We start from the raw sequence: 1,115,268 nt of genomic DNA on the forward strand, positions 1-1,115,268 counted from the left end.
TCCTGATTAGGGGGTAAACCTGTTAGCCAGGGATGGCCGCTGCTCTCCGTGTGCTCCTGCTGCCTGCCCTGGCTGGGCCGTGGGGCTGGGGAGGGCAGTGGGGCAGCCCCAGTGCCCCTGTGCCTCCCAAGGAGTGAGGCTCCCAGTAAATGACTTATTTTGGGAGAAAATGGGCAGGAACTGGGCTGGTCCCTGTCTCCTGCTCGGCCATTCCCATCGGTGTTCCCTGGCCTTAGGGGCCCTCCAAAGGCATCGGCACCAGGAGCATCCACACTACAGTGGAGGCACAAGCCGCATACCCACTTCTGCCTTCAAAAAGACACCCAATCCAGGAATTTTGGGAAGAAAAGCCGGAAAAGCAGGGTTGGCCGCTGTGTCATGGATGGAGTCATGGCACGAATGAACCGCTGGGGCCAGGATTTTGGCATGAGGTGGGGATGCTGTGTTGCACAAGGCTGAGATGGCCATGCCAGGCAACACACGGCCAGAGGGCACCCCAAAACCCCCCACCCATCACCACAAGTCCCTCCTCCGCTCTCCCCTTCCCAATTTCCCGGGCCCCCCTGTGCAGCAGACGGATGCTGGGTAAGAGGTGTGTCTGTGGGAGCCGTCCTCGCCACGCAGCATCGCTGGGCTGCGGTGGTGCTTGCCATGCCTGGGATGGGCTTTCCTGGCTGGGCTGGGGGCACGAGTTGGGGCAGACGGGGCTGAGCCTCTCCATGCGACACCGGCACCGTGGACAGGCTCCGGAGCCTCCGCCGAGGGACGAGGACATCACCCAGCTGGCCCTGGCAGAGGGAAGGGGTCCCTGGTGGGTCCCCGCCACCGGGCACTGCAAAGCCAACTCCTTTCTCTGCGTTCTCCCCTTTTCCTCCCCCCATTTGGCATTTGGGAGCGGAGCCGTGGCGGCGGCTGGGGCGCGCCGTGCCGGGGAAGGGCTGCCAAGCCTCGGCAGCCCCCCACGGCCCCCCGGCCCCCCGTGCCAAGGCTGGTGGCTGGCAGAAGGTCTGCCTGCGCCTGGCAGGGCTCCGTCAGCTGCTGGAGGATCCCTGTGCCGCGCTCGCTGCCAATTTCCCTGCGAGCTGGCACCGCAGGCGGCTCCGGAGGCACCGGCAGAGAAGGCTGGGGAGGACGGATTGTGAAAGGGAGAGAGGAAAAAAAAAATAATGGACACATGCCATCGCTGGAGCGGTGAGGCTGCCAAAACGCCAGCAGGCAGCGGGGGCCAAAACCCACCGGCGGCGGAGAGGAGGGTCTGGCAGCGCGTGCCGGCATGGGCACATGGAGGACGGGCAGCGTGGCGGAGGCACGGCGTGGCCAAGGCAGGACGAGCGGCAGCCGGAGGAGCCGGAGAGGACAGAGGTACTTGCCTTCGTTTTCCAGGGTGTGCGTGTGCGTGCATGTGTCTGTGCCGGGCTCTGCATCCCGGCCGGCTCCGCTCCGCGCGGGCTGCCCGCGGCCTCCCCGGCCGTCCCTCCATTTCCCCCCTGGCCATCCCTCCATCTCCTCCCCAGCCATCCCTCCATCTCCTGCCTGGCCTGTCCCGCCATGTCCTGCCTGGCCTGTCCCACAGCCCTGCCCTGCCCGCACCGCCGCCTGGCACGGGCAGTCGCAGGCTCCGGGTGCCGGCCGGGGCTGCACAGAGGCTTTGCCGCACGCGGGGCCGGCGAGGGAGGTTGTGGCTTTGTCTGGTTGGGCTTTGTCTGCCGGCGGCGGAGGGGCCGGGGTCGGTGGGGCTGCAGGAAGGGAGGTGTGAGCCGAAGTCCTGCCGCCAGCAGCGCTGGCACGTGGGAAATGTGTCCTGCTCCCAGCCCGGGGCTGCCCCGGAGCAGAGCCTGGTGCTGGGTGAGGAGGAGAATGGGAGGGTGGGAAGAGAGCCCCTGCATCCATCACCGTGCTGGGGAGGAGGAGGAGGAAAGGGCAGGATTGCAGGAAGCTCGTGGTCCCGTGGCCATGACTCGCACGATGCCGGGGTCGCGGCCACGGGGCTCTGGGTGAAGGAGACGGGGTGTGAGTGGGTGTTCGTGTGGGGTTGGAGTGTGGGGGGAGTGGGGAGCCTTGGGAAGGGGCTTGAGGGTGCAGGACAGACCTGGTGCTGCCGTGTGCCTGTCTGGGTGGCAGAGCCTCCTGCCTGCCTGGGGTGCAGGAGCAATGCTGGAGCCATTCCCAAGCCAGGAGCAGCGTGGCATCACTGCTCCACTGGCACCATTTGAAGGGGATGGCAAAAGGGCCCCCAGGCACCAAACGTGGCCCGTGCTGGGGGAAGGGGCTGGCACTGAAGGGGTACAGGGATGCTGGCCGTCCCAAATCTCACAGGCCCCTATTCCTGCTGCTCTGCACCCCTGAAGGACCCTGGCTGTGCCCACCAGCACCCCTGTGCCCGGGGATGTCCACTCTGCACCAACCCCAGCAGGACAAACCTCCCTCAGCACCCATCACCTACAGGAGCCAGGGCAGAGACCCCAGCATCAGCTTCGAGGGCATCAGCATCTCCCTGAGAGCGATGTGGACTGGGGCAAGAGGAGATATCCCATCCCATCCCATCCCATCCCAGTGCTCCAGCATCACTGGCTGATCACCTGGCCACCCAGCTCTGAGCTGGAGGAGCAGCTCTGCCCATTCCTGCACTGGATGTCGGGATTAAACACAGTGGCCGCTGCAGCCTGGTCCCCAAAATGTCCGGAGAAGGATCCTCCACATGGATGGCACCACCACAGCCTTTCCAGCTCCCGTCATTCCCCAGAGGATGAAGCCCCGCGCCTGCCCCGCGCTGCTCGGGGAGGGCCAGGAGGGCAGGAACGCTCCCCGTGTCACGGGATGATCCCCCCAGCTCCCCCTCTCCCTCGTTTTCCTCCGTATTTCACAGTTCCTGCTTCCTGCACAAGGCAGGGGTCTCCAGGGACTCCAGCCAGATGTTCTCTGCAGCACACCACATTGCTTTCCTAATGAAATATTCATGGAGCCTCTCCGCCTCTTGCCATGAAAGCCTTCTGCAGCTCCCAGCCATGGAAACGCTGCGCAGGCAGCATTCCTGCAAAGCTCCCGGCCCCCTGCTTCCCGCTCGGCACCTCCACCTTCCTCTTCCTCCTCCCACCAGCGGTGCCGGAGCGGGGGCTTTGTCCCCTCTCGCCTTGCAGGTGAGGCAACACCAAGGGCACAGCCAGAGCCGCGTGTGGGGACACCGGTGGTCGCCCACCCCGAGGAGGGTCCCTCCGTGGCTGTGAGAAGGGGGCAGCTGGGTGCAGACCCCGGCGTGGAGCACGGAGGGGTCTCACCAGTCCCCTGTCCATGCCGGTTCCCGGCGCTCCCGGTGCTCCCGGGGCTCCCGGTGCTCCCCGCTCCCGCCGGCTCCCAGCCAGCCCGCGGCATTAGCGATGCTGTGCACTATAATCCAATTAGGTTGTTTATGCAAACAATCAGGTTTTATGTTTTGGTAAAAAGCTTAAATAACCTTAATCAAAGCGAAAGACCTGAAACTATCGCCGGCGGGGGCTGTGGGGTGGTGGCTGGTGGCAGGACCCCCTGCCCGGCTGGTGACACCCTGCCCGGCTGGTGACACCCTGCCCAGCTCACTCCCCTCGCCGGCAGCCCGGGGGCTCAGCACCAAGGGCCACGTGGGAGATGCTCTGCTCCATCCCAGAGCTGCTGCCGGCGGGTCTGAGCTGTTCCGCTGCTCCTGGGGGCTCCTGGCTCCTTTCAGTGTCACACCCAGCAACCCCCAGCCTGGCTCAGAGATCCCGGGACCTCTTGTCACCTCTGTCCCCAAATGTAGGAGCACTGAGAGGTGGCATCACGCCGAGGGGATGCAGGAGATGCCAGCCAGTGACCGATCCAGCACAATGCCACCATTCCCCCCTCACATCACCAGCTCTGGGTGTTTCAACAGCACCACAGCCTCCCGGTACTGGGAGAAAATCCCTGCAGCTCCAGCTCGGGTCAGTGTGAGGTGGCACGAGGGACAGTGCTGTGTCCCTGTGCCTGCCCAGGGGTGGGCACGGCGAGCTGGGGAGCAGGGCCGGCTCTGGAGGGCCATGCCCATGGCGCTGCCTCCTGCACACCCCGAGTTTCTGGAGGAGTAATAAGCTATGCATGTAGTGTAGAAATAAAACATGTTCTGCAGAACAAATGATGTTAATTTGCTGAGAGGCTCTGAAGCCGAGTATTAGCGAAATGCCTTGAGGGAGAGAGCGGCAGCTGTGCTGGAATTAATGGCAACGTGCCGAATTAGCACCGCTATGCATCATAGTCAGAGGGAAAAATTACCGGAGAGATGAGGAAAACAACCCCCTCCGTGTGCCAGCCCCGACCCCGGGGCACGCTGACGAGCGCGGCCGGTGCGGCCGGTCCCGGTGCCCGTGGGATGCCCAAGGGATGCCTATGGGATGCCCTGGCCCCGGCCCTGCCCACACACACCACAGCTCACTCCAAGCCCAACAGCCTCCCCTGCCAAGGTGTGTGTCCTCAGGACTGCTCAGCATCCCTCTGGGATGCTCGACATTGCTCCTGGGAGTGCCGCACCCCCCTGGACCAAACCGTGCCATTCCAACCTGCCCTGCTCCCAGGGATCATCTCCTTCAGGATCTGCATCCCCCTGGACCAAACTGTGCCATTCCAACCCACCCCAGTTCCAGGGATTGTCTCCTCCCGGATCTGTATCCCTGCTGCTCCCCCGTTCCTTCCCCTGCTTTCCGGGGTGTTATTCATCTCCTTGTCTGTTTATTCCTTCTCTTCATTCCCAGTGGTTGAGCGCCTAAAGTCTGTAGCTCCTCATTGATTCCTAGCAGTGCATCTGGTTTGTGGCTCTGCAGCCTCCTCCGGAGCATCCGTCTTCCTCCCCCGCCGCCTTCCACCCACCTCGGCATGGCCTGGCTGCGGGAGCGCGCTGCGGATTGGGCATTACCTCCTAATGGATGCTTCCAGTAAATTCCACACCTCTGATGAATATTTAACACCTGCATCCGTCTCTGCTGGTCCCACGGTGCTGCTGGGTCTCACGGGAAGTTGGGTTTAGCCCTTGGGTGGCTGCATCCAAGGCTGTGCAGATGGCAGGGAGCAGTTATCCCAGTGGAGAACTGGGACTGGTGACATCCTGAGCCAGTGTTCCCATGAATCCCTCATCAGCCCGTGTGCCCGTCGCAGCCTGTGGCTGCTCATTCCCAGCCTAACACATCCCCAAAAATAAAACATCTCTGTCTCGTCACCCTCAACCTTCTCTCCCACTTTTCCTCTGCAGGTCTCAGTCCCATGGAAGCAGCCCCAGTCTGGCCCCGGATGCCACCGTGCCACCCCTCCCCGCTGTGGGAAAATCCTGGGGCTGTGGCTCACATGATGCGATGGATGTGGATGTGCCACCAGCCTGGTCCTTGCTGGGATGTGCCAACAACTGCCGAGCACCAAATCTGCTGGGATGTGGCAGTGGGAATGGGATTTCCCCAGTGACCCTCCTGCAGCCACCAGGATTCAGCGTCCCCAGCAGTGAAGAAGGTTTATCCATCCAGAGGTTTATCCATGCAAGCACAAGTGGAGCTTTACCAAACACATCCAGGTCCTGCTGGCTGCCCTGGGGCCAAGATTCTGCTTGGGAAGGAGGAACCATGCTCCCAGCCCTGCTCCAGACCATGGGAGCACAGGGGCTGATGTCAGCATCACCCAGGAGACCTGCATGGACACTCCGAGGGCTGTGCCCGAAGCTGCTTTGCTCACCTGGAGCACCATCACTTCTCATCCCAACCCTTCTCCGTGTCTCGGAGATGCTCCGCATTGTCTGCCCCATCCCTACCCCACACCAGGAGCTCGGGGTGCACGGGGCCATCCCACCCTTCTATCCCCAAGGAACTGGGCTGGGAAATCTTGTAATGGGGTAGGTTTTGGGGTGGGATGGGGGAGCTGGAGGCGGTGCTGGGGGTGCTGGGGTGCTGCGGGTGCCCGGGCACAGGCGGGAGCTGCCGGTCACTGCCAGGTTACATCTGCCGGGGCATGCAAGAGTGACTCCAGATGCATTAGAAGTGCCGTGCTCCAATTTCAATTTCATCGTCTCACAATCATTTTCAGGCTCCTCTTAGTGCCACATTAACGAAGCCTGCTCGTTTGAATGCATAATTAGCCCAAGCATTCTACCTCGCTAATTTCGAAGCAAGGGGGGGAGAGAAGGGGGGGAATTTGCATATTAATTTAGCAGAGGGAGAGAAAAACTGTTTACCACTTGCTTCTTGCTGTTGATCACAGCGGACTTAACTCTTTCCCGGGTGCCATCTGGAGCCGCGGAGCCGGCGCCCAGCCGGCACGTGGGACGGGCTGCAAAGGTTACACACAGCAATTAAATCCTCCCGACCACCCGGGCTGCCCTCGGGAGCTCACTGGGAGCACTGGGGTTGCAGCTCCTGGGAGCACAGGGCAGATGAAGGGCAGATGAGGTGGAGGTGGCACCTCCAAGGTGCCCCCCAGACCTCCTCCCCGTGGTGGCTCCGGGCTGAAAAGTTCCATTCTCACCCCCTCAGGGTGGCGGGGTCCCATCCCAGATCTGTCCCTGCCATCCTTGGCAAAGCCAGGAGAAGGGATCATCCCTCCTGCAAAGGGTGGCTGGGTCCACTCTGTCATCCTCGGTGTGTTCCCTTCGAAGGGACGCATTTGCCCTCACATCTCCCTGATTTTTAACATCATGATATGATGTTGGATGAGCACATGCCTTCCCCAAAATCCCTTTGCAGCGGGAGTGTCCCACGGAATCAGCGCATGTGGGATCCCCACGGATGCTGCACACAAAGAGCACCCAAGGACCAGGGTGGGCAGCCTGGCTGAGCATCCACAACTCATTGCAGCCCCCCCAAACACCATCTCCCTTTGTTTGGGAGTCTGTGGGCGTCTTGAGCCGAGGTTAGAGGTAATTTGTCTGTCTCCTGCAGCGGGCTGTCATCTCGCATCTGTGAGCCAGTTCCATTTGCTCTGCCATTAAAAAAATCTCAGGTCTGACAGGTAGTAAAAAAAACATTAAAAAAAATAGCAACAGGATGTTGGGAATCTCATGGGCTTGTCACAGCTGGACCACCCTCAAACCCAGCTATCACTGTCCAGGTACCGCCGGATTTGAGGGTGGTCTCGGCTGCAAGGAGCCATAGTTTGGCCTTTGGACATGTATCCCCTGCGATATCCCCTTTGCACCTCCATCCCAGCCCCCCAAAATGCTTTCCTCACCCCTGGAGACCCCCTGCCCCATCATCCACCCTGTCTCTCTGGCTCGGAGCCATCCCAGCGCGTCACAGCGATTTGGGGACACCTCCATCGTCGGCATCCCTGTCTGAGTGCCGCATCCCAGCCGGCACCGAGCGATGCCCAGGGGGTTTATCCTGCCCCCTGCTCCAGGAGCGCGGAGCTGCGGGCAAGGGGCACATCCCAAATGGGGGTGTGGGGTCTCCGGAGTGGCCGGAGCGGTGGCGGCGTTGCGGAGGAGCGCGCGGCTGGCTCGGAAAGGGTTAACAGTTGATTACAGCCTTTGTCTCCGCATCAGTGTACATAATGCGCCCGCATTTGCATACTGCAGTGTGCGCTCAATTAAAATGAACTTTTAATTTCTTCTAAGTAAATTACTTCTTCCCGCTACGTGACGCGCACAAAATGTCAGAATAATGGGAGAGCCTTAATGAGCTGGGAATGAGGGGCAGGGAGGGGAATGCTGGGGGCTCCGGCTCCCCTCTGGGCCACTCCTGCCGCGGGAAAGGATGGATCCTGCTCTCTTCTGCCTTTCCTGCTGGGCCACGGGACATCCCTGCTGCCAGGATGTCCCCTGGGCAGGGCAGGGGTCGTCCCCTCCTCCCCATCGCCTCCTCCTGCCCGTGTTCCTGCAAGGAGCTGAGCTCTGCGGGAGCATCCAGGGATGTGCGGGGACACAGGAATATCCCTGCACGGGTTTGAGCTCTCCGGGTCCTGCCCACATCGTGGCATCCAGGGATGTGTGGGGCACAGGGACACGGGGACATCCCTGCAAGGGGCTGAGTTCTCCGCGTCCTGCCCGCATCCTGGCACTCCGCACCCGCCCGGAAATGCTTCCTGGGGCACGTCCTTCCCCGGCTGCCTCCTGCCACCCCAGGGACCCACAGGCCGCTCTGTCCTTCCCACGGAGGAGGCTCGGGAGGGACACGGAGCCCCCCGCCCCGACCCTGCCGCTGCCCCCCGCCCGCCGGGGCGGCCGCGTGTCGGCGGGGGCCAGATGGCAGGCGAGATTACTGGAATTTGATTTTCAGATAAATCACAAACCTGGATGAGCGAGTGCTGCTCCAGATGCATTATCCGTAATCCCCTGGAAGGGAACCTTTCGGAGGAGACGGTCCCCGTGCCAGCTCGGCAGCAGCTGGGTAATCCCGGCCGGCGGCACAGCCCGCACAGCCCGGGGGGATCAGCTGCTGCTCGGCCGCTCCGCGGTGTCTCACCCGCGCTCGCCACGACCCACATTCGGTCCCGCCGAGCCCGGGCGGGAGCAGATGGAGCCAGATGGAGCCACACCAGGAGCGCACGGGCACCAGGACGAGCCCGTGCCCGCAGTGCCCGTGCCTGGCTGTGGCACCCGCTCTGCTCAGCGCTGCGGGAGGAGGGTGAGGGGTGCCGGGGGTCTCTGCTGGGCTCTCCCCATCTCACTTCTCCCAGTAAGTGATGCCCAGAGCATCCCAATGCTGCCCAGCGCTGCCGGTGTGGGGAACAGGGAGACCCCCTCTCCTCTCACCCCACCACGCCTGTCTGCACCAACAGCATCGCTAAATCCTAGGGATGCACCTCCACTTACCCCACAGATTAACTGGGATGTGGGAATGACTCCCAGGCTGCAGGGCCAGCCCTGGTGAAGCTGCTGTGGAGGACAAGGAAAGGGACAGGGTGGCCACAGCCAGGGCTGGGAACCCACGGGGGCTGCTCGTGTCCCTCCCTGTGGTCCTGGTGCTTTGGGCTGCCCAGGGGAACTGGCACCACGGAGCTGGGAAGAGCAGAGGGTTGCAAGCCCCACAATTTCTAGGGTTGCTCAGGGCCATGCTGGTGGCTCTTGCATGGTTTGGGGGCATGTTTTGGGGGCACATCGAGTTTTGGTGGTTCCGAGTTGGGCACATCTTCCTTGACCTCAGGTCTGACCCATCCCCACTGCCTCCTGCAGCTCCTCCTCTCCTTCAGCAGCACAAATTCAGGGTCCCCCCAAATAAACGTAACCTGCAAGAGGTGGGGGTGCAAGGTCCAGCACAAAGCCCCCTCTCCCCACTCTGCCCGGCTAAGCACAGTCATGGACCCTGGGGCTGACCCCGATTTCCCAGGTGGTGGTGTCAGGTTGTGCCCACCTGGCACGGGACATCCGTCGCCCCCCAGGGGTGGCAAAGCCAGCCCTGGCCCAGCACGGTGCAGAGCCCTGGCTGGAGGAGGTGCCGATCAATGGGAGCTTTAACCTGAGCCTGCACCTCCTCCCCGGGGCCGGGGGGGCGGTTGGGGGGGCCGGGGGGAGGTGAAAGATATTAATTCCTCTTCATCTCCCGAGGGAAAAGGGGATGGGAAAAGCCGAGCGGGGAAAGCAAAGCTTTGTCTGGCTCCAGCGTGGTGTGGGAGTGTCACCAGTGTGTACGAGGATGGTCCTCACACACCTCAGCTGTGTCCCCCCTAAAGGACAATCCCAACCGTGTCCCCCTAAAGGGAAGGGCCCCCAGGCTGTTTGTGACACTGAGCGTATCAACAAACGTGTATTTGTGGGGATCAACAGAAACTCCAAACCATGGCCATTGCTGGACCCTGCTTTTTATTTTTCCTCCCTAACCCTCCTCTGTTTGCATCCTCATTTGGAGGGAAGGGCACTTCATGTCCCCAGGCTGGTGGCCCAGCTTCCTGGGCTGGTGGTCCCTCTCCCTGGGCTGGTGATCCTTCTCCTTGGGCTGGTCACCCCCTTGCCAGGCTGTTCCCAACCTCTCCATGGTGACAGAGCTGGGATGCAGCACTGCCAAACCCCATCCTCGCTGAGGGCAGGCATTTCCCATCCCTTGCCCCCTTGCTGGGCTCGGTGCTCCCCCAGACCCCTGGCAGGTCCCTGTGGCAGGCAGGGAGCACGCGCCAGCTTTCCCCCCAACGCCAAAATTTACATTGAACCACAAATTAATTTCATAATTTTTTCCTCTCTAATTATGCCAACATCTGCTGCGAGGCCCAAGCTGTGCGCATGCATTTTAATACATCCCTCCCCCCGCCTCTCTCAGCACTGAACTTTTCCGTAATTATCACCAGGAGAAGGGCTCCTTTCCGCGGGAGGGAGAGGCGAAGGCTGGCAGCGGGCAGAGCACATGGAGTGAGGTGCAGGCAGGGGCTGTGCCTGGCTTGCGGGCTGGCATCAGCCTCTGCTGAGCTGTGGGGCCTTATTTCCAGGAGAAAAGGGAAAGAGAAGGGATGAGGCTGCTCTAGAGGCAGCTTGGGAGAGCAAAGGGGCAGCAGGGACCCTCCATGTCCAGAGAGCTGCACCCTGTGCCAGGATGGGGATCCCAGGACTGGCTCTGCCCCAGGGATGCTCCCTCCCAGGCCAAGGCCAGCCCATGGATAGCAGTTCCCAGCTCTCCCCAAGGACATTGCAGGGTCCTGTCCCTGGACACCTTGGTCCTGTTTTCACCCTGCCTTGTCCCTGTCACCCCGTCGGGGTGAAGCCAGTGGCGTGTCAGCCCTGTCACATTCCCACTGCATGGCTGCTCCCACTCAGGGAGGCGTTTCACGGCCTTGCTGGAAGATGCAAAAGGTCATTTGACTGCCAAGTAATTAAACCCGGCAATTATCAATGTAGAGCAGTGAGCTCCTGGCCTGGTGGGTGCTCCAGGGATCCCACGTGAGCCACAGGATGCAGTGGAGGGGCAGAAATGGGACAGTGGGACAGTGGGACAATGCACACCCTCATGCTGGGACCTCACCTTCTGCACAGGCAGCGCCTCTGGGGAGCCCACGGGGCTGCCACGCTCTCACTGTGAAGTTCATCAAGTGTTTTAATTAAAAGGTGAGGGGATGAAGGTGTTGCTTGGATACAGGATGAGCTTGGCTGCTGTGCTCCGAGAAGCATGCCCTGCTCCGGGCGCTGACGCACGGCCCAGCCCCAGATTTGGGCAGAACCTCGGAACAGCCTCAAAACTGGGAAGGGCCCGATCCTGCCCGGGGCTGAGCGCCGGGTGTGCCACAAGCCCGGGCACCCATGGCATGACCCAGTGCGTGCAATCTCTCTTCCCTTTCCCTGCCTCGAGGCACCCACCCCGTGGAGCATCACCCCGGGGGACAGCGGGGACAGCCCGCACCGCACCCGGCTGCCCGGGGTGCCACCCCCGCGCGGGGCCGGCTCCCGTGGCGGCCCAGGTGTGACAGCAGGAGCGGGGCCGCGCAGCCCCGTTAGGCTGCTGCCGCCCGCCCGCCGCGCAGCCGGAGCAGATGGCAGGCGACAGAAGCTGCCGATGAATAATACACGGCTAATGAGCGCCGCTCCCGCCGCCGCCGCTGCCCCGCGCGCCCCATCTGCGCCCGCCACCTCCGCGGGTGGTGGCCCTGCCGTGTTCCCGGCACCCGTGGATCCCACCCCACACCCTGCCGTGTGCCCGGCACCCATGGGTACCACCCCACACCCTGCCGTGTTCCCGGCACCCGTGGGTACCACCCCACACCCTGCCGTGTGCCCGGCACCCATGGGTACCACCCCACACCCTGCCGTGTTCCCGGCACCCGTGGATCCCACCCCACATCCTGCCGTGTGCCTGGCACCCATGGATCCCACCCCACACCCTGCCGTGTGCCCGGCACCCATGGATCCCACCCCACACCCTGCCGTGTGCCTGGCACCCGTGGGTACCACCCCACACCCTGCCGTGTTCCCGGCACCCGTGGATCCCACCCCACACCCTGCCGTGTGCCCGGCACCCATGGGTACCACCCCACACCCTGCCGTGTGCCCGGCACCCATGGATCCCACCCCACACCCTGCCGTGTGCCTGGCACCCATGGATCCCACCCCACACCCTGCCGTGTGCCCGGCACCCATGGATCCCATCCCACACCCTGCCGTGTGCCCGGCACCCATGGATCCCACCCCACACCCTGCCGTGTGCCTGGCACCCATGGATCCCACCCCACACCCTGCCGTGTGCCCGGCACCCATGGGTACCACCCCACACCCTGCCGTGTGCCCGGCACCCATGGATCCCATCCCACACCCTGCCGTGTGCCTGGCACCCATGGATCCCACCCCACACCCTGCCGTGTGCCCGGCACCCATGGGTACCACCCCACACCCTGCCGTGTGCCCGGCACCCATGGATCCCACCCCACACCCTGCCGTGTGCCCGGCACCCATGGGTACCACCCCACACCCTGCCGTGTGCCCGGCACCCATGGGTACCACCCCACACCCTGCCGTGTGCCCGGCACCCATGGGTACCACCCCACACCCTGCCGTGTGCCCGGCACCCATGGGTACCACCCCACACCCTGCCGTGTGCCCGGCACCCATGGATCCCACCCCACACCCTGCCGTGTGCCCGGCACCCGTGGATCCCACCCCACACCCTGCCGTGTTCCCGGCACCCGTGGATCCCACCCCACACCCTGCCGTGTTCCCGGCACCCGTGGATCCCACCCCACACCCTGCCGTGTGCCCGGCACCCATGGATCCCATCCCACACCCTGCCGTGTGCCCGGCACCCATGGATCCCACCCCACACCCTGCCGTGTGCCTGGCACCCATGGATCCCATCCCACACCCTGCCGTGTGCCCGGCACCCATGGATCCCATCCCACACCCTGCCGTGTGCCTGGCACCCATGGATCCCATCCCACACCCTGCTGGGTGCCCGGCACCCAGGGGTCCTGCCCCACACCAGGGTCCCTCCTGCCATGCACCCTGGCACTCATGAATCCAGAACTGCTCCTACCACCCTGTGGATGCCGAGGCAACAGAATGGCCCGGGGAAGGGTGCCGGGCACCAGCCAGTGTGTCTGGCACAGGGCTGGCAGGGAAGGAGCATGTGGGTGCCACAACATATGGCAGCTCAGCATCCATGCTGCCAGGAGCAGAGGAAACAGGACGGGGATCAGCTTCCCAAGCAGCTGCTGGATTCCTGTCCATCCCACAGGCAAACTGGGGCTCCAGGGGGGGCTGCTTCCCTGGCTGGGGGCTCTGGCTGCTGCACCTGGGAGCCCCGGGGTCCTCCTGGTGCCCGGGAGGTGCATTTTCCATCACCTGAGCGCGAGGGTCTTGGACCTCCAGTCCTGGGATGCTCTGCTCTCCGTCTCCAAGGGGTTTGTGCCCCCATGCCCTGGGCTGAGCTCCCACCCATCCTCATCATCCTTCAGACAAGCTCCCACCTCAGCTCCCCCCTCGGCTCCTCTCTCCCAGCCCGGAGCAGCACAGGTCAGTGGGCACCCGGAGCCAACACCTCGGGAAGGGGAGGAGGAGGGTGGAAAACAAAACGCTGATGGATTGTAAAGCTATTGAAGTGCCAGCGAGTAAACTCCATATTTTTAACGGCATTTAAATGCCTCCAAGCAGATTAATAAGGTCTAGGTAATAGCAGCACCAGTCTATATTTATTCTATCTTAAACGCCAGTTTGTCAGGCTGTATTAATATTGATGGTAAGGCTTGGATTGAGGACAGGAAACGCTGGGACTTCACTTTATCTCTCCCAAACAGGCTGCTCAGCCCCTTTATCAGGGCTGCGGCTGCGGCAGCAGCTGCCTCTTCAAGGGCTCAGCGCATCCCCTCTCCCCCCCCCACTCCCTCTTTTTAATCAGAGGAGGAGAAGTTGCTGGCTTGATCGTTCCATTTTTATCTCTTTTATTTACTCCATTTTCATGTCTTTCAGCGCATATTTTATTCCCATCAAGGCAGGACCATTGATAGCTTAAGCTGTGTCCCCCCCGGCTCCCTCCATGAGCCTGGCTGGGAAGGACGAGGGGTAATTACCAGGAAAGAGCCCCCCCTGCCCTCCCCTCCTGCCCCACGGCAGCCACACACAGAGTGGCCCCCAGGAGGGGCTGAGCTGCCATTTGGGGGGCTTGGGAGAAGCATCCACTCCTGACCCAGCCTTGGGGGACCCCACTGCCCCCCAGCCCCTCGAATGTCTCTTACTGCTGTCACAGTGCTGCTGCAGAGGGTCCCGTGCCCACTGCCGCCAACCCCTCATCCCACCCCATCCTGCCCCACTGGGCACCCCAAAAACTCCTTAAATAGCTGCTGGGTTGCCTTGGGCCATGCCATGTGGGGAGAACCCACTGGGGTGCCACGAGTTCCCACCCTGGAACCTCCCGTGGGCTGAGGCGAGGCTGAGGACAAACCCGTTTTCTTCCTGAATATTCCCCAAAGCCCAGATTCCTGCCTGGCTCTTCCCTGCCAGCATTTGAAATGCAAAGTACTCTGGGCCTTGATTAATGCTACAAATCATCCAGCTGGGGAGCAGCCGTGGCCACGTGGCTGGGGCAAGGGACCGGCACCGACGGCGGCGCTCCCCGAGCCCGGAGTGTTCACGGCAAACTGTGCAGCCCTTCCCCTGCAAGGCTGGGAAAAGGGATGCAAAGGGAATTTGCACACGATTTCAGATGGGGTAGAGCTCTGGCTCCGTGGGTAATGAATGCAAAATAATCATAATAAATGCTAATTGCGGGAGGAGGGAGGAAGCCTGGCATGGCGTTTGGAGATAGTCTGGAAAAATCCATGTGGAGAGCATGACACTGGATAGCCTGGGGTGCTGGGTGCCTCAGGGATGCTGCGTGTCCCAGGAATGCAGGGATGCTGCGTGCCCCAGGGATGTCCAAGGATGCTGAGTGTCCCAGGGATGCAGGGATGCAGAGTTCCTTGGGGATTCAGGGGATGCCTGAACACCCCAGGGACACACAGGAACGCTGGGTGCTGTGCTCATGGGCAGGATAGCCCATCTCCCACCCCGGATGGCCACAAATCCTTGTTCCCATATGACCCTGGTGAGGATGTAGTGGGAGAATCCCTGTCCTCTCTCCACAGTGGCTGGTGGCTCCCAGGGCTTTGGGCACCGTGTCTGGAGCAGCCCCTGCTCCCCATCACCCTCCAGCACTGGCAAAGCGAGTAAGTTGAATTTAACAGCCATTAGTCCTGGAAACATCAAAGGGCTCCTCCATCGGAAAATGAAAATCCTCATTAACTAATAAAAAGCCCATCGCTCACTCTGCCTTTAATATAATTAACACCAGCCAAGACTTCAATTAAGGTTTTTATCCAAACTTCAAAATGCCACTCTCTCTCTCTCTCTCTCTCTCTCTCCATAATCACGGCAGGCACAGCAGCTCCAGCCTTCCCTGGGATCCTCCGGCCACGCACACGGCCGAGGCCACGGCGTGAACATCCCAAATAGGAAATGTTTGTGCTTGGCAGGAGCCGGGGTTCTGCCGGGTGCCTCTGACTTCAGCAGGGAAAAATGCTGCCGGGAGGGAGCGGGATGGGGGCGATGGGAACGGGCCAGTTCTCACCACTCTCCTCCCTGCGGAGCCCGGGCCAGCAGCGCTCGTCTCGCTCCAGGGATGGGAAAGTCAAGGGATGGCAGAGGCTCAAGCTGTGCTCACAGGGATGTGTCACCCTGTTCCCTCGGCAGCATCCCGGGTGTGTGGAGGTGGCCCCAAGCCAGGACACATCGGGGGGGATGCCTGAATTCCCCAGGGATGCAGGGATGCTGGGTACCCCAGGGATGCAGGGATGCTGGGTGCCTTGAGGATTCAGGGATGCCTGAGCACCCCAGGGATGCACAGCAATGCTGGATAGCCCAGGGGTGCTGGGTACCTTGGGATGAGGGATGCTGGGTGCCCCAGGGAGGAGGGATGCTGGGTGCCCCAGGGAGGAGGGATGCTGGGTGCCCCAGGGAGGAGGGATGCTGGGTGCTGTGCTCATTGCAGGACTGCACTTCTGCCACCCCAGATGGCCACAGGCCCTTGTTCCCATGTGACCCTGGTGGGGACAGAGCGGGAGGCCCAGCCCCGATGGGTGCAGCGGGTCAGTGCTGCCATCCCGGGAGCCAGCACGGACAAGGGAGAGCCCGGCTGGACGCGCTGGGGCAGCAGAGCCGCCGGGAGACGGACACGCAGATGGCCGCTCTCTTGGAGAGACGGGGCCGTAATCCTCCCCACGGGTCCCATTATCATCCCTATCTGGTGAAAAAACTCTCATCCTGGATGTGTCTAATCCTAATCACTCCCTATCGCCCAGGACCACTTCAGACGGGCCAGACGGACAGACGAGGCCTCTCCTGCCCGGAATATCTGCACAGGCAGCCCCCCGGGGGGGGGCCGGGGAGGACAGGCCACCCCTTCGCTCCTAATCCCTCGGCGAGCCCTTCATTTAAAAGGGGATTTGCTGTTTATTCCCTCCGCAGGCTCCACGATCATCACAGGGGTCAACATCTGAGCTGGGAGAGCCTTGTTAAAACATAAGAGTGGTATGTTAATTTGGGGGGGATGGTGGGGGGCTGGGAATGCACTGGATGGTTTCCAAACCCCAGAGCAGCGCTCGGGCTCGGCGCCTGCAATGAAAGGCTCAGGTCTCTGTGGCTGGGGATGCTCCCAGAAATCCCCTTTGACCTTCCCAAAACACCCAGAGGTGCTGAAATCCATCCTGGGGGAGGGTGGCTGTGACACCAACCCCTCCCCCGGGCATTTCCTCTGTGGGGGGCTGGGATTTGGGCACCACACGACCCTTCTTGGGCATTTAATTCCCCCCTCTCCTGCTTCCACATCCATATTTATGGCAGGGATGGGCACGGGTCAGGAAGGTCATCACCTGGGGGGGGTCTCCTTCTGCCCACCCAGCCCTGGAGGATGCCTGGGGCTGCTGGGGGAATGGGGATTAAATCCAGAAGGGAAAATATCCTGCAGCAGGTGCAGCTTGCGACAGGTCTGAACGGCTGCCAGCCGGCTCGGAAATCCCAAACACATCTGTGCTCATCAGTTGGACACCAGATGGGCCCCGGGTTAGTATTTTGGGCTGGGGTTATTTGGGGGGGTTGGGCAGGGCTGGAGGGGGGCTGGCTGTTCCAGCCCGGGATGCTCACACCCCGCCTGCATTCCCTCATATTTATCCCGGTATTTTTAGCGTGTTTTATCAGCTGGAAGTCAGGCCCCTCGTGGGATGTGGAGCAGCTTGGGGCCACACCACAGCTCACAGCCAGGCACCACAGCTTTCTGAGTGCTGGCTCTGTCCCCAGCTTCTCCCCACAAATCCCTGGGGACACCCATTTCCTGGCCCCTTCGGAGCCCTGGAGCACCCCCAGATGGGAGCTGCAGAGCCCTGCCTGCACTAAAGGTGCTAAATACCTTCAGCCCTCGGTGTCCTCATCCACAGCTGCACATCTCATTCCCCAGTGGATTAGGACCATCCCAGCACCAAGAGCATCTCATCTCCATGCCGGTGTCCTCCGGTCCCTGGCATCAGGCTGGCACAGGGATGGCTGCATCCAAACTCTCCTTGAGCCGAATTGTGCTGGGGCCAGTCCTGTGCACCACAGCTGTGTCCACCACGGCTCCATCCATCCCAGCCCCATCCATCCCAGCCCCACAGGATGAGGGCTGGAGCTCCAAGTCTGCTCCCTGTGGCAGCAGATGCAGCTCTGCAGCCTCTCAGCTCCCAGCTATTTTTAGGAGCATGTCTGTGGCTAAATCTGGTGCCGTGTGGGCTCGAGGCTTCCCAGCAGCGTGGCTGCTGCCCTGGGAGGCTCTTTTGGGTTCTGTGTCTCCTCGTGGGAGCCGGGAGCATCCTGAGCACACTCGGGGCAGTGCTCCCTGGCCAGGGTGTGCTGAGAGTGGGACATGCAGGATGGGAAAACCATCCTGGAGCAGGGATGGCTGCAGCAGGAGAGAAGTTTTGCAGCCCCGAGTGAACGCGGGGGACAGGGTGGGTGACACCAGGGAAACACCAGCACCCCTGGCCGCATTTAACAACTCCGATTGTCAGGAGAGAGGGACAAGCCCTGACCCCATGCACAGTGATTAACAGCCTGTGAGGATCCCTGATGGCTTCACGTGGTCTCAGCTACGAGCAGGGTGATGCCACCACCCAGCCCTTCGTTCCCTGGGCCCCGTGGCCCAGCCGAGCTGGGAGCTCATGGTCGCTTTGATAAGAGGAGAAAGCTGTTGAATACAGAAATGTGGCTGCGGGAAGTGGAGCCAGCACGGCCTTGCATGCCCAGGAGGAGGAGGAGGAGGAGGAGGAGGAGGAGGAGGAGGAGGATGTGCCTTCCTCCAGTCCTGCCTCTGCCCAGCCAGGGCTGAAACAGGGTATTGGGAGGGGTTCTTTTTCTTTCCCCTGTGTCCCCCCCAGGTCCCACTGCTCCTGTGCTTGTACAGAACCATCCCTGTCCCCTTCCCCACCTCTGTCCTCATCTCCATATCTGTCCCCATCCCCATCCCTGTCCTCATCTCCATCTCTATCCCTGTCACTGCCCCCATCCCGATATCTGTCCTCATTCTCATCCCTGCCCCATCCCCATTTCCATCCCTGTCCCCATCCCCGCCCCCGCCCCTCCCCACAGCCCGGCCGGTGCCGGCAGAGCCCCGGGGATGCTCAGGGACGCTGTGCCCGGGGCGCTGAGCCCAGCACCCCGTCAGGGCCCGGCTGCGCGTCCCCGCGGCCGCCGACGGCCGCCGCTCTCCCCTCTCCCCCTCCCCTCTCTCTCCCTTTCTGAAAATTGATAATTAACCTTTTGTCCGTGGGGCTGTTGTGTTTATTTGGCGCAGGCGGCTGCAGGGCGCTGATATGGAAATCGCAGCCGGCAGCCAGCTCCCGTCCCCCCGCAATCTGCAGCCGCGCACAGCCGCTGGGCAGAGATAAGCAGGTGCTTATTCACAGCCCCGCAGCTGCCGCCGAGGGCAGCCCTACCTGATCACTCCAATCTCAGTGAAAAGCTACTTGAGGTTGGGCTCCCGCGATGGAGAGAGGCGATAGGGACGCGCCAGACAGCTCCCCCGGCTCCCGCTTCGCCTCCCCGCGCCGCCTGCCTCCCTCTGCCCGCGTCCTCTCCGCTCTCTCCGTCTCCCTGCTCTGTCTTCCCTCTTATCTCCCTCTCCACATCCCTTTGATTTCTTTTTTTTTTCTTAAAGAATTTGTCTTGTGTTCCCTGTGAACTCTCGGCAGCTCCCACGTCCCTGGCTCGGCCATCGCTCTCCTTTCCATTCCAGCGCCTGCCTTTGCTCCTGCATCCCATTTCCCTGGGCTGGAAGAGGCAGATTTAAGCATCGATGGATAAAGCCCCGTGCCAGCCCCAGGCTGGGGCCGTGCCCCCATCCCAGCACCCCTTTTGGGAGGTGATGGTCCTCGGGTCGGTTCCGACAGGCTGCCGGGGATGTTTTGCTCACCGGTTGTTGCTGCAGCTTCCTTTTCCCCCTTGTTGCCCCCCACCCCCCCCCATTTGCTCTCAATGGAAAGGGGAAGGCAGTGGGGCTCTGCAGGCAGTGGGGCACATGGGCAGGGGGCATTTCCCAGCACTGGGGAAGCGTGCCATGCCGTGCCGTGCCATGCCATGCCATGCCGTGCCGTGCCATGCCGTGCTGTGCCATGCCATGCCATGGCATGTTCCCCCGAGCACAGGGCTGGCACAGCCCCGGTACCTGCGGAGGTAGCGAGACCCCCAGGGCTTTCTGCCCTCCTTCCCCCACCTCGCCCGTGAGTGTGGTGCGGTGGGGGCCCGTCCTGCTTCTCCTTTAGCAGGGGGAAGTTTCTGCTCGGCAGCAAGAGCGGCTCTGAACTCAGAGAGAAACCGGCCGGGAGCGCCGGCGGCTCCCGGAGTGTGGGCGAGAGGGGTCACCTGTGACGGGGCAGACCCCGCGGCCCAGGGGTTCCCCCATGCCATGGTGGGTCCTACACCCCCAGGGGTTCCTCTCCGTGCTTGGAGAGCTCAGATGTTTCCCCTCACCGAGCCAAACCCCGGGATCCCAGGGGTTCCCCTCCCTCCGTGAGTCAGAGCTCTGGATCCCAGAGGTTCCCCCTGCGCCAAGCCAGCCCCCGGGACCCCGGGGGTTCCCTGCACTCTGGGGCAGAGCTCAGGGCTCTCCCCCGTGCTGGGGCATTCCCCGGCAGCCCGGCGCCTGCAGCTGCCCGGACAGGTGCTCTCCGTTTCCTGGCGGAGAAAACGCGCCCGCGCGGGTGACACGGGGACACGGGGCCGCCGCTGGGTGGGATTTTCCTGGCCGGCCCTGAAACCCTCTTGTTTTGACTCGCTGCCCTGGGACACTCCCCAGAAGTGGCCACTCTCCGTGTCCCGTGCTGAGCCAAGGGGCAAGGGGCAGCTTGGCAAAACCCCGAGCGATGACACCCTGCCCACCTGAGTCAACCAGAAAGAAAAGGGGAAGAAGCCAGAGCCTGAAACACAGCTGGAAATCCTGCCAAAACCTCTGCCAGCCTTCAGTCCGTACTCAGGCTGCTGTGCCTGTGCTGGTGGGGCACGGGCATCTCCAGGGTGGGTAGAACAGATCTGGGGTGTCCCAGCATTGCTGGGACGCAGGATGTGGGTCTGGGGCAAAACTGTGCAGGGGACAGCTGTGGCATCTCCCCCCAAACACACAGTCCTGGAAGGGTCAGGCTGTGGTTTGCAGCTTGTGGCCTTTTCCCCAGCACGTCAGCCCCGTGCTGGGGCTTCCCCTCCTCTCCCTGCAGCACCCAGACCGTGCTCGACGTCCCCTGGGGCTCAGGGCTGCACCCAGAGGGCAGAGACCCTGCTGGTGACACCCCGCTCTGCCCTCTGCCCCCGCAGCACAGCACCCCCACACCCCGGTACCCTCCTCCCCACTTCCACCCAGCCCTCCCCGGCCCCCCCCGAGCCCTGGGCGGGGGGCACAAAGCGGGGAGCCCCGGTACCATCTGCGGGAGGCCCAGGTGGCCGCCGAGACACGCCATCTGCTCAGCCACCTTCGGGGACCGTGCAGGCGCTGCTGTATTTTTAGGACACGTTTCCTCCCTCCCACCTGCAGCCCAGAGCCGCCTTTCTGGTTTCTAACAAGTTGTTTCTCTCTCGCTGACAGCTCTTGGGGAGCCCAAACTCCGGCGCTGAGGGGCCTGGCCGGGGGGTGCAGGGATGGGCTGCACAGGGGGGGTCACCCCGAGTGCTGAGAAGGTCGGGGTGATGCTGCAGCTGCAGATCAGCAGCAGCAGCCGTGGGAAAACCTCATCCCATGGGTGACCCCAGGCAAAGGGGCTGTAGCAAGGGGGGGGCGAGGCTTGTGCCAGGCTGCAAATGGACAACCGTGCCATGCCGTGCTGCGCTGGTTGTGCCATGCCACCGTGCACGGTGACAGCCGTGCCGTGCCGGTCCTGCCGTGCCGCGCCTGGTTGTGCCATGCCACCCGTGCACGGTGACAGCCGTGCCGTGCCGGTCCTGGCCGTGCCGCGCTGGTTGTGCCATGCCACAGTGCACGGTGAACAGCCGTGCCATGCCGGTCCTGCCGTGCCGCGCTGGTTGTGCCATGCCACAGTGCACGGTGACAGCCGTGCCGTGCCGGTCCTGCCGTGCCGCGCTGGTTGTGCCATGCCACAGTGCACGGTGACAGCCGTGCCATGCCGGTCCTGCCGTGCCACGCTGCCCCGCGCTGTCCGTGCCGAGCTGCACCGCGCCGGCCCCTCGCAGTGAGGAAGTGAAGCCGGCGCGAAGGGGAAGTTGTTGGAAAGTCAGACCGGAATGGCTGATAGGGAAGGCAGAGCTGGGCTTGGTCACAGATGGTTCCTGTTGGGGAAGGACACGGGCGCAGCTGCCCGGCCACCCCCACCCGCCGCATTATCACTGCCCGGCAGCTGTTCACCTTCCCCTCGCCATGGGACACGGCTCCGCTGCCACCGCGGCCCCGGCCGTCACATGAGCGGCCCTGGCGGCCGGGCAGGCGCCGAGTGGGCAGGACACCCCGCGCCCCTCCGGAGCTCGGCATCCCCAGCCCCAGCACAGCTCCTGCCCACACGTGGGACTAGGCTGGCGGCACCAGCCCCGGCGGGGCTCACAGCACTGCGGTGCTGCCACCATCCCCTCGGGACCCCCCAGAGAGGACAGGGACCCCTCTTGGGCCAGGCCACCACGCAGGACCAGCCAAGGTGAGAGGCAGCGGCGGGAGAAGGTGGCGGTGGCCGTGGCGTTGCCGTGTGCCGTGGCACGGGTCACTCAGCCGGGCGTCCAATGCAGTCTTGGGCAGGCAGGTGCTCCCCGAGGGTGGCAAGCGGCTGGCCACCAGTCAGTGCATCCCCTTGGGGAACCAGCCAGTGGGAATGGAGGCTGGGACATGGCCAAGCCAGTGGCAAAGGCACCATGGGGCCACCATGGGCTTGCTGTCACGGCGACCCATTCAGAGCCTGCTCTGCAATTAAACCTTTCCATAACGAGTAATCAGCCCCGAGGATGTTTTATTTGCAGCATTTCAGTCCTCTGTTTGCTGGGTGGCTTTGCTCATTCTGGGATCAGCAGCTCACATCCAACCCCACGGGCTCTCCAGGTGCTGCTGATCGTTTGCAGCACGGAGCATTCCCCATCCCTGCGCTGGAGCATCCCCAGGCACTGAGGCCAAGGGGCCATGGCAGCTCTGGGGGGGCTCCGGGGGCTCTGCTGGGCCTTGTCTGGCGCAGGCAGGAAAGCGGAGCCGGCTGAGTCACCGGTGTGAACAATGCTGGCCCCGTGCCCCGCTTCCCCTCACACCCCCACCCCGCTCCTCCGGCACGGGGCTCCGGCCACAGCCCCCTGCCCACCCCTGGCACCTGCCCGCGGGTCAGGGACACGGCTGGGACAGCACAAGGGCAGGGTTTGGGTGCACCGTGGGTGCTGCACCCGTTGTGCCGGCTCACCGTGGGTGGGAACTACACTGGGGTCCCTGTCCCCAAAATGGGCACATGCCAGGCACGGGCACACAGCGATAAGGCGCCGGGATAAGGCGGCACGGCCGCGGGGCTCGGCGGGCACCGCGCTCCGGAAGGCTGCAGCCAGCGAGCCGTGCAGATTGCTGCGGGCTGGCCGGGCAGCCCGTTAGGCTTTTGGCAGGAGAAATGTTTATTTTGTTGGCCAAATATCTCTGCAAACTTCCTGATTTCCTTGCGGCCAGCGAGGCAGCGATAGGGCTGGCGAGGCCGTTGCCGGCCGCGCTCTCTGGCCTCGGCACCGAGAGCTGTTATCTCCGAGGCACAGCGGGCAGGGAAGAGGTGGAGAAAGGGAAATGAAAATACAACAGAGGTGGCACATTTTTGCTCTTGATAACAAGCCCTGCTTTTAGCCTGGGAACTTGGAAACGATGCAGGTGGCCAGAGACAGCCACAGCGTCCTCCCGCTGCCGTGGCGCATCTGGACCTCGTAACGAATCCCAGACCTCACCCAGCACAGGGCCGTGGCTCCCCGTGGCATGGCCTGGCACAGCACAGACTGGCACCGGCCTCCACACGGCCAGAGCCCCAGGCTGGGGGATTTTGATGCTGGGAAGGTTCTGAAAGCAGCCCCAGGACTTGGGTGTCCATCCAAGCCGCTACCGGAGTGAAGGCAGGCTCACACCGCCTCCCGCTAGCTCCCATTGATTTTTGTAGGGATGTGAGGTGTTGGAAGCACAATGCCTGCTAATTAAATTCCCATCGTTACTAAAGAGCCCTGTGCAGCCTGTGGGGTGGGGAGGGCCAGGAAAGAGCTGCTCCCCGAGGTTAGGGTGGGAGAAGGGGAATGTGAAACTGCTGTGAACCCAAGGGCAGCTCAGGGGATTCTGTTCAGCATCTCCCGGTGAATTCCTGCTCGCCAAGGATGAGGCTGGCAGGACTTGCCACTGGCTGCTGCTCCCGTGGAGGTGCCAGCAGCATCTCCATGCACAACAAAACACCAGCTCCTGGAGTCAGGGCAGCACGTGGTCATCTCTGCTTTGTAATTAAAACACTTCCTAGGCTCTCCATGGCAAAGAAAAGCTGGAAGCTTGGCCCTCAGCAGGCCCCAAACCTTGAAGCACCCAGAGGAACGGTGCTGTATCCAAAAGTCTCCCATTTTTTAAGGCAAGCCGGTGATTTTCCGGAGCCGGCGGCGCAGGGTGAGCTGGATGATAAGCAGTAGGGGGTGGTTTCCCTTTGAATTGCCACGAAGCAGGAACGAATCTGTCAGCAAGGAAAACAGGATTTTAATTTTTTTTTTTCTTTTAATGGAAGATGCACTTTTTTATTTTCAATGTGGAAGTGGTGGGAAAGCCGCAAAGCCACTGGATCTGCTTCAACAGCCAGCAGGGCTGCTCCTTCCAGCCCAGTGGCTACAGCGTGGGTGAGCCCCAGTCTGGGGACCCCCAGGAGTGGTCACGGAGGGAAGCCAGGCACAAACGAACCCCCTTCCTTGGGAAAGGCTGGCGCACGGCGCTTCCTGCCCAGCAGATGTCCCCGGGCGGATGCAGCTGCGGCGGGCGATAGCCGGCGGGCAGGCGAGCGTCTTCCCCGGCCGCTGGCTCCCCACCAGCCCCTTATCTCCCTACTGCATTCCCCGATGGATTAACGTGCAGGAAAATCCAGCGCCAGGGCTCCTGCTGCAAGCAAAGTGCCAAGGGAAGAGCGCCGGGGGCTGCAGCCTGGCTCCCGGTGCTCGCTCCGGGATGGATTTAGGGACTGAGATTTGGGCCACCACATCCGTGCTGGCAGCCGGGGCAGGGCGATGGGACCATCCATGGCCACAGCGACCCCTCCCAGCCCTGCAGGGATGCTCCAAGCAGAGGGGGACTGGGGACCCCACTGCCGTGTGGGGCTTTGCATCCCTGCAGCTCGTGAGCAGCCGCCACACGTTGTCCCCAGGCTCTGCTTGTAGGGCACTGCCGGCACTGCCGCAGCTGGTGAGGACTCAGAGACGTACCCAGGGACGCTCTGCTCCCGAGAGGGAACGATAGAGACCGAGAGACCCAGACGGACAGACAGAGTGGCTGGGGATGCCACAGGAAACCTGTGGCACGCCAGGGCTGAGCGCCGGCACGGCTCGGTGCCTTCGCCTGCAGACATCGTCCTGTGAGAGCTGGCGGGGGCAGAGGAGGCACGGCCCAGAGTGCCCGCGGAGGGACAGGGGCTTGAGTCACCGGCGCTGGCGGGGGCCAAGGTGTGATAAACCAGCACCGTGGGCTTCTTAAAAATGCCTGAGGCTTGCGAAGAGGGAATGCAGCCGGAATAGCAATCAGCTCGTCCCGGCACCCTGGGAAGCACCAGGGCTGTGCCGGGAGAAGGGGACAGTGCATTGCCCTGGGGGGCACGGGGAGGGCAGTGGGTCGCCACTGATGGCTGGGCACTCCCAAGGTGTCAAAAGGGTCCCCAACACCGCGGTGGCTGCAAAGGCAAGAGGGGGCATCCAAGGGTGCCTTGGTGGCACTGTGAGCCCAGCTCCCACCGCGTTGCCCCTGCCCACCTGCCTGGCCCCGATAGCAGGCGGGGGTCATGTGCAGGGGCAGATATGGGGCCTGCATGGCACATGGTGGTGACCATTTCCTGTGAGGTTCTGGTGCCAGTTGCCTTCATCTGCCCTCAGCGAGCACTTTATCTCCTGGCACGCACCAAGCCGAGGCCTCAGTGCTCCCCTTCTCCCCCAGGCTGTGCCTTGGGGTGTCCCTTCCCCTGGGGCAGGTCCTTGGCACTCTCCAAACCACTCCATGCAGCCTCTTGATGTGCACACCCAGCAGGGATGGAGGGCATCACCCAGCACCGAGAGCACAAGTGATGGCTGACGGTGACACCCTCCCGTGGGGTGGGCAGGCAGGGATGGGCACCGGGCAGGATGCACGGCGCTGGGAGGTGCCACCTCCCCAAAACAAAGGGATCACGGATCACCACAACGTGTGTGGCTCATCCCCGCACCGGGCTCACCACGCCATCAATCACTCGGCGTGACCGACACTGAGCCATGACAGGAGTTTCCACCCTCTCCCACGGGTGGGAACGCACTGGGGCCCCATCCTGCCCCGGCTCCAGATTTGCCGGGGGAAGGATTGCCAGGCCCGGGTTGGGATGGATCCAGCCGGCTATCGGGCTCTGGCAGGAGCTTATCTCCGGGCCAGCCGTTAATTTCCCACCGCAGCGCAGCCGGGCCACCACCGGCTCTGCCGGAGCGGGGCTGGTCCCATGGCCTGCGCCCAGGCACCCAGGGAGCTGAGGGGTGGGGGGATGTTTCCCCGTAGGGAAGCCAGACCCACCCTTTATCCCATCCATGGGACCCAGGCCTGTGGTGGATGGGTGGCCACGGAGCACACGGCAGTCCCGGGCTGGGCAGGGAGAGGGTTTGGGGCAGGAAAGGGTTAAGGCGGGGAAGTTTGCTCACTCTCAGCAATGATTTAAACCAGACAGAAAGGTTCTGTCATCCATCACGCTAACAGCCAGATCATTGTGTTTTAAAGTGTCTGTAATTGCAGCAATACAGAGACCGGGAGAAAGATAAAGGCTGGGAAGATGCAAATGCCATGGGGAAGCACCAGCCCCTTGCACCCGGCGGGGAGAGACCCGGGGACAGCCCTGGGGACAGCCGGGGGCGGCCCAGGCATCCTCCTGCCTAGTGATGGCACGGGGTGGGTGATGGGGCGTCTTTGGTGTGGTGGGAGCACCCACAAAACAGCACAGGAGTACAAAGCCAGTGACAGGGAGGGGCAGAGAAGGGTCTGAGTGGGTGCTGGACTCCAAATATTGTCTAAAAATTACATTTATCTTCCTCATTATCTCTGGATTAGCACAAAGTGGCTCTTCTTTCCCCATCTCCTTTGGTGATCCAGGGATCCCAGGGACAAGGTACAAAGGAGGGTGAGAAGTCGCCCGAAGCCTGCGAGGAGGTGGCCACGGCCACGACCACGGCCACGGGTGGCCGGGCTTTGTCCCAGCATCCCAGGACACGTGCAAAGCCACCAGCAGGGAATTATTAACATTCAGCCGAACCCCGCCGAATAAAGCGAGCTAACACAAATGTTTATTTTCACAGTAGTGAATTATGACTTCAATAGACCAAAATTACAGGCTGCGTGCATGGAATGGGAACGCAGCAGCCCCTGCCACCCAAACGCCACCGGGGGGACGCGGTGGCTCTGCCCCCCCTGCTGTCCCGTGGGGTGACAGTGCCGCCTGCCCATCCTGACGGTGCGTGAGCAGTTCCTGGGGCAAGAGGTGCCAGGGCAGGGGGTGTTGATGGTGTCCTTCACCTGCATCCCAAATTAACCAGGAGCCGAAGAGGTGGCGACTCTTCCCGGCAGGTCCCTGTGATGTGTTTGTGGCAGGGGGCTGGCAGGTCAGTGGGGATGGCTTTGGTCACCGCTGGGCTCATGGCACGGCACCAGCTGGGCACTCACGGGAGGGTTTTGTGAGGTATTCGAGGTTTGCACTTGGGTGTGTGACATAGGTGGCTCGGCTGAGAGCACGGTCAGCCCTGTGGGCAGGTCCCTGCTCTCCCAGTGAGTGGCCAGATCCTGAAGGAGCCCTGTCCTGGCAGCCCAGAACTTTGGGAACAGTTTTGGGCCGCCTTGCTGATGCTGGGGGTCTGCGGCACCTCGACCTGCGGGGTCTGTGCTGGGAACCACGTGTCCAAATGCACGTCCAAGTGCACGTGTCCCGAAGCACACGTGGCGCTGGCATCTGCATGTGCCAGCCGGTGCCACCCCTACAGAGCTGGGGTGTGGTGAGGTGGCTGTGCAGCTGTGCAGGGGTGGATTTCCCTCCCATGCTCCTGTGCCAGTGGGGCCGTGGCACCTGCACGAGGCTCCTGGGGAAAGGACCCTGTGGGAATGAGGGCAGCAGGATCTTGGAGAACCACAGGCCCTCTGGGAGCCCTCTGGGAGCCCTCTGGGAGCCCTCTGGGAGCCCTCTGGGAGCCCTCTGGGAGCAAGGGATGGAAAACTGGAGCTGGAGGCCAGGATGGCTGTGAGAGGCTGGAGGGGCTGGGTCGGGATTCTGCAGCACCTCCTGCTGTGACCCCATCAGTGGGGGGAGCTTGGCTGTGCAGTGACCACCGTGTGGTGGCCCCATAGTGGCCATGTGATGGCCATTTACTGGCCATAGAATGGTCAGTTAGTGGCCTTGTGATGATCATTTACTACCTATAGAAAGGTCATTCAGTGGCCATGTGATTGGCATTTACTGGCCATGCAGTGGTCATGCAGAGGCCATACGATGGTCATTTACTGGCCTCACAATAGTCATACAGTGGCCATCCAATGGTCACACCGAAGCCACGTCACGTTCATTTACTGAGTGCCATGCAACTGGCACTCAGTAGCCATGCAAAAGTCATGTACTGGCCACAGAATGGCCATTTACTGGCCATGCAATGGTCACACAGAGGCCATGCAGCAGCTGTGCAGTGGCCATGCCAGGGCCGTGCAGTGCCCTCACAGTGCCCACACAGCGTCCATGCCTCAGCCATGCCAGGGCCACGCTCTGGCTGTCCAGTGGCCACGCAGCTGTTCCATGCCCCCCAACCCTCATTGTGCAACAGCCGAGCCGGGTGACCCCGCCTGGCAGAGCTGCCGCGCTCCCAATCCCTGGGAAGCGGGCAAGGATGAGTAATACAGCCGGCACAGGGCAGTGGCAGAGGGAAGCAGCTGCCAGGCACAGTAATTACACACAGAGGCAGGGCCGGGCTTGCAGGGAAATTCACAGGGAAATTGGCGGGGATTGTGTTCCCGCTGCACGGGCAAGCAGCAGCGCTGTAGCAGGGCTTGGGGAGGGAAAATTTGAATGCTGTCCCCCAGCTGGCACGGGGCACACGGGAAGGGTGTGCCAGGCAGCCGGGTGTGCCAGGCAGCCAGGTGTGCACCGCTGCCCGGCACCACTGTCGGGGAGGGTCCCACCGGCATTCCCAGCACGCAGCTGCCCTTGGAGTCCCACCGAGGCCCAGCAGGGTGGGGGGCACTCCAAGGCCAGGCTGGGATGGGCATGTGGGACGTTGAGGGCTGTGCCTGTGGTCTTGTGGCTGCTCCAGTGCAACCCCAGCCCTTGGGCCCCTGGAGAGGGAAGCTGAGCACAGCTCCATCCCCCTGCAGCCCCCTAGCCCCCTGCAGACACCCCCACCCTGCTCCAACCCCTCAACTCTTCCCATGGCCCCAGACAAGTCCTGGCCCGTTCCCTTGCAGTCCCCCTACCTCCCCCAAAAAAACTCCCAGCTCCTTGCAGCTCCCCAAAACACGTTACCACCCCCCCATGCAGCCCCCCACTCTCAGCTTTGCAACCCTCAATCTTTCACACCCCCAACTCTGAAGGTTTTGCAAACCCCAGTCCCTGCAGCCCCCAAGCCCCGCACACTGCCCTGCATGGCCTTCCAGTCCCCATAGCGTCAGCAGGTCCCATGCACCCCCTAAAGCCCTGGGGAGCCCCATGTCCCCGTGCAGACCGCCGGTGTCACGCAGCCCCGCGTCCCACTCAGTCCCCCGGTGCCGTGCAGCCCCTCGGTGCCGTGCAGACTCCCTTGTGCCGCACAGCCCCGTATCCCCGTCCATGCCACCCCGTTCCCCTCGCGACGCCGCCCATTCCCATTCCCATTCCCATTCCCATTCCCATTCCATTCCCATTCCCATTCCCACTCCCCGTCCCCGTCCCCGTCCCCGTCCATCCCATCCCGGGGGTCCCGCTCCGGTGGCGGTGGCGGCGGGGCGCCCCCTGGCGGGCGCGGCGCGGCCCGGTCTAAGGCAGCGGCGCGGGCGGGCCCCGCTCACTCCGGGCCGGGCGGGCGGCGCGGCGGCAGCGGCGGGCGCGGCGGGGGCCCGGCCGGGCACGGAGCGCGGCCGCGGGCGCCCCACGGCCGCGGCGCGGCGCGGGAGGATGCGCCGCCGGGCAGCGCGCAGGGGGTGAAGCGTGCCCCGCGGATTTACCGCGGCTTCTCCGCCTTCCCCCGCTTCTCCGGTGCCCCCCCTGCGGGGGGGAGGGGAAGCGCCCCGACCCCCGGAGCTGGCGGCGAGCGGCGGCCCCGGGCGCGGCGAGCGGCGGGCGGGCAGGTGCCGGGGGCAGCCGCCGCCGCGGGGGCCGCGCTCCGCCAGAGCCGGCCTTAAGCGGGCCGGGGCCGCCGCCACCGGGGGCCGCTGCCGGCTCTGCCCCCTCCTGCCGGCCCCGCTGGCCCCTGCCTTGGGACTTACCTCACGTCTCCGCCACACCTCAGGACGGTAAGTGCCGTCCGCCAGCGGGGACGGGGACGGGGAGGCTGCCGGTGCTCGCGGAGGCTCCCGTGAAAGCGGAGCTTGGAATGCTCCCGGTGTTCGGGGGATGCTCCCGGTGCATAGGGGAATCGGAGGCTCCCGGTGCCCGGGGAGGCTGCCGGTGCTCGCGGAGGCTCCCGTGAAAGCGGAGCTTGGAATGCTCCCGGTGTTCGGGGGATGCTCCCGGTGCATAGGGGAATCGGAGGCTCCCGGTGCCCAGGGAGGCTCGCAGGGAAGAGGGGCTGTGGGGTACTGCTGGTGTTCGGAGGATGCTCCCGGTGCGTCGGGGAATCGGAGGCTCCCGGTGCCCGGGAAGGCTCCTGTGGAAAAGGGGCCGGGAACGCTCGGGGGATGCTCCCGGCGCGAAGGAGTCGGGGAGGCTCCCGGTGCCCGGGGGACGCTCCTGTTGTGCAGGAGTCCGAGATGCTCTCGGTACCCGGGGGAAGCTCCCGGTGTCGGAGAAGCTGCCGGTGCGCAGGGCAGTGAGAGCCTCCCGGTGCCCGGGGGACGCTCCCGGTGCCCGGAGGATGCTCCCGCTGTCGGGGCGGCTGCCGGTGCGCAGGGGACGGGGATGCTCCGAGTGCCCGAGCCAGTGCGGTGCCTGCAGCAGCGGAGCGGAGCGGGGCGAGCGGGGGCACAGCCAGGGCGAGCGGGCGCAGGGCTCGGAGCGGCTCCGCGGCGGAGGCAGCGCGGAGCGGGATCGCCGCGCCCGTGGGCCCCGCTCCCACGCACCGCGCTGCCGCGGCGGCGGCGGAGGGGTGCAGACCCCTCTTCCCTGCACTCTCGGGGCTCTTCCTGCTCTCCGTCCTCGTCCCCGGTCGCCGCTTCCCCAGCGCCAGGGCGGCGTGGGGCGGCACAGCGTCCCCGGGAACCCATGCGAGTTTGTGCCCACCCCCCAGCAGACCCCCCCCGGTTGCGGCTCCCGATTCCTGCCCAGCCGCCCGACTCTTTGTCATCCCTGCATCCCTCCTGTCTGCCCGCCAAGCAGCCAGCTCCGCATCCCGCTCCGGCTGCTGTGGAATGGAGCTGGAGCCGCGTTTGGTGGCGAGGAGGAGCTGACCCACTTGGGAGAGTTTGCGGGAGGAATCCCAGGGCTGCCGTGGGAAGTTCCAGCCACCTTCGTTCTGTGTTTATGTGCGAGGACACGGGTCCGTGGCGGGGACACGGGGCTGTGGTGGGAACACTCGCAGAGTCCTCGCGTGTGCCAGGGGATGTTTGTTTGGACGTGGATTTGGGAAGGAAGGCTGGCTCGGGAGCTTCCAGCGCTGCCGTTCATCACCGCCTGCTCTTGCTTTCCCTTTGGATTACGTTAAGCTGGGCAGCCCGGCTTTGCCAAGGGAATGCTGCCGGCGCAGCGATGGAGCGAGGCTGGCCCCACGCTCCTCCGTGGCTCCTCCGCGACACTGAGCCGGAGCAAATCAGCTCTTCCCGTCATTCCCTCGCCGCTGGATGGTGCCTTCGGATACCGCAGAGCGTTTCTCTAGTTAAACACACCTTTTCTTGGAATTCTTTTTTTTTCCCTCTATTAGCCAAGAAAAACTTTGCAACTTTTCTTCGCTGTCGGAGAGGAGCCACTGCCGCTGCTGGGTTTCATTTTGTTTTTTTAATTCGAGGTCACGTGTGCGTTGACAGTGTCTTTGATTCCAAGCGATGGTCTCGTCTCCAGCTTAGGAAGAGCTTTTGAGCTCTTCCCTCTGTTGTTTTCTCTCTGTTTAGGAACAAAGAGATTTTTTCTGCCTTTAATTAAAAGGAATATTAATTCCCTGCTCCTTTGTCGAGCGACTTGAAGACACTCTGCGAACATCCGCCTGCTCGGCGCCACGGTGGGGTGAGCTCTGCTGTGGTACAGGGCATGGAGAAATGGGGGAACCATCCCGAAATCCCACAGCAAACACGGAGCAGCAGCCGGGGAGGATGCTGACAGCCACGGTCCTCGGGTGAGGAGCCCCATGGAGCTGAGCTGCCACCTGGGGTGGGCTCTTGGATCCCCGGAGGTTTGTGAGGCAGGTCCCTGTGCTGAGTTTCCACACAGGGAGAAATTCCGTGGCTGGGGAGGCGAGTGGAGGTGAACTTGGCTGTGCCAAGGGGGTTTTCCCTGCCGGCTGCCTCCCACGCTGGCAGGTAAGGTTTTACCCAGGAACAGATAGGTGTTGGATGTGTTTTGTTTGGAAAACCTGAGTGCAGGTGTTGGTTTGTAGGGGGAAAAGCCAGGACACGGCGGGGGAGAGGCTGTTCCCCCGTGGCTCTGGGTGCTGGCGTGGGGTGGGTGCCAGGTTTGGGCAGTGGGGAGGCCTCGTGTGGGTGCAGGATTTGCCTCTTACATCGGGAACTTCCAGGCTGCAGGATGGAAAAATATTCTGGTGCTCAGCCCCACTTCAGGGGTGGGCTGCTGCGGGCAGGAGTGGGCTCTGGCAGGTCCCACAGGGAACCTGGGGCTGGCACATCTCTGCCAAAGTCCCTTCCTGGAATTCTGCTTCTGAGCCATGGATATTTGCATGCAGGATCCCCAGGCAGGATCCAGGTGTTGTGGCTGGGCCATGGAAATGGGGTCTCGTGGACAGGGGGTCTCGGCTCCGCTCGCTGCCAGCAGTCGCCGTAAATCCCTGGTGAGGTCTGGGGGCACTTTGGCTCTGCCCGTGGTTGTGCACGGTCCCCTGTCCCGCAGCCACCTCGGGAAGGTGTCTGGGTGCTGTGGGACCCCCGGGGAGGAGAGGCACCCCATAAATATCTGTTATTATATCTCTTAGTGGGAATCAGTGGACTGGCAGCGAGTCAACCAGGAAGTGCAGGGCTGCCTGGGAGTGCTGGCATTGGGGCAGGAGCTGGCTCCCTGCTAGGGGGACACACAAATCCCCCCCACCAGCACTGATCCTCTCCAGCCCCCGGCCAGACCGGCACGGGCACAGTGAGGACAAGGTTTGGGGCAGATCAGGGCCGGGTGCCACGAACGGGGCTGGGAGGGACCAGGGACAGCCCCTGGGTTAAACTGGGCTTAATCGCTGCTGCTGGGGCCGGGGGGATGTGGTCGGTGCTGCAGCCTGACCTGTGCTTTCCAAGCTGGATCTCACGTGGGAGATGGATTTAGCTGCCCATCAGGATGGGGACGATGGGAGTCCCCAAGCTGGGATCAATCCTCACCAGCCAGAGGCAAGAATGGGCTGGTGGCACAGAGGACACCCCCCTGCCCGGCTGGCCCGGCCTTAGTGCTGTTGCCCTCTTTGGGGCTGTTTTTAGATTTCCTGAAGCTGTTTTCTGCCGTCCCTCCCGCTGTGCTCAGGCTCCCCAGGGGGAACCCCACCTTGACAAACCCACAGCTTTCCTTCGGAAGATGCTGACCAATGGTTCCAGAAAACATCCAAGGGATTTCCTGTTTATTTTGCAAAATTCTCATTAATATTTTTTCCTGTGTTCTTTGATTCAATTTCACATGGGCAAAATCGCCTTGAAATGGAGCCCGTGGTTCAAAAATAGACAAAGAGTCGGTGAGGCGGCAGCCTGGAGGCTGTGGGAGAGCGCGGCCGGATCCGGCACCCCCTCGGAGCCGGTACCAGGCTGGCGCCTGCGGGGCAGGATCTGGCACGGGGTCCCTGGGGAGCCGGCGGCGCCTCGGCGTTCCCACGCTGCAGGGAGCTCTCCGGGAGCTCCCCGCCGGAGCTGGGGTTTGCAGGGGGAGGTTTCCCTTCTCCAGCCCCTCTCTGCCTCCAGGATGCCGCGAATCCCCCGCGTGTGCCGCTTGTCCCTGCTCCAGCCGCCAAGGCCACCTTTGGGCAGGAGCATCCCCGTGCACATGGCTGCGGACATCCCCGACCGGGGCGCTGGGCTGGTTTTGGGGTGCCCCTTTGGCACCCTTTGCTTTGGGGGATGGTGCAGAGAGTGGTGCAGCCCAGGCGCGGGTGTTTCCTGGGTGGGGGCAGCTCCGGCAGGGTCAGCCGCAGCCCTGCTCCTCTCCAGGTGTTCCGGGCTGCCCGCGGCACTGTTTACTCCTGGTGTTTAGCCAGGATATTTAATTTCCAGGAGTGTAAGGCAGCTGGGGAGCAGCAGGGTGTGCGCGCCCACCTCCCCGTGCCACCCCGGTGGGACGAACCCGACGGTGGCAGCGGGCACGACCCTGCGGCGGCGTTTGCAGCAGGTACTGTGCCCTGGCTGGGTGCTGCTGGCCCATAGGTCGGGGGGCCCCCCCAAAGTGACCCTGTGCATGGGGGACCCCTCCTCCCAGCCCGTCCCCCCGCCAGCAGCCACGTCGCCGCCAGCCGCTGTTGACTCACAGGCTCCGCCGCCGAGTCCCGGGGCTGAGCCCGAGATGCTTTTACAGGCAGGGCTGAAATGCACAAAATGTTCGACTTGTAAAATATGTAGCGTGAGAAAATAGCCTTTTCTGCTCTCCTCCTCCTCCTGCCGCCGCTCCCCTGCCCCATCTGCTCGCTTGGAAAGCTTCCCGCAGCCGGGGGGGCCGGCGGCGCCCGGGGTCCCTCGCCAGGGATGTCACCCACCCCGCGCAGCCGTGCCCGTGCCGAGGGGCCACCCCTCCGTGCCAGAAGGGCAGCGCGGGCACCTCGAGGATGCGCTCGGTCCATGCGAATGTTGCCTCCTCGCTCCCCTCGCCATCCCAAAGTTTCTCTCCCGTGGACGCGTTTAGAGAGCGAGCGCGGGGCTAGCACCGGGAATGCCAGCGGGGCTGCGCGGCCCGGCGCGGGGGATGACGCAGGCGGAGCTGGGGCATCCCATGGCGCTTGGGGTTTCCAAAACCTCTCCAGAGGGTCCCGGGAAATCCCCCTGCGAAGCGCCCCGGCAGCCCCGGGAGGGAACCGCCACGCCGGAGCTGGCCACGAGCCACGGTTTTCACCTTAATCCATCATTATCTGGGCACATTTCGGATCCTTGCCAAGAGCAAGGTGGGAAGGGGGGGTGTAAGCATGCTTTCCCTATTCCCCTGCCATCCTTTTTGCTGCCTGTGTGTAATTAACAGAGTAATTAAAAACAGGATGAGTTAATTGGTATTCATTTATGTGGCAGATGTTTTTAATTGAGATACGAAACAATTTACCTGTTTACATAAACAATAGCAAATGAAGGCTTGTAAAACAGAGAGGGCGCCTTTTTTTTTTTGGCTTTTTTGTTGTTGTTTCGAGGAAAAATCAAACCCATCCCCCACCCCCGGCCACGCCAGCTCGGGGCGAGCGGGAGCTGCTGGCACTGCCTTGGTGGCACCGAGCCAGCTGGTTTGGGTCCCTGGGTGGATGGTTTTGGCTTGAAAAGTGGGATTCTGGGGGCTTGGGTGCGTGGAGAGCCTGGCTGTGGGTGCAGATGTCTCGTGTGGAGCAGTGCTGTCACTGCCATGCTGCGGGAGGTGGGAGGGGACTGGGGGGGCTTGGGGCCTGCTGGGAGTTGGTGCCCGTGGAGCATCTGCCCAGCAGCGCTGGCATTCCGGGGATGTGGGTGCAGGAAGTGTGCTCAGAAAGCAAAGCACATCGGGATGTACCTGAGCATGGTGCCATCTGCTTTACTGGAACTGTGCTGGTGGGAGGTGTCCCAGCTGGGCCAGGGGCACGGGACCTGTCTCAGGATGCCCGTGGGGAAGGTGGGGATGACCTGCAGGGGCTCCCCAGGACTGGAGCCGGCTGAACCTGGGTTCCTTTACAAATTGTGCAGAGAGTTTAATTAATTGGATTCACTTTTAAAGAGCTTTGTTAGTGCAGATGAGTGCCGGGTGTGGATTGCTCCCTGCTAGGCTGGCTCCCCAAAATGAGCATCCAGGACACCCTGGTGGTGGGTGGGCAGCATCCCTCCAGCATCATCATGGAATCATGGAATGGTTTGGGTTGAGAGGGACCTTAAAACTCATCCAGTTCCACTGCTATGGGCAGGGACACCTTCCACTGTCCCAGGCTGCTCCAAGCCCCAATGTCCAGCCTGGCCTTGGGCACTGCCAGGGATCCAGGGGCAGCCACAGCTTCTCTGGGCACCCTGTGCCAGGGCCTGCCCACACTCCCAGGGAAGAAATCCTTCCCAATATCCCACCTAAACCCACCTTCAGCATCCCACAGCTGCTCTCCTTACTCCTGCTCCAAGTGCAACTGGGAATGAGCCACCTCCAAGCTGCCCGCTGTCAGCTTTTCCCGATGTCACCACGGCCCCAGGGAGGAGATGAGGATGGGTGCGGGGGAGGAGGGAGCTGCCGGTGCCGTGAGGTCCCACCAGCTCTGCCGGGCTGCTGCACTGTCTGGCGCTGCTGCCCGGCCTCAGGCACTGCACGCTTCCAAACCTGCTCCAGCTGGGACAGCTCCGGCCCTGCCATCTTATCGGGGAGTTGTTGTTGGCCCCGCTGGCTGCGGCAGCTGAGGAGCAGGAATGCTTCCCTGCCTTTGTTTCGGAGGCAGCCTGGCTCGGGGAGACGTCGCCTCCAGCATCTGGATTTCATTTGTGGCCCTTTGGAGAGCATGAAGGATGCTGGGCGCTGAATTCCCCTTAACCCCTTCCTCGCCCGGGGAGCTCTGCCTGCAGGGAGCCGCAGCTTTCCAGTGGCCACATCCAGGGGCAGCTCCCTGCCTGCTCCATTCCCATCCCTGGGGAACGCAGAGCAGAGCAGCCAGCCCGTGTGCTCCGCACTCATCGGGCTCCTCCCGGAGCTGGCACATCCCACTTGCTGCCCGGGGAGGAGGCACAACCCCGGGCTTGTGGTGGCTGGATGGGCTCCCTGGGGCTGTGGGAAACGGCAAATGCCAGGCTGGGATGGCTGCCAGCCCCATCCCTCCAGCACTGGTCCTGTCCCTCCGGCTCCAGGCTGCAGGATGCCGTGTGCCCACTGGAATGCGTGGCTGTGTGACGGTGTCACCCCAGCAGGGACCCTGCCCGGGGGTTAAACCCTGCGGTGTGACAAATGGGGGGCTCGGGGTCACACAGGGGTGTGCGGGGGTCCGGCATCCGCCGGCCCCGGGAGGCAGGGTGGGGAACAGCCGCTCCCGCCAGCCCAGGAGAAAATACTAATCCTTTTATTTTTATATTATTACTTATTCATCTGGGCTGCACAGACCTAATGGAAACCAGATGGAGGAAAACAGACACGGCCCCGAGCGGCTGGGACAAATTACCCCAAAGAGAGAAAAAAATGGAGGGAAAAATAATTCCAGCAGAGTTGGAGTTGTGCTGGGGAATCGCTGTTTGGAGGTGCTGAGAGGAGGCTGCACTTTGCCCCCCCAAAACCCCTCATGGAGTTCATCCCATCCTGCAAAGGACCTGGGTTGGTGGCACAGCCATGGTTGGGTCCTCTGGGCCTTCCAAGCTCTTTATCCCATTGGGTTTGGGATCATTCCTCTGCCTGCCCAGCTACGTTTGGGTTGCAAACACCTTGGGGAAAATTTAAAACTTGGAGGAAAAAAAGGAAAACTCAAGAAAAACCAGAACCAGGCCCCATTTCCCCGAGTGCTTGCTCAGCTTCATGGAAACTTTCCTGCTGATGGGAAGCTGTGGAAAAGCCATGTCAGTGCCAGGATGAACGTACCCATGTTTTCCCCCTGGTGTGGGCATGGGTAGGGAGTCAGGGCAGTGAGGGGGACCAGAGCTGGGATGGGGATGCAGGCAGGGACCATTCCAGGGATGCAGGCAAGGATGGTGCCAGGGATGAAGGCAAGGATCGTGTGGGATCAAGGTGCTGCAGCTGTGACCCCTCACAGGGGCACACTCTGTGCACACTCACGGCTCAGCCTCTGCCCTTGGAGGTGGATCCTGCTCCGCTGAGTGACGGGGGAAGCCTGGAAGGCTGGACAAGCTTTGCCCAGAGATGGACATTTCCATGGAAAGGAAAATAAAAGGTGTTTTTCAAAACAAACCGTTTATTCTGGCAGGCCCTGTAAGGAAACTGAGGTTTTGGGGGGAGAGAAGCTGCGCACTCTTGGGATTTCTCCTGCAAGGAATGGGAAACTGGAGCAAGCACATCCAGGCATCTGCAGGATCCCAGTGTGTCACGGATAGGGGTGGATATCCATGGTGCTGGAGCCACCCAGAAGGATGCTGTGGGTGACCAGCCGAGATTTTGGCTCTTACACCATCTCCTGGTGCTCTGCATGCCACTGGCTGCAGCATCTCTGTGGGGATGAGGCCCTGGTCTTATTTAGCCCGGCCAATGTGCTCCGGCCGGGTTCAATTAATCTCCCCACAGTTGCCCTGGATTAAGGGTGAATATTGGATTAGTGTTTATCAGCTGGGCTGGGGGGGGACCGTGCTGGGGCGCAGGGGGGACCCCACGGCTGGGGGTGGCCGTGGCGGCCGCTTCCATCTTTGGCCGGAGCCGGCGGCGGTGCGGGCACGGTGACAGATCCCCGCAGCTGCCAGCACTTGTGGCCACCCGTCACCACCGGCGTGGCAGCCGCGGGGCCCAGAGCCTGCACCAGGGCCGTGCTCCGGCCGGAGGGGATGGTGCTGGCACGCTCCCCCCTGGGAATGCACTGGCGGGCGTTATTTGGGGTTGGGAGCGCAGGGAGGTGGGAGGGAGGCGGCGATGCCCAGTGGGGTGAAGGCGATGGCCGGGAGCTCCGCGCTCCCTGCGTTGTAGGATCTGGCCTTGCAGGGCCTCTCAGGGCTGGGGGGGACAGTCACTGGTGGACACGTGGGTCCTGCCATTGCCACCAAGCACTGGCTGCAGTGATCCCACGATCCCTGCCTGGGGCTGTGCCAGCCCTGGGTGATGCTGCTGGGGATGGTGAGGGCAGCGGGAATTCCCAGGATGCATGAGGGGTGATGTGACACAGCAGGGGTGGCACTGCAGGGGCAGAGCGGTGCCCACACCCGGTCCCTGCACTCTGTGTCCCTGCACAGGGCACTGTCCCCACTGCTGTGCAGGTGAACAGCAGGTCCATCACCCTCTCCACCACCCTGTGGCACACAGGACACCAGGCACCGTCCCCGTTGCCTGAGCTCTGCCATCCTACAGTGGCAGCGGAGATGCCCAGGCCAGCCTGAAGTCCCCAAGTGTCCCCTCTGTTTGCCAGGGAATCACGGCCCTGCCTGGCACACCCTGGTCACCACCCCGTGCCCTCTTCCCGCAGATAACGCGGAGACTCCGGCTGCCACCATGCCTGATTCTCCGGCCGACGTGAAGACGCAGGCCCGGTCCACGCCGCCCAGCATGCCCCCGCCGCCGCCGGCCGTCACGCAGGGAGCCACGCGCCACCCCTCCTTCACGCCAAGCACCAGTGAGTACCGCGCTGCCAGCCTGGGGCTGCCAGCCTGGGGCTGCCCAGCTCCCCTCGCCTCCACCTCACACGCGGCACCCGGGGCCAGCAGCGTCCGCAGAGCCCAGCGCGGTGCTGGCTGGGACGTGGGGTGACGTTGCCTGTCCTCGGGCTGGATGAGCTCCCTGGGTGCACATTCCCAAGGCATGGCTCGTGCATGTTCCCGCGGGGAGCGCCGTGGCACTGGCCATGGCCAGCAGTGCCCTGCGAGGTCCCTGGGGACAGGGACACCCTGCTCTCCTGCCACCCGGTCACCAGTGCTGGCACAGAGGAGTGGCTGACTGGAGGATGGTGAGGGTTGGGGGAGTTCCTGTGGATCGGAGATGGCCCCGTGGTGGGTCCCAGGCGTGTGGGGACACATCTGTCCCTCTGCCTGTGGCACCCAGTGGTGGCAGGGTGCTGTCATGGCCAGCCACAGTGGCTGGGACCTCCTTGCCCTGCCCAGGCTGTGGCGTGGTGGCATCAGGGGACTCCAGGTGGGAGTCTCGGTCTCTGTAGTTGAACTAGGGACAGCCCAAGGTGGTGGCTGTACTGGAGGCACGTGGGCTCACTGCACACCCGCAGGGTTTGCGCCAGGGGTTGGTCACTGTGCCGCTGTCACCGTCCTGGCACATGGATGGACAGGGCACATGCAGGGTGGGATCCAGAAGAGCAGGGGACAAGGCTGGCCCCCTGACAGGAGTGGCAGTGGCCATTGTCAGTGGCTGTTCCAGCTCCACCGGGACGTGTCCCGGGCTCATGTGTGTGCAAGGGTTTTGCTTGTGGCTGTTTCCTGCTTAGAAAAACCCCAGTGAGGAAGAAGAAACCCTAAACCAACCCCTGAGATGCAGCCCCTGACACCTGCAGCCCCCCAGCAGCGCTCCTGGACAGGCTCTCTAGAAATCAGCTCGTGCTTGGCTGTGCTTGGAGGGGGTTTGGGTTTCAATCCCAGCGCTGTGGCTGACGTGACAGCCCAGGTTTGGCTGGGTCTGGGATGCAGGACCAGGGGTGCAGGCAGCCTCTGCACCACGGCTCAGCACAGAGAGGGATTCGGGACACAGGGCCAGGAGTGCAGGCGGCCTCTGTGCCATGGCTTGGCACAGAGCAGGATGCAGGACACAGGGCTGGGGGTGCAGGCAGCCTTTCTGCCACAGCTCAGCATGGAGCAGGGTTTGAGACACAAGGCTGGCGCCTTGGAGCAGCTTGGCATGGAACACCACAGCATTTTGGTTGTTCCTGGCCTCGGGGGACCTTGTTCAGTCCCTAAAATGTGGGGACTTTATCAGACAGCCGAGCATCCACGCCCTGAACCCTCCCTGTGGCTGCGGTGGGACACAGGGGCCCGGGTCCCCGGTGTGTCCGGCGGCTTTGCCCGTGGCACGCGTGCCCACGGTGAGGAGCGCCCCGTGCAGGGCCCCCCGGGCCGAGAGCTGCCCCCTCTGCTCTCTCATCATAGCGTGTTTTATTTTGCTTGCAGATCGAGACGCTGGCCCTCCGACGTTTCTGCCTCGCGGCCGTTTTCATGGTTGCTTGAAATGGTCGATGGTCTGTCTTTGTAAGTAAAATGAAACACCCGCTCTCATGAGAGACCCGAGCGCAGCCGCAGCCCCCCGGGGGTGCTCCCCGTCGCCAGCCCCTCGCCCTGCCCCGGCGGGTCACAGGGATGCGACCCCCAACCCCATCCCGGCGCAGGGACATGTGTGGTGTCCAACTTAGGAACGCACCTGTCGCGGGAATAAAAGCAGTTGTGGCCGCCGGGTTATTTTCGGCACCTCTTCAGCGGGTGGCGGGCGCTGCCCGGCCGGAGAGCGAGTGGGAGCCCCCCAGAGCAGGCAGGGCTGGCAGGGCAGCACAGCACCCCCAGGTCAGTGTGATGCCAGCGGGGACAGGCGCGTGCGTGCCGGGGGCCGCAGGGCGACGCGCGGTCAGGACGTGGGTGACGCGTGTTGTCACCCGCGCCGGCGGGACGTGGGTGATGCGTGTTGTCACCCGCGCTGGCCGGGGAAAGGTCTCTGTGCTCACAGGGAGCTGGTGCAGGAGAGAGGGGTCTGCCACGCTGATGGTTGGCACCCCAAAATATCCCTCCTGGGTTTGCCGGTGTGGGGTGTTCAGGCAGCTCCTGTCCTTCCTGACTGGGCACTGGGGACAGAGGTGGCAATGTGCCGCAAGCCAGGCTGGGCTCCGTGGGAAATGGCTCTTGGATTCTCTCTGGGAACGCTGAGCAGCTCCCAGAGGGCCAGGATGGAGCCCTTGGCTTGGCTGCCTTGGCTGTTGAGGAGCTGGATCAAGCCCTTGCTGTGCTGGGAGATGCTCTGCATCCCCTCCTTCCCCACAGCACCGGGAGCAGTCCAGGATGCGGCCCCAGGGATGCAGCAGCATCGTGAAGCCTTCCAGGGGGTGCCAGCCCCGCATTACCCAGCAGAACACTCTGCCATCCCAGCCTTGTCCCCACCGTGCCAGGGCACAGCCACCTGCTCTGACCCCCCCTTCCCTGTCTCCCCAGTGATGAACGGGAGCAGCCACTCACCGACCGCCATCAATGGGGCTCCGTCCACCCCCAACGGGTTCAGCAATGGGCCGGCCACCTCCTCCAGCGCCTCCCTGTCCACCCACCAGCTCCCTCCGGCCTGCGGCGCCCGCCAGCTGTCCAAGCTCAAGCGCTTCCTCACCACCCTGCAGCAGTTCGGGAACGACATCTCCCCTGAGATCGGGGAGCGGGTGCGCACCCTCGTCCTGGGGCTCGTGGTACGTCCGCCGGCCGCGGGGTCAGCCACGGGATTGCCCACATCTGAGGATCCTGGGTTTTCTGTTGGGGATGGAGATGCTGCTAAAAGGGAAAGAGGGGCCTAGATTGACCTAAATCCTGGAGAAAAGGGGGTTGTTTTCCCAGCATCTCCTGGGATCTGCACAGCCGCTGCAGGGTTGGGTCCTGGCTGCTGGCATTGCCAGTGAAGCTTTGAGCATGGTTTTCCCTTGAGTGTGGTTTTCCTGTGAGCGCGGCAGAGCTGGCAGAGGAGCAGGAATGGGAGAGGACCAGCCAAGTGTCCCCCAGGGGTGCGGGGGTTGTGCCAGGGGTGCTGAGCCCAGGCTGTCCCCACAGAACTCCACCCTCACCATCGAGGAGTTTCACGCCAAGCTCCAAGAGGCCACCAACTTCCCGCTGCGACCTTTCGTCATCCCCTTCCTCAAGGTGGGTGCCCCAGCCTGGGCATGGCGGGATTCGTGGCAGCATTTCAGCACAGGGGATTTGGGGGTGGCTTTGGGGCTGGCAGCCGCCTGTGGGTCTGCCCGTGTCCCCCCAGGCACACGTGTGCCCCCACATGTGTGGTGCCGCACAGGGCCGGGCTGGTTGCAATACAGCAAGGGGTCGGCCCAGCTGGTTGCCATTTGCAATTCATTAAAAATTCCCTCTTTTTTTTTTTTATTTGCCTTTTAATTTCGTGCTGACTCTGCAGTGTCACCCCGCTCCAGAGAGATTCGCCCGGCGCTGGCACGCCTGGCAGCACCAGCACTGCCGGCAGATGTTCGAGCCCAGTGTCCCCTGTCCCTCATTAGCAAAGAAATAATTTAAAAGTGCAAAAATAGCCCCTTTTCCACCTCTGCATCCCAGGCCTCCCAGTGCAGGCGTCCATGAGTGGAGGTCTGTGCTCACCTCAGGAATCTGCTGGAGTGGTTTGCTCCAGGCTGAGCTGGAGGGGGATGGCAGAGCCCCCTCCCCTCCTGCCCAGTTTGCAGGGTTTTTGGGATCCATGGGAGCAGGGAAAGGTGAAGCCCCAGGCCCTGGCAGGCACTGGTGGCCCTGTGGCTCCAGGCAGGCTGGGATCCATCCCCGCTGTCCCAGTGCCAAGAGCGCGGCGGCCGCCCTGGCACCGCGCTCCCAGCTGTTCCCACCACCCGTTCCAGATGTTTCTCATTATCCTAACTGCAACCAGCCGGGCTCGGCGTGCTTCCCAGACTGGGGACTTGCTGTTTTTGTGGGATTGCTCTCCCCCGGCCGGGGAAGGGAAGGGGAGGGAGGGTCCGGCCTTGCTCACCGCAACTGCAGCTCCAGCTCGGGCGCTAACGTGTCCCACAGATGGGATTTGGCTGCGGCTCAGCTGCCTCAGGCGAAATCCAGGGCTGGCAGCCAGAGCGCTGGGCAAAAGGGGGTTCTGCTGCTTAATTCCTGCTGCTCCTGGGGCTGCAGCGCCGTGGGGGGGGACACGGTGGGTGGGTGGGAGGGGAGTTCCCAGCTGATCCTCACAGTCGTGGGTGCCACATGGGCTGGAGGTCCCAGAGGTGCAGTCCCCAGGGAGCAGTCGTGGGGACAAGGGTGACCGAGATGGCCGACCTGGCTCAGGGGATGGTGCTCTGCAGCCCCTGCCAGCATGCAGGAGAGCTCTGTTGAAGCTGTGTCTGAACCCTGTGGGGTGCCACATGTGTGGTCCCCAAAAGCCCAGCTGCCCCTGGGTATGCTGCTGGCATCCCAAGGCTGTCCCCTGGGGAAGGGAAGCGGGACCCCAAAGGGAAGGCAGCTGCCTGCCTCGCACCCCCTGCCTGTGGCGAGCGGGGGGCACAGCCGGGCTGCTCCGGGGGGGCTGCGGGGCCGCGGACTGGACTGTGACCCCCCACAGGCCAACCTGCCGCTGCTGCAGCGGGAGCTGCTGCACTGCGCCCGCATGGCCAAGCAGACCCCGGCCCAGTACCTGGCCCAGCACGAGCAGCTGCTGCTGGACGCCAACGCCTCCTCTCCCATCGACTCCTCCGAGCTGCTCCTGGAGGTGGGCGAGAGCGGCAAGAGGAGGACGCCAGACAGGTGCCAGCCGGGAAGGGGCGTGTGGGCTTTTTCAGGGACACATCCCTGAAAAGGGGAGGTTGTTCCCGGGGGCCCAGTGGGGACCATCTCCTCTCCTCCGGCCAGGACCAAAGAGAACGGTTTGGACCGAGACCCCCTGCACCCCGAGCACCTCAGCAAGCGGCCGTGCACCATGAGCCCGGCGCAGCGCTACAGCCCCAGCAACGGGCTGAGCCACCCCCCGAACGGGCTGGGGCACCCCCCCGCCGGCCCGCCCCTGCCCCAGCACTACCGCCTGGAGGACATGGCCATGGCACACCACTACCGGGACACCTACCGGCACCCCGACCCCCGGGAGCTCCGCGAGCGCCAGCGGCCCGCCGGTGAGCCCTGCTGTCCCCACGCACAGGGGGGAACGGGGCTGGGGCCCCCCTGAAGGGAGAGGGGTCCTGCAGGGGGGCTGACCCCGCTCCGCTCTTGCCTTGTAGCCGTGCACGGGACGCGGCAGGAAGAGGTGATCGACCACCGGCTCACGGACCGGGAGTGGGCGGAGGAGTGGAAACACCTCAACAACGTACGTGTAGCGTCCCTGCCCCGTCCCGTGTGCATCCCGCCCTCCATCTGCCCCGTGTCCCTCACGGGGCTTTTCTCCCGAGCATCCTCTGCTCCGCAGCCAGCGCAGCACCCTGGAGCTGGCACAGCCTGGCACAACCTGAATCCCCCTGCCCAGGGCTGGGCACCGCAGCCCCCCGGCTGCTTGCAGCAGAGCCCCCTCCCCATCCCTGCTGTTGCCCCGCAGCTGCTGAACTGCATCATGGACATGGTGGAGAAGACGCGGCGGTCGCTGACGGTGCTGCGGCGGTGCCAGGAGGCCGATCGCGAGGAGCTCAACCACTGGATCCGGCGCTACAGCGACGCCGAGGACATGAAGAAAGGCAGCCCCCCCTCCGCGCGCCCCCACAACTCCTCCTCCGCCGCCGCCGAGGCTCCCCAGTTAGGTACTGAGCCCCGGGGCGGGGGCTGCGCCCCTCTCCGGGGTGCCCACGCCGTTCTCCCGGGGGTCCGGCGCTGCCGGTGGGTGCGTTCCAAGGGGACGGCGTCTCCTAAGGGCGTCCCCTCTCTCCTTCGCAGACGCTCACCGGGATTTTGTGCCGCGGCCGCTCTCTGGGTACATGCCAGAGGAGATCTGGAGGAAGGCTGGTGAGTGTGGGGTGGGCAGCCCCCGCAGAGCGCTGAGCCGGCAGGGGCTCTGCCCCAGCTGCCCTCATTGGGATGTCTGTGGTGCTGGAGGAATTTGGGGTGGTTTTGAGGGAAGGGGGGATGCTGGGGCGCTGGCACACCCTGGCCATGCTCGGCTGCTGCCTTCCAGAAGAAGCCGTGAACGAGGTGAAGCGCCAGGCCATGTCCGAGCTGCAGAAGGCTGTGTCGGATGCCGAGCGGAAAGCCCACGAGCTGATCACGACGGAGCGCGCCAAGATGGAGCGGGCCCTGGCCGAGGCCAAGCGCCAGGCGTCTGAGGATGCTCTCACTGTCATCAACCAGCAGGAGGACTCGAGCGAGGTGGGGACCCTGGGGGGACGGGCTGGTGGCAGTGCTGATGTGTGGGACCTGCTCCTCTCGCAATTGAGGTTGCAGCATCTGCGTGTGAGGGTGGGAACGGGAGCCTGTGGCAGCGCCATGGGATGGGAGGAGAGGGGAATACTTGCACTGAGGTGGAGATGTGGGGTGTGGCCAATGATGGGGTGCATGGTCCTGGATGGGGTGCATGGATAGGGATGCACGGTCCTTCATGGAGGTGCATGAAGGGGGATGCATGGTCCTGGATGTGGGAGGATATCCAAGATGGGGGAGCACAGTCTGGGATGGAGTGAAGGATCCAGGATGAAGTGTGTGGTCCATGATGAGGTGGATAGTCCTGGATGTGGACGCAGTCTAGGATATCTGCATGGTCTGGGATATTGTGCGTGGTCCAGGGTAGGGTTATATGGTCCGGGATTAGGGGGACCCAGTTCAGGATAGGGGAGCACAGTCCAGAATGGGTGTGCCTGGTCCGGTATGGGGATACAGAGAATGGGATGGATGTGCACGCTCTGGGATGAGGTACGTGGTCCAGGACAGGGGTGCATGGTCTGGGACGATGCAGTGCCCGGTCCTGGGTGAGGGTGCCCAGCCCGGCCTGGGGGTGCACGCTCCGGAGCTGAGGCTGTGCTCCCGTTCCCGCAGAGCTGCTGGAACTGCGGGCGGAAGGCGAGCGAGACGTGCAGCGGCTGCAACACCGCGCGCTACTGCGGCTCCTTCTGCCAGCACAAGGATTGGGAGAAGCACCACCACGTCTGCGGGCAGACTCTGCAGGGGCTGCCGGGCCCCGCCGCCCCCGGGCCGGGCCAGCCTGACGGCGTGCCCGCCATGGCCAGCAGCCCCAGCGAGGCGGGCTCGGTGGCCGCGTCCCGCGCCGGCACCCCGGCCACGCCGGCGCCGCTGGACAGCGCGTCCCGCTGAGCTGCCCTCGGACTGCGAGAGCCACGGACTGCACCCGGTGCAATTTCCTCAGCTACCTGACTCGTGTGACCTCCGAAACGACCTCTCTAGCTCTCACAACTAATCCTCACAGATCCTCAAACTGGGCTTTAAGTGGAGTTAAGGCAAATACCGGTCTCTGTTCTCTCTTCAGTCTTTGTTTTGGCTTTTTTCGGTTGGTTTTCTATCGGTTGGGGGATTGTGGTTTGGGATTTTTTGGGTTTTTTGGTTGGTTTTTTTTCCTTTTTTGCTCTCTGGATGAGGGATTTGGCTCCAGCCTCACCACGTAGTGCTGTGGGGAGAGACCAGCCTGATCCCATCCCACATCAGCGCTGCCAAGAGGCTCACCTGGAGGAGGAAAGAACCTTCTTTTCTTCGTCTCTCTCTTCCTGGTTTTTTTTTTTTTTCTTCTTTTTACCTTTTTTTTTTTTTTGTAAAAAAAATAAAGAAAATAAAAAAGAAAACGTCGGACTCTTTGGCTTTAAGTAAGAAATTGTAAAAAAGGAAAAAAAAAGAAAAAAAAAAAAAAGAAAATCCAAAAACCAGACGACGCGTGACGGATGCTCACCTGTAACTACCTTGCTAGCTAGCCAAGAACAGACCAGACTCACCTCTGCTCCAAAGGAAATCCAAAACCAAGGAAGATCCAAACGTCTCTCCACTGCCAAAGTTCGTTTCGTTCTGTTGTCGCTTCCTTCCCCTCCCCACAAGGATGGATGGACGTGCCCCTGGGGCTTTAAAGAGTTTCTATTAAAATAAAGCAAAAAAAAAAAAAAAAAAGGTGTTTTTTTACTAAAACCCCAACCCCCAAGGTGTGGGAGGGGGAGATGGGGCTGAGAACCGCAGCCGGAGCCAGCACGTCTCTACCTCTGCCCACCACCGCCCTGGAAAAGGAGAACAAAAAGGAGAATTAAAAAAAAAAGAGAATAATAAAAAAAGAGAATTAAAAAAAAAAAAAAAAAAGAAAATTAAAAGACAGATTTTGGGTTTCTCCCTCCCCGAAGCCGTCGGGCGACCCCCCATCCCTTCACTGCCAGGCTGCTCCCACACCCCGCGCTGGATTTGTTTCACAAGGATTTTTAAGAGGAAAAGGAGAAGGAAAGGAAAAGGAATGCTGCCTCCTTCCTGGCCGAGGCGGCGGCCAAGGACGATGTGGATTATTTGGGATTCTTGCCTCGCCGGAGCGGCGCAGAGGACGGAAGTGCAATACGGAAAGTCCGGCGGCTCCGAGCGGAGGCAGCAGTGCTGTGCGCTAATGTGAATGTAAATAGTGTCTGCAGAGGTCCAAAAATGAATAATAATAATGATAGTGATGATGATGATAATAATAAGAGACTTTTGCCAAATAAAGGATGAGGAGGAAGCGTGGAGCTGTGGCGCTGGCCCGAGCGAGGCCTGGCATCGAGAGGAGCTGTAGTTTTTCCGCATTTGCAAAACCCATCCTGTGTGTTTTCCGTAGGGGAGGAAGAGGAGGGAAGGGCTTGGGGCCGGGGGGTTGTGCTGCACCCAGGGCTGGGCTGGGCCACAGCAGAGCTTGGGACACCCCAAGGGTGATGTCACCGGCCCTGTGCCACCAGCACCCAGCCCTGCTGGGGGTTCTGTGCACCCCAAGGCCTTGGTGCATCCCCTGGGAGGGTTCTGTGCACCCCAAGATCTTGGTGCATCACCTTGGACGAGTTCTGTGCACCCCAAGACCTTGATGAATCCCCCTGGGGGGTTTCTGTGCACCCCAAGGTCTCTGTGAATCCCCTCAGGGCTCTTCTTGTGCACCCTGAGGTCTTGGGGCATCCCCCGGGAGGTTTCTCTGCACCCCAAGACTTTGGTGCATCCCCCCAGGGAGTTCCTGTGCACCTCAAGGTCTTGGTACCACCCCGGGGACGTTTCTGTGCCCCCCCAAGACCTCGTTGCACCCCCTGGGTGGTTTCTGTGCCCCTCCAGCCCTGGGAGCTTTGCCGGGTGCCCCTCCCTCGACTGTTCACTTTATTTATGGTGTGACATATGTAATATTGTCTATTTTTCTTACGTTTCCCGAGAAGAGGTAATATATAAGAGTATTGCAGACGCCCCTGCTCGCCCGGCTGTCCGGCCCGTCCCCTCCCTCCCGCCGTGTCCCCGCCTGCCCCCGGCCCCGCTCCTGCCGGCGCTCTGCCTCTCTACCTCCACCTTGCCGGGAAACCGCGGGCGAGAGCACTTCCACAGGGGCTGCTCTCCTTTCCACTCCCTGCTGGTTTGCTTTTTTTGGAATTATTATGATTTGTTTTTTCTTTTTTCTTTTCCTCCTTCTTCTTTTTTTTTTTTTTTTTTTTTTTCTTTTAATAAGAATAAAACTGCCCTACAGAACCTTGCATCGAAACCAAAAGCCGACGGAGGGAGGGGACGGCGGTGACGGGCGGCACAGTCTCAGCGGGCGGCCAAACCAGAACGACAGCTTTAAATGTGAGATTTCCCAAAAAAAAATTTGTGCTGCGGGGAGGACGGAGCGGCCGCGGGGCCGGAGTGATGCCGTGCTGGTGCTGTGGGTGCTTCCCTGGGGGTTTGCTCCAAAATGGTGTTGTTGGGGGGTGTGGGGGGCCAGGGGACGTGTGCCACGTGCTGCGCCCCCTCGGTGGCTCTGTGGCACCTGGGAGGTGGCAGTGGGTGAGCAGCGTGCTCCTGGCACAGCCTGGCCGGGGCAGGGGCCGTGGGGCAGCGTGGTGCCACATCAGGTCCCCGTGGTTGCCCACAGCTGCTGGGTTTCCCGCTCCCATCGCGGCTGGGGCAGGGGGACGGCGTTGGGGACATGGGGACAGCGTGTCCCAGGTCCCCGTGCCCGTGGGGAGGCAGAGCCCCGGGCGCCGGGTGCTGGCTGTGGCACCAAGCTGGGGAGGTGGCAGGAGAGACGCGGCTCTCTGGTGCCAGCCACGGCGCCGGGGTCCCCTCTGCAGCCCCTTCCTCGCGTTCCCAACCCAAAATCCCAGCTGAAACCAAAGTACCACATCCCGGCGAGGCTGGAGCGGGGCCCCACACCTGCCTGGCTGTTGCTCCATCACTGCCAGAGCCCCCCGAACTCCCCCTGCAGCATCTCCTCCTCCTCCTCCTCCTCCAGGGGCTGCTGGGGTCCCCCCCTTTGTCCTCGGGGTGCCTCTCTGGATCCCAGTGGCTCTGAGGCTGGGGACAAGATGCCGCTGTGTTCCCAGCTCCCAGGCACTGTGATGGGATGTCCCCCCTGCCGTGGCAGCCCTGGGGGCTCCTCCGATGCCACGGCCCCGGGAGGGAGCTCGTGCCAGTGTCCCCCCTCCCTCCCGGCTGCGGCAGCACTCGCTTCCCGGAGCCCTGCCAGCCCTGGCACGGGCACACCGGGGCACGGGGGGCCCTGAGGGGCTGGAAACCAGAGCCCCCCGCCAGGGCCAGGCGTGGGGTGTGGGGCCAGCCCAGAGAGATGACGTGGTAGGACTTTCCTTCGGCATGCTGTCCCCCCCTTGCTGTTCCCCGCTTTCTCTAAGTGTACTGTATGTTTGACCTGTGAAAGATGTAAACTTTATGATTCAGGTTATGTCTGTTCTTAACTCTGTATCTGTGTAATAAAGACAATTTAATATCAACCAGAGGCTCCGTAGCCTGGGCTTGTGCTGGGTGCCCTCGTCCCCCACTTCTGGCAGTGCTTTGCACTCCGTGCCCCCGGCCCTGGCTCGGCGGGTTCATTACAGCCCTGGGGGCGGTCAGTGCAAAGGAGGGGTGTCCGTGGCAGGGGAATCTCGGGTGTATCGCCAGGGCACTCAAAGGGATGTGTCCCACCTGCCGCTGCTGCACCCTCGGGGTGCCCCCCTGCTCCCCCTACGCAGCCAGCTGCCTGCAGCCCCCGGCATCACCAACGGGGTCCGTGCACCGTGAGGAGCGGAGGGGGCCCTGCCCACGCGTGTCAGCCCCAGCTGAACGTCACCGCCTGGTCTCGAACTCTCAACCCCGGGATCCCCCCGGGGCGGGGCCGCCTCCGCCGCTCCCCCGCCCGTCGCTGGGGGGCGGGGCCTGGCGCGCGCCCCGCCCTGATTGGCCGCTGACGTGTGAAAGCGGCGCGCGGGGGCGAGGGCCGCTCGTGGTGGCGGGAGAGCTGCACGTGGTCCTCGCTTCCGCCGGCCGCGCGCAGCATGTTCGGGGCCCGGGGCAGGTGCGGGCGGGCTCCGGGGCTGCGGGGCGGGCACGGCGGGACGGACACGGCCCCCCCGGACACGGCCCCCCCGGACACGGCCCCCCCGGACGCGGCCCCCCCCGGACGCGGCCCCCCGGACACGGCCGCCGCGGCTCCCCGGGCTGCAGCGGGATGGGCTTCCCGCTCACGGGTGGGCGAGCTCGTTCTCCTGGGGTAGGGCGTGTCCCTCTGTGAGCCCCTCGGGGGCTGGGAGGGTGCGGCTCTGCCCTCGCTGCGGGAGGCAGAGCTCCCAAGTTGCTCTCTCTCTTTACAGCCGTGTCCTGCGGCCTCTCTGCCTTCCCTTCCCTACCAGCCGGCCGCGTGGCCCTGGGGGTTTTTTTCCACTTTGGGGCAGCTGCTTCCAGGTCCCTTGTGCAGCCCCGGTGAGCTGGGAAGTGACTCAGTATGAACTGGGCACCTTTTGGTTGTACTTTGCAGGTCTGGGGTTTTGCAGCACAGAGAACAAGCTGCATTAATGTCACCTGTTCATCCTTGTGGTGGAAACACCCTGAAAACCTTCGCCTGGCTGAGGCTGTGCTTTAGCTTCCACGTTACATGGGTGTTTGTTAAATGCCTTTTTACCCCTTGTCCTACCCAGTCCTTTCTTCCTGGACACTTCAGAGATCTGGTGGCAAGACCCACCGTCCCTGGAAGCGGAGCTGGCATCCTGGGACATGGCAGAGGTGGCGTCTGTGTGTAAGGCAGCAGATGAGAGCTCAGATGCGAGCCCCCAAGAGGGGAACAGCACAAAGGAGCTGGGTGTTCTGGACCCGGTGAGTGCCTGCCTGGATAGGGAACCAGTTTTCCCTGGTGCCCAAATGAAATGGGGAACTTTTTACACCTGGGGTGTCCCTGCTCCGTGTGCTGCTCGTGCTATTCTTGTTTTGGGATTCAGGAGCTGGAGGCCATCAAAGCCAAACTGCGGGAGATAGAGAAAGAGGATGAGAGGTTGAAGGAGCTGCAGCTGGAAGCTGAGAACCACCTGTTCATGAGCTCAGAAGCAGGTATGGGTTGTTGCTGGGTGCTGTTCTCCCTCCCCAGGGACACCTCTGGGGCACAGGGTGACAATTGGAGCCCAGAGTATTTGGCTCTGCCTCTCTGGGCACCTGGGACTGGACACATAAGGTGGGTGAGGGGGGTCCCAGGCCTGGTGTGATGCTAATGCACCTTCTGTCAGCTCTTACCTTCTACCTGTGTGGGCCCAGATGCAGTAAATTAATTTAATTGCATTTAATTCAATTGAGTAATTGAGTTTAGTACCAACAGCCCCAGTAGAGGAGTCACTGTGAAGAGAAGAGGGGCAAGGGCATGGAGGAGGAGGCAGCAGTGTGAGGACTGGGATACACCTGGATGTGACCAGGGACCTGAGGAGCTTTGCAGTGTATCAGCTCAGTGGTGGCTGTGCTGGGAACAGACAGATGTCCCTCTGTCCGTGACCAATCCCTTCTCTCCACAGCTCTCTTCCCACTGACGACCAAGGAGAAGGTGGAGGCTGACCAGCGTTCCATCTACGTGGGCAACGTAAGTGGGAGCCCTGGAGCAGAGCCCTTCCTGCTGCTCAGTGCCCAGCTGAGCGTGTGTCCCAAATGCCTGGCATGGGGCCCATCTGCCCTCCACCACAGCCTGCCTGTTCCCATCCCAAGTGTGTTTCTCCTCTGCCCAGCCCAGCCTGGGAATGTGGCTCAGCATCTGCCACTTGCAGCTCATCTCTTGCAAGTGTCAGCTCCCCAGAAGCCCCTGGAAGCCGTGGGTTGTGTGGTGTGGCCTGTTCCCTCAAAGCAGGGCAGGCTGTCTCTTGGATTTGTATGTCCAGGTGGCAGCACTCATCTGGGAGGGTCCCCTGGCCCTCAGGAGAGGCTGAAGCTGTGGTGAGGAAGTGTGAGCGGGGCCAGCTGGGCCCTTTGCCTCCCGTGGTGGGGTGTGGATCCCTCACCCACAAGCTGGGGATGGGGACTGTCGTTGCAGGTGGATTACGGGGGCACAGCCGAAGAGCTGGAGTCTCACTTCAACAGCTGTGGGCACATCAACCGGGTCACCATCCTCTGTGACAAGTTCTCGGGCCACCCTAAAGGGTCAGTGCTGTGGGCAGGGCGGGGATGGGGTCTCCAGGGTGTCCCTGGGCTGTGCTCACACCGTTCCCTCACAGCTACGCCTACATCGAGTTCGAGGAGCAGAGCTCCGTGAAGGCTGCAGTGGAGCTGGACGAGAGCGTGTTCAGGGGCCGTGTCATCAAGGTGAGAGCTGGGGGAGGCCCCGGGGGGCTGCCCCCACCCCATTCCCAGCCCTGGGTGCCTGTGGTTGTGCCGAATCCCAGCTCCAGCAGCCCCTCCCCACCTTCCAGGTGCTGCCCAAGAGGACCAACATGCCCGGCATCAGCAGCACCGACCGCGGGGGCTACCGGGGCTACTTCCCCACGCGGGCAGGGCTGGGCCGCTGGGGAGGCTACTACGGGGGGCAGCAGCCCAGGGTGCGAGGGAGGACCTACAGGTGAGTCCCTGGGCGTGGGGGTTCCTCAGGTGTGGAGCAGGATGTTCCTGGGATGGGGTTCCCTGCTCTGTGTCTCGGCTTGGCCCCTCCCACCCTGGCATGGCTGGGAGGATGGAGAAGGGCTCTGGCAGGAAGGAACAGCTGGAAACCTGGAGTTGTTACCCTGTCCCTGCAGGAATTCAGGGAGTGGTGGGTGGGCATCACGCTGCCAGCCTGAGCAGTCCCAGAGCTGTGCCTGGCTTTGGGGCTCCCCTGGTTTTGGGGGTGCAGCCCGGGGTAGCTGTGCAGGAGGGGGGGAGCCCTTGGAAGGGTGAAGGAGCAGGGAGCAAATGCCCCTGTGCTTCAGGATGTTGGTTTTGTTCTGTTTAGGGGTCGGGCAAGGCTGGTGCCTTGGTATTTTCCATACTAGAAAAGGCTGGACTGCCTGGTGATGCCGATGGGACTGAAACAAGGAGATGGGATTGGAGAGATTTAAAAATATGCCTATGGAAGCCAAAAAACAGATTAATTTTAAAAATGCCATCTGCCTGGCTGTGAGGATTACTGATGAGCCCTGTGCTGGGCTGCAGGAGGGAAGATGGGATCTGCTCCAGCCTGCGAGCATCCCAGGAGAGCTCATCCCACCTCAGCTCTGCCCCGGGGGGTTGCGTTTGTGTGGAGAGCAGGCTCATTCCAGAGAACACAGTCCTGGGAAGGGATGAGCCCTCCCAGACCATTAAGTCTCCTCCTTTATCCCGTGGAAAAGGGCTGTCCTGGATCCTGGAGGGTTTGGTTTGGCTCCTGGCTCGCTGGATGCCCTCCATGCCACTGCTTGGCCGTGAACTTCCCTCAGCTCTTCCTACAGCAGCTGGATGCTGCCTTCTCCTAAGGTTCTAAAATCTCAGTTCTTTCCCAAATGAGTGGAGAAAGTTTTGGGTTGCAGCTCCAGATCCGATTGCTGGGGAGCTTTTCCTTCACCAACCCTGTGGATGTGACCTTTCCCTTGGGAAGAAGGTGGAGCTTGATGTGGTTTGGGTCTGGTTTTTAGCTCGCTGTGTTTGTACATCCAGGATAGGGAAAAAGTATCCCTGGTTCCTCTGGAAGCCTCTATCTCTGGTAGTTGAACAAGACCTGGGTCTCACAAAACCCTGCCCTTTTTTAATTTGCGTGTTAGCAACCCCCTCTTCCCTCCCTCCTGCTTTTATTCCAGAGCTCCAGGAATCAAAGGGTGCTGCCAACTCCTCATTTGACTTTATTTCTTGTAGTAGCAGCATTGCAAAATCACCTTCACTGGTGCAAATTTAGTCTGGTCTTTCTTTCTATTCCCACCACCATTCCTGCTCTGGAGTCACTTTGGGGATGGTGTGAGCCCAGCTGGATGCTCAGGACCAAAGAGCACCACCAGAGCTGGCTGCCAGGCAGGAAGGTTCCTGGCTCTTCCCTTTCTGCTGATTTTATGCTCATGAGCTCTGAAGCCACGTGTTTTTAAAGGAGGAACTTTGTGTTAGAAGAGGCAGGCTGGGAACCCCAGCAGACAGCATTCCAGGGGGAAGTTCTGCATGGAAATGGGTTTTATTATGTAATTCTCCCACTAATCTTTCAGGATCCTTGGTTAGGATTCTTCTAACCCAGATGCAACAGATGCAACCGACTCCTAAAGCAGCTTTTCACAGCTCAGGGGCATTGCCAGGCTAAAAATCCCACTGATTTTTTTTTTTTTATTTCCTTTTAAGATCTCTGGAATTTTTTTTTTTTTAAGCTTGAGGCCTTAACTCTTCATGTTGTGTTGATGTTGTGCTCAGTGCTGCTGAGGCTGACCTTGTTTTGAGCTACCCTTAGGCTTAGACTACAAACCAGCTTTTTCTAGGGCTTCTGTTTGATAGGATTATGATTTTTTTGAAACTTACTTTTTAATAAAAATCTACTTTGGGGTGTTTTGACTCTCTTGTGGAACAGGCAACACGGAGCTCCTGTTTCTGTGTGTGAAAACAGCCAAGATTTTTAGATGAAAATGTTTGAGGATAGCAGTGCACAGCTGTGCCTTGTGGAGATGTGGTGGGAGAGGCTTGAACCTCCCAAGATTTTCCAGGTGGTTGTTGATGAAATGTACTTAAGTTCTTGTTGAGAAAGTATTTGTAATTGTTACTTTTATTAACTGTTTTTTATTTTTAAAATAAATGATCCTGCTGTGTGAACTTCATGTGTGCTTGTGGCTTTCTCCAGGCTCCTGGGATCCCCTGGAGCTGGGCAGCTTTGTTATTTTTAGCTGGTTTGTGTGGTTTTTAACTGATGAAGTGCTTGGAGTAGAGGTGTGTGAGAAGCACTGAGCAGCTGCTCAGTGCCTGCTCCTGCTTGCATCTCCTCTGCTGAACCTGGAGTGCTGGAGCTGGGATGCTTTTCCAGTGCAATTTATGCTTTATTCCATTTAAATACCTGCTGCTGATTTGGGAGTCTTTAATTAGAACAGCAGGGAGCTGCAGGGGAGGAGATGCTAATAGAGATTAATTTGGGATGAGCCAGGCAGCTGTGCAATCCTGATGGCTTAATCCGTGGCTGGATTGGGTGGATTTATTCCAGCTGCTCTACCGGTGCTGGGGGTCACTGTGGAGTGTGTCTGGATGAGGTGCAAAGTGATAACAGCAAACTCAGTCACCCAGGAAGGGAAGCTCCTGGAAAGGTTTGGGTGGGAAGGGACCTTGGAGCTCCTCTTGTTCCAGTGGGACTTGGAGCAGCCTGGAACAGTGGAAGGTGTCCCTGCCCATGGCAGGGGGTGGGATGAGATGGCTTTAATGTCCCTTCTCAACCAAACCATTCCATGATTCTGTGATTTCTCTGCTATGCTCAGGTTTGCTCGAGTACAAATCCAGGCAAACCCTGCAGGTGTCACGTTTATTTTACACAGAATAGATTTAAGTTATGAGACAGAATGGAATATTTACAGCACTGCAGGCACGCTCCTGCACACAGGGAATGTTTCCCAGGGGCATGGGAAGGGGTTCAGCACACCTGCATCATCATGGAGTTCACCATGGTATCAAAAGCCCTGGAGAGGGAAATAAACACAGATTATTAAAGGAAGCAGCTCAGTGTGCACAGCAGAGCTTTTGTAACAAAACCACTTTCTCACCCTGCCTCTGCCTGGCTTTCCCTAAGCTGGACACAGGGTTTTACTCTTTACAGCACAGGCTGTTGAGGGATTAATGATTTTAATTAAGCTGAGGTAAGGACAGGTCTCACCCTGGCTGCAGCCCTGTCTCTGTGAAGTATGGAAGTTGTTCTTGCCAAGGCCATAGAAACTCCCAATTCCCTGTGAGATTACAATGGGAATGGGGGACACTGGCCCTCCCTCACACACAGGGAATTCCATGTGCTGAATGTTTGTCCCCACCCAAGGATAAACCCTGGACAAGGGCTGTTCACTCTTTACCCTGTTCAACTTAACTGGATTTTAATACAATTATTAAGTTTGCAAAAGACCTCTAAAATCATCAAGTCTATTTTCAGGTAGTTTTTTCTCCCAAAAAAATACATTTTCTTGACTTAATGTTTGTAACACCAGTTCTGGGGTGGGAGTGAGAGTTCAGTAGAATTTTTTATGACACCCTCAGTTTTTTGTGAGGCAGCAATGACCCAAACCCAGCATCACTGTTCTCATTAAGGCACTTGGAGCATGCACACCTGAGCTGGCCAGCCACAGGGTTGGTCCTGTTGCATCAGAGGTACCCTGAAAGTTCCAGAAAGGTGGCAAAGAGATGGAGATCCATGTGGACAACCCACTCACCTGGAATGGATCCTGTCCCCAGGGTTATAGAAAGGGTTACACATGATGTCAGTGTAGGAACTGTGCAGCTTTCGGAACATCTGGAAAGGGAATGGAGGTGAGTTCATTAATTTTTTGTTTCTCAGCACTTCTTGAGTAGCTGGAAGGAGCAAACCCACCGAGGTGGCTCTGCTTTGGTGCACTCACACTGCGGATCTCGTTGTCCCTCAGGGCCGTGTTGGAGGAATCCACCACCATGACAAACTTCACCTTGGAGTTGGTCACGTAGCCGTACCTGGGCAGGGGTTAAGGATGTGCTTCTCACACAGCAGGGCCTGGCAAAGCCACTAAACCACGCTGGAATGTGCCCAAAGAGACAAGCTTTGGAAACATGAGGGAACTTCCTCATGAGGGGCAGACACAGAGCTGTTCTCTGTGTGAGCAGGGACAGCACCCAGGGAGTGGCTGGAGCTGGGTCAGGGCAGGCTCAGGTTGGAGATCAGGGAAAGGTTCTTCCCCCAGAGGGTGCTGGGCACTGCCCAGGCTCCCCAGGGAATGGGCACGGCCCCGAGGCTGCCAGAGCTCCAGGAGCGTTTGGACAGCGCTGCCAGGGATGCCCAGGGTGGGATTTGGGGTGCCTGTGCAGGGCCTGGGGTTGGATTGATGGTCCTGTGGGTCCCTTCCAGCCCAGGATATTCTGTGATTAAACTAAACCCACAATGGCCTGGCCAAAGGCGTGACAAAGATACACCTTGTAGTCTTCAGTGGGGTAGAGGAGCCCCAGGTACAGCTCCCTCTGGTCCACCAGGGCTTTGCCCATGGCTGAGATCTTCTCATCCACCACGTCCAGGGAGGTGTGCACGGTGTAGTGGAACTTCAGCTCGTTCTCCGTGGGGACGCTCCGGATGTACAGCGGGTAATTCTGGGGGCAGAACGAATCACACGCACTGGGATCTGCTGCTGGCAGAGCGATTTAACCATTGGTGTTCACAGCACGGCCCCCTTCCCAAGCTGCAGCACCTCCGGAGCACAGCTGTCCCCACGGCAGGAGAATCATGTGCACAGGCACTGCACAAGGCTCAGGTCTCCCTGCTCCCCTGTCCCCTTGTCCCAGCAGGGCCTGGACCCAGCTCTTCTCAAGGGAAACTCCTCTCCTCTCCCTCACACTGTGCCTGTGCCGGCTGCCCCAGCCCTTCTGCTCCTGCCCAGCCCATTTCACCGCAGTGTCCACCCCACTCCCGCTGTATCTGCTCTCTTCTGCTCCCCTCACCCCTCTCCAGACCCCACAACCTGACAGCCCGCCCATTCCCCTCTCCCCTCACAACCTCACCCGGCCCCACATCCCAGGTCCCGCTCAGACCCTAAAAACAGAGCCCCAGCCCCTCTCCCCTCACCCTTCCCCAGACCCCACTGCCCCGCCGGGCCCGCCGTTCCCCTCAGCCGGCCCCGGCCGCGCCGCCCGCACCTCCTTGGCGATCACGGCGATGCACACCGCCATCTTGGCCCGCCCCTCCCGCCGGTCACGTGCGGCGCGCGCGCCGGTCACGTGCGGCGGTCACGCGGCGCGCGGGCCCGGTTGCCATGGCGAGCGCGGCGCTGGGGCCGCTGTGCCTCTGCTGGGTGCTGGGCCCCGCCGCCGCCGCCGCCCCCAACATCCTCCTCCTCCTCATGGACGACGTGAGTGGGGGACCCTCGGGGGCTCCCCGGGGAGTCCCGGTGGGTGGCGGAGGGGTGGGAGGTGGTGTCGGCCCGGGGGAGTCACCCCGAGGGGGGTGTGAGGGATCTGGGCATCACCCTGGTGAGGAGGCACTGCGGGAGCTGGGCATGGGCGGGCTGGAGAAGGGAAGGCTGGGAGGGGATCCCATCAGGGGGTGTCAGAGGACAGTGCCAGGCTCTGTTCAGTGGTGCCCGGCGACTTCAAGAGGAGCCACGGCCACCAACTAAAACACGAGAAGTTCCACTTGAACACGAGGAAGAACCTCTGTCCATGGAGGGCGGCAGAGGCCTGGAGCAGCTGCCCAGGGAGGGCGTGGGGTCTCCCTGTCTGGAGACATTCCAGTCCCACCTGGACGTGTTCCTGTGCCACCTGCTCCAGGTGCCCCTGCCTTGGGCTGGATGATCTCCAGAGCTCCCTTCTAACACTAATGGTTGCTGATCACAAGGAGGGGGTTGGTGGCCTCCTGAAAAACTAAGCAAGAGGAAAAGTAATTCTACTCATTTGGGCTCTCTGAACTGGGAAAAAAAAAAGGCAATAAATTGTTAAGGAGCAGAAATAATCACAGATTTATTTCTAACTCAAAGTCTTTTCAATTTTGCACCCTTGGACACACGGATAAGGAAATATATTCCTTTCCAATGCGTTCAGGTCGCTGCCATCTTCCTGGTTTGCTTCTCTCCTAACAGTTTTCTGTCACCTTCCAGCTGTGTTTGTGGTGGAAATGTGTTTGTTGCTCTTGGAAGCTCCTCAAGGAGCTCACAAGGGTGGGCAAACCCTTCCCACCTGTTTGCCAGTTTATGCTGCTTGTTGTTTCCGTGGTGTTCCTATACTCCTGAGCAGGATAATCACCTGCTTTTCCAGCCACTTGAGCCTCTGCCCAGGGAGATTTGGAGGTGTCCAAGGAAGGCCTGGACATGGCACTCAGTGCTCTGGGCTGGGGACAAGGTGGGGGTTGGGCACAGCTTGGAGTGTTTTCCAACCTCGGTGATCCTGTGATTCTGTGATCTCAGTTTTCCATTCAGGAATATTTCCCCCTCCCAAGCTGGCATTTGTAATTTTCCAGAGGAAAGCTCTTTGGGACAGTGATTCTCCCGCTCTGGAAGCGTTGGTACAGCACGAGGCACAGCTCCTGTCTGGAGCTTCTGTGAACTACTGATTTATGTAATATGTTCATTAGAAATACATCTCCCTGCTTTTTTTTCCCCTTGATCCTCTGGGACTCCGTGGAATTAGAGCAACGTGAGATTCTTTTTGTCTTTCTTCCTTGATGATAAAGCAGCAGAAGAAAGAAACTGGGGCTAAATCCATTGTATCCGTTTTAATTCCACATCCCAGTGTCAGGCATTTAATTGTTCCTTAACTCGGAATGTAGCTCTGTGACAATTTTCTTTCCCAAACTAATGGCACCAGATGGTTTCCTAGGGATCTGGGTACATCCCACCCTGTGCATGCATGGCTCACGGGACACACACCTGGATCAAAGGAATCGCTTGCCTTTGCTAAAGCACAATAGAACCCCCAGCACCTGGGGTGCCTAATGGCTCATTAAGCTGCTCCCTTCTAGAACCTTCTGCCTGAAGCTGTGCTTTTCCCAGTAATGAAATTTTCAGCAGTGAGCACAGACACCGTGGTGGGAATTTTATGGTTCTCCTGGCGTGTGACCCCTCAGAATTAGGAGGAAGAACAGGGTGAAACCACAGTCCTGCAGATAAGCACAGTGACATGTGATGCCTCTGGCAGATTCCTCTGGCTTTTAAAACACTTCCTTGCTTTTCCTGCAGTGCTGCTTTTGAGTTCAGACCTTTTCCTTGTGTTTCTAGTTCTGCAGAGGGATAGATCCAGAGGCTGAGGTGGAATCCTGGGGTCCAGCACAGACACGTGGGCAGGGACTGAAGGCTCAGACGTGGCAGCTGCACAGCCCCGAGTAAATCATGTGTAACTTCCTCTTCCTCCTTGCTCTGGGCGTGCCTCAGGCCTCTGAGTAAGAGTAAAGGCACTGGGCTTCTTGCAAGTGCTTTTGGTACCTGTTAACAAGTCATTTAATGCCGTGTGTGCCTCAATTTCCCACCTGCCAGGGAAAAGTGCAAGAGTTCCCTGCTCCACAGGGTTGGCAGAGATCATTTTTGTCCCATTTGTGAAGTCTTCAGTAGGGAGATGAGTGCTGTAAAATTTTATAAGTTAAGGGATACAGTAAAAGTGTTATGTGGGCCCAGAAACGTGGCTGTGGAGAAGGACTTTGACATCTTCTGGTGTGTTCCTTTTACAGATGGGCTGGGGGGATTTGGGAGCTTTCGGAGAGCCTTCTAAGGAAACTCCTAACCTAGACCAGATGGCTGCAGAAGGGATGCTTTTCCTGGATTTTTATACTGCCAACCCCCTCTGCTCTCCCTGTAAGTAAACTGGAGTTTGAACCGTGTAAGCATGAGAAACATCTTCCTCTGAGAAGTTTGGGGTGTTTGCCAGCCTCTGACATGAATCAACAACCCAACCAGTGATTGCCTTCAAGCCAGAGATTGGATTTGCTGCTTTGATCTTGCCTTTTGCTCCCCTTTTATTTATGTTTGGATTGGAAAACCGACAGTTTTCAGTTCATACAAAGCACTGGTTCAGTGATCAGTCCAGCTAAAGGATTTTTATCCCATTTCAGTTCAGTATTCCAGCCCTAGTCATTGCATTTTTTTCATCTTTCTCATTGTGGGTTAAACAAAGCAGGGTCTGAACTGTTGCTGAGCATATTTGGTATGATTCTGTTGGCTCTGGTGAGACTTTCATGCAAGGAAAGGCAGCAGTTTGTGTCCTGCTTTTGACCCGGGTGTCTTGCAAGACTCTTGGGACAGGGACAAGAGATAAAAGGAACGTTTGGGTCTTGCAGAGGCAGATATTCTTCTCCTTATTGTTTTTTCTGTGAGGTGGTTTCTTTTTTTCCTTTCTTTTTTCCCCCTCAAACCTGGTTAGCTGCCAAGAACTGAAACAAGAATGAAGAACAGGGGCTTTTTATTTGGGCTCTCATTTAGGATAGCACTTGCCAGTGTGTTGATGATGTCCTTGCTCAGAAAAGGCATTTAAAATATGCTGAGATCCTGCTAATCCAGTGGTGGGACTGCATATACTTGAAGTTAAGCATCTGTTTAAATATTCCCTGCAGTCAAGACTTGACTTTTATTGTCAAAGCTGGACAGCTCTTTCTTTATGTTTTTTGTTCAGTCAAGCTCGAAAGCTTAGCCTTGAGCATCTGATGAGTGTGTGCTAGGATTTCCTCTTAAATACATAATAAATATATCTCTAACTGAGATAGAAGGGTTGCTCCATTGGCTATTCAAAGTAATGACTCTTCAGTGTGGCTGATTTAATGAAGGGGCCAAATTTCACCTGCAATAACTCAAATGATGCATCAGAACCTGGCTCTCTCTGTGGCTCGTGAGAGAGGGGAGTTCTGCCAGTTTTAATGTGGGTGATTTTGTGGCTGTGACAGGAGGACACTGACACACTTCAGTCAGTGTGCTGGCCTCATCTTCCTACAATAATATTAATATTAAGCAGGGAATGGATAGAAATAAATGTTTGTGTTGTTTGCAGCAAGAGCAGCACTGCTGACGGGCCGGCTCCCAGTCAGGAATGGCTTTTACACAACGAATGGACATGCCAGGAACGGTAGGAGCCTCATTCCTGATCCCCCTTCCTCTCCTGATTTCCCTCTGTGCCTTGTAGGAGGTTTCTCTTTGGACAGAGGGGATCTTCCCCCATGGATCTTGCACCAAAAGATGACCCTGTTAAGTGCTGGTAATAAGTGTGAATTGTATTGCTTCCTCCTCTTCAAGCAGAAAACCTCCTCAAATTAAGAGGATGAACCAGGCTGGTTGATCCATTTGTTTGTGCTGGCTGAGAACTGTTTCCTCTGGGCAGGGGAATTGGGGTCTGGTGAAGGAAAATCAGGTGGGGGGTGTTAATACCCAGAGGAAGAACTGGCTGCTCACAGGTTTATTCAGCAGGCAGATTTCTATCCAGTTTTAGAGCAGCTTTCCGTCCCTCGTGCCTGTGGTGCTTCCAGGGGAGATCCCTGGGTTGATTTGGGTCCCAGAGTCACAAATGCCACGTGCTGGGGCATGGTTGGGCAAGAATCAGGAGCCAGGGGTTGATTCCCAGAGCAAAGTCACAGCTGAGATGTCAGGGGCTGAGAGAGACTCTTCATTTCTTTCAGCTCTTGCAGGCTGCGTACCTTTATTGGTTATTTGATTTAGGAAAAAGCTGCCTTCATTTTAGAAAACAGAAGGCAGATTTACAACATAAAAACCACACCTAAAGCACCTGATTTTCTGTGACATCCCCCTTTCAAGGGTCTCACCTCCACTCTGGGGTGGCAGCCCCCTTTATTATTTGCCCTCATGCACAAGTGGGTGGAAACCTCCCTTTGGTCTCTCTGATTCAATTTATCCTCTCCATCCCATGGGAGGACTTCCAAGGAATGACATTGCTGGGACTCCAAACTAATTGCTTTTTCTGACCCAGTAACACTGCTTCTAATGTTAAGTAGCCATGAGCTGTTTGCTGTAATACTTTTAAGAGTCAGAAAGATATTTTTGATTTGTTTTCCACAGCCTACACACCACAGGATATAGTAGGAGGAATCCCAGATTCTGAGTTACTGCTTCCAGAGCTCCTGAAGAAAGCTGGTTACATCAATAAGATCATTGGCAAATGGTAAATTTATTTGGAGATCTCTTGCTTTGAGATTTCATGCTGTATGTGTTGGGAAGGAGCAGCAGAAAAAAACAGAATTACAGAAAAAAAAAACCCTGTTTTGAAGCTCAAATGTCCAACTTTGGAATGTGTGATGGATCTTCCCCCTGCTGGGATCAATTCCTGAGTGTTCCCATTACAAGTACTTCCATGTATCTTCATACAAAGAGTTGATGGGGTTTTATGTGTGTATTTATATTTATAAACTCCCCAACTCTGTGCTTTCATGCACACCTCACACCACTTATTTAATCAGGAAACACCAGGATATTCTGTTGGAATTTGCCTTGGGCACCTACATGATTTTTATCTTCGTCTCTTGCTATATGTTGGGTTTTTACTAATAAATGAATTCCTGTGGAAAGTAACAGGAATTTCTTTATCAGTTTCATTAACAGGTTAGAGAAGGGTGGGTTTGAATTGTGGTTGGATTCACCTGCTGGAATTGGGAGGAAAGCAAAGCACCCTAAGACAGTGAATTATTTATCAGCAGGAGAGTGGCCCTGAAGGATCAGCTCAGTGGGCTGGGTGCAATCAGCTGCAGTTCAGTGCTAATAAATGTAAATTCATACACCCAGGGAAAAGGAATAAACATGGCAAATGCAGATTGGTTCCAGTTCTTTGGAAAAAGACAGGTCTGGAAGGACCTGCAGCTGTTAGCAGGAACAGGACTAAATAGGAATGTGCAGGGCATTACTGTGCATCCAAAAACTTCTCCTGGACAGGGCTGGGAGTGATGCTGAAAAACTGGCAGTGCTACCTGCTCCCTAGAAAGGTGTAAAGAAATGCAAGGTACAGCAGTTAAAGTGGAGTCTCATCCTGGCTGCACAGAGAATTTCAAGGTTTTCCAGCAGAAAATTTTCTTATTGTTTCATCATCCCCTCTAAAAACTTTTCAGGGTATCCAGTGACAGTAAATTCCATGGTTTAATTATAAGTTTGCAATCTTCCGTGACCAGTGTGGAATTTGCTGTGTTTCATTAAATCTCAGATTTTTGTGCTGTGAGAGGCAGAGACTGACCTGCATCTCAGTCATTGTTTAATGTCTCTGAAAGTGCTCTTAGGGCTTTCTTAGAATAAGATGCTTTTCCGTCTCCCCTGTTACAGAAACAGCCAGGAATAACTTTGTATTCCCACAAATGGGGAAAGGGTGGAATCCTGCAGGTCAGGCTGGCAGTGGCAGTTACATCACAAGCTGTAATCATAGCTGGAATGATGATTATTCCTGTAATAACCCAGTTTAGAATAGCTCAGAGTAACTCCAAGGATCATTTTACTCCAGGGAATGCATTTTATGCCCTTTATGTTCAGAAAGTGCAGAGGGGGATGGCACAAAGTGGACAGGGGGCAGATGCAGGCTCGTGAGGGGAAGATGGAATGATTAAATAAACATTTAAGCTACCAAGATGCTCTTTAAAGACACAGAGGATGGGTGTTCTCTGTCTTAAATGCAGGAAATGTCGATTTTGCAGTACAAAAACTGGAGATTAGAGAGGAGCTTCATCTGGAAGTTAAGGATGGAGGATTTTCAAGCTGCACAGTAGAGAGGAGCTGTCATCAGGAGTAGCTAAACGTGTTTTATGTCCACATGTGCACATAAAAACCTCATTTCGTTTCCATTCAGGTCTCTTTGTACCGTTTTGGCAGCGTGAGTACTCCATAAAGGGGATGAGGATGGAATGGTGCATTTCATGAGCTCTGCCTTGTGTTTTTACAGCTCAGTGGGATAAAAGAGACTTGTCGTAGATCAGAATCCTTAAGTAAAACATTATGTGCATCTCTGCAGTGGTTTGGGGCAGTGTAGTCCATGAGTGCTGATCATCAGACAGCATGGAAGAAGACACCAGTGGAAGGAAAAAATGGAAAACAGTGATTGGAGAGTAAATAAAATGGAATATAAGTGAGCACTGGGGTGAGTCTGCATGGCTGTGCTTGCAACAAGTGTGAGAGAGCTCAAGACACTGCTCTGGAGTCGTTTATGTGATTGAAGTACTTTGAGTTTTCATTTCTTAGGCAAAGACTGTGTTCTTGCATGCTGTTCTGGTGAGCTGAGTTTTTGCTTCTTTGCAGTAGAATTTTAACTGCAATCTGTTGCTTTTGTTCCCAGGCACTTGGGGCACCGGCCCCAGTTCCACCCCCTGAAACATGGCTTTGATGAGTGGTTTGGATCCCCAAACTGCCATTTTGGGCCCTACGACAGCAGAGAGCGCCCCAACATCCCCGTGTACAGGGACTGGGAGATGGTTGGCAGGTAACCCAGCTCCTTGCCTGGGAGTGGGATTTTCTGGGCTCTCCCTGCTGGCATTACAGAACTGGGTGGGCTTTAAGGTTCCCTCCATCCCAAACCGTTCTGGGATTCTGTGATTCTGTGGTTAATAAAGGTCCAAGCACCAAGACCAACCTGGAAGTTGCATGTGGACAGTGTAGGGATGTGGAGCTGCCCTCCCAGAGCTGTTTGCTCATCCCTGGCACCCTGAAGGCTTCCTGTGAGGATTTCACTGCACTCTTGGAAGCTGCTCCCATTCTGTACTGAAAGACCTCTTTGTTCCTTCTCTTCCTGTTTGGAATAACATTTTGTGTGTTTGCATAACTCCGTTCCGTGTTCCCAGTCTGTGCCCTTCTTGTCCATTCATTTTTCACTCTGGTATCATCTCATTTCACTGCTGTTACTCCCCTGAGCACTTCCCCAGGTTCTTCTCTGCTTTACTGGTGGCTAAAGGTCCCTCTAAAATAATGTTTCCAAAGCATTCCCAGGTTCTGCTTCCAGGATTTCTCTGTTTTACTGAAAGTTGTTCTGTACTTCTGAATTTTTATTCACATTCTGCCCAGCTCTCTATGAAGCACCATGAGATTTTTAAGCATTTTGCCCCTTTTCTAACAGCTTAACAGCAAAAGGCCAGTCCCTCAGGTTTGTCCAAAACTTGAAGTCATTAATTTGGATCAAGCTGTGTCACCACTTTCTCCTGTAAGAACAATTATGGTGACATGTTTTTCACATCTGGAGAGAGTTTGCTGAGTGTTGACTGTGACTTGTTTGTCACCTCCTTACACAGGGAAGAAATTCCTTAAAAGGGGAAAAAATCCATTTTGTGATGTTTATTCCTTAGGATTGATTTTTTTCCCTCTCTGATTCCTTTTATCTTAAGATACTATGAGGATTTCAAAATTGATCTGAAGACAGGTGAAGCCAACTTGACTCAGCTCTACCTGCAGGTACTATTTTAGTGCTGGCTTCTCAGCCAAGGTGACTTTATGCTTTTGTTTTTTTGGAGAGATTTCGACAGCAGAGGATAAATTCATTTTTATTGTTGTTTACAGGAAGCTCTGGATTTTATTAGCAAGCAGCAGGCCAGCCAGCAGCCATTCTTTTTATACTGGGCAATTGATGCTACCCACGCTCCTGTTTATGCCTCCAAACAGTTCCTGGGCACGAGTCAGAGAGGGCTGTAAGTCCTGCTTTTGGGGACATTGGTTTGTTGGGGTTGTTGTAATTAATTCCTCGTGCTGCTGGAACAGGCAGCCTAAGCAGAGTTCTAGATCCAAGGGGATGGATCACTCCTCAAGTGTGTGTGTGTGTGCTGAAATGCATTATTTGCTTGGATTGTTCTTCCATAATTTGGCTTTAATCTGAACTGCAGATCATGTGACCCCAGGGGGAGGAGGGGGGCTCTAAGCTCCTTTGCCAGTTGTGTGAGGAGTGAAATGCTGTCTGTGGCACAGATGATTTTTTAGAAGGCTTTTGTATGATTAGTGCCTGTTTTAAAAGCCTATAAATCAGACCAGCGAACAGGAAAGCACTCTTAAAAGTGCAGTTTGGAGGAGGCAAAGAGCTCTGTAGACACTGGGAGTGTTGCTTCAAAGAGTTTCTAACCATAAGGAAAACGATGTTGTTACCTCCCAGTCTGTGGCAAGGTGGTTTGCCTCTGTTTGTGAATTTTATGCCTGAATTTCTCTGTCCAAGAGGGGCTCACACCTGAGCAAAGTCTGACCCTCAGTACCCCAGAGGGGCTGCTCTCTGCAGGTCAGAGACACAAGTTTGCAGTGGCAGCAGAAAACCTGATGCATGAGAAGGATTTCTGCAGCACAGGTACAAATTAAGTCCACTGAACACATTGTGCTGACCCTTTTTTTTTTTGCTGCTTTGAGTGTTTTGCATCTCCTTTTGCCCCAGGTATGGGGATGCTGTGAGGGAAATTGATGACAGCGTTGGGAAAATCCTGAACCATCTCCAGCAGCTGGGGATCAGTGAGAACACCTTCGTGTTTTTCACCTCTGATAATGGGGCTGCTCTCATTTCAGCTCCCAAACAAGGTGAGGCTCAGCTGAACAAACCTGGGCTTGGCAAATCAAGGCTTAACTCTCTCTCTATGAGAAGAAAAAAAAAACCTGTGTGGGGGGTCTGTGTTAGGAGTTAGGAGAAGCCTCAAAAGACAGAGTGTTTATGTTTAGAGTAATTTATGTTCAGTGCTTCTGATCACTGCTGGAGGAGGTGTCCTTGGCCAAATGGAATTTTTCCTGCCCCAGTGTTGCTGTTACCTGTGTGTATTTGCACTGTCAGGGAGGGAATATTCTGTAATTTATTTGGAACCAGGCTCAGTAACTTAGCAGGGTGTTTACTCTGCATCTGCCAAATGCATATTTCAGCCTTCTGAGCAATTACAGAGCGTCCAAGAGTCTCTCATTCTTTAGCTCTCATGAAAAATATCAAGAAGAGAAATGATTTTTTGTTACCTCATGAGTTTTCTTTTGTTCAAGTGAGGGTTTTTCTGGAGAAAATCACTGCAAATTGACTTTAGAACCTGCTCTCTCCTCTTTGGAGGCAGACTTGTCTTGTGGTTATTGAACCACAGAGCAGGGAGTAACCTGAGTTCTGATTTCAGCTGGCTTTGACTTTGTGTGACCTGGAGTCAGTCATGAGACTTCCCTGGTTGTTCCTGAGCTCCTAGGTTGGGTTAAAACTCCAGATATTCCTGCAAAGCTCTGGCCATCTCTGAGAGTGATTCAGGAAATGCAGGATTATTTTTCTCACTCTTATACCTTCCTCTAATATTGTTCCGGTACTTTAAAATTGAAAATCATTATGAAAAAAAAGCTATTTCTGCCTGAAAGTGTCAGGTTTGGTTACAGACAGCAGTTAACACCCCTAGAGGGAAGAACACCAGTGAGGTATTTCCTGTTTGTTGGGGGTTTGTTTTTCATTTGGTTGTTGATAGCAAGGTGTGTTTAACTGTCCCTTTCTCCCTGTGCTGAAAAGACACTCCTAAAATTTCATCACAAATGGATATTGAAAAAAAAAACCCAAAAACACAACACAACAAACAAGGAAATAATGACAAAAAACCCAACTCTGGTCATGTTGTTTGAAGAAGCAACCATGCAGAAATGAGAATTCATTTAAAACCAACCTGGGTGACAGTGTCCTTTTGAAATGCTGGTATTTTGTGGGCTTTAAGGCTGCTTTTCTGCCCCTAGGAGGAAGCAATGGGCCTTTCCTGTGTGGCAAACAAACCACCTTCGAGGGTGGCATGAGGGAGCCGGCGATTGCCTGGTGGCCTGGCCATATCCCTGCAGGAGGGGTGAGTCTCTGCTTTGGGCCCTTCTCAGCAGCCTCGGGTGGACTGCAGGGAGTGGAGAGGTCCTTGCCGGGCTTGGTGGGCTTTGCTTCACGCTTTTACCGTGCCCCAAGTCCAGGGGTTTGTGTAAATAAGGAGCTGCTGCTGCTGCCCCAGAAATCGGTGCCATTTTAATGCAGATTTGCATTTAGAGGGTCTGTGCTCAACTTTGCTGGGAGCACCCTGGCTCTGGTCTTGTCTTCCTGCTCTTTTTAACAAACCGTTTACTCTTCTGGACCTCAACATTTCTCATGTGTTTGAACAAATCAGAGTGTAAAGAGCAGGAATTTGTTACCCACACTCTCCATGCCCTGAGGTACCAAGTGGTTTGACTCTCACATCTCTCACGTTGTGCCTGATGAAAGTTCCACTCAGGGAGGCTCAGACACCACATTATTGCTGTGTGCTGCCTGCACACAAATGCAGATATGATCACTTCAAAATAACCCCCCAGTGGCACTGCCAGCCCCCCTTGTCCCAGCTCTCATTACAGAGGGATGCAATCAATCCTGCTGCGGGCCGGGATCACAGGGATAGCACAGCCCCCTCCCCTTGCTGAGCATCTCTGAGCCCTGAAGAAAGTGATCCTTCATTAACTGGGCACCGTGCTTGAGCCTGCAGACTGTTCATAAATAAAACATTTGTCGAAGTTGCATTCCATTGGGGTGGTTTAATTGAGGCAGGCTAATGATAATTTATCATTTACATTTAGGAGGGACCATGAGGCAGCTCAGATCTGCAGCTGAGGGCAGGAGGGTGGTTTGGTTTCATTATTTTTCGAGAGTTCACCAAACCTACCAAGGATGGTTTATTATTTTTCTAATTTGAAATGAAAACAGTCTTTTTGTTTAAATTTAAACATTTCCATAAAGCCTTTGCAAGCCAAGTACAACAGCCCTGGGCTAGCAAAGGAGAACATGAAACTGCAGCTGAGTGTTTTGTTTGCTGGGTCCAAACTAAATAATGTGCTAAAAGTAAACATGCATTATAAATGGGGACGAGAAAATGCCCAAATTTAAAAATTCTTTCCATTGTAGTAACTCTGAGGATAATTAAGAACAGGAGGAGAGAGAAATCCTTGTGCCTGCTTCTTTCCTGCCTGGCTGGGACTCCTCTCCCAGGTAGTTTTTGGGAGCTGCTGCTTGAGCTCCTGGGACCAGGCATTGCTCTGCAGAGCTATGTGTGCAGGGTGGGCTGGGCAGCTGAGCTGCAGAGCGTGCCTGGAGCTCCCACATTTTGGGAGGCACCCAAAATCCCTCCTCCACCATGCCAGTATCACCCTGAAGCACGTGCTGAGCTTTAAATCCTCGTTATCCCGGGCTCCAGCTCGGGGTGCTCCCGGTGCCAGGTGTGTGCCAGGTGTGTGTCAGGGCTCCCAGGGCTCCGTGGGGGCCTTGGGGAGCCAGTGCTGCTCTCCATGCTCAGGATGTGCTGCTTTGCTCCCAGTGTGATGCTGCTGCTCAGTAACTGTGTAATAGAAACTCACCTGTGTTTTCTGCTTGTGTTCTTGCCTTCGAGGCTCCAGCACTGCTCCCTCAGCAGCCCTGACCACAGGTGAGAGACTTGTGTCCACCACGACATTTTTGGCTTTTTTTTCTGTACCTTGCTGTAGCTTCCCCATCCTCTGGAGGAGTTTTAACTGCCCAGCCCCAGTCCTGTGCGCTCCAAGGAGCTGTAAAATGTGGGAAAGCCCCTTCAAAGTCTCTCGTTGCTCCTTCTTTTCAGGAGTTGAAGGAAACAGAGGCTTGGGAGATCTGAACTTCAGCACAGAGCTGAAGGGTCAACTCCTTCCTGCGCTGGATTTGCTCCCAGTGCAGTGGTTGTTCCTTTTGAGGAGCAAGGGAAGGGCCAGGAGCTGTTTCAGGTGCAACAACTGGAGCCAGGAAAGGAGAGCTCGTGTCTCTGGTCAGTGAAATGCAGTTATTGGGTGGAAAACTCCTTCTGCTGATGGGAATGCTCCAGGGAGACCTCATTGCAGCCTTCCAGTGCCGTGGGACAAGGAGGGAAAGGGACTTTTTATATGGGCAGATAGTGCCAGGACAGGACACAGGGAATGGCTTCCCACTGCCAGAGGGCAGGGATAGATGGGATATTGGGAAGGAATTGTGCCCTGGGAGGGTGGGCAGGCCCTGGCACAGGGTGCCCAGAGCAGCTGTGGCTGCCCCTGGATCCCTGGCAGTGCCCAAGAGCAGGTTGGACATTGGGGCTTGGAGCAGCCTGGGACAGTGGGAGGTGTCCCTGCCATGGCAGGGGTGGGACAGGACGGGCCTTAAGGTCCCTTCCAACCCAAACCATTCCATGATTCTACCTGGCAGTCGGTTAATAATTTTATTGATGTAGCAGGTTGGGGTTTTTGTTTTTATTAGAGAGCACAGTGATGTGCTGAAATAAAGGAGCACCCCGGCCTAAACAGAAGAAGTGAGGGGACAGGGTGGGAGCACCTGCCAGGCTCCCTGTGGAGCTTGGGATAATTGGTGCATTTGGCTGGTTTGCAGGTTTTTGGAGGAGGAATATGCCTCAGGAGTCTGTGTTGCTCTTGGCATCAACACTCAGTGAGTTCTGGTCCCCCATCAGGAATATTTATTCACACACAAACAGCCTTGCTGCACTTCCCTCCTTGGCTCCGTTTTCCAGGTGAATTCACAACAAATCAGCGTTTCAACATTCCCCACATCACATCTGCCTTCTGGAAGGATCCAGCTGGAAAAAAAACCCCCACATATTCTGTTGGTATTTGAATCCTCCTCCTCTCTCCCCTCACCCTCCTCCCCTTCCTCTCTCGTGCCTGCTTCCTGAAGGAGAAAAGAACATATCAACCCAAAGACAGCATTGCAACCTTTTCTTCCCTATCTCCCATGGGGCACAAATTGAAATTGAATTAGACAGGGATATCAGGTCTGCTCGCTGTGATAACTGTAAAAGGATTTTATTTAAAAACACCCTGACATTTGTTCACCCAGTTTCAAATATTTAGCTTTCCTCCTTTCCATTCCTGGCGGGGGCGACTTTATTAATTGTCGCCTTTGATTCAGAGTTAAAGCTTGAAAGCACTGATAACAGCACTGGGGACTATTTCTTCCAGCGCCGTGGCCCACAGCAAAAGGATTTCATTTTCTTAAAGACGTTGTGTGGATACTGAGAGTTTATTAAAAAGAAGGGGGGGAAGGAGGGGGGAAAAAATCCGTCCTTACGTGCGTAATACCGGCTGTTCCTCACTGATACAGCAATATCTGATCTCCCTCCGTTTATATATTATTTATTTTCTCTGGGCTGTTGCCCTCTCTGGATTTTTCTTTTTCTTTTCTTTAAAAAAAAATGAAATAAATAAAAGGGAAAGGCAGCTAGAATGAAAGAGCCCTGTTGACAGGAGAAAAATGGTAATTTTTTTATTTTTCCTCTGAAAATACTTCAAAGTTTTATATAAATATTAACCTTTTTTTTTTTTTTTTCCCTTTTTCCTTCTTCAATGTGGTGCTGCAGAGCACAGATAAATCCAAGTGGCTGTGGCATGGGCATTTAATTTCCTTAAGAAGTTTTCTCTGCTTCACGGCAAAAATGTTGTCTGAGACCAGAAACGTAATTGGATGATTAAAGAGAGTCATCTACATCTGGTGCTGGTTAATAAGGGCCAGGACAAGGGGAGCGTGGTGGCCCCCCAGGATTGTCCCCACGCTCTGGATAAATGAGGTGACATTAAAGGCACGAGCCCGGGGTCAGCGATTGCCTCTTATCAAAAGATTGAGGCGCTGGGACGGAGCCACAACAGGAAAAGTGACTTTTGGATTAGATGTAGAAATTGTGAGAGCTCTGATTACAAAAGGGCTCAGCCAGGGGCTGGCTCTGGGTGTGGGGTGGGGGCAGCAGGAGGGGTCCGAGCTGCTCTTCCCTGGAGTTCTGCAGCTGGGAATGAGCCTGGCCTGAGGTGCTGGGAGCTGCTCATGCCCTGCACTCCAGCCCTGGGGAGCTGGGGCTGCCCAGCCTGGGGGACCAGAGCTCAGAGGGGCCCTCAGCCATGTCCATGTGCAGGGACCAGAGGGGCCCTCAGCCATGTCCATGTGCAGGGACCAGAGGGGCCCTCAGCCATGTCCATGTGCAGGGACCAGAGGGGCCCTCAGCCATGTCCATGTGCGGGGACCAGAGGGGCCCTCAGCCATGTCCATGTGCAGGGAGGGGACAGAGCAGGGCTCAGAGGGGACCTCAGCCATGTCCATGTGCAGGGAGGGGACAGAGGGGCCCTCAGCCATGTCCATGTGCAGGGACCAGAGGGGCCCTCAGCCATGTCCATATGCAGGGAGGGGACAGAGCAGGGCTCAGAGGGGACCTCAGCCATGTCCATGTGCAGGGACAGGGCAGAGCAGGGCTCAGAGGGGCCCTCAGCCATGTCCATGTGCAGGGACCAGAGGGGCCCTCAGCCATGTCCATGTGCGGGGACCAGAGGGGCCCTCAGCCATGTCCATATGCGGGGACCAGAGGGGCCCTCAGCCATGTCCATGTGCAGGGAGGGGACAGAGCAGGGCCCAGGCTCTGCTCCCAGGGCCCAGCCATGGCACAGGAAGGAACTGATCCCAGGAAGTTCTACCTGGGCATGAGGCAGAGCTTCTTTCCCCTGTGCCCAGCGGGCGTGTGGAGTCTCCCTCAGGAGATACCCCAGAGCTGCCAGGATGCCATCCTGTGCCCTGTGCTCTGGGATAGCCCTGCTGGAGCAGGGAGGTGGGATGGGATGATTAAAATCATTTAAAGGAGAGGGAAAGGCTGCACTAAAATAAGGAATAAATGTTCTCCAAATCCCATCCAAGCTGGGCTTGAGCACTTCCAGGGCTGGGGCAGCCACGGCTTCTCTGGGAAACATCTCCCTTTGTCACTGCCCCCAAGGCCAGGCTGAGCAGGACCTTTCCCAGGCAGTGCCCACGGATAAATCCTGAACTCGAGTGCCCAGGACCTGTTGGTGTTGGTCAGCTGATCCAGCTGCTTTCCCAGGGATTTCCACGGCCAGGCTTCCTCTTGTGCTTAAAGCTTTGCACTTTGTTTCCTCCCAAGGAATTGTGGCAGGATTCCTGCATGCAGCTTTAATAAGATGTGTTCCTGCCAACACCTCCTGATGAATGAAAGCCATTAAAAATTGAAATGACTGTAATCAAGTAATGTGATATTGTAATGTTAAACTTGTAATTAGGCCCCTGCATGTTGCTTTCTCCAGTTGTTTTTTGTTTTTTTTAATTTCTTAATTCTTCCTTTGTGCTCGGTTTGTTCAGCTCAGTCTCTTAATACAAGGCTTAGTGTCCCAGGAAAAACAGCAGTTTTCCTTTATTTTTGAGCTAGTATCTCACAAAAATTCATTTATCATGCCATCATTTGTTGCATTTAAATAATTAGTGTCAGCTTAGAGGCCGAGGGTCTGTTTGCGAGTAGAAGGAATCAGAGGTAAAAAGTCTTTGATAGTCCCAACATTGTTCTGTTGGGATTAGACTTGGATTTTAGTCAGAAAGTGCTGTGGTACTCACAGATGTGGGGTTGTATCCAATGGTTTCTTGTTTCCCAACAAGTGCTATGGCTGAAGATGCCCTTTCCCTGTCACATCTCGTGCTGGTGCCTCCTGGTGCTCCTGATCTGGCAGTATCTGCTTTAATTTAGTGTGTCACTGACTAATTAAACACCCTACAACAGCTCCCACGGTCAGGGAGGGAGAAAAGATTCAGAAAGAATCAGGCAGAACAGACTTTGTAGGGTTTTAAAATATAAATAATTAAGAGCAGAGAGATGAGTATGGCTTCTAAGTAAGAAAGAAGGGGAAAAAAAACCCCCTTGCACATCTCCATTGAAGCCAAACCCAGATGTTTTCCTCCCTTATTAAAATATGGACTAAAAATACCACAACTTTACAGTTCTTGAATTGTTGGAAATGGTTTGCAGATGAAGTCATCAGGCTCTTTTTGTTATTATCCATCTATCCCTGTGCTTTCTGGGAACTCTCTCAGGGTATTCTGGACTCCAGAGATGACCTGGAGAAGGGCACAAACAGAGGACTTTTTTTTCCCTTGGTGTAAGTGCTGATTTTTCAATCCACGGATGAGTTGGAATTTGCTAAATTAGGCTGAGCCCTGCGACGACACGCTCCTGGAAAAGGGATACACAGGAGCGAGGAGAGGGAGAGGAAAATGGAGAAAAAAAGAATCAAAATGCAAATTCTCCCTGGAAGTGGAGAAATAGGGGTTGTTTCCTTGGCTTTATTATTTTCAGAGGAGTTTGCTGGTGACTGCAGCAGTGTAAAGGGAGAGCTTTTCAGGAAGCTTTGGAGGGAACCTGTTTCCTTATGGATTTTCCTGAAAGGCTCTTTGCAAATGTGTTTCTGTTGATTTTTTTGTTCCAGGTCAGCCATCAGCTGGGCAGTGTGATGGATCTGTTCAGCACCAGCCTCTCCCTGGCGGGTCTGCAGCCTCCCAGTGACAGACAGATTGATGGCATCGACCTTTTACCTGTCATCCTGCAGGGCAAGCTAATTGACAGGTCAGTTATTATCCCCGAGCTGCCAGCCCTGCTCCTGGCTGAGGGGATGCCAAATTCAGGGCTGGTTTTTTTAACACCAGCTCACAGATACTGAATAGAAACTGAATGGGTGCAGCTTTGCTCCCACTCTGTGAGGTGGGGCAGCAGCAGAGCTTCCCACTGTGCTCCCACTCCGCTGGAACAAGCTGGGGTGGGAATTCCTGACATGTGGCGTGTTGCCATACAGTGGAGTCTGGGGACAGATGAAAATGTCACAGGGTTAGCAGGGATCCCTGGAACAACATATGGCAGTAGGGGAGATAAAAGCCTGAGAACTGGAGCCTGGCTGGGGGAGAATCCATTATTTATCACTGGAAAAGCAGCCTGGAGTGTGCTGGGTGCTTGTCCTGCTGCAGAGGTGGGAGGTAAAGGCTGTGCTGCTGCAGAGGACCTGGAAACACACCTCTTCCCAAGGTCCTGGATCTGGGAGTGCTTCTGCAGGGATAGATTTGGGTGGAAGACCTGGAATCTTTGTGTACTGTCAGCTCTTGGGCACAGGCACCGAGATCTGACAGCAAATCCTGCCAACAGATATTTTATTGGAACTGTCAGAGGTCAAGAGAGGTCTTGGAGCTGGGATTTTGGTGAGGAATTTGGCAGCCTGGGAAATCTGGCTACAAGCGTATTCTTTGGGAGATAGCAAGGAAACTTATGCATGGAAAACATTTCTGGAGCTCTTTTCTTCGTTGGATAAGAGCCTTTGTGCTGTGAAATTCCTCCTGTGCCTGTTAAGCAAGGAGCACACCTGAGTGTTACCTGACAGGAGCCTTGCAGGTTCCTCAAACGCAGCCTGGCCCATTTTCTGGAAGTTTGGAAAGTTTCTTTGTTGTTTTAAAAGGGAATTTCAGTGCAGGCACCAACCCCTTGTTTGTGTTACAATAACAGTCACTTAAAGCACATTGTGGCTTTTTCCTTCTTTTTTTTTCCTTCTTTTTTTCCTTCTTTTTTTTTTCCCCTAGACCTGACCAAGATGAAGTTTTCACAGCTCCTCAAAAACTTTCCAGAAGATGCAGTTGTTGTGTTCTTTTAAGCTTAAAAAGGAAAAAGTGAATGGGGGGGGAAAAAAGAAATCATGTGTATCAGAATATTGAGTACAAGCTGGAATCCTCCTTCAAAATAAAAAATGTATTTTTTCAAAAAGGAAAAACCTAAAACCTTCAGTCAAAGGGGGACATAATTGGTCAAAGATTGAGTGTTCATGGGAAGGAAAAGGAGGCTGGAGCACTTGGTGGAATATTTTTGGGAGATTTTGTTGATGGGACTGGTTCAGATCAGGTGCTGCAGTTTGGCAGGTCTCTGGCTGCCTTTATTTCACTTCCAGGTGTGTTAAGGATGCAGGAATGGGCCCTTCTGGGAGCAGCTTCCCCTTCTTCCTGGGGACCAAGTTGTTTCCCCCTTGTTCCTGGTGGCAGCTCGTGGTTACAAAGGAGGGAGGCTCGTTGTTTGTGTGAGGCTGAAAGAGCTCTAAGGCCACTGCTGTCATTCAGACAGGGATATTTAAATTTCACCTTGCATTTAGGGACAGGTTTTTCAAGGTGGCATCACCGGAGTGAGTCGTTTTTGGGTGGCATCTGAGAAGGAAAGACAAAGGCCCCCCCCTGACAGTGACAAACAGCTCTGCCCTCGTGTCCTGTCAGCAGCCCAAAACAGCTGGAGAGAAGAGCTGACCTCGTGTGAGGAGCTGCACCAACAAATCAACCCCCTCTCCTGCAGACAGTCCCTTCCAGTAAAATTTTGTGCTGTTCCCTCAAACAAACCAGGAGTGTTTTGTTGGGAAAACTGACAGGAACATTGCTGGGATGCCCAGGGAAGTGCACAGATGCAGCGAGTGAGATGCATTTCCCAGATGAATTATTAATTAGGGAAACCTCTGGGAACAAATGCAGCTTTAACAGTGTGTTTACATGCTGCAAAGTGAGGTTTGGGGGGAAAAAATTGATAGGAGTTAAAAGCACAGCAGGTCTGGCTGCCAGGTTTTTCCATATGGAGTTTCTCGGAGATGTCATCCAGAACACGCCAGCAGCTGGTGTCCTCCCGGCCACCCTGTCCGTGTGACACTGACAGCTCGATGGCAGAGCTGTGGAGCTGCTGGGAAGAGGAGGCTGAGCATCCCAGAGCCCGTGAATCCCACTTTTCCCCTCCCACCCAGGCACTTGAGAGCTGTTTGACGTTGAAACCGCCACGCTCCAGAGGAAATCCCAGGGGCTGAGAGTTCAAGGATTAACAATCACTGGCAGCCAAGCTGGATAATGTTTCATTCTTGCACTGTGTGAGCTCTCAACTTGATGAGCACTTTAAGAAATGTTAATTGAAAACCTTGCAGAGGAGACTATTAGGAGGCAGCCTGTTCCTGCCTGATATCCACATGGGAAGTCAGATGCCATTAAGGGGTTTGTGGCCCTTATCAGGAGGCTGGGCCCGGGCTGTTGGTGTTTCTCATGCAGCTCTGCTCTCCTTGCAGGCCCATTTTCTATTATCGTGGCAACGAGCTGATGGCAGTGAGAGCTGGGCTTTACAAAGCTCACTACTGGACCTGGAGCAACTCCTGGGAGGAGCACAGCAAGGTAATGGCACAGGGACCTGTCCCTGGAGTCACCGGATCCTGGGGACAGGCACCCTTTCCATTGGGGGATGTCACCATGCTTCAGGCTCCTCAGAGCTACCAGGGCTGCTGTGCAGGTTTATGTTGGATATCAGGAATATTTCTGCCCCTAAAGGGCTGTCCAGCCCTGGCACAGCTGCCCAGGGAGGTGGTGGAGTCCCAGTCCTCCTATTTATCAGCCATATGGATGTGGCACTTGGGGACATGGGTCGGTGGTGGCCTTGGCAGTGCTGGGGGAACAATGGGACTCGATGGTCTCTGAGGCTTTTCCAACCTAAATAATTGTATGTTCCTAAAAAAACAAAGGAGACTGGTCTCACACACCCCCTCTCCTGAAATCGGGGACAAAGAGAGGAAAATGAGCAAATTCCAAGTTGTTCTGAAGGAGGCTCCCTTTAATCAGCACTTAATCCCCCTTAGTATTGAACTTTCCCTGCTGAATTCTGAGCTTTTAGGTGTCCCCTTATGGTTGGGCTCCCTGATCCTTGTGGGTCCCTTCTAACTCGGGATATTCTGTGATTCTGGGAAGTTCTGGAGCCTGATGCCACACTGACCACTTACCTCCAAATTCCTGGCACAAAACACCTGGTGCCCTGAACTGTTGAAATGGAACTGGGATGAGTTTGTTGGGTTTGTGATGGTTTGAAAGGAAAGCTGTAGGAAAGGCCCAGTGGAGAGAACAGCAGTGCTTGAAAACAGTGAAATAAATGTGTTTAACCTGTTATCAGTACTTTTGTGAGCTCACATCACGCTGTGTGAAACATTTTATTTCTCTTATTTATTCACTTCCTGGCTGATCTCCTCACAGTTAGATGTTAAGCACTATTATTTCCTTTTGGGTTTGTGTCTTTCTTGGGCTCTAAACTCTGGGGCATTTGCTGAGTGGCAGCTTCACTCGTGTGCCTTGCTGGAGGTACCCTCAGACAGGAACCCAGTGCATTAAGGCCCAGCTCTCAGCAATCCTGGCAGCAGCCTGGGCTTGGGGAGGGATTGTTTGCATGATTTTTTTTTTAATGCCTTTTTTTTTTTCTTTTTTTGAACTTATGGAAGGTCCTCAAGGCGTCACAGGTGCAGAACTAAGTGCTGGTGACATTTGTGGATATAAAAGTGCAGGGATTCTTTCATTGGGATGTCCTGGGGGGTAGAAGGAAGTGTCAGCTCCAAGGGAGTCGTTTACATTCAGGGCTGTAAATGTGTGTGTTTGTCTTTTTTCAGACTGCAGTGCTCCAGGAGTCAGAGCTTGTTTTACAGGGAGCGAGGAGGAAAGGAAAGTTGGCTCTAGAAATGTATTTTATATTCTGTCTCAGTGCTAATTCCACACAGATAAAATGAGATCATTTGTTTGTCTTGTGTGTGAGTAAAACCTGTTTATCACCCGTGGAGGGTTTTCCCTGGGTGGGAGGAACTGGGAGCTCCTCTGTCCTTGTGTTTGGTGTAGGGGTGGCCTCCTGCTCTTGCCATGAGCGTGGCAAATTCCCACAGGAATTCTTGCTCTCCGTGGTGATAAAAGCACATAGCCACACTTCCAGCCCCAGTTGGGAAATAAATAAACCCCTCCATGGAACTAAACTTATCCCTACGTGTCTGAGTGTGTAACAGTGATAATGGGGACCAGCTACTCCTTCCAGAGGCTCTCCCACTGTGAGCAGTGGCAGTGCTGCAATTAAGGAATATTTATTTCTTTCCGAGTCTTTGTTTAACTGCTGTCTGATAAAAGTCAGCAATTATCCTGTACATCAGAGAGACGATTACAAATCCACTCTCTTTCCTGCAGCTTGGATCACATGAGCTTGATGTGGGGAAAATTGGAGCACATTAGTGGCCAGAGCAGCCATTAACAACATGCAGAGGAAGCTGAGGCTGAGATTTGTTCCAATTCTCCTCATGTCCTCGAGCCATTAATTACAAACCTCGCAAGTTTAAAAATAGAAATAAATCAGAATGCAGAGCAGTTCCACAGTTCCCAGCCCTGTTGGAGGAGTTTCTAAGCTCACCTTGCAACACACTTCCCTCTTTCAGTGACTGGGTGTTGCAGTGGGGATCCTGCAACACGCATATATCAAACCAGGAGTCCCGTGGAAAGGAAATATATATGGACAGACAGATTCTTGCTAGATGTTTCAGAGATGTTTATTTCTCCAGCCGCATGGCCGGGGCTCTGCCCAGGAACTGTTCCAGTCACGGGACCAAGGGTCCTTCTGCCCGCGCAGGGAACACAAACCAACCAGTGGGAACGAGGCTGAGCAGGGACAGGGAAGCCCCGTGTCTGTGCCCTCAGGGCCCCTCTCCCAGGGCTACACGGCAGGGGAGGGACCCCAACACCTCACCCGTTTTATTTTAATAAAAGGAGAATGAAAACAACTGGATAAACATAACAAGAACAGTTTCAAAACAAAACAAGCCACCCTCCTGAGTCTTTAAATGTCCAAACAGATTCTGTGGAACATCTTAGGGCTGACAGAAGGGAGACAGAATTCTCTGAGCATGCTTTGTGGGGAAACTGAGGCAGGAGAGGGTTTAACTTCTTCCCTCCCCCTTTTCATCCCCCACTCGGCATTGGAAAGGGATTTTTGGGGAAACAATTGGCAAAAGCATGGTTTTGTGAGGGAAACCATGGATGAAAAAACGGATTGGGAATACACTGGGGGTAATAGGACATAGGGTAAAAGGGAAAGGTGGGATTAGGAAAGGGAAACTGTAGGGGGGGCTTACAATAGAGATACTGTCTAACATGACTACGATTTTTTGCATATATACTGCCTTTCACAGAAACACCATCAGGCCTAGTGACCTGCGATGCTTGTAACCCTTTTCTACCTCGTATAATTTTAAATTCCACCACCTCTCCATCTCCCAAGCTTGGGATGCATTTTTCAGGGTTATTCTTTTTAATAGCAGTTCTATGCAGGAATATGTCTTGCTGGTTGTCACACCTTGTTATAAAACCATAATTTTGCTTAACATTATACCATTTTACTATCCCTAAGATCTTAGTTTCTATGATCTTTTCCTTTTTCCGAGTGGCTGCTGTTTTCTGTCTCACTGCGTCTTTGCTCTCTCCTTCGGTCGCTCCCGTGTTGGAATTGTCGGGGCTGCTGGTGCCTGCGCGCTCTTCCCGGGGTCGCGTTCGGGGCTGCGTGGGCCGGGCCGGGCCGCGCCGCTCAGTTCTCCGTGCGTCGCCTCCTCTGGTCGCAGCTTCGCTGCCGATGCCGGGCGCTGCACCCACGTCTCGGCCAGGCCCCCGAGCGACGACCCCCCCGCGCCCTGCTCCAGCGCGTGTTTCGGTTCGGCGCGGCTCCGTTCCACCGCCATCGCCGCCCGCCGCCGCCTGCGCGCCTCCCCTCTCGGTCGGGCGTTCACGGGGCTCGCTCCACCACGCGCTGCGCTGGGCCAGGCGGGCACCGCCGGGTCCCGCTGCTCCCACCGCGCCTCGCTCTGCCACCGACACTGCGGCTTGCGTGGCTCCGCCCGCGCGCGGGAACTGCCTCGCTGCTGCTCGCAGAGCGCTCGGTGCACGTGGCCTGGGCCGCACGGTCCCTGCGCCAGGCTTCCCTTCGCCAGGACACAGCTGACATTGCTCAACAGTCTCGGTAATTAAATAATATTCACGAAAATATTCTTCCATCGGCATATATTTTGACTCCAATATTAACTGTGTCCAAACGGTTTTCCAAAAGCCCTTGGTAAGAATTAAATCCCAAGAAACATAGAAAAAGTTCTTAAACAACCATGCCAGGAAGTGTTTCAGTTCTTTTTGAGCTTGAATCAAGCTAAACTTTACAAATCGTTGTTCAAGAATCGTTTTAAGTTTAAGATAAATGTCCATATGCGGCTCTGAGAGCCAAGAGTCTTCCCACGGTTCCTCCATAGTTTAGATACGGAATAGCAAAGCAAAACCAAGAAGAGGAATCCAAAGTTTCCAGGGTTTACTCTCACAAATCAGTCACTTAGGGATCGGGGATCGTTCTGCTCACAAATCTCCACCATTTGTTGCAGTGGGGATCCTGCAACACGCATATACCAAACCAGGAGTCCCGTGGAAAGGAAATATATACGGACAGAGATTCTTGCTAGCTGTTTCAGAGATGTTTATTTCTCCAGCCGCATGGCCGGGGCTCTGCCCAGGAACTGTTCCAGTCACGGGCCCAAGGGTCCTTCTGCCCGCGCAGGGAACACAAACCAACCAATGGGAACGAGGCTGAGCAGGGACAGGGAAACCCCGTGTCTGTGCCCTCAGGGCCCCTCTCCCAGGGCTACACGGCAGGGGAGGGACCCCAACAACTGGGCTTCCCAGCTGTGTTGATGTTGGACTCTGGAATCAAAAAGGCCACTTTGTTTGCTAATTCCATTTGAAAAACAAATATAAATCCATGCACATCTGTGGCATTTGGAATTCTGACTGTTAGCCTGTTTGTTCAATAAGTTTGATTTGCCATCCCAGTAGAACTCGAGCTAATGAGGATTTGTTAATTGTATGATCGTCAGAGGTCTTTCCAAATTGTGAAGACTTCCAGATATGAAACTCTGTGTCTGAAGGTCCCCACTCAGACCTGGAATATGTGGTTTTGTTGTCATCCATTGGAAAGAGAGCTGAAGTTGGCCAGATGTGGCAAAACAGCTGCCTGCACATTTTGAAGAGGTTTGTTTTATGGGTAGGTGAATATTTCATGATTTTGACAGACAGGGTTTAGCCAGACCTCCTTTCACTTCCAGCATTCCCTTGGTAATTGGCTGTGTGGGAAATCACTGGTACAGAAAACTTGCCCTGGGTTTAATCCACGTTTTTGTTTGACTTTTAGGTGAGATTATCCCATTAACGCAGCCAGAACCCTATTTTCATGTTGATGCTGGAAAATGGGGAGCTGGTGCCTGTCCTGGGTCTGTTTAGGATGACCAGGATGGGCGAGGGAGGATGTGGCCCCTCACCTGGAAAGCTGTGTTTGACTGGGGTGTGAGTTGGTTCAGTAATAAAGAATGTACACACAAATAAAAACGTACCAGAGAGACACAGCCTGCAGAAAGCAAAGCCTAGGAAAGCAGAGCAGGGATCTGAAGGCTCCTCTCCATATGGCACTCGGAATATTTACTCTGGAAACATCCCATGCAGGCAGCACACAGGTTTACAGTCATCCTCAAGTCCCACGACAGAAACATGCCCTTACTGGTCTGCATCCTCTGCCTTATGGCCTGGGATTAGGACTTGTCATCTGACACACAGATGAATTGTGCTCTTCTGTTCTTCCCAGGTTTTGTTTATTTTTTAACCCCCAAGCCATTTTTTTTCTCTAGTCTGACTCCTGTCAGGAAGTCTTGTAGTCTCTCTCAGTGCTGGAGGATACCTTGATGCTGCCTTTTCTGCTGGATTAACTGGATTTCTTGGTTCTTGAGGGGGTGGTCTCTTGAAAGCATAAAGGGAAGGCTCACTCTACAGAATCAAGTGGGAGTAAGCATTTTGTGGGACTTTTTCCCTGTGGATTGCACAGGATGCTTATTAGGAGCTGTTTACCTGGCTTCCATCTATATAGGTGGCTCATGTTTACATAATTTGACATCTCTGACATTCAAGAGGTGATAAATGGGACAGAGAGAGATGAAAGGAAGCCTGACTTGAAAAATGTGTTTGTATTTTTAAACAGTTCGACAGAGGCAGAGAAATCTCCCTCCTGCATGTGGGCTGAGTCCCTGGTGCTCTAGCACTGGTGGGTAGAAAGCTTTTCCATTGTTGTTCACCTTTTTTTTTCTTGTAGGAAAAATCAGCAGTGATAAAAATAGCCACGTGTGCAGGAGCGAAGGGAGAACTGAGGATAAACCTGGGGAGATCCCTCTTGGACAGTGTAACACACAGGACTTTTACTGGAAGTAACCTGTAAAATCCTGGGGGTTTTTGGAAGTAGGAGTCTGAAAGGGGGAAAAACGGGTGTTTTCTATAAATTTACCTGAGTAGGCAGCAAATCCTCAGGAATTTCCTAATTTAATGCTGCGTAGAGGAGGCAGGAATAGGAGGTAGCAGGGGAAAGGAAATTTCCTTTTCTCTGCCTGCCACCAAGAGTATCCAGCACAGAACAGCCCTTGTACCTTCCAAGAGCACTGATGCAAGAAAGGAAAAAAATAATTAAGGGGAAAACGTGGAAAACGCCCTTGGGTTGTCGGAGAGGGGCTGATAACATCAATCTTTGTGCTGTCAGCTTGTTCGGAGCCTTCAGTGGGGTTCCTTGAGCGCTCCTGTGACTTTAAAGGCTGGGTGGAGGCGCCTGCCAGCAGCCGCTATTGTTTTAATGCGAAATGCCAAAGGGGTTATTCCAGTCAGGCTCTGTGATTGCCCTTCTCCTCCACGTGAAGGGATCGATAAAGCCTTTTCTGCGCAGGGGATGTGAAGTCAAGTAGAACCTCACAAATAATGACATTTGATTGTGGTCCTCTGAGCGTATGAACCAGCCATCGATCGGAGCTCGCTGAGCTGCCCGTCTCCGGGGGCTGCCCATCTCCGGGGGCTGCCCATCTCCGGGGGGCTCTTCCAGCCTGTTAACACATTAGAAGCAATTTTGGGTGCACGGGGGTTGAAGCTTGGCACCCACACTTGGAGCTGACTGCTCATCCCAAGGAGGATCTCACCGGGAATGACCGGCAGAGCAAGGACACCTGTGCTGTGGCAAACAGCAAGAAGCGACATTCCCGGCTTCCATTGACAGCTGCGCTCTTCTCCTTGCGGTGTTACCCTGGCTTTGGTGCCCTGGGTGGCGTTGGTGGAGCGAGGAGAGCGGAGCAGGAGGCAGAGCCCGGCTGGTGTGGCTCCAGCCCGAGGTGCCGCCTGCCAGGCGGAGCGGCTGGGCTGGAGCCAGGCTGAGCGATTGCCAGAGGGCTCCCGTTAACACGAGTGGTGATTCCATCTCTTGGCCGCGAGCCCAAACTGGCAACCGGCTGTGTTTGTCTCATGTCTATATTGACACAGCATCTGTGGGCCATTTGCTCTGGAAATTAAAGCTGTGCAACTAAAGGCTGCTGCAGCCCAGGGATGCAAAAACAAGCCGGGCTGTGTGATTGCTGAGAAGGACAGGGAGGGTGATCGCTGAAAGGCTCACCTGGTGGGCAGGGAATGTTATGTTTTAATCAGAATAAATGAAGGAAAGGATTGTTGGAATCTCTCCTGCAGCAAACGGGTTTATGTGGTGGTGCAAAACACTGAGCTGGGCAGGAGCTGAGCTGTTCTTGGTGCCACTTGATGCTCTCTGTGGGCTCCCTTAGAAGGCAGGAGATGCTCCAGACAGGAGCTTCTGGTTTGGCTTTCAGGCTTTTGTGACGGAGAAAAGCTCCAAGAGTTTGCCGAAACACAGGGAGTGACCTTTGTGCTGTGTTTGATCAGTGATCCCTGCAAATCGCACAATCCTGGAGGTTGGAAAAGCCCTCCAGGTCATGGAGTCCAACCTGTGACCGATCCCCAGGTGTGAGCACTGAGTGCCACCTCCAGTCCTTCCCTGAGCACCTCCAGGGGTGGGGACTCCATCCATTACCTTGGACAGGGAGCAGGGACAAATACTAGGAATGTGCTTAAACTATTGATTCCTGCGTGTTGTTATCAGCAATAACAATTAATGCCATTAGTCTGACAATAAACAGCTTCCAGGGAGCAACAGGACAGTTTGGTTTTGGGTGGTGGTGTCCTGGTGGGTAGGACAGGCTTAGGCAGCCCTTGGCTCTTCTCCAGCTCCAGACATCACCATATCTGTACAAAAGAAATAATATTGAATTTTATATATTTATATCTTTTTTTTTTCACTCGTTTGTTGATGAATAGAAAATCCTTGAAGCTCTCTCTGCAGGTTGAATATTGACTCTCACGCAGGACATAAAAATAGCAATATTCCATTTCATTTGCAGGGATAAAGTTGGAATGCCTTAGAAATGTCCTAAAATGGTATTCTTGGGTTTTTATTTATTTACCTATTTGATTTTTCTCCACTAGACTGCTTTTCAAGAGGGCACTGAGTGCTTAAATTAGAATGACAGGTAGCTTTGGGCTGGTGGCATCAGGCAAATTGTCCCAGCACTTTCTTTCCTGGGAAGCTTTGGGATTGAGTTTTGGAGTCTGGGCTACAAGGATTTCCTAGGAAACACGAGATAAAATAGAAACAGAGCAATGTCTAAACAAACACCCGAGAGACGAAAATCTTTCACGCTGAAGCAGTCGCAGCCGAGGAGCATTGTACCAATTAGCAGGCTCTTAATTAAATTGCTTGTTTGATTTGCATCCAAATTATAATTTGGATGTTATGGAGGCTTTGATACCTTTTCATTAGCTGGTTCTTTTGTGGGGGAGAAAAAAACCCACAAAAATCTCTTTTCCCTGTGTGTTTCAGAGGCCTGTGGCGTCACAGGGTGGAAAGGTCAATCAGTTTTGTATCCATTTAAAGTCCATTATTGGTAGGGCCACTCCAACCTATCAAGCAACTCCCTTATTTTTCCAGTCAGTGATTCAGGAATCTATAGCTCTGTGCAGATAAATGGAATTTCATGGGCTTCTAAACTTCTTGCTTTATTGAAAAGCAGAATATTAACTGCTCCACTGACCAGCTGTCCATTAAAAACATGGGATATTTTTAGAAAATTGTTTGCCAATCAAATCCTACCAACATCTGTAGAGAGCCTTTTCAGTTTGTTTTATAAGCAAATGCTACAGCTGCTTTCCCACTTCCATTGAAACATTCCCATTTACCTGCTCTCCATGTCTCTGTCCGTGTCTCGGGGCACTTTGGGAATTGTAAGGAACAGCGTGGGAGCTGGAATTGTAAAACCCAGCTTTAACAAGTCCATTTGGGGCCGGGCCTCGCTGGGCTGGGGGGGCCCTGCTTTATTGGCTTCTCAGGGAAATGAGTGCTTTTGCATTTTTGGCTCTTCCCGGGGTTTAAATGGGCTCTGTTGGCCCTGGAGGCTGCAGGCCAGGGATTAGGGAGCTCCCAACTGGCTAATCAGGGCTGGGAGGGGAGCAGGAGCTGGCAGGGCTTCGGGGCAGATGGAAATGGCAACTCTGGTGCCCAGCGAGCACTTAACCCCTTGCTGCTCCCAGTTGCTCTCCCCGGGAGATTCCCAGTACCTGTGCCCTTCATATCCACTGCTGCTGCAGGGAAAACCCCACCTTGTGCCCCCCCAGATTGTCAGAGACGGGAATGTGGGAATGTCTCCACTCCCTTCATCCCCACTGGCATGGCCAGGGCCAGCTGAGTCCCTCAATACCAGTTTGCCATGAATCAAATCAAAACCACACCAGTTTTTTTAAAAATTAACCAGATTTGCTTCATTCTTCAGAGAAACTGATCCTTGAGGTGCTGGCAGGGGGGTTTTCAGGGAGGCTGGCAGGTGCCTGCTGCCTCTCAGGGTGTCTGGATGTTTCTCCTGGGGTTTTGGTTTTGATCAGAAGTGCCAAGCGATCCCATCTTCCTGGGGCGTTCCAAAGCCTTAAAAACCAGAGAGAAAACACTTCCCACATGCAGAATTTTAATGATTAAATGCTTCCACCTCTTTGTCTTTTGTTCTGCCATTTCATTTTAATGAATATTTCATTGGGATTATATTTTTATAAGACAAGAATGCACGGCCTTGCTTCAGCTCTTATGTCAGTGCCACACCACTTGGTCACCTTATTTTACCCCTCCAGCTCAGAATGTGTTTTGCAGACTGCACTCTTGGTTTAAAATAATTCTGAGGTTTGTTGGTGTTTTGGAGCAAAGTGCTGGAGAAAGTGGCATCAGCTCAGATTTTGCTGCCTGCCCTGCATCACCTTTGATGACCTCTCTCCTTTTTCCTGCAGGGCATTGATTTCTGTCCTGGCCAGAGTGTGTCTGGAGTGACAACGCACACCCAGGAGGAGCACACCTACCTGCCACTGCTCTTCCACCTGGGCAGGGACCCTGGTGAGAAGTTCCCATTGAGGTGAGCCACTTCATGAGGTTTCATGAAAACTCAGCAGTGTCAGCATTCAAAATTCATTTGCTTTGGTAGCTGGTTCTTGAAATCTGCTTAAAAACTGTCCCAGAAAGCCACTCTGGGAAATAATGGCTTTCCTGCTGAGGCTTTTCCTCAGGAAAGAGAAAGGACCGAACCTTGTTTCCAGGTGGGCAGGTGAGGTGGGTGTGCACACGGACTTGTCAGTCTGGTTGTTCCTGTTCTGTGTCCTGCAGCCCCTCAGGGAGGAGGGAAACCCCCATTTTTGGGCAGGACAGGGCTGAGTGCAGCACAGCTGTGCAGTCAAACAGAGCTGCTGGGGAGTTGTGCCCTGGAACTGGGAGTTTTGGGGCCAGGGAAGAAACAAGCAGTGGTGTGTGGTGCTGGAATCTCTGGAGGGCAGACTGGTAACCTTCCAGTCTCCTACCCTGGCCAAGGGAGCTTCTCCAGAGGGTCTTTAGCAAGAGGACTTTGTGCCCAACCCTGCTCTCTGGCCTCGGGCTCTCCTGGCTGTCTGAATCCATTTTCCTCTCTCTAAGCCTGCTATTGTAATGTTTATCTCTGGCACACACCATGCCCTGAGAGATTCCCGCATGGATTTATGCAGGCAGCAGCCAGGAGAGCCCACAAAGAGCCCTGCCACCTCCAAAAACGCTCCCAAGGTGTCCCCACCTCCTTCCCTCCCTCCCTGCAGCAAATCCACGGACAAGCAGCCTCATCCCTCACCAGTGGCTCCGACTGGGAGAGTGTGGAAATAAATCAAGAGGGAACAAGTGCTGCTGGGACTGCCTGCCCAGAACTGGGTTTGTGCAGCAGCCTGGAGAGGCAGAGATGTTTTCTGAGCTGACAGGGCTGCAATTACTCAACTGTTTTGAATAATTGAGTGGACACACTCAGCCTATTCCTTCCAGGGGAACTGAGCCCGTGCTGTCCACTGAATGTTTTCACTGGAGAGAGGAGGGGAGGGAAAATATTTCCATTCTCTCTCTAGCTTAACAGAGCACTTTGGAGGTGCATCAGGCAGTGGGTAAAGCTCTCTGGGAGCTCTGCTTCCACGGCATTCCAGTACTAATGAGTGAAGCACAGCTGCAGCTCCAGGGCTGTAAATACAGCTCAGTGGAACTAAACTGGGCTGGGGTTCCAGGCGAGAGCTGGGCAGTTTAACAACTGTTTTATTTCCCAAGGGCTTGGAGTGCCAGGACACAGGGAATGGCTTCCCACTGCCAGAGGGCAGGGATAGATGGGATATTGGGGAGAAATTCCTCCCTGTGTGAGGGTGGTGAGGCCCTGGCACAGGGTGCCCAGAGCAGCTGTGGCTGCCCCTGGATCCCTGGCAGTGCCCAAGGCCAGGCTGGATGGGGTTTGGAGCAGCCTGGGATAGTGGAAGGTGTCCCTGCCCATGGCAGGGGTGGCACTGGATGGGCTTTAAGGCCCCTCCAACCCAAATCAGGCTGGGATTCTGTGATTCTGTTTTAGGAAATGAGTGTACAGAAATAACCACTTTTTCCAAAAATCAAACAAAGGGGTAGCAGTGACTGGACTGTAGCTCACCTGCTGTGTTTGTCACCTGTGTCACCTGCTCCAGGCAACCCTGCCTTGCCAGGGGATTGCACTGGATGATCTCTAGAACTGCCTCCCAACCCTAAATACTCACATTGTGTTTGGGATTCTGTGACAGTGTTTGTGTTTCCTCTGGATTCGAGGCAGAGGAGCTCTTCCCTCAGAGGTGTTTGCAGCACCTGCTTCCCTGTGATTTCTCTGTTCCTTCCCACCACCATGGAGTGAGCATTGAAACAAATTCCAGGGTTCCATCTGCAATCATTTCTCATATGGCTGCATTGATTTTTTGGATATTCACAAGCTGTTGCTTTGATTGAATTTTATGGCAAGATTATGCCCCGATTATGGAGAGCTGTGCTGGTGTTTATTATGCAGCCCCTAATAGAAGCCCTCTTTTTAGCAAGCCACTCTTCCTTTCTCCAGCACATTCTGCTGCTATTGTCTCCTCTCTGGTCACAATGGAAAACTCATGGGAAGTGGGTCTCCTCTATCGAATGTGGTAATTAAATTATCCTCATTTGTGGAGCTGTTCCTGGTGTGTATTTTTATTTAGCTTAATTATCCCCCTTGGCAGGGAGCCTGCTGGGAGTCCCGACACTAATGTTTCTCCAAAGGGAATCCAGCATCCTCCTCCCAGCCTGCATCTGTCTGTCCCTACATGCTGGCTCTGTTCTCCCTGCCTGCTTTTGCTCACTTTCTATTACATTTATTCCTTATTTAGTGCAGCCTTTTCTTCTCCCTTGAAATAATTTTAACAATCTCTCATCTCTCTTGATTTACGTGAATTTGGAGCGGGGTCACGTGCAAAGGCACCAGCAGTGGGTGTCAGTGCTGCTCAGGGAGGCCTGGCATCACAGGCACCTCCAGAGGGATTTGCTGCTTCTAGATTTGGGATCTCAGAGCCAGGGAATCCCAGGAATCAGCAGCTCAGTCGCCTGCAGCAACACCCTGTCCTGCAGGACACGCAGAGACAATTCTTCAAGGCTGCAATTTCACAGATTCAGGGAATGTTTAAGACTGGAAAAAACCTTTAGGACCATCAAGTGCCATTAACCTGGCCCTGCCAAGCCCACCACTGCTTGGGTTGCAACGAGATGAGCTTTAAGGTCTCTTCCCACCCAAACCATTCCATGATTCTGTTACTCTGCATTAGGAAGATGAGTGGATAGAAATAACTTCTTTTTCCAAAAATCCAACAAAGCTTTTCAGTCTTTGTTGAAGTGGCTGCTAAAGGGATGCCTGAGGATGCAAGTCCTGCCAGATCCAGAGGCAGCAGGTGACATGTTCAGCTCCCTGCCTTCCTTGGTGAGGCAGGACAAGTCCTTCCTCTTCCTCCCACGGTTCGCTGCATTTCCTGGAGCCTGCCTGCAAACAATGCCAGCCAAAGGAGCTCCCACAGGAGCACTTTCCATGCAGTGCAGAAACTGCTCAGGCAATTCCAGGCAGGTCCTGTCAGCGTGCTGGGGACGTGTCTGGCAGGGCTGAGCCATCTGGCACCCTGCACTTGTGTTCCCTCCTTGTGCTGCATCCCTGCCCTCAGCTGCTCTGGGAACAGCAGGGCTGGGACTTCTCTTGCTGCTGCTGCCCCTCTGGGTTTGGCTGGATCCCCCCTGCACCTCAGTTTCTGCCAAGGGACACAGTTGTGTTTGCTCCTTTGCCTTGACATATCATGGAATCCTGGAATGGTTTGGGTTGGAGGGACCTTAAAGCTCATCCAGTCCCACCCCTGCCACAGGCAGGGACACCTTCCACTGTCCCAGGCTGCTCCAAGCATTGTCCAGCCTGGCCTGGGACACTGCCAGGGATCCAGGGGCAGCCCCAGCTGCTCTGGGCACCCTGTGCCAGGGCCTGCCCACCCTCACAGGGAGGAATTCCTTCCCAATATCCCATCTAATCTGGCAGTGGGAAGCCCTTCACCTGTCCTGTCTCTCCATCCCATGTCCAAAGTCCCTCTCCAGCTCTCCTGGGGCCCCTTTAGGCTGTTCTGTAGGAATTACCTCATCCCTGGTGGTGAGAAACGAACCCTTTGTGCCTTTGTCACCTGAGAGATTGCCTGGATCAGTGCAGGCTGGGGGACAGAAAATCTCTCTTTTTTTATAGCTCTCAACTTTAAACCATAACTAAGAATGTGTGTTAGGCAGCACAGAAAGCAGAAGTATTTCCCTGAGTCTGAGCAGGGCTTTGTTTCCTCCGTGGATGCAATAACTGCCCTTGTTACCAAATTTATCCAAATGCAGAACTAAAAGATCTGATAGGTTTTTTTCCTTGGCCAGTATTCTGTTATCTTTGGGCTATGGTGTGTGTGCTAAGTACCACCAAGGGAACTTGTTTCTCCAGTGTGACAAATTCAGTAAAATTATCTGTTGGTACCATCTTCACGAGCAGTTGTCAGATTTATTATCTGAGTCAGGTTATTGTTTATACAGACATTTACTAAAATACTGCTTTACCAGTCAAGAAGAACAAAAATAATGATTTTTTATTTTTATATATATATATATATATATATATATATACACCCCCCCCCCACATATATATATATTAAAAAAAGCAAAGCTGGCACAGCTAAAAATACAGTTACTAAAATACCTAATGCAGCCTGAAGTAGGAAAAGTGTTTTTAAAGCCAAAGAATTTATAACAGAAATCTCTGAAATTCTGCCAGTTTGAGCCAGAGGTGCAAAGCTGAATAACAAGTAAGGACAGGGTAAGCAGAGCCTGCTCACACCTTGCTCTTACTCCAGGTCTGTAGCAGCTTCTGCTCTGAGCAATGAGTTTATTGAATTATGAACATCAAAATTCCTGTGTTTTACTTAGGGCAATGGATTTTCCTATTATGGAAGAAAATGGAAGTGATAAGGCTTGGTTGATGAACATAATGATTTTAGAACACATTAATTAAGAAGAGAGCTCACAAGTGCCTATTTCGAGCAGATGGAAAATTCAGGAAATCATCAGAGAGGTAATTGCAGTGGTTATGGAGCCAGAAAAAAAGGGAAGGAGCTCCTGAAGGGAAGCTAAAGGGGAAAGGATCTGATAGAAAAGTTGCCAGTCTCACCTTAGTGCTCAGGGCACAAACCTGGCTGTGGGGAAGAGAGAGAAGGTGCAAAACAGGGGAGAAAATGTGAATAACAACAAAGAGCCCAGGGGAGACGCTGACTCCTCATCTTGGAAAGAGGGAAATGGTGCCAGCTGCACTGCAGGGGAGAATTAGCAGCTGCCACAGGAGAGGTGACACTAAAAGGGTGGAAACTGTGGATAAGGAGCCTCAGAGGTGGCTCCATGGAGCACCAACCACGCCAGGGCTGCATGCAGGAAGGTGGGAAGAAGCAGGTGAGCCAGGTGTGGCTGGTACAGAGCCAGCTCGGAGGGAAGAGGGGGAAATAAAATCCACCTGTGGAGGTGAATCATCAGCCTGGAGAATGGACACAAACACGTCTGGGGCCATGGCTGCCCTTTCCCAGTCTCTGTGACTCGGGGTTCACCAGCCCACAGCCGTGCAGCTGTTCTGGGTGGAGTGATGCTGCATGGAAAGGAATATTGGGAGAAAAAAGCTGCACGAACCAGCTGCAGGAAATGCAAAATGCAGTTTGGAATGGACGTCATCATCATCATCATCTCCACAGACAGGCCCGGGCAGTGCTGCAGCCACAAGAAAGTGGCCTGAAGAACACAGTGCTTAAGTTCTGATTTAGAAATACCACTGCAAATTAAACTTCAGGAATAGCACTGAGAAGTGAACTTCAGGAATAGCACAGAAGCAGCCAGCAGGAGGATCAGTGGATAGCTGTTGTTTCCTGTCACCTGCTCACACACAGATGAAGCCTTTACTACTCTGCCTTTATCCCCTTTGCCGTTTCAATGCTGTGGTTCCCTGCAGTGAAGTCCAGCAGAAAGGCAGGATTCTGGGCGCTGGGGAGGGAAATTTCCATGAAAATAGGTGAGCAGGTAGAGGATCAGCACCATCGCATCTCCTTGCTGCAGGGAGGGTGCTGATCATCACGGCTTGGACTCCACGGTCCTGGAGGCCTTTTCCAACCTGAATGATTTGGGGATTCCAAGGTTTCCTGTGGCTCAGTGGCCACATGCCCCTCATGTCTCCAGGGGTGCATCTGGGCCCCAAAATGCTGACTTGGGGTCAGGGCCACGTTCACTCCTTGATTCCTCATTTGTTTTCCTTTGGCTCCTCTGAGTCTCTGCAGTAATTCCAGCAGCAGAGCCCCAAACCTGTCTCTGCCTCCTGCATTGTGCAGACCTGAAATTGTGAATAAACTTGATAATAGAAGAGAGGAACAGAGGAAGACTGAATAATAAGACAAGATCAAGACTTGGATACCGCGGTGCTGCGAAGCCTCAAAGCACTGATAACAGATAAAATCAAATTATCAGAATCTGGGTGTATTTCACAATTAAAAATAATGGTTTTAATTAAAATAATTCCAGGGGAGAAGGAAGTAAAGTATCATTAGCCACGTTTCATGCTCTTCCCATAACTTCATATCAAGCAGAGAGCTGCTATTCCTAGAACCATGGAATCCTGGAATGGTTTGGGTTGGAAGGGACCTTTAAAGCTCATCCTGTTCCACCCCCTGCCATGGGCAGGGACACCTTCCACTAAACCAGGCTGCTCCAAGCCCTGTCCAGCCTGGTGTAGAGCCCTTTGTCAGGTTTCTGTGAATCCCATTCTAGGATTTTTTATAATACATCATTCCCATTTTCTCCAGGCCTCTCAGTAACGCCGCGGTCCCATCACTCCCAGGCCAGACACTGCGCTGTGCATCAGCAGCATGAGGTGTAAAACATCTTGAAATCCTGCTGGAAACGCTCCTGGATTTGTTTGGGTGCTGGTCTGTTTGAGGGTGCATTTAACGATGGCAGAGAATTGGCCCCGAAGGTGAAAGCCCAAGGACCACAGGATTAAAGCAGAGTTTTAACCCTGTGTGAGCCAAACCCTCCTCCCTGCAGGGCTGGGTTTGCTGGGAGGGCACGCTGGGGTTAACCAGCAGAGCAGGTTCCAGCGGAGCTGTGGGGGGAGGATGGGAGCAGATTGCCAAGGCACAATTACCGTAAATGAAGGAAGCACAGCCCACACCTGTGCCTGGGACCCCTCGCTCCAATCCAGCCCTGATTGCATCTCCAGGGACTTCCCGGAGGTAAAGTGTCAATTAGTGTAATGACCCTGGACTTTGTCCACTCTGTTCCCTCGTTCTGAGCGTGGAATAATTTCATGGACGCTGGGGGATCTCTTTTAGCAAACTCCTCACAACGCCACCTGCTCACCCTCTCATTCTTGCAGTGCTATTCCCAGCTCTCCTTCCCGGGATTGCTGAACTGGAATACGAAATGCAGCACGCCCAGGGCTGCATCCTCGCAGACAATGGTGCCCAGACACCTGTACAGATAATTCCACCTCTTTTTGGAACAGGGAATGTAGCAAGCCTTGCCTTGCAGCCCAGGCCGGCATATGCATTCCAGGAAAGGATGGGACTCCAGGTAGGAGAGGTTCCCAGCTCCCTTAACAACTCAGACTGATTACCATGAGGTAATTATCCCCATTTTACATGCAAATTCGAGGCACTCGTGCAGATTTTGTCTCAAAATGCACTTGCTTAGGGCTGGAGGCAGTTTTAACTCCTGTGCAGTCAGTAAATACTTCACAAATCCATGGATGAGGAATTTTGGGACGTTGTAGAGCTGAATAGGAATATCTGAGGAAAAACTGAGCTTAGCTGAGCCAGGAATCTCCATAGAGCCAAGGCAGGAAAAGCAGCCCCTATGGAATGGGGTCATGAAAAGAAAACCAGCCTCCATGGAGCAGAGTCAGATGGGACGTTGGGAAGGAATTGTTCCCTGGGAGGGTGGGCAGGCCCTGGCACAGAGTGCCCAGAGCAGCTGGGGCTGCCCCTGGATCCCTGGCAGTGTCCAAGGCCAGGTTGGACATTGGGGCTTGGAGCAGCCTGGGACAGTGGGAGGTGTCCCTGCCCATGGCAGGGGTGGGATGGGATGGACTTTACATCCCTTCTGCCCCAAACCATTCCAGAGTTGTCGGATTCTATGAAATTGGGGAGCTTCTCAGGATACTCTGGATTTCAGGGTGGTCCCTCAGCTCTCTCCACCAGGCTGCAGCCGGCTGGGTGTGAGAGCAGCAGCTCCGTTTGCTCCAGCTCCTCATCCCACATTCCCTTCCGGCTCTCTATCAGCACAGCTCAGGCCCAGCCCCACAATCAGCCTCTCCCTGGCTGCCTGCCGAGGTGGGATATTTATAGGGTTTACTGGAAACTCTTGGCACATTGCTGGCCTTCGAAATGTGATTGTTTTGCAGAGAAGGAAATTAGCTGGAGTGTGGGGCTGGTGGCCAGCTCGGCCTGGGAGCAGAAGGAGCTCAGGACCCAGCTGCATTGTTTCTTTTATCTTCAGAAGGAATTTGCCGCTCTCTGTGGGGTTGTTGGTGTTTTTTTAAGTGGCTCTTAACATGATGGACAAAGTGAGATCATTGTTAGGAATCCTGCATTTCAGAAATACTTGAGGTGTGAGTGAAGTGCACCCTGAGTCACTCCAACAAGTACCTACTGGAGGAATCGGGTGGATCAGGATCTGGTAGTTTATAACCATGTTTGAGGCATGGCAGATGGGTCCCAGCTTGGAATAATCAAGCTGTAATGGAAGAATGTGGATGGGGCAGAACCTCGGGATGTTGTGGAATGGGGGAGGTATTCTTGTCTTGGACAAGGCCCTTCTATTCTTCTCCTCTCTGTTTGCATAATTTTAGTTCATTTCCTTGGTGATTGTGGAGTTTAACCGGCCCAGGGCTGTGTTTGAAACCCTTCCTGAGAACACTCTTGTAAAACAAAATATTGACATTCCCTTCGCTTCCCTACAACAAACGCCTCCGCCTGGGGCAGGTGTTCCAGGAGAGCTCTTGGAAGATTGGGGGGTGAGTGTGGAGAGCTGGTGACCTCAGGTGGGACACGCTGGAAGGGTTGCCTTGGGAAATTTCTGTCCTAAGCTGTCTGGGAAAGTGTTTGTCCTGTGTCTGGGAAGTCTCCCTTGATCATCATTTAAAGGACAGCTCGAGGACGGCCCAGAAATGCCCTTTTATTTGCTAACACCGTTCCCTTGGGAACCCACATGAGCTCGCAGCAGATCTGCACGAGGAGGAAACCTTTGGGGCCCCTGGAGCAGCAGTTTGGAAAGCTGATCTGCTGGCAGCCAGGTGATTTCTGGGGAGGACAAGCCACTGCCATCCTCGTTGCCCTAAGCAGAGCACCTGTACCCTGTCAGCCTGGATTTCCTTCCCTACAGACCCGTGGGCAGCTGGCAGGATGTGTGCACGTCTCCTCCCTCCTTGTGGCCCAGGGAAAGTCTTGTGGCCCAGCCTGGTGATGTGGACACCACAGTGAAGCCCCAGCAGTAACCCCTGTGTCTCTCCCGTTCCAGTTTTGCCAGTGAGGAATACCAGCAGGCCGTGGAGCGCATCTCGGGGCTGGTGCAGCAGCACAGGGCCACCCTGGTGCCAGGCCAGCCCCAGCTGAACGTGTGTGACCAGGCTGTCATGGTGAGTGCCTAAAGCACAAATGCACTGGGGAATCCTTGGATTAAAATACATTTTGTAAAGGTTTCATAAAATGTCAGCACTGGGAAGGGATGGAGGAGAGATGCACGGTCACCTGTTGGTTGCTTCCTTCCTTAGAGGCAGGGCAGATCCTTCTCCTTTCTAACCCCCTTCTGCAAATCTCAAAAGTCACAGAATCCTGGAATCCTGCAATGGTTTGAGTGGGAAGGGACCTTAAAGCCCATCCAGTGCCACCCCCTGCCATGGGCAAGGACACCTTCCACTGTCCCAGGCTGCTCCAAGCCCTGTCCAACCTGGCCTTGGGCACTGCCAGGGATCCAGGGGCAGCCACAGCTGCTCTGGGCACCCTGTGCCAGGGCCTGCCCACCCTCACAGGGAGGAATTCCTTCCCAATATCCCATCCAACCCTGCCCTCTTTGTTCTGAGTCCTCCATGGGACAGTGCCTCTTTTTCAGTGGTGTATCTTTGGTCTTGCTCTGTCTCCTCCAATTCCCCCCCATGCCGGAAGTTTCCAAAGTCTTTATTGAATTGAACATTTTCAGTTCTGTTTTCTCCTTCATGTTTCCATTGGAAAGTTACAGTTTGGCTCCCCTGTCAAACACTGCTTGGTTTGTTGAGAACCTGGGAAAGAAACAGGATAATCTGGGGGAGGTTGTCAGTTGACAGGAGGTTGTGGAGTCTGAGGGAATGTGTCTGTGGGCTGACACAAAATAGTAACAGGCAAAATCATCCTGCTGCAGAAATAATCTCCTGAATCAGTCAGAACCTGCTGCCTCTGGTCTGTCACCAGCAAGGAACAAAATGTGGAGCTGTGTCCCCTCAGTAACAAGGCAAAGATCTTCCTTAGCTTTGTCCCATCTCTTTATTTTTGGATGTTAAATAGGAAAAAGATTTGAGGGCCCATTGTTTCTTTGTTGTTCTCTTTCCTTATTCAACTTTTCCCTTAATAAACTCTGTTCTCTGCTCCTCTGGGACCTTTGGGATTCAGGCACTGTCCCCAGGGCCTGGCTGCTGCCAGAGCCCTGCACTGCAAAGGCGTTTCTTCCCAAACTGCTTCACAAACTGAAGGCCATCAGAGGCAGAAAGGGGGCTGGGGGGATCCTAATCCCGGGGGGAATGTTTCAATCCCAGCAGGAAACACTGGGAGTTTTCCAATCTGTGTACACCCCTCACAGGATAACCCCATGGTCACTACACTAAAATGTCAGGCACCAGATTGCTGCCTTTGAGACCAGAAATGAAGATAAGCAAATCTTTTTAGGGTGATTGTATTGCTGGGGTAGACTGGGGCCTAAATCTGGTTTTGAGGGATGCTGGGAGATAAAGATCGTTTACTGACAATATCTCCTGTCACCTGTTTATTTGATAAGGGTGTTTGATGTATTTGGGAGAGAGAAGAATTGTCTTTACTTTTACATAATCAAAGTGTGTGGAAGTGTTCAAGGAAGTGTCCAAAGCCATGGAGGGACAGGACACAGGGAATGGCTTCCCACTGCCAGAGGGCAGGGATGGATGGGATACTGGGGAGAAATTCCTCCCTGTGAGGGTGGGGAGGCCCTGGCACAGGATGCCCAGAGCAGCTGTGGCTGCCCCTGGATCCCTGGCAGTGCCCAAGGCCAGGCTGGACATTGGGACTTGGAGCAGCCTGGGGCAGTGAAGGTGTCCCTGCCATGGCAGGGGTGGCACTGGAGGGGCTTTAAGGTCCCTTCCCACCCAGAGCATTGCAGGATTCCAGGACACAGAGGGATCATCCTGGGGCTCCTGCAGCCGTGGGTTGATGGAGGCACAGGAGCAGGGGAGGTTCTGCAGCCCATCTGTGCTGGGTCCCTCCAGCAGTGTCCAGGGAGCTCCCCCAGCTCCGGCTCTGCTGGGGAGGTGTGGGAGAAGCTGTTCCCTGCAGCTCGGGGCTGGCCTGGCTCGCAGCACACGTGGTGGTGTCCCCAGGGCTCCCAGCACAGACCAGCAACGGGACTGGGACTGCGAGACTGCAGCACAGACCAGTTATTGTTCTGCTTTTTCAAAAGAACAAGCATTTCATGTGTTCCTTTGGCTCTCGATTCCTTCTGCAGAGTGGTCTGAATTTTCCAGCCGCGGCCGCACATTTTAAACCAGAGAATTTAGAAAAGAGCATTAATTGTTCTGCAGGCCTGCGGAGCCCTCGGTGCAGAGGTGCCTCCAGCGCAGCTCCCTCTGTGGCTGCTCCTCTGCAGGAATAGCTGGTGTCTCACTGCCATCTGTTGTCAGCTCCGTGGAACACAAACCTCCTCCAGCGGTTTTTTTCCTGGGGTTGAGCTTTCCTTTTCCATAGGAATTTAATTCCAAGAAGACATAAATACTTGCAGGGTGAAAATCAGCAAAGTGAAAGGCAAGGGGTCAGAGTTGAACAGGCCTTTAGTAAGGGACAGCAGGAATGTCCCGTGGATGGACAGCCCTGAGAGAGGGAGGGACAGACAATGAACACAAAAGATTCCTGAAGGCAGAATGGCAATTGTTACCTGCCCTTCCCAGGACCACAATCCCAGATGTTAAATGGCAAAACCTCAATGAAATTAAAATGTTCACTTATCTGAATTCCTTCCTCCATGAATCCCTCTGGAAGCTGAGGCTGGCTGTGGCTCTCCTTGCTGGTGTCCTTTCCCTGTTGCACACATTCAGGTAGCTCAAGAAACATGGAAACAAGGAAGACAAATAGTTTTGGTGTGCAGGCACTGGAAGAGGTGTCTCAGGAATGCTTCCTGCTCCATCTGCTCATGGATTCATCCCTCACAATGCTCATTAAAATACCAGCATTCTTATCTCTCTCACACCCTTGGCCTTCTGCTGCCTTTGGCTACCTTGAGAAAGTGCCTGGATATTGCAGTGCTGAGAATGGGAACTCTCCTGGAATCCCAGGAAAAACCTTCTGGTCTGGTTGCTCTGTGCTCCTGCAGGAGAGAAAGGAGGGACACCAGCATCCCAGCAAACCGGGAGAGGCCAGGAAGGACTGGTGTATCTCAGAAGAGGGAATCATCTGCTGCACAGGATTTGTAGCCTTCCCTCCAGCTTTTATTTGAGCAGTGTTTGGAGTGGGGAATTTTATGAGCCCAGAGGCTTCGGCTGCAAGAGGAGTTTCATTTTTCAAGCAGGACATAAAAGTGTCTTTGTGAGGATCATAAGGAGCTGGTCGGGGTGAGAGCTTAGCAGATACTTGGTGTGAATCATCTTTCTGTCTATTTTTGTTTGTTTTTACCAGAATTGGTCCCCTCCAGGCTGTGAGAAGCTTGGGAAGTGCCTGAAAGCGCCAGAGTCTGATCCTAAGAAATGCTCTTGGCCTCACTGATGGCTGCAGCCCTCCAGGACTACCCAGAAAGCCCGAGGCAGCTGGACATCCAGTTTCCAAAGCACTTCTGCTCCTGTTGGCACTCCTGTTTACACAGGAAGGGTGTGATGTGTGCATGATATCATCACTTGCCCTTCCAAAGGGCCAGTGTTTATATTCCTCATGCTCAGGGTTTAGCCTCCACTCCTCTCTTCTCCCAGTTGCTTCCCTAAATGGTAACTCCAGTGAGGATTGTTTCAGCTGGAAAAGCTCTCTGCACAGCCACGACTCTGCCATCAGCTCCGAAATGCCATGGATCACTCCTGCTCCTTCCACCCAACCTTGCTCACTCGGGTGCCCCAACAGGAGCCATGGGACGGGTCAGGAAGCTCGGAGCTGCCAGAGAGCCCTGCCCAAAGTGCCCGTGTTTTGTTTGCCTGTAACTTGTTGTTTTAACATTTGATTTCCATTGTGAACTCTGGACATCAACTTGTTTTTCCTTTCTCCCTAAATTCGTGAGTTCTGGGTGCAAACAAAGGATCCCATCCCTCCTGTTCACAGCTGAGGGGTTGGACACGGGGAACGCCCTGAGTGCCTTCCGTATGTAGCTGCAAACATTCCCTGGGTTATGGTTTAAGGAGAGGTGAGGATTTTGTTCAGGTAAGCGTTGGACTGGGGTTACAGCCCCTGCCAGTGCCTGAAAGGGCTCCAAGAGAGCTGGAGAGGAAAAGGGCTGGAGGGACAGGACACAGGGAATGGCTTCCCGCTGCCAGAGGGCAGGGCTGGATGGGATATTGGGAAGGAATCCTCCCCTGGGAGGGTGGGGAGGCCCTGGCACAGGGTGCCCAGAGCAGCTGTGGCTGCCCCTGGATCCCTGGAACTGTCCAAGGCCAGGCTGGACATTGGGGCTTGGAGCAGCCTGGGATGGTGGAAGTGGGGTTGCACCAGATGAGCTTTGAGGTCTTTTCCAACCCAAACCATTCCAGGATTCTGTTGCCTAATTGTCAGTGCAGGACGTTTGTGGGGAGCTGGGGGTCAGGTGTTCATTTCGGAGCTTTCCTTAATTTCCAGGATTCTGGGTCTGAAGCTGTTCCAAGTCACAGTTCCCATCTCGTGCTCTGGGCCCAGCCAAGGGCAGGCTCAGAAATGCCCCTTTGCATCAGCCCTTAACTCCTGACCCCGTTTCCAGCGCACGCTCTCCGAGGAATTCTCCTTGTGCAAACTTTCCCCAGCCTGGGTGTAGCTCTCCTTTAGCCAGAGTTCCTGGGGAGCACAGAGCCTTTGCTCAATTCCACAGGGCACATTCCTGCTCTGCCTCGGAGCCTGTTTCACACCCTTCCCTGTCTCCAATAAACCTGTCTGGAGCAAAAGCAGGCTCCTCTGGGCTCTCAGGGCAGCAGCTGGAGGGAACCCTGAGCATGTTTGGGTTCAAACTGAAAGAGGGGAAATTTAGGATGGGATATTGAGAAGGAATTGTTCCCTGTGAGGGAGGTGAGGCCCTGGCACAGGGTGCCCAGAGCAGCTGTGGCTGCCCCTGGATCCCTGGCAGTGTCCAAGGCCAGGTTGGACAGGGCTTGGAGCAGCCTGGGACAGTGGAAGGTGTCCCTGCCCATGGCAGGGGTGGAATGAGATGAGCTTTAAGGTCCCTTCCCACCCAAACCATTGCAGGATTCCATGATTCTCCATTTGCCCCACCAACAGCTCCGCTTCCACCCCTCCGGTGTTTCCCACAGTACACGTGCCCTTTCTGGGTGATGTTGTGCTGCCTTAGGAAAATCTGTTTTTCCTAAAATCCAGGAGCTCTGTACCTGGAAACAGCTCAACTTCCTTCCCAAGCAAAGCTTGGAGCTGCTTGAGAGCTCTGCTTCTGTGCCAGCTGCTGTGTTCCCGCCTGCTCCAGGCTCTCAGCTGCTTGTTCCTACCCTCCTGTAATCCCAAACACTCCCATTCTCCCCATTCCCCTGGTTTATGTACCTGTAATCCCCTCCACGGTAATTCCTGGTGTGTGTCTCATGAAGCTGGATAACCCCCTAAGGTTGGGATAAGAACAGCGCTGGAGTCAGCTCTCGCTGTTCCCACCCCTCAGAAATCCCAGCCAGCACTTCATGGATCCCTGCACATCTGCAAGTGGCATTTGTTTACAGCCCACATTTCTTAGGATGTTCCTAATTGTCCTTCAAGTATATCATGGCATTTCCAGCTCATCCATAACATTCCTCCTTGTTTAGACACAGCTCCAGGCTTGGGAGGTCCGGCCAGCCGCTCCCTCGGAGGTGAGGTGAGGAGAGGACTGGGAGGACTGGGAGGAGCTGTGGGTCTGTCAGCACAGGAGACCAGATAAAACCAGTAACTCCCCGTTTGCTGGGGCTGCTCCACCTCTGCTTTAGTGCTTCTCCATATCCAGAGAAGGGAATGGAGCTGGGAAGGCTCTGGAGCCCCAGGAGCGGCTGAGGGAGCTGGGAAAGGGGCTCAGGCTGGAGCAAAGGAGGCTCAGGGGGGACCTTGTGGCTCTGCACAAGTCCCTGACAGGAGGGGCAGCCGGGGGGGTCGGGCTCTGCTCCCAGGGACAGGAGGAGAGTTGTGCCAGAGGAGGGTTAGGTTGAATATTAGGGGATTTTTTTTCATGGAGAGGATGAAAAGCATTGGCACAGGGCACTGGTGGAATGCCCATCCCTGAAAGCATTGAAAAAATGTGGATGTAGCACTTGAGGTGAGCATAGTGGTGGTGCTGGGCTGAGGGTTGGACTCCATGATCTCAAAGGTCTTTTCCAACCTTAACGACTTTGATTCCTGGATTCTGTGACCCAGAACTGCCCGAGCCCTGCATTCACTATAAAACTCCCACCAGAGGAGGGAGTCCATGGCTGCAGCTCCCTGGAAATCCTGTCGGCCCTCAAATCGGTGTGAGCTAACACCACTTCGTGGGGTTTTGTGCTGCTTAGGAAGAGTTCCCCCAGGATCAGAGCTGGGCCCTGGCCTGGCCACGCTCCTCAGTCCCCAGCCCTTGTGAACACCCACTGGGAGTGCTCTGGACACTTCCTCCCTGTCCCCTGCCTGCTGCTTCCTCCTTTTCTTGTTCACAGCTGCACTTTGGAGGATCCTGCTTTGCCCCTGGAGCGTGCTGGGACAAGTCACCCTGCTCTGGGCAGCCACGGGGTTTGTCTGTCCTACCAGCACAGCAAACCCTTGTTCCTCCCTGGAATGATCTCAGGACACAGATCCTGGAGGGAAACTTTGCACTAGAGAGCAAGTAAGTGAAGCCATGGAGTGTCTGTTTGGAATAAAAGGACACGAAGCAGATAATAAATAATCAGGGTTTACATGTGACAAAGCTTCTGCTTTAAATTTGAATAGGGATAGTTGTTTTACAGCTGGGTAATAGGAGGAATTTTAAATTGATGCCTTTCCTAAAAATGTACAGATTTAAGAGTTGTGAGATAAAGAATTAATGAGGAAAAATAAAGTAATTTATCAGAAATGCAGCCTGTGATTTCACCTGTAAGCTGAGGGAGTAACACCTTGCTTTGGGGCACTCTCCCAGGTTCGCCTCTGGGCTCATGGGACTGACTTGGGTTAAAAATAACTTGGTTTGTTTTCCCGGAATTATTTTTACCATGGATTGATCTCGCAGCCCACACGGTGCAGGGCCAGCACAGGGGTGGGGATGGTGCCTGCAGCCCCCCCGTACCCCCTCAGGGCACAGAGTGGCCACATCTGCTGTTAAAAACCATCCAGGGCTGCTGGCCTAAAGCTTCCCAGTTTGGGAGCTGGGGCAGGAGTGGGGCTGGAGGGATTTCCTGCCCACTCAGGGACCTGCAGCAGCCAAACTGGTCTGGTGGTGGCTTCTCTTCTCAAGCTACGAGAGAAATGCCAAAGGAATGCTGGAGTTTAGGGCTGTGATGTTCCTTTCTTTATATTTATTATACTGAACACTAAAAGCTTAATATCTTCCTGGGCTAAGAGTCCAAGGAATTTCTTTCTTGCCTTTAATTTCCAATTAGCTGAGCCTCTCAAGCCTCCCAGCTCTGCCCCTGAGGCTCTGTTATCATCCCAGCCTCTGTGCAGAGAAGCTTCCGAAATGGATGGAACTAATAATCGTGGAAAAACTCCGGCTGCATTTGCAGGCTCTGGCTGCAAAAGTAGAGCCTTGATTTCAAATCCTGCAGCAACAAATGGATTATTTCGGTGGCAAATTGGTCCCCGGGGACCAACAATTTGGGGAGCTGAAGGCTGGAACTGGGAAGCAGCAGATCCATTCCGAACACTTAGAGCCAAGGTTAATGCCCTGCGCACTGCCTGAGGGATAACACGGCTCTGCCTGTCCGAGGGGAGGCTCAGGAATGTGGTGTTGAAGGGAAAATGGGGAAGTTTGGAACAAGGGGAGTGAGCAATCCCATGGATTTGCTGGTGAAACCTGGGGGCTGAGGTTTTGGGCAGTGACAGTGGGATTTGACTAAAAGAAGTGGAACTAATATCTCCAAGGAGGAGTCTGTGGGACTTGGGACAGTAGTGGAAGCTGGCAGTTCCCATTACCTGCCACCTTGAGCCCTTCCCAAACACCATGGACAGTGTCCCAAAATTCCTGGTTTCCCATGAAGGATCTCCTGAAGGTTGGACACTCTTGTTTTCCCCAGCGACGACAGCTTCGAAATAACCACATGAAAGAATTCCAGCAGCTGAAGAAGAACCTGTGGAAGGTGAGAACAGAAGGGTCTGTGGGGGAGGAAGGTTTGGAGGAGCTGGGAGGTGGATTTTTGGCTGCAGAGTCCCCAGCAGCCTCTGGAGCACAGCCAGCACAGAAATCCCTCCCCAGGGATCCTGCCCTTGTCCTCAGCACTGGGAAACTTTACAAACCAAACACACTTTTATTCTCTTAAGAGTTCCTTTGCTTGTTCAGCTTCCAAATAACTGTTCTGCAGTTAGAATGGCCTGTTTTCCTTCTCTCCTAGCAGTTGGAATACTTGGAAATCGACTTTTCCTTTTGTTTTCTGGTAGCATTGGATGTTTTTCTGTGTTATCAGGAGGCGACACTGTGGTGCCCCTTGAATTAAACTGTCAGGTTTTAAGAACAGCTGTAAGGGAAGAACTGAAATCCCATTTTTAGGTTCTTTATTCCTTTGGAAAATGGCTATTTTAAACACCAAGGCTCCATTTGCCTGTTTTCTTTATATCCCCTTCCACCATTTAAAGTTTTGTTGTTGCTTGAAGTCTAGTTCGGATTATATAAATCCTAAATAAAGGTGGATCCGTAGCCAGCAGCTCTCGTGGTCTTTTAGGAGGGAGAAAAAACCTCTGCCTTCCAGCTTCTGGAGGGAGGCAATCTGGCAGCTCTCCGGGCCTTTGTCCCTCTTGGAGTCACTTAACACCCTCTGGGTGACAGGAGGTTGGTAGCACAATTCCCAGCTGAAAGGGAGAGCAGATAAAAGCCAGCAGCGAGGAATGCGAGCCAAATCCATTAGTTCTGGATCAGACACAAAATCCAGGCTGGCCAGAGGAGAGAGAGGAGTTTTGTGTCTTCTCCAAGGGCCTGATCCAACCTGCTGCAGCGGGCAGGAGGTGCTGGCTCGGGCTCTGAGGGAGGCAGAGCCAGATCATGACACTTTCCCTCTTTTTAGGGGGACAAAACCAGCTCGGATGCTTCTATCCTGAGCCCAGGGCTCTGGCTGGGGAGCTGCATTCTTCTGGTGTTGAAATAAGATATTTCAAATTTGGTTTGGTTTTTTTTTTTTAAGGGTTTAAAGTGCATGTGTTTCCTCAGCTGAGATTGAAATGAAATGTTCCAGTGGATTTGCAGGGAAATTTTTGTGCTCATTTTCCCATGTTGAAATTTGGGGCATTTTGTTCCACTTCACACTGAAGTGTTAAAAATCCTGAACGGAACAGAAACTTCCAGACTCAGCACAGGTCTTTAATTGCCTGGTTAAGCTGATTAAAGTTCATTCCCAAGCTTTCATATTCCCAGTTTCTGTGCTCCTTGGCTAATAACACCTCTCCTATCAGGACCTCAAAGCACTTTTAAATCACTGATGGCTTCTGTGCCCAGAAAAGAGGCAAACCCAGAGTTTCCCGAGGGAATCCAGATTCCAGGTGGTGATTCCTTTGCCAGGCACAGATCAGCCCTGAACCTCTCCGAGCCACAAGCGGATGTGGAGTCACCTCCCGGGTGATATTCCAGAGCCCTTTGACATCACATTTGGAAAGGGGTCCTAGGAAAGTTCTTTGCAGATGGAAATTGCAGTAGGAGTCAGCAGTGTTGTTTGAAAGATTGAACAATCTCAGGGAAAACTGATTTCCTTTGGATGTGACAGTCCGGTCTGTGCCGGTGGGTGCAGTTGGAATCCTTTGAGATGAGGGATAAATCAGGAGTGCAGACAGGAATCTTGGGAATGTTGTCTTTTAACCAGGATTTCTGGCAGCTGGATCACTGCAAGTCCGATTTGGTGCAACCTTTGTGCCCTTCCTGGCAGAACTGATGGAGACAGACTGACCCCACATCCGAGGAGGAGGGATCCCTGGCTGTGGGCTGGAGCAGTGGGAGCACTCAGCAGCTCATCCTGGTGAAAGCTGCTGGTTTGCCAGGGCTTGGTTGGGATGAGGGGCCTGGGAACCCCACTCAGCCTCTGGGAAAATGTGGTGGAGTCTCCTGCAGTAAGGGTGGGATCGGGAGGGGGGTCACAAACAGGACAGGGGTGACACAGACCCCCCGTTCCGGCCCCTCCGTTAGTGAGAGGCAGAAGCAGAGCTGCCTGGCAGGCTGAAATGATCCTTTTTCCCAGGAAATAAGCTCCTGCTTATTTATTTCCACGAGTAGGCAGATAAATTCCATCAGCAATTCCATCTGCCAGGAAGAAGAGGAGTTGCTGGAACAGCTCATTGTCCAGTGCTGTGGTTGTAAGGCCACAAGAGAAACCCGTCCAACTCATCCCAGGGAGTGAGAGTGCTGCGGAGCCCCGGTTCCACTGGAAGGCTGTGTCCTTCCTCTGTGTTTGCTTCCCTGGAACAGCTGCCCGAGAGGATTTTTCTGGTGCCAAAGAGATAATCTGAGTTCAGGGAAAATCTTAGTTTGTGAGGGAATGGTTGTGAAGGGAACAGGGGCTGTCTCTGGCAGCAGAGAGTTTAACAGGGGTTGGGATTGTTTAGCCTGGGGAAGAGGAGGCTCCAGGGGGATCTTAGAGCTCTTCCCAGTGCATGAAGGGGCTCCAGGAGAGCTGGAGAGGGACTTGGGACAAGGGCCAGGATAAGGGGGAATGGCTTCCCCAGAGGGCAGGGTTAGATGGGATATTAGGGAGAAATTCCTCCCTGTGAGGGTGGGGAGGCCCTGGCACAGAGTGCCCAGAGAAGCTGTGGCTGCCCCTGGATCCCTGGCAGTGTCCAGGTTGGACACTGGGGCTTGGAGCAGCCTGGGACAGTGGAAGGTGTCCCTGCCCATGGCAGGGGCTCTCCAGAGGGTGTGGGGTGAAGTTTTCCCAGTCACAGCTCTCGGCAGCGAACACTGAGCTCAGCCAGGGGTGTCACAGGCTCAAACTGCTTCTGCTTCTGCAGTGGGCTGTGCCCAGATGGGTTTGGAGCAGATCCAAGGTGGGCTTGCTAATGGAAGAGGAGATCTGAACTCACTGGGTGGATTTTGCATGGCCAAACAACATTCACCTCCGGCAGATGGGAGACAGGAGCTGTGGGAGCTCCCTGACCTGCCCAGGCCTCGGTGACACCAGGAGCTGTTGGTCCAGGAGCCGGGGCTGTGTTATCGTCCCTCGTGGGGGATGGTTGTAACAAACACAGAACGACTCCAGGAGTTCACACGAGGTGACGAGGGATGGAAAAGCAGGAAATAGTGAAGTCCTGAGGAGCTTGTGGAAGGCTGGGCAGGGTGAGGGGCTGGAAGTGGATCCCCGAGGCAGGGGGCTCCTTTCTGAGGCAGGGAAATTCAGCTCCACACGGAGCAGATACCTGAGCCTGGGGCTCCATCCATCGCAGTGCCAGGGCTCCACGCACGGGGGAATTTGGGCTCCGTGCTTGAGGTGTCAGAGCTCCAAGCACCAGGGAGCCAGGAGTGCTCATACCGGGGGTATCGATGTGTGCGGGGCTACCACCCCTCCGTGCCCCGCGGGGCTCGGAGCCCTGGGATCCCTCCGTGCCTGGAGCACCAGAGCTCCACGCCCTGGGAACTCGGGGCTGTGTGCACGGGGATACCAGAGCTCCGTGTGCCCGCGGGGCTGATACTCCATGCCCCCAAACACCGGGGGGACTGGGGCTCCAAGGCCCCGGGATACCGGAGGGACTCCTGCTCCATGCCCTGGGGTACCAGACGTGGGGACAGCCGCTCCACGCTCCCGGTCCCGCCCGCACACTGCGGTGCCCGCCGCTCTGTGGGGCCGCCCCGGGGCGGGCGGAGCCGCCCCTCCCGCCGGGCCGGGCCGGAGCTGAGGCGGCTGCGCACGGCGGGGCCGCCATGAGCGACGAGAGGCTGCGGGCGGTGCGCGACCGCGTCCGGCCCTTCCCGGACTTCCCGGAGCCCGGCGTGCTGTTCCGGTGCGGCCGGGGATGGGCACCGGGATGGGCACCGGGATGGGGATGGGGCCGGACCGGCGGTAGGACGGGGACGGGAACAGGATGAAGATGGGGGCGGGGATGAGGACGGAACCGGGACAGGGATAAGGATGGACCGGGAATAGGAGCAGGACCAGGGCCAGGGGTGGATCGGGAAGGGGAGCAGGACCGAGACTGGAGCCAGAACTGGGGATGGAGCCAGGATAGGGCCGGGGATGGCGCCAGGACCAGGGCTGGCGATGGGGATGGGAGCAGGGCTGGAGCCAGGCCGGGCAGCTCCTGTTCCCAGTGCCCGTCCCTGCCCTGGCAGCACCAGGAGCCTTCCCCGGGCTCAGCAGCTCAGCGTGTCCAGAGCAGCCCCCGCAGGTCCCTCACTCCCCGCCCTCTCTCACTGCAGCGATATCAGCCCCTTGCTGAAGGATCCTGTGGCGTTCAGGACTTTGATTGATCTTCTGGAGGATCATTTGAGGGCGTCTTTCCCCAAAATCGACTTCATTGCAGGTGAGTGTTGGTTGAACATCCCTGGGGCCGGGGCAGAGCGGTGTGTTCCGGGTGGGAAGTGTGGGGTGGCCCTTCTGGAATGTTGTAGCCCTTGGACGCGAAAATCACCTGAACATTGGCCTGTGTCGTGTGGTAACACGGGGGCAGTTTATACCCTTAACCTCCTGCTGTAAGTTCCTGAAGCACTGCTTTGGGTTGTGTGCCCTCTGATACTTCAGTGCCAGTTGCACAATTCATTGTTAAAAAAGAGGGAGCACGCAGAGCCTGCTTGTTTTCCTCAGGGAGCCTCTCCAGGCCAGCACAGGCAACCTCTGAGGTGTTCACCTGGCCCAGGGCTGAGGAAGGCAGTGCTGGGGCCGGGCCACAGCCCAGGGTTCGGGCAGCACGGACCAAACCTGGGCCAGGTGTCTTGTGATAAGTGAAGTCTGCCCAGAGGGACAAAGTCCCTGCTTGTGTGGCCGAGCTGATACCGGGGCTCTGCTGGGTTTATCTCTAAGGAAAAGGGCCAGAGGGGAGGGAAATGGGCTTTTGGGGCCTGTCAGCAGCACATCTGGGTGACACCAGGAGTGTGGGCTGTGTTGTCAACCCTCAGAAGTGACTTCAAGAGCAAACTGCTGTTAGAGCCCCCCTGAATGGGAGGATAAAACGGAGGGGTCGTGCCAAGACCCTCCCCCAGTGAAATGGCTCCAATCTGAGCGATGGGACAAGAGGAGAAGGCTTCAAGTTGCACCAGGGAGGATTTATGTTTGATATGAGGGAAAGTTAAATCACTGAGAGGGTGATCAGGTATTGTAACAGGCTGCCCAGGGCAGTAGTGGAGTCACCATTCCAAAATTGTGTGGATGTGGCACTTGGGGACATGGCTCAGTGGTGGCCTTGGCTGTGCTGGGGAATGGTGGGACTCGATGGTCCTGGAGGCCTTTTCCAGTGTGAATGATTCCCTGATTCCTGTGCTACCCAGGCCTGGACTCCCGTGGGTTCCTCATTGGGCCCCCTCTGGCACAGAGGTTGGGGATCGGCTTCGTGCCCATACGGAAAAAGGGGAAACTCCCTGGTCCCACCGAGTCCGTCTCCTACAGCCTGGAATATGGCAAGGTAACGCCTGGGAGGAGCAGGGGCTCGGGCTGGGGGCCAAGGAGGGCTTGGGGAGGGAGGTCCCAGACTGGGTTTCTGTTGCCGTGGATAATCCAGCAATGCACAGCCCTTGGGAATGGCTGAGCTGGCCCCGAGCCACGGTCGCTCCCTTTGTGCCCGGGGGTGATGTTTGGTGCTGTGCCGTGATTCTTGTGAGGGGCTTGGTGCTCAGACTTGGTGCTAAATGGCTTTCTTTGGCTTGAATTCAGGGGCATGACCACGGAGAGTGTTTCCCACTCTGGCAGTAAGTGCTGTAAGTCAGAGCCGTCCCGCATGGCTTCCCACCCTCCTGCCCCGTAACCCCGCGGCTGCTCGAGGACTGAGCCTAAAGCTGTGCTACTCCCACTAATCACTAATGGCAGCAGAACCCCCAAAGCCAGGCCTAAGCCGTGAGGATTGCTTGGGCCCACCCCAGCACATCCAGACAGGTGCCAGCTTGGATCTGGCTCCAGGTAGAGCTCCCCAGTGCATGACAGGGGGTTTTCCTCGCCAGAGAACTGCTCTGGGATAAGATTCCACCGTAACTCATGTGAAGGAAGTTCAGGATCTTGGCGTGCCAGAGGGTTGGCCCAGCAATCCTCTCCCTGCTCTCTATTTCCATGGCGCTCCGCTGTAGCTGGAATTTCGGGATTTTAGGTGCTGAGTGTTCAGGCTGATGTCGCTGAGGACTTGTCTGTGTTCCAGCATGAACCAGCGGCTCGTGAGGGGTTTCTCTCCGAGGCCAGGTTGAAACAAAGCTGCTCCTTGCTCCCTGCAGGCTGAACTGGAAATCCAGAGCGACGCGGTGGAACCGGGACAGAAGGTGGTCATTGTGGATGACCTGCTGGCAACGGGAGGTGAGGGAAGCACGTGTCACCCACGTACACCTGTGTTCATGGAATCATGGAGTGGCTGGGTTGGATAAATCCCATCCAGTCCCACCCCCTGCCATGGGCAGAGACACCTCCCACTAGCCCAGGTTGCTCCAAGGCCAGTCTAACCTGGCCTGGGACACTTCCAGGGGTATCCACACCTCTCTGGTACCCACAGGCTGTTGGCAGCAGCAGGGCTGGCTGTGGGGCTGGAAGCTGCCCCTGGAGTGAGGATGTTTCTGCTCCCCTCCACAGGTACCATGTGTGCTGCCTGTGAGCTGCTGAAGAGGCTGAAGGCCAAAATCCTGGAGTGCCTGGTGATCATAGAGTTAAAAGCCCTGAAAGGGTCAGAAAAGCTCAATTCCATCCCTTTCTACTCCCTGCTGCAGTATGACTGAGAAGGAGCGAGAACAAGGGAGCGCTGGGAACAAATCTGGGGCTTCATTCAGTGACTCTGGGTGTCACGAGGGGGTGGGCAAGGGGGTTAAACGCATAGTTTTGAGCATGGCCAGATGCTCCTCAATCCTAGATTTCCCAAACACTGAGTTGAGTGTAAGGATCCCTTCTGGAGTTCATCCTTTTGCAAAGAAGGAGCAGGCTGACTGGGGGGATGGAGACCAAGGTGCAGCTTCACTGAATCTGAGGTTTCTAGGAGACCAAAGTGACAACGTTGCTGCTGAGGCAGGAGAGCTCTGACAGGGCACCAGCATTCCCTGAGCTGGGCCTGTCAGCCTCCAAGGAACCTGCTGAAAAATTCCCAAAGAAACACAGGAGATGGGCAAAAAGCAGTTATTTCTTTAAGGGACAAATCCTGCTGTATTTGACCTCAGGGGATGGTCCGGGTGTTCTGTGCTGTCACTCACACCAGAGGAAGCTGCTCCTACATCAGGGCTGTGCTTGTCCAGGAGAACAAAGTGCCTGCTGTGTCCCTAAAGCAGGATGGTGCTGGTGGGGATGAGCTCAGTCGCTGTTTTCCTTCCCTGGACTCCCCAGGCACCTTTTGTTCCACACCAATTCCCCATCTCCTGCACCACATCCCCCTCCCTGTGCTGCTGCTTTTCCTCTGCTCTGCTGTTTTGGGCCATCAGGCTGCTGCCAGCTCAGAGCCTGCTCTTGGGGGGAGTTTGGGGTCGGGAGAGGCCACAGGAAAGGTGTTCAGTGGTCTCAGGTGTGTGATGGATGATGGGGGCTTTGGAGATGCTTCCTCCAGCATGATTCAGTGTGGTCACAGCCAAATCCCTGTGTGCCGAAACTTCCACAAGCCTGAAAACATCAGGGACTCTGTCCCTGGCCCAGCAGGGACTGGACTCACGGGTAAAATAAATATTGACTGATTTTTATGTTTTCTAAACTGTCTCAGAGCTGTTCTTGCAGTGGCTGAAGCCGTGAATGACCCTTGGGAGTGTCTCCGTCCAGCCCCAGGTGGTCAGTGGAGCAAGGTTGTGGTGTGAGCTCTCACTAACCCCCCAAATGCTTGGAATTGTTTTCCAGGGAGCATTCAGGTACCTTTTCTTTATACCTTGCACCCACCTCTGGCTGGAGGGGCTTGGCCAGCTCAGCTGGTGCCACCTCCCACCCTGCCCTTCCACTTGTAAGGACTATTCCAGCTGTTTTTGTCCCCATTTCCTGAAAAGCCACCTCGATGCCTCTCAGTTTACGCTGAGGAGCAGCATTCCCTGGGGACCCAACCTGTCCCAGGGCACTTGTCCCACAGCCAGCCCCGTGGGGAGCCAGGGCAGGCAGCACCTCACAGGCCTGGCACCAGGAGAGGGTCCCTGCTGCGGGGGAGAAGGGAAAATCAGTTCCACCCCAAAGAGCCTTGGAAAGCAGCTGCGTGCCAGGGAAGCAGCGTCAGCCCCGCCGGTGCCAGCAGGTGACATCAGGGAACGTGGGGACGGTGCCCTGGCCCTGGCTGGGCTGCCAGCAGCCCCTGATGTCATTTGCTTGGAGAGATGAGGCCAGGCAGGGGCGGCTTCCAGGTGGGAGAAGGGTTTTATCCCGAGGAGCAGAACAGGAGCTCACTGGGAGCTCTCCTGGGATGTGAGTGTGGCTGCCAGGCTGCTGATTCCAGCTGCTTTCCAATCCTGCTCCTCGGCTCCAGCTGCTGAAATCCAGCTCCTTTCCACCACGGGGAGGGCCCTGAGCATGGCTGAGCCCCCAGCCTCACAGCCAGCCCTGCACATCCCTCCAGACCCCGGGCCGGGTTTAATCCCTTCTCCTCCTCCCTGGAAACTGGGCACGCTCCTGGCCAGCAGTGGCGAGTAAGGGCCTGGAGGAGGAGGAGGAAGAGGAAGGCCTCCTGCTCCTTCGGGAAGTGCTGTGGGATCTCAGATGCTGCCAGACTTCAGGTGGAGAATCTGCCCAGGACCAGCATGGGATGGAAGGATGAGGGAGTCACCTGTCCCTGGTGTCCCCAGCTCCAGCCAGCCTGGCGTGAGGTGTGTGTGACGTGGCCCTGGGCAGCTCCCACCCCTCCCCTGCGCCCACACTGCCCCGACCCGGGCGCGGTGCCAGCCCAGCACCTCTGCAGCCATCCTCACCCTCTCTGTCCCTCTTCCCAAGCCACTTCAGCCAAGTGGCCTGGGATTTCCCCTGGGAAAAAGCCCCCCCCGGACCCCTGTCAGCCCTGCCTGCCCCTGTCCCTGCAGGGGCCGCTCCCCCCTCCACATTTACAAAAGCTGCATTCAGCTCCCTGCAAGCCCACGCTCACTTTTTCCAGTGAGTCTTTCTCCAGGAGCTGGATGAGGACCCAGCCCTTCCCGGCGCCAATTGCCATGGAGAGCCACGAGACAAGGCAGCGAGGAAGAGCACTGGGTTAACACAAGTCAACTATATTTAAAACATTTAATACAAATATGTTTTGACAAGTCCTGTAGTTGTTTCCAGCCAGGACTGGAGGATGCGTTTTCCCTCCCTTAAAAACAGAACGAGGCCCGAAGCTCCAAAAACATCAATTTGTGACATTTTCTCTCACTCCTTCCCACCTGTCACCCTCTCAGCCTGCCCCGTTCTGCCTTCGCCCCACCAGGACCCAGTTAATGGAAGAAACCTCCAAAACTGAACCTTCAGGAGACCCCTCATGCATTGAAACTTCAGGAGAAACGGGAAAGGAGAGGAAGACGTTCCTCAGGGTAGGGTCGCTTTCATCATCACCCCAGGACTGCTCAAGGATTAGGGGACCTACAATCCTCACGGATCCCACCACAGGGATTAGTTAAATTAAATTAAGGCATTTTGCCCTTGCTCAGGCACCCCTGAGGATGAGCCTCCTGCCAGCCCACCCCAGGACCCGAGCACTGTCGGGATTTGCTACATTTCAAGGAGATTGCACAGAGAAAAACTCAACCCCTGAGGGGCTCAGAGGGCTCCGGCCTCCTTGGCCGCCTTGTTGAGCCTCTCGGTGACGAGGCCCAGGTCCTTCTCTTTGTCCAGCTTGACGTAGGTATCCGTCCTGAGGGCGTGCACACCCACCCAGTCGGGCAGCAGCTCGGCGAAGAGCCGCACGTGTTTCTCCATCTCACCTGCGGCGAGGAGCACCAGGGTCAGAGCTCGCCTCCCCGCAGCCCCTTCCTCCCGCAGCAGAGATTCCCCCCGGGAATTCCTACCGGGCGCCACGAGCTCGGGGCAGCTGTCGGCCAGGCGGGCACAGAGCAGCTCCATGCTGAGCGCCGGCTTCTTCTCGGCCACGAAGACGCTGCGCAGGATGCGCGCCATGGCCGGCAGCCGCGCCAGCAGCGCCGCCCGCTCCTCCTGCCGCGCGTCCCGCGTCAGCAGCGCCTGCAGCCGCCGCGCCTCCTTCGCACGGATCTGCGGGACGGCAGGGATGGGTGAGCACAGGCAGCACCCCCGGGCCCTGAGGGGACGGGGTGGGCACAGGCAGCACCCCCAGCCCCGTGGCTCGGCCAGGACAGGGTGACTCACCCGGTCGAGCAGCCCTTGGGACACCCCTCGGAGCGCGCTGGAGGTGCTGGCAGGGGCTGGGGCTTTGGAAAGCGCCGGTTCCCCCGCACCGGCTCCGGCCGTTCTTAGGGCCAGGTTGGCAAGAGCTTTTTCCATCTGCTCATGTGGAAGAGGGAGGAGGAGCTGGGTTACAGTTCGGGCTGGAGGAAGGAGAAGTTTCCCCTCTGCCGCCCCCGCCATCACCCGGCAGCCCAGCGATCCCAGCCCAGTTCTCCTGATCCGTCCTGCCTGCACCAAGGAGTTCGGGGTGCTTCATGGAATCCTGCAGTGCTCTGGGTGGGAAGGGACCTTAAAGCTCTTCTCATTGCCACAGGGCAGGGACACCTTCTGCTATCCCAGGCTGCTCCAAGCCCTGTCCAGCCTGACCTTGGGCACTGCCAGGGATCCAGGGGCAGCCACAGCTGCTCTGGGCACCCTGTGCCAGGGCCTGCCCACCCTCCCAGGAAACAATTCCTTCCCAATCTCCCATCTATCCCTGCCCTCTGGCAGTGGGAAGCCATTCCCTGTGTCCTGTCCTTCCATCCCTTGTCCCCAGTCCCTCTGCAGCTCTCCTGGAGCCCCTTTAGGCCCTGGAAGGGGCTCTGAGCTCTCCCTGGAGCCTTCTCTTCTGCAGGTGAGCACCCCCAGCGCTCCCAGCCAGGTTTGTGTCCCGCCCACCTCCCTCTCACTGCGCTCCCAGCCCTGTGGCTCTGAACGACCCTTCCCACCCCTCTGGTCACACCTTCCCAGAGGTGGCACAGACAGAGCCAGCGCCCAGCCCTGCCTCACCTTGGGGCTCAGCATCCCCCGGGCCGTGCTCAGCACCTCCTGGGCCGTGCTCAGCCTGTCCTCCTGCGGCGCCCGCGGCAGCTCCGCGGGGCTGATGTCCGGCACCTCGTCCACGTTGAAGCGGGGATGCCAGCGGGTCAGCTTCTCCTCTGGCACCACCATGGGAGGGCTGAGGGCAGCCAGGAATGCCTGGAGAGAGGTGAGAGCTGTGTCAAGGCACCAGGAATGGGGAGGCAGCCACTGCTGCCCTGTGCTCCCAGCATGGCTCGGTGACACAGGGATCAAATTCAGAGCCCATCTCCAAGAGGAACCACCGTGTCCTTGAGCCTGGATGCCACCCCACTCCTAGAAAGTGACAAGCCCAGAGCCAGGGGTGCCAGGTGCCCTCACCCTGTGGTGCTCCCTGACGATGTTCACCAGGCTGCGGTGGAATTCCCTCCGGCGCTCCAGCAGCCGCGACGCCGACAGGTGTGGGCGCCCGTCCACCTTCTCCTCTGCAAGGAGGGACACGAGCGTCACCCACAGCACCCTGGAGGGGCCCAAACCACGGGAGCCTCAGGAAGGATGGGATCAGAGCCCTGCCATGAGCTGAGTCGCTGCCACAGTTACTGCTCCACCATCCTCCTCCCTCTTGTCCCAAACCTGTTCCCCACTCCCAACACGCACAGGGGCTCCATTTAATGGACCAAGCGGAGAGCATCCCTATGGATCCAGGGATCAGCCAGGTCTGAGCGTACCCCAGCTCTCAGGCACCCCAAAACCGTCCATACCTTCCCCTAGCACCGGCTCCAGCGTGAGCTGATAGTCAGATTTCTTCCCGCCGCTGCCAAAGGTGGGGATGTTCTTCTCCTGGCGCAGCCGGTACGAGCCGGGATACACGGCCTTGATCTGCCCCAGGTGCTGCTCCTCGAACTGCCTGTGGCAGCACCAGAGAGGTTGGGGACCCCCAGAGTCACCAGCCCCAAGAGCTTCAGCTGGGACCCCAAAACAGGCTGCTGGGACCCCAAAACGCAGTGCCCACCGCTGCCAGCTCACCTGCGCATCATGTCCTGCACGCCCTGCTTGACCTTGGCAAAGGTGACGGTCTCGGCGCGGTTGAAGAGCATCCCGGTGATGGTGTCCACGCTGCGGAACATCTCTGCCAGCACCCTGAACTTGTAGGGCAGCGTGAGCCCCGGGGGCAGGTCCTGGGCCAAGGTGTGGAACCGCTGGTACGCTGGGGGCTTCTTGCTGCAGGGAAGGACAGGACAGGGGTCAGGGTCCCGCCAGGATGGGTCCTGCTGCTGACTCAGTGCCCACCTCCCAGCCCAAACCCCTTCTCTGAGTAGGTATCGGGGTCACATCACCTGGGGACATCGGTGTCCCAATGCTCAGAGCCCCCACACCCCTCAGACGCCCCTCAAATCCCTCCTGCAGCTGCTCCTCACCCGGCCTCTCCCGCAGGAGCCGCTGCCCCGGTGTCCCCGGCCGGCCCCGCTCCCGCTGGGGCTCCGCTGCCCGCTCTCCTCTGCCGGACGCGCAGCTCCAGCTGCCGCACCCGCTCCAGGCGGCTCCGCAGGTCACTGCTGGTCCCGCTGGGGACAGAGGGAACCTGGCCCAGCACCTTCATCCTCTGCAGGCGGTCCTGCAGCTCGGCCACGTCCTCCTGGGCAGGGAGGGAGGGAGGGGACACAGGGTCAGAGCGGGACACGCAGCACCAAACGCACCCAGAGCGGGAGCAGAGCCAGGAGCAGCCCGTACCCGCTGCAGGCGCCTGGCTGTGCCCGGGTCCTGCCCACGGCTGGGGGAACCGGTGGTGGTGGCCAGAGGGGACACGGCCAGGTCCCGTGAGAGGGGTGTCAGGGGTCGAGGAGTGGCCGGAGGCGAGGAGCTGGTGGCCTGCAAGAGAGAGGAGAGTTAGGGAACGTCCAGGGAATCCACCCGCACGGATCCCTTCCCCTGTGCCCCCCAAAGTCTTGCAGCGGGAAGGGGAGCCATAGGGGGGCCTGCAGTAGGGGCAGGGGGCAAGTTCGGGGGCAGAGAGGCTGAAGGGGGCAAATTTTGGGGGTCCTGCACTTGGGGCAGGGGTAAGTCCGGGTGAGGGGGGGACTGTGGATCAGGAGAAGGAGGGGCAAGTTCTGGGGGTCCTGCACTTGGAAAAGGGGTCGAACACTCGCGGGGGCTGTTGTTTTAGGGTTCCACACCCACCCACTCGCCCCCCCACTCACCCCCCCACGCCCTTATCCTCCCCCATCCCTTTCAGGGCCTCATCCCAGAGGAAGCGGCACATCCCCGACCCCACCATCTCCCTACCGCTGCCGGAGACCCCGGCTCCGCATCCCGGGGCAGCTCCAGCCTCTTCCGCGCCGACTTCCCGCTCGGTTCCCCGAGCCGGGCCCCGACCGGCGACTCCGCTTCCATCTCCCGGCGGCTCCGCTTCCTGCCCGCCAGGCCCCGCACGGCCGGGGAGCCCCCGCGGGCCGGGGTACGCGGCGAACCGGGCAGCGGCAGCGAGCGGGTGCTGAGCCCCGCCGGGGAACCATCCTCCTCCTCCCGGAGCACCGAGGGACCGGCGAGGGCGGCCTTGAGCTGGCGGCCGCCGCTGCGCTTGGCCGGGGCTCCGGTGGTCGCTTTCGTCTGGCCGAAGAAGTCGGTGAGGCGGAGCTGGGCCATGGCCACGGTCCCGGTCCCGGTCCTGGTTCCGATCCCGATGCCGGTGCCGGGGACACGTGGGGCCGGACCCGCGCGCTTCTCGCTTGGCGGGAGCCCGCGCGCCGAGGCCCCGCCCACCGGGGGCGGGGAGAGGTCACGTGAGATGAAATTGGCGCCACTCGGCTCTTAAAGGCGCCGCGTCCTCGGGAGCGGTGCCGCACATGGGGGCCCGGGGGGTCCGGGACATCTCCAGGGTAGGGGGGCTCCAGCATTCCTGGGTCAGGGACTGGCTGATGCGCCATGGGCAGGGATGGAGGTTGCCCACTCCAGCAAGTAGGGCAAAAGCAGGGAGTTTACATCTGCAATGGTGCTGGTGGTCACCCCCTCCTGTGTGCTCCCCAGTGCACGTGCGGCCAAACCCTGACTGGGTTCCATCGAGAGCTCCATGGTGGCATGGAGACCCTCCAAGGTCCAGCGATGGGAACGAGGGGCTGTGGAGGCACCTGCAGCATCCCCCTGCTGCAGCATTCCCTGCCCCACACTGTGGCTCTGTGCTGTTGGCAGTGCCCGGCACTGGGAGAGGCCTCCTGCCCATCCCTGCCAGCGCAGGCACTCAGGCCGTGCCCGCAGCACTTTACGGAGCCTCACGGATGTCTCGCATCTCTCGTAAAACCTGAGCGAGGCCGGCAAAGTGCAGTGGGGCCGGATTCAGCTGCGCAGGGCAGGGCTCTGGGGTGCCATTCCCGGTGCCCATTTGCTTCAGCAGCCTCCATTCCTGGCCTGGCTGCGGGTGCTCGGGGCTGGGTTGGGAGCGAGAGGGTGGTGCAGGTGCCTGCATCACCCTTTCCTGGATCCCTGCTGGCTGGGGGGTGCAGTGGGGGAGTGGCAGGGGTAATTCCCATATCCAGCAGGTCTCATGGACACGGTGTTAATGCTGAACTTCGCATCTTTGTGGCGACAAGGGTTTAATTGACACGAGCAGATCCCTCTGGACGCCAGTGATGAGGGTGGATGCAGCCGCGTCCCCGTGATAAGGATGCTCTCGCGAGGGGCTGTGCCTGCCAAATCCATGGATACACACACTCGGGAGCCATCAGGCCCCCTGTGGTTTGGGGGTTATGGTGTGGGCAGGGGTGCCTGGATGGCTGGGGCTTGGGCACATTTGGGGTGGGGAGAAGAGGCCCTGGAATTCTGGAGGGAGCCCAGAAGAGAGTGGGGAGCAGTCCAGCCATGTGCCAGCTGGATGCCAGTTTATTAACCGTGTTGGGAAAACAAGCGCAGGGAAGCCAAGGAATGTGGAGAATTTCATGGGCTGATGGTTCCTGTTGGAGGCTGGTGGTTACCAGCACTGCCAGGTGTCACTGACCACGCTGCCCGTGCCACCAGCTGTGTGTGGCACCTTCCCACTGGGATTCGAGTCGGGATGAGGCGGTGAGCGCAGCTCCCAGCTCCAGACGTGACCCCCACACCCCTCACCTGGGCTCCCAGTTCCATGGGGGTGTGGGTCTGCCTCTGGCTCTGCAGTGGGCACCGAGCTCTGGGAACACGGGACTGTGTGTCCGGCTCAGGGATGTAGGATCATGGATCCTACATGAACACGGGATCATTCCCCAGTGCCAGGGACACACCACCCAGCTCCAGGGCTGCACGCCAGTGCTCCCCATTCCGTGCAGCAGCTCTCAGCTCTGGTATCAAGAACAAAAATTCGGCAAAAATTAGCACCGGCTTCTTTATTTCACTTTTGAACGGAATAAACAGGAAACACTGTCTGGGCCTGCTTATCTTTATTTTCTTTTTTTTTTTTTTTTTTAAAGTGGTTTTTTTTCCCCGACCGCAGAAAGCGGAACCCGGGGAGCTGCGGGGCCCGTGCTGAGCCCGCACAACTCGTGTCAGCAGTGGCGGGCGCGGTGCCGGCGGGCGGTGCTGAGGCCGCGCCGGCCCCGCGGGGGGGGCGGGCGGTGCCGTTTATAAAGCGGCGGGCGCGGGGCGGGGGCAGCGCCTCGGAGCGCCGCGGGACCGGCCAGCGGCACCGGCACCGGCCAGCGGGGCCTGCCCAGCCCCGGCGGGGCGGAACGGCTCGGAGCGGCTCGGGCCGGGCCCCCCCCGTTCCCCGCCGCGATGAACCGGCGGGGGCTCTGCGCGGGGCTCTACTGGCTACTGCTGCCGCTCGCCCTGCTCGCCGGTGAGTGCGGGGCGCGGGGTCCCCACGCGGGGGCGGCCGGCGCGGAGATCCCCCAAAGGTGACCCGGGTGGGTCCCCCGCCTGTGGAGAGGGTGGCTCGGGGACCCTCCCCCCCCCGGGGTTGCCCCGGTGGCTGCTGCCGCTCGCCGGTGGCTGCGGGGCTCCCCCCAGCACGTGGAGCGAGGGGCGCGGGAAGTGCCGTGAAGCCCGGGGCGAGCGGAGCCCTGCAGCCGGGAAGCGGGGCTGGGATCCCCGCGCCGGGAGGAGCCGCCGGTGGCTCCGGGGAAGGTCGGTGCCGGGACGGTCCCCCCGCGGGGATCACGCTGAGTTCTCCCCTCTCCACCCGTGACCGAGCCCACTCGCGGGTAGCGCTGCGACTTTCTCCGGGGCGGGAGGGTGTGCGCGTGTTCCCCCCTGTCCCCCGACACCCGGGGGCTGTTTGGGGTGCAGGTGACCCAGTTCGGTCACAGCCGTGTCACCACGCTCGCTCCGCTGTGGTTGCAAGGTGGGGGGTGAGGAGGGGGCCGAGGTGGGCGATGCCCAGGGGCGGCTGGCACCTCCTTCTGTCCCCGTGCCCGGGTGGATCCCGGCAAGCAGAGTGCCCACCCCAGCTCCTGTGGCTCTGCGGTCCCCATGCTGCCACCAGCCCATTCCCAGCACTGTCGGCCTTTGATGGCAGATGTGCCACCCACCAAGGCAACCGGCTGGCCACCAGCCTGGAAAATCCCCGTGTCCCGGGACGCGCAGGACAAGAATCGGTTCTTTGAAGCCCGGTTGCTCCGCAGCCTCTTCGGGGACGCTGCGTTTGCGTAGACGCAAAGGAAAAACCTCTCTATAAACAGGATTGTTCAAGGGGCTCCTTGTGCCGGGCACGGGCTGGGGCTGTTCGCCACCAACACCGGGCTCGCACCACCCATGCTGGGAGCCCTGGCATGGCTTTCGGAGTAACCCTAGAGTGACTTTCGGGATAGTGTCACCTGGAGAGAGAGGGACATGCGCCCGGCCGAGGGAGGCGCGTCCGGCCGAGCAGCCCCGTTCCCGGCTGTGTTTTGGGGAGCAGGATTGGGTTTCGGGGTGCTGGCTGTGCCGCTGGCGCACCGGGCAAAGCCTCGCTGGCAGAGGAAGTCAGTGACTCTTGAAAAAGCTGCTTTTCCTTTGGTTTGCTGGGGCAGTGACTCAGAGCATCGCGCAGGATGTGAGGAGGTTAATTATAACCCAGCCCACGAGCGGGGCTGGGAGCCGGGGCTGCGCTCTCCGGACAGGGGCGCAGCGGCCGGGCCGGGCCGCGGGAGCTGCCGGGTGCATCCCATGGGTGCCCGGGGCGACACGTGGCCTCCGGGCGCAGCGTCCCGTGGGGCCCTCGTGCTCCAAATAACGCTGATTTGGCCCCAAATCGCCCCAGGCTCGCTTGGCTCTTCACCCTGTTCCGGCACGGGCTATGCTGGGGACCCCCGGTCCCCCCCCCCCAGCTGGGGACACTGGTGGCCTTGCTGTCCCCTCCCCTGTGAGCTAGTAGGTGGCTTGTTGAAATTTGGGGCCCCACTTGGGCGGGGACTCCGTCCTTCTCCAGCTGATTGGCCACGGGGGTGACTCAGCAGTGCCCAGGGGTCTCGCAGGAGCACCCGGGGGAAACTGAGGCACGGGGGGCTGTGGCTCGTCCCACTGCACCTGGGTGGGAGGAATTGCCCCGGAGCACGACCCGCCTGCGGCCCTTCCTTCCCTGGCAATTTGGCTCTTCCCAAACGTCCGGAGGATGTTTGCTCGCGGCTCCCGGCCAGCTCGGGGCGAGTGGAGCTGCAGGCCCTGGGCCCCATGGCGTGGCTCGGGGCGGGCCCCGCTTCCCACGGCTGGCACAGCACAGACCCCACGGGTGGGTCCCAGCCGTGCCATGGGGCTGTATCCCCACCGCGGCTCCGTCCTTCCTGCTGGGGTTCTGGGGTGCTGGAGCCGCTGTGGGGGGCACAGCACATCCCACGCAAGGGCGGACCGACCGGGCACCCCCAGTGCCAGTCGTGGCCACGCTGATCCGTGGTGCTCGGGCAGGAGCGATGGGTGAAGGTGGCACCCCCTCCCTGCGGCTGCGGTGCCCCCCAAACCCCCTGATGTGGGGACACAGCCCCTCCTGCCCGGCCAGGGTGCTGGGGGGTCCCTGGGGGGCCCGGGTGCTGCAGGGCTGGAGCTCAGCCGGGTGTCAGTGTGGGCTGCAGCAGCTGCCTCCTGTGGTCAGGTGCTTTTTATAAAACCAAGGGAAATAAAATAGAGGAGGAAAAAAAAACTGTATTAAAAAAAAAAAAAAAAAAAAAAAAAAAAAAAAAAAGCAAAGCCACTGCTGTCTCCAAGAGCAATAACTGCTGCTTCCTCCCAGGAGCAGGGGGAGGGGACGGGATGGGATGAGAGGATGGGATGGCATGGAGAAGCAGGGCCTGGGCGCCCGTGTCCCCAGGACTGAGCCCCCACAGTGCCACCGAGGTGGGGGACACCGTGGGGGCTCCGCAGGGGTGCAGGGGGTCCCCTTTGGGTGAGGACAGCAGGGTTTGGACATTGCTTGGTGCTGCCATATGGCAGCCACGGCCCATGGCCCTACTGGGAATATTGGTGGATCTGGGAATGTGCGTCCTCATGTGTCCCAGTGCTGAGCCTGCAGCTCTGGGAGCCCTGTGGCACGGGCTGTGCCATCCTGGTGTGTGCCAGGGAAAGGGCTGTCCCCTGACACTTGTCCCCCGGGCTGCTGCGTTCCCTGCCCCATGGCACGAGCTCCTGCTTGATGCTGGGATTTCCCAGGCTGGCAGCTGTGGCACCCGCTGGCACCCAGCCCAGTGCCCTCCTGGGGCATCTCCTGCGGCATTCCCAGGAGCAGGGAACTGGTGGGATCGGGATTAACTTTCCACAAAAACAGGATATGGTGGGTGAACCGGTGGGGCTGTTCTTTCCTGGAAAGAGGAGCTGAGGCTGGGAATGTGCCGGTGGCCAGCTCTGCTTGCCCAAGGACTTTTTGCTTTGGGACTGGTGGGATTTTGGGATAGGGAGCCACACTGATGGGATTTTGGAATGGGGCCTCTGTGTTTATCACCCTGCCTCTGGTTTGCAGCCAGTGGGTGCAGAGTCCTGGGAGCAAAGTGACACCTTGGGGACCCCATCAGGGTCCTGGGGGTTGGCGGCTGGGGCTGGTGAAGTGGGAGGCAGCTTGGCAGAGCTGCCTGGCTCTGGCAGCAGGTAACGGCCCTGTGAGTGAGCAGGGCAGGGAATTAAAGAGCTCTGCTAATTAATCCTGAGCGGCCGCAGTCCCTGCAGAGCAGCGGCTGCACCAGCGCCAGGAGCGGTGTGGATGCGCTGATGGTGCAGGGCTGGTGTGTGGGACTCCTCCAGCTCCGGGGGGTCTGGGGAGCCCCCTTTCCCCATGCAGTTGGGAATGGATCCATCCTGGCAGCTGGCTGGGTGTGGAATGGTGCCTGGTTTGTGGGAGGGGGCTGTGCCAGACCCCAACCCTGTCCTGCAGCTGCTCTTCCCGGCCCAGTGCACCGGGACAGATCCTGATGCCGACTCCTCCTGGTTGCCTCCACTTCACCAGTGGTGCCCAGTGACCCCAATCCCCTCCCATGGCGAAATTCAATTAAGGCTGGCATGGAGGAACCCCACACATCCCGCCCAGCTCCCCAGAGCTGCAATTTTCCTCCTCCCAGCTCGTTAACGTCGTTAATATTTCCCGTGCCGCCGGTGCCGGCTGCGGTGGCGGTGACCTCCCGGCAGCGTGGGAGCTGCTCTGGCTGCTCCCAGGGTCACAGGGCTGGGCAAGCAGGAATTTGGGGTGCCAATCCAGGATACCTGACTTAGGGGACGAGGTGAGCGCTCCGAGAGAGACACCCCGGGATGTCGTGGGTAAGGGTACTGCTTGCGTGGGGAGGGGGCCGTGGGTGCCACGGCGCTGCACCCACCCACCTGCACACCCAGCCGGCCGCTCGGAGGGCGGGTTTGCTCTCCCCACATGCCAAACTGGTTTTTCTCCCTGTGCCTGCACTTTCCCGCTGTCAGCACTGCAGGGAACCGGTTCCCTCCATCTGCAGGACGGAGCACCCACACACCTTGGCACGGCACGCCCCGCTGCAGCCGGGTGGGTTCCCAGCCGGGCTCCGAGGGTGCTCCCGAACCAGGCTGTCACCACCTTCTTTCCCTCCTTTTCTGTCCTGGCTGAAGCCATTGAGCACCTCTGGGAGCTTTCTTGGTGATGCCTGAGGGGTGCAGGGTGAGCCGCCAACCAGAGGGTCCCGGGGGTGCTGGTGGCACCAAGCAATGGGGTCAGCATGTGGGTGCCCCCCCAGTGCCAGCCATGCCTGTGGGTCTCCCCACAATCCCCGTTCTCATCGGAACTCCAGCCGTGCCACCACGTGCCCTCGGTGCCACCGGCACCCAGGCTGTGGCCGTGGCTGGGCTGAGGGCTCGCGATGGGGCTGCTTCACCCCAGGGTGGGTGGGTGGGTGCCAAGGGGGGCCTGCCTGGCTCCCACGGAAGCTGGAGCAGCGTCTCGCCCCCATGCCGGGAAGGCTCCTCTCGGCGCTGGCGGGGACGGACGGGGAATATTTGCTCCATGAGATCATGGTTTGCCCAAACAGCCAGGAACCCTCGGCAGCAGCGGCGTGCGGGAGGTGACGCGGCCCGGGGTCACCGCGGGGAGGTGGCCGCTGGTGACGGTCCTGCTGCCCCCACCGCGGGCTCCCTGTGCCCCCCGCCCCTGCTCGGGGCCGGGCTGTGCTTCGCAGGCTTGGCGACACGTGGGGACCCCGCTGTGGGGCTGGAGCTGGGTTTAGCCCCGGTGTGGGGCTGTGGGACGTGTCCCGGGGCGTTCCTGGGCGCTCCCTCCACCGCCCCCGTGCCCTGCGAGGGTGCCCCGCTGTCCCCGGGGGTTGTGCCGTGTCCTCCCGGCCGCGCTGTCCCTCTCTCCAGGATGTGTTGTCCCACTGAAACCTCGTAAACACAGGAAGGGCCGTGCCGGGCTGCGGTGCTGAGCACGTCCCTGGCGCCCGGCTGGGACCCCCTCGCCCCCCCAGCCCCACGGGGTCAGGGCTGCCCTCTGACCCCCCTGTCCCACCCCCCTTCCAGAGTGGGGTGCCGAGGGGAGCAGCTCCCTGCCCCGGCCGTGCAGAGCCGGGGTCCCCAGCACCGGTTCCCTGTGGCTGCCCCCTTCCTGGGCTGTTCCAGAGGGATCCCCCGATGCTGGTGGGATGTGTCAGCAGAGGGGATGGGGGGATGTCCTGGCACTGCCTGGGGCAGGGCACAGTGACAAAGCTCAGCTCCCCATGTCCAGCCAGGCACTGCTCCGGGGGTGTCTCGGTGCTGCTGCCCATCCCCGTGGCCTTGGGGCTGCCCTGTGGGTGCTCCCAGCTCCTCCTGCCGTGCATGTGCCGGTGTCTGTCACTGTGAACGCGGTGACAGGAACGCGGCGTCCCCAGCTGGGGTGGCAGCTGCCCTGCCACATCCCCGCCGTGCTGTCCTTGTCCCCATCCCTGTCCCCGGTGGTGGCAGCTCTGCAGGCTGCTGCCTCGGCCCCGCTCCTCCGACGGTTTCGTGCCTCCAAACAAGCTGTAATTTAGGTCTAAAAATAAGCGAGGGGGAAGGTGCTGAGCTGGTGGCACGCCCGGAGCATGGCTGGGGACAGGTGCTGTGCCACCCCCGGGGAGGTCACGGGTGGGGGTCCCAGCCTGGCTGTGGGGGTCCCTGCAATCCTCAGTGTGGTTTTGCGGGAATGATGTGGAAACGCGGCAGATTTTTCTCGTGGCTCTTCTTCCCCTGTCACTCCACGTGTCTGGGACCTTGGGTGTGTCCCCTCTTCTCCGTGTCACCCATGTGGGTCACCAGGAGTGGCACAGCCTGAGGTGCTCCTGCCTGTGTCCCTCTTTCCGATGGCATTTCTGGGGCGCTTGACCCCCTCGTCCTACCTGGCGTCACCCCAGGACCGCAGTCCTACCTGGCATTTCGAGCTGCCTCTCTTTTGGGGATGCCCATGGTGGGGGAATGCAGCTGTGAGCCCTCCCGGTGCCACATCCCTGTCACTAACCCCGTCCCTCTGTCCCCAGCCTGCCTTTTCCGCTACAACGTGCTCTCCCTGGTGTATCTGCTCTTCCTGCTGCTCCTGCCCTGCTTCCCGGGGCCCTGCCCACACTTCACCGCAGGTAAGGGGCTCACCTGGGGCTGCAGGGCTGGGACAGGTGGGGTGGGCAGCAAGGGGGCTGCCACCCCCCTCCCACGGGCACCTTGGCTGTGGTTTCACCCCGGCTGGGCAGCGTGGCTCCGTGTGGAGCCTCTCTCTGTTAATTATAGCCCAGCGGGGCTATTAATAGCCCTCCTGCTCCAGGATGGCCACTTCGGAGCCTTATTAACCACCAGCCTCAGGGCTCAGGGCTGGGCTGTGCGGGCACACCACAAGCAGCCCCTCCGCCCTGCCCGGGGCGTCGCGGTGGCCACAGGGGGTCACCCACACCGGGGCAGGTGGGCACGGGGTGCCCGTAGCCCCCCCTGTGTCCGGCTCTGACCCTGCCCCCAGCTCCTGGCACGGCCACAGCTGAAAGCTTTACCCTCTGAATATTTCATGGGCTCGCACGGCCCCGGATCCCCGCGCTGCCGAGAGCTTTTGTGTGGATTTACAGGAAAAAACAAGTGGAGGGAAAGCTGTTGGCCCGGGGCCGCCCCCAGGCCGGCTCGCAGCTGTGGTAGGCTCGCTGCCCACCCCACCCCCTGGCCAGGAAAACGGGCACAGGGCCCGGAGAGCCGGGTGGGATGGGGGCACGGCTGCAGCTGGTGGAAGGGCTGATGGGGTTTGGGGTGGGGAGGACCCCTGGATTGTCCCCTCCCATGGGACAATCCAGCAGGGATGGGGATGCCGACTGCATCCCGGTGTGCTCCCTGACCTGCAGGGCCAGGGAAGTGCCAGCTGGGTGCTGCAGGGACACAGGGAGGGAGGGTGCCCATGGGCCGTGCTGGGCGCACAGTGAGGTGGGCAAAGCCCTGGTGGGATCCTGTCCCTGGGGCAGAGCCTTGGAATCTCTGGGCACAGTGCACCCTTCCCAGCTCTTCCCGAGGGTGCAGGGTCCCTGCTGGGGTTGTGGTGTCCTTGGGTGGTGGGCGACAGGTTGCCCGTGTCTCGCAGGTCCCACCAGCCGCATCCTCAAAGCCCTGCTGGGGACCAGCATCCTCTTCCTCCTCGCGCACTTGGTTTTCCAGATATGCCTGCACACGCTGCCCGTGCTGGACCAGCTGCTGGGGCCCAGCTGTGAGTAGGGGGTGCCCATGCCCACCCTCACCCACCCACAGCTCTGCTCCCTGTGCTGCCCTGGGGCTGCACCCTCAAGCTGGGGACGTGTGGGACCCATCCTGCTGGCACTGGGATGGTGCTGAGGCTCTGCAGGGTCCCACCACATGCCATGCCAGGGTGTCTGCTGGGTGCCCACTGCACTGGGCACAGAGCCCATCCTGCAATCCCATGGGTGGGAATGTTCTCCCTGTGGTGGGGGGGTGCTCAGAGCCTGCCCACGCAGGGTCTGCCCCGCTCAGTGCCCCCCTTCTCTCCACAGGCAGCTCCTGGGAGGTCCTTGCTCGGCACATTGGGGTCACCAGGTAAGGGCACCCTGGTGTGTGGGGCTGGGGGCTGGCAGTGGCTGGGAGGTCACCCCTGAGCCCTCCCCTGCCCCGCTCTCCCCCCAGGCTGGACTTGAGTGACATTCCCAACTCGGTGCGGCTCGTGGCGCCCGACGTTGGCATCCTGCTGGTCTCGTCCGTGTCCTTGTGCCTGTGCCGCCGCCTCGGCCCTGCCACCTACAGACGGAACCCAGAGAGCCTGGAGTCCTCTGAGCAGGTGAGAGCCACCCCCGGTGCCGTGGGGACATCCCACCATCCCCATCCCACTGCGTCCGCGCCAGCCTGTCCGTGGCTGGTCCCTGTCCCTTCCCTGGGCACAGCCTGGGACGTGGGGGCTTGGCATGGGGTCATCCCCAGTAGCTGGGGACCCAGTTTGGGGCAGTTTTGGCTAGGATGGAGGGCTCGGTCATTGTCCCATGGCCTGGGGTGACACAGCCATGGAGGAGTGCCCATGTTTGCTCCAGCATTGCCGCAGGGACCCTGGCAAACAGCCGGGACAGTGGGGTGGGCAGTTATGGGGTGCCGGCCCCCAGCTCGAGCTCGCTGCTGCAGGGCTGGGTGCTGTGCCGTGCTGTGCCATGCCAGCGCCGCCTGGCAGTGCCAGCAGGTCACGAGGACGCCGTGCTCGTGGCAGGGGGGTCACCAGGCAGACACAGCCCCAGTGGCACCCCCAGCCCCGCTTCGGGGCTCCCCACTGCCCAGGCTGCCGCGCCTGGCTGCGGCCGTGCCGGGCTGTAACCGGAGCAGCGGCTGGCGCGGATGCCTTTGCCGTGAGCCCGGGGAGGCAGCCTGGAAAAAAGCTCCGTGCTGGGAACCCGCATCCCGGTGCCAAGAAAAACAGCCGCCCTTTGGAGGCGCTTTCCAGGCAGCTGATGAGATAAACACGGCCAGGTGCCGGGCACTGTGCCCACCTGGCTGGCCACCCCTGCCCTCCCCAGAGTGGGGAAACTGAGGCACGGCCAGGAGCTGTCCGGGATCGGGTCATGGAGCTCACACCAGCCTGGTTTTCCCTGACAGAGGGAAGAGAAGGATGTGGGGCGGCACCGGCGCGCGGCCAGCAGGGACACGCCGCTGAGCAGCCGGCTCTGGAACAAGGCTCACTGGCTGCTCTGGGAGGCTGGGAAGGGCCTGGCCATCCTGCTGCTGGCCTTGGCAGGTGGGCACGGGGTGTGGGGGGCACGGGGTGAGCTGGGGGGGCTTGGAGGGCGTGCTGCTGGGGGGATGCTTGGTCCGGGGGGAGAGCTTGGTCCAAAGTGGGGACTCTCAATCCATGGGGGTTGTGGTGCTCAGTCTGAGGAGAGGGATGCTTGGTCCATGGGGGGAGGATGGAACATCCAAGGGGAAAAGCTCGGTGTATGGAGGGAGGGATGCTTGGTCTAGAGGGGAAAACAGTCTAGGGAGAGGGGATGCTTGGTGTTAGGGGGGAGAATGCAATCCAAGGGAGAAATCTCAATCCAGGGGGAGAGCTGCTCGCTCCGAGGGACAGATGCTTGATCCATGGAGGAAGAGATGCTTGCTCTGGGGAGGGAGGGGATGCTCAGTCCAAGGAGGGAGGATGCTCATTCCAAGCGGGAGCGATGCTTGGTCTGAGGAGGACGGATTTAGAGTCCAAGAGGCAGGAGATGCTTGGTCCAAGGTGGAAAACGTGGTCCAAGGGGAAAGGACGCTTGCTCTGAGGAGGGATGCTGAGTCCAGCGGGGTGCTCTCAGTCCAGTGGGATGCTGCTCAGTCCAGGGGCTGCCGGGCCATGCACTGACCGCCTGCGGGGCGCTGCTCCCCAGGGATCACCCTGCCCTCCGCCTCCTCCAGCGTCTACTTCCTGCTCTTCGTGGGGCTGTGCACGTGGTGGGCCTGTCACCTCCCCGCCAGCTGCCAGGCCTTCAACGTCCTCTGCATCCTCGTCAGCATCTACAGCGCCGCCCACCTCCTGTGCCTCTATGCCTACCAGACCCCCTTCGTCCAGGGGGTCTTCCCACCCCCCACCATCTGGGCACGGTGGGTCCGTGGGGAGGGAGCTGTGCCCAGGGTCCCCGTGATGTTGAGCTGCCCCATCCCACCCCAGGGAGGGCGGCCAGATCATCTCTCCAGTGTCAGCTCGTGGTCCTGGCTGGGGGGTTAATGTCACCTCCTCTGTCCCCACAGCGTGTTCGGCTTCAAGGACATCATCCTGTACCACAACTGCTCCCAGCCCAACACCCTGGAACTCAACACCAGCTACCCCTGGCCTGTCTACGCCAACCCCGGCATCCTGCTCCTGCTCTACTACACCGTGGCCACCCTGGTGAAGCTGCACTGGCTGGGTGCCAAGGTGAGGGGCTGCAGGGCTGAGCTGGACACTGATGGTGACAACGGTGACCATGGTGCCTGGCGCGCGTGGCCGCGACTGCCCCGGCCCTGGCACAGGGGGACGTGGGGGGCAGCGGGGTGCCCGCAGTGTGGGGTGCCTTGGCAGGGGCCTGGGGCACGATCCTGCTCCCTGATGGTGGCAGTGGGTGCCCTGAGCTGGCTCCTGCCCCTCGCAGAGAGCCGTGGCACCGGCACAGCCATGCTCAAGGGTCCTGGTGGAGCTGGAGAGTTGGCCCAAGGACGCTGACCGCGTGGTTGAGGACACCAAGGTAGGTTTGGGGGGGGCTGTGCAGGGAGTGGGATGGGGTTGCCAGGGTGGGCTCTGAGCCCTCTCTGCCCCCAGCCCATGCTGTCCCCCAACACTGAGAAGCCGAGCGGCAGCACTGAGAACTGCACCGTGCACATCCTGAGCGCACGTAAGCCTGACCCCAGCCCCTCCCCAAACGCTGCCCGCAGCCCGGGGTGCCTCACACGCCCCCTCCCCATGCCAGGCAGGAGCCGTCGGGTGGAGTGGCTGCCCCTGCGCACGCTGGGCCACGTCCTCATGAAGCAGAGCTACGTGTCCGCCCTCATCGCCATGATGGTAAAGAGCTGGGAGGGGACACGGGCACGGGGAGGGGGCTCCTCCTGGGCCGAGCCCTCATCCTCGCTGCCCACAGGTGTGGAGCATCACCTACCACAGCTGGCTGACCTTCGTGCTGCTGCTGTGGTCGTGCCTGATCTGGATGGTGCGGAGCCGCCGGCACTTTGCCATGCTCTGCTCGCCCTTCCTGGTGCTCTACGCCATCACCCTGTGCAGCCTGCAGTACGTCTGGGCCATGGACCTGTCCCCCGAGCTGCCCACCCGCATCAGCTTCATGAGGCTGCGGCCGCTGGGGCTGGTGCATCCCAGGTACCCCTGCCTGGCCCTGGGGGCGAAGGTGAGTGTGGTGCTGTCCCAGCCCTGTGTCCCAGCCCTGGCTGGCCCCGCTCACCGCCTGTCCCCACAGCTCCTGCTCACCCTCACCTTCTGGATGCTGCTGCGGCAGTTCGTTAAGGAGAAGGTGCTAACGAGGAGGGCCCCGGCCACGCCGCTCCTGGAGGTGTCTGTCATGGATACAGGTGAGGGCTTCTGGTGTCACCCACGCTGCGCCAGGCTGAGCACCCCACAGCTTGGGGGGGGGGATCCTGGTGCCCCCTGCCCGGCTCCTGCAGCCCCTCTGTGCCCCACAGACACCAGCCAGATGCGGGATGTGCTGAAGAACCTGGGGCAGGTGGTGAGGAATTTCTTTGCCAAGTTCTGGATCTGCGTCTGCGCCGGGATGTTCATCGTGGTGACCTTCACCGGCCGCCTCGTCGTCTACAAGATCGTCTACATGCTCCTCTTCCTCCTCTGCCTCATCCTGTTCCAGGTAGGGGGGCTGGGGACCCCTGGGGACCTGTGCCATCCCCAGGGTGGCCCTGCTGATGTCCCTGTCCCTGCAGGTGTACTACAGCCTGTGGCGCAAGGTGCTCAAGGGCTTCTGGTGGCTGGTGGTGGCCTACACCATGCTGGTGCTCATCGCCAACTACACCTACCAGTTCGAGGACTTCCCCATGTACTGGAGGAACCTGACGGGCCTCACTGATAACCAGTGAGTGTCCCCGACCCACCGTGGGGTGGCACGAGCCCTGTGGTGGCACCAGGGCACGGCCAAGGGATGGGTTGCACATGGGGAAACTGAGGCATGGAGCAGGTTGGGGTTGAGCCCCGGCATGGGGGCTCGGTGCCCGTTTGGGGTGGGATGGATGAGGCCCCGTGCTGACCCTCGTGTCCCCATCCAGGCTGAGCGACCTGGGTCTGGAGCAGTTCAGCGTCTCCAAGCTCTTCTCCAGCATCCTCATCCCGGGTTTCTTCCTCCTGGCCTGCATCCTCCAGCTCCACTACTTCCACCAGCCCTTCATGCTCATCACCGACCTGGAGCACGTCCGTGCCCCCTCTGGGGCCCCCTGCCGCATCCCCAGGTAGCACCCAGTGCTGGGTGAGCCCCCCTGCACCCCGAGCCCCCCATCCCCGCTCTGAGCCCTCCTTCCCACAGGTCCGAGGAGCTGCACGGGAGCCGCCTGCTGCGGGATGCGGCCGCTGCCGAGAGTGCCCAGGCCGGAGACTCCGACACTGAGTCCTTGGGTACAGGGCTGGGATGGGGGTCGGGCTGGGATGGGGTGTCCTCCAAGCCAGGAGGGACCTAGCAGGGGTAGGGGGATGGATTTGGGTTGATATCCAAGTGTGGGAGGGCATGGAGATGGATTGGGGCACCCTCCAAGCCTGGAAGAGACTTGCAGGGTATGATTTGGGATGTCCTTCAAGTCTGGGAGGGTATGAGGATGGATTGGGATGTCCTCTGAGCCAGGAAGGGGCTGGGAGGGCATGGGGGTGGATTGGGGTGTCCTGTTAGCCAGGGTGGTGCAAGGATTTATTGGGGTCTCCTTGAAGTCTGGAAGAATACAGGGATGGACCGCGATGCCCTCTGAGCCAGGAAGAGGCTGGAGGTTACAGGGATGGATTGGGTTGTTCTCCAGGTGCGGGAGGTTGTGGGAATGGGTTGGGGTGTCCTCAGAGCCAGGGAGGCTGCGGGGGTGTCCATGAGGGTCCGTGTCCCACAGACTCCAACAAATGGGGGCTGGTGCTGGAGCGCCTGATCGTGCTGGGCCGGACCTTCTCGGACACGGTGACGCGCGGGGAGGTCTTCGTGAGGCGCCTGCTGGAGCTGCACGTCCTCAAGATGGTGGCTGTCTACACCGTCTGGGTGGCCCTGGAGGAGGTACCCTGGGGAGCTGCGGGGTTGGGGGGCTCAGCCGGGCCCCCCCGAGGTGCTGACAGGGCCTGTGTCCAGGTGTCGCTGATGAACTTCTTGCTGGTGCTGCTGTGGGCCTTGGCCATGCCCTACTGCCGCTTCCGCCGCATGGCCTCGTGCCTCTCCACTGTCTGGACCTGCATCATCATCGTCTGCAAGATGCTCTACCAGCTCGAGATCGTGGACCCCCGCCAGTACTCCAGCAACTGCACCCAGGTGTGCCCGGCAGGGCCGGTTCTGGGGGGGCTCCCTGGCTGGAGAGGGGCTCTGGGGGGCCGAGGGGCACTGACCCATCCGCTGGTGCTCCCCTTTGCAGCCCCTACCCAACGACACCAACCTGACCCCAGAGGAACTGGGCAACTCCACGCTGTACCGCGGCCCCGTGGACCCTGCCAACTGGTTTGGCATCCGGAAGGGCTTCCCCAACCTGGGGTACATCCAGGTGGGGCACGGGGACATTGTGAGGACCACCTGGGGGGATTCTTGGCTTGGCTTGGTCCTGAGCACCCCCTGTTTCCCCAGAACCACCTGCAGGTGCTGCTGCTGCTGGTGTTCGAGGCCGTGGTGTACCGGCGCCAGCAGTACCACCGCAAGCAGCACCAGCTCGTGGCCCCCGTCACCGAGACCATCTTTGAGGACATCTCCCGCGAGCACCTCGACCTCGGCCTTGTCAGCTGCGCCAAATACTTCATCAACTACTTCTACTACAAGTTCGGCTTGGAGGTGGGAGCACGGACGCTGCGGGGGGGTCCCAGCGCTCGCAGCACCCCGGTGCTGAGCCCTGCACCCCCCTGCACCCCCAGATCTGCTTCCTGATGATGGTGAACGTGATCGGGCAGCGCATGAACTTCGTGGTGATCCTGCACGGCTGCTGGCTCGTGGTGATGCTGACGCGGCGGCGGCGCGCGGCCATCGCCCGCCTCTGGCCCAAATTCTGCCTCTTCCTCGTCATCATCCTCCTCTACCAGTACCTGCTGTGCGTGGGGATGCCGCCCGCCCTCTGCCTGGGTAAGGGGCACGGGGGCCTTCCTGGGGGGCACCATTGGCCTGCCCTGGGAAGGGGCTGGAGCAGGGGGGTGGCACTGATTGTGCCCCCCTGCCCTCCAGACTATCCGTGGCGCTGGAGCCACACCATTCCCCTCAACTCGGCGCTTGTCAAGTGGCTCTACCTGCCCGACTTCTTTGAGGCTCCCAAATCCACCAACCTCATCAGTGAGTAGCCCCCTGCCCACGTGGTGCCCTGTGCCCCTACTGCAGCCCCACTCCAGTTCCCTCCTACTTCAGTTCCTGGGATCCCCCTGCTCCAAGAGTGCCCCAGCCCCCAGTTGCCCCCTGTCCGAGGGGTGCCCTGTCACCCTACTCCAGCCCCTGTCCCCATCAGTGGGGTCCCATCCTGCCTCCAGCAGGGGGAAGAACAGGCAGGAGGGGTGGAGGAGCTTTAGGAGCCCCACCCCATTGGAGGTGGAGCCTAAATCACACACACCCAGTTGGAGGAGGAGTCATGGCAAACCCCACCTCTTTTTGGGGGAGCTTGATTGTTTCCCACCTTCTTTTGGAAAAAGAAGGGGCCTGGAGACATCTGCACCCAAGGAGGGGCTTGGTTAAAGAGGAGGAGGTGGGGCTGGGAACGCCACACCTGCCTGGAGGGAATGAATGAGCTCCCCATCCTGGCATCCTTGGGGAAGGGTTTGGGGGGTACCGGCATCGAGGGGAGCCCCGTGGCCGGGGCTGAGCCGTGTTCCCACAGACGACTTCGTGCTGCTGCTCTGCGCCGCCCAGCAGTGGCGCGTGTTCGAGGCCGAGCGCTCCGAGCCGTGGCTGCAGGAGGCCGGGGACAACTCTGACCGGCTCGACCGGGAGCGGGACCACCACAACCCCACCCCCAACTTCATCTACTGCAAGTGGGTGCCCCCGGCACAGCACCCTGACCTGTGGGCTGGGGCCACGGGAATGGCATCCCCTGTGGGCAGTGAATGGGGCGGTCACCTGGGATGGGATCCCTGGGGGTATGGACAGGATGGGACCCAGCTGGGATGAGATTCCTTGGGGTATGGATGAGGTGGAATCCCGCCCTTGGAATTCCAACCTCAGGATCCCAAACTTTGGGGCATGGATAAGATGGTTCCCCCCCAGGGATGGGACCCTGTGGGGTGGGGACAAGATGAGATCCCATCCTTAGATGGCAAATCCTGGGATGGGACCCCTTGGGGTATGGATAAGATGGGACCTTCAGGCAGTGGGACTTGCTGGGCTGGGATCCTCTACGATGGGATTGGGACTCCTTTGGGCCAGGGATCCCATTGGACAGGAACCCCCCGATGGCTGGAGCAGGAACACTCCCAGGCTCTTCTGGAAGGAGATGAGGTGGTCCAGGACACCCCTGGTGATGGTGCTGGACCCTCAGAGGCGTTGGGACCCCACAGACTGGACGCAGCCCTTTGTTCCCCACAATAGGGCTGGTGGGGGGACTGGGACTGTGCTGGGAGGGCACCAGGCCCCTGCTCTGAGCAGCCCATCCGCAGGTCCTACCTGGACATGGCGAAGGTGGTGGTGTTCCGCCACCTCTTCTGGTTCGTCCTCGTGGTGGTTTTCATCACCGGCGCCAACCGCATCAGCCTCTTTGGCCTGGGCTACCTGCTGGCCTGCTTCTACCTGCTGCTCTCGGGCACCGCCACGCTGCGCAAGCCGGCCCGCGCCCGCCTCGTGCTCTGGGACTGCCTCATCCTTTACAACATCACCGTCATCATCTCCAAAAACATGCTGTCGGTGCGTTGTGATCCACGTGCTTCTGCTCAGGTCGCCCTGGGCATCCCCTGGGCTGGTGACAGAGCCGTGTGTGCCCTCTCTGCCCGCAGCTCCTGTCCTGCGTCTTCGTGCAGCAGATGCAGAACAACTTCTGCTGGGTGATCCAGCTCTTCAGCCTCGTCTGCACCGTCAAGGGCTACTACAACTGTGAGTTGCTGGTCTGGGGGTGATCTGGGGGGCTTGGGGGGTGCAGGTTTGGGCTGCTGCCTGACCCGCCTGCACCTCTGCCTGCCAGCCAAGGCGATGGCCAAGGACCACGACTGCACGCTACCCGTGGAGGAGGCCGGCATCATCTGGGACAGCATCTGCTTCTTCTTCCTCCTGCTCCAGCGCCGCATCTTCCTCAGCTCCTACTACTTGCACGTCATGTGGGACCTCCAAGCCTCTGCCCTGCAGCCTTCCAGGTGCGATTGGGGTCCTGGAGGGGTCCCCACGGGTGCCGGGGGGCCCCCCTGACCCTCCACTGTCCCTGTCCCCCAGGGGTGTGGCTCTGTTCAAGGCCAGCATCATGAAGAGCCTGCGCTCGCACCGGCGAGCCGAGAGGAAGTCGCTGGACCAGCTGAAGCGGCAGTGAGTGGGTTTTGGGGGGCACTGGGACCCTTCTCCGTGCACCTTGGGGCACTCCCATGTATGGGGTGCCCCTGGGGCTCTGGGGGAGCGGGCTCCGCAGCATCCTCTGCCCGCAGGATGGAGCGGATCCGCACCAAGCAGCAGAAGTACCACCAGGAGCGGCTGCCCCGCAGCGCCGGCCCGGGGCAGGACGGGGCCAGAGCAGGTGAGAGCCGGGGGGGTCCCTCCCGTGTCCCCACCCTCTCTCCGGCACACGGGTGTGCCTGTGGCCCATCACCGACGCCCATTCTGGTGGAGCCCCGTGGAGCAGTGAGGTGACCCCTCCCCGCCCCGAGTCCCCCCCAGCCGGGCTGGGTGCCCCGGGTGTGGCCGTCCTCAGCCCTGTCTGCTGTCCCACAGCTCCCGGCGGCCCTGCGGACCCGTCCCGGCTGAGGGAGCGGTGGTGGCGGCCATGGTTAGACCACGCCGCAGGTACAGCCCTGGCACGGGGCCGTAACGGGGCACAGCCCCTCGGAGAGGTCCCCCCGCCAGGACCGCTAACACCCATGGGAGCCGTAGGTGACACCCTGCATGTCCCCTGTCCCCAGGCTCGGCCGCAGGGCACTAACCACGGCTCCTCTGCTCCCTAGCACTAACGGGGTGTTGGACTGGGGGTGCCAGGCTGGGGTTGGGGTCACCGACGTCGGTTGCCTCTGAACGCTGGCGCCGGAGGGACCCCGCTTTGGGGACGTGGCACTTGAGTCGTTGGCTTTGATGTCCCCGTGGGTGTCCTCGGTGCCAGGCAGAGCCCTGGGAGCTGGCAGCGGGGCCAGCCTGGGGTGTGACACCCCTGCCATGGCCCTGGCTGTGCCGTGACGCCCTGTGCCCCCACCCCGGCAGTGCTGCATTCCGGGGAATACTTCCTCTTCGAGTCGGACAGCGAGGAGGAGGAGGAGGTGCAGGAGGAGCCACGGCCGGAGAGGCTGAGCGCCTTCCAGGTGAGCAGGGCTGGGGGACTGCAGAGCAGCTGTGGGGGCTGGCAGTGTCCCCAGGGTGCTGATGGCCGCTGTCCCCCTCCAGCTCGCCTACCAGGCTTGGGTGACCAACGCCAGGACGGTGCTGCGGCAGCAGGAGCAGCCCGAGCAGCCAGAGCCACCCAGCCCCGAGAGTGCTGCAGGTGGGTGTGACACCCCAAAATAGGGCTGGGGGGGGGTCAGGAGGGGACACAGCCCTGCCTGGTGCCCACTGTGTGCCCTGGCAGGGCGCTCCCAGTGTGTGTGGGGGCTCTCTGGTGGCTACAATGGGGTTGGGCAAGAGCTGTGCAGCTTCTTTGGTGCCCACGCTGGTTTTTAAGGTGGATGTGGGGGGACAGGAGATGGGGTGGTGCATGGGAGAGCCCCAGAAATGATGTTCGCCCTTCCCTGTGGTCTGACCCTTGCAGGGGATGGTGCAGGGAGAGAGGTGGAAGCTCCTGAGGGGGCTGAAGGCCAGGAGGAAGAGAACACAGAAAGTTCTGGTAGGTGGGCAGCAGGACTGCAGCTGGGGGAGATACTGGGGGGGTCTGAGTGGGCACCGAGTGACCCCCCACCCCTCTTTTTGCCCTGGCAGAGCGGAGCAACGTCTTGCAGCGGGCGCTGAACACGCTGAGGTTCCTGTGGCTGCTGTGCCAGGCCCTGGTGGACGGGCTGACCCAGTGGCTGGACGCCTGCACCCGGGAGCACACGGACATGTCCCGCATCCTGCTCCTCGAGAGATGCGTCCTGGCGCAGCGGCTGGCCAGGGTGAGCCCGAGGGGGCACTGGGGCACGGGGGGTGGCACCCCACAGAGGCACTGACACCCTGCCTGCTGCAGGGAGAGGAGATAAACCACGAGTTCCCAGATGAGCTCTATGTGCTGCCACCAGAGGAGTTCCCGCAGGAGCCGAGCCTGCCCGGCGCCTTGGCTGCGGATTCCCAAAGCGGCGCTTCCAGGCAGGTGCATAGATACCCCGTTGGCAGTGCCACAGGCGGGGCGGGCGGGCACGGGGCTCACCCCTGTCCCTGTGTCATCCCCAGCGGGAGCCCAAGAGCCGCCCCTGCCGACAGCCAGGAGCTGGTGACAAACCTGGGCTCCCAGGAGGACGTGGCTGATGCCCAGGGGTTCCTGGCCGTGCCCCAGCAGCGCAGGCGGACTGCCAGTGAGCTCCTCATGAGCAGGTGGGGACAGCGGGGCGTGGGGACAGCGGGACGGGGATGGGGAGTGGCAGGGGGCTCACCCCGGCCCTGCATCCCGCAGGAGGATGTACGTCTCCGAGCTGGAGGAGTCGGAGCGGTTCTACCAATCCCACAACCGGTTCCTGAAGCTGCTGCTGGCCGGGTACCGCTGTGTGACCGCCCACTCCGAGCTGCTCTGCTACTTCATCATCATCCTCAACCACATGGTCACTGCCTCCATCCTCTCCCTCTTCCTGCCCATCCTCGTCTTCCTCTGGGCCATGCTTTCCATCCCCCGGCCCACCAAGCGCTTCTGGATGACCGCCATCGTCTTCACCGAGGTGGGCAGGGGGTGGCCGGTGAAGGGACGATGCCACCCAGCCCCCACTGCCACCCGCTGACCCAGCGTCCCCACAGGTGATGGTGGTGGTGAAGTACCTCTTCCAGTTCGGGTTCTTCCCCTGGAATGGCTACATCACCCTGCTGCGCAACGAGGGCAAGCCCTTCTTCCCACCACGCATCCTGGGCTTGGAGAAGACTGGCCGCTACAACAAGTACGACCTCCTGCAGCTCCTGGCCCTCTTCTTCCATCGCTCCCTGCTGCTGGTGAGCCCTGGGCTGTGGGTGGGCGTTTGGGGGGAGCTGCAGCTGCTCCAGGGGGGCTCTAGGGAGAGCCCAGTGAGCGCTGGGTGGCTCTGCTGTGGTTTCCCACCAGTGCTGGTTGGGAGGGAGTTGATGCTGCGGGATGGGGAGTGAGGTGTGTGGGGCTGGGGGGCAGCAGGACCCGTGACCGTGTCCCTCTGCAGTCCTATGGGCTGTGGGACCATGAGAAGACGACGGAGGAGAAGCGGGCGGACAGCAGTGAAGGGGAGGAGAAGGAGGAGGCAGCCGTGTCCCCGCCGTTGGTGCTGGTTGAGGAATGGCCAGAGGCTCCAGCCCAGCGGGAAGCACTGGGAGCAGCCACGGAGCCGGAGCTGGAGCCAGAGCCGGAGGGCAAGTCCGTGGAGCAGAGAGAGGGGAGCGAGACCACACGGCTCCGCTTCAGGAGAAGTCAGGGAAGAAAAACACCAGAGGTGGTTCCAGGGGAAGGTGAGCACCACTTCCCAGCCCTCACACCCTGGTGAGGAGCAAGGCTGGCACCCCCAGCGTGCTGGGGTCAGGCAGGGTGTGGCCCTGCAGAGCCCGGGCTGTCACCCACGCTGTGCCTCACTTCAAGGGGTTGAGAAGGAGAAGAAAGAAGAGGTGGAGGAAGCAGCAGAAGAGAGCCACGCTCAGAGGAAGCTGAAGGCGTTTGGCTTGCGGGTCAAGGGCTTCTTCCTCACCATGTGAGTCGTGGCGGTGCTGGTTGGGGTGGGGGCTGTGGGGTGCAGTCCCAGTCACCTGTCCCTGTGTCCCCTGTCCCCGCAGGGCACGGAACATGTACCGGCCAGTGCGCAAGTTCTTCCAGGACATCCTGAACACACAGAACCACGCGGCCACCGACGTCTACGCCTACATGTTCATGGCCGACGTGGTCGACTTCATCATCATCATCTTTGGCTTCTGGGCCTTTGGGGTGAGCAGGGAGTCCCACAGGGCCCTGGCTGTCCTGCCCCCGCCACAGGGGTGAGGCTAGGCCACGTGCTGACCTCTGCTGCACCCCAGAGATACACGGCGGCCGCTGACATCACCTCCTCGCTGTCGGAAAACCAAGTGCCGCAGGCTTTCCTGCTCATGGTGCTCTTCCAGTTCACCACCATGATCATCGACCGCGCGCTCTACCTCCGCAAGACCGTGCTGGGCAAGCTCATCTTCCAGGTCATCCTGGTCTTCGGCATCCATATCTGGATGTTCTTCATCCTGCCGGCCGTCACCCAAAGGTACATCCCAAAGAATTCCCCGCCGTGGCACTGCGTGGTCCTTGCGTGGCACCTTGGTGTCCCCAAGCCCACGTGGTGGCCCAGGCTGGTGGCTGAGGGGGTGACACGTCCTTCCCTCAGGTTGTTCAGCCTCAACTCGGTGGCCCAGCTGTGGTACTTCGTGAAGTGCATCTACTTTGGACTGTCGGCCTACCAGATCCGCTGTGGCTACCCCACCCGCATCCTGGGCAACTTCCTCACCAAGAAATACAACCACCTCAACCTCTTCCTCTTCCAGGGGTACGGCACAGGGTCGCAGGGACCCCTGGGCACCCCGAGGGTGCCGTACCAGTGCCCTGTCCCCGTGTCCCCCCAGGTTCCGCCTCGTGCCCTTCCTGGTGGAGCTGCGGGCCGTCATGGACTGGGTGTGGACGGACACTACACTGTCCCTCTCCAACTGGATGTGTGTGGAGGACATCTACGCCAACATCTTCATCATCAAGTGCAGCCGGGAGACGGAGAAGGTACAGCCCCTGTGCCAGGAAGGGTCCCCCACTAAGCCCCTTGTTTCTTGGGGTCCCCCTGAGCCCACCCTACACCGTGTGCTGTCTCCCCCCACCCCAGAAATACCCCCAGCCCAAGGGGCAGAAGAAGAAGAAAGTGGTGAAGTATGGCATGGGCGGCCTCATCATCCTCTTCCTCGTGGGCATCATCTGGTTCCCGCTGCTCTTCATGTCCCTGGTGCGCTCCGTGGTGGGCATTGTCAACCACCCCATCGATGTCACTGTCACCCTCAAGCTGGGGGGGTACGAGGTGAGGATGTGGGGTGGGTGTTGGGGTGCCCAGCTGGGGCACCAGCGTGGCCTGCCCAGCTGATGTCCCCCTGTCCCTGTCCCCCAGCCCCTGTTCACTACGAGCTCCCAGCAACAATCCATCCAGCCCTTCACCTCCCAGGACTATGAAGACCTCACCAAAGAGTTTGAGAGGGAGCCGGTAAATCCCCCCCCCCACCCCAAAAAATCCCTGCTGGCTGCCCTGGGCGGGGGCTGGCAGAGCCCCCAGGGTGGGGGCTGAGCCCTGTCCCCCCCGGTGGCAGCTGGCCATGCAGTTCATCACCCTCTACGGCGAGGAGGACATCGTGACCGCCCGCGTCGAGGGCAGCTCGGGCTCTCTGTGGAGCATCAGCCCCCCCAGCCGCGAGCAGATGCAGCAGGAGCTGCAGAACAGCTCCTCTGACATCACCCTGCACTTCACCTGGACCTTCCAGAGGTACCTCTGGCACGGCCAGGGAGGGGCCAGCCCTGCCTGCGCCCCCCCTGCCCACACTGAGCCTCTCCTGCCCGCAGGGACCTGAGCAAGGGGGGCACGGTGGAGAACGCCTACGGCAAACTCACCAGAGACCTGGAGCCCGGCGCGCCCCAGCGCCTGGAGCTGGCCCAGCTGCTGGGTGGCACCAGGGACGACCCTGTGTGAGTGTCCCCTTGGGGGGGGACTGGACCCCTGTGCTCAGTGGGATGGTGTAACCCCCCCCTCACCCCCCTTTCTTGCAGGGAATTGCCCAAACTCTTCCCCAAATACATCCGGGCGCCCAGCGGCCTCGAAGCCGAACCTGTCAAGCAGCTGCTGCCAAGTAGGTCCCAACGTGTGCCCCCACCCCAGAAAATCAGCACTGGGTGCCACTTCTCTGAAGACAGGGATGACATGAGTCCCTGTGTGCTTCTCCCTAAAAAATCAGTGCTGGGAGCACACCAGTAGCCTGATGGTGCCACCCCCCTGCAGACAGTGAGGACGTGAGTCCCACTGTGTCACTCCCCCCAAAAAAAATCATCCTTGAGAGCACAGCAGCCACTGTGCTGTGCCCTGATGCTGTCACCCTCTCCAGATGACAAGGACAGCTACCTGGACGTGGAGGTGCAGCTGAAACGGGAGCGCAGGGGCTCTGGCCAGGATGACAACTTCGTGGAGTGGTGGGTGCTGAGGCTGAAGGACGCCCCACCCCGCGACGGCAACATCCTCCCCCTGATCATCTTCAACGACAAAGTCAGCCCCCCCAGCCTGGGCTTCCTGGCTGGCTACGGGTGCGTTGGAGGGTGCCAGGGTGGGGGCGGAGCCGGAGGGAATTAAGAGTGGGATCCAGGAATGCAGGATGTGCCCCTCCCTTGCAGGATCATGGGGCTCTACGTGTCCATCGTGCTGGTGATTGGCAAGTTCGTGCGGGGCTTCTTCAGCGAGATCTCGCACTCCATCATGTTCGAGGAGCTGCCCTGCGTGGATCGCATCCTGAAGCTGTGCCACGACATCTTCCTGGTGCGGGAAACGGGCGAGCTGGAGCTGGAGGAGGAGCTCTACGCCAAGCTCATCTTCCTCTACCGCTCGCCCGAGACCATGATCAAGTGGACACGGGAGAAGGAATAAGGGGAAGGGGTTCCAGCCCCCCCTGACAGGGACATCACCGCCAATGCCTTAAGCAGCCCCCGCCTGGCTGGGGCCGCATCCCGGCCCGGGAGGCAGTGGGGTGTGGGGTTCTGGGCGCTCCCTGGGAGGGAGGATGTTTTTCTGGATGTTTCTCTTCTGTTGCTTTGAAGCCATCCGACCTGCACAGACCACGTTGTGCCTTCCCGGGGAGGGGGACAGGAGGTGGCCCCCCCCACCCACTGGGCACCTCTGGCTGCCAGGTGGGGATGGGGGGGTCAGGAGCCAGCCCGTGCCCCCTCCCTGCTGGCCCCAGCCCTGCTCCAGAACCAGGTTGAACTCAAAAGCAATAGCTCCCACCCCCAGCTCCAGGATGGGGGTCCTGGGTTGTGGCCCCCCACGTTTGGGGGGGCCTGGCAGCCCCAGTTGGACTTTAGACACTTGTGACTTTGGGTTTGGTTTTTTTTTTTATTAATTCAAATGGTTTATTTATACAGATACCGAATAAAACAAACTTGAGCCCTCCTGGGCTGGCAGGCAGCTGAGGCAGGGAGCGGGGGGGATCAGGGACCTGCACCCCAACCCCCAATAAAGGGGGGGTGGGGGCTGTCCCCGCCCTTGCCTGTGACAGAAATGGGGTATAAAAGCAGCTGCCTGGGTGTCCCGAGTCGTCACCAACCTCTGGGGTACCCCTGAGGGGTGGCACCTGCCCCAGCAGTGCCACAGCAGGATCGGGGTGTGTCCCCCGCTGTCCCCAACCCCTTCAGCTTTTGCTGGACTCTTGGTTCTCCTGGTTCTGCTCCATCTCAGCTCTGCAAGGGGTGGACACTATGGATGGACACGGCCTGGGAGGCTGAGCAGGTGGGGAGGGGACCCCCACCCCCGGTACCTGCGGATCCTGCGCTGGCCCTCGGCGCGCACATAGGGTGGCAGTGTGGCAAGGGGACCCTGCAAGAGCGGGGCCGTGAGCCTGGGGACCCCCAATCCCCCCCAGAACCGCCCCCCTGTACCCCAAAACCTCACCAGCTCCTTGAAGGTGAGGCGGCAGCTGTAGCACAGCAGGGGGATGTAGGCAGCTTTGCTCTCAGCCCTGGGGACGGGGACAGGGACAAGGACAGGGATGCTCAGTGGTGCCGCTGTGGTGGCCTGGGAGTGGGTGTGGAATTCTGGAGTCCCCCCTGCCCACATGCTCACCCTTCTCCTGGTTTCTCCAAGATCAGCGTGGGCTCCAGAGCCAGCTCCTCCTCTGCGAGAGCCAGGGGGTCACTGAGGGGTGCACGGCTGCTCCCCAAATCCCCCGAGCCCCTCACTGTCTCCCCCACTCACCCCCATCAGTGTCCAGGCCGCAGAGGCAGAGGAGGCATCGCTGGGACTCACTGCTGGCCTTGGCCGGCTCTGGGCTCAGCTTCTCCCCCGTCCTGCAGCCACAACGGGGAGTGTGGGTGCACCCCCATCCCCCCCCAGCCCCAGTACCCCCACAGGGACCCCCCCGTACCGGTACACGGTGCTGATGGTGGAGGGGAACTCCTCCTGCAGCCCCAGCAGGAAGCGCTCGACCAGCTGATGGATGCTGGGCTTCTCCCGGCGCTGTGGGAACCAACAGGGAGGGCAGAGCTGGGCTGGGCAGTCCTGTCCCCACCATGGGGACGCAGAGCTTGGGCTCCCCACCACGGGACCCCCCTACCTTGGTGAAGAGGGGTGGCACGCTGACGGTGGGGACGCTGAAGAAGCGGTTGTAGAAGGCGATCTCCTTGGCCGTGTAGTCCCGCATGGGTCTCACCACCATCACGTCACCGTGGCGCTGGTCCGTGAAGCCCTGTGGGTGCAGGGCTGCCAGGGGACTGTGCCACCACCAAGCCACACCCCCACGGCATCGTGTCACCCCTAAGCTCACCGTGTCGACGGCGAGGAAGGCGCCGCGCCCCAGGGACAGGTTGGTGAGGAGCTTGATGGCCACACGCGTGAGGCTCTCGCCCATCATCACCTTGGCGTAGCCCCTGTCCCGGGCCGTCTGCACGATCAGGTGGGTCCTGGGGATGAGGTGACAGCAGATCAGAGCCACCACACCCAGCTGGCGCTGGCCCCAGGCAGGGTCAGTCCCTCACCGCAGCATCTGCAGCAGCTCCTCCCGCGCCGTCGCCGTCCCCGCGGCCTCGAAGCCGCGGAGCAGCTCCTGGGTCTGGGCAGCGTCCGGCAGGCGGGGGGTGGCCGGGGATCCTGCTGGCGTGTCCTGGGTGCTGTGGCCAGGCAAAGAAGTGCCACTGTCGCCGTCCTGCCGCTGCTGCTGGATGAAGCTGTCCACAGCCTCCTTGTAGGAAGGGCCGGACGGGCCGGAGCGCTCCAGCCCCGGCTGTAAGATGGACGGGGGCAGCTGCAGTGCCTGCAGGGCAGAGATGAATACAAGGGGAAGTTGGGGTGTCCAGGTGAGTCCCCCTGCCTCAGCACCTGTCCTCATGTCACCCCAATACCTCCTCCAGGTGGATCACGTGGTAGGGGAAGCCGGTGGCCTGCAGCAGGGTCTCCATCTGGGCCAGGGTCTGCTCCCGCTGCTCTGGGCTCTGCCTGCGCACGGCTCCCTCTGGAAGGCAGGGGGGCAGTGCCAGGGCTACTGTCACATTCCCAGCCCCATTCCTGGGGCCAGGGGGACAGCACGGGGTGCCATGGCCTTGCTGGACTGGGTGGCAGCACCCTGGCCCTGGCACAGTGCAGGGGACACTGTGCTGGGAGCGGGTAATGGGGCAGGGACTGGGGCAGGGAACAGGCAATGCAGCTGGGAACTGGCAGCAGGACAGGGAACAGGCAGTGGGGCAGGGAATGGACTGGGAATGGGCAGTTGGACATGGAGCAGGGAATGGACTGGGAATGGGCAGTTGGACACGGAGCAGGGAATGGACTGGGAATGGGCAGCTGGACACGGAGCAGCAGCGGGGTTCCCTCACCCTCAACATAGACGAGGCCGGGGACGAAGCGGAGCCTCTTGGCCGCCTCCCGGCTGAGCCCCTGGCAGAGGAGTGGGGTGAGGTGTGGGGTGAGAGGGGTGGCTGAGCCATGCACCCCCCGAATCCCCCCAAGCCCCGAATCTCACCTCCTGCACCTGCCGGACCATGGCACTGGAGGCAGGGCCCCCTGACACTGCCAGCAGCACCTGTGGGGAGAGCGAGGACGGTCACCGGCCCTGGTGCCACGCCCGGGTCCCCTGTCCGGGTGCCCCCTCCTGGTACCTTCTCTCCCGGGAAGATGACGCGGTTCTTGCCCAGCATGGCTCGGAACTTGTGCACGAAGTACTCACGGAAGCAGCCGCTGGGGGACACGGGGACATGTGGACCCCTGAGCTGCGGTCTGTTCCAGCACCCCCAGACCCCACATCCTCAGGCCCCAAAGTCCTCTTGATGTCCCCGAGACCACTGTCCCAGAGCTCCAATGATCCCCAGACATTACTGTCCCCCCTCCCCTATGTCCTCGACACCCAGTGTCCCCAAGCTTTGACGTACCTCGGCCCTGCTGCCCCAGACACCCAACGTCCCCAAACCTTGAAGTCCCACAGATCCAATGTCCCCAGCCTCAACATCCCAATGTCCCAATCAACGACCCCCAGACCAAACGTCCCCGATCCCTGATGTCCCCAAGACCCAAAGTTTCCAAGCCCCCATGTTCTGGAGCCTCAAAGACCCCAATTTCTGATGCCCCCAAGCCCCAATGTCCCCATCCCACCGTCCCTGCCCGGTCCCTCACCGGCAGAAGGGGTCCCCGACGCGGATGACGAGGGCGGCCGTGCCCTGCCCGCACTTCATGCACGTTCGGGGGTGGCTGCGGGGACACGGCCGGTCACCGGCAACACCGGGACGGTCCCTGTCCCCGGGCAGCACCGGGGATACCCGCGATGTTACCGGGGGAAGCAGCGAGAGATATCGGAGGATACCGGGATCGGAGGTGACACAGGGAATACTGGAGGGACACCGGGAACAGCACCGGGGGGAGACCGGGGCGGTACCGGGGGGTGCTGGCGGGTGCATTGGGGATGTACCGGAGGCAGCACGGGGGGGGATGCCCGGGGGAATACCGGGGGGTACCGGGAGCGGCCCCGGGTGTCCATTCTGAGGCCGACCGGACTCCCACCTGTCTCCCGGTGCGCGGCGGCGCCGCGGCGGTTCCGTGTCCGCCCCGCACCCGCCACCGTCCCCCGCCGCATCGCACATGGCGGCCCCGCTGCGTCCCGCTCGGCTCGGGCCCCGCTCGGCCTCGTTCGGCTCCCCTCGGCTACGCTCGGCCCTGTTCGGCTCCGCTCGGCCTGAACTCGGCTCCTCTCCGGTGTCCCGGCGGGTCCCGCTGTGTCCCGGTGCGCTCCCCTCGGCTCCGCTCGGCCCTGTTCGGCTCCGCTCGGCTCGAATTCGGCTCCTCTCGAGTGTCCCGGCGGGTCCCGCTGTGTCCCGGTGCGCTCCCGTCGCGCAGTGATGACGCGGCGGCGCCGCTCGATGACGTCGCGCCCGCCCCGCCGGCCGCCGCCGCCGCCATGTTCCGGAGCCTGCTGGTGGCGGCGGCGCAGCGGCCGCAGGGCTCGGCCGGGCCCCCCCGCACCGCCCCCGGGCCCGGGGCCGCGGCCGAGGCGCTGGAGGCGCAGTTCAGCTGTCCCATCTGCCTCGAGGTTTTCCACCGCGCCGTCGGCATCGCGGGCTGCGGGCACACGTGAGACGGGGCTCGAGAGGGGGCGGCGGGGACCCCCGGGCTGGGTTCGCCCCGGGGATGGGCGCGATACGAGCGCTGGGCGCTGTCCTGGCCGTGGGATCCTTGCGGGCTCTCTGCCCGGTGACCCCAGCCGGCACCGGCACCGGCACCCCCAGCCCGCCCCCAGTCAAGTACCGGGACCCCCAGCCCACCCCGGGGATGGTCCGGTACCGAGACCCCCCCTTCCGCCCCCAGCCAAATACCGGGGCCCTCATCCCATCCCACACTGGGATCCTCATCCCACCTCTCCATCCCACAGTTGGAGGGGACAGGAATGCCAGGATAATTGGATTTTGGGGACGGGGCTCCTTTGGCGCCTCTGGGCTGCTAGGATTCCTTAGCCCGTGGATTCCTTTGCTCCTGGGGATATAAGGACCTTGGAAGGAGGTGATCCAGGCTCCTGCCTGGCCTGGATCCTCAGCACTGACTTCGTTTGGCTCCTTTCAAATCCCACCTCGGAGCAGTGGAATCTTCTGTGCGTGCAGGGAGCTCCTTGGGGACCCAGCCCCTCCCAACCTCCCCCTTCGCGCAGTAGGGACGCTGATCCCTGGGTTTTGGGGTGTTCCGAGGAGCCCGAGGGGTGCCCCGCTGGGATCCCGCCGTTCCCGGGGTGCTCAGGGCCGCTCTGTGCTCCCAGGTTTTGTGGGGAATGCCTGCAGCCCTGCCTGCAGGTGCCCTCCCCGCTGTGCCCGCTCTGCCGCGTGCCCTTCGACCCCAAAAAGGTGGAGAAGGCTTCCAGCGTGGAGAAACAGCTCTCGTCCTACAAGGCTCCCTGCAGGGGCTGCAGCAAGAAGGTAAAGCTGCCTGTCCTCTCTGTCCCCATCCTCCCCTGGGATGTGTCCGGAGAGGGAGGGGTCTGGGGGGGCTCAGCCTGGAGCAAAGGAGGCTCAGGAGGGACCTTGTGGCTCTGCACAAGTCCCTGACAGGAGGGGGCAGCCGGGGGGGTCGGGCTCTGCTCCCAGGGAACAGGGACAGAACCCCTGGGGATCCCTGCAGCCCCAAATCTCCGTCCTGCAAGGAAGGACGGGCGGGTGCAGCGTTCCCACTGCTCTGCGTCATCCCACGTGGACCAGGGGTCACTCCCACCTCAGCTGAGCAAAGCCAGGGCAGGAGCTTTGTCCTGGCTCCTGACAGGTGTTCCTGCACCTCCAGGAATGTTCCTTGTCCTCCTTCTCCAGGTGACCCTGGCCAAAATGCGCTCTCACGTCTCGTCCTGCGCCAAGGTGCAGGAGCAGATGGCCAACTGCCCCAAGTTTGTTCCAGTTGTCCCCACATCCCAGCCTATTCCCAGGTATTCCTGCGCCTCGGGTGGGGAAACGTGTCCCTCCTTGCATGCCCTAAAATCCAGGCCTGTGTTGTGCCTTTCCCTGGGAGGAAGATCAGCACCTTTTCCCTCGTGGCACGGCTGCTCTGGGTTTCGGAGCGTGGGGTTGGGATGAAGGATCCACCAAAGCAGGGAATTGGGGTGGGAAGGGGCTGGGCTGGCTTCTGCTGGCACAGAACTGCTGGGTTCGTGTGGAAGGAGTCAATCCAGCCCCTTCCCTGGGGGTCTGAGCTCATCCTTGCTCTCTGCAGCAACATTCCCAACCGCTCCACGTTCGTGTGTCCGTACTGCGGGGCCCGGAACCTGGACCAGCAGGAGCTGGTGAAGCACTGCATGGAAAACCACCGGAATGACCCCAACAAAGTGGTGAGTGAGCCATGCTGGGATGGCTGGGACAGCTCTGGCAATCCAAACACAGCCCAGCTGCTGCAGCATCCCAGGCCACAGCACGGATGTGTGTGGGAGCACAGCTGCATTCCAGCTGGTTTAAATCCCTCTGGGAGCTGGGGATCTGTCTCTGCTTTGGTAGAGGCTCCCTGGAATGAGCTGCCTCCATCCCCCTGTTCCTTCAAACTGGGTGGTGCTGGATTTCCTCTCCCTGTTCGCTCTGGGTTGACCAAGGTGGGGAATTTGGGATCTTCAGCACAGGAAGGACATGGAGCTGTTGGAGCGACTCCAGAGGAGATCACCAAGTTGATCAGAGGGATGGAGCAGCTCTGCCATGAGGAAAGGCTGAGAGAATTGGGATTGTTCAGCCTGGAAAAGAGAAGCTTCAGGGACACCTAATTGTGGCCTTCCAGGACCTTCAGGAAAGGTGGAGAGAGGCTATTGACAAGGGCCTGGAGTGATGGGACAAGGGGAATGGATTCAAACTGCCAGAGAGTTGGTTTGGGTTGGATATTGAGGAGGAATCCTTCCCTGGGAGGGTGGGCAGGCCCTGGCACAGGGTGCCCAGAGCAGCTGTGGCTGCCCCTGGATCCCTGGCAGTGTCCAAGGCCAGGCTGGACATTGGGGCTTGGAGCCTGTCAGGGGGGACACCACTCACCTGTCTGGGAGGTCCCTGTGCAGGTGCCACCATTCCGTGTCCCTGTCCCTGCAGGTGTGCCCGGTGTGCTCGGCCATGCCCTGGGGCGATCCCAGCTACAAGAGTGCCAACTTCCTGCAGCACCTGCTCCACAGGCACAAGTTCTCCTACGACACCTTCGTGGTGAGTGTGACCCTCAGCCAAAAAAGGGGAACCCCTCTCCGTGTGTCCTTTGCCAGGAGGTGAAACCAGCCCTTCCCTTCCCATGCTGGGGTCAGCCCATCCTGCTGGGATAGGGACACGGGAATCAGGTGGCACACGTGTCCCACCCCACGTGTCCTCACGCACCAGGAGGAGAGGGAATTGTTCCTGCACTCCACAAAATGGGTTGTTCCACTAAACTCTTCCCCTGAGAAATTCTAACACAAAACCCCTTTTCTTGGAGGTTTTGGGAGTAGGGGAGTGACCAGCCCAGCCCCAGTGTTGGGGGGGGGGGTCTGGTTGCTGCACGTGGGGGGTCCCTGACCCCTCCTGTGTGGGGAGCAGCTGTGATGGCTCAGCCTTGGCCTCAGGGAATGCTTTCATTGGATAGATGTCAGGGAAAAGAACCTGCAGCCATTAACAGAGGAACATCCCAACTTCAGGACTTGTGGTGTTGGATAAACCCGACCTGGAGCTCTGGAAAAACCCCTGGCCTTGCTAGAAAGCTTCACCCTTTGGCCTCAGCTTGTGTGGGCCTGTTCCATCCCTCCTGCCAGGTGTGAGATTCCAGACAGGAGAGGGATGTGGGCACAAAGGACACCCCAAAGAGCACAGGTGGCATTCCTGGGATGTGAGTGCCAGAGGAATGGAGGCTCCGTGGCACAACCGGGAGCGGGCAGGGCTCCATGGGGACAGCATGCCCTGGCTGTGCCAGCTCTCCTGAGCTCTCCTGCTTGATTTTCAGGATTACAACATCGATGAGGAGGCAGCGTTGCAGGCGGCCCTGGCTCTGTCCCTCTCTGAGAACTGAGGCTGATCCCTGTCCCTGCCCTGGCTCCTTTTGCACACTCCGGGACCCACGGAGCCCTCTGGAGCCCTGCTGCTGCCTCTGTTCCTGCTGCTCTCCGGGCAAATCCCACCTTGTTTAAGAAGGTGGAGCCTCTTCAGTGTCACAGTGAGTGAGCAGAGACCTCTGGAGAGAGGAGCTGGCGCCGAAGGGCTGGGATCAATCCTTGGATGGGCATTTCATATCCGTGTTGGGAGCACATCCCTGTGTCCAGATCTATTTATGATTAGATGCTTCTTGGCACACTCGTCCCTGCTCTCTGTTGCAACAGAATAGGTACCTGAAACTGATAGAGTGGATGCAAAACACCCTAATTTGGGATTGGAATCAGCCATATCCTTTTAAAAAGGAGGAAGGCAGCACGGAGCATCTTTTTTTAAGCTCTCCAAGGATTTTTCTAGAGATGTCAGGCTGTCCTGACCGCCGTGCCGGAGGCTGGAGCTGCCTCCTTCACCTGAATCCCGGGATGAGACTGAACAGTGGTTCAGAGGAGCCCTCGAGGATGGCATCCAGCATCCAGGGAAACCTTCCCCTTCCTCGTTTTGTACCGGCTCTTGGGATACCAAATGCTCGCGTTTTTCTACACGAAGCGGCGCGAAGCCTTTTCCACGTTTTCTAGAGCGGGATCGGAAGCCGTTCCTCTTCACACTGCAATATCCGGCGCCCGGGACAAGAGTATTTTTATGGAACATTACTAAGAAAGTTTATTTTTTACACAGATAACCCAAGCAAATGAACACGTGGATTGGGAATGGGTGGGAAGCAGGAGCTGGATCCCGGAGTGGCGGGTTGGACTCTGAGGTGGGGGGAAGTGCAGGGATCATTCTGGGCCATTCCTGGGTATTTCTGGGCCATTCCTGGATGTTTCTGGGCCACTCCCGGATGTTTCTGGGCCTTTCCCTTTCCTCACCAGAATTCCTCTGCCTGTGAGGGAGCAGGCAGGGTCCTTGTGCCACGCTGGCACTCAGCACAGAGCAGCTGGATTGGATCCAGGTGCTGGTTGCCCATGGAATGTCTGTCCATGCAGCCCCAACACCGAGCTGCTTATCCCCCCAGAAATAAGGGATTGCATCCCCCTTTTCTAATCTCTCTCTGGGAGTAGGGCACTGTTGATCCAAGGTGCTCCACAGCATCTTGGTGACCTGTCTTGCCCCCCTGTCCCCTTCCTCTGAGCCCTGCCTGCTGCTGCTGGTGGAGTTGGCTCTGGAGGGCTGGGAGAGGGTGGCAGGGAGATGCCACCGGCTGTGGGATGAGCCCAGGGCTCCCAGTGGTGGAGCTGAGGGAGGGGGTGATTCCTGAGACCCACCGTGCTGCAGGGAAAAGGGGCGGGAGAGGCCCCCCTGTGCGTCTCCCTGCTCGGGGAATTCCCGAGGTTTATCCAAAATCTGGCTCCAGCTCTGCTCTAGCAATACTGGCTTGGTTTTTATTTTCATTTTCATGACGATTTTGGGATCTGCAGCCCCATGAGGAGCGTGCAGGGAACCCTCTGCTCTCCCCTGGCAGGGCAGGGAAAGGGCTGGAGCTGTCCTGCTCCCCTTTCTGGAGCCAGGCTAGCGAGGAGGGATGGGAACTTCTCTTACCTGCCCGGCATTGCTGGCACCTGGAGGATGTTCCTGGTGGGATGGAGAACACTGGCATCTTCCAGGAGGGACCCAGGGGCTTTCCCTGTCCTGTGCTCAGCAGGGACCCTCAGCTCCTGGAGCAACCTCCCTGCTTTTGGGCCAGCACTGTTAACCTCGGCCTCCTTCCCTCTTTCCTCCTTTTCCTTATCCTTTCTGCCCCACAGAACCAGAGCAGGGGCAGCAAGAGCTGCTTTTGTAAAGCACTTTAAGGCCCCGGGTGCGAGGGGCCACACCAGGCCGTGCCAGGGATCCCTGTGTGCCATGGATCCACGGATCCTGCTGTGCCAGGGATCCCGCCGGCCGTGCCCGCCAGTGTGTCACCCACCACTTTTTTTGCATAATTAGAACTTTTAACGAGCCGTCCTGTTTTTTGAAGAATTAACTCGATGACGTATTTGTAGCAAACCATTTTTCTCAATAAAGGCAGTTTCATCCACGCCTGGCCTCCCCAGGGGGAAGCGCTGAAGGGATGCACTCTGAAGGCTTCGGGAGCACTCCGGGAGTACTGGGGATGTTTGGAGCGCTGGACTGTGAAGGTTTTGGGGAGTTCGGGAGCACTGGAGCTACTGGGAGCACTGGAGGTGTGCTGGGGACACTGGGGCGGTGCTGGAATAACTGGGAAAGGTGATGCACTGGGGGGACTGGGGACACCGAGGGCACTGGGTAGCACCGGGGCAGTGGGGTGCTGGAGGCAGAGCGGTGTGGAGAGCACCGGGAGCGGTACCGGGACGGTACCGGGGGCAGAACCGGGAGCGGTAGCGGGACAGTACCAGCAGCACCGGCAGCACCGGCAGCGTCTGCGCATGCGCACTTCCTGCCCCATTCAGAAATGGCGCCCCGCAGGCCCAGCCCAGGGCTCTCAGGGGGCGGGGCCGCCCGTGGTCCGATCGCTGCCATTGGCTGTTTGGAACCCGGCGTTGCTCTCTCCACCAATAGCGAGGCGGGACCCGCCGAAGGCCACGGTCACGTGCGTGGCGCGGGGGCGGGGCCTGAGGCCGGCGGGCTGAGGCGGCGGCGATGGCGGCGGAGCGCGCGCTGGCCATGGCCACTTGCACGGCCCCCGTGAACATCGCCGTCATCAAGTACTGTGAGTGCCCCGGGACACCGGCCGCGGGACCGGCACGGGGCGGGGGCGGGCTTGGCACCTGTACGCGGGGTACGCGGGGCACAGGTTCCGGACGGTGCCGGGTGTGCCGTGTCCGGCTGTGCCGTGACAGGTGACACCGTGCCGGGCCAGGCCGTGCTGCACCGTGTCCTTGCTTGCCGTGCCATTCCTAGCCGTGCCCTGCCATTCCAAGCTGTTCCATGCCTTGCCAAGCGCTGTTATGCCACGCTTCTCTGTGTCCGTCAGTGCCGTTCCAAGCTGTTCCGTGCCATTCCTAGTCGTGCCCTGCCATTTCAAGCTGCGCTATGCCACTCCAGGCCATTCCGAGCCGTGCCATGCCGTGCTCTCTTGCAGGGGGCAAGCGTGACACCGACCTCATCCTGCCCATCAACTCCTCCCTGAGCGTGACGCTGCACCAGGACCAGGTGGGTCAGGGACAGGATCAGGGTCAGGGTCAGGATCAGGTTTAGGATCAGCCCCCCAGCCGTGTCCGGGGGTGCTGAGCCCCTTCCCTCTCTCCCCACAGCTCAAGACCACCACGACGGCGGCTGCCAGCCGGGATTTCACGGAGGACCGGCTGTGGCTCAACGGGAAGGAGGTGGACGTGGGGCACCCGCGGGTCCAGGCCTGTCTGCGCGAGGGTGAGCGTCCCCTGCCCGGGGGTGTCCCCGCTGTCTCCGCTGTCCCCTGACCCTGCTGTCCCCCCAGTGCGGCGCCTGGCCCGGAAGCGCCGCGGGGGCAGTGAGGACACGGCCGCGCTCAGCCTTTCCTACAAAATCCACATCGCCTCCGAGAACAACTTCCCCACCGCCGCCGGGCTCGCCTCGTCCGCCGCCGGCTATGCCTGCCTGGGTGCGTGTGGGACGGGGCACTGGCCTGGGGGGGTGTCCCAGCTCTGATTTGTCCCCTCCTTGGTGCTGCGAGGGGTGATAGGGGTGTCCCCTTGCTGTGACCTGTGTCCTGCCTGTGGCTGTGTGATGGGCACTGGAAGGGGGGTGACAGGAGTGTCCCCGCTCCTCTGATGTGTCACCTGCATGTGGCAGTGTGGCGTGGAGGGTGCTGGGAGAGGGTGACGGGGGTGGCTGGGGTGTCCCCTCTGTTTGTGCTCCGGCTGGCCCGGCTCTGTGGTAGCACCGGGAGGGGTGACAGGGGTGTCCCCTCTGCCTGTCCCCGCAGTGTCGGCGCTGGCCCGGCTCTATGGCGTGGAGGAGGAGCTGTCGGAGGTGGCCCGGCAGGGCTCGGGCAGCGCCTGCCGCAGCATGTTCGGGGGCTTCGTGCAGTGGCAGCGCGGGGAGCGCCCCGATGGCACAGACAGCCTGGCTCTCCAAGTAGCCCCCGAGACACACTGGCCGGAGCTCCGCGTCCTCGTCCTGGTGGTGAGGGGCTGGGAGGGCATTTGGGTGGGATTTGGGACTCAGGGGGCTCAGGAGGGGCCGTGTCCCACTGTCTGTGTCTCACCAGGTCAGTGGGGAGAAGAAGCCGATGGGCAGTACGGTGGGGATGCAGACCAGTGTGGAGACCAGTCCCCTGCTGAAGGTATGGGGACACGGGACTTGTCCTGCCTGGGCAGGGACAGGGTCCCCGTTCCCTTGGAATGGGGCTGGAGGGTGTGGAGTGACACCCAAAGGGTCACCAAATTGGAGTAACTGTGACCCATCTGCCATGGATGTCACCAAACTGGGGTGGCCACAACCTGTGTGCTGTGATTGTCACGGATTTGGGGTGACTGACCACAACCCACCTGCCGTGGGTATCATCGAACTGGACTGATGGTGACCCCCATGCCATGGCAGCACCGGGCAGAGGTGGTGGTCCCGGAGCGCCTGGCCCAGATGATGCGGCACATCCGGGAGCGGGACTTCGAGGGCTTCGGCCAGCTGGCCATGAGGGACAGCAACCAGTTCCACGCCACCTGCCTCGACACCTTCCCGCCCATCTTCTACCTCACCGACCTGTCGCGCCACATCATCGCGCTGGCACACCGCTACAACGCCCACCACGGCCACACCAAGGTACCAGCGGTGCCCCGGGGGTGGCACGGCACCGTGGCCTTCCCCAGGTCCCCATGTCCCCCCTAATGCTGCCACAGGTCGCCTACACCTTCGACGCTGGCCCCAACGCCGTCATCTTCGCGCTGGCCGACACCGTGGCCGAGTTCGTGGAGGTGGTGAGGCGCAGCTTCCCCCCCGCCACCAACGGGGACCAGTAAGGGAATCTCACTTCTTACTGGGGGAGGCCTGGGGGGTTGTGGGGACGCGGGGACTGAGCACTCGCCGTGCCACAGGTTCGTCCGGGGGCTGCCCGTGGGCTCGGCCGCGCTGTCGGAGGAGCTGGTGGCCGCCGTGGTCACCGAGCCGGTGCCGGGGGCTGTCCAGTACATCCTGCACACCAAGGTGAGGGGCAGTGGGGGCTGGGGGAGTGTGATGGGGGGCACACGGCCTCTGTGGGGAGGCTCTGACCCTGGCCCTGGCCCCGAGGGGGTGGTGGGACCCCATTCCTGTCCCCAGGGGTGTCCAGGGCCCCATCCCTGTCCCCATTCCTAGGGGAGTCTGTAGCAACCTGTCTACATCCCCAAGGGTGTGTGTGGGACCCCATCCCTGTCCCCATCCCCAGGTGGGTGTGCAGGACATTCCTGGATATGCTCCCTCTGGCACAACCCATGGGGTGACCTTTTGGGGTCCGTGGGGCCCAGAGCTGCCCCCCACCTGCACCAGGGGGGACCCTGGAGGCAGTGGGGCTCCCTGGTGTCCCTGACTTGTGTCCTGCCCCACAGCCCGGCCCTGGTCCCCAGCTTGTGGATGATCCCAGCCAGCACCTCCTGGGAGCGGATGGGCTGCCCCGGAGCCGCGCCTGACCCCGGTGACACCCTGGGACAGCCGAGATACGCCAGGGGGGCTCTGCCGGTGCCACCAGCGGGCCTCAGGACCCTGAGCCAGGCCTGCTGCAAAGCTGTCCCCAGCCCTGGGGCAGGATGTGACCCCGGGGCTGGTTTTTACTCTTCTGTAAGGAAATAGAGGGTTCCTGGCTCCAGTGCTGTTTTGGTGTGTTGGGTTCTGTGTGTGGTGCTGGGGGGGAACAGCGGCAGCCGAAGTGGGGGGCAGGAGCTGGGGACAGTCCCTGGTGCTGATCTGTCCCTCTGCACAGCTCTGTCACCCCACATGATCCCTGTCCCCTTGTGTCCCTTGTGGGGCATCTCCTGTCCCATATGTCCCCAAGTTGTCACTGCTGGGGCTGATCCTGTCTTTCCACACGGCCCCTGTCCCTTGCACATCCCACATCCCCTGTCCCTGGCAGCACAGATCCTGTCCCGTGTCCCTCAGATGTCCCCTCTGGGGCTGGTCCTGTCCCCCTGGATGGGGCTGATGCTGTCCCTCCTCGCCATCCTTGTCCCCGCCGTGTCCCAGCGGGGGCGTGGCCTGTGGGAAGGGGCGTGGTCAGTGTGAAGAGGGCGTGGCCGGCGGGTGGTAACGCCGCGCCCGCCTTCCGGGTCGGGGCCGGGCCCAGCCGAACTCCATCGGGCACAGCGGGCCGAACCCGCTCGGCTGAGCGGAACCCGACCGGGCCGGGAGCAGCCGAACCCGCTCGGACCGAGCCGAGCGGAGCCGGGAGCAGCCGAAGGCGCTCGGGCCGGCTCCGGTGCGGGCCATGGGGCAGATCGAGTGGGCCATGTGGGCGAACGAGCAAGCGCTCGCCGCCGGGCTCAGTGAGTGCGGGGGGCACGGGGGGCTGGGGGGCTTGGGGGGGCCGGGCAGTTCCGAGGGTCCCGGGGCGCTGGAGGGAGTGAGCGGCCGGCGGGCTGCAAATGCTGAGCCCAGGGAGGGGATGCTGAGCGCCGGGGGCGCCCCCAGACGCAGCCCCGGGGGATGGGGCGGGTCCCGGTCCCGCCGACCGGGGGGTGCGGGCGGGAGGTGCCGGGGACGGCCGGGAAGTCCTGTCCTCCCTTCGCTTCCTCCTTTTCTCTTCCTCCTCTGCCCTCTCTTCCTCGGTTCATTCAGCTCCTCCTCCGCTCTCCTCTTCCTCCGACCACGGGGCCAAAAACCTCCCCCCAAGGCCTTGGAGTTCCCTGAATCCAGGGGGTCCCTCACGCAGCATCTCCCCGGCATCCCACATGTTGGAGTCCTTGTGGCCATGGAACCCCCCAGTTCCCTTCCCTGAATCCAGGGGGTCCCGCCTGTCAGAGTCCCCAGGGCCGTAGTCCCGGGTTTGGGGTTTGCGGGAGGCTGTATCCCATGTTGGGGGGTGGTATCCCGAGGTTGGGGTGCCATATCCTGAGTTACGGGTTGTATCCCTGGTTTTGGGAGCTGTGTCCCAGGTTGAGGGTTTGTACGTTGGTTTGGGGGGTTGTATCGTGGTTTGGGGGTCGGTATCCCGGGTTGAGGGTCGGTATCTTGGCCTCGGGGCCGTGTCCCGGCCGGATTCCCCCATCCCGGCTGTTCCCGCAGTCCTGCTGACGGGCGGGATCGTGGCCGTGGCGGGGCAGTTCAAGGGCTGGTACTTCGCGGCGTATTCCATGTATCCTTCCCGACAGCATTCCCGGTGCTGGGCTGCGGGAAAACCCCGTCCTCATCGGGGTGGGAGGTGTGGACGGGGGGGGGAGGGGGTCGGTCACATCCTCATCTCCCCACCCTGGTCCCAGCTGTGCTTTCCCTGCCCCACACAGCCCCTTTTTGGGATGCGGGTTGTTCCTTGGGGCTATTCCCGGTCCGATCCCGCCTTTCCTTGACCCCACCCCCCGGCAGCGCGGCAGGCGTCCTGGTCTGCCTGCTCGAGTATCCCAGGAGCAGGCGGAAAAAGGGCTCCACCATGGAGAGGTGGTGAGTGGTGTGTCCCCCCTGCAGCCCTGGAGCTCCTGGTACCCCCCAAACGCAGGGATGTGGGAGCAGTGGGCTGGGAGCAGAGCTGGATCCCACGGGTGGGTTCCTCGGGGTGATCCTTGCAGAGATTGGGGTCCTGGGTGGGGACACCTCGTGTGACCCCCCCGATGTCACCCTGCAGTGGCCAGAAGTACCTGACAGCCGTGGTGAAGCTGCTCGGGCCCCTCACCAGGAATTATTACATCCGAGCCATCCTCCACGCCGCGTGAGTGGGGTGTGGGGTCGGGACTGGGGGCTGGGCTCCCAAACCCCCTCTGAACCCCAAATCTCTGTCACAGCCTGGCTGTCCCCGCCGGTTTCCTCCTCTCCACCATCCTGGGCACCGTCTGCCTGGGCATCGCCAGCGGCATCTACCTGCTGGTGAGTGCTGAGGGGCTTTAGGGGGCTGAGAGGAGGAGGGTACCCCTAAACCCATGGACTAGTACTCCCATGTGAATTCCAAGAGCTTTCCCAGACTGAGCTGCAGGAAAACCCCATCCCAATTGGGGTGGGAGGCCTGGACAGGTGCTCACATCCTCCTCCCCCGATTCTGGTCCCAGCTGTGCTTTCCCTGCCCCAAACAGCCCCTTTTTGGGGTGAGGGTTGTTCCTTGGCACTATTCCCAATCCCACAGGCCGCAGTTCGAGGGGAGGAGTGGAGACCCATCGAGCAGAAGCCCCGGGAGCGGCCGCAGGTGGGGGGCACCATCAAGCAGCCCCCCAGCAACCCCCCGCCCCGGCCCCCCACCGACGCCCGCAAGAAGCAGCCAGAGGTGGGGGGGCAGGAGAACCCCATCCCTGTGGAGGTGGAATAACAGGGGATCCTCCTGCCCTGCTGCCCTGCTCCCGCTCCTGCTTCCCAGCTGCTCCCAGATCCACCCCAGGCTCCTGGGGATCCCCCAAACCCTGGGGGTGCTCAGTTCCTTGGTGGGGCTCCAGCTCCTGGTGATGCTCAAACCCCTGGGATCATCAGTTCCCCCTGGGCTTCCCAGCCCCTCAGGGGATTCCCAAATCCCCAGTGATGCTCAGCTCTTTGTAGGATCTCTGTCTTCCTGTAGGGTCTCCAGCTCCAGGGGTCCCCAAATCCCCATAGATGCGCAGCTCCCAAATTCCCAGCAATGTGGTGCTCCCTGTGGGGTTTCCAGCCCTTGGGGCTTCCCAGCTTCTGGAGATTCCCAAATCCATGGGGATGCTCAAGTCCCTATGGAGTCTTCAGCTCCTAGGAACTCCCCTGCTCGTGGACCTCCCAAAATCCCCAGGGATGTTCAGCTTCCTGTGGGGTCTGCAGCCCCCAATGGCTTCCCAGCTCCTGAAGATCCCCAAATCCTTGGGGATGCTCAGCTCCTTGGGAGTCTCCTGTTTCCAGGGGCTCCTCAGCTCCTGGGAAACTCCAAATCCCTGGGCATGCTCTGCTCCCTGAGAGTCCCAACTCTCCAAGCAGCCCCCAGTTCCCCAGGGATCCCCAAATCCCTGTGGAGCACAGCCTTCAGGGGATCCCCAGCGCCCCGGGGGGATCAGGCAGCTCTGCTCCAGCTCTCCCTGGTTTTTGTCACTTCCGCAGCTGCAATAAAAAGTAGGAAAGGCACCGGCTGCCCCTGCCTCCTGCTCCAGGGGGGAGCCTCCTGGGGCAGCTGGGACAGCACTGGGGGCGTGTTTTGAGGACAAACGGTGCGATTATGGGCAAACTCGGGATGGGGATGTGCAGAGTGCAGCCATTGCAGGGTCCCCTCCCAAAATCCTCACGGACCCAGCAGTGGGGTGGAACTTGGAGGGCCCCGCACTGGAGCTGCACAGCGAGTCCCAAAGGAGCCCCCAAAACCTGGGATAACCCCCAGGAGGGAATGTGGGGAGCATTTCCCTCCCCAGTGCCATCCTGGTGTGATGCAGGTGCCAGATTCTTGATCCCACTGGGATCAGCAGCTGTTCCAGGTCCCCCTCTGCCCCCTCCCCACACATTCCTTGGGGGGTGCAGGTGTCCCAGGGCACCCCCAGGTGCTGCCAGCACAGGCGGGGTGGCCCTGGCGGGTGGCACCAGGTCTGTGGGATGTGGTGCCTGGGGGCAGAGCCATGGGCAGGGTGCGGGTGTTGGGATGCCAGGGCTGGGTCCCCCCTGGGGCTGGGGGTGTGGGGCACCCCTGTGCCCTGCCGCCCTCCCCATCACCTCCCAGTTCACCCTGCCCTGCTGCACTGGGTTCACTGGTGCTCTGCCCACCGTGCAGGGGCTGAGGGGTGTCCCACAGCTGGGCATCGCCCATGCGTGTGCCTCTATCCCTGCACCCCAATTCCCAACATCCCGGTGCCCTGGCTGGGAACAGAGCAAGGACTGTGCCAGGGGTTGTTGGCTTTTATTTGCAGCATTAAATAGCACTAGAGAGGAGACAATAAATAGCTTTTTTGGGGGGAATAAATAACCAGCAAGCGCCAGGGCAGCACTCACAGGGTCTGGCCGGGGGGACCTCGAGCACCGTGGGGCGATGCTGGTCCCGGAGTCGCAGCCGTGGCCGGGGGTCAGCAATAAATAGGGGGTACAAAAAGCCCCCCGGCAGCAAGGCTTATAAATAACTCATAAATAACGAGGGGCGGGGACACCCTGGCGGGGTCGGGTGCTCTAAAACAAGCACGGGCGGGGGCCGGGCGGTGACACGGTCACGCTTCGGGGCGGCGCGGGCTCAGCGCGCCGTGCGGGGCAGGACGCAGGTGCAGCCCACGGGCACTCGGATGTAATCCACCTCCAGCGCGACCAGCCCCAGCCCCGCGGGCCGCGGGCAGGGCTTGCGCCGCAGCACCAGCATGGTCTGGTGGATGGTCACCGAGTTGAGCGACGTCGTCTCCCGGCCGGTCTTCACGTCCACGCAGCCGCTGCACAGGCACTCGGCGAAGGCCAGCTTGCGCGGGTAGCGGTTCTCGTCCTCGTCGATGCTGCGGGGACACGGCGACACCTTCCCTTGTGCCACCGGCTCTTCCCGACGGGGATCAGCCGGTGGAAAGGGCGGGGGAAGGGACAACCGAGGTGTTGTCGGGGCGCGGCGGGCACTCACCGGTAGCGCCACGGGGAGATGGAGCGCTCGTGGGGCTCGCTGCGGAGCCCGGCGCGCAGGGACAGCGCGGGGCAGGCGTGCGGGCGGTGCCGCCGCAGCCGCCGGGCCTCCAGCCGCTCCAGCGCCGGTACCAGCTGCACCGGGACGTGGCGGTCCCAGCGCAGGCTGCGGCCCAGCAGCTGCGCCGGGGGCTCGTCCTCCAGCTCGGCCCCGCTGTAGCAGCGCACGGGCGAGTGGGCAGAGGCACCCGCGGGCCGCCGCAGCGCCCGGCACTGCCCCAGCACCGCCAGCACGGCCAGGGCACCCAGCCAGCCCTGTGGGGACAGCAGAGAGCGTCAGCGAGAGCCGCGGGGACAGGCACACAGCCCCAGGGACACCCACGGGGACAGTCGCACCCGGCCAGGGGGGTTTGACGGGAAGGGACCCAGCACAGCCCTCCCCAAAATGTCAGTGTGCACCCCCACGGCACCTGGGGCGTGGGCATGTGTGTGTCTATAGATCTATATATCACCCATCTATCTATCATCTATCTATCTATCATCTATCTATCTATCATCTATCTATCTCTATCATCTATCATCTATCTATATCTATCTATCATCTATCACCTATATATCTCTATATATCTATTTCTGTATGTGTCTGTATGTACAATCTATATCTGTATGTCTAGATATAGTATCTATCTTCTTATCTGTAAGTAGATATCTATATATCATCTCTGAATCTCTATGTATCTCTATATCTAGATAGTTATATATGTGTATTTACCTTTATCTCTCTCTCTGTGTATATCTATATCTACATCTAGCAAAATATATTACCTCTATCTTTCTGTCATCACTATCTCTATCTATATCTTTATATATATATATCTGTAAGTCTATACCAATATCTCTCTCTCTCTCTCTCTCTCTCTCTCCCTATATATCTATATCTATATATTTCTAGGTGTGTCCCACCCCTAGAAAAATAGCACACACATGTACATACATGCACGGACGCACACAATGTCCTCCACACTCACACATGCATATATATACGTATAAACACACACACACACATATATATATTTATATATATATGTATACATATATACAGAGAGAATACACACACACACACACATATATATATACAGAGAATATATATATGTATACATATATACAGAGAGAATATATTATATATATATAATATATATAATATATATGTATTATATATATTTTATATATCTGTATGTGTATATATATGTATTATATATTTTATATATATGTATGTATATATATGTATACATATATACAGAGAGAATATATATAATATATATAATCTATTATATATATATGTATTATATATTTTTATATATATGCGTGTATATATATGTATTTTATATATTTTATATATATGTATATATATTTGTACATATATAGAGAGAATATATATTATATATATTATATATATTATATATGTGTATTATATATATTTTATATATATATGTATGTATATATATGTATGCATATATACAGAGAATACACACACATATTTTTACATATATATTTTCATATATATATATATACACAGAGAGAATATTTATATATGTATACAAATATACAGACAGAATATATGTATAATATATATTATATATATATTTGATATATATGTATACATATATGCAGAGAGAATATATATATATAATATAATATATATTATATATATATGCATGTGTATATATATATGTAAACATATATACAGAGAGAATACACGCACACACATATATATATGTACAGAGAGTATATATATATATATATATATATATGTATGTATGTGCCCACACACAGTACATGCACAGAGGTATCACACCCTCCACCCCAAAAGCCCAAAAGGTGGCACAGGTGTGCAGGACGTGCACACACACACACACACACACCTATATACACACAGGGGAAAAAAGAATAGATATACACACATACAGAATACAGAATATATAAACACACACAGACACAGAAAGAATACACACACACACACACACACACACACACACGGAGGGGGCTGTACACACACACACACACACACACACACAGAGGGGGCTGTACACACACACACACACACACACACGGAGCTGCACACACACACACACACACACACATACAGGGGGCTGTACACAGACACACACACACACAGGGGGCTGTACACACACACACACACACACACACACAGGGGGCTGTACACACACACACACACACGGAGCTGCACACACACACACACACACACACATACAGGGGGCTGTACACAGACACACACACACACACAGGGGGCTGTACACACACACACACACACACACACAGGGGGCTGTACACACACACACACACACACACACACACACACACAGGGGGCTGTACACACACACACACACACACACACACACACACGCAGGGGGCTGTACACACACACACACACACACACACACACACACACACGGAGCTGCACACACACACACACACACACACAGGGGGCTGCACACACACACACAGGGGGCTGCACACACACACACACACACGGAGCTGTACACACACACACACACACACACACGGAGCTGCACACACACACACACACACACACAGGGGGCTGTACACAGACACACACACACACACACACACACAGAGGGGGCTGTACACACACACACACACACACACACACAGAGGGGGCTGTACACACACACACACACACACAGGGGGCTGTACACACACACACACACACGGAGCTGCACACACACACACACACACACACACGGAGCTGCACACACACACACGGAGCTGCACACACACACACACGCTAGAGAAGATGCATTCCTCTACAGACAGAGGGCCAGCACACACCTATAGACCCCCACCCCTACAGCCGGAGCACACCCCCCCACAGAGGCTCGCGGTGCCCGCAGCGCTCTGGGCATCTCTGCACACCCACGGAGAGCATCACACCCCCCCAGAGCTGTGCACACGCACAGACACGTGCACAGAGCACGGAGAGCTGTGTAAAACACAAAAATAGGTGTTATAGATAATGATATCTACTATATAATATACACGATAGTATGTGTCTCATACCATATACAAACACAATATAGAATGTAGGTAATTTAATATACATAATGTGATATGTAGTATATAGTATATAGTATATGGTATATATTATATATATCCAGCAGCACACGTATATGTCCTTATATATATGTTATATATTATATATTGTATATTATGGATAATATTATATAATATACATGATAGTATGTATCTCATACAATATATAAACACAATATAGAATATATATAATTAATATACATAGTGTGATATGTATTATATATTATATATTCTATATTCTATATATACAGCAGCACACGTATATGCCCTTATATATTATATATAATGATATATATTATATAGTATATATTGTATAGTATATATTGTATATATATATATATACACAATAGTATGTATCTCATGCAATATATAAACACAATATATTATATAATTAATATACATAATGTGATATCTATAATCTATAATCTATTATATAATCTAGGATCGATTTATTATCATATATTATATATTATAAATTATATATTATATATTATATATTATATATTATATATTGTGTATTATATATAAAATATTCTATATTCTATATTCTATATTCTATATTCTATATGTGTATATATATCCATGCATATATAGCACAGTACACATACACACATAAATATATATTTTATATATATATGTGTGTGTATGCATAGACGTGTATATAGTTTTATATTTATTCATCTATTTATATATTTATATGTTTGATACCACCCCACAGGAGTAGCAAATGTCTGTGCACACACACACATCTGCAGGTAATCCTGTGCAGACACTGCCTGTGCATGCACACCCACACTGGCACAGAAAACACCTGTGAAATATAAGGTAAAGGATAAACGACCCCCGGAAATAGAAACAAATAATAGAAAGAAATAATAGAAAGAAAGAACCTGAATAAAGAAAATATAAATAACAAATAAATAAATATAGAACTAAAATAGAAATAAAGGTAAATACAATGAGTAAATGGAGTGGACATAAGGATAAATAAATAAAATAAAATAAATTAGAAATAAATATAAATAGATCTATAAAATATAAAAATATAAGCATATTTTTAATATTTAAGGATGTAAAATTAACATAACTATAAATAAGTAAATAAATATAAGAGATAATATAAAGAAAAGGATAATGTAAAGAAATAGAGACTATAAATATCCATATAAAATGAACTAGAAAATGAACATAACAAATAAAAATAACATCGAATTGAATATGAATATTAAATCATGTCCCTGCAGTAATAAATAAAAATCTGTGTGTGTTGATAGTGCACACACAGGTGGGGACAGGGACAGCACCCAACAACTCCTGTGCCCACGGCTGCCAAACACACACCGGGACCCCTCTGTGTGTGCACAGGGCTGCTCATGGAATGCGGGCTGTGATCCCACCCATCACAGACATACAAACACATACAAACACATACAAACATATATAAACACATACAAACACATATAAACACATATAAACACGTAGAAATACATAGAAATACATACACACACACAGAGCACTGGCACAGGTGTGCCCACCCCTGAGCTGGGAAGGCTTTGCACACCCCCACACCTGGGCACAGGTGTGCACACACAGACACACATAAATACACACACACACACACACACTCATTAACATCCCCCCAGATATAAATACAGATAAAACCACAGAGACATAAAAACACACCCACAGAGACACAGAACCCTGCACACGGCGTGCAACACACACACACACACACGTAATAAACACTCACACAGAGCACCCTGCACATGACGGGGAGCACAGATAATGAACACACAGACACACACACAGATGTGATAAACACACACAGAGCCCTGCACATGACAGAAAACACACACAGAGCCCTGCACATGACGTGTAACACACACACATCATAAAAACTCTCTCTCACACACACAGAGCCCTGCGCATGACAGAGAACACACACAGAGCCGTGCACAGGACATAAAACACATATAATGAACACTCTCACACACATAAAACACACGCAGAGCCCCGCACATGGCGTGTAACACACACACAAAACTCACGCACACAGAGAACCCCGCAGACGGTGTGTGACACGCACAGAGATAAAACCACACACGCACCTGATGAACACACACAGAGCCCTGCACATGCTGTGCGACCCTCACATAAAGCCCTGCACAGGACACGGCACACGCGAACACACACACGCCCCCTCCCAGCACCTCTCCCAGCCCCACATTTTCCCCTCTCACCCCCCAACATCCCCCAGGCCCCCCCAGACCCCACGTTACCATCAGCCAGATGTCGAGGGACCACGCCAAAATTTGGGGAGGGGAGGGGGGCGGGGGAACACGCCCAAATTTGGGGAGGGAGCGCGCCAAAATTTGGGGGGGACCCCTTGGGAAGTGCAGCCCCAGGGATGAGGCGGCCGAGTGGCAGCGCCGCAGCCGCCGCCTGCGTTTTATAGGGCCGGGCAGGTGATGTGCACACACCTGGAAACTCCAGCTCCAGGTTCCTTCCTCCTCCCCGCGGGCCGGCACTTCCTTCTCCGCTCCACGTGTGCCAGCCGGGAATACGGGCGCCTCACACCTCCAGAATTTTAGGAGGGAGGTGGGAAGGGGCGTCCAGGGCTGCCCTGGTGACACGGGACGGGCATCCCCCAGGCCGTGCCCTGTTGCGTCACCCGCACCGTGAGATCACCACAACATTCCCGGGCAGAAATCCCAAATTGGGCAACCTGGGAAGAGCTGAGGGACTGTCATCACCCCCTGCTGGGACTCCTCGCTCCAGAATGGCCCCGCGGCCTCCAACAGCACCAGGGGGATGCTGGGCTCATACTGGGAACAAGGAGCAGGGCTGGAGGATGGGAAATCCCAGGGACCCCAAAAATTATTCCTGAAACGAGAGGGGTTTGTCAGGGGCAGCCCCAGATACCCCCCACTAACACTTCACAGCAGTAGGACACTGGGAACAAGGAGCCTGGGAGATCCATTGGGACATTCAGGGCCCCCAAACGTTGTTCCCTAAATTAGGGGGATTTATCAGAGGGACCCCTCGATGACACCAGGCAGGGCAGAGGCTGCAGAGCTCCCCCAGTCACACACCAGTGGGATACTGGTTTGACACACTGGGTGCTCCCCCAGGAAACAGAGCAGCTTTTCCATATCCACAGAGCTGCACGTCCCAAAAACCCCCAAAGAGAGGGGAGCACAGACCCCTCCCTGCCCCCAAGGCAAGGGAGATGCAGAGAAGAGCAGGAAAAGGAAAAACTGGTTATCAAAATATTTTATTTCAGGGAGATCCCTCCAAAAAAAAAAAAAAAAAAAAAAAAGAAAAAAAAAGAAAAAAAAAGGAAAAAAAAAAAAGAAAAAAAAGAAGAAAAAAACCCAACAAAAAAATAAAAGGAAAAATCAAAGGAAGAAGGACCCTCCTGGCAGACGGACATGCCCACAACACCTGCAGGGCTCCTGGGAAATCAACTGAACCGATCCCCTGCTCCAAAGAAACGACAGGTCATTCCCGAGGGGACTGAGGCAGGAATATATATATTTTTTTCCTGGGGGAGGAGGGGCGTTGCCAGCAGTTCACAGCAGTTTTCGGCTCTCTCGGCACACGGGACTAGAACTGCATTGCTGAAGACACTCAACACACAGCAGGGCTAACTAGGAGAATACAACTCGAGGCTAGCAAAGAGGAGAGGGGACACAGGAGAAGTGGGAGCACCCCACAGGGCTGGAGTCCTCTGTGCAGAATTTACACGGCTCCGGAGCCCTCCCGGAGCCATTCGTCGCGGGCCTTCCCGGCTGGACAAAACTTCCTTAATTTTTTTGTTTTGTGTGGGTTTTTTAAAAAGAACCGCGGCCAAAATGAAGACAGGAACTGCAAAATCCCAAAGCAGCCGCTTTTTCCACTATTTATAAAAACATCAGCAGTCACTACGGGGCACGGCCCACTATACTTTTCCTGGGATTTTGGCCCGTTTGCGGGCGATGGCGTCTTCCACCGCCTTGAGCTGCTTCAGGAGCTCCTCCCGCCGGGACAGGGTGCTGGATTTGCTGCCCTTGGCAGCCGCGGGGCCTGGCTCCGAGCCCTTGCCCGGGACACTCGTGACTTTGCTGGAGCTCTTGGACTGAGGGGACAGCTGGCGTTTCCTGCAGGGAGAGAGGGAGATGGGAGTGAGAGGAGCTGGGAACAGCCCAAAGGCATCGGCTGCACGGGAATCCAAGGTGCAACTGAGCCCCACTGTCCACACTAAACCATACTGGAATCATGGAATTTGTGTTGGGAAGGACTTTAAAAATCATCTCTTTCCATGGGCAGGGACACCTTCCACTGTCCCAGGCTGCTCCCAGCCCCAGTGTCCAGCCTGGCCTTGGGCACTGCCAGGGATCCAGGGGCAGCCCCAGCTGCTCTGGGCACCCTGTGCCAGGGCCTGCCCACCCTCACAGGGAGGAATTTCTCCCGAATTCCTGAGTTAAGCAGAGTATCAGGAAGTGCCAGCACAGGAAGTGCCACATGTAGCACATTGTTCCAAGAGCAGGTGGGAGAAAGAGGTTGGAGACAGGAGGCCTTGGGTTGAAAACTGGCTGAAAGAGTAAAAAACCAGCTATTCCACAGGGATTCCCAGATTCCCAGGATTAAACTCGGCGCCAGCTCGTGGCTGCAGGGAGCAGCTCCCTGTGAGACACAGAGGGGAGAGGAGCCCTGGAGCGTCCCCCCAGTCCCAAATCCTTCAGCCCCTTCCCTGTGATGTTTGCCCCCAGAGATCGTCGGAGAGGTGGAAAAAGGCAAAGCAGCAGCATCTGCTGAGGGCAGGGAGGACTGAGGGAGCTCCAGGTGTGTCCCGCATGTTCCACAACCCTCCAGCCCCCGGAGCCACACAGCCAGCCCTGCACTGGGACATTCCCAGTGCTGCAGCGGGCACAGCTGGGCTGAGCTGGTCACTGGTCAGCTGCACGGGAAGGTGCAAAGGCAGGGCTGTCCCTGCCCTGCCCCGTGCAGGGGACACCCTGAACACAGCACAGCAGCAAGGGGAGCAGCTGGGGGTGTGCCAGGCTGGGAAAAGGGGAATCGGGCACTCCTGTCCAGGAGGAGCTGGGCAGGGGAAAGGGGTTGTACTCTGTTGCTCGTTAACACCACGCTAATGAGCTGCAGGGGCACGGGCTGAGCTCACTCCTGACCCACTTGGCTGCTGGTGCTCCTGCTCTTCTCCCAGCAGCAATGGCCCAGCTGGAGGCTCTGCACGAAGCCCTGGCACCGCTGGCACCCGCCCAGGCAGCTCCGTGTCCTTCATGTGTGCTCCATGGCAACTGGAACTGCCGGCCTGGGAGAGCCTGGGAGGCGCTGGGAGCGGGGCTGGAGCCCCTGGAGGAGCAGGGCTGGAGCCCCTGGAGAGCTGTGTGGCCCGGGACAAGCAGCAGCACTCACCTGTCTGCCTGTGCAGGGGAAGGTTTCGGGTTCTGACCCCGCTGCCGCTCCTGTTTGGGGGACGAGAGTCTCCCGGTCGCCTTCCTATCGCGAGAGCCTGGCGGGAGAGGAAAAGGACATTCCTTCATTTTCCTGCTTGCCACCAAGGCACAGGTCACCCCCTGCCTGCAGTGATTGACCAGATGATGCCCCAAAAAAAGCCAAGTTCAGCAGCAGCTGGAAGAACCTCACTGTTGTGCCCCCCACACCTCAGGGGGAGCAGAGAAGCCAGTCAGGGCTGTGCCCCACGGTCACCTGGACACACCACCTTCCACTGCCCCTCCTCACCTTCCAGCTGCTGGAATAAGGCTCTTCCATGGCATTTGGTGCCTGCAGAGCTGCTGGCTCTGCCCTGGTGGCTCACAGGGTGTACTGGCTCCAGGAGGGACAGGCGAGGGCAGCTCTGCTGCTTTCAGAGCCAGCGGCACCCCCGTGTTTGTTCAGCACAGCTCAACTGCCAGGCCCTGCCCCAGCAGAGCTGCCCTGGGCACTCAGGGATGCCAGGGAGCAGCTGGGTTATCCCAGGAACAGACAGGGAATTCTACCTGGAGGGCAGCCTGTGGACCTGCTGCCCTGCACTGACCTCAGCTGGAGCAGCACTGCGGGAAGCAAAGGTGCCCAGCCCCTGGTGGCAGCAGCCCCTGTGTGTGCCAGGGCAGCCCTCTGCTCCTCAGGATGCACACTGGGACAGCCCCAGCCCACAGGCCCAGGTTACAGAACAGCTGACACACTCAGGCCACCACCACTGACCAGTTTGGTGCTGGGATGCCGAGGGGCTCAGTCCCAACTCAGCCAAGGGCATGTTTGCCACTGGATTTGGAGTTCCATGGCTTCGACTCCCCATCCCTGGAGTGTTCAAAGCCAGGCTGGATGGGCCTTGAAGGTGTCCCTGGTCTTTGCTCCCTTCCAGCCCAAACCAATCTGAGCTTCCATGATTTGCTACAGCTTAAAAACTGGTAACACAGAGACAACGAAAAGCAGAGGATGACATCGATGCCTCCCTAGAAGCTGTGCTGGCCTGGCCCCGTTGCTCGTGTGTGAACCAGACCCCAGTGAACTTCAACCTCAGGCAGTCCCTCGCAGGCTGCCCTTGCAGGAGGTGAACGTTGCAGGCTATTAGCACGGTTAATAATAGCGTTGCAGGTTATTAGCACAGAGCTGCTGCTGGCTGGCACCCAGAGTCAACAGGATCCACCTACAGCTGAGCCACCAGGGAAAACAACATCATGTGGCAGCTCCGACGTCACCAGCCGCCACCTCTGGCTGCCAACTGTCCCCCACCCCCTCTGCCCCTTGGCAGCCACAGCAAAGGCTGGAGGGTGGCACTGAGGTCCCTCTCTGTGGCTGCCAGCTTGGTTTTCCCAGCTGTTCCTACTGCTGGGGAGGATTGAGGCCCAGGAGAGCACTTGGAAAGCCCAGGTCTTTCTAAACATCCAGGGCAGAGCGGGTTGCCTGAGGTGGGGCAATCAGCTCATTTCCCGGGATGGTGATGCAGGCAGGGATTGCATCCCTCCATCCCTGCTTGGCAGCCCGCGCTCCCTTTCGAAGCACCGTCACCAGCGCCGGGGTTCGGGGCTGGCAAAACTCCGGGATGCACCAAAGGGAACTCCTGTGACTTGGAATCACGGAATGGGTGAGGTCTGGAAGAGAACTTCACATCATCCAATCCAAGCCTTAGCCCAGCACCACCATGGGCACCCCTAACCCTGTCCCCAAGTGCCACATCCCCACCTTTTTGAACACTGCCAGGGATGGGGACTCCCCCACTGCCCTGACAGTCTGTTCTAATCCTTTCTGGGAAAAAAAATCTTTCCTAATATCCAACCTAAACCTGATTTCCACAGCCACATCCCAGGCCAGCAGCAGCGAGCAGGAAGCCATGGGGTGGATGAGTCAAAGCCAAGGGGTTATTTTTTTTGGAGAGGACTTCCAGGGACACAGGGGAGCCACACTAGGCACAATGTGGGCACACCTCTGCTTGTGTTTTTGCAGCAGGATGGTCAATATACCCCCTTTATCTGGTGGCAATCCCACTGTGAGGTTTTGGAAGGACTGCAATGGATCTTTCCAGCTGCTGGAAAGCAGGAGCCTGGGCTGGCTGATGCCTCACCTCTGTCAGGTGACAGGTTGGCCCGTTTGGCTGGAGGAGAGGTCGGCCTCTCTTTGTCTGCTGGCTCGTATCTCTTCCTGCTTCCTTTGTCAGCTGCCTGCAATGGAATTAAAACAACAGAGCTGAGCAGCCACTTCCCTCTGGAGAGGGAAACAGGCACAGCCATCCCCTGGGATGTGCTGCCTGGCTCCTGCTAACCCCTTTCCCAATGAACTCTGCACACACCAGTCCCAGCCATTCCCGAATCCACGTAGCTCCCAACCACCGGAAGCCAACAGCAACACTCCCCTGCACTGGGGCTAACGCTGCACTAATTTCAGCACAGGAACGGGACAACAGCAGCTTTTTGGGATGTTTTTTTGTCCAGCAGCACCAAGGATAGCAGATGTGAAGCAGGCATGTGGAGCCGTGCCTTTTTGCAGGCTGTCATGTATCACTGCACACTCCTCCCTCCGGAGCAGCTTCCTGCCTCTGATAAAGCCTCCTCACGTCAGAGCACAGGGAAGTAGAAAAATCTGCAGCCTCAGACTGCGCCGGGGAATTTGGGCTGGCAGAGCAAAATATCAAAAACAGGAACCTGCCCACGTGATGGGGCCAACACCCTGCCCCGGCACCAAACCCCACGAGGCCCAACTCCCCCACATGCTGCGGATTGGGATCTGCGCCGAGGGCTCCAAACCGGGGCAGCAGGATCAGTGGCAAGGGGAAGAGCCAGGTGGGCACCCTGGCAAACTGAGGCTCTCGCCACTTGCCCCTCTGGGCTCGGTGCCTGGCTGGTCCCAGCCCGCTCTGGTGTGGCACAGGAAGCATGCCCGGAGCATCTCCCAGTGGGAAAGGCCCCGGCACACGCGGGACCTTCGAGCAAGCGGGGAAGAGCCTGGAAGCTGCAGCAGGAATGTGCCCCAGGGAAGCCGCCAACACAGTCCCAAAGTGAAGCCACCACAGGGTGTGTGCTGCCAGACTGGTTCTCTGTGCCGCCCTCCAAGCCGGCCCCAGACCTTCCCGGCTGAGCTCATCCCAACAGCACCGAGCCCGGAGTTCCCCTCCCGCTGGGATGCATCCCCTGCTGCTCAGGCCCCTGGGAGCAGGGAATGCCAGCCACCAGGGAATGCCAGCCACCAGGGAACCTCACCTTGTTCAGGAGCGTCAGTTTGATCTCCTTGTGCCCGCTGAAGCCGCCCTGCTGCGCCTGGGGGGCCGAGGGCTGCTGGCCCTGGGGCACCTGCTGGGATTTGCTTCCTGGGGTGGGCTTGGCTGATTTCAGGAGCTGAGCGGGCACATCCCGTTTCCTCTTCTCCTCTTTAGCACTGTCTTCTTTTTTTGACTTTCCTGTAGGGAGCACAGAGCACAAGTGGTGACTTGGGAACGATTCCTGTTGCCTGCTTGCCCTTTGGGCAAGAGGACGCTGCTCCAGGGATGGGAAAAGCCCACAGCAGTAACTCAGCACGTGGCTCCGAGGTTAAGGGACTCAGGAAACCAGAATTTCCACAGAGAGGAACACAAAAGACAAGGAACAAAAGGCTTTTGCCACCGACTCTGCTACGGTCTGGAACGAGCAGAGGAAGAGCAACGCGATACTGGAGTTGTCCAGATTTACGTCACCTTCCAAGGGTGAAGGAGAATGGGGTGAGGGAGAGGCAGAACTGCCAGGCAGGAAAAGGGATGAGACAACCAGAGGCACAGGGACGGAAGGATGTGGACGTAAATTTGCTCCACAGCCTCACCGCACCTCTGGGCTCCTGTGTCGCCTCTGCTCAGTGATTTTCCCGGAGCCCGCAGTATTCCCAGGGAAGGATCTCTGCTCTTCCCTTCTTTTCCAAAGACTCCCTAGAGGAATAAAACCCCACCAAAGCAGGTAGCTGTACCTTTCTTCTGCTGGGCCGGGGTGGGGGAACGGGAGCTGGCCGAGGACACGGGGCTGGCCAGGTCCGCGTACATGTCCTCGGAGTCGGCGCTGCGCACGGAGCTGCTGCTGGACGAGGCACTGGACACGGAGGAGACGCTGCTCACGCTCAGGGACCTGCGACCAACCAACAGGCAGGAAGGCAATGAGGCCTTTTTTCATTGCCAGGCATGGCTGGGTGTTGGGAAGATCAACAGGCAATGATCAGGAAGACACACAAAGGCTGTGCGTCCTGGGGTGCTGCTGGTAGGAAAAATCCCAAAGCTGTGGGATGCAGGCCTAGAAAGTAATGTTTATTTATAGCCAGGATTAGGGCAATGTGTAAACAGGTCACTGTTTGCCCAGGAAAACAAGGAGTGAAAGCAGGGAGTGCACTGGCACATCCAGGTCAGTGTTACAGCTCAGGGCAAAGGTTCCCTGGCAAGGTTTCTGCTGTTGGCACACATCGACTGTCACGACTGGCAACGACAGGGAGATGCCTCCAAGATGGGTATTTCCTACCAATGCCTATCCTGGGAAGTGTTCAAGCCAGGCTGGACAGGGCTGGAGCAACCTGGTCTAGTGGAAGGTGGCAGAGAGTTGGACTGGATGAGCTTTAAGCTCCCTTCCAAGCCAAACCATCCCACTCCATGAATATTCAGGAGCCTCTCCAGCCTGTTCCACACCCCGACCTGCTCTGCCAGCAAGGCCCAGGCTCCCTGGCTGGAAGCTGGATTGGGATGACTGAAGGAGCTGTGGCAGCTTCAGCACAGACCAACCCTCTGCAGCCTCTACCACCCCCTGGCACCACGATGGAGCTGAGTTCTGAGAGCTCTCATGGATTGCTCCAGTGGGGCCAGGATGAGCCAGAAACTCCTTCTCCAGGCTACCAGGATGGCCCAGCACACCTGGTGTGGGCACACGGTGCATTTCCCACATTTCCCCCTTCCCACAGGAGCAGCACAGCAGCCCCAGGGTGCTCACACTTCCCATCCATGGCCTGGTGCTCTCTGAAGCTCTTGCATCACCCCTGGCTGAGCTGATGAATGTGACAAGCACGGAATAAACAAGCCGGGATTTCCATAAAGTAACACGGACGCTGAACCTCGGAGCTCCACAGAGTTCACCGATGGGAATTTGCAGCTGCTCTGAGCCAAATCCTGCTCCATCCCCTGCTTTTACACCACAGGACTACTGTGACATCCGTGTGCCAGGGAAGTGCTGTGTTTCAAGGCTCTGCCTGTGAGGATTTGGGGAATCCTCTGGGTGAAGAGACGAAAGAAACCTGAAGGAATGACTTGAGAGTGGTTTGTTTCTCTTTGCTGGAAGGAGTTTGCTCTTTACACATCCCACAGACCAACAGGCTGGGAACTATTCACTTGGGGCTAAACACAAAGGAACTGGCCCTGCAACTCTGGCAGCAAAGGAAAAATATCATTAGCTGAGCCTTTTAGGGATTTTCTGACCTACCTCTCCTGACAGGCCAAGCATGTCCCCTAAGGACACACAGTAACCAGAGGTAGGAGAGGCTCAGGAGAGCCAAGCTCCATAGCCTGAAACTGTTCATTTGTAAATTAATTAGGATGTGGGATCACCCTGGCCAGAAGGAGCTGTTCTGGTCACCACTTGGGTTAAATGGGTGCTTGGACACACATGACAGGATTATTTCCTTGAATAAACCACAAGGGAAATATATCAGAGAAACATGGAATGGTTTAGGTTGGAGGAGACCTTAAAGGTCACCCAGTTCCAACCCTGACACCTTCCACTGTCCCAGGCTGCTCCAAGCCCCAGTGTCCAGCCTGGCCTTGGACACTGCCAGGGATCCAGGGGCAGCCACAGCTGCTCTGGGCACCCTCACAGGGCAGCATTTTTCCCAAACATCCCATCTAAATATCCCCTCCTTCAGTTTAAGGCCATTATATCTTGCTCTATCTCTCCATGCCCTCTTCAACACTGCATTCCCACCACAATTCAGGAGTTGGGATCCAGTCTTGTCCCACCTCCCAGGCACCCGCAGCTTCTGCTGCTGCAGCTACAGAGAGTTTTCCGTGCAAGAAACCAAACCAGTGAGCAACAGCCACAGTCTCTGCTGTTAAACAAAGGTCACGAAGGGTCAGGGCTGTACCTGGATTTCCTGGACCCAGAGGGAGAGTGGGAGACTGAGGCAGAGGATGATCTGGAATGAGATCTGGAGAGAGACCGGGACAAGGACCTGGATCGGGAGCTGGACCCGCTGTAGCTGCTGGCACTGCCACTGATGCTGCCACTGATGGTCCTCCTGCAGGACAGCAAACACCCCTCACAGAAAGGGAATTGGAATGGGAAAGAGAGAGAGGGAGGGGGGAAAAGCCCACGAGAAAGCAGAGATTTGCTCAGCACCCCCTGACTGATGCCCGGCCCTCCCCGAAGGGTGATCGGCCCCTTCCACCACTTCTCCCAGTTTATGTCCTGGGAATGATGTTCTGTGGTGGGCAGTATCGCTGTGGCCAGTGTGGGTCAGCTGCTGACCCTCCACCACATCAGATCTGTGTGGGACCAAACAGATCCCACACATTCCTTTTTCCTCACTGTGCCACCTCCACAACCAGCAGCTCTCAAAAATGTCTTTTTTTTCCCCACTCCCACTCTGATTTTAACACATTTCCCATATTCCACCTATTCCATCCTCCCCCCAGCCTCCAGAGGCACGAGCCACTCATGGCAAGCCAGGAACATTTCCCCCAGCTCTCTTCCCCTTTTCTCCCTGCCTCAGGAGATGGATTTCTCCTTTAACGCGGGCACTTGGGACTCTGGGATTTGCCGGATCTTCCAGGAGAAAGAAACGCAGGATTTGCTGGATCTTGCAGGAGATCAAGCCTCACTCCACCCCCCAGCTCTCTCACCTCCTGGGTGGAGTCCTTGTCTGACGTTCCTTCCTCCTGGCTTCCCGATTATCCCCTGGCTTGGCTGGCTCCGGGGCTGCTGCCGTGACTTTCGTGAGCGGCTGAGGGACTGGGAGGGCAGTGAGTTTCTTCACAGATTTCTCCCTGGAAAAAGGACAATTTTCAGGGGTGTGATCCCAGGGGGTGGGCACAGAGCACGGACATCCTCAGAAATGACGTGCCCAGGTTCGCTGTTGTTTAATATTCTAGAGATTATGGGATCCTGGAATGGTTTGAGCTGGAAGGGACCTTAAAGCTCATCCCACTCCACTCCATACCACGGGCAGGGACACTTGCCACTATCCCAGGTTGCTCCAAGCCTCATCCAGCCTGGCCCTGATGTGATTCCTGTAGCTACAAACACTTGGCCGTTCCCCCAAAACACAAACACCACGGATTTCCCTACAGGGATTTGTTCCCCATATTCTCAATCAATTCATCTTTTCAGAGACAAATTACTACACAACAGCCAATTGTGGAGATATTTGACTTGTAAATTAACTCCTGAAGCAGACTGGGTGGAAATGTTGTTTCTTATCCATTTAATTCCATCATTTTTTATCCCAAACACTTACAGCTGCTTAAAATCTGCCAGTCAGGCCTCAGAATGAAATGCACACAGTTAATGCAAAAATTCTCTTTTTAACTCCAGAACCCAGATCAGGAGGGTGCAAAACAACCTGTGGGTGCAAGTATCCCTTGGATCTGTCCCTTGGCTTGTGTTCCCTGTGGAAAACTCTGTGGGAACCCCACTGTGTGATCCAACACTCACTGCATGAGATGGGAATGGCTCTGGCTCCTCAGTGCTGCCCAGTTCAGGGCTCAGAGCACTCCACCCCTGCTCTGACAGCTGGACATTGCTCAACTCATGATCCTGGAATGGTTTGGGTTGGAAACACCTTGAAGAGCATATTCCACCCCCTGCCATGGGCAGGGACACCTTCCACTGTCCCAGGCTGCTCCCAGCCCCAGTGTCCAGCCTGGCCTTGGGCACTGCCAGGGATCCAGGGGCAGCCACAGCTGCTCTGGGCACCCTGTGCCAGGGCCTGCCCACCCTCACAGGGAAGGATTTCTCCCCAATATCCCATCCATCCCTGCCCTCGGGCAGTGGGAAGCCATTCCCTGTGTCCTGTCCCCTCCAGGCCCTTGTCCACAGCCCCTCTCCAGCTCCCTTCAGGCCCTGGAACATCCCAGCACTGATTTCACACCTATTAACTGGGGAGGAGGTGCTGTCTGCACACACGCACTGTTAATTCCTCCTCCTTCTGTGCTCAGTATCTGCAGTTATCCCCTGCAGAACACAGGATTAAGCCCATGGCATGTCATCCAGTGCCAATAATCCCTGTGCTGGGGCAGGCTGCTGTGGCATCACCAGACCAGCACCGGGAGGGAGCACAGACATCGCTGCAGGGGCCTCAGAGGGCCGAGCCCCGAGTGGAGGGGAAAAAACCCCAAAAGGCAGCATAACAAGGGACAAGAAGTGTGGCAAAGGGGACTGTCCTAAATTCTGGAGAATTCAGGGGGATTCCCATGGTGTCATTTATTTGCAGGTCAGCTTAAAAGAGGTGACATCACTACGGTGTTGTGTCACCCTCCAACGTCCCCGTAATTTGCCACCGTGGGGTTTGTGAAATAGCAATTTCAGGAATTCAGAAGAGCAGCAGGGCTGTCAGAATGAGCCAAACCCAGCTGCAGAGAGCTCCAGTCCTGTTTTCATCCATCTCCAGTGTGAAAAGTTGATGAGGCTGAACCATTTCTTTATTCTAAGGCTGTGGATGAACCAAAGCCACAGCAGAGGAAGGAACTGGAACTTTCTTAGAGCTCCTATTATGTATATTCAGATTATACAAATATAGCTGCACACACTGAATGTTTCAGCAGTAAATCAGATGTGTTTAGACACTTGGATACAGTAATATTTACAGATATTTGCAGAGTTTAACTTGGATTTAGTAAGTAAAAGTGTCATTATTTAATGAAATTTGCCAAGCTAAAAACTCTTCAATAATGGATGTATTCTGCATCTTTCATTTCTTTCTTAAATTCTCAACCAGGATTAGAATCCATGAATGGTTTGGATGGGAAGGGACCATAAAGATCCTGTTCCACTCCCTGCCATGGGACACCTTCCATAGCCCAGGCTGCTCCAAGCCCCATCCAACCAGGGATCCAGGGGCAGCCCCAGCTGCTCTGGGCACCCTGTGCCAGGGCCTCTCCCTGCTCACAGCCAAGAATTCCTTCCCAATATCCCATCTAACCCTGCATTCCTTCAGCTTAAGGCCCCTGAAGGTCAGAAGGGCTCGTCTGGACTCTGTTCAGAGGTATCCAGAGGAAGATGGATCCTTACCCTTTCCCAGGAGGTGGCAACAATTCCCCTTTAGCCTTCGCCAGTGGCTTGTGAGGAGATGGTGTTGGAGAAGGAGAGGGAGAAGATGAGAAGGACCTTGACCTGGAAAGGAAGGAGACATCACTGAGCTCAGGCTCTGGGATTGCAGGAGCTTTTCCTGGCTCTCAGGGAGTTCAGCCACCATTCCCTCCTCCCCAGGAACCTGTCCCGAGCTTATCCTGCTGTTATGTTTGGACTCTGTGCAACAAGACTTAACTTCTGCCATCAGACCAGCGGGAAGAGTAGAAAACAAAAGGAAAAAATAGGATCAGCTGGAAAAGAGGCACTCCAGTTATCCCACAGCAACACCTGAGGCTGTCTCCATCCTCTCTGAATTCAGTCCTTAGGGAGCATACACAGGAAAACAAGTAGGATTTTGACTTGCACGTTCATCACTTTATGTCCCGTTAACTCCCAGAGCAGCTCATCCTTTCACCAGCAGCAAAACCCCAAAAAACTTGGGGGAAGGACACAAAAAATACACCTAAACCTAATACTGATCTGTAATTCCTGGAACACGAGGAGAAGCACTAATGGTGCATGCCAAAGGCAACCATCAAGGGCAGGAGCTGTTTCCTGAGCCCCTGGCAGGCACAACACGTGCTGGGGTTGGGGTGATTCACCCCAGTGCCAAGACTGGAAGTGCCTCTGTTGCAGCCCAGTGCCTCAGCAGCCTGACTCCTGCATGACAGCTCTTCTGGGGAACAGCTGGGCAGAGGGCATTGCTCACCCCAGCGAGAGGCAGCCAAGGGTGTCACCCACGCTGGCACTGCCCTCACGGAGCAGAGCCTGGCATGGGCTGCGTGGGGGAAGCTCATTCTGCTTCCCAGATGGAATCAGCTCCCAGCTGAGCTTTTCCTAGGAGAAAGCAGTCTCCCAAAGTGACAGCGTGTGTTTTTCCATCACCTGTGGGATCTGCTCTGGGTACCTGCATGGCTTCAGCTCTGAAGAGGTGCCTATCTAAGGAGCTAGTTCTCCCACTGTCTCCCAACTTTCCACACTCGGAAAACTGTCTGCAGGGGCAAGGAAGCTGCAGAGGAATAAATAATAATCAGCATGGGACATTGGAGTGCTACTTTGAAGTGTCAGGACTATCACAAGACACAACTGCTTTAATAAAGAAATGGGATTTGCCTCCTGAAATCGAAAATTCCAGCGCCATGGAAAGGAGATGCTGCTGAACTCCTTCCAGCCAGAAAATGCAAATGATGGGAATGTTCATCTACCACAGGCACAGCAAAGAGCCCAGCCACAACAGCCCTGCACTCGTGGGTGGGAGCACCGGGGAGAGGAGGGGGTGGCTGACGGATCTCCTTCATCCAACAACCACAGCCTCCCTCACTCAGGGAAGTGCTTGGAGTGCTTTATTTCAATGGAGCAAAAAGGAGCTGTCAGGAAGCATTTGGAAACCATTCCACCATTGGTTCCCAGTCCCAGGAGCCACTACCTGGACCTGCTGCCTGAGAAAGAGCTGTGCCTGGAGGAGCGACTGGAGTAGGAGCTGTAGGAGGAGGATCTGGAGCGCGAGCGGGAGGAGCCGGACCCAGAGTAGGTGGATGAACGAGAAGAGGACCTGGAAGAGAAATATTAAAATTCAGAGCTTCTTGAAAAGCTCCCAAGGTCTTGTTTCCAAAGATGTTCTTCCCAAGTTCTGCTCCAAACCCCACGTGCCTTCTCCTCAGGGAGCTGTCAGGATTTGCAGCCTCTCCTCAGATCCCCTTTTTCTTCTAGGGAGGATCCTGTTGTTGCTACTCTTTGCACCCTTCAATAAGCCTCTCTCTCTTTAATTACTGATTTTCCATCCATTTTGGCAACTGCTTCCACATATTCCATGCCTTTTCACTGGACAAAACCCTGACAGATCACCTGACTGGGTGCAGTGATCCCAGCAGGAAAATCTGCTTCAGGAGGGCTCTGGCTTTTAGATGCCTATCTCCAATTGAACATGTTCCTCATTCCTCCTGGATACTTCCCCCCCTCCTTCAGGAGCTTCAAGTTCAAGCATTTAAAGGAAATTGATCCAGTCTGTGCCTCGAGGCTCCCAGATTCAGGGAGTTTCTTTCTGAAAGGTGCTTTTTATCTTATTTTCCACCGTTGGTTTCCAAGCCCCATTCCAGCCCTCCAAGGCTCTGTCGAACCTCCACAATCCCAGTTCTCCCAGTAGCATCAACCTGCTCTTACTGGACTGAGCTCAACTCCTCCCTCCATCCATCCCAGGGTGACCAGGATCCAATTCTTACAGCTCCCAGTTCTTTCTGCTCCCATTAAGGTCAGTTTTCATCTAGGTGAGTTGCTATCACCCAGCCTGCATCCAGCTCTAATTCACTGGAAAAGTGGCTTTTCCAAGGATTTCCTTTTCCTAATCTCCAACAGGTCACAGCACAGCTCCCACAGTTCCCTGCCCCCTTTGGCTTCCATCTCACTGCGTGTCCATAGGTGCTCCTGAGCAGCAAAGTCTTTGCTTCCCCAAAAATAAAACCATGGAATGGTTTGGGTTGGAAGGGACCTCAAGGATCATCCAGTCCCACAGAGCAGGGACACCCTTCCAGTGTCCCAGCTTGCTCCAGCCTGGGATGGAGAATCCACAACCTCTCTGCACAACCTGTCCCAACACCTCAACACCATCCCTGGCCACGAAGGAGCCCCATCCCATTCCAGGACACGCTTCCAGGATGTGCCAGGCTCTCCCCTTCCCCTCACCTCGAGGAGCCAGAAGCGGACGCCGACGAGGCCGAGGTTTTCCGGCGCCTCCGTGCCCGGCTGGGGGACACGGACACGCCCAGTTTCTTTTTGGGAGACTTGGATCGGCGCCAGGGGTCCTTCCACTCGTCTGCCCGCTTGGATGGGGCACTGCCCAGCGCCGTGGCATCCTTGTCCTTCTTTGGTGGCTCGGGCTGGCGGCTGGAAAGCAAGGAAGAGGTCAGCAGCTGGGATTTTGGGGGGGGTTATAAAGGATGATACACAAGGCACAAGGAGAAAATACCGGAAATGATAAATATATTGTAATAAAATGTAGGAATAGATCCACAGGGCCATGGAAAAATCCCAGAATTCATCCCTTAGATTAATCCCTCTTAACCTCCCATGTGGGATTCCAGCACCACTTTGGGGGGAGGAAGTGTTAGAAGAACTCTCAGTTTGTGAAGCAGTGCTGAACCAGTGCTGCTCTGTAAACCAACAAAGCCACAATTCTGTGAGCTCCTGGCTGATTCCAGGCCCAGCTCCTGGCCTCCAAGGACTGCACACAAGCAAGAGGGAAGGGAATGGGAAACCTGGTGCTCCCTACACCTGTGCCCAGCTCAGAGCTGGAGCAAGCCCAGCCTGGTGCAGTGGAGAGGGGTCCCCACTGAGCCTGGATTCCACTCCCAGGACATCCTGTGGGGCTGTCACAGGCCAAGACACAGTGCCTTCCTTTCACCCTCCCAAAGGGGACAGCTCCCTCCTCACCTGGGCACAAAGCAGGCTGGTTCATCGCTGGGTCACCCTCTGGGTGTTTATAAACACCCCCAAACGTGCTGCTGTTGCTGGTATCCACGCAGAGGTGCCCAGCCAGGCCCCACTCTCCATCTCCTCCCTTCCCTGGTAACGGTCCTACTTTCATTTCCCCTTTTTTCGTTCCCCACCTTTCCCTTCTCCTCTCCAACCCTCTGAAAATAATTCAGGGCCAACTTTTCAGCAGCTGCACCACACACCTCCTTAACTAGTCCAGGATGAGTTTCTTGAGGCCGAGACTTTATTACCTCTCTTATCTCCGGGTGATTTAACTTGGAATTCTTCCTTGCCCTCACTCCAACCTGCACTCAACTCCTCGATTACCTGCTTCTGACCTTCTCCCTGGGGTTTCAAGCAGAGTTTGGGAGGGATTAAAGCTTTCTGAAGTCTCTTGCACTCACCAAATTAGCAGGACAATGATGCAGTTATTCCTTTCCTCAAACTAATGAGTTTCCTGGGAACCTGGGGAAGGAAAGGCCCCTTCCCCGCTGCGTTCAGCCAGTACCACCCCATTACTCACACCACTGAAGCAACCACTCCCCACACAACTTCCTCTGCCTTTTTGAGATAAAAAAGCCACCTCCAAGTTTTCTAATAATTCCAGGGACACTTCAACAAACCCCAGGATAATGAAAGCTCTTGGTTAGGAGCCTGTCCTGCCCTTTGAAGGCTTCACACCTCACTGAGAAGCCTCATCCCCTCCTTGTTGGCAGAGTTTCCTCTTCCTGAATCCAGGACTGGGATGTGCTGACCTAAAAATCCAGCATCTGACTCTTTCCTTATCTCTACTGATGTGAAAGCAATTTTACTCTTTGTCCCACAACTCCCTTGGAATATTCAGAGGAAAACCCCTCCTTTCACGTTCACCCCTCCGACAAATCTCACCCCAGCTCCAGGAGAGGAGAATTGGGTGCTTCCATCCAACACAGAAGCTCTGAGTGCCCGGGAAGGGGTCCCAGGCAGGGTTATGGCTCAGCTTTATCCCCCAGCAGCTCCATTCCATCCTGCCCCTTTCCCAGCACTGCTCCAACACACACTGTTTAACTCAGCACAGGCTATCTGCAGTGGATTGGTCAAGTTTTCCAAGTTACAGCCACAATTCCAGGAGTATTTCATCATGGAGGAACACCACGACTCGGAACAGGGGGCTGAGACACACTGGACCTATTCTTTATACCCTGACAACATTAAATAGTCCAAGCTGGGCTCAAGGGCTCCTACCAGCTGATGTTTACAAATCCATTTGGAATTGCCAATTTAACCTCTGGAATATCCTCAAATCAACCAAGTGCAGAGAAGGAAGAAAGGGAAGACTGGGAAAAGCCTCCACACCTTGCATGAAGCAGCAGGATAAAGAGCAAGGAAAGGAGGAGAGAAAACCATGTCAGGATGCTCATGGATAATGCCCAAATATCCTGCTCCAACGTCCCTTCCCATGGGATCACAGTCTGCATGCTCTGGGAGAGGCAGGGGGAATATTCTGCTGGCACAGGTGGGCTGAGAGGCAGCTTTATCCAGGATAAAACCTCTGGAGAAGCTTCTCCTGCAGTGTCTGAGACGACAAATGTGGAAGCCAACAACTGTGGCTCAGGTGGGACAGCAGGGAAAGGTCCTTCCCCCAGAGGGTGCTGGCACTGCCCAGGCTCCCCAGGGAATGGGCACGGCCCCGAGGCTGCCAGAGCTCCAGAACAATGCTCAGGGTGGGATTTTGGGGTGTCCTGGGCAGGGCCAAGTATTGGGCTGATGATCCCTCTGTGTCCCTTCCAGCTCAGGATATTCCATGAATCCATGAACTAACGAATGCCCTCGCGCCTCTCCAGGCTCAGCTCCCTCCTGAACCAGTTTTCAGAAAGAAAAGTCTCCTACAGGATTTATTCTCCCTTAAAACCAACTCAAGATTCACGTCCAGCAGCACATCCTGGGAGCTGGAACAACTCCAGCTGGACTGCAGAGCTTGGGCGCCAGCTGGGAGCAGGGATGACTCTGAAAGCAAATCTCATTTACTTGCACCTATTACCTGGTTTGATGCAATTCCCTCTGGATGAAGTCACTTTCTGGAGGAAAGGTTTTTCCCCAGGAAAACCACAACAGAAAGCCTCATTCTGGGGTGTGCTTGGCTTTTTGACTCAGCAGTAAATGCTGCAGATGAGGAAGATGCTGCTCCTGTCAGGACATTTTCAAAGCCTTTCCTCAGAGCTTCCAATGCGTGGCATCACCAAAGAAACTCGTTCAACTTAAACCTGGGATCTGATGCTGCTGGACTCGTCTTCTCCAGTGGAATTCAGGAGGCAGAATGGAAAGTGAGCTGGAGGAGCTGCCAAGATCCTCAGCAGCTCCCTAGAGGAACATCCCAATCCCAGCCTGGACAAATCCCACAGCTGGGAGATGAGGAGGGGAGGACTTCTGGCTTTCACTCTTCCAGCCAGGTCATTTAGTGCTGGATCTGGTGCTTGGTGGAGCTCCCAGCTCCTTACTTCCATAAATTAAAAAATAAGAACTGTTTGCTGCTGGCTCAGTGAGTGCAACCTGCCCTCGGGAGGGGCTGAGCCATGGTGAAAAGGAGGGAAGGAAGGAAGAATTCCAGGGCTGGTGAGCCATGGGATCAGCTCAGGAGCTCATCCTCAGCTGCCCAGGCTGCTGGCAAACCTCGCACACTTCAGCACAGAGACTGCCAGAGAACTCTCGTGTTCATCCCAATCTTTTTCACCACATTCCTGTTTTTAGGAAACATTTGAAGTATTTCAGAATTAACTCCTAAGTCTATTCCACAAGGTTTAAAAAAAAAATAAATTAGAGGGAAGAAGAGACAAGACAAGAGTGACCAGAAGCACCTGAATTTCCAGCCTGATCCTCAAGGATCACTCGGGCAGCAGCTTCCAAAGGCAATTTTACCCTTAAAACAACTAAAAGCTGTCTCCCTCCAGAAGGAACGTGCTGATGCCCATTTGGCTGGAATCTAATGACAGCAATCAAGAGAAAAGTGAGGCTTTGGCAGGGAGAGGAGGAGCAGAGGCAGCTCCAGCTGGCAGCACCCCGGCGTGGGTCAGCCCACGCACGCGCCCAGCTCCCAAATAAACCCGGCTCCCAAAAAAACCCCGGCTGAAGCACGTCACCGAGTCCAACAAAACTTTGGAGAGAGGGGGAAAAAAAGGAGCTGCCCAACTCCAGTTCTCCTCATGTATTATGCAAATGCTGCCAAAGCATTTCTAATCTTGGAGGGCAAAATGAGCTTCCCGGGGAAAGCGCTTCCCCGTGTCCTTCCCCCTCCCGTGGGACACGGCTCCCACAGGGAACCAAACCTTATCACCCCCGGGCAGCAGTGACGCCAGCCTGGCTCCGGGGCTGCTCTTCCAGCTCCGTTTTCTCCAGGAGGAAAGCCCAGGGATGACTGAACAGCCTTTGCGTTTCTCGCAGGAAAGCTGCGATTGCGTCAGCAGCGCCGGCGCCGCTTTTCCTGCAGCGGCAGTGGAATTTTCCAGAGGAAGTGGACTCGAGGAATGACTGGAGCCATGTGCCAAGGCAGTTGTGAAGGGACCTGGAATTGCTGCAAAATAAATTCCAGCAGAGTGCAAGCATGCAGGGATTTTTCCTGTCTTGGAGTAATGGAGAGGGACAACAGCTCTGGAAAGGCATCTGTGTGCGTCCAGGACAGGGAATGCTGGCCCTTGGAGCTGCTGCCCACTGATCTTGGTGAAACATCAGCAGGGAAAATGCTTTTCTCAAGCTGTTTCCATCTGAAGCTGAGTTATCAGTCAGCTTGGAAAAAAAAAAGGGAAAAAAAAAAAAAAAAGGAAGGATTTCTTCAAAGCCTGATGGGGAGAGGCTTGGAAATGAAAGAGTGGAGATACAATCTGAACCTCCAGGATGAAATCATCCCAGCAGGGAGATAAAGCTATCTGAGACAGCATCTCCCCTAAGGGCTGAGCATTTGAGGCCTGGAGAGCCTCCTCTCCATGAGCAGGAGGCAGCGATCCTGCCTGGAATGTGCCAGTGATCCTGCCCTGGAATTGCCTTGTTTCCCTAAAATCCAGGCTGGGGGATCTCCCAGTAATTCCATCTCTGAAATGCCAAAGAAAATCACATTCCTTGAGATCCACACCTGAGTCACTCAGTGCCCTTCATCTCGATCTGGGGTTACGAAACTCGTAAGGACCAGCAGAAACTGCACTCAGCAGGAATGTTTTGTGGAGAACTTGGGAAGTTTGGTTTGATTCACAGATTTCATTATCATGGAATCACGGAATGGTCTGGAGGAAGGGACATTAAAGCTCATCCAGTCCCTGCCATGGGACACCTTCCACTGTCCCAGGCTGCTCCAAGCCCCATCCAACCCAACCTTGGACACTTCCAGGGGCAGCCACAGCTGCTCTGGGCAACCTCCATCCTCAAAGGGAAGCATTCTTTCCCAATATCCCATCTAATCTGGCAGTGGGAAGCCATTCCCTGTGTCCTGTCCCTCCATCCCTTGTCCCCAGTCCCTTTCCAGCTCTCCTGGAGCTCCTTTAGGCACTTGAAGGGGCTCCAAGGTCTCCCTGGAGCCCTCCCTTCCCCAAGCTAAACACTCCCAGCTCTCCCAGTCTGGCTCCAGAGCAGAGCTGTTCTTATCACCAACTTCCCAAAAGAGCTGGGAGCAGAAATGAAAGCAAAGCTGTCTAAGCAGGTTCCATCGCTCTGGCTGGCAGCTGCACCACGAAAAACGGGGATGTAAACAAGTTGTTATCGTGTTTATCGTAGCAGAGCTTCCACGCAGGGCACTGGATTGGGATTCCAAAGAACCTTGGAGCAGCACGGGGTAAGCTCTGTATGTGAAAGGAAGGGAATTGCTCCTCTGAGCAGTCCTGGGACACCTGGAGTGTGCAGGAGCAGAGGTGCAGCTCCAGCTGGAGCAGATAAAACCCATCTCAGCCTGGGAAACCCAACACTGGCTTCCCTTAATTCCCTGCACTCCGAGAAGCCTCCCAGGGAGGTGCAGACAGCTGGAGAGCAAACCCATGCTCCTGGATGGAGGCTCCTTTTCCCACCTTCACTAAATTTCCATGGATACAGGACTAAATCAGGGCATTCTACCAATGCCCAACTCCAAAACCAGGAAGAGCACATGGTTGTCTGCCCTGCCTGCTCTTCCTCCTGTGGCAGGACAAACGGGAACAAACGAAGGATTTCTTCGAGGAAATAACTGAGATTTCCACAGGGAAAACCAAGAGGAACCCAAACCCACCATCCTCCCACCCCATCTTTGTGCAGCAGGGTGAGATGCCATCACTAAGCCCCCCAAAAAGTGACTGACAGCTGCTTTCATTCAGAGCCTCTACACCCAAAAAATAGGGAACAAATCCAGCTGGCAGCACTGGGAGACCACCAGAAGCTCTCAGGAGAGAAACAACGACCCAGGAACACCTAAAATTAGAGATTCTTCCAAAAAACCCCAATTCAGTTGCTTTGTGGCACACACACCACCGTGAATCACTCCATTTGCATTCCCTATTTTTGCCACTCCTTTATCAAATCGAGCTCATTCCAACGCTTTCTGACTCGCAGGCCCTGGATAACCTGCACCCGCTGATTCCAGACCTGGGTTTTCCTGCTCATTAACGTGCTCAGAGATTAACAAAGTCAACTTGAACCGGCCTGAGAAAACAACCCAAGGGTGAGCACGGCTATGGGATCACGTAACCTTTTGTCCTGGGATCTGCAGCACCTCACACTCCAGGTGAGGCCTCGGGAGCAGCTGGGAAGAAGCTCAACGCTCCCCGTTGGAAAGGTTTTACGAGGATTTGTGATTTGCCCTTTCTGACTTTGCTGTCAGCTGTCTGAGTGCCCACTCACGGGGTTATTTTGGTTTTTAATGGCTGCCTAAGTGCTCTCCATTTATAGGTTTTAGTCCTGATGGAGGGAACTTCCTTCCAAAGAAAGTGTGGTGTGTGCGATAATGACAGCATGGTCCTCAGGACGCTGCTCCTTCCTGGCACCTCCTGGGAACATCTCTGAGGACAACAGCCCCCTCCTTCTCCTCATCCTACCTGCCACTGCTGTTCCATGGAACTTGGGGTCTGTATCATGAGAATCCCAGAATCACTGAGGTCGGAAAAGAGCTCCAAGATCATCGAGTCCAACCTGGGACTGATCCCCACCTTGTGCCATGTCCAGTCCTTCCTTGGGACACCTCCAGGGATGGGGACTCCACCACCTCCCCGAGCACCCCATTCCAATGCCTAATCACTTTTTCCATGAAAAAATTCCTCCTGATGTCCAACCTGAGCCTCCCCAGGCATAGCTTGAAGCTCGTCTGGTCTGTGTGGGAAGAGGTTTAGCTCAGACATCAGGACAAATTCCAAGAACTGGAGATGACAACATCTCACTCCAAGGTTCATTTTGCCATGCTGCTCCTCACCAGAAACCTCCAGCATTCCCTGGAGACGAAATCCAGGTGGGAAAGAAACCAATGCCCATCTCATGGACCTTCTTCCTCCTTGCTTGGTCAACAATACCCAGCGCCACCCCAGCTGAGGGGGCAGCAAAATTGAGGTTCCTTCTCTCTCTGGTGGGTCCAACTCAGAATCATGGAATATCCTGAGTTGGAAGGGACCCACAGGGATCATCCAGTCCTTGTGTGGCCCTGCACAGACACCCCAACAATCCCACCCTGGGCATCCCTGGCAGCGCTGTCCAAACGCTCCTGGAGCTCTGGCAGCCTCGGGGCCGTGCCCATTCCCTGGGGAGCCTGGGCAGTGCCCAGCAGCCTCTGGGGGAAGAACCTTTCCCTGATATCCAACCTAACCCTGCCCTGGCCCAGCTCCAGCTGCTCCCTGGGTGCTGTCCCTGGTCACAGGGACATCAGTACCAGCGCTGCCCCTCAGGAATGAACTCCTGAATTTCCCTCAGTGCTTTGGGAATACAGCCACCAACAGGCCCCACGACACTGGGTTGCTTCATGAGCTCCTGGAACAACCAGATTCCCTCAGCTGCCAGTGGGATCAAGGCCTGTGGCAACAGCAGAAAGGATTAAAGCAAATTATTCCAGCGTGCAGAGCCCTTGCTCCCAGCTAAGGGTCAGAACATCTTGCACTGCTCAAAGTTTCTTCAGAGGACATATTTCATGTCACTTCTTTATCCCTCAAAGGCTTTGCACAACAGGGAGCTCCAGCAGCAAGACAGAGAGAAAAAGAAGGAATTTTGCACTCAGCAAAAATCAGGCCCAGCCTGGGGCATCAGAACTTGTTCTGGAGATGGGACCAGGAGGACAGACAGCCAAGTTATCCCTCTAATTGATCATAAAGTGTCCTGGCTTGTTTGAGTGTTTGACGCCTGAGGAGGAGGAGGAGGAGGAGGAGGAGGGGGAGGAACACTTTTACCAGCAGTGCAATCTCAGATTTTAAACTTCTTGGAGTGCTCATCTTAAGCTTGGGAAAAAAACCCAACCCAAAGCATAAAGCAGCAATTCCATGTTCACAGAACCATGGAATGGTTTGGGTTGGAATGGATCTTAAAGCTCATCTCATTCCACCCCCTGCCATGGGCAGGGACACCTTCCACTAGCCCAGGCTGCTCCAACCTGGCCTTGAACAGTTCCAGGGATCCAGGGGCAGCCACAGCTTCTCTGGGCACCCTGTGCCAGGGCCTCACCATCCTCCTGGGGAGGAATTTCTTCCCACAATCCAATCTAAACCTCCTCCCTGTCAGTTTGAACCCATCTCCCCTTGTCCTGTTAGAAGTCCCTCTCTCTTTCTTGTCAGCTCCCTTCAAGTACTGGAAGGGAATTTTTTGAATTCCTGAAAAATAGGCCAAATCCACATGTGACAATCCCACTGGAGCCCAAACGCTGCAGCTTCTTCTCTCCAAAGGCTCACAGAGAAACCCTTGTCCCTGAGAGCATCAGGGTTTAAATCCTTGTTAAATTCTCATCCTCCTCATCTGCATCACCCAGTAATGCTGGGAACTCCTCTGCGTTTTCAGCCTTGAACTCCTCTGCTGTTTAGAGACCAGGTGAAACCTTCCTGCTTTCAGCAGAATAGAAAGGGATTTGTTCCCTATTCCTGGCTATTTGCTGTTTGGGTTCTCTCATCCCTTGATGCTGCAGCTCCTGGTTTGTTCCTTCCTCCAGCTCCTGCGGGAGCCCCTACGCCGACGGAGCGACCGGCATCGACCTGGGATCGCCGTCCTCAGCTGTGCCTTTGGCAAAGCTCGGTGCTGCTTGCACAACCTCTGTGGAGGAGTTTTGCAGGCTCTGTGGAGCAGTTTTCCAAGCTCATTAGTGAGCAGGGCCGCGTGGGCCCTGGAGGCGGCAGGAATGTTAACGGGCAGCTGTGGCGTGAGCCGGCCCCCAGCGCCGCCCGGAGAGGCCGGACCTGCCAAAAGCTGGGATCCAGCAATTAGGGAAAGCCCGGAGTCTATAAATAGACCCACAGGTGAGTGCTGTGGCCCTGCTGTGCATCCTGCTTTCCCAGGAAGCGCGGAGCAATCCCCGCTGTGTGACACGTTAAACCAACTCGGGAGCCGCTCAGTGCCAGGATGCCAAACCTGCTCCTCTGGAGCCTGGCACGGAGCCAGGCGGAGAAAAGGTGACACGGCTCGAGCCACTGCACTGCCATGAGGAAGGTGGGAGCTGGTCACCAAGTGACGTGGGACACAGCCCAGAGCCAGGCCACAGCACGAGCGTGACGGGGACTCCTGGGGAAACGCCAGGTGACGGATGAGGGACGTGCTCTCCGAGGGAGAAGCTGGAATTACGCCTTCACGTGTTAAAAAGCTTTTTCAAAACCTGCTCCTGCAGGCTTGTTTTCCCCACAGACACCCAGACACCCACAGTGCTGTGGGAAAGGGTCATGTTGACAGGGATGTCAACCATGGGAAGTCCTATGGCAGGGGGTGGAATGGGATGGGATGGGATGGGCTTTAGGGTCCCTTCCAACGTGGGCACCCTGTGCCAGGGCCTCCCCACCCTCACAGGGAGGAATTCCTTCCCAATATCCCATCTAACCCTGCATTCCCTTGAGCTTAAGGCCATTCCCTCTTGTCCTGTCACTCCATTCCCTTTGAAAACCCCCCTCCACAGCACACTTAAAACAAAAACAGCAAAGAGGTGCATCAGAAAGTATTTTTGAATGACCAAGACTCGTCTCAAGGAGTTTTGGAGACACAAGAGGCATCCCCAGCTGCCTTGTGCCAGAGGGAAGCAGGGAATGTGCATCCCCTGAATGCTGTCAATCCCATCTCCGGGCTCTCACGTGGTTTCATGGAATGAGACGGATCCAAGACTGGTGAGCACGGCCACCGCTCCTACCCAGCACCCTTTGGGCAGCACTGGCAGCCCAAACTCTCCCTACAGAGCCCTGCCCCAGGACTCCAGGAGTGCCAAGGGAAGGAGCAGGCAGCAGGCTCAGCCTTGGGTCACAGTGACCATCAGTGACTCATGACCTCGAGCTGCCAAGCAGGTGACATCACTTTCATTGACATCATCTCCATCACACGGGTCTGGACAAGTTCTGTCCCATCACCAAGCCAAGGAGAGCACAAACCACCAGGCAATGTGGTAATTAAGGTGCACAAATCGTGGCTGTTAAGTGAAGATTGTAATTAAACGGAACAGGTAATTACGGTATTCCTATAACTGCTCTGGAGCTGCTGCTGCTCCTCCAGACCGTTCTGAAACTGTCACTTCCTCTTGGGAAAGAGGATCAAAAATCAGCTTTCCTTTCGGTAATGCAGATCAAACTAAGCCCTGCTGCCACCTGAAGCTACCTGATTCCACGTGGAGCCTCATTCCTGGCATTCTGAGCCCTGCTCTTCATTAATCCCACTCTTCCTCATGCCCATCGTGTTTCACACCTTCCTCCAGTGCAGAGGAACAAAGACACCAGGAAAAGCTCCAATAAATCTTGGGAAATAGCTTCCCTGCACCTCTCCTTGCCCCACACGTGCCTGTGTGTCCCCATGGTCCTCCACACGCTGTGGGAGTCTCCATCTGCCACTTTTCCCAAGCAACTGTTCAGCAGTTTTCCTGGAGATCACAGAATCATGGAATGGGTTGGGTTGGGTTGGGAAGGACATTAAAGTTCATCTCATTCCACCCCCCTGCCATGGGCAAGGACCTTCCACTAGACCAGCTTGCTCCAAGATGTCCCTCAACAAAAAACGTGACACTTTTCCATGATTCTGAACCAAACGAGGCCGGGACATTACAACTTCCATTCCACTGGGATATTTATCCAGAGCTTCACAAAGACAGAGGAGGCTGGGAGGGCAGGGTACGTAAATCATTGACAGAGGAACAAAACAGGGATCACGTCCCTGGACTTTCAGTCTGGTCTGGGTTCCATTTTCTCTTTCACACAGGTCACGACCGGGATTTTCACAAACAACAGGCGGTCAGAGGCAACAGACCTGACCCCACGCTGCACTTCCACTGAGCAGAGACTCATTCCCAGGACAATTCCTTTGCCTTTTCCTTTTGGAGTATCTTCAGATACTTTTGCTAGCCACAAACTCCCCAAGCAGCCCTGGCTCTTGTGACAGAGATTTCTCAAGGCTTCAAAGGGAGTCACCAGAGCGCTCCCAGGAACCAACCTGCAGGAGCCCCTCATCCTCCCAAAACCTCTCCAGCCTGAAGGGAAGAGGGCTGAGCCGAACACCCCCACGCCAAAAGACACTCCCGCTTTGAGGGTCGCGTTACGCACGCTCATTGTCACCGATGTTTTAGCTCCACTTAGCGGCCACAAGGCTCATCAACTACTACTTTACTCAGCAGTTACACACACCAGCATCTTCACTCCCGCCAGCTGCAACAACGCCGAATCTGAATCCCAGCAAACACTTACCTCGGGAGCAGCGGGGACCGGGGCTTTGGCTTGTCCTTGTCCTTGTCGCGCTCCCTGTCCCTGTCCCGGTCCCGCTCCCTGTCCCGGTCCCTGTGCTGCCTGTCCTTCTCATCCCTCTTCACTCGTTCCCGCTCCCGTTCCCACTCTTCTTTCCGCCGCTGCCGCTCCTTGTCGCGCTCCCGTTCCCGCTCCCGTTCGCGCTCCCGCTGGCGCCGCTCCCGTTCCCGCTCTCGTTCCCGCTCCCGTTCCCGCTCCCGTTGTCTGTTCTCTCTTTCCCTTTCCCGTTCTCGCTCTCTTTCCTTGAAAAAAGAACAGAGAAACCATCGTGATGCTGTGGGAACGGCTCCCAGCGAAGCGGGTGGCAAGCGTGGGACTGGCAGGAATTACATCTGCCCTCCCTCATCAAAGGATTGAGATCAATAACCTGCAAATCAATAACCTGCAAATCAATCTAGAGATCAATAACCTAGAGATCAATAACCTAGAGATCAATAATCTAGAGATCAATACTCTGCATCCTGCTGAGCAGAACCTGGATGCAAACACAGCATCGTAGCCCACACAACTGTTGTTTTCAAAGGCAATGCTCAGATTAATTCGGTTTATTAAGCTTATTAAAGAAATGTATTGATGTTTACAAGTCGCTCCTCTCATTGCTAATCGTTTCTATAACCAGCTAATTAACTTTGCAAACGAGCACCAGGAAAATCATTGGTCATGTGGGGCTCAGGCTCCTGTCTGGGCACTGCTTCTGCAGAAAACAAGGATTTGGAGCAAAGGAAAAGCGATTTTTGAAAGGATTTGATGGAAAGCACTGAAAAGCTCCCTGCTGAGCAGGGCTGGTTGGTTTGGTCACTGCTCCCGAGGCACAAAGTTTGCATGAGGGGAAAAGGAAGAGCAGAGAAAAGGTTCAGAGCCTTGTTTTCATCCAGATCCATCTCACCACCCAGCTCCTGGGATTTTAGCAGCCGGCTGCTGCTTCGCTGTGCCTCAATCCCAACGTGCAGCTCCACCAGCACTGGACAGTCAGGGTGGAGCCTCTGCTGGTACACAGAGCACACCTGCCCAAATCTACTCCTCTCCTTCCCAAGAATTAACAAGGAAACCTTTCCAGGTTGTTCTCTGGAAACTCCCTCCCTCTCCAAGATGTCCAAGAATGGCAGCAGATGTGGCTGCAAGCGCTGCTCAACTGCTACACTGAGGAGCAGCCAAGGGGCATGAGGAGGAACCACCTTCCCATCTCAGACATGGAATTGCTGAGGTTGGAAAAGGCCTTTAGATCATCAACTGCAACCCCTCAGCTCAGCACCACCACCGTGGTCACCACTGACCACGTCACCAAGTGCCACACCTGCAGGTTTTTTGAGCACTTCCAGGGATGGGGACTCCACCACTGCCCTGGGGTTAGGCAGTTCCAGTGCTTTACAGCCTTTCCATGAAATAATTTCCCTAATATCCAATCTAAGCCTCCCCTGGCCCAGCCTGAGGCCGTTCCCTCTCCTCCTGTCCCTGTTCCCTGGCAGCAGAGCCCGACCCCCCCGGCTGCCCCCTCCTGTCAGGGACTTGTGCAGAGCCACAAGGTCCCCCCTGAGCCTCCTTTGCTCCAGGCTGAGCCCCTTTCCCAGCTCCCTCAGCCTCTCCTCGTGCCCCAGACCCTTCCCCAGCTCCGTTCCCTTCCCTGGACACGCTCCAGCCCCTCAGTGTCTGTCTTGGAGGGGCCCAAATCTGACCAGAACTCCAGGTGTGGCCTCAGCAGTGCCCAGCACAGGGAACAATCCCTGTCCTGGGGCTGTGGCCACACTGCAGCTGGTACCAGCCAGGTGCCAGTGGCCTTCTCAGCCACTGTCAAGCAGCCCTCCAGGTCCTTTTCCATCAGGCAGCTTCTCAACCTCATTCCCAAGCCTGGAGTGCTGCTTTTGCCCTCACGATGCTGGAACAGATCCTCCTCCCATCCCTTCACCTCCGGTGTGCTCTGTGCTGTCATTAAGCCAAGATTAACTATTTGAAAAGTCCTGTTTCAAGCACTGCACTGGAACTGTGCCAAGGCCCAGAAGAACCTGGAAGAAAGTTGGGAAGGAAAAGCGGGGAAGGGGGAATTTCCTTACTTACTCTGTAGTTACGGTAGGGATCGGGGTCTGTGTACTGAACCCTGAAATTCTCATACTGCCCACCACGCCAGAACCGCTCTATTTCATAGTCATAATAGGGATCTGCATAGGGATCAAGCCTACAACGAAAAACAGGGAATGTTAGAGAGGGAAATGGCACCTGGGCACCACAAAATCTACGTGTTCTAGGTCAGCTCAGTCACCGTGATACAAAAACCACGGGCAATGCAGCAGGGCTGTACAGAGAGGTTGCTCTTCTACACAGCCCAGCCAAAGAGTCTTTTTTAAGGCTTATCTCTTAGTCTCTCTTATATCTCTTATTCTCTTTTGAGGCTTATCAGAGAAAAGCACAGACCTTTCTCGATAAACACCAGAAAGAGAGGCACCAAAAACTCACCCTGGTGCAAAGTCAGGAACTGCTCCTGAGAGCCCCTTCCAAGGCCTGCAAAGGGAGCAGGATGTGTTTCACCTCATGGGTTGAGAGCTGGGATTTCTGTCCACGCACCCACAGCTCATCCCAAGCACCTTCAGGAGAGGAAGGGATGGAGATCTCCCAATTCCCAGCCCCTGGAGTGCTGATGGGTGCATCCCAGTGCCACCAGGACAGGACAGGAGTCTGAGCTTTCCACTGGGAGAAGTGGAGCTTCAGGGGCAGGTCAGCAACACCCTGCCTCTACACCTGGAGTGTCCATGGAATGGAGGCACCACTTCTCCAGCTGGTATCCTGCAGTGGGAAGCAGGTGCTGGCCCACCCACGGACTGGTGAGCACGTGGCACACACACAGCTGCAAAACTAAGGATTTTTGGGGAGGAAAAGGACTGAAACCCCACCCTCCTTAAATCGGTTTTCCTCCATTTCCTGATTTCTATTTACATTGTTTGATGATTTTAATTCCCCAACTCAACAACATCCAACCAGCTGGAGGGCAAATATCAGATCCACTGTGAAGATGGGGAGGTGGGTACAGGGAATAAGAAACTTCCAGGGCCACAGAGGAGTTGGTGGCAGAGCTAAGACTATAAAGCAAGTGCTCCCAAATTCCAGATTATCCATAGTGAGACTCTGATTTAAAAAAAAAAAAAAAAAAAAAAGAAATAAAGAGCCATTTTTTGCATTTTAAAAGTGCCAAATAACCTAAACCAGGCTAAGGTATAGGTGCTGCCCCATGAGTCAAGTGGTACCTGTACTTCTTTCTGTGCTTTTAAAGAATTTAAGGTTTTTATTTTGGACTGAAGCAATAAGCCAAGGGGAAGAGAACCAGGGACCTTGATTAGGGATGCTTCAAACAGCACCAAAGTCCTGATGCCAACCCAAACCCAGCCTGGATTCAGTGACATCAGGTGTTCAAAGAGACAGAAAAAACCATCTCAAGCCACACCAGAAAGGAAATTCTGCTTTTCCATACAGCCTCAAGCCCAAATTTCCCCTTCCTGTAATATTGGCAGGGGTTTTTTATTTCAAAAAGGAGCACTGCTGTGTGTTTAGATAATTCAGTGCTTAAATCATTAGGAAATCATTGGTATCACCCCAAAAGTAATCCAATATATCCACTGAGCCAACTGCTGGGGGGACACTGGTCGGTCTGTGGCCTCGGAAGTTTGAGGAAGTGCAATGGAAAAAAAGGAAAAGGAATATTTTCTTACAGTTGCAACAGTACTGGAATCAAAGACCTGCTTACCCATAGTTAATGTTTTCTTTGATGTCCACCTCCCTATAGTTATTCAAAAAAAGAAAAAGGGATTCATGAACTACTGAGACAACTCCATAGGTCACAAGACAGTGCTGAAAGCATTTTCCACATCCCAGCTGCACTTCCAGGGCTCACTTGGCTGCAAGGTGTCCAACTGGGCAATAAATTGTGTGTAGGGCAGGAAAATCAGCATTTTCTAGAGTTTACAGCAGCAGATTCATAACTTTTCCCTTCACACACAATGGAGATATTTTAATGGCACAGTCTGCTCACACATCCGTGAATTTTCAGGAATTTCACTTGTTGGATGACTTCTGTTTAACATGGGCAATGTGCAACACATTTTTTTCTGGACTGTATGAAAACCAGGCCTGTTCTTAACAATTCTTACATCAGACAGGCCCAAAACGCTGCTGGTGGATTTTATAGACAGTCATAAAATAAAGGTAATGTATGAACAGTCCCCAGAACATTGGGGATAAACCCCAGGTGCCTCTCAGAGGAACACAAGGCCAAGATCCAGAGCTAATTAAACTCTGGAAAATATTAATATTGTAGAAAATGCTTTTCTTTCAGGCTGCAGAACTGAGGACAGGGGTTTTTTAAATTAGGGAAAGGAACTGCACTCCAGAGCAATCAAAGGATATTGAACAAAAGCTTCATCTGCTCCTTTCCAGAGGTTTTTTGTAATTCATCCACTCTAAAATGAACAGAACTAAGCCTTGCAAACCCTCTGGGAGTGGAAATAATTCCATAATCTGTAGGAAGAACAGAGGATGCACAAGCACGGAGGCACAAATCCACCTGCATCCCTGCAGAACACAAGCCTCTTCCCCAAAAATTCTCTTCCCATTCCTTCTCTTGCCTTGAGAACTACCAAACAATTCCCCAGAGCTGGGTTTGAGGTCTCCAACACTTCAAATTTTACCTTAAAACCCCAATCACCCGAACACTTAAATTCAGGGTGCCTGTTGTGGCCAGGTACCAGCTTTGCTTCTGCCCACTGCCCAGTTTAACTGGGACCAGTTAAGGTGTTTGCTGAAACCAGTTGCTGCAGCAGCGCAAAGGAACCCCCGGCCGGGGCTGAGCACGCTCCAACTTTGCAGCCTCAGCTTGAATGGCTTTAAATTCTCACGGTTGGGGTAGGGAAAAAAAGAGGGAAAAAAAGCTGGAAGAATGCACTGGTGTGAGGGAGGCAATGCAGAGCTGGAGAGGGCCCGTGAGGGGAGCAGAATTCCAAGGTTTGCTGGAGGCAGGAAGGGTTAAAGGAGGTGGGGTTGAACTGGAGCGAGCGGAGGCGGCTCAAGTTTTTAACTTCCCGCTTAATGGAAGCTGTTGCCATGTTTGGAGGTGATGTTCTCTCAGTCTGGAGGGGCAGGTGAACCCCAGCCAGCCTCACTGCACTGCATTCCCACCCAGGAATCCCTGGAGCAAACCCAAGAGTGCCTCTTACGCTGGGTCCCGGACGTCTCTGGTGATGCGGTAATTCCAGTCGCGGAAAAACTCGTTCTCCTTGTCGAACTCCCGCTCGTCCTCGCCAATGGTCACAGTGAATCTTTTCTCCTCAAAGTCAGGCTCCTGCTCTTTCCTCATAGTTGCCTTTTTCAATACCTGTCAGAACACAAAAACAGCGTGAGGAGAGAACGTTCCCGGCGTGGGGAGAAACTGCAATGTTAAAAATCCTGCCCTCGGGAGAATGCCGGCAGCTCAAGCACCTCAGAAGGAGCAGGATGCTGGACTTTCCCTGATTAATTCCCTATTCCAGCAGCTCAGAACAGCAGGGAACAGAAGCTTCCCCCCTGAAGTGATTGCATGAACTGGAGAAACTGGTTCTGAAGTGAGGGAAATTGGATCAGCTTAAAGCTTTGCTTTGTGGAGGGCTGGACTTGAGGGCCACAAATTCCCACTATTTCTAAAATATAAAACCCCCCAGAGCTGGATTTGAGCTCCTCTTGGCTGTCTAACAACTGTGATGTACAACAAAACATAATTAATAGGTTAAAAGGCAAAAGGGGAAGGGAGAGAGCAAGGCCCACATGCTCCAAAAGGAGCTTTTCCAGTGGATTTTGGAGCCAGCCTGCAGCTCCCTGAGGAAGGAATTTACCTCCTTAGCGTGCCGGAGTCCCCTCTCCCAGGCACTTTCTGTTGGAGGGTCTGGAGGAGGTGGAGGTAAGATTTCATCAACCACTGGCCCTCCCTGTTGGAAAGGTGAGAAGGAGAAGACACTTGAGTTAGTTTTAAACAGCAAAGCCATGCTTTGTAAAGCTACCTCAGAGAATCTCCAGAGATGCCTCAGCACGATGGAAGCCGGGAAACCATGGAAAATTACCCCCCTCTGCTGGCAACTCCAAGAGCACCATCTAAAAATCACACAGCCAGTCGTGGATTGAATTTTGCTGAGGCATTAGCTCGAAACAAAAAAAAAAGGAGAAAGATCACAGAATGGTGGAACAGTTTGGGTTGGAAGGAACCTTGAAGCTCATCTTGTTCCACTGGAAGGGACACTTTCCACTAGACCAGGTTCTTCAAGTCCTGTCCAACCCCACTTGGAACACTTCCAGGGATGGGGAGGGTGCTGCAGAAGCCAGAAATGCACAGAAGAGATTCCATACCCAGGGGTTGGCTGGCATCAGCGGGTGAGGGCCGATGGGAGGGGCACCGTTGGGGGAGAAGGGCTCGGGTTTGGAGATCAAGGAGTAATTTCCTTTGTCGTTCACTCCAGGGTGGATAAAGCGACAGTTCATGCCCCAGGTGCAGTGTCCTGTGGGAACACACAGCTGTTAGATCCCTGTTTCCCATCAGCAAGCAGCACTTCAGCCCCACAACCACAAAAAACCCCATCAAGCATTGAAAATCCATCAAGGATTTTGTTGTTTGAGGTGTTTGACTTTTCTCCTCTCCAGCCTGGCTGGGATTTAGCTGTTTCACACACATGGAGAGACACTCGTCACCCTCCACCTGCCAGAGGGGACAAACACATCCAGGCACAGATGGATCAATGGACCAGAACCTTATTCCAGTGGGGAGAAGGGAGGGATGGACACACAGTGTTAATTAAAGGCAGAATAAGCCTGTGAGCTCCTCATTAGTTAATGACAAACATTTCCAATTAGGAGCTTTGCCTTTCACAGGAAACCTGAGAGCACAGCAAGCACCATGGTGCATCCCAAATAACCAGTGGTGAGGCGGGGAGCACGATCATGGAATGGTTTGGGCTGGAAGGGCCTTAAAGCTCATCCAGTTCCAACCCTGACACCTTCCACCATCCCAGGGTGCTCCAAACCCCATCCAACCCGGCCTTGGGCACTTCCAGGGATCCAGGAGCAGCCACAGTTGCTCTGTTTTATTCCAAAAACCCCTGCAAGTTTCCCGCTATCTGCCTCCTCCAGGCTCACCACGCTGAGGGCAAAGCCCTTTTTGTGTAGTGGCTCCATGAAGATTCAGCTTTGGCCACCAAGAAACAGGAAGGTGACACTGAGGACGCCTGGGGCAGAGTTTATCATGTAACAGCAGCTTAATGGGGAAAAAAAAATCCCCAAGCAAGGCCAATTGCAGCACCTTTGGCTCCTCCCACGCCCCAGAGTGTGGTTACCTTTCATGAAGAAGCGGCAGGTGGGCCGTGGCCTCACTTTCCTGTCGTTGGGGTCTTTAACTTCCCCTTCCTCCAAGTCATCATCCTGGAACAGACAGACAGAGCTGACATTTCACATGGGGCATTCCCTGCAGGACCTGACACTTCCCAATCTGCTCCAAGTCAGTCACTGAGAACCACGCTGGGGCAAAACCATGGGAGACCAACAAGGGCAGGTCACAAGGAACACCCCAGGGCACCTCCACAAGGTGCTGCTACCAACAGGGAGATGGGAGACTCCAGGTGGCTGTGAAAGCACCTTCCACTGTCCCAGGCTGCTCCAAGCCCCGTCCAGCCTGGCCTTGGACACTTCCAGGGATCCAGGGGCCTCCCCATCCTCACAGGGAGGAATTTCTTTCCAATATCCCACATAATCCTGCCAGTTCCACCTCGTTCTATCACTCCATACCCTCGTCCAAAGCTCCTCTCCAGGGACAATCTCACAAATGAACTTTTCAGGGTAAGTCCAGCATATCTTCTCCAGCAACTCCTTCCCTTCTACTCCTCAGCTCCACACAGGAGCTGGGAACCAGCTCCAACAAAACTCTGCATCCTCCCCAGGGACTGCAGCCCCAGGAATAAATTCTGGGAGCTGGAGGTTGCTCCAAGATTAAGAAAGAACAGCCAGGAAACACCTCCAGAAGAAAAGTTATTGGAACTTTCAAGCACCAGCGTTTGCTTTTGTTTTCCAGGGAAAAAAAACTCCAACCTTCCCTGGCTTTGTTAGGCTGCACCTGGAAAGCCAAAAGGAGCTGAAAGGAGCTGGGGATGCAGAAGGTACAAACGACCAGGGAGTTGTCACAGGAATGTGGCCAGGAAACCAGGATTGTATCCTAAAAACCATCCTGGTTTTCCCTCTCTCTGCCTCCATTTCCCTATTTCCAGCACACGAAACACGTGAAGAGGGAGCATCTGGATGGGCCTCCCCTCTGCCTGGCAGCAGCGCTTTTCTGGGTGGAAAAGATGAGGAAAATTCTCTCCTTTGATCCATTTAGCAGCTGGAAAGAAGGAAAAAGCCATCACTGGGCTGTAGACAAACAAAGGAGCAACAGAGAGGAGGGTTAAGAGCCTCTCCTGCTGCATTCCTGAGCCAGACAGGGAGAGCTCCCCTCAACAGCAAGGGATTTAAAAGCCTACACTCATATTCCAATTAAAATTTGCATTAATATTCCCCTCCTGAAAGCAGAAGAAAATGCAGAGATTGAAGTTTTCCCCAAAGCTGGGGCTGGCTTTCAGTGCTGCCTGAATGGAAGAACCAGCTCCACGCTGCTGCTTTCAAAAGAACTGTGTGAAGTCTGGAACAAAGGGGGAAGTATTTATTTCTGTGAGGTCTCCTTGGAATCAGGCAGCTGGGAATGCTGTTATGAGTTAATGTATGAAAACCAGAGTACAGATTCATCTCCTGCTTTGTAAGGAGAGCTCCCAAGAATGCCTCAGGCTCCAAAGGAGAGCATTCATATTTTAATCAAGGAGCAGGCACGGAGTCGGGGCTCCAGGAATTTTTTTGTGCCCCATAACGTGCTGGAATTCCTTCTCACTGATTCAGGAATACACAAAACCTTTGGAAAACACGTGTTGAACACAATCACCTGCCAGGATGGGGACAAGGAAGAAAAACGGCGTCATTTTTTAAAGCAATTAAACTTGTCAATGAACTATGAAGAGTAAAAACCACACAAAATACGATTCTTTAATAAAAAGCGAGGAGGGTCTGTCCAGGGAGGCTCCAGCAGCTTCCCAGGGTCCTGTGGCCAGGTCAGATCCACAGAAACGGGGCCTGCAAGGACACAGCACCTCCCCTCCTCAGCTGAGGAGCCCCACCAGCGACCCCACCCACACTCCAGTGCTTCCCTGCACATTCCCAGGATATTCCCAGGATATTCCCAGCACGCAGCCCAGCTGGGCAGGTGGGACTGTGGAATGAATGGGGAGCCAGCCCAGGTGCTCTGCACCAGCAATTTCTCTTGGCAGTGCTTTACACTCCCACTGCTGGGATACAATTCCAGACCAGGAGCCCACGGGAGGGCTTTTCCTGGAATTACTTTGCCCTGTTTTCTCCATGAAAAAGGAGGGAAATTGCCATCAAGCTGCACGAAACAGCTGCTGCTCTGCAGAGCTCCCTGCTGCACACAAACAGGGATAAAGATGATATTTTCCCTAATCCCCACTGCAACTAAAGCCCACTTTTGATTTTTCTGAGTATCTTGGCTGTGAAACTCTGCACATCCCTGACCCCACCTTCAAACCATGCCTTGGGCATTTTCCAGAAATCCCAGCGCCTTCCGTTCCCCTTCCACGCATCCAGATGCTGCTGGAGCCCCACAAACAGCTGAGGATCAGGGTTCCCCACCTGCTGAGCACAACCACCCTCCAGCACCAGCCCCTCAATCTGAGCAGCTCCTGGACACCCAATCCATGGGATTTGCTGTCAGCATCACTCCCAAGTCCTCCGGGAGCAGTGGAGCACTGGAGCCTTCCCATATTGAGAGGGAACAAAGCTCATTTGGGATGGCTCTGGGACAAAGCTTTGGTTCGGCGTGTGGCGCCAGGGGCCCCAAGCCCTGAGATCAGGGCCTGCCCCATGCTGCGGCCTTACCTCCAGGAAAAAGGGTGTTCCTTGCACACTGGGGACACGGATATTCCCATCAGGAGGAGGAGGAGGAGGAGGAAGGAACTGCAATGGGAGAGGCAAGCAGCTCTGAACCCCCACAGGGCTCTGCCCACCTCCTACTTACATCGATTTCTCCATCGTCGATTTCTCCATCATCCTCTTCTTTCTTCTTCTCCTTGAGGGGATCCTGCCCGTCCTTCTCATCATCACTTTTGCTGCTGGACTTCTTCTCATCTTCAGGGGCATCATCTCCTTTCTCCTCTTCCTCGTCATCCTCCCCAGCAGCTTTCTCCCCATCCTCCTCTGCAGCAGCAGCACTGGGTTCCTCGGGAACCTCCTCATCATAGTCCAGCTCGTGCTCATCCAGCTCCCTGGTGACAGAGGACACTTCCAGGTCATTTGTCCTGTCTTCCTCCTCTCCCTTGCGGGGCTGGGGGCTCTTCAGCTCCACGCTCTGCTCGTTGGTGTCGGATTCCTGGGACTTGGCCTCGCTCAGCCGATCCTCCTCATCCGAGTGGTTCTCCTCTTCCCCCCGGCTCAGGGCCCTGACTGCATCCTCCTCCTCGCCCAGGAGGCTCCCCTGGCCACCCTCTCCATCGAGTTCCCGGTCTGAGCCGCTCTCCTTCAGGACCTCCTCATCGGAAAGCTGCTGGTCCTCTTCCTCAGGAGAGCAGGGGTTTCGCTCCGGGCTGTCGGAAACGTCCATCAGTACCTGAGAGTCTGCAGGGAGAGAAGAGCTCTGGTTATGGCAGCAAACTGGGAAATCAGGGAATGCTCACCCTGAAGGACTTGTTCTCCTGTGCAAAGGCCTCCTAAAGAAAGGCTGTTTGAATTCCTGGGAAGCCAAGGCTGGATGGGGCCCTGAGGAACCCAATCCAATGCGTGGCATCGGTGCCCATGGCAGAGGTTCGGAATGAGAGGAGCTTTAAGGTCCCCTCCAACCCAATCCATCTGGGATTCCATGAGCTCAGGAATATGGCTCCTCAGAGATCCTTCAAGAGGGAAACACAGAGTCTGAACTGCACAAAGAACAGGTTTCAGTATTGTCCCAGACTGGCGTGTGCCACCCTTCACAGGCAATGACAGAGCCTGAGGTGGAATTTCACAGAATCCCAGAATGGTTGGGGTTAAAAATCATCCCCTGCCATGGCAGGGACACCTTCCACTGTCCCAGGCTGCTCCAAGCCCTGTCCAACCTGGCCTTGGACACTGCCAGGGATCCAGGGGCACCCACAGCTGCTCTGGGCACCCTGTGCCAGGGCCTCCCCAGCCTCCTAGCCAGGAATTCCTTCCCAATGTCCCATCTAACCCTGCATTCCTTCAGCCTAAGGCCATTCCCCCTTGTCCTGTCACTCCAGGCCCTTGTCCAATCCCTTCTCCATCTTTCCTGTAGCTCCTTCAGGCCCTGCAAGGCCACACTGAGGTCACCCCAAAGCTTCTCCTCTCCAGGCTGAACAATCCCAGCTCTCCCAGCCTGTCCTGCCAGCAGAGCTGCTCCATCCCTCTGCTCATCCTGGTGCCTCCTCTGGACTCTCCACAGCTCCAGGTCCTTCTGGGGCTGGGGCAGCTCTGCAGGTGGGGTCTCACCTGAGCAGGGCAGAACCCTCAGTAAAGACCCCAAATTCCTTCAAAGCAGCAGATCCAGCTGCCTGCACTGAGACTTTTCTAGAAGATGTCTAAATATGTGCTTGGGAGATGTTAAAAATCCCAAGTCTGCCGAGAATAAATCCAATAAATACAACAGAAAAGGGCAGGGTGCAAAGCAGGGAAAGAAACCTAAGCCATACATTTATTTATTTTACTCCAGAAACAAAAACCCCATAAATTACAGACCTGCCTGACTGGAACTGGCTGAGCTGGCCCTTCCTAGGCAGGTGACTGCTTCACATCCACGCAAAAGCTCTAAAAACCCTAAAGAAGAGCTGTGGAATTACAACTCATCTTCATTTTAATGGGTCCCATGTTTTATTCCAGCTGCTCTCTGCAGGTTCATTTAGTGCTGCCACAAAAACATAAACAGTCAGAGTTTCACCTGTTATTTTTAAAATCCTTGGAGCAGAAATGCTACAAATGTCAGACTCTGGTTGCTGCTTTAACCACACCCAGCGATCCATCAGGAAATCAGAGTTTATTAAACTTTTATGAAGCTGCTCCTTCACCTTTTCCTGACACTTTTCCCTGTTTCTCCCACTGGTTTTGCACAGGGAAGGTGATTTCCCATCAAAGAGCCACCACAGACACACCAAAGCCTCCTCCAACCAAAGCAAACTGAGCCTCCCCAGCACCTGAACCCCCAAAATCTTTTGGTAATGAACAAGATTTGCTGCAAACTCTGAAGATCAAAGTCCCCCTTCAGAAAATGCTGCTGCTTATACTGTGGGAGGTCTGCAGAGGAGTTAAAACCAGAAAATAAATTCAAACCACTCCCAGAAGCACCTTAAGCTGTGTTTGAGGACTGACTGTGCTCTCCCCAAGGCCTCAGAGCCCTGCTGATATCAGCTAATTGATAAACACGAGATGATCTCAACATCAGGAGGGCCCAGAGCAGCAGAAAATCCACATTTCGAGCTCCCTCCCAGCTCCTCTGCACGTCTGAAGTTGGTTCCTGCTCACCAGCAAAGTTCTGACTCCCCTGACAAAGTCAAACCCAAAATGAAAAGGCAGAAGTTGCCTCCTGGTGACAACGGCTGCGATCCCAGGATGGATCTGAAGCAAATTATCTCCTTATTGAGCACATCAAGCCTGGTGCTGAGCTCATAAATTCCTGCACCAATTGTTATTGGCTTTGAGAGCCAGCTCAGAGCGGGGATTTTAATTGCCCAAGTGCCTGAGAAGTGACTTTGTGTGAACACAGAGGTCAGCCCAGAGAGGCCACCACAAATAGAAAAGCTGCCAGGGGCACGTGGACTCAGGAAATTTGTTTCTTGATTCCTTGCAAATAAGCAGCACCAAAAAAAAGGAAAAAAGGTATTTAAGTGAAGCAAATGGCTTTTTGTGTTTGACACAGAGACCTTCAGAGGGATGTGAGGAAACAAATATGTTCTGATGGGGAAGAATATAAAACACTGACCTCCACAGCAGCTATTAAAGCTCTTATAAAAATCCAGAGCATCCAGCAGTTGTAATAATTTCCTATTAATTTCCATCAGCAGAAATGATAAGAAATGCAATAAATGATGCCCCAAGTGAGAAGAGTTCACAGAATCCAGGCAAAGAGGGGTTTTTGGGGTGTATTTGCTTGGATTCAGGCATTGGGCTGTTGCTCTGAGATTCCCCAAAACCAACAAAGGCAGATTTTGGCAGCAATCTTACCCTGTGTGGAAATGCCCCAAAACAAAGCCCAGATGGCCAAAGGTAAAATCAGCAGCAGGAAAAGAAACCTGGGAGGTGGAAATTAAAAGGAAAACTGCCTAATGATAAAACAGGACAGCAAGTTTAATTCCAGTTGTAAGTGTTGTCTTAAAAAAACCTGAAAATCAATTTATTCCAAATCTGTCGAATTCTGCAAGGGTTTGGGTTTTTTTTTTTTTTTTTAGATGGTTTTTAATCTGCAAATCACAATTTATCCCAAACCTCTGGAATTGTGAGAGGTTTTTCTGAGGAGGCTTTTTAAATCTGCAAATCACAATTTATCCCAAATCCTGAAAGGTTTTGGATCTTTTTGAGGTGTTTTTTTAGGGGTTGTTTTGGGGTTTTATACATTTGGGGCTTTTAAAAATTGCCTTCTGCTGCCCTTTAGTGAAACATAAAGGCAAATATCACAAAAACCTGAGAAAAGTGACTACATGGAAGTATTTAAAATCAAGCAACAGCGACCTAAGTGGCAGAGCAGAAACCCCCAGGTTTCATCCCTCCCTCACCTTAAACTTGGCCTTTTTTTGTGCCTTAAAACTAAGCCAGTTTCTTCCTGATTCACAACCAGTTATAAAAGCAAAAAATTAACTCCTAAGCCCCAGATAAGCTTGTTTGACTTGCAGCTCAGGCAAGAAGCAGGGATGTATGAATGCTTCTCACTGAGCAGCCTTTTATCTTTGAAAAAAATCTTGAAAATTCAGGCAAAGCTGCCTTTGGTCCCAGCTGCACAACTATTTCTGTTCCAAAACTGCCTCTGTTTGCTCAAAGTGTGTCAAATGTTCCTTTCCTGCATGGCTGAGGCAGCCTGGAGCAGCACAGGGCACTGGGAATTCCATGCAGGCTCACAAACCTCTGCTGGTTCCAGGCTAAACAAGCTGGGACAGCCCTTCCACGGGGAGGTTTAGGAGTAAATGCACTAAATAAGGGGCATTTTCAGGCAAAAAACGAAGTGTCTTTTTCCCTGGTTTTGGAATGACTTGGGCACGCCTCAGTGAGCTGAAAGCCTCTTCAAAGCAGGTCACACGCTGTTGGGGAAGGAGCTGAGGATGTGGCAGCAGAATTGCTCCCTGGGGGGAGCAGATGGCACTGCTGGCCCCACAGGTGGAGCCAGCCTTTCCCTCCAGTTGTTCCCTCTGGATTCTGTCCCTGCCAGTGCTGCATCCAGCAGGATCAGGCATCCCACGAACACAGAAAGTGGGGAAAACTCCTCAGCAACCCAGCTGGGGTTTAATCGTGTTTTTGAGTTAGGAAAGAAGAGCTTTCAGTTCACATCAGTGACTCGGAAGTTTCCCAGCTCTGGAATATTTCAAATTAGGGAATGAAGCATGAACTGCTCCTTAATTTATCAGTGTTCCATGGCAGAGATGCTCCTCCTATCTGGCCATCCTCACCTGCACTGGATGCACCAGGAAGGAGCCAATTTATTCCCAGTGAAGCCTCCGAGCCTTGCTGGAAACACTTAAAATTACACATTTCCCCCCCTAAAAAGAGGGGGAGAAAATTGTGGAGATGCTACAGAAATTTAAATTCAGCTGCTTCACTTCCTTTATAACACATTCTTATCAAAGCTTAACGACACCCAAGATTTTTTTAACTTAAAGCACCGAGATCAAGCAGCCTTGGCACAGCCTGAAGGCAGGGAGAGAAAAGCCCTTTGCTACTTAAGCTGTTTTTAAAACTCCACTTCCACCTCGCCAGGGAATCCCAGGACACATTTTAAATAATATCCTGAACCTCACACTTTTGTCAGTTGATTTGTCCAAGGCCAGAGGAGTCAGAGCAGGAATTCTTCTTACCCAGCAGCTCCTTTTGCAAAATCAGGCCCAACTTCCCCTCTTTTGTTAATTAAACAGCACCAAAAGGTGCAAAATGAAGAAGGAAGGAATTCCAGCCAGGAACTGAGTACCTATAAAAACCGGGAGCTTGGCAGAGCCTTAAAATCCTACAAATTTTCATGGATATCAAGAACCAAGCGCATTCCCAACTTTTGTCCCACTCACAGCCCTGGGGGAGGTCACAGGACAGGTGGGAAGGAAAGAAGAGAGAGGAAGTTCCTTCCTTCAGGCTGAAATCTTTGGGATAAAAGGAAAAAATCCACTTCCTAAAGGGCAAACAGCTCCATGCAACGTGAAAATGTCCCTGTGAATCAGCTCCATGCAATCCAGGGGTTAAAGCAGAGCAGAAAAGTTCTGGAGCAGGGTCTAAGTGCAGCCAGGAACAATGAGGGAGCTGAGGAGAGAGAATGGGAATAGTGCTGACAGGACAGGTGAGGAGAGAAAGGCAGCACAGAAAGATTTAGGGAACAAAGAACTGCAAAAACAGAGGCCAAGCAGAAACAAAGGGCAGGAACCAACACGCGGAAAAACAGGGAAGAGCAGAGACAGCAGGAGAAGGAAATAAAATACCTCAGGATCCAGGAAAGGGGGAACAAGGAACACTGAAAGGATGAACTCGTGTGCAGCCCTGCCCTGATTGGAATTCCAGTGGTTAACAGGGTTAATTAACCAAAATCCTCATTTCTCTGCCATCCAGAGGGAGCTCCGAAGTGGAGGATGCCCTGGAAATTCAGCAGCTCTCAGGGAACCCTTTAATGCCCCAAACTCAGCTGCCTTGTGGGATCAGTTTGTTGGTGAGAGGCATTTCCAGGAGCTTGGGATGAAGAGGAGCTCGGAGAGCTCCCGTGGAGAATGTTCCCCATGGCTTTGTACTGGAAACCTGAAGGGAAAAGCAGCTGGAGTTTGTTTTCCCAGCACAGCTGATTTTCCTACTGCTCCTCCTGCAGCTGTCCCCCAGCAAATGCTGAGTGTGAGCTCTCAGGGCCTCAGGAAGAGACAACCAGCAGGGTTATACCTGAACCTGCAGGATTTGGGGATAATCCCACCCAAAAGAATGATTTTGGATCAGCAGTTTGGCAAAGAGCTGTCCTGATAAACTGGGATGCTTTTCCTGAATCCAGGTAAACCTCAGAAAGAAAGAATTCACACCCTGGAGGTGCTGTTCTTGCTACAGCTCTGAGGAGACTCACCTGAGAACTGACCCTGCAGGTGATGGACCAAAAACCCAACTCAGAACTGACCCTGCAGGTGATGGACCAAAAACCCAACTCAGAACTGACCCTGCAGGTGGTGGATCAAAAACCCAACTCAGAACTGACCCTGCAGGTGGTGGATCAAAAACCCAACTCAGAACTGACCCTGCAGGTGGTGGATCAAAAACCCACCTCAGAACTGACCCCGCACGTGATGGACCCCAAATCTATCTCAGAACTGACCCCACAGGTGATGGACCCCAAATCTATCTCAGAACTGACCCCACAGGTGATGGACCCCAAACTCACCTGAGAACTGACCCTGCAGGTGGTGGACCCCAAGTCTACCTCAGAACTGACCCTGCAGGTGGTGGACCCCAAATCTACCTCAGAACTGACCCCACAGGTGATGGACCCCAAACTCACCTGAGAACTGACCCTGCAGGTGATGGACCCCAAACTCACCTGAGAACTGACCCTGCAGGTGATGGACTCCAAACTCACCTCAGAACTGACCCTGCAGGTGGTGGACCCCAAATCTACCTCAGAACTGACCCTGCAGGTGACAAACCCCAAACCCACGTCAGGACCCCCCCGCACGTGCAGCTCGTGCTGCTCTGGGGTCCCCAGCTCGTGTCCCCCTCACCTCAGAGGGTCTCCTGCCAGGCTGGGCTCCTCCTGCTGTGCCCCCCGGGCCGCGGCTGCTGTTGCTGTCCCTGTTCCCACTGCCTGGGGAGAGGGCACAGTCAGAGCCACCTGCACCCCTGCGCTCTGTCCCACCCTCCCAACGCCCCCCGATGAGACCCGGCTGTCCCCAACACCCACCCACAACTACGGCACCCGCCAAAGCCGCGGCCGCCCCTTCCCATTCATTACCCCACAGAAACGGGGGGAATTCATTGATTTCCCCACTCTCCCATCCCCAAACGCCCTCCAGGCTCCCCGCGCCCCGCCCCCGACCCCCTTTTAAAGGAGCGCTGTGCCCTCCCCTCCCCTCCCCGTCCCCCATCCCGGGCCACTCCCGGGGGGGTTCCCCCTCTCCCCCCCTCCCCGGGGCCGCCCCCGCCCCGCGCTTCCCCCTCCCCCTCCTCCCGCCGGGCCCGGGCCCGCCCCCCCCCCTCTCCGGCGCTAGGCCGCGGCAGCGCGGGCGGCGGCTCACCGGTGTCGGGGGGCGGCGGGGGCCCGGCGCGGTGCGGGGCGCGGCGGGGGCGGGCCGGGGGCGGCGGGGGCCGGCGGGGCGGCGGCGGCAGCGCGGGACGGGGCGGCGGAGCGGCCTCTACTCGCGGCGGCGCAGGGCGGCCATGGCGTGACGTCATCCGCTCGCGACGGGCCCCGGCTCGAGGCGAGAGGAGGGGAGGGGGGAGCGCGCGCGCTCCGCAACCCCCCCCGTAACCCCCCCCCACCCCGCGCGCGCGCGTGTCTTAAAGGGGCCGCGTCTTAAAGGGGCCGCGCACGGCAAGGACGGGGCACGCGTGTGCGCGCACAGGTGCGCGGACAGGTGAACAACACGTGAACACGTGAACGGCGTGTGTGTGCAGGCGTGCGTGGGCGCACACGCGAGCACGTGGAGGGGCTGGGAGGTGCAAGGGTCCGTGCATGCGCGCGGCTGGACAGATGTTCGTGGGGGCACACGCGTGGCTCCAGATGTGCACAGGCCGCGCACACACACACACACACAGAGGGACGGGGCGTGCCACAGAGTCAGGGAATAGTTAGGGTGGAAGGGAGCTCTGGAGATCATCCAGCCCAAGGCAGGGGCACCTGGAGCAGGTGGCACAGGAACACGTCCAGGTGGGACTGGAATGTCTCCAGACAGGGAGACCCCACGCCCTCCCTGGGCAGCTGCTCCAGGCCTCTGCAGCCCTCCATGGACAGAGGTTCTTCCTCGTGTTCAAGTGGAACTTCTCGTGTTTTAGTTGGTGGCCGTGGCTCCTCTTGCTGTCGCCGGGCACCACTGAACAGAGCCTGGCACTGTCCTCTGACACCCCTTGATGGGATCCCCTCCCAGCCTTCCCTTCTCCAGCCCGCCCATGCCCAGCTCCCGCAGTGTCTCCTCACCAGGGTGATGCCCAGATCCCCCAGCTGGGACTGGTTGGGGCAGGAGAGGGTGTGGCCGGGGGGGAGGAGTGTCTGCGACAGGTATAAAAGGTGAGGTGAGGCTGACGGGGGTGATCCAGAGGAGAAGAGCTGGGATCTGCTAAAGGTGGGGATGGGGATGGGGATGGGGATGGGGATGGGGATGGGGATGGGGATGGGGATGGGGATGGGGATGGGGATGGGGATGGGGATGGGGATGGTCCACTGGATCCCCCACCATGAGGCTCCTGGCTGGAGATACCCCTGGAGCCCCTCAGCTAGTGCCTGGCTGGAGATATCCCTGGATCAGCAGGGTTGGGGGTGCTCCCATGGGTGTCTCTGACTCCCAAAGCCCTGGCTGCCCTCTCTGAGGGCCCCGAGCACAGGCACAGCCCCGGGGAAGGTGTCTCACCTTTGCTCCAGCGCTGACTCAGGCTCCCACGTGTCCCTTTACGAAAGAGCCCTGCTGGCAGGGGACTCTGCCCGGGCGGCCACTGCTGGCCTGGCCCCTGCCAAAGGGCAGGACCAGCCCCTGTAAAGGCAGCGGTGACAGAGCTCAGGCTCAGTTCTGTCACTGGAATTGCCAGTGGAGAGATCTCAGAGCTCAGGCTCAATTCTGTCACTGGAATTGCCAGTGGAGAGATCTCCTGGAGCACACAGGAGCTGAAAGGAGTGGAAGATCCCCTGGAGCGGAGTGCAAGGTACTGGTGGGAACCGGTCTTGAGTGGACAGGAGCTGACGGGACCACTGTCCTTCCTCCCCACAGGGTGCTCCGTGCTCCTTGGAAGATGGATTACGCCAAATCCCTGAGCCAGCGCCTGGCTGTCCCCGTCTCCAAGTAAGTGCCGTGGAGCCCCTGTCCCCAGGATGGGGACATCGCATCAGAGCCCTCCCTGCTTCCCGGGGTGCTGGCACTGCCGGGGGGTGGTGCTGGCTCTCAGGACACTCCGATCCCTGTATCCCTTCCCAGATGTGTCTCGGCCAGTGCCTCCATGACCCAGCAGCTGCTGGCAGGCCCGGCCCCACCGCCCCGGCCCTACCGCGTGTGCAACTGGGACCGCAGCCTGCGCAAGGGCGTCATGGCCCCGAGCCTCGCCGAGCTGCTGCGCCAGGTCTGTCTGTCTGTCTGTCCGGGCTCTGGCTGTCCGTCCAGGGACCGTCCCCAGCCCTGCTCACCCCCAGCCCCGTTGCAGGCTCAGAGCGCCCTGGCCCTGCCGGCGCCCATCGTGCTGGTGCTGGACGAGGACGGCACCGCGGTGGAGACGGAGTCGTTCTTCCGGACGCTGGAGGAGGGCACGGCACTGATGGCCCTGAGCAAGGAGCAGACCTGGACTGCCCCCAAGGTGAGGGGATCCCTGAGAGGGGCAGGAGGCTGGTTTTGTCCTGTCTGGCCCACACTGGAGGTGGGACTGGGAGCGTGGGGTGCACCGGGTGACCGTGGTCCCGCTCTTTCTTAGACACGTGGCTACCAGGTGAGCCTGTCCCGCAAGCCCCCGCGCAGGATCGACGTCGCCTGCGTCACCTTCGACCTGTACAAGACCAACCCGAAGGACCTGGGCTGCCTCAACGTCAAAGCCACCCTGTATGGCACCTACAGCATGTCCTATGACCTGCGCTGCTACGGGGCCCGGCGCCTGGTGAAGTGAGCACGGGGGGCTGGGGACACTCCGGGAGCAGGGACACTGCCCAGCCCCTCCGTGGCATGCTGACCCCTTTCTCCCTGCCCAGGGAAGCCCTGCGCTGGACGCTGTTCACCATGCAGGCCACGGGCCACGTCCTGCTGGGCACTTCGTGCTACATGCAGCAGCTGCTGGACGCCACCGAGGAGGAGCAGAAGGAAGAGGAGAAGAGCCCTGTCCCCCTTCAGAACCTCCTGCCCCGCAGCCTCCCTGCCCTACCCTACAAGAAGATGCTGCAGTGAGGGCTGGCTGGCCTGGCCTGTCCCCTCCTCTGTCCCCCCAGCCCTCGGGGGTCCCAGCACCCCACTAGGTCAATGCCTGGGCAGAGGCTGCCGTGGTGGCACAACCTCTCCTTGCACTCCGCTGGCTGAGTGTGGCCAGATCTGCTCTGGAATAGCTGCTGCTCTGTAAATATATTTATTTAAGTCAAGTTCTCCTGCATTCAGCTGCGTCTTGTGTCATCTTTGTGGGGGGGACACCCAGGACACGCAGCCCTTGCACTGCTTGGCACGCTGAGGTGGTGGTGTAAGAGGTGAGAGGAGGGGACCTGTCGCAAGTGCTTCCCCAGGGGAACTGCTGCCTTCATCACCCTCCTCCTCCCTGGCACCAGAGCCTGTTTCCCACCCCCTGGCACTGCAGCCACCCACAACATGGTGATGGGGCAAATCCCAAAGCCCCTGGCCTGTGGCAGCTGGCACCACGCCTGTCCTTGCTCCTTTTAACAGGATGAAAGATTTCCCTGCTCCTTATGTCCCTGACTGTGCAGGGCTGGCACAGAAGGACAGCCCTCATGCCCTGGAGGAGGTGTTCTGGTCCCTGGGGTCCCCAGCCCCCGTGGCAGCCCTGGGCAAGGGCTCACTGTGCCCACTCCAGCCTTGCACATCCCCCAGTGCTGGTGCTGGCCTGGCTCTGTCCACGGGGATCCCAAGGGCCCACCAGCTCCAGGGATAGCAGCTGGGAAACAAACCGAGCTGGGGGCACTGGGCTCCAGCCACCTGGCCCTTGGGGGGCTGTCCCCGAGTGTGCAGGGGGAGCCCAGAAAGATCCTGAAGCACAACCCCTGCCAGAGAGGGTGGGAGGGAGGGCAACAACCCACTACCCACCTGTGCTGGACTGGGACTACTGGGCTGAGCTGTGGGGAGGTGAGAGGCCACGCTCTGGCAATCCTTAGAGCCATTCCCCCCACCCCGTGTCACATTGTGGGGGACACCTGAGCTGAGCCACACTCACCCGGGCACCTACTGCAGGGCCTGGAGCTGCAGCGCAGGAACTGATCATGTGGCAGAGACCTGAGCCCCAGCTGGGGCTGTAGGGACTTAATTAGCCTGATAACTAATGAGGATCAGCACCAGCTGAGCCCCATCTGGGAGCAGCGCCTTTGCCCCATGGCACAGATGTGTGACCTCCCCGTGCTGACGCAGTGCCACCCAGGGGCACCAGGGACAGCGTGGGCACTGCCCTGCCCCGCCCGTGCCGCTGTCACCCCATGGCTGTACACACCCGGTGGCCACCTCCCCCGGCCCCTCGGGCTGCCGGTGGCCGTGCCAGCCCCGCAGTGTCCCCGCCCCCACGCAGGTGTTTAGCAGACATATTTATTTCTGTACACACTTATACACACAGCTCCCAGGGCAGCTCCATCCTCGCTCCCAGCGCCGGCTCTGCTCTGCGGCAGGGCCACCCCCGTATTTCCTGGGGTGCTGGGGCCAAGCCTGTACCCCTCACACCCCCTCCCCAGCCCCGTAGTGTCTACCTGGGGGAAAAGCCCCCTGCAGCCCCCAGGGCAGCGCCGTGCACCATCCCCGTGCCTCAGTTTCTCCCCGGGAAGAGGTGGGGGCTGACTCCCACCAGCACCACGCTCCCACTGCAGGGTCCTCACCCCCCAACCCGGGTGAATTTGGGGTTCCAGATGCTGCAGCTGCCCCGGTGGAGCCTCCTGGGGGTAGTCCTCCATCACCCTGACCCCTGCACGGGGGGTGTCAGGCACCGGTTCCATCCCCCAGCCCCTGCAGCCCCCCGAGCGGTGGCGGGGGGCTCTGGGGGGGCTACTTGACGTGCTCGGCAGCGTGGGAGGAGCAGTAATACTTCTTGTGGGCGATGAAGGTGGACAGGCTGCTGAACTTGATGTTGCAGAGGCGACAGTACCTGTGGTTGCCGTTGGGCACCGGGCCGGGCACCGCCTTGGCCGGAGGGGTCTGCACCCCCCTGTCCGTGTAGGCTGGGGGCGTGGGGGGCTTGCGGGCAGCTTCCCGCAGTCCCTCGGGGGCTCCGGGCGAGGCGGGGGCCCGGGGGGAGCCGGGGGGCCGGGGGCTGTCCCGGCCCTCCTTGGCGGTGACGCTGTCCCGGCGGAGGCGGGGGCCGGGCGGGCGAGGGGGGGACGCCGCGGGCAGCGGGGGCTCGGGCGTCCTGCCGGCACCGGGGGCCAGCGCGTCCGGGAGCCCCTGCCCGGCCCCCGCCGGCGGCTTGGCCACGAAGAGCCCGTGGGCGTTTCGGAAGTGCTCGAGGAGGTCGCCCTTGATGGCCCCGTTGAGGGGACAGTAGGGACAGGCGGCGAGGGGACCCTTGGCCCCCGGCGGTGCCAGGGGACCCTTGGGGTGACGCTGCAGCGAGTCCGCGCCGGGGTAGGGGATGCCGGGGCTCCCCGCCGGGGCCGCCCGCACCCGCACCGATCCTTCGGGGTCCCCCTCGCCGGGGCTGCCGGGGCTGCGCCGGCCCTTGAGGGGGGCGGCCATGGCCCCCTTCATCTTCTGCAGGTGCTCGAGGGTGCGGGGCTGCAGCGGCGTGGCCGGGCACTGGTACTTCTTGTGCGCCAGGTACGCGTCCAGGCTGTTGAAGCTGATGCGGCACGCGGTGCACTCGTGGTAGTCGGCCAGGGGCAGCAGCGGGGCCGGTGTCGGTGTCGGTACCGGTGCCGGCTCGCTCTGCCACCGCGGCTTCTTGCTCAGGTCGATGGGACCCTCGGCGTCGGGGCTGGCGCGGGGCTCGGGGGCGGCCGCGGGCGGCTCTGCGGGCGGGGGCTCCGGTGCCGGCGGGGGCTCGGCGGGGCGGCGAGCGGCGCCGTGGATCTCGTAGAGCTTGCGGCGCTTGCGGGTGCGCAGCGGCTGCGGCACGAAGGGCACTTTGGGGGCGGCGGGGCGGCGCAGGGGAGGGTCGTGCCGGGAGGCGCAGTAGAAGCGCTTGTGCACCACGTAGGTCTCGTGGCGGCTGAAGCGGATGTTGCACGCCTCGCACAGCGTCTTGCTGGGGTCCTCGTCCCCCTCGTCCCCCGCCGAGCTGCTGGGGCTCTGGCTGTCCTCGCTGCACCGCCCCGACCCCCCCTCCGCCTCGGGGGACCCCGCTTTGGTGCCCCCCTCTTCAGCCTTGCCCTCTGGCGCGGTGGCCGGCGGTGTGGCATCGCGGCCGGCGTCCCCGTCCCCCGCCGCAGGGCCCTGCCCGTTGCCCGCCGGAGGGGACAGCAGCGTCCCCGGGGCGGGGGGACCCTTGGGCACCCCGGGGGGAGCTTTGAGCTTGCGTGCCCCGGGTGGGCTGTCCTCGGCCAGGTGCCGGCTGGAGCAGTACAGGCGCTTGTGCACGTAGTAGTTGTTGATGTTGTTGAAGGTGATCTCGCACTCGAAGCAGGTGGCCCCCTTGGGCACCGGCGTGCCCGGGTAGATGGCGGGCGGCACCGTGCCCCCGTGGCCCTGCTTCAGCCGGCTGTGCACCAGCTCCGACATCTTGGCCAGGATCTCCGACGCCTGCGGCACCACCGCGGCCTCGTGGCCGAACACGTACTGCGGGAGGAAGACGGTGCCGCCGGCCGTGCCCGTCCCCGGCTCGCTGGGCACGGGGCTGGAGCCCGGCGTGGGGCTGGCGAGCTCCGACTTGACCTTGGCCGAGGGCAGGCTGCGGGGGGACGAGGTCCGGGAGCCGGCGTCGGGGCTGCCGGCCCCCTCCCCGCTCTTCGGGGCCTCCGCCTCGCTGGCCGGGCTGCCGGCCGGCTCCTCCTTGATGCGCACGGGCTCGCCGGACGTGGAGGAGGAGGAAGAGGAGGAGGAGGATGCCGATGAAGGCCCTTCCCCGTTCTGTGGCTGGGCTGGGGGCGAGAGTTTGCCGGCCCTGGGGTCGGGGGGCGAGGCGGGCGGTGCCGGTGCTGGTGCCGGTACCGGGGCGGTGTCGGGGCCGGGCGGGGGGCCGGGCAGCACCACGTGCTGCGGCAGGGCCGGCAGCGCCTCGGGCAGGAACGCGCTCAGGCTGCACTTCCGCAGGGACGCGTTGTTCGGCTGGCTCAGCCCTGCAGGGGGACAGAGGCGACAGTGTCACCGACAGCCCCTGCACAGGGATGCTCGCCCCGTTCCTTGTTCCACACATCCTGGCAGAGGGATGCTTGCCGTGCCCCCTGTTCCCAACGCCTCTGGCACAGGGATCCTGCTCTGTTCCCCATTCTCAATGTCCTGGCACGGGGACACTGTCCTGTCCCCACCTCCCTTCCCACCACCAGGCCCAGCTGGGGACAAGCCCTTGGTAACAATGCCATCCCGTGTCCCCCATGGCCACAGCCCCAGGACTCACCAGGAGCGAGGGGTTTGGCAGCAGGAAGGGCTGATCCTGGTGAGAACACCTCGCCCTTGGAGCCCGGCTGGCAGATCATGTGGTTGGTGACCAGGTGGCTGTACAGGATGTCCCTCGTGGTGGAGATGAAGCCACAGCTGTGGCAGACACCTGAGGGGACAGGACACCAGGCTGAGCGGGCAGGGTGGGAAGGACAGTGCCCATCCCTGGGCTGTGCCGGAGGGGACGGGGCTGTCCCCATGGGACACTCACCGTTCAGGGTGTCCGTGTGCACCTTCAGGTGCCGCTCGCAGTTGGCTTTGGTGGTGAAGGCGGACAGGCAGATCAGGCAGACGAACGGCCGCTCTCCTGCCGGACAGATGGACACTCAGTGCTGAGGGGAGGGGGACAGGGACTGTGGGGACACCCACAGGGCCACCCCACAGGGCCAGATCCCTCTGTCTCTGCGGGTCTGAGATGAAGACCTACCAGTGAGCTGTGCCAAACCAGTGGCCCAACTGGGGAGAACTTCATCCCACTGGTCACTGTGCTCCAGCCCCATATTCTCCCTACCCCTCCAGTAGCTCAGCTGGGGTGAACCTCCTCTAAATGATCACCATGCTGCCACCCCCCAGCCTCCCTGTCCCTCCAGAGGAGGGGTGCTGTGCTGTGCTGTGCCATACCGCTGTGGCTCCGCATGTGGATCTCCAGGGAGCTGGCACTGGGACAGCTCTTCTTGCACTGTGGGAAGGGGCAGACCCTCTCGTTGGGATATGTCTCCTTGGGCTTCTCATCCAGGGCGGGGGAGCCGGCGCCGGCGCTCTGCCGGCTGGCACAGTAGTACATCAGGTGGGCCTGGAGGTTGCGCTCGCTCCGGTACCAGATCCCGCAGTCCTTGCACGGGAACACGTCCTCTGTGGAGAGCAAGGGACAGGGACATCGGGACAGGGACATCGCTTGTGTGACAGGCTGGGGAGCCCTGGCAGGGTTGCGGTGCCGCCTGTCCCTCCCCGTGTGTCCCTCCCTGCGTGTCCCTCCCCGCGTGTCCCCAGCACTCACTGTTGACCACGGCGGTGGCCAGGATGGCGGCCATGCCGGCCTGCTGTGGCAGCAGCTGGATGTCCGAGTGCAGCGCTGCCGGGTACGGGGACTCGCCGGGCTCCGCTTTCACCCCGTGGTTGGGGACAGCTGGTGGCTCTGCCATCACGAAGGCGCTCAGGGGCTCGTCCTCCCGCAGCGCTCGCGTTGTCCGGCACCACAGGGCTTCGTCTGGGGTGGGGGGACAGCGGTGAGCGGGGATCGCTGCATCCCGTCCTGCCGCCTGCCTGGCCCGTCCCCTCTGTCCCGCCTTGTCCCCGCGGTCCCGGCAGCGGCCGCTGCTTCCTCCCGGCCGTGGCCTGGAGATGGCGGTGTCTGCCCGTGCTGAGCCCCGTGGAGCCTGTCCGGACCCGCCGCTCCGGCTCGTGCCTGTCTCTGCACGTATCCCTGTGTCCATCCCTGCATCAGTCCCTACATCCATCCCTGTATCCACCGCTACGCTCATCTCTGCATCATCCCTGCACCCATCCCTGTGTCCGTTTCCACGTCCATCCTTACACCCATTCCTGTGCCCATCTCTGCATCCATCCATCCATCTTTACACTCATCTCTGCACTCATCCCTGTGCCAATCCTTGTGCCCATCTTTACAACCATCCCTGTGCCCATCCCTGTGCCCATCCCTGTGCCCATCCCTGCTGGGACCCTCCCCTCCCCAGGGACGCTGGGACAGGGACGTGCCCAGGGACAGCCAGCGGTGGGACAGGGGGAGCAGACACTGGGACAGGGGGACACAGAGGGGGACCCCTCCCCTCCCACCCTCACTGCCCCCAGTACCAACCCTTCCTGTAGATGACGGCGTTGGCATCGGGCTCTCCGGGCACGAGGGGCAGGCGGGACAGCCAGCAGCTCTCATCCCCCAGCACCAGCGTCACGGGGGGGCTCTGCGGGGCAGGGACAGGGGGTCAGCACCGGGGTCACACTGAGGGGCTGCCAGGGGGGTCACGACGCTCCCCAAAACCCACTGGGGTCACACTGAGGGGCTGCCAGGGGGGTCACAGCACTCCCCAAAACCCATTGGGGTCACACTGAGGGGCTGCCAGGGGGGTCACAGCGCTCCCCAAAACCCACTGGGGTCACACTGAGGGGCTGCCAGGGGGGTCACAGCGCTCCCCAAAACCCACTGGGGTCACACTGAGGGGCTGCCAGGGGGGTCACAGCGCTCCCCAAAACCCGCTGGGGTCACACTGAGGGGCTGCCAGGGGGGTCACGACGCTCCCCAAAACCCGCTGGGGTCACACTGAGGGGCTGCCAGGGGGGTCACGACGCTCCCCAAAACCCGCTGGGGTCACACTGAGGGGCTGCCAGGGGGGTCACAGCGCTCCCCAAAACCCACTGGGGTCACACCGAGGGGCTGCCAGGGGGGTCACAGTGCTCCCCAAAACCCACTGGGGTCACACCGAGGGGCTGCCAGGGGGGTCACGACGCTCCCCAAAACCCGCTGGGGTCACACTGAGGGGCTGCCAGGGGGGTCACGACGCTCCCCAAAACCCACTGGGGTCACACTGAGGGGCTGCCAGGGCGGTCACAGCACTCCCCAAAACCCGCTGGGGTCACACTGAGGGGCTGCCAGGGGGGTCACGACGCTCCCCAAAACCCACTGGGGTCACACCGAGGGGCTGCCAGGGCGGTCACAGCACTCCCCAAAACCCACTGGGGTCACACTGAGGGGCTGCCAGGGGGGTCACAGCGCTCCCCAAAACCCGCTGGGGTCACACTGAGGGGCTGCCAGGGGGGTCACAGCGCTCCCCAAAACCCGCTGGGGTCACACTGAGGGGCTGCCAGGGGGGTCACAGCGCTCCCCGAAACCTGCTGGGGTCACACTGAGGGGCTGCTGGAGGGGTCACAGCGCTCCCCAAAACCTGCTGGGGTCACACTGAGGGGCTGCCAGGGGGGTCACGACGCTCCCCAAAACCCACTGGGGTCACACTAAGGGGCTGCCAGGGGGGTCACAGCGCTCCCCAAAACCCGCTGGGGTCACACTAAGGGGCTGCCAGGGGGGTCACAGCGCTCCCCAAAACCCACTGGGGTCACACTGAGGGGCTGCCAGGGGGGTCACAGCGCTCCCCAAAACCCGCTGGGGTCACACTGAGGGGCTGCCAGGGGGGTCACAGCGCTCCCCAAAACCCGCTGGGGTCACACTAAGGGGCTGCCAGGGGGGTCACAGCGCTCCCCAAAACCCACTGGGGTCACACCGAGGGGCTGCCAGGGGGGTCACGACGCTCCCCAAAACCCGCTGGGGTCACACTGAGGGGCTGCCAGGGGGGTCACAGCGCTCCCCAAAACCCACTGGGGTCACACTGAGGGGCTGCCAGGGCGGTCACAGCGCTCCCCAAAACCCACTGGGGTCACACTAAGGGGGCTGCCAGGGGGGTCACAGCGCTCCCCAAAACCCGCTGGGGTCACACTGAGGGGCTGCCAGGGGGGTCACAGCGCTCCCCAAAACCCGCTGGGGTCACACTGAGGGGCTGCCAGGGGGGTCACAGCGCTCCCCAAAACCCACTGGGGTCACACTGAGGGGCTGCCAGGGGGGTCACAGCGCTCCCCGAAACCTGCTGGGGTCACACTGAGGGGCTGCTGGAGGGGTCACAGCGCTCCCCAAAACCTGCTGGGGTCACACTGAGGGGCTGCTGGAGGGGTCACAGCCCTCCCTGCTCAGCCCATGCCCAGCTCCCCGCATTCTAATGAATATTAATGAGCACAAGGGGGGGGAAATTAATCTCCCTGATCCTCCGATGGCTGCTGCAGTAACGATATGAAATCTAATTATCCATCCCAATATTTCCAACCCCTCCAACTCAGCCTGACAGTCGCAGCCGGTTGGGGCCTTATCACTGCCAGGAGCCGAGTGCTGGCAGCGTGATAAAGCCCCCAACACACGTGTGAGGCACTGGCACAGGGGTGTGACACTGGCACAGGGCTGTGACACACTGGCATGGGGTGTGACACACTGGCACATGTGTGACACACTGGCACATGTGTGACACTAGCACAGGGCTGTGACACTGGCACAGGGGTGTGACACTGGCACATGTGTGACACTGGCACAGGGCTGTGACACTGGCATGGGGTGTGACACACTAGCACAGGGCTGTGACACACTAGCACAGGGCTGTGACACACTGGCACAGGGGTGTGACACCGGCACAGGGCTGTGACACACTGGCACAGGGTGTGACACACTGGCACAGGGGTGTGACAGTGGCACAGAGCTGTGACACACTGGCACAGAGCTGTGACACACTGGCACAGGGGTGTGACACACTGGCACAGGGGTGTGACACTGGCACAGGGGTGTGACACACTGGCACAGGGTGTGACACACTGGCACAGGGGTGTGACAGTGGCACAGAGCTGTGACACACTGGCACAGGGGTGTGACACACTGGCACAGGGGTGTGCACCTCTCACAGTGTGGGGGAACCCACCCGCCCCTGCAGACACCCGAAATGGGGCTGGGGGCTTTGGGACCCCCAGCATGGGGCACAGGGATGGGCACCGCTGGTGCCACGTGGGCGAGGCACCCTCGAGGAGAGGAGGGTCCCTTTGGAATTTTGCTCCAGGCATGGGGAGACTGGTGGGTACCCCCGATGGAGGGAGGTCCCTGCGCTGCCCAGGACCCCGCGGCACCCCAAGGTGCTGCCAGCACCCCAGGGTGCCCACGCCGGCTCCCCGTGATGGCCCCAGCCCCGGCGTGAAGCCCTTCCTTGTTCTCCCTGGAACAAAGAGGTCGCTGTCTCCGCTCCGCACCGGCTGATAACCATCGGAAACCCTATCTGCTCCGCATCCGCCGGGATGGCGCATCGGCACGGCCCCTGCCCTCGCCGCAGCCCGGCCTGGGGGGGACACGGGGCACCGAGGGACCTGGGGGTCAGTCCCAGAGGGGCTTCACGTTCCCTTGGCACCCCGAGCTGTCTGCCTGAGGGTTTCCACACCTTCCTGAGCAAGGATCTTTTGGGGATCAGCTGGGGGCGGGCAGACATCCTCCTCCTCCTCATCTTTTCCCTCCTCCTCTTCTTTCTCCTTCTCCACCAGCAGGCGATGGGCACACACGGTGCTCCAGCCACAGAATATCAAAGCCACCCAGTGCTCCCAGCTCCCACTAAAACCCCAGGCTGGGATCATCTCCCACATGGAGATGAAGAGCAGAGCCGAGCAGGATTTGGGGGAGACCCCCTGCACACCCCCCCACTGCCGCCAGCAACAAAGACGGAGGGACCTGAGGGCGACAGCCCCTATCAGGGATGGGGCTGCGATTCCTTCCTCCCTTCCCTGAGCAGAGATAGGGAGGGAGGAGAGTGGCAGAGGAGAGCAGGGCTGGGAATCATCAGCCGGGCTCGATAAGGGAGCTGCTGAAATGGGAGCAAAAATATTTAGACAATAAATGAAGTATCAGAAAAAAGCCGCGCATATCTTCGGGAAATCAATCATCCTGTACCGGGTGTCTGGACACACGGCGCCAACCAGGAGATAGGGAGCCAAACTGGGCAGATAAGGGTTAATCAAGGATTTAATTCAGCAAAGATAAACGGGCCTGAGCTTAAAAAAAAGAAAAAAAAGAAAAGGAAGAAAAAAAAAAAAAGAGCAAAGGAGAGAGGAGGAGGAGGAGGAAGAGGTGGGGATGGAGCCAGGCCTTGAGGATCCTGGGCTGGAGGTGCCTGTGTGCAGCTCGGGGGGGGATGTGGAGGGAAGGATGTGGCTGGGATGGAGGATCCAGAGCCCAAAAACGCCCACAGTCACACTCATGGGCACCAACGGCCACCAACAGCCACCAGCCCCTGGTGTCCCCTCAGTGCTCCTCTCCTGCCCCTTCCCCACGGCTGCTGGTCCTTCCCAGGCACGACCAGAGTCCCCAGGGAGCAACTCTGAGGCAGGAAAGCCAGATCCCATCTCCCGTGTGAGGCGACAGGTGCCACCAAGCCGCCTGTGCAGAGGGGACAGACGGGGTGGCAACATCCTGTCCCCTGCCTGTGGGAATGCTCTCGAGTGGCAGGGAAACCTCCTGGGCACCCAAACCAGGAGATTCCCAGGGGGTGAGGAGCTCAAGCAGGGAAAATCCTGCCCAAAGAGGACTTGTTTCCCCCTCCACTGTGCCCTCGGGGTGCCCCTTACCGTGTCGCCGTGCCCCGGCGATGCCGGCTCGCTGTGGATGCTGCCCTGGAAGGGGCCCCAGGAGAAGCCCTCGGGGAGGCTCCTGCGGGTCCGCACCCGTCTCTGCCCCTCCTGCACCTCCAGATCCAGCTCATCTGCGGGGAGACAGGCACAGCATCAGCGGGATGCACCCCAAACCCCCCTGGCCTGCAGCACCCCAAACCCCAGGGGATGCGGGCACCCAGCTGGAGCCGGGAGCTGCTGGTGGGTGTCCTGTGGGGGGATCCATCCCCTTCCCGGGGGGTCCCGGCACGGCCCGGGGGGTCCGGGCCCGGCACGGCGGAGCGGAAGGAGCGTTTCCCATCCCCGCACCCAAAGTCGAAGCAGCTTCAGGGCTTAATGGCTTTGATTATCTGATAAGGCTCTGGTTTAATGGGTTAGATAACATGTTAATACGCTATGAAGGCTGCTCGAAAATGTTTTAACTGTGCCTTTGTCTTTGGGAGCGCAGATAAGATGGCAGGTAACCAATACCCAGATGGATGCGCTGCCTGCCCCTCGCCGGCTGCCGCCCCCCAAAAACGAGCTGCTCCCCGGGGACAGCGAGCCAAAGGCAGCCCGTCTGCGGCCGGGAATGCTCCGAGCCCCGCGGGATCACCCCCCGCCCTGCTCCAGGACAAGGAGTCCCCTGAAGCGCCGAGGGGATGCAGCCGGTCCGGGGGCCGTGGGCAGGGAGGAGGCTGCGCTGGCTGAAGGCAAAATTGCCTTTGGAGCCGGGAGCGCGGGGAGGATAAAGCGATCCCATGGCTGCGGAGATTGAAATCTGATGTGTTTATTAGCAGGGCTGACATCTGGATCCTCCCGGCGCTGGGGTGAGCTGAGGTGAGCGACTGGGAGCGCTGGGTGGTGTCACCTGCGATCGCCCAGGTGCCACTGCCACCCGCGGGTCCCCTCCGGCCACCCCGGGCCACTGGGGACTGCCCGGAGCACATCCCAGGGCAGCAGCCCGTGCCACCTCGGCAAAACCTGCTGCCCACTGGGAGGTCCGGGAAGGTGTCCAGGGTCCCCGAGGTGTTTGGGGTCACCAGGCTGGTCCCTGTGCTCGGGCACGTGCCACCCTCCATCCCTGTGCCACAGCCCCTTGCACTGCTGGTGACGGGCTCTGCCACAGCTCCCCTGCCCTGCCTTCCCATTCCCACAGCCTGGGAATGCTCCCAAAGCCACCTGGCCATGGAGATCCTGGCTCTGTTTCTAGCTGGGATTTCATCCCTGCAAAGGGGTTTTGGGAGGGAGCGTGGCACGGGCCGTGTCTGCCCTGCATCCTTGGCATCCTCCCACCCTACATCCCCCACATTCCTGGCATCCTCCTGCCCTGCATCCCCCTGCCCATTTCCTCATCAGCTCCACCTCAGCCCAGGGAAGAGGAGGAGGAGGGATGAGGCCTTGGAGGAGCTGCTGGGATTTATTCTCTGGCACACACTGACCCTGAAGAAGAGCAGCAGCAGCTCCTTGGCCAGCTGGGCCTTCCTGTGAAGGACCTGGGGGCAGGCGGGGAGCAGAGTGACCACCAGAGCGGCCTCGGGGCTGAGCGGGGCAGTCGGACCCTCCCATTCTCCCACATTTCCAGTGCCCTCCCATCAGATTCCCAAAGTGGTGCCGGGGTGCTGGACCCCCTCCAGCCTCAGCATCCCTGAGCTGCCCACCCTCCCCTCCACCCCTAAACCCCCAGGAGAGCCCCAGCAGCGCTGGCTCCACTCTGGCTTTGCCACCCCGAATATCCCGGCTGCTTTTGGGGACCGGAGCCCAACGGCCTCGTCCCCCTCTCCGGGTGCCCCCCCTCGGTGCCCCCCCTTGCCCGTCTCACTGGTAATCAGCGGCGTTTGGGTCAGGAGACCATGTCTCCGAGATAAGAGCGTTCGCCTGACACTTCCCATGTCAGAGCACTTCATCTTGTGTGTATCAATCCCCAGCAGAGAAAACACGCAGGCGCTGATAAAGAGAAAACCGTTCCAGACAGGGGGACAAAAATAGTGCTGCCGGAGCCGGGCCCGTTCCCGCCAGCGCCCCGCGGCCGTGGCCTCCACCCACCCAAAAACGGGGCACTGGAACCCCACCAAGGGGGCTGAGCCCCGACTCAGCGGTGCTGAGAGCTCCTCCAGTGGGATGGGGGTCCCTGTGCCAGTCAGGGATGCTGCCGCAGCCCCGGCGCTGCGCCCACGTTAACACAGCAAGGGAAAAACGGAGGGAAAAGATGATTTTTCCAGCTAAACACGTGGCACAGCTGAGTGGGAACAGGGAAAATGATGGGGAGGGCTGGGAGATGCTGTGTGTTCCACGCTGGGGACAAAGCCCAAGGCCGGCAAGCTGTGTCCCCACGTGGGGACCGCCAGGCGGCAGGGAGCGATCCCACTGTGAGATCCAGGCACATCCCACTGCCTGCAGGCTTGGGAAGAGCTGCTGCCAGCCCCTGGGGTGTCCTGGAGCAAAGTCCATGGGCTGCAGCTCCCTGTGGAATGCCCTGGCAGGTGAACACCCCCCAGGTATCTCACCTGGCCATCGGTCCCTCGTTATCACGGGAGCAGGGCTTATCTCCCAGCTCATTAACCAAGCTGGGCAGGGACTGGCCTGTTCTCTTTGGGGCGCAGAGAAAAGCAGCAGGAAGGAAGGAAGGGAGGAAGGAAGGAAGGGGGAAAAGCCCCTGGAGCGCCCAGGTGCACCTGCCTGGTGTGACACAGACCCCGGGACCACGGGGCTGCTCCTGGTTTATCTCCCCATCGAGAGATTCCAAAGGAACCGGCTGAGCTGTGCCGGGAACAAAGATTAATCCTGTCACCACTCCATGGCCACCGGGCAATCGATGGCCGGCACCTGCATTCCCACCCATCCCGAGGGTCCAGGGTGGGCACAGCGGAGGGAGGAAGCCTGTGGGGATGCCATGGGGCTGCGTCTTCCTGCGGCACGGGGTGTGACGGAGATGAACGGCCCGAGCCCACGGACACAGTGACCACAGCATTCCCACAGCCAGGGAAATGAACAGCACTGCCGCATCCAGGCACCTCCATTGGCTTTCCTTGTGGGAGGCGAGCAGGAGGGAAGGGCAGGGGGCCCCCAGACCGTGCCAGCCCATCCCATTCCAAGCTGTTCCCGCATCCCTTTGCCTCAGCTGCATCCAGAGGATTTGAACCACATCCAAACCAACGGCTCTGCCCCTCAGTGGGCATCCGGGCACAGAGGTCCCTGCAGTGTTTGCAGCTGCCTGGATACTATCAGGATAAATACTGCAATCGGCGTGTCACGGGATCACATCCCGGGATCAGCCGCCTTGTTCCGATTAAATTCAGTGCCCTGTGCCAGCCTGGGGGGCCACGCGCCAGATCCGGCCCCGGCCCTGGTGATGGAGAGACTGGGAGATGAGGAGGGACGGATGGATGGATGGAGGGATGGATGGATGGACGGATGGATGGATGGACAGATGGACCTCTGAGCCCAGATCCCTGCCAAGGGACTGAACAGTTCATTTGGATGCAGTTGAGGCAAAGAGATGTGGGAGCAGCTTGGAATGGGATGGGCTGGGATGGGTGGGTTTGTCTGGGGCCCCTCTGCCCTTCCCTCCTGCAGGGAAAGCAAATGTGGGTGCCTGGATGTGGCTGCACCTCCGGAACATCCAGGAGCAAACGTGGGCAGCTGCAGGAGCTGGCCTGGCAGTGGGATGGATGGATCCGTCAGTGGGTACCCAACCTCCCATGGCTCTGCCACTCCTGCCTGGGGAAATCCGAGCTGGAGAAGCCCCGGTTCCCCCTGGTTCCCCCCAGTTCCCCCCGGCGGCCCCGTCCCGGCCTCAGCTGCTGTTTTTAGACGCGGCGAGAGCGCAGCGGAAGGAATAAATCCTGACAACTCAACTACTGCAATGATGTGATGGCACCGCTCCGATAAGATGGAGGGAGCCGATTGGGAAGAGTCTTAAGCTGTGAACACGCAGCATCTCCACTCTTCACCTCGCTCACAAAGGGAAATCTCTCCAAAGGGGCTAAGGAGATTATCCCGGCTTTGCCGTCCCGGGTGCTCGAGTAATCAGGGCAGCCTTGGGGACGACAAAGGAGCGAGGAGGGTTTAAATCGAGCCTTGCTGGGCTGCGCCTGCTTGGGCTCAGCCTGGGCTTGCTCTGTGGATGGAGAGGGGATGGCTGTGGCAGAGCCGGGCTCTGCCCCCGGTTTGGGGTGCTGGGGACGCCCTGGCGGGGCAGGACCCGAGGGGGGATTTCCGCCTTTATCTCTCCTGCCCATCGCTTGCCACTTATTGATTGTTTGCTGCCCGAGTCCAAAAGCGACTCCTTATCAGGCTGAACCCTGCCCCCGGATAATGGAGCAGCCGGGCCCTGCCCCACGCCCGGAGCGGGCACCACCCGGCCCCGGGGGGGCTGGACAGGGGGGCTGGACACACAGCGGGGGGGGGCTGCACCCCAAAAGGGCGCGCTCCCCGCTCGCCAGCTGTGGGGCACAGCTGGCAGGCGCTGGCGGCACCGGCTGTGCCACGTGTCGCCTGGGATCGCCCCACGGAAGCTGGGGTGCCCTGCCCCAGCAGGATGGGCTGATAAGCATTCCCGGGACATTTGTGTTTGGGGTGTTGCTGTGCCTCGCTGGGATGGTGCTGGGAGGGGGTCCCTGTCTCCAGAGGGTCCCTATCCCAAGGGGTCCCCATCCCCAGGGGTGTCATCCCTCATGACAAGGGGTTCCCCACCCCAGGAAATAACTGGCACCTGTGCCTGCAGGGATGTGGATTTAACACTGGGAATAAGATCAGAAAAGGCTCAGGGAGGATGGGAAGGAGGAAAACTTCCAGGCTTCCCTGGGGCTGCCAGGGCCTCTCTGCCAGGGATGCCCTGTCCCTGCTCTGTCCCTGCTCTGTCCCCACTCGTGGAGCCCATCCCAAGGGGTTCCCATGCCGAATCCCAAGGCAGCCCCTGTTCCCAAGGGTCCTCCTCACAAGGGAGAACCAGGAAACACACGGGACCTGTGACCACAGGGCTGGGGACAGGAATAAACACTGGGAAAAACACCAGAAAGCACTCAGGAAGGATGGGAAGGAGGAAAACTTCCTGGCTTCCCCAGGGCTGCCAGGGTGGCGGGACCCCTGTGCCAGGGACACCCTGTCCCTGCTCTGTCCCCTCTCCCAGGGCTGCTGGGACCCCCCAGCTCTGCCCAGGCAGCGGGAAGAGGGCACTGGCGGGGGCAGGAAGCCGGAGAGGGGGAGGAAGGGGAACGCAGGGGCCCCGGAGCCGATGCAGAGGGAAGATATCCCGTCCGGAAAAGGGGAGGAGACCACAGGGGGGTCCGTGCCACAGCCCCAAGTGCCTGCAGGGGGATGGGAGAGCCCCCAGAAAGGGGGTACCCAGGTGGAGAAGGAGGGTCCAAGCTCCAAATCCCCATTGGTCCTCAGATCCAGCCAGGGCAGAGCAGCAAGAGGAGTGATTGACAGCTGTCAATCATCACCAGGCTGGCAGCATCACCCTCAGGGCTCTCACCACAAGAGTGTGAGACATTGCTCTGCTTCCCAAGGGAAAATGGAAGGGAGATGGGAACAGAGATGCCTGAGCATCCCTCCACACTGCCAGTGTCCCCAAAAGGATCCTGAGCATCCCTCCACACTGCCAGTGTCCCCAAAAGGATCCTGAGCATCCCTGCACCCTGTTAGTGTTCCCAAAAGGATCCTGAGCATCCCTGCACCCTGTTAGTGTTCCCAAAAGGATCCTGAGCATCCCTCCACACTGCCAGTGTTCCCAAAAGGATCCTGAGCATCCCTCCACACTGCCAATGTTCCCAAAAGGACCCTGAGCATCCCTCCATCCCAGCCATGTCCCCAAACTGCTCTGATCACCCTTCCACTCAGCAACGTCCCCAAACCAGTCGGAGCATCCCTTCTCTGTATCAGTGTCCCCAAACTGTCCTCTCCACCCTGCAGTGACCCCAGCAGGGACAGGTGCTCTTCCATGTCCCAAATCCAGGACAGGTGCCTCCAGCACTGCTGGGATCGTCCCCATCCCGCTGCCTTTGGCAGGAGGATTTGCTGGACACAAGCTGGGCAGGGGGAGGATGTCAGGGTGCTGAGCACCCCCTGATTTGGGACGGTGGGGGTGCCAATTCCCTGAATCCCCACTGCGCCCATCCCCCAGCATTCTCCCATGAGCACCGCTCTCTGCTGCTCCACTCCCAGCGATAAAACGGAATAGCTGGAATAATTTTTCCCACCCACACATACCAGGGTGGAGGGGGAGGGATGGGGCAGACATGGCGGGGGCCATGTCCCCCATCCCCCCGGACGAGCCGTCCCCCCCATTGTGCCCTGCTCGCCCCGATAATAAACCTTGAGGTTTCCAGACAAACTCCGGGCAGCCGGAGATTATTGAAGCTGGAGATAAACACAACCGAAGGGGAGCGGGAGCACAGGGGAAGGGGGAGCTGGGGGGGAAAAAAAAAAGGAGTTGGGAGTTTTAATTAGATGCACCAAAAAAATGAGTTGCACTGTGCCATCCCGATATGGAGGGTGGGGGGTGAGGATGGGTTTGGGGGGATCGGGAGAGGAGCCGGAGCTCTGTAATCAACCCAGAGCCATCGTTACCTCCCAGAGGAAGTATTAATATTAAATTAATATTTCATAATGAGGAATTAATTACTAAATAAAGCCCAAGCAGGCAAGACAGCAGCAGGGCTTGGGGTTCAGCAAGGTGGAGCTGCAAATTGTGATGCCGATGTGGGGAAGGGGGTGAAGAATTCCCTGGGAAGTTGGTGGGACACGACTGGCTGGGACAACGCAGAAGCCACCCAGGGTTTGGTCACAGCTCCTCCATCCCGGCCCTGCCCGTGGTGTTCCCACAGGGACAAAAGTGAAAAAGCTTCGTCCCACCTGGCGGAAAGGGAAGAACCCGGGATTCCCAGGGGCTGCAGCCTCCGGCAGCTCCCGCTGGGAATTCTCTGGTGGCTCATCGTGTGGTTGAGCAGCCTGTCCCCCAGCAGGGCTCTGCTCTGCTTTCATTCCTACCCCAGCTCCACGTGAAATTTGCCAGAGCTTTTCGTCTCATCCTTCTGGGAAAACTGGCTGGAATTGCTGAGGCTGGCTGGGCAGGGATGAGACAGCCCTGGGATGGGAGTTGGAGGCTGTGGGTGTTCCCAAAATTCTCTGCTACTGGCCCTTCTCCAGAGCAAACCAAAATGAGTGGGAAAGATGGAAACCTGAGGCTGTGGGGGAATTTGGGATGGTTTGGGGGAATCTGGGAAGGATGGACATCCTGTCTCCAGCCCCGCCAGAGGATGGAGTGAGCGCAAAGCATGGCCATGCTCCATTGGGAAGCAGAACCGAGCCAGGATATCCCAGCACCCTGGATGAAGGGGTGGCACATCCGTAGAGGCTCCCAGGTTGAGCATTTCAGCCTCCAGCTCCCGGGAATTTGCCCGTCAGCCGGACGAGCTGCGGCCCCCTCCAGGGAGCAAGGTCGTTTCAAAGATAAACCAAAACCCCCCTTCTCGCTCCTGCCACGTGGGGCTGGGGAGCCCCAGGGCGAGGTCCTGGCAGGCCACATCCCCTCTGGAACAGCAGGAACACCTCTGGGAGCACCAACCCACAGCGGGGGTGACCCAGTGACCCCCCAAAACCGCCCAGGGGACGGGGAGGCCCCGCGGGGCGCGAACAAAGGCCCCCCCGGCGCGGCGCATCCTCGCGGCCGCCATGGCTGACACCCGGCGGATCCTGCCAGATAAAGCAGAAAATTCAGGCTGCTCCGAGCTTCCCTTTTCGCCAGCTCCATCCCTGATAAGTGCCGAGCCTGCAGAGCTCCTGATAGCCGGGGCTATCGCGGCGGTTGGTGCGAGAGGAACACCCTATCGGCACGGCATCGCCGGCCCGCCAGCGACTCCCAGCCACACCGAAATTAACACCACTCCAATTACCAGAATAGAGATGGGCTGCGAGAGGCCGATAATAAAATCTCTTTTACGTAAAGAATGCAAATAACCCGCTCCGAGAGGCGAGGGGGAAGGGGAGGCACGGCCTCAGCCAGGCTGCCTGGCTCCTTTCGGGAGCTGGGGATGAGGGGCTGATGGTGACCCCACAGGGAACGGGGGGATCCGTGGGGTTGGAGCGGCAGCCCCCTCCTGCCCTGCACTGGGATCCTGGGAGCGCCGGGGGCAAAGGGCTGGGGAGCAGATAAGGAGGAGCCGGGGGTGGCCTCGCAGCTCCTTCCTGCCCCGCACGCAGGAAGGGCCGGGATATCAGCGGGGCCGGCAGGAGCTTCCCCTCGGCCGGGCGGGAAGGGGGAGCGGGGTTGCCGCCGGGCTGTGGGGATTTGGGCAGCTGCAGGAGCATGTGCGCTGGCAGCCGCCGCTTCCCAGGCACCTCCAGCACCCGCAGCCTGGTGGCCTTGGGGACACAGCGGGACCCGCCCGGGGCATCCATCCCCAAAGGCCGATCGCTGCCCTGGATCGGGGTCACCACTTCCCTACCCCAAAGCTGGGAGCTCCCCTGGGAGGAGCAGGGTGTGGGCAGCACCATCAGGGCCCGAAATGCGGCACATCCACCCCTGGAGGTCTCAGGTTCCCCTGGTCCCATCCCCATCCACCTGCCAGGAGCCGTTCCCAGTGGAACAACCCACGACTCCAACCAAGCAGCGATGGCCATGAACTAAACCACAAGAAGTTCCACCTCAAGATCAGGAAGAGCTTCCCATGGAGGGTGGCAGAGGCCTGGAGCAGCTGCTCAGGGAGGGTGTGGGGTCTCCCTCTCTGGAGACATTCCAGTCCCACCTGGACGTGTTCCTGTGCCACCTGCTCCAGGTGCCCCTGCCTTGGGCTGGATGATCTCCAGAGCTCCCTTCCAACCCCAGACATTCCGTGACTCTGGGAATCCATGTGGCACAGCCCCGTAACCTCGTGGCTTTGGAGATAATGGGTGATAGGGCTGGGGGTGCCCACAGGGCCAGCCCGGCCTCGCCGGTGCCCCGGTGCCCACGGAGATATCAGGGGGAGATAGAGGCTGAATTCGCTCCTTGGGGTTTTGATAACCATCACCAAACCACCCCAGCGTCACTCTTGTGGTTGCCAGGATGTTGGTGAAGTGCCCTGGTGCGATGCAGGGTGGGTCCAAACCCTGCCAGTGCCAGCAAGAGCGATGCCAGCTGTGGGGATGGCATCCCTGCTGCTCCAGAATCCGCTTTTACCATCCCAACAGCATCCCAGGGACGCGGCAAGTGACAGCCATCGCCTCACACCTCCCCTCCAGCAGGAGTTCTGGGCTGTGCAGCCTGCCCGGCTCCCAGCGCTCCCAGTCCTCCTCATACTGGTGCTTGCAAGAGGAGGGGAATGCTTGAGGAGCGCTCCAGCAGATCCAGTGAGGACGCTGGGACGGAGTGGGACGACTGGCCACACACCAGGGACTCACCTGGCCCATTCCATGTGTCCGGCTCCTGGGGGTTTTCTCCAGGATCCGTCTTGTCCGGCTCCTTCGGACTCTCCAGAGCATCTCTGGACTCTGCAGCAGGAGGGGGAAGGCAGCAGGTCACGAGCAGAGAATTACAGGGGCAGCATTCCATGGGGGCTGGGACCACGGGGCCCGGTGACACCCGTGGGAGGGCCACAGGGAGGGGATTCACATCCCCCTGGGAATGCCCCATCAGGCCAGCCAAGCCCCTCCACCCCAAAGACTCCCCAGCCCAGCCCAAGCCCGCGGCACATCCGTGCCATCCCACGCCAGCGGGCTGCGCCCCGCTCCCCTCACGGCTCTATTTGTGGCGTATTCATAGCAACTTGATAACAATTATTTTCTCCATTAACTGCTGCTGGAGATGGGCTGATAAGGCCAATCTGCATATGACAGTGTGGCAGATTAGTGCCCAAAGTACATGTTTGCCTTGGCGTCCCGGGCGGATCAGGCAGCGCGGAGCCCAATCGATCGGCGCCACCGCGGCCGCCCAGCGGTGACGTCACCGCCATCGGAGATTATTAATACAGGTGATAAGCGCAATGATTAACATCAAATAAATCAATCACCGGGTATAAAAGTCCTATTATTTTTGGCTATAAATCAAAGTGCCTGGCATATCGATTTTTATCCATCGCGCTGAAAGCTTTAGTGGCCGTTATTGCTGCTTGGCCTTATCTCTGCTATCACCTCTTTATCGAGGCAGGCCAGTGCCAGGTGCAGCTCCGCGCCCCGGCTCCGGCTCCTCGCCCCCAGCTCTGCTCCCCCATCAGATAAGAGACCTCGCTTCCCTCCACCGCTGAGCAAAGTTTGCCTGGGAGACCGCCCTGACTCAGCTACTGGGGGCCCTTCCCTGCTCCAGTCATCAGGTCCCCTCCCTGTTCCAATTATCGGGCTCCCTCCCTGCTGTGCTGTAGGATCCCTTCCCTGCCCTGGCTGTCGGGGTCCTTTCCCCGAAATCGGGGTCTCTCCTTGCTCCAACTATCAGGGTCCACTCCCTGCCTTGGCCGTTGGGATCCCCTGGCCTGCCTCAAATATGGGGGTCCCCTCCCTGCCCTGGCTATTGGGATCTCTCCCTACCTCATCTGTTGGGGATATCAGGGTCCCTTCCCTGCCCCAAATTTTGGGGTCCCTGACTGTCTCAGCTATTTGGGTCCCTTCCCTATCTTGACTATTGGGGTCTGTCCCTGTCCCAACTCTCAGGGTCCCCTCCCCATCCCGGTTATCGGGGTCCTCCCCTGCCCCAGCTGGTGCAGATCTCTGGTGCATCGTGGCCTGGCTGCCCTGGTTTTGGGGGACACTTCTCCCCCAGAGCCAGCAGTGGGAGGCAGCGGGGTTTGCCGGGAGCCGCGGCTGGGCTCGGTGAGGCGGCGCAGCCTTGCCCCGGCGCGGTTATCTCAAAGGGCACTGCAAACATTAACTGATTGGGATTTGCCCCCACCTCCACAGGAAGGAACTCAAAGGATATCTGGGACTGTTTCAGCCCGGCCCTGAGTCGCAGCCACCTTTGGGGCGCGGCACAGCGCGGTGCAGCTCGGCACGGCGGCAGCCTGGCGGCTGCGTGGGCAGCACGGTGGCACCAATGGCCCTGTGCCCCCAACCCACCCAGGGCCAGCACCTGTGGCCTGTGGGGCTGCTGGGCACCCTGGGGGAGTCACTTGGTACCCCAAGGGATGGGACTTTGTGCCCTGGGAGCAGGAACTTTGCACCCGGAGGGACGTGACCAAGATCTTGAATGGGGAAAGGAACTTTGTATTCCAAAGGATGTGACTTTGTACCCCAAGAGGTCACTTTGCATCCCTGGGATGGGACACTTTGCACCCCAAGGAAGGGGGAAGGGTCATTTTGCACCTAAGGGGTCACTTTGCACCCAAAGGGGTCACTTTTTATCCCAAAGGGTCCCTTTACATCCCTGTGAAGGGTCACTTTGTACCCCAAACTCTGTGACTCTACACCCCAGTGGGGTCACTTTATCCCCCAAGGGACACGACTTTGCAGCCTGGGCTGTCCCCAGGGCGTCCTGCCACCGGCCAGAGGCTGCCCAGAGGGATGGAACCCCCCAGGGACACGGGGGTATCACTGACCCACCAGTCCCAAGGGGTGGCCACGCTGCTTCGTTAGCTAATTAACACCCTGCCCCACCAGCAGAGACTCTCCCCGTGGGGAGGGGACAGCAGGGACAGTCCCAGGGCTCACCGTCACTGCCGGGGGGGCTGCAGGTGTCGCGCTCGGCGGAGCCCTCGCGGTCCGAGGTGGCCCCGTCCCTCTCTGAGGGGCTCTTGTCCCCCACCGGGGCATCCTCACCTTCCTCCATCGCTGCCAGGGAACCTGCAGGAACACGGACAGGCTGGTTAGAAGGGGACAACCCGAGGGAAAAGACCCCAGGAGGTTTTCCCAGCCGGGAAATCAGGATGCTGGGAGGAAACACCCCACAGGAAGGGAAGGGAAAGCCCCTGCCCAGCCGTCCCATGGCCCAGCACCTCCCTGGGGTCCCCTGTCCCCTTGCAGAGGTGGCCGTGTCTTGCTCCAGGTGTTCCTGAGGCGTCCCCTCCCTGAGGCACTGCGGGGAACAAGCCTGGCAGCAAGGGGGGCACACGGCTGTGGCGTCACCCGTCCCCAAAAGGGACCCCAGAAATAGCCACCCCTTATCTGACGGGGGACGCAGACAGAGGGGGATGACGCTGCAGGGGGGACACAGAGGGGACAACGGGGGTGCACAGGGGGACACCCCTCAGCCCCACCACCCCTCTCGGCCGTTTCCATGGCAATGCAGCATCCCTGTCCCCCCCAAAGCACGACAGCAAGGCCCAGCACCGGCGGCACACGAGGCTGGCACCACACGACGCCGCGGTGCCGGGGGCTGCCGGGGCCCCACCCGGGCCCGGGATCGGGGGATCACGGGAGGATCGGAGTGGGGCCAGCCCGTCTGCAGACCTCAGCTGCTCGCCGTGACTCCAGGCATGTATATTTACAGCAGCAGAACAAAGAGCCCATAATCTATACAAAGCACACAACAATGAGCGTGAATAAAGAGGCTGCCGGAGAAGGGAAGGCAATTTATTCTAATTCTGCTAATTTCAGTTCCAGCACAATTAAAAAGGCTCTGATAATATTCAGAAACAATCGCCAGCTAACAAATCGTTTCTCCCGCTGTAAATGAAACATTGTTAGGCTAATTTCTTCCTTCACGCCTTCACGGCTCTTGGGCTTCTGATAAAGTTAACCCAACGCTCGCCTGCGCCGGGGTTTGGCACCTCCAGCCTGCCCAGGGAGGGGTGGACGGGGCTGGGAAGGGAGGGGTGGGACCAGGAGGGCACCTGGCACCCACCCAAGGGTGCCGAGACCACCCACATCCTGCCCGGGAACAGCGGGAAGCAGGATGGGCATGGCTTTGGTACCACAGCATCGTGGCCTACAGGGGTGATGGGCAGCCAACAGCATCCCATCCATGGTCTCTGGATGCATCCCAGATCCCACCCTGAAATGTCCATCCCCAGCCAGGAGGGAGATGGGGATGCCCCATATAAATCCAGCTGGGGTTTGGGTACTGCGGTGTCCCCCAGTGCCTACAGGGATGAGGGGGAATCAGCAATCCTGGAATCTCGTCACTGCGATCCCTGGATGCATCCTGGGACCACCCACATCCCACCCCAAAACACTGAGGGGCCCAGCCATGAGGAAGATGAGGATGCTCCACACAAACCCAACTGTGCCAAACCTGCTACGGGGATGACTGGCGGCCAACAGCACCCTGGAATCATCTCACACCGTCCCTGGATGCATCCCACATCCCACCCCAAAACACTCCCAAGCGCGAGGGAGATGGGGATGCTCCACATAAACCCAACCATGGCGTTTGAGGACCACGGCGTCACCCAGTGCCCGTGGGGAGGAGGGGTGGCCAACAGCATCCCGGAATCACGGCCTGGGATGCATCCCGACCCCGCTGCAGCATCCCACTCCCCACGGATGGGTGCCCATGGAGGCACCGCCAGCGCTCCCAGCTGCGCGGGTTAAACGAACCGCTGGGAAAACAACTCTAAAAAACGGGGAAAAAAGGGGGAAAAAAAAGAAAAACGAGTGAGGGAGAGGGAGCACGGAGCAGGAGCGGAGCGTCACTTGCTGGGATTGCTGGGAGCCCTGCACAGTTATCACCGCACACAGCCTCCCTCGGCTGGCCTGATCTGTCTATTCTTCATTAAGCAAATACGCTGAAATGGAAATGAAAACATAATAGCTATTTGATTCTCGGCGAGATATTTTGCATATTGGTTCAGTGCTGATAGTGGAATTTCATCAACTCCCTTTTTTCATGCTTTAAAACTGAATTACTGAGGCTGGTTTTACAGAGAGGGGAAGAGCCAAAAAACGCTCCCTTCCAAGATACTCCGCTTCGACGATTAACTCTTCTCCCTCCCTCCTTCTCTCTCTTTTTTTTTTTTTTATTGATAACGAGCAAGGATTTCTTTTTTTTTTCCCTTCTTCTTTTTCTTCTTTTTTCCTCAAAAAAAAAAAGAAAAAATAAAAACCGACGGTGACTCTAAAAACTTGCAGGAAGCCGAGGCCGTGAGCCCGTGCCACCAGGGCTGGGGCCGAGGGTCGGCATTCCCAGGGAAACCCGGAGTTATCCAGGTAATGATTTGATCGCTGCACTCCAATTAAGGCTCTCCCAGCGCAGGAACAATAAAGCTTTTCTTGATTCTTTGTGCTTAGCTGGTAAATTAAATGAAAGGCAAAAGAATATAGGGAATATCAAGGAGGTTGGGGGGGGGGGGGGGACTTTTCCAGGCTGCCAAGAGCGAGACCCTGGGCGCTCGGAGAGCCGGCACGGAGACAAGAGCAAAGTGATAAGAGGCCTTGATAACAGATAGAAAATAGCAACAGCCACAGACTTTCCCACCGGCTCTGGAGCAGGGAGAAGGAGGAGGAGGAGGAGGAGGAGGAGAAGGAGGAGGAGGAGGAGGAAGAGGAGGAGGAGTTCCCGTGGTGGAAAGCAGGTCCTGGATCGGGAACACGTGTGGGCTGGTGGCAACCTGCCTTTGCTGGCTGGCGCTCGGCGCTGCCGTCAGGTCCAAGTGTTTATTTTTAAATACGAATTTAAATAAAAATTCCCATCCAACTCCTTCCAATTCCTGTCTCTGGAAGCGTTCAAGGCCGGGTTGGACTGGGCTCGGAGCAACCTGGGCTAATGGAATGTGTCCCCGCCTGTGGAGGGGGAGGAAGGAGATGAGCTTTAAGGTCCTTCCAACCCAAACCGTTCTGGGAATCCATGACTCTTATTTCTAAAATAAAAATTCCTCCAAGTCCCATTGGGCAGGGGATGAGTCCAAGAAAGGCTCCAGGAGGCAGGGAACGAGGGACAGAGCCCAGAGCCGGATGGCCTCACATCCCAAACCTTCTCTCCAGGCACCTCAAAGCTCAGCCTTGGCTCTGGGTGTCACTGGGTGGGGGACAGAGGGGACACCCCAGCTGTGCCAGGGCATCCTGGGGGATGGGATATTCCAGCTGACCAGGCGGGCAGTGTAATGAAGGATCCCTTCTGCATCCTTCCAGCTCCTCCTCATCCCTGTGCTGCCACCATCCTCTTCCAATTAAAACCCCACGGTAATAATAACAACAACAATAATAATGATGATGATGGAAACCAACTCAAAGCAGGTTGGCGAGGCTCCAAACCAGATTTTGGGATGCATGAAGCATCACCAGGATGCTCACCCATCACCTCATGCTGGAAATGTGGGAATTCCACTCAGGCATAGCTTCCTCGCTGCCCCTAAATCACCTCCTTTCCCCCCAAATTATGGAGCCCAGAGCAAAGGGCTGGTACTCCTCAGAGAGAGATGCTGCTGGAGACAGTCCCAGCTGCTCCTTTAGGAAGGGCATCGCTGGTGGTTTGGTGGGATCCGGGACATGCCGGCATTCCCCAGGGTCTGGCGGCAAGACTGTGCCGTGCCCGCCCCGCAGCCAGAAACACCCGGAGAACAACCCGGGCTGCAAATCCCGGCTGCTGCCGGTATCTGATGGGACAGCCGCCCGCTCTTCTCACCCAATTCCTTCCTGGGCCCTACCAATGTTTGTTTTACCAACGACCTCGGCTGCTCCCGAGCCCGTTCCCTGCGGATCGGGAACGCCAAGCCGGGACAAACGAGGTTTCGGTGGACGCCGGCCCTCAAAGGTCCCGTCAGTGATCCAACAGGACATCTTCCCTTCCCTCAGGTGATGCTGCACTCAATTCCAATAGTCTGGAGTCTGTCTGGGAGAAAAAGGGGCTTTCTGGGGCACAACTCAGCCCTGTTTCCTATCAGCCCGGCTGCAGCATCCCGGGCCGGGCTCTTCCCATGGGTATCTCCCCGTGAAAGATCAGCCCCGTGCACGGAGCCGATAGCGGCTGGGGCCGGCCCCCGGGGGCTTTATCTCCAATTTGAGGCCCTTCTCCATCACCCCCTGATAAAACTCACCCTGACCCTTCCCGGGGTGCCCTGGGGGAAAAGGGCAAAGAAAGAACAATACATGGTTGGAGAGTTGGAAGGTGAAGGGGGGGATTTATGAATTTGTTGTTAAATTATTACTGGTTTATCCAGGAGGTGGTGGGGATGCTGTGATTGCTGACAGGGGATATCTATAATCATTTATAAATGACATTTATAAACTTATTACATTTTTGTATTTAGGCGTAATTTATCCAGCAGAGGAATAGGGGATAGAGGTGCTGGGTGATGCTGTAATCCCTGGTGGGGGAGATGCTCCAACTGCTCATGAGGGGTTTTTTAACAATTAATATTATTACATTTATAATCTACTAGGCCTAATTTATTCCAGGAGGGGAGTAAAGGGTGGTGAGGGCATGGAGGTGGTGAGTGATGCTGCCATTGCTCATGGGGTGGTATTAACAATAATCATGAGATTTCTAATAACGACTGAACTTGTAATATACTTAGGCCTAGCTTTTCCAGGAGGGGAATGAAGGACAGAGCGGGAATGGAGGTGCTGGGAAGGCTGGGATGGGATGGGATGCTCCAGTTGCTGCTGGGGAGCTGCTCTGTCCCAACCACCACAGCCCAGTCTGGTGGAAGGTCCCGGCCCTGGAGCCGGATGAGCTTTAAGTTCCTTTCCAACCCAAACCACTCCAGGGTGAAATCCAGACACCATCCCTGGGATGAAGCCCCCCGGAGCATCCCTCAGTGCTGGGCTGCCCCAGGGGAGCCCCCTGGGGAAGAGCAGAACTGGGGAGAGGCCGAGCCTGAGAAAAAGCAGCGCTGCTGATAGGGGAGGGATTGGTTTCAGCCGGAGCTGCTCGCGCTGCCAAGCCCAGGCGGGATCGCGGCGGGTGCAGTTACTGAACATTCATCACTGCCTGAACTCTGTAACTTTATCAGCGGCGAGCGGCGCCAGCGCCGGCCCCGCCAGCCCCGGCTCCGATGGGCCGATAAACCACCGAGAGATCCCGGGAGATTGGGGGGCTCTGGGGGCCGCCATTCCAAATAGGAACGGCCGGCGGATCAGCCGCGCACGAGGGAGGGGACGCGGGGAAACAGCGAGGGAAGAGATCCGGGGACAATGACAATGGAGTGACTTTAGGTTTCAGATGGGGTCGATAAGGCCCTGATAGATTTGGAGAGAGGAGAGAGCGGAATGGAGCCGTCCCCGGCCTCGGCGCAGCAGATGGATGGGGTTGCTCCGGGAGAAGGGATGCGCTGAACGTGGGCCTGCCTTCCTGGCTGGAGAGCACACGGAGCCACGAGAGGCTGCTCAGAGCGCAGCAGGGAAACTGAGGCAGCTGGTGAGACTGGAAGACAAGGACTGGTCCTTACTGGGGGGACTGGAGGCGTCTCCACCCAATCCCCACCCAAGAGCAGTTTGAGGCGTTTATCCCCATGGTGATCCAGGATTCAGGCACTTCGGGAGCAGCTGGATACCCAACAACAAGGGAAGAGACTCCAGCCATGAGGATCAGGCTCCAACTGTGCCACCATTGCTCCCTGCCAGAGGGCGGAACTGGGGAAAACCCCTCGATTTGGATACTTCTTCTCCCACCTGGAATAAAGGCATTCCAGCCAGGAATGGCTGGGGGTGGGGATGCTCAGAGCACATCAATACCAGGTGACAGCGAGGACAGAGGTCAAGCTCTGGGCTAATCCAGCGACAAATTACCCCGGAGATGCCGAGCTGGAGCCATCCCCCTTCCCGTGGGAAGCAGCTCCAGGCCCATCCCGCTCCCAAAAGCGATGGAAAGGGAACAGGGATGGTCTCCAGTGTCCACCCCAAGCCTTTCAGTCTGTGACAGCCCTGGGTGATGACAAGGCCGGAGGGATGGGGACAAGGACAGGGATAAGGGGACATCAGCAAACACGCTCTGCCCAGGATGTCCCTACTGCTCCCAGTCCCACAGGGTGCCTGATCCCAGCTCCCGGTGCCATCCTGGAGCACTCCAGGGAGCACTGTGGCCACGAGCAGGAGCTGTGGGAGCTCCAGGAGCAGGGAAGGACCCTCAGAGGGTACAGCCAGGCTGGGTGGCCCATCTGAGAGCAGCTGGCACACGGAGATCCCTGTGACAGCGCTGCTCCCAAAAAACCTTCCCTGCCTTCCCAGCACCCCAACCCTCCTCTTCCTCCAACTCCAAGCCCTTCTCCTGCCCAGCCCCGTGGACGCCGAGTTCTCTCTGTGTAAACGTGCCTGTGCTGCCTCTTTCTTTTTTCTAATTTTTTTTTTTTTTCCTGTTCTTGGCATTTTGGTGGAGCGAGATAAGAGTAAAAAACAACAGAGCTGCTCGGAGAGTGAAAAAGGGAGATAGATAACGCAGATACCGACTCCTACACAAAACAGTCCTGGCTTTATCTCTGCTTTTTATCACAGTTCCCCTAAAAAAAATAAAGAGAGCAGCCCGACTGGAATGGGGCAGCACATTAAAAAATGAACTTTATACTGTTTGCTCTTAAGTTTTATATTTAGATGAAACAAACCCAGATTCTCGTGGTCGATACCTTTTCCAAACCAAAAAGCCTGGAAGCTCTGTTTGTTCCAGTGGGGATGAGCGAGGGAAGTCAGGGAGTTACGTGTGGACGGGGCAGAGGGATGAGGCTGCTCCAAAGCATCCAGGGCAGGGAGAACCAGGGAGCAGCAGAACCAGCGAGATGGATACCGACATGGAGATGCTTCCCGAGCATCCCTAGGTCCTGCCCCAGCAACTGCCAGGATCAGCTGGCAAAGCCCAAGCTCCCTGTGATCCAGGTCCCTGGATGCAGGAACAGCATCTCCATCCCAGCACAGGGACACGACTGGACGTGCCCTACACCCCATCCGCGTGGCTCCCAAAAATCCTTTCTCCCCACCCCGTTCCTGAGGGCGCCTCACAGGGCTCTGCCTTCCTGCTGGGAAGGGCATTTTGGAGCAGCAAAAACCCCAACTCCCAGGGCATGGCCAGAAAGAGGGAAGGAAGAAGAAGAAAAAAAAATAATAAAAATGGACTGGAGGTTTTTCCCTCCCCTCGCACTCCCTTCCCTACCTTCTTTTTGAAAAACATAATTTATCTGTGTATTATCAAGAAATCCAGACACTTTAATCAGTGAGCTATGAAGTCAGTATTTCCATTCTTATCTAGCGGAGGAGTGGAAATGGAGAGCAGATAGGCAGCTCCGAGCCCGGCCGTGGTGGGGAATGTTAATGGGAGGAGCGGCGGAGCCATTGGCTACCGAGCTGCCGCTATCGCTGCCATTATCGGGCCCTTATCGCGGCAACCATCGCAGCGCAGTAATGGGGCCAGTTCAACTTTCCGCATTATCATAGGAGCTGCGAGTAGCATGAGAGGCCTCGGCTGGGAGACGGAGAAGAGAGCGAGCGGCCAAACTTCCCGGCGGAGCAGGGAGGGGAGGGAAAAGCGGCTTTTCCTCCCCGCCCTGCCCTCCTGGGCTGGGGATGCTCTCCCTGCTGCTCGCGGCCCCACATTCCCAAAGCTCTGTGCACTCCGGGTGCTGTCCTGGAGGAGCATCCCCAAAGCTCTGGGGACTGACCCCAAGGTGCATTCCCAAAGCCCCAAGCACAGAGCCAGAGAAGTATCCCCAAAATCCCAGGCACCGATCTCATCGAGCATCCCAAAGCCCTGGGTACCATCCCAAGGCACATTCCCAAAGCTACAGGGACTGACCTCGATGAGCATCCCCAAACCCCTTCAAGCATCCCTAAATTCCTGGGCACTGACCCCAAGGTGCATCCTTAAAGCCCCAAGCACTGAATCTCTTGGGCATCCCCAAAGTCCAGGGTGCCAAACATTCCCAAAATCCTGGGCACTGACCAAAGCCCATCCCTAAAGCAAGGGGCACTGACCCCATCAAACATTCCCAAACCCTGGGCACCGATCCCCTCAAGCATCCCCAGAAACGCAGGTGCCAACCCTAAATACTCCCAAAGCTCCAAGCACTGACCCCATGGAACATCCCTAAAACCCCACACGCTGACCCCCAAAATCTCTGGGCCGTAACTCCACTGAGCCTTCCCAAAGTTCTGGGCCGCCGGCCCCACTGACCATCCCCAAGCCCTGGGCACCGACTCGGAGGCGCATCCCCAGATCCCGGGGTCACGCTCCGGGCCGGCCAAGGCCGAGGGAAAACAATGGATCCACATTTCATCAGATGAACAAATTAGAGGAGCACATTTCCTCCACGCGCTATCGACTGGGAGATGTCAAGAAAATATGTTGATGTGAGAAAGAGGAGATAAAGAATTATTTTGGAGGAAAAAAGCCGTGGAAGGCTCTTATCTGCAGTGACTCATAGGCACACACTCCTTAACCCCACTGCAGCCCAAGGTCAGCAGTTGCATTCCTTTCGGCATTTCAGCCCTTCCAAAAAAACATGTTGCTGCAGGAACAATGTGGAGCCTTTGCCGGGCAGCCATCGGAAGAGGGAACTGTATTAGCCCCGAAACACTTGAACTTTCCTGATAAAAGGAGCAGCAGGACACAGCCTGGCCAAGCCGGAGCGGCCAAAAGCCCTGAGTCAGGCAGCAAAGGCAGTCATGGGATGTGGCGCAGAACAAAAAGGAGATACTGGCCTCCTGCTCCCATTCCTGCTCTTCTCCAAAGTGGGGGAGCTGTTTTCTTGGCCCCACAGGAAGAGAAATCCATGCCCTCGGCATGGAGCAGAGGTGGAGTGCGATGCAGGGCTGGCACAGAGGCCTTTTCCAATGTATCTTCTCAAACGCTGAATTCCCAAAAGCTCCAGGTTCCTTGCTCCTCGGTTCCTCTGCTCACATCCTCTCTCCGGGCAGCATCGGATCTCAGCCCCGGCTGTGCCTCTGGGCTGGTTTTCCCTCCACAGCAAAGCCCCATCCAGTGTTTTCCAAGGCACATCACGGTTATTTTGCAGTAGGACGGACGGCACGCACGGAAAACATCCTCAAAACATCCTCTTCCTTTGGCCAGCTCGGCTGTGTTTGACCCCAAATCCACCAACACCACACAGGGCCCAGCAGCTCCATCCCCGGCCCCGCTGTGCCCAGTTTGGGCAGCGTTGTCCCTTCCTTTCCCAGGGCCGTGGGTGTCCCCTCAGGGCTGGGAATGCTGCACTGTGCGGGGATTCCCAGGGATGCTGCCCCGGTGGATGTGGACACAGTGGTGCCTTTGGGATGCTGCCCTGGCTGGGTGGCCCCGCTGGCTTCGCAGGGAGGGGACCCAGGGCTGCCCCTCTCCAGGAACCTGGGACCACCTGTGCCGTGGCACAGCCTCCTTGCACAATTCCTGCAGCACCCGTGGGGAAAGGATTGCTTTCTTCCCAAGCCCTGATTGCCGAGCTGGCCACATCACAACTTGGCCAAAGGGGAAGCTGCAGCTTGCTAGGTGGCCTCGTGATTCACCATGGAAAATAAGACCTTGCCCAACCTCGCCACTTCGGATCCCGAGGTGCAAATCCCAGCTGGAGGTGGCTTCCCCGGGATGCCAGGGACAGTCCATCGCCGTGGCTCCGTGCCCGCCCGGTGTGCCCGGGCTGGGGACGGCGTGGGGGCATCCCCCAGGGGCTCAGGAGGCGGAAGAGCGGCAGCAGACACAGAACCACCCCAACCCCGGCGCCCACGGGCCCTGGAAGCAGCCGCCTGGCAAAGCCTCCGGAGCCTCCCTCGCCGGCGCGGCTCCAGCGCCGCCTTCTCGCCCCGCGGCCGCGGCACTGGCAGGGACGTGCGCCGGGCTCTCGGCAGAACTGGTTTGGCCATGCTCCTGGCTGCCGTGGCCAGCCCGGCTCCAGCCCTCGCTCTCCGAGCATCCCCCTCATCCTCCCTGCCCGCTGCGGAGATGGGATGGCCAGGAAGAGCCATCCTGGGATATAGCCCCAGCACGGTCCCAAAAGGGCTTGCGGGGTTCCCTGGCGTTGAGGGATGAAGTGTGCCATGGCTGGCAGGGCACAGGGCTGGTGGCGCTGGCCACCAGGGCTAGTTATTCATTATCCACGGGGAATGGATTTCCTGCTCCGAGCTGTCATCTTGGCCACCAGCTGCCAAGCACGGTGCCAACCCTTCTCCCAGACCTGGGGCCTGCAGGGATGCTCACACCTGGAGCACTGGCTGTGGGAGAGGAGGGAAACTTCCTCCAGCATCACCTGAGGCTGGTCCAGACCCTCCACTGAGCAGGAATGTGGCTTGTCCATGGTGGGAAACAGCTGCAGACGGCTGGGAGAACTCCCACGGTGGGCTCTGCCAGGTGCATCCCACCAGTATCCCACTGGCACCACAGCCCATGGGTCACTCCCCAACCCCGTCCCACCTGTGGGGACCACGACGGGTGCCCGGCCCTGGGAGCCCCCGATGTCACCCACGGCGCATCCCAAGAGGCCGGTGACAGCCAAGCTGGGCAGAGCCGCTGCGGGGGCAGCTGTGCCACGGGGCTTTGCCACCTGCACCCCTGCCAGCTCCGAGGAGCCGCCGCTCGGATGCCACCGCGCCAGGGCTGGCAAATGCCTTGGGGCGTTTGCACAAGAGGGGAGGGGTTGGCAGGCAGCGCCCGTGGGTGTAGCAGACATGTGGGACACGGGGATGCCACCCTCGGGATGCCAGGAGTGGGATACAGGGGGATGCGAGGCTGAGGGAGCCCCGGGATGTGCAGAAAATTCCGCTTTTGGGAGCAAAGCTGGGAGGCCGTGCCGGCACCCGCCTCATCCCGGGAGCAAACCCTCCCCACCGCACGGAGCACCCCGGGGTAACACCGCCCCAAACAGCCCCCGCCCACCCCGCCCCGGCGGCGGGGAAGGGGAAACTGAGGCACGGAGGTGGCGGGGATGGAAAAGTGCAGCAGCATCAGAGCGCTGGGGGAAAAACAGGCAAGAAAAAAAAGAAAAGCAGCAAGCAGAGGAGGTTGAAACAGAGTCACCTGAAAGGGAAGGAGCGACTCAGGGAGGGAAGGCAGCGGGAAGGAGCGGGCAGGAGGCGTGCCGGGAGCATCCCACGCCACCGGCTCACCACGCCGCCGCTAAAAATAGACGCTGGGTTGGCCACTGTCATCTTCACGAGAAACGCAATTTTCCAAGCTCCCGGGAAGGACGGCTCCCACGGCCCGGCCGGCACCGCCACCCTCTGCCCGGCTCCAGGACCCCCTTCCCGGCACCGCCGCCGAGCCCACGCGGCACCGGGGAGCAGCCGAGCGTGCAGGAGGAAAAGGAAAAAAAATAAAACCCGCCCAGCCCAGCACAACCCGTCAAGAGACGGCGGCTTTAACAGCGCAGATCACACTCGTTATCTGACACCATCTAATAGCGATTAAAGAAAATCCACACGCAAAAATACGACGGTGTTTTCACCTCCCCCCGCCCCCCTCCCCACCCCCCCCCCAGCCCATGCGTTCACTCGGCGGAGCAGAATGGGAGATAATCATCAAAAAAAGTCAAAGCTCTCATCAAACTAATGCAACATCTGCAGCCGATAACAGGCGCTGGGGAGAGCTCGGCTTCTCAACCCAGCTCGTTCCACAGAGCGCGTGGAGGGGGGGGCAAAACCACCCCACCACCTTGAGAAATAAAAACACACATGCAGCTGCCCCCCATCAGATAATTAAAGTGCCTGCGTTAATCATATTTGCAATGGAACAAATTGTTGGAGCCCTTTTGCCCTTCTTTGCTGTGTTTGTTGTTGTAGCGAATCCTGCTCCGGTCTGGTGGGGAGAGATAAGTGATCCTTATCAGCCCTGGCAATCTCTATCAGGATGGAGATCGGGGCTCGTCGCTTATCAGGAGCTCAGATCTACTGTAGCTGAGCACAGAATAAAAAGGGAAAAGGAAAAAAAAACACCGTAAAAAAAAAAAAAAACCACAAACAGGCCCCTGCAACTATGACAAAACATTGGCTTCCAGCTCACTTAGGAACAACAACAACAAAAAAAATCTGTATTAAAAGAACAAGGGAGGGGGAGGCACATCAGCGCGATGAGATCAATCTCCCGCTTATCAGGCTCCCCCATCGCAGGACCCGGCGCTGCGAAAGCACCGGCAGCTGCCAGAGCCTCGCTCATCAGCTGGGCGCCCGCGCTCCCATGTTTGAAGTTAATAAATATAACAGGCTATCTGGGTTGGAGATCAGCTCCTGCTCCCTATCAGCCCCTCACATCTATCTACCAGCAGAACAAAAGACAGACACACACACACACAAAAAAAAAAAAAAAAAAAACAACAGAGAAAAAAAATAAACCACCCCATAAAGCAGCAGCAGCTGCAGGGAGGTTGGTGGTACAGGCAGGGATGGAAAGATACTGTCCTCTGCGGGCGGGAACCCCCAAAAATGAAAGGAAGAGATGCTCGGGGTGTTTTCTCCGCTATCAAAAGCCACCATCGCGATGCAATCGGCTTTCAAAGCCTCCCCACCGCGTGCCACCGCTGCTGCCGGGGGGGCTCGGAGGGAGCGGCACCCCCGGCCCCTCCATCCCCGCACGGCTCTAGCCCGGAAAGGCACGAAGAAGAGGAAGGTTAAAGCAGCTGGTTAAATATAGTCCGGTGTCTGATCTTTGTCTTATCTCTGCTGGCGATCGCCCGCTCTCCCGGCGATCTCCCCGCGAGCCTTAATCTGCGCCTCGCATCGGGCTTCAAAAAAAAACAACAAAACCCCAACCCCACAAGAGAAGGCGAAGCCAGAGCGAGAACATCGCGTCACCCAGGAAAATAAAATCAGCAGATACCAATCTGGAGGAGGTTTTTAATGCTCCAGCCGAGATGATAAGGAGGATAGACTTTGTGGAAACAGGTCCGGTCTGTACATGAGAGGAGTCTGGTTACCGGAGCCCTGATTCATGCATACCTTCCCTGATGGAGCAGCGGCAGGGCGCTCTCGCCGCGCTCGCCGCCTCTAATGACTGTTTTCATGTTGACACATACAGGAAGGCTTCCAAGCTCTCAGCTTTTAATCAGTTTTGGCCATCGCCAGCGGCCTGAGATCAGCCTCCCACTTTATCATTTCTTCACATCTCTGCAGAAAAGCAGCAGAGGAAGGAGATACGAGGAGCCGCCGCCGCCCGGCCGAGTTGCCACGGCCTCGTCCTGCCCCAGTTTGCCCCATAAAGTCCACGCTGGTGGGTGCTGGGAGCAGGCATCCCACCAGCGGCAAGGCTCCCACAGAGAGCAGCGTCATTCCAGCGCTACCGCTCGCTCCGGTCTGAACGCTCCCGGTTTAACGAGCTGGAGTTACCCAGGCAGGGCTCGCAGGGCTTTTTGCCGAAATAAAGCCGCGGAAGTTGGATAAAGCCAAAGGAGAAAACTATCACAAAAAAAAAAAAAAAAAAAAAAAAAAAAAAAAAAAAAAAAGAGGCAGCTGGGACTATTTTTAACTCTCCCCGGGTAAAAGTCTAGCTGAGCGTTATCACCAGAGCAATCACTCCAGGCAGGGAAACAGGTAGGTGCAACTCAGCCTTGCAATTATTTCAGGAGAAAGATAAAGGTAGATTATCACATGGTGGCCAGCCTTCCCTATCCTCCCATCTCCCTCTTATCACCAGCTTCCATCGACTCGAGGGGGAAAGAAAAAAACACACACACACACACCGGAGAGGAAGGAGAAAAGCCAAGCTGAGCCCGGCACCGGAAAACTTCCAGCACTTTGCAGGATTTCTCTGCCTTGCTGGTACATCCTCGCAGGAGCAAAACAAGAGCCCGGCTGATGGGCTGGATCGTGGGCAGCGCGACCCTCTGGAATCACCATTCCACAGGGAGAGCCAGGGATGTGGCCAAAGTCCCGCGGGACCCCGAGGTGGTTCCTCGTGGCCATGTCCCACCTGGGCTGGGATGCAAAGCGGGACTTGGGGGGGCACTAGGCAGGGTGGAGGGTCGGGGACAGCGTGGCCGATGGGGAGGATGGCACATGGGGACGATGGCACCATGGGGACGATGGCACCATGGGGACGATGGCACGGCGGGTCCAGCAGCAGGCAGGATGGGGGTCCCCATGTGGGGAGGGGACCCCTGGCAGCGTCAGGGGGCTGTCCCCGCGGTGAGGAGCCCCTGGCAGGGGTCGGGTACCTCAGGATGGATGGGGAGCCCCAGGGTAGGTCGGAGAGCCCCTGGCAGGGTGAGGGGCCCGTAGCTGGGGTGAGGAGCCCTTGGCAGGGCTGGGGTGGCCCGGCGGCGATGGGGAGCCCCGGGGGGGTTTGGGGAGCCCCTGGCCCCGGCTGCCGGCGTTGGATGGGAGGCAGGCGGGGGAGATAAGATCACAATTTCAGGCCGTCCCGACAGAGCGATGTTATCAGGACAGGACTTGCAGAACGGAATATTTTAAAGCCTTATCGGGGCCCCCATCGGGAGCCGGTACCGGAGCCACCGCGCTGGCGGGGGGGAGGCGGCGCGGGAGGGGGAAGCGGCGGCGGGGACCGAGAGCAAGGCGGGCGAGCGGCCGGTAGCGGGAACGGGCACCCACGGCGGCCGTCACGGGTGGGTCCCGGGTGTGTCCCGGGAGTACCCGGGGGAGGCGGTGCGGGAGCGCTGCAGCCGAAGGGGTGGTGCAAAAACAACCCGGGGGGGGCGGGGAGGGGGGGGGGGGGTGATGTGGACAGCACAGAACGCGGGAGGGGGTGCCGGTAGCGGCGACTCACGTTTGATCTGCCGGGGGTTGCTCTGTTTCCTCCTGGACATCGCTCGGCGAGGGGCGAGCCCGGCGCCCCGGCTGGCGGCTGGGCGGGCGGCAGGTGGGTGGCGGCGGGCGGGCCCCCGGCTGCTCGCATGCCCGCCCGCCCGCCCGCGGGGCCGGGCCGGGGCCGGGGCCGGGGCCGGGGCCGGGGCCGGGGCCGGGGCCGGGGCCGGGGCCGGGCCGTGCTCGGCGGAGCGAAGCCGCCGCCGCCGCCGCCGCCGCGGGATTTTCTCAATGGGCGCCGCGCCGGATCAAACCCGCGGAGCGCTCCGGGGGGCGGGGCCGGGGCCGCCGCCGCGGCCGCCCATAGGCCCCCGCCCCCCGCGGGCCACGCCCACCGGATGGCGCGCGCGGCGGGGCGGGGCCTGGCGGGGCGGGGCGGGGGGCGGGGCCAACGGCGCGGGGGGCGGGGCCTCGGCGGGCCCGATCCCTGCGGGGGCTCCGTGCCCCGCTTGCCCCGGGGACCCCAAAGCCTCCCGCGTGTCCCCAGCCCCGCTCTGGGGCACCCCCCCTCCCCCCCGTGAGGCCTCGCCCTCTGTTTTGGGTCTCTGAGCCCACCCCGTTAGGCCGGACCCCTCCTTTTAGGGTTCCACCACCCATCCTGAGCATCCCAATCGCTCCCTTTGAGGTCCTCAATCCTTCTTTGGGTTCCCCAAATTCCCCTTTGGGATCCCTTGTGCCCTCTTCTGGAAGCTCCTACAGTCGCACCAATCCCCCCTCTGGGACCTCAGTGACCTCACTGGGTCCAAATTCACCTTCTGCAGATCCTCAAAGCCTCTTTGGCATCCCCCCCAAACCTTTCTGTGGGGTCCTCAGGGTCTCTCTTTGGGATCCCCACCCCTTAAAACCCTTCTCATTTGCAGCTGAATGGCCCAAAACCTCCCGCTTGTGACTTCTATGGTCACTGTGACCCTGGCTTGGGGTGGGGGACACCCCAGGACACCCCGGGGATGGTGTAGGGGGCCTGGGGTTGCCCCTTGGCATCATCCCAGCCAAGTCACCTGTGAGCATGGAGAAATGTTGGGGCTAAATGTAGGATAAACAGGAGCCACTTATATTTTGGATCCACCATGGGAATATTTTCCTGTGGAAAAATAACAATTTCTCCCAAACTGGACCTTGCCCATGGCTGATCTTGGATCGGGGGGATTTGCCAGTAACGACGGCTGGTGGTCCCCAAAGAATTATGGAGTTTTTGGATCAATGGAGGGGGCTGGTGGGCTGTGGGGACATGGCACAGCTTGGCCATATCCCTTCTCCATCTATCCCCGGACACGGACCGTGCTTTTCCCCCCCCTTTTCTTTTTCTCTTTTTAAAGGGTTTTTAATTAACTTCCTGTTTCAATGGTGGGATAATGAGTTTTAAGCAGCACATGATTCCAGTAAAGAGGTCAAACCGGCAATGAGGATGTCAAAAGAAATTAAGTTAGGAATTAAGAAGAGATCCAGGGGAGAAAAAAAAAAAAACCCTATGGAAGGAGGGAGATGCTGCTGAGGACAAGGCTCTGCTGGGCCCCCCCCCGGCTGACCACCCCCCAAAACGATCCTGGCGGCGCCTTTCACCTCGTATGGCCTCGAATCGCCGCCTTCCTGGAGATCATCCCCCCCGGGGGAGCAGCTCTGCTTCCAGAGCCTTTCCCTCCCTTCCCAGCCCAGCTTTGCCGGGTCCGGCCCAAGGAGCCTGGAGTGGCCTCTGCTCTGCGGGCTCTGACTCCATCAGGGGCTGCTGATGGGCAGCCAAAACCCACCCCGATGCTTTCGGGGGTCTGCAGCCTCCCCCCGGCACGGCTCCAGGGATTTTGGGGCTGGGGGCACTGCGGATCCAGCCGGTTCCTCTGGCACATCCATGGCATCTCCACCGGCACCGCAGCCCCCGTGGTGTTTGCCTGGCGTGTTTGCTTACGCCGAGATAATTAGACAACCATTTAATTAAACACAGCCTCATTAATTGCATGAATTTGAGGGGCTGGGGGTGAGCGAACACCGATGAGGCGCCCAAATTTCCTCTCCCCGGGAGGCGGCAGGGGGATGAGGGCTGTCGCCGGCTCTTTGTGCTGGAAGAAGCAGTGGCAGCATCTCGAGGGGGCGAGGGGACATTGTCACACCCACGAGGGGCCGCATCCCGCCCCAAAAAATGCCCCAAAAGCCTCGCTGGAGCCGGTGCGTGCTGGACACGGCGGTGCCACCCTGCCCTGGGGAGAGAAGGAAAGAGGTTGCAGTCCTTCCGCTGGCACATTCCTTGCCAATGACCCTTTAATTCCCTTTTTGGCACCATCCCAGAGCCACTGAGACCCCCCCTAGGCCTGACAATTCGCAGTCTCACCCACCGCCCGAGGGCTGGATCTCGGCGCGGGGACGTCCCCAAACCCTGCATCCTGCTTCCCCATCCCCCGGGGGGACCCATGGGTGCCCCTGCACGGGGACAAGCGTCACGGTGGCGGTGACAGCGGCAGGGCTGGGTGTCTCGCTGCTCCCTTCCCGCTCCCGTGGTGTTTGCAGAGAGATTGTTATAGGGGAGCCGAATAAATAGCGTGTTTTCCCGAGGAGTGAATTACACGCCTGCAGAGCAGAGATAATGCGGGAGCAGCCGTTCCCCCCATTGTGAGCGAGGTGACATCTTTTTATGGAGCTGTGTACATTTGTATTAGTGCCAATTAATCTGGCCTGATATTATTAGAGACGCGGCGAGAGGAGGTGCCGGCGCAGGAATGTCAATGGGAAGAGCCAAGGCGCTGCCTCAGCCGGATTTCAGGGCTCAGGGATGGCTGGGGGGGATCTTGGGGGGCTGTGCTGAGCCCCTCGAGGGGGCTGAGTGCCCTCGGTGCCAGCACTTTGGTCTGCCAAGGCTCCAAAAACAGCTTTTTCCCAGCTCAAAATGCCTAATTTTAGGGGTTTTTTATGTCCCAAGAGGGACGACTGGCATCCCGGTGCCCCACCTGCAGAAGGGACCTGCCACCTGCTGGCAGGACAACCTGGCCCGGGGTGCCACTCGTCACCTGCCCGTGGCTCAGCCTCGGGTGGCTGCCAACAGCCTGGGGGTCCTCCGTGGCTTGGGCATGGCTTGGGCACGGATATGACACGGATAGGACATGGATATGGTATGGATATGGCATGGATATGGCATGGCTTGGACGTGGCAGGAGCAAAGCCTGGGCATGGCTTGGGCACGGTTTGGGCACGTCTTGGGCATGGCTTGGGCATGTCCCTCCACGACTTGGGCACGGCTCGGGCATGTCCCGTGCCGAGACGCTGCTGTGGAATTCCGGGCTCCCGGGAGCTGTGGCGGCAGCACGGAAGGTTTTGGGATTAGAACAAGTCACAGCCACGGAGCTATTCAGGCTTGAAAAGCCTCCAAGATCATCGAGCCCAGCTGTTCCCCCAGCACTGCCAAGGCCACACTGAACCATGTCCCCAAGTGCCACATCCACGTGGCTTTTAAATCCCTCCAGAGATGGGCACTCCACCACTGCCCTGGGCAGCTGTGCCGGCGCTGGACAAACCTTTCCATGAAGAAATTTTCCCAATATCCAACCTAAACCTCCCCTGGCACAAATGATGCTGGATGCTCCTGAACCAGGTGGGAATGTGCGGCTGAGCAGCCCCCACATCCCAAATCCAAGGCTGGGATGTCTCAGTGCTTATTTCCCCCTCCCTCTTACTGATCTCCTGCTGTAGGGACGATGCTCTAACTCCCAAAAGGAGCAATCCAACCAATTCCTGGGAACTGGGCAGCGAAACTGTGCTTCAGGAGCATCACTGCTGCAGGATGGCATCCCTGGGGGGTGCACGGCTCCTGTGCTCCTGTTCCACCCCTTCAGAGCCCCCAGGGCTCCAGGTTTTCCTGCATGAATTCAGCATCGGGGATGCAGGATCCCGCTGGTGCGTGTGGTCCCTGTCACGCACCCCGGGGGGGAAGGTGGGAGATGGGCTTTAAATTCCTGCTGTGCAAGGAATGGCCAGATTTGACTCAAAAGCAAGAAAAAAAAATTTCTAAATCTGCAGCCCCTGCTTGCAGTGTGACAACCATGGTGGATCCCGTTATCCTCCAGGCTTTATGGAGAGGCTTAGAGCACCTCGGGCTCAGAAACCTGGATGTGGGGCTGAGGAAAGAAAGGCCGGCTGGATTTCGGGCTGGGGGGGGTGGGTTTGAAGAGCAAACAGCTTGAGGAAAATTTAGGGTGGTGGCAGTAAGGCAAGAAATCCCCTGAGGGGCTCTGTCAACGCCATCTCTTCCATCAGAGCCACCCTGCAGCCCCTGGGGCCGGCTGTGGCCCATCCCTGAGGACGTGGATTTGTGGATTCGGGCTGAGGACGGTGCAGACTGGCCCCACATCCCGGGGGGGTGCAGGGCTGGGACCCCCGGATGTGCTGGGTGCCACGGGAGCCCCCCCGGGATGCTGCTGGCCCCCACTGAGCAGGGAGTTAATCCACAGCCGGGAGAAGCTGCCCGGCTTTGCATCCTCACTGGAATTACAGTGACAGGGGCCCGCAATCTTCCAAGTGACAAACGCTGCCGAATAATGCAGGACTCAGCAACCCCGGGGGCTTTAGGGAGCTCAGAGGAGCCGGCAGACGGGGGGGGACTGAGGCGGTGGGATGTGGGTGAGAGCAGGGGGAAGAATGGGGGGGAAAAACCACTCACATTTAGAGAGGAAAGGATTAATTAAATAATTCAGCCCCCAGAGATGTGGGGATGATGCCAACATCTCCCTGGGGAGTGGCATTCCGGAGGGAGCGGAGCCCAAGGTGAGCATCACTCGTGTCCTGGGCTTCCATAAAATGGGTGCTGCTTTGGGGTGGTGCCCCTGCACCCATCCCAGGGCCCCGGGGACAGGTCCCATCCCCGCAGCATTCCCCTGGCTCCCAGGAGACTCATTTCCAGGTGCCCAGGTGATGAATCTGGAGGTGTGGGAGAGCTCTGGTAACAACCAGGCATGAAATCCTCCTCCTCCGCCCCACAGGTTTGCTGCCCTGGTGAAATATAGTACAGGGAAAACATAAAAGTCCCATTTCCAGCTCCATAATATTTCCTGCCAAAACAAAGTAAAATGTGCCGCCTTAAATTTTCTGCAAAATTCTTTTGAGGTTATTTTTTTCCCTAAATTAAGCCATACTAATTATTTTCAGCCACTTTATCTCCACTCTGCAACACACCAGGAGGGTGCAGGCGGCAAGCATTTTAAGCCTCCATAAACAAAAGAGTAGTTTGGAAAATAATTCTATCAATTAATCAAATTAATCCTGCAGTTTTAGTTACAAGCCCCGAGTGGCGAGGATCCCAGCCGGCGGTGCCGAGCTATCTCTCACTGACAGCGTCTCCGTGTTGTGATTGCGGCAGTAATTAAAGGATAGAATACACCGCCTTTGTGGCGGCTCCTACCCCACCTCAGCGGGGCCTGCAGAGGTCAGCTCGAGGACAAAGCGGGGACGAGAGAACTGGGCCCTCACTAGCACCATCATCATCAACATCGCCATCATAAATCTAGGATGAGCAAACTGGGCTGTCACCATCATCATCATCATCATCATCACCAGCACCATCAGCAGCAGCAGCAGCAGCAGCAGAAGCAGCATCATCATCATCACCGACACCATAATCATCACCATCATCATAAAATGGGGATGAACAAACTAGGCCATCATCATCATCATCATCATCATCATCGCCAAAACGGTCATCATCATCACCATCACCATCACAACTGGGGATGAGCAAAGTGGGACGTCACCAGCACCATCATCATCATCATCATCACCATCACCATCATAAATTTGGGATGAACAAACTGGGCATTCACCAGCACCAGCGCCATCATCGTCATTGCCATCATCATCATTGCCAACACCACCATCATAAATTGGGGATGAGTAAATTGGGCAGTCAACATCATCATCGTCATCATCATCATCACCATCACCATCATAAATTTGGGATGAGCAAACTGGGCTGTCACCATCACCATCACCATCATCATCATCATCATTGCTATCCCCAACACTCTTATCACCATCACAAACTGAGGATGAGCAAACTGGGCTGTCACCATCATCATCATCACCAACACCATCATTACCACCATCACCATCATCACCAACACCATTATCACCACCATCACCATCACAAATGGGTGATGACCAAACTGGGCTGCTACCATCACCACCATCACCGCCATTATCATTATCACCATCACCATCAAAAATGGGACTGGTCAAACTGGGCCATCATCACCACCGACACCATCATCATCACCATCACCATCACTGTCACCAACTGGTGATGACCACACTGGGCTGTTTCCATCACATCACCTTCACCAACACCATCACCATCACTGTTACCACCTACACCACAAACTGATGACCAAGCTGGGCCATCAACACTTGGTCGTGACCAAACTAGGTAACCCCATCGCCATCACCAACTGATGACCACCAAACCAGGCTGTTGCCATTGCCAGTTGGTAATGACCAGACTGGGCTATGACAGTCACCAATTCATGACGACCAAACTGTGCCATCACCGTCACCAACTGATGACCACCAAACCACGCCACCACCATCACCATTGGCTTTTCTCCTCGAGGACAAGACTCTCCTGCCATGAGCAGGACTCGGACAAGATCAGCGGTGAAGAGGAGCTGCAGGAGCATCCTCGCTGTTGAGAAGCTCCAACACTTTGCAAACCATTGAGGTGCCAGCAGTGGCACCAACGTCCTCCTCCGCCCCTTTACAGAGGACACCTCAAACACCCCACAAACATCACGCAGACAGGGAATTTCTGTGAAAATATTGGAATATATTTGAAAAGATTAATCATGGATGACTTTACAGTACCACCCCATATTTTCATCTCATACTTTATTTAACAATATTAAAGAGGCACTTTAAAAGCACACGGACAACATCATAAAACGGCGTTTCCTGCTCTCTCTCTGCTTCTCTGGACAAAATATCAAAATAAAAACTTTTGACAGAACACATTGCACCCAAGGTAAATTACCTACAATAGTTTTTTTTATACAATACAAAGAATTGTAAAGATACATATTAACAGAATAAAGCCTCTTTTTTTTTTTTTTTTTTTTTCCTTTTAACTCTAAAACAAAACAAAAAATCATTGCAGGACAGACGCAAAGTACTCTGACTGTTCATATCACATCAGTGCATTACTTCACCTCCTTGACTTGGGAGTATTTCAATAAAATCTTTCCATGTCCTCGTTTGCACCTGAGATTTCTTTCTGGATCCAAAAGTTTGGTTGTAGAACGTGCTCGTTTAATGTGACGTAACATTTTCGACACTATGGAGTACCAGCATAAAGGATTTTTTTCCCTAAAGTTGTATTTTTTTTCCCCTAATGGGTTTTTTTTCCCTAAAGTTGTATTTTTTCCCCAAGTTGGACATTTTTCCCTAAAGCTGATTTTTTTCCCTCTAAGTTGTACTTTTTCCCTAAAGCTAATTTTTCTCCCTAAATCTGAACATTTTTCCTCTCGACTTGGCTTTTTTTTTTTAAAATTCTCTTCTCCTGCTTAGGTTTTTTTTTTTTCTGACAGGTAACGGCTTCTTCCTACCAATTCCCCCTTTTTTTTTTCTTTTTTCAATCAAGGAAGTCTGTATTCACATTACAAATGAAGAATAGCACCAGTAACTGCATAGTACAAGCGGATACCTATAGAGCCACTACGTCAGTACAGTAAGAGAGTTTAGAAGTGATACCGTTGAGGGCACTCGGACAGTACCGGTTTTCGCTGCGGCAAATTGGCACAGTTTTCTCGTTGCACAAAACAACTCCTCCCCACACACAAAAAGAAAACACACACACACCCACACACACAAAGAAAAAAAAAACAAACCCCAAACCCCCTAAAAAATCAGAGTTTGTCACAAGTGTCAAGGTGCAGTTTGCTCGCGGGGACGCTTCTCCTCCAGTCCCATCGTCTACAGTGGTCAAAGAGTGGCAGCATCCTCTGGAGGGCTCTGACAGCCCCGGAGCCCCAGAGCTGGGTCGTTCTTCTCTTGACGATGTAGAAACAAAATTCTTAGGGATGGCTGTCAAAATATAGGACACTCGGGTCTTAATTTAATTTTTTAATTGTATCATCTCTTAGGCCAGCTCCCAATTAAATGAATTGTACGGGATTATTTGTGCAAAATCTTCAAAAAAAAAAAAAAAATTTGCTTTCTACAGTGTACTGCACCTTATGAATAAGACGTCTACGGAATGAAGTTCATCTCTTCAAGTACTTTGTACAAAGATAACACAGACACAGACTCAAAAGGGTCTGAGATTTGCAAGTATCCTTATAACCTCAGCACTTCTGCAATAAAGCAATTGCTCTCGACGATTCAGTCTGCCCAAAGCGATTACAATTTCAGTTCATGAAAATCATCAGCAACATCAAAGTTCTAGCATTTGCATGATAAATCAGGTGAATTAAAGTAGATTAGTAGACACAAAGCAAACTATTTCACAGAGGCTGCAGTGCAAGTTCATTTAAGCTAGACAGAGAAATCATGCTACACAAACGAATTTAATGCTTTGATAATTTTTCCCTTGCAAACCCCATGAAAGCAGCTGAGGATCACCATAAGTCACTTCCATAAATTATTCTGAAGTATCTCTTCTTAAAGGAATTTTAAAGCTGGTTAATTTTTGCCCAAAGAGTTGGCTGAGCAGGTTGTTCTGGGACTCGGCGCTGCGGTAGCTGGCCGGGCCGGCCGCCTTGGCCCCGCGGGCCGCGCGGGGGCCGTGCCAGGAGCCGCGCGGGGACGGTGCCGGCCCCTTGGCCAACACTTGGTGGAGGCTCTTGCCCAGAATGGCCTTCCTGCGCTTGACGTCCCCGTTGGCGTGGCGGAGCTCCCCCTTCTTCTGGTTGTAAGGGTCCAGGACCATCTTCTTCAGCTGGGGGCCTGTTCTGGCCTTGGGTCCCAGCTTGCTGCAGTGCACGTCCCTCCTGCCGGGGGACAGGGCGGGAGCCTCGGCGTTGCTCCAGCTGCCACGTTTGAGCTCAGCCGTGCTCTCGCTCCTCGCCGGGCATGGTGGCCGCGTTTTCTTCTTCTTCCCATCTCCTTCCATGTTCTCCCGGGAGCCGGAGCTGCTCCGGTGGCTCAAGGCCTTGTGCTCTTTTCTCCTCTTTGGGTGAAACTTGCCGGTGGCTCTGCCTGGTTCTGTGTGGCCGTGCCTCATGGTGTTGCTGGCAACCTCACCTCTGGGCTGGTGGCCACTGGATTTGCCTGGGTTGCTGCCTTGTTCCTTGGCATTAGTGCTACTGTCCTTAGCCTCAGGCACGGATTTCTCCTTCCCTGAGATGGGCTGCTGACCCTCCTCGGCACTGCTGCTGGGGCTGCCCACACCGGGAGCAGCCTCGCTACCCACGGACTTCTTTGGTGGCACCGAATCTTTGGCAGCTCTGTTGAGCGTGGGTGACGCCGTCTTGTCCTTTGGGGGCAGGGGCTGGTGGACATCTTCTGGAGGCGTGGCCTTAGCTGCACCTTCCCAGGCAGAGGCATCACCAGCACTGGGGTTGCCCCATTTGTGGCTCTCCTTGGCTGGTGGAGACTCCGCCTGAGGGGAAGGAAGCTCTGAGACCTTCCTGGCAAGCTGGAGAAAGGGGATCGCATCCACAGCGTTGGTGTCTGCACTGGGATTTTCCAGGATACATGCCCTGTATTCATCTTTGTTGCCTGTGCTTGTTTTTTTGTGGGCATTGGCACAGCCGTGTTTCTGGGTCAGGAGGGGAGGGGACAGTTTTTGGTTGGTGGCCTGGTGACAAGCCAAGCCAGCAAGGTCCATGGGAAACTCAGGCGAGTCCAAGAAAGGAAGTGGTTTCCCATCAAAGGCTCCTTTCTCCAGTTCCTCGATGGCCAGGCCAGCGATGTGGCCGAGCTCGGGGCTGCCCGCAGCAGCCGGTGGCAGAGACGGGGACAGGCAGGGAGGTGGTGGCAGGGGGTCAAACGGGGACTTCTCCATCTCTGCCAGGAGCTCTGAGAAGTCACCCACCAGGACTTCTGGTTTTACGGGGGACTGGGGTGCTCCCCGGTCATCAGGAGCTGCAGGGAAGGAGTCAGTGGGAACCTGCAGGCTGGGGCTTCCAGCTTCTACCAGCTGAAGGTCACTTGTGGGGTCCAGGCGGATGGGTGACCTGTGTGGGACTGAGCTGCCATGGTGAGCCACCTTCCGCTTCTTGCTCGGCGGCATTCCCTCCCGGAGAGATCCATCCTCCTTCACCTTCTCCCTGCCCTCCCTGGAGGCAGTACCAGGCCTCATGACCCCTCGGAATTTGAAGGTCTTGCTGCTGCCCGCCAGGTGCTTCTCCATGTGCCTGTCGTACTGCTCCTTCTTGGAGAAGGTGTAGTTGCACATGCTGCAGATGAAGGACTTCTTGATGACGTGCATGACGTCAGCGCAGAGCTCACAGGCGTACAGGGTGGTGTGCTTGATCTCCTGCTCCTCCACCACGCCGTGCTCCTGGCTCAGGTGGCTCCGCAGCTCTTTGGTCTCCTGGTAGAACATGGGGCACTTGTGGCACAAGTAAATCTTCTGGAAGCTGTGCACGACCAAGTGCCGCTGGAGCTTGAAGGGTTTGGGGAACTGTTTGCCACAGTGATGGCAGTCCCGGGAAGGATCCTTGCAGTCTGGGTGCATGGGGACAGATTTTGGGGTGCTTTCACTTTTTGCCGTGTGCTCCGGAGATGGGCTGGAGGATGCTTTGGAGGAGCTGGGTGCAGGTGGCTTCACCTTGATGTTGCTTTCCAAGGCCTCTTTCATTGCCTTCTCCTGCTCGAGGGGCAACTCCTTGGGGCTCTTGCTCTCTCTGCCGACCCCGTGCCGGCCGCCGGGGTCGCCGTGCTGGGAGGACCTGCTGGGCTTGCGATACATGATGGTGTTGAGGAAGTGGGTGACAGCGGCATTGTCCTCACCGAAGCAGCCAGGCAGGCCCATCACCGACTTCTGCGCCTGCCCCTTGCGCGCGAACTGGGTGGCGTGTTCCCGGAGGTGCTCGTTGTACATCCAGACGTCGGAGATCTCCTTCAGGCACATCCCGCACGCCCACAGCCCGGCTTTGTTCCTGGCATGCTTCTCCTTCAGGTGGTCCCGGAGCTGCTCCCGGGAGCTGAATTTGCGCTGGACACACATGTAGCAGGTAGGAGGAGGGGAAGGGTTGTGGGAGAGCTTGTGGAAATCCAGCTCCCCCAACGTCAGGAACCACTGGAAGCAGACTTTGCACTTGTACTGCTTGTCTTTGGTTTTGATGGTTATCTCCCCGTGGTTTTTCCCCAATTTCCCATCTTCCAGCTTGCTCCTGTGCTTGCCTGACTTTGGCTTCAAACTCACAGCGCTGTCCTCGCCATGGCCAGGAAGATCCTCGCAAGGGCTGAAGAAGCACACGTCTCTCATTTTCAGCTTTGCGTTCAGCATCTCGATGTCGATGGTGTGAAATTCAGGGGAGTCCGAATCCTCGTTATCCTTGGCATCGTAGGACTGCTCCGCCAGGTCGGGGGGCTCGGAGTTCACTTCCTGCAGTGAGTGCTCATCCTCAAGGTCCATCAGAGGCTCAAACATGTCCTCAGCAGAGAGGCTTTCCCCCTCCTTCTCCAGACTGCCCCAGATGTTCAAGCTGGGGATGTTGTCCACATGGCTGTTTTGGCACAAGAAGGTCAGCATGTTGTCCTCCAGGTCAATGTCCTCCTTCCCTTGGTCAGTCACCTCCTGGTCCAGCCTCAGCTCGATGCTTTTAGACCCACTTGGAGCATCATCTCTGCTCTTGGCCTTGCTGCCATGACACATGTTCAGCATCAGGGCATCGTCAACGGAGATGGTCTCGTACTCACAAGGGTCCTCCCTGGTGACACAGAAGGAGTTGGTGTCACTGAGGTCAGAAGCCAGGCGGATGGTGAAGAGGTCGATGGCCCCCACTGGCTGCAGGTTGACCTCGGGGACAGGTTTGGGTTTCTTGCTGCGCTTCCCATACACCCGCGTGCACTTCCTCCGCACAAACTGGTCATCCCTGGGGAACAGCTGGGAGAATGTTGAATCATCATCAAAAAAGCTCTGGAGGTCCGAGGTGGCTGTGCTGTGCCCGCAGTGCTCCCTGCCTGGTGGCACATCTGCCTTCGCCCACCGCTCTGGCTCTGCGGGAGGAGGGCTGGTCCCCGGCGTGGTGGGCAGAGCACCATGCCCAGAAACATTTTGGCTGGTTCCCAAATCATGATTCTCCAGCAGCAAAACGCCTTCAGCAGGAGCTGTGGGAGCCTGCAGGGCACCACTCCGGTTCCTGGTGTCACTGCCTGCCGCAGGACTGTCCCCTGTCCCAGCATCTGTGTCCTCTGTGCCCACCTTGCCCCATCCCTTCGCTACTTGCTTCACAAACCCACTAATCCATTTTTTGCGAGCCTGTGTGTCTTCCACTCCATCTGGATCTTCCACTTCCCCAGGGTAGGTGACCATGCCCGTGGCTGTCTCCTTGCTGACCATCTCCTTTAGAGACACCATCCTGCTGCCCAGGTCTTCCGCAAGCTCGGCCGCACAAGGGGACCCTTCGGCTTTTTGGGAGTGCTGGGCTGTGCTGGTCCTGTTTTGCTCCTCTGTGGAGATGCAACCCCCTGGCTCATGCAAGCCCTCCACGATCCCGGGCAGGCTGGAGCTGAGGACAGCAGGACTTGTGTTCTTCTCCAGCCCACAGGGACCATCGGGCTCATTCCTGCTGGGAAACACCTTTGCTTTCCTTCGCCTCACTTTCCTGTTGAGCTGCTTCTCAGAATTGCCATTCTCTTCTCCAAGATCTTTGCTTTGGCTCCTCCTGCCCTTGTCTCCCTTCCTGACCTGCCATCCTGAATCCAGCTTCCCAGACGCTGCCTCTCCCGATCCCCTCATCTCCGGGCGCAGTCCCTTTGCCTTCCCCTCCCTCTGCAGGACCTGTGTGCGGTGCAGCTCCTGGGACATCTCCAAGGAGATCACGCTGAGGTCGCTGAGCACTCTGCTGACCACCTCCTGCATCTGCGTGCTGGGCTCCTTCTCCAGGTCTGGGAGTATTTTCTTAGGAATGTGTTCGATGGTGGAGGTTGGCTCCTGTGAGCTGCAGGTTTTGTCTTTGACTGATGCCTTCAGGCTCCTCCTGGGCACCTTTTGGGCTGCTTTTGATGTCTTGTGTGCAGGAATCAGAGGGGACCTGGGAGTCTTGCTGGGCTGTGGCAAACCACCGTTCTTCACCTGGTGCTTGACAGCTTTGTGCCTGGTCAGACCGGGCTTGGACCGGAAAGTGGCTGAACAAATGTCACAGGTCACTGGGAGTCCATTGGGCTTTTTCCCCTTGTGGAGTTCATTTTGGGAAGGGTCTGGAGTACTGTTGGGTGCGTGGTCCGCTCCTTGGCCCACGCTGTTTAACACACAACCCCCAGCTTCTGCAGCCCCATGGCTTTTGGATTTCTCCCCTTTTAAACTCTTTCCTTCCCTCTCTGTGGTTTTGGAAAGACCAAGTCTCGCCTCTGCTGCCCCTGAAAACTCATGGCCATTTAATTCAGCAGCACCAAGATCTCCAACCCTTGTAAGACCTCTGCTGATGGCAGCTGATGTGTCCTGGACAGCAAAACCATTGGACAAAGCCCCTGGTTCACTTTGATGCTTATTCCCAACATGGGAGCAGCTTTCAGGCTTGTTCTCCTGGTTCAGGTCCACCTCCCTTTCTCCCATGGGCAGAAGATCTGCTGTGGGCTGGGTTGGGTAATCCCGGGTTTCTGGAGGACTGGAGTTAACGACTGTGTCTGCAATGGCGCATCCTTGGTTTTCTTTAAAATTTGGCAGCACAGCACCGGCGTTTTCGGGGACCTCTTTCCCAACACCCTTTTGGTGGAAAGGAGGCGAGCAGGGAAGAGAACAGTCCTTCCCAGGAGGTTCCTGAGGAGCACCCATCTCCAAGGCAGAGCCCACCAGACCATCACCATAGAGCACAGTGCAGGGTGTCACTGTCCCCTCTCTTCCAGGTGATTCGTAGTCACCCAAAACACCATCAGGGAGGCGATGAGGATGTTCCTCAGCTGCTTCCATTGGCACAGCCCCGCAGTGATGCAGCGAGGGAGAGAAGGTGGGTGCCCTTTCCCACGTCCCTTGCTCTGCTGGGCTCACGGTGTGATGGATGTGACGGCTGTTGGCCTCGGGAGGACAACTCTTTGTGAGGAATGAACTTGGTGTTGTAGGCAGGGACAAGCAGTATTTTTTCTCGTCCAAGAGTTGAGTGCCAAAGCTGGGGACCTCCCCCCCCTTGGCCCCACTGCTTTGCAAGCATTTGAGGTCAGAGTATTTGGCCGGCAAGAGCAGGCTGGCTGGAGATTCGCCCGTGTAATGACAGCCATTGAGGGACAACTTGTCATTCCCTTCTCTGGGAACCTTTGCATTGACTGTGCTGGCTTTTATCTCTGTCCCCAAGCCATGATCCTGGTGGGCATCCTCCTCAGAGGAACCCGGGGGGCTGACGGGACTCGTAGAAGCACTGCCTGGGTGCTGTGCCCCTTTTCCAACCCGACTCCTTTCCAGCCTCTCTCCCTCTTCTCTGCCCAGCGTTTCTTCCTCGAGCAAACCACGGCTGAAGTGGGATTGCTCATGTTTCCTAAATGCCAAGGTCATTGTGTTGTTATCTCCCTCCTGCTCTTCCCTGAGCCTATCAGCTTTCCTCCCCTGCCCTGGCAGCGGGGTCACCGCGGTGCTGCTGGGTGGTGAGAGGTCATTACGCTCCTGGGAAACACCATCTGCAGGGATATTAATGTCCCTCGGCTCCGGGGGCTCATTTGCTAAGTGCTGCGGCTCTGTTACATTATTTTGCAGCTCCGGCTTTGCCGACGTGGATTGTTTTGCATGGTAAGAGCCCTCTGCATCCAATGACTCCAGCTGCTCGTGTCCACTGGGAGAAGAAAGCACCTCTTTCCCTGGAGCAGCAATATTTCCCATGCTGCTTTTGATGGGGATATCCCCTTCCCCTGGGGTCTGATCTTCTCCTTCCAAGGCACCACCGCTCTGCTCCTTGTGCTCCGTCTGCACGTGGGTGGTGGCAGAGGGGTGGCTGGGAGCCAGCAGCCCGGGGAAGCATGGCATCAACAGCTCCTCCTCGTTGTTCTTCACTGTCCGGGCAACGAAGAGCTGGAGCTGCTGCAGAGGGTTGGCTGAGGTCTCCTGGGATGCCACCATCATCTCCTGGGAAGGGCGGTCGCTCTCCTTGGGGACACTCAGCATCTCAAAGAGAAGCACTTTGGGCTTGCTGGCTTTGTCACTGGGTCCAGGGCTTGCATAGGTGGTGGGACTCTTCCCCTCCTCCGTTTCCTCCCCACCACCATCCCCTTTGAGATCCACAGCATTTTTCACTGTTTTGGGGGGCTCAGTCCTGCTTAAGGGTTTTTCTTCTGTATCTGGGACCTCTTTGACATGAGGGGAAAAGGTGAGATCCAAGGCTGGGGTGGGACCCTGCTGAAAGCCAAATTCAGTCTTAGGGTTTGGGAGATGGGCATCAAACTTCTCCAGCTCCGCAGGATCAGGGTCTGCTTTCCCCGGCACAGGGAAGCCCTTGGCACCGCGCTGGCATGGCAGGGATGGCAGGGGGTCTTTGGTTACTTCTGCTGCATCCACGGTCTCGGGGAACACGGAGCCGGTGACAGCAGGAGGGCTTTTTGTCACAGGGTCGGTGTAGACGGGAGCCTCTGTTTGGTCAGTTGTGCTTGAGCCAGGTAGACTTTTGGAAGAAGACCCATCTTCCATCTTCCTGAGGTCTCTTTCCTCAGCGGCTGCAGCTCCCTGGAGCTGCTCACTGTTGTCTTTGGAGCAGAAATGGTTTGTGGTGAGTGGGGCTGGGACACACACCCCGGTTTCCAGCGAGCCCAGCTCCAGCGGGCATGGCCAAGGCTCCCTGGGTCTCTCGTAGTCCTCACGTGTGGTCACCACGTCCGACTTCTCCCCTGCCAGCCTCTCCCCAATGCAGAGGCTCGATCTTCCCAGCTCACCTGCCAAAAACAGCCCTTTCGCCTGGGCTGCCTCTGGCTCTGGCAGTGCCGGGAACCGCTCGGCCCCCTGTGCTCGCAGGTGCACAGCCACGTTCTGCTCAGATTTCGGGAGGCTGATGGACACCTCGGAGTCCAACTTGCTGGTTTGCAGTTGGCTTTCCAGCTCCGTGACCAAGCGCTTGATCTCCAGCTCATCATCTGAAATGTTGCTCATGAAAGTCACGTTGTAATCCGCGATCCTGTCCGGCAGCGGCAGGGAGAGCTGGCTGCTGGGGACAGCTCCTTCCTCGGGGAATTTCTTGGCTGGTGGCTTCTCCACGGAGAGGCTGTGGAACTGAGTCATGTCTTCTGGCAGCATGGGAGCCACCTCCTCCATGAGGGACCAGTCTTTCTCCGGTAGGAAGGCTGGGTACGATTGCTCGAAGGGCAGCGGCTTGCGGGGGGCATTCCCAGGACAGGGGAACGTTGTCACATATCCATCCTTGCTCTCATACGGATCGAACTCGGAGACGGGGAGCTCTCCGAATATCGATGAGGAGTCGAAGCTGAGCGGGGAGGGCACTTTGCCCTGCGGCATTTCTGTGGCAAAAGGGGAGATGCTGGAGTGCTTCTGCTCGAAGGAGCTGGCGCCGATGTCATCCCGGCACAGGTACACGTCATCCATGTGGGAAGAGCCCAGGGCTGGGGGCTTTGGGAAGAGGTTATCGTCATAGTGACCGGGAAGGCCTTTGGGATCAAAAAACGCGTTGTCACTGCCGACATACGGATCGGGCACCTTGGCAGTGAGCATCATTCCCACTGCATCCTCCCCGTAGGGGGGAGCCGGTGCGGGATAACCCTTCTGACCGTCACAGAGCCCCTGTCCCTTCGCAAATTTGATTCCTGCTTCTGAGCAGGTGGTGCTCCCACGGCCAGGACTCGCTTTGTTATCGCTGTGGGGTGGAGCAATCACCTCCTCTGTGTGGTACTTCAGCCCTTCGCTTGGGAAAGGGGCAAACTGGTGCCTCTGGTGCTCCGTGGTGAGCTCGGGAGAGTCCTGAGCCTCCAGGGTGGGTTCTCCTGCCTCACCCGGGAGCTTTGCTGCTCCTCTGGGCTCTTCCACCCCCTCCTTAGAGGAGAACCTGGCAGGGCTCCTGCCTGGGGTGGATGTGCCGGGCACTTGCCTTTCCTGGGGCTGCGGTGACGGCTCCTCCTTTGCACAGTCCACGGCAGCAACGTCTGGGTCGGTACTCGGCCGTGTCCTGGAGCCTGCCAGCAAAGGTTTGGCTGAGCCAAACCTCCTGCTCCCCCTGGCAATGTCCTCTTTGCTCTCCTGGCTTGTTTTTGGGCTGCTGTACTCGGGAGGGCTGAGAGGAGTCCTTGGGACGTGGGCCGGGCTGCCTGAGCGCCTCCTCCTCTGGGTGCCACCCTTGTCACCAGCCCCACCAGCACGGGGTGGGCTCGTGCCCATCTCTCCAGGCACGCTGTGGTTGCTGCCAGCAGATGAGTGGCTGCTCTGCCTTCGGGCTTGGACAGCACAATCTTCTTTCTCAGCATCCTCCTGACTCGGGACATCCCTGTCCTCCTGTGCCTCCCTTTTCTGACTGTCCCTTTTCCGGCTGTAGCTCCAGGCTGGGTCTTTCTCCCTGGCTCTCTCACTTCTGCCCTGTCGTTTCTTGCTGAAGCTGTACTTGCTCCTCCCAATGAATCCTGTGCCACGCTTCTTCCTGCCCCGGGGCTTGCTGCACTCTGCCCCCTCCTCATCCGAGTCGGACACGTAGTCGTATTCCCGCAGCCTTCCCTCCCTGGTGGCTGCCAGCGGCCTCTCAGTGGCCTGGGAGAACTGGGCCTGCTTGCTGCTCTTCACCTGCAGTTTGTGGAGCTTGTTCTTCTGCTGCACGATCTTGTGGATGAGCTCCTTGCTCCACGTCCCGCTTCGGGGCTTCCGCTTCTTCATGTCCTTCATGGAGAACCGCGGTGGCTTGGAGCTCTTGGTGGCGATGCCTGGCCCCACCTCGCTCTCTGTCGGAGGCTCCCGGCTGAGTTTCCTGGGATGCTTTTGGCTGGAGCTGGTGGCTGGTGGGACGCTGTTCTTCCTGCCTGCCCTCAGCCTGGCTGTCCTCTCTGCTCCCTCTTCCGCGAGATCCGGCTCCTGCGGTGCCACCCTGCGTGCCACTCTCCCTTTGTGAAGGTGCTGCTTCCCTGCCCCTCTCTTCATCTGCTCCCCACCTGGGTGGCCATCTTCATAAAAACAGCCAGCCTTGGCCTCTCCCGCTGCCTTCTCCTCCACTGTCTGCTTGGATTTGCTCTCCGAGGCCAGCCCTTCCTTGGCCTTGTGGGCCATCGCCCCGCCGGCCGCCTTCACGCCCGGCAGCTCCTCGTCAGCGAACACGTCGATGAAGCTGCTGTCGATCTCCGGGTTATCCGACTGGTATCCCAGGCCGTTGAGGGCCTCGGTGATCAGGCTGTCCAGCTTGGCATCATCGATGTCCAGGTCGGAGGCGCTGAGCGGGAGGGAGCTGGTGGCCAGGCCGTGGAAGAGGCCGCCCTTCAGGGCATCCTCCTTGCCCTCACTTTTGCCTTCCCCATCCAGCAAGAAGTCATCACTCTTGTTTAATGCCAACAGCTGTCCCTGGGGATCCGGAGAGAGCGCCAGGCTGGGGGGTTTGGGAGGCTCCAGCGGGAGCGCTTTCCGCCCCTCAGCTGCCCGGGGAGCATCCCTGGGCTCTCCCTGGGCAGCGGGGTGGGAGGCGCAGAACTGGCGGTGCTGCAGGAAGGAGGACAGGTTGCTGTAGTTCTGGTCGCACTGTCTGCAGGTCAGGAGCACGTCCAGCTGGTCCAGGCTGGCGCTGCTCAGGGAAGTGGCCAGCAGGTGATGGGAGGAGTATGGCGGCGGAGGCTGCTCCCCATCCAGCCCGTCTGAGCATCCTTTGGCCACCTCCCCGCCGGGTTTGTGGAACGGGCTGGCCGGGGCACATTTTAGGAGGCTGTCATCTTTCAGAGCATCCGGAGGGAAGTGGAAGGACTTGACAGAGTCTGGGGTGTGGTAATGAAGTGAGCTGGGACTCAGAACCTCCGAAGGGTGGAAGGCTTTGTTGGCATCCTTGGCATGGCAGGGGTGCTGGAAGAAGGGCGAGGGGGTCAGCGCTCCGGACATCTGGCTGTCCTCGAAGCCGGGGTTGAGTGGGCTGCTGGACATGGGGGACAGTGATGAGCAGGTGCTGCCACACGTGGGGTTGGGGACAGGGGACGGCAGTGGGGACTCACACGGGGAGGCAGCCACCAAGGCTGATGGTGGCAGGACCAGCCCTGAGCCCGACGAGCTCCTTGAGGGAGGAGGAGGAGCTGTTTGAGCCATGCTGTAGAACAGGGCTTTGCTTCTCAAGTCACGGGCAGGAGACCCCGGCTCCTTCCCACTCTCAAAGGAGAAAGCTCCTGACACGCTGGGATCTCCCCTCTGGAGGCTCTCTCCTGGTAAGAGCTTTTTGCCATGATACCCCGGAGAGTTGCTTATGGGGGGCCCTTTCTGGACTTTCCTGCTGCCCTGCCAGTCCGACGTGCCCAGGGGGAAGGGGAGCTTCTGGCTGCTGATGTGTCTCGACAGCTCCAGCCTGTTTGCACCGGGCATTGCAGAAGGGAGGTGCATCTGCTGCCAAGGCAGCCTGGCATTCTTCTGCCTGTGCTGCCTCTGCTCGGGGCCAGACTGGCACTCGAATGAGAACTGGTTTCCAACAGGGTTTGAATAAGGTGCTGAATTCTGGTCCATGGGAGAAAACGCCTTCGTGGCAGCTTCCCAAGCTTGCACAAGCCTGGGGTGGGTGGGTGCCGTAGTGGGAACGCTCGTCTCGAAAGGCACGGCTCCCGCGCCGCTGCTGCCCGCGGGGGAGCTGCAATAGGCCTTGCTCTGAAAGTGCACTTGGGACAGGGAGTTTGGTGGCACCGTCCTTCTCAGGGGGCTGCTCTGCACCAGCAGCCGCGGGCTGGGGACACCGTCCTTGGCTGAGGCTTGCCTCTTCCCCACCGGCTTTGGCATGGTAGGCGAGTGTAAACTAGACGGAAAAACAGCTTGGTTTTCTTGGAAAGTGCTTGGGTTTTGGTCGATAGCACCAGACGACGGGAGAGCACCAGTGGGGTCGGCGGGATGCTCGGCCCTGCCCTTGCAGCAGGGCACGGGGCCGTGGTGCGGGGCCGGCGGCGGCGGCGGGTGCAGGAAGGGCGGCGGTGGCGGGGCCACGGGCAGCCCGTACAGCCTCCCCTCGGGGGACACGTCCTCGTAGGAGCCCCCGCTCAGCGGCTCCTCTGGCCACTCTCTGGAGGACGAGTGGAAGGCGAAGGCGCCGGGAGCCAGCTGGGCGCTGGTGGCCATTCCCACGTCCAGGTACTCCTGGCTGCCGGCGTCGCTGCGGAACGGCTCCTTCCCCGCGTCGTGCAGCAGCTGGAAGGGGAACTGGCACGGCAGAGCCCCCAGGCCGTGCACGGCGGCTTTGCCGCCCTCGGAGAAAGAGCTGGGCTTCTGCACCGAGATCCCGTAGGTAGCACCGGCAAAGCTCTTCTCCGGGGAAGGCCAGGACTCGGCCCGGTTTGCCTGAAACTCTAAATAATGTAGCTGCCCATGGGTGCCGGGGCTCTTGAGGGGGATGCTGGCGGCGGGGGGCTGCCCCTTGGGGCCGAGGGAGGGGCCGGCCTGTGAGGTATAGTTGCTGGAGGTCCGGCCGCCGGCGGCATCGGGGAAGCAGCGGCCGAAGCCGAGTTCTTCTGGCCGGAGCTCGGCGTCGCGCTGGGGGATGCTGGGCACGTGGAAGCGGTAGCTGCCGGCCGCGGGGGTCACCTCCGGCTTCTTCGGGGGCGTCACCTTCTGCTGGGGGTAGGCGATGCCGATGGTGGGGCTGGGCCGGGTGCCGGCGATGCTGAGCCGGTAGAGCTGCTGGTGGCCCCGCTCGCCCTTCCCCGAGCGCCGGCTGCGCTCCCGGGCCCGCCCCTTGCCCGGCGGCGACGGGGGGCTGCCCTTGACCTCTCCCCAGGTGCTGTCATTGCCGAACTTGGGCTTGCAGTGGAGGGATTTGAAGTCGATCTTGCCCGCTTGCTGCGGCCGGATCACGGCTTCCCGCTGGCTGTGGGGCTCCTTGTCCTTGGGGCCGGGGAAGGGGGACGCGCCCTCCCCGCCCAGCGCCCTCCCATCCTTGTCCCCGCAGCCTTCGCAGCCGAAGTCCTTGTCGGGCTCTTTGGGGCCGGCCTCAGTATCGCCGATGGTGTAAACATGCTGGGTCTCTCCAGTCATGATACCGAGGAGGGGACAAGGCTACAAAGCCCCGCTGTCCCGTCCCGCTGCGAGCTGCCGTGCCCCCGTCACGGGCATGGTCCTCCGCCGATGGGCACCGGCGCGGGCAGAGGGGCAGCAGCTCCCCAGGGCCGGGGTGGGGGCGGGTCCCGAGGGCCGGCGGGGCTCTGCCGCATCCTTTCAGACCTGCAGGGAACAGGAGAGAAGAGAGGAAGGGTGGATGTCAGTCAGGGAAGGGGCCAGGGGAGGCACGGCAGAGATTTTGGCCCCTTTACTTGGACTGCGGCTGGAGGAAGGGGCATCGCAGCCCCCCCGCGCAGCCCCGGGCTGAAGCCCTGCAGCTTCGGGCTCTTCAAAGGATGCTCAGAGCAGTTCACCTCTGGCAAAAGCTGCTGAGGAAGCACTTTTCTTTCTCCCGGGAAAGCTATTTCTGGGTTACTTCTTAGCAACATAAGCAGAAAAAGATGACAGAAGAGCTCCACCTACGGATTAGTGGGAAGGGCTGTCGGGATGGGCTGGGAGAGGCATCCTGGGAAGGGCTCTCTGTCCCCATGTCCCCGCGTGCCCGTGTCCCCGTGGCCTCTTGTTCCCGTGTCCCCACGGCCCCGCTGCCGGAGGGAAAATGAAGGGAAAGTATTTTGCTCCACCACCTTCCCCCTGGAGCTGCCCCTCATCGCTCTGAAACCCTTGGAGAAAGGACCTGAGCTTCTGCTGCCTCTGCCTTAACTTTGCCACCCTCCCTGGGAAAGCGCCCTGGAAATTTTAGATGTTATTAAGGAGGCAAAAGCAGAAAAGCCGAGTCCCAAATTTCCCAGCTGATTTTACAACCCAGGCCTCGGGGCGTTGGACACGGAGCGCAAGTCAAGCGCAGCCTTTTAAAAGGCGCCACCAGGATTTTATATGAAAAAAGGTTTTAATAAAAAGAAGGGTAAAGTTCTGCTTTAAAGAGTCTTTTTTGTTTGTTTGTTTTTTTGGTTTTTTTTTTTGGTTTTTTAGAAAAGTCTGCTGGAAACAGGGAGGGTTTATTTCTCCTCCCTCACTGGAAATGTTTCTTTACCGTCTGCTGCAGTGGGCATGACACTGCTGGGAAGGGGTGAGGAGCAGGAAATTCAGCTTATTCCTCTCCTCCGGGGGGTAATTCCCACAGATCCCAACCTCACTCGGTTCACCCATCCTGCCCAGCAGTGACCTGAGCAGAGGAGATTTTCCAAGGAAAACAAGAGCACCCTGCATCTATCCAGGGTCTCATCTCTCTGTTCCCACCTGGAATCTGTCGGGATGAGCACCCAGCACCCCCAAAGCTGCATTAACAACAGTATTCGGGATAGAGAGAGACGGCTGCATCCCCCCTGCTCCTGCAGGGATGCAGCAGCGCTCCCGGGGGTCCCCTCTCTGCTTCGAGCTCCCGGACCTGAATTCCTCCCCAATTTCACACCCTGCCGAGTGAAACGGATCCGGGGCCGATAGGGTCGGAGCCGAGCGTGCCGGCTCCGCGGCCAAAGCTCACACGCGGCCCTTTGGCACAAAGGGCTCTGCTGGGAAAACAATGCCCCACTTATGCCTCAGCCAGCCACAAGTCCAGAGCCCGTTCGCTGCTGTTTAAATTTGCAAAGGCTCCTTGCCAAGATAAAATACCCAAGGCCAGCGCTCGCTACATTATCACAGTCGGGCTTTTCAGCCACATAAAGGAGCCTTTTTTTGTTTTTGCGAGGGAAAGGCTCGTCGGTGTGGCTGGAAAGCTGCGGGATTTGCATGGCAAGGGCTGGGGGCGGGCCGGTGCTGAGCGCCAGGAGACACAAACATCCTGCTCCCCGTGCTGGCAGAGGGACGGGGATGGGGACAGCAGGGCTGGTGGCACGAAGGACTGCCCCACTGATGATGGGACCCACGGCCTGCTGGTGGTGGCAGAGCCTGGGCAGGAAATGGGTGTGAATTTACTCCATGCAAATCACAGATGGTGTACAGATAGAAGGGCAAGGTGTAAAATCGGGATTTGTTCGCCAACCCCTCCCTGCCGGGGCTTAGGGACCCCCTGTCCCTGCGTGGGGGTTCCTCCCACTGGCTGTGGCCACGGGGATCACTCTGAGGTGGCCCAGCAGCCCTGGGAGCAGGGAAATCCGGGGCCTCATGCGGCTCTGATGGGGCGATCGATAAGGAGGGCTGGGCGTGCCGGTTTAAAGTGATATTCCCCAGGCAGCTCCTGCATCCATCCCCCGAGGGGTTATGGATCCGGCACAAGCACAGTTCACCCGCTGCGGGATGGGAAACCCAGGGAAAAATGCAAATAGGAACAATTCTATCTGGCTTTTACAACCCCAGCCCTGCCCTCAGGAGCTGGCTCCTCCATGGGTTACCACTGGCATCACCTCTTGGATTTGGACATTTCAGCTCCTAGAAGAGGAACTGGAAGGGGACGGAACGAAGGCAGAGGGAGTTGGGCTTTAGAAAACTCCCATGTGACGTTCATCGCCAGGCTGCCCGGGCGCAGGGAGAGCGATCCCACCTGCGCTCGTGTGCCCTGCCGGGGCTCGGAGCATCCTCCCGCTCCGGGGCCGACCTGGGGCCACCCACAGCCCCCTGCAGCCCCTGTGCGGCTCGGGGACAGGGGACACGGCGGGCAGCGATGGCACAGCCTGGCTGGCGAGGCAGAGCCGTGCCTGGCGCTCCGCGGGGCAGGTCCCGTCCTGCCGGGAGCCCAACGTGCCGGGCGGGTTGTGATTCACCGCCCCGGCCCCGGCACCGCAGCCAAGCGGCTCCCGGTGCCTTCGGAGCTGGCTGTGCCCACGGGGCAGAGCTGAGATGAGGGTCCCTGAGCACCTCAGAGTTTCCCAATCCCTGCAGGGTGCAAATCCCAGGGGACCACAGCACCCCCAGCACGGATAAAGATTCCTTCCCATGAGAGAAAAGCTGGAATCCCACCAGCAGCTCATGCGGGACACCCTGTAGGGGTCACACCGTGATGAGGGGACCACCGGATGCCCACCACAAGCAGGGCAGCGACAGGGGCAGCGTCTCCCCGGGGCAAACTCCCCACTCTGGTGGAAACACAGCCAGGAGGGAACAGAACGGAAAAAGCCAAACATCCCACAAGGAAACCCCACAGCTGCCGGGGGAAAGGAGAGGCTCCGGCACAGGGAATTACTCCTTCCCATGGCAGGCAGAGGGGGGATGGCCTCGGCGGGGCCTGGCAGAGCCGGGTTCAGCGCTGGGCTCGGCCTCTCCCCGGCCTGACCTTGGCGGGTCGGTTACTCGCGGTGACTCAGCTCCATCTGGAAATCAGCCCGATAACGCTGCCCCCGCCTATCGCTCCTGTATCGCCTGAGCTGATTAGCCGGGCAGGGACTGTTCCTGCTCTGCCTCTGGACAGTGCCCAGGGCAGCCCTGCTGGGGCCGGGACACGTTCAGGGGTCGGGGTGAGGGGCTCTGCTCGGGGTGGGGTCCCGAGGCTGCGGCTCCGGTCGGGGTTTGGCCCAGGTGAGCTCAGAGGCTGCTCCTGCAAGGGGAATAAACCAGCCCAGGATGGGGCTCTGTGACAGGGACAGGACCCAGGGAGCGGCTGGAGCTGGGCCAGGGCAGGATCAGGTTGGAGATCAGGAAAAGGTTCTTCCCCCAAAGGGTGCTGGGCACTGCCCAGGCTCCCCAGGGAATGGGCACGGCCCCGAGGCTGCCAGAGCTCCAGGAGCGTTTGGACAGCGCTGCCAGGGATGCCCAGGGTGGGATTGTTGGGGTGTCTGTGCAGGGCCAGGGCTTGGATTGATCGTCCTGTGGGTCCCTTCCTGCTCAGGATATTCCAGGATTCCATGGGGCTGCTGCTATCGCTGTGGGGAGTGCGGCAGCCCGGCCCAGGGATCAGGGACAGGTGTGAGAGTGGGTGCTGGAAAAAACTCAGGATGCCAACTGGGTGGCATCAGCCAGGGAAATGCCCTTCGCTGTGCTGGTGAGAGGGAGATGGGTGGGGGCAGAATTCCAGTGCTAAAGGGGCTCCAGGAGAGCTGGAGAGGGACGTGGGACAAGGGATGGAAGGACAGGACACAGGGAATGGCTTCCCATGACTGAAGGCAGGGTTAGATGGGATATTGGGAAGGAATTCTGGGAAGGCTCTGGGTGACAAAGGGCAGCCAGGAGGGGACCCTGGGGTCCCTGAGATGGCAGGAGCTGCCTGGAGCAGGTGGAAGCCGGGCAAAAATATCCAAAAAACCCAAATGAACTCCTCAGACGCAGGTTGGGTGATAAAAGAGTTTCACAGGGCGTGGAGAGGCAGGAGGGGGAATGGCTTTAAACTGAAAGAGAGGAGGTTTAGATGGGACATTGGGGAGAAATCCTCCCCTGTGAGGGTGGTGAGGCCCTGGCACAGGGTGCCCAGAGCAGCTGTGGCTGCCCCTGGATCCCTGGCAGTGTCCCAGGCCAGGTTGGACATTGGGGCTTGGAGCAGCCTGGGATAGTGGGAGGTGTCCCTGCCCATGGCAGGGGTGGATGAGCTTTAAGGTCCCTTCCAACCCAAATAATTCTGGGATTCCATGAGGGTGTCCCATGGAGAACCCCCTGGCTCTGTGAGCTTTCAGTGGCTCCACATGACACGAGGGTGACTCTGGACACACTTTGCCCCCAAAAAAAGGCTTTTAACTCCTGCCTAAAGGACTGAAACCCCTCCCAGACGGATCAATCCGACCCAGCATGGTTTTGTCTGGAGCAGGGGAAAATCCCTTCCCTTGTGAGCTGGCCCCTTCTGCAGGCCCTTCAAACTCCCTCCCTCTTGCCACTGAGCAGCTGCAGGGCCAGAAAAGGTCCCTGAGTATCCCTGCAGCCAGAGGCATTCCCGGAGCCCATCTGGGATGGGGAGGAAAGAGTCTGGCTCCCAAAAATAGCATCTGAGCCCGTGCTGTCAGCTGGCCCCTACCTTGGCACCCTCCGTGCTCAGCTACTGCCGGGACTCACTTTCACCTCCCATGAAAAATGGATTTCTTGGCTGCAATGAAAGAGAAAAATATGTCAGGAATCTGTCTCTGGGTTGGCCGTGGTGCCGTGGCATGCAGGGAGCGCTCAGCGCCAAAAGGGGGAATTCCACCCCAAAAGTCCCATCCTGGCCAGCCCCAGCTGGGTCCCCCGGGTGGGTGGCTTTCACTGGGTGTGATGGGAGCGAGGAAATGGAGGAGATGGGATCCCACCCCCCCCTCTGCTGCATCCCAGCTCCATCCCTGCATCCCGCTGGGGTCCTGCGGAGCCGATGCCATTGGGGGCTCATCCCACCCATGGTCAGGATACGGCTCCAAGAGGCAGGAAATGATGGAGGAGGAGGAAAGGGGAACTGAGGACGGCCAAAGCCCAAACCCCAGCCCTGGGCATGCTCCAGGCACAGGGAGCTGCCAACCTCTCCCAGCCGGGCCTGATCCCATGTTCCTGTCCCTGCCATTCCCAACCCTCCCTGCCCCCCACAGGGAGCTTTTCCCCAAGTTTGGGTAAAGATCGGGATTTTAAGGGCTCGTTGTTACCTCCTCCCCTGCCAGCCCCAGCTCCAGCCTGGAGTTCACCCCCGTTTGAAGAAGAAAACATGGATCACATCCCGACAAATCAAACCCTCCTCTGTGAACCCATTTCCCGGGCAGACAGAGAAATGCAGGATCAGGGCTCTGTGGGAGCATCACATCCAGAGGGATGGGACACCTTCCTTGCCAGCCCAGGTCCCTGCTTGTCCCCAGGGAGGAAGGCTGGGAGTGGGGACTGCGGCTACTCCAAAGGGGCAGAAAAACTGGGAGATGGCTGGGCTGGAGCATCCCTTGGGAAGAAACCACAGTGGGAAAGGAGCCAAGACTCGGTGCTGAGAGCATGAAAAGAACCTTGGAAGAGGCTGGGAAAGATTCTGGGGATGCAGACACACTCAGGGATGGACAAAGGGACACACGGACGCAGGGAGACACAGACAGGGATACACACAGGGACACACGGACACGGTCCTGGATGTTCTGGTCTGGCTGTGATTTCCAGTGGATTTTTCTGGCCCAGGAAAGCTGGAAGGTTGTACAGAAAGTTTCTTTCCTGCTCACAATGATCCAAAATCGGTTTGCTGGATCTGAGCAGCTCTGAATCCCCAACCTGGTGAGGATCCAGCTTTTGCTGGGGATGCAGATTTTGCAAAGAGTCCTAATCCTTCCTCGGCTTGGCATGCAAAGTCACGGAGGGGGAGGAAAAGGAGGAGAAGGAGGACAGGCTGAGCCTGGCAGCTCCCGGGGCACCCCACGGGATGTGGGGGTGTCACCAGCCGCTGTCACAAGCCAGTGTCTCGGCTCCGTGCCCAGGATCCCTTCCCAAGCCCCAGGCGCTTCCAGAGGAGGCTGCACGTCTGGGATACGGCACGGGCGGAGGTGGCTGGGATGGGGGGAGGGGAAGAGACCCCAGGTACGGCCCGGCCCCAGCGGGAGGCCATCCCAATCCCAAGGGATGGATGGATGGATGGATGGATGGATGGATGGATGGATGGATGGCTCAGGGGGAGCTGGCAATTCCCTACTCTGGGAGCTGGGTGCCAGCTACGAACGCTCGCTCCGGTCCCATCCCATCCCCGCCAACAGCACCGGCGCGTTCTCCAAAGGAAATAGGATGGCTGGAGATAGGGAGGGGCGAGGCGCTGCCAGGGGTCAGCTCCGCTTCTCCTCGCCCATCACGGAGCGGGAAAAGCAGCTGGGATGCGCCAGGCGGGGCCGGGAGCTGCCGGGTTGGAGCCACCGCAGGGAAATCCGGGTTGGATCCACGCATCCTCCACGGGGGAGCCGGGGCAGAGCCAGGAGCTGCATCCTCCTGCGCTGCTTCCGAGTGAGAGGCAGCTCCCAAATCCCCACCAAATCAGGGCTGCTGTGTTTTGATGCCCTTCAGAGCGTCTGCATCCCTAAAAATCCAGAGGCATCGGACATTTGAGAGCTCCCGGGCCCGGGGCTGCGCTGGGTTTAATCTCCCTGGGGATCAGCAGCGGGGCTGGGGCTGATAGCAGCATCTTTGTGGGGCTGGAATAAAGCCTGACTTCTTGTGCCATTTATTTAAGGAATATTAATCTTTCATTTTCCTTCTAAATGCCCCTGTTTGCTGAGGACCTATCTGTTACCTAAGTGCTCCGATAAATCTTCGAAGGTAAAATTACATGTTGGATGCTGCCAGAAGGGTACATTTAAGAATACTTCCTAAATTATCAACTGCATTAATCTTAATTACTTGGGTAAAAGTAGAGTCTGGCATTAGGGTGGACTAAATTGGGCGGGTGTTTGTTTGTCTTTATCATATCGCATATTTGAGATCATTTCACAGAGCCCAGATAAAAGGGGCAGCGAGGGGCACAGCGGCTGCCTCACGGCAACAACGGCTCTGGGTGACAAAGGGCAGCCAGGAGGGGACCCTGCGGTCCCTGAGATGGCAGGAGCTGCCTGGAGCAGGTGGAAGCTGGGCAAAAATATCCAAAAACCCCAAATGAACTCCTCAGACGCAGGTTGGGTGATAAAAGAGTTTCACAGGGCGTGGAGAGGCAGGAGGGGGAATGGCTTTAAACTGAAAGAGAGGAGGTTTAGATGGGACATTGGGAAGGAATTTCTGGCTGGGAGGGTGGGGAGGCCCTGGCACAGGGTGCCCAGAGCAGCTGTGGCTGCCCCTGGATCCCTGGCAGTGTCCAAGGCTGGGTTGGAATAACCTGGGATAGTGGGAGGTGTCCCTGCCCATGGCAGGGGTGGAAATGGATGAGCTTTAAGATCCATTCCAACCCAAACCATTCCACGATTCCCTGATAAAATTGGAGGGCTTGGTGTCCCTCAGGGTGCTCCCTCAGTGTCTGAGGGCCCACAACTGAAATTAAGCGGGGGTTGAAGCGCTCCCTTTCCTTGGACAGGTTAAACATTCCTGATGGGAAATGTCCCCATCCCCAGGGCTGCCTCACCTGGGCACATTCCTTATCCAAGAAGGAATTTCCAGAAGCTGAAAGGGAGGGTTTCCCTCTCTCTGGCTCCCTTTTGCTCTAAACATAAGGAAAATTTGTGCCTGGGAACTCTTGTGCACAGGATGCTGAGGGGAGCTGCTGGTAGGAGGGAAGAAATGATTCCGTGCTGCTGGAGATGGGGATAAAGGATGGATTTGGGAGAAGGGGAACTCAGAGGCCACACCAGGACCATCCACATCCTTGTCTGACCCCTGGGCATCACCAGGGCATGACCTGTGATCCCCTGTGATCCCACATTCCCTCACCTCACTCTCCCGGGATCAGGCCCCTCTCCGCATTTCCCTCCCAGCCTCCCGTGACCCCCCCAAAAAAGGGAGAAAAAGGCCAGAAATCCCGGGCAATGACAGCATTCCCAGGCCAATCTCACATTTCCTTCCTCCCGGCAGAGCCTGGGTCTGCTCCAAGCTCCCGCTCCCAGCCCTGGTCAAACGGGGACAGGAAACCTGAGAGCAATGAGCACATCCCGGGATTTTCACCCAAGCCTCATTTAGCTCCTTGTCCTTTTGGCATCCTGCTCCTCTCCTTGGGAGCGGCTGCTCAGGGCTGGGGGTGGTTCTGCCTTTGGGCTCACACCCACGGATCACTGACAGGAATTAACTGGCTCCCTGCAGTTAAACATCCCCGGCTTCAGCTGGGGTCAGGGGATGAACAGGATCACGAATCCAGAAATTCCTCGGGGTGCCGTGAGCCCCTGGAGTGGGACAGGGACAGAGGGAGCCACTTCCCTGCAGGTCTCATCCTGCTGCTGGCTGTTCCCAGGGACGCAGGTCCTGCTGCGTCCTGACACAGAGGGAGCAGCAGCTCCCGGCGGAGCCAGGGCAGAGCAATCCCAGAGTTCTTCCCCAAACTGCTCGGGCTGCAGGGATGCAGAGGCCCAGAGACCCAGACACAGCTGGGATTCGGCTCATGGAGAGGGCAGGATCTCCCCTGGGGCTTGGATGGACTGTGGGAAGCACAAGGAGCACGGGAAGCACACGGATCATCACGGCCCAGAGCAGCAGCCCCAGCTGGGATGCTCTGAGCCCACCCACCAAAGTGGCTTGGATGATCCTGTCATCCCAGAATCCCGGGATGAGCCAGAGCCCATCCCTGCTGACTCAGACCTGTCCCCCTCCCAGGGGATCCCCCCTATCCCAACGCTGTCCCAGAAAGCTGGGATGCTCCCGTCCAGCCTGAACCAGTTCCCACAGGATCTGATAGGAGGAGGCTGCTGCCAGATTTGGGGGCTTTTAAGCTGTCAACTTTCCTATAGTTATTAGCAATGTTTTCAATCAGTTCTCCTCTGAAATTTGCTTCAGAGAGACAAGATTAATGAGCATTTCCTTTGGGGATTTATTGCACTGTTAATTATTCTCTGCCAGAAATTTGGTGCAGAATATTATCAGCTTTTTTTTTTTTCTTTTCAATTAAAAGTGATTATAATTTGCTCTCCATAAAGGCAAAGTGGATTTCAAATAAAAATATAATAGCCCCCCTTTCCTGATTAATAGTCAAGTGATGGAGATAAGAGTAGCCGGTGGCTCCGGCAGGCCACGTTGTGCAGACACGAACTTGGGCCCCCCCCGGCAGCGCTTCCATCCCTGCTGGGGTCCAGTTTTTTTGGGATAACGGGATTCAGAGAGGCCAACTTGTAATTTATGGAGTTTTCCTGCAGAGGGAAGCAAAGGTGTCTGAAAGGAGCCGCCCGCGCCGCGCCAGCTTTGGGCAGGGGGTTCAGGGAGAAGGAGGAGGAGGAGGAGGAGGATGGGGATGGGGAGAGCCGGGGGTGCCGCTCCTTCTCCCAAATAACGCTTGGCTGCAGTTTCAGAGGTCGGGAGATGCTCCGGGGGATATCAATCCCGCCGGGAAGGTGTTGGAAGGAGCCACAGTTTCTCCTTTCACGGAACAAACGCGCTTTGCAGCAGGATCCGAGCAGGGCCAGCCCTGGAGAGGGGGCTCCGTCCCCTCGCTGCCCCCCGGGCTGTTTGCTCTGCCCAGCAGACATTCCTCGGGTGGCTCCCGAATGCGAAACATCCCGAAAATGCTGCGAGGACAAACCCGGGCTCGGTGGGGGCCGGATCCGATTTCACCGGAGCGCGGGGTGGGGGAGGCTGGGGTGGGAGCAGCCCCACGCGGGGCTTTGCTGGAGAACACTCCCGGCCCAGTCCCCTGCCGGGCTGGCTTTAACCCCAGGCTGCCTTTAACCCCAGGCTTTAACCCGGGCTTTAACCCCAGCTTGGCCCTGCAAAGACCCGCTTCTCCCCTTGGCTCCGGGAAGCGAAGGAGAAGTTGAGCTAAGCCCAGATTTGGGCTGGGAGATGCCCCGTGCTGAACGGCGAAGGGGCAGATTTGGGGAATCCCTGGTGGGACGTGCGTGGCGTGGCCCTTGGGTGCTGCCTGTGTCCCTCTGGGGGTGACAGGGTGCTGGTGCTCCAGCTGCCACCTCTGCCGAGCACATTCCCAGTGCTGGCCGCACGCCAAAGGGGATGCAGAGGCTTCTCAGGGAAGGGAACCGCCCCCCACAGAGCAGGGAATTTGGGGGTTTCCCCTCCTCTAGGCTCCCCGTCCCAGCCGTGGGGCTGGGATGCTCCATGGGTACCACATCCCGTGGGAGCTGCACCGATGGGAGACGGGAGCGGAGCTGTAGGGATTTTGATGGAGAATGACTTGGTTTGGCTTCCTCCAGCTGGAGCTGCTGCCTGAAGCCAAAGTTGCCCTCACCTCGCACGGTGTTTCCCTGGAATTCACGGCTCTTGGAGGGCAGGATGGATGTGCCACGCAGGGAGAAGTTTAGGAAAGGGATGGATTCTCAGACTCAGCATCACCAGGACACCCTCTGTGATCTGCCACCTCTGAGCTACAAACCAAACCGGGGGCAGGGCAGAGCCAGGGCGGGGAAAACTGAATTTTGGGAAGCAGAATTCCCAAAACCTGTCCTGCTGCAGCCCCCGCGGCCCCGCTGGCTGCGGCCGCCGGCGCTGAGCGATGCTCTCTGTTCTCCACGGGAGCAGCAGCGCCCGGGGCCAAGAAAAACGCCCGGAGCTATAAAAAGTCTGGGGAACAGAGACACATTCATGGACAACTTCAAGGATGCCGCTGCAGCCGGGCGGGATCCAGGGAGCAGCCCCGGCCGGGAGCAGCGGGACGGCTCCAGCCCCGGGCAGTGCCAGCCTGGCCCCGGTGGCCGCCAGCCTCACCCAGCCGTGCCAAAGCCCTGGAAAAGCGGGATGGGATTGCACAGCCCGCTGGTGCATCCCGGGTTTGGGGGTGGGGAGGAGCTGCGCTCAGACCCTGGCGCGTTTTCCATCGGTTTTCCCGGCTCCCTCCAGCCCCTCTCCGGCACCGAAGCCGGGTCAGGTTTGTTCGCAGGTGCTGAACACGAGCCCGGCACATGCCTGGAACTTCAAAGGGCCAGGAATGAAAACCATCCCGCCGAGGGATTTCCAGCCCTTCCTGCTGCTCCAGCTGCTGGGTGGCAGATGTGGGACACGGACACATCCCTGCGCTCCAGCCACGAGCCATCCTGAGCTGGAGAAACCCCTCAGTGCCGCTTCTCCTGCTTCTTTTCCTGCTTTTCTGCTTCCCCAGGCCCCATCCGTGCACGAGCGAGGTGGGATAATGCCAATATTCATGGCGCAGACAAATCCAGGCTCTGTTTGGTCCCAGGAATGTTTTCTCCAGAGACGCTCCAAGTGACAAAATCCCCTTCCTCACGCTGCTGGGTTTTTCTTTCATCAGGCAAAAAACAAAATGAGCCGAGGGTTGAAGAATGGCATCCTGTCAATATTTTCCTTCTGCTGGTGCTGAATGAGCTGGAAAAGCTCTTGGAGTCCAAGCCCATTCCTGCTGTGTTGGTCCAGGTACCACTCCAGGACAACATCCCTCTTATTAGGGATGCAAAGCAAGGATTGGGAATTTCCCTTCTGCTTCGGGATATGGTTTTCAGGCAGAACAGGGGGATTTTAAAATGTTTCAGAGTGAGGAAAGGACGCTGCTGCTCTTCCTGCAGCTCCCAGTGCTGCCTCCCAGCACTGAGGGATGCTGCTGGAAGCACAGAAATGAGGGAATCTGGGAATTTTCCCCAGCCTGGGGTGGGCAGCACCACCAGGGAGTGGGATCCATGTGACTCATCCCTTTCCTCATCTTCAGCCGCTGAAGGAGGAATGAAAGAACCCAGCCCGCTGGGAGTCTGGAGAAGAAGGGATATTTTTATATCCTGGCTGGAAAACAGAATTCTTCCCAACAGTGACAATTAAAAAAAATAAACATTAAAAAAAGGAAAAGGGTGAAAGTCACTCATTGGAGGTTTCTCTCCAGCCCCTGGATGCAGGGAGGAGAGGGATGGGGGTCGGGACATCACTCCCTGTCTGACAGGCCACACTCATCCCAGGAATATTTGTCCTGTCCGCAGAAAGAATCCCAGACAATACCTAATCCCGTGGACACCGGAAAGGATTCCTTTCCCTCAGCCCTTCAGCAATGCCCAGTGCTAATGCAACACCACCAAACCCCACATATTTTCCCAGTGAATTCACAGACCAAGAGCATTTTTTCCTTCACCTGGAGATTTAAAGATCTGGGAGATTTTTGCAGGGAAAACTCGTGTGGGATCCTCATCCCGGCAAGGGGATAAGGAATAACTTCGTGCATCTCTCATCTGTGCTGCTCCTTTCCCTCCCTTTTCCAGCCAAAGGCTGCAAGTAATAATTTTCCCACATGGAGCAGGAGCTGCTGTAAAGTGGCTGCTTCTCCCATTAAAACCCCGGCTGCTGATGGATTTTGGGAAAGGGGGTGTTGGGGAAGGGCCTCCCTGTGAGGTATCACTTTCCCCCGCTGCTTCCTGCCCAGGTGATCCCACACAAACCTGCCTGTGTGATGGAAAACATTCGGGATCTGGGACACGTCTCCAGCCGAAAACACAGCCTGGGTTCAGCTTCCCTCCCCTGCTTCCAACACATCCTCCTTTTGCCACAGAAAGTGGCGTTTATCCCGGGATTCCTCCAAGCCACGGGGTGAGAAAACAGGGAAAACACTAAACCTGGGTCTGGGCGTCTGCCTGCCGGGGCTGTGCCCACACTCCCCATCTCCTGCGGGCACAAAAGTGCCCCCAGAGCCATCGGAGCCGCGTGGGGATGCTGCGGGATGATCCCAAAGAAACCAACCCCACGAGCCAGAGGGAAATGGATTCACCCGCGTGGGTTATCCCAAAAACCAGCTGAGCTGGGGACACTGACAGACAGCAGGAGGACAACTCCCTCCTGGCCGTGTCCGCTCCCAGCGCATCCCAGCATCCTGACCCCCAGCCCGGCTTTCCAGGCACCCTTTAATCTTCCCGGCCACTGTTTCCAAACTGAGACTTGCAGGGATTGACCAGGGCAGGACCTCCCCGGGTTGTTTTGTTGTTGTTGTTTTTTTTTTTTTTTTTAAAGCTGCTTTGCAAAAAAACCCATTAAAAAGAGGAAAAAAGAGGGAAAAGAGGAACAAACGCTGCCCCGGGAGCACGGCGGGGGCTGCGAGGGCTCTGCCTGGGCAGGGCCTGGGGGTTGCTTTTCCCTTTCATCCCATGCCAGGCTTCAGCCCAGGGTTTAGACGGTCAAATCCAAGAATCCCTGGAAGGCAGGGCTTGGCGCGGCGGGGCCGCAGCTGCTGCCTTTCCCCGCTGCTGTAATTACGGCCCCAAACTTAGAAAGCAGCGGAAGAGCCGCGTGTAGCGCTGCAATTAAGAGGCTCTTTAATTGCGGGGCTTTGTTTTCCTCTGCCCGGCTCCAGCTGCCAACGAGCGGCTGAGCACCGGGAGCGCAATCCCGGGAATTGCAGCTCCGAGGCATCCTCGGAGCTCGGGGGACAACAGCTTTGTCCCCAAAGGTGACCCTCGGGTCAAGGGCAGAGCATCCAGAGCATCCAGCTGGGAATGAGCAGCCAAAATCCAGCTCTGCTCCATGCAAGGAGGTTTTTTTTGAGGAACAAACGTTCCCCTCTCCCTGGGACTCCCCTTCTCCCGCTGGAGAGGCCTCTGGAGCAGCCAGGAATGATTTCAATGGATCTGTGTGTGGGAATCAGCAGCAGCCGTGGAGAGGACATGGAAGAGCTGTTGATTGATATTCCAGTGCCCCATGGATGCTCCCACAAATCTGCTGCTTCCTAAGGCCGGGCGGGAATGGGAACAGCTCCGCTCGGCTCCGCTTTATCCCCTCACTGCCTGACTCATCCTCGGAGCTTTTCCTGTGGAAAAGGAATGGATGTCACAGCCAGCAGACCGGTGTCGCATCAGGGATGTCACGGCACCCAGCAGGAATGGTGCCACCACCAAATTCAGCATTGGCTATGGAAAAAATGGGGATCCAAGCGGAAAAATCCCAGTTGTTCCCAGTCTGACACAGGCAGCTGCACATTGGCCTGGGCAGAGCCTCCTCTTGCCCACAGATGTTGCCACATCCTTGGGTTCAAGCTGGAGCAAAGCTTCCCGAGATTCCCAGCAGCTCTGCGAAAAGCTTCCATGGATTTATCCACCGGGAGAAGGGATGAGCAGATCTGGAGCACATTCCCTGTGTTGGGAGCCTGGCTGGTGCAAAACAGACAGAATCTGGGATCTCCAGCAGGACGGCTCCAGGGTGAAGCAGTGCCCCGAGCAGGGATGAGATGCTGAAATTTGAGGTTTAAAATGCGAGAGCAGATTTGGGGAGCAAAATGGGAAGAGCTTCGTGTTCCCACCAGGACTGGGGTGTCCTCCAAGCCTCTCCCTTCGAAATGCATGGACATGGTGACTCAACTCTCCCATTCCATCACTTCAATCCCAGAATCCAGTATTTGGGAGCTGGCAATGGGGCTGGGCATCCTCCAGTGGCCAAAGCTGAGCTTCCCAGTGCTCCCAGTGCTCCCAGTGCTCCCAGTGCTCCCAGTGCCGGGACCCCTCAGCTCCCCAGTTCAGAGCCAGAGCTGTGCCGGAGGGGCCAGACACCTCCCTGCCCCGGCAGGAAGGGACTCCTCGTGTTTTCACAGCTGACACCGGGGCTGGGGAGGATTCCCAGGCTCCAAGGAGGAGGAAGCGCGGCACAGGAACCCCAAGGTTGCTGCACCTGGGCTGGGGCCGGCCCCGCTCCTGGGGGGCACACGGAGGGCACAGGAGCTTCCAGGGATCAGCTGCTGCTCCAAAGCCCTGCGGAGCTCTGGTGGGAACGGCAGCATCCCTGGGAGATGCTCTGGCGAGGTGTCCACAGGGAGAGCTGCTCGAGGCCTGCAAAGCTCTCCAGAAGCTCCTGCGGGATCACTTGGAAGAGGAGCAGCCAGAGCCTGGCACTGTCCCCGTGGTGTCCCTCAGTGCTTTGTCCCGGGATGTGTCACAAGCTCCTGTCAGGGAGGCTCCCTGGAGGTGGAGATGGAGGGGATGTGGGAGCTGGGATGGCATCGGGGACAGGCACGGAGGGAGGGACGTCCCAGCAGAGCCAGGGCTGTGCAGCAAGGACGACATTTGGGAAAACTCCTGGCCCTGGAGACAGCTCCTCCCTTCCTGCAACGACCTCTCCATAAAGCCCCCCAAAAGGAAATCCGTATTTATATACATGAATAAATATCATGGAATCACAGGAGGGAAGGGACCTTAAAGCTCATCTCATTCCATGGGCAGGGACACCTTGCACTATCCCAGGCTGCTCCAAGCCCTGTCCAACCTGGCCTGGGACATTTCCAGGGATCCAGGGGTGACTTAATTCCCATATATATATATATATACCTCCCATAATATGTAACAATTGGATATAAATAATAATTATATAAAAGGTAAAAAGACATAAACAGACCCTGGATCCCCTCCTTCCATCCCGCTGCCGGCTCCTTCCCACAAAGCTGCGGCTGAGCCCCGCACACGCCCGTCCCCAGCAGCCACTGTCCCAGTGCCACTGCCACCGGCCTGTCCCCCCTGTCCCCCCCTGCACTAACAGAGGCGAAGAAAGAGCCCCTTTGTTCCTGGCTCCTCTATTGACACAGCTGGGAGCGCTGGACCCGGCGGAGCTTCCTGCTCCGGAGCCTCCGCGCGCTCCCTTCGGAGCTCGGGAAGAGGCAAAGCCCCTCAGCCACCTCAGCCGGGCACAGCCACAGCATCCCCCGCCCCATCGCGGGGCCCCGAGCGAGGGCACAGCGGGCAAGCGTCACCCGGCTGCTCCTGCTGGCTCCCCTCGGAGCGGGCGCTCCCCGTCTGGGAATGAGGGGGATGCGCAGCCCCAAAGCTGCGGCTGCTGGTGGGAAACGAGCCCGGCTGAGCCTTCGGCTCCTCCTGCATCCAGCCACATCCAGGGATCCCAAAGCAGGGTGCTGCTGTAATCCTGAGGGATTTGCACGGAGGCCAGGCCGTGCTGAGGCCCCTGGACGCACGAGCCATTGGCTGTCACCTTCCCCTGTGCCCCGGGATCTTCCCGGCTCCTCTGGACACAGCGCAGACGAATCCAGATGGATCCCATGGGCTTCTCCTTGCCTGGAACATGTAGGTGCCAACCCCTCCTCCCCCTGCCATTCCTGCTGGATTCCATGGATATCCAGTGCCACCATTTTACTCCAAGATCTCCACTCAATGCCATGGGAAGAGATTAATCAACAAATCCCAGGGATTTGCTATTTTTCCCCATAAATAAACCCTGAGGTGTTGCTGTGTCTCTGTCCCCAGCCAATATTTAAGAGCGTGAAGCATTCTCAGCATCACTTCCAAGCATCCAGGATTTTCCAGGGCCCAAATCCATCTGCCCAGTGATCCATGGGTTTGCTCCTCTTCGCCTCCAGCCTCTGAGCATTCCTTTATCTCCTGCCTCTCCGGAGCAACAGGCAAAGCAAAGCAATAAAATGCCTTTTTTTTTTATAGAGCTGTAAATTTAATTTCCTTTTAAACCATTTGCTTCCACTTAGAACTCCATGGAAATCCTGCCCTCCTGGCAAAGCTGCAGCATCCCAGCCCTGCCATCAGTGTATGGAGTGTTCTGGATGAGCTTAAAAATTCATGGAAGGGAAGATGGGGGAAGAGAGGCAAATTCTTAGGGCATTAAGGGCCTATTTTCCACCTTCCTGGTGAACCTTCCTGGAGGGAAGAGCTGGAGCACAATTAAATCCAGCTCTGTCTGCAGGGCAGAAGTTCAGCCCCAGACGGAGCTGAGGGTGCTGGGAGTGAGGGAAAAACCAGGATTTTCTGGGCTGAAAAACCCACCTGGAGCTTTAAATCTGGAATCCAGAAAAGTGGTGTGGGCTCATGGATATGTCCAGCATCCTTCCACCACCAGCGGGAATTTTCCCAGGGAGCAAGGCAGTTGTGTTGGGATCACCAACCTCTGGCACGGGAATCAACCTTGGCAGGTGTTGGGGTGATCCTCTGGGGCAGATCCTTCCTTCCCCAGGACATCAATCCCACTGCTGGGCCAACATTCCCGGGAGCTCCTCCTTGTGTGTCCCTCGATGGAGCCCACGGGAAGCACAGGGAAAGGTTTGTGGAGTGACAGCTCCGGCGAGGGAGGCACAGACACCCTGGAATTCTGGGCACCCATCACTCCCTCAGCTGTGGCTCCAGCATTCCAGGGAGTGGATCTGGATCAATCCTCTCCTCCAGACTCCGGCAGCCTTTGCAGTCTCCATCCCCATGGAGCAGGACCGACGGATGGTGTTTGGTGCCGGACGAGGATTCCCAAGGCACAGAGCTCATCTCGAGGCTGGGAGCATCCTGCACCATGCCCGGAGCCAGCCCTGAGCTGTGGGCACGCTCTGGGCACCTCTTCTGTGCCCCCTGCCTGTCCCTGAGCCCTCCTCGGGTCCTGCTGGGCTCCTTGGGAGCTCTGCATGTGCAGAATTCCCTGGCACAGCAAATCCCCAAGGCTGGAGAGGCCATTCCTGATTGTCCTGAGCTCCTGCTTGCTCCAGGCCACTCCAAGGGGGCTTCCAGAGAGCTGGATCCGTGGGAGGAGGGAGCACCTGGCTCAGATGGGAATGGCATCACAGGGATGCTGGAGATGCCCCTGCTGGGGATCTCATCCTGGGGGGATCCAGGCCAGAGTGCGGAGCTCTCTGGGAGTGGCTCCGATGGGAAGCTGTTCCAGGAGTCAGGGATATTGGAGAAGCTCCAAGGCCTGGCAGGGAGGGGGATGCTGTGGGGCTGCTACAGCAGCACCCAGCGTTTTTATTGGGATCGTGAACAACAGGGACAAAAAGGCTCCAAACACCCCCATGGGGGCTCTCGTGTCCCTGCCACTGCCTGTCCCACATTCCATGGTGTGGGGCTCGTTTGGGAAGTGACCCAAACCCATCCAGATTCCCGTAATTCCAATCCAGGATCCCAGTGATGATTACTCGGGGCTGGTCCCATCACAGAGCCATTTCTGCTGCTTCCAGCGGGATCCACGCAGCTCCAGAAGAAGAAGGTGCCTTTTTGGGGTGAATTTTAGGGCAGGCAGCCCCAGCCCCAAAGCACAGAGGAGCTTTACAATGACCCAGACAGGCCCAGCCCTGCAAACCTCATCCCAAAGCCGCAGCTCCTCTGGAATCAGGACCTGACCCATTTCCAGCGCCCCGGGACACAGCGGCAAGGCCAGATGTTCCCAACAGCAGCAGGACATCCGAATCCCACCCAGCCACATCTGGGCTCCTCCAGGCATTAAATCCTGTCTTTTCGGCTCCCAAAATGGGTGTGAGCAGTGCCCTGGACACCCCGGGGTGGCCACAATCCCTGGATCCGGAGTTGGGATGATCCATCCCTGATGCCAAAGGGTGAAATCCCCCCTGAGGTTCCAGCCCGATGAGGAGCCCACTTCAAAGAGCTGCAGCTTCCTCCTCGATAACATCGGGAGTCGGGATCAAAGGCGGCGTCCTCGGAAATCCAGCAAGGGAAGGGAAAATAAAATCGCTTCCTCCGGAGCATTCCTGGCTGCTGGAAATCAGCTGCTGCTCCAGGAAAATTCAGCCGTTGTGTTAAAATCAGAGGGGATGCTCAGCTGTGCTGCTCCGATGGATTTTGTTGGATTGGGAAGAGTTTCCCAGCAAGGGAAGGGATCCAGGCTGGCAGGAGCAGCAGGGAGAGGATCCACAGCCATTGGGGAAACATTGGGATGTGCATCCCCAACATCCAGTTCCTACTGGGATGTGCATCCCCAACATCCAGCTCCTACTGGGATGCGCATCCCCACATCCAGCTCCCATTGGGATTTCATCCCTCACATCCAGCTCCCATTGGGATTTCATCCCGCACATCCAGCACTCATTGGGATCTCCATCCCCCTCGTCCAGCTCCCATTGGGATGTGCATCCCCACATCCAGTTCCCATTGGGATGTGCATCCCCACATCCAGCTCCCATCAGGACGCACATCCCCACATCCAGCACTCACTGGGATGTGCATCCAGCCATTCCTGCCTCCAGGGTTTATGCAGCCCCACCTGGAAGCCATCCCACCGGGATGCAGGACTCCGTGCAGATATTCCCCCCAGGCCAAGCCCTCTCATGGCTGTTGCCACTGGCTGCGGCTCAGGGAAGCTCCTGCTGCCTTTGGATGCTGCCAAATTCCCTGGATCGCTCCAGTGCTGCCGGCAGTGACATCTTGACAGCCGGGGGAAGGATATTCCATTGAGAAATCCCTCGGGATGCAGCCTGGATCGGCACCCTGAGAGCCCTGCACCCATCCCAAGGACCTCGGCATGAACTCCGAGTTGGGAAACTTTCCCGACATTCCCAACCCATTCCCGGGGAGCCCTGGCCGCAGCCCCCAGCAAGGATTCCTCCCTGCTGGACAAGGAGATTTTCCAGAGGAACCTGCCCCTGCCTCCCGCTGCCGTCAGAGCCGGGAATCATCCCGGGAAGGGAAGGGCTTGCAGCGAGCAGCTGGCAGCAGGGATCGCTCGGAGAGGGGAAGTGCTTTGGGATGGACAGGATGGGATAAATTAGGATTCCTGCTCTTCCCTGCCAGCAGCAGGCACAGCGCTGGCCAGGCAGAGGGATCCTGGCTGAGGGATCCCGGCCTCATCCTGGGAGCAGGGATTTGATGCCAGCATCCAGAGGCTGCTCTGGACTCTCCACAGGACAGGGATTTCACCACGGATTTCGTAATGTCTTCCCAAATTCCTCATCCCTGCTCCCCAAGCCCTCCCCGCGTGCTCCGCTTGGAGCCGGAGCGATGGGAGCGACGCTGCCTCTGGGAATCTTCCCTCCAGCGGGGATACTGAGCTGGACACTCCCAGTTTTAGCACTAAAACCGGATTTAAGCTCCCGGCAGGATCTCTCCCAGCTCCCCTGGGAATGACAAGCCCCGGGCTCACTGCTCTGGCTCAGGTGCCATCTGGAAACCTTTTCCTTGGATATTTTCCATGGATAGTCCTGGGATGCCGAGCACCTGCAGGCAACCCCAGCACTGCTGGAGCTGCTTCCAAAAATACTGCTGGAGCGGGAAAAGCAGCGAGCAGGAGGAAGGGATCCCTCCAGGAGTCTCCAGGGAACACCCACCTTGCTCTCTGCTCCTTACTCACAATTCCTTGCTTGCAATTCCATGCTTCTAGCTGGAACATTCGCAATTCCTTACTTGTAACTCCCTACTCACAGTTCCTTGCTCAGAACCCCTTGCTGACAATTCCCTACTCACAATTCCTCGCTGGAAATTCCTTGCTCACAATTCCTTGCCTGCAATTCTTTGCTCAGAATTCCTCACTCAGAATCCCTTGCTGGCTGCTCCTTGCTCCCAATTCCTGGCTGGTCCCTCCGCTGCAGCACAATAAATATCCAGGAAACACTTCTCCATCCCACAGGGAGAAGAAGCCACTGACACCAGCTCAGAAGGACTTTATCCATGGAATAAACCCCTGGCGTTCCTGGGAATGCAATTGGGAAGCACCACTTGCTGCTCTGCTACTGCTGAGGGGAGAATATTACGGAAAAAGGGTTTATTCCTCCCAAATGCTGGAGGAATTCATGGATTAATGCCAGTGGAGATGGACAAAAATCCCCAAATTTTCCATTTCAATGCTCCGTGGTGGAGTTTTTTTAAATCCAGGTGGTTTTTTTTTTGCAATTCCCAAGAGGATGGCAACAGGATGGATGAGGCCTGGCACACACAGACTCCACTTCCCATAACTCCCATATCCCAACCCCTTCCCAGGAGTTCCAACACCCAGGATGAGCTCGGCAGCAACGTCACTGAGTTGGGCGCTTTCTCTGGGACAATGTGGGAATCCTCCCTGTCACCATCTCCCTCTGGACTCCGGCCAAGGAAAGCCCCGTTGTGTCGGGAGCAGCCGGAGCCGCCGAGGCCGGAACAGCGGCTCTTTGTGTCCCTCGGAGCGCTGGGGCAGCCCAGGAGCAGCTCCGAGCCTTCCTCGGGATGCAGAGGAAACGGGAAATGCAGCAGGGATGGTCGGCATGGAAGGGAAACGTGGAGAGGGAAAATCCTCGTCCTTCCCAAGGAGGATCAGCGGGATGGGAGCGACGCCACGGATGCAGCCCCTGCAGCCCCTCCATCCAGCATCCATCCCCCGGTCACAGGGAGGCACGGGGACATTCCAGCTCCTTCCTGCCCTTCCCTCCAAGCTCCAGGGATGCATCCCCTGCCTAAATCCCTGGCTCTGAGGGAGGTCAGGAAGTGCTGAGGATACTCCAAGCCAGGGCATGGCAGGGATTTGTGCTTATCCCAAATAATCGCCATGGGAATTGGGATCTCAGTGCAAATCCTGCTCTGGGAATTAGCATTTGGCCCATCCCTGATGGGTGAGGGAGGAATAAACTCCAGCAAAGCTCAGGAAAACATTCAGGGAAGCGAAATTCCCTGGTTTAGAGGAAAAAATACCCGAAAGAGCAGCTGGCCCAGCCACCAGCCTGAGGACACTTGGCCAAGGTTGGGCCGAAGGGCCAGGAAGACAAAAGGATCCCAGAAAAGATGGAAAAGGGATGGGAGAACACCTGGATCTGAACCAGTGCTGCCTCAGTTTCCCCTCCAGCCTCTTCCCTGCCGTGGATACTCCAGCTAGAACTTCCCAGCTGATCCGTCCCTGCCTCCCAAATGGCACTTGAGGCTCAGGTGGGAACTTCCACACATTCCCAAACACTCTCCAGTGCTGCTTCCAGCCCTGCCAGCCCCCAGTCTGCCACAGGCCTGAGGAAAAGGCCAAGAGGGGGAAAACAGCTCTGGGCTCCACCCGGCTCCTCTCCGGAGGGTCTGGGCCAGGCAGGGAGAGGCTCTGGGAGCCCACGTGGGGGCCGTGCCCTCTGCAATCCGTTTTCCCTCCTGGCACGGCTCCGAGGGCTATTTTGGGAAGGAATTCCAGTGTCCCAAAGCCAGCTCTGGAGTGTGGCTCCGGGCATTGTTGTTGTGCATGGAAAGGGCCTTTCTGGAAACGGAATCCTTTGGGAATGGAATCCAAACATGAGCGGGCGCTTGGCCCCAGACCAGGCCGGCCCCCTCCTTCCCTCAATCCATCGGCGCTGGATCCTGTCCCATTCCATGCCTGAGCCACTGGTGGCCTTCTCCAGCTCTCCAGAATGCTGGAAGTTGGGAAAATTTGGGTTCTGGCCATTTACAAGTGCTGGGAGAGCAGAGGGATCCTGTCTGTCCCAGTGCTGGCACATGGAATTGTGCTCCTGGGTGGGCAGGAAGAGGACTTGGGAGTGGCAGTGCCAGGGACCATCCACAGGTGGGAAATACCTGAACCCCTCCTGCAGCCTCTCCATGTCCATCCCTGCTCCTCCTCTTCCTCAGAAAATCCCAGGCTTCCCTGAGGTTTCCAGCCAAATTTCTGCACCCACCCAATCCAGGTGATGCCCAATCCAGGCTGATCCTGGAACTGCCAGGAGGTGCCAAATGAATCCATCAGCATTCCCCACACACCTCTAGGCTGGCAGGAGACATTCCCAGGAGCAGTTTGACCTTCCTGGATGTGCAGATCCAGGTGTGGAAGGGAGAGCCAGGAAGCTGCTTCAGCTCTTCATCCATGTCCATCCATGTCCATCCATGTCCATCCCTGTCCATCCATGTCCATCCGTGTCCATCCGTGTCCATCCGTGTCCATCCCTGTCCATCCATGTCCATCCATGTCTGTCCCCCATCCCTTCCAGGGCTCCCAAGTGTCTCCAGCTCCAAGCCTCTTCCCTTCATCCAGGGAACCCTGACAGCAATGATCCAGCTGAAAACAAACCCTATCCCAGCTGGACGGGGCTTGGAGCAGCCTGGTCTGACGGAAGGTGTCCCTTCCCATGGCAGCAGTGGAATGAGATGGCCTTTGATGTCTCTTCCCACCCAAACCATTCCGTGATTCCATGATTCCCTGAAATTCCAGGAGGAACGTCCCTCCCAGGGAGGTGTTTTGGAGCAGGAAGCCCCAGGCCAGCCCTGGGTGCTGTTCCAGCCTGGTTGGATCCCAGGGATGGGACGATGCTCATTAAACATCCCAGCTGGACTGGAAGGGGATTGAAATAATTAATTCCTTCAATAATTCCTTCAATAATTCCTGCCATCCTCTTTGTTCCGGCAGCTCCGCACATCCGTGGGAGGTGGGGCACAAGCTCTCCCCCTTAATTAAAAAGCAGCAGATTCAACCCAAAACTAGGCTGGGTTTTGAAGGCGGCCGCCGGAGGCTGCATTTTCCAGGAGCCTTTGGAGAAGATCTCCATGGAGGAGTTGCTTTGTGCCTGGGGACACATCCACGCCCAGCTCCTTCCTGTCCACACACGGGACACCGGGCTGGAAAAGACCAGGAGAAGGGAAGGAGCCGGTGCCAGGCCGATCCCAGCCTGGAATGCAGTGGGAATGCAGGAAGGGTTGGCACGGGGGCAGCTGCAGGAGGCCGGGATGCAGAGCCAGCACCCGCCCGCGGCCCTGCCAGCTCCGGGCGCTCCCGTGCCGCATTCCCGATCCCGCTTCCCGCCGGCGCAGCGACAGCTGACCAGGAACCAGCGTCCAAACCCAAAGAAAACAGATTCCAACCCAAAAGAAAACACAGGCGACAGGGCCAGGCCCTGCTGGATTTCATCCCTGCGGAGCAGGATCCTGGAGAAAGGGGGATGAGCGTCCTCGCAAAGTCCATCCCCCATCCCGCGGTGTGGCGGGGAGGGATGATTCCAGTGACCCCGTGACACGGGAAGGTGAGGAAGGCTCACACCTCAGGCTGCTTTGTCTGTCCTGCTGTGTCCGAGAGCATCCCACAGGGAATGGTGTGGGAACAGCCCCAGGCAGGAGCTCATCACTGACTGCATCCTAAACTCTGGGCTGGATATTCCCTTTGCAGCCGGAGTTGGGATGAATCTGGATGGCTTTCTCGGGTATGAATGACCCCTCCTCTTCTGAGATACTTCAAGTTCTGGGTTCCAGCCTTTTCCGCAGGGGTTTCATCCATGGATTCTTTGTTCCCAAGTCTGAGGCACCGATCCCGGTACCCTCAGGAGATGCTCCAAAGGGAGATCCATCGCTGGTGGGTGCTATCCCGGGAAACCCATGCCAGGCAATCCTCACATGATCCAAGCCCTCTCTCCCAGCCATCCTGCTGTCCATGAGGGCCAAGCTTCCCAGAATCTTGGCTCTGGATCACCACACCTGGGCTTGGACGTCGCTTTTCCAGCTCCTCTGGAATGTGGAGGGGGGGGACACAGATTCCTGGGATGTCACAGGGAATTCTGCTCAAGGACTTGTGGACCATCACCCTTGGCTGGGCTGTGAGCGTTGACCTGACCCACGCAGCCCTCAGCAGGGATTGCTGTAGGAATTCCAGCATTCCAGCAGCTGGGATTTGGAGGGAAACCCCAAACAATCCCATGGGGTCTCCCAGGATGCACAGCCAGGCCGTTCCCTCTCCACAGGCACCAATCCCTGCTGTGTTTGGGACAACAGGCTCAGAATTCCCAGGAAGCCACATCCACACAAGTGGGTGTTGAGTGACAAGGAACATCCTCGGCCACTCCCTCCGGGACTCATCCAGCTCCCCTTTCCATCTGCTCCTCCTCAGGAGAGACAGGAAAGTCCCTTCCCATGCCCGAGCGGGAATTCAAACTGGGAAATGCTTTCACTGGATCCCAAGTGGAGGATGCAGAGACCGAGCCTGACTCAAATGCAAGGTATTCACACCCAGAATCCCACATCCAAACCCTCCTTGCCGAGAACGGGACTGGGTTGGGAATTTGAAATTCCCAGGAGATTTTCCAGGTACCTGTGTGTGTCTCCCTCTCCCAAGCTGTGGTGCACAGCCAGTTTTGCATTTATCCCCAAATCTGACGGCATTCATGGCACCCAAAGCAATCCCTGCCATGATTATTCCACATTTCCCAATGCTGGGGTTGGGATGGCACCACACAGGTGTGACAGCACAATCCCCAGCTTCTCCTCCAGGCACGAGGGTCATGGACACCCCTGACCCTCTGCACATTCCCAAATCCCTGAACTTCACCTCCCATGCACAAGGATCACGGATATCCCCTGACCCTCTGCACATTCCCAAATCCCTGAACTTCACCTCCCATGCACAAGGATCACGGATATCCCCTGACCCTCTGCACATTCCCAAATCCCAGAACTTCACCTCCCAGGCACGAGGATCATGGACACCCCTGACCCTCTGCACATTCCCAAATCCCAGAACTTCACCTCCCAGGCACGAGGGTCATGGACACCCCTGACCCTCTGCACATTCCCAAATCCCTGAACTTCACCTCCCATGCACAAGGATCACGGATATCCCCTGACCCTCTGCACATTCCCAAATCCCAGAACTTCACCTCCCAGGCACGAGGATCATGGACACCCCTGACCCTCTGCACATTCCCAAATCCCTCTGTGCCCAATTAACGACTGTGACAAATGAGCCCAGCTCATCCCAAGGTCGGTTATCCCGCCCGGCATTCCTCCATCAGCGCAGGTGAATTCCCAGCCCATCACATCCCAGCTGCAGGAATCGCCTCTCCCGAGCTCTCCGGTGCCCAAACCCCCCCCTCCCCACGGAGCCACCGCTCGGTTCGGCGCTGCCAGAGCCGCATTCCCAAATCTCCTCGGCTCCGAAGGAGTTAAGGGAGCCGAGCCGCTCGGATTCCTCCACCTACCCCTCCAAAGTCCCGCACAACCAGACTTGGCACTTGGAGAAAGCTCCACAAATCCAGAGGCTCAAACACGCTGCTGCCTTCCGTTGGTAGGGAGAAGGCAATTCCCAGCTAATTGAGGAACCAGAGCCTTCCCAGACCGTTCCAGGAGGATTATTTATTTAGGGGCTTTTTTTATTTCCTTCCTCTATCTTTTTCCTCTTCTTTCTTTTTTTATTTTTAATTTTTAAAAATTTTTTTCCCACTCTTCCCAGGGCAAACATCAGGAAAAGAAAGTGCGAATGAATTTGGTGGGGAACGGCTGCAATTTATGATGCTCCCCAGCTGGTGAGGGCTGTTAACCCCTTGCTGCATCCTCCCAGCTCCCTGTATTCCCCATGATCCCATTTCTCTGCTCCCCAGGCAGGGATTTGGGAACAGTATCAGGAAGCCAAAGGGAAACAGTAGCAGATGGCTTTTTTCTTCCCTAAATCTCCTTTATTTTCTTCCCTAAATCGCCTTTTTTTTTTCCCTTCCCTAAATCTTCCCCCCCCCGCCAAATCTCAGTTTGTGCCCTACACATCATTCCCCCCTAAGTCTCATTTTCCCCCCTTTTTTCCCCCTCCCTGCCTTGCAGTTGCCGAAGCTTTCCCGAGTAATTTTTAACTCCCTCTGCCTCCTGCACACAATTCAGAGGAAATCTGGGAAACCGAATTCTCGGCTCTCCAAAGCAGCAAATGGAAAGTCACTTAAAGGGACACTTCTGCCTTAAAGCGGCAGCGGCGCTTTTCTCTAGTGGCAGAAGAATGGGGTAAAACCCCCTTAAATCGCCCGCCCAAGGAAAAATCCCACCCCAACAACGCCCAACACGTCCACGCTCAGCCCTCTGGGGCCACCCCAGGCGACAAGGCGCTCGCCACCCCCTCCCCTGCCCCCGGTGTCCCCCCCAGCCCCGCAGCGCTCCCGGGGGGATGCGCATCCCGGGAATGGGGTGGCGGTGGGGCGCAAATAAAGGGGAAATTCCAGCCCCCCGCGCGTCCCTCCGCGCCCCCTGCCACGCACACGGAATTCCCGGGGCGGGGGGGGCCGCAATTCCAGGCAGGCACCGGCAGAAGGGTTAAGGGGGGGAAGGAGGGGAAGGAGGAAAGGAAGGACCGACAGCAGGACCGACATCAAAGCAACTCCTCTGCTCAGCAGATGAGCGGATCCATCCTCACTTCATATTTTCTGCAGCTGAAGTCGAGGGAGGGGGGAAAGGGGGGGCTGGATTAACTCCTTCTCTGCCAGGGCTGGCTCCGCCGGGGCACAGGCGACACTTTCCCGGCAGAGGTGGCACCGTCGCAGGCGGTGACAGCGGCAAAGCGCAGCCGGGGGGGAACCCGGGAGCAGCGGGGGCCCGGGGGAAGCTTCAGCATCGGGAGGGAGGAATGGGAATGGCAACGATTTTCCTCTGAAAGTTCTGGGATGACGCAAATATCCCGAATAGTTTGAGCAAAGAGCATCATTTTTTAACTCTGACAAACCTCGTTGAGTCATTGAATGAGCCAGAGCGGGGGGGAAAGGGGGGGGGAAAGTTGTGTCTGCAGAGGGAAAGGCAGGAGCCTCCAGCCGGGAATGCCGAGGGGAACAAACGCTGGGAAAGCGCTGGAGTGAACCCCCAGCAGCGACGTGTGGCAAACAGCTCATTCTCCTTCCCCCCCAGCCTTCCCCCGAGGAAAAATCCCGGTTTTATGACAGCAGGCAGCAAAGCGGCGCTGGAAAAGGGAATTTACTCACCTCGTCATAAGCCGGCCGGAGGGGAAGGCTGCATTCTCCTGGAAAGGGGCTGGAAAAGGCGGAAAGTCGGGAATTAGGAGCTGCCGGCTGGCCCTGAGCGGTGGCTCCGTGCTGTGGGGATGAAAAGAGCAGAAAGTCTTCATCACTGACCACAGGCACGGCGCTGCTCACGCCCCTCGCGCGGCACCAGCCAGTAGCGCACAGAAGTTGGGATACGGGAGAAGGAGAGGAGAGCGGGATACCGGGATTGCTCCGCTCCGCCGGCACCGGAGAGGGGGGGGGAAGGGGGGAAAAGGGGGCGAAAAGGGAAAGGGAAAGAAAAAACGGGTGGAAAAGGGAAAAAGGGAAAGGGTAGGGCTGGGGGAGAGGGAAGGGAGAGAGGGAAAAGGGAAAGAGGGAAAAGGAGAGAGGGGGAAAAAGGGATGGGGAGGAAAAAGGGAAAGGAAGAAAGGAGAGAAAGGAGAAAAAGGGACAGGGAGGGAAAAGGAGAAAGGAAAAAGGATAGAGAGGGGAGAATAGGGAAAGGGGGAAAGGATAGAGGGGGTGAAGAAAGGGGTAGGGAGGTAGGAAAAAGGGAAAGGAAAAAAAGGATAGAAAGGGAAAGGGGAAAAAAGGGTGGGAAGGGGTGAAAAAAGGGATAGGGAGGGAGGGAGGAAAAGAAGGAAAAAAGGGATATAAGGGGAAAGATAGAAAGGGGGAAGGAAAGGACAGGGAGGGAAGAAAGAGGGGGGAGAAGGGGGTATAGAGGAGAAAACAGAAAAAGAAGCATAGAAAGGGGGAAAATGGGATAGAAAGGGAAATAAGGGTAGAAAGGGGGAAAAAGACAGAAAGGGGGAAGAAAAAAGGATATAAAGGGGGAGGGAAATGGGACTGAAAGCAGAAAAAAGGGATAGAAAGGGGAAAAGAAAGTGATGGAAGTGGAGTAAAAAGGATAGAGAGAGGGAAAGGGAAAGAGAGGAAAGGAAAAGGATAGAAAGAGGAAAAAGAGGATAGAAAGGGGAAACGGGGATAGAAAGGGGAGAGAATGGAAAGGGAAATAAAGGGGATAGAAAGGGGTGAAGTGCGATGCAAAGGGAATGAGAGAAATGAAAGAAAGGGGAGAGAAAGGGGGGGAGAAATGGGGTAGAAAGGGGGAAAATGGTACAGAAAGGGCGTGGGATAAAAAGGGGGTAGAAAGGAGGGGAAAATGATAGAAGGGGTGTGTGTGGGGGGAAGTGGATAGAAGTGGGGAAAAAGGCTTCATGCCGAATGTGGCACCGGAGGAAAAGTGAGCCCTGCAGCTGCCCAGGGTGCCAGGGGCCGGGATGTGCCAAATCCCTCGGGACACACCCCCACCCCCACCCCCACCTCTTCAATCAGCCCCGGGCCAGAGCCTTAATTAAAAAAGCTGCTCCAAACTATCAGATAATGGATTGCATTTCCAGGCCCCTCTGGAAAAGCGGCTCCGCTGGCAACGCTTCCAAAGGGCTGCCAGAGCGGGGAGCGCTGCCAGGTTCGGGTTCCGATATCAAAGGAGCTCATCCCGCGCTCCAGCAGCTCCCGCTTGCTCCGGAGTCAATCCAGAGCCACCTCTGGAAGCAGCTGTGCTTGATCTGGGGAGCAGATCCCGCCTTGGGAAAAGCCTGGGAAACGCTCCCTCTCCGGGCAGGAGGATTTGGGAGGTTTCCTCCCCCCATTTCTGCTGGGGGGGTCAGAGTAAAACAGGGAAATCACTCCAAAGTAATGGAATCTTTCACTCCGGGGTCAGCACATCTCCCACAGCACCCGGTGCCACCTTCCCGGAGCTCCCTGGAGTATTCCCGGAGCTCCCCTGAGCATTCCCGGCTCTCGCTGAGCGTGGAGAGCCCTCCTTTAATCCCGGCAATGGAGTGGAATTGCAATCAAACCCCTGGCCTGGAGTCCATCCAAGCCCCTGGAAGAGCAGATCCCTATTCACAGCAGCGGCTGCAGAAATCCTTGGAAATCCTTGGAAAAGGCAATTTTTGACGGCGATAACCGGGATGCACCAACTCCTGCCTGGGTTTGAATTGCTCACATTGAATTATTGGGAGTTTAGCAACTTTTTCCCCCCCTATTTTTTGGTGTTTTTCCAGCTCCACAAGGGAGCAAACATTTCCTGGCATCTCTGGGATACGGCTGGGACATGGAAAAGCTCCCATCCCTGGGTTTACTCTCCAATCCCCTATGGAAATATGGGGTGTGAGTAAATAAATATATTAAAAATATGAGAGCTAGATAATGGATGATGTGTGGATACAGAGAAAAATAGGGTGAATACATGAAAATACGGTGACTATACCAAAAAATGGTGAATTTAATATAAGGTGCACATGGAAATATATTAAAATTTACTCTAATATATATAATATATGGGGTTTATATATATGGTGTATATAATACATGGAACATACCTAGAAAATATAGATATTAAAAATAAATATGTAAAATAAGAGCCACTCTTTCGGATCCAAAGCCCTCCCAAGGCCTCCGCAATTCCAGCCAAGGACGATTTTGGATGAAAGCCAGAATTAAACTGTTGGGTTTTTTGCCCACTTTGCCTCCAGCCCATCCCAACAACCCTGAGCTCTCCATGGGGGAACACTCCAGGGTGCTGCTGGTGGCATCCCAGTTCTCCCAGTAGCTTCCCAGTGCTGCACTGGTTTAGCTGCTTCTTTTCTGAGTTCAACACACGTGGATCCCCCCGAGCAGCAAATCCATACATCCATCACAGATATTCCAGGGAAAAGGGTACCCTGTGCTGGATTTCAGCCTCTGTGTGGCAAACATCCCTGGGAACGGAGCACTCCCACCCAGGAGCAGGGATGGAGGAGGGAAGAAGGCTCCCGAGGGAAATCCAGAGGAACTTTGGAGCTGCCCCAGGTCTTGGCTCCAGCTTCCCGATATTTTTGGAAGCCTCATTCCGAGGGCAAAGCGATGCAATTTAAAATTCACGCTGGATCCATGGATTTGTGTTGATCCCTCATGGAACTGTCCCAGAGAAACTTCTCCTTGTGCAAAACAAAACCCCTGGGCTGGGTCCCCCCTTCCCGGCCCTGCCTTGGCCAGGACGTTCCTCATGGATCAGAAATCCAACCCAGGCGCATTTTCCTGCAGGAATCGCCTCACCAGTAAATATTCCTTAAAAACTGCATTTAAGGAACCCCCACGCCATCCTCTGGAGGCCTCAGAATTCCCTGTTTGCCCAGGAACTGTGCCCTGGCTCTTCGGCACCTGGAATCTCTCCCATGCTAATCTAACTCACATGAGAATTTTCTAGGAATCAGGTGGGCGCCAAAGAATTTTTATCTTACCCTTAAAAATGTTTTCTGAGTACTGCTGGGTCTGTTATTTTTAATTAACTATAATAAGATATTAATTGTCCCCCATTAATGCACTGAGGTGCTGGTTCATATGGAGCATTCCCACCTGATTTGATCCCCTTTATCCAGAGGCTCCCAGCATCCTGCTGCTGCTGGACAGGGAATTTGCGGGATCACTGCCATGACCCGGATCAGGATTTGGCTTCCTGGTTTCTCAGCTCCACCAGGAGGTTCCCACCGCTGGAGCGAGATGGTTCCAAGGAAGGGGCTGAGGATCCAATCCCAGAGACCAGCCAGGGGTTGATTTGTGGATTTCCAGGATGGTTTGGGCTGGAAGGGACCTTAAAGCTCATCCCATTCCACAGGCAGGGACACCTTCCACTATCCTGGGCTGCTCCAAGCCCATCCACTCACGGATGGGAATTTTGCAGGCAGCACCACTCATCTTCCCCATTTTCTTGCTCTTTCAGGCTCCTCAAACCCCCAATCCAAGCGGCTCCAGATGGGAAATCAGAGACCAAGGCAGGGCAGATTATCCCTGTGCCAAGAGATTTGGAGCATCCCTTCCCAGCCCTTCCATCTGGGAACGCTGCTAAGGAAAGGAGAGCAGTGGAGCCACGGAGCAGAGCTCCAGGGTGTGGCAACTCCAGAGGGAAGCAGGGCAGGGATGAATGGAACCTTTCACGCTGCTCCAGGGGAGCCGGTGGCACCGGAGCCCGAGGAATTCCCGAGCTCCGCAGCGGGCGGGGAACATTCCGTGGGACACAGGGACACAACTCCCTTTAAGCGGGGACAGGGAGAACCACGGAGGAGCTGCAGGAAGGGGGGGAATAATGCCTGGATCAGCAGTGGGGGGGCTGCAGGATCCCGTTTTCCCAGCGCTGAAAGCTGTCCTTATTTTTGCCTGAAATTCTGTCTCCGAGGGCTCCCGAACATTTACATTTTCCTCGGAGCTGTGGAGTTTTATTCACGGGGAAAAAGCTCTGCTCATAAAGGGCTGCATTGAGGCTCACACTTCCATACCTTGAGCTCCATCCACCTCAGACAACCGGCCTATTTTTCCCTGCTCCACATTGTGAAGGAATTATTCCCGTCTCCACGCGCCCCACACACCCCCAGCCGAGCCATGAATGGCCGCAGTGTCCGCAGGCTGCTCCCGAAACCCTCGGAAAAGGGGGGAAAAAAAGCGCCAGAAAAGCCGAAGGACGGGGTATAATGATCCCTTCACGCTCTCCAGCCGGGATTATTTCACCTCCACGCCCTCCTCCAGCTCCTTTTCCCGCTTGAAAAATAAATATAGAAGGGAAAAAAGCCGAGGAAACGATTCCTTAGTGCTGCCGCACAAAAATCCCGTGGCCTCACTCCCTGTTGTCTTCCTCCCGTGGCCAGGACAAACTCCAAACTCCAAACTCCTTGTGGGGAGATTACTACGGGGAAATGTTTTCCCTCCCACACTCTCGGCTCCCTTGGAATTCCTCCTATGAAACTCCGCTGGAAGCTTCTCCCCATTCCCAGAAGTTCTGGGTACCTCCAGGCCACAGGCAAAGCCTGGGATGAGGCTGGGAAGAGGTGGAACGAGCTGGGGAGGTCTCAGCCCTCCCCTCCATGGCCTGCATCCATGGATTTGGGCAGCAGGGCCATTCCCTGCTCATCCCAGTTCCACCAGCTGGGAATACAGCACTTATCCCAGTTTTTCTAAGTTTTTCCCAGAGCAAACACCTTTGTTTGACCCTTCATCCCTCCTGCCCCGCGCAGGGAATCCCATCTCGCTGCCCCACATCCCGACAAAGCTTCCCTCGCCCCAAATCCCTCTCCTGGGGGGAGAACAGCATTCCCGACAGGCAGCAGCACCGGGATCGCTCCCAGCATCCCTGCTCAGCCCAGGATGGCTCCGGAGGCAAAGAGGAGCCCTGTGTGCCTCGGGAACGCCGCCCCACGGACACATAGGTGCCATTATGCTCCGCTGGCCCCAAAGCTCGGGGATAATATTTTTTTTAGCACCGGACTAAATATTTTTAACATATGCAAACATCCATGACTGAGGCAGCCACAGAGCCCGGGAGCCGGGATGCTGCTGCTTCCAGGACGGAACAATGTCACCTTTCTCCTGCCTGTCCCCGGCACGACCAGAGGGATGGGGGAAAAGGGGGAAAGCCAAACGTGGCAGCTTTCCAGGGTGGATTTTGCAGCGGGGAAAAGGGGGTCTGGGTTCCTCCAGGGATGCACAGAGCAGCGGTTTGTGTCTCCAGCAAACATTCCCTGCGTGTGCCCGGCTTGGCAGAGGGGAAGCATTCCCGGCTTTAGGCAAACAAAAAGGTGCTGGGTCAAATAAGTGGAGCAGAAAGTTCTGCTGGAGGGAAGTAGGTCAGTCCTGGATGGAGCGGCACGGCCGGGAATGTGCCAGCCTGGCTGGGAATGAGCCCAGCATTCCTGCTTTGTGGAAGGGGAAACTGAGGCACGAGGCCAGGGATGTGCCAGACCCAGCATTCCTGCTCTGTGGAAGGGGAAACTGAGGCATGAGGCTCCCGGGAGGGATGCTGTGCCAGGGATGCCCTGGGATTGGGGGCCAGCTCCAGATAAATGGATTTGGGTAGATGGCCCTGTGTTCGTGCTGCTGTTTGCGGTATCCGTGGTTATCCAGGAAAGTCTCCTTGTGGATTTGTACTTCAGGAATCTTTGTGGGAGCCCATCCTGGGGTTTCAGCGGCTGTTGAATGGCAAAGGAGGCTCACACAGGGGTTATTCCGGGGAGGAGAGGGGCTGTGGGATGGGATTTTGCTCCATGGAAGCTCCCTGGCCCCGGTGGGCACTGTCTCCCATTCCATGAATTTCTGGCTCCCTCTCTCCAAGCAGCCCAGATGTTTCTCCCTGCTCAACATCTGCAGCTCCTGTGTGCAAGATGTTTCCAGGGGCCAGATGTGGACCCTGGGCTTCCCATCCTCCCATTCCCCTGGAAACGGGCACATCTGCATGGGAAAAAGGGCTGGATTGGTGAAAGGATCCACATCACCTCCCGTAACCGAGGGCCACCAAATCCCTCCCGGAGCTGGCTGGGATCAACCTGCCTGGGCTGGGATATGGGATTGAACAGGGGCACATTCCTGCTGCTCCTTCCAGACATCGGGAGCAGCTCTCGGTGACCCAAGGCACCGATCCAGGACAATCCCAGGAACAGTTTCCCATCCCAGGGGATGACATCCCCCTGGAGCCGGTGAAGGCAAAAGGGGAACCCCAGGGTCAGATCTGCCCTGCACTGGGGCTGCTCCCAAATCCCCCCTGGCCTTGGCATGGGACTTGGATCTGCTGTTGGATACCCCGGGATCGGGATCTGGGTGCTGGATGCCCCAGGATTGGGATCTGGCTGCTGGATAACACGGGATTGGGATCTGCTCCTGGGTTTCACAGGACTGGGATCTGCCTGCTGGATAACACGGGACTGGGGTCTGCTCCTGGATCTCAGAGGATTGGGATCTGGCCGCTGGATGTCCCGGGACTGGGATCTGGCCGCTGGATGTCCCGGGACTGGGATCTGGCTGCTGGATGCCCCGGGCTCTCCCAGCTGGAGCCGCTCCGCCGACGTGAGGATTTTGCTGCTGGCTGTGCCGGCCCGGCTGGGACGTGCGGATTTGGGATCGGGACACGGAGCCCCGGCTGCTTTCAGGCTTCTTTTAGAACTGGAATCAAAACAACCAAAGCTCCCCGGCCTCTGCTCCTGCCGAGCCAAAGAAACTCCGACGCTGCGCGGGAGCGGGAAACGGAGCGAGAGCTGGGAATGGGCAGGAGGGAAACGTGGCTCCAGGGAATTGGTGGCACTGGAGGGGTCACTGGGGGGTGGCACCGCGCTGGTCCCAGCGCTCTGCCCCATTGCCGAGGCTCCTGTTCGGTTTGGAGGGATGCGGGATCCTGCTGGTGCCCCGATGCCGCCCGGCTGTGTCCCCGTTCCCGGCTCCCAGGCTGCCGTCCCCTTCCCTCCGGGAATCCGCCACGAATCCGGGGCTCCGGCAGCGGTTTCACCTCGCAGGTGTGAAACTCCGGGGCTCCATTTCCCGGCTGTTCAGGTGCAGGAAGATTGGGATTGTGCCAAAATAGGCACCGTGGGGGCGGCCGCGCGGTGCTAAACCCTTCCCTGTGCCCGCGGGGTTGGAGGGATGCTCTGGAGCATCCAGCGGGATGGGGCGCAGCCAGGCCCGGCTCCCGGCTCCCTTCCCGTGTCTCCAGCGGCTGTTGAGGTGCAGGATCCTGTGCCAGAGGTGACTCCAGGGTGACTGCTGGCATGGGCACGAGCAGGAGCCACCTTTCCCAAGGGTTTGGCATCGATTCCATGGCAGAGCTGTCCCCGCTCCGGGATTTCCATCTGTACGCTGGGATTCCTGAGGGAGATCGCTGTTTCAGGGTGTCCTCAGAAAAGCTGGGAATCTTCCAGGAGTGAGGCAGCTCCTTCCCCAGGGCAGGGTGTCCTGGAGCCTGGCACCCTCTGGCAGCCACGGGGGTCACCTGCCCAGAGTTCTTGATTCCATGGATTGTGCTTGGCACTGCAACAGGACTGATTTTCCTTTTCCATTTCCAATCAACCATGGATTTTCCAGCTCCACCATTTCCAAACAAACCTCCTCGGTGTCACCTGCAGAGGCCAGAGCAGCCCCGAGTCCATTCCTGCCTCAAGCCCTGCCGAACCCGGCCGGAATTCAATCCTTTTCCTTTCTTTTTTTTGGCATTTGGAGTTGAACAAGAGCGATGAGGAAGGAACAGCACCTTCCTCTTCCTCCTGTCCCAGACCTGGCCATGCTCCAGTCCTGCAGGGATCATCCCAGAGCTACTCTGGATGGATCATGGCTGATCCATGGTGCTCTGGAGACTTGGGACACTGCATCCAGTCCTTCTGCATCCCCCAAAGTCACCACAGCCAGGAGCTTTCCCAAATTTCTCCTAACACCAAGCAGGCTTTCCTTCACTCCCATTTCCATCCCAGCTCCTTCCCACCACCCAGACCAGACCCTCTTTAAAGTTTTATTGGAGCTGCAGTGGCTCAGCCGGAATTCTTCTGGAGCATGCGAATAAAAAGCAGCTTTTCAGAGGGTTTGGAGCTGCTGGAGGGTTAAAAAATCATAAAAAGAGGAGGACGAAGAGGAGGTTTCTGCCCTGGTCTGGGTCTTTGCTCTACACAGACTTCATTCCCAGCCTGAAGTGCTCGGGATGGAAGGACACTCCTCAAGCACTGCAGAATTCCAGGGAAGTGCCTTTCCTCCAAATTATGGCAGAGGAAATTCAGTATTTTTTTAGGACTTAGATTCGCATGACAACGACCGGCGTGGGGAGAACAATTCCATCGCCACACTCCACACAAACTGCTCCCAACAACCTCCCACCAGCTCCAGCTCCAGCTCCAGCTCCAGCCCCACCACGGCCCCGGCACCGCCTGTCCCCAGCTGCCACCTGCAGTGCCAGCACACGGTCCCAGGGCCACCCCTCTCCCGTGGGAGGCAGAAGGTGACAAAGCTCTGACAGGACAAAGGGATGCGGCCTCAGGCTGGGCCAGGGGAGGCTCAGGGTGGACAGCAGCAGGAATTTCCCCATGGAAAGGGAGCTCAGGCCTTGGAACTGCCCATGGAGGTTTGGGGTCCCCATCCCTGGAGGTGCCCGAGGCCAGGTTGGAGCAGCCTGGGATAGTGGAAGGTGCCAGGTTTGGAACTGGATGAGGTTTAAGGTCCCTTCCCACGCAAAGCATTCCATGATTCCATGATTTTAATACAGGATGGGGGCTGGGGAAAGAACGGAGTCACCGTCAGGGGTGAGAGGAAAGGTCTCTCAGCTCGGTGGTGGGAAGAGGAAGGGATTTGGTGCTGCTTTGCCCAGAAATGCCCCGTTTCTGCTGGCACACAGACCCAATGCCAGCAGAAATGTAGGGAAAACCATTTGGAATGTGGCTTTGGCCAACATTCCCGGAGTTCCAAACCAAAAGAGAACAAATCTGCAGATCCATCGAAATGGATGAAGATAAGGTTTTTTCAGCCACCCAAAAACCACTTGGGAATCTGGAGCTGGAGATGGAGCCACTTTTGGGCTCCACTCCCCCAAAAAGTCTCTCCATGGCCATGGCCTTGCACAACCCCACAGTGCCACCAGCCTGGGCTAGCCAGCCCCAGAGCCCAGCCCCAAATCCCAGACCCTTCCGAGATGTTCCTGAGGAGCACCAGGAGAATCCAGCACATCCCCAGTTCCCGGAGGAGCAGGACCTCCATCCCTGAGCTGCTGGATCCAGGAGCAGCCGAGGCACGGAGTTATTTGTGTTTGGATAAACACCGACACATCTGGGGAGCAAAAACAGCAAAGGGAAAACCAGGAGCGAGTTCCCCAACCAAAACTTCCCGGGCGGAAATGCAGCACAGGTGAAGGAGCCCAGTCCATGGCCCTGACCGTATTTCTGCTTCCTGCACCAAATCCTGGTGGTTCTTGGCTCCAGTTATTCCATGCAGAGGGAATTCAGCCCTCTGTGAGCAGCTGGGAAGCAGCCCCGGCCTCAGGGCCTTTTCCAGCACTAAAATCCCACTTAGAGCTGTTGGTCCCAACCAAACAGTAGTGGATTTGTGCCATAAATCCCCGTTAATGGAACGATCTCCACTGGCTCATTCCCGTTTTCCAGAGGGGAGGAGGTCTGTGGGAGTGGGCACACACCTCCCCTCCTGCAGGAGCAGCCAGCGCTTTCCGTTCGAGGGCTGCCCATTAAACGTCCGGATTCATCTGCGGAATCCAAATACTTCAAATCCCGACGCACTTAAACACACAGAGGTCTCGTGGAGTCATGACAAAAGCCCCCCACTTCATCCATGAGCACGTTATCCATGGGAACGGGGGGGGGAGCATGGCGTGTTTATTCCAAGGGTGGGAATATCCCACACGTGCCACATGGGCATGGAACAGCTTTGAGCTCTGAGGGGAAGGAGGATAAACCCAGCACGGGAGGAATCCTTGATTTATTGCCACGTATCCGAAATATCCCAACTTTTTAGCGGGGCCTGTTGCAATAGGACGCAGGGAATGGCTTCCCAGTGCCAGATGGGATTTTGGAAAGGAATCCCTTCCTTGGGAAGGTGGGCAGGCCCTGGCACAGGGTGCCCAGAGAAGCTGTGGCTGCCCCTGGATCCCTGGAAGTGTCCAAAGGCAGGTTGGAGCAGCCTGGGATAGTGGAAGGTGTCCCCATGGCAGGGGTGGGATGGGCTGGGTTTTGAGGTTCCTTCCAACCCAAATAATTCTGGGATTTTATCTGGGGGCTCTGTGGGCTTTCAGTGACTCCACGTGACACCAGGAGGACCCTGAACTTTGGGTTTTCATCCTGATGCCCTCCTAATGGAGAGCTGTCCCATGGGATGCATCCTGGTGGATATACCCCCATGGGGTAGCATCCTGGTGGGATTCATCCTGATTTGGGACTTTCCAATGGGCTGCATCCCAATGGGGCTGCATCCTCCTGGGATACATCCTGCTGGGATACATCCCAATGGGGCTGCATCCTCCTGGGATACATCCTGATGGGATACATCCCAATGGGGCTGCATCCTGCTGGGATACATCCTGGTGGGATATATCCCAATGGGGCTGCATCCTGCTGGGATACATCCTGCTGGGATACATCCCAATGGGGCACATCCCAATGGGGCTGCATCCTCCTGGGATACATCCCAATGGGGCTGCATCCTGGTGGGATAAATCCTGATGGGATACATCCCAATGGGATACATCCTGGTGGGATATATCCCAATGGGGCTGCATCCTGCTGGGATACATCCTGCTGGGATACATCCTGCTGGGATACATCCTGCTGGGATGCAGCCTGGTGGAGGGTTGTTCATAGGGTGCATCCGGACAGGGCTGCATCCCAGTGGAATGTACCCCGATGGTTGCATCCTGGTAAGACTCATCCCGATTTGGGACTATCCAAAGGGATGCATCCCAGTGGGCTGTATCCTGATGGGATCTTCCCGGTGGGGGCTGCCCGGTGGAGTTCACCCCCGGTGGGATCCATCCCGAACGCTGTGCATCCCGGTGGGATCCATCCAGCCGGGATTTTTCCCGCTGTATGTTCGCGCGTGGCAAACAGGTGGCGATGTTGTACTCCAGGATTTCAGCTTCCCGCCCCAAAACGCCGGCTGCTGGCCGAAACCCGCTCGGGAGCCTCCCGGGAGCCTCCCTGGCCCACGTTCCCCCCAGGAATCCTTTGGGAGCCAAGAAGAGCGGTGCCGCGGTGATCCCAAGCTTTATCCTGCACTTCAATTAGGACAAACTCGAGCCAAAGCCTCTCCTTCCATTCCCTTTGGATCAAGGCATGGGACAGAACCCCATTCCTTGGAAGTGCATTTTCCCCTTGAGCCTGGGAGCGAGGAGGAGGGTCAGGGTGCTCTGGGGAAGGTGCATCATCCCATGGATGCAGACACGGGAATTGTGTTCAGGATGCAAGGACGGGACACACGAGGGTGTCAAGCAGAGGGAAAAATGCCCGCAGGGAAGCAGAGATCCATCCTGGAAGATGATCCCACCCACGACATGGACCTGCACTTCCCAGGCTGGAATTCTGCGGGATCTGTGTGCACAGAGCCTCTGGAGCAGCGGGAATGGGGGGATCTCCCGCGTGCCTGGGGCGTCGGAGCAATTCCTCATCTCGGAGGGAAAGAAGAACCTGGGATGTGCTGGATGCTCCCAGGGATTGCTTCACGCGTGATCCCAAGGGATGCAGCACAGAGGGGACAGCGCCCCCGCATTCCCCGCGGAGCACCCGGAGCGATGCCGCCCCAAATTCCCACAAATCCAGAAGCTTCTGAGGGCTTCGCATCCCCACACCCTGACTTCCCAGAGGAGCAAATCTGAAGGCGCCGGGGTCGTTCTCTGAACCAAGTCTCTGTTGGAATCTGCCTCCTGCTCCCCATCCTCCCGAGGGAGAGCTGGAAGCTCCGGGAGAGGCTCCTCCAAGCCTTGGCCACGCCCCAGGACATCGGGCAGTGCCACGTCCCGCAGTGGTGCCACCTCTCCGCCAAGTCCTCGTCACTGCCACCGCAGCCAGCCGGGCTCCTGGGCGATGCCAGAGGGTGCCAGGCAAAGGGACAACAGCTCCAGAGGCACCCGGATAAAGGTCTCCATCCTTTTCACAAGCGCCGCCTGCCCAGGAAAAGCTGGATGCGCTGTGGAGGTGGCAGCCACAAATCCCAGGGGATCCTCAGCAGCTCCTGGGGTGCCAGAGGCTGGGAAGGTGAGGGAGCATCCACAGGAATGGGGAAGAGTGGCGGGATGAGAAATGATGGGAATGAAGGCGGCGAAAGCAATTCCCAGGGCGAGGTGGAATGGGCTCTGTGGCGGGATGTGTTTAAAGGGGTGTTGGGAAAAGCAGCCGCACTTCCCTGCTCCCAGCGATTCCCTGACTTTCCGCAGCTTTTCCGTGCCCCTCCTGCAGGAGCTGGGTTCTCCTGGCTCACCCACGCTGCGCCCAGCCTGAATTATCCATCTTGGAGAGGGCACGGGAGACATGGAAGGTCACAACCACACCACTGCGGGAGCCAGGTCCCCTCTACCAACCCGAATCCCACCCTTTTCCCACAGCCGGCATCACTGGGAAGCCAGACCCTGCAGCACAGCCCATGGGATGGTGAAGCAGCCCTGGCATGGACACTTTTCCTTGCAGCAAGGCTGGCTGTCCCCAAATCCTGAGAGATTCTGGGAGCAGAACATTCCAGGAGATCCAGGGAATGCCTCTGCTGACGGGCTCAGACAGACGGACATCTGTCCATGGACAGTTATTTAGGCAGAGCTAGGGAATGGCAGCTCAGGGCTGGAATAAATCCCCCTGCACATGGAAAATGCCTTTCCAGTGCTTCCAGCCCTTCCAGCGGCAGCATCCTGGGAAAGCTGCCTTGGGAACAGCACACTGGATAAAATCACTGATTTTCCCAAGGTTTTGAGTAGATGTCAGTTTTGTGTTCACTTGGTATTCCCTGGAATGGGAATCAGCAGCAGGATGGGCACCTCCAGGAATGATTCCTGGTTTGTCAGCTTTGGATGGAGCCCAGGCATTTCCCTGGGAATACTCAGCCCTGTAGGGGGGGAATTCTGTGGAATAGAATCCTGCAATGGTTTGGGTGGGAAGGGACCTTAAAGCTCATCCCATCCCAGCCCTGCCATGGGCAGGGACACCTTCCACTGTCCCAGGCTGCTCCAATCTGGCCTGGGACACTTCCAGGGATGGGGCAGCCACAGCTCTCCTGTAAAACCTGTGCCAGGGCCTCCCCAAAATTATCCCAGAGCGATCCATTCCTTGAGGATCTGCATCAACCACCACTGGGATAACGCCCTTCCTTCCACACTCGGATTTCTCTCTCAGCTGGTGCCGAGTCAAGGCTCAGTGACCTTCAAGACACCCAAAATTCCCAGGAAAAGAGCACAGGGCACCGGGAACATCCCGCAACAGCCCTAAAAACCCAGCCCCGAAGGACGGGAACGTGCAAATGCCGGCTCCTCGCTCCTGCTCTCCCGGCAGCCAGAGAAACGCTCGTTGTGTGGAAGCATCGTAAATATCCCAGGATCGGCCGTCTCCAAGGGCTGGATGTGTGGATGCTGTCATCGAGGAAGGAGCAGGGAGCAGCAGCCCCACGCTCCTGACTCACCCAGTGGAGACGCTGGGAAGCGGCCGCTGTTCCCTGTTTCCATAATCTCCTACATTTTATTTGCCTGAGGTTGTTGGTAACTGTTGCTTAGTAGTGGCCACGGGCTCTTTTAACACCTTTCTGCTCCAAGCTCCGCCAGCCAAAAGGGATGGGGCACATTCCAAGAGGGTTTGGAGCCCATGGGATCCATGGGAAGCTTCCCCTGGATGATTTTTGGGTCTCGGAGTGCTGCAAAGCCCCCGAAATCTGCAGGAAAAATCCCAACAGCACAAGGAGTGACCGGGAGGTTTGCATGGGATGCACATATCCAGAAGGTTATGGAGCAGTTCCAGCTGAAACAGGGCTTGGAGATGGACAAAATCCATGTGCTGCTTGGGAAGAGGGGCATTCCAGCATTCTGGGTTCTGAAACGTGCTCCCATCTCCCTCTGAAGGCAGCCAGAGCCAACCCCAAGGTCAGGCTTTGCCACCCACAGCAGAACACATCTGGACCCGCTGATGAGTGCGATCAAATCCTCCCCACATCACAAAAGGAGGAATTGGGAATTTGAGCTCATTCCTTGGGCAGCTCGGTAGAGACGCAGGCCTGGATCAGGCAGGACACACCAGGGGAATCTCAGATTTGGGGAATCACCCTGAGAGCTGGGAGAGGGAAGCGCGGCTGAGAAAGCAGCACAGAGATGGGACACATCACCAAGGGTCAGGGAATTCCAGGATCGCAGCGTGGGATTGGAAGGGACGCTGGAGATTATCCAGTCCCACCTTGGACACCTTCCGCTAGCCCACGTTGCTCCAAGCCCCATCCAACCTGGCCTGGGACACTTCCAGGGATCCAGGGGCAGCCACAGCTGCTCTGGAAAATCTCTGCCAGGGCCTCCCCACCCTTCCAGGGAGGAATCTCTTCCCAAAACCCGGTCGCCTGGCCTTGCCACCAGTGGGTTGCTGAGATGTCCCCCTGGTGTGCAATGCACGTGGACAAGGTGCTTTTCCTGGGAGCACAGGGATCCTGAAAAGGGACAAACTTCCCAGGAAGGTGATTCCACGGGCATGGCAGGAGGGCACTGAGCTGTTTTCCAGGGATGGGGTTTGCAGGGCTCTGCCTTTAGGGTAACTCTCACTTTTTGGGATATGAGGAAAGGATGCTTCCACACAGGATTAAAAATGTCATCGTGCCACCAGCCCTGCTGTGAGTCCCTAGGCCCACGAATCCAGTAAATGCTGATATCCCGTTAACCCCATATGGATAAAATCAGGAGATTTCAGTTTTTACGGATGCATTTTTGCAGCAAGGAGCGGGGTATTCCAGGAGATCCCCCGAACTCGGGAGCTGAGTTTCTGCCTGCCTCAAAATCCTCACAGTGCCACAAGCTTGGACACTTCTCCGAAAGGAAAACTAAAATTCCATGAGGCAGAAAACACAAAATTTGGGAACAGCCAGACCGAGGATCTGCACAGCGCTAACCCCGAGGCAGCCGCTGAGTCACCAGCTCGTTTCTAACCGCTGGAGAGTGATCTGTGCTCGGCTTATCCCAGGAATAACCCTGGAATCATCATCCTGAACGGGTTAACCTCGACTGTTTAGGAGCGAAACCTCGCCTGCATATTTTTCTTGCATTTTCCATAAACAAAAATGCAATGTTTTCGTGGGGGAACATCTTATAAATTAAACAGCCCTGACGACTCATCAGCTCCAGCGTAGATTTGGCCACGCTGGAGTTGCCGGGTTTAGCCCTCAGGCTTAACTAAAAATTTGTCCTAAGTTTCTCAGTTATCCCCAAAACCCGGTTTTTTTACAGCAAAGGTAGGACCCGTGAGGCGCCGATCCCCAGAGAAAGGCTCCAACCTTTGCACAGTTTCTTTGCAAAGTCCCACAAGAGGAGAAGGATGTTTTTTAATGCTCTAAAAACCACCCACGGGTTTTTGCAAGCGGGACTAAGGCAGCTGCTCCTGCTCCGAGCAGCTCTGTACCTGGACACCGCCGGACTCTCCGGGACATCTCCATCCCCCAGACCCCGCTTCCCAAACTTTCCAGCTGCAGAGCCAGCAGCGTTTGCTTGCAGAAGCAGCCCCCTTTCCCCACCCCCAGCAGTGCCACAGCCCGAGCGCCGGCGACAGTGAGAGACCCAAGGGATTTTCCAAGAGGAGAAGGGATTTTCCAAGAGAATGCCCTCACCTTTCCCGCAGAGCCGGGAGCTGCCCTTTGCTGCCTTTCCAAGCCTCTCTCTGCGCTATCTCCAGTCTTCCCGCAGCTCCCGCCGAGCTGGAAATATCATTAAGCTCCAGTGAGGCGAAGAAAAAAATCCCAGGGAAAGCGTGGCAATATCCAAAGGGAGGGGAGCGAAGGCGTCGGGACGGGCGAGCCGCGGGTCCCCGCCAGCCCCGCTCCACCTGCGCCGGGCTCCGGGAATCCTCCGGCGTGGAGCAGGCATGGATACTCCTCTGGTGCGCGCGGATGACTTCACTTCATTAGCATGCTCCTGAGAGTTCTCCCCGACTGTCTTTTTCACTGACTTTAAGGCTCTGCTAATCAAAATCCTGGAGTGGTTTAACTATTTCCTGGCGCCGGGGCTTCGGGAAGATGGGAATCCGCGGGACAGCGGCGGCAGGAGCGCGAGGCACCGCCTCAGCCGCCGTCCCACGGCAATTCCTGATCCCAGGATTTGCAGGTCATGGCTCCGAGCACGTCCCAGTTTTATCTCCTTGACCAGGGCGAAACCTCCGAGCTCTGCCGGGACCTTCCAGCGGCGGTGGAGGGAAAGGGAAAGCAGGGATGGGATTCCCACCCCGGAATTGTTGTGTTTGGGGGGAGGGTGAAGCGGTTCGGGCACCGATTAACCTGTGGCACGGCACCAAATGTCCCTTCCAGGTGGGGGGATGTGATTCCAGGCGGGATGGCGCTTGCAGCAACCTGAGATGGTGGGACATGTCCCTGCCCGTGGCTCAGGGAATGGGATGAGCTTGAAGTCCCTTCCAACCCAACCCATTCCAAGGTTCTGTGACCCAGCCGGCTCCCAGGTGATGCCACCGCTGCCTTCCTCCTCTCCCTCAGGTATTTCGGGAGCGGAGCTGCCTTTAAGAGGGAAACCCACTTCTGGGATAGAAAAGGGGAAAGCGAAGCATGGAAAAATAAAACAACTCCTCTGCGAGCACACCTGGAGCGTGGGACAGGGACAGGGACAGTTCCCAGGGCTCCCAGCTCCAGCCCCCTGCCTGTCCTTCGGGGTCCTGCCTGGTTCCGAGTCCAGGTCAGGTTTTTCTCTGACAAGGAAAAGCGGGAGGGCATTTTGCAACAGTGGGATAGGAAAAAAAAAGAATTAAAAGAGGAACTTGCTCACAATGACCACAGGGACACACAGACGTGTGTGTCCATCAGGGAGTCCAGGGACATGAGTGACCATCAGTGTGTCCTTCAGTGTGTCCATCAGTGTGTCCATGGACACATGTGTCCATCAGTGTCCATCAGTGTGTGCAGGACACGTGTGTCCATCAGTGTGTGCAGGACACGTGTGTCCATCAGTGTGTCCATCCATGTGTCCACGTACACAAGTGACCATCAGTGTCCCTCAGTGTCCACCAGTGTCCATCCATGTGTCCATAGACATGAGTGACCCTCAGTTTGTCCACGGCCACGTGCCTGTGGTCACCCCTGTCCCAGCACACACCGATGTCACACCAAGCACACGCATGTGCACATCCACAGATTGGGAATTCCGGGTTTAGCCACTGGGATCTCTGCTCCCAGCACCAGCTCCATCCCCTGGCAACAGCCCCCAGCACTCTGCCCCAGTTAACCCCGCTGAGACCCCGGCCCCACAATCCATCAGTCCTGGGGGGCTTGGGAGCCTTTCCCGAAGCCTCCGGAGCGGGATCGGGAGCAGCTCCGGGGTCTCCCGGGCTGGAGCCCCGATTCCTCCCCGGCACAGAGGGTTCGGGAGCAGCTGAGTCTCGGAGCGCTCCCTGCTCCGTTCAGGAGCTGCCGCACATTTTTCCCTCCTGATTCACGGCTCAGCTGCACTCAGGGCTATCTTTAGAGAGACGCGAGGAGAGGGCCCTTCTGCAACTCCAGCCTCCGAGGGCTGGGATTTTTTTGGGATATAAGTATGTGTACACACCTTGCCTGCTTCCTACGGCGTCTCCCGGAGCAGAGTGGCGCAAACTCCCGGCGCAGGTTTGATGGACTAACCCCAACAATCCCAGCATCATTCCAGCTGGGAAAGACCTCCAAGATCACCCGGCCCAACCATTAACCAGCACAAAATCCCACAAGGAGTCCAGGGCCTCCTCAGGATTGGCTCCCACCCAGCCAGAGCTGATTGCAATCCATTTTGGGACCCCCTGGAATTGGCGCCGGCTGCGGAGGATCAGGGAATTGGGAGAGGGAGATTTCCAAACCCATCTTGCTGATGGGTTGGTGGGACCAAGGAGCCACCAGCACCCACCCTGCAGTCACTGCTGAGATGGGGCCCCCCAGAAGATGGGGGGCTGTTCATAAGGGCAGAAGATGCCCAACAAATCCGTTCTCTGCTCCAGGTGCTCCTGGCCAAACTCTCAGGCCCTTTCCTGGGCTGGGGAGGAACCTCTGGTGCTCGTGGCCGTGTCCAGCACCCCCTGCACAAACGGTAACATTTGAGCACTGTTGATCCCTGTCCTCCAGGGCGAGTTTTTTGGGATTTAAGCTGTTTCAGAGCCCTAAAGCCCATGTTTACTTTCCTGATGAGCAAAGCCCTGGTGCGGGGGAGCCTCCAGAGCTGGTGTGAGGTTAAGGATGTGCTTAAAGGGCTAAAAATGGATTTTCTTCCTTTCTCTTTTCTCCTTTTTTTTTAAAAAAGCAAAGCCACGAAGCAGCAAAAACCCCATCCCTGGGACTGGTACATGAGGACAACCCTGCAACCACCACCACCCCCTCCTTGCGCAGAGCCCTGGAGACAAAAACGGACTTTGGACCTCAATTTTGGACTTCTTTGGCCCTAAACAGCCCCAATCCAGACCTGAAACCTGTCACCTGAAGATGTTTCTTCATTTCAAGAGCCAGCATCCAAGTTTGTGCCTTTTAGGCCGCACACTGGCACAGATCTGTCACCGACCTCCTCAGAGACCACGGGGTCTCCAGGAGAACCGAGTCAGGAACCTGGACGGGGTTTGCTGGACCCTCAAAATCAGGTCAGGTCATGCTTAGAGGAGATTAGGAACAGACCCGCTTCTCCCACTCCACCAAATCCGTGGGGGCTTTCCCAGGAAAGTGGGTGAGGTGGGATTTTTAACTGGGAACGCCTCCTCTGACCAAAGTTTATGTTTTCGTTCCTTTTGTAAAATTGGAAAGGAGCTAGGACAGATCTCCCGGCATCCTGAGATCCACCTCCACTGCCAAGCCAGTGCTGACACCCCCGTTCATCCTGCTGGGATGGATGGATGGAGGGGGTTTGTCCCCTGGATTTGCTGCAAGTGGGGACATCCCATCAGGAACCAGGCTGGCACTGTCCCTTACAGCCCCAAATCCCTTAAACATCCCCCTTTCCCAGATCAGGACATCAGATCCTCACCATGACCCTGATTCCTCTCCTGGGTTTGGGTGATCTCCCTATGGAAGTCCGTATCCCAACAGTTCCTCCTCCTCAAGTGAAGAATCGGTGATTTTAAAGCCATAAATCCCAAGAAATGCTGCTTAAACCAGCGGTGTCGGATCAGAAAGGTCTCTTCCTGTCCAGACTATTCTCAGATTCCATGAGAACCATGGGAAGAAGTTCTATGCATGGATCCCCCTCACACCTGTAGTGTAGCCACCAAAAAAATGCCAGTCTGGGAATTTAAAGGCCATCTGAAGCTATTCCTGACTTACTCCATGCGTGGACACCACCCACACCAAGCTGACACCCCATGAATTCCTGAGTGGGGCAGGTTGGGATGGGTGGGTGTTCTCCATCCATCCATCCATCCATCCATCCATCCATCCATCCATCCATCCATCCATCCATCCACTCCATCCATCCATCCCTCCATCCATCCCTCCATCCATCCATCCATCCATCCATCCATCCATCCATCCATCCCTCCATCCATCCCTCCATCCACCCATCCATCCATCCATCCCTCCATCCATCCATCCTTCCATCCATCCACTCCATCCATCCCTCCATCCATCCCTCCATCCATCCACCCATCCATCCACCCATCCATCCATCCCTCCATCCATCCCTCCATCCATCCATCCATCCATCCATCCATCCATCCATCCATCCCTCCATCCATCCCTCCATCCACCCATCCATCCATCCATCCCTCCATCCATCCATCCTTCCATCCATCCACTCCATCCATCCCTCCATCCATCCCTCCATCCATCCATCCATCCATCCATCCATCCATCCATCCATCCCTCCATCCATCCCTCCATCCACCCATCCATCCATCCATCCATCCATCCATCCATCCATCCATCCACTCCATCCATCCACTCCATCCATCCCTCCATCCATCCATCCATCCATCCATCCCTCCATCCATCCCTCCATCCACCCATCCATCCATCCCTCCATCCATCCATCCATCCATCCATCCATCCATCCATCCATCCATCCATCCACTCCATCCATCCATCCCTCCATCCATCCCTCCATCCATCCACCCATCCATCCATCCCTCCATCCATCCCTCCATCCATCCATCCATCCATCCATCCATCCATCCATCCATCCCTCCATCCATCCCTCCATCCACCCATCCATCCATCCATCCCTCCATCCATCCATCCTTCCATCCATCCACTCCATCCATCCCTCCATCCATCCCTCCATCCATCCATCCATCCATCCATCCATCCATCCATCCCTCCATCCATCCCTCCATCCACCCATCCATCCATCCATCCCTCCATCCATCCATCCATCCATCCATCCCTCCATCCATCCCTCCATCCATCCATCCATCCATCCCTCCATCCATCCATCCATCCATCCATCCATCCATCCATCCATCCATCCACTCCATCCATCCATCCCTCCATCCATCCCTCCATCCATCCATCCATCCCTCCATCCATCCATCCCTCCATCCATCCATCCATCCACCCATCCATCCATCCACCCATCCATCCACCCATCCATCCATCCATCCATCCATCCATCCATCCATCCATCCATCCATCCATCCATCCATCCCTCCATCCATCCATCCATCCATCCATCCATCCATCCACTCCATCCATCCATCCACCCATCCATCCATCCCTCCCTCCATCCATCCATCCATCCATCCATCCATCCCTCCATCCATCCATCCATCCACCCATCCCTCCATCCATCCATCCATCCATCCATCCCTCCATCCCTCCATCCCTCCATCCCTCCATCCATCCATCCCTCCATCCATCCATCCATCCATCCATCCATCCATCCATCCATCCATCCATCCCTCCATCCATCCATCCATCCCTCCATCCATCCATCCATCCATCCATCCCTCCCCGTCCCAGCTATCCCACGGAATGTGACTCAACTCTTTCATAACAAACACAAGTTGGGGAAAACCGAGGGAAAAGAAAAAAAACCCCGACCCAGGCGGCGGCAGCAGCACAGGCTTTCTTCAATAATAAACATCTAAAAATGTTAATTAAATCATGCTTTTCATGGAAAACGATGGGAAAATACTTTCACACAATGCTCAAATCAACACAGCTTTTTTTTCCCCTCCGTCTCCTCGCAGCCAGAGGGATGCAAAGACCGAGTGGGATGAGGGGCGGGAGCGCTGCGGATCCGAGGGAGCCACTTTGGGCTGCAGGGAAGCATCTCCAGAGGATGCCAGATGACTTCACGTGCCACGAATGTGGCTCCCAACGAGCCTGTGGTAAACAGAGATATCAGACCCAGATGTTTGATACTGGCCGCTCCTCTTGGGCGGCCACAGCCTCCCGGCAGCGCTGGAAAACCACAGGAAAGATCGGAGGCTTCTCATCTGGGAGCTTCATCCCTCCAAAGAGGGCATGGGAGAACCCTCAGCCTTGGAATTTGGGGTGGATAAGCCCAAAAAAGGACAAGGTCACACCTGGGAGGGTGAAGGGCTTCTGCAGTGTGGGGTTGTTCCCTCCAGCTGTGTGAGCTTTGGGCAGCGGGGGCTGAAATCCAGCAACAGCAAGGTCTTGGAGCACATCCACCCCCTTCCCTAAAACCCATCCTCAGGGAGGCTTTAGGGACAACTTCCAGGGCGTCCCAATGAGGTGAGCACACCTTGCAGAGGGGTCTTGGTCTTGTTGCTGCCTCTGCATTCCTTCATTTTCCCCAGAGCTCTGCAGTGGTGCCAGCACTTAAAGGGCTCATTCCACGTGGAAACTGATGGAATAAATCCTGCCTGCCTGCAGGAGACATCACACACCTTGTTTTCCTCACGTGTCCTTTCAATTCTGGCTTCCAAAGGGTTGGCTGCAGAGGAGCTACGAGCCCTGTGCTCACTCCCAAAGCTGGGAAATGGTGGATCCTGGGTCCCTCCTGGACACAACCTCTGTCCCAGCAGTGTCCCATCTCCAAAGGGAGCGGCTGGAGAGGGGCAGGCGTGGGAGGCCAGAAGGAAATTCCTCTGTTGCCACTTGTAAGGACTTCATGGTCCAGTCATTCCCGCAGGAATTCCTTTTGTGGCATCTCCTGTGACAAGGTTGGGGGGATTGGTCTCAGGTTGGATCCAATGACCTTGGATCGCTTTTCCAGCCTTGTGATCCTATGGATCTGCAGCCTCTGCAAAGGTCACATGGGGATGTTTGGGATTATCGACCCTCCCATCCCAAGCCCATTCCCAGTTTTCAAGCTGGGAAACACTGGGGTGAGTGGGGAAGGCTGGGGTGGCTTTGGGTGGCTCCTTGGTGGCTCTCCAGAAGCTCTGCCCTTCCCGAAGTGCCTCTGGTGGCCAAGTTCCAGGGATTCCCATGGAGTGTGGCTGGGCTGGGCGACGGGGGTGGGCTCAGCTCCTCACCAGCTGCTGCCATTCTGGAATTGCTATTTAAAGCCTTGAGAATTCCTAGAAAAACCAACCCACAGCGAGCGGAATGGCGAAGGAGAGGGAGCAGAAAGGGCATGTCTGGCACCGTTAATGGGCTCTGACACTTCCAGCAGCCACATTTTCCTGATTTTCTGGGATTCTCCAAGTGTCTCCTTGAGAACAGCTCCTACTGAGCCCCCCCCAAAAAGCACCCAGACGAAAGCTGGTTAGGAAGCAGCCAAACAATAGAGCAGCAGATCCCATGGATGGGCTCCAAGATCCCATGGATGGGCTCCAGCCTGCCCCAAAAGCAGGAGGGTGAGGAAAAGCTGACGGAGAAGGGACAGGGAAGCAGGAGGCTTCCTCGAAACCCAGCAGCCACTGTGCTCCTGTCTGGGAGGAGGCTGGGAGACACACGGGGTGGGATTGGAGTGGCCTGAGCCAGACAAAAGCATCCTGACAATAACGCTCCGGGGCCAGGAATTCAATGGGAACCGAGCGCTGGAAGTCGCCCAGCAGGATAATTCGGAGTGTGGGGAGCTGGCTGCTCCCAGCTGTCTGCAGAAAGCCAAATCCGTGCCACCATCCCCTGGGCGTTGCCTCCACCCTCTTGGAGAGAGTTCATCCCAGTTCTCGTCCTCCCAATCCCACAACCGATGCCATCATTCCAGAGTGGAGAGAGCCTGGATCTGCTGCCTCCGCCCTTCGTCCGTTCTCCTTACGCTGGGATGGATGGCAGGATCCTCCTGGGAATGCCGTGGTGGAGCTGCCTTCCAGAGCAGCCACAAGGATCTGATGGAACCTTGGACACGGACAAGGAGCCCATCACTGAGAGGCTGAGCTTTGCTTCTCCCAGGAAATCCCTGCGGGGACACTCCAACATCACGCGAGCACATGGAGAAGAGCAGGTTGGAGCATCACACGGAGCGTTCCCACAGAATCCAGGAGCCCCATCCCCAAAGGGATCTGACCTCAAAGAACAGTCCTCCCATCCAGCCTCATTCTCTCTGTCTCAGAGAGAATTCCTCGAGGAATTTTGGGGCAGCAGCTCCCTTCTCCCCACACGTGCCCTGCTAAGCAGGAGCAGCCTCAGTTGCTGACCCCAACTTCCCACCAGTGGGATCCACCAAGCTCCCAGGAAACCCCACTGTGCTCCCAGAACAAGCCAGGAAAACTCAACATCGAAGCCAAGATCCATCCATCCATCCATCCATCCATCCATCCATCTATCTGGAGACTCACGACGGGGTGGGGGGCGAAAAAAGCCCCCAAAATTGGGCAGAAAAAGGCCAGGCTGCATTTTTGGGAGCAGGGTTTTGTTGACACCGTTGCTGCCGAGGGGAGAGGGACGAGGGAACGAGGAGAGGCCACGGGCAGTACAGCGGGTCGCCAGGAAAAATGCGGATTCCGTGGGGAGAAGCCGACGGACACGCTGGGAAACGCTTCCAAAGCGCTCCAGAAGCTTCGGCCCCGACTAAAGCAAACAAACCCCACGGGGGGACAGATCCAGCCCCTTCCCAGGACGGTGTCCAAGCGTCTCCAGTTCCTTCACTGGGGGCTGAGAAAGGACAGGATTCAACCACGACCCAGCCAGGTCACGTCAACTTTCCCAGCACGATTCCAGCAGCCGCAGCCCAATTTTCTTTGGATGTCCATGACCCTTTGGAAGCTGGAAATGCCTTTTCCCCCCCTCCTTTTTCCATGCCAGGATTTGCTTTCTCCCATCACCTCAGATGTAGGGATGCTGCTGAAGGTTGGCTGGAATTTCACCAGTCTGGAATGGGGGAATGCTTGGAAAAGTTGTAGGTTTTGTTTTGCACAATATAGTTCTAGATTTGCTTGGGCTATTTTATTTTATTTTATTTTATTTTATTATTTCATTTTTGGGTTTATTTTATTTTATATTATTTTATTTTATTCTGTTTTATTTTACTTTATTTTACTTTATTATTTTATTTTATTCTGTTTTATTCTATTCTATTTTGTTTTATTTTGTTTTACTTTATTTTATTTTATTATTTTATTTTATTCTGTTTTGTTTTATTTTGTTTTACTTTATTTTATTTTATTTTATTATTTTAATTGTTTTATTTTATATTATTTTATTTTATTCTGTTTTGTTTTATTTTGTTTTATTTTATTTTATTTTTTATTCTGTTTTGTTTTATGTTATTTATTTTATTTTATTTTATTCTGTTTTATTTTACTTTATTTTATTTTATTATTTTATTTTATTCTGTTTTATTTTACCTTATTTTATTTTATTATTTTGTTTTATTTTATTTTATTTTATTTTATTTTATTTTATTTTATTTTATTTTATCTTAGCTTTGCCTCCATCAAGAAAATACCATCTCCAACCTCTGGGACCCAGCACAGCCCCCATGAGCAGCCATGGAGATGCCAATCCCTGGCCACATCCAGCACAGACCAATAAACCAGGGAAGATTTGCTGTTCCCGACAATTCCGGCTCAAAAGCCCAATTCCCATGGAAAAAGGGGACTTTTCCAGCACAAAAATCACCACTCGGCACTTTGCCAATCCCGATTCCCAGTAAATCCTCCCAGTCTCAGGTGGGGGGCTGGAAAAACAATGGATTTTTTGGGATCACTGCAAATTCCAGCGAACCTGAAGGGGGGAACACTCCAAGGGCAGCTCCAAGAAAAAACCGGAGTCTGGATGAGCTGAAAAGCCGTGGGAAAAACCTGTTTTGGGGGAGGACGGAGCCTCACCCAGACCGAATCCATCTCAATTATTGCGGCACTTTGACCTTTTCAAAGGAAACCGAGGGTGCTCCCATTCCCCAGCGGGAACTTGGAAGGCTTTGCGATGTTCCAGGTATTTTAGGATGTTTTTCCCTTCGCTGCCCGAGGGCAGCGGCGCAGGATCTGTGTCCTTCTTTTTCCCTTCAACAAAACTGTTCCGACCAGAATTTCCCTTCCATCCATGCTGCCTCGCTCAGGGACAGCCTGGATTTCTCAGAACTCTCATCTTTCCCTTTGTTTTGTTTCCCAGGGATTTCTCCTTCCCCTGTCTTAGCTCCTGGCGTGGGGGCACAATAATTTCCTACAGGCGGCCAGAGCGACGTGACCTTTGAAAAACAACCCAGGGAGCACCTCCATTCCCAACTCTGCACTCCAAACCCCATTTCCTTGGAAGCAGAAGGGATCCTGGTGCCACCCAGCCACGGCACTGAACGGCTGCACAATTCCCGCTGGAGTCACCGGAGCCAGCGATGGGATCGGAGCGCAGCAGCAACACTGGGAAAACCCAATTTTTGTGCTTCCTCCATCCCTGCACGGCTTTAACAACTCTTCCTAACCACGATATCCTGGGAAAATCTGGCCTCCCCAGGTGGGAAATGCCCCTGTGCCGGGAAGTGCTGTGGGGCGGCTCCATCCAAGGCATCATTCCCGCATCCCAGTGCTGCCTGAGAGACCCTGCACGGCAAAAAGCGACCTCGGCGCATTTTCCACCCCCGAGAGCCGCGCTCTCCCACCCATTCCTCTTTTCCCGGCAGCTTTCCCAACGATTCCCGTGAAAAACCAAGGGAATTGCATTACAAAGGAGAGCCTCAAAGGAGCTGTGAGGGCCGAGCGGAGCTGACGCCGCGATTTGCCAGAGCGTGAATCACGCTCACGTTATCGGCCAGCGGGAGAGAATTCCAGGATCCAGCCGGGAGCAGCTCAAGGCTGCGGGGTTGTTTGGACAGGGCTTGGCACGATCCACTTGGCTCCTCTCCCGCTGCTGGTATCATTTCGTTTAAAAGCGTTGTGGAAGAACAGAAATCAAGGAAAAGGGGAAAAGAGGGGGGGAAAAGGGTTTTTTTTGGGGGTCAGCCCGAGCAGGAGAATTGAAATCTTTCAGCTCAAAGCGTGTTTTTTCAAGGTGTTTGCTTTGCTTCCCATAGAGGGAAAGGGGTTTATTTGTGGGATTATTATCCCCTACAGCAGGAGGAATTGGAGAATTCCTTAAGTGGCATCTTGGCCCGTTGGCTTCAGGAGCCTTCAGGCTCAGCCGGATCCATGGAAAAGTCGCTTTTCCCTCCACACACACCACCCCAAAAAGCTGCTCTCCTCCAAATCCACCCAAACTTTCCAGGGTTTCTCTGTGCTCCAGCGCTCGCCCACATCCACCCTGCTCCAGCAGATCTTCCCCGCTTCCCTGCCAGCTTGGAGCGAGCTCGCGGGAGCAATCCAGCCAAAATAAGCCATTTCTGGGATATTTTTGAAAGGTTTGGGTTGGAATTTTTGCTCCCTTTGGACAGATGGAGCAGCAGCTCTGCCCAGGGAGGACTCGCTGCTCTGAGCTGGGGCAGAGCAGTTGATTCCCAATAAAAACGTGGTGATTTCCCAGTTTTACAGAGGAAATGAAAACCTAAAGTTTGGTCAGAGGAGCTTTTCGCTTACAAATCCCACCGAACCTGGTTTCATGGGAAAGCCATGGGGGGTTTTGTGGAGTAGGAGAAGAAGGTCCATTCCCTCACACGAGAAGAGGACATTTCCCACCACACAGAGTCTAAAAAATGCCAGGTTTAGATGGATTCCAGGAATCTGGGCCAATTTTGCATCCTCTGCTGCCTGGTTACTTTATTCCTGAGAAATATTCCCTTCTCCCAAGCCCTCTTCCCTTACGAGAAGCCGCCTGCCGTGAGGATGGGGCGGACACAGGGGCCGAAAACGACTCCTTGGTTTTACAGCCAAATCCCAGGGCATTGTCCCAGCTTCCTTGGCTTTTTCCAGATCTAAAGAATATTTGAGCTGTACAGAGCCGAGATGTTCACCCCACCCAAGCCTTCGGATGCCATCCCATTGGGATTGACACAGAATCCCACCCAAGCCTCCGGGTCTCATCCCATCGGGACTGACATGGACATTGACCGCAGGCAACTGGAAAATCCCATTTTCCACTTCCCCACATAGGCAAACCAGTCCCAGCCACCATCGGAAATACCACCAGGGGAATATTTGGGATGAAGATTTGTCTCCCAGGACATGTGGATACTTCCTTCCCTGTGAGGGTGGCGAGGCCCTGGCACAGGGTGCCCAGAGAAGATGTGGCTGCCCCTGGATCCCTGGCAGTGCTTTTGGAGCAGCTTGGGATAGCGGAAGGTGTCCCTGCCATGGCAGGGGGTGGGATGGGATGAGCTTTAAGATCTCTCCCAGTCCAAACCATTCCATGATTCCACGGCTGCCCCACCTATGGGCATCTCCGGGCTCCCTCGGGAGAAGCGGTGAAGAAGAGCCAGCTCTTCCTCCACCCACGGATGAAGAATTCCAAAGGCTGAGCCAAAGGGACAGGTACCTCCCGGGAGTGTCTGTGGGGATGGCCGCCTGCCAACCCCTCCTCCTGCGGCTGCTCCCTCTGGATTTTCCAGCAGCCCGCGGGGCTCCGCGTTTCCACGGGAGCATCTCCCGCCTCCACCATTGTTCCCGGTCCCACCTGCTCCCGATCCCCCTGTGCCCCCGGGCTTCGGGAACGAGCCCCGGCACGCGGGATGTTGTTTCGAGCAGCCTGACAGATGCCAAACCCGAGGTCAGGGAGGAATTTTAACTCTGCTTGATTGCTGGGAGGCACCTGGGATCCGTAACACACCCAGGCCAGGGAAAGGCAGCTCGGGAGGGAAAAGCTGCAGAGAAAATGAAGGGATTAACTCTATTTCTTGTTTGGGTTGGGGTTTTTTTTTTGGAAATCCTGCTTTCTGCCAAGTTTTCTTGGAGCAAACGTTTCTGTCCCGCTGCCAGCCCTGCCAGCCTCAAGGAGGCAAAATTCCTGAGTCAGACTTTGCCAGGCAAAGCCACGCTACCTTCAAAAGAATTCCACTGGGGGAAAAAAGGATGGATTTTCTATTCTCTCCTCACTCTGACAACGTTTCCTTGGGCTTCCAGTTCCATCATTTTTAGTCCAAATGAACCTGGGAATCTCTGGGAATCTCCAGCAGCTGGGGATTTGAGGGAATCAGTGAGCACGTAAGGATTTGGGGTGCCACTGTCCCAGGATTTGGGGTGCCACTGTCCCAGCTGGGGAGCCAAACTCCTCCTGGGGGCCTGCTTCGTGTGCTCATCCCACTGCTCCATCCCTCTGCCCATCCCGGTCCGGATCCAGCCGCTGGCACCGCTGCTCCTGCTGCTGGAGGGGAATCCTCCCTGGAGTTTTCCAGCCAGCACCCATCACAGCTGTGGCCTCCAAGCCAAAGCTCCAACCAGGGCTAAATCCCTTTCCCTGCCTTCGGCTGCCGGTCGCAGGGATCTGGCCGGCGGATCCGAGCCCGCTGCTCCTCAGCCGCCGCCTCTCGCGCTGCCCTCCCTTCCAAGAAAAATGGAAACAGGAGACAAAGGAACTTTCCTACGCTGCATCCAGCCCTGCCCGCTGCCAGAGGAGCATCAGGAGGTTGTCTGAACGTGCAAATCCCCGTTGCTCCCAAGGAAAACCAGCAAAAGCCAGAGCTGGAGCACAGAGCAGGAGCTCAGCCTTTGGCAGCAGCCGCCTCCGCGGTGAAGTGCGGAGTTGGGATCGTGTCACCGAAAGGGGCTGAGGAGGGATTTTCCCCCCAGGAATATTTTTAGCAGCCAAGATTTCCCTCTTCTGCCTCTCCTTGTGCCGAGGTTTGCAGGAGGGGCTCCTGGAGCTGCTGGGATGAGTTGGGCTGGGTGTTTGAGCTCATCGGGGCTTTGTCAGAAAGGAGAGGATTCCTGGGCTGGAAGAGGCTTCCCAGAGCAGCTGTGGCTGCCCCTGGATCCCTGGAAGTGTCTAAGGCCAGGTTGGACGGGGCTTGGAGCAGCCTGGGATGGTGGGAGGTGTCCCTGCCCATGGCAGGGGTGGCACTGGATGAGCTTTGGGGTCCCTTCCAACCCAAACCATTCCATGATTCCGTGTGAGATGGAGATTTTTGGATTTGATTTGGAGGGATCAAGAAGAAGCTGGATCAGACCGAAATTGTTTCTCTGTTGAAGGCACGACAATCTCCAAACGGAGAATCCAGATGGAAATGGATGCAGGAACAATCCCCCTCAGGAGTGTTTGGGATGAGGAAGTGCCGCACATCCTGTCCCCAAACTGGTGTTTCCATCTTCCACCACATCCCCCTTGAACCCAAGGAGCCGGTGCTGGGAAACTGATTCCTAATTCCAATTATTTATGGGGGTCTTGAGACGGCCCCAAGAGCTGGAGCCCCATCCCAACATCCCCACCGTGGGTCTGAGCACAGCTTTATCTCCAGCCAATGAAAGAGAAATTAATGAACAGCAGGAAATTAAAAATTCCTGGGATTTGTCACCACTTCTACCCCACAGCTTCCACTTTTTGCTCAGCAGGACCAGGCAGGGACCATTTCTTGATCAACCCTTCGGAATTCCGACCTTCCTGGGAGGAGATCCAGTAAAATCTGACCTTTCCTCAAACCCCCATAAACCTTTTCCATTTTTTCCTTTTGCTTTAAGATTCCCTGTTTTTATTGGGCCCCAAATGCCGAGTTATTCCTCATTTTTATTTTCCTGCCCTTTTTTATTTCCCTCCCCTTTTCCTGCCACTGAATCCGGCAGGGAACATCCCGGAGGAGGGGGAATTTTCCACCCTTTCTGGTAGCAAATTCCTTAGGTTGCATTTGAGCCTTTTGTGGCTTCAAAGGAACAGCTTGAGCTCCATGAGGCTCCGGATTGGCCAAGGAAACCTGAAACATCCCAAGATTCCGAAGGGGAGAAGAATTTTTAAAAGGTTACATCGTGGAAAAAGAAAATCTGGAAACCTTGCAGAAGCCAGGAGGTTCCTTGGATGCTCCGGCAAAAAAAGGGCAAAAGAGGGGGAGGGAACGTCAAAATTCCCCCCTGGAAGCAAATTCCACCCAGCAGAAGGAAAAGCATTTGATGTCCTGCAAAGCCAAAGTGGTAAAGAGCTTTCCTGAGCCTTTTTCCCAGATCCCTGTGGATAATTTTCCCTCTGTTTCCCAGCACAGCATTCCAAAGCCGCCCTGCGCTGTCCCTAAAGCTGCCCAGGGACTTCCAAACCCCGTTTCCACGGGAATATTTCCATTTCCCGTTCACTTTCTCAAAGCCCTTTTAGCACAAATCCCTAAACTTTGGGATTAAGCCTGCAGAGGGAACATCCCAAATTCCCTCTGCTTTGAGGCAAATCCTGAGTGTGAGGCTTTGAGTTGGGAGGAAAATCCAGCGATCCATCCTCTCAGGCAGGGATTCACTTTGGGAACGGACATTCCAGGGAGTATTTTTTGGATGCAGGATAAAATAATGCCACAGGAAGGTGAGGGATCCACCCTGCCCATCACGAGGCGCTGGAATCCACAACCTGCGCTGGAATTTTTGGGTAAGGAAGGAAGCAAAGGAAGGCAGATGGGATATTCGGGAAAGGTTCTTCCCTGTGAGGGTGAGGAAAGGCTGGGATGGAATTCCCAGAGAAGCTGTGGCTGCCCCTGGATCCTAAAGCTCCTGGAGGAGCTTTAGGAAGATTTCCTTCCGGAGAGGAGAGGAGAGGAGAGGAGAGGAGAGGAGAGGAGAGGAGAGGAGAGGAGAGGAGAGGAGAGGAGAGGAGAGGAGAGGAGAGGAGAGGAGAGGAGAGGAGAGGAGAGGAGAGGAGAGGAGAGGAGAGGAGAGGAGAGGAGAGGAGAGGAGAGGAGAGGAGAGGAGAGGAGAGGAGAGGAGAGGAGAGGAGAGGAGAGGAGAGGAGAGGAGAGGAGAGGAGAGGAGAGGAGAGGAGAGGAGAGGAGAGGAGAGGAGAGGAGAGGAGAGGAGAGGAGAGGAGAGGAGAGGAGAGGAGAGGAGAGGAGAGGAGAGGAGAGGAGAGGAGAGGAGAGGAGAGGAGAGGAGAGGAGAGGAGAGGAGAGGAGAGGAGAGGAGAGGAGAGGAGAGGAGAGGAGAGGAGAGGAGAGGAGAGGAGAGGAGAGGAGAGGAAAGGAAAGGAAAGGAAAGGAAAGGAAAGGAAAGGAAAGGAAAGGAAAGGAAAGGAAAGGAAAGGAAAGGAAAGGAAAGGAAAGGAAAGGAAAGGAAAGGAAAGGAAAGGAAAGGAAAGGAAAGGAAAGGAAAGGAAAGGAAAGGAAAGGAAAGGAAAGGAAAGGCCTTTTCCAAACTCTCAGGAGAAGCAGCTGCTTTTCCAACGCTTCCCAGTGATGTCACCAAGGGCCAGCACGAGGTTCTGGAGAGGGCACAATTCCAGGATCCAGCACCAGGGTGAGGGACTGAGCCCGGGATTTCCAGGGAAATCCAATCCCTGGATCTTTGCTCAGCAGAATGAGGAACAGCTCCTCGGGCCTGGCTTTTCTGCCCCAAAACAAAGGGGATTTGGGAAAAATTGGATCTTTGATGGAAAATGTGGAGTTGGAAGTGGAACTTGCCTGCAGTGGGCTCGACCTTTTTGCCTGTGTAAGGAATCAGGGAATTAAGGTTGGAAAAGTCCTCCAGGATCGAGTCCAACATTGCCCAGCACTGCCCATGTCCCCACGTGCCACAAATCCCTCAGGAATGGGGACTCCACCGCTGGACAGCCCTCCCCAGGACGGAATTTTCCCTAATAGTCATTCCTAAAGGTATTTTTGCCACTTGGTTGGGGGAATAAAATGAAATAAAATTTAAAAATGAAAGAAAAGAAATAAATAAATTTAAAATAAAATAAAATAAAAAAGGAGAGCAAATAAAAATAAATAAGGATAAATAAAATACATTAAAAAGAGAAATTACATAATGAGAATGATAAAATAGAAAGTAAAATTTAAAAGGTAAAATAAAATTAAATAAAAATAAAATAAAAATAAATTTAAAAATTAAAATAAATAAATAAATAAATACAATAAAAACAAATAAAATAAAAATAAATAAAAAATTAAAATAAATAAATAAATAAAATTCAATAAAAATAAAATAAGGAATGACTAAAAATGAAAGAGAAGAAGAAAATAAAAAGACAAGAGTAAAAATAAAATGAAAAATAAGATGAAAAAGAATAAAAAAGAAAGAAAAATCAAAAGTAAGAGAGAAATAAAATCAAAAGTAAGATTAAAAAAAATCAAAATGAAAAAGAATTAAAAAAGAAATAAAATAAAAACTAAAATATAAACCAAAGGCAAATAAGGAAAATAAAAAGACAAAAATACGAGTGAAATGAAAAATAATAAAAAGAAAATGAAAAATAAAATCAAATTTAGAAAAACCTGAAAAAATTAAGAATGGAATGGAATGGAATGGAATGGAATGGAATGGAATAGAACAGAACAGAATAGAATAGAATAGCATAGAATAAAATAAAATAAAATAAAATAAAATAAAATAAAATAAAATAAAATAAAATAAGATTCCCCCTTTCCAAACCCGCTGGAGCAGCCCCTGGATTGCGCAATCCCATAAAACCCGCAGAGAACGCTGGGCTCTGGAGCGCAGTTTCCTATGGAAAACCGTGGAGTGCGAGGGGCTGGAAGGGAGCTCGGGAATGGCTTTAGCAGGGCCGTCTCCGGGCCAGGCGGTGCCTCCGTTTCCATGGAAAAGCGGGAATCCGCAGGGAACACTCGGCGGAGCCGTCCCGGCTCGAGCTCAGCCCCGCATCCCCGGATTTGCGTGGAATTCCTATTTTCCTTCCCTCCCGCCGCTCCCAGGAGGGACGAGCGCAGGAATTCTCCCGGCCGGCAGCCTCGCTGCTCCAGCGGCAATTCCAGTTTGATTTTCCAACAAAATCTCGCCAGGAATGGGAAGGGCAGCCGGCAGCAGAGGTCGGGAAATCGGCTTGGAGCTCCGGCAGCCTCGGGATTCCCAACCTCAGGAATCCTGGAGTTTAAGCTGAGCTCGGCTGGAGTTAAGCGGATCCTTAAGCTCCCTCCTATCCTTAAAATCCATCCCGGGAATCGCGGCGCTGCCTCCATGGATGTGAGGAGCTGGGAAGCTCGAGGCTGAGGCAGGGGCAGGGTGGGCTCGAAGTGCGACAGGAGCAGGTTTAGGGAATGAATCCTTGAATCCCCATCCTATCCCTCAAAACCAACCAAACCGCCCCAAACAGATGGAAAAGCCGTTCCCACCCCTGTAAACAAAACGCTCCAAGCTGGCAAAAAGCTTTCCTCCCTCTTTCCCCAGCGCTGATGGATTCCAATCCGAATTTTCCCTCTATTTCCTGCCGCAGCAGCCCAAAGCCACCGTGTGCTGTCCCCAAAGCTGCCTGGGGATGTTCAAATCCCATTTTAAGGCTCCAAAACTGGGAAAAAGTCCTGGAATCCATATTTTACCCTTCGGCAGCAGCCAGAAATGAATCAGAAATGAGATTTAAACCAACTCAGTCCCCAGATCAATGAATTAACAGGTCTGAACTCTCTTATCAATTAAAACATCCACAGGTGGATGTTGCCCTGCTTCCCTTCTTTTTCCCGGAGCTGGGGATGGAACAGTGGCACAGGAATTGCTCCTGGAGCACAAGGAGGATGCAGAGGCTTGGAGCCACCCCCGTGTCCCTGCCCAGAGGTGACAGCGCGGGAGGAGAGGCAGAAACTTCCCTCAGAAGATGTGGAGAGGCAGGAAAACGGCAGGACAGCTCCAGAGGGAACTCTCCGGTTGCCAGGAATGCCGAGGTGTGGAAAAGCTCCGTGACTGAGACAAGTGGGAAGTGTGGAACAAGAGCTCTCCGGCTGTTGCTTCCCGCAAATAAACGATCCCTGATGGCAAAGGCAGATATTCCCGGGAGCTTTTCCACAGCCAGGGATGCTCCACGAGCTCCCAGCGCTCTGCCCAGGATGCGGCACCTCGTTCCTTAATTAAAGATCGTCACGGGATGAACGGCAAATTAAGGAAAACACAGCGGTGCTGGAAGCAGGAATGGCATGGGGGGAAGGAGAGGGAGAGCCGGGATGTGGGGCTTGGGAAAAGCTCGTTAGTGCAGCTGCAATTAGAGCTGCTCGGGGGTCATTGTCCAACAGCCGGGATCCCAGGACAGCCGGGAATTCCCGGCACTTCCCTCCGGCACCCAGACAGTTCCTTAAATCGGCTGTGTGGGAACAGCCAGAACTCATTCGGGGCTGCCCTTTTTCCTCACTTTGGGCATCTCCAAGCCTGAGCTCCGGCTCTCCCGGGATCTGGGACGTCGGGAAGATGGGATGCCAGAATCTTAAGGGACTGAAGATGGTTTTTTTGGCTTTGTTTTCTCCATCTTATCCCAATAATCCATGAAAAACATGATTATCCTCCAAAACCCAGGAAAACCCAGATGGCTTGTCCTGCCTGTGAACTCTGGTCACCGAGGGCATTTTATGGCTGTGTTTTATGACTGAAAACCTCCTGGATCTGTTTTTCCCATTGCTGTTTTCCATGGATGAGCCTCTGGAAGCTGCGCAGCCAGGAACACCCGGATCACTCAGACAAAGCTTTTGAAGCTGAATTCCAGCGCTGAAAGAACGAAGGAGCAGAGCTGGGGGGATGCCTGGATCCCAGGCTGGGCCCGAGCAAGGATCCTCTGGAAAAGGATGGGAAGGTTATGGAAGGGAAGATTTCCCAGTTGTTTTTTTGGGAACAAAGCCAGGGCGGCTCTTGGAGGGGAGCTCAGGTGCATCGGAGCGGGAGGAGGGGGGATATGGGATTGTTTAGAGGGCTTGGAATTGTGTTCAAAGACCTTTCACGATGCGTTAAAGGAAAAGAAGCAGGAAAATGGACTTGGACATTTATTATTTTGTCTAAATCTGTGTCTTGGCTTAGCTGGAATAGAGAGCCGAGGTTTCTTTGGGATTGCTGGTGTCCTCCAAGGCGGGGCTGGCACTGGGACAATCCACGCTCAGATCATCCTGTCCGGATTCTCTGCTCACTGCAGAGCACCTGAGTGAATCCCTGAATCCATCCCCACGCTCAAAGCCAGGTTTTCCACGGACCAGCCGCTCCTGACAAAGCTGCGGCAGCTCTTGGTCCTACAACGAGCGGAGCTCAGGGGATGTGGGGATAAGGGCAAGGGACGTGGGGATTTAGGAAAAAGGGCATCACACAGAATTTGGGATCCTCATCAATCACACCTGGCACAACACGAGCGCTCAAACTCTGATTTCAATCTGATTAAAGTCCCATTAAACTCTGATTAATTTTAACTCCGCTTTTTCTGGCAGCCGAGCCACAACCACGAGGTTTCAACGCCACGTGGAGCATCGAACTGGGGATTGCTGGAATGCTGGCCCTGGGAATGACTGGGAGACAGGATGCACTGGGAGACAGAGCAGGAGATAAGAGATAAGGACCAGGATCCCGCCCAGCACTCGGCATCCTCACACAATGAAGAGCTTTATTCCAGCACTCCCGGGACTGGCGTGCACTAATTTAACCCAATTAAAGTGGGATTGCAGCAGATGGAATTAATGACTCCACGGAGGGCAGGGAAGATCTTACCCAGGGATTAGGAAACCTCCTTTGCTGCAAGAAATGCACCGGATTGGGAATAACCTCCAGAGGGAGCGGCGGAGTCAAGGAGAAACCCTCGTTTTGCCCAGGTTTGTAGATTCCAGCAGGATTGAGGCACAGCAGGACCAGCAGGAGCCTCACGCCGTGATATCCACGGCTATCGCTCTCCTTGGGGGAAATCTTTCTTTATTCCAGCTTCAGGGAAAGACTTCCAGCTGGAAAAAAAGGCTGTGGGGTATTTTCCCAATCCCCCTTTTCCCGAGGGAGCTGCCGTGGTGTCTCCTGGCCCCACGGGAAACGTCACCCACAGCTCCTGGCTCTGCTGGGGGGCTCTGCCTCGGGATCTTCTCCATCCACTGCAGTTCCCAGTCTGGAATGCTTCACATTTCCCTGGAAATGTTCACCCTCAGCAACTTGGTGAAGGTGTCCCTGCTCCTTGCAGGACCGGATGAGCTTTAAGGGTCCCTCCCATCCCAAACTCTCCACGATTCCATGACCTGATAATGCTGGGAACTCTGCCAGGTAATTCTCTGGAATTATTGGACACAGCCAGTGCCCAGCCCGGCCCCAGAGAGTTTTGTCCCCAGGAGAAGGACACGTGTGCCTGATGGCCACGTTTGTGCCATGCCAAAGCGAGGATTGATGTGTCTGAAGAAGAAAAAGAGGAATAAAATGTGGATTCTTTCCAGGCTCCCAGCAGATCCTGGTGGGTGCTTCACCTCCTCTGTGCTCCTCACCCAGCACAGCCCCTGCAGGGTCCGAGGTGCCTCTCCTCAGCCACATCCCTGCCCCATCCCAGCCACGGAGCCTTTCCCATGGTCCTGGAGTCAAGTCCCAGAGTGGGAAAATCACTGCAAAACCAACAGAGCCTTGGAGAGCATGGAAGGATGCCAAAGAGAGGGATGGGAACAACTCGCAATTCCAAGTGCCAGAGGAGACAACGAGACATAACAGAGCTTTGTTTGGGAGGGGGATTTCTTTAGGGAAGAGGGGAGAAGGCTGGACAGGGAGCTGGGGGAATCTGAGTCCATCCCACATCCAATCCAGCACTCCAATAATTTCAGTGGAAGCCAAAAATCTTTTCATATCCAACCACCACATTTTGGGGCAGAAAGCTGCCTGTCCAGACAAAGTCCTGGAGCAGTTCATTCCAAGTGCTGGGAGCTTAACTGGGATGGTGCTGCAGCAGCAAAATGTTCTGAGACTGGGAAACCTTCCTGCCTCATACAGAGGGATTGCCCTTGGGAATTTCAAGGAGGTTCCAGAGAAATCCCAAATCCCTGCAGGGATTCCTGCACTGAGTCCCTCCCCTGGAGACCCACAGGCTGCTCAGACACCTCCAGGAGAGCCTGGAATTTGCATCCTCTCATGCCCCGTGTCCTGGGAACTCCTGATGCTCACACAGATCCCACACCACCTGCTTTAGGACATTCCAGGTGCCTTTCCATGGCTATTCTGGGATGATCAGCTCAGGTTTGGTGTCTGCCTCAGCTGCCTGAGGTGAGGCAGGTGAATCCGCGCTTCACCTGCCAAGGAGCTTCCACTGGGAGCAAAGAGAGGCTGAGCCAGAGAATTCCCCACTGTAACAGCAAGGCAAAAACCCCTCTGGAGTGCAGTGACCTCGGAGTGAACTTCACTGGGAGAAAAACCAGGGATGGAGCTGCCAGGGAGAGGAGGGCACAGGCAGAAAGCAGCAGGAATTCTGCAAGGAACGTCCACAAAAGGGGTTTGGGGTGACCAAACCAGCAGGGCATGGGTGCCCTTTATCCCAGCAGGATGTGCCAGCAGCAAAGTATCCAACGGATTGTGCTGGCTCACAGAATTCATGGAAAGGCCACGGGCAGGCAGGGAAACCTTCCACTATCCCAGACTGCTCCAAGCCCCATCCAGCCTTGGACACTGCCAGGGATCCAGGGGCAGCCACAGCTTCTCTGGGCACCCTGTGCCAGGGCCTGCCCACCCTCAGAGGGAACAATTCCCTCCCAATATCCCATCACCAGTGGGAAGCCATTCCCTTTTATCCTGTCACTCCAGATCTCTCCCTGAAAAGTTTCCCTGCTCTGGAGAGCAGGATCCAAGCAGCTGGAAGAGCTGAACCCCATGGAAAGAGCAGCTCCAGCCCCCCCCATCACCACAGCCACCCTCCCTCCCTGCATTTCCCCTGCTGCCATTCCAGGGTTGCCATTCCAGCATTGCCATTCCAGGGTTGCCATTCCAGCATTGCCATTCCAGCATTGCCATTCCAGCGCTGCCATTCCAGGGCTGCCATTCCAGGGCTGCCATTCCAGCATTGCCATTCCAGCATTGCCATTCCAGGGCTGCCATTCCAGGGCTGCCATTCCAGGGCTGCCATTCCAGCATTGCCATTCCAGCATTGCCATTCCAGCATTGCCATTCCAGCATTGCCATTGCAGGGCTGCCATTCCAGGATTGCCATTCCAGGGCTGCCATTCCAGGGCTGCCATTCCAGCATTGCCATTCCAGGGCTGCCATTCCAGCATTGCCATTCCAGCATTGCCATTCCAGGGTTGCCATTCCAGGATTGCCATTCCAGGATTGCCATTCCAGCGTTGCCATTCCAGCGTTGCCATTCCAGCATTGCCATTCCAGCATTGCCATTCCAGGATTGCCATTCCAGGATTGCCATTCCAGCGTTGCCATTCCAGGGTTGCCATTCCAGCATTGCCATTCCAGCGTTGCCATTCCAGCATTGCCATTCCAGGGTTGCCATTCCAGGATTGCCATTCCAGGATTGCCATTCCAGCGTTGCCATTCCAGCATTGCCATTCCAGGATTGCCATTCCAGGGTTGCCATTCCAGGATTGCCATTCCAGTGTTGCCATTCCAGCGTTGCCATTCCAGGGTTGCCATTCCAGGATTGCCATTCCAGGATTGCCATTCCAGGGCTGTGCCGGGCTGCCACAAGAACCGGGATCTGTTTTCCATGCACCTGATGCCGGAGATGTTGGACCTTTCCTTCCCTCCCCTCCGACGGCTCCTCACAGCCAGCAGGACACGGCAGGGACAACACGGCTGCACAGGCACATTCCAGCAATTCCAGAAGGAACTGGAGCCCAGCTGGAAAACACAGCTCAGAAACTCCAAAGGCTGAGCCTATCCGGAGGCAGCGCCGCGATTTTTACGACAATCCAAAGCTTTGCTTGGGAAAAGCTCTGGGCTGGGGTTTGGAGCTGCCTGGAGCTGCCACTGGCACCTCCAACCCCACCAGCTGGACCAGTTTTCCCTGAGCCATCGGATATCCCTGCTCCAAACCCGTGCCCGTGGGATGATCAGTCACCATCCAGAGGCTGCTCCACCCCATCAGGATTGAGCGCGCTTTCCAAACCTCTTTCATCCTCCCCGTTTGTCCCGGTGAACTCCGTGCTTCCCCCCTAGCAGCAGGAATTTCCTGCTTCCTGAGGCAGCAGTAAATGCTTAAATATCCCAAATGAGGTGCTGGGCTTCTCCTCAGATTTTGGGGAATGTGTGCCTGGATTCTGGAAGAGCTGCCCCCACCACCACCACATCCCTCCTGGTTTTCCCTCCATCCTCACCCTGGTGCATTTTAAATTCATTTTTGGCAACAAAATCCCAGCATTTTTCTTGGTACCAGCAAATATTGCTATGTTGGAGAGAATTCCCAGTTCAGCAGGAGACAATTCCCAGTTCAGCAGGAGAGAATTCCCAGTTCAGCACAAGATAATTCCCAGTTCAGCAGGATTTCATGGAGCTCAAGAACAAATTCACTTTCCTTTCTTTCCTTCCATTTTTTTTCCAGAGAAATAGAAATCTTTCTCCCTGTTGCTGCTCTCCTTCTAATTCCTAATTGGACAAGGCAGGTTCTTTCCTATTTCCAACAGGGCTCTGCGAAATGATGAGATCCATTAAATTTCCAAGGGGAAAAAAAAAGCCTCTGAGCCTTCTCCGCCGACTTCCAAACCCTCCCAGGGAACGCACGGGCTCCGGGCGGGGTAATTTCGTTTGGGGTAATTCACTTGTGCTAATTTCCTGGAAGTCTTGCAGGATAGATGATTCCATTTTTGGGTGGTTTTCCACATAAATTCGGGATTTGTTTCCCTCAGAGCAATATTTAAGTGTAAAATATCTCCAGAGGGAGCAGAGGGGTTTTTTTTCGGTTTTGGATTGCGGGAACAACGTGACCTAGTGGAAGGTGGAGTTGGAACAGATCAATTTTAACCAAATTCCAATCCAAACCATTCCATGATTCTGGGGATCCAATCCCTGGCTCGATCATTGCTGTGTTTTGGAGCTAACAGGGGGCTGTTATCCCAAAAAACCTCTCAAACCACTGCCCCAACTTCCCCCAAAGTCCGGAGTGCTTGGAATTGGAATTCCGATCAATCTGGGCGACTCCGTTCCCGTAAACTGCTCCAAACTGGAAAACGAGGGTTCTGTAAATCACCCATGAGTGGTGAGAAGGCTGAATATTGGAAGGGAGAACATCAGGAATTGGGGATGGGTTCATTAGAGATATTTGGGATATACGCTCCAAATAGGGAGCAAGAGCACGAAAACTTCAGCCCTCAAAGCCAAATGAAACCCATGCCTGGGGAAAGGAGATCCCATAATTCCAATCAGGGGAGATCCCATAATTCCAACTGGGGAGATCCCTAATTCCAGTCAGGGAGATCCCATAATTCCAACCGGGGACATCCCGTAATGCCAGTCAGGGGAGATCCCATAATTCCAATTGGGGAGATCCCATAATTCCAATCAGGGGAGATCCCATAATTCCAATTGGGGAGATCCCTAATTCCAATCAGGAGAGATCCCATAATTCCAGTTGGGGAGATCCCATAATTCCAGTCCTCACAGCTGGACCCAAAGAGCTCACCAGTCCCCCGGCAGAAGGAGCAGGGATTGGGATGGATCCTGGAGCCTCCTCTCCTAGCAGAACAGCTCCTCACACTTCCACAGCCCTCTGCTTTTCCACCCTGGATTCTCTTCCTCGCCATAACCCCGCTTCCAGGCCGGCACCAGGGAAATCTCTCCCCTTTGTTTTTTTCAGGATGAGCCACTGCCCTACGAATCCCAGCTGGCCCCAAGCTCCGTTGGAATTTGGTTTCACCTCCAGGTGGAGCAGGGCTGCTGTGGAGGCCTCAGTCCTGCTGTCCCTTCCCGGATTCAGCCTCCACCGAATCCCACATCGGGAAAATCCCAACCCAACCCTGAATCCCAACCCAACCCTGAATCCCAAATGTCACCACTGGAGCCATCGTTTGTTGGGACACATGGACAGAGACCAAGAAGTCCTCGAGCCTTGGTGCCCACCACCATCCTGGGATGTTCTGCAAGGGACCGGATTTTGGGATATCCGAGGGATGCAGGTCTGGAGCATCTTTCCCACAGCAGCAGGAAGGTTTTGGGCTTTCCTGGAGAAAGCCTCTCACTCCAGGGGGGATTTTCGCGCTCCAAGAGGCAGAATTTGGAAGCTGCTCGCAAGCCAGGAAGGGAAAATTACAATGCAGGATCAGGGAGGAGAGGAGGAAAACCTGGATCCAAAGCCACCCTCCTCACTTCCAGGAAGGCAACTGGGAGGACGCAGTGTGGAAAGGAACCTCCCAAAATAACGGGAATTTAATGCTAAGCAGAACAGCCGCCCGCAGACAGACTTAATCACCGCGAAGGGAGGGAAGGTCATTAAACAAACAGCACAATCCAAAGTGTTGATTTTGGGGCTAGATCCAGCTATCAGCTCCTCAGGAGAGCAAATAAACCTCGGGAATTGCACGGCCAAAAGATCCCTGGAGCGCTGAGACAAAGGGAAAACCCCAAAGCCGAGCCTTGGCTGACACACGAGGTCCGTAAGGGCTCTTGCACGGGGATGGGGGCAGGGCTGGGAAGGGAGTGGGGATTTCCACGGCACTTGATGGGCATTTTTCTTCCCTGATTCCATATTTTTCTGCACCATAGTCCCAATTCCACCATGAAAAATGTTCATGTGGATTGTGGTTGGTGGAACAATCCCTGGCCAAGAGCTGCTCCTGGGCTGCTGCTTCCCTAAAATTGTGATTCCCAGTGGTTCGGCTGCTCCGGTGTTCCCATCAACCTTTCCCAACCCTGCAGTATAAACTGGGATATAACTTTTTATCTCCCTCCTCCTGTTTTCCTTCTGTCCAGCTTTGCTTTCGGAACAGATGATCCAGGGATCAGGGCTCACTAAGGAGTTTCCCGTTCCTCTTGCCGGCACAAGGAAACCAGGGCAGAAAGAGCACAAAATGTTCAGCTTTTCCATAAATCCAATATCCTGGGAGGCTCTAATTGGCGTGGTGGGATCCTCCCACTGAGCTTGATGGGAATTCTCTGCATGGAAGTTGTCCCTGAAACTTGTGGGACCATAAAATGGGAATTCACCTCGTGCTTTTGACCTTGAATCCCTCTCCAGCCTCCTGGATGAGGAGTTTCCCTGGTTTTACAGGAATAAAGCTGGATAAAACCTCTGGAATGACCTTTTCTGTCACACCTACGTTTTGCAAAGCGGGGGGGGGGGGGGGGGGGGGGATTTTCCTGAACAAGCAAAGATCCCTTACAGGGATTTAGGAGCGGAAACGATACAGAATTGCTGTGGAGCCTCTGGAGGGAGGATTTTCATGGAGCAATCACTTGGAATAAATCATCCTCTTGGAATCACACCTCTGGACCACAGAGATGCCCAGATGCCAACTCACACACTCAGCAGAAGTAAAGAAATCAAAATCAGAGCTACAAACCCCGGGAAAAATCCCCCAAGAATCAACGGGGATGTGAATCCGCCTCTGGAGCCGCTTTTGGAAGGATTCCCTGGAGCTCCCCATGCCAGCAAAAGCTCTGCTGGGCTCTCCTGATTTCCCTGAGTCATCAGACAGTCAAGCAAACATCAGGAATTCCTGTCCAACTCCGGAGCAGATCCTGATAAAGCCATTTGCTCCACACAGGAATCAACCCCGGCCCAGACGAATTCCCGCTCCCCAAACAATCCCGACGATTAGCGCTGATTAATGGGGCCGCCAGAGGCTCATTCATCACCAGTAACTCACAACATCTTTTTCCACACCAGTTCCAACTCCCGGGGAGCTGGAAAGGGAAATGGTTCATTTCCATGGCTTTTTGTGCCTGTTCCCAAACACATCCAGGTTTGGGGTTTTTTTAGGGTTGCCCACAAGACCTGCCCAGGTCCAAAACCTCTGCACAGCACAGGATCCTCCATAAACCTCCATCTCTCTCCTGTATTTTTTTAAATCATGGAATCGCTTAGATTGGAATAGCCCTTGAGACTGAGTCCAAGCCATCATTCCCTGAGCACTGCCAAGGCCGCCGCTGACCACGTCCCCAAGTGCCACATCCACACGGCCTTGAAATCCCTGCAGGGATGGCAATTCCACCACTGCCAGGGTTGGACAACCTTTTCCATGCAGAGGTTCTCCCTAAAATCCAACCCAAACCTCCCCTGGCACACCTTGAGGCCGTTGCAGGAGCACCCCTTACTTGGAGGCTGCTCAGTGATACTCAACTTTTAGAGTTATTTGGTTTCCCCTTCCCCCCATTCTCTTTTTCCTGCAGGAAAGAAGTGCCATAAAATCCTGGATTTGCAAACCAGGCAGCCTGGGATGCTGGATTGGGAATGATACAGCACAAGGAAAAATGAGGTCGGATTTTGGGCTGCAAACACATCCTTCCACCCTGAAAACACAGAGAGTGTTCCCCACACGGGACCCTGAGCTCTCTCCTGGAGTGTCCAGGAAAACCTGGAAACAACGTCACACATCCAACCTCAATGGCCAAGATTCCACCTGAGGTATTCCCTGCTTCCCAAATGCAGGATTTGAGCGCTGACTTTCACGGGTTCCTACAGAGGAATTCTTTGGGAAGGTGCGGGATAATTCGGGCTCACCCTATAAAAGGCATCATATCCCAAGAACACGCAATCAACAGATCCAGAAACTGGGGAAGGACGGCTCACTCCTTATGGATGCAGGAATCAGGGAGCAGCCAGGGGGGCTGACAGCAACCAAGACCTCATAAGCAAAGTCCACAACATAGAAAATGTTCTCCACTGGGTCACCCGATTCACCAATCCAGGAAAAATTAAGGAGCTGTTTCCTTACCGTCCTCAGCAGGATCCACGCTCCGGTGGGAAGCAGCACTGCCTAGGATGGCCTCGGTGTTAATCCAGGCTCCTGCTCCAGTCCCAGCCCCTTGTCTGCCCCTGGACACCTTTGGGATGAATAAAAAACACTCATTAAGCCAATTTCTTCAGCAAACAGAAAGATCTGTGTTGCTGCTCCTCTGCTTTCCCACTTTTCTCTTTATCCAGGGATTTCAGCAATGGAACAGCAACAAGGCAAAGCACCCGAGGAATGTGAGGAGAAAAAGCTGCAAGGCAGAGCAAAAGTCCCTTGTGACAGTGGAACTGATCCCTGTCCTCCAGGAATGGGGCTGGGAAGGGTTTCCCAGCAAGTTGCACATCTGGGATGATGCTGTGGATGGAATTAGGGCTCCTCAGAGCTCCCAAAATTCCAGTTCTTGCCCCAAACACTTCCCATCATTCCAGTTCCTAGCCAGGCCCTTGGGAGGAGTGGTTCCTCCAGACCCACAGAGATGACCTAAGTGATGGAGACCCAAATTGTCCCACTCCAACACCATCTTCCCTGTGCTAAATGGGGGCGTTTCCCGGAGATCCGGCAACACCGAACCTCAGGAAAGGCAGGAATTTCCACCGAGTCCTCCTCATCCTCCCTTCCTCTCCGAACCCAAGTGGTGGAGCAGCCAGAGCCCAGGTTGAGGCACAGGCTGGGTGTCCCCTGTCCCCAGGCTCCCCATGGAAGGTCTGTCCATGGCCAGGGGCAGAACCTTTCCCAGCTCCCAGTGCAGCCAGCCATGGATCAGCTTTCCATGGAGCCACGGGGAGCGGCCATCATTCCTCTGACAGCTCCGGGGCCGTTTGCAGCCTGCTGGACTCGCCTCCTGTCACTGCAGATAGGAAAAAATCTCCAGTCATCCAAAAGTGGATTCCAGCAGCCCCTACAGGTAATTCCTCAACCTCGAGACAGGCCTGGAGAACGATCATTCCCTCTTTAATCCCCTAAAAACATCCATGGGAATGGCACGCAGGCTTCCCCCACACGTCTGCCCCTTGCCCTGGAGCCTCATCGCTCCCTGCTCGCAGTCGGACAGGCTGGAATCCCGGCTTTTCCGAGAGCTTAGTTCCAGGTCAACGAGCCCATGAAGAATAACTGGATGGAAGGAATGGCACATGCCATTCCCATGATGGGATGTGGCCAGAAGGGCTTCTCCTGGCTGATGCTGTCCTTGGGCCACGTTGTTCCTGCACCACTTGGATGCTGCCGCATCCCGGGAATGCAGCAGCTCATCCCAGCACTGGGAGCCCCTGGAAAGGAGCCCAACTGGTGGCTCTTCCCTCCTTTTCCCACCAATCCACATTTAGGTGCCAACAACAACGATTGTGCAACCTGGGATAGTGGGAATTGTCCCTTCCCACGGCAGGGGGTGGGATGGGATGAGATTTAAGGTCCCTTCCAGCCCAAACCATTCCAGGATTCTCCAATAATTTCTTTATAATATTTACAAATACTCTAGGGGGTTATGTTTATATTTCCCATTAATTTGGTGTTAAGGTCAATTATGCAGCAGGTAGAGACTGCCATGGTAGGAAAATTAAAGCTAATTAATTACTCATTAATTAATCCCTGCTCCAGACAAGCTCATGGGCAGGAGATTTTTCAGGAGAAAGTTTTGGCAAACAAAATTTTGAAAGTGTTTTATTCTTCTCCCTTTCGAACGATCAATTCACATAAATAACGGGAAGGAAGCACCTCCTAAAAAATTGGATACAGCTGTGGGTTTAGGGATTACAGTGTTGAAAACAAGGATCACAGGATACAAGGAAAGGGAAACCGGGCACCATTCCCCTCAGGAATCTCCTTAACTCTGCAGATGAGTTGCTGGAACGAGTCCAAGTGCCCCTAGAAATGTCCCTTTTCCCATCAATATTCACACAGGAGGATCAAGGGTTAATGGATTAAGGTTTCTCCTTCCAAAGCCTTTTTGGTGCCCACCACCCACTGGGTCCCCAACTTTAATTGTGCAGGATATTTCTCCCGCTTTTCCTCCATCCCTTAAGGATTTTCCTCGTCGTTCCCATCAATATCATGCACGTTCCTCCCAGGACTGGATCCATCCTCTGGTAGGACTAAACCAACACAAAGAGCCCTGCCCAGTTTGTTTGCACCCAATCCCAAGGGAAAAAAAGTAGGTCCTACAAAAATGAGGGAGGAGAGAAAGCATGACTCCAGCAGCTTTCATGGCATTCAGCCTGGCTGGAAACACTGAAGTTGCCTGGAGCCTCCCAAAAAGCGCTGGTCACGGATTTCCCAGATGTTGAAAGACCTGTATTTGTGAGTAACCACCAGACTCCACCAGCTCCTCCTGACCAAATTCTCCACACTGACATCATTCCACGCTGGCATCATCCTGAGAGAAAAACCACAGCATTCCTGGAGACCCAACAGAAACTCGACACATGGAATGCCTAATCCTAGAGTGGACTTCATCCCTGTTTCCCTATGAGTCATTTTCCATCCCACTGCCTGTCCAAAAATGGTTTTGTGTTGTTTCTTTATTAAAGGTTCTCTCAATGGCTTCATTGATGGCTGAAGAAAGGAGGGAATGAGGCAGGGATTGAGCATCCCAGGGATCTGCCACTGAGTCTGGCCTAATTAAACCCATCTGCTTAAACCCATCTGCTTGGGACCATCTGCCACCAGATCTGCTGCCGAAATCTGGGACAGTGTTGGAGTGGCAGGATGCAGAGCAGGCTTTGTGTTCTAAACCAAAGTTGTGTCACAAATAATAACAAAAAAAGAAGAGACATTCCTTAATTTTCCAGGAGTGACATGGGATGAAGGGATGGAGTTGTTTTGGTTGGCTGTCAAATCTCCAGTTTTTGGCACAAAAGGAAAGGCCCCGGGGCCTGTCTGGAAGAACCAACGGGAACTGGAAGAGAGCCATGAACCAACCCAAAAAAATGAAACTGGCTGGTTGAAATCCATAATCCAAAGGAAAAGCTGGATCCAGGCCTTGCCTGTGCAAGAGTCTGTGCAGAGCTTGGCACCAGCCCTGTGGGTGCAAAGCGGAAGGAGGAGAAAGCACCCAATTATTTAATAAATGTAATTAATTGCGCTCTTGGATCAATGTTCATCATCTCAGCAACTCAAGCCATGAACCCAAGGACCTGGGGCAGATCCCGATGGCAGCCGTGCCATGGAAGATCCCATTGGCCTGGCACGCGGTGGGACTCGCTGCTCCCATGAACACCGATAATCAGGGATCTAAAATGACAACATCCTCAATTCCCCTGCTTCAGAGAGCGGCTCTGTCTTCCCCAGCCTCAGCCAAACACAAGGAATGGGCTCCAGGCCGTGCATCTCCAGCCACGTCTCCATAAATCCGTGACAGGAGCAGGACAGCCAAGCCAGCTCCCGACCTCTCCGTGGCGCTGACAGGAGATTCCCAGAGCAAATGTTCCACGTTTGTCTTCAATTTGTTCTTCCACAAAAGGAGCAGAGGTCGAACCTGAGTTTCCCCAGGAGGGCGCATTTGTTGTCCAGATGTACCAAACGGGAAGGACTTTTCTGGGAGCAGAACGGACAAACAGATGCTCTGCAGGCCATTCCGACCTTCCCGCTGTCAGGAATGTGCCTTTTCCCTTGGGCTCGTGCATCAGGGATGGGGTTTGGGACCAGCAGAGCAGAGGTGTCTCATTCATACAGCACTTGGCTTGTATTGATGGAATCATGGAGTGGTTTGGGTTGGAAAAGATCTAGAAGATCCTCTTGTTCCAACTCCCATCCATGGGCAGGGACACCTTCCACTGTCCCAGGGTGATCCAAGCCCTGTCCAGCCTGGCCTTGGGCACTGCCAGGGATCCAGGGGCAGCCACAGCTTCTCTGGGCACCCTGTGCCAGGCTTCCCCCAGCTCACAGCCAGGAATTCCTTCCCAATATCCCATCTAAAACCTCCTCTCTTTCAGTTTACAAGCCCAAGGAATCTCATCCCAGAGCTTGAGCACCTTCACAAAGCCCTGTTCCCTGGGAGAAGGGTCCAAATCCTCCCACCTGTGAAGACAAGGAGAGGCAGAACCCTCTGAGCCTCCACCCTGCCCTCAGCCAGTGCTTTGGGGATGCTCCAGGTCCCACAGCAGGGAAGACACCCGTGGCAGCTCCATCCAGACCACACAACTCCCCCTGCGGCAAGCACTGGGCAAAATCTCAAACTGGGGGGGAAAAAACCCAACAGGGCCACGGCCTGGAGTCAAGGAGAGCCTGATCCAATGGCTCTGGAAGCTGCAACGAGTCCCAGTTGGTTCTGCCTTGTTTTCTTGGGCTAATTGCTTTCAGGCAGCCAAGAGCTGCACGTCCTGCACAGAGCCAAGCCTAAATCTGCTCCAATCCTGACTTACTCCAGAGCAAAAACCGTTCTTATCGTCACTCCAGCTGGGAATGTACAAGGTTCCACTGGGCTGAGGAGTGCAATCATCCTCAGAGCAAAGGCACTGCCCACCTGCCACCTCCTCTTGGTCCCACTAAGGGATCCAGCTTCTTAAACCTGGGGTTTTTTGGGGTTGAGCACCAGGTAAGAACAAAGATCTCCCTCCCAACGCTGAAATTATTGTGATTTGAAATTTATTACCCCAACGCAGGGCAAGTTAATTCCCCAGGACAGTCTGAGACACGCAAATATATCCATGATCTTTGCCATTTGCAGCACAGTGGAAAATTGCTAAGAAAAGTTCCCATTGTGTCGGGGATGCCACTCCAACCTCCTGGAATTTCTCTCTCCCTCCCTCCCCCTCGGCAGCTAAAAATGGCTCCAATCTCCCCAGAATGCTCGAGGTCAAACAGCGACGCTGGAGCTCAGCGAGGAAAGGGCTGAAGATGTTCAAGTGCACAGCTCATTGCTCCCTCCCGGGCTCGGGGAATGCAGTGTTCCTGATCCCTGCTCCAAGAGAGACGGATTCTCCAAGGGTGGAGATCCCTGAAGTGCAGAAGGCTGTAGGAATCCCCTCCAGACCCCAGATAACTCAGCATCAAGCTATGGGATAGGGGACATCCCTCATCCTTGACATCTCCAATCCTTCCCACCACCATGGAAGGTGGAAGAAGACCTTTCCCAATCCTCATGACTTTGAAGGCGCCTCCTTTGGACACTGTTCTCCCTCCTCCTCCCTCTGAGGGGAAAACACACACACACACGTCCAGATCCATGTGTTGATCCCAACCCCAGGAACGGAAGCCCTGACACAAGAATGAAAAACTGGGACAGTATTTCCATGGCTGGATGCCCAGAGTGGGACTCCTGGATCCATCTTCTGGCACGACAACAAGTGACCTGATTTCCTTACAAGCCACGAGAGCTCCCAGCAGTCTCCTCCTTAAACGGGTTCATGATTATCAGGATACCAAAGGAGAGATGGAACTCCAGGCTCCCTGCTTTGAGGGCCGTGAGTTTTCCCGAGATTTTCCTGCCTCAATTCCTCCTTCCCTCAGCTTTTAGGCTCCAGGAACGAAGTGGCAGCAGCAGGACGGGAGTCAGGCAAGACAAGAGAGAAGTGCAGCTCTCCTTGGATGGGCACTCGTCTCTCCCACTTTTCCCAACCACATCCCTCCTCCCGCCAATTCCTTGTGCCTTGGAGCAGCCGCATCCCTGTTTTGCCTCCGCCTCTCATCCAGCTTTTCCTCAGGAGGAAAGATGCAAAATCCAACCTCAGATCCTGAGAGGCTGCTGGAAAAACGCCCATTCCAGGGCAAACGGGGGCAACGGGGAGATTTCAGCTGGAACCATTGGATTCAGGGTTTCCCAGAGACAGCCAAAGGGTTTAATTTCTGTGTATTCATTAATTATCTCATTATTTCCAGGACCATGTGCTCCCTATTCCGATAGCAAAGGGACATCTGAGGTTGGTTAAACTGTTTGTAATGGGGCCATCTCCAGCTTTTTGGAATTTCCTGGTTGGCACCTGCCCAAATCAACACATTTTCCACGTAAAACACGAGTCCGAGGAGCTGCACTAAACAATTCCCTCGCTCAGCAATTCCTGTGGCACTGGCTTTGGGGACTTGACAGATTTTAGGGAAAAAAGTCCCAAGACTGAAAAACAAGCCCAAACTGTGAAATCTCTTTGATCCTTGCAGATGTCTGATGAGTGCAGGCAGGAAAAATAGTTTGGAGACTGGGGACATTTCCAACGAAGAGGAATTGTTGGGTTTTCCCTTCAACTTGTGGCTGACAGAAGCCATGGAAGAAGCCCCAGGGAGCAGCAGCGTCCCTTCCTGGATGCTGATTTAGGAAGCAACAGTCTGAAACCTCTTATCACATCTGGAGTAGAGGGGATTGTTGTGATAATTCCCAGGAATCTGCTGAGATGTTAGCGTGGATCACACCCTCCTTCCAGCCCTGAGAGCAGCTAAAAGGCATGGAAAAACGATCCTGGATCAGCCTGCCTCCATCCTTCCCAGCAAACACCTTCACCATCATTATCTACGTCACAGAATCCTGGGATAGGTCTGTTTGGACAGGACCACAATGGCTCATCTGGTCCAACCTCCCTGCCCGAGCCAGGTCATCCCGGAGCACTGGGTTGTGTCCAGATGGTTCTGGAATATCTCCAGAGATGGAGGCTCCACCACAAACCCAACAGCTGGGAGTGGTGGCACCATCACAAGCTGCAGCTTGTGACCACCTCTGTTGCTTCCTGGTCCCTCTGGAAGAGTTGGACAGGGAGGTTTCCTGGCATTTCGGACTTCTCCGAGGTTCACGGGTGGCCTGGAATATGACACAACATTGAGTTGTTAGCAAAGGCCAGGGATTTGGGCTGGAGTTCCTGGCTGGAAGTGCTGGATGTGTCACTTCTCCTCGGAGCAGAGCTGGCAGATCGGCACCGCTGGGGAAAAGCTGGGGGGGAAGGGAAGGAAATCCAACCCTTCCCCAAGTCACCTGTTTTCCTCATGCCAGCGCTGCCAGTCTCCCACGGAAAACCCAGCCTGCAGATTGAGCTGGTGCTAAATGGATTCCTCCCCACTCCTCCCTTCATTCCCACGCTCCTCGGCAACCCTGGAGCTGCCATTCCTGAAAATTTCACACCTAATTATTCATCATCCCTAACGAGCCCTCACCAGGCATCCACTGCTGGTCTGGAGCTGGTTTGAATCGGGCAGAGTTGTGCAATCTCTGGCACCAGCCCTGCTCAACCTCTCTTTGAATCCCAAAAAATGAGCCTGGAGGACCTTCTCTGGTCTGTCCACTCAGTCAGGGCAGAGGGAGAGAGGGATTTGTCTGGGATAATGTTCCAGGCTGAGGTTTGATCAACACGGTGGCCTCATTAACAGCACTGCCCACACAACTCCATCCTCCAGCGCTGGAATTCCTCGGGGCTGAGCAGGCACAGCACAAATCACGGACAGATTTGGTGGGAAGGAAAAGCTCAGCTCTGCTCCCACGTGCTCTGTTGGTGCAGTTTTCCACCCCAAAGGGCCAAAAAATTCTGCTGGGATGGAGCAACCAGAGATAATCAACACCTCCCTCATTCCCAGGGCGCTGGGCCCCCTTGGGATCCATCCAGTCTGCGGCAGCCACCTGGCAATCCATTCATCCCAAGTAAAATCAGCACCTGATGGAGGTATTGGAAATCTGTCCCAGATTCCCATTCAGGGCTTGGACACATCTTCCAGTTCATTTTCCAGCTCCTCTTTTACTGAGGAGCAGTTGTCTCCTTCCCAAATTTGGTGTACTTGTTTTTCCACTTTTCCCAGAATCCCAGAATTCCTTCTCAAAGTGTTTGCCCTGCAGGGTCCCTTGCAGAAAATATCTGGAAATGAAAATTCCCGTTCCAAATGCTGATTGTGGTTTGCAGCTCTGCCTGAAACAGGCAGGCAGCGACTTGGATCTTCTGGAAAGCCAGGTCTTGACTTCCAGTGAGCTTCACCTCCGTCTCCTCCGGGACCTCTGTCATTCCAAAGCCTTTTTAAAATGTCATCATTCTATGAGAAGCCAGTCGGGGCTTGAGCCAGGAGCGGTGACGGAGACTGAGATCAAAGCTGTGCACTCCGGGCAGCCTGGAAAGCTGAGGGAAGCCAGAGCAGGAGGTGACATCAGCCCGGCTCCGAGGCGAGCACACGGATTCTCCCCGAGCCTCGGAGCCGCTGAAAAACCGGAGGGATCCGGGAAGCTGGGATGCTGAAGGGCTGAGTCACTGCTGGAGGCTCTCCTGGGAGGAAAGAGCAAGATTCCCTCCCAAGAAGGAGCTTTTTCCACTGCAAACCCTCGGAGCACAGCGAGGCGGCTGAAAGGTCACTGGGGCTTGGCACTGCTTTGGCAACTGGGAGCCAAACGGCTTTGGTGGGAACGGGGATGAAGCTGCCTCCTCCCGAGGGGCTCTCTCCCAACAGGCTTCACCCACAGCCTGTCTGGGTCACTCTGGAGCAGCTTCCCCCGTCCCCTGGCTGCTCCAAGGCAGGAGGAGGTCAAACAGGCTTTGGCAAGGCTGGGAATCCTGGTGCCACCCAAGGAAAGGGGAGTTTTGTCTTTGGCTTCCACGAGGGAAGGATTTTCAACTCAGACCCCAATTTGTATTTTGAGAGGGATCACTGGTGAGGAGCGAAGTAAATCTGCAGGTATTCTAAGGGTTTAAGTGGATCCAGAGCTTTTAAATTTGCAGGGAACCCAAATCCCATCAGTGCTTTGCCCCCACTCAGATCTGTGGGATCCCTGATATGAGTCCATTCCTTCCACACAAAGTTATTCCCTGAATTCCCTTCCCTTGGATTTGGGAGAGGATCAGCAACATTAAAGGGCACACAGATAGGAAACCCTTCCTCTAGAAATGTGGCATTTGCTCCACGATGGGGCTGACCCTGCTCTGGTATCCGAGGGGAAGTAAATCCCACCCGGGAGGCTGGAGCACCTCAGGAGTGCAAGGTGGGAGAGCAAACCCACAAAAGCCAGCCAAGACTGACCTCTTGAGAAAGGCTGGTGGAACCACAGCCAGAGGAAAAGCCAGGGAGCAGCCGAGGAAAGGTGGGAAGAAAAGCAGGATGAGGACGATGCCAACAAAACCCCCTCTGTGCAGCCATCCCTCACCACCTCCCCAACACTAATTACAGACAACAGCACCCTGACAACACCAAGGGTGATAATCACTTCCCCAGGTCCATCCAGCTCGGTTTTTCGTCTCTGGAAGTGGCCACAGGCAGATTTGAAAGAAGGGTTTAAGAATACAATAAACACACTGTGATTTTTTTTTTCCCCTCCCCCAGCCTAAAAAAAAAATCATCAGCTGAGGGATTTCCTGAGCTGAAGGAGGAGTTGTCTTTGCATTAAACAGAGCTCGGGGGATTTTCCTCCTACAAACCTCTCCATTGTCCCTCAGTTCATAAGGAAAGAAGAGAAAGAAACATTACAACTTTTACTGATGATGAGGTGTCAGCTGAAAACGCAGGGCAAGAAATTAAATTTCTTCACCTGCACCTCAAGTCAGGCTGGAGAAAGCCCCAATTCTTCCTCTGACAACAAAGTCCAGGTTCATTAACAAAAATCAGGCTGTAAAATCTTTCCCCTGACTTAATGGGACGGCTCCAAGGTCCTTGGAAGGATTATTTCAACCCCACAGGCTCAATCAGTTGGTTCATTAAGCAGCAAAGCTTGGGGAAATCCACCAGGGATTCCTTCCTTCAGCGTTATTATTCCTGCTACAAAATGTCCCTCTTGATTTTTTCAAGCAGCTGTGAGCGAGTTTTGGCTTTTAAAGCAAATGAGAGGGGACCCATCAGCACCCAAACATCTGAGTGGAAGTGTTAAAGGGTCTTTTGGGGTGAACCCCAGCAGTGGGGAATAAATGGAATTTAAGTGGAATTTCATGGTATTTAAATGCTCTTTAAATGGTATTCTAAAGGTATTTTAATGGTATTTTGAGGCATTTGCATGCCCCTCCTCCTCACACATCTGGAAGGGGCTCCAGCTGCACATTGCACCCCTCCACGATCCCACATTTTTAAGGAATTGGTTGTGTTTTTCCCATTGACACAACCTGGGCGAGCGCAGAGGCTCTGCCCTTCCGCACATCCCTCCCTGGATGGCATCCCAGGAATGCTGCTGGAGCTTTCTGCTCCGCTGGAGAAATCCCCAGCGTACTCAGCAGGGCAAGCCTGGGCAGAAGGCTGGGCCTAGAGGACCTGCCTAAGCCTAATTCCTGAATCGGGAATTTCTGCCTGGCACCTCCAGATCCCACAATGACATCACTGGGCACGAACCCCATTTTTTGCTGAAAAACGTGACCTGACTCTGGTTTCCACCCAAATCCTTTAAAACTCAGGGTGGCAGCCCTTGAGGACAACACGGCATCCGTGGAAGAGAATGTATCCAAAAGGAGAGGTGGGAAGGGGATTTTGGAAAAACGGGGGAGAGCAGCACTAAATCAACACTGCAGCAGGGCAGGTGAAGAGGAGGAGAAGAGGCTCCTCATCACACAAACCTTCCGAATTCCTCATTTCCATGGCAAACACAAGCTCATCTCCACGCCTTGGCCGTGCGATCCACGAGCCCAGGGCATGGACGCAGCACTGGCCCGGCTAATTGCCATTTACCTCGTTAGCAGGGCGCAAAGGAGTGGCAGGAATTCCTGCCCCCTCGGGCTGCCACAGTCCCGAGGCCCCGCTCCTTGTTAATGAGGCACCTCCTCGGGATCCTGAGGGGTCCCCAGTGAGGGGGAGGGTGTTTGTGGGATTTGAGCCCTTCCCTGATGAGTTTATGGCACAAGTGCTCCCTGCTGAGCTCGAGGTTTATGAGCTGGAGTTGATCCTGGAGAGCGGGGCTGGGGAGGGACTTGGGGCTGCAAACCTGGGCTGTCCCCACACAGCTCATCCCACTGGGGAGGCACCAAAACCCTACGGAGGGAGATTGGAGACAACACCCCCAGGGCTTTATTCTCTCCCCAAATCCCCAAATCTGGGTGACCTACAAACCGGTTTTGCTCCAGTTCTGCCCCATGACTCTGCCCGATGTCCCTCGGTGTCTCTTGAGGCGGCACCAAACTCAATCCCACCTGCACTCGCCACCAGCAACCAGCACCATACCCATTCCCAATTCCACACCCATTCCCGATCCCACACCCGTTCCCAATCCCACACCCATTCCCGATCCCACACCCGCTCCCAATCCCACACCCGTTCCCAATCCCACACCCATTCCCGATCCCACACCTGTTCCCAATCCCACATCCCCACGTCTGGCTGTTTCAGAGCAGGAGTTGGGTTTCAGTGCTAATGGGAGAACAATTGCGGTGGGACTCCAGAAACGCCTCGCATTAAACACAAAAAGCACCAGAAAATTAAAGCTTGGACTGAATCACATCTCAAACTTTTGGGACTGGAAATTCCCACTGGGAATGCAGGACCAAGACAAGAGCTACTATTTGTTGACAACCTCTTGAAATCATCCTCTCCGAAATGTTGAGTGACTGGAAATCATTGCCCTCCAAATTTTCAGCTCGTTAAAAACACTTTATAAATTCATCTCGAATTGCTACAAATGGTTTGCTTTGCTTTCATCCACTGGATTCTTCCATATCCACTTCTGAGTGGGATTTAGGAGAATTTCCAAGGAAGAAGCAGTTCTAACCATTGTAAGAATTCCTCCCTTCAAGCCCCCAAAACTTTAACCTCTAAAAAATGTGATCTGAATAAAAAGAAAAGACAAGGAACAAACGCAGCGTGTGCAATGAGCTCCCTGCGCATCCATGGCTTCTGCAAGGGAGGAAAAGAACATTTAACGCAAACCACGTTGGAGCAGCTCGGCTTTGCCATGGATTGTGATCCCTGAAAACCCTGGCTCCGAGACACAGCCCCCTTCCAACGCCCTCCCCTCTGCTCCCCTCAGCAGGGAGAGTTGTTTGTTTGGTTTTGTGAGTCCCAGCTTAATGCAAAGCAGGAGGCAGCAAGGAGCGGGGCTTGCCAGGGGCAGAGCATCCCTTTCCTGTCTTTCCCGTGCTTCCTGTGGCAGTTTTGGATGCTGCCAGTGTTTGGGTTGGGTTTGTAAATCATTCCTGACAGGCCCAGTTGGTGACTGTGACGCCAGCCCACGGAGGGAATTGTGGAAAACGGTCTCAGGCTCAGGCTTAGCTTGGCTGGGATGGCATTCCCCCTACAAGTGGTGCCTCATTCCCTATGGGTTTTCCCTCCTCTGTCCCCAAAGGACACATTTTACAGGAGGACATGGTGTCAGCAAGCCCCAAAATCCTCATGGTACAGAAATAACCAACCCTAACCCAGCCCCCTTTCCCCCTCTCTTGCCACAATACCCATTCTGGTCCTCTGGAGGCTCCAGAGGCTGCTCCCGGCAGGAATTCCCAGCACATCCCTCATCCCTGCCCAGCTCCGTAGCTTTGCCAGAGGGGTTGTGCAACAGCTCAAGGACAACAAGTGGAAAAATCACTTCCAAGTGGGAGGTAAGGAGATGCAATCCTGTCTGTACAGGACAATAAATCACCTCTTTGAGCTTTTCCAGCTTTAAAACATGAGGAGCAGAGGGCGGGGATGCGGCTGGCGAGGGAAGGACTGAGGGAAAGACCAGAAGGAAAAGATCCCAGCTGAGGAAAGAGGAGAGCAAACTCCGGAGGAGAGGAATAAAATCTGTTCCACATCCCTGTGCATCAGCACCACGGTCTAAGCAAGGAATCAGCTCCACAGGCAGTGTCACATTCCTGAAAAGTCTCAGTGAATGCACGTTTGGGACAACATCACAGGAAATCCAAGGAAAATGAGTTCGTTTTCCCATTTCCCAGGGCCAGCACAGCTCCCAAAGCTCCTCAGGGGCTTTTTAGCTATGATTGGTTTTATGGAATTCCAGACTGGTTTGGGTTGAAAAGGCCTTAAAGATCATCCACTTCCAACCCTGACACCTTCCACTATCCCAGGTTGCTCCAAGCCCCCTCCAGCCTGGCCTTGGACATTCCAGGGATGGGGCAGCCGCAGCTGCTCTGGGCACTCCCCACCCTCCCAGGGAAGAATTCCTTCCATTTTATTCCTTAGCTGGAGATAATTTGGAGTTTTCACAGCCCAAACGAGACAATCCAACAGCGCAGGAGAGCAGAAAAAACCCAACCACATTTGGATGGAAATTCAGAGGGGTTTCAAGGAGGGAGAACTGAGGGAGTCCGGGCGGGTCTGTGCTGGTGCCAGGGAGCATCCATGGGATGGGGACATTGGGAATCACCTCTGCTGGTCAGTGCTGGGGGCTGTGGATCAAAGGACAGCTCCTGGTCCATCCCTAGGAAGGATCCCACCTTCCTGGAACAAGGGAATCCCAAGCTCAGTGAACCCCACACCAAAACCTTCAGGTAGGAGAGAGGCACAAGCCACATTTTGGATATCCCATAACCAGGGGAATGCCAGGAGGAGTTCCCAGGAGTTGAATTGGTCCAGAGGGATTAGAAGTTGACCTAGGATTTGGGATCCCACCTCCCTTAACTTGCTAAGCGAGAGATGATTTTTTTTCTTTCTCTGGGACATCTCTGTCCTTAAAGTGGCAGCCTGAGAAAAGCAGCGGGAAGGCAATAAATAAATAAATGAATACGTTAGTTAATTAATTAATAAGAGACTGAAGTGCCTGGATAAAGTATCCAGGGCCTGGATACTCGAGGAGTGAAGGATTTAGAACAAGTAGCACTCGCCACACTTGATCTTTTTATCCCCCCTCATTTCCACTCCCTTCTAAAGGCTCCAAAGCAGCTGGCCCGGGATGTTTCCCATCCTTCATCTAAACTCAGAAGAGCAAAAGCATAAACATTCCAGAAATATCCATGGAGACCTTTTACTGATTGGCAAATGAGGCAAATCCCCCTCCATCCCCTTTCCCCGTGTGTTCCTGAGTACATCCAGTGTTTACGGACCACAGCTCCACTAACCGTGCTCCTCCCGGGATCACTGGGAATCACAATCCTGCCCTCAGACAAAACAACAACAATCTAAACTTCAGAGAATTAATAACAATGTCTAGCACTGATGAGCCCTTCCAGAACATCTCCCGAGCCTTATGCAAATTAATGATTCCCACAAGCAACGCGGATTTCGGATGATCCAAAAGGATCCAGGGCAATCCTGGAGGAGAAGGAATCCGTTTGCAAAGCAGTTGTCACCCTGCACTCCCAGCAGGGAGGAGATTCCAAGCTCTCCGTCTTCGTGGACATGAAAAGGGAATTATCCAAAGTGCCAACCCTTCATGCCAGGAAGGAATTCTAGTCACTCCCAAAAGATGGGTTTAACAGCTAAAGCTGGATCCATAAATGATCCAAGATTATGGTGACCGTCCCCAGCCCAGCACGGATACAGGCAGTGCCTACAGACAGCCAGAGTGGGAGCACGGAATGGGAAAAGCACCTTGAACCACCTTTATGTGACCCCAGAGGTTGGGAAACCAGGATTGGGAAAGGTTTCCAAGTGGGAACACACCCCAGTGTTTACAGGGAGATGGGAATGCTGCCGGATCCTCGGGAAGGTGTCCCTGCTCATCAAAGGGGGTTGGATGAGGTGACCTTTGAAGGTCCCTTCCCACCCAAACCATTCCAGGATTCCTGCCTGCTCAGAGGGATTCTGAGAAGGGCTCCCACAGTGGAAGGATCAATGTTATCCCATCCAGGATAATTTCCACAAGGAGGTAAATCCACCTGCATCTCCTCACTCATCTCCACGCACTCCAAAAGCCCAAATTTTGGGTAAAGTCATTGTGGGTATTCACCACCTCCAAATCCTGCTTTCCCCCCCAAAATCCCAATTCAGCAAAGCCACGATGAGCATTAAAGCCCTGGAGGAGATCCCTGAGGGGGTTCAGACTCCACACCTGCAGGTATCCCAGAGAAAACTCTGCTCTTCCCAGATTCCCTCCACCATCCCAGGAAGTCCCAACCCCACCGGGAGCTGCTCTTTGCTACACTGGAACCTCCTCCGCCAGGTTTGCGTCGATCCTGCCGCTGTCCTGGCTCCAAGCCAAGGATCACAAGGGTGATTATTTCATCTTCAGAGCCTGGTGGTATCCAGAAGCTCCAGAGTGGCGATTCCACTTGGAAAGCAGTGACTGCCCTGCTCTGGAATGCTGCAGGAGCCTCAGCAGAGCCTTCCCAGAGCTCTGCAATCCCAGCCTCCAGCTATAAAATCCCTGCTGTAGGCAAAAACCAGGACATGGAGAAGGAGATCCAAGGAATTTCTCCATCTATGACCATCACAGCTCCATAAAGCTGTTTAAAAGAGGGAACTGAGCTTGTTTTCCTTGTGGAAATCCTATGTTTATTTTTAGTTCTGCCTCGGAGTATAAATAACTCCGGAATGAAGTGCACGGTGCTTAATTCCCTTCATTGTGCCCTTAATTGCTTCCTTGTTTGCTTTCCACTTTCCACTCTGCTCCAGCCTCATATTCCAGCGCCAGCTCCTCCCTTCCACGTTTGTTTATTGTGTCTGCATTTCCAGAAACTGAAAGGTCAGGAGAAAATATGAATTTTTTATGGAATTTCCTAATGCCACCAAGGCTTCACCCTCCCCGCCTGCCCTTGGCATGGATTCCCTCCCATCCAGATGCCACCAGCCTCAATCCCAGAGCCATTCCAGCTTTCCTCAAACACCCTCCCTGTTTTCTTTCCTGTTGGTGTTGGAGCCCTGAGCTTGCATCCTTCAGGAGAACATTCCCCATTCCTTCGGATGCTGCCAAAGGAACTGGTGCTGTGCTCATCCCACTTTTGTGAGGCCACCCTTGGATAAGGAAGGAGCTGTCAGCTCTTCCAGCACCATCTTGTGATGCTTCCCAGCAGGAACGGTGGGATTTGCTCCATGGATGTCCCCATGGAGCACAGCAACACCTTTGGGAGACTCCCAGGGCAGGAGTGCTTGGCCAGGGTGATGTTGGACTGGGAGCAGGGATGTGCTCCATGAGGTTTGGAATTCTGGAGCTGTCACACTAAAGCTGCTTCCCAACCCCCAGCAGGGCACAATCCACATCCTGGAATGATCCACATCCTCATTCCAGCTCTTCCCAGCATCCTCCCTTGAACACGTGGAGAACTTTGCTTCCGAAAGAAGCAGGAGGAAGGTCCAGTCCAACACACCCCTGAACCCTGAGCCTCCACAGGCAGCTCCAGCCCTGTGGGAAGGGTTTTTCCATGTGTTCCATGGGCCAAGCACTGTGCTTGCTCCACAGCAGGGACATGGGTGGGAAGCTGGAGGCGGGAGCATTTCTCCAAGGCGAATCTGTGGGGGAAAGAGCTTGGAGTTCCTCACTGGGAGTGCAGGGAAACACCCACTCTTCCCAAGAGAACATTCGAGCAGGATGAGGCTTGTGCACGGAGCAGGGATGAACCAATTGTCCAGCCTGGAGATTCCAGGGAGACCTCGGAGCCTCTTCCAGTGCCCCTCTCCAAGGGAGCTGGAGAGGGTGACAAGAACATGGAGTGTCAGGACAAGGGGGAGTGGCTCCCCACTGCCAGAGGGCAGGGGGAGATGGGATACTGGGAGGGAATTCTTCCCTGGGAGGGAAGAGAAGAAGAAGCTGTGGCTGCCCCATCCCTGGAAGTGTCCAAGGCCAGGTTGGAGCAACCTGGGATAGTGGAAAGTGTCCCTGCCCACGGATAGAACGGGATGGGCTTTAAGGTCCCTTCCAATCCAAACCATTCCATGATTACTGCCCTCAGTCCTGTTGCAGGGGTGGATCAAGCCATGTCTTCCAGGTGGATCATGTCCAAGGTTTTCCTGCCCTGCCAGCCCCCAACCAGCACTGGGGTTTATTTATTTTAATTTCGAAACCTCTCCCCAGCCTTTAAAGCTGCTCAGAGTTTCCAATAAACCTCTGCCCGTTGGGATTCCCACCCTCGGTCTGGTTCTTCCTTGTGCTCCTCAAAAAAAATAGGGCTTGAGTTTTTGGTAGGCTTAAAATTCCTCCCTCAACCTCAGAAGGGGTAAGGAGAAAAATATGCAGGGATGTGAAGCAAATTCCTGCCTAATTCCTCGGGAGACCCAATCAATGGGAGACTTCTCCTCCGTGTTTATTTTTTTCCCAGCAGAAGTCCCAGTCTGTCCTCTCCCTCCTCCAGACATCCACACCCAGGAGCGGTGACATCAGAGGATATTTTAGGAAGGCAGCTTTGTCCCCAGCCCCGGGCTGCTGTGGTTCCCTTTCCCTCACACAACCCCGCAGTTCTGCTGCCCAGCAGAGGCACCGCCGGCTCCTGGATGCCAACCCTGGAGGTGAAATGGGAATTTGAAAAAGCAGGAATTGTCTTTCCCAGCCGTTTCCCTCCGAAGGAATAACGTGCCTGGCTTGTGCTGCTGCTGACACAAGGGTGACTCACGGGCCCAACAATGTGGGGCTGTTTGGAGGGTCAGGGCAGGAATCTGGAACTGGCCTCGTGTCCCTTGGCAGGGGCTGAGCTCAGCTCAAAAACGCACTTTTATCCCTGTAACGCATCCGGAATGCAGCCCTACCTACGGCTCCCATTCCCAGACTCCTTTCCAAGGCTATTCCCTGCGTCCATGGGCCCCTCGCTCCAAGCTTTGCTGGAAAATGCCCTTTGCAAACCCCACCTGTGCCCACCTTTCGTGTCTTGGAGGTGGATTCCACCCTAAGTCTGTCCCTGCCTATTCTCATTTCACCCAGGTTTGCTCCAGCCCCAAAATCTGTGGATGGTCACGGATTCACTGCAAAGCCTGGAGCAGGCAGGAGTTTCCAACCCCCTCAACCCCCATCTGACACCATCCCTTAGAACAGCTCTGGGAGCACATTCCAAGATATCTTCCCACCTCCACCTGGAGCTGAACGGAGCTGCTCTCCCGAAAGATTTTCAAGGAGACCTCCCAAAAAACCAACCAACAGCGAGTGGTGTTCCTGCCATGAGCGATCCCAAAGGGTTGATCCTGTGGGGAGAGGGATCCCAAAGGGTTGATCCCCTGGGGAGAGGGATCCCAAAGGGCTGATCCCAAAGGGCTGATCCTGCAGGGAGAGGGAGGATGAGGAGGAGCAGCTGCCCTGCCGGGTGTCCCACACCACCCTGCCAGAGCAATGTGCTCCAGATCCCTCATCCTCCTGCTCCTCCAGCCTGGATTCCATCCACGCTGCCCACTCCTCGGCACAGACCTCCCACATTCACACATGGCTTTCCCAGCCCTCCAGCTCCTCTTCCTGCCCCAAATCCCACATCCCAGCTGTCCTGGAGCCCCGGGCGTGCTCCCTGCATGTCACCCTGACATTGGAAGTCTCAGCTCCTCCTCAGAAACCTCAGCCTTGGCTTGTGGCACCCCCCAGACAGGGAACAGCTGGGAAACGCTTCAGCCCAGACAACGAGCCTTTTCCTGGGATTTTAAAAGGTCAGGAACAAAATCCATCTTATTGCACAGCACACGGAATTTCACCATGCTGCAAGGCCAGCCCTTCACACCGCTGGCATTTCCACGGCTCCGGAGCGGGATGCTGCTCCTGGGGGATGCTCCAGACCTCCTGGAGGATGTTCACCTGAGGATCACAGCCCTGACATTCCCCAAGTTCATCTCCGAGTGTGGAAGCTTTTCCCTTTCCCAGTTTGGCTCCATTCCCTGCTGGCTGTGTGCTGGTAGCTGGCAGCTCCTGCATCCCAGCAGATCCATAAATAATTCAACAGCTTACTAAAAACAGGGATCCATCATCTTTATGGTTCTGAAACATGCACAGAACCGGGGCAGAGACCTGGAGCACCAGGAATGAGGCAGGAGAAGTCAGGGAATATCACCAGGGAAAGCATTGGAGATTCCAGCTACACCAGGGCTGAGGGAAAGGGAAAAACCCTCAGACTCTGAGTTAATTCTTCAACAAAAGAAAAAACCCACAACTTCCCTAATTCCAGACAGGGCCCTGAGCAGCTCTGTGAGGAATTCCAGCTCCAGTCAAAGCTGTTTTCCACACTTCCAGTAGCATATCCTCCAAAATTCACAGGGAGAGGAGCACGCTCGTCCTTGGCTGTCTGGGCCTCTCCATCCCCAGCTCCGGGAGCAGACAACGCCACAGAGACAAATTCCATCCTCCCTGCAGCTACTGCTGCTCTGCTGATGTGCGAGCCCAGCCCTCACCGAGGCTCCGTGGGAAGTTTGGGAGCCCTCTTCCCACATTTCTGTTATTTCAGTAACTCCATCCGCACCCGGCACTGGAATTCCACCTCCTGTGCTCTGCAGATATCGATGGCAAATTAAAAGATCATTTTCTTCTGCAGAGATCTCCAAATCCTTCTGGCAGGGAGGAGGGCTGACAACGGCCTGGGCTCCGGCCCACGCTGCCGAGTGCTCCTTTCCTTGAACTTTTCCTTTCCTTGGCTCTTGTGCTCAATGGAGTGAAAAAGGACTTTTTTTTTTTTTTTCAAATGCCTGTGCACAAAAATTTATCAAAAATCCGGGTCCTGCACTTGCAGGAGGAGCACACTGGTATTCCAGACCCAGCTCCGGGGATCTGGGGCATTCCAGACTCTGTTCCAGGGGTCTGGGGCATTCCAGGGAAGAGCGAAAGGAGGAAAATCACTGGGGATCATTGGCTCTCACCCCTGGCAAGCCCCATCTCATCCCTGCCTGCTCCCAAGGGATTGGATTCCTTCTCCACAACAATTTTCCACAACCATTCCAACACAAATTATGGCATCACTGCTGCTTTGCAGAGCACCCAACAGGGGGGATTTGCATCCATCAAGACATGCAGGGATACCCAGGGATACCCAGGGACATCCAGGAATACTCAGGAATACCCAGGGATATCCAGGGATACTCAGGGATACTCAGGGATACCCAGGGATACTCAGGGACATCCAGGGATACTCAGGGATATCCAGGAATACTCAGGGATACTCAGGGATACCCAGGGATACTCAGGGATATCCAGGGATATCCAGGGATACTCAGGGATACCCAGGGATGACAGCAACAGAGAAAAGGGAAAAATACCACTCATGGGTGCTTTACTCCTAGAGACGGTCACTTCCCAAAATATCCCTGAAGGAATGAACTTCCAATGTTCCCCTTGGCAGCAGCAGATGTGGAGAGCCAGTGCCAGGCTCATCCCAAGGGAATGGGGACCACAAGGTAAAGCAGGGAGAATCCCGGCCTGGGTGAGTGATTTGAGGACGGGGATGGAGAAGCCATCTCCTCACCGCTCCACACTGCCCGCACCAAGCACAGCCCGCCAGGGCTTCCCTGAAAACCACGAGGAGGTGACACTGAAAGGTGACACTCCAATCAAAACCTCAAGAGCACTTCCAAGGATCTGCCATGCTTCCAGGGAGATGGGAAGGGAGGAATTCCAGGCTGGGAGGGCGGGGGAGACGAAGGAGCAGGAATTAAGTGTCGCCACACACGGGAGAGCAGCAATTTCCTCCTTCCCACCTCGCCTCAGCTCCAGCTGCAGCTCCCACGCTGGGATATGGACACAATTCCCACTCACCTGCTCGAGGAAAACACGGAGCCGAGGCTGCTCCGCTAAAATCCAGGGAACTAAAACCAAATAAACTAAAATGGGAGGCGCTGCCTGATCCTGCCTGGAATACAAACGACTTGCCAGAGACCAGCAAGAGATCTGGATTTCCTAAAAACACTCCCAGCCATCCCAGGAAGGGTAATTCCCATTTGTCAACTTGAGTTTTTCCTGGCAGCACCTTCCAATCTCTTGGCACCGCTTCCCAGCTCCAGCAGACAGCTGTGGATGTTTGGCAACGGAGCTGCTGCACGCGAGTCAGGTGTGGGAGCTGATCAAAGCTCCGACAAACGTCACGGCCGTGCTTGGATGACAAATCAGTATTTAATGAATTCTTTTCAATGATCCCTTTGCCCAGAAGATATCAGCGATTTGGGAACAGATTTCTCTGTTGCATTTCGGGAGAAAATCCAAGTTTTCCCTCAGGCTAATCCCACTTTTTTTTAGTTCCAGTCCCCTACTTGTGCCATCACCACCATGCTGCTCTGGGAATTAAAGGGATCCTGACGAACCTGACGGAAGCGGCAGCAGCAAGCTGGAATTTCGTTAAAAACACCTCTTTTCCCTGAGCATTCCCACAAATGTTTCCCATTAACCTCAGGACAAGGTGTTACCTCCAGAGCAAAGCTGGCCTTGTCTCAGCTCCCTGAGAGAACTTCCCACTCCTCTGGCTGCTCCACCGACCCCGCCCACGGCCGGATGCTGGGATGAGGAGGAAAAGCCTGGATCAGGTGTCCAGATGTGAGTCCAGCCCTGGCAGAGCCCAGCAGCAGCTGGTTCAGAGGATCAGCGGCCTGGAGCTCTGCGAGCATGGCTCAGCCCAGCTGTGCTCCCAAATCCATGAGGATATCGGGCTCCGAGCTTCCCTCCCAGCAGCGCTTTGGGTACAAACTTTGGGATCCACGTCAGGTGCGGATCATGGAATAATCTGGGTTGGAAAGGAAACTTCCAGGCCCTGAAATAAGCAGGGACGTCTTCACTCAGAGCCTCGTCCAACTGTTTCCAGGGATGAGCATTCCAGGGATGTCTGGAGGTGCTACGTGGACTGGCTGGGACGCAGCGCTCCGGCACATCCTGCCCCCAACACCACCCAGGATTAGGGACACGGGGTAGGACAACCCTTGCTCCTCACGGATTTCTCTTCCCTCCTCCTCTTCCCAAGCCAGCCGTGGTGGGGGGGGAGGGAGCTGTGCAAATCCCACGGCCCCAGGGAAGCCTCTGGATTCCCTGGCAGCAGCCAAGGCCTCTGGACAAGCTGCTCCGCACGCAAAGCTGCCGGGACAGCCCCAGCCGACCGTCAGCAGGATTCCCCGCCTCGTAACTTAAGGCAAAAATCCCGGGAGAACTCAGAACAAGCGGCCAGTTGGTAACACCCAGGAACTCGGGGGCTCCAAGAGCTCTCAGATATTCCAGGAGTACAAAAGAGTTCCTGAACTATGGATAAAAACCTAGAAGGGACAACCAGGGGGTTTGGGAGAGCAGTGGTGGGGAGCTGCTGGTTTCCCATCTCCCCGTTTTTCCTCCAGGAATGGAAGGAGCATCCTCTCCACTGGATCTGGAAGGAGGATCCGCTCATCCTCCTTCTCCAAGGATGCTTTGGAATGAGTGCCCTGAGGCAGAGCTGTCACCACCAGCTGTGGTGCCACACCGGTGACACGGTCCCAGTTTGTGGCACAGACTCATCGGCTCAGGGGCTATTCCAACAGGAGGCGCCTTAAATTTTCCAGGGGTTTTTTTCCAGTCAGGACCACGTTTGGATCTGTGCCATGGAAATGTCGTCTCGTTGGAAAAACGAGCTCAAAAATTAATCCTGAGTCCAGGTCTGGGGTCCTGAGCACAAGAAGGACAAGGAGCTGTTGGAGCAGGTCCAGGGGAGAGCAGAGAGATGCTCAGCCTGGAGAAGGGAAAGCTCCAGGGAGACCTTGGAGCCCCTTCCAGTGCTTAAAGAGGAATTGGAAAATAGAGGGAAAGTGACTTTTTGCACAGGCAGGTACTGACAGATGAGGGAGAACGGCTTCCAACTGACATAAAGCAGGATTATTTGGGATTCTGGGATGAGACTCGGAACATGTCATCACACAGCCCTTCGGAGAGGGCAGGGGGCCACAGGGCATTTTTCCAAGTGGTTCTGCTGCTGGGATGGGAAGCAATCAGGAATCCCCTCAGATTTGCAGGAATGCTCGGACTGCTCCTAAGATTTCTCTCACACACGCAACAGAGATGCTTCAAACCAAACATTTGCCTCCAAAGAAGGTAGAAAGGAGAATATTAATTATTAATTAAAGGAGAGTATTAATTATTAATTAACAGGACGATGCCACGTTCCGCTTTTATCCCAGCAGAACTGAAATCCAGGCACTTGATTTACTTCTCTTTCCTTTATTCTTTGGAAGCACAAATAACACACCTTGCAAAGGGCAAGTCCTGGTGTTCCCACTTTCTTTCTCCTCCAGGGCCAGGAGCAGCTGAATTTTGGGATGTGCACCTGGATGTGTTCCTGGCACGTTCCCTGTGTCCTCCAGCACACCCTCAGTGCTTCTGGCTGGGGCTCTCCAGCAGCACCTCCCTCTCCCTGCCCTCATTGCCTCATCCCACATATTCCAAATTCCTTTAAAGGTCTGCACTACGGAGCCAGTTTTCCGAGGCGCTGGGAATCTCCATCAGCACCAAGGCAGGAAGAACCACAAGTGCATCATACCCCAAAAGCCCACAGCAGACCTGCTCCAGGGAGCATTCCTCCAGCGTGAGCACGGATTTTCCACAGAATTAACAGGACAGAGGGTGGTGAGAAACAGCGAAAGGATAAAACCCGACCAGGGTCACCCCACAGAGCCACAGGAATTACATCCCACGTCCCTTTGCTGAGTGAGTCCTTGTTCTCCTCACCAAGGTGAGGAAAAGGACGGAGATCTGAGCAAAGGAAGGAGATGCAGAGCTGCAGCACCGCCCTGTTCTGTTCCCGCTCAGCTGCAGCTGGGCCTTGCTCTGAGGCAGAGCTGGTGGGATTTGATTGATTTACAGGATGATGGACACGGCCCAAAAATACGGCACCTCCGAGAGCTCTGAGGAGTTTGATTAAAGGTGAACATAAATCAACCCCCCAGGATCCTCCCTCTGCTCCTGCACGCCACCTCCAGCTGTCCTTTGTCCCAAACGCTTCCAGAGCTGGGGTTGTCCCTGAAAACTCCTCCCCACATCCATTCCCACATGGACAACCCTGTGTTTGTAGGAAATTCAGTCTGGCTCATCCCCCAAAGCAACCGAAATGCCGAGGAAAAGACCCACTGATACATCCAGTCCTTATGTCTTTTCCCTAAGGATAAAGGTGGGCAGGCCCTGGCACAGGGTGCCCAGAGCAGCTGGGGCTGCCCCTGGATCCTTGGAAGTGTCCAAGGCCAGGCTGGACAGGGTTTGGAGCAACCTGGGCTGGTGGAACTGGATATCTTGAAGGTCCCTTCCCAGCCAAACCATTCCAGGATTCTGGGATCCCAGCTTTTGGCTCCAGGGGTGGAGGGTTCTGCTGAGGGGAAGGAAAAGCCCGTTCAGAGGCTTCACTGCTGATGTCTGTTCGTGCTTTACATCAACAACGGCTTCATTTTTAATAACCTTGTCATCTCACCTATGTAAAATATGCATCCAAATGAAACCCCACAGATTTGGGGTCTCTTGCTGTAGGTTAAACAAACATCCCTGCAATTCAGCCCTATAGAAAATGCTCAAATTGTTCACATTATTCAGCCGACCCATTTTTTATTAAAAAAGAGAGAACCTCCAGAATAACACAATTCATGCTCAGCAGCCGTGATTATGCCGCGAGTTTTCCTCACTCACAAGCGATGACACAAAAAATTCCATGCCTCTCCCAACAAATCCATGCTGCAGCAGTGGAAATCACTTGGACACAAGATCTAAGCTCTGCTGCAGGTATTTCACCTGCAGAGGGTGTCTGGACATCTGCCAGGTTGTTCCCAAGAATTATAAGCAACCCCAAGCCCCAAAATAAGTTTGTCTTAGCTGGGAGAAAGTTCAATCCTACAAAAATAATCCCACAACAGGATTGGGATCTGAAGCAGGTGGAGATTTGTTAGGAAGGTGGTAAAACACTGGCACAGGCTGTCCAGAGAAGCCGTGGCTGCCCCATCCCTGGAAGTGTCCAAAGCCAGGAGCGACCTGGGATAGTGGAAGGTGTCCCCGTGGCAGGGCAGGAACGAGATGAGCTTTAAGGTCCCTTCCAAGCCAAACCATTCCATGACCCTACAGTTCTAAAGATGTGCTGGAAGACACAGCTCCTTCTCCCCCTGCAATCCCATCCTCCCTGATGCTTTCCTTGGCTGCACAAGAAGCACCTGAGACCATCGTGTCCCACCCCCACAGGCGCTCACCCGTCCAGCCTGGGCTCAACTGCATCCCCATCCCAAACCAGCACATCAGGGATGGTGATCCAGGGATTTCAATGATCCAGGGACTGGATTATGGCAGCATTATAAGTGGGAAGTTTGTAGGATTAATGCAACACACAGACAGGAGCCTTTCCAAGGGAAAACATCCTCCAACTCCTTCCCTACAACAGAGGGGAGAGCCCCTCTGCTCCTGCCAGGCCTGGCACGGATTAAGCTGCAGAAGGGAATTCTTTGTCTGTGTGATGATTAAATCTGGGTGAACCCACAGCACAAAAACAATCCCCATCCGTCACCTCCTTCCCAGAGCAGCAAGTCAAGTCTTGCTCCCATGAACGCGCTGGGAGCACCAGAAACGTTACTGAATTCCATGGAACTCCAGACCTGCAGGCCTGGGCTGGGAGAGCGGGGAGGTTCTGACAGAGGGATGATTGATTTCCAGAGGAGCCAGGAATGTGATGCTTGAGAGAAGTCAAATGCATTTATTGAAGTCCTTCTGTTCTCCAGGAAACCGCAGCACATGGGGCTCTGTCCCGGTGGGGACAACGAGTCACTCAAGGGCTCCTCAGGGGCAAGGCGACAGGAAATTGTGACCTGCACTGCTCCCCTCACAACGTGGCAGAGGAACTGCGGCAATTGCATCCCCAAGAAGTGGAGAGAGGAGAAAAAACTCCCACAGAAATACCTCACTAAGGATGGGAACCTACCCCAGGCGCCAGCTCTGTGCTTGTGCTGGAAAACATCTGTGAGCACACGGAGCCAGGCTTTAACACCTGCCTGCATATCCGCAGTGCTGCCACACGATTCCCTGGATCCTCGGGCTGGAAAAGCTCCCTGGGCAGCACAGATAACATCAAGAGGGCAGTGCCAAGCCATGCCCAAGCTGTGGATGTCCAGGCATCACCGTGGATGTCCAGGGATCGCCGTTCCCGCTATTCCCAGTGCCACAGCCTGCTCCGCATTCCTGGCTTTGTCCTGCTCTCATCTCACTGCTCCTTGGCCAGTGCTCCAGGACAGCACAGATCCCTCCCCGAGGATGGAGCTGGGGAGGTTCCATGGCTGAACACGACACCAGGACTCCCACACATTCCCAAGGGCCGCTCCAGCCCTGCCCTTCCAGCCCCAGCACTTCCATGTGCTGCTTCCACGGCTCTAAGGTTTCTAGGAACTGGGCCCAGGTGCTCGGGAGCTCAGGATGCAGCTAAAGCAGCTCGTGTGGCCTTTGGCCTGCCAGGGCTGAGCAGGACAGGACAAACCGAGCTGGGGTCATTTCACACAAGCCCACGAGTTTCCCACCCCGGCCAAGCTTTGGGAACGCAGCTGTGGGGAAGGAACACCGGGATTAACGCCCGTTCCCTGCTCTGCAGGGAGGCAGGGAGGTGGCACAGCTCTGCAGGGAATCTGCCAGGTTGTCACCAGAAAATGTAACCAAGTCAGAGTCCAAAACCAAGCTTGGTTTAGCTGGTGGGAAATCCAATCCCACCAAAAAAGAAACCCGTGACTGGATTAGGATCCGAAGCAGGTTTGGTACAAGGAGGGTGGTGAGGCCCTGGCACAGAGCAGCTGTGGCTGCCCCTGGATCCCTGGAACTGTTCTAGGCTGGATGGGGCTTGGAGCACCCTGGGGTGGTGGAAGGTGTCCCTGCCCATGGCAGGGGGTGGAGTGAGAGGAGCTTTGAGTTTCCTTCCAACCTAAACCATTCCGTGATCCTACGATTCTTCCGGACAAATACTAGGGACACACATGCACACTTTTTCCCCCAAATTATAATATATCTAAACTTCACTGAAACTAATCCCAGGAATCACAGCACTCCAGGAACCATCCCTCTCCGAAAGGAAGCCATTATTCCTCATTTCCCCCCCGGCTGCAGCAGCAGGTTGCTGTTAACTTGTCCTGAGCCTAAAAATAGCTCTCCTCAAAGGAAATCCAAACCCTGCGCTCTCCTCTTTCCCTCACTCCCTAATTGATGGTTTCCAGGTCAGCCCGGCTCTCCGGGAACATCTGGTGGTTTTCACTCCATCCAAGGGAAGGCGAAGCTGACCTGAAAGGGGAACATGGAAAAGGGTTGGATGTCTGCAGAGCCTCCCTGCCACAGACATCCGCATAGTGGGGCCTCAGAGTGAAAAGGAGCATCCACAAAGGCACGTTCCTGAGTGCAGGGCTGCAGTGTGCGTGTCCCGGATTCCCAGAGGGATGTGGAGATCCATGGGAACAGGAGGATCACCCACAGGTGCTTTTAGGAGCATTTTTGCTCCTAAATACAGAAATCAATGCAGTTCAGTGAGTTGGATTCACAGGGGTCATCCAAATCCAGCACGTGGCCCTGCACAGACACCCAACAGTCCCACCCCGTGCATCCCAAACGCTGCTGGAGCCGTGACCATTCCCTGGGGAGCCTGTTCAACCCTCTGGGGAAGAACCTTTTCCTAAAATCCAACCCAACCCTCCCCTGATGCAGCTTCCTGCCGTTGAAGCCACCTAAAACTCTTTGGTGGCTTCGTCACGTGAGGGAGTTGCCCTCGGGAATGAGTTGAACATTTATTTCCTGCACGTGGGGGAGACTTGAGCAAACCCAGAACGGTTTTGTCTTTCCGTTTAAGTGAGGTTTGCCTGTTTCCAATCCACCTCATGGCAGGACAGGGAATATTTATCTTGCTCTGCATGGATTTGAGAAGAGGCAGGAGGCTGGGAACGTCCAAGTGTGTCACACAGAAACCTCCCTGTGCCACACTCCCCAGCTTCCCTCGGCTCCCAAGCTCCACCAAACAAGAGAAAAAGCTGGGAGATGTCACTGCAGCAGGAATTTGGGAGATGCAGAGAAAAATCAGTCCCGAGGATAATGAATATGTCATATTAAACACGGAAAATCACGGACAAGCTGCTTCCGACAGCAAAGGCTGGAGAAGCAAGGAGGAGACAACATGAGGGATGAGCAGGAGGAAGATGGAAGAAAGACATCTCCCAAAAGGGAGTCTCTAAATGAGGAGAGATGGCAATAAAATGAAAAGCAGCAGGGAAAGAGGAGGAGATGGGAGTGTCCTGGTTTTCCATACATCCAGGAACGGAACCTGGCCCCAGGAGCTCCCCCGGAATCCGTCAGCGCCTCCAACAGAGCCATCACTTGTCAGCACAGCCCTGCTGGAACTCCCAGGCTGTGACACCCCGAGCTCCACGCTCCGCTCCAGCTCCCGCCCAGGCAGGGACGAGCGTTCCCTCCCGCGTTCCAAGAGGCAGCGCTGCCTGGATGCGGAGGTGCTGACAGCAGAGCAGCAATCCCTCATTCCTCTTCCTCGTCAGAGCGCTGATCCCCCCAGGAACGCCGAGTGCGTGGGTGACAGCAGTCGGAGGGACCCTCGGTGGATTCTCCAGTGCCATCAGCTGGGATTGCTCCCAGCCAGGCGGGAACGGCGGGGCCGAGTGTCCCCGTGTCCCACTGCATCCTGCACTGCACGTTCCAGGCTTTGGGATAAAGCCAGCACTGGATTCCAGCCTGCTACAGACCGAATCACTCCATGGAATGTTCTTGTGGAGCAGCCTGCTCCATGGAAGGTGTCCCTGCCCATGGAACAAGATGAGGTTTGGGATCCCTCCCAGTCCAACCCATCCGTGATTCTATCCCATAACTCTTCCAGTTCCAGACCAGCACAGTCAGGATCAATATCGTGGAGCAGGAACCTCCAATCCCTGTGCCCAAACCCCCGCAAGGATCCTCTTCAACCCTTAGGAACACCTTTGTTGGAAAAGAGGTGAATTTTATGGCCACGTTGCAAGAGCTCAAAGTGCTGCCCTGAAATGCAACGAGTTCCTAAAAGCACATCCTGACCTTTATCTCAGTGTGCTAATTGAGTTAATTACCCCATTAATTGAGGTCTGAATCTGCCCTTCTGGCATTCACAAGAATTCAGCCTGGTTGCACTCAAGGACAAAGTGAGCATGGACAAGGACAGGGGCTGGTCTGGGAGCAGGCACCGGGAACGAGGATCCGGGAAGCGCCGCTTCCCCAGATCAAAGCATTAATTAAGTCCTAATTCATCCTCCTGATGAGAAAGCTGAGAAAGAACCTGGGATGTGGAGATTGGCTCTGCACTCCCAATCAGGCCGATCCCACCATGAGATTCCCTGGCTCCTTCCAGGACTGAGGGAAGGTTATGTTTGCACTGGGAGTGAAAAGCTCCGGATTTAGTTTTCCGCTCGGCAAAAGAAAACCCCAAATAATCCTTCAAGTCCAGGTCAACCCCAAAGCATGACCAATCCCTTTGTTTTGGTTTGGTGCTCCTGATCATTTTCCCCTTTTGCAGAGAGGTTTGGAGGCTCTAAAATATTGCTGGGAAATGGAAGAAGGGGAATATTGAGCTCTGCAAATGTAGGAACAAAACAAAAAATGTCCTTTAGAGGAAGATGAGCTCCCAGTGCCAACCCAGTAAAGAGCTGCAGTCAACCCCAAAATTGCATTTCTCGGCAAATCAACTCCTCATCCTGTAAGAAGTTGCCCAAATCTCCACAGATTCCAAAAACAAAGCTCTGGGATTTGAGCTCAGTTTAAATCTCCATCACCACATCCAGGTTTGGATCCTCTCCGAATGTTCCCAAGCCACAGCGTGGAAACATTTTAAGAAGGACTTTGATAAAAGTGATTTAATGGTGTTTAGCTTTGTTCTCAAGAGGAAAATAAGAGAAATAATGGGATCTTTTCCCTTTATTCAGGAAAAAAAAGGTGTAGGAGATGGGAATTTTGCCCTACCAGGTGCTTAAACTGGTTAAATGATCCATGGGAGCATCCCTAAAAAGGCCTGGCCCCACCACCTGGCTGTTAATCTGCCTGTATTGTCCTCCCTTTGCCAGCCCATTTTGTGGGTTTTCCCGATGGAAAGAATTGGGGGATTTTTCCAGTGGTGGCTTGACCCAAAAAACCCCAGGAGATGCCAAAGGCAGACCCAGAGTCCCACTTGGGTTTGGTTTGTTCTGGGTGTTTTTCAAAGTGCTGACAGCAAAACCCTTTCATCTGCTGGGAAAACAGCACATGGTCTCCCATAAAACAGCAAACCCGTGACCCTGGGAATTGAAGTGCTCCAAACTCTGCTCCCTGCAAGCCAAGGCTTTTCCTCTGTTCCCAGAATTGCTGCAGCTCCAGGAGAGTCGGAGAAGAGGTGAGGCAGCACCCAAAATTCCCTTATTAAACAGCAAAATAAACACAGGCATCACACCTGGCAAAGATCTGCTTCTACGGGAAGGGAGATCTCAAGAGGTTACACATTCCATGAGGAATAATATCCAGAAATTAAATCCAGCACAACTCCTGCCACCCAAAGATGGGCTTGACCTGCAGACATCAAGTTTTTATCATGAAAATATTGCCCAGAAGAAACACAACAAATAAAATACGCGCCCCAAACCCCTAAAGTTTGAGAAACTAATGATTAAACAGGAACAGAAAAAGGTTATAGCCGAGGATTAGATCTTCTGAATGTTAAGGAAATGAAATATTCCCGTTCCAGGTGGGAAAACCTGCCCAGGGAAACTTAAATCACACCCAGCCAGCTCAGGGCTGAGGCAGCGAGAACCACTCTCAGCTGGAGCCACCACAGAAATGTTCCACTGCACCTGGGTCAGTCTGAGCATTTTGCACATCGCTGTAAAGAGAGGGCTGAGAGATGGCAGAAAACAAAATTCCCACTTCAGCAGGAGCTGAGGGGAAAAGTTTTCTCAGGAGTTTTATGCTGCAGTTTCCTCTATAAAACCCCCCCAGACTGCTCTGCTCTGTCCTTCCTTCTCCCTCTTTCCTCTCCCTTAGGACTTCCTTCCTCTTCATCAGCTCTCCCAACGAACTGAGAGGGCTGAGGCTGGAACAGAAATAGCCCTGACTTGACATCCCCAAAAATGTGCCTGGATAAGCAGGGCTGGTCCAGCCCCAGCTGCTGGCCGGGCTCCTCCTGGCAGCGGTGACCTCCCGAACCCGGCCAGCACGAGATGGGAGTTCACTCCCTCCTCAAAACAAACCAAACCCCAAACTCTGGAAGGTCTGATTCTGTTCCCACTTCCAGCTGAGCCCACGCTGGGGAAATCCAGCAGATTTCCATGAACTGCTCAGTTCTCACCACGGAGAGCAGGGAAGAGGGGCCGGGGGTGCGCCGAGCGCTGGCTCCAGGCCCCGCTGAGCTGAGCTCAATCCCCATTTTCCTGCAGCCTGTGGGTGGTTCAGAGACAGGGTTTGGTTGGGCTCAGGGACAAGAGGGTGCAGCTGGGAAGTTTGCATCCAGATCTCGACTTGCAAAGAGCTCAGATCCAGGGGGTTGGGTCAGATCCATGTCGAGGATTCGTTTTCTGGATATCAAAAACCACCTGTGGGACTTGGAAAAGCCAGGCCAGGCCTGGCATAGATGGAGCAACAGCAGCACCCTCCCTGGAGCCTGAGTTACTCCAGAGAGATCCCAATCCACGCCAGGGCAGCAGGGAAGTTGTGCTCTGTGTTCACTGCCACGATTCCAGTGGACACAATAACAGCTGCTTGCTCCAGCCCAGGCACAATTCCTAATGCGCTTCCCATCCACGGGTGAGCGGTGCCAGAACTCCTCTAAATGCACTTGGAGCTGCTATTTTTGTTTTGGGGGAAGATCTGCACAACTCCTCTGCTTTCACATCCAAATGGGCTTTTCATCCTCCTCCTCCTCCTCTCGTCCTCCCTGGCAGCTGCTCCTGGTCCATCTGTGCCGGGAGTGGGAGCTGTGGGAGCCGGGAATGGCAGGTGGGGGCCTGGTACCTGCTGTGCTCTGGCTGCTGCTCCAGCCAGCTTCATCCAGAGCTCCTCAGGATTCCCATCATTTCACACTCCACACAAAGGATTCTCCTTCCCAGGAGGGAGTTCCAAAAGCTTCAGGGTCAGGGATGGAGAGTGAGGAAGGAAATGCAAGCTCAGCATGAACAGAATGGAGCACGTCTTGCCCACACCAAAGGGTAGAAGAGCTGGGGGCAGCTTTCCAGCAAGGCCACAGGGGTATCCAAAGGCCAGGAAAGCTGGGAAGGACCACGGGAGTTCTCACCCATCTCCCAGAGTGATCAAGAGCCACGGTGCTGTGAACCTTTGGATTCAAAGGAGAGGGAGTTACTGCAGGAAAAAGCCCAAGGCAGTGGGATTCTAAAGGATTGTATATGAATATATAAAAGTAGGAATATTGGGAGTTCTTAAGTGAAATATTGAGGGAAAACCCTGGAGTTTGGAAGAGCTGTGCAGCTCCTCTTGCTCCAGAGATTTTTGTAAAGTTAAACTACCCAGAGCCAAGGCCAAATCCAAGCAGGGATCCCCAGGACACACCGTGGGCAGGACTGGGGATCTGCAAGCGCCAGGTCCTGGAGGAGAAATGAATGACAGGAATAGAAGGAGAAGCCTCACCCAAGGGAAAAGAGCAGGACCAAATTCCATCCTCTCATCCCTCTCTAAGGAACAGCAGCCAGCGAGCCAGCACTGCCCGCTCCAATCCCGATCTCCCTGGAAATCTCCCCCTCCTGGTCACCCTCCTCAGATCCCATCACCCTTCCAGCTGCACCCCAGCACAGCCCCAGGTAGGCAGAGTTCAGAGCGCACATCTGGAGCGGGGCCAGCCCAGCCCACATCTGGCTTTGCTCTGGGCTTTGTTCATGCCCGAGGCCACGGCGCATCCACCTCTCCCCGTGCCTTTATCTCCTCCCAGGATCCCCTGGCTTTGAGCTGCTGTGTTTTATTGGAGCTGCACTGAGGAGCTCTTTCATTACTCGGCCTTTTTCTGGGGCTGTTTCTGATTGTATCAGGTTTGAAGCAGACCCCCAGGCCCAGCTCTGCATTTCTGACACAAACCAGAGAGATCTCCCCAGAACAGCTCCCCAGCCCTTCATTACTTTTGTGTTATTGCTTTTCTGCTTTAGAGGCCAAAACAGGGGCTCGGGGCAGAGGGATTGAACTCTTGGAATTGTCCGTGGAGCAGAGACAGAGGCAATCCCAGATTCCTGCCCTTGGGAAGGTTTGGGAAAACCACGGGTATCTCATCTCGAGCTCATCCCTGGTTTTTGGGTGAGGTCAATGATGGGGCTGCTCAAATTCCCTCACAGCATGGAGAAACCCTCATATCCCAGGAAAAACCGCACAGAACCATCTGCTCTTTGTCCCATTCCTTGTTTTTACCGTTCGATTACCACATCCCCGTGAATATTCCAGCCCCTAGAGCCCTTTTCCAGGCTGGACAGCAGGTGCAGAGTTATGGGATTTCAGAGTCTGGATTTCTTTGGAAATCCTCGCTGCAAAACGCATCAGGCTGGAGCGTGGTGCTCCGCCTGCCTCAAGGTGTTCCCAGCAGGAAGAGCCAAGGAAAACATCAGGAGCAGCAGCTGAGCGGCGGAAGCCGATCCCACAAAACAATTAAAGGGATGAGCTTCCAAAGGCTCGTTAATTGGCTGCAGGCTCGGGGAAGCTGGAAGGGTCGGGAAAGGCTCAGGGAGTTCAGGAGGCTGCTGAGGAGGGGATTTTGTTCCTGGGAGTTCTCAGCCTTCCTTCCTTCCCCAGGGATTGGGGCTGCATGGAGCAGCCACGCGCTCCTCGGCCTGGCCAGCACCGAAACCACGCATCCAAACCTTGGGATAACGCAGGCAAAGGCGGATGCAGAGCCCCATTCAGCAGCACAGAACAATAAATCCTCCTCAGCGTTTCCAGGAACCTGGAGATTGCGGCCTGGAGCGTTTCTTTCCAACACACATTGTCAGCACAATGACATCAGCTCATCCCGATACGTGCGGGTCCCATCCAGCTTGGAGCTCCACTCCCCATAAACATCCCACTCCTCTGGACTTCCAGGGTCATCCATCTCCCTCCTTGGGGCACTTTCAGCCTGAACCTCCAGCGATGAAATCATGGATCTGGGATGTGACTCAGAGGGGCCGTGACTCACCCGCCTGAGTGCTGGAGCAGCTCCATCCCCTCATCCCTGGGAGCAGCTCCATCCTCTCATCCCTGGGAGCAGCAGCTCCATCCCCTCATCCCTGGGAGCAGCAGCTCCATCCCCTCACCCTTGGGAGCAGCTCCATCCCCTCATCCCTGCATCCACACAGGGTTGGTTTGAGACGCTGGCCACTGAAATGTCCCGAAGTTTAGCACGGATGCATCAGGAATGCTCAGCTTTGGATGTCCCCAAGCAGTGTTGGCAGGACATCATCATGAACACCAAGCCCACACTCCCACTTCTCCCTGCCCCAGGATGAGAGGGGAAGGTACTGCTTCAGCAATCTGGGAACACCTGGATTTTGCTCCCATTCCCTCGCTTTTGTCACAGATGGAGGCTAAATTAGGAGGAAAATCCAACTGGAAAGGAGCTTCCAGAGCTGCTCCTTGGCAGAGCTGCCCGGGAGCAGACACACAGTGAGGACAGTTTGCTTTGGCAACTTCCTCTAGGAATATAGAAACATATAGAAATATATACATTCGAATACCTCTGGCAAATGAAGGATCATAAAAAGAAAAGTTGGTTGGCCTTCCTGGCCGTGCCAAGAACGTAGTTTAGGTTAAAAAATAGACACTGGAAAGGACGGAGCCAGAAAAGAAAAAAAATCCAAACCACACCTTTTCCCTGCTTTAGGAATTGCTGACGCCACAAATCCGTGTCAGGGATGGAGCACGTTGCTCCCGGAAAGTGCCTGATCCACAAAACACTGGCCACACCTTTAGGGAGCCATCCTAGAGACAAATATCTGTCCAAAATCCCGTATTTATTAATCTGCTCTCATGCTCTGGAATGGATTTCAGCCGGTGTAAATCACTGCGCTGACAATGCACAACGAGGCAAAAGAGCAACCACATGTTCCCAGGTGGAATTGTTCTCCTTTCCCCCTTTCCTCTTTCCCTTTCCACTGCCTGATCTTAATCCCAACACTTGCAGGCTCTCTCTTGCCCCCAGCTTCTCACTGACCTTAGATCCCATCAGCTCCTTGGCAATCAATGGCGATTTTTCATACAGAAAAGGAAATTCTTCCCTTCGAGATGGCTCCAGGAGACCAAAGCTTGGCCAACACAAAGCAGTCCAAGAAGGAGGGCAGGGATGGATGGGATATTGGGAAGGAATTCCTGGCTGGGAGGCTGGGGAGGCCCTGGCACAGGGTGCCCAGAGCAGCTGTGGCTGCCCCTGGATCCCTGGCAGTGCCCAAGGCCAGGTTGGACAGGGCTTGGAGCAGCCTGGGACAGTGAAAGCTGTCCCTGCCATGGCAGAGGGTGGAATGGGATGAGCTTTAAGGTCTCTCCCAACCCAAATAATTCTGGGATTCCATGACCCAGGAAGTTTGATAATTAAATAAGGAGACAATAGAGGACTTTAAGGGTTAAAGGAAGCTACGGGAAAGTTCTGGGAAGTTTGCTTGGCACTGCCCTAATCCTGGCTACAGCCATCAGAGCAAGGAAGATTAAATGACTTCAAAGCTATTTGCAGAAATTTTGTCCTGAGCTGGAAAAGCAGCAACAGTAAAAGCCAAAAAAACCCCCAAAAAGGTGAAAATGGAATAAAGAAAATCTCCAAACAGGGAAGGAACGCTGAGAAAGAAGAGGATGGTGACAGAGATAATGATGGAGGAGGAGGCTGAGAGAGGAAAAGCAAAGAGGGTTCTGGAGATCAGGGCTAAGAGGAGCTGGACAAGGGAAGAGTCCAGAAAAAGAACCCAAGGAGAGGAAGCCCAGGCAGCATCAGGGAGCTGAGAGATCCCTTGGAAACTCCGGGGGGCTCCCGGAGCATTTCCACTGAAATCCAATTACGTGTTCTGGGGAGACAGCCAGGGGCAGCCAGGGGATGAGGGGAGCAGGGAAGAAAAGAGTTTGTGTTTTATGAGTTTTCCCTTGGAAAAAGCTCATGGAGAAAGGGCAGAGGGGGCCAGAGCAGCTCCTCTGGGCAGGAGTCGGACCCTGCCAGCAGCAGGGGAGGAGCCACGCTCAAAGACACCCCAAAAACCACATGAGAAACGCTCCAAGTTCACCTGTCCTGGGAGGGAAACCAGGAATATTTCATATTCCAGCCCCAAAACATCGAGGGGGATGGGAAACAATGGATTTTCCTCCCTTCCATGTGCAGCCAAGATGGAAAGGCAGGTGGAAAGTGGTTTAGGGTTGCAAGTCAGGAGACTTCTCCTCGTGCCAGCTCTACAAATGACATCATTCCAGCAAACTGGCTGGAATTCAAGCCCAGGAATGCCCGGATCAGCCATTAGAATATTTGGGAGTGTGTTCTCCTCTGGATGGATGGGATGATTCCAGCAGCAGACCCCACCCCACCCTCCACAAGGCACAGCAGGATCCCCCCTCAAATCAATTCCAACGATTTGCAACGAATCCATGGCTTGGGAGGGGACTTCCTGAGGTTCCGAAGTCCAGGTTTCAGCAGGAACTGGCACCAGCCCCTCTCCAGTGTGAATTTTTCCTTACAAATCTGCAGGAATCACACTCACAAACTCCCAGGATTTCTGCTCTCCCTCCCTGGCAGGGTGGGAGATTCCCCACTAAGGGATGAACATCCTGAACCGGACAAGAACTTCCTGGATGTCCCCAAATCTGAGTCACAGCTCCCTTTAATCTAAATAAACACTTCCAGGACTGCTGACTCCATCTCCTTATAATTCCCCAAACCCCACAGATTTCTCACTCCTGTCCAGTGGTTTTCTCTTTTCCCTCCCTGGGGAAGGCCACCAAGAAGAGCTGGATCATTCCCGGCCTCCTGCAGCAGATCCAGCCCTATCTAAGTGTCACCCACACAATATCCTCCGCATTCCCACATTTCTTGCTCTTCTCCTCGTTTCCTGGACAACAAATCCAAATGCCACCAAAAAAAGCTGGGAGCAGCCCCGCCTGGGGTTGTGCTGGCACATAATAAACACCCCCTGCTCCAGGGCATTTATAATGAAAATAAAATTAAATAAAAACTAAAAAAAAAAACCAAACCCAAACCCTGCAAGTCCCAGCAACTCAAATCAATAATTCTGCTGGTTTTATTACAAAGAAAAACATTTTTAAACTGAGAGAGCCCTTTCCTTTCTGTAGGTCCAGAGATTAAATTTATGTCCCTCCTGCAACTCTTAATCCGAAGCATTAAAGCAGCCGAGGCATCCAGGATCCTCTGGAAAGCCGGGAATATTTATGAGCAGGCATTGGGCCTCTTTATATCAGCGAGGAGTGGTGGAGGGAACGACTGGAGAATGCACTTGAGGAGATTTACTTCCCTCCCGCCGGGAATTCAGTGTCTGGAGCAGCCACAAATCCTGCCATGACATAATATTCCATAAAAGAAAAATATGGCACCAATGTTTTATTTGTACATAAAAAGCCTCGTTTTAATTAAAAGGAAAAACACAGAGGGGTCTTATCAGGGGGATTTGGCAAGAAATAAGTGATGCCTTCAGTGTTATACAACCAAAAACTACTGGAAGAAGTTTTTTTTAAGCTTCATTTTTATCTACCCCGAGACACATTTCCCAAGCAGAGTTATTGGGAGGATTTTATTCCAGTTTTGCGTAAAGAATAGGAGGATGATGGTGTTCCCTGAGGACATTTCAGTTGTGTCACCCCAGAGCAGCCCCTCAAGGTCACTGTCCCCCATCCCTCATGGAGGGGAGCTCCATCCCAGCAGGAATTCAGCCCGACCCCTTCAAATCTTGGCACCTTTTCCGACTTTTGGCATCTGCCCTGTGCCTCCATCCAGTTTGGTTTGCACCGACTGCAATTCCAGCTAATTTCTCCTGGAGCCGGACTCAATGACTCAATCCCAGTGCAGTCCAAGATATCAACTCCTGCCTGCTTTTGGGTGGAAATCTGGGATAATTTCCCTTCTTTGGCCCAGTTCTCACCCCCAAGTGTGAAATGACCTGAGCGTCTTCAAAGGCCCGGCTCGGGATGGCTCCTGCTCCGCTCGGAGCCAGATTGGGTCTATTTTGGGTGAGATCCTTCCTGGAGCAAAACCAGGACACCTCTGGAGAATGAGCCAAGGTCTTGGAGGTGCCTCTGTGTCTCCATGGGCCGTGGCTGTCCGCAGAGAGCAGGAAAAGTGCTTCCCGGCCCTTCCCATTCCCAGTTCAAGGCCCACTGGCCAATTCCCCAAATCCCTGCAAAGCCATCACACTTTGGTCACCCCAGTTCCCTTTGGCCATTCCAGCGGCCACCATGGAATGGTTTGGGTTGGAAAAGACCTCAAAGCTTATCCTGTTCCATGGGGGTGGAAGGCAGGGACACCTTCCCTATCCCAGCTTGCTCCAAGCCCCAGCACCTCCTGGAAAGGTGGGAATGCCACGCGTTGCCTGCGGCTGTGCAAGGAGCAACCCCAGCTGGAAAACCCCAGGCTGGGATCACAAAGAGGCCGAGCAGCCCTCTGTACTCCGTGCCAAAATCTGGACAACACACCCCAATATTCCAACCGTGGAGTCAGAGCAGATCCAAGCACAGCTGAGTCACCTCCCAGTTATTTTTCCAGGACTTTCCGTGCCCTTCCTGCCCCCGGCACGGAGCTCAGCAGGGATCTGCTGTCTGATCCCACGGAGCAGGGACGGAGCTGCAGAAGCCTGGGGATGACTCACGTCACACACATCAGCCTGGGCTTCTGGATTTTATTTTTACTCCAGTGAAACATCCAGCTTGCCCCGGAGCAATCCCATTAGTCACGCTGGCTCCTGGGAGCGGGCAGAGTCCGATCAGGATCAGGAGTTAGATGTGGTTTCCTCCTGTTTGATTTGATTGTTATTCATCAGGAGTGAAATTCCTGCCTCGGGATGAGCCCTGTCCTGCAGCCCTTCCATGGAATATAGGTCACCTAATTCCAGCCCCGAAGACACAAATAGCTGCTGAGAAAAATCCCTTTCAGATTTCCCGAGAAATTTTTCGGGACAGGAGGAGCACTTGGCTCTGCGGCCTCGCAGCCTGACTCTGTCTCGGTTTAAAGCTGGAATTCTTGAGTTAAAGCACCCTTGCAGAGGAGATACATCCATGGAAAACAGAAAGGCTCCTTGGCATGGAGGGAGAAAAGCCCCAGGCAGTGACAAAGGGCTTTAGGAGGACCCTGGGGACTCGGTGCATCCGTGAATTATTTGTTGTGTTTATTGCTCTGGGATCCATCGGGATGAACCATCTGCTCAAACCTAAAGCTGTAACTCCAATCCATAACTCAGAGCTAGGGTGGAGCTCCAGGCGAGCACATGGAGTCCTCGGGATGCTCCGGATGACTCAGGATTCGATTCCAGCATCTCCTCAGGAAAAGGGTCTCCAAATTTCCTCCGAAACCCCGACAAAATCCTGCTCTCCACACACAGAAAAAGGGATTTAAACACTGCATGGAGCAAAAAGGAGCTGCTTTTCCAGCTTTTCAGGGAACAATGTGTCCTGGAGGTCAGGGCTGGGGGGTTCTGATTAAAAAGCAAAGTTAAAAAATGATAAATCCAACCCCGAGAGACTTCCAGCCATGAGTGCTTGGAGGGATCCTCCCTCAAAAGGGCTCACTCCACACTCTGGGACCATCCCTAAAGCTCCTTCCCATTCCCTCCCATCCAGCTCAATCACTGGGCATCAGGAGGTCACCAGCTCTACCTCCCCCTTTCCCAGCAGAGTTTGGAGCTGCGAGGCCGGGACATTTCATCCCAACCCCGGGCGCTTTTTGTGGAATTTTCTGGCGGAAGATTTGCCCTTGAAGGAAAACCCCACAAGAGCAGAGGTTCGTCCCAACGCCTTTCCCTGAGGAGCTGTCACAGTTTGACTTGGACCACGAGCACCTTTGCATTAGGGCTAAAAACAGCAACTGAATCCAAGCCAGGCCTTTTCCCAAGGAGAGAGAATCCCTCAGACTTCCTCCAGCCCATCCAGATTTTATTGGACGCGCTGCTAATCCAGCAAACAACTTGGGAGCTACCAGGAACAGGGAGAGCAAAACGAACCTCACTGTGGGAAAACAACGGCTCCTTGGGAAAGCTCTGCACTCCGAGTTCACTGTCTGCAGACACAACATCCCTCAGGAAGATCCCTGGCATATCTCACTTCCAATGAATGGCCCTTCTTGCCAGAGGGGGAGGGAGATGGGATTGGGAGAGCGTGGCTGTGTCTGAGGGACTGAGCAGAGCAGCCTCTGCTCCTCAGCGTCCCACTGCTCCCAACAGGAGCTTTCCGTGGCTCCCACCGCAGGGATCCATCCCCTACCAGTTTGCTTTGGGTTTTAAGCCTGGAATTCCCAATTTCCCAGTTCCAGCCCGCAGCTCTGAGTCCAGACCAGCTGTCTCCAGTTCAGAGGCCTCACACGGAGGGATGATGGAATGGTTTGGGTGGGAAGAGACATTGAAGATCTTGTTCCACCCCTGCCATGGGCAGGGACACCTTCCACTGTCCCAGGCTGCTCCAAGCTCCGTCCAACCCGGCCTTGGACACTTCCAGAGATCCAGGGGCAGCCACAGCTTCTCTGGGAAAATCATTGCAGGGCCTCCCCACCCTCACAGGGAAAGATTTCGCCAACTCATCCCTGGAATTGCAGCTGCCTCACAGCCAGCCTGGGCTGCACAACATCCCAGACTGAAACAGTGCCCCAGATCTCCAGGTTTTTATGAAATTTTCCCCATTAATTTGTTTTAAAGCCAAGACAGGTGCAATAATAAACCAGAGGACCAAACCCAGCTCGTTTTCCCCAAGCCATAATGAACCTTCAGGCTCATTCCAGCAATAATGACACTGCACAGGACTTTACCTCTGGAAAGGTAAAACAAGGAAAACCAGGCAGGATAAAGGATGTGAAAAATGTACAATGAGTAAAAACAACAACAACAACAAAATCCCCAACCAACCAAGGGCTTGAGTAGATTCATTTAGTGCAGAAATCCTTATCGATAAAGCAAGAATTCCTGTGGTAAAACCCATGCAGAATTCCAGGAATTTCACCTCTGAGATGCATCCCAGGGCAGGATACTTGGGTTACAGTGTGGGACAGGAAGAAATGAAGGAGGAAAATGCTGTAATGAGTTCTGAGAGGAAAAGCCCCCCGGAATTGACGGGATTTAAAGCACTTCCAGAAGTCGGCCTTGTTTGCAGGTTGGATAAAAACCACAAATTTCATCAGAGCTCACTTTGTTAGAGCAGCACGGCCGCAGGATTCCAAGGAAATAAAAGGGCCTTTATAAATATAAATATATAAAAGTACAAAGCCCTCAGCCTGCCTTGCACAGCATCCTCACATTTGCATTTCACAGTGGAAAGGTTCTTTGATTCCCCGAAAACACCCCCTGGAGCTCGGGGCAAAGCTCCAGCTGGAGCCAGAGGAAAACCACTTGGAGCAAACAAACCAACAAACCCCAACCCAACGCAACCAACCAAGCCAGCAAAGCACCAAACCCATCCCCAAACCCATCCTGACTCCCCTTGGCTGCCTGCTCCCTGCAGGAACGGGCTTGGAGATGCCTGGATGGGAGGAAGGAGGATGAGCCCTCCTTCCAGGAGGAATGGGTGGGATGGGGAGAGCGCTGGACAGGGGAATCTCCACAGTGAACCACCCCAAGAGCCCGGGCCTCACTCCAACGTTCCTCCTGAGGAATTCCAGCTCCACATGGGTGCCAGGGCTTGGAAGCAAGCAGCAAACTGGGAAGACCCTCACCTGGAAGGTCAGTGCCTCCACATTCCCTCACGGCGATGGGATCCCATGGGATTCTCGTGGAGATCTCTCCCAGATCCCTCTGCTGGCACAGGGCAGTGGCACCGCTGCTCTCAGCCGCGGCTCCCACAGCAGTGTCCGGCCTCCATCCCTCTTTATCCCGGCATCCCTACTCCTGCTTCCCGCCGGCTCCCACCCAGCATCCCGCTGACGCGAGCAGGGCCGATCCGGAAGCTCCGGCCCCTGGGATTGCTCCATCCTGCCCACTCATCCTCGCACAGAGCCGCTGCCAGGAGCGGGAATCTCCAGCCACATCTGCCGGAAGATGGAGCGTTCCTGGGTGGTCCTGGAGGGAGCCCCACGCTCCTGACAGCATCTCCACTCGCCCACTTCCCACCCCGGCTCCCATGGACGTCCTGAACTTTAGCACATCCATAAAATTCGTGGGGCAGTCATTAACTGTGTCATCCTACAAACATTCCCTGGCTACTCCAAGCTCTCTCGTTTATCCCGTTCCCAAAGGCTGCAAAGGAGTGCTTGCAATGCGGAGAGATGGGATCCATGCCCCCTTCCACTGCTCGGAGGCTGTGCCAGGAGGGATGAGGAGAAGGAAGGACAAGGCTGGCACAGTTGGCTGCTCCTTCCCAGCTTTCCCAAGCCTCTGGATGCTCAGGGCTGTGCGGGCAGCAGCTCCAGGTGCTGCAATCCCTGAATGCCAAATGCAAACATGGATCCCAAGGGAAGCTGGGATACCGCTCATTTGTTGGGAAATGGATACTCTGAGTGTAGTTTGGACACCTCCACACCTCGATCCTGCTTATCCTGCTCTTTCCCATCCTAAAAATCCTCATCAAGTGCATTATCCTTGGAGGCCCTGGGAGCTGCACGGGGAAGGTCATGGAGAGCAATTCCTCCCTTGGAATTATCATCCAATTCCTCTCTGCCTGCTCACATTCCTTCCCCACCCCTGGATGCTCACAGGTGGGAATTCCCCATCCCTGGAAGTGCTCAAGGGATAGGCCTTGGAGCAACCTGGAGCAACCCTCAGCAGGGGGCTGGAACTGGAGGAGCTTTAAGGCCCCTTCCCACCCAATCCAGGCTGGGATTCCACGCTGGGAGCTCACCTCCCATCCCAGCCCCGGAGCTGGGTGAACACCCAAGATGAACAGACTGAGAGACTCCACCCCCTAAACCTAAAAAAAGGAAAAGTTGGGGATTTTTTTCCCTCCCTTTTTAATTTCTCTGTGGATCCGTAACCACAAAGCAAACAGCTGCCATCTGCAGAGCCACGTTCTCCAGGCAGGAAGGAGAGGGGGTGTGGGACGGCTCTGGGGAGAGGGCTCAGCTGCCGAGCAGGATGTGCTGAGGAGAGACAACGGAATCAGGGCTGCTGCAAACGAGGCAGGTGGGCTTCTCCTTCCTTTTTTCCTCTTTTTTCCCCCCCTTTTATTTTTGCACACACCAGTATTTGTTACAGGGCCCTGCACACCCCACGGCCCATCCTGCCAGCAGAATTCCCACCTTGGATTCTCCCTGCTGAAGGGGGAGTTGTGGGGATGTTCCCAAGAGTTGGCACCTGCATTTTAGGGAAAGCATTTTGGGAATGGTGAACGACATGGCCAGGGTTGGAAAGAGAGTTCGGAATCCAGGGCAGGATTTTTCCTCCTGGTGCAATTCCCCTTCCACTCCTCCCTGCAGGAAGGTGAGGAAAGCCCGGCCAGCAAGAGGAGGGATCCCAAGGTTTATCCCAACTCATTCCAGCCCTTAGAGCCTGCTGGCAGCCCAGGAGACACCAGGAAATGCCTCATCTTCACACATGTGAGGGAAACTCCCAGAAAAGCTGCAATCCCAGCTCCATCATCATCATCATCATCATCCTCCTAACTCTGCCTTTTCCCTACCGACTCCCATTGGGCCGAATGTTCTCTGAGCAATAAAGAGCAGGAAATTGGAATTTTGGGAGGATGTTCAGACACTTGGAATGCCCAGGTCACAAACTGACTCGTCCCTGGTGGGAGCTGAACTTTGAGAGCTCCACTAAAGGGATTTTTCCCGTTCCCCTTGAACTCCAAGCGCTGGAATCCTGCGCGGCACGAATTCCGTTTCATTTCACTTCACACAAAGGCATTAACGACATTCCCATCCCAAGGAACCCCATCCAAACCCATATTCCAACAGGGCCAGCTGTTTGCCTCGACAGTGAGCTCAGAGGAGCTTCAACATTCATCTGCAGCAGCTGGAAATTTGGCAGGACGGGAGGGGAACATCTGAGTGGTGCGGACACCGTATGGATGCGCCGGAGGGGAGCAGGATGAGGGCAGGGCTCTGCTCCAAATGTCACCTCCAACCCCCCCTGGGGCAGCAATTTGGTGTCACGCAGGCCTGGTGATCCTAAAATCCTCCGCCACAATATTTAAGGAAGGAGTGACAGCCCAATCCTGCCAGGTCCAGCTCTGTTCCCTCCCAGCGGCACCACCAGCCGTCGCTCCAACGCTCTGGAAAAGTTTAACCTCCACACGATTTCCAGATTCCAGCCAAAAGCGAAGAGATCAAAGTCCAGGCTCTTTCTATGACCTCACCTCCACAGAGCCGTGGAATGGTTTGGGTTGGAAGGGAACAAAGCTCGGCTCATTCCAACCCCCTGCCAGGAGCAGGGACACCTTCCACCATTCGATTCTTCACTTAAATCACCACAGCTTATTAAAAAAAAATTGAATTATCATTTTAAAAAAGCTCCTCGTGCACAAAGATGTCTGGCACCTGGGAAAATGTGTTTGCCGAGTGAATCCAGTGGAAAAACCCCTCACTCAAAGCCAATCTGAGAGGATCTGGTTTGTTTTTCTTGTCAAAATTTAATTAAAGGCTCACGGGAGGAATTTCCCTGCTCCCTTTCTTCACAGAATTACACAGTTAAAATTTAATAATCTCCATTTCTGGCATGAAAATGAAAAATTACCCCTTTCCCAATCATATTTGCGATAGACACCACTCCACATCCATTTCCTCAAGTGCACTGCTATTCCCTCCAGAGAGAATTATGGAATGCTTTGGGTGGGAAGGGACCTTAAGGATCACCCCATCCCATCCCACCCCATCCCACCCCAGGGACACCTTCCACCGTCCCAGGTTGCTCCAAGCCCCATCCAACCTGCCCTTGGACACTTCCAGGGATGAAGCAGCCACAGTTTCTCTGTCACTGTGCAGCCAATTCCACCTTTTTTTTCCCCTAAAATATAGGAAGTTTCCAAGGAAAAGAATTGAATTTTCCATCTCTTTGCACCCCTCATCCCACGGCCAGCCAGCAGCACAGAATATCTGGCTCCTGAGAACCCAGGATTCACCTGGGATCTTCCCACAGGGATGGTTTTTATGCTCAGAGGATGCATTCGGGGTCATTAAAACCCTAAATATGATTTGGCAAAGGTCCTGTTTCTAATCAACAATAGGGAGTAGAGAGGATGCGACTGGAAAAGGCTGGAGCTGAAGCCAGAGGGAAATAAAAGCTGGAGAAGGGACAGGGAGGCTCTTTTAGGGCTTTCCAAGCTGGTTTCATCCTTTGCCCGTTCTGAAAAAGGACTGGGATTCTGTGCACAGAGAAAAAGAAGGAGAAACAAAAGGAAAGGGAAAGGTTTGCCCCTGTTGAGTGGGATTCAATGCCTGCAGGGTGGGATGATGTCATCCCAGCTCCTGCTTTCCATCAGCTGGACACATGGAGTGTGGATCAGCAGGTCCAGGGGGAAACCCAGAGCAGCCCCAGATCCCAGATGGGTTAAAGAATGGAAAAAAGCCGATTTCCAATTCCAAAGTATCCCTTTGATCTTCCCTGGGAGGGTGGGGAGGCCCTGGCACAGGGTGCCCAGAGAAGCTGTGGCTGCCCCTGGATCCCTGGCAGTGTCCAAGGCCAGGCTGGACAGGGCTTGGAGCACCCTGGGATGGTGGAAGGTGTCGGGATTGGAACTGGATGAGCTTTAAGGTCCCTTCCCAGCCAAACCATTCCAGGATTCCATGATCTTCGTGCTTCCAGGTATGCAGCCCTCGTGGGGATCAATCATCAGATCCATCTTCTCCAGGGAAGGAACTGAGCCAAACAAGAGCTCAGATCCAAAGTCAAAATCTAAACTAATGCTCCGGGCTTCCCGATGGCTCATCCCACGGAAGGAATTCCTCTGGAGCTGGATCCGTGCTCTGGATCCGACACTTCCTTAAGGAAATGTTTCTTCTTCCTCTCCCGTTTTCCCTGACTGCAGCTGCTCTGGATGGTTTGGAGGCTGGAATGAGGTGCTGAAATCCCTGTGGGAATCCACCATGTGGAATCTGTTGGTTGTTAAATTCCCTGGAGCCTGGGTCAGGAATATCCATCTTCCCATTAATCTGAGGAGACAGAAGCATTCAAATGCCCTGTCCTGAGGCAGGAATCAGCTCAGGGCAGGACCCCTGTGGAAGGTGACTCAGCAGAGCAGGAATTTGGGGTTTTTCCAGGGAGCTGGGAATGGCATTTGGAGCTAATGGTCCAACCCCAACCCACATCAGCACATCCATGGTTTTTTGCCAGGTGCCCATCCCAGGAAAGGGCCACCAACGCTGGGATCCCTCCGCAGCCGTTCCTGAGGCATCCCAGGAGCTGCAAGAGCACCCGAGGGAACGGGAATTTCCCCAGGAATGCAGCTTGGAGGGGACACCTCCAGAAGGCCCCTCAGGCATCCGCCACCTCCTCTCCCTGCCGCGCTCCCAGCGAGCTCCACGGAAGCACAGGCGGGGCTGGACGCAGCTGCCCAGCACATCTGGGAGCCCAAGCAGCAGGAAAACAGCTGCAAACAGCTGGATCGGGATAAAAATGCCACCCTGGAGCTCTCCAGGGGCTGGATGTGCAGAATGCAAATAAAAGCCCAAACCATTCTGTCTGCTCCAATTCCCAGACAAAACACGGCTGCTCCTTCCCGAGCAAACACAGCCAGGGACAGTCCAGCTCCACGTGGGCTTTCCCCAGTTCAATCCGGGTGGTTCTGCCCAGAGGAGCTCAGGGAAATGCGAGCAAACGGCAGCAAACCTCAAAGAACGGGAGAGATCTCCTGCATCCCCAAACACGCGGCAGCCGAGGGGCTGCAGAGATGCCAACTGGCAGGGAACAAGGAGGGAACAAGGAGGGAACAAGGAGGGAACAAGGAGGGAACAAGGAGGGAACAGGGTATTCCTAAGAAACCTCTTCATCTTCCCCATCTGAAGGAGCTGGGAGAAGGGGGGGAGCTCAAATCTTAAACTGGGGGGAGAGGGAAAGAAAACGCTGCGATTCCAGAATGAGGATTTCTTCTCCTGTGACCACCCAGCAAAAGGAAAATGAAAATAGTAACAGGGAAAGCGAACTTCTGTTCCCTCAGCCTTCTCTTCTTTCAACCATTTGCCCAGGAATGGCTGTACAAAATGCAGCAAATTTGAAGCTTATGCCAATCATATGGATCCCTAAGGAATGTGGTCCTCAGGGAATGCTCCCAGCTGAAGCTTTCGCAAGGATTTTGGGGATCTCACAGCTGCTGAGGCCAAAAACAAAGAAGAAAAAGAGAGGATGAGATGGCAAGGACAGCGAAAGTGCCACAAAACCTCGAAATTCCAGCAAATCCTTGTGGAGGAAAGGAAAATGCAATGGAGTGCTCTGCTGGTATCACAGGAAGGAGAGGACAGGCACTAAGATACACCAGAAATCCATAAAACTTCAGGAAAACCAGTTATTTTTATCCTTCTTGGAAAGAAAAAGCCACTCTGAGCCTCGGGATGCTTTAGGATAACGCCATGGCCCTTCCAGGATTGATGGAAATCCCATTTATTAATTATTGTTTGCATGGCTAAGGAGGAATCAGCTGGAGCTGCAGCACCAGAGAGGGAAACTGAACTCCCAGAGGCTCCCAGGAGATCCTGGAGAAGGGAATGAGGGAAGAAGTGCCACATCTCCAGCTGAAATCTTTGGGAGGACTCACCTGGAGGACACCAGGGAGAAGGGACAGGCAGATTTGTCCAAATCCACCAGGAATCCAAACCTGCAGCTTTTTGGGACAGATTCCCTGGGCACAAGAGGTGGAGGCAGCCAAAGCCAGGGCTGCCCCTCAGGTCTGGATCCCAAACAGCCTCAAGGTCTGCGGTTTGTCAGCATTCCCCATCCCCACTCCTGCACTGGGATTCAGCGCTGGGAAGAGGTCCCAGACCTATGGAAAGCTCCAGTTTTCCCCTCAGGAGAAGGAGAGCTGAATCCAGGGAATGCCTTCTGCAAAGCCCCATCTCCCCCAGGGACGCTGCTCCGACCCCACAGCACGGCCGAGCAGCTCCAGACAGCTCCCAGTGGGGCAGCAGCTGCTCTGGGAATGAGCTGGAAAACAGCCTCAGGCCCAGGGAAAACAGCTCCACTGAAGCAAGAGAGCTCCAGAGCTTTCCCAGGGCACCACGGACCTCACCCCGAGCTCAGCCTGGGGTTTGCTGAGGAAGCTGCTCTGGGAGAGGCGGGTTTCACCCCAAAGCTCCAGGAACCCTTTCTGCAGGAACACAGGCCCTTGCAGACAGATTTCCATGGATAAATCCCCCTCGGCCTCCCAGCCACACTCAGGACTTCCCTCCATCTGCAATTCCCCCAATCCATTCATTTCCAGTGGCAAACCTCTGCTTCCCACACCGCTCCAACCATCCCAGCACGGCCACAAGGTTCTGATATTCCCTAAGAACCGAACGTTTGCTGGGTGTTGGGAACACTGAGACGGGACTTCACAGACACCAGACAGGAGCTGAGCCTTGCCACAAGGATGGGTCCCTCCTGCAGCTGCAGGGATACCAGAACTGGAAGAATAATCCTGGGAAATCGTGGTGTTGGATACCCTGAGCCAGAATCTGGGATTCTGCCTCCTCTCCTTCACCTCATTTGCTCTTCCCTCTGGTTCTTGTTCTGCCTGGGCACCACAGTGGGAATGACAGATCCCAGCCCCGGCCTCCAGGCGCTTCCTTGATAGCCCTAAATGACTTTTAATAACACAGAGCTCATCCAAGAGCCTCCAGAGGAAGCTTTCCCCCTCCATCTCATCTCCCGAGCCCTTTTCCCTCCAGTATCCAACTGGTGCAGCCCTGGAGTTCCCTGGAAGCCTCACGCCAAGATGCACAGTTCGAGATGAAGGAGTTCCTTCCTAAGCTTCCAAAGTTCACATGAAAATCCCTTTTTGGCTAAAACCCCTTCAGGCTTGTTCTTAGCTCCTGAGGGACTCCGAGAAGTGGAAACCCTGGAGGAAGTTGGACAAGGCTGCACCAGGAGCAGATGAAAACCAGAACCAGCTCCCAGACCCCCTGCTCCCAAAAACCTGGGAATTAAATGGACTTTCCAATCCCCCCTGCACTCCACACATTTGCATCTTGTTTTGCTCCTCTCCGTAATTCCATGGGCTTCCCTTTGGCTGGAGTTTAACTCCACTCTGACAAAATCAGGTACAACATCAGTCCTGTTCCCACTTTTTTAAAGCTCTTCCTGCCAGATTCCAGCAGTTGCTGGGGTAGTTCTAACCAGGGCCCTGGTGCTACTGAGCAATCCCATGGATTTCACAGAATCAGCCCTTGGGAATTCCTGGCTGTAGGGAATTCAGCTGGACACAGGGATCTTGCTCTGACACGAGATCCTCTGCAAGCTCAGTGCTCCTGAGCAAGTCCATCTTCCCTCTCTCCTGTTCCTTGGAATATCGGGCTGCTTGTCCTGGCTTTCCCTGCTGCACCTTTCCTCCTCCCAGCGCCGTCCCAGCCAGCAGCATTCCCTCACTCCATGGATCCCAGCACCAGGAACAGCCTGCAAAGGTCAGCGCAGTCATTTGATGTTCTCAAAACGCCTGGATTCCTTCAGGATTTCCCTTGTTCCAACAAAAGAAGAACGGATGGAATGAAGGAAGGGGGGCAGCCGGCCCCAACTCCAGGTGCAGCCCACCCCAAACCCTTCCCAGCCAGCTGAGCTCCCCTTTGGGCATCTGCTAAAATCCCAGAAAAGCTCAGGAGCTATCAGGTGGTCACGAGACGTGGAGCTGCTGTCAGGAAATTTCTCCACCGTGGTTTGAGGTTCTGCCTTCCAGCCTGATTTTCCTCAAGCTCCCTTTTCTTTCCTTGAAAATAATCCCTTCGCTCGGATTCTTGTGGTGCAAAGCTTCCAGTAAGTTCCAGCCTGGAATCCAGGCAGGGGGACGGATTATCCGCCTGCAGTAGGACACCTCACTCCGAGCAGCCTAATAACATAAACATGATATATTTGAAGTGCTGCTCCCTCAATAATACCTTTAAATGGACTCCATTTATTTCAGCATTATAAATAAAAGTGCTGGCACACATGGAAGTTTCTCTTGGAAAAGGGGAACAATGAGCTCTCCAGCTCCTTCAGCCTCTCTGAGCTCTGGTTGCCAACCTCGGAGCTGCGACTCCAAATGACTTTAATAAGCAAAATATTCCATTTTCCATGTATTGCTGCTCTTCAGAATGGATCCAGGTCTGCGGAGTGACAAGGAAAAGCTGCGGATTTCTGCCGAGAAAAACCAAAACTCATCCAAAGCTCAGCAGAGCCCATTCCAGGGGCTGTGGCTGTCACCTGGACACCGGCTGCATCCTTCTCCAGGAAAAGGGGACCAGCTCCATGCTCATCTCCAGCAGCTTCCTGGTGCCTCCTGCTGCTGGAGCTTTGGTCCCTCTCACACTGTGCAAGAAGCCAAAAGATTATTCCAAGCTCCAAAGCCCTCAAAGTCTGGAAAACTGCAAATCCACACCCAAGCCTTGGTACTGTGAGCTCACCTTTTCACGGGAGAAAGGTGGAATAGCCCCAAAAAGATGCTTATCTGTGGCGTTCTCCAGAGTTCCATGAACGCTTTCTCCGCTTTTTGTTGTTAATAATTCCAGCGTCAATTGGAAGCTCCGGGGGATTTTTCCACATGTTCTGACACATTGCCTCCATCCCCTTGGATGCGGGGTTGTTCCTGGAGGGATGATCGTGTGGTGCTGACAGTTCTGAGCACCCCATTCTGTGCAGGGAAGAAGAGCTAAAAGCCTTTTCCTGGATAAAAAGAAGACAGGGAACTTGAGTCGGAGCTGCTCCGAGGGGGAATGAGGCAGCGCCAGCAGCACCTGTGGGCATGGAGGGCTGGGAACACAAAAACCTGTTTAAACCATGATCCCAAAACTCCTGGAAGCAGATTGGCCCTGTGGATAAGTGGCTGTGCTGCTTCCAATGACTTCATCCCGAAGAAGGGTGGCCATTGGGCTTGGACGGTTGGATCTTCTCCAGTATTCCCTGGCTCAATCCCCTCCCCAAGCCCCATTATCTCCAGTCATGCTCGGAGCTCATCCCGCCGCTCCGGAGATTCCCCAGGCACCGCCTTCCATCCGATAGGTTTTTCCTTTGCCAGAAAAACACTGCACAGCCCTGACCTCCCCGTTCTGGCATCGCCGCTTCCCATGGAACGCGCGGCTGCTTTCGCATCCAACTGGGATAACTGAGGGTGTTTGTGTTGTAACTGCGATACAGCTGCAGGGCCGGGGAGGCCGGCATGGAGCAGCCCGGGATTGATTGGCCTGGTCCGGTGCTCCCCAGGACGGCGATGGCCAGTGGAGCAGCTGAAGGGTGGGTGTGGAGCTCCACCAAGGGCTCCCCACCCCATCCCCTTCTCCTTTCCCCAAGGATCCCGCGTTATTCCAAAAGGGTGTGGCGGCATTACGCCACAGAAGCGGGACTCGGTAGAACGCGGGAGAGCCGCGCTCAGCCTCGCAGAGCTCGGGGGCTGATCCCAGTGAGGGCCAGGGAAAGATGCCCTGGGATGGAGCTCTTCCAATGTGCATCCTCCAACGTCACCCCAACACCCCCGTCCAGGCGGGTCTGCCCACACCACACCTTCCAGTGCTTTCTCCAGCCGGGATGGGCTCCCAAAGGGTCCTACAGCAGCTGGATCCCAAGGTCCTGGATGCTTGGATATAGAGCACACCCAGCACTGAAGGAATCATGGAATGGTTTGGGAAGGGACCTTAAAGATCGTCCCATCCCACCCCTGCCATGGGCAGGGACTGTCCCAGGCTGCTCCCAGCCCCAATGTCCAGCCTGGCCTTGGGCACTGCCAGGGATCCAGGGGCAGCCACAGCTGCTCTGGGCATCCTGTGCCAGGGCCTCCCCACCCTCAGAGGGAAGGATTTCTCCCCAAAATCCCAAATGTTCCATTTCACTCCATACCCCAAGTATGTGCTTGCCCTCATTAAGAGTTGTGTACATCCTTCTAATTAAGACTGGAATTAATTTAGCATAACCTTGGAACATCCCAAATCCCTCCTATAACACTTCATTCTGAACATACATCTCAACTCAAAGGGTTTCTCCTCATTTTTAGGCCCTTTTTCCCTCACAGCCACACAGGGAGAGCAGCAGATTCCACTTCCCGCTGAGGGTGAGTTACAGCTGCTCCATCTGAGCCAGCCCTCCCTGCAAATACATCCTGATCCTATCAATCCTTGCTAAACTTCTGGATTGGCTCTTGTTTATAAAGGCAAGACCTACAGCAGGACACTCAAAATATTTCATATCAGGCTACGCTACAGTGCCTTCCTGACTGGCACGTCCAGAAACCCCTGGAATTGATCCGGCTGCGATCAGAGCTTCCAAGCCCTCGCCTGTTGATGGAAATTCACGTGTAAAGCCAGTAGTGATAAGAAAAGGAAGTCAGGATGGTGAGAAGATGAGATCCTCATGAAAGCCACTGGTGTTGTCCAGACACAAAAAAACCTCCCAGTGGGAGCCATGTCCTGTTCCAGACCCAGCTGGATTTAACATTTCCCTGGAGTCTCCTTTGCACAAGCCCTGAGGTTTCCAGCAGAACAACCATTAACATCAAAGCTTAACCCCAAGTGGCCTGAAAAAACCCCAAACATCACCAAAGTCTGCTCTTTGTCCTTCCCCATGGGCAGAAATGGATATGCTTGGATCGAGCAAGCACCTTCCAGACAAAAATGCAAGGAAATGGATTCATCCTCATCTTTACAGGGATGCTGAGGAATTTTAAGAGTCAAACTTGTGCCAACCCCGTTAAACAGAAAGTGCCAAAGCGACAGAGCAAACCTCAGATTATCCACTTCTGAGTTTTCCAGAGGATTTTCCCGCTGTTCTCATTTCCTGCTTGCCAAGAAGAAAGGAAGAACAGCTCCCACCCCGAGTATGGGGAACGCCCCAAACAGAGCCCTCACCTCAGCCCACTGCTGCTCCAAACAGCTCTTCCCTCCAACTCCCCCAGGAATTGCAACTCCAGGTCAGGCTCAGAGTGCAAAACATTGCTCAACTTCATGAAACACAACGTTAATCCTCGAGGCAAAACCCAGCCTTAGTCTAACTCAGCTTTGCATAAACCAAAACTTCAGCAGAAAAATCCTCAAGTATTGAATCAACAGAGATATGGGACAAACTCCCACGTATTCCAAGTTTTTCTCACCGGGAATCTTGGGTGCTGTGAGAGGCTCAAAGTTGAGTGTGAGGCAACTGGAGGGAGCTCACTCAGCACATCTCCTTTGGAATGGGACCAGTGGGCGCCAGGAGCTGGCCAGAGTGGGGAGCAAAAAGGTTTGCAGGAGATTCCTCCCTCTTTAGAGCAGAAATGTGCCCGAGGTCAGGGCTGGAGGATTCCTGGTGGGGGCTCTGGCTCCTGATGGAATCAAGGAAGGCAGAAACGAACTGGGCTAAACCTGGTGACAAAAGTGAGGGAAAAGAGCACAAATTGGGCTAAATCTGATTACAAAAATGAGGCAAATCTAAAACAACTGAGGCACCATAATTCGACAGTGATGTTACAGGAAAACATAAAAAATTATCCCAGCAGTAATGTCTGAGAGCCAAATCTGATGAATTTATGAACGATGCAACAGGTTGGAAGCTCTGCCTTCACCAGGGACCAGCCCCAGACTTTGAGAGGAGGTGAAACCCCCCCAGAATTCGCCCCAGCTTGAGGAGTAACACCCCAGGGACGCGTCCTTGGCTCAGTAAAGCAGCACGATAAGGGAAGATCTGCTCACGTGCAGAGCTCTGAGCGACCTCAGACTTGGCTAAACCTCATCCCCTAAACACACTCCAGACCTGGATGGCTCAAAGGGACACAGCCTTGCCTGAAAGCTCCAGACCTCCAGGAAATCGATGGAAAATTTTATAGCTCACATGCAAGCAGGGTCAAGGGCAGAGCGTGCACGGAGCGTGTCGAGATGTACGTTCAGGAAAACAAATGTGTGCATTCAGCCTGGAAGGGGCTGGTTCATCCCTGAGGGAATCATCTCCTCCACCCCATCCCACGGCAGGGAGGGAATTGGGGGGATTGTTATCATCCACGTGTGGGCCAGGAAAACCCAAGTCATGCGTTTGCCTTTTCCAACACCTTTCCATCCATGCTGGAGGCGAAGCCATGCGTGAATCCAGCCCGGGATCCATCCCTCCTCGCAGGGAAGGGGAGAGGGAGAAGCTGAGTGCCTCAGGAATGTGCAGCCTGCTCTGCCATCTGCTCCTGGCATGGGGCCCGCTGCGTCCTGGCCATCACACGGGGCTTGTGGAAAAGGCACGGTGCGGTGCCAATCCTCCCCGGCTGGAGGTTCTCAGGGCTATATTTAGGATTTTGGGGAAGGAGCGGGGTGCTATTGGTTGTTACCAGGACAAAAACATGTGATTCAATCGGCAACAGCTCGGTTCCACCGGGCCACAGCATCATGTGAGTCCTGGTAACAGCCACGTCTGCCAACTTCCCAAGACTTTTGGATTTTTTTTCCTATTTATTGCTCACTCCTCAACATGTTGGACAAAGACAGGGACTTGCTGCACGCTGCAATCTGGACCCACCGTGTCCCATCCAGATCAGAGCAAAACAGCTCGGGATTGGGAAACACACAGCGTGATTTAACCCATAAATCCAGGATTTCACTGGCACAGCTGCTCTTCTGGAACATCACACCAGACATCAATGAGGAAAGGCTTTGCTGGCACTGTGAGAGCCCATCATGTGGCTCAGCTAATTAAAAACTGACCTCGGCCATCATCATTAAATGTTGTAATCACAAGCCTGCAAGTGATTAGATGGAGAAACAACACCCCCCTTCCTCGTTCTCAGGGATCAGCAGCTGACTAAGCCCAACTCAAGGCCCTCAATCCTTTTTATAAACAGCAGAGCTCAGCTCTTGTCAGGGATGAGGACACCCAGGAATTTTGACCAGCCAGCGTTTCCCTCTTGCTCCACAACCAGATTTTTGCCAGACGTGGAGGAGTCGGCGTCGACTCCAAGCCCGCTGCTTCCTGATCCCACCAAGAACTGGATGGCAGCCAGGGAGCTCAGCCGAACACAGCTCCAGCCCTGCTAGAAAGGGGATTTAGGTGGACACCATACCATCAGCTACCAGAGGATGAATTCCAGCCCTGGCACTCAATCCTTGACAGGTACACCAAGACAGAGAAATTGATTTTCAATTCTCCAGGAACCTTGCACTCCCTCTTAAGTTAATCTTGGGATGTTGTACTCTCAGCAGAACGGGAAAAGTTAATTAAGGGCAGATGAAAGATGATGGAGACAGAGAATGGATATGAGGGGATGGATAAGAGGCAGGATGTTCCTTGGAGGATGGAAAGGGGAGGTTGCAGTGAGAGCCCACAGGGTCCTTCATTCCCTAAAGCCCCAAAACCCTGGATCACAGAAGAAATTCCAAAGGTAATTTTCCTGAAATTACCGGGCTATACCAGAGGTACCACCCCAGATGTCTTGGAAAGGATCTTTACCTGTGCACCACCAGCATCTCTGCCTCTGGCACCACAGAGAGAGGAAGAAACTGCCCCAAATTATGACAGCAAACAAAAAACCCAAACCCTCCCTGCTCGATTAGAAATCCCTGTGTCCATCCTGAGTGACGGGAATTGCTCATGGTGGAAAAGAGCTCTCAGAACATCAAATCCAACCATTAACCCAGCACCAGCCCATTCACCACTAAAACATATTCCAATTACCTCGGGATTTCTACTCCTGGGTATCATCCAGTTCGGGTCTTCATTATGGTGTTTTTGCTGTTGTTCAGGGGTTGTTTGGAGTTTTATTTTTGGAGTTTGTTGGGGTTTTGAAGGGTTTTTAAATCTCATTTAACTCTTATCTCAGTGGCAACCTGTGGAGCTCATAGTCCCAGCCTGATTCTGCAATCTGAGAACCCAGTCTGGTGATTTTCCTGCTCAAGCACCTCTTTTATTCTGTATTCCCTGAAGGGACATTGGAACATCTCCTTTCTTTACACTCCTTGCAGCCACTTTAAAACCCACTATGGGCAGAACACCTCCAAAACACTCACTTGCTCTCCCTTTTCACTGCTTCTGCCTCTGAATTCCTGATTTTTCTGCCTCCTTGGTAGGAGGAATTTACTCAAATGAGAGGCAGCACTTGAGGCACAGGCATTGAGCCCGTTTATATAATACAAGATATTTTCCATGTGTTTTGTCGGGCTCTTCACACTTCTGTTTGCTTTCTTTCCACCACTGCTGCGTGTGGTGCCAAAGGCTACACTGAGCAACCACCGAGGGCTTTAAGCACTTCTTCTCCATTAATATAATAAACTTAGAACAGGAAAAAAATCGGAGAAGCAGCTCCTTGGCATTTGGCAGGGAAGAATTCAGCTCCCAGCGCCACATCCCAGGTGACAAGGAGCCAACACCAAAAACCAGGTGGCCAAAGGGCTCCTGGATCTTCCAGTCTGCTGGTCCATGGATGAAGCAGGACCAAGGAGGAAGCAACTGTAGTGCACTTATCCAGGATTTTCTGGGGGTAGGAAAGGTTTGAACACCATGGAAAGGGGAGTCTGAGTGCACTGGGCTGGGCCCCAAAAGGTGACACTTTCCCAGCCCTTCCAGCACCCAGAGCCCAAACGGATGCACAGGATAAAATCAGCTCCAAAGGCAAGGGTTCCTGGAGAATATTTGCCCTGAGGTATCGAGGCTGCAGTCCAGGAGCCTCATTCCACAGGGTTTGTCCCATGCCTTAGCTCAGGAATGAGCCGAGCTCTGCCGCTGAGCCCAGTCCTGTCGGATCCACCCTGGGTCACAAGCAGGAAATCAGGGAGGGGGGATGAACCAGGATCCAGCCTCCAGCTGTGCCAGGCTGTTGTCATCATTTCCCACTCTGGAACCTCCTCACGTGTGGGGTCCCACAGGAACCCCACGGACACATCCAGCAGGATCCCCAACGTGCAGAACGGGTTTTCTTAAACACTTCTGGGAGTGTGATTCATTCCCACTTTATTTCCAGGCTGCTGGATATTCTGAGTGGGAAGGGATCCATAGGATCATCAAGTCCAACTCTTACGTGAGTGGCCCATGCAGGGATTGAACCACGACCTTGGTGTCATCAGCACCAGGCTCTGACCAATGGAGCTGAACTCATTAAAGAATTCCAAGGTTATCCCTTGATTATTCCAAGATTCCCTGGTGCTCAGTGCTCCGCAGGCTGAGCACCACTTAAAGACCCAAAGAGCATCACAGGCAACCCTGAACTTGGCATGAGGTGAGACTCAGCTCATCAAAAGAGACACAAAGATCAAGATTTATCCATCCTTTTCACATTCCCTCAGCCTCTGACACCACCAAATATCCTCGTTCAACAACATTCCATAAAGCTTTTCCCTCCAAAGCACAGAGCAACAACCCAGTCCATGCTCTCAGAGCAACTTCCAGAAGCTCCTGGAGTGGTTTGGGTTAGAAAGGACCTTAAACCTCCCCTCATTCCAACCCCCTGCTGAGGCTGAGCTTCCATAGACCAGGCTGGTCAAAACCATGGAAATAAACGTCATTGGGAGCTGCTGATGCACACAGGAACCATTTATTTTGGGAAAAACCAACCAACAACCGTGCACCCCTCCAACAACCAGGTTGTGAATGAGAATTTCTAAATTTAACACAAATGTAGGCCCTGGAGGCTCTTTATTAATCAGCACTAAACCCTCCTCCTGTTAAAGGGGAAAATCCTCCATTCCAGGCTGTTTCCAGTTGTTCCTGGCACAAGGCAACATTTCTTATTCTCTATAAATCAATTATGGACCTACACAAGTTTAAAGGGAACACCCCCAGAATCCATAGGGACTAAAAACGCAGGGAAGAGGCCCCCAGAGGGGCATTTGCCCTGGATAAGTTGTTCTCATGTTCTTCCAGCTCTAATAGACAAAACAAGTGTGCAGGGAGACTTTTATCTCTGGAGAAAAAAAAAAGAAATAACTGCTTTGCTTTGTGATAACACCAAAAAACCCCCCAGAATGGGGAAAAACTCTAGGAAAAAACAAAATACTATAAAATCCTGGAAAATAATTACGGATTTTTCTGTGCTTTCATAAGAACATTCACTTGGGCAACCATAAAAAGCGATTATTATGGTAATAAAAGGATGAATAATTTATTATGAATCCCAGACAAACAGTTCCCTTCCAGAATTCTAAGATGACTCCATGTGTATGAAAATCATCCCTTAAATGTCTGTGCTCGCTGTAGCCATGGGGCCAGAAAGGTCTTTCATGGGCTTATAGGATTGATTTTCACCCCCAAAAGTTTTCCTAGGAGCTAAAAAGGGAGGATAAACCTGATGATGTTGGAACCTCTCTGTGCAAGTTGTAACTCGTGTTTCCTCTTATTCAGCACACGGAGCAGCTTTGGCTGTCGCTTTTCCAAAGACAAATTTGGGAAGGGGATCCATGTGCAATTCCCTCAAACTGGCATGTCCTCAACACACAGAACTTGATATCCAAACTATTGCTCCCAGCTTTTGTTTGCATCCAGAACTGAAAAGGGTTTTTGTAGGGACTGACCCTCCCAGAGACTGTAAACTGTCAGAAACAGGGACTACAACCAAATAAATCCAAATAATAAACCTGAAATCCAAGAGAGGAACTTTTCATCACCGAGAGCTGAATGCGCTGTGAACAAACCTCAGTGTCAGTGAAAAAATTCCCAACAAAGCACAAAACCACAGAATCCTGGGGCTGCTTCACTAGAGTAGGGTTAGATGGAAGATTGGGAAGGAAAATTTCCCTGAGAGGGTGGGGAGAGGCTGGGATGGAATTCCCAGAGAGACTGTGGCTGCCTCTGGATCCCTGGAAGTGTCCCAGGCCAGGCTGGATGGGGCTTGGAGCAACCCGGGATAGCGGAAGGTGGAACTGGATGAGCTTCGAGATCCCTTCCAACCCAAACCATTCCATGGATAATCCAGCAGTTCCCAGCTTAGAGAACCAAACCCATCCCCTCTCCACACCTGCCCAGGGCAGGAGGCCCCACAGAAGCCCCGAGTTCCAACACCAAGGAGCAGACAGAACAACTGGAGCTCCTTCCAAAGCCAGAGCCATAACTCAGAATTTGAGACTTCCCAAAGCACCCATTGAAAAGAGCAGGAGCTCGTTCCTAATAAAGCCCAACTGCCTGGGTTGGGTTTCCCAGCTGCTCCAAGTGCTCACAGTCTGGAATTAAGCTGAGCTAATCTAAACCATGAACATGAACCATCTCTTGAATCACATCTGCAACCCTCTGCTTCCATTCCCAGCTCGTTTTCCCAGAGTTCAACGAGCGACAAATAAACCTCCGGCAAAGAAAAAGGAATTGTGTCAGCGTCTCGTGTAATCTGCTATTAAATAAGTCCTCACACAAACCATAATAAAAGTCAATTTATTGGACTTTGTAAAACGTGATTCCCCACCTTGATAATTAAAAAGATATTGTAATAAAAGTCTTCAGTCCTCATGTGCTGCGCATTTGCTCCCATCTGATTTTTATCCGAGCGGGGGGATTATAAGGACATGGAATTACTGGTGGAGCCTTTGCGTGCAGGCACAATGGCAGCGACATAATTCTGCTGTGGCAAGAAATTCAGAGCTCTGAGGGCTCAGCAGCCCACCATGGGCCAGTCCTGCACCCAGCAGCACCAGCTGGGCTTCCCAGCAGGGAATATCCTAAGATCCTGGCATCTGCCTTGGTCGGAACAGCGGGATCAGCGCTGCCTTCCCACTTTGGGATCAACAGCAGGCTCAGAGCAAAGACCTTTGGAATCAATCATCAGGAGAAGCAGAGGTGCAGCACCAGCCCTTCCCACCCTGCTTTGCCAATGCCCAGGATCTTCCTGCCTGGCTTCCCAGAGAAAAATGGGAAGCGACTCGACTCGGACTGAAGAGTGTGCACACCAAGTCACTTTCCCTGGCTTAAGGGGCAACAGAAGGAAAACTCCCTCCCAGACATTTCCAGGCTAAATCCGACACTCTGCCTGAGCAGCCTCTTGTTCTCTTGGCATCATCTTGGGGCACAGCACTGGCATTCCCAGGGGTTTTTCCTTCTGACAGAGATTCCACCAGCCCCACTCGCAGCCACTCTCTGGGAAAACCCTGCAGATTCCCCACAGCTGGTTTGGGTTCAGCTCCTCTGCAAGGCCGGAGCTTCCACAGGATGATTTGGGTTGGAAGGACCCAGCCCTCGGAATGGGAATTTCCATGATTCCACTTCTCGAAAGAAAGGTTTGATTGTTTCCCCCACCAAGGTGGGGCTGTGAGCAGAGGAGCATCCACAAGGTTCAGTCTGGAATCTCCATCCTCAGAGCCAGGAACTGATGCTGGAATTGTGCTGGAAGCAAAACAGGACCAACCACGGGGAAACAGCACCGATTACAACCCAGATCCCACAGAATTTTGGGATAATTTGGGTTGGAAGGGACATTAAAGGTCATCCAGGCCCACCCTCAACAGCAAGATCCTAAAGCCGTTGGACAGGACCCGGCTCTCCAGGCTCATCCACATGGACATAATCTCTGGTTTATGCAATTCCAGTCCCCTCCTGACTGCCCTTGGCTGGATCCAAGCGCGGGATCTCAGCCCTTGGAGCGAGTGCAAAGGGAGCCCGAGCACAAAATAGAAATCCTTCATCCAAACACACCCCCCTTCCTAAACAGCAGGCAAACACACCCAGGGCGAGCAGGGCCCACGCTGGCTGTTTATTTAACACACATTCCTCCACCTCGGGACAGGCTCCGTCCATCCCAATGGAAAACACTCCCAAATCCCAGGGAAAAATCAGGCAGGCTCTGCTCTCCTGCAGCAGGGAGGAGGCACCAGCAAAGCAGGGTTAAAAACCTCATAAAAAGATTTAAGTCTTCCCAGATTAATTATTTTTAAGCATGTTTGGAAAACAAGCACTGCCCCAAATCAAGTGAATTCCCAGGACGGGTTCTCCTACAATTCCAAAGGATATTAATTTGCAGGTGCATTTATTCTAGACCAGCCTAAAAGCACCACAACCTTTCCAACCCACCTACGGGCCCGGAATGAAGTTGATTTCTCCACATCTCCCCATCCCTAGAACACCCTGGAGCAGATAAGAGCTCCAGGCTGGATAACTTCATCGGGATAAATCCCTGGAGAAAGAACCAAACTCAGACCATGCAAAGAGTAGCCAAGGGTAAAAGGTGATAACAGATGGAGAGAGAACAGCACAAGGACCATCACTGCCACAGGCTGCAGGGTTGGAATGGATGACCTTGGAGGTCTTCCCCAACCTTGAGGATTCCATGGATGAGGAATGGGATTTATTATCCCCAGCCAGTGAAATGATGGAGGCAACTGGGCTGTGCTGGGAGGCTGTGAGCAGAGAGAAGACACAGGTTTGGAATCTGCAAAGTCTCTGGCAAGATGAGGATTTGAACCTCACAGAGCAGCTCCCACAGTCCCACTGCAGTGACAAACAATGATGGGGAAAACCCAAACCAACACCACCCAGAAATGCAAATATTAATGGTGAATTTTCTCTTTTGGGGCCATTCTGAAATAGGGATCTACACCTTAAACCTCCAGTTCCTGGCACGTGAGCTCAGTGCATACAGAGCACTGCAATCTGTGCCAGCTGGAGCACGAAAGTAAAAAAGAAAATTGAATTATTAGGCTTTTCTCCTTATTAGAATTAAAAAAAAAAAAAAAAATCATTCCATACTAAAAAAAAAAAAAAAAAAAAAAAAAAAAAAAAAAAAAAATCTCATTTATATAATTTAAAGTTACATAATTTTAAGGCCACAGAAAACCTTTAGAGCCGTTGTGCCCCAGAGAGGAAAACAACCACAAACAACAACCCGTGCACACGGCTCAGGCTGAATTCCTGATCCACGCTCCCAAACCCGTGAGGAGTTCGGGACGGGACCGCAGCTCCCAGCCCTGTCAGCACACGAGAGGGCACTGTTCTGTAGGCTCAGCACAGAGCCGTGCTGCGCTCCTGCCAGCAAATCCCTGCGCTCAGCCTAAGCAGCCCGAGCCGCTCTGGAGAATCCCAGGTGGAGCCAGAGACAGATGGAATCGGCATCCTCAACACCTTCCAGGAGATCCTTCCCTTCTTCCCTGCAGGGAATGCAGCTCATCAAGGCGCTTATCTTGCCCCACTTACCAAAGGTCTCCTTTTTCAGAGCAAGGGGTTTGTTTTTTTGCTGAGGGTGTAAATCAGGTGTGCTGGAGACTCCACGGGGAATAAAAACCTTCAGGAGACTCCCAGGTCCAACCCAGAGGGAGGATTCATTCCAATTCAGCCCCGTATTTAAGGTTTAAACAAATGGATCCAAAAACCCAGCGTTGCAAGAGAGGAGCTGACTCACGACAAGGTTTTTTGCTGGGAGCACCTGCACTGCATAAATCAGGTGTGAGGGACACTTCACAGGGAACAAAAACCTTCAAAAGATGCCCAGGTCCAACCCAGGAGGGAGAATTCATTCCAATTCAGCCCAGTATTTAAGGTTTAAATAAATTTATGCCAAAATTCAGCACTACAAGAGAGGAGCTGACTTAGGACAAGTTTTTCTTGCTGGGCTGCACTGCATAAATCAGGTGTGCTGGAGACTCCACGGGGAATAAAAACCTTCAGGAGACTCCCAGGTCCAGCCCAGGAGGGAGGATTCATTCTAATTCAGCCTGGTATTTAAGTTTTAATAAACTGATCCAAAAACTCAGATTGAATCCACCGGGCAAGTAACCGGTTGGAAATTCAAGTGACACTCCAGGGACTCCAATTTGTGATTCCAAGAGGTGCCAACGCCTCGGGATGCAGGAGGGGCAGATGGGACAGCAGAAGGGTTCTGGCCACAAAAGCAAATTAACTAGCAGGCATAAGAGAGCTCCCAAGTCCCACAGAGCTGAAGCCACCCCGGACTAAACCCTGCTGAAATCTGCTCCTTTCAGCAACTCCAGATCCACCTCGTGCCACCACAGGCTGGGCATTGCTCTTGTGCCCAGCCTGCCACACTTGTCAGCCGCATTTCTGCCACCTCCTCTGCCCTCTGAGCCCAAAATCCTGGTGTTCCCCACATCCTCCCTGCTCCTGCAGCTCCCCCAGGCTCGGGGAGCAGCGCAGGGGGTTTTTTATTTCAAGCACACTCAGCCCCTCCTGCCCAGCCCCACTCTCAGCTCCTGTGCTGTCCCTGCTGCACGTGCTGACAGATGCCACATTCCTGCTGCTGTGGATTCCTGGGGAAGCACAGGCACACTGCAACAGCTGGAAGGCAGGAAATTGCTCTATTTGGGATAAAAAGAAACGTCTGCACGGCTCCTCCGAGGACAGCAATGCTCCCACTGAGGCACTGGGCCTCCAGATCCCATTTCCTGCCCCCCAGAGCAGATTTCCCTCCCATTAAAGCTTTTCAAATCTTGGAGCTAAGTGGCCAAAACAGTTTCCAGTCCGGTCATCCTGGCTACTCTTTGGAGGCTTTTCCCTCTTTCGGGGCTGGATGTTATTTGGAATTGGGCATCCTGAGCCCACTGTGGCAGCCTGTCACTGCCATCCTGTGGGGGGACCACTGCTCTGCCATCCCTGTGGCCACAGGCAGCTCAGGACATCCCCAGGAACTCCTCAGCCACTTTTTGCTTTTCCAGGACATCCCCAGAAACTGCTTTGCCCCAAAAGGAGCTTCACAGCAGAATAAACCTTGGGATTAAATCCCTCCTGCAAGTTCCAAGCTGATGGTCCTGGGGAGGCTTCTCCCAACTTCCAGAACCTGGAGGTGCTGCCAGGCCAGCAGAGCTGTGTCCCCAAGGCCTGGAACACCAATCCTTTGTCCTCAGGCAGCCTGAGAATGTCCTGAGCTCCTCCCAGGATTCAGGAGCTTATCCCACGTGCTGCACCGAGGGATATCCATGGCTCCCCTGCCAGGGGGTGGCTCTGGAGTCGTTCCATGCTCAGCTGTGTTTCACAGGGATCTCAGAACACCAGCTCAGCTCTCCGTGCCCTGAGCCTCACGCACACAGCGCTGACTTTTCACAGCGCTCTGCTCCTCCCGTGGCCAAGAAAGGCCAGAGCAGATGAATCCCAACAATCCTGATCCATGATGGACATTGTTCACATTCCAGGGGACACCCAGAGGTGTTTCCTTTCCAGCTCAATCAACAACAACAACAAAAGGGAGAACATTATTTACCTGCTCTCAGAGGCACTTCACCTCTGCTCTGGAAGCAACTCAACTCAGCTCATTAATATGATAATATTTATGGTTTAGGATATTTATTTAAGGTTTATGATACTAGAAGCAAAATGGGATTGGACTGAAAGGCAGCACAGGCATGGCACAGCCCGGGGGAAAATGGGATTCCAGGGAGCACGGAATCACCGGGATCAATCTGCCAGCACTGGATTAGAACAAGAACTCATCACCAATCACCGAGCTGACATGGAAATTTTTTTTTCCCTGGTTTTGCTACACAAAATCTGAACTGTTTTCTCTCCCAAAATGATTTATTTTGGGAAGTGAATAAGTGGGGTTTAATAGGGGGGATTTATCACGACCCTCAGCCTCTGCCCCATCAGAGCTGTCTGTTCTGACAGAACTCTGCACATGCCAAATGGAGCAGTACCTATGGAGATGTCTGGAGAGAAATCAGGGAGGAAAGGAAGGGAAAGTTTCCTTCTCCTTAAAATCCATTGCCCATTTCAGAGCTCCCAGAGCAAGGCACCAACCTGCCCTCAGCTTCAAACAGTCATAATACAAAGACACCTAAAAACATCCAACAGCCAACTGCTGTCCTTGACGAGTCTTTCCTCTAAATATCATTTTGGGATGTTTAATGAGAGAAAACTCGTTAGAGTAACGAGCATCATCAGCTCCAAGAGCTTCACTCCCTTGAAGGACACACCAGGGACAGGGGAGGCAGCACCTCCTGGTGGGACACTCCAGCCAGCAAGGACCTTCCTGTGGCTCCAGGTGTCAATCTCCTGTAAATCCCCAGGAACAACAGTCCTTTCCTCTGGAATACAGGAGGATTTCCAAGTGTATTTCTTCACAAAGCTGCGAGTCCTGCAGGGACTGTGAACTCATCAGTGCTGATCTCCTGCACCCCCCCCCCCCCCAACAATCCCATTTCCCCCACTCACCTGGCTCCATAAAACCCCAAAACTACATCAAGTCCTAGAATTAAAGCTTCTTGAGGTCCTGCCTGAGCACCCCTCCCATGCAGGCCTGGTTTGAGGAGCACCAGGGGACAGCAAATCCTCTGTGGCACCTCCATCACAAGCCCTGGGCTGTGGCCAAGGCATGGCGTGCTGGGGTTTCGCTTCCAGCTCGGATTCTCACTCTATCTTATCCTTTTGTTTCCAAAGTTTTCTCTCTCAAAACGATCCCAGTGCATAAATACCAAGGCACTCCATTAATTTCAGGCTTTTTCAGAAATGCACTACATTAAGAGCTTTCCAATCTCTTGCTCTCTTTTTTTTTTTCCCCCTTTTTTAATATTAACTTCCACTTTTTGACAGCCTTCGGAAAAGGCATTTAGGACCAATCCCCCATGGTTTGGTGAGGGACACGAGGCTTCCCTTCACACCCATCCCAGCACCCCACTGACCTTTCCCTGCCCTGCTGGGAGCTCATCCTGCCCTTCCCAAAGGCTTTATCCCCGTGGCAGTGCCATTGGGAGCGCCCTCCTGCCTCAATGCCAGCTCCAGCTGCATCCAAGCCCATCTGATGTCCGTGGGCTGAGCTTGCCAAGGCTCCCAGAGCACACGGCACAGCTCCCTGAGCCACCACCCTGCGCTTCCGAGCCAAGGTGGAGCCGTGCAGAGCTCCAGCAGCAGGGATTTTATCAGGACCTGGGCTTGCTGATGAGGGGACAGAACAAGAGCGGGCCAAGCTCACAGAGCCCAAGCACCAACCTCCCAATTCCTGAGAGCTCTCTGATGAGGAATATTTTTATTTCAGATGTCTCGGCCAGTTTTGAATCCCTTTGGTGTGGCTTCAGCCCGTAAAACGCTGATTGTTCTCCTCAGATACACGGCCAGCCCTCCAGAAAAACATCCGGCTTTATTCCAGCTACCTTTGTCAAGCAAATCCTTCGAGGATGAGGCAACTTTTGCTTGACCTCCATTTCAAAAGCATCCACCAGAGCCCACATTTATCTCCAGAACCACAACTGGAACCGTTTATTGGGGCTTTCTGCTCCCCTGCAGGAAAACGGAGCCATCAAGGGATGCTTTACTCAGCTGTGAAGTCCAATCTGAGCATTAAAGCCACAGCTGCTTTTCCAAGGAGAGAAGCAGGAAAACACAGAATTATCCATCAGTGCAGGGCACTGGGAGCAGAGAATTTAGGACCAACCATCACTCAGGAGCAGCTCTCCAGGAGCACAGGCATTAAGTGGGAATTGCTAAATAAAGTCCTCACATTTCCCTAACAAAGAAGCCTTGGCTCCTTTAGGCAAATCCAGCTCTTAGGCCGAGTCATAACAACCCATGAGCTGACTCAGAGCCTTCCAGCAATTCCTGCAGCTCCGAGGAACGGGCTGAGCAGGCAAATCCCCATCACCACAGAGAGAAAGGAGTCACTCCAGCGAGTCAGGGCTACCAGTGCCACCCCATTACTCAACCCAGCCCAGCTGCTTTCATTCCCACCCAGCCTCAACCATCAAAGGCTCTGACAAAACCCGACTCTTCCCCACTTTCTTGCCCACCCAACAGCTATAAACAGCCAGCGAGCCTCTCCGCTGAGTAATGGGAACAGAATCTGCTCCGTGGCCATGCGAGCGCTCGCCGGCGGCTCTCTGGTGGATTTGGCCTCGCGCGAACGCGCAACGTGATGTGATTTCCCACAAATGTTCCTGCCAGCGGGATTCTGCGCTCATCCCGAGCGGCTGGGGAATAAACAAAGGAGCAAAAAACACCAGTGAAGCAGAGCAGCGGGTTCAGGATGGAAAAATATCCGCGGAGGATGAGCCCGAGCACGTGATGGGAGCGGGGCCGACACATGGGATCGGTTTTCCCATGTTGGGAAAGAGGGAGAATTGGCCTTGATTCCCTCTCCACTTTTGCAACTTGGTTTAGAAGAGGAAACAGAGGTAACAACTCATAAACCAATAAAATCCCATCTGAAAGCCATCCCAGAAATGGGTCAAGCACTTCCCAGTTTGCCTCGGGCCCTGCAGTACCGGCGCACGCCAGAACTCCGAGTGATGGAACGGGCGGGGGGCTCAGGCTGACAGGAGCACAAAAGGATTTCAGCCACAGCGATGGCTCGGGTCACACACGGGGCTGCTCCTCCTGACAGGCTCCATCTGGGATCAGGAACAGCTGGGAAGAGGATTGAGTTACACAGGCACGGGCAGAGCGCAACCGGAGCGGTGGAGACAGCCAGGTGCTCATCCGGCCCTCCCCACGTGCTCCAGGATAAAGATCCCAGCTTTTCCAAGGCCTCCACGAACCTCGAGTCACTCTGCACAGCAATATCCCTGTTTCCATGGGCCCTCACCACAGAATCCAGGAGCAACTGGGAATAAAGATCCTGGATTTTCCAAGGCCTCCACGAACCACCCAATTCTCTCTGCACAACAATATCCCCGTTTCTAAGGGCCCTCCCCACGGGCTCCAGAATAAAGATCCCGGATTTTCCAAGGCCTGCATGAACCTCGAGTCACTCTGCACAACATCATCCCTGTTTCCAAGGGTCTTCACCACATGCTCTGGAAACAACTGGAATAAAAATCCCAGGTTTTCCGAGGCCTCCGTGAACCATTCGATTCACCCTGCACAACAACATCCTCGTTCCCAAAGGCCCTCACCACGTGCTCTGGGAACAACCAGGAATAAACATCCGAGGTTTTCCAAGGCCTCCATGAACCTCGATCCACTCTGCACAACACTCTCCCCGTTTCCAAAGGCCACATCACCTCTTCCTGCAATTAAAATCTGGGATGCCAGTGGGAGGTGAGCAAAATACGGAGCCCAGACCTCCAAAAGTAAAATTAAAACTCAAGCACAGCGCAACCATTCCAGCATGAAAACCTTGGGAAGTGGCATTCCATGGGAAAACAGCCCAGAAATGCAACGAAAGAAACGCAGTACCTGGTGCAGGTGCTCAGGAGGTGAATTCCCACGGCGTGGAGTCAATAATCCTGCCTGGAAAAAGAGAGAAGGAAAATGAATATTCTGTTAAAATTCAAAATAAAGATCTTCTCTAATTGAGTAAAAGAATGAACTCGTTAAAGCTGTCAACGCTTCAGCAGATTTATTTATTGAGTAAAATTATTTATTAAGTAAAATATTCACTATTTATTAAGTAGTAGAGACTTTGGGTTTGTATTTTTCTTCACAGCAGGAACTTCTTTCTGATATTAATAACAATAATTTAAACAAAATTAATATTGTAATTAATAATTGTTAATAATTATTAATGATCATGCTTCCTTTTATTCTCCAAAAATAGCTCATTCTAACAAATAAAATACTTGGAAGAAAAATCTGGAAGAGTCTTGAAGGAATTCTATTATGTGGAAGTTACTTGAACAAGGTTCTTGATCAGCTGATTCCTTCAGGCACCACATCAGGGAATTTTTTGGGAATACAAATATTAGGAATGGCCACACATCCCATTTACTCCACAGAACTCTGGAAAAACATTCAGGAAAGACCCTTTTGTTTTAATTTTCTCAGTTTAAAAAACTAAAATAAAGAGTTAAACACCTAAAATTTCAGGATGCAGTTGGCCTCAATGATCTTAAAGGGTTTTTTCCGATCTAAATGATTCCATAATTCCATGATTGTCATTCCCAGTGTTCTCCATAGGCACTGATGGCTTAGCAGCCAACCAGCTTCATCAGAGCAGCAAGAACAAGGCCCAAAATCCAAATAAATCCTTATCCATGAGAGCCACCTTTGTCTTTGCCTGCCTCTGAAGTGAGGGACACATCCTTGGAAGTGTTCCAGGCCAGGCTGGAGCACCCTGGGATGGTGGAAGGTGTCCCAGGGCAGGGCTGGCACTGGAGGACATTTAAGGTCCCTTCCCACCCAGCGCCACAGCTATTGGGAAACGAGCCAGAACCCCCCTCCATTCCTTCATTTATTACAAACCCCTGATTTTTTGGGAGCAACTCCTGATTTCTGAGTGCTCAGGGCTGGCAGAGCTGCAAATCCTTTGGACTCCCAGCATCCATGGGGGAATCCCCAACCGGCCTTTGCTCCACGCCCACTCAGGGAACACCGAGGGAAGGGCGGCTCCCACCGGGATCACGAACACATCCAGAGGGGAAAGGGCCTCCCTGGCCCCGATGGCCACCAGGGAATTCCCTGTCCGAGCACCCATGGCAAAGCTGTTGCACAATAAACAGCACAAAGCATCCCGTGAAATCCCGGGCAGGGCTTGGAATTCTACAAGGAATGCTCGGGATATAAATATTTATGAGGGTTGATGAACTGCAGCCCTGCACTAATGAGAGCAAGGCTGGAGAAATGGGCCCAGACTGTCCTTTGCCCAAAAGGAGGAAGACTGGAACGTAAATATTCCTGCTCTGTGAGACAATTCCTGCTCCGTGGCAGGGCCAGCACACGTGGCACATCAAAAGCAGGGAATCTTTTCCAGGAGCTGCAGAGGGAACTCAGGCAACCCTTGGCCAGCAGTGCCCAGGTGTGCAGATGTCACCAGAACACCTGAACTGGGCCAATCCTGAGCACAGCTGGGATTTCAACCCCATTTCCCTTGGTTTGGATGTTGTCCAAGATACAAACAGGGAGGAAAAGCCTTTTGGGATGGGGAGATGGCAACCAGGGACTGCAGGAGGGGAGCAAAGGGAATCCTCCTGCCCTGGGGTCAGCAGGGGAAGGAGGGCATTCTTCCCTTTGTTCTGCTCAGGTGAGATCCCAAAGGAGCTCCAGCTCTGGGAATTCCAGCATCGGGATGTGGAGCTGCTGGAGTGAGTCCAGAGGAGGCCACGGAGCTGCTCCGAGGGCTGGAGCCCCTCTGGAGCCAGGCTGGGAGAGCTGGGGGTGCTCACCTGGAGAAGAGAAGGATCCAGGGAGAGCTCAGAGCCCCTTCCAGGGCCTAAAGGGCTCCAGGAGAGCTGGAGAGGGACTGGGGACAAGGGATGGAAGGACAGGACACAGGGAATGGCTTCCCAGTGCCAGAGGGCAGGGAGAGATGGGAGATTGGGCAGGAATTGTTCCCTGGGAGGGTGGGCAGGCCCTGGCACAGGGTGCCCAGAGAAGCTGTGGCTGCCCCTGGATCCCTGGCAGTGCCCAAGGCCAGGCTGGACAGGGCTTGGAGCAGCCTGGGATGGTGGAAAGCTGGGAATCCTCATGGCAGGGGTTGGACTTGAGGACCTTCAGAGATCCCTTCCCACCCACCCCATTCCATGATTCAGCCATTGGGGATCCCCTGATCAAGCCCACAACGAGTCCCATGCCTGATTTTTCATCCCAGTTCAGGATGAGGAGGTGGCACCTTCAGGAATGCAAACCCCCAAGGCTCTGGAAGTGCTGGGAGACTCTCGAGTGCAGGAATTCCACCTGTGGAGCAGCACCGACCCTCAGCTCCTTCCCAGAGAGCCCCTCCTGCAAACTCACAGTGGGGGACTCTTGCAGACATCCTGCTCTTCCCAGCCTGTCAAATGTTATTCCAGGAATTCCATCAATTCCATAATTTCCCATGGCATTACCTCCCCCCTGCAAAAACAATCCAGATAAGAAATGTCTGCCTTGAACACGTGGGGACTTCAAAGAGGAAAAGCTGCTTCTCCCAGCAAATATCTGCTCCAGCTCCTGCCTCCAGAGCCTTCCAGGTGCCTGATAAATCCATGGATTCTCCCAGCCATTCCTAGCTGGATGATAAGCTCCTCCTGAACTCCTCCAAAAGGATCAAGGAGGGAGATTAGGAAAAAACAACCCAACCATGTGGCAGCAGGTCTGGCCACGACAGCTTTCCAAGGAAATCAAAGCTCCGCGCACATTCCACACCCTCTGGATCCACTCTGGGAACAGATAAAAGCCACATTGTAGCCGAGGCTCCACCTCAAGCGCTCCAGCAGAATCTAGGTCAGCGTGATCCCCTGGGAATGCTGGGATGAGCCCGGGGCGCTCCCGGAGGCATTTTGGACCAAGGCAGTGGTTTCATGCAGCAGCTGGCAGCCACCACCTCCTGCAGCTCCGTCCTCTCCCGAAGCCTCCACGAGCCAAGAGTTACACTTGGAAAGGCTTGGAAAAACAAGGCAGTGCCCTTATCCAAAGGGAAAGCAGAGCAACGGGATTATCCTTGGTACCAGCGCTTCCCAGCCGGCATTCCCAACACCCCAGGGCTCCTCTCCTCGCAGGTGGGGACATTCCAGCCCCTCCAGGTCCCACAGGCGGCCGCAGATCCAGGAGCCACCAGCTGTGCTCGCACCATCCCTATTTAAAACAGGGAAGCAGGCACGGGAAGTTTTCCATGGCACTCAATTTAAACAGGGCCATATTTGTTGGCTGGAAGTGAAGCTTTTCATCCCACGTTTTTTTGGGATTAGGGCTCAGGACATGGTTCCTCTTGGCTGCATGGAAGGAACTTGATGTTTTCTGCCCAAACAGTCCACGGGGACTGGGATTAATTCCAACAATATTTGGTGGAACAGAATCCCAGGTCCAGCGTGATCCCTCGGCTGCCTCCAGAGGGGATGAAGGGAGGCAGAGTGGTGGGAGGGGGAGCTTTTCCTATCCAAAACCCTCATGTTTTGACTCCATTCCATTCAAAAAAGGGAAGAATCCCAACGCCAAAGGAACAAGCCCTCAGCCTCCGAGGTCTTGTTTTCATTCCTGTGTGGAACTCAACCATTCCGGGTTTGGACAAAGCACAGATTCTGTTTTCTGGGCATTTCTAACTTTCCCTCCACCACCATTCCCATTCCAAGGCACAGGTGGAGCTCCCAGCAGGAGGGATTGCAGAGCCAGGAAGGCTTTTACTCCCTCCCTGGCCCTGCCCAAGGGTTGCATTACCTGTTTTCCATAGGGATATAAACCCCTCTGATTCTAAAGACAATTCCCGAATTTCAACCTCTCTAAAGACAAAATAATCCCAGGATAACCTGCCCTCTCTCCCTGCAGCTTCACCTTAAAAACCGGGATCCAGCTCCATCCCACTGAGCTTCCCAGCCCTCCTCCCTCTCCCAGGGCCAGAGTTTTTTTGGGGTGGATTTGGGAAGCTGCAGGTTTGGACCCTGGGGAGGTCCTGCTTGTGCCACAGCACCTGCAAGACCTGGGGCAGACAGAGGCAGGAAGATGGGGATGGGGAGGGAAGAGAAGGACATTATTCCCTCATTTTACCAGTTCTGTGGCAGCCAGGAGTGTAAATTTGTAAATTCTGCTATTTCAGCGTGGCTTTTAAATCCCTCCAGGAATGGGAGCTTCACCGCTGCCCTGGACAGCTGTGCCAGCCTGGCCAACCCTTCTGGGCAAGGATTTATCCCAAAATCCAACCTAAACCTCTCCCCTGGCACAACTTGAAGCAGGTTCCTCTTGTCCTGTCCTTTGTTCCCTGAGAGAAGAGCCCAACTTGGGAAGTTTTACCTCATGTGAGCAAGAAAAATCCTGAAGGACAAACCCAGCCCCAGAACGTGGCTGCATCCACATTCCCATCCTGTATTTAGCAAACTTCTCCCCATTTGCATCATTCCATGCCCATTTTCCTGGATTTATTACACGTATCTCGGATCCAGGATCTTCTCCAGAGCTTCAGTCTCCCTGGATGAGCCGTTTATCTCCAAACCCAAATAAAGCACATTTTTAGGCATGGGAAAGATGCACTTTGAGTGAATAGCTGGAATTCACGAGCCAGTAAAACTTCCAATGACCTTTTCTGTAGTTCTGGGCATTAAAGGGAGCATCAAACTCCCCTTTTTTTGTTGGAATGGCAGAACGGGGTGAATGGAGCACAGTTATGGTATCAAGTGATGCATTTCAGGTTCGCTGTCAAACAACCAGAAATAAAAACCCCCTTTTCTCTTGGAGAGCCTTTTACAGACTGATAACCAGCATAATTAAGATTTTAACTGGGCTGCCCACAAAGGAACAGCATTCCAACCGTCCCCTGCCTCCTTCCCAGCTCAAAAGGCTTTGCAGGGAGCAGCAGGGGAGAGGGAGGAACCATTAAAATCCCATTTCAACAGAATCCTTGTGTTTCTCAGAGCAAGGCCATTAAAAGATGCACTGATACCTCCAGGACTGGGTTCCCCCATTTGGGGGAAGCGGGATGGTCGTTTATCAGCACTGTGCTGCAACCTGATCCCAAATAAAACCCATTTATTTCCACATTTCCTCTCCCTGAGCCCAGGATGCCGAGCCAGCTGTGCTGCAGATGTGCTGCTCCTGCCCCCCTGGCAGTGCCCATCGTGCCCTGAGCACCATCCCGGGCTTTTGGGGACTCTTCCTGCACATCCCACAGGAAATTTGGTCTCAGCAGGGACAAATGGAGCTCAGCAGCCGTTTGGAAAAGCTGCCAGGACTTGGATCCACAGGGGATCGGCCAGGTCCTGCTCCAGCCCATCCTTCCAGCTCTTAATTCTCCACTTCCATTCCTCTCCCTGAGATCCCCAAGCACTCCAGGTGTGAACAAATTCACTTTTCAGGTGCCAGTGAAGGCACTGCACCCTCCCAGACAAGGATGCAGTAAAATCCTGGACTCCATTTCACTCCAGAACACCCAGCCCAGGGATGCCACCGTGAGCAGGGACATCGCCCTTCCCTCAGGGACAGGATTCCCAAATCTCTGCCCCCAGCCAGGCCCGGCCCCTCTCCAGCAGCAAAATCCTTCACCAAACATAGGATTTTTACTTTTTCCCCCCCTCAAAAGATTGTTCTATTTTCAGTGGAGAAGGAAATGGGAGCCCCGGGATAAAGGAGCAGAATTTTCCAGTAAGGAAAACAAACCAACGCAGCCATTCCCACTTCCCGAAGCAGGTTCCAACCATGGACAACCATCGCGGCACCAGCTCCTGCCTCCCCCCTTCCTCCCACGGCTCCCATGAAAACCAGCAGCTCCCCATCCCAGTGTCCTGCAGCGCTAATTCCCAAACCAGCGCCCTCTTCCCAGCTCCTCCTCCAGCAGCAGCAGCCCCTGGAGGACCAGGAAAGCAATTCCTGAGAACACAGATTTTTGGGGGTTTTTACCCCCCTAGGAAACCCCTCCCTTCCCCCCCCAGGAAAAGGACAGCTACAAGCACTTGCTGCAGAGGTTCAAGCGTGCAGCCAGAAGTTCCAGGAACCCTAAAGCAGGTTTTTAAAGCTCTTCAAACGCCCAACAGGTGAAGGCAAGCCCACAACCGAGTCAGAGGTTCTCAAAGAAAGAAAAGAAATTAAAAAGAAATTTAGGAAGCCCAAGCTCAGCTACTCCCTCATCCTAGAACTATCCAGACCCTGTGGACACTTAAAAGGAACTTTAAGGCTCTCCAGGTATCCAGTTGGGCAGGACGGATTTATTTGGGAGAAGTCTGCAGCTCAGCCCCTATTTCCAGATTCCACCCGATCCAGGAGACACCCAGGGAAGCGGGATCGGGGCTTCCCTGCGCCCCCTGCCAAGGAGGAAACGCAGACAGAGAAACTCCAAGCACGGATTCGGTGTTCCACACCCCCCCTCCTCCTCCCCGTCCCTTTGGGACACTTCCCTTTGGAACAGAAAGCCCAGGTCCAGGACAGCCTGGAAAGGATCCCTGGGAAGGCACGCGGCCGTTTTTCCCTAATTAGCCCCAAAGTGGCGGCACCTGTGCAGCCCGGGGTTAATTACTTAATTGGCTGGGCGGGGCCGGGCGCTGATGATCCCGAGTGATTCCAGCTGGGAGCAGAGGACGCTCAGCTGGGGAAGGAGAGCGAAGAGCGACTTGCAAACAAAAGGGAGGAAAATCGTTCCGGCATCGCCTCCAAAGCCCGTTAAATCCACGGAAATCTCGCAGGCAGCTTCCCAAGATTTTGGCTCAGCCCCAGCCGCTGCTTTTCCTCCACAATTCACAAGGACTTCGCTCCGGGGGGAACACAAAACCCTTTTGTTCCCCTTTTCCAGATGCGAGGAGCAGGGAAAGCTGGAGTAGGTCACGGTGGCAGAGCCTGGGATGGGGCCGCTCCTGCTCCCCCCAAAAATTCCAGCGTGGATGGGAGGCATCCAACCAAACCCAACCAACCAAACCCATCCGTGTCCGGAGAGCAAGAAGGGTTTGAACTCGTTTTTTTTTAATTGCAAAAACAATAAAAAAGAGGCTTTTAAGTGGCAGAAAACAGAGTCTTTCCAAAGCAGAGATTTCAAAATTCAAATTCAAATTTCAATTTCAAAATTCAGATTTCGGGGACGCTGCTCAGGCTGAGCTCACGGGGCACAAGGAGAGGAATAAAAGAGGAAAACAGCAAAATCCAGCCCAATAAAAGCCAAATGTCCATCACAGCCACCTGCCAACACCCAAAATTGATAAAAAAGGGGATTAGGAGAAATAACAGCCGTACCTTGGGGTGCCAGCAGAGCGCAGGGATGAGGTTTGGAGAGAAATGGAGGGGAAAACAGACCCAAGCAGGGAACAGCCCGTGAAGCAGGAATGGTTTCCATATCCTGAGCATTCCCAGCCCCAGGGCTGAGGGGCTGGCTCCAAACGCTGCTCCGAGGAGAAGGAGCAGGACGAGCTTTGCATCCCAGACAGCTCCAATCCCTCCTAACTCCGAGCAGGAGCACAACCGAGCCCAAGGCACAGCTCAACCTCCCTCCCGCACATCCCGGGAAATCCCAATCCATTCCATTCCACCAACCCCAACTTTGGGGACAGAGAGACCTCACTGACCTGCCGAGCTCCGGGGCCGCTGCTCACGAAGGGAAGGACAGCGCTGGGAAATGCCCAGGGTTCCAAAAGAGGTGACAAAATTTCCATGGCACCTCATCCCTAAAATCCGGGGGGGGTCACCAAGACCTCTGCAGCCCCCCAGGAGGAGGGAGCTCATCCTCCCGTTCCCTAACTGTCCCTACAAGCTCCAAAGCGAGGAATAAAGGGCAGCGCCTACACCCCACGCTGCCCCCGGCACTTCTGGGTGGGTTCAGTCTCGCTGCCAGGTGGGGAAAATGGGATGGGCGGGGCATTCCCATCCCACTGATCCCCTCCAGCTGCTCCTGGGCACTGATGGCCCCACCTGGGCAGCGCTGAGGGCCTGGAGGGCGCCTGGCAGCTCCCATCCCTGTGGATCCCTCTCCTCAGCGTCCTTCCAGGACCTGTTCTCCCTGGCTGTTCTCTCCATGGATGAATTCCTCCCTCGTCCTTCCTCAGGGAGCCGCAGCAGCTCCAGGGACGCTCAGGTCCCGCCTCGTGCTGAGCCCAGCCTGGGCAGGGATCAGCCTTGCACAGAGAATCCCCCGGAGCCAGGTGCTCGTTGGAATTATCCCGTTTTCCAGGGCCTTCTGTGGGTTTTCTCCAAAATAAGGGGGAAAGGATCATCCCATCCCACGCCCTGCCAGGTCAGGGACACCTTCCACTATCCCAGGTGGCTCCAGCCTGGCCTTGGACACCTCCAGAGATGGGGAAGCCACAGCTTCTCCAGGAAATCCATTCCAGGACCTCACCACCTTCACAGGGAACAATTCCTTCCCAATATCCCATCCATCCCTGCCCTCTGGCAGTGGGAAGCCATTCCAGCTGTCAAATCCCCGTTTTTCTCCCCACAGCCCCCCTATCCCTGCACCTCACTCCCCTTTGCTGACCACGCCTTTGTCTCTGGATTTGTTGTGTCCTTCCCAACTCTCCAAAAAGAGTCTGATTTTTTTTCCACTTGGAATTTATTTCCAGCCCTGCCATTCCTTTCATCCAAGCAGGCAGCAAACATTTAAGGATATTTTTATTCCCCGAGCAGCCAGGCTGTGGAATTGTAGAATTCCAGACTGGTTTGGGTTGGAAAGGACCTTAAAACTCATCCCATTGCACGGGCAGGGACACCTTCCACTAGATCAGGCTGCTCCAAGCCCTGTCCTTGAAATAAATCGGGAGTAAAGTCGCTGAAATCCAGGAATTTAATGGGGAAAAAAGTAGCACCACTCATTCCAGCAGGGAATGTTCCTGTGGATTGTCCCAGCTGAAGTCTTCACCTTACAGGGAACTTGAGCTCATCATTTTTGTGCTGGAGGCTGACTGGACTCTGCAAAACCTGCCAAAACTGAGGGAAATGGCATTTCCAGTATCCACAGGTTTGTCTGGAATATTGCTGGATAAAGTTCCAAAACACAACCTGCTCTGCAACAGAAACTGTGGAGAAAACATTCCAAAGACAGGAAATACAATTTTTGTTTATGGGTGAACAGCTCCACCTCCCAGGGACAGTGCCACGGGTTGTGCTGATCGAGTGACAAGAATTCCAAGGGAATTCCATGGTAAAAGGCAAGAATCAGGCAGGTTTTCTGCAGCCAAACCATCCCGCTCCCAACTTTTCAGCAGTGTCCTCAACCTGCCAGCCCGGCTGCCTCCTTGGAGAATTCCCAGAGGGAGCGATGCCAGCCTGGTGTTCCTGTCACAAGGGTTTCCCTTGGATCAGCTGTGGCAAAATTGAAAGGAAGAGAGGAGAAAGTTGAGCTGGAAGAGCAGGAGGAAGAGGAGGAGAAAAGGTTTTTTCAGGCACCAGGGATTTTCCAAGCTCCAAAAGCTCCAGAGCTCTGCCCATCCAAATCCCGGTGTCTTCTCCCACTCCATCCCAGTTTAAACTCCTGGGAAGTGCCCTGGGTGCTCTGCCTCGTTCCCCCTCTCTTTTCCAGGTGCAAATCACTCTGTGGAATGACAAAGCTCTGGCACGGATCCACCTCTCCCTCCACACTTGGGAACAGCCAGGGAATCCATCAGCAGTGGCAGCCTGGAGAAAAAACACCCTGCTGGAAATTTGGGAAGGAGGAGAAGTGGGATATCAGTAATTGGTGTGGATTTCTCGGGCTCTGGGGCCTGCAGAGGTGTGAAAACAACAAACAGAAAGGGAGGAGCTCTGTGATGTGAGAGCGGAATGGGGCTGGGGGACATTTCCAATTCCATCTGCCCTTGGATAAAGACAGATAATGAAATACCTCTGGAATGGGGAAGAATATTTCCAATGTGATGGAAAAGCTGTTAGCAGGGGGCAGCAGCTCCAGGGGTTTTATCTCCCTCGCCAGGACAAAGGTTCATTAATCATCTGGCACTGTTTGATGCACCCAGTCTTATCTTCCCAAAGCTCCCTGAGCTCCCCTTCCAGGACATCCTGGAGCAGCACTGGAATATTGATTCCTATTGTTGCATCCATGTTCTTCTCTGGAATTCTTATTTAGGGGAATGGGAACACGGGTGTGGCTTTGCCCCAAAATGCAGCCACCAGCAGAGCATTTGGGATAAGGGCTGGAAAATCCTTTTAATGATGAGGAAAAAATCATTGAATCATGGAATGGGGGGGAAGGGACCTTAAAGCTCACCCCATCCCACCCCTGCCACAGGCAGGGACACCTTCCACTATCCCAGGTGCTCCCAGCCCATCCAGCCTGGCCTTGGACACTGCCAGGGATGAGGAATCCACAGATTTCTGGGCACCCAGTTAAAATCCAGGAGCTGCAGGAAGGTGGGATGCAAGGCCACGAGGGGGAGCGAAGCCAGAACTGCCCCAAATCCCTTCTCTCTTGGGAAGGTGCTGCCAGACCTTTGGAGAACACAGCTGGTGGAGACCCTGATTGTTCCTTAGCTCTGGAAAAATGGGAATATTCATCTGCCTCTCCTGGCTCAGCCGATGAGATTCCCCAGCCATCAGCTGTTGGTTTTTATAATTTTTCCTGAATCTCTTGGCAAGAGATTCCCTTCCCTGACATCTTAAACAGGGGCTGTGCTCGTGCCTGGGTTGGGAACAAGCAGAGGAAACTGATTTTGAGGAATCTCAGCCGGGGAAAGCCCAAATCCCGATTTCCCATCAACCAAGCAAGCACTGGCTGACACCACGGAGGAGCTGCTGAGCTCTGGGCTCAGCTTAACCTCTGTAAAACCACCCTGACAGCACTCCCAGCAGCTTCCCACTGGGAATCGTTGCTTTCCAAGGGGATCAGCTCCAACTGGGAGCAGCTCCACCCGTGGCCATCCCTGGGGAAGGGCTCCGGGCTGGGGGGTCACAGCCATGAGCAGCCAATGGGATCCAGGGATGGAATCCCACCAGGAGCAGGCACAGGGGATGGGATCAGGGGCTGGGATGGGGAAAGGCTGTGGGAAAAGGCTGGGAAAGAGCCAGAGGGTTAAAAATAAACCCCCTTTCCCTGATAAATTACTCCTGTGGAAATGGCACAAAGGGGTGTTGGGAAGGAGCGGAACGTGGAATGGGTGGCAGGGCTGGGAGGTGACCACCAGAGCGATGACCACCACACTGATGACCACCAGACCTTCGGAGTGATCCCAGGAGGAGTCTGAGGCTGTTTTTGGAGCACTGGGGATCACTGGGTGGGACTGGGAGGGATGGACCGGCGCTGCTCCCATGGGACACCACATCCTCACTGGAATCACCGCTCCGCTGGGAACACCCAGAGCTGTCCATGGGTGACAGGAACCGTTGGAATAAAGCAAAGTAGAGCCTTGGTGGGAAGAGAAACACCGTGTTCCTGAAGGAATGACCTTCCAGGAGGTGGAGCCTGAGCAGTTGTGGAGCCATGGCCGCACCCCTCCCTCGGCTTCCTCGCTCGGGCCCGAACTTATGCAATGATTTATTTGCATCCTGCCCGAAAACAAATGGATGTTTTACATACTTATATCATAAGATAAAGTGATCCTGCAGCTGATCAAAGCCAGGGCAGATCTGGAGGCGATTACAGCAAGTGTTTGCTTAACTGAGGTCATGATGCACTCGGAGCAGGCGAGGCTCCGGCTCTGCTCCGCACATGTGAGCGCTCCAGGAAAGTCGGGAGAGGCCCAAGCTCCAAGTGCTGCCTTTCCAAGAGTTCAAGCAAAGCTGAATCTGGCTCCTCAGTCCAGCCTTGGGACAAAGGATTGGTCAAGGGCAGCAGTGTTGGGCTGTTTGTGAAATAAAATTGAGTTTGTGGAGTCTCAAGAGTTTTGCGTCCGATGGAAGCTCAGTTTGGCTTCATTTGGAATTCTGGAGAGGCTGAGGGAGCTGGGAAAGGGGCTCAGGCTGGAGCAAAGGAGGCTCAGGAGGGACCTTGTGGCTCTGCACAAGTCCCTGACAGGAGGGGGCAGCCGGGGGGGTCGGGCTCTGCTCCCAGGGAACAGGGACAGGAGGAGAGGGAACGGCCTCAGGCTGGGCCAGGGGAGGCTCAGGGTGGACAGCAGCAGGAATTTCCCCATGGAAAGGGCGCTCAGGCCTTGGAAGTGCCCAGGGAGGTTTGGAGTGCCCATCCCTGGAGGTGTCCCAGGAAGGGCTGGAGGTGGCACTGAGTGCTCTGGGCTGGGGACAAGGTGGGGATTGAGTTCAGGTTGGACTCTGATCCTGGAGCTCTTTTCCACCCTCTGTGATCCTGATTCCATGATTCTGTGAAATGGGGATGAGTCTGTCCAGCACTTTCTGTGTCCTGGCAGCCAGGGCTCTGGAAAAGCTGGGAGGACAGGGATGCTCCACTCTGCAGACCTGACACACCCCGGGCTGGCCTCAGAGGGATTTTTCCAGAATCCGAGGTTGGTACTGAACCACACAGTTGGGAATGGGCAAAGGATCACGTGGATGCAGAGTTTCCTCCTGGAAAGCCTTGCAGTGGCTGGGCAGAGGCTACGAGATCCAGGGATGACCAGTCCAGCCTGGCACTATACTGGGACATACTGGGAATACCGATCCCATTCCACCAAGCAGGGTGTCCAGGAGACTTTCCCACCCTCCAGCCCCACAGGAAATCCAGGCTGATGCCGAGGGGTGTCCCTGGTGCCTTCCCTGCCCCTTCACTAAATGTCATCACCGAGAGTTTGATTTCTGCCTGCTCCCACTGAAACAGCAAATTCCTGGTGTTACATCAGAGCCCGGATTCCGGCGCTGGAAGAGCCAAATTCTCCCTGAAAAACACAGTCAGGGATTTGCCTTCTCCTGATTTTCCAGCCCTGCAAAGCCTCGTTGGGTCCTTCCCCGCTTTCCACGCAGCACAAACGCCTGTGCAAGGCTCAGGAGACAAATCCAGCCGGGATTTGCAATCCCTGGGATCTCATTCCCGGCCACATCTGGGGCCCTGCCGGCTCCATCCCGACGCAGAACCGCGAACGAGCTGCGGGATGGGAACGTTCTCCTCCCGTTTAATGGGATGCTGAAATGACAACCATATCCTTATCTGCCAGCCGCTGTCATCCCATCTCCCGCAGCTCATTCCCGTTTCCCTGGCTCCTGCCGGGAGGGCAGCGCCCGCCGCTCCGTGTCCGTCACATTCCCGCTGCATCCCGGCAGCCGGCACATCCCTAATCAATCCCGCGTGTCCCGGGAGGAGACAGGAGGCTCCCGGGGCCTCCAGCGCCCGAGCCTTCATCGCCGTGGCGGGGATGTCAGCGGGATGCTGATAAGAGCCTCGCCCAGCTCGTTATCAGCGTGTGCGGGGCGGGATGGAGCAGCCGCAGCTGCCGGCTCCAGAGGGGAATTCCTGAAGGCACGGCTGCCTTTGGGAATGGTGCGAACCGCCGGCAGCCCAGGAGTTGGGAAACCACAAGAATTTTTGGCGAGGCTTTCCCTTCAGTGCCAGCGGAGGTGACTCCAGGTCAGCGGCTCCGTGCTCCGAGCGCTCCACACTCAGGGATGCTCCAGCTCTGCTGAGCTGTCTCCTCTCCTCTTTCCCCTCTCCTGTTCCCTGATCCCACAGGATTTTTTTCCCCCGTGTCTGGTCCCTTACACACCACTGGAAGAGAAGCCAAAGCTCCAGCAGCACCGAGCAGCTCAGCTCACTGGTGTTCAGTGCATTCCCAGCTTCTCATGAACCCCCGCTTCCCCAGCCCTCGAAGTCCCACCCCACGAAAATGTCCCTGGAAAACAGCAAAAGGCTGGAAATTTAACAAAAAAAGCTACAAATTTGTCTTTTAGGCAGAAATCATCTCAGCAGCAGGAGCGGCTTGGAGCAATCTGGGCACGGGGCAGAGGCTCTGCAGTGGAAAAGGAATTATTTGGTCTATAAAGGGATTTTGATACAAAATACGTGAAAGAACTGAGACTTCCCGCAGCCAAATTCCTGCATAAAACATAAAACCGGCCCAGACTTCAAACAGAACATCTCAAAAACTTTCCAGCAGATCCATTAAGAGCTGGGTTTTTAAGGAAGCCAAGGGAACCAGGGCTGCCACCCAGCATTCTGCTGATTTTATTTGGGAAGCTTTGTGTTTCTCACCACCCACACTCACTAAAAAGGGCTCACCACGAGCTTGCAGCAAATTTCTTTGCTTAAATGGCAGAGGGGGTGAATCCAAGCTGGATTCTGCCAGGACTGGGAAGCAGAAGTGCCACAGCCTCCACCCCACAGATCTTAATGGGGTTTCCTCAGGTGGACACCGGCTGTGGGAATGGGATGGAGGCCAGCACGCTCAGCTTCCCCATATCCAGGGAAAACCAGACCCTTCGGGATGTGCCCTGTGCTTCCAAGAGTTTCCTCACCCAAATGTCCCTGAGTTTAACTGATCCCACACGAACGCTGCTCCACCAGGATGGAAACGGGATGAAAATGGGCAAATGACCTCCAAATCAAGGGTTCACATCCACTTCCACCCCAAAAATCCAACCACCTGGATCAGCCTCCATGCTCTTGGAAAGCCTAGTCCCGATTTTCCAACTGCATCCCCCCAAACCTCTGCAGAGCCCTCAGCGAAGGACAGATTTCATCCTTCTTATCGGAGCTTCGGAGACACCATTTGTCTTCCTGACAGGAATCAGCTGGATTCCCCAACAAGGAGACAAAGGAAAAGGCCACGAGCCCCAGGAGGGCATGGATGGTCTGAGCTGGTGCAGCTGGGGGTGAAATCCTGGAGAGGAGTGTTTGCTTCCAGCTTGTCCCTCTGCACGTGGAGCTCCAGCATCGTTCCAGCACGGCGGGGCTGGTGGGAGCCGGAGCAGATTCCGGCCGTGCACACAAAGCACAGAGCTTGGGGGGTTTTTGGGATGTTTGGGATCCTGGGGGCCCTCCCCAGCTCCTGAAGCCACGTTCCTGTTGGCTCCAGGGCTGGCTGGGCCGCAGGACAGGGATGAAATAATCTTTGGATTCACTCAGTGGGAGCACTGGGGGGGTCAGTGGGGAGGGTCTCCCAAGGCTTGGGAAGGAGGTGAAAGAGCCTTTGCCCCATTCCAGGCTGGAGAAATGGTTCCCAGCCCATTTCCACCTGGTAAACCTGGACAGAACCCTCTGCCCAAAGGTTTGGGATGGAAGGGATCTCAAAGCTCATCTCATTCCAACCCTGACACCTTCCACTATCCCAGGCTGCTCCAAGCCCTGTCCAGCCTGGCCTTGGACACTGCCAGGGATGGGGTTTGTGCCCTGGTCAAGATGGGGAAATGCCACAGGAATGATGGAGCAGCTCCCTAAAGTCTCAGGCCGCTGTGCCCTGCGAGGGGGGATTTTGGGAATTGTTCCCACCAGGTTTGTGGCAGCTCCTCGGCTGCCAGCACCAGTCCCAAACTGGTTTGCAGGAAGGAAACCAATCCCACAGGCTCCAGACACGTCCAGCAGCTGGGACAATGCACCACAAATGAGGATTCGGGAAGAGCTGGGATCTCCTCATTTGTGGGATAAGTGTGGCGGCTGCTCCAGGGACAGAAGGGAATCAAAGCAAATTCCCTGCCTGGGATGGAGATCTTGGGTTTGCAGCCTGGATCCATTTTCCTAAGGAACTCTCCATCCTGCTGGAGATGGATTCTGGACAAGGAGGGAGGAATCACCTGAAACATACCCTGAGCCTTGATTAACACCTGGTTTTGCTTCAAAAACATCTTCCCGCTTTATCCCGAGTCTGAGCTGCTTCCTGCAGCTCCACAGAATCCATCTGGGATGTGCCAGAGATCTGCAGCCAGGCAGAGCAGCCCAGCCCCAAAAAACACAGTGTCCTGCCATGGAGGGGGTGTCTCCATGACCTTCCCCTCTCCAGGCTTCCAGGTTTTGTTTGCTTGAACTCTCGGTTCCTTTTTTATGGTTCCCCTGAGCTGACAGGCTCAGCACAGGCTCTGCTCCCATCATTCCAAGATCAAATGGCCAGGCAGAGCTTGCCAGCCCCGTGGAAAGCAGGTCCTGGGAGCTGGTGGAACCAATCTCAAGGAAACAGTGGCCAAGGCTGCCCTGGTTTTAGAGGAGAAGTTTCCAAGCCCATTATTTCACCTTGAGCGGAGCCAGTGGGGCTGCCCAAGGCTGGGCTTATCCCAAGGGCAGGTGCACACACGGATCACCCTCCCCACCAGCCAGACCCGAGCCTGGAGAGGCACCTGGAGATCTGGCACATGGAATTCAGCAGAGCTGAAGCGTTTCTGCCTTTGGCTGAGCTCAGCCTCCCTCCCAGTCCAGTCATCCAGGGGCCTTCCAGCCGGGAGCTGCTCCCTGCCCAGCAAGAGGAGAGACTTTTATTGGGATTAAATGAACGTGTGCACAGCTGAACCAAGAGCTCTGGGATCATTCACTCCGTGGGGATTTTCCTCAGCTGCTCCTCACCCCTGGCTGGATTTCGGGTGGCACCAGCTCCCAGAACATTTGACTGGTGGGTTTTGGCAGCAGTTTTCCCAGGATCTGCAAAGGAGCAGGCACCAAGGGCTCATAAACTCTGGTGGGAATTATGTGCAAGAACAGCTCAAACTCCATGGAAAATCCCAGCTGTCCCAGTAAGGGATGTTCTCCTCCCTGCTGTGAGCACCAGCACCTCTCACTGAGGTCGAGGCAAGTAATGATCCCAGGAGTCCAACTTCCGAAATTCCAGCAATCAGGACAGGGGTTCCTCCTCCTCCATCCTTCCAAGTCAGCCATCACCGACCCCTGGAAGCCGAGATACTGGAATTGTCCATGGATATCTTCCAGTGCAGGGGCAGCTGAAGTCCCAGCCTGAGGAATTGCCCTTTGGAACCTTTCCAAAGGGGACAGCTCCAGGCCCTGGGAGTTCCCCACACTCCTAAAGCCTGACTTAACTCCCCAGCTTAGGAGCTGATTTGTTTCGAGGTGACCTTAAGTGACACTGTCAGTGCAATGCAGAGTCCACGACAGAGCCAAGGTTTGGTTTCAGCTCTCCTGGTTCCTGTTCCCTGATCCCACAGACTTTTCCCTGTGTTTGGTCCCTTCCACAGAAGCAGCCAAAGCTCCAGCAGCACTTTCCAGCTCAGCTCACTTGGTTCGGCACATTCCCACCTTTTCACGAATCCCAACTTTCCCAGCAAAGGGTCACATCCTGATCCTTCAATCCCACTCCGTGAAAATTCCCTCAAAGCAGCCAGGGGTTGGACTTTGGGAGGGATTTCCATGGGGGAAGAAAGGAGCTGCTGCCCTGGAATAAAAGCTGGACAAGACAAGACAATTCCATCCCAAAGGCAGCAGTTGCCGTCCACGGCTCCAGAAGCCAAAGTGGCTCCCAGAGGGATCCTGCTCTCCCCAAAAGTGCAGCACCCATCCCTCCCACACTGCTCAGCTCTCCTCAGGACCACCTGCATGGGCTTCCCTTCCCACCCCACATTCCCAGCCCCCAAAAGGCCTCCCAAAACCCCCAACAGGAGCCCGGTGCTACTGGGAAAGTGCAGAATTCCTTCAGTTTATTGCCATATAAAAACTCTTGCTGGGATGGAAGATGAGGAATGGAAACACATCCTCAGCATCCCACGCACAGTCTGGCTCCCACCGGCTGCTCCATCTGGATCCCACCCAGCTGCAAAACTGTCTGGGAGCTCCCAGAGCTCTCCAGGGAGGCCTGACCCCAGCCAGGTCCTTTTGCTGGGTGTTGGATCAGCACAGCCTGTCCTTTCCTAACCATTTGCTCCCTGTGGAGCAACTCTTGATTCCAATCTCCCTGCCTGTGGTTTCCTCTGCTTCCTAACCAAGCTCTCTCCTTGGATTTGTCGAGGGATGAATTGCAGTCCCTGCCTGGCTGCAGGGAGGCTCGTGCCCCTCGCTCATGGCTCCTCTGAGTCACTTTTTGGCCAGACACAAAGCAAAAAACTCTGCTGAATGGACCAGCAAAGCCAAAGGCCCAGCTTGGGCCTTAATTTGATGACAAACAAATCATTCATCTGCTGTGACTGAAGTGGGAGGGGAGAGAAAAGGTCCAGGCTCCAGGCACGGCCTTTTCCCATTGGAAATCTCCTTCCCACCATGGCAAACACTCCTGGCTGTCACCTCTGGGCCTTGCCCAGCTGGGGAAGGCAGCAGCAACCTTGAAATGCTCAAAGTGGCACCGACGTGGCAACTTTAGGCTGAATAACCTCAGATTTGGGGGCTCCGAGATGGAGCAGCCCTGGGGTGTTTTATTGTTTTAAAATCAGACAAATGCTGCAATAGGCTCCACTGGGAACAAATCCATGGGAAGTATTCCCTGGTGGAAGGGGCTGGGACGAGGCTGGTGGGTCTGAAGCTCTCCTTTATCATCTCCAGTGCCATGAGGGCAGAGGGAAGGGAATGGAGGAGGTCCCTCAGCTCTGGGCCTCAGTGCACAACCAGGCAACCATTTCCACCCTCACTTCACCCCATTTCTGGGTTCTGGGTGACACAGCTGAAAGCAGCTCAAAAAACAACATCCTACAAATGCTGAAAGCTCAGAAATGCCATCACGGAGTGGGAGGGATTCTCCATGCACATTCCAGTGAGGGAATGTTAACCTGGCTTCATTTTAACAACATTTCTGTGGGAATGGGGCCTGTGGGGCCTGCAGGGACTGGGGTGAGGCAGAAACAGGAGCAGAGCAGAAGGAAATGAAGTGTGAGGGAGGAAGAACAGGAACTGAACAGGCTGAGACCTGGAAGGAGAGATAAAGGGGAGGAAAAGGGGAGATAAAGGGGAAGTAAGGGGGAGATAAAGGAGAGGTGCTGCTCCAGATGGCAGCAGCAGGAACAACCTCTGGCACCTGCTGTCATCCAGCCCTATTTAGAGTTGGTTGGGCTTTATTTTGCCAGGAATTAATAGGGCAAAAGTAGAACTCAGAGCAGTGCAGCAAAGCAAAGCTTTGCCCCCAAAGTGGGGCACAGACAAAACCCTGGAGCCCATGAGAAATTCCCAGGGAGTCTCTGCTTGGAGAGCAGGGCTTGGTGGGACTGGCAGCTGCCACTCCTCCAGCCCCCAAAGCATCCAAGGGGATCAAAGATCCATCCATCCCAAACTCCTGCAAAGCCTGCTCAGCAGCCCTGGGGTTCTTCTCTTCCAGGAGGTTCCTGGCAAACACTCCGAGGCAGGAACGGAGGGTGAAAGCCAGGGTGGGCCCTGGATGAGTTGGAGATTGTTTTTCATGGTTTTCCTGGGGTGTTGAAAGAAATCCTTCATTCTCCATGACCTGGGAGCTCTGGGAGTAGAGTGGGGTCGTGCTGGAGCTCTGGAGCTCATTAAAGCCCAGCACTGAGGCTCAGGAGTTGGAGGGAGCTCCCTGAGCTTTACTGGTGATGTCAGCACCACCTCGGGGCCTGCTCACAGCCCTTCCCTGCCTGCAGCATTCCCAGAGGCTCCCTGAGAAGCCCAGGCTGGAAATGGGATGGATTTCCACACCAGCAATCCCTCAGGGTTGTGCCTGTGCTGGCACTGAGAGGGCAGAGCTGGCACATCCCGGGCATGATCCCAAAGGGAAGGGAATGGCTGCTCGGAGAGGTCAGAGGGGGGCACTTGGAAGGAATTGGCCCCACTGACTCACCAAAAATGAGGTTTTACATTAAAGCCTGGATCCATTTCCTTGTGTCCAAGGCTCCTTTCCCAGGAGCCACAACAGGAGTGTGTGGCACACACGAGGCTGTTCCACAGGATCCATTTCCCTGGATCCATCTGCCGGCGCTGTCCCAGTGCTCCCTGTTTTATCCCATAAATCCTTCCCTGCATTTCCACTCACTCTGAGCAAATCATTTTCCAGATGGCCCCAAAAAGAGAAACACAAATCCAACACATTACTTGGATGCAGTGATGGAGCTGCCCCTTCCCTCATCTTCCCTGTGCTACCTCCTGCTCTGGAATGGGCCAGGCCTTTCCTACATGAATGGGGCAACTACAGAGTGACTCGAACCAACTGGAACAGGGAAAAGCCAAATTAATCCCCCCTGTTTTGTCCTGCTTGGGCCCAGCTGGGGGAGGGCGATGTAAAAAGAGCACTCAGAGGGAGCAGCTCATCTCCTGAGGGTTGTGATGTCCAAATCCAGCTCGCTCTCCACAGGAAAACAACATCCAAAGCCAAGGCCATCCCTGTGCGGAGCTCTGAGCTTACACCCTCCCTGTTATTCCAAAAGATCCCACAGTGTGCCCACACTGGAGTCATTCCCAGTGTCCTGGCCATCAGGAAGAGCTTGTGCCCATCCCAATCCAGCTCCACAAGGCAGGACAGAGGCCCCTGGAGCCTCCCACTGATTGTAAGGCCAACAGTGCTCCCATTAACTCTGTCCCTTTCCTTTGGAAACCCACAGCTATCAGCTCCCTCTGGAAGGCCCTGGTGCCATAGTGTGAAAGGGAAAAAGGAAAAAAAAACAGAATATGAAGCTGAGAATCTCAGGAGGTGATGGATTTATCATCTGCTCTTGCTCACAGGACGAACCTGTCACGAGACAGGGGACGGACAGGCCGTGGAGAAGCCAAGCTGGAGATTTCCCCAATCCCTGAGGAAAACAACTCTCTGCTAATCCCAGAGGCTCCAGGCCAGCACTGAATATCCATTAGGCTGGGGCAAAGCCAGGACTCCAGCTCCAGGCCTCTGCTTTCACTCTGTGTGTTGGTCCTGTGCTCGTTTTCAGGGCCAAGACACATCCAAAGGCCGCAGAGCCACCAGAACCTCGAAGGCACCAAATTTCAAGGTCTCCAGAAGAAAGAAGCTGATGAACCCCTCCAACACATCTCCCTCAGCCCTCTGGGAGCCGTGGAGATCTCCCAAAGCAGGAATTCCCCAGCGAAGCAGACCACACAGATGGAACCAGCTGGAAAAAGGGCCTGGATTTTTTATATCTTTCTCTTTTTTTTTAAATCTCTCCATTTTTTCTGGTGTTGCTTTAACCTGCAGACAGTAACTCGAGGAGGTGCTGCTCATCTCCTAAAGTTCCCTCCTGCCCAACCTTAAATGACATCCAGGGAGACACAAGAAACCCTCTGAGCTCCCTCTTGGCACCACCACAAAGCACAGAAGCCAAGGTGTGAAACCCCCAAAGGTGCCAGCACATCTCCAGAGCAGCCTGACACCCTCAGTGTCCCAAAACTCTCCTTTTTCGCCTGAAATCTGAGTTCAGTTTGGAGGCAGCAGTTGCACAAGCACTTCTGCATGTGGTTCAGCTGTAAAACTTGGCCCAGGGTTTCCCTCACCATGGCTCAAGTGTTATTTTAGGGGGGAGGAAGGTTGGAGACACTGAAAAACCAGACCTTCCCAAGCTTCAAATAAGTCTCTTTTTTTTTTTGTCCTGCAGACTGAAATTCCTGGAGTTTAAATCCCTGCTCTTTTTTGGAATGGCACCTGGGAGAAGGTTGAACCCCCTGAACAAGCACTACCTTGGAACAAAGGGAGTTTATTAGTTCTGTTCTTTGGAGGAATAGAAATGCATTATTAACGGCATCGGGGATTACTAAAAACTGAGGAAAGCAAATTAAAAACTAATTCTGTTCTCACTATTTCCTGACTTTCTGTGCTTTTTCTAGCCTGGAGTGGGAGGTGCTGCACAGGAGGGGAGGGATGGATGGGAAAGGCCTTCAAGTGCCTTCCCTGCCACTGACAACTGCCTTGCACTTTCCTTTCCTGCTTCTTTTCACTTCCCTGTCTCCACAGGCTGGAGAGGGAAACCCTGGGAGTTCCCGGAGCCAAAGCAGCTTGGATTTTCTCCTCCTCACCTCCTAATTTGCATGAAATCCTCCTTTTTCTGCACTGCATCTTCTAAAATAGTGTGGATAAAATAGGAAATAAGAGAAAATCCAAACTCTGGTGAGTGCAGCCCTTGAGGAAGGAAAACCCAGCACTGGGAAGAGACTCAGGGAATTCCCTCGTTCCTGGTAGAGCTGAAACCTGTCCTTAAACCTGTGATTAAACACAATTAACATGAGCTCAACAGCAAACTTTAACAGGAGAATAATTAAAACCCAGCCCTGTTTCTCACCCTGTCCTTTGTGATATTGTCAGTTTATACAAATTCCAATCATTAGGAAAAAAAAATTAATTCTTTCTCATGCAAAGTGCAAACAAACCCAGGCTCCTCTTCCATCCAGGATGGTGGAGAGAGAATAAATGAGGGAAAATAGATTCCTCTGCTTACCTTGCCTTTGGAAACACTTTTCCATATCCCTGCGAGCTTCCTTGCAGCAGGTATTTATCCTCCCAAAAAATTTCCCATCCTGTTGCAGTTCCAATGGTTTTTGAAAGGATGCAACATAAAATCCACTAACCTTGAGGCCCTGGGGGCTGGGAGCTCAGGTCCCTCTGCAGATCTCTCACTCCTGAAAGAGTTTCCTGAAGGGAATCCCTTTTTTCCAAGTGGGACAGCACGACTGCCTGGTGAGAAGGATCAGAACTGGGTTAACGTGGTTTGTCTGGGACAAAGCTGCACCTCAAACATTAAATCAATGAAGGGGGGATTTGAAAAAAGTGGGAACAGTTGGCTTCTGTTAAATTCTCCAGGATTTTCCCTGGGATGCTGTTTACAAGACATGGATTTCACAAGACCAGACGGGAGCACAAAACCTCCTTGGACCAACCACAGGTGCCACCTACTCGTGCCTGTCCTTCATCTCCACCCTTGGAAAAACAAGGTTTTCCAGGGAAGATGCCATTCTTTCGGGAATGTCCCATCTGGGGGGTGCTGTGGAGCACGAGATGTTGCTGTTCTCAGGGACAGTCACCCACAAGGACACCCCAGAGTGTCCCTGCAGCTCCCTCCGGAAACCTGGGAGATCCACAGGACATGGAGCTCTCCTGGAGGTGTCTGAGCAGCCTCTGGGTCACCCAGGGGAGGGACAGGACTCAGTGCAAGTGTCCCTGCAGGGATTCAGTTCAAATTCTCAAGGAAAACCCCTCTGTTTGAGGCAGGAAGTTCAGCCCTCGCTGCCCCTGAGTTTCCCTGTTTCTCCTGGAATATTTTGCAGATTTAAGACGCCGTAGGTGGTGATTTGGAGTCCCTTTTCCAATCTGATGTCCCTGAGGAAAGAGCCATCCTAAATTCCTGTAAATTCCTCCCCATGAGGGTGGATTTCCCAGAGAAGCTGTGGTTGTCCCTGGATCCCTGGAAGTGTCCCAGACCTGGTGAAGGCCCTCACCATGACCTCAGGGGTGGATGAGCAGCGGTGTCACCACGTCCCATCTGGAGGGGACAGCAAGGACAGGAACTGCCACTCCCAGAGTCCCTTTAGTTCTGAAAGTCAGGATTTCCTAGGTCAGTCTGAAGGTAAAATCGAGCTGGTTTCCATCATTCCAAGGGTCCCAAAAAGCAGAGAACTGGATGAAAGTCACACGTGACTCCCCCATCCTGGCAACTGCAAGGTCCTCATTACGACCTTTGCTGAAATAAATGTAATTCAGCCACTGATGGGGCTCTGCCTAGGGACAAAACCCAGCAAAAGCAGCAGGGAGCCTTTATCTCCCCACTCTCCCCCATCCATTTTCCTGCTCTTTCAGCACCCACATCCCTGGGTGGGATCTGCTTTGATCGTTTGTTGGTTCAGGGTGTAATCAGCACTAATAATTTCTCCACCCTAGTGCTATTAGGCACATTTGGGAAGTGATTTCCCACCCCCCAGAGACCCTGCAACTGGATACCTCGTGTGCTAACCCGTGGATTTCCTCCACTTCAGCATATCCCGAGGCCTCGAGGAAATTAGCAATCCAAACAAATTCTGCTGGGGTTTCAAAGATGAATTCCTGTAATAACACTGCACTGGGATTGGACTGGGGGCTGGAGCTCTCCACAAACCAGGCAAAACCTCCCAGACAACGAGGGATTTGCCCAAACTTCAGCTCGGTGGTCACGTAGTCCTGTGTCCCCCTTCCCTGCACTGCTGATTACCCAGATTATTTCTGTCTCAGCACAAGTTCAGTCACTTCTCCTTATCCAGAAGCTCGTCCTTTCCACAAGTTCCAGAGAAAAATGAAAGTGAGCGGATTAAAAATAGAAGAGGGGAAAAAAATAAACTCCAACAACTTGCTATCTCAACTGCCTTTTGCTTCTGGCACTTGCAGCGCTGTTCCTTGTTTTGTTTGCTTTATTTCTTGCCTTTTTGTCTCCCCTTTCCCAAGAGAGAACTGCAAAGGTCAGACGCTGCCACGCTCCCGTGTCCTGCGGCAGGAGCTGCCTCAGCTCTTGGCAGGCTCAGGAACCAGACAATTCCTCAGGAGAGGTCCCAATCCAGGCTCGGGAAGAGCAGCAGGAGCAGGACATGGGAATGCTGAGCCATGGGCTGAGAGCAGCACAGCAGCCAAAACCCCAACACCCCGGGGCTGAGCACTGAGGGAAGGGGAACATCCATGGAGAATGAAAAAGGGGTGGCTGAGGGAAAAGAGAGGATTTTATGTCTGGGTTAAAAGAGGTGGATGAGGAAGAAGAGAGGATTTTATGTCTGGGTTAAAAGAGGTGGATGAGGAAGAAGAGAGGATTTTATGTCTGGGTTAAAAGAGGTGGATGAGGAAGAAGAGAGGATTTTATGTCTGGCTTCTGTGTGGAAGCAAATCATCCAAGTGGGGGTGAAAAGGAGCTCAGTTCTTCCACAGAGAGGAGACCAAATGGAAGAGTTCATGGGCAAGAAGGAGGTTTAAAACTGAGCATAACCTGCCCCAGGTGTGTCTGGGGAAAGGGGAGTGCAGAGTTCAGCCACCATTGCTGGAGCCCTTTAGAGCTCCCAGAGTGTTTTACCCCCACATGGATCACAGCCATGGAACCATGGAATGGTCTGGGTTGGAAGGGACTTTAAAGTTCATCTTATTCCAGGATCTGCCATGAGTAAGGAACTTTCTGCTACAGAACCATGGAATATCCTGGGGTGGAAGGGATCCATCAGGATCATCCAGCCCAACCCCTGGCTCTGCTCAGGACACCCCAATAATTCCACCCTGTGCCTGAGGGTGTTGTCCAAACATTCCTTGAGCTCCATTACCACAGTTACAAACCTGTGTCCACAGTGCCACATGCCCCTTTCCCAGCTGTCCTGGTGAAAAACACTGAAAGAATGTGGTGTCCATGTTTTTGGTGGGGCAGAGAGGGGGAAATTCCATGTTTTGGGAGGTGATGGGCACGGATATCTGTGTTGGGAGCCCTGGGAATGACACATCCCCACAGGACAAGCTGGATCTGTGTGTCTGATCTCCCGCCAAGGGCCCTCACGATGGCAAAGGATCTCCAGCAGGAGCTGGAATCCCAAAATGCAGCGTCCATGAATTCTGAGATAGAGCTGAAACACTTTTAGTTTATAAATGAGTGAAACAGGAGCAGGGAATGCAGATAAAAAGGGAATTCAGTGAATTGAGGGGAAGCTTTCACAGCTTGAAGGGAAACATTCGGTTCGGGGAACGCAGGAAATGAAATCAAACCAAATTGAAAGTGGATTTTTTAATAAGAGAATGGACTAGGCCAGACCTAGAAGGGCTTAGGGAACTGATAATGATGAGAAGAAACACAAAAATCATAAAACCAGGGAATTTGGAGGCCTGCACTTCATCCCTTGCCCTGCGAAGAGTGAACGAGGTGAGAGTTTGGTTCAAGGAGCTGAAATCTCAGCCCCAAGTTCTGGGAGGAGTTCAGGGAGGGGAGCTGCTCTTGGCTTCACCTCCCTGCCATAAACCAAGGGAATTTCAAACCCAGGAGGAAAAGAGGGAGCAACAAGTGCAAAAGAAACCCCAATTTCTGTGCATCAGCTGCTTGTAGCAGGAGGGTGGCTCAGTCCAGAGCAGCCTCCAGCAAATCCCCACCTGGAAACTGGGAAAAGCCTCTGCACACTGGATATAAATAGACATTTTCCAGCCACATGAGGACAAGAGCTCAGACTTGCTGGACAAACATTGCCCCACAATGTAGAACTACCATTTTTTAATTTTTAAATTTTTTAAAAATTTTTCTCACTTTTATTGTTATTTTTATTATTGTTATTGATGTTATAATTATTGTTATTATCATTCTTATCGTTATTACTACTATTATTATTACTTAGAAATGGAATTTATTTATGGCAAATATTAAGAACTATAATAATGGACGAGCTAGGAATGTTTATGTGCTACAGAATTCTTTGTCCTGATCCATTGGGGTGTTGGTTACTGAAGGTTTCCCCGTGTGATGAGGACTCAGCAGGTTGAAGGTGGAAAAAAGGGTTTATTTCAACAGATCAGTTGGTTTGAGCTGCTCTTCAGGGCAGAGTGAAGTTTTGAAAGCAAAGCAAAAACCAGAACAAGGTTTCTCATTTGTAACTTGAGCCTGGGGTTTATTCAGTGTCATAACTCTGAGGTAATTATGTTTAATCTTAGCGTAATTATAATAAAAAGAGGAATATCACTGATCCAGAGCTCTGAGCTGGTGACAGCTGGAACTCATGGATGAGTTACCCTTAATGTCCTACAAAAAGGTCGTAGGTGCTGCACAAGGAGGGACCATCCAAGCTCAGAGGGACAGAAGGTCCATGAAAACCGGGAATGCAGAGCAGGGAGGGACTAAAGGGTGAGACGTGAAGCATTGAAATTGCATTGAAATTTTGCATTTTCATTGTTTGTGTTGACATTTTGGTCCTGCCACGGGCAAGGGGCAGCAGGGGGAAGAAGCAGATTTAAATGAGAACAGGAACGGGCTGAGGTCAGGGAGGAGAGCAAAAGCCTGGATGAGTATTTGATGTGAGAGGGAAGAAAAAGCCAAGGAGAGGAAGTTTGTGAATGGATTTGATCTGGGCAAAAGGCAGCATCCAGCAAGGCCAAGAGCAAAGGATGTTGCATTCATGGAGATGTGATGAGACAACAACTTGGACATGAGTCTGAGCTCAAGAGGTTGAGTTCTTAGGGCTGAAAACACTTAGGGCAGGAGTAGGAAAACAGGAAGATGTTGGCTGGCCAGAAAAGGAAGGAAAATCTCTCCCCACCACCTGAACTGTATCAGCTGAGACAAGGCCCCTCAGGAGATTTTCCTTCCCCTCCCACATCGTCCAGCTTCCTCCTTTCACTCTGCTTCCCATCCCAGCTTTCTGTTATCGTTTGGATGATTTGGATCATCTGTGTCTCTCCTGCACAGGACCTGACCCAGGCGAGCAGGGCTTGTAAACCCAGCGGCCTCCACGGGGCCTTTTGATGTCTGGAGCAGGCAGCCAGGCTGCTGGAATTTATGGTTTCCAAGGAGGACTGGGAAAGGGAGAAATTTATGTTAGGAAAATGTGACTGTCATCTTCGTTTATCTCCCGGTTTTGTAATGGAAAACAGGCATTTCACAAACACATCCCCACAAAACCCAGCGTGAAACAGTTCAGGAAGTCGAGCACGTTAACCATGAGCTGCTCCAGAGAGCCTGGGAATGTTATTATTGTTGTTATAATAATAATAATAATAATTATTATTATTATTATTATATAACCATAAACCAAACAACAACAATAATAATAACAATGCAATAAATCACACCCCAGCTGCAACATCCCATCCCCATGCACCTGGCAGGGTTGGAAACCCCCATGGAGAAGCAAGGCAGCAGCATCTCTTCCCTCTTCCATCCTTCATCGTGTCTGGATCAGGAAATCCTCGGATCCCTCGAAGCACAAACCCCCCACACTCAGTGCAGAAGCCGTGGAGCATCACACAGGCAGCAAATAAAGTGTGGAGCTACACCAGGATGCTCCAAGGTTCAGGAAAGCCCATCCTGAACACGTGGATTACCTGGAAGGCTGCAGCTGGAGCAGGCAGATAAGGAGAGCAGCTCAAGCTGGAAGGAGTTAAGCCATGCAAATCAAAATGCTCCCAAAAATCAAAATGCTCCCATTTTGACATGAAATCCACACAAATTTGCATTCCCGCTCCATGAGTTTGTTTGCAGTCCTTGGCAGCTCATGAGGACTTTTGGATTTAGAGCAGGAAAGAGCAGAGATTCTGTTCCAGACCCCCCCAGCTCATTCCTGGAGCCTGTTCTGCAGGAAAACCTGAATTAAGAGAGCACCTTTTGCATCTGGTACCAAACAATCCCAATTCACCTCCACTCCTGACCTTCCCACCGAGGCATTTCCAACATTTCAACCATTTTCTGAGCGTTCAGACAGGAAGTTTTTCCATACTCACCCTGGAGGAGGTGGTGGCACTGCTGCTCCGTGTCCTGCCCTACACCCAGCGTGCCCGGGCACTCACTTCTGTGCTTTTCCCGACTTCCTTTGACAGGGAGCTGATTGCAGAGCTCCGTGATTACGTCTGCATCTCCAAATCTTTCTTTCTCAGCTGGAAAGTCTCAAGTTCCAAGCTGGGATTCCCTCTCCACCCCCTTTCTCCAGGAGTTAACCCTCCTTTTGCTGGAAGGGTCTGTCTGGTCAGCACCCACCGAAATCTCAGGTGCAAAAGGAAGAGGGAAGGTGGCATTTTAAGAGAAAAAGCAGGGTTTTCTTGGATGTTCTGTGCTGTAAGAAAGGTCTTTTTAATTATAAAATGTTTAATTTTGGACCTTCAGAAACCAGCCCTGAAGGATTAAGGGTTTCAAGGTGTTTTAAAATTGCTTTTATCTCGAATTCTTTCTCTTTTGATGTTGATCAGTCCCTGGGTTCTCAGCCAGAAATTTGCTGTCCCCCACCAACAAGGGGGACAAGAACCCATCGTTTCTCTGGTCAGAACCCAGTAAAAAGCACTTTTAGCCCAACTCAACCCTCCTACTTTGAGAATTTCATGTGAGCAAGACAATTCCTCAGTGTTAGGGAAGAGTTCTTCCCCAGAAGGATTGTCCAGCCCAGGCACAGGGACACGGGTCAGTGGTGGCCTTGGCAGTGCTGGGGGATGGTTGGACTTGATGCTCCTAAAGGTCTTTCCAACCTGAATGAATCCTGATTCTCTAAATTTAGGGTATTTCCCCCATTTTTGGGTGGTGTTTTCTGGCACAGGGAGGGAACAGGGGGAACGTTCTGTGATCGAGCCTGGGAATGGATCCAGTGACTGTGGACTGTGCGGATCCATCGCTGGCAGCCAGGGGCATTCCTTGGGATCAGCCTTGCACACCCACCCCAGGCTGCCACACACCACTCCCATTCCCATTCCCATTCCCATTCCCATTCCCATTCCTGTCCCAAGGCACCTCATGGCCCTGTGGGGCTGCATTTGGTGACATTTGGCAGTGCCAGAAGGGATCTAAAGATGAGGAATCCAGCACTCCAGAGCTGCTTGGGCATTACTCCTCCTCCTTCTCCACACACACTCCCAATCCCTCTGCCTCAATTCCCACCTGGATTTCCTGGCTGGAAGTTCCTGCAATTCCCTCCCTGCCCAAACTAAAGAGCTTTTCCCCAGTTTTTCTTCCCAACAGCAAACTCCAATCATGAGCTTTTCAATTTACCCTCGACTCGACAGATCTGCACATGGATTAAAGCTGCAAAGATCTGGACTTGGAGCCAAGAGCCTGAGGGACCTCAAATCCGAGGACACTTGTGCAGCACAGAGCTGGGATTCCAGCGGGATTGGAGCAGGGAATGACACAGGTAACTCCCAAAATAAAACCAAGACCACACACAAAAACCCCACCTCGAAACGTTCAACCACTTCTTATCAATGAATTTTTATCAATGCCAAGAGTGCTGCATTTGTTCAAAGACAGGGATCAGCATGGAAAACTGTCAATCCATGCAAAGACATTCCAAGTTCTTTAAGGGAATATTCCGACCAAGTCGATTTTCTGGCAGAAAAATGAAGACTTTCCCCCTTTTACAATAAAAAAACCAAAAGGGAATCGTTCCCGTCCCTGAACCCCAAGGTTCACTGAGCCCTTTGCCACACCAGAAAACTTCCATGAAAACCCAGGGAAGTGTCAGAGGGGGAAGTGTGGGGATGCACGGTTTATTTTTGGAAAATCCTCAGGCAGAACCTGCCAGAGGAGCTGCTGGTTTTGTTCTAACGCTCAACGGAACGAAACTCCCAGGAATTCCAGGCAGAACCCAAACCAGATGTAATCCCCCCAGATGTTTACAGACTCCTTCAAAACCCAGCAAGGGATAAACAAAATGGGGAAAGAAAAAAAGATGGAAAATCCCCCCAAGCCTCTCCCCTCCGCCTCGCCCCTGCCTACCTCCAGCGCTGCTGCTGCTCCTCGGATAAATGAGGAGATTTGGGCACTAATTGATGACAGAAAATGAGGAACTTCCCAGGAACCCCCTCCCTGGGCTGCAGAGAGGAGGGAAAGGCAACCTGAGCTTGGAAAAGGAGGGAGGGGTCCAACCAAACCAACAAACTGCTCCTGGCTTTTTTGCCTCGGTTTTCCCTGGATTCCTCCCGCCTCCTCTTTTCCGAACGTTCGGATTTTTATTTTTTTTTTAATTTGATTTCTCCGCTGGTTTTGCTGAGGAGAGCAGGGAGCCCATTAGAGCAGGGCGATGGAGAGAGTTGAGGGAGGATTGAGTAACGAAATGGCTGTAAAATCGCAGGAATTGTGCAAGGCAGATGGCCCCAAGGAGAGCGCGGCGCTCGCGGGCTGGGACACGGAGCGGAGCCGGACAAAGCCCGTGGGCTGGGGCTGATGAAAGGGAACCCGGCTGGGATCGGCACGGAAGGGACTGCGAGCAGCAATTCTGCCGAGAAAAGGCACCGAAGCTGGAGTTTGCTGCTCAGCCTAAACTGGGAACGGACAGAATTCCCAGTGCCATCACCTGGCTGCTTCCAGAGGGAGGTTTCAGTTCAGCGCCACGTGGGAACAGCAGGGGAAAATCTGGGGATTGATTGAAAATGTTCCTAATTAACATCAAACGCTGGAATTTCCAACTGTGGGGTTTGGGAACTGTTAAATCAGCTCAGCAAAAAGCATCTTCTCTTTGCATGACACTTCGGGCTAAAATTGCTTTAGTTTTTCCTGATTAATGGAGTTCAGAATGCAGCAGAGCAAGGGGTTTGTAAATATATAAATATATATGAAAACATACATATAAAGAAATATAAATATGTATTAAAGCATACATGTCAATATAAATATAAATATAAATATAAACATAAATAATATAAATATAAATAAATAAAAATATAAATATAAATAATAAAAATTTGAATATAAGTATAAATATAAATATAAATAATAAAAATTTAAATATAAGTATAAATATAAATAAAAATATAATAAAAATAAAAATAAATATAAAATAGAAACATAAATAATAAAAATAAAAATAAAATTCAAATAAAAATAAATATAAAATAGAAACATAAATATAAATATAAATAAAATAAAAATAAAAATAAAAATATATTAAAATAAAAATATATTTAAATATGAATATAAATGTATAAAATAAAAATTATAACTATCAACATAAATACAAATAAATATAGATGGAAATATAAATAATATAAACATAAACATAAATATATAAATATATTATATATAAATATAAACACATACGGTGTGCAGATATATAAATAGAAATATATGTTGTATATATGGTGTATAAATATAAAAATAAATATACATATTGTATCCATGGTGCATATATCGAAATAAATACAGATATTGTAGATATGGTGTGTATTTATAAATTATCCATGATATATTATAGATTGTACATATTGTAAATATATCAATAAATTGATATTTTATATATGGTGCACATATCAATAAATATACATACATTGTATATGTGGTGTGTATATATATAAATGAATATATATATTAATATTAATATATTAATATATCAATATATCAATATATCGATATATTAATATTTTATATTATATTATTAATATAAATATATAAAGAAGTAAGTGTATAGTTATACAAGTAAATAAAAATAAAGAAATAAGTGTATATGTATATAAAATATATCTCTATTATATACATATATACATATATATATACACACACACATATATACATACATATATTAAAATATATATTAATTATATTATATTAATTAATTATATATTAATTTTTTTATATATATATATTAAAATATATACCTTTCAGCTCCTCAAACAGTGCTGGGCAGCTCCCAGGTTTTTTCCTGCTTTTCCCAGCAAGCCAATGGTAAATGGAACATAGAGTCCACCATTCCCAGCTGGAATCATTCCCACCTCCAGACAGCAGAGCTCTGCTCCCTGGGGCAACAAGAAACCAGCAAAGTCCCGTGGATTGCACTGCCCAGTGCTCACATCCTGCTCAGCAAAGCAAGCCCAGTGCATCTGGAAAACAGAAATCCCAAAGGTTCCCTAAGGAAAGCAGGGAATCAGTGGGGGACACCGGGATTCTTCTCATTTTCACGGTTCTGGTCTGAAATCCCATCAAAGTCCAGTTCCATGTTCCAGCATGGAACACTGAGGACAATGAGCGCAAGCTCAGCCTAAACTCAGTTTTCCATCCAGGTTTTTGTTGTGTTTCTCCACCACTTTAATTCAAAGGGAAGACCTGGAATAATGCATTTACTGGGAAATTATATGAATTATAATAATTACATAAAAGATAATCTCATAACACAGAGATGGAGAGATGGAACTGGGCAGTTTAATTAAACATCCAAAACACAGATTAACCTGAGGGACCAGATCTACAGAACTTTCTCAACCTCTTGGTTAATTAAAAAATCTGTATGATGAATAAAAAAAGGTAAAATATAGAAAAGAGAGAAGATATAGTTTCTGCCCAAAATATGAAATTTTATTAAATATCACCAGAAGACATTTTTCCCTTTGCAAAAAAGGAAAAATCAAATAGAAAAGGAAGAGGAGGAAACTTTGAAAAGTGGAATTCTGTTTAAAAAAAGGCCAAAAAAATTTAAACAAAGGAAACATTCGCTGTTGAATCAAACTTTGTATGAGACACAAATGGGGAAAAATAGGTTTTTCTCCATTTCCATCCAATTTACCGTGATAAAAACAAGATTTGATTAAAAATCACCTGGAGGAAGAAGAGAGCTGAGCCCTGCCTTGGCATGTGGGCTCTGCAGGGCTCCTCGTGCCTCCCCTCACTGCCGAAATCCCCATTTTTTGGGATCCAAACCCACCTTCAGGAGTGTCAGGCAGCAGCCCCGGGGCTGTGTGTCTGCAGCAGCACACGGAAGAGGGATCTCAGTTTCCCCAGCTCAGTGATTCCCTTCTTCCCAGCTCCATCCCAGGAAATGAGCTCTGACTGCCGAGGGCTCATCTGAAGCAGCGGAGCTCCCACCAGAGCTTTGGGATCACCAGGAATGAAAGGAACATTCTTATCCCTGATAATGGGAAACAGTTTGTGCTGAATTACAGTTACAGCTCGAGATTTGCACTGCTGGGATAATTGGGAATTCAGCAGGAAAACTGATTGCTAACAGGAGTTTGAGATCCTGCAGCGATTCGGGCTTGGGGTTTTTTTGTAGGGATTGGTTTTCTCCCAGTGTTTTTCTAACATGAAACTCCATAGCCATAGAATTGGATAATAAAATCCAGGGCCACCAGAGGATCTCCACACAGCAGGAGCTCCACGATGGAGACAAGCACCAAAGCAGCTTTTTGGATGGAATTCTTTGCTTTACAGGCAAAGTGTCGATGCTGAAATGGCTGAAAATGCAGCTAACGAGGACATTCCAGTTAGCTGGGTCACAGAGGGGTGATGGTTTTATAGATTTGTTTTGCAAATAAATCAAACATAAATACATAAAACTACCAAGGAAAGACAGAAAGAAAAAGAAAACCAGGAAAGGAATTCCCAACACCCTGCACTTTTCTCAGGCCAGTTTCTTGCTGTACAATCCACCAAACCAGAATATTTTAATCAGGAGCATGGAAACCCTAAAGGATTCTTCTTTTCAGGTGGGATTCAAGATTCAGTGATCTGAAGGGTCTTAATAATGGTCCACTAAGAGAATTTGAATTCAAAATCAGGATAAATGGTCCAGGTTCTAGTGAACTGAATATTAAAAATAACCAACAGGGCCAAGCAGGGTAACCAGAGGCTCTATCCCCCCCAAAATCTGCACATCAAAATATTGCCCTCACCAAAATCATCCCAGGAAAACTGGAATCTGCAGGGCATGAGATGAATTCCAATAAAATAAGCAGCTGATCCAAGTTTAACCGTGCAAGAAATGTCCTCTGAACACGCCTGGTCTCAATCTCTCTTGAACAGAAGCAGCGTGAGGAGGAAAAGAACAGTGAAAAATGAGGATGTTGGAAGGTTTGCTGAGGGAAAAAGAACATTATTAGTAAAAAAGGCAGAGGCTGGGAGCTACAGGAGATGTAATTTGAGTGCTCCTAGTTGATTTACTGAAAATCATCTTCAAGGATGGAATCATATCTGTGGGGAACCAACACCAACCTTCTCAACCCTCAGGGCCCCCAGGAGCTCCTGCTTCCTTATCTTGTAATACTTGCAGGATTTCTTCCTGTTTTGTGGATTTCTTCCTGTTTTGTGGATGTGGTTTTGGCACAACCTCGAGGTGAAGGTGCCTTCCCACTGCACAGAACCTCACAGACCTTCCCAGGAGCGAATTCATCCCTGAATTATTCATTTTTGGGAATGATTTCTTTGTTGGTGGCACAGCCTGTGATGCCTGGAAAACACATCCAACATTCCCGGAGACATTTCCTGCCTGGACAAGGAGATTGAACCCAGAGAGAGGGAGCAGGGACAGGGAATACTCACCAGTATCCCTGGCTCAGTGCTGGAGTCTCCTGAGCTCAACCTCCTCCTGAACCTCGGCTGGAAAATGCAAAGAGAACAAAATCCTGAGCTCACCACAAACCAGAGGAATGGAGGGGAATTCCCAACTCAGCCTGACAGGACCCAGGGAATGGATTCCCACTGAGGGCAGGGAGAGATGGGATATTGGGAAGGAATTGTTCCCTGGGAGGGTGGGGAGGCCCTGGGATGGATTTCCCAGAGCAGCTGGGGCTGCCCCTGGATCCCTGGCAGTGCCCAAGGCCAGGCTGGAATAACCTGGGATAATGGAAGGTGTCCTTGCCCACGGCAGGGGTGGATCTGGATGATCCTTAAGGTCCCTCCAAACCCAAACCATTCCACAATGCCATGATTATTAAAATGTCCAGGCCTTGCTTTATTTTTAGGCCTCTCTTTGGGTGCCAAGCTCTTCAAAGATCCCTCAGTTTGAGAAAAACCACTCCAAAAGGAGCTGAAAACAGCCAAATTCTTGGCCTGCTGCAAACCCCGAGCTCCATAAGCTGTGGTTGTTTGCATTGTGCTTCTGTGTCAAGAAATATCCCAAAGAGAAGGAGGAATTTATGGAAAGTGTAACACTTACCAGGGACAACATTCCCAGAAGCTGGGGGTGCTTAACCCTTCCTTTGGTAATAAAAAAAATAAAAATTCAAGTTCTCCTGGATTCAGCCACGTGGGATTTGTGGCTATATCTCATTTATCAATTCCTTAAATGCATTCTGAGCCATATCTTGGGAATGATCAGATGGGAAATCAGCTGAAAATCAAATACAAAGCAGCACCTCCCTCTCTTATTTTCCAAACTCTGTTTCCCAAACCCTGTTTCTCAAACCCTATTTTCCAAGCTCTAGTTTCCAAACCCTATTTTCCCAAACATGCATCATTAAAATAACCAGGTTACAGCAAACAGGTTTCCTTTCCACTCATGATTAGCAAATCAGACAATGGTGCTTTGTCAAAATCCCGATTAAATTTCCCAGAACTTCCAGAGGAGAGGGGATTTCACCTGGCTCTTGGATGTTGGGTTCAGATGGATGAATGCCACTCTGAGGAACTGCTGGACAAAGGAGGCAGGAGGAACTGAAAGGGAGAGAGCTCAGAACTGTTCACATTAAACAAAATTATTTCATAAATTCATCGAATTTAGCAGACTCAAAAACTCAACTATCCCATTTTTCTTGCACTGGGAATGCAGATAACAAAATGGTCTGGGATTGGGAATTTAAGTAACAAAATGGTCTGGGATTGGGAATTTAAATAATAAAATGGTCTGAGACAGGCTCTTCCTTAGAGGCTTCATGTGGATCCATTCCCAGCTCCTCCAGGACAACATTCCTGCCCAGCCAACCTGGACTCATTCCCCAGGCAGAGCAATTTAGAGCTGCACTATTCATAAATACACATTTATTTTTCATTAGAAATGCATAATTACAGCATTTTTAAAGCATTTTTCCCCTAGAAAAGTAGTTAAGCAACAGTACAAACAGAATTGTTAGTCTTCTGCAAATACAGTTTTCATGACACTGAACAGAAAACACCAGCAAAAGGCCAAGACTTGCTGTCAAGGAATTTTTCCTTTTTTTGAAATATTTTCCTTTTTTTTTTTTTTTTTGTTATAAACACCATAGCAAATAAAAAAAAAGGTTGTTCCAACAGTGAAAAATATCTGAGCTCTGGAGCTTTCTCTCTGTGGTAAAGCAGGTGCTGCAGGGCAGCAACACCTGCACCACCTGCGGACATTCCAACGGCGCTTTCACAGGAGGAACCAACGGGATGGGCAGGGACTGAGTCTCACAGTTTGGACGCAGGAGAGTTCTTCCTCTCCCTCTGAAAGGTTTGGTTTGTCCTCTCTGAGGGGCTCGAAGTGCAGCCCATGGGGTTTTTCTGAAGGCCAGGACTTCGATTGGTGTCGTGATGCAGCTCCGGATGAAGCTGGAATTATTCCAGGAGGCCAAGCAGGGCATGGATGGAGGTTCTGAGGTGTGGCCACGAGCCTGGGAGGAATTTCCAGCCCCTGGCACTCCATTTCTGGCTGGAGTTCATGGCCAGCTCCCCAACATTCCTCAGTCCTCTTACTGGATTTGGATTGCTCCGTGTTCTATCTGCATTTCTGGCTGGATTGCTGATTGAAGGGAATCAGTGCCCTGCAAAGGGGAACAGGACAGCAAGAAATCAATCCAACAGTGCTTTCTATTGGTGTTACCAAGCGAATGTGAACTTATTATACAAATATAAAGTGCTTGTGTATACCAGAGGAAAAAATTCCAGAGCAAAATCCACATGGATGTGGGCTCTGTGACAGAGGCACCAAAAATAACATCGAGAGTCCCCATGAAGCCTAACGAGGAGGCTGAAAGAATGCAATTATGATAAAGATCTACAAAATCATGAGTGGCACCAAGGCAATTATTCCCTCTCTCTCCTCAAGAAAAGAACCAGCTCCAAATAAAGGAAATAAACCCAGGGTCTGGCACCAAATGTGCTAAAGCTGTGGAAGGCTCATCCCAATGGAGTGACTTTGGGAATAGGGAGCTGGGCAGGGATCTGCAAGGAAAGGCCACCAAGGATGATCCTGGAAAAGACAGGAGGGAGTTCTGGAGTGCCAGAGCTGTTGGGGGTAAGGGGAGTGAAATCACCTGCTGGCCTTGTCCTTGGAATTTCCCAGTTGGAGCACGATAGTGCCTAAAAATGCTGATTTTCCCCACTGCAGCCTTTCCCTATTTTGGGTGAAGTGAGAACAGCACAACTACAGTCAGCTTTTCCTCAGGGAAAATTCCTCCTGCCTCTCCTCACTTTCCAAGGAAAACCAGGAAGAATTAAAAGTGAGCACGACTGATTGAAACCTTCAAAGGAAATCTCTTCACAAACCAACTCGCTGCCTACCAGGAACGATGCTGGGGAGGGATAATCCCATGGCAAACTCCCAAATCCCTGAGAGGCAGGAAAAACACCCCGAGAGCTGTGAGAGGAGCAGCATCCAGAACAGCTGCACGGGCTTGGAGAGAGCCCCTCACACCCAGGAAAGCGTCCCCTGCCAGCAGCCGGGATCACAGCACGGGGAAAACTCCCAGCAAGGGCAAGGAATTCAGGACTTTTCCCCTCTAAACTCCCCCTGATTCCAGAGATCTGCCCTTGCTGCATTTTCCCTCATAAACCCCTGGAATGGATGCTCTGTGCAACACCCTGGACACAGAATTCTCTCTCTGACAGGATTTCTGTGATAAAAAAAGCCTCATTTGAGGCCCTGCTTTGTGCTCCCAGCCTTGAACCTGCCAGAAGATCCACAAGGGTGGAAAATCCACCAGATTTCCCAGCTTTTAGGTTTTACTACACAGTGTCAACTTACTCATTATTCAAATTAAAATCCCAGGGGTTCAAAACCATCAAGTGTTGCTCCTAAATTCATTTATTTCCCTCTGCCTTGTTGCCAGTAATTGCATTCGGCCACAGGAAATTTTTTTTGCTTGTTTAATTTGAAGGGTATTTTGTGTTTGCTTAGAAGTTCAATGAATTCATGCCAAGGTGCTGAAAAAAATCTATGAGATTGCTAAATTTGATAGCACAAAAGTTTTTAAATAATCCTCCAAGTTTTCTTTCCCATTTAGAGGAGAAGTGTATTGAGTAAACAGAATTTTGATATTATCAAATATCAGCACAAGAGCAACACCAAATATTGATCCAACACTCAGACCTGAAAGGATTACAAGAATTTGTATTTGGAATGATGGTGGGGTTTTTTCCAAATCTAACAAAATTTACCACCAGCATTGCATTGGAGCACAGAATTTTAATCCAAATATTCTGTATTTCTAGACTTTGCAAACTGCTGTCAAAACATGAAAAGAAGCCAAGCAAAAATCATTCACGAATGCACTGAAAATACAGAATTGAAGTGGATTTTGCTCTGCTCCAGTGGAACTCAGAGAAGGGATTCATTTCAGGAAAAAAAGGGCAGAAAACTGGTACGTTGTTGTGAGACATGAAATAAATCCACATTTGTGCTGTTTCAAACGGGGAATTGGCACAGAATCCAAGCCAGGTGGAAAACAAATTCCACTTGAATGAGCTTTGATTGACAAAGAGCTACAAAATCCTCAGGAACATCTCAGCACCTCGACAAAGAACCAGGTGGAAGTGTCAGGGCAGCCTCACTCGGAGGGTTTTCCCTTCCCTCAGATAAGACTTTTCCCTTCAGATAAGAGATCCTTCTCCACAGGACAATTGCGTAGTTTTATCCACAAAAAAAGCTCCTGAGCTATGGATAAACTCAGAGCAATGCAAACACCAAGTTGGTTTCTCCAACTCCTTTCCAGATCCTCGGCTTTCACTCGGTGCAAAGTGAGGCCATATTTATGGCCAACTTGTTTTGGGGCTTGTCTGTTTTTCCTTTCATCCCCTTTTGCTGCCACATTCCTTCCCTGCTTTCCCTGGGCTCCCTGTAAACCTCTGTGGTTAACCACAGCATTAAAATCTAACACGGTGCAAAGTGTCCCTGAAGAGGGAGGAACTCCTGGGGTGGCTGCTGCTCTTGGGAATTTTGCTCCATAACTCCTTCCTGAGGAGGAGCTGGATGAGGAGGGAGCACAGGCACGAGGAGAAACCCCATGGGAGGGAAAAGTGGGAATTCCACAGGCCTGGAGTGGGGACAGCAGCATGAGGAACACCTCTCAGCACCTGCTTCGCTTATTTGGGGTCATGATCTTTGTGGGTGCTTCCCAACTCTGGGTATCCCGTTATTCTTGGATTTATTAAATCCACAGGAGCAGCAGTGATGGAGAATCCATAAAAAGCAAGGCACTATCCCTGCAGAACACCCTCAGTGTCCAGAGCACTCTTACAAGCAATTAAAAACAAAATATTGACAGGGGCGGTGCTGAGGCAAAAAAAATTCCACAAGCACTTGGCTTCCCCAGGGAGTGGGATTTTCAAAACCACGTGGGACCAAATTCAGAAAAACTTGTTCCAACTGTTTTAAATCAATTTTGTGGTGCTGTCACCGAAGCTTCAAGCTGATGACAGACTTTTCCTGTCTCTGATTCGCAACTGTTCGAAGTGATTAAAAAAGACCAAAAATTCCCCAATAATTCCTCCTCCATAACGGAGAGGATCAAGTGTTCACTTCCAACTGCTGCAGGAATTTCTGTTCATCAAAACAACTGGAAAGCTGCTGTCAGAACAGGAATAACTCTTCTGAGGGAAACCTCAGTATGAAAATGCTTTTTGGCTGATTGCAGACACGTTTTTGGTGCTGTCCTTCACGATGGCTCTCAGCCTTCAAGGACACACTGGTGACCAAAATAACTTCTCCAGAGGCACTGGGCAAGGACAGAAGAGCAGGAACAGTCAAGGACCATTTCTACCTTAAAAAAAAAAATTTGATGTTTCTTATTATAAATGATGGTTTTTATGGTTTGGAAAGAGGATCACGAGCTCCCTGTATTTGTGGGTAGATACAAAACACATCTGACAGATGTTTCAAGCAAGTTAAGCACTTTCAGTGGGGGAAATGGAGACAGCCGGAGAAGGAAGGGCTCACTCCGTACTTGGTTGGTGGCAGAGTGGTCTGTCACGGGCGTCAGCTGCACGTACTGCACCTGGATGTCGCTGCCCTGGAGCGGGGAGCCGTCCACGCCGCCGGACGCGGGCTCGGCCGAGGCCACGGCGATGAGCTGAGCCCCCTGCAGCACCTGTGGGGAGGGCAGGAGAGAGAGGCTGAGAACCAGGGAGTGCCAGCAAGGGGCAGCTGCAAGGAGCACAGAGGGGCAGCTGGTCCCAGCTCCGTGCCCAGCAGGGCCAGCCCAGAGCATGGGATTGTGTCCAGGTCTGGGATGTCTCCTGAGGGAGACTCCACACCCTCTCTGGACAAGCTGTTCCCACACAGGAAGAGTGCCTCCTCATGTCCAGGTGGAACTTGCCATGCTCAGTTCCTGACCATTCCCTCTTCTCCCATTGCTGGGCCCTCGGAGCAGTGCCTGGTCCATGCTCTGCCCCTCCCTGCAGATGGACACGGATGAGATCTCCTCTCATCTGTCTCTTCCTGAGGCTTCCCAGCTCCCTCATCCCACCCTCTTAAGAGAGATGCGCTCCCAGATCAGAAACACCCCATGAACCACCCAAGCTAGAACCAGGAATACCCCTTGAACCATGCAACCAAACAGAACCAGGAATACCCCCTGAACCATGCAACCAAACAGAACCAGGAATACCCCTTGAACCATGCAACCAAACAGAACCAGGAATACCCCTTGAACCATCTAACCAAACAGAACCAGGAATACCCCCTGAACCATGCAACCAAACAGAACCAGGAATACCCCTTGAACCATGCAACCAAACAGAACCAGGAATACCCCCTGAACCATCCAATCAAGTCCAGCTCCAACACCAAAACCCACTAAAGGAACCATGAGAGAAGCTGTCCTTCAGTCCCAGCTGCTCCCAGCCACAAGGGTTTCCCTCAGGACATGGAGCACATATGGATTCCCATACTGGGTTTGTGGGATTGATAATTATGTTAATTATGATAAATTAATTGGGACAGAGTGACAGATCCTACTGTGAGTGTGATAACATCAGCAGCCCAGCAGAAATCACTGAGCAAGGTTTTCCTGCGTGAACACCCAAATCCAAGACATTCCTTCCCACAGCCAAGGCATTCATTGCAGCAACATTTGTATTCCTATCAACAGGAAGGTGTGGATTTAGGAATTCCTAATTAATGCTTATGTTTATCCCATCTGCATTTGGCTGGAGAAGACACCAAGTCCCTCAGAGGCTTCAAACCCCACAACAGTTGATCCATCTCAAAGCACTTAAAAATGGCTTTGGGATAAACTCATTTTAATTCCCTTCTTGAAACAAAAATCAGAATAAAATCAATGTATGTAATTAATAACAAGTCCCCCTTGCATTTCTCAAACCCAGCCCCACACTCAGGTTCAGTTTTTATGAGTCACAAATGAGGGATTTTTAAACATCGAACATAATGAACAAAAGGAATCTTTCAAACCAAGGGAAGAGAACAAAGAGCAAAAATAACATTGTTAGCAAAGGTTCTGCTGAACAAAGAATGATTTCTCAGCTGATCTGCGGGTGGGTGGCCATGGATGAGGGGGTGGACCCAAATTTCCCCAGAGAGTGTGGGAGGAAGAGGAGGTGACCTCCAAAAATGACCTCCAGGGTGTTGTCGGGATTTTATTGGGATCTTGGGTGTTCTGAGACAGCATCAGCACCAAGCTGCTCAAGGATGTCCCAGTCTGGTTTTACAGGAATAAGCAGAATTCTCTCATCCCACGGTATTAGTTTTGGAAGCACCCGATGCTGTCAGGAGCACAGCCTGTCCCACTGATCACCTGCAGGTTGGAAAGGACTTTTTTCTCATTTATTTCTCAACTGTCAAATTCAGCAGGGCTGGGAGTGACTGAACAACCCCACGGGCACAGAATCCTGGAATGCTTTGGGCTGGAGCACCTGGGAGAGTGAAGGTGTCCTTGTCCATGACATGGGGTGGGATGGGATGACCCTAAAATCCCTTCCAACCCAACCATTCCGGGATTCTGAGATTCTCCCCCTGTGTCATCCCACTGACCTGAATCTCTGCCTTTCTCCTGGGGGTTTTCTCTCTCCTCTCCCCCTTTTCCCCCCCTCTATCATTCTCTCTTCAAATCTTGATGATTTGGGACATGAAAACAATTGATCTCCCAAATGTCTAGATTTTGACCCTTCTTCAGTGAGCTATTTCCCACACCAAACATAATAAAATTATTATTTATGATGAAAAGCAGCTACTCTCTCTGCTCCCTTTCCTTCCATGTCCATTTTATCCCATAACAAATAATTCTCACTTAACATTCAACTGCCTGGGCATGAAAGGGAATTTTTTTAAAAAAAGAATAAAATATAGGAAGTTTTCTTTTCATTTCTTTCAAAATTATTCAACCATGGTTTGATTCCCATCACATCCTCTGCTGATTTACTTACCCCTGAGATTTATTCTTTGGGAATCACTTAAGACTTTAAACTCCAAAAACAGGTAAAGGTTTGGGGATAGTGAAGTTTGTTTAAAACACCCATTCCTCAGGCTGGGCCTTGGCAGCTTGAACCTTCTAAACCCCATCTTTGAACCTTCTAAAACACATTTTGAACCTTTAAAACACATTTTGAACATTCTATACTCCATTTTCAAACCTTCTAAAACATTTTGAACCTTCTAAAACACATCTTTGAGCCTTCTAAAACATTTTGAACCTTTTAAACCCCGTTTTTGAAGCTTCTAAACACATTTTGAAGCTACTAAACCCCATTTTTGAACCTTCTAAAACACATTTTGAACCTTTTAAACACATTTTGAACCTTCTATACTCCATTTTTGAACCTTCTAAAACACCATTTTTGAACCTTCTAAAACATTTTGAACCTTCTAAACCCCATCTTTGAACCTTCTAAACCCCATCTTTGAACCTTCTAAACCCCATTCTTGCTACTGTTTTGAGCTCTTTTATTAATCTGGGCAAGCACATGTGTTTGCCTACCTATAAAAAGCTCAAAACCAAGAACATTGGGATCTTGGTGCCTTTTTTCCATGGTTTTTTTTTCCCATTTCTACAGCAGGAATGCAAGAATGTTTCTTTAAACCAAAGTGAGGTTTGGAATCACAGAATGAGTGGATGTTTCTGGAAGCTGAAAATCCTGGGACACTGATGGCCAAACACATTCCAATGACAAACACAGCTCCTTCAAATGATAAGAAGCTCTGCTGATAAGAGTCCTCTTCGAAAAGATAACTCCCTGTCCCTGATTCTTTTCAGTCTGAAACTTTTGGAGCCTTAAACTAAAACCATCTCCTGCCTTTCGTGCCAACAAAACATTCATTTAGTGGCTCACATCCTGAAAGATTCCAATATAAAGGAAATGCAGTGTTGTGGGATAAGGGCTTTGCAGAAAATCCCACTGCAAGAGCTTGCAGGTGCTTTATTCCCATTAATGTCCCAATTAATTGCTCTGCAAATAAAAGTGTGTTGGGTTAAGGTAGCTGAAAACAAAATAAAAATCATCCACTGCTCTTAAAGTGAGGGTTTCACCAGGAATTTAATGAGCTGCTTCCTAAAGCTTCACTTGGAGACCTTCCCTTCCCCAACGACAACTTGTACCTAAACTTGTTATTTCTTTCTGACGTGAAATGTGAAAAGAAATTCAGCATAAATCAAAGGCTCCTAAAAGCAGCTCAGAGCAGGGGAACTGTCCCTGCTGTGCATTTCTGGGAGTGCTGAGTGGAACCGTGCAAAAAGTGACCTTAAATCTGTCAAAGCTTCATTAGGGAACCCCCTGCAGGGCCATAGAACAGGGAGCACCTCCTGGAAATTCCCCAAAATTACAGGCAGGGCAAGGGAAACTGATTTCAGCTCCACGGAGTGGGGAGAAACCAAAAAGGAGAATTCCAGAGTGTGTTTTTAGCAGGGGCATTATTTAATTGGATAAGAAGAATAAACCATCCCAGCTGCTTTCTCGGTGATCCAAGATTCCCTTCCCGTCCTGGAGAAACGCAGGAACACAACCTGCAGCCACTGAGTCACCTAAACATCCCCAAATGTCCCTTTTCCTTCTGCCCTGGTCTGGTGGAGTGAGAGGAGTGATGGCAAAGTGTGGCTTTGCTTTGATTTCCAGCAGGGATGGGTTCAGGCCCTGAACAATGATGTCAAATGCATCAAATCCAAACATTTCCATTGAAAATCCACTTGAAACCAGCACACGTGCAAAGGTTAATTACAGTTAATTGGCAGTTGGAGTGCAGATGGAATTTCAGGAGAAATGACTGGTTATGGAAACAGGAGTTACCTCATCTCAGCTCCCTGTATCACATTCAAGGGGATATCGGGAAGAAAGGAAATGGGGATGGTTCCTCTGACTCATCTCCTGCTCCAAGATCCTCCCAGGGAATTGTCCTCCGAGGGAAACTTCTCAGGACAGCTCTGGAGTTACCTGATGGCACTTCCCAAAACCAACCTGCGCTTCAGAGGGATGGAGCACCCTTCCTGCAGGGAAAGGCTGGGACAATTGGGATTGTTCAACTTGGAGAAGCTTCAGGGTGACCAAACCGTGGCCTTGCAGTGCCTGAGGGAGCTCCAAGAAAGATGGGGAGAGACTTTGGACAAGGGATGGAGTGACAGGACAAAGGGAATGGCTTCCCACTGCCAGGGGGCAGGAGGAGATGGGATATTGGGAAGAAATTCCTCCCTGTGAGGGTGGTGAGGTGCTGGAATGGAATTCCCAGAGAATTTCTGGCTGCCCCATCCCTGGAATTGTCCCCTGCTCCTGCTTGGAACAACCTGGGATAGTGGAAGATGTCCCATGGCAGGGGTGGCACTGGATGAACTTTAAGGTCCCTTAGGAGTCCCCAAATCTACACAATTGCAAAAGTTTGTGAAAAATGGTTCAGTGCCAGCAGCAAGCACGGCAAAATCCATGGAACTGCTTCCCAAAGGAAGAGTTTTCAGGAGTGGGCAATTCCAGGTCTCTACAGTAATTCACTATTTTGAGCAATACCAAAAAAGCCTTTGGCTGAAATGGTTGGGGTTGGTTTTTTTCCAGCAGAATGTTATTGCTGGGTTTTAGTCAATGTACAGCTAAGTAAGGAATGGCTGGATAATCCAGAGAAAAACACTCCAGTGTCAGGGAAATCTTCCTAAACTGGAGCTGCTGGCTGCAAGAGCTCAAGGAACGAGTCACAGACGGGCGACCCAGGCTCCTGCAAGTGACCAGCACTGGGAGAGGTCACTCCAGGGAATACTGAGGGTGACCCACACAGCACCTGCCTGGGTGGGAAAGTTGCGGGAGTGCCATAACCCAGCCAAGGGGGAGAGGATCCCTCATTCCTGAAGGAATGGCTCCCTCTCCATCTCCATCCGAATGTGGCAAATCCCTGCTCGTCTGAAAACTACAAACATGGTTTGAAGTGGCACCCTGGCCTCGAATTCCTGGTGGGATTAGTTCTCTCAGGAGAAATGCTGGAGTATTTTCAGCACTTCCTATGAAATTCTGCTGAAGACTTCAGGCAATTGCAGCGGGAAGAGCATCCAATCTTTTCCTAAAGAAATCCAAAGGAGGATTTGGCCTCTCAGTGCTGCTGAGAAGCTCCATCCCCTCCAATGAGGCTGGCAGTAAATATGCCACTTCAAAAGAGTCCGAGCTGATCACCGAGGATCTCCCCAAATCCCACCCAGCTGGAAATGTCTGCTCCAATCCCTCACTTTGCCCTCGGAAGGGCCATTTCGCTTCAACTCCTGAAAGAAAAGAGATTTAGGGGGAGCTGCAAATGTTTACATCATAACTGGCAGTGGGGTTTTTTTTTTTTTTTAGTAGAAGCAAAATAACATCTGAAAGTTTGGCTCTTGTTGCCAGAGTAACAAAACACTGCTCCTACTGTCCCCGGCAGGATCCCATTAACCGGGAGAAATATGGATGGGGAAAACAAGCACGGAGCGACAGAGAAGTTCTAGGATTGCACAGCTCAGGAAAAGGCCTAAGCAAATGAATCTTCTCCCTCCTCCACTTTAATTGTGGGATGATGTCACTGGCTCGAGTTCCATCTATCAGGATCAGAAGTTTGTGGTGGTTTCAAAGGAAAAGCAGGAGGAGGATGGCAGGAAAAAGCAGAGTGAGGAGCCTGAGCTATAAATCAGCAGCTGGAGAAAGTTCTAAGCCAGTCCTTGTCAATTAAAGAGCACTTAAAGAGCAAACAGCGCTCTGGAGAATTACCTGAATTACATTAACGGGTTTCTAACAGAAACATGCACCAAAAAAACCTGCTCTGGACATAATTCAGGGAAAAAAGTTCCCAAGGACAAGGCAAAGTGGTAACTTGACCCACGTTAAAGAGCAGACTCGGTCCCCTCAGGGTCTGTTCTCTTTAACAGCCCCACTCCTTTGGGAAGATGCTCCCTGATTTCCAGGACAGGGAAGGAATCCAGAACCTGGAGCTGTCTGTTGTCTTTAGTTTTCCTTTTCCACCCAAATCTCCTGACAGGAATGGCAGAGCTCTACTGAACACGAGGAGTTCTCCACATTACAGGGGGTATTTCCATGTGGAAGGGGAATATGAATCCCAGGATTTAGGCTAAAAATAAACATACGGAAAGGCTGGGATTTAGAATGAAAACCATATGAGAGAACACCTGCACTTCTCCAAATACTCCTACAAAAGGCTACAGGATACTAGTAGGAAAAGAATTAAAACACCCAACTCCAGCTCTAATCCTGGCTTTTATCTCCTAGGAAAGTTCATGCCTAAGGAATCCAAAGGAACAGAAGTTTTATCTATTTTATTTCAATTACTGGCACTGGGCAAGGTGAGTGTGGCTCTGGTGGTGACCAGAATCAGGAGCAGATGGGCTGGATATTAAAAGTGATCCATCATCTCCCACCCAGAAAATCATCTCTGATGTCCAAACCCTGTCCTGAAGAAAAGCAATTAGGAAAGCTGATGGATTTCCTCCATGGAGGTGGATGTTCTTCCCCACAGGCACTGTGATTTTTAAAATATTGCTTTTTGATAGATTTAATAACCTCAGAGCTGCACAAATCAGCACCCTCTGATTCCCAGCAGGGCTCCCAGATAAGACATGAATGATCTCAGTTTTCTCCACCTGAGGCTACATCATTTCTGCTGGAATTCCACATGTGCTTCCCTTTAGCCAAGGCACTAAGTGGACAAATGTTTCCCATCCCCTCCCTGGAGAACAGCTTGGGAATTGGTGCTTCTTTCACACCAAGCCTTTGCAATGATGCAAATGTTCTTTTTCTAATTTCCAGCCATAAGATGGAAATGAATCCTAAGAGAGTGTCAGTTTGTTTGACTAAGTCATGTACTACAAGCTCATGATGCTTTCCCAATTTTGCAAATGAATTCCTGATTCCTTGAATTGATTTCCCCCTTTATGGACTTGTCTCAAGTTGAAGCCAGTAGCCTGACATGTAAGAATTGTACGAATCCTTAAAAAATGGGATTTGCCAATTACATTCCACGTTGAGGCCGCAAATAAAATCCTTTTTCTGGGAGAGATTTTTAAAATTTCATTTTTTTTCAGCTTGCATGGGAAAGCATCCCCAGAGGAATTAACATTTTAGCAGAGAACCAAAGCTCCATTTCAAACGGGAACAAAGAGGAATAAGAAGGGATTTGTTTATCCACTCCACTTCCTGCATCGCTTCGAAAACTGCATCGAGTCATTCTAAAGCCATTAGGTAACACATCCACCCTGTTCTGCTACAAATCATTAAAATCTCTTTGCTTTGGGGGTGGAAAACAATTGGCACAGGCGTGGAGTGCCTGTTCTCCCCTGTGGATTAAACTCCAACCATATGTGAGTTGTCAGGGCAGTTTTACCCTTCCTGGGGCTCTCCGAGGTTCTGTGCTCTCCTCACCCCTTTGTTTACCCTTTGTGTTCCCTTTCCACTCCAGCCAGATCCAGGGGATGGAATTACAGGAACCAGCCCATCTCTGAATCCCTGGCTTTGCTGTAGAGCTCCAAGTTTCACCTTTGTGGAGCTCCCAGCCATCCCTGGCCTGTGCTTGAACCTCACTCTCCCATCCAGCAATAAAGTTCTATTTTGCTACCAGCTGAGCCTCCAGGCCAGCCAAAGGTCTTTAATTCCCCTCTCCAGATTACATTTGCATACATGTTAAACTTTCCCAGTATCATTTGCATGTTTGAAAAGGCATTTTTGAACCCCTCTCAATGTGATTTTATTTTTTTTTCCTGCAGTGTGAGTTTGAAGCAGACATCAAGGAGAGCTCTGGACCCAAAGCTGTTGTTTGCTCCGAGTCCACATCTGCTTTTCCCCAAGCCATTGCCAGTTCTGGAGCTCACTTTAACACCCAGCTGGGATAATGTAAAACGAGGATAGAACCTAAAATAAAGGCTGGGAACGCATATTTGTGTTCAGGAATAGTTGTGTGCAGCAAGTTCAGCTTCACCCATGTCCTACCCACCAAAATGTTGTCTCAATGAAAGGAAAAGGGGGGAAAATCCCACTCCAAACCGGGCCCTGTGCGTGTGTGCGGCCACACAAGTGGGAAGTGGAACTAAAGCTCACCAGAGCTGTAGAAAATCCACTTTGAGAAGGTAAAAGTGCCCTATTTGTACAATCAACCCCTCAGCTTTGAAAGCAAAAATGCGGTTTTCTCCCAGCGTCAGAACGGAATGACGCCAGCAGCGAACACGGAATGTTCCCTGGGCTGCTGGGAATCTTCTCCCTCCACAACTCCAAACTTTCTCCTGTCTAATCTGTGGGAAGTCTGGTAAGAAAATCCGTAATTCTTAGGACACTCCAGCTGTCAGAGTACAGAGAGAAGTGCTGGACAAAGGGAGCTGAATCTATGGAATAATTCTATATAAACCATCATTTTTTTTGGCAGCTTTGGTGGCCCAAACATCCATCGGGAGCTGGGCAGCAATAAAAATGATAACCTGATAAGGTTATCCCAAAAGCTGTGCAGAGGCAAGGAGCACAGCAAGCTGTCTGACAGGGATTTGTGGGATGGGGAAGGAGTTTCAAGAGTGTCAGGGAAAGTTTTCCTCCTCCCAGCCCACTAAGGGATGAATTATTTTGACTTAGATGAGCAGATTTTTCTTCACACATCGTCCAGTCTGAGCCTGACTCTGTCTGGCTGTTTATGGAGATGAAGAAAGGCTGCAAATGGGTTCAGCATTTAAGGAAAAATCAAAACCCACCCACACTTGGCCTTGCTCAAGTCTGGTGCTGATACAAATGAGAGCATTTCCAGCCCTCGCATGGATCCAGACGCTGCCTGGGGAGTGCAAAATGCCAAGATCCCGTTAATATAAAGATTCCATAGAGCCTGTGCTCATAAAAAGCAGTTTTTCATAGCTAACACAGAATATGCTGGAGTTTTTTTCCTTAAAAATCCTTTAAAAAGTATAAAAGTTCAGCAAAAGCAGCTCGTGGAGAGACACCCGGAATGACCCTGGTGCCACCGAGCCCCTTCATGCTGAATTCCCCCCGGAATTCCCAGTTCATAAGGAAACTCTGGGAATATTTCCCCTTCGTTTGCAATTTCTCACTGAGCATGAGGTGTTCTTTGCAGCCTGTTCTCCTCCTGGTACCAGCATTTTCCTCTGGAGCAATCTGGGGTTGGATCCTGCTGGGATGGAACAGTCCAAGTGCAACGATTCCGAATTTTATCCCTCAAAAATCATTTCCCAACCCCCGCTAAATCCAAGTTTCACACTTTTTGAGGAGAAAGGAGAAATGGGATTTAAGGAGAAGGAGGCAGTAAGTGCTATTTAAGCTTTTGTCATAACAAGGAGATAAAAGCACAGGAAAGAAAGGGATAAAAGACTCTCCAAGGAGATTTTCAGCTGACCAAGAATTCCCTCTGATCCTTTTATTTACCTACTTAGAGCTTTTTCCTGAATATATCACTTAGGAATTGGATCACACAAAGCACAAAGAAAGCCACTGTACAGTAAATAAGCCACAGAGGAGATAAGTCATGAAACAGCACTGAAAAAGATCAATTTCGATTTTTTTTCCTCCTTCTTATGCGCAGTCAGATTAAAAGATCTTTAGGAATTATCCATCCTAAAATTGGAGATAAATAATAAAGCACTGGACATCCCAGAGTATGGTTGGGCAGTGCTACAAGAAGAGCAAGAAAAGTTAATAATTAGATTTTAAATGAGATTTTTAAAGTTTAAATGGTGGCAAAGAACGAACAGGGGAACTTTTAAAAGGCTTTGGAGTCTCCAATTGGGAGAAATTTCATGTTCCAAATCCACGGAAATGAAAATTTCTGCCCATGTTCACCCTGAACGTGACTGCTCAGGGGTTAATTCCAGTGCTGGAGCGTCCAGAGAGATGGAGCAGGAGCTGGAGCCGACTCTGGAATCCTGTCCCACCCTCCTGGAGCTCTCGCAGATGCCCCAAATCCACATTCCCACTGCTTGGAGAGGAGCAAAGCCCAGCACTGCCCAGGGCTGCTCCTCCTGCACCTGCAATCCCCACACGTGCGGTGTCAGGGCTCACTGAGCCAACACTTCCCTTCCCTGCCCTGCTGGGCACTGACCCCAGCCCAGGGAACGGAGCTGTGCGTTTGCCCCTCCGGAACAATCCCATTCCCAGTTTCCCGGGAATTCCTGCTCAGCAGCAGCAAACCCCAGCCTTGTTCCAGCCCGTGACCTCCTGGGGGCCACCCCTGACACTTTGCTGAATGTTGCATTAACACATCCAAAATGTCAGGGGGGAATTCCAGGGGAAAAGCAGCTTTTTTGGGGTGAGCCCAGTGCCACTTACAATGGGAATGCTTTCTGGCAACGTCTGACATTTCCTCACCCCGTGCAGCATTTTCCACTTCTGCCACTGGAAAAACAGGCTGCCATTCCCCAGATTGGGGGGGACATTCCCAGAGTCCCCCCGGCCATTCCCAGCTTTATTTACAAAGAGCCCCTTTGAGAGCTCGAGGCTCTGTCGGGATGAATGCATGGCATAAACCATTCCAGAGCCCATTCCATAAAAAAGCTGCTGCTGCTGACATTCCCGAAGGGATATCTCCAGTGTTGGGGCACAGGGAAATGGTTATTGTGTAATACATAGAATATATTATTATATCATACAAGGATAGTATTATTCTATTGGTTTATATTAGATATAATTTCATGTTATGATTTATTTTATATGTTAGATATATGTAATAACATCATATACAGCACATTAATATTTATTATAATCTATAAAATCGTACTAGAATTTATTGTATCGTATACCTGACAGTATAATATTTATTTTATATAGAAATAATAGCTAACAGTATTAGATATAGTAGGATATGAATTATTTCCTATTATATAAGAAATTACAATATATAATTTAATATACCATATATATTATACAATGAAATGTTATTTTATGAATTTTAAGGGAATTACTAAATGAGCAAAAGACCAGGAGAGAGACACAGATGGGTCCCTTTGCTCCTTCTGTACCTGACCCTGTATTGGGAAGGACTAAATTAGGAGTAAATGCCACCAGAGGTTTGCACCCTGTTATATTCCTCAATAATTAGCAAAACTATAAATTAACGAGCTTATTAACATTAATACTGATAAAAATTCCTTCTTCAGACCAAGAAGTGCAAGGATTAAATGATAAAAATCCAGTCTGATGTCAGAAAAATGCAGCGGGAGTTTCTGGATGTTCTTTACCAAGGGAAGTTTGGAATTATTTGGATGCTGCAAAAAAAAAAAAAAAAGAAGAAGCCCGAAGGTCTCAGCACTGAAGAGGAGAAAGGTGCATGTGGAAATACTTAACATGGATAAATCCCTAATAATTCTAATAATGGCACAGGGATAAATCTGGAAATGTTTACACACAACATGTGGGAAGAGCGGATCCCGGTGCTCACACGCGTTTGAATATCCGTAAGGAATCCAAGGGGGAGGATGAGAGCAGGGACAGAAACGCCACAAAAGGGATTAAGGGAGAAAATGAAGAGTTTGAAGTCCCCCTGGATATATCCAAGGCAATCTTCAGGATAAGAATTCCAGCGGAATATGGAGCACTCAGGGAAAATGAAACATTGGAGACTGCACTGCCAAGCGCTGCCATTCCTGCAGTTACACAAAGCCCGGGATAAAAACGTCTCGTTCCATGTGGAGATAAATCCAGGGCACGGGGGGCTGGATTTATATCCAGGGGATGGGATCTCTATCCTGATAAACAGCTGAGAAAACCCACGGACACGATGTGCAGGAAATATTAGTGGGAGATAATTCTGCAGCAGGGAGAATTCCAATTTATTATTGGTGTGCCGGAGTCACGAAGGCTTAAAACAGAGGGGGGAACGTTCTGGAGTGAGAAACAATTACAGTAATTAAAATAATTAAAAATGTGAGGAATTACACTCTCTTCAAAATGGAAATTACAAAGATGAATACTTCATTTAAAAATTAAAATCTTTATTCCTGCACAAACTTAAACCACTTGAGCAGCAGCCAATTGTGCAGGGAAAGCAACGTTCTCCTTCCAAAGCTTCCACTGGAATATCTGAGATAGCCCAAGAAAATTTGAAATACATAATATTTATCACCAGAGGGGCAAAAAAAGAAAGCAAACATCAATTTCATTGTTTTTCCTGCGGCTGGAAATGAGATTTGAGCCTGAAAAGAACAAACAATTGCGGGGTTTCTGTCTAAATCTGTTTGTTCACTGGCTGGGAACTGGGGAAGGATTTTATCCAAGGAAAACAAAATCCTACCAAGCCAAAGGGTGAGGGAGCCTCGAGCCTGGGTGATGCTGAGGGTACAAATCATGTGAAATTCCCTGGAAATAAAGAGGCAGCTCGGCTTTACAGCCCAACATTTCTCACGCTTATCCCACATTTTAAACATTTCTGGCCCCGATCCCGCTCCAAGCCGGAGCACGGGTGGATTTTGGCCACCAAGGAGTCAAAGGGAGCAGTGCCAGGCACCCTGGAGAGCCAAGGCAGGGTTAAAATCCTGATTTGGGATATTTAGGAAGGGTGGGTGATTTTGTTTTCAAATTTAATTCGATAAAATCCCTCGTACACATCAAAAGCAAGAACAAAAGCGAGCAACAAGCTGCTAATTCCCTCCATTTTTCCAAGTTTTTACTCTCTCAGTGGTAACAAAAGGAAATGGTTCCCGCATTTCTTTATGAAGTTATTGTGTCTGTTGGTCACTTATGACTTTAAGTGCTAAAAACATCAGATGAACAATTTTAGGGGATTTTTTCCGACTGTGAAAGTCCTGTTTTCAAATCCCTGCCCAGCGTTATTGGCTGTTTTTAAAAAGAACCTGGAATTTCCAGCAAGGAATATTTCAGGGAGTTTATCCCACACCGATGCCGTTATTTCTTTATTTATGGGGTGGCAAAATCACCCCAAATGGTGCTGAAAACCATCAGGATTCTGAAATATCTGCCTAATGAGTGACTTAATTGAGTAATTCCATGGCTCCCATCCCTGCAATCCCAGGTAAATAATAGGAACTGCCCAGTTACGGAATGTTCCCAGTAAATGTCCAAGATTTGGGAAGCTGGCTCCAGATGAGCCGCGTGTTTGCAGAGACGTGAGGCCGAGGAAGGACTTGGGGAAGGATTCCTCTGGGAGAGGCTGAGCTCAAGGAATGTTCAAAGGTTATGAAAGATCCGTTATGTAACGAATCCACCTGAATTTTTTATGGAAAACACGGAATTTTACATTTACCTAAATGAGGGTGGTGGGGTTTTTGTTCCATGGAAATAAAGAATTTCGTGGAAAGCTGGGGAAGCAGCACAGGACCATGACAAAGGCAAAGCAAATAAAATAGGACAAGAATATAAAAGCCTTGAGCAGATATTCCAAAGGAAAGACACTGAATCCCATTCCCAGAATTCCTTAAAGGCAAAAATGAAGAGAAAACTTTGAGAGGGAAGATCTTCAAAATCAAAATTCAGTGTTAAACACTTGTTTTGCACCACCCCAGCAGTGACAAGAGCAGGTTTTGCCAATATTTATCTTTCCAATGAAGTCAGATCATTCCGATTCCGTGCATTCCTTGCACTTCCCCGTTAGGAAGGATGCGGCTCCGTTTAACCCAGACCCAACAAAGCTGAGCTTGCTTAACCCCGAGAGACTTTAACCCTGACCTTTGGCCACCTGAGCCTTAAACTCCAAGGGGTTCCCTGTCCCTATTTGCTGTTTTTTTTAACCTCACCTCACACCTCACTAAACACTGCCAAGGTTTTACGGGCTCCGTAATTCCCTGTTCCACGTCGCTTTATTGGGACTGTAACCTTTTAATGAGCTTGTAAATCCCGGCTGGGACAGAGCGAATAAAACCCCAGGATGAAGATATTCCAAAGCTGTTGTGGAGTTGGGTTTTTTTTAATAAAAACATTTTGAAGCATTTCTTTTTTAGCTGGAAACAAATTCCGTTGTTTTTTTGGTTTTTTTTTCCTTTACATGCAGCTGTCAGCAACTGTTCAGCGAATTAAATATTCTGCTTTCAAGAAGCAAATGTTTCGAGTTGAGATATTGAGATTAAACCCAAAACTCATTAAGAGACACCCAGAGCTGACCTAGGGCTATCCCTGCTCGCATTTGGTTCCCACTTCAGAAGGGCTGCCAAGAATCCATGAAATATTTTTCAAAATCTTTGGACTTGGGTTGATCACGAATGAGTTTTTTTCGAGGAGGTTCGAGCTCGCTGCAGAGACTTTAAGGAATTTGCACATCAAAAATCAATAGTGAAAACCTCATCTATTAAAAGGGTACAAAGAGCACAAAACTCAGATTGTTCCGCTTGGAAATTAAACACAGAAGTCGTAAAATGCCAAATTTTCCACCACAAAAAACAAGGCACTTTGTTGTGTCAATTAAATTAAAAGTTAAAATGAAATTAAAACTTTCCTGTTAATTTTCACCAGCACAAAGGAGAATTTGTTCATCTGAAATGGAACAGCGAAATCAAATCCATCCCAAAGATTTTGCGGGAAAAACTGTCACAAATATGTCAAGACCCTTTTGAATCCCAAGTATTTGAACAGAGCTGGGAGCAGAGAACTCCCGACCCAAGGAAACATGAAAATCCACGGTTTTCCTGTAACAGACAGCTCGGGGAACTGTGGATTTTGGAAGGTTTTTTCCTGGTCATTCCCTGCAAAGCAAAGCACGTTCTGCTAATTGACAGAGAGGGAAAACGGGAGGAGGGTTCTGTGCTCGTTCCCGTTCCTCAGCAGGGAATGCGGGGTCACATCGGATCTCAACACAGCCAGAAGGGATCAGGGCTTTCCTCCAAAAGCAGAAACCTCCTTTGGCTCCTTCCTTGGTAAAGGCAGGAGAAAATCTATTAAAAATCAGAGTAAACACCCAAAAATGTGGACGAGAAACCCGGAATTCCCAAATTCTTCTCTTAGTTCCCCTCTGTCGGGAATTTTATCCGGGATGGGGTTTTATGTCCCAGAACATTCCCTGCCTCCTCAGTTTTTGCAGGATCCTGTGAACCCGAGTGCACCCAAATTTGGCCAATTTTTGGGACAATAATTATTATTCCCATTAAAATCCATATTTACAAAGAACTGCACTGGGAAGGAACTTTAATTAAATAATTGTTTCACCCCTGGAATTATAATATTAGGATCTCACAATAATGAGGAGTATCTGTGATAACTCCTCAAGGTTCTTCCTTGAGATTTGTTAAAATGCAAGAGGTGGAGTTAAAATCATTAATGGAGTAAAAATAATTTATGGAGTAAAAGTCATTCACGGAGTAAAAATCATTAATGGAATAAAAAAATCTAATTAATGGGATACACTTTAATTACTGTCTAATTGCAAATTTATGGAGTTTAAATCCTGCAGCATTGAGCAAAAATAGTTCTGCTTTAAAACTGGCAATTTTATATTCCTTACTCTGCACCTCAAATGTTCTTTGCTCTTATTAAAAAGTTCCATTAAATGTAAATTCACCATTCAGCTGAAAGCAAATCAATTTTAATCTGCTCATTATGATTATTTGGGCACTATTTAATTTGCACCGGCAATGAATAAAAAATAAATCAACCCAAAATCTGGGTTTGACACCAAAAATGTGACACCCAGGGAAATAACCACAAACCCCAAGTTTTTCTCCTCTTTCAGATGCTCTTAAATTCAGTATATTTGGGAATATTATGGGACAAATCAGCACATGCACACAGCAAGGGTTTTAAAATCACTTCTAAAATCTTCCTTAAAAAGCACAAAACTTTTACCTTCATGGAATTAATTCCACAAGGAAAAAAAAAATTCCATGTTTTTAAAGCCTAAAGATCAACTTTGCCTGTGGAACCCTTGCTTAATTTAAATTATTGTTGTTTAAACTTAATTTTTTAATCCTCCTCGCTCTGCTCACACCACCTGGTCTGTAAGAATTGCTATTATCTGTATTTTTTTAACTTTTTATATAATTTTTCCACCATTTTCCCTACTTTCTTCCCCTCAAAATCTCTCTGGAAACCACCACAGGAAGGTTTATCCAGCATTTTTCCATGTATTCCACGGCATTATACCTAAAAACCCTTGTAAGAATAAAAGGGCTTTATCTCTTGCTTGATTTATCTCGGGGATTTTCTCCCCTTTTTTCGAGGTGATTTGCAGGAACAGCAAAGAAAGGGGGAAAAATTCCAGGCAGAGCCGATCTTTCCGTGACAATAAATCCCCTCCTCTCCCTCCCCGGGGCTCTCCCAGCCTCGGGAGCACTGTTTAGATAGGGAAAAATGAGGAACAAATGGTTCCATTTGCCAGAAAGGGGAAATATTTCCAATCCTCCACTTTTTCTATGGATAATGTGCATCCATACATATTTCACTGGCTCGGCCAATTAGGACAAGCGGTTCAAGATGCTCCTTAATTTCTCTTTTGAAGGAAAACAATAATAAATTTGGGAGCCCTGGTGTTGTCAGACGAGCGCATTTTGCCAATTTGAAGTGTTTTCTCCCTCCTCCCAAAGCCCACGGGGAATTTCACAGGGATTTCATTCCTCTGGCTCCTGAGAGGACGGACAAAAGGGTTTTCAGGGAATATTTGGGAATGCTTAAGGGTTGAACCAATAAGGCAGCGTGAGGTCGGCCAGGAGCGGGACTGCGGGATCCTGACAGCTCCAGAGGGAAGCACAGGAAGGCGATCCCATCAAAATCCCGTCGAAATCCCATGGAAATAAGGGTTGTGTCGCTCCAAATGCAGGACAAAAATTCCAGTGAAACAGGAACAGCCCAGGGATTTGGACCTTGGAAAATGCATCCCTGATCGGACATGGAAACACAGAGGTTGGAAAAGCCCTCCAAGATCATCAATCCAAGCATTCCTAGCACTGCCAAGCGAATGGATCCATGGCCCCAAATGCCACATCCACATGGCTTTAAATCCCTGCAGGGATGGGCACTCCACCACTGTCCTGGGCAGCTGTGCCAGGGCTGGGCAGCCCTTTCCAGGAAGGAATTTTCCCCAATATCCAACCTCAACATCTCCTACAAGTTCAAGCCGTTTCCTCTCATCCCGTTCCTGTTCCCTGGGAGCAGAGCCTGATTCCCACCTGGCTCCACCCTCCTGCCAGGGAATTGTTCAGGTCCCCTGAGCCTCCTTTTCTCCAGGCTGAGTCCCCCCAGCTGCTCCTGGTGCTCCAAACCCTTCCCAGCCCCGTTCCCTCCACATCACACAACAAACGCTGGATTCAACTATTGACGACTCCTGAGCCCCTGAAGTAGAAAATACCAAGGAACTCAAATAATCCCTGAATCCTAAATTGGTTTAGGTTGGAAAAGGCCCTCCAAGGCCATGGAGTCCAACATTCCCAGCACTGCCAAGTCCCCAAGCTCCGCATCCGCGTGGCTTTCAAATCCCTGCAGTGACGAGTTTTGGAGCTGGAGCTGAAAACTTCAAGGTCTGATCCAGGTCCTGTCAAACCCAATGGCAAAATTCCCAATAGTTTGAAAGGCAACAACACGGAACAAAAGCGTGGAGAGTGTGAGGAACTGATGTTCACCCCCAAAAACGAATTCAGCTGAGAAAATGAGTAACAGGCACATGAGATAAGGCAGGGAAACACAAGGTGCCCTTCCCAAAAGTTTGGTGGAACCTCGGGAATGAAGGCAAACACTGAAAGTTGGATCCCGTCCAAGCCCTGAGTAGCTTTTCCTGCAAGTGTGTAACTCCATATTCCTTAATTCCTCAGCTCTGCCTCCCGAATCCCTGACTCCATATAACATTACTGGGAAAGCTGCAGCCACAGATGAGTTAAGATAAAATACAGATACAAAATACCCCCACAAAATCCTGGATATTTCCTTTTCCAGCTGCACTCCTGCAAAGAGTGAGTATATATGGAATGTTTTGTTGGTTTTACACGGTGCTGAGCAAACTAAAGAATCGTGAGGTGCTTCTGATCTGTTGGAATTATAGCCAGGGCTCCAAAAAAATCCTGTTCTTGCCATACAGATTGTCCTGTTCCATGGAAAAGTGAAAATTTCAGGGTGGCTATCCATAGCAGGACAACGGGAAAAATAGGGGGATAAACATATATATATATATATATATATATATATATATAGGGATAAAATATAGAGATACATATATATTTTTCCCTATAAAATATAGGGATATATAAAAAAATATAGGGATAAAATACAGGAATACATATAGGGATATATATTTTTTCCTTATAAAACATAGGGAGATATATATATATAAAATATAGGGATAAAATACAGGGATACATATAGGGATACATATTTTTTGTCCCTATAAAATATAGGGATATAGATATATATATAAATATAGGGATAAAATATAGGGGTAAAACTTCATTAAATCCCTCAGCACTCTCACTCACAATTCAAATGACTTTCATTAAATTCAATCTAATTAGACTCAAAAGTGAATTAAGATCTATGAATTAAACCCTCTGGAATTCTGTCAAATAGTGCCCACACAGGGGTTTGTTGTGTGGTTTAAAATAATCCACAGGATGTAGATCTTTGTTAATTTAGAGGAGCTTTTGGGAATATTCTTGCAGAGAGCAGCCCAAAAGAATCTGGGTTCTGTCCGAGGGATGAGTTTAGGACAATCATCGAAGGTATTCTTCTTATTATTTACAATTTTTGGATGATGCTTTTAAAACATAACATAAAAATTAACATATTCACATTTTTTATGCATTTTTAACCTGCTCCAGTTTGTGCTGAGTGTTGGCAATGATAATTAAGTTTTTTGGGTGTAACATCCACCCAAACGCTCTTCACACAATTCCACTTTTCCCGTTATTCTTCACTCTTCCACGTCACCAAAGGAGTCCCAACATCCATAAAATGATACAAAAACCCCCTTTTTTTGTGATAAATCTGCCCTTCTAGAACATAACCCTAAAGATTATTATAATCAATATCCTCTACAGATATTTTCCTCTCTAATTCAATGATATTCCCCTTTTAATTAGGAGCTTTATTTACTGGGTACAGCAATGCCCTGTCCATTGGCTCTAATCCTCACTTTGGCTCTGGATTTGCCATGGAAATTGCCGTGGAAAAGGACTCCCATGCCATCCCCAGCTTTGGGAGCACACAAATATCAGGCTCTGATATTTCGGGGGCTGGCTGGTCCCAGCTCCCACTCCCTTAACACTGCACATTCCCAACATCCAAGCAAAACTCCTTGGATATTCCCCTCGCTCCAGGAGAATGTTCCTGGAATGTGAGCACTGATGCCAAAAGCAAGTTCAGGTCTGGACCCTCTGCTTTGGGAGGAATAATGGAAAATGTTCCTGAGATCCCGCGGCTGGAGCACGATCCCAGATCCTGCTGGGACATCCTGATTCCCTCCCTCATCCCTCACACCTCCAATGTGACAGGTTTAATAAAGGAGAAGGGAAAGTCAGGAGGTATTTTGGAAAGATTATATTCAAATGATAACTTAAAATCCTGATGTTCCCCTTCAATAACCACAGAATTTGGCCACGTCCATTGTTACAAACCACAAATATCATGCCTCTGCTCCATAAATCATCAGTAACAGAAAAGCACAACATACAGCAATAAATTAGCCCCTGGATCCCAAATCCACTCTTTATTTACCACCAGCTAAAGCACAAAACAGCTTTTCAGGTGTTAAAAGCAAACCCCTGCAGCTCCTGTACGAGCACAGCTTCTACGTAGATTTTGTGTTGTATTTTCCATTTATCTCCTTGAAACCCCTTTTGAAAGACAGCCAAAGCCAAATGGGAGCCACCTCTCCCCTCACCTGGAAGCCTCCTGTAGTGAGTATCCCAAAACATCCATCATGTGCATCTCCACACTTTCAACAGCCTGAGAAATCACTAAAAATTTAATTAATAGAGGCATTAAGTGTTTCAGGTTTCCTTTTCTCTCTGGAAGCTGCTGCCTGTCCCCAATGAAGAATTGTTTTCAAGGAGATTCCTGAGCTCTGTTTCTCGTTTAAAATGCTTGTAACTAAAGGCAGCAAGAAATAACTCACGGAAAAATATTTACAGGAAAAACTGCACTGAAATATTGGTTTTATGGTTTTCATAAAGAAACATTTGGGTTTCGTTTCAATAGAAATTGGAATAAAACCTGCTGAAGCTTTTAATGCCTTAATCTACAAAAATAAACACCAGTCAAAGTCACACGGCTAAAAAACCAGGAGCAAGTTATATATTTCACGGGGGCTTTAATTTAATGTTTTTATCTAAATTCAAAAATCCATTGTTTATTTCAAAATAAAAAGTTGAACATTTATATTTCTCCCCCTCTTGTTATCCGAGTTTTCCAAAGAATTACTCCATGGAAAAGATGAAAGTTCTTCCAATTTCTTTTTTTTTTTTTTTTTTTTTTTTGGTTAAACAAATTTAAGGAACACAAGGTTAAAGTTGAGAGATGCCCCTGCTATTGTTGGCTGGGTGTTTGTGAGTTGTCTGAAAATACAGATCTGAAGTCTCTCTGTAAAAATGACCTTTCCTTTGGATAACTGCAAGAAAGATTTCCTTGGCAAGTGTTTTCACAGGGAAAAAAGCTTCACATATATGATTTTTTTTTTCCATAAAAAGACCCGAATGAAATCAGAGATAACAGTATAGAAGTCCGTGCGTAGAAAAAATACAACAATTTTGAAAATTAGAGATTTAAGGAAGAAAAATCACCACAGATAAGTTCAAGTCCCCTAAGGTCCCACGTAAGCCCTTTTAGCAAGGCCTTTGTTCAAATGCTGAACCCAAGGCCTTAAAAAAAAAAGGAAAAACACTATTTTGAAAAAAAAAAAAAATCTACATAGAAAAAAAACCAACTCAACACCTTTGAAATCAAAAGATATAAGGGGGGAAAAAATCACCGCAGATAAATTGAAGTTCCTTTGGGTCCCACGTATGCCCTTTCAGCAAGGCCTTGTTCAAAGGCTGAACCCAAGGCCTTGAAAAAAGAAGGAAAAAAAACTACAAAGAAAAAACCTACTTGAACAATTTTGAAAACAAAAGATTTAAGGGGGGAAAAAAAAAATCACCACGGATAAATTGAAGTTCCTTTAGGTCCCACGTAGGCCCTTTTAGCAAGGCCTAGTTCAAAGGCTGAAGCCAAGGCCTTGGTGACTCTGGATAAACTCCAAAGTTCATCTTTTCATTTGATGCCAAGTTTGGAACTGTCAGTTCAGCAGAGCAGCCACACAAAGCCACAAAAATAAATCTTTAGCAGTTCTTTAGCACCCTGCTACTGTTATTCTGCCCTTCGAAATCCAGCTGCAAGCAAAGGATCTGAAACCCCCTGCAGCCATTACTTAATTAGGCCTTGAAATCTGGACATGAAACCAGGGCAGTTTTGGAGCACTTTGGATTTTGTCCCTGCACTGATGGTTCAGGCAAACAGGGATTTCATTGGGAACTTCCTTGGGGTTGGAAATGCAAGATTTTGAAAGGGAAAACTCACCAGCAAAACTTTTAACTCCCCAAATCTTTCCGTCTCACCAGAGCTCAAGCACAGGTTGAAAATCAACCTGAAGGTGCTGGAGCAAAGCTAGAGTTTTATATATATATATATACAATATACACAACTTTTTTTAGCAGGTTCCTTATTTTTAATCATCAATGTAAGACATTTTGAAGGGATTCAGTCCTAATTCTGTCTCGACAAACCCCCTGGTTTCAGCTATGGCCCACAAATCAGATTTTAGTTCAGCTCTGTGTTTATATGAACTGGATTAGGCAAAGAGTATCCGTATCTTTTTTAATTCATGTTTTAGTAAGTGCGCAGGAATAATTACAGACATAAGCAGAACTTAGGTCTCTTTCCTTGGAATTCTGTGTCTCCTCGCTTGGAATTCTGTCTCCAGCTCTGAGCTTGCACATCATCTGTCCATAACTGCACTAATTACTTTACACACGTAATTAAAAATGTGTTGATTACCTATTTTTATCAGCAGGGAAATAAAAGACACTTCCACAAACAATCCTCTTCCTCCGAAAGCTCACAGCCAGTGCTACAAAAACACACCCCAGCTCACAGCACGAGCATCTCTCGAGTCAAACAATGACTCCTTTTTCTTTCTTGTGTAAGTGAATTTAGAAAGGCTGAACTCTCTGAGCAGACGGACCTAATTCCCCTCAAGTGAGTCAACAAAATTAATTTCTATGGGGTGCTTTGAGTGATTTCCCTCCCCAAAAAAAGAGAAATGCCAGAAATCCAGAATTTACACACAATTCAGCAGGCACGGAGTGTATCTGTTTAAAAACTTAAAGGAGGGGGGGGGAACAGTCATTGTTTCAGCTGTATCATATTTACCGGTGAAAAAGAGAATATGGTGAAGTAATTCACAGTATTTTGACTTAAAATATACTGCTTGCATATTTATCTTCTTAAATATAACTTAATAGTAGTAGAATTACAAGTTCTGCTGAGAATGGGAGTTAGCTTATCTGTGAGAGGGCAAATCTATAGTCAAAAACTCTGTATCAAAAACATGAGGAGAAACACGTCAAGATTTTTAAATTGTCAGGAATTTTTTTAACCTTAACCCTCAGAAAAGTGGATCCCGGTGCACGGAGCACACCCTGGGAGATACTGAACCCAAACCAATGCAGGAACACTTAAAAGCATCACAAAGGCAGGTGAAATTCATCCCCAACGAGCACAAGTTAATGCCACAACGATTTCCCAACGAATCATGTGAATTCATGCAAAAGAAACCAAGAACAGGTTTGTAATGTCAGCCTAAACCGATGTGAAAGGCTTGGGAAACAAGGAAATGCCATTTTGGAAAACAGAATTTAGTGTTATGCATATAAATAAATATCTGTCCAATTTTAGCTTCTCAACCTTAGAAACAAACCAAAGAAAATAGAGAAATTGGCCCAGAGGAAAGCAGTAAAATATGTTAGAGACCTGAAAGTTCTTTTCTGTGGAAGAGAGGTTAGGAATTTTAAGGATTCCCGGGACAAACAGGCACAGCAGGGCTGCATTTGCTGCACGGCGGTGCCGAAAAAACCCATCTCCTCACACTTGCCTGATTTAATTAAGACATTTTTCAGCTTTGCTGCTTTTATGTGCAGCATTTTAAGTCTTTCTCCAATGCGAGGGGACATTTCTGAGCTCTTGCAGCACAGCTGGTGCGTGTATCCCCCACCACCACTCCAGCTCTCACATCCGAGTTTCCACTGCGTCTCTCTTGTTCTTCGGCTCATCCCGAGCTACAAAACTCCCCTGGCTACAAAATCCACATCAGGAATCACCTGAGCAAGGTGGGGCTGCTGAAGGTACAGAGGATGAGAGAGCCAAGGGGGAAAATCATGGATAAAGAGTGGAATATTCTTTAAATGAAGCCATTGAAACAACTGGAAAGGGCTCCCGGAACACTCAACTGCTCTGCTTTGCTGCTGCAAATTAAGGAGAATTCCAAGAGGAATTTGAGCAGCAGAAGATGAGTTTTGAAGTGAAAGGTTTCGTTGTAGCATTGAAACCCACATCTAAGCACTGACACTTAGTTTTATTTAGAAGTGACAAAACTCCTGATGCTGATGCCACAGAGATCTTCAGCACACGATGACTGGTGACAGCTGAAGAGACTGACAGGAATATTAATGACTAGTCCATTAAAACCCAAATCAACCAACAAAAAGAACCCCCAAATTATCAATTTTGGTTAATGCTGAGGCTATTAAAAACTGCTGATTTGGATTTCACAGCCTGCCAGATGAATTTATTGCCCCCGCAGCAAAAAACAACTGGGAGAACTGAGACTAAACCACAGTTATTAAATATTAGAAAATAAATTCTTACCCCTCTCATGCTCTCCACTATCTCGGGGAGTGATGCAGAAGCTAAACTAAGTGTAAGGAGGATTCCTCACTCTAAAATGGCTCATCCTGAACATTCCCCCTGAAATGTGAGCACCCTCTTCACGGCAATTCTCTATCTGCTGCTCAAATTTTCAGGCTGCTCTTTCCAAATCCATATTTCTCCCTGCATTGCTGAGCAGAGCTAAACATTGTCACTGAAATAAAGCAGACCCAGCTGGAAATGCAGCTCCCACACAACTGAGACTTTAAAGACTTAAACTTTCAAAGTTGTTACACCAAGGGGACTCCCCTTGCAAAGTGGTTACAGGGGAAAGCATTAATTTCTAATTGCTCTCTAAAGTACAAAAAGTTTAGAAAAATTACATCAAGTTGAATAAAAAGATCTCATTCCTCCTTTATATTATGAATTTTTGCACAAATAACACTTTTTCAAAGCCCATAGCACCCGTGTTTGACAAGTATCAATATCAGATAAAATCACAAAGTTTAATCCAGGAAAAAAAAATTCCCCATATCAGTAAAATCCACATGAAAAATTTAAAAAAAACTATTTATTTTTAACACATCTGTTTGACATCAAGAAAAGAAAATTTCTCTTTTAAAATCCTTCAGCTTAGACACAGCAGTAAAGCCCTGGTAGTAAATTAGGGAGTATTTTTATGTAAGTCTGTGGATTTTACCAACACACTGAAATCCTATTTCCACCCACATGGGTTTAGAAATTTTTATGCAGGATATTAATAAAAAGGCAAATCCTAACAGAGAGCATGTATTCAATAGGGTTTTTCTGCAAAGTCTCCCTTCGTCTATTAACTTCTGGCTTGGTTTGGGATCATTCTTCACAATAAAAAATGGAGTTATCAATGAAGAATGTTACCCAGAGAATGAATTACTTCAGGGATCAGAGAAACATTCATTATTTTCCCATTTCTTAACAACAAAAAACATCCAACCTGCTCTGCTCTTTGGCAGCAATTCGTTAAAGCTTTGCAAAAATCAGCTTTAATAAGGGTATTGCCAAGGGCTCCTTTTTCCACGTAGGCTGTGGGATTTTATTTTCCCCAAATAAAGGCTGACATGAAAAATCAGCTGTTTGTTAGATTTGGTGTTTAATGATGTACTAAACTCCAGTGATCTCTTTTTCCAGGATAATTCTGGAAGAACACGAGGCTTCTCCCTTTTTTCCGTTGATGGGAAAGGATTTTCTTTGCCCAACGTGAGGGAGAGGTGGAGGGCTCTGCTGGGCGATCCATCATCCCCCAAATCTCATGGAACCATGGAATGGTTCGGCTTGGAAGGGACCTTAAAGCTCATCTCTTTCCAACCAGGACCTGCCTTGTGTCTCACCAAGGGCTTGGCCACTCCTGACCTTAAACCACTGGCCCCAAACCATCTGCTTATTATTAATTCATAGCGAATGTAATCAACTTTTTCAAGAGAAGGGCTGCAAGGACTGGGCCCTTCAAGTAAAGCCAAAATGAAGATTGTTTATTGCTTTTTTTAGCACCAACCCTCACATTCTTTTCCATCCAAAGTTCAAATTTAAAAGGAAAACACCGAAAAAATATTGGTGAAAGCAAATTGTGTGGAATTATTCCTGATCAAAATGTAAGCACGGAAAGTCATTTCTAAAAAAACAACTTTTCTAAAAACCTTACCATTATTTTTGCCTCTTTTTTCCCTTTTTCTCCCCAATATTTTTCAGAAAACCGCATCTGACACACCTGGTGTGCAACCAAGTCCGTGGGAGTGAGAGATGGAGAGCCGAGGGCACGAGGATGGGAGCTGGAATGTGCTGGGGGATGTGAACTCCGTGCCCAGCTGAGGATGGCAGGTTTGCTGCCTGTGTTTGGTCTGTCCCACCGGATGCTTTCCTTGGCATCCCCACAGGTGAAGCTTTGGCAGCCAACTCCATCCGGCTCCGGCTGCAAAACCCTGAGCAGGCGTTTGGATGTGAAAGAGAAGAGCTCTGAGTGGAGCTTTGGCTGGGATATTAAATTCAAAATCCTAAGAACCTCATAAAAGCCTAAAATAGTCTTATAAATATTTATAATTTATTCTTATTACATTTTATTTATTACTTCAGCAAGTCTGAACCATGGAAAATTACATCGAAGCCATCGAGCTTAGCATTGACTGAAAAGCCATTTTTAACAGATAAACAAAAAGGCTCCTAAATAAATCCTGTAAAGCTCCCAGTCTAAGACAAACAGGATCATTATGATTTTAGGATGCTCCTGCAGAGCATTGTTGGGTGCTTTAATTGTTTTACGGGGTAGAAATTAATCTCTGCTGATGGGTCGTGGTTAAAAGCTGGGGCACTTCTGGGGAATCCACACATCCTAAAAACATCCTTGTCCAGACATGTAAAAAACCTGTGCAACCAACTGATTTTCCTGCTAAAATCTTTTGCTGTTCCTGCTGCAACTCCTGGGCTGTGCCATTGGTTTTTCCAGTGGCAGCAATGGCTTTTCTTGGGCCAGGCTGTGGCCACACCCCGGAGGAGGCCGGGATTTGCTGGGTCTCCTTCTCTGCCGGCAGCTCCAGGAGAACCTGAATTTGCCCACAGAATCATAGAATACCCTGAGCTGGAAGGGAATCACAGGGATCACTGATCCAACCTCTGGCCCTGCACAGGACAATCCCAAAATCCCACCCTGCACTCCTTGAGCTCTGGTACCGTGACCATTCCCTGTTCCAGTCTCCCTGAGGGAAGAACATTTCCCTAAAATCCAACCAATCCCTCCCCTGGCACAGGTTAACACTGACAACTGAGAGGCCAGAACTGGAATACCAGGAGGTTCTTTCCAGTACTATTATTTGTAATGTAGCACCTAAATGTAAATCTGTGGAAGAAAGTTCTCTGCCACTTGGTCTTAAGTCTCATTATCACAGAAATTTCCCCTAAATTTACACTGGAATTGGAATTGTGGCCAAATTTTGCCCTCTGACACCTTCTTGCAGCAGTAACTGTTTCAGGATCCTCCTTTTGAACAAGTGGGAGGAATTTGGATGGTGATGCTGTGCAGTGAAATTCCCTTTGGATGTACTGGGAGCACGGAGAGGCCCTGGCACACAGAGAAGCTGCGCCTGCCCTGGATCCCTGGAAGTGTTCAAAACCCTCACTCCCTGCCACGGACTGCACATTCTATGGGTTCATGTTTTATATGTAAGTTTCTAGACTGAATCAGCTTGTAAATTGATAAAATAGTACATATTAAGAAGCTCCATGATGCAGTAAAAGCCTCAAATTTTTTTGGATGGGGCTTGGAGCAATCTGGGATAGTGGAAAGTGTCCCTGCCCATGGCAGGGGATGGAATAGGATGAGCTTTAATATCCCTCCCAACCCAAACCATTCTGTGTGATTCCACGATTTGAGTTCAAATGAGACTTCTGTTTATTGTCCTACCTGGAATTCTTTGCCTACAGGCAGCATTATTATCCATTAAAAATGAAGCTGCCTTTGAAGCTGCTGCAAGGAAACAAGAACTGGCCAACAAATGAAAAAACGGGACTGGAGAAGAAAACAGCAAGATCAGACTCATCCTCCCAGTTCCATGTATTTAACCTACATACCTCAGGAAGGAAGAGGCTGGATAACAAACGGATTGTCTTTCTCTGTGGATCACCTCCACTCTGAACTTTTTTTCCTCTTAGCCTCCTCATAACCTCACAATCCAATAATGATAAAATTCCAGAGATATTCTGCAGATGACAAGGGCATTTTGTTGAAGTGTAGTGCTACAGATATGACATTTAAAATTGGGCCTGGAGTTGGCTGGCCAGTCTCTAATATAATAAAAATAGCCTTTTCTTTCCCACATTTTACTATCTGCCTTTGTTTATGCAACCATTCAGCAAACCCAGCTGGATCACAGGCATTGTCATCAAAGAAGCATTCTAGGTCAGCCAGAAGTGGATGCCAATTGTCTAAAAATAAATAGAGGCTTTGTCACTGGAGTATAATTTTAAGGCCCCTGTAATGAATAATGGAAGAGAAAATCTTTCCAAACAAGTGGGACACACTGATTTCCAGCAGAAAGATTTCACAGTTATTGTAAGCTCCAGATAACCTAATTTTTCATTTATTTCAATAAAAGAGATACACAGCAGCTCATTAAAAGGTTTGGGATTGGTTTGAAATAGTTGAGGAGCTGCAGAACTCCCTGGAAAATGAGCCCAGCAGCACCTATCACACAGGCAGGACTGAAATGCTGTGGGGAACCAATTTCCTCCGGGTCACCAAGTGGCAGGAGTGGGATCAGATTTCACACTTCCCACCTCTTATCCCTGATATAATGCACAAATTATTTCCTCTGAGCTAAAAGAAGAGACAAGATAAGCCCCCCTGGCTTTATCAGTGCAGCCTAATTGCTGAAGATCTTAAAGAAGCTGGAACAAGCAGCTGAGCACCTCCAGAAGCCCGAGATGTTGTAACAACGTGGCTCTGGAAATATATTCATTTAAAGAAAATACTTAGCTGAATTCCTTCAGGGAAGTTTGTAAAAGCTGCTTCCTCAATGGATAAATAGCAGAGTTTTCCAGCTGACTTTTGGCCAAGTCTCATCAGCAAAGACAGGATTTTGTCTCGAGTGCCTGACACGGAGGAGTAAAAGATCATGTGGAAAATCATTGTAAACCTGTAAATCAAAGGGAATTTTTGCTCCATTTTCTTTGGTCTTTATGAATTCCTACATAGGATATTTCCCAATTTTTTCTACGCAGCTCGAGGTGCCCTAAAAATGGGATGGTGCAGAGAAGCCACTTCCAAGGTTTGTCTGCAGTGGGGTTTGCACTGGGCAACCTGAGAGGCCCAAAAACCTGGGCGTAAATGGGGGAGCCATTCCCACAAAAAAATGCCTGAGGGGCCAAAATCGCAGCTGTGCTTCCCTGGAAGTCAGCTGGCACAGGACAGCCTCCAGCTCTCTTTTCACTGCTGCATAAAATCCATGGATAATCCTATGGAGTTAAAAAGTGCTGCTGGACACGCAAGAGATAAAAAAACCCCACTCAAAAGTGGAATTCAGATGAACAATCTCCTGATTATCAACAGGGTCACACCACCAAGGCTGGAAGCACCAGGGAAGCCCAGAAATCTGGGATAGAGCAGCATCAGGGTCCTTTCCAGAGTTGGAAATGTTGTAATTTCAATTTTTCTATAAAATATCAGTTTTGCCCCCAAATTCCTTCAATTTGCCAGAAAGAATTCGAGGACACAGTGATCAGAGAATCATGGAATTGTTCACATTGGGAAAGACCAACCATCACCCAGCAGCACTAACCGTGTCCCAAGTGCCACATCCATGTTTTTTCCACACTTCCAGGGATGGGATTGGAATCCACCACTGCCCTGGGTTGCCCAGGGAAGCTGTTTTACAACCCTTTCCACATGGAAATATTTCCCAATATCCAAACTAAACCCTTGCTCCCTGCCACGGGCTGCACATTGTGTGGGTCCATGTTTTATAGGTAAATTTTTGGACGGAATCAGCTTTTAAATTGATAAAATGTTACGTATTAAGAAGCTCCACCAGGCAGTAACAGCCTCAATATTATTTCTGTGAACACCTTTAGTGGCTGTTCTCCCTCAGAGCATCAGTGAAGAGACTTTTTCTCAGGTTACACTTTGCAGTGGCAGCAGAGGAGTGCAGAAGCAGCAATTTTTGGCTTCCTGACCAATACTCCATGGATTATATGGCATTAAGGAATGGACTCCATCCCCCAGAACCATAAATCCAAGTCCTAAAACAACAAAGTGTGTCAATATTTCTCTTACAAATGGGAGTCACTAAATTGCTCTTCACTGAACTGGTGAAAAACCTATGTTTTTCACTTGTTCAGGGTTTTGAAATCATCAAGAGAAAATGGCCAAAGAATGGCAGAGTAACTGAGGAAGATTTGAGGGAATATAATCCAGTGCTTCATGCAAAACCAGGGAATTACTGAGTCCATTGCTGAGATAGAAACCCTCTTATGCCTTTACCATCTGATGTTGCTGTGAAATATATTAAAAAGGATGTTCTATCTCTTCAGAAGGAAATCCAACCACTTCCTAACCCTCCATAAACTGCAGAAGTTGTTTAAAATCTTAAGCAAACTATCCCAGACATAAATAATTTTCTTTCCTAATTGGCTGGAACTTAACTGCTCCTTAAAAAAACCTCCTCCAAGTGCTCTAATTCCACAAGTGTTACACCTCCGAAGTATCAAAGCTTTCTCAAAGTGCTCATGCATAAAAATAGTCTGGGAAAAAAAAAAACTATTTCAACGAGGCAAAAAAAAAAAAAAGGAAGAAAAGGTTTTTTGCACGTTTTTCTCACCAGGTTGGATCCTGGTTTTCTATTAAAGCTATTCCAAGAAAGGAATGATTCACACTCGCCGGGCTGCAATGCTGAGAAATTTGTGGCATCTTCCATCCTCACCCTGCCCGCTCCAACGAGGCTGCGAGCAGCGGGAATGAGAAGCCACAGGATTGACAGGAACGTGGAGCCAATGCTTCCCAGCTCTCCAGCGGATCCTCTCCACCACAAACCCGCCTTTGTTTACTCTGTTGTGAAATCCTTCATCTTCCAGCACTTCTGGGGCTGCAAGGGCCTAATGAATAAAATCTGCTCCAGAGATAATCCCGGCGCTGTCGGGAAGACGATTCCCTGCAAACACTGATGTACAAACAGGGCCTGGAGATCCAGGAGATAAAGGCTGTCCCAGGCTCCTCGGAGGGCAACCTCCCAGTGTTAATTGACACAAAACAAGGGAAAACATTTATCAGCAGCCTGATCTCATTAGCAGGGAGAAATGAAAGCTGCGGGGCCTCCAGAAGTGTCATTTTGTGCTCCTGGGCAGAGGCAGGCAGGCAGCCCTCAGAGCTGACAAGGTAACACAGGTGCTTGTGCACAGCCGGCACAGCCGACTCCTCCTGAACGAAAAGATCGGCTCAAGAGGAAAATTCAAGGAGTTGGGCCCCGTGTGGTGGGTTTGTGTTCCCCACTGCTGGAGCAAGGCTGGGCTGGGCTGCGCCTTCCTTTCCAGCTGGCTCCGTGGTGCAGGGAGCCTTTCCCAGCACCTTGCCCAGGCTCCAGCCCAGCTGGTCCAAGGCCTGAACATCGTGTCCCCCTTCCAAGGCACAGCGTAGCAACGCTTCCAGCAGATTTCAGCCCCAACATTAACATAACGCAGAATATTCACAGCGGCCCTCGCGGTTACTACGTTATTTCTGTCTGAGAAGGAAAATATTCTGTGCCAGTGCTGGAGCCAGAGGCGGAAAAGTGGGCTCTGGGGGGGCTTTTCTGCTCCCTAAAAATCCCTGAGAGGAGGGGGCAGCTGGAGGGGTCGGGCTCTGCTCCCAGGGAACAGGGACAGGAGGAGAGGGAACGGCCTCAGGCTGGCCAGGGGAAGCTCAGGGTGGACAGCAGCAGGAATTTCCTCATGGAAAGGGTGGCTTTAAACTGCCAGAGGGCAGGGATGGATGGGATATTGGGAAGGAATTCCTCCCTGTGAGGGTGGGCAGGCCCTGGCACAGGGTGCCCAGAGCAGCTGTGGCTGCCCCTGGATCCCTGGCAGTGCCCAAGGCCAGGTTGGACAGGGCTTGGCGTAACCTGGGCTGGTGGAAGGTGTCCCTGCCCGTGGCAGGGGTGGAATGGGATGAATTTTAAGGTCCCTTTACAACCCAAACCATCCCACAACCCCCCTGGTTTTCTACCTTAAATAAAACCTTTAGGCATTCCCAGGCCTGCTGAGCTCACACTGGCACTGGAGAGCAGCTGCCTCGAGCCTCCTGCTGCAAGAGGTGGAAGTATTTTCCACAAGATCCCAACTCTGTGGTAGCTCTGGCAGCTCCAGAGGCCACGCTTGGTCTGGAGCTGGACAGGCTTTGCCTGTGGGGAGTTGGTTTTGATCAGGTTGTCATGGACTAAATTTAACTCTGCTCTTTGTTCCACTGAGCTCTTGGCAAAAGCTCCAGGAACAAGGTCTGCAAACATCCAGCGTGTCCCAGTTCTGTGTTTCATTGGGACTCCTGTATCAGCAGTCAAAACAGCAATCTCCATATTCCACTGGGATATCACCCATTTGCTCTCCTTGGCAATACCAGTTCATGGCCAGTGCTCCGCTGGACTCTCCCAGTGGAGCACAGAAACTTTTCCCAGAGCTTCAGCAGAGCCAACCCCTCCTCCTCCTTTTCACTGCACTGGTGCATAATTATTTTATACCAACTCCACATCCCAGTTCCTGATTTTATACCAACTCCACATCCCAATTCCTGAGCTCTGGCTCCTGATTACACCAAGGTAGAACACAAAAAGGCAGAATTTTGAAACCATTCTGGTCCTGTCACAGTCCTGAGGCTTCCTGTGTTTCATTGCTTTGAGGGGAGCAGGGTGAAGAATTTGTGGATTTATAATTATCCCACAAGTTATCTTTATCCCTCACATTCCTTGGCTGCTGACTCAGACACAGGAATCTCTTCTGCATCTCTCCCCTGTCTAGGGCAGCTCAGGAGTGGCAGCTACACCTCCAGGGTGACCCTTCTGCACCCTCTGTTGAGCTTCTCCAAAGGGGTTACAGATCCAACTCATGGATTTGCTGCCTTCCATGGAGATTTCTTCCTTGTCCCTTCTTTAAACTTTAAACTTAGCTTCTTTCAAAAGATTTAACACCTCTTTTGAACACATGGAAAATCAGTGTTCCTTCCTTCCTCCTCTCTGCTTTCACTCTTTCCTCTGCCCCAGGCTCACCCTACTCCAGAATCCCCTTCTCCTTCTGCTTCCAGACCTCTCCCAGTGCACAAACTGCCCCCAACGTGGACATCTTGGCTTGAATCCCCACAGCACCTCCTGCCTCGTCCGTGGGGCCCTTCCCAGAGCACAAGCTCCACTGACCATCATTCCAGAGGATTATTTATCACTCCTCCCATCTGAGTGCACTTCCAAAACAGTGACAGTGCTGCTCAGGCTCAACAGAGATTTTTCTAACCCAACATTACAGATCCCAACAAACATGAATCCAGTCCAGAAATCCTTCTGGCAGCCCAAACTGTCCCCCTGGGCTGTCCCTTGGCCATCGCTGCTCTGTGTGAGCAAAACCAGGCTGCACAACTCAACAGGGCTTGAGCTGAGCTCCAGTGAGAATCTGAGAAAACTGTCTGGTTTAAAGAGATTAAAACACAACTGAAAATATAATTGTGCTTCTCAGGGGCTGTTGTTGTGACCCTTCCTGTCCCCGTGAGGAGGAAGAGCTGCTGGATTAAACAAAATGAAATATTTCACAAATCTACTTCTGCTCAGCTCTAGCTCTCTGATCCACGTGCTTTGCGGCTCCAAGTCTCTCCTCTTGGAGTATTTGGAATTCCTCCTCGAGCCCAGCAGCATTCCAGCACCTAAAGGGCTCCGAGAGAGCTGGAGAGGGACTTGGACAAGGGCATGGAATGACAGGATGAGGGGTTTAAACTGAAGGAATGCAGGGTTAGATGGGATATTGGAAAGAAATCCTTCCCTGTGAGGGTGGGCAGGCCCTGGAATGGATTTCCCAGAGCAGCTGTGGCTGCCCCTGGATCCCTGGCAGTGCCCAAGGCCAGGCTGGAGCTTGGAGCAACCTGGGATAGTGGGAGGTGTCCCTGCCCATGGCAGGGGTGGCACTGGATGAGCTTTGAAGTCCTTTCCAGCCCAAACCATCCCATGATTCTGGAGCTGTAGCCACAGTTTTACCCCTAACCCAGTGTCTTGCTTTGATGGGAAAATGCTTTAAAGAGCTTTTTGCTCCTGAGGCTCTTCCATGAGCTCGTTATCACAACCTCATCTCCTACCACACAAACGGTAAAAAAAATCCTTCACAACTGAAAAAACGGTTCTGGAATTTTGCTCAGTCCCAGGGTTTTCTGTGATTCCAACAACTTTTAGCACCTCCTGCCTTCGAGGGTAAAAATGCATCTCCTGGTATTTCAGATGCTCCTGGAATGCAGCACTGCTCCATTTCTTTGACTCCATTCCCCAGTTACCTTTTTCTTTCAGACTTAAAAGAATTAAGTGGCTCAAGTGTGTCCAAAGCAGCAATTCCTGCCCAACTCTATTCCCTGGAGCTGGGCTCAGTCCCTTCTTGTTCCAACTTCCTCATGTACCAAGATTCCACTCCAATGCATGTTTTACATCCTCTGCTCTCCCACTGAGGATATCCCTCTATTTTCCTTGTATGCCTTGGACCTCATGGAATTCAGCCATCCATCAGATCCTTGAAAAATCACATGTGCACATTTGGGCTGGGCTTTTTTAAAATTGTATTTCCAGTTCCAAGTTGGCTTCACAAAAAAACCCCCAAAAACCAAAATAACCTTCACTCTGTGTATTTTGTCCCAAAAATTCAGCTTTTAAAGGTGCTGTCCCCAAAATATTGCACCTTGCTGGGGGAGAGGGATGACCTGACACAATGCAGATTTTTCCTGAAATAAAGATTTTGGAGCTCTCATGTTGCTCCCAAGTGAAGCTGTGGGGGAAGGATTGATTACAGAACATGACAGGGCTGACTTATAATGAAAAATCTGATATTGATGAGGAAAATGGCCTCAAATAATTCAGTGGAAACGCCACCAACGTGGGAATATCAAACCATGGCGTGGAAAATGGGAAGGAAAAATCCCAGTGGCATCCTGGTGTTTCCTGATCTCATTCCAGAGCTGTGATTTTTACATGAGGTCATCACTTGAGATCACATTTGTGATCTGTGCCAGAACCTGCCTGGGATAAAAGGTTTTCCCTGGAATCGCCACAGAGCGGAGTTGCCCAAATCCCTGTGAAGTTAAGAAAAGCTCTGAGGTCTTTGGGAGTTGTTCCCTAGAAGTGGCACGAGCAGATTCCAAAGGCACTAACCCAGCATGGTCAGGAATTTCCAGCTAAAAGCAGGAGGAATTCCAGGAGGAATGGCAGGGAAGCCATTTAGCCTTTGATGGGCTAAAGAACACAGAGCAGGGGAACCAAAGCACGGCCAACACACAAAAATCCATGAGGAGCCAAATTTTTCCTGGAGCAACTCAAGAAAAAAGATGCCAAAGACCCTCCTGAGGGAGAAACCAGGCCCTGATTAAACATATGGATGAATACTGTAAATTAAATGTAGGAGTAGGGAAAGTCTGGGGTTTGACCTAAAAAGAGCAGCTCAGAAAGGTCAAAGAACAGGACACAAATGAAGGGTTTATTTAAGCTGAGTCTCAAGGCAGTTCTAGATAATTCTGAGGGCAGAAAATCCATTTGTTACCTGGTTTTCCACAGGTAACAAAACTCCAGCATCAAAATAACTCTAAACCAGCTTGAAAATTGGAATACAGAATAAGATACACAGAATAAAATACTGGAGTCCCAAAAAGTCTGGGCAAAACCAAAGAACTGACTTCTGTCAACCCAAAAAACTCTGTCAGCTCTCAAACCCAAAGGCTCCTGCTGCCTGTCAGCACTGAGTCCAACACCAAAAATAAACCCTGGGCTTCTCCTTTGGAATTTGGCCCCCCAAATTCTCTTATAACCCTAAGTATCTATTAACTCTTACATACTTCCAGGATTTCCTAATGGAGGGAGCCCAGTTTTCTTTGACCAGTGATAAGGGCTGGGCTGAACCCTCGTATTGATGGTTTGAATGCTTAGAAAACATTGTATTCCAAAATATCCCAGCCAGAATCACCTCCCTTGCTGAGGAATGCAAATTCCATGGGATGCTCCAGGATCCCATTCTGTGTTAACCTACAACCTCATTTAATTAATTGTGAACCTCATTTAATTAATTGCGAAACTTTGCTCAGAGAAACAAAATATTTCTGTTCAACTGGAGCAGCACAAACAGTCCTGATACCAAATATTCCTTCAAATCCTCCTTTCAATTCCTTGCAGCACCTATTTACTGGTCAGAAAAAACACCGGGAAGTGTTGCTCCCAATTTTTTCCTTTCAAAGGAGCCATTCTCACAGCAATTCTCCTCTTTGTTACACTTAGACCTTTGCACTGCCCAGAATTGCAGAGAGGAAGGAAAAAGTTGAATTTTAAAGTGATTTTCTCTAGGAATAGGTCACAAAATGCCAGCAGTGGTGCTGTTTTCCTGGGATTTTCATTCCAACTCCACAGCAGCTGCGACACAGCTGAGGAGGGCACACACCTGAGCACACCTGCATCCCACCTCCTCCTGATTCCACAGGAATCAGGACCATCTGGTAGGAAAATTGAACAGAGTCCTGAACATGGGCCTGGAATGGCTCATTCCTGCCAGTGGGATCCTCTGGAGCAGATAATGTCAGATCAGCCATAAAACTTAATGGAGCACGGAGCCAAACACATCCATGTCCCAGGCAGCTGCTCCCAAATAGTTCCTCTTTTTTTATATCTCATCCTTTTTTAGGGTGATTCTGAAGAAAACTGGATTTTTAATTATTTTTTAACGCTGAAAATGATTTTTACTTTAATTTTTCCCCTCACAGAATATTTAATTCTGATCTGTTTGGGGTTAAATACTGGAAAATGAATTATTCTGCGTGGTTTTGCTGCTGTATTTCCCTACTTTTACTGCTTGTGAGGAGTAAAATCCTGCCCAGGGAAGCTGTGGATGTCCCATCCTTAGAAGTGGCCATGACCAGGTTGGAAAAAGCTGGGATAATGGAAGGTGTTCCTGCCCATGGCAGAGGTGGAACCCGATGATCTTTAAATCCCTTTATCCCAAACCATTCCCTGATATCACATTTTTTTCTCCCTGAAACAAAGAACTTTCCAAATTAGGAAAAAAAGGAAGTCTGGGAATTTTTGTAGCTTTTGCTTTTTGCACTCTGCTGGGTCGAAAAGAACCCAGTGATTTTTAGTTCATTCAAACATTTTGCACCAATTTCTGCTTTAATCATAATTACAGGCACAATGCAACCAGATGACAAACCCATTTATCATTTTAATAAAATGTTTGCCTTGAAATGGAAAACACAATCCTTCACAAACTCAACATTTGGAATTCATCTGGCATTTCAATGAATTCAGGAAAAAAAATCATAAGATATGGCACTTCTTGTCCTGACATCAAGGTCTGGCTAATAAAGCCCAACCCAATTAACTGCAATGGCTCAAGAATGTGACTTTTAAAGTCCTTTTCTTCATCCTTAGTGCTTGGAAATGTTTGGATTAAGGGCTGCTGGATGCCATGGATGTAGAGTCACTTGTGTTTTCCCATCTAAGCAAAACAGATTTAAAGAGATCTTATTCACTTTGAAGGAATAATTTAAATATCATCGATTTTCTTTATGAATTTACTTCCCTTTTTTACGCTTCTGCACTAATCCACAGTTAAAAGGATTTGAGTTTTTCATTCTAGGAAATTTTGAAGAGATAAAAACACAGATTTCCCGGGCAAGGTCAATAATTTAAGGAGTGAACATGAGGAATGTCAAAATCTCAGTATTGACAAAGTCTGGGAAGTTGGATCCCACTGCTCGAATTTTGTAATTTATATTGAGCTGAGATACGAGGCTGAAAGGAAGAGCTTTCCTATTTGATATTTCAGGCAGGGGAAAAAACAAGCTAACAACAAATACTTACAAAACAATCTGGCTCAGCCTGATTAATAGAACAGGAAATAAGATTAAAACTGCTAAAAAACATGCAATGTTCACTCTGGAAAACTCTGGAAGGGTGTCATTCCTTTTTCATTATCCAGCTGTCATCAGTGAGACCAAATTCTGCTCTTTTAAAGATCAGGGACAGAGTTTTAAAGAAATCAAGTTTGACAGCAGACTCCAAATGTATTCCACTGTCTTCCCATAAAAATGAGCAAGGCATTATTCGACACGTGGAAAACTAAAGGATTTTATTTATTCAATAAAATAACCCCGCCAAGACTTCAAAGCAAATCCTCTAAATTAAATCTTCACAAAGGAGCAGCTCTAATGAAGACTTTTATAACTGAAGCACCTCAAAAATGTCCTTTATAATGATATTTTCAAAAAGAACACGAGAAAGCAACTCCTGGACAGTTCTACCTGCTCATTTCTAGGACAATCACTCAGAATCCTGCATTTCCAGCATCCGGAATCCTGGATTCCCTCAGCTGCTACTTCTCTACACCAAATAATGTAAAGGGACCCAAATGAGGGGGGACCCAAATTATTAGAATTCGGAAAGTCTCCATGAAATAAGGAGAAAAGTTCCCTGAGTTTGGGCCTTTTCTAGGCTGGCACAAAAATTCCATCATGGAATTCAGGAGGGATTTTTGGCGTGTTGGACTGAACAGCCTCCCAATCCTGGCAGGTCTGCTCCCATCTCTTGGAGCAGAACGGGGCCAGCGGCCAATGTTCCTGGCAGTCCCTTCCCAGGGACAGTGCAGCCGTGCTTTGTTCCACCACAACAGATGATCCCTGATCCCTCCTTTGCCCAGGTTTCCGTCCCTGGCACAGCCCCACAGGGACAAACACACCCCAAGCACAGCCAGCGGGGTTTGGGGATCGCGGCCCGTTCTTGGCATAGCACCAAGAGGCACAGGGGCCATTCCTGGGGGAGACTTCACCCCAAGGGGATCCCAGGAGCGCAGGGCTGGGTGAGACAGCCACAGAGGGAGGATCACAGGGAAAAACTGATCTTCTCTCTTCAAATTTATCTCTCTTGGCTTGTGGTGGAGCTCTGAGGCAACACCCAGACGCATTCTGTTCTCTCTGCTCTTATTCTAAGGTCTGACAACAGCTTTTTTATGTACTGATCCGTAATAAATCAAATTTACCTTGAAGGACAACACGATCCCATCCAAGCTGACCCTGGAAGTCCCTGTGCCATCCCTGGAACGATGTCCTTCACTCCCCAGAGCCTGTGGCTCAGTCTCTCTCTCTCTCTCCTCTCTCCACAAACATCTCCTTGTTCACACTTTCAGCCTCACAAACGTCCTGGCCTTGACCTGAACTCAAAGACCAAAAATCTCGCAGTTCCAGCACTGAGAATTCCTAATCAGCATTTTTTCACTCCCTGCTCTTACACCCACTGGCATTTGCCTCTGGCTGAATTTGCATCACAAAACACAAACTAAATGTAGGACCAGGACGGGCTGGATTTCAGAGAATTTCAGACCGGTTTGGGTTTTAAAGGGACGTTAAAGCTCATCCAGTCCCACCCCTGCCATGGGCAGGGACACCTTCCACTGTCCCAGGCTGCTCCAAGCCCCAATGTCCAGCCTGCTCTTGGGCACTGCCAGGGATCCAGGGGCAGCCCCAGCTGCTCTGGGCACCCTGTGCCAGGGCCTGCCCACCCTCCCAGGGAACAATTCCTGCCCAATATCCCATCCATCCCTGCCCTCTGGCACTGGGAAGCCATTCCCTGGGTCCTGTCCCTCCAGCCCTTGACCCAAGTCCCCTGGTGCCTCCCCTGTGCCATTCCTGTGGGATGAATCCCCCGTGGCCAGTGCCACCTCTCCCAAAACAGTCAACTGGAAAATCCCACTGCCACGAGAAATAATCCCAACACTTCCTCCTGGTGAACTCTGTGACACTTGTGCTGCTCAACACAAACATTTAGCAACATTCCAGAGTGACATATTTCAGGAGTAAAAATAGTTGTTATTAAAAAAAAAAAAAAAGGCAATTTTTCAACCAGATTCATTCACAGTCAGGCCTGTGGGAGCCCAGAGTTTGTATCAAAGTGTGTGAAGCAGTTCTGCTTTTGCTTCCAGCCCAGGCAGGAACTGATAGCTCCAAGTGGATAATTGATTGAGGCAGGAGACAATTAATCCCAGCAGACTGCATCAAATCAAACGGAGCAAGTTAATAATTTCAAATCCCTACTCCACAAAGAGGAATTCTGTTCACAGAACACTGAAGAAATGGCTACAGAGGATGGTTTTCCAAGCAGACTTTCCAAATGTTCCTCCCTGAATAAAGGAAATATATCCCAGCTAATTAAAACAGCAGCTGAGAGCAGGAATTAAAACTCTGCTGCTGAGGGGGGATTTGAATGTCTAAATCAAGCAACAAAACGCTCATCTGGCAGGGTTTTATTTTAATAGATGTGCAAACCTAATCCCAAATTCAGGATCTTGGATCATCCTTCTTCAGTTTATCAGAATTCTGTAGATAAAATTTATTTATTGCTCAGCTAGTTTGAAATATTTGAAGGATTCTGGAAAGTTGGCCTGGAAATCGAGTTGAACTATGTGAAGGATTAAATCTAGGAGCACAAACAGGAGTCCACCGACTGTCCAATTTCACTGTATTTAACAGTGTCTTGTTAAAAATCTCTGTAAATCACACAGGTTTGCTTTTAAAAAGATGAATTTGTCCTTCAGCTGAGCCACTGCGGTTTAATTTTTAAAAGGAATGGGTTTGATGCCTGAAGTTGGCAAAAAACAACTGTTTGAACAGAGAGGAGATGAAAAAGGGGAGCCATTTCCCATTTTTAGGCACCAAAGATTCCCAAAGCCTTGCCCACCCCTCATGAATGACCACAAAACCCCATTCAACCCTGACACACAAAATCCAGGAACAGTCTGAACTCCTCCAGATTCCCTGATGTGCTTCCCAGAGTGGGAAGGGAGTGGGAATTTCCCCTGACCTCCTTTTGTCAGGGTTAAACATCCCCCAAATCTTCCCTCGGCTGGGATTTGCAATGTGGGGCAGCAATTCCTGAGCAGGGGATGCTCCAGCCATCCCTAATATTTCAAATAAGTGAGAGTGGAGCACAGACAGAGGGATGGGATAAGGAAAAGCTGGAGCATCGAGATGGGGCTGGTATCACATGATGAGAAAAATCATAAATGAAGAGCACTGAAAAAAACCAAACAAAACAAAAAAGAAATGATTTCTCTAGATGAGCCCTGATAGCTTTGTGAGCTCTGCCATTCTACAAGCAGAGATTTTTATTACCAAAAGCTCTAATAAGAGGCAGCTTAGACCTCTGCCTCCTATCAAGGTGGAGAAAATTATTTTTCCTTATATTTAAAAGATTATCACGTCGTATCTCATCTCTTCTTATTAAGTTTACAGCAATATTAAAACAAGATTTGGGTGAATAAAGAACATAATATACTCCAAAATAGGGAACATATTCTTTGGAGCATTATAAATGCTCCTGTCTGCTTGAATGGAATTTTAATGGAACGAACCCACCTTCTTAGGAGAAAAATCAAAAAATATGCAGAGAATATTCTCCTCTTCCAAAGGCTTCATTAAACAATCTTGTTTTACAAGCAGCACAGATCACTCTGTGAACTGAGGGACTATCAAAGAAATGCCTGTGACAGATTAACAAATCACCTCTATTAATTCTTTCCAGCAGTCAGAACGTTTTACAAATGGAAAAAAGTCCTTTAGGGGGATAAAATAAATCCCTGTTTGATAGCAATATTAATATAAAAGCTGATTTTGCCATCCCTCTGTGCATTTTGCTGCTTTTCATCAGCGAGCTGAAGGAAAACAAGAGGTCTGTGAGGTGAGAGAGGGCCAGCAGGAGAGACTCTGGATTGGGAATGGGAGCTGGGAATAGCTGCCTGACATAATGTCCAAATCCTGGGGAGCTCGAGGCAAAGCCCTGCTCCAGCCCAGCCACCACATTCCCAAGGATCTGCTGGAATTCCCTGTCTGCTCCCACAGCAAATCCTCACCTGCGGCTCTGAGCGAGGCTGGCCAGGGAAGGGTCTGGATCCTGCTTTTCCTGGGAAGTTCTTCCCAGGAAGAACCTGTGCCAAGGGCTGAAGTGCCCAAAAAATGCCCAAAATCTGAGATTTTGCTGCTGGAGACTTTGCTGCAGCTGAGATTTGTTTTTTCAGCATTAAAGGTAATCAAAGACAATAAAAAACCCCAAACCAAATCACTGGGAGGCTGTTAATGGGGGGTAATTAATGATAACTAATAGAGGGGGGAAAACTTCAACTTGAATTGAAAAGCAACTGCAAAGTTCTTTATTTGTTACCTCTGTACTGAGCTCCTGGATGAGACAAAGTGTTATCTCAATAAAAATAAAGTTGTTATCCCAATAAAAGTTATCCCAATAAAATTCAAGTTATCCCAATTCCAGCTCACAGTGAAGACAAGATCAAGGACTCCACATGAAAAGCAAATAAAAATCACCTGACTGATGAGGAATTCAACACGAAATTGAGCATTTTTAGGAAGATGCTGCTTCTTCTACCTCACAGTAAAGCAGAAATGCCTTTATAAACCTCAGAGCAGATAAACTCTAGTGCCCATAATTTCCTCTATTTCCATTTTAAACCTGAACTGCAGATTAGCAACAATTAACAACCTTTAATAGACCACGCCATACAAATATCCCCACCCTGAACCTTTAAGCACAATAAAACAACTTCATATTTGCCTTATCTCCTTTCTTCCACTCCTGATAATCTCAGTTAAGCCTGGTCCTTTCCTCCCTGGTTCCTTCCTTTCCCACATGGAAAACCCACTTGGATCCCTTTCTCTGAAAAGCCCCATGAAATTCCTTTTTCCAGCCTCTGTTATTTGTATTTCGGTTTATTTGCGCATTTAAGGACACAACAGCACAACCCCACAAGATGCTGCCTTTCCTTTCCTCCTCACACTGAGGCTGCTCGAAAACTGAGGGGGAAAATGCCAAAATCTTTGCTCATTTCGCAGTTTTTTAATCACCCCCTGCTCCAGGTTGATTAAATGAAATCAGCTTAATGCAGGCTCAGTACCAGGGAGAGATTTGTTTCAGTAGCTGGAGATACCAGAAACAATCTGAATTCTCGGAGCTGGTTTGATGTCTCAGCAGGGCATTCAGGGAGCTGATCTGAGTTTGGGGTGGAAAAGGTTGTGAAGTGCTGCCACTCCATAAAACCAAACAGAACTCCCTGAGAAGCAGAGTTGGGGATCTTCTGCTCACACCAGGACTCATTCTGCCTTTGTTCTTCCACTGATTCCACGTGAACTGACAGATAATCTGGAGAAGAAGCTCTGGAAATCCTCACTAAACACTCGGAGAATATTTATCCATCCTGATAAATGAAATAAAGTTCAATTTCAGGAGGTTTAAACTACTTCAAGGGAGTGCCAATGGATGCCTGCTGCAGGTTGGAATAAAAACGTGGTACTAAACAAGTCTGGGAGTGGAAAACATTGGATAAACTGAAATAACTGGAATTCTTTTTGTGCATTGCTCAAAATTTGCCTCTCTCGCTCCCTTTTAAACAAATCCCAGTTTGAGAAAAAAAGGTAAAATACATCTTCAGCAATTCTGAAAGGGACAAAAAATTCCTGGTGTCATGAGGTTAATGGAAATCCTCCCATAAAATAAAATCTTAAAAAAGAAAATAAAAAAGAAAATAAAACAAAACGAAACAAAATAAAATAAAATTTAAAAATGAAATGAAAAAAAGGAAAGGAAAGGAAAGGAAAGGAAAGGAAAGGAAAGGAAAGGAAAGGAAAGGAAAGGAAAGGAAAGGAAAGGAAAGGAAAGGAAAGGAAAGGAAAGGAAAGGAAAGGAAAGGAAAGGAAAGGAAAGGAAAGGAAAGGAAAGGAAAGGAAAGGAAAGGAAAGGAAAGGAAAGGAAAGGAAAGGAAAGGAAAGGAAAGGAAAGGAAAGGAAAGGAAAGGAAAGGAAAGGAAAGGAAAGGAAAGGAAAGGAAAGGAAAGGAAAGGAAAGGAAAGGAAAGGAACTCTTGCCTTTTTATCTTAAATCTCAAAAGAATTAAAAAATTAAAGCAACACAAACTGGTAGCAAAATATTCCAGTTTGCCATTCGCTAAAGATAACACAGAAAAGACTTCACACGTTTTTAAATTTCAAACATAATAAAAATCGGAGCTTCTTGGTGATTTTCAAACGAAACAACAGCGAATCCCTGAATTTGCCATAAATGAATTTATCAAACACCTTCCCTCATTCCCAGAGCAGAGCTGAGGAGCTTTAATGAGCTCCCAAATCCCTCATTTGCCCCCAAAATGGATAAATTTTGTCATGGAGCAAAACCAGCATTTTCAATTAAAGATCTGAATTCTGTAACTACAGAAAATGTCTTTTCCCATCAGAATCCCCGAAGGTTTTTCCCTGTTTTATGGTTGGTTGGTTGAGTGTCACTGCAGGTCTGTCCTTCATACTGGGGTAGAAGAATTCTATCATTCCTCATTAAATCATTGAATAGAAGAACCTGGATTAAAACCAGGCACAATTTCTTTCAGGGCTCTCCCAGAGCCTGGAGCTCCCTTTTTATCCTCCTGGGCACTGTTCTGTCCTGGTTTAAAATTACAAATTAAGTGCAACCGTTCTACAAACCCAGCCTGAATTCTGGAACCACACAGAAATCTGTGCTACACACACACACATATATATATAAAACCTAAATATTTTATTCCACTTACTTTTTAAGCCAGACTTAACAGAAACATTCCTGTTTTCTTTATAATTTAATTTTTCTAGCGATATTTTGGATGGTACTGATTACCAAGTCGCAGGATTTTCCCTCCAGCTTTTTTAATCCTGAATTTAAGGCCTGCTTTGAAAGAAAATGTCTGCATTTTCATTTGCTAAAATGCTACTTTGCCTAAAAATTAAGTTTTCAGAAGTAAATATGGTGAGTTCTGTTTTGGATGAATAACTTTGAGGGACAAAGTTGAGAACAGCTCTATGAACACCAAATTAAAAAGTTTGTGCACAAAAATCCTCAAGCAAACCCAAAAAGTCTTGCCTGTCAAATGCTTCCATTTAAGTATAACTAAGTATTTAAACACTTTTATTTTAGCCATAAATAGAGTCTCCATAAATTCTCCGTGTTTCCATAAATACTCTGGGATTTTACAGGGACTTTGCACAGAGCACAATTGTTTCCAAACTATTCTTTTCCTTTTTGCTCTTGAAACCAGGAGCAAATTCAGGACAATTTCCTACAATTCCTGAAGAAATCTCAGTTACAAATAATAATTCATTTTTCTCCAAGCCAATCAAGGAGTTTTTAAGCTCCAGCTGAGCTGCACTGAGTTTTTAATTTCATTTTTTTTTTCTTCTAACCACCATTCCTCCATGTGAGTTATTCCAGGAGATGTGCTGGAACAGGGAGAAGCTTTTGGAATCCCAAAGCAGCACCAGCAGCACAGAAATTCCACTGGGAGCATCCCTGTCCCCACCAAAGGATCCTTTACAAGGAGCAGCTCATTTCTCCTATTCCAAATTCCCTCCTCATTCCTTCAGAAAATAAATGAGGATCATCTTAATGCTACTGCCCTCTACTGCTCCTGGATTAGGGATAGGGGAAAAAACTTCCAGCCTTGGATTCATCTGTGCCTGAGCAACTGAAAGAAAGGATTTCAGTGTATTTAAACCTCGAATTTTCCAATTAAATGCATTATATACTAATTTAAATTTGCATAAGATGGTTCTTGCCTTATTTTGGGTAATAGATTGAGTTTTGGGATAATAGATTGAGTTTTGGTTAAAGTCTTATTATTGAAGTTGTCAGAGGAAAAGTTCAGGAAAAGAAAATGCAATTCCTGCTCCATGCAAAAACCTCATCAAACAGCAGGAAAATGTGTGGGAATGAGATCCCTTCCCTCTTTCCAGAGGGGTCTCAGAGCATCCCTTTGATTCCAGACTCACCTGGGACATGCTTGTGTCCACAATTACACAAAATCCCAACTTTTTTTTTGAAAAACAACGTGGCAGAAGCAATCCTGCAGATTTATCTCCTGTGCACACACAGACAGATCCTACAAAAGCTCTTTGCACTTTGCTTTTTCCTGCCAAACCTATCCCGGATTCTCCTGCTTTTCCCCACTCCCCTACAGTGAATTAAATACTGCAATCATCCCGGATTTTTCCTTCCTGGAGCAGAACAAATTGCTGGCTCTCCTGGAACACACACAATCCTATTTTAAAGGACATCAACTCTTCCATTTGAGAACAAGGCAATTAATTAAAGACCATTTTCCTGGTGCCACTGTAATTAATCCCTAAATTGGAGGAACACTGCCTGTGAGGGTGTAGAACGTGGAATGGCTAAAAAGCAGAATTAAGGAATTGTCCTGTTCTTTATATCCCAGGTGTATCCCTGAGGCACAGGACACACTGAACATTTCCTGGGATGATCAAAACTCCAAGGAAGAAAAGGATGGCGGTGGGGAACAAGCAGGGCAGGTAATCAGAGGAGACAAATGTGAAAACCTCAGGTAGTTCCTAAGGATAAAATGCAAAGACCAAAAAAACCAATTCCCACTTTTCCAGGGTTTCAAGCCTTTGCTAATGTGAAGCTTTAATTATTTTTGCAGTTTGGTGTTTTTATTAAACGTGCACTGAAATCCGAAACTTCCAGCTAATAGAACACATGTGGAGGTAGACAGAGCTCCTTTTGGAATGGGTTCATTAATTCCACGGACAGTGATGCCAGAAAAACAAAATCTGAGTTCAGAGCAACTACCAGGACAGACAAGGCAAGGAGGGGGAAAAGTTACAACCAGCAAAAGTCTGCAGAAAAGCCAGGATTTGGTGCCTGAGCACCTCTGGCACCTTGGAGATTTCCCTGCTACCATTTCATGGCAGGTTTGTGCCGTTTTCTGCCTCGGTCCCAGGAAATTCCCAAATTCCTGCTTTGTGAACCTTTCACTTGGGATTGGGAGGGAAAAGCTGCAGCAGCACCAAACCTCACCTGCAAGGGGAACCCCAACATCTGCTCTGTGCACAGTAGATCATGGCAAACAGCAGCCCAGCAGGGATTTCACAGGGAATTCTCAGCAGCCAGGCCCACATTCAGTTCCTTAGTGAGGATATATTTATTATTCAGCTGAAAACACCCAGTCATAGAAGCCCCACATTATTCCTGATTATCCACATTCCTGTGTCCCTTGGCAGGGTGAATTAGGCTTCAAAACATGCAGGAAAAAGCCTGGAAAATAATGGACAGGTGAGAAAACTCCAGGAGTCTCCTGGAGCAGCTGCCTGGAAGCTGCTGCTTTGTTCTGTGTTTCCCTGCCCCTCATCCCGGGACACGTTCCCTGCTCTCATCCCGCTCCCAGTGCCAAGAAAAACGGATCAGTTACAGCTCCCAGCCTTAAACCACGAGCAGGGTTTAGTTGAACTCGTTTAACTCGTTCTCCTGGGCAGTTTGAGGGGCTCACAGCCCCCACAGCGCAGCCCCAGAGCTCCCCTCTGCTCCCCCCATCATGGGAGTGCTCCTCACCCCTCCAGTGCTTCAGCTGCTGACGAAGCTTTCAGTAATTAACGCAGAACAGAGCTAAAAATCCCTTAAATCCCTTTGCTCCTGTTTTTTAATCCACTGAAAAAGAACCATTTCCCAGCAAATACTTCTGGAGGAGCTGAGGGTTCCTGGGAATGTTCCTGGCAGCTCCTGGCTGGGGATGCTCAGGACACTGAAGTTCTTTTGCACCAAAACGCAGCTGAGTGAGTGAAGGAAAAGCAAAATCCCAGCACTTCATCCTTTGTTTTAAAGGGAAGTTTAAAAGCACAGCTCAGAGCACAGCTAGTTAAAAAAAAATTCCACAAAAACTGGATGTTAAACTGATTTCCCACACGTGTGTGTACAGCCAACAGCCACTTAGGCAGGAGCAAGATTATCCCAAATCTGGTGTGCTGTGTGATAGTACAGACAGATAGATAACATGATTGAAATCCCAAAAGAGATAATTAATCATGGTTTTCTTCCCCATCTCACATAGCCCTGTGCATGCACAGACACGTGGACACACTAACTTACACAGGAATAGATAATTCAAGGGGAAAATAATGCTGTGGGGTTTTAATTACAAATAAATTCAACTTAATCTACGTGCCACACTCAGAGAGACATAAAACCACCCAGTATTGGTCCTATAAAGAGGTGCTCTTTGGGCAGCAATATTTCACAGAGGGGGGAAAAAACCCAATAAATACCGAAATGACGTCTCCAAAAAATCACCTGTCCGAGATTCCCTTCTGCAAAAGCACCTCTGATGCAGCCCTGAGCAAAGCACACTTCCAGGGCTTTATTTTTCTTGTTGAAATCCAAATACTGTGCATGGTCCAAAGCTCAGAGTGCTGGGGGCTCCTCTGAGCTCCGAACTCCGCTGAAGGCAGAGCCTCCATCCCGAGCAGAATCCAGGATGTCTCCCAATTCTTCATATTCACCAGGAACCAAACAATTCCTCACACTCTGATTCCAGTGGCCTGGCCCGAAGGCTTCTTGCAGGAAGATTTTTGTGCTCTGTTTCACATCTGAGATCAAACATGAGCAGTGCTGCTGCACCTGACCTGGGAATCCTGCTCACTTCCACGTTTGTGACTCCTCACCCAAGGAAAAGCGGCTTTTCCTCACCTCACGTTTGTGTGAGCACCTCAGAAAAACCTCCTCAGCAACGAGAACAAAAGCAGGTGGGGAAGATCTGCTTCTCCCAGGACAGCCATGCCATGAGAAATGAAAAAATGGGGGAAAAAAGAGCAACTGCTTCAAGGGCAGCAACAAATGCTGGGCTCCCAGGGGCTGAGGCGGACAAGAACACCCCGTACACTCTGTCATCAGTCGAGCTCCTTTGGCAAGAGGCCGAAGGAAGGAGAAAACAGAGGGAGAAAATATTCTGCAGGAATGATGAACCAAGCTGGGCCAAATGCTTTCTGTGCTTCAAATGTTTCCATCACGTTTTATCATTTTGCAAGTTCCTTATTTCAACAGCAAGGCCCCAGAGCAGGTTTGACTCTTTAAAACAGGCACTAAAAATGGGGGGTTATCCCAATGCTACATCAAAGACCAAGGAAAACGCTGCTTAAACTCAGTCCTGGTCCTACCTGCCCATCCTGACCCACGTGGACTTGGTGTATCTGCAGGTTTCCCTGGAAAAGGAGAGAATGGACAATCAGCACAAGTCTGGGGTTTCAAAAGCTGCAAAAAATCTGTTTCAATATGAAGGAAATCCATGAATTTAGGGGGTTCTGCTGAAGGTTCTTTAGGCAGCCAAGCTCCAACCAGCCTCAAAAGCAAGGAAGTCTCACACCCAGCACGTTTTGCTTTTGGATGTTACTGGAGAATGTATTTTTATGCAAAATTTTTCTGAGGTAAAGCTTTTGGTTTTCCTTCTTTATATAAACCTGCAAATTGAAATCCAACCCTTCCTAACCCAGAATTAGCAATGTAACACTTTTACAGGGTTGCAGAGCTGTTTAGTATTTGCTTTTTATTTTACCCTCATTCCATACTGAAAACCAGCACAGTTCTATTACAGGGATTGCATCTATTACAAAAAACCCCCCCAAACATTCTCAATAAAGTATTTTAAGCTACAAAGTCCAATGAGGAAATCTTTATGACATGAAGTTTTCATTCACATGCTCACAGATGTCTTTCCAAAAGTACACTTGGATTAAGGGAAGGCAGCTGCCCAAGCAGAGCCTTGCAGTGAAACAGCACATTTTGGAGGACAAAATCCCAATTTTTGTGCAGTTTCTCCTGCTGGCAGCTCCTCTCTCACTTGTGTACATTGTCATCAATTTAAAACCAGATGTTTTCATCTGTCAGGGACAAACACAGCCCTTGAAAGTCCCACAGACAAGAAGAGCCAAAGGATCCAGGGTGTGCTGGAACCTCAGGAGCCATTCCAACAATCTCGGCTGAATCATCAGTTTTTAAAGTGGTTCTTTACCCAAAAACTCCCCCAGTTTTATGGCAGCCCCACACATTAGAGCCAGGTTATTTTAATCCTTTCTTCTTTCTCTCAAGGCCTGACAGGCCCTTCAAAGGACAAGCCTTTAACTATAATATTTATAGAATTTTTATGATAATATTTATTCTCCAGTAGCTGCCTGTGTTAACAATATTCCTTCACAAAGTGGTTTTATGAGCTGTGATTTGGGTTCTTTGGACAGGGATTAAACTAACCCAGGCAGATCCACTTCCCAGAGAGGGAAAAACCTTGACAGGGAAATGGGACAGATGCAAATTGTTGCCTGTATTAATGTTAAACCTGATTTTTCTATTCCTTCTTCATTTAAACAAAGTGCACAAGAAATCCAAGAGCAGTTTTAGCAGTCGGGGGCATCCATATATTCCTCAATAACCAACAGCTGCAGCAAATACACAGGGAAATCCATCTAGATTTGGGAACTGGTTTGCCTGAGTCAAAATTGGAGGGTTTAGGATTGAATTTATCCATTTCCATTTATCCATATCCATTTATCCATCCAATTCCACTGAACTATTTTTCTGGAAAAAAATTAAGAAGTGCAAATACTGCAGTGCCAGCTGAGTTGGTCAGGAATGAAGGGTAAATCCCTTCTGGAATATTTCTTTATTAGATGGTGGCTGAAGGTTTCTCCAACTCCTGTTCAACCATTAAAGGCCCTGAGTGTTCTGACCACGTTTAGTTCATCAACATAAATAGAATAATTTCATTTTCAAGGCAGTGCAAGCACCTGAACTGGTTTCCTATTGTAGTCTGTAAGTACTAAATTTCCAAAGATCATCAGCCTTATGGAACAATTAACACACACTGAGATGTCTTGGCTGGTGAGGGAGAGAAAAAGAAATCAAAATGCTAAAAATAAAATAAATAAAAAATAATAATATTAACAAAGAACCCCCCAAAAAACCCCAGAGACAGAAGTAGCAGGTTCTAAACCACGTTTTATCCTGGTTCCAGCACATTTTCTCGTTTTTACTCAGCTCTCAGGGGTCCAGTTCCACAATGAGACCCCCCAGGCTTTGCTCACCTCGCTGTCCTGCGTGATCTGGACCTGCTCTCCCTGGGGCACCTGGGCTATGTGGAGATGGCCCTGTGGGATCCACAACAAAAGAAAACACCAAGGAGCATCAGAGGAAAATCATGACTCGAGGAAGCAGCTCCTGCCTTGGAGTCAGTAGAGTTTCATGGAGAGAAGCAAAATGTGCAAGGAAACCACTGAAGGGAGCTTTAAAAAGCAAAGTGCACCTGTACTGCCCCAGCTTTGGATGGAAATAAAAGCAGAGGGACTTGGAGCAAAGAACGGTTCATTTCCACTTAAGGGGAAGGAAAACAGGCACGGTAATAATAAATAACTTTGAAGAAGTGCAATTTTCTATTGCCTTTTTGACTAATACACAAAGCCCAGGGCTGACTCTCTTTGTAGACTGAAACTTTAATTCAATTTAAAGACCTGGAAAACTCCGTTTTAAAACAGACACAGCGACACTAATACCACCCAGAGGGAGATTTCCAAAGGTATCTCATTATCCACCTATTTTTGCTCATTCACACAGCTCTGGTGGAGCACAGACCACGCCAAGGGCTCTCAGCTGCTGGCATTTGGCAGGAAATCATTAATTTGAACTATTCCCCTGATTTATTTTGGTGATAATCTGCCCTGATGGTTTCAATCCTGTAATATTTGGTATTGCTGCCCATTGCCACCACTCCAGCCTGGTCCCATTTGTTCCCAGCATGGAGAAGAGTGGCTGGAATTCCTTGTGCATCCTGCCCAGCCCAGCCACTGTGATTTACCTGAGGGGAGATTGGATTCTAAATAACCTCCTCGAGGTTTTATAAAGCTTTGTGTTCATTTTAATATGCCTGCATGAGATTAAAGATAATCATTTGGAATTCTGTCAAAGGCCCCTCTGATTTTATAACACAAGAACAATTGCCTGTGATTTTCAAAGACACACTGATCCCTCTATTTCCAACAGTTTCATTTCCTCTGGAAGGAAACTGGCTATTTATAGGGAGAAAAACCACACTGAAAGTGTCCCTCTGACAATAGGGGCTGGATAGAAAATTATAGCACTGCCCAGCCCAGGGGGAGATTGAAATCACTTTGCCTTCTTCACACCAAACTCTCAGGGCTCCCAGGAAAAAGATGGAATGTTTAGAAGATCCATTTCTAGTGGGTTTTTTCCCTGGAGTCCACAATTTGAAGGATAATTAGTGTGTCCAGATCTTTTAATGAGGCAAAATTTTATCACTTCCATCTATAAACAAACCATTTGTTCTATTAAAGTCATATATGTCTTATAATTTTCCTTTCTATCTTGTCTTTCAAGACTTGGAAAATACTTTCCAGCCATCAATTACATCTCACCCACAGATCCAGAAGAAAATACACTTTTAAAATCTACATGGAATTCAAAAGACAAAGAAATTCCCAGGGTAATATTGAAAAGTTATGGCAAAAGCCAAGTGGAAAAGGAAGATTTCCACCCAGTTCCTGCAGAATGGGAATTATTTCACTGAGGACACCTTTTAAAAATAATTTGAATTTCAAACAATCCTTGTAGTGCCCTGTGGGACACAAGAATTAAAGTGAAGGTGTTTTTTTCAGGGTACACCAAAGCCACACATAAAAATCATCAGGCCTGAGTTGTGGTGGGAGTGTCAGGCTTAAAAAATGTCAATATTTAGAACTTTCACTGATAGACACGGAGCTAAACGAACACACATGGGAAGGACTCAGCTCCCAGATGTTCAAAAGTGCCTGAGAATGCAGTTTTACAGAAAAACAAATAAATAAATGTGATTTTGCTGTAGAAGTCACCCCAGAACTCCCTCGGAGTGTAAATCATACAGTGAGTAAACACAGCCAGGAGAAGATTGATAATTCTCTACATAATAATCAAAGTGCATTAATTTGCACTGATTGTGTGAGGAAATCCTGCATGGAATTTTTTTTCAAATAACTCGAATTTGGGTTTTTTCCCATAAGCCTCCAGCGTTTATGTTCTGGAAACCTGAAGTGATGGTAGGTTCTGATTTAAAAATCAAACATTACACTGCAGCTGAAGCAAAGTTCTGGCTGATTGGGAGGGAGAAATTTAGGAAAAGTTGAGGACATACTACTTGGACTTGTCCATCCTCTCCAATCTGGTGGATCTGGACCTGCTGAGCGTTGGCCAGGGCATAGTGCAGGGCCTGGGGCTGGTTCTGCTGCATCTCACTGGAAGCTGACACCGAGCTCTGGGATCCCTCTGGAAAAAAGAGACCAAAATCCAGCTGTATTTTCTGTGCTTATCCCAAACTGTTCCTAAAACCCATGGGAAACAAATGCAGTCAGTGGATTTATCCATTAATATCCCTGTGCATAGTGGATATTTGCTTCAAATCCCACAGAATTCCAAAGGCTGGGACAGGTCCTGTTTAAAAAAAGCCCTTTTTGCATCTAAATCACAGGTTCTGCAGCTGTAGAAGTCACATCAGAACAAAACCACAGAGGTTTCCTAAGGAATTCAATGTTTTTTTGTTCACCCGAGAGGCTGAGAACAATTTCTGCCACCACCACCCCAAGGACACCTTTAAAAACCCACCCTGCCTATCCTGACAAATGAAATTATCAGATAAATTAAGGGAAAATCCCAGTTGTTTTCCAAGATCCATCCCCTATAATTCATATTGACACACATGACGTCTGGAATTGTATTTTTAAACCTCAAAATGACAGGTGGATTTCTTGACTTATTGATTTTAAACACACCTCCCACTGCAGAGTGGAAATGCCCCTGAAAAGGGAATGTTAAACATTAAAAAAATGAGAGTTATCTTCATGTAACAGGGACAAAAACCACCAGGAAATCCTCAGTGGGATTTCCAGAGGGTAAAAACTTGCATTGGACACATCACAGATCCATTTTGAGGTTTTCCAGCCGCAGGGAAAGGATTCTTCTAAACCAAAGAGGCAAAAGGCAAGTAAAAAGGACAGAAATCATTATTTTTTAATATCTCTACTTAATACTCCAAGATTTATTCTGAAAACACACTGTTAGTTCTGCAGGAATGAGTTTTAATCCACTCAAATATTTTAATGGGAATGTTCTTTAATAAAATCAGCCATTTAAGGGTTTTTTTTTTTCCTCCTCTCTGCAAATGTTTGGGCAAGGAGATAATTTTGAGGTTTAGGTCTGAGCATGGGAACTGGAAACTCCAAACCACCAAGTTAATATTTATTTATTTGTTGAAAAGTTGACTTGTTTAACAATTCAGGCAGCTCTGGTTCTCTTAACAAGCTGGAACACAGAATTCCAGGCACAAACTTCCACAGGAACTGAGGGAAACACAACAAATCCATGATTTTGCTGCCTGTTGGACTCACACCTTTAATCCCTCACATCTGAGCAGGTAACTGCACTGTTTGTAATTCCTTAAATGCAGCCTTGCTTGCTCCCTGTGCAATTCCAGCTTTTCCTGCACTGAATTTACTGCACAGAATTCCAGGTGGCATTGAGAAATTCCAACTGGCTGAAAAGTGCTGAACCTTGTATAAAAATTGCCCCATCAACCAAATAAAACTGGGATTTTTTCCAATTGGGATACCAGTGGCTTTGTCATGGTCACTGGAAGGAATGGCTATCCCAAAAAAATCCTTACCTGAGTCTCTGTCTTTCACTTTCTCTCCCATTTCCATTACTTTATTCCTAATATTTGATGCAATTAATTTCTCTATTTTTTAATTTACAAACAGCATTTTGTTGGGATGACTGAGAAAATCCACTGCTACTCATCTGCTAGTTCAGGGCTCCCAATAGGATTCCCTCAGGATTTTAAGGGACAAATTCCCTCAGGATTCCAAGGGGCAAATTCCCCCAGGATTTTAAGGGACAAATTCCCTCAGGATTCCAAGGGGCAAATTCCCCCAGGATTTTAAGGGACAAATTCCCTCAGGATTCCAAGGGGCAAATTCCCCCAGGATTTTAAGGGACAAATTCCCTCAGGATTTTGAGGGACAAATTCCCTCAGGATTTGATCTTTCCATCTTATTTCCCAGTCTCTCCCTATGGAAGTCAACTGAGCTGAGTTACAACTCGCCCTCAGTCACACCACAGTGTGCAAATACCGAATCCTTCATTTATAATATTTATTTTCTGATTAAGTTATGCAATAAAAGATCATCAAAGAAATAAAACCCGCAGCAGGTAAATATATATTTATATGGGTTTATGATATGCACATATTGAAATACGTTTTTAACTGTAAGGCCCCAAAGTCTTGATTTTTAAGTCATTTTTGGCTTCAGAGGACAGAAATTATTGTGCTTTTTGGAGGTGCAAGAGGAGCCACAGCCTGGATGGAATAATATGGACCTCTCCTGTGGTAACCTATAAATTGATTTAATTTTGGCTTCACTGCAACAACCAAAATTGGGTTTTTTCTTTATTTTCTGGAAATTTCTGTAGGTTTTTTTTCTTCTTAGGAAGGAAGAAGAGAGAGGATTCAGCCACATCTAAAAACAACACATCCTTTATGAGTCTTGTTTTTCTCTTCATCTCCAAGCAGACAAAGGGAATATTTATCCATCTTTATAAACATTCCCCACTACAAACAAACACAACCATGAGGAGCACACACAGCTTGGGGAGAGGAGCTGTCAGCAGTGATAAATCCCTGGAAACCATCGAGCCTCACATTTCCAGTTTGGAGTCTTGGAGAATCCCTGGCAGGAGGAGCCACAGCTGAACTCCTGCTCAGAAATTTTCCAAGTTGGACACGAACCCAACAGCCCGTGCAGTGCCACGTTATCCATGGCATTCCCAAAGAGCCTTCAAGGATAGGTGGCTTCAACTCTCAGTTAAAATCACTTTTTAAGGCAAAACCTTTGGCATTTTCTAATCTGTCCCTACTCCGCTTCCTATTTATCAGTTGAGCATTTTCATTTTCACAGAATCATGGAATGGTTAAGGGTGGAAAAGACCTTTAAGATCATCAAGTCCAACTCCACCACCAAGGTCACCACCGACCACATCCCCTAGTGCCACATCCATGGGATTTTTGGACACTTCCAGGGATGGAGACTCCACCCCTGCCCCGGACAGCCCATTCCAATGCTGGACAACCCCTTCCAAGAAGGAATTTTTCTTGATATCCAACCCAAGCTTCCCCTGGTGCAACTTTAAGGACATTTGCTCTCATCCTGTCGCTTGTTCCCCGGGAGAAGGGACAGATTCCACAGCAGGAGGGATTCATGCTTAGGAATTCTGGAATTCAAAATCATTTTCCTGGCACCCAGAGCTCCACCCTCACACCTCTCTCACAACCAGGGATGTATCTCCTTGGTGTAGTCCCAGCAAGGGAAGGTTAATGGATGGATTAACCATCCTCAAACCCAAAAAAGCAGGAAAAACATTCCAAGACAATGGGAAAAAACCTGTGAGCTGCAAACCATCACCTGCCTCTGCCTCAGCCCCCAGCTGTGTGGAACAGCTCCGAGGATTTGGCTGTACATCCCATTTTTAATGTGACACCTCAGCACAGGCCTAAACCCACACAAAAATCCCAGAGTCAGGGAACTAATTAGAAATTCCAATATGGAAAATGGTGATAACAGCTTGAACAATCTGAAGAGAAATTAAAAGGAAGGAAGAAGGCACTTTTCAATTAATCCTCCTCCCAGACCCCTCATTTCCTACGGCCTTCCCTGCACAGACTCCAACCCTTTCCAAAGGAATATCCAGTGAAATTTTCATGGCAGCCATGTGGGTGTCTCTGGTTGGGAAAAAACATGAGAAAAACACACCTTAGGTATGGAAATGTTGGCTCCAAGAGCAGAGCAAACCATGGCAATCAACACATCCTTTCCAAACAAAAGGCAATGGATTCAAGCAAAGAGCCAGGGAAAATCAGGAAAACCAACTTCTGCCTAGATTTAACAGTCAATTAAATATAGAAAAATCTTAATTAATATCTCTGGGGGTGAAGGATAAAGAAAATCCATTGTATTTTCCCACCAGGCTCCCCAGACATGATTTTCCCTGCAGGCTGATCCCCCTTGAACACCAAATTCCAAGCCCAAAGCCTTGGAGGGTCTGTGGGCTCAGCCTCCTGCTCTGCTGTCACTTCCAGAGTTAATTTTTCCACGTGATAAAACGAGCAGAGAGGGAATCTGTTGTCACTTTTAACCACACTCCAATCAAAGCCATGTGCTCCAGGAACTGTTAATCCCAGCAAGCAGGAAAAGCCTCAAAGCTTTGATATTTCCAACAAGTGCAGAGGAGTGAATTTGAACAACAATCCTGCTGTGATGCAAATAATTCAGAATTATTTACGCTGTGGGCAATAATTCATAAAAAAATTAAAAATCCCAAATAAATGAGGTTGGAAGTGGCCTCTGGAGATTATTTTATCCTAATTCAATGTCCTTTCTCAAACCATGGGCAACCAGAAGTGATGCTTTTGGGCTGCATCCAGGTGGATTTTGATGTCTCCAGGGATGGTGACAACATGTTACTGGGTTCAGTCATCCTCAAAATTCCTCAGAGCCAGGGAAACCAAAGTCAGGGCACGGCTGAGTGATTTCAGGCTGCCATATTTATATCTTTTTTAATTAGGTAAATTAATTGCTTCTAAAACCAGCTCTGAAATCCCAGTCCTCCCATTGATAGGGAACGGTTTCCAACACTGCAGTGACCAGGATTTGGGAATATCTCAGGAAGTGTTCCAGGTTGGATGGGGCTTGGAGGACACTGGGATGGTGGAAGGCATCCCTGGAATGGGATGAGCTTTAAGGTCCTTCCCACCCAAACCAATCTGGGATTCCATGATTCTTGGAATAGGAGCCTGAGGAGAGCCAAAGTCAGAGCAGCTGGGACCAGCTCAGAGAATGTTATGGAAGGAACTCCAGTGCTGTATCCCCACATCCTTCCCAGGAAAACCTGGTCCAGGTTTTCTGCTGCAGACAGCAGCGACCACGGCCCAGGAGCACCTGGAATCTGAACTGGGAGCTGGGACAGTGGCAAAGGCAGCTTCTCAAGCAGCTGAATTTCCAGGCTCACCTTAAATTGCCCCCTGAACCTGCCCTAAAACCCAGCTGGTGTCACCCTGCCCAACGCCCCGTGGGACAGCCCTGCTGCCACAGCTCGGCCACGCAGAGCTGCTTCCCTGCAGAGCTGGGAAGTGCCACGGCGAGCTGGCAGCAGGAATTCTGCTCCTCTGCTGCACAGGATAATCAGCAACAGATGCCTGGGGATGGTGATGCTGTAATTCCACCGAGGGCTTCCAGGGATGTCCAACCACAGAGGCAGAGTGTGAGCGGTTTGTGAAGTTACCTGAGCACGGAGGTGGAATTACAGCCCTGGCAGGCCGCAGTTAAAACTGTGGGAATCCACTTTTTCCTTCTCTTTCTTTTCCCTAAATACTCATGCAGCCTCCCAACCTGCTCTCCTGTTTCTCCTCATCCCCCCTCCTCTCTCTCCAGGTGAAATCCCACTCCGGGTGGGTTTGGGGATGAAAAGGAGCTTCTCAAAGCGCCCCTGACTCCGCAGAGTGCTCAGATTTTATAAAGTCTGTGTTTTTCACAGCACTGAATTCCTCCCCCACCTTTCCAGCCTCCCAAAAAACGGTGCCAAAGCCACTCTGAGTAAGAGCAATATTTTAAAGAGAATTAACAAAGGCCTCTGGATCCACAGGAACAGTTCCCAGGACATTACCAAAGGCAGCTTTTAATATCCCTGCCTGGACTCTGCTCCTGCTGCACAGCCCAGACAGCCCTGCCAGGGACAGGCCAAGGTGCCTCGGCTGAGCTGGGACAAAGCCACCTCCACAGGGACAGGCAGCCACCTCCCTGCTACCATGGGATGGCTGGGATGAGCAGGTGCCATAAAAACTCCTGGGAAATCCTGGGATTGATGGAGCAGGGGCAGCCAGCTCCACTCTGGTTAAATGAGGCAGCCTGGACACCCCCCAAAATTCCAAGGTGGCTCCTGCAGAATCCCCTGAGTGTCTGTCCCTCCCTGCTCCCACAGCACTGCTGAAATCCCAAAGGTTTGGGATGGTTTGGGCTGGCAAGGAATTAAAGCTCATCCCATGCCATGGGCAGGGACACCTTGCACAGCCCAGGTTCCTCAGGAGGGAATTCAGGAGTCTCTGTGCCCAGGGAACATTTTACTCACAAATCAGTTTAGTGGAACTGAGGGGGAAAATGGGGAAAATCTGAAGCTCTGTAGTTTCCTCTAAATTACAAATGAGCCCAGAGTCCTGAAACCCTGAAATTTGCAGGCTCTGACAGAGCCAACTGGAGAACTGGATCGCTTGTGGCATCATTTTTTAAAATAAAATTGATTTTTTTTTCAATGCTTTAATTTTTTTTATAGGAACAATTTGAAATAAAGGAGAGAACACACAGGAGGAAAACACTGGAACCCAAAATCTGATCCAAAAGTGGAACTGAGGGGAAAAATCTCAGCTTAACCACAAGAAACCCACCCAAACTTACGATCCTACAGCCTGCAGGAGACAGGAACCCACCGACTCTGGGTTTTACATCTCTACACAGGTGTCTCCCAACCTCCAAAACAGATTAAAGCTGAATAATTTGAATAATAAATCTCAACACCACTCGAGGAGTACAGGCTAATGAGCACAGGCTGTAACATCCACTTACTGCTGCCTTTTTATCCTGAAATACTGATTGCTAAAAGACCGAAAGTAAAAAGCCCATCAACATAGAGGGCTTATGGTTATCATTACATTGATTAGTTGTTTTAATTCGAGAATTTTGGATGCGATTCCCTGTTCCAGCACATAAAATTTTCCATTGAAAGCAGATTTTGTCATTCTTTGCATGAGCTACAGTGGTTAGTGTTAACATGCAACCAAAAATTTTATGCAGGCAAATAAACTGACTTCCTTTTCTTTGGGCTGCCTTCCAAAGCCCTGGTTTTAATATATAATGTACAAATGTCCCAGAACACTGCTTTATATTAAAAGCATGAGCCAGAAATGTCCTCAGAGAACACTCCTGAGGTCAGGGTTTTTCAGTTGTTGTTATTATTCAGGCCTCCATACCTAGATGGAAATATGGAATCACCTACAGCACATTTCACGTCTGCAGAGGAAAACACTTCAGGAACAGCATTTAGCACGTCCCACTGAATGGTGTGAACACTCAGGGAAGGATTTAGTCACTTGATTCCTCTTAGGAACAACAATTTCAGGGATATTTGGAATTTCTACTCAAAGAACTGAGCGTATTTGTAAAAATACAAACAAAGCTGCAGGAGCTGGATCCATGGGGGTGAACAGAAAGTAGGGTTTGGGGGGATGCTGGGATGGAATTCTTGGCTGGGAGGGTGCTGAGGCCCTGGCACAGGGTGCTCAGAGAAGCTGTGGCTGCCCCTGGATCCCTGGCAGTGTCCAAGGCCAGGCTGGAATAACCTGGGATAGTGGGAGCTGTCCCTGCCCACTGGATGAGCTCTGAGGCCCCTTCCCACCCAAACCATTCCAGGATTCCCCATTCTCAGCACCTCAGCAAAGGCAGGCATCCAAATTAGCATTCAGGCCCCTTGGAAACCAACTGGGATTCATTGTTTGGGGGGAAAGGTTTGGTTTTTACCTGAGCCACTGTAGGAGGAGGATGAAGGTGTTCTCCTGGAGAAGCTTTTCACAGCCAGGCTCTGCCCTCGCTGCTTCCTCCTCCAGGCTGTCCTGCACTTGGAGTCAATGCTCTGCTTGATGCGGTACCAGTCCGACTCTGTGATGCCAAATTTGTAAAACAGGTGGCCTGGAATTATGGAAAAAAGGGATAAAAATCAGCACCGACCTGGATTTTCCAGAAAACATGGACAGGATACAGCCAGTCCCACACACGAGGTCACCAGCAGCTCTGAGCAGGCTCTGTGCCTGTGCAAAGACCCCCCAAAGCTGTGAAGTGATGTGAATTCAACAAAATTTACTCCCAAAACTCAGTAATCATTCATCTGCACAATTCTGGATGTAAAAAATGCCAGCAGTCCATGGAATTTTATCACCTGCACTGGGATCCGTGGAAGCTGTGCTGTTACAGCCAAGCTGTGCCAAAGCAACAGGAGGATCCAGCACTCCAGAGCCAAAGCTGGATGAAGGATTATTTCTCACTGATAGTGCCCCACAACAAGTCTGATTGTAGGAGTACAAAACTGCCTCCTACTGAAGTAGGAAACTGCATAAAATGCCCTATAAAGGGAAAAAACATCAACTCTTTTAAAGCTCAGTTCAAATTTGACCCGAATCCAGTAAAAACACAACACAAAATGAGGATCCTCTGCAAAGTCACTCCCAGAACTGAGGCACTTTAAGAGCCACAGGATGCCCTTTGCAGCCCTCGGTGCTAAGTTGCCAAAGTGTTCCATAAACACGGCGAGGACTGGCTTTAAAACTGGGAATTTAACTGGGAATGTTGTGCACTGTCAGCTGCTCTGAGGGCCTTGAATTATTCCACACTTTCACCATTTCATCGTGAACTTCTGAGGGGTTTGGATTTTCCTAAGGCACCAACACTTGAGAGCAAACACCTCCTAATCCTCATGGCTGCAGAATTAAAAAAAAACCCTGAAAAATCCATGATTTGCCCATCTGAAAAAGAGGGAGAGGGATTTTTTATATGGACAGGACAAGGGGGAATGGTTTTAAACTGACAGGGGATGGGTTAGGTGGGATATTGGGAAGGAATTGTTCCCTTTGAGGGTGGGGAGGCCCTGGCACAGATTCCCAGAGAAGCTGTGGCTGCCCCTGGCAATGTCCAAGGCCAGGTTGGAGCACCCTGGAATGATGGAAGGTGTCCCTGCCCATGGCAGGGGTGGAATTAAATGAACTTTAAGGTCCTTCCCACCCAAACCATCTTAGGATTCTCTGACTCTATGAGGTTTAACCCCCCTAAATCCAAACAGAACTCTCTGAACATTTAACAGTCCCTAAACCTTCAGTACTTCTAAATTCAGATGTGCAGCACTGAATGTGCCAAGGCTGCCTTGGATGCTTTTACTCTACAGGACAAAGCTTAAAGAATCTCTAAAATTCTCATTTTCCTTTCTCTACCCTGCAAAGTAAAAGAATCTTTTCCACTTTTCCCCTTACTGGGCTTTCCATCTCACTCTCAGATGGGCTCCTAATCCTGTGAAGGATTTGCTTAAGCTGTTGTATACAGAATCTAAAGAACAGGATATGGGCTGCTCCTGCAAGACAAATGGTTTCAAGCCTGAAGCCACAAAATTCCAGGTTTGCACAACCTAAAAGCTCTGTAGTTTCCTCTAAATTACAAATGAGCCCAGAGTCCTGAAAGTCTGAAATTTGCAGGCTTTAACAGAGCCAAGTGGAGAACTGGATCTCTTGTGGCATCCTTTTTTAAAATAAAATTGATTTTTTCAATGCTTTCAGAGCAATTTGAAATAAAGGAGAGAGCGCACAGGAGGAAGACACTGGAACCCAAAAATCTAATCCAAAAGTGCTTTAAAAACCTCAAGACTTCTCACTTTTAAGCGACAGCAAGAACTCAGAGAACTTTACAACCCTGTGTGGTGTCTCCAAAATGGGGAAGGAGGGAAATGGGCTGAAATTCCCATGTGCTGCCGTGCAGGAGTTTCCTTTCCACAGGTGCCAGCATTTCACCCCTGAGCCCACCCTGCTCAGCCTCAGCCTCTCCCAGGGTGCGTTCCCAGAGGAGGAAATGCCCAGCAGTGTTTGCAGAGCTGTGTTTGAGCTCCTGCCCCACCCTCAGGAGCTACACAGGCGCCTGGGAGTCCCTCAGAAAACACCAGCACGGGCTCTGAGGGGGCCTTCGGAGAAAAAAGCCCGAATTTCACTCCTAACTGCATTTTCGTGGCTTTCGTGGTGCGTGCTGCCCTGGTCAGGGGCTGGACTGCAGGCAGGGAAAATCCCAGGGAAAAGCTGCCTGGCTGGGAATTTTAACTATTCCAGTGTAATCCATGGGATATTCCAGGATGCCGCTTGGTTCAATCCATGGGATATTCCAGGATGCTGCTTGATTCAATCCATGGGATATTCCAGGATGCCTCTTGGTTCAATCCATGGGATATTCCAGGATGCTGCTTGATTCAAAGAGAAATCAAAGCGATATCGATTATTCAGGACAGGAGGCTCAGGTGCAGTGTGAGGAAGAGGCCGAGCACCAGAGTGGGACACAGAACATCCCCAAAAGTGCTTTATTGAGGGAAGGCAGGAAAAAACCCTCTGCAAACTGCCCGAGGGCAGGGTTAGATGGGATATTGGGAAGGAATCCTTCCCTGGGAGGGTGGGCAGGCCCTGGCACAGGGTGCCCAGAGCAGCTGGGGCTGCCCCTGGATCCCTGGCAGTGCCCAAGGCTGGGTTGGAATAACCTGGGATAGTGGAAGGTGTCCCTGCCTGTGGCAGAGACTGGGACTGGATAAATTTTCAATCCCTGCATCCCAAACCATTCCATGATTCTCCCTCCTGATCCAACTGATCATTTAATCAGTGTGATAAGGAATGGCCAGAAGATGCTGGCAGAGACACCTCCATGGAGAGAACACAGCTCCAGAGGAAACCATGGAAAACAGACAACAACCTAACCAGGGCAGGGGCAGACAGGAAGATTTTGGCTGCAGAGCCCTAAAACATCAGGCACAGATTTACCAAACCAGGCATCCTCATTTCTTTCCCTTAATTCATGAAATTCCCAGTTGCTGTCAGAGGTGTCAAACTGCTTTTTACCACAACTGCAGACCCAGCCACGTGCAAATCAGGCCTGAAAAATTAACCCTAAAGCACAAAGATAATTGATAGAAAAGTGAAATTAACTTCAGGCGTAAAATCACTGCAGCTGCTATCACAAGCTAAAATGTTGTTTCACAACCAGCTCCTCAGCAAGACATTTCCTACCAGGAAAAATCTCAGCCTAACGGCAGTGGAGGAGTTTTCAAGCAGATAAAAAGTTCCCAGTGCCATTAAAAAGATGATTTACCTGCAGCAGAGAGAGAAATCCCCCAAACATGTGCACACAATAGCAGAGAAGTGGAGCGTGCTGACTCTGTTCCCTATCCACACACGATTCCAGGCAGGAGAGCTCCCAGCTGCCTCATTCCCAGCATGTCAGACACCAAACACGCTCAGAAAAGCAGGATATTGGAAATGAGACCTTTCACTTAGGGAAGGCCATAGGAGAAAAGACAGGAATGCTTCAGGGAGAAGGGATTTGACTTTTTTTGGACCATTTACTCTCCAAAGCAGCATCAAATATGGACATTTTACAGCGCAGAGCGTCCACGAGCCCCAGAACAACACATAAAAAATCCAGTCAGGAATAGAAATCAGCACTTGGACAAAAAGACAGTATTTTGGAAGATAAAAGAAGAATAAAAGCACAAGATTGAGATGATTTAAGACTGGCTGAGTGTGTTTTTAGCGATCTTTTCATCGATGGTGTCTCTAAAAAAAAAAAAAGCGTCCTTGTTTTTAAACACAAAAGGCCCCAAATTTGCTTTTTTGGGGGAAGAGCCTCATTTCCTAAACAAAGCTTTCCATGAAAAACACACCAGAGACTTAAAAATAATTCAGTGATTTAATAAATGGCAGGAGTTTGGGTGATTTCTACAGACCAGAGAGATCCTGGCTGCAGCTTGCGAGACAAAAAGGGCTGCAAAGAGAATTCAGGGAGACACAGGGGGGAGAAAAGGGGGAAATCAAGGATCAACATTCCAATCTTAGCAAGGAAAAGCTCAGGAAGAAGGAAAAAAACTCAGGGAAATTCAAGTCAGCTTTAAAAGCCAACAGGTGCAGCATGCTGAGCAGTGCCTTCCACTGCCTGGATGAGAGAAACAGGGAGAGATTTGGGGGAGTTCAATTAAAATTTAAAAAGCAACACAACCAGTTCTGAAATAAATCTTTCAATGGTTCTTAAAGGAAATAAAAAACCTTGGAAATGCAAAGAAAAAAAAAAAGATTTGGTTTGGTGCAAACACAGAGATTGTGTCAGAAATGATTCAACGCTCCCAAATTTTTGGAGGATCTGATGTACAAAATAAGGAGAGAAAGGGTTGGGGTTTTCTAAAAACCAGGATTAATTATAAACTAAGGAAATCCCAGGAAAACAACGTCCTTGAGGAAGTAATCCTCTCTTTCTTAAAGGTCAGAAGTCAGGGAGCAGACAAAACAATCCCCACAAAACATGAAACTGTAAAGAAATCCAATTAAGAACAAATTGAGGAGGAGGAGAAGACATCTGTGAGATCAAAACCAGACATGAAATATCCATCCTGATCCCGCACTCAGAACCAGCTCCCAAAAAACAAACTCCACGTCAGGAGTTCCATGTGCACACTCCGAGTTTGTGCTGCTTCCCAGTCTCCACAAATCCCAGATTTCCTTAGAAAATTAAAAGGTAAATCAGTATTTTCATGGACTTGGCAGAGTTAGGCTGAGGTGGCCCAGAAATTCCTGCTGGTTTTGGTGCATTTGGAAAGATTTGGGAAAGTGCAGCACAGAATCCGACAGCCACGTGTATAAAATAAAGATTTATTTATATTAAATACAGAATCCAAGCAGATTTGGGTCACTGCTCCTTCATTTTCCAATTCCCTCTAACTTTTAAAATCTAAAGAAAAGCAACAGGATGGCGAATTAATCATTTAAATGTGATGGACAGAATCCTTTTAAATTGACAGGAATATGATGGATACTACCAGAAACAAAGGCTTCAGCTCCTGCCTGCTTGGAGAGGAGAAGGGGCTGATTTTTGGGGGTTTTGGCTCCCAAAATTCATTTTTTCTCAGCAGGGTCATACATTTGGAGTCGTTTTGATTAAACCAAGAGCACATGACAGCAAAATCTGCTGCTCTGAACACTGGGGGAGCAGAGGAAAAACTGAAGCACCTCTGGAATTCCTCCTTGAGCCTTCAGGCTTTGATTCTCCAAACCTCATCCAGGGCTTGCCCTGCCCATATTGAAATCATTGGAAAACAGGAATTGTTTACTCGTGTCACAGCTGGGGGGGATGATCTCCACAGCTGGGAGGCACTTCCCCCTTGGAAATTCGGGATGTTTCGGGTTTGGGATGCAGGAGGGGAGGGCTCATGGAAAACTCGGGGATGGCAGAGCCTTGGAGGCTCCTCCAATGTCACACGCCTGGAAATCCACCCTGTCAACAAAAATCACTTTCCATGACATTGCTCTCACCCACCACATCCAGAAAGAGACAGGAGGAGCTGTTGGGAACTTGGAGAGAGGGAGGAGGAAAAGCAAATTCAGCTACCAAGTCGTTACTCTGTTCATTAATATTTATTTAGAATATTTGTCTGAGTTTTTCATCTTTAACAAGTCATAGATTCAGAGGAGATGGGAAAGTTTTAATTATTTTAAATGCCTTTATTCTTCGAATTAAAAGAACCCTACCAGAACTTGCAAAAATAAAAAATTCAAGTTAATTAGGACCTAGAATTTCCAAATTCCACCAAGGAATCCTGTTCCAGAGCAGGAGAGCTCCTACACTCACTCACACCTCAGCACCTCTCTGGAAAAGCAGCCAGGCTATTTTTACCTATTTTACAACAAGCAGAACCCGTTTTATTCCGATTTATGGAAGGAGCCATCAGCATTCAAATACTGCCATCTAGTGGGGTGTCAGATTCCCAGTCTGGGAGGCCGCGAGTCGAATGGGAAGAAATCCCCCCAGCATGGAATTGTGCTGTGCCAACTCTTTCCAAAGGCTTGGGAAGGGCAGCAGGGGCTGTGTGAAGCCAGCAGGGAGTTTTCCTTGGCGGCACATGCTGGGCGCTTGCCATCCCAATGGGCTCATCCCAGTGGGATCATCCCAGGCTAATCCTGATGGGCTCATCCCAGTGGGATCATCCCAGTGGGCTCATCCCAGTGCGCTCATCCCAGTGGGATCATCCCAGTGGGATCATCCCAGGCTAATCCTGATGGGCTCATCCCAGTGGGCTCATCCTGATGGGCTCATCCCAAAGGGCTCATCCCAGTGCGCTCATCCCAGTGGGATCATTCTGGGCTCACCCCAATGGGCTCATCCCGATGGGATCATCAACTCACAGCCAGCTCCAGGCATCTCCTCGATCCCTGTTTTAGCCCTTGGGAAAGGCAGAGCAGGAAGTTCAAAGGCAGGGAAGGAAAAGCTCTGCAGCTTTCTGGAATTGTGTCCCAGAAGTGCCAGCTCTCCCCGCAGGCAGCAGTGCCTTTTCCAGAGGGATGGAGGTTAGTTTGGGGCTGATCAGTCCATGCCCAGGCTGAGCTGCTTTTCCTCTCTCCAAATGTCAGGGATCAAATACTTCCTCAGACTCCGAGTGTCTTCCCAAACCACCCCACAAAAGCTCAGTTTTTACCATTTATAGGCTTTCAATAGCAAATATTTCTTGTTTGGAGCCTGCTGGAAGTTCAGGGGGAGGTTTTATTTCTGCCTGAGTGGTGGTGGGGAAGCAGCAGCCTCCTGTGCACGTGGGGAGAGCAGAGCACACCCTGCACCCTCTGAACCAGCCCTGAAGGGACAGCAGGGCTGGAGTGATTCCACTGCAGACAGTCAAAACACTGGGGAAGTTCCATGTGGGAGGAATCAGCCCAAGGAAAACAGCCTGGGTACAACAGGGACACAAAGAAGCCTCTGTTCCACTTGGAACTCCAGAGCTGGGGTGGATCTTCCGTGCTGATAAAGGGGAGCCTTGCACATCACACCCAAGACATGAGTTCTGAGCAGCCCAGTGCTCCTTGCTGACACCAGGGGTTGTTAATACAGGAATATCTAATCTAATAATGATAATCTAATATCTAATGACCTCTGAAATCCATGCAAACTCCCTGGATTATCGTTACAAAAACCAGCACTGAATTGAGTTACAGCAGCTGCAGCAGAAACTTTCCCAAAGAGCCCATCTTCAAATTACCCAAGTTGCCCTTTTTTCCTTTATACCCTCCTGAAACAACACTTAAAGCCCCTGAAAAAGCTGCTTTTCTATGCCCAGCCTCACAGCACTGTTTTTAGCTGCCTCTCCAGCCGTGAAGACCTGCACACTTCAGCACATACTTGAACTACGTCTGGCCAAAAGGGAAAAAGCACTGAGGGATGGAAGGAGTGTGGAAAGAGATGGTCCAAGTGACCTCATACGTTCATTTTCTATTTTCCGGAGAGCCCAGGACTCACAAGTGCCTGACAGCACATCACACACATCAGTGGGGACTGACAGACTCCACTGCTGCTTTTCCAAGAATGGAAAATTTAATTCCTCCCTTGTATAATGCAAAGACAACAGGAGAAGTGTGAGGAGGGAAGAGAAAACACACCATTTCTTTTGTTTCCCCAAAATTGCTGCCTTTTTTTTTCAGTTTATTAACAGGGACTGGCCAGAAAAATAATTGAAATCAAGAGAAGTGCCCAGGAAAGAAGCAAACTCGAGGCAGCACCGAGTTCCAGCCGAAAGCAAGTGCCAGCATTGAATGCCATGGATGAGAACTGTGGTGCTGAGATAAACTCGGTGGGTTCTCCCATTATCTCCTCGCCTGGCCTCAAAAGAGGTTATCAGTGCCCTGCATGTGGCAGCATTTAATTGATTCACAAAGCAGCAGCTCTGTGGAACTGAAGCCAGACTTGTGCAGCTCTGAGGGAGACAACGTGTGAGAGCAGCAGCAGCAGCACGAGGTCCTTCCCGAGGACGCTGGACCCACAGGAATTAAAGCTCTTCAGAGAGGAGAAAAGCCCAACAGAAATGATTTCTTTCACTTCTTGCTTTTTAAAGACGTGCTGAGCTCTCAGACTTCACTCCTGAGGAGGGGAGAGGTCAACAGCTCTGCAGCCTCTCCTCTGTTCTGCCCCTGACAACAGCCAGCACTCGTGGCCTTCCCAGCAAAGCCCAGCCCCACTTTCCTGACCCTGCCATGGGGAGCAGAGCCCTGGCAAGGCTCAGAGTCCAGGTTCTGACCAGCACAAAGCTCAGCAGGACCTGCTCCAAGTCCCCTCATCTGCCACGGGCATGATGCTGCAGAATTGGGCAAATTCTCCTCTGCTTTTACTCAATCCTTCAACCTGAAATGAAACCTCTGAGCCATCCAGAGGAGGAGAAATGTCCCACAGCATCTGACCTGAGCAACCTGGTCTAGTGCAAAGTGTCTCTGCTCATCCAGGGCATTGGGAAGGACTGATCTACATCCTTTCCAGAGCAAACAATTCCAGGGTTCTGTGATAACACCACAGGAACAGGCTGAAGTCGGTCTTTATTTCCCAAGAACTACAGCCTGTGGTATTTATCACTGGGAGAAGAAAATGTTGGCAAAAAGTATATCCAGGGACCACAGGATTAGCTCATCCATCAGACACAAACCACAGGACTCCTGTTCAGGCTACCATCGCTGGGAAGAGGAGTTATTATCCTGTATCATGAGGAAACAGCAGATGGGTTCAACAGCTCAGGGATCCTCAGGAAATTCCTGCGTTGAGCAGTGCCACTGTCCTGTTCCTCCAGACTATCCACGGCTGATCCCTGTCTGTCAAGGGGAGGGATTGAAACAACAATTACTGATATCCTAATCACAGAAATCCATCAGCTTCTGGTGCTGATGAAATGTTAAAGACACGGGACAAAATGCCAATTTGGATCATTTTCCTTGAGGCTCTCCAGCATCTCCAGACGGAATCCAAGGTCTGGATGCACATCCACAACTGCTGACGTTCAGGATTGCAGCACGTAGGTGTCACACTTTTAAACCATGGGATGTTATTAAATACTCTAACAGCCAGTGACTTGTGGGACATTCAGAAATGAGACACGAGAAGCCCAAAATTATAAACAGGAAATGAAAGGAAGACAAAGAAAACGCAAAAAAATGGTACAAATATTAGGAAGGAAACGAGGAGCAAGGAAAAATTGGTGGAGTTAATAAAAATGCAGTAATAAAAAAGGCTTTTGGAGGTGGAAAAGTAAAAGAATAGAAAATACTGATGACATTTTGTATTTTCAGTGCAAACTGCAATGTTTGTTTAGAGCACCTGAAGGGAGACAGAGGATGGAGAGAAATGATTTACAAGGGCCTGGAGTGCCAGGACACAGGGAATGGCTTCCCAGTGCCAGAGGGCAGGGATGGATGGGATATTGGGAGGACTCCTTCCCTGGAAGGGTGGTGAGGCCCTGGCACAGGGTGCCCAGAGCAGCTGAGGCTGCCCCTGGATCCCTGGCAGTGCCCAAGGCCAGGTTGGACATTGGGGCTTGGAGCAGCCTGGGGGAGTGGAAGGTGTCCCTGCCCATGGCAGGAGGTGGGACTGGATCTTCAAGGTCCTTCCAACCCAAACCATTCCAGAATTCCATGACAAACATCCCATAAACCAGCACCAGCCTGGAGTGCCTCACAACACAGATCCTCTGGTGAGAAACAGAGCTCAGTCCATCCATGAGAACTTCCTGCCCTTCCTCCGGTATTTCCAAGCAGGACAATCCTCGAGGAGGACAGAAATGTGACAGGTTTGCTGTTTATCCTGTGCTGTTATTAAGCTCAAACTCTTCATTAAGAGCTGGAGCAGCAGTGCTGAGCTCCCCACACGTTTTCCACGACACCGGCGGCGGCTTCAACCGGCCCAACCTGCCTGGGCCTCAGGTGTGTGCACCAACATTTCTATTTCTGTTTCTCTCTCCATACATAAACTCATCTCACTGACATCAATTCCACAGCCAAATGTGTTTCCTATTAAGCAGCCGTGTGTGGGCTGCAGCCCCAGCACTGGTGTGTGGATTTTTGGGAAGCAGAGCCAGTGTTTAATTCCATTTGGCCTCTGCTGAGGACACAACTCCTTTCAGAGTGTATTAACATCTCTTTCAACTCCTGCAGTAGGAACAGTGCTCCCATCCCTCCTGGAAGCAATGTTTTATATAACAGCAACACCAAGCTTTGATGAGGGATTTCTTTCTGTGCTGCGTTTTCGTGTCTTAAAAAGGGAAGTTATTTGGCATTTGAAGCAGAAAATGCACCATTCACAGTTAAAAATCCAATTTGATCATTAGCTATCCCCAGCTAACACTTTGTTTTGTGGTATTTCAAAGACAGGGGTGTATTCTGGATGAAATTGAAAGGAAAAATGGGAAAATTCACACTATGAAATAGTCTTGGAAGCAGATGGGAAAATTCACCAACATTTTTCACCAAGGTTTCCTCCCCTCTGTGAGCACGGGAGGGTTTGGGTGGGGGATTTATGTTTTTGAGGGTTTTTTTTTCAGCAACGATCCTGTCCCTAACACGAGAGTTATTTCCATGTGCATAAATAATTCCCTGAGCAACAGATGCTGTCTGGAGCCAAAACAGGAATTTTGGGGTCCAATAACACAAGGTTCCCCTTAATGCATTCATGAATCTGGATCTCCTTCCTCCACCCGAGCACAAATTCTGCACTAAATTTGGAGGTTCTGCTCTTCCATCCTCTTGGAATAATTAACCAGAATTAAAATTAAAATTAACCAGAACTGACAAATAAGTGGAAAAATGATTGGTGAGAGTCTGCAAAAAACCACGGGCAGAGCAAGAGGCTTGCAGAGAAATGATACACAAAGTTACACACAACAATATGTATAAAATAGATACAAAAATATATTCTAAATAACTAATGTTCTTTTGCTTTCATTTAATTACTTAGATTGTAATTAATTAATTCATTTAATTACTTAGAATAAGGGCTACTGATAAATATTCTTCTCTGAGCTTCAGAACTGCCCTCTCCCTTTTTTCCACGGAAAATCATCTTTTCTATTACACCGTTTCTTGTAACTGCAAAATTCTGAATTTGGGAATCTGGTATTTTCCAACTTGCTCGTGGAAATTGCTGTAAAATCTCCAAAGAGCTAAACCTGTATTTTCTGCTAGGCACAGAAAATTACAGCTGAGGATGTTCTTGTATCGGATTTCACCAGCAAACGTCTCCATTTTTAGCAGGGCTGAGGTAATGAGCTATTTAATGACAGAGATTGTGTTTAAGTCATTCTGGTTTTTTGCCCAAAAACTCTCCTCAATACCACTGCCACCCCACAAGCAAATTCCTACCCCAAGTGAAACTTTAGACTTGCAAAGATAAACTTTCCTCTCCTCTTGTGGTAAACCTTTTGCAGAGCATCAAGAATTTTTAATAAGCACACATCTCTTCGTTTTCTATACTTTCTGCATATTATATAAAATACTTTCTCTATTAAACACAGATTTGCTTGGTGGTTTTCTTGCAGAAGAAAGAAAAAAAAGGATGGAATATCTTTCCACTGACAAACTGCAAGAAACTTGAAACGAAAGGAGAAATAAAATCCTTTCTATTTCCTTGGGCTCCTCTGGCTGTGATTGGCACAGGCCAGGCTGATGACATTGGATTCTTCATTTCTGTTTGAATTAAGGCATCAAAGCAGGAGCAAATCCCACTGTTGGGACCAGCACTGAGGGGTTCCCATGCCAGGGAAACTCGGGTTCGGGTCGATTTGCTGGGACAACACTTCATGGATGAAAACCAGACGTGTGTGGACTGGGAAAGGGGATATGGGATGGCAGGGCTCTTCCCAGTCAGGGAATGCGGGGATGGAATCATGGCACACGTGAACTCAGCGGGAGTTTTGCCACTGAGCTGAGCATGGGCACCATCCCATCCTCAAGAGCTGAGTCCTCCACATTCCTCACCAGGCTGCTGGAATCCAATTCCACTCCCACTTAATTACTCCCAGTAATGACATATGAGGTTATTAAGTGAAATCATCATTTCTGGAGCACTGTTCTTGCTGTTAAATTTGCTGCTCCATCAACTTTTCGTGTGTTTTCTTCACTGGTTGCCACAGGATTCTCTGTCCTTGCTGGTAGCAAATCTCAAGAAGCATCAACATTTCACTACCCAAACCAGTCACCTCTGGCCAGATCCACACAGGGTCTCTTTTTGCCAGAAATCCCCGGGTTTTTATGGCCTGGCTCCCAAAAGAAAGCAACACAGCAGCCAACGTTAGGAAGGAATGAAGTTGTTTCAGATACCTGGATCCCAAACCGTGCTCATGCCATCAAGTCAGACACTGACTGCTGCTCATGATCCCCTGCTCTCACATCTGTGCCATTCCAGACCTTCTCCAGCTGCAGGGATCACTTCCATAATCCGATTTCGTCACGGTCAGAATGCCTCACAGCAATGACATAATCCCCAGCTTGAGCCCTTGGTCACATGGACACATTCCTTCCCCATGCTCACACTGGCAAACATCTCATCTTCCTCCACAACCAGTCACAAACTGACCCATGCGATTTGTGCTCTCACATTTAAGGGATGGGGAAAGAACTACCTGGGAACTGCTTTAACACTGGAGCAAGATCCATTTCTTAGTGTTTCTAAAAGCTCCCAACGAAAATCCCTGTTTTAAAAAAGCACAGGAACAGCATCAGTGACGCTGATGAGATCAGCAGACAAAAAGGCTTTGGAGAGCAGCATTAATTTGAATTACCATCTCTCTTAAAAACACATATTTAATGTACTTGTAAAAGAAGCCTGAGGTCCTCTGCTTCAGGTAAATAATGAAGCAAAAATTGCCCTAATGCAGCCACCTGAGTGGGTTAGATTTGGTTTCCAATTTCCCCAAAATAGCCTGAAAACCACTGGAAACAACAGCAGGTCAACAGGATGTTTCCTGCCACCATCAAACACCGTTCACACACTCCCTTCCCTGTAACTACCACACAGCCAGTTCCTCAAACACCACCCCAAATATTCCCTTGCTGACACGTTCTTTTAAGCCTTACCTGGCATTTGAAATTGCCAATTCCATACAAAACTCACCAGGAGAACAAACTATTCCTGCTGCAGGTCCACTGGTGACCTACACAAAATGTGACTATAAAGAATCTTAGAGCAACAAGAGACCTCCTGGTTTATTAGAATCCAGTTCAAGGATCAGTCCTGGCCCTGCACAGACACCCCCAACAATCCCAGCCGGTCCCTGGGAGTGCTGTCCAAACGCTCCTGGAGCTCTGGGCCGTGCCCATTCCCTGATTCCAGTGCTCAACCACCACCTGGCAGAAGAACCTTCTCCCAAAGTCCTGGTTATCCTAATTTCCTGGAAATAAAGCACAGGGAACAGACTTGGCTGTCCTCAATGTGCTCCCTAGAAGTCGCCACACCAGAACACGATGCACATGTCCAGATTCCTCTTTTCATTTCAAACCAGTGGCTGTGCCTTTGTTCCACATTTGATTCCTTTTAAATGAACAAATATTGTGCCTTTAACACAGGTAATATCAGTTCAGAGCTCCCTAACAGCTTAAATCATCCAAAGACTCGTGCACATGGAGCAGACAGAAATCCATCAGCACCCTGTGCATTCCTGCTGTGAATCCACAGATTTTATGATCCTGACATTGCCAACTTTTTCCATCACAATCTGAGCAAACCTTTTGAAAAAAGAGACGTAAATGGGAAGTCAGAAACGAAGGTTCAGGACTGTGCTGGTCTGAGCACCTGAACAGCATCGAAATTTGTGTTACTTATTATTTCTACAATATTTACTGCGCTCACAGATGGCGGTTGCAAAGAAGTCAGAACTCAGAATAAAAGGCTGAGGAATTTCTGGTGAATACCCACCAAGTGAAGCAAACCAGCCCATTAGGATTTCTTCCTAAAAATCCTAAACCTCCTTCACAAGCAGAAGCCAGCAGAACATCTCCACACACATCAAACACTCTTCAAATACCATTTCCCGCGTCGCTTTCTGCCTTACCCGCGCCCTCCCAACTCCCACGCTTCACTCACAGCGAATCCCGTAGATCATGAGAGGATCCAGCTGCTTCTTGCCGTGCTTCCCCTGGCCCGAGAGGTTGGAGATGGCCTGGATCTCCCTGTGGAAGAGGTAATCCAGCAGGGTCAGGGCCATCTTCTCGGCCGTGCGGCAGTTGGTGCTGATGTGCAGCATGTCCGCGGGCGTGATGGGGCAGCGCACCCGCATCTCGGGGTTGTTCTCGTCGCCCAGCCACGTCCCGTTGGGGTAATCCTCTGAAACACAGATTGGGACAGCCTGAGCAGAGAGGCAGGCTCAGGAGACAGCCAGCATTCCTGAAGTTTGCATGGATCTCCCCCAGTTTGCTTCCCAGCTGAGCACAGCGGGCTCGCGACGTCGGCTACTGAGAGAAAGAAACCCAAATTCACCCCAACAGTGACCAAAAATTATTGTCATTCACGTTCTGGCCGACACAGGAACTGGTGCAGCCAGTCCAGATGGCCAACTTGCCCTCAGAGATCTCTATTATTAAGAAACCACTCCAGGACCAGTGTTCTCATCCCCTAAAAATGAACATTACTGCACCTCTGGGATATTCTCAAAGCACAGCAAATTTGAAGCAGCCAATAGCTTTGAACCTTATTATTCCCCAACCCCAAACCCATGAGATTAAAACAAGGCTAAGCAAGATTACAGAGTTAAGAAATGATAATCAATAGTGAACAGGAACTTGTTTAATCATTTAAAAGGAGTACATCAAGCAATGAGAATCATTTAGGATGTAGCCAGAGATCCCAATCAGAATTTGGGGTTATTCCTTATATTTACTGGCTGCATTATTTTCTAGATAACACTTTACCAAGGACCAGACCCAGCAGAAAGATAATTAATCAATCACTAATCATCTTCCTTCTTATTCAAATATAAGATCATCAGCAGCACAGCAATACCCACCTACACACACACTCTATATATTAAGAAGCTTTTTTCTTTCTTTCCAGTTTGTCAGATTGTCAGGGGGAAAAAATGAATACTAAGGATCTAATGAAATAAATAAATTAAATTCAAAGGAATACTAGGCCCTCACTTCAATTAACCTGTGCAGGCAATGCCAAAAGTAGTGGATTCAAGACTAACCAGAAACTGGAACAGAGCTCAGGACCAATCCCCACTCAAGTGGAGAATGGAACACAGGGCTGAGGATGAGACTCCCATTCCAGACACAAACCAAACTTCCAGAATTCCTCACACTGCTAATAGGAGCTGGGCAGAAAGCACTCCAGCAGTATTTCAGTGTCCACTGACACGGACCATTTGGATTTGATTTCCATGTTTGCTCAGCTTTGTGGAGTAAAACAAGGTTTTCTGACTCAGGGGTCGCTCAGCCCTTCCATGGAGAGCTTTACAGTCATTTATCGTGAACAACATCCAATTACAGGACTTTTCTTTCATTAGATGACCTTAAAGGAGACCTCTGTGGTATAGACAAAGTCACCAGTTCCTGCTTTCCATAACCCTTGCAGTCCCCAAAGAAGGTGACAGAGTTCAGGCCAAGCAGCATCTCCTTTTCACACCGAGCAGGACCCAGAGCAAGCACCATCTGGATTTCCAAATCCTGCACTGGGGTTTATCACTCTACAAGCCAGAAGTACTCAATAAAATATAACATAAAAGCAGCTCAAAACACTCCAAACTGCTTTTCCACCACGACCTTTGGGTTGAGTCACCCCACATGTCAGGGGCGAGTTTATAGAGATGAATAACGACAGGATGAGGCAAACGTTGGATTGTGCAATCCTGATTTATCACTGCAACAGCATTTTATCAACTGCAACAGAGCCACACACACAACCAGGCAATGGTTTGGGCTGGAAGGGACCTTAAAATTCATCTCCTCCCACCCCTGCCATGGGCAGGGACACCTTCACTGCCCCAGGCTGCTCCAAGCCCCAATGTCCAGCCTGGCCTTGGGCACTGCCAGGGATCCAGGGGCAGCCACAGCTTCTCTGGGCACCCTGTGCCAGGGCCTGCCCACCCTCCCAGGGAGGAATTTCTATCTTATATTTAGTAAATTGCAAGAAAAAATATTTATTATTGCTGTATGTAGCAATTCATCCCTCAAGCTTTTTTCTGCTGAAATCAGAACTTCATGCCCTGTCCTGAATATATTTTTTATACACTTGCAAATTGTTTATATTTTTTTTTTTTTTAATTTGATCCTTTCCTTTTTATCCCAAGCCAGGACAGGTCACACTGGCTGCTTTCTGCTCCCAGTACCAGGTGCCATCTGAAAAATAAAGTGGTTTGGATGAATTGTGCCTTGTTTTGCATGCCACTGTGTCTGGCCTCACCACAAGTCTGGTTACCATTATCAGGGAAAACAACAGGCTGTTCCTCAAGATAAATGGACTGGGTTAGAAAACTTTGGGCAGATGTGGCGAAGCAAAAACATCTCTGGATCAATGTGTACGTTTTCCAAAGAAATTCTAGGAAGCCTGAATAAATTATCCTCCAGCCTATCACAGCCTTACTTCCCTACAGCTCACAGGATTGCTGCTGGATATAGGAATTTTTCTTCCTTATGGAACACCTTTTGCCTGCAGACTTTTTTAACAAACGTTGTTAACCTACATGAACCAAAGATTTTGTTCAATTTGCAAAATCCTCTCTTTTTTTCTGCTGGCACAGAGTCCAGAACATACTGTTTTTACCACATGCAACTGTTCTTTTATTGCTCCCAGCCTGGAAAAAAAGACATTATCTTGTTATTCTGACCTATGACCACAATCCCCCCACTAAATTATCTCTTGCATTTTCCTCCTGCTTTCAAAGTTTCAACAGAAAGGGAATTTATTTTATAACCATTTTGCATTAAGCATGACTGAAGTTAACCATGAATCCACTGCCTCACTGCAGTGAGGGCACAAAAGCTGAATTATTCCTTATTTGATATCAAAATCATTCCTGCCAGGCTGCCAACACATCTGGTACTTTGCAGGGAGCAAACACAGGACTGGCACCCAAAAATCTGGTGAAAAGAGGAAATCCAGGGCCAGTTCTGGGTGAGGCACAAATGCCCCGAGCTCTGGTGTGGTGTGGAGGAGAGAGAATGGATAAGGAAGGAGAAATCAGGTTGGGAATTGGATGGAAATTCTCTCTGAACAATTAAATACATAAACACTATTGACTAAATAGGGATCACTGGAGGCTCCCAGCACTCAGACACCCTCTAAGGCATTTGGAATGGTTCTTTGGGTGCAGCAGCAGGCTTTATAGGTGGTATCTGGATGGAATCTGGGGGAGGTGGGTTATTTAGTGCATCCACTGTAAGAGCCAGACTCCAACCCCACCAGCACTGCACAGCCACAGCCACCTGCTGCTGTTCCTTAAAGACTTCCCAAAAAATCCATAAATCTGAGCTGGGGAGGAAGAGCAGAGTCAAGGAACACATTTCCCTTAAGCTCAGTGAAGCACAACTGCACACACTCAGCTGCAGCTCAGTTCATCACACGCCTTCTCATTTTGCCCTATTTTTCTGTCCTGAATCACCTGAGGAAGAACTTCATTCCCTGGAGGGTGGCAGAGCCCTGGAGCAGCTGCCCAGGGAGGGCGTGGGGTCTCCCTGTCTGGAGACATTCCAGTCCCACCTGGACGTGTTCCTGTGCCACCTGCTCCAGGTGCCCCTGCCTTGGCCTGGGTGATCTCCAGAGCTCCCTTCCAACCCCAGCCATTCTGTGATCCTGGGAATTTTCCTGAGGACCCTGCTGCCCTTTGAGAGGAGAGGTGCTTCCTTGCCTTTTTTTGCACCAAATATTAGATCACAGAAGTGGCTCTTGATCATTTCTACTTCCAGTGCAGAAAGTCCTGGCAGCTTTATCAGATTCCCTCTGTGCCCTCACAGCCTCCTTTCCATGCCACACTAATTTCTAGTTCCTCTTCAATGTTCTTTTTCAACCTCACAAAATTTGCCTGTATCTCCATTCTACTGAACCCAGTTTGCTTTCCAGTGCTGCTTTTGACCCTTTTTCACTGCATTTAAGTGCATTTATCTTTCAGCACAGCTGATCATCCATCTCCCCCCTGCATGGGGACATGCCGGGGGCTGCCACGCAAACGAGGATTTCTCTGGGAACAGGAGGAGCCAGCCTGGGGTCAGCAGCAAGAAAAGCCCTGTCAAGAGAACAAAAACCAGACAGGGGCTGCTCTGGACGTGCTCTCCCACCCAGGGAAGTGACAGCCACTGAGCTGTTACATTTTTCCATGGGGATATGCTGCCCTGGTCTGACATGGGAGCCTAAAAGCAAAGGGTGGCTCTGCTCTCTCCCTAGGAGCTGTCAGTCATTCCTTTAAAACTAGGGACAACAAAAGGAAACACCTGCCCATAGAAACACTTGAATTAACACATTCCATCACTCCAAGAAGTTGTGTTTTTTTTACTCTCTAGGCTGGGTGCAAAGTTGGCAGTGGCAGCAAAAGGCTGGTGGGTGCAGAGAGGCAGAAAGATGAATTAATCTTTAAAAAATTCAAATAAACCCCCAAAAAATAAATCCTAACCTACAAAAATAAACCTCCATTTCTAGAGAAATTAAGTAATATTTTGGCTGATGTATAGAAGATTCAACATCAGCATCATGTGGGGGGTTGGAACGAGATGAGCTTCAAGGTCCCTTCCAAGCCAAACCATTCCATGATTCTGTGATCTTTTAAATGAGCTCCTGGCAATTAGCAAGAGTTCACAGGGGCTGTGATTAATTGGCAGAGGCTCCAGAGCACTGACTTAATTAATTAGAAATCATTAATTCTGTGGAAGGGAGGGACAAGCAGGCTGTAAATTCAGCTCCAGATGCAGCAGTGGCATTGAAAGCTGTGCTAAAAGAAAGGTTAAAGAGCTTTAAAGTGCCGTTCCCAAAACCTCCTCCCAGCACAAAATGCAGATCAGACACTGGGAATTCTGGAAAAGCAGCAACACACACGGCCTGGACACAGATATGGAGATTTTCACTTGACTGTTCTTCTGTGGGGGGAAAGAAAGGTTTCATTTCCTTGTGAATACCAAAGAAAAATCACAGAATCACGGAATGGTTTGGGTTGGAAAGGACATTGGAGATGATCCAATTCCAATCCCAACACCTTCCACCACCCCAGGTTGCTCCAAGCCCCATCCAACCTGGCCTTGGACACTTCCAGGGATCATGGGGCAGCCACAGCTGCTCTGGGAAATCCATTCCAGGATGGATTCCCTGTCCTATTTCAGTTTAAATCCAGAAGAATCTGGTGCTCCAGGTAAATATTCCATAGCACACAAAGGCTGTGGCTGATGGAGACACAATCCCAGCTCACTCCCAGGACCCTGTGGATCCAGGAGCAGGAGATAGTCTGGAAACAGCCCCTGCACTCACAGGTTCTTCAGGCTCAGCACAACATCACTGAGGTCACTTGTTTGTCAAGAATAAGCCTCAGTTTTGGTTAAATCCAAGGGAGATTCCCCTATTTTATGACTCATGGAAGGATGCGATCAGATTAAAAGTTCAGATAAAAAAAGATCCAAATAAAATTCAGAAAATTAAAAGCCATGGACTCAGAGGGCTATTTAAAACCTTGGAAAATGTGTTTCATGTCAGAAAATCAGATTTCTAGTTTAGATTTTGCCCTTTTTTTTGTTTAAAGCCTCGTTGTATTATTTGGGTGGAGGTGAGCCAGTGTTAACTCCAAATATCACTGTGGCAGACACCTGCAAGAGACTCTTGTTCATCTGCTGGCTCCCAATAATTGAAAAAAAACCCCATAGCAATTCAATTTTTATAATTTTCTTTGGCTTTACCAAGTCCTGAAGCCTCATCAGTGTCTTCACATCAGCTCCACATCATTTTGTTTTAGGGGACAAAAGGTTCACTCCTGCTCTGCTCCAGTTCCTTCTCACTGTGCCTGTCTGAGGAGCTTGGCAGGAAAGTGCTCCAAGGGCTCATCCCACGTGTGAGATCTGATCCTGCCCTGGACAGGAAAATCCTGTGGACAGATAAGTCTGGGCCACGTACAGAGAGCTGCTTGGATTCCCATTTGGAAAGCAAATCCTAAGTGCTGTTTAATGCTGCCATTATCAAATGACTGCTTCAGATGCCAAGTTGAAGAGACAAAATGTGACTGAGGAGTTTTCTCTGGAAAAAATATCAGTCATCCTTTAATTAGCACACAGTGTAGAGCAGTCTGCCCTTATCTGCTCAAAAAATACATGTTTACATTCCCAACTTGAGATTCTCTGCATCAGAAACTGGAGGGACAGGACAAGGAATGGTTTCAAACTAACAGAGGGCAGGGAGAGATGGGATATTGGGAAGGAATTCCTGGCTGGGAGGGTGGGCAGGCCCTGGCACAGGGTGCCCAGAGCAGCTGTGGCTGCCCCTGGATCCCTGGCAGTGCCCAAGGCCAGGCTGGACATTGGGGCTTGGAGCAACCTGGGATGGTGGCTGGAACTGGATGGGCTTTAAGGTCCCTTCCAACCCAAACCATTCCAGGATTCAGTATCTTCAGAGCTATGAAGGCCTAAAGAATTGATTCACAAAAGAAGTTCTGTGCAAGAAGGACACTAAAGACCACCTGCAGCATTTAAGGGTGGGGAAATCCAATTCAGAATCTTCAGAACTCTATAAATGCACAAGAACTCTGGAAAGCACAGGAAAATAGTCTCAAAATAACTGCACAGACCAAGCTTTTCCTTCTCTTACCGCCCTGAAGGTGTAAGTGCAGTGTGTGAAAACTGAAGAGGAAAATTGGGCCATCACATCCAGCCCATGCAGCCATTAGAAAATAAACCATTATAAAACAAACCATTATAAAAATAAACTTCCTCATGTTTAGTGTATAAAACTTAATGGCTCTCCCACTCCAAAGCTGTATCAGTGAAACTAAAAAAGCTCTTCCTGTGCTCTTTGTTCTGCACAAGACACTGAACTGCACAAAGCTCATTGGTTTTAAGGCTAATTAGAATGTTCACAATTAAATAAAATGCACTGCTGTGTTTGAAGTGAGAAGATGCTGCACTCCAAAACTCACAATAAGAACACATTCATGCCAAAATTAACTGGACTTTAAAAAAACACATGGAATGAAGTCACAGTGATCAGTCGGCAAAACACCCAGCCTTGTTCTACACCATTACTGGAACTGGGCTCAGTGCTCCTGTACAATTATTTTTCAAGGATAGAAAGGCAATAACACTAATTTTTAAATTATCATGATTACATGAAAGCAGCCCAGCAGAGAGCAAACAGTGCCTCCACAGAAATCCATTCCCTAAATCCTGAAAACATCCACAGCTCAGTGCCACAAAGTCAGATAAATCCAACTATAAACACAGCTTAGTTTTGCTTTCCAGAGCCAGGATGACAGATTGGAGCTGTGCTGAACACCTGGTGTGTGGTCTCAGTCCTGGGCTGGCTTCTTCATCCTCAACCCTGCGGGTTTTACCTCTGCACCCCTCAGAGTCACCTGGAATTCTGTCCCAGCTGATGAAAGCCAAGGGCTGCTGTGACTTTGCCTCTCCCAGCACACCAGCCCTGTTATTCTCCATCTCTTCCTTTATTAATAATTGAATTTGTGCCATCCTGCAGGTGAAGTCACTTAGCAATTCCCTCCCGTGCAAGGGCAAGGGCAGGTGGAGGGGGCATCACTGATCTGATCCTCAAAGCATTCATCAATCTCAGAGATTTTTAATGGATGACTGTTCCAAAGGTCTGAGGGAAATCAGATCCGCAGACATTAATGGATTAGGTGTTTCTTCAGAATTTACATCACAGCAGTGGGTAAAACATCATGTTTGTCATGCAAAGCTGTGCCAGATCAAGGCAGAAAGGGAATTATACAGCAAACATCCTCCTGATGTTGGCAGCTTTGCTCCTGGCACAGCTGACAGAGCAGTGAGAATTCTGGAATCACTGAGGTTGGAAAAGAGCTCCGGATCAGAGTCCACCCTGTGCCCAGTTCCCACCCTGTCCCCAGCCCAGAGCACTGAGTGCCACCTCCAGGCCTTTCTTGGACACCTCCAGGGATGGGCACTCCAAACCTCTCTGGGCACTTCCAAGGCCTGAGCTCCCTTTCCATGGGGAAATTCCTGCTGCTGTCCACCCTGAGCCTGCCCTGGCCCAGCCTGAGGCCGTTCCCTCTCCTCCTGGCCCTGTTCCCTGGCAGCAGAGCCCGACCCCCCCGGCTGCCCCCTCCTGTCAGGGACTTGTGCAGAGCCACAAGGTCCCCCCTGAGCCCCCTTTGCTCCAGGCTGAGCCCCTTTCCCAGCTCCCTCAGCCTCTCCTCGTGCTCCAGACCCTTCCCCAGCTCCGTTCCCTTCCCCGGACGCGCTCCAGCCCCTCAGCGTCTGTCTTGGAGGAGCTCAAATCTGACCCCAGAACTCCAGATGTGGCCTCAGCCGTGCCCAGCACAGGGAACAATCCCCTCCCAAGTCCTGCTGGCCACACTATTTCTGATACAGGAACATTAACAGACTCCACAAAAAGTACATTTGATATTTAATTTCACAGTCTCAGCCTGCTGTAATTCCCCAGTGACCCCAGAAGAAATAAATACCCTTGGAAACAACCCCAAACAGGACAGAACCCAAAATCTCTTTCTAATAACTCCTATGTTGCATGAACATCTACAAAAATCGAAGAATCCTGGGTTCAGATACCTTCAAAAATATTTTCAGGAGGCAAAGCAAGCAAATAATTCAAAAATCCTCACTCCTGCCTGATCACTGCCTAAAAACTCCAGCTTAGAGCCACGACACGAGGCAGGAATTTTCCAGGTGTCCCTCAGATCATTCCCTCCCCACATTTATTCTCCTCCCGGCGATCCCCGCGTACCTTCGGAGTTGAGGGTGATGAGGGTGACGTTGTTGCCGATGCTCTGGCTGCCCACCTGGCCACTGTTGGACACCGAGTCGCTGGCCTCGGAGCCGCTCTCGCCGTCCTCGTTGTGGCTGTCGTCATGGCCGGGCACCTTCACCACGATGGTGTTCTGCCGGCGCCCGGGCACCGCGCTGCGGGCAAGGAACGGAGGTGACCTCGGGGAAACAACCCCTCAAGCAGGAATGCAAGCATGGAATATCCAAATTCCAGGCTTAGCGAGTTCAACTCGTGGCCCTGCGCGTTGTTAGGAGGGAATTAAAAGCGCTAATCCATAAAACAAATGTGTTCTATAAAATCAGCTCCTTTAAACCATTCTGGTCCTGTGTAACTCGGAGCTATCCAGCAAAATAAAAACAGCAGAAGGAAAAAAAGATCTTAGGTATCAACTTCCTACACGTGCCTCAATGGAAAAGTCTAGGCCCTGTGTGCAAAACAGAAGAAATATTGAAGTAATTTATGAAAGCATTTTAATTAAGGCCATTTTTTACCCAGAACTCGGAGTACCACTTGCTTAAAATTTGCTTTAGATAGTCCAAGTTTTCCTTGAACTGCACATTCAGCTGGTTAAATACAGGATTTTGGTGTGTGCCCATGGGATTGTGCATCCATGGAAAAATCCACAGCTAGGGCAAAGCCTTCCTTAAATCCCAGCTCCTCCAGGATGTTCTCTCCCATCACAAGGGAAGCAAGAGAAACAATCCAAGCCCAGGTTCAATGTTTCCCCTCATTGTTACCTCGAGCATTCCTCGTTGTTCCCATCAAATTGCCTTTGAAACTGGACCTGCCCAAGGAGGGAATGAAGGGAGGATTCCAGGGAATGCTACTAACTTGCTGAGGATGTTCTCCAGGGAATCCGCTGCTCTGCTCAGCGGCTCCTCCTGCCCCACCATCTTGGCCACGATGGAATTCTGCCGGTCGTTGTTGAGGATCACTGTGGTCTGAGGGACAACACTGCAAAAAAAATCACAGAGGGAATGGAAATGTAAAGGAGAAAAGCCGATAAATAATCCATGAAGAGGTTTCTGGTTTACATAATCCGGGGAGGCCTCTAGGCCTCACTCCCTCTCCCGACATCGCGGGCGCGGATCAAGTGCTGACGCCGGCAATCCATCGAGTTTGACACCTGCACCGCCTCGAGTGCTCCAGCTTTTTGAGAGGATGGATGGCTCCAATGGAATTATATAAAGGTCCATGACCCCTGGGGAAGCAATAAGGAATTCATCAATTCAGGACACACAGGGGGAAGTCTGTAAATCACAGCTGCACCAAATTCTTTCTGGGAGAATCGGAGCATTTGCAGAGGTACTGCGGCCAATTTACATGGTAATGCACCAGTTTCAGTAGGGTAATTCCCAGGAAAAGAGAATTTGAACGGATTTATTGCAAAAGTGGATGATGAGTTTGGTTAAAGAGCATCTGTTGTCCTCCAGGGCAGGGAGATGAACAGCACAAGAAGCATCAGAGCAAACAGGGCCAGACTGTAACTTTAAATAAAAACAAGACCCAACTACTTCTTGTGTGCATTTCACACACGAAAAAAAACCTAAAACCAAACACCAAAAAGCATTTAGTGTTTGAGAAACCAGAAAAACCTCTTATCACTCCTGATGACAATGGAGAAGGAAATAACTCGAGACGTGCTAAGTTTACACTGGACTGCAAAAGTAAATATGAAGTAAACAAATGTCTGATGCTAATCACATGCAGATTAGCACTTGATCTGTTTGCAGGGATCATTAACATTACTGCCACACCATCACTCAATATTCTGAGGTGTGGGTTTGATGGTTAAACTGTTCCTGCTGTGCTCACTGAGAACTTCAGGAGAGAAATTCTGGTTGTGTTCCCCTTTGCTTCCCAAAACCCAAAAAAGGGTTTTTTTAGGGGAGGAAAAAACAGCTCGCTCTTGTTTGCACTGCTCCAACATCCCAAACGTGCCTGGTGCTCATTTTTTTTCCCTTGGCTAATTGCTGAAACACAAATTAGGCCAAGCTGGTGACAACCAGAGTGTTTCTACAGCTGTAGCAGAGCACACACTCGAACATTCACGTGTCTGGGTAATGCTGAAGTGCCAAATTATCCCTCATTAGGGAAAGATAAGGCCCTGTCACGGAGCTAACAATGAATGGATCCCAATTTTGGCACAGATAAAATGCTTGACCCCAGATTTTTTGGCTCCAAAAGCCCCAAGCTCCAATGCCCTGCCTCCCACTTCCAGGGACTGCATGTGCTGCTTGCAACATACGGGATTCCTCATGGAATCTCACTGGAGTGCAAACCTAGGGAGGCTCTGGAAGATGTTTGGCTCATCCCAGACAAGTGCAAGCTCTGCCAGAGCTCCTCCTGTGCACGTGGAGCTCAGATTTTAGAAAGAAAGCAAGAAATGGGGGGATGTGTTGGTTTCCTGGATATTCTCTGGAGAATCAGGGTTTAGGGCACTTCCACAGTCACCTGTTCAAACCCACACCTTTTTATTTTTAAAAAAAGACAACTTCCATCTCTTTTCTCTGCACCAAACATTTAAAAAACCCCACCAAACACTCGATAAAACAGTGCTGGCAGCTCCCAGGCCAGCAGCACCGTGTGTGTGCTCATTACATTTCCCAAATTGTCCAAAACAACTCCCCTGGAAGTCGTCACATCAAGTATTTTACACCTCCTTTTAGACACTGTCCTTTATCAGCACCCCCCTTGCAGTCACTTCTGAGGGCCTGTTTAAAATGTCATTTACCAAAGCTTATTTTTAATGAAGACTCTGAATAATTAATTTCAGCCCAAAAGATAAATGCAATAAAATTACATTTAGAAAGTCCTTAGCATTTTGCTCTTATTAAGTTTATATTTGGGGGGGGGGTTAAAAAAAAAAAAGCTTTAGCACTAAAAATTAGCACACATTAAGGAATTTGGGGGGGGGGGGGTGGGGTTGCTTTGTTTTAGGAATGTTCATTTTTATGGACTTGCTTGAAACTCCTCCTGATGTCCAAAGTGAATCTCCCTTGGAGCAGCTTCAGGCCGTTCCCTCTCATCCTGCCCCTGTTCCCTGGGAGCAGAGCCCAATTCCCACCTGGCAGGGAGCTCCACAGCTTCCCATTCACTTCTCTGTAGATGTTCCAGTCCCTGTTTTCCGATTTATTTAGAAATCTGCTGAATAGACACGAAATTTAAAATGGAATTCTACATAAAAGCAAAATATTGGGCCACCCCGACAAAAATCCATTAAAATTCATTACAGCCAAGTGCATCCTCATGCAGGATTATTCCAATTCCTTTCTTCAATTTCTCCATCTCTTTTTGAAGCTGAAACAACCTTAACCATTCCTGCTGTACTACAATACAGAAAACACAAAGCAGGAGGAGGAGGAGGAAAGCTTTGGATATTCCCTCAGATCCCGAGGGAAGCAATTCCTGAGTGCTGCCAGTACTCAGGGGGAAGATGGAAGGAAAATACTGCAGGGCTCAGGGGGAGTTTCACAAACCCAGAGTGCCTGCACAGGCCCCAGAAGTTTCCACTTGTGCTCACATATTCCTTTCCCCAGAAGCATCAGGACTTGGAGAGACTGGAGCAGCAATTTGCCTATTCTTGGACACAACTCTCTAAAAAAATTGAAATGCATGCAACCTGCAGCTATTAGGATATTTGGGGAATTATTTTTAATGCAGTTTACTGAATAATCTGCCAAATTACAGGTGAAAATATTCCTGAAAAGTAAACACACCAACTAATGATTTTCAAGTGTGCGTGATTAGCCTCTGATATTTTCTTTTTCTTAAATACAAGAGGCCAGTCCATATTTTGCATGAGGAAATTGCTGCCAAAGGTCATTTTCAGTATGGAAAATGTGTGAGTCAGATCTGATCATTCATCTTAACGGTTGGGGTCCCATTGCCAAGAACCTGCCAATCACCCAGAGTGCAGCCAGTGACACAAAAGAACTTCTGGCAATGCCAGGACCATCCTCTCCTCCTCTTCCCAGCTGAGCTTTCCATCTGGAGAGACAGAACAATCAGGCAGAAGGAATTAACTGACATTTGTCTCTTCCACGAGGTACGAGACCAAAAGTGTTTCTCCAAATGGAAGAGCAAACTTGGAGTGAGATTTTCAGACAGGTTTGTTGTTCCCCTTGTCCTCGCTCACATGGATCAGTTCATGGAGAGGCATTGATGGGAAGAGGAGCTGGAATTCCTGCTGGCAAACTCTCCAGCCTTAAGGAAAGCAAGTCTGGGAAAGAGAATTTAAACTCTGGTATTTCCCAGTTTACTGCTGGGGATGAAGATTTCAATGTCCAGTTCATGTGTGGAGGAGTATCACAATTATCCCTACCAGGGAGAAAATCTAAATATAACAAATATTGTTTTACAATGTGGTGTTTTCCTTAGTTTTTTTCTAGTTTATCTTCCACTAACACTCGTGTTCATCCCTCACAGCAGCCCCTCTTTGCATCTTTTCATCATTATCTAGGAAGATAATGTCAAAATGCTCCTTCCTCCTGATGGCCACCTGCTTCCTCTGCCTGCTGCTCCCACAGTTAAGGATCCCTATCCAAAAGGGAGTGAGAAAACCCACCCAGGATCTCACCCTGAAACAAAACCACAAATTGGCAAAGAATAGAAGAAATTACATTGGATTTATGCCCCCAAATTAACACAGCTCCTCCAGAGAACAAACCTGTCAGCAAGCACACTGTTCACCGAGCAGGTGGGCAGCCAAGGCTGCTCAGGCACCTCAGGCATTGAATCTAAACTCCCAAATTCATGGCCCAGTCACAGGCAATTGCCAAAGAAGCAGCAGTGCCATCCATCATTTTCAGTGAGAGTTCAGGCAGTAAAAATTCTCTTTGGATTCTGAACATCCCCCAGAGCAGACACCACAGAGACAGCCCCGGGATGAGGTCCTGGGACAAGACAAGCCAAAGTAGCCCAGCCACGGCTGGAAAAACTCATGGAGCTGAGAGCTGAGAGGGCTGGGATCAATTTATAATAAAGATAAAGCACATGAGGCTTTATCCAAACAATTTAAGAGCAGTCAGCATCGAATTTTCAACTCAAGTAAGTAAAATCAGAGATTTTCTAAACGACAAAATCCATCCTCACCTACAGAGGAGCCTCTGGTTGGCTGGAGTCAGAAGGACACCAATTACCAGCTGTAAGATTAATTTTACCCATCAAATTTAAAAGCTTTTCATCTCTTTTGGGGATTATTGTGCTCTGAGGAAAGCAGAATCCACCTGGAGAACCAAGGGGAGTCATTCCAAAATGACAACGCCCATTTCCAAGGAGTTCATCAGCTCCCCAGGAGCCACAGGTGACCCCAAACCATCCCCTTCCCAAGCCAGGCTGGTTCCTCCAGGGATTTTACAGCACCTCTGTGGGTACACAAAACCATTTTAGATCTTGGTTTTTTTAAAAAAAAAAACACAATAAAATTTTTTTTAATTCTCATTTTGAACACAACAGAAACGGGAAAAATTAAGTGTGGTGACACAGGGTCCAAGGAACCTTTTGCCTTTAATAAAATACACAAACCCAGCAAAAATAGCAAAAAATATAGCAAAATAATAGGGAAAAATAGGAAAAAAAAGAAGAAAAAATATTTTTAAAAGATAGAAAAAAGAGGGAAAAATTAGAATAGAAAAAATCAGAAAAGAGGAAAGAAAAAAAATTTAATTTTTTTTAATAGAAAAAAAATTGGAAAAAAAATTAGAAAATAATAGCAAAAAACCCATCCAGCCCACGTGTGACATAACCAGGATTGAAAAGTGCTAGAAATTACATTAATTATCAGCCTTCTACTTTTGATTATGGCCAAGAAAAGGCTGGGTCGTGCCATAACTTACCAAGTCAATACCACCCTTTTGGAAGATAAATGTACTCATAAAAATACAACAGCAAAGATATCTTGTTTCCAGCCAGTCTGGATAGAAATTTACAGTTATTACCCTTCTTTGAGCCTTAACTTCCTGAGTCAGATAAGGAGCAGCACTGCAGCAAGTGGAGATTGTGCTCAGTGTGAAATGAGGGAGCTGCACTGATCCTGAGCACGTTCCAGGAGTGAAATTATTGATTAAAATAGAAATTCTGGATGTTTAGAAAACACAGTTCGAAACAGGAGCAAAGACTTGGAATCCTTCGTTACACAATTAGTTACTTTGAGATGGTTTTCCTGATTTTCTGACAAATTCTGATATCAGCATAAGTCTGATTTAAGCACTAAAATCTTGGGGATGGAGGAGGCAGGGTTATAAATTGGCTTTCAAGGTATTAATTACAGGAAGTAATTACAGGAAGTGAAGCCTCAGTGATCACCAGATAACAAAGAAATACAACATCAGGTTCCTGCAACCACCACTGAGCTCTGTCTGAGGGGTTTGTAAATCATTTCCACCAGGTAGCTCTGCTTTTCCTGCTTTTCCCAAGTCCCCAGCCAGCTCTGTGCCCTCACCACCACACAGACATTTTCCAGCCAGGCCAAGGATGCTGCTCTTGGAGAGCTGGGATTGAATCCCTCATTTCCAGATCCCCTGAGGGCACGTTAAAGAAATCCCACTCTTCCCTTGGTATGGAAAACACAATTTCTGGAGTTATTGGGAGCAGATTTCCTGCTTATGGAACAAAGAGATGGAGCTCAAGATATGCAAAAATGCACAGCTCCCAAAAAAAAGGGGGAAAAATGCTGTTTGGAAAGACATTCCAAGTACAAGCAGAGGGGTTTTAGGGCTGGGAATGCAGCAGTTTAAGTGGCAGCTGCTGCCAAAGGAAGCAGATGGAACAGGGGCTCCAACCTCACCCTGACCTGGGAGATGTCACAGGGCCACAAAGGTTGGAAAAGACCTTCAGGATCAGCAATTCCATCCTTTTGGGCTGGTTCATCCTTGGGAAGCTCGGAATCCATCTATTGCTCCTTTCCCTCCTGCTTCAAGTGAAACTGGGGCCCTCCAAACCCACTGTAAATTATTCCTTTTTCAAACCAGAGGGTTTGAAATGACTCTAAATTGCAATTATTGTGTTTTTTTTCCAAAAAGCAAGACTGGTTGTTTTTGCAGCTTTTAAAATAGAACTGCTGCTACTTTAATCTGCTCTTAACTGGTCCACAGATTATTCTGGAACACAACCCCTAAATCCCTGTCATTCCCAAACTTTCTCCCTTTAATCACTGACTCATTACCTGCTCTCCTCTTCATTCATTTTCTTGCCCTGGCAGAATTACCTTCCCAAGCTACAGGAAAAGCTTCCTGGGGGTGCTTTTACTGCTGGATTTTCAAATTCCCAGAGACTGTACCACTCAAAATATTTCAATTCTGCAAGGCTGGAACCCAAAAGAATAAATAAGGCTTTTCTGCCCCCTTCTGTTTATTGTGTGCTCAATAAATTAAATATATTGTGTGTAACACAGGCTTTCACAGCCCACTGCTCTGCTCTGTGGAGATGTTTAGTTTCACTGAACTATTATCCCATTTTCCAACGTCCATGAGGTAAAAACTGCCTGCTTTTATTAAATACAATCATTTTTTAATTGTTTCTTTAGGCAGAAAGCAAAGCATGAACCCTAGGAAGGCGTTTGGCCTGAACCAAATTCCAAGTCATGCACCTTTCCATTTATTCCTGGAATGTAAGAGCTGGCTGTGCTCATGGAGCCATGGAATTAAATGTTCTGCTCTCCCTGGAATTCATCTCATTGATGGGATTTGGCAAGGGAGGAGGTTAACCCACATTTTAATATGTTATAATTGATTTTAAATGTTCTTAGACATTAATTAGACCAGTAAATATCCCCCTAATCTGTGTCTAAACTCAAATCCTCTTCGATTCCATGTATTCCTCTTTTTTCCCTTCCCAGAAATCCTTGCAATTAAAGGATGTTGATTCTAAATGAAACTAAAAGGATTCCCTGAGGTCTCTGACCCAAAGCAAGTGTTTCAGCTCAGTGGGAATAAATAAACTGTTTATCCACACGTGGCTTGAACAGGGATCCTGCAAACCTCCCAAATTAAAGGATTTCACATTTATCCTGGGCTAAGTTAACAGGGAAAATGTACAATTTCCTAGCAAAAAAAAAGCAGAATACCAAACCTTGTAACACATCTGAAACCTTTGTCTATAACTTGAGGGAACTTTATTACCTAAAGTTTGATTTTCACTGTAAATTCTTTTAAGACTTCAAAACTACCTCTTTCTAAAAGTTCATCTGAGTGTTTTAAGCCTGACAGGCACATTTGAAACAGCACCACCACAATTAAAAAGATCCAAGCCACGCTTTTTCCATCCTTTTCTCAGCCCTAAATCATCAGCTGCTACTTGCCCTGCTCTCCCTTGAATTATTGGACTCTCAGAAATGATATTTCATCAGAAACCATTAACTGTAGAAAAACTGCACTGGGGAGAAGGAATCCACAGTTCAAACCTTGGTCAGTTTGAAAAGTTTCAGAGATTAATTCCATCCCATCCATGCAGGAATTATTGAACTCTCCAAAAGGCAGCTGAAACGCTGCTGGTGAATTGTTGCTTTAATTCCATAGCTGACCTTTCTCTCTCCCCTGAAATGCTGTCCGGAAGTCAGACATTGCTTCCCAATTTATCAAATCCCACCAGCGGATTCCTGGACGCTTGGCTCCCCCATATCCGAGTGCAATGCCCATGGAATGTGAAATTCCACAAGAACTCTGCTGTGGGAGCTGTTTAATGCAAGATGCCACTTCCTCCTAATCCTGGGGGAATTTGGAATTAATAAAAATCCCAGCCCTTATTTTCAGTATCAACTTGTGTTGCTCACAAATAGAATGGATCACAGAAATCCAGAGCCTTCTCCACGAAATCCACGTGGCCAGGAAGGCAAAATAAAATTAAACCTCAAGAGGTTGAGGCTGACAAGTTTGGTGACAAATTAGGAGACTTTGGAAAGCATTGTTATGCTCTCCAAGGAATTAAAGATGTCAGGTTTTGGGAGGCTTTTTTTTTTCCATACCACAGCCAAAGAAACAACAGAACCCTGGATAAAGAAAGAGGAGCTGACAGATAATCTAATAATGCCTTTATTTCATTAGTGCTGTTTATAAACCCGATTTCTGAATGCAGGGCAGAACTGTAATTTTCAGAGAAACTTCTCTACTGCACCTCAAGAAGGAATTTGGGGTTTTTATCACATATTCCAAGGCACAGTGATTCTTCCAGGCTGAGACAGTGCTCAGGGCTGGCACTGAGGTGACAGACACTGACTTCCCTCATGTGAAAACCATACGAAACATAATTCACAAACTGAGCTTGAAAACAGAGTAAAAAGCCCTTGATCTCTTTCTCAGAACTGAAAACAGGGGTCTCAAAAGGCTTGAAAAGTAACACTTCTGGGGCCCAATCCATGAAATTACGAACAGCCATTCGGATTCTGACTCCCTTGACTGAAATTCCCCTTTACCAAATTATTTTTCTCAAAAGTACCCAAATTTTGCTTCTACTTCTTCTGTGCTCTTTAAAAATCTTGTGATTCTAAACAGATTTTTGAAATTCATGAAGTGTTAATGATGATCTTTCCATTGTGTCAATATTGACTTTGTCCCCCAGCTGGGAGCGTAACCAAAATGAACCTGGTGAGAACAGATCCCAGCCAATTGTGGCATTTTCCTGCAGCCCCTTCCTCCTCAATCCTTCAGAAAAACAGCCCAGGCCCCAGAACTCCACTTGGGACAATCCCCAGGTGGGACACTGGAACTGGGAATTCAAAATAAACGTTTGCTCCCCGTGCCAGCAGCTGCTGACAGAAAGGAAAAGGTTGGGAATTCATCGATCCCAGAGGGTCCATCCAAAGCAAGGACAAAAGTCCAGCTGTGGTTGTGTCCAGGCCTCCCAGAATCCACTGTCTGCACTTTGGCTGCTGGGTGAGGCCCCAGGAAAGGCTCAAATCCACCCAAGGATAAATAAACCTGGATCGCTGTGGAGTGACAGGAATTCCTGAGAATCTGGGGAACTCCAAAGCGTCTCCAAATCCAACCTTGACAACTCGCCCTGATTCCACCCCAAACTGCTGACTCTGTTCTCTGACTCCCTCTCACCCCCAAACACGGCCCAGCCACTGCTGAGTTGTCTCCAGGGCTGAATCTGCTTCCAGGGAAATGTTTTTCCAGGCCTGGAATTCAGTGTGTGAGCTCAGGCTGATTCACGGACCTGCACCTTGAAAACAAACCCTTCACCCTCCAGCCTGCAGGATCCTCTGCTCCTCAATCCATGCTTTGTTTCCAAACCAATCAATTCAAATCTTCCTGCAAATGCAGGGTCTTCAGAAGCAATTCCAAGGAGGGACAATTAGCTCTTGAATTAAGTTAAAACCAGCAAAAATCCTGAAGGTTTCACAGCGTTAATTTATTTATCACTGAGTGAAATAAAAGGAAAGGAAGTGGTTTACATCCCCTAATGAGTTATAATATCAACGGCACTGAACACAGGGAAGAGGCTCAGCAGCCACTGCTCACTGATAAGGGCTGAGGAATTATCATTCCTTCTACAATTCTGGATTAGCATAGTGGGATAGTTTATTATAATCTGTAAAAATCCTCCTGATAAAAATGCAATTAGGCTGGCCAAGGGGTTTGTAACTCACAGAAAAAATAAATATATAGCTATTGATAAATTTAAAAAATAGAATTCCGGCTATTTTAGGTTTTATGCACCAATACCTTGATTAGATTTCTTAGGTTTGTTTGTTTTCCTAAAGGTTTCATGCAGGAGCAGCAATATTTTTGCTACATCTAGAACAGTCCCCTACGATTCATTCCACACCACATTCCCTGCTTTACGACCTCGTTTAAAATCATCTCAACTCTCAATTTTGCATTATTTGACCCCAAACCCACTTGTAAACAAGGAAACAATCCCACAGCAGAAACACAGCTCTGGAATTTGGGGGATCTGGAGCCAGGAGGTTTTGCCAAATGGCACATTGCGAAGTGGGTGGACAAGTCTTGTTCTGCAAATTCAATTAAATCGTTCTGGTGATTCAATTGAATGGTAAAAGAAACATTTTAATGATCCACACCTACAAAAATACAGCAAATTCAAATGTCCCATCTGGTACAAAACTGCATCTGAGGAACCTCCACGTTAATAAGCCAATGTTCAACCCTCAACAAGTCTTGTTCAAGGACACCAGGATGGATTTTGGGCTCATTAATTGAGTGCAATTAATCTACAGTTCCATTTAACTGTCCCATTCTCATTACAGACGAAAATATAAACGTTTTTATCTCTACACTTGTTATCAGTTAGCCACTGGTACAGAACCAGATGTTTGTGGTCTGTATTTCACCTGTATCATAAAAATGGGTCAAGGAAAATCCTGAGCTCCATTCACCTCTGGATTTACTCCATTCACCTCTGAACACCTCCAGCCTGGCCTTGGACACTTCCAGGGATCCAGGGGCAGCCACAGCTTCTCTGGGAAATCCATTCCAGAGTCTCCCAGGGAACACTTCCTTCCCAATATCCCATCCAGCCCTGCCCTCTGGCACTGGGAAGCCATTCCCTGTGTCCTGTCCCTCCAGGGACAGTCCCTCTCCATCTCTCTTGTTGACTCCTTCAGGCACTGGAAGGCTGCAATAAGATCACCCTGAAGCTTCTCCAGGCTGAACAATCCCAGCTCTCCCAGCCTGTCCTGCCAGCAGAGCTGCTCCATCCCTCTGCTCATCCTGGTGCCTCCTCTGGACTCTCCACAGCTCCAGGTCCTTCTGGGGCTGGGGCAGCTCTGCAGGTGGGGTCTCACCTGAGCGGGGCAGAGGGGCAGAATCATGGCCAGCCTCCCCCCCAGCAGCACCCCCAACTCACAGCATTCCCACAGGCCCAATTCTCAGGCTTAGCCAGGATCCCGAGGGATTTACTGGATTTACTCCCATTCTTTCCCAGGAGCTGCTCTCCTGGCAGTGCAGCACCACCTTCCCTGACAGCCTTCAATAACCACAACTTTTTGTTAAAGCAGCAAACCCAGCCTTGGTCTGATGGCAGAAATAGGGGAAGGAGGCTGGAGAGTCCCATTCCCGTGGAGAATCTGAAAATCCCTATCCCAAAGTCTTTTGGGAAGCTCTGCCTTCTGTGATGGATAGGGGAGAGGGAAGGACACAGAGCTGCTACGATGGAACAGCCTTTAACTGGAAACAATCAACAAGTGATAAAGGGTTTTATGGATGAGAGACAGGGAATTCAGGGAAACATTCTGTCCCTGTGCAACTGGAGCATCCCCAATGCCAAATTAAACACATCCAGCCCTATTTTCTCTCAAGTCCCACAGTGTGCTCCAGAACAAAAAGCCCTCAGTGCTCTCCTGGCATCACACCTTTGATAATGTGCAACTTCAGACCAACAGCAACAAATATTGGGGGCAGAGAATGCTGCTGTCTTCAAGACTTCTATCTAGATGACGGTCAGACTGGCTGAGAAGCTGTCAGCAAAAATTTGTAACCCAAACCAAAAGATGAAGCAGCATCAACACACAAGACAGATTTCTGATGGTTGCAGAGATTTCAAACCAAACCAAAGCAGCTCAGGTCTGACAAATCCCTTCAGAAACTCAAAATAGTACAATTTACAGAGGAAAGCATTCACTGAGCATGAATTAATAGGGTCCCAAAGGGGCCACGGGTTCCTGCAAAGGTTTCTGAAGCTTTTTGTGCACAAACCACAGTAAAAAGTTCAGCTCGTGTACAAGAACTTGAAGATCTCTGAAATAACGACCAAAAAAATCAGCCCAGATTTAAAGAAGATTCTTTAAGAAACAATTCCTGATAAAAGAGTATTTAGCAAAAACCCTGGTGTAAAACTCTGGTTACCTGCTCTGTTATCCGAGTACTTATTCCATGAACTTTGTTTCTGTTATTACACAACTCAGCCATCATTAATCTTTTCAAGGCATGAAGCCTTCAAAAGCAGAGGTAAAAGCAGACACAGCACCTACTTAAAAGAAAAATTAAAAATGCCTGCACACCTTTGTAATGGAGAATAAAAAGTAGTTATTTAGAGAAGTATGAAGTGTTTTCCAGCTCTAAAAATATGAAAGAAGAGGAAGAAGTGTTGGAGAAAAGAGTCTTTTGTTAAGCAGATTTCTCTGGCTGGGCTCACCTTGATGATAAGATGACAGACACATCAAGATTTAGGTATTTAAAACCACATTAGGGAAGTGAGACACAAAGGCACTGCAGGTCAAGCCTGCTCTTTCAGCAAAGGGCATTAGATTATTCAACAGATTTTCCATCTCCAGCTTCGAACTCCAAAATAAGCAGAGATATTTTTCTAGCAGGAGTCTCTAGCAAACAAGCTCGTAAAACATACTCCATTGTATTGCTGGTGAAGGAAAGTAAAATGAGAAGCAATTAGAATGATGATGAACTCATTAAGTCAAAACAGCTATGAATAAAAGCAAAGCAAGCCTCAAAAACCCGTCTGAAAGAGCAGCTGAGGCTTTTCCAGGGGATGGATGAACGAGTCTGGCTTAAGTTAAGATGAAATGTGGGAACAGCTGCAAAGTGTCCCTGGACCAGTGTCTGCTTCTGAGTAACATCATGAAACTGCTACAAAAGTTACCTTCCAGAGAAATCAATTCTACCTCCACCAACAGCCTCTTGCCAGCTGTGCAGAGAGAAGGAAATGGCCAAAGCCTGGCTTTGGGGGGGTTTTAGAGCAGGGGGGAGTGCTGTGCCCTTACCATCGCACTTTATTGCAGGTCTGGGTGGCGCCCAGCGGGGACCCGGCCACCATGGGCACCTGGATGGGGCTGTGCTGCTTGTTCATGACGAGGTCCAGCTTCTCCTCCAGGGATTTGCAGGTGGCCTCCAGTGCCAGCAGCTTGGCCTCGATGCTGTCCAGCCTCAGGCATATGGTCTGGTTGATGGAATACAGGAATGACTGGGAAGGGAGAAGAACTGGGATTAAACACGCGGAGTTTATCCCGTTCATCCTCGCTCCTAAAGAAGCTCCAGATAAACATGACTGGGAACCCATCCTAAAGGAACTTGCAGCCTGTCTAGTGACAAAATCCAACCCTGATGACATCCAGGAGCGTTTCAGCAAGCTCAGATTCTTCCAGATCTTTCTTTGGGAGCCAAAAGCAGCCCAGCCAAAGCCATTTTCACCTAAGCACTTTGTCAGGATGATTTCATCCACCACAAAATCATTTCTAATGACTTGCCAAAGCCTTGCACTCCATATGTGAAAACAAAAGGATTATAAATCTCTGAATGCATCCTCCTGGATAAAGTTTAGTAAGTTTTTTTTCCTGCCCAAACAGATAAATTCAGATGATTGCAGTGGAAATTGTATCAACACAAAAAACCTCTGAGACAATTAATGCCACTCACTTCGGCTTCCTGCTGAACAGCAAATCAAGGAAAGCAAATAAATAAAATCTGTTTTGCTAAGCAATCTTTTTGAAAAGAAAACATATTCCACTTGGGTTCTCCTGGGAAAACAGGCCATGAAAGGGAGGAGTTCCACCCTGTGTGCTTTGCAAACAGCAGCTGTGCCATCTTGTGGCCCTGCAACCACTGAGCACCCCAAATCCCTCCTTCACAGAGCTCCAGCTCCTGGGATCATCTCAAAAAGACAGAATTACACAGGTGGCAGTAAAATATTCATCAGGTACTCACACTGCAGGGCACAAACCAACCCTAAATCACAGCAGTGAGAACAGCAGGGCGAGTTCTGAGCTCCTGAGCCAGAATTAAATATGAATTATCTATCAGGAGAATGCTGATAGCTTCAAATAATAACTTCAAACATGCTGGAAGTGTCTACAAATTGTAACACAAATACCTCCTCAAGTTTACCATACTTTACAATAATTTACTTGGTCAATTTCATTTACTTTATCAAAAAATGTACCAATACTGATGGTTTGAGTCAGTGGAATGAATTCTGATGATATTTTATGTTGTATATTAAATGCTTTACTAATTCCACACTGGAAATCTAGATAATCATCCACATTTTAAGATTTATGCCTAAAAATGCACAAGCATTTACAAGAATAATTCCAGTATTAGGTATAAACAGTTCATTTTACATTCTTGTGATAACTTTCCCTAAACTTCATTGGAATTAGAAATAAAACCAGGAAAGGGCATTAAATAACCTTAATAGAGGGATCCTGGCAGTTGATTTCTATCCTCTGACGTTTCAGGGCAGGTTCCACATCATCATCTGCCACCTCATGGTTCTCCAACACAACTGCAAAGAAAAAGAGCATTGCCAGAGTTTAGAACCCAAGAGGAAAAACCTCTGATTAAAAACACTTCAAGTGGAGAAAACAAAAGCATGTAAAATGTATTTAATTAAGATATTTCACGTGTTCTTTTACACTTCTTTGGGGTTTCTCTCAAATATCTGCCAGTGGGGATGGGACCAGCTTTGAGTTCCTCTACCAAGCTGAGCAAAGACTTATGAAGGACTGGCAGGTCCCAGCTTCTCCTCCAACTCTCTGGGAACATTTCTGAGGTAACTTTTTCATTTTGTATCAGAAAAGCAGCTTTTGGTGCATGTCTCTCATTTCCATCACTGTTCTTTGAGTCACTGACTTGCACTGGCCACAAAGGATCAACATCTCAATATATTTTCACTTAGGAGGTCAAGTTCTGAGCAAGGGATATCCCAATATTTGCTTTGAGAAGTGTTCTTCAACTTTACTGTCCAAAGAATTTTAATAATGGCTGAGATAAACTATTTTACACCTAAACCAATTCCTAACAGATGGGTGACAGTTTCCATTTGAGGGAAAGCCTAAACCACGTGTTTGGTCTAGAGAAAAACAAGAGTGCAGGAACATTTCATTCAGTTTTTTGGGGTTACCCTACCCCTGCACAAAAAACAAGCAGGCAATAAAGCTTTTAGAAGAAAAGTGAAATAAATAAAATAATCTGATCTAAAGGGTTTGGAGATACACAAGTGAAGCTATGGAAAACACGGGATATAGTCTTAAAAAGCACCTTTTGGAATAAAAACCTGGTTTGTGTTCTAAAGAAAAGCTCAGCAGTGATTTCCAGCTCGCTAATGGGCACTGCTGTAAATCTCTTCCTACCTGGATTATCTGGAGTCAGGTCCTCGACAGCAATCTGAACCACATCTGCCAAATCCTGCTCTGACATCATTCAGAACCAGGCAGCAGAACCCCTCACGCACCACTGCAGCTCCCCAGGGCAGGGGCTGGCCAAGGCATGCAACCCTGGAAAACAGCAGCAAGGACAGAGTTGGTATTCATGAAATCTTTCATACAGCAACAGTGCCTTTCATTTTCCATTCTGCATCTACAGAAAGATTCAGTTCTGAGAGGAATGATCATCCTACAAAGGGATTATCCAGTGGCATCCACAGCTCCTTCACTGGCCACCTCATGGAGCCCTGCAGCACCTCCACGAGTAAATCCTCCTGCCCCAGGACTGAGACAGCAGCTCAAGCTTTCCTTGCTTTCCCTTGCACATTCCCAATGGATAATGAGAATATTCAGGTTCAGAGATGGAAGGGAGCAGACTCACAAGGCTCACGAAGCTCCAAACCACACCAGATTGGCAAGAACTGCAAATTCTGAATCTTAACAGGGCTCTAAAATCTTCCTAAACTCAGTAAGAAAGAGGAGTTTCCTCACATCTAATTACAACTAAAGCAAAACTTGACTTTTTTTCTTCAGGATGAACTTGCTTGGTTTTTCTACAGCTCAGCTCTGACAAAAGCATTTTCAGGATATGGTCCTGATTTTAAAGTCAAAATATCTCTCAGCCTTGCTCCCCTGGAATTCTCAGTCCAGGTTATTTATTAGTGTTTTAAGAGAAACCTTCAACCTGTAAAAATGAAAAAAAATCACTGCAATCTCTCCTAGCTGTGCTTTCTCCCCATTTACAAAGGGCTGGACAAGGAATACCAAGACATCAGTGGATTTTTTTCCTTTTTAACCTGGAGTAAAAAACGCTGGCAAGATAAACCAAGATTTCCTGATGGAAATGATAATTCATCCATTAACACTGCCATGGAATCAAATCCAGCTATGCATAATGATTTTCCTCTTCCACTTGAGCCCAAGAAACCCATTAAGCCAGACATGGAGAGGATAAACTTTTAGGAGAACAACACAACTTAGAGAAGAACTCTGAGCAAGCCCATCCAGGAGACCTCCCCACATCTCCAAACTGTTTACTCAAAATACCAGCACTGCGTCACTTGAAATTCTGCTCATGGTGAAAGGCTTTTGGGCCAGCACAGACTGTGGCAGCAGGCCCAAAAAACCTGGCAGTCCTTCCATGCTTGTGGATGCCATTTTGGCAACCAAAATTTGCCATTTCTGAGAAGTCCTGGTGCCCAGCCAGGCTGAGCAGAACAAAGCAGCTGTGCTGCACTCGCTGTTCCATCGTGTCACACATTGCCTGGAACAGGCAGGGCCCTGCCCTCAGCTTGAGAGGAGACATCCGCCACTCCAAGCACTAAAAAAAGGCCAAATTAGAACAAAACCCAACTGTTAAACAGTTTCTCATTGACAGGATGCGCTGTAATTCGCTTGGTTCTTTACAGGACTCACTGACACTGCACGTGTTGCATTGAAACTACTCATAGCTACAAATTTCTCCAGATTTTTAAAGCAATCTGAAGGAATTGCAATGATTTTGTATAAATGCACTTCAATGCTTTGCATATTTAGCACAGAAAATCCGGAGTTTGAAGGGACCCACGTGGATCATCCAACTCCTGGCCCTGCCCTGATCTGACGATCTCACCACATGCCTTCAAAATTCAATATTTAAACATCACTAAACTCAACCTTTTTTCAACACAAAATAATTTCACGTTTCCAACACCTGTTCTCCACCTCTCACAGGCCATAGGCTGAAAGTGTTCAACCTCACCTCAGGAATACCCAAATATTCTGTCCCAGAGCCTTGAAACAAAAGCACAACCACCAACCTACAACTGGTAGAGCAGCTACAACTCACAGAGAGAAATGTGTGTTCATGACATCACTATTTATTTCCATTCAAACTAATTTTATTCCAATTTCACCCAGTCAGACACAGCTTGGGAGAAATCAGCCACAATTCTGCCTTTCCAAAGCCAGGACAAAATTCCCTTCTGCTGCCATCCTGTATTAAAACATAAGGAGAAAACAAATAAATTCCTTATCAACGCTGGGTGTGGGGATTAGGAAAGCAATGTCCAAGGAAGCAGCAGCCACTGCAGTTATCACACCCCGAATAAAGTGCCCCTCTTCCAAATTCACCATTTCCATTTCTAATAGTAAATGTTACCGGTGGGCTGACCTTGCTTTCAGAACCAAGGGGAAAAGCCTGATAAAATGTAGCAGGATGAGAGTTAGAGGAGTTTATCAGCTTCCAAAAGCTTCAGTCAACAAATTCAGAATAACTCTCCACGATAGTTTCCACGTACTTTACTCGGTGAAGTATTTACCAGCATTTCCTCACGTAAAACACTCTTTTTCTTGAAATTTGCTCTATATTCCCTCCTTTTTTTCCCCCCCTAATTTCCACCTCCTGTCTGAAACTCTAGTCCCCATTAAATCTAAATTAAGTGTATGTACATTGGCATTGAGCCACCAGTGCTGAACTATTCCCAGGAACAAATATTAAGTTATAAAAAAGAAATATTAACAGAAAGCCGGGAAGCTGGGAATAAACCACAGCAGGACCAAGGAACGTGCCCACTTCTCCTCCCCCAAGCAGCCCATGGAAGTTGGATCAACGCAGGAACATTTTACAGTCACTTTGCCACTATCTGGGGGAGGGGATGGCGAGACAGGTTCTGCCAGGCAATGGAAAATATCCCATTAAAAGAGGTCCTGGCCAGCCAGGCTCCTACCAATTCCAGCCCAGCGCTTTTGGTGGATCTCCTGGAGAATTCCAGGGGCTGGAAGTGCCTCCTTCAATTCCTACACTGAGGAACAGGTTGTGGTGTGTCTTGCAGGGATGTCCTCCCACCTCCAGTCCCAGTTCCCTGGGTGCCTCCAAAGGGGACAGGCTGGATCCATGAGGTTCCACAGGGTCCGTGGGTCACAACAACCCCTGGGGCTCCAGGCTTGGGACACAGGGGCTGGAAAGCTGGGAAAGCACTGGGGGTGCTGGGGACAGCGGCTGAACAGGAGCCCAGCTGTGCCCAGGTGGGCAAGAGGCCACTGGCACCTGGCTGGCACCAGCCCTGGTGTGGCCACAGCCCCAGGACAGGGATTGTCCCCTGTGCTGGGCACGGCTGAGGCCACACCTGGATTTCTGGTCAGGTTTGGGCTCCTCCAACACAGACACTGAGGGGCTGGAGCGTGTCCAGGGAAGGGAAGGGAGCTGGGGAAGGGTCTGGAGCACGAGGAGAGGCTGAGGGAGCTGGAAAGGGGCTCAGGCTGGAGCAAAGGGGGCTCAGGGGGGACCTTGTGGCTCTGCACAAGTCCCTGACAGGAGGGGGCAGCCGGGGGGGTCGGGCTCTGCTCGCAGGGAACAGGGACAGGAGGAGAGGGAACGGCCTCAGGCTGGGCCAGGGGAGGCTCAGGGTGGACAGCAGCAGGAATTTCCCCATGGAAAGGGAGCTCAGGCCTTGGAAGTGCCCAGAGAGGTTTGGAGTGCCCATCCCTGGAGGTGTCCCAGGAAGGGCTGGAGGTGGCACTGAGTGCTCTGGGCTGGGGACAAGGTGGGGATTGGGCACAGCCTGGTGATCCTGGAACTCTTTTCCAAGGATCAATTCTGTGAAATCCCAGTTACCCCAAACATTTCTAACTCCTCAGAGCTTTTGGAGCCCATTCCCAGAGCAGCTCTTCCACTGTGCCCCCTTTCCCCACCCCAGACCAGACCCCACTTTGGTCCCCTGATCCAATAATCCCACCAGACACCTGCTCCTGCCGGATAAATGAAACTGCAACTAAAAATTATCTCATTTTCCCTCAAAAAGGGGAGCAAAAAGCCCTGAGCATCCCTGTAAGCACTTGCCTGGAAGTGGCTCCAGTACTGGGACACTCAAAAAAACTCATCACAGACAACTAAAGATATAAATTTAAAGCTGATTAGATAAATTACATTAAATATCTCTGCCAATACTCTTATTCAGAATTGATACACTTTGCACAGAATTCAATCAGCCTTTGTTTAATTAAGTAAATTAATATTTGTAAGCAACTAAATTAAATTCACTTGAATTCCAGATTAGCTTTTCCACACACAAGTTTAATGTAATTTAATTAATCTATTTTAAAACATTAATTCTGAATAATTCTTCCGAGCAGTCCCTTGTAAACAAAGCTATTTACTGAAATATCTGATGGCTTTCCCGAGTCACGGAGCAGCATTCCAAAGTGGATAATCAAACCTATCCAACGCCTTGTTAACATAGGAAAACATGCACAAAACATAAATCTTCTCTCTCCTATTAATTAGTGAGGGTAAACATTATCTTTAAAAAAATCAAAACATATTCCAAAGCTCTGCTTGGAGCGTGGAATTGCACTGCTCTGGCTGGAGCAGCTGAGCTCTCTTGGACATTTCCCAGTGCTATGGATAAATTAAGTAACTTCCCTCTGATTCCAGCTTGCACCATGGCAAATATTCCCTGCTGATTGTGTGGGAAAAGCTGGAAAATGCCATTTCCCTCTGCCCAACCCAAGAGCCCCAAGTGTTCTTCCTCTTCTTCATTCCACTTCAAAGTGATTAAAGGCAATTCTCAAATATAGAATTTCTGTTACAAAAATCTTTATACAACCACGTTTGGAATCATGGAGTTGTTTGGGTGGGAAGGGACTTTGAGGATCATCCCATTCCATCCCAGGGACACCTTCCACTATCCCAGGTTGCTCCAAGCCCCAATGTCCAGCCCAGCCTTGGACACTTCCAGGGATCCAGGGGCAGCCACAGCTTCCCTGGGAAATCCATCCCAGGGCCTGACCTGTCTCATTGCTTCCCAAAATCCCACCTCTCCCTGCCTCTGTCCATGTAAAACCATTCTCCTTGAATGAATTCAGCTGATGAACGCAGCCCAGCAGCCCCTTTTCCTGAACCAATGGGACAAAGGTCCTTATCTTGCAAAAACTCTGATTTAGTGACACTTCTCAAGGTTTTCCAAAGCAAGTGAACACAAAGCCCAGCCCAGTGATAGGAATGAATCCAGCACAGGCCAGGACTGATCTCCATGAGGAGAGAGATGACCCCAGGCTGTACAGGGATTATGGTATAAGCATCAGCCACCCTCCCCGGGGAACATGCAGAGGACAAAACACTCATTAATTGGGTTTTTATTTAAATCCCTGAGGTCTCATCCCTGCAGGGAAACAGTCCAGAGGGGCACTGAGCTGTGTCTGGGCAAGGAATAATCCACGCTTAACTCCACTTGGGAAGCAAACTATGGAATCCCAGCAAAGCAGCACCCCAAGAACAGCACAGAACTGTCCCTGTGAAGGTCTTCAGGAAGAACCAGCTCCTGTTGGAGGCTCCAACCCCGGCTGACCTGGCACAGCTGTGACCCCTCTGGAGTGTCCTGGGGAACGACCTCTGGGAGCAGCTCCAGGGACACAACTGGGAATGTCGGGATAATTGGGTACATGAATTTATTCCCAGGCGTTACAAAGCTCAGGACACAACAATTCTCTGTTCAGTCTTGCTCTGTGACTTGAAGCAATTTTCTAATCCTGAGCCTGGCTTCTCCTCTATGATAAAATCCCTTTGGTTGGCAGCTGCAACGGAGCCTTCCTGCACCGATTCCCAATTCCCAGACAAGCCACACCAGTGCAAATGTAACAGAATAAAAAGCAACAATTTGAGAGCACGCAGGGCTCACTGCACTGTAAATCCAAGAGCCTCCTTTGAGCCCCAGCTCTCTGCAGCCCATCACAACGTGAGTTAAAACTCCTTTGGGGAGGAAGAGATCAGATTTATACTTCCTTCTTACTACCCAAAACTACAAAGGAGAATATTTTTTCTTAGCATCTGTTTGGCTGTCACCCTTATTCTCAATCTGCTTTAAAAGGCAAGGAAAACCATGGGGTTCAATTAAATTTCATAGTAAAACCACACAAACATTTCAGTTTAACTGTTTAAAAATGAGTGCAATAATAGACAAGCAGCTTTGGTTCAGCTAAAGATCAGGGGAAAACGTCTATTCTCCCAAAAAAACGACAGAAATATTCCTTATCTGGGAAAACCAGAACAGCCACAGCATTCTGGAGATGGATATGTCAAATAAATATCACTCACAGAGATAACGTGGTGATGGACTCCAGTGCAAGTGGTAAAATTCAGATAGCAACCAAAAAAAAAGGAAATGGTTGCTCCAGGAATAAAGGAGCAGGAAACTTTCTGGAGTACAAAACCTCCCAGGGAGGCAGAAATTCTCAAGTATTACTGCGAAAGCTCCCGTTACTATTGTTGGTTTATTGTTTTGCTTTCAGAAATATTCACTTTTTAGGTTTTTTTTTTTTTATTTCATTCCTGGTATAAGGCGCTGTTTTGCTTGGATGTCTTTTCCCAACTCTTCTAACCCTGGCACCAATCCTAACACAACACCCAACAAATAATCCAGGAATGCCTTCCCCGCTTCCCAGTGTCCTCCCAGGCGCTGAACGCGCTCTGGCACAGGGAATGGCAGTGGGTGGTCACACAGCCCAGGAATTCCAGCCCAAATTCCCTGTGGATCTTGTACAAACGCTGCTGCCGTGTGCCAACTCCCCTCTGGCCCAGCCTGGATGTAATTATTCCCGGGGGAGCTGGGAAGGATATGTTCACACGTGTCACAGCTCCGCTTTCAGGTGCTCGCACACACAGAGAAGCCTGAATTCAATTTGCAGACACTTAATCCCCTTGAACTCCAGCAGCCCACCCCCGGGGAGGGATCTAAGTGGTTGCAGATCCCAGGCCTTGAGGCAGAAGCTGGATTCTGTATCCTGGTGGGATTATCCCAGACAGGGATCATTCACACCAGGCACAATTTGTACAGTTTGCTGAAAAGCAGCAAATGTGAGGCCAGACCTGCCCAGACAGCAAATTCTGTCCCGTTGTTTTCTTGTTTTCAGCCACTAGATGGAGAATTTTTATTGGGAACAGCTCCAAAAATCCTGCAAGTACTTCCAGGGGAGGGTAAGACTGGAGATCAGGGAAAGGTTCTTCCCCCAGAAGGTGCTGGGCACTGCCCGAGGCTGCCAGAGCTCCAGGAGCTTTGGACACCGTTCCCAGGGCCAGAGTGGGATTTTGGGAATGTCCTGTGCAGGACCAGGAGCGGGACTGGATGATGCCTCTGCATTCCTTCCTACTCAGGGTATTCCATTATTCCAGGAAATTCAAAGAACAAACTTCCAGGATTGGTTTCATCCACCTTCCACTGTCCCAGGCTGCTCCAAGCCCCAATGTCCAGCCTGGCCTTGGGCACTGCCAGGGATCCAGGGGCAGCCCCAGCTGCTCTGGGCACCCTGTGCCAGGCCCTGCCCACCCTCACAGCCAGGAATTCCTTCCCAAAATCCCACTTATCCCTGCCCACCTTCAGCTTAGGGCCATTCCCTCTCGGCCTGTCAGCTTACCTTTAGCAACAAGAGAATAAAAATAACATTAATAATTTCTATTTTCTTCTCATTTCATATTTTTCCTAACATGTGCACTGCTAGGCCTCAATACACTGGCAAAAGTTTCAGATCCAACAATTCCAGAGGAGACAAGGACAGCCCCCAGTGCTGGCACTTTCCTACTACTAAAAAGCAGGAAAGCCAACACCAAAGACAAGTAACCTGCTCACTCCAAAGCCTTCTAAAGGATTTTCCTGCTGTAGCCATCAAGGAAAAGGAACCATTCCAGCTGCCAAACCAGACCTCAGCCCTGCTTTGTAACACAGAGATACCAGGATTTTCAAATTCTTGCCAAAAATATTAATGAAAATAAACTGAAGAGCATCACTTCAGCAGGGAAACATTAAGTGAGCAGTTCTTCCAATTCTGAATTATTTTCGTAGGATTATTTAGGTTGGCAAAGAGCCATGGGATCATGGAGTTCACCCTGTGCCCAATCCCCACCTTGTCCCCAGCCCAGAGCACTCAGTGCCACCTCCATGAATTCCTGGGACACCTCCAGGGATGGGCACTCCAAACCTCCCTGGGCACTTCCAAGGCCTGAGCTCCCTTTCCATGGGGAAATTCCTGCTGCTGCCCACCCTGAGCCTGCCCTGGCCCAGCCTGAGGCCGTTCCCTCTCCTCCTGTCCCTGTTCCCTGGCAGCAGAGCCCAAACCCCCAGATCTTGCCTCCCAAGTTTTGAATTTTCATTTACACCACCTGATCCTGGCTTGCCAGCTCCCCTCCCTGTAGTTAAAACAAAAACCCCAACTAAATTCAGCTTTAAACTCCCCAAACCATAAATTCAGAGGGCGTTAGAGAGGATCAGGTTGAGGAGCAGGGATGTAAAGGGTAACTCCCCAGCTGCCATCAATTCCCTCCATCCTTCTCCATGATAACACTCAGGTTTTCAAAGGTTTGAACTGAATATATTTTTCCCTTAAGTGCTCTCAGTCAGGGGTCACAAACAGGAAACAACATAAAATGATTCTGTTCAACAGACAACACCACAAATTATTTTATTTCAAGTCCCACGTACCAAGGGTGTGACGAAGTTAAACCTTTTGTGTATTTTTCAGTCTAACTGTTTGCAAAATTCACTATTTTACACCACCTTTAAAAACCTAAACCTGCAAGGAAACAAGTGGTTTATGTGACTGTGAAAACATTTTATTCCTTTTATTTTACTTGGGGAAAAAAAAGAAAAATGATGCTGATTAACCTTTCAGTGAGTATGGGTAAAAGAGAAAATAAGATTACTTCAATTATTAATGACTAAATATCAAATTTCAAACTAAAGGAAATCAACCTGTGACTAAAATTTTATTGGAAAAGTTCCATATACAAAGGTATTTTGTGGTTCTAATTCCAACCACTGGCCTTGCTCTGTCTCCTCCTACAAGTGGCTCGATCCTAGCAATTCCAATTCCAAGGCTCCTTCAAGGAAAGGGATGAGAACCCTGGAATGTGGACAAAATAAAGCCATGTGTTGTTCCTGCACCAACAAAGCTTAACAAGTTGAGGGGAAAGCTCGAGAGAAAAACCAGAGACAAAGTCAAGTCCTTGCAAACGGGAGCCTCTTCCTGGAATTCCCGCGCATGTGAATCCCATGGGACAGCACAGCTCCACGGCAAGCCAAGGTAAATCCCGAATCGGCAGCTCTGGTGACACTGAGCTGCGACTAAAAACTCATTTTTCCTCACCTGAACACCCAAAATTGCAGAAAGAGGACTCCAAAACCAGCACAGGCAGGAAAGGAGCCTTTTCCAAACTTATTTATTGGAGCAGGTGCTGCTGGAAGCCGTGCAGCTGTGAGCATTGCTAATTAGCACCACACCCTTAATGGTTTAATTCAATTACTCTGCGTGTTATTAATCATTAGTCCTTTAAAAGAACCTTAATTAACATCTGCTCTGGAACCACACAACTTTCACATGGCTGGGTGATTCAGACAGAAAACCCAGGTGCTGTAAAAGAGATGAAAAACCAAAAAAACAAAGTTGTAAAATGTTTTCGTCCTCTGGAGAAGATGCAATGTTTCCTAAATCCAACCTCCATCTTTTTATGCTCTCAATAAATTAATTAATCTTTCTTCCTAACATCTCCTACTGAAAATGGAACTACAGCCGAGGTGTCATTCAGGGATGGAAAAAGGTGTTCAGGTTTGAGAATCAAAGTTTTGTTATTCGGGTGCACATCTATAAAATTCTTGTATTTAAAAAATATATAAATACTTCCTAACAGAGAAAACCCTCTGTTTCAAGAGTCACTGCTATGAAATTCAAATGCACTTTTCTGCTTGATATTTCAAGATCTTGGTTTAAGTATTCAAAGCTATACAAATTTCAGGTTTACTTCTTGAAATCTTGGTGTGGACAGGGCACCACACCTCAGGTAACCTCACACAGAAGGCAAAAAAGTACCAAAAACCACTCCAAAATATCATTTTAAAGCTGCTTCCACCAAAGCAATCTCTCAGTTGCTAACAACGCTTGTTTACTTCAAAAAGTCTTCCCTGGAGAGCTCCAAAAATAAACTGATCCATAAACTATCCGTGCCATAGCAGGATAAAATGACTATATTTGGTTAAGTACACAACTTGCCACTTTATATGGATTTAAAAATAAAACAAAAAAAAAAAAAAAAAAGGGGGGGGGGGAAGAAAGGAGGCAACACTTGAATTGCAAATAAGGGCATAGGGATACCGAGCGTGTTCAGAGAATCATGGAATCCTGGAATGGTTCGGGTGGGAAGGGACATTAAACTCATCTCGTTCCACCCTCTGCCATGGGCAGGGACACCTTCCACTATCCCAGCTTGCTCCAAGCCCTGTCCAGCCTGGCCTTGGACACTTCCAGGGATGGGGCAGATCCAGGGAAACCTGTGCCAGAGCCTCACCACCTGCACAGGGAAGAATTCCCCTCCCAATATCCCATCTAAACCCACTCTCCTATGTCAAACTGGTATGAAGAGGACAGAAAACACCACTCCTAATACGGGTGTGAAAAACCCTGTCTGGCACTAAATGACCGCACACCACAGCAGCTCCCAGGGCCGGGAGCCATCCCGGGGCCGTTCCCTGTCCGTGCCCGCTCCCGCGAGCAGCGGCAGCCCCGAGCCCGGGCGCTGCTGCACCAGGACAGGGGATGGAGGAGCGCTCCCATCCCAGCCCGAGCCCGCAGCGCCCGGCTCCAAGCACATCCCAGGGGGACAGCGGGACACCGAGCCCAGCGCTGGGCAGCCCGGCAAGGGGATGGCCCCCGGAGCGGGGCGGGGAAGAGCCAAACCTCTGCGTGGAAGGGACATGAAAGCTCATCCCGTTCCACTCCTGCCATGGCAGGGACACCTTCCACCATCCCAGGCTGCTCCAAGCCCCGTCCAACCTGGCCTTGGGCACTTCCAGGGACGGGGGCAGCCACAGCTTCTCTGGGCAACCTGTGCCAGGGCCTCAGCACCCTCACAGGGAGGAATTTCTCCCCGATATCGAATCACGGGCGACCCCCATGAGAGTGCTGGGGGGAGGCGGAGGGGGGCGCGCGGCCCCCCCGCCTCGGCCGCTCCCTCCCCGCCGGCTCGCGGCCCGGGGAGCCCGGCGGGAGCGCGGCGGGTGCGCGGTGGGTGCTCGGTGTCCCCGTGCGGGGCCGTGCGGGCGGCCGGGGGTGGCCGCGCAGCGGAGGCTCCCGCCCGCGGGGCGCCGCGTTACCGTGTGAGGCGGGCGCCGAGTTCTCGTGGTGTTTTGTGCGGCGGCTGCGATAATGGCGTCCTTCCTCGCGAGAGATCCGGCCCGGGCCCCCGCGCCGCGCACGCGCCGCGCCCGCGCGCGCGATGCCCCCGCCCTTCCCCGCCGAGGCGCCGCAGCGAGGACCGGACTACGACTCCCAGAGGGCAGCGCGCGCGCCCCCGCAGGAGCACGCCGGGACCTGTAGTACGCGCGGGGGGGGGGGGCGCGGGGCGTGCCGGGAAGTGTAGTCAGGGAATCACAGCATCCCGGGATCGTGGAGGGTGGAAAAGAGCTCCGGGATCATCGAGTCCCACCTGTGCCCGATCCCCACCTCGTCACCCGGCCCAGAGCACTCAGTGCCACCTCCAGCCCTTCCTGGGACACCTCCAGGGATGGGCACTCCAAACCTCCCTGGGCACTTCCAAGGCCTGAGCTCCCTTTCCATGGGGAAATTCCTGCTGCTGTCCACCCTGAGCCTCCCCTGGCCCAGCCTGAGGCCGTTCCCTCTCCTCCTGTCCCTGTTCCCTGGGAGCAGAGCCCGACCCCCCCGGCTGCCCCCTCCTGTCAGGGACTTGTGCAGAGCCACAAGGTCCCCCCTGAGCCCCCTTTGCTCCAGGCTGAGCCCCTTTCCAGCTCCCTCAGCCTCTCCTCGTGCTCCAGACCCTTCCCCAGCTCCGTTCCCTTCCCTGGACACGCTCCAGGCTCTCAATGTCCACAGCACTCGGCCAGCAGAGCTGTCGGCCCGCAGATTAAATGGGGATCTGCACCTCCAGAGTCATTCACACCATTCCCATCCCCTACTCATGTCTCTGCTCCTTCCATCAGATTCCTCCCCTTCCGTCAGCTCCCGAGCGCTGAGCTAGGATGAGCTGGATGTCAGCTGTCATGTTAAGGAGAGAAATGTCGCGGTGCCCAGAGCACAGCTGAGCAGCAGGCAGCAAGTGGGAATTTGCTAAATTGGTTAATCAGCCTCACTCTGCTGTCACTTGTGCTCCTGTGTGTGGTGTGAGAACAGGAGGGCTGGGTGAAGGTGGGGAACGCTCCGTGAACCTTCTGGGGATGACAAAAATATGCAAAAGCCCCAGAAAAGCAGCACGGAGGAAGTGTATGCAAATGGCTCTGAAAGAGGACAAAGATTAGACGATTTTGTCTTTATTTAGCACAGCGTTGCCCAATAAAGACCAACCACACTTCACTTTTCAGCTTCAGCATAGCCAGCAGTGACTTTCAGACTTCTGCATTGAAATATTCCTTAAATAAGATGCTTAATGGGGTTCTCCAGTGTCATGTCACACAGCTGAATCCACTCTGGCTCAGCTGGAACTGGTTGTCCTGACACCTGCAAAGCTGGTGTGTTTGGAAATTGCTCCCTCATCCAGGTTTGTAATGTTCAGCTGAGCCTGTTGATTTATTTACCGTGTTCTCCCCCTTCACAAGCAGATTAGGCAGTTCAAAGGTTAAACTAGTTAGAAACTGACTTTTTCACACCGGATTATTTCACACTTTGCTGCAGGGATTCGCCCTGCAACAGTTTTGCTAAAGAATTTCTGCTGGACTCAAGCAATGGCAGGTCCCAGGTGGAAAAATAGGGATACAAATATCCATGTTCCACCTGCTGTGGGGAGCTGCTGGTAAAAGCTTTTGCCATCCTAAAGCAGCCCAGTGTGAAAGCTGCCCTGATTTCTCATAATTTCATAATATTCCCATCCCAAAGCCTATTAACTCCTGTTTCTGGAGGCTCCTGCTCCTCTGGAGAGCCATGAATCACGTCACAACACAAACACAAAAATTGTCATTGTCATAAACCAGTTACAGTATTTACCTAAAGTTAATTTATCTCAAATTAACTGCAGGAAATACTGTCAGGATCCAAGTGATGTCTGCAAGTCTGATCAGAGATAACAGCAGAATAAACAAAGAAAACCATTTATCACCAAGGGAGGCTGCAGCACCTTCTCCTGCCAGTCCACTCTGATCCAGCAGCTGAGAATCCACAATTACCTTACCTCTTGTAAGAGCTTTTCCCTCTTTACCAGAGCAATGATTCTGGATTTTTTCCCAAACCAGGAGGCATTTCCTTTTAAAATTCTGAATGACACCAATAAATCATGGAAGGACTCCCTTATCATGGCCTATCCCATTTTCCCTTGAGACTGCACAGTCAGATATGACAAACACTTCATGCAGCAGAAAGTCTGACTGGAAACAATGGGAAACAGCAGGAGGAAAAGGATCTTTCTGTTAAATCTGAAGGCCCAGATTTGGCTTTCAATCTTGGATTCCCAGTACCAATGAATGACTGACCAAAGGGTAATTGCTTCCTGTGCTTCACAGTCTCCTGAGCTTCAGGAGCTGCCAAAACTGAGCTCCCATGACTATTTCTGCAATAATTGAATGAAATTCAGTGTAATCCCCATTTAGTGAATGAGGGCTTCGCTTTACCCTGGGATAAGAGTCTGCCTATGAGCAAATGCCAGGAAGAACTTGATACACAGGAAGGTTTATTCTGATTTAAACCATGATAATTTGCTCAAGTGCCTACATCAAATCCATTCTTAATTTCCTTCCCCCATGTAAAAATGACTGAGAACTTCAGGGTGCCAATATATCAATTTAATCTTTTAATTTTGTAGCAGAAAATACCCCCTGCTGCCCTGTTAGTTTGTTGTCCCAAATAAACAAAGGATTTCTTTGTTATTTCCTCACCTTTTCATGCTCTTTTTTTTCAGCCCCTCTCTTGCATTTTATGTCTGTGCTTTGCCACTTTCTCAGGAATCATTTGCTTCCAGGAAGTATCCAGCTTATTTCACCCTGGTATCAGCATTCATTTACTATTGTTTTCTAAGGAAGTTGCTGCTCTCACATGTTTTGTGTGGATCAGGAGAGATTGGGATCTCATTCACTGGCTTCCTTTTTTTTTTTTCATTAGGGGAAAAAAACCCTTCCCATAGCATCAAAGGTAAAAAATTAACACACTGTGCACACAATTTTGCAGCTGCAGCAGCAGCAGCAGCAAGAAAACAAAGGTTGCCAAACAAAGCATTTGTTTAAACAAGTGACAGACATTCATAATTATCCTCACTGCTGAGCATGAGGATACAGGGACAAAGGGATGGGGAAGATGTGAGCAGGGCACAGAAGTCGCTCCAGAGTATTTGCTGGAAGAAGTCTGGAAGAAGAATTTTGTTTCCTAAGGATAAAATCCTCAATCACATCCAAGGAAAAAGAGTACTTGGAGCTCCCCTGTTGATGCATTTCTTTCTGTTTGGGTTTATTTATTTTCTCTGTAATCTCTTGTAACTGGAGAGGGAAACAAACCCAGCCCTATGAACACAGCATGTCCTATATTGTGACAGTGATGCTTAAGGAAAAGTTAGATAAAATACATCTTTAACCAAGGGAATATTAATATTATTTGTAAATGTGCTGTAGCAGCATATGAGGAGAAGCTCAGCATTTATTTTTCAGACACCACAACCATTTTCAAACCTCTCAGAATTGTGATTTGTAACAGAAAACAAGGCAGGATCAAGTGGGTTTTGCTCCTGAACCTACTTCAGCCACCTCTGCATCATTACTCCTGATCTCATTCTGGTTTATGCTGAGCAAACTCCATTTTATTCAATGAGAATACTCCTAATTTTCATGAACAGGGACGGAAGAAAAGGCCTTGAATCCCCTCAGCAGAGAGAAAACACGTTTTTGCCATCTGGCTGGTCAAAGTCCATGGTCCTGTAGGGTCATTTCTGCCAGTCTGAGAAATGAGGTGAGAAGGGTCAGGCACGATCTCAATGTTCTCTTATTTATTTACAGACTCTTCCATGGAAAAAAAAAAATTATGTGAGGCTCTTTCCCTTCTGAGAAATGTGCACAGGGCACAAGCCCTGTGTTTGCACTTTGCATGGCTGGGATCTTCCCAGATACCGTTATCATCTGAGTATTTTTGGGGGGATTATCAAAGCCTGAAGGGGAGCTCATTCCACCTACAGATTTTAGAGGATTTTGTCCTTCTATGATTCTAAGCAGAATTTGACCATCTCCTAATTCTGCACCTCTATCCATTAAGACACGTCCGAAATTATTTGTAATGTAACCCAAACGTTTCAGGTGTGAGAGGTAAAATCAACCGAGTGGAGATGTCCAGCTGTGGCTGAGGTGACAGAATGTCCCTGAGCAGGTTTCCACGTGGCAGAGGCAGGAGGGCAAGGCTGCCCTTAGGGGCACTCCGGGCAACCCAGGTCACTCGGAAGCTTGTCCAGGGCAACAGAGGCAAATTCCAACCCCTTGGGATGGTGTAATCTTGTGCTTCACTCCAACCTGGGGACTGCAAAGCTCTGCAGACAGAGTGTTTCTCCCATTCCAGGTGTTCTCCTGTAGGTCCTGGAGTGCGCCCTGGCAGGGATGAAGGTCCCTGGGCTGTATCTGACAGAGCATTCCAACACATCTCGGGAATTCCCCCTGCTCAGCACTCATGGGAACACAGCTGGAATGTTCTGTCCTGTTTGGGGACCCCAATGCAAGAGAGAGAATGAAGAAGCAGAGGTGGTTCCCAGGCTGCTGAGCTCTGCTGGATGGAGCGTCCCAGCAAAACACGGACATCAAAAAAAAGCTTCCCTCAAGTAAAATCTGCCATGGGAAGGGAGAGCCAATCCATGGGGAAATGAGGGGCAAAGGCACCCAGGAATGAGCTGAGCCTACCCTAAGTGACATTTTCAGCCGCTCCATAGAGGCTTCCACTCCTCAGCAGCAAAATTCCCAGGGAGCTTCCCACGACTTGACTGATTGTCCTGCCAATTAGACAATAATTAGGTGAGGAAAATATTCCTTATTGAATCACTTTCATGGTATCTAATTACAGTAAAGCTGTAACACTGTGTTTTTGCTGAATTATTGGGTGTGACTTGCAACTGAGGCAGCACTAGGGCAGGAACAGCCTTCCAAGCAGGATGCCTGGGGAATCAGATTCCTTGGACACACTGCAGGGAGGAGGTGATTTTCCCTCTGCAAGTAACACAATTAATATGAGCAACGGTAACGTAAAAACAAGTAGGTACTGGCAATGCTCCAGTAAAAAACCCCAAACAATTATTGATCCTTTCTGCCCAATCTGACAGCAAAAGTCAGATGGGTGAGGGCAAGACATTGCTAGATTTTCACTTGTTTCATTTCTGTGGAGCCAAAAAAAAGCCCATTTTTACTGTGTACAGTCACACTCCTCACCCAAATTCCCCAATTGTGAACAGTTGATGTTTCAGTTCTTTGGGCACAACTCCGAGCTGACAATGCAGGCTGTGCTCTCACTCCAGAGCTGGCAGCCCAGGGAGTAAATGACAAGTAGTAAGGAAGACTCTGCTAAGTAGGAGGAGTTGGAATAATAAATAGCACAGCTAAACTGGCCACTTTAGGATACTAAAGAGGATTCCCTGAGCCCTGCACTGACACCCTGTGTGATAAGAGATGACAGACAGGCAGATGTTTCATGAAAACATCACCAAGAAGTTTCTAATTCAAAACAAGAGTTTGTTAAAAAAAAACCCCAAAAACAAAACAAAAAAAACCCCAAAACCAACCAAACAAAAAACCCCAAACCAAAAAAAACCAACCAAAAATAACCCAACAATAAAAAAAATCCACAACAAACAACCAGAACACATTTCAAAACTATTGAAAAACAGCAGAATGTTAATAGCTTTATCATTCATCACTTCTTGCTCTGTCATTGATGGATTCTATAGTTTTCAAAATATACCCACTTACGTATTTAATGGAGAAGAAGAATCACGTGGGTTTTGTAAATATTTTCATTTTGTTTAATTAAGTTTTAACGACCCCAAATAATCCTCACCTGCAGCCTCCACCCACCAGGATGAGCCAGGAGCCTATTTAAGCCTCAGCTCTGGTGGTGGAATTTTTTTTTTGTCTTTATTCCTGTCTCTAAGAAGTACTTGGGACCTTTTCTGCTGTTTAGCTTTGGTCTTGTCTCCTTTTGCTCCTTCCTGTGTTCCTGGGCTGCACCTTGGGCCTGGTTTGTTGCTTGGTCACTCACGGGGGCTGGGAATGCCAGGGGACCCTTTGGTTCAGGCACTGCTGGGCTGGTTCGTCCTTGGGAAGGACAATTCCATCTTTAACAGCTCTCTCTTTGCATTCCTATTTGGCCTGTAATAATCTGAAATATTGGGAAAAATTTATAGGAATAATTCCTTTCCTGTGTTTCTGTGCTTAGCCTGAGATACTGCAGCTCTGACTTAGATGTGCCTGTACCACTGACGTGGATTTTGCCCGCTGGAGGAAGAGCAAACATCCCAGAGGAAATGAAAGTGTGGGATTTCTATACAGCATTTTCACATAAGGTAACTAAGTTATGGGAGGTGCCCCTGGAAACAGCAAGAGAGTAACATTCTTGCTTTCATCTCTGAGAAATATGGGTCAGGAAAATATCTCCATCTGTTTTCTCCCAGACAAAAACTTCATCTGGCTCCAAGTGTGAGCAGAGGAATAATTAATGGTCCTTATGTTACTAATTTTAGTCTATACAAAACTAGGGGACGTTTTTGTCAAAAAACTTGTTGTTGGCATGCCTTGTTCTGTAGCTCCTCACCCACCTGGAGGCTGCAATGCTGCTGAAGTCACTGCTCAGAGCTAAAATGCTTCTCTCTGTGTTCCCCTGCGCCCAGCCCTGCATAGCTCCTGGATTTCTGGGAATTTCTCAGTTTGAGCCCCAGCTCGGGGCAATTCAGCTGTTCTGACAGCACCTCTTGGCTATCAGTATTCAGATATGCAAGTCTTCAAATTCAAAGTGTGCACGCACAAAGGAGTGATAAGAACTCTCTCCTTGCATACCAAAGAGGAGTTTTCTGCAACCCTTTGGTGTTCTTGGAGCCAGATGAGGGGGGGAAAAAACCCCTCTGGAAAGCACATGTGGAATAATCATCAACCAGCCAGCCCCTTGTTGGGAATGGAGAGCCAATGAGGAAGACAGAGCAGGGGCGAGTTGAAAATTAACTCCTGGGTTGGCTCCACCTCTTAACCAGCAAAGGGTGCTCTCAAAATGATTTCTAAATAAGCCTGGTGACCCCTCAGTTCCCGTGGAGCTCTATATCCACAGGATTTTGTGTTCTCCATTATGTTGATGGGTTGTTAGGCTGTGGAAGGCTCTGCTGAGGGAGGCAGTGAAGGTTTGGAGTGCCCGGGTGGCAGTGATGAATGGTGTGAAGGTACCAGCCCTGGTGCGTCTCTCCAAGCAGCTGCAAAGCCTCCGAGCTGTGCCAGCACGGCCGTGCAGCCTGGCTGCCTGCTCCCAGAAAAAAGCCAGGAATGCTGCCTGTAAGTCACTTCATTTCATGCAAATAGGTGGAAAATGGGAGATGCTGAGGTGGGAAGAGAGCTGGGGCGGTTGAGTTTTGTTCTTATTTATTAGCGAGTTAAATAATAAGGGAGTTGGAGAATGTGGCTGAGAGATTGAAGAAACGAGTGAATAGAATGAAAAAAATGGAAATACCTGTGGAATTTCTGGGTTCAACCTTGTTATTTATTTCTTCTGTGTCAGTGGCACTGGGTTGTTTGTGACTCCAACCTGTAACAAAATGGAATCATTACTTGGGAGGCTTTCAGTGAAAACTGCATTTAGGAGCATAATTCAAAATGCGTTTAGCACAAATTGATTCTGACTCAGAATTTTGTAGCCACTGCAATGTTTGATTTGGAAAATCAGGCCTAGTACAAGCCACAACCCCCTCCAAATGTGCTCCATAAATCACCTCCAATAAATCACTTTGAGGTGCAAGATACTCCTGGAAGATGTTAAAGATTTAGTTATTAAAAATACTGATTAATTTACTTACAGATAAGATGGGTCCAGCCAGAGATTGTCTACTTGCTGCTGTGCAGATAATGTCAGCTGGAGAATAGTAAAGAGTAATTTTTATAGCTAGAAAAACCTTTTGTTTCCTATTTTTTCCTCTGTAAATTTATTCAGCATAGTAACTTCTCCCAAAGAACAGAGCCAGGTTCTTCCATGAACAGTGAGGTGTGATTCCCTTCTATTTAAATTAGCAAATGGCAAATTTCATATTTACTTAATTATGGAAACCAGATCATTTTGTGATATAAACCAAGGCAGAGTGGAGATGAGCACAAGGCTTTTATATGGAAACTCCATGAAATATTCATTAGTCCCCAGTTTGTCCTCTACAGGCACTCCCAGAAACTTCATTTTTCCCATTAAAACAAGGAAAAAGACCTTGTACTTCAAAGAAAAGCACTACTGTAACGTTTAGAAAAACAATGATTCAACCTTATAAAATAATAGCCTTTCCATTAAATTAGTATCAATTAGGTGCATGTAATAGTAGCTTTCCTAATGAATTAGTATTAATTAGATGTTAATTAATCTGTCCAACTGTGTGTACACCCACTCCACAGATGGGTGGGTGCACACGAGAGAGGATTTATTCCCAAGCACTGCCTAAATCACTCTTTTTTCTCCATTTTATCAGCAAACTTTTGCAATTCAGGAGAGGTTGAACAGCTAAACCCCAACCCTGTGCCAGGAAGAGCAGCACTGGGCTCACACCAACTGCTCATGGTGAGCACTGACAGGAGTTACTGCTTCCAAGGGGAAATCCAGAGCATCCACTGGAATTGTGGTTAAAAAGCTCTGCCATTAGTCTGTATTTTTATTCATTATTTTTCCATCTGAAGACATAAACCAGGATTGCAAGGGAATATTTATGGTGAGTCCAACAACTTCCAGTTTGGAAGGCACAGTCTAAGTTGTTATAAAGTAATGAAATCCATGGAACAGCAGCACAGAATCCTTCCAGGCAATCCCAATTTTTCTGCTTGTTCAGTATTAATGCACCACCAAAATTTATGGTCCATAGAATTAGAAACTTCTGGGATAGAGTGTGTTGGAATTGAGTGCTGTGTTTCTGTTTTATCAGAGGAGGTGTCACTCTGGGAAAATGATTTGAAGTTGTTCAGTGGAGTGAGAAGTTAAACTGGAGAAGAGCTGAGCTCTGGATTTCCACGTGAGATGGACACAGGAATTGTTTTATGGTTACCCAGGGTAAGAGGGGATCCCATTCCAAGAAGAGATCAGACCAGGTAGTTTCATCCAAGGACCACTGCTGATTAAATGAACTACAATTGGTATCTATTTTTACTCACATTCCCCTTTTCAATTTAAGATAGTTACTGTTTATTCCTTAAATCTTTCTCTTCTCTGTGCCATTCATGCAGGAAATGCCAAAACAAACTGAATCAAGAAAACCTTGTCTTTGGAATGGCTGTTTTTGGCAGGCAGGGAGTGGACAGGAGCTCTGAGTGAAGCAGCCTGTGGGTTACTCCACAGTTACTCAGACCAAGGTTAAGCAACTCAAAGGCTGACAATTTCTAGAGCTTTTTGGCTTCCCCTTGTGACCCTGCAAGGACAAAGGGCTTTTCCTGCACTTCACTGGAAAAGCACTGTAGAAACATTGGTGAGACTTGTGGCATGGATGTCAAAATTCCCAGCGGGTGTCTGTGCCGAGCTCTGAGGTACCTCGTGACAACACATGGAGGTGGAGGTCTCAGACATAAATTTTTTAGAATAGTTGCTAGAAATGCTCTCCATGGGGATTTTTAAGCCTAATTACCAGAGCAGACCTAAATGGCTTTTTCCTTTCTTGCCCTTTTAGGAGTAGTCACAAGAAAAGCAGAATCTGTCAAGTTTTTGGTTTTTTTCCCAAAGAATTACATGAGTCCAGCAGTGGCACACAATCCAGGTGTGCCATCTCCAGGCCTGCACATACAACTGCAGTGCCTCCCCAAATTGTCCAGGAGTTCTCATTCAAGCCCTTTCCATGCTGAGTTCCTAAGCCTGAATGCATAATTTCAGCAAATGTTTTCATACAGAAGAAGATAAAGCCTGTGTTTGCTTTACCTTGCCAGCTGGAATTACCTCCCCCTTATCTGGGCTCAGCCACTGCCTCCTCAGCCAGGCTCCTATCTCAGCCAAACACTGTGGAGGCAGAGAAAAGCTGAGCATTTCACAATCTGCTGCTGCTCCCCTGTCGAGCTGGGAGCACCCTGTCAGCTACATCTATTTGATAAAAAACACTGGGCCGTTTATCAATAAACTGGCCTGAATCACAGTCCCCATCTGACAGCAATTCAGCACAACTTTCAGCACCTCGTCACTATGGGCCTGAGCCAACCAGTGCTGTTATCCCCCAAAATCTTGATTCAGAACAAAAAAGCTTCAAGGAAATCAACCTATCTTGGATTTCCTCTGCAATATTCAATCCTAGTGGCTGAAGCAGAGCCGTGGTCCTTTAAATTTAAAACGGCTCTTTACTGAGTTTCAGGAATGTGTGTATTTTATTTTCTCATTCAGAATGTGTTGCTATGGCAAGCAGGGCCTTATTTCCTTCCCCTGGGTGTGGTTTCTCAGCTCTTCCCACCACAGTGTCTGTCCTGGTTTATCTCATTCGAAAATCCATGTCTAAAGAAATCAAAGCACTTGATTCAACAGGTCTTTTTCTTTTCAAAGATTAAAACCTGTAGTTTCATCTGGATATTGAACTCCCACCCTGAAGATTTTGATACTTGTGTCAATCCTAAATGGACTTTTTAACAAATACTTCAAAGGGTCCAATTAATTACAGAAAATAATTCTGAATATTTGGACGGCTCTATATATCTGGGAAAAGTGGGGAAAAAAACCATTGTACAAATGTAAGAAGCCCCCAAACACCATAAAATTAAATGGAGCATCACTGTGTCTGTCGGGGAGGTTTAAAAAAAAAAAAAATCCAATAAATCAGGCACAGATTAGGGCTGTTTGTGGCAGATCCCTTTTCACAGGTGATTCACATCTTGGTGATGCTTTTTGTATGACAAAATTTAGTTTAACTGCTCTGACAGTACCAGAGATGGGTGTGTGACAAAGGCAAACGCCAGACCAGGCCCTTCCTCAGTGAGCCAAGGCTGCAAACTGCACATTTATTTCTCAATGCTCACCCTTTTTTTTTAAATTCACTTTGGACGTTGCGAAACTCGTAGGTGAGGTTTCTGTTTCTCTTTCCACACGGATTCTGCATCACTTGAGCTCATCCCTTGGGCTCTTCTCTTTCTGGTTGAGGAAACCACTCTGGGTTCAGCAATAAGGGAGAGCCCAGCTGGAACCTCCCAGATGGTCCAGAAATGTAACAATTTGGGGGAAATAACAGGGATATTGTGATCCTGGCTGCTGCTGTTCTCTCCAGCTCTTGCTGCATGAGAGCAGTGTCTCTCTCTTGCATAAATCACCATTCCGAGCTGGGGCATGGCCAAGGGAAAATTCTGTTTCTGGAATGGTCCAGAAAATAAGATTTTGGCTACACTGGTGAAGTGCTGGGAACAAGGTTTAGGGCTTAGGTTTCCTTTTTGCACAGGTAGTTCTTGTCTTTCTGTCTGCAGTTTCCAAACCAAACCATCTCCCTGCCACTGAGCTCGTATTTTGAAGGGTTTTCTTTGAAGGATTTTTTGAATTAAATGCTAGAGTTTTACTGAACTTTATGCTCAGGAAGAAGTAGCATGTGCACATAAAAAGCTGGATGGAGGTTCCATGAATGATTCAGGAGAGAAATGAAAGTACTGCAGGTCTAAGTTATTTCTCTTTAGTTTTGTGCCTTACCAGCCCATCATTTCTGAGAGTGTGCCATAAACTTTCCTTTGGGTTGTGCTGCTCAGCCCACAAGAAGTGACTCACTCTGTTCAGCTTAGTGACTGTAAAAAACTTCATATTTCTCACAACCTTGCAGGATCAAACCTCCAAAAAGCTTCCTGGAGTTGGGTTGTCCTAATTCCACTGTGTAAAGCAGAGTTTGAGGCTTTTTATTTCATCCATTTAATGTACAGAAAAGAAATAGTTGCAATTTTCTGTGATTTTCTATAATTACAGAACCAGGTGTAGGTGTAATTTCTAAGCTGCCCAAGGTTATCAGTTGTACTTAGAGGACACATCCTGGAAGAATGGAACAAGGATGAACGGTGAAGGGATGCCAGTAATTTGTTTGTAGATGAGAATAACCCCCAGGGTCTCTTGTTTATGCTGAATATAAAACACCTGAAGCCTGTCTGGGCTGTCCTGATGACCAGGAGCTCCCTGTTGTTCATCAGTAGCTTCAGCAAGACAGGTCTGTGCTAAAGAGTTGCCTAACCATGATGAACAGGCTGTTAAACTGTGATTAAGCCTGACTGAATCATGATGTTCATGGGCAGCAGGTCTTTTCAATTTCATTGATTATTCACCTCTTCTTTTTAAGCTACAGAAAGAATTGTGTTGAGAATAGTAAATTAGTTATCCTAAAAAATGTTGGGCATCAAACCAAGAGTTTGTTTTGCTTGCAGTTGAATCTCGGTACACAAAAAAAGACTGCAGGGATGAAGTAAAATGAAATTTAAACCCAGTCTAACATCCTGACATCACAGGCTGTTTGAACATCTCCTGATGATCTGCTTGTGATCGTGTAGCCACTCAAAGCAAATCGTTTGTCAGATTTCAACCTGCTCTTACTCAACTCAGGAGTACTTTAAACATGTTATACCGTGAATGCAATGGAAACTTCTTACACAATGTCGGTAAAACAGAGCAAACACTTCTTGGCTGATGCTCGTTGAGTATCTGCTCCTGTCTCCATTTCAGTGAAACATTCTCAATGTTACGTCAGGTTCCTTGTGAAAATGCAAAAGTCATCCTAACAAGATTTAAAAATCCCCAAAAGATAAATGCAGATTTGAAAAAGGATTTTAAGAGAGTAACTAACGGTTCATGGTCGTAAGATGAAGGTCAGGAGCTGAGGGTGGTGTTCTTCTCCCAGCTGCCCAAGAGAACTGGCAAAAATTAGAACTCTTGCTTTATCTCTGTGCTTTCACTGACACTTTTAGATTTCTACAGGCTTTCCTTCCTTTTTAAATTTTTTTTTTTTTTTTGCTATGTGTTCTTCACTGGCAGCTGAAACAGCAAAAAAGTGTAAGGAGTGACCAAGGTTTTTAACCAGTTTCATCAAGGTTTCACCACCTCAAGCAGTGGCAGGTGAATACCCAGTTCAGTTGAGTTGAGTTGACCCTTTAATCATCCAAGGTTGGGACTATTTTGGCCTCCTGCCTTTGTGATAGCCAAGAAAAGTAAACATCATATTAACTTTTCATAACTTTTCCAAATGTGGCTTGTGGAGCGGGGATCACGCTGTGCCAGGACCACCCATCTCTGTGCATTTTTTTGGTGCAAAGGGATCACTTTTGGTGTGAGGGGACGATTTTTGGGGTGAGGCAATACTCTTTTGGCGAAAGAGGATGTATTCAGTGCAAAGAAATCACTTTTGGTGTAAGGGAATACATTTTTTTGGCGTTAGGGGATGCACTTTTGATGTGAGGGGACACTTTTTGGGTGAGGCGATACTCATTTGTTGTGAGGGGATGTACTTGAGGCGAAGGAATCCCTTTTGACATGATGCGATAAATACTCTCTTGATGCGAGGGGAAAATACTTGATATGAGGAGAAACGCTTCGGTGTGAGGGAATAAGTGCTATGTTGGTGTGAGGGGACGCTATTTTGCGTGAGGCGATACTTTTTTGAGGTGAGGTACTTGGTACGAAGGAATCGCTTTGGGTGTGAGGGGACCACCCTGAGCACGGGAAATGGCGAACTTCCCCCGGCACAGAGCTGCTGCCGCTGCTCCACGGCCGTCACAGCATGAGGAGCCGCATGTCACAGCAAGAGGGCAGACCCGGCCCGCCCCCGAGGCCGCTGCGGCGGGGCCATGGCGAGCGGGCCGTGCCGGAAGGGGCCGCGCCGGGCCGGGCCGGGCTGGGCGGCAGCGGCGGCTCCGCGATCTCCGCCGCGATGCTGCCGCTGCTCCGCCGCGCTTGGGCGGCCGCCGCCGCCGCCTCCTCCTGCTCCTCACGGCGGGGCAGCCGCCGGTGCAGCCTCGGCGCCTGCTGCTCCTACCGCCTGCGAGACGCCCGTGAGTGCCGCTCCCCCTCAGCCCGAGCGGGGCTCGCTCGCCCCGGCTCTCCCCGCCCTGTCCCCGCCATCGCCTGCAGCCCCCCGCGCTGCCAAAGTCTGTGTGAGAGCTGCAGGGACGCCGAGCTCAGCCTGCTTTTGTCTTCGGATGAAACAGCAGGAAATGACAGTGCTCGAAATGTAGGGAGTGTTTTTGCAGCGCCTTTGCCTGAGTTGACCTTATGGTTCCGTAGTTTGCTCCTCGCTGAGGGAAAACGGGGGGAAAGTTGTTCAGGCACCCCTCACGTGAGTGGTTTGAAGGTTTAATTTATTTTTAATTCCTCGTTGTAAAAGACCCTGAACGTATGCAGTGAAGTAGCCTGTAAGGTGATGCTCGAAGCATCACGGTTTAGGATTCAGCAGAGGGACAGGACACCAAAACCTGCGTGTGGGTCACCAGGTGAACAGGTTCACACAGGTGTCTGTTCTGGTTTTAAGCAGAATAAATTTCTGTGGAAACTATTTATGTACCTACCCAGCTTGTGCCAGTTTGAGGTGCCCAAGCTGCCCCCAAAATTGCTGGGTTTGGGTTTTACAGGTGTGGGATCAGCAGGATGTGTCTGCACGAAGCAGTTTTGGTCAGGATTGGTGTGGCTGCTGCAGGAGCTCTGAATCCTCCTTTGTGGGGTAACCCCTGTGCTTGTGTTGCCTTCTAGAGAATGTTTTGCTTCCCAGTGGGAATTATCCCATGTCTGGAGCGCTCCCAGCTCAGCTCATGGCAGTGGTGTGTCATGAAAGCTCTAAAACAAAGCCGCCTTAAAATCTGGCAATAATAGGAAAACATTCTCTTTTTCTGGGAAATGGGGGGACAGTTTCTTTTCAGAGCATTGTGCAAAGGCAGGAAGGTACTGACTTGGTTCTAAGTCAAATTACTGTGCTTCCCTGTATGGCTTTGAGTCATGCAACTGGAATGTTTTCTTTTTCTTCTGTTTTCCTGGGCACCAGCTGACTCGAATTAGCCTTTGGTGACACAGTACCTTCCCTTGCCAGAAAGTTCTGTATCTTGCCTCAGAGCTTGACTCTCCTCCTCATCTTCCAGTGCATCCGCTGTGGCAGAGCCCGCTGACAATTCCTGGAGGCACCCGGCAGTCTCCCATCAACATCCAGTGGAGGGACAGTGTTTATGATCCCTTCCTGAAGCCTCTGAAAATCAGCTATGACCCAACCACCTGTCTTCACATCTGGAACAATGGCTACTCCTTCCTGGTGGAGTTTGATGATTCTACTGACAGATCAAGTAAGCAAAACTCAGGGAAAAAGAAAATCTATTTAACATCTCATTAATGCTTAGAGAGGAAAAATACTCGTGTGATGTAAGTCCTCATGTTGAAAATGAATGTACAGTAAAAAAAATGCTGGAGTTAAATGTGGGTTTACAGTGGTGGGAATCATAAAGAAGAAATTCTATAAAGACTTCACATTTACAGTGGTTTTGTTACCATGGGCATTGTGCACAAATCCCCTGCTGGATGTTGAAACTCATTTCACAAGCCTCGGTGCCCTGTCTTGTAGGTTTTGTAATAAGCTTTGACCACGTGAGTCAATCCTCAGTCATTTATATGTGTACCTACTCAATTTGAAACCTGATTCCATCGCTGCTCTTTATTGAAGTAATCTGCCACTTATCTTCTGTGGTGTTAATAGAGATATTTAATGCACTTGAAATAATCAGCAGCCACATGAGTTGCAGTTGGAAAGCACACATGCTTATCTCCATGGGGTTTTAGGGAATGAAATAGCACTGAGCTCTGCCCTAGGGAGCAGGTGTGTGTGTGTCCCTGTTGTTTTAGGGGAAGCAGGAGTGCATGGAAAATCCAACCATTCCAGCAATTTCATGTGAATGAGCCTCTGACCTGAGTAGCTCAACCTTTTTAAAACTTAATAGAGTAAAAAATTTGACTTAAAATCAAGATATTGCTCCCAAATTCCAGATTTTCTGTTCACTGTTCCTGCTAAAAGCTACCTTTACCAAAGGATATTGCAGAATTTAAAGATATATCATAAGGGCAGGTGAGCTGGTAGCAGTTGGTCAGGGCTGTTATGAAGCACATGATTGCCCAGCTTGTCCTGCAGGGAAAAACTGAGGGACCCTGAGCAAGTTGGAACCTGTTGGATTGGAGTCATTGATGTTTAAGGTGGCTGCTCACCATGAGAGATCCTCCAGCTTCCTGAGGGATTTGGCAATGCCCTTGGGAAGGGAGCCTCCAGCACACAAACAAACACTTTGTTCTCACAACACCAATATTTTCGGTTGATGTTTGGAAAGAGGCTGATAGAACAGTGCAGCAGAAATGGTAGTGGTGGAATGCAGGGAGCTTGTGTGATGCTTGGGGCTTGTTTTGTTTTTCTTGTTTCTAGCTGTTCACTTGGAATATCCATTTCCAAGAGAGAAGATCCATTTCTGTTTCTGGTTCTTTTAGTGAGGTGGGGTTAGGGGAGAGACATCACTTGTTACCTCATCAGTGATTTTAATTTATTAACTTTAGATTGGCTTTGCTTTTAATTTAACAGTCTCTTGCTTTATAAGCCACACCCCACTATCTGTTGAGGATATGATGCTGAAAAGTGTTTAGTGGATAACAAAGGTGGATTTTTTTCTGCAAGAATTGATGTAGCAAAGGGGAATTGCCATTAGGGGGCTCAGAAATACGCAATAATTAACTGCACAGGGACAGGGTAGGCTGGAATCACCAGGACTCAGGTGCTCACCTCTGAAAGATCTTACCTGCTTTGTCTATAAGACTTTCCTCAAGGTAGATCTTTCCCTGTGAGCATTTGCTGACTTTCCATCATCCTCATCTTCCTCAAATGAATTAAAGTCCATGAAGGGATGGGATGGCATCAAACAATCAGTGACAGGGCTGAAAAATGACAGAGGAACAACAGCTAGTGAGGTGTTGCTGTATAACCCAGTTTTCAGGTGCCTGCCTTTCTCCTCCACCTTTCTTTCTTTACTCTTGCTATTTCTGGTTTTTCTCCCTGCCAGCTTCTGTCTAACAATCATAGAAATCCAGAGAAGAAAGCCTGGGAACAAACAAAAGCACCACAGTTGAAACAGAAGATGAGAAAGACACCCAGGATAGACAAAAAGGCCTGAATCCTGAGATGGGGTTTGCAAGACTTGGGCTAAAGCTGAAGGTAGAGCAGGAGGAGAGGAGGAAGAGGGTGAGGGAAAGGTATGTACAGCATGTGGTCTGTCTGTGTGTGGTGTCATCAGAAACGAGGCTGAAACAGAGCCAGGGCTGCAATAAACAGTGCAGTGATTCTTGTTGTTAGAGCCCCTTAAACTTCTATTTTGTTTTGAAATTATCCAGATTGTAATTGGAGAAGAAATGCTTCTAAAGGGACTGAAGTTCCTACTTGTTTCCTGTCACTTTCTGGTGGCCACTAAGGGAACCTGAGTCTCTCCATATGTGTGTCTGTGCCTAAAGTTACTTGTGAGGCAAACATTTAAGTGGATGTGGTTATTAACACAAATATAGTCACTTGTGGGTTTGCATCATCACATAATCAGGAGTGGATCATGTTGGAGCACAGAAACTTCAGTTCTGAAAGGCTTGGCTGGGTGAACCACATCTTCATCCCACCCCTTCTCCATCACAGAATCCCAGGATGGTTCGGGTGGGAAGGGACATTAAAGCTCATCCCATTCCACCCCCTGCCATGAGCAGGGACACCTTCCACTATCCCAGCTTGCTCCAAGCCCCGTCCATCCTGGCCTTGGGCACCTCCAGGGATGGGGCATTGTGATTCTCCAGTGATGGTCGGTGTTGCATTCATGCCCAGAGCTCAGCAGCAGGGGATGAAATGAATTCAATGTCACTTTGCACAGCTTGTTTTAATTTATTCCTTTATCACAGCCAGGCCTGTCTGGTTAGAATTTCAAACCTGCTGGCTGGCTTTCAGGAAAAAAAAAATAATACAAGAAAATCTTTTAATTCCTCTCATTGTTTTCTCCTTAGCAAGAAAGTGATTAACTTATTTTCAGAAGCAGTGTTGGGATTAGGTGCTTTATACCATGGCTTGCTGTAAAACTTCACCATGTCCTACAGTTCAGTAAAAACCAGCAGATGCTGATGGTTTAGTGCTGGATGAACAGTGGAACTCGAGGATCTTAAAGCTCTTTTCCAGCCTAAATGATTCTCTGATTCCGTAAGTGCTATTAGCCCTTGGGAAGTAATTATGGCTTCTCATTTACCAGATGCTCTGATATAATAATTAGCAGGATGACTTTGCAGGATGTTTTTGGTGCAGGTAGGAGGGAATGAGTGGAAGCAGAAAGCTGGGCATGGACTTCTTCATTCATGTGTTTGCAAAAGGATGGGAGGCCTTCTGAAACCAGGAGAACAGACTGGCGGTTTACCTTTACTCATTGATAAAAAGGGCATTAAAGCTTCCACAAACTTGCCCAGAGGCAGACTGGATGTTAAATACTTCATGCACAGCTTGTAGGCACAATAAAACATATTTCTGGCTGACCTTTGGTTGTGCAGTCTGAAAGCTGTGTTGAAGCAGGGTAAGATGCTTGGATTTTCGTAGCTTGGAGGAGAGTTGGACATTTGACTCAATATACTGATTTGTCTGGCAAAATTTGCTTTTTGAAGTCTTGTCATGAGAAATGTCAATATTTTTCACAGATCCTGAGGCTTGTAGGGATGTCATTTAATCCATTCAATGGATGTGTCACTGCTGTGTCACCTGCCAAGTGTCTCCAGGTCAGGCAGTCCTCACACTCCTGCTCTGACAGAGGGGTGAGAGTGTGAAACTCATGACCGTGCCAAACTTGGTGTCAACTGGGAAAACATCCCCTTGAGGGGAGATGGATGAGGAGACACTTCAGCTCACCTCCAGTTTGATGCAGGGAAAACCAGGAATGTGTTTGCATGAATAATTTGGTCATGGCAAAGTGTAGAAGTAACCAAGCAATAGGGCTCCACTTGATAATTTTCTCCTGGGCAACCTCGAGTTGCTCCACCTGATACTTTTTTCCTGGGCAAAATTTTTCCAAGGATTTACTTGTCTGGCCGATTCTAACTCATATTTATCAACATGTGTGTCTTGTTTTGTTTTCTAGTCATCATTGGAGGGCCCTTGGAAAACCAGTACAGGCTAAAGCAGTTCCACTTCCACTGGGGAGCTATAAACGACTGGGGCTCAGAGCACACTGTTGACAGTAAATTTTACCCAGCAGAGGTATGAGATGAAATGCTGAACAACGCAAATACTTGTCTCAGGTGTGTCTGTGAAAACTCCCAAATTGAGGAATTGCAGTTTATTTTTAAGGATCAGACCTGGTGGGTGCTGCAGCTCATCTGCTGTTTTATTCTATAAAAATTCACTGTGTTTTCTGGAGAAGAACAGCCTGAAAGTTGGACATTGGCCCCATTACTGGAAGTTAAAGATCACTTTGTTTATTGTTACTAAACTTTCAGAGAAACAAAGCATCCACTAAGTACTCTAAAAAACCATCACTTCATTTTCTGTTTGCAGCTCTTGAACAGTTACTAAAATGGCAAAACTTTGATGCTTAGGTAACTGCTAAGGAAGAAAATGTCAATGAAAAGGATGGAGTCGGTGGGGGGAAATGTGAAAGTGTGGCAGCTTTGACCACAGTTCTTTGCCAAAGGAGGAGAATTTGTCAAGTGATGATGGTTTATTTTTAGGGAGACGTTTATCTCCTGTTGGTGTGTTCATAGTGGTGCTGCCAGCTTGGCAAGATCCTCATTAACAGCGAGACTGTGACTAAGTTTTTGGGCTGGGGTATTTATTTACCACACAAAACTCTTCAGTGTGTTGGCTGTCAGCAGTGCAGAGGAAGACTGCTACGTGCAGGAGGATGTTCCTCAGGACAGTGTGCTCTGCTCTTCCTGGGAAGAGATGGAAGAGCCCTTTAGCTCCAGCAATACTGAGCTTTGTCTGTGCCTTTGTCCAGCATTCCTGCAGACAGACTCCCACAGACTAAATCCCTTTTACATATGGGAAATGCAGTGGATGGGTCTTTAGCTATTTTTCAAGGAAAAAAAAAATAAAGAAGGGAAGGACCATTATTTATCAACAGCACTTTGTTTCTTGTTTTTGTGGTGTGTGGTTTCTGAGGCAGCTCACTGCAGTGCCTCACACTGCCAAGGAGCAAATGCAGCCAAGGTTAGAAGTCAGGTGTGCTGTCTGTGCTCTGAGCAGGGGTTGATCTCTCCCTCATTCCATTTTCAGCTGCATTTGGTGCACTGGAATGCTGTGGAGTACCCGAGTTTTGAGGACGCTGTGATGGAAGGGAATGGCTTGGCTGTTATTGGAGTGTTCTTAAAGGTAATTGTGTTCTGCATGACCAGCTGTAATGATGCCTTTCTGTTTGCAATCTGGTAAAGCCCATTTAGGGCAATTAAGGGTAGGCTGGGAGGAGATCCCATCAATCCATACAAATGTCTCCAAGGGATGTCAGAGGATGGTGCCAGTGACAGGAGGAGGAGCAATGGCCAGAAACTAAAACCAGTTTCACCTCAAAATGAAGAACTTTATGTTGAGAGTGGAACAGCTGCCCAGGAAGGACCTGGAGTCTCCTTGTCTGGTGACACTCCAAGCCCACCTGGATGTGTTCCTGTGTCACCTGCTCCAGGTCCCCTGCCTTGGACCAGATGATCTCCAGAGCTCCCTTCTAAACCCTAAATATTCTGTGATTGTTGTTATCAAAAAACACTAATGCTGATAAGTAGAACTGATTGATTATTGATCAGCTTATTGACTGTCCAACCCCTCCCTGTCCCTGCAGCTGGGAGCACGGCACGAAGGGCTGCAGACCCTGGTGGATGCCCTGCCAGCAGTCAGACACAAGGTCAGTGCTCTGAGGTGTGCCACCCATTGCCACCCAACAGAAAGAACGCTTGGAGAACAACAAAACACCGAGAAAAGCTTTCTTCCTTAAATTTTACCAGGGGGAGGGCTGATTGACACCTTGTTGATTACAGGGGAAGTGGGAGGGGAAGCTGATTTTTCAGGAGGAATTGGATACTTTAAGCTTTCCAAACCACTTGAAGAAATGCTACTCTTGAGATTGTTTCCCCTTACAAGGACATGCTTGAAGTGGGAGTTTATTTACTGTGGGATTAAGGCGTTTTGATTTTTGTCTGCTCTTTGAGGAGGAGATTGTTTGCTTTTTTATAAACACTGCTGGGTTTCTGCTGGGTGAACGGGATCTTTCCTAGCAGACTCCTGCCAGGAGAGGGAGCGCTGAGTCTCTGACAGTGCTCAGAAGCAGCTCCTCCCCGTGCCAGTTCCCTTCTGAAAAACCACATCGACTGAACAAACCACTTCTGAAAAAACCACAAAAAAACCACATCTACCTTTTCAACTGCTCTTCACATCCAGCTGAAGTCGCTGTGCCACTATTTCTCACAGGAAGGAGTTTCTAAAATCCAAATAGAGTTTTTATGTCAAAGCAGTGACAGTTCTGCCAGATAAACACCAAACACGGCAGTTCAGTGCCAGAAGACCTCCCCAAATATGAATATACATCTATTACGAAACGATAATAATTTACAGCATGTGAATTTAAAAGAAACTAAGCCAAGAGCTGCCAGTATATCCTGAAAATCCCCCAGGAGCAATGTTTGTGTGGGAAGTCCTGGGTTCTGAAGCTCCTACATTCTGTCTGATATCCCACTTGTGGGATTGAACATTTTGGAGACGGGAATATTTAATTTAAATAAAATTTTAGTCCTCTTCCTGCTGCCTAAAATCACGTGGTAAAAAGTAAAACACTTTGTTTGCAGTCTTTTAAGGATCTGGCACAGCTACCTGAACTTATTCCACCACTTACGCCCTCTTTTTCCTGGCTGCATCCAGCTCCCACAAAGCCTTAGGCCATGGATCCTTCTCACTCTGTTTTTCCTCCACTGAATTCCTCATGGCTTGTGGGGACAGCAGAAATACTTAAATTTTGTCTGCTCAGCAGCTGCCCCTTACACCTCAAACCCAGTTTTATACAAGTTTATGTGATTTAAAATTATTACATTATTAATGTTCCCAACACCTCATTTCCCATGCACACACATAACACAGGTTTTAATCTCATTGTCAAGATCTTTTTCAACTTTGTCATTTTTTTCTCTAAACACCATCCTTAAAGATGCTTTTTCCTGCTGTTTAGGACACTGTGATCGAGTTTGATGTCTTTGATCCCTCCTGTTTGATCCCTTCCTGCCCTGATTACTGGACCTACGCCGGCTCTTTGACCACTCCCCCCCTCACTGAATCAGTCACGTGGATCATTAAGAAGAAGCCAATAGAGGTGGATGAAGACCAGGTAAATCTCACTTTTCCTTTCAGAACACCCCTCTTCCTGCCACAGAGGGGAAGATGCACAGAACCAGTTCTTTACCAGCAATTCTCTGTGAAAACACAAAATTTCACTGTGTTTTCACAGAGATTTATGACTGCTTCAGCCCAGGATCTGGGGAGGAATCCTGGCATTAACAGCCACTAATACTGAAAGACCTAAGACCTCTCCAAGATGTTTTTGCAGCTTTATTGAGCTTTTCTGACTATTCTCAAGAGTTTTATCTTCACCTGTGATACACAATTGTGAAACCTGCCCCTTGCAAACTTGGGAGGTTTTAGGAATTTACTGGAATGCTGTGTAAATTTGCTCTCCTTAGTGTGATGCAGCCTTTTTTGTGGAGGGAAGGGAAAAAGAGAAGATTTTGTGAAATGGAGATTGTTAACGGAGAACTGCAGGCATAGTGTGGCATTCTTTTAAATTGAAATTTTTCTCAGTTTTTCTTTTTTTCTTGGCTGTTTACTCTCCTTTTTTCATGGCACAACAGTGACTTACCATTGGCATGGCCTTGTCAGCACTAAAAGCTGATCTGCTGCATACTTTATTTTAATCCCAGTGAGAGAACAACTCTGGGGGTTGGTGCTTTTTGGGGTTCCCTCTTCTCTGGGTGCCAGCGAGGGTGTAAACGGAGGTTGGATGAAGTATTTGAATGGAAATGGCTCTTAGGTGTGCCACATTTGGGGTTTAATTTCCCTAAGGATGGCAGATGACTGATAATTCTCCCTTGCTGGTGTGGATAATGGGATAGTCTTTACCAGCAGGTGCCAAAGGTGTTGGTGCTAAAATCCCTCAGAATGCAAACGTAGCGCTACCTTTGATTTCATTTTCTTCTCCAAGAATAAATGCTTGCCTTTTGCCATGCATTCCCAACCTGGGGAGATAACTGGGAAGTGACTCAAGTGGCCCTTTGTGGTTCCCAGCTGGAGGCCTTTCGGATGCTGCTGTTCACGTCGGACGGCGAGGAGGAGAAGAGGATGGTGGATAACTTCCGCCCGCTGCAGCCGCTGATGAACCGCACGGTGCGCTCGTCCTTCCGCCCGCAGCGCCGGCGGGACCCCGCGCTGCGGCCCCACGCCGAGCAGCTCGGGCCTTAGATGGCCCAGCACCCTCGGTCCAGCTGCACAGCACAGCAGCCTGGAGGATTTGTCCTTTCTCTGCAGCCCTCTCACAGGCAGTGCCCCTTGACCTTCACTAGAGAAGCTGTGGGGTATTTTAGTTATGCTTTTTTTTTTAAGAAGTAAATGATATTAACCCGTAACAAATTGACTTGCTCTAAGGCAGGGATTGATATAAGGAAATGTTTTGACAGTTAAAGGAAATGTAGGGACAGGAGAGCTTCTCCCCTGCCCCTTCTCTGAATTGTTCTGTGTCTCTTCAAATGCTCTTTCAGTGCCTTTGTGAAAAACGAGCTTCACTCTTTGTAAAATTTGAAGGAAAGTTTAATAAAAGGGACAATTAGGAGACAACAGCAAAAAGGGGTGGTATGGCCGGATGCTTGGCAGAGATCCAAAGGCACACCTCTACATCCAAAAGATCGTCTTAAAAAGTACATCGCTTATTTCGTATTCATCACCGTCATGCAGAATTCATTAATTCTTTGGAGTTGCTGGGTATCATCTTATCAGTCTTATCTTTTTCCTTGGCTCCATTCCATCTAGTTTCGGATTCTTTTGATAAGATTTTCCAGGAATGTGAAGACTCCCCCATCCTCCCTAAACTGACTTACACAAACTACAGACCTTCTACAGCATTACATTACAGAACCCAGGCAAAGCTTTTCTAACATTAAGGAACATGAAAAAAACCAACATCACAATCCATTCATAACAATTATGTAACATGCGAAAAGCCAACATCACAATACCATTGATAACAGAGGCACCGCCGGAGGGACCCGCGGTGCTGCGGTCCTGGCTGCGGAGGGATCAGCAGTGATGCGCTTCCGGTGTCTCTGTGCCCGTCCCCAGCCCGGCTCTGCGCTCCACAGCTCCCAGCCCGCCGCTTTCGGTGTCCCTGTGCCCGTCCCCAGCCTGGCTCTCCGCTCCACACCAGCCCAGCCCGCCGCTTTCGGTGTCCCTGTGCCCGGCCCTAGCCCGGCTCTCCGCTCCACACCAGCCCAGCCCGCCGCTTTCGGTGTCCCTGTGCCCGTCCCCAGCCCGGCTCTCCGCTCCACACCAGCCCAGCCCGCCGCTTTCGGTGTCCCTGTGCCCGGCCCTAGCCCGGCTCTCCGCTCCACAGCTCCCAGCCCGCCGCTTTCGGTGTCCCTGTGCCCGGCCCCAGCCCGGCTCTCCGCTCCACACCAGCCCAGCCCGCCGCTTTCGGTGTCCCTGTGCCCGTCCCTAGCCCGGCTCTCCGCTCCACACCAGCCCAGCCCGCCGCTTTCGGTGTCTCTGTGCCCGTCCCCAGCCCGGCTCTGCGCTCCACAGCTCCCAGCCCGCCGCTTTCGGTGTCCCTGTGCCCGTCCCCAGCCTGGCTCTCCGCTCCACACCAGCCCAGCCCGCCGCTTTCGGTGTCCCTGTGCCCGGCCCTAGCCCGGCTCTCCGCTCCACACCAGCCCAGCCCGCCGCTTTCGGTGTCCCTGTGCCCGTCCCCAGCCCGGCTCTCCGCTCCACACCAGCCCAGCCCGCCGCTTTCGGTGTCCCTGTGCCCGGCCCTAGCCCGGCTCTCCGCTCCACAGCTCCCAGCCCGCCGCTTTCGGTGTCCCTGTGCCCGTCCCTAGCCCGGCTCTCCGCTCCACACCAGCCCAGCCCGCCGCTTTCGGTGTCCCTGTGCCCGTCCCTAGCCCGGCTCTCCGCTCCACACCAGCCCAGCCCGCCGCTTTCGGTGTCTCTGTGCCCGTCCCCAGCCCGGCTCTGCGCTCCACAGCTCCCAGCCCGCCGCTTTCGGTGTCCCTGTGCCCGTCCCCAGCCTGGCTCTCCGCTCCACACCAGCCCAGCCCGCCGCTTTCGGTGTCCCTGTGCCCGGCCCTAGCCCGGCTCTCCGCTCCACACCAGCCCAGCCCGCCGCTTTCGGTGTCCCTGTGCCCGTCCCCAGCCCGGCTCTCCGCTCCACACCAGCCCAGCCCGCCGCTTTCGGTGTCTCTGTGCCCGGCCCTAGCCCGGCTCTCCGCTCCACAGCTCCCAGCCCGCCGCTTTCGGTGTCCCTGTGCCCGTCCCCAGCCCGGCTCTCCGCTCCACACCAGCCCAGCCCGCCGCTTTCGGTGTCCCTGTGCCCGGCCCTAGCCCGGCTCTCCGCTCCACAGCTCCCAGCCCGCCGCTTTCGGTGTCCCTGTGCCCGTCCCTAGCCCGGCTCTCCGCTCCACACCAGCCCAGCCCGCCGCTTTCGGTGTCCCTGTGCCCGTCCCTAGCCCGGCTCTCCGCTCCACACCAGCCCAGCCCGCCGCTTTCGGTGTCCCTGTGCCCGTCCCTAGCCCGGCTCTCCGCTCCACACCAGCCCAGCCCGCCGCTTTTGGGGCCCGCCCTGGCCCCGCCCCGGCCCCAGTCCCGGCTCCGGCCCCGCTCCCGCTGTCCGCGGCCGTTCCAGCAGCCCCTGCCCCCGCTGCGTTCTCTGCCGCGGCTCCATTGAACCCGGCTTCGGCCCCGCGGGCCGCGCTGGGCCCGCCGGCAGCTCGGCCTCCTGGCGCCGTGGCTGCTGCGGACCCGTGCAGAGGCTCCACGCCAGCCTCTGGTACCGGCCCCAAGAGCTGGTGCCCTTGGCGGTGCCGGCAGCAGCCTCCGCCTTTGCTCCCCCGCTCCTGGAGGAATCGGCCTCCGAGAGGATTCCCACCTCCTACCCCCCCTCCCTCCCTCGCCTGCACCGTTCCCCTGGCAGCGACGGCTTCGGCGGTCTGGAGCTTTTTCCTGGTGGGTCCCCGAGAAACCGGCTCTGTATTGGACTCAGGAAAAAACAAAACAGAAGAACACGGGAGCGGGCTCAGCGCGTGCGTGAGGCGCGGCTCCTGGCGCCCCCTGGCGGCCGCGGTCGGTGCCCGTCAGGCGCGGGGCGGGAGCGGCCCCGGGACCCCGCGGGCCCCTCACATCCCCCGCGGGATCGCTGCGCTGGAGAAGCGCTTCGGGACCATCGAACCCAGCCTGTGTCCCATCCCCACCCTGTCCCCAGCCCAGAGCGCTGAGTGCCACCTCCAGGGATGGGCACTCCAAACCTCCCTGGGCACTTCCAAGGCCTGAGCGCCCTTTCCATGGGGAAATTCCTGCTGCTGTCCACCCTGAGCCTCCCCTGGCCAAACCTGAGGCCGTTCCCTCTCCTCCTGTCCCTGTTCCCTGGGAGCAGAGCCCGACCCTCCCGGCTGCCGGCACCGCGGGCACAGGGAGTACCGGGAGCGGCGGGAGCACCGGGAACACCGCGGGCACGGGGAGCACCGGGAGCGGCGGGGCCGGCCCCCCGCAACCCGGAGGCAGCGCTCCTCCAGGCGCGGCAGTGCGCAGGCGCGGGGACAGAAGCGACCAAGGGCAGGCGGCGAGGCGGCCGTGACGTCACCGGGGCTGTGAGGGGGCCTCGGTCCGGGCAGAGGAGCCGCGGGAACCGGGAGCGCTTTTGGGGCCCGGGAGCGCTTTTGGGGGTCGGGACTTGGACCGGGGGGGGGTCCCGGGGGCCACGCGGTGTCTTTGGTGGCCTTTAGGAGGGTCAAAGGAAAGAGTCTCCGGTTGTGGGTGAAAAATCTCCGTTGAGGGACACCCCGTGGAAGAGGCTGGCGCTGTGCTGGTGCCGGGTGAGTGTTCCAGGCTGGATCTGGTTGAGGGATGTGGGAGAGGCGGCTGCGATCCTGTCCGTGTCCTGGAGCTGGAGGTCCGGCCGCGGAGGTGTGAAAAACACTTAGGGAGTTCTATTGGGCTCAAGCTCCTGCCTTTCCATGGCCATTCCTCTGTCATCAGAGGCCCTCCACAGACCCAGCAGTTGGTTACATTCAGCTCCTTACCTATCCTTTCCCCTAATTCCACAAACAGATTTTTTTTTCTCAATTTTGAGATTTCAGTTTTTTAATTGTTGTTTGAGTTTCACATACATGTCTTGAATTGGGGTCGATACAGAGTTAGATTGTTGTGCTGTCTTTGCCTCTTTATTTACTAGTTTCAATTATTAATTCAGTTAAGATTCTCTTTAAAGTTTGTTCCATCCTCTCTACCCGTCCTGAGCTCTGTGGGTGCCATGGGCTATGTAGTTCTCATTTTATTCTTAAGGCTTGAGTTAGTTGCTGTAAAACTTTTGATGGAAAGTGTGTCTATCTGCTTAATCATTCCATACCTAGGAATAATGTGTTCTAAGAGGGTTTTCCATACTACATTGGCTGTGGCTCTGACAGTGGGAACAGCTTCCACCCAATGGGTAAGATGCTCTGTTATTACTAGCAAGAATTTCCACCTCTGCACGTGGGGGACTTCAGTAAAGTCCACGTGGATACTTTGCAATGGTCGGAGAGCCAACTCACGACCTCCTGAAGTTGTTTTTCTCATCACCTTCTTATTTACTTTTTGGCAAACCATACATCTTTCAGTTATTTGTTTAGCCAACCCATAAATTCCAATGCACCCATAATTCCTTAGAAAGTGATCACACAAAGCCTTAGTACCCCAATGAGTTTTTGATGCATGTTTTCAAATATTTTTCTGGTGAGTGACTTATGAAGTAACTGCCTTCCGTCAGGAAGTTTCCATTTTCCACATTCGTCTGGCTTTCCCCCCTTCTTACTTAATTCTTTTTCCTGTTTCACTGAATTTTGGAATCTCCAATTTTTCGCTCTTGGAGGTCAAAATTAACACAACCCTTTTTATCCCATTCTCTGCAGCATCCTCAGCCCCCCCGATCTGCCAAACTCCCTCCTCCCATCTCTGAGGCCATCCCCCCGCTGTCCCCCCTATGTACCACAGCTCTCTCTTCAGGCAATGCCTCTAAAACCTCCAAAACAAGTCTCCCATGCATCAGCCCCTTTCCCTCTGAACCAAGCAATCCCCTTTCTTCCCACATTTTCCCAAAGGCGTGCACCCCTCCAAAAGCGTACCTTGAATCACTAGATCTATTTCCCTTCTTGTGTGCTAAATATTCCAGTGTGCATAGTCCCCCCATCAACTAAAGCATACCCTGACATTCTTTTTCCTTGGACACATCTGCAAGAACCACCTACAGCTATTATTTCCTTCGGAAAGGGCTCGTTCCTCAAGATGGAACTTTGCTGTTTTGCTTCTCCTTTCAGAGGAGCAGCAGAAGCGGTCGCTGCCAGGGGAACGGTGCAGGCGAGGGAGGGAGTGGGGGTAGGAGGTGGGAATCCTCTCGGAGGCCGATTCCTCCAGGAGCGGGGGAGCAAAGGCGGAGGCTGCTGCCGGCACCGCCAAGGGCACCAGCTCTTGGGGCCGGTACCAGAGGCTGGCGTGGAGCCTCTGCACGGGTCCGCAGCAGCCACGGCGCCAGGAGGCCGAGCTGCCGGCGGGCCCAGCGCGGCCCGCGGGGCCGAAGCCGGGTTCAATGGAGCCGCGGCAGAGAACGCAGCGGGGGCAGGGGCTGCTGGAACGGCCGCGGACAGCGGGAGCGGGGCCGGGACTGGGGCCGGAGCGGGCCGGGCTGGTGTGGAGCGGAGAGCCGGGCTAGGGCCGGGCACAGAGACACCGAAAGCGGCGGGCTGGGAGCTGTGGAGCGGAGAGCCGGGCTAGGGCCGGGCACAGGGACACCGAAAGCGGCGGGCTGGGAGCTGTGGAGCGGAGAGCCGGGCTGGGGACGGGCACAGGGACACCGAAAGCGGCGGGCTGGGCTGGTGTGGAGCGGAGAGCCGGGCTAGGGCCGGGCACAGGGACACCGAAAGCGGCGGGCTGGGCTGGTGTGGAGCGGAGAGCCGGGCTAGGGCCGGGTACAGGGACACCGAAAGCGGCGGGCTGGGAGCTGTGGAGCGGAGAGCCGGGCTGGGGCCGGGCACAGGGACACCGAAAGCGGCGGGCTGGGGTGGTGTGGAGCGGAGAGCCGGGCTGGGGACGGGCACAGGGACACCGAAAGCGGCGGGCTGGGCTGGTGTGGAGCGGAGAGCCGGGCTGGGGACGGGCACAGAGACACCGAAAGCGGCGGGCTGGGCTGGTGTGGAGCGGAGAGCCGGGCTAGGGCCGGGCACAGGGACACCGAAAGCGGCGGGCTGGGAGCTGTGGAGCGGAGAGCCGGGCACAGGGACACCGAAGGCGGCGGGCTGGGCTACCGCTGGAGCCGCAGGGGCTGGCGGGGGCGGCGGGAACAGCGGGGCTACCGGCGGAGCCGCCGCCGCCGGGACAAGCGGTGGAGCCGCGGGCGGTGCCTGAGAGCCGGCACAGGCGGGACCTCCGGCTCCGGGAGCGGCGCTGCAGCTGCGAGCGGCGCCACAGGAGCCTGGGCTTGGGGCGAGGCAGGCGGGAATGGAGGGGGCGATGCTGCCAGGGGCTCCCAGCCCTTCTCTTTCTTGCTTTCCCTTTGCTCCTTTCCTTGGGTCTCGGACAACTTTAAAATTCTTATCCCCTTAGACTCTGTTTCCCACCCAGCATGAAGCGTACTTGCTTTCTTCTGTGTTAACGAGTTCTTTTGAATTTATAAATACCTGTATTAGCGATGATGCGGCCCGGCCGCGGAGGGATCCGCCGGAGGGACTATTTGTGATGCGATGCTGCCCGCGGAGGGATCGCCGCAACTGCGCAGCCGTGAAAAACGAGCTTCACTCTTTGTAGAATTTGAAGGAAAGTTTAAGAAAAGGGACAGTTTCATAAAAGTTTAATAAAATTAGGAGACAACAGCAAAAAGGGCGCTACGGACGGGTGGTTCAGCAGAGAGCCAGAGGGACACCTTTTCATCTAAAAGATAACAATTATGTAACATGCGAGAAGCCAATACCACAGTACATTTGTAACACCTTGCATGAATTAATAGTCCCGGGTAAAAATAGGAAGGAGGAAGTGAGAAGAAATGAAAACTATTAGTACTGATCAGGTCCTTTTGGGGAATTGTTTGATGTCTGAGAAGAGAGCTGGAAGGGAACTAGCTCGTCTCAGAGACATTTTACCTTCTTCCTTTTTCCTTGGACGACAAGAGGACAAAAATGAGTTCCAGGATCTCTTTCCATTCTGTTGGCTGCACGTTCCGTGTTTGATGTGGGTGCCACAGAACGCCCACTGTAACTATACCATGAGCCAGAAAACTTTTTCTAAAACCTTTTAACAAATGTAGAAGCTTTTGGCTTTGGCTGCTTTTGTTGTCCTGTGTTAATAATATATCAGAAGGGAGGAGAAGAGAATTCACCAGTATCTCAAGGCTGGAAAGGGCAGCAAATTAGGTGAAAATGTCCAATTGATCCCAGGAAACTGATCACGTCAAAGGAAAGCAAGATTAGATAAGGCTCACCTGACCCTCCCAGTGGGATTAGGGGAAAAAAAAATCCAAACCAATTCCTGAAACGTGTGCTAGGAGAGTGCGGACAAAATGCAGCACCCAGAAAGGAGTTTTATTTCAGTAACTCAGTGCGCTCTCTTCGAAGTTTTGCCTTGAGATGTATGTTCCTATAAAAAGACACACCCAGCTTCAGGGCAAGTGGGGACCGGTTTGTTTTTATTGCACCTTACGGTAACGAGGTCCAGTGGGGGTTGGAATTGATTTGTGGACCAAGCAGAGCTGCTGTGTGAGCTGCCAGCTCTGAGCCTTTTCCAGACGTTACGGCCCAGCTGCCCCGAGGATTACCTACCTCTCACATCCTACTACTACTAATTTTCTCTCAAGCACCTTTCTCTCTGGCTCTTCATGCTCTGCTGTATTTAGCAAATGAAATTCACGCACCAGATTTCTGATGAGGAGCAGCTCTGGCTCTGAACTCCTGGTGTGATCTCCATGGTTGTGTTTGAGGAGTCTTTTGAGGAATCTTTCCTCCCTCTGTTTGATTCCTGGTGGGATTCAGCACAAAAAAAGCCATGACCTGGCTTGGCAATGCTAGATCCAGACCTTTCCAATAGGTACTTTTGTTTTTTTAAAGTCCAAGTGTTCTGTTTCGAAGCACCTTAACACTTTTTAGTGTGACCTTGATGATTTTAAGGGTTTGAGATAATCTTGTTGAACCAGTTAAGTGCCCAGATCCTGCCTTTCCTTCCTCAATAACTCTACCTCAGGCTGTTGTTACGGTGCAACAGTTGTGCCTTTGTCCCCTGAAACTGTGGCCACTTCAATTGGAGTGACTCTGGGTGGTAAAAGGAAGGAAATCTCCTTTTATCCCAGTGTAGGATATTTTTCCTGTAGGGAGTTCAGTGGCAGTGGAGCTCTTTGGTTTCACCACTTCCCGCAAGCCCTCCCTGCCTGGGGGAACATTTCCATCTCAGTTGTGCCATCTCTCTTCGCATGGGGCTGGGAGCAGCCTGGGACAGTGGAAGGTGTCCCTGCCATGGCAGGGGTGGGACTGGATGAGCTTTAAGGTCCTTTCCCACCCGAACCATTCCATGATTTTATGATTCCATGATCTCAGTTGAACTCTGCAGTCTTTGCCATCGTCACACAGACTCTTAGCCACAAAAACACATCAGTGATGATTTTGCTGGAGAATGATATATTCCAAAATAAAGCTGGAAGGAATATCTACAGTTCTGGCAACAGGAAAAGGATTCTTCTACCTTTTGCTTGAATATATAATAATAATAAAAATGGTCCAGTCATTAAGTTTGAGATTTTTGTTCAGTGCTGTTCTTGCAGACGCTTTTCTGAGGAGGACCCTGGAGAAAGACGGCAGCAGCTCAGATATTTACTACTCATTAAAAGAAAAAAAAGTAATACAAAGACATCTTAATGTTGCCTTTTAATTAAAAATAGAACTGCCTCAGCAGCACTGGGCTGTAGGTACATCAATCTCCTTATCATTTATGAATGGATCTTTTAGAAAGCTTTTGTAACTTCTCAGTTTTTTAATTGCCTTTGCAATTCCCACTGAGTTTGGAAGAATCACCAGTAAATCCAGCTTTCCCAACAAACCCCAAATTCAGATTTTCTTAGGGAACTGCCAGGGTGTAACTGTTCAACTTCAGCTGCTCTGTAGCAGCCTCACACCCACTGAGTTCTCCATGCTTTGCTCCACTCAATCAGATTTTGTTCCTGGATGTGTAAATCCCTTTTGAACACACTCACCACCCTGTATCCACCAAAAGGGATGTGGGATATTCCCTTCCCAGCAATCCAGTTAAAGTTCTCATAGAATTTATTTAAAGTTCTCACAGAGATTTACTTTGTTCAAGTATTGGCATGGAAGCTTTGTTAGAGAACAGTGAATTATCAGTTAATTAATATAATTACAGTTAAGCTGTATCCATATTTACATCACACCTATTTGTACTGACATAAAATGAATAAATTCCAATTTCAGCACTGATCACTTCAAATACTTGGAAACAGGCTTAATAATAATAAAAAAATAACTCTGCTGTGCTACAAAAAGAAGTTTACAGGGGTTTTGTTACATTTATTTTGCTGTTTCTGGAGTCCTGCATTTATGTGTAGTGTTTTAGCATCTCCTAAAGGCAGGCTGAGCTCAGCTGCAGGGCAGATTGTTGGAATTAATCTGGAAATGAACACAAAGGGGTTTTTTTGGGTGTTTGGTTTTTTTTTTCAGTTTTAACTTTTCTGTTACAATGATTTTATTGACCTTGTGAATGTTAACTTGGGGAAAATAATTGTGTGCCTGCACATGTGTGTAGGGCAAGAGATGGGATGGAATCCCTGTGCCTTATTCTCTCAGGAATTCTCAGGAATTTCTGTGTGGAAAAATGATTTGATGGTTGGGTTAGAGCTGATTTTTGTGATGATTTTGCACAACTAAATTAAAGAGGAATCTTTGGGCTCTTTTGGGTGGCACAATACGAAAGGGTCAAAGCATATATTTGTGTTTTCCTTGCAGAAGAGTCACTTTATTACTAAATACTGCCCTGGGAGGCATTCCTGGGGCAGCAAATCCTAGGAATTAAAGGCTGTTACAGGGATAATTCTGGGACAACTCCCTGGAAAGGGAGGAGAAGGTTTGGAGCACAAAGCTGTGTCTGCGCTGGCCTGACTTCCAGCTGCCTTTCAATCTTTCTCTGAAATGCTGCTCTTACCTTGTCCTTGGTGACTTCATAGTTGGGACAACTTCCTCTGGTGTTGGAATGTTTGAGCCCTGTTCCTACATTCCAGAACTTTCACTCTTCAGCCGTTCCTGACCACTTTTGTGCTGCCTTCTGTCAGCACAGAGGGGTCTCCCCTCGTTTTGAAAGCTCTAGAATTGGAGTTTGCTTTGATCTCCACAGGTTTTTAGAGGACTGGAATTCAGCTTTGGAGGAAGGGTCCCTCCGTGCCTTAATCTGGGATGTTTTAACTTTTATTTCCTGGCACATCTTGGCTTTTTTTCCTTGGTGCATCTCGTTTCTGTGGCCTTTATTACATTGTGTATTTAATGTCTGGTACCTGCCTGATCATAAGTGACTGAAATCACTGTCTCTGCAGATAACACCTGGAACAGAGAATGCTTTCTTTTCCTGGGATACAGGCCCTTTCCCTGAGTTTTCCCCTAATGTATAGAACCTTTCAGCTGCTGCATTTTACACTGTTACATTAGTGTGCAACTACAATAAAGGAACAGAGAAACCCGTGCCTGTATCTCGTTGTGTAATTAAGCTTTTCAAGTAAAAAAAAAAACCCAATCAGATCTCCTGTGAAAGAATATACTCAAATTCCTCTTTGGGAATGCCCCAGTTCATTAGGAGTGGAGTCTGATCAGCTCTCAGATGTTCTGTGATAATTCCAAGCTCTGAAAGACTCTGCTGAACTGTGTTGGAATGAAAGCACAATGAGCTCTCTGTGCTGCTGAAGGGTATCTCATGACTGACCACATCCAGCTAGATGCCACAGGCCATCTCCAGCAGGATCCCAGGGTTTCAGGATCTCTGCTGAACTCCTTCACTGGACACTGCCCATTAAACTGGACCTGTCAGCTGAGCTCCTTCCTCTGTCCTGCCAAAGGCCTTGGCAAAACTGAGCCTTGAGCCCACGTGTGGTGTGACTCAGTGCTTGTGGCTACAAGAATGCTCTCAAATAACCCTAAAATACCCCTTTAAATAAATTAAATTACTGATATCAATTAAAAGTTGACGTAAGAGTGGGTTTAGGTGAGATATTGGGAAGGAATCCTTCACTGTGAGGGTGGGGAGGCCCTGGCACAGGGTTCCCAGAGAAGCTGTGGATTCCCCATCCCTGGAACTGTCCAAGGCCAGGTTGGATGGAGTTTGGAGCAACCTGGGACAGTGGAAGGTGTCAGGGTTGGAACTGGATGAGCTTTAATGTCCCTTCATCCCAAACCATTCCATGATTCTATGAAAATTGGGTGAAATAAGCATTAATTTCTCTGTCTCCCAGCTGAGCCACGCTTGGAGTCCAGCTGTCACACAGACAGGTTTTGTTTAGCTGGATTAATCCAAAGAAGTTTCTTTTGATAGGAAAAACCAGGAGATTCTATTCCTGGTTAAGGAATCCCCCTAAAATAATTGTAGATTATGTTTACAGAAGGCTCCCCAACTCTGCTGTGGGGTGGGCAGCCCATTTTCTTCTGGAGAAAGAGTGGCACAGGTCAGGAGTGAGGCCAGCTCTGCTCTTGTGACCATTTAATGGTTCTAGAAGCTGCCACCACTTCCATTTACCCAGGAAAACCAGCTCTGAGCTCTTTATCAGCACAGCCGAGGTGTTTGCTGAAGAAATGGGGGATTTGCTGCCAGCAGGGTGGCTGGATCAAGGCAGCTTTTCCAAAGAACTGGTTAAAAACATCCCCATCGCTCCTCACAAATGGCCAATTTGCTCCTGCTCCTGCTCATTGTTTGTCCTCCTGACAAATCATTCCTTCCCTCCTCCTTTTTGATGTGCCAAACTCCGAGTGCCTGAGTGTTAGCACATGGAGAACTGATTGGATAATCAAATAGTCTTCAAAGATCCTGCGGAATAACTTGGGGGCCTGAGGAGAGGTAATGTTCGTGGCCGGGCTGATAACAACACTCGGCATTTGGGAAGTGCTTTGAAGATATCAAGCACTCTGCGAACACACCCCAATGCCAGGCTGGTGTTTTCTCAGGAGTACAAATGGAAAAACAATTGCAGAATTAACTTCCATGGATTAAGTTGCAAGAGAGTCAAGTATGTGCTGGGCTTGGAACAGTGGAACAGTGGAACAGTTCAGTGGCTGCTGCTCCACTGCCTCTGGAGCCTGGGATTTCTGGGTTCTTGGCTGTGAGTCCAGTAAGAAATTCCCTTCTGGAAGAATAAGAACAGGATAACTCTGTCCCGTGCTTGTGAGAGTTCATGGAAATGCCTGTGTGGGTTCATGTCAGGTGTGAAATGCCCATGGTGGGATTCTTGGGGCCAGGAGTTGGACTTGATCCCTGTGGGGCTCTTCCAAATCGGGAGATCCGGTTCTAGGTCATTGTTGGCCTTGAGGAGCTTGGCCTGGAGCTCTGAAGTGAATCCCTTGATGAATGATTTTATTCCCCCAATACATAACTGAGTTTGAGCATTCCTCTGAAAACACCTGAAGCAAATACTTAATTTCAATCCCAGTCCTGTGTGCTGGATCCTGATGTAACAAGGCTGACACAGGGATAATCCCGAATGTTGTAAGTACGTGCTTCTTTTCCTGACTTCGTGGTCCTGTGAACATTTTACCTGGGATAAATCATGAAATGCAGTTCTAAAAATTGCCTGTAATGGTAAACCGGTAAGGTCAAATAAAGGCTTTTGGGGTTACAGAAAAACCATGATAAATGTTTTGTTGTTTGTTTTTAATTAATTGTCAGAGTCTTTCCAGTCTCTTCAGGTCCCATTTCTCCTTGAAAACTGGAAGAACGTGCTCGGTGCCAAGGTAATTTCTGTCTTTGCTCTCTTCCTAAACCTGGATGTTTACATGAAGTCAGCCGCAGGTTTTTGAGCCCCTGAGCAGCCACTAGATGTCAGGTTCGGATTAGTGCTCCGAGGCTTGGGCTGGTTGGGATTCCTGGAATGGCGGGAAGCGGTCGTGGTGGAAATGAAATGTAACTGAAATGTGCCCTTTTTCCCCAGAATGTCGATCTCACGTTTCCCTGGAGTTCTCTTGGATAAAACCTTCCACCCCATCTCCTGCCTGTCTGAAACGTGCACAGAGGAGGGTGCTCCGGGAGGAGGGACACCAACCCTGGGGTTTGGAGCTTGGGCTCCACTCCTCGTGTGCAGCACTCGCTGGGAAGCAGCTCCTCACAGGTACCACTTCCACTCTCAGAGGGAACGTTTGGAATCAGAGCTTCCAGGCTGGAGCCTCCGAGCTTCTCTCCTAGAGGGAGTATGAATTTGCTGAAGGATTGGCTCCTTGGGCATTATTGTAGCATCCAAGTGATTCTCCGTGGATGCACCTCTGCCTTCAGTGAGCAGGCACTGCCCTTTTTGCCTGCACGACTGCCAGATTGGTGAATTATTTTGTATTTTCGTTTTGCAAACAAGCATTTCTGGTGACTTTGGCATCTGTCAGATTTGAGATTGGTGAATTATTTATTTTGCAGACAAGCCCTTTTGGCGATTTTTGGTGTCTGACAGGAGGGGCTGATTCCTGCAGCGCCTCTGCAGAGGTGCAGGGGATGCAGCGCCGGGGCCTTGCCCTGTGCTTGTGTATTCGGATGGAAAAGCCCAGCAGGATGGGGCTGGGGGGGAGCTGGGAGAGGCAGGATCTGCGGGTTTGGACACACACAGAGGGATCCGTTCTCCTTTACACGATCACACAGAACACACCGCCCTTGCCGGTAAGAACACAGCGCTCATGCAGGGAGGAGAAGGGCCGCTGCGGGGAGCGAGCAGCACGCTGCACCCGGCGCTGGGCCAGAGCTGCGGGGGGGCCGCTTGCCTCCTGCCGTCCCCTTTTGGGGCGCGGGGACGGTCGGCGGGGGCCGGGCTGAGAGCGGGGCCGAGCGTAAGCCGGGGGCTGCACCATCCCCCCCGAGCTCCTGCCCTCCTCCTCCTCCTCCTCCTCCCCCCGGAACGGAGCCCGGCCCACCGCCGCCGGAACAAAAGGGGCGGCCGAAGGTGGCGGCGTGGCCGCTCCGCCGCTCCCCTGCTCCGCCACCATGTCTGCCAGCGGAGGCAGCTCCCCCGGCAATGCCGTGAAGAAGCGGAGCCCCGCCGGCTCGGCCGCCTCGCTGGCGCAGGAGGATGAGAAGCAGGCGATGGAGAAGATGCTGGAAGGGGCGCAGGAAAACGGCTGTGCCCGCTCGCCATCGCCCTGCGGCTCGGCGGAGGGGGTGACCCTGCAGCGGAACATCACCCTGCTGAACGGCGTGGCCATCATCGTGGGCACCATCATCGGCTCCGGCATCTTCGTCACCCCCACGGGCGTGCTGCGGGAGGCCGGCTCGCCGGGGCTGTCACTCGTGGTCTGGGCCGTGTGCGGCGCCTTCTCCATCGTGGGCGCGCTGTGCTACGCCGAGCTCGGCACCACCATCACCAAGTCCGGCGGAGACTACGCCTATATGCTGGAGGTGTACGGCTCCCTGCCCGCCTTCCTGAAGCTCTGGATAGAGCTGCTCATCATCCGGCCCTCCTCGCAGTACATCGTGGCTCTGGTGTTCGCCACGTACCTGCTCAAGCCCATCTTCCCCACGTGCCCCGTGCCCGATGAGGCTGCCAAGCTGGTGGCCTGTCTGTGTGTCCGTAAGTAGCCGCTCGTGGCTTTCAGCTGACAGGGGATGGGTTAGATGGGATATTGGAAGGAAATTCCTCCCTGTGAGGGTAGGGAGGGCCTGGCACATGTTTCTCTGAGGAGCTGTGGCTGCCCCTGCATCCCTGGAAGTGTCCAGCTTGGGCAGGGCTTGGAGCATCCTGGTCTAGTGGAAGGTGACCCTGCCCCATGGAACGGGATGGGCTTTAAATTCCCTTCCTACCCAAGTCATTCCGTGATTCGATGACCCGCTGCAGGTTCCTGCTGCCCTGCTCCACGTGGTTCCTCATTCACCATCACCTCCCCAGCAGATCTGCACCGTCTCTCCTGTGATACTGTGGCTGCATGCTGCCTCCATTTTTTTGGCTGTTTTGAATAGCCACAGCAGAAAATATGGCCCCATCCGTAAAAAATTGAGCAAAAAATTCCCCAAATGCCAGCTGTGAGCTAGTGAGGCTCTCTGATTCCCGACAGCGCAGCGAGCAGCGTGTGATAAACACAGCGTGCTTTTTTTCCTGGGAGCTGGGATAGGATTTCTTGTGCTCTCCATCAGGACTGTGCTCGGGCAGGGTAAAAGCCCCTTGTGCCGAGGCTCTGCAGGGCCGGGATGGGCATTGATGTGCGGATTTGGGCGAGGGGAACAATTATCTCTCACCAGCAGCCGGTGCTGAACACGCCCCTGAGCTGCTTTCAGCACCACTTGCGAGAGGAGATATTTCCCGGCCGTGTGTGCGCTGACACCGAGCTCCAAACCTGCTTTGGTGGGGTTTCTTTTCGCTAGCAACCCTTCTGTCTCTGAAGCGTTGCCGTGCAGACAAGTTCAGTCACGGTGGGATGAATTCAGGGCCAGGGCTGCCAACCTGGGCACACAGAGCCCTGCCAGGGCACACAGCTCCTGCTGCAGTTTTTATCACCTCTCTGGTATTTTGGGCTCTGCAGTTTTGTCACTCAAATCCTATTTTTCGTTCCTGTGGTGACTGCAAAGTCACCCCGTTGAAATTCTCAATCCTTTAAATACAGGTCCGTGTCCTACCTTTCCCTCCTCATTTCCCGTTCAATCCGTTCTGCTCCGCTGGAATGTAATGCTTTTATAAAGATGTTCATTGGGAGAGGATATAATTTTGTGAGGGATTTATAAAGCATTTGTTCACTGTGCAAAACCACAGCCAGGTGATCTTCATACTTCTGCATTTTGGGTGATGAGGAGGCTGCTCGTTCGTGCTGCCCTTTCCCAGGGGATTGTGTGAGATTCCTTCCCTCTCTGAGGATCTCAGGCATCCCAAAGCTGCAGCACATGGTCGTTATGGGAAGATATATTGTCTGGAAATGTCTCATAGCCGACCTGACCCAGGCTTTGGGAGGTAAATTATATGGCTAATTATAGGATTGATAACAGGCAGGGCAGTGGGTTGTGCTTTCTTCAGGCAAACACTGAAATTTCTCAGTCCCCAGCTGAATTTTTAGGAATATAAAGATACCTAGGCAGGCACGTGCATTTCCATCCAAGTTTCTTACAGCGCGGAGGGTGTTTATTAGGGAAATGCACTCATTTAACTAAGAAAGCTGTAACGTGGTCAGGGAATAGTGCTACTGATGGGTGTCTTGCCTTTTGGAAATCTGGTTTTTGAGCTTTCCTGCCAGTGTGCACTGTGGTTTCCTCAGGGGCACACAGGAGAGGGGCATGGATTCACGTGGCATTTGTGTTCCTTGCTCAAAAACCAAGGAATTGGGGCATAATTTAGGATTTTCAAAGTTTTGCTGTGCAAGCACAGATTGGAGCTGGCAAAGCCTTTGAGGACGTGTTCCTAGCTGTGACTTTTCATCTGCAGGATCATTCCCAAAACTGGTCTCTGTTCCCATTTTACTGATCAAAACCCAGTGCAGGGTTAAACAGACCTGCCCATGTTGGGATCTGGGCACTGATGGGGGATTTGCAGCATGAAACTCCTTGAAGCCAGGTCTTATTCCCATTTATCCTTCTCCAAGAAGTGTCTCCAGCCTTCCTTTGGTAGCAATTAGGAGTTTGCCTGCGGCAGAATTTGTTCTTGAACCTTTATCCTGAAATGCCAAGGCAAGAGTTTGGAGTTCTCCAGATCTGCATCATTCCCATGTGTTTCTCCTTTAAACTCTGCTCTCCCCTGCACCGCTGGCTCTTGCTTTGTTTATGCTTTGGGTTAAATTTGGGGTTGTCTCCTTTGCTCCAAGAGGTTTGTTCATCCTGCAGCGCCTTCAGCAAGGCAGCTCTCAGGAACTTTGATTTTTGGAACTTGGATTTTTGGAATCAGCGTTTCATCTCCCCGGTGCCAAAACCACACCGTGGCCCAGGAACAATAAATGAAGTAAATCTGCTCCAAGAGCTCAGGGAGTCACACAACACTTGTGGGGACTAACAAACAGCTTTGTTCAAACACTAACTGCCCAGGGAGAGACTTTTTATTCCTTTCAAAAGCTCTAGAGTAGAAAAAAATGACCTATTTGTGCATAGGCTGTAGCACATACATTAATGAGTTACCTCAGAACGGGGGAGAGCAGCTTGGGAAGCAGCAGAGGAATTTGGGACCTGGGGCTGGAATACAGTAGCCAAAATCCAGCCTTGCAGAACAGTCCCAGCTCTATTCCTTGCAAAGTTTGTATCTCCACACCAAGTGCACTTGGCTGCACAGTTTTTTGTAGTAAGAGGAGGAATAACAAGTTATTTGTTTCCAGTTTGCTGCTGTTGAACAGTTGAATAAATCATGTGTTGTTCAGTGTTTGCCACCATGAACTTCAGAGACGTAATTAATGCATTAAGAGAATCTAAATCACAGGCTTGAGTGAAAGGAAAAAATGGCTGGAAGAGGGAATTTAGTTCCCCTGAAAGGTGCTGAGGAAAACAAGGTGGGTGGTAAGGAGAATTTAACTACAAATAAGTATTTTCTGCTCTGGAGATTGTAATCTACACACAGTTGGTATGCAGGGCTTCTTTCATGGGCACCGGGAGTGCCTGTGGTGTTTGCCAGATAAAGGCTGGGAATCCACTGCAGGGAAGTGTTCCTGGGGCAGGATGGGTCAGGCTGTTCATCCTTAGCCTGGCTCATTTTATGTTCCCCAAAGATTTGGCTGAAGGCTTTCCAGGCTGTAGGTTACTTGGGTGATTCAGAAACTGGAACATGTTTTTTACCTGTGAGATTGGATGCTTGGTACTTTAAAACTGATCAGTCAGAGCAGCAAATGCCAAGGGACAGCAAACACAAAATCCATCCAAGTGTTTGGAACACAAGGATTGAAAGTTCGGGAAGCAGAGTTTGTGCATTTGTGTGAAAATCCAGCAATAATTTGAATTCTCTCACTTCTGATCTCATCTAAACCAGTTTTCCCCTCCTATAGCGGGTGGAGGGACAGTTATTAGATCTTGAATTTGCATATTTGAAGATCTATATTACAATGTCAGTATTGGACGTGGCAAAGAATTAAACCGTGGATTCCGTGCTCTGTCTCAGGTGTGAGGGGATCAGGCTTTCTTTCCCATCCTGCTGCCAGGATGTGAACATTTCTTCAATTCAAACTGATAAACCCTAACAAAAATCATTAAAACTCACCAATGCACTGTGTGTGTTCCAGAGAGGGCTCAGGGATGGAAAGGGTTAAACTGATCTATTAAAGATACCCTGGCTATTCCTCATTTCCCCCTGGTAATTTGCAGATTTCCTGCTTGCACAGAGGCACCTTCCCAGCTGTTTGGGCTGTGGCACAGTAAATTGGATCAGGGAGACAAGGGATGAAGCTGCTCCCAGCCCTGAGCTGGTTCTTGGTGTTCCACAAGTGCCTGAGCTGTTCATCCCACACATCCTCACAGCCCGAGTGCCCCACACAGCTTCCAGAATTCCCTAATTTCCTGACAGTAAGATCTGCTCTGCAGTGGAAAACTGGGATTGGGCTCGATAATCCCTGTGGATCCCTTCCAGCAGGGTATTCTGTTGTGTATCATTTTATTCTTGCTCTTCAGCGTCAAGTCAGCAGTTTGAGTTTGCTTCTGAATTCTTGTCTCACTTGGTAATTAGGTATGCAAATCTGGCACTAATCACCCCAGCCCAGCAATATTTGCTGCTTCCAAAGCCAGAGAATTTTTAATCTTCCTCAAAATTTATCTGAACTTTCTTCACTGCTTCTGAGCTCTGCTGTTGGGCACTCCTGCAGGCGTGGAATTCCAGGGGAATGCTGATGAATTCCTCATTTGTCTCTTTTGTTTTGAGCAGCTGGAGAGTGGAAGAGTGAGCAGCAGCCAGGGCAGAGCTGAGCCAGGTCTAAGAGCCCTTGTCCTGTGGAAGTGCCTGACACTCCTCTGAGGAACCTGGGAGTTGGGAGGAGAAGGAATCCAGCCCAGGGTAGCTGCCAAGTTGTCCGGAAGGGAATATCCAGTGGCAGCATTCCACCCAGGAATCACAGATTCCGTGGGAAGCAGGAATGTCTTTATTTGACATGAAGGTTTTGCTTCCAAGCTTGTCAGGCTCAGCTCTTTGTCCAGGTGTGTGCAGGGCAGAGGAGGTGGATTTTCACCTCATCAGGTGTTAACTGGTGAAAAGCAACCCCAAAACACACCCAGGGCCCGTCTGTCTGAGATGGGTTCATGCTGCAGCATTGCTGCTTTTAATTCATCAGTCGGGACAAGCTGGGTGTGAAGCTTTGAAGATTTATTGTTTCTCCTCCAGAAAGGGAGGATTAAGAGACTAAAGCTCCATCAGCAAATTGCCCTCGTTGGAGTGGAGTGGAAGGAAGGGGTCTGTGGAATCCCTGCTGGATGGCAAGGCCTGCAAGGCTGAGGTTGCTTTTTTAATCTGTGTTTAATTAGAGCAGCATTAATGAAAACAGGCTCTGACACTCGCAGGACTCTCCAGAAATCAATGAGGGCTTGGAGGGCTCTTGAAACACACAGTGAGCAGCCACTGCAATTCCAGCACCCCTCTCCTGGCTCTCACAACAATTATCCCATTAAATGTTCCTGTGTTTGGATGATTTATGTTATCACTGAGATCATTCAGAGCCTTTCTCCTCCGGCATGAACAAATTGGGAAGGTTTGTGTGGAAAACCCCTCCAGGGTCAGCCTCATTCAAAGCAGCATCACTTGTTTGGAGTATTCCAAGAGTCTCATAGTCCCAAGCTCCAGAGATGGCCAATCCAAAGGGTGGGAAAGCCACTTTTTCCAGCCAGGATGCAGAGCTGAATTCTGTGCACATAAAATACCAGCAAGTGCTGCTCAGTGTTGGGAAGGTGAGGTGAGCGTGGAGGAGATGTTTAGCTTGGGATGGGTAATTTGCTGGGAATGGAAGAAATAGGGAGAAAGAGCTTTTCCATATCTTTTCTCTCTATATTTTGTTTGTCTTCCTGTTGTAAAATGTCCTGTTTGTGGAACTGCTGTGTCATGTCCTCTGGAAACCTTGGCAGGAAATCACAAGCTTCTTCCTAAGGAGACAAAATAGCAACTCCTGCCTCTAGGTAGGAGCCACCTGGCCCAACACTGGGGAATTCTTTGGAGTTTTCCCGTGTCAGAGTGTCCCACTGTCATTATGGGATGTTGGTACCACAGGAATAGGGGTGTTGTACAGATTTGACCTGTTCAAGGTGTCCAGGGTTGTTTGTTGGGACATCCAGAGCTCCTGGTCTCAGGGTAGATTTGGAGATGATCCCTTTTTTTAAGCTCCTTGGTAGGGCAGTTTGCCTTCTCCTTTGCTTTCTTCTCTGTTGGTGCACCATTCCCTGATTGCTGTTTTGGGAAGAGGAACAAAAAGGGAATTGGAAAGCGTTGCCAGCTGTGTTGATTATTATAAGGAGATTTTAATATAGACATGTTTGTTCTGGGGCCAAGTGCTTTCCAACAGCCTCGTGTGCCCCCAGGCCTCTGCCTTTCCTGACTGATTGCCCTGGGTGTTAAGTTTCTCCAGAGATTTGTCCTTGCAGAAATATCTGCAAAGTTTTTCCCTCTGCTTTTACCCTTCCCCACCTTGCAGGGCACAAAGTCTTCAATCAATACCTGTCAGCTTGAAATTCCTGATGCGTTTTCTGCCTGTGACCTTGCCTGTCTCATGTTCGACTGTGCAGCTGGAAACACCTGAGACTTTTGGGAGGCACTGTGGCATCCCAACCACTGGAATATAAAACTGGTATAGGTTTCTTGCCTTGGTGAATTGATTTTCCCATGGGTTTAACCCACTCTAGTCAGTATAACTTAATTTTTCCTTTGTCCTATGTGGATTAACTCTTTTCCAACCTCTGGTGGGCTCAGGCGGCAATTCCCTAAAAGCCATGGGATGTTCTGTGCCTGTTCCATGTGCTCTGCCATCCCTGGGATTTGTTCCTTGGTCCCACAGGCTCAGCTTGTCCTGTCTATGCCTGAAACCTGCTTTCAGCACGGTTGGTAGGAGAGAAAACTGCTGGTCTGTCACCTGCCCTTCATGGGGAGGGAAAGGAGCAGCCTTTTCTGTGGGATGAGGAAGGGAAAGGAGCTGGATTCTGGGAGTAATTGTGAGGGAAAATCAATGTCAGCCAGTGGCAGGTGGTAAATGGGAGAGCATCATCTTACAGTGGCAAGGGCCAGGCACTTGGGAAATGTGAGTTACAGACACAGTTATGCATGGTAGAACAGTTCACATTCCTTGTTTTCCTGGCAGGAAAGCTGATGGAGGGGATTTCCCTTCATTTTCCCTTTATTTTCCACAACTTCCCAACCTGCCGTGCGTTTTCACTGGGTCCTGTAATACCACAAACAGGAATCTCTGGGGAATTCAGAGCAAGTTAATGAGTTTAGTCCTCTAAAGGCAGCTACTTCCAGACCTTTATCCCTGTTCCAGAGGTGTACGTGGAATTACACAGGCAGCCCCACAGGTCAGGCCCAGGGAACCCTACAGGAGGTGAAACTAAGGACAGAAGGGACATTGTGCAAGTGTGTGTGACCCCACAGGCAGCACGATGCAGCCACCCCAGTACCTCAGGAATTCCTGTGCTCATTCCAGGATCATTTCACCTGCAGAGCTGCTGAGGATCTTGGGTTGAGCAAGCTCCTGTCACCCCCAGGCAGTTCCATGTGGGGCTGGGATTGGAGCTTTGCTCCATCTCCCCTCGGTTATCCCAGGAAAGCTGCAGCCCTGCCTGTCTGACAGGAATCTTGCCAAGGCTGTTGCATCAGAAGTGGCCGGCCCAGGTTTTCCTGTGCCTGGCTCCATTCCCACTGTTTGCTCTGGGCAGAGCCTCAGCTCTCCCCCATCCTGCCTTTCCCTTGAACACACAGGAGCTGTTGTTCCATGCATTTGTCTTGGATGTGTTCTAGGTGGGATTGAGCCGTTTCTCTGGCTGCTTCGCAGGCATTTTTTCCTGTTGTCATCTGGGAATGGTGTCTGGGAAGGAACTTGGGAGGCAACTTCAAAGCGATACAGCCATAAAATGAGAACTGGGGGGGGTAAAGTCCTGGGACTGATGTTTGTCCTTGTTCCTGTCAGGAATGGGGAATTCCCTGGCTGTGCAGGTGAGTGTCAGTGGAGCAGGTTCAGTGAGATGCCTGAAGCCAGTGCAGGACAGAGGAAATATTGAAGCCTGTTGTCTTTAGAAAGCCAGATTTCCCTCTGAAAGCCTCTGGCTTCCCTTGTGGCTTGAGTTAATCTTGGAATGAGGCTGGGCTGGAGCAGTCCTTGGAGGCGTGAAGGGATGAAGGGATGCACCCGGAGAGCAAAATCCAGGATCTCTCCTGCCAGAGTGGTAAGTGATGAGTAAGTGAAGCTAGATGAGATGTAAGGGAAACATTTGTTATTGTGAGGATGGGCAGGCCCTGGCACAGGGTGCCCAGAGCAGCTGTGGCTGCCCCTGCATCCTTGGAAGTGCCCAAGGCCAGGCTGGAATGGACTTGGAGCACCCTGGGAGAGTGGAAGGTGTCCCTGCCCATGGGACTGGAACAAGATGAGCTTTCATGTTCCTTCCAACCCAAACCAGTCTGGGATTCTATGAAAAGTCCCCCCCCCCGTCTATCTGCCATCCCTTCAGCTTTCTAACACTTATTATCCCAATTATGTAAAGCTTTGGAGAGGGGCTGCTGGCTCAGCCCGGCCGTGGCACGTCAGGTCATGCTGAAATCCTTGTTCCTAGAATGATTCCTGATGGGTCACTCCAAAGCTCTGCCTGGCTGCTGTCTGACAGGGCTGGAGCCTTAGGAAAACACTGCAGGAATTAGGGCAGCACAGCCTGATCTCTGTATCACTGCCCTGATTTATGGTGGAGCTGTGCAGCTTTGCCGTGTTTTTCCTGGAGCGGTTCAGCCGAGGTGAGGGAGCGCTGCCAGGAGGATCCCGCAGCCCCTGCGTGGTGGGGCAGCATCTGGGATCAAAGCAATCAAAACTCGCTGCTTTCAGAAATCCCAGCCTCCTGAGAAGCTCAGCAGCCACTGGAATTTATCCTGGAGTTTTATGGAGAAGGCTCTCGTCCTGTTTGCCATCTGCAGGATTCTTCCTGATGGGCAAGACTGGGGGATTTTTGGCCATTCCTATGTTGGAAGTATTGAAGTGGAGTAACTCCACCGTGCTCCTTTAGGAAAGACAAATACTATTCTAAAGTGGGAAAAGCAAAACAGAGGGAAATGTGATACAAGGGCTCTGACAACCATGGCAGAAACTTCCAGCCGTGTTTACTCTCTGATCCCAAAGTGTTTTCTCGTTTTTAGGGAGCCTGTTTATTTGGCACTGATGGGGTTTTGGGGCTGAACATGGATACTTGGACAGTGTAGGAAACTTTTTCCTTTTATTTTCACCACCACCCTCCAGGGGACTCTGTACAGAACCAGGACATGGCAAACAGCCCCTAAAAATCAGTGTTGAAGTGGGGGTGAAGCAGTTCCTGTCACAGACCCAGAATGCCTAAATGGGGCAGGGAATGTCACTGTCACACCTCTCAGGGCTGTCCTCACCACAGGAGCAGCAGCAGCAGCAGCAGCAGCAGCAGCGTGGTTTTAGACGTGTGAGCACATCCTTTAAATATCCCTCTGTAAACAAGGGCAGATTTATTTTTAGCATAATTGCTGGTCAAAGGGAATCCTGGCCCCAAAGCTCCCTGCCCGTGAGGATTCACTGGAGGTGCCTTCAGGGATGAGGTGGGAGTTCTGCTGGGTGACATTCCCTGTGTTTCCTTGTCCCTTGTAGCACTGTAAGGTCACTTGGTTAAGCTGTGTTTCCTCCTCCCTGCTGTCTGACCATGTCCCTTGCCCTGTCCCTGGAGGCAGACATGTCCCAGTGTCCCTGTGTGGTGACAGAGCTGTGACCCCACCAGCACAGGGCTGCTCTAGGGGCTGAGAACCCTCAGGCCTGGCCATGGTGTGTCTGTCCCTGTCCCTTATCTCCCAGAACAGCGCAGGGCCCTGGCACGGGGACAGTGGTGTGGCACATCTGTCACCACAATCACTCACCCCTGCTGCTGGCCAGAGCCCAGCTCGTGCTGTCCTGTGACTCCAGCACGGCTCTGCTTCCTCAAAAACAGCTCAGGGTCATTTCAGTCTCAGCCACACTCCCAAAGGGGCTCCAAGGGCACGATACAAAATCCATCTCCAATCCTTGTTTACTTGTGGCTGTCACTCTTGTGGGATGGGTCGGATCATGCGCTTTCCTTCCTGACACATCCAGCTCTCGCTTCTCAGCACTTTAAATGCTCTTGTGTTGAAATGGCAGCGGATCCTGGAGATGGCAGGGTGGGGGAAGGAGCCAGTGATCCTGAAAGCCATCGGGTCCTGGGACACTGGCACAGGCTGCCCCATTCCTGGCAGTGCCCAAGGCCTGCTTGGATGGGGCTTGGAGCACCCTGGGATAGTGGAAGGTGTCCCTGCCCATGGCAGGGGTGAAACTGGATCTTTAAGGTCCTTCCAACCCAAACTCTTCTGTGATTCTGGGATCAGATGCTCTGGGCTCTAAGCTGGGAGTGCACATCCAGCTCATACCCTCAGGAGAGTGGGACTGGGATGTTCTGGGGAGCAGCTGTTTGGTTCTGGTTGAGGCCTTGGGCTCCTGTGAAAAAGAGCTGCAGGCTCTGGGAAAGAGCCTTTGTGTGAGGGCAGAGGCCAGTGGGGAAAGAATCCTGCGGGGAAAAGCCTCCAGCTCCAGGAGGAGATTTGGGATCTACTCCTCCCTGAGCTGCTGGTGAGTGCTCAGGGCTGGGGCTGGCCAGGGGACAGCCAGGGGGTCACTGGGCTGGAGAAGGGGCATCCAGCACGTGGGCAGTCACCCTTGGTGTGACATTTGCCTGTGTCCATAACAAGCAGGAGGGTGTGGGGGGGAAGCAAGGCACCAAAATAGTCAATGATTCGTGAGGGCAGCAGAGCTTGGCCATTATTTGCTCTGCAGCAGGTGAAGCTCAGCCAGGAGCAGCTCTGGGGCTTCAGACAAGGCCTGGTTCAGGCTGTGCCCTGCCTGGCAGGAATGGCATGCTGGCAGGAGAGAGATACAGAGGAGAAAGGGGGAGGGATATGGCAAAAAAAGGTCGGAGATAAACCCCAGTCGTTGCATTAACCAAAGGGTAGCTTGTGGGCAGTGGGAGCTTCTCAGCAAACAAATACTGCTGGGGAGGCAGTGCCGTGCTGGGAAATCCTCTCCTCCATGCCCAGGAGCCCTGGCACAGACCCACAGCTGTCCCTGGCACCGGGGCTTTCCTCAGCTCCAGCTTCCCTTCCCCCCTGCCCCAGTGACCTGCAGGTGTTGCTTGTGTCCAGCCCGGGGTCAGGGCAGGGCTGGCGCCTTTCCCTTCAGCAGGGTCATGTGGTGTGGCCTCGAGAGCCTTTGGGGTGCTGTTGTTATAAAATCCCCATGGATCAGTCCTGGAGGCTCGGTCTGACATCCCTGGAGTGTTTCCACACACCAGCAGCACTGAATGGGATCGATGGGACAGGGGCTGTGGCCATTGGTGCTGGGGGTGCAGTCAGGGCTGATACTTCCAAGCCCTCAGAAGTGTTTTCCAATACAGCAGTGCCATTCCATGTCCCGAGGACCACAGGCACTGTTCACACCACTTACTGCCAAAATAAAGGGTGGAACTGAGAAGTGTGAGGCTGCAGAGCTTTGCATGAGTTTCTCTTCTGGGAAGAGGCTCTGGTTGGTTGCTTTAGCAAAAGGAATCACAGAATGGTTTGGGTTGGAAGGGACCTTGGAGATCATCTCATTCCATCCTCTGCCATGGGCAGGGACACCTTCCATAGCCCAGGATGCTCCAAGTCCCATCCAACCTGGGCTCCATGGGCAGCCACAGCTTCTCTGGGCACCCTGTGCCAGGCCCTCCCCACCCTCGCGGGGAGGAATCCCTTCCCAATATCCCATCTAAAGATTCCTTGTGATTTTTGGTGCATCTGGAGTGTCTCCCTGGGTGCTGACGTTGTCCCTGTGTGTCCCCTCAGTGCTGCTCACAGCTGTGAACTGCTACAGTGTCAAGGCTGCCACCCGTGTGCAGGACGCCTTTGCTGCGGCCAAGCTGCTGGCGCTGGCTCTCATCATCATCCTGGGCTTCGTGCAGCTGGCAAAGGGTGAGTGCTGTTCCTTTTCTCCTTTTGGGACCGTGCAGGTAAAGCAGGATGAGGAACAAAGCCCAGGAATCCAACCCCGGGTGTTTCAGAGCTTTGCAAACCTCCTCTGTTCTCTCGGATGCTTGGGGGATGCTTCCAGCTTTGCCAAGGGCTGAGGTTTTGCATTTTATTTGTGGGATTTTGTATTTCTGTCACTGTCAGGCTTCATTTCATGCTACTGAAACCACTTAAAGTCTTTCCTACTTGGACAGAGACTGTGGCTTCTCCCTTTGGGATTGCAGGGAGTGAAAATGTTGGTGCTGCTGCACTGGGAAATCTCTTTGCTCACAGAGAATTATCTGCATGTGCAAACCACTTCCAGTCATCCTAATCCTTCCACAAACTACCCCTGCACATTTCCCTTCATCCTGTTCCAGGTGTGGAGTGGCTCAGGCCAGCTCTGGGTCACCCAGGGACACCTGGGTCAGGCAGGGCTGCAGAGCCCACGAGGAGCAGAGAGATTGGAGCTCTCAGCTGGCGCTGGCACCTGGAAAAGGAGATAAAAATGGGAAGATAAAAGCAGATTTTCTGGTGGTTCTGCTGGTTTGCTTCATGAGCACATAAAATCCTCTCAAAGCAGGGAGATGGTTTGTTCCAAACCCATTTGAGTTTGTTCCAAACCTGATTAACTCACAGTTAAACCAAAGTGTGGTTTTTTCATGCAAGTTTTGTGGAAATAAACATTTCTTGGGGAACAGTCCAGTCCTTATTTTTTGCTCAAAAGGGGATAAAATCTCCAGGGAATCCTGTCCCTGCACAGGGGGTGTGTCTGTGTGTGCTCGTGGGTCTCTAATTCCTGTCCCAGCTCTGGGAGCCAGTGCTGTCTTTGCAGAATTTCTTGCTTTGTCAGAGATTTTATTTTCTTCCAGCTCAGTGCAGACACTCAACAGGGACATTGTTTGAGGCTTATCACAAAATACACCTCCTCCCTCTGCCCAGCTCCCCAGCCTGCTCTGCCGAACCTTTTGATTCTCTCCCAGGAGGAGAAGGATAAATCACTGTAAATCTCTTTTAGTTGGTTAACATTTTACCATGAAGATCTTTACAACTGGGCTTTGTTTGCAGATATAATCTTAATTTGCATCTTCAGAATGTGCTGTTCTTTTGGCCTTTTTGGGGGAGGCTGAGCCTCTTTCTGCCCTGCTTCTTCAGGTGGAAATCCACGAGGTTTCCTTTGACTCCTGTCTGTAACTGAGAAGGGATTTCTGCCCTGTGTACAATAAAAATCCCTCCTCCCCTCCCGTGTCCCAGGAGTTGTTTTACTTCCCTTGAAGTTTGTTGCAGTTTCAGGTGTTTGTGGCTGTGCAGACCTTGCAGGGCAGGGAATTCCATGGGATTTATTTTCCTGCTGAACCACCTGGCAGGGAGATGGAAAACAGTTCCTGGACAGTAACACCTGTAGGCAAAGACCTTTTCTCCCTGTCTGAGCACCCAACACTCAAACCACAGTGGGATCCTTGGGATCCAGAGCAGATCCTGGTTTGTTGTCCCAAGTGAAACATTCCTGCTTGTCTGAGTCCCTGTGCCACAGCTGGGACTCTGCCTGGCCTCCAACATGGATTTCATTAATCTCCTTAGGGAAGTTCCAGGCTCTCTGCTAAGTCCTTAAGAACATTCAAGCTCCTTTCCTGGCCCTTCCTCAGCTCCCACCTGCAGTTTGCACCTTGCTCCATTTTCCTTTCAGTCATTCCAGGTGACTCCATGCTTTTAGCAGGGATACAGCAAGAAATTGTCTCTTTTCTTCTTTTTTTTTTTTAATTCAAGGAAAACACAAAAGCTTCCATTTTCATTGACAATGGGAAAACACTGCTTTGTCCCACACAGAACCACATTTCCACGCCCTTGTGTTCTGCTGTGCCCATTCCAATGTTGTTTTTGGACAAAGAGGACTCTTCCCACCACAGCTGGGTGAATCCAGCCAAGCTGGCAGCTGGTTTTGGGGTGCTGGTTTGTCTGGGGCTGCCTTTTCAGGGGGGATGGGGCTGTATATTCCCAGGATGATCTGGACAGTGAACTGGTTTTACTGGTTCCTGTCCCACTGCTGGTTTGTGTTCCCAGTATCCATAAACAGACCAGAGGAGCAACACCACATTTCTTGCTGAAACGGGGAAATTTCTGTGATTTCACAGAAATCCCTCTGCATTGACCTCCCACCTTCAGCTCTTGGCTTTTTCTCTTTTTATCCTTTCCTTGGCTCTTTTCCTGATTTGCAGAAGAGCAGGAATCTCTCAAGGCCAAAGGACTCTGTGGCAATTTTGCCCCACAGGAAAGAGCGTTTCCCTGTCAGCAGCTGCTTCCCATCTCTCCTTCCATGCCCTTTCCAAAGGAGGAGGCTGGAAGCTGCTTTCCTACTCAGCCTTTTTAAGTGCTTGAAGGTTGGCTCAGTGGAACTGAGCTGCTTGGGGTGCAGTTATTTTATTAATACAAAAATGAAACTTTTAAAAGCCTTTATGGGGCTGGAGATGAGTGGTTTGAAAAGTCCTGGATTTGGGTGTTGGTGTGTAAAACCTTCTATGTGGCCCCCAGATTACAGCTTGGAAATAATAGAAATAAATCAATTAAATAAATAATAACTTATTTAAATACTTCTAGAAATAACTTACATAATAGAAATAACTTAAAACATAGAGAGGATCAGAGTTTTTTTACTCCAGTATTATAAAAACAAGGTTTATTTTGATTTTCTTACTTTACCAGCTCTCTCAATTTGCTTTCTGTCCAACTGGGTATTTTTTGGCCATATTCCTGGGATATCTGGGACTGGATCATGGAGAAGGGTTGGACAGCAGATCTGAGGGGTATTTCTGCCCTGGATGTGACACAGAGGTCTGTGGGTATGTCCTCTCCATACCTGCCCCTTAAAAACTGACTGAGGTGTGGAATGGTCAAAAAATTCGGGTATTAAGGACAGCCTCATGCTTTTTACAGGTGAGGAAGTTGAGGAAAGGTTTTGATGTCAAAGAATTAGAAAAAACCATATCACAGATGTTTTACATGTATTTTTTTTTCCTGTGAATGATGCCTTGGGGTTTCTGAAGTGTTTCTGTCCTTGTGCAGCTGGAGCAGGGAGGTACAGCTCCAGCCCTTGCTGTGATCCCTCACCAGCAGCTCTGCTTGAAAACCTGGAATTGGGCCTTTGGGATTTAGAGAAATAGAATTTAACACTGATTTTATTGAATTGCTTTTGCTGAATTTATTGTCCCTTTCCCTGGCTGATCCCTGATGTGAAATTCCTGGTGTATGGTGCCTCCAGCAGCTGTCTGGTGGCAGCAGCATTTTTCTCCCTGACTCCTTTGGGCTGTCAGGGATGCAGAGCTGCATCTGCCAGAGCAGCGTGAGGTCAGTTAAGGACAGAGCAGGCAGGTTTAACTCCAGAGCAGAGCTTAGACTGGGCAGGAGGTTTGGGTTTAATTTGGGCTTTTTTTTTTTTTTTTTCAGAGAATCATGAAATTGTTTGGGTGGGAAGGGTCTTAAAACCCATCCAGTGCCACTCCTGCCATGGGGAGGGACACCTTCCACTATCCCAGGCTGCTCCAAGCCTGGGAGGAAAGGAAGAAGGAGTCAATTTTCCCTCCTTCTTTCTCAAGAATGGGATTCGTCACAAAAAAAAAAAAAAAAAAAGGCAGGGGAAAAAAATATGGGCAGGAAACTACCAAAATAACCACCAGGGAGAAAACCAGAGGCCGAAGGGGCACTTTCTAGCAAAAGGGATCTGATAAATGAAAGCAGCACCCAGATGTCTCAACCCCACAGTGCCAGACGTTGTCTTGCACCTGGAGTTCTAAAAATGGCATTTTAAGAGCCAAACTCTGCACTCTCAAGGTCTGAATCTTCCTTCTGGTACTTCCAGAACCCTCCCAGCAGAGTTCAGGATTTCCAGCCACAACATCACCTTTAAACAGCTTTTTACAGTGTTGGGGTGGGGGTGGCAGAGCTGGCTGGGATTGTCCCCTGGGACAGACCCTGGACAGGGGTGTCCAGGGAAGCTGTGGCTGCCCCTGGATCCCTGGAAGTGTCCAAGGCCAGGTTGGATGGGGCTTGGAGTACCCTGGGATGGTGGAAGGTGTCCCCCTGCCCATGGCAGAGGGTGGGATGGGATGAAATTTGAGGTCCCTTCCCACCCAAACCATTCCAAGATTCCATGGTCAGCCAAGGGCCTGGCCACAGCCTGGGACACGGGGCTGGAGCTGTGAGAGGAGTCCGGAGCCCAGAGCAGGGGGATGTTCCCCACCCAGCCCATGCCTGACTCCCGCCCTGGATCCTCCCTGGCAGCTGGAGCCCAGTCCAGCGGATAGGGAGCATCCCTCCCGGTGTGTCCCTGGGGCACAAGGGCTTGCAGGGACAGCACTCCCTTGCCCGGCCCCCTGCCATCCCAAATGCCACCGCCGGGAGTGCTTCTCCAGCGGGGAGCTTCGCAGGGAGGCTCCTTCCTCATCCTCGCGTTCCCGGAGCGTGGCAGCAGGGACAGGGAAGGGACAGGGCAGCTGGGACAGCTGCCACACCCTGCCCCTCCAACTCACAGCAGCCTCCTGCTGCAGATTCGTCAGGTGTCAAACGCTGCCGGGCTGATCCCACACAGTTGTGTTTTATGGGCCTCACTCCCTAATCCTGGAGTTCTCCAGCCCGAGGGGATGGAGGAGCTCTGCGGGAGCAGAGCTCAGTTCTGCTCACACAGTTGTTTCCTCTCCCTCTCTGCCCAGAAAAGTTTTGGCAATTGCAGGTTCAAGGGCAGAGTTGAGCCTGTTTGGGCTTTTGCTTTGGACAAGTGTGGAGCTGCTGTCCAAAAAGAAATAAAATAGCAACAAAAAAACCCCAAACCAAGCAAAGAACCAAACTGAAAGAACACCAGCCCAAAAATACAGAAGCTGTGGGGCAGTGACCTGCACTGCCTGTTTTGATAACTCTGACCTGGAGGCTTGGCCTTTAAGGATGGTGGGAGCTGTTGTTTGTTTAATACCAGTGTTAAGGATGTTTGCTGGACACTGGGGATGGAGGCTCAGCGCTGCCTTAACTCCTCAGGGTGGGAGTGTGCCTGGACGTTCCCAAAGCTGTTTAAGCCAAGGAGTTGAGAGTTGCAGTGTGTTCATTTTGGGGATCCGGGGTGAAATTCCAGGTGCTGAGCCGGATCAGGGTGAGGGAGCAGAGAGGGCTCTGCTTGCCCAGGGTGGGTTTTAAGGCAGCTGACCCAGGAGGCTCCGTTGGCTGCTCATTTTTCTGGGTGCAGCTATCCAGCAATGCAGACGGATTTAAGGGAGAGCAGTTAATGCTTTGGTATTTGTCCCTTTGCCTCTGTGTGTCCTTCCAGTCTCTGGTGGCAGCAGGAGCACTCATTGTGCCAGAGGTGGATCCAGGCAGTTGTTATCTCCATGGCTCTGTGTACACATGGACTTCTCCTGGCACTTTAAATCCATCCTTTCCCACTGCCTTTGGCTGCTGGGTTGGGATTAGTGTGCCTGTGGTGCTGGAGGGACAGGCAGGAGCATCTGCCCTCCCCAAATATTCCTGCACATCCAGCTTGGTGCCTCCATTAGCCCCTCTGGTGGCTCATTCAGATCCATCACAGGTTTTTATGAATGTGGACTGAACCTCTTGTGCAGACTTGAAAAGGAAAAACAAACTTATGGAAGTGGTTGGAAAACCCCTGGGTGCTTTGTTCAGGGCCTACACCTTGCTGTTCCTCTGCCTGGATGGGGATACACAAGGGGGAATTTTGGAATTGCCTTTTCCACTTCATTTCAAGGATCAAAAGGACCCTTTTTGTCCATCCAGGGGTTCTGCAGTGACTGGAGAGGCTCCTGGAGAGGCCTCACTCCAGAGCTCCCAATGCTGCCTCTGACTCTGCTGCCTTATTTCCCATCAGCAGATGTTCTGCCAGCACAGAGGGTGTGAAAATCAGGAGGTGTTTGTTTGGGAGGTTTTTTGGTGGCTCATCAGGATGCAGAGGAGGTGGGAAAGGTGACAGCACGTTGTGTGGCCTGAGTAGTGTCCTGGGGGAGCCCTGGAAAGCAATTGTAAAGTTGGAGTCATGAGGGGTGAGCCCAGGAGCCTTGGGGTCACCCTGAGGAGAAAAATGTCACAAATGTCTCTGGCAGAGCTCTCCACCCCTGGGAGCAGAGGATCTTTTCTGTGGAACAGGGGAAGGGACACAGCCTGTCCACAGCCAGTGCTTGGAGCCGGGCTGTGACCCGGGAGCTGTGGCTGCTCCTTGGATGCCCTCCCTGCTCCAGGGTTACAGCCCAGAAACACCTCTGCTGCTCAGGGGCTGCTGCTCAGGGGCTGCTGCTCAGGGCTGCCCCAAGCTGGGCTGGTCCCGGAGAGGAGCAGCCAGAAAGGAAGAACCCAGCAGCTCCTGTGGGTGCTCAGCTGTGCTTTCCAGGAGCTCCGAGTCCCCAGGGATGCTCTCCCAACCTGTCTCTCTCTTCTTTTCTGGACTCAGCCCCCTGAATTCTCGCTGCTTTTCCCAGGAAATGGCTCAGCAGCCGAGTGCATCTCCTCCTCTGGGGTTCTGGATACAGACACCCTGTGCTGAGGGCCCCATCTCTCCATGGCTGTGTTCCCTCTCCTCGCTGTTGGGGCAAGTTGAAAATATTTAATTACCCTGCAATGCTTTGTGCAGGAGAAGATTGCTGTGCTATTAAAACCAGACCAGGCATGACTGGGGAGCAAATGAACATTTTTGAAGGAAGGGCCTGAACACGCAGCGCCTCACACGGGTCCCTCCCGCAGCAGGGCCCCGGCTGACCCGGCACAATTACCGAAGTCTTGGCAGCTGGAGGAGCAGCAAATGGGCTTTGTGTCACAGCTCGTTACCTTAATTTGGTTAATTGTAGAGCAGAGTGCAGTGGAACAGCCGGTTCAAACCAGGCTCTGGCTCTCCGGGGTGCCGGGCACGGGCAGGGCCTGGGGAGAGCGCGTGGGAGCCAGGGCGGGCACAGCTCGGGATGAGCTCGGGATGAGCTTGGGATGCCCCAGAGGCTGTGCTTGGCAGCCTCACCTGCACATTTGTAACCCTTGGTTAGATCTAAAGGCTGCAGATCCAAAAGCCTGGGGGCTGGAATTGTTGAGGCTTGAAGGATGGAGTGTCTGGGAAGTTTTGCAGATGGTCCAGCACACCCTGGTCTGGTTGACAAGGTGGGGTTGGATCAAAGATCCAAATTAGGATCAAACCTAAATAATTCTGGGAATTTTTAGCAGGGCCTGTTGATGGCTTGAGGGGTAATGGTTTTAAACTGGAAGAGGGCAGGTTTAGATGAGGTATAAGGAAGACTTTTTTTATTATGACGATGGTGAGATATGGACACTCCTGGTTATTCAATTGTGTTCTGACATGTTGCTAAATCCATTTTACCCCGGGGCACAGAAATGGGAAGTTTAACAACTCACTGGGAGGTTTTGGGGAGATCCAACTTACTGAAGGTGAGGTGGGAAGGGCAGTGAGGTGTTGGCTGCCTCAGGGAAAGGAATGTTTGGCTTGAGAGGATTTTGCCTGTGACAGACAGAAGGAGGATTTGGGGAGAGCTGGTGTCCAGCTGTGGACAAGAAAATGGAGTGGTGCTTGTGCTGCTCCCACATGGGAGCATTCTCCTGGGTGGTGAAGGTGATGATCCATGGATCGGGGTGGGAGCATGGAGAGCCTGAGACCTTTGAGAAGAGACATCCTGAGGAGTGTTTGAAATGCCTGGAGAGCCTCCTGCTCTCCCAGTCCATCCCATACTGTGCTGTTCCAGTAGCTAATTACAGGCACTGTGAACGAAAAGTGTCTCTTATTCCCAGAACAAAAGGCCTGGAAAGAACCAGGCTGGTAATTATTCAGGAAGGGCAGAGAATGAGGTGGGGAAAGCTGAGCCCGAGGGGTGCAGCAGAATGTGATCCCCTGCATGCCCCTCCTGCTCAGCCCTTTGATTCACCTGGGCTAAACTGGGATTCTGGGCAGAACCTGCAAGGCAGAAATTGAGGTTAAACTCAGCCTGTTACCAGTCTCTGCATTTCCTGGCTCTGCTGTTGCACTCGGGTGTGTTTTTACAAAGGATTGGTGCATTTTGGGATGTTTTTACAAAGGATTGGTGCATTTTGCTGAGGAGGATCACGGGCTCCAGGGCATCAAAAACATCCAGCACATCCCAAGGGAGATGCAGGAAAGACCTTCCTGGTGCAAGGAGCTGCTGGGAAAGAGGTGACTCCAGCAGAGAACAGCAGTTGGGATTGGGATCGGGATCTGAGCAGGAGGAGCTTTGGGTTTCCCACTCTGGATGGATTCCCAGGCTGTGGATGAGCTGCTGCCGTGGGCCTGCTGCTCACAGCCACAGCAGCCCCCTGCAAGGAAAGGATGAGGATGGGTCAGGGAAGGAGGAGGAAAGAGGAGATGGGGCTCTCCCACACACACAGGGCAGCTCCATGGCACTGGCAGAGGTCTGGAGCAGCCCCACGAGTGACAGATGCTCTGGGAGGCCGATGGTGCTGCTGGGAAAAATCCCTCTTTCCCAGCACTGGGAAGATGAGTGGGAGGTGTTCCAGGGCCGGTGCATCCGCATTTGTCACCCAGCCTCTGCAGCAATGGCACAGGGGAGGGAGAATTTCCAGAGTGAGGCGAGAAGAAAGGCCATCCAGAGGGAAAATTCCTGCTGCTGGAGCATCCCTGTGCTTTTCCAGCAGCACCTCCTGGGTGCCCTGTGCAGAGGGATATGAAGGGTTAAGCTCCAGCCCCTGCTGACTGCCTTGTGATGCAGCTGCTGGGGTGATTAGGAGAGATCTGTGCCCTAAGAGGAATCACATGGGCTCCCCCAGGGCTCGCTGGGTGCAGAGGTGCCCCTCTGCATCCCACCACATTCCCTGCGCTCCAGGCTGGGAGCGTGGCTCTGCCATCCCTGTCCCACAGCCAGACCCCTGCATCAAAGACAGGGAACAAAACAACTGCAGAACACTTAAAAGCAAGATAAATAAACCTGGGGCTGCTCAGGGAGAGCTGGGACAAGAGGGACAATCAAATCTTCTATTTCGGGCATTTTCTTTCAAAAGCAGATCCACAACAGGAACTTTTGATCATCAGGCCCTAAAGAAGGTGACTTCTGATATCCAAACCCCCAGAACCTGACTTCCCTCAATCAAAGGGATTGCCACGGGCCTCTGCTTTATCAGGTGGCTGGTGGAACTGGAGGAAATCCTGGGTTTCTGGGGGTTTGGGTGGCTGGTGGAAGTGCAGGAAATCCTGGGGCTTTATCGAAGGCCAGCAGCCTCGAGTTGAGAGGACAATGTGACAATCTCTGTTTGCAAAGCATCTTCCAGCAGGAAGGTCCCCAGGATGTCTCTGGGACATCACCTTGGTGACAGCACGTTGCAGTGTGAGAAAGTTTGGAGGAGTCAGTCCTTGCTTGAGATGTGTTTTTGGGGGTCATTATTTGGGGATGAACCCAGCTGGACTGATCCCTGGAAAACTGGAGGGAAAACGTGCCCGTGCTCAGGATAACCCGAAGAGCAGCAGGGTGATAATTAAGATAATTAATCCTAAAGCAGCTCTTGCCTCCAGGTTTCTCTGGATGCCTTTGGGGTTCAGAGCCCGTGGCACTGAGCGGGGTTTGTGTCCTGCAGGTGATGTGGAAAACCTGACCCCTGAGAAATCCTTCGAGGGCACCAAGGTGGGCGTTGGGAACATCGTGCTGGCTCTGTACAGCGGCCTCTTTGCCTACGGAGGATGGTAAGGCACAGCCCTCTCTCTTCCTTCCACACTGAACTCAGTTCCAACTCCAATTCCAAACTGGAGCTCCTGATCATGCAATCATGGAATGCTTTGGGTTGGAAGGGACCTTCAGGATCATCCAGTCCAATGGGCAAGGACACCTCCCACTATCCCAGGTTGCTCCAAGCCCTGTCCAGCCTGGCCTTGGACATCAGCCATCCTAATTTTCCCCACAGGATCAGTCCCTGTGCCCCTCCTGGAATCCCCGTGCAGATGAGTTTAACTGAATGGCACTTATTTATGCCATGGAGTAACCAGAATTAACCCCTGTCCCTTTGAAATTGCAGGAATTACTTGAATTTTGTGACAGAAGAGATGATAAATCCCTACAGGTAGGTGTGAGTGCAGAGATGACTTCCCTGGGGGAAAAGCTGTTGTTTTGGGGAAGCCCCTTCCTTGTGTGTTTAACAGAGGAGGAAGCCAAGGTCTTTATCTGGAAAAAGAGAAAACAAGATGGATTAATGACCTTCCACCTCCCTGGAATCAGGGAAAGGGAACATTAATGCCTGTAGGAGCAGAGCTGTTGTTTTCCCTGCTCTCCCATGCCGTGTTATCAGCGCTGGGAGAAATCTCTGCTTCCTTGGCCTGACACCTCTGTGAGTTATGGGCCAGGAAAGAGCACTCAGGGCTTTATTGCTGCCTTGGTTAAACTCCCACTGAGCATTTGTGCTGCTCTCCGTGTGTTTGTGCTGCTCTCCGTGTGTTTGTGCTGCTCTCCTTGTGTTTGTCCCATGCTCTTCCCATCCTGTTGAGTGAGAGCTGCTTCCTGCTCTGCTCGTGCCTCTCGGGGTTATTTGGGGCCCTCAGCAGAGCAGGATGGTGCTGAGAAATCCCTTCGGCTCCTGGGAAGGTGCCTGGGAGCTGCTGAGAGCTGAGGCTTGGGGCCACTTGTGCAAGAGCCGGTCCTGGCTGACCGTGGGGGTGCTTTGTGCCTGCTGGGAAGCACAGGGTTGGATCTGCCCCTTCCCAGAGAAACATCAAAAAGGGGCTGCATTTTGCAATTATTTTCATGTCTGCTGGATGCAGTCGTGGTATTTGACTCTGCTCCTGCAGCTTGGAGCTCTGCTGGACCAATTAGAGTGGCACCAAGCAGGGTTTCCTTTTTCACGTTCCATTCTCAAATGAAGTTAAACTGTTGGGAAAGGCAAATTTGTACCAACGCAGGCTGGTCACAGACCCACTCAGCTGTGCCTGAACCCCTTTTCTTTGAGTTCCTCAGCCCAGCCAGCTGCACAGAGTTAGAGCCTAAAACTGCCCCTTGCACCCCTGAGGTTCCCATCTCCCACAGGAATACCCCCAGCACAAGGGAGCTCCTTTTCCCAGAGAGAATCCCTGTGCTGGTGCCACTGGGTATTTTAATTAATTGCCTCTGCAGGGATCCTGAATTCGTGCTCCTGCATGGAACCTCTCCATGAAAAAAGTCCCTTCTGCCCTAATCCTTCCCTCTCCATCTGCAGCCTCCAGGCTGTTCAGGGAATCATGGAGTCGTTAAGGTTGGAAAAGACCTTGAGACCATGAACCAGCCCCACCAGCATGGGCACTGTGAACCATGTCCTCAGGTGCCACATCCTCGTGTTGTCTGAGGGTTGGGGACTCCACCACGCCTTGGGTAGCCTGTTCCTGTGTGGATATCCCCTCTCCACGGGAGCAGCGTGTGCCTGGGCCACCGGCCACACGGAAAAGCCGGAGAACAGAGCAGCTTGAACAAAGCGAGCGAGCGCAGGGGGTGGCGATCCCTGGGATCAGCAGCTCCCTGCTCCCAGCTGCTCCAGGACAATGGATGTTTTTTTCCTAGAAACCTGCCTCTGGCTATCATCATCTCCCTGCCTGTCGTCACTCTGGTGTATGTGCTGACCAACTTGGCTTACTTCACCACGCTGAGCACGGAGCAGATGCTGATGTCCGAGGCCGTGGCTGTGGTAAGATCCTCGCTGCTCCAGCCTGACTCATCCCAGGGCAGGTGAAATCAGCCTTGGAATCACTGCACACATCTCCTGCTTTGTTCCAGACTGGTCAGGGCTGTTACAGAAACTCTGATGCTGAGCTGGAGATAAAGAGCAGCCGTGACGGGAGCAGGGAAGAACAGCATGATCCTGAGGGGATTATCCCGGGCAGCAGGGAGGGTGGCACTCGGTGCTGCTCTTCATTCTGAGCTAGGGAAGGTTGCTGCAGGCCTTGTGACTTCCCAGTGACTGCCCATCACTTACCAGAGCTCGATATTTATGGGGAAAGGTCACTCAGTCAACACTGAACTGGATTGTTCTCTCTCTGTGTCTCCCTTGTTTTAATTAAGAGAGAAAAATAATACTTCTATTAATTAAAATGCCAGTGTGGTCAGGAACCCTGATAGCTTCAGAAGGGAGCAGACCTTGCAGACTGAGCCTGACCAGGATTGTTCAGGGCTTCGGGGGGAATCTGCCAGCCCAGGATGAGCTGAGCCCCTCAGGTGACACTGCTCCATCCTTTGGGTTGGGACCGAGGCCCTGCTCCAGCCTCAGTCTGTGCTGCAGGGAATCCTGGAATGGTTTGGGTGGGAAGCGACCTGAAAGCCCATCCCATTCCATCCCCTGCTGTGGGCAGGGACACCTTCCACTATCCCATGTTTCTCCAAGCCCTGTCCATCCTGGCCTGGAACAGCAGAGGCTGGAAATCAATCCCATCTTGTTGGTGCAACGCCGCAGTGGAGCAGCACAGGCTCAGCCTGCGACAAAAAGCTGCAGGGCCAGGTCCCTGCGTGTCCCCAGGGCTGTGTCCCAGCTCCTGACTCAGCACTTGGCAGCAGCTGCTGTCTGAGTTTCCTCACAGTTTCCGTTTGGTCTTGAACTTTCTGATAGCTGTTGGACAAATGTTGTGTCCTGGCCCCGAAGGAAGGGCTGGCTGCTGATGGGTTTTAGCAATTCCACGATCTGCTTTTTCAGGAAAAGAGGAGCAGCACATGGGAATATGGGAAACTCCGTCACAGCTTCAGCACTGAGCTGTTTGAAATCTCATTTCTTGAGATTTCTCCAGATATTCTTTGTAGGTAGCTCTGAGTTTTTTGGGGCATTGTGGGTGTGAAATGTGTCTCGTTGTCCCCCATTTAGGATTTTGGGAACTACCACCTCGGTGTCATGTCCTGGATCATCCCTGTCTTTGTTGGCCTCTCGTGCTTTGGGTCTGTCAATGGATCTCTCTTCACTTCTTCCCGGTAGGTTCCTTGCTCAATCCTGTGGGTTTTGTTTACAAGCTGTGCTTAGTTCCTCTTCCTTTGGAGTTCTCCTCCAGAGGGTGGCTGTGGGCAGACACAAAGTCTGGAGGGCCTGGAGGCCATGTGGGAATGCAAGAAGACAAAGTCAGGCTTTAAAACCAGATTAAAGGCAACCTTTCAGTGCTCTTAATCTGCTGTTCCTCAGGCAAAGTTCTAGTGAGGTCAGTAAACCAGAACCAGACACAGCGCTCGGGGCTGATGAGAAAGTGGCTTTAATGAAAAGCAGAAAGTTGGGAGACTTCAGGGATGGGATGAGAATCCCTCGGGAAGGGGAGAAAGGCTGGGCAGGGGCAGGACTGAGATGGTTCCAGCTCTGACACATCCTTTCGTCTGGGGAGTCACTGAATTGCTGTCCCTGGAGAGCAGGATGTAAACCCATCCTTCCTGCATTCCTTGGCCATCTCCAGCCTCCCCTGTGAGTCAGGGGCCAGAGTTCCAGTCCTGGTGTTCCAGTCCTGCCTCGAGGCTGCCAGGGCTGAGCTCAGGCTGGCCCCACTTGTTCTGTGCTGAGCACAGAGCCCTGCAGGGGTGTGACTGCTCTGTGTTCCCTCTCTGTGTCCCCTCCCAGGCTGTTCTTCGTGGGATCCCGAGAGGGGCACCTGCCTTCCATCCTGTCCATGATCCATCCCCGGCTCCTCACCCCCGTCCCGTCCCTCGTGTTCACGGTGAGGCCCTGGGGCCGGGCTGGGGGGGATGGATCAGGGCTGGGATCCCATTGGAATGGAGCCACAGCCATTCCTGCATGTGCCTACAGGAGATGGACCCTCCTCTTCACGTCCTCATTGTCCACTTCCGTCTCGAATTCTCCCCATCCCTGGCAGTGTCCAAGGCCAGGTTGGACGGGGCTTGGAGCACCCTGGGATAGTGGAAGGTGTCCCTGCCCATGGCAGGGGGTTGGAACTAGAGGTCCCTTAAGCTTTGAGGGGTCCTTCCAACCCAAACCATTCCATGATCCTATGAAATGGTTCCAGGCACCAATTAAAAATGAGTTAAATAACTAAAAAATAGTCAATGGGATCCCTCTCCTGGCAGCTATTTCCTCTAAATCCCCCTGTTTAGTGCTGTAACATAGGTGGTTTTGCCTGCTTCCTTTCCTAATGGCCTTTTCCCTGGATTCAGTGTGTCATGACCCTGCTCTATGCCTTCTCCAACAACATCTTCTCAGTCATCAACTTCTTCAGCTTCTTCAACTGGCTGTGCGTGGCCCTGGCCATCATCGGGATGATGTGGCTGCGGTACAAGAAGCCAGAGCTGGAGAGGCCCATCAAGGTGAGAGCGGGGTGGGCGCTGCCAGGGTGGGTGGGTCCTTCCCAGATCCCCTCCCAGCACCAGGGGAGGCCCAGCTGCTGGTCCTGCATGGAAAAGGGGCTGGGATTGCAGGGAAGTGCTGTGTGCCACTAAAGGAGGTGTCCCTGCTGCTGAACCCCTGCAGGAGCACAAAGAGCTGCCTTGGGGACAGCACAGTGAGGGAGCTCTGGGTGACAGGGCCAGGGTGCTGTGGTGGCATCGTTTTCCAGGAGTAACACACTCCCCAGGGCCGATCCCAGGCTGTGGCTCTCAGTGTAACACTCTGTACCCCCCTGGAATTCCCCTAAAATAGTTTCCTGCTAAAGCAGCCGGCCCCATGCCAAGCTCTGTCCCTGGCGTCCTTGGCCAGCTTGGCAGCCCTGTGTCCCATCTGGGAGGAGGCCAAGATCCTGTCAGCCCCCCATGCTTCTCCCCCAGAGGCTGCTTTTCCCTCATCCCACAGCACACTTGGGTCCGTGCCAGGCAGCAGCACCCACAGGGAAGCAAATCCACGGGCCAGGACTGGCGCCTTCCCAAAAGGAATCTTTGGTGGGTGTTCCCTTAGGTTTTGGGGTTTTCTTCTCAAAGCTGGGCTGCTCTCATGGGTGCCCTGCTTGGAGTCCCCTGGGAAACTTGTGCTGTGCCTCTGTGGGGTTTGGTGCTGTTGGTGCAGATGACTTGGATAAGGAATTACGGGATTAGGGAACTGAGGTCCAAAACGGTGCTGAGAAAGGCTCTTGGCCATGGTGGAACAATCATTCCATCCCTCCCCAGGCTGGATAAACTCCTGGAGAGCCTCCCCTGCTCCCCTGACACATCTCCTGACCTGTCCCTTGCTCCCTGCTCAGGTGAACATCTGCCTGCCCATCTTCTTCATCCTGGCCTGCCTGTTCCTCATCGCCGTTTCCTTCTGGATGACGCCCAAGGAATGTGGGATCGGCTTTGCCATCATCCTCAGTGGGATCCCCATTTACTTCTTCGGGGTCTGGTGGCAAAACAAGCCCAAGTGGGTTCTCCAAGGCATCTGTGAGTATCTGCAGTCAGGAGCAGCTTTGGCTCCCAAGAAGTTTCCCAGTGCCGTGCTGCAGCTGGCAGTGCTGGCTCTCCTCCCTGTGGAAGTGGAGGAGCTTCCAAACTCCTGGCTCTGATCCATTTTTCTTTCACGGAAACAAGTTTATCCTGATGATTGCCATGTGTACCAAGCACCCAAAATGCATCCTGATTTGCAATTATGGCAAAGTTTGGTACCAATACCATGTTTTTTGGGGTTTTTAATCTTGGCAAACAGATTGTTAGGAGCAGAGCATAATTCCCTGCTCCTGGAAAAGCTCAGGGCCAAGCCTTTGCTCAGCAGAGAATCCCTTCCCAGTGGTGGAGGAAGGATTGAGGACAGCTGGCCTCCATTTGACTGCTGAAAATCCACAATTAGTCCTGATCCACGGCTTAGCCAGTGCTAACATTTGGGATCCAGGCAAAGCTTGCCTTGGCATCCCCCTGTGGCAGCGGAGCAGAGGGAAGGGAAGGTCCCTCGATGTGTTCTCTCAGGTTTATTTTTCAGGGATCTGCTCCAAGGTTTCCCACCAGCTGCCACAAGGCCAGGGTGTGTTTGGAGGGATGGAGAGGCCGTGCTTGGCACGCGGAACCTCTGCCTCAACCACCGAGGCCACAAAGTCAATCCCTGCTGTCCAAGTAACTGAACCCAGCGGCTCCTCCCCGCTCTCCTGCAAGGGGCTGACCTAGAAAAGCAGACAAGGAGAAGTGCCCAGCCTTAGCTGGGTGTTTTATGAGGAAGAAAAAGGCTTTCAGCAGCACTCAGCACTCGTTGTTCTTCTTTTCCCCCTGTCTCCCTCTCCCTCTCTCCCACACTCACTTTTTTATCCTGAGTTTAGGCTCAGTTCCTGGAAAAGCCATTTTTGCAATGCCTGGGTGGTAAATTACCATATTCATTGTTTTCTTCCACCAAAGGATTGTAAGGAGAATATTGAAAATATTCTGGGAACACAGTGATAATCCTGCAAACGTCCACTGAGAAGCACAGGAACTTTAAATGTGATTTATTAATCCACTGCAGATAATTTGATCACCTCCCACTGATCTGAGCCTCACTTGGTTGTGCTTAGAATTAGTTTGGCCAGGCAGGAATATTTTGTGATCTCCAACCAGAGTGGAGCAGCAGGGAGCAGAGGAGGGTTTGGATGGGTGGGATAATAAAATGACTTCAGTTGAGCACCTTTTCCTGGGAAGTCTGCACCTGGAATGTCCCTTGGCTCCCACCTGCCCTGGGCCAGGCAGTGGCCTCTGCCCCGTGTGCAGGCCAGGGGGCTTTGGGTGGGTTTGTCCTTCAGAAGAGGCTGTGGGCTCACTTGGCTTTCAGAATCAGAAGCAAAAGCTTCACCTTGGATTTTCCATGCCCATTCCTGACTCAGTTTTGGCTGCTCACACTCAGAGCATCCAGAATTAGGTCCCGTATCAGCAGGCAGGGAGAAGCTGTGCCCAGGAGTGGTGGGGCAGTGCGGAGTCCTCGCTGCAGGAGCAGGGCTCCTGGTGTGAGGTTTACATTTTGGGAATGGAGTAGGGAGTATCCATGGAATATTACAGGCCTTAAATTTTACTTGGACTCAGGGTGGGGAGGCAGAGGGCTCAGCCCTTCCCTCATGGACCCAGATTTCTGTTGGTAATCCGTGACCTTTCCTTTGCTTTCTCCGCAGTCTCCGCCACAGTCCTGTGCCAGAAACTGATGGAAGTGGTTCCTCAGGAATCCTAGGCAGGAAAAGCAGGGACATTGAGCTCGAGGAAACGCACAACGTGATTTTGAGATGACACAAGGATCCGACCCCTCACTCCCGAATCCCAGGCACCGGAGCGCCCCGCGGGAGCCGCTTCCCGCTGCCGCCACGGCCCCAAGGCTCTGCTTCGCCTCCTGCAGCCCCTCCAGCCCCGCCCAGCCTTGCAGCCCGGTGAGGAGAAGTTCTTGGTACGAGCACGAGCCAGGAGGATGAATTCCAAAGGGCAATTCCAGAGAGGTGCTGCCTGTGCCCTCTGTGTGTGTGAGGGCTGTGCTTGGCTCTGGGGGGCTCCTGTGCTTTGCCTCTGGGATCTGCTGGAGCCTGGTTGGAGTGGTCTGAGCGCCTGGGGGGGCTGGGGCTGCCACAGAGCCCTGGGGGGGACCTTGGCCTGGCCCAGGGGTGGGGTTGGGAAGCGGAGGTTTGCTGATGTTGCCTCATCCCCCCCCAAACTAAAACCCCCACGTGCTGCAGGACCCCACCTGGCAGCGGGACAAGGCAGAGCAGGACCAGTGACGTGGGGGGGCCTCATCCGAGTGGCACTGTGTTCCTCCCTAGAGCTCTGCCACCCTTTGGATTTGGATCACCACTCCCAGATCCAAGCCAGCTCCCTGCTGCTGAGCCAGTCCTCCAGGATGCTCTTCCCCACAATGCCCATTCCATGGCCCTGGGAATGAGCACTGAGGGGGGAGTTCCTGCTGAGAAGCCCTGGAACTGCACTCAGCAGAAGGCCAAGTCCTTGGCTTGCTCATTCCCTGCTTTTCTGTGCCAGGCTTTCATCCAGTGTGGGATGAGCAGCCTCGTGCTCTCCTCACAGCCCTGCTCAGGGAGCCGTGTTTGCCCCTAAACCATCTGCAGAGAGCCATAAAGGGTGGGATTCCCCTGGCACATTCCCTGGGGTCTCTCCGTGCGCTGCCTGGCGCTGTTCCCTTTGTCCTGCTGTGTGTGTCTCCTCTGGAATGTGCCATGGAGATGGGACCAACCGGCTCTGCGGTGTGGAGAAGGGCAGATGTCCTGGCTGGCTGGAGCCACCTCAGGCTGCTGGAGATCGTGGAATGGGGTGGAAAGAGACCTTAAAGCTCTTGGGCAGGGACACCTTCCACCATCCCAGGTTGCTCCAAGCCTGGCCGTGGACACTGCCAGGGATCCAGGGGCAGCCACAGCTGCTCTGGGCGCCCTGTGCCAGGGCCTCCCCACCTGTGAGAAATGAAAGTGAGTTCTGCTCTTAGGAGCAGCGCCTGGGCCTGATCCTCCCTCGTGCATCAGGTCTGGCCTGACGAGATCCCAGCACCACCCTCCCGTTCAGGAGCGATCCTGGAGCACAATCCGTGATCCACATGTGAAATCCTGGTTTGCTGTCGTGGGTGGTGCTGTCCCGTCCCTGAGCACTCCCGGAATTCCTGTAGTTCCCGAGTAGTCAGCATTGTCCCCTTAGGGACACGTTGCTTCCTCTGGTCCAAAGTGTCACCTTTGGGAAAGCTGCAGTTCCTGAACCATTTGCTCCTTGTGCCTCTGCGCTCCGACATCACTTGGAATTCTGATCTTTTCCCCACTGGAGCTGCTTTGCTGTCTGTGTTGCAGATCTTTGTGCTCGTGCTTTGTGCAGGTGGCTTGGTGAACTGTTTCCCATTTTTTTTGGTAAACTTGGCCGTTGGGAAGCCAGGATGCTCCGGGAGCTGTCGCTTCCCGCTGGATTCTCCTCGCAGCGTAGAGTTCTTTGGGATGAAGGGGCATTAAGGACACCATGGTACTCGCTCAGGCCTTGTCCTGGGAAGTTCTGCAGCACTCCAGAGGTGTCAGGGGAGGGGCAGCTCCTGCCCAGCTGTGTGGCCGTGTCCAGGTGCAGCTCCACGCTCCGGCTTTGCCAGCCCCGTGTCCTGCTCCGAGGCAGGAATAGGGGAGACAATCAGCTCTTTATTCCATGGCAGCTGGGGTGGAGATTCCCAAACCAGCTCAGTGACGGCATGGAGATTCCCAATCCAGCTCTCCGGGAGCTGAGTTAATCCATGAGGATTTGCAGCTGGTTTGGGAATATCCAGAGGGCAGAACCCAAAGCTTTTAGCCAGTGCCTGGCTGTGCAGGGACCTACATGCAATGAGCTGGTGCATCTCGGATCCGATGCCTGTGGAGAGGCTTTGGCATAAATAAGGTCATGAATCACAAAACCTGAACTGGATTTTTGGCTTCTTCCAGCTGAAGGCTGAGATGGTTTTGAGCAGTGATGGGAAATCACAGCTCCTGCTAAAGCTGTTCCATGGAGAGGGGACCTCAGTCTGTCACCTGCCACTCAGGCTGCAGGTTTTTTTGGCTGTGAGGGTCTCAGGGCAGCTCCTGCAGGGCCTGGGTTCAGTGTGGGGGCTCTCAGTGCCAAAACCCACCAGCAGAATCCCTTGGGATGCAAAGCAAAGGCATTGGAATCTCAGCCACCTCAACCCAAAGTCAGTTGGCACCAAGGGCCCTCCACAGAGAGCTCAGGATTGGGGCCGGAGCTCCCAAGGGATGGCCACTTTGTCCATCAGGTGCTGGCCATCACAGTGTCCTCCTGGTGACCCTTTGACGCTGGTTTGAAAGAGGAGCTGTCACACTAAAAAATACTTTTTTATCAATTAATGGATTTGAATTAAATCCTTAACTCGCTCGCTTTGCTTTTTGTGGATTTTCATGGTTTCTCACTTGCTGCTGAAGATCTTTCTCTTGTACTAACCTGAGGCTCTGGCACTGATCCCACGTTTGTGGGGATCTCGCCAGCATCTCCTTAGCAATAGAGGTTTAGGAAGAAACTGAACCAGGTACCAGCACAGGGCCACAAAAAGGCTGAGTTTGGTCAGCCACAGCTCACATCTCAAATTTATCTGCCAAAAAGCTGATTTGTTTCACCCTGGAGTCGTTGATCCCCCATAGCTTTCCTCCACCAGAGCTTGGTGACACGGCTGGAAGAGCTTGGGTTGGTTTTCCCTGGAGGTTTGGGAGATGATGAGGGAGGGGGTACAACTGGATTTCATTTAATATAGAAAAGACAGTGAAGTCGTTCCTGCCATCAGGGAAACGGCTGCCACAGCCTCTGCTGTCCCGCGTGGCAGCTTTTCCCGTGGATCAGCGGCCGTCCGCCCTCGGCTTGCGCTGTTGCCATGGATTTGGGTGTGGAAAAGGGAGAACATATCCCTGGGAAAGATCTCCTTGCTGCTTGTTTTCTTCAACCCCAGAGTGAGATGTGTCAGGGAGGGCAGGGAGAGCGACAGAGAGTTCCCAGAGTTTGCCATCGTTCCCAGCACTGGAGGTGGGATTTTTCCTGTTGTTTCTCCGTTGTCTTTGGAGCCCATGGTCGGTCACAGCTCCTGCACCCATGGAGGGAGATGAACCCTCCCCACAAGGACCCTGCCACCACAGTGACCTAAACGAGGTTCCATGGGAGTCTCTTGCATTGACAGCTTCCTGCAAGTATGGCCTGGGCTGTTGTGTCCATGGAATTCAGGTTGGGAAAGACCTTGAAGGTCACAGAGCCCATGGGCGGCGCCGTGGCTGTGCCGCAGCGATCCCGTGCTCCTTGACTCACCCCAGCTTTCAATTATTGCTCCTCTCCAGTTGTTTTTGAGTTCAGGCTCCCAGGCTGGCAGTTGTTTGGGGTGTTCACAGAGTTGCATCCTGCAGGGATTGCTAAACAGAGCAGGAGCTGCTAGCCAGGCACTTCCGTGCCCGTTGGGTTCCTCTTTCTAAATGAACCCTTCCTGCAGCTGGGAGGGGAGCCAGCCCTGCTCAGCCCTGCAAAAATCAGGGGGATCTATGTCATCCTGGTGGATTTGAAATGATTTTTTTTTTTTAAACTTCCTGCCGAATTTGCAGTGTTTCCCATCTCAGACACCGTGTTCTGGTAAACACAGCTTTTGTTTGGAACAGCCCCCTCGGTGGCCACAGAGTTCAAAGGGACTCTGGCACAGTTGAACAAACTTTGAAGGCCCTTCAGCTGGATTGAAACTCCTGGGAAGTGGCTTTGCTGTTCTCCAAGTCCTCTCCCAGTGGGTGTCTCAGGCATGGCAATCAGTTGGGCTTCTGCAGGGGCTGCTCCATGCTGGGTCTGGGCAGGGGCAGTGGGGTTGCAGCAGAGCTGCTCCCTGAGCTGTGCCTTCCCAACCCTGGAGAGATGTGCCCAGTGGCAGGGTCCTGGGCTGGCTGCAGGGAATCCCAGGGAGTGTTTCCACTCGGTCTGGGAAGGTACCTGTGCCTTCAGCCAAGGCCACGGTGCTCTCGGGCTTTAACAAGAAATAAAATTCCGAACCAAACCCGTAAGGAAACTGCCAAACGTTGTCATTGCACAACGCTCCGGCTGCTTGGGGTTGTTCCCATGGGATGCCAGCTTTTCCAGCATCCATTGTGCAACCCCAGTGCTCATGACATGAAAGGGGAGGGCGATTGGGAAAGGGCTGGAACAAGGCAGCTCCTGGAGCTTGGGAAAGGGCAGCCCTAGGGTGAGGCAGCTCCGGGCTGGTGCCGAGCTCTGGCCGTGACCCCAGGGATTGAATCCCAGCCTTGTGCTGGCCCTGGGAGCATCCCTGGCTCCGGGATGAGCCAGAGCCAGCCACGCTTGGCTGCCAAGCAGGGAGATCCTGCAGGGACGGGAATCTGCTCCCTCATCCCTGACAGGACATCCCAGGGGAGCTCGGTGCTGAGGGATGTTCCAGGGGTTCCTCATTCCAGGTGGCTCCTTGAGGAGATACAGCCAGGATTGTGCTGGGTTTGCCTGGGCTCACGTTCTTCCCAGTTGGAACTGGAGCTGGCTTGGGAACGTGGGGGATGCTGCTGGTGCAACCAAGAGCTCCCAGTTTGATGATGCAGGGTAGGAAAGGTGGCTTGGGGTTGGTGATCCCAAAGGATCCGATACCCAGAGGATAATTTCATGCTTTTCACCCCCCATTCCTTGCCTGAGCAGGAGTGTTGCTTCCTCCAGCTGTGGGAGTGGTAATGAGTAAAAACAAAAGTATTTTTTTAAACACTGAATTAATTTCTGAACTGCCTAGAAGAGACTTTATAGCTACACCGGAGTTCTTCCCGAGGGCTGACGTTCAGCCCGGCGCAGGGGCTCTCCCTCATCCCGGCCTGTGGGATGTGCCAGGCTCTGGCTGCGCTGGGATCAACGTCAAACACAGGGAAAGAATTCCCTATTTGTTCAGGGGACAGGGGGAGGTCCATGTCCCACCAAAATCCTTGGAGAGGGAGGATCTTGAGTGGTTCCCAGACCTCGCTCCGACCCTCAGAACAAAGGGAGGGTGACCTTCACTCCTGGTGAAGAATCTGACTTTTCAGAAACACTTCGCTTTGTATTTTTGTTGGTTTTTATTTTAAAAACACAGAAAAAAAATCCTCTTAACACACACAAGAAAACCTAGACCTGAGTTACAATTTTGTTATATTTGGTTGCTTTAAAAAAACCTATTTTACTAATTTAAATATTGCTGTAGATGACACTATTTATTTGAAAGGGGTAAATATCTTTTAGTCTTAATTCTTCTCCAGTAAGCGCTGTGTATTCCCAACATTTGTGTTCCTGGCAGCACAGAATTCCACTGACTGAGGGCTGGTCAGCCAGTAGCTCCTGAATCCAATGGCCTTGGACAACAAGATGTCTCTTGCAATGTATGGTTTTGGTTTTTTTTTTGTAGTATTTCTCGATTCTTTTATGTCTGTGGTTTAACAGATCTGTTCAATGTTTGGGTTGTTCCATGTTTTGGGTTGTTTTGTTCTGTTTGTTTTTTTTTTTTAACAAAGAAAGCTGAATTACAACACTCTCGTTGCTGGTCTTTGCCTTGGAATTTTTTCTTTGTCTGTGATGATCCCACATCCATCAGCACCTGGGCCCTTGGTTTCCAAGTATTCCTGTTGCAGCTGGGTTTAAGAGCAATGACAGCATCCATGTCTCCATGTCCATCCTCCTCCTTTAAATTGTAGTTAATTTTCCTGAGGTAGTTAATTTTTCTGGAGGCCTCAGATCCCACAGCTGGAGCTCCCAAACACGATGCTTTGTGTGGCAGCAATTCCTGGGGCTTTCTCCTTGGGAGGAAATGCTCCAGCATGGGAACTTTTCCAAGCAAGCCTGGAGCACATAGGGATGTGAATAACTCATCTCTGTGCTCCTGCCTTACCTGCCTGGAGTTTGCAGCCTCTGTGCCCCTTCCAGGCGTCCTGGAGCATCCCAGCCCTGCTCCTCCATGTCCCACTGGTCAATGTCCCAATGGATTGTCTTAGTGAGGTTTTGTATTTATTTATATTTAAGTTGCCAGTTTATTCTTTCCCCTGGTTTCCTTCTTTGGCCACAGTTTTATTGTTTGGGAGAGAGGGAGGTGGTAAGTACACTGATAGAAGTAGTTAATAACAGAGGGAGGTGGTCTGAAGAGCTCTCCTGGGGCTCCTCTCCTGCTTCGGGCCACCTGAGCACACAGGGCCTGGAAGGGGAGTTGGATGGGGTGGCAAAGGCTGGAGAGCAGGCCCACGAACACAAAGGCAGCGAGTGGAATCCCCATGGATCTGTGCAGTGCTGCTCTGTGTGCCTGCCCCAGCCCGGCCGGGGCCCCTCCAGGGCTCTGGGAGGGAAGCAGGAGAGGAGCTGGACACCCAACAAAGGCAGGAAGTGTCTGCACGGCCTGGGGCTGACCAGGGGCTGGGGCAGGGGACGTGCTCAGACCGCTTTGCTTTGTGCCTTGGAGTTCAAACAGCGCAGATAAAAGGGGTTGTTGCTGACTGCAGGAGCCCCAGGACACTCTGTGAGCCCAGGGCAAAGCTGGGAAGGGATCTCACCTCCTGTTCCATGCATTCCCTGAAGATCACCATTGTTGGCTGCTGCAGACGGGGCCTTCTGGCTCTTGGCTCCCCCCCAGCTGACCTTTCCTTGGTGCCACTGTGCCCTCACAGAATCGTCGAATGCTTTGGGTTGGAAGTGACCTTAAAGCTCATCTCCTTCCAGCTATCCCAGGTTGCTCTAAGTTCCGTCCAAACTGGCCTTAAACATTTCCAGGGATGGGGCAGCCACATCTTCTCTGGGAAACTCCTCCAGAGAATGGACATCGATTCACAACGGTGCCACCGTGGCCGAGGGAGCCTCCTGGTGGGCTTTTCCTGGGAAGGACTCCTGGAATGGGCGCCACATGTGGCCGCAGCACTGTCTAGACACGTCCCCAGCTCCACTCTTGTGGCTGCTGGGCTTTGTCCTGGGGGCTGGAGGTGGTGGGAGAGGGCAGGCGTGGGAGCACATCCCTCTGGAAAACACGCACGGAGCAAGGCTGACATTTTCCCACCCTCTGACCAAAACCAGGACATTTTTCTCCTCAAATTTTTCTTCTCCTCCTGTGTGGGAATGCCACCAAGGAAGGGTGAGCCCTTGGAGCAGCAGGTGGGAATGTCCCAGGACTGCAGGGAATTGCAAAAGCCATAAAACTGTTGTTTCTTTGAAGATTTGTGTGGAAGATGAAAAGCCCTAAATCTGTTTGGGTTGGGAAGAAGCCACTGAAGGGTGGGGTGTGACACAGACCGGGAGCAGCTTCAAGGGTGCACAGATAAATCAAAACAAGGAGCTGACAGGGAATTGTGGCTGGAACAAATAAAGGGATCCTTGGAGGGAAATAAATTAATACAGTGAAAACGAGCTCCAGGTATGAGGGAAATTGGATAAAACGAGACTTGATGTTGACTGACTTCTTTGCAGCAAAATAATACCCAGCAACAAAATTGTTCCCTGAATATTGAGGCAAGGGAAGTTCTGCCTGGAAGGGGTTTTTTTTGTCATTTTTTAAAAGGAGTTGCTGATTTTAACCTGAAAAGCCATGAAATAAAGGTGTCTCTCCAGCTGATTTTGCTGGAGATCTATTTTAGGTGTCAAAGCTCAGCAGCACAGGATTTTTGGAAAAGCGGGTGTTAAAGATCTTTAACAAAAGGATGTCTCCAACTCCCCCGATTCCAGACCTTGAAATGTGACAGGGATTTTTTACAGATCCCTGTAAGGTTTTTTCTCTCTGCATAATTCCTGGAGGTGCAAATTTCCTACCTGTCCTGGACTGCAGTTCTCCCAGATGGGAATGGACAGCACAGGAAACAGCAGGGTGGGCAGGGAGGACCTGGAAATCCATGGAAACCACCGTTGTTCCTGGCTGTACCTCAGTTTCCCCAGCTGAGAAAGGTCCTGCTCATCTTCCCAGAACAGATTAAAGCTCTGCCTCCATCAGTTGGGGCAATAAGTGCTGGAAATTCCCCTGCTCTTCATCCAAGCTGCACAACGGGAAAGACAAATCCACGTTTGGATCCCTCTGTGGAATTAAGAGACCAGGGAAGCAAGAAACGGCAATTCCTATTGCCTGAGCCTCTTTCCTGATTTAATTAACATGTCCCTCCACCTCTGGCCTGGGGCCACCATGCAGGACCCTGTCCCCAAAACCAGTCTGCAGTCAAGGTTTGCTGGAGCAGAAGATGTCCCTGTTGCCTCAGGCCTGTGCAATCCATGCCTTGCAGCACCTGGGAGAGCTGAATCCAATTATCCATGTGCGCACCTGGAGCTGTGGCAGCCAGCAAAGAGTTGGGATGGAGCTGGGAAGGCACCAGGAGTGAGGGACAGTGCCCAAGACATGGAAACAGGCAGGGTGACACATTATATTTGGAAAAGAATTCCTTTTTTGCATGGAGAGCTCTTTCCAACACCTCCTTTTGGAAGTGATTCCCTGCCTCCCTCTGCAGCCAGGGCAGTAGCACTGCAATGTCCAGCTCCAGGATCCTACCCTGCTCTCCCAGTTTTTCTGCCTGAGCTGGCATCACTCGTCACTGTGTCCCTCCGAGTGACAGGGACACACGCAGGGACACACCCAGCTCTCACAGCCACCTCGGCGGGTGGGGATGCGTTCGGCCGTGGCTGCCTGCCTTCCTTTTCTCACACAATCATGGAACGGTTTGGGCTGGAGGTTAAAGCTCATCCAATTCCATGGGCAGGGACAGCTCCCACTCCATGTGTCTGCGTCCTGCCAGGTGCTTGGAGCACCACCAGGAACTGTGTGTAACAGCATCTGGTGATAAATCCTGTAGCCTCCAGAGCAGCCCAGAATTATCCCAAAAATGAGTGATAGGAATCAAAGGCACAGAGCCCTGTGCCATAAGTAAATCCTCAGGATGTTGCAATATTCCAGGAGTGTGGTGTGCTCCAATTTGGATCAGTTTCCTGGCTGGTTTGGTCAACATCTCCAGGAGCCTGGCTCTGGATTTCAGTGAGGTCATTTCTGCTCTGACTTGCCTGGGAAAAGCAGGGGCTCCCCCTCTCCACACGCAGCTCCTGGCCTTGTGTAACCAGAGGGAGCTGCAAGGGCGGGAGCGTTGTCCTTTGGGCTCCACAGAGCTCAGAAATCAGGTCTGGGCACCTCAGGAATTTGGGAGGTTTGTGGTGCAATGAGCTGCTGCTGCTGCATGTCGGATCCGGGAGCAAAAAAAGGCACCGGCTCAGCTAAAAGTCAAATGTCTGGAGGGGACGTGGTGCCTGTGCCAGGAGCAGGGTGGGGGTGAAGCTCCCACCCAGTCGCTGGGATTTCAGTCCCGCCAGGCTCCGTGTGGTGGAGAATATTCCAAACACACCTGGGGCCTGTGAGGACCTGAGTGAGATTCCTGCTGGCCCCGGCTTCCAGCAGCCCAAAGGCAGCAGGGCAGTTGCCCATGGCTATAAAACCACCAGCCCAGGGAATCCTTCTGGGGAAGATGAAGCTGAAGGTTTTGGGGTTGTCCCAGCAGAGGTTGGGGAGCGCTGCTGTGGCCGTGGGGGATCCGAGCAGCCAAGGGCGTGCCCAGGGCTCGGCTCCCACCCATCCTGCACGGCCAGGCCTGGCACAACACCCTGCCAGCCCCTCTGCCAGGCACTGGGGGCTGCCTGCAAGTCTCTGGCATGGGGGCACTGCTGGGCAGAGCTGGATCAAGGAAAAATCTTCCAGGGACACAAAGGAATGTGCTGTGGTGACTGAAGCTGCCCCACACACTGGGCAGTGCCACCTTTTCCTGCACGTTTGCAGGCAGCTGGATCTTTAAATGATATTCCCGGTGAACTGCAGGAATGGCAGGGCTGGGAATGCTGGGCTGAGCTCCCTGCTGGTGGCTGCAGCCTCCTGTCTGTCTGTCTGTCTGTCTGTCCACAGCCCTGCTCCTGCCCAATGGGATTTATCACCGTGCCAGCACTGGGTTTGCATTGGGGGAAAAAAATCATAATCCACATTGACAAAGTTTCCTGAAATAGGCTTTTCAAAGAGGCACTGGCTTGCCACAATGTAAAGAGCTTAAGCTCTCACATGACAGCTCAGGTTGTGCAATGACTGCAGGAATCAGCTCCGGACAGCCCATTCCCAGGGGAGAGCAGGATCCTGGGAAAGCAGCTGCACAGAAAGGTCTGGGCTGTTGACTGGGGAGTCCTTGCACAGGTAGAGGAAATAATGGTTTCAAAAATAAAAATCCCAGCTCCCAGAAGAAAGTCATTTAAAGCCACAATGATCCCAGAGTACGTCACACCCTCCGAATAATCCAAAATTACTATTTCTGGTCACAGTTTTTTCTTGAGGAGGAGCATTTGGGGATGGAAAAATCCTTTTGTCCCTTGTTTGTATTTGTTTTCTTCATGTACCTCTAATATTTTCTAGAAAAACCAGAATCCTGGTATTACCTAGTTAGAAATCCTGCGAGCCTCAAACCATTCTCTCTTTATCTTCCACATTTAATTAAAACTAATAGAAATTGAAGCAAAATTAGCCTTTTTCCTAGTACCCCCTGGAATTTCTGAGCAGGTGCTATCACTGCTGAGCAAAGGTTAAACAGATTTTTGTCTCTTATTCATTAAACCAAACCTGAGAGAAGCTCCTGTACCCAAGGCAAACAAGATAAACCCATAAATCCTGCAAAATATTCTCTCTGGGATTTGCTTCTCGCTGTGTGGGCCAAATACCATCTGGATTTCTTCCCTGCCCTCCACACAGAAAAAGCAGCCTGAAAAAGCACTTTGACACCCTGCTCGTTCTGGCCATGGGCTTGCAGCATCCTCAGGGACTGATGCAAGATCCTGCCAAGGGCTGTTGCATCAGAAAAAAACCAGCAGGAATCAGTTGACTCTGCCCTGTTTTCCCCCAAAATTGCAGATTCTCCTTCCTTCCTTTTTTTTTTTTTTTTGGAGGAAAGGGACTTAGAGCCACGAGGCTGCTGAGTGCAGAGCTGTGCCGGCGTCTCAGCAATGGGAAGTTGTGCTGCAGAACAAGATTCCCTCAGGAACACAATTTATGGCAACTCTTGGATTCCCCCAACTGCCTGTTGTGGCCCGCTCCCCGCTGGGAAAAAGGCTTCAGCCTGGAGCCTTTGGATGCTGCAGCTCTGTTGATTCATGCAGGGGATTAGGCAGGCAAGGATGCTTTCATTTGGTTTTCCTTGGCCTTATTAAATGAATTCCAGCTTTTCTGTGGAGCTGCACACCCTGCTTTGTGTGCCACAGCCTCCCAGGCGCCAGGCTTGATCCTCCAAGGATCACTGAAGGCTGATCTGCTCCACCCTCATTCCCAAAATCCTGTTGGGATAGGGGGCTGCAACTGGCAACCCACGGATAGGAGGGAGACTTCTCTCCCACCCCTCTCTGAGAACACAACAAGGACAAAATGGATCTCAGAGGTGGTTGGCTCCAGCCAGGTGTGACAGGAACAGGGCTTGGGAAGAGATGGGGAATTGGAGACAAAGAGGAAAACTGACCTGGAAGGAAAAAGGGATCTTAATCCTACAAACAGGAAAAGGAAGGTCAGGAGGAGAGTCCCTGCTGGGTGTGTGGTTTGGTGGTGGGCAGGAGGAAGAAATCCCTGTACACAGAACCCCAGAGGGGTGATGGGAAGAACTGGGCCAGAACCACAACCTTTGGATTGCAGCGCCTTGGGAAGTGGAGGGCTCCAGATACAGCTGCTCAAGGGCCAGCCCAGACTCCCTGCAGCACCTGGGTGAAGTTCCTCATGTTTTTACTTGGGGCTGAAGGAATTTGTGAGGATGCAGGCAGAGCACTGACTGTGCCTGACTCACTGCCTCTCCCCAGCAAATACCCACTGGCCTGCTCAAACCCCACTGCCCTCCGGCTGCAGGGGATAAAGGGGAGGATTTGGGAGGAATGAGCCCAGCACCAGCCCATGCCTGCCTCCAGATGAGCCCTCCTCCAGGCAAGTCTGTGCCTGGGCACAGCTGCAGCCTCTCCTCACAGCTGCTCTGCACTTCAGAGCATCACTGGTTCGTGTATATGTGTGATACTCACGAATTCCCACTGATTGAACCTTCCTGGAGACTCTCCAATGGATGTCCCATGACAGCAGTGCCACGTGGAAGGACTCATTGTCCTGTGTGGGCTGTGCAGCTTCTTGATTTCATGGTGTCCTGAAATATCCAAACTTTTTTTGTGGCATCCCCCAGTGCCACAAGTGAGCAGGAGGTGCTGAATGCAGAGGGGAACGGGCAGCTGGCATTGCACAAACACATTCCCTGTGTCCTCCTCTTCCAGGGGCCTGTCCTGGTCTCTCACCTTGTACCTGGGGAGCAGGGAAAAGCAACTGTATAAAATCCAGAGGCAGGATTTCAATGATCCTTATGGATTCCCTCCAACTCAGGATATTCTGGGAGTCTCTTCCAGGGGAGTATAACCCACCACTCCTGCTGGCTGGGAAAAGAGCATGGAAAAGAGGAATAACCCCTCATGGGACACCTTGTAGCCCACCAGCCCCAGTGACTCGGCCATCATCCCAATCCAAATCCCTCCTGGGCTTCTCCTCCCCAAAATGTGCTAATTTATCCTGTGGGAAGAGTGAAGCTGTGCCAGGTGCCAGGAGCCACCATAGAAACCCCATCTGCACTCCAAGCAATGCCAGACAGAGCTGCCCAGCAGGGAGCTGAGTAAATATTGGTTTTCCAGTGGGATCTAATTCTCACCTGCCTCACCAGCAGTGTGGTATGTCAGCTTGTTGTTCACCTGGTGACAATGAAACTCCTGCTTTCCATTCAGGAAGCACAGAAAACCACAGCTGTGATTTGTCCCCGATACCTGGGGTTGGCCTTCCGGTGGGGCTCTGTCTTTTCTAGGAAACAGAAATGACGCCTCACGTCAGGAAACCAAGGTGGTTATTTTCAGAGAGAACAGTTCATGAGACAGGGTGGAAATTCTTAACTGACATTGCCGGCTAAAATTAAACCTTTTCGTCAAAAACGGAGTCAGTGATAAAGAGATATGGGACAATCCCCTGTTACATCACATCTATAAAAGCACCCTGAGATGTGTTCAGGAGTGGATGTGAGGTCATCTTTTAAAATCTAAATTGCTGGAGTCTGAATTTTTCCAAGCAGCCATGCAGGAGCACAGGTGGGCTCTGTAGATGACACTCCATGTTCTGCTGGAAGGAAAAGTTTTATTGACAATTCATGGTCCCTAAATTGCCAGCCATTCCTCGAGGGTCTGCTGAGACTTTGGGGGTTCACAGGGAAGAGTGAGAAAGAGGAAATTCAATTTAATTTCAACCACAGAGAGCAGAGCTCTCCCATGTCTCCTGCACTGACCCCACCAGAGCAGCTCCTCCTGCTGCAGGTCAATGCTTTAGCAGAACATTCCTGCTCACGAGAGTGGTTAACACACCCAGTTGTACCTTTGTAAACCTCTGAGAATTAACAAATATTTTCTTTCCTTTTGCAAAATCACAAGGAATCTTGCCAGGGTCATCGTTTCCTGAGGGTAAACGCTGAGCAAGATAAGAGATGTAAGGAGTTATCTCTGCTGAGGGGCTCAGGAAACCAGACTGAACTGGAGCAGAACACACCAAATCCTCCCCAGTGCCTTGCTCCGACTGGTAAAGCCTTGTCAAGTGCCTCGACAGCAGCAGGTAGAGCAGTAAATCCATAATCTGATCCCAAAGGCTGTCACAGCACCATCAGGAAAAGCAGTGCCAGTCAGCTGTGGAAAAACCTACTCACCTATCAGGCCAGGGTCAGCAGGTTTTTGTGGAGATAAACCAGAATTCGTGTCATCAATGTCACTGTTGTCAGGTGGGTAAAAATCAAACACTGAGGGTCAGTCCCTGTCCTTTAGCTCCTCATCTGTGAAAGCTGGGCATGGGAGGACAGGGAGGAAAGTTTCAGATACACTCTTTCTACTGAACAGGTTGACTCCCTCCTACTCTCTTTGACAGAAATTGGCCTCACAGGGGCTTAGACACAGCTCTGGAAATTCCACAGCCACCCCAGCCAGTCTCTTCTCACGTCTCACTCTTCTGGAACTCAGTCATTTTTTCTCTGATGTTTCAAGTCAACCTTTTTCTGGCAATATATACAGAATCCTCCTCACCCTCCCTGCCACAAGATCAGTCCCCCTGAACACAGGTGAGCCACCGAGCCCAGGTTCCTAAGGCTCCCTTAGGAAGTCACAGAGGAAGATTGGTGCAGGAGATCACCTGAATGAGGGCATTGTCCCCAGGACTGCAACAAAAGCCAGTGGGACACTAAACGCTGCCCTGGCACAGCCTGGCTGTATCTCACTGCCGATTTCATCTGCTCCCAGCACTTCCTTCCCCATCAAAGGGAAACATCTCTAAAATGTTCTGAGCCCTGTGAGGAAGGGTTTGTGCTGGGAACTGAGCATTGGCTGTAAGATAACTGGAGGCTAATACAGCACTTAGGGTTATTTTTAAGTGAATTTGTATCTGCTTTCTGAGGGCAAACAGTGCTGAGAACTGTGGCCAGTCCTCTGCAGCACCACCGCAGGCTCTGCTCTGGAGATGGTGTATCCCAAAAACCAACCGTGGGCTGTGCAGGCACCTCATGGCAGAGGATGTGTCCCTGAACGTGCTGGGACTCGTTCTTCGGCAAAAACATAGGATTAAGAGTGAAAATACTTTCTCCAGCACCGAATTCCTGAGGATGTCCTGAAGCTAGAGAAACCAAAACACAGAGGGTTTCAACAATCAATACAGACACATTTCAACACCCTCTGCTCACTGGAGAACATCGTGTCGCTTCCCTGCCGGCCTCCTGGAGCCGGGACATCCGCTCTGAATCCAGAGCTGTGCTCGGAGCCGGGACATCCGCATCCCTGAATCCAGGGCTGTGCTGGGAGCCGGGACATCCGCATCCCTGAATCCAGAGCTGTGCTCGGAGCTGATGCAAGGCCAGGGAGGGTGTTGCAGCAGCAGCAGCAGCAGCAGCAGCAGCAGCGGGGCTGCACTGGCGCTGACACCTCGTGGGGCTCCGCAGCCACTGCAGCCTGACTCCACTCCAGCCCGGGTTGCATCAGACTCCGAATTTGAATAATAGGGGGGAAAAAATGTTCCTTTGCGTAAGAGCAGGGGATTTTAAGATATTTTTTGGCTGCTTTGCTCTCTGAGCAATACGACATCACTGTCCAGGACTCGCTTCTCACTCTCACCCCTGATTTTCTGGGGTTTCCTTTTACTCACTTTATTTTTCTTAGGTTCATCCAGTTGTTTCTTTAGAAATTTCAAAGTGGGTTCAAAGATATGGGGTTGAGCCTCAAATTGTGTCCCTGGACCTACAAACCCTTGAGCCCAGGTGAGCCAGGGACCTGTGCAATGACAAAGCATTTGAAGTGCTTCTGGGTCAGCTTGGGACATAAATGAGTGGAAAGATATCAAAACCTCTTCATTAGCAAATTTGGAATAGAGCAAAATCAGGTTGGTAACAGGTAAGAAAAAGCAGTTTCAGCTGGTGTCAGCTGGATCCATCCCTGATATTGTGAGCCCTGCTTGCCCGGGAAGATTAAGCATCTCTAAAGAAGCTTAGGTAGCCTAATTAATGGTTCACCAGCCTAATTAATGAAGATCCAGGACAGACATAAAGACAGTCTAAGATTACTGCTTTCTCATCGCCGTTGTGGTGCTGGCACACAGCAGGAGCAGATTGATGGGGGTCAGTGTCCCAGAAAATGTGACAAGAGCTGGACAGAGCCTTTTGGAGCAGCTGCTGGAGCATTTCCACCAGGAGCAGCTTCGGTTCTGGGCTGGTAAATCCCATCACAGCTCAGTGACACTGTGGACACACCCAAAATACCCCCACCAAAGCTGCTCTGATGAAACAATGGCACCGGAGCCCAGTCCCTGCAGCAATCCTGGTGTCTGATAAAGGACAAGCAAAGGAGGGCAGTGACACTTGCAGAGAAATTTGGGTGGAAGTCTGGCTGGAATAGCATGGAAACAGCCATTCCTCCAAGGGCCCTGTCCTGTGCTTCCTCAGAGATATGAGCACACACCTGTGCTGGGATTGAGTCATCAGAACGTTTCCCTGAAGGGAATTTTGGGATTCTGGTGCTTTTGAGGGGGGGGGGGGGGGGATAAGCTAGAAAGCCAGTGAACAGTGGGAGCAGACCCCTGTCATGTGGCAGCTGCTGCTGGTGAGCAGCTGAAATAATTCCACAATCTCCCAGCTCTGGCACAGAAGGTGGATCCCGGTCAGTGTTCCCTCAGCACCCTCAGAGGCAGGGTCAGCTTTATACAAATCAGAAATTCTAGATTTCTCCCAATCCATAACCAGTTAAAACCAGAGATCAGAGAGGGGGGAGACTCAAGCTCCTTTGCTCTGATGTTCTTCTTTATTTGCTCCAATTTTCCTCTCAAAAACTGCAGAAACCCCAAGGAAATCCTGCTGGAATGGCAAAAGTAAGGGCTTTCACAGCTTCATGGGGAATTTTTGGCCTCAAGCCTGGCACATTGCTGACGGCTTTAAATGGATGTCCCTTGGGACGTGTATCTGGATACAGCCACGCTTTGTATTTTCCTCAAGGGAAGCCACTGCCTTCCTTGGCTTCCTCTGTTCTCAAGATATTAAAGCACCGATTTCCAAACAGAAAATCCAGGAAGCCAATTTAATGGCTGGGAGATTTTATCAGCTCCTGGTTATAAATGAGCCTTGAATGGAGCAGCAGCTGCCTGCCTGCTCCCGATCCAGCTCCAGGTGCTCCAGGCATAAGCAGGGACTGAGGGGCCTCTGCTGGACTGTCAGCACAGCCAGGATAAAAACCAAGAGTTCCCAACTGTTTTCAAAGTGAGCCTTGGTTATGGACATCCCTTTGTCCCTCAGCTGGATTTGCCTTTGGAGATGAACGATTCTGGCTGTCACCAGAACCTGGAGGGCACATTTTGGGTGGATTTCTCTTGATTTTATCTGTGTGAAGGAGAAAATTGCAGCCTGAGCCCAGAGACCAAGGGTTATTTTGATTCATCATGTGAAGTGTTCCTGCTTGAAGCTGCTTCCAGTGACAGGACGAGAGGAAATGGCCTCAGGATTTGCCAGGGGAGGTTTAGATTGGATACTGGGGACATTTTTTCATGGAAAGGGTTGTCAAGCCCTGGCACAGGCTGCCCTGGGCAGTGGTGGAGTCCTCAGACCTGGAAGTGTGTAAAAACCATGTGGATGTGGCACTTGGGGACATGGTTAGTGAGGAACATGGTGCTGGGACTTGATGATTTTAAAGGTCTGCTCCAACCTTAACAATTCCATGATTTTCTGGGCTTTTTACCACACAGTAGTTAAAGAAAATAATTTTTCCTGGGTATCCTGACATGTCCCAGGACACTCGGACCCTGGCCCTGCTGAACTTCTCTGACACTGCCGTGTTGTGTTCCCTGGCAGTGCTCCGAATTCCCACTGCGGTGTGTCCCACCAGCATGGTTTGACTCCCCATCCCTGGAAATGTCCAAGGCCAGGCTGGACAGGGTTTGGAGCAAGCTGGGATAGTGGAAGGTGTCCCTGCCCATGGCAGGGGGTGGGATGAGATGGTTTTTAAGATGCCTTCCAACAAAACCATTCCATCATTGTATGAAACACTCCCCGTCAGCAGCCCCACAGCTCTCTCTGTTTGCAGGGCTTATCTTTATCCTCCTCCTTCCATACAGACAGAGTCAGAACTCTCCAACACCAGCAATTCCAACCACTGCAATGCCTTTTTGGTTGATTTAGTTCCTGTGCTGTCAGCATGTCCTCCCGCTTAATCTGTGGCATTAATTCCTTTCTTGCTACTGGCTTCAGAAAGCATTAACAAGGGAAAAATAAATCAAGTGTTAGAGCACAAAGAAGACTTGTGGGAAAAAGCTTTTGAGCCTTTTCTGAGGCTTTCATGCCTGTTATTCTTTACTTTGCTGATACAGCTGGATTTACCATCCTGTTGAATGAGCATATTCCAGACTATAAAAAAATAACAAAGTCAAACCACGTGGGCTTTGTATAGGTCAGAGCTGGAGAGGGGCTGCCAGAGACAACAGCACAGGACAACTTTAGAGCACGAAATGTGCAAACACAGCCAAAGTCCAGCTTATGTTCCTCCAAACAAAGCAGGGACCAAACCTGAGACACAACAGAAAGGAGTGTGGGACATCAGGGCGTGGGAGCTCTGTGTGTGTGTGTGTGCCCCAGCTCGGAGCTGCAGCTGTCTGCCAGCTGTGTGCAGATGTTGGTGGGACTGTGGGAACATGGAGTGGCCTTTCCCATCCTGGGTGACGGGAAGCTTGTGGAAAGAACTCACCTACGTCAGTGTTGGAGTCCTAAATTGATGTTTTAGGGCACGTTGGTGCTCTCAGGTCTTTAGTCTCATCTTTACCCTCATCCTTTTGAGGCAGGCTCATCCCTTAAGTCACCATTGTGGACACAGCAACTCTTCAACAGTGGAGCAGGGCTGTGTTTATCCCTGAGGAATTCCTGTCCTGTTTCATGCTCATGTTGTGCTTTGCATTTTCAAAGGGCAGTGCAAAGCTGTGGCTGTCTCTCCATCCTCCTTTCTCACATCCCCTGTGAGAAACCAGACTGGGGAGTTCAAGGGATCAGAGAACTCACACCAGCAACGTCCTGCCCCACGTAGGAGCCAGCTCCAAATGACCCTGCACGTCCGAAACTGCACCAGAAACATGGAAAATAAAGGGGTGAGAAAGCAATCAGAGCTTGGAGAATCTCTGCACTTATGGAAATAACCACGAATGATGAAGCACCAAAAAGGGGTGAGTGGAGCTGGGTGTGCAGGAAGTGAAAAACTTCTCGCAGGTGAAGACTTTGAGGGTCAATTTCCTAAAAATGCAGATTTTTTGCATTTCAAAGCCTCCCTAAAAAGTGCTGGAAGATCTGGACCCAGAGGAATTGTTGACCTGTAGACATCAGGAGGGGATGTTTTCACACACTGGTGTCTTTTTGAGGTTCAAGCCCAAGAGCAGCAGGGGAACTTCCGAGCCCATTTGTAGTGTCAGGGAACTCGGCAGAGCTCCCACATCTGGGAATTGCAATTGTCCCATTCCCTTGACCCGGTGCCTCCATAGTTTCTGTTTCCCTTCCTGCACATAAACACGGACAAGCTGCAGCTTGAGCTGGAACCACAATGTTTTCAGAACGAACAGAAAAACACAGTGCTGCTCAGGGTGTGCATTGTCTGCAACCTCAAAATAACTTTCCCAGCTCTTCCCTCTGTGCTCTAGGGCTGTGTTTCCCTGATCCCAGGTTCAAGAGTAGGTGGATGTTCACAGCAAAGGATCCATCCTGCAGCTCCACGGCACATGCTGGATGTTTGGGATAACTCGGTGGGCGTTGAGCTGTACCTTAGTGGAGACCCTCGCTGGTTTGGGGTGGTGAAAACCACCCTGCTTTCTGGAAATGAGGGGTTTTGTGGGAATTCAGTGAAAAAGATAATGATTTTATTCCTTCTGCTCAGCAAGAAACAATCATGGTGGCAATTCTGATGTGCAGTGGGATAAACTCACAGCTAAAAGTTGCATTTCAACCCCTATTTACACCCTTAGGTGTTCAAAGTAGGTGTTTTCCCAGGAATTTTCCCCTTGGCTCAGCATCTGTGCAAATGCTATATAAATCATCATTATTCCTTCTCCATCACTGAGGGAAAAAGCAGCTGCCTGGCATTGCCTGACAGCGCCTGTACTTCCTTTGGCTCTCCAACAACTCAGGACTTGGAGAGTGGCCTGGATAAACCCCATTCCCAAAGACGTGCAGCTGGAAATGGAAACACTTGCACAGTGCCCCAATCCCTGGGGAATTCTGCCCGTGGCTTATTTTTATTTTATTTCTGCACAGGGCCTCCTGCAGGCCTGGCTCACATCTCAGGTGATGGAATCACAGCATCCCGGGATCACTGAGGTTGGAAAAGGACTCTGGGATCATCGAGTCCAACCTGTGACTGATCCCCACCTTGTCACCAGCCCAGAGCACTGAGTGTCACATCCAGGCCTTCCTTGGACACTTCCAGGGATGGGGAAAACTGATGCCAATGTTTAACAACCCGAAATAAATTGATCCTCATCACAGAATCATGGAATATTTAGGGTTGGAAGGGGCCTCTGGAGATCATCCAGCCCAAGGCAGGGCCACGTGGAGCAGGTGACACAGGAATGCATCCAGGTGGGTTTGGAATGTCTCCGGAGAGGGAGATTCCATAACCTCCCTGGGCAGCTGTTCCAGGGCTCTGCCACCCTCACACTGAGGTGGAACTTGGCTGTGGTTTCGTTCATGACCATTGCTGCTTGTCGTGTCACTGGGCACCGCTGAACAGAGCCTGGCACCGTCCCCTTGTCCAGCCTGAGCCTCCCCTCGAGCCGGTGCCCCTCCATGCCCTCCCCTGAGGGGGGGCCATTTTGTGTGAGGGGAGGGGGCCATTTTGTGGGCTCCACGTTCTCCTCGGGGCGGGCATCAGAACGAACAGAACATCGCGACGTGTCCGAGCTGTGCCAGGGCTGTGCGGGCGGTGCCGGCCGGTGTGCGGGGCTGCATTAAGCCCTCTCCCCGGCCCTGCGGGGCTCCTGACACCGGCTCAGGGAGCTCCCGCCCCGCTCCCTCAGCGCGGGCGGCGGTCCCCAGTCCGCTGGTGCGCTAGGGGGCGCTGCCGCCGGACACAAGGAGCGGCCGGGGCGGAGCGGCCTCGTCCCGGCCCCATCCCGGGGCCTTCCGGGGTATCCCGGTGTGATTCCCGGGGAATCCCGGCCTGCTATGATCCCGGTGTGATCCCGGTGTGATCCTGGCCCGGCCCGGTGTGATCCCGGCTCGGCCCGGCGTGATCCCGGCCCGGTGTGATCCCGGTGTGATCCCGGGGTAACCCGGCCCCGTCCCGGTGTGATCCCTGTGGAATCCCGGGGTATCCCGGCCCCGCCGCCATGGGGAAGAAGGGGAAGCGCGACAAGAAGGGGAAAGGCGCCGAGAAGACGGCGGCGAAGATGGAGAAGAAGGTGTCCCGCAGAGCCAAGAAGGAGGAGGTGACGGGCGCGAGTGAGGGCGCGGGGCCGCTGCGGGTGCCGGGGAAGGATGAGGACAGGGTTGGCAGCAAAGGAGCGAATCCAGACGGAACCTGGGCTGTCCAGGGAAAGTGTGGATCAGGGAACCGTAGGATATCCTGAGTCGGAGGGGACGCACATGGATGATCCGGTGTAGCTCCCGGCCCTGCGCAGACACCTCAGCAATCCACCGCGTGCCTGAGAGCAGTGTCCAAACCTGCTTGAACTTGGACTTCCAGGGATGCCCCATCCCTGGCAGTGTTCCAGGCCAGGCTGGACGGGGCTTGGAGCAATCTGGGATAGTGGAAGGTGTCCCTGCCCACGGCGGGGGGCTGGAATGGGATGAGCTTTAAGTCCCTGATTCTCTGGTTCTAAGCAGAGTCAGTTACTTGGTTAAATCGCATCGGGTCCATTGTGTGTGACAGGAGGTGTAAAAGAAAGACACGAAAGCACAGTTTAAGGCTCCTTTTTTGCTTTCCATCCCCTTCATCCTTCTGGTCTTAAAAACAAAAATCTTTGTTTCTCGCACTCCTCGAAGGGCTGCTTGTATTTAAGCCTTTTCCGAGCGACTCTTCCCTGTTCAAAACGTGGTGTTAGTGGCTTAAAGACATGGAAAGTGTCCCTGTAGATGTGTCCTGGCTGCAGGGAGAGCTGATTCCATGCTGCAGAGGCAAAATTCCGACACTTTGGAAATCTCTGCTTGGCCCACACCTTCAGAAAGGTGACCTGAAGGGAGGAGATGAGCAGTGGGGTTGTGGGAGAGACCCTGGCTCAGAACCTCCCTCCTGCTGCAATCCTGCTTCTGCCCTTGGTCTGTCAGCAGTTTTGGGGGGCAGATTTTGGCTTTAATTGAGTGAAGTTGAAAGGGAATAAAGAAACACGAGGTTTCTCTGGATATAAAAGAGTTTCCAGTTGTAATTAGGCAGGGTTTTCAGTTCTTTTTTTTTTAAGGGAGATTGTGGGAGTGCGTGCTGGTTTCATGTGTGCTTCTGTGCATGTCAAGCAGCTCATGTCTGGCTTTTTATTTCCAGGAGGATCTTGAAGCCCTGATAGCAGAATTCCAGAGTTTGGATGCTAAAAAGACACAAGTAATTGAGTCATCCTGCCCACCCCCCTCACCCAGGTAAGAGCTCGTGTGAGGCTTTGGCTGCCACTTGCAGAGCAGTTGGGGGTGCCTTTAATGGCATTTATTTATGTAAAGTTATTTCCCAAGAGTGGAAGGTATAGCTGATATCTGGAGTTAGAAAATACCTGACATCTGGAGTTACGAAACGCCTAGAATACTGAATACCTGGTTAAAAAAGGAACCAAAAACTTTTTGGTGCCAAAATCCCCTTTTTAACCATTCCATCAGCACAAAAGAGGCAACGCAGAGTCAGATTTCAGGGCTTTGAGGGAAAATAAAAGTGAAGAGGAAGTTTTGGATTTGGACTAGAGGGCTGAAGGGAATTCAGAGGCAAAAGGATGTGTCATGAGGTAAAAAGCACTTTATTAAAGTGGGGTTCACGTACTTGGGGTATTCAGGAGAGCAGTGACCAGCAGCAAGTGCAGAATAATGACACAGATAAATGGAGAGGAGACAGCGCAGAGTTCTGGGCCCTCATAAAAGTCATTTTTGTTCCTGCCACCCCAGCATTAAAATTCAGGAGCTCACGTCAAAGGGGGAGTTAAATCACAGAGTAACGTGTGCTCCTGAAATAGGAGAGGCTCTCAGACAGTGCCCAATTCATCTTGGTGGAAGTTTTGGAAGAGATTAATTTCTTTGGAGAAGTTTTTAGCCCTGGGGTGAACATCACAGGAGGGTAATTTGGCAGATGATAGAGAGACCTTTGTGGCTGGAGGGCAGAGGTGCTGATGCCTGATTTAAAGGCTCCAAGGTTCAGGGTTTTAAGGACTTTCAGATCTGTTTTTTCCATCCTTGTTCTTCTTTCAGGCTGAACTGCTCCCTCTGTGCTCACCCCGAGAGAGACGAGCTGATCCTTTTTGGAGGTGAATATTTCAATGGCCAAAAAGTAATGTATACTTCATTTTCTTTTTCTTTATCTGCCCCCTCCCTCCTTTTCCTGTAATTTGCACGGGTCTCATTTGAAGGGAAATTCAAGGCAGAGTCATAAAATATGTATTTGTCCCTGAATGAGAGCAAAAGAGCCTTTAATTCTGCCATGGGTCTGTCTCATGGCTGAGCAGTTGGCAGGAAGGAGACACGCTGGAACCCAATAAGGAGTCAGAGTGATTGTCTCAGCATCAATATTTCAGGGCTTCATAATTTCTCCAGACTTAATTGTAGCCATATCTGCCCCTCATTTGGGATAACTAGAAAAGAATCTCTTCCACTTCTCAAAACAAGATATTTCTGCACCTTTGCTGCTGACAAGGCACTGCCTGCCTTGGAGGTGGGAGCAGCAGCAAATTATTGCTCTCAGGAGCACTCTTGCTCCTGGATTGCTGCAGGTTGCAAGTGGTTGTTGTGCTCCTGGAGACAAACTGCCCTGGAAACTCCAGCCTGGCAGTGATATTTGGTCACCTCAGGGTTACCCAGTGTGATGAGCTGAACTGATTCTGCCTTTTTTACCACCTGGAGCCGTTCTTTGCTCTGGAGTTGAGCAGCTTTAACCTGAACATCTGTGTTAAGCTCCAGCTTTTTAAATCCTGGTATCTCAAGCTGTCACCAAGGGTTTGGGTAAGAACATTCCCAGCCCGGTGGAACAGTTGTTGCCTCCCAATGCAGTGCAGGAGTTTCTTGTCCTTCCCTGCCCGCTGAGGAGGTTGCGCTTTGCAATCTTCACCCAAATTCCACCAGGCAGAACTGAGCTGAGCTGAGCTGCTGTTTCCTGTCCCTGTCCCACAGACCTTCCTGTACAATGAGCTGTACATTTACCACATCAGGAAGAACAGCTGGGCCAAACTGGAGATTCCCAACCCACCCCCGAGGCGTTGTGCTCACCAGGTAAAGCTCTGGCTGCCAGAGCAGCAGCTGGGATTGTTTTAAAGATTATTTGGGAGGAGGGTTTTAATTTTTTCACCTCCTGAGGGTTTCTTGCCTCTCTTTGTTCTCCTCATAATGAGCTGCCAGTGGTGTCACTTCAGCTCTTCTGCTGAGGGGCCTGTCCAAGGCTGCCCGAGGTGCTCTGATCCCTGGGTGTCCTCTGGAAGTGTTCAGTGTGGAATGAAGGTTTGGGGTTGTATCTGTTGATCTGGCAGGACTCAAGCAGAGCTAGGGGGGCAATTCTTCTTTAGAAATGAATTCTTTTTGCTGCATTGTACAAGGACCAGCTCAAATGCATAATCCCAGGGGGCCCTGGATTTTCAAACTGGAATTTGACCGAAGTGCCTTATTGCCTTCATGGCCACAGCCCTACATCCATGAGCATCCCAGACACTGTCACTGCTGCCAGCAGGGAGCACTTGGGCTCTTCTCCACCTCTCTGGAAATCCAGGTCACAGGCTGCTTGTGAGGATGAAGGATTTGGGTTTGTTTACTTTATGTGAACACCTGCACAGTAGAAACTGGACCAAAGACTTGTATTTCTTGCAGGTCTTTGGCCCTCACCAGCTGATAAATTTTCTTAACCTGCTGCAGCCAGTGGGTGACTGGTACCTCCCAAAGCTGCCATACAGGATGTGAATGTCCTTTTCCTGCCCATCCCAAAGCTCTCCAGAGCTCCCTGGTAAGATGCAACACCCCAATTAGGTTCATATCCCTTTGTTATGTTACTAAGTGCCAGTCTTGCTCCGAGCTGCGTATCCTTGAATTGAAAGATTCTGACTTGATTTTTGGGCTATTTTGTGTTGTTTGGACTAGAACTTGATTTCAGAGGCTGCATTCCAGTAGCCAGCAGGTGGCTGTCGAGCAGCTCCATCCAAAGGGAGCAGATCAAGAGCTGCAGCTGGATTACAACAACAATAATCTGAGGAGTCCTGCTTTCAGCAGTGTTTCCTGTCTGATAATTAATTATAGTTTCACAGGGGACAATTCAGCCTCATGAGCTGACTGGTTTGTCTTCCTTGTGGCGTTAATGCATAGCTGAGAGTTAAACAGAAATGTGTCTGGGGGTGCCAGGTGCATGTTTTTAGTTTTATTTGTCATCCCTGGTCTCTGACACACAATCCACTGTTGGAGTGGAGGTGAGAGGAGCTAAGGGCAGGTGTTGGCAGTTGTTCCAGGAAAAGGTTTGGTTTTGTCACGAATTTCAAGGCAGCTCTTGGAAAGGTCACCCACAAGTATGAGCAGGCTGTTGCATAAACCTTCCCCTTAAGCTTTTAAGCACAGGATGCCCATGGAATTCAGGCACATACCTGCTTTGTTTAGGTAACTTCATGTTCCCACAAATCCTGCCTGAAAGCACACCCTGGATTTTCTTACATAATCATTTCATGTTTGGGCTGGTTTATGGGAGGGCATGGTCCTGTGTGGGGCTAAAAATCTTTTTCTGCTGGGAGAGACAGGCAGGGAATGAAGCCTTGTGAGGAAAGAGATTATCCCAAAGTTGATCTGTGATGGGTACCCTGGAAGAAAACACAATTTGAAATTTGCACAGCCACAGCATTTCCCTCTTGGGATTCCTTCCTTCTTCCTTGGTCCTAATACAGGTAATTTTAATGAAGTAGAGCCTTGCTCTCCTCCCTGCTTTTAACTGGCAGCTTGCATGCCAAAGGTGTTTTGGTGCTGTTCTGTGCCAAAAAAATATAAAAATACCCCTCTCTGCTGTGACACAATCAGAGCAGTAAGAGTCTCTCCTCTTGTCCAAATGCTGCACATTTCCTTCTGTGTTTGGGGTTTTTTTTTTTGTTTGTTTTCTTTTCTTTTTCTTGTTTGGTTGGTTTTGAACAGAGGGAGTCGAACAGTTTTTGTTAAGCTAATCCCAAGATGTTTCCTAGGAAACTTTGAACTTCCCTCAGGAAGTGGGAAGAGCCCAGCTCCTTGGCCAGCTTTCCCTTGCTCTCGGGAAGGTGTGCTAAACATTGAGTACTTTTTATTCCAAATTCTCCTTCCTTCAGCCCCAGAGAGCTGCTGTTGTTTCCTCAGATTTGGAGCCGTGTGCTTGGCTGGTGAACTTATGTGCCTGCTTTAGAATCCTGCTCTGATCCAGCTCTTCCCTCTCCTGCAGGCAGCTGTGGTGCCCACGGCTGGGGGGCAGCTCTGGATCTTCGGGGGGGAGTTTGCCTCTCCCAACGGGGAGCAGTTCTACCACTACAAGGATCTCTGGGTCCTGCATTTGGCCACCAAGACCTGGGAGCAGATCAAGTAAGTGCTAGGCCTTCATGTCTGGACCATGCTTTTGCCAAGAAATTTGGAGCAGTGATCCCTGAGATCCCTGGAGATCTCCCAGTTGACTGGAGCAGCCAGTTTGTATCTACCCACGGAGCCAGCTTCATCCCTGGGAACTGGCATTTGCTGCCTTGAGATTCCTCGGGATAAACAAGCCAGTGATTGAGACCTGTCAAAGTAAACAGGTGCCAAATGCCTTGGTAGTTTCTGAGGGGAGTGAAGGTGTAAATATTTTCAGTGGATCTGGCCCAAAGTCCTCTGTTGATGTTTCCTTAACCTTTGGCTCCTCGTTTTGGCTCCTCATGTTTGTGTTTTCCTGAGAGGAGTTCTGACATGACACGCAGTGGACTGAGAGACAGGAGATTGGCTTTGGGTCTGAGTTTGGCATTGGCTTCCTCTTGGACTTGAGGTTGTCTTGTACTCAGAACACAGCTTTGGGTGGGCTGGAGCTCCAGATCACCCTCAAAGTGCACTGGGAAAAGCAGCAGCTTTTGAACACTTAGGAGCTCCATGTTCTTCCTTCAGGTGGGAACACCAGATCTGCCCACGTTGATCCCTTTTCACCCTATTAAGGCATGGGATCTGTAATCTGTGTCTCTCACCCTGTTAAGAGTCTGGGGTCTGTTACCTGTCTCTGCCTCTGCTTGCACAGTAGCTGAGGGTGTTTTGGGACGAGCTCTGCCTTGGCACATGCCTGAGGCCTCAGAGTGACTCACTGTGCCTGGCTCACCTTTCTCTCCTCTCCCTGCAAAGTGAGAGCATTGGTAGTGCCTGACAAGTGGGAATTTGGAGCCTACTCCATTTGAGCTTCCTGCCATGTTTGGGTGGCCCTTGCTGGAATTTTGGGAACACCCATGCCCTGGTCCCAGTGTTGGAATCAGACAAAGCACATCTCCCATCCTTGGGCTGAGCTCCAGGAGCTGCATTAATGACGCAATGGGAGGGAATGGCTTTGTTTTAATGCTGACTTGGCTGAGCATGAAAATCCAGCTTCTGCTGCCTCTCTGCTTTTCCATATGGCATCTTGATCAGGAGCCTGCTTGGAAAGGGGAAAAGGAAATTGTTGAGATGATTGTTGAGTTCTGCAAGGGAGTTTTTCCAGCTTCTTTTAAAACTCTGATCATGACACCTGCTGCACTTCACTTCCCTCAGCATTTCCCGTTTGCTGGGTCATGGTGGGGAACCATCCCTGGCACAGGCCAAGGAAGAGTTCCATGTATCCAGTGTGGTGCCAGTGTTACCCCAGTAAATGCCAGGTGGCAGACATGGGGTACAGACTAGAGCTGGGTTTAGAAGACATCATTTTAGTGCAAATAATAAAGAAAATTAATTATTCATGATGAAATGTCTGGACAAGAGAGGCAAAGTTTCCGTTTCTGTTCCCATGGGAGGGATAACAAGTGCCCCATTCCAGGTGGATTTGATGTGTTGGTTTGTCCAAGATGACCCTGCTGTGATCTAAACTTGAAGTTCTAGAAAATCTGGTTATTCCAGCCCCACAGTTCAGATTCCAGGCAGTTATATTGTCCTTCCTGGCCTACTCTTCCTGCCACAAACCTGGTGCTGTGAGGGGCTTGACTGTAAAACACTTGGGAAGAGAAAACCTTGACTAACTGTGAAACTTTGCTGTGCTGGGGAAGTGCAGCTCCATTTTCTCCTAGCACAGAGCGCAGTGGTGCCAGGCTGCCTGGCAGAGTTCAAAGTTGCTATATTTAGCAAGATTTAGCTGTGTTTCCTTGCATTTTGCATGCACAAAGATGATCCAAACACAGCAAATCCCAGCCCGTTAGAAGCCGTGCCAGCAGCTGACTTTGACTTAGTGCAACCACCTTATCTTGTGTGTGATGCACGAGGTTTCCTCAGTCCGTGAACTGTTTGTTACCCTGCCTTGGAGCAGCAATATTTTAACCTAATTGCCTCATTCCTTCCTAGACAGAACATTCCCCCTCAGCTCCCTGTGGCCCAGTGCACTCCCTCAGGGAGAGACAGGGAGCATCCTTGGGGCTCGTGCTTGGGAATTGCCACATCCCTCTGGGGTTGTCATTTGAGCCAGTGGAGCTCCCTTCACTGAAATTCTGGAATGCTGATGGTACTTCCTGTAGGATTTGGTGGGATGTGGTGCTGTAAATATCCCAGTTTCACCAGTGTCTGTTGAAGTGGAGCAGTCCTTGCAGAGCAGGGTGGCCCAGCACAGGGTTGTGTCTGATGGATGCCTCTCCTTGCACACCAGAAAAATCAGGTCCTGCCACACCAGGTAGAAGGTGCTTAAAGAAAAGAAGGGTGTTCTGGTGTAAATCAAGTAGATTGTCAGCCCAGAAACGAGCTGGTTCTTTGGCAGATCAGGAAACAAATGTACAACTGTGGATTGACTTGCAAGGGCTTGGAATTGAGGATTTTGGGTCCTGTGCCAGTTGTGTTTTCCTTTCTCACCTTCCACCTGAGTGTCCAAACATGAGGGGACAGAATCTGTGCATGCCACTGACCCCAACACTGGGGCATTCACAGGGAAAGTCGTAAAACAACACAAATCCTGAGTTCAGCTTCCTCTGAAGGATAAAAGTGCTCTGTCCTGAAGTGCCCCTTTGCTGGGATGTTCTCTTCACCCCCACTTTTATTATTATTGAATGTTTCCAAGCTTCACCTGAGCGTTCTCTGGATGAAGAGGTAGCTCCTGCAGCCTGTAGCCACTGGGACAAGTAATTCATGAATCTGGGGGCTGAATTCAGGTCTGGTTTGTTACTACAAGCCCCAGAGTAACTCCACGAGCAAAAGGAAATTCCTTATGGAGCAGCTCAGATCAGCCTCATGCTGTACATGTGTAGAGCCAGTCCTCAGCCAGACTTTTTAATCTATTTTTAAAAAAAGTCTGGAGAATTTACAGCTCCCTCCCACACGTCTGCTTTCTGGTGTCAACCCCATGAAATAGAGCATTAATCATAAAGTCTGAGAAACCATTTCCAAAAGGTTTCTTTGGGACCAGGAGCAGTGAAACAGGTAAAAGGGAAGAGTTTGTAGTTGGAAAACAAGTTGCAGGAAGACCCTTCTGGAGCAGGAATGAGGTTCTGCATCACTGCCAGTCCTGCCTGACTGTGCCATTTGTGCCTTGGAGTTAATTCTGCATAGGTGGGAGCTTTATTAAAACACATCAATGAGTAAACTTTTTATTGTTCAGGATTGATTTTGAACTTGGAGGAAACTTGCTTGAGAAACAAGGCGCGAGATACTCTGGGAACAGGATTTTAGTGGTCATGTTGGGTTTTAATTCATTCTCTCCTTAAAAAAAAAAAAAAGGTGATTTTAAAAGTGCCATCTTTTGGAATAATGACACGGGAGCTTTGTTACAGCAAGAGAAAATAATGATTTCAGGGCTTGATGAAATTAATACCAGAGGTGCTGTTCTGCAGGGTGATACTTAAAAACCCAGTAAATGCTTGGAAAAACCACCTCTCTGTTAGAATAAAGAGTCCAAGCAATCAATATTAATTCAGTCTTCCCCAAACACTGCTGTTCTGGTGGAGTTTCTCATTATCACAGGGGTGAGGTTGTCATTTTCCATGGTGAATAAGGGCCCTCATTTTCCCTCTCCACAGAAATCCATCACCACATTCCCAGCTCCCTGCTGCCACTCCAAGTGTGGTGGGGGGCAGGGTCGGGGCTTTAGGTTTTGCTGCTGTTTTCGACTTCATTTAGGCCCTGATTGTGCAGTCACTTCCACACCTTAAGGCTGCCTGTTGGAGGAGTCTTGCTGGGCTCAGTGGTGCCAGCTGGGCACTTTGGGAGACTCCTCAGCGAGGGAAAAACGGGATGGGTTCCACCACGGGGGCAGGGAAGAACACACGCAGCAAACCCTGTTCTCCCTCCAGTTTGGCCTAAAGCTGGCTTTGTTTGAAAGTTCTTGGAGTTGTTTTTGTTGTCTCTCACGTGGTGCTGTGGGTGAGCGTGAAGGAAGGAGAATCCATGTTGGAATGGTGTCCAGCTGCCCGGCTCCTCGGGAGCTTCTTGGATGTGACAGATGGAGGGGGTGTTGCTTGTTTTTGGAAGTGGAAGCAGCACATCTAACTGAAAGGTCAGGAAAGCTTGGAAGGAGCAGGGATGTGTAGCTGCTTTTGAGCATGTAGGATCATAGAGTGAGTCACAGAGTCATGGAATGCTTTGGGTTGGAAGGGACCTTAAAGCTCATCCAGTTCCAACCCTGACACCTTCCACCATCCCAGGCTGCTCCAAGCCCCAATGTCCAACCTGGCCTCAGACACTTCCAGGGATCCAGGGGCAGCCACAGCTTCTCTGGGCACCCTGTGCCAGGGCCTGCCCACCCTTGCAGGGAAGAATTCCTTCTCAACGTCCCATCTATCCCTGCTCTCCTTCAGTAGGGTAATGATGACAATGATGACTTATTTTGCTGCAATACCTTTGTTCTTGAGGAAATCTGAGTAATTCATGAAGTGTTTTCACTGGTTTGGTGTCATACCCAAACTGAGGTGGATGAGTGAAGGTGTTGTGGGTATGTGATTTCCTAAGACACTGAAGGAGGGGGGATGTCGGAGCCAGGTTTTGTCTCTCAGTGCTTGGAGAAAACATCTCAGTTTGGAGCGTCTTCCCTGTAATTGTGCAAGCGCTGTTCATTAAACTCTCCTGAAAAATCAGCTCCTGAGTCATCACTGAAAAGACTTTGGGTGCTGTTAGGGTGGTTTATCTTGAGGAATAAAATTGTCTGTGCTGCCATCCCAAGAGTTCCAGGAAGAGCACACGTCCTGTTCAGGAGAAAAGCAGACACGGATTGAGGCAACCACGTTCCCCAAGGTTCCCATGTCCAGGAGAGGTTGAGCTCAGCCAGCTCAGCTGCCAATGACCAACAAAAAAGGCCTGATGCACTACCAGGAAAGGGGATTTGGCTGAGAAATGGAATTTCTTTGTGTTTCAGGGCACCGGGAGGGCCCTCTGGACGAAGTGGACACCGGATGGTTGCGTGCAAGAGGCAGCTGGTCATCTTTGGAGGTTTCCATGAGAGTGCAAGGTGGGTTGCAGGGGTGGCTGGGGGTTTGAGTCCTCCTTAAAAAGGGCAACAAAATTTCACCAGTAACAGAAATATCTGGGTGTTAATGGGAGGATTATCCTCAGCAGAACTGGGACTGAAGTAGATTCTTGTGTTAGGAAGACAAGGGATCTTGATTTAAAGTCTTCAGGTGTGGGAGAAATCATTGTAGCACTGAAGTAGCTGCCCATCCTTGTAGCCAAAGCTCAGTCCAGCACTTTTGGCCTCTGAATCTTACCAGATCCTTATCTTGTAGAAACATCTTCCCCTGTGGGGTGTGCCATGCTGTGGGATCACAGCTGGGCTGTCACGGGGCTGGGAGCAGAGCTCTGAAGTGCTGTTTTAGCCTGTCCTGAGCGTGCCCATCACAAAACGTGCTGTGCCCGTGTGCTCTCCCTAGAGATTACATCTACTACAACGATGTGTACGCCTTCAACCTGGACTCCTTCACCTGGAGCAAGCTGGCTCCAGCAGGGATTGGGCCTGCTCCAAGATCTGGCTGTCAGATGACTCCCACTCCCGAGGGCAACATCATCATCTATGGAGGCTACTCCAAACAGGTGGGGGACACTTTGTGCTAAGTCAGATGTTGTCCACAGGCTGGGAACTAAAACAGGCATCTTCTAATTACGGCTTTTTTTCCGTGCAGTTCTGCTGGTTGAGGGGCTAATCTTGGTTCAAATGAATTCTGTGTTTTCCCTGCTGTTCTAATCCAATATAAGGAATTGATATCACCGAGGGAGGAATAAGCAACTGGGAGAAATGACATTTTTTTGGCAACTTAAAGCATTCTCCGGTATTCCTTTGTGTTTCAGCACTTGCAGGTTGAAAGCAGCAGTTGCCAGGAGACTTTTATTTTGTGCCATCCGTGGCAGAGGTGAGGGAGCAAACTCAGTAAGCCAAAAAAGACTTTTGATAAGCACCAGACTCCCCCAGCTCTGCTCCTTGCTCCGTTAATCTTGGGAATTTACACCAGAGAGCCCTTTGGAGCACATTCCTTATTGAGCAGGTATCCCTGTCTCCGTGCTGGGCAGCAGGAAGGAAGTGTTTCATTGAGCAGAAGGCTCCTGCAAAAGCTTTTCATGTTGGGGATGCAGGCAGAGGCCCTGGATCCTGCTGCTCCCGTGGAAAGGCAGCACTTCCAGCTGGGGGAGGAGGACGCCTTGTTCTTCTGAGGGGAATAAATGAACAAAGGAGGGAAGCAGGGAGAGGGGAGAGAAGGGAGTCAGTCTCTCTGTATATTTAGAAGCATTTAGGCCTCCTCAGGGCCTGAGCTTCGGGCTCTGCCTCATCAGATGTGCGTTGGATTCAACAGCAGTAACGACTCAGAGCCTTTCCCACCTGAAAGGGCTTTGTCCTCTTCCCTCATCTGTCCTGTTTCCTCCCTCCTGAGGGTGGGAAGGAAGCAGGAGCCTGCATGCTCTGCTAGGTGTGGAGTTCTCCTGGAAGCCCCATGGAAATACAGAAGTCACATGTGTTTGCAGCTGGTTCTGTTCCACTTCTGCTCTGGGTTGCTGTGGGCTGCTAAAAATGAAGAAGGGATGGAGGGAATGCAAAGCTGCCCTCAGCCTTTGGCAGGGCACTGGGCAAGGCTAAGAGCTGAGGGAAGTTCTCTGCAGCTTGAAAAACAGCTTTTCCATTAAGACAGACACTCCATTAAGGCAAAACAGACATTCCATTAGAACAAGACATTTTAAACAGATGTTAAAAGTCTCCTTCCTTTGTCATGTAGAGAGCTCTGTGTGCTTCTCTCTGAGGGGCCATTCCTGACAGGCTCTGCTGTTGTAGCACAAACTGACCAAAGCTCTGGACAGAATTTTCTCTGCAGCCTTTAGGAACAACAAACCTTCAGCACGCTCCTGAAAATTAAATTCAGCAGGATATGGCCCCTCTAGGAGAGACCCAATTCTGTTAATGTGTGGCTATTTAATTCTCATTGTGTCTTCACTTAGAGCTGATTGTGGAGCTGAGTGTCTGGGTTTGCTTTGAAGTGGAGAAAATGTGTTTGCCTGGGATACTCTTGGGAGAAGGTAGACGTGGAGAAAACAATACTTAAGTGGAGTTGGGCAGATACAGGAGAGGACTTATTCCTTGTTTCCAGTTAGAGAGGCAGATACTCCAGTCAGGGGTGCTGTGCAAGTATTTTGGGGCATATGAAGACATTTTTCCATCTGAAACCAGGCAAATATCCAAGCAAAGCACCATTCATCAAATGTAGAGTGTTCTAAGAAGAGGCAGGACTAAGTCACACATGCGATGGGAAATTTTGAAGGGAAGAGGAGAGGAAAATCATAATAGGTCTTCTTTCTGAATAGAGACATAATTTGGCTGTCACAGTGCTGGAGGAGGGTGGTGACATGGCAGGGCTGCTGTCGTGTGATGGGCAGGGAGCTGGGAAGGCAGAAACAGAGTTTTGGTCCCTGCTTTGATGTCCTGAACTTGCAGAAGTGATGTGGAGAGTCTGTTCTCAGTAACGTCTGTCAGTCCAGGGCTGAATTCCCTTCATGGGACCTGGATAAAAAAGTCTCTTTCCTGGCTGGGGAAGTAGAGGCAGAAAAGATGGAAGTGACTTGTCTGAGGCACTCCAGGACTTGCAGAGCCAGGACCAGCACCTTGGTCCCCACACACCTTTGCTGTGCCAGCCACTGCATTTTCCCAACCAAACCAGGCTGCAAATGGCGAAAAAGGAGCTTTCCAGCCCTGGGTGTGACTGCCTTGAGATGCTGGTGCCTGGTATTTTAAAAAGCAGGATTCTTAGCACAATAGTGTCTGTGTGCTCCTGGTTCATCAGTGGCCTGGAGACGATAAAGACAATTTCTGTGATCTCCTGCAGAAGGGGATGTTGTAGGTGCTGCCAGCTCTGCCTAGAGCACACCTCAGAATGCCCAGAGGAGCTCAGACTTGCTCTCCTGCTGATCCTAAAGATGTCCTGAGCCCTTTGCCGTGCTGGGGATGGGGCTTGCTGCAGCGAGCTGCATTTCAGGCTGTGTGAAGGACCGAGGCCTCTCCATTGCTAAGCAACAGAGGGGCTGGAGCTGCTGCTGCTCCGCCTTGCAGGTGCAGCCTACAGGCCAGGGGAGGGCTGGAGTTACACGTGGGCAGGGCTTTGGGATGCTGGAGATGGCTGGGGTGTGGGGATTTTGTTGTTGGTTTGGGGTTTTTTTAGTGGCAGTTGTCACAAAGCTGAAGTGGATTGTGCTGGGACACGTGGAAGGGTTGAAGTGCCTGAATTGTAAGATCTGGTGGGACTGGCTCCCTCTGTAGCTCTGCCTGCTGAACACTTCTGCTATTTGGATGTTTTTAATCACTGTTGATCTCATATCAGACATTTTTAGCACGTGGAGAATCCTGATTCCACTTCCCAAGCTCTCCCTGCCTCAGTTTCTTTGCTGTCTGTCAGCAGAGTTGGAATTTCAGCTAATACCTGTAAAGCTCTGGTAACTCCCCACTGTACCTGCACGTGCAAACCACAGGCTGTCCACAGTGGATATCCCAGCCAGTTTTGTGCTGGAACACAAACACCTGGAACTTTAAAGCACAAAGGATAATGGGGGAGCAGGAACCTCTTGTCAGTGATGGAGTGATTTGCTCAGGGCAGACATGTCCTGGCTGGGAGGGGATGGATCTCTCCAGCAGCTGGAAGTGTCTGTGAGCTGGGGAAAGCAGGCGTGTCTGTGACAACAAAAACTGACTCCCACTCCGCCTCATGGCGGTTTTCTGAGCCCAGGGAGCTTTGTCATGTTGCACTCACAGTGTGTTTACTACAGGCAGCTTTTCAGGAGGAAGGAATGCAGTTATTCCACACAGCTCGGATGGTTGTGGAGCCAGCTGCTCTCTCTGTGTTTGCTTCCCTGCCTCTCCTGCCATGCCCATCTCGCTGTGCTCCTCACACTTCACCTGTGTGCAGTTGTGCAGTGCCTGGAACACGCTTCCCTCTCCTCCCCCTGAGAACTGAATACCATTCCCTGGAATTGGATACCAGGCCCTGCAGCAACAACAAAACCTGCCAGCTGCAGGGTACAGGTGTGCAGCAGGACTCTCATCCTGCTCCTCATCTTTCTGAGGGCTGAACCTCGGGATCCACTGCTGGGATCCCACTGGCATCCTGGGAGCACAGTTCCTCATCCCAGCAACACCGTGGCCCCAGGAGGACGGGAATTACAAGGAAGCAGGAGCTGTGCATGAAGGATGGGTGGATAATGACATTATTAACAGACCTCCTACAGTGGTGTGGCACAGAGCTGCCTTGGAATGCTGCTGTTGCCATGAGCACTGGAATCCAGGGCTTACAGGGAAAGGAGCAGGGAAATCACACTGGAAGTCAGGCATTTAATTGCTTCAGCTGAGCTTTCATCCTGCCCTTGCTGCTGTCTTGCTGTTGCCTTTTGTAGGGGTGGGAGTGGGGTTTCTGCTTCTGTTTGGGAGAACGAACCTGTTGCTCAGGGCTGTGTGGCACCCCAAATGCCACAGCTGAAGTGGGGCAGAGGTGTCACCTCTGCCTCTCCTGTGCTGTCTCGGGTGGGTGATAGGGACCCACAGCCTGGGCTGGTCACCAGGCTGTACCACATGAGGTCCTTGCAGATCAGAGCTTCTGCTCAACATCCAGGGGCAGAATCCCAGAGGGCCTTACAAGCCCTGGGAAGTTGTTGTGTCCCACTTTGGGGGAGTGGGAATGTGCTGCCTTTTACAGGAGTTAAATCAGTCCCTTGAGAGCACCTGGCCCTGGCTGTAAAAGGCAGGAGGACCTTGGCTCTCCTGTTTCCTCAGTGCTGCCCATGTCCTTTGTTTGCAAAGCAGTTGGTTTTAATCCCTTGTGACAATTGATTTCTCCTTTCTGGGTCCCAAAATTCCTGCATCCCACAGTCTCCATACAGCCACAAATCCCCACAAACCTGTGCTGCAGCCTGGAGAGCCCTTCCTGCTGCCACAGGCAGGAACTGTGGCACGTCACAGGGAGTATCCCTGTTTGGTTTCCAAACCCTCCATGGTTTGGAGCTGCCTGATGCTCCAGAGCCTCCTCTCTGGCCTCTCCTTGCCCAGTCACAGCGTTTGCCTTTTCAGTTGGGTCCCCTCTATGGTTTGGGCCACTGAAGCTGTTTCCCTGAGCATCCCTGTGTTTCCCTTCCCTGCAGAGGGTCAAGAAGGATGTGGACAAAGGCACCCTGCACACGGATATGTTCCTGCTGAAGGCTGAAGGGGCAGGCAAGGAGGAAGGTGAGCGCTGCAGGCTTGGGAATGCAAATCCTCTCCCTTCCTTGGAATAACACACCAAAAAAACTTGGGACCAAATCCCCCTCTCAGTGATAACCTCTGTGCCCCAGTGTCAGCTCAGGAAGAAATCCAGGAAAAGAGATTTTAGTGATTTTTTCTTCGGTTTGTATGTGGGAGGGAATTAAAACAACATTTCCAGATTCTGGAAATTCTGTTTCTGGGACATTTTGATCAGTGCTTTCCTGTTCCACAACAGAAAATCGTTGGGATTGCAGAATTCTCCTGGGGTGGGGTATTCCTGGGTACCTACTAAAGGTGCTCTATCCTTCCCTCCCCAGCTGGAGGAGGGAGAGAAAATCCAATGGGAGACTCATGGGTTGAGATAAGGACAGGGAGAGATCACTCAGCTCTTTCACTGCTCCAGTGTGGGCCCATTCCATGGGGTACAATACTTCTGGAACAGACTGACCCGTTGTGGGTCGTTGGTTATCTTTGATTGGAATGGGAATTCCATGGTTTTCCTTAGGAGAGAGAGTATTTTGTCCTTCACTCAGGCAATGGGACAATTTCCTTGGAGCTGAGTTTCTAAAATGTTCAAATTGTGATTGATTACTCCAAACCTGTCTGGAATGGGATTTGGGAAGGAGGGTTGGTCACCGGCACCGTCTGGATTCCAGGCCCTGTTTGTGTTATTCCTATTTGTAGTTTTATCTTGTTGGAATTGCAGTTCCTTTGGAAGCACAGGGCCTGGCAGTGCTTCTCCCAGCCTGTATTTCAGGGATTTGCTCTGAAGTCAGAGTGGAAGGGGCTGGAGAAAAGCAGAAGGATAGAGCAAGAACCTTGTTCTGCTGCTGAGCCCTTTTGTAAAGCCTGGTTGGGGCTTCTTGGGATGAGCTGTGTTTATTTTTGGGGGTGAGGCAGTGCTGCAGGGTGGCAGAAAAGGTGGAGAGAACTGATGGAAGGTGGGAGGGCTCCATGGGATAACTGAGGGACATTTTTTGGTGCTTGAAGGCTGCATCTGACCAGGCCTTGTCTGAACTCCACCCTCCAGTAAAGGTGCAAACATCTTTCAAGAGGCTCCTTGCCCCAGAAAGCTCCGAAAATACCATGAGAATGTCCAAAACGGGTCATGGAATTCCTTGCTGGAATTCTGGGAGGCTTTGGAATGCACAAACCAACGAAGGATTCTGCTCTGCTGACGCTCCCATTTGTTCTCTCCATTGCAGACAGGTGGACCTGGAGTCGGCTCAGCCCCTCTGGAGTGAAACCCACTCCCAGGTCCGGCTTTTCTGTGGCTGCTGCTCCCAACAACCGCTGCCTCCTTTTTGGGGGGGTGCACGATGAGGAGGAGGAGGAGAGCATTGAAGGGGACTTCTTTAATGACATTTATTTCTATGACATCGGGAAGAACCGCTGGTTCCCTGCACAGCTCAAGGTCCGGGGTTAAATACAGTCATTTAATCATCTGACACATCCTTTAGGCCTGGTTTGGTCTCTTTGAGCTTTCACAGTGTCACAGACTGGTTTGGGTGGGAAGGGACCCTAAAGAGCCTCTCATTCCACCCCTGCCATGGGCAGGGACACCTTCCATGAGCCCAGCTTGCTCCAGCCTGCCCGTGGACACTTCCAGGGATGGAGCAAGGAATTTTCTCTCTTTGGAGGAAGCCTGTGTTTCTGGTGGTGCACCTGAGCAATCCCTCTCCTCCAGGAATCAGGCTACCCAATTACTGTGGACTGCAAAATGAAGCAAAGCAGCTTGAAAACGTGTTTCTGGTGGTTTTTGAGGCCATCTCCAGGTCAGACCTGTGAGTCTGACATGAGGTAGTTCACTAAAAGCTACTGTGAAAGATCTGTTTGGGATCAAACCTGTCCCTCTTCTCCCCAGTGTTGATGAGCTGCCAGAAGAGATGAAATATTAACCTTGGCTCCAAGAGCTTCAGAACTCAGCTCAGCTCTTGGATTGTGTTTGAGCCACTCTCACAGGCCAAGGGAGGTGCAAACCTGGTTCAGCTGCTTCTTCCCCCTGCCCCTTCCTGGCTTTGTTCTCCAAATGGAGAAGTCAATCCCATAATAGGCAAACAGCCACTCAGGTGGTTGCTTCTGCCTTCCCAAATTGTTCTCCAGCCCTTCTGTACAGTACTTCCAAGACCTGGAGTGCTGCCTGGTAATGGGCTGTAATTCAGCACCCAGCAATTGTGATTTCAGGGAATCGTGGGTTACTTTCCCTTGCCACAGAACAGTGGCCTCTGTGTGCTTGTGGCACCTGGAGCAGGAGAGCTGCTCCTCTCTTAACAGAGGAAGCAATTCCACGTCCTGGATCTCCACTGTTCCTTGTTCTAGGCTGGGAGAAGCTCATGCTGTAGCAGGGGGCTGCAGTGATCACTTGAGACTTTAAATTGTGATGAAAAATAGGAATTGTCGCTTCCCTCCCAGCAGCATCCATGCTGTTGGTGTGAACTGCTGTTAGGGGCACGCAATTTCCCCAAAATCTCCTTTTATTTCTGTTCTCAGGGCCCGAAATCAGAGAAGAGGAAGCGCAGACGTGGCAGACAGGCTGAGGCAGCGGCTGCTGGGGAGGAGGAGCTGCAGCTGCCGCCTCCCCAGGGTCCCCTGGAGATCGTCAAGGAGGTGGTGGCAGAAGATGGCACCATCATGACCATCAAGCAGATGATCCCTGGAGCTGCAGAAGACAAGGACAGGTCTGCTTCAGAGGAGGAGGAGGAGGAGGAGGAGGAGGAAGAAGGTGGAGCCCTGGGGCAGCCCGTGGAGCCGTGCCCACGTTCCAATGCCATGGTGGCAGTGAAACACGGGGTCCTCTACGTGTACGGGGGCATGTTCGAGGTGGGCGACCGCCAGGTGACCCTCAGTGACCTGCACAGCATCGACCTGCACAGGATGGACGAGTGGAAGGTGCTGCTGGAGATGGATCCAAGTAAGCCCTGCTGGGGGCAGCTCTCCCTGTGCCTTCAGGGGAGCAACACTGGGGAGAAAAACAACTGTGGAGCTTCCTCAGGGCTGGTGATGAGCCTTGGGGTGGAGGTTTTCCTGGGAGTGTGTGATAATGCAGTGTCTTACCAGAAACGTGTGTGGCCCAGAGCTCTGGGGTCACTGTAGAGTGAGCTCTGCCCTGTTATTTGGAAACCCAAGACCTGGAAACAGAGTTGTGGTGGCATGAGCCATCCTGGGAATCCTGCTGTGCCCGGCTCATCCGCTCCACCCTCAGGGATGCTCCTGCCTGTCCCCCTGTCTCAGGGCAGTGATGGTCTTAGGTCCTGCAGAGCACGTGGGCATTACCTGGAGTTCTCTCTTTGTACCTTAATTATCTCTTTGTTCTGTAATTATCTCTTTGTACCTCTCTTCTCTTTCCTTTGTCCTCAAAGAAACCCAGGAATGGCTGGAGGAGTCGGAGTCGGATGAAGAGGAGGATGATGATGTGGAAGGTGCAGAGGGAGGGGAGGAGGAAGAGGAGAGCTCTGAAGAGGAGAGTGAAGATGAGGAAGGTAATTATTAATGAATAATTAATAATTACTCTCCATACTAACCCAAAGTGGGGTTTAGTGCAGTGCCTGGTTCTGCTGCCAGCCTGGAAAGTCTCCCTGGCATCCCGGTGAGTTTTCCAGCAGAAGCAGAGCTTTCCTGGTACATTGCTCTGGGGATACAAGAGAATTTCTCCTGGCTGCTGGTAGATTCTCAGGCTGTCACGTTCAGCCCCATGTGGCCTGGCTGATGTGGCCCTGGTGAGCTGTGTGTGACCTGTCTTTGTCCCTCTCTTTGCCCAGGGGAGCAGCAGCACCCAGCTGTGCAGCCTGGGGAGGCCCAGGCCCAGTACCTGGCCAGGACAGAGCACTACTGGCTCAGGCTGGCCCGCAGCCACATGGGCCCCGAGGCCAAGGACAAGAAGGTGCTCAAGGTGGCTCATGCCATGGCCAAGACTTTCTATGAAGATCCCGTGTAGATGTCCTGAGGCTGTTCCAGGAGTGAAGGAACGTGTTGAGAGCAGTGGTCAGCCCTGCTGAGCTCAGCCTGATGTCCATCCTGGCATTCCAGCCTTTCCCAGCTCTGAGGGCCTCTGGGCTGACCGGCCTGGATGGATGCTCTGGATATGCTGTGACTCCTGGGAATGCTGTGGGAGGGTCCTGAGGAACAGGATTGCTGTCCAAGCACTTGTTCTGCTGAGGTTGGGCTGTGCAACACCGACCTTGTTGTTCCAAAGTTGTTTGGGGTCTGTCCAGACAAATTGTGCACATGACAATGGTTCACTGGTCCCAGATTCCTGGCTGGGGCTGGGACATGTCTCCAAGGGTTCCTACAATAAACTGGCTCGGTTACATCATCTTATTTTGCTCACTCAATCCCATCCCAGCTTTTCTACTTGTGTGGAAAAGGGATTGCAGTTCCTGCTGTGAGATGTGCAGGCAGTGGTTCTAAAGTGCACCAGCAGCTCTGAGATGCCTGGAAAAACCTGGGAATCCTTTCCTGCCTTACCTGGGAGATGCACATCGCAGAAACCTCTTCCTTTTCCATGTTCACTGTAGTTTTGCCTTTGTGGAATCTCCCAGTTCGGTTTTTCCCCCTATTGGCCCAGTTGTCCTGCAAGTGAACTCTTCATGACCAGTGAAATTCCTACCTGCAGACCTTGCTGAGGCCAGGAAGGAGTGGGCTGATCCAGGGATTTGTTTTTCCCCCGTTCCAGCCGCTCTCCTCAAGGCATCCCTTCCTTCCCAGCAGAGCAGTGCTGTGTCCTTGGGGACAACAGATGGGATCCAAGTGGGTGCTGCAGCAACCAAGTGGTGCCTCGAGGTGCCACCAGGACTGGCTGGCCTTGTGCAGGGAATTCCAGGTGCCCTGGGTATTCCTCTGGCAGGGCCTTCCCCAGGGATGCAGCTCTTGGGAGAGCAGGGCTGGGATCTGCCGGGCTAATTAGGACAGAACATAGATTAAATAGAGCTGACAGGGAGCTTTAATTGGTGAGAGAAAAATGTGTCTGACAGGGAGGGACCTTCCCCATGAAATAACAGGTGAGAGGTGAAAACAAAGCATTTATTGATGATCTGGGAAAGGAGGAAACAAAGCATTTATTGATGACCTGGGAAGGAATTCCTGCTGCTTGCTCAGTCACTCACCCTGTTGTCCTCTCACTTGGGGGAATCCACATCTTTCTGTGCAAAGCTTTGGGGGATTTGTGAGGGTGGGCAGGCCCTGGCACAGGGTGCCCAGAGCAGCTGGGGCTGCCCCTGGATCCCTGGCAGTGTCCAAGGGCAGGTTGGACGGGGCTTGGAGCACCCTGGGATGGTGGAAAGTGTCAGGGTTGGAACTGGATGAGCTTTAAGGTCCCTTCCAACCCATTCCATGACTCAATGATCCTACAACCGATGCAGTCATTCAGGAGCTGTCCAAGGAGCTGAGCTGTTCCCCTAAACAAGGAAAAACTGCCTCTGCCAGGATTCTGTTCCGTGCAAACCCCCAGGCCCCAGCTCAGGAGATCCCATCCCATCCCTGCTCTGTCCTGCCTTAGCACAACCCTCTGGAGCTGCCCTCTCTGTGTGACAGCTTCCAAAAATCCCTGCTTTCCATCCTCCCTTGCCTTGCCAAAGCTGCCAGGATGTGTAATTAGTCCTTAGGTCTCAATTAAGCCCTTCACCATCGATCCCACCCTGTTTTACTGTCGCTCCTCCCCTTCTGTTGCAGTCTGGCTGTGTTTTCCCGGCAGCGCTTCCTGGCAGAGATGCTGCCACAGCTCGGGATCTCTGGAAGCTCTGGAAGCTCAGACCGTGGAGAGTGCTGGAATCTGGGTCTTGGGTACAGCAACCCAGACGCCAGATGGGCTGGGGAGAAGCTGACATGGCACAGGGCGTTTGTCTTCCTTCCTTCTTGCTTTTCCCAAGGATGCAGTGCTGGACCAGCCCCTCTCACACAGGTGGGATCCAAATCTCCCTTCCCAAATTCCCCCTTCCTAATGGCTCTGCTGTTCCAGCCCCTCCTCGTGCTGTCAGAACACAAAAATGCCAGTGAAGCCTAAAAAATGATCCAAACCTTCAACTATCCAAGTGCCTCTGCCAGCCTGGACATAAAGCAGCAGGTCTGGATAATTTCCATGGATTTATGGCCCACCTTGATGGGCATTTTAATGGGCCTTAGGTAGATCTGCAGCAGCCAGGCTCGTAAGACAGGGAAATACACTGAATTACCTCTCTCTCTGGGCTACTTCTCGGGAATATTTCTGGCCTTGGGCAAATGTGAAAAGCCCAGAACTGAGACAAATTGCTTAACTGCCCGGGATTAAGAAAGGAATCATTCTTTTGGACCATGTGGGTTGGGAGCCAATTAATATTAGTCTGTGGCTGTCTTTCCTACTGAGCAAAACTCAGCTTGCCTGGGTGGAACAGAGAGCTGGGAAATCCAAGCTGGATTTGTGCTGGTCCAGAGGCAAAAGCAGGAATAACTAGGCAGGCACCAGTGGGAAAAATCCAGTCAGGAAACCACCAGTCCTTTTATTTGATGGATAACAAGAGGCATTTTGGTGCTGTTTTACAGATATCTGAATATCTGTGTGTGCAGGGCTCTGTTTAACCTGCTCCTGACAGGCCCTTTGTTTCATGCACCAAAAGAAAAGTCCTCGAGAGTCTTTCCAAAGAGTAAACACAGAATTCCAAACCCCAGGGGTGAATTCCCAAGGCTGCAATCCCAGTATGTCGTTTTTTGGTTCATTTCAAGTGTGCAGCAACCGTTGGGGGGGGGGGAAATGATGACTAAGGAGCCAAAAGGAAAACCCAAAACAACACAAAAAAAGGAAGAGGTGGGAAGATGATGGACAGTTACCGTGGAGAATGGAATTTCAAAATTATCCTTTCCCCTGTCCACCCATAGCCCTGCGCCTGGAAAAGGAAAGGAAAGAAAAGAGGAAGCAAAACTGCGACAGGAGGGAATCAGACCATGTAAGGAAAAGAACTGAATTTAACTGGCACATGCTCTAATCCTTAGTTTATTTCTGGTTAAAAATATAGCAATCCAGTGCAGTGTAATAAGAAATCTGCTGAAAAGGTAGCAGAGAAACAGCTAAAACAGAAGCAAAGCAAAGCTGAGTCCACGAGTCCGGGCTGTATCCAACAACTCTGGATGTGAATGTCGAGGAGGGCTTTTCCCTCCTTCCCCACCCCCAAAATCTCCTGTGAGGGTCTCACCCTCCCCCTCGGGAGCTGCCACCCTCCTGCACCCTTCTCCTGCTGCTGGAGCTGCAGGGGGGGACAGTGAGGGTGGGATTTGGTCCCTGGCCCTACCAAATCCCAAAGGAGCCGTTGGAGCTGGTGGTGGTGGAGCACCATGGGGAGGGAATGGGAGCTTTGGGAAAGCCACTTCCAAGGAACGGAGCGGAGAGCACGCTGTGTGATTGGGACCAGGACAGCTCAGAACAGGGATACGGCATCTTTAATGAGTATGCAGATTATCCGTGGGGACAGGGAGGGGACAAAATCAAGGCAGGCATAGTACAAAGATGGTAGAAACGAACAAATTAAGTGACATAGAAAAAAAAAAAGAAAGAAAATACATCCTTAGAGGCTGCCATTGCCAATGATGTTTGGTTTGATTTTCTTTTTTTTCCTTTTTTTTCTTCTTTTTTTTTTTTCTTTTTTTTTTCTTTTTTTTTTTGTCCTTTTTTTTTAAATACAGGGACATGTTGGAAGCTGGAATATACATCCTGCATTACAAAGTGCAAAATACTACATGCTCAGAGCCCAAGCATGATGTCTGAAACAGTCCACAGCAAGATGTAAGAGACAAACCCACCACCCTCTCCCTCCTCTCTGGGACCTGCTCCAGGTGCTCCTCCCCAGGTGCCTTTGAGAAACAGTTGGATTTTGGCTTGGTTTTGTTTTATTGTCATCCTCAGTGGATTGGAATTGAGCCCTCTGTCCCCTGTCCCTCCCCACCCTGCTCCCTGTGCACACGTTTTGGGATGGGCTGGGATGCTCCTCACCAGCACAGCACCATCAGCCACTCCATCCGTGCTGCTGGAGGTGCCTCCAAGGTTTTGGTTGTTTTTGGGGAATCCAGGTACACATTTTTAGCCAGGAGAAATTGGCTGGGAATTAAAAGTAGCTCTGGGTGGTTTTCCAGCCTTGCCAGGGGTGAGGAGCAGCCTGGGGAGGAGGAGTGAAGGCAGGAGGGTGGTGGGGCTGCTGCTCACACCTCGTGTTCCCTATTCCCCCCCTGCCCCAAGGAAGTTTGCAAAAAGCCAATTTTGGTTTTAAAAACAAGGATCAAAATGGGGCCTGTTCTCCCATTTCCCATCCAGACAGGGTTCATTCCTTCCCCATGCTCCTTCTCTCCTCCTCCTTACAGCAGCATTCCTCCATTTCCAAAGGGACAAAAGCCTGATTTTGCTTTTCTCTCCCATTTATCATTAAAGCTGTTATGGATTTCCCTGGGAATCTCAGCCTGGAGCATCCCAGAGCCCATCCCCACTCCACCCAAACTCTCCCCATGGTCCCCTTGTCTCATCTCCATTTTGGGGTTCATTGCTGTTGTTACAAAGACAAATTTTTTGGGGGGGTTGGGGGGGTGAGGGGAAGGGAAACAAGGTTCTTCTTTTGTTGGGATTCCTTCTCATCCTTCCCAGTGTTGGGGGGGCAGAGTGTTGATAGCATTTTGCCATGCCACACAGCATAGTGTTATACAAGCAAAGAATTTTGGCTAAAATCCAAAAAACATTACCCAGGAAAAAAAGGCAAACTGTGAGTGAGACTCGATCGTTTGTTGTTCTTCTGTGAAAAGACTTGGAAATTGTCGGAGGACAGTTTGAGTTACGATTTTTCCCTTTGTTTTGTATTTTTTTGTTGTTGTTGTTTGTAGTTGTTTGGTTCTGGTTTTTTTGTTTTGTTTTGTTTTTGTTGGTTGTTTTTTTTTCCCCCATTCATACATGTAACTGTTATTTTTGCAAACAAGACAGTCTTGAATTAGATGAAAAAGTTAATAAACAAAATGGCGACTCCAATATTTAGTAAGATCACCATGACTACCAGGATGGGAGCTGAACCCTGCAAGAGAAAGAGAAGGACAGGAGTTAGATGGATCCTTGGAATTCTGCTGGGAGCTCTGTGCAGTCCAGGCAGCTCTGGGCATGAGCAGATCCCAGTTTACACCTCCCAAAGTGCCCAGGAACCCTTGGAGGATTTCTTTAAGCTGCCAAACAAACACTTGGCTGCACCCCCTGACTAAAGTGGATCATGGATCATCCCATGGAATTCTGGCCTTAAAAGCATAACTAAAATCAGTTGTTTATCAGATGGTCAATGAAAAGGAAGAAAAACCCCAAACCTGAGATGATATTGGATCATAGAGTGGTTTGGGGATGGTTTGGAGCCGTGTCCTCAGGACATTTCCCAGTTGTTCTCCAGGTGTCCTGGACACCAGGCCAGACACGGGGTCCATGTTCAGGCAACCTTTTGGGAATGCTCTAATAACCTCTGCTGAGTTTATATGGATCAAATGAAGCTTCTGGGAAATACCTGCAAGTGTCCAAGGCCAGGTTGGACGGGGCTCGGAGCAACCTGGGATAGGGGAAGGTGTCCCTGCCGTGGCAGGAGTGGGATGGGATGAGCTTTAAGTTCCTTCCCACCCAAACCATTCCAGAATTTTACCTGGAAAGCATTGCAGGAACCCCACTGCAGCTGCCCCGTGCACACACCCACCCCAGCTGGGCTGGACATCCCAGGAATGGTTCCATCCCTCTGGGAGCATCCATCGCTTCCCCCTGAGCACATCCCAGACAATCCTGTGGGACCCGAGGGCACGGCTGTGGGACCCCATCAGCATCCCAGGAACATCGCGGGGCTGCAGCCAACCCTCCAGCACATCCCTCTGCGGAACACCAGTCAGGAAAACATCCACCCCGGCACCTCATCCATCCCTGGCACCTCTTCCCTGGCACCCAACATCCCCGGTGCCACAGTGTGAACGTGGCTCGCACCAGGGCGAGCGATGCTGGCAGCAGGTGGGTGGCTGCTATTTCTTGGAGTCGCTGGTATCCTCAGCTATTCCTGCTGCATCCAAGCTGTGCCAGCCTCCATCCCTGGAATGGTCCAAACGCTTTCCCCCAGGCTCCTGTCCCCCTCCTAGCACACCTCACATTGCTGGGATGGAGCGGGGACAGGGCTGGGCACCCCTTGGGAGCTTCCCCATGGCTGCTCTGCGGAGCTGTTGGCAAAGAAACGGGAAAGAGCAGCTCCTGGCTGGCCAGGGATGGTTTCTTTTCCGAGCAGCCTGATTCAGCTCGTGTTTGGGAGTGGGTGGGAGCGAGGATGCTGGAGCCTGCTGGAAAGGCGTATTTGTAGCTTAGCAACAGGGTCAAAGGCAGCCAAGCCAAGGCAGGGATGGCGGAGAGCCACTCCCGGCAGCCAGGTGCCCATCCACGCCCGGCTGCTCCCGGCAAACCTCTCCTCCTGTGCCGTGCACAGCCTTCCAAAGGCACAAACCACCCCCTGCCCGCCGCTCCTTCCCTCTCCCAGCCCGGCTGTGCCAAGCCCGGCCTTGCTGGCGCTGGGAGGGATTAGCTGCATCTCAGAAGATTATTGGGTTTTAGGGTTTTTGAGCTGCTGGTAATATAATAACAGATCGCAGGCGATTATCAGTGTCATTGTTTGCCTTGGCACGGCCCCGCCGAGGCACAGAACGCGCTCCTGCCCCCAGCCCCGCAGCCAGGGAAGGCTCAGCCGCAATTCCAGAAGCCCTGGGATGCTCCAGGGATGAATTCCCTGCCAAAACAGCAAACTTTCAGGGCTGTATTTACCCTTGCAGGACCCCATTTATTCCCTGAAAACCGTCTTTACCCTTCCAGGACCCAGCCAGAGCTGCGCCTGTTCTGCTCACGCTGCTAATCCCTCCAATTCCCTGTTCCCTCACTGACCGAGGTGCAGCCCTTTGGTGGGATGTGTCCATGAAGGGAGCACAGCCTTCACTGGTGTGAAGGAATCAGCCTGGAGTTGTACCAGGGAGGTTCAGATTGGATATTTGGGAAAAATTCTCCACCCAGGGCAGTGGTGGAGTCCCCATCCCTGGAGCCATGTGCATGTGGCACGTGGGGACACGGAGTAGAGGTGGCCTTGGCAGTGCTGGGGGAATGGTTGGACTCAATTCCAGAGCACTTTCCAACCTAAATGATCCCATGGTTCTGTGATTTACACACAGGGCATCCACGTTCTGCCCTCAGCTGGGAAAATGGGGGATCCAAGCCCCGCTGGCATCGGCAGTCCCTGGATTCCCGTGCACGGAGGCTCTGCTCAGCTCCCCGGCTCAGGCTGGGCCTGGCTGCATCCTGCATCCCCTCAGCAGGGCAGGGCCAGAAGAAAATCCTTCCTTTGCCACCACAGCCGTGGGGTCTCCCACGTTTGCCAGCCAGAGCACCCCAGGAACAGGGTGACCAGGGAGGGCTGGGAGCTCTGTGAACTGAACAGCTCAAATCCAGCTGACTCCTCACAAATTCTGCTTCCTTTTCACAGCTCCCTCTTTTTAACCCCCTCTTCCTTGTGCTGCTCCAGCCAGGGCTGTCCAGGTGGGAATGGCAGGGAATGGCTGTTGCTGCTGGATAAGCAGCTTTGCCACTCCAAAGCTTCTGGTTTAGCTCCAATTACGGATCCTGCTGCACTTCCAAACGCTTGTGTCTGGCTGATTTCTGTCCTGGGAGGTCTCAGTGCCTTCCCCTCTGCTCAGAGGGAATGTCTGCCCCTCTCCTGTCCTATGGCAGGGATGGCCTGGGAGATGTGGCAGCACCGAGCATCATTCCTGCTCCGTGCCCGAATCAGTGCTGGAGCTGAGCTTTGCAAGAGAGGCTTTGCTGAGCCCAGCCTGGCTGCAGGGCACTGAGCTCCCTTTTGCTGCAGCAAAGAACTGGTGGTTTAGGACCAGTGGCTTTTAAACCCTTCCCACTGTGTTGCAGCCCTCCAACAGGAGCCTCTGGAAAGAGGAGACACAGCCCTTGGTTTGCAGCTTTGAATGATGCTTTAGGAGTTTGGTGGGGCTTTGTCTCATCTGTGGACTCCTGTGGAATCATGGAACGGTTTGGGTTGGAAGGGACCTTAGGGATCATCTCATTCCAACCCCCTGCCAAGGGCAGGCATCTCCTGGAGACTTCTTTTAATTTTTAAATAAGATCCCTGGGGTCCTTCACAGGAGAAGGAAAACATCTGCCAAGGATGGGAATGTACACCAATATCAGCTGGGCAAAAGGATCTTTCTCTATCAACAGGTTGGATCTCCAAGGATTTTTAAGCTTTCCTTCCAAAGGAACAGAAAAGACCTAAGCCCATGGAAACACTAAAATAGGAATAAACCCCTGTTATGGCACAGGAGTAATAACAGTAATCGTAGCTGTGGAGTAATTCCTGCCCCTCTGCCTTGTTTGTTTTCATCCTGGAACTGTTGTGTAGCAACTCCGGAGTTTTCCTGGGAATACGACGGACAGCTGGTTTACAAATGCAATTGTGGCATAATTAATTTAAGCATTAGCAGTCCATTATTATCTGTTATCACTGGGTACAAGCTCTGCCTCTCTGCCATGGAAACCGGAGTGCAGGTTACCTAGGAATCCCTCTGGGATCTATTAAGTGTAATTACTAAGGACTTGGATCAGCAAAAAAAAAATAGAGATATGCACCATTTTCCAGCCTCAGCACTGCAGAAAGGGCTGCAAACTTGACATTTGTGCTGAATTGTCACATCATTGCCAGGAACAGGCTCTGTGAAATGGTTAAGGAGCATTTAGCAAAGGAAACATCAGGGAGTCACTTGGCTTTCTCCAGCGGGTTGCAGCAGCTCCCGTGGCTCCAGGAAGGGGCCCAGGAGACGCCAAAAGTGCTCTTGTGAGTGAAAGTGAGTGGGGTGGGATGGAAAAACCTGCTTCTGGGGGGAAAAAAAGGCTAAAAGAATGAGTGTTTATCCTCTTAGAGATCCTTTAGCCTCTTAGGGAACGGGTTTGTCATCCCTGGTTCAATCCTCACCTTCCAGGTGCTGGGACTGAGCTCTGGGTGTTTGTTTAGGTGTGTTTGGAGCTCTATTTTTAAGATTTTTATTCTAAAAACAGCAGTCAAATTTTGGTTCTGAGCAGCAGTTAAAAGCTGGTGTTTGGCCCCAGATTTTCCACGCTAAGAGGTGGAATCGGGCTCAAATCATAATCCAGATGACAGGAGCAGAGCCAGGAAGGTGCTCCCAGGTGCTTCAAAGGCCCTGGGGATGAAAAGGCTTTGAAAAGGAGCCTGTCAGGTGGAACATCCCATTTCTCTCTGGAGATTATTTACCTCAGGTTGTCTGAACACAAAAGGGATTAGAGGAGGAAGAGTTTATGATTATCATTTGTCCTAAGAAGAGACAACCCCTGCAGCAATGCTCAGCCCTGCCTCATTCCAGAGGTGTGATGGCAACAGGACTCCTCTTCCTCCTGATTCCCATGAAATTATGGCTTCTGTTTGTCTGGACATGCAGCTGCCATCTGGGATCGGGGGTGCATCTGTTTGGTTGAGGTGAGAGGAATAAGGAAAACCCAGGGGTGATTATATTGGGAGACCCAGGGATGGGAAAAAATAAATGGAAAAACCTGAAGCTGGAAGGCCACAGGGATAAATCACGGGGTTGAGTCCCTTGTTTAACACCAAACGAGTCCCCAGGTCCCTTTCTCAGCAGCCTCATCCCAAGGCAGCCAAATGGGAACATCTTCATTCACACCCCAACCAGGGGGTGCCTCGTTGGGATGGAGAAAACACCCAGGTTTTATTTTCAACTCATTCTGCCTTTTGGGCTAAAGCCCCCAAACTTCCCTAAAAAAACCCAAACAACGCTCCACCTCGAGGTGAATCCCTTCAGGAATAACCGCCCAGCGCTGGCAAAGGGAGCATCCAGCGGGGAGGTGCCGGGGCCGGGGCTCCATCCCCCGCTCCCCGTGCCGGGGGAGGCTGTGCCGAGCCCCCTGCCCGCATCCCCGGCTCCGGCAGCTCGGCAGATCCTGCTCCGGCTGCAGATTGGCTGCCGGCTCCTGCCTTTCCCCAGCGACAGCGGAACTTGCCTGGAATATTTTGCTGGCAAATCCGCCCCTCTGCCGCTCGCTGCCGAAGGAGGGAGGGAGGGAAGGAGGGAGGGAAGGAGAGGCTGCGCTGCCGGGATCCCTCCCCGCCGCCCCCGCGGGGACCCGCCGGGGCCAGGGGGGGCTCTCGGAGATGCCTCAGCAGGGAGATGCCTTTAAAGCCTGTGCTGCGGCTCTTTCCCCGGGAATGTTTGCATTTGGGCTGGGATTTGCTCCCACACCGTGTGACGGTGCGGAGAATGTCCGGGGTGGCGGGGCTGGGTGGGTTCGGGCTGCTGGCCTCGCGTCCGTGGGGATGCGATGAGACAGAGCCTGAAAGGGCCGAACCTCGAGCCTTCTCACATGCCCAGGGTGCCTGCAGTGACACCACGACGCGTCCCTGGAAGGCTCCCTGTGACTGTGCGTGATTGCCGCTGCTAAGTGAGGACAGGCGGTGAATCAGGCTCCGGTCGTGCCTGATCCCGGCCCTTCCCGCGGGCACGCTGAGCTGCTCTGTGCCTAAAGCCCTTCCTTCTCCTCCCTTGCAGGAGCGGCAGATGTTCAGCACCTGCAGGAAAGGAGATCTATTCCCTTCTTTTCCTCCCCAGCCCTGCAACGGGCTGTGTTTTGTGCCCGTGGATAAAAGGGTCGCTAGCGTTTTGGAGAGCTTCTTTCCCTTTCCAGTCTCGCAACAATCCCTTTTTTCCTTTCCCGTTTTAGTTCTCCTCAAAGGCTCCAAGAACCTGTGAAGCGTCCAGTGCCTCGTGGGCCTTTAAGGCCGGGAAGGATGGTGACGTTCCCTTTATCCCACAACACCAGCAGCGGTCCCAGCACGTTGGCTCCCATTTTCCTCTGCCCCAACGCTGGCAATTGCTGTGAGTTTGTCCTGTGGGTGCTGGGGTCAGTGCCCACAGAGACACAGATGGCCTTAAATGCCATTTTAAAGCGTTTGTGTGGCTCAGTGACCCCGAAACCCCCAAATCCCCCGGGAGCCAACACCAAGCAGTGCTGAATTTCATCGACGTTATTGAGCCATGCCCTCAAGAAATGACCTTTATGAGAGTATTTTTCAATTCCTGATGTGCAGCACCAACAAAGGGGGGTTCTGGGAGCTTCTTTTAAAGGGCTGGGGAAAAGCGACAGAGGAGAACAAAGTTCCCACAGCTCCTCCAGCAACCTGAACATCTGACTCCTCTGTGAGTCTGCATCCCTTCCTGTGGACACTTTGGAAAAGCTTGGATGCAAGGCCCCGTGGTCCCAGCTTGTTTTTAAGACAGGAATCAAGAGCAGTGATTTTTTTGGGAGTGTGTTTTTGTAAGACCTGCACCCCCAGCCTGTTCCAGCACTTCCAGAGGTGTGCAGGCTCTGGAAGCTGGAGCTGGCACTCCAGCACACAGCCAGCCCCCCACGCTCATGGATGGCTTGTGCAGAGCTGGTTTAGGGCAGATTATTTTTAAAACAAGCTAAGCCGTGAGGGTGACCTCGGTTCTGCACAGGGATACTCCAGGTAGGGCAAAAATAGCCGTGCTCATCTCCGAGCATCCTTTCCGCTCACTGGCAGCACCTTTCCGAGGGAGACCAGCTGGTGGGAGGTGGGAGCTGCCCTTTGAGGGAGCAGCCTCCAGCTGGCACTGCTGGGATCCAGGGAAGAGCCTTGGAGCAGGCTTGGAGCAGGCAGTGAGCGGGCTGGAGCAGTGTGGGCTCTCACACAGCCGGCCTTGCCCCAGAGCTCACGCCCTGCCAGGCCACAGGGAAGAGGGATTTCAGGCCACTGTGGGAAATTGGGCTTTTGGGGGAATTGAGGAGCCTTGATTTGCTGCGGGGGAATGTGGAGCTCGAGCAGGATGCAGGGGGTTTTGCAGGACCAAGCGTGTGCATGGCCTGTGTCGCCGAGGGCACGCCGAGGTGGGTGTGGGGTCTGTGGGAGAAATCCTTCCCCCTTAGCCTCCCCCTCCTCTTCCTCAGGGATTCAGCACACTCCCTGAAGCCTGCAATGCTTTTGATGGCAGGTGCAGGCGAGGTCACGGATTTGGGCAGGAGGTTGGAGCGCAGATCCCTGCGCCTCCCATTCCTCCCCTACACCTTCCCCTGCTCCTGTCCAACCACCCCCTCCCTGCCAGGCCACTGGAACAAAACCCTGCTAGCACCGTGCAATTCCTGCTAGAACAAATTGTTGCTGGCATTGTGGGTTATTTAAATCCACATATTATCTCTTCCTCTGTATTACATTAGCTTCCTCCCAAACCTTCGCCATCTGTTCCACCCTCGGTTGTGAATGTGAGAAAACTGAACATGCTGCTCCACAGCTCCAGCACTTCCAAAGTATGATGTGCATCCTAATGGCTTTTCCATGCACTTCTCCTTGCAGGCTGGGGCCCTTCCTTAGTGCCCAGGACTCACTGGGAATGGTCAGGAATACGTTGGCGGCTGTTTGCCTCCAGCGATGTGGAGGGAACTTTATTGTGACAGCTCCGAGGTGGGAGCACATCTGATGGGCTGGGTGGGGAGGAACCCCAGGGCTGCTTGTGCCAGTGATCTCCCCAAAATCACGTGGCTCTCAGCGAGGAGAAACAGTGGTTTCATCCCTCCTTTGGGCCCTGTCTCTCCCAGGTTGTGTTGTCAAAGGTGCTGGAACATCTGTGCGTCCCACAGACTTCCCAGGGTTGGTGTCTGTGAAATTACTGCGGCTGCTCTTCCCCTCTGGGAGCCTGTCAGGCTCCTAATGCTGCTTGTCATGTCTCCAGTGCTTCCCAGGCATCCAGGCCAGCAGGCCAGGACAGCCTGGATGGCTCTGTTTTTCCAGGGCTGCAGGATGCATCCTGTGGAGCAGTCCAGCAGCAGCCCCCATGCTCAGCTCTCCCTCAGTGCTGGGTGGGAGTGCCAAGCCTGAGCCCATGGATAGGGAGGCAGAGAGCCCATCGATGGGAGGCAGAGAGCTCCAGGGCTACTGTTTGGGAAGCTGGGGCAGATCCATCCTTCCCACATCCCGGGCTGCTCCCTCCTCTCTCCCCACCTCGGCTCTGCAGGCAGGGACTGGAGGAGCAGGGATGCTGCAGCTGTGGCAAATGTCACCACACCTCACACACCTCGATGCCTCTCACCCAAATTTTCGGCCTGACTGATGAATTCATTTCAGTTTCATGACCAGGCACCACCCTGTGCTCCCCTGACAGGGAGATTTAGCTCCTTTCCTCTGAAGTGTCACCTCCTGAGCGTGACAGGTTTTCCATTTCTCCTGGGTAGCTCTGGGGCATCCCCATGGGACAGCTCCAGCCCTGCTCTGTGTTTGGCACTGACTCGACAAGGGGCAGTTTGGGGCAGTGGTGGCTTCCCCACTGCTCCCAGCAGACCCCATCACCTCTCCTGTCAATGCCAAACCAACAGGGACAACAACTGAGGAAGCTTCTAGTGGGAAATCTGGGAATCATCAGAAAACAACACTGCAAAGGACCTAAGAACCACAGAGCTCAGCCTCCTCCCGAGGAGGTTCAGCTCTGTCCAGGTCCTGTCTGAGCTGGTGATGTCCAACCTTAGACCCTCTCCTCTCCCAGCCTCCACAGCCCCCCAGGCAATTCATTACAGCCCTCACCTCATTAGCGATGGTTAATGGCTCACCCTCCTTGACTTTAAGCCCATTAATTCTGTTCATGGAGAACAGATTATTCCCTTCCACTTCGAAGCAGCTTTTAAGATCGCTCTGTCTCGTCTCCTGAACACCTCCAGCCCTTCCCAGCAGCAACTTCATGCCCAAAGTGTCCTTGTGTCCCCCAAAAACGAGGAGCCCAGGGTGGGATGTCTCACATGGGGTTGTTCTCCACACGCTCCTGGGCCAGCAGGAAGCTCTGTTGCCATAACCCAAGGAAACATTACCAATGCTTTGCCTTCTCCTGCAGCTTTCCCACCAAATTCCCAGCAATAATGGAATTTTATTGCTGACCCAGGGGCTGGGCTGCAAAACTCCAACTTGCTGCTCACATCCTCCAGGGAAAATCCTACTGTTCCCATGGTAACACCCCACACCAAGGTCCAGCAGGATGGGAGAAGGGAGGAGAGGGGATTCAAGGCGACAAACAGACGACAATTCACACTTTCCATATTTCCCTCCCATCACTCCACTCAGCCCCAGAACAGCCCCAGGCTTCCGGACCGGAATTCCACGCGCAATCCCTTCACTCACCGTACTGGATTTGAGCGCATCCCCACTGTCCTCTTCAGATTCTAGTGCAACAGGTAAAGATTTCTGTGGCGGGGAGAAGGTTAAGTCCCACCTCAGTAGCCGAGGTTCAGCTTTGTCCCCGAATCTCAGGTTTTCCAGTTTCTGCACCGTGGGCTCGGCAGAGGAAGCTGGCCTGAAATTCTCTTTGTTCTGGGACTTAGACCTCAGTCTCTGAACCCCGAAGCCCCGCTCTTCCCCGCGGTGCTCGTCAGTCACGCTCCTGCAGCCTCCCCCTTTGCTGTAGTGTCTTTTTTGGGTGTGAATCTCTTGCATATAAGAATCCATCCTCATGAGGGGCTTCATCTCCATCTCGTAGTTGCTCATCTTCTCCTCGTCCAGCTCAAGCAGCTTGGAGCTCCCTGAGCTGTGGTTGTGGGACCTGTGGTGGGAAGTCCATGAAACCGTGGCTGGGGAATCTGTCCACCTCTCTCTCGGCTTGTGGTTGGAGGCCGAATGTTTGTGTCCCCCGCTCCGACCTCTGTAGTCTTCAGGGACAGGCGTGGAGCCCAGCTGCCCGCTGCGCATCGTCCCGCTTCTCGCAGCGCGGCTCCCGCCCACCTTCTCTTCGCTCCAGCTGTTGGGGCGCAGGTAATCCCCGCCACGCCCCTCCAGCAACATCTGGATCTCCCCACCCCTCTCTTCGTCCACCGAGACCTGCCTGGAGAAGTGGGCGCTCTTGTTCCTGCAGGAGGGGCCGAGGGGCGGCGTGGAGGAGGGGCTGGCAGGGAAGCTCTGCAGCGGGCTGTCGTCGGGGGTCAGGTCGGACGGGGTGGTCCCCTTGCGGTACAGCTCGGGACTCTCTTGCTGCAGAGGCGTCCCGGTGGAGAGGACCTCGATGTCATCGCTCGAGTTCTGCCGCTTCGGCCGCTGGCATTCGAGCCCTTTGGGGGGCGGTGGTGGGGAGGAGAGAAGGGAGAGAGGAAGGCAACGGGGTTATTTCTATTTTATGGATGCCCCATGGGTTTTTTCGTGGCACGGAACAGGGAGCAGAGGGTTGGGCGGTGGGGAACGGCGGGGTGGGATTGGGACAGCGGTGTCACAGCTGCTGGCACCGCTGGTGTGACACCGAACCTGCCCTGAGCTCTGGCCTGCAGAACCACAGCCAGCATGGGAATGGTTTTCCAGCCCCAGAAATGTGGAGAAGCCACCAACGATGCAGAGCTGCTGGGAGGGGGTTCTGATGGTTTTTTGGGATCCATCTGACCACATTTCCTATCAGTTCCCAGTCTGGAAGCATGGGAGGGGAAATCTGTGATGTGGCTGGTGGCACACCCTGGGCTCTGTGTTTGTGTGTGCTGGGTGACACTGGGATCACCCTGGATGACACTGGGACCACCCCATATGTGCTGGGTGTCACTGGGATCATCTCGTATGTGCTGGGTGTCACTGGAATCATCCCATGTGTGCTGGGTGTCACTGGGATCACCCCTGGGTGTCACTGGGATCACCTGAAGTGACACTGGGATCACCCCGTGTGTGCTGGGTGTCACTGGGATCATCCCTGGGTGTCACTGGGATCACCCCCTGTGTGCTGGGCGTCACTGGGATCACCCTGGGTGTCACTGGGATCACCCCATGTGTGCTGGGTGTCACTGGGATCATCCCTGGGTGTCACTGGGATCACCCCATGTGTGCTGCATGTCACTGGGATCACCCCCTGTGTGCTGGGCGTCACTGGGATCACCCTGAGTGTCACTGGGATCACCCCGTGTGTGCTGCGTGTCACTGGGATCACCCTGGGTGCCATTGGGATCACCCCATACCTGCAGCCCTCACATTCCTCCTGGATGGGAACCACCTCATTTTTCACCCTGCGAGGTGCAGGAGGGAGATGTCACCTCCAGCTTTTCATAGGGAAATGGCCACATCTGGGCAGTTGTGCAAGAAAAACCCCACAAACCTTATATCCAGGAGCTTTCCTGCCCCACACAGCCCAGCAGGACATGGGTATTTCCCTGCTCAGCACCCTGGATGGGATGGAAGGACAGGGATGGCTGTGCCTTCAGGCAGGAGCCTGCTCAGGGCCACCTGAGGCCAGCACTCCCCATCCTCCTCATCCCACTGGAAACTCCTCATTCCTTCAACCCAGAGACTTCCCAGACAGTGTCACACTGGGGATGGGGACTTCAGGAGGGGCTGAGTGTCTGCTGCTGCTGGAGGAACACGGAACAAAACCCTCCAACGTGTTCATCACTGAGGAAACACCGAATGATTTCAAGCGAGCTAATAGTGGTTAATTCTCCTTTTCCCCTCTCCAGTCATTCCCAGCTAAAGCCATGCTAAATTGGGTGAATAATTTGATAAATATATTAAGTGCCTAATGCCCCTGAAATGCATCTAATTGCAATTGCTATGGCGAGACAAGAAACGAGGCTTGAAAAGGGAGAGCTCAATTTTCGTGCCGTCGTTTAAAAATAAACGCTCGGGAGAGCCTGCTCGGGTCTCTGCACTTCTGATGAGGAATTTTCTCTCTTGAATCTTTTGGGGAGCTGCTGGGATGTGCCTTCACCCCTGCCAGGGTTGGGATACACGCAGGGAATGCTGGAGTGTGCGGATAGATGTCCCCATCGGAGCACTGGCAAGGGAGGGAAATAGTAAAAAAGCTGCTTGGAAATCCATCCAAGCAATTTATGGGAAATGGTCTCCTAATGATTCAAGTTTTTGGGATAATGCTCACATAGTCCAGCCTTCATCTTTGCCCTGATTGTATGTGGGAGACTGAATCTCCTGGGATTTATCCCTGAGCAATCCCGGTATTGGTGGGAAATTGCTGAGAAGGAGAAAGGTGGAGCTCACCCCTCTGTTTTCCTGCACAATAACTGTCTCTGGGATAAAAGACAAACTTTTTGGGGCTGTTTTCCAGGCATTCCTGTCCCAGCCACTTTCCAAGAGTACAAATGGGAAACTGAGGCACAGAGGGAATAAATGACTTCACCTGACAAAGCTGGAAAGCCACCTGTGGGAACGGGCTCACCCGAGGCTTGGGGTGACCCTGGTTTTTGGGCTTTATCTTCCCCAATTCAGGGATTTTGCTGGAATTCCAGGGATTTGTGAGCTTCCCACCAGCTCCAAGGCCTCCCGAGCTGATCTCCAGCCCCACAACCAGCCACAGCCTTGCTACACCCACTGCTCCTGTTCCAGAGCCCCACAGAGGGACAAGAAATCCCAGTGATGCCCCACCCCAGGGAAGAGAATCCTCCTCATCCTAAACCTTCCCCAGCCACCCCTGCCCCAATCTTCCCGTGACTCTGCCTTTCCATGGGTTAATTCCCGAAGGGCTGGGGCTCTGGGAGGAGCAGGGCTGGAGCTGCTGGGGGTATGCTGGGCCACAGCTGCCCCCCAGCCCCAGACCCCACAGGGATGGAGGCGTTTCCTCGCGCAGGAGCTCCGCGGATGCACCCGGGCTGGCTCTCGGCACCCGAGGATGTGCAACAATTAGCCGGAGCTAAAATTAGTCCCGGAGCACGTGATGTTCCTGGAAGAACGGTTGTGAGAACACGAAGGAGGATGCAGAGCACCAAATCTGGATTTCTAGCAGGACGGAGGCAGCTGAGCCCGGCCTCAGGAGGCTTCAAAGCCAAACCTGTGCTGCCCTGAGGAGCCACATTTGGGATTTGGGAGCGGTGCCAAGCTCCGGTCTCTGGCTCTGGTGTGCTGCTGTCACCGGGGGGACTGAGTTCTCCAGCACCACTCAACCCAAGGGCCCATCCCACTGTGTCCAGGAATTGGGATGAACAACCATGGTGAGCACCTGGAGATCCCCATGGCTGATGGAGATGGAAACCACGGGTGAGGGGGTGATGCTGAACTGGGATTTTTTTGGTTTTCCCAGGTAAAACCTTTCCCTCCCAGGTACAGCAGCTGCAGGCACCCAGGGATGCCCACGGATGCCCAGGGCTGATGCTGAGGTGGGCATGGACCTCCCTATGACTCTGGGAGTGTTCCACAGCACCCACAAACCCCTCCGAGGGGGCCACCCAGCACCCCCAGCACTCGCTGTGCCAGGTGGGTGGTACCCACACCCACCACCCTGCCGGGAGCACATCCAGCACCCAGGGTGCTGTGCAGGGAGCACAGCCAGCACCCAGGGATGGGTGGCACTCAGCGCCCACCACAGAGCGCTGTGGGTGGCACTGGGGACCTGCAGCACCCTGCAGGGGAGCACAGCCAGCACCCAGGATCCTGAACGAGGGGGGCACAGCCAGCACCCACAGTTCTGAATGAAGGGGGCACAGCCAGCACCCAGGATCCTGAATGAGGGTGGCACATCGAGCACCCACAATCCTGTACAAAGGAGACAAATCCAACACCCACAATCCTGTGGAAGGGGAGCACATCCAGCACCCAGGATCCTGTGCATGGAAAGGCATTTAGAGCACCCATAATCCTGTACAAGGGTGACAAATCCAGCACCCACAATCCTGAATAAGAAGAGCACATGCAGCACCCACAATCCTGTGAAAGGGGAGCAAATCCAACACCCACAATCCTGTGAAAGGGGAGCACATCCAGCACCCAGGATCCTGTGCATGGAAAGGCATTTAGAGCACCCATAATCCTGTACAAGGGTGACAAATCCAGCACCCACAATCCTGAATAAGAAGAGCACATGCAGCACCCACAATCCTGTGAAAGGGGAGCACATCCAGCACCCACAATCCTGTGAAAGGGGAGCACATCCAGCACCCACAGTCCTGAATAAGGAGGGCACATGCAGCACCCACAATTCTGAACAAGGAGGGCACATCCAGCACCCACAATCCTGTGAAAGGGGAGCACATCCAGCACCCACAATCCTGTGAAAGGAGGGCACATCCAGCACCCAGGATCCTGAATAAGGAGGGCACATCCAGCACCCACAATCCTGAATAAGGAGGGCACATCCAGCACCCACAGTCCTGAATAAGGAGGGCACATGCAGCACTCACAATCCTGAACAAGGAGGGCACATCCAGCACCCACAATCCTGTGAAAGGGGAGCACATGCAGCACCCACAGTCCTGAATAAGGTGGGCACATGCAGCACTCCCGATCCTGTGAAAGGGGAGCACATCCAGCACCCACAATCCTGAATAAGGTGGCCACATCCAGCACCCCCGATCCTGTGAAAGGAGGGCACATCCAGCAGCCACAGTTCTGAATAAGGAGGGCACATCCAGCACCCACAATCCTGAATAAGGAGGGCACATCCAGCACCCACAGTCCTGTGAAAGGGGAGCACATCCAGCACCCACAATCCTGTGAAAGGGGAGCACATCCAGCACCCAGGATCCTGAATAAGGTGGGCACATCCAGCACCCCCGATCCTGTGCAAGGTGGGCGCGCAGAGCCCCTGCAATGCCCTGAGGGTGGTGGCAGCTCCCCCATCCCTTTCCAGCCCCGCCAGCCGTTTCCAGCCTGAGGTGGCGGGGGCTGTGGGTGACACAGCCACTCGCACCCATGATGTGCCCGAGTCGCTCCGCAGGCACTTCCCGGTTTCCCGGCACATCTGGGATGCTGTGTTTGTTTTTTAATACGCTCTAAGTGGAGCCGCCTCCCCTGCCCTCCCCTCTCGTGGCTCGCACAGCCCCTCCAGCCAGAGCTCCAGCCACACAAACCCCAGCACGAGCGAAGCACCACGGCCCCGTCCAGGAGGTAGTAAAAAATGTATTACCTAAAAATATCTTTCCAAGAGGTGATTTAAACCAGCAAAGTCTCCTGGCAGGAGGAAATGGAGATGAGGAACATCTCAGGCCTGGAGAAGCCCCTGGGAGCTCGCACGCCTGCGAGAAAGCTCAGATCTGCCGTGTACAAATCGGGCGTCGGCAGGAGGAGGGGTGAGGGAGGTTTGGAACAAGGCTGAGCAGGCAGAGGGTGCCAGGGGGGTGCCAGGGGATGCTCGGCCATCCCGGAGTGTCCCTGGCTGGGGATGCGGCCTGGCTCAGGCTGCAGCCGGCCCCCAAAGCCCTTCTGGGCCGTGGTGCTGACCAAGGGATGTCCTCGGCCGCCCCCGCATTTCCGAGCCACGGTGAGGAGAGCACCGGGCCAGGGCCAGGCTGGACCAGCAGATCCAAGGTTCCCTTCTGCCCGGGCTCGGGAGCAGCCCCGGGCCCTGAGTCACCGGCAGCAGCTCCTGGAGCAATTAAAGCGGGTGAGTAATCCTGGCTTCGAGCTGGGAGGGGGAGAGTAGTTATAGCCGCCTCCTGAGGAGGGCTCGGTGCTGGAAAACTTTCCCATAAACTCAGTCACAGATTAATGGTGATGTTAATTATCGTTGAGGGGACTTGGAGCTTCCCACTCCCACTCGGCTGCAGATCCCGGCCCGACCCTGGGTTGGCTTTGGCTCCGTCCTCTCCGAGCCTTTGCTGAGCAAAAATGTGGACAAACCAACAAGGAATGGTGAAAAGGATGGATGGATGGATGGATGGATGGATGGATGGATGGATGGAAGGGAGGGAGGGAGGGTTTGCCACCAGGAATGTGGATTTTGCCACCTCAAATGTGGATTTTCCCTGTGACTGATTTGCACAGCTGAGGGAAGGGTCAGGTCCCACTGGGTGCCATCCAAGCATTCCAAAGAAATCAGGAACCACACAAGCCATGGGTGTAAGATGAGTGGTGACCTCTGGGATCATCTGTGTTTGCATTTTCCTTCCAGAGCCCTTGTCAGGCTTTTCTGTGCAACCATCAAGGACTGTGAACTAAAAAATGGGGGTGTTCTGGTGTGAAAAGAGGCGATCCCAGGAAAAAAGCCCTGAACAAGGTGGAAGTGCTGGATACCGACAGCCTTGTGCTAAATCTCCCCAGACCTGGTGATCCAGGGAGCTTTCCCATCCCAAGAGCTCCACTGGGGATCGGGAGCTGCAGGCACAGACTGAGCCTCCAGCCAGGGGAGTTTTGGGGGGCTCGGAGGGGCAGGGACTGGCAGGGATGGCTCCCGGACTGACCGTTCTCCCTGTGCTGGAAGGAAGGCGAGAACTCTTTGGCAGTGATCCTGGCGATCCGCGCTTCCTCCTGAGCTTTCTGCGCCGCCGTCACGGCCGCCTCCGCCTTGGCCCTGGAGTGAGAGGTCCTGCAAGGCAACACGAGACACCAGGACCCCGTTAGGCAGCTCCTCCCTGCAGACCCCGCCATGGAAAACCCCACATTTCCCCCACAAATTGCTCCGAAACCCTTTGGCTGTGAGGGAGGAGCTGCCTCCAGAGCTTGGGGCTGGTTGGGGATTTTCCAACAGGTTCCTGAGCTGCTCCTCAGCCTGGAAATCACCCAGGAAATTTGGGATCAGGTGCAGGTTTTCTCCCAGGGTCCCTCCATCCCATTTCCCACCCCGTCCCAGCAGCCTCTCTGTGCATCTCCCACGAGCCTCCAGGGCTGGAGGCCTGAATTTCAAGCTCTGGTTTGGTTGGTTTTTTTTTTAACCAAACCCATTCGCTTTGGGGATGGGAAAAAGAAAAAAAAGAAGAACATTTCCACGCCCACCCCCACGTTTTGCGTAAAATGCTGGATGTAAATAAATACTGGGAGCAGAGGTAGGAGCGGGAGGTTCGGCTCCAGCACCACCTCCACCATCCCTTCACACATTTTGAGCAGGGCACTTTTTCCCCCCTCTGGATCAACAACTGTCCCCTGCACTCACCGATGATTCCCCAAAGGCTTTTTTTGGATGGCATTTCATCCGTCACTCAGGATTTACAGCATCCTCCGGAAGCTGCTTTGCCCCTTTTTCCCCCTTATCCGAGCTATCCAGGCACTTTCAAAAATTCCTGCTCCCACCCCGGTGCAGGCAGGCTTATAAATAGCTCCGCTGATTTCTCTTCCCTCCAAAATCAGGCCCTCCATCTCCTTTAATCATTTTTTTTTTTCTGCCTCTCTCTGAATTCCCTCTAATTTCTCGACATCTGCGTGGAGAAGGGAGTGCCATTTCTGACAGGCTCCTAAAAATGGAAAACAGGGCCAGGAATGTGCCTGCTTTGCTTGGAAGCATCGCCGGGGCTGGGGAACAGGGTGTGAGTGTGGCTGTGCTGTCACCTGTGTTCCACTCCTGACACTTCTCAAGTGTCTTTGCTTTGATAAATGCTTTATTCCCATCCACTGGCTGCTTTGGAGTAGCCCTGGAAGCGGATCTGAGCTGTTTGCCAGAGTTATGGAGGTGCTGGAGGGGCTGTGGTGATGCTGGTGCAGGTCCTGAGGGTTCTCTGTGATTGATGCACCCAAAAATTGGGTTTAAATGGGTTTTTACCCAGCTGGAATCCCGTGCTCTCCCTGCTCAGCACTCACTGGGGTCAGAGGAGGGGACAAAGGTGTCACAGCCCATTCCCTGTCAGGTATCCCAGCCCTGCTCTTTTAGGAGGAGCAGGGATGCACCAAGGAGGAGCTGCAGCAAACTGCTGGGAGAGGAGGTGCAGCCTGCTCCCATTTTTCATGGAGTCATGGAACGGTTTCGTTTGGAAGGGACCTTAAAATCCATCTCATTCCAAGCCCTGCCATGGGCAGAGACACCTTCCACTGTCCCAGGTTATTCCAACCCAGCCTTGGACACTTCCAGGGATCCAGGGGCAGGTACAGCTGCTCTGGGCACGCTGTGCCAGGGCCTGCCCACCCTCAGAGGGAACAATTCCTTCCCAATATCCCATCTAAATCCACTCTTTTTCAGCTTAAAGCCATTCTCCCTTGTCCTATCACTCCATGCCCTTGTCCAAAGCCCCTCTCCAGGTCTCTTTTTGGCCACATTGCTGGCACCACCGTGGTCTGTGGGAAAGGCTGAGGCATCAAACCTGTGGGTAAACCCATTGGAGCCACCTCTGAGCTGATGAAACCTCTGGCATCTTCCGGGAGAGCTTCTCAGGGATGTGGATCCGAAGATCCTCCATCCATTTATCCCTGTGCCGTCTCCTGGCCTGGGAGCTGCCCAGGGCTGGGGCTGTCCCAGCCACTGCAGCGTTTTCCAGGCTGCAGGTCCCTGCTGGCCCCAGCCGAGGATTAACAACGTCTGCGGGCGCCTGGCCCGCGCTCAGCAGCCAGGATTACACCCTGCTCCCGACACTCCTCCCTGGAGAGGCGACTGGAAGCGCTCATCCCTCTCTGCCTGCCAGGGAAGGAGGCTGGAGAAGCAGCCTGTGCCATTCTAGGAGGCTGGGGCACACGGGGGTGGTGGCAGAGCGGGAGGTGACGCTGGAGGAGCCCACACAGAGCCACTACCCCAGCCTGGGGTTCTGGGATCGCCTGGGCTCTGCTCCTCTCTGCAGCATTCAGCACCCCCTCAATGGAACCATGGGATCATTGAGGGTGGAAAAGAGCTCTGGGATCACCAAATCCAAGCTGTGCCCAATCCCCACCTCGTCCCCAGCCCAGAGCACTGAGTGCCACCTCCAGGCCTTCCTTGGACACCTCCAGGGATGGGCACTCCAAACCTCCCTGGGCAGCCCCTGCCAAGGCCTGACCACCCTTTCCATGGAGAAATTCTTCCTGACATCCAACCTAAATGGATTAAAATCACCATCCCTTGGGGACGGATGCATTTCCATCCCTGAAAAACTCACTCCAACAACTTCTGGATCTGCTCATCCCCACAGACTCCCAGGATCAGCCCAGGAAGTGCAGGGAATTTAAAAAATGGAAACTTGGGGCTTTGGCTCAGAAAAGGTTAAAAATCAATCACGTCTAGGAAGCCACCTCTGATCCAAAATACACTCGGAGAGGGCTGGAATGTGCTGGATTCCCTGGAGCGGATGGAACGGACTGGGTTCCCCGGAGCAGATGGGATACACTGGATTCCTCGGAGTGCATGGAACGCCGCTGATTAATTGTTTGTAAAGCTCCCCGAGACGCCGGGAGGAGTGAAAAGCAGAATTATGGAGATCCATACGTTGCATGATAAAATCCATAAGTATTCCCAAATAAATGCCAGTAATCCAGTTAGGGCTCGCACGACTTTGTCACGTCCTAAATTTACCAGCTGGCTCCTTTCTCCACGCCTGCTGCTCGTGGCGTGCGCTAAATCTTAATTCCCACTTAATTGCCTGGAGTTTATTTCCCTGGAAAAGTGGTTTTTTTTTTCTCCCTGACACATGGACAGGGCCTGATCTCATCGCTCTGCTCCTCCTGCCCTCAGTGCTGCCGTAAATTTTTTCTGGGATGGAGACGCCAAACTGGAGACCACGGTGAAAATAAAGCTGGGGCCGTCCTGATGAAACAGAATTATGGGATGGTTTGGGCTGGAAAGGACCTTAAAGATCATCCTGTTCCTGTGGGCTCATGATGGGATGGAGGGAAGGGTGATGCAAGAGGAGCTGTTTAATTCCTCCCACCTCTGAGCATCCCCAGCCTCCTCCTCCAGCTGGGATGAATCTGGGATAGTGGAAGGTGTCCCTGCCCGTGGCAGGGGGTGGAATGGGATGAGCTTTAAGGTCTCTTCCAACCAAACCATTCCATGATTCCAGGATTTTAGTGCACTTCACTATCCAAACTGAACTGGAGGAGGGTGTTTAGGCAAAGATTGGGATTGGGAAGAGCCACAGGGGGGAAGGCCAGGATGGTTTGTGGCTTTTGAGGCCCTGTTTTGGGTCAGGGCAGAGAGTCCCTGCTGGGGCTGGCCTGGAATATTTTATTTATTAATTTTTTGCCAAGCTGACTCACTCTTCTCAGAGGATGAGCGGGCAAGTGGTCAAACTGGCAAGAGGAGCTGGCAGGAGGCAGGGAAAAATCCCAACCAACCAGATCCCCGGAAATCTTTGCAGATCTCCTGTGATTTGGCTGGAGCTGACAGAGGAAGGGATAATACCTGGGCCTGCTTCCTAATGCCAAGTTTATCAGCTCCAGCTAATCTATAAGAAGCTGGAATCAACCGATTTGCAAGGAAGAACTTGGCTTTTTAGGAATTCCAACAGCAACTCCGGGATGGCTCGGAGTGAGCGAGGAGTGGATCCAAGGGTTCTGCTGCAAACTCAAAGCTGGGGGCTGGTTTAGCCAAAAAGGGGTGAACTCCCAGCAAAATCCTCAGGGGTTCAGGAAGGAAGGAAACAAAATTCAAACCAGGTGATGCTTGAGAGGTGTTTTGGCTCCAGGAACGCTTTGGCAGAAGAACAAGTGGGACAAAGTGCTTTAAAATTAGGCTGGAAATTAGAGCACGTTTACAGAAGCCCAGAAAGCTTTCTGAGCTGTAAATGTGACACCTGGAATTGCCAGGATGGCAGCTGGAGCCAGGAGAAACCCGGATCGCTGGTGTGTCCTTCTCCATCCATTGTTTGAATCCATCCAGGGGAGGGATTTGCTATCCTTATCCTATTTTTCCAGCGCTTTTGTAAGGAAAACACATTCCAGCAGAAACCAGGCAGCAGACTCTGAGCAAACTCGTGTTTGGGGCCACAAGGAGCTCCATGCTGAACACAGGGAGGAATCCACATTATTGGGAATGTTAAAAGGCATCCTGTGGGTGAGGTTTCTGGGAAGGAAGGCCTGTTTCCCAAAATTCACATGGTAGCTCTGGCTGGTCTTTTCCAAGGAAACTTCTCTCTTCCCTGACACCCCCCTGAACTCAAAGCCTGGCTGAGGGACCCCCTGATAGGGAAGTAGGAAATTCCTGCAGGGACCCTGTGCAGGGATGGAGACGCTCAGCCCTCCTCCACCCCATACCCAGAGCTCTCCTGGAATCCCAACTCCAACAGGAGCACCACAAGGCTGCAACAAGTCCCAAAAAACCCCTTTCTACCCCATAAAAGTACCCCTATTTTCATGGAAAAGCTGGAAATTGGCACATTTACCACAGGTTTCACCGGGTGTGGTGAGGATGGAGTTAAACTGGCAGTGAGCTCATCCCTAATGAACAGCCTCAAGTTTTCCTGAGGGGCCGGGCTGGCTCCATCGGATTCACTTTGTCTCCAGGTCAATACCTCATCAGGCAGCTTTGGGGTTGGTTTTTTTCCTCTTTAAATGCATCTTTATCTTCCTATAGGAGGGAATGTTTTCTCTCCCTCCATTACAAGAGCTTCATGTATTTTTCAAATGGCAAAATTCAATTAAAACGCACGCCAGCTGCAAGGAAATACTTCAGGAAAAATTCAGAGAGAGCATTTGCAGGGCGTTTAAGACTCATCCAAACCCCGGGGTCAGGAAAGCCTTGGGATGCACCTTGTCCTGGGAAGGGATGGCCGGATGAAGGAGGAAAAGGAGAATTTTAGTCCAGCCTCCCCATGGGGAAAACCCAGGCTGGCATGAGGCTGGATCAGGCGAGGAGAAGATTTTCAGTCCAGCCTCCCCAGCGTGAATCCCTTGGCTGTGTGGGCTCCACAGGGGTTGTTTTCCAATCCCTCTGGCACAGCGGGAGCAGGATCCAGCCCTGATTGCATCCACCAAGGAACACAAAGCACCGGTCCCCCGGTGATCGATGCCGGTCACCAACCCCGGAGCCCTGCGAGAGGGGGACGCTGATGTAGCGCTCTCCCAGGGATATGGGATCGCTCCGGGGTGGGGCAGGACAGGCCATCCCAGCTCCCAGATCCCTGCCAGAGTGGGATCGATCGCTGCAACAGCCCCGGGAGGCTCTGCCTGCTCCGGGCAGCCAGGAGGGGAGGCTTGGCTGGGCTTCGTGCTCTCCTAGATGGGACAAATTGGGACTGAATTATTAATAACCACTGCAGACTGTCTGCTTCCCACCTCTGCGGGAGCCTCTCTGATTTAGGGCACAGCTGCAGTGCCCATCCTGCCTCCCTTCCCCATTCCAGGAGCTCCGCCGGGCACCGCATCCCGCATCCAGCCCCTCTCCAGAGGCTCGGGATAAGCACAGCCCGGAGCCAGCCTCTGTCTAGACATCGCCCTGAGGGAACGGGGAGATGGCAGCAATTAACAACCTGTTTGTTATTGTCCCTATCTGGCGTTTATTGCCCCGATAAAACCCGCTCCTAATTCCAGCCTGGCTCTTCCCACATCTCTCCCGGCTCCCTTGTTATTGCACCAGGCTCGCCGTGAGTGATTTGTGCAGGCAGCAACACCGCGCTGGTCCTCAGGGGGTGGAATATTAGACGCACCAATTAGCTGTCTGTGGATAAATTCCCATTTACCTGCTCCGCGCAGGCATTTTTCCCAGCCCGCTCCCTCCGTCTGCTTTTCCCTCTGTCCCCCCTCCATCGCTGGAATTCTTACTCAAGGGGAAAAAAGCTGCTTAATGTGACCTCTGACATGACGTAATGCAGCCCCGAACGGCTGCTCGGGCTCTGAGCAGCCAGACACGGAGCAGGTGCTGTGCATAGCAAAGAGAGAGCCAGACTTCCCGGCTCCAGATGGAGATTTTGGGATGGGAGGATGGATGGATCACCCCTGAGCACCGGCAGGAGGAGCAGGAAAGCTCCCACCAGCGGGAGGGGAGGTTGGGAAAGGCTGGGATGGCACGGGACAGAGGGAATGGTGGTGGCACACTCCGAAAAAAAATGGCTCTGGAAGGCACATTTCAAGAGAATTAAAGAAAAAAAAAAATACTCAAACCCTTTAATTCTGGGAATAAAACCCCCTCAATGTGTTTTTGCTGCCCAAGAAAGCAAATTACAGAGAAGCATGGAAAATGTTGTGGTCAAAAGGGCAAATCCAAGTTTCTCTGTCACATTCCGGGGGGAAATCATTCCCAAGGCAGCTGGGAGAGCTCGTGGGGAGCAGGTGCCTGTGGCCCAGCTGGGACATGGAATGCACGAGGTCTCCCAAATTCATGGAGACAGGGCTGGAGCCAGTTCCCATTTAGCTCATTGCTCCAGGCACCTGTGCCAGGGCCTTCCCTACCTTTATATTTTTGGAGTTACAAATTCACCAAGGAATCTTTTGCCATTTTACACTGAAGTTCCATTTTTAAATCCAAGTAAGCAGGAAAAAAGTATCCCAGGCTGTGTCCTTGGGTCCTGTACCTTCCCTTGGAGTGGCCAAAAGGAGTTTTGCTGGAGAACTGAATTCACAACACGGAAAGGTGTGAAATCTCGGTGGCTTGGGGGACAGGGATGGGTCATGTCCCCAAAATTCTGGGAGAAACAGCTCAAACCACATCTCTGAGCTGGGTCATTCCCAGTGGAGAAAGGTGAGAGCATCAAATGCCAGGATCCTCTCCAGCTCACCTTATTCCCACCGTCCCAAAAAGGTGCTTGGATTTCCTTATTTTATCCCTGTTTTTGCTGGACAAAAAATGCCAAGAAAATCCAACTCTATCGACTTTTGAAAGCTGGGCCAGGTGGAGCTGCTACCCAGAGGCACATCCGGCACCATCAGCCAGGATGATCCCAGCATCTCTCTGGCCAAGGAAAACATGGAATAAGCAGGGCCAGGCAGATTCCTGCATTTCCCTCCCGGTGAGATTCCTTCCTCTTAACTTCGTGCCCCCCAGCAAAGGCAGAGCTGATGGGCTTTGCAGGGAGATGATGCCCTGGATGTTATTTACAGCTGGCCAGAAAATCAACATCTGCAGAGGGAGCTCATCCCCGGCCATCTGTCACTGGGAATGGAGCTCCGCAGGAGGCAGGTGAATGGCACAGCCAGGCAGAACCTGCCCATCCTGGTGCAAAACACCAGGATTTGCCTTGGGAAAGGGTGGCTTTGAGGCCACTGTCCCACCTGAGGTTTGGCCTCTCTCCAGAGTGGTCGCTTGTCCCTCAAAATGGGCAGTGCTGGGACAGGGAGTTGCTCCCAGGATGAAGCCAAGCTCCGGGAAATTCCCTCTCCTAAATCAGACACGGAGGGAAGAGCAAACTCCAGCTCCAGGAATGGATTTTCCCCTTTTCCTATAAACAGGGGAAGGCAGGAGACAATTGCAGAGCTGCTCTGAGCATCGTTACCTTCTGGAAAGAGCTGCAAAACCTGTGGGAAGCCACTCAGAGCAGGATTTGGGAAGAGCTCACTCAGGGAAGGGAAAAGAGTGAGCAGGGGGGATGTTCCTGCTTTCCAGCTGGGGTGCTTTGGATAGGGCAGGTTTCCATGATTTTGCTGGATAATTGCCATGTCCATCATGGGAAACGCACACAGCAGGAGTGGGAAAGGCTGCGCCCCCTCTGCATCCCCTGCCAGCCCTCCCATCCCGAAGGCACAGCAAACATCCCTCTAACCCCGGGCAGAACCAGCTCATTCCAAACCAGCCCGCCACTTCCAGGCGGGAGGCAAAACAGGTTGGAAGAGATCCCTAAAAATCCTTGGAAAAGCAAAACAAAATAAATAAAGGCAATAAAAAACCCAAGGAAAAGCAAGCAAAGGCACAAAACCTCCCAGGAAGCCGGGCAGCAGTGCTGGATCATCCACACACTGCAGCTTCTCCAGGCTGGATTAAAGCAGGAATGGAAGAGCAGGAAAGCCCTCCATGGATGCTGCAGTTAGAAGGAGATTTTGGAATGCACAGCAGGCCAAGCCCAGCTCCTGGAGTAGCCGTAGCTCAGCCTGGCCATGGGCAGTGCTGGCCTTGGCTGGACACGCTGCTGCCCGGGCTGATCCCGCATTCTGACCGCTGTGTCCGGGCAGGGCCGGCTCCAGAGGCAGCACTGCAGGACCCTCATGAGCCCAGCGCTGCTCCTGAGGCCTGGGAATTCCAGGGAGGAAGCTTGGGGGTGGGTCTGGATAGGTGGTTTGATGGGATATGATCCATCTGCGTGGAGTCATCAAGGAGAGGGGCGGGAATACACAGTCCTGGCATGGCCACGGCAGCGGGGTTGGAATGATGAACTTGGGATGAGCTTTAAGGTCCTTCCCAATCCCGAAAAAACCATTCTGTGATTCCAGGATTGCTCCCAGCCCAGCCACAAATTTGGAATGACCTTTTTGGGATGGATGGATGGATGGATGGATGGATGGATGGATGGATGGATGGAGGCTGCCAGAAAACGCCTGGCTCCAGGTGGACACTGGGCACTTCCTCCTGCCCCAGGCTGAGGGATAAAATGTGGAGGATCCAGTGGACCATCAGCATCCCATCCTGGCCTCCATCACCAGGAGGCTCCCAAAACATCCCATTCCTCCTGGCTGGGCTGATGGCCCCACAGGATGGAGGAGGGGTGGGACTCTCAAAGCCAAAGGTGCCAAATGCAGCACAGGGAGAGAAGCTCAACCAGGCCAAGGGAGCTGAGGGAGCCTCTACTCTGCCTCCAGGGAATCCCTCAAATCCCTCTGAGGAGCCACCAGCACACTGAAGCCCCTTGGGAATCATTAGAGGCTATTTTTCTTACAGCCAAGGGAAAAGGGCTCAGAAGAAGAGAATTTGGGGAGTTCGGGCAAAAAACTCTAGGTGAGGGAGGTGCTGACAGCAAAGCAAAGCTGAGCTGGCTGTTGAATTTCAGCTTCATTTGGATGAAACTGAAAACTCCTTCCGAAACTCCGTCTAAAAAGAAGGAGTTAAACCAAATTCCAAAGCAAACCACACCAGAACCACAAGGAAAAGTCTTTTTCCTTCCCTGACCCTTTGCCCCCTTCGGGTTTTGGCCGAAACTCTTTGGCAGCTTCTCAAGTTTTGGTCACCTCAAGCAAAACAGACTTTTGGCAACTGAACTTTCCAGGCAATTTTTTTCCCCTGCTGATGGAGGCACAAAAGTCCGAAAGAGGCAGCGAAATGTTGTCCCTCCCTTTCCCCTGGTGATGGAGAGGGAAGATCCACGAATTTCCTCTGTTTTAACCCAACAGCAAGATCTGCCCCAGTTCTGAGCAATCAGCACTAAAACCTCATCCAGAATCGAGCAAATTCTCATTGAACTGAACTTAAAATTTTATTTCCAGCCCAGCCTGGCCTCGGGCCAAGCCAAGGAGTTGGAATGGCCTCGGGGGCACCGACAGATGCTCTCCAGCTGCTGGAGGAGAGAGGTTAGATGTCCATCCTTGCCCTCCAGGACCCTCTGCCGCCTCCAGCCCTGTGAGGTAGGAGAGAGGCCGCTTTTCTGGGTGATGCGACAGGGTCTGAGGGATGGAAAGCTGTGTTTGGATCACCAGGATGCTTGGGAAGGGAAAACATCTGTGTTTTGCTCCCTGGAGGGTGACACACAGGGACAGGATGGGGCGGATTCGGGATGTGGTGGCAGTGGGGCTCTGCTGTCCCGGCTGGAAGCGAGCTGCGGCAAAGGGAAGCTGCCCTCCATGGAAAAGGGGGGTTGGAGATGGGCTAAAATTGAAAAGTAGGTCCCACTGGATGCGGGGCTGAGCACCAGACATGGCCACCATGGGATTTTAGGGTGCTCAGCACCCTGGAGAATTGGGACTTTCTTAGTCACAACTTCAAAGGGATAATCGGTCGGATCCATGGGTTAAATCCCCCTGGGATTTTCAGGGGGGAAATTTGCTTAGCAGGGTCTACGGTCAAATCCTTTAATTTCCTGGATTAGGAAGTCAGGACAGCTTGTCATTTGTCCTGTGGGGACGAGGTGACAGAAACCTCATTGTGTGGGGCTTTTCAAACCAACTGCAAGAGCTTGGAGAGCCTGGGATACCCCAGCCCATTCCCTGCAGTTCCCGGCAACCCAAACTCGGGGGGAAGGAAAAGCGGGAAGGAAAATACTCAATAAGAGGAGCAGGCAGCCTCCCCTTTGCCTCCTGCACTGCCCTCGCCTCCTGCCCAGCGCTCCGGGGCAGCCCCTTCCCATGGAAGCGGTGCCTGCCAGGACTGAATCACCTCCCGTCCTCCCCGCCTCGCTGCCAGCCAGTGCCACCCCTCCCTGTCCTTTTCCATCTGCTGTCCCCGCACAGGTGACCGCGGAGCAGGCGCTGCTGGCACCGCGCTCCGGCACCGCTCTCCCATCCCAGCTCTGCCACCGGCTGTTTCCTCCTGCATCCCAAATCCCTTTTCCTGCTCCATTCTCTGGCAGAACCATCCCTTCCAGCTGCGCTTTGCTGCGGGCCTGTCACGACACAAACCACACGGATCTGGGAGATCTTCCCTGTCCAGCATGGGGAGCGGGACAGAGGCAGCTGGGACAACGCTGAATCCAAGGGCTGGGAATCTCTGCTCTGCCTGTGCCATCTCTGCACAGCCCAGCAAAGTTGGGAATGCTTATAGGAATGTTTGTCACACACCTGGGCCGTGGATAGGGGGTGTTTTGGCTCATATTTAGCTCAATGGAGAAGGAAGGAGGTGGGAATGGCCAAGCTGGGTTCAGTGGTGGTGGGTGAGGGATGGGAGTGCAATAAAAACCAAAATCCTGCTGAGCTGAGCTGCTCTCCCAGAAGACACAAAAGACCCTGCTGAGGTTTTTCCTGGCAAAGCTTCATTCCTACAAAAGGCACTTCATTTTCCAGCCTGTCCATGCCTGTGGTGGGGTGGCTGTTGGGGACACACCGAGCTGGCCCTGTGCAAGCCCAGAGGCCGCTCCTGACTTTTGACACGGCCACAAAAGGGCTTAAAGCTGCAAATCCCGTCTGAGCAGGAAGTTATTAAATTGGCATTGCAGGAGCACGTAAACAGTCACGGTGCCGGCATCACATCCCGCAGGAGCCAGCCACGGGCAGGGATGGAACGCTCCGGGATGGCTGGTCCTTGGGTGGCCTGGGCTGGAGGTGGAAATGTGCCCGCCGTGAGTCAGAGGTGCCCTTGTCACCCCGGCTGACAGGGACACACCGCCAGCAGGAACAACAGCTGATCCTAATCTTATCCCCTGACCCTTGCCAGCACGGGCAGGAGCAGGGAGGGAGGCGGCGGGGAAGTGGCAGGGAAGGAGGGAATGCTCGGCTCCATCAGCAGCAGAGCCTGTTGGGGGCTGCCAGCCCAGGCTTTGCTCCGTTTGGACTGCACAGGGAATGTTTGGGGGAGAGAGGGCTGGGGGGAACAAGGAGACGGTGCTGTGAAGAGAGTCACCTCCTGCCCCAGCTGCTCTCAGCCTTTGGGTCACCCCCATCCGTCCCCTCCGTGTTTTCCTCCCTGTCTCTCCTTAGGGAAAGGGCGGAGAGGCCGGGAAGGGATGGAGGGAGCACATTCACCCTACACGAGACCCGGTGATGCCCTCGGTGACCCCATCAGTGCCCAGCTCACAGGCTGAGGTGACTCCTGCAAATCCTGAGCTCCAGCTGGCTGCCAGGGCCTCAGCAGGGAACAGCAGCACTTCTCCAAGGGGCCATAAGCAGAGGAATCATCCCTGGGCTCAGAGGTGCCCAGAGAGGGGCTGGTGGGAGACCCTGCCCCACCTGGGCATCAGCCCCATCCCTGCAGCCAGTTCAGCTCTGTCCCATCCTGGCTTTGTTTGTCCCTGCTATCTTGACCTGAGGAAGGGGACACAAAACCCTTCTGGGGCCCTTAACCCCCACCCCTCCTCCTCCTCCTCCTCCTCCTCCTCCTCGTCCCTCTCCATCTGTAGCAGGAGTCCCTTGGGCAGCACGAGGCGGGATTAGGGCGAGACTAATGCGGGGTCCCCCCAGGCACCCGAAAAGCAGCAGCAACTCGAAATCAAAGGCAGCCCAGACAATGGCAGAGCTGCAGGCTCAGGCCTGGCAGAGCATTAAGCAGCAGCATTACCGGGGCCAGGGAGCGCCGGTGGGGACATTACCGCCACTCGCAGCGCTCCGGAGCGCGGCTGCAGCTGCTTTGCTTTTCTCTGGGTTTTGCCCAGGCTGCGTTTCCATTTTTCTCGAGAAAATACCTGTTTGGCTCTAAGAACCTCCTGCATTTTGCTGCTCAGCTCTCAGGGGCTTTTCCTGCCTGCCCGCTCCCTGTCCGACGTCAGCCGCTGCCGATGCTTCGCCCTCGCTGCAGCATCCTGAGGGAGCATCCAGGCTGAGTCCAAACATTCCCCTTCTCCCCTCCTCGCTGCCAGGTTGTCTCTATTTGCTTCCTGCTCCTATTTTCCTCCAGTTTCCCTCTCTGAATTTGAATGACACTGAGCTAATTTGCAGCCCAGCTCCTCCTGAGACCGTGGAGCTTTAATTATATTTTTCTCCTGGTTTCCTGGTTGGTGCAAGGCTTGGCTATAATTATGCCAGAAAGAGCATTACTTAGGACTGACCTGGGAGCAGCATTCCCTCTGGGAGCCAGGGCACTGGCTGCCCCCAGGAATTCTTATTTAAGGTGCTGGGCGGCAGACTCCCACGAAGCTTGTGCTGGAGAGGAGCGGAGTGTTTGCCACGTGCCACCACCCCTGGGACTCATCCCCAACACCAGTGATGGTCCCTCCTCTCATAGCCAGCCCAGCCGCTAATTACAAACCCTTGAACTGTGGAAGCACGAGGAAACCCTGGAGAGATTTAGGGTCTGCCTGCTTTGCTTTAAAACTCCCATCACCCATGCTGGAGAGCTGGAGTTGGCCCTGAGCTGCCCCCTGCCATTCCCTGTGCATCCATCCCCCACAGCAGGTGGCTGTGCCAAAATCCAGGGGCTGGCATGAGCTTCCTGGCCCACCACTTTTGTTGCCTGGATATTATATTTTAGTGGATCATGACACACCAGTGCCTACAGATAATTTGCCTGAGGTATCAATTAGCACTAATGAGATGGGAGTCTGTGTCCAGTACATCCTTTGTCCTTCCAGGGTGGCAGCAGAGGGAGTGGTGTCTCTTGGCTGATTTGAGAGGGAATGAAGGATCCCAGAGCACTGAGAGAACACTCTGAACATCCATTTTAAACTGGCTGGAAAAGAGTTCCCTCCTTGTCTCCCTCTGAAAACTGATCATGGAATCAAGGAATGATTTGGGTGGGAAGGGACCTCAAAGCCCATCCAGTGCCATCCCCGCCATGGCCAGGGACACCATCCCTATCCCAGGTTGCTCCAGACTTTCTCCTGGCCTTGAACACTTCCAGGGATGGGCCAGCTGCTATCAACAGGAGTTCCTCAGCTCTCATTCACATCCCTCCTCCCCCTTTGCCTTCCCCTGAACAACTCCAGCGAATCAGAGCGAATAAAGCGTTCTCCCCTTTTAATTACAGCAAAGAAAATTTAGGAGAAACTCCTCTCGACCCTAAAAGAAACTCGTTAAACGAGCAGATATCACCGTGCTCTATCCAGACTCCAACAACTTTAGGAAAGCAATTTACTTGTCTCCAGCACACTGTGCTTTTAGCCTACTTCCCTCAGGAAACGGGGCTCACTCCTGTGATTGTGCTGTTTATGTATCTATATGCCATCACTCCCACACTAATAACTTTTGAGCGTGTTGGCCAATTCCAACCAGATCTGACAGAGCGGCAGAGTTTTCAAAAATACTGAATTCTTACAAATTTAATGAAAGCCGTGGGTGGGCATATATTTTTTTTTTTCCCCCACCAAGGGAAAGGCTGCAGAGTGAACTCAGGATGATCAGACAGAAAGGAATACACACACACACACACACACACACATGCACAGCCACGCCAGGCCTGTATAAAACCCCTGGGTGCTGGGAAATCAGAATTTATGTTGGTATAGAGGGGGAATATTCCACCCCTGAACCCCAAAACCTCGGGAATGAGCAGCAGGATTCTCCCCCAGTTTTGTTTGGTGGTATTTGGATGATGCAGTTTGGTGTGGGCACTGCAGGGAAGGGTTCCTTCATTAGGAGGCTTTAAAATTAATCAGACTAAGATTAATAAGAAAGCTTTTCTAGCTGGATCTAGGATGTAAAACCTTGCTCTGCTCTGGTTCTGCGGGCTCAGGGACTCTGCCAAAACCCTCGCAAGGGGGGAGAGCTTGAGCTGAGGGATTGGAGGTTTCAGACAAAGCGGTTTAAGGTAAAAGAGCAGAGATTTACATGGGAATATTGGGAAGGAATCCTTCCTGTGAGGGTGGGGAGGCTCTGGCACAGGTTGCCCAGAGAAGCTGTGGCTGCCTCATCTCTGGAAGTGTCCAGGGCCAGGTTAGAAGTGGGAAATGCCCACACAAACCAGTCTGGGGTTCTGTGATTTTATGATTTGGGTTGGAAGGGACCTTAAAGCTCATCCAGTCCCACCCCCTGCCATGGGCAGGGACAACTTCCACTATCCCAGGCTGCTCCAAGCCCTGTCCAGCCCGGCCTCAGACACTTCCAGGGATGAGCCTGTCCCTGAACCAGCCTAATCCCATCCATCTCCATCCTCCACCCTCCACCATCCCTGCTGCTCTCCAGCAGAGCCCAGGACCACCCAGTCAGTGCAGGGCAGGGAGGTGTTCACAGCTGGCATTCAGGACTCGATATTTTCCCTTCTCTCCCATAATTAGATGTGGAATATTATACGCTAAGAGCTCATTAAGCATCTTGTCCCATCCCACTCTCAGGGTGTTCCAGGATCATTACCCCTTGGGGATGGAGGATGCTCAGGTTCTCAAACCCAGCAGACTGGAGCTCCACTCTTCCAGCATCCATCCCACAGCATCCTAGAGCTCCACACTTCCAGGATTCCAATCTTTCGAGGTATTCCCACCCATCCCCAGATCACAGGGAAAGATCTGGTGTTCCCACTGCTCTGCAGTCTGTTTCCTACCTGGCATTCTAGTGGGATTTTTCTTTTTTTCCAACCATCAGCTCGAAAACATCATCAAGCCCAAATGTGCTCCCCAAGCAGGCCCGGGAGGCTCATTCATATTGCAGATAAGCCCTTGGCAGAGATGCTGATAAAGACTTCAAGTGTGACTCTGCATACAAATATTCCAGACCCAACAATTAATCCAGCACAGGAGGCTCGGAGGTACCTGGGTTTTTCCCTTAACCCCAGCCCTTTTTCCCAGCCTGGCTGCTAAATATAGCTCTTGCTCAGAAAACAGAAAGGAATGACATGCTCTAATAAACTATCCCAAAATGTGAGACAAAGAGCCCTGAATTCTCCAGAGGAGCTTTTCCTCCTCGCCTCGCCACTGGTCCGGGAGCTTCCTGCAAGGCACAGAGCTCCAGGTACTTTTTGGGAGCCAGCTACAGGGTGCTTGAGCTGGCCCTGCTTTGAGCTGGGACCTTATTTCAACCTAAATTAGACATGGCTCATTTTCCCCTTCCCTCCTGCTGTTTTTCAGCCGGATCAGATCCCAGCTCTGGATCTCTGGGCAGTTCCAGAGGGCTGCAGCCTGCACAGGGAGAAGGGGCATTACTGGGCACCCAGATCTGATGTTTTCCAGCAGAGCCTCAGCCAGGGCAAACCCTCTCCAGGCATCAGCCACATATTTGACTGGTTTTCCACTCCACATCCCTTTTGGGAATGGAAATAACCGGGAATCCTCCCAGCACAGGTCAGCCCTGGGATGGTTTCTCTTGGCTATGAGTCAGGCAGAGGGTATGGGCAAAGAGCACCTCAGGAGCTCTTCTGCTCAGTGTATCACCCTGCTTATCCAAGAGGGAAGGGAAAAACAGGATGAATAACCCAATATTCCCTAAGTGACAGCTCTCAGCCTGTGAGCCCCACATGTGCAGTCTCACCACGGTGCCACCACACCCTGCCCAGGCTGCCCCGCTCTGGTGACCCTGTGTAGCCGCCCTGCCTCACTTGGGGACGTTGTGCATCCCCAGCCTACTGGGAATTACCAGAGGGACAACTGGGCTTGGATCCACCCTGTTTTGAACAGCACCCCAAGGCTTGGGCAAGCCCAAGGCTGCTGCTCCTGCAGTGGGGCCCAGGTAGCACCAACCTGCAGATGCCCATCATGAGTCACTTTCCTCCAGCAGCTTCCCTGCTGCAACAAAACCCTTATCCCATTTATCCCAAGTCCTCAGGGCAGGATCCCAGCTCAGACACGACCTCAGGACGGGCAGGAACCCCCTTACCTGGACGCCGCGATCTCCGCTTTCTGCTTGGCGATGGTGGCCGCTCGCTCGGCCGCCTCCACGGCCCGATCCACCTTCTCCCGGATCTTGCTGGCACGCAGCGGGATGAGGTTCTTCCTCTTGCCGCTGACCAGGATGTTCTGCTTGTACTTGCCCTCCTCCTTGGTGCCGTCGGGGAAGGTCATGCAGCCGTAGCCGTGGCGCTTGTTGTTGGCCCACTCGCCCTCGTACTTGAGCCCGTCCGAGCGCTGGCTCACGCCCGAGCCCGAGCGCTTGTCGTTCTTCCACTCGCCCACGTAGATCTCGGTGGTGGTGGCGTCGATGTCGTCTTCGATGACCGAGAGCTCGGCCTCGCCCTCGCCCAGGCTGATGGTGGAGTTGATGTCGCTGGCGGTGGAGCTGACCGTGCTCATGCCGGCCTCGCTCCGGAACGAGCTCTGCTTGCTCCGCTGGCTGGCCAAGGAGCTCTTGGACTCGGACTTGCGGAGCTTGAGCCCGCTCAGCAGCGAGCGCCGGAAGATGCCCTTCTTCTTGCTCTTGAGGATCTCGGCGTCGCTGTGGGCCATGAGGACGAAGCCGCCGCGGGACACAGCCGGGCTGCCGGCCACGGCGGGCGAGGCGTCGGGGTGCAGCGCCGTGCCGTTGGTGTGCTCGCTGCGCAGGGAGTTGATGGACGTCCTCAGGGGTGACCTGATGACCGCAGCCATGCCGTAGGGAACGCTCTGCCGGACGCCGTAACCCTGGCGCATGCCTCCGACCCACTGGCCCTGGTATGTCCCTGCGGAGAGGAGACAAAAGCAAACGGGGGGTCATGGTATCAAACTCCTCTGGGAGCAGTTTGCAGCTCTGGAATCCCAGTCCCATCTCCAAGACGAGGATTGCAGCGTCACGTTGTGGAGGGAAAACTGGTTGGATTGCAGGCTTGCAGTCCAGCTGCAGCACGGGAATGTTAGAAACCAGCCAAGGCATCAAGGAACTGCCCCTTGGATCAATCCCTACGCTGAAAGGGAAAGGGGGCAGGGGCGTGGAATGGGGGAATGGTTATCCAGGAGCACATTCCAATGCCATCCATGCTGCTGGCAGTCTCACAGTGGATGGATAATGTATAACAATACATTTATTTATACACACAGTGCCTTCGTCCGCTGTGCTGGGGAAGGAAGCAGCTCCATAGAAATAAAGGCCTCACGGGGAGAGATCCATTTGGATATTCCCCTTGGAATTGTGCCCCTGTTGGAGCTCCTACATTTGCGTGGGCACTTCCTGGAGTTTCTTAACTGGTTGTTGGTGGCACGAAAAACAAACAGGGCTCCACCACAGCACTGGGAATGGGGGGGACAAGGAACCCACCCAGCCCGGGGGGCACTGCTGGACCACAACACCCACCCTGTGCACCGAAATGTGGGGTGGGTGGTAATCTGCTCGGGGTTCCTAATCCCATCCCCTCCTGGAGCTCGGAGGTTGGCACGATTCCAGGCCTTATCCCAGCTGGTTGAACCACAGGGCTTGTTTTTATTCTTAGGTCGGCTTAATCTTCTTCAGACCTGCTCAAGATGCAGCAATTCACTGCTCGCCTAAGCCCTCCTGGGGCAGACTGAGGAGCCTGAGGATGGCTCCTCGCCGGGCACTGGAGCTGCTGGAATGCTGTGGCCAGTCCCAGCTCTGGGACGTGAAGAGCTGGGATGGGCACAGGCAGCACCTCGCAGCAGTGGGACCTCCCTTTGTGCCAGCCCCGCTCCCGCACATCAAGGGAGTCTTAAAACAGACCTGCTGAAATAGTGCACCCTGCGTGAATCGAGCCAGTCCTACCCCAGGACTCCCTTAGGAATTTCCCTGCCCGGTTCTGGAGCTCAGAGGAAATTCTGGAGAGGTGTCTGGGCTTGAGCAGCTCATGCTGAGCACAGGAACTGCTTCCTGAGAGTGTGAAACCAGCACCTGGCCACATCTTGGGGTGTATTTTGGGGTGCTTCAGCTGTCTTTTAGCTGCCAGTGCTTTGCACAAATCCCCCAGGATTTAGGCATCCTTCCCGGCCCTCCAATGTGAGCAACACCCCAAGGTGTTACATGATCTGGGTGACAGCTTGGTGCACCCCAAAAAAAGCCAGCCCCCAAGGTGGATATCCCACAGAGACTGCCCTGGAGAAGGGACATGGAGAGGCAGGGGCAGGCAGGATTTACTGAGGGTTTACAGGATTAGCACTGGGATTAGGGCAGGCAGCGGGATTAGGGCAGGCACTGGCAGGGCAGGGAGAAGGATGGGGGACAACCTGCGAGATGCAACTCGGGGGACACAGCAGACAGGGTTTGAGCAGTGAGCCTGCCTTGTCCTCTGTGGTGTCCCCAAGAACAGGGAACAGCCAGTGCCGTGCACCCACGGCTCTCCCCGTGCCTGGAATCATGGCTGTGGCAGGGCAGAGGCTGCCAAGGTGTCCCTGCATTCCCTGGGGACCTGGCAGCACCTCTCTTCCCTTTCTGGCTCCATCCCAAAGCATCTCAGCAGGACAATGGAGCAACTGGGGCAGAGATTCCTCCCAGAGCCCCAAGTTCTCCTGCAAAGGAGCCTCCAGGACGGCTTGGGATGTCCTCACACCGTGCTCAGCCTCCTGCTTCCCTAGAGATGGATTCAGTGGGTTTCAGGGAAAGATGCCGGTGTGGGCAAGGGCACAGGGAAAACAGGTCCCGCATGAGATCCACCAGAGCCCACCCTGCCCAAGCCCCGATCTCCCTTTCCCTTGGCTGAATCCCTTGACTCAATCCCTGACCCCACACAGGTCCCTCGACCTCCTCATCTGCTGGCAAATCTGCAGCTGAAAAAGCTCCCTGGATGAAGCTGGAGCAGGGGGAAGGATCACAGCCCTGTGGTGAAAACCTGAGGGACTGGCAGGGAGCAGAACAAAGCGCTCGGGGCTGGAGCGTGACGGCGCGGCCCGGCTGGAGCGCCAGCGGCGAATTGGTCACAGCAGGTCCCGGCTGCAGCCTGCGCGTGTCCCCAGCCAGGCTGAGGTGCCCGGGACGCTGCCATCCCTGCCTGGCCTCCAAACTTGCTCCCGGAATGGCACAGCTGCCAGGAGCAGTCTCTGCATCTCCTCGGCATCTCCTCAGCAGGGTGGATTTTCCAGCCACTCCGTCCTGCTTGTCCCCTCCCAGCACCGTGGAGCAGCTCCCAACCCCCAGCTCTGCTTTCCTAGGTGTTGTTGCTTCCCTGCAGGAGGCAGCAGCATGGATTATCCCTAGGGATTGCTTCAGAGTCCGCGCTCATGTCCCTGACAGCCACCAAGACATCTGGGCACCTTCATGGCCACCAGCAGATCAAAGAGCTTCCTGTCAGGGAGCTCAGTCCTTCCTCAGCCCAGCAGCGCTCCTTCCTTCCCCTGACTTCATTATGTTTTAAACCCCTCGATATCCCAGGATTTGGCCATGGATACCGGGAGGCTCCGGAGCCATCTGATCTGCATCACTAAGCGCCACCACCTCCTCCCCAAGCCCTGCTCAGTTTAACCTCTGCCCCAACATTTGCAGATATGTGCACAAAGCTTGATCTCACATGGAGCCCAGACACTCCTGCTCCCCGCAGAGGAAATAGGATTTCACAATATTCCCCTTCCCGTGCCAGGATGGACCGGCTGCAGCTGCTCCGGAGCTCGGGAGATGGAAAGGGAATGTGCAGCGGGAATGTGGCACGGTGGGGACGCCAGGATGGGGCTGGGAGTGATGGAATGAGCACTTCTGGTGGAACAGAATGATCTGCTGAGGTGCTGCATGGAGAATTCCAAGGATTTTGGTTCTGAGCACCTCACAGGTTCCAGGACAGAGGAGGGGAATGTGCTTCCCTTGGGGTGGGAAGCAGGGAACAATCCAAGGCAATCCTGGCCACAAACTGATTGTATTGCCCAAGCCAGAGAAGAGCCAAAGCCACCGTGATGGAGGAGAATCCCTGGGGAGGAAAATGTCCCAACCTCTTCCCTCAGCCATGCAGGGCACTCCTATGGATGCCTCCGAGATGCCACAAATACCCATCCCACTTCTGTGCAGTCCTTTTGCACCGGGCAAAAAGGACAAAGAGAGAGAAGAAAGTCTTGGACATGGAAAGTCAGGATAAAGGGTGAGGAAGTGGCCACGTCCATGCTGAGCAGAGCTAAGGACAGGGCACAACCTGAGGCTGGGAAAATACAACTGGAGTCATCCCAAGAGATGGATTGGAGGGAATATTCCTATTTCAGAAATAACAGATGAAGTGTAAGAAAGGGAATGGGCTCCTGGGAAGGACAGGGATGGGATGGAAACACGGAGAGAAGAAAAGGGGCGATGCTGTTGGACACATTCACTGGTGTTCCTAAACCTGAATTTGAGGGTTTCGTGGCTCACTCCCCTTGGAGCAGGGCTGGCTTGTTTCCAGAACTCCTGCAGGAATTGCAGTTGCCTTGAGGAGCGTGCAGAGCCCCATCCTTGGCTGGAGGCAGCGGGGCTGAGAGCAGAGAGCGGGAAGTCCCTGGCCTGGGAAGCATCACTCCTGATTCTCCAGCAGTGACAGGGAGCAGCACTTCCTCAGCATTTGGCTAAAATCCATCCTGGGAAGAGAGCTGAGAGTCTGCAGGGCAGCTCCTGGTGGCCCCATAGTGCCAAAATCCCCGAAATCAGGGCTGGCCCAGGTTTGCATCCTGCAGCAAAGCGAGGGGGGTTCAGCAGGACCCTGCTCCAGGCTGGGTGCAGCCCCTGCACCTCCATATTCCCTGCTGGAAGCAGGGACAAGGCAGTGGCATTCCAGCAGTTCAGCTGGTTTTTGGGAGCGTGAATTAAGCTCCTGTTTGCAAAGCTCTCCATGAGGATCAGAGGTATCGCAGGAAGAACGACATCTTTCCATTCATTTCCAAAGAGATTTTGGGGATTTTCCTGGGGAGGAGAGGAGCGATCTCCAGCTCTGGCTCATCCCTCTGGGATCCAGGCACGGTGGGGATCCAGCGCTGCTCCCTCTGGCAGACAAGATCTTTCTTCTCCATGGGGAGGGGCAACCAAGCCATGGCTTGCTGTTCCAAACTCAGGAATTTCCTGGACCTGGAGTCCTTTCCTGCTTACGGAGAGATGGTGAAACCCCACAGTGATGCCCAGGGCAATCCGGCTTTCACACAAATAAACAGCCCAAGGAGCTCCCTCAGCTGGAGTTTGAACAAACCCCAAGGGAGGATTTTGGGCTGCTCTGACTTAAGGTGGGATCGTGCACTTGGATATAAACCTGGTCCATGATGTTGGAAGGAGGAAAAAATCAGGATTTTTTGGGTTGGAACGATGGCATTTTCTTTCCCTCCTCTGCCCACACCCAAGATTTGGTGTTTTGGAGTCGCTGAGCCCTCTGGCCCCACTCCAGGAACACCATTAAGGAGAAGCTTTATGGCTGCTCCCAGGCTTTTCCCAAACCCACACGGCCGGTTCCGTGTTCTGCAGGATGAATCCTTTGGGAAACACATGGATAAAGCCCACGGGGGGTTTGCACGGACCTGCCCTCTTCCAGTTCCTCATATGGAGACATTCAAACAGGAATTTGGGATGTTGTGAAGCACTTTGAGGCCACTGGAAGCACACGTGTCATTATCACAACCTGACCTCAGAAAAAGACAAATGTTTGGAAAAAATTCCTTCTCCATCCCTAACACTGAGTTAAAAACCCAAGCACACCCACCACGGTGGGTCAATATTCCCAGGTTAGCTAAAATAATCAGCGACAGGGATGCAGCTTCCCAGGTTTGCCTGGAAAATGGGAGCAGCAGGCTCCAAAGAGCTGGAGCTCCATCCCATCCTTGAAGCACAGCCAGATCCTCCTGGTCCAGCGACCGTGCTGGACACCAGCAGCATTCCCAACCTCCCAGCTTGCCTTCCCCACTCAGCAAAATCCCGGGAAGGAGGGTGGAGTGGTCTGAAGTGCCCCTGTACTTTTCCAAGCCGAAGTAATTAGGTTTTACAAATTGCTGGTTTATCTTGCAAAGGATCTTTCCTGGTGTGCTCAGCCCCCCTCTTATCTCTGGCCTCTGCAGCATATTAATTAAAGATGTCCGATGGCAATAATTAGGCCAGGCTCTTGAATTCCGACCGAAGGAGGGAGTTTTACAGATATCCCTTTCCAGCTGCTCGATATCACAAATCCCAGGAGGATTCACACACAAATCACCTCAGAAAAACCCATCCCAAAGGGAAGGAGTCTGGGAGAAAAGAGACGACTGGAGGGTGCTCATCCAGCCTCAGTCCTGATGGGGTGACCGTGGGGACATCCTCGCTGGCCATCCCGGGGCATCACTGGGAAAAATGTGCCCCTCAAATATCCTGGCCTGGCTGTATGGGGACCTTAAAGTTCATACTGTTCCCACCCGATGTGGCAGGGACAATTTCCTCCATCCCAGGCTGCTCTGAGCCCTGTCCAGCCTGGCCTTGGGCACTGCCAGGGATCCAGGGGCAGCCCCAGCTGCTCTGGGCACCCTGTGCCAGGGCCTGCCCACCCTCACAGGGAACAATTCCTTCCCAATATCCCATCCATCCCTGCCCTCTGGCAGTGGGAAGCCATTCCCTGTGTCCTGTGCCTCCATGCCTTGTCCCCAGTCCCTCTCCAGCTCTCCTGGGGCCCCTTTAGGCCCTGGAAGGGGCTCTGAGCTCTCTCTGGAGCCTTCTCCTCTCCAGGTGAGCACCCCCAGCTCTCCCAGCCTGGCTCCAGAGCAGAGGGGCTCCATCTCTCAGAGCATCTCTGTGGCCTCCTCTGGAATTGCTCCAGCAGCTCCAGGTCCTTCTCACACTGGGAAGCCCCAGAGCCGGACACAGCACTGCAGGTGGGGTCTCAGAGGGGGAGAATCCCCCCCCTGAACCCCCTGGTCACTGCATGGATGTGGGGACACATTTTCAGCCAGGACACCCTTCCTGCACTGTCCCTGCTGGCAGCAGGACACGGTGTGATGCTGGGTGACTTCCATGCCCTGCCCTGTCCCCAGCTGCTGCTCTCATCCCCCAAACCCTCCCGTAAATCCCACACAGGCATGGCATGGATGGCTGGCAGATGCCACCCGCATTGCCCACCGTGGAATGTGGGAATCGGTGACGCTGCCTGTGTCCAACTCCTCCTAGATCCGGAATCCACGGCAAAATTACCCTCCCTCCAGCCCTGCTAAGGTTCTCCATCACCAAACCATGCTAAAAACACAGTCAGATGCTTCTGCTGTGGCTGCTAATTTGCCAAAAATATGCTCTGGTAACTGCTTACACAGGGGAAGGAAGAAAGTATGGATTTTTGAGTATGCAAATCTAATCTGCAGGCACGAACACGTGACGGGTGTTAGTCATAGTGCTAATGCTGGGTGCATCCAGACACGGTGGGCACAGCCAGGGCTGGGCATCCAGGGAGGCGTGGAGGGAAGGAGAAGAGCATGAGGAGGATGAGAGCTGTCAGGGGCTGCTGTGCTCCTGCCTGGGCGCAGGATGAAGTCTGGTTTGAGGGTCAGTAAATAATAAAGAATTACAGCTCGTACTTGTAAAAGCAGGGAGCCTCCATCTAAAGGCATCAAGCAGTGGAGGTGCTGGGTTTGGACGAGGTTTGGAAGGGGTAGGGATGGGAGCAGGGCTGGCTCTGGAGCAGCCAGAAGCTCTGCAGGAGCAGGAGCTGGGGGCTGCGGGGAGGAGATGGATTTCTACAGCCTCATGCCTCAGCCAGGGAATCTGCCTCCTCCTCCTCGTCCTCCTCCTCCTCCTCCTCTGGGTGCAAATAACAACAAAAGTATTTCTGGCTGAAACACCACAGAGCAGGGATTGCTCAGCCCTTCTCCATGGGGAAAATCACCAGGAAATCACAGGTGGCGAGAATGCTCCTCTGGGGGATTGGAGCCCCATCCCAAACATGGGGAAACATTTCTATCCTCAGTGCCTGTCCCAAGGATGCTCTTCAAGCAGCAGGATGAAGCCTCCTCCCTCACTGGGAAACATTAGATTAATTTCCTATGGAAATTAATGTTTTCCAAGGCATTTCAGATATTGGCTTCAAGGGGGAAAAATCTTGGTTTGTTCTCCAGGAAAAACCAAGCCCATCCTGAGCATCCCCTCCCTCTTCTCATTGCTTCTGCATCTCCTGCTTCCCCAAACCTGTTGGGAAATGCTTTTTCCAGCCAGAATTCAAGGAAAGGCTTCAAAAAACCAGAATAAAGACAATCAAATCTCGGCATCACTGATTCTGGTGGAGCTCATGGTGCCTTTCAGGCCAGTTGTGATTCCCCTTAAAGCTCCAGCTCCTGCAGTCAGAGAAAACACAACTTTTAAAAGGAAACAACCAAAGAAAGACATTTCTTGTTGTCTGTCCTGGGAGCGGGAAGGGCTGGCTTTGCCAGACACAGGGAAAGTCAAGGAAGCATCATCTCCTGGTGAAATGGGGCCACGGTTTTCCCAGGGCAGCTGAATCCCTGCAGATTCAGCCGCCGCCTGGGGTCAAAAGCAGGATGAGGTTTTATCCCCAAGGATGCAAACCACCTTAGGATATTGCTCAGCACCTTTATCCAGAACAATGTGCTCCTCTCACAAAGCAGAGTGAAACGGGGCTAATACTGATTTCCCTTAATCCCCCCGTGCTCTAATCCTGCCACAAACTCCGGGATCTCACCCATTCCTCAGCAGAGATCCAGGAGGAAGGGCTGATTCCCAACCTCTCCCAAATGGGGCTGAGGGTTTGGGGGGCTGCATCCCCCCCTGGGGTGTGGGGGGTGCTCAGATGGGTGGGATGAGGCTGAGCTCCCCATGGATCAGGGGTAGGGGGCTGCTCCAGGGTGGGATGAGGCATGAGCAGGGTTTATTTATTCCCTGTGGAATAAATCACGGAAGCACAGAGTGGTTTGAGGTGGAAGGGACCTTAAAGCTCATCTCATTCCAACCCTCTGCCATGGGCAGGGACACCTTCCACTATCCCAGGCTGCTCCAAGCCCCGTCCAGCCTGGCCTTGGATGCTTCCAGACCTTTATTCATTCCAGGGAAACACCTTGCAGACCCCAAGCAATGCCCTGAGCAGGAAATAATACCTTTGTAGTGCTCATCTCCTTCTGGAAATCAGCAAAATGAGGGGCCCTGCTCTGGCTGTTCACTCATTCATGAAAATTCATGATGCTCTGCTGGGTGCTGAGAGTGAGAGGAACCTCTTCAGGGAATAATGTTGGGAAAGGAGTGTCTGTTCTTAGGGAATGCTCATGCATCCATTGCAATTTTTAAGGATTTTTGGTTCAAAGGCCAAGAGGCCAAGAATCTGCCTTTGAAAAGCCAATATTAAGCCCCAAAATAGACACAGTTGCCTTTCAAGTTTTGTTTTCTCCAAGCTCCCCATTTTTTCTGTTAAAAAATACTTTAACTGTGAGTTAAACGGCTGCTTGCAGAGCAAATGACCACCAAGACTCTCCTGTAACTACTGCAAACTCCTGCAAAAAAAATCCCTTCTTGCTCAGGAGTTCAATCAGTGCCAAAACCAGACCCAAAGAGACAAAAAATCTCACAAGGCAGCCACTAAACCCCAGTGTTCGCCCCCAAAAGACCATCCCCAAGCTCATCCTGCCCAGCTCCTCCATCTCCAAGTCATGCCTACATTAATAGAGCTCATTCATCTACGTCAGCGTTACCTGACTCAAAGCATTCAAAATTCATCAGGTTCATTTTAAAATCGAGGCATTTTTAAACAGAAGGCATTTTTAGCTCTCGTCTGCTGCTTCCCGAGCCTGGAAGAATGACTTTTCTGCAATAGCCTGGGTGGAAACCTTGCTTCCAAACTGAAGCTGAAAATCTTGCAAAATCACATGATTCCACAAGCTGGAGCTTCTAAAGGGGAAAAAAAAAAAAAAAACCCAACAAAAAAAACTGTTCAGCTCCAGGAGCAGATGTCACCCAACCACGAGGAGCCCCATGGGATATCAAATCACATGCAAATATCCTGAGATTTGCATTCAAAGCCATGAGAAACCCACCCCAGTGAAACGACATCAACGTTGCACTTCAGGGCTGAAGTCACCCTCGGCTGTGGGTCAGGGAGAGGGGGTTGATGGGGTCCCCAAGGTTGGGGTCCTGCACAATTCCCTGGAGAATCACGCCCTGGATAAAAGACTTGGGAAGATGGAGTGAGGGTCTGAGGCCTGTCTGGCAATTTCTGTCTCATGTTCTTTTCTCCGAGGTCAAAATCCTTCTTCCTCTGTCCTGAGCTGTACCTGAAACTAAGCAGCATGTTCCAGTGAGAGAAGTAATTACCATGAGTTCATAGCATTTATTTTTAATGAGGCTGGTCAGAACCTTCATTTAGTATTTTGATTCATTTTTCTGGGCTCGGCAGCTCCTGACGTCTCCGGTTTTGCTCTCCTGGAACCACTGCAAGCAGCTTCTAGACCCAACCCAGACAGTGAGATGCTCCATCACCAAAATCCTGACTTTTTCATTAATTATCAGGTTCTGAGGGGTTGTTAGGACCAGCTCTGGCTGCGTCTGGGTGCTGCAGGGATGGGAGGATCGAGGATCAGGGCGCTCTTGTATTTGCTTGTTTCCGCCCACTGTTTAAAGTGCATCAACAATTCCTTCCCGGCAGCAAAACAAGGGAAGAGCTGGTACTTTTAAGGTAATTCTGACATCCGTGCTATGAATAGATCCTTATGGAAATTTGCCCTCGCTCGTCGGTTCCCTGTGCAGGAACCCATGGGAAGGCCGGGGTGGGGAGAGGCACCAGGCCGCGGCCATCGTGGCACTGTGGAATCCGGGAATGCTTTGGATTGGAAGGGACCTTAAAGATATCTCATTCCAACCCTCCTGGCTGGTGGTGGTTCATCCCAAACCACGGCTCAGCTCAGGTGAGGGGATGCAGCTCCTTCCCAGACAGGCAGGTCCCACACAGCATTCCTGCTCCATCCTGCTGGAGCAGCCCTTTATGTTGGCTTTTGGGAAATATTCCACATTTTGCCCTTCCTCAACCACTCCCAAGCCATTTGGTCGGTAGCTCCTGGTGCACCTGCTAAGAGAGGTGTCACCAGTGCCACTGCAGGGCTGGGAAAGTGGGACATGGAGCAGGACAGCCTGGCAGGGCCCCATCCCGGCAGCTCCCAGCGCTCTGCTTCCCTCTCCCCATGGCAGGAATATTTCCCAGCCCGGGCCAAGAAAACCCACTTGCCTACTCAGCCAGTGCTAACAATGCAAACACTAATTATATTTCCCTCACCTATCAAAGGATGATTCATTTTAGGTGAGTGGGCACGGAGATTACACAAGATGAACACCACCATGCGACTGCCCGGCCCTTTCGGGGTAGCCCTCCTGAGAAACAAAGATTTAGGGAGCATGTGGATATCCAGGATGGGGAGAGGACTGGCAGCAGGATGAGCCCAGTTCACAGCACACACCTCCAGCCTGTCCCATTCCCTCAGGGATGCTGGGCAGTGAGCACTTGGGATGGGGCTGGTCCCATCCCACAGCTCCTGTCTGGTTTTGAATCCCAGTTGTTCAGCTGGGAAGAGGTGGAGAGAGGAGGAAAACACTGTTGCCCGGGATGGAAAGGGCAAAAATAGATTTGGGGCTTCCTTCAGCCACCCCATCTCCTCCACCCCCACAGCCATGGTTTCAGCAGCTCAACCCAAACCCAACACGGAGGATTCCCATGGGAAGTCAGTAGCTACAATCTCAGCTGTCCCTAGGGTGAAGTCACTGAGCATTCCCAAAGTATCCGAGGCAGGAACCAGCTGTGATGTCTCCTGATCTCCGGGCCTGCTCGGAAGAGGGTCTCCACTCCTCTGCTCCAGATCCCCCCAGCTCCATGGCCAGCAGCCCCAGCCTCACATCAGTGCTGATGCAGGTGCATGCAGCCCCTTTCACCTGAAGCAAGGGAGCAATTCCTGCTCCCTCCCCAGAGCTGGGATGAATCAGACGAGTGCTCCAACTCTGGCATCCGACTGAAGCAATCCATGGGAGCCTGGTTTATGTAATATCAGGGTGCTCTGGAGGGGCGCAGGGGGGTTTTTGGCAGGAAGATGAGGATATATCAGCACTGCTGGGGAGGTCCGAGGGAGTGAGGCCACGGGGACAACGGGACAGCGCAGAGGCCGCGTGGCAGCCGTGCCAGGGACACGCGTGGGCTCCTGGGAGAACGGCACGGCGGCCTTGGCTGATCTGGGCTCCGTGTTGATGGACACGAATCCCCCGGGCTGGGGGAGCGGGATTTGCTCTCCCTGGGGGTCAGGGAGCGCGTGGGAAGGGCGTGGGGGGCTCGTCGGCGTGGGGGGACAGGCGTGGGGTGCGCGGCGTGTGCGGCGTGGGAGGTGTGAGCTCGGCAAGCTGCGCGTGGGGGCAGCGCTGCCTGCGCCGGCTGCGGGGCTGGCGAGAGGCCCCGGGCCACCGTGTGCCACCCCCGACACCCAACGGTCCAGCAGCCACACAGTCACCCCTCCCAACACAGCGCTGGGGCAGGGGGAGCTGTGCCCTTCCCCGCTGTTGTGCAAGGGAATGGGAAAACTGGAGCGAATCTGTGGATTCTGGGGCTCCCCGAGCCTCGCTGCGCATTTAGGGCCCCATCCCCTAGCCAGGGCTGGGGAGCTAAAAAAAATGATGTGCAAGGGATGAATATTTATCTGTGGGTGGCAAGTGACAGATGCTGGGGCGAGGATTCTTGGATACTTCAGTTTGCTGGAGGTAATAACTGGAATAGATTAATGAGAAACATCCTTCCCAACAGTTGCCTCGCCGGTGCCACCGCTCCTGCACACAGCGGCCTCTGGGACCCAAACACACAAAGTTCAGTAAGGCTTGGTGTCCAAAAGGCTGCCGATGCCCAACTTTGGTGGTTTCCACCCAGAATGGAGCCAGGCAACTGGGAAAGGGATGTGGCCTCTGGGTGCTGGGAGCTGAGTTGGTGAAAGTGGCCTTTGAGGTGGTTCTGGCCCAGCTGAGGTGGGGGAAGCTGGTGTGGAGGAGCATCCACAGTTCCCAGCAGTCTGCATTTCCCCAGCATGGCATTCCTTCCTCCTTGGAAGGTTTGCAGAGTCCCACGGGGACCATTTTGCCACAGACCCTACCCTTTCCCAGCACTGATCCTCCTCCCTCCTCCCGAAATCGCAAACACGCGACATTGCTTTTGGGTCCCCGAGCACCGGCAAGCCGGGCTGGCCTGCCAAGATGGAAGGAGAAGCTCTTTGCTTCTGGTAGGTTCTCAGAAAATGCTGAAACTGCTGCTAAGCCACCCCAGTGTGGGGAAGCTGCCCAGGTTTCCCTAAAAAACGCTGCGCTGCAGAGGATGGGGAGCGTGCCGGGGCGGGGGCACGTGCGTGGCTGGGGACAGGGCCAGCCCTGCAACACCCAGCCCTCAGAGACCTGTAGTTAGTCCAGACTTGGGTCTGTCCTCCCTCAAACCTCCCAGGCAAGGGCTGGGTGCCAGGAGGAGACAGCACCCACGTTGGGAGCAGGCAGAACTCCCCCCACAGCCCCTCCTGACCACCTTGGACGTGGGAGACCACGCAGATTCCCTGGCCAAGCTTTATTCTCGACTGAAGGACTGCTGGGATTTATCCATGCCTTCCAAACACACACCCAGCACATCCCAGCTCAGTCCCCAGCATCCTTCCAGGCAGCCTAAACAAAAGGTTGCAGCTCTGTTTTGCTTTGGGGGAAAACCACCGGCACGAAATTATCCTTAAAAATCCCGAGGTGGTTCCGCCTCTCCCTGTGAGAGCACAGAAAAAGCAGCTGCAGGTGAGGTTGAACCTCTTCTCCCTGTGCAACCACAAAGCAGCAAACTGCTTTTCCAGAGCAAGGTCTTGCAGCACCTTTCAGGAAGGCTGCGATGGAGCTCCCCGACGCTGCAATTTCCTCACCGTAGCCGTATGGAAAACCATAACGTCCTAAAAATAACCCGCCAGCCTGCTTTAGGAGGCCACGATTCCCGGGAAAACAAGGGGCCAGCGGAGCCCAGTGCCCCTGGCTGCCGGCAGGTAGGCCTGCCTGGGATTATGGTGGCAATTCCGACTGTGGAAGTAGCCACAACCCAGGAGAGAGGATGATACAGCCACTTACAGCACGACACCAGCTGTTTCTCCCAGTTCAGCCCTAAAGCTTGTTAGCCCAGCAATTTTTTTGGGTTTGATCGCTCCAATTGGGTTTTCTTGTTTTTCCTCTAATCGCAGTTTCCCCTCAGCATCTCGTTAAGCCGTGTTGACAGCAGAGAAGAGCTCTGGTGATCCCTCTGAGCCCCTACGCTAAGCATTAAGCCGTAAACTAGGAACGTAAGACTCTTGTCTGAATTAAAGTCTTTTCCCTGGCATTATTGAGCGTGGGGCTGCCTTTGGAGGGGCTGCAGGAGGTGCTGAGCCCCCCAGCCCTGGCTGGGAGCTCTGGCAGCACTGGAGCTGCCCTATCCGCCCCGGATCTCCCCACACACCCTCACTCGCCTCCATCCTGCCCCGCGTTGCTCCCATGCAAATCCTACAGGTTCCAGTGGTGCAGTCAGAACTGCCAATCCCATGTGCAACTTGGGTTGTCTCCCCAAGGCCTGGCCCACTCCATGCTCCAACCCCTCTGGGCCAGAGCTGGGTGTCCCCCCACCAGCACAGCCCGTTCCACATCCCAAAAACCTGCGTGAGGAGGGGAAGGAGGGAGGTCCCAGCGCCCAGAGACCCCATGGAACATATGGGGCTACCTGTGGCAAAGAGCTGGGCTGGTGCCACGCTGGGCTGGTTCCTTCTCTCCTGCAGGGTGGGAGCATCCCTTGATCCAAGCCAGCAGGTTGCAAACTCCCAGACTCCAAGCCAAACCCCGTTTGAAGGTGCTCCCCACCACCCTCCACCCCACTGCCCCAGCCAGGAAGGGATCAATGCATCACCTACCTCCATCCGAGTAGGTCTCTGTCCCGTAGCCATCCTGTAATCCATTGCTCCAGGTGCCTTCGTACTTGGCCCCGTTTCCAGTGCATTCCCGGACCCCGTACCGTCCCTTAAATCCATGGGTCCACTCTCCTTTGTACACCCACTTCCCTTTGCTCTCCATGCCAATGCCATGGCGCTTGCCCTGCGCCCAGGTGCCCTGGTAAGTGTTGCCACTGGGCCAAGTGTAGACCCCCAGCACCTCAAAGCCGTGACTCCAGGAGCCCGAATATTCACCTTGACCCTTCGGGCCGGTACAGATTCCATGGCCATGAGCCTTTCCGTCCTCCCAGCCTCCACAGTACGACCCTCCATCGTCAAAATTAAACCTTCCCCCACTGGACATGCATGTAATTCGGTTTGCAAATCTCCCAAAAGGTGAAAAAAAAAAAAAAAAAAAAAAAAAAAAAAGAATAGGAGAATAGGAAGAAATGCAGGAAATAAAATGCGAATGATGACTTGGGGAAAAAGAAATAAATAAAAATAAAAAAAATTAAATCAAATCGAACTCAATCGAAATCATGCACCAGATCCACGGAGCTGCTTAAGCCAGTTTCTTGTGATTATTCATTCTCTGGGAGTATGTTGAGGATCAGTTCTCTCTTCCCCTGCTGTGGAAACAGGATCATTAAAAAAAAAAAAAAAAAAAAAAAATAGCAGCAAGAACAGCAGCAGCTATTGGGTTTTGGTGCAAACGACTCCACCTAAAAACCATCCAAGGCAGGGAACGGGGGTGGGGGAAAAGGAGGAAAAAAAAAAAAAAAAAAAAGAGGCCAAATGCCAAGAGAAGGGAAGGGGGGGAAAAAAAAAAAAAAAAAAGGGGAAAAAAGCGAGCGCTGGGCAGCCCCGGGGCGAGGATGCTCAGAGCCCCCGCGGAGCCCCCCGCCGCCGGCCGGGCTGGCTGGGGCGCAGGGCCGGGGGCAGCGGCGGGCGCGGCGGCATCGCGGGGCTCGGCAGCAGCAGCGGCAGCAGCAGCAATGCGGTGCCTCCTCCGCCGCCCTCCCGCACGGCTCCCGGCCGCTCCCGCACCGCGCACGCCCCGCGCCCCGCGCCCCCTCCCGCCGCCTCCCCCGCGCCGCTCCCCGCCGCAAACCTCAGTGCCGGGGGGCCGCGCCGGCCGCGCCCGGCCCAGCCCGCATCCCGGCCGGGGGATGCTCGCGGCGAGCCCCGCTGCCGGCCCGAGGGGCTGCGGGGTGCACAGGGGGCCTGGGCTCGCCCCGCCGCCTCCCCCCACCCCCCCCCCCCCCCTTCCTCTCCGGCTCCCTACGGGGATAAATCCCGCTTATTAATGAGCAGGATCCTGGGCTTTCTGCTCTGCCTCAGCTCCCGGCGCCGGGCTCAGGGTGGATTTAAAGAGACAGGAACTGCGTCGCCTTCGCCTCGCAGCCCAGCAGGGCCGCAGCCCCCCGCAGCCTCCCGGGATGCTCCCGCATTTTTATTTATCGCTCCGGCTCTCCCCCGCTCCGCCGCCGCCGCTCGCCCACGGCTCCTGCGAGGCGGAGAGGGGCCGGCATCCCCCGCCGGAGCCGGGGGTCCCCGTGGGCAGGTGGGTGGGTGGGAGGGTGGGAGGCCACCGGGAATGGGCCAAACGCCTCGTTCCGCGCCGCCAGCGCCGAGTCTCCGGGCAGACTCTGCTCCGTGCCGGGTCCGGCACACCGCAACTGCAACACAGATTATTTATTCATGAAAAGGCCGCGCTGTCGCCTCGCTCCGGGCTGGATGGCAGCGCTCGGGATTTACGGCAGCGCTCCGGACTGGGTCCCGATCCAGCTGGGCTGCGGCGCGCCTCGGTCCCCTCCCTCCAGCACAGCGCGTCCCATCGGGGTCCTCCCAGTTCCTCCTAATCCATCGGGAGGCCCTCAGCGCTCTGGCCCGCAGATATTGGGGCTTTTTCTCCCTGGGATTTTTGCTGGAGATGTTGGAATCCTCCCCAGGCAGCGGCGGCAGCTCGCGTTGTGCCTCCGGAGCACGCGGGGTCCTGCTGGTGCATCTCCCTGGATCTGAACGTGCCGAATCTTTGCGGCACCGGGATGTGCGTGCGGGTCTGTCTGCCTGCAAATACCGATATATTTGTGTTCCTACACCGGGGGATTCACACACCACTATAAAAGGGGGAGCTCTGCTGGAGAATAATTAAAAAGATGCTCACAAGTGCTTATAAAGCAAAATCTGGGCGATGGAGAAAAACTCGGCTCTTCCCCAAAATCTCCACGCACCGGCTCGGATTTGCACCCTGCCATCGCCACCAGCGTTACTGGAGTGGTGGTTTTGAGCCAGACCCAGCCTGGCCAGGACTCCGAGGAAAAAAAATAAACTGGGTAGCTGCTGGTGATGGAAACCCGCGGGATTCAGGCTGTGCATGCCCTCTGGAAAGGCTGCCTGTGCTCAGTACCTGCCTCACTGCCCACCCACTGGGAACTTTCAGGCTGTGTCTTCCCACTCAGTTGTTTTTTTCTTTCTCGATGCATTTTCTTGTCCATCCATGGAAACACATCACCACCCTCCTCTGGAAGAAAACCTTCCTCTCTCTCTCTCTCTCGGAGCTGGAGGGAAGAGATGCAACTGGAGTGGGTGGAAATTTTCCCACTGAAGCATTTCTTTCCAGTAGAAAATGTCTTTTCAAACTATGCCGAGTCCTTTGTGAATGCAAGAACTGTGCTCATTATGTATCAGGGGACTTTATTGTTTCTTTCCCTAAAAATCCCACACTCCAGGTGCTGCATTTTTTGGCAACTGCAGACTCCCGTTTTTTTTTTTTTTTCATGGAGGGAGAATTTGGATGGAAACCCCCAAACTTTCCAAGAAAAACACCAGAACTGAAGTTGCTTAAATGCATATAAAAATTTTGGCAGGGAACAAAAGAAGTTCCAGTCCCCTTCTGTTGCTTTCTCAGTAGTTTCAGAGAGTTATAGTCGGTTTACATGTTAATTAGCCAATTAATTATTGGCCAGCTATTCCTTTGGGGGGCATTTGGCGGGATGTAGGGATCTGAGGCAAACACCTGTGTGTGACACCCCTCTGACCAACGTGGGATGCTGCTCCTCATAAAACAGGTGCTTAAAATAACAGCAAGTTTAATGGTACCTGGTGAAAAAGGAATTCCCGACAACCTGCTGGGGGAAGAGAGGAGAATGGGATCCACTCTCAGGATGGTGTGTGGCTTTAAAATGAGGGTTATTTTGGGAACAGCACCTTTGTGGCCGAGGAATGGGCAAGTTCCACTCTAAAAACGCAGCCTCGAGCAAATCTGGTCATGAGCTGATTTGGGTTTCTTGGTGTGTCCCCAGCCTGTCTTGGTGCCCCGTGGCTGGAGAAGAGGGTTTGGTCAGAAAGGGACGTTTTGGTTGTTAAAGGATTTCAGGTGGGATCTAGGAGGCTCCAGAATTTATCAGAAGCCACGCTGGAAGGCAAATAAAGCAGATTGAAAGTGTCCAAGGCCAGGTTGGATGGGGCTTGGAGCAACCTGGGATAGTGGAAGGTGTCCCTAAGGGGTGGAAGGAGCTGAGCTTTGAGACCCCGTCCAACCCAAACCATTCCACGATTCCATGATTGTGGGATGGATTCTCTGTGGATTCTCTGATTAAGGGACTGGATGAACAATTAGAGGTGTCAGGGTGATCGTGGTGTGGTGGCCAACCATGACACTCCTGTCCCAATGCTGCAGGGGGACAGGGATTTTTCCTGGCTGGAATTCTGCAGCCCCGTGTTATAACCACCCTCTCCACTTGATTTCCACTCGTGCTTGGAGGTCTTGACCTGCCAGTCCTGCCTGGAATCCCACTGGGACTGGCTGGGAGCAGATGATCTCCCTCTCCCAAGCACCGTCCGGTTCTGAGTTATTAATAACAAGGAAATAAATGATCCAGAGTGTTTCTGGATCAATATCCCAGGAAATAAAGCATGAGGCAAGAAGGGTCTGCAGCAGGAACTCGACACACTCTGCTTCTTTAAGCAGCCACATCCATAATATCTAATAAAAACCTTGGGATCACTGGGGAATTCCGGCTGAGTGATGCATGCTGGAGGTCCTGAGCTGCCAATATTAAAATATCCTTAGAACTTTGGGGGGAGGGGGAAAGATGATTTCCTAATGGAAAAAAATATTGTCTCCAGCACGAGGGAATTCCACATTTATCCTCACTCCAGCAGGTGAAGGTGGATTTCTCACTGTACCAGGCAGGGGCCTTCATGGCTTGATTATATTTGTTGTGTGCAAATAAAGTTTAAAGCAGTAATATCTATAAATCTATATATTTACTTGCCACTTGAAAAGGTCCTGTTTCCCAAATCAGAAAATAATTATGAGTCAGATCAATTTAGAGAAGGACTTTAAGTGAAAAATGTGTTGAAAAGGGAGAAACCTTTGAGAATATTTTACCCCAAATGCAGCAAAGCAGACAGGGATCTTTGGTAAAATAACCAACACCACTTGGAAAGGAAGGGAAAGAGCTGCCAAGACTGACACACAAAATACAAACACACAAAAGGAAGAAAAGGGAAACTGGTTGTAATTAACAGACCTCAGAAGCTGGGGAAATTAAAGACAGAAGGATATTTTCGCAGAGTTTTGAGCAGAGGGGTGATCCTACGTGGAAATGGGAGGTTTATCAATAACACAGACAAGGCAGGAACACTCAGCGAGGGATTTATCCTGGTATTTAGTGGGAAAAAAGGAAATACTTTCCAGGAGTGCCCAGCAGCATCCAGCTGATGGAGCTCAGTGTTTTCAAACCAGCAGATCCGAACTGAGGGAGTTGTAAAGGAGGTGGCCAAGGAGCTGCCTGGATAGTTAATGGAGGTTTCCAGTAGGTCTTGGAAGAGCCACTGGAAGCACCAGAGGACTGGGAAAAAGCCAGCACCACGCCCACGCTCCAAGGGGGGAACAGGACACGGCGGGGTTGAAGCGTTTCAGGCTGGGAGGTTTCTGAGACAATTACTGGAACCACAAACGCTGAACTGGGTAATTAAAAGAGGGCGGTGCCATGGCAAAAACTGGTAATTAGAGAGGGGTGGTGTAATGAGGGGCAAAGAGGAGTCTGAGGGAAACAGGCAGTGGAGACCTCTGGCTTTCACCTGTGGGGGGATGAGGATGTGAGGTAGAGATAATCCCACCAGTGGAATTCCTCAGCCTTCCACACAGCCCTGGGCTTGGTGCCTGCCACAGATTGATCAGGAAAAAATACAAATCAACAGGGCCTGCATTAAATAGATTAAATGACAAAAGTGAGAGGGCCCAAGGTTCAGCTGTAAACAGGGAGGGAGCGCCTGTCTGGAGGCACCGAGCGGAGCAGCTCTGGGATGGGGAAGGATGGAGCTACAGGACAAGGGGGAATGGTTTTAAACTCAAAGAGGAGAGATTTAGATCAGATTAGGAGCAAATTCCTCCCTGTGAGGGTGGGGAGGCCCTGGCACAGGGTGCCCAGGGAAGCTGTGGCTGCCCCTGGATCCCTGGCACTGTCCAAAGCCAGGTTGGAGCATCCTTGGATAGTGGAAGGTGTCGCTGCTCATGGCAGGGGGTGGGACTGGATTATTTTATTATCCCCTCTAACCCAAACCATTCTATGACTCTGGGACTGAATATCCTGCCTGTGCCACCTGCATGGAGGCAAAGGCTGGGGTTCAGAGCAGGCAGGAAGAAGGAGGAGTTTATTCCCTATCTCCAGCTCAGTGGGACTCCCACTTTTGGCAGCACGAGAGGAGTCAGTGGTGGCTGCAGAATCCTGAAGCAGCTGGAGGGATCAGAAGCCCTCTGAGATGGCATCAAACTTGAGACAGGTAGAGATGTTTTTGAATAAACAAGGCACCTCCCTGGCTCGTAACTTTTTTGAGGATTGCTCACCTTCCACGCCTCTCCTGGGATTAAACAGGTGCTGCAGCCCCCACCAAGCACAAGAGCCAAAACACTCCCAAGGTCTCCCAACATTAGTTTGAAATGCGCTGCTTTGCAAAGTGGAATGATTTTCATTTTTGCTTCCCGCTCCATCCCTGCCCCAGTGAATTGAATTCCAGGAGTGTAACATCACCTGATGTTGCCCCTAAGTTTTCTCTTCTCCACTTGGCCTCTGGCTAAATTACCCCCAAAACCAATTAAAGCCCAGAATGATACTGCAGCAAGCAGAACTGCTGCTAATCTTCCGGAAGACTGGAACTTATGGAAGTGATTGAAATGGTTGGAAATTACATTACTCGGACGAGGTCAGCCTTGGAGTTGTAAGTAGCATTTTTCTTTTTTAATATGTGGCTGCTTCAATGCTAATAATCCCACAGGTCAGGAAAAGCCAGGACCTGGGTTAAGCAGAAAGGAAAACTCCTGCGTGTCCTTGGGTTTTTCTGCAGGGCTGTGAAGAGCTGAGGAGAAAAGGATGAAACGTTTGGCACCGTGCAGCAACCCTGCGAGGGGAAATGGGTTTGCAGGGAGAGGAAGGATGGGGCTGGATAATGGGCATGTTCCAGGCATGTGGGCAATAAATTACCTCGATTGTCTTCCCCGTGCTGGGCGTGGGCTGAGTGCATTCCCTGGTCACCGCCTGTATCGCATTGACCTGCTGCACACAGGACGTGTCTGTTTATCCTGCCAATTACTGCCAATCTAATCAGCTTGAGCCGGGTAAAAATAGAGCCAGTTTCCGTGTGGAAATCAGGAGGCACAAAAACAGCAGCAAAGAAGCTGATCCTGATCAGCCAAGCACATGGGAGGGAAGGTTGGCAGTGCCGGCAGCAGGAAATGGGTTGGGATGGTTTTTCCTCGTGGGCAGGTGGATCTTTTCCCCCCAGGGCTGGATTTTCCCCAGCATCCGTCAGGCAGCCTGAAGGAAGGAACTGGGGAGTGTGGGAATCACCGGCAGGCCGAGAGCTCCTCGGAGTATGGATGTTCCATGTGCTTTCAGGAGACAAGGAATAGGGCTGGAATCAGCTGGAAGGGACACACGAGGGGGGCTGATGCCCAGAATAGAATCCTGGAATGGTTTGGGTGGGAAGGGACCTCAAAGCTCATCCCATTCCACCCCCATCCATGGGCAGAGACACCTCCCACTGTCCCAGGTTGCTCCAAGCCCTGTCCAACCTGGCCTTGGACACTTCCAGGGATGGGGCAGCCACAGCTGCTTTGGTCTCACTACCCTCACAGAATTCTTTCCTAAAATCTGATCTCTTTCAACTAAAAACCATTCCATGATGATGGATGGATGGATGGAGGGATGGATGGAGGGATGGATGGATGGAGGATGGATGGATGGAGGGATGGATGGAGGGATGGAGGGATGGAGGGATGGATGGAGGGAGGGATGGATGGATGGATGGAGGGATGGATGGAGGGATGGAGGGAGGGAGGGATGGATGGATGGATGGATGGACGGATGGATGGAGGGATGACTGGATTTGAGTCCCTGTGTGCTGTGGAACACACCCAGCAGCTGTGTTTGGTACAATCAAGCTGCTATCCCATGCAAGGGCCTGTGAAGGAGGTGTCATCCAAGGAAAAGAGGAGCAGCACACGGCTCTGCAGGTGGTGGGATCCCATCCTCCTTCCCTCCATCCCTCTCTGATGTTTGCTGAGGGACAGAGGTAGATTTTTTGTGATCTTGGAAACTGAAAAACCAAGGGAAAACAGCGTGATTTCCCCCCAACATGCTTCGTTTGCCCTTTTACTTTACTGGATCACCCTACAAAAAATGAATGTTGATAAATCCCAGCTCCATTTCCAGAAAGACACAGCCTGCCACAGGGGGTGGCCCTTCTTTGCCCTTCTCAGCCCAGCTGGCAAATCCCCTTATTTGCAGGGACGTGGCTTCCCCAGCCTCCCCCATCTCCCGCGATTTTCCACCCTGCTCGCCTGCCTGGAGCTCTGGGATACCCTCAGCAGGGCAGAAACCCCCAAGATGACCAATTTTCCACAGCTGAAAAATGCCTTTGAGTAAATCCAGGGTAGCCAGGCTTAACCAAACCAAGCAGGGCCTTCATTTCAAGGCTCAGAATTTTCTGTCTGAGCCCGAGGAGTGGGAACGCTGCCGATAATTGAGGGACATCTGTCGCCCGCGTGTTCCCGCTGGGTTTGTCAGGAAATGCTGACATAATGTGAGGAGAAGAAACCTGCTTTGGAGCAGGGCTTGGCATGCTGGCTTCCAGCTCCAGCCCTGCCACGGGCAAAGGCTGCTCCTGCCCGATGTTGGGAAGGGCTGGAGGAGCTGCTGTGGGACCCAGGAAGGGTCACGTCCCACAGCTTTGCCAAACCTGGAGCAAAAGCCATTTCTGCTCTCTCTGTCCCACCTCAGCCTTGAGATAAGGTTGAAGCTGCATGAGGTTAAAAAATAAACAACTTGGAGGGTGCTTTTTTTGCTTTGAGGGCATTTGGGGTATTTCCTGCCAAGAGCTTGGTTTTTTTTCTGGCTTAACAGCTACAGGAAGTTGGAGTTTTTTAAATTCTGAAGATTTTTATAATCCAGAGAAGTTGAGGTTGTGGCTGCACCATCCTTGGCAGTGTCCAAGGCCAGGTTGGACAGGCCTTGGAGCAACTTGGGATAGTGGAAGGTGTCCCTGCACATGGCAGGGGGTGGAATGAGGTGATCTTTAAGGTACCTTCCAACACAAACCATTCCAGGACTGTGTGATCCCTAAGAACTCCAGGACTGTGGGAGCTGGCATTTGCAAGTATTGGCCAAATGTGTTTTTTAAAATTATTCCCTCAAGCTCCCAGTGGGCTGAATCCTCATTTGTGACATCCCTGATGGGGAAACTGAGGCAGGGACCAAGGCCACACTCACTCCTCTGGTCTAACCCTTTGGAAAAGGGGCTGCTTTGACCCTTGGGATTAGAATTTGCTCTCAGAGGAAGAAATAAACCTCAACCAAGTATTTTGGCACCTGACAAGAAAGCAGGGCTCCCGCTCTCAGTTTAATGGAGCTGCTGATGCACGAATTCCTGTGTAAATAATGGATGTTTGGAAATGCTTTGAGCACTGTGAATGGGAAGGACACTGTTACTTCCCTGGGCTCTGAAAGCCCGTGGCAGAAGTTCCCAGAATTGTTTGGACTGTAGCAATAAGGATTTATAATTCATAACAAAGAAGAAATGAACCAAGAAGTCACAGCGACGTAAAAAAGTTGACATTACTCATATTCTTTTCTTATGAACTGCTGTCACACAAGAGTGTCCAAGGACCTTTTTTTCTGGGTAGATAAATACCTGTGGAAGGATTTATTCCATATTTGATGTAGGTTTTCAAGCAATGTTTCCTTCTTGCAGCCTGTTTTGTAGGGATTTAAACAGATGCAACTTCCATCTGGAATAGCGTGTCTGGGCTGTCCGAACATGAGAAATTCCTGTGCTTCCCAAAAGCCAGAGCTGAAAGTTATGCTACACATTTCATGCATTGGGTTTAAAGGGGAAAAAACAAGAGCAAAGCACAAAACAAACCCCCAGAAAACTCCAAGGCAGATTCGTGGGGTTTCAAGATCTGCTTAAGGAATCAGCGAGCAGGATTCAGGAGCAGTTAATAACAGCCTGTATTACAGGGTACCTATTAACATGGGATAATCCAGCAGGAAAAGAAAGGGCGAGGGATAAAGGAACGTCACCCTACAACAATGAGACCTTCAGAAATCAAGCCACGAGAGTTCTAAACCAGATTAACTCGGCTGTCACTGTCAGGCGCCGGTGCGGGCACAAAGCAGGAGCAGCAGGGATGGGGAAGAGCAGGATGTTGGGATTTTCCCAGGGATGAGAGGCACACCTCGGTCCTGCTGAAATAAAGGAGCCCAGGTGCTGACAAATCCCAGTGGAAATTGTTCTGAAGTGAGGGAACTTTTGGATTTGGACTGAAACTCATCCCAGACATGATGGGATGAACGGAGCTCCCCAAAAGGAGCGGAGCTGGAGGCTGCATTCCCTGTCCTCATTCACTTCTTACCCAGCTTTATTTCCAGCCAGGAATCCAACCTTCCCTGGCTTTCCACCTCCTGGAAAAGCTCTTCTCACAACCACCCCAAGCTCCTCTTTTACCCTCTGCTCTTATTTCCCAGTATTGCTTGACCCTTCCCTTCAGACTTCCTCCATGATTGACAGGATTTTCAAGACCCTGTGAATTTTGGATGGATAATTCTGGAGATCTCAGGGTGAAAGCTGGTGCCAGATGAAAACCTGCTTCAGTTTGTCACTTACCTTGAATGCCCCATCTTCATCAGGAGACTGAAGAGCAAACAGGGGACTGAAACATTAAATTAAGGGGCCCAAGTCAAACTCTGGAGTGAAAAGCCTCCAGGTTATTTGTTGGAAGAGAAAATTTGGAAGGAACTGGCTTTCAATCTGCATGCAGGCACCCAACTGATTAGCAGAGCTGCTGAGCACTCAGATTTGGCCTTCAGCTCTGGATTTATTGATCCTCAGTGCTCACACACAGCTCTGGAGTGCTGCAGAGCAGCCTCTGCTCCTCCTGACATGTTGGCAGCACCCAGCCCCGACAGGATCCATCCGTAAATCTCTGTACAAGTCTCCAAAATTCCTTCTGGGCAGTGGGTGGTAGAGGGATAGGTCCCAAAATGGGGAAATCACATCCTGGGAAAAACCAGAACCATCTGAAATGAAATCCTGGCCCAGCTGAAGTCAATGAAAGTTTGAACAGGAGGTCTCGCTCCGTCTGCAACAGGCGCCTGCCCCAGTGTCCCAAAAACCCCTCCTTAAACAAGAGCAGGCTGCCCATGGTTCTCATCAGTCTCAAGTACTTCCTATGTTTATTTCCTTGGCCCAGCCCCAGCTTTGCCAGTTGCTGCTCTGTGCACTCTGCTGGCCCGTGCTCCCTCCCATGTCCTCACATGTCCTGGCATCCCTTGCCATCCCAAGCTGCTGAGCTGGGCCACTCCGAGCCCTGAATCCCATCCCATCCTCCTCCCCACATACCTCTGGTTTATATTTACTCCTCAGAACGCTTCGGGATCATTTTGGGAAGGAAGACTCTCCAGCAATGTAAGATGAGACCATCCCTCAGTGGCTCTTCCCATGAGGGTGTGACTGCAGCCCAGGATCCTGTTATTCCCATCCCATGAAATCAGAGATCAGGGACCACAGACTTGGGGATAGGGTTTCCTCTTGCCCCTTGGCCACAGCAGCAAGGAAACAGCCGGGGATGGGCTGCCCAAGCTCTGCATGGGCTGTGTGTGACCCACAAAATCCATCCTCGTGACACCAGGGAAGCCACCAGGACCAAAAGGGTGACCACAGACAACACCAGCACTTGGCCAAGCCTGGTTTTATTGCAAAACTGCAGTCTCAGACAAGTCTCCTGCTCCTTTACCATCCCTGGGTTTTGTCTGTCAGCCAGAAGTAATTGCCAACACACGATCCTGACTTTTGGGTTCAGAAGCACCGGATTCCTCCAAAAACCAGGGAAAGAAGCAGCTGTGAGCTGGCTGCTGACACAGCCCTCACCCACCTGCTCAGGACACCGCTGCTCCTGCTTTGTCCTGAATTCCCAGCCAGGAGAGTGAGGATCGGTCTTGCTGGGTGGCTCAGGGTCAGCCCTTCATCCCATCTGCTCTGGATCACCCACTGTGACCTGGGACAGGAGCAGACGGCTCCAAACCTGAGCCACGTTGGCTGAAATCCACGGGAAAAGCTGTCAGGATGCAATGCAGAGTCAGGCAGCGCTGGGCTTTGAGATTTAGATGTGTTCCCTTCCCCGCCCTCACTGCAATCACCTGTAGCTTTCCAGACACCGACCCCAGGAAGGTTCCTATCCCCTCATTAACCACAACTCCACGTGCTCCAGAAGATCCCGTGCTGGACAGGCAGGTGGGGAAAACGATGCACAGGGATGGATGTTCCCAGGATCTGCAGAGGCAGGGCAGGGACAAAGATATCTCGTGTTCCAAGGATTCGTCTTCCTTTTTCCACATGTCAGCAGCAGTGTCCCCCCTGCAGCTGCACCACAGAGGAAGCGGTGTCCACACTGCTGGGAGTGACAGGACACAGGGAATGGCTTCCCACTGCCAGAAGGCAGGGATGGATGGGATATTGGGAAGGAATTGTTCCCTGTGAGGGTGGGCAGGCCCTGGCACAGGGTGCCCAGAGAAGCTGTGGCTGCCCCTGGATCCCTGGCAGTGTCCAAGGCCAGGCTGGAGCAACCTGGGATAGTGGGAGGAGTCCCTGCTCCGGCAGAGGGTGAAATGAGAGGAGCTTTAATTCCCTTCCAACCCAAACCACTCTCATTCTATGACTGATCCCAATAGTTCCACCAACCCTTCCACAAAATTATAGAACTTTGTTTTTCCAAAGGTTCAAAACCAAGCAAGACACTTTTAAATCTGCCGTGTCTGCTGCAAGCAGCTCAGAGCTGAGGATGTTCTGCTCCTCCAAAGGGGCTTCTTTGGGATGGAGAAGCAAATCCATTTGATAACTGGGCTGTTAGCTGAGGTTGGGTGATTTTCGGCAGACTTGGAGCAGAAGATGAGGCCCATCCTTTACTGTCTGTCCTCACCACTACACCCCAAGCACAACCAGTGGCAGCCACACAAACTGTTGTTTTCCACCAGAACTACCCATTTTTTGTGGCTAATACTCGGGGTGTTTTTAAAACGAGGACTTCCTATTCACTCCAAGTGTGACAGCATTCCAGTGCCCAGAATCCCCTGGGAATGCTGAGATCTCCTGCTGCCCACATCCACTTCTTCAAAACACACCTCTGCCTGCAAAACACCCCCAGTGCAGTTTGGACGACGCTCTCAGGCACACGGTGGGATCCTTGGAAATGTTCTGTGCAGATCCAGGAGTTGGATCTGATGATCCTTTTGTGTCCCTCCCAACTCAGAGCATTCCGTCATTCTACGGTTCTCCTTTAGTTGGGCAGTACAAGAACGGGGTCCAAAAATGGGTATGGATTTGCCCAGTCCCGAAATGTACGGCACAAAGTCGTGTTTTCCACGATTCCTGGGCTCTGTAGCAACAGTAGGTTCCTGGCACCCTCTAATGGAAAAGCTCAGTCACTGAATCACCGTCTCGGGCTGCGAGTCTCGGCTCCTGCCTTTCTGTTTTTAATCCCGTATCACAGGAATAACTCCGAGCCAGGCACGATACACGGCGTGCCAGGAAGGACCTGGAGAATGTGCTGAACAAATGTCAGGGCTGCTCTGGGGAAGGAGAGGCTGCCTGGTGCTCGCCCCCGACGCCGGGAATCCGGCACGCACAGGGATTGCTGCTTTACTTATGGAAATGCAAGGGGAGAGCTCATCAGCGCTGACATTTGGGCTTTGTTTGTGAATTTAAGGCGCATTACTCGGGGGCTAATCATGTTACATTGCCTGACCTTCCCTTTCCCCCTCCTCTCCCTCGGCCACATTGAGAGGGTGGAATTTTCTAGGATATTTTTCCGAGTTTGGCATCCTGGAAGTAGCTGCAATCTCAGGTCGGCCTTGGCTCTGGAGCTGGTTTGTAAACAGAATTCCTGGTTGAATTATAAGGTGTTTTGAAAGCTTGGGTCTTGCTAGAAAGTGACACCCATAGCCAGGGAAGCACTGCAAGGATTTGTCCCCAGCTGGGGGGGGACACCTGACATTTAGAGGCACAGAAAAAGCCGGGCTGGAGGCAAGCACAGCGTTCCTGTCAGCCTCAGGCCAAGGGGGCAGGATGCTGCGGCTTTTGGCTTCTCGTCAGGAGCTGGGATTCAGGCTGAGGACCCCAGGGTGGATCATGGGGAAGAATTGGCTTTTCCACAGGCGGCTCAGCAAGATCCCTGCCCAGGTAAAGCATGGAATGTCTGCCGAGTGAGAGTCTGCCCCTTGCTGAGCTGCCAGAGGAGTGGGGTAGGAAGCAGGACCCAGCTCATCAATCTCACCCTTGTCCTTTACACTCTGTACCCAGAGACAAATAAAATCATTTAAATAACTGTTTAATAGAGGAGAATCCAATTCCCAGCAAACGCTGCTCCGTGCCAGTCTCAAAGCTGTGGAGAGGAGCTCGGAGTCCTCAGAGAGGGGCTCTTCATCAGGAACTGGTATGACAGGACAAGGGGAAACGGCTTCAAACTGAAAGAGAGTGGGGTTAGGTAGGATATTGGGAAGAAATTCCTCCCTGTGAGGGTGGGGAGGCCCTGGCACAGGGTGCCCAGAGAAGCTGTGGCTGCCCCTGGATCCCTGGAAGTGTCAGGGTCAGGTTGGAGCAGCCTGGGGTAGTGGGAGGTGTCCCTGCCCATGGCAGGGGTGGATTGGGATGAATTTTAAGGTCCTTTCCAACCCAAACCATTCCATGATTCAATGATTGGCGGCAGTGTGCAGGAAATTTCAGCCCATCAGGTGGCATTTCCCTTGGCAAAAGGCTCCCAAAAACCAATAAAAGCCAAAGAAAAAAGCAAACAGCCCAGAGCCTGGCAAATGTGCCAGTGGTGACATGGAGTTTGACACTCCCATGGCTACCTGGGCATTTTTTGCCTCGCAACACAGAGCAAAAACCAGGCTGAGATGTGCCAGACCATAAAAACCGTACTGGACCAGTATTCCCCGGTATCCCCTGAGGGTTACCTGAGCCCCTCAGGTGAATTTTACCTGTAAGAGTAAGGCACAGTCAAACACAGACCTCTGGAAGTGAAAGCCAGTCCTGAAATTCAGCAGGTCTCTTCTGAAATCCCTTTAAAACCGTTTTACTTTTAGAATCCCAGTTTCCACAGCAACAAGACACACAGCTCTCTGCGGAGTTTGGGGCTATAAATAACCCCAAGATCTATAGTTGTGATATTAGCTATGAGGGCTTAAAAAAAAAAAATGAATTGCATGTGGTAATGAAGGGAAAAGCTCAGCGCTGAAAGGAAACAAATTTAACGAGGAAAAGATGGTTCCTAACTCAGTTTAGAGCACAGCTTTGAACAAAGGAAAGCTGCTCCTGGTAAGATCCTGCCTTTTCTGAGAGTCAGATGGATTTCAGTCGGATTTTTGGGAGCAGTGCTTTACAATCTCCCTTTTACCTGTGTTTAAACTGTGTTGTCTCAAGAAAAGAAGGGGGAAATGGCAATTAGGTGTGGTTTTCCCAGCCTTGCTCGTTGTGGGGAAGCAATCAGGAGGTAACACCGAGCCAGGTTTAAGCACAGCCTGACCCTTGCCTGCCCCAGCAGCCCCTCCATCCCTCTTTGGGGAAGGATGTCTCCATGTGCTAACTTTAAACCAGCCTTTTAATCCTAATTGCTCCTCTGACCCGGGAGGATCAGGACCGCCCGCAGGGAAGATGCTATTCCTCGGGATGCAGTCAGAGGGCAGGAATTTGGTCTGCTGGCCCCAGAGAAGTGCTGGCCTTCCCCCTTGACATCAGCGTGTAAACAAAGGCACAATCCCATGAGGGAGGATAAATATTGGCCGCGCTGGAAGCAAAGAGGAAATTAAATAACCATCACATGGCGTAAAAAGCAGCTCGTCAGGGGAGGGGGGGACTGGTGGCTCGGAGCTGGCAGAACAGATTTGTATACAGTAGTGAGGAGGAGGAGATGAGGAAGGAGAAGAAAGGAAACACAAATCAAAGAGTTATTTGGAGTTTCCTCTCTTACAAGCAGAAGGTCCGTGTTATTCAAACAGACGCACCGCATGTCACCAGTTTGCTGCTGTTTGTTATTTTAAGGATGGTCTTAGGAAGAAAATAAATTCCACGCCGAGGCTCCTTTATACCCATTTTAGGCAGTCTGTGGAGACGAGCCCAAAGAGTGGGGTTGTGGAGATTCCTCCAGGCTGAGCTGCTGGTACATCCTCTGCTCTCTCTCCAGGAGGGAATTTCAGGGAATTGCTGGGAAGGAATCCCACAGCAGCTCCAGCTCGGGGCAGGCTGGGGCAGGAACCCACCAGCAGCACTGTGGAGCTGCATCGCTGCTGCTCCTTCCCAAGGGCCCCAAAGAATTGGGAGAAAAAGGTGGCTGGCACAACATGGATAGGCAAAATCCAGCAGAACCTGGAAATGGGAAGCTGCTCTCTGGCCAGCAATTGCTACTCAGTCCTGAGTGGAGACACCTCTGCCTGGGGCTGGGGGGACAGAGGACTCTGCAACAAGAGTGGAATAATTCATTTAAATGTGATCCCTTCAAGTCCAACCTGGGATCTGAGCATCCATCTGGGTCCTCTCTGGCCTCACCACCAGCTGGAAAAATTCAGTGGATGATGATCTGCAGTGGTGCCTCTCCAAAGGAATTGGCCTTGCAGCCTAGGATAAAGCAGGGAGCAGAACGACGTTGGAGTGTCCCCTGAGCCACACCAGAATCAGGGTTTGTTTCTCCTGAAGGTGTTGGTTTGTCCATGGGGAGAAAAGTGAGATATAAAACACATTTTTCTGCTCCCCAACACATGGTCTGGCAGAGATCTGCTGTTGATGTGACACAGGCACCAGTTTGGTGTCTTTTTCTAATATTGCCACACTCGGAGCTGTAGGAATTTCTGGTGGGAAAGAACCAGCACAAACACTATCCATATACAGAAAAAAAAAAAAAAAAAAAAAAAAATTAAATGCCCAGCTGCAATTGCTGGGCTCAGAGTGCAAATATATAATTCCAGCACCTCCTGGCCTAGTGACATTTCTGGATGGATTGTGTTTTCCAAAGGGTTTTCAAGCTTCGCTCTTCCTCTGGATAAAAGCAAAGCAAAAGGAGACATGAAAAACCTTTCCCTTCAGAGAACACATCGGGCACAGGACATGCCGTGGGACTGGTGGAACATTTCTGTCCCTGTGATTAACTGAGCAGCACGCAGGACATTTCAGAAGCTGTTTTAATAGAAGGCACAAAGAATTGGAATCAGTAAGAAATAGTAAAAGGAAAAGAAAACATGAGGCATTGCAGAGGGAGCAGGCACCAGGCCCATTCTCTGAGGGCTCTGTCCTGCTCCCACTGAAATCAAAAGGAGTTTTAGAGTTGGCTGCAGTGGGAACAGGAACGGTCCTTAAGGCACTAATTAGTACAGCTGGCTGAATAATGCATAATGAACAGTTCATTCAGCTAATTTCATCTCTTTTTCTATTCATGACTTGCCCGTGAACCAATCCCAATTTTCTCATTTTGGTCGTCATTCAGAAGCTATTTGTGGGTTTCTTCAGGAAATCATCCCCAGCGTGCATCCCAACATGTAAATATTGGGAATTTGCACAGAAGTGTTTAAGTGTGGGACCTGCAGGTGGGACTGGGGACATCAGCTCTCTAAAGGTGGGCTGGGAGAGCTGGGGCTGCTCAGCCTGGAGAGGAGAAGGCTCCAGGGAGACCTTAGAACCCCTCCCAGTGCCTAAAGGGGCTCCAAGGGGAACTTTGGACAGGGACATGGAATGACAGGATGGGGGAATGGCTTCCCACTGCCAGAGGGCAGGGAGAGATGGGATACTGGGAAGGAATTGTTCCCTGTGAGGGTGGGCAGGCCCTGGCACAGGGTGCCCAGAGCAGCTGTGGCTGCCCCTGGATCCCTGGCAGTGTCCCAGGCCACGTTTGAGCAACCTGGGACAGTGGGTTGGAATGGGATGAGCTTTAACTCCTTTCCAACCCAAACCATTGTTTCATTCTTGCCCAAGCTGATTTTCTACAACCAAGCGCAGCAAGAATTTCAAATGTTGCAAAGAAACACTGAACTTTACATCCATATTCAGGACATCCTTGGGCACTTTCCTTTTCTTCCTCGTCCTTTCTCCTCCAGCATTTTAGATGGATCTAGCTGGTTATTGGAATACTGACCCAAGCAGCAAGAGAAGAGATATGATGTAAAAACACCTCAAGGAATGTCACTGGAATAATCAAGTAAATACTTCCAGATTTTCCTTTCCAGCTCTGAAGTGTTTTGGCTTTAACAAGGAGTAAATTAACATTGTGTAATGGATGGGGGCTGGAATCCGCCTGTGGATCACAGAGGACAGCTCCATGCTAGGTTGCTGCCCATCCCTAATTTGGTAAAGTCACCCAAAATGTGACTTTGCTGGGGTAAGATTTAAGTAAGGAACTATTCCAAACAGGAATGCAAAGGAAATAGCTGCCCTGTGATGGGGCAGGGGGGCCAGGCTGAGGCATCCCTGTCCTTCCAGCCAGGAGAGGCTGGGACAGGCCTAAGCACTGGCAGGGAAAGACAGAGAAACCCAAATATGTTTCTTTCGCAGCAGTTCCTGAGACAGATGCACGGAGCGAGGGAAGGGAGCTAGGAAATGTTTTTGGCAGCCAGGCACTGTGGATTGTCACGCTGAAGGACGTGAAAAAGCCAGAAGGGCATCCTGGCTGTCCCAGAGGAATGTGCCAGCACTGCTGGAAGGGACACGGGGGACACACGGGGCAAGGGATGTTCAGGGCTGCTCACGCTTTGAATTTTAAAAGGTGACAGACGAGGCAGGGCGTGATTGAGGGGGGATCTTCGCTGAGGGAGAGGAGAGCCAGTCTCTTATGCCTCCAGCTGGAAAAAAACCTCTGGAAAATCCGCATTTACAGAGCCTTCTGTGCGTGTCGGGGTCCATCGGCAGAGGGCAGCGACACTCGCAGGCACACGCTCATCGCTGGCAGCCTTCAATCCATCCCGCTCCTGCTGCTGCCACAGCAAGGACACCTTCCCCACCCTGCCCAAACCAAACCGGGCTTAATCCTTGAAAATCAAACCCCAAGGGATGCTGCAGACCCGGCATGTGGCCGCTTTTTGGTTTGGGGTCTGGGGTTTTTTTCCCCCCTCTTCCCAAAGCCCACGTGGTATTTTTCTCTGAGCTTCAAAGCCGGGGTTTGTTTGTTTTTTCAAGCCCGAGAGCTCCGATTCCAGCATCTGCGTGAAAGCCGACAGGAAATAACCCGTGTGCACAGAAGTAGTTGGGAGAACATGCAAGGGCAATATTTATCTTCCCCTTCCGTGGATCGGAGTGGAGACACGCAAGGCTCCAGCTGCTGCCACTCACTGCATCCCGGCAGGAAAGGACAGGGAGGGGTTTGGGGTGGAGCCGCAGGGTGAAAGGATTTCGGTGTGGGTTGGGAGAGCTGGGCGTCAGGCAGGGCAGAACGGCAATGAGGAGGAAGGTTTGGAACAAGGCAGCCAGGAAGGGGATAAAGGGAGAGGAAGGGGATGATCAGCGTCGGGAAATTTGGGAGAGGTGGGATAGAGCAAGGAGGTAGCGCTGAGTATCTCCAAAGGAGCCAGCAGCTCCAGGTGAAGGGCACAGAGATCGCGCTCTAAACAACCCAAAATTGGTCTGTCAGCTTTTATGTTCATCCATGTACAGAGTGGGCTTTCAGCTCAGATCATCCTGGGAAAGCATTCCATCCCAAAAAAGAGGGAAAGCTGGTTTGGCATGGAACCCACCCGGGGGAAGTCTGCCCATCACAGCTGACTCATACCCGAGACAGCAGTGGGTTCATCCCTGGCTTTGCAAGTCATTTTGGTAGAAGATCTGGGATTTCCAGGCTGGATTTCTGGCAGAAGTGCTAAGGTTTAAGCCACATTTAGGAGGTTTAAAATGTCAAACGTCATTAAATGGGCAGAAGTTTTTGCAAGTGTTGAACAGCCTCCTAAAGGCTCCTAAATGTGATGGGAAAAAGCTCTGAGAAGGTCCCTGTGGAGGAGTTCTGTGGGCTGGGAGCATTGGGCACTTGATGGATGTGGGTAACTCAACTGGTCTTTTATCCAGCAGCCTCCCAAACAAATCTCCTCCTTTTCCATGGTAGAGATTCTTATTTCCATTGTCTCTGTGGATGGACACAGGAGTGAACGATCTCCTTTCACACTGGACTCAGTTCCCCACCTCACACTGAATTATTTCAGTTAATTTTTATAGGCTTTTGGCCGTTCCGTATCGTGTGGAGTCAAACTCCCAGGAAGGATTTATCTGGGTGGATTTGGCTACAGTGGCTTTGAGGTGCTGCTTGAAGGGAAAGAAGAACTTCAGCCAAGCTCCTTGGTTTAACAGGATTGAGGAAATCCAAGCAGGAGAATTCGGACCCTTACAACAGCAGGTAAAACTGAGGTGTTGAAGGACTGGAGCCTCTCTCAGTCCTCAGCTGCCTGCAACACGCAGTAACAGCCTCTGCATGCTCTGAAAATACAAAAAGAGGAAAATTAGTTGTTTTTTACTGATTACTCCGGCACAGAATCTTTCCCAGTTGTTTCAAGCATGTACCAAGAGAGTTTTCAGGGAGAACAGGCAGGACATGGGATGATCTGGGGGTGAAATGAGGAGTTTGGTGTCCTGTGCTTGCAGGAGGAACAAGGCTGCACAGGCACCCCAGAACGACCTTCACTCCCAACCCACTGCCTGGACAAGTGGTAACATGAGCTCTTACACAGTTGATTTATCTCCCTGAAGGCGATTCCTGGCTCTGCCCCTGGATAGCCAGGAATTCTTGGTGACAGAATTATATGTCATGCCCCTTTTGGTTCCCTCAGGCTTCACCCAAAGCCACTTCTAATCAGAGAAAAGGCTCCCAGTTCATGTAATACACTTCAGGTTAGGGTTTGTTTTGCTGTCCGGCATAAAAGACAAAAAACTTCTGGCTGTAAACCACAGAATCACTCTTTTGAAACAAAATTCTCATTCAAACTTTTATTTAAACTCAGGCTTAGATCTGGTTCCCAAGCAGAAAGTTTCAACCTTCTTCACCTTGCTACAGAAACCCGACTTTGAGCACAGCGTGGTGCTTTCAGGATGGATTAGTGGATAAAGGATGCGCTTTCAGGATGGATAAAGACATCAATATAAGCAGAAAGGCCACCAAAGAACTCATTGTGCCCATGCCAACAGCCTGGCCCGTGCTAGAACTCAATGCAGACCTTTCCTAAGGGACTGAGAGCACTTCCTCTGTTTTCCACACATCCCTTCCTCCCATGGACAAGGCTGGGCACGACAGGAAAAGGAAGCACATATGGAAGCACTCCGTGACGGATCACTGCACGGAAAGGACACAGAGAGGCTGCGGGATTGTCAAGGACCCTCTCTCAGCAGGAGTCTGCAACAGAAGCAGGGCTGTGTCTCTTTACAATGTGTGACATTATGCAGCCCCCGTCTGTGTCCTCTGCCTGCTGACTCCTGCATTTCAGTGGGACTCCAATAAATGCAGTCGATGGCCCGCGATATTCCACAGGGAAATAAAAAAGGATAAACTACCAGCATTTGGAATGTTTGTGGTGCAGCAGTTCGTCTCAGCAAGGTGTATAATGAGATTTCCAACAAAGCATCACCCAGAGGAATGAGACCTTTTCTCTTCTGTGATACCGACATAAGTGGTCACACAACTCATGTGACAGCCCACATTTGGGCATCTGCACATCCCATAAAGATCAACTCGAGATAAAATGCAATTTTGCCTTTAAAAACATCAATGTTGAGTCTTTTGTTAATCTACGGCGCAGCAACATTGCACTTGTGAAAATAAAACACACGGTCCATCTTCCGAGATTACCATCATATAAAAACCAAGCCTGGACTAATTCGCTGCCTGCCTGGGGCTGCATTTAAAAATGTTATTCCTGGCTTGTCCCACTTAAAGATCTTCACCTGTGTCATTCATCCAGCTGATGTGCAGTCTGGCTACTGGGCTACCACAGCCAAGCAGCCGAGTCCCGTGGAAAAAACACCATGAAAACCAGAAATTGTGCGTCCACCTCTTGGCCGCCTGATGCCGTCCGTGCAATCCACAGGCAGATCTGCAGCCGACAACTCTGCTAGAAAATGTGCATTGCTACGTCGCTGCCAGCCAGAATCCCGGTTTAGAATGGAGAGTGGGAATGTGGGGGGTGAAAAAATGATCTTTTTGAGAGGTCTTTAGCGTCTCTTTTGTTTCCACACTGCATTTAAAGACAATCTGGAGTCAGGTGCCAAACTGGCGTTGACTGTGGTTGGGCTGGTGGTGGCTCAGGGAAGCACCTCTGCCAAAAGCGTTATGGGGGTTTTGGCATCACCGCCCAGCAGCAGCTCAGGCTGCATCCCTGAGGCTCTTTGTCATCCTAAAACAACGGCTGAGGAAGGAAAGCATTGTAGACATTCCCTTTTCTACTCCATAAGGCTCCTCGTGGCTGGAATGAGGCGTTTAGACTGAAAAGGCAGGGAAAAGGCACCTACTGCCCCCACGGGAGTGAGCAAAGAGCACGGGCAGCACTCGGAGTCAGGGGACACACTGCAAATGCACCGGCCATGAAGGAGAGAAGGAAGAAGGTGCTTACACACGATTTGGGATGGCAGGATGCACCTTGAGGCTCCTCTCCAGCCTGCAAGAATAACCCTGCGGGGAGGACAGGAGCCCCAGGCCCAAACCCGTCAACTCTGACAGGTCAGCTGGAGCAGGGCAAGGCACGGCTCTGCCCTGAGAGGGGTCACCGCCCCTCAGAGACCCCCGGGGCAGAGGCGGCCGCAGCCGCAACCGCTCCGCACCCGCGGGCGACCACACACAAAAGGGAGCTGCGCCCGCCCCTCCCCTATTTAAGGGCCCCTCCGACCAATCAGCGCCAGGGGCGGGGCTAAACGGGACGATTGACAAGCCCCCGAGACCCCGCTCCCGAGCGCGCGGGAGGGGGCGGGGACAAGCGCGGCCGCAGCCAATCGCTATCAGCGGGCGGGCGGCTCGGCCAATCAGCGCTGCGGGGGGCGTGTCCCGCCGCGGGGTCAGGCCGGGAGCGAAGGCGCCCGTCGCTCCCTGTTCCTCCCGCTCCGCTCGCGGCCGAGCCTCCTCACCGCGGGATCCCTCCGCCTGCGCGCAGCGGCCGGCGGGGTGTGCGCGCCGCTCCGTGCCCCTCCGCCCGGGAGGGATTATTTCCCGCGGTCGCGGCGGCGGGGCGGCCCCGGCGGGGCCGAGGGATGGAGGCACCGGGCGCCCGCCGGAGGGACGGAGGAGCCGCCCCGTGAGGGAGGAACGGGAGCGCAGCGGCCTCCTCGGGGCCGCCGGCGGGCGGGGACCCCGCGGCCAGGCCGCGCCTCAGCGCTCGGGCCTGCGCCGCCCTCAGCGGGGCCCGGCCCGGCCCTGCCCGCCCGGGGCTGCCCCAGGCCGGGTGTGCGAGCCCCGGCCGGGGCGTGCTCGGCGCGGGGCACCATGGTGGAGAAGCGGTGCCCGCGGCTGCAGCGGGACGGCGTGTACCGCTGGTTCTCCGAGCTGCCCTCCCCGCAGCGCGTGGAGTTCCTGTGCGGCCTCCTGGACCTGTGCATCCCGCTGGAGCTGCGCTTCCTGGGCGCCTGCCTGGAGGACCTGGCCCGCAAGGATTATCACTCCCTGCGCGACTCCGAGATCAAGGCCAACAACCCCGCCGACCTGGGCAGCCTCACCAACCTGACGGACGAGGTGGTGCGCAGCAAACTCCTGGTGTCCCTCGCCCTGCTCGGCTCTGCCCACCGGGAGGCCGCCGGGGTCCTGTTCCGCACCCTCACCCACATCGACTCGGTTATCAACAACTACGGGCTGCAGCTCAACGAGGGCCGCACGGGGGATGAGTTCCTGTTGCTCTTCACCATGGCATCCAACCACCCGGCGTTCAGCTTCCACCAGAAGCAGGTGCTGAGGCAGGAGCTCACCCAGATCCAGAGTCTCATGGCCAGCACCAGCAAGAATCCCAGCACCTCTACACTCAACACCATGGCAACCTATCCTGGCTGCCATAAGGTGGGTATCCTGCTTTTTCCACGCTGGAATGGCACTGGGCTGTGTCTTCCGCTCTCATTTGAAACCGTGCTTTAGCACGGCGATAAATGGCAGCTTCAGAGGCTAGCAGTTGGTTGATGATGGGGATGGTCAGCTGAGGGCAGAGCGAGGGGATGGATGGAGTTCTTACGAGCTTGTGACATTTAAATGAGAAGGGGTTCACAAGCAGATCAACAGCAGCAATATAAGCCTTCCCTGATTGCTTCTCAAAGCTGGGGGGAACAGTCCTGCCAGCTGCATGGAGAAGCAGTGATTTAGGAAGGGAAACAAATGTATCTCTAGATAAGAGCATCTGTTTGAAAGTTCCCCTCGAAAAAGTTGGCAAGGAGGAGTAGCTGTCCAGTGGCAAAGCATCTTGGTGAGCCTGGGTTTTGTGTAGACGGATGTGATGGCAAACATTCGGAGTTGCTGGTGTTAAGCTGAAAGAAATGTTGTCGTTTTCTGTCACTCTGCATCTCTCGGGTATTGATCCTGGTGTCGGGGTTCACCGTCATTAACTCGCTGTTCTTTCATTCAATTGCCAGCAGTTAGGCCAGACAGGAACGTTTTAAGATTTGCTGTAAGTAGATATGTGACTGCTTAATTGCTCTCAGCCTGCTACAAATTAGGGAGTCCGACTGTCTTTCTGCCTGATTTTAACCCGCTTGAAAGTTCAAACTAAGCACCAGCTTAGTGGATGCTTGTGAGAAGTTAACAGGCTGCAGCCTTTGAGGATGAGTGGATAATGTGTTACTCTGCTCTTGGGATAGGTGGGGAATACCTAAAAGCTGTAAAAACCCCTGTATTGGAGCAATATCCTAAATAAAGCTGTTTCTGAGGGCTCAGTAGAGATTTCACTAAGTTGAGCGTTGAATTCCAGACTGAGACAGAAATCTGTGCACAGTCTTCTTCTGCATACAAATTTCCTTCCAAATTCATGTTTCTTTAAACACCTCTGCTTTGTAAAATTGAGATGTGTTAAACTTCATCTTTTTCTTATTCTTCCCTTCCTGTCTTGTGCCTGTTCCTAACCTCCTGTAGTAAGGGGAAAGAACAAGGTATAGGCAAGCCTCTTAATTCAGCTGAAACCTTCATGTGGATAAAATGTAGCTGGAAAGAATATTTCACACAGGATGTAGAAGGGTTTAATTAACAGCAGAAAAAAGCTTCTTTTCAGATACTTTGCTTGCAGCTTCCCTTATTCAAATAATGCAGCCACCCTGGGTTGGAAAGGAAACAGTGTAAATCACATACAAGTTCCCCCAAAATAATGCCAGCCAAAAAAAAAAAAGATAAAATCAGGCAGGCAGGAAGGTTTTTGAGAGTCTTCTTTCCGAGCTGCAGGATTTATGGAGCTGAAAAACTCCGGCACTATTTATGTCAATCTAAGATGGACGGAGAATCCATCCTGCCATTTTTCCTGCCAGAAATAAGGCAGCCAGGATGGTCGCTTGATTTGTCTTTTCTTGTGAGCTCACTGAAGGGTTGTCTCTTTAAAAAGCACATTTTTATAGAAATCTGTGTTGAAGAATCCTGGTTGCTAAGTACAGAGTAGTGAGAGGGAACACAAAGGTGACTTTGCCTTCACAGTCTCTGAATGTGCATTTTGTTTGAAGTGATGCAGATTTCCTTCAGATTATTTTTTTTGTTGTCCTTGACTGGGTAATTCTGCTACTTTTAGAGTAAGCAGTTGGCTTAAACCAGGACTTGGATGAAGCAAGTGGAAAATACAATGTCTTTCTCCATTCAGCCCTGTTTAAATATGCACAAATAAATTCCAGCACGAAGGCCTTAGATCTTGTGGTGTTACCAAGTGATGTTGTGACAATCCTTGTGCTGTAACGTCACCTAGAAAAAGCAATGTGGATGTGGAGAGAAAGTGAGTGCTCTGGGCTGCTGGTTTTCCTCCTTGGAACTGGAGAATTCACTCCCTGGTGCCAGCACTTTCTTATGGCTCCTGTTGCTTTAGTCCAGCGTGAGCCACGCTGAGCTGGTGCTGGAAGCTGGATGTTAAAAAATGGGAGTTTCTGATGTTCAGGTCTCAATACACACCTCTCTGAGCCCAGTCTTAAGGAACTGGTCACCATCTGAGGTCCTGAAGAACTTTGGGAAGCTGGGATGGTGTGGATGTGAGATGGGTTGCAAACAGGGAGCTGTTTGTGAACTGGCTGAGTTACCTTACAGCTTTCCTCTTGTGAGGGTGGGAGTAGGGTGTAACTCTTGTGTAACTATACCTGCTCTACTGTTACAATTCTGATTTATGGATAACTTGTTTAGTCAGGGAGATGCAACAGAAATCTGAGCAGTGCTCTTTGTTCTCTTTGCAGAAACAAATGGGAATGTGCTGCTTCTGCTTAGCCAGTCCTATTAAAATATGCCCCAACCTGATACTCACTATAACCTTTTCCAGAGACCTGCAATCCTTTTTCCATCTCCTCTCTCATATTTTACAGTGAAATATCTCAAAATCAAATTGTTTAACAGTGAAGAGACTGAACAGTTGATACAAATTTACTGTCAATATTTCATGATTCCTCAAGTTGCTTTGGGGTAGGTGAGCACAGCTGAAGGTGGTCAGTGATGCAAACTGCTTCTTGCTGTTTCTTTTTACTGCCTGCAGTTGCTGACTGTGAGGAGGCATAAAACAGCTGCCCATATATTTTTTGTGCTTTTTGAGATGCTTCTTGCCTTATCTGAATCTTAAGTTTGAAGGAAAAAGTGGCTGTGGCTGGCTTTAAGTAGGTCAGTAATTATTAGATTCATGGTTTCTACCTGATGGTATAAAGTGAACATGGTTTCCTTGCCCTAAGGAGGGAAAATGCTGCCCTCTCTAAATTGCCTTGGACTCAGTGAGGATGGAATCATGGAATATCCTGAATTGGAAGGGACCCACAAAGATCATTGAATCCAGCTCCTGGTCCTGCCCAGGACATCCCAGCAATCCCCCCTGTGCCTTCTGGCTCTGCACAAGTCCCTGACAGGAGGGGGCAGCCGGGGGGGTCGGGCTCTGCTCGCAGGGAACAGGGACAGGAGGAGAGGGAACGGCCTCAGGCTGGGCCAGGGGAGGCTCAGGGTGGACAGCAGCAGGAATTTCCCCATGGAAAGGGAGCTCAGGCCTTGGAAGTGCCCAGAGAGGTTTGGAGTGCCCATCCCTGGAGGTGCCCAAGAAAGGACTGGAGTGGCACTGAGTGCTCTGGCCTGGGGACAAGGTGGGAATCAGGCACAGGTTGGACTCAGTGACCTTGGAGGTCTTTTCCAACCTCAGTGATGCTGTGATTCTCTGCTGGAGTGGATGGCAGGTGGAAACACAAATGTGAGCTTGGATTCTGTGAGCTACATGGATACTGGACATCATAATATGAATCTCTGCATGGACTTTTCCTCTCAAGAGCTCTACTGGCAGTAACTCTGAGGACAGAACTTCAGAACTAGGGAAGTTATTCGTGAATCTCTCACTCGGTTTCCTGGAGTTGTTTCCTCTCCTCATTGAGATCGTGCTGTAAAACCAGGGAAATAAGAGAATGCTTTGGGTACTCAGCACCTGCTCTGCTGTGACAAGAGCCCTTCAGTGCAGTCAGGGTGATGAGCCATCGGTTTAGATCAGATATTAGGAAGGAATTGTTCCCTGTGAGGGTGGGCAGGCCCTGGCACAGGGTGCCCAGAGAGGCTGTGGCTGCCCCTGGATCCCTGGAAGTGCCCAAGGCCAGGCTGGATGGGGCTTGGAGCAACCACAGCAGCGGCTGGAATGAGATGAGTTTTAAGGTCCCTCCCAACCCAAACCATTCCATAATTCTGTGATGATGATTCTGATCTGGTTGTGGGTTCAGCTGCAGAGGCAGGGTCAGAAATAGTCACCCTGAGTGCAGTTTGTTTGCAGCTGAAGGGAAATCAGGGGCAGTGACACTGTGGTTATGCGGCTGTTTCGGGTTGGAATCTTGTGAATGGGAAGGAGGGTTCTTGCCCAGTCAGCTTCCAAATACTGCATCAATGGCTATTTCAAGTGTATAGCATAAGGTGCTATTTTTCACTCATGCTAATTCCATAGGCTCCTCTGAAACTTCTAAATAACTCAAGGCTGTATATTGGGAGCTGTGGAGTTGCCCTGAGGGATCCATTTCAAACACCTTCACCTGTCTGCACTGTTTGTCTCAGGAGCATGAATGGACATAACTCCATTGAGAAATATTCTGATATTTTTATTTCACCAATGGAGTGATGAGTTATAAAGAACCATCACTTGCTGGGTTGAGACTGAGTCCTCAAGCCCTCACAGAGAAACCAATGCAGCTATTAAGTGATCTATGTCAGCTGCCTTTATGGCTTTTTTTTTTTTTTTTTTTTTTGAGCTTTATAGGGATAGAATAAATCGTGACAAACTTAATTTTTAGCCTCTTTACGGGTATTTTATGGATTTAGCAGATGACCATGTTAAGAGCAGTTGCTGGCTGGGATTAGAGGTATTTTACTCACTGATACCAGGAGTTGCTATCTCAGAATGTTCTCGCTTTCCAAACCATATGAATCCAACCTCAGGAGCTGTAGGGATAGGTCTTGTAGCTTCCAGCTGGTGACATTGCCAAGCCCTGCATGTCTTTTGCACATCCTGTGAGAATTTTGGGTACTCCAGGAAACACGGATTGCACATACCTCTTGATATTCCACTTAAAAAATGTGAGGCTTCCACTTCTGGCTCTTTTCTTACTTGTGGTTTTGTTCGAAATTTGAAGTGGTTCAGTCTCAAACCTGTAATATTTTCAGAAATGAGCTTTACATATAAAGGAATCCTTAGAAGACAATGGTCTTGGGTAGTAACAATATTAATTAGCACCAAATTCACTTTGCCTAATCATATGTTCTGTGCTGACCTTGAATTTAGGAACCTAAACGAGTTTGCCTGAGAAATGCACTGTGCGTCCAAACATCAGGGACAGAGCAGCCAAAAAAATGTGTGTTGAGCTAATAATGATGATTTTTTTTCCATGAACTGTTTTCCCATTTATTTTTGCATGGGCTGAATGAAGTTTTTGTTTTAAGAGTGCATTCCACTTCACTCTTTTAATTCACTCTTTTTTCTACTAATTACCTCGTAACTGTTAGTTGTCGTCAGTGAAGCAACACTGAAGTGGGCCTCATTCTTGTGGACTAAAGATTTCTGTTGGAAGGTGTTGGATGTTTTGGACTGTACCAGATCCAAACTGTCTTAATGGAATCAGTGCACGAGCTGGAGGAGATCCTGCAGCAGATCCTGGGTGGAGAGGCAGAGCCAGCAGCAGTTAACCACACCTCACAGGCATTCCAGGGGCTGACTTCAAAGGTGCTGAACAGCAGCCTTGTTTGGAAGTGTTCAACCATTTGGTTGAGTGGGTTTGTAATGTTTGAGTTGCTAAAACTGAGATCCTGTCACCCTCAGTGACAGTAGATACAGCCCTGCCTCTTCCTGGCAGGGCAGAGCTTGGCTTCTTCTGTCATCTTCAATATTCAAATACTCCACTGTCCATTTACTTGCACTGGAGTGCTTTTAATCCCTAAAGAAAGCAAATATGGTCCCAAGAACATACATAAGATTTCTCAGAGCCCACAGAATTTTATTATAGAAATGCTGGATCTAATTTGTCTGTGGAAACGAGAGCCATTGTCACGCTTCCACTCAAATTTGACTTCAGTCTTTGGCAAAAGAATTGGAGCCAGTTGAACTGAAGCTGTTCCCTCCTGACGTTTGAAATGGGCATTAATTCGAGCAAAAGGATGTTGATATGGTTCAGATCTGTGTTTCTTTGCATGGGGTTTCTAATAGCTAACTTCTAAATTCCTTGCTATTGCCTCATGCTGAACCCGAATTTTTCCATTGATTCCATTGGGATAATTATCCAGTAATCAGAATTGGAAGGGATAAACCTATTAACAGGTGTTCAGGCCAATACAGGGCTTCAGGGGTTTTGTGAATAGCTGAAGTGATCCAGAAATAATCAGATCAGTTACTGAAGAGCAAGATCTTAATTTGAATTACAGACCTCCCAATTCCTGATGATAAAGAGTGAAAGTGAACGCTTGTCACGTGTTTTATGAATTCTTCTCCGATACACGTCTTCTTTTATCACCATAAGTGGAAGAAAGAAGGACGTTGAGAGCCTGGAGTGTGTCCAGGGAAGGGAACGGAGCTGGGGAAGGGTCTGGAGCACGAGGAGAGGCTGAGGGAGCTGGGAAAGGGGCTCAGGCTGGAGCAAAGGAGGCTCAGGGGGGACCTTGTGGCTCTGCACAAGTCCCTGACAGGAGGGGGCAGCCGGGGGGGTCAGGCTCTGCTGGCAGGGAACAGGGACAGGAGGAGAGGGAACGGCCTCAGGCTGCTCCTGGGGAGGTTTAGGCTGGATATTGGGAAAAAATTCTTCATGGAAAGGGTGCTCAGGCATTGGAATGGGCTGCCCCGGGAAGTAGTGGAGTCACCATCTGTGGAAGTGCTCAAAAAACGTGTGGATGTGACACCTGGGGATATGGTTTGGTGGTGATCATGGTTGGACTTGGTGTCTCAGAGGTCCTTTCCAACCTTAATGACTCTGTGCTTCCATGGTTCTGAGTAGTTTTATTACACTCAAGCCATTACTTAAGTGAATATTGAGAAGGGGAAGGAGGGAGAAATAGAATTCAGTGGATTTGTGACCTGTCAAGATAATTTTTTTGTCAGTTGTTGCAGAAGAGAGGGGTGGTTAGCTTTTAGTGGCATCGGGAAGAAACAGGGTCACATTTGCACATCAGCGCTGGGATGTGGAGCAGCAGTGTCTGTTCCAAGGTCTGGTTATAAGCAGGGATTTGTTTTGATTTTGAGGTGCTTTGAATGATTGGTTTGTAAAATTCAGATTTGATGAGTTCAGTAATTCTATGGTACATTTATGTTCCTATTATTACCACCAGTGTTCACAATTCTTTAAGCAAAGGGTTTTTAGTGGAAATTAGTCTATAAAATCCAACCCAGACTTATTTTGGTCCATCTGTTCTCCTGAATTCATAAGGAGCCTTGGAGCAGGTGCGTGATTGTCCCGTAGTGTTTAAGTACCACATGCCTCATTTCATTCCAGAGAGTCTCCCAGGACAAAACCATCTGATCTATTATCCATTATCCCATTTCCCTGTGAATTGCCTCTTCACCCTTTGTTTTCCTTCTCTAGGAGAATAGGTGGATTTTGTAGCTGTTGAAACATGGAGGCACCTGGCTCTTACAGCTTTTTCAGGCTGTTGGAACCGCTTGAATTTCTAGCACAAACCAAACACTTCCAGTTGCATCCACGTCCAACAAAGCAACTGAATGTGTGTAAATTTAAGTGATGAGCACTTTACTGGGTATGTGGAAAGTGAGGGGCTGTTTGTGAGCACTTCTTAAACGTCCTCATGGAAGAGCTTGAATTTTCCAAAGGAGAAGGTTGGAATTTTCTTCTTCTGGTGGGAGAACAGTCAGGTGTTTGGATATGTGAGTAAATGCAGGACTGGTGCCTGAGGCGGTGGTTTCACAAGCAGCTGGGCAGACTGATGACTTGTTACTACCAAGAGGAAGATGTTTGCTCAGTTCTGCTCCTCCTGGGGTTGTCTCAGTGGATTTGGAATTCCAGATCCCTGCACTGGTTGCTCTTGTGTCTGGCTTGGACTTAGCCTGATCAATAATATCATGTGGTGTCAGACTGACAGCTGAGTGTTAGCAAGGCATTTTTATTAAAATTATTTAAAAACCTGAGTTTGCCCCTTTGATGGGAATCAGCAGCTTCTCTGCCTGAGCTTGCAGGGGCCATATCCTTGCCATCAAACTTCTCCTGGAGCATTGTTGCCAACAGGATTGCACCATGTTAAAGACCTTGGTGTTAACCTCAAGTAAGCTGCTGTTAATACTCAGTAATATGAACCTGCCAGGACAGGAGCTGAGTGGTTTTTACCCCCTGGATTCACTGTTCCCATTCCTGAGCTCACTTATACATGTTACCTGCTCCTGGAGGGCAGTTTATGGCTAAACCACCTTTTTAAAAGGAGAATTCCAAAGCCAGTATGATGGACAGAAGCATTTCTCTGTGGGACTCTCAATTTATCATTGGCCATTGCTGAAAACATGGACAACTTTTCCTGTGTGATCAGGGGGAGAATGTGTGGCTTGGAGTTCCAGGACCTCACTTAACTCACTCTTTGCTCCTATATATTGTTTGTTTTCCTGTGTAATACATTATTTACATTTCTTACCTGACTAGGTATAAAAATCCATATTTTGTTCCCTCAGATCCTGTGTCATTGTTCCATGTGTCCATGGTGCTTTGGGTAGTGGCTGCGTTGATTTTTTTTTTTTTTTTAGTATTTTTGGCTCCACTTCAAACTAAGTCAGCAAATACTTTGCTATTAAACCATGTATTTTCTGTGCTCTGTTTATTTTTCAAAGGAACAGATAATTGCTGTTTTGGTAAAACTCTGACCACATTAAGTTTGACTCCTATCAGTCCTGTTATTTTTATGAAAGACTTTGCTGTATTGAATGTTAGCAAAGCCAACAGTTACCCAGCTTCCCAGATTGACCATTTTCCACAGTGGCTCCCACTGTCTGGGACAGAGCCACTTCAGGCAGCAGTGGCTGCAAGAGCAGCACCACATGTGGGAAGAACCTGGGCTTATTTTGCTATGTGCTTTTTGATGGATTGAGGGCTTGGGAGAGCTTTCTAGAGCTGCTTTTGCTGTCCCAAGAAGATCTGAGCCTGTTAGGACCTCTCTGGTGCTGGAAAGGAAATCACTTCACTCTGGGGGGAAAAAAGTTGGGTTTGGATGATGGCAGGTGAAAATGGGAAAAATGGGATAATGGTAGAATTCTGGCAATGAATTCTGTTCCCTTGGCATGTTTGTCAATAACCCCTGGGTCAAAGCAATTGTTTCTCTTCCTGGTAACTCCTGGGGGTGGAGGACTGGAGGGCAGCATTTAGTGATCCTTCTGAATAATCTGTGTTGGGAAGGATCCACTTTTCAGTAGCTGGTACCAATTTTGATCCTGTCATCATTGCAACAGAGAATGAGGCAGAGAAGAATTCACTCTGAGCCTCAGTCACTAAGCAGTGATCAATTTTCTTTGTTATTTTCAATTCTGGCTTTAACTTGAAACGCAGAAGACAGCAGTGTTTGCATCTGGAAAATCAGAAGTCCATCTGGGAGCCAGATGCTTTGCTATGGAGGGAGCAGATCAAAAGATCACAGGATCATCAAGGTTGGGAGAGACCTTAAAGCTCATCTCATTCCAACCCCCCAACACCTTCCTGTAGACCAGCTTGCTCCAATCAAAGATGCAACATCAGAGTGGAGTAAAAATAGTTTTGAGAATCTTTTCTGCACCCAGTTGCAGGTTTTAGAGGCATTGAAGAAGCCTGCAGGCCACTGGCGTGTGAAAGGAATTCTGAACAATGCAGTGAAGCTATGGAGAGGTGCATCAGAGAGTTTTCCTTCTCCCTGGCCCTCCAGGAAATGCTATGCTGGGGGTAAAATCAGGCACAGTGGAGAATATTTAACACTGGGCTTGCTGCTGGTTTTGATTGCTCTTCATGGACTGTTTCTGCTGATGTTCTCAAATAATTTCTGTAGAAAAATCCAAAGCCTTTTATTCAAAGGTCTGATGCTGTTTCTTCTTAGACCTTGAATGATTCATGGAGTTTTTTTCTGCATTTATAAAATGTCATTCCTGTGGTTTGTTATGATGTATGGCCTGAACATTCCTGGTTCCTGTGATGCCAACTTATCCATCTTCACTGTGGCCTGTTACTGCCTCAGAAAACAAGCCTTGAACAGTTCTTGAGCTGCAGATGTTTATTCCTTAATGGCATCTTGGCTTTCTCAGAGATGTTACAGCTCCTAAAAGGTCCAAAGCGATTTGCTCTCTGCTTCTCCAAATCCTTATCTCCCTGGAATGCCTTGTTCTTTATTCCAAATCCAGTTTCTCCTGAGTAGTTGTTTGTGCTGAGCCCAAACTGGGGAATACAGGAGTGTTCAGATATATCTGGAAACCATTCCTTCCTGAATTTACCTGATGCTGAGTTTCTACAGCTGAATTTGGACAGGTCCTTCCTGTAAAGCTTTTTCCAGTGTTTCTCCCAACCCTCCCAGAGCAATATCTCCTGCAGTTCTGAGCTGATGGGTTATTGTTCCTCTGTTTGGCTTGGCCTCAAGTTTAAAAAAAAAACAAAAAAAGAAAGAAGGATAAAAAAAAATGCTGTTACTATTTTGGAACTAAAACTTTGATTTGCAAACCACTTTTCATTATTTCACTTTCCCTAAACAAATCCAAGCCGTTGCACTATCGTGATGTTTAAGTCAGTGGAAAAAATTGTTTCAAAATTTGGAATGGAAGCTTTAAGCAGTGGGATTCAGTGGTTCTAACACCATTCAGCTCCCTAACAAAGTGCTCCATTTGGAACTAATCAGAGCTTTGTGATTTTTCTAGGCCAATTTGGAACTGCTTTGATGTGCGACGGGATCAGATAGTATGAGCTCAGGCAGGCAAGACATATGGGCTAAATTAATCCTTACTGAGTCTAGGAAAATTAAATCTTTATGGAAAAAAAATGGAGGTTATGTATAAACAAAATGCAAATTATAAGCTGCACGCGATGCTTGTTGTAAGGAGAGTGGAGAGGAGGGAATACAAGATAAGAGGCAATAAATTGTAACAAACTGCTTGTTCAGAGATTTTTCTGGAGCTGTGTGGCTGCTCTTACTCAGTTTGAAGCATTCTGAGTGTTTGTATTTCTGATTGTTCCGAATATTTGGAACCTGGTTGTCCAGGATAACGCAGCCCTGCCTGAGCTCCTTTCCCAGCTTGCTCCTCTGCACTGTCCCTTTGCCAGGAGGATGGTGCTCAGCCCTCTGGAACTTCCTCCCAGCAGCCCTGGGCTGGAGGGAGAGTTTAATGTGCTCCAGGAGAGAGGCTGTGTGAGATAAGCTCTGCTAAAGACTGACTTTGGCAAGGAAATTTAAACTCTTCCCCACCCTCCCACTGAGCTTGGAGTTTAATGGTTGGTCTAAGGGAAAGCTTGGTGTTAAGTTCTGTTATTGGAGGGAAGCTGTGCTGAAGAAATAGTATATAATTAGATAAATATAATACTTTTGCATTTATATATATAAAATAAACTTTATTTTTTTAATCAAGAAGTAGTGCTGAAAAGGAAAGCAGCTGCCTGTAACCCTCCTTTCTCTTGACATCCATCTGCCATTCTGGATTGATTTCTTTACACATAGAAGCTTTTTTAATGGATGTCAACTATACAGAGCCTTTCACTTGTTCTGCTGCCTTAAAGTGTGTATAAATCTATAAATGTCAGTCTTAAAATGGAGCTTACAATAGGTAATTGTATGGAGTGGGGCTGTGCTATTTCTGACCTGCATTGTGTGTGCTGACTGACGGCAACATGGAATGGGAGGGCGTGCAAAGTATTGTTTGCTGCAGAAATTGTCCCAACTCAGGGCACTGTGTCAAGTTAGCAGCGTCTGAGGGAGCCTTTTCCCTTACAGGGACCTGGGGCTGCTGGTATTGAGTTACCCTGAGTGAAGGAGAACTAATTTTGTTATGGCAAGATGCACATTTTCTCCTATGATTTGCGCCAGGCTAAAATCCATGTGAAATTCTAATTACAGCTCTCCCTACCAGCATTTCAGGTTGATTCCAGATGTAACAATTGAATTTCAAGTCACACAGTTACTCTGAGTAGTTACTAGGGGTGTTTTTGTTGGTCTGAACTTCTTCTTTAATGCATCTTTTCCTCTTCAAGGTTCTTAAACCTTTTTTTTTGTTTTGATGCTGAAACCTTCTGCTTGGGCACTGTTAGTATAGGAGTTTCCATTGAAATATGATCATAACAGGTTATTAAATGGCAAAGACAAGAAAATCAGGGTTTTGCTAAGAATTTTTCATTCCAATCTGTGTGGAAATATTTGGGAATGCCTTGAGTCTCATCCCTGGAGAGGTAATGGAGCCCCGTGGAGCCACTTCCTGCTCCCCTGGCGTCAGGATGGGGAGAGAGTGGGAAGAGTAAAAGTGAGGACACTCCTGGGTTAAAAGCAAGACAATTTAATAGGGAAAACAAAAGTCCCACATGCAAGGAAAGCAAAGGAATTGATTCCCCATTTCCTGTGGATGGGCAGGGTTTGGCCATCCCAGGAGAGCAGGGCTCCCTCACGGGTCGTGGTGATTTGGGAAGAGTACTGGGGTTACCAAATGGCTCCTGCTTCCTTCTTCCCCCAGCTTTCCATACTGAGCATGATGCCACGGGCCTGGAATACCTCTTGGATCAGCTGTGCTCAGCTGGCTGCCTGTGTCCCATCCCAAATCCTTGTGCCCCCCCAGCCTCTGTGCTGGTGGAGTGGAGTGAGGACCCAAAAAAGCCTTGGCTGTGTAAGCCCAGCTCAGCAGTAACCAAAACATCCCTGAGTTATCCACAGCTTCCAGCACAAATCCAAGCCAGCCTCACACCAGCTACTATGAAGCAAATTAACTCTACCCCACCCAAACCCAGCACAGTGATGTAACATTAAAATTTTCCAAGAGCCCTTTTCCCCAGTTTTCTTGTTGAAAAGTTAAAATCTGTGGTGTGCAGAGGTTAAAGGTCTTGCAATCTCTCTCCAATTGACTGCTGGGTGACTATTGTTTAAAAAAGAATTATGCTGTTAAGTAGCTTTTTAGATTAGCCAAGATAATCTCAGTTTGTGAATAGCTGCTGACTGAAACCACTTCCCTGAACTGTTACTTGGGGAATATCAGGAGTAACACCCTCAGTTTTAAAGGAAGCCAACTTGTCCTGACTGCCTTCCCAGAGGATCCCTCACTGCAGAGAAGGTGTGATGTTTGTGTATTCCCTCCATTTATTTTAATGCATTTTTGTACTTTTCTTTCCAGGTCTCTCCAAGGTCCGAGACCCCCATCAACAGTGTCAGCAACAGTTTGGAAAATGTGCTCCATACATCCACACATTCCATGGAGGAGTCATTACCCAAGAGGCCTTCGGGGAAACACTCCAAAGGTGTGTCCTTTCCCTCATGCCTCCTTCCAGTGGGGAACTAACTGAGATCCTTGGTGGCACTCAGCTTTATTTTCACTGGGATTGGAGGCTGGAATTTTGCTGCTTTACTTCTGGGTTGGGTTGAGCAAAGGAAGTCCCAGAAGGATTTGTAGGAAGTATGAGTGTGTCAGGGGGAAATGGCCAGCAAGAGAGGAGTATCCTGCTTGTTTCCATTGGGAAATAAGCAAGAAGGTGCTTTGAAACACCTTCTTTTGAAATACCAGCTTAGCTCTCATGAAATATTCTCCAAGAGTGAGTATCTTGGACGTTCCACCACTCCCCAGGTTATTTCTTGGATAAAGCATGCGGTGTTGAGCGTTGCTCCAAGGGAAAAGACATTTAAACAGTTTGATTGCCACTTCCACCTTCCTCTTGCTTTCCAAAGTGAGAAACTGAGGGAAGAGAAGTGGAAGATAGGAGAGAGATCTTGCACCTTTCTCTGTTGCAAAATAAATCTGGTTTTTGTAATGCTATATTGCATGCTGACCTGGCTAAAAACTGGGCTTAGCAAATCAGGGTTAATTATTCCATTTCCACACTCCAGGCTCTGATTGCAAATATGAAAATGTCTGGGTTAAATGTGACTAACAGTATTTTTATTTAATGCATTAAAAAACCCACTGGTAAATGAGGAAAGTCTTTGAACTGGGAGCTGCTCTTTGTGCAGAGCAACTTTTGTGAGCCTTGTAGGGCAGAATTAATCAGGGGAAATATCTGCCCTCATATGTTGCCTTCAAATATCATTAAAAATATTGTCATCCACCATCTAAATTTTTTAATTTGGAACTTGTCTTCTGAGTTCTGTTCTCTGCCACTGCCTTCCTACAGAACTTTGCAAATACAGTTTGATACCACAGAAATTGAAGAATTTCAAAGCACATCTTCACTCAGAAGATCTGATACAGCTCAGAAAGGGTTAAAGGTCCCAAGAAATGTTGACTTGCCTCCACCAGCCCTCCTTTTCTGTGACACACTCCGCTGTAATCCCAGACGTGTAAGGAGCAGTAATTTTTACAGCACAGTAATGCTGGAAGTAGCCATTTCTCCAGCTGTAAAAACCATCAGGGTGGAAGAAAACGCAGCACTAAGCAGAAGCATGGCTGGGTTTGTGGCTTTCATCTGGTTAAAAATAGGACAGGGTTCAACACTGTTTTCATTTGTACTCAGTGATTGCTATTCCAGTACCATATATGCTAAGATTAGTCATGGTGCGCTGTGAAAATTAATTAGGTTTTCCTCTGATCTGTTTTTCTCTTATAGAATACCTGCCTCGTGTTCAGTTTAATTTACAGACTGCCTCAGAGATAGTTGGGAAAAGGGGGTGTGGAACAAATACTGATACTCTGCTTTCTGCTTCACCAGCAGTGTTGAATTCTCCTTGATATTTGATGATCTGCCTGGGAGTTCTGTTTCTTCAGCTTGGAGTGCAATTTAGGATTATTTGCCAGCCTGAATCCAGTGTTACTGACTTATATTCCTCATTTTCATAGCAAACACAGTTCTTAATCTAGCAGGACCCACTAACTTGTTAACCTGGAGCACATAAAATTGTCATGAAAGCATGGGATGCTTGACTTTCATGTTGTTATTTTTTAGTGAGACTGGTTTCAGACAGCTTGACAGGACAGGATTTCTCCCCAGAAGTAATGAGCTGCCCGAGGTCATCATTCCTCTCCTGGCAAAGCCCTTGAGCTGGAAGTGTCTCAGTTAAAAAGACTCTAGCTGAAACATGAGAAAGAAAAGAAAAATGAGAAAGGTGCAGTATTTGTTGTGCTTAGCTGGATTAGAGACAGTTTGTATTAACCCAGGGAATGTTTTAATCCTGATGTGGAGAAATGTCAGTATTTAACTTCCTCTCCACAGCTGAACAGTGGCTGGGGGTTGTAGTAGCTTGGACCTGAAAGCTCTCAGTGACTGTGTTTTCCTTAATCCACCACTTTTGGCATCAAATATTTGAGTTTGTACATGGGAAAGAGGCGGGAAGAGAGGAGCATTTTGCTGCATCCTCTCAGTGGCAGTGTGTGTGCACTTGGAAGTGGTAGCTGGGAATGTTCGTACAGCTTCATGCAGAGACTTGTCAAATACCTGGGAATAATTTCACCAGAATTGTGCTGCCTCAGGAAATGAATTTATAACAGGAGTGTCAGCCTGAGAAGTGCACAAACCTTTGCTTTTACCCCAGAGGCCCAGCTCGCTGTGGGAGCACTGTCAGGCATTAAATCAGAAATTATGGAATGATTTGGATTGGAAAGGACCTTAAAGATTGTCTGATTCCATGGGCAGGGACACCTTCCACTAGCCCAGGTGCTGGATCCATGCTGCAATACCCAAGTTATTGAGAGTAGTGACCAGCAAACTCTTGGTTTTTTATCAAAATTCCTCCATTTTTTCATGCTGTTTCTCCAGGCTAAACCCCTTTGTCCCTGTGTACATATCAGTGGTAAAATGGGATAAACCAGGTGGACGTTGCTGCAAAGTAAAAGTTGTGGCACTGGGAAGCTCCTGTACCTGCTGACACATAAACATTTTGGGGATCTGTGCTCTATCTGGGCTTTTCTTTTGTAAAATAAAGTTTAAAAATTTGCCCTATGCAAGTTGGGGAAAAAAAAAATACAGATGGGTTCTGAGAGAAGGATGTGGAGCTCTCATGAAAACCAGCAACTGTAACATGCAGTGTAAAATGTGCTTTTTATTCCTATTTTGATCAGAGATTTAGGGCTGTTCAAAGCCGTTTTCACATACGTGGAATTGTTTTAACTGGAGGTAACTTTGGGAAGTGGAGGCTTTCCCTGTTCTCAGGACCTGGCTGTTGTTGTGCTGGAAGCTGCAGGCAGGCTTGTTCACAGGTTTTGAGGCACTGACAGATCTCACTGGTCAAGCAGAACAGAGATAAACACAGATTCTTGAATTACATATAATTAAAATTCCAGGGGGGATATGTTGCTTTCTGTCCCTCTTCCCACTGTTCCTACAATGTAGTCAGGTTTTAATAGTGGTTTTAACACCACTTGAACAAAATAAATTCAAATAAAGGTTGGGCATTTTTTGTCTCCCGAGCCATTCCCAGTAGGAAGGTGGTTAAGAAAAAAGTCACGAGTTAAAATTGCTTTTCACTATTTTGTTTTGCAGGCAATCCTCTGCTGGTAGCAAAGAAAAATTCAGGAAATTCCATTTTTATTCCAAAGTTCAGGAGGAGCTATGTGACCCATGGGAAGCCCCATGCACAGAGCTAATTTTTAACAAGCCTGTAGTTGTAGAGTTGGGGTAATTCCCAAAAGAGAGTAGTTACGGTTATCACAGCTGAATGAAAAAATCAGCTTATTTTTATTTGTTCAAAAAAGCAATAGGAATTTTCCATGCTCCAGAGATGTCGTTAATTACTCTTCTACTGTAAGGTTCCAAGGATTTGGCCATTAGGTGGATAGCACTGGAGGCAAGTCCTGCTCTCTGCATGTGACATATTTTAGCAATGTATTAAACATGGTCAGTGACCACAGCATATTTTCCAAAAGCACAGAGGAATGAAGTGCATTAGACCAGATGTTGAAGTGCAGAACAAAAGAATCTTTATAATAAAGACAACATAAGTTACAAACATCCCAGTACAGAGACTCTGCAGGCTTCATCCTGTCACAGCTCTCGGGGCTGAGTAAAATCCTCATTGGTCACAGCCTCTGGGTGAAGTTTTCTGCACTGGAAGCTCTTTGTTGGGGTTTTGAAGTTGCTCATCCCTGCTCTGACCCTTTGCAGGTGGCACTTCCCATGTCCCTCCCCAGAGCAGCCTGGCCAATGATTTCCTCGACTGAACAAGTCTCATTTTCTGCAAAGTGACAGAAACTCTCCTATTCTTGTGTTTCCTGTATATTTATCTTGCCTTTCCGCTGTTGCCACACAAAACCCTCCAAATTGTCTCCACGCCAGCCTGATTTCAAATGAGGCAACTGTTGAAATCTGATCCTTATAGAGTGAAGCTGAATCATAATTCTTGCAACACGAGATCTAAGGATAGGCACAAGCCGCTGCTGGAGAGTGAGGAGTAAAGCTTTGAGATGGAAAATGGGGGCAGGAGGCTTGATTCTACAATCTCATCCCCATTTAGCTCTGCTGAGCACAGGAAAACCAATTGCTTAATTGAAGGGATACTCTGAGTCCACACACAAGGTCCTGCAAAGCCTTGATGCGTCCCAGGCTCAGATAAATACATGGAATAGCACATGACTGGATAAAAATCTGTGGACATGAAGCAAAACGAGCTCTAAATGCATCTCGGGAATGTATTGATTTAATTCTCAATCAGTATTAGGATGTAAATACAGCCCTGTTTGCAGCATTCCTGTTGAGCCCAGGTGGGATGAGTTGGAGGTGGGTTGTGGTGGTTGGCACGTGCAGCAAACGTTGGTGTCTGAGTTATTTCATGACAATAGTTAGCAGAAATGTGTGATGTCAGCCTTCCAGAACTTCTCGCCACTATTTTTGCCGCTCTGTTTTCCTTGGCAAAATGTGTTTGTACGGTCTTGCACCTTTTTTTGTCTCCCACTTCCTTGACTCATTCTTTTTCCATAAGAAACCAGGCTGCAGGAGCTCTCGCAGTCTAATGGCGATCGACAGCCTTTTCCTCTTGAAATGTTTGACACCAGTTGTTCAGTCTGCTGAAGGCAGGCAGAAAACACAGGGGGAGGAAATAAAAAGCTCTGAAATCAGTTTTGTTCAGGTCCAGACATTAGAGTGCCTTGTTCTGCATCAGTCATGGAGCTGGATTATTCTATTTTTAAGTAACTACATCATCTCAAACAATATTGGGTCAACTACTGGTAGGGTAGGGCTTAAAGAAATATTTAGGCTATGATAATACTTCAGGAAAAATCGCCCTCTCCCAACTGTATATAATTTTTCAGCTGTTTGTGTATGTCCTTGTTCATTTTGCCTCTGAAGGGAGAGCTCTGCTTCTAAACTTGAGCAGTGTAGGTTGAGATCACACACCAGGCACCACGTTCCTGACCTTCTGTCTCTGCCACATGAGTTGTCTGAGGAGTATCAAGTATTTAGAGTGAATTCTAGAAGTCAAAGCCGAGGATTAGTGTGCTCCAAAAAACATGTTTTGATGTTGCATATTTTCCCCTGTGCTAGAAGATTATTGTATGTTAAGGAATTTCTTGATGATGGATAAATCACGTTGCTCAATCTGGAGCTGGGAGGTCAGTTCAGGTTGGAGGTTTGATTTTGCAATAAAGACAGTACTCAAGTTTAGGGTTTAAAAAAAATTCAGAAATGTTGCATTTCACCTCAAGTTTTTACTGATAGTTTAGTTGTCCTCTGCTTACAGAAGCCCATTTTATGTCCCCAAAGCCAGGGTGAGTGGCCCATCCTTGGGCTGTTGTAGAGCTGGGAGTGGAGCTCCTCACTCCTGGGGCTGCACTTGGGCTCTGGCAAACTGATGTTGTCAACTGTTAATAAGTTAACTTTTATCCTCTCTCGAGGTTGGAGTCAGCATTTCTTTGTCACCCTCATTGCCTCCTTTTCCCGGTAATGAGCCTTGTCAGGAGAGATCTGGGGTGGCTGAATAGGGTAGAAAGGGAGGGGAGGGAGCATGGACACTCCTCTAACTGGGTGGGAAGTTGGCTGCTGGCTGTCTGCTCATGCAACACCTGTCACAACCTTTCTGTGCCAATCTGAAAATGCTTCTGCCTGAGGTTTGGAATCCATGGCCCCGATTCCTTCCCTTTGTGCTCCACAGGGAGGACTGCCAGGTCACCCCTTGGCCAAGAGCTGCAGTGGAAAGTGATGCTCTGTGTGTTACGTGGCTCTTTTGGAGTTCGTATCACAGAGGATTCTTTCATTTCCTCCGAGCAGTTTTAGTTGTGTCTACACCATATGCCTTGATCACATATTCCCCTAAAATAATGGGTATGATGTGTTTACCTGAGGGCCTTATCCTGAAGCTGCTGATTGGTTCTCTAACTTTAGTCTTGTTTGGACTTCCTGCTTGTTTTTCCTCAGTAAAGAGGTGGAATCACTCTGCTTGGGCAGCTGTTGGTCCCTACCTAATTAACTGCTGAGCCTGTTGATTAAATTCATTCAAATTTGATAGAGCTATTTAGAGATTTTATTTACAGTTGTGTCTGGATAGAAGAGACTCATTCATGCTTCCTCCAGGAGAGGTAAGAACAGCTGAGGTACAGCATGGATCCATGGAAATAAGGCTTTGCTCCTTGGTAATCCATAGAATCCCAGAATTTGTGTTGGAGGAGACCTTAAAGCTCATCTCATTCTACTCCTGCCCCCTTCCACTAGCCCAGGCCACTCAGAGCCCCATCACTCATCTTGCTTTTATTTATCCTTGTGTTAAATAAAGATTTGTGTGCTGGACAACACAATTTCCTTATTAAACATTAGGAAATGAGCAGTTTTCTGCTACAATAGGATTTGACAAAGAACACTTAATTTGGAGTACTCCGAAGTTCTTTCAGTTTGGCTTCAGTGGGAGCTGGATAATACTTTTGTTTATAATTGATTTAATCAAGCTACTCTGAAAAATTTCAATTCTAAGAATAGGATGCTGGTAAATCCATCTGTGCCAAGAATTTACCTCAGGCACATTCCCGATCTTGGATAAGGACAGTGTAGTCATCAATATCTCCTGTGAGATTATAAACTCATTTCATATTATTTGCCTTTTTCCGTGGCTTTCAAGAAGCACTGGAGGCCATATGTAGGATGTGCATTCCTAGAAGGATTCTCCCATTTCCCAGTCCATGCCTATGGAGTCCTGGAAGTGCCTTCAGTGGCACATGAGTTGTTAATGAAGGTAAAATTAATGGTCATTACCTCAGCAGCTCTGGAAACAGCAGCATGACCTTCTCCTTGTAATGGAAACAACAAAGCAACTTCAGCTTTTAATTAAAATTGCATTAAATGGAGAAAACCAGTTTTTCTCAGATCTTAATGGCAGTGGCTTCATGCAGCCCATCTTCTGAGGCAATAAAAAAGGTGTTGGGAGAGCTTTTCCTGTGGTGGAACTAATGCTTAAACCTGCATTTTTACTGAAAAAATCCTTAATTAAAGGCAGGAGATGAAATTTGAATTTTAAGAAATTACTGAAGGATAACAAATATGTAATTCAAGACTCTAAAACCCCAAAAAACCACCCAAGAAGGTGAATGTTAACTGCTGATTTTTGCCTCCTGGCTCATTCCTGCTGCCACCTGATGGGAAATGGCTCCGTGGGGCTGGACATTCCCATGTCTGCTGCCTGCAGATTGAATGAGGGATGGGAGAAATGTTCAGAAATGCTCAGCTGTTCCTTGTGCCTTCAGAATGCAGCACCCTGGAACATCTGGGAATGCCTGTTCTGAAATAGCCCGTTTTGCTGCCATCTTAAACAGAGGCATGCAAGAATTTAGGAAAGAATTTCAAAGAAATGGCTTGCTTATCCTATCTATCCCTTAAACGAAATTGGATAAAAATTGCCACTTTAGAGAAGAAAATAGGAGTGATTCACATGTACTCCTAGAAATCAGGAGGTTCCCTGCCCATTTTACATACTGTCACCACTGTACTAATGACTAAATGGCAATTTTCTGGTGCGTGTCATGCTTAGGAAGCTTTTACAGCTGGTTAGTTGTTGGCTGGTAAATGTTCCTTGCCTTCCCTTAACAGTTTATTCCTAAATCCCCCCATTTTCCAAAGCATATTTTTCATTTCCATCTGCCTTTCCATTTAGATGAATTCTTGCCTCCAAAAGCTGAGGGTAATAGGCTTAAAGTAGAATAATTTTTTCAATAAGTACCTGGAGTTTTTACAGGTATCTGAATATACAAGTTAAAAATGGTGTCATCTCTCAGAGACTTTTGGGTCCAGACCTGAAAATTTCTGGGTATTTAAAATAAATCTGAGGTTTCTTGCTTGCCTTTGATGTCAGCATTGGAATTTTCACAGGGGGGCTTTTCTCTGCGGATATGGGAGGCTGTAATTTTGGAAAGAATCAGACTGCAGCAGGGAAAAGATAGCAGATATTGTAGGACTGGAACAACGGGTGATATTGGGAATTAGAAATAATAAATAAATGAAATTGGGGCTGTTCAACCTGCAGTGAAGCTGGAGAGGGGCTCCATCAGGAACTAGAGTGACAGACCAAGGGGGAATGGCTTCAAACTGAAGGAAAATAGGTTTGGATTGGGGTATTAGGAAGGAATTCTTGGCTCTGAGGGTGGGGAGGCCCTGGCACAGGGTGTCCAGAGAAGCTGTGGCTGCCTCTGGATCCCTGGCAGTGTCCAAGGCCAGGCTGGACGGGGCTTGGAGCAGCCTGGCTTAGTGGAGGGTGTCTCTGCCCATGGCAGGGGTGGGATGCGATGATCAAGGTCCCTTCCCACCCAAACCATTCCATAATATGAAAGAACAAAGCTGAGAAGAGTCAAAGCAGTGGAATTCTGTCCATTAATTCAGTTATTTTGGGGTTGTTTAAAGGAAGTTGTGTTCTTGTGTTTAATGGCAGCTTAATGTAGTTTTGATAAATGGCATGTGTTGGAAAATGCCAGAGCAGAGCCTGATCCTGAGACCTGAATGAAGAGACTGGACAGCTGTTGGGGAAGGGAAGCATCTGGAGCTGTTCTTGGACTGATTCTAGGGAGTAAATTGAGAGTGAAATCTCCTTCGGGGATTGCAGGTAGTGGGAATTGCGAGAAGTTTGAGGGGTGATACTGCCCCAAACCCATGTGAACATGGTCCCTTGTACTTCCCTACAGCATTTCATGGAGTTGTGGATCTGATCCATATGGTAGATCTGTTCCTTTGTGCCACACAAGTAGAGGAGACAAATAGTCAACTTTGGCATTGTTTAGTGCTTTGAATTTTCATTTCTAATTTCATTTTCTCTTGTTCTTTTAAGCTGGAGAGTCACAGGCTGTAATTATGCAAGACAATACTTTTGATTAAAGTAAATTTTCTTTCTTGGGTGCGCAGAAATGCTAAGCAAAAAGGTTAATGTTTCATTTGCTTTCTGACTTGTTCTTTTATCTCTCCCTGGAAAAAAGAAGGAGAGGACTTGCTGTGCTGCACGACTTCCCTGCCTGGAGTGGATGCATTTCATCAGTGGAGGGTGCGGGTGCTATTTTTAACCATCACTCAGAGGGGCAGCCCTGCTAAAATTACATCATTAATATCCCCAGCTGAAAGGAAATGGCAGAAAACACAACAGGGCCTTTGGAGTTTCTCCCTGTTGTGTTTTCCACTCCTGGGGGTGAATTATTCCAGGTGTATCATTCCAGCAGAGTTGTTTGCAATCACACCCTTGTGAACAGGTCCGAGGAAAAGTGTAATAAGTGCATTTGTCTGCAAAAACAGCAGGTATGAAATAGGTCTCAGTGGCTTGGAGAGCTCCAAGTTTGTATTCCCTCCTGTTCCTGTTATTAAATAGTTCAGGGATTTGCTGAATATCCGGCTATTGCAAAAGAAAGTGGGGACCTAGAGCTTTAAACAGTAATTTTTGCTAGAAGTGGGGGTTTGTTTCATTCTGTAGGCCCTGCTAAAGGATCTACTGGCAAGTGTGGAGTTTCAGAGCTTCAGGGCTTTGAGTTTTTTAGTGGATGGGGTCTGGTGTTTTTTTCCATTCTTTTTAGCTCAGTTTTTGGGCATTCTCATTGTCCTGGCAAATAAAATCTACTTTGGTCTTTTCCCTTCTGTATTTGCCTCATAGATGTGTTATAGCTGTCCAGTAGTTGTGTAGTGTCTCCAAATCAGTTTAACTGCTGAATTTGAACTTTTCTTCTCTTTGAATCACTGGTCAAATCTTGTCTGGCATCCAAAAAGAAGGAACAATGAGTTGTACAAAAGTAGAAAAGGGAACAAGAATATTGAAGCCTGAGAACAGAGACACAAAAATTGCCACAAAAGGGGAACCTCACAGAAGTGGCTGTGCAGGGATATTTGTTTCTCACTGAACTGAGCACTTGAATGCATTTGTGGCTCTTGGCAAGACTGTCTGTACTCAAGGATTTTTCTATTCCACATGAGTCCCTTAGTCTGGTGTTTTTACATAGCATGCTAAGAGAATTTTTTTTGTTGTTAACAAATAAAATAGAAAATAAAAATTGAAACTGCTATAACACGACTTTGTCCTTGCTGCTGCTTGTTATTGCAGCCTTAGTCATGAGTTTCCAGTGCTGAGCCCAGTCTCAAAAATGCAGCAAACAGCACGTGCTTCTTTACAGGAGCATTAAACCCTGCTGGCCTGCAGCAGCCCTTCCAAACCAGGCAAGCTGCTCGGTTCATCTGCCTTGGGGACTGAAATGCTGCATTTTCTCTGGAGCTGGAATCTCTTAACTCCTTTGGGTAGGGATAGGAATCCTTGGAGCCATCTGATCCTGGAGCTGTGGTGTTTTAGCACCAGATGCCCTTCAAGCCAGGGCACGTTGGCTGAGCAGCTGCGGCCTCGTCCCCTCCCTCTGGGCTCCAGCCATGCCGATATATGGTTACAAACTGCACCCTCGGGCTGGGAAACAAGCCCCTCTGTGTTGGGAGAAATGTATATTTATATATGTAGCACTCAGCTCCTGCCTTGGGGTCTCTAAAAGTTGAAATTGTGCTGGGCAAATCCTCATCGGATGCACTTGGGATTGGGTTTATGCAGTGAGGGCTGGGGTGTTTTAATAGAGCAGCAGTGGATTATGATTAGCTAAGTGGTCTTAAATCAGCTTTATTCATTCATTAAGTGAATAAAATCGTGGGTGATGAAGGAAAACTAATGGGTAGTAACAGCCTTAGCTCAGTTGCCGTTTTCCTCACCTCCAGCAAAGGTGGTCTGTAGTTCGTTCAAGCTGCACCCAAAGGTGCTTTGGTGCATTATTTCACTGTGTGTTGCTGTGAGACTCAATTTGTCCATTGGTATTTAGGACACTGCTCCGAACTTCAAACACCAGCTCAGATCCCCAGCTGTGGTGACCACCTGAATGTGTCACTTTTTCCCTGTTCTGGTTTCCTTTCTGAGGTTTGAATCCTCTCTCTGAGCTCAGGGTAAGCAGCTGCTCTGTGCAGACCTCAAACTTCAAAGGCTTTGGCTGAACTGGGTTTGTTCCTTTGGTGATCTTTGGGATTTAGGGAAGTCTGGGGTTTCTGGGCTTTGCTGCACTTTAGCAAAAAAAGTAAAGTTTTCCACGGAAAACTGACTTTGCATGTGTAATTTTGTAGGTGAATACAACATTCAGATCAGAATTAATCATGAGGCTCACCTTGAGTTTGAGGGGGCTCAGGGAATTTTATGTGCCAGAGAAAATCCTTTCTGGGGAAAAGCAGGAGATTTCTCTGTGATGAGCAAAGCTTCTCTTAAGAATGAGAAACAAAGCCAACATTTTGTTTAAAAGTGCTCTAAGAATAGTAAATAAAATAAGCACTCCATCAGATAAGACCAGACTAAATATACAATTGCGTCTTGCTTACCCAGAAAGTAAAATTATTTATATCTGAAGTTGAACATTTCTCTTGATTTCAGAGATGTTTTTGTTAGATAAATTCAACACAGGCAGCCTGCTTATTTAAATTGCCTGCACAAGGCTGGATGTTAATGGTTACTGAAGCTGCCCTTCACCCCAGAGTTTGGGGTTTTGGTCACTGTTGCAGGAATTCTCCTCCATGTTTCTGAGCTGACTGGGAGAAGGAAAATGAGTCACTGGGCTGCATCCCTGAGCAAACAAAGACCAGAGCTGCATTGAAAACTTACACGTGCCCTTCTCACTTGTATGCAAATAGTTCATTAGCTGCAGTTCCAGGTGGAATTAGGCAGTAAATACAGTGTGCAAATTAAATTCCTGGAATCTTTTAAAAATGCAGCCCCCAGGGCACAAAATCTGAGCACGTGTTAGACTCTCACTGTGACTGATATGTCTGAATTCGTTGTAGGATACCTTTCAACCTTCAGTGTTGCACATATTTACCTAAAATCATGCTTGGAAATGCCATGGTGTTAAACCCCATCCTCCAGGATTCCTTTTCCCCTGTGTTCTGCCTGATATCCTGAAGAGCTGCAGCTATGCTTAGCTAGAGCTGTTTGAGTTAAGGAATATGTTGCTGGGCTGTCCCTCATCTCAGACTCTTGCAGCCTTTCCTAGCTCTATACCATAACTTTTTCCACCCAGAGCACTATTCCATATCTCAGCAGCAGATCCTGCTGGATGTTCCCAGGCCCAGCACCTGCTCAGTGCCATGTGTTGGTGCTCGGATTTAGGAGCTGTTTCACAAATACGGCCAATCCAGCAGCCCTTTCTGGGTAATTTATTCTGCAAAAACTTTTTCTGGCCTCAGAAAAGAAGAAAAAAAACCGGTAACTTGTCAGGCAGTTGTGTGCTCAGTGGCCATGGCAGGAGGGAGCAGGGAGGCAAAGTGCTCCTGGCCTCAAGGATTTGGGAAGAAAACCCTTCAAAACAGTGTTTGAAGCCATGTCTCGATTTTTTTCAAAGCAGCTGAGTGGCTCTTTCAGGGTTTTACATTTTCCTGTCCAGATGGGAGTTTTCTCCAGCCTCCAGCACAGGCACTTTGGGGTTTAGTGAAGCTTTTGAATCCAGGGAAATTGCACAACCCATCTTTAGATTGATTGACTTTTGTGGTTGGCTGAAGTGCTGACAGGATCATTCAGGAAAATGCATGAATTCAGTTAAAAGCTGAGATATACAGGCGTTTTTTTTTTTAAATATCCGTGTGTTTTGGAGAAACATAAGAAGGTCACTTAGTTGGCAGCTAAAATCAGCCAAAGTGAGGAAATAGCAGGGGCATGAAAATTCCTCATTTGTTTGGGGTGAGTGCTACAACCCCAGCGTGTTATTGCTTCTTCTGGGCTGCCAAAACTCAGCTCATGGCCTTAGTTTTTAAAAAAAGCTGTATAATTATTTCCTGTGGAATACTGCACTTCATAGGTTCCAGTCTTGCTCTTCAATTAAAGCAGGATTGATTTGTCACCTGAACTCATGGTGGAGGTATGTGTTGGTTTGGATCTTAAATATTCTGTATGTTGGAAGAACCCTTATTTTTCGCACAGGAAAATTCCAGTTCTGAGAGCTTTTCCTCTGCTGACAGAAATTTTTCATTCTGTCCGTGAAACTTTAATTTCCAGGGTTTTCCTGTGGGGGAGCAGCCAGCCAGAAGACTTTCTTGCTAACTAGTAAAACTGCTCTGTTTGCTTACTAGTTTTTTCCCAGCTGCACCTTCCTTTTCCATGGAAAAGCTGTCGTCTGCTCATCCAGTTTTAGTTTTAAGGGATACCAGCAGAAAACTGGACATGGATCCTGTTATGACGCTGAGCAGGGTCCAAATGAGCCCAACTCGAATTGGATCTTCCTTTTTCTGTAGCACTTCAATATTTTAAATTTAAACTTTGATTTTTTCAATCTCAACATTCAATTTAAGTATTCCTTAGCAAGCAGAAGCTTTATATTTGCAGAGAGTATTTGGCGTCACTTCAGTGTCTGAGGCCTCTTCACACGGTGTTTTGTCCATCCATAACCACTGCTGGATGTGCAAACAGGTTAATATCTTTATAAATTATCCTCCTGGAGAGGTCAGAGATGTCACTTCTCACTAATATAATAACAAAAGGTCATTTTCACGTGACAAGTCAATGCAACAAACTGCAGAGAGAGTTGTTGCATCTACTCCTACATTTGCCTTTTCTAGAAGTAGCAAAATCAGATTATTTTCAAAAAGAAACCTTTGTTTCTTTGCCTGTTTTCCCTGCCTTTTAAGGGAATATTTGAAACACTTCTGGATGCTGTTGAGTTGGGAGCATTTTCTCCTCTGGTATCTCTATAGACAAGCTCATGGCTCGTCAATGAAGTTAATTATGCCTTTTAATTGTTTGCTGCAGTTACATGGAAGAATGTATTTGATGTTCTTTGCCTCCTCAGCAGCAGTTTCTGTACCTACAGCCCTCCTACAGCAAGGAGCACCTCCTGTTCCTCCTGCAGTTGGACTCTGGCCCATCAGGTGATGCAGATTAGATATGTCCGGGGAGGAATGGTTTGTGCAGGAGTTAATGTGTCATGGAACAAGCCAAGGTGTGTTCTTGCTGGCTGTGGAATAGAGCAGAGTTCAAGCTGAATGGTTTCAGTGTCATCTTCTCCAGATTTGAGGGGGTCAGAGCCTGCTGGAGGCAAGGTTGGAAGTTTGAAGTCAGGTTTTGGGATGCTCTTCCAGGGAAATCTTCCTCTGAAATCATCCCAGGCACAGATGAGCAGTGCCAGCTCTTTCTTGGCTTTAGTGACAGAGCTATTAGAAGATAATATTGTCATTCTATGATTTGTTGAAAGGAGTTTTAGTAAATAAACATGAGACTGACCTGATTTGAGCTCCTGAGTCATAGTTCCCATCCCTGGAGGTGTCCAGGGAATGACTGGATGTGGCACTCAGTGCTCTGGGGATCGGTCACAGGTTGCACTCGATGACCTTGGAGCTCTTTTCCAACCAAAGTGATCCTGGGATAGCACCAACAGCAACTTCTTGGCATCCTGAAAGGTGTTGATTGTATTTAGATCTCAGTCCTCATCCTACAGACTCAAAACCTAATATTTGATTCTGCAGGATTTCCTCAGGCCTTCAATATTCCAGTTATAGGATAATTTAAATTTTGAGAAGTAGGAGACAGGGAAATCAAATTTAGTGATGAGAAAACACAGCCCTTGTGTGTTTGTGCAGAAGAGGATCAATGTGTGTGCTGGGAACAAGAGGGTATCCTGATTTTTTGCATTCCCCATCATAGCCTGGATAAAAAGCTTTAGAAAGAGTAGAAAAGTGAAAGCAGGAAGTTTTCTGCAAAACAGCCAAAAAAACCTCTCTTAAGCTGATACTTATAAGCAGCAAAAAAACCCAAACAAAAGCCCCACAAACTCCTTTAATTTCTGGTGTTTTGTTGCCGTGAATATGCTTTGCCTGTAGCAAATAAACTCTTCTTTCTGTTTCCCTTCCCTCCTGCCTGTATCTATGGGAATATAAATCCTGGTGGGTTTGTGGAAGACCCTCTGTGGGATTTTTTCCCTAGATCTTGGCCTCTAATGGGCAGCAGGAGTTGGGTAATGCTGCTTTGGAAGCATTTCTTCAGCACGCTGAGGGGAGATGCCATGTGAAAGTGGTGGTGCTGCATTTCTTCCCACTTCTGTGTAAACAGGGATGTGGAAAGGATTTTATGAGTTCCCTTTTGTTCCACTTTTTCAGCACAAACTCAGTTGCTGTCGTGGTGTTTGATGCCTCTTTCCATGAAGGTACAACTTCATGAATGAGAATTTAATAAATCTTTTAATCCAGAGGCATCATTTATGATTATGGCCTCCTATAGAAAGGATTTTACTTAGGATTTTTTTCCCAGCTTAAAAATAACTTGCAGCCTTTCTGCTGTTTTTGGTCAAGTACCACGAACCAAGATGTTCAACCCAGTTTCAGGAGACTCAGATTTTGCCACCTGGAGAGTGGCATTTCCATGCTACATCCCACACAAACTGAGCCTGCATCCAGGGATTTAATCAAAGGAAAACTTCTAGCCTAGGTATGGAGTGGTGAAATACTGGATTTTATGGAAAAGGGCTGGGCCACAATCAACACTCCTGTTTTATCTTGAATTACTTTACTTTTTCAGGAGGAGCACAAAATTCTTAGTGGGGATTGAGGCACTGATCTGTCTAACCCTTTTATTAGGATGGATCCAGAAGCTGAAAAGAGGGAAATATAAAAAGATCAATATCCAATGGGATATTGAGCTGGCTTCCCAAAATGTCTCTTCTGCCCTTGCCTATGTCCAGTGCAGGTTTTACCCTGACCTTGACCAGCCAGGAATGGCAAATCCTGAAGGGTTGGAATTGGCCTTTTGCTTTGTGTAGCTGCTGACATTTTGGGAAGAGGAGGAGCTCCAAGCTTCTGCTTTTTTGGAGGTGGAGGCAAGAAATCCAAAGGATTTAACATGTGGTCATGAGCAGAGGGAGGGAATTGTGTCCTGTCACAGAAGCCCTGAACTGAGCAGATGAGAAATGCTCCCAATATCGGCCAAAAGGGTGAAAATCCTTGTCTGGAATAGGAGAACAGACCTGAATAAAATGTCTTCAAGCTCCCTGGACCTGTTTTCCCTGGATGTTGTGGAAGGGGGTGGGAGGGAGTGTTTGAAAAGGAGACAGATGACGTAGCTCCTGTCCTGGCTGTGATTCCTGGCTGTGCCTCAGTGCTGGAGTATTCCACACACAGCCTTCCATGCTGGATACAATGAAATGCACTTAAAAACTGCATGGAAAATGCTTCTCTTGTGTTTAAAGAAAGCAGCAAATAATAATAATAATTTAAAAAACCTTTAAGGAATGATGCCAGAAGATTCTGGGAGCACCAAGGGTGCCACAGCCTCGCTGGAGCTTCTCTTAGAGCCCTGAGCTTCTCCAACCCCCTTTGTTTTCCTCTCCCCCTTTCCTGGGGGATCTCGTCCAGCTGTTCCACTTACCTGCTGGAATTTCTCAGATATTTATGGATAAATCTCCACAGCAAAAAGCCTTGTGTGCCCCTTTGCCAGTGCAAGTATACTCTGGGAATCTCCTGAATTAGAAACTTTACCTTTTTGTATCCCCTGGGTTGGGAAGTTGGAGTTTTGCTGAATTCAGCGTCCTGAAAAGACATCAGTACCATGTGTCCTTAATTCTGTACAAAGGTTTTTCTGCTCCTGGACTCACTTATTGGGATATTGAGTAGAGTCAGCTCTTTAAGCTTTTGAGAGTAAAAGCAGTAAATAAAAATCCCTTTTTTTTTTCTCCCTTGTGCTTGGTGGCTGGCACCTTTTCTTCTGGAGTTCTTTATCACTGATTGAATAAAGTTAAGCTTCAGGGTAGGTTTAGGAAGGTTATTTTAATGAAACCAACCAGAAGTTAAACAACACAAAGAACAGGTGAGATGCCACAGAACAAAAACATACAACTTGAGAAATTAAACAAGATTTCTTTAGGCAGGTGATACTTTTTGTGGTGTTAGCTAGCTGGGAGAAAATTCCTGGAACTGTGTGTATAATAAATACCAGGAATCATCCAGTTGGTTGTCCCTAAAGTCCTGCAGGACACTGAACTGTATTTCATGCTCTAGAACAGACCTAATCTTACAAGATCAGTGCAAAAATCTTTACCTAAAGGTTCATTTTTCTAATTGCAATCATTTTCCATGGATAAATTCACTGCAGTGGATTTTATTCACTGGGCAAGTTCAGCCCAGAAGTTGAGCAGGAAAAGGTTGTGTCACTGTCAGCACCACAAAATCCAGGGGTGATTTAAGGTTTGTTATTAACACACAGAGTAAAACAGGAATAGCTTGATTTTATGTCTCTGGGTAATCCAATTCTGCTTGAATTGCTGGAGATGAAAAATGAATGACTGGAAGAGATGGGATTTGAATCCTTTAGAATAGCAAATGATAAGAACAGTTGCAGGAAAGTGATGCTGGGTTTGCTATAAACAACAAATGTTGCGTAACACCGGCTGTGTTTTTCAAAACCAGATGTTGCAGCAGTTGACACCAGGATTTCTGCAAGTTATTTGCTCATCCTTCAGCTGCTTCACCACATCTCCCCTCTCAATATCCATTTTATACATTCTTTCTCATTATAATCCTGTAGTACTTAACAATTCCAGTCAATGTTCAGTGCATTTTAACTGTGATCACAATTCAGGGGGCTCTGAATTCTCTTAAATAAATGTACTGAGGTGGTTTGTTTTTTTGTTTTTTTTTAATTAACCTTCTGCATGTTCAAATCTTCATGTTCAAACCTTCATGCCACTAAATATTGTCTGGATGGCTCAGCAACGTCTGGGGAGCAGATTTATCCCTGTGGTGCTCAGCATGTGGCACAAAATCATTTCAGAAGCGTGAGAGGAACCCACTGAAATCTTTTGAAAGGAACAAACCTCTACAAAAAGCAGAATGTGCAGGAGAAAGTAGTAAGTAATGAATTGCCATTATTCATAAGCTCAGGGATTGATGGAACTGTAATTGGGAATTACGTGGAGGAGGAACAGTTGTGGGGACCAGAAAAGGAACGTTCATTCTCTCCGTGTAAAGACAGGCACAAACATCTGTAGATCTGAATTTGGAGGCTCTCAAAATTTTCACTGCATATAGGACTCAAAGAAGAGATTTTTAAGCAGCCAAGACCCAGGTGGCAGCATTTTTAAGTGAACAGGACCTGCTGTGCTCCCCTGAGACCCCACCTGCAGAGCTGCATCCAGCTCTTGGATTCCCAATGTAAGAAGGAGCTGCTGGAATGAGTCCAGAGCAGGCCATGGAGATGCTCTGAGGGCTGGAGCCAGGCTGGGAGAGCTGGGGGTGTTCACCTGGAGAGGAGAAGGATCCAGGGAGAGCTCAGAGCCCCTGTCAGTGTCTAGAGGGGCTCCAGGAGAGCTGGAGAGGGACTGGGGACAAGGCATGGAGGGCCAGGACACAGGGAATGACTTTAAACTGAAAGTGGGGAGATTTAGATGGGAAATTGGGGAAGGAATCGTTCCTGTGAGGGAGGTGAGGCCCTGGCACAGGGTGCCCAGAGCAGCTGTGGCTGCCCCTGGATCCCTGGCAGTGCCCAAGGCCAGGCTGGACAGGGCTTGGAGCAGCCTGGGATGGTGGAAGGTGTCAGGGTTGGAATTGGATGGGCTTTAAGGTCTTTCCAACCCAAACCGTTGCGGGATTCTGTGATTCTCTGAGGACACAATAAAACATTTAAAAGGCCCCAACAAAACCTTCAGGCCATGACTGTTGGGAAACAGAGGGAACTCAAGCTCCAGATGGGCAAGAGGGTGGCTTTGGGTGGAGCCTCCCTGGGGACAGGGACAAGGAAGGTGGCACCTGTTGCAATGGTGCTGCTGTAACTTCGGCCCTGCAGTGTTTTGGTGGGCACTTAGGAGGAAGTTCCATGTGATAAACACTGATTTGAGTCTTACTGATTATAGAGAGTATAAATAGTTCTGAAAACAGGTGAATAGCTTGTAAATGGTGATTCTCTGGAAATAAAGCGACAGAATTCTGGGCTCTGCTTGGTAGGACTGCTCAGTGAAAACACACCATGCACAGCACATGTCCCTTCAGGGACCTGTCACTCACAGGTAAAGTTTTAGTGACTTTGGGTTGGGATAATTCTGCTTTTGTAGTTTTAAGCCAATGTAAATTGGCTTTTTATAAGAAAAAATCCGTGTGTGTATCCCCATGAGTGCAGTCAAAATGCAGGAGACATTTATAAGAGAATACAAAGTCGATGAAATAATCTTTAGAAAGTTTTTCATGGTGAGTTCCTGGTCAGGGCGTCTTGGGAAGTGGGAGTCTCCAAGAATTCAGCACATCAAATACCTGACGTGTAAGATGGTGTCTTTAGAGGCTGAGGGATAGAGGCAGTGACCTGTCCTGGCATTCCATCCTTTCCACACTCAAATCCTGTTTTTACTTACACCTTGTTCCAACGGAGGCTGAAATTTCTGTGAAACTGCAGGAAGGGAGGAGTCAGGATGTCAACAGAGCCATAAAACCACACTGAACTTGTAAAACCAGGCCCTGAAAACATGGAGACTTTTTCTTTGTCCCAGTTTCCCTGGGAGGGATGGTGTTTATTCCTTGATGTTGTTAAGATAATTCCGTGTGTGTGTAGTGTGTTATTACAGCGATGAGTGGGGTGATAAGGCCAGGAGGAAATAAAGAGCTTTGCTTGGAGTGGATTATTTGGGTTGAAACTGCTTGGAATGAAGCTTTCCCAAGGCTGGAAGTGAAAATAGCACGGAGCGGTGGTACCAACATTCCTATCCGAGGGAAGAAGGCAGAGCTGGGCACCTGGAACACCTCCACAGGTCATGGGATGCTCTCAGAACAAGGCCTGGCACTTCCCAAAAGTCATCACTTCTGCCTGTATTTAGGAATATCCTCCTCATTCTTCTTCTCTCTTTGTTTTTCCGTAGTGAGTGTTGAAAAAGTGGAATTAAAGGGACTGGCACACAAGAAGAATGAAAGAAATGTTGAGTATTCCTTTGAGGTAAGTTTGGGTTTCCTTTGCTATGAAAGAAGGGAGGATAATTCTTAAGGAGGAGTTAAGGAAATTCTCAAACTTTATCGTTGGATCCCAAAAATTGGTCTAGCAGGGCTCCTTTGGGATAGATGGTAGTTTTTAATTAATGATTTGAAAGTCATAAATGGCTGTGGATGGTGCAGAGGTTGGTAGGTGGGGACTGGCAAAAAAAAAAAGTTATTTCAATGCAGGAAGTCTTGGCAAAGTGTTTATTTAGGGGGAAATATGATGCCACACTTACAGGATGGTTACCCATATCCATGTCCATTCTTCTGCTGGAATGCAGAAGCCAGAGAGAATTTAAATCTTAATCTGGACAAAGAACAATGTGGGGCTCTGAGGGCACAGCTGCTGGAAAGAGGCAGGGAGGGAGCCTGTGGGATGTGGTTCCAAAAGGTTGGAGAGTACAGAAAAGCTTTGGAAATTCTTCAGGGCTTGAGGAAAACTCTGTGGAGCGAGAGTTGGGGGACTTGACTGGAAGGGGACTTTCACAATGGTCTAAAAGCGTTTCCAAAGGGAATAAAAAGACTTCCCAGCAAAGGGGATGCTAATCCAGCAGGAAAGGCAGCACAGGAAGTGTTGTCTGTGAACTGAAGCCAGCCTGACTCCGAGTGGAAGTGAGAGCAGTGCCTGTGGAATGAGTGTGGTTCACCACACACCACCAGGAGAAGTGGCTTCCCCCCGGATTGACGCAGCCTCTGGAGCTTGGGTTGCTGCTCCCAATTCCGGTGGAGGGATGAGTTCATCCCATGAAACCCTGGGTGAATGGCAGGGATGGATCTGGGTGCTGCTGAGGAGCTGGCAAACTGCTTTTCCTCCAGTTGGAATGAAGTATTCCAAAATCCAGGATGCACAGCCCAGAAAACATCTCTGGTTTGTTTAATGAGGTCCCGGAGCCAAATGCGGGGTGTGAAAAGGAGAACCCAAAAGGAACCGGGCAGGAGAATCCCAATTATCCACAACTTTCACCAAATTATTCCTTAAAACTCCCAGCCAGGGCAGAGCATCAGCTCAGCATCTGTTGGGATGTTGGCAGCATTAACCTCTGCAGGCTTGGATTCATGGAGAATGTCCCGAATCTCCTGAATCCCCGATTGTTCCAAATGTCATCGATCACACACAGGATTTTTTCCAAGGGCTTTTCAAACTCCATATGAAGCCTGCAGTTGTCTCCACTCCAATTAAGATCTCGTGAAACTTCTTTTCCTATTACAAATTTTTCTATAAATAACAGAAATTACTGTACCCAGTGTTTCCCTTGACAGCTTGAACTGAAGGGAGAGCTGAGACTTCAGCTGAGCTGATAAATTGCTGTTTGCTGGGTTAAAAACCCAATTATGGAATGTTTTTATTCTGTTTAGGAGCTCGGGAATAGCGGGTCAATGGATGAAGCAGTTTAGTGTTCGCAGTGCTATTGTTCCCCCATTTACAGTTCACATTATTGTTTTATAAGTCTTGAAAATCCAAGTTAAAACAGAAGTCGTGACAATTGTTGGGTTATTACAGAGCTAGAAAAAAAAGAGAGAGTTTCCTGTATTTTCTGAAATTCCTCATGAATTTAAAAAAAAAAATTATTTACAACAAATTAAAAAAAAAAGCAACCCACAAACTTGGTAAAACTGCTCAAGTCTTTCTGTCTTGTCTTTTTTTTCCCCCCCTTTTTTTTGTGTAACAGCTTTGCCGAGAGGAAATTCCTCCCTTATGTAATATATTTTGAAATCCTCTCCTCTCCCCACTCTTTTTTTGGCAGCTTTTGGATGGCTGGAAAAACTTTGTGTATGTTTTGAGTTGTCATTGAAACTAATGTCATGTGAGAGGCTGCTCTGTGATCCCGAAACATCCACCCAGCTCCTTCCCCTATGGATCCAGATGCCTCCCAGACGCCTCCAATGGATATTTTGAATCCATAGGGATTCATCCCTGGCCTGACTCACACTGATGTTCCTCATGCCAAAAAATCCTGACTTTTGGCTCAGTTAAACTTCACCTCCCAAGCAATAAGTGCTTCAATATCCAAGGATGTCGTGACTCGTTTGTGTGGGAATAAATACTGAATATTCCCCTTTTTTTAGGGCATGGACAAGATGGAGTCTGGAGCAGGAGCTCCAGGTTTCCTTGAGAAGGTTTTGCTTGGTTTTTTGCTGCCATTCCCAATTTCACGTGGCATATGGAGTTGATTAATTAGCAACAGGCAGCCTTGTGTGGGGGGAGCCGTTCCTGTTGGAAAGCAGATCCTACTAAGCAGCTGTTTTCTTTAACAATAATGAGAAAAAAAAATTCCATTGCTCCATGGTTGGTTGCTTTACTCTGGATGTCTGCAGTGTGGAAGGGCTGTGTAAACTCCGAGAGGCTTTTCCAAGCATCCAGAGTAGTGTGAAATGTAAAAACAGCGAGAATTGGGCAGCAATTTTGTCCTTGTGCACAAAAAAAAGTGTTTCCTTGTTGATGTCACCCATCACAACATCTGTGAGGGACAGTGGATGCCAATTATTGAATTTTTAGGAACCAAATTAAAATAATTACTAAACCAAATCCTTCTTGCTCTTCCCCAAGGTCCTGTGGTCTGATTCTTCGGTGACGTTGGTAACCAAATCTTCTGCTGAAGTGACTGAATTTATTTCAAAGGTAAAGATGAAAAGAAAAACACTTTGAAAATGAAAAAATGTTTTGTCCCTCTCTCTAATTTTGTTCAATGATACTTTTCAAAATGTGCCAAGATAATTCAGATTGAATTTCATTAAATGTTTGATTTGTAACTGGCAGTGGCTTGAATCTTGTAGAAATAACAAGGCTTCTTTTCACTTCTTATTTGTAATATCCTCCCTCTTTAGCTATCTCAGCTGTATCCAGAAGAAAACTTGGAGAAATTCATTCCTTGCTTAGCTGGTCCAGATTCATTTTACCTGGAACGGAACCACATGGACCTGGAATCAGACCTGAGGTATGCCGGGATTTTGTGGGGCTTTTATCTTCACACTTGGCTTCTTTCACCAAGAAATAAACAGGAACTAGAAATATCTCCATATTCTAAATTACTTTAAAGAAATTAGAGCCTGATCCTCAGCTTTTTTCCTTGATGTTCCATTAATTCCAGTGCATAACAATTTTTCAGGAATTCTTTCTTCAGAAATACAGATGGTAATAATATTCTGTATTAAGCTTACTGAAGAACTGATATTTCCTCATTCCTTGTGAAGAACAAATAGAGGATCACTGGCTCTGCAAAAGTTTGTTTTGGACTCAAAAATAACCAGAATTGCTTAAAACAATCGCTCAAAACTCAGGAAAAAAATAGAAGCCTGAACAGTCACCCATCTGTATTGAGGAATGGGTTGTGGGGATTTTTTTTCCCCTTTCCCCTTTCATGGAGTTTTTATTTTCTCAGTTGTTTTAGGTTGTTGTGGTGTTTAATTTAATTAAAAATGTTAGGTATGTATTTAGATATCATTAGATATTTATAATTTTTGGAAGCCTTTAACAGCTAAGAAATTTTTGAAGCCTTAGCTTGTACCTCCTTAAATTATCACAAATATCTGGCCATTATTTAATATAAACCAGTATTTTAAATATCATAATCTGTGGTAGATCACATCAGGTTTCTCTTTCTAAATATGATTTTCCTAGGAAAATTAGAGGGACTTAAATTCATTTCAGCTGCTACTGTCTGTATCTATGCAAACTGAGATTATTGTAATGTTAATATTATTCTGATCTTAATATGATATTATTATACTATTAAACGACACTTTAAAATATTAATTAACTTCATTAGAGCTTCTGCTTTACACTCATTTTCCCTAAGCCACGGTGGATATTGGTTTTCCATAGGCAGCAGCCAGCAGGTGCATGCCTGGATTATTTTTCATGGCAAACATCATTCCCGTTCCCTTGCTGTGCTCCAAGGAGCAGAGGCTGCAAGGAGAATTCGGGAAGCTGCAGGGAATGTGTGTGGCTGCTGTTGAGGAACCACAGCCTCTCCAAATCTGGGTTAATGGAGCAGCACCCTGCACTGCCAGGGCTCAGCTGCAGCTCTGGAGCAGGGGAAGGAGCTGCTCTGAGGTGCTGCTCAGCTGTGAAATGCAGCGCTGAACTGTGGGGTTTCCAGCTGGGAAGCACCTCTGGGCACGTGGAGGTGCAGAGTTGTGGGAGATTGGTGTTTTTTCATGGAATCCCAGAGTGGTTTGGGTGGGAAGGGATCTCAAAGCTCATCCCATTCCACCCCTGCCGTGGGCAGGGACACCTTCCACTGTCCCAGGCTGCTCCAAACCCTGTCCAGCCTGGCCTTGGGCACTGCCAGGGATCCAGGGGCAGGCGCAGCTCATTTGGAAAGCACCTGTGCCAGGGCCTGCCCACCCTCACAGGGAAGGATTTCTCCCCAATATTCTGTCTAAATCCACCCTCTTCCAGCTCAAAGCTGTCCCTCCTTGTCCCGTCACTCCATCCTTTTGTCCAGAGTCCCTCTCCAGCCTTTTCACAGGCCCCTTTAGGTGCTGAAATGCTGCTACAAGGGCTCTTTTCTCTTAAAAGAGGCACAGGGAAAACGTGACATAAGTTTTTCCCTAAACTGCCAGACTCTGCATCTGCTGTTTATCTCCAAGAGGAGGAAATTCAATAACAGATCCATCTCTATTTTATATTCCTCAGGTTCCTGCATTTGAAAGGCAATTTTCAAGTTTACATTTGAACATTTTCTGCCTTAGGAGTGTTCAGGGTTCCTAAGCGAGAGGCATCTTTGCTGAAACACTCAACGGAGTGAGAACAACCCAGAAGTAACAGGGTTTGGTATTAAGGATAAGAATATCCATAAATTCCCAGAGTTCAGAATTGCATGGTGTGTTTCAGCTTTTAAATTTCCAATCTAACTTCCAACTGTGCTGTCCAGAGTGCAATCCTGATGGATTTGGGAGGCTCTAACAGAGCAGGGGCTTTGTTTGCTGCAGGTACCTGGCCCCGTTCCCTTCCCACGTGGTGAAAAACGACCACGTCAGGAAGTTCTTCAGCACTTCATCTCCCTCACAGCAACTTCAGAGCTCAAGTGAGTTGAAATAAAGTTTAAAAAGTATTTTTTTGTGCTGGTGTGCATTTCCTAAACTGATGCTATTTGTAACTGTTCCTTGTTTCCAGATCCTGGCAACCCCTCCCTGTATAAAGTCGGAACTACGCTGGGAACATCTGGAAGGTGAAATATTTATCTTGCATACAACTCATTCTCTTTAAGAGACAGTTTTCATTTTCTCCAAGGAGCCAGTATTGTGGCTTCTTTTGCCACTTCTGTGTGAAAAGGTGAAAAATTTCCATAGGATTATATTTGGGCTTCTTCACTTCTTTTTAACAATGCAACGGCCGTTCTCTCAAAAGCTTTTTTAAATCACAGAGAGGCAGCAGAATATTTAATATCTGTGATTATTGAAGGAGATAATTGAAGGAAAATTCTGTTTAAGGTGAAGATCAGCTTCACCCTTCGCCAGAACTGCCCTGTTTTACTGAGCTGTGGAACAGGGCAGGTACAAATCTGTACCTTGGCTCCAACGGGGCGGTTTTTTCCCAGAATCCCAATTTCTGTGGCCGCAGCAGCTGAACTCTGGGTGACACAGCTTTTATCCAATGTGCTAAACCAAACCTGCTCCTGTTTTTCAGACCTATATGTGGGGTGGCTGGAATTCAGTCCTCCCAGAACCACGTCCAGCACTCGGCTGCTGCTCCCGTTGCTCTGCCCCACTGCTCCCACTCCGGAGGCGCCGGCTCCTCGCTGGGCTATCGCTCCCAGATGGACACCTCCTCTCCATCCATGCTGATGTCTTCCAGCCCTCAGACCCCTCAGACACAGGAGCAAAATGGGATCCTGGACTGGCTCAGGAAGCTGCGCTTGCACAAGTATTACCCTGTCTTCAAACAGCTCACCATGGAAAAGGTAGGGCAGGAAATGGGGGAAAGCAGCCAGCTTTTAAATTATCCCCATGTTCTCCAGGCTGGGAACATCTGTGCTGAGGATCCCACAAGTTTCTGGCACTTCACTTTCTGATTTCTGGTTTTCACTTTCTGAGAGCAGTAATAAATTGATGAAAACCTTCTTGCTGTTTTCTCTCTGTGTTGTGTCCAGGGCTGTCCAACAGCTGCTGCCTCTCCCAGGCTTCCTGATGGAATGCTTGGAGATCCAGCTTGGATGCTGCCTTAGGAGCTCGCCTTGGCTCCCCTGAACATGCCTTTGTGTGCAGTAGATACCTAAATATGTTGATTTCTCTTTATTTCTGCTTCTTGGTTGATTTTTCTCCCAAAATACTTGGTTATCCTCATTTTAAAAAATAGATTTCCAGAGATTTCTGGCATGAATGTGAACATGAGTGAGTGAGCTCTGTTTCCTGCAGAAATTCCTGTGGAAGAATCATCTCTTTGCATTGTAAGAGTCCCAAATAACACCTGTGTGTGCTGGATTTTATCTGAACAACGTTTTAGAGCATTTTCCCAGCTCCACTGGGGAATTCCTTGTCCTCTGTCTTTTGGCCTGGAACGCCCTCCAGTGGAGGGACGGCTTGGGCTGAGCTTTGTGCTGGTTATAGAATATTTTATGGCTTTAATTTTAATCTCTTACCAGAGTCTTCTGATTTAATTTTCTTCATTATATGAAGGGAAATATACTGGGGTTTTTTTTCTTTAATAAAGTAGTAAAACTCTCTATTCCAGTATATTTTTAAAAAGCAATTGTTATTATGCATACTTCACTGGCTTTCATTTTAATTACATTTTAATATAAATGTCTGTATCTATCTCTATATTTTATTATTAAATTTACTATGGGTGTATATTTTCCACTGCGCTTCTGTGGTAAATGACACACTGGGAAAACTGGAGTGGTTTTCTAAGATCCTTAAATTCACTGATAGCACCAAGTTCTATTTTAATTTAATTCTATTTTAATATGTTCACAAGTTATTTCATCTTTATTGGGACTGGTTAATATAAGCACACTCCTAATTAAATTAAATCTACAGGTCTTCTTTTTTTCATGCCAGTCCCCCACGCTTTCCTTTTACATTGATTCTATAATTGAAAACTGGAGTAAAGGGTTTGTTTGAATTTAAAAATGGTTTTAAAGTTGCCTTTTGGAATTGCTCTTCACTGAAAATGGGAATAAGAATATTCCAGGTTATAAAACTAAGCACATGTTTTTGCTTTCCAAGTTTCTGAGTCTTACTGAGGAAGATTTGAATAAGTTTGAGTCCCTCACCATGGGAGCAAAGAAGAAGCTCAAGACCCAACTAGAGCTGGAGAAGTAAGTGAGGGCTGGGGGAACTTTCTTTAAAGGTCAAAAAATGCAAGTTTTACAGTAGTTTTTTCTTCCCAGACCACAAACCCACCAGGATTCCCACCTGGAGATATGGATGATGCTTATCTCCCTTACTAAACAATATTGAGTACTTTCTGGTTTACTGCTGCTTGTTCAGGGTTGTGATAAGGATACCAAATTTTAAAATAATACACAAAATATACACATTATTTTTGGGTTTTTTAAACTTGTGTCACGGTTATTGCAAAGATTTTGGGCTCCCACCCAGCTGACATTGATGGGAGCTGTAAGATTTGCAAGCCCAGGGGATGCACACCCAAAGTCAGGGTGTCCAGCAGGACTTTTTTCTCCTAGGAAGTGACAATTTTTTGGCTCCAATCCATGTGGATGAAGCACAGCTACTTTGGGAGCTGCCTCAGTGTCCCACAGTGACCCCAGGCAGCTGTGACAGCCCTTTGGGGACACTGATGCAACAGCTTGTCCTGGTTTGTGCATCTCCACTTACTGGGAAGCGTTTATTCTGCAGCTACTACTGTTCCTTAAAAAGCAATTAGAAATCCAAATCTGTGCCCATTTATCAGAGCTCCTTGGCAGCATTTTTCAGCAGTCTTAGTTTTTCCAGAGTGTGTTTGGAAAAGGAAAACTTGGAACTGTATTTGTTTTCTCTTTGGGTTTGGTGTGCAGGGCTGGGTTTGGGATGCGCTGCCATAATATGGGACAGAATTTTAGAGTTTAGTCAGGGTTTGGTGATGTTTTACCCTGGACAGATAAGAGCATTAGTGTTGTAATCACATGGCAAATAGTCCAACCCTAACTGCTGGCAGTTATGGTCAGCACTGGTGTGATTTCCAAGTGTTTCCATTTGAAATGAGCACAGCATCAGTGGATTGTTTAATGGGCTTTGTCTGCTTCGGGTTCAATCAGAAATGGATTTGTGGTTGTGTCTTAGCCAGTTTCTGTCTCTTCATACTCCTCTCCATCACCCCTAGGGAGAAATCAGAGAAACGGTGCCTAAACCCCTCCACACCTTCCTCAGTGACCAGCAGTGGGGTGGCCAGGGTTCCCCCCACTTCCCACGTGGGGCCTATCCAGAGCATCCGGGGCAACCACGCCGCAGGTAAGGGGAGCAGGCACACAGCTTTGACCCTTGTGCTCAGCTCTGCTTACACAAGGGTCAGCTCATTCCTGTGCTGCTTCTTCCCCAAGCTTTATCTTCCAAAAGCTATTGGCTTAATAGGGAGCAAGAAAAAAGTCTGATTTCAGTGATTATTGGGGGCAATAAAAAGTAGTTTCTTCCTCATGGCTCTGGTGGGAACAGGCAGCTGCTGTGGTCGGACTGTTCCACCTCTGATGTATCTCTGTAAATCCTGAGCATCGCTGTGTGGGTGTTCTGAGCTGCTGCCAGTGTCACCCCCGTGTTCCCACCCCTGTCCCTGCAGAGCTGCGAGTGGACGTGGATCAGCCAGCCCACCCCCTGCCCCGGGAGGGCAGCTCCTCCGAGTACTCCAGCTCCAGTTCCAGCCCCATGGGGATCCAGACGCGGGAGGAGAGCTCGGACAGCGCCGAGGAGAACGAGAGACGTAAGCAGAGCCCCCCAGCCGTGCCCCCTGCCATGCCCAGGGCTGTCCTCACAGCTCCTCTCTCCCCAGGCCTGGAGCTGCACCTGGACGCCTCGGACAAGGAGAAGCCGGTGATGCTGCTGAACCATTTCCCCTCGAGCTCTGCCAGGCCCACAGCCCAGGTGCTGCCCGTGCAGAACGACGCCGGCTCGGGCCCGGGCGGCCACCACGCGCTGCCCATGCAGATGCTGTCCCCCACCCCCTCACACATCACCCCCATCCGCATGCTCAGCTCCGTGCACAAACCAGAGCGCGGCTCTGCAGACATGAAGCTGCTCTCGTCCTCTGTGCACTCCCTCTTGACTTTAGAAGAAAGGAATAAAGTGTCTCCCAGCTCCAGGGGCAGCATAAAGATGGAAAAGGGCTTTGGGAACGCTGTGGTGGATGTCATGTCTGCGTCCTCTCCGCACCAGCCCTTGCAGGTGCTGTCGGGGGGTGCCGAGAGCAGCTCCCCCACCTCCACCATGAACTTTGGGCCTCGGGCCAAAGTCGTCCACGCTTCCACTCTGGACAGAGTGATCAAACCAGCCCAGCAGCCAGGACTCATAGTGGAGACGAGCACTGCTGCCACGGTGACGTCCAGCACAGTCTTCCACGTGGCTCGTCCGCCCATCAAACTGCTGGTGTCGTCTTCTCTTCCCACCGACTCTGCCATGGCCGGACAGACTTCCTGCTCCAGTAATATGCAAATAACGGTGTCCCCTGCAATAATCAACCCCCGGACTGCTCTGTACACAGCCAACACCAAAGTTGCCTTTTCTGCCATGAGCAGCATGCCCGTGGCGCCCATGCAGGGCAGCTTCTGCGCCAACAGCAACGCGGCCTCCTCCAGCAGCCACCCGTCCCCGTCCTTCACCACCATGGCCAACCTGCCCAGCTGCCCCGCGCCCAGCTCCAGCCCCACGCTCTCCTCCGGCGCCGACAACAACTTCTACAGCAGCAGCAGCAGCAGTAGCAGCAGCAGCAGCAGCAGCGGCTCGGCCGGGAGTGTCCCCGTCCCCAACCAGAACCACCACCACCACCACCACCAGCAGCCGCCGCCGCAGCCGCCCGGCTGCATGGTGTGCAGCTCCTGCGGCTGCAGCGGCAACTGCGGCTCCAGCGGCATGACCGTCAGCTACGCCAACTATTTCCAGCACCCCTTTTCAGGACCTTCCATGTTTACTTTCCCTTTCCTGCCCTTCAACCCCCTGTGTAGCAACGGCTACATCAACACGCAGCAGTACAACAGCAGCACCACGTTCCCCGTGGTGCACACGGCCTACAACAGCGGCCTGGCCCCCGACTCCGTCATGGCCGGACAGTCCACCTTCGCCGTGCCCCCCATGCAGAACTTTATGGCGGGCACGGCCGGGGTGTACCAGGCACAGGGAATGATGGGCAACGGCAACGGGTCGAGTCACAAAAAGAACGGGAACCTCTCCTGTTACAACTGCGGGGCCAGCGGGCACAGAGCTCAGGACTGCAAACAGCCGCCCATGGATTTCAATCGGCAAGGTAAAGGTGGGCGACAGAGTGTGGCCTTGAGCCCTGCCCCGGGACAGGACGGGGTCTGACGGCATCTTGGAATCTCTGGCTTGTGAAAATACTTTGTTATTAACAAAGTTGATGGTCTGAGCTATTGGCAAATTTTAGGCAGCCTCATCAGGAGGGCCCAGGCGAGGCCTCAGGTGTGCTCTATGGGGTTGGCTCTGTTTTTTGGGGAGGAATGAAACATCAAGGAAGGGAGGGAGCTGCTGTGGACAGGTTGCAGCAGAATTGCTGTTGCTGCTTCTGGCCCTGTCAGCCAGGTCAGCTTCAGTCATTGCTGTAAATTCCCCTGGAATTTTAGAAACTGAAATCTGTGTTCTTCTTCCCTTCCTGCCCAAAACAATAACCTGAATGAAGAATTGCTGTTCAAACACTCCTGAAGGTCCTGTTTGCTGCTGTAATTATTTTATAGGACATGTTGCATACACACTTAGAGCACAGGCTTGTCCAGGAGAGAGCTGAATCCTTTATTCTGGGCAGGAAACAGCTAAAAGAAAAATGCTGCTTTACCAAGAGCACTTTTTAGTCCCATTTCTCTTTTTTGTTTCAATTGTCTTATGTTGAGATAGTCTGAGAGTGGTGTAGGCTAAAAAATGAAATGCAAACTGAGTGAACAGCACTGAGGTTCCATTTGACATTTTGCCTTGTCTGTAGCCTTCACCTGGATTCATTTTTATGTGGTCTCAACAGTTTGAACACCATAAATTAACAAGTGTCAGGCGTTGGGTGGCAATTTACAGCAGGAAAAAGGTAAATACTGAGGGAATTCCTGTGGCAAATGGTTTTGTATTGGCCAGGGGGAAGCAGAGCTGCTGGCCCGTCAGTCCTGAGTGGGAGAACTTCAGAAATGCAGCAGACTCTGAAGTCTTTTTATATTGCATTTAATTTCATTAATTAAATTCCTATTAAAAGTCTCCCAAACCTTTCACGAGGGTGTGGACTGACAGGACAAGAGGGAATGGCCTTAAACTGAAGGAGGGCAGGGTTAGATGGGATATTGGGAGGAAATTCTTCCCTGTGAGGGTGGGGAGGCCCTGGCACAGGGTGCCCAGGGAAGCTGTGGCTGCCCCTGGATCCCTGGAAGTGTCCAAGGGCTTGGAGCAACCTGGGATAGTGGAAAGTACTGGGGTTGGAACTGGATGATTTTTAAGATCCCTTCCCACCCAAACCATTGTGGGATTCTGTGGCTCCATTGAACAAACTTGTGCCAGCCCTAAACCTGCACCCAAGCTCCAGTGGTGCATTCCATGTGTAAGAAGCAGCAGGTGGGTTTGGGAAGCTCTGGGAGGTGACTGGTGTGTAACCCCTGTGTCCATGTCCTGTCCCAGGTACGTTCAGGCTGAAGTACGCCCCTCCCTCCGAAAGTCTGGACTCCACAGACTGAGATTCCCCCACCTGGCACCACGATGCTGTAAAGCCATGGAGAGCGACGGAGATCGAACTACAAAACTGAGACGTCCAGTTGCTGTTAAGCTTAATGTATTTTTTAATCCAAAGGTGCTTTACTTTATTAGACTAGGTAGAAAATCTAGCTTAGGGGTGCAGCCAACCCAGTTTTGATTGCCAAATTCAAGCTTTGTTGTTGGAACTCCTGACTCCGTGTCCTCGGACCGATGGACGGATGGATGGTGGAGCTGGCCAGCTGCAGTTCCTGCTGGAAGTACAACATCCTGTGTACTTTTTTGGCTGGAGAACATTGCCATAATTGGACTTTCCAAGGTGAAAGGCCTGACTCCAGGGCAGCTCCGTTCTGAGGCGAAAGGTAGGAGTGGCCGGAAGGACTTTGGCACCCCTGGGCTAGGTAAAATGTCTACTTTTTTTCAAAAGTGATCAGGCACTAATCTCTGGGATTTTTAAGGATTGCACTACAGAAGAATGTAAAACTCTTCAAGCTTTCTGCACTTTTAGCAGACAGTGTCACTCTGAGACCAGTGCAAGAGGCAAAGAAGTTCCAACCTTTACAAATTGGCACCAGCAGGCTTACGGGACTTAATTCCACAATAAAAATCCTAAAAAGTCTCTCTTTTCCCTTCCAAAAGAACACACACGGCAGTTTCGGTTCCTTCTGGAAACAAACTCGTGCTTCATTGTCTCACCTATTACTAGCTAGTGCTGGGTTCCCAGCACTGGAATAAACTTAGTTTCCAAGGGTCCAAGTCCCAGAGACTCCAGAGTCATAAAGGCTTCAAGGATTTTTCCTGTAATACACAAAACCTTTACGTCCTGTTACTGTATATAGGTCTCTTTCACAGAAACCTTATTATTCTGCTTTTGTAAATGAATTTTAAACCATCCTAAAAAAAAAAAATCAAACTAAGAACTCTGGCAGCAGAGTTAATAAGCTTTTGCTTTACTTTATATGAAATACCCTTTGGCTCCTACCCCAGGATTCAGGAGTGGTGGGAGTCAAACATGTAAAAGGTAGTAAAAACTTCATTATTATCAAGACTTGGAAGGATTTCTTGTCGGCCTCCTTCGTTGCAGTAGGTTGTAGATGAGTAGCTTTGGTGTTAACTACTTAGTCCATCATTTGTGGGTGACAAATCTAAATTAGGACTCGAGAGGAAGCCAAACCCATCTCGAACTGCTAATTTGAAACACTTTGGTCCTGTCTGGTTGAAAGAAGATCCTAATCCTCATGGCTTCCCCCTCCCCGGGAATTTGACGGCATTAAATGGGTGAGGCCTCCTCTGTAAAAGTGTCTGACAGAGAGATATTTGCATCCTGTAATTTGGGAGACACCTTTAAAGTCTGAAGCCTTGTTTACACTCGGAGGTATTCCTTACACCAGGATGAATCCATAGGATTTGTAGCGGAGCAGTGACTTGGGAAGTCCTCTGGGAGCAGGAGGGTTTGGAGCTGTGCAGAGCTGCCCCCAGGAGATGGGGCCGTGTGAGGGGGGAGCTCAGCCCTTCCTGGGCCATGCTCATAGGAAAGGAACATTTTGGGCCATCCCTGTGTCCCTCTGTCTCTGCAAGGGCATCTCAGCCTCGCTGGAAGGCAGGCGGGATCATGAGCATCAGGAGAGCCTCAGGAATGTGGGTGGGCCCAGGGAGGGATCCAACATCAAAATTTGCAGAACAGTTGGTTTAAACAAACAAACAAACAAAAGATACTTTTTATTGCTATGCAATAAGAACCCCCTGATTTGTGTATTCCCAGCCCAGCTCCCGCTCCCTCCTGGCTCTGCCTGCATTTGAGGACGTTCCCTGTGTTCCCATGAGCAACCTTCAGACCTACAACACTAAAGGGATGAAAACTGACAATGCAATTTACTTTGCCTTAATGAGCTCAAGACAATGGTAGGAACAGTCTGTCCCACTGCATCATGCCCAAGGAAAACGTGCAGTTCCGTGTTTACTATTTGCAGCTTTGAGGGTCTCTCCAGTGGCCTGGAACATGTGCTGAAAGCCAAACTTAGTGTTATTATTATTATTGTTATTATTTTTTTCACTTTTTTTAAACAATATTTTAAAATTGTATTTAAAGAAACTGTATTTCAACACACATGTGAGTGTTCAAAACCTTCTCAAAACAGCAAAAAACAGCAGCAGCAGCAGCAGCAAAAAAAAAAAAAAAAAGTCATTTCTGTAGCAGTTGTGTTTTGTTTTACTGCCCAAGGCTGGGCACAGTTGTGTCTGATCTTCATCACAGAAAAAAATCATATCAAAAGGACTGTAAAACTGAACTTCTGTCCAGCAAATTGTTTCATTCCTTTCTCCTGAGCTTTCTTTAGGATCCTTTCCCTGTGTGTAGAGTTAAGGCTGATGTTTCCAGCAAACTGTTTCATTCCTTTCTTTGGGATTGTTTCTTTGTGTCAAGTTAAGGCTGATGTTTCTTCAAGTGGCTCGTGGCTGCGTTTGGGTGGCGCTTTGGAACAGTTGGGGCTGGGTTTGGAGTAAGATCCAATCCAGAAGGACCTGGAGGCAACACGAGAGTCTGAAAGGAAGGTCTGGTGAGCCAGCAGCAACCTCAGAGCCTTCCCCAAATCCCAGCGAGTTGGGGCTTCAGACCTGCCAGTGAACACCCTCCACTCTGTACCCAGAACAACCAAAGTTGGTAAGTCCGAACAGAGCACCTTAATTCCATAAAATTATCCTTAATCTGTTCTTAAAAGGCACAAATCCATCTTTTTACCCCTAAAAAGCAAGGCAGCTTGGCTTGGAATAGTAGAGCTCCAGCTGCCCTGCCTGAAGGAACCAGTTCTTAAACCCTATTTTTGTACATTGAAAGATGGAGATTTCAAAGAATGTTATTTAGCCCTATCTTTGTCCTGCAAGTATAAAAAGAATTCGTTCTCCTGATGGATTTCACTGTGGAATGGGAATGATTTTTCAGTGTAAGAGGGAAGGGAATCCCCAGCCATCTCCCTGCAGGGGCACGGAGAACTCAGCAAGGAGCCTTTCCCAGGGGAGGGAAGCAGCAAGTGGTGCAGTTCAGCTGCATTTTCCATTTGATGATGGAAAGACTCAAAATTGGATGGAATTTCCAGCAAACTCCTCCTCACCCTGTGCAAATTAAGCATTAATAAATATTCTGGGCTTGACCCTAATGGGGGAGCAGAGAAGGAGGAGAGGGAACCGAGATACTGATCAGAGGGTTCCACCCTACTTTTATTGAAAACTATATTTGAACTGTTATTAAAGTTTATCAAAACTGGTTTTTATTCAAACCAGCTCTGTCACACTCAGCTTTTTGTGAAACCTTTTCATACCACGGTCATTAAATCTTGGCAAATTAAGCACCAGACTTCCCAAAGTTTAATGCTCCAGCACCAGGCCTCGGCCATCCCTCCCAAACCCCATTTCCTTGCCGGCCTGCTCCGGGCAGAGATATCCCGGGATGAGCCAGGCTGTGGCACCGGGTAGAGCAACGCTCCTCCCAAAATCATCCTGCGAGGGAGCTGTGGCTGTGCCAGAGGGACCCTCGGAGCGCTGGATCCGGGCTAGTCTGGAACACCTGTAAATGGGATGAATATGGGCAACTCTGGACAAAAATCCACATAATGGAGCATTTGTGAGAGTAGGAATCACTTTGGCTGGTTGAGGCCCCACAGCTCTTGTAATAAACCCTTGGAATTACCCATTTGTTCCCTGAAATCTTCCTGATGTACACAAGAACCGTGTTGGTACTGAAGCAGAAAGCAAATCCCGTGTGTTTTCAAGTGCAGATTAACAGCTTCTCTTGGACATAACTTTCCATTAGGAATGAAGGAAATTCCTGCTCCATTTGAGCCATTTCTTTTACTTCGATCACTTCTAGTATTACAAATTCTGCATGTAACTTTATAAATATTTTAAATAGTTTTGTAAATATTTAATATTCAGCTAATTTGATTTTGAATTGTAAATGTCAAGTATTCTGGTATTGGGATTTTTATGTTTTATTATACTTTGTTAAAAGTTAAATTGTACATTTTTAGAATGTTTTTATCTGAGTAAATTTAATGTATGGAAAATAAAGAGTTAAACAGAATCCCTTGGTATTGGCTTTCATTTTAAAGGGATTCAGCTGTGTGGGGGCTTCTCCAGCTTGGCAGTAGCAGGGAATTATTTTTAATTCCTTTAATTATTTTGCTGTGAAAGTGCCTAGGAATAACCACACGAGCCAGAATTAAGTTGGGATGTAATCCATCCATATCAGCACTGTATTAATTTTAAAAAAGCAACATTTGTACAGGAATATCAGTCGATCACGTCGTAATTACAAGTACAGTTGTCAGTTATGAGTTAAACGAATTCTTACACGAACAGAACTAAACAGAGAACAAGCTGCATCAAAAAGTTCACGTCGGAGTAAAAACACAAAGGACAATAAAAAACGGGCGGGGGGGCCCCGGGAAGGAGATGCATGCAAAGAGTGCAGGAGGTACAAGGCGGAGGGGGTACAAGGCGCGCACCCGCGCAGCGCCAGGCGCAGCAGTATTGCTTCTGTCCCCGCCAGAGCCGAGCTGCCGGTGACACACGGAGCCAGCGCACGCGGCCGCCGCGGGGATCCCGCCGCGCGTCGCTCCACAGGTTTGTCCTACGGGAGAGCTCCCCTCTGCACAGCCGCGCCCTGCCCGGCCACAGGGACACACGCTGGAGCCTCCAGCGGTGCCACCACAAATCATTCGTTCGTCAACTCTCGGCAGCGACTCCCGGCCCTGAGCTGCTTCTCCCGATTCCCAGGTAAGGGAATGGCCAACCTTCGGGCTAGGGGCATGATCCTATGGATAGCTGGAAGCCAGCTCAGATGAACACACAGGGATTGGGAATTCGTAACAGACTGGAGTTTATTTCAATGTTACCTGTCCAGGTGTGTATTTTACAGTTAGACACTTCCTAAAACTACAATAAAGCTGTGGTGTTTGGTATGAGTATTCCAGAAACCGGCACCGCCCTGGAGCGTGCGGTGCCCAAAAACCGGAGACACGAAGAGTCCTCCCCCAGCTCACCCCAAGCACTTGCCTTAACTCCCTGCAGCGCTGACACGATGGAGCTGCAGAAGAAAAAGCTCCCCTTTGGAACATTAAAATGCATTTGCTCTCATGAGAAACCTTCCCATTTAAAAACAAAAAAAATTTAAGGAATCATAGGGAGATTTTCCAGCAAACTCACAGGAACACTTTAGCTCCTCCCTGGTGCCTGTTTGCTTGGTAAAAGTCAATCGAGTGTCCCTTTCTCTGCAAGTGTCACATGCACAATTGGGCTCCTTTCGTCAGGTCCAGACCTGTAAATGTGCCTGTGTGGAATATTATTAGGGCAGGTTTCAAAGCTGGAGGTGCTCGTCTGTACTGTTTAATAGTCACAAACAAGGCAAGGTGAGATGAGACACCTGCTAAAGCAAGACTATGCTAAGGACTGAGAGCGTAGGTGACATCCGGTTCTTTCCCTGGGGGGTGTGTGGGGAAGAGTGGGGGTGATGGCCAAGGGTCAACCCAAATCCTAGGCTAGAGCCGCTGGCGTGTCCTAGGCGGAAGCTGGCGCTCCGAAGGTCTCCTGGGAGGCGTAGACCATGTACAGGAACCCATCCTCATCCTTCTCGCTCTCATACACCTCGGAGATGGGCGTGGACACGCTCACCATGCTGTGCCCGTTCACCAGCAGGAAGAAGGCCTGGTTGGAGTTCAGCTGCAGGCGCCGCCTGGGGAGGGGTGAGGGGAAGGGGGGACAAAGGACAGATGGCACCGGACAGTCCTCAACACCGACAGCAGCAAGGTCATAGCAGAGAATCGGGGAATGGTTTGGGGAGGAAGGAGTTAAAGCTCATCTCATTCAACCTCTGCCACCGGCACCTTTCTCTGCATGTCCCCACCCAGCCCTGTCCCTCAAAACTGAATTCCTCCCCTAAATCCAGGCAGGTGCATCTACTCGGTCAGGGGAAAAGCTGCACTCCAGAAGGGCATTAAACTGGAGGGACTGGGAAGATGCACCCCTGGCACAGCCAGGGACCTTTGGCTTGCAGCTCACAGTAATGAAAACCCAGAGATCTGTGGGAAGATGGGGAAAGATGGGCAGAGCTTCCTTGCAAAACCTGGGAAACTTTTAAACTCACTTTGTCACCAGCTCTGTAACAGCCTGACTTTAACCTTGGAGCATCCTGCTCCCTCTCCTCCTCCCTCCCAGGAGAAGCACCATGGGAAGGGCACGGAGCCACAGGCTGCACAGACTGCCTGGCACAGGAAACAGCTGATTTCTGGCTTTCCCTTGGTCATTCCAGCTCCGGGGAAATGGGTGTTTCTGCTAAACTCCTCCTGCAGAGCAGGTCTGCAGAGAGCAGCTCTTTTCCCACTTGATAAACCAAATGAGCAGCAGCAGCTCGGGAGTGTAGAGCTGCCACCACAGCAAGGAGGACAGAAAAGATCAGAAGAGCTTCCTGCTGCTTCCACTCGCTGCTGAGGGGCAGCAGCAGCTGGAAACAAGGATTTATTTAGCTCCCAACCACAGCCCTGGACAGGGAGCCTTCCAAAGCCTGGCTCTAATCACTCCAGAGACAGCAGGCTGAGGGAAGGCAGCAGCTCTCCAAGGTTTGGGAAGGATGGGCTTTGCTGTGCATCACTGGAGCTGGCTGAGGCCCAAGTCTGGGTGGTACCAAGTTATTTATTAACAGTAAAGCCAGAGAAAAAAGGTGGGAAAATCCTTCAGCTTGCAGTTAACCTCTTTGCCCAGGGCCTTTCATGTTCCTGAGAAACTCTGCAAGACTTGAGCAACCTGGTTCCTGTCTCCAAAGCCTATCTCCCTTTCTTCATCCTGTAGGAGCTGGGATTTGCCTGTGAGAGTTTTTGTTTGGACACCCTGGACAACTCCCACAGCCTGTGGCCTCCATGAACCAGCTCCTGCTGCAGCGTGACCAGCACAAAACAAGCTCTGGTTTGCTGCTCACTTCCCAGTTACCACAGGAGAGCCCTTACCAATCAGACCCTGCTGCTGAGCCAGCAGAGATGCACTTCTAGCAGAACTTCTGACCACAGTTTTCGACCACACAACTTCCACACGAGGCTGTTGCCCTTTGCCTTTCCTGTAAGCTGAGCAAGCAGCTGGGGCAGAAACACTCTGGCCTGAGTGGGTGCTCCCCAGGCCTCAGTGCTGTCACTGAGGGAAACTTCCAATTCCCAAGGGATGCCAACAGCTCCCCAAGCAGCAGCACAGAGCTCTGGCTCTGAGCCCAAACTCCCCTTCCCAGTGGGTGGGAAGAGGCAGCCACTCCAGAGGGGGACTCCATGGCAGAACTGAGGAGGCATCCCAAAATAGCCAAGGAGGAAGTGCTGGAGCCCTGGGCAGAAGGACCCATGTTAGACAGGGATTCACAGCCCCACATTCCCTCCTACAGCTCTGGGAACCAGTTAATTCTCTTGGAAGCAGACTACCAGCCCAGCTCCCTTCAGAGTGGGGTTTTTCCAGCAAAGCAAAAGGAAAAGCACTTTCTCCTGGGTTTGTGCTCATTAGATGAATTTTCCATTTAGACCTCCCAAGTGCAGCAGGGGGGAATTAACAGAGCATCACAGTCCGAGGCTGATCAGTTCACACTGGAGTCCCAGCAATACTACCTGATAATTTTGATTAGCTCGCTCATGTTGACATGATCTGGCACCAGGAACTTGGTCTTATCCAAAACTGGAAGCTGCTTCTCTCCCTTGTACCTTTCAATGATCACCTGAGAAGAAACACAAGAAGCAGAAGGTGTGAAAGGCAGGAGCAGTGCCTGGTGCCCTCATCTCCCCCTTCCCAGCTCCATTTCCCTTCATGTGTGAATGCAGCATCTCCAATCTGAAAATGGACAATTCATGGTTGGACTCAACGACCTTAAAGGTCTTTTCCAACCCAAACAATTCTGTGTTTCTATGAGAATTAATAATCTTCACGTGCTCCTCTGTTCTGTTTGCAAGAGCCACTGTAACACACAGGGATTTTCCAGCACACATCCACGGCTTCCGTGCAATTTTAGAACAGTTCCTTTGCTGCAATCATTTGATCCAGCACTGAATTACCCAGCAACAAGGAAATCCAAGGAAAGATCAAGCCCACTTCCCTCTAACACACTGCAGTGGCTGACCAGGGGTTTGTGCTGCTATAGAGGTCTGCCAGATCAAGCAGTTTGCGCTGGAATTTCTCCAGCTTCAGGCCATCTCTTTAAGAACTACAACTCCAGATGACTCTGCTGTTCCATCCACCTCCCATGGTTCCTCTAATGCATGAGAAAAAGCTACTTTGGAAGGCTATAAACCCTCCCATTTCCAAATTAAAGAGAAAATTTCCACAAGCATGCTCAGGAACCAGTAATTCTGCCAGGATTGCTGTGTAGTAACCACTTAATTCACAGAGAAACTGCAGATTTCCCAATTTAAGGAGCACCCTGCCCAGCAACTGAGGGCAGCTCCTGCTTTTAAGAAGTGATCTCAGAACTCGTGTACTCCTGTTTCCACAGCCATGGGGGGTTTGTTGATTTTCAATCAACAGGAGCTATGTGACACCAGTCCCTTGGATCCTTTCCATGCTCACGGGGTCTGGCCGTGTTGATCTTAAAAAGCTGCACAGGTGAAGAGACATTGATGGAATTCTACCAGAGAAAGAGCCTTACATCAGTTGAAATAAATGCTGGCTCCTTCTGGACAACAAACCCCACTATTTTAAGCAGCTGGGCCATAAGCAGGAGATATTTCTAACAGCAGAAAGGAGGATGTTGACAGCACAGGAGGGATTTACTACCTCGTGTGACATTGCCATCTTATCTCATCCAGAACTGCTAATGACAACAATGAGGCAGTGACTGGCCCAGTGAGACTCCAGAGATCCCAGCAGGGATAGCTGGGAGTTTGCATCACTGCATGTCCAGCAAGTTCCTTAGGTACCACTGGATTTTTGCTTGGAATCTCTCCATGGCTGACTTAAAGTGAGAGTTTTGCCATAAATCCCTGGCTTTCAGTCAGTGGTCACAGAGCTTGGGGACTATGGCTAAGTGGTCTCTGAAAGGTGAGTGAAAAAGCAGTATTTGTCAGGAAACGGATTTGTAAGGAAAGTGCCTTTTGGGAAAATGAAACATTCCAAGGAAGTCAGAAAATCCCTGCTGTGAAGTATTCCTTGTTCCTTTGCCCCACTGCACAGGGAAACAGCAGTGGCAGCTCTGAGGTGAAGGAGCTTAAAGCTCCAGGAAAGCTGAAAACCTTTCGGTTTCGGTTTCTACGGCAGCTTCTGTCAGTAAACTTGCTCAGAGACGGGGGACAGTTTGCAGCAGTTGGTTCACAGCAGAATTCCCACACACTGGGGTCACCAGCTCTCATCACAGAGCCAAAGGCTGAGGGTCCCGTTCAGTTCCCTCTGCTGAAGAACTCACCAGTGACAGAACGTGATCCATGCCCTTCTCTGCATTTTTAACTTTGAGGATGCCGTGAGTAAAATAAAACACAAACTCAGGCAGCATTTGGAGCTGAGCAGCTAGAGAGTGACAAGGTGAGGGGTGATACCCAGTGTGAGGTGAGCTGGAGGGGTTTGACAGCCCAGCAGCATTCCTGGAGACCTAAGCACAGGCCCATTCCCAGGAGAAAAGCATTTCTGTCCTTCTCAGCACAGGCTGAGGATCAAATCCGTATCTGCCTCTACACTCCTGTCTACTCTTCCTGGTGAGCCTCTGAAGACTCTTAATTCGGAGAGGAAAACCACTGAGGGAGCAGAGCTGAGCGCTCAGGAGGATCTCAGAGCTCAGCCGGGGCGTGGTTTTATTCCAAGTTACAACACAGCTGCTAAACTCCGGAAACGCCACTTCCTCCAGCCCCCAGCGAGCACCTTGCTCTCCCACACCAACCCTGAGAACTACTCCTTGAGAATGCTCCTGAAACCCAGGCTTAGCCACCCTGAACAGCCACATTTTCATTTGGTCTCCTCAGGAAAGCTCTTTCACAGGTTTCTAACTGCTAAAAAGAACATGAGACTAAAAACTGAAGTAAAAAATTAAAAGAACTGGACTTACTGGTATTTTAGTGGGATGCTGATCCCGAATCAGTCGTACATCTTCCACTCTTTGTTCTGCAAGGGATTAAAAAAAAATCTGTTTAAACATTCACAGCTAATGCTGTTATTCCCTTACTTCTCCACCACTGAAGAGAGGGACCACGTGTCAGGAAAAGCCAGAAGAGGAAATTCAGGCAAAGCAATTTCCAAATGGGCCAGCGCTATCAGGAGTACAGCCTCTCCTGTGACAGCTGATCCCCTGCTCCTTAACCCAAGATGACAAGTGCTGTGTGCACCTGCCTGGCACTCCTAGAAAGTGTTAAAGGAGATCCTTTGCTCCCCACACCCCCTCACTTTCTGCCCACTGAAGCACACATTTAACCTCACACAGTTATGGCCTCAAATTACACTACCCAAGTTAACAACTAAATACCCTGTGCTATTTCTGTGAGGTCCCAGAAGAGGAAATGGTCAACAATTATTTGAGCCCCGGGACTGGCCCAAGCCTGGCAGCATCAGCTTTCCTTGTCCGCTCTCGTGTTACCGAATTCCAGGTTTTATTTTGACTCGGCCGCACCCATTGTTGCAGGAGCTGCTGGAGGCTCTGCCGGACCTGCAAATTTTGCCACTCTCCATGCCAGTTTTCAGGATAAAGTTCGCCTCTCCTCAGACAGAAATATTAATAGAACAGATATCATGAACCAGGCTAAAGTACACGAGCCAGAGTAAACAGCCAGTTGCTTTCAGGGGCCGCTGCATCTGTGTGTGCTCTGCCTACTTTCAGATTCAGTGAACTCAGTTTTAACCCCTCCGGTTTTTCAGCGGGATGGGGCTTTCCAGGCTGTTTTCATGCTCCGAACAGCTCTGAGAGAGATGATTTAGCGTTGCATCACGGCTTGAACACACACCTGCCTAGGGAGAGAAGCACTTAGGCCAGCTCCCTGCTGGAATGCTAATGGCAGGACACTCAGCAATAACATCCCTCGGTCTCCATTAGTCCGTGTTTGTGCCCATGGAATACATCCTCCTCACGAGCCCGGCAAGGAATGCAACTGCCGTGAATCACCGTTTGAAGCTGCAGGTGAATCAAGCAGAACTAAGGCAAGGAGCACGAGAAGCCTTCACCTGAAAGCCACCCCACATCCCGAGCCACATTCCCACAGCCCAGTGGGAGCCGGCCAAGGGCAGAGAGTTCCACCTCGTTAAAATATTTTTTAAGATTAACCAGAAACACAAAAGATACGTGGAGGGAGTGAGAGCAACCATCCACCTGGCAAGCACTAACTTTTCAGCTGGAACACGTTTGTTCACAGCAACGTTATTCAGCAGAACTCCCTGGAGTAGAAGGAACATAAACCGGGCAAATCATGGAGATTATTGTGTGTGGCGTGTTCAAAATCAGGCCCCAGTCAGCCACAGATAAACACTGTTCTCTGACGACAGTAGTTGCAGTGGCAACTGCTTGGCTGCCATCCTAGCTGAACTTAATACCTGCAACAGAGGCTGCTGACAGGCGATGGGGTCAACAACAGTTTTGGAAGGCTCCGAGAAAAGGGGCAGCATAAACACAGAGTTTTGTGAGATCAAAATCCTCCCTGCTTCACTGCAGGGAACAGCTTACATTTACCACAACAGCAAAGGCGAGGGTGGGCACATCACAAAGCTCTCTTAAGCAGCTTGACTTTAACCCAAAGGCAGGAAGAAAGGAAAATCTGGATCAATTACTTCCACCAATTCCATCTCACGTACGGGATTTTATAGTTCATGCAGAAATAGGTTACGCTGCCAGTTCTTGTTACCCTCGCAGCACTTCAGCCTCCCTTACTGACACACATGAGCAGATCCTGAGCCCTTTGATTGCTCCGGTCCCATCCTGAGCACACACACAGAAGCGTGGCACGGCTCTATAGAGGCTGTTCTTTCTCGGAAGGGACTAATCTCATTTTCCCAGCCATCATTACACAGCTCTTTTCCATGCCCTGCTAGTTTGCAACAGCCAAACAGAGACAGGAGCCACACGCCCCAGTCCAGTCGCAGCTGCCCGGGTGGAGAATTCCTCACGCCGCACCAAGCATCGGCTGCCAGTGGAGCTTTAATTCCGCTGCCACCGGCGCAGAGGCCGGCGGACACGGAGCAGACACCGGAGGGAAGGGCAGGCCCAGCTCCTGGCACACACGCCGAGGATGTTTCCAGGCTTCTGGGAGTTTTGCAGTCCATAATGGATGATGCCATGGAGAGATCTCCCCACCCCAAGCCCCCTCTCCCAGCGCAGAGCTCGCCCGGGCACAGCACAGCTGTCACCCCACACCTCGCGACACCCCAAAACCCCCCTGTCCCGAGCCACCGGGCTCTCACCGGGGGAAACAAGCCCCGGAGGCCGGGCCGGGCTTTGACTCCGTCGCAGCCCCGAGCAGGCCGGGACACCGGGGCGGCTCCGGACCCGCTCCGCCCGCGGGGCCCCGCTGTCAGCAGCAGCAGCCGCCCGGGGATCTTCGCTGCTCCCACCGCGATCTGCCCCCTCCTCTCCCCGCCGATCCCCCCCCCGCCACCCCTCCGCAGTCCACCCGGGCCGGGAGCACCGGCGGGCCCCACCCCGCCGCATCCCTCGCCGGGGCGCTCACCGAAGGTGCGGCGCTGCTTGAAGCTCTTCTCCGAGGGCATGGCGGCGTTCGCTCGGCCCGGGCCCAGCGGCGGCTCTGCGCGGCGGCGGCAGCGGACACCTCCGAGTGCCGGCACCCGCCCCCCGCGCCGCCACGGCCGCTCGGCCGTCAGCTGACCCGCGCGTCACGGGCGGCCCCGCCTCGCCTCGCCCCGCCGGCATCTTGAGCGTGGCGCCGGGGCAGCGCCGCTATGGCCGCCTGGGTGCCAGGTCGTGTTCCTCGTCAGGCACACGCAGCCATCGTGCTGTGTGAATGTCACAGTGCCCTGCCCGTGTCCCCGCACTGCGACACACAGCCATGGCTGCCTCGGTGCCAGGCTGTGTTCTCCTCAGTGACACACATAGAGCCATGGCTGCCTCATGGCTGCCTCGGTGCCAGGCTGTGTTCTTCTCAGTGACACACACAGAGCCATGGCCACCTTGGTGCCAGGCCATGTCCCTCAGTGACACACACAGAGCCATGGGCACCTCGGTGCCAGGCTGTGTTCTCCTCAGTGACACACACAGAGCCATGGCCGCCTCGGTGCCAGGCTGTGTTCTCCTCAGTGACACACACAGAGCCATGGGCACCTCGGTGCCAGGCTGTGTTCTCCTCAGTGACACACACAGAGCCATGGCCGCCTCGGTGCCAGGCTGTGTTCTCCTCAGTGACACACACAGAGCCATGGCCACCTCGGTGCCAGGCTGTGTCCCTCAGTGACACACACAGAGCCATGGCCGCCTCGGTGCCAGGCCATGTCCCTCAGTGACACACACAGAGCCATGGGCACCTCGGTGCCAGGCTGTGTCCCTCAGTGACACACACAGAGCCATGGGCACCTCGGTGCCAGGCTGTGTTCTCAGTGACACACACAGAGCCATGGCCGCCTCGGTGCCAGGCTGTGTTCTCCTCAGTGACACACAGAGCCATGGCCACCTCGGTGCCAGGCTGTGTCCCTCAGTGACACACACAGAGCCATGGGCACCTCGGTGCCAGGCTGTGTTCTCCTCAGTGACACACACAGAGCCATGGCCACCTCGGTGCCAGGCTGTGTTCTCAGTGACACACACAGAGCCATGGGCACCTTGGTGCCAGGCTGTGTCCCTCAGTGACACACACAGAGCCATGGGCACCTCGGTGCCAGGCTGTGTCCCTCAGTGACACACACAGAGCCATGGGCACCTCGGTGCCAGGCTGTGTTCCCTCAGTGACACACACAGAGCCATGGGCACCTCGGTGCCAGGCTGTGTTCTCCTCAGTGACACACACAGAGCCATGGGCACCTCGGTGCCAGGCTGTGTTCTCCTCAGTGACACACACAGAGCCATGGGCACCTCGGTGCCAGGCCGTGTCCCTCAGTGACACACACAGAGCCATGGCCACCTCGGTGCCAGGCTGTGTTCTCAGTGACACACACAGAGCCATGGGCACCTCGGTGCCAGGCTGTGTTCCCTCAGTGACACACAGAGCCATGGGCACCTCGGTGCCAGGCTGTGTCCCTCAGTGACACACACAGAGCCATGGGCACCTCGGTGCCAGGCTGTGTTCTCCTCAGTGACACACACAGAGCCATGGCCACCTCGGTGCCAGGCCGTGTCCCTCAGTGACACACACAGAGCCATGGGCACCTCGGTGCCAGGCTGTGTTCCCCTCAGTGACACACAGAGCCATGGGCACCTCGGTGCCAGGCTGTGTTCCCCTCAGTGACACACAGAGCCATGGCCGCCTCGGTGCCAGGCTGTGTCCCTCAGTGACACACACAGAGCCATGGGCACCTCGGTGCCAGGCTGTGTCCCTCAGTGACACACACAGAGCCATGGGCACCTCGGTGCCAGGCTGTGTTCTCCTCAGTGACACACACAGAGCCATGGGCACCTCGGTGCCAGGCCGTGTCCCTCAGTGACACACACAGAGCCATGGCCACCTCGGTGCCAGGCTGTGTTCTCAGTGACACACACAGAGCCATGGGCACCTCGGTGCCAGGCTGTGTTCCCTCAGTGACACACAGAGCCATGGCCACCTCGGTGCCAGGCTGTGTTCTCAGTGACACACACAGAGCCATGGCCACCTCGGTGCCAGGCCGTGTCCCTCAGTGGCACACAGCTATGGCTGCCTTGGTGCCAGGCCGTGTTCCCCTTCAGGAACAAAAAAGAACAATCTTCCCAGGCAAGCAGCGGATTCCCCAATATCGGACACTTTTAAGATTCAGCTGTCTTGTCTAGATTGTCTAGATTGTGCTTTTGCCAAGGAAGGTTGGACCAGATGATCCTTGAGGTCCCCTCCACCCTGGTATTGAATTCTGCCACGATTCCATGAACTCCCAGCCATGGCCACCTTGGAGTGCCCCACAACATCCCCTTCAACAGCATGAGCACTTAACCACTTTTCTCCATGCAAAGGTGCAAGTTCAATGATCTCTCACCAGTTTGCCTTCACATTGACATGAGCATGTGGTAGAGTTTATATTTGGGGAACAAAATTTTAGGAGTAGGCGCTCCAATTGTCTTGGAAGCTACCTCCTGGTCTCGTGCGGTTTGTAAGGAATTGATTAAATCACAATTTCAGTCACAGATACCATGTTGTGAGTAAAACTGCCCAACTGTTTCCTGCTTAGCAGCTTTCTGACACAAGCTGTTGGCTGGAGCCTTTCAGCTGCATCTCTCCTTCTCTCTTTCTCTCACATACATTCCCGGCACCGTGTTTTGAAATTTAAGGATGAATTTGTGGCAATAGGGTGACACAATCTCATTGTACAATCCAGGGGGCAGAGAGGTGTGGCCAGGATTGTCCTTGAGAGTACAGGGAGAAGGACAGCTTTCTAACCAGTTTAGAGACTATCAGTGTTTTTGCATTTTTGGGGTGGAGCAGCGCATTGAAGTTGGAGTGAATCTGCACTCACACAATGGAATGAGGGCTCATTACCTATTTTTGTGATTCACGGTCACACAGTTCCGGTGGCCTGTAATTGTGAGGCCATCAAAGATGTGACTAACAAGGAAATACAGCCCTAAGGTGTATGATTGCTCTGTCCATCACATCACTGTCCAGGGACAGCAGGTGAGACATGGATGACCAGCAGAACACTGATACATCTGCAGCTTAAACTAACAACCCCAAATTTCTGTGTCAACAGAACTCTTCTTTATTTAAATGTCTGCCTTTTAAAAAAACGTTTTCCAGGCTGAGGAAATTCCGCTACGCTCTCGGAATTGTGTCTGAAGGCTGAAGGCAGGAGGATGAGCCCTGGTGAAACCACATAATGTTATTTTTGGGGTGTACAGGTGCGTCCTGGAGTCAAGGCTGACAATTCCGGGCTCTGTGTGCCGTGTGGTTTGCATCCACAAGCTGACTGTTAGCAGGGCTGCAGCTCCGGCTGAAAGCATCCATATGGTGCTTGGGGAGAGCCACAATCAGAGTATCTGCTGACAGGCTGGGCTATCACATGTTCCTCTCATAAATAATCTGCAGAGACTGTGAGAAGGAAACTTAGATCCACACCGAGACTCTCGCCTGACCTTTCCCTCCTCATCTCAGCCTTCGCCCGTGTCTGCATGTCGACAGCACAGACAGTTGGCGAGTCTGGATTTGAGGAAGGTGTTAGGAGCAGTTGGAATGACAGCATGGACATAGCCTTTGGGATCAGCTCTGCCTCAGCACAGCCCCCCAGCCCTAGTGAGAAAACGCTGCTTTGGAAAATGCTTTGGCTTCAGACTCGGCGACGGCGCTGGAACGGAGCCCTTCAAAAATGGAGCCGCAGAGCATTTTTATCCTGGCCTTAGAACACTTTACAAAGCGTTTAGGCTGAGGAGGAGGAGACTTAACCCAAAGGGGACATTACATCGTCTTCAAATATGCAAAAGGTTTCTGCAGAGCAGGAGGGAATTAGCTCTTCCCTGCATGCTGTGGGACCAGGATGAGAAATAATGAGCTTACATCTTGGAAAAGGCTGTAGAAATTAGGCACTGGGCTAAGGGTAAGAATAGTTGAGCACCAGAAGAAATTCCCCAGGAAAGAAATGGAATAATCACCTTTGGGTGTTTTTATTTAATGAGAAATTAGTAAAACATCTGCTCTGAAGAGTTCAGGGAGAATCATTCTGATCTCAGGGCAAAGGATGGGGTAAATAATCCCCTACAATCCCTGTCAGCCCTAGTTTTTCCTGAGGCAAAGGAGATGTGATTTCCCAAATTTACAAAGCAGGTTAGAGCACAGGCTGGGTTTGGATTCCAGCTCAGATCCTCCTGGCTGCACCTAATACACCAGACTAAATACCAAGTAGAGACAAAAAGAAAAACAGGTTTTCCCAACTGTTCTATCTTCCACAAGGTTGGGTTGGTGTTTTTTTGTTAAAAAGCCAGTATGAAAAAAAGCCAGTGACTCCAAACCGTGGCTGACATTCACAGCAATTCCCTTGGGAAAAACTCCCACTTTTCCTATTTTTTTCCCACATGAGCTGCCTCACAATGAAGTGAGTGTATTTCACATTCAGAATTATAAATCATCCCCTCATTTTTCTGGTACAACGGGACTGAAAAGGCTTTTTTTCCCAGGGAACAGGCGAAGCTGTTCCTCTGCAGTGCTGCACCCTTCCTGGAAGACAGTGCTCAGTGTGTGGGGCTGGGAGCTCAGCAGCTGTCAGCAGTATTAAATTCACCAGGAACACGGAGAGAAAAGCCCCACAAAATAAAAGGAAGGACACTGTGCTGATAATGACTCGCATTTCAACCTGAATTAAAATACCTCCCCTCAGTTCTTTTCTCACAAATTGTTCTTATTGATCCAGCTCAGCTCAAGATTAATGTGGGTTTGGTTTTTTTATCAGTGTGCAGCCATTACCCAGCTGCTATTGGACATTTTCAGGCAGAATCAAATAATAGAGAATTGTTTGCAATGCCTTAAAATAACTCTTCTGGGAAGTTTTCTTCTTAAATTTGCCTCAAGATGGTAGCTACCCTTAAGAACAAATTCCCACACTTCAAATTTCACCATTTGAGTCAGGAGAACTTTAGGAAGAAGTAGTGAGAATGGCAAAATACCTGTTTTGGGGGTAGAAAAGTGTAATTTGAGAAAAGTGAAGCTAAAGAGACCACTCGCAGAACATTTAGCCTGGGTGGGTTTTCTCTGAGGTCTAACAACAGCTGAGCCCGTCCCTCAGTGGAAACACAACACTGTCTGTTGGAATATCACGTTCTAGACTATTAGACATGCTTTTTTGGATGGCAAATCCAAGCTAACACACAGATGTGTGCAATGTCATCACAAAAACATCATGTTCATAGAATGTTTGGCTAAAAACTCCCTGCACTCCCTCTGCATGAAGGATTGCCCAAGACATCATTGCCGGGTACTGACATCAGTTCCTGCTGTTCCTGCTGTTCCAGCGAACGGCTCTTGGCTCCAGGATCAAGTTTTAAGTGGGAGACGTTGCTTTCACAAGGGAACACAGTAAATCAGTTGGTGTAAGCAACAGTGAGTTGTGTTTGTGTACCGCTTTTCACTCGGAAAATCCATAACGTCTTGGCAAGCAGCAAGGCCAGCGCGAGCACGGGAGGCAGAGCGGGGACATCGTGGAATAACACAGCGTGTAACAAGGTCTTCCCCTGATTTTTGATACTCCTAGGATTGCAGCAATGCCCCAATGTTCAAATATTAACCGAGTTCTACGTCGCCTGTGGTTCAGTAAACACCCTCCTCACTGATGCTGAGACGCAAGGGCAGCGCGCTGAAGAAAGATCGTGCCCTCTTCCAGAAATCATAGAATCATGGAATGTTTGGGGTTGGAAGGGATCTTAAAGCTCATCTCGTCCCACCCCCTGCCATGGGCAGGGACACCTCACACTATCCCAGGTTGCTCTAAGCCCCGTCCAGGGGGCACTTGCAGGGATCCAGGAGCAGCCACAGCTGCTCTGGGCACCCTGTGCCAGGGCCTCACCACCCTCCCAGGGAAGAATTCCTTCCCAATATGCCATCTAACCCTGCCCTCTGTCAGTGGGAGCCAATTAAAGAGAGGGCACCGAGCTGTGCTCTAAAGCAGAAGGATGTAACCACTTCCTGAGCCATCAGCAGCTTTTCTGCAGTGCTCTGGATTTTCCCTGAAGAACCCAGCCTGTCCAAGGGTGTTTATCCTGCAAAGTCTGGTGAGATCGATGTCCACAGAGAGAGCAAGGAAGTGGGAAATCATAGACTCAGGACAAGAAGAGCTGTTTTCCAGCTTAAAATATACACATTACAAAAACCAAAGCAAAACTCTTCGGCCTTTCTATTGGAATATTCTCCCTTTGATGTGTCCTGCCTCCAAGGATGGAGGCAGTTTTTTAGGAGGCAGGAGGAGTCTTTGTTTTTTATTACAAAGCAGAAATGTCAGTGCAGGCCCATGCCAAAAAAACATGCTGCAAATACTCTCTGTGGCAAACAGGGCTTGCAGAGGGGGTTTGTTCATCTGTCTTGGCCTGCCTTGCCACACTCTTCTGTCCCTCTTGCCAAATGGAAAATAAATCATTCTCTCCTCGCTGTTGTGGTTCTAATTGGCTGGATGTGCCATCAGCTGGCTCATCCCCACTCAGAGCCTGGGAAGGGGTAAACACATCCAGGATTACAGAAAATGAGGACACTAACTTTGGGACCCATCCAAAGCCCTTTAGTGAGCGTGAAGACTAATTGACTACAGCGAGACCTGCATCAGCTCCTTAATTGCTGAGGGGAAATGAAACAATAACATTTCCCCCTTCGCTGCATCCTTTTTCAAGAGCCCTGTGGTAATGGCTGCAAGCTGCCTGCCTGAGACAGCAGCACTGGAAAGCTCTGGGCCATTACTCTGGGAATGTTTTGCAAGGAGGGTGCTCAGACAGTGCCACAGAGGCTGGGAGATGATGATAACTCACTTTTCCTGTTTTCCCTACCGTGACAAACAAAGCTGGTTGGTTCAGATAATGGATTTGGTAAGATAGGGGAGAAAGCAGCAGTTTTATACTTTGATGATGGAGTGGTGGATACTGAAGTTGACGGTGAAGTTCAGTTATAACCACCCTGTTGTGCACCAGCTCTCCACCTTCTGGGCCCCAAGGACCTGGGATGTGCCCAGGCTCCAAAATTATTGTGTGTTACTCCACAAGAACAGCACTGGAAATTGGAGACAGTGAGTGTTTCTCCTCTCTGATGTGATGAAAGGCTGGGATTCCCTCACTCTGCTCCGTGGGAAGGGGAAACATGGTCACTTGGAGCACTGAGAGCTTTGCCTCAGGCTTTGCTGGGCTCTGGGTGACATCAGTGTGGGATGCAGGTGGGTGCTGCTGGGCAGACTTTTCCCCTTGCCCTTCTTCATCTGGAGGAAATCAGCACGGGGCAATGGAGCTCCTTGGGAATTGGCATGGATTTGGGATGGGCTGTCCTGCCTTCTGCTGGGCTGGACTGGAAAGGGGGTCAGTGGGCCAAGGGAAAGCCTGATTGATGAGAGCTGTGGCTCAGCACCCACGGAGCCAAGACTGTGGGGTAAGGTTATAGGGGTCAGGTGGGTGAGGGAAAGGAGAGAAGGTTGTAGGCTGATTAGGCAGCAGGAGCATTCAGTGGAAAAGGAAAAAGAATAAAGTTCAGATAAAAATAGAAAGGCAAAAGAGGGGAAAGCATGTGTGTGCTCTAGACTGCCGTGGTTCTGCTCCAGGCAACGTCACCCAGGACATCTTTTGTTTCATTCACACGAAAATCCTTGCCATCAGTACTTTTCCCTGTCCCCTCCATGAATCCATCAGTTCCTAAACAAACAGACATGACAAGGCCTTCGAAAGCTGTGTCAGAACCTTTGAGTACCAGTTGAGTATAGTGTAACAACGTGAGAAAAGCCATGTGATTCCCTACAGGTGCAAAACAGCTCCGGCCGTGTTTCCAGAGAGCTGGTGTTTGGTTTACATGACTCACTGCCCATGTGCTTTGGTTTAGATGCTTGGAGCAGCTTCTTGTAATGTAATCAGAACTGCGGGCACTAAATTTGTCCATCACTGAGGCCCCAAAGGATTAGCACAGCACTAAAAATGATACCTCATCCTGCACGTGGGCAGAGTCAGAGGGCGGAATGCAGCGGTTCAGCCTGGGAGAAACCGAGCGTTTGCTCATCCCAGGGTTGGAGCAATGTTGTTTGTACCACGAGGCAGCCTGGATGTGATCATCCCATGTGCACGGCCACCCAGGTCCTTGGGAATCAGGGTATCCTGGCCTTGACAACAACAGCTGCCCATCAGTAAAATTCTTGGGCAACTCGAGCATCTCATCTGGTCTGGTAGGGCTTAAAAGGAGTGTGAGCAGTGGGACAAGGGGGGTGATTCTCCCCCTCTTCTCTGCTCTCATGAAGCCCCACTGGAGCTCTGTGTCCAGCCCTGGAGCCCCCAATGTAAGAAGGACGTGGAGCTGCTGGAGCGAGTCCAGAGGAGCCACGGAAATGCTCCAGAAGCTGGAGCCCCTCTGCTCTGGAGCCAGGCTGGAGAGCTGGGGGTGCTCACCTGCAGAGGAGAAGGATCCAGGGAGAGCTCAGAGCCCCTTCCAGGGCCTAAAGGGCTCCAGGAGAGCTGGAGAGGGACTGGGGACAAGGCATGGAGGGACAGGACACAGGGAATGGCTTCCCAGTGCCAGAGGGCAGGGATGGATGGGATATTGGGAAGGAATTCCTCCCTGGGAGGGTGGGCAGGCCCTGGCACAGGGTGCCCAGAGCAGCTGTGGCTGCCCCTGGATCCCTGGAAGTGTCCAAGGCCAGGTTGGACAGGGCTTGGAGCAGCCTGGGACAGTGGAAGGTGTCCCTGCCCATGGCAGGGGGAGAATGGGATGATTTTAAGGTCCCTTCCAACCCAAACCATTCTACAATTCTACAATGTCCAAAGGTCTGTTCCTCCTTCATCCTCTGCCAGCTCCCCGCTCTGCAGAGCAGCCTCCCTGCAGCGATTCTTGTGGGCGACGCTCGCAGACTTTCTGCATCAATTAAATCTCTCTTTTCCTGGCTTCTGCCAGTTTGGGGATTTGTTGCTTGATTGTCATGGCGACTGCTGCCGTGGGACCCTCGCTGAGGGTGAGGCCCCTCCATTAGGATTCAGGGCAGCGCTTCAGCCTGCATCACTGGGGACCCTCTTGTGCTGAGCACTCTCTGAGAGCAGGGAGCTCATTCCAATGCAGAAATCCCAGTTGAACAGCATCTCTTCACAGCAAACGAGGCTGGCTCTAATTTTTGTTAATTATGTGGAAGCAATTTGATTTCCTCGTGAGCGTGTTGTCAGTGCAGCTCTCATGGTCTATTCCTGGCCAGCAGGATGAGGATGCTTAGGAACCCCAAAGGACTCTGCAGCTGTTTTGCAGAACAACATGAAAAAAATAGGACCCATTTACAAAATAAAGAGAAGAGACAAAACCCAAGATCTTTCTTGCAGAACAGCGTGGGAAAGAGAAGCCATTTGCACAAAATGTGAGGTCTGGCAGGCAGAAAAGCAGGGAGAAGAACGAATGGGGAAAAAAACAACGAAACGAACAAAACAGATGCAGAAAAGGAGCTTTTTGTAAGGAAGGAGGTTTCTCAGACAGCGCCTCGGGAACGGCGGTGACGACGCGAACACTGGCGAGAGGCCGGGGAAGCGCAGGCACAGGGACAAGAGTGCTGCGCGGAGGGCTCTTCCTCGAGGAGCCTCGTTAGCGCAGTAGGTAGCGCGTCAGTCTCATAATCTGAAGGTCGTGAGTTCGATCCTCACACGGGGCAAAGACGGCTTCCTCTCTTTTTTTTTTTCGTTTTCCCCCTCCCGCACGCAGCCTTTCCCAAGGGAAGGGAATATCCATTTTTTATCATGGATTTCGAGCAGGAGGCGGGATCGAAGCGGGGGGAACGCGCTCCCCAGCCCTGCACCGGCCCGCAGCGCGCCGCGTTACCGGGCACCGGCCCCGCCATGCGCGCGGTCCCCCCGCCCGCTAGGGGGCGCGCACGCTGGTTGTATCGGTTAGGGAACAGCGTCCGCGCAGCGTCCGCTACCGGCGGGGGCGTGGCGCGGCTGGATGAGGCGGCGCTGATTGGCGGAGCCGCGCGGTGGGCGCGGCCCAGCGGCGGGATGGGCGGCACCGATTGGCGGGGCTTTGGGGTGGGCGGGGCTTAGCGGCGGGCACGGTGGCGCGCCCCGGAGCGGCGGCCAGAGCGGCGGCGGCCATGGCGGTGTGCGCACGGCTGTGCGGCGTCGGGCCGGCCCGCGGCTGCCGCCGGCGCGGCTCGGCGAGGGAGCAGCGCCGCGGGGCCGCCGACAGCGAGCCCGACACCGATACCGACCCCGAGGAAGCGGGCGGTGGCGGCGGCGTCGTCGTCGTCACGGTGGACGAGGAGGCGGCGGAACGCATTGAGGGCGGGCGGCCCTTGCCGCCTTCCGTCGAGGCCGGCCCGGCCGGGCGGGCCCCGCTGTCCCTGTTGGAGTTGCCCCCGGAGCTCCTGGTGCAGATCTTCGGCTCCCTGCCCGGTACCGACCTGCCCAGCCTGGCCCGAGTCTGCACCACTTTTCGCCGCATTCTCCGCACCGACACGATCTGGCGGCGGCGCTGCCGCGAAGGTACCGCCCGCCCGAGGGGATGCACGGTCCGGGGGTCCAAGGGCAGCAGCCTCGAGGGTGCAGGAGGACACGGAGAGTGCGGGAGGGGATGGAGTGGGCATCCTGAAGGGCCGGGCTCCGTGGGTGCCGGGCAGAGCTGGGGTCTGGGGGTGCAGGCTGTGGGGCCGTGGCTCGCAGGGCTCCGCGTGTGCAGGGTGGAGAAGTGGGCACATTTCGGGTCCCCTGGGCACGGTCCCTTGGTGGTGGCACTTGACTTGTGGCAAAGGGCATTGAGTTGAGGTTGTCCCCCAGGGGTAGCTGAAAGGGAGGAGGGGGATGGCAGCAGGCCGGGGAAGATGATGCCTCCATGCAGCATGTCCTTGGGGGAATCCTGAGGATGGGGGGTTTCGGCAGCGAGGACAGGGAATGCTCAGCCCCTGCAGCAGGGAAGAAAGGGGTGCCCTTGGGATTCCTGGAGCCGTGGAGACACGGGGGATACACCGGGGTCAGGGAGCCCTCTGGGTCCTGTGGTGCACGGAGGAGGCCAGGGACATCCTTTGGGGAATCATAGGGCCAGGTGTGGAGAGATTCCAGGTTCGTGTGTGCATTTTCCAGGGATCATCTGGTGCAAGGATGCTGTGCTGCAGTAATGTGAAGGCCTGGGAGGTGTTTTTTCCTCAGCTGTGCTCTATGAGGCTGCAGTTCTCCCTCGTTACTCCTCATCCTCGTCCTCCCACCGTTGTGGCTCTCTGTCCTCTGTTATTTCAGTCCTGTCCCACCTCCCAAGGTCTGCCTTGCTGTGCTCATCCTCTTTCCAAACGCTGCCATCCTGCCAGGTGCTGTTGCTGCCAGCACATGAAGTCATGTGTATTTCCCTGTTTGCTTTCTGTTTTTAATACCAGTGAGGGCACAGGGATGAAAGATTTGGGTATGTCAGTGGCTGCCTGCTGTGGGATCTGTTGGAATTCCTGAAGCCTTGCAGGAATGAATTCGTGCCTTTATCAGCACTAAGAACCTTTGGACAACACAAAAACTGCACCTGGAAAATGTAAACCAGAGCATTCTGATTTCATAGTTCAGCATTGTCCCAATAATTTAACACTGGTTGTAGGAGACAGGCTAATGAAATGGTGTTAATTCCTTCCTTACACTCCTCTAGTGACTTAGAGCCCTCATGGATGTTTGTGTGTTTGATGAATGGTTTGCAAAACTTGACTGATTAATTATTTTAATAGGTTATGATCCTGGCAAGATGTGTATATAGAAATATATGTCACTTTTTAACTATAGGCACGGTTGACTTATAAAAGAGCCACTAAATTAGGCCTGGTGGGGAAATGCATTTATTTATCTAATTCATGTTTGCTCCTCAGATTTTCTTTTCAGTAGATAAAGCAGTGTTCAAAAGCTCAGCTGAAATTCAAGGAAATGAAGGAAACAGTGGAATTTTTATGGCTAAAACTAACCTGGACAGGAAGGGAAGGTATCAAGACTACACTTTTGTCTATGGCCCTTAGCTAACTACCAGGTGAGAGGTGCATAAACCAAATTTTGATGCTTTTTGCATGTAATTTCTCCTGCTTCCCAACATATCCATTTCAAGGAGTGTCAGAGAGCAGCTTGATGGCTGCTGGTGTGGCTGAGGAGGCTCCTGTACCAAAGGCTGGTGCCCAAGCCGTGCTGAACAGATAAGGGGCAGTTTCCTGGCCAGCAAACTTCCTACAAGTGGTGAAACTGAGCCTGAATCTTTTAACCAGCCCTGGTTTTCCAAACAGTTCCTCAGCTGGATTTCTCAGGCTGTTTGTGGTGCTTTGCATTGCTCTGCTGTGGTAGGAGTGGAACTTTGAGTAGTTGTACACATGAGGATAAAATTAGGCAGTATTTTATGGGTAAACATCAGGTGTTGGTAAATAAATACACATTTAAAACTTAAAATACTCTGTGCTGTGTTTCTGCACAGCCATGCGTTGGGGGCTGTGTGATAGTCAAACATAAAATGTCATCACTTTTTGTAATCTTTGCCAAAACCAAACCAATTCCCATCTCTAGTCAGTGCTTAAGTGTGTGTTTGTATTGCCTGAGCCGTGTGGTGAGGCTGCATGTCCTAAAACCAGAACAAGAACACATGTGCCTTGCTGGTTTATTTGCTCTGAGGCCTCCTGATGCTCATGGAATCACAGAATATCTTGAGTTGGAAGGGATCCATGAGGATCATCCAAATCCAGCAGGATGTTCCAGAAGTAACTGGGAAACTTCAGCTTGGTGTCAGCTGCATGTGCAAAACTACTTCTGTTTTTAGGAATGCACAGCAGTGCAGAGGCAGGAAAGAATCCTGAAATTAATCAGAACAGACAGAAGCTGCTCTGGGAGAAGCTGTTGTTGCAGTGCTTTGTTTTGGCCATTTTTCCCTTCTCCTTGGACAAGAGCAGCGCTGGATGTGAGGAGCAGCCTGGCTGTGTCCCAAGTTGGATGGGGCCCTCGGTCCATGCAGTGTTGATGTCTTGCTCTGCCCTGCTCTGGGCCAGCTCAGCTGTAGATTAGTCTGAAAACATGCTGTGATTATTCCAAGTGTCCAGAGGACTTGTCTGCCTGAAAGTGGAGTGGCTTTTGCTGCTGGTGGAGGACTGGGAGAGCGCTGGGATGAAGCAGGGGGAATTGTGTAGCACTGACACGACTGCCAGAGCTGTTGTCCTTTTATCATTGCAACTGTTTGGGGTAAACAATGTCTCTGGATCGCTTCCTTGGCAAGGAGAGGGTTGCAGTCACTTCCATGTTTTCTATAAATAGGAGATTGCTGATCTCTGCAGCAGGAGCAGAATTAAAGCTCGTGTCACCCTGGCTGGTGGCCTGACCTACCTTGATTAACACCTTATAGTCCATTTTTAATCTTTAATTTCTTTTTTCTTAAACCAGAACAGGGCGAGTGCAGCAGGGCACCTGGGAACAGACCAGTAATGCAGAATAACCAGCTCTAGAGCTTGGAAGAAAAGGCTTTTGTTTGTGAAAACAGCCTCCAGCAGCTTTTGGGCCTGCTGCAAAATGTCAGCCAAGGTGCTGAAGTTTCTGACCTTCAGGTTGTATGGAAAGAGGTGCCTGTGGAGAAGAGTGGGGGAAAAAAGGCTGAGAAATGTGGTTTGTACACTCAGTGAGGAGACTCTTGGGTGGTGTTCAGCTCTTACAAGACTCCAGGGAATCCATGCAGGAGTTTGATGCACAAAAGCTGCCACACCAGGAGCCATTTCTTGCAGTGCTGTGTCCTTGTAAAGGTGGAGGTGATTTTCATAAGTCACAAGGCTCCAAGCTCCCTTTGTGTGAGGTGAAAGCATTGTGCAGTGTGTCAGTCTGTGGCTTTTCTTCATCTCTGATGACCTTTTCTGGCCTTTAAACTACAACCTGGCAGTGGTTTGCTGTTCCTCACTGCTCAGGCAGGTGCTCAGCACTCTCAGCCACCCTTCAGAGTCTCAGACCTGTCCGCAAGCTGCACATCTTCTGCTTTAGGGTTTCCACAAATACTTGCATTTGTTGCAGAACAAATCTCCCTTTCCTCCATGGTAACTAACTCCAAGCTTTCCCCTGGGAGAAGTGTTTGGGAGAGGACTGGGTGTGTTTTAATCTGATTGGTCAGCCTTTGGAAACAAGAAGCCAGTTCCAAATTTGTCCACCTGGTATTTCAGAGGTGCTAACCTGAGAATCTCCCATTTTTGTGGTAGCTGGAATAATCCGGTGAGTTTTTATCCTCTCTGTTCTGTGTCCAGCCTTGTGAACATGCATTTATCCAGGGATAATTGGAGGATTTGATTAGCCAGGACACAGTGGAAGTTCAGTAATGGTGAAGGGGATCGAGCTCTGCCAGACATCCTCATTTCCTCAAAACTGTGGATGTGCACACACAGCTTCCAGCAGCTCCCTGGCATTGCTGTGCTGGGAGAGGCAGCAGAAAAGCAGGAATTGGGGCTTTGATGTGAGCACAGGGGTTCTTCCCAACCTGGGGTGGAAGAACCTTGCTTGTTTTTAAACTCCTGCATGGGCCACGCAGGGTGGGGGTGACAGAGCTTCTTTTGGGGGAGGAACAGGGAATGTGAGGCTTGGAAGTGGGAGCAGGGCAAGGAATAAATGCCACTTGGAGAAGTATTAGTGCAGCTCATGCCTAGATGGAGACTGCTTTTCCAAGTCCTTTAAATTCCCGTGCATGTGACCATGGAAACAGCAGCGTGTCCCTGTGTTTGGGAAATCAGCACTCCTTATAAACCCACTCCAGCAGCCTTTCCAGCTGGTCAGTGGGAACTTGGAAAAACCAATTTCCATCCTTGCTTTGGGAGCAGGATTAAGTAGCCATTTTCTAAGGGTGTGAATTTCGGTGACTATTAACTCCTTAAAATAAAAATACTTAACTCAGTGAGCTATTGCACTGAGATACATTTCCTTAAAATAGATTTAATTGCACTGAAGTGGAATTTTCCAGGAAGCTTGAGCTCTTCAGATCTTTCTTGGAAAGGGATTTCAGTTCTCTGTAAAGAAAACCTTACCAGTTTTCTTTTTCTCTCATTATCTTGAAGCTCTACTTGCTGTTAATTTATGTCCCTCTTGCCTTCTGGGTTAAAAAGAGATGGCCTTTCTTGCTTATGATGTTTGGAGGGGTGTTGTTTTTCGGCACTGTGAGCCAAGAGATTGATTTTTCCCATAAAATGGCCATCCTGGTCTGAACAGCTGGTTCAGGAGAGCTGCAGTAATGCACTTGTGGAGCTCAGCCATCACTGTGGCATCTTCACTCTCTGTAGTTGTTTGCTGACCAAAACAGGGTAAGAATTAGTTACAAAATGAGTGTTAAAGCACATTAAGATGAAATTATTTTTTTCTTGATAATACTTTCTTATAGGACTTGGATATCTAATGACAAATAACATGTAGCAATATACAAATCCTAAATTTTTGTGTTATTTAAAGGAAATTGTTATTTGAATCTTTCCAGGGAAGGTTTTAATTACAACCACTTTAATAATGGTTTGACTTTCATAAATTTCACTGCAGGTTATCAGGAGCTCTTGCATGAAGAAGCTTTGACATCAAATGCCTTCCCACCCTGTTATTTGGAGGCAGCTGCTGGTGGTGGATCTCCCGTGGCACTCACTTGAGTGATTTATGGATTAGGGAGAAGGCTTTGGGAAAAATCAGCCCCTTCTGTAGGAAGAGAGAGTGTCACTCTTGGTGCTGTTAGAGATTCCATTTGGGCAGAATCCTCCCTTTCCCATGCAGTATAAATCCCTTCCCTGCCTGACTTCAACCTGCCTGCAGTGGGAAGGGCTCATCTCACCCATCCTGGGGCCAGGTGAGTGTTTGTTTACATGGACAAGAGTTGCCTGTTCCCAAACCACGCTGTTCCTGCCCTCTTCCAAAGACTTTCCAGTCAGCTGGGGACATTCCACGCTGTTCCCTGCATCCCTGTGATGTGTTTACCCACCACATTCTCACTGACAGAGCAGTGCTGGAGAGCCTGGAGGGCTCTGGCAGGGTGGGGCTGCATTCCCAGGCTCCCGTGGAGCTCTGGTTTCATGGATCTGCAGGACACAGCTGGCACAGACGCAGCACTAAGTGGTTTGTTTGTGCTGGGCTGTTCTTCCTGCGAGCTCAGCTCGTCTGCCCTCTCCTAATTGTGCTTCCTCAGCCCACCTTGGGATTGAGCTCTGAACCCTCAGAGCTTCCTCTGGCTTTGCCTACAGAAGTCAGCAGGAATTCTGCCGCTGCCCTTGGTGGTTTTTGACGAAGGGCAGCGTTTGTTGTGCCTTGTGCCCCTCTCACCTTTGCTGCCCTCACCACCGCTTAGGCGGAGCGATGTGTGCGGGACGGGTGTTCCCTGGAGACAGGCTGACAATAAACCCTCTGAGTGCTTTCTCATCATGTGCTTGTATTTATAGACACAAGGAGGCTGAATTCATTCAGGGAAACTCCTGCTTTTCTCATCTTTGGAACCTGAATGCTCTCCTGCAGCAGGTTTCCAGCGTTAGGTGGTGCTTCACAGCCACAGTTGGTAATTCAAGGACGCTCAGCTGAGGATCAGTTTCATATTTAACGGCTTGATGAGGGTCTGCAGAGATACAGTTTTGTGTCAAATAGCTGGCAGATGTTTGTGCTGCTGAGGAAAGCTGCTGTTTGATCTGTGCTGTTGATGTCTTTGATGTCAAGGAGGGCACTTTCCACTGCTGAGATCTATCGGGGTCACTGCAGCAGGGTGGCATTGTCACTGCTGATTTTTTTGGGATCTCCCTACTCTCATTTCCTCCCTCTGCTGTTCTGAAGATTTCTGGCATTGAGACATTAGTACTTGGCTTTTATTACTTTTGAAGTTTCTTAGAAGTTCAATGTTGACTTCCTGAAAATGAAAGGAGAGAATCTCATTTTCTGCTTCAAAGCTGCTCCGAGATCTCCGACTCCCTTTGTTTTCGGGGCTTCTGGGAGCAATCAAAGGCATCTGCCTGTACAACAGCCCCCTCTCAATCTGATCTGCTTTCAAGTGTAACCATATTTGTGCATGCTGGGGCCTGTTTTATGTCTCCATTTCATTCTTTTTCTAATCTGTGACCTTTCCTTTAGGATCCTAATAAGCAGTTTTCCCTGTCGGGTACCTCAGTGGGAGTAGATAATTGCTCTGCACAGCGGTGATTTGCTGGAAACAGGCACACAATCCCAGCTGGAATGGGGATGTCTCCCACATTTCACACTCTTCCTGGCTGAGGTGTGAGCAGCTGTGAGTTTGCTGGGTGTGTTTGTGCCTTATGGTGTGTTTGTTGCAGGCATTGCTTGTGAAATGTCTTGGAATCTTCCACAAAATCACATCCGGTTTTTAAAGCAAAAATAAGGTTCTTGGTCTACTCTGGCAGCTTCAAGAATGCACCTGATCAGATCTCAGTAGCTGCTACCAAGACTCTGGGTGCAAACCTGTTTGTGCCAGAGTTGACCCTTTTTTCCATGTTGTTGCAGAGTATGGAGTGTGTGAAAACCTGAGGAAGCTGGAGATCACAGGAGTGTCCTGTCGAGATGTTTACGCCAAACGTAAGTGGTAAACCCAATCCAAATCTTGCTTAATACCCGTTTTTAGAGCATAGAAGTGTTGAATATTTATTGAACTTTGATGGCAGAAGTTGTTCAGACTGACTTGCAGGGGTTTCATTGGGAAGTTGACATGTTTGGAGTTTTATTTCATACCAAGCAGATGCCAAGAGTTGGGATTTCTGTGCCTCCCAATCCTTTGGTGGGAAAAGAGCATGGAATTTAATTTTTTAATGAAGTATATTGGGGGTTTTTCCTCCTGTTTTGCCACTTTCAGATTTTGCTAAGGAGCTAACGGATATTTTTTCTAAGCCTTGATCTCAGCGAAAGGAAATGGCTATAGGAGAGTGGAAAAGGGATGAGCATTCCCTGAAGGAGGAGAGCCTGGCAGGAGCTGTCAGTGTGTTTTGGGAATGTCTGTGGGGGTGGCACCCTTTAGAATCTTGAAGCAGCAGTGACCTCAAGTACTGATCTTAAAGCTGGGAAGAAGAACAGGTAGAAGGGGTTTAATCCCATCCTTGATAGACTTGCTGAGCATCCACAGGAAAATTACTTCATCACCTGATATTTGTCTTTCCCTATTCTATACTACACTAGGGATGGAGCTGCCTAATTCTCCTGGCTGGGAGGGCTGAGTGATGCTGAGCCAGCACACGGATGTCCCCAGAGAAGTCCCATTAACCTTTAATTCTTATTTAATCCCATATCTCTGTGTGGCACTGATGTGGTGACAGCTACACAGCACACACCAGGTCAGATGTTAGCTCTTCATTGCCACTTTTAAGTGGGACAGCATCTCTTCATGACCTGCAGTCCTTTTTACTACGTAACTTCCATGGCTCAGAGATACTAAAGTGATACTTGGTGCTTTTTATGCACAAGCTGTGGGTAAAAATGGCCCTCCTGGCTCAGGACAGTGGTGACTCTCTAGCCCGGTATTTCCCAGCCATGGCTGTGGGCAGGAAGGCCGAGGAGAGAGCAACCCTGTGGGATATTTTCCTAAACGTTCCCACTGTTTGCAGGTTTCCAGAGTGTAATCAGTTCGTTTATTTAATAACCTGCAATAGATCTGTCTCACTCTGTTTCCACGAGTGGTTTTCAAACCCATGGCATCCATTAGCAGAGAGTCACACTTGGTGTGTGAGAACCACCCCTGTGATGGTCTTTCCTGCACTTTTGTGTGAGGTCTGTGCCCGTATCCATCCAGCAATCCCAACCAGTGATGGTTGCTCCAGAGTGGGAATGCTTGGCAGCCGTTCTGGCTTTCAGGATGCGCCATCTCAGCTCCTCTGCTCAGATGCAGAACTTTGCCCTGTGCCAGGAGCAGTTTCCTGGTGGTGTCACCCCATTTTCTCTACTGTCCCACAAACCTCTTTAATTGCAGAGGAGTTAATTTGGGATTACTGCATGGACTTTTCTGTTCACTGAGTGTGCTTCTGTGAGAAATGGTGGGGCAAAATGGGAACTGAGCTCATTGCCTGAAAGCAGAACTAATCCAAGGCCTGGGCTGCTGTCCGTGGACTTACTTGGTCTTCTTGAGGCAGCGGTGCAGAGTTTGAGGAAGGACTTTGATTCCACTTGGAATTCACTGGATGCCATTTGTAAATGATGTCTGTGGGAATCTGGAACACGTCCTGTGTGAGAAATCCTGCTCACACGAGACCGGGGGTGACGGAACCAACTGGAAGCAAAGTCAAGGAGAGAGCTGGACTTCCCTGCGTGGTTGTCCCAGATCCATGGAACTGTTTGCTGGTCCCAGTGGAGCAGAGTTTGCTGGCACTCACCCTGCTCTGTCTGTTCAGGTATAAACCCACGGGTGAAGTCGGGGCGTTTTATGAAAATCCTGCCCGACTACGAGCACATGGAGTACAGAGATGTTTACACCTGCCGTACGTACCCCGCTGCTGCTGCTGCTTCCTGCACCCAGCACGCCCGGGATGCTGCATGGAGTGTGCCCTGGCTTGGAGCAAAGGATTGGGGATGACCTTGGGACAGCAGGGAGGTGCCACCAGTTGTGGCTGGTGTGTGTTAGAGGAGCGCTGTGACCCTGCGGGGTGACGGCGTGAGCAGGGCAGGCACTCAGGGGTGTTGGTCTTTTTTTGAGGTGCTTTTTTGAGGATCTCTCCTCACAGAACAGGAGCACTCACTCTGCTCGTTGGGAATTGCACCTTTCTGAGAGGGAAGAATTCTGATACCCTGGTGAGGCCTCCCAAAAGCAACTCTGGACTGGCAAAGAGCTTTGTCGTGATCCAAGTGAGCCACAGTCAAATCCACAGCCCTCTCCAGTGCAAAATGCTGAGTGTTCCCATAGTAATTCCCTCCCTGCACACTGAATGCTTTTAAGCACCATCTGTCTCTAGGAAATGTTCTGCTAATGTTTTAAAGATTGTGATTTGCCTTCCTCATTTTGGATAATCTTTTTTTTCCCCTCCTCGTGTTGTGTTGAGGGAGGAATAGTTAAACCCTGGGAGTTTAGTGTTCAGCAGGAGTTGAGGGGGAAGAAGGACTGATTAGTTTACATCAGTTAAGGAAGCCAGGAGTGTTTGGTGTTTATTTGGAGGGGGTGTTGAGCTGTCTCTGATGCTCCTTTGGGTCTGCAGAGTTTGGCAGACTCAGTTACTAACTCACTGCTGCTTGGGAATGGAGTTTATCACACACATTAATGAGGGAGTGGATGCTGCAGAATTCCCTGTGCTGAGGGAAGCAACCGAGCAGGGGCCATGCTGGGAAGGTGAGGACTTTAATGTGAGTCAGGACAGACCAGCAGCATGGCTACAGCAGGAACTGGGACAAAAATTTGGGGTTTGGCAGCCTGGGGTGCCTGTCAACACCAACTGTGTTCTGGGGCTGGATGGGAAGGGGAAGCAAATCCAAGCTGCAAGATGGATTCCTTTGGAGATTGGATGTTTGCTCCAAGCATGCTGTTTGTGGGGGCTCTTAAATGACATTTACTGCTGTTCCCTCAGTTATTACTTCTTTAGCTGTAGGCCCAAACTTCTGATGTGCCCCTTTTCTCTTGGGCTGTGTTGTGTTCCTTGGGGAGAAGCTTGGACAGTTGGACTCGATGATCTTAGAGGTCTTTTCCAACCTGAATGATTCCGTGGTTCTGAGCCCATGTGGTTTAAGAAGCAATGGCCCATTTCCCCTTTTTCCCTTCCTGTGTTGTCAGGATTTTCCATGGAAGTCTTCCCTAATTCCTGTTCCTGCAGTGTCACCCAGGTGAGCTCAGATTGCTTTCCCCAGGGGTTTAAGCTCACCTGGATTACTCTGAGCTCTCTCTATGAGCAGTTCAGGCATCACCAACCTGAGCACTGCTTCCATTATTCCAGCTCAATTTGCTTATAGAGACCTTCCTGCATCCCAGGAGTCTGGGAGAATTGCAGTGGTTTGGGTTTTTCCTACTCAGGATCTTCCCCAGGCAGCCTTTTCTTGGTGGGAGTTTGGCATTCCCTGCTTTTCCAAGCCCATCCCCAGCTGGATTCAAGCCCCCTTCCCATCTGAAGGGTGTGCAGGGCTCCTTGTGGAACGTGGGGAATATTCAGGCTGGATGAAGGTTGTACTGGAGCATCCCGTGGATGTGGTTTTGCTCCATTTGGCAGGAGGTGGACTCAGAAATTTGGATAGGCAAGAGGCTTCTCCAGGACTGAGCACAGGCAGTGGAAAACCTTGGAGAAAGACCCGAGTGCTGTTTTCTTTCGAGGAGCAGGAAGGGAAACAACTGTCAGATTCATCCTGTCTCCTACCAGGAAGAGCCAGAGCTGGAATTCATCAGGTTTTCCCTGCAATTAATATTAGCTGCTGTTTTGCTGGAGCTCAGAGACAGCCCAGGCTTGAAAACTGAGCTGTGTTTTGAGACTTGTTTGGGCCCTTGGCCAAGTACCAGCATTTTCCCCCGTAGCTTCTGGAAATGAATGGGATTTTTTTCTTTGGTCTCCTGTGTCCAGAAATCAGCCCTAGTTCCTGAAATAGCTCCCAGCAGGAGCTGGGCTAGGAGGAACATCCTCATCCCCCTTGGATAGCTTTGTTTTCTGTCCTAAAAAATAGTAATACATTAAAAAAAGCTGGGTTTTATCAGCTCTGTGGCAGACAGGGTGGAAGGCAGACTGTGGTGGGTGGAGCAGCTCATGCCATTAATTAATGTGTAATTACTGAGCTGGGAGTGGGGTTTGCCTGCTTGCCTTAGTGCAAGTCTCAGTCTGAAATTGTTTATTGCCCAGGGAAAAGGCTCCTCCAGGCCAGTTGGCAGCAGCTCTGGACTTCCCTCCCTGCTGTCCTAAACTCCTGTGGAAGTTCTTGCTTTGGTGGGATAAAAAAACTTCTGCAGCTCTTGCTGTCTGAAGTAATTAATGAAACAAAGCTGCTGGAACAGCTGCACTGAAACACAATTCTTCTTTTAAATTGATGCAAACCCAAAGCTATTATTTAAGCCAGTCCTGGAAGTCAAAATGGGTTCTTGTGGCCTTCTGAGTTGGCTGTGGACATCTCTAAGGCAAGTGAAATACCTTCTTCATGGAAATAACATGCATGCTGCTGTTCCTGCCCAAAATGCCAGGCTCTGTAATGCCTTCTTGTGAAGGTTACTGATCCTGGGAGGAAATCAGATGGACAGAAGGAAATTAGATGGACAAGAGGAATGGCTGTGTGAGGACTGGAGGCAGGTCCCATCTCTAAGCTGTCCTCACAACAGCGGGTTTAAGATCATTCTGTAAAAGCCCTTTCCTCCTGATTGCTGAAAATATTCCTCTGTTTAGGTGGGCTTGGAGGGACACCTGGCTCTGAGACAAGAAACAGAGAAGCCTCAACTGCTACAGTAGATTTTGAGTGGGTTTTGGAAGCAGCTTTTGGGCACTGCTGAGGTGTGGCTGCTTCTGTAGAAGTTTTAAGGCCGTGACTGAGCTGGCCTCACCACCAGATTCCCAAGCTGGAGTGACCCATGTGCTTTGCCCCTGCTCCCAGTGGCTGTTTCTAAGGATGCTTAACTCTGGAGCCAAGTTTGTCTACACAAGGCAGTGAAATGCTTTCAAAATATTCAAATTTCCTTGTTCCTTCCTGCCTTCCTGCCCTTCCCTATTTTCTGTTGCTTTGCAGTGTGAAGCATCGAGTGTGTTTTTCGTAACTGGAGGTGGCAGATGCTTCTATTTGTTTTTAGCTCTGGTTATATCGTGTGATTTGTATTATTGGGACTGTGTTGCAAAACTTTCCCGGGAATTCCTGCTGAGGTAGGTGGTTCTGCCCTTCCACAGGGCCAGGAGCAAAGAATATAAATGTGTGTGAGCTTGGGCGAGGCCTCAGCTCAGAACTTCCTGGCTGGGCTTGGACACAACCACTTTTCCCAAGTCAATGCGGTTGTGGGTGCTATTGGTCAGCGCTGTGTGCAACCTGGGAGCAGGCTTTTCATTCCCAAAATCCCAATTCCTTCTTCTGGATGTGCTCACTTGAGTGTCTCCCTGTTCCCCAGTGCTGCACCGCTACCGGCACATCCTGGGATTGTGGCAGCCGGATATCGGGCCCTACGGGGGACTGCTGAACGTGGTGGTGAGTGAGTACCTCATCCTGGGGCTTCTGAGGGCTGAGGGGGGTTTTTCCCACACTTTCCACCCTTGGCAGCCGTTCCCAGACCATTAAGAAGTCTGAACAGTCAGCCCTCAAGTGAGTGATATGGACGCGGAGGGTGCTCCTTGGTTGTTCCTTGGTTTGTCTTAGGTTGGACATCAGGAGGAATTTCTTCACAGGAAAGGTTGTTAAACATAGGACTGGGCTGCTCAGGGAGGTGGTGGGATTCCCATCCCTGGAGTGCACGTGACACTCATTGCTCTGGGTGGGGATTGCTCGCAGGTTGGACTCGATGGTCTTGGAGCTCTCTTCCAGCCTGAATGGTTCTGGGATTCTTTTTATCATCACCACCTTTCTCCAGACAGTTCTTTTATTTTTCAGCTCTGTGCCAAACAGAGCCCCAGGAGCAGGTAGAAAACATGATCAGTGTTTGAGGGAAAGGCTTGATTTAGAGTTTGACACTGATATTCCGGTGGCTGGCACAGGAATCTGTTCACTTCATTTTCTTTGCCTGCAGCTGAACTTTTTGCAAAGGGCTTTGCAGTTGTGTGGTTGGCAAACCTTTACACCAGCTCTAAGACTCGTGCATCAGATGTAGAGTGACACCGGTGACAAGATGTGTGGAGTCTGGCAGCTCTGGTGCTGCTGGGAGAGCAGTTAATGAACAATGTTAGACTGAGCTGGTGAGAGCTGAGCCAGGAGTTTGCCTGGAGCCCTTGTTCTCTGCACCAAGGTTCAATAACTGCCAGGTTGAAGCGGAACAAATCACGAGGCCTTTGCATTTTGCAAGATTCTGTTCCATGAACTGGTGTAAGAGGGCACCCAACTGCATCAATACTTCCACTGTCACCTTATAAAGACTTTGTGGCACTGCTCTGCCTTCATCTCAGATCCCTCTGTTTGGAGAATATCCTGCCTCTGGAATTGCAGAGCCTATGGGGAAGGATTCTGTTAGGTGTGCAGGAAGGGGGCTGGCACTTGTGCCTCTCAGGAGAGGAGAGTGTTGCTTCCTGTGTTCTCTGAGTAATAAAGCCAAATAATTCCTCATCCAAAAGGCAGGGATAATCATGGGAAGCAGAATTCATCTGCTGGAATATCTGCCAGCAGGAGCTCTCAAACCAATTAGAGCCTGACTTGCTGTGTGGTCTCTCCCTCTGGATCCTGCGCTCCAGGCAAGTCATTTGCAACAATAAAGGCCTGAGCTTTTTCCAGTGGTGCAGGAAGCCTTGTAAAAAAGCCCTTGTCACCCAGGGAGTGCTGGGAGTGCATATGGTCTGGGTTAATGGCTGGAAAGCTGTTTGGGAATGCAGCAAACTGTTCTGCAGCTCCTGCCCTGGGCCAGAAGAGGCCTCAGAGTTTGCTGCAGACTCACAAGGAATCATGCAGGCCTGATCCCGTGCGCTTTGTGTCCTGTCCCTCTGCAGGTAGATGGTTTGTTCATCATTGGCTGGATGTACCTGCCGCCTCATGACCCTCACGTGGATGATCCCATGAGATTCAAACCCCTCTTCAGGATCCATCTGATGGAGAGGAAATGTGCCACGGTGGAGTGCATGTATGGTCACAAGGGACCTCATAATGGCCACATCCAGGTGAGCTCCTCTGCCTCCCTCAGCATTGTGTGTGCACTTCGGCTTTGGGAATGGATTCCTCAAAAAGCTGTGAGGATTTTATTTCAGAGCTGTGGCTTTCACCACCCTGCTGTGTGTGTGGGCGCCAGCTTTACGCTCATTATGTGTCTGACAGGTTGTGTGGGCTGTTCCCTGCTCTGAATTTGTTCCCTGGCAGTGGCACAGCCAGGCTGTTGTGCTGTTTTCCATTGGGCTGGAGCATGGTGGGAGCACCAGGATCTGGGGAAAGGATGTGTAAACTGGCCTTGGGCAGCTGGTGAGTGTGCCCAGGCAGACACAGACCTGCTCTGCAGCTCTCTCCACAGTGAGACCTTGAGAAGGTGATGCAGCATCCACTGGATGCTTTAAAAAGCTTCCTGACAGGCTGTTTGTTTTTCTTTAAAGGAGGAAGCTCAAATAGGGAAGCAGCTTAAAACTACTATTTTCATTAGAGTGCATTGAGGTTTTATTGCTTTTATTTCTCTGTTCTGTAGCTGCTGCACTCGGTAGCACTGAAGGATTTCTGTGTTGTAGCAAATCCAGTAATGTTTGTTTTGTAAAGCACTTGCTGTGAGCAGTCTTGGCTACGTCATCCAAAGCATCTCTGAACAGGGCTGTAACCTGTTCAATTCTCCTCCATGGTAACCACAGATTGTAAAGAAGGACGAGTTCTCCACCAAGTGCAACCAGACGGATCACCACCGGATGTCAGGGGGGAGGCAGGAGGTGAGTGCTCTGCCAGGGCTCCACACTGAGGCTCTTTGTGTGTCCCCTTCCTGAGGAGCAGCTCTCAGCTGCTGTTGGGGTCTGGGAGGTGCCCTTCTGCCTTCTGATTTCTGTGTGACTGAGCAGATATGAAACCCCAGGCTGCGAGCTTTTGGCTGATGTCCTGTTTCAGGCAGCTTTCTGTGTCAAGGTGCTCTTTGAGCCCCAGCACCTTCCTCCTGTTTTGGTAGCAGACCTGTCCAGAGAGGGTCAGCAGCACATCTTGGACATCAGCAACACTCCAGGCACTGATCTCTGTCTGTATAATTAAGATCTTTCAAACACAGTGAGCACCAGCTGCATTTGGATACCTGCTGGTCAGCGAGGCACCTTCCCACTGCTTGCCTTGCTCGAGGGATTAAAAGCTTCATTTGGTTGTTTCTCCTGTGTCTGTCAGCTCTACCCAGCAAGGCAGATTCCTGAGTGAAATACCTGTGTTTAAATGCAGGTATAAATGTCAGGATGAATACCTTTGCCAGGTAGTGCTGTTTGCTTCCAGCTGGTTCCACGTGACAAATCTGATATTTGAGCTGCTTCTGAGGAATGCTGTAAAATGTCTGTCTGCTAATGGGAAACAGCTGGGTGAAAGGTTTAGTGAAGTGTTTTCTGGTGCTGGAGCAGATGAGAAATGCTTTAATACTTTCAAAGCACCACGTTAAGTGTGCGTGGCATTATGGTAATTGGAGGATCTGGCTTGGGAAGATAAAGGAGGCAGGTTTGGAATATCACTTGGCAGGCTGCTATCTCAGTGTAAGCTGTTATCACACCAACTCCTGGCAGGGTATTAACTTGTCAGAGCTGGAGTTGGGGTACTTCAGGAGATGCTTTCAAAGTACCCTTTGGATTTAGATGCATCAGAATTAAATCAGCAGGTTTTAACCTCCTAAACCCTCAGTGCTTTTCAAAAGCTTTTTCTTTTATGTTGAACATGTCGGGACAGGGCACAGGAGTCAGCTTGTGGGCACACAAATGAGTTACTGTGAGGGAAAGAGTAGATGAGCTACTCTGCAGTAACAGGCCGTGCTTTTGCTTTTATTCTGAAGGGTTGTATTGGTTCTACCTGGGATTTCTTTGAAGGGAAGCCTGTTGATGGTGTGACCACTGGCAGTTACCATAATCACTGTTTGTTAACCATATTTCCAAGCCGACACGTGCTTGTTCCCAAATCCAGCCACGTTTCCCTGTCTTTGGCAGAGGGTGTGCCCTGTCTGTGGCTCTGCCAGTGAAATGTGCTGCCACAGAGTCACACAGTGAAGTCATCTTGGGGCGATGTCCTCATCCTCCCCCTTTTCTCCTCGTGCTGCAGGAATTCCGGACGTGGCTGAGGGAGGAGTGGGGTCGGACTCTGGAAGACATCTTCCATGAACACATGCAAGAGCTCATCCTGATGAAGTTCATCTACACCAGCCAATATGAGTAAGGGCTGCTACAACCTCACAAGCATTTCTCCCCAAGACAGGGGTTTTCCATGGGCTTCCACAGCCAGAGGAATGCTGTGTCTCTGCAGTGCTTTCCAGCTGTACAGGGAGATGAGGTGGAGCGACAGCAGTAGGAATAGGATTCCAAGTTCTACACAATAACTGTGCACAGGAAGGTGCTTTTGAGTCGTTTAACTGTGTTTAATTTGAAGACAGAGCAAATGTGATGCCAAGGAGTGTCTGGTTATTATCCATATTAATCAGTGTGCTCTGTAGGGCAGGAATCAGAGTCCCTGAGAAATTGGGGATTGTAACCATCTCTCCAGGTTTCTATTAGCAGCCACCTCGGTGTAGCAGATGTTTAAATATGCTTCACTCTCAGGTTCTCGGGGAATCTCAAGGGCTGAGGAGGTTTCTTTGCTGCAGGAATCTCCTGGTGTGCTCACAGGGATGGTGGGGAGAGAAGTGCAGGGAGGGAGGAAGTGCTTGCGGAGCTCTAAAGCAAATCCATTCAGCTTGTTGGCATTGCTGAATATACAGATCCTGCCTGTCTTGACAGCATCCCCAAGCTGCTGGAGGAGCAGAATGCAATCCCATTGCTGATGGGGAGGGGTTTTTTTCTTGACTTCTCTGACGTTTTTCTCTTGCACAGCAACTGCCTGACGTACCGGCGCATCTACCTCCCCCCCAGCAGCCCCGACGACCTCATCCAGCCAGGCCTCTTCAAAGGCACCTACGGCAGCCACGGGCTGGAGATTGTCATGCTGAGCTTTCATGGGAAGAAAGCCAAGGGCACCAAGATCACTGTGAGTGCATTTTCCTTTCTCTCAGGTGCTTGTGAAAGTGTTCTCAGTGCAGTGGATGCACAGGAGAGATTTCTGTCTGGGAGTTGGCAGCCCAAACCCTGCTCCCTGTGGGGATTGGTGGCGTTGGGTGAATCTCAGCACATGCAGAGTAGCCAGAACCTGCTCTGCAAAGTTTCTCCTGGTTCCCCCTTCCTTTCCTCCCCCTTCCAGCTGCTTTCTGTGAACAGCTGGTAGCAGGTCTCTGGAGATCCTCTGTGTGTGTCTGAAGAGCAGGTACCAAATGTTGGCAGCTCTTCACTGAAGTCAGGCTGGGGAGCTCCTTCCTCCCCACGGGGGAGGGATTCTGGTGAAGTGCAGCTACAGCTTTGACTTTCTTTCACCCTTGCAAGTACAGCTTTAGATTTAAAGTTCTGTTTCTGGGAAGGGGAGAGCAGAGATGTCAGAGGACAGCAAACAAGGTCCAAGCAGGTTTTCTTTGTTGCCAGCTTGGTGACTGTAGAATAGAGTGAACTATTAACAAATGAGGTGATGGCTCTGTACCACCTGGTGTGTGCAGCCGTGCTGTTCCTTCCTGCCCTAGGGAGATCCCAACATCCCAGCTGGACAGCAGACTGTGGAGATAGACCTGGCACATCCTCTGCGGCTGCCTGACATCGAGAACCTGCGAGACTTCAGCGAGCTCTCCCGTATTGTGCTGGAGGTCCAGGAGCAGGTCCGGCGGGAGGAGCAGGAGCGGGAGCAGCGGCAGGAGGAAGAGGAGCATTCCCAGCAGGCTGCCTCCCAGCCTGCCAGTCCCCTGGGAGGAGAAGGTGCTGAGGGGGAAGAGACTGCAGCTGGGGCAGAGGGGACGACCCAGGACAAGGCACCAGCTTCCCAGCCCTTCGTGCTGCCCATGGGAGTGATATCGAGGAACGAGGATTATCCCCGGACCTGCCGGATCTGGTAACTGGTGGTTTTATGGCCCAGTCACTTTTTGAAAGGGAAGGGGGAATCTTGGAGGTGTGTCCTGTATTTGTGTGCCCTTTGCCTGCCTGTGGATCTCCCAGCCCCTTGGGCTCTGATTTCATGGAATGCTGGGATGGTTTGGGTTGAAAGGGACCTAAAAGCCCATCCTGTCCCACCCCCACCCTGGACAGGGACACCTTCCACTATCTCAGGTTTCTCCAAGTCCCATCCAACCTGGCCTTGAACACTTCCAGGGATGGGGAGTTCACAACCTCTCTGGTTCCTGCCTCTGCTGCCCAATTTCCCATGCTTTGGTTTGTTCCCTCTCTCACCACACTGTCACCTGCCATCCCACTTCCTTGCTGGATTTACTTCTGAAGCTGGCACCTCTCCTAAATTCCACACACGCATCCATTTTTTTGGTGTGTTTTATGTCCCAGAGCTGCCCAGCTCACATATTTAGAACTGTTCAAGCTGCTTCCCATTCTCATGTGTGTCATTCATGTTCCTTGGCTGTGGGAACACAGTGCTCTCTCCCACCTTTCCCTGGCCTCTGGTGCCGTGGGGCAGCCCTGGCAGGTGCTGAGTACCCCAAGCAGGAGGTGCAGGCATGCAGAGAGCTGTGTTCAATGGGAGCTGGAGTTGGTGAAGCAGCACACTAAATGAAGTGTGGAAAAGGAGCCCTAAAGCTGAGGCTTAGGCAGGTGACCTTCAGCCAAACATCTGTGCTCATGGAAAAACCTACCCAGAGCTGGTTAATCCCAGAAGGCTCCTGCTGTCACAGCTGAGTTGTTTGGATAAAACCCTGCTCCACCTGCTGCTTGCTCAGAGCTTTGACTGACCTTTATTCCTCCTCAGATCCTGGTAGATTTTTTCTGCTTTTTAGATTTTCCTCTCCCTTCCCTTAGGTTTTGCCACTCTGGTCATGCTCTCAACGTGCCTTTGCTTTCCTGGGAGGATTGATCCTGTGCTGATCCTTGAGTTGCACAAGTTAATCTCAGATGGGTTAGGGGGCTGAACTACTAAAAAACCCAGCTTTGGTGTGCAGGTGCTAATTAGGATAACCCAAAGCAGCAACCTGCAAGTAGCAATGAGGAGTTTCTTGTCTTAAAAACCGAGTGTAAAACTCGCTGTTCTGTCACACCCGGCTTCATCAAGACTGGCTTCATCAGAGTTTTGTGCTGATTTCTTTGGATTAAATACTGGGTGATTCTGGTTGTTCTCACACCTCTTTTTATCCCCTTGCAGTTTTTACGGGACGGGGCTCATCGCTGGCCACGGCTTCACCAGCCCCGAGCGGACGCCGGGGGTGTTCGTCCTGTTCGACGACGACCGCTTCGGCTTCATCTGGCTGGAGCTCAAATCCTTCAGCCTCTACAGCCGCATCAAGGTCTCCTTCCAGAACGCCCAAGCGCCTTCCCGGGAGGCCTTTGATGAGATGCTCAAGAACATTCAGTCCCTGGCTACTTGATGAGTGGTTGGTGATGGACAGGGCTCGGGGTGGCAAAGGCTGCTGCGCTCCCCAGCCGGGGCTGGGCTGGGGAGTCCTTGCTCTTGGTACCTCTGGATAAAAGCATGCACTTTGAATAAAGCCTTTTTACCCCAAATGTACACACATCCCAGTTCAGACATCCATGACTGCCCTTTTCCTCTGTGCTGCTCCACGCTGCTTCCCAGCAGTCCTTGTTCCCCAGTCTGGGCTTTTTAGAGCTGAAGGGATCCTGCAGAGGAAGGAACAGACCTTCCTTAGTGCAAAAAAAGAGTATATTGGGACAAAACCAACACCTGGTCAGAGCTGGGCAGAGGAGCAGGCAGTGACAAAGCACATCCTCCTCTCCAGAAACTTTTCTGTGGGTGCAGCGTTGCCAGGAGAGGCTGGTGTGATAGCTGCGTCCTTGGCTTGGTAATTGGAGTGTGTGGTTTCCTCTGGAGAACTCCCTCAGCAAGGGCAGGATGAGAGTGCTCAGCATTGTCCTGGTTTCTGGAGCTGGATGGATGTGCTGTCCCTGGAGCTGCAGGTCTGGGTGTCTCCCTGAGCACAGAGATGATTCTTTCTCCTTGCAGGAGCTGGCTGTGGCACTGGAACTGGGTGTAAACTGCAGAAGCTCTGATGTGTTCAGACTGGTTTGTACCTGGAAGGTTTTCTCAGATCTTGTGAAGTGGGTCTGAAAATGGAAAGGAAGGAGCAAAAAAGAAACCCAGCTGTGAGATGAGCCCAGCTGGGCAGCAGAAGGTGCCACATGTCACTGGTCCTGTGTGACCCACAGGTGTCATTCCTGTTCAGGATGCCCTTTGGAGTCCAAAGGAGTGACAAAGGATTGTCCTCCTATTGTGTGGCTCGTTCTGGCTCCTGGAATGGTGGGTGCTGCTGGGTGGGTGCTGCTGCCCCACTCACAGGGCCCTTCTCTCCCTTTCTAGTTTCACTTGTTTCATCCCAGGTGATTTTGTGGCAGATCTGAGCTCTGCTGGGAATTGTGTGCTGCAGGAGAGGAAGCAGATTCCCTCTAGACTGTGCTGTGCAGGAAAATCCTGGCCAGTGCTCATCTCCAGGCTGTGAGCTGTGCTATAAACCAGCAGCACTAACACAACCCTTCGTTGCAGCTGCTTTCTGGCTGTGAGGACAAACTCCAGGTCCCTTCTCTTCTCCCCTTATCAGTGTCTAACAAACCCCTGCCTTTACATCTCTGCAGTTTTAGGTCTTTAAATGTGTCTGTACCTGTGCTGGGAGGTTTCAGGCCCCTTCTGTGGAGAAGTTTTCAGTCCCTGCCTGGTTCCAGTGCCTGTGAGCAGCTTTTATTCTCACTCTCACAAGGGCTTTTTTGCCATTTCTGGCTCATGAGGTCTCTGAGCTGTGTGAGAACCCAGGTTCCAGCAGGGATGCTGAGCAGCAGCTCATGTCACTCACAGGATTAATTCCTGTCTCTCTGAACAGAGTTCTCCAAACTTCTGGGAATTTGAAGTTGATGTAGGGCACTTTTTGCTGTGTTTCCTGCAGGTTTGTGAGGAGTGGAAAGCCTGCCTCAGTGGTGGGGGTGAGGAGCTGTTAGAGGCTTGGTGAATAAGCTGTGAAAAGTAGGTTGGTTGTGAGCAGCCTGTAGGGGTTTTCCTGGCAGAGGGAAGAGCCAGTTTGGATCACACAGGGCTGGGGAGAGAGGGAGTGACTGCTCTCTGTGCCTTGGTGAGTGGGCAGAGAGGTGACCTGGAGCTGAAATTGGGCATCTCAGCCTTCTGCTGCAGCTGCTGAGCTCTGTGCACAGCTTGTGCCTGATTTGCAGACTGAGGTTTCCAGCTTGGTGCAGGTTCCTGGGACAACTGAAGATGTTCAGAGCTGGGTTAATGGTTGGACTCGATCTCAGAGGTCTTTTCCAGCCTGAATGATTCTATGTTTAGGGCTTTATTTGGTGTCTCAGTGGCCTGTTTATCTTGGAGTTTGCCATTAGGCAATCTCTTGTCTGCCTTGTGTTCTCCCTCACAGCCCAAAGGGATGGGAGATGTCCCCTTGGGCAGCTGTTCCCATTGCATGTCCCTAAAACCAGCTCTTCTTCAGCTGGATCCATAGCTCTGATTGCAGATTCCTCCTGCCCACTTCAATATCCCTACCAAAAAAAAATCAAAATCCTGAAATTTTACATTACTGACTTGAGAACTTTTGCTTTTAGCTTTTAAATTACGATTCACATTTTTTAAATGGAGATTAAAATCCAGATTGCATTGATTGCCCTGCAAGTGCTTGGCCTGAGGCTTGAGTCGCTCTCCCAAGTACCGACCTGTCTGTAGCCTCTGTCCTTTGTCACCTGGGCAAGGTGTCACCTGTTTGCTTTTGGCACAGGTTGTGCATCTGCTCTTCTCCAGGTTTCTTGTCCCTTCTGCCAAGGGTCTCTTGAAGGCCAGACCTGCTTGGCTGGCTGGAGAGAAGGGCTTTGGTGGAAGTTGATTCCCTGTGGGAATTTTTCCCAGCTCTGCCTTGCCCCTGTAGTGGCATCTTTTTATTTATAACTTACCTGGCTGGCCTCAAAACGTCAGGATAATTCCTGATTAAAGGGAAAACTGCTGGTACCCCCTGGCTTTGTTCTGTCTGGAGCAAAGGAAATAGCAAGTTTTGTATTAATATTCCTCCTCTGATGCCTTTTCTCACCTGCTGCTGCTCCAAGCCTGGCAGGCTTTAGTGGCATTTCAGAAGAAAATCCCCTCTGATTCGGCTGAGGGTGAGGAAAGCTGTGGAGATGGATTTGGGAATGCTGGGGGTGCTCCTGTGCCAGTTCCTTTGTGCCTGGCTCTGTCAGTGCTTCCAGAGCAAAGCAGGGTAACACGGAGTTAAAACTCCCAGCCCTGCAATCTTTGGGAAAGGGGAGACAGATTTAGGAGCAGGCAGTTTGGATCTGATCCCCCGTGGCCAGGGGGATGCTCCTGCTTTCCCCAGTCCTGCTTTTCCTCACGGGAAGTGGTGCTGACAGGACAGGGCTTTGCTGTGCTTGCTCGTGTTTGGTACAGGCTGTTCCAACCCCCTGCCCAGCACTGCATACCCCATGGCTTTCCCAAATCCCGATTCTCCAGCCCCCTGGGATCTTTCTGGGAGCTGTTGACAGGGATAATGTGTGCTGGGGCCCTGCAGATGGTGATCAATCTCTGCTGCCGACGTCTCCTCGTCCTGTTGGCTCTGCAGGAAATCTTGGGGACAATTGGCTGGATTTCTTCATCCCAGATGGGTGGAAAGTGCTGGCGAGGATGGAAAACAACTTGTCAGGGGTAGGAATACTCTTGGCAGGAGCCTTTTGGATTAAACAAAGCCTTTGCAGGGAGGTTGCAGAGCCCCAATGGCCACTGCAAGACCTGGGGCTGAATTTTGGCTCAGGGACAAGAAGTGACTGGTTCATGTGCTGGGTTCTGCTCCTCCATCAGAACACATGGATTTGGCCAGCTGGAAAAGAGGAACATCAAAGCTCCAGTTTGTTTGCCTTGGGCCTGATTTGAGAGCTGTGAACATGCTGTGCTTAGGCCTGGTGGTTGTGGGAGACTCTTCCCTCCACGGGGATTTGTCAGGCTGGGTTTTACTAAGGATGGGGAAAAAGGATGGAATTGTTTGTGGATTCGGGTGTCAGCTTCTCTGTGGAGTGAACAGCAGTGCTGCTGTTGGAGGGCAGCTCCTTAGGAAATGTGTGCTGGGGAGAAAGGGAATTCCTGTGCCTGGAGCTGTCAGCTCCCAGGAAAAGCCCAAACTGCAGCTGGCTCAGTGTTTGCTTTTCAACAAGGATGACTTTTTCTTGCTTTTTATTAATTTAAACCTAGTGGAACTCGATGGGAGTGTTGGCTGTTGTGTGGAAACGGGTTGTTTAGGCTCGGCTTGCTAGTTTAGGGAATGATAATGTGTTAACTCTGTCTTGTAGCTGGCTGCTCACGTGGCCAATAATCCTCTGTGATGTTCAGCTGCCAAAGGCTCGTGCTGCCCTTCCCAGTGGAACAGTGAATTTTTTGGGATGTGGAGTGGAAGATAGAGGTACTAAACTGTGAGTGCCACTGACCTTTGGGTGCTTTGTGTGCTGAATTAAAATGTGTGATTCTGGTTTTTTGTTTGGATTGCAATCTTTGGAACTTCTGAGGCAAAGAGCACTCGGCTCGACCGTGTTCATTAGCTTAATTAAAGCAATCTGCACTTTTGTTTTGTCATTGATTACTCCCCTTTCCCTGTTCCCACGTGTATTTTGCACTCACCACTTTAACATGACACTAATGGATTGATCTGGGCATTTCCTGTAGGTTTTGAGTGTGGATAAGTCTCGATAAAGTATTAAAAGTGAAGGTGAAAGATAAATCCCTGCTTTGTACAGAGGGCAGTGGGAGGAAACCACTGGACATCCACCACCACAGATATCCATGTGGAACATGAGCAGTTGTAGTTTAAACACCTCAGCTGCCCAGTCTGCTCCCCTGCCCAAGGGCTGGGGCTTTGCCTGTCCTGTTCTTGGTGGCTCTGAGAGGAACAGGATGTATAAAATCAGCACCTGGCCTACTTCACCCCAGGTTTTGGAAAGCTGAGCAAGCCCTGTGTGTTACTTTTACACCTGATCATTGTTACCCAAGGAGCCTTTTCCAATTTCAAATAATAAAAAGCAAAGTTTTGTGAACTTACTTCTGTTTGCTTCTTTTTTTTCCCCCCCTTGTCTCAAAGGAAAATGCTGGGCCAGTTCCTCCCTCCTGACGTGCAGCTGCCTGTCTTCCGTCGTGGGACAGGAATTAATTTTCCCTTGTTTGGGTACTTGGTGAGCAGTGCTGATTTCCTGAAGATGTGAGACACACCCCCCACACCTCATGCTGTAAAATCCCAATTCTTCCCCTATCCCTATTTTCTGTTCTCTCCTCCTCCATCTCCCCTGGGGTGCCCGTGGTGCCCTGCTCACTCCCACTGCAGGTTTGGGGGGGCAGAACTGACACCCTGAGCCCTAACAAAGCCTCTCTGCTCTCCCAGGCCCAGCTTTCTCTGTCTGAAAGGAAGCATGAGGTAATCCTGGATTTTTTTTTTTTTTCCCCATTCTTCCTTCCACTTGGTCTGAAAGGGGTCAGCTGGCGCTGACCCAGCATGAGGGTGAGAAGAGGGAGGCAGCGTGATGGTGTCATCCGCCTTCTCTGTGGGGTCACACTGGGAGTTGTCTGCATTCCCTGCACTTGAAATCCACACCCACGCCAGCTCTGCACTGCTTTTCCAAGTGATGCTGTGGAAATGGGACAACTTGTGGCATGAGCTCAGCTGCCCCCAAGGAGCTTTTCCTCCTCCTGCTGCAGATCCTGTGCCAGCCCCGTGTTCCCTGTCCTGCCTTTCCTGGAGGGAATGTCGTGCTTCAAGTTCTGCAGCCCAGTTCTGCTGGTGAGTTCCTTGGCAGCTGATTCTTTTCGAGAACAAACCCTGGCTGGGGAGCACTGAACTCCCCAAGTTCAGGCACGAACTGCTAATTTGGAAGTGGCTCTGCTTTAGCGCTGGTGGTTAATCCAGGCTGGAGGGCTCTGTTACAGCTGCCCAGTGCCGTCCTCTGAATGTCTGGCATCTTCCATTTCCCCTCTTTTATGTATTTTTATACACCAATGCCTTCCCCTCATCCCATGCCTTGATTTTGTGGTGCTGCAGGCCCGTTGGCAAGGGAAGAGTAAAACACAACAAGTGCAGTAACTCCTGCTGTATGTTTGGCTTGGAGGAGCACAAATGTGGTTTCTCAAGAGGCAGCGTTGCTGAATCCCAGCCACAGGCACCTCCCAAGTGCTGGATTGGGAGCCTCCCTCTCCTTCCAAGGAAGCTGGAGGTGTGAAGGATCACTGCAGGGCTGAGCTCCTTTGCTGTAACCCCTGGCCAAGGAGTGAGGAGTTCCCTGGGACCTGGCAGAGATGTTCTGGGCAGGTGGGTTCCTCCTCCCAGCTCAGTGGTGGATAAAGAGATTTTGCCATCTGCTGGGGGTCAGCTCCTGACTGTCACGGCCTTTATGGGCTGTTCATGTGCAACAGGGAAAGAGGTGTCCCTGGAGGTGTTGGCTCAGGAGCTGAGGCCATGCAGGGGTGAATTATTCCCTCTCTGACAGGACAGACACGTCCTACACAGGTTTGGGGACATCATCTGTGCTGGGTCTTGGTCTCTGCTCTCGGGAATGTCTCTGCTCCACCAGAGAGGCCACAACGTTCCTGCGCAGCATTCCTGCTTCTTCCTACCTGGCTTGTTCCTAAAACCCACAAGGCTTTTGCTTCCAGACAGGAAGGAAGGTGGCTCTCCATTCTTAGAGCCACAAATATGAGCCTGAAATCACTTCCCAGTGTGAGCCCAGCCCTGGCAGCAGCCGGAGCCTTTCCCTGGGGTAAGGATGGGGTGTGACAGCTTCAGGCTCTGCCATTCCCTCTGCCTTTCTACCCACCTTGCTCCGTGATCCAAGGGCTGCATTTCCCAATTCCCAAGACTTCAGGAGACACCTGAACAGGAGGAAAGTTGGGCTGTCCACTCTGTCTCTGCATCATCCCAGCGCCTTGCCTGGAGGAGGGTGAGCAAACTGTGGGCTGTGTGTTCTGCTCATCCCGATTCCCAGCAGGAACTTGCTTTTTTCCTCCTCTTCCCAGTGGAGGAGGTTAATTAATGGCTAATTAAAGCCTTCTGAGCTCCCTCTGTAGTTCCTTGGAGCTGTCACTCCTTTCCTTGCCCACTGCCATGTTCTTGTTGTCATTAAACCTCTGTGGGTGATGGGCTCTGCTCCTGGCTCCTGCTTTAATGTCACCTTGTCCCTTCAGAGCCCTTGTGGGATTCCTCCCGTGGGCTTCCTCCCGTGGGATTCTCCCCGAGCAGCCGCTGCCGGGCGGGGCTGGGCCGCGCCGTGTCCGCCAGGGGGCGCCTGGAGACCGGACACGGACACTCGTGGGACCGGGATCGAATGGACACGGACATGGACATGGACACTCGTGGGACCGGGATCGAATGGACACGGACACGGACACGGACATGGACACTCGTGGGACCGGGATCGAATGGACACGGACACGGACATGGACACGGACACTCGTGGGACCGGGATCGAATGGACACGGACACGGACATGGACATGGACATGGACATTCGTGGGACCGGGATCGAATGGACACGGACACGGACATGGACATGGACATGGACCCTCGTGGGACCGGGATCGAATGGACACGGACATGGACACGGACATGGACACGGACATGGACACTCGTGGGACCGGGATCGAATGGACACGGACACGGACATGGACACGGACACTCGTGGGACCGGGATCGAATGGACACGGACACGGACATGGACATGGACATGGACACTCGTGGGACCGGGATCGAATGGACACGGACACGGACATGGACATGGACACTCGTGGGACCGGGATCGAATGGACACGGACACGGACATGGACACGGACATGGACATGGACACGGACAATCGTGGGACCGGGATCGAATGGACACGGACACGGACATGGACACGGACACTCGTGGGACCGGGATCGAATGGACACGGACACGGACATGGACATGGACATGGACACTCGTGGGACCGGGATCGAATGGACACGGACACGGACATGGACATGGACATGGACACTCGTGGGACCGGGATCGAATGGACACGGACACGGACATGGACATGGACACTCGTGGGACCGGGATCGAATGGACACGGACACGGACACGGACATGGACACGGACATGGACACGGACAATCGTGGGACCGGGATCGAATGGACACGGACACGGACACGGACATGGACATGGACACTCGTGGGACCGGGATCGAATGGACACGGACATGGACACGGACATGGACCCTCGTGGGATCAGGATCGAATGGACACGGACATGGACACGGACACTCGTGGGATCGGGATCGAATGGACATGGACACTTGTGGGATCGGGATCGAATGGACACTGACACTTATGGGACCAGAATCCACATGGACACGGACACTCGTGGGACTGGGATCTGCACAGACGTGTGAAATGTTGTGCCCTGGCTCCCTGAGGCTCTTGGGTCAGGCCACCTGCTGAAATCGGGACCCCTGGGGCATCCCTCAGGTGGGGTCAGGTGGCACCTTTGGGACTCAGCCCCTCCTTCCCTGCTCTCTCACCAATCCGCTGTCGCACCTCCCACCCCTCCCCAGCTGATCCCAAATGAACCCATTCCCATCATCCCATCTCCGCTACCTGTGGGACAACCCCAAATTCCCTCCCCTCCCTCTCTCCCTTCCAGCCTTCAGTCTTACCTCTCTTGGAAGCGTTTTCCTCCACACCTGGCTTCTCCCTGGGGCTTTCTGCCACCTTGTCATCCCTCGCCTCACCTCCGGGAACCCAAATTATTCCCGCCCCGGGCCACACTGCCCACCCAGAGCTGCAGTCCCAGCTCTTCCCACGGAGCCTCAGTCCTGCCCTGTCCCTCAATCCTGGTTTCCATAAGCCCTGAGCCCTCAGAGCTCTTGCTCCCTGCTCTGGTGCCTTTATCCCACCCCTGCTCCCAGCCTGTCAGGAGTGGTTTTCCCGAGCTCCATTACCTGCCTGGCTCTGCCCCTGCGTGTTCCTGCTAATTAAAAACAAAGGACGAGATGCTGGTGAGTGATGAGCTGGATGGATCCGCTCCATTTAGGAGTTCTTGGATAAACAACATGGAAATTTAATTTTCTGCCACTCTGGAAAAGACAGGCCTTGGATATTACTTGTGCACCTTTCCAAGCATCTTGCTTGCTACAAAGGGGAAACTTGGCTTTGCTTGAGACCCTTCCCGAAGTTTCCCGCATGGATAACGTGCCTGTTTCATCCGTGACCACATCCTGGCCAGTGCTGGTTCTTCTAGGGAGAAAGTGCCAAATTATCCCTGTGCTGGGCTGTGCCTGACGCGGGGGCAGCTGGAGAGGAACCTTCTCCTCTCCAAAACAAGCGGATACGGCGGCGATGGGAAAAAACACGGCTGGGAGCCAGGAAGCGGGAGCTGCATCCCGGCCCCCGCCGCGCTCCGCGCACAATTCCCTTCTCCCTCTTTGTTTTCTCTAATTGCACAGCGAGGCCTCCGGGCACAGCCTGTTTCTTCCTCCGCGCCGGCACAAAGCCCTGCGGAACGGGGCTGGGACGTGCTGACCCGGCAACAGGGAATGCGACCTTGGGAGAGGGATCCAACCGGTTTGGGCTTCCCCGCGGAGCGATGCTCGGCCGTGGTGAGGACTCTGCTCTGCGGGGCTGGAAGTGCTGCTCCCCACCCCGGCTCTTCCAGCTGGAGCATCCCCTGGGATGGATGGAGGCGCTGGGGCAGCACCACAGGCAGCCGGAGCGGGGTCCCCGCTGGGCTCGCAGCGGATTTAACACTTCCCTTTAAGCCTTTGGGGCGGGATATCAGCTCCTCCCGCTGGGCACGATTCCCTCCTTTCCCCACCGCTTCCCTGCCTGCGGCGGGGTTGTTTCCCATAGGAGAGGGCTTAGGGAGGCGAGGTGGAATTACAGCATTACAGACAAAGCCTTTAATATCATCTTCCCTGCGTGAACAGCGGTGCAGGGCGAATGTTCTGCCGGGCGGGCTGCAAATGAGGCACTGTACGGTGCAGGATGTACGAGGAATTGCTCCATCACCGCTCCTAATGGCTTAACCAACAGAATCCATATTCATAAATCAAGCCAGGAGCGGGAGCCGACCTCTGTTCAGCGGTACAGCCAGGAATAAAGGCAGATTACGAATTGCACAGAGCTGCTGCAGCTGCCACGGCTCGGCCTTGGCATTAAACGGAGCCCAAGGAGAGAAGATACAATCAAAGCTGTCTGGCGGCAGCTGAAGGATTAGCTGAGTCAACCAGCAAAGAGCTGAGCTCATTTATCGGGCTATTTTCAGGGCTGAAATGCACCTTGGATGGAATTTTACCCTCAATTACCGATCTCACACTTGGACAGAAGGGAATCATCAAAAATGGGCTTTTTCCGTGCGCCGGCTGTTCGGGTTTGGGCGTTGCAGGGTGTGGTGGAGCTCACCGGGGTGAGCTGATGAGGGCTGGGAAGTGGAGCCAGGGAGAGAGGGAGAAATGGATGGATCTGTTCTCTCTGGCCAAGGGAACTGTGGTGCAGGGAGTGTCACAAAGGTGGTGGCAGGAGGACCTGGTTGTCTCTCACCACCAGACAGGGCTGTCACCAGCACTGGGTCAGACCAGACCTTGGCTTTTCTGTCCCCCAAGGACACAGGAGTCACCATTTTCCAGCCTGAAAATGACCAATGACCCCTAAAATGTCACTGGAAAGTCCAGCACAAAGCCTGGCTCTGCCCCTTTGCAGCTGAGCTTTGGGTTATCGCAGAATCCCACAATGGTTTGGGTTGGGAGAGACCTTAAAGCTCATCCCATTCCCGGCCCTGCCATAGACAGGGACAGCTCCCACTATCCCAGGTTGCTCCAGCCTGCCCTTGGACACTGCCAGGGATCCAGGGGCAGCCACAGCTGCTCTGGGCACCCTGTGCCAGGGCCTGCCCACCCTCCCAGGGAACAATTCCTTCCCAATATCCCATCCATCCCTGCCCTCTGGCAGTGGGAAGCCATTCCCCCTTGTCCTGTCCCTCCAGCCCTTGTCCCCAGTCCCCCTCCAGCTCTCCTGGAGCCCCTTTAGGCACTGAAAAGGGGCTCTGACTTCTCCCTGCAGCTTTCTCTGCAAGCCAGGCGAGGGTGGATTCTGCTGCTTGAACCAAAACTGCCTCTGTTTCCCCCAAAGTCCGGCTGTTTCCCGGTGAGTTGGCAGCGGGAGGGAAGGGGCTCTGCAGGGCTGGCTGCTCTCCCAGCCCAGAGCGGGTGCAGGCAGCAGCTCCTTGTGACGGAGGGGCCAAAAATAGAAATTTCCCAGGAGCTGGGAGGAATAATACTTCTCCTGACACCCTGCAATAGCCTCGAGGCTGCCAGCGTGGTGATAAGCAGCTGTTCTCCTGTGCTCTGGAGCAAGCGTGGTTTATCTCTTCCTTGTTCCAGCCCTGCAGGAAAAACCCAGCGATTTTGCTGCCATGGGACCCCCAGGTCTGTATTTGATTATTGCTCTCTTCCAGCAGCACCTGGAGATTTGACTGGAATTCCCAGCCCTGGCAGGGCTCTGGTCCCCGCTGCACTCTTGGATTAAAAGCCAGGAGCGGGAGGTGCAGGGGAGCTCTGTGGGTTTTAGGTGGGGTGAGCTGGCCGGGTCTGATTCCTGAATTAGCGGTGTTTTGGAGGCTGGGGAGGTCAGGGAGGTGAGTGCCCATCCGGGCTGCTCCCTCCGGAGCTTTTCCGGGAGGAGGAAACGTTCTCAGCCGCCTGCGCAAACGAGAGGCCCCGAGGAGGAAACACATCAGGCTGGGGAAAATCCCGACCTGCTCCTGCAAAGCTCAGGGCTCCAAGAGAGGATTAAATCCCAGAGAAAACTCGGGTTCCCCCTTCCCTCTGCTGTCCTGCCCCCCAAATTCCTGTTTTCGGGTGAGGTGATGCCACTGCCCCTTGCAGGGCACGGTGATGCCACTTTTGGTGTGCAGAGTTTGGTGAGCAGGAGAAAACCTTCCTGAGACCCTTCAGAAAAGATCGATATTCAGTATTAAGCTGGTTTTAGGTGGTTTTAGCCAGCAGCTGCTGGGGGTGGTGTCTGACTTCAGCGGTCCCAGCCTCTTGCAGCAGCAGCACTGCCCAGGTTCAGCTGAGCTTTTCCCTCCATAAAACTCCTCAAATCCCCTCCTTTGCTTCCCGCCTTCCCTGGAGCAGGGGTGACACAAGCGGAGGCTTTTCCCATCTCCAGCCCCTCTCTGGGAAGCAGGGTAACATTACATCCAAAACAAATTACGTTGTGCATCCGAGCGAGGCTGCTCGGATGCGTTTTCCTTCCCTGACGATGGAGGCAGTGGGAATTGCAGCCCCATTAATTTCTCCTTTTTGCCTCCTGCGAGTTGCCAGTGCCTCTCCCCCGTGCCTGGTAAGTGCCTCATCTGCTGGCTCGGATGCTCTGCTGTGTCCCTGGGATCTTTTGTACAACCTCAGTGCTGAAAGGTCTCCCCAGCAGCCTGGGAATGCTGTGGGGAGGATGCTGGGGCTGCGGGATGCAGCAGGGATTACAGGGAGCTCCGGAAGGGCCAGCCCAATCCCGGCATCCCACAGCGTTTCCTTCTGGTTTGTGCCTTTGGAACCTTTTGGGGTTTCTGGTGCAGGATGAGGGGATGGGGCAGCTGCCAGGCCCCAAAGCGTTCCCAGCCTGGAGGAAGATCAGCCGTGCTGCCGGCTCTCGGAATGGGAAACTGCCACTCAGAGGACAATAAAGGTTATTAAATGTCAGGGAGAAATAAAGCTGCCTTCTTCCCACTTTTTTTCCTGTTTTCTCCCCCTGGCTGCACTGGTTTGCAGGAGCTTTGTGCTGCAGGGGGAGATGGGGACTGGGAGCAGCTGCCTCGGGGCACCCCAGCGGTTCTGGATTTGGGATGGGGTTACTCCTCGAGCATTTGGAGGTCCCAGCCAGGTCCAGGGCCCCCAGGCCCAGCCTGACTCAAGGACAGATTAAATGGGTTCATTCCCTGGGCAGGCACAGCCTCACAGGGAATTACATCGGTCTGGGCTCACTCTTTGGGATGTGGGATGCATCCAGCCGGCTGCTAACCTGTCTCCAACCCTTTGCCAGGCACAGGGTGTCGGTGACAGCCGGGAGGCGGTGACAGAGGCCCTGCTGGCCTCTGCCACACCTCTGCTGCCAGCGCCGTGCCCTCGTGGAGCACCAACAGGTCTTTCCAGTCCCGCCGGAGCCTCCGGGAGCTGCCATCGGCGGGCGGCACCCGGGGACAGGGAAAAGCAGCGGGTGCATCCCTGCCTCACCTGGTTTGGCTTTCACTTTGTCCCTCGGAGCTTGCATTAATCATTGGACAGCGGTGACTGCTGGCGGAAGTGTCCCTGTCACGCCAGGCTGTGTCCGCCCGGGGCTGGGCACCCGGGCATCGCCGCTGCCGGACGCCTCTGCAAGGAGCAGCGCCGGGAGCCGCGGCCGGGGGCAGAAGGTAAAGGGGATTTTGGGACTCCCCCGGGAGCAGGCTGGGCTGGAGGGGGGGTGGGTGCTGATGGCACCCGGCAAAGCTGCTGGGAGGAAATATCGGCCTGCAGCAGGGAGGCGCGGAATGGCAAAAGTCGGAAAATTCGCTGTAGTTCGGAAACTTATTGGTGTTTTTTTGGGTGGCGAGCAGGGCGAGCCCGAGGGTCGGGGATCAAAGTGTGGCTCCCATGAGATCCCAAATTGTGGCATCTCTGCTGGTCACTCTCAGGGGCTCACCCATGGCACTGCTGGGACAGTTCCATCCCCCGCATTGTCCCTCCCTGCCTGGCTCCCGGCTTGACAGGTGGCTGGAGTGACAATTGCTGCCTCCAAAGACGGTATTTGTAAATTCCTTGCTGGGCTGTTACCCGGCGTGTGGGGGAGCTTTACACAAACAGAGAGCCAGAAGTCACTGCTGGAGCTGGGAGGGAAATAACATCGCACAAGGCACTTCCAGAGAGCATGGAGGGGGTCGGCCAGGGAAGCAGCTTGGGAGGCTAAAATCAGAGAATCATGGAACGGTTTGGGTTAGAAGTGACCTTAAAGATCATCTTGTTCCACCCCACAACTCACAGTGAGCTCGGTTTGGGTAGATTTGGTGTGTGTTTAAAAATAGTTGCTTAGGGGTGACTGGCACTGGGATCTCATCCCATAGCATTCCATCCCAGCCTGCCCTATCCCATTCCATCCCATCTGGTGGCACTGGAAGGAGCAAACCCCATCACAGAGGGCAGCAGGACTGTGAGCTGAAGTTGCCTTCCATGCCTGGAGTTAATTGAAACACCCTTATCCTCTTCTTGGTTATTTGCTCATGAATTTGGAAGATCTTTATGCAAACCAATTAGGGATGGGATTCCCTGGGGATGGAGTGATGGAAGTGCCGTGGTTGTTTTGTCCTCCCTGTCCCTGTCCCTTGCTGCTGACCAGGACGGTCGGTGCTGAATCCTCTGGGATTGCAGAGGTGATGTTGGGAAGGACAACCGGGAGAGCAGGGAGGTGACACCTCAGCGGGATGCTCAGGAGAGGGTGGGTGAGGTGGCCTGCTCAGGGATCCCATCTTTGTCAGGATTAGGGAATAAAAGCAGGAAAAGGGCATTGATCCCCTGCCATTGTCGTGCCTTAACATTCACATTCCTGGGCTGGAGTGCCACCGTGCTGGTGACCTTTCCTTTGGAGCTGTGGCCGCTGGGGTGTCCTGGGCATCCTCTGCCCTCATCCTGTACTTGTGTCCGAATGCTCTGCGGGCTGCAGGGCTCCCACCAGCTCCTCTCCCACGTGTGAGGACCACGCTCTTCCCGGGAAAGATGGTGCAGTTGGAGGTGATGCTTATCCCCGGCTTGTGACCAAGTGAGCCAGAGCAGGAGAGGGGACACGGGACACGAGAGCTGTGCTGGAGGTGTCACCAGCACTGCAGGTGTCACCAGCAGCTCATTCTGGGGACGCTGGTGGGGACACTGTGGGGTGGTCAGTGGTTGAGTTGTGGTGCCATGCCCTGTGAATCCCACTGTTTTGCCCGAGCTGAGGTGTATCCCGCCATCCCAAGGCTCCTGCTGCTGCACCCTGAGCTGCTGGCGAGGTCCCTGCCACCACCCCAGCCCCGTGGCACTGTGACAACAGAACCCGGAGCTGTCACTCGCCGCTGCAGCCTTTGCCCTCCCAGCAGCCCCACGGCCGCTCCTCGCCCTTCCCACTGCCTGGAATGGGCAGGAGGGAGGAAAAACAACCTCCTTCCTCCCAGCTCCACCACTGCTGGGGCTCCACGGGTGGTTTTCCATGCTCCAAGGGCTGGTTTGACACGGGCTGAAGCCCTCTGGAGCTCTTCCCCAGGTCCACGTGGACTTGCAGGCAGCGTTGGGGGGTTCAAATCCCTGAGGATGTTCCTGTGCTGAGTTTGATGGATCCAAACAAGATCCAGGCTTATTTGGAGGGGAAGCAGAGGGAAAAGAGCCCCATTCCTGCTGCTCCAGCCTGTGCCAGCCTGGCCGCCTGTGTCTCGCTTTATAAATAGGTTCGGCTTTCCTTTTAGGAAAGATAAAACGGGTTTCCTTTTCTGTGGCACGACTTTGCTGCGGATTCCAGGGAGACTGAGGGTAATTATAACACTTTCATCCTCCTGGCTGCCTGGCTGAGCTGCTCTGACACACGTGTGGTGGCAGATGTTTGCTAACCAAGAGGACCCCGGGAGGGTTTTTCCTCCCTGAAGGAATTAGTGCCACGGAGGCGTGAGGCTGTGACAGTCTCTGGCAAGCCCCGTGTTGCTCAGTGGAGTTGTGTCCTCCTAACGTGGGACCCATCTGTGGGATGGCCTCAGGGAGGGCAGAATATTCCCAACCCCGAGCTGTGGTAGGGAACGTGGCTCTGGCATCTTCTGTGGGAATAACACATCAAACTAACATGGTTTGGGGCTTGTTTCCTAACCTGGATCCCAGCTGGGATTTATGGGAGAAGCTGGAGGTCAGAGCAGGGTTTGTCTTCTCCAGCTCTTCCCCTGTGGCTGGATAAGGAGGAGAAAACTCTGTTTTAAACCACATAAATCCCAGCACAGGAGAGCTCCTGGCTGTGTCTGGATCTGCCGCACTGGCACAGGGAGAGATTTTCCATGCCCAGACTGGTGACACAGGGGATGTGCCAGTGGGACATGGAGCTGGGAGTGCAGGTGTGTCCCCATCCCTAAACACCTCAGTACATGAGGAGAAGGAAGCTCCGGTGCCTTCTGCATCAGAACTTCAACCAGGACGGAGGAAACACGAGGCTTATCCCAACTGTCGAGCAAACAGGGGCGTTCAGTATGGGAGGGTCCAGCTTAACGCCATAAACAAGATTGGATTAGGAGGGATTTGCAGAGGGTCAGTCTGGAAGAGCGGCTTATTTAGGTTTTTAGCAGCTGTGTCACAACCATCCGTGGTGTGGCAACACTCGGTTGCGTTGTGCCGGTGTTGGGTGTTGGGTTTGAGGGCCCAGGGAGCTGCTGGGATCTCCTGGGCTGGGAGAGGGCTCTGGAGCACAGATCAGCACCAGGAACCTGGCATCTTCCTTGTCTTGGGAGGCTGAACCAAATCTTTCAGCCCATGAGATGGTGGAGGGTGAGTATCCTTTGGGGCTTGGGTGCTTTCCTGTTGGGGGTGTTTTTAAAGCCAATTAATTCATCCTTGTGCAAGTGACCTGGTGATGCTGAAGCCTCTTGTTGCCCCTGTCCCTCTCCAGGTGCTTTGGCTCTGGTGGCACAGCCCTGCCCACAGGAGCTGCCCCTCTTTTGGCCTGGGGTCAGCCTGGCCCTGCGGTGTTGCAGGACCTGGGCTTTGGGGTTTTTATCAGAGCTGTTATCTCGTTTCTTGCTCTGCTGTTGTTCCTTACAGCAGGATTTTGCATCGAGGGGGCAAGTGAAGGGGAAGCAGTGACACCTTCTCTGTGGTGAGTGGGGACAGGACCTGAGAGAATGGCATGGAGCTGGGCCAGGGGAGGTTTAGGGTGGATCTCAGGGAAAGGTTCTTCCCCCAGAGGGTGCTGGGCACTGCCCAGGCTCCCCAGGGAACGGGCACGGCCCCGAGGCTGCCAGAGCTCCAGGAGCGTTTGGACAGCGCTGCCAGGGATGCCCAGGGTGGGATTGTTGGGGTGTCTGTGCAGGGCCACACAAGGACTGGATGATCCTTGTAGGTCACTTCCAGCTCAGGACATTCTGTGATTCCGTGATCCGTCTGCCATCAAACCTCTGGCTCCTTCCTGGATCTGCCAGCTCCTGCCCTGGCACTTGTGCCCGGCCCCGCTGCTCAGGGGTGCGAAACAAAAAATTACCCAATGCTTCAGCAACTTCCACCAAAGATTTGCTTCCCCTTGCAGCTGCCGAGTCGATGGGGATGTCACCCTGTGCTCAGCACCCACCCCGCTCCCAGCCTCCCTCCTGCTGCTGGGGACCCACCCCTGGCAGATGCGGCACTGCCGCTGCTGGAGCCGTGCCGGGATGGGATGGGAAAGGGAAAATAGGGCACTTCTCGTGTGTGACAGCCACAGCCGCCCCCGGAGCCTTTGTCTGCGGAATGGGAACGCGGGGAGGAACATCCCCATCACCGGCAGCTCTCCCTGTGCCAGCGCTGCAGCTGCAACCCCACTGCCAGGGGCTTCATGGGCGTCCCCGGGATGTGCCAAGGAGGGAGGAGGGCGGTGGGAGATGGTTGTGGGCTGGGCAGGGAGCTGGGAGAGGGGTCACTCTCCCAGGAGGGTGTTTTAGGGGGCACTGCCATGGAGAGATTTCCACTTGGGAAGTCTTGCATGTCTCATATGGCTGCTGGAGAGTAAATAACACAACCTGAGCCTTGGTCCTGCTCCTTGGCTGCTTCCAGCTGTGGCAGAGTTTTGGGATGGATGCTCTCCCAGTCCCTGGTGAGCAGCCTGGGGCCTCTCCTTTCCTTGTTGAGGTGAAGAATTCCCGGGGAGAGCTTTGAGCTGAGGTGGAGGAGGCGAAAAACGTCATAAAACTATGGAATGGTTTGGGTTGGGAGGGACCTTAAAGCTCACCCAGTCCCACCCCCTACCATGGGCAGGGATGCCTTCCACTATCCCAGGTTGCTCCAAGCCCCATCCAGCCTGGCCTGGAACATTTCCATGTGCCAGGAACATGTGTACTCCCAGGATTTCCACCTCCCATGCTCCAAACCCTGGCTCAACTACAGAATAAACAGATAAAAACAAACAAATAAAGTCCAGGCATCCACGTGAAGACCCAACCAACAAGGACTGGCAGGGGGGAGGCGCTAAAACCCCTCCCGTGGTGTTGTATCAGAATCGGGGAGCCAGGAGGCGTTTTTTCCATGTCACTTGCAATTCCTGAAGCCTGGCTTAATTAGAATAATCACCCTGGGCAGACAGTCAATTAGTGCTGCTCCCGGGTTTCTGCTGAGCTCAAACGTTGTGTCACAGGCACGCTGTTCCCTCCGTGGGCTGATGACGATGATGATGATGGGTGTGCAGCGTCCCTGGTGTGGGGATGGAGGGGGCAATGACCAATTTCCCACTAATTGGCACCATTTGAGTTCTCCTGACGAGGATGCTCCATGGCAGCAGTGACTCACCCCTCTCCCTCTCTCCTGCCTGGCTGCAGAGCACGGAAAAGCCACAAAATTGAGGCTTTTGACTCTTTTCCAAGGGTGCCCTTGAGCGGCAGCACCTGGGTTCGGCCGGGCTCTGCCAGGGATGCTGCAGTTCCCATCCCAGCAGTATTCCCCTGGAATCACACAGTTTGCTGCTCCTTGGCATCTCCAGAGGAAGAGGATGTGGTTCCTATTGGTTTTTGGGGATCAGAGCAGGACTGGCTGCTGCTGCAGGTCCTCCAGGCCGTGCCGGGTCAGCAATCCCTCTCTCCCTGTCCATGGGATGCTCTGCTGCATGGAAAATGCTCTGCTCGGGGTTGGGGTGATGCTGGGGCAGGGAGGATAAGCAGGACCAGGGATTCTGTGCTGATATGGGTGGGGGGGGTTTCCTGTCTCCCCTCGCTGTTTTGGTCCCCTAAACCCTCTGAGAGACCCCTCTGGGTTAATGCAGGCAGTGCCTGGGTGCTTTTGGGAGGGCTGAGGTGCCCTGGCACGGGCTGGCAAGGGCAGAGCTGGAGGGCTTGGGTGGCCTCCTCTCCATGGTCGCTCGCTTCTCCTTGTACCAGAGACTCCCCGTTGTTGAGAGCACCCCAAAATTGCCCCCCAGGCACGTGACACCCCCTCCCAGGGGGCTCAGCCTTTCCCTGTTTCCCATCTCTTGCCATGAAACCCCTGGAGTTTCGTTCCGGAGGGTCAGGGGAGAAGCCAGATCCCAGCACTGCCCTCCAAGTGGGCAGGAATTCCCCCAAGCTTTGCTCTTGTCCTGTTGCTGCTCCCACCCGGTTCCTCCCCCCCCCTGGGGCTTTCCCCCCTCTCTGATCCCACCTGGCCCTTTTTTCCCTGGAGTGGCTCACCTGGGGAGGAGCAGAGCAGGTAACCCACAATCCCCAGGGGGCTGAGTGGTGGCAGGGCTTAAAAACCACCTAAAGCTAAGAAAAAGGGCCGGAGAATCCCCCTTTGGAGGCGATCCCGCCTAGTTTTGTTTAATATCCCAGATGCTGGGTTGCACAGGGGCTTGGACAAGCTGCTTTGGGCTGGAAAATCCCCCTTTTATGGGAACCTCACCTCGTTATGGTTAATATTTGGGATAGCTGCATGTGCAGGCAGTTAGGCTGATTTTGGGCTGCAGAACTCCTTGTTGATGGGGACCCCACCTCATTTTGGTTGGTATTTTAGGTATCTGCATGTGTGGGGACTCAGGCCGGTTTGGGCTGGAGAACTCCCCTTTTGATAGGGAGCCTGCCTAATTTTTGTTAATATCCCTCATGTCAGGGTGCACAGGGACTTGGAGGGGCTGTTTTGGGCTGGAGAATCCCCCTTTGATGGGAACCCCACCTCATTTTGGTTGATATTTTGGATATCGGATCCAACACACGGCTTGGATATTTTGGCTTGGTTAATATTTTGGATATTTGCCCGTGCAGCTACTTAGGCTGGAGAACTCCCCTTGGATGGGGCTCCTGCCTAATTCTTCCTCCTATTCCCCATGCCAGGGCGCACAGGGGCTGTTTCTGAGGGGCGATGCCCGCCGTGGGAATCCCTCCCTGGCTGGGGAAGGGCCGGCGCGGCTCTCTCGGGAGCCATCGGCGCTCGGCCGGCCGTGACAAGCGTGCCCGGGTGGCACAAAGAGCTTTTCCGCGGCGCTTTCCCGGGAGCCGGCGCGGCCGCAGCCGGGCCGTGCGCGCAGCCGCGCGTGGGCACCGCCGGGGCTCCGCAGGGAGGGAGCGCAGCGTCCCCGCGCCGCCTCCGCCGCCCGCTCCCCGCCGTGCCGGCCCCGCCGGCCACCCCCGGGCCGGATGCTGCGGAGCCACCGGCGAGCCGAGGCGCTGCGAGGCTCCCGGCTGCAGGTAAAAAGCCGAGGGAGGCAGGGAAAGGAGGGAGGATGGGGATGCCGTGACCCCGCCTGGGGACAGGCCTGGGCTTTAATCCGTCCTCCGGGCCCATCTCACGCCGGCAGGTGACACCTCGCTTTTTTTTTTTTTTTTTTTTGCAGCTCTCTTGAAGCCCCGCACATCCAGGGGGATGCATCCATCCTCCCCGGGAAGGAGGGAGGGTCCCCGCGCTCCGTCAGCCTTTGCAGCTCCGGCTGCATCCCGAACCCCTCGGCAGGGGCTGGGAGCAGCATCTCCCGTGGGAATGGGGGGGCTGAGGGTGGTCTGGGCAGGGAAACCCCTCTCCCCCCCCCGCGTGCTTTTTGGGGGGCTCATTTCCAAAATATGGCCCCCGGGAGGAATTTTTGCCAGGTAAAAATTGGAATTGCAGGATAGGTAGCCGCATTTCGGGGCTCCGTGGGGATGGGGCCGTGGCGGAGGGGGGTGTGTGAGAGCTGCGCCGCTGGGAAGTGTGAAAGGAGAAACCGCTGCTCGGCACAAAAGCCCGGCTTGCGCAGCTCAGGTCTATTCAAGAGGCATTTAATTCCCCTCGCAAGTCCAGGCGAATGGGGAGCTGCCATCTGGTGTCTGATGGCAGCGCGGGGAAAGGAAAGGGCTCTCTGGGAAGCGGCGCGCTCGCCGGGCTTCAGATTCCGTGGAAATGGCTCCGTTATTAGGGCTGGGTGATGGTTTTGTTCGTGCCCCGTGTGGGCTAAAGCCGGGCTTGAGAAGGGAAAGGGTCCTGGAAGGCAGCAGCGCCCCAACACTGGGGCCGGGACCCTCTAGACCAACACACACCACCTGCCAAAAATCCTCCCTCATCAGGCACTGGGATCCCGGTGCCGGCTCAGGATGAGCTGGGAGCTGACTCTGGCATGCACCGACTGTGTGCGGTCTCTGCCCCACCTGGTATCCCCCTGGTATCCAGGGAATTATTTTAGGAAGTTGTGGAGCTGTGGGCAGTGCTGCAGCACGGCTGCGCCTTGGCCAGGGCACGCTTGAGCCTCCCTGATAAAGCCGGGAGCGTGTCCCGGCACCGGCAGCAGAGCGGATCTGCGGCGGCCACGGGCAAACCCAGCGAGGAGGAGTTTCGGCTCTCCAAAGTCCCAGGATGTGTTTAAACCCGGAGGTTCGTGTGTTTAAACTCAGCGGGGTGCTGGGGAGGGGGGTAGGCGCGGTACCTCTGGATTTAGGGTGCGTTTGGGGGATCTGGCACTCAACGGGTCTGCCCCGCGGAGCCGTGACCCTGCTGCCGGCGTGTTCTCTCCGGGGGAGGGACACGAGGGAACAAGACTGACCAGTTCCCAGGGAGGAAACAGGCTGTTCCCTCGCGGCACAGGGAGTTTTCCTTGGCAGGCGCTCAGCCGTGCCCGGGGTGCCCTTGCAGAGCCCTGCCGCGCTGGCTCCGCGCCCGCGGTGCCACGAGCTGGGGTCAGACCCGTGGGTGCAGTGCGGGTGGGTGGCTGCGTGGTGTCCCCGGGCAGTGCCAGCAGCAGGAGCAGGTGGCATTCCCGTGTCAGAGCCGTGCCAGGGCAATGCAAGCCCTGCACAGGGTGGATGGGACGAGGGTGGGCTGCCACGGAGGGCCGCAGCGTGGGAAGGTGCCAGCACCGAGCGGTGGCACTTTGCCAGTCCCTCAGCAGCGGTGATCCCCGTGCGTGCCCCTGCATCGGGGCTTCCTCCTCCCCAGGGCATCAGGACGTGGGATGGCACAAGGCAGCAGCGCTCTGACCCCTTTCCCGCAGGCTGGGAAGGACGTGTCCGCTGGCACAGCGGGGAGAGAGAGGTGGGATGTGTTTACATCACCTGTGCTGCAGCACAGGGCACAAACCCTGCCCTGCCAGGGCCGGGTGCTGCCCACGTGAGCATCCCTCGCCCCCGCACAGCAGCGGGATGCAGGCAGCCCTTGGCATCCACAGCCCTTGGCATCCACAGCCCTTGGCATCCACAGCCCTTGGCACGGACGCAGCACCAGCGCTCTCTGCGGAGCTCCCGGCTGTGTCCAAAGGAGCAGAGTTGTCCCCTCTGGGCTGCCAAGCCCTGCAGGAGCATCAGTCGTGGCTTTTCCCCTTTTCCTGGAGCTGAGTGTTCCCAGGGGCTCTCAGAGCTCCTGCACGCCGGGTCTGAGTGCCAGGCTGCAGGGATGAGGCTATGAGGAGGCAGCCAGAGGTTTCTTTGCTTTAATTCCAGTTTTGGGTCATCCCTGGCAGCTCCCAGCTGGAGTGTCCATGCAGGATGCAGATGTGAGTGTGGCTTCGAGCACTGGGATGTCACCCACAGCCGGAGCTGATAACAGGGATTATCTCAGTGTGTCATCCAGCTCTGGGGACAGGCTGGGAGCAGCTCGTTGGGACCCTGTGGTTGGAGGGAGAGGAGAGCCGGGCCACAGATTGGCCAAATCCTGCTCCCCACTGGGATTTCCATTGGGGCAAGCTGGGATTGGATCGCTCTTCCCAGGTGGGAATTGCTGAGGCCCTGCAGCAAACCTGACCCAACACACCTGGAAAAAGCCCAGAGAGGAAACTCCATGCAGGGCTTCGAGATGCTGGGAGACCCAGCCAGGAGTGCTGGATTCAAAGGCAGGTCACGGATGAAAGCTGCTTGCACACATATGTGCAGCTGTAGGTGAATCATTCACATCTACCCCAGCATTTCTTTTTGGTATAAACAGGCACTTTCCAAAGTTTCAGGGCACCGTGGGTTTCCTGTGGAATTCCCACGTGTGGCTTCAGCACATTCATGGATGATGTTCCGAGGCTGGTGTCTCCACCGGTCTGGCTGAACTTCGTGGTTAAAGTCAGCCCAGGAACTGCTGAATTTCAGGATGATGCTGAAGCTCGTGGTGTTGCATCAAGGCTCCCAAGCAGCCCCAAAGTCCCTTTTTATTCCAGAACCCTCATTTACTCTCAAGCTTGACCCAGCCAGGAATGGGTCCCCTGGGCAGTGGTGGGATGTGCAGCTGTGCTGATGTCCATGAGTGGATGGTGCCAACTGTGGGACCTGAGGCTCTCAATTGGTATTTTGGCTAATCCTTCCCTGGATTTGTTCTGCTGCAGCAGTGAGCAGGTTGTGGAGTGGGGACAGGGCTGGTTTTGCTGCTTGTTTTGGTTTTGAAGATCTTCTGGGCTCCGTGCTGAGAACCCAACCCCTTCAGAGGTGCCTGGGCAGCCCAGCACCCCCAGCAGCGGCCAGCACTTTGGAACACCTTTGGTGGCCTTTGCTCAAGGGCAGGGCTTTACCATGAGCTGGTCAGTGAGGGGTTAAACCTTTTCCATCCCTCTGTGAGCCGGATGCATTCCCTGGGGCTGCTGAGCTGAACTCCAAGTCCTCTCTCCCAGAGGGTCCTGGGGCACCCTGTGCCAAGGCCTCCCCACCCTCAGGGGGAAGAATTCCTTCCCAATATCCCATCCATCCCTGCCCTCTGGCACTGGGAAGCCATCCCCTGTGTCCTGTCATTCCATGCCTTTACCCAAAATCTCTATCCAGCTCTCCTGGAGCTCCTTTAGGCACTGGAAGGGGCTCTGAGGCCTCCCCAGAGCCTTCTCTCCTTCAGTGCCAAAAGGGACTTTGCAGCTGCTGGGGGTGGATGGAGGGATGGATGGAGGGGTGGATGGATGGAGGGATGGAGCACAGCGAGGTCCCTGCAGCAGGAGGGGTGGTGTGGGGGGGGTCAGGGACACGGAGCCAGGCTGCAGCTGGCTGCCTCCCCACGGGAACAGTGCCAGTCCCTGCTGTGCCGCAGCCTTGGGCTGCTCCTCTCCCAGGAGTCGATGCCTCAGCAGCTCCCTGAGTGCAGCAGTGTCCCTGCAGCTCCCTGGGACCAGCTTTAGGTGTGTGCCAGGGGGCTCCGTGAGGGAGGGTGGGACAGCAGGCTGCCAGCGGAGGTGGCTGCATGACTTCTGCCACCTGAGGTGACTTTTCTTTCTGTCTCTGCTGTCTCTGGGGGACAGGGGCTTTTCCCAGCCAGGAGCTGAGCTGTCTGATGCTCAGGGAGTTGTGTTTCTCTCACTGTCCCTGCATCCAGCTGCCCCAAAGGGTCCCTGGAAGGGAGAGGAGGAGGGGGATGCTGCTGGAACAACGGCTGCTCCTGCAGCCCAGGGGTTGTTTTCCCACTGTGCTGTGCTTGGTGAAACACATCAGGTTTGGTTTCAATTTGAATTCCTGTTTGTCTGATGAACAGGACATCGGCCCTTTGGGGGATTTTTGCTCTGGGAGCGGTTGCCTGTGTCCTGGGATCAGTTCCCTGGAAGGCAGCAAGGCTGTGTTGATGTTGCTGTCGTGCTGCCCTGGGTTTGTCGCTGTCACCTGTGCTGCTGTCCCTGCTCCTGCACCCTGTTCCTGGCTGCTGTAGCATGTACTGGGCTTCAGACACCATAATTCGCCACCTCCTGGAGCAGAAACACTCTCACAGAGGACATCAGTGACTCTGACACAGGGGCAGCTTCAGGGTGGCCGTTTCTTTTCCCTCTTGCTGCACAGCAGCTGCTGCAGCACTGTCCAGGACAGGCGTGTGCCAGAGCATCCCGGTCCATCCCTGTCCCTATGGTCTCTGTACCTCCTTTGCAGTCTGGGGTGGATGCCAAAACCCCTTAACTGCAGTCCAGAGCCCTGTGTCCTCATCCCATTCCAGTTTCTCTCGTGTCCAGCATCCCCTTTCCATTCCCAGCTAAGTCCATGTGTGTTAAACTCCGGGACGCTCCACCCCGGAGATGATCCCATTTCCAAACGGGGTCAGACAGGCCCGTGAGCAGAGACAGGGCAGGGACAGGAGGAGGTCAGGGCTGCCCTGGGGAACCACCAGTGTCCTGCCAGCTGCTGGCTCCCGCCAGCCCAGTTCTGCCCGTCAGGCCACGAGATGTCACATCCCAAATGTGACTTTTGGAGCTGAGGCTCCGGCTGTCCCTTTTCTGGGCTAAAGGATGGAAAACCCTCTTGAGTGGTGCCGAAAGCACGTGGGCATTCCATGGGATTGCTGACTCACGTGGCTGGTGGAGAGGAGCCAACTCTGTCTGTCCCTCCACTGCTGACGGACATCCTGGGGACCTTGTGGGTGGTGGCCTTGCCCAAGGTCCGTGGTGGTGGTTCCCGAGGATCTGTCCTCATTCTTGTCCTCCCTGTGTCTTTCAGATGTCCTGTGGTAACCTGTCCCCCACCAGGAGGTCCTGCCTGCCTTAGCCAGCACCCTGCCAGCGATGGCCTCAACGCCCCAGTGAGGGGCAAAAGGACGAGGAGCGAGTGTCCCCAACACCGCCACATCCCCCGGGACAGCCATGGAGGCCCCGCTGGATGTGCCCGTGGGGAACCTCATTGACTTTGACACCGAAACGCCCGCCTGTGACCCCTCAGAGCCCGCTCCTCCCGCTGCTCCCAGCGACAATGGGCACCTGGGGGACACGGGGGACGTGGCCGCAGAGGAGAGCGATGCCACCGAGTCAGCAGACAGCGAGAATGACATGGGGGACTCTCCCCGGCACTGGGGTGGCTACCGCCGCTCCTCCTCCAACGAGTCCTTCTCCTCCAGCCAGAGCACGGAGTCGGCACGGGACGAGGCCACGGCCGAGCGCCGGGAGTTCATGCGGAGTTACGTGGAGAAGATCTTCACCGGGGGGTGAGTGAGTGGGGCTGGTGACACCAGGGACATCCCGCTGGATGGGACGGGATGGGATTTGGCTGCTTTCCCGCTCTGGGAGCAGCAGTTTGTGTCCTTCCCCGAGCTCGGCTGCTGCCCCACGGTGTTGGTGCTGAGGGGGATGTGGCTTTTGCCTTGCACCCCTCTCCTGGCCACGGCCCAGCTCATCTTCCACCCCCAGCTTTCCTCCCTGCTTCTCTCTCCCCATTCCCGTGCCAGGGCTCACCGTGCCGGGAGTCCCCATCTCCTCTCCCTGCTGATGCTCGTGGAAATGCCGGTGGCTTGCACGTGCCCAGGGACCCTGTGGCAGCCTCTGGCTGTGCCCCCAACCCTGCATCGCCCAGATCCCGGTGCTGTGGTCTCCGTAACTCCGTGGCTCAGCGTGTCAGGCTGGATGGAGCAAATGGAGCGTGAGGAGCAGCAACAGGGCTTGTTTTCGCTCTGGGGCTCAGCGCCTGTCTCCAGAGCTCAGTTTCTGCTCGCGCTGGCCTTGGCTCTTCCCTTCTCCCTCTGCCTTTGGTTTCCCTCCTGCCAGGGAGGAAGAAAAGAGCAGCACAAGGCGAGGGATGACAAAATGGATGCTCCTCTCCTCCTCTTCCTCTGCCTTCCTCCCCGGGATGCTGATGCCAAGAGGGATGTTGGGGGTTGCAGGTCACATCCTTGGTCTTAATGATGTTTTTTTAATTTTTCCCTATTTTAGGGAGGATTTGGACCAGGAGGAGAAGGCCAGGTTTGGGGAGCTCTGCAGCAGCGAGAATGGGAAGGGCAGGGAGTGGTTCGCGAGATATGTGAGCGCCCAGGTAAGGGGAGTGGTGGGGAAGCAGCAGGAATCCTGCACGGGGTTTGGAACAGCCTCAGGCCAGGGGGATTTATTTATATCCCAAAGAAGTATTTTTGGAAGGCAGGAACTCAAGGAAAGTGAGGAACCACAGCAGAGGGAGACACAGCAGCGAATAAATGCATTTTGAGCAGTTAAACACACCCTTGGTGCAGCACGGCAGAGAATTCACTGGTTTTATTTAAAATTAAATCCCACCAGCGCTCAGACACATCCTATTCCCTAAAAACACAACCCAGACAGGCACAATGCTATCTCTGAGGGGGAGACCCAGCCTTGAGTGCTCTTTTGCCCCCTGCCCTTTGTGGGTGGTCCCGGGGTGGGCTGGGGCTGTTCCTGCTGCTCTGCTGAGCCCTGGGCTCTGTCCCCGCAGCGCTGCAACTCCAAGTGCGTCTCGGAGCAGACCTTCTACCGCCTGATGCAGTCCTTCGCCCTCGTGCTCTTTGAGTAAGTCCTGGGGGCACTCTGGGGCTTTGTGGCAACCCCCAAAAGCCCCTGAGGGCAGGGCTGTGAGGTTGTGTTTGGGTTGGGGTGTCCTCACTGTGTCCTCCCTCCGTGTCAGGTGTCACCAGATGGACGATTTCAGCCCTGCCAAGAACCTCATGACCATGTGTTTCACCTATTACTATATAGGTAAGGGAACCTGCACCCCTGTGGAGGCTTTGCTGGTGCTGGGGGCCGGTTTGAAACGTATCCTGTGCGTGGGAAGGGGGTTGGAGGGGTGCCCCAGGTGGAAAAGAGCCCCCATGTCCCAGAATCCATGCCAACCTGGCACAGCCCCTTGCTGGGGTGGTGATGCTGCTTTGTCCTTGCTTCCAGCCAGGAATATTTGTACGTGACAACCCCCAGATGATCCCAGACCCTGGGGGGGTGGGATGTGAACACCCCAGCCCAGAAGCACCTTGGTTTAGTGCTTGCTGTGTGGTGGCTGCTCCTCCACATGGGGCTGGATTGGGAGGGGGGAGGATAAAAATAAAAACCTACAGGAGTTGGGATGGGAACTTGGCTGTCTCCACCTCCTGGTGGTGCCCTGTGGAGCTGGGTGCAGGTCTCCAGGAGCCGGCAGCACTCAGGGCCGTGGGGCTCACTGAGCTCCTGGCACATTTTCCCCAGGGAAACCTCACGCCCTGCCCTTGGAGGCCAAGGAGAAGCCCACGGGCAGCATCGACTCGTACCTGAAGTCGGCCAACACCTGGCTGGCTGAGAAGAAGGACATCGCAGAGAGGCTGCTGAAAAACACCTCGGCCAAGACAGAGAATGTCAAGGGCTTCTTTGGGGGCCTGGAGACCAAACTGAAGGGTCCTGCCACCAAAAAGAGCGAGTGGGTGGCACTCCCTTGGGTGGGCAGGGGGGCTGGGCACCCTTGTCATGACCAAGCCAGAAGCCTCCCGGGTGTAGGGCCACCATGGGTTTGCCACTGTCACCTGTGCTGCTGTCCCTGCTCCTGTCCCACCCTGTGCCCTCTCATGGCCACGGGAGGTGGTCTCCAGCCTGGTCCCATGCTTTAGTCACTGTCACCTCATGGTCTGGGAGTCCTGTTTCCCTTGGCCATGGAGTTCTGTGGTTCCCAGCTCGTGATCTTCTGCGTCATCTCTGTGCTGGGCCCAATGGGGGGGACATCACTGTCTCTGTCACCTTTCTGGCCCTGGGGACAGTGGCATGCAAGCAGAGGATCCTTCAAATGAAGTTCCCTTTGCCGGGGGGCCATGGGCTGTCGGGGGGAAAGGATTTTGGGAGCTGACACTGATTTCTTGTGCCACAGCGAAGGTGAGGACAAACCAAAGGAGAAGCTGAAGAAGACGGGTGAGTGCAGCCAGCGCTGGTGAAACAGGCACGGTCAGGGCATCCCTGGGGAAGGAGAGAGGGTTGGAAATTCTGGAATTCCTTGGGGCTGGGTTTGAAATTCCAATCACAACTCTCCTCCTGCGAGGATCTCGTCCTCAGTGTCACAGGCTGCAGAGGTTTGGGCACCCACTGCCTCCGAGCTTTGGAGGTGCACCAGTCTCCCCCAGTGCCTGTGTGTGCTCCCAGACCAGTGGTCCAGTCCCTCCAGGATCCTCCTGGGACATCCCTGCCTTCCTCAGGGCTGATCCCTGCCCTCCAAGGGCACTCAGAGCTCCTCTTGCCGTTGCTGGGGATGTGTTGAGAACGTGTTTGGTTTGCAAACCATCCCGGTTGCTCAGCCACCAGACTGGGAGAGGGCACAGAATCCGTGTGAGGCTGGGGAGGTGGGAGTGCCCCAGGCCTTGGCACATGACTCGGTGTCCCCACAGTGTCCCTGCAGAGCCCAGAGGAGGAGAAGAAAGGGGAGAAGATCTACCTGTACATGCACCTCAAGCAGCAGCCGATCTGGTAAAGCCCCGGGGCGAGCTGGCTCCAGCCCGGGGAGGGGTTTGTCCTCCTGGCCACGTGTGCCCAGATGTCCACAAGTGCCCCTAACAGGCACGTCCCCTGTGTTTGCAGCCACCAAAGAGCTGGTCCAGAAATGCCCCAAATCTGCCAGGCTTGTTTGGCCCATCCTGACCCTTGGGAAGACTCAGGGACAGGCTGGGTGAGATTGTAGGATCCTGGAATGGTTTGGGTTGGAAGGGACCCTAAAGCTCATCCCATCCCACCCCTGCCATGTGCAGGGACACCTCCCACTATCCCAGGTTGCTCCAAGCCCCATCCAGCCTGGCTTTGGACACTTGCAGGGATCCAGGGGCAGCCACAGCTGCTCTGGGCACCCTGTGCCAGGGCCTGCCCACCCTAATTATGAAATCCCAATTGGCCATTCCCAACATCTCCCTCCCTGCAGGCACAACCTCCGGTTCTGGAACGCCGCCTTCTTCGACGCTGTGCACTGCGAGCGCAGGAAGAGGTCCCCCACCACCAGGTAGGGCACGTCCCCGTGGGCAAAGGAGACTCTGTGTCCCCTCCAGCCACCCCAGGGCGCTCCTCCCAACAGCCCCGAGCTTGACCGACCCTGGGGAAATGCTCTGCTTTCCATCCCTGACTGGAAACCTGCTGGGAGCACTGGGAAGTGGGGTGGGGGCAGTGAGATCCACGGCCTGGTTGGGATTTGGGAGCATCAAGGTTTTCCTGTGCATTTTGCAGCATTTTTGGAGGAACCAAGCCCCAGAGGAACCAATGCCCAGGAATCCCAGCCAGGGATTTCTCAGGCTGTTGGTGCTGAGTTTGCCAACAGGTCTGGGAGGGGCTCAGTGCAGCCGTCAGGGAGGTGCAGTGGATGGGGGGGATGTCCCAGCTGTCCCCAGGAGGGACAACCTGCAGCCAGCAAGGACAAAAGCTGGGGATGGTGGCACTGCCAGCACCGAAAATTGGGATAAACCTGCCAGGGAAGGGGCTGCTCGTGTCGGGGGCTGGCATGGGGCACATGGGATGCAGAAGTGGGTGAGACACTCGCCAAGCTTGTGCCCATCTCTTGCTCCACCCGGAGCAGCCGGGAGGGCTCCAGCCATTCCCTCCTCTCCTGAGGCAGTTTCCCACTCCCAGCCGGCCCTTCCCGCTGTCTGTGCAGTGCCCTGGGGCTCTGAGCTCTCCGAGCCGCCCCCTTTTGGGAGCGCTGACAGCACTTTTGAGCAGCCAGCTCCCCCCGTGTCCTCCCCAAATCCCGAGCTAAGCCGCAGCAGCCCTGGCTCGCGCCCTGGGATGCTGTGCCAGGTTCAGCTCACGGATCAATCCCTATTTTCCCTTTTATTGCTTTCCCTTTTTTCTCCCAAGCCAGCACGGGAAGAGCCCATTGAGCAGCAATGTCACCAGAACTGCATTTGCCTTGATTAAGCCCCAAATTAGCATCAGCAAATGCCTCACAAGGACAGACGCCACCGGCAGCTGCTCCCTGCTCCCAGTGCCTTTCCCAATTAATCTGATGGCTGAGTCTGCCTCGGCTGCAGGAGCAAGCCTGACTAACAAAGGAGCTTTGGGAACTGCAGCCCGGAGTCTCTCGAGCATCTCGGGGGGGGTTGGAAGGTGGTGGTGACCCCCCCCCCGAGTCCTCTGGAGAGGATGAGAATCCTCAGAGTGAGCTGGGATGCCGCGTGCTGGGCTGAGGACTGAAATCCCTGGAGGGAGGAGCTGGTTGGTGAGGGCTGGTTTGGAATTCCCAGTCGGTGCGTGGCCGTGGCAGATGTCCGGAGGGTCCGTGGGGATGGGGCTGTGGCCATCTCTGTGACGGGGTCACCAGGACATCTCTGGGGCGGCCGGACCTCGTTCTCCCGGGGCTGCAGCGAGACCTGGGGAGGTTTTTTTCCCCTCTGGGTGGGGAGGGCAGGGGAGGGGGGGAAGGAATCAGAACTAAACTCCTCTTTTTCTCTCTCTTTCCTCTCTCTCTGCCTCTAACAACCTTCTTCCGTCTCTTCTTCTCTCCGTTCCCCTCCATGCCTCTGTCTTGCATGATCTTTTCACGCACCACTTTTGTCTGCCCCGTTTCTGCCGCCGCTCCAGAGGGAACACTGGGGAGGAAGAGGAGAAGAGGTGTGTCTGTCCCTGTACTTCCTTAGTGTCCCCAGGCTGACGCTCACTTCAGGTCCAGATCCTGCCCTGGGGAGGGGGGGGATGTGTTTTGGGGGGCTCTGAAAGGCCCTTCCTCCACGGAGGAGGAACAGCTTATGGAGGTTTGAGCATGAGCATCGCCCTTCCAAAGGGCCAGAGGGGTTTGCATTGGCTCCTCTTTCATGTGGTTTTTAAAACGGAGCCTGAATGGTTTCAAGCTGTGATGTTTTGCTGGGAACATCCCTCTGGGCAGGTCCTGGGCATAAACTGAGTTTCTTTGTGTAGAAAGCATCCCCCTCTCCTGTCCTTCCCGCTTGCTCCTGGCTTCTGCTGCCACTTAGAGGTGCTGGGGATCCTTTGCCAGCTGGAAAAGCTGGCCCTTTTCCATTTTCTAATGTGTTTTTTTTCTGCTGCCATCCCTTAACAAAATTAAAAACACAAATGGGGGGCTGCATGTCCCGATTGGGAGCATGTCCTTGGGGCCACGAGCTGGCACTGGGACAGGGGACAGTCCTTGCTCTCTTGGAGTGTGGGATCTGGGAGCAAATCCCTCCAGGTGATGGCTTTAGCAAGAGGCTGAGGGTTCTTGGAAGCCTGGCAGTGAATGTTCCATGTGGCTGAGGATTGTCCTGGCAAAGGGATGGTGTAAATGGTGCTGAGGAAAACGCTGCTGCTGGAAGAGGAGAGAGTTGGTGAAGAGTTCTCAGCACTTCCAGGCACAACAAGGCTTCCCTGGATACCCCAAAACACAGCCCCACAGCCCAGGGGGTTCCTCACCCTGTGCCTGTCCCACTGGGCCAGTGTGAAGATCAAAGGCTTTGAGTGGAGCCACATGTGGGTTTTCTCCCTTCCCAGGCGTGTTACTCTGCAGTAATAAGCCAGAAACACAGCCAAAATTGGTTTTTTTGGGGCACTTTGATAATGTTTTTTCTCCCGTCTTCCTCCCTTCAAAGCATAAAAAGGCAGGAAAAAAGGAATTACAAACATGCTTCTTCTGTAAATGAGCCGGTGGGGTCTGTGAAGTTTTGCTTCCAGATTTCAAAGATCCTTCATTGGATTCTTGCCCTCTCCTTTCAGTCTCTCCATTTGGGTGTGGGTTTTATTTGCTATCCTGGGCTTTATCTGGGAGAAATTACACCTTCTTTGCTTTAAAAGAAAATCCCCTGAAACATATTGTGTACATTTCCAGAGCCCTATAAACAATGAGCTGGTGGCTGGAGGCTCGGCTCAGCAGCTTTGCACATTTGGGTTGGGGTGATTTAATGGGGACTGGCTCCCTTTGTGGGGTCAGCCTGGCTGAGCACCCATCCTCTTCCAGTTCCAGCCACGCTGGGGCTGAGCCAACCTCGCCGAGTTTAGGGTGAGACACCCTCTATCCCAATTTCCCCCCGGCACAGCTCCCCCCCTCCTGCTTGGCATTCTGGTGAGCTACGAGTGTCTATTCTTCTCCTGGTGTTCTCCTCTTCCTTCTCCTCCATTTTTCTTCTGCCTATCCCTGTTTTTCCTTGCTTCTCCTCCTCTTATCCTTGGCTGTGACCTCACCTGGTTCTCGGGAAGGGGCCGGCTTCACTGTGGAGCTGTAGTTTCCCTGGCGTGCATGCACTGAGCCCTGCTGCCACCACCCCAAGTGACATCCCTGTGGCACAGGCTTTATTCCCGGGATGGGGGCTCTGCCACTGCCTAGAGCTGGTTGCAAACACCCAGAGCTTGAACCCCTCCGTCCCTTAAGGCGGTGCTGCAGTTGCAGGAGGCCGGAGCGGAGCCGTGGCATCTTCAGGGCACTGCTGGGATGAGGGGCCGTGGGGAGGGGTGTGGGAGCTCCCGCCCTGGCAGAGGGGGAGGTAGGTTTGGGGAGCACCTTGGTCGGGATTCGGGGAGTAGGAGCCTTGCTGCAGGTGAGAGACAGGTGCCTGGTGTCCCCCTGTCACCCTCCCAGGCTGGGGGGGCTTCAGCAGAGCCCTGCTGGGATGGCCATCCCCTGCTTTCCTCCTCATGCCCGCGGTGGCACCGAAGGTGAGCTCTGTGCTGGAGGGATTGATGCTATTTTTAGCTCTTAATCAGAGCCTTTGCAGGCAAAGCCAAGGCTGAATGAGGTTTTTCCTGGAGCATCTCTTGCTTTGCTCCAGGGCAAGAGCTCTGCAGATGGACCCATGTTGTGAGCTCATCCCACACCCAGCACCACACCCAGGGGCTCTCGGTGCCTTCCTGTCCTCCAGCAGCGTGGCCCAGGGCGGGAAGAAGCAGACAGGGGGTGCTGGGGTGACTGTGGTGACAGAGTGGTGCCAGACTGGCTCGTTCCTTGCAGGGAGAAATGGTGCCACATGACGCAGGAGGAGCGCGACGACAGCCTGCGCTTCAACGAGAACATCACCTTTGGGCAGCTGGGGTGAGCAGGGCACCACGGGGTGGTGCCAGCTGCTGAGGGGGGGACCTCCCGCTCTTCCCTCACTGGGGACATCCCTTATGGTGCAGAGGATGTCTGGTGCTTCTCCCTGGGACCTGCTCCTGCCCCTTCTATTGAATATCCTGGTGCCGAAGGGACCGGGCTGAGCATCATCCCAGTGCCTGGGACAGGGGGCTGTGGAGAAGGGGAGGAAGGTGGGAGGAAGAAGGAGCAGCTCGGCCATTCTCTTACCCAGAGCATCTCTGTCCTCCCTCAGCACCTTCATCCACAACATGCTGGCGTTTGGCCTCAACAAGAAGCTCTGTAGCGACTTCCTGAAGAAGCAGGCGACCATCGGCAACTTGGATGAGGGTAGGGAAGAGCCCGGGGCATGTGCAGCCCCTTCCCGGGGTTCCTGGAGGGATGGAACGTGGTTGGGATGGTTCAGCAGCCTCTCAGAGCCCTTTTCTCTCCCCTTCCCAGAGCAATACAAGCTGCTCAGTGACCACATCGAGCAGATGGCCACGGAGTAGCCGCCTGGCCGGCACGAGGCAGCGGAGGGACAGCGGCCGGACAGGTGGGGAGGGGAGAGGAAGCCACCTCCGGGGCTATCTGTGACTGAAGCTGGGCTACCTACAACACAAACCACACACACGAGCTGCAATAAAACCTGCATGATCGTCCACCAACCTCTAGAGCTGCCCCAGGGCAGCCTGTAGGCATAGGAGCCAAACAGCCCCCGCCCTCGCCAGACCCTCCCGCCTCTATTGTCAGAGTAGACAATCCCAAAAGCGATTTTTGTTGGTTCAAACGCAAACCAAAACACAAGGGAAAAGCAGGAAGAGCGTGGCTGTGCAGCCCCCGGGTGCTGTGTCATGAAACGCTGGTGAGATCTCTGGTGGTAAATCCAGAGGTATCCAAGGCTGCCTTTCCCTGCTGGCGGCCCCTCGCTGATGCTGGAGCTGCACAGGGATGCAGGAGGTGATGGCAGGGACCACAGCCAGGAGCACCCAGTCACCTGTCAGTCAGGCTGTGTGGCGTCTCCAGGGATGTCACCACTGCCTGGGGACCTGGGCAGGGTGGGGCCTTGCTGGGGGCAGAGGTGGGGCTGGCAAATTGCTGCTGGTGTGCAGCTCCCTGGGAGCTGGAGGGAAATCCTCCTTTGGGAAACCTTCACTGTGCTGCCTGTGTGGGTTTGCACCTCTGGGCAAAGAGACAACAGTTTGCTCCTTCTCGTCAGCCTGGATGAGTAGGAAAAAAGCCATGGCCTGGGGCGGGATTGCGGGAGAAGAGGCAGAGGAGCTCTGCTGGACTTCGGAGGGGACGGACGGCAAAACGCCTCATCCCTCTCCCTGCTGCCCTGTCAGTGCGGGATGCTGCCGGATTGTGACATTTCCCAAAGCCTCCTGGTGTCCCGCGGCAGTAGATTAATTGTCCTCCTTCCCCGGGCTGCCCCTCTCTGCCCTCTCCTGCGCCAGCTCTTCGCTCCAGCTGCTCATCCATCAAACCTGAAATAGCCCTGTCTAAAGGACATCTCCTGTTCTGCTCCAGGGGTGGCAGCTCCCACCGTGCAGCAGAGCTGTTTTATCCCTTGGACCTTGGCACGGTGTTTGCAGAGAGGCTGGGGATGTGGGGACATCGCTGGGGACACGGGGACATCACTGCTCCCCTCTGCAAGGAGCAGCCCACAGCGTCAGAAACCCCCAGCCCTGCACAGCCAGGGCTCCAACAGCCTCACCCCAAAAACATCATCCTGACACTCAAGTCCGGGTTTCAATCAATCCGTTTTTCCCTGTGCTGCCAGCTGTATCCCATAGGAAATAGCATAAATGGATATTTTTCCCATGTAGCTCTTGGCTTCTGGTGTCATTTCCAAGAATCAAAGTGATGCTTTTACCTAAGCTGGGCTTCCCTTGCCGCTGGGGATGGGATCCATGCTGGGTTTTGTAGAAAGGATGGATCCAGCACCAATTTTTCCTTGGTCATTCCCAAACCTGGGCAGAGTTACTGGAAAAGGGTTTTTGTTGGGTTGAGGGGCTGATGTTGGTCCCTCATCGCAGTAAAGACCCTCCTGATGGACAAAATGTGCTGGACCATGAGCAGCTCAGCATCCTGGAGCATCCCATCCCCATGGCATTCCCTAGTATCTGTCTCCACTCAGGTCTTTCCCAAATCCTCATTCATTTCTTTATTTTTACTTTTTTTTCCCCAACATGGAAAGGAAAGTTCAGTGCTGAAGTATATATATTATTTGCATGTGTATTTTTCTATAAAAACAATTAAAATCCAATAAAAAATAGCTATAAACCCTCCTAGACCAGAACTGTGTGAAGATGGGATGAGAGAGAGAGAGAGAGATTGGAATAAATTATCTTAAAAACGAATATTTTTGCTCAGTTGTTGTTGTGTGTTTTAAGCAGCTGGATTTTCTCCATGCTGCCTGTTCGACCTCAGTGCTCCCTGGTGCCTCCATCAGCTTCTCCCTTCTGATAATCTGTTTTTTAATAGAGAAAAATTGTTGCACCTTTTACAGAGCTGTTCTCATTTGCCCTGGAGCTAGAGAGGCACATGAAGGAGATTTCATTTTTATTTTCTTTTCCCCTGTGCTCTCCCTTTCTGCCAGTGGCCGCTGAGCTGACGGTGGAGCTGGGATCCTGCTCTGGCCTCGGGACATTTGGTTTCAGTGTATTTAAAAATCAATTACTCGGTATTATCTTATTGAGGAAAAGATGTTCCCTTAGGTTAAGGGGCTGGGAATATCATATTCCACCCAGGATTCAGAGTCCTGCTCCCCTCAGGTCTCTGTGTGGCCAAGCTGAGCCTGTTCCTTGCCCTGCAGGGCTGATTTCTCTCTTGGTAGCCCAGCAGGAGGGTTCTGTGGCCATATTTCTCTTGGGAAGGAGCTTTCCCTGCTCCTTGTTTTTATTTAATTACCCCCTGCTGCAGGAGGGAAACCCCCAGCCCCAAAGCTCAGATGTTTTCCCTGGTGTTTCCCCTGGGTGTGGACTGCTCAGCTATGGAAAACAAGGAGCCTGGGATCACTTCTGCTCCCTCCACCTGCTGAATTCCTTATCACCTGGCTGTGTCTGATAAGTTTGTGTGTATAAGAAAGGAGGGTTTATTCCTGAGGTGTTTGCCCAGCTCCAGGTGCCCTTTGCACTGGGTGCCCCTGGCACCTCCCTGTTCCTGGTTTTGCTGGCTGGGTGCTTAGAATTGTTTTGGGAGGATATAGGGGAAGCTTAATCCCAACCTGGGATGGAGTGAGATCCATGGCCAGTTACCCTGGAGCTGGGAGATCTCCTGAGCTCCAGGAAGTGCCAGGGAACAGCATCCCTGTCCTGCTCATTGGGTGGTGATTGCTGAGCCAATTTAGTCATTACCAGATTAAAAAGTGGTGTCACCACACCCAGGAGGGTCATTGGTGGAGCTGAACCCACCCTTGGTTTAAATCCCTGCAGGTGGGTTAGGCCAGGTGTGGGAATGCAGGAGGAGCCCCTGGAGCAGGTACTGGCTGTCCTGGGCACAGCTTTTCCCCTTTTCCCCCTTCCCTGCCAGGTATTAATTACACCATGCAGCAGCTTTAGGAAAGCTGATCCAGCTCTGGGATGATTCCACCCATCCATTAAATCCAGGGTCAGCCCGGTGGCTGCTCCAGCACTGCTCCTTCAAGCCTGAGCACAGCAAGCAGCTCCCAGCCCCGCTGCCTCCCTCGGGAGGGATCAAAGGACGGCTGCTCGCCCGGCTCCGGGGGTTTTATTGCGTCTCTATTAAAGCTGTTAAAAATCTTTCCATTGTAGCAGTGTCTGGGAGTGATAAGTATTCATAACAGAGGGGATTCAAGATGGGTTTGGTTGTAAAAACACCTCTAAGCTGGCTGGATTTATGGCTGTTAAATCATCCCTCCTCTCATCTGTCACAGCCTTTTCAGATGTTCATCGCTGAACAACAGCGAAGTTGGGGCCATAATTTGTGCCGCTGAGTGCAGAGCAGGAGGAGGGGAGTCCTCTCCATCAGTAACTGCCTCACGATTTATGGAGACTTCTCTCAATCTTTTTTTTCCCCGAGTAGGAGAGGCTTTGCCTCACTTTCTGCTGTTGCCAGCTTGCTCAGCCAGCTGGAGCCAAGGAAGTCCAGGTGGATTTAGAGCCCTGCTGGAAGGTTTGACAGCAGCTTTCAGGGAATTTGGGGCTGGCCCTTGCCCGCAGCAGGATCTGCAATGCGGGGCTGCGCCTCTCGCTGTGCTCAGGCTCTGCTTTGGGGCTGGGTCTTCCCATCCTCCCCTGGTTTGGGGATGAAACATGGGAAAATCCCACTGATGCAGCTGGTAAAGGATCCTAGAGTGGTTTGGGTTGGAGAGGAACTTAAAGATTTGCTGGCTCGCTGATATTGAGGTGTAAGTCTGGGCTGGGGGGATTCACCAGGCTCTGTGCAGCTCCAGGCTGCAAACCAGGGGCTCCCTGCCTGCTCTGGCAGCCCGGGAGGAAATTTCTGGAGATCTGGGATGATATTTAGAAAGACCTTCTCGCTCTCTGCACCCACCTGAAAGGAGGTTGGAGCCAGGTGGGGACGGTGTCTCCTCTCAAGGAACAAGGGGCAGGACAAGAGGAGATGCTGGAGCTGGGGAGGCCAGGCTGTGTTTTCCTGTTCCCTGGGATGATTCTGGGAGCCAACGCTGCTCTTCCCAAGAAAAGCTTTAGGATGTCTGGTTTGGATCTGTGCTGATGTGAGGGGCAGGGCTCCCTTCTCCCCTCTGAATTGGGTTTCTTGCAGGGATGCTGCACAGCTGCTGCACCAGCAGGTCCCAGAGCTCCCATCAATTTAAAACCAATATTATCCAGAGCCAGTCAGTGATGTCTCAAGGGGGTTTTGTGCTCAGCCATTGCCAGCCCCAGGTCAAACTCCTCTCTGTGCGTCGGTGCCACCTCCAGCCCCATGCTGGTGAGGGCAGACAGGCAAGAACCTGCCTTGAGCTTCTGTCCCAGCCCTCCCCTGCCTCATCCCAGAGGGATCAGCCCCTCCTGCCTCCAAATCATGTCCTCCGAGCCCTGCTGGCCACAAGCCTTCATCCCCTGGGTGCCCCAGCGCTGGCCAGAGGGGAGCCGTCCCCACCTGCCACACATGGTGTCCCAAAAGCTTTGAGGTGGATATATTTTTGTTGCAGTGTGTGTACATTTCCAGGAGGTTTTGGGTTTTTTCCTACCTATGTGAAAATAAAGTACGGATTCAAAGCTGAATTGTGGTGTTTGCTCCCACAGAGAGAAGGGTGGGAAGGGCGTTCCATAATCCCATAGAGGTTGCAACAGGACACATTTCTACCCCTGTGGCAGCTAATAACACATGAATAGCTACCAATACTAATAAATCTACTCTTTATTCTAAGAAATAATCATAGATTTGGGTTGCAATAGGTGATTTTACTACTGGATCCTAAAAGATAATATTGTCAATAGAATTTAATCGATCCCAATAGTAGAATTTATTGATCATTGTACTAATAGCTAATAGCAATGCTGGAGATGCTGCTGCTTACAGCAGATGATAATAAACACTAATAAAATAAACGAATACTATTAATTAATAAGAAATATGAATAAAGCTAATAACCACCTCCTGTCACTCCCCTGAGAGGACAGAGGGCAAAAGATGGGTGACACCTCAGGCCACTGGGTGACCCTGAAGCCTTGGGCTGCCCTGGACTGGCCTGGCAGTGTTTGATCCATGACACCAAAGTTCCCCTTCTCATTTGGCTCATAATTATTAACCCTTGCGTTGTCATTTGACCCTTTGATCGATTCTCAGAGCCTCAAATGACCTCAAGTAACCCCAAATGACCTCAAGTAACCCCTATGACCTCAAGTAACCCCAATCAGGGCCTCAAATGACCTCAAGTAACCCCTACGACCTCAAGTAACCTCAATCAGGGCCTCAAATGACCTCAAGTAACCCCTGGATCAACTAAAAAAGACTCCAATGACCTCAAGTAACCCCTATGACCTCGAGTAACCCCTATGACCTTGAGTAACCCCTATGACCTCAAGTAACCCCAATCAGGGCCTCAAATGACCTCAAGTAACCCCTATGAGGGCCTCAAATGACCTCAAGTTACCCCTGGGTCAACTAAAAAAGACTCCAATGACCTCAAGTAACCCCTATGACCTCGAGTAACCCCTATGAGGGCTTCAAATGACCTCAAGTAACCCCTGGATCAACTAAAAAAAGACTCCAATGACCTCAAGTAACCCCTATGACCTCGAGTAACCCCTATGACCTCGAGTAACCTCAATCAGGGCCTCAAATGACCTCAAGTAACCCCAAATGACCTCCAGTAACCCCAAATGACCTCAAGTAACCCAGATCAGGGACTCCAATGACCTCACATAACCCCTGTGACCTCAGGAAAACAGCATGAAGAGTTCAGTGTATAAAATCGCATTCCTGTGCTGTTGCTGAGGGAGTTGTAACAATAATTCTGACATTAATTCACTTTCTAAGCTGCCAAAGGGAGGGCAGCTCCCTCCTTTCTCCAAACTCTGCATCGGCCACACCTGCATAGAAAGGCGAAGCAGTTCTTCCGTGATAAGAGACATCTTTTTACACATCAGAGTAATTTTTAATAATTTTATTATTAAATCTAATGGGGAGTTCCGGGGGATCTTTATTTTCTCTTCACTTGAGCAGATGCATCCCATGTTTCCATTTACAAATGGGATAAAAGCCACTGAGGAAGGAGTTGGCAGCCAACCAGGACCGAGTCCTCTGTGGGATTCTCACTTGGGTTCTGCGCTCCCAAAGGGGGTAACTCCTCTCTGTGCCATCCCTGTTACAGGCTGTGGCAGCACAAGGAATGAGCTAAAAAAAGAGTGCATGAGTAAAACACCTTGTCCAACGGGAATTCAGACTCGAATCTCCGGGATTCTTGGAGTAACACAAACCCTTCTGTTTGTGGGAGCAAACTCCACAACCGAGCTTCGAATCCATACTTTATTTTCACATAGATAAAAAAAACCTTGCAAGTATCGGAGGAAAAAATCCCTCCTGGAAATGTACACCCAGTGCAAGGAGTAACACTTAGCCCTGGCCACAGGCTGAGCTGTGCAGTGACAGTCTGCAGGCAGGGCTGAGGGAAGGGCATCCCCTGCTCCGACCTCCGGACCGAACCCCTTTGGGAACGCCAGGAGAACAAAACGTAGGGAACAAACCAAAACCCAGCCCTATGTGCCCCCTCTGCCCCTTTCCTGCCCAAAAAACCCCACAGGAGATCTCCAAGTGCAAACCCTACAAATGCTAGCAACAAAACACCGCCTTTTATCATATCTCTACTTCCAGGTCGGCTGCTGGAGCTCCTGGAGTTTCCCAGGCCGCCACGAAGAGCCCCCGTTTGTTTTAATAATGATGGTGCCAGGATGGGGCGAGCGGGTCGGTCCCCGATCCCAGGAGCTGTGTCACAAGTGCCTCCTGTCCCGGCAGAGTCACCAGAAAGCGATGTCTTTTCACGGGGCTAAAATTCCGAGCCAGACTGGGTTAGGTGATAAAAAGGGTGACCTTTAAAAGGATCCTTGTGGTGCACAACACGCTGGATGAAAATGTGTAGAGGATGCAGCCTGTAACGTATTTACAATTTTATATGTTTAGCAAATCAGTGGAACTGACAAGAATCCCCAGTTAGAGAGGTAGGTGATGAGGTAATTGCCCCTGGTACTACCCTTTCCTGAGTCCCTGAGCTCATTTGGGGTTAATTGAGCTCATTTGGAGTTACTTGAGGCTCTGAGAATCGATCAAAGGGTCAAATGACAACGCAAGGGTTAATAATTATGAGCCAAATGAGAAGGGGAACTTTGGTGTCATGGATCAAACACTGCCAGGCCAGTCCAGGGCAGCCCAAGGCTTCAGGGTCACCCAGTGGCCTGAGATGTCACCCATCTTTTGCCCTCTGTCCTCTCAGGGGAGTGACAGGAGGTGGTTATTAGCTTTATTCATATTTCTTATTAATTAATAGTATTCGTTTATTTTATTAGTGTTTATTATCATCTGCTGTAAGCAGCAGCATCTCCAGCATTGCTATTAGCTATTAGTACAATGATCAATAAATTCTACTATTGGGATCGATTAAATTCTATTGACAATATTATCTTTTAGGATCCAGTAGTAAAATCACCTATTGCAACCTAAATCTATGATTATTTCTTAGAAAAACTAGTAGATTTATTAGTATTGGTCATTACTAGTGTATTATTAGCTGCCACAGGGGTAGAAATGTGTCCTAACCCAAACACCTCTCTAACACTCCCCCCTTCCACTCTTGTCTCCTCCAACCTGCACACCACTACAGCTAAGGTGCCTGGCACATCCCAAAACCCAAATTTCACCGGCCTCTCTGAGCAAGTTCAGGGTAAAAAAACCCACATCCAAACTTTCCCACACATGTACAGGACAGATTACCTGAAAAAGCCTCAAGTCCTTCCACCAAGTAGGGATTAATGGGATCGTTCTTCCTAATATTGCTGTGGCTTCTCCGGAGTAGTGAAGCAAGTCCAGCTTTGCTGCTCAGGCAACACCTGCAAGGCTGAGGGAAGGGCCAGGTGAGTCAGGGAGGTGGCCCCTGCACGCCCAGCACGGTGACACACGGGTGGGCTCTGGCCGTGCTCCCCAGGGGCTGGAGCAGGGCTGGGAGAAGGCAGTGCAAGAGCAGGGAAGGTTTGAAGGAAGGAAGCACTCCGTAGGTTTCCTCTCCAGTTTCTCAGAGCGATGGATTTCTCACTCTTCAGTTCTGTCAAAACAGAGAGAGGGGAAGGGAAAACGAGCGGTTAGGGATGAACACAAACCAAATCCTCTGCTGCAGGTGTGGTAGTGACCCATGCAATGTGCTGGGGGACAGCTGGGGCTCCCTCCCCAGGCTAGAGGTGAGCATCTCAATCTCAGGGGTCTCAGGGATCCCTGGGAACAGAAACCACCCCACACGTATTAGGAGGGACAGGAGGGATCCCTGCCAGCCCCACAGAGCAGCTGCCCAGCCGTGCTGCCCTCCCGCCCTGTCACTCACTGTAGACGCTGAGCTCGGTGCTGTTCTCACCCAAGCCGTAGCTGCCAGCTCCCACCTGGCACACCTGGTGTCCTGCACTGTCACCGTGCTGATGGACAGGGCCTTGTCCCCACAGCCGCTCCCTGTAGTCCGTGTTGTCCTCCAGGACACTGCTGGCCGTGCTGTGGTACAGCCTCACCTGCCTGTTGCTGTGTCCACCTGCAAGGTGAGGGGTGACGCTGGGCTGGGCAGCCTGGCAGGAAGCCCTGGGCTGGTTGCCACCCCAGCCCACCAGCCAGAGCTGCTCTCCCAGCCCAGCACTCACCTAGAACTGATCAATGCGGGTGTAGGAAGCATCTTCAGGGATGTAGAAGTTGCACTCGGTCCTGGCTGTGCCCCCGATCTCCACTTCCACCACGGCTGGCATGGGGATCTCCAGCTTGCTGGCTGCAGCTGTGGGACAGGATTTGCCATTAGGGGCAGGACGAATGGGGAAGAATGAGGAAGAATGGGCTGTCTGAGCACAGCCTGTCCCCATCCCCATCCCCCAAAAGCTGTGGGGCAGAGCCGTGCCCTGTGCCAGTGTCCCCTAGACACCGTGTCCCAGCCCAGCAGGAGAGACAGCCAGGACCTCACTGCCTTCAGCATCCACAGAGAGCCCACAGGCTCAGGCCAGAGATCCCGTTCCCAAAGAGGGGACAAGGTAGGTCGTGCCCCCACCAGGGGGGTGTCCCCTGGACAGTTGTGTCCCCAGGACACTGTTGGGAGGCAGCCTATCCCTGACCACCATGGCACAGCCAGGACTCCCAGGACACTGCACAAGCTCTGACCCTGCTGCCCCAGCAGGAACCCAGCAGTCAAAACATCTATCTCTGCAGCATTCCCAAGGTGTCCCCTCGCTGCTGCTCTGCTCCCTGCCCAGCTCTGCCCAGCCACAGCACCCCTGTGAGCAGAGCTTGCCCATCCCTGCACCGCACCTTCCTCCCAGCCCAGCCACCCGCAGCAGTAATGGAGCTGCTGGTGCTGCTCCGGAGCAGGATGAGAAAGGTAATGGCTATTGATCCAGAGCAGGCAACAGAGCAGCTTCCCAAGGGATTGGGAGCAGAGCAGCCCCAGCCGGGCAGAGCAGAGACAAGGGTGGCATCACAGCAAGGCTTGGAGTGCCAGCACCACCATCTCTGCTAAAGCAAGGGGGGTTCTGCACGCCCTGGGCTGGCACACGGCCCTGCAGAGGGGACAACAGTCTGTCCCCAAGCAACAGAGCCAGCCCAGGCTGGGGACAAGAAGGAGGAAGTGGTTGCATCAACATCTGCCTTGATAGCGCCCGTTCAGTAACAGCCACCACCAAGGTGACTTCAAAGGGCAGCGCCGTGCCCACAGAATGCTCTGTTTGGAGTGAGTATGTGGTGGCACATGGCCAAAATGCAGCCAGAAGCCCTTGTGCCACAGCAAAGGCCCTGACATGCAGGACCAGCCATCTCAGAGCACCCCAACACAGAGGTTTTGGCCCTCACCCATCCCCTCAGCACGTTACAGTTGGCACTAAGCAAAGAGAGATGAGCAAACACGGCACAGCAAAGAAGGTGCTGGAAAAACAGGTGAAAGTCCCAGAGATCAGCACACACCCTCCAGCCCGGCCTCAGACACTTCCAGGGATCCAGGGGCAGCTGCAGCTCCTCTGTCGGGCCTCCCCACCCTCACAGAGAAGAGTTTCTCCCTAATATCCCATCTCACCCTGCCCTCTGACAATGCGAAACCATTCCCTCTTGTCCTGTCCCTCCGTGCCCTTTTCCAAAGCCCCTCAAAGAGCTGGGATCCAGGCAGGTGGGAGGTAGGAAGGTCACCTCATCTTGCAGCTGCAGCAGAAAACCTCACCAGCACTTTGCAAGGCAGCAGCTCCCGCTCTCCCTTCCCATCGCCACGCTCAGAACATGGAACAGCTTTTAGAGGTGAAGCCTCCAGCTTTCTCCAGGTGCTGCCAGATACTCACTGAATATCCAGGAGACGTGGAGCCTGGATTGATGCCACCTGGTGCCAGGCCCAGCATACCGCATGGGTGGTGGCAGCTGTGGCACCGTCAGCCTGGCACCCGCAAAGAGAGATCCCAAAAAATACCTGGCAGAGGCCGTTCTGCCCCCCGGCTGTGCCAGCTGTGCCGGTAACCGGTTTCGTAGCCCCATCCAGTGTCTGCCAGGCGAACTGCACCGCTGGCTCCCGGGGCGGGCAGCGCTTGGCCCAGGGCAGCCCACGGAGCTTTGGCTCCCGGTGCCGTCAAAGCCGGCATGCGGCTGGAAAACCCGCCTGGCTGATGTGCTCCACCTGCTCTCCCGCTGGGAAAACCACAGGTGTGAAGGGGGGGTTCTGGGCAGGGCCGTCACCCCGTGTGTCCCTCGGTACCTGGTGGCAGCGGTGAGTAAATAGCGACGGTGAGTGTGCCAGGGGCTCTTTGAGGGTTGATGGGGGAAGGGAAGCCCTTCCCAAGGTGGGGGAGCTGCATCGGGATTCCACAGGAACGCCCAGAGGCGATAAGCTGTGCCCAGCTGGTGGCAGGGCTCCCCTCTTTAGATTCTCTGATGTCTAACACATGGGGGCTCAGCCTCACCTCGGTGCTTTGGGGCTCTCTCCACTAAATGCTGCTGAGTTTCCTCAGGATTCTGAGAAGGAGACCTGTTGAAATCCCCTTATTCCTCCCTCCAGACATGGAACATCTCCAGGAGATGTTTCCTCTTGCCCTGTGGGATGTGTCCAAGAAACCCCAGGGGACTCCTCGCTGTCCTTCCGCTGGGATTGGGGCATGCTCGGCTTTTAAGTCTCTAAATGCAGAGAGATGAATCCCACCACTAAAACATTTGATTTTCTCCTTCTCTGAATGATTTACAATTGAAATTGGAAGATTCCTATGGAGAAACATAGCTTTGATTTGTTTTAATTTATTTTTTTTCCCTTTTGCAGGAGCCTGAACTTCCCAAATCTGTTTTACTGCAGCCGAGGGAAGCTGCTGGGAAGGGCTGTGCCGTGGCTCCTTTCGGAAGGGCCCGAAGGCAAGGCTGACTCACTGAGACAGACCTGCAGAGAGGGGCTGGACAGTAATAAAACACATCTGTCCTCTGTGACCACATCCCAGATGTGAGTCACATCCTCTCCTTCCGCACTGCCAACTCCAGGCCATGTTTGGACAAGGTCACTGCAGCTCCTTGTTCAGCCGGGAGACAGAGGGGGTGTCTTGGCTGAGTTAATTTTTCCCCTGCTGGTTTCCCCGAAGGACTTTGAGCTCATCTGCCAGCAGTCCTTGCTGTGGGCTCAGCCAAATTTGCCCCTCTGCAAGCCAAGCAGGATGGGCAGCTCTGTAAAAGCTGGATAAGCTGGAAAATCCCAGAAAATCAGCATGCTTTCTCTCCCTCTGGAGCTGGTTGGGCATGGAGCTCAGGGATGGAGCAGGATGCAGGACTGAGGGGGTCAAATCCACCAGGCAGTTCCCTTCTCTCCTGGTGCTATTTCTGACAGCACTGCAGAAGCTTTTTTGTAGTTTTATTCCAGCCCTAAGGCTTTTCCATGCATTGTGGCTTCCTAAGGAAGAGGATAAATGCTGAGCTGGTTGGCTCAGGACCAGCAGGCTTGGGAGCCCCCACCAGCAAGAAATCCCAGCCCTGACGCTGGGAAGCTCTTGCAAAGGGTGAAAGCCTTGTGTGTGTCCTTGCTGGGAATGGAGGCTGAAGGGAGATTTTTCTCCTCCTTTTCCAGCTGGGATAGAGGCAGGTGTGTTTTCCCTGGAGCACGCTGTCTTTATCTGGCAGCTGATCTGCTCAGCTGCATCCCCAAGCTTGTGCTTTATGAGCCATTTCTGCACTTTCTCCATGAAATGGGACATTTTTGGCTGCAACCCTGGGATAGAAACCCTGTGGGGCCAGGTGGGACATGAATTCTCTTGTGTAACCTCTGCTCAAGGTCACCTTCTCCAGCCTTTGGCTTTCAATCAAGGATAAACACCTTTCCTTCTCCCTGGGGATTGGGAATTCAGGGTGTGAGCAGCCCTTTCAACAAGAAACCCACGGATGTGGCTCAAAAAAAGGAAAAGACTGAGGTCCTCAGGGGATTGCTGTGGGGCTGGCAGCCAGCAAAGCCACTTCCTCGCCGAAGGGAGGCAAAATTGAGCAGTTTTCCTTGGCTGGCCTCTCCTGCCACTGCGTGTGCTGCTTCCAGGCAGGATGCTCGGGGACAGGAAGGGACAGCAGGGCCACTGCTTGCTTCCCGCAGGCTCCCAGCTTTGCTGTCACTCAGGCCGTGCTGGAAGTGGGTCTGAAATGACCTTTCCCCGCTGCAGCCCCGTGGGTTGTTGCTTTTGCCTGTGGGTTTTGGCATCCAGCCCCTCCATCCCTCACAGAGGGGATGGCTGCTTGAAGAAGAGCTGGTCTCTGGAGCAGGCAAGGAAAAGGATGCTGGAACTGCTTAGCTGGGAGGTCAAGTTTCCCAAGATGGCACTGTGGTGGCTTTTTCGAAGCTGTCACTGTCAGCAGAAGGGAAAAAAAACCCTCCTGGATTATGTGGGCCTGCGCAGGGCAAATATTTGACGTGCTGAATAAATGAGCAGGAGGGAGACGTCAGGGAGAGCAGGGAGCTCTGACTCATGTTCCCACAGCGCTCCAGACACCTTCCCGGCAGGCAGCTGCCAAATGTCCGTGTCCCTGGAGCATGGCAGGCAGAGAAGAGTGTTCCCACAGCTCTGCTGGCAACCAGGGATCTTTGCAGAGCTCTGGGGTGCTGTGGGTACCCCCAGGTGGGCTGGGACAGCCCCTGGAGTGATGGGGAGGCAGCAGCAAGGGGGTGTCTGGGAATGGGATTTTGGGTTGGGCCTGCCTGTTCGGCCACCCCCTGCCCTCCTTTTCTTGGGGGTGCTGAGTGTGATCCAGCCTTATTCCCACTTAGGATGCTCCTGTTGAACAGCCAGCCTGGGGATGCTGCAGCCATCTCCTGACAGGGTGATGGGCTTCACCTCCTGGCTCTGACACAGGTTCCGGGTGAAAATAGCGGGCAATTTCCTCCCTCCCAACATGCAATTTAAGCGTGTGGTGAAGCAGCAGCGTTTCTCTGGCTGGAAAGCTGCTCAGTGTGAGCATTTGAGCAGAGCTCTGTGGTTTTCCTGCCTGTCCGCCTGCAGCTGCAGGGGAAAAGCGGAAGATCTCGGCTGAACTCTCGTTTCCCATCAGGGCAGCGTTTGTGCACAGCGGGGAGGGCCAACCTGCAATTCAATCTCCAGCTCTGGGGACAATACAGCCTGTGTCCTGCTGCCGACAGCCATCCTGTGCAGGGACAGGCTGTCCCAGCCTTGTGCTCGTGCTGGTGGCACCGCTGGCTGGAGGGACAGCTTGTGCCTCTGAGGACACGACGTATTTTGTGATGTGCGTCAGCTTTGCTGCCTGTGTGTGACTGGGAAACGCTCTCTCCCCCACTGGCTGCATCCTGAGGTTTGTGGATATGAAAGTCCACATGTCTCTTTCTTCTTTTTAATTGCTATAATTTGTCTGGCTCTTACCCGTGGTCAGGAGCAAGGCTTGGCTCTGAGTTCCCTCCGTGGATTTATTTTGATTTCGATGCTGTGCAAAAAACCAAACCACCCCAGCCCCTCGCGTGGTGCCCTGGGTGTGCATCCCGGGCACGGGTAATTTTTCTCGCTGGAGTAATTTCCTTGCCCCCAGTGGGACTCCTCTTGTGAATAAAGCTATGTGGGATCAGAGGCTGAAAACCACAGCCTGGGAAATTTATGCAGAGGAGGGAAGGAGGGAGATTGTTCCTAGCAGGCAAGCGGCGGCGCTGATTGCTGTTCTCATGGCAGGCGGACAGGGCTGGGGCTCATTAGCAGGCGGCGGGAGGCAGGGCAGGGTTTGAGAGCTCACAAATTGCCTCGGAGCAGAGGTTGGTGCCTCCTGCCCTGGATGCTGTGGGGACGGCTGCCCAGGGGGATGGGGTCGGGCTGGGAGCGTTCCCTGTGCCAGTACCAGGCGTGGGGTGCTCGGTCCTGCCCCCGTCTTCCAGCAGCCTGGAGCCTGTGATCCTGTTTTTCCTCTTGAGCAGGAAGGGAGCCTGGATGTGCTGCTGTTCTGGGGCTCACTGGCAGCGAGTCAGGGTCTCTCTGTTTGCGGCGTCCAAGGTGGGGTGAAGACAAGGGCCTGAAAGATCAGGAAAGGGAACAGTTGAGAAAAATAGAGGGTCCCAAGCAGAGAGAGGTAAAATCTGAGGTATCATGGGCAGGAAAAGATAAAGGCTGATGGTTTTTCATGGGGAGAGTGCCAGGAACAACCTGGGCTGAGCAGAGGGCACGGAGCAGGGGAAGGGCTGAGATGTCATGGGACACATTCCCTGGGACACGTTCCCTGGTCCTTTTCCCGCAGACACAAGCATTGTCCCCATCCCTGTGGGACTTCCCAGGAGCGGCTCCCACACCCAGACTCATCCTGCACCCATCCCTGTGGACAGGGCACCCCCAGCCCCTTGGCACAGGGGATCAGCATGATCCTCCCAGACCCCACTGTCACTCCAAGCCCCGGCAGAGCCAGTGAGCTGCCTGTCCCCACGCCGGCACTACCACCCCAGGTGGCCTTGTTTTCCTCGGCAAAGGCGGATGGGAGCCACCATCTTCTGAGCAAAGAGCATTTTTAATCTCCTGCTCCCGCTCCGTGCAATTAACTTGATTCCCTCCCCTCGTTTCCTGCAGAGGTTTAATTAAAATGCATTGTTCGCCTCGCCAATTATTTGCTCTGTCCCCCGGATAACCTCTGTGCAGCGGCTGCTTCTTGGGGCTTTTTTTTTTTTTCTTTCTTTCTTTCTTTCTCCTTTCCCCCCCTCTCTTGTTGTTATTGAGGTTTCTCTCCACTCCCCCCTCGGCAGCTCCAGCAGCGTTTACCTGCCCGGGAGAGCGGGATGGGGGAATTATGGAAGCACGGCAGCCCTGCACGCACAGGGGCGAGCGGGGGCCGCTGCATCCCCGCGGAGCCGGGCGGGGGGAGCGCATGGAGCTCCGTGCCCCCGAGCAGCTGAAACAACAAGACCTTGTTGACTCGCTTTGAGTTCCCGGCACTCGGCAGCTGCTGCTCCAGCAGGTGATAATTGAAACCGGGAGCGAACCTGGATGGCGGCAGGGGTTGAGATGTAGTTCAGCCTTCAGCCCCCTCCTTCCTCGCCCCGCTGTCGCGGTGCAGCGACGCTGCTGCCACCGGGAGTTGCACAGAGTGGGGACCCTGGGGATGGTGGGTGACACTTCCCAAGGAGAGGGGTGGTGGGGCAGGGAGTGAGCGGCTGCAGCTCCGCAAGGTCATCCCTGGAGGAGCCGTTTGGGAGAAGGGGTGTTCAGCGCTTTCTAAAAATAACCCCGTAGCAGGACCGAAATAACAAGCTGCTCTCGAGCAGCGCTGGGCTTGAAGCCGGGCCAAGGCAGCTGCTGCCGGGCCGGCGGCGGCCCCTCGGGGTGTGCCGTGCAGCTGGACCTGCCGGGGGGGCCACGGGAGTCCCCCACCACCAGCCAGGGGGCGAGCATCGGATGCGGGATGGCTCGGAGAGATGCTGATGCTCAGCCTGAAAGCGGGGGAGGAAGGGCAGGGTCTGGTCTTGGGAAGGTCCCTTAGGAAGTGGGGTTGATCCCCTCCAAGGAGCTGGGTGCTGGGAGAGGTGACACGGCCATATGGTTTCCTCCTTTTCCATCGGGTCCAGTTTGGAGAGCAGGACTCGTGTCTGGATCTGTTGGAAAATGCTGGGTGTCTGCAGAGTGTCAGCAACATCTCCTCCTGCAAAATCTCCTTAACGTGTCCCCAAAGGCTTCCCTGCTCCTGCCTTTTGCAGATCCTGCCCCAGTTTTTGGCTTTCCTTGCAGGGGCTCTGGCAAATGTCACCTTCCTGGTGGTCCCACACACTGGGATTTGCTGGCTCGCTGATATCGAGGTGTAAGTTTGGGCTGGGGGGGTTCACCAGGCTCTGTGCAGCTCCAGGCTGCAAACCAGGGGCTCCCTGCCTGCTCTGGCAGCCCGGGGAGAAATTTCTGGAGATCTGGGATGATATTTAGAAAGATCTTCTTGCTCTCTGCACCCACCTGAAAGGAGGTTGGAGCCAGGCGGGGACAGTGTCTCCTCAGAAGGGGCAGGACAAGAGGAGATGCTGGAGCTGGGGAGGCCAGGCTGTGTTTTCCTGTTCCCTGGGATGATTCTGGGAGCCAACGCTGCTCTTCCCACAGGTGATGGGGTTTATTGGAATGCACAAGGGGTGGCTGGGGACAGGATTCAGCCATTCATGGACCTCTGCTCCCCGAGGTTCCAACCCAGCAGCCTGGCTGGATCTCAGAGCGCCATCCCTGAGAGATCCAGGTGGAAATTACTCCCACAGGACATTAGGATGAGCTGCTTTTGGGGCTCCAGGGTGAGCAGACATCCCTCAGGGGGTGTTGGCTGGGCACTGCACTTGAGTCCAGCAGTGCCAAGCTTCCCTCTTCTTCCACCCGCCTTTCCAAATCCACTGATGAAACTTGGAGCCGTTTCCAGTCTAATTGCAGCTTCAGAGTGGGAATCCCCAACCCTGCAGGGAGGATAAATCCTGTTTTATCCCTCTGGAAGAGGGTACAGCAATAGCCTGGGGAAGACAGCCCCACTCACGCATCCTTTGAGGGAAAGGTCCAAACCTGCCTCACACTCTTGCTTAAAACCTGGCTCGAGTTCAGCCCTGGCACCTCCTAGGCAGGCCTGCAGGGCTGATTTTTGGGGAGAGAAGGGCTCAACTGCATGTCACAAGTTGGAACAAGCATGTCCATGGGCTGACAGTGGCGGCCCTGCTCCACCCAGCCAAGCAGCAGCCGGTCCCTCCTGGGCAGCGTGTCCTTCCGAGTGCTTCTCATTTTGTTTTTATTTTCATTTTGGTGTTCTTTAGGCTGAAAATCCATACTCCTGGCTGTTCCTGCCCTTATATGCAAGTGCTCTATAATTGAAAACTCTCAGTTGTGCGCTTCTCCCATGCAAAGCGAAGGCTTCAAAGCAGCAGGTGGAAATTGAGCCGATATCTTGGCTGCCGAAGTGAAAATTTGAATGAAAATTTAATTTTTCCTTCACAAAGCAGGGAGTTGGGTTCCTGGGGCCCTGGCCAAAAGCCTGACGTGACCTTGGCTTGCAGGGACACCGAGGGGAGCAAACCCCAGCTCTGTCCTAGGGATACGGGAGATGCAGCACAGGAGATTTTTCTGGAAATTCTCTTGGCCAGATGGCTTCAGCTTCCGTGTAACAATAATGGGATTTCCTGATGGTTTTAGGAGTTTTATGGGTTGAGGAGAGGGGACTGAGCATCTTCTGGGTTTTGAGCATCGCCAGTGAGGCTCAGTCCTTTCCTACAAGGACACTCAGCAGCCTCGGGGCAGTGCAGGAGCCTGTTGATGGTGCTGAGTGGTGCTCCCACACTCCAGGTGTGCTTCATCCAGGTGCTTTTCTGCAGCATCAAGCTGTCCTCGATCCACTCTGGCACCCTGCTTTGCATCCCCACCCACCTGGCAGCCAAGGACCCTGTGCTGGCTGCCGTTGTCACCTGTCGAAGGCAGCAATGACACTGGCATTGTGCAGGAGGTAAAAACATCACCGTGAGCATTTCCTCCTGGGCTGGGAGCATCCAAAAGATGCCAGGGGCTGGATCCACTGCAGAGGGTGCAGGGCAAGAGCTTCCCATGCCCACATTTGGGGACCAGAGGGATGGCAGGGAGGGAGAGAAGCGAGGAGAGGGAATGTGGATGTGGAAAGTCACTGCCTGAGCTGGAGCTGTGCCACTGCCGGCTCTGCGAGGGGCCGGGGGCTTTTGGGGGGGGGGGGGGGGGGTGGAGTGTGGCCCCTTAGGAGCGTTCTCTCGCATCCCACGTGGATTTGATTTCCCAGCCCCCGGATTCCTTTGGGCTGAGGAAAGCCGGCGGAGCCGCCTGTGCTAAGGAGCCGCGCGGCCGCAGCGGGCGGGTCTCTCCCGGCTCTTATTTTGTGTTTGTTTTTAATTGAAAGACAAAAGGCCTCGTGCTGGAGGCAGCCTGCCTTTCCCTTTGTCCTACGTCTTCATGGGATGAGGAGAGAGATGCGAAGGGAACACGGCAATCTCGATCCTACCCATCCCTGGGGCCAGCATTCCCTGTTCCCATGGGACCACCAGACCCCACCGAGCAGCAGCTGCCCCTTTCCTGGGGGTGAAGGGGGAGCAGCTGCGGGGTGATGCCACAGGCAGGTGTGTCCATCGCTCCTGCTCTCCTGAGCTTTAGTCCTTTCTTCTTTTTTTTTCCCCTTTTAATCCCTGGAAACAAAGCCAGAGGGCAGCTGCGCCCGGCAGCGCATCCCGCTGCAGGCAGGGCTGGGGCTCCGCTCACGTGCGGGATCTCAGCTTTGCAGGTGATTCCCGAAAAATCCCTTTGCCAAAGCCAACCCTCTGGCTGCCCGGGGGTTTCCGGGCAGGTCAGGGTGTTGGCCGGAGCAGGGATGTTTTGAGAGTCCAGGAGAGAAGCCCACCCTGCGGGGCTGCCCGGCAAAGGGGTGGCTATTTCTGGGCTGCAAAAGGAAAATTGTCCAACTGCTGAAATTGGCAGCGAACCCCAGGGCTATAATAAACAACTTCCCGGCCAAGGTCCCTGGCTATTTTCTCTCTGTTTTGGCTCGGAGAGGAAGATTTATTTTGTTTGCCGCTTGGAATTTTTTTCCCTTGTCTTTTTTTCCCTCTTCCTTTGGAGGTATTTAAAGCCAACAACCCCCCAGAGTCCAGGCTGGGGTTGCTGCTCTCCTGGATGTCTCTGGGTCCATGGAGGTGTCAGTGCCACCAGCTCCCATGCTGGCACTCCAAGCAGAACCTTTTGGGATGTGTTCAAAGCCCATCCCTTACAGAGCTGCAGGGCATTTGTAGCTTCCAGATGAGCCTTGATAGCAAAAAAACCCAAAATAATAAAAACCAAAAAACCAAGCAGAAAAAAATTCCGCTGGCTTCCAGGAAGGGTTTTCCAGACTGTGGGACTGAACAGTGAAGCAGGAAGGTGGATTCTCTGTACAACCTTTTCTATCCTCATTGTCCTTGGGGAAGTGCGGGCTGCCAGATCTCCTCCGTGGGAGGTTTGGGAGCTCCCACATTGCTGTGCTGTCCCTGGGTGCCCCTTTCCCCATCCTGCAGAGAGCTCCCAAGTGCCACAACTCATTCCTGTGGGACACAAAGGGCATCAAGCTGGATAAATCAGGCATGAGTGATGGGGGTGTGCAGCATCTCTGTGCAGTGACAGCTCCAGCGGTGCTGCAGCTTCCCAATCCCTGTGCCTGCAGCAGGCTGGAACACTGCAGGTGGGATAGCAGGAGCTGAGATCCATGTTTTGGGATAACCCTTGCTTTGCACAAGTGATGGATCAGCAAAGTGAGGGATCGCTGGCACCAAAACCCACCAGGAGCTGGGGCAGCCCCCACTGCAGGGCTCTACTCACAGCCAGAGCTGAGGTTGCAGCTGGAAGTTTGTTGTGAATGGGGTTTGGTAGAGGCTGCTCCCCCTGTTTGTTGATGTAAAATCCAGTTTTACTCTCTTGGAATGACATTTTTCCCATCAGTTTTCCTGAGGCAGGACTCACTGTGCTCTCCAGCCAGGAGCAGGGTAAGGTCCAGGCGTGTTTTCCCCGATACCGAGTCCTCAAGGTGCTGCCAAGGACATGAGGATTTGGGCAGAGTGCAATGCTGCAGCCAGCTCTGGTGTGACAAAGCCCCACCAGGTGTGGCAGAGGGGATCCCCAAGAGGGATCCCTTCGGATTTTGCATAGAATTTCTCCCTTTTCCCACAGAGCCAAGCTGGCTGGTTGTTTTCAAGCCAAGGGTGGGCATCTCCAAGGTTTCTTCCTGAGGGATGAGCAGTGTTTGGCCACCAATTCTGTTATCCTGTGATGTCTGAGCTGGTGCATCCTGGATTTATTGGGGGTCATTCCCCACTGGAGGTGAAGGGCAGGGCAGGATGGGACAGGTGGGGTTGGCAGCACTCCGACACATGCAGCACCTCCCTGCAGAGAGCCCCGTGGAACACGAGGTGCCATCAACAGCAGGATCCATTGGCACAGCCCACATCTGGCTGGAACTTCTGGGATGCCAGGAGCCAGCTGGGAGATACAGAATGGGGCCAGGATGAAGCTGTGCAGAGCATGTGGAATGAGGGGGCCAGGTCTCAGCAGAATGCTGGGAAAGGCTCCCTGGGGCTGAAGTTTCTTGAGCTAGATGAGCTCAGAGCTCTGTTTTCACCTCTATTCCAAGTGGATTTGGTGTGTTTATATGGGCAGCTCATCCCTCAGCACCCCAAAAGTATATCTGCTATCCCTGTAGCTGGAACTGGGAAATGGATGGGAGCTTGGAGGGATTTCCACTGGGGGTGAATGGGGGACCCCCCCCATGGAAGCAGCAGGATGCGAGCTGGGGTTTGGCTCTGCCCTTGCTGCATTTTCCCAAGGAAAAGGGGGTGCTGCCCTATCCTGAACCCACATCCCAGGATCCATCCGACCTGGGGAGGCTTTGAAGCACCTCCTGGGTGAGCTGCAGCCCTGGGGAGCCGGCGCTGACACGAGCCAGATTTTGGAGCCGGGCGCAGGAGGCTGGCGAGGGCTCTCCTTGGCAGAGCAGCCAGGGGAACAGCTTGTGACAGCCTCTCTCCCTCTCCGAGCGCCTGCTGGGGTGCGTTCCCTAACCTTTCCTGCCTCCGTTCCACTCCTGTGTTTCTCTCTCTCTCCTTTTTTTTTTTCCCCTTCCCTTTCCCCTAACTGTAAATGCGCCATAAAAATGGATCAAATTGCTTAAATCACTGTCATTAAATCAGTGTGAGTCCCTCCTCCGCCCCTGTGCTCGAAGCCTGGCAGAGAACATTTGTTCCAAAGGCTGAACAGCCGTCTTATTGCTCTGAAAGCATATTTGCTGCTTGATGGAAGGAGGAGAGGGGGAGAAAAACAGCCTGCAAGGGAAGGAGGGGGGTGAAACCACCGGGGGCTGGTTCTCCTTGGACACAGAGGGGGGAGCGGGGCCGTATCCTGTGGGCTGGGCCCATGGGATGTGATGGGGTGACAGGGATGAGGGGACCAGGGACACCTCTGGGGTTGGCTTTGATGGTGAAGTGGGGGTTTCATGGTACAGGGGATGCTGGAGAGGGGTGGTGGGGATCCCAGTGCCAGCACAGACCACCCAGCCACATCCTGTAATGCTGCAGAATGCTCTCCATCCCAACCGGATTGAAGCCTAGCAGTGATGCTGTGGAACAGCTCAGCCTGGTGCATCACAAGAGAGCAGTGGATTCCCAGTAAACAAGGCAGGTCGAGCTGGTGAACCTTCCCGAGGCCCTGGGTTGATTAAGCCCTGCTACTCCCAGCTTAAAGAGCGGCTTTAGACCTGCTGGTGTTTGCACATCTAAATAAAAAGCTTTTGCAAACCCTCACCATGGGCCCTGGCAGCTCAGGGGAGCTGGGGAAAAGCGATTACTCTGGAAATTCGGAGTATTTTGGGAGCCTGGGTTTTGGCACAGCAGAGCAAGGCAGCAATGGAGGCAGAGACAAGACCGACTCCAGGAGACGCCGTGTGTTCCCACACCGGCACCGGGCCACACGGGGGAACGCAGGAATGCTTCTACCCAGGTGGTCTGGAAAATCCCTAGAGAGAGCAACGCGAATGCCGAGGAGAGCCGGGAGCTGGAGGCGGATCAAAGGGCTGGGGAAGGGGCTGCCACAGGTGGCAGGTGCTGGCAGGGAGAGCACATCCCAAAGGCACCGCTGTGCCGAGCCCTCCTGGTTTTCCAGAGCTCCAGGCTCTTGCAAAGCTGTTGCACTCACCAGCCGCTCTCCGGCGCTTTGTCCCCGGGAAGGTTTCTCAGAGGATGCTGGTTCCCTCCCCGTCCATCATCCTCCACCCCGCTGAGCCGGGACACCGCCTCCTGCCCTGGAGCGGCCTCCTGGGCTCTGCCTGAGCACTGAGGACGGGACTGAAGTTGCCTCCAGGACCAAAATGTGACCCCGGGGATGCTGTGCTGTCCATGGACCACAGCAGGGCTGGTTGTAGCCTCCTGCTGCACCTATCCCTTCTCCAAAGCCCTGAGGAAAGCAGGAAGATGAGATGCGCTGGCGCAGATCTCCGTGTGTGGGGCAGAGCTGGGGGGCACAGCCCTGCTCCTGCCTCTGCCCTGGTGCAGGAGATAAAAGCCAAAATGCAGAACAGCTCGGAGGGCTGGAGAGGTGCCCGAATTTCCACAGCTCCAGATTAAAAACGCACCAGCTTGGAAAGGCTGCCCGGAGGCTGGGGGAGCTCAGCCTTCCCGAGGCTCGGCACGCTCCGGGTGCTGCTTTGGAGAGCCAAAGCTGGCCCTTCCCAGCCCTTTGAACACCCTGTTCCAGGCGAGCAAGGACTCTCATGCCCTTGAAGACCCCGTAGATGGTGAGCAGGGACCCCCTACCACGAGACGGGATCTGACTGGAACAATTCCAGGGTCCCCCTTGGAAATGGGAGCACGGAGAGGGCAACGCAGCCGTTCCCTCGTCGTGGGCTTTGCAGATTAATTATTCCCAGAGTAAGGAGCTGCTTAATGGCTCTCCCCCTTCACCCCCCCCTTCTCATGGGAAACTGCAGGGACAGCTTCTCCTTGTCCCTCAGGGGCGATGCACGTCAGGCTTAATCCCTGAGCATCCTGCTGCTTGCTGGGGACACTGAGAGCTGATCCTTGGCCCTGGTCTAAATCAGGAATAACTCCCTTAAAGGCAGCAGCAGTGAGTTAGCATCTCCCAACGCTGTGACACAGGAATGCTCTGTGGAGGAAAGCAGGATTGATAGGAATAATCAGGTTTTGTTTAACCATATTGAACTTTAGGGTGAGGGGCAACTCCCCCGTTCCCAGCTTTTGGTCTTTACTTTGGTTTCTGAGTGCCTGAGGGCAGCAAATCTGTCTTGACAGAAGTGCTAATGGAGAAAAAAATGGATATTAATTCAGGGGAAGTGTTTCCAGACAGGAATTCATCTCTGTAAGCACCACTGAAGTACATGAGCTGCTCAGCTCAAAGCAGGAGCAATGATTTTTTTCTGGCTGCATCCTGGTCCACAAGGATGCTGAGGAACAAAGCGCACTTTGGGCTCATTTGGACAAGATACAGACCTGGGGGTCTCCCAGCTGGTGATGCTGGACCATCCAAATATCCACTTACCTCCAGGTTCCATGTGCCATGAGGCAGTACAGAGGAGAGCGGGTGATTTCTCCTCTTTCCACCCCAAAAACCCTCTGAGAAGCAGACATGTGTCGTCATCTCAGGCATGATCCAACCCTTGGCTTGATTTCCCTCATCCAGACATCCCAGGAACGGAAATTTCTGCCCAGGGATGGTGAGGAGAGGAAGGAGCACAACCCTCCTGGCAAAGGCAGTGGCTGCCACAGAGCTCTTGTAGCTCCCTTCCCTGCAGGTGTGTGTTCACTGCTTCCTGCCGGGAAGGGCCACAGCTGGGATCTGTTTGCTCAGGACCTTGTTAGGGGCTTGTGGTCTCAGCTGCTCTCTGCCTTGACCTGCCTGGAATCCTGCAGTAGGGATAAATCCTGGCAAACCCATCCTGGCACAGGGCTCCAGTGTGGGCATAACCTGTGAGATGCTTCACCAGGAGATCCACCTTGTTTTGGGGGCTGGCCACCTTCTGAGGGTGTGAAACCATCAAGGATCTCTCTGGATTGGCCAAACTCTCCATGAACTTCATCCAGCTGCACCTGGGGGTGACTGGAACTGCCAACAATGGTCTGAAAAATTGAGCCATGGTGTTCCTCAGCATAAGGAACCCTCTTTCCCACCTCCTCAATGGATAGGCTGCTGTTCTCCTTGAACACTGGCTTTCTGTTAGGGGTTAGGATTTTTCCTTTTGTTTCTTTCTCTCATGGAATTTTGTCCCATCTGTGGCTAAGAGAAAATAATGACAAGTACCTAAGTGACAAAAGAAATGGCCAAGGTGGGGGAATGGTGCAGCTGGCTACTCTCTTACCTGGAAGGGCAAAGATACCTCGAGATTTTGGCTGGGCTTGGCTCCTCTCACTCTCGGCATCAGAGGGGAGACAGGCTGTGGCCACCATGGGGAGAATTCGCCACCATCGTGGCGTTCTGCCTCCTGCTGTCTTCTCCTACCATGAGTGAAGCAGCCATTATTAACACCTGACCTCACTAGAAAGGACCCTCACCATCTACTAGGGTGCCTCAGGGGAAACCCCGGGACCCCGAGCCCCTCCAGCTCTGAGGGGGCCTCTCCTGCTTCAGCAGCCGGGCTGCCGCAGCCCAGCCCTGCCATTTTTTCTGCCACTGCTCCGGGATTTTTGCTACACTGTAACCCCGCACCCCCTGCCTGCCAGGACACGCCGCGGCTCCCGCTACGGCTGTGGAGTTTCTGATACATCCCGGTTACCACTCTGGGATTTGCTCGCCTCTGCCATTCCAGCCGCCGCTCCGAGGTTCCTGCTGCAGCCCCTTCCGCCGCCCAACCCGCCGCCATCGCCGCGTGAGGGAGAGAGGCAGCCGGGCTCGCGGCACAGCGCCCCCTGCTGGAGCCGGGGGAGCCGCACCCGCCCTGCCCGGCCGGGAGCCACCGGCGCCCCTGGCGGCCGCGAGCGGAGCTGCAGCAAATTAAAAGCGCCCGTGGCCGAGAGGGGCCGGCGCTGGGTTTCTGTTCTGTTTGCTGTTTGTTTTTACGTTCTAGTAAAGAGCTGTTTTTCCTTTTTCATATCTTCGCCTGAAAGCCCCTTAATTTCAAAGTTATAGTAATTCAGAGGGAAGCGGTTGGTTTTTTTCTTCCATTCCAAGGGAGGTTCCCACCTTACTTGGCAGACACCTGTCTTTCAAACCAAGACACTTTCCCCACGAGTGGTGTCCACCCATCAGATGGACCCTGAGGCCAAGAATCCAGCAGAGCACACCTGGACAAGGCTGGTAGGAGCCGTGCTCAGTCCTCCAGCCTCTCCATGGTTCCTGCCCTTCCCAGTACTGGTGGTGCTGGTGGGCTCTGGGTTGATGACTGGCAGGACCTTGAGTTTCTCTGTTCCAGTGAACTTCTGCTCCCCACTCCTCTGCTGAAACAAAAGAAATTCCAAGATGCTTTGGTGCTCCTAAGCAATGTGGGGTCACGTCCATTCACCTGGATGAGCTGGGGACCAGTGAGAGAAGGGAACTGGGACCAGTAAGGAAAAGGTGGGAAGAGCTGACATACAAGTGAAGGTTGAGGGAAAGCTGTGGGGGTTGAGGGCAGGTCTGGAGATGCTTTTCTCCAGAAACAAGGGACATTTTGGAGGATGCTGGGTGGATTGGGATGCACGGCTTGAAGCCATGGACTCTCGGGAACATCACCACAGCCAGGTCCCCACCACAGCTACCTGCCAGGAGAGTGGTGGGAATGAAAGGAACCTCTCTGCTGGGAGGAACACCTGGGGCAGGAAGGAGGAAGCGGCCTGGTTGCAGCTGCCCTGGAACCTCTTGGGCTCTGGAGCTTTTTCCTGACGAGGCCCCACAAATCCCATGGCGGGATCTTGGCTCCGATTGCATGGAACAACGTATGGATCCAATAGAGCACAACCCCTGTTTGTCAGAGCAGCCTCGGGGCTCCAGCAGATGCAAAGTTTCGAGGAAATTGTGGTTTCTCCATGTGTCTCTAAACACTGGATCCAAACAGGGTCCTTCTCCTCCACCTCCTGCTCTCGCTGGGAGGTAGCAGGACAGCAGGATGCTTCTCTCCGTGCTTTCCTCCCTTGGAAGGGATGCTGGAGGGGCTGTGATTCCCAGCACACAGCTTTCCTTGGGGAGCTGTGCTGGTGGAAGGATAAACCCTTGTGTATTTGGAGAGCAAAGCTGTTGGTGGCAGCCAGCTCCAGCATCCCCACGCAGGTAACTGTGCCCAGGCGTCATCGCTGGGCTCGTTTTCAATTAAAAGCTGATTTGCTACAGCCCTTTGCTGACCTTCAGGCTCGCAAGCTGCTGCTCTGCAGGGGAAAACAGCCCTGCTCCCCACCTCCTTCACTGCTCTTGTTTCCTTCCCCCATGCCCGAGATAACTCCCTGTCTTGCTCTGTCATCATGTCTTTATCTTAACCCTACAGATTTTTCCCTTCCCCAGCGAGCTGGATGATTTCTTAATGCTTATTGACAGGGGTTTGTGAGCACCATAGAGGAGCCGGGAGTAGGACACAGAGGAACCTGGGGGAGGTCCGTGCTCCCGGTGGCAGGAGGGGCCACGCACAGACAACACCCTAGGCTCGCCTGACAGACCCACGGCTGTGCCCACGCCCAGCGCCTGCAGCTGATGCTGCTGTGTAACCAGGATCCTGAGGGATTCTCCTTCCCCAGAGCCCTGAGACATCTCCCATCCCCAATCTGTGCCAGCGCTGCTGCTGCATAACCAGGGTCCCACAAGATTCCCCTGTCCTGGGGCTCCTGAAGCATCTTCCTTCCCACTGCTCACAGAGGATCCCTACTCCCTGTGTGCCTTGGAGCTTTCAAGGCTGTGGCGTGGGCAGGAATTGCCGGGCAGGCTCTGGCTCAGCAGCTCTGGTGCCAAGCCTGGGGACCCGCAGGCAGGGCAGCTTTGGCCAGGCCCTCTGCCAGTGCTGGGACTGCAATGACAGCTTTGGATTTAGCAATCTGCAGACTTTGCCTTCTGGATGCCAGCCTCCCAGTGCCTCCTATGGATTTGCTTATGAGAGGGAAAATTATGGAGCTTTGGAGTGAGGGAAGGAGGAGGCAGTTACCTGTTGGGATGGGCACTTTCTGCCTGGGGATGGAGATGGGGGTGGGAGGCAGCGTAACTCCAGGGCAGATTACAATCCTTTGAGGATGAAGATTGGATCTCTACCCTGGAGATTTGATTTATTTCGTGGAGATTTGATTTATTTCCTGCGTGCAAGGCACTGCCCAGCTCGGCTGAGTGTCTCTGCAGGCTCAGCCAGCAGCAGTGGCTGCAAGAAAAACCTTAAATGAGAGATAACAGGGACATGGGACCAGAAAGGCTCTTTGCCAGCCAGGGGGATGGAACAGCCACACACGCGTTTGCCGAGCCGGTGGCAGCCGGGCTGAGCTCGGGCACACTCAGCACACACGTGGCAGCAAGGGACAGCAGTGTCCCGGCCAGCCCGGGTGGAGCCCCGGGGGGGGGAGCCGGGCTGTCCCCGCTCTCCCTGTCCCTGGACCAGCAGAGGGCAACAGTGACCTTTGCAACCGGCTTGTCCCCAAAAAATCACCCTCCCTGCACCGGGGAGGCTCGGATGGTGCATCCCGGCTGCGGGGGACACGAGGGCCCCGGGGGGTCCCATGGTCCTTTCCTGGGAACGCGGCCTGTTCTCGGCAGCTGCTGTGCAAAGTGGTGGGACCTGGAGTGGTGACCCCATCGATGGAGTGACAGTTCCCACCTTGGAGCCCATCCATGGGAGGGAATAGTCACTCCAGAGTGGGAACAATCATCTCAGTGACGGCTCCGAGGTGGGACTCATCACCTCATCAATTCCCACCTTGAAGATGGGAATCGTCATCCCATTAATGGGCTCCAGTGTGGGCTATAGAGCAAGGAGAGCTGTGCCAGGCCTAAATTTTGGGCCTGAGAAAGGCCTGAAACTGCCTCCAAGGGTGATGGGGTTACCAGCGTACAGAAAATCCCACTGTGAAAAGCCAGTGTCCATAAAGGAGACAGAGGAGTCCTGCAACTTCATTCAAATAAAGCGAGAAACTCCACCGGGGCACACGCTCGCAGAGTTTTCTCTCTCGAGGTTTCGGAGGGCGCAGCCTCCCTTTATCCCGAACTCCCGGCCGCACGTTGCCCTCTTCCCTTCCCCCTTGGCTGAGGTACCAGGAAGGTGCAGCCTTCCCGAACCGCCTGCCCCATATCCCCCCTAGAACCTGGCATTTTACCCCAAAGGTCAGAAGTTCAGAAGGTCTGCTTGTGCAGACCCACTTGGCTATTTCAGGAGCCAAACTGTCTGGGCTCTGCACCCAACCGGCTGCCCAAAGTCAGCAGAGACATGAAGACCGATTCGAAAGACGTTAACAGCCATCCCTTCACCCACCGAATTATTTGTAAAGACATTAGCACACATCTTCCCTCTCACCAGCAGCAGAGCTGCTGTGTTTCCTGGCCTGTACATCCTCCCCGTGGACACAATTTCAGGTAAGAACCACTCTTAACACTGATGAAGAATGGTTGAATGCTGCCTTGAAGCCCAAGCAGCAACCCCGATGCTTTGGGAGGGAAGGACTTACGGGAAATGTGCTGGGATGGCCTGTGGGATGCGGATCTGGAGGAACAGCCCTTGCAGGGGTGCTGGAGAAGGGCTGGAATATGGGAGATAGGCACAGCCAGAGCCGGCTCAGCTGTAGTTTGGAGGCTGCAGCGGGATGAGCCCTGAGGGACCTGAAACCCAGACAAGATGTGAACCATCACCCCAATCCTCGGCGGCCAACCCCTCTGCAATTAGCCTCCTGAACCAGCCAGCGGGCTGAAGCCGCAATTTTCCTTCTGGAATAGCTCTCTCCCTCGACCCGCGCGAAGGTCACACCCAGAGCGGTCGTTAGCGCCGCATCGACCTCGCATTAACGCCCCGAGCTGCCGGGAGGGGCGGCCTGGCAGCCGCAGCCCTGCCAGCCCGAGGGGTGGGCGGGGGGGGCCCTTCGATCTTCCCGCAGATGTGGGAGTCGATCCATTTGCTGAAATGAATGGGAAATGCTTGAAAGGCTAAACCTCAAATGAGGTATTGACTATCTGCCGAGCCGGGCAGCGCTACCTGCCGCAAGCTGAGCCCTGCTTCCATCGCTCCGCGTGTGCGTGGAAGCGCTGGACCCCCCGGCTGTGCCAAAGGGCTGCTGGCATCCCATCTCAGGGATGCTGGAGCAGGGATCAACTCGGGATCAGGTTTTCCACTGCCCACTCGCCAGGGAGCCGGAGCCTTCGGTGGGGCTGCGCTCCAAGGCGAGACAGTAGGGCTGAAATCCTGCCGTCACGCTTGGGTTAATATTAAACCATTAAATGTGCTCAGCTCTTAATAGAGGGGCTGGTTGGAGCCTTAACCCTGTGTTTGCTGGCAGCTGCTGAGTGTCCGCCTCTCCTCTGCCAGGGATGGCAGTCCTGGCCCTGCTTTGCACGTTTTCCCTGCCGAGGTGTTTGCTCTGCAGGCTGCTTTGTTTTATTTTATTTTCCTTTGCTTTCAATTTTCCCCCCCTTCCAGATACTCTCCTGCCTCCTTCCCCGGTCCCAAATCCAAGGCCAGCCCGCCAAATATGTTTTTAAAAGTCTATTCATTCGAAATCCCGTGGTACTCTGCAAAAATGGTGTTTGAACAAACTCGAAATCATACTTTAAAGAAAACACAGCTGTTTAATTACAGCCTGCATGCAAAGCAGCCTCCATCATGTGAGTGGAGGAGCTGGGTGCTGACTGTGTGTTTGGCCTCTGATCCCCTTTAATCTCTGCAGTCAAAGGATTTTGGTTTGATTTCCTTTTATTTCCCCACCCGCCTTGGAATCTGCAACCAATTTGTTGTTGTTGTTTGGGAAATAAACCCCAGGGAAAAGGTCTGGATCCGGCACAGCCGGGCTCGCACCGGCTCTTGCCGTGCCGCCTCCTGGTTACCCCAGCGCCAAGAAAAAAATCTGTTTTCCCTTTGCCCATCCTGCTCTGCTTTTTTTGGCCCGTCTCTCTCCCGCCCCGAAGGAGCCGATGACTTTCGCATCTGCTGCTGCATCTGTTTTCTCCATCGGGTCCGAGTGTGCTGATAACTTCAGCTGGGAATGGGAATCCACTGGTGAGCCAGGGCTGGGGGGGGAAAACTTTCCTCCAAGAGTCCCTCGCTCCGCGAGGAATTGAGTGTGACAAACAGGGGGGTGTGTGAATGGCTGGGTGTCCCACTGGGGCCTGGAGTCCTTCAGAGGGGTTAAATCCAACTTGGAATTTTAGGCAGTGAGAAGAAGATAGGGATACCGGTTGCACAGCCTCCTTCCACATCATACTTTTGGGATGGGGAGCCCATTTTTTTGGGGATGGCGAGGGTAGCAGGCTGCTTGGCCGGTGAGGACACACAGATGTTGCTGCAGGCTGCAGCTCCAGGTTCATCCTGGTACAAATCCAGCGCTTCCAGGCTTTGCCTGAGGGGGATCCAACAGCAGCGAGCAACAAGGCAAATAACCCCTGGCCCTGGATTAAAGCAGAGAGCTCCAGGCAAGCCCTGGTTTGCATCACTGAGGGGTGGCCGGGGGCTGTCCCCGAGCTGCAGTGGCAGGGGCCGGTGTCCCAGGGGATTGCTGGCTGCGGACCAAGACCACCAGGGCAGCAGGATGAGCTCCCTCGGCTCTGGCAGCCAGTTGTTCATCCAAACAAGATGTGGACAAGGTGGGAGGGTGAGTGTCCTCGTGGTGTCTGGGGTAACCAGCTGTTGGGGACAGTGAGTTATGTCTCCTTGGGCTGCTTTGTTTCCCTGAGGTGACCCCGGGATAACTTTGGCCAGGCTTCACACAATCCCAACCTTTCCCTGTGCCTCTCCTTGCCCTGCTGAGCTTTGTCCCATGCCTCCAGCCCGGTCAGCCCCCTGCCCAGACCCTGCACCCTCCGAGGGCTTCAAGCTGTGCTCAGCTCCAGTCTCCAGCTTTGATTCCTCCTTGGAGGCTGCACCAGTCTTTCATTCCCCTCTCCTCCGCCGTGCCCGGTGCCTGTGCCATGAGCCTTTCCAGGCGAACATTAAAGCCTTTGTCTGGTTGGGAGTGCAGAGCAGACCATTTAGGAGGAATTAGTGGTTACATTGAAAGGGGAAAATAAGGGCTCCTGGGTTAAATGCACTTTAAATGTCTTAATAATTGCAATTGGCCAACTCGTTCCTCCCCGGAGCCAAAAGCCTGTAATATGGGAAGCTTTTCTCTAATCAAGAGCAGCACTGATACCTTATGTAGGAAGCCACATAGGATGGAGGGAATTATTTCTCAGCGCTGCCTGTCTGTCATCCCCCAGCCGCCGGCCGGCCCCTCCGAACCCGCCGGTCACCGGCAAAGCCGGGATGGGTTTGGGATGGCTGCGAGCCATCCCCATCCCAGGTGCTCTGTCTGTGGGATTGCTGCGACCGTGCTCTCTGCTCCGAGCGAGGGTGGCCCTGCTTGTCCCAGTGCCACCCCCCCGGGTTGTCCCCCCGGCCGGGAAGCCCCGCGGAGCCCCGGCAGCCGCCGCGCTGCTGGCGGGCAGCCTGTCAGTGCCATCCAGGTGGCTGGCTGAGCCCCCGTGCAGACACAGCCCGGCTCCCTGGCTCCAGCCGCCGCACAACCACGTCATCCATCAGCGATGACAAGCTCCTTTTGCAAGGAGCCTTTGTTGGCACCCGGTGCCGAGCCAAGGAAGGGGGGAGAATCGGGCTCGCTGGCTTGCGGCAGACCTCCAAGGCGAGAGCATCGGCCCCGGCAAGGAGCAGCCCCCTCCCTGCCAGCAGCCGGGGGAGGGAGGTTAAAAGGTGCAGCTTGGAGGAGGTTAAAAGCAAAGCAGCTTTTAATTTATAACGTGGCCGAAAGAGAAATGGTAGCCAAAAAAGATAAAGATGCTGGAATAGCTGGAATTCTCCAGCCGCCGCGACTCCGAAGGGTAAAGCCACTGGAATGTGTGTGTGTGGCGGGCGGGGGTTCTGCTCTGTCCCCCTCGGGGCGTCCCCCACGTCCCCTCTGTGAGAGCAGGGGAGCAGCAGAGGCAGGAGGGGTGGAGGTGGCGAAGCCCGAGGGTGCCCCGGCACCCACGCAGCTCTGTCAGGATTGGGACTGTGGGGTGCAAGTCTGCCCCTGCTCCCAACCTCCCCGGGTGGTTTTGGAGCCGAATCGGACCTGCTGCCACCCTGCCTGGGTGAGGGCAGGCTCGGAGGTGCTCCCAGGGCAGGGCTGGGGGCCAAAGCGCCTCCGTGTTTGGGCTCAGGGCTTGGCTCGGGCTTTCTGAGAAGCTCAGCTAAAAATTGAACGGCTGCCCAAGGAGGAGGCTGCTCCTGCCCTGGAAAGCAGAGCGAGCAGGGGCTGCCCCCCAGCCGGCACCCCTGGGTGCACCCCCGCTGGCAACGTGGGTGGCGAAGAAAGGGTGCAAGCCGGGGGGAGATCTGCTCTTCCAGACGGGCCATAAGGCCGGGTCTGCCCTTCTGCAAGGGCTTTTGCAGCTCGGGTTTCTCAGATCTGGGTAACCTTCAAGCAAGGCTGGCCTTTAGCACCTGGCTGCATCGCTCAGGGCTCGGGCCACCGGCCCGTGACGGGGACGAGCCCGCTCCCCATCTGCTCCCTTCCCTCTCCCCGATCCACTCACAATAGCCCATTCAGAAATCCATCCCGGATCTTGGAAGAGAGCAGGAGGAGGGGAAGAGCCATCAAACCCTGTCTTGATGGGGAAACACCCCCAAAAATGAGTGGGAGTGCTCCATCCCCTCACTGCCACAGTGATGGGGCAAAACTCACCCCTGCCCCAGGGGTGAAATGCGCCTGTCAGGGAGGCCTGAGATGGAGCTGGTGATGCCTGTGCCGCCTTCCCGTGCTGTGCCATCTGCTCCGTGCTGGGAAAGCCGGCTGGAGCCTCCACAGGGCTTTGGGGACCAGGAGAGGACAGATGCCCTCAGCACACCTGTGTGCCAGGCCAGCGCTGCCCTGAGGATGCTCGGTGGGAACCGTGCTTGTCCTGGCTCCCTGCTGGGGGATCTGCCGGTCTCCCGGACCTGGCAGCACCTCCAGACGTGGGTCGGGGGGAGAAGGGGCTGCTGGAGTGGTGCAAAGTGCAGGGCCTGGCTGTGGGTTCGCCTCGCAGCCCCTGGCAGAACAAGGAGTCCCTGTGTGGCTCTGGCAGTGCGTGCCGGCCGCAGACACCGCTCGTGTGTCTGTGAGCGGCTCCAGCCGCGCTCCTGCCGGGAGCTGGGCTGGGTGTCCGGCCCAGGCCCGTGGTCTGGAGCTGGGGCAGGTCTGAGCCTCCTGCCCCGGCCTCGCCAGCTCTGCCTGCACGGATGGATGCTCTGACCCAGTTCTTGGCTCTTTGCTGTTGCAAACTCCAGCCAGGCATGAAAACCAGGGCTGGGGCTGCCTGGATGGAGATGGGGGAGCTTTTGAGGTTTGTTTTCCGTACAGGGCTGGAGGCAGAGCCTTCCCAGCCCCTCCCTAAACAGTACAAAACCACCCAGGGCATCCCGGGTGGTGTCAACAGAGCCGGGCTGAGTTGCTGACACTTATTTCCACTCCCTGGTTTCTCCTTTCCGTGGTTCATTTTCCTTCCCTTCATCTAGGAGATAGGACAAGAGGCTTCCTTGATTTTTTCCATGGTGTTTGTAACAGCAAATCTTGCGCCCGTGGTCACTTAATGGGAACAGTGTTAAAGCAATGGAGTTAATTTGTTTCTGTACCCTCAGGCTGCCAAGCATCCCTTCCCAATGGGATTGGAGGCAAAATCTGGGCTAGGCAGCCCAATTATCCATGTTTTGTTTGTGGCAAGGGGCAGCAGCTCTTGGGATGGCACAACACTGCTGTTGGGACAGAGAAGCCTGGGATGCTTCCCCTCTAGGGTGAAAAAAATCCCATTTTCCAGTGTCTACAGGAGAATCTGAGGAAAGGGATTTGCATTCCGCCCCCTTCTCTTCCACACTTGCACAGACACAGCTTCCAGCATCCCTATGGCCGGAGAGGAGCCCCATCCCATCTCCCATCCAGATCCCAGCCTGGCTGCTTTTATCCCAGGCTTTAATACAAATAATATCATTACCAGGAGCTAATGGAGCAAGCGTGCCCTGACTTCCCTGCTCCTTGCTGCACCTTCCTTATTTACTTCGAATTATTTAGAGGAAAACCAAAGTAAAATCAGGGCTGAGCCCTCCCCCATCCCCACTGCTGCATAATTAGTGCTACAGCGAACCCATTAATGCCATCCCTGGAACAGGAACTGCTCCAGCCGCTGGCCTGGGAAACAAAAGGGATTTTTTTTTCTCCCGATGGCTTTATTGTTATGGGAATACCCAGTGCCCCTGCTCAAAGCCATCTCAGGCAGATGCTGTCAGCCTGAAAATCCCACCTCCGGAAATCCCATTCCTCTTGCTCCCACTCTTGCCTAGTGATCCTTCCTCTCACACGATGGAGGGTTAGCCCTGGTGAGTGGGATGAGGACGGAGCTCCTTCTTCCTGCACCATCCTGAATCAGAGCAGACACTGGAGGGAATCTCCATGGATAAGCCAGGGAAGTGGTGATGGGGAGGGTTGTTTTCCCTGCTGGAACCTGCTTTGCTGCTGAAAAAGCTGCTTTATTTTACCCAAGGTAAGTCCTACCTGAGAGCTATCCCGGCAGCAAAAGCTCTGGCTGCTCCAAACCCAGCAGGTCCACCCAGGAGGGTGCCCGTGGCCCAGCATGGGGAGTTATTTCATCACGAAATTAAAGCAGCTCCTCTTTCTGCTCTGCCTTCACCCCAAGACTCAGCAGACACCGCTGAGCTTTTCCCAGCTTGTTAAGCTCAAGCCTAAGCTTTGAAATGGCAGCGCCGTCCCTGCGCTGGGACACTGGGTAAAAATAACGCTGGGGGGATGAAAGAGGATTTGCCATTTTTAGTTGAACTGCTGGAAGTTCTGCTTTTTGGCAAGTCATCAGGGCACTGCAAGGGGGGCTGCTGCCGTGGTTCCCCCCGTGTGGGCTCTTGGCCGCTGCATGGTGGAGACCTCACGTGTATGGAGCTGCTTTAGCTAAAGAGAGAGGCTTTGCCAGATGGGAAATGTGTTGTTTTGCAGCCTGTGTTAAATAATTTTTAACCTAGAAGCCATTATCAAATAAAAACTCTGTGGTATAGAGCGAGGCGATGCTCCTTGTGCTGCTTTTCCATCACAGTGTGCCCAGGGGCTGCAAAAACCAGCTCGGAGGCTCCTCTCTCCTTATCAAATGGAGAAAAACCTGTGGTTTTCCAGTGGCTGGGTGTCAGGATGGCAGCAGGGAAAATCTGCCTTCAGATCCGACTGGATTAGGACTCTACAGGCTGAGATTTCCTCTTGTGCCCATGGTTTTTATCACCATCGATGTCCCCACAGATGGTCTCGCTGTCCATATAACAGCCTAGGAGATATTTATTTGTTGGGAAAGGGATTAATCCATGGCTTTAATCCTGTTGAGCTTCCAGCTTTGCTGCTGTGGAGCTGTGAGGAATTCCCCAGGTTAGCACTGAGCTCTGTTCTGGGGGAAAAAGGGAAGTAATTTTCTTTCCATGGGCTGGTTCTCCCTGCTTAATGCTTCCTCTGCAGCTCTCCTGGTCCCTCTCCATCCCATTGCCCAAGGCCTCATCCTTCTGCTCCTGCATTTCTGCACTTAGCTTCCCTGCAGGGAGGCAGCCTTGGGCAGCAGGGCTGCTCCAGCCCCTCCTCCTCCTCCTCTTCCTCCTCCATCACCTTCTCTTCCTCTCTGGTGGTGCCTCCCCAGGCTGAGGTGCAGCAAGAGGAGTGGTTTGCATTGATCCATCTGCTGCCACGCTTGGATCTCCTTCCTGCGGGATTTGGGCTCGCTTTGAGCCTGGCAGTGTTCGGGAATCACTCTCTCCATCTTTCGTGCTGCCGAAGCTCAGCTCCTGCTGGCTTGCCCCAGGCCCTTCCCCAAAACCCCCGAACGTGTTCAGCATCAGCCCCGCAACCTCCTCTGGTACTCTCCAGCTGGATCAAGCCTTTATTTCCTCCCTCTGGAGCTGTTTCCAACCTTCCCAACCTCACTGACCTCTGCAGAGGCTGCGGCAGCCTCTGGCAGCGCTCTGCACCCTCCACCTCCCACCCCGTGTCCCCTGCCACGCACCAGCCATGGCATCTCCCGCTGTGCACGAATCCTGCTCAGCCCCTGGCAAATTCCCGTGCCAGGAGCCGTTAGTGGGAATGTCTTGGCTTGGCCGAGCTCCCTAAAGCGAAGGTTCGCCTCCAACACGCCCGTGCTGGCGCCCAGCGCTGCGTCTGTGCTGCCGCGTGGGTGGTGGGGAGCAGGTTCAGATGGTTTCCCTTTATGGAGGACGGGGGGATAAAGGCTTTGCTGGGGATTTTTCAGCCAGAAAGCTGCTATTTCTTTTCCATGGATGGAGCCTGGGACGTGCTGCTCTGGTGCAGAAGGAGGGAGTGATCAGGGAGATTGGGGCAGAGACTCAATCCCCTTTTTGCCAGATCCCGGCTGGTGACAGTGGCCTGAGGTCTCTGAATTGGGGAGGGGGAGCCTGGATCACGTTTATCCAGGGAATTCTAAACTGTGGAGGGTTTTCCTACGTATCCCAGCCCCTCTCCATTGTGTTGCAGCCTTCCCCTCCCTCTCTGGGAATCCTGGCCCTAGGAGAATGCTGGGGGTTCCTCAAGCTGAACCCCTTTGTCCTGGCTGGGGTGAGGGGGCCTGGGCTGGTATTTGTAGGAACTATCTCAGTGCTGGTTCACAAAATCCCGCAGAGTGCCGGGCTGGATCCGTGCTCTCTGGGACTTTCCCTCCCGCATTTGTCAGTGTCAGCAGCAGTAATTTCATAAATATGCTGGGAGCAGGGGTGGGGACTTCACCCAGACTTTACGTCAATGTAAACAGCCCTAATTGGTGCTGGAGCCTCATAATTCCAGGATTTCCCCCCCTCCTTGCCCGCGTGCATCGAGGAAACTTGCGGTGCCAAGGCGAAACGTGTTTTCATTCATAAATCCTGGGAGGGGGGAGCAGGGACTCGCTGGCATTTCATGCCTGGGGGTGCTTTTTTTACATCCCCCTTTTCACCCTCCCCAATCTGACTTATCACTGGCTTCAAGCAGTGGCAGAAACACGGAGTGTTTAATGGGGGAGTGCTGGGAAGAGAATAAAGCCATTTACTGCTCAAATGCAGTGCTGGAGGCTGCTGAGGGCCCCTGGGAGCCTTCATCCCTCTCACAGTCACTCACTTGACGGCCTATGTGAGACTGGAACCATGTGGGCTTTGTTAGGGGGGGCTCACCCACCTGTCTGCACCTCACCTGGGGGTTTCAAGGCTGGGACACCCCCTGGGGGGCTGTGGGATGGGGGTTGTGCAGGTTGGTTCCTTGGAGCGGGCAGTGATCCCGGTTTTCTTGCTGGCCTGCTTCACCCCAAGGACTGTTGGTGTTTATTAATCCATCCTGTGCTGGGAAACTGCTGGGAGGGGAGGGAGATGGGTGAGGGTGTTTGGCAGGGAGGCACAGAGCTCTCCAGCCCCTCCTGGGCAGCCCAACATTCCCAGGAGGCAGCAGCCAATCACTCACTTGCACTCCAGCTCTTTTCTTCCTAGGAAATTAGGCTCCTAAAGGAAAAAAAAACCCCAATTTTGGCAGCCCCTGGGGCGGGGTCCTGCTTGGCTGCAATCATCCCCCTGATCCACAGCAAGGGTTGGCAGCCATGGAATGTGGCTCTTCTGGCTGCCCTGCTCAGCAGGGATGGGTGTGAGCGTGGATTTGGGGTCTCCCAGGAAGGGCAGCATCACCCCTTCCTGTCCTTTCAAACCTGGCAGAGTGACTCAGTGGGTGCAGCATGGTGTGTGGGAGGATTGTGGTCCCTTTTCTAAGCTGGGAAAAGGGAAATGACTTCTGGTGTCCAGACTTAAATCCTACCCACCCACTCTTCCCCAAATCCAGGAGAAATCAGCCGCCATGGCTAGGTTTGCTTCCCACATCCCAGCCTGCGATGGATAGCAAAGCCATGCGATAACGTGGGGGACTCCAGCTGGTCCTTGGGGGGCTGCCCATGGGTCAGACCCCTCTGCTGGCAGCACCTGCCTGGGGACAGCAGCAGGAAGGTGTGGGTGCAGCTTCCAACATCTGGGCTGCTGCTGTGGGTGTTGGATGTCCCTTGGTGGAGCCGGGGGCTGCTGGTTACGCTCCCACTACACGCTGGACTTGTCTGGGTAAATCCAGGATTAAACTGGAGAGCTGGGCTCCATCCTCCCTAAGCAGTTCTGCTGTGAAAGGCAGCCTGCTGTTTTAATCCATGTTTTAGCACTTCTGGGCTCCAGCTCTGAAGGGAGAAGCCCGGGAAGGGCAGCGGGCAGGATCTGGGTGTCCTTGAGCAGGACCGGCTGCTCTCGTGCCGGGACGTGCTGGCTACGGTGTCACCCTGCCCTCGGGCACACACCCGCTCCTTTACGCCCTCAGCCCCCTCGCTGACTTTGACGGATTGCAGATGTTTTCTTTGCAGCCCGGTCAGCGCGAGAGGAACGACTCCGTGTCCATCGGAAGCGCTGTAAATCACTGCGATGGGTTCCTCAGAAGGGCTTCCAGCCAGGGCCATAAACATCTTGCCTCAGGCCAACGTGACATCCGTGGAGCTCCCCGGCCATCCCCCCGGCCGGCGCGCGGCTCGGCGGCTCTATCCCATCCAGCTAGCACTCAACAGCTGATAACTTTTCCCCCCTGCCTTTTCTTCCAAGAGTTGGGCCGTTCATCAAACTCAAAAGCTCGGAAGGGCCTTCAGCCAAGAGTTTAAAGCCCAAGATGAAGGTTTTGTGAGCTGGGTGGTTTAGCGGTTACAGAACACGTGCTCCAGGACCCCCAGTATGGGCCAAGTCCCCCCAAGCAGAAACTCAGTCCCTTCCCAGTGTGCAAAGGCTCTGGTGACTCTGGAAAAGGAAATTTATTTCTACTGGCCACAGCAGCTCCCACTTCTTTGGGGAAGCAGTTAAAAAAAAACAACCAAGAAACCTTTGAGCACAATTAAATTTTTTAAACTGTAGTCATCCCCTCTGTTCTCCAGTGATTTCCCACCGGCAGGGTTAGGAAATCATGTTTTACATCATTTTGGCTGCTGACCCTTGCAAGAGCTGCTGGATTTCGGAGAGGAGCTGGAAGGGATCTTCTGAGCTCACCTCAGCCCAGGCAGAAGGAGTTGTTTCATAAAGCGGTATAGTCAGCAGTTTGATCTAAAGAAAACAGCATGGAAAAAAATTCCTGAGTGATGGATACTCTGGCTGCGTTGTGGAATATCAAGGAAAAGATTCCCTGTGAGCACTGCTGCTCTGTGTTTCTGGGTCCTTTGGGACCTTCAGGGAAGGGCTGCGCTCCCAGAAAGTTTGCAGTGGATGTGGTCTGATGTGGAAAAGTACAAACGGGGGATTTTAATTTAAACTTGTCAATATTTAATCACTGCACAGTCAGTGTTTCATCCCCAGGTCACAGCATCCTCGGCAGGATGGCTGGGATCACCAGGGACGTGGTGGGGCTGGGATCATCATTAGAGTGGGAGAGTTTTCCAGTCCCTTTTTCTGGTGCTCTCAGCAGGGTCTGGCTGGGATTTTATCCTGGCTCCCAGTGGGTCTTTCCGTATGGGTGGCTGCCTGGCATAAGCCTCTGGCGCAGCAGAGCTGCCTGCCCTGGGAATGGTCCCGAGAGCCACAACTTGGCCTGTGCACAGGTATCTGCTGCCTATTACAGGCAGGATCCTGGCTTCGGTGCTCTGCCCCTGTCCCCTCCAGCTTTTCTGTTGATCCTGGGGGATTTGGGGACTGCTCCGTGCCGCGGTGTTGCACGCAGCATCCTTGCTGTGCCATCCCATCCCAGACCACCGCGGTGCAGGTGAGCTGCTGGCAGCAGAACAAGCCGGGAGCTGCTCCCCCACCTCCTGCTCTCCCTCCCTCCCTCCCTGCGGAGCGTTTGGACAAATAAAGTTCGGAAAAAATCCGAGCTGGAGCTGCTGACTCCTTGTGCAAGCGGTTTAAAATAGGCCACGCTGTTCCAGGCTGGCGGCAGCCAGCTGGCCCCGCGGCCTCCCCGCTGGAAAACAACCGGGAACAATAACACGGGAGCCCCGCGCCGAGCCTGTCACCGCGGCGCGGGGACGTGACCTGCTGCCACCCGGCCTCCCTGGCCCCAACACGGGGCTGAGGGACCCTGGGGGCACCGCGCGGGGCTGGCAGGAGCAGAAGGGCAGCTTGGGGACGTTAATGAGACATTTCCCTTTGCCGTGCAGGTGGGAGCCCAGGGCGGGGAGCAGAGGGATCGGCACCGGGAGGCTGGGATGTGCAAAGGAGCATCTCCAGTGAGAGCATCTCGCTCCGGCTGTGCCCGTGTCTCTGCTCCAGCGGGGTCCTGGGCAATCCCCCCGCTGCTCCCATTGTGTTTCTGGATTTTGAAGACAAAGCAGCGGTGCTGGCCGGGAGCCCGGCGGGAAGTGGCCCCAGGTGGGCTGGACAAGGTGCCGGGGGGCAGGCCCACGTCCCCCCAGGGCTGGCCGGTGCCTGAGCCCGCGGTGCCTTTTCCGTGCTCGGCGGTCCTTCGGGGACAGGAAGGGCTGTATTGTAAGATGGCCTTCCAGGATTTCCTCCGGCAGCCCTCGGAGCAGGATGCGGCCATGCACCAGCTTCCAGGGGAACCTGCAGGGATGCTGGGGTGCCCTGGGGACTCTCCACTGCTCCAGTCCAAGCCAGCCCCAGGGCAAGCCCAGGCGTTGAGGCTGCAGATAATGGCTTGGATAATGGCTCAAGGGAGGGCTGAGAACCCAACAAGGAGATGAGAGCCTCATTAGCCCTGAACTGATCCAGCTCAGCCAACAGGCTCCTTCGCCTCCCTGGCCCCAAAAAAGGGAGCAATGGGACCCCAGTGCAGGTGGTTTAGCTCAAAGGTGATCCTTGGCAGTCTCATGGAATGATGTGGCAGTGAGGGCTTGGCCGGACAAGGAGCAGGAGCAGCACAGTCCCTCGAGGGAGACCCTGAACTGCAGGTGTGGTGACGCAGCTTGTGAGGATGTGAGCAATGTCCCCGGGCTCCCAGGGGACCAGGGATGTCACCCCATCCCAAAACTGCCTGCACACACAGGGAGACTGTCCCTGCCTTGTTCCCTTGTCCCTGGACACCCCTGCTGGCATCTGCTTTGCTTCCCTTTGTCACAGTGCTTGGACCATTTTGGATCTTCCTTTCCTGCTGGTCTGGGAAGGCAGCAGAGCAAAGGATCCATCCACAGGGACAAACCAGCAGTTGTGTGCTCCAGCAGCACGTCAGCCCAGGGTTGGGGCATCAACCAAAACCTCTCCAAGGAGTGCAGCAGTGTCCCTGAGGGCCATGAGGGACATCGGCGCTGCCACTCGTCCTCTGCACCCGCTCCCTCCGCTCTGGGGAGGGCGATCGCTCATTGCAAGGTTTAATGGTTGCATGCAGCTTGCCTTGAAGAGCTCTGCACCCTGGCTGGGGAGAAGAGGAGGAGGATTTGGCAGCCAGGAGCAGGGGGATTAGCAGAGATTTGTTGGATCTCAAGGAGAGAGGTGCCAAGTTTTATTTGTCAGAGCACAAGTCCTGCGGGCAGGGGACCCCCGAGGATGCTGCGTGTCCCTATCAGCTGGATGCAGCACCCAGGGCTGGCTGAGGGGGATCGGGGCTTTCTGTGGGAGGAACCCCATGGGCCAGTGCTGGGGGGAGATGCCACGGAGACAGATTTTGGGTTGGAATAGGTCCCACAGGCTCCTGGATGGCACGGCCAGGGCCATGGGGGTGTCCTGGAGGATGGAGCTCTTTGGGGCAGCGTGAGACGGAGCAAACGCGACGCTCCTTGAGATGTGCAGGTTAAAACCAGCTTGGGTTTAAGCTGAGCCCATGCAGTGCTGGTCCCAAAATGCCCTTGGGATGCAGATCCCTGCTGTTGGGAAGCAGGGCTGGGGGTGAGCTCGTACCCGGGGCACGGGGAGCCTGCAACATCTTGTGTAACAAGGAGCGAGCATCAAAGGGAAATGCCTGAGCGAAGCAATAACCCACGCTAACAACAGAAAAAAAAACCCCTCTCCCCTTTCATTTCCCTCCCTCCCCTCTTGACCTTGAAGAATGCTGGAAGGTGTCATGTCATCAGCATTTCCCAGCCGCTGGGAGCTTGGGGGGGGGGATTTTTTTCTTCCTTCGGGGCACCCTGCCAAGAATAACAGCCGACTCCAGCAGGTCGGCACAGGAAGGGAACGGCTGGAACCTGATTTGCAGTCAGACGCTCGGAGAGCCAGAATGTGTTTTATTGAAGAGGTCTCCAAGGAGGCATAAACCTTTCCCCCCCCCCAAAAAAAAGGAAAAGAGAGAAAAAAAAGCCTTTCCGATGAAGCTGTATTTTTTATATGCATTTTAAAAAGTCTTTAAGATAAATTTGCTTCTGGTTCATGTTGCTGGTGTTGATTTAGGGCAGGAGCGGGAGTGGGGAGGAACAGGGGGGCACTGGCGTGGGGGTGCACCCTGATGTGAACTTGGGGTTGCATGGAATCCCTTGGATGAAGGCACATTTGTTTTCCTGGTGGGATCAGGCTTCATCTCTGCTGCCTCCAGCGGGGCCAGCGCATCCCTTGGGATGGATGTGTTTAGCAGAGGTCAGAGAGAGACACGCAGGCGCAATTCCTCCCAGGAAGGGGGTGTTGCTTGCCCGGGAGACAACCTGGGCACAGGTCAGGAGGTCCAGTGTCCCCATCATGACCAGTGCTCCTGTGTCCCATGGTGCAGAAGGTGTGGGGGGGACTGCTGGGCACTGAGAGAGTCTGGAAGGGGCAAATCCCTGCTGGAAACCCAAGTTTGGTCAGGAAAGTGATGAGCAGGACACAGGCATGCACCTCCACTGGACAGACCAGACAGGAGCTGGCAAAGGAGGCGATGCTTGACCCATGTGGAATCTCTGGGATGAGAGAGAGCTCTGGGGCTGGTGGTGCCTCTTGACAGGCACATGGGGAGCAGGGCTTGGGACAGGGAAGCAATGAGCTGGTGGTTATGGGAATTTGGGAGGCCTGGGCTCACATTCTGGCAGATTCCTTGCCTCAGTTTCCCCAGGTGTCACAGCTGAAGTCTGCGTCCGAAGGGATGCGTCCATCACGGCTGATGGGTTCCAGTGTCACGTGGGGAGGGTGACCCTGCAGTGACAGAGGTGAGTGCCTGTTTCACCTGGATGGTGGCACCTTTCCCGGGCATCTGTGCTTGCCACGGTGGGGCTGGACCCTTCAGGGGCTGTCCTGGCTGCTGCTTGGCCATGGATTTCTGTCCCATTACTGCCAACAAAAATCTTTCCAACACAGGAGTTTCTCTCCTCACCCTTTGGCTGCACAAGGGGACATTGATTCCTGATCCTCTCCAGCCTGCCTTTGGAAAAGAACAAAACTCAACCCCATCCATTGCAAAGAACAGGAGAACCTCCCAAACAAGCTCTTCCCCCAATTCTTAGAGGGAAGACACCAGAGGCATCCCGTGATCTCCAGCCCTGGGGTGAACCTGCTGAGCTCCCAGCCCTTATTCCACTGATCTCATCCCACGGCTCACTAAATCCAGCAAGATAGTCCCAACAAGGAGCACAGACTGGGCTGGGGTTGTCTGCACAGCTCCATCCTTGGGAACATCTGGTACCCTTGGCTCGTCCCAGCTCCAGCTGGCTTCGGGGGAGCAGTGACCGTGGGTGGTCACACCCTGCTGAGCCACCCTGGGGTGCCACAGGGTTGGTGACAATGGAGTGACAGCTGTCCACGGGATCTCAGGGTGCTGCTGGCTGGGCACTGTGCCGACAGCTCAGCTCCTCCTGGCACATCCTCGTCCCAGCAGCGGGAAGCACCGGGGAGGAGCGGGATCCGCGCTGCCGGGGCCGCGGGATGCGGTGAAGCCGTGCAGCTCCCCAGCTCCCTTCTAATTCCTTTCCCAGCTGCTTTGCCTCATCGCCATGACCAGGCTGTAACCGGAGCAGGTCAGCGTTTTGCTGATGGAATGTTTTTCCATCGGGAAATACCGATTTCTGTGGGAACATCTCAATTTTGACCAAAGTTTTCTTTTTTTTGGGGGGGGGGGGGGGAGGGAGAATACTTGAAAACCAGGCCTTTCCAGAGGGTTACCTTCTGCCATTGTTTTTGAGATGAGCACAAAGGGTGGTTGTGGCATGGGAAAGGTGGGAATGAGAGCTGGTGTGGGAATAAAACCATGGCTAAGGACGGACCACGGTCCCTTCAAAAACAGCAAGTGAGAGTATTTTTGAAAAAGTCAAAACGAAGTGAACTGGTGGGTTATCCTCAAAAATGCTTTCACTCTGGATTTTGGAGTAGGATTTGGGCTTTGTCTATCTCTTCCTCTGCTTGCTTTGTCTTTTCCTAAGTGGTGCTACTTGAGCATCCCTACATCCATTTGGGATCGACATCCCGGCAGGAGGAGGAGGCGATGCCAAGCAGGGTTTTCAGCTGCGCAGGAGCTGCAAGGTCCAGCTGCCTCCCAGGGGGATGAGGGTGCTCCACTCCAGCCCCGGATCCAGCCCCAGCTCCCGTGGCCGCCCTGCGGGGCAGATCCATCTTTGACTGGTGAATAACGGGCTGGGAATAGAAAGCTGAAACCAGAGCCTGCGTCTTCCCGTTGCATCTTCGGAGTCATGTGAGAGGTTCCTTCCCTCCCATCCCACTCGGCAGCAGCCAGGGCTTGCCTAGAAATAGCTCCTGGCACTCACGGGGCAGGACCCCGACCCCGCCCCGTACCGGGGAGCCGGTGCCATGCACAGCGCTGCTGCGGCTCCCTGCAGCAGGGCCTGGAGGCCGAGCAGGAGCACAGCAGCCTTGGAAAACCCTTGGAGCTGGAAAAACACGTCGTGCTGCCCACAGGGGATGCCGAGTTGCTGGGATGGGTTTGTGCTCTGCAAAGACACGGGGTGCAGAGTCCCTGCTTGATGCCAGCTCCCAAGGGCACTGCAGGGGTCCAGCTGCTGCTCCTGGATTTTTACTGCTCTGCAAGCTGTTATTATTTGCAGTGACAAACCTTTTCTTCTCTTTTTCACCCCCCCCCTTGCCTCTCTTCTCCACCCTTTTTTAATAGCAGCCTCTAACAGCCACACTCATTCTTCTTTGTTGACACGGCCCTTTGGCATCAGCACTTGGCATTTGCGGAGCTGCTCGCCCTGGAAAGGAAAAGAAAAAAAAACCTCTTAAAAAAAAACCTTATGAAAAAACCCCACAGGCAGCAACTGGGCCCTTGTGCCTTGCAGGGGACGTGGCTCCCTCCTGCCTCACGGGACACAGGGACATGGGAGGGATCGGGGCCTGGTCCCAGTGGGGCTGAGCAGGAGGAGCAGCACGAGGTCAGCACTGCCGGACACCCACGGAGGGAATTGGGGCATGGACTGAGGGTGCTGGATCTTCCACTGATATTCATGGACTCACAGGGTGCTCCTGAGGATCCTGGTTGGACCCAGGCGCTGTGACCATCGTGCCAGGCGCTGAATGTGTCCCCTTGTCACCTGGCTGTTGCAGGAGCAGCAGTTTCTTTGCCACAGCCTCTCTGGCCGAGCAGAGAGGCTCAGAGTGTCCCCACAGGGCTGTGGTGGCACTCAGTGGCCCCCTGTCCTCCTCAGGGTCCCCTTCCTGGTTCCTGCCTGGTGGGCAGCATCCCAGCAGCATCCCCGCATCCTCGCTCAGTTGGTGGCTGTGATTCCAGCGTGGGATGGCCGTGTCCCCTTCACCTCCACCGGTGTCACAGCTCCCTGTCACCTGTGCACAGCTTTCCTTGGGTCATTATTTCTGATTGCAGGCTCCCCGCTGCGCAGAGGCAGATGTTCCTGCTCGCACCAGCTGTGATCTTGGCTGGGAGCATCCTTGACTCACCTGCAGGGCCACGCAAAGGACTGGGAGGAGAACAGTTTGCGAGCAGGAGAAAAAACTGCCTGGGCTTTTCCAGCGAGAGGAACGGTGAAAAAATCAATGAAGTCAGTCCAGAAGTTCAAAGAAAGGTTGAAGCAGCAGATAAGGGATGTATCCCGACTATTTCCGTGAACCAGCCCTATCTCTCCCGTCTGAAAAATCAGCACCAAGTGCAGAGATCAGCCTTTAAAAAAAAAAAAGGAAATAAAAGCTTGCAGAGACAAATACAGCTGTTGAGCGCAGAGTTCAACGTCGCTGAACCCCAGACCATTGTCCCAGCGTCCTGTGGCAGCCACCCTGCCACCTTCACCCTGGGCAGGTGACACCGTGGAGCTCAGACTGGCCGCCCCATGCCTCAGTTTCCCCAGGTGGCGCAGCAGGGACGGTCACCCACGCTGGCACATGGTGGCATTTAGATGTCCCTGCTGGATTTTGAGCAGGGATGATGACAGGGCTGGGCTGCCCTTCCCAGTGCCCTTCCCTGCCTGGCTTTGCTCTCGGGCAGGACGCCAGGAGCCCACGGGCGGAGGTGGGAGCCTGGACAGGCGCCGTGGGGGCAGCGGCTGTTCTGCTTCCCCGGCCACGCACGGCTGGGAATTGCCTCCTTGGAGAAATATTCCCTTTTAAAACACCAGAGGATTATCCAGAGGGGGTGGCTGGGGCAGCAGTCACGCTGTCTCGAAGGCACTGTGTTGTTTGAAATGCTCTTTAAGGCACTTGATGACTCACTGCAACAGCTGGAAGGAATAAGCAGTTGGTAATTTCCATATTAACCTCCCGGTCCCAGGGATGTGGGATCTGCAGCACGTGCCTGCTCCTCAGGGTGCCATGGAATGGGTGCTGCTGGGTCCCATTGTGCAGGGCCCCAAGGGCCAGAGGGGCTGGGACAGGGATAGGGATAGGGATAGGGATAGGGATAGGGACAGAGGTGGGGATTGGAATGGGATGGAAATGGGGATGAGGATGGGGACAGAGCTCAGGATGAGGATGGGGAGGGAGATAGGGATAGAAATGGGGACGAGGATGCAGATGAGGGTGGGAATGAGGGTGAGGATGACATGGGACAGAAATGGAAGAAGAAAGGGGGATAAGGATGGTGATAGGGATGGGCATAGGAATGGAACCAGGAATGGGGATGGGAGTGAGGATAAGGATGTGGATGGAGATGGTGATGGGAATAAAGATAAGGATGGGGCTGGCAATGGGGGTGGATGGAGGAAGGGAGGCAGGAATGGGGATGGAAATGAGGATGGGGACAAGAATGGGAACAAAGATGAGGATAGGGATGGACCCAGCACTAGTCAGGCTGCTCGTGCATCCATCCTGAATCCCTGCCCCATACAAGCCAGGGGAGCCCCCCTGGCCCACGAGGCCGAGCACAGCTGTTTGTACAGCACCTTGCACAGCTGCTGCTGAGTCCTGACGCAGGACAGGGCCTGTCCCCAGCCTTGTAAGGGACATCTGTCCCTGGGGCTTGTCTTTGAGCAAGGGGCCAGCAAGGAGCTCTAAGGTGGGTGCAGTGGGGTGTTGGCCATCCAGAGCGAGCAAGGAGCCTTCCTGCCCTGCCTCCCACTGTCCTCACAGTGCTGGCTCGGAGGAGCGGACCTGGCTGTCACCACCGCAGCCCTGGGGTGGCTGTGGAACGCCAGCTCTGGCAGGAGGGCTGTGCGCCGGCAGGAGCCGCGGTGGAAAATCCTGCGCTAGGCTCGCCTTGATCCCCGCGCGCCCCAGGGGACGCGTTTGCCGCCAGGGCATATGTTTTCAGTTCTTGCCGAGGCCGACTTGAGAAATTTTCTCTCCCTCCCAGCTTCTCTGTTGCAAACAGCAACCGCAGGGCCGGGGCGGCACAGGATGATAAATGAGCTGCTCTGTCCGGGCTCAGCCAAGGCCCGGGAAGCTGCTCCGAGGCCGCGTCCCAGTGGGGTGCGGGGGGAATGGGGGAGCCGGGGGCTCGCGGTGCCTCCAGAGAGGGGCACGGAGGGTTGGTGTCTCAGGGTGGGGTGGGGAGGGGAGTTTGGCCCTGCTGAGCTCTGGACTTTGAATGCAGCGTGTTGTTTTCTCGCCCATCTGCGGAGCAGGCGGGAGAGCATCTGTCGGCTGCACTCGAAGGGTGGGCTGAGCTGGTGGCCACAGCTCCTGGGGGAGCTCCAGCTGGGCAACTAGGGTGAGGCATTCCCAGATCCGGTGCTGCTGCCCGGGGTCAGGGATCCCATCCGGCCCAGTGGCCCCTTTCCATCCGGGAAAAGGGGTGACACCAAGAGACTGTGTACGTCTTTAAAGAACATCTGAGTCATGTCCACCCCGACGTGCGGCGTTCCCACTGCCCTCACTGCATAGAGCAGCCACCACATCAGCCCTATAAATAAATAAAATATAACGAGGCCCTGCTGTCTTCTGGAAACCCCTGAAAAAGCCCCGTAGAGCCAGTTCTCCCAAGGTATCGTATTCCCGCTTTGTGTGTTGCCTCCCACCCCCTGCTTCTTTACTGCTGGAGCCATCTGCGTGGAAACTGGATCCGGGTCCCTGAAGAGCCCTCCTGCCCCTGCCTGCGCTCCAGCTGATGTCACACAATCTGTTTGATCTCAGGGCCAGTTGCTGGGGAGCACCGGACGCCGTCACCCGCAATCCGGGTGGGAGGTGACACGAGGGGTTGGTCAGTCCAAGGGGGACCCAGACGGGGCGCCCCGAGGAGTGATGAGGAGCAAGGGACAATGGGGCTTCTGTGCATCATCTGGGTGTGCTGGCACGTGGCTCAGACATTCATCCTGCTGTCCCTCTGTCCCCGTGTCCTATGCAACCACTGACCTTGCCTCTTTGGGTTTCATTCTGCCCCCTCCAAGCTCAGGGAGATTTGCAAGGACAGCACCTGGGATATTGCAGCGACTTGCCATGAACTCCAACTCCACAGCACTGCCGGGAGCAGGCTTCCTCCTAAAATGACTGTTTGAAAAATCCCCCTTCCAGCTCCTAATATATTTATTTAATCGGGAGAGCCGTGCCGAGCCGGTGGGCATGCTGACGAGCCGCTCGGGTGGTTAATCAGTCAGGTTTAATTGAGGCTGGCCCTGGGTACAGTTTGCGCTTCCGCGGTGCCTATTGTCCAAGGACAGCAAAGTGCTTTCCAAGCATTAAATCTTATCGCAGGCTGCGAGGCAGGTAAGGATATACTGGGATTATTGCATGCGCCGCTGAAACGCCGCCAGCTCCGGCTGGGAACACATCAGCTATTTACCAGTGAGTGGCAAAGCGATGCAGCATTTTAGGACCGAGCGGGAAATAGAATCTGGTATCGAACTGGAACAGCGGCAGTAGTTTTTAAAGTGGGAAATAAATTACCGGGGGTGGTCGGGACACCGAGTTAATGGCTGGAAAGGGCAGGAAAGGGCCGGTGCTTTCGGTGGGATCCGTCCTGCCACCGTGAAGCAGGACACGGTGCCTTTGGGGAGTGGGAGCCGCACAAAGCGCCCTGCTGTGCTTCGGGGGCGGCGGGTGGGGGACGCTGGTGCCGGGCGCGGAGGGGACAGCGCGTGCAGGGGCTGCTGCGGGGATCCCCGCGTGGGGCCGGTCACGAACCCCCTCGGGGGGTGGCTTTGTAAATCCCCCCGTCCCTCCCCCGTGGGGTCCCTCGGCTGCGCTCCGCGCCGGGCTGGCGGCGGGCGGGGGGTGGCAGCGGCTCGTTCCTCCCCCCGGGCCCCCCCGGGCGGGCAGGTCGCGGCGGGGGGGCCGGGGAGGAGCCGGGCCGGGGGCGCCGGGGCCGGGAGGCGGCCGGCAGCCGCCCTTCCTCCGCGCCGCCGGCGGGACCCAAACTTTCGCACCGAACTTTTATCCTGGCTTTATTTTTGTTGCTGTTCGTGGATATTTTGTTGCCGCTGGGAGCTTTTTTTTTGTTGTTGTTGTTGCCGTTGTTTTATTATAATTTTTTTTTTTTTTCCCTTTCCTTTCTCGCTGCCTTCCCCCGGCGGGAGGAGGCGGGCGGAGGGGTGGGGGGGGAGCGCTCCGCAAACCCGCCCCCCGAGCCTGCGTGTCCGGCGGAGCCGCGGGATGAGCCGGGGGCGGCGATGAGCGCGGCGGGGCCGGGGGCGGCGGCGGGGCCGGGGGCAGCGGCGGCGCCGCTCTCCCGCAAGCAGCGGCTGATGGCCGCGCTGGCGGCCGGCGAGGCGGCGGCGGCGGCGGGGGGGGGCGGCCCCGGGGCCCCGCAACCCCCGGCGCCCCCGCTCTGCTGCTTCATCTGCGGCGGCGGCATCAGCCGCGGCAAAGAGCTCAAGCTTCAAGTGCGACCCCCCCGCGACCACCGGCCCTTCTTCCCCTTCCTGCAGCACCAGGAGCCGGCGCCCGGCGCCCGCGCCGTCTCGGCGGAGGGCTGCGCCCTGGTCTGCGCTGTCTGCCGCTGCTTCCTGGGCGAGCAGTGGGACTCCTTCGAGCGCAGCCGCACGCCGGTGGAGAAGCGCATGTACTGGCTCAAGCGGCCCCATCAGTGCGAGGCGGCGGCGGCGGCGGCGGCGGCGGGGGGAGCCGGGCTGCGGCGGGGGGCCACGGGCTGGGACCCCGCCGCGCCGCCGCGCCGCGCCGCCGGCCACCCGGAGGAGGAGGAGGAGGAGGAGGAGGAAGAGGAGGAGGAGGAAGGGCCGGCAGCCGGCTCCGAGCTCTCCGAGCTCTCCGACGCCGAGCCCCTCTCGGAGCCCGAGGGGGCGGGCGGCGCGGCGCGGGCCCCCCCGGCGGCGGGGAGCGAGCGGGGGCCCCCCTGCTGCTCCTCGGACAGCGAGATCAACATCACCAGCGAGGAGGAGGAGGACGACGAGGAAGGCAGCGAGCGGCCCGCTTGGGCACCGGGCACCGCCTGCTACATCTGCGGCAGCCCCTTGGCACCCGGCGCCCAGCACCGCGTCCACGTGCAGAAGCAGGAGAAAACCTCGCCAGGACCTTTCTTCCCGTTCCTGTGGCTGCACAGCCCCCCGCCGGGCGCCCAGCCGCTGTCTCCCACCGGCAGCACCCTGGTGTGTCCCTGCTGCTTCGCCTCCCTCATGCAGCAGTGGCAGAGCTTCGAGCTGGCCAACGTGCCCGTGCTGCAGCGGCTCTACGTGGTGCCCCTCAGCGCCGGGGCCATGCCCGCCAAGGGCCGCCGAGGGATGAAGGAGGACGGGACGGGCATCCCGCCGGTGCCCGAGGCTTGCTACCTCTGCGGGGAGGAGTGCGGCAAGGAGGCGAGGCCGGTGGCTGCCAAAATCACCAACGGCAACGCGAAGAGCACCATGCACTTCCCCTTCCTCAGCCTGCTGCCCTGCCCGCCCGGCGCCAAGGGGCTGAACAAGCACTGGGAGGTCAGCAGCTGCCGCAAGTGCTTCGGGGTGCTGCAGGACCTGTGGGCCATGTACCGGGCCTGTCACAACGAGGAGCTCATCTCCTCGGTACAGAGCTTCCTGGGGCGGTACCACCAGGTCTTCTCCGCCGGTGACCTCGCCGGTCACCCCGCTGTCATCAAGCCTGGTCCCACCTCTGTCTGCTACATCTGCGGGGCCGAGTTGGGAGCTGGTAAAGAGTTCCAGCTCAACGTTAACCCACCGGGGCGATTTGGGGAGAAGGAGCCCTTTTTCCCCTTCTTGACGGTCTACCCACCCGCCCCGCGGGCCAGACCGGCTGACTCCACCGGGCTGGTGGCCACCTGCATCCTGTGCTACCACGACCTGCTGGGACAGTGGCTGCAGCACGAGGGCAGGAACTCCCACCACCCCAGCAGCGCCTGGTCCCGGCAGTACAAAGTGGAGACCTTCGTCTGCTTCTTCTGCCGGCAGGAGAAGAAGCGATGCCTTGGATTAAAAGCGGTTCAGGTGGCCAGGCTTCCCGTCTTCCTCTACACCCTGCGCGTGGCCAACAGCCTGCTGGTGGACGATGGGAAGCAGCTGACCATCGGCGCTTGTGCCGAGTGCGGGGCCGTGGTCCTGGCTGGCAAGAGCATGACCCCGCCAGAGCTGCTGGCAGTGGCACCCCCAGCTCTCCTCCCCAAGGTAAGGCAGTTGGCCCAGAGCCCATCCCTCCTTTCCCAGCACTTCCCACCTCTGGAATCCAGGAGGAGTTGGAGCAGTGACATAGATGGATGCTCTTCTTTTGGGTCTGGTTCCTGGGGGCAAATGCTAATGGATGGGGTGCCTTTAGCAATGACATTTTGGAGCTGTCAAGCTGTGAAAGAACAGATAAAAACCCTTCCAGGAGGTGGGAAGAGCCAAGATCTGTCCCGTTCCAGAAGTGTCTGTGTTATTGGCAGCTTCGCACGAGGGAGGTAGGAGCCAGGACAGAGGAAATCCCAGTCCCGTCCCGCTTGCCATCAAGGGTGCTCGGAGATGCCAGAGGGGCGGGAGGGCTGCCTGGCCTGCCCTCCATGGGAGCATCCTTGGGAAGCTGGAAGGAGCTCATGGCCTCTGTGGGAAACTTCCCAACTTATCCCTACTTTTACAAGGCACCCTAATCAAGGGATTTCCCTTGGAGAAACCCCAGTTCTTCCCACAGCTGGGGGGCTGATGGGTGGCCACAGGGCTGGGTGCCCCGCACCCGTGCTGCTCTGGTTGTCCTGCAGTGAGGGCCCCCAGGCAGCGTCCCCCTGGGCCCCCCTGAAGGGTGTCACTGGTGTCATCGCCCAGCTGCTGCCAGTTTCCCCAGTTGTTCCTTTCTGTGCCTCCCCCTGGGGCTACACAGGTTGCTTTGGGGGCATCAACTTGAAAGCACATGGCAGAGCAAAAGTTTATTCCTCCCAAGCTTGTCTTTCTCGTGGGATGGGGAAATAACAGCTTTCACCCCCAAATTTCCAGCCTGTGGGAGCTCTCCAGAGCCACCGCTCTGTATCAGCAAACCAGGCCCCAGGCTGGGCTCTGTCAAATGCCAACATCCCAAATCCCTGAGGTCATTTTCAAGGCCTTTCGGCTCCATCTGTAGCCAGAACCCTGTGGCTCTCTGAGGCACTGGCATTTTCTTTAGAAATGTAAACCAGCCCTTCCAAGACAGCGCTCCTTTTCTCTCCCGTCGCTCACCCTTGGCTGCTTACAAATATAATTTCCCACTCAGCTGTGCTGGCTCCTGAACTGGGGGGGGAGGGGGACACTGCTTGGAAAGCCACCAGACAGGAGCTGCATTCACCTGGAGGGTGCCAGGATGGCACCGGAGGTTGGCTTGGCACCGGTGCTGGGAATCCTCTGGAAGCCGTTGCTTTTGGGGGGTTTCCCCTGGCGTCTGTCAGCCTGAGCTGGATGGTCCTGACATAACTTCGGGTCATTTGTGCATGCAGGTGGTTCATTTTCATGGTTGCTGGGTGGGTTGTGATGCCCACGTGGTCACGGGTCTGGTGGCATCTGCGAGGTGCTGGTGGCCATGGAGGGCTCAGGAGGCAGGCGAGTGGTGCTGATCCAGGAGTGATTTTGGGGCGCTGCCCCAGCAGAGCCCAGGTGGGTGCAGCTGATGGGAGGGGGATCATCTGCGTGTCCCCAGCTGGTTTCCCAGGCCTCTGCCCCCTTGGCGTCCCCAGGCCACCTCATGGGGGCAATACGGACAGCAGTTCTGCTCCAGCATGGATGGGTGCTCTGGGTGCTTCCCGTGGGGTTCCTCAGTGACCCCCCCAGATCCCAGCCATTTCTCAAGCACGCTACTCCTCGTCCCTGCTGGCCCCAATCCCATACTCCCAGGAGCACACAGAGTGTGTCCCGGGGAAGGGACGTTGTTGAGTTCCTCCTCTTTTTCCCGGGTTTGCTAATGAGCAAATTAAGGGGCTGTGCAAGGGGCTGAGTGGCAGGAGGCACAGCAGAGCTGCCTGGGGACAGCGTGGCGGGGCTCTGCCGTGTTCTGGTGGGGACTCTGGCTGGCCAGAAGGTCCTGGCGCATTTTCCCTCCCTGTCTCCACATGCTTTCCAGCAGGCTGAGACCTCACAGATGTCAAGGTTATTTAAAACACGGCTTAATGCTTGGGTAGGGCACTTGGGTAATTTAGCTGTAGCCTTGTTCAGCCACGCTTGCTGGTGTAAGTCACCCCAGATGAGCTTTTCACTCTTGTGTGACACCCAGATTCCCGTTCCAATGGGACCAGGCCGGAGGGAATGAGCCTGAGCAGTTAAAATCCTCTCCCCAGTTCTCCTTGCAGCTCTGCAACTTCCTTTCTGGGCTGCACTTGCTTTTTCACACCCCATGGCCACAGAGCTGTGGCTTGCTGCTGTCCTGCCTGTGTATTTGTGGACACAAATGGCTCAAAGCTTGAGGTCAGTGCCCCAAAAGCCACCAGACACGCCCACATCTCCCTCTTTTAGCAGGGCAGCAAGAGCAGGATGGGGTTAAGGCCCTCTCTGTAACAGAATGGAGGTGCTGATGAGGGACCCCCACATCTGAGGCTGGTCTGGGAGGAGCCAGCGATATTTTGGGTGGGTGGTGGCTCTGCTGCTGGTTTAGTGGTGGGGAGCAGTGGAACCAGTGATGCTCTGTGGAGTGTGTGGTGGGGCCTGAGGTTCTCCTTGCTGCAGGAGGATCTTCTGGAGGTGAGCTCTGCAGAACCCTGCTGTGGTTGGCGTGTGTGGGGCGGGTTTGGGTTCTCCCCTCCGAGAAGAAATGGCAATGCTGGGTGTGGAAATGGCACCCGGCATGGGCATCCTTTGGTTTGTCACCCTCGGTCCCCAGATGTGCGCCGTGAGAAGGGATTTTCTTTCCAGCTGTGCCCCTTGCAAGGGGAAGCTGTGCAGATCTTTGCCCTTACTGGTGCAGGGCTCTGAGTTTGGGGCATCTGGGTGGGATATCTCCTCCTGCTGATCTGGATAAACTGCCTGTGCATCCCACTGGGATGTGCACCCACCCCAGGAGGAGCTGGTTCCTCGAGCAGCCGCTGTAGGGAGCGATGGCTTTGAATAAACCATAAAAGGCCCAGATTTTGTTGCTTCTCAGAGGTGACAGTGACCTGTGTCCCTGGCTGTGCCTTCTGAAGTCACTCCCAAGCCCTCCAGCCCTCTCCCCAGGGGTGAAGTGCTGCGTTCCCAGCTCAAGGGCTGCTTGTCCTCAGCCTGCCTGGCACTCTCAGTGTCCCCCTGTGTTCCCCAGGAAAAGCTTCCCCTGTCTTTCAGCTCTTCCCATCTTTGCCTTCCACTCTCTCTCTGCAGTTATGTAAAGGTGACTCCTCTTGAGGTTTTCTGGGTTTTTTTCCCCCTTAAATACAACTTCTTGGAAATACTTTCAGGTGTCTGGAAAGCTCTCAAATCCCACCATAACTCAAGCACAGCTGTTCAGGACAACCAAGTGATCAGGCCCAGCCCACATGGGTTCATGAATGGCAGGTCCTTGTCCCCTGATGTCCTGTCACAAGGTGACCCACTCCGTGGGTGAGGGAAGGCTCTGGACGTTGTCTACGTGGACTTTAGGAAATGCTTTGGCAGCGTTTCCCACAGCATTCTCCTGGAGAAACTGGCTGCTCATGGCTGGGATGGGTTCCTCGGGTAAAAATCTGTTGGGATGCTGGGCCCAGAGAGTGGCGGTGAATGGAGACACATCCCATTGGTGGCTGGTCACCAGTGCTGTCCCCAGGGCTCAGTGTTGGGGCAGCAGGGCTGGGGAAGGCTCTGGAGCCCCAGGAGCGGCTGAGGGAGCTGGGAAAGGGGCTCAGGCTGGAGCAAAGGAGGCTCAGGGGTGGACCTTGTGGCTCTGCACAAGTCCCTGACAGGAGGGGGCAGCCGGGGGGGTCGGGCTCTGCTGCCAGGGAACAGGGACAGGAGGAGAGGGAACGGCCTCAGGCTGGGCCAGGGGAGGCTCAGGGTGGATATTAAGGAAAATTTCTCTGCTGAAAGGGTCATCAAATCCTGGCATAGCTGCCCCGGGCAGTGGGGGAGTCACCATTCCTGGAGGGATTTTACAGATGTGTAGGTGTGGCACTTGGGGACATGGTCAGTGGTGGCCTTGGCAATGCTGGGGGAACGGTTGGACCCGATGATCTTGGAGGGCTTTTCCAACCTAAACGAGTCTGTGGCTCTGTGTTCAGTTTCCTTTGGTGCTGTGTGGTGCCCTGGAGGTGTTGCCATCCTGCTCCTGGGAGCAGCTGGATTCCACTGCTTCTCCCCGCCTCGTCCTTGGGCTGGTTTCTGGGAATCACGTGGTGTTTTCCATGCCCCATTCCCGCTTTTCAGAGCACACCTGGGGCTGGTTGTGTGGGGCTGTGCCTGACAGGGCACAGGCAGTCTCCAGGGGTTGAGTTCACTGTATTTACTAATTGCCAGCAGTGCTGTTGGCTCAGCTGGGGATTTGGCCCCTGCTGCAGGTTCCGAGCTCCAAAGGTCATGGCTGCGTTTCCAAATCACCGCGTCGAGCTGACAGCTGTTGGTGGGCACTTTCCTTTTGGCTTTCGAAAAGGGCTTTGGGCAAAAATCAAAGAGTTCTTGTGTTCTCCACTAAACATTGTCCCACTGATGCTGAGTGGCAGCCAAAGCTCCTGGATGCCAGAAAAGCAAACCCAGAAGGCAGGGAGTGATGCCTGAGCCCTCCTCCTGCATTGCACCAGGCCAAATTATGGGATATATGGGTGCACTGCAGCATGAGAATTAAGAGACCTGTGTAGGAAGAGCCCCAGGCACCTCTGCCTTCTTCGCATCTTTTACAGATTTTGAAGGAAATCAAAAACCTTCTGGCCACTGGCAGTGTTTTGGGTGGTGGTGCTTTTTTGGCCAAGCTGGTGGCACCTCTGTGTGTCCCCAGGTGTCACGTGTGGGGTCCAGGGGGGTGGCACAGGCTGCGTTTGGCTTCTCCTCATCCCTTGAAATAAGGAGCGGAGCTGGTCTTACGTGTCTCAATCTTTTGGCTTCCAGCTCGGGTCGGTTTTGGTGATTCTACCTGTGCTTGTGCCAATTTCTGCCACCACGAATTCCAGCAGCTTCAGAGCAAAATCAGGCCAGTTTAAGCCAACTTCATTGAGATAAACCTGTTTAGTTTGCAGCATGGGAAGGTGTTTTTAGTGGGGCCTACGCTGCCTTTCAGCAAAGCAGCTGCTGCAGCCAGCCCTGACCCGGGCTGGCATTTTCGGATGAGATCTCAGTCCCAGCACGGAGGTGGCAATATAATCATGATATGACTTCATGTCTCGGGGCACGGCCTCCCTCGGGATCGTGTTCCCAGATGGCAAACAAAGAAAGAACACGGGGAAAATGTGCTGTGTGCTTTTTCCTGCCGCTGAGCCCAGGGGTGCTTTGCTCTGTGGGAACTCGCACCTGGCTGTCCCTCCTCCTCCTCCTCACCCGCCACTTACCTCGTGTCAGAGTCACCCCCTGGCGTGGTGGCTTGTCCTCCTGGGGTTTCCAGCCGGGGGTGTGTGTCCTTCAGCCACGCTGGGGGAGCAGCACAGGGGTCTTTGCTGTGGCCGGGCTGACCTTGCTGGAGCAGCTGTCCGAAATTCCAGGGCTCCCGTGCCGCTGCCAGCGCCGTGTCCTGCAGACCTCGTGCTGACTCCACAGCTCACCAGCTGGCTGCTATATATTTATTTTTCACCCTGCCCTCCCTGCTCTTTGCTTTCTCCCTGCCTTTCCCAAAAGCAGCAGCGCTGCAAGACTGGCAGCTCAAGCAGGCACCTGCCAAAAACGCTGGTCTGACACTGTGCTGCACCCCCCGAAATACCCCCTGTGGGCCCCCTGAGGAGAGGGACCGGCTCTGCTCTCACCCCATGCAGTGAAAATGCTTTTGCAACTGCCGGAGCATCCGCAGCAGCCTCTGGAGTCGCAGCCAAGTCGGGAGATGGGGTAAAGGGGCGGCCGGACGGCTCTGGCTGCTGCGGCCGGACAGATGTTTTGTCCAGACGCTTGGCCTTTCTCAGCCATCCGGGAAGCCCGGTCGCAGAGGGCAGCCTGCGATGCTCTTTGGCTGCTTCCCAGCGAGGAGGGACTTCCCTGCACAGCAGAGTGGGTGCCTGGTTTTCCAAGCACATCAGGAATGGCAGGGGTTGGCTTTTCACCCCCCAAGATACCAGCTGGGTCCGGTCCTGATACCCTCGTCACTGTCCTTGAGTGGCAAGGAGCTGTCTCCATCTCCTGAGCAGGGTTTGGGGACCCACGATGTTTTGGGGCACAGGGCACAGCTGGTTTGCCAGGAGCCTGTTTACATCTCTCTGGCTGCAGTAGGTGCCCTGGATCTGTTCCAACATTGGTTTTTGGGGTGAGGAGGGCTCTGTTTGCTCCCTGATGGCTCCTTTGCTTGGAGATGGTCCTGTGCTGCTGGACAGCATCTGCCCAGATGTTCCTCCCCGCAGCAAAAGGCCTGTGTCACATGCTGCCGTCCTGGCCTGGAAGAGATGGCATGGAAACATCCCTCTGGTGCCTCAGGGGGACACTGCCCTCCTTGGGGGCAAATCCAGGCAGGTGGTGAGGCAGGAGCATCCCTGGGAGCTGGGGCAGGAGCCCGGCTGGCAGCGGCAGCCTCCCAGCCGTGCCGGCCTCTCTTCCACAGGGAGCAGCTGGCGGCGGGAGCCTTTCCAGCGGCACGATTCCCCCGGGCCCCATCCCAGGGCTGGGACAGCCCCAGGTTCCCCCATGGCCAAGGCGGGTGGCAGCGGGGCCTCGAGCGTGCCTTGGCTCCTCAGTGCCGCGCAGCGACGCGTGCCAGCCGCGCTTTGGGGGCCGCTCCTGTGCCAGAGACATCGCTCCCGGCCATCCCAGCCTGCTTGCCCTCCCTAGGTCGTGGGGAGGGTGCCGGAGCCCCGGTGCCAGCCCAGGCTGCTGTGGGCAGGTCGCGGTTTGCTCCCAGTGCTGGGTGAGCAGCTGCTGTGGCCTCTCCCCGGCACATGCGAGCCGAGCTGTGCCATGGCTGGATAAACAGCCTCGTGCAGCTGCTCCGGCTGCTGTGTGACTCCTTTTCCCTGCTGGATCTTCGGCAGCAGGGCAGGGATGAAGGGGATGGCTCCAGGGGGAGTTTTGGCTGGGCTGGGAGAAGGGGGACATTACCTGGGTGTGCTTGGCGGCCTGGCATGGGTATGATGCTGCTTCTCCCTCTTTAGTTTCCTTCTTTTCCTCCTCCCTTCCACATTAGCATGAGTGCTGCTGGGCTTTAGGAGCTCTCAGGAGGCTGAAGTCATCTGTTTACCCACGGAGCTGGCATGCTTGGAGAAGCAGCTCTCCCGGCTTTCCCTCTCCAACCTGCCGGGGAGGTGCCTGTGCCGAGCGTGCCGTGACCTGCACCAGGGCAGGGCGAGCCCTGTGGCTGCCCCGGGCTGCCTCACATCCCATCGCATCCCATCGCATCCTGAAATGGGGCTGGGGTGTCTGTGCTGTCGTGGTGCAGGTGTAGGAGCTCCATCCATCTGGAGAACTTCCAAGACGCTGTGTTTTGGTGGCTGTATCCAAGCACTGGTGCTGGATGGGCCGTTCCCGGTGGCACAGGGACCTGCTGCAGGATTTACCGAGGGTTATTCCATAACCCCTGGCACACAAACTCAGGAAATCACCGTCTGCCCCGGTGCTGCCTCTTCCCGCCGGCTTCCGGCAGAGCTGGCCACGGCATCACCTGCCCCGGTACCCTGGGAGAGCCAGGTCTTGGCAGGGGTGAGCAGCTGGGTTTTGGGGCTGGTTTTGACCAGGAATGCATGGGGAAAGTCCTGGCACCTCCCATGAGGGATGTGGAGAGGGCAGGAGGGCTTGCAGGGGCTGCTTTGCTCTCTCCCAGCTCCTCCCAGTGAATTTTTGTCTTCTGCTTTAGAGCTGAAGCAAGGCTGGGAGCCAGCTGGGATGAGAGGGAAGTGATCATCACATCCCTGATGTGAGAGGGGTGGTGGCCACCCCACAGCCAGGAGCAACCCCCCCTTGGTTTGGGATGGACAGCTGCCTTCCCTGGCCAAAGGGCAGGAGCCTGGACTGCTCCCAGGCTTGCAGCCCCTCTGTGACCCCCTCGAGGCTGTGTCCTGGTGTGCTGTCACCCAGCGTGTCCCCAGCACCTGCTGTTTTGGGACTGGGGATTCCTGCTGTGGGGGCATCATCCCTGTGGGATGTGCATCCCATGGCACAGCCCAGGCTCTGCCGCAACTCCATGCAGGGGAGTTCTCCCAGCTGACCCTCCAAAATGGTTTTAATTGTCCTCCCCAGCCTTGCCTCCCTTGGAAACAGGGAGTGGGTCAGCTGATGGATCCAAGGGGCCACCAGCAGCCACCTCTGTCCCTGGGGACACCAGGGAGGGACTTTGGAGCCGGGAGCATTTTGGTGACAGCCAGGACATTGGGCTCTTGCTCAGTGTTTTGCAGGCGCGTCGGGACAGACAGACCCGGGAGGGAGGGAGGGACCCACAGACAGCTGAGGGTGTGGGGCACACAGCAAATTGCCACCGTCACCTTCCAGCTGCTTCCAGCATGTTTCTGGAAAGGGGCTGTGAAGCTTTTCTTCGAGTGATGATCAGGTGCTGATGATTCCGGTTATTGTGCTGGCCAGGAATAAATGTGTGTGTATGTATAGGGATGGATGGATGGAAGTCTCCTGCTCCCCTCCTTGTCCTCACTGCTAAACCAGCCGCATTTTCTCCTCCCCGTCGCTCCCCCCGGCTCTCGGAGCAGGCAGCAGGAGTTATCCTGGAGTGAAAACACGGCGAGGACAAGGCCCTTCAGTTTTCCTGGGAGGCAGCGGTGCCAAGGTCAACCTGGCGTGGGGACAGGGCTGGGTTGTCACTGCTGGCCCTGGTGGGCACCCCGGGGGTGTCCGGGCCGTTCCCGGTGCGGGGCTCCCCGGGAATGGGGGAAGCAGCTCTGCTGCCTGCAGACAGAGTCCAGATGCTCTGGCTGCGGCGTCTCTGGAGGGGGAGATGAATTCGCTCCTGCCGTCTTCTGTTTTCAGTCCAGAACATCTGCACAGTAACTGGGAAATCTGGGCTTTCTCCTGCTTCTCAGCCAGGTCCTGTCAGCCCTTTCCTCTTCCAAAAAGGGGTTTGGTGTTGTTTTTTTTCTCTCCCCTTCCCGCTGTTGCTTGTGCTGTGTAACCTGCTCCCTGCTGTGCATCCTGTCAGGGCTCTGCTTGGGTTTGACTCTGTGAGGAGCATTTGGAGGGACCTCCCCATCTCAGCCACCGCCTGAGCTCAGGGATGTGGATCCCTGGGAGCAGATTTTCCTGTGGGGCTGTTCCCCTGGGGCACTGGGATCACCCAAGCTGCTGTATCCCTCATTCCAGTGGTTTTTCCCTGTTCTCGTGCTGATCACGCTGATCCTGCATCCCGGAGCCCGGGTGCTGCATGCTGTGTGCTTGGGGCTGGACAACCCCTCCCAAAAGCTGGCACTGGGAAGCATTTGAGGCTGCAGCAGGGTGGGGGCCACCCTGCTCCCTGCTCCCTGTTCTTTCCAGCAGTGAGTGGCTTGGCCAGGCTGGCCCCGGGCTGGCCAGGACAGCTCTTGGCTTGGCAGTGTCCCACACGGGTGAGGTTTGTTCCGTGGCCGCTGGCTCGGGCTCCTGGCAGGGCTCTGGTGGGTGCTGGGCACCTCCTTTTCCTTGCTGCTGCTTCCACCATACCCTGGGGACCCTCAGGAAGTGTCATCCCAGTAACTGAAGCCCTGGAGGAGGAACAAATCCGTGTCCTGTGCTCTCACCCTGACCTTCCCCATCGGAGCTGCTGGGGCCCGAACCTGGCTCCATCCTTTATCCATCCCTGCTCTTTCTCCTTCATTTGCAAAGATTTCCTCCCTCTTTGCTCATCTCTTAGTCCTTTTGCTGTGTTTCCCCAGCCCTTGCTGCCCTAGTTCTGGCTGCACTGGCCCTGTGCCCGGTGCCCTCTGCTCAGAGCGGAAGGAAGGGCTCCGGGGAAGGACAGCAAAGTCTGGATGATGCCAGCAGGGGTTTGTCCTTGGCTTGGACAAGAGACTGACCCCCTCAGAGGGGCTTTGGGGCCATGGATATCACGGGTGCTGTTCCCCCAGGCCAGCAGGGGTCTTGCAGGATGCAAAGAGACAGTGGAGGAGGGGATGCCCCCTCTTTTGGCACTTTGGGGACCTTGGGACAAAATGCAAGTGGTGCTGCCTCCCCCTGGGTTCCCTGCTTCCAGAGGAGGGGGGAGAACCCTCAGGATGAGATGATTTGGGGTGCACTTGAGAGCCAGCAGGCTGCCTGGGGGGGTGGCTGGGCAGGGTGGCTGCCAGCTGGGTACCTGGAGGTGACGTATGCCCGGTGCCCCCGTCCTGGAGACGGCCACACAGCACTGGCCTCACAGCTGCTGTTTCTGGCCAGTCCGTGGCCTCTGCACCGCAGTCACCACCGCCGGGGCCGGCAGCTGCTGCCCTTTCCCTTCCCATTCCCTCAGACCCGTGGGATGGATGGAGACAGGATGAGGAATCCCCCCAGCGTGGGCAGCAACGGAGCAGCTCAATCCCTCCTGGGATCTTCCCTCCAGCCCCGTTTTCCTCCCGTTTAAATGCGGGATGCGGCTCTGTTTGGTGGGCGGCTGTAAAAATAGCACTTGGTTTGAGTTAGGAGGGTGGCGGGGACGGGCTGGGAGGGGGCCGGGGTGCAGGGGGAGGTCCGGTTTCTCCCTTTCCTGGAGGAATTAGGGAGGCCACATGCTGCCAGGAGTGTTTGGCTGGTAGAGGCAAGCGGAGGCTCCGAGGAGGCGAGCAGGCGTCCGCACAGATGGAAATTTGATCACCCACGGCTCAACAGATTGTTTGATTTATTTTAAAATCAAGCAGATGGCTGCAACAGGAGTTTGTTTAAGTTCAGCTCCGAGCTGGGCCAACGGCCAGGATACTCGGGGGTAGGCGTGCCAAAAAATGTTCAATGACTTTGGTCATCACCCACCTCTCCTCCTCCTCCTCCCCTTCCCTCGCTCCAGCGCACACACCCCGCTCCCCCTCTTATCGCATCCTCGCCTTCATCTCTTGGCTCCTGCATCTCGCTTTGTCTCTCCCGGCGGGCGCAGCCTTGCCCTCCGCTTTTTCCTCCCCTTCCCTGCACTCCAGAGGGTTTAACTCTTCCCCAGCCGTCCCCTCGCCCTGGTTCCCGTGTGCTGGAGGGGTGCGGCAGGGGTTGTCCCCGGTGGAGAGAGGGACAACCCCCACCCCACGGTTCTCTCCTCGTGTCTGTCTACTCTGGGACCAGTTTGGGGGGCATGGAGATGTGTGGGTCCTGGCTGGATGCCCAGAGGGATACCCTGTCCCATACCCTGCCCCCCATGGCTGTCCCTCCATGGTGGGGAGGGGGTGGGTGGATCCTGGTGTCCCCCTGCCCTGCCCTGCCCTGAAATGGTGGCAGCCTGAATGAGCCCCCAGCAGTGTGGGATGCCCATCTTGGGGTGCGAGGGGTGACCTGGGCATGGAGAGGAGCCCCTGCTGCAGCCCGTGGTGGCTCTGGACGTGTTCCTGGCCCCGCTGCCATATGGCCGGCAGGGAAGGGGCTGGAGGAGCCAGTGGGAGGCAGCCTGGGATGTGCTAAACTGCTGTCAGTGGGATGGGGCTTGCTGTGCTCGGGGCTTTAAATCACCCCGTGCCACCAGGCTGGCACTGCCCGGGGGGTCTGACCACCCCGGGGTGGCACAGGGTCCCCAGCACGCGTGGCTGAGTCCCCTCAGCCTGCCAAGGGATGTCTGGTTTGCTCTCTGTGGCAGGGACAAGGAGCTCTCTGCATCTCCTGCGGAGAGTGGGTGGGATGCTCCAGGACCACCGGCCATCCTTGGTGGCCTCAGGATATCCCTGTGCCCCGTGCCAGCTCCCAGCACCAGGGCAGGTTCTCCCTGCAGGTTTTCCTGCCTGGGAATTGCCTGTTCTCCCATTTCTGGGAGCAGGACAGCCTATGGGCTGTGGGATGAGGCTTCTCCCCAGCTCCGGTCTCCTCTCCACGGCGGGGCTGGGGGCTGTGGGTCCTGCTGGGAGGAGCGCGTGGGGCTGGAAGGGGTTAAGGCAGGCAAAGGAAAACAAGAATGCTGCAGGGCCTGGGTGGCTGACAAGCCAAACAACTGTTTTTGACTCACTGTTGCTGCCTTGCCAAGTGCAATTGCTTCCACATTCCCATCCCCTGGCTGCAGGGGCGCGGGGAGATGTTGGCTCTTTGCGGTCAGGAGGGGAAGGGGGATGCCGGGGGGAGCAGCAGCGGGAAGGGCTGGCTCTGCGATGCTTTCTCTCAGCTCAGCTCTCTCCTGTTCCCCTCCCTGGCGAGGGGCAGGGGGTGATGCTGGCCGGGGAGTGATGCTGGCAGGGGAGTGACGCTGCCAGGCTCACTCAAGCCAGCTCCTGGTGGAGCATCCCCTTCTGCCAGCCCTGAAGGCGGGAGAGGGAATGGGGGGGCTAAAATGCACCCCCAGGGTGTCTGCCCTGCCTTCTCCTGCTGTTTGTCTGCGGGGAGCACCCTGAAGAGTGGCTCCTTCCCTGCCAGGGGGTGCTGGTGGGTGTTTGGGGTCAGCAGCACCCATTTTGCCCCCCTCCATCCTCTCAAGAGTGGAGCCCCGCATCCTCAATGTCCCAATTCCAGCCGTTTACAGGGATCAGGAGTGACCCCACTGCAACCCTGCTCACAGATGTGGGGTCTCATGTGGGGCTGGACCCCCCACCATGCCTGGGCGGCGGCAAATCTGCCACCAGGGTTTGGGGGACACAGACAAGCCCGATAAAACCCCCAGGCCTCCGAGTGCTGGTGCCGGTTGTGTTGGAGACAGGAAGAAATAACTCCTTGGAGAAGAGGCTGGGGAGTTACAGCGAAGATTTGAGCTACTCAGGGTCGCTGCTTTGTGGAGTTAATTATCTTCTGAGTCTGGGTTTTTTGGGTGTTTTTTTGAGTTGGTGTTGGTTTTTGGTTTTTTTTTTCCGCTTCTCGGGATTATTTCTTGGCAAATGAGGCGTCATTCTGAAGCACTGAGCTCTGCTCCCTCAGAACTCCTGGCTGCTAAGTGCTGTGGAGGAGATCCTGGTCCTAAAAAAAACCAACACACCAAAAAAAACCACCCTCAAAAAAAGCCCTGCTGCTTTTGCAGTGCGAATATGGGGTCTGGGACAGCTCAGGATAGATTCTGTGTGTGTTCCTGGAGCTGTTTCCCTGGGGAAGCCGGAGCAGGAACCTCCTGTGGGCACGGGCAGCACTGGGATGGGCAGGGGAGGATGTGGAGGGGCACTTGATCCCTGTAGGATTGTGAGCTGTTTGGGGTCCCCCACAAAGTCCAGCCTGAATTGGAGGGCCCGGAAGGAACCCCCAGAATTTGGGAAGCTGTGAGGGTGTGCTGTGAGCTGACCCTTGGGTGAGGAGGGGTTTTATGGGGCATTTTGTGTGGCAGCTGTTTCCCTGTTTGGGGTGCTGTGGGGTTGGGACATCGCTCTGGCATCAACATTCCCGTCACCCTCGGGCTCCTGGGGCTCTGCTGCCGCCTCTCCGCACTTTGGAGAGGCCACTTCCTCCTGCTGGCTGTGGAAAGGGTCCGTCTGTGCTGGGACAGCCGGGCCTGTGATGCAGAGGAGCTGGCCTGGATGCTGTCGGACAAATGGGACGCACACCTGGAGCTGCTCCTGCGGGATCTGACTCCTCTCGCTCCCGCTGCTGGTCCCTGTTTAATCTCAGCCTCGTTTGCTGAATCCCAGGGGAAGGAGGCAGCGGCAGAGCAGGAGCTGGCGGCGCTGGAGGTCGGGATGGAAATCCCTTCTCCTGTTCATGCTGCAGGAAAGGACCCCCAGAGCTTTGCCCAAAATATCCCATGTCCACGAGGGATGTGGGAGAGCCGCTCACGCTCCGGTCTGGCACCATGGGGACAGTCACACCATCCATCATCCCGTCTCCAGGGGAGCTGCAGTCCAACCTCTGCCCCTCTCCTGGGCATCCACCACCCTGCAGGACCCATCCGTGCCGCTCCCATCCCCCTGGCATCGCCTCACCAGGGCGAACCCCCAAACTCTGCAGAGGAAGCCAAAGGGCCCTCCTGGCATGCCCCAGCCACAAGTGGCAGGGGATGCTCGTGTCCCTGTTGTCGGACACCTTGTCAGCTCCTAATCCCGACATGAGAAGGCAATTAGGGGCCGGGATCCCCTTCCCGAGGCGGCAGATGGGGCGCGGTGCCGCCGTGGGGCTGGGGCTGGGGCAGAGGGGCCGGCTCTGCCTCCTAATGTGTTTGCAAATCCTCCCCAGCTGAGGGGATTAAAGCCGGCATCTGGCTCGCTTTAGAATATTAAAACAAAGGGAGTTGTAGGCGCCATGATCGGGGGCAGGCGAGGGAGGGAGCGGGGCCGGGGGGGGCCTCCCCGTGCTGGGAAAGTCTGCAGGAATCCCCCCCCTCTCCCAGCCCTTCCACGAGGTTTTCCCTAAGGACCAAACCCAGCGCTGGGGTGAGGGCAGCGGGGCACAGGCGGCAGCACCCGGGGACCAAGGGGGGATGCTGGAGGCGGGTGGGCTGCGGGGGTGCTTTTTGGGGGGGGGGTGTGAGGGAGGTTTCTCTCTGCTTTTTCCACCCCGTTGCGCTGTTCTGGAAGCGGCAAGAATTCAGGAAGCCGGCGTGCGGCGAGTGCCAAGTCAGGCTGTACCGCAGCCAAGCCCCTGCTTGTTTTCTCGTCTTGCTGGAGCCAGTGAGTGACCTTATTAGCTTAGGGGGCAGCTGCCTTATTAACACACATCTGGCGGCGAGGGGGCCGCATAGGCCCGATATTGTCTCCCTGCCTGCTCCCAGCGTGGCTGGGGGGGCTCCCCCCGTGGCTTCTCCCACCCCTCCCGGTAGCAGGGCTGGCATCCAGGCGGCCCCACTCGCCCCATCCCCCCGGGAGGGGGTTTGTGCTGGGGGGCCAGGATTAGGCAGATGGGGTTTGGATTTGTTGGGGATTAATAATTTAAGATGATAATCTGTGTGAGGCTATCATCTGCAGGGGAGGGAGGGGTGTGGGGTCCCCCACCAGCGCGGGGGGCCTGTGCTGCCAGCATTCCCATGGATGCTGCCCCATCTCCCATCTTCCCTATGGGGCAGGCCCTGGTTTTTGGGGCACAGCATCGCCCTGCAGGACGGGATCACTCAGAGGGGCTGGACCACCCATGCAGCATCCTCCCATCCCTGCCAGCAGCCAGGGTGGGCACTGGGATTTCCTTCTGGATCAGCGTCGGCGTCTCCTGCAGCAAGGAGAGCCTCCGGCATGCCTGCTTCGGGACTTTTCCAGCACTTTTGGCTCCTGAAGCGGGTGGGTTCCCAGGAGGATGGGAGCTGGGAGGCTCCTGCCGTGCCAGGACAGGGAGCTGGGGGCTTTGCCATGTGTCAAATCACCCCAGGCCCTGCTCTGGCCTGTCCTGTGGGTGCACATCCCACTCACAGCCACCCATCAGCCCCATGGGGGACTGGCCCCATGCCCAGTGTCCACCATCACCCAGAACTGCCCATTTCCTCTCCCTGGATATAATCAGAGCCAAGCTGGGAGCACCCCTGTGCCGCATCCCGGGGGATCCGGGGCAGGCGAGCTGGGGGGTGCTGGGTGCCCGCCCTCCCCTCCACCACACAGGGATGCCCTTTGTCCTTCTTGGCGTGTGGGGGAACTCGGCAGCTCTTGGCTTCTCCCTTCTGTTTTGGAAATTCAAAACATTTGCAGGGCGGCCCACTCGCGCCCTGCCGCCACGGAGAGAGGCACTTGGCTGACTCCTCTGCTTTCCTTGGCCGCTGCTCCCTCCCGCTCACGCTCGGGGAGGGCCTTTTCTCCACCTCCTCACCCCTCTTTTTTTTCCTTTTCCCCTTTTATTTTTCCTCTCCTATGCTGTAAGCTTGGAAAAACACCCCCCCAGCCTGCAGGAAAGGCCACCAAGGGGGCTGGGCAGCAGAGCCCAGGGCGAGCGTGGTGCTGGCAGCGCCGGTGCCCGCTGGCCCCTGGCACTGACCTTGCTCTCCGCTGGGAAGGGCGGCTGTGCCGGGCGGCCGGAGCAGCCCCGCGCTGCTCCAGCGCTAATGAGCTCTGCCCGAGCAGAAGGATTAATTAGCTGCTGGGAGGAGGAGGAGGAAGTGGAGGAGGAGGAGGGGGGCATCCTTCTGTGGGGACTCTGGTGCCACTGGAGCCTGGCACGGCACAGCGCCCAGGGCTGCGGCACCGGCGGCGTTTTTGGGATGCTCCAGGAGGAGATGTGGCTCTTCCTGGAGCAAATGCATGAGCCAGGTGGGGAAAGGGAATCCCAGTGCCACGCTGGGAAGACACAAGAGCTGCCAATCAGTCACCCAGGCTGCTGCTCTTTGTATTCCATTTTTTCCCCCAAAAAGAGCCTCGTAGGTTTTTTTTTTTTTAATTGCTGTTTCTGTGGGAATGGGAACCGAGGGTGTGACATGGATGTGTTAAATAAGTCCCCTGGAATCTAAAATGTCACTGCAGGGGACGAGGTGGCAGCTGGCTGGGAGCTGTGTGTGGGCAGGGCCTGGCTGTGTGCTGGGGCTCGGCCCTCACCCCAGAACCCTAACGGCTCAGGGATGCTCAGGAGCATTGTTTTGGGGACTGTCACCCTCCTGGAGGGGGGCCCCAAAGCTGGCTTGGGGCTTTTGGTGTCACGTTAAGCTGGGGGGATTTTGGGGGGGAGGGTGGCTTTGTGCCTTGTCCTCCCCTTGTCCTTTGTGCCCCTCTCCTCTCCGGAGAACCAGACATGGGGCAGGGGTGACATCAGGGGGGCCCCGGAGACACAAGCAGGGACATCGTGTCGAGGCCGGGAAGGTCGCGAGGACGCGGAGCTTGAACTTGAATTAGATGGTAATTGCGACGTGCCTAATTACAGGGAAAGAGCAAATCACTCCGGTGCTTCATAAAGTGTCTGACACGGAATAACGAGGATAATTAGCAATCAGACGGGAAGCTGCTGCCTCCCCGGCCCCGAAAGCCCTGGGGAGCCCCACTCCCCCTCCCCTCCGCAGAGCATCTGCCCCTTCCTGGGGTGGTTTGTCCCCCCCAGCATGGGACAGCTGCCCCCCAGTCCCCCCAGTATGGGACACCGGCCCAGCAAAGCCACCCGAGCTGGGGTGAGGTGCAGCTGGTGGCTGTGTCCCCTGCCCAAAGGGGTCTGGTGGCTGTGCCAGTGTCCCTCCCCGTGTGTGTGTGTGTGTGTGTCCAGGTGTCCATCCCCACACGGATCGGTGTCCACGTGTCCGTCCCCACGGCCGTGTCTGTGTCCAGCCGTGCAGCTCGTGCCTGCTGCCAGCAATGCATTAATGCTGCCTGACGCTAGAGCGCACCACAGGCATGTCGTGACATCCTCCCGGGGACACGGCTCCCAGCAGGACCACCTGCCCCGGCCACCTGCCCGCGGCCACCCCGCTGGGCACCCCCACTGCCCTCAGTGGCCGCAGGGGACGTGAATGGGTGTCAGGGCTGGGACTGGTGGTGCCTAATTGCACTCGGAGGGCTTGGGATGTGGCACCCCAAAAAACCCCCCAGCCATCCCAGCCTGGCTGCTGTCACCCGTGGGGGACCGGGAGGAGGGCAGGGAGTGTCTGGCTCCCAATTAGCTGCACCCTTTAATGATGCTGGAGTTGGTGCAGGGAATGTGTGTCCCCCCTCAAGGATGCTGGGTTGTACTGGGGAGCTGATCCTAAAACTTCCATCCTCCCATCCTGCACCCAAAGGCTGAGGAATATCCTCCCTCTGGGCATGAAAGGACCTCCTAGCCCCAAAATGCCCCTGGGTGAGGGGTGCCAGGCTGCTTTGGTGACTTCACTCCAACTCCTGCTTGCCCTGCAGCCACCTCACTGCTGTCCCCGCCACCTCCCAGGCCAACACTGGCAAGGCACATCCCTCTGCCCCTGTCCCAGCACCTCCAGGGAACCCCACAGCAGATCCCACCATGATTTTTGGACTGGTCCCACCACTGGGTTTGCAGAGAGGGCTGAGCATGCTGGTGCCATCGTGGGGATGATGTCCCTGGGCGTCCCTGAGTGCCGGGGCAGGGTGGAGGTCACGCTTCCCCATCCTCCTCCGTGCCTGTCTCCTTCCTGCCTCTCCTGCTGGCTTCTCTTTTTTGTTTCCCCCTCTCGGAGCAGCTGTTCTCTAATAAGCTGTTAATGATGATACAATAAGTAGGAGCGGAGAGTCCTGCGGGAGCTGCCATGATTTGTGTAATTGGCCTCAGAGGAGACAGAAGTATCTAATATTTACATGCCGGTATTAGTCCCCTGGGAGCCTGTCTGGGCTGCCACGGGAGGCAGCTCCCAGCCTCAACCTGTCTGCTCCCAGCTGATGGATCCTTAGATCTCAAATGGATGGGAATAGCCGGATGGGAATGTGGGGGGGGATCCCCCCAAAAACCTGCTGAGCATCCCCACAGCTCGGCACCCAGCCGATTTGTGGGAGCAGCGGGGTTGGGCTGAGCTTCCAGAGGGAGGATGCTGAGGTTTGAGGATGAGGAGCTCTGTGCTGGGCTGGATGGAGGCAGGAGCTGGAGATGCCCCAGAATGGGTTTACCAGGGCTTTGGCCGGGCTCTTGAGGCACAAACATGTTCCCGAGCTGGCTGGTGCCTGGAGCAAGGAGCGGCAATATAGAGGGCCACTCGCCATGCGGCCACCAAGCACCGTCTCCCCTGTGCCAGGGGCTGGGGTGGGTCCCTGGGAGCTGTGCCAGAGCTGCTGGCAGGGCAGGTTTGGAAGCAGAGCTGTCACCGTGCTGCCAGCAGGCCGGGTGAGCCATGGGGCTGGGCAGGGACTGCCCGGGGTGATCCTGCCTGCAGCCGTAAGGCCGGAATGCCAGGGGAAACTGAGGCACGGCTGGGGAAACTGAGGCACGGAGGGCTGAGGAGCAGCCTGCCCACCCTCCTGCCAGCCCTCACGGTTTGGGGCCTTGCCTTGGGCTCCATCCTGTGCTGTAGCGCGGCCAGGGTGCCACCAGGGCTTTCCCGCTTCCCTTGGCACCTCCTGGTGTCCCCAGGGCTCTGGGGCTGTCCCCTCCTGCTGGGGATCAGTCTCTGGCCAGGATTCCCTCCGTGCCACTGAGCTGAGCTGTGCTGGGATGCTGGGGCTGTGCTCACTCCAGTGCTCACATTCCTGCACCCCCAAACCTTCAGAGACCCCAAAGGAGAGCGTAGGGACTGGCATGAGGACACCCCCGCTGAGCAGTGGGGCCAGGGAGTGGGTACATCCCAATTCCCTGCCTGGGGTGGAAGTTGAGGGGTGCCATGGTCCCCCAACCCGTCTCCCAGTGCACATTGGTGTGCTGGAGGGGCCCCCAGCCCTGTGGGATTGCATCCCCAACCTTTTCCACCCGGATTCCCACTCTCCCATTGCCTTGGCAACCCCTGGCGTGGTGACTCAGAGCCTTCTGCAAGGCGATGTCTCACTGTGTGCCCTCCCCATGCTTGGGGTGCCCTCCGGGGGGGATGAGAGGGCTGTGGGGGCCTGATGCGGGTGGCCAGGGGGGTTATTTTATGGGATGCCAGGCTGGGCACCGCTGTTGACCCCGCAGAATCAAAGGCGCAGTGTTTCCCAACCGTTTCCCAAAAGGCAAGTGGGCACCTTTGCTTTGGAGGTGGCCTCATCCTGCCCGCTGGGACTGGGCTGGGAGCCACCCGGACCTGGCCCCGGGGTTATCCGGGGTCTCCTGCGGTGGGGAATGGCTGTGGGGTGGAGGTCGCTGAGCCCTGGCAAGCTCGTGGCAGGGGTGGAGGCGCTCGGGTGGAGTCTTGTGGTTCCACGCTGGTGTCACGGGGGGTGAGGAGCTGTTGGCTCCTGCTCTTCCCTCATCCCTCCCTCCCTCCATCCCTTTTCGGTTGTCCTCCCTGCTCAGGACGTTCCAGCCTCTCTGTCCCTGGCTTCCTGCCAGCCCTTTCCCACACTCCCTAATCCTGGGCTCCAGCCCTGGCTGCTGATGCCCTGGGAGCAGCTGCTCAAATCTCCCCGAGCCAGGGAAACAGGACCTGGCCCTTGACCTCCTGGAGAACCTGGGGGGTGGCAGGTTTGGCGTGGGGACAGCAGGGGTGTCCCCGAGTCCCCTGCTGTGTCTGCCACCCCTTGTCCAGGGCAGAGAAGATGGATTTATGTTAGCAAAGGGTGCAGTGGGGAGCGGGGCAGCACCCCTGGGTGCTCTCAGGCTCTTATGGGGCTGAGGGGGGTGTTCACAGCCCCTCACACCCCTGTTCTGTGGGTGTTTGGGGGGGGAGATCCCCCCACCTCCTTCCCTCCCTCCTGCCTGATCTGTTCAATCTGCTAAGCAGGGGAATAGTGCAGCCGCCATCTGTGAGCCTGCCAATAATGGGATTAACTCCTTCCCCTGGCCGGGGCCGAGCCTGACGCTCTTTCTGGCACCCCCTTTCCCGGGGTACCCCCTCCTCCTGCCTGCCGGGGGCAGCCAGCCCGCCAGGACATGCCAGTGCTGATGTCCCAGGGCAGTGATGTCCCAGGGCTGGCTGGGGACAGCGCCAAGCTGCCCCCACGCAGATCTGAGCCACCAGCACGGGCTCACCCCCTCCTGCCTCAGTTTCCCCTCTCCTACCTCAGTGCCCCCCCTTCTTCCTGGTTTCCCCTCTTCTGCCTCAGTTTCCCCTTTTCTGCCTAGCACGGTGGATTTGGGGCATTCCAAAGGCCTCTGTGCTCCTGGCAGCGCAGGGGCCGCTTTCCCCGCGTGGCAGTGGGAACACGGGCAAGGGGGAACGCGCTGAGCTGTGCCTGAACCCCCGCGTGGGGGTGGGTCCTGCTCTTGGAGGCAGAGGAATGCAGGATGCGAGCCCACCCGCCCGGGATGCTGCCGGGGGAGGGATGCAGGGATGCGGGATGCGAGCCCAACCCCCCCCGGGAAGCTGCCCGAGGCTGGGGCAGAGGCGACACCGCACGGGGGGGGTTCAAGGGACCCCCACCCCCAGCGCTGCAGCTTCAAGCCCTTTTGCCGGGGGCGGGATGCCCCCGCTAATCCTCTTAGGCTGCGCCCCGGAGCAGCTGGCGAGGCTGGCCCGGCCGCTGCCCATCCTCCCTCCCAACAGGTGCCCCCCCGGCCCCCTCCCCGCCGGGGCTGGGCGGGGGGCTCGGGGCTCCCCGCAGCAGGCAGCGCCCCCCTCCCCTTCCCCAGGGGCTGGCCCGGGAGCGCTCATTAATTATCTAATCTTCCCTTTATGTTTAATTTACAGCCCCGCGCGGCTCTGGCCATATGCTGCTTTTGTTGTGTCTGGCTCTTTGTTGTGGCAGGCAGCGGGGGCTGGCGAGACCCCCCCCCCCCTCACCCCCATCCTTTGATCCCCCCCTCCCCTCCCAGCGCCACCCTCCAGCCACCCCCGCGGCACGGTGGCGAGCCCCGCGGAGGGGGTAAGTGCCTTTTTCTCGGTTATTAATTTCCCTGACCCCCACCCCCCCAGCTCAGCACAGCCCCCACCCCCCTAGCAGTGCGTGCGTGTGTGTGTGTCTGTGTGTGTGTGTCTGTGTGTGTGTGTCCCCCCCGCCTCTCGCCGGCGGCTCGGGATGTGATCGCGCGTGTGCGTGTGCGCGGCGCTGCCTCCTCCCGCTGCCGCCGCCGGGGTCACCGCGCCGCCCGCGCCCCGCACCGCGTCCCGCACCGCGCCCCGCAGCGCCCGCGCAGGTACGTGCAGGGCAGGCAGCTGCCTATGCCATCCCCTCGGACTGTCCCCCTGCCTTACCTGTACCCCCCCGGCTGTACCTTCCATCCCATCCCATCCCATCCCATCCCATCCCATCCCATCCCATCCCATCCCATCCCATCCCATCCCATCCCATCCCATCCCTGTACTGCCCACATCTGTACCCCCTACCTCCTGTCTGCACCTCTCTCATCTCCACCTGTATCCCCCTCACGACTGTACCCCCCTCGTCCCCATCCTAAATGCCCCCACCCCCTCCTGTATCCTCCCACCCCTCTGTGCCCCCCTACCCACTGCCTCTACCTCCCCGCCTGTACCCCCCACCCCTGCCTGTACCCACCCCATACCCCCAACCCCTGCCTGTGCCCCCCACCCCGTAACCCCCATCCCACCCCCCATTCAGCCTTGAGGGGGGCACCCCACCAGCCTTGTTGGGGAGATAAACCCTGTAGCCCCACCCCGACTTGTTGCGTGTCCCCCCCCCCAATTTCTCTGTGTGTGTGTGTGGCTCCTGCTGTGGGTGGGTGTGGGGACACAGTGGGGGGACCCCTGTGGCCCCCTGGCCTGCGGTGGGTACTTGAGGGGGGGGAGTCTGTGGAACTTGCTGCAAACTTTGTGTGGTGCTGTCAGGTGCCTTCTGCACTTCCAGTTTTTTCTGTAGTTTTTTTTTTTTAAGTAGTAAAATGTTTTTTCTGCACCCCAGCAGGCCCATACACAGCTCTAATGGGGTGCTTGGGGGGCACCCCAACCTGGGGGCTGCAGAATGTGCACCCGCCCTCGAGGGGTTCATCTCTGGCTCCTGTGGGGCAGTGGGCGAAGGGTTTGGGGCATGTGGCCACTGGGGCAGCGCAAGGCTCCATCTGTGGGTGATGGGGGGCACCTCCGGGTGCTCTGCTGGGGTGCTGAGGTGGGATTTGCCCCCCCAGTGAGGGATGCTGGTGGCCTGGGAGGTTGCCCAGCTGGGCTCTGCCGGTCCTGGTGTGGGCAGGACCCGCACCCCCGGGCTCGGGGCGGCGCGCAGGGGGCTGTGCTCGTGCTGTCTGTCCGTCTGTCGGCACCTCCTGCAGCTGCTGCTGCCCGCTCCCTGCCCGCGCTGTGGGAGGGTGGGTGCCAAGCCGCCAGCCCGCCTTGGCCGGAGGATCCGTGTGCCGGGCCAAGCGCTGGGCTTGGAGCGCTCCGGCAGCGGTGTAAGGTCACCGCGACCGCCGGCGAGGTGGCCCTGCCAGGGCGTGCTGGCTGCTGCATGCCAGGAGCCACGGGGTGGTGGCAGGAGCTGGACGTGGGGTCACCGAGCCACTCATCAGGTGAACAAATCTCCTTTCATGGGCACAGGAGGCAGCTGGCTCTTCAGGCATCCTGCTGCCGGGCATTCCGGGGGCTCTGTTGGACAAGGGACTCCTTGTCCCCAAGGGGATGCAGCGGCTTGGGGAACCCATGTCCTAAAGGTGGGTAGTGGCAACAGGGGACAGTGCCAGCTGCTGGCGTGGGTGACCCACACACGTGTCCTGGCAGCAGAGAGGGAGACAGGGTGGACACCACCAGCACTCCTCGTCCTTGCATGTGGGGCTGGCTGTCCCCATGCAGCCCCGTGTGTCATCAGGGTGACCGGGCTGGCCCTTTTTGGGGTTGTTTTCTGCCCACCAGGTGTGGGGACCTGAGGAGGGGTTGTGCCACCATGCCAGGTGGCCACTGCTGCCATCTGGCTGTGCCTGTCCACATACAAAGTCCCGCTGCTCCCCCCCTCCTGGCCCCATGCCATGGGGTCACTTCCCAATAAGTCACCACAGCTCTGTGTCACGGTGGGTTCGCGCTGCGTGTCACAAGCAGCCACAACACGAGGCTGGGGTCCCCCCATGGCAGCCCACCCTCTGCCCATGCCCTGCCATCCCTGCCAGCTGGGGAAACTGAGGCAGCGGGGCAGGAGGCAGCTTGCCCGAGGGACCCAGTGCCAGGGCTGGGGAGAGCAAACAAGATTCTTGGCACGGGCCGGCAGTGCCGCGCTCTGCCTGCAGGCAGGGTTGCTCTTTGCTGGGTGTGCAGTTTTGCTGCTGCTCTGCACCCCAGCTCTGGCTTCCTGGGGACTGTGCCCGTCCCCACAGGTGACACCACCTCACCTTGGCACTGGTGAATGGGGTGATTGTTCCCCCCAAGGGTGGCCGGTGCCCGGCGCTGTGTGTGGCGGGGCTGGCACAGAGAGCGGCTTGGCCTTGGCCCCCTGCCCGCTGCCGTGCCCTTTTCCAGAGGCAGCTGCCTGTGGGTACGGCTGGGCAGCCGTCCTGCCTGCGGGCTCGGCCAGGGCAGGACCTGCTCCCCTGGGCTGCCGGGTCACCTCCGTGCAGGGTTGCAACACCCGGGGCCACCGCTGCCGTGAGCTTGCCGTTCTCAGCTCAGTGGTGGTTTTTCTCCCATGTTTCTGTGCCAGCTCCATCCCTAAAGCAGAGGAGGGGATGAGCAGGGAGCTGGTTCTCCCTACTCTGCCGAAAAGTCCCTCTGGGAGAGGCGCCCAGTGGCGTCACCTCTTGTAGAAGCGATGTGTCAGCTCCGAAAGCCCCTGGTTTTCCACCTTGGAGCTGTGTGCGGGAGGGGGCGGTCCTGCCCCCGCTCCCCGGGCACGCGGGAGCCCTCGGGGTGCTGACATTCCCTGGTCCACGCTGGGTTCCGTGCATCCCTCCCCTCCCAGCTCGCTTGCCAGCTAATGGCGCGGCTTATTCCTATGGCTTTTTAAGTGCTTAATGGCGCGCGGGGCTAATGATGCAGCTCCCTCTGTTCCTGCCGCCTGGATGGATGGATGGATGGATGGTGTCGGATGGCGCTGCCCGAACCTCCGGGAATGGGGACAGGGACGAGGAGGGGCCCAGCCGGTGCCCCGTGGAGCTGGGGTTGGGCGCGGGCGTCCGCCTGCCTCTCCTCCCTCCCCTGCGCGGCTGCTCGGAGCAGTAATGTCACCATAAACGATATTTATCACGAGGTGATAAAAATCTATTTCCAGCGACCTCTTGGAAATGGCCCTCGTAAAACCAGGCAGCAGACGGAGGCAGGAGGCAGACAGCGGGGAGGGGGCACGGGCAGGGAAATGGCTGTAATCAGCCACGGAGCAGAGGCTGGATCTGCTGGGGAGCCGGCCCTGCCATTCCCGACCCCAGGAAATTGATGGCAGCCGTGAAGGCCAGAGGGCTGCCCGGGCACAGCTGGGCGGATGCTCGGGCATCCCAGGGCTTGAGCATCCTGGGATGCAGCATCCAGGCTGTGAAGGGAGGACCAGAGGGATTTTTGTCTTTAGGTGAGCGGGATCAGGGGGTTCTGTCCCTCAGTGACACCTGAGGGATCCTGGGCTGGAGCTGGTCCTGGAGCAGCAGACTGGGATGGGATGCTGGGCTAGCCAGCTTTCCCCCAGACTTCCCAGGCATGGGGATGGCCCCCTCCTCTGTCAAGCACTGCTGGGTCACTCCAGTGCACCCTGTGTCCCTTCTGGGGGGCCACCATCTGTCCCAGAGCCCCTCCAGCTCCATCCCTTCGGTGCCCATGGCCAGGTGCTGATTCAGCATCTCAACACTAATTACTGAGCCTGTAGTGGATCCTGGCTGTAAATTCTCCGTCAGGAGTGGGCTGGGTGGTGGAAAACCTCCCTGGCTTCTTTTCCTGCTGACCTGAGCAGGGACCCGTGATCCCGTGTAATTCATTGGGGTGCTGAGTTGGCAGGAGGTGTCTCATCTTCCCCCACCCACCTTTGGGGTGCACTGCCCGCCAGGAATCCCTCCTTCCTGCAGAGGTCATTCCTGTCATGCTCAGCCCAGCTGTGTCCCCACTAGCATTAGGGACAGCCTGGGTGACCCCATGTCCCCCCTGCACCCTGGGTGATTCTGCCGGTCTGGGCATTACTGGGGGCTATGCCAGGCTGAGGGGACAGAGGACACCTGGGCCACCTTTTTTGGGGCTGGGGAGGTGGGATTCGCTCTTCAAAATGGGGACAGTGCAGGACCCCCCGTGTTGTCCCCTGAGGGAGGAGATTGTGAGGGAAAACAGCTCCCAGCTGCAGGGGCTAATCTGCTGCCCTGATGAAGAGACTTTAATCACTTAAACTAATTAACCAGGTGGGGCATTGGCTGGACACCCCCCCACCCCCCACCCCCCCACGCCTGGGTGTCCCCTGCCTGGGGTGTCTGCCTTAGGGGGGGACACGGGCTGGTGAGGCAGGGGCTGGCTGGGCGTGCAGCTCTCAGCCATGGATCCTCACGGGGCTGTGCCAGGAGGGGACAGCAAGGACGATGGGGACATCCAGGAGGATGGGAACATCATGTGCAGAGCCTCAACATCCCCGTGGAGGGACTCGATGCCAGCGCGGGGCTCTGTGCCCACCTGGCCGGGGCGTGCGGTGACACGGCGGGGTGTGTGTGGCAGGTATTATCCTGCATTAAAGTTTCCCCTTGCAGATGGTTCACATTTAATCTGCGGCTTAAGGCAGCGCCGGACCTGGCGGTAAGTCCGTCTTTAGATGGCAGGCGGGAGCCGGGAACGGGCGCTAAGCTGCCCGCGGGATGGAGAAGGGGGACACGGCGGATCGAGGGACACGGATCGAGGCCTTAATGCCACCGCGCCGCGAGCTGATGGCCCAGCCGGCGTGCGGCCCTCGCTGGGATTGCCGTGACGTGTCCCCCCCCCCAAGCGGGATGGAGACCCCCAGATGTGTCCCCTCACCCAGCAGAGCCTTGCACCCACCTGGCTGTGCCTCCCTGCCTCGGTTTACCCCTGAGCACGCGGGGATTGGCCCGTGTGGGAATGTCCCGAAAACATGAGCCGCTGTGGGGTGGGTGGGGTTTTCCAGAGTGAAAAGTCCCTTGGGACAGCTGCCTTTCCCCATGGCAGGTATTTAGGGTGGTGGGGAGGGGACACTGGTCACAGAGCGCCCAGCAGCTCCGGAGCTGGAGGTGGGTGAGCTGTGCTGGGTGGTGGTGTCCCTGAGATGGAGATGGGGAGCAGGGGCTGGGGCTGAGCAGCTGCATGTCCTTGTGGGATGTCAGCAGGATTTGGGTGACAGACACCAAGCTGCATGCCTCCCATACCAGCTCTGGGCCCCATGGTCTCAGGGGTACCTGGAGCCGGGGCTGGGGCGTGGTGGCAGTGGGAGGTGGAAGCTGCAGGGACATCTGAGGCCAGGGAGTGACTGCCCCAGCCAGGACAGTTTGTCTCAGTGTGGAACGGCAGCACTGCAGCTGTTAACTCTGGAGCCTAATGATGACAGTGAAGGCTCTGTGCTGCACAACCTTGAGGAAATCCTTGAGGATTTGAAAAAGCTGATTGTTCCCTGCAGGCCCGGCACCAGGAGTGGCAGTGCTGCTGCCAGCCCTGCTGTCCATGCATGGGTGGGATGCTCACATCCTCCCCTGCCTCAGTTTCCCTGCCTTGAAAGGAGGGTGAAGGCAACATTCCCCAGCCTGGCAGGGACTGGCGAACGTGAGCTAGAGATGTGTGTCCCCACAGTGGGACAGGGACCAAGCAGGATGCGGGTCCCATCCTGCCCAGCCAGCCTGGCGCTGGGGTGATGGAGGGATGATGAGCATGGAGGGGATTTTGTGTGGACGTGTGGAGCATTGTGGAACACTGCACTGCCCGGGCATGGGCTGCAGGCGCTGACATCCCCACCAGCCACGGCTCATCCCACAGCCTGGAGAAACTGAGGCACGGGAGGAGACACGGCCTGGCCTGAGCTGCCGGAGCAGCGAGCAGCCGCCGATCCCCACGCCCAGAGCCCCAGAGGAGCTCGAGGAAAAGCCAGGAGCAGGCGGCTGCGTGCCCCCCGCCTCCCCCTCCATCACCTCCCTGTTCGCTGGCGAACAAATGTCTGTTCTTGCAAAAAAAAGAAGTGACAGGGGTCGGCGCAGCGCTTTCCACATGACCTGCCCGGGAACAGAGGACGTCTTTGTTAATCCAGCGAGCTGTCAGTTCAGCCTCTTCACAAAAGGCATAAACCACTTATTGCTGCTCTCACCCCTGACCCCGGATCCGCCTGCGCGCCCTCCATTGTGCCGTCTCGAGGAAGCTGGCAAACAATTTCGGCTCCGGCTCCCCCTCCCCGCCGGCGGCTGCACGCGGGGGCCGCCGCTTGCCCCGCCGGCGTGGGGAGCCGCTGCGGGGGACCCCCCTACACACACACACACACACACAGAGCACCTCCCCCGGCCGCATCTGCGCGCCCGCCGCCTCGCCTGGCAGCTGCTGCGAGGGGATGGGGGCTGCCACAAAGGGAGCACCTCCCTCCCTCTCTGCCTCCAGCCATCCCTCCCTCCCCGGGGCTGCCGGAGCAGCTGGCCGGAGCCCGCAGGCTGCGGAGAGGGACTGCTGGGTGCTGAGCGCCCATGGCCCCCTGGCCGAAACCCCTTAATGAGAGGGGACAAAAGCTCTTTAGGGTCCCTGGCTGGGACAGGCTGGGACGGCGGCTTTAGCCAAAGCCGCTTATGGCCCGGCACAAAGCCGCCGGGAACAGCCCAGCTCCTCGGGGACGGCGTGGATGGGGTGATGCTTGTGCCCTGCCAGCCTCAGGGTGCCCGGGGGTCACACGGGGTGACAGCCGGGGGAGGGGGGCTGAGCACGTGCCACTCACCCTGTCCCCCCGCGCCCAGCACCCGGACCCCGCGGCGGGGCCGGTGCGCGCTGGAGCAATTAGATGCAGTCACTTTGGGGCTATATATAACCCAAATTGCTGCCTGCAGCTCGTTAGCTGCTGTCAGAGCCGCTGCGGCCGCGGCGCTGAGGTGGTGTCGCCGGGGGGAGGCTGGAGAGTGACGCGGGGACCCGCTGCTCCCCGGGAATGGGGGCATGAGGGGGGCTGTGGTCGTGCTGGGGTGGCCACAGGGTCGGACCCTCGCTGAGGATGGGGTCCTGGGGGGGTTGTGCTTCACCCCATGTGCTTCTGCTCCAAGTGGTGCAGGGTGGGCTGTGGTGACACACGAGGGTCACGGCCAGGCCTGTCCCCCTGCCTGCTATTCTCAGGGCTCGTGGCACAGTCTGGTGTGTGTGAGTGTGCTCGGGCATGGGCAGCCACTGGTGCATCCCTTGCCCGTGCCAGTGGTGTTTCCAGTCTCATCTGCCCTTGTGGCATTCAGCCTGACCACAGTCTCCAGCCCCTTCCATCCGTGCTGGTTCCCAACCGGCACGTCGCAGCTCTGCCGGCACACACCGGCCCCCACGCCGGCGAGGAGCGCGGCACCTCGGGCTGTCTGGGGGCAGCTGCGAGATGAGTGCGAACATATTGTGTGGGCTCCTGGAGCAGGCGTCACGGTGTCGCTGCTGGAGAGCGAGCGGGAACCGCAGCCCCGCTGTGACAAACGGCTCCGGCACAGCCGCAGCCGTGCCCACGCGGGCGCCGCGGCACAGCTGGCACCGCCGCTGCGCTGGGACATGGATTGGGGATCCAGGTGGGCAGTGATGCTCATGGGCAGACCCTCGGCACACGGTGTCACCTGCCACCACAGTGACCCATCCCTCCAGCTGTTTGAATTTCCTGGGGGGCCACATCCCCGTCTTGGGAAGGGTTAACGGCTCCGTGTCTCACTCTGGAGCCTTTTGTTTCTTTCCCCTTTTTATTTTTTTCCCCTTCCCCTCTTTAATGAGGGGTTAGCACAGCTGTAATTGTAGGTTCCAACTTTCCGCCAGCAAACACGGCTGAGAAACTTTAAATACGGTGGAGATGCATGGACCCAGCCACCACCCCTCCCGTGGGCACCCATCAGGGCCAAGCCGTGCCACCAGCAGGGACCCCAGCTCCCCAGGGGGACCCCAGCCTGCTCTTGTGGGAAAACCCTGTGTTTTCAGGCTGCTGGGACAAGGATGAGGAGGGCAGAGGCTTCCTGGAGGGAAGAGCAGCTGGAAACGTCTGGGGGAACACACGGCAGGGGCTGTGCTGTGATAAAGCCTCAGCAGGAGCCGGGGGGCTTGAGGGCCTCAGCGACAAAGGGAACTGGGGGCAGCCTGCTCCGGCAGCCCTCAACACTCCAAAACCACCTTTTATCCTGAGCACCGCCTCCTGGGCCTGGGGGAGCTGGGGCACAGCGAGGGTTTGTGTCCCCCAGGCCTTCCAGCCGGGTGCTGGTGCTCTCTGCATCCCTGGGAAGTGCAGGATGTGGCCCCTCTGTGCTGGGCATTCTCCTCACCTCATCCCTTGCTCGCTCACAGGAGGTGGCACCGAGGTTGTGCCAAACCCCATCGCTGGTGCAGCTGTGCCGGTGCTTGCCGGGCTCCATGCCCACTGCCTTGCTGGGGTGATGCCAGCCAAGAGCCAAAGATTGCATCCACCCCCGGTGCCCTGGCTGCTGGCAGCACGGGGGTTTTCCGGGGTGCTGCCACCCGGGAGGGTGGAGGTTGGGGTGTTGCGGTGGGGGCTTTGCCGTGCCCGTGGCATTCCCGTGGGCGGCGTTTCCGTGGGCGGCATCGGCGCTGCGCACGCCGCAGCCCGTCCCAGCAGCAGGCGAGGCACAGGGGAGGTGGAATGGGGAAGCCACGTTTTTGGGTGTCCTGAAGGCACAGGAAGTACGCTGGCGTGGCCTCCTGCCCTTTGCTTTCCCACCCCACCACTGGCATCCCAAAGCTGGGGGCAGAGCTGGGAGCTGCAGCAGGTATTTAGCCCAGTGATGGGAGCAGAAGGAATGTGCCCTTGGCAGGGAGGGACAGGCGTGGGGACACTGGGCATGGGGACACTATCCCCTGCCCTTGGTGCCATTGTGTTCCCAGACTGCCACACTGCCTGCCCTGGGCACCACACCAAGGGCAGGGGGGGCACCAGGTGACATGGCTGATGTGGGGTCTGGCAGTGCCTCTCTGTGTCTGTCCCTAGAGGCCACCAGCTGTATTTTGACCCTACTCGAGCTCTCCACGCCCTTCATACCAAGAACCTGCTTGGGTAGAGAGGGGCAGATGCCACCCAGGAGGGGTTTGAGGAGTGTCATGCCATGGGGCCATCCCTGCCAGCTCTGGTTGGAGCCTTTTCCCTGTGGTTTTGTCACTTGTGGAGCTGGCCTGCGTGCCAGGTCCATTTCTCCTGTGTTAGTAACATCACATAGCGATGTCACATTGCTGTCACCCCCTGCACACCTACCCCTGACCTGGATGTGCTTGAGGCTGTGCCCTGTGTCCCTGATCCCTGTTGTGGATGTCCTGGGAGCTGTTTCAGGCTTGTCCATCTGCAGGGTCCCTTGATGCGTGTCACGAGCGGGCCGGCCTCAGCTCAGCGCCATTCAGCAGGCACAGATCCTGGTCCCCTCTCTCCAGCCCTGGAAAGATGTGGGATGAGCATCTCCCAGAGCCAGGAGGAGCTGAGCTTCCTCCCAGTGAGATGTGGGGGATCGGCCAGCCCTCCCCTCAAATTTCAGCTCTTGGTGGCAGAGCACCCTTCCCTCCCAGCTTCTTCCCAAGCACCTCAGGGTGCTGCTTAGCAAATTAGCACCCAAATCAACCCGCTCGCCTCTAATTGGGGGTGAGTCTTTGAGGACGTGGCTGGGGAGGAGGCCCCCCCTCCGAGGGGCTGCCGCCATGCTTTATCTGGGTGGACAGATCCCTCCTAATTGAGCAGATATTCCGTGTTCGCAAACAGATGGCTCCTTTGCATCAATTATTCCTTATCTGTGTAACCGGGGATGATTTGCTGACAGATAGCGCCGGGTGAAGTTAAAGCAAGGAGGCGGCCGGTGCTCCCTGCAGAGCCTGGGGGTCCCAGGGGACACGGGTGGTGAGGGGAGGTCGGATCCTGGCTGCCCTTGGGCAGGTGGGACCCATCTCTGGTGCCTTTGCATCTCAGCATCGCTTGGCAGGAAAATAGAAGGGATGGGAGCTGCTGGTGCTGCGGGGCTGCTGGGTGGGTTGGGGTGTGGGTCAGGGTCTGAGGGGGCTCCCTGGGGAGCAGGAGGGTGCCAGCCTTGGCCCAGTTGTCAAAATCCACCTTCCCCCCCAAGACTCTGGCCTGGTGCTTCCCAGCTGCGTCTTGCCCAATGCTGCTGTGACACGTGATGGGGAGTGATTAATGCTAATTAATGATCAGTTGCTCCGGGTATCAAAGTGCACCCCAGCCTTTTCTCATGCCCACAGGTAGGGGATTGCTGCCTGCTGCTGCCGGTGGCATTGTCCTGGGAGGAGGAGCAGTGGCATGGCCTCCCCCCTGAGACATCCCTGCCACCTCCAGGGATCCCACACCAAGCTGTCAGGGCTGGGGACTGATCCCTGGGCTTATCCCCTGCCTGCTGTGAAAGTCATCTTCTGTTAATCATTGGGAAGGAGAACAGCATCCCGCCATCACTGGGACAGCCGGTGGCACCCCGCCAGTTGGAGCTGGGACATGGTGGCACTCGAGGACTCACGGGATGTGCCAAGCACTCGCGGTTGTGCGGCGCTGCCATATGAATTCCATAAATTAAACCTTTCCAGGAAGCAAATGGTAAATTTATATGTCCACTTGTGTGCGTAGCTCGTTGAGTCTAAGGGCTTCCCAGCAAGACATCCACCGACCATCCATCTCCATGTTTATAGGAGTAATCCTGAGAAAAACAGGGTCAACATAAAATCCTCACCGTGGCCCTAATGTCCCCAAATCAGGCGCACGGTGTCCCCAATGGATGTCACCTGTGGCAGGGAGAGGTCACCTGCATCCCACCATGCCCAGGGTGGGTGCAGCATCCTGTGAACCTGGGGTGTCTGTGTGTCTTTCCCAGAGTGGCACAACAGTTCTGGGATGAGCGTGGTGTCAGTGGCTGTTGCTTTTTTAAAGCTAAACAGGAGCGGTGACAGCCCAGGCTGTGTGCCCAGGCAGGAGGGTGACAGCTACAACAAACCCAGGGCCACAGCAGTGCCCAGGGGTCGAGGAGGTGGACTGTCCCCAAGCAAGGTGCAGCGGGAATGCCATCCCCATCCCAGCAGCACGTTTCCCTCGCCCGCCTGGCAGGGAAGGCGATGGGGGGTTGTTGATCTCGAGTAAACACTGCCCGGTTGAGTAATCGGGAGCTGCCTAACCGGCCAGCTGCTGCCGGCGGGCGAGGGGACGCCGCTTTGATTCATGTCCTCACCCCCCTGCAGCCTTTCTTGTCTGGCTGTGCTGGGAGCCATCGGCCGGATCCAGCTGTAGCCCCGCGGCGGGGCTGGCGTGCGGCTCCTGCGCTGGCCACGTGCACCGGCCGGCAGGAAAACAAAAGCATCTTGTGTCTGTGCGCCCCGAACCCCCCTGTGCCCCCCACCCGCGCCAGCGCTGCTCCGACAGGGAGAGGCAACGGCGCTGAGTGTCTGTCCTGCTTCTCTTCCAGGCGTCCTCTTCGTCCCTGGAGACAGCCGTCACTAAGCCTGTGGCCGGTGAGCCCCGACACCGGGTGGCCAGCGCTGGGGAGAGCCCGGGAACGGGCAGCACTGCCCCGGACATCGGCCAGCGGACGCCTTTGGATGTGGAGGGTGCGGACGCTGGAGCCACAAGTAGGTGATGGTGGGGGATACCAGAGGGTACAGGGCTGCCATTCCCAAAGGATGCCCCCGTCCCACTGTGGGGTGACCATCAGCCCAGTGTGCTGCTTGGGGCTCCCAGTGAAGGCTCACGCCCAGCGGCTTGGGGTTGGGATCCAACACCCGCAGCCCCGCTGGGAAGGTGACCCCGATAGCTCCACGGTCCCTGCCCGCCATCCCCGGGGCCGTGAGTCAGGCTGTGGGCGCCAGGGAGAGCCGCGGTGTTGGGCTGGCTGTGCTGGGGAACCGGGGGGCCCCCGGGGCTGGGATGGACCGCGGCTCCAGGGACTCGGCCGCCCCGTCCGTCAGGAGCAGCAGCATTTTTAGGAGAGGTATCATGCGTGCTTCCCGCCTGCCGCCTCCCTGGACCGGCCTGTTTGCCAGCCCTTCCCGGCGGGCGCGCCGGGCCGTGTTGTGCTGGGCCACGCCAGGCTCCTTTGATCCCGTAACAGCCGCCGATGCCGGTTCCTGGCGTTGGGCTGGGAAGAGCCGGGAACCGCAAGGTGCAGCGGGCAGGAAGCCGGGACAGGCAGGGAGAGCCGGGGGGCAGCCTGCAGGGCCAGGGGGCTGCTTGGTGGTGGGGATTTGTGACCCCTCACATTCCCTAAGAAGGACACTCCCCAGGATTGCAGTAGCCCATGTCACCCGTCAATCAGCCCCACGGGGATCTGGCCGTGGTTTGGGGACCCTGCAAGGCGCTGTGTCCCCCGGGGGGGCCAGGATGCATTTACAAGCTGCTCACAGCCCAGCCGGCAGTGGCGTGGAGGCAAGCTGGGAGCCGTGGCCTGGAACGGGCCCGCTGGAGTCAGCCCGGGATTTATTACCCTGCCAGTGGCTGCCGGGCAAAGGTGACAGTGACTAATGGCTTGTTACACGCCTGCCACATCTCATCTGCGCACCGCGTCCGGCTGCCGCGCTCCCAGCCCTGCTGTGCAGGCAGCCTGCGCTGTGTCCCATCCTGGGGGGGGACAAAGGGGTGACCCCCCCTTTGCCCCTGCAGGGACCTCGGCCAGAGAGAGTGACAATGACAGCTGGACAGCTTGGCATGGAGACCCACACTGTCAGCAGTCCCTATGGCCAGGCAGAGACAGGCTGGCATCCCCGGGAGCACCTCCATATCTTGGGGGTGGTGACACATCCCAGGGTGTCCTGGTGAGCCTTGTGTCACATACAGGACTTCCCGGTGCACAAAACCTCTTTGTGGTTGCCAAACCATGAGCCACTGCTCTGCCAGCACGGTGACAATCCCATGCCAGGGTGGCTGGGCTGGGATGCCGAGGGGATCCTGTGTGCGTGTCCGGATGGATGCTGACGGAACCACAAATGCATTCACCAGGAAAATTAAAAAATTAACAGGCATTGGCTCGCTCTAGATTAGTAAAGGCAGGAGATAAAAGCGGCTCTTTATACCTTGTGAGAATTGCTGATAAGGGCATTTGTTCCTCTGTATTCTTTAAAAAGAATGCAATAAAAATTTAAAATAGAACGGGAAAAGGGAGTTGGAGGGGGGGGAAGCACGAGGAGGGTGGGGGGGAAGCATGAGGAGGGCTGGGGGGGTGGCGGGCAGCAGCGGCACCACAGCAGCACCGGCGTGGCGGGCACTAGGGCCTGTTGCAGGAAGAGGAGGAGGAAGGAGGGGATGCAGAGGTGAGGGTGAGCCGGGAAAGGGCTTGGGGCTGTGTGTGTGGTGGTGTGGCAGTTTGTTTGGGAACAGCTGGGTGTCCCTGTCATGGCCTTTGTCTCCTCCTGCAGAGATGCCAGTTCACGGCTGGCAGTGCCAGGATGAGATTCCTCACTGAAGCTTCCTTCTGGCCCGGGGGAGGTGGGGGTCTGGCCTGTCCGAGGCAGCCGAGCCTGTCCGGCGCGTGGAGCCAACCGGCGTGGCCGGTGAATGATGGGCAACTTCCTCCTGTGTGAGTGGGCTGAGCCCCACCCCACTCATGTCACTGGTGTCCCCAAGCCCAGGTGATGGTGGCACGGCACAGGGCTGACCACCACCATCCCCACCCGGGGGGGACAGTGCTGTTCTCATTCCCACTCCTGGTGCAGGGGGTCCCTGGGGCACTGGGGTGCCCCGAGGGGAATACCCCTTATCTCTGCAGGGTCTGGGCTCAGGACCACCCTGGGTGCTCACTGTGCTGGGCCAGGCTGGCACCCCTGAGCCTCCCAGGGTGTCTTGGAGCAGTTTTGGGGTGGGGGTCAAAGGCCTGGATCCCACCCCAACCTCTGGCCCCCATCAGTGCCTGGCACAGGCATCCCCTCATCTCTACATTTGGGGAGAGGTCACCTGTGGGGTCATCAGTAGTGACACCCCCCTCACCCTAATTCTTGGCATGCTGCGGAGGGAGGGAGACCCCGTGGGACCCCCCGCATCGGGGGAACCCCCATCCCAGGTGAATTGGGGGGGTGATCCCGGCTGGGAGGGGTCCCGCTCCCTGCCCAGCATCCCCGTTTTCGGAGCCCCCCGTGCCTCGCTGCCGGTGCCCGTCGCCCCCGCCCCCGCCGCCCTGCCCTGCCCGGCCCGGCCCCCGGTGAGTCACGCTCCAGCCGTGCGGCTCCCGGGGCGGCGGGCGGGCGCCGAGGGAAGCAGGAAGCGGCGGGGGAAGGCTCGGCACGGCTCGGCTCGGCACGGCTCCGCTCCGCTCGGCTCCGCTCCGCTGCCTCCAGCGCTGCCCATGGAGGAGCGCAGCCCCCGCTGGACGGCGCGGCCCGCGGGTGAGTGACCCCCCCACGGGAACCCCCCAGCAGCGCCGTGGGGAGGGGGCAGCGGGGTCCCCCTCGGGTGCGGGTGGTGCTGGAGGGGTGGGATGGGGTTGGTGTGATCCCGCCGCTCGCAGACCCCCCCCCAGCCCATTTGCTGGGGGACCCGGCGTGGGGGATGGAGGTCACCCTGGGGTCGGGGGACCCTGCGGTGTGAGGAACAGAGGTCAGCCTGGGGCTGAGAGAGACTGTGGAGTGGGGGATGGAGGTCACCCTGGGGTTGGGGGACCTCATGATATAGGGGGTGGAGGTTGCCCTGGGATTTGGGGGCACTGTTGTTTGGTGAATGGAGGTCACCCTGGACCGGGGGGACCCCATGGTATAAGGGGCAGTGGTCGCTTTGTGTTTGGGGGAACCCATGGTGTGGGGGATGGAGGTCACCCTGGATTGGGGAACCCTGTTGTGAGGGGAACAGAGGTCACCCTGGGTCTGGAGGAACCCATGCTGTGGGAGAGCAAGGTCACCCTGGGGCTGAGAGACCCCATGGTTGCCCTGGGGCTGGGGGGTCCCTGTGATGTGGGGGATGGAGGTCACCTTGGATTTGGGGGACCCCACTGTGTGTGGACTGACATCGCCCCAGAGTTGGGGGACCCCATAACACAGAGGGTGGTGGTCACCCTGAGCTTCAGGGGACACTGTTGTTTGGGGGATGGAGGTCACCCTGAGGCGGGGGACCCTGTGGCCTGGAGGATGGAGGTCGTCTTGGCTTGGAGGACCCTATTGTGTGAGGGGTGGAGGTCACCCTGGTGGAAGAGCACCTGATCATGGGGGGGACAGAGGTCACCCTGAGCTTCAGGTGCCCCGTGGTGTTGTGGACAGAGGTCACCCTGGCCTTGGGGGACTCCCTGGGTTGGAAAATGGAGGTTGCCTTGGAGCTGGGGATCCAGCTGGGGAGTGTTGTAGGGAGATGAGACCCTCTGGGTGCCGTGACCCACATTCCGGAGAGACCCTTGGGGTCATTTCCCATGGCTGGCATGGCACTTGGTGGCCCTAACCTTGACCCTTCTCCTTGCCTTGCTGCCTGTCCCTCTCTCGATGCGGGCACACAGGGTGCTGTGTGGGGCCGTGCCTCAGTTTACCCACCCGCCGCTGCCGTATATCCATATTTCTGGACACCCAGGGTGGCCGGAGCTGGGGAGGGACCGTGTTGCTGATTGAGCCTAAAGTGGGGAGCCCGGGCACCGCACCCTGTGCCGGGCTGATGCCACAGCCCCAGCGTCTTGCCTGCCTCCACCTTCATTGCCCTGCTCCATCCTGGCTCTTCCAGCCCTGCCTGTGCCACCTGCCGTGCCCTTCGCCCTGGGGCTGCCGGCTCACCGTGCCCTGCTAGCGCCCGCTTTGCATGGTGACATGGGTGCCAGTCCCCAATGGGTGGCATCTGTCAATCGAGTGCCCCATCGGTGGCATCTGTCCCCAAGCCCTGGGCAAGTGCCCACTGCCAGCCCTTGGAGCAGCAGGGCGAGTGCCCCGCTCTCTTCATCCTCATCCCCATCCTCCTCCCGTGGCCGAGGGCGCGGAGCTGTGGGGTGGGCGCCGCGTGGGTGCCTGCTGGGCCACGAGCGGGATCCAGATCCAGGGAGGGAGTTAATGGAGGGAAAAGGCAGCGGGAAGCCAGCGCCTCTTCCTGCAAGGGCGCGCGTGCGCCGGCGAGCACCGGGGTGAGCCCGTGTGGTTTGTGGGTGTGAGCAAGGGGAGCGTGCGCCCGGCTGCGTGTGCGCTTGGCAGCCTGTGTGTGTAACCTGCCGGGGAGCTGGCGGCTGTGACGGGGCCAGCGGCCTGGCAAGGCTGGCCAGCTAAGGCCAGTGGGTCCCACGGGGCTGGGGGGGTCGGTGTGCGGGGGGAGGTGGCTGTTAGCACACGTGTGAGCGTGCGGGAGCGTTGCACAACCGCGGGGTGTCAAGCGCTGCGTGCCGAGTGCTCGCCGGGGGCACACGGGGTGCGTGTCCCTGCACGTCCCGCTGGGCCTGCGCTGCTGTGCGCGCACATGGGGCCTGCTTTGGGCGGTGGATGGGGGTGAGGGTGAGCGTGTTGGCTGCAGGGCAGGGAGCTGCAGCGAGGAGATGGTGGCTTTGGCAGGGGGCCAGGCTGCTGGGGGGCGCAGGGGGGGTGCCGAAGGACGCAGGACAGTTTATTCCTTCCTAGCATGCTGGTGGCTGGGACAGGGGAACGGGGCGGGGGGCAGCTTGAGGCGGGGGTGTTAGTTTTAATCGCTGCTCCTCTGTTTGTTCCTCTGTCCCCCAGCCCTCTCTCTGACCCTGGCGTCTGGCCCGTGGGAGGTTGAGGCCTGGAGGGGCTGTTCCTGGGGGGTTTGTGCCTGTGCCAGCCGTGTGGGAGGTGGTGGTGCTCTCCCCCACACCAGGGCACGGTGCCATGGGTCACACCTCTGTCCCAGAGCCCTGGCACTGCCGCCAGCTCTGGGTGTAAGGCCTGGCCTTACCGTGGGCAGCAGCAGATGGCCTCTGCCATCGTGGCCCAAGGGGGACACCCAACGCAGACCCCGTGTGCTGGCAGTGCTGGGGTGCATCACCCACCTGTGGGGTGCTGGGTGCCCCCGAGGGGCTGTGGGGCAGCCCTGCCAAAGCCCCGGGAAGGAGCAGCCGGGACAGAGCTTGGCCTGTGGCAGCTGCCCGGGCAGGCTGCCAGGGGGATTGCCCTTGAACTGGCCCTTGCCATGCCTCATGCCTCATGCCCTGGCCGCCCTGGCTGTCCCACTTCCCCCCCCGCGTCCCCCCACCCCGGCACCCCGCTGCCCGCTGGCGGTTGTACCGCGGGGCAGGGTGGGAGGAAGCGCCCCAGAGCTCCCGCACCCCTAACGGCGGCCGCCTTATCTCGGGGCCTTCTGGGCCCCCCCACCCTTATCTGCCACGGCCGTTGGCCCTGGCTGGGCTCTCAGTCCCCCCTCGGCCCCCCCCAGCCCCCGCAGGGTCAGCCCTTGGGGGCGGCCGCTTGGCAGCCTGCCCCCTCGATCCTTTTTGAAGTTTCAAATCCATTTAAGTCAAGAGGAGGGAAAGTTATTGCCTCTAAAGCCCCTTGCGTTGAGCAGTAAATCCTCTTTGCTGGGCCAGCACCGCCTCCGAGCACCCGCGGGACCGGGGGGTGACTCCCGGAGGGGGGTACAGCCTGAATATGTGTGTGTCCCCAGCACCCTGCAGGCGGGTGCTTTGTGGCTGGGAGGGAGCGGGGACCCCAAAAGCATGGGGCTGGGGTTCCTTTGAAACCCCCCAGCTGAGCAGGCAGGAGCATCACTGCTGCTTGCTCACCATTTGCTGGCCACCTCCTTGCTCACCCTGATTTGGCCCAGAAGGGGGGTTCCCCTCGTGGCATCAATGCCCTGGTGTCCCCAGCGGTGTGGCACAGCACCCCCACTGCTGCTGTGCACCCTCCTTGAGGCCGATGGAGCGGGAGCTGGATGTGCTGCCAGCACACCGGCGTGTTTTATTTGATTTCCCTTCTCCTGAGCTGGCAATATTTAAATATTAATGCCTGCCTCTAATTGCTGGGTCAGAGGAGCGGGGCGGCGCGGGAACGGGTGCAGGGGCGGCTGATTTTGTTGTCTCGGGGAGTGTTTGCCGAGGAAAAATGTTTGCGCACACACACACATAATTTTACTCCCTTGGGATTTTCTTGGCCTTGGGAGTGATGCAGGGGGGGAGGCTGAGCTGTGATGCCACCGGGCCATCATTTTGCAGCAGGGCACCCACCCCCCGCCTCCGGGGGCCCTTCTCTGGCGCCCGCGGAGGGATTGTTAATGGCAGGGGAGGGGGGGTGTTTTATTTTCTCTCCGGGCAGCGCGGCGTCAGATGCTTGCGTGCTCGCTTCCTGTAATAAAGCGACCGCCGGCGCGCTTGTCACCTGCTCTCTGTTGTGCTGCCAAGCGCAGACATGCCGCTTCTTGCTGCGGGCCCTGGCGTGCTCCCCACCGCCGCCGCTGCCGTGCCCGCTCCGGGCGCTCGCCCTGTGCCAGCGCGGCGGTAGCAGGTGTTTGGGGAGGGTGCGACGGTGCCTGTTGCCGCACGCCCCTGCGGGCGGGGGCCGTTTAACTGTTCCTCACCGCGGCCGTGCCCCCTTGGATGCCCTCCCTGCTTGGCACTGGGGTGTCCCGCTCCCCTGCGAGCGTTGGCGCTGCTGTTCCCCGGCGTTTGGGGTGCGCCGTGGCAGAGCCAGCCCAGCTGCAGGCAGGTGGCTCCGGTTGTCCCCAGCTGTGCCGCGCAGTTGGATCGGGGAGGTCCGTGCAGCGTGTGCCACGCAGGGGCTGTGCAAGCTGCTTGGCACTGCTCTTGCACACCGTGCTGTGCCATACCGTTCCGTGCAGCTGGCTTGGACACCAGGGCACTGCCCGCTGTGCCGTGCTGTCCCTTTGCACTCACGGCCCTGGTGCCAGCACCTTCCCAGTGCTGTTAGGGGAATTTTCCCCATTGGGAAATCCCTCTGCTCCCCCTTGGATCCCTCACTGGTTTGCCAACCCCCGCAGCCGTTGTTCCTTGGCTGTGCAATCTCCTTCCTCCTGCCCGCATGGCACATGAGCCGTCCTGGTTAACTGGTGTTTGCTGGGTCCTGCTCCTGTTAACCCCGGCCAGGGGAATTCTGTATCCTTGAACCTGGCAGGGAGGCTCCTTGGAAGGGGCTAACACGGGGTCTGCTCCCCTGCGGGCAGCCTGGAGTGTGGTAGATGTGGGGTTCAGGGATGAATTACACCCAAATATCCCCCGTGGAGGAGGCAGGCTGGGTTTTCCTCCTTCTCACCCGCATCCTGCCCCGCTCCAGCCCCAGCTCCCGGCACTGCCTTTGTTTCCGCTGTATAACAAGATGATGGGTTAGGGTCAAGCTGCGGGTTCATAACTTGTTGGAAGACTTTGCCGAACAATAAAGGTGTCTGGCTTTATATCTGCTCGTATTTTATCCGCGCCACGGCCTTTCCCCTGCGCCGGCCGGGATTTACGGCGGGGGATATTTGAACGTGTTGAGGCGAGCTGGGGAAGCCGAGGCCGACCCCCTCCCCACGCCTTTGCATTCAGTGCCTGGGCGCTGAAATATTTACCTTCCAGCTCCTCTGACAGTTCAAGCCGTCTCGTGAAGCAAAGGTTATTGAACTGCGAATGTTATGACATTACATTTTTGTGTCTGCACTTTCTAGATGCATGATGCAGCCTGAATGATAAGTGATCTCGGGGTTAAGGGTGGGGTTTTTTTTTCCTTTCTGTTCCTTTCCCTCCCTCCCTGCTCTCCTCCCTGAGCTGTCAGCTCTGCTGAGGCTTGATAACGCTCCCTTTTATTGCCCTGCCTTTGCATTCCTGCTGCTGGGCTCCCTGCGGTGGAGGTGGGTGCTGGGAAGGCGGGAGAGGGACATTTCCAGCACAGAAGCTGGCTGCACTGGTGTGTGCCTCAGTTTCCCTAACCCTCATGCCGTAAAGTGGTAACCCATGCCAGCAGCCTGGTTGGTACTCCCCAGTGTAGGGAAATGCTGCATCCTGTATTCCACCAGGACCATAGAATCACAGGATAGTTTGAGCTGGAAGTGACCTCAAAGCTCATTTCATTCCAACCCCCTGCCATAGACAGCGACACCTTCCACTAGGCCAGGTTGCTCCAAGCCTTGTCCAGCCTGGCCTTGCCCTGCCATGGGGCAGGAGGTGATGCCCGGTGTCACTGGTGCCAGTCTGTGCTGTGGTGCCCATCTTGCAGCCCCATTAGTGGGATTTTGGGGTGCTGAGGTGATGCTCTCTGGTACCCCATCTGTCAGGGCTCTGAGCATCTCTTCAGCTGTCCGCACTTGAGATGCAGCATCCTGGGTGCCCAAGTGGCCAGGGGGACACGTGGGGAGGGGGACAAGTGACAGCAGGCCTGGACTGTCCCGTACACACTAGAGGGCAGCAATAAACTGGATCAGTGGGCTGTGTTCTGTCCCTGGGGGCGTTGAGGGGTCTGACCCCCCAAATTTGCCCTGGCACAGTGGGTTTGCAACGGGGGCATGCTTATTTTTCAGGGGTGCTTAAATAAACCCATTGCAGCAGAGTGAGGGCCCTCCAACCACTCGGACCCGTGGTGTCACCTCATCCCAGGAGCAAATTAATTAAGTCATTCCATAAATTTGGCTGCGTTCACCGCTGGTGAATCACATCTGCACCCCCCTTTCTCCCCTGGCTTTTCTCTGGGCTCCCCCTCCCTGCAGGAGTCAAGATCTCACCCCGCAGCGCCTGGAGATTTCCATGGGCTCAGGGCTGGCTGAGCATCCCGAGCATCCCGGGTCGGGGCGGCCGCCAGCGCTAACAGAATCCAGCTGTGCCGGTGGGCGGGCAGGGGGGCCGCGGGGAAAAGGGGGGAAAAAAAAAGAGGTCAGGGCCCGGGAAATTAAATGTTCATAAATGTAGGCCCGAGCGCTTAAAAAGTAGGGCAGTGCCATTAAATCTCATTAAAGTTTAATACCTATCAGTGCCACTTCAGGCAGCCCTTGGACATTGCTTTAATTTGATGGGTGTTAAGGGAGAATTATCAAATAATTGTGCTGGCTGGGGACTTGCTTTTATCATGTTACATGGAAAGCTCTCCCGGCTTTGTGCCGCACATCAAAACAGCGGCGGGTAGGTATTGTTCTGGGGAGGGGATGGGGGCGGCTGCAGGGGGGTCCCTGCTGTCCCCATGGCCCTCAGCAGTGGCAGGAGGGATGAGGGACACCGGATCAGGTTGTTACAGGGATTAGTTGCCCCAGCAATCAGGTTTTTCTGCCCAAATTTAACCCATCTGCCCCCAGCAGGGGTGTGCTGCCCCAGGCTGGCATCCCTGAGGGTGGCGTGGGGACAGGGAGCATCTTGCCATTGTCCCCATGGGTTCTGCTGTCATCCCTGTGGGCCCTGCCAGTGTTCCCATGGGTCCTGCCACCATTCCCATGGGTCTTATTGGTGTCCCCATGGGTCCTACCATCAATCCTGTGGGTCCTGTCATCATCCCCACAGCTCCTGCCATTGTCCCCATGGGTCCTGCCAGTCTCTCCATCACTCCTCCTGGTTTTCCCATGGGTCGTGCTGGTGTCCCCATGTCCCAGCAGGGTTGTGCCACCCTTCCTGCACTCGCTGCCCCAGGATGCCAGTGTGGGGCTGTGGGTACTGCTAATTAATACTAATTTTTGGAGAGGCTGTGGGGTCTGTGGGGAATTGCAGATGGGAGGAGCCGGGGATGGCTGGCTCCGTGCGGAGGCGAGGACATGGGCCCATGCATTTTTTATAGGGTGCACCCGGGGTTATTTTTATTTCTTTCTATTTCCTTCCTCCTCTCCTCGCTGTAAAAGTCCCTGTTGATAAAGAATTAGTGCCAGGTCGTTAGTCCTGGTTTTTATGAGATAAACCCGGGCACAAGGTGCTGTCGTGTAAACGCCGGGGCCAGGGGAGCGCGGGGATGGGGAGAGCGGAGCCGCTGCCATGAATTATTCAGCAGCGCCTGATTTCACATTATTCTCACTGATACTTTTACAACCTGTCAGTAAATAAAAAGATTCTACATTATTTATAGAAATGGGCCCGAATTGGGTAGGAGAATTTACTGTTGCTATTATTAGGGGCTGCTCAGCACCGCGTTAATGAGAGCCGGGTGATGGTGAACGCTGCTTCCCGCGGGCACGGTGTCCCCGTGTCCTCCTGGGTGCCACCTTGCTCCCCAAGGATCACTGTGTCCCCTGTCTCTCCCTGCTGGGGCTCCATGCGTTTGGGCTGCTTGAAGGGGGATGTCTCCTTCCTAAGGGATGTGTTCTTCCCTGGGATGTGTTCTTCCTGGTGACGCATCCCTGCAGATGACACCTGGGACGTCCATGACAGGGATGTCACCTTCCAGGGGATGACATCTTCCCAGGGATATCTTCCCAAATATGTCTGCTTCTTGGGAACATCTTCTTCCCCAGGACTATGTCTTCCTGGAGACATCTTCTCAGGCACATCTCCTTCCTGAGTATCACATCTTCTCAGGGACATCCTCTTCCCGACACTTTTCCAGAGACACCTCCCTGTGGATGACACCTTCCCAGGGACATCCCTGTGGGGGATGTCTCCTTCCAGGAGATGCTATCTTCCCAGAGCCATCTTCTTCCCAGGGACAACTCCCTGTGGATGACACCTTCCCAGTGATGTCTCCTTGCTGGGGAAATCTCCTTCCAGGGATGTCTTCTTCCTGAGCACATCTCCTTCCCAAGCACAGACATCTGCTTCCTGGGGATATCTCCTTCCCAGGGACCACATTTCCTCAGGGACATCCTCTACCTGGGGATGTGTCCTTCCCTGGGACATCGTCTTCCCAGGGACGTCTCCTTACCAAAGACATCTGCTTCTTGGGAACATTGGCTTGGGAACGTTTCCTCCCTGGGGACCACGTCTTCAGGAACATCTCCTTCCTGGTGACCACATCTTCCTAGGGATGTCTCCTTCCTAGGGGCCAGCCCTGGGATGCAGATCTCTGTGGGAGGAGGATGCTTTCCAGTCACGATGCAGTTGCATTTCTGTCCCCATCCAGTGAATTTTTCCCACCATGCCTGTGCCCTCCTGGCTCTGCATCCCACCCTGTTGCAGGAACTGGAAGGGCTCCATTTCCAGCCCGTCCCCCCCTTCCCATCATTTGCCTGTTGCCGGAACGGGAGCCATCCCACCCACGCACCCGCCAGCCCCCCGGATCCCATTTGGGCTTCCCGCATCCCTGATGTGACAGCTCCAGGGAGGTGGAAAAGCATCGCACGGGGTTGGGAAGCCCCGAGGAGGGAGGTGCTGGGCTGTGGGTAAACCAAGGCACGGCGGCAATGGAAAAACCAGGAGGAAACCCAAGCTGTAATGGTTTGTCTGCGGTGTCCTAAGGTGGCTGCTCCCAGCCTGCCGGTGACAGGTTTATTGGCAGGCAGGCCGGGCTGGAAGGATTGTGGGCTATTTACAGTGCTGGGGCCGTGACTTTGCGAGCAGACAGTTAACATAAATTCACATGATGGATCAGTTATCACTTCATTGAACTGGTGGCGGATCCATTGAAGGCTGTGCAGTAACATACTGTTTCCTGGCTCTGCGCAGCGCTGGGATACATTAAATACACTTTATTTATAGCTTACCATTGCTGCACTGTGGGCAGGAGAATGCAGCTTTTGCAACTATCATCTAATTTTATGATGAGCATTAAAGCAAGGCCTATAATTTGCACCTTTTTATTCATTAGACACTGGTGCAGCCATAAGTCAAGAATGCCCAGGGATTTAGATGCTGATCCAGAAGATAAACTATTGACAAGCCAGATGTATTTTTACATTAGTGTGCCTTTACAATAGTTTATGTTGAGAGTGGAATATAAATTGCATTATTAAATACGAACCACTCTTGTAACCGCTGCTCTTCCTGCGTCTGTGCAGGCAGGGTGGGATTCGGAACCGCAGAGCATGGAGGCTTTGCCTAATGGCTCCAGGTTGGGGGGGGATTGTTATTTTGGCTTATTTTATCCGTGGATGTGCTGATGCATCAGAGCAGGGGTCTGTGTCAGCACTGTCCCTAGGAGGAGGCATCCTGAGGGATGAAGAGATGTGGGATGTCAGAGCAAAGCCATCCCAACCACGTGCCCTCAGCAGGGACCTCGGCTCGGCCGCTGCCACCCGGCCAGCAGCGAGTTAAATCCTTTTGTTTCTGAGGCAATACAGTTTATATTATGAGCATGAATAAAAGATGGTTGTGCTAGGGGTAGCTGTCAGGATCTTCGCCGCCTATAAAGGCTTCTACTGTAGCTTGACAGTAAAAGACTGTGTTTGGGGACTGATGTGGTTTCTCAAAGGAGCTAAATAAATAAGGGACGCTTATTTTTACACCAGTAAAGGCTGCTGGAAATTTAAAGCCCTGTTTATCTCGCTGAAATCACGGTGTTTATTGTTATCTCGTGGAGGGGGAATTTGCATGTTCGCTAATAATTAACCCAACCCAGCACTTCTCCCTCTCTTACGTGCGGTGGCCCCGCCGTTATCTGGGGGGAGGAAACGCTTGCAAATCAAATGCAAATATTGACCCTGCCTGGGCCAGGCGCTGCGGTGGCCGGGTGCTCCCTGTACCCATCCCACAGCCGCTGCGGGGGCAGGAGGGCAGGATGGAGGGGCTGGGTGCTGGTGTGGGGCATGAGAGGGCTGATGGGAGCCATCCCCATGGCCACCCCATCCTTATTTCTGCCCTATTCCCACTGACATCCCATCCACGCTGATGCCTGTCCATATTTCCACCCCGTTCCCATCACCTGTCCCCATTGCCACCCTGTTGCCATTACCACTCCATCCTTATTTCCATCCTATTGCCATGGCCACCCCAGCCCCATTGTCACCCTCTTTGCCACCCCATTCCCACTGTCACCATGTTGCCACCCCATCCTTCTTTTCATCTCATACTCATCCATGGCCACCCCATCTTCATTTCTACCCATCACCATCCTGTCCCCATTCCTTTCCCCAAGCCACCCTGTCCCCATTGCTACCCCATCCATATTTCCACTCCATCTCCATGGCCACCCCTTCCCCATTGCCACTTCATCCTTATTTCCACCCTGGTCTCATGGTCACCCTGGTTCCATGATCACACCATCCCCATCGCCACCTTATCCCTATTGTCACCTTGTCCCCATTGCCACCCTGTCCTTATTTCCACTCTATTTCCTTTGCCACCCCATCCTTATTTCCACCCCATCCCTGTCCCCACCCCGTGGCCACCCCTTTGTGGCAGGTGCTAACAGGCGTCCCGTCCCGGTTGCCGGTCCCCGCGCCACCAGATGCTGCCGCTCCGTGTCACACCATCATGTCGCTAGCGGAGTGTAACGGGGAGAGCAGTCGGTGCCTTTGTTTCTCCTGCTCTCCGCACAGCTGTCACTTCCAGTGATCAGTAGAAAAATCATCACCCCACCGGATCATACATATGGAACGGTGTCTGTGCGGAATATTTATTGTAACATGTGTCGGGGCCGCGCCGGTCACGAGCCCCGGGCTGGGCTCGCGCCATGCCAGCCCCGGAAGGATGCTCCAATCCCCCTGATTCTGCCCGCTGGGGAGGTGTGGGTATCCCCCCGGCGGTGTCCCCACAGTGGTTGGGGGACTCGGGGCTAATTGCTCTTGGTGGCCTCAGGCTGTGCAGCATCCTGTGCCTCATGGGGGACTGGGAAAGTGTTCCCTCTCCCAGCCTGTCCCCACCTTGTTCCCAAAGGATGGCTTCAAACTGGGGGAGCAGCTGAGGTGTGGGGGTGTGCAGAGCTGCAGCTGGTAAAGCTGCAGGGGAGCAGAAGCCCGGGGGCTGCCCCTTGCTGGGGTCACCTATGGGGTGGCCTCTGGGGTCTCCAAGAGCAGGAGGTGAATGCGCACGGACGCCTTGGCCCCGTCAGTGTCTCCAGGAGCTCTCTCCCATCTCGGGAGCTGTCAGCTCGGCACCTTTCATGTATGATGGGTAAACAGCGTGGCGCGCCTGCCGGGGAAGGCTGTTGGATCCCTGCTGGTGCTAAAGCGGTGTCTGGCAGGGACGGGGAACGTGCCGTCGCCTGCGCGAGGCACGGCGGACGTGACGCCCCGCTGGGGCTCCGTGCGGCTTTCCTGATGGAGAGCAGAGCCCGAGCCGCCCCGGTGTCAGGGTGAGGCTGTGCTGATGGGATCCCTGCTATTCCCTGCAGGTGTGCCACTCCCATCACCAAAAAACAGTTCCCACATCCCCATCCCGTGCACTGGTGGCTGATGGGGACACAGAGCCCCCCGTGCCCCCTCTCCGTGCGTTCTCCCTCTCCGGGGTGGACAGATGCCGCGCGGGCAGGACGGGGTCACCGGGTCCCCCCAGCACATGGCTGGGGGAAGGTGTTGCCAGCGCCTTTTGGCACCCGCTGCCACACGAGCGCGCTCCTCTGACAGCTTTATCAAGCCTCCAGACTTCCCAATTCCATTGTTCCTGACATCTGTTTCGGTAAGTGATTAATTGCAATTAGTGAACGGTTTGAAAGCCTGTGGAAGAATATTCAGCAGAAAACTCGTCAAGATTAATGAGTGGTGGCAGTTGTCAGAAGGGCTGCTGCCTCGCCGGGATGCGGCGGCGGCGGGGAGGTGCGGGAGGCTGGGCGAGCGGGGTGCCCCCCTCCCCGCGCCCGTGTCCCCCCCCACCGTGTCCCCCCCTCCCGGAGAATAACACGGGCTGATTTTTCATCCGAACGCATGAATTATCCACTAATGCGCTATTAATAAAGCGCTGTGGAGTTTCACCGAGATTAGGTCCTAAATCATGCAGAATGAATTTTAATCAGTCCGAAAGACACCGGTGCTAGCCACTCCCGGGGACCTGCGGGAAACCAGCCTGGATCCAGCCGGGATCTGCTGCTGGAGCAGCCGCGCCTGCACCTTTGCCCCCGTGTCATGCCGTGCTACGTGCGGGTGGTGGCAGAGCCAGGCGCTTTTGTGCGCTGCTGGCAGGGCAGGGGGGTTGCAGGGTATGAGCTCTGTGGGCACAGCCGGATCTCCAAATCCTTGCCAACGGGCACAGGGGGATGGCAACATGTGAAGTGGCACCCGGCCGGGGTGCCAGGAGGGAGCAAGGATCCTCTGTGCCGCTGTGCCATGCCCAGATTCCCAAAGGCCCCACATTTTGGGGGTGTCACTCCTGCAGCGAGATTCCCAGGTCTCTGCAATGTGCCTTTGCTCTCCGGTTGTGCCCCCAGCTCGGTGCAAGGGGCCACCCCGAGGTGCCGGGGGCTTGTGGGGGTGCCGAGGCCGGGGGGTGACACACCCACAGCCCCGAGGGGGAAGGGAGGGTGCGACATCTGCTCCTGCAAATTGTTTGCCTTGCCGAGGTCAGGGCGGCTCGACAGCCCCAGGTCCTGCGAGCAGATGGCTCCGGCATGTTCCCGGCCGCGCTCCGCTGTGCCGCACCCATGAAATTCCCCATTAACTGGCTGTGACCGGAGGGTGGAGGGGGGAGGAAGCATCCCTCACTCCTCTGCGCTCAGCCTGGGAGCACACACAGCCTGTGTGTGTGCCCAAGGGCAGCAGGGACTTGTTTCCTCCGCCGGGGAGGGGGATGTGCCCCATGCTTTGCACGGCCTCACTAATCCAGGGGTGCTACTCATCGTCCGGGTGCAGGGGGTGCACCCACGTGCTGGTGGGGAGGGAGTCCTCATCCCCATCCCCATCCCTGCCTGCCAGCCTGTCCCCGTCCCATTGCTTTGATTTATTGCTCTTTTGGCGGAGGGCAGGGGTGGCGGGGGTCGGCAGGGGCTGGCAGGGGTCGGGAGGTCGCGCCGTCGGCCGCCCTTTGTTGGTGTCCGGCACAATGACCCGGCGCAGGCTGTTTGCTCGGCGCGCTGGGTAATTACCGTGCCGGGGAGGATGAGGAGGTCAGGGCCGATGGAGCCGCCGTGACCCGCCACCGTTGAGCCCTGTGTGGCAGCGGCTTGTCCTTCCCCTGTCACCATCTGCTCGGAGGCGGCCGCTCGGAGCGGCGGGGCTGCGGCGCTCAGACGGACGGACAGATGGTGGTGGGTTTGAAGAGGTAGAGTGTGTACTTTGTTCTGGAGAGCTTGGAGGAAAAGAAAAAAACATTAGAAGGAGAAAAAGACAGGGAGAGGAGAAGGAGGGGACGTCCTCCTGTGTCCTCACCGCCTGCCACCGTGCCACATGTTGTAGTGGAGATTGTCACCGTGCCACGGATGGGGCTGTGAGTGCTGGCACCGCAGCGTGCTGCAATTGGAACGACAGGGAGGTGGCATGGGTGGTCACTGCCCCTCTGAGTGTCCCCTGTGCCACCACCCCACAGGATGCGGGGGTCCCTGTGGTGCTGCCAGGGTTGCCCTTATCCCCGCTGCGTCTCTCCAGGGCCTGACCCCAGTGTGCTGCCCGCTGGCACGGCACGTCCCCACCTGCCAGCGGTGCCAGCCAGGCCAGGGCTGATGCAAGCGACATTCCCGGGCAAGCCCGGCCACTTCCCAACCGGCTGGGGCGGCCGGACCGGGGAGGGGGGTGGTGCGGGCGTGGGGTCCCTGCAGCGGTGCTGCGGACGCCGGGCACAGGCAGGGCGACGCGGCGTCTGCCCGGGGCGCTCCTGACCCGCCGGACCCGCTCGGGGAGCGGCGGCGTGGGTTGGCGGCTTTGGCTCCTGTGCAAGAGGTGGGGCTGGCCGCCCCTGCCGCCTCGCCGCCGCCTTTTCCAGCGGCGCCGGCCCTCCGTGTCCCGGCATCGCCTCCGCGCAGCGGGCCGCGCTCGACGCCCATGCAACGGTGCCACGGCGGAGCCTGCCCGGCGCCCGCGGGCAGGGCGGGGGTGCTGGCACCGCGTCCTGGCACCCGGGTGGCTTTGCTGGAGCGCGCCGGTGTTGTGCCATACAGGGGGGATTTGGCGCAAGCAGCGGGCGCTTGAGGCCACGGGGCACAGGCCGATGTCCTGGAGCGGGGATGTGAGTGGGCTCCCTGAGAAGGGATTCCCACGGAAGTCAGAGGCTCCGGGTTTGGGACCCTGCCCGCTGCCCGCCACCGTTGCAATTCTGGCTTTGCTGCCTTTTAATTACCGCCCGCGCCAGGCCTGGCCCCGCGTTCCACTTCATTACGCGATTGCGATCGGGGCCGCTCCTCCCTCCCGGCCGGCTCCGGTGGATAATTAGGTGTGTTTTCTCCCGCGTGCAGACAGACACTTAATACAGCTTTAATCACCTGCTCCAGCGGCTCCCACCCACCGCCCTGTGCCCGCTGCTGCCGCTGCTGCTGCTGCCCACAGCCCGCCCAGCTGGGTAATGACAGGCTGCGGGTCCCCAGTGGAACGCCCGCTGATAACCCCCGGTACAAATGGCCGGTGCAGGTGCCCAGTGCAAACAAACACCCCCTGCAAGTGCCCAGTGAACGTGCCCACTGCATCAGCCCCATGCCAACGCCTCGTGAACACCCCTAGTGCAAATCATGGAGTTGTGGAATGGTTTGGGTTGGAAGAGACCTTAAAAATCATCTTCTTTCAACCCCCTGCCCCTGCAGGGACACCTTACGCTAGACCACGTTGCTCCAAGGCCTCTCCAGCCTGGCCTTGAACACTTCCAGGGATGGGGAATGCCCAGTGCCAACACCCAGTGCCCATCCCTGACGCAAATGCGCCATGCAAACACCTTGTGCAAATGATCAGTGCAAACGCCTGGTGGACATCCCCAGCACAAATGCCCCGTTCCAATGCCCAATGCCCATCCCTGGTGCCGATGCCCGGTGCATACACCACCCAGGCGGGGACCTGGCGTGTCCTGGGGCGCTGTGGCGCTGGCAGGCGGCACTGCCCAGCTCCCGGCCGGCTTCTCTGGAGCAGGCGGCCGCCGGCTCCTCGCAGGTGTACGCACAGACTCCGCGGCGCCCGAGCTTCTGTGCGGCGGGCGCGTGCCAGCACACTGCTGTGCCTTGCGAAGGTAGCAGCCATCTGCACTGTGATAAAAAGCCCTGAGGATGATAAATAGACAAGTAGCACTTTTATTGGATTGCCGTTCCGAAGCAGCCACTTTGGGTTTGGCACGGCGCTAACGACAGACTCGCCGCACGCTGTGCCCAGCCGCCCCGGCCGGGGGAAAGGGGCTGCCCAGCGGCGATGCCAGCGCCCGCCCGGGCACCAGTGCTCAGCCTGGAGCGCTCCCCCTGCCTCTTCTGCCCTTGGTTTTCAGGTGTGACACAGATCTGGGTGACCCGGGATGTGGCGGATGGGAGGGCAGCGTGGCTGGCTGTGGGGCAGGAGCGGGGCTGTCCAGCTGGCACAGCTCGGCACAGCATGGCACGGTGTCCCAGCTGCTGCGCTGGCCTCAGCATCACCTGCACAAAGCAGCTTGTTTGTCAATAATGGAGCAGGGAAAATTGCACCCGAAATGCCTCTCGGCTCTGCTTTGTGCTGCCTTAATGTGTCCACCCCGGAGGTGCCGGCTTGGCGGCGGCACAAAGGCTGCTGGAAGGGAGGGGAGGAAGGGATGGGGAGCTCAGAGAGGTTCCAGGGGCGATTTACTCCCCACTGCCCTGCACAGACCCCCAGTGCTAGGGTGAGGGGGCAGAGACAGGCTCTGACCCACATGGTTGGCACCATCATACCCCCACAGCTTGGCCATGCCTGATGCCAGGGATGTCAGCCCAGTGGGATTGATGTGAGTCTTGGGGGCAGTTTTGGGGGGGCAGCATTGCTCAGTGCTTGCCCAAAACTCCCGCTGCTGGGAGCGGGGTCCTACCAAACATCCCCATCTCACCGTGCTGGAACATTGCTCTGGCCTTGAGGATGCGTTTTCCAATTAATTCCATGTGAATCATGGCTGCACTCACCGTCCCACACTGCCTGTCCCACTAGAGCCCCGACATGGAGGTGACACCGGATTTTGGGGTGGCGTGGGAAAAGCAGTGACCCCCTGCTTGCTGGTTTGGCTTGGGAGACACTGGCAGCATCCTTGTCCCTGTCTGTGCCCACCTGTGGAGGCAGCTTCTGCAGTGGGATGGGGCAGCTGGGGACACCATTTCAGGGGTGAGACAGGACAGACTGGGGACACCGGTTTAGGGATGCTGCAGGACACGACAGCTTGGGGACACTGTTTCAGGGCACAGTCTCCACGCTACAGGGATGACAAGGGGAGGCTGGGCTGGCAGCGCTGGGGCTGGGGGTGCTGACGGGGGGTGTCTGTCCCCACACCCTGCCAGCCCCCCACCTGCAGCTCAGGGGCCGCACGCAGCTGCCTGCCCGGGCGTGCATCCCAGGAATTTGGGAATGCGGGGGGGCTGGCTGCCTCCGTGCCCTCTGACCCCCCGGATGATACAAGCCCTCTTCTGTTTCTCCTCAGCCCGCCGGCGGGGTCAGCCTGACGGCTGGTGATGGCTCCCTCGCTGCGATAAAACAGCTCGTCTGTCACGACACAATAGATCCGTCAGGCTGCTGGCACGGCCCAGGGGACACGGCCCCGGGGCTGGGTGTGTGCTGGGGTGCGCCTGAGAGGCCCCCTCAGCCATGCTGGGGCTCCCCGGGGTGCTCAGGGTCTCAGCAGGGGGGTAGGGACAGGGACAGGACCCAGGTGTCCCTGCTGATACCCCTGCCAGCCCCTGCTCTGCCGCAGGGAGATACAGCCCCGTGTCCTGGCTCCCTGCCATGCCCGCTGCCCTCACTCCTCGCCATCCAAAAATACCTCGGGAAGCCCCAGCACGAGGTGCCCCTCATGCAGGGGGACGTTCCCGAGGGAATTGCTCACCTTCACCTATCCCAGTCCCACTTTCCTCCTGACTTCAGCGTCTTTTTTATCCAATTTTGCATCAGCTTCTCAATAATTTCTGGCATCTCACTATCCGGGATGCTGATGGGTGCGGGCTGGGTGCTGCATCCCCCTGCAGCACCACTCCCTGGCATGGGTGCAGGACTCCCCCTGGACCCCCAGCCCCGACTGGGGTTGTTTTTGAGAACTCAAAAGCATCTCCAATTAGGAGCAGTGGTGCCGTGGCAAGGTGGCAAGGCACTGGGGCTGTCACTGTGCCGCCTTAATTAGCAGCGCCAGGGCAGGGGTCAGCACAGCTCGGCGGTCTTGACAAGGCTGCTATCAAGTGCAAGGAGGGAGGAGGAGGGAAGGGAGGGAAAAGCAAAACTCCCCAACTCAGGACCAGCCTGGGCGGCGGGAAGGGGGAGGATGAGCGCGCCAGAGCCACGCAGGCAGAGTTAAAAGGGAATAAAATGGTCGCTGTCACCCGCCAGCGGCTCAGCGCCGGGGCTGTGCCTCCTGCTGCCGGGCTGTGGGACCGGTCCTGGGCCCCCCCAGCAGCCTGAGCACCAGCCTGGGGAGGGGGGCACAGGACCCCTGCCATGCTGGAGATGAAGAGCTGGTCGTCTTTGCTGCAGAGCCTCAGTAAGTGACGGGAGTGGTGAGGCTGGGGGCTGTGGGACGCTCCTCCTATGGGGCACCCCCTCCTATGGGGCACCCCCTCCTGTGGGGACACCCCACTGCGAGGTCCCCACAAACCGCCCCCTGCCCGGTCCCACCGTGCAAGGGGAAGTGGGTGGGTGGCATGGCCGGGGCGAGGGTCCCGCACCCCCCGGCCCCGCGTGCCGCCCCGTCCCCTCTCCGGCGTCCCCGGCCGCGGGGTCAGCGCCTGGCCGCGGCCAGGCTTAACCTCTGCCCTTACCCTCCCGACCTCCAGCCCTCTTAAAAAGGGTTTAAATGCAAAGTTATTTGATAGCTAATCCCAGCTATCCTGGGGGCAGCCCCGGGTTTTGGCGCTGGGAATCGCCCCGAGCCGGGACCCTCAGGTGGCACCGCCGGCGCAGCCGGGGTTGCACCGGGGCTGGAGGTCGGGCAAACGCGCCGATTAAAGTCCAGCGGGTGAAAAGAGCTTAAACAAATCCCAAATCCCTCAGATGCCAGATGAGGCTGGTTGAAATTTGCTTGGGAGCCACCGTGGGGAGGGGTAGAAATGCTGAAACTGCTGGGAGCACTGGGGAGGCTGGAGCTGTGTGGGTGCTGGGAGGGCTTGGGGCTGGGCAGGGGGCTCAGTTGGTGTTGTGGGGGCCAGGTCAGTGTTGGGGGACCCTGTGTGACTTCCTGCCCTATATCCCTGTGCTGCTGGGCCAGGAGGGACCAGCATCAGGGAACCCCCCCCAATTTCACCATCACCTCCCCAGTTTAGCACATCTCTCCTCCAAAATGCCGTTTGTGGGGTGCCAAGGGGAGACACAGGTGGGTGTCCCCAATGCTGAGCAGTCACCCAGCCAAACTGTTTGCTTGGGAGCAAAAAATCCCCATTTTCCCCCTTCCAGGTGTCATGACATGGAGGTACTTGCTTGTCCCCAGGCCTGTGCCACTAAACAGGTCACAAGTCCCTGGCCTGCCGTGTCCCCTTGCTTTCTCCAAGGGAAAACATCTCCTTGGGGTGCCAGGCTGCAGCTTCACCCCTAAGTCCAGCAGGATATAGGGACTGAAGAGTCCGTGGGTAGCCAGATCCTGCCCTCCCGTTGTGATGCCCTTAGGGAAACTGAGGCAGGCACAGCCAGGAGGTGCTGGTGTGGTGGGACCTGCGATCTGGGGTGCGATGGGGGCTGTGGGTGGGAGGCAGCCAAAGGAGGAGGAACAGGGGGACAGTTCCCAGCGACAGCTGTCTGGCCTGGGGCTGAGGTGGCCGGACGGGCTCTGTCCCCTCGGTCCTTACCTGTCGCCCTTGGCAATGAGTCCCCAAAGAACCATCCTGGCCAGCTGAACCCCAGCCCAGGGACGGAGGTCACAGATGCTGCGAGGAGCCACGCAGACCCCCCCCAGGCCTCCCTTAATTGGGGAGGATGGATGGGCTGCGGGAAGGGCTGGGGACCCCTGTGCTCCCTGCCCAGTGGTTATGGGATGTCCTGCGCCCCTGTGCCAGCCTCTCCATTGTCGCCTTGCAGGCTCCATCATCGTGCCCATTCCATTGTGGTGCACCCTCCTTCACACCCCCTTGTGAGCACCGCTGACAACCCCAAACCAGGCAGCTGGTGGCAGGGTGGGCTCTGTGCAGGGACCATCGGCCTCTCCAGCTCTGTCACACCCCACATCCCACATCCCTGCCCACCAAGGGTTAACCCTGCAGAGGCAGGATGCCTGCAAGCCCTCGTGCCAGTTCAGAAATGAATGTTGCCTTTAATATACCATCCTTCAATCCTTATCTCTCCTAATTTATTGGACATAACTGGTTGCGCTGATGGATTCGTGGCTTAGACCTTGGCTTCTAAATTTCAGCATTAATAATCTGCCCCTTCATTCTGCTCTCCAGATGTCTTTCATTTATCTGCTTATTCAGTAGGGGTGCAACCTCGCGTCCTCCGTGCCAGTGCTAATGTGGCCCGGTGACAATAAATTTGGACTTGCAATAACGTGGCCAGATGAATGAATTGACCTCTTGGTGACTGTCACTCCCAGCCTCCCCCCTCGTTAGGGACTGCTGGGGACAAGGGGGGCCCCAAACAACGGATGCTGATGTCAACCCCCTCCTCCTCGCTTTTTTTTCCCCAAATTTGGGACAATTTTTAGGGAAGCAGATGAAGGGACTGCTTAATCTTTAATCAGCTCTGGAGCAGGGTGAGGGCAGCCATCCCTGGGGAAATCCTAAAACCAGAGAGCCCTAATAAGGCCCCCCAGGGGCTGTGACCCCTTGCCCAGGTGGGGATGTGTCAGTGCTGCCGGGCTGAACCTGAACCGGGCAGGTTGCACACCTGAGAGCGTGCGGAGGAATGTGTTTGCTTAATTAATTGGCGGCGGGAGCGCGCCGGGGGTGTAAATCTAACGTGGGCCTTGGCAGCCTGCAGTGCTGCGCACACAAGACTAGACTTTAAATAAGGGTGCAATTATTGTTTGAATAATTGACGAACAACGGGCGCGCATCGGCGCTCAGCCTAATGGGCTTTGATCGCTCGCCAGGGCCGCCCGGCGCGCCGGCATCCCGCCCATGAAAGATGTGAGGGGTCCAGCTAGGGGTGCCGAGGGGTCAGCGGGGGAAATCAGGGTGCTGCTCCCCTCCAGGTGGGTTTTGTGGCGTAGATGTGGAAAGTGGGGTGTTATTCTCCCCCGCCCCGGCCGACAGCGTGGCGCCGCGGGGTCGGCCAGGGAGGAGGAAGAGGACCCTGCACGTAGCAATTGATTTAAATCATTTTAGAGAGGACCTATGGAAAATAAAAAGCCTTTAATCACATTTGTATCCATTTCCAGCCTCGGTAAATCAATTTGGATTGAGCTGGGTGCCACGGTTACAGCTGATTAGCGTGCGGCGGATGGGGTCAAATTAATGCTAGCTGGGTTCGCGTAATGGGGTCACCGTCGTGAGCATCCCTCCTCCGGGGGGCTGGGGTGGGGAGGAACATTTCGGTCCTGTCCATACCATGGGCAGCTTTTCCAGCAAGGAAGTGCCAGGATGTGAGCTCCATGCTGCTCCGTGCCTCAGTTTCCCCTTGCACCAGCATTAACCATTGCAGAGGAGCCAGTGAGCAGCACGGAGGATATTTAGGGAGATGTTGGGGTTGTCCCACCTTCTTCCCCCGATCCCACTGTGCATCACCCACGTGTCAGAGCCACTCATGTGTCCTCCCCGCTGCCCCACGGAGGAGCCATAAACAGGTCCCTGCGCCCCGGTGCCGGTTAATTTGTTTTCAATAGGTTCCAATCAATTAAACGTGGTCCTGGCGAAGGGAAAAGTGCCCCGGTAATTGGTGAGAATAAATCACTCGGTGCACGGCCCCGGCAGAGCCGCGGTGGTGCCTGGGAGCCTGGGCTGCAGCCGTGTGGCACTGTGGGGATGGGGATGCTGGGGATGGAACCCGCTTAGCCTGGCCAGCATTCCTGTGGGGCTGGCGTGGGATCCGCTGGGAATGGCGTGCTTGGAAGCTCCCAGCTCGCTTCCTTCGCCTTCTCCCTGCCTGCCCTGCCAGCTCCTTGCACGCGATGCCTGCCTGCACCCCGGGGCGAGGGCGATGCCTCCCTGCCCGTCCCCACAGTGGGGAGCATCCCCCCATCCCTTTGCCTGCCTCCCCCAGCCCTACCCCAACCCGGGCTGTAATTACCGCACGCTGTGCTTTGATTGCTCCATTCCAATTAATTAAACCCGGCGGTGACCCAAATTATGATCCCTTGTCTTGTCAAGCGCCGTATTTTTAACCTTAACTGGCTGGGCTGTGTTTAGATTTCCAATCCGGGCAGAAATGTCACCCGGGGAGAGTGACTGGCATTGAACCCAGCCTTCCTGTGACGAACCCCGTAATTAGAAACCCTCGTGTCCCCGAGACGGGTCTTTAAAGCTGTCAGAAGCCAAGATCCAGCCATTTGATACAAGACTATCATTAGCTGCGCCCAACCTATTAGCTGCAGGTAAATAACAGGCTGTACCGGAGCCGGGGAACAGGCGGGCTGGGGAATTGGATGGTTCTTAATTAGGAGAAGCGGTGCGAGGGATGCTTTCCCCTCTAATTGCCTTCGTTAGCAGCCTGGGTATGTGTCCCTGTGCCTGGATCCTCTTTCCTGGAGCGGTGACGGCTCCTGCGCCCCCATCTTCCCATCGTGGTGCCCATGCCACCCGCTGGCCCAGCCATGGGACGGGCACCATGATGGGAAGGCAGGGGCGTGAAGCCATTTCCCAGGGTTGGATAGGGATTGATGGTCTCCGGTCCAAGCGGAGGATAAATCTGGGCTTGCCGCCGCTTTCCGAGGGCTTGTCTGGGTGACATATTCGGTTGGTTTGAATGTCTGGATGGAAAATCAATCACCGGGGCTGTTTCCGTCCCCCCTCTCGTGCTACGTTTTAATTTGCCAGGCTGCGGGGTCCGTACTCCGAGGATCCATCTATATTTGTGTCAAGTGCCGGCGTCTTTGTCTCCCCGGTGCGGAATTGTCCTTCCCAGCTCGTCACACTCTGCCCTGGTCATGGTTTTGGGGTGCATGTGGGCACTGGGGGGGTCTCCAACACTCCTGGGGTTTTTCCTGGTGTGGAACTGCTCTCCTTCACCAGATAAAGGGGCACGGAGTGTGGGGAAACTGAGGCAATGCAGTCTGCTCCAGGCTCTGCTTTGCCTGGTGGATGGATGAGGATCCCCATCCTGCTCTGCCTCCCCTGACAGCAGGTGGACCCCCCATATCCAGCATATGGGGGGGTCAGGAGACACCCGGCAGTGCCGCGGCAGCAGAGCCGCCCGCCTGGCCCTCGCCGGCCTGCCCCCGCCTGATCCCGCTCCTGCAGACGCTCTCCCTGACACCGGCTGACAAGAGCCATTTCCAAGATGGATTGATTCAATTTAGCACCGATTTTTTGCCGGGGCCGGTGACGTACGGCTCCCCAGCCGGCGCTGGGCAGCACGTGACTCCCCAGTGCCCGCCGTCATTAGAGCAGCTCAGCACCGGCTGCTGCAGCCTAATCAGCCCCGGCCGGCGCGGGAGGGGGCCGCATCCTGCCCTGGCACCGCATCCTGCCGTGCCGCGGCTCCGCGAGGCTGCCCGCCCCCGGCATTCCCACCAGGATGCGGCCCTGGAAATGTGGGGGTGGTGGGCTGCCCAGGATCGTGGCAGCTGGTGCCCAGGGTGGTACCCAGGGATGCTGGTGTTGATACCCAGGGATGCTGGCAGTGGTACCCAGGGATGCTGGTATTGATACCCAGGGATGCTGGCAGCAGTACCCAGAGATGCTTGCAGTAATACCCAAGGGTGCTGGCAGTGGTACCCAGGGATGCTGGCAGCACCACCCAGGGATGTTGATGCTGATACCCAGGGATGCTGGCAGTGATATTCAGAGATGCGGGTGGTGGTACCCAGGGATGCTGGCGGTGATACTCGGCGGTGCCAGAGCCGCTGGTGAGGCTGCGCGGGGGTGATTTTGTTTGTTCCCTCGTTTTCTGGGTTTTTCTCCAGGCTTGATGAGTATGTCTGGTTCTTTCTCGCTGTCTGTCTTCTCCTCTCTCCTTCTTTGGAGGCAAATGGCTGACTGATTGCTTTTCATCTCCCGCTCTGAGGAGCTGTAAGAGCTACTTTATACAAACATCAATTACAGGCACGTAATAAATTAAGGCTCCCTTACACCGAACCCATTAGAGTCCACTCTCATATCAAAGCGCTCCCATCACACACGGATTGGGGTGGAGTGGGGGGGAGGAGGGAGAGGGAGGAAAATGTCTTATTAGCCGGCAGATTGTTAGCAGAACACTGATTTAATTGTGTCCCCGCGCCCGAGCGCGGGAGGAGGACGGGGGGTGCAGAGGGGGGGCACCCGGGGCCTGCCAAAAAAGAAATGCCCAGGGATTGTTCCCTTCCCCGAGGTGCTGGGGGGCCACCTCCCTCCCAGGCTTGTTCCCGTGCCAGCTCCGGCTGCCAGCGATTCTCCTGGTAACGGCCGAAGGGGCCACGTTTCGGAGGTGCCCCCCACCCCGGCGGGCACCACGCCGAGCAGCAAAGCCCAGGGGTGGGTGCCCACCCTCCTCCTACCCCCACAACCTTTGGGGTGCCACCTCCAGCGCCTTGGCCTGGCTGGGTGATGCTGAGGGCTGCTGGGGTGGGGGGAGCGTGGCAGCTGCCTGGTGTCCCTGTGTGCCAGAGTCCTGCCATGGCACAGTGGGCATCGGGGCTGGGAGCCCTGGGCTGGGAACTCGCCCAAATGCCTCCCTGCATTTGGATGGTGCGTCGGCGTGTGGAGGTGGAAAAACAGGGGAGATGGGGGGCAGGCAGGAGGCAGGGAGCAAACTTCCCTGTAGGACAAAGGCGACTGCATCCGCCAGCAGCTCCTGCTGCCTCTGCCTGCGAATAAATAGCCTCCAGGCTGTCAGTCTGGCACTACCCCGGGGCTGGAGGCTCTTGGAGAGGAACGGAGCCCGGGAACAGCAGGCATGGCTGGAGCGCTGCCCGCCGGGGCTGTGCAGGCGCTGGCACGCCACGCTGGCGTGCTCTGCCCGGCCGGGGCTGCCTCCCAGCCCAGCCCAGCGTGGTGGCCCAGGGCCTCGCCACACATCCCTCGGGATGGGCATGGCTCCCCAGGAAGCCAGGATGGGGACTGGCATGGGTGCATGGGGGTGCTGAGGTGTGCGTGGGGTGGAGTTGTGGGGTTGTACATGGATGTGTGACACATGTCAGGGCACCGAGGTTGCCTGTCCTCCTGCAGAGGTGATGCACGTGCACATCTTGTGCTGCGAAGGGGGTGTTGTGCACAGGGTGTGAGTGCACACACATGAATCCATCCCTCCCTGCTGAGGGGGGGTGTACACACGTGTGTGAGTGCACACACACATGAATCCATCCCTCTCTGCTGAGGGGTGTTGTGCACACGTGTGAGTGCACACACACATGAATCGATCCCTCCCTGCTGAGGGGTGTTGTACACACGTGTGAGCGCACACACACATGAATCCATCCCTCTCTGCTGATGGACATTGTGCACACATGTGAGTGCACACACATGAATCCATCCCTCCCTGCTGATGGACGTTGTGCACACATGTGAGTGCACACACATGAATCCATCCCTCCCTGCTGACAGATGTTGTGCACACGTGTTTGTGCTCACGCACACCCATCGCTCTCTGCTGAGGCTGTGCATGGTGCACACACACAAACGCACCCCCAAGCTCCTCTCAGCACGCTCCATCCCAGGTGCACCTCCCCCTTCCTGCACACCCCTGGGTGCGGCCTGGGGGTCTTGCTCGCCCCCCTCCCTTCCAGGGCAGGTTTTATCTCCCGGCCTGCTCCCTGCCTGCCGTTCCCTCGCTGCCCTCCGAGCCTGACATTTACATATTAATATTTTCCAGGAAGGCAATGCGTTGCGGTGCAAGTGTCTGCATTGTGGTTGCACATAATGTAAAGTGAGATAAAGCGCCCGGCTCCGCTATGAATAACTGCAAATGAAAACCCATGTGGCCATAAAAGCCTTCACATTTGCCCTGTCAGCATGTGGTACATCGGCTAAACAACTGATTTAGCTTTTCTTTTTTTTTTCCAAGGTTTATCACCACTTACAGAGGACATGCTCTTTGTGTACTGCCTGTCGCTTTCTGCTCAGCTTCCTTGTCACTTCCCCTCGGCGTCCTCCCAGCCGGGCCCCGAAACGATGCTCTGCTCCTCTAAACCGCCCTGACAGCCCCTATTAGCTTCTGGCCGAGTACAGCTTGGCGCTGCTGGGGCTATTTATCTCGCCGGCACAGAGGGCTGTTATCTATCACCCTCGCTCCGTACGGCCCCGCTCCTTCGCTTCTGCTGATGGCAGGGATTTGGGATGGGGTCCTGGTGGGGCCTGGGGGGAGCGAGGGGACCTGGTAGCGCTTATCCCTCCTCCCAAAGGGGCTGGATCAACCCACCAGGCTTGGCTTTTTCGGCCATGGTGGCTCCTCAACCTGGTGCTGCCGGGCTCTGACCCCCTCTGTGCCAAGGGGATGCAGCCAAAACCGCTCGGGATAACCTGGAGAATTATTCCTGCTCCTACGCGGCGTGGCTGCTGCCATCCCCACGGCGGTGGCCCCGGGCAGGGGTGATGTCTCTGCGGGACCGCTGGCTCCCGAAGGCGCCGGCTTGGGTGCCAGACCTGAAATACCGGGTGGGGAGGGAGCAGGCAGGGTGGTGACGCCGGCGAGCGGGACGAGCAGCTCCGTGCAGTGCCTGCGGCAAGGGGGGAGGACGGGGGTCCCCGTTCGGTGCCCGTGGAGCTGCCTGGCCCTTGGCCAAGGGCGCTGGCACCCAGCCGGCCCCCGGCACTGCCGGTAACCAGAGCTGCCTCCCCTCGCTGTTATTTCAGCAGGTGGGGGCAGATCGGTTTACAAGGCCGGGGAGATGCCTATCAGTCCCCTCCTGCCACTTCGTCCCCACGCCACCTCTGCCACGTCCCCGTTAGCAGGGCTAGACATCACCGGAGATGGCAATTGCCATCACCAATGGTCGCCTCGCCTGGACACGCTGCTCTTTGGGGTCCCCAGCACTGGCTGGTGCTGGCAGAGGGACTGCAGTGTCACCAGCGTGGTGAGCTTTGCCCCTGGCTGCCCTGCACCACCACCTCGGCTCGTCCTCTTGAGTCATGCCGGACGTCATGGCAGGCGCCAGCGAGGTGTTGTCCTGCAGGGCCAGCCCGGGCTGGCGAAAGCTCTGCGTCACCCCACGCTCTGCCCGGGGTGCCAGCGTCCCTGGGCAGGGGCTGGGGGGGCCCTGTGTCCCTGGCAGGGCTTGCATCAGAGCACGAAGAGGGTGTTGCACAAGTGTTTTCTGTCTCAACCTGCCCCCAGCCAGTGCTTGGGGAGGGCTGTGGGGGGCCGTGGGTGGGAAGCGGGGGGCCGGGGGGGTTGTTTACAGCCACGGAGCTTGTTTCCTTTCACCTGCCTCGGGGGAAGCAGTTAGCGATTTGTTAGTCAAACCAGATGAGCCTTCCCGGAGCGGCTTCCTGCCAGGCTCAGCGCGGCCCGGCTGCCCTGCCAGCAGGGTCCCCTGCGTCCCCCAGCTCTGCCGTGCCCCCCGCCGCAGCCAGCGGCACACGGAGGGTGCGTGGGTGGGATGTGGGGAGGCTCAGCAGCTCCCAGGCATCGCCCCTTGGTGCGGGCACCCCCGGAGCAGCCTGCGTGGGAGCGTGACTGGAAAACCGGGGTGGTGCTTGCTTTGGGGCCTCTCCCCAGATACCTCCAGGGAGGTTGTGCTGGCCATGGCAGAGCCCGTGGTGGCTTGGCGGGGTGATGAGGTGGAGGGGTGCTCTCCGGGGAGATGTTTGGGTGCTTGGGCGATGGGTGGGTGCTGCGCGATGCACTGAGCAGCACTGTGACAAGTGCCACGTGTGTCACGGCCCATGCACTGACCCCCTGTGCCTCATCCCTGGTGGGCCACGTGTCGTGCGTCGTGTCCCACGTGCCGTGTCACTTGTGGGCACGGTGTGCTGAACCCCACACGCGACCACGCGTCGCGTGTCAAGCGTCGCGCACTGAAAACGCCGCAGCGCGCGTCCTGCATCGCCTGCTGAGCACCCGGCGCTGACCCCCGTGCACCGCACGCCAAGCACCACGCGTCCTACACGCCTGTGTGACGTGCCAGGCCCCCTGCACCGAGCACTCTGTGCATCAGGAGCCCCCTGCAGCCAGCCCCATGGTCGGGCACCGTGCCCTGAGCCCCTCGTGCCCTGCACCGTGTGCCCGCACCGTGTGCCGCGCACGGCGCATCCCGCACGCATCCAGCGCCGCTGCCCCGACCCTGCGGGACCGGGGCCCACGCAGAGAGCGGGAAGTGCCAGCCCTCGCCCCCTCGCTCACCGAGTGGCGCCGGGTGATAAATAAGGAAGTTAACACCCAACCCGGGCTGCTAATTAGCTTTTAACCTGTACTAGCAGTTAACTACAAAAGGCAGTCATTTGTTCCGGGGAGCTGGTAGCGTAGAAAGAGCGAAACATGGCCAATTTTGTTCAGGATGAATTAAGACTTGCAAATGTAAAATGAGTTCATCTATTTAATTAAGTAGCGGCAATATGGATGTTAAATTAAGTTAATGGCAGGCATGCCAAAACAAGGTTATACAAATCTTGTCCTGGCGGGGTGGGTTCCGGATCCGGCCCTTGGATGTGGGGTGCTGGGGTTCTCGGGGGGGGCCCTGGGGTGAGCTGGTGGCCCTGGGGACACCCCGCTGGCCTCCTCAAGGATGGAGGGAGAGGGAGGTGGAGGTGGAGGGAAGGAAAAACAAGGCAGGAGGAAAGGAAAAGCGCGTCTCACCCAGCGCCGCAATCTTATCAGGGCTGAACTTTACTCTCCCGCTAAAGATATAGGATACTTTAGGGACATCGGAAAGAAATAATAACCCTCTGATTTGTAGCTCTTGGGCTCTGGCAGCCGAGGGGAAAGGAAGACTGTCTTCTGCCATTACCATTTTTTGTATGAACTATTCCCCAAAGAAATCAAACCCTTGTACAAGCCCTCCCGTGCGGCAGCCCCTGCTCCGGCGCTGACCCGAGCCGTACGGATTATCACCGCGCATCGCAGCCGGAGACAGGAACATTCATTAAAATTTGAAACACAAATGGAAAATTGCTACTTGAAGCCTCCTTGCCAGAGAGCCAGCCGCTTGATCAGAGACCTCATTAATGTATCTAATGTGTAAGGAACAATTAGACTTTTCAAAGACATCCTTTTCCCAGCCAGGGGGAAAAAAAAACCACCAGAAGCAGCTTGAAACCCCCCCCCCCCAGTCCAAAGCAAACCCAAACTTGCCCCGAGGAATTGGGGTGCTCCCCAGAGGGAGCCTACGAGCCGTCGGAGAGTCTCGGCTCCATCCTGGCACCCGAAATGCCCGTTTCTCCTTAAGTTAGATGGGGAGGAAAGTGGGCTGATTAAAAAGCTGATTTCTTTTCCCAGCGACCGGCGGGGTTTTGCCATCCTCCCGTAATTAGCCGGTTACACGGCCGTATGTTTTATTTATGAGCCGAGGGTGGAGGGAAGGGGAAGCGGAGGAACGACCGTGCCCTATATATCTGCAAATAAAACACTTCATTTCCCTCCTGGGGAATGTCACCTCGAGAAACCATCGCTTTCCTGCTCACTGCCCCGTCCAAATCGCAGGCTGTAAATGGCTTTGTGGGCCTGGCTGGCGCTCAGATGGGTTTAAAATATGGATTTATGTCTTTATTCTGCATAGTCAAAGGTCAACAAGAGCAGGAAATCATCGCTGAGCTGCTTATTTACGATGGGAGGCGACCGTTCGCTCCTCTTGATCCTGTGTCCCCACTGATGGATGCTTCCAGGGGGCCGGGCTGCAGGGAATGTGGTGGAGCCTGTGCCTCAGTTTCCCTAGAGCGGGCATCCCTTGGGGTTGGGCATCCCACGGGGCGGGGGGGGGGGGGGGGGACGGCAGGCTGGATGTCTCCAGCACGGCCGCATCCCACTTCGTGGGGACACCCATGGGGAGGCCGAGCATCCCCAGGGAGGGGTGTCCCGGTGGCGATCCGGGGATGCCCGTGCGGCGTGGCCGGGCCGTGGCGGCGGCGTGGGCAGGGCCGGCCCCGCGAGCTGCGCTCTCATGCTTTGCTAATCCCGCCTGGCACCTGCCCCAGCTCCCGGCGGCTTCGCGCGAGCAAAGGAACCAATTAATCCTCCCGGCGCTCGGGGAAGTGGGTCAGGCTCGTCAGGCTCTGCCGCTAACGAGGGGCGAGGCGCGGCGTGGCCCAGCCCGGCTGCTGGCTGGCCGGGCGGGTGTCTCGGCCGGTGCCCGGCGTCCCGGCTCCCCGCGGGGTGGTAAGTGGGTAAACTGAGGCAGGGTGGTCGCCCGCAGAGCGGGGACAGCCCAGGAGGGTGGCGGATAATTCGGTTGGGCCGATGTCGCAAAGGACCGGGGTTTCCCAACGGGGTTGCCCGGCCGCTGCGCCTTGGTTTCCCCATCCCGGCCAAGCAACGGGTGCTCCTGGTTTGGGGTGTTGGGGTTTTGGGAGGCAGGGCGGGGAGCGCTGGCAGGGCACCCCTTTGAAGTGGAGCACAACTTCCAGGAGTGAAGCAATTCTCGTTTGCATAATGAATAATTGGAGCGGAGCGGGGGGTGGTGGTGGGGAAGGGGGGCGAAACCCCAAAACCGGAGCTGGCAGGCAGGTCTGCCCTCTCTCCCCTCCCTGGCCTCCCCTCCCTGCCTGCCCGCTCCCCCAGCCGCCTGTAATTACAGGTTTATTGCCTGCACAGCTATTGTGTAATGACATGTTTGCAAATTAATTTTTACGGCTCCTGCCGTGGGGTGGGGGGGAGCAGGGGAGGGGTCCCCCGGTGCTTGCCTGAACCCAGCAAATCCAACTCCTCTGCCAGCGAGATGGGAACTGGCTGGGAATTGGGTGACGTGGTGACTCCAAAGCTTTCCCAGCGCGGGGTGGGGGGGTCCCCGTTGCACCCACACTGGGGCGGAGCATTGGGTTTGGGGCACCCCCAGGTGTGTCACCCCATAAATGACATTATAGAGTGCACCAGTGAGGTGTGGGGGGGGGTTTGGCCGGGGTGGGGGGACACGGTGGAGCAGCACCCCATGGGTGGGAGCAGCAGCTGCCAGCACCCCAGGGAGCACGGTGACACAGGGGAGCTGCCTGGGAGGGAGCGGGACGCGAGCGACAATGACTCAGGGGACGGGCCAGAAATACTCCCAGCGCCGATCTTGACAGATGTAGGTTAGGAAGGAAGAGAAGACATAATAATAATCCCCCGACCTGGAATCGGGAAAGCAATATTTAATGGGGGAGGGGGGGAGGAGGGGGCAGGTTTTCACCGGCTCTGTCTGTGCCAAGTGGGTTTTTGGGGAGCACGGCTGGCAGGGTGGGAGTGCAGGGATACCTGTGTGTGTGCACAAGTGCGTTTGCAGCCAGAGGACCTCTCACAACCCCCCTCCAACATCCATGCCCAGCCGTGGGGGCTGGATAGGTTTGGGGTGACGCTGTGACCCCCGTTTCCCCCTCGTACCCACGCTCTGGTGAAGGTAGGGCAGGCAGTGCTCTCCTGGGAATGGCCGGATGGATTTGGGGTGACACCGTGACCCCCATGCCCCCCCCATCCCCACACCCAGTGCAGGCAGTGCTCTCCTGGGAATGGCTGGCTGGATTTGGGGTGACACCGTGACCCCCATGCCCCCCCATCCCCACACCCAGTGCAGGCAGTGCTCTCCTGGGAATGGCCGGATGGATTTGGGGTTGCCCTGTGACCCCCATGCCCCCCCATCCCCACACCCAGTGCAGGCAGTGCTCTCCTGGGAATGGCTGGCTGGATTTGGGGTGACACTGTGACCCCCATGCCCGTCTCTCCCCACGCTCTGGAGCAGGCGGGGGCCACCTGGGAATGGCCGGATGGGTTTGGGGTGACACTGCGACCTGCGTGCCCCTTGTCCCCAGGCTGCGGTGCAGGCAGGGGCAGGCAGCGGGCGCCTGGGAATGGCCTCTGTATCTTTAAGCTGTTTGAAGGGCTGGTCATTATCATACAGGATGTGGCTTCTCTTGCAGGGGCGAGATATCACACATCGCCCTCGTGAACTTTGGTGTTAAAACCAGTTTGGGAAGAGAAGGACGGAGCTGGGTGGGGGGGGGGGGGGAAGGAGGGAGGGAGGGGTGAGACGCGCGCGGAACCCTCGGGGGCGCGCTCCCGTGAGAAGCGCGCTCCCGCTGGAAGCGCGTGCCCGCGGAAGCGCGCCCGTGCGTGCCCGGAGCCGGCGACGCTCCCCCCGCCCCCCCCGTCCCCTCCTTTCTCCACCCCGCCTTGGCTGATCGTTTGCTTAAAGCAAATTAAGCCGGGCCCTCGTTACTATGGTGCAGCCAGGATCTCCAGCCTCCCTCGCGCTCCCGTAATAGCATTTATTAGCCCTATTTGCCTGCAAGCATGTCTTCCCGGATCTGCTAATGCATCAGCGGAGAGGGGATGGGGGAGATCCTATCGGGCGGCTCATTACAGCCCCCGACGACCAGCGAGGCCGGCAACGGGGGATTTAGAGGCTCAGAGGGGATTTGGGGGGGCAGCAGGAGCTCACCCCCAGCCCCCCGCGCCAGGGTTGGGGCAGGCAGCTTTGCTCGCCTGCCTTTTGTGAAGCAGCAGGCAGCTCCCGGCAGGCAGGAAAGTTGGGTTATTTATTGTTTTATTTCCTAATTTTCCCTGCTGAAGCGACTGGGGGGACTTGGGTTCCTATTTTTATTTTACATATATCTCTTCACCCCCCCCCTCCGGCGCCCCCCTCCGCCCGCCGCATCGACAGCTGTTTGAAAACAGAAAAAGGCAAGAAAGAAAAATTTAAAATTATTCCGTCTGTAGGCGAGGAGGAGGAGCGGGAGGTGAGGGGGAAGGAGGCTGCTCCCCGGGGCGCCCCGGGGGTTCACCCCCTCCCCCGAAACCGCCGGGGCCAAAGGCTGGAGCCCGGGGGACGCGGGCGGTGGGCGGAGGGTGCTGGGGCGAGCAGCTGCCGGCCGCCCTCCTGCCCGCTCCCCGTCATTAGGGGAGACAAATCTGCTGTCAAGGAGCCAGATTTCCAATTTACCGATAATGATTCTTGCATGAAAATTGATCGAGGGGCAAGTCTGCCGCCTCTCGCCCGCCCGCCTTGGCGCAGCCCGCCGAGACGGGGCTTTCCGGCCGCACGGACGGACGGACGGACGGACGGACACCGGCTCGCTGCCCCCGCGTGGGTCACCCGCCCCACGCCCCCAGCACCCTCCGCAGGGTGGGGGGAACCCCACTGCGCTGATTAGGGGGTGCGTTCCCCGCCGCCGAGGGTCCCACCGCCTCTTCATCCTCCTCCTCCTCCTCGTCGCTGGCTTTTTGTGTGCCTGCGGTTGGCAGCTGGGGGCTCAGCGGCAGGAAAACCCCCGGGAAGGCGTCACGCGTGGCAGCCAGGCTCCTGCCCTGGCCCCGCCGGTGACAGCCGCCACCGCCACCCTCCGCCGGCGCCCTGCGCTCGCTGCTATTTCAATTTTTATTTTTCCTCCTCCCCCCACGCACTTGATTCCCCCCGCTCCTCCTCCTCCTCCTCCTCCTCCTTCTCCTCCTCCTCCTCCTTCTCCTCCTCCCAGCTCCACCGTATTTTTTCGCCTCTGGTTTATTTTTCCAACCCCCTCCGTGTGGCTTGGTGCTAATTTTTGGGGTTTTTTTCTTTTTTTTCTTTTTTCTGTTTTTTTTTTTTTTCTTGCTTCCTGACACATCCTCCTCACGTTGGCTCTTTTATTTTTATTTTTAATTTTTTTTTTTTTCCTGGCTGCAATGGAACTGTAACATAAATCATGTTTGGGTTGAAACCACCTCTCTATTACTTACCAGGTAAGGCACCGAGCGATGCTGCCGCCAGCCCTCTGCACTCCCTCTCCCCCCACTCCGGGGTCTCCCCGCGGGGTCCCCCCCAACCCGGGGACTCCCCTTTGTCCGCCCCAGCCAGCGGCAGCCAAGGGCGATTTGGGGGTGAAGTTACTTTCTTCCAGCACCTTATAGAGGTTTTGGGGCTGGGGGAAGGGGGGAGAGAGGGGAGCAGGGAGCCCTGGCACGGCACTGCAGTGTTTTGGGGTGCTTGGATTCCCCCTCTCTTCTCCTGCTGCCACTCCCTCACCCTGGGGGTTTCTCCCGCTCCCCGAGGAGCCAGGGGCGTTCTGGCCGAGGTGGGATGGGGAGAAATGCTGGATGCGCTGTGTTTTGGGGTGGGGGTCCCCGCTGGCAGCCCAGTCACTGCGAGGGCACGGGGATTTGGGGCACCAAAGTTTGCTGTGCCACCCCAGCCGGCAGCTCCGGCCCCCGCGGCAGCCGGCGACGGAGGAGGATTCCCCTCGGGGGGGTTTGGGGAGCATCCGTGGGGCTGGGGCGCGAGCTCGGGGGGTGCATCCAGGGTGTGTGCTCAGGGTGAGTGTTTTGGGGGGGCTTTGGGGTGCTTAAGCGTACTGGAGGTACTCTGGGGGCGCAGGCTCAGGGTGCGTGTTTGGGGGTGCGTACCGGCGGTGCAGACTCGGCACGCTCGGGCTGTGAGCTCAGGGTGTGATCTTGGGGTGCTCTCGGGGTTCACACTCGGGGTGCAGCCTTGGGCTGGGAGCCCGGCCGTGAACTCGAGGCGCTTTTGGGTGCAGGCTCGGGGTGCAGGCTCAGGGCGTGAGCTCAGGGGCGCTCTCCCAGAGTTGGGGGGCGGTGGCAGGGCCCCTCTCCGGGGGTCGGTGGCCACGCGTGGCCGTCCCTCCGCGGATGGCTGTTTGTTTCAGGAAATGGCTTTGGCATGTGGCCGTTCTTACCGGTGCGAGCGGCTCTCCCAGCGCGCCTGCGCCGGAGCGCACGAAGGCGAGCCGGGAAGGGCGGCCAAGGGGCACCGGGGTCGAATTGGGGGTCCCCCCCCCAGCTCTGGGAGGGGTTGCGCTGTGACATCCCCTTCCAGCGCTGTGCCGTGGTGGGGACATGGGTGACCTGCTTTCCTGTGCCGCCCTGAGCGCTCCCACCCTGCTCCGACCCTGCGCCCTCCTCCGTGCCGGCTGTGGGGGTCCTGCTCCCCGTGTTCCCCCCAAACGCCATCGCCTCGCCCGCTCCTCGCTTTTCTCCGCTGCCTGCAGCAGCCCTGGGTGGTTCCTGCCCAGCCTCGGAGCTGTCCCTTGCGGTGGGGAGCCCTCCGAGGGCTGCAGGTGCAGGGAGACGGGTTTGGGGTTGGCTTTTTTCCCCCCTTAAATTCCATATTTAGCACGCGCCGGTCGAGCCGGGGTTCCCGGCGGCAGCTCCTGTTGCGTGAAACTTCTGGTTTTGCCGTTGTGGCTGATGCGCTAATTCCTGCGCCCTGGAAAACCCTGCCCCGGCCGGCTCCCCAACCGCCTCGGAGGAGGGGGAGTAATAAAATTGGAGGAGAAAAGCAAGACGGAGAGGAACATGGAAGTGTCAGGCTGCGAGATTTAAAGCAATTAGGGGGAATGATGCTGGAGGCGCTGGCACGCAGCGGGATCGCTGGCGGCAGCTGCCGGGCGTTGGGAGATGCCGGTGGGCCAGGTCGGGTGGGAGCAGATGGAGACGGGAACCTTCCCCCCACCCTGGGCTCGCGGGGGTTTCGTCAGCTCGGGGCTGGTGGCGGTGACTCAGCGGCGCGAGTCCTGCTGGGGACTGTCACCGCCTCAGGGACTGCCTGGCCGTGGCCCGTGTCACACGCTCCTCCTCGGTGGCTTGTTCTCTCAGCTTGGCTGGCCCAGGATCCAGCCGGCTCCTGTGTGTCCCCTCGGTCCCTCTGGTCACCAATGCTCCTGTCCCCTCTGGTCACTGATGCTTGTGTTCCCTGTATCCCTCTGGTCACCAATGCTCCTGTCCTCTCTGGTCATTGATGCTCCTGTTCCCTGTATCCCTCTGGTCACCAATCCTCCTGTCCCCTGTATCCCTCTGGTCACTGATGCTTCTGTCCCTCTTGTCACCAATGCTGCTGTCCACTTTTATCCCTCTGGTCACCTCACCAATGCTCCTGTCAACCTCTGTCTCTCTGGTCACCGATGCTTCTGTCCCCTTTTATCCCTGTGGTCACCGAAGCCTCTGTCCCCTCTTATCCCTCTGGTCATGAGGCTGGATTTGTGCCACGGGGCTCAGCCGGCTGCAAGGGGACACTGGGCGCTGTGGGGACCTGCCACCAAGCATCACTGAGAGCCGGAGGACCGGGAAGGGACCCCATTCCCTGCTGGTCCATATGGGAACCATGCTGAGGTTGATCTTCCCTGAGATAACGTGGGCGCATTTGTCACCCTATGGCCCCTGTCAGCGTCCCTCGGGGACACCACCCTCCTTTGGGGACATCGGCACCCCTTGGGGACACAGAGCATCCCCGCAGGGCCTGGCTGTTTGCTCCAGCAGGCACGGGGTGGCACCTGGATACACCCGGCCTTTTGGGGACCCCCCCTCCCTATGGGTGTCCCCAAATCCGGCAAATCCCCCAGGTGCTGGAGGGGTCCTGGGGCTCCCCGGTGAGTGCCTGGTGTGCCGGGGAGGATGGCGGTGGGCGCCGGCAGCGGATGCTGCTGACTCAGGACCTTCCCAAATGGTTCCTATTTTTATGCCGGGGCCGGGAATATTTAGCCCCTGGATCAAAGCAGATGGAAGGAGCTGGGTGATGCCGCGTAAACACCCGCTCGGCGGGTGCCGCTGGCGCGGGGTGTGAGTCACCGGCGGCTCTTGGCAGCGCTGGGCGGGCGCAGTCACCCCCAGGCTGGGTTTGGGGTGCTCGGGGCTCTGCCCCACTCTTGGCATCCCCCTGGCTGGGTCTGGGGTTTGGGGATACCCTTCCTTATCCTCGCCGTGTGTGCGGTCGAGGGGTGCACGAGGAGGTGTTTGTGGGGTGCTGAGAGGGGGCTGGGTGATGCCGGGGGGTTCCAAGCCGTTTTGGGGTGCCGGGAAGTCCTCCTGCCTTTCTCCCTTGCCCACCCCACCATCTTCCTCCTCCTCCTCCTCCTCCTCTCGCCAGTCCTAAATTCGGTCGCCATGGCAACCATGTCAACCACTTTCCAGCTTCCCCGTGATGGTTTGAGGAGGGGAGGGGTGGAAGAGGGAAGCCAGGGGAAGGGGGGGACTGGCGGCATTGCTCGGAGCTCAGGGGGATACTTCCCAGATGGTTTTTTCCTGCTGGATCCTGTCTGGCGAGTGGGGCCCGTGCCAGCCCACCTCGTGCCAAGGGGTCAGGGGGTCCTGGCCTGGGGAGGGGGCTCCATCACAGCCCCCCAGCTCTGAGTGGGTGGGTGGGCACCCCCAAAATCCGGTGCCTTTCTGCAGCCATCCTGCTCGTGCCAGGGCCCTGCAGGCACCCGGGACATCAGTAGCTGGGAGGGGGTGAATTATTCCCAGACACCCCCTTTTTTCATTCCTCCTTCCTTTCTCACACCCCCCCCTTCCATAATCTCTTTATTCCCAGGCTAAACCTGGTTCCTGAAGGTTTTACAGGCAGATTTGCCTGTAGCTATGTAGGACAGGGTGCAAAGCCGGCTGTCTGTGTGGGTGGGTGGGTTACACCAGCACTGGCATCACCCCACGGCAGGTGGGCACCCGGCTGCCCCCCGGGAACGGCTGTGCCAGCACGGAGCTGCCGGGGGAGAGGTGGAATTACCCCGGCCGGAATTCGGCTGGCGATTCGGGGCCGCCCTGCCACCATCCCCCTTCTCCTGGCACCGCCGCACCCCGATCCCCGGGGGTACAGCGGGCACCGCTCACCTCCAAACCTCCCAATGCATCGCGGGGTTTTGAGGGGGAGCAGGTGCTGCCTTTCTTTCTGGCGTGTCCCCCCCTTTTCCCTCGCCTTGGCACCGGCTGTCGGCACCTGCCGGGATGCTCCTTGGCACGGCACCGCGGCACGTGCGTGGGCACCGCCGGCGGCAGCCGCGCTCGAGGCACCGGCGGTGGCAGCCGGGGGTGGCAGGGAGGTGGGGGGGGCGGGGGAGAACGGGGCCAGCTCTGCCCCGAGCCTGGCAGCGGGAGCATCCCCTCCCTCTAATTTTATGACTGATTTTTTAACTTTATTTCCCAAACGCTGTGCTTAATTAAAGCCAGGCGCCTCTCGCCGCGAGCCCGACGTGGGGGATTTATGACTCCAAACATCGACCCCCGCCGAAAAACTCCTCTCTTGACAGATTATTCCCCCCGGATTCAAAGTGGGGGTGATGCTCTGAACACCCCCTCCCTATCCCTTGCAAGATGCTTTGAGGGGGGAAGCCGGCTGTGCTTCAGCATCCCCAAGCTTCCTCCTTCCCCCCCTTCCTTTAATAATAATGCTTTAAAGATGTTTGACATCTGTAACAAACAGCTGGCATCCTGTTATGGAAGAATGTCCTTTTATTTCCGAGCAGGTTGAACTGTCATTAATAGTATAATTAGGTGATTATCGGCGTACAGCAGAAAACTGCTTAATTGCACAGCCAGCTTTCCGAGGATCCCAGCTCCTTTATTGCTGGATTTGTTTTAGCCGCCTGAATTTTTTCGCACTGTTTTGTTGGGTTCGGTTGTTGGTTGTTTTGTTGTTTTTTTGGGTGGGTTTTTTTTTTTTTTTTTTGCCACGTTGATGATTATTATTTTTTAATGCGTGTGACAGCTGGGGGAATGTGGCAGCACCGGGGGGGGGGGGGGGGGACACACACGCCAGCGCTGGCACTGGTCCCCATGTGTGTGTCCCCCCCCCTCCTTCCAGGTCCCCAGGGGGTTTAGTTTTAACCCCGTGTGTGCTGGAGTTGGGGAAAAGGGCTTAGAGGGGGCGGTTTGCTGGGTGCAGCACCCGTGGATGGGAGCCCGAGTCGTTTGAGGGAATAAAGGCGGTGCCTTTGTTGGGGAGCAGAGCCGTGGCACCTGCATGGAGGGCACCCCTCACCCTGGGCAGCCTTCACCCACCCCTCCCTGCTGGGACCCTCCTTTTGGGGGCTCCGTGGCAAACAAACGTGGTTCCCCGCGCTGCCGCCGTGGCGTCGCTCCATCCCCATCCCCACCCTCATCCCCGTCCCCGGGATGTGTGGGTTTGGGGGCAGAGCAGCTTTTTTGGCGCCTGCCAGACAATGGCGCTTTGTATCTCCCCCCGGTGCCGCCAAACACACTTGTTAGCGCCGCAGCTTTGTGCTGTAAATTTCCATGGAGTAATTACGTCTTAATTTATGATAATCCCGGGCGGGCGGTGGAGGGGGGACAAGCGCCAGTCAAGTTTGGAAGTTGCCCGCCGGGGCCCGGGGGTCCCCCGTGGCTCCTGCCGACCGTGAACTCCTTGCTCGACCATGAACTTCTCAATCCCGGTGGGTGGGGAGAGCATCCCCGAGCATCCCCGGGCCGGGAACGGGGCTGTTCCCGGGGGCGACTGCGAGTTGAGGCCGCGTGGGGCTGGGAATTGGTGTCAGTTTGCAGGACCGGAGTGTCCCCAGCGCCGTGGCTCGTGTGTCCCATCCCACCGCCCATCCAGGAGCTCGGGATCATCCTGGGGTCATCCCGGGGTGAGGCCGGGATGCTGTGTGCGTGTCCCTCCCGGCAAGGAGGGAATCTCTCCCTTCCCCGAGCCCCTGGCACCGCTCCGCCGTGGGGCCGGACCCTTCCCCCTTCCCGGCGCTGAATGGCTCATCCCGCCTTTGTCTGGAGGGCTTATTACCGGCAAAATAGAGGCTCTTTTCCCTCGGCCTTCCCAGCGGGCAAATTAGAAGCTTTGGCAATTTGCGAGGAGGAGGATGGGGAGGGGATGAAGGGTCTTGTCACCCGGAGGGCGACCACAATGCCAGGCAGGGCACTGGCATCTCCAGCATGGGTGTGGGAAAGGGAGAGAGGGGCTCCCTGTGTCCCCTGCAAAACCACCACAGTGGGAATCCCTTGGGATTTGGGGGAGCCTCCCTCCACAGGGAGGTTTGGGGGGTGCACGCCTGGTGTTGCTGAGCATTGGCGTGGAGCTAGGAGGGTGCTGGCATCCTGGCATCCCGCTGCCCTTGCCAGAGGGGCCTGTGGGCACCCTGTCCCCTGCTCCGGGGTGGGATTTATCCCTGGAGAGCGGTGAGAGCCGGGGGCTGTGCCCGCTGCACCTGTAGCCGGGTCCCCGTTGGGAGGCAGCGTGCACCCACTGACATTTGCCAAGCGTAAAAATTCAATTAATTCCAGCAGGCAGATTAAATATAAGTGAATTTTAATAATTTGCTCGAAAGGCTGAGGATTACCGTAGGCGAAAAGGGAAGATGCTGCTCGTGGGGGCACAGGCCGGCCTTCCCAGCACCGGCACATGGGATCACCGCTATTAATCACCCTAAATCCCGGCGTGGGAAGAGAAGAGGACTCTGCTCCCCTTGCTGGGGTTTTGGTTGATCTTCCCTGTGATGAGGAACTTGCTGGATCTGTCCCACCAGTGCTGGCAGCGTGTCCCCATCCCCAGAAGAGTCTGGCTCCATGGATATCTCTGCTCCTCCAAGCCCTCCTCATTTTTTTGAGGGGCTTCATGAGAAGGGAAACACCCATCAAGGTGGCCCTGGTGACACTGCAGGTGCTCCCAGGCTTGGAGAAATCCAAGGTCTTCCCAAGACCTCTGCAGCATCTCGTAGCTCAGCGCTGGGGACGTGGGGCACCGGTGGGGAGCAGATGGCGCCGGGACTGGGGAAATGAAAATCCACGCGGCAAATTCTCTGTTTGCCAGGGATCATTTTTTATCCCGAGGTAAAACCTTTGCTCTGGCCTGTGCTGGACCCATCTGCACCGCCAGAAACCGCGGGGGGATCCTGGGAGTGAAGGGGGGATCCCCATCCTGCCCGGACCCCCCCATCCTGCCCGGACCCCCCCATCCTGCCCAGACCCCTGGCTCTGCAGTGGGATTGATGGAGATTGCCCGTGACCTTTGCTGGGACACGAGGAATTACCATTAATACTCCCGTATTTCCGGACTTCGCGCCATCCATAAATCTCATATCAAGCCGGGCGGGCGGCGTAATCTGCCAGGCGGTGTTATTAATGCTCCTTATTAATACTCGTTATTAATGCCCCTTACTAGTACTTGTTATTAATACCTGCTATTAGCACCTGTTATTAATTGCCCCTGGAGCCTGGCGTGAGCTGCCCTGTGGATGTGGTAAGGGATGGGGGCTGCACTGTGTAACCCCTCTCTGCTTTTTGGGGTGCAGCCAGGGCGGATGCTGGGGAGTTCCAGGTGCCAGCAGAGTCACCCACCAGCAGTGAGGGTTCTCTGTGGGCACCCACCCCCGTGATGGGGGCAGTTTTTGGCTGTGGGCCCAGTGCTGGAGGGGGTTACAGCAGCTGGAAGGCAGTGGGGTGGCACGAGGCATCCGCTCACCTTGTCCTGGCACTTCCCAGCTGTGTCCTGCAGCCCCTTCCCTTGGCTGAGTCCTGGCAGCCCCCCTGCCCTGTCTCCTCCTGCCCCTGCCCTGCCTGCAGCCCCCTGCCCTGCCCCTGCCCCTCCAGGACCTGCCCCGTTCAAGATCCAGCCTGTGTGAAACTCTAATCTCCAATTTTATTCGCTCGGCTCCAGCCAATTTGCATAATCCACATAATCACCCTGGTTTTAATTGCCTACAACTCTGCAGAAAGATCATGTGGTTAAGTGGTAAATCATAATTAGATAAATAATTGGCTTGGCCGCAGCAAGCTGCTTTGTTATACCTGCCATCTGCTGGGCAAGGGATCCTGCGCCCAAAACAATGCGCCGCTGCCGCACGCCTGCGCCAGCCTGGGGACGTGGGGCACGGGGCTGTGGGCATGGGAGGGCAGCCTGGATGCGCCGGGCACTGCCCACTCTCGTGCCTGGTAGTGCCGTGCAAGGTTTGGCAGCGCCGTGTGGCGCCTGGCTCCGACCCAGGTGTTGCCCAGCAGCTCTGTGGAATGCCCGGTGCCACCGTGCAGTGCCCTGCGGCATCCGGGAATGCCCAGTGCCGCCGCCATGGAATGCCCAGCGGCGCTGTGGAACGCCCAGTGCCACCGTGGAATGCCCAGTGCCACCGTGCAGTGCTCAGTGGCACCGTGGAATGCCCAGTGGCACCATTTAATGCCGCTGTGCAGTGCCCGGCAGCACCAAACAATGCCTGGCAGCACCATCAAGTGCCCAGCAGTGCAGCTCCCTCCTAGGTGATGCCCAGCATCCCAGTGCAATGCCCAAATCTCCCCCAGACCGTACCCAGCATCCCAGTGCAATGCCCAAATCTCCCGCAGGCAATTCCCAGCATCCCAGTGCAATGTCCAGTCTCTCCCAGGCGATGCCTGGCAGCTCCATGGAGGGCCCAGCACCCCACAAAGCCACTGAGCCCCAGAAGATGCCAGTGCAGAGGGGTGAGGGCTGTACCCCACATGCCCCAAAGCAGAGGGATCCTCAGGAGACATCCGGATCTGGGCATCAGGAGCCAAGAGGAGTTGCCAACCCAACCCTGGAGCTGCAGAGGGGAGTTCAGGGCCCAGCAGCACCGGGGGGCCACAGGGGCTTGATTTTCCAAGCCCCCAGCATTCAACACAGGACAGAAACAGGGTAGAAAGTTGCTTTGAAGAAAATCTTTTACTGGCTTGATTTTCCTGAGGGCTGAAAAGGCTCCCAGGGCTGCTTGGCCTCGGCATGGGAAGGCCAGGAAGGGAGAGAAACCAGCCGGCATCACTCCATCCCTAGCACTGCACCCTCCAAATGAGCTCTTATTAGTTTGCTTGTTGTCGTTTGCCAGATCAATGGTCCATGGAGGAGTGATCGATGGAGGCCCAGCCGGATAATTGTGCCGGATGCTCGGTGCCGTGCCGGGGCTCCACGGGGAGCCCCAAATCCCATCTTTGGCCACCAAGGTGCTCCTCGCCATGGGGGACCCATCCAGGGCCCTTCGAGGGGATGGGGGATGTTCCCAGGATGGGCCCTGGGCGCTGTGCTGAGGCACCCTAAAATTGGACAGAGGTCATGCCTGCATCTCTTGGCGCTTGGGGACATTTGGGGGCACCAAGCCTGGCCACCTCCCTTCGTTTCAGCTACGTGCTGGGAGGTGGGAAGGGAGGGAGGGCAGGAGCGAGGGCTCCAATCGATCAATTAATTAATTAATGGAGCATGTTGGAGGTGCGGCGGCAGAGCTGCTTTAATGAGGGGTGGAAAACGTGCGGCGGCTCGGTGGGACATTGCCGGGAGAGGAGCTGCTGCCCTCTGCCTGTCCCCTGCCTGTCCCCTGCCCGAGGGGGTGGCGGGGCATGTGACAGGGAGACGATGGGCACACGCTGGCCCTGGCCCCCTGCCCTCCATCCTGGGGCTCTGCCCGCTGCATTCAGGCAGAGGGAAGGGGGAGCTGACAATGCGAGGCCATTAGCATTGAAAATCCATGCGGAGCAGCTGTTCCTGCTTGGAGCGTGCAGCTGGATGCGGCTCCGGAGCGGGAGCAGAGACGCTGAGAGAGGGGGGAAAGGCTGAGGGGGGACCTCATCACCCCAAATCCCTCGGGAAACCAGCAGCAGCGAGCACGGTGGAGCCTTCCAGAGGGCTTGGCCAAGTGGGCTCCGTCCCAGCCGCGGTCCTGCGGGGTGGGTGGGTGCGGATCCATCCCGGGGGAGGAGGAGGATGCAGGATGCTCGTCTCTTCCCCACTCTCTCGGCCTCCCGCCGCACTGGGTTTTTTTCCGCTCCATTTGCCAGGGGCTGGAGCTGCTGCCTGATCGTATTTGGTAATAAATTATTAGTTCCAGCACTTGGGAGCCCGGGAGCTCAAAATAGCTGCTGTAAGAGCGGGCGGCTGGTGCAGGTCGAGTTCAATGGCAATCTGCTCCCAAGGGCACTCCACGCTCATTAGAGGCCTTTCAAGGTGCTGGGAAGGGGGCAATCGGCAGCCGAGGTGCTAAACCTGCCCGCTTCCCTTTTCCCGACAGCCGTACCCCGTGCCCAGGGATTTCAGGGCGCTGGGAGCCCATCCCTGCCCCTCACTGCCCGCTCCTGCCTGCCCGCGGCGGCTGCCAAGGGGTTTTATTTGTCTCCAGCCCCACCAGGCAGCCAGACTGGTTCTGCTCTCGCTGCCGGAGGAGGCTCCCGCTGCCAAAAAACCCGCCAGCATCATCAGGAGCAGATGGAGAGAACATGGCACGCTCCCAGCTCCCGGCTCCCAACCCTGAGCCAGGGATGCGGGGGTTCGGGGGGGGCGGGAGCACCGCTCCAGGAGTCAGGGGTTTGGGGTCCTGTGCCGGCGGAGATGCCAGCCCCGTGGCGGGTGCCATGTGCGGCGCTGTGGGAAGGAGTGGCGCAGGGAATGGTGAGGGGAGCGTGGCAGTGACCCTGCCATCCCCTCTCCTCCTCCTGCCGGGCAGGGAGCTGCCTGCTCCCGCGGGCAGGCAGCCAGCGGGCACCGGGAATGCCAGACACTCCCTGTACTGTTGTGCCCGGGCACATGCTGTGGGAGGGACGGGGACAGGGTGACACATCGCCTGCTCCCCGGTCCTCAACCTCCCTCGTGGCCTCAGCGGGGGACCCAGGTGTCCCGTGGCCCCCACAGCCCCCCTGCCTTGGCGTGTGGGTGGGGTACAGGCATCAGTTTCCCAAGGAGGAGTGCATGGGAGTGCCAGCCCTGTACCCGCACAGGGCTGGGGACAGTGGAGGGACAGCCTGTCCCGTTTTGGGCTTCATCTCCCCGCCCTGGTGAGGCAACCGCTGCCATGACCCTGGACTGCTCCAGGCACCAAACTTGACCTGTTTTTCCACACGGATCTGCCTGCTGGGAGAAGCAGCCGGGGAGGGGCAGAGCTGGGGGGGGCCCCACCTCACCGTGGGGCGTCACGGCGTCCCCAGCCACCCGCAGGGGTGAGTGGCACCCACGCCGTGCCGGCGACGGGATGCCGGAGGGATGGGGGGGACGCAGCACGGCAGCCCCACATCCCATCCCATCCCCGTGTGGATGCTGCCGCCCAGCCAGCTCTCCGTGCCTCAGTTTCCCCAGCTGGCAGCTGGCCCGCGGAGCGGCCCAGGGACGCCCGGACAGACGGACGCCAGAGCCGGCGGGGCACGGCGGGTGAGCGGCGCTGCTCGGGCCCCAGCCTGGGCGGAGGCGCCGATTTTATCACCGGGAGGGAGCGGCAGAACTGGTTTGGAGCGCGGCTGGGGCAGCGGCACGGCTCAGCCCGGGGGGCACGCCAGCTCCCCGCACGCTGCCCGGCCACTCGCCGGCTCCCAGCTGCCCTGCGCTCGCCTGGCAAATCCCATCGGGATCATGAGTTGACCGGGAGGCGTTTGGGGCCACGGGAATCAGCTGAGCATCACACGGATGATGCTCAGCTGCCAGCCCCGTGCCCGTGCACCAGCCTGCTGATCCCATCGGATGGTTGGAAAAGCATCTCCAGACCCGGATTGGGGCTGGAAGAGGGGGTTGTGCTGGGGTTAATAGGTGGGGAGGAACTGGGGGACACTGGGAAGTGCTTGGATAGGTGCAGGGCTGTGCCTGAAGGATGTGGGGCAGTGCCTGGGGGGATGCAGGGCAGTGCCAAGGGGATGCCAGGCAGTGCTTGGGGATGCAGGATTGTGCCTAGTGGATGTGGGGCAGTGCTGGGAGGTGCAGGGCTGTGCCAAAGGGATGCCAGACAGTGCCTGGAAGATGTGGGGCAGTGCCTGGGGAGATGCAGGGTTGTGCCAAAGGGATGCCAGGCAGTGCCTGGAAGATGTGGGGCAGTGCCTGGGAGGTGCAGGGCTGTGCCAAAGGGATGCCAGGCAGTGCCTGGAAGATGTGGGGCAGTGCCTGGGAGGTGCAGGGTTGTGCCAAAGGGATGCCAGGCAGTGCCTGGAGAATGCAGGATTGTGCCTGGTGGATGTGGGGCAATGCTCAGGGGGTGCAAGGGAGTCACAGGCTGTGCCTGGAGCGCTGCGTCCCCTTTGGATGGTGCGTGGGTGCCTGGTGCTGCAGGCACATCCTGGTGCCCCGCTCTCGGGGGAGCACCGAGCCCTCCCCCGGGGCTGGAGCAGAGCCAGGGGGTGCCAGCGCAGAGCCCGGGGGTGCCGGGGCCAGGCTGGCGTGGCGAGTTGGCTTCCCAGCTGTTCTGGTAATGAATTTACATGAGCCGAGCGTGTCGACAAGGCGGCAGTCAATGGCTGAGAGCAGCGGAGTTAATAAATGCTTGTATAATGAGGGCAGAGGGGAGCGCGCCGCCGCGCCGGCCGCCTCTCCTGGGGCCGGGGGGCAAAGATTAATCAACGCTGAGTGCCCCCCGTGCCCCCCCGGCTCCCGCCGCGCTCCCCGGCCAGCCGCTACAGCGGGATGCTCCGGGGGCTCCGGGGATGCTCCGTCTGCCCTCTGCAGTGGATGCTCCAGGTGTTCCGGCGTCTCAATGCCTCGAGCTGCCTCCAGGCCCGCTGGGAGTTGGGGGCTGCCCCACGACCCCCCCCCGGTCCTCCTGCCAACCTGGGAGCGGGGCTAATTTTAGGCTGGTGTTAATGAAGCTGCTCGGTGAAGTCTATTTTAAGGGCCCTGACATCAGCAGTTGCTGTTTTGGGAGGTGGAGAGCCCTGGAGCAATTGGTGTGACAGCTGGGGGGGGCTCGGGGAGGGCTGCACCCTCCTGCTCTGCTCCTGAACCTCACTTTTGGGGTCACCGTGCCCTGGAGCACCTCGGTGCTTTGGGGTGCAATGGTGGGGATTTGAGGCGTGAGGATCTGAAGGTGCAATGTGGGGAGCTGGGGATGCAGTACTGGGGATTTGGGGGTGCAGTGGTGGGGATTTAAGGTGCAGTTCTGGGGATCCAGGGTTGTGTTATTGGGGATTTGGGGGTGCAGTGGTGGAATCCAGGGATGTATTATTGGGGATTTGGGGCTGCAGTACTGGGGATTTGGGGATGCAGTGGTGGGGATTTAAAGGTGCAGTTCTGGGGGTCCAGGGATGTGTTATCGGGGATTTGGGGGTGCAGTGGTGGGGATTTAAAGGTGCAGTTCTGGGGATCCAGGGGTGTGTTATTGGGGATTTGGGGGGGCAGTGCTGAAGACCCAGGGATGAAATATTGTTAATCCAGAGATGCAGTGATGGGAATTCAGGGTGCAGTGTTGGGAATCCAGGGATACACTATTGGGGATATAGAGGTACAATGGTGGGGATTTTGGGGTGCAGTCGCTGGGATTTGGGGGTGCAGAGGTGGCAATTAGGGGTGCAGCAGTGATGCCTTGGGTTTTGGCAGCACCATCTGAGTCAGGGGGCTGTGCCTCTCCCCATCAGCTCCATCAGGATGCTGAAGTCCCTGTGTCCCCCAAAACACCCTGGTCATTCCTGCAGAGCTCTGCTGAGGCCCCCCTGCTCCATTATCCAGGGGTTCAGTGGGTCTGGGGGATGCTGGCATGTGGGACTGCCTTCCCCCCTTGCCTGAACTCGGGGTGCATTTCGGGGTGGGATGGTGAACTAGAGGAAAGGTGTTGGTGGTCCCATCTCCTGGGGGAAATTGAGGATCCTCTCTGCCCACGTCTAACCCGGGCTTTCTCGTTCACAGGCATGAGCCATGAGCCGAAGTCGCCGTCCCTAGGAATGCTCTCCACCGCCACCCGCACCACCGCCACCGTGAGCCCCCTGACCCCGTCCCCCCTGAACGGCTCCATCGTTCCCAATGGCAGCCCCGCCGCCAGCAGCACTTTGTCCGTCCAGGCAGCACCTTCCTCCAGCTTCGCCGCCGCTCTCCGCAAGCTCGCCAAGCAAGCCGAGGAGCCCAGAGGTGGGGACAGGGACAGGGGCAGGGACAGGGGGGTGACAAACACCGGTGCCTTTCCCGGGAGCTGGAGCCGGTGTTTTCCTGCCATTTCCCAACTAATGGCTTTTCCTGGCGTTGTGTCTCGAGGGGGCAGTTTGGGAATTCAATTCATCCGGAGTAATCCGAGTGCTGTATCACTCACGGTGCCTTGGGAGAGCACAGCATGGCAGGGCCAGCCCTGCTCCCTCCCACCACGCTGCTTTTTCCAGAGGTTTCTCCAATTTGCTACTTCCCCAGCCAAATTTCCCAACTAAACAGCCCTAGAAGGTCCCCAGCTCTTGTCACTCACATCCTCCACCACACCCCCCTCTCTCTGCTTGGATATGGGATGCTGGGTGTGAGCTGCTTCTGGAGCACCCCGTGGGAATTGTCGGGGCTCCCACACCCAGAGGGAGAGGCAGCCAGTCCCCAGGCTGGGAAGTGTTTCAGGAGCCTGCTGGTATCCTCGATTTGGGATGAAATAGCCTTTATCCCTGCTATTTGCATCCGCGGGTGCTCCCCTTGGATCACTGCCCACTGCCTGGGCACTTTGATCCCTGGAGAAGACACACAAGCCCTTTGCAAGATGTTTTTTTTGCAAGGTCTTTTTGGAAGACCCTGTTTTAAAGGCCTCTTTGGCACAATCCTTTTTCCAAGACCCCTTTTGCAAGGGTCTTTTTTGGAAAATCCCTTTTGGAAGCACCATCTTCCACAAGACCCTCCTTGCAGCCCCAAAATCTCTGGCACAGCTGTGACCTGAAGCATTGGCTGTTCCCAAGGAAATGTGTGGGGATACCAGGTCCCTGTAACTCTGAGGGAGCCTGGTCTTGGTGATGCTTCACCCTCACTGGAAGCTCCTGGTTTTTCCCAGCTGCTTCCTCTGGAGCCCATCTGCTTCCTTTGGAGCGACTGATTGAGTTTGGGGAATTATTTTGCTTTTTTTCCCCCTTGCACCCCACATCTTGTGCCCTCCCTGTGCTGCTCAGCCCATCCCAAGGGACATCAGCAGGTTTGGGCATGGATTTTGTGGCACTGGAGAGAAGCAGCCACGCTCCCTTTGGATTTCCCCTTAACACCTGCATAGTTTGTTTGCAGAAACCCCTCCCTCGCCCATTTGGGTGCCTCAAGTGGCCCATCCCAGAGGTTTTTGATCCGTGTGGGTTTGGGTGTGTGTCGGGAAGGGGGTTTCTCTCCTTGCTGTGGTTTTTAGCACCAGGAAGTGAATTGCTTTTCCCTCAAATCCTCACCCACTTCCCACAACGGGAGATGCTCGCCCCCCTTCCCTTCCACCACGGGCGCTGTGGCAGATGCTGGATCCATGCAGGATCACTGTATTTTTTCCATCTATATGGGCTCACAGGTGTGCTGGGACGCCCCTAGGGATGTCCTGCTGCTCCACAGCATCCCAAACTGTCAAGGCTCATCCCGACCGACCTCTTCCCAGAAAAGCCCCACAAAGCCACCGCCTGCCCGGGGGCTGCTGCCTCTTGTCCTGCCCGGGGCTGTCCGCAGGGTGGGTTTGATTCCACACCCCCCTTCCCTTCTCTTTCCCCAGTTCTCCATCAGGGTCTCAGCTGTTAATTACATTTGCCTGTCAGCCCGGGCTGCTAATCTGCTATCGCCGAGCGGGAAGCGGGAGGTCAGAAAACAAAGGTGACACCATCACACTGTGCCTCTTGTCATCTCCAATCCAGATTAGTTTCATTGACTAACTCCTGGCTGAATACCACCAGTTAATTATAACGATCACAAACCCTCCCGTTTAAAGCCACACAGCGAGAATTAAGGTTCTGAAGTAAGACTTTAGCTTCATTAATTGCCGGGCTCATTGTGATGGTATTGATTGTTAACGCTATCGTGTGGTGAGTAATGGCTTCCCAGCTCAGAGGGGATTAGGCTGCTAATTGTTGTTGGCCTTGCGCTGACAAGATAGACTTCAGTGGGTGTCAGATCAGCCTCCTTTGTCGGGGGACAGCCTTTCTCCTTCCCCCAGCCTTGCTGCTCTTCAAATGAAAGCGATTCGGAGCGACTCGGGAATAATTAATCAGGGAGGGCGGCCGGCAGCGGGATGCTCTGCTCGGCCTGTGCTCCGCTCAGCATCCTTCCCATGGAGCATCCTTCCCACCCAGCGTCCCTCCCGCTGCCTGGGGGTGCTCCTGCTTCCCCTGGTGTTCCCAGACGCCTGGCTCCCTCCTGGTGTTGTGTGGCATGAGGAGAGGGCGAGGGGACGGAGGTGGAGTGCGGAGTGAGGAGCTGCTGGCACACTCTGGGAGCTGGCTGGTGTGCCCACAGGACAGCAGCTGGCTGGCACACTCAGAGGAGTGGCCTTGCACACTTGGAAGGTGAGGAGACACCCTGCACACTCGGGGGAGCCAAGGGCCCTCTCCGTGCCCTGCTCACTGCCCTGGAGCATTGCTGTCACCTCATCGTGCTGTGCCCACAGACCACTCCTCACTCTCCAACAGCTGATCCCTGCTGGCGTGCTGGAACCTCCCTCTGACGCAGACTCTGGGGTGGAGAAGCAGACTTTGGGGGGCTTGCAGCCCCCCAGGCTGCCCAGCCGGGTTTGGGGAATGGGAAGTGTCCTGTGGAGCAGACACCCAGCTCCGTGTGCCCTGGTTAATGTGGAATTTGTATTTCTCTGCTTTTCCTGTTCTGCACTTCCGCTCCATTTTTATTTTTCCTTTGCAAATATGGCCAGCATCCCTGGGGTGGGGATAAGCTAAAGTACAGATGTATTATGCAAGTGCAACCAAAGCCTTGCCCAAGGGTTTCAGGGAGTCACTCCTTCATCCCAGTGTCTCCAGAGGCCCTGGCTTTTCCCTGACAACTTCTGCAGCTGGATTAAGGAGTCTCTGGGTTTGCCTTGGGAAGATGTGGCCGTCTGGGGCTGGCATCACATCGGTGTCACTTGTGCCAAGGGGCTTTGTGGCACTGGGGGTTTAGCAGTCCCTGTTCAATGGCAGCAAGAGGCTGCCCCATCCCACCGTGTTGGGTGGAGCCTTTGGCACCACTGGGAACCTCCCTTCTGGGATGGGAGGATGAGGGTCCAGCTTGGGGGTCTGGCAGGATGCTGACCACCCTGAATGCATCCCAGCGCCCCACCCCTGCTCCCTGCAGCGGGGCATCCTGTCGAGAATGGCTCCCACTCCTCCAGGGGGTGATTTCATCCCGTTAATGCTGTGTTCTCCTAACTTACTTCAGTTTTTGATTTAATTCCAGGGTCCTCACTGAGCAGCGAGTCGTCCCCGGTGTCCTCGCCGGCCACCAACCACAGCTCCCCCGCCAGCACGCCCAAGCGTGGCCCCATGGGCCCCATCATCGTGCCTCCGGGGGGGCACAGCGTGCCCAGCACGCCGCCCGTCGTCACCATCGCCCCCACCAAGACGGTCAACGGGGTCTGGAGGAGCGAGGGCAGACAGGTATGGCTGTGTTTGGGGGGAAGGATGGAGGGTATGGGGTGCCGTGCATGGCTCCCAAGGGATCACTGGGCTGCCCACATTTGGTCCCTTCCCCAAACTGGTGTGTCCCCGAGCTGCCGTTGTCACCGGGGCTGCCACCATCCCTGGGCTGCCATCGTCCCCTCACTGCCACCATCCCTGGGCTGCCATCCGGAGGGGAGCTCGAGGAAGGAGGAGGAGTGGAGGGGGGGGGCGGGTGGAGAGCAGCTAATTAAGAAGCATCGTTAGTGGTTCTCCTCTCCTCCGCATGCTACAAGCAGATTCCCGGGGGGATTATGCCACTTGGAAAGACTAATTAAACCACAAAGCGGAGAGCCGAGGGTAGGGGATGAGAAACGCCGGGGGCGGAACGGGGGAAAATAAATGGAGCCGCGATCCCCGGGAGCTCGGAGGGGTGCGTGGGATGTCCGGGTGCTCCCCAGCGCGGTGTCACCCCCGTGTCACCCCCGTGTCCCCCCTGGAGTGGGGGTTAACCGAGCGCGGTGATTGTCTGGCAGAGCCGCGCTCGCAGCGTGGTGCCCGGGACGGGAGGTGATTAGAGCAGAGCCTGGCACGCACAGCGAGCTCAGGGGGGACACCGCACCCTTCGTGGTGACCTTGGGGCTGCCCCTGCCCTGGCCCTGCCCTGGATGGGCCGGGATGGGGTGGGGAGGGATGCCCACACGGCGTGGGGGATGCTGTGGGTGCCGCCATCCTCATCCTCCTGAGCTGCTAAACGGAGAAGGCGCAATGAAAAATGATAATATTTAAACCTAAACGAGCCTTGCTGGGGGTCACCCCACTAATTGTCAGATCCTGTGGGGTCTCCTGTCGCCCCAAGCGGTTCCCCCTTGCCAGGGAGTGACCTTCATCCTGACACCAGGGCTGGAAGCTGATGGAAAGCGGCTGAGGCCCTGAGGGCGGGTGCTGATGCCGGGGGGTGCTGGGGGGGTTGTGGGCTGACCGCTGGGTTATGGCCCTTATCAAAGGCCAGCTGGATTTCCCCCAGCCGTGTCATTCCTGCCCAGATGATTAATAGCTCTGGAGAACAAAGCGGCCATAAATCTCCGGGCAGGTAATGGGTGTCTTGCCCTCAGCTCTGCCCCGGCTCCAGCACCTCCTTTCCCACTGGGGCCCCACTGGTGTAGCCTCCCAGACCCTCCCACCTCTCCAGCTGCCCTTCCAAAGCCTGGATGCAGGAGATGCTCTGCTGGATGCATCCTCTCCTGGGTACTGGTGCCAGGCAGGGCAGGCTGGGGACCTACCGAGGGTCTCGGGGTGGGGACACAGCAGGGATTCCCCATCTCCTGCCATCCTCTAATGCCCATCTTGGTGTTCCTGCCCCTTTGCCTCCCAGCAGGAAGCAGGGTCGCGAGGCAGCAGCAGCAGCGCCGGCCGCGAGCGCCTCATCTCGGAGCCCCCCCTGACGCAGGAGAAAGCGGGGGGTCCCACTGTGCCCTCCCACCTCCTGGGGACACCCTACTCCTTCGGGCTGCCCCCCAGCTCCGTGGTCCAGGACTCCCGCTTCCCGCCTCTCAAGTGAGTCTGCTCGGAATGGACGAGGGGGTTGCAGGATGTGGGTGTGCCCTTCGAGCTCTGGTCCCACCTGGGGGAGGTGACATCTCCCCACGGGGACAGTGAGGGATGGTGACCATCTCCTTGCCCCCCAGCCTGCAGCGGCCCGTGCACCACGTGGTGCCTCCCAGCGCGGTGACCGAGGATTACCTGCGGAGCTTCCGTCCCTACCACACGGCCGAGGATCTCCGCATGTCCTCCCTGCCGCCCCTCGGCCTCGACCCGGCCACCGCCGCCGCCTACTACCACCCCAGCTACCTGACACATCACCCCTTCCCTCATCCTGCCTTCAGGTGGGCACCTCTGAGCCTTGGGATCCCTGGGAGTTGCTGCTGGATGAGCTTTGGGGTCTGGGGAGGTGGGAGCATGATCCACTGAGGGCGTTTTGGAGCTCTCCATCCCTTTCTCCCAGTGGAAGGCAGTCCCCATCCGGCTCCTGGGAGGGGAACTGGGGGCTTCTTTGCCTGTCTGAGCATCCCTGTTTTCCCAGGATGGATGAGTCGTACTGCCTGTCGGCACTGCGGTCCCCCTTCTACCCGCTGCCAGCGCCGGGCTCGCTGCCCCCCCTGCACCCCTCGGCCATGCACCTGCACCTCTCGGGGGTCCGGTACCCCCCCGAGCTCTCCCACTCCTCCCTCTCTGCCCTGCAGTCCGAGCGCATCTCCAGCCTCGCTGCCGAGAGGTACGGAAGGGCTGATGGATGGTGGGGGGCATGGATGGGGTGCTCCAGGGGATGCTGACAGAGGACCAGGGGTGGTGTTGGGGTGCTCTATGATTGCTGGTAAGTGAGTAGGGATTTGGGAGTGCTCCAGAGGATGCTGGCAGGTGCCCAGGAATTGTTTGGGGGTGCTCTGGAGGTTCAGGGGTGTTCCAGGGGATGATGAGAGGCATGCAGGGTTGATTTCAGAGGTGCTCCAAGGGGGATGTTTGGGGTTGGTGCTTTTCTTTTTGGCTTTTCTCCACAGGCTGCAGATGGACGAGGAGCTGCGGCAGAGGGAGCGGGAGCGGGAGAAGGAGCGGGAGCGAGAAGCCGACCGGGAGCGGGAGAAGGAGCGGGAGCGGGAGCGTGAGAAGGAGCTGGAGCGCGAGCGGGAGAAGGAGCGGGAACGGGAGCTGGAGAGGCAGCGGGAGCGTGCCCGGGAGAAGGAGCTGAGCATGGTGAAAGCCATGGAGGGGCCCTTCCTCCCCGTGGCGGAGCTGCACGGGCTGCGGGGGCACCCGGCCGAGGAGCGGGGCAAGCCGGTGGAGCCGCTGGCGCCCGGCAGAGCAGGTAACGCCCACCTTCCACAGCTTGCCTTGGTCCTTTGTCCCCTCCAGATGGCAAAGCCGAGGGGGTCTGTGGCCCCGGGAGGTGGCTGGGGACGGGGACGGGCTGTCCTGGCTGCCAGCTCTCTTTGCCAGGAGCCCAGCTGCAGCAGCTCGGAGCGGCGGCGCGGTGCCGGTGCCATCTGACTCGGGCCGGGGTGGCACCGTGCCCGGTGCATGCCGGGCAGCTGGGCTGGCAGCGAGTGGGCAGCCCCCTGTGCTGAGCTCTGACCAGTGGCTGCCCCAGGGATGCTCACCCCAAAACACCCTCCCTCTCCCACACCCTGACTCTCCGTCACCCCTTTCCCAACGCAGACAAACTCAAGGACTCGGTGCTGCCCACGCCGAAGCCCATCCAGCACCCTCTGCACCCGCCACCGGGCTCCCACCACCCCGTGCCCAGCCTCATCCCCAACCACAGCGTGTTCCCACTGCCCGGGAGCAGCGCGGCCACGGCGCTGCTCATCCACCGCACCAACGAGGAGGAGAAGTGGCTGGCCCGGCAGCGCCGGCTGCGCCAGGAGAAGGAGGATCGGCAATCCCAAGTCTCGGAGTTCCGGCAGCAAGTGCTGGAGCAGCACCTGGACATAGGGCGTGCCCCAAGCCAAGCTGAGCCCGAGCACCGGCCCGAGCACCCCAGGTAGGGATGGTGCCAGCCCTGCTCCAGGGATGGAACTTTCTCCCAAAACTGAGCTGCATTTTCCTGTGTCGCAGCTGTCCTTGCTGGAATATCTGTAGCTGAAGCTGGAGAGGGACTTTGGACAAGGGAAAGGAGTGATAGGACAGGGGAAATGTCTTTAAATGGAAAGAGGGCAGGGTTAGATGGGATATTGGGAAGGAATCGTTCCCTAGGAGGGTGGGGAGGCCCTGCACAGCGTGCCCAGAGAAGCTGTGGCTGCCTTATCCCTGGAAGTGGTCAAAGCCAGATTGGACAGGGCTTGGAGCAACCTGGTCTAGTGGAAGCTGTCCCTGCCCATGGCAGGGGGTGGAATGGGGTGACCTCTGAGGTCCCCTCATCCTACACCATTCCATGATGCCATGATATGATGATCTATTGGATTTTCCCCCCAACCTGTGTCTGTGCCCACCCCGTTACCCAGCTCTGCCCCCCATCAGGTATCCATCACCCCACGGCCGTGCCCCTCACACATCCCACGAGCCAAAGCTGCGGTGCCCGGCCGGTGCCAGTGGGTTCCTGCCACGCGGTGCCAGCCAGGCCGGCTGTGCTGGCAGCGCCCGGCGTTCCCGGTGCCCGACATCTGCGCGGCGGCAGGCGCCGAGCCCAGGAGGTGGCCGGGGGCCAGCGGCGAGTGGCCAGGTGCTGCCCAGCCACCGGCACCGCTAATTGCAGCTCCCCCCTCCCGGGCAGTGGGGCCGGGCAGTGGTGGATGCCTCGTTTGGGGGGCACCTGCACAGAGCCGGGTGGTTTGGGGGGCAGCGGAGCGTGCCCACACCCCCGGATTGATTGACAGGGGCTTGCTCGCCCCCGTGGCTGAGCACTTAAGTGGTGCAGGCTCATCCAGCCAGCTCTGCCGCCTGCTCCCTTTGTTATTTTTGGGTATCCAGGGGATTAGCGCGGCTCATCGAGGATAATAAGGAGCGGATCACGGGGCGGCACAAAGGCAAGCGCCCGCCGCAGGCTCCCTTCCCCATCCGCTCCTCCCACCCCAAACCGGAGAGGAGACAGCAAGGTCACCCCGGAACACCTGCAGCCGGGGTTGTTTCATCCCCATCCTTTTCCAGCATCCAGCGGGGCGGGAGAGGGATGGATCCTGGGGGGCAGGCGGTGCTCCTCGCCGGCGGTGGCACGATGGCGGCACCGGGCTGAGCTCGCTGCTCCGTGCGCGGAGCTCGGGGGCGCTGGAGTGGAAACGTGTTAAATGCACAGCTTGGGCACATGAAATATTTATCCTGCTAACGGGCTGGCTCCGGCTCCGGCTGGCGGAGGAGGGCTGCACCGGGGCACTGCCCTCGCCACGGGGCTGTGCCAGGGCTGGTGGCTCTCTTGTCCCCACACAGGGGTCAAGGCTGGGGTCTCCAGCCCCGGTGCTCCTGGGGTGCAGCCACATCTCTGCCCAACCCACACATGCACAGCCTTAACTCTGCCCCCATGCTCAGGCTGGTGGCAGGGAGGGGAGAAGCACGGCAGTGCCACGTGCACAAACCCCTCTGGGTGTTCCTGACAGGCACGTTTCTCCCCAAAATCCCCCAGTGCTGGAGCGCTGCCAGCTCTCCGCTGGCAGTGCCAGCTCCTCACCTCTCCGGTGCTCTCCTCTCCCTGCAGGTTGGGATCGAGCCGCCACGAGCCGAGCAGCCGGGAGCCAGGGCAGCACTTTGGCGGGCCCCCACCCCTCATCTCCCCCAAGCCCCAGCACCACCCTGTCACCACGTCCCTCTGGAACCCCGTCTCGCTGATGGAGAGCCCCCCCGACCCTCCCCGGCGCCTCCCTGAGCCCCACGCCCTCCACAGCCACCCGGCACCCTTCGAGCCCAGCCGCCAGGGCATCCCGCTGGTGAAGGTGGAGAGGGTCTTCTGCCCGGAGAAGCTGGAGGAGGGGCCGAGGAAGAGGGATGCTCTGGAGAAATACCCCCCGGGACGGGAGCCCGGCGCCCCGGAGCACGGGGCCTTCACCCACACCCCCTTCCTAGCTGAGCTGGAAAAGTCCACTCAGAGCATCCTGAGCCAGCAGAGAGCCCCGGCCACCCCGTTCCCCGAGGCCACCAAGCCCAGCTCGCCCTACCGGGCCCCCCAGCCCCGCGCCCAGGACCCCATGTACATCTACGACGAGTTCGTGCAGCAGCACCGCAGGCTGGTCAGCAAACTGGACCTGGAGGAGCGTCGGCGGCGGGAGGCCCGCGAGAAAGGTGAGGGAGCGGGGATTTCGCCCCGGCACCGGGACCTGGCCGGGGGTCTCCCGGGAATGCCGACATTCCCGCATCCGAGCGGTTCGGTAAACCCTGCGCTCCAGACGTGCCCCATTAATAAATGATGAACTGGAGCTAATAAGAGGGTTTTAAATATTGATGGGGTTGCTGGAGTGGGGATGAGAACAGCAGTGAGGAGGAGATGGAGAGCTTGGAGGGGGCTGGAATTGCTGTCCCCACTCCTTTGGGGTGGGGGCTCAGCCACAGCCTCCCCAGGCTGTGTCCCATTGACCCCCCGCCACCCATGCCACTGCCATGCCAAGAGGATACACAGGGGTGGGTGATGCCCTCCGAGGTCCCACAGCTGCTGGAGAAGGGACAGGGCTCTGTTGGGTTGCACCCCGCACCCTGCTGGGCCTCCCATTGGATCCCCACCTCTCCTCTCTTGACATCCCACCCTGAGGCACCCCCATCCCCAGTGGGGTTCTCCTGTGTCCCAGAAGATTCCCGGGGGTCCCAGCAGGTTCCCAAGGTGTCCCCAGCCTCACGCCAACCTCTCCCCATCCCCAGGGTACTACTATGACCTGGATGACTCCTGTGACGACAGCGACGAGGAGGAGGTGCGGGCCCATCTCCGCTGCGTGGCTGAGCAGCCCCCGCTGAAGCTGGACACGTCCTCTGAGGTACTGATGGCACTCCCTGTCCCCTCCCTGTCCCCTGGGGGAGCAGCCCCTCCTTTACACCCGTTCCCAGTGCTCAGAGCAGCCACCATCCCCAGACATCTGCAAAGGCACTGGGGGATGAGGGATGGGGATGGCGAGGATGGGGATGGATATGGGTGATGGAGGTGGGGATGGAAATAGGGATTGGGGTAAGGATGGGGATTGGAATGGGAATGGGGGTGGGATGAGGATGGGGATGGAGATGGGAACAGGAATGAAGATGGGGATGAGAGGAATGGAGATGAGAATGGGGCTGGGAATGGGAATGGAGATGGGGACTGCAACAGGGATGAGGATGGGAACAGGAATGAAGATGAGGATGGGAATGGGGATGAGAATGGGGATGGGGGATGACCTGCTCTGCTCTCCCCATGGTCACCCCAGAAGCTGGAGTTCCTGCAGCTCTTCGGCCTCACCACGCAGCAGCAGAAGGAGGAACTGCTGAGCCAGAAGCGGCGCAAGCGGCGGCGGATGCTGCGGGAGCGGAGCCCCTCTCCGCCCACGGTGCAGAACAAGCGCCGCACGCCCTCCCCGCGCCTCCCGCTCTCCACCCGCTACAGCCCCGACGAGATGAACAACAGCCCCAACTTCGAGGAGAAGAAGCGCTTCCTCACCATCTTCAACCTCACGCACATCAGCGCCGAGAAGAGGAAAGGTAACAGCCATGGCCCGCGCACGCTCGGCTTTGGGGGTGCCCTGGGGGGGTCCTGCCTGGGGCCCTGAGCTTGCTCTGCTGAGCAGAGGCTACACTAAACCTCAGCTTCCCATGCCGCAGACAAGGAGAAGCTGGTGGAGATGCTCCAGGCCATGAAGCAGAAGACCACGCCGGCCGCCGTGGTGGTGAAGAGCTCCCCACGGGACAGCCCCGGTGCCCCCAGCACCGGTAAGCGCCCCAGGTCCTTCCCTGGGTCTCGGGATGGGGGGCATGGCTTTGCCTTGAGGGACGCACGGAGTCCTGGCTGTGTCCAACTGCTGCTCCTCTTCCCAAAGAGCCGCCGGTGCCGCCGCTCCTGCTGGACCTGGATAAACCCGTGGGCATCGCCGTGTCCGTGCCAGAGGTGCCGAAGGCGGCGGAAGCGTCCAGGTTAGAGCAGCTGAGAGCCCAGGAGCCACCGAGGCCCAAGGAGTCAGGCACGGCACCGGAGAAGCCCCGGCTGAGTGATGGGCACCCCGGGAAGAAGGCTCTGAGCATCCTCAGCTACGTCAGGGGTCCCCTCCCCAAGGACATCCCGGTGCCGCTGTCCCACAGCATGAACGGCAAGAGCAAGCCCTGGGAACCCTTCATTGCTGAGGAGTTTGCCCACCAGTTCCACGAGTCGGTGCTGCAGTCCACGCAGAAGGCGCTGCAGAAGCACAAAGGTAATGGGGATTTGTTGGGAATTCGTGTTTTAAAGTCGCTTTAAGAATCACCAGCAAAAGTATCAGCAAAACCAGGCTTAGAGTAAAACCAGCATCACAGCAAAGCTCGTCGGCAAGGTTCGCTCCCCTGTTTATTAAGTGGTTAAAGCACTCGGAAAAAAGCAAACAGAAATCCAGCGTCAATAAATAAACCCCAAATAATCCATGTGGGGGCTGGAGGAGGGGGAAACAAAAGGATAGGAAAGGGGGAGGACAAAAAACAGTATGGAAGATCCTCGTGTTGAGTCACAAGTTCAGAACAGACCCCTGTGCTAAACTGAGCCTGGACTTGAGCAACGGGCTATGTTTAAAGGGCCAACAGCACTTAACTTAGACTTAACAGCACTTAACAGCATTTAAACTTAACTTAAACTTGATTGATAAGTTAAACAATTTAGCAGAGGAGTCATACAGAATTCACACACAACAGTAACTTCCTCCCAGGCCTAACTTAGCAATCTGAGGTACTTTAGAATCCAGGAGAGTAAGATTCCCAGGATATTTGCTATGGCGTGTTCACCCTCACACATGGACAGAAAGAGTCTGTACAAGGTACCTGTGAAAATTCCCCTGGAATTCAGTGAAATGCTCGCTTTGGATGCCTTTGCATCTGCTCAGTGAGTGAAGTGTTGAGCTTTGAGGAGTGGAGGATCAGCTCAGGATCTGCTGTGGTTCAGGGATCCTCCAAGTGCAGGAAATGTGAGAATTCCCTGGCTCTGAGAGGGAATTTGCTGGTCCCAGCCCACTGTGGTCCAGGAGAGCTCCTGGAGTCTCACTCAGGGACTTTGTAGGGCTTTAGTCGCAGGAATTTTCCACCCTGGCCCCAGTTCAGGTCAGTGACTCTCTGTGGAAATTTGATAACAAAATGATGATCCCACTTGGGTTGTTCAGGCCAGGAAGAGAAGTTTCGAAGGCTGTTCATTACACAGGAGCTCGTTAGGCAGCAGCAGTGCCTGGGGTAAGCAGACAGGGTTTGTGGTAAGCTCCAGAGGAGCTGAGTCCAGGTGCTGCTCCTCAAGGTCAAGGCCTAATGAGCATTTCCCAGCTCATGCTGTGAGGGGGGACACAGCGCCACAAATCCCAGAATCCCAGAATCACTGTGGTTGGGAAGGACTTCCAAGGTCGAGTCCAACCTGTGGCCGATCCCCACCTTGTCACCCAGACCAGAGCCACATCCAGCCATTCCTGAACTGGTGGGGACTCCACTGCCTCTCTGGGCAGCCCATTCCAGTGGGCATTGCAGTCAAGAAATTCTCCCTGATGTCCAGAGAAATAAGCAGGGATGCAGGAAGCTGGCTGGATACTGGGATATCACCCCCTTGTCCTCCCACTGGGGTTTGGCACTGGCAACCTCGTCGCTGGAGCATCCCATGAGCTCATTGCTGAAGCTAAAAATTAGGGATAACACAGCTCCAAAGCCTCCAAACCCATTCAGCTGAGTGATTGAGATAGCTAAAACGACTCCAGCGCACAGGGAGTGACAAAAACCCCCAGAAGATGCTGTAACCCCCAAAAACATCCATGAAGGGTAGAATTAATGCCTTGAAGGGGCCGTGGGGAGCAGGCAGGGGCTGACTGTGGCTGCCCACAGGGGGGACGGCGGCGCTGACGGCGGAGCAGAACCACAAACTGGACGCCTCCATCCACTACAACATCCCCGAGCTGCAGGCGTCCACCCGCCTGGCCGGGCCCCCGCACAACGGCACGGCCGAGGGGCCGCTCCGGCCACTGCCCGCCCTGCCCCGGGACTCCGCCTCTGAGGAGGAGGAAGAGGAGGAGGAGGAGGAGGAGGAAGAGGAGGAAGATTACCCCAGGCCCAAGTGGCAAGGGATCGAGGCAATTTTTGCAGCTTACCAGGAACATATAGAAGGTAGGGGGTGTGGGGGGGTTGGGCAGGGAGGGTAAAATGCCACTTGGTGCTTTATTTTCCCTTGGGAGGGTGTCACTGGTTCCTGCTGGGATGGGCTGGGGAAGCACTGGGGGTTCTCTAGCACTGCAGGAGCAGCATGAAAGCAGCAGGCACTGTTGTTGTTTTTGCAAAAACGGATGCATGCATGAGAAATTGGTGTGCTCAGAGCTGCCCAGCATCTTCCCAGTGGCACTTGGAGGTTCCTCACAGGCAGTGCCAGGGTTGGGAATGCTCTGGGATGCTGGGGGCAATCACTGCTGGCTGGGCAGAGCCTCAAGCAGGGCTGGCACCCTCTGTGGGTGGCGCAGGGAGCCGGAGGAGCCGGTGCTCAGCCCCTGTCCTTTGGATGTTGCAGAACAAAACCTGGAGCGCCAGGTGCTGCAGACGCAGTGCCGGCGGCTGGAGGCCCAGCACTACACCCTGAGCCTGACGGCCGAGCAGCTGTCACACAGCATGGCGGTGAGTGGGGATGGGCACCCAACCCTGGGCACCCCATCCCCTGGGCACCCCATCCCCTGGGCACCCATCCCCTGGGCACCCATCTCCTGGACACCCATCACCTGGGCACCCCATCCCCTGGGCACCCCATCCCCTGGGCACCCCATCCCCTGGGCACCCACCCCCTGGGCACCCATCTCCTGGACACCCATCCCCTGGACACCCATCCCCTGGGCACCCCATCCCCTGGGCACCCCATCCCCTGGGCATCCACCCCCTGGGCACCCATCTCCTGGGCACCCATCTCCTGGACACCCATCTCCTGGACACCCATCCCCTCACTGCCCATCCCCTCACTGCCCATCCCCGCACTGCCCGTCCCTTCACTGCCCATCCCCGCACTGCCCATCCCCGCACTGCCCATCCCCGCACTGCCCATCCCCTCACTGCCCATCTCCACACTGCCCATCCCCGCACTGCCCATCCCCTCACTGCCCATCCCCACACTGCCCATCCCCACACTGCCCATCCCTGCACTGCCCATCCCCTCACTGCCCATCCCCACACTGCCCATCCCCTCACTGCCCATCCCCGCACTGCCCATCCCCTCACTGCCCATCCCTGCACTGCCCATCCCCTCACTGCCCATCCCTGCACTGCCCATCCCCTCACTGCCCATCCCCTCACTGCCCATCCCCTCACTGCCCATCCCCTCACTGCCCATCCCCGCACTGCCCATCCCCTCACTGCCCATCCCTGCACTGCCCATCCCCACACTGCCCATCCCCTCACTGCCCATCCCCGCACTGCCCGTCCCTTCACTGCCCATCCCCGCACTGCCCATCCCCGCACTGCCCATCTCCACACTGCCCATCTCCACACTGCCCATCTCTGCACTGCCCATCCCCTCACTGCCCATCCCCGCACTGCCCATCCCCACACTGCCCATCCCCGCACTGCCCATCTCCACACTGCCCATCTCCGCACTGCCCGTCCCCTCACTGCCCATCCCCTCACTGCCCGTCCCCGCACTGCCCATCCCCTCACTGCCCATCCCCTCACTGCCCATCCCTGCACTGCCCATCCCCTCACTGCCCATCCCCTCACTGCCCATCTCCACACTGCCCATCCCCTCACTGCCCATCCCCACACTGCCCATCCCCTCACTGCCCATCCCCACACTGCCCATCCCTGCACTGCCCATCCCCACAGTGCCCATCCCCACACTGCCCATCCCTGCACTGCCCATCCCCACACTGCCCATCTCTGCACTGCCCATCCCTGCACTGCCCATTCCCCTTCACTGCCCATCCCTGCACTGCCCATCCCTGCACTGCCCATCCCCTCACTGCCCATCCCCACACTGCCCATCCCCTCACTGCCCATCCCCACACTGCCCATCCCTGCACTGCCCATCCCCACACTGCCCATCTCTGCACTGCCCATCCCTGCACTGCCCATTCCCCTTCACTGCCCATCCCTGCACTGCCCATCCCCTCACTGCCTATTCCCACACTGCCCATCCCCTCACTGCCCATCCCCACACTGCCCATCCCCTCACTGCCCATCTCCGCACTGCCCATCCCTGCACTGCCCATCCCCTCACTGCCCATCCCTGCACTGCGCATCCCTGCACTGCCCATCCCCTCACTGCCCATCCCCTCACTGCCCATCCCCACACTGCCCATCCCCGCACTGCCCATCCCCTCACTGCCCATCCCCTCACTGCCCATCTCCGCACTGCCCATCCCTTCACTGCCCATCCCCTCACTGCCCATCTCCGCACTGCCCATCTCTGCACTGCCCATCCCCGCACTGCCCATCCCCTCACTGCCCATCCCCTCACTGCCCATCCCCACAGTGCCCATCCCCGCACTGCCCATCCCCTCACTGCCCATCCCCACACTGCCCATCCCCTCACTGCCCATCCCTGCACTGCCCATCCCCTTCACTGCCCATCCCCTCACTGCCCATCCCCACACTGCCCATCCCCTCACTGCCCATCCCTTCACTGCCCATCCCCTCACTGCCCATCCCTGCAGCATCCCCACCCTATTCCCCCACTATTGCCCCACTCCACGAGCTGTCTGGTGCCCGCTGACCGTTCCCGTTCCCTGGCTGCCCGCAGGAGCTGAGGACCCAGAAGCAGAAGATGGTGTCGGAGCGGGAGCGCCTGCAAGCCGAGCTGGATCACCTGCGGAAGTGCCTTGCCTTGCCTGCAATGCAGTGGTCTAGGGGTTATTTCAAGGGGTATCCCAGGTGACGCTCCTTGGGCCAGGCCGAACATATAGTCTAGAAATAATAATCTATTTTATTACCTTGAATATTTAATATTTTTCACTGGGAGGTTTGAAGCTAAAAAAATAAAATTTAAAAAAAAAAAAAAACCCAAACAAAAACAAACAAAACACCACGACAACAACAATGACAAACCATTAATAATGAAAGGAGGAAAACAAACAAACAAACAAACAAAAAAAAGAGAAATAAATAAATGGGGAATGTGCCATGCATGAAGCAAACAGGAGCCGGGAGGAGCCGGGAGCCCATCCCATGGCCAGCAGCCCCCGGCATGTCCCCTCCTGTCCCCTCCTCCGGGGGCCACGGCGCTGAAGCCCCACCCCCCCCTCCACCCACCCACACTTTATAACTCTCATTTTTGTTGGTTCTTTGATTTTTTTTTCTAAAAAAAAAAAAAAGAAAAAAGACAATGAAAGACTCCACCGACAACACTAAACCCAGGCGGGGCCCCAGGGGCCGGGTGCTGCCAGATCCCGCTCCCGGCACGGCACCCCCAGCCCAGGGTTTCCCCTGGAAATGCACTTGGCTATCAAAAAATAAAGTCAATAAACTGGTTGAAGGTCCCTTTTTGTTCCTGGTCGGCGGGGAAGGGGCAGGGACACGCGTGGGGTCACTTTGTCACCCCGGCTTTGGGACTGAGCAGGCGGGGAAGGAAAAAAAAAAAAAAGAAAAAAGGTGCTTCAGCCTTGTACTGTGTATATATATTAAAAAACAACAAAGTTTTGTATGTTTTTATTGCTTTAATTATTGTTATAAAAAGCTTGCCTTTTTTTTTAAGATGTTTCTGCTTTTTGTTTTTTCCTTTTCCACCCCCCCTGCCCCCCCCTTTCTCCCTCCCTGTTTTTATTTCCTTTCCAGTTTGGTTTTTTGGCAAAAGGATGAACTCACTTTTTGTGTTTGTACTGCTGCTGGTCGGGCCAGAAAAGATACTGAAGTGTTTTAAAAAGAATCTAAGCCCAGGAAACATAAATCCCCTTTTCCACTGGGACAGGCCCTGTCCCACCATCAGTCCCTCGGGAAGCTGAACCTTTCCATCCTCCTGTGGTTTGTTTTTTTTATTTTTACCCTTTTTCTTTGCTTTCTGGGGCTGTTTTCGCTCCAGCTGGGTCGTCGTGGGTGTCATGATGCTGGGTGGTGTCTGAGCCTTGCCCAGGCTCCATCTGCCAAAGGAAAAATCCCAAAAAATTGCGCTGAGAGGGTGGAGGGTTGGGAGTGGGTGGCACTGGGGTGTCCTTGTCACCCCCCAAAAAATACCAAGACAATCAGAGCGGCTCTAGGGCAGTTTGGGCACAGGGAGAGGGGGCCCTGTGGGGTCTCCTGGTGGCACCTCGGGGACAATCCAGGTGGAGCTGTGCCCACAGGCGGGCAGGGATGTCCTGGTGCCACCAGGCTGTGGTGACAGGGTCAGGCTCGGTGCCATTTGCAGCCAGTTTCTAAAAACCCCATCGTGTGCCCTGCCTCCCCCCGGGGGGAAGGGGAAGGGGGGAGCCTTTTTTTTTTTTTTAATTGTTATTTTTGAATTATTTATTAGAAATTGTTCTTAATTCGCCACGAGACCAGCTCACATCTCCGGCAAAAGGTGACCTCTGCTTCCTGCTTTAAATTCCCTCGTTGCACAGGCAAAGAAAAGCATTAACCCCCCCTCCCCATGCCCCCCCTTGCTCCCTGCTCTCTCATTGGCTTCACCAAATAAAAAAAAAAAAAAAAAAAAAAAGCTGGGCAAGATTAAAAAGCAAAATGCCCTTGTGACAGAAATTAGTTTAATCTGTTTTAAATCCCCAATTGCCTCGCCAGCCTCTGGCCTCGCCGCTGCCAACTCCGGGCTTCGCAGGGAATTTTAACACGGCAAAATACGCTCGTTGCTCCACTCTGTTCCCTGCCTGTGTGCCGTGGCAGAGGGAGGGGGAAGAAGCCAGGGATGGAAAATCATTGGCAATTTATCCCTCGCCGCGCTGAGGAGCCCGGCTGGGGTGCAGCCTCGCTTTGTAGCAGCTCCCGTGCTGACTTTCCCTCCTCACCAGCCCGGATTCAGGGTTTTTGGACCAATTTTCACCCCCCTCCGGGGTTGTGGTGAGCATTTGTGTCCGTGCAGAATTTCTGGAGCGGCTGTGCCAGAGCCTGGAAGGGCTGGGAGGAAAGAGAGGAAGGCAGAGCCTGCTGGGGACAGGTTGGATGCTGTGAAAGAAAACAAAACAACCCAAAAAAGGAGAAAAACCCAACCCTAAACATGTTCAAAGTGTACTTGTTGGAATTAATTGTAATGTAATATATTATTTGTTGAATGTAGTAATTAGGTATTTATGAATATATCGCTGTAATTCCTGAAAACATCCCCAAAAAAAAAACCCCAAACCCAAAATAAACTCTTCCACAACGACGGCAAGGAATCCTTTCTCCACCGCTGCCGCCGCTGGCGTTGGGAACGCAGCGCTGCTCCGAGCATCCCCGGCCCTGCTCCGAGCATTGCCGGCAGCTCCTTGCCTCATTCCTGCCATCATTCCTGCTGTGCCAGCCCTTCGGGGCGCAGCCCAGGCAGGCAGGCCACAGATGGCAGCGGGAGCCTGGCCCAGCTGCTCGGGGAAGGGCAGCGCTGGCAGCCTGGCACCCTCGGGCGCCAGGAATAATTACAGCTGCCATCAGCACAGCCCGGCTCCGGCCAGAGCCCGCCTGGATCCTGCCCTGGATGCCGCCTGGATCCTGCCCTTGCCTGTCGCTCTGCCGCAGGGAAACGGGGCCGGAGCCAAAGGAGAGCTGCAGGATTTTCCAAGCATTGTTTAACCCGTGCCGGTGGCACAGCCCAGCATTAATTCGATGCCGTTCTTCAGCTGCAGTTATTTTTTATTATCGTTATGGATTTTTTTGTTACAGTTTCAGATTGAAACCCCAACTATTACAAAAATAAAGATGGATGATAGGATGGTATTTCCCCACAGCTTGGGATCTGAGGGGGAAAACCATTTTCTTTTGTCCTTCTCCAAAGAGCAGATGGATCTGCCTCCCAGCTGATCTCCCCAGCAGACACCTCATTGCCGGCACATCTTCCCTTTTTTTTTTTTTCTTTTTTCCCAAGGCTCTGAGAAAATCCATGGAAGCACCGCCTCGAAATTTATGCCTTTCAAGGCAGCGTGTGGCCTGTGCTGCCCTCAGAAGTTCCCTCGCTGAAGTACAACCCGAGAGATCCGCCCAGCGAGTCACCGCCTGCACCGAGGCTCTGGGGATGCTCGGGAGCAATTCCCACCCGGCCCCGAGGGAATACTGAGGGCTGGGCTGGCCGGGTCAAGCAGCTCCTTCCCAGCTCCCTCTCAGAAATCCTGGGAGTGGGAGCTCTCGCCAGGTTGGAGGTTGGTCCGGAGCTTGTACATGTGATCCAAGGCTTGGGTAAGGAAAGTCCCGGTGGTGTTGATCTCCATCAGGGTTAAGTTATCCAGCTAAAAGGGGGAATAACAGGATCTGGGAAGACAAGGCACTCAGGAAGCAGCTCACAGCCCACAGTTCCCTTTAGTGACATCCCAAAGGACCGACGCAGCTGCCACCCCTGTCAAGAGAAGCACCCAAGCACCATTTCAAGCATCATTCCCCACCCCTGGAAGTGCTCAAGGACAAGCTGGATGGGCTTTGGAGCTGCCTGTTCTAACGGAAGGTGTGGAACAGGGGTGGAGTGACACCTTTAAGACCCAACCCAAACCATTCCATGACTCCCTGCTTCCCACAAAGCACAGGGAGCCGCCCCTGGCCCGCAAGGCACGGGTCCAACCCACGGCTCCAGCACCCCGGTGACGCACCCACCACCCAGGACAAGCATGCCCCAGAGCCAGCCTCTTCCCAGCAGCTCATTCCTCATCCCTCAGCACCCCCAGGGCAGCTGGATCCCCCCGGGATGAGGTCCTGGCACACCTTGGCGTGAGCCTCCTGCTGCCGCACGAAGCTGTCCGCGGACAGCCGCAGCTTGGCCATGCGCGTGTCCCACGTGTCCTTCACCAGCGTCCGGATCTCGTCCGCCCTGGGGATGTTGTCAGAGGCACTGGGACAGGGAAAGGCAAGGCAGGATCAGAGCAGGCTGTGAGGGATGTGTGGTTATGCCACTGAGTGGTGGTGTCACCGTCTCACCCCCCACCCCGAGGCGCCTGCAGGACAGTTTGCTAAAAACCTGCGACTGCACATTAAAATCCTCTCTGCTCCTCATGCTGCTAGGATTTCTGGGATGGCTCCTTTCCCCAGGAATGCTCAGCTCCAACGCAGCAGCTGGTTGTCACTAGAATCCTTCTGCTCTTTAATTGCCCAGCTGGTACGAGGCACACAGAGGGCCCCTAACCCGGCCAAAGTTACGGCCAGCGGGGAATCCAAGAGCTCAGGCACGCTGAAATCCCCGGCTCGGGGCTCCCAGGGCTCCATCAGGGAGAATTAAGCTGGAAGGGCTGTGCCACATCGCCCCATTAAGGCCATTCAGCGCTGCCATAAGGACCCCGGGATGTGATCGATGCGCGCGGACAGAGCTGTCAGGGTTGCTGGAGCGTGCTGGGAAGGAGCAGCACGCCAGGAGCCTCCTCTCCAGAGGAAAAGCCAGAGCTGGAATGCCCACCCTGCTTAATCGAGGGCTTAAAGTCAGCAGAGCCCTCGCCGAGACAAATACCAGCCAGCACATTTTACAAGTGAAATGCCTCAGCAGGCAGGAGCTCAGGCTCGGAATATCCCCGGCCTCCTGCTTCTCAGGCTGAGGGAAGAGGAGCTTTCCTCCTGAAGGGGAGCCAAGCAAGAAGCCTGCAGGCTTTAGGCTGCTGAACAGATTGCAGCCGTGGAACGTGCTGCAGATCCTCCGGGCCTCCACGCCGAGCTGCTGCTCAATAAAGCGGCACAGCCCCAATTACGAGGCCACGGAACATGCAACCCCCCCAAGTTCCTGAAAGGCACAGTTACCACGAGGGAAGTGCTGCTGTGAAATCTTGGCAGGCTGAGGGATAAACCTCCCTTCACTCTCCCTGTCCCCACCGCCCTGCAGGGCTGCTGCCAAGCAAAGCCTGAAAAATCGTCCGTGCTCACGAGTAGTGGGGTGGAAAACGGGCCAGCTCAGCTCCTACTCACTAGTTCAGCAGCAGCTTGGTGAGTTCCATGTAGTAGGGGCTGGGCATCGGAGTGAAGGTGTCCTTCTTGCGCTCCTGATCCCGGATTTCCTCCAGTTTCCCTAAAATAAAACCGGGGATGCTCAGGTGTTGCCAGGCTTTCAGTGCTCTGGGTGTGTTTTTGGCCCTGCCTGGGAAAACCCACATTGTTTCTGTAGGATCAGCTCAGTGCCCAAGCCTCAAATGTTATGAGGGCAGAGAAAGGCTCCTGTGAGGAGGCACACAAGGGACAGGGATGCCTCCAAGGTCTCCCTCCTCACAGAGCATCATCCAGAGGTTTTCCCAGGGAATTAGTGACAGCATGAGAGGAATGGCCTCAATTTTTGCCAGGGGAGGCTCAAGTTGGACATCAGGGAGAATTTCTCGACTGAAAGGGTAATTAAACATTGGAAGGGGCTGCCCACAGAGGTTTGGAGTGCCCATCCCAGGAGGTGTCCAAGGAATAAATGGATGTGGCTCTCAGTGCTCTGGGCTGGGGACAAGGTGGGGATTGGTCACAGGTTGGACTTGATGATCTTGGAGGGCCTTTCCAACCTAAAAAATTCTGGGATTCTGTGAGCCAAGGTCCCCAAAGCTCCCTCTGAACAAGTAAATAAAGCATTCCAGTGGTGGAACATGAGACCCTTCTCTCTCCCTTGCTTTGTGTTTTTGAGTTAAGCTCCCCACTAATGGTGAAAAACGGATTATTTTCAATTTCATGTTTCCACTGCACCCACTGAAGGCCAGAGCTGAATCCAGAGCCTCCATCCTCACCAACATCCATCCATTCTGGGGGAATGAGCCGGCACTTCTGCCTCTGCTTCAGATTAATGGCCAACCACACAGGCACTTCCACCGGCAAACCAGGATTGAAGGGACCCAGATCTCCCTGGAAAACAAATCAAGGATGAGAGGAGGGCAGCAGCCAGGGCTCGGACTGCACAGAACTTGTCTGCTAATGTGGTGTGAGTTTCCAGAGGATTTGGAAAAGCCTGAGTCAAAAAGATCCTGCATTTCCTCCTCTCACTTCCCAGAATTCTTGCTCTCAGACTTCTCCTCATCTCCCTCGAGAAGCAATAACCAACGTTTCCCGTGCATTTTCTATTTCGAGGTGTTTCACAGGAGTCACAGCCACAAATTCCATCTCCCTGGATGTGCAGTCTCTGGACCCACGCCAAGGGCTCCCAGAGGCTCCCCAGGTTCTGGTCAGCACCCAGGACAGCCGGACACTCCCGGCCAGAGTTCAGGGGCTGCACAAATCCCCAAAAATGTGGGGACAGCCCAGCCCCCTCCCAAACCTCCCGGGGGCTGCAGTGCCTCTTCTCCCAAACCGGTCCCCCCCTCTCCTTGTCACCCCCCAACCCCTTAATCCCTCCAACGCCCCCATCCCCAAATCCAGCCCGATCCTCCCCCATGATCCCCATCTCCTCCCCGTGTTCCCAAACACCCCAGACCCATCCGAATCCCCCCAGCTCCCGCACCTCAGTCCCAATCCCTTTAACCCAATTCTCCACACCGAATCCCCCGTCCCGGCCTCAAGACCCACCCAGACCCTGCCCTGCCCCATAATCCCCCCAAACTTGTCCTGGGTCACCCCAAGCTGTGTCCCCAAGCCCCCAGGCCACCCCAGCCCCTGTCCCTGCCCAGCCTCTCCCGGAGCCCCCTCAGCCCAGCCCAGGCCCGGCCCCCGGCCCCGCCAACCCCGATGAGGTGAATCCGGTCGAGGCTGAAGTTGGGCACGATCGTCACCAGCTCCTTCTCGGCCAGGAACTCCACCTCGGCCGGCTCCATGGACCCGGAGGGTACCGAACCGGGATCAGACCGGGATGGAACCGGGACCGCACCGGGATCGAACCGGGATCAGACCGGGGTGGAACCGGGATCGAACCGGGATCAGACCGGGGTGGGACAGGGCCGGAACCGGGGCGGGGCCAGGGCCGAGTCGGCCGCGCGCCCTCACTCCCTATTGGCTGCGCAGCCCCCAGGCCCCGCCCACCGCGCCCCGCTCCCACTGCCCCGCGCGTTTTCGCGGTCCTCGCGAGGAGGCGGGGCCCGGCGCGGAGCCGCGCGCTCTGATTGGCTGTCCCCTGCTCTTGCTGCGGCGCACGTCTCTCTGATTGGCTGTCCTTTCGCGCGGCGCGCTCCGGCCGCGGCCCCGCGGGGGGAGGTCCGGGTCGGGGCACGGGGACCAATCGCGGCGCTCCCCGCGGGCTCTCGGCCAATCAGCGCTCGGCACTTGTTGCCGGGGCCCCGCGGGAGTGGCGGCGGCCGTCGGTGCTGCCCCCTGGCGGGGACGCGCGCGCGTGGCTCGGCCGTGCTGGGTGACCCGGGCTGAGGGCGAGTGACCCCGGCCGTGCGTGGCTGTCCCTGGGCCGTACCCAGACCCCGGCAGCTGCCCTCCCGTGCATGCACCAGCAGCAGCGTCCGTCTGTCTGTTCAGTGGCCCCTGTGCAGACACCCACGCTCGGGCACCTGCCGTCACCCACCTGTCCCTTTCCTCTGTTCCCTATCCATCCATCCATCCATCCATCCATCCATCCATCCATCCATCCCCATCCATCCTTCAATCTACACATCCACCCACTCAGCTATTCACCCAGCCATCCATCTGTCTAACCACCTATCCACTCCTCCATCACTCATCCATGCTTCCATCTAACCACCCACCTATCCATCCATCCATCCATCCATCCATCCATCCATCCATCCACTCATCCATCCACCCAGACAGTCATCCTTTCACCCATCCATGCCTGCATCCACATTTCCACCCCTCCATCCATCCATGCCTCCATCCGTCCAGCCACACCTCCTTCCCTCATCCACTCCATCCATCCACTCCATCCATCCATCCATCCATCCATCCATCCATCCATCCATCCATCCACCCATCCATCCATCCACCCATCCATCCAATCATCCATCCAATCAGCCATCCAATCATCCATCCATCTGTCCATCCATCCATCCATCCATCCATCCATCCATCCAATCACCCATCCAATAATCCATGCCTCCATCCATCCATCCATCCCTCCCTCCCTCCATCCATCCATCCATCCCTCCCTCCATCCATCCATCTATCCATCCATCCACACCCAGCCCAGCCAAGTGGCTTCTGGATGATTTGGGGGGGCTGCATCCCATTTGCAAGTCCCCATGGAAACACCCCCCACCAGACAAATCCACCTCTCCCCAATCCCTCTCCCAAACCACCTCGGGCTCAGCCCTGGCACCATCCATGGAGCAACCACGACGCTTGGGATGAGTGTTACCCCCAGAATGGGTGGGAGCCAAGCCTTGGGGACCCCCAGCCCACCCCCCGCCATGGGTGGCACGAGGAGGGTCCCCGAGCCCCCGTTCCCGGAGCAGCCCCCGGTGCCACCGGCACGTGCCGGGCGCTCCAGGAACGTCTCCCCCACGCTGCGCCTCCCCTCGCGTGTCTTTTGCCATCTGCTGCTGTCATTAAAAAATTAAATTTCCATCTGCTTTCACACTCCCGCCTCTCCCGCCGGCTCCGGGTGCTGCCGCTCTCCGGGAAGCATCGCCCCCGGCTCCCTCCCGGGATGCGGTCGATCCGGCGGGATGCAGGTGACGCCGAGTTCATTTTCCCGCTGCTGTTTGCTGAGATGGCTTCTTCAATCCCGCGTGGAGAGTTGGGGGGTCCCACTTTTGGCCACCCGTGGGCACGATGGCTGCTCCGTTTTGGGGGCACAACCCAACCCCCCGCCCCCCACGCTGACACAAAAACTGGGGGTGCGGAACCCCAGGGGTTTTATTCATCGGGGGGGGGGGAGGGATCCCCCTCCCTGGTGCTGTTAGGAAAAGGGACAAAACGCAGTCCCTGTTGTCCAAACCCACCCGCGTGGGTGCTCCGTGTGTCCCTGCGGAGCTCCCGCGGAGCCGCGTCCGGCCGAGCCGCATCCTTCAGGCTGCGGCTCCATCGCGGCCGAGCGGGGACAGGTCCTGCCGGGCTGGCTGTCCCCGTGTCCCCGCTCAGCACTGGCTGCAGGGTGACGGGCCCTCGCCGCGCCGCCCCTCGCGGGACAGCGTGGTCCCCGTGGGCGTGGGCGGCGTGACGATGATGGAGGGCACGTGCAGGTGCTTCGGTCCCGAGGACACCGTCAGGGTCCCGTCGCCGCCGTTCCCGCTGCTCACACACATCTTCAAGCCTGAGGAAATTTGGGGGGGGTAAAAGGGGGATAAAAAGTCGATGGGGCACCAGGCTACAGCATCCCCACATCCCCGCCCTCCTCTGTGTCAACCCTCTAGGAGCCACTGGAGAATCCACAGCATCCTCACATCTCCTCCCCTGGATCCACCTTGGATTTTGGGGGGTTTCACAGGTGGATTCCCCCCCCCCCCCGCCTCCCCCGACCACCTGCCCACCAGCCCACCCCCCTGAGGGGAGCAGATCGCTTTAATCTGCTTTTTTTAATCAGGAGAAAAGCCCCGCGCGGCACAGGCAGCATCCAGGGAGGTTTCAGCTCTTCCCAAGCAGGAAAATGCCTGGAGGGGACAGACACTGATATTTTTAATCTCTTTTTAATTAAGGATAAAGCCCTGCCTTATGTAAGGGAGCTGCAAAAGGGGGAGGGTCTTTTCTTTTATTCCAGACTCCAAGCCTGTCAGAGGGGTCTGGAGACATGGGGGAATATTCTGGGGCTCTGTCCTGGGTTTGGGGCAGGATTGGGATTCCCTGGCTGCCTGCTTCCCCTTCTCAGTCATTCTGTGTTGGACTGGGGGGGTTGTGGGACTTCCAAACACCCCAGACCACCCCATCCCAGCATCCCTGATGCGGAGAGGGAGCAGAGCTCATTTTTGGGTGATGCATCCAACTCCATGCCCATCACAACCAGAATCCCACAGAATCTGGGCTTGGGAAAAGCCAGGGAAGAGGCAGCCCTGCATCTGGGAGAGGGATACTCATTAAGGCCCATCCCTAACGACCCCAAGGGTGATTAGCAGGAGTCAGTGGGATGCAGAGCTAATGGGAGAGGCGATATCTAGCCTTCGCCCTGCGAGGCCAGGAGCATTAAAAGCTCCCACTTTCCCCTTGTGCAGACATCCCTGACGCCATTCCTGGCCTAAATCCATTAAGAAAATGAAAGTTGGGGAAGAAGCTCCTGGTTGGAGTATCTCTGGGGAGAATGGAGCAGTGAGGGACGCTTGGGGTTGGCCTGGAGGCCGGGAGCCGGGACCCTGGCTCTGGGCTGAGCCCATGCATCCCATCCATGTGTCCCATCCATGCTGGCCCTTTCCCATGTCCACCTGATTTCTTGAGGGATGTCATTAATCCATGGATTCTCCAGAGCAAAGGGTGTAGGACAAGCACAGGACTGAGAAAATACGCCTGGGAAAATCCTCTCCGGGCTGATCCAGGTGCAACAGGTCACCCGTGGGACTTCCAAAATTCCACCACATTCCCAAACTGCACCAACCCCGCCCACACCTAAAGCTCCTCCAGGTACAGCCACCCTTCAGGTGCCTTCAGAGAGCAGGAACACCCCAACCCCCCACCCCAAAGTCACCTTTCAGGCAGGATAACTTGAGCCCCATGTTTTCATCCTCTCAGCAGGATCCAGCTCTCCAGCTCCGCCGCCGGCCCTCGCTGCTGGCGCTGAGGAAGAGAGGCGAGGGTTGAGGGAAGAGATCCTGGGAAGGAGGAAGGAGCAGGAGCTAAAAGCTCACATCTCTCCGTGCCTGGCTTATCTACCGGAGCCCGGGCACCACAGGAAACGCGGCTGCTTGCTCACAAAACCACGAGTGATGATGTCATGGCGCTTCAGTGACTCAATCTCATCCCAGGAGGTTCAGGAAGAACTTTTTGGGAGGGTGGAGAAGGAGCCTGTTGCTGGGTGAGGGGTCCCATCCCAGCTTCTCCGCTCCTGGGGTCTGGGCTGAAAGTATTTTGGGATGAGAAGGTCGTGAGCAGGAGGAATTGGGTTGGTTTTAGGTTGGTTCTTGCAGAGAAAGCCCCGAGTCCACACTCAGGAAATAGAGGGATGCTCCTGGGGCTGCCTCCCTCGGGCTGAGCTGGAGCAGCTGCCGGGATGCACTGCTGGAATTCACATCATCCCGCTCCTCTCGGGCATCCCTGATGTCTTGAGAGCTTTTGGATGGATGATTCCCGCTGTGGGACATCGTTTTTTTTTAAGATGCTGAAATTTTTTCTGCGAAAAAGGTCCCTTTACTGGGAAATCTTCACCCCTCCTCCCACAGCTGCTGGGAAAAGCTTATTGGGATGAGGGTCAGTGACTCATTTTGGCTCCTCCAAGCTCTGGGCCGCACAGAGAGCCAAGGAAAGCCTCTGCTCCCCCTGCCTGACCTCTGCCTTTCCAAGAAGCCCTTAGGTGGGTCGGCAGCCGCCAGCAAGGGGAAGTGAAAATTTGCTATTTCTGCTTTGAATTCTGCATTTTTATCAGTTCCTCAGGTGCAGCCTGAGCTGTGACCCTCCCCCAGGGCTGGGGAGTGGAGTCCTCCCCAGGACCTCACTTTGCAGCTCTCCTGGAGGCTGCCCAAATAGCAAGAAATCTGTTTTGAGGCAAATCCTGTGGGTTTTGGCACCCACTGGTGGCTCACACCACTCAGGAACAGAGGAGGGTCATGCTGGGGACACCCAGCTCCAGACACAGGGGGGTCTCCTCTGGGATCTGATCCTTTGGGATCTGATCCTCTGGGATCAGCCAAACCCTTGCAGGACACAGCAGCCCCCTCTCCGTCGCTGAGGGCCAGGCTCCAGCACCAGAGTTTGGGTAGAGAATTCCCCCTGTGAGCATTCCAGCGGCATTCCTGGCGCTTCCCGCTGGGGCTCCAGCTTCGCTCCCGTGTGCCAGCTACCAGGCCAAAGAAACGTTTGCATCCCGACGAGTTCACGCTCCAAAAACCCCCAGACACTCATCGCAGGCGTCACTGGAGCGGGGACCGAGCTGCCCGGGCAGGGGGGACACTCAGGGAAGGGGAAAAGGGGACAAAGCCCGGGCTCCGAGGGGGTGGCACTTACCCGGTGCCCGGAGAGGCGATGCCCGCGGTCGCATCCCACCTCCCACCGCACCCGGCTGCTCCTGGATGCCGGAGGCTGGGAGAAGGGGTCCCTCAGGAGCAGCCGTGCCCTGCGAGGAGGGCGGGAGGAGGTGGCAGCCGGCCGGCTTTGGCTTTGGCTTTGGCGAGGTCGGTTCGGAAGCCGGTTAATCAGGTTAGCGGAGCCCCGGCTCCTCCCATCCAGCCCCCACTCCAGCCCCATCCATGCCCAGCAAAGCCCTTGGGTGATGAGGAAACGCTGCTTTACTCTCAGCCCGCTGCACAAGCCAGTTCAGAGCTGAGAGAGAGAGAGGAAGGAGTGCCCTCGGCTGCAGGCAAAGCCCCCGGGCATCCAACATCCCTACAAACAGCCAGAGGGCTACCAAGTGCCTGGAAAGGCAAGTGCCAGTTTGGTATAAGGGTCCACACCCAGCTCTGACAAAACCCATCGCCATCTCTGAGCTCCTGCTGTCAAGAGCCAACAACCTCTGGGAGCACCTCCACCTTCGCCAGCTGCCAGAAAGGATCTTTTCCCCTTCCCAGCCCCAAAGCCAGCCTGGCAGCGGGAACAGCAGCCGGCAGCAGCGGGTTCCTCACCATTCCCAGGATGAGCGCTCCGGGTCGGGTCCCACCCCGCTGGGAGGATGCCCGGGAGGAGGCTGTGCCTCCGGAGCAGCCGCCTTCGCCTGCATTAGCAGCAGCCAGAGGCTTTTCCATGTTCCCCCTCCTCTGCAATTAAGAGGCGAGGCCCCGCGCCGGCTCCTTTTCAGCCGGAGCTGAAAGGCAGCGGTTCAAATGCAGGGCGCCGGCCTGCGGGGAACGCCGGCCGCACATTAAACACCCCCCGGCTGCGGCAGCGAGGGAAGAGAAGGGAAGCTCGGAACTTCACCCAGGGATCGGGAGCGAACTGATCCCAGGAGTTTGGGAGGTCTCTGGTGGGATCAGAGCCCCATCAAGCCTGGCCGGGATGGGCATGAAGGGCAGCAGGGAGTGGAAAAGGGTGGTTTTGCTCCTCTTTCTGCTGGTTTGGTCCCGCCACATCTGATGAAAATCACAAATCTGGGAAGAGCTGATTTCCTTCCTGATGTGACTCCTTCGATTTGTCAAATAACGGAGTTACTGCGAAGCTCCAGGAGCGGGGAGGGTGGCACCGGGGCAAGGCTGCAGCTCCAGCTGCAGGCACAGTCCTGGGCAGAGATGTTTGCAACCCACAGCTCCTTTGTTTTCCCCAGAAAACAGACAAATTTACTGCTTTATGTAGATTTTTTCCCTGTTTAACCACAAAGTCCAAGAGTTAAAGGACAAAGTCTGAGCCAGGCCCTGGCAAACCTGATCTTTGAGGATCCCATCCCAAACTCAGAGCACACGGCATCCCATGGAGCCAGGGATCACTCCCGCCTCCGCACTGAGCTATATTACTGCCTGCCTCCAAAACTACCTGTTTGCTGCTGCTGGCTGAGAACAAACAGCCCCAAACCCACGAGGGCTGGAATTAGCCTGGCCTGGAGCAGCAGTTGTTGCTACAACAGTGACAGAAAGAGATTGTCTTGCTGCAGCAGGGGTGGGAAACATAAACAGCAGGCTGCTAAAATACCTGTGGTTAGTTCTGCGGGTGCAGCACAGCTCCAGCTGCTCTGCTGACACTTGATAGGGACAAACACAGCGTCAAACACCCCTTCCTGTCCTCCCCAGGGCTGGGGAGCAAAGCAAAAACCTTTGTGAAGGTTTAAAAAGTGGGGGTTGTCCACCTTGAGGTGACTGGAGCCCGTCTGGTGTGGAGCCCTGGTCACTGCTGGGTGACCAGGGCTGGGGAGAGCTGAGTGCCAGGAACAGGAGCAGCCCAGTGGGCTCAACACTCCCTTTCCAGGGTCACTGTGAGACCCCCACATCCCTTCCAGGCATTCCTGATTCCTGTCACAAGGCTCTGAGCAGGGACTTGCTGAGCATCACATCAGGGCAAGTGGCCAAAGCCCACCAAGAGCCAGCTGGCCACGGGGAGGAAGAGGATGGGCTCAGGGGATGCGTGGGTAGGGAGCAGCCTTCACTCCCTGGGGGAAGAGCTGACCAGCACCTGCCTGTCTCCTGAGGTGGTCACTGACTGGTTTCCAGTCCTGGCTGTGTCCCTTTGGTAGCTGGGCTGCTCCTCTCCCGGTGCTTCCCAATCCTCCAGCTCCATCCTGCTGCGGGGCAGAGGAGGATGGAGGGGCTGAAGCCCTGGTGGGGGATGAGGATGGAGGGGCTGAAGCCCTGGTGGGGGGTGAGGATGGAGGGGCTGAAGCCCTGGTGGGGGATGAGGATGGAGGGGCTGAAGCCCTGGTGGGGGGTGAGGATGGAGACCAGCCTCTGAACCTCCATTCGGGGGCAGGGCAGGGAGAGCTGACGCTTCCCAGGAGCCAGAGGAACCGCAGGGACAAGGGACACGTTGTGCAAACGCTGGCCACAAGAAAAGCTTTGGCTGGAGAGCCCGGGGCAGCTCTGCTGGCTCCCTTCAGGAGCTGCTCCTGCAAACACCAGCTGGGCTCCTTTCAGCAGGGAGGGGGAGGAAGCGGCTTTCTGGGTCACAGAGTCCCAGGGTTTGCCAACGCAGGTGACACGTCACCCTGGCTCCGTGCTAACGGAGCAACGAGGCCACCTGTCCCCTCCTGCCCCCGTCCCTTCTGGCCCGACCAGGGGAAAGGGCTGCTACCAGCCTGGCTCTGGAATTGCCCCAGAAAGGAGCTGCAGGGTCCTGCCCGGGACTTGCTGGAGCTGGAAGTGGCAACCGGTGCTGGGAAGGGAGAAGAAACTCCCTCCCGGACATCCACAGTCATCCAGGGCTGGCGAGCGGTACCCGGAGGGGGTGCCAGGCGTGGGGAGGGAGGAGGATGTCACGAGGAGGCAGCTGAAGGTTGCAGGCTCCAGGGAAACTGGAGCAGCTCCAGCATTCCCCAAGCACAGGCTCTTGGCAGGACCGGCAGAGCGAGCAACCAGCAGGAACCGCGTGGGCAGGAAGCAGCCCCGGAGAAAATCCGAAAATCCACTGGGATGAGGCGGGAGCTGCTGTGGCGGGGGTCGGGAGCAAAGTGGGAAGCGAGCACGTACCTGAGGCACAGACCTGCTGCATCCAGAACAAAGCACCCCTCTCCCGGCATGGATTCAGCCGGGAGGCCACGGCCGGGAATTGGCTTAAGGACGTGGCCACGGCTGCCGCGCTTCCCGGCTCGCTGAGCTCCAGGGTAGTCTGGGCCCAGCTTTCCCTTTTATCCCCTGCTCCAACCTCGATAAGGCTTTTCAATTAGGTCCATCTTTTAAGCTCCAGGGCGCATTTCTAGGAAGGGCTGCGTCGTTTCCCTCGGCCTTCGCGGGCTGGCTCTGCGCAGAGCGGGCCATGCCTGGCACGGATCCTGCCCGCATCCCGCTAAAGCGCTGCAGCCGGAGCGGCGCTGCCTGGAAGCACTCACGGAGTGACCTCTCATCCCCAGCCCACCTACCGGGTGTTTGCAAGAGCAGAGTTCCCTGCTTCCCTCATCCCAGCTCCGGCAGGCTGGAAGTGCCACACGCAGGAGCGCTGTCCCCCCTGCCAGCCCCCCGCCTCCGTCCTCTCCGAATCCGCCTCTGCCGCCTTCCACGGAAAACCAAAGGGAAGGGATGCAGCTGGGGTGTACCTCAGGAGGGGAAGGCTGGGTGAAAATGTGGTCTAAAAGCGACAGTGGAAAAAAAAAAGGGAAATCGATCAAGTCCTCAGCGGATCCTTGGGCACACAGAAAGCGCTGCCGGCTGTGGGAGGGCTGGGTCAGGGCGCTGGGGGAAGCAAGGAGGGGGTTGTGGTGAAGGAGTGGGATGTGTTGAGGTGTTTAACTCCAGCTGGGAAGAGCAGAGCCTGGGCAGGATGGCAGGGGAGCAGCCTGGACCAGCCCAACAGGGACCAGCTCATGTGGGTGCCCCAGCTCGGCTCCAGGAGCTGAATTCCACCCGAAGGAGAAGCAGAGCTCACAAAGAGAGCCCATTTCCCCTCGAGGCCATTTTCCCAGCTGCACTCAGCCGCAAGCCCACCCCACTAACAGCCTCTCCTCCATTAGCATCATCCCGGCTCTCCCGTGGCACTGCCCTCCTCCACCGGCATCTCCAGACGCTTCCCAGCTCGCGGAGTGCAGCGATTAGGCCTGGAGCCAGGGAGCTGAGAGACCCGGGATTGCTTCCCGCATCTGTCACTGTCACCTCTCCTCGCATAAGGAGTTCTTGGGGGCAAGGAGCCGCCTCTCATGGCTGGGGTGGGCTCTGCACATCTGTCTGCTCCCAGCTCCAGCTGTGCCAGGTGAACTCTGAACCGCTCACCTGCTCCCGCATCCACATCAGCTCGAAAAGCAGGAGCTGTTACATCTCTGCTCGCTTTCACAGGGGAGGAGGGAACATCCCAGGAGCAGATGGGAAGAGGGAAAATGCCAGCAGCAGGCTGCTTCGCTTGCTGGATGAAGGAAAAACTCCCCCAAATCCTCGTATGCACACACAGAGTGATGAGCTCGGGGAGAATGTGGGACCTGGCATTCCCTGGCAATGGGTACCTCACTCGTGAGTGCCCTGGGAACAGCTGGGCAGGCACCCTGCGACTCCTGTCGCCCACCTGCTTGTGGGGGTGTTTGTCACTGCTCTGCAAAATTGGGTTCAGAGTGGGGAAAAGAGAATCCCACAGGCTGGGAGAGCTGGGGGTGTTCACCTGGAGGAGAGAAGGCTCCAAGGAGACCTCAGAGCCTCTTCCAGTGCCTGAAGAGGCTCCAAGAAAGCTGGAGAGGGACTGGGCACAAGGGATGGAGGGACAGGACACAGGGAATGACTTCCCAGTGCCAGAGGGCAGGGATGGATGGGATATCAGGGAGAAATCCTTCCCTGTGAGGGTGGCGAGGCCCTGGTACAGGGTGCTCAGAGAAGCTGTCCCTGGATCCCTGGAAGTGTCCAAAGCCAGGTTGGACAGGGTTTGGAGCAGCGTGGGACAGTGGAAGGTGTCCCTGTCCATGGCAGGAGGTGGAATGGGATGGGCTTTAAGATCCCTTCCCACCCAAACCACTCAGAGATTCTACAGTTTCCGAGTGCTTCAGCTCGTGTGGATGAGGTAAAATTTGGGAGTTTAAACATCTGGGCAGGCAAATGCCAAATCTCCAACTTTTGGTGGATAGAGAGAAAAAAAATTAATGCTGAATGTCAGCAACTGCTAACAAACCAAAAAAGACTGGGACACGCATTCCCAGCGCTGCCTTCCCAGCTCTCACAAGGGCTCCAGCGAGAGATGCCTTCCCCAAGATTTCCTCCCCGTGAAGTTTGGAAAGGAATTACCTTGAATTCCTCTGCTGAATCCAACGGATCAACCAGCCAGGGAAGCAGCATCAGCAGGAAAGGGGAACGCAGCCTTCCCTGAGCCCTGCAGCTTCCTCATTCTTTCCAGAGAGCCACGGTGGCTGCCTGGATTTATGGAATTGCTGCTTTTGTCCAGCCTTCAATGCAAATAGGCCAGGGGAGATAAGATCTGCGGGTTTGTCCTCTTTGCTTCAAGCCAGCCTGGGCTTCTGCTGGTGGCAAAAAACCCTCAGCTGAGAGCAAAGGGAGGATTACAAAAGGGGAGGACAAAGCACTAAAAGCTGCTCCCCTTCCAGCAGCGTGTCCCAAGTTAGTGCCAGGGAATATTCCAGCAGGTTACACACTGAGGAGCCACACTCTGCCTTACAGGGGGAGCCGGATCAGCCTGAATTTGCATATTTATGATCAAAGCTTGATTAGGAGATCCTGTCACAAAGAACAAGAAACACATTTCCCGCGGCTCAGGAGACACAGCAGCTCCTTCTGACAACCCCGCAAGAGGAATCTCGCTAAGATAACGATCTGCCTCTGGAACAATGCCTTGGATTTCACTGGGAGTTTGTACAAAGTCCTCTTCCTGCACCCTCTGCTCCCAGGATATCTTTTCCTACAGACGTGGAGCGGAGCAGCCACTGGAATGTGTAATCTGGCTGATTTTTGGGAGCTAAATACATGTTTTCAGTCAACAAGTGAAAACATTTCCCTCTCCTGCAAGCCTGACTCAGCCTAGGGAAGGTTCTTGACTCGGTGCCAATCTCTTTTGTAATCACATCTCACCTGTGCACTGCAGGGAAGTAAAAAACAAAGTGGCCAAAGCTTCCTCTCCTCCCTCCGACCTCACCTCGTGGCCCTGCGGAATCTCAGCTGGAAGGAACTCCACAGCCCGGAGGCATCCAGGTTCTATTCCCTGCTGCAAATGGGATTTTAGCCTTACCCCATCCCTCTCCAAGAGCAGGAGTGAAACTTGGGCTTGTTGAGTCAAAATAAAGAGATTCTGACAATTCCATTGTTTTAAAATAAGCCCAGGTTGGATGGGGCTTGGAACGATCTGGTCTAGGGGAAGGTGTCACTGCCCCCATGGAATGAGATGATCTTTCCCAACCCAAACTTTCCTGTGATTTTAACACCAAGATTGGAGACAGGCTGACATTTTGTGGGTATCTGGATCTTCCTTGTGACAACATTTCTGGGCAGGCAGAGAAGGAAACCTGGAGGAATTGCTGCAGCTTGAGGCTGTGTTTAACTATAGTTGGGCAAATGACCACGAGGAGCGAGGCAACGAGGGCTTACAAAGAGCTCTTCTAGGCTGGTATAAAGCTTCATTGTCCAGGGAACTTCTCCTTGGAAATAAATATTAATGGCAAAGGCAAGGCAAGCTGAACTAGGCTCCTTGAGTCCATGTACTTGGATCACTTGCCTTCAACTCAGAAGGAGGGATTTTGGACATACTTAAATGGACACCACGTGGAAAATGAGATCTGCTGATTAACCCCCCAAAATGCACGAAATTCATCAAATATTTCACTACTGTAGGCTCCAAGTGCAGATTCAAACTCAGCAGTGTGCTTCCAGTCCTTTTTATAAATCATTTACTTTGGGTTTAACACATTCAAGCAGTAACTGTGCTTGCCACGCCCATGGAGAGCAGGAATCACCGGATTATTTGGGAACACTGCTTTGAAACTCTCTGTAGCTGTGTCATGCTAAAGCACTGCGAAACAGGTGACACATGAGCATGGAACATCCTCAGCAGTTTGCATTTTACTGTGCCAAGAGAGTTACAATTTCCAACCCAGGCCAGAAGAAAACCGTTCACCTCCCATTTGATCTATTTGCCCTTAAAATCTCTCATCTGAGGACAGGATTGATTTTTTTTGGAAAGGTATTTCCATAAATCGTTAAAAAGGTAACCTCTCTAAAGATTAGAAAAGCTGAAGTCAAAACTTTGGAATAGGAACAGTGGGGCCAAGCAGAAGCAGTTCGGGTTTCCAAAGAATAACAACATTCACTACAAGTGGGATGGTGTCCACGAGGACAGCTGGAAGTGACAGCTGGCAGCTCTTCCAGGGAATGTCACCGCCAGCATTCCGTGGCTTTATGGACACAGCACCGCGCCACGGGACAGGCCACTCCTCTTTAATCAGTCAGCTTTCCACACAAGGTACTGAATATTCATTCTATTTACATTCAAAAATAGCATTTTTCTCTCTTCAGTACAGAGTGGGAATGCCCGTGGATGAGTCAGGAGAATCTCTCCTAGCACAGGTGCAGCACAGCTTTGTTGATCTCCGGGTTTGTCCAGTCGTTCCGGATGTCATCCAGGTGATTATCGAAATCCACCAGTGTCTCGTAGGATTTGCTGTCCAGGAGAGATGCAGCGATTCGCTGGGCTTCGGTCCAATCTTCACAGAAGTCACTAGGGTGGAAAAGAATCCGGAATACATCAGAATCAACCAAGAAAAACTCTGGAGAATTAAGCCATGCTGCAGCGTGGACACGGTGGGGATAGCATGGCCTGCCTGCTCCCTCTCACTACAAGAAGCAGCTTTAAAATCCCTGCCAGCTACACCCACAGGGTCAGTCAGCCATAAAGTTTTGCCCTCACACAGCCAGCCAGTTTTCCCCCAAACCCCAGTAAATTCCCAGCTCACTCACACGTGTGGGTCCTTGCACCTCCACTTGTTCTCGTGCAGCTCGTACACGTGGATGGCAGGCTCCACACACTCCATGGTGAACTTGGTGTTGTCAACCTGGGGTGGGACACAGAAACACCACCTCAGTCTCCTCCCCAGCACCACAAGAGATGAAATAAACCCCGAATCAGTTTGTAAAAACAAGAGAATTTTACACACATCCACTGTTTTACCCTCAAATTGCCAAATTTAAGATGCTGGCATTTGTCCCAGCAGTGAGGAGGCAAAGCCCTATTTTGTGATGTTAAATGTAAGAATTTAAGTTGCACTAAGAGGGCTGGAGCCAGAAATTGCTGCCTGAACATGCAGAGAAGGCCCCTATTCCTCTGAGGTGACAGAGAGCTCACCACAGTCTCTCTGTGGATTTACTTTGTACTTCACTGCTCCTTGCATCTCTTCCCCAGAGCATTTTGGACAGGAAGAGAAATGGAATTCCTCACGAAAGGAGCCAGAGAACAGCATTTCCCTGGTGCAGCAGCAGGGTCAGAGCACACAGCGGGGTGAAGGGAAGGAAGTTACCATGATGAGCGCCGTGTCCGTAAAGCCCTCGGCAATCCGGGAGGCCACTTTCTCTGCAACCTGGTTGGGGCTGGAGCAGAAGGGAAAAGGAACTGAGTGAGGTGAGCCACGAGTTCCAGCTGAAAGCAGCAGGAAATGAGCTCAGAGAGATGTGAGAGTGACTCTGGGTGCTCGCAAACAGGAACGAGATAAGGAGCTGATGCCACAGCTGATAGAGGGCTCTGCAGCACCCGAAGTTCAGCTCAGCTGTGTTTAGGAAACGGCTTTGGAATGACATGGAATCAACATTTTGTGGCCGCCTATCTTCTTCCCCCAGACCAAAGATGTTGCCCTGGCAGGCAATTAAAAGAGAAACTTAGAAACTCGACCAGTTTCTCTACCAAAATCAGATAACCTTTGGAAACCTTTACCACGTTTCAAAGGTGACAACCTCACTGTAGTGCCAATGTCAATCTCCGTGTGGCACCAGTTATCTTCAGAAATTAAACTGAAGTTTTAAAAAAACATCAAGCCTGTGATGTTCTTTCAAACCTCAAAGAGAACAAACTGTACCTTCTCCTTAAAAATGTGTCCAGCAGATTTATAAGGAAAGGACAAATAATGCCTTTATCCCTGTTAGGTACCTTAGAAGTCACAAGTGTTCCTTATAATTGCGTCTGAATATCCATTAACAAATAACTGGGATCAGATCCTTGTGGAATGGTTTGGGCTGGGAGAGACCTTCAAGATCCTCTCGTTCCATCCCCTGCCATCGGTGAGACACCTTCCACTATCCCAGGTTGCTCCAAGCCCCATCCAGCCTTGGAAACTTCCAGGGATGGGGCATAATACTTTAAATAAGTTGTTCTAATTAGTCCCAATCCTGGATTTGTCCAATAGATAGAGAGGAAAACATGGAATACACAGCTCTAAAATGAAACTGTGGCTCTGCAGGAAGGTCCCTTATTGTTTAGTGAGTAATCTGAGTCAGCCAGCAGGGAAAAAAAAATGACTAATCCTGGGGAAAAAGAAGTGCTAAATAACAGATATCACTGCCTGACTGACATCATCTTCTACTTCTCCACCACGTAAGAAAACTCTTTGAAAAAACTCAGGAGATAACGAAGAAATTTAGAAAGAATTAGGTCACCCCTGACTTTCCATAAGATCCTGGGAGTCATCAGACTTTACAAGATCCATACTGCACAAGCAAACGCTCTGCAGATTTTGGCTTTTTCCCTGACAACTGCAATTCAAGAGGCTGGCACTCGTTCAAAGAGTGGCCTTTTATAGCAGCCACGGGCGAGGAGGGATTCTGCAAAGCCTGGACTTTCTGCACCTGACCAAAGGCCACATCCCGCAGCCCCACGGAGACAATGTGGAAGCAGCTGACAGTTGTCAGAGGGAATCAACACGCCTGATTTATGGGGATGATTTCTGCTGGCAGAGTCCAAGGTACAAGCTAAAAGAGCAAACGGAAGGAAATATTGGCCCAACACACCTGGCATCTTTCACGCGTTCGTTCGCCTGGTAATATCCAGCTATCACGTAGCTGTTCTCCTTGCACCAGGAATCAATCTGGAAAAGCAATGGGAACAATAAATCCTAGGAAAACCAGCCCCCCACCGCCTCAGGATTGAGGAAATCTCGTGGCTGTCCTGTAAAGAAAGCAGCGTTGCTCCAGCTCTGCGGCTCGGTTCTTTACACAAATTTCTGTCCCCTTCTGCGCCTGCTCGGGCACGGTGGGGCTGATTGAGCTGGGATGGAGAAACCCAACGGAGCAAAAGGAGCTGTCTCAGTCAAAGCCCGGCCTAAATTTGAGTGACAGGACAATTAAACCCTGCCTGGAGAGGGTTTGGGTCTCACCCACCGATGGCTGGGACAATTTTCTGTCAGTGTTCACCTGACAAGGGACTTGAGAGAACGTTCCCCTCGTGGATGTGTGGCTGCCCTGTCCTTGCAGAAGGGTTTTATTGCTAATGTAACATTCCTAGGGGAAAATGCAACCATTTGGGGCCTTCATTAGAAAATAAAAGCTTGAGGTGAAAGGTGAACGTGAGGCAGAAGTTTGTCCCATTTACCAGCTTTTCAACCGGGATGGAATTGTTTTCCTTTGAGAGCTCCTCCTTATTTAACATCTCTATGTAAATACTTCAGCAGATGTATTTTTTTTTTATTAAGTTTCACAATTTTTGACTGACACGAGTCCAAAACTGAGGCACTTTTGTCAGGTGTTGTTTTATAATGAAAGGAGTTTCAACCCCGCCGTTCTGGCTGCTTTAAACACCATTTTTGCGGGCCTTCATTAGAAAATAAAAGCTTGAGGTGAAAGGTGAATGTGAGGCAGAAGTTTGTCCCATTTACCAGCTTTTCCACTGGGATGGAATTGTTTCCCTTTGAGAGCTCTTCCCTATTGAACACCTGTATGTAAATACTTTAACAGATGCATTCTTGGCACATAATTGACACCATTTTTGATTGACACCAGTCCAAAACTGAGGTACTTTTGTCGGGTGTTGTTTTTTAATGAAAGAAGTTCCAGCACCGCCGTTCTTGCTGCTTTAAACTGGAGCTGAATTCCTCCTGCTGAGTCTGCCTTTGAAAATATCTATCTATAGCTATGATATCTATATTTATATATCTATATATATCTATATATATGATGTTTTCCATTCGAATTGAGGGTATCAAGTCAGCACAATACAAAGCCCTGAAAGGCAGAAGGGGAGAAAGCAGCTCGAATTTTCCTTTGCAGTCCCTAGAGAGCACGGCCTCAAAAAACCCTCCCCAGCTCTATTAAAAAGGACTCCAAAAATACATCTGGTGCTGACCTGTCGCATCCTGGGAGTCAAATCAATCTCATTTTCAGCAATAATTATAGTATTAGACTGCAGAATCAAGCCAACAAAACAGCCATGTGAATAATCCAAGGGATGACATGCATTTAACTGATAAAAAAAAAAAAAAGCTGTGCAGCCCTGCAAGAGCTGCTGTTTCCATTCCAAACCCATTTTAAGGGCTTAGGACTCTGGTTTTAATTGTTAGTGGCTTGAAAGCTTGGCATTAGAGCCAGCAGCCCAGACAGTAAAATTAATAATAATAATAATTATTATTAAAAAAAAAAAAAAGTCCATCAATCTAAAAATTAGAAACAGTCCTAAATCCATTTTTGTTCCCTACCAAAAATTGCCTCAAAAAGAAGAGAATGATTTAAAGTTCTCGCTTTCCTAACTGGTAACTAAAAATTGCTTCTGCATTTAAAAAAAGAAAAAAAAAAAAAAGGAGAAAAAAACCCCCCAAATCTCATTTTGGAATGCAAGCTTTTCCAGCTGCAATTCCCAGGCCCTGTCACCGCAGGTATCCTACAGCAATTAGCTCCTGATATTTTAAGTCACGGCCAGCCCTGCCAAGGAAAAATCCGAAGTAGCTTTGCTTTGCTGCAGCCACCAAAGGGGGAGCCTGGGGGTCTGGAAAACCCTGGGAGGAGGAGGAGGAGCAGGAGCAGGAGGAGGAGGAGGAGCTGAGTGCTGTTCCAGGAGAGGGAAGTGCTCCCTGGTTTCTCCTTTTTGGAGCTGTGCTTGTAAAACCACATCAATTAGCTGAGAAATTCAGAGGCTCGAGTGCAACTTAATTCACTTTTTCTTAATGACTCCGGCTTTGAAAGGGATTTCAAAGTGCAAATTAAACCCGGGAGCTTCTGCTCTGCCCTCCGGAGCTACAAACCTCAGGAAATCGGAGAATCCTCAAATATCCTGAGCTGGGAGGGACCCTTAAGGATCACCAGTCCAACTCCAACACCCCAAAACCCCTCCCTGTGCTTGGGAGCGCTGTCCAAATGCTCCTGGAGCTTGGGAATGTGCCCATTCCCTGGGGAATTCAGTGCCCCAGCACCCTCTGGGGGAAAAATATCCCACCCAAACCTCCCTTGCCACGATGTTTTGTTCGGGGTTTGTTGATTCCTTGTTCCCCCTGCAAGTTTTAGGGGGCAAAGCTCCAAAGTTTGGAAGTCCCTCCTCAACTTCCAGATTAAATCTGGAGATTTTTGCTCCCATTTCACGTTCTGGGATGACTCAGGGCAGGGAAGAGGATGTGAAACTTGTGGGGCTCGTTCTAAAAACCCCCCCACGGAGCCACCCTCGACCAAGAATCAGCAGTAACTGAACTGGAAAAGAACCAGATCCTGGGAAATCCTGCCAGAGCTGGGAAATCCTTTAGGAACAAAGCTGTTTTGCTACAAAAATTGAGTTTAACCACGCTGATCTCCCTGATTTATACCGGATCCACACGCCAGGCTGCACAGAAGATGTGGAATCACCTCTTTTCAACCCTTTTCCACGAGAAAATCCAATTTTCACAACTGCTCTGAGAGGATTTATGGACACTTTTGCCTTTGTTTAAACCCAGAAGAGCAGCAAAAGGCCCCGGGTTCTTGTAAAATTCTGTGTTTTAAAGGATCTGTGGCTGTGAAGCACACAGAGCTGTAGCAAATCCTAACTGATGTGGGAAACACCAAGAGTTTCCAGTCTTTACCTTTTTGTACCAAAAACTGAGAGTAAACAAGTAAAATTCTGCCACAGCTTTGGCTCCAGGAGAATTTTCTTCCTGTAGATGTTGCAAGAAACAGGATTTACTTCCTAATAATCTGATCCTGCTGCAAGATCTGCACTGAAAAGCTGCACTGAAGGCCTAGACTTTACCAAAATTCTCTGCTTAAACCCTGTAGAAAGCCATTTAATCCCAATTTAATGAAAACACACCGTGCTCTGCTACTCCTATGCTGCTGGAAAGAGATTTGAAATGATCAATTTTGTGTGTTCCACAGCAAAATTCAATGGTCAGGGCTCAGGCTTGGCTCCTGTCCCTGTGTCTCTGGCTGCATTTCATCATTTCCAGGCTTCACAAAGATGTCAACTTTCCCATGGCACCATCTCAGCTGGAGAAAACCGGGATTTACTCACAACTGACTGGAATTTACTTACAAATAATATATATATATATATTTCTTTTTTTGGGGGATGAGAAAGACCGAGGGAAACATTAAAGCCAAGGAGTCTGGAGGAATCAGAAATTCGTTATTTTTAATGATCTCAAAAAGGGACGGATCTTCTTTTGCTCACAATTGTATAATCATGGAATCATGGAGTGATCGGAGGGGACTTCAAAGCCCATCCAGTTCCAACCCTCACACCTTCCACTGTCCCAGGCTGCTCCAGCCTGGCCTTGGGCACTGCCAGGGATCCAGGGGCAGCCACAGCTGCTCTGGGCACCCTGTGCCAGGGCCTGCCCACCCTCACAGGGAACAATTCCTTCCCAATATCCCATCCAGCCCTGCCCTCTGGCAGTGGGAAGCCGTTCCCTGTGTCCTGTCCCTCCATGCCTTGTCCCCAGTCCCTCTCCAGCTCTCCTGGAGCCCCTTTAGGCCCTGCAAGGGGCTCTGAGCTCTCCCTGGATCCTTCTCCTCTCCAGATGAATAACCCCAGCTCTCCCAGCAGAGTTTTCCCAGCCTCTGGAGCATCTCCACGGGCACTCCAGACCGAATCCAGCAGCTCCACATCCCGCAGGGACACCCCCGGCACCGCCTCCCGCCCGTGCCAACACCTCCCTCCACCCCCGAGCACTGCCAGCACCCCCATCCCAGCGGGAACACCTCACCAGGGTCAGGGCCACCTCCAGCATGGGAGCGAGCGCCAGCGTCCCGTGGAAGAGCGGGATGCAGTCCACAAACAGCGCGGGCTGCGGCGGCCGCGGGGCCGGCGGGCGCTCGGCCACCAGCAGCCCGTTAACGGCGCAGTGCGGGTACTTGGCGCCGTGCAGGACCATCTTGCAGTAAGCCTGGGTGGTCAGCTTCATGGTGCCCTGCGGCGGCCCCGGCCCGGCCCCGGCCCCGGCCCCGGCCCCGGCCCCGGTCCCGACCCGGCCCGCACGCCGCTCCCCGCCCGCCGCCAAGCGCCGCCGGCTGTCGCGAAGCGCCGCCAAGCGCGGCCGGCTTTACGACAGCGGTTTGGAGTGGGTTTGGGGTGGATTTGGGTGAGTTTGGGTGCGTTTGGGGTGCGTTTGGGGTGCGTTTGGGGTGGGTTTGGGGTGCGTTTGGGGTGAGTTTGGGGTGGGTTTGGGGTGCGTTTGGGGTGCGTTTGGGGTGCGTTTGGGTGAGTTTGGGTGGATTTGGGTGGGTTTGGGGTGGGTTTGGGGTGCGTTTGGGGTGCGTTTGGGGTGAGTTTGGGGTGGGTTTGGGGTGCGTTTGGGGTGGGTTTGGGGTGGGTTTGGGGTGGGTTTGGGGTGCGTTTGGGGTGGATTTGGGTGGGTTTGGGGTGGGTTTGGGGTGCGTTTGGGGTGCGTTTGGGGTGAGTTTGGGGTGGGTTTGGGGTGCGTTTGGGGTGGGTTTGGGGTGGGTTTGGGTGGGTTTGGGGTGGGTTTGGGGTGCGTTTGGGGTGGATTTGGGTGGGTTTGGGGTGCGTTTGGGGTGGATTTGGGGTGGATTTGGGTGAGTTTGGGGTGGGTTTGGGGTGCGTTTGGGGTGGGTTTGGGTGAGTTTGGGGTGGGTTTGGGGTGCGTTTGGGGTGCGTTTGGGGTGGATTTGGGTGGGTTTGGGGTGCGTTTGGGGTGGATTTGGGGTGGATTTGGGGTGGGTTTGGGGTGGATTTGGGGTGGATTTGAGGTAGGTTTGGGGTGAGTTTGGGTGGATTTGTGGTGAGTTTGGGGTGAGTTTGGGTGGATTTGGGGTGGGTTTGGGGTGGATTTGGGGTGGGTTTGGGTGAGTTTGGGGTGGGTTTGACGTGGATTTGGGTGCGTTTGGGGTGAGTTTGGGGTGCGTTTGGGGTGCGTTTGGGGTGAGTTTGGGGTGCGTTTGGGGTGCGTTTGGGGTGAGTTTGGGGTGGGTTTGGGTGGGTTTGGGGTGGGTTTGGGGTGGATTTGGGGTGGGTTTGGGTGAGTTTGGGGTGGGTTTGACGTGGGTTTGGGGTGGGTTTGGGGTGGGTTTGGGGTGAGTTTGGGGTGGGTTTGGGGTGCGTTTGGGGTGCGTTTGGGGTGGGTTTGGGTGGGTTTGGGGTGGATTTGGGTGGGTTTGTGTGGATTTGGGGTGAGTTTGGGGTGCGTTTGGGGTGCGTTTGGGGTGCGTTTGGGGTGGATTTGGGTGGGTTTGGGGTGCGTTTGGGGTGGATTTGGGGTGGGTTTGGGGTGGATTTGGGGTGGATTTGGGGTAGGTTTGGGGTGGGTTTGGGTGGATTTGGGTGAGTTTGGGGTGAGTTTGGGTGGATTTGGGGTGGGTTTGGGGTGGATTTGGGGTAGGTTTGGGTGAGTTTGGGGTGGGTTTGGGGTGGGTTTGGGGTGGGTTTGGGGTGGGTTTGACGTGGGTTTGGGGTGGGTTTGGGGTGGGTTTGGGTGGATTTGGGGTAGGTTTGGGGTGGGTTTGGGTGGATTTGTGGTGAGTTTGGGGTGAGTTTGGGTGGATTTGGGGTGGGTTTGGGGTGGATTTGGGGTGCGTTTGGGGTGGATTTGGGGTGGATTTGGGGTGTGAGGAGGGCCGGGAGGATCTGCGTAAAAAGCGATGGTGTTTTAAACATACATTGTAATATTGGCTTCTCGCAAGTATTAAGGTGGATATTATATAATGTTAGAAATGCTTTTTTGCTGTGTGGATGTAGTTTTCTCTCTTTTTAGCAAGAATGTTAGCAAGTGTGAGCAAGTAAGATAACCTCCAAGGGAGCAGAGGATGAGGCCCGAGGAGCTGCTGATCAACACTTTGTCCGGGGAACAAAAGGGCCCAAAGGCTGCTCCGCCCGGAGAACGGGCGGCCAGGAGAGTCCGAGAGCCCTTATCACCGCTCTGCTCGGGGGGCAAAGAGGCCAAAGCTGCAATCAGCCCATACTGTCTGGAGAATTAAGAGCCCGACTCAACTATCAGCTCTCACCTGGCGAGCCCAGGCCCAAGAATCAAAAGAAATAAAACCACAAGGCCGAAGACTACGCATACTCTAAAAAGGCGGACCCAAGGAGTGGCCATGCAGAACAGCTCCGGGAAAAGTTTGAATATGAATAGAGAACAGACAGTAAAAATGGTATAAAAAGGACTCACCTCGAGCATCAGGGGTGCTCTTGGCAGAGCGCCAAGGCACCCGGCCGTTACCCCTTTGCTTTATTTTATGTGTCTTTTATTGTCTTTCTATTAAACCCTTTAAATTCTCACAGGAGAGTGAACCTCGTTAGTCACAATGGGATGGGGGGTACGGGGTCAGGTGTGTGAGGGTCAGCACCGTGTGCTTTGAGCCACAGGGAATCGCGGAGTGGGTGGGGTTGGAAAAGACCCCTGGGATCATCGATTCCAAGCTATGACCGATCAGCTCCATGTCATCATGAATCTCGGTGGTTTGGGTTGGAAAGGATGTTAAAGCCCATCCCATCCATGGGCAGGGACACCTCCCGCTAGCCCAGGGTGCTCCGAGCCCCATCCAACCTGGGTTTGGACCCTTCCAGGGATGGGCATCCCAAATAATAAAGGACGCTGGGTTTCTGTATAAAGGGTAACACCCAACATAACTTCAGCAATGTCTCAGCCACGTCCGTCCCCAGCTGCCACACTGACCCCCTTCCCTTCCCAACCCCTAGATGCCCTCTGTGCTTTGTCCATCCTGGATTTTGGCCACTCCTGGGCTCCAAACCTTGAACCCTGTGTCCAGTTCTGAGCCCCTCATGACACAGACACTGAGAGCCTGGAGTGTATCCAGGGAAGGGAACGGAGCTGGGAAAGGGGCTGGAGAATTCCTGAGGGAGCTGGGAAGGGGCTGGAGAGTTCCTGAGGGAGCTGGGAAGAGGCTGGAGAGTTCCTGAGGGAGCTGGGAAAGGGCTGGAGAGTTCCTGAGGGAGCTGGAAAGGGGCTCAGGCTGGAGCAAAGGAGGCTCAGGGGGGACCTTGTGGCTCTGCACAAGTCCCTGACAGGAGGGGGCAGCCGGGGGGGTCGGGCTCTGCTCCCAGGGAACAGGGACAGGAGGAGAGGGAACGGCCTCAGGCTGGGCCAGGGCAGGCTCAGGGTGGACAGCAGCAGGAATTTCCCCATGGAAAGGGAGCTCAGGCCTTGGAAGTGCCCAGGGAGGTTTGGAGTGCCCATCCCTGGAGGTGTCCAGGGAATGACTGAACGTGGCACTCAGCGCTCTGGGCTGGGGACAAGGTGGGGATCGGGCCCAGCTTGGACTCGGGTGACTTTGGAGTTCTTTTCCACCCTCAAAGATCCTGGGATTCTGGGAATCCGGGATAAACCTCCAGCGGCGGTCCGCCCGCATCCCGTCAGCCCCCGCGCGGGGCCGCTCCGGCCCGGCCGCTCGCTGCGCTGCTCTCCCGGCGTGCGCCGCACTTCCGGCCCGGCTCCTTCCGGTCCCGCCCGCGGTAGAGGACGGTCGCCAGGTCGTGGGGCCGGGACGGGCCGGGTGGAGACCGGGAACGGGCTGGGAAAGGGCTGGGAGGGAGAACGGGAGCTCCTCCCCCATCTCCATCCGCGCCCGGGCTGGCGGGGCAGCGCGGGTTGGGGGGTTGCGGGGAGGGGTGCGAGGGGGGAGCGCTGCGACCCCTCGCGCGGGTCCCAGCGTGTCCGTGTGGGGTTATGTCACCGGTGTCGCGACATGTCGGGCGGCACTGAGGTGACAGTCGGGGAGGGCAAGGTCAGGGGCAGACAGCGGGTCCTCGCGGGAGCTTGAGCGGCTTTGAGCTGAGATGGGGTCACCTGAGGAACTCGAATGCCGTGTGTGTGGGAATCCCTTGTGTGCGATCCCGCCCTTCCCCGGGATGTGCCGGGATTGCTCCCTGCTCAGGGGCCACTGCAGTGGCTGTGGGATGTGCTTGCGGCTCCTGGAATCTGCCCAGGAATGGCTTATTTTGGAATGGGAGCGTCCCAGAAGGGCGACTGAAATAAGGGAATGTCCTTTGCTTCGAGTGCAGGAGGCTCGGGTTAAAAACAGGAAAGGAAAGACCCATCCAGGTCAATATTGTGGGAGACTATCCCTGAAAAGCACAGAGTGATGTGCTGCTGTTTAGAGAAGGAACAGGAAGCCTCTAGGTTGGGTTTTTTTTGGTTTTTTTTTTTTTTTTTTAATATAAACTCGTGGAAAATGTTTTTATTTCACCTTGGGCACTGACCTGTTGCTGCCTGCCCTTGCAGGATGTTGGCTTCCAGAGTGTTCAGCCTCGTCGGGAGGAGATCCATCTCCACCTCCCTGTGCCTGAGGGCACATGGACACGGTGGGTCCCGGCTGCTGGCAGGGAGGGTCAGGAAGGGAATAAAACAGGTCCTGGAGGGCAGGAGCACAAAGAGCTGCGCTGGGTGGGGTGTGGGTGAGGGTGAGGGGAGGGTTGGGATGGAGGGAGCTTGGGGAGGTGGCAGGAATCGCAGTCATGGAATCATTCAGGTGGGAAAAGAGCTCCAAGGTCACCGAGTCCAAGCTCGATTCCCACCTTGTCCCCAACCCAGAGCACTCAGTGCCACCTCCAGGCCTTCCTGGGACACCTCCAGGGATGGGCACTCCAAACCTCCCTGGGCACTTCCAAGGCCTGAGCTCCCTTTCCATGGGGAAATTCCTGCTGCTGTCCACCCTGAGCCTCCCCTGGCCCAGCCTGAGGCCGTTCCCTCTCCTCCTGTCCCTGTTCCCTGGGAGCAGAGCCCGACCCCCCCGGCTGCCCCCTCCTGTCAGGGACTTGTGCAGAGCCACAAGGTCCCCCCTGAGCCTCCTTTGCTCCAGCCTGAGCCCCTTTCCAGCTCCCTCAGGAACTCTGCAGCCCCTTCCCAGCTCCCTCAGCCTCCCCTGGATCCCTGGCAGTGTCCAAGGTCAGGTTGGATGGGGCTTGGAGCACCCTGGGACTGTGGGAAGTGTCCTTGCCCATGGCAGGGTGTGGGATGGGATGAGCTTTAAGGTCTTTCCCAATCCAACCCAAAGCATCCTGGGATTCCATTTTTATCCTCTTAGAACAGCACTTACTCTAAATGCTTCACCTTTTCCCTCCTGCATTCCTGCGCTTTCGGAGCTGTTGGCTTTTGTGTCGTGAGCAGTCAGAGATGTTTGTGCAGGACCTTGACTGGTGTCCCTGTGTCCCCCCCCTCAGCTGGCGTTGTCAAGGCAGAGGATTACACCCTGCCAGGCTACGTGGACCGGCGGGACGTGCCCCTGCCCGAGGTGGCCTTCGTGAGGGACCTCTCTGCGCAGCAGAAGGCGCTCAAGGAGAAGGAGAAGGCGTCGTGGAGCGCTCTGTCCGTGGATGAGAAAGTGGAATGTAGGTTCTGGGGGGGCTTCGAGTGACCCCACAGGCAGCAGCAACACAATTTCCATGTTCAGTGTCATGGCATGGGTTGGGTGGGGAGGGATCTTGAAGATCATCTCATTCCATTATCCCAGGGTGCTCCAAGCTTCATCCAGCCTGGCCTTGGACACTGCCAGGGATCCAGGGGCAGCCTCAGTTTCTCTGGGCATTCTGTGCCAGGGCCTCCCCACCCTCCCAGGGAGGAATTCCTTCCCAATATCCCATCTAAACCCACTCAGCTCAAAGCCATTCCCCTCGTCCTATCACTCCAGGTCCTTACCAAAAGTCTTTTGACAGCTTTTTGTTCCGGGCCATGCCTGGAACAGCTCTTAATCCAGGTTTTTCCCAGTGGCTCTATGAGCAGAGCTGATGCATGAAGGAATTTTCTTAATCATGATGGAGCTCCTTGTGTGCACACACCTGTGGTTTTTATTCCCAAGATCTTTGGAGCTGTTACAGAACATGAAATGCTCCTGCTCCATATCTGAGGTCACATTCAGCCATTCCTTCCTCTTCCAGAAACCTAATAATAATAATTATTACATTTATTTCTTGGTTCCTTGCTTCCAACAAGGAAAAAAATCTCCTCAACACAACAACGTGCCATTGTTAGTCCAGCTGAGTGAAATGAGCCCCAAACACAAACGTGGATTTGAATGTTAATGAGCACTGACCTTGGCATGAACCAAATTCCAGCTGGTGAAAGCTCCCCGTGGGTGTTTTGACTTGCAAATAAAACTGTCTCATCTTTTCCAGCTGCTCTTGTGGTATGAAGGGAGAACCTGGGCTGGGAAAGGTTTAAAACTCTTTGGGGAATTGCTCACGTCTTCCTGAGCGCTCTCCAAATTTTCTGTTGCTTTGGATTTGAAATTCCTGTGGATTTCAGTGGCAGAGCTGAGAAGCTTTTTGAGCTCGGAGCATTCCTGTTGGAATTATTTGTGCTAGGAAGCTTTGGGGTCAAAAACCACACTGGGCATTGGAGGGGAGGAAGGAAATCTCCGATTTTTCCTTCTTTCTGCAGTCTGTACTGCAACTTTTGCCCAACTTTAGCATAATCTGTAAAATGGAGACTAAAATCGATGTGGGGATGAAACAACTGATGGCTTTGGCGTGTGCCAAACCTAATTTAACATCCATCCCCTTTTTGGGCAGCCTCAGGTTTCGTTCACCTCCCTCTGCAGAGTTCCTGGTCACCTGCAGATCCCAGGGAAAGTTAAAAGAGAGGATTTGATGCATTTTTTCCCCAGTGTATCGGATGAAATTCAACGAGACCTACGCAGAGATGAACAAAGGGACAAACGAGTGGAAAACCATCCTGGGGGGAGTGTTGTTCTTCCTTGGTCTCACTGGAGTCATCCTCATCTGGCAGAAGCACTTCAGTAAGTAGCTCTTCCATGGAGAGCCGGGATCAGGTGATGCCTGATGGGAATTCTCTGTGGGGTCAGGATGGTTTCATGGAACAGCCATAACGGGGACTTCCCAGCAGGAGCTGTTTGTTAGTCCCTGGAAACTCCATCCTGGAGTTGGAACTTGTGGGGATGTAGCAGAAATGTTCAGGAAGCTGACTCACAGAAAGGTGGTGGGGCTCTGGGAGGACAGGAAATGGAGGGGAATGAGTGATGATATTCCTGATCCCAGAGCTTCCCCTCTGTGCTGCTGGAAAAGCTTTTGCTGCCTTGGTAGTGAACATTTGGGTTTCTGCCATGTTTGGCTGCTTTCCCAGCTAAGGATTTGACCTCCAGGGAGCCTCCAGGTGCTGGGAGGCAGAGCAGCAGTTAAAGGAGCTGCTCCCTGCCTTGAGGCTCCCCAAAAAAGGAAAGCAGGGAGTTGTTATCTTGGTGATGGAGGAAACCAAGAGAATCCGTGTGGGAATGTGGTCTGAGCTGGATGCTGCAGAAACTGGATGCAGGGAATGGAGGTTGCAACAGATCACAGAACCACAGGCTGGGCTGGGTTGGGTTGGGTTGGGAGGGATCTTGCAGGTTATCCCATTCCACCCGTGCTGTGGGCAGGCACACCTTCCACTATCCTGGGTTTCTCCAAGCCCCATCCAACCTGGCCTTGGACACTTCCAGGGATGGGGCAACCACAGCTTCTCTGAGCAACCTGCTCCAGTGGGATGACTTCAGGGGGGGAAAAACCCTTTTGATAGTGAAACTTAGCCCAGAATTCCCAACTTGCTGATGTGAGGACATAATTCCATAATGGCCGTTCCCACCCCGCAGTGTACGGCGCCATCCCGCACACCTTCTCCGAGGAGTGGCTGTCGGCTCAGACCAAGAGGATGTTGGACATGAGGGTTAACCCCGTGGAGGGCATCTCAGCCCAGTGGGATTTTGACAAGAACGAATGGAAGAAATAAAGCAACTCAGTGGAACCTGCTCTGCTTGAATATGAAATGATTCCATCACCTGTGTGTGACCTCGTTGCTTGTTGTACTGGAACACCCTCTCCACCTCCAGAAATGCTAATAAATGTCTGGTTAACTTGAGAGGTGCCTGTTGCTGGTCTCTGGATGTGTTTCTTGGGGTGGGACATGCGGTTCCTGAACAAGATTTGCTTCCTGGCTTAATGTTTTCAAGGGCTAAGAAAGCTGCTGCCAAATTTCTCCCTCCAGCTAAGCCGGTGTCCCCTGAACTCTGCAAAATGTAAAAATGCCGCTCTGAAGACTAAACCAAGCTTGGACTTCAGTTTGCCCTTTTCCTGATGGGACAGGAAACCATCAGGAAACTTGATGTTGTGGTTTAGGAGCTGTGGTGGGATCTCAGCCACTTGCTGGCCCCTCTTTCCCTTCCACTCAGAAATTCGGGAAGGTTTCTAAGGTGAGGTAATCTGGTGGGAAGGAAGCAATGAGCTCCCCTTCCTGCATCTCAAAAACCCCCTAAGTGATACATTTGGGTGCTGAGAAGGATGAGGGTGACAATCCCAGGCTGGTGATGGCTGCAATTCTGCTTTCCCCTGCTCTTTGCACAGCTCCTGCCTCTGGCAGCCTGGTGGCACCGGCCTGGCTGAGGGACACGGAGTTGCCAGGGCTTTGTGCCTGGAAAATTGCAGGAAATGCTGGCATTTCACTGCTGCTGTACCTGGGCAGCACTGCTGGGATAAGGGAGTCCTTCCTCCCAGGACTGTCCTTCCCAAAAGGCTGTGGAACCCCAGGGAGGCCGGGAGAGAAACCTGAGCCTTGCCACGATCCCAGATCGTTATTTCATCCTCCCCTTCCCGGCACCAGCCGCTCTCTGTTCCCTTTCCCTCCGGAGCAGCAGCAGGACCCGCCAGAGCAGCCTGCAGGTGAGCTGAGTTTGTCAGGGCTCTGCTTGCTCCCCTCCTGGCGTGTTTCCCTTCCTCCTGCTCTTGGCAGAAGGATGAGCTCTTGGAGGGGGTCAGATCTCACCGTCCTCTCTGGGAATTCCGGGTGTTTATTTGCAGGTAGCCTTGGAGGCGGAGAAACCACCAGAATCCTGATCCTGGGGAGAGAAAATCCATGGGGAGTGGAATGAGCAAGGTACAGGGGGACAGTGGGATGGTGGCCAGCACGTCCTCTTCTTCTGCAGCCCATGGAGGCACCTCCCAGGCCACCACAATTCCCTAAATACAACTATTTGCCTCTCCCCTTTCCCACAGCCCTTTGGAATTCCAAGCTCTTCAAGAGAATTAAGAAAACAAGCAGGGATTTATATCCAAGGTTTAGATCTGAGGGGAGGAGCTCGGTGTCTGCAGGTGTCAGAAAAGTGACAGCTGGCCTCAAATGCTCATCCCTGGGGGGGTAAAGCCTTGGCATTGTCATCCTTAGGGGTCCCTGCAGGGAAATTCCCCCCTTTCCACCCTCAGGATGTGCCCCAGCAATGGGGGAAGTGGGATTTCGGTGCTGCTTTTTCCTCCAGGGCTGGAGGAGGGGATCAATTTCTGTCGGTGTCCTTAAATAACCACTTGGAACGTGAGCCCTCCAGTTTAAAATTAGACCCTGGGACAACAACAGAGAGATCAGATCAGGGCAAACTGGCTCTGCATGGCTCTGATGTGGTTTAACACCGGGGTTTCACCCCCTGTCAACTCAGCCTGACAGGCAAAGTGGCTTTTACAGCCCCCCAGTGCCACCAAACCCTTTCAGGGAGCCCAGGCTGTTGTTGCCCAGGTTTGGGTTGGTGCAGACTCTTGTAGGATCCGTTTTTGGTCTCCATAAGATGCAGGACTCTGCATTCTCCTTCACACTTTGTGTTGACTCCAGGTGTTTGCACCCAGGAAAGGGCTGGGGTTCATCTGGATGTGACCCAGTGCTGTTGGAAACCCTTCTTCAAGCTCCTCAAACCAGGGCTGTTGTGCCACATGGGCACCAGCAAGTCCAGCTGATAATCAGCTCTTCCCTTCTGTGCCCCTGGGAAATGCTCTGGAGGGTTCTTGCCCCCTTAAACACCCTGAGCTGTCCCTCTTCTCCTTCATAACCCTGCAGCAGCGAGTTGGAGACCGAATTTGCAGCCTTGACATCTCTTAACTGCAATAAATATAAATCCTGCTATAAATAGTGCCCATCCATGCCCAGCTGGCAGATGCAACCTTTGAAACTCCACAGGATCACATCCAAACCCCTCCCGTTTCTGTGCTGAGTTTTCCTGAGCTCTGCTCTCCTGAGAGGTTGGGGATGATGGTTTGAGTGGGTTCAGCCTTTCCTGGTCCATGGATTTGGGTCCTTGGCTTGTCAAGTGTCCTGATCCTGCTGGACCCAGACCTGGAGCTCGATGTTCCCAGCACGTCAGATGTGCCTTGTTCCCGGTGCCATCTGAATTCTCTCTCCTTTTTGTCACCTTCCAGATTGTCACCGGCCTCTACCTGGGGAATATCCGTGGTGAGTGTCTTTCCCTGTCCCTCCATGGTGCTGTGGGATCCCTGGGTGGCTGGCAAGGCTGGAGGATTCCCTCTCCTGGGGAGCTCCATGTGCTCCCAGCTGGGAATCTCAGTGTCTTCCAGAGATCCAGAGCTGCCTCAAATCCCCATGCCAATTGCCAGTGATCCCACTCCAGCTCTGGAAAGTGATGTCCACTGCGAGCTGTGGTCACCAGCCATGCTGGAACACATGTCTGGAAACCTCCTCAACAGCGAGGACACAACAGCCTTTTCTGAGTTATCGGGATCATTTCTGATTTTGGGGATGGCTTCAGGAACCTGCTGAGTACCCAGCGCATCCGAGGGGGATTTTGCTTGGAAGGAGGTGGCCAACCTAATTCCCTGCACCGTGTGGGAGGAGAGGCAGCGGGAAGGGCTGGAATGGGGCTCAGGGGGTGGGGAGTCCCAGGAGACAGGTAATTCCCACATGGTTCCCGTTTCCAGACTCCGAGGACCATGAGAACCTGCTGAGGAAGGGGGTGACCCACATCCTGTCCGTCCACAACCGCGCCAAGCCCGTGCTGGAGGTGCGTGCCCGGGTGGGGGGGCCTGGGGGACCACCCCGGGCCAGCAGGGACTGGGAAGGTGCAGATGGGACACGCAGGAACTTCCCCTGGCCTGGGGAGAGGCAATGCGGGATTCGCACCGATTCGCACCGACTCACAGCGCCGGCTTTGGGGAGGGGGCAGCGGGCTGTTTATGGGGTCACGGGCATCGCTGGGTGGTTTTTGGGGGGCAGCGCTGCGGGGCCGGGCCGGGCGGGTGCCCGGTGCTGCCGAGGGGTCCCCACGAGAGGGCGGCGGCGCCCCGCGAATGGAGCCCCGGCGGGGAGGGGACACGGCGGGAGCCGCTCCCGGAGCTGGCACTGCCCGCTCGGTGTCCCCGCTTCTCCCGCCTCGCTGGTCCTCGGGATGCCGGTGGGGAAACTGAGGCAGGAGGGAGCGGCCCCGGGGATGATGCCAGAGGTGTCGGACAAATCCTGCCCGGATGGTTCCGTGAGCCGGGAGCAGCTGCAGGTTCGGCTCCCGGGATGTGCGAGGAGTGAGGGGCACGGCCGTGGGGTGCTGGATACCTGATGGGGCCACAGGGACAGCTTCCACTGTCCCAGGTTGCTCCAAGCCCTGTCCAGCCTGCCCTTGGACACTTCCAGGGATCCAGGGACAGCCCCAGCTGCTCTGGGCACCCTGTGCCAGGGCCTGCCCACCCTCACAGCCAGGAATTCCTTCTCAATATCCCATCTAAATCCACTCTCTGGCATTGGGAAGCCGTTCCCTGTGTCCTGTCCCTCCGTCCCTTGTCCCCAGTCCCTCTCCAGCTCTCCTGGAGCCCCTTTAGGCCCTGCAAGGGGCTCTGAGCTCTCCCTGGAGCCTTCTCTCCTCCAGATGAACACCTCCAGCTCTCCCAGCCTGGCTCCAGAGCAGAGTTTTCCCAGCTTTTGGAGCATTTCCCTGGCTCCTCTGCAATTGCTCCAGCAGCTCCACATCCTTCTCGTGGCGGGGCTGCTTCACCCCAATGTTGGGATGCTGCAGAAGGCGAACGGGACCACCAGGACCCCCTCACCCTTTCGGGGCCAGAAGGGAGGGAACCCCAACAAAACCCCAGCTGGATCCTTTTCCCTCCTGAGGCGTTGAGTAACGTGGAGAGGGGAGGGAAAGAAGGGAAGGACAAACGGCTCCGGGCCGGGCCGGGGCAGCCGCTGGGGCCGGCGAGCGCGGGGCTCGGCCCGACGGGGAGCAAACCGCACGGAGCGCTTACAACACGGAGCAAAGCCGCACCGAGGGGAAGCGGAAAGGCTCGGGGGGGTGAGGGGATGGGGGGGTTGAGCAACGTGTCAATCACGGCGACCGCAAAGCCCAGCACCGCTGCCACGCGTGGCCCCGCTCCGCCCGGCGGGATGGGGACGCCCGGCCCCGCGGGGAACGGGAAGCCGCTGGATTAATGCGGGATTGAGGGGGTGTGGGTCGGGGTTTGGGGTGGGTTGAGGTCGTTTTGGTTGCTCCACGGTGGGTTTGATGGCGTGGTGGCTCTTCCCGGTGTGGCGAGGTTGGGATGGCAGCCGGCACGGATGGAGCTGTGCATGGGATGTGGGAAATCCACGCTCATCCTTGCAGCACGGGTCATTCCAGCGCAGAATTATCCCTTTTCCCATCCTTCTCCGCCCCTCCCCTCCTTAAATAATCCGCTTTTCCCAGCCTCCTGGGCTGGAGGGTGGTCCATGGGGTCGGGCTGCCTGCGCCAGGAGGGAGCTGATGGAGATGGGGCAATCCCTGGCGCTCTGGCTGCGGGGTTTTCCCCCCGTTTTGCTAAGGAAGGATTAAAAAAAAAACCCAACCCCCAGATAAAAAGGATCTAAATTTAGCTGCGAACAGGGAGGATCGAGGAAGCGATGTTTTAAGGAGAGGAAAGTAATCTGACCTAGGCCAGCAGGCAGCAGATGATTTATGGGGTATTAAAAGCACGGGGAGGAAATAACTCATTGATGAGAGTGGCTTTGTCAGTGCGTGGTCACACACATCTTCCTGGTGGAGTTTGGGGCCTGGAAAAGGGCTGGCTCTGGGTTTGGGGGTTCCTGAGCGTTGCAGTTGTCCCCACAGCCTGGCCTGTCCTCTGGGACTGAGAGGAAATCGCCCGGGATGGGATGGATGCAGCCATCCATTGGAGTGGAGCAAACCCCAAGGCGGTTTCCAGCTTTCTTCTCCCCTCAGGGTCAGCTGAGGAAGGGGAAAAAAAAAAGAGAAATGGAGATTTAATGCTTCTTGGAGGTATTTTATTGCTATTTAATTCTGTATTACAGGACATGACCTATCTGTGTATCTCGGCCTCGGATTCATCCAGTGAAAACCTGTAAGTTATTTCCCATCCTTTTTTCCTGTTGGTCAATAAAAGCTCAGGTTCTGCAGGATGAAGGTTTAGTCCATCCATGCTGTGAAATTTCTGAGCTTCCCAGAAGCTGGGGTTCATTTTTTGTGTGGTAAATAACACTTTAGGGCTTAAAATCCATTTTTAATGTGTGTTTGCAGTCAGGAAATTTGATTTTTCATCACATTTCAGAATTATTCTGCTGGGCAGGGTTGAAAATTGGAGTGTTGGAAAGACGATTTGTGTCAGGCATTTTTATTTTGGAAAGAGAAATACGGCATTTATTAAAACACACATTTTTTTTTTCACCATCTAAAGCACAGATGCTTGGAATGATCTTTTGGAGATGAAGCTGCTGAGAGGAGCTGGGAGGAATTCCCAGGATTTTGTGGGATGCTGCTGCTTTGGGTGCTGGGCATCCAATAAATCATCCATTTGCACCAGCAAATTGGCAAATCCACGGGATTTTTCTCTCCAGTCAAACCCTAAAAAGCATCAAAACTTAATTCCCAGGGCCCAGACTGAGCCCTACCTGTGGAGGTGCTGGTTTTTCCAGCATCCTTGGGAGCAGCCGTGCCCGGGGGTGGAATTCTGCTTGCTCATGCTGCTGCTGAGCGGAAAGAGAAGCTTTACAAGAAAACCCTGCCTCAGCAAGAACTGGGATTTTTCGCTGTTAATTTTTTTTTCCCCCTTCGCTCATTTCTTTGCGTTTGTGGCATCTCTACGAAAGGGAAAAAAAAAAATAAAGGGGGAGGGGGGGGGAAGATAAGGCTGCCTGCAGGAAGGAAGAGTTATTCAAGAAACTATTTTCTGCTTGTCAGTTTGTGCCTTGGATTTCACAATCCTGGTGAACTTTGTGTCCTGCTTGTGATTCGGACTCTCAGCGCTGCCATTCCACTCCCCAATCCCACACTTTGAGGCTGGAAAAGCACAGGCAGAGCTTTCCCACTGGGAAAAACACCCCTGGAGTGGGTGAGGATGGATGGGGAGCTAAAATCCTTTGGGATGGGTTGGGAGAGGGATGCAGGCTGGAGGCATGAGCATCGTGTCCTTGTGGCATGGGACATTCCTGCTGCTCCTACTGAGGGGCTGGAGGGCAGGATTGGGATCTGGAGAGCTCGGAGCTGTGTGGGCAGCACCTGCGGGCCTGGGGGGATGTTGGCAGCTCCGTGAAGATCAGCAGGGCCAGCAGGGAAATCCCCTGGGACAGGCTTTAGGCAGGGGAAATCCTCCCAAAGGGTGATGCTCTGTTTGCTGTGGTGCTGGAGGAGCCTTGCACTGACAGCTCCTCCCAGGAATGAGAGGCTCAGTATTTTTAGCCTGACCGCAGTGTCAGAGACTCCCTCATCTCTCCTGCTCTTCCTGGGAAGCAGAACCCGCTCCTATTCCTGAATAAATTCATCCTTGTTTGCCTCCCTGGAAGGTGCCAAGCCCAGCGCTCCCAGGGCACCCTTCTCCATGGGCTAGCAGGGATGGAGGAGATTCTGGAGGGTTCCCAGAGGGACACCAGCTCCCTTGGCAAGGGGCACAGTGGGAATAACCGTGGGAGGTCATGCTTTGGTTTCTGAGAAATCCGGAAGGCTGCGTGGGTGCACGCCCACCCCGTCACGCGGAGGCAGAGGAAGTCCGGCGCCGGAGCAGCGGTGCTGCCAAAGGGACCCTCTTCTCCTCCTGGAAAACCCAGGCCTGGGTGCTCAGGGAGGCCACCAGCAGCACAAGTGACCAGAATCAGGTTTTCTGCCTCAAAACTGCCCCAGGGCTCGGCGTGATGCTGGCAGCGGGGAGGGATGGGCAGGTTTCATTGGAAGGAGAGGAATACCTGGCTCAGCGTGGGATCTCAGCGGGACAACAGCTCCTGGAATCCCAGCCAGGGATGGGCTGGAGGGATGGGTCTCACCAGAGCCTGCCACAAACACCCAGCTCTGCCCACTCAGTACACATGGAATTAGTTATCCTGTTTTCCAGGTGTGGAAGCCTGGGCTCCCACCTGCCCCGTTTTGCTGCAAAATGCTCCCTTTCCCATTCTCCCTTTCCCATTCTCCCTTTCCCATTCTCCCTTTCCCTTCCTCCCTTTTCCATTCTCCCTTTCCCATTCTCCCTTTCCTTTCCTCCCTTTCCTTTCCTCCCTTTCCCATCCTCCCTTTCCCATTCTCCCTTTCCCATTCTCCCTTTCCTTTCCTCCCTTTCCTTTCCTCCCTTTCCCATCCTCCCTTTCCCATCTCCCTTTCCCACTCTCCCTTTCCCATCCTCCCTTTCTTTCCCACTGGCATCTCTCCATCTTTCCCTGGGAGGGAAGCAGGTGTTTTTGGCACTGTTTGGGAGTGAGGGGTGGGGCAGGAGAACTGGGAGAGTTCGTGTCCCTTGGGCACGAGGTGACACCTTTCCCTGCCGGCCGTTCCCCTGGGGCTGAGCTGGTGGCATCACCCTCATTCCTTGATCCCTCAGGAAGCAGGAAATCCCCCGGGAAATCTCCCAGGTCATTCCCTTCACTTGGCAGCGGCAGGATCTCTGCTCCCACCCCACGCTGGTAGCCCCAGGGTGGTGGGAAGTCCTTGGGAGTGACGCTGGTGCTGTTTTCAGGGTGTCCCAGTGCCCTGCAGGGACTGGCAGCCCTTCCCTCCTCACCTCCTGCCCCTCTCCCCACAGGCTGCAGCATTTTAAGGAGTGCATCCAGTTTATCCACGAGTGCCGGCTCGGAGGGGGAGGCTGCCTGGTGCACTGGTGAGAGCTGCTGTGACCCCCTCAGGCCCCATCCATCCCCTGGGAGCTGGGGGTGGGCTCCCAGAAAGTGTCCTTGGTGTGGGACATCACTGGGGAAGGGCAGGAAGGAGAGGAGGAGGCACGGAACAGCGGGAATGCCGTGGGAAGGTGCCCACCTCTGGCTCCACAGGGATGGGTGCTCCTTGCACTGACCACCTGAGCATCCAAGCCGTGGGACAGGCTTGAGGAGGGGACAGGGGGGTCACAGCAGTGGTGAGAGAGCTCCTTACCCCCTCCCAATCCATGCCTGCCAGCGCCCCAGTGAGGGAACCTGCGTCCCACGGGTGATGCCCGCGGGATCCTCTCCCTGACGCGGCTCCCTGGGCCATTCCAGCCTGGCCGGGGTGTCCCGCAGCACCACCATCCTGGTGGCCTACCTGATGACAGTGACAGAGCTGGGCTGGCAGAGCTGCCTGGCTGCCACCAAGGCCGTGCGCTCCTACGCCAGCCCCAACGCCGGGTTCCAGCAGCAGCTGCAGGAATACGAGAGGACCCTGCTCCGGGAGGTAAAGTCCCCTTGGATACATTTTGGAGGGGTTTGCAACCAGGTGCAGCTCCTTTGCATGCAGCTCTCTGTTTGTCCCAGCTGGATTTTGGGAATGTCATTGATTACCTGGGGATTTGGGGGTTTGCACGCAAAAAAAAAAAAAAAGGAAAATAAATTTTTAAAAAGTGCCTCGATATTATGTGAGCGCACTTCAAAAAGCTCTGGAAAACCCTAAACCCTAAACTAGAAAACCCTAAACTTGTTTTCATGAGTTAGGACACAGCGGGAGGGATGGGAGAGCAGTTTGTCCCTTGGGAACCTTAGGAAGGAGCTGGGCCAATTTCCAGGAATGCAGCACGGCGGGAGCTGGAGGCGAAGAGGGGGAGTGGAGAGGGAGGAAGGCTCTTGTGAGGAGTTTCGGGATGTCTGGGCACGCTTGGATGTGCCAGGGCTCCCTGTGCCAGCCTGCAGAGGCAGGTGACAGGTGGGAGCAAGTGTGGGTGGAGAAATCTCCAATCTTTCCTCCCCAAAATGAGATGGAGCAGCAGATTTTGGGAGAGCAGAAGCTCGGGCTGGATGGGCTCCCATCCGTGCAGGGGAGGGAGGATGGAGCAGAGCCCAGCAGGATTCCAGCAGCTGGGATGACAGTGGCACGTTCAACTGGGAGCAGAGATCAGAGCTGCACTTTTGACCTGGAAAGCCTCCGAAAGCAGAGGAAAAGGCCTTGAAAGGCAGAGGGAAAGGCCTTAAAAAGCAAAGGAAAAGGCCTTTAAAAGCACAGCTCCCACCTGGCTCTCCGGCTGCCTCCAGCCTCCCACTCTGGACTCTGCTCCTTCACCCGTCCCTGGGGTCCCAAACTTCACCTGAGACACAGCTGGACCTCTGCAAGGAAAGGGGAGCCGTGGAAAAGAGGTGTGCCAGGGATGTCACCGCCCATGTCACCCCTGGACTTGGCACCATCCCTGGAGGCAGAGCCCCCCACCCTCTGCAGCCCCGAGCATCGGGCGATGGCCCCGTGACAGACAGGACCCTGAGGTCCCTCCGGCCCTGCCGAGCCCTTGCAGGGGATTCCTGCCCTCCCAGGAGGGAGCAGGGACAGCACGAGGCACTGGCCCAAAGGCCAGCCCCTTCCCCAGCCCCAAGTTCCCTTCCCCGGCTGCGGCGGGCGCTGTCACATGAGGGATGTGGCTGTGCCCCGTTATCACCAGCTTGCAGAAACGCCCGTGGAGGGGGGTGGAAAATGCTCCAAGGGATTACAAAACACCCCAGGGGCTGGAGATTCCCTGCGGGGCTTCCCCTGGCTGGGCCAGCTCTCCCTGGCCCTTCCCACACTCTGGCTTCGTCCCCGCACAGGCCCTGCTCTGGGGTTTGCTCATCCCAGTTATTCCTCCTGCTCCCAGCATCCAGACTGGGCTCAATGGTCACCACGCTTTCCTCCCTATCCCTTGGAAGCTGCTTTTCCATCACCTCCCAAGTTTTGCCAGTGGCTTTGCAATGCTTTCCCTGAAATACCCGAGGCACAGCCAAGGGTGGAGGCACTTGGATGTGTTTTCTTGACCGTGGGATTTAGCAAGAGCTGCCTTTTCCTTGAAACTCCCACTCCGTGATGACAGCACTGGGGAGGGAATGGCCCTCGGGGGTGGAAAAGCCTCAAACCTTGCTGCTTGAAACCTGTGAGGAAGCAGGTTGGTCCTTCTGGGCACCTCCTCAGGCTGTGGTGCCTCAGTTTCCTTCATCCCAGGGAGCTCAGACGGGAGCATGAGCGGAAGGAATGGGGAAGATGCTCCCTGGGACTGCCCAGCCTCGCTGCTGGAGCGTGCAGCTGCGGTTTCAAGCTGGCAAATGGGGCTTCTCTGGGCTGGAGGGATAAAGAAGGAAGGAAGGGACCAAGAGCAGCAGCAGGAGGATGGGTAAGGTTAGAAAAGGAAGTCAGCAGGCACAGACAAGACAGTGTGGATGTGACAGAGGGCACACATGGGCACTCTGGTGACAGATCCGTGCCCTGTGGTACTGACACAACATGGCCAGGCTGCCTTTCTCCCCCTGGTGCCATCCTAGATGGGCTGGGTGCTCCTGGCCTGGGAGAGAGAGGGAGGAGGAGGAGGGCAGTGGGTTGGTGGTCTGTGCTGGAGGAAACGGGCTGGAACCACTTCTTGCTCTGGCTTTAAAAGGAAATGCCTGGCAGCTTCCCCCATCTCCCACCCACTCCTTCCCTCCTCCCTGGGTGGTGGGATCCAGCTCCGAGCCTGGGTGCTGAGCCTTGGTGGGTGCCAGGCAGCTCTTCCCATGGAGCTTCATCCCTCTGCATGGTTTCCATGGAAGGGATGTTCCCCTCATGAGATCCTGGCGTGGATTCTTGTCCCAAATCCTGTCCCAAACCCTTTGGGTCTCACTTCCCAGGGGTTGTTTCCTAGCAAGGAGTACAGGTCTGGCTCTGGGGGAGCGCCCTGAGCACGGGATCTTCCTGCTGGCAGGTGGCAGTTGTGTAACAGCCGTGGCGAGTCCTGCTGTGGGATGGAGTGAATTTGGGAAATCCAGGCATTCCCACTGGAAATCCCCCCTGCCCCAGCTGATTTTCCCTGGCTGCAGGAGAGGGGGATACCACCAGGGTCAGTCTCAGGCTTTTTTGCCCTTGTGGCTCATCCAGTGCTGAGCTGCCAATCCTGCTGTCCTGCATCCCGAACTTTTCCTGCGAACTTGGTGGCTAGTGCCCATTTGGGAAGCCGAATCCACAGCAAAGGCACCTCATCCAAGGGGTGCCAAGCTCATGGGAGCTGCTTCCATCTCCCTCTGGATCCCCTAGCTGAATCCCATCCTGTCCCTGTGCCACCCCATCCCAGGGCTCCCATGCTCGGTCCCTCTCTGCACCCTTTGCACCCACGGGTGCCCTCCATCCTTTTCCCGAGGTGTTTGCTGTTGCTGGGTGTGCTCCTACCACTCATCCCAGTAATTCCTAGCTGGAGCAGCAGGTTCCCAGCTCCTCAGGGAGCTGGCAGAGCTCTGGTTGTTCCCTACAAGCCCTGGGCAGCCGGAATGGTGAATCCTGGCACAGCTGCCCCTTCCTGCCCACGCTCCTCGGTGCTGCAATTTGGGACTGTCTGGCTCTTTCCTCATCCCAGCAGTAACGGGAACAGTTTCTCTAGACCATCCCTTCCTTCCCAGCCACCTCCAGGCCTCAGCCTGCTTCCAGCTGGCCCCTGGCCACCGGGATACTCCTGCCTCGGGAGCAGTCGGGATGAGGGGGATGAGAAGTTCCCCACAACCTCCCGGTGGTGAGCGAGGTGCTCTGACAACAAACCTGCCCCACCTTGCAAGGGCCATCTCGGCGGGGGGGGAAAGCTTCGGGAAGCATTCCTTACGGGAATTCAGGCACACGAGGAACAGCAGCAGCTTCTTGGCAAGCAGAAATAAATAAAGCTGCTGTCCCAGCTGCAGCCACTGCGGGAAGCTGAGGGTGCTGCCAGCTCTGTGCCGGGCTGGGGATGTGGGGAGTGCTGGGATGGGGGGGATCCACAGCATCCGTGGTGAGATGAGTGTGAGCTCCGGTGGGATTGGGACCTTCCTGCGTGCTGGATGTGCCTGGGGATCCCCCGGCCTCGCCTGAGGCTGCGGAGGGCTGGGAATGCAGCAGGAATTGCTTGGCTCCCTGCTTTCCATTGGAGCTGTAGCAGCCTTGCTCTCTCTCTGGGGGTCTCTCAGCCTTTTCAGGTGACCCTGACAACCCTTTTTCCTGGCAGTACCGCGCCTGGATCCGCCGGGATTACGGCAGGAACCCCTTCCAGGACCAGGAGGAGCTGCAGCGCTTGCTGGGCCAGCAGCACGAGGGGCAGAAGGAGCAGCAGCTGGGGAGCAGGGATTGCTCCTGGCTCCGCTCCCCAGCTCCCACCTTCCCTCCTCCCTGCCACGCAGGTGGCACCGGTGGCAGCAGATGGATGAACAGATAAGCAGCCGGCTGTTCCCCGGCAGGCGCTGGCCCTGGGGCTTGGAAAACTCAGTTTTCCCTTTGCCAAGCACCCCCAGGGATTCAAGTCTAGGGCAGAAATCCGCCAGCACCAGCGTGGGCTCCAGGCTTGGAGCAGGGGGGGCAGGACTCACGGAGCTCCCCATCAGCTTCCAGCTCCAGTTTGTGGGTGACAGTGTCCTGCTCTGACCCATTCCCCCTTTCCCAATGGATTAGAGCCGCTTTTCCACCCTCGGAGCAGCAGCCAGCCCCGTCCCTCTCTCCTCATTACAATACCTGGGCGCTCCTCTGGCAGGGCACGGGAATGGTGCTGCCGACCTTGGAAATCCAAGGTGGGGGGAGATGGAGAGAGGCCGCCTTGTCCTCTGCTTCCCTGAGGAAGGAGGGATGAATGCTGGGATGTAGGGGTGCTGCTGAGCCTCGGCCAGCACCCAGTGGGATGGGGAGAGAGGCTGGAGGCTCTCTGGGGCTGCCCCTTGCTGTGCGTGGAGTTTCCCAGTCCAGCCTGGTCCTAGGCAGGTGAATATCTGGCATTTTCCTTATCCCAACCCCAGGGAGGGGGAAAATCCAGTGGTGCCTGTCCCACTGCCTCCATCCCTGGAGCCAGAGTGGTTTTGGGTTTGCCCTGAGCCCCATCTGAGTGTCCCCGCTTGCCAAAGATGCCAAAAGCTTGGTTGGACTCACTCAACCCACGGACCAATTTAACTCTGTCCCTCTCCAAAAACCTTTTTAATACCTAAAACCCATGGCCACGCCCAGTTTTTCATCCCAAGCTCGTGCTGTGCTTTTCCAGAGCTTCCTTTGGCAGGAATCCCCCCATCTGCCTTACAAGGAGGGTCCCATGCCATGGATTCAGCCCTTCTGCACGGAAACCTTCAACCCTTCCATGCCATCTCGGCCTTTCACCATAAATACCTTGTTTGTCCACTCAGAAACATCTGTTCTGCAATTCCTTCTAAGAAAAAAGGGATTCAAAACATTTCTAGGAATTCTTTCAATGAAGATTTCTGGGTACTCATCATGTGACGGCACCAGGGGTGACTGGCCCAGCTCCTAATAAAGAAGAGAGTGACTAAAATCACGAGGGTGCCTGGACTTGATTTGTTCCTGGTGGGAATACAGAGATGGACTGAAATGACCACCCTGCTTCCCATTTTCTTGGTGAGAACCACCAGCAAAACAAAAAGATTTCAATATTCAGTGTTTATCCATGACGTGTAGAATTCCAGGGGGAAGAAAAACGGGGACTTTTCCCATTTTTTAGGTGGAGAAAAGGGTCCCTGTGGCTGTTACTCCACATGGAAGTAATGCCATGCGTGGGAAAGCAATGAATGGGATCAAGGCTGTTGGTGGAGGGGGCTGAGTGAGCGAACGGGATCAATGCTGGATTTAAAGCCCCCGTTATCATTTTAGGAAGCAGAAAAATGGAACTCGCACGCAGGAAGAGAAAAGAGAAGAAAGTGGGAGTTAATAGGAAGTCATTGGAGATGGGTGATAAGCAGAGATTGGCTTTGCCCGAGGTGTGATAACCTCCACAGCCCGGCGGGCCCTGCCCCTCCCGGGGTTCAGACATTCCCCAGGGAACCACGGCACCAAAGCAAAACCTGGGAAAATCCCCCCAGTTTGGGGAATCACAGGGAATGATTCCCCAGAGCAGCAGCACCCTCCATGCACCAGCACCACCAGCGACATCGGTGCCCAAAAAGCTCCCCCCATCCCAAATTTCCCTGGATTTGCGGGGTGTCCCAGGTGAATAAATCTATTTTTCCACTTTATTTCTCCATCAGTGGTGGCTTTAGGAATTCTGGGAGCCAGGAGGCGAACCCTGAACAGGTAAAACCGGGCTGATTTCAACTTCTTCCTGCATTCCAAGAGCACCTCACGCTTGGCTGCTCGGCTCTGCTGTCCCACATCAGCCTTCCTGAAATCCTGGTGCCTCTGGCAACGGGGAAACGGCTCTGCTGAAGCCCGGCTGAGCTTCCCAGGGTGCTGCTAACACAGGGAAATCCTTCACAACAAATTCCTGGCCCTGCTGGCATCCTCATCTTCCCTTCCCAGCAGCAAGCAGGGCTGTGAGGCGTCTCCCAGCCTACTCCAAGTGCCTGAAACCCCATTTTAAGTGGTTGAATATTTTATCCTCGCCCCAGGGAATTTAGATTTACCTTTCCACGCTGCCTATGAAGCTGCAGAGCCGAAATGAAGCTGGGAATGATGAAGTCACCCCTCTCCATCGCAATGAATCTCCAGGTCTCTGGTCTCCAAAGGAGATGGAGTTTGGTTGTGTGAAGACCCTTTAAAATATCACAAATTTTCCAGGGTTTTAACAAAATTAAGAGCTTTTTACAGGAGGGTCTCTATCTAGCAGGGGGAGGGGGCGATGCAAACCCCTTGCAAAGTTTAAAATTGTATTTTTGGTCAAAAAAGAGAATTAATCCTCCTGACTGTATTGCAGAAGATGGTTTTGGATCACCCCAAATCTCCTGGGGGGGAATCCAAGGAGGATCAGTGGGGTGTTTAAAAACAAGGGCCATTACAGCCGTTCTTTATTAGAAATGACAGGCAAGGTTGTGCACCTCGGGGCGTTATTTTTATTAAACCATCTGCGCAGCTCCATACATTTCCCATTTCTCTGTATTACCCATGTGGGAGTAATTATGGTTTTCTTCCAAGAAATGTGCGTGTAATCTGGTAAACCCAAAAAAACCCCCGCTGAAGTCAGGCTGCAGATGGTCCTTTATGCTCTGGTGGCCCTGGCTGGGTTTAGGGTGCTGGGTATGGTCAGGACACCAAATCCAGCATGGGAACAGTGGGAACTGCTGGGGCAGGGAGGGAGGGAATGATCCAGGAGTGGGGTTGATCCAGAAAGGAACTGGGGACTGCCTGGGGATGGACCAGTCTGGGGCTGGGGATGGACCAATCTGGGACAGGGGAGATTGGACTGGGACTAGGGGCGGACTGATCTGGAACTGTGGGTGGACGAATCTGGGATTGGGGAAAGTGGTCTGGGACTGGGCATGGATTGAGCTGGGACTGGGGACTCTGTTCTGAGACTGGGAAGGGTGGTTTGGGATTGGGGATAGAAAGATCTGGGACTGGAGAGGGACCAGTCTGGGACTGGGGAAGCTGATCTGGGACTGGGGAGGCTGGACTGAGACTGGGGACCCTGGCCCGAGACTGGGAAGGGCAATTTGGGATTGGGGATAGAAAGATCTGGGACGGGAGAGGGACCAGTCTGGGACTGGGGAAACCGATCTGGGACTGGGGAGGCTGGACTGAGACTGGAAAGACTGGTATGGGACTAAATTAATCTGGACCTGAGGAGACTGGTCTGGAACTGGGGAGGTTGATTCGGGGATATACTGATCATGGGCTGAGGATGGATTGATCTGGGACTGGCGCTATTGGTCTGAGACTGGGGATGGACTGATCTGGGACTGGTAATGCACCAGTCTGGCTCTGGGAAGACTGCTCTGGGACTGGGGAAACTGGGTTGGAATTTGGGATGGATTAATTTGAGTTTGGGAACCACGGGGCCGAACCAGCCCGGGAGAGACCCGGTTCAGAGGCGACTTGGCCCCGCCCCCTCCGTTAAGGCCCCGCCCCCTCCGCCGAGGCCCCGCCCCCTCCGCCGAAGCCCCGCCCCTCCCGCTCAGCTGATTTCGGGGAAAGCCGCGCTTTAACAGAAACTGCGGCGCGTGCCCCGCCGGGACGCTCCTCATTGGCCGGCCCCGCAGGGCGCTGTCTCCTCATTGGGTGCAGCGGCAGGCAAAAGAGGCTGGTGATTGGTGGAGTGCGGCGGGGGCGCGATGGTAGGCGTGGCCTCATAACGCGCGGCTATATAAAGGGAGCGCAGTGAGCGCCGCGGGCGCGGCGGCGGGAGCGGGAGCGCGGGGACGGGAGCTGAGCTGGGACTGGCCGGGGACAGGTACCGGCATTTCCCGTGGGTGGGCTGGGACCGGGACCGGCATTTGCTGTGGGTGGGCAGGGGCAGGCTGAGGGACAGGGACCGGCATTTCCCGTGGGTGGGCCGGGACCGGCACCGAGCGGCGGGAGGGCAGGAGGAGGTCCCGACGCCTACCCCGATTATCCGCACGCCTGCGGGGAAGGGCAGGAAGTTTGCGGGACGGTAGGGATGCGGGATGTCCCCAGCCCGGTGCTCGCGGTCCCCTGCGCAAGGATCGAGCCCTCCCGGTGCTGCCCCCGGTGCTCCGCGGCAGAGCCCGGGCTGAGCGGGTTGGAGCCGCGGGGTGACGGTGCGGGGCTGCCGCCTCCAGCCCGCTCGGGAGGGCTCCTTGACATCGTCCCGAGCGTGTGACTCCCTCTCGGGGAGGGGAGATGGAGCTCCGGCCTCTGGCTGTGATGGGAAGCAGCTTTCTAGAAAACGGGGTGGTTTAGGAGCGCCCCATTTCTGCGGGATTTCTGAGGTTTTTCCCTTTGGCATGACTCGGGTTGGGTGCAGGAGCTCCCAGAGAGCCTGCTGTGTGCCCCCATTCCTCCTGGGATGAGCTGTGGCGTGTCTTGGGACATCCAGAGCTGTGCCCTCCGTGGTGTTCGGCTGGTGGTGTTGGTGCTCACCATCCCTAAAAAACAGGGGCTGTGCTCTGAGTAGCCAGGGCTATCTCTGTGTCCTGCTGGGCAGTGCAGAAGGGATGGAATTTGGTGGCACTGAGCTGGTGGGATCCCGTGGCAGAGCAGGGACCACTGGATCTCAGGCTGTGCTGGGAGCATCCTTGTTTTCCCCCCCCAAAATCTTCCACTGGGGCAGTAAATAACAAACGAATGAGGGAGAGGCAGTCCAGTAAAATCTGGAGCCCAAACTGCCTGCAAAGTTGATTCAGGGGCTGCTGGTCACTTCTGCCAGGCCACCAGCTCCTGTTGTGACAGGCAGGGTTGAGCCTGGCACTCTGCTTCCAGTGGCTGTGTGTTCCTTATCCCTGTGAGGATTTGGGATGCAGTTTGGAGCCGGCATCTGCTCCCCGGATGGTGCCTGGTGAGAGGAGCTGCTGTTCCCTCTGGGACAGATCCTTGTGCCAAGACCAGCCAGGGACAGCTCTGGCACCCTGGGATGGCCTGCCCAGTGTCACTTGCTCAGGTGACAGCACAGCTGGGGGCTTTAATCCCCATCCATCTGCTTATCCCACAGCAAAATAGGAATAAGCAGAGCACTGAGTCAGCTGGTTCTGGGAGCGGAACTTTGGTAGAGCTGGAGGAAGGATTTGTAGCAACTCAGAAGGAAATAGCCTTGATTCTTTTCTCATTTTAAAAGAAGCAGCGGGTGGGCTGGGGGGTATTTTAATCCTAGAATTATAGGATTGGGAATTCCCAGAAGGCTTTGGGTTGGAAGGGATGTTAAATTCCATCTCATTCCACGGGCAGACGTTGGCATGTGGGGCTTCCAAAAGCTCCAGGTGGTGCCACTGCCAGCTGAGCCTGGGGCAAACCAGCCCAACCCCTGCTCCCCAGCTGTGCTGGGATGGAACTGGGAGAGCTGACGGGGCCTGGCCCCCTCTGTCCCTGCAGGATGTGTGACCGGAACGGTGGCAGGCGGCTGCGGCAGTGGCTGATCGAGCAGATCGACAGCGAACTGTACCCCGGCCTCATCTGGGAGAACGAGGAGAAATCCATGTTCCGCATCCCGTGGAAGCACGCCGGGAAGCAGGACTACAACCAGGAGGTGGATGCTTCTATTTTCAAGGTAGGCACAGGTGGTTGATGCTTTTTCTTGGTGCCTCCTGGGCTCTGTGGTGCTGCTTTTGTCCCTTGGTGGGACGTGGCCACGCTGTCTCTGGGTTTTATGTCTTTAACCCTTGCAGGAGATGCTGTGATTGGTCTCCTAGGATTTTTCTTTTTTTTTTTTTTTTTTTTGGGGGGGGATGATTTATTCCTTTTTATCAAAAATTAGTACCAGTTTTAGGTTTGTTTTCAGCAGGTTTGAATCCAGCTCTGACATGAGAAGGAGCTTTTGACCTGCTTGAAACTTCTCATCAGCTTCTCTTGATAAAATGCTGGATTTGTATTAAAAAAAAAAAAACCTACCCTAAAAAGCCTTTGAAGGTTGGAAGGAAGAATTTTACTTAAAGGGGAGATTTCCAGTTTGGGGGAAAAATGGGAAAATTCTATCCTGAAGCAAAAAGTTCCTCAGGAATTCCCTTCCCTCTGACCCCACTTCTAAGTATCAGGTGAGTGAGTTCACTTTCAGTGACAACTGGGTTGGGAGCACTGAGTTATGAGGATGGTACTGAACTCAGCCATCTGAAAATACAGAAATAACTATAAAAGAAATAAATATGTATATTTAAAAATATGTAGTATTTTGCAATCTCCCTTCAGGGGTAAAATATATTCTCCTACCTTATATTCCCTTATCATTTTTCTTACTGAAAGCACAAATTTTGTTGGTTTTTTTGAGGTTTATTTTGATTTTTAATTGAGCAGCAATTCCTCGTGTTCCCGGCAGCTCGAGGTGCAGAGGTGAAAGCCGCACATGATGATTTTGACCTCTACTTTTGGAAAACCTGGGTTTTAAAAGACTTTTCTGCATTTTTGGGGTACATGGTGCTGCTCTGCACCCCAAAAGCCCCCCCAGGTGTGGTGGCTGTGCAGTCTAGGAGCGAAACAGCGAATCCCCAGGGGATGCTTGAGAAGGGTGCAAGATGCAAAATGCTCTCTGCAACCCCAGCTCTTCCTCCCTGAGAGGCTTTGTAGAGCTCGCAGGGAGGATTTTCTTAGGGCTTTTTTTTTTGCATTCTTTGCTTTAGGCCTGGGCTGTTTTCAAAGGCAAGTTCAAGGAAGGTGACAAAGCGGAGCCGGCCACGTGGAAGACGCGGCTTCGCTGCGCTCTGAACAAGAGCCCTGACTTTGAGGAGGTGACAGACAGGTCCCAGCTGGACATCTCTGAGCCCTACAAGGTCTACAGGATCGTGCCAGAGGAGGAGCAGAAATGTGAGTTCCCCAGCAAAGGAGTGACCCCTGCTATGGGTCCATCCTGTTAGCGCAGACCTGCACCTGAGCAGAGCTTCCTGGCCAGGCCCTGCTCTGTGCTCTGGCTCTCTGCTTGTCCTGCTTTGCAGATGTCCCCCTGTGGTGACAGGGAGGGGAGGAAGAAAGGCCAGGCTTGGTTTTTTTTTCTTTTAACCCCTTGAGCCCTTAGGAAATAAGGGACAGCTGCAGCCTTGTGGAAGCTCCCATGCCCTAAGGATGTTGTAGGGGAGGAACATGAGCCTCAACCTTTTTTTCCTCCCAACCCCTGCCCCATGAGAATGATGAGGAGCTGCAGTAAATCCCTTTTCTTGCAATGATTTTGCAGAGAGCTGCTCTGCTGTCCGGTGTGGTTCAGGTCACACTAACTATAACCCTGTTTGTGGTTAGGGGAGTGTGTGGTGTGCTTTGTCCTTTTTTTTTTTTTTTTTTTTTTTTTTTTAAATGTTAAAAATGTGCAAAAAAAAGAATGATTTTGCTGTCAGGAAATCTGCCTTTAGCATCTCTGTCCCCTCCAGCCCGTTCACACAGGGGCTGTGCTGCCCCTATGCAAATGGCACGGCAGGTTCCCACCAGCAGCACCCCTGCACTGGGGTGGCTGGTGGAAAAAGGAGAAGCAGCAGCCCCAGTCTCTGGGGTGCTCAAAAAAACCCCCCAAACCCTCTCCTCTTCTCCAGCTTTGTGTTACCAGCCAGACTTTTGAGTTTTCTTGCTGCTGGTCGCTGTGCAGGGGGGAAATGGGTTGTAAAGTGATTTTTTTTTTTTTTTTTTTTTTCCCCCCCCCCCCCCCCCAAAAAGCAGCTCTGGAAGGGCTGTGAGCTTCTCCAAGGTGCTGTTACGTGGCTCCGCTGTGGTTCTTGGTTTCATAACTTTCACTGGCTGAAAGGTTTCTAAAACCCCTCAAGATGAGCTGTGCTTGGGATGTGTGTGGGTGTTCTCACTGCATCCCCACCTGTCCTTCCAGGCAAAGCAGGGATTGCCAGCGGGAGCAGCCTGAACGATGTCACGGACATGGACTGCAGCTCCTCTGCCATCGATGACCTCATCAAAGAGGTGAGGCCTCACCTTGGCTGCAGGAGGAGTGCTGGGTCAGGCTGCCTGATAAAAATTCCTTGCCTTCCAAGAATTCCGTCTGCAGGGCTGGATTTGCAGCTCATTCCTGGGAGCCAGCACCTGGTGTTGGCTCCTGCTTTCCATGTGCATCCAGCTGGGAGAGAATTCACTGGGGGATGGGGTTTGTCCCAGCTCTGTGCCCCTTCTTGGCCTTGTCACACCTGCCCGCTTCCCCTCAGTAGCTCTTGAGGGTTTTATTCAAATGTACAACCTGGGCAATGCCAAACTTGATCTTTCCAACCCCAAAAACTGGTTGGCGTTGCCTTTTGGACCCTCTCCAAGTGCTGCAAGGCATCCAACGTGCTCTGATCCCCGTTTCTGGTATCCCACAGCCCTCCTGTGTGGATGAATACCTGGGGATCATCAAGAGGAGCCCCTCACCCCCCCAGGAGACCTGCAGGAACCCCCCAATACCCGACTGGTGGGTGCAGCAGCCCAGCCCTGGTAAGTAGCCGACAGCTTGTGTGAGATTTGGGAGATTGTTGGGGCAGGAAAAATCTTCCTTGTGCAGGGATGTGGGGTGGGGAGCAGTTTATTTTATCTTCCTTATTAAGGATGTTTAAAGTGCCCATTGAGAAATCCACCTGGGAGGTTTTGCTGGTATCTCCCGTGTGGGAGCTGGGAATACTGGGACAGAAAATGAGGGGGCTGGTGGGGGGGGGGAGCTGGGGGATTGGGATTTGGGAGCTGGGAATGGAGGCTCAGCTCGGCTTTGTGTGCCCACAGCGTTGCCCCTGATGAATGGATACTCCAGCTATGAGCAGTACCACTCAGGTAAGGCACCTCCCCTGGCCAGCAGGTGCCCCTCTCTGTGTGTGGTAGCAGGAGGTGGCTCTGACTCTGTCCCCCACCTTGAGGGAGGCTTTGCTTTGGGTTCAGGAGGTGCTGCACCCTCCTGATTGCCCACATTTCCATGCTGGGATGGATCCTGCCTGGTGTCATGGGGCAGAGAGCAGTTGCTTGGGATGCTGGGATCAGCCAGCCTTTGGAATGGGGGGGAGTGTGGAGCAAAGGCAGGAGGAATGGGTTCCATGTGTTTCTTGGCCATAAACTAAACCACAAGAAGTTCCACCTCAGTGCGAGGAAGAACTTCCCATGGAGCTTGGCAGAGCACTGGAACAGCTTCCCAGGGAGTTGTGGAGTTTCCTTCTCTGGAGACATCCCAACCCCACCTGGATTTGTCCCTGTGTCACCTGCTCCAGGTGCCCCTGCCTGGGCAGAGGGGTTGGACTGGGTGATCTCCAGAGGTCCCCATTCCATGGTTCTGTGATATTGGGAGCTCTCACTTGCTGGTCAGCCCTGTACCAGGCTGAGGGAGATGTCCCTCCCAGGAAATCTGGGATTTGGGCACAGCAGTGAGGAGCAGGTTTGTCCTTTCCTGATGAGATGTGCGTGTCCATCACCTCCCAGGTTATTCCCAGATGGTGATCAGCTTCTACTACAGCGGGAGGCTGGTGGGCCACGTCAGCACCTCGTGCTCTGAGGGCTGCAGGATCTCCCTGGGCCAGCCCTCGGGCCATGGGGAGAAGCTCTACGCCCCGGATGCCCTGGAGCACGTCCGGTTCCCCTCGGCCGACGCCATCCAGAACGACCGCCAGAAGCAGATCACCAAGAAGCTCTTTGGGCACCTGGAGAGGGGTGTCCTCCTGCACAGCAACAAGCAGGGCATCTTCATCAAGAGGCTGTGCCAGGGCAGGGTCTTCTGGAGCGGGAACACCATGGCCTACAAGGACAGGCCCAACAAACTCGACCGGGATGAGGTGGTGAAGATCTTTGACACCAACTTGTTCTTCCGAGGTTTGTAGGAGCCTCCCGCTTTTTGGTGCGAGGAGTTCTGCTCTTTCCTGTGGGAAATAAAGCCCTGGATTGGTTGATTTGAGCTGATCAGCCAGCAGATGTGGTGAACAACCCTGGCTGGCAGCAGTTTGGGGTTGGGAAACCTTCAGGAGGGTGGAGGAGGGGACGGGATAACAGGGATAGTCCCCGTGGCTCTGACCAGAGACTGCTCCCTGGAAAAGCAGAGGCCATTCTGGGATCCCAAAGCCTTGGGACAACGCACAGGGAGTTTCTGGAGCTTGCACCCAGTGTGGGAGCCCCTTCGGCCCTGTGGTGGGGTTGAAAAGGTGGAGCCCTTTTTCCCTGGACCACTTTGAAGCCGTCACTGCTGGCTTCCCAAGTGCTCTGGATGAGCAGGTGACACGCCCAGACCTAGGAAGGAATAAAGTGGTGTTTTGGCTCACGAGGCAAATTCCAAAGTTGGAGGCTTTGCTTGAGCCCACAGCTTCTTTGCAGGGTGTTTGATCCCAGGGGCGTGTAGCAAAGGCTGGCAGCCTCTGGAGGGCAAATTCCAGGTTTTCCTCTGTCCTTGCAGAGCTGCAGCAGTACTACAACAACCAGGGCCGCTTCCCAGACAGCAGAGTCGTGCTGTGCTTCGGGGAGGAATTCCCGGATGCCGTGCCGCTGAGGTGCAAACTCATCCTCGTCCAGGTACGGAGAGCTGGGAGAAAAAGGGATCCAGACGAGGTGGGAATTCTGCCAGCAGAGCTCCACCCCCTGGAGCCACGGGGCATTTGGGTGGCTGGGTTGGGCGGGGAAGTTGGGTGCTTTTCCACAGCCTCCTGATCGGTGCTTGGGCTGTTGCTTATCACATTCCTGGGTCTGGGTTTGCCAGGGAAGCTCCCTAAGGGCACAAGTTCTATGAACTGCAGGGAAGTCTCTTCTTTAACTCCTGATCCTGCATTGGCACTGGGACTTCTGCCTTTTTGTGTGGGAATGAGGGAGTAAATCCCTGGCCTGGTGGATTTAAGATCAGTGATGTGGTGAAACAGCCGTGCTTGGCAGCAGTGGGGTTGGGAAACCTTAGGAGGGTGGAGGATGGGGTGGGATATGGGGTCAGTCCTCGTGGCTCTGGTCAGAAACTTCTCCATGGAGAAGCTGCAGCAGTTCTGGGATTGAAAAGCCTCAGGACAGGGATTTTGGCGCCTCTTGGGCCAAGCAGGGTGTGGCATTCCCTCTTGAGCAAGCAGAGACCCACCAGGTCTGTGAGGTCCTGGGAGGGGATTTTACAAGGTCAGACTTGTCCTGTGCCTCCTGCACAGCTCTGACCTGGTCACCTCCCCTTGCTGTGGGTGTCTGCCCCAGAGGATCACTGAGGATGTGCTGGGACATCCCCCAGCCTGTTCTTGCACCTCAATATCCCTGCTGGGAGGAGCTCCTGGGGCTGCTCCTTCATTCCTGGAGGTGCCTGTGGAGTCAGACCTGCAGTCCTGGCAGGACCTTGGCCGCCTGTGCTCTGCTGTGTGTCCCCCACCCCGCCCCAGCTCCTGGATGGGAGATGCCCAAAGAGCTCCCTCTTCACTGAGCATCCTCCTGACCTTTTTCCTTTGTCCCAGGTGGAGCAGCTGTACCTCAGGCAGGTGGTGGATGAGGCTGGGAAGACCTGCAGCTCCAGCCCTATGCTCCCCATGGCTGATGAGCCCCAGCACGACCAGGGCTACCGGATCTTCCAGGACATCTGCGCCACACGGCCGCTCTTCCGGGAAAACCAACAGATCGCAGTCTGAGCCCCCTGCTCCCCTCCCAGCCTGCTGGGCTGCCCTCATCCACACCCAGATTAGTCCCATGAGTGCCTAAAATCCTTTTTTTTTTTAAATTTTTTTTTTTTTTGGAAGTTGGGTTTTGTTTCTTTGCTATTTCCAGTGCAGAGTCTGTATAAATCCAGTGGTGGAAATTGCCGTGAGCAAATAGGTTGGATGTTCAGTGCCTGCAAACAATCTATGATAAAAATGACTTTTCTAGTCCCAGGACTGTCTGTAGCTCACAGCTGGGGGACCAGGGAGCATCCAAGCTGTGCAGGGAGGTCAGGGCTGGCTTTGCTTTGTGTTGCCTTTGTTAATGGCCAGTCAAGCAGAACCAAAAATCAGCAGCTCTAAGCACCTGCCCCAACAATCTGCAACTCAGACCTTGCTGAGAGCAGCAACTTGATAGGAGGTGACTCTTGAAAAGCCTTAGAATGCTCAAATTTAGGAAATTCCGTCCAGGAATCAGCTTTCCCCCTTCAAAGAGTCCTGCTGGTGGAAGGCAGGGTGTGCCTCCCAAAGAGAACTCCTGAGATTCCTCTTTATTTTTGCTCTGAGATTTATGCGTTTCTCTTTCGTGCCAAAGTGGATTGCAATTTGGAAACCGATGCAGAGGTTCTATGTGTAAATACTGACTATGAGAACTTAGGAATCCTCATTTTTCCTGACCGGAGCCAGAGTTTATATAAACACAGAGAATTTTAATTTTTCAAGATTGCAGCGTAGTGTGAATAGCTTGGCTTCACCCTCCCCAACACACGTGTGGGGCTCTCCCAAGCGTGTCCAGGCAGCGTCATCCATGTGTAAATCCTCGTTTTCACAGCTTCTGAGTGTGCCCCCAGCTCTGGGGAGCTGCTGGTGCCTCCCAAAGCAGGGCTGCACATGTGTGCGTGCCACCAAAGCTGCCTATTTATTGTATGCCTGAGGTTTATTAATTTTTTGGGGGGTAAATTTTTATATCTCCCTGCAATTAAAGTGCTATATTTTGTATTTCTCTTGTGATGTGGTTTTTGGGGGCGTTGAGTGGGGTCTCAAAGCTGGTGGGGTGAGTCTGGGATCTCTGACTTTCCCTAATTCGGTTTTACCTGTGGTGGCATCTGTGTTAAGCCTCTGTCACCTCTTTCCTCTTCCACAACTTCCTGGATTCATCCCCAGGCAGGAAAGAAGAGTCAAAATGCAGTAATGTGATGGAGGGAGGGAAATGGGATCGCTTGGAGATCCTTCATTCCAGCGAGGAGGAGGATGTGTCCCTGCTCTTCTGCTGCAGCACTGAGCTGGGTGTGAAGCTTCAAGGTTATGGGATTGGGGCAGGTTTTTATGGTTGTGCCCAAAGGCTTCCTCTTTTCCTTTTCCCATGGGAAATGGGAGCGTTTCCCCTGTGTCCTCTCATGGTGCAATCGCAGCTGGCAGCCAGGTGCCTCCCTCATTCCCTGTTACCCCTTCATGGGCAGGAGAACTGGAAAGAAAAGGTAAACCTTGTGGGTTGAGAGCAGTTTAATAATAGCTGGATGAAATTCTTTGGGAAGAAATTCTTCCCTGTGAGGGTGCTGAAGCCCAGGCACAGCTGTGGCTGCCCAGTTCCTGGAAATATTCAAGGCAAGGTTTGGTGGTGCTTGGAGCAACCTGGGATAGTGGAAGGTGTCCCTGCCCATGGCAGGGGGTGGGATGAAATGAGTTTTGAGGTCCTTTCCAACCCAAACCATTCCAGGATTCTAATTACAAAAAAAAAAAAAAAAATATATATATAATAATTGCAATGAAAAGGAAAGGGGAATAAGAGCCAAGGGAAGCAAGCAATGCACAATGCCATTGTGAGAAGAATTGCCCTACTGAGAAGAGCATGACCTCTATCCCAGCAGAAACCAGGACATTTCTCCATCCAGGGAGATTGTCTAGGGCGAGATGGGAGAGCCAGCTTGAACTCTGTGATCAAACATGAGGATTAAGGGAATTCCTGAATCCCTGCCCCAGCCCTGCTGCTGCGATGCTCGTGCCCTTGTGTGCATCCCCTGCAGGTGTTACAGCACCTGGACTTGGTGCTTGTGACAGGAGCTGGCTGCAGACCAAGGTTTTTTAGGATGCACAAGGATCCTAAAGGCAAAGGAGACCCCAACTCTTGTACCTCCCGTGGGATGCTGTCGCTGAGGTGGGGATGGCACCTGTGGGTGCACTGTGAGCACTGCTCAGCCTTTCTCTGCTCTTCCTGAGGAGCCCACGGGCTTTAACCCTGCTCTGGCCCTTGCTGCTCCCTCAGAGGGTGGGGAAGCCTCACCTCCGGTGGTGCCTGGCAGGGCAGAGGTGGGAGTGATGCCTTCTTGGGATGACCTGAAAGCAGAGGCCAGACCCAGTTAAGAGAATGAGAAGCGGTTCTATTTATTGAAGGACCTTCAGGTACGTTCAGGGCAGCTGAAGCCCCACCCCAGAGGCTACACCCAAAAATGGACAACGGCTCTCTGGTTTTCATACTTTTATAAGTTTGGCCCATTTGCATATTGGGGGTTAATCCTCCAATTACAGCTCCAGGTAATGAAGTGATTCACCCCAAATTTGCTTTGCCCCCCCCACCTCCCTTTTGTTTACATTTCTTGGGGCCTGAGGCAGTGAGGTGTCCTTGATTCGCAGGCCTGGAGAGGAATTGTTTCGTCTGGCCAAGATGGGAGACCAGCAGCTCACACTGTAGATGGACTTTAGAGTAAAGTTTGGAATAAAGAATTGTAGATGGAGTTTGGAGTAAAGAATTGCAGGATCACAAATACATGAAAAATAGAAAAGCTGAAACCCTGAGGCAGCGGGAGCGAGGCACCTGCTGTGGGCTGTGCTGGAACAACACGTGAAACCCACCACGGCCTGGGACACCAGAAACCCCACTCGTGGTTTCCCCAGCTGTGCAGGGCCAAGTCCTTCCTCGGAAACCACCACCTTGTGCTCGCCTGGAGCCACCTGCTCCTACCCAGGGCTCTTTCAATTTCCACCCTAGACCGCGGAAGAGCCGCGGGGAGCTGAGGTGCCTTTTATTGCACTGGTTATTTTTAGTGTTGTCTTTGTGTGTCAGAGCTCAGGGCTCGGTTTGGGACCTTAACCAGCAGCATGGATTCCATCCCAAACAGATTCCAGGAGGAAATACCTGGTGGCTGAGGAGGGACTGGGAAAGGAGACAGTGGGGTGCAAGAAGGATAATGGGGTGGGCATATGACAGTGGGCAGGGGGCCACTTTTTGCTCAGGTAGGGCTTGCAGAACTGTTGGGCTTAGGTTTAATGCCTGGTCTAAGCTGGATTTCCCCATCCTGAAATCCATCACGAGGCATCCTCCGAGGCTGACGTTCCAGAGCAGATTTCAAGGTGACTGCATTGATTTTACACAAGGGAACTCTGGCCCAGAGTCACGGTGGCCTTTGTGAAATTCCAGCAGGAATTCCTGCACACCTCTCACTTTTCCTGCGAGCCAGGCAGGAATGGCACTGCCATCCCCATCTGGGAAGCTCGTGGTGTCTGGAAGTGCCCCAATCCAGAGGCAGTGCCCTCATTCTGGGCACCCAACCCTGCACCTTGCCCAGCCCTTGGCAGCTCCAGGGAGCTGCTGGTGCAGCTGTGCCCTGTCTCGGTGGTTTTGGGCGACTGGTGACTCAAATACTTTCGTTGGTTTCTGTTCATTTGGGTTCCTCTCTGTTACCTCCCTGAAGTGAAACCTCAGTGCCGGTGTCGGCTCCTCTCCGTCAGTGCCTCATCCGCTGCCAAGTCCCAAAAGTGGCCCAAGTTTTTGTCTGAGGACCCTGTCCCCCAAACCCTGGGGATGGTTTATCCCCTGCATCCCCTCCACTGAATGATCCTCATGGTGTAGCGGGATCGTGGAGCATAAAGGAGAAGCTCTGTCCGCCCTCCCCAAAATTCTTGCTGCTTGTTTTGGTGGTTTCCCACACTTTGAGTCAGAGCAGCTTGATGTCAAGATATTTCCTTGCTTCCCAGGAAGGCCAAACCAGGTAGCGGGTCCTGCTGTTCCTCCGGAGAGGGCTGCAATCCTGTGGGAATGGGACAGGAATTTCTGGGAGATGCCCAGGCTGAACTCCTGCCTTTAGGAGCAGAAAGTTCCACGGGGGAAGGAGAGCAGAGCTTGATTTCCACGAAGGAAACCTTCACTTGCAGGAGATACAGAATATTTGGGAAGGAGCCCTGTGCTTACCAAATCCTCCTAACATCTGCCAGAGAAGGGTGGACTGGGGCAGGCAATTTGGGGGAATTTTCTACAATTTTCCAACATAAAGACACCTACTCCATGGTGGACACGGGAACACTTTGATTTCTGGGTGCTGTGAAGGATTTGATCAACGCTTCAGCCCCTCGATGTTTCGTTCACTGACTTGGGGATGTTATTTGGGTTCAAAGCCAACCTTTCTCCTGAGATTTGTGGTTGGGCCTCTGGGAAGCGTTTTCCTTGGGAGAAAATGAGCTGAGTTCTGTCCTGGGTTGTATTAGTTTCGTTTATCACATGTTTCTGGAGTTTCCCAGGAAATGCTGCTCACCAAACGCCAGAAGCACCACTGCAGGTGGCTTCAGAAGAAGAATTCAGTGTCCATGAGGACAACCCAACCCTCCCACGTGCCTGAAACCCAGTGTGAGAAGTTTCCTAATGCTAAATCTGTGTGGAGAACAGGTTTGATGGGCTGGGGAGGAGGAAGATGAGGTTTGTTCCAGCTAAATCCTGAGATTTAGCCCAACTCAGCCTGGAGAAAGAGGAAAAGTTCTGCAGGCACCTCCATCCACTGCTCTGCAACCACAAGTCAGTGGCAGGTCCCGGCTCACAGTTGAACTGCTCGGGAATCCAAGACCCAGCTGCTCCAGCTGCTTCCTCCAACCTGCCCCCGCTTGGCACCGGCCCCCCCAGGCGCCTCTCGAGGCGTTAAAAAGCAAACAGTCACTTTTTATTTCTAGCCACCAGGCTTTCCAACTGGTTTGATTGCTCAATGCCCCCGTTTCAGCACAGCAGCCTGTCCACGGCGAGCATCTCCGGGCTCTTCCTGCCAGCGTGTTGTAACACGGGAGCAGCCCCTTCCACACGGGCCCTGGCAGCAGGATATCTCCTTTGGAAGGCAGGAAAAGAAGGTTTTATATCCCTTTGAGTGGTTTTATGGCCAAGGATGATGTCTTGTGATCAGGAAGACCCACCCAGAGCCGACTTTAGTGGATGTCAAGGGGCTTGCTCCATTTTTTGGCTGCTTTTTTGACACGGTGTTATGTGGCACTTTTCAATTGTCTCTTGGTTTGGGTGGATGGTCGGACCTGGCTCAAGGGCCAAACCATGAGGTCAGACCTGTGGAGGCAACGGGAGGAGAGGCATGGGCCAAAGGCAGCTCCTCAGCTCTGGGCATCTCAGCTCCATCAAAAGGAGGAAGAGGAGGTGGTGGGAAGAGCTGAGGGTGAGGAGGCTGAAGCTGCAGGATTTCCTCAAGCTGAACTTGGCTGCAGGAAGGTCTCGTGCAGAGGAAAGGAGATCCCAAACCCCAGAAAACGTGACACTTAATTCTCAGACCCAGCTTTTGCCAGATGAGCTCTCCCTCTGCAGGTCTTTGCCATAGCACCAGGCACCAGGCTGTGAAAACGGGCTCCACCCAAGCCACAGAGGCACAAACAACACAGGGACGAGGAGAAACACGGTGATACTCATTCAGAACTTCGGGTTCATCACGAGACTGAGCCTGAAACCAAGTCCAGGCTGAAATCCCCTCCCTTCCCCCTCAGTTTGCATGTGCTCAGGGGCTGGGTCCTGCTCTGACATATTTTTATTGCAGGTGATTTGTTTGCAGTAATGAAACACCCGGATGTGCCGAGGAGCCATAAAAATCAGTGGGAGCTTTTTGTGTGGGTCTGTGTGACCCAGAGCCACCAGGCAATCTGGGCCTCTGCTGCTCTTCCTTAGAGCAGCACGGAGGAGCTTGGACTCAGCCCTAAAATGGAAATGGGCAGAAGCAAAAGGGCATTTCAGGCCATTGCACAAGGAGGTCTCGGCAATGTGATGGTTAAAAAAATTCTCCAAGCTGGAGAAATATTCCTTTTCCCTCCTTTTCCCCACATTGTGTGAGGGTAGCTGGGGGTTCAGAAGAGTTGCTCCAGCTCTTGCTGAGAGAATAATTCACACGGGTTATGTAAAACCTCCTTTGTCTGTGCTGGGTATTTACAGAGAAATGCAAATCATGGAAACATAGAAGGGTTTGGGTTGGAAGGGACCTTAAAGCTATCTCATACCAACCTCTCCTTAGAGGGTGGAATACCTTCCACTAGGCCAGGCTGTTCAAAACCCCAAAAGTATAACAAGATTTTGAAATTTTGGAGCAATTAATTTCAATAATTCCAGCATCCCATGGTTCCTGCTTCTTCTTCTTCTGTTGGGCTTCAGAGGGAGGACTGAGGGATGTGGAAGCAACAGTGGTTTGAAGCAAGTGATTCCCTGCCTGTGTCTTTCTGTTCTGTATTCCTCTTGAGAAGCAACCACTTCTCCCTGAGATAAATCTGGCTCACGGACAGGTCTGCAGGGTGCAAAAGACAGGTTGGTCTTCTCAGGGATCACGGCTAGAAAATAGCAAGAGGGATCATTTTGGGGAATATTTTTACACCTCTGCCCCAGAAATACAGTCTGGTTTTGTTTTGGAAGAGGGTCTGGACACCTCTCTTGTAAAAATCCCAAATATTTCAAATTTGCTGATTTGCTTTGCTGCTTCAACCCAAGTTTTCTCTGTTTGCTCCTAAGTGCTCACAGCCACTGCGACCTCCAGTCCTTCCTCAGGCAGCTGGTGAGGTCTGGAGGAGACCTGATCCGTGGAGAGATGGGAAGAGCCTTTCAGCTCTGTCTTTAGGTGGAGGAGGGAAGGGACCACTTGGTTGCATTTAAGGCAAGGAAGGAAAAATCAGCGGGAAATGTTTGCTTGTGGTGTCAGCAGCAAGGGCAAGGAGAGCCTGGAGGAAGGAGAGGAGGGAGGCTCGTGCTTGGGCAGGTGGGGAAGGTGGTCTGTGGTGTTCACCACCGAGCAGGAGATGGAAAAGGTGAGGGAAAGTGAGAGATGGTGATGGCTGGAGGGAGGTTCATGGCTGATGCAGCTCAGGAAGTCGATGGAGAAGGGTGAACATCTGCCCTGCCAAGTGTCCAGCCCCGCTCCTGCACAACATCATCCAGCACATCCCTGGGAGGGGAAGGAGCAAGCGTGGCTGAGCTGAACCCCAAAACCAATGGCTCAGGGAAGCCTGGACCATGGGTTGTGGCTGCAGCATGGAGAGTCAGTGGCCCCAGCCCAGCCCTTCTCCATGGACGTCTGTAATGCCCTTACCCTGCTCGTGGCTGTGGGGACCGGGCCTTGTGGAGCGACGGCCAAGAGCTGGGTTATGTGGGGATGGGATGGGAAAGGAGAGAGGAGTTCAACCCCATTGGTCAGGATACAGCAGCAGGCTCTCCTGGAAGAGAGAGAGGCTCCTGGGCTCCTCCTGAGGAGCACCTCTGGTGCACGGCATCTGCTCAGTTCCTCTTTCCTGCCCGCAGCCAGTGACGCTGCTGGGTCTCCTTTTGTGGGGCTGAGATGAGGCAGGAGAGCAACACCAGGCTGAATGGTGGGGAAAGCAAACCCCCTGTGCCCACCCTGCGTGGCTTTGCCCTTGGGGTGGTTGTGGGAAACTCTCAGTCTCTACAAGAGCCTGGAAATTCTGGGGTAATTTTAACCTTGCCGTGGGTTGTGAGAAACTGAGGGGTTTTACAGCTTTGCCGTGCCAGGCAGTGAAGTCACGGGGTGCAACTCTCCCAGGAGAAACCTCGAGTCCCAGCTGGAGTGGGGCAGGATTGTGATGCCCTGGAATGTCCTTTCCCATCTTCTCAGGCTGAGGGCTGTGCCCTCTGATGAAATGCAGAGCAGTGATGGCTCAGGGGAAATCGGTTTGCAAGGAGGGGATTGGTTTGGGGTATTTAGAAAAAAGCACAAATTCTTAATTTTCCCCCGTCAGATTTTCTGGGTGAAGCTTCTCACCATCAGGATGAGTCATGACGCCAAGAGATGTCATTGCAGGAGGGTTTTGAGTACCAGGGAGGATTTTGAGATGCAGGCAGGTGCATTGGATCGCATTTGGATGGCCTTTGGGCCATCTAGTTTGGACTAGATGACCTTTAATAGATTTTCCATCCCCAATTATTTTACCCAGCCTGGAACTCTTCCTGCTGTGAGTTTGAAACTGCAGAGGTCTTGGTGTGAAAGCAAAACCTGGTCTTGGTTTTGCCTTGTGGAGAAATTATGCCATATTTCTGGTAAAGTGACATCGTCTTTTCGAGCTGCTGCAGGAAAAGGGGTCACTGTGTCTTTTCTGGCCCTCTCTCCTAATTTTGGTTCTCCACAGAATCACAGAAACCCAGAATGGTTTGGGTTGGAAGGGGTTTTAAAGCTCTTCTCGTTCCACCCCCTGCCCTGGGCAGGGACACCTTCCATTATCCCAGGTTGCTCCAAGCCCCATCCAGCCTGGCCTTGGACACTTCCAGGGATCCAGGAGCAGCCACAGCTTGAATACTTTAAACACTTAAACACAACAGTGGAAAACTGGGGATTCCACCCTAACTTTTCTGAAACTGGTGGAGTTTGTAGCGGCCTCTTTCTAAAATGAGAAATGACAGGAAGGCAATAAACGGTGCCTGGAACCTCTGGAACATTTTTGCACAGGAGCAGCAACCCCAGGTGCAGGAAAAACTTTGCCTGTCCATGAAGGTTTATCTTCCAAAAGCTGAATCCCCCAGGGCCGGTTCTCACCTTGCCCCACGGTGAATTCATTCATCTCCAAACAACCAGGAGCCATTCAGGAGGAGCTGATTCATCACAACGCAGTCCTTGGGACATCCTGTTCCTTATCACCCCCGCAGGGCTCTCGGGAGAGGTGAGGCTGGAAAGGAGCCCGGTGAATTTAATAATTCACTCTTGATTTGTGTGGCTGTCACCGATGGACGCTGAGGTGCTGCCAGAGACGGGATCTGATTTCAGGGCAGGGCCGGATCTTAAAATAGGATGGGAATAAATGGTAACGTTTGTTGTCCCTTTTATTGGAGTAAAGGTTCACCTCCAGCCTGAGCCATCAGTTGGGCACGATGTGGTAAGCCTGGCTTTCTGGGAATCGTGCCTGGGGTGGCCCGTGGACCTGTGACCCCAGGGTGAGCTGACTTTAGCACGCCTCTACTTTTCCTTGAGATAAGAAATAGTGGTGAGTTGATCATATCTCTCCTGTTCCTTAATTTTCTGCTGGTTTAGCTGCTTTATTAGGGTTTTCTTGGTGCAAGGGGAGGCTGGCAGAGTCAGAGCTGCTGTCTTGTACGTTCAATCAGCTTTTCTCAGGCTGGATTTGGGACAGACCCAATTTTCCCCAAAACCAGCATCTTTCCATCACATGCTTCAGCTTCGGAGTCTGCAGGTGTGACCATCTCAGCTGACTCTGAGGGAGCCCCTCTGCCCTACAAAAGGCAAGTGCTTAAGCTTTGGAAATTCACAGAGCTGCAAAGAAATTTCCCCAACTCCGTTCCCCCAACACCAAGAGCTGCTCTCAGTTTTGTACAGGCACAACCTGGAGTTTCACTGACACGAGCTGAAAAAAGTCCTCCCCATCCTGTAACCCCTCTCCTTTTGCAGCTCTTTATCGTGTGGTCGTGTCACAGCCTCCTCCTGAATCTGGAATTTGAGAGGAATTCTGGCTTGAGACCAAATTTTGAAAAGCAAGTAAAAAAAAAAAGAATTCAACCAATGAGCTGCAGTGCAGAAAACCAGTGTGCAGAGAAAACCAAAATTCACTAAATAAATATTTATTCTACTCGACTGAAGCTTCCTAAATAGTCGGGGAGGACTTTTCCTGCTGGGATGAGCCAGGATGAGATCCATTCCCTCTGACAAAATGAGCCTTGAGCTTGGACTTTGGCCTCTGCCGGGAATTAATTATTCCACAGCGCGCTGCTTCTAGCGAGATCTCAGCTCTCGGGTTTCCCACCGTGGGACGCTGAGCCCGGGGGTGCCCCTGCTTTAAAAATCAGAATTTCCTCGCAGAAATTCTGGCAGAAAAAGTGATGAGTGCCGGGCTGGGTGCAGGAGTGGCCTCGGGGCTCATTTACATCTCGGCGGGTGAGAAGTCGGGCGTGAGCCGCTTTCCTGTCAGCGCCAGGCTCTGCCCTAAATCCCCCCCGGCTGGTTTCATCTGTGTCAGGGCTGGAGCAAGATCGTGAAGAGGGAAAAGGCCTGAGAGCTGCCAAACCTCTTTTCCTTCCTTTTCTGGTGTCTTGTAATGGGGTTGAGCCTCTCCTTTGTCACCTCTATTCGTGGTGGCCTTGGCTAGTTTAATGTCAGGACTTGATGACCTCAGAGATCTTTTCTGACCTAAATGATTTTATTGTCGTATTTGCTCCTCCCAGGAGGTTTGCCCCATTCTTGGAAGTGCTGGGTGGGGCTTGGAGCAAACAAAATTCCTCAAGAAAAATTCCCCGAGGTATTTTGTCCAAGTGTTCATCTTTGCACCTGAAGGAAATAGAAGTGCTTTGTGGAGGGGAGCTGGTGTTCCAGCCGTGCTGGGAGATGGATTCCCGTGGTCTGACTCTGGAATGCTGCAGGATTCCATGTCCCTGAAGCCCCAACTTGCTGGGCATGGGTGCAGGAGCTGAGCTTGGGGACATCCACGTGGAAAGGGACACGTTTAAGAGTCAGTGCTTAATGAAGGAGCTTTTGTGACATCCCACTCATTCCTTATCCAATAAATGCAGGGTCAGACGAGCTGCAGGGCTGGGCAGGAGGGTTTATTCTGCCACATTGAAGGAGAGAGATGTATTTCCTTTTCCTGCTGTTATTGATGGACTCCTTGTCCCTTTTTCCCCACCATTTTTGGTGCAGGAGGTTGCAGGGTGGGATGGGACATCAATCCTTGTGCTCCTTCCACATCCTTGTAGCTACACCGAGGTGGAAGACAGAACTGAGCATCCCTTTAGGGCAAAAGGGTGTTTTATAGGAATAAACAATAAAAAGAGAGAGAAAACCAGGTCAGAGATGAATCCAGGCCTCAGGGGGTTTGCAAAAGAGCTGGAAATCTCACAAGGCCGAGTTGCGCCTCATGAGATTTCTGATACTTCCCACTTCTGGCTGGGCCAGAAATACCACAAGAACAACGCTGCATCATCATTCTCAGCTCTGGCTCTGCTCTTCCCACACTCCCAGCAGGGATCAGCCTCCCAAACGTCCTCCAGGCTGAGGATCCGCTGGCACCGCGTGCGGCATCGCCGAGCAGCGCCCGGCGCAGACAGCATCCGGCTTTTCCTCTCAGCCCCATGTGTTGAGGAGGGAGATATTTTTGGTCGAGAAATCAAATGACTCATTTTGTGGATCCCAAGAACTATTTTGGGACGGGGTGTGCGCCTGCCCTGGCGCTCTCCCCTGCTGATGCTGCCCGGGGACCTTCAGCCACCCGGGGCAGGTGGGTGCACAAGGGACACGGCACCCCCAGCCTCCAGATCCCGGTGGATTGCAGAGCTGGGAGGCTGCCGATGGCCAGGGACGTTGTGCAATCGCGTTGTTCACGTTTCAGCTCGGTCCTTACCCTTTCCGCCCTCCGGCCGGGTTTGTTATGCAGAGGAAGCGTCTTAAGGAGCCCCGACAAACAGACAGGAAACCGAGTCTTTCACTGCGCGGACACATTGTCTGCCCGGAGCTAAATTTGAACATAAAAAGACCTTATTTATTTATTTTATTTATAAATCCTGAGCCGTGTGCTTTGAAGATGAGCCCCAGTTGGGAAGGGTGCAGGAGAGGGTGAGGGGAAGGGCAGCCGGCGCGGCGTGGACCAAAGTCCGGCTCTGGTGTGTGGGTGGGATCAGGGCAGGCTTGGATGCTCCGTGCCATGGCCTGGAGTGACGTCCAGCTGGAGATGGCCAGCTGAGGTGGTGGGGCTTGAATGGGACAGCTCTGTGTGACCAGTTTTGGGGTGGAGACTCCACCCAGGAGCTCATGGGCATCCCCTGTGTCGATGATGGTGAGGGTGGTGCTGGGATCCAACGCACAGTGCCCGGCTGAGGCTGAAATCCTGGGTGGCTCCATGTCCCTGCAGAGGTTGGGTGATGAGGGATTAACATCCAGGACTGAATTCCTGGAAGTGTCCAAGGCCAGGTTGGATGGGGCTTGGAACAACTTGGACTAGGGGAAGGTATCCCTGCCCGTGGCAGGGGGTGGAAGGAGATAAGCTTTAAGGTCTCTTCCAACCCAAACCATGCCAAGACTCCATGATCAGCGAGGCCAGGTGGCCACTCCAGGTCCACACCTGGAGTCACCACCACCTCTGGAGAGGCTGCTCATGTCCCCAGCAGCCTCAGAGGCAGAAGGAGAGCTGCCTTCCACCCACCCACGGGCCCCTGGTCCCCAGCGGTCCCCAGGGACTCTGGTGAGACCGTCAGGGAAACCAGAGGCTCCTTTGGAGCTGTTTCTTTTTATTTTCCGTGTACCAGTGGGTATTTCCAGACAAAGGTAGTGTGAGAGGGGCAGGCAGATCTCGGTCACCGCAGCAGACTTTAAAAAGTGAAAAGACGAAGTCGAAAGCTGCCGAACCTGCAGCAACTTCCCAAATCCCACCTGAAATGTAGCAAAAGGCACAAGGAAAGTAAAAGTTCCAGCCTTGCTTTTCTGGGGGGTTGTGTTTTTTTTTTTTTTTTCAATGTTGTTGTTGCTCTTGGAGAGACATCACCCTTTATTCTGAGAAAAGGGAAGCGCTGGGGCCGTGGGTGCTGGGGAGTTGTGCATCTGCCCCTCAGGAGAGGAAAATTGGGGTAAAATCCAGCACCCTGAGCTTGGGCAATGCAACAGCGATGCTGAGGTTCCCGTGGCAGAGCCAGGAGCTGCAGAACGAGACACGGGGGTGATGCAGAAGAGGAGAAGCCTCTTCTCCTCCCTCTCTGCCCCGTTAGGGGAATGGATGGGTTTGGACACGGAGTTTCGCCATCTCTCCCCTCCTGCCAGTGAGGTCGGGCTCAGCTGCACCAAAACCCACTGGTCACAGCGACCCTTTTCTTTATTTAACCCTCCCCGAGCCCAGCATCGAGGAGCCACTTCCACATTTGCTGCTGGCCGCGGCCTAAAAGCCCTTGGAGCCGTTTCTGCTCCTCCTGCCCGGCCTGTCTCGCTCGCAGATGCTCAAACCACACGTTCCTTCGCCCAGCCTGGCCCATGGCAGATGGACACAGCTAAAAATACCCCCAAATAACGCCTGGCCACAGGAGTCCTGCGAGGGTCTCACAGCCAGAGCAGCTGGGGCTGAGAGGACGGGCTAAAAATAGGGGTGTGGTGCAAGTTTCTGGAGATCCCAAAGCGTGAGGTGAAACTCGGGCTGGGTTAACTGAAGAGCTGAGGGTGTCTTCGGGGTTATTTCTGCTTGGGGGGCCCAGCAGGAGAAATGGGGGAGCCTTCTTGGGCATGGGTTTAGTGGGGTACCCCCTTCACCTCGGGGCATGGCCTGTGATTGCTTTTTGGGGTCATCACCCTCACAGGGAGCTGCATTGTGGGGACCAGAGGTGCTAAAGCTGTGCTGTATCCACAGATTTTAATTTTGTGGCTGAAATCTGGGGGTTTGGCACCTTTGCCTCATCCGGAGTGTCCGGTTTAGCATCCCAGCATAGCTGCACCCTCCAGCTGAGCCCCATCCTGCCCAAGAGGACGCCCAAACCCTCCATCCTCACACAAGGACAGCAGCTGGAGCATGAAAACCTCTCTCTGATGTTTCCACCCAGGATCCAGGAGCTTGGAACACACCTGGAATTGGTTGTGGTCCTATTTGGGACTCCTCTATTCCCCACCAAGCCCAGGGGAATCCATCCCATCCCCGTCCCCCCGCCTTGCACAACCCTCCTGGCCTTCTTCTCCTTCTCCTTCCTCGCGCTGGGTGAAATCAGAGCTGTTATTTCAAAGAGAAGCTTGTGATTTATCGCTGTAATCTCAACCACAAGTTGAGCTGGCAGGAGCTGGGGGAGCCACGAGGAATAACAGAGGGCTTGGCGGCTCATTTCAGCATCCTCTGCGCTCTTGAGGCTTTTATTTCTGCAGGGAAATACGAGTTCCTGAGAGAAAGAGGAGAAAATGAAAAGGAGAAAGAACTGCCCGGGATTTGTGCTGAAGTGGCTCAAAATCGAGCTGTTTCTTTGCATGCTGGTTTAAAAAAAACAATAAATAAAAAATGAGCTTTTTGAGCTTTAAAACCTGAGATCATTGCAGCAAGCAGAGGAACCAGCCCTGCCTGGCAAAGGGGGACACCCTGGGATGGTGCTGCTGGTCCAAGGGCAGAGCTGAGGGGGCTTTCTCCTTATTTTTCCCATTTTTCCCATCTCCATAAGTCACTTTTACAGCTCCCAGCAGCCGGCCTGGCAAGCCCAGCTTTGCAGGGATGTTAATGAGTCTTTAAATCAAAGTTTTGTGGTGGCCAAAACAAAGCTGGTGTCTCCTTCCAGAAAGGGCCACGCTGGGGCTGCTCAGAGAACTCCTGAACACTGCCTGGCTGTGAAGGAGCAGCATTTTCATCTTTGTTATTCCACTTTTTCGTAATTTATACCTGGTTTACACTTTATTGAAGGCTTTCAATCCTATTCCCCCACTTTTGAACGGGCCTGGAAGCTGATTTTTTTGCTAAATGTCAGTGAAATGCACGTGATGAGGCTTCAAACCTTGCAGAGTTCCTAAACCTGCCAGATTTGCCAATTTTCCCAACATTTGAACGCTTTGCATCCAATATCCTTGAGCTCCTGGTGTGCTCAGGAGAAATCCATCAATTTTTTTGTGCCTTTTCCCTGTTTTACAGAAGGAAGGGCTGTTATTTCCAGGCTGTGTGGGAGTCAGACAGATTTTAACCCACTCTGAGGAAATGACAAAGCATTAACTCCCCTGCAAGGCACTGAAATAATTTTCCTTAAAGCCATTCTTTGCAAGGAGCTGTTTTCCAAGCCAAACAACAACAAAAAATAACAGAAAGAAAAAAAACCACCTTGTTTTTTCTTGGCCTTTCTGCTTTGCTAATCCACTTTGACATTTATTAGCAATTATTTATTTCCTTCCCCAATGGCTGTTTATGGTGCAATTTTTCAACAAAATAGGAATTACTCAATAATAACCCCTGCAGAAAGGCAATTAGGAAACGTGAAGTGGGTGGTTACAGAGATTGTGGGGCTTTTCCCATCCCCAAAAATCTCATTTTCTGGCCCAAAAGGAGCTGGAGAGCAGCAGAACCAGGCCAGGCTCTGGGATTGGAGCATCACAACCTCATCCCATCCTCATCCAGGGATTTTTTTCCTGCTGCTTGCAGCTTTTGCAAGGAGCCACGAGCTGCGAAGCGCAGATTTAGGAAGGCTCACTTTCGTTGTCTCCTGGGTAATAATCTTCTTTCTTCCCTTTGGGTTTGGGTGATGAGGAAGGGCTGTAAAAAGCCAGGATTCTTGTTCCTTAATGAAAAAGCTCCGTGCCCAGAGACTCCCACGAGTTCCCACGAAGCCACAGGGCAGTGCAAAATTGACAAGAAAATTAAAAATGTTTTTGAAAACCAGCTCAGCCTTCCAGTGCAGCTTCTCAGGAGCGTTTCCCGATTCCATGTCTTTGTGGGGATGGCTCAGGGCAGGTCACCCACCCTCCCTGAGCCACTGCTTTCCCAAGAAAAGGCTCCTTGCATGCAAGAAGCCACAGTGAGGGGGGAAAAGCCCCCCAGATTTGAGCTGAAATGATGGAGTTTGTAAGGAAATAAAGCCTTTTTATGGCTGTGCCTTGCACTGATCACCCCTCGACCTTCCTGGGGATGCTGAGGGCAGTCGGGGCATGATGCTGGTGGGGTTTGGGCACCTCTCTCATCCCACCCAGCTGGGGATGAGTGACAAAAGCCCCCCCAGGCACTGCTGGGTGCTGGCAGGAACCACGCTAGAGAGGGGTGAGAGCGCAGCGGGTGCTGCTCGAAGGCGGGGACAGCCCAGGCCTGGTTCTGCTTGGCTGGAGCTGTCACCCAAAATAATCAAAGCTCACCCCAGCATTTCTGCTGCTGAGGGAAACTGCATTTTCATTTTCCGACCACTTTCCCGGCCGGGACGCAGGCGAGGGCTGCTTGGGGTGGGGAGGGTGGGGGTTGTTTGGCACCGAGTGCCACTGAAAGGCTGCTTGGGTTGGCTCTGGGGTGGCTTTTGGCCAGGGAGGGTGGCATGAGAGTGAGGTGGGGAGGGGGGATCCAGCCAGAGCAGCACTGGGAGTGGGATCATAAATCACAGAATGGTTTGGGTTGGAAGGACCTTAAAGCTCATCCAGTGCCACCCCTGCCATGGCAGGGACACCTTCCATTGTCCCAGGCTGCTCCAAGCCCCAATGTCCAACCTGGCCTGGGACACTGCCAGGGATCCAGGGGCAGCCACAGCTGTTCTGGGCACCCTCCCAGGGAACGATTCCTTCCCAAAATCCCATCTAAACTCAGTTTGAAGCCATTCCCACTCTTGCACAGCAATGCAGGGCCCCATCCAAAAGTCCATCTTTCCCATGTGCTCCCTCCAGGCGCTGGAAGGCCACAATTCAATCACCCTAAATCTTCTCTATTCCAGGCTGAACAATCCCAATTCTCCCATCTTTTCCTCCCAGCAGAGCTGCTCCATGCCTGTGATGACCCTGGTGCCTCTGGACTCTCTTCAGCAGGTTAGGTGGAACAAACCTGCCCTGTGCTGTGGGGTCACAGATCGATTGGGAAGGTGTCCCTGCCCACAGAACGGGGTGGGACGTGATCCTTTCCAATCTTTAGGTCCTTTCCAACCCAAGCCATTCCGTCGTTCTGTGAATCCCCACCTCCAGGCTGTGATGAGCTCGTTAAATCATCCCCCCTCCAACCAGCAACACCCCTAAACCCTCCAGAGACACCAACCGCTCCTCCAGACAAGATTAAGCTCACCCATAACAAATCCAGAGGGTTTTCCCTCCATTTATCTGGACCTTTAAGGCTCATGGACAGCCCCTGGTGCATTCCCTGACGTCTGCCATGAATCCCACATTCCCTGGTGCCCTGCACTTCCCCAGCCAAACCGCTCCCTCTGCGTGCATTGAAGAGTTCCTAGGAATTTCCAGGGGCTAAAAGCATTTCTCTGTGTGGATTCCTTTAAATTCCACCCCCAAAGCAACCGTCTGGATCATTGGGAGTGGGAATGTTTGTGCTGAGGATCTTTTAGGGAGCCTGGGAATTATTTTGCTGCTAACAAACTTTGCTCACGCCTTAACAAAATGCAAATATCCCGGTTCCAGTGTTGCTAAAACACAGAGCTGAGATCACAGGGACTTGTTCGGGGTGTTGATTTCTTTTTTAGCTGCTTATTCTTGGTATTTGCTTGGAAAAAAATGTGGTTTTCTGTTTGTAATAAATAGAACAGCATGAAAAACACGACTTCTAAGCAAATCTCGGAAATCAGGAGCTTTAAATCCTTCTGGATTTTCCCCTTCATGGAGGAAAAGATCTCGCTAGAAATAACAGGCACAGCCTGGGAAGGGAGCAGCGGGAATATTCCGTCTGAACAGGAAGAATCCACAGCCATGGAGAACCATTAGAGTCAGTGTTAATTAGGGCTGATTGACTGAGAACAGAGCCTGACACACAGAGCTGCTGCTGAGTCACTGGGAAAACCACAGGCTGTTGTTAGAGGGGAAAAAAATGAACAAAAAATAGAAACATATGAGCAGGTGCGATTTTCCATGATCCTGAGTGATGGAGGAGCCTGGAATTGGGCAGCAACCCCAAATCCTGGCGATGGCACCCCCTGTTCCCCAGCTCCAGCCTCGTTTTGCACCCTCAGAGGGTGATGGGGAAGTCTCTCCTGGGAGATCTCATGTCTCTGCCAGGGATGAGCATCCCCGTGAAGGCAGGAATGTGGCTCCACGCCCTCAAAAGGTGGGAAAGAGGGAATTGAGAAGTCTTTCTCCTCCATCCCTCTGCAGGCAGAGCTCCTTTGGATGGATCCAGCCTTGCCTCAGGGTGCTCTTCTCCCCAGAGAAAGCTTTAGGGCTGTGGAAAAATCACTTCCCCAAATCGGCGCTGCTCTTTCGCCACTGGCAGGTCCTGCAGAAACCAGGTGGGCACAACGCGTGTTGCTGAGGGAAAATGTGGAGAAAGCAGAGAAAATCCCGGGGAGGGAGGGTTCTGCCAGCCTGGGAAGCGGCTCCACCCGGCTTTAGGAATGTGCTTTCTGCAGCTCAGAGAATGGGGAGCCTCGAGGGCTCAGTGGAGAGGCCATTCCCCTGGGAACCATCTCCCTGCCCCTTCCTCCAAACCCTGAAACTTCTGATTTCGTGACTTTTCCATGATTTTCTTTGTGCTGTGACAAATCCCCACAGCTTTACCAACCCTGCTGTGACATAAGTGACAATCCTGGCTGGGGCTTGTGGTGCCTTGTGCAGCACCAGGACCAGGACCTCCATCACCACCCCCTCTAGCTCAATTAGGGGCTGGGCGATTGCAAAAACAGCCCTCCACCACCCATTTGCTGCGGTTTTTTGCATGTTTTGGGGTTGTTTGGGCTCTTTTTCTGCTCTTTCCCTCCTCCCCGCACACCTTGATCCCCTTCCCCACGTGCTCCGGCCATAAATGTAACAGCACGGTCAGAGTCAAACCATTATTGTTCATCCTGTTCTTACATAACAGCCAAGTTCGCTCTTTTGACTCGCCGACTGCTCCCTCCAGCAGGAATCGCGCTGTCAGACGATCCAGTTAATGCAGGAACTGGTCACTGGCATGGAAAAATTTAAATATTCCCCAGAATGGGCTGGTTTGCACCTCTGCATGCAGGGCATGGATTTGGGTCCGTCTCTGTGGAGGCTGAGTGGATGCTCCACTGCCAAGTGTCTGCTCTGCTTTTTGGGGTTTTTTTCCCCCAGAAAAATAGATTTTTGTGCTCAAATCCACTCCGTGCTCCTGGGAGTTGTCGGGAGTAGCACAAGGAATGGGATTCGTCACTGCCCGCCAGCACTGGAAACTTGGAAAAAACGCTGAGTGTCCATCCAAGGCCAGTAGCTCGAAAGGGAGCTTAATCACCTGTTAATCACCTGTTCATCACCTGTTCATCACCTGTTCATCCACAGCAAAGCCTCCGACTCCCCTGGCTCTGAGTTTTAAGCTCTCCCTGCCTGCCTGGTTCTGGGAATGTCCCTGGGAGCAGGGACGTGGCTTTGGAAAACGCTCTCAAGCACATGATGTGATTCCTGGGCTTGTCCTGTGCAGGGCCAGGAGCTGGGCTCGCTGATCCTTGCGGGGGGCCCTTGGAACTCAGTTTATTCCATGATTCCGTGAGTCCTGTCCCTTCTGCTCCCAGCTTGGTGTCCCCTGCAGCCACCCTGCAACCCCTGCGACCAACAGGGCTGACTTTGGCAGGGTGGCCGTGCTCAGGTGTGCATCAAAAGCAGGGCTGCAGCTCAGTTTCCTGGCTGAGTTCTCAGATAAACCCAATCCCATAAATAAGTGAGGGTTTATTGCACCCAAACAACCGGGAATTTGAACCCAGCCGGCAGAATAAAATCTGAAAGACAACCAGCAGCCCGGCGGGGGGGACGGGAAAGATTCACCTTTACCCATGACTCTGCCCTTCCTGCCAAGTGTGTTCAAGGGATGCTCCCCCAAAAGGAAATCCCTTCTCTCTGCTTGGGCACAGCTTTTTGGGGTGCTGCAAGCCAGAGTTTCTCCCTGGCACAGCTGCCAAGGTAGGTGGTAGAGGAACAGAGAGCGCTTGATATTTAGGAAGTTAAAGGGGGAGCGAGTTCCCTAAAGGGATGGACTGAGGGTGAGGAGATGGTGAAGAGGCACAAGCACCCAGCTGTGGAGCCACAGGGACCTTTGTTCACAGCGTCCCTGCTGCCCCCAGCACGGGCAGGCACCGGGAGCTCCCAGCCACCGGCCTTGCTGCGCCCAGGTCACCCCGAGCCACATGATCTGCGAGGTCGGAGCAGCGACAACAACAGGAACAATCTGTGGGAGAGGAACTTAGGGATGAACCCAACTTCTCTAAAGTATAAAAAGAGCCTGAGGGGCCGCAAAAGGCATCGACTTTGCACGTCCTCCCCTCCCGCCGCCGCTGCCGCCTCCGAGCGCTGACGGTTGGGAGCCGGCGCTGGCCTGGGGTTGTGCAACACCAGTTGTGAGCTCTTGGCATCGGCTCCAGCGCCCTCCCAGAAAAGGAAACACAGCCCCAGCCAGGCCTGAAGAGCCTTTGCAAGGGCTCAAACGGCTCTGCTCGGCCTCTGCCTGGCTCGGGGGCTGGGTGATGGTGCCTTGGAAGGGGTGAGCAAACGTGCAGAAAACCGCGTCACATCCCACCAAAGAGCAGCAGCGGTGGGGATTGTGAGGAGCGTCTGTGTTACCTGTCAAAGGATGCTCGAACACCTCAAACAATTCCATTCAAAGTCAAACAGACTTCCAGCATCTTGTATGCACAGCTACACCAGGGGAATGAGGGTTTTTGGGGTCCTAGTCCCATCCATTTTTCCTTTTTCCTGGGGTTTATTGGTGTTTCCACTTGCTGACCCAAAGCAGTGGGGGAAGGATGTGTCTGGTGCAGCACGGCTTTCACAGCAGCTCTCTGCAGGCACCCTGAAAATAATTACACACTTGAAAGCCTATTTTTGGCTTGGGGAAAACTATTTCTGTCTGAAACCTTCCAAACAACTGAAAAACCCCACAGAAGATGAAGGCAAAACTTGTGAGGTGGCCCCACTCCAGACCAGGCACATCCCACACAAAAACCAATCTCCAAGGCAGATCTGGTGGCACCTCCAGGAGATGGGGTGGACACTGGGACTATCATCAGACACATGTTTGTGATTTTATTCCATGGGTTGTGAGCTAAGAAGAAGTGTCACCCCATGTCAAAGACCTTGTTTCAGGTGTTCTTTGGCCCCCAGGATGTGATAGAGGCCGTGACAGTTTCTCCTCATCTGAAGGAAAACGTTTTGCTGATTGGAGAGAGTGGAATAACAGAGAAAATGAAATCCTAAATTCCAGGTACTTGTGGCTGCTGGAGAATTTGCTTTCAGTGTTAATGCAAACTGATGGGACCAGAAGGGGAAAAACTCAAAACGTGATGGGATTTTAAAACTGTAGCTCACGTAAATGAACGAGGAGCTGATTCCAGGAATTCTGGTTTTATTTAACTTATAGGAAAGGAGGAAGAAACAGACGGAGCCTCTGCTCCTGAACTAAAAATACTGTTTAGAGAAGGACATCTGCAATGCAGCTTCGAATGTCAAGGTCTTCAGTTTTTGGGTTGTTCTTCTCCAAATGTCACCTGCTGACGTTTGGAGAGGTGGAGAAGTTGGAAATGCAGAGGTTGCAGCCATTCCCTTAGAAATTTCACCTGCAAGTTTTGCAATGAAATGGAGAGGAAATCACATTTCCAGCCTGTGGTGCAGGGATGGGGCTGCCCCTGACCTGTCCTTCCCACTTTGGGATCCCTGAGTGCTGGATCTGGGCTGGTCCCAGCTGCTGGAGGCTGTTTGGGGACGTGAGAACGACCAAGAAATCTGACAAGTCATTCATAAAACTTCTGGGAGAGTATTTGTGAAAGCCAAGCAAATTCTGCCCCCCTGGCGTGGAATAAGTGACCTTTGTCCTGGCTTTTATTTTCACTTTCGAGCTCTTGCCTTCTGAGGTCAAGCTGTTTATAAAGTTTGGCCAAATTAAAGAGGCAGCATTAATCACCCCAGTTATTTTATCTTGCTGGCCACCATCTCTTTGTACTTTTGCCAAGGTCAGGAACCACGCAAAAAAATCGAGATGTTCCAGACTGTCACAAGTCAGCCCCGAGACAACCCAGAAAATTTGGGTTAAAAGGCACAATCTCTGCGAAAAATACCCGTTTGTGTCTTGTCCCTCCATTCGGGGAGCCCTGGCAGTTCTTGTTTTTCAAAAAAAAGGAAGAGTGATATTCTCATGTAATGACAGGACTCCGGGAGCTGGAGATTTACAGGGAAAAAGAATTAATGAGTATTGTACAACTCATCCTAAAAGGGTGAATAATCACCCGTGCTTCCAAAACTCTGATCCTATTAAAGCAGCACTCCAATAAGGGACTCCCACTTTTCTTCTTGAATATGGTTTGGTTTATAGGATTGTATCAATAGAGGGCAAAGAGCGAGCAAGTCAGGCCATAAACTCCAGCAGCTCCAGTGTGTTATTTAACTCACTGGGATTATGTAATCCCTGATTATTTAACTCCTAGAGTAGGATGTGCTATCGCTTATCAGGGCTCAGGGGAAAATTGCCTGCGCCGTGCTCTGATAGCAGCAACCCCCCCAATCTGGAGTTAAACATTAACGAGGTGTCTCAGCGCTGGATTCCCAGAAATCTGCCGGGCTAAGGTCATCCATAGGGATGAATAATGGGCTTGATTTGAAATATCTCCCTGACAGAGTGGGTCAAGGCTGTGGGGGAAAACTCCTGTGGGTGTCAGCAGTCCCTGGTGTGCTTGAGGTCTCTCTTGGTCAAGACTTCATCAGGCTCTTGCTTCAGTCTTGTGGTCCAGCAGCTGCTTCCCTGCAGATGTTGAAAGGCAAAGAGCGAGAGGCGGGGGCCAGGCTGGGTTTCTGAAAGCCCTTTCAGAGCTGCTTTTGTTGCTGTTAATGGCAGAGCACATGGAATTCTCGTTGCTCACGTGAACCTCTTCAGATGGTGGCTGCAGCCTGAACTCCCCGCTCTAATTACCTCTGCCAAGTGCAAGTGCTGCCCTTTGGGGGGGGTTTGATCTCCCATCTATTCCTCTCATCTAATGGCTCCTTGTGCTCGGAGTCCAAGCCATGAAAACAGCTCTTAATCTACCTCCCGCCTCCCACCAATTATTTAATACCTGGGTTTTATTCCTTCTCATTTATCTTTCTAACTACCCTAATTTCTCTGGTTTCCCTCATCAGCGTTTTCCCAAGCTCTTTATTGTTTTCTGATTGCTGTAATTCTGCAATATCTTTTGGCACTAAAGCCCGGCTCCCCAGAGGAATGGGCTCATGAATTTATACAGTGACATTACCCAGGCTTTGCAGACGAGTCTCGGGGCTGATTCGGCTGCCCAGAAATGCTCCTTCTGTTCCTGCCTCTCCTGTCGCTGCAGGAACTGGCAAAGCAGGAATCGCACGAGCGTTTGCACTCTTCATACGAAGACCCATGAAAGTCTGAGTCAAGAATTTTGGAGATTAAATGTTCGGCCTCCTCCATCCTTCCCCGCTCTCTGTGCCCGTGACTCGGCAGAGCATTTCTCTCTTCATTTGTCAAGACAAGGGTTTCAGCCTGGGAGGAAATTTTCCCCATGGTATTAATTTCTTCTACTTCTTGCAGCTGAAGCACATTTGAGAATTCGTTCCTGAAACTTCCCGTGTTCTAATTTTACATGGCGGGACTGTCAGAAGCAGCACATGAGAGAAACGAGATCTCCTCCGCAGCTTTGGGGTGGCTGTGCTGCCCTAGAAGGGCTGCTGAAACTCCAAGCTGCTCCCCTGCTCATTAATACCAAATTTCCTGCCTTGGTTACAGAGCTTTTAAGTGACAAAAACTCAGCCTGGGCCCGGCACTACTTCCATTAAATCCTTTTTAAGCAATGCCACCTCTTTTTTTTCCTGCTTGGCAGAGGAATCCGCCTTCTAACCAAATACTGAATGCACTCATGCCAGGAGAGGAGTTTTAAATATGATCAGTATGAGGAAATACATTGGGGTGCTGGGAATAAACACGTTCCAGGGAGTTTATCTGTTTGTCTTACAGGGCTGCCCCAGATTAAGGATTGGCTCGGATGGGAGTCAAATGCTCCAAGGGTGCTTTGCCTCTTCCAGTAATTTGTTTCTTTTTCTGTCTGAGAGTGGAATTAAGAGAGTCACAAATTACGACGAGGGATTGTGCTTGTGAAATGTTCTGCATTTTTTGAAGGGCAGGAGGAGGCAGCTGCACGGTGAGCGCTCCTGGGTGGATGGGGATCTGGTGGAGTTGCCTGGTCAGAGACCAGGATTTGGGTCCCTGATCCTCCACAACTGCTTCTGGTAGCCCATCCTGCTTGAAAAGATGGAAAAATTGCAAATCCTGTCAGAATCTAGTGGTCCCTAAAGGTCCCCAGGGAGGCTGGTCAGGGTTAGAGTGGGAAAAGGGTTTCCTTTATGGCTCATAGGCTATTGGCCTCCTCTTGAGTGCAGGATGAGATGAGCAGAGACTGATGTGTAAGCACTTGGTTGGGAACCAGGAGGAGCTCATAAAAAACCATCTGAAGATCCAAACACCTCCAGTTCTGGGAAAGTTTGGGTTGGCACTTGGCAGTGAGGTTTGACCTCTGTTGTCTTCAGCCAGGACTCTGAATTTGCAGACAAATCTCAGATCAGGGTTTGATAATGAATTGATCCAAGTGGGTTTTGCATCCCAAGGCCTTTGAGGCTGAGGGCTGGAAATGCCATCAGAGTGTGAAGCCATGAACAGAAATCAGTGTCTGTCAGCTCCCATGATCATGGCTGGGAGGAGCTAAACCTGTCCTCATTGGGTCGAGCTCTCTCCGTTAGCTTTCTTCTCCCGTGTCAGTTGGACAACAAGAGCAACAAGGACCCAGCTCAGGGCCAAGCCTTGAAAGTCTCCCCAGAACCACACCCAGTACCAATCACGGTGCCCAGTGCTGTTTTCCAGGCCCCAATTAATGGGTGTTCGTTAGCAGGGGTGGTCAGGGGGTCTGACACCACACACCCCAGAGCTTTCCGTGTCTCACCACCTCAGATGTCTGTTGGGGCTTTGTTTTTCTTGAGCCCAAAATTGTCATCACCTTCTGCCCGCTGGGTTTTTTCCTCTTTTCTGGCCCTGCTGTGGCCTGACAGGAGCAGGTCACGGGACAACCTGTCATGTGGAACCAACCGACCGCATCTTGGCATGGTCCCTACCCACCTTTTTTTATCTTTGGAGAGACCAGATTATGACCATAAAAGGGAAGAACGGAATTTTGGGCGAGGAGCCCTGCTCCGATTGGCTGAGTGCCGATTCGCGACGGTTTCGGGGGAAATAACCAGATGGGAGTAATTTTTGGGTCCGAGAATAAAAACAATACAACAAAACCATGTGGTTCACCATTGAAACCAAGACAGGACTTTCGGTGCTGGTGCCTCCCGTTGTTCTTGGTTCCACCTGCATGAAACTGCAGCAGGGTCCTCACTTCCACATGGGCACAGCCGCACAGAGCTCCTGGTTCCCATAAAACATCTCTGCAGACGCTACCAGCTGATGCCAATTAAGATAACATCTCCTGGAGGTTAATGGGAAGGACCTGGTGGTCAGGTTGGTTGAGAACCAGAATTGCATCCACCTTCTGTGAAGCTATCTCTGCAGCCATGACCCGCTGATGTTGCCTGAGGTAACATCTGGAGATGAAGTGAAGGCCCAGTTGGCCAGAAACCAGATGTGCAATCAGCCTCTGTCAACTTCTGACAAGCTACAGTTTGTTGTGGTTGAATACCTGCGGATCCATGTCTGAACAACCAGCAGGACAAAGTCCCTTCATGCCTGAACATCTCTCCCACCCAACACTTGTGAGATCATTTGCATGGTTTTAAAACCAGGGCTTTAATCTCTTGAGACACTCTCCTAAAATGTGCCACCGAGTTACAACACTGAGTAAATATGATAAAAAAGGCTCGGAGGGTTTCCTGGAAACTTTGGCAGCCATACTTTGGGAGTAGATGTTGGTGACCAGCAAAGTTCTTGGAAGCCATGAAGGAATTTTTTCTGTTTAATGCTTAGCAAGAGAAATGTGACAGCTGATTTAAGGCATTTGTGTCCGGGAGTGAGCGGAGGTGTTGGTGTCACCATTTCTGGGAATGCCACACCCATGCAAATCCTTCACTCAGTGCCTTCACCCAGTAAAACAAGATGGTTTGGTGGCTAATGTTGTTCTTGGAGTCGGAAGCGGCCTCTTGTCACTGAGGCGATGACAAATACGTGCTTTGCTTGTGTGCTCAGGGTGGCAGTGGGACCACCTGTGACCAGGAGAGGTCAACCCAACCACCTGCAGGACGAGGCAGCCTGGCTGCCATGCTGGGCGAGGTTTGCTTTAACCACCTCCAGAAGAAGTGGGGCTGGCAGCCTCTGGTTCCTTCCCTAAACTGAAAGGGGGTGTTGGTCCCCCCTCACTGGATGTTCTGGGCAGCATCGAGTCGATTGTTGGCTCCTTTGGCGAGTCCATCCAAGCCCACAGAGATGCACCTTGCAGGTGACTGCATGGGTGTCTCATCCCTTTCTTCAACTTCCCTCCCCATTCCGCCCTTCCATGCCAGCCCCTCCTTTTCCCCATTTTGGATAAACACCATCAACCCTGGAGTGGTCCTGCACCACCACCCCACCTCTCCCATCATGCCCCTTCCTCTGCCCCTGCCCCAGTCCCAGGTACCTTGAGCTGTCCCACGGCAGCAGTTCCTTGGTTCTCCTCACTCCACCACCCGCTGCAATTTCTCTGCCTGCTCCACTGCCCTATTTCTTCAGTGCTGACCGCAGCGGTGACTCCCGGGACCTATCGCAGCATCGCAGCCATGCTGCTTGCCCCACAAAACCAGAGGGGAACCACAGCCTCTTACTCACTGGCACCCGAGTGATGCTGCCCCATCGCCTCCTACCCGCTGGGCAGTGGTTTGGGGACAGGGGGAAGAGGTGGCTGTGAGTGTCTGCTCCGGAGTCCTCCATGGCCACCAACCCAACATCTCCAAACCCAGCCTGGGCTGCACAATCCAAGGTCTGGTTAAGGCATCTCTGCAAGGCAGGGATGAAGGTGGTGGTTGCAGGTTTGTTGTCAGTGTGGTTCAGGGATGAAGGTGGTGTTGAAGCAGCTCTGGAAGCTGCAGTGGAGACCTGAGCAGACCCATCCCAAGGGATGGTCTGTGGTTGTTTGCCTCTTGCTGAGTTAGGTGTGAATCACCAGGGGTTTGGGTCTAAACTGGGTTGTTCCGCAGGATAAGTGACAAAACTTGCCTGAAGCACTCTGGGTGTTTCAGATATTCCCTTGTCCTCAGAATTCCTCCCTGGGCTGGAGCTGTGCTGACGTCCCACTGCACTGGCTGTGAACAGAGGGACACACAGGGATTCCTGCAAGAAGCCTGGGCAGGAGCACAGTGAAGCCGCTCCAGCTCCCACCCTAAGCAGGCTCCAGGCTCCCAGACCACAGGTTTCCTTCCCAGTCCTTCAGTCCTAACCCCAAACCAGCCTGCAGAGAGCGAGAAGGAATTGCACAAATGCCTTGGCTGCGTTTCAGAGCAGCCTCCTGAGTATTGCCTGGGTGCCCCCACGATGGTGGCAAGCCCAGTCCTGGCACAGCCTGGTGCAAGGGACACCCAACCCTGCTCAAAACAGCCAGGGAGAGCAAAGTAGGAGCTTTAAGGATAACTCTGACCCTTCAAATGACAAGGGGCACACCCCAGCAGGATGAAGACAGGTATGGATGGGGCTTGGAGCAGCCTGGCCTAGTGGGAGGTGTCCCTGCCTGTGGCAGGGAGTTGGGACTGGATGATGTTTGAAGTCCCTTCCAACCCTATCCCACAGTTCTGTGACACAGCCCCTGCAGACAGGCCGTAAAACCCAGCAAATGCAGCAGGGCGAACAACAACAGGCAAATGAGCATTGAAAAAAACCCAAAAAAGCATAATTATATATAAAAAAAAAAACAAACCAAAAGCTTTAACTACATGACAGCTTGGTTGAGCCCCTGTTCCTGTATTTGCTTAGCTGAGGGCTATCTTTATAAGTCTTCGCTGCCAGATGTTCCCATATTTGCATGCGGGGCGAAGGGGAGGGATGCTCGGCGGGTCCCGGCGCTGCGGGCTCGGCGCTGCAGCCGGATGGCGATTGCCACCCAGTGGCTGCTCGCACCGAGCTGCCTTGGCCCGGCAAGCTCCCTAAAAATAACCCATCTCTTCTCCAAGCCCAGGAGAGCCGTGGCTTTTCCCTCCGTCACGGACCCCGAAACCCCCGGCTCTGCAGCCGTGAGGAGCTCGGAGCGCTCCCTTGCCAACGGCGGGGGTTTGGCTGCCTGGGAGGGACACGAAACTGGGCGTTTTTTGAAGTGCAAGTCACCGCTGCTGCTGCTGCAGGGAAGCTCTGCAGCTCTGGCAGGGCTGGGAAAACCTTTTTGAATCACCTTGGGCCACATCCTGACAAGGGCTGGCAGACCCCATCCTCAGGGAAGGTCCTAGCAGGGACCTGGGGGAATTATGCTCACACCTCCAAGGTCCCCTTTTCCTAAAACCACAGAATTTTAGGGTTGAAAGGAACCTCTGGGAATTAAAAGTCCAACCTCCTTTTTCCCCCTGAGCTCATTCCTCAGCTTGGGTCATACCAAACAATAAATCTGGGCATAATTTCTGAATCTGTGGCTGCTGCAAGTTTCTGTCGCAGGGAGCGCGGTCAGAGACACCCCAGCCACCAGGGACCTGGGCTTTGATGGTTTTCCAGCTGGTCCCTCCCCCAATGGGGCTCATTTTTTGCCCTCACGGATTTTCTGCCTGGAGTGGAAACTGCAAACTCCCCTCAGCAATCACAGCTCTCTGCTGCAGCTCTCCTAGGGATTGTTTTGCAGGTGTATTTTGTATTTCTCTATTGTCACCTCTGGAAATCACAATCAGTAAACAGAATGATTCCAGGTACCTACAGCAGCACCAGCCCTACCCCTAAACCAGCTTTTAAAATCCTATTTCCATTACTTATGCAGCAAACAACGCTCACCTTCATACAGACACCTCTCCCACACACCCATTTAACCACAGACCCTTTAAATTCAGCACAGTGCACCTTGCTGTGGCTAATGAGGCTAATTAGAAGCAGAGGAAAGGAAATGCTCTTGCTGCAGCATTATTATTCGTCTTTTTTTCTGATGCTTCAGTGGTTGGAGCAGCTCACGTACCTTGTAAGGCTTTAACCTCCAAGGGCTGGAGGTGTTTGCTGCCCTGGCTGAGCCAGCTGCTTGTTCCTTTTTGCTTCCAGCTGCTGCTGGAGCTGGTAGGGCAGCAGATTCCCTGGATTTCATTTGAAATGTGCTCTGCATCCCTTGGAAATGCTTGGAGGTGGCTGTTCCTGAGCTAGAGCTGCCTGAGCCCGGGGGGAGCTGTATCAGAGTTAATGGCTGCTGGCAGATTTTCTTTAAGACTTGCAATGGAGCATAAATTCCCTGATCCCGAAGCTGGAGGAGGATAACTGGGGCTCCAGAAATCCTTCTGGTGGAGTGGTGGTTGCTCTTGGGCAGCTGGAGAGGGGATTGCTGCTCCCCTTGCCTCGGTGGTGCCCCCATCACGGGGGGTGTGGGTGTTCCCTCTGCTCTCTTCCCTTCCCTGGGGGTTTTCTGCTTGGAAAATCCTGTTAGGCTGCCCTGCAAGGAGAGAAGAACCTGTGTGAGCTGATAAAGAAATTGTTGGGCAGCTGATGGAGGGGAGTGTTGGGATGAACTCCCTTCCCTTCTCCATCCCACAGGGAATGGGAACAACCCCGGGACAGCTGCTCGGGGACACCCTTGGGGTGCTGCTTCTCAGCATCCTCGTCCTTTACCAAAGCCAACTTGGCAAAATGAACAGGGCTGGAAATCTGGGAGGACCCAGGTGCTCCATGGGGGCTGGTTTTGGGTGTCCAGAGCCAGAAAATTCATTTCTGCTCTAATCCCCTGATCTCAGGTGCAGTTCTGGCAAGGCTCTGGATTAAGAAGAAATTATTTTCTCAATCCTGCTCTGAAGGCATAAGGTTTAACCTTAAACCTCTGCTCAGCTGCCCCCTCGCAGGAATCACCTAGTGCTTTCCAAGGGAAAATTCCCAGTTGTGGTTATCCCAGCACTAATCCCAGTGCTGGTTTTTCCAGCAGCCTGGCTCTGAGGCTGTTTGGGCACCCCAAGGTGCCACTGCAGCAGCATTTCCTCCGCAAAACCTCGTGTCCTGCAGCCCAGCTGATCCCCCTCCTGCAGAAAATCACCCATGGGAACTGCTTGACCACTGCTAAACTTTCTCCCAGTGCAAAACTCCTTCCCTGTTGCTCAGCATTTAATTTCCACTCGGTTCATCTGCAAAATAAAAAGCAAAGATTTGCAGCCTCCAAACCATTTCCTCTTTCTGTGGGATGCGCTGCTGAGCTGGGGACAAACACAGCCTGTGGGGGTTTGACAAAGCCTGGCTGTGCACACTCTCTGGGCTGGGTTTAGTGGGGGTAAAATCAGCTTTTTTTTGGGTGATATAACAGCCTGGGCTGCTGTCAATTCTGTGTTGAAAGGCAGAGCAGCAGTGGGGAAGGTGAGAACTGTGCTGGCTGCACGGCTGGAAATATCAGCCCCAGGCTCTCCTGGAATACCGGTGGGACCAGGCAAACATTAATGGGGTAAAAGGAGCGAGATTATTCCCAGGGGGTGGAAAAACACCGGTGCGCATTGCCCAGAGTGGTGGTGGCTGCCCCATCCCTAAAAGCATTCAAGGTCAGGTTGTACAGGGCTTTGAGCAACCTGAACTAGCTGAAAAATTCCCTGTTAATTGCAGGGATGTTGGATTAGATGAGCTTCAAAGGTGCCTTCCTAAGGAAGCTGCATCGGGAGGGATTTTGCACAAATCTCAGTTGGAGGAGGTGCAGCCCTGGCAGCTGAGCAGCAAAAACGTCCCCCCGAGTGCTAATGAGAAAGCAGAAACTCTGCTTTTTCCCCTAAATCAGCCTAGAAAAGGCACTCTGGAGTTTCAAAATCGAACCTTTTGTCAGACTTCCTTAAAAATTTAACTTATTCCTTCGCTGGGCTCTTCCTTTCCCTAAGGCGAGAGGGGAAGTGGAACCATCTACCCCTATTGATTTTTAAATATCTGCTTTTCCTCAGAAACGCTCAGGATTTAGCTGCAAAGCTGAATGCTTAAAAATGGGCTTTTGCGTCAAGTCTCAGGAACTTTTTATTCTTTCTCCTTCTGAGTATCATCTAATCATTAAATGTGTAACAAGTTGCCCAGCCTGGCAAGTAATTTCCTAATTATCTTAATACAGAGATGACATTGTGTTTTGTGAAGTTGTTCCTTGTTCTTGAAAACCTGGGGACAACGGTCACATTTATATTTTATTCTTGTATTTGATATATATCCATCCATTTCTAGTTTGTGCCTCACCTGTGTATCTATGAATAAAACTCTTCACGAAGCTTTTCAAACTTTAATGTCCCAGCTAAAACCCATTTGGAGAAGCAATTGAGGCAAACCGCTCAATTTTCCACTTTTTTACCCACTCTGCCTTCTTCAAAAGGCCACTTCCCAGCCCCTCCATAGTTCTTTTTTTCCTGATGGACGGATTTATCAGTCCTATTCCTCCATTCCTGGTTGCTCTGGCTGGCAATTATCAAATTAACTACCTCCGTGGAACGGATTTATTACTTTATAATAAATTTAGGGGAACTGCTCTTTTCTGTGCTGTGAGCAATGCTTGGCCTGACCTGCGTCCCAAAGCACTTTAATTCCTGCTTTAATCCACACGGGATTGATTCCCAGGGAATAAGGAATGGAAGGAAAGGAGATCGGATGGAGACAGGACTCTGCCAAACCTGGATCCATTCGAACCTGGAGCTCTGCACAGAGAAAGGTCCCTAGGTGAGCGCTGCTGGCACATTCCAGCCTTTGAAGTTGTGAGGAATTAAGGATTTGAGGGAGATTTAGGGATGCAGGAGCAACCCAGCCCCCCAAAATAGCGCCAGACAAGCCCAGCTCTCCATGAGACTCCGCACAGCCCCAACCCCGGGGAGCGCCGGGGAGCTTCAGCTCTGGGAAACGCCTCAGACAGGAGCGGGAGCTCGGACCTCCCTCAAAGGCTGCCTCGGGTCCCTCTTCAGGCGGCTGGGAAAGCTCCGGCTGCGCGGAGAGCTCCTCACGGGGCTTCTCTTGGAGACTGCCTCCCTCTACTGAGAGCCAGAGCCACCCGCACGCCGGGCCGGGGCTGCCCCGGGAGCTGCGAGCGCCTTTGGGGGATGCTGCGTGGGGCTGGGATGTGCCTGGGAGGGCCTTTGGGTGCTCTCCAGCACGTTTCAAGGGTGCTGTGCACATTTTGGGTGCTCTCCAGCATGCTCCAAGGGTGCTGTGCACATTTTGGGTGCTGGTTTGAATGCATCGAGGGTGTTGTGCACATTTTGAGTGCTCTCCAGCATGCTCCAAGGGTGCTGTGCACATTTTGGGTGCTGGTTTGAATGCATCGAGGGTGTTGTGCACATTTTGAGTGCTCTCCAGCATGCTCCAAGGGTGCTGTGCACATTTTGGGTGCTCTCCAGCACGTTTCAAGGGTGCTGTGCACATTTTGGGTGCTGGTCTAAATGCACCAAAGGTGCTGTGCGCATTTTGGGTGCTCTCCAGCACGTTTCAAGGGTGCTGTGCACATTTTGGGTGCTGGTTTGAATGCATCGAGGGTGTCGTGCACATTTTGAGTGCCCTCCAGCATGCTCCAAGGGTGCTGTGCATATTTTGGATGCTCTCCAGAAGGTTCCAAGGGTGCTGTGCACATTTTGGGTGCTGGTCTAAATGCACCAAAGGTGCTGTGCACATTTTGGGTGCTCTCCAGCATGCTCCAAGGGTGCTGTGCATGTCTCGGGTGCTGTTTTGAATGCATCAAAGGCGCTGTGCACATTTTGGGTGCTGATTTGAATGCATCAAGCGTGCTGTGCGCATTTTGGGTGCTGATTTGAATGCACTGAGGGCGCTGTGCACATTTTGGGTGCCCTGCAGCACGTTCCAAGGGCGCCGTGCACATTTTGGGTGCTGTGGGCGCTGCACTGTTCACATCCAGCTGCTGTGAGGGAACCTCAGGTGTGGGTGCTGGATGCGGCACAGGCTGTGAGTGCTGCGCCTGCAGAATCCCGGGATGGTTTGGGTTGGAAAGGTCCTTGAGGATCATCTCGTTCCACCCCCTCACACCACCGGTGCTTGATGAGCCTGAGCGGTGTCACCGTGCGGTGCCAGCCGGGGACAAGCGGTGCTGGCCGAGGCAGGAGGGTGGAATGACACAAACAATTCCCTTCCCAGCACGGGATCTGCCAGCACGCCGGTGAACGGGCAGCTGCGAACCAGCAGCCTGAATTTATCCCGAACTGGCGCTTTGCGTCAAGTGGCTGCTGTGTTTTTAATCCAATCCCCGAGCCCCCAGGCAGGATTTGTTGTGCTGCTGGATTTTTCCTTTGCCAGCCAGGGTAGGATTTCATCAAACGAGCTGGATAATTTCCCCACATCCTCAGGGGCTCGCCGGCAGCTCAGCTCCTCCGGGCTGCCCTTAGCAACCAGCGCAGGAAAAGCAGAGCTCCCGCACCACAGGATGATTTCCACCCTCTGGAGCAGCGGGCAGGGCACCTGAGCATGTCCCGCTCCTGCTCTTTGCCCTCGCCTTTGTCACAGCTGAGCCTCTGCTCCTGGCACAGCCGCAGCCGCTGGCTCCAAAGGATTTGGATGCCATCCTAAATCGGCGGCAACTCCTGCGGGGGGATGTGCTGGAGGAATGCTGGGGCTGAAAGCAGCGAGCCCCGAGCACCCTCAGCTCCTCCAGGCTGACCTGAAGGTTCTTGACCCGGGTGGGTGGAGGGAAAAATATTTATTGTCCCAACAGCGAGGAGCAGGATTTTTCCAGCCGGAGGAGCTGAGGCTGCTGCAGAGCTCTCAGTGAGGTTTGTTGGAGGGAAAGGGGAAAACAAGAGCAGCAATTCCCCCACTCATCCTTGCAAAAAGGTTGATTCCCTTCCCACACTGCCAGTGACCCCGGCGTGCCGTGGATCCTGGTCGGGAGCAGGGTCAGTGCTGCTGGAGGCAGAACTTCCAGCTGGGGAACACATGGAAGCGTGGCCAGCAGGAGCAGGGAGAGGGGACATTTCCAAGCCCTTCTGCCCTGGCAGCTGAAGGGGCTTCCAAAGGAAAAGGTTCTTTTCAAGTTTATGGCAGGGATGAGCCTGGCAGCTGGAAAGGAACCCCCGGTGAGGGATCAGCCATGGGAAAGAAACGTGGGAACAGCAGCAGGGGCTGATCCCACTCGGAGGATGAGCAGGATTTACTGCATGGAAGGCAAAAAAGAAATGAGCTGAACACGCCAGAAAAATGGGGGCTGAAGGGAAGTAATGGTGCAGGATGTGCAATTTCAGGTAGTAAAAAAGTCAATATTTTGGGCCAAACCCACAGCACCGTTTTGCTGTTTTCTGGATTTTGAGGCGTAAAATGCTCTACCCCTCCCTCCAGATTTGGGCTTATTTCTGTTGTGCTTCTGCCACGTGTTGATAAAGGCTCAATATTGATGCTTTGAGGTTATCAGTCAAGCAGAAGAGCTCCCAGGCACTGGAGCCAGATCGATTTTCCTTAAGGAATCCTGCTTGGAAGTCACCAGCACAGGCACCTCTGTCTCTGCTGAGCCTGGTGTGATTTCTGTGTGTGCACCTCAAAAAGGTGTTAATAACAACCACATCCACACCCCAGGGGTGGCTTTCCCTCCCCAACCCACCTCTCCCTTCTCATCTGCTCCCCAACCTCGAGGTGGGATCAACCAGGGCTTTGATTTCAAAGCTTTTTTCTTTTCCCTTCCCCCCCCCCCTTTTCTTCCTGTTTTACTCCACCCCCCTGCCAAATTTCCTCCCTCCTTAAAGATCCGTATCTGCCCCTACCCCGCTCTTTTTTATGGCACCTATCACCCTGCTACCTCTGTGCGGATGAGGGCGAGCACGGCTGTGCTGCAGCTCCCTAAATCCCCGGGGATTCCAGAGGCCTGGAAAGGCGACAGCCACAGCTCCCCTGGATGCCATATAACAGCAAGGGGGCTGTTTCCACCAAAGGGTCCCTGCCACACATCCAGCAGCTGGGGGGCTTTGATTCAGATAGGGATCTGCGCAGGGCTGGCCTCCAATTAAGGGCGAGGGATGGGGTTTTATGGCTCTGGTTTCCCCCCACTGGCGTCGGAAGGAATGGCATTGGATGTCAGCGGGATCTAAACCCTGGGATGGGGTGGTGGAGTCTTCTCCTGGTGGCTACAGGGAAATCTGGGTAGGTTTCTCTTTTTTCTTCTCTCCAAGAAAATGCCTGCTGGTCACTGAGCCTGACACACCGCTAGATCAAGAGCTGAGAATCCCCGTGGACCGTTTTGTTGGAAATTGGGGATAGTTTGGGAAATAGGAATGGAAGAAAATGTGTAAAAGCTGTGTTTTTAATACATCCCTGCCCTGTGACTGGACAGACACCAGCAGCTGTGCCTGAACACCTGAGCTTTTCTATTTGCTGCAGGGTAAAACGGGGGGAAATGAGGGAAAACAGGGAGAATTTGGGCATTTCCCGGGAAAAGCAGCGTTGTGCCATGCAGGGGTACAAATATTTGCATGCTGGGCATTAACTGCACCTCCTGAGGGATTAAAGGATCAGGGAATCTCCCTGTGCCAGGTTTTACAGTGCCCACTGCATTGTCCCAGGCTTCTTCCCTTGTGCCCAAGCTGCCTGGAACTGATTTTGGCATGTGCAGCCAAAACTGCTCCCCCAGCACAGGAAATATTTGCATCCATCCTAAGGCAGATCCCTCTGGGTGCATTTGGGGCTGCTGCTTCCTCCCCACTGGAAGCAAATCCTAGGCAAATCCATGATCAGCTTTGTAGGCGGGGGAGTGTCACCCCAAAATTCCGGAGGCATCTCCAGGTGGGGGGGTTGCAGGAGCCGCTGCTCATCCTGGCTGTGCCGAGGGGCAACCAGCACCATTCCCAACCAGCCTGCGCTGTCAGGGCATTAATTACGGGAATCTAATGGGAAATGTAAACAGGAAAGCTCCGGGGGGAGATAAGGGGAGCAGGGATGGGAGGCAGGGGCTGACAAGCTCCCTCTGGTGCGAGGAACGGACTTCAGAGCAAAGTTGACTTCCCAGCCCGCGGCTGGCGGCCACTCAAAGGTGTTAATTAGGGTGGGAGATAACGCCTGGGACACTGTCCCCAGCTGTTCCGCTTTTTTTGGGAACCATCACATTCCTGGGGCTTGAAGTTCAGCGGCAGAGACCCAGAGTTGGTGTGTTGGAGGGATGGGGCCCTGCATTGCTGTGCAAGAGTGGGAATGGCTTCAAACTGAGTTTAAATGGGATTTTGGGAAGGAATTGTTCCCTGGGAGGGTGGGCAGGCCCTGGCACAGGGTGCCCAGAGAAGCTGGGGCTGCCCCTGGATCCCTGGAAGTGCCCAAGGCCAGGCTGGACAGGGCTTGGAGCAGCCTGGATCAGCAGAAGGTCTCCCTGCCCTTGGCTGGGGTGGCACTGGATGAGCTTTAAGGTCCTCTCCAACCCAAACCCTTCTACAGTCCCACGGTTTTCATCCACTTCAAGTGAGTTGAGGAAATGGCTGGGGGGGGGGGGGGGTAGGACTGCGTTTTCCTTGTGTTCGTGGCATTTTGGTGTCCCCACAGCTCAGGTTTGTGGTTTAACCAGCAGCCCAGCCCTGCTTACACTGCTCTGAGCAGAAGAAATCCCCTCACCAGTGCTGTCCTACATCCTCCTCCTCCCGCCCACCAGGCTGTGCCAAGGACATCTCCCTTTTTGGGGAGTGGGAGTTTAATGCAGAGAAGAA

The 1,115,268-nt window shown here is 53.8% G+C and overlaps 31 protein-coding genes, 3 long non-coding RNA genes and 1 other non-coding gene across 83 annotated transcripts; 20 read left to right on the plus strand and 15 right to left on the minus strand.

Annotated features, from left to right (window-relative positions):
- The first annotated feature begins 21,860 nt into the window (after window positions 1-21,860).
- CBFA2T3 (CBFA2/RUNX1 partner transcriptional co-repressor 3) lies at window positions 21,861-50,185 on the plus strand. 7 transcript variants are annotated; one of them, XM_032122194.1, is made up of 12 exons: window positions 21,861-22,062; window positions 39,149-39,295; window positions 40,791-40,868; window positions 41,817-42,058; window positions 42,414-42,503; window positions 43,927-44,108; window positions 44,214-44,470; window positions 44,576-44,661; window positions 44,887-45,085; window positions 45,219-45,287; window positions 45,457-45,647; window positions 46,311-50,185. In XM_032122194.1, the coding sequence occupies exons 2-12, from the start codon at window positions 39,175-39,177 to the stop codon at window positions 46,584-46,586; spliced, it is 1,791 nt and encodes a 596-aa protein (XP_031978085.1). In that variant the 5' UTR covers window positions 21,861-22,062; window positions 39,149-39,174; the 3' UTR covers window positions 46,587-50,185. The 7 variants fall into 7 exon arrangements, with proteins under 7 accessions (XP_031978085.1, XP_031978086.1, XP_031978087.1 ...); XM_032122196.1 differs by lacking the exon at window positions 21,861-22,062 and adding an exon at window positions 29,947-30,074; XM_032122192.1 differs by lacking the exon at window positions 21,861-22,062 and adding an exon at window positions 29,996-30,074 and having other exon boundaries at window positions 45,460-45,647.
- A 475-nt stretch (window positions 50,186-50,660) lies between these two features.
- On the plus strand, window positions 50,661-55,435 carry PABPN1L (PABPN1 like, cytoplasmic). The gene is made up of 8 exons (XM_032122205.1): window positions 50,661-50,748; window positions 51,368-51,542; window positions 51,665-51,773; window positions 52,226-52,290; window positions 52,735-52,841; window positions 52,916-53,003; window positions 53,111-53,256; window positions 53,626-55,435. The coding sequence occupies exons 1-8, from the start codon at window positions 50,729-50,731 to the stop codon at window positions 53,663-53,665; spliced, it is 750 nt and encodes a 249-aa protein (XP_031978096.1). The 5' UTR covers window positions 50,661-50,728; the 3' UTR covers window positions 53,666-55,435.
- Window positions 55,436-56,091: 656 nt separating this feature from the next.
- TRAPPC2L (trafficking protein particle complex 2 like) lies at window positions 56,092-58,565 on the minus strand. The gene is made up of 5 exons (XM_032122207.1): window positions 58,461-58,565; window positions 57,745-57,917; window positions 57,203-57,290; window positions 57,017-57,096; window positions 56,092-56,278 (listed from the first exon to the last, which is right to left on the minus strand). The coding sequence occupies exons 1-5, from the start codon at window positions 58,491-58,493 to the stop codon at window positions 56,233-56,235; spliced, it is 420 nt and encodes a 139-aa protein (XP_031978098.1). The 5' UTR covers window positions 58,494-58,565; the 3' UTR covers window positions 56,092-56,232.
- Window positions 58,556-103,046, plus strand: GALNS (galactosamine (N-acetyl)-6-sulfatase). Of its 4 annotated transcripts, none has more exons than XM_032122202.1 (14): window positions 58,556-58,672; window positions 60,979-61,102; window positions 62,289-62,363; window positions 63,308-63,410; window positions 65,556-65,699; window positions 66,595-66,661; window positions 66,767-66,894; window positions 67,620-67,759; window positions 68,921-69,024; window positions 75,428-75,564; window positions 78,065-78,167; window positions 88,008-88,129; window positions 97,138-97,255; window positions 102,800-103,046. In XM_032122202.1, the coding sequence occupies exons 1-14, from the start codon at window positions 58,577-58,579 to the stop codon at window positions 102,851-102,853; spliced, it is 1,515 nt and encodes a 504-aa protein (XP_031978093.1). In that variant the 5' UTR covers window positions 58,556-58,576; the 3' UTR covers window positions 102,854-103,046. The 4 variants fall into 4 exon arrangements, with proteins under 4 accessions (XP_031978093.1, XP_031978092.1, XP_031978094.1 ...); XM_032122201.1 differs by lacking the exon at window positions 102,800-103,046 and adding an exon at window positions 100,506-101,054; XM_032122203.1 differs by lacking the exons at window positions 88,008-88,129; window positions 97,138-97,255; window positions 102,800-103,046 and adding an exon at window positions 79,421-79,539.
- Window positions 103,047-108,980: 5,934 nt separating this feature from the next.
- APRT (adenine phosphoribosyltransferase) lies at window positions 108,981-112,955 on the plus strand. 3 transcript variants are annotated; one of them, XM_032121954.1, is made up of 6 exons: window positions 108,981-109,100; window positions 109,516-109,619; window positions 110,581-110,714; window positions 110,963-110,997; window positions 111,511-111,589; window positions 111,860-112,955. In XM_032121954.1, exons 1-6 carry the CDS (start codon window positions 109,021-109,023, stop codon window positions 111,887-111,889), a joined length of 462 nt encoding a protein of 153 aa, XP_031977845.1. In that variant the 5' UTR covers window positions 108,981-109,020; the 3' UTR covers window positions 111,890-112,955. The 3 variants fall into 3 exon arrangements, with proteins under 3 accessions (XP_031977845.1, XP_031977843.1, XP_031977844.1); XM_032121952.1 differs by lacking the exon at window positions 110,963-110,997 and having other exon boundaries at window positions 108,984-109,100; XM_032121953.1 differs by lacking the exon at window positions 110,963-110,997 and having other exon boundaries at window positions 109,074-109,159.
- Window positions 112,956-114,415: 1,460 nt separating this feature from the next.
- Window positions 114,416-119,087, minus strand: CDT1 (chromatin licensing and DNA replication factor 1). The gene is made up of 10 exons (XM_032121951.1): window positions 118,625-119,087; window positions 118,073-118,210; window positions 117,760-117,977; window positions 117,368-117,562; window positions 117,103-117,248; window positions 116,723-116,826; window positions 116,333-116,521; window positions 115,526-115,660; window positions 115,210-115,411; window positions 114,416-115,125 (listed from the first exon to the last, which is right to left on the minus strand). The coding sequence occupies exons 1-10, from the start codon at window positions 118,982-118,984 to the stop codon at window positions 114,962-114,964; spliced, it is 1,851 nt and encodes a 616-aa protein (XP_031977842.1). The 5' UTR covers window positions 118,985-119,087; the 3' UTR covers window positions 114,416-114,961.
- Window positions 119,088-120,995: 1,908 nt separating this feature from the next.
- Window positions 120,996-144,251, plus strand: PIEZO1 (piezo type mechanosensitive ion channel component 1). Of its 3 annotated transcripts, XM_032121444.1 has the most exons (51): window positions 120,996-121,145; window positions 127,213-127,308; window positions 128,283-128,405; window positions 128,707-128,749; window positions 128,837-128,987; window positions 129,788-129,926; window positions 130,552-130,765; window positions 130,913-131,078; window positions 131,293-131,385; window positions 131,460-131,532; window positions 131,608-131,699; window positions 131,776-132,036; window positions 132,106-132,217; window positions 132,329-132,507; window positions 132,581-132,729; window positions 132,920-133,099; window positions 133,174-133,262; window positions 133,739-133,896; window positions 133,969-134,145; window positions 134,246-134,371; window positions 134,452-134,652; window positions 134,733-134,937; window positions 135,037-135,141; window positions 135,677-135,830; window positions 136,452-136,695; window positions 136,785-136,881; window positions 136,970-137,138; window positions 137,215-137,304; window positions 137,421-137,509; window positions 137,704-137,775; window positions 138,184-138,281; window positions 138,364-138,460; window positions 138,725-138,799; window positions 138,892-139,064; window positions 139,136-139,254; window positions 139,339-139,479; window positions 139,559-139,817; window positions 139,894-140,082; window positions 140,283-140,565; window positions 140,693-140,801; window positions 140,884-141,031; window positions 141,121-141,335; window positions 141,456-141,614; window positions 141,691-141,838; window positions 141,939-142,127; window positions 142,215-142,307; window positions 142,411-142,583; window positions 142,661-142,783; window positions 142,865-142,944; window positions 143,197-143,392; window positions 143,480-144,251. In XM_032121444.1, the coding sequence occupies exons 1-51, from the start codon at window positions 121,082-121,084 to the stop codon at window positions 143,727-143,729; spliced, it is 7,428 nt and encodes a 2,475-aa protein (XP_031977335.1). In that variant the 5' UTR covers window positions 120,996-121,081; the 3' UTR covers window positions 143,730-144,251. The 3 variants fall into 3 exon arrangements, with proteins under 3 accessions (XP_031977335.1, XP_031977334.1, XP_031977336.1); XM_032121443.1 differs by having other exon boundaries at window positions 131,460-131,699; XM_032121445.1 differs by lacking the exon at window positions 137,704-137,775.
- On the minus strand, window positions 144,175-148,173 carry CTU2 (cytosolic thiouridylase subunit 2). The gene is made up of 16 exons (XM_032121446.1): window positions 148,122-148,173; window positions 147,843-148,027; window positions 147,459-147,533; window positions 146,948-147,026; window positions 146,812-146,871; window positions 146,666-146,726; window positions 146,195-146,304; window positions 145,832-146,106; window positions 145,621-145,756; window positions 145,411-145,542; window positions 145,222-145,313; window positions 145,053-145,144; window positions 144,921-144,972; window positions 144,750-144,816; window positions 144,616-144,674; window positions 144,175-144,538 (listed from the first exon to the last, which is right to left on the minus strand). The coding sequence occupies exons 2-16, from the start codon at window positions 147,920-147,922 to the stop codon at window positions 144,490-144,492; spliced, it is 1,419 nt and encodes a 472-aa protein (XP_031977337.1). The 5' UTR covers window positions 147,923-148,027; window positions 148,122-148,173; the 3' UTR covers window positions 144,175-144,489.
- A 46-nt stretch (window positions 148,174-148,219) lies between these two features.
- Window positions 148,220-153,903, plus strand: RNF166 (ring finger protein 166). 2 transcript variants are annotated; one of them, XM_032121448.1, is made up of 6 exons: window positions 148,220-148,409; window positions 149,086-149,242; window positions 149,627-149,739; window positions 150,024-150,138; window positions 150,872-150,979; window positions 151,743-153,903. In XM_032121448.1, the coding sequence occupies exons 1-6, from the start codon at window positions 148,237-148,239 to the stop codon at window positions 151,806-151,808; spliced, it is 732 nt and encodes a 243-aa protein (XP_031977339.1). In that variant the 5' UTR covers window positions 148,220-148,236; the 3' UTR covers window positions 151,809-153,903. The 2 variants fall into 2 exon arrangements, 1 of the variants encoding a protein (XP_031977339.1); XR_004242501.1 differs by lacking the exon at window positions 151,743-153,903 and adding an exon at window positions 150,416-150,586 and having other exon boundaries at window positions 148,231-148,409; window positions 150,872-150,963.
- Window positions 153,904-154,449: 546 nt separating this feature from the next.
- Window positions 154,450-157,601, plus strand: MVD (mevalonate diphosphate decarboxylase). Its single transcript, XM_032121447.1, has 10 exons — window positions 154,450-154,553; window positions 154,926-154,996; window positions 155,098-155,212; window positions 155,280-155,423; window positions 155,748-155,947; window positions 156,033-156,107; window positions 156,365-156,583; window positions 156,661-156,776; window positions 156,856-156,964; window positions 157,345-157,601. Exons 1-10 carry the CDS (start codon window positions 154,484-154,486, stop codon window positions 157,423-157,425), a joined length of 1,200 nt encoding a protein of 399 aa, XP_031977338.1. The 5' UTR covers window positions 154,450-154,483; the 3' UTR covers window positions 157,426-157,601.
- Window positions 157,602-157,692: 91 nt separating this feature from the next.
- On the plus strand, window positions 157,693-161,013 carry LOC116449698 (cytochrome b-245 light chain). Its single transcript, XM_032121450.1, has 6 exons — window positions 157,693-158,274; window positions 159,014-159,083; window positions 159,311-159,385; window positions 159,567-159,650; window positions 159,724-159,805; window positions 160,059-161,013. Exons 1-6 carry the CDS (start codon window positions 158,217-158,219, stop codon window positions 160,236-160,238), a joined length of 549 nt encoding a protein of 182 aa, XP_031977341.1. The 5' UTR covers window positions 157,693-158,216; the 3' UTR covers window positions 160,239-161,013.
- Window positions 161,014-161,749: 736 nt separating this feature from the next.
- IL17C (interleukin 17C) lies at window positions 161,750-168,080 on the minus strand. The gene is made up of 3 exons (XM_032121449.1): window positions 167,872-168,080; window positions 162,462-162,775; window positions 161,750-162,342 (listed from the first exon to the last, which is right to left on the minus strand). The coding sequence occupies exons 1-3, from the start codon at window positions 167,872-167,874 to the stop codon at window positions 162,093-162,095; spliced, it is 567 nt and encodes a 188-aa protein (XP_031977340.1). The 5' UTR covers window positions 167,875-168,080; the 3' UTR covers window positions 161,750-162,092.
- Window positions 168,081-169,106: 1,026 nt separating this feature from the next.
- Window positions 169,107-212,275, minus strand: ZC3H18 (zinc finger CCCH-type containing 18). 2 transcript variants are annotated; one of them, XM_032121902.1, is made up of 20 exons: window positions 212,237-212,275; window positions 211,724-211,806; window positions 204,820-205,415; window positions 202,046-202,130; window positions 201,066-201,214; window positions 200,558-200,650; window positions 199,907-200,064; window positions 198,442-198,474; window positions 196,764-196,881; window positions 194,655-194,953; window positions 183,049-183,249; window positions 181,796-181,921; window positions 180,310-180,411; window positions 177,924-178,067; window positions 177,167-177,319; window positions 175,022-175,176; window positions 174,289-174,485; window positions 173,157-173,253; window positions 171,008-171,104; window positions 169,107-169,731 (listed from the first exon to the last, which is right to left on the minus strand). In XM_032121902.1, exons 3-20 carry the CDS (start codon window positions 205,399-205,401, stop codon window positions 169,533-169,535), a joined length of 2,988 nt encoding a protein of 995 aa, XP_031977793.1. In that variant the 5' UTR covers window positions 205,402-205,415; window positions 211,724-211,806; window positions 212,237-212,275; the 3' UTR covers window positions 169,107-169,532. The 2 variants fall into 2 exon arrangements, with proteins under 2 accessions (XP_031977793.1, XP_031977794.1); XM_032121903.1 differs by lacking the exon at window positions 198,442-198,474.
- A 199-nt stretch (window positions 212,276-212,474) lies between these two features.
- Window positions 212,475-215,273, plus strand: CIDEC (cell death inducing DFFA like effector c). Of its 3 annotated transcripts, none has more exons than XM_032122130.1 (6): window positions 212,475-212,563; window positions 213,920-213,991; window positions 214,124-214,265; window positions 214,347-214,496; window positions 214,611-214,795; window positions 214,882-215,273. In XM_032122130.1, exons 2-6 carry the CDS (start codon window positions 213,942-213,944, stop codon window positions 215,072-215,074), a joined length of 720 nt encoding a protein of 239 aa, XP_031978021.1. In that variant the 5' UTR covers window positions 212,475-212,563; window positions 213,920-213,941; the 3' UTR covers window positions 215,075-215,273. The 3 variants fall into 3 exon arrangements, with proteins under 3 accessions (XP_031978021.1, XP_031978022.1, XP_031978020.1); XM_032122131.1 differs by lacking the exon at window positions 212,475-212,563 and adding an exon at window positions 212,985-213,280; XM_032122129.1 differs by lacking the exon at window positions 212,475-212,563 and adding an exon at window positions 213,449-213,854.
- Window positions 215,274-216,408: 1,135 nt separating this feature from the next.
- On the minus strand, window positions 216,409-252,163 carry ZFPM1 (zinc finger protein, FOG family member 1). The gene is made up of 10 exons (XM_032121955.1): window positions 252,057-252,163; window positions 237,206-237,337; window positions 234,971-235,060; window positions 225,566-225,699; window positions 221,235-221,337; window positions 220,416-220,625; window positions 220,040-220,270; window positions 219,630-219,725; window positions 219,378-219,527; window positions 216,409-219,099 (listed from the first exon to the last, which is right to left on the minus strand). Exons 1-10 carry the CDS (start codon window positions 252,094-252,096, stop codon window positions 216,875-216,877), a joined length of 3,411 nt encoding a protein of 1,136 aa, XP_031977846.1. The 5' UTR covers window positions 252,097-252,163; the 3' UTR covers window positions 216,409-216,874.
- Window positions 252,164-258,866: 6,703 nt separating this feature from the next.
- Window positions 258,867-443,319, minus strand: ZNF469 (zinc finger protein 469). 4 transcript variants are annotated; one of them, XM_032121743.1, is made up of 7 exons: window positions 441,433-443,319; window positions 435,591-435,696; window positions 413,222-413,275; window positions 345,452-345,560; window positions 301,063-301,173; window positions 278,230-278,298; window positions 258,867-273,518 (listed from the first exon to the last, which is right to left on the minus strand). In XM_032121743.1, the coding sequence occupies exon 7, from the start codon at window positions 273,330-273,332 to the stop codon at window positions 260,697-260,699; it is 12,636 nt and encodes a 4,211-aa protein (XP_031977634.1). In that variant the 5' UTR covers window positions 273,333-273,518; window positions 278,230-278,298; window positions 301,063-301,173; window positions 345,452-345,560; window positions 413,222-413,275; window positions 435,591-435,696; window positions 441,433-443,319; the 3' UTR covers window positions 258,867-260,696. The 4 variants fall into 4 exon arrangements, with proteins under 4 accessions (XP_031977634.1, XP_031977637.1, XP_031977635.1 ...); XM_032121746.1 differs by lacking the exon at window positions 278,230-278,298; XM_032121744.1 differs by lacking the exon at window positions 441,433-443,319 and having other exon boundaries at window positions 435,591-439,204.
- Window positions 443,320-449,357: 6,038 nt separating this feature from the next.
- BANP (BTG3 associated nuclear protein) lies at window positions 449,358-564,325 on the minus strand. Of its 2 annotated transcripts, none has more exons than XM_032121899.1 (13): window positions 564,224-564,325; window positions 553,038-553,181; window positions 552,096-552,190; window positions 550,671-550,870; window positions 537,824-537,946; window positions 536,951-537,126; window positions 528,134-528,373; window positions 513,995-514,162; window positions 506,515-506,645; window positions 504,419-504,481; window positions 502,502-502,546; window positions 453,514-453,657; window positions 449,358-450,114 (listed from the first exon to the last, which is right to left on the minus strand). In XM_032121899.1, exons 2-13 carry the CDS (start codon window positions 553,105-553,107, stop codon window positions 450,043-450,045), a joined length of 1,527 nt encoding a protein of 508 aa, XP_031977790.1. In that variant the 5' UTR covers window positions 553,108-553,181; window positions 564,224-564,325; the 3' UTR covers window positions 449,358-450,042. The 2 variants fall into 2 exon arrangements, with proteins under 2 accessions (XP_031977790.1, XP_031977789.1); XM_032121898.1 differs by having other exon boundaries at window positions 504,419-504,490.
- A 2,018-nt stretch (window positions 564,326-566,343) lies between these two features.
- On the minus strand, window positions 566,344-572,700 carry LOC116450087. The gene is made up of 3 exons (XR_004242674.1): window positions 572,083-572,700; window positions 571,740-571,814; window positions 566,344-569,028 (listed from the first exon to the last, which is right to left on the minus strand). It is a non-coding gene; the product is annotated as an uncharacterized LOC116450087 (long non-coding RNA).
- On the plus strand, window positions 571,288-588,389 carry CA5A (carbonic anhydrase 5A). Of its 4 annotated transcripts, none has more exons than XM_032122136.1 (7): window positions 571,288-571,564; window positions 579,308-579,505; window positions 583,343-583,461; window positions 584,479-584,574; window positions 585,035-585,097; window positions 586,412-586,567; window positions 587,438-587,523. In XM_032122136.1, the coding sequence occupies exons 1-7, from the start codon at window positions 571,441-571,443 to the stop codon at window positions 587,492-587,494; spliced, it is 813 nt and encodes a 270-aa protein (XP_031978027.1). In that variant the 5' UTR covers window positions 571,288-571,440; the 3' UTR covers window positions 587,495-587,523. The 4 variants fall into 4 exon arrangements, with proteins under 4 accessions (XP_031978027.1, XP_031978026.1, XP_031978024.1 ...); XM_032122135.1 differs by lacking the exon at window positions 587,438-587,523 and adding an exon at window positions 586,688-587,401; XM_032122133.1 differs by having other exon boundaries at window positions 571,291-571,564; window positions 587,521-588,389.
- Window positions 579,668-588,620, minus strand: LOC116450086. The gene is made up of 3 exons (XR_004242673.1): window positions 588,465-588,620; window positions 585,606-585,670; window positions 579,668-581,129 (listed from the first exon to the last, which is right to left on the minus strand). It is a non-coding gene; the product is annotated as an uncharacterized LOC116450086 (long non-coding RNA).
- Window positions 588,621-601,487: 12,867 nt separating this feature from the next.
- On the plus strand, window positions 601,488-631,453 carry SLC7A5 (solute carrier family 7 member 5). Its single transcript, XM_032122132.1, has 10 exons — window positions 601,488-602,254; window positions 613,652-613,777; window positions 623,402-623,507; window positions 623,837-623,881; window positions 625,345-625,468; window positions 626,633-626,736; window positions 627,365-627,461; window positions 627,916-628,065; window positions 628,932-629,109; window positions 630,792-631,453. The coding sequence occupies exons 1-10, from the start codon at window positions 601,672-601,674 to the stop codon at window positions 630,845-630,847; spliced, it is 1,569 nt and encodes a 522-aa protein (XP_031978023.1). The 5' UTR covers window positions 601,488-601,671; the 3' UTR covers window positions 630,848-631,453.
- Window positions 631,454-651,781: 20,328 nt separating this feature from the next.
- Window positions 651,782-676,636, plus strand: KLHDC4 (kelch domain containing 4). 5 transcript variants are annotated; one of them, XR_004242531.1, is made up of 13 exons: window positions 651,782-652,114; window positions 653,164-653,255; window positions 654,066-654,144; window positions 654,981-655,079; window positions 657,241-657,377; window positions 662,323-662,415; window positions 662,834-662,993; window positions 667,566-667,647; window positions 668,871-669,079; window positions 670,156-670,576; window positions 671,025-671,144; window positions 673,333-673,561; window positions 674,512-674,537. XR_004242531.1 is itself a non-coding variant. In XM_032121556.1 (13 exons), exons 1-13 carry the CDS (start codon window positions 652,016-652,018, stop codon window positions 675,385-675,387), a joined length of 1,734 nt encoding a protein of 577 aa, XP_031977447.1. In that variant the 5' UTR covers window positions 651,782-652,015; the 3' UTR covers window positions 675,388-676,636. The 5 variants fall into 5 exon arrangements, 4 of the variants coding, with proteins under 4 accessions (XP_031977447.1, XP_031977449.1, XP_031977446.1 ...); XM_032121556.1 differs by lacking the exon at window positions 673,333-673,561 and adding an exon at window positions 675,313-676,636 and having other exon boundaries at window positions 674,512-674,579; XM_032121558.1 differs by lacking the exons at window positions 673,333-673,561; window positions 674,512-674,537 and adding an exon at window positions 675,313-676,636.
- Window positions 674,611-725,308, minus strand: JPH3 (junctophilin 3). Its single transcript, XM_032121553.1, has 5 exons — window positions 724,352-725,308; window positions 709,509-710,286; window positions 692,834-692,958; window positions 685,869-686,788; window positions 674,611-676,679 (listed from the first exon to the last, which is right to left on the minus strand). Exons 1-5 carry the CDS (start codon window positions 724,731-724,733, stop codon window positions 676,599-676,601), a joined length of 2,286 nt encoding a protein of 761 aa, XP_031977444.1. The 5' UTR covers window positions 724,734-725,308; the 3' UTR covers window positions 674,611-676,598.
- Window positions 725,309-747,284: 21,976 nt separating this feature from the next.
- ZCCHC14 (zinc finger CCHC-type containing 14) lies at window positions 747,285-796,937 on the plus strand. The gene is made up of 13 exons (XM_032121451.1): window positions 747,285-747,923; window positions 760,834-760,957; window positions 780,922-780,995; window positions 783,582-783,653; window positions 783,860-783,969; window positions 785,969-786,063; window positions 786,153-786,207; window positions 786,666-786,939; window positions 788,207-788,298; window positions 789,303-789,430; window positions 789,753-789,893; window positions 789,963-791,429; window positions 792,791-796,937. The coding sequence occupies exons 1-13, from the start codon at window positions 747,360-747,362 to the stop codon at window positions 792,844-792,846; spliced, it is 3,252 nt and encodes a 1,083-aa protein (XP_031977342.1). The 5' UTR covers window positions 747,285-747,359; the 3' UTR covers window positions 792,847-796,937.
- Window positions 796,938-797,075: 138 nt separating this feature from the next.
- MAP1LC3B (microtubule associated protein 1 light chain 3 beta) lies at window positions 797,076-805,688 on the minus strand. Its single transcript, XM_032121452.1, has 4 exons — window positions 805,510-805,688; window positions 802,908-802,963; window positions 800,491-800,597; window positions 797,076-798,587 (listed from the first exon to the last, which is right to left on the minus strand). The coding sequence occupies exons 1-4, from the start codon at window positions 805,547-805,549 to the stop codon at window positions 798,413-798,415; spliced, it is 378 nt and encodes a 125-aa protein (XP_031977343.1). The 5' UTR covers window positions 805,550-805,688; the 3' UTR covers window positions 797,076-798,412.
- Window positions 805,689-815,181: 9,493 nt separating this feature from the next.
- TRNAM-CAU lies at window positions 815,182-815,254 on the plus strand. Its single transcript has one exon. It is a non-coding gene; the product is annotated as a tRNA-Met (tRNA).
- A 438-nt stretch (window positions 815,255-815,692) lies between these two features.
- On the plus strand, window positions 815,693-840,329 carry FBXO31 (F-box protein 31). Of its 4 annotated transcripts, none has more exons than XM_032121545.1 (10): window positions 815,693-816,083; window positions 823,038-823,109; window positions 824,909-824,995; window positions 828,565-828,641; window positions 830,084-830,251; window positions 830,921-830,995; window positions 832,341-832,450; window positions 833,105-833,258; window positions 833,839-834,200; window positions 835,452-840,329. In XM_032121545.1, exons 1-10 carry the CDS (start codon window positions 815,693-815,695, stop codon window positions 835,672-835,674), a joined length of 1,719 nt encoding a protein of 572 aa, XP_031977436.1. In that variant the 3' UTR covers window positions 835,675-840,329. The 4 variants fall into 4 exon arrangements, with proteins under 4 accessions (XP_031977436.1, XP_031977437.1, XP_031977438.1 ...); XM_032121547.1 differs by lacking the exon at window positions 815,693-816,083 and adding an exon at window positions 816,246-821,388 and having other exon boundaries at window positions 835,452-835,674; XM_032121546.1 differs by lacking the exon at window positions 824,909-824,995 and having other exon boundaries at window positions 835,452-835,674.
- A 6,265-nt stretch (window positions 840,330-846,594) lies between these two features.
- Window positions 846,595-871,411, plus strand: KIAA0513 (KIAA0513 ortholog). 7 transcript variants are annotated; one of them, XM_032121906.1, is made up of 14 exons: window positions 846,595-846,711; window positions 848,327-848,696; window positions 860,811-861,291; window positions 862,013-862,112; window positions 862,524-862,597; window positions 862,713-862,783; window positions 863,264-863,471; window positions 863,913-863,953; window positions 864,424-864,502; window positions 864,948-865,025; window positions 866,597-866,626; window positions 868,950-869,030; window positions 869,305-869,399; window positions 869,511-871,411. In XM_032121906.1, exons 3-14 carry the CDS (start codon window positions 860,954-860,956, stop codon window positions 869,558-869,560), a joined length of 1,245 nt encoding a protein of 414 aa, XP_031977797.1. In that variant the 5' UTR covers window positions 846,595-846,711; window positions 848,327-848,696; window positions 860,811-860,953; the 3' UTR covers window positions 869,561-871,411. The 7 variants fall into 7 exon arrangements, with proteins under 7 accessions (XP_031977797.1, XP_031977801.1, XP_031977798.1 ...); XM_032121910.1 differs by lacking the exon at window positions 848,327-848,696; XM_032121907.1 differs by lacking the exon at window positions 846,595-846,711 and having other exon boundaries at window positions 848,301-848,696.
- A 48,335-nt stretch (window positions 871,412-919,746) lies between these two features.
- On the plus strand, window positions 919,747-1,020,756 carry GSE1 (Gse1 coiled-coil protein). 4 transcript variants are annotated; one of them, XM_032121760.1, is made up of 17 exons: window positions 919,747-921,589; window positions 954,305-954,467; window positions 1,004,015-1,004,233; window positions 1,007,471-1,007,670; window positions 1,009,046-1,009,227; window positions 1,009,359-1,009,556; window positions 1,009,754-1,009,945; window positions 1,010,229-1,010,533; window positions 1,010,884-1,011,208; window positions 1,012,853-1,013,433; window positions 1,014,004-1,014,116; window positions 1,014,540-1,014,810; window positions 1,014,916-1,015,038; window positions 1,015,146-1,015,514; window positions 1,017,145-1,017,423; window positions 1,017,818-1,017,921; window positions 1,020,029-1,020,756. In XM_032121760.1, exons 1-17 carry the CDS (start codon window positions 920,036-920,038, stop codon window positions 1,020,161-1,020,163), a joined length of 5,313 nt encoding a protein of 1,770 aa, XP_031977651.1. In that variant the 5' UTR covers window positions 919,747-920,035; the 3' UTR covers window positions 1,020,164-1,020,756. The 4 variants fall into 4 exon arrangements, with proteins under 4 accessions (XP_031977651.1, XP_031977653.1, XP_031977654.1 ...); XM_032121762.1 differs by having other exon boundaries at window positions 920,251-921,589; window positions 1,014,931-1,015,038; XM_032121763.1 differs by having other exon boundaries at window positions 920,251-921,589; window positions 1,009,049-1,009,227; window positions 1,014,931-1,015,038.
- Window positions 1,020,757-1,023,061: 2,305 nt separating this feature from the next.
- On the minus strand, window positions 1,023,062-1,027,236 carry GINS2 (GINS complex subunit 2). Of its 2 annotated transcripts, XM_032122100.1 has the most exons (6): window positions 1,027,180-1,027,236; window positions 1,026,999-1,027,135; window positions 1,026,072-1,026,186; window positions 1,025,281-1,025,380; window positions 1,024,096-1,024,222; window positions 1,023,062-1,023,629 (listed from the first exon to the last, which is right to left on the minus strand). In XM_032122100.1, exons 2-6 carry the CDS (start codon window positions 1,027,086-1,027,088, stop codon window positions 1,023,504-1,023,506), a joined length of 558 nt encoding a protein of 185 aa, XP_031977991.1. In that variant the 5' UTR covers window positions 1,027,089-1,027,135; window positions 1,027,180-1,027,236; the 3' UTR covers window positions 1,023,062-1,023,503. The 2 variants fall into 2 exon arrangements, with proteins under 2 accessions (XP_031977991.1, XP_031977990.1); XM_032122099.1 differs by lacking the exon at window positions 1,027,180-1,027,236 and having other exon boundaries at window positions 1,026,999-1,027,172.
- Window positions 1,027,237-1,029,048: 1,812 nt separating this feature from the next.
- LOC116449966 lies at window positions 1,029,049-1,032,894 on the minus strand. 3 transcript variants are annotated; one of them, XR_004242610.1, is made up of 3 exons: window positions 1,032,301-1,032,894; window positions 1,030,829-1,030,952; window positions 1,029,049-1,029,469 (listed from the first exon to the last, which is right to left on the minus strand). It is a non-coding gene; the product is annotated as an uncharacterized LOC116449966 (long non-coding RNA). The 3 variants fall into 3 exon arrangements; XR_004242609.1 differs by having other exon boundaries at window positions 1,030,829-1,030,917; window positions 1,032,301-1,032,886; XR_004242608.1 differs by lacking the exon at window positions 1,032,301-1,032,894 and having other exon boundaries at window positions 1,030,829-1,032,275.
- A 6,323-nt stretch (window positions 1,032,895-1,039,217) lies between these two features.
- EMC8 (ER membrane protein complex subunit 8) lies at window positions 1,039,218-1,046,762 on the minus strand. Its single transcript, XM_032121965.1, has 5 exons — window positions 1,046,489-1,046,762; window positions 1,042,338-1,042,414; window positions 1,040,858-1,040,927; window positions 1,040,301-1,040,395; window positions 1,039,218-1,040,061 (listed from the first exon to the last, which is right to left on the minus strand). The coding sequence occupies exons 1-5, from the start codon at window positions 1,046,684-1,046,686 to the stop codon at window positions 1,039,902-1,039,904; spliced, it is 600 nt and encodes a 199-aa protein (XP_031977856.1). The 5' UTR covers window positions 1,046,687-1,046,762; the 3' UTR covers window positions 1,039,218-1,039,901.
- Window positions 1,046,763-1,050,130: 3,368 nt separating this feature from the next.
- Window positions 1,050,131-1,054,603, plus strand: LOC116450025. Its single transcript, XM_032122058.1, has 5 exons — window positions 1,050,131-1,050,228; window positions 1,050,980-1,051,059; window positions 1,051,918-1,052,085; window positions 1,053,360-1,053,491; window positions 1,054,338-1,054,603. Exons 2-5 carry the CDS (start codon window positions 1,050,981-1,050,983, stop codon window positions 1,054,472-1,054,474), a joined length of 516 nt encoding a protein of 171 aa, XP_031977949.1. The 5' UTR covers window positions 1,050,131-1,050,228; window position 1,050,980; the 3' UTR covers window positions 1,054,475-1,054,603.
- Window positions 1,054,604-1,055,327: 724 nt separating this feature from the next.
- On the plus strand, window positions 1,055,328-1,068,138 carry LOC116450042 (dual specificity protein phosphatase 22-A-like). Of its 6 annotated transcripts, XM_032122087.1 has the most exons (8): window positions 1,055,328-1,055,400; window positions 1,055,539-1,055,614; window positions 1,056,919-1,056,952; window positions 1,057,435-1,057,517; window positions 1,059,785-1,059,834; window positions 1,062,496-1,062,570; window positions 1,062,944-1,063,115; window positions 1,066,834-1,068,138. In XM_032122087.1, the coding sequence occupies exons 2-8, from the start codon at window positions 1,055,594-1,055,596 to the stop codon at window positions 1,067,038-1,067,040; spliced, it is 642 nt and encodes a 213-aa protein (XP_031977978.1). In that variant the 5' UTR covers window positions 1,055,328-1,055,400; window positions 1,055,539-1,055,593; the 3' UTR covers window positions 1,067,041-1,068,138. The 6 variants fall into 6 exon arrangements, with proteins under 6 accessions (XP_031977978.1, XP_031977977.1, XP_031977976.1 ...); XM_032122085.1 differs by lacking the exons at window positions 1,055,328-1,055,400; window positions 1,055,539-1,055,614 and having other exon boundaries at window positions 1,056,723-1,056,952; XM_032122088.1 differs by lacking the exons at window positions 1,055,328-1,055,400; window positions 1,055,539-1,055,614; window positions 1,056,919-1,056,952; window positions 1,057,435-1,057,517 and adding an exon at window positions 1,057,878-1,058,006.
- A 2,745-nt stretch (window positions 1,068,139-1,070,883) lies between these two features.
- On the plus strand, window positions 1,070,884-1,079,716 carry IRF8 (interferon regulatory factor 8). Its single transcript, XM_032122011.1, has 9 exons — window positions 1,070,884-1,070,982; window positions 1,072,578-1,072,752; window positions 1,073,816-1,073,999; window positions 1,075,000-1,075,088; window positions 1,075,481-1,075,592; window positions 1,075,875-1,075,922; window positions 1,076,559-1,076,945; window positions 1,077,520-1,077,635; window positions 1,078,541-1,079,716. The coding sequence occupies exons 2-9, from the start codon at window positions 1,072,579-1,072,581 to the stop codon at window positions 1,078,709-1,078,711; spliced, it is 1,281 nt and encodes a 426-aa protein (XP_031977902.1). The 5' UTR covers window positions 1,070,884-1,070,982; window position 1,072,578; the 3' UTR covers window positions 1,078,712-1,079,716.
- Window positions 1,079,717-1,115,268: the final 35,552 nt, after the last annotated feature.

This window comes from Corvus moneduloides, chromosome 12 (assembly GCF_009650955.1).
Source record: "Corvus moneduloides isolate bCorMon1 chromosome 12, bCorMon1.pri, whole genome shotgun sequence".
In the NCBI taxonomy this organism is placed as follows: domain Eukaryota; kingdom Metazoa; phylum Chordata; class Aves; order Passeriformes; family Corvidae; genus Corvus; species Corvus moneduloides.

Excerpts from the sequence above, each read along its gene's own strand:
- CBFA2T3 (XM_032122194.1), top strand. The coding sequence starts at position 39,175 with ATGCCTGATTCTCCGGCCGACGTGAAGACGCAGGCCCGGTCCACGCCG. Across the intron at positions 39,296-40,790 it reads CTCCTTCACGCCAAGCACCA|ATCGAGACGCTGGCCCTCCG; the intron begins GTGAGTACCGCG and ends TTTTGCTTGCAG. Across the intron at positions 45,288-45,456 it reads GGAGATCTGGAGGAAGGCTG|AAGAAGCCGTGAACGAGGTG; the intron begins GTGAGTGTGGGG and ends GCTGCCTTCCAG.
- PABPN1L (XM_032122205.1), top strand. The coding sequence starts at position 50,729 with ATGTTCGGGGCCCGGGGCAG. Across the intron at positions 51,543-51,664 it reads AGCTGGGTGTTCTGGACCCG|GAGCTGGAGGCCATCAAAGC; the intron begins GTGAGTGCCTGC and ends TTTGGGATTCAG. Across the intron at positions 53,257-53,625 it reads GTGCGAGGGAGGACCTACAG|GGGTCGGGCAAGGCTGGTGC; the intron begins GTGAGTCCCTGG and ends TGTTCTGTTTAG.
- TRAPPC2L (XM_032122207.1), bottom strand. The coding sequence starts at position 58,493 with ATGGCGGTGTGCATCGCCGTGATCGCCAAGGAG. Across the intron at positions 57,291-57,744 it reads CCCACTGAAGACTACAAGGT|GTACGGCTACGTGACCAACT; the intron begins GTATCTTTGTCA and ends ACCCCTGCCCAG. Across the intron at positions 57,097-57,202 it reads GGGACAACGAGATCCGCAGT|ATGTTCCGAAAGCTGCACAG; the intron begins GTGAGTGCACCA and ends TTCCCTTTCCAG.
- GALNS (XM_032122201.1), top strand. The coding sequence starts at position 58,577 with ATGGCGAGCGCGGCGCTGGGGCCGCTGTGCCTCTGCTGGGTGCTGGGC. Across the intron at positions 88,130-97,137 it reads GGTGAGAAGTTCCCATTGAG|TTTTGCCAGTGAGGAATACC; the intron begins GTGAGCCACTTC and ends CTCCCGTTCCAG. Across the intron at positions 97,256-100,505 it reads TGTGTGACCAGGCTGTCATG|AATTGGTCCCCTCCAGGCTG; the intron begins GTGAGTGCCTAA and ends TGTTTTTACCAG.
- APRT (XM_032121952.1), top strand. The coding sequence starts at position 109,021 with ATGAGCGACGAGAGGCTGCGGGCGGTGCGCGACCGCGTCCGGCCCTTC. Across the intron at positions 109,101-109,515 it reads GAGCCCGGCGTGCTGTTCCG|CGATATCAGCCCCTTGCTGA; the intron begins GTGCGGCCGGGG and ends CTCTCACTGCAG. Across the intron at positions 110,715-111,510 it reads ACAGCCTGGAATATGGCAAG|GCTGAACTGGAAATCCAGAG; the intron begins GTAACGCCTGGG and ends TGCTCCCTGCAG.
- CDT1 (XM_032121951.1), bottom strand. The coding sequence starts at position 118,984 with ATGGCCCAGCTCCGCCTCACCGACTTCTTCGGCCAGACGAAAGCGACC. Across the intron at positions 117,249-117,367 it reads GTGCAGGACATGATGCGCAG|GCAGTTCGAGGAGCAGCACC; the intron begins GTGAGCTGGCAG and ends GTGCTGCCACAG. Across the intron at positions 115,126-115,209 it reads CCCCGAGCTCGTGGCGCCCG|GTGAGATGGAGAAACACGTG; the intron begins GTAGGAATTCCC and ends TCCTCGCCGCAG.
- PIEZO1 (XM_032121443.1), top strand. The coding sequence starts at position 121,082 with ATGAACCGGCGGGGGCTCTGCGCGGGGCTCTACTGGCTACTGCTGCCG. Across the intron at positions 121,146-127,212 it reads GCCGCTCGCCCTGCTCGCCG|CCTGCCTTTTCCGCTACAAC; the intron begins GTGAGTGCGGGG and ends CTCTGTCCCCAG. Across the intron at positions 137,139-137,214 it reads TCTGCCCTGCAGCCTTCCAG|GGGTGTGGCTCTGTTCAAGG; the intron begins GTGCGATTGGGG and ends CCTGTCCCCCAG.
- CTU2 (XM_032121446.1), bottom strand. The coding sequence starts at position 147,922 with ATGTGCGATGCGGCGGGGGACGGTGGCGGGTGCGGGGCGGACACGGAA. Across the intron at positions 147,534-147,842 it reads CGCCGCGCACCGGGAGACAG|CCACCCCCGAACGTGCATGA; the intron begins GTGGGAGTCCGG and ends GTGTCCCCGCAG. Across the intron at positions 146,107-146,194 it reads ACGTGATCCACCTGGAGGAG|GCACTGCAGCTGCCCCCGTC; the intron begins GTATTGGGGTGA and ends TCTGCCCTGCAG.
- RNF166 (XM_032121448.1), top strand. The coding sequence starts at position 148,237 with ATGTTCCGGAGCCTGCTGGTGGCGGCGGCGCAGCGGCCGCAGGGCTCG. Across the intron at positions 148,410-149,085 it reads ATCGCGGGCTGCGGGCACAC|GTTTTGTGGGGAATGCCTGC; the intron begins GTGAGACGGGGC and ends CTGTGCTCCCAG. Across the intron at positions 149,740-150,023 it reads ACATCCCAGCCTATTCCCAG|CAACATTCCCAACCGCTCCA; the intron begins GTATTCCTGCGC and ends TGCTCTCTGCAG.
- MVD (XM_032121447.1), top strand. The coding sequence starts at position 154,484 with ATGGCGGCGGAGCGCGCGCTGGCCATGGCCACTTGCACGGCCCCCGTG. Across the intron at positions 156,108-156,364 it reads AGACCAGTCCCCTGCTGAAG|CACCGGGCAGAGGTGGTGGT; the intron begins GTATGGGGACAC and ends ATGCCATGGCAG. Across the intron at positions 156,965-157,344 it reads AGTACATCCTGCACACCAAG|CCCGGCCCTGGTCCCCAGCT; the intron begins GTGAGGGGCAGT and ends CCTGCCCCACAG.
- LOC116449698 (XM_032121450.1), top strand. The coding sequence starts at position 158,217 with ATGGGGCAGATCGAGTGGGCCATGTGGGCGAACGAGCAAGCGCTCGCC. Across the intron at positions 159,651-159,723 it reads CGAGCCATCCTCCACGCCGC|CCTGGCTGTCCCCGCCGGTT; the intron begins GTGAGTGGGGTG and ends TCTCTGTCACAG. Across the intron at positions 159,806-160,058 it reads CCAGCGGCATCTACCTGCTG|GCCGCAGTTCGAGGGGAGGA; the intron begins GTGAGTGCTGAG and ends CCAATCCCACAG.
- IL17C (XM_032121449.1), bottom strand. Across the intron at positions 162,343-162,461 it reads ATCTCCCCGTGGCGCTACCG|CATCGACGAGGACGAGAACC; the intron begins GTGAGTGCCCGC and ends GTGTCCCCGCAG.
- ZC3H18 (XM_032121902.1), bottom strand. The coding sequence starts at position 205,401 with ATGGACGTTTCCGACAGCCCGGAGCGAAACCCCTGCTCTCCTGAGGAA. Across the intron at positions 180,412-181,795 it reads TTCTCAGGCAGCAGGTCCAG|GTCAAGGTCCTTCTCATCTT; the intron begins GTAGTGGCTCCT and ends CTTCCTTTCCAG. Across the intron at positions 171,105-173,156 it reads CAACCTGTCACCTGACAGAG|GCTCTCGCGATAGGAAGGCG; the intron begins GTGAGGCATCAG and ends CTCTCCCGCCAG.
- CIDEC (XM_032122130.1), top strand. The coding sequence starts at position 213,942 with ATGGATTACGCCAAATCCCTGAGCCAGCGCCTGGCTGTCCCCGTCTCC. Across the intron at positions 213,992-214,123 it reads CTGGCTGTCCCCGTCTCCAA|ATGTGTCTCGGCCAGTGCCT; the intron begins GTAAGTGCCGTG and ends ATCCCTTCCCAG. Across the intron at positions 214,497-214,610 it reads AGACCTGGACTGCCCCCAAG|ACACGTGGCTACCAGGTGAG; the intron begins GTGAGGGGATCC and ends GCTCTTTCTTAG.
- ZFPM1 (XM_032121955.1), bottom strand. The coding sequence starts at position 252,096 with ATGTCCAGGAGGAAACAGAGCAACCCCCGGCAGATCAAAC. Across the intron at positions 220,626-221,234 it reads CGCCGTCATCTACAGGAAGG|ACGAAGCCCTGTGGTGCCGG; the intron begins GTTGGTACTGGG and ends CCCCCACCCCAG. Across the intron at positions 219,726-220,039 it reads CCACATGCGGAGCCACAGCG|GAGAGCGGCCGTTCGTCTGC; the intron begins GTATGGCACAGC and ends TCTGTCCGGCAG.
- ZNF469 (XM_032121746.1), bottom strand. The coding sequence starts at position 273,332 with ATGACTGGAGAGACCCAGCATGTTTACACCATCGGCGATACTGAGGCC.
- BANP (XM_032121898.1), bottom strand. The coding sequence starts at position 553,107 with ATGATGTCAGAGCAGGATTTGGCAGATGTGGTTCAGATTGCTGTCGAG. Across the intron at positions 537,127-537,823 it reads CTGGAGAACATCCTCAGCAA|CGCGGTGCCCGGGCGCCGGC; the intron begins GTTAGTAGCATT and ends CCTTGCCCGCAG. Across the intron at positions 506,646-513,994 it reads CTCCTCCTACAGTGGCTCAG|AGGGATCCCAGAGCTCGGTG; the intron begins GTAAAAACCAAA and ends TCTTTTTTCCAG.
- CA5A (XM_032122133.1), top strand. The coding sequence starts at position 571,441 with ATGAATGGTGTGAAGGTACCAGCCCTGGTGCGTCTCTCCAAGCAGCTG. Across the intron at positions 571,565-579,307 it reads AAAAGCCAGGAATGCTGCCT|TGCATCCGCTGTGGCAGAGC; the intron begins GTAAGTCACTTC and ends CTCATCTTCCAG. Across the intron at positions 586,568-587,520 it reads TAGAGGTGGATGAAGACCAG|CTGGAGGCCTTTCGGATGCT; the intron begins GTAAATCTCACT and ends TGTGGTTCCCAG.
- SLC7A5 (XM_032122132.1), top strand. The coding sequence starts at position 601,672 with ATGTCTGCCAGCGGAGGCAGCTCCCCCGGCAATGCCGTGAAGAAGCGG. Across the intron at positions 626,737-627,364 it reads TCTCTCTTCACTTCTTCCCG|GCTGTTCTTCGTGGGATCCC; the intron begins GTAGGTTCCTTG and ends GTCCCCTCCCAG. Across the intron at positions 627,462-627,915 it reads TCCCGTCCCTCGTGTTCACG|TGTGTCATGACCCTGCTCTA; the intron begins GTGAGGCCCTGG and ends CCCTGGATTCAG.
- KLHDC4 (XM_032121554.1), top strand. The coding sequence starts at position 652,016 with ATGGGGAAGAAGGGGAAGCGCGACAAGAAGGGGAAAGGCGCCGAGAAG. Across the intron at positions 652,115-653,163 it reads GCAGAGCCAAGAAGGAGGAG|GAGGATCTTGAAGCCCTGAT; the intron begins GTGACGGGCGCG and ends TTTTATTTCCAG. Across the intron at positions 655,080-657,240 it reads CGAGGCGTTGTGCTCACCAG|GCAGCTGTGGTGCCCACGGC; the intron begins GTAAAGCTCTGG and ends CCTCTCCTGCAG.
- JPH3 (XM_032121553.1), bottom strand. The coding sequence starts at position 724,733 with ATGTCCAGTGGGGGAAGGTTTAATTTTGACGATGGAGGGTCGTACTGT. Across the intron at positions 710,287-724,351 it reads AGAGACCTACTCGGATGGAG|GGACATACCAGGGCCAGTGG; the intron begins GTAGGTGATGCA and ends TCCTCTCCGCAG. Across the intron at positions 692,959-709,508 it reads GCGGAGATCGCGGCGTCCAG|GACCTCTCACTCCAGGGCCA; the intron begins GTAAGGGGGTTC and ends GTTGCCTTGCAG.
- ZCCHC14 (XM_032121451.1), top strand. The coding sequence starts at position 747,360 with ATGGTGGAGAAGCGGTGCCCGCGGCTGCAGCGGGACGGCGTGTACCGC. Across the intron at positions 786,064-786,152 it reads ACAGCAACTTCAGAGCTCAA|ATCCTGGCAACCCCTCCCTG; the intron begins GTGAGTTGAAAT and ends CCTTGTTTCCAG. Across the intron at positions 786,208-786,665 it reads ACGCTGGGAACATCTGGAAG|ACCTATATGTGGGGTGGCTG; the intron begins GTGAAATATTTA and ends CCTGTTTTTCAG.
- MAP1LC3B (XM_032121452.1), bottom strand. The coding sequence starts at position 805,549 with ATGCCCTCGGAGAAGAGCTTCAAGCAGCGCCGCACCTTCG. Across the intron at positions 802,964-805,509 it reads CAAGCAGCGCCGCACCTTCG|AACAAAGAGTGGAAGATGTA; the intron begins GTGAGCGCCCCG and ends AATCCCTTGCAG. Across the intron at positions 800,598-802,907 it reads AGCATCCCACTAAAATACCA|GTGATCATTGAAAGGTACAA; the intron begins GTAAGTCCAGTT and ends GTTTCTTCTCAG.
- FBXO31 (XM_032121545.1), top strand. The coding sequence starts at position 815,693 with ATGGCGGTGTGCGCACGGCTGTGCGGCGTCGGGCCGGCCCGCGGCTGC. Across the intron at positions 828,642-830,083 it reads GGGGACTGCTGAACGTGGTG|GTAGATGGTTTGTTCATCAT; the intron begins GTGAGTGAGTAC and ends GTCCCTCTGCAG. Across the intron at positions 833,259-833,838 it reads CCAAGGGCACCAAGATCACT|GGAGATCCCAACATCCCAGC; the intron begins GTGAGTGCATTT and ends TTCCTGCCCTAG.
- KIAA0513 (XM_032121906.1), top strand. The coding sequence starts at position 860,954 with ATGGAGGCCCCGCTGGATGTGCCCGTGGGGAACCTCATTGACTTTGAC. Across the intron at positions 861,292-862,012 it reads GAGAAGATCTTCACCGGGGG|GGAGGATTTGGACCAGGAGG; the intron begins GTGAGTGAGTGG and ends TCCCTATTTTAG. Across the intron at positions 862,113-862,523 it reads CGAGATATGTGAGCGCCCAG|CGCTGCAACTCCAAGTGCGT; the intron begins GTAAGGGGAGTG and ends CTGTCCCCGCAG.
- GSE1 (XM_032121760.1), top strand. The coding sequence starts at position 920,036 with ATGTACTGGCTCAAGCGGCCCCATCAGTGCGAGGCGGCGGCGGCGGCG. Across the intron at positions 1,011,209-1,012,852 it reads CACCGGCCCGAGCACCCCAG|GTTGGGATCGAGCCGCCACG; the intron begins GTAGGGATGGTG and ends CTCTCCCTGCAG. Across the intron at positions 1,017,424-1,017,817 it reads TTACCAGGAACATATAGAAG|AACAAAACCTGGAGCGCCAG; the intron begins GTAGGGGGTGTG and ends TGGATGTTGCAG.
- GINS2 (XM_032122100.1), bottom strand. The coding sequence starts at position 1,027,088 with ATGGAGCCGGCCGAGGTGGAGTTCCTGGCCGAGAAGGAGCTGGTGACG. Across the intron at positions 1,026,187-1,026,998 it reads ACCGGATTCACCTCATCGGG|GGAGATCTGGGTCCCTTCAA; the intron begins GTTGGCGGGGCC and ends TTTGTTTTCCAG. Across the intron at positions 1,024,223-1,025,280 it reads ACCAAGCTGCTGCTGAACTA|TGCCTCTGACAACATCCCCA; the intron begins GTGAGTAGGAGC and ends TCCCTGTCCCAG.
- EMC8 (XM_032121965.1), bottom strand. The coding sequence starts at position 1,046,686 with ATGAAGCTGACCACCCAGGCTTACTGCAAGATGGTCCTGCACGGCGCC. Across the intron at positions 1,040,928-1,042,337 it reads GAACGCGTGAAAGATGCCAG|CCCCAACCAGGTTGCAGAGA; the intron begins GTGTGTTGGGCC and ends CTTCTGCTCCAG. Across the intron at positions 1,040,062-1,040,300 it reads AGGTGCAAGGACCCACACGT|TGACTTCTGTGAAGATTGGA; the intron begins GTGAGTGAGCTG and ends TTTCCACCCTAG.
- LOC116450025 (XM_032122058.1), top strand. The coding sequence starts at position 1,050,981 with ATGTTGGCTTCCAGAGTGTTCAGCCTCGTCGGGAGGAGATCCATCTCC. Across the intron at positions 1,051,060-1,051,917 it reads CCTGAGGGCACATGGACACG|CTGGCGTTGTCAAGGCAGAG; the intron begins GTGGGTCCCGGC and ends CCCCCCCCTCAG. Across the intron at positions 1,052,086-1,053,359 it reads CGTGGATGAGAAAGTGGAAT|TGTATCGGATGAAATTCAAC; the intron begins GTAGGTTCTGGG and ends TTTTTTCCCCAG.
- LOC116450042 (XM_032122084.1), top strand. The coding sequence starts at position 1,061,402 with ATGCTTTGGTTTCTGAGAAATCCGGAAGGCTGCGTGGGTGCACGCCCA. Across the intron at positions 1,061,815-1,062,495 it reads TTAGTTATCCTGTTTTCCAG|GCTGCAGCATTTTAAGGAGT; the intron begins GTGTGGAAGCCT and ends CTCTCCCCACAG. Across the intron at positions 1,063,116-1,066,833 it reads AGAGGACCCTGCTCCGGGAG|TACCGCGCCTGGATCCGCCG; the intron begins GTAAAGTCCCCT and ends TTTTCCTGGCAG.
- IRF8 (XM_032122011.1), top strand. The coding sequence starts at position 1,072,579 with ATGTGTGACCGGAACGGTGGCAGGCGGCTGCGGCAGTGGCTGATCGAG. Across the intron at positions 1,074,000-1,074,999 it reads GCCAGAGGAGGAGCAGAAAT|GCAAAGCAGGGATTGCCAGC; the intron begins GTGAGTTCCCCA and ends CTGTCCTTCCAG. Across the intron at positions 1,076,946-1,077,519 it reads CACCAACTTGTTCTTCCGAG|AGCTGCAGCAGTACTACAAC; the intron begins GTTTGTAGGAGC and ends CTGTCCTTGCAG.